Here is a 1,097,979-nt window from a genome sequence, read left to right on the forward strand (position 1 = left end):
AAATTATAATCTAATAATCACAATATAATCAAATAGAATATTATCAAGATAATGCCCAACTAAGGTTAGACTAGTGAACGTATGAATGTTCAATCGGTAAAACTGAACCAACTAAAATCAAACTGAATAAAATAGAAAAAGTAGGTTGAATTTAGTAATATCGAATAAACCAAATGAATGTTGTTTATAATATATGAATATATTTTGATATATAAACTAATAAAAACAAAAAATCAAAAAGAACTAAAATATTTATAGTTATATATAAATTACATAATACAATTGATCATATGTATACATTTTTATTTGATAGATATGTTCTTGATATTTAAAACATTTTTTTATAGTTTGTTATTTTATTTAAGTTAATTTTTTTCTTTCATCAAATTAAATAAAATATATTTTATTTGACAGATATTTGTGTTAAATTATAGTTATTATGATATCACTAACTTTTCTAATTTATTTTATAAAAACTATCATAAATATTAACTTTTTGTTCTTACTAAATTTTTAACAGTTAAGTAAAATAGAAAACATTATATTTAAAAGTTATAATTTTGAAAATATATTTTATGTTTTAAGAAATTTGATTTCTAATCATATAAACCAAAATTCACAAAATATTATAATATGTGTATATATATAGTAACGGTTTTTGGTATAAAACCAAATAAGCCAAAAACTGTAAGTATACAAACCAAACCAAACCAAAATAGATATAGTTTTATTATGGAATGGGTGTTCGGGTGTCCAATTGGTTTTGGTTTTGATTTATATAAAACTCCAGTTTGGTGTTGGTTTGGATTTATTCGGATTCGATTCAAATATAGTAACACATTGGAAACCGGTTGAACCCGTTTAAATTCAGCTTCAGTTCTAATTTGGGTTTCAGTATCCAGATACTTGACTCGAAAATACATATTTAAGTTCACAAGCTTGATAAATTTTAAAAAAAAAACTAACAAAGGTTTGGTGGCATGATTAAAAGGTGTTTGTTAAGAAAAGAGAAACATATTTAAGTTAAAACTAACAACTAAGAACTCTATAAATGTACGAAACATGATTAAAATATTAAAAACATAATTTTGAAACTTTGGAAGAAAACTTAATTAAAATCAGACTTTAAATGAAAATGTCAAAACATACAATTTTCAATATTTGACTAATTATCAAAAATATACACTAAACTAAATATTGTATTTATTTTTTTCCTGTTATAGATACTTATTAGAGTATTTATTGGGATTGCTTTTTTTGTTTGGTACAAGGTTTTTTTGTTTTTTTGGATTTTTTTGGATATTTGTTTGGGTTTGGATTCAGTTCAAGTAAAATCCAAAATTTAAAATACCGTAGAATAAGATCGATTCAGATATTATGTCATGTTCACTTCGGTTCGGATTTACATTTTATCAGATTTGATTGGTTCAGTTTTTTGGATTTGTTTTTTGCCTACCCCTACTAAAAAGATCGAAAAATGAATCGAAATCGAAATCGAAATGAAACCCGAATTGAATACGCCTAAGTGGATGTACAAATAATAGTCTAGTAATCAACTTATAACACACTCCCATATTAGTAGGGATGGCAATTGGACCGCGACCCGCGGGCCTGGCCCGTAAAAGTCCCATGCGGGGCGGATTTGGGCTTAGATAACTTAGGCCCGATAAAGTGCGGGCATTGCGGGTTGGGTAATTTCGGGTTTGGGCCATAGCGGGCTGGGTCTACGCGGTTTAGCGGGACGTGGGAAACCCGCACTTCTTCATTTTCATCCTTCAGACTTCTCACCGACGAGGAGATGACTCTTGTGACCACCGGAGCTTCTCTCCTTCCTCCAGCCACCGTCAGAGCTTCTCTTATTTGTCGATCAACCACCATAGGCCGTAGCTTCTCTTTCTCGGTTAAACAGGTGTCGATTTCTTCCTCTGAGTAGACACCATTTATTCATTTAAGGTTAGTCTCTGCATGCATAGAACTTTGACTTGATCTCATAGAAGAGTTTGTTTCTGAGCTCTTAATTTTTTTCTGAATAAGTGGCAGTTGTTCTAATTCATAGATATTAAATTATCAATAGTGATCCCAAGATCCATGATGGATGGTTTTGACTTTTGTATGCAAGCTTGAATCTTAGAGTACACACCTGTTCGTTCAAACTTGATCGTGATCCCATGATGGATGGTTTTGACTTTTGTTTGAAACTTGATCGTATTCACTTGTTCTGTATGTTTGACCTTATTGGAACTAAGTTTTTTTTTTTTTTGACTTTCTGTTGTTGTGGGAAGCACTTGCTCTGTTGCCGATAGGGATTAGTGTAAATCAGCTGTGTTCTCTTCCTGAAGGTGCTACTACCATGGCTGTTCCAGTTGCTATGGGTGCATACATCTGTAGTTATGTACCTTTAACTTTGTAAGTTACACTTTTTAGGTGCTTCCATTTACTTTCCTTGCAAATTTAGTATGTAACTGATTTCATTCACATCGTGGGATATGCAAAATGTATACAAGGTTGAATGGGAAGATGAATGTCAATGCTCAAGGCAGATTACAACCTCGGAAATATGACCATCTTGTGTTTAGGCAGCTGGTAGCTAAGACAATAGTCCAGCATGATCTCCCATTTTCGTATGTGGAGTATGAAAAAGTGAGAGACACTTGGAGTTATTTGAATGCTGATGTCCAAACCATTTGTCGAAACACGGCGAAAGCAGATGTGTTCCGGTTGTATGAAAGCGAGAGAGATACACTGAAGAGGGAATTGGCGAGTCTTCCTGGAAGAGTTTCCTTGACGTCTGATTTGTGGTCATCGCTAAAACGTGAGGGTTATATGTGTGTGACGGCTCATTACATTGATCGAAATTGGAAGTTGAACAGCAAGATCCTGACGTTTTGTGCTTTATCACCACCACATACGGGTATGAATGTTGCGATGCAGCTCCTTGAATCACTGAAAGAGTGGGGAATAGAAAAAAAGGTGTTCTCTATCACATTGGATAATGCTACAAGCAACGACTCGATGCAAGATATTGTGAAATCGCAGCTGATGTTGAACGATGACTTGTTGTGTGGCGGAGAGTTTTTCCATGTCAGATGTGCAGCTCACATACTTAACCTCATAGTGCAAGATGGTTTGAAGGTTATTGGAGGTTCTTTGCACAAAGTAAGAGAGAGTATTAAGTATGTATTAGCATCGGAAGCGCGTGAAGTATTGTTTGATAAATGTGTGGTTGCTGCTGGTATAAAGGAAAATGCGGGTCTGATACTGGATGTGCAGACAAGATGGAATTCGACTTTCTATATGCTTGAAAGAGCCATCAAGTTCCGCAAAGCGTTTGTTAAGTTGGAGACATTTGATAGGAGAGGTTATAAAATGGCGCCTACAGCTGAGGAATGGACAAGAGCTGAGAATATCTGCCGTTTTTTGGGACCTTTCGCTGTGATTACAAGTTTGATGTCTGGTTCCAATTACCCGACTTCAAACTTGTATTTCTATCAGGTTTGGTTGATCCATGATTGGCTTCGAATTAATGAAGAAAGCGAAGATGAGGTTGTCAGAGAGATGGTGCCACCGATGAAAGAGAAGTTTGATAAATATTGGGAAGAAGTCAGTTGTGTTTTCGCGATGGCAGTCGTCTTTGATCCACGTTTTAAGCTTTCTATTGTGGATTGTTGTTTAGGGAAGCTTGACATGAGTACACGTGATGCAAAGTTGAGAAACTTGCGTGATAAGCTTAGTACTCTGTTTGAGTCTTACGACAAAAAATCCAAGACTAGTTCACCTTCTACAGAGCCACGTGAGACGGTTCCACAAAATGTTTGTGCTGAAGGGTCAATGGGTATGTTTGAGAACTACAATGTGAGTGTTTCGAATTTTTTTTAACATTCTGTTTATTTATTTTTTTAAATAGTTTTTGATCCTTTTTTTAAACCTTTATAGGATTTCTTTGCGTTTCGCAAAGTCAGCGGTGTTGTGAGTGGAAAAACACCTCTAGAAGCTTATCTTGATGAACCACCCTTGGACTTTAATAGTTTCCGGAGCATGGACATTCTCAAGTGGTGGAAAGATAATACTCATAGGTATGGTGATTTGTCAGCAATGGCTTGTGATTTACTGAGTATTCCTATTACAACAGTGGCTTCAGAGTCTTCCTTTAGCATTGGATCGCGAGTCCTTAATAAATACAGGAGCCGTCTACTCCCGAAAAATGTGCAAGCTCTGATCTGTACTAGGAACTGGCTAAAGGGATATGAAGCTTATGAACATGGTAAAATATTCACATTATCATATAATTTTGAGTACCATGACTATTAATATTTACTAACTTCAACTATTGTTATTTTCTAAAGATGAAATTCATGATGAAGAAGAGAAGCTACCATCATTTGAATCCATTGTCAATGGTGAAGACGAAGATGAAGAAGAAGAAGTTTGATTTTATTTTATTTTGATTTGGTGTTTTGCTTTTATCTACATTTAGAATGACTGTTTGTTTTTGGTTTTTTATTATCTTTGGAATTCATCGTGCTGAACCTGGTTTTTTTTTTAATTTAAATTTGGTTAAGACTTGAAAAATTTGCAGTGTTTGTCTGTGCTTTTAGTAATGTAATTTAGTAATTTGCAAACAATATCACTATCACTTAAATGATGCATTGGTATCAGTCCTACATACGAGTCATATGGTACGAGTAAAACACTTGGTATTGACTTGATATAATATGTATACAATGAAATCTAATAATTGACTTAATGTGTTGCCAACATAATGTTGGTAATGACTTGATATAAAATCTAATGCCGTTTTTTCTTTTGTGCTTTTGGTGAAGTTTATATTTAACTATGTTGGACTAATCTTGATTTTTATTTACTATCAGCAGACAGCAGTGCCGCAAAGGACCACCGGATAGAGAGACTTGGACTACCGGCGGGGCGGATAGTACCGTTTGCCACTAATATTTGACAACCCGCGGGCTGCCCGCAAAAGACTTAAGATGTTAGCGGGGCGGGTTTGGGCTTAAGGATTGAGACCGCGGGTTGTGGCGGGCCAACCCGCAAAAAACCGCCGGAGAGAGAGACCGCGGCGGGGCGGGCTACGGCGGGGCGGGTGGTACCAATTGCCATTCCTACATATTAGTTGAAAATAATTATTTGTTTTCTCTTTTAAAAGAAAATACAAATTTATTTTTTGCAATAGTTGAAAACCCAACTTCGGGAATAAACAATAAACATATGTTTATCATCTTCACATACAAATCTATTTTATTAAGTTTATCTCTAAATTATCATAAGTACATTGAACTATTTATAATAATTTTCAAATACCGTAGGACATAACATGATTTAGAAATTATTATATCTCCACCTATTAAAAAGTTGATAAATTAAAGTATGGTCAAAACTTTGAACCTACTAAAAATCCACCGACGTATAAAAGTTTAGTAAAAATAAAATGTTTCATAAAAACACACACATTTTTTTATTTGTTGGTGAAAAGATTATATGTTAGTATGTACATATACAAAGAAGAAGAAAAAGAAACAAGAGAGAAAAAACACAGAGAATAAAATAACAAGTTGATGAATATATTATTATATTTTCAACTCATCTTTCCAATAGTCCAGGAGACTAAGAAAGACGTGTTTCACACATAATTTTAAAAACTTTTCCCGCCAATCAAACGGTTTCACGCGCTTGAACCAACGGCTTTATAAAAATACAAAGACATAAATCACGATCACAATCTCCTCTGCTCCTTCACAAGTTAAAGGCCAAAAATGCTTTTAACCTTTTTTCTATATAACTCGTATCTAGATCACTCAACTTCGTCATTACCAAGAGAAACGGTGTGTTCTTATCCTCTTCAAGGCTACCCTCCGGACCGAACCAACTCTCATCACTTTGATCTACCTCCACAGGTAAATCTTCTTATTTATGTATTTGTGTTTTTCTTTTTTACATTTTCATCAATTTGTTGTGTAATGAAAAGTCTTCTTCAACCGAACTCACCTAAAATCAATGACTCCCGGAGATCTCTCTAAACCCCCCAACAGAAAAAAATGGATCTAAACATTTTCAGACTCAGTGAAGAAATTTTCAACCTTTTTAATTCTTTTTTTGCAGTTAAAAATAGAAACTTTGCAAGTTTTAAGCTTTTGATGATGGAACAAGTTGTGTAAAAAGAGACAAGAACTGAAGTAGACAAATGGATAAACAACAAGCGAGAGAAGAAACTACATGGGTTCCTCAGACACCCATCAAGCCAATTACTCCGATCTACCCAGATCAGATTCAGACAGAGGAAAGGTAAAGTCTTTTGTCCTAAATTTAGAAACTTTTCAAAAGATTAGTGTTGGGTAATTTGCTTAGGGAAGCGATGCATGCAGGAGATTCGCTGGGAACAAAGACAAGAGTGGTCTTGACCATTTGTCTTTTGGAGATTTGCTGGCTCTAGCCAACAATGCTTCCTCAGTGTTTTTATCTCGTCAGAATGGGATTGATAAAGGTAAAGAGAGAGAGAGAGAGGGGTTTTGATTAGAGATTTAGGGAAAAGATTGTCATCTGATTGATTGTTGTTTTTGCAGAACATGTCATCAAGACTCCTGAGAAGCCAAAGAGGAAGAAGCATAGGCCAAAGGTTGTCAGAGAAGCGAAACCAAAGAGAGATATTAAACCGAAAACTCCGAAGAAGCCTGCTGCTGCTGTTGAGGGTGAAGAAAGCAAAACACCTAAGAGGAAATACGTGAGGAAGAAAAAAGAAGCTGGTGAGGATCAAGAAGAATACACGCCGGTTGAAGAATCATCAGGAGCAGCAGCAGAAGATGGAGAAGCTTCAGATCATGATGGCAAGAAGCCTTGTAGAAGAGCCTTGGAGTTTGACGATCAGAGTCTCAAACCTCAAAACGGAGAAGCACAGCACAGAGATGAGACAAAGCAGGATCAAGACTTGCAAGAGAGTCACATGGCAGCAGTGCCAAGCACGCCTAAGAGAAAGCGCAGCAGCCAAAGTAGAAGAATGGGAAAGGAAATGAAGAATAATGAGGCACAAGCCACAAAGAGGAGACAAGGCAAAGAACCAACTAGAAGTAACATATATTTTTCAGGGCAACAATACGAGCAGGTGTTTGCGGACAATGAAGCACAATGGTTGTTTTCTACAGAATGGCTTCAGAAAGGGATGAGATCTCGTTCCACAACTGGACAACAACTTGTTACACAAGAGAATGTTGCTGCCTTTGACTCAGACTGTAGAGTCCTAACCTTTCAGGGTAGGCAGAGTTTTGAGTCTAATGCTCACTTGGATAAGATAGAAACTCCAACAAAGAAGAGAACTACAGGCCACGCTCGGTTCCGGTGTTTGTCTTCCACAAATAAAGCTTCTGAGCAGTCACAAGTAGGATGGTATAGCAGACAGACGCAAGTGGCCTCAAGCAGAAAGAAACGAACCACTAAGTCTCAGACCAAACAGCTCACACTTCTCCCTAATCACTGCCACTTTCCACCTTCATTTGCTGGTAATGATATTTTACTCACTCTTTCTTAAATCTTGAACTTAATAAATGCAGACTATTTTGTTGCTAATGTTCTTTGCAGCAGGACTAGCTCCAGAAGCTATTTGGCAGCAACGCCACTCTATTGAAGCAATCAGCGAGCTAATGCGTCTACTAGACATCAACAGAGAATACTCAGAAACTGCTCTTGTTCCTTATGGAATGAACAGCAGTTACAGCGTAGGAAACCAGATTGTGATCTTCAACGGTGGCGCTGGAGCAATTGTGCCTTCGACTCGCGTTAAGAAGCCGCGGCGCGAGCGAGCAAAGGTTCATATAGATAATGAGACGGATAGAGTCTGGAAGCTTTTGATGGAGAGTATTGATAGCGAAGGTGTTGACGGATCAGACGAGAAGAAGGCCAAATGGTGGGAGGAAGAACGTAATGTCTTTAGAGGAAGAGCTGACTCATTCATAGCACGAATGCATCTTGTTCAAGGTAACTACACATCACATGTTTTTCTTACAAGTGTTTGATCTCTTAGTTATAACTATTGTTATGGTCTTTGGTTGCTAACAGGTGATAGACGTTTTACACCATGGAAAGGATCAGTTGTTGATTCTGTGGTTGGAGTGTTTCTCACTCAAAACGTTTCTGATCATCTCTCAAGGTATAACCTCTTACATGGTTCTATGTCTTTACTTAGTCTAAGACAACTAACTTCTTTTCTTTGTCTCTAGCTCTGCGTTTATGTCACTAGCTGCGGAGTATCCAGTACCTTTTGTACCCAGCAGTGACTTTGAAGTAGGAGAAAGCTCCATGCCTTCTATCAGGATTACCTACTTGGACTCGGATGAACCGATCTCAAACCCACCAGTTCCCAGTGAGACTTCTGCTGCTTTAGACAACACACAGCCTGATGAGGAGAAGGAGTATGTAAACAGCAAGGACACCTCAAGGAGCAGTAGTGAGATCGCCAGCTCAGGGAATGAGTCAACTGTCAAAACTACAGATTCAAAGGCGCAGGTGGATTCAGACAGAACTGGCTCAAGCGTGGAAGTTAGCAAGACAGTTCTTATTGTCCAAGAGCTGTTTCCATCTGAAGATTCCGTACTCACATGTCAGAACTCGTTGGTTTCTGAAACTCCTAAGATGACAGAGAGAGCAGGATCAAGCTCTGAGATCAACTCAGAAGCAGAGAATTGTACACACTTTGTGAAGCTCCTAGAGTCTCAGGGGTCTGCTCAGCTTCAAGAGAAAGAAAGTGACGTCATCACAGCTGATACTGTCTTAGTAGAAGAGGCCAGTCAAAAGACTCAGTGTTCAAGCAGTCCTGGAAGTTTACAAATATCCCCAAACACGTCTCCTGGTGATTGTAGCTCAGAGGTTAAGGACTTCAAGTCATTGAAAGGGAAAGGAAAGTATTCTGATGATGAACCATGTTGTTTCTTTGGGGATTTCTTGAGTGTTCAGAAACCAGAGATACCTGACAGCTCCAGCAGCGTTCCTTCAACAAAGATCGTGATAGAAACTCCAATTCCAGATATTAACGAAAGCACAAACTGTCTTGATGTCCAAGAAGGCACAGAAAAACAACAACCAGGACCTGACTCATCATCCAAAAAGATCAGTCCTATGGATAAGGCTACTTTCAATGCGGATGGGAAAAAGATTTTGAAGGAGGTAGACGAGGAGTTTGATTGGGACAGTTTAAGAAGAGAAGCGGAAGGCAGAGAAGGCAAAAGAGAGAAAACAGCAAGGTCATTGGACTCTGTTGACTGGGAAGCCATAAGAACTGCTGATGTCAATGAAGTTGCTGAAACCATTAAGAGCCGTGGGATGAACCATAAACTTGCTGAACGTATACAGGTACATTTTATCACTATATAGCCAACTTTATTGAGAATCTCCATTGTAACTGTTTGAGGCTGAGCATGAAAACAATGCAGGGCTTCCTTAACCGACTGCTAACAGACCATGGGAGTCTTGATCTGGAATGGTTGAGAGATGTTCCACCTGACAAAGCAAAGTGAGTTTAAAGAAAATTGTTTTGTCTCTTATGTATTTAACCATAGGCAGTTAAGCGTCAATGATTTGATATTGCATAGCTAGTTTCTCATAAATGATTTGATATTGCATAGCTAGTTTCTCATAAATTATACAAACATACAGAGAGTATCTTCTGAGCTTCAATGGACTGGGACTAAAAAGCGTGGAGTGTGTTAGGCTGCTAACGCTGCACCATCTTGCCTTTCCAGTAAGCTTGAATCATCTCTTTTTGTTGCTTTTGCCCCTGTCAAGTGAGTTATTTGATGTATGGACTTACGGTAAAACTTATTGACAGGTTGATACCAATGTTGGGCGCATAGCGGTTAGACTCGGATGGGTACCCCTTCAACCGCTACCAGAGTCTCTTCAACTGCATCTTCTAGAAATGTAAGCACTCTACAATATGGTTCGAAATAGAACTTGTTTTCTTATTCTTCCCTGATACATCTTTGGTTTATGCAGGTATCCCGTGCTTGAGTCTATACAGAAGTATCTTTGGCCACGCTTGTGCAAATTCGACCAAAAAACATTGTAAGATCTCTCATCATGTTTATCATTACCTTATATTTTTTTATTCCTCATTTTAGTAACTTATTCATTACTCTTACTGTGTTATCTTTCAGGTATGAATTGCATTACCAAATGATTACTTTCGGAAAGGTATGTATAATATATACACATATGTAAGTGTGAAGAAAACAGGCAATACACGTGATTAAGTTTTTGATCTACTTGACTCTTAGGTGTTCTGTACGAAAAGCAAACCCAACTGCAATGCTTGTCCTATGAGAGGGGAATGTAGACACTTTGCTAGTGCCTTTGCAAGGTGATACTGATACAACTTCTCCTCTTAATTCCTTAAACGAGAACCCTTTGTTATATATCATTCAGTAAATGTTTGTGGTCAGTCTCTAACTGATACAGAGAGTTTAATAACCGTTACTTGTTTTATAGTGCGAGGTTTGCATTACCTGGTCCAGAGAAAGGAATGGAGAGACCTGATGTTCCTCTACAGAGCCTACCAGAGCCATTGCGGAGACAGCAAGGGTTAGAAGTAGTCAACCACTCAGAAGCAGCAAATAGAGTCACAAGCTGTGAACCGATAATTGAAGTGCCAGCATCACCAGAGCCAGAGTGCGCAGAAGTTTCAATGGCTGATATAGAGGACGCTTTCTTTGAGGATCCTGAAGAGATTCCAACAATAAGGCTGAACATGGATGCATTCACAAACAACCTGAAGAAAATTTTTGAGCACAGCAAGGAACTGCAAGATGGAAACATGTCTGGGGCTCTGGTTGCACTTACCGCTGAGGCTGCGTCTCTTCCAATGCCTAAGCTCAAGAACATTAGCCAGCTGAGGACTGAACACCAAGTGTAAGCGTCATTTTTCTCTGTTATTCACTGTGTCTTTAAGGTTGAAATGAAACAGGAAACACATCTCTCATCATGAAGTGGCGGACTTAAAATGCTAAGATTTTAAAGTCTGGTTAAACTTCACTTTTCTAACAGTTGAGTCTGTTTTTGTTTCATATATTTGCAGCTATGAACTTAAAGACGACCATCCTCTTCTAGCTCAGGTATGTCACATATGTTATTAGTTGATAATACAAACTCATAATTGGCAGTTACATAGTCTCTAGTGATGTCAATATTGAAAATCTAACTAGCTGGGTTGTGTTTGCTTTGGCAGTTTGAGAAGCGAGAAACTGATGATCCATGTTCGTACTTGCTTGCTATATGGACACCAGGTAACCTCTACATCACTTAGTTGGATCTCAATTAAACAGAGTTGTTTCATTACTCACTATGATTTTAAACACTAGGTGAGACGGTTGATTCCATTCAACCAACTAGAAGCAAATGCATTTGGCAAGAAGCAGGCAAAATGTGTAATGAGAAAACTTGTTTCTCGTGCAACAACATAAGGGAGACGCAATCACAAACCGTTAGAGGAACCATCTTGGTAAGTAATTTGCATCCAACCTCTTTTGCCTAATTAACTACTACATATTTTTAACGAATGATTGCAAATGATATGGTGTAAATTTCATGTAGGTACCTTGTAGAACAGCGATGAGAGGTAGCTTCCCACTCAACGGTACATACTTCCAAGTCAACGAGGTTACAATCTTCAACTCAATATCCAATCTTTCATATGTTTATATATGCACTGAAGTTTCTCGGATGTAATCTATCAATATAGGTGTTTGCGGATCACGAGTCTAGTCTAACGCCAATTGATGTTCCAAGAGACTGGTTATGGGACCTAGCTAGAAGAACTGTCTACTTTGGCACATCTATCCCATCAATCTTTAAAGGTAATATCGATCTTTCACCATGATTAGATTCTAATGTAACGATATTCTAACTTTTTAAGCTAATTTTGTTTTCAGGTTTATCTACTGAAACAATTCAACAATGTTTCTGGAGAGGTATAATACAATTTTGCTTACGCTATCAGTTCTCACTTAGTCCAAAACATTAACCTACCGTTGAAACTTGTAGGGTATGTATGTGTGAGAGGATTTGATAGGCAGACAAGAGCACCAAGGCCTTTGATCGCGAGACTGCACTTCCCTAAAAGCAAAATGAAGTCACAGGTTAATCCGGATGATGCATAGGTACGAAAACAAACTCGGCCTACCAACCAACAACAAGCCAATGTAATATATTAGAGTTGTAACAGGTCTTTGAACTCCCATGTTAGTGTGTCTTTGTTTGTAATCAAATACGAAGTCACAAGAACCAAACCAAGTAGATGCCAACTTTAACTTGTTTCGTTTCCATACCAATGTGTTATAGCTTTTGATTACTGGTTTACCCGAACCAAATTAATCGGTTCAGATGGTTTAACCGGACCAAATAATTTTTGTGGATAATGGGCCACTAAATGGGCCTACTAGCTCATTGCACTCGTCTCTTTAAAATCCCCAATTGACAAACCCTAATTGATCGGAGCTTGTCCACATCTCTGCCATTGTTGCCGAATCCGAAGCTTTCTTATCTTCTTCTTCTTCTCCTTCTTTCTCGGAGACTCACGTCTCAGCTGTAGATTGTAACTTATCGATGTGTAATTCAATCTATCGATTGCTGTAATGCTCTGTTCTATTAATCGATTTTTGAATTAGGGCCATTCCTCGTAGCTTTTTTTCGATTCGTGTATTGATTATAGTCCTCAAGATGGAGAATTCGCGTAGACCGTTTGATAGATCGAGAGATCCGGGGCCGATTAAGAAACCCAGGCTCAGCGATGAACCAATCCGTCCCGTGAATTCCAACGCGCGGCAGTTTCCGTCGCAGAGACCAGTCGCTACGGCGGTGGGAGCTCTACCGGCGTCGTCAAGGTTTCGAGCTGGCGGTGGTGGTGGTGGTGGGAGAGAAGCGGAGAGTAGTAGCGAGGCGTATGAGCCGCAACTGGTTCATCCGCATTACGAGCTTGTGAATCAGTATAAGTCGGCGTTATCCGAGCTTACGTTCAACTCGAAGCCGATAATTACGAACCTCACGATAATCGCTGGGGAGAATGTTCATGCTGCGAAGGCCGTCGTGTCCACCATTTGCAATAACATCATAGAGGTGAACACCTAGTTTACTTGTTATAATACCTTGTTTGTGTCATTGTATATAAGGTAAAGAAGGTGTAGGTGGTGGTTGAGATTGTGATCTGTATACGAGGTTTAATGAGAAAAAAAATCTATTTTTGAAAGCAACCCTAGTGTCTTTTCTGGAATCTATGTGCTTTTTTATAAGTATTTATCAAGTCGCAGATCATTCTTGTGAATCAAAGTTTTTACTTTATGCCATCTATTGGATCACATTCTGTAAAAGATCTGTTTCCCGACACTATGTTATTAACTATCTCAGATTAGCTGTTGCCCATGCAAAAGTTTGGTCCATATTCATTTTGTAAGAATGCATATATCAACTCCTCATGTCATTGTACTGAGTTTTGTTTAGAGGAGTGTGTAGTCTCTTTTACAACGTTGGAGTTGTTCAATTGTTTTTTTTTTTTCACTTTGCCATTTGACAAGAGCTCTGTAAGCTATGTGTTAAGTGAATTTGTATTTTCTTTTAGTGGCTTCTGCTTACCGAAAGCTTTCTCCGGGAAGCGGAAACATTCTTTTTAGTCATCTTTGGGTAGCCGAGAATCATTGGAGCCTGTTCAGTAAAGTTTGTGGGAAGACAAGGATTGCTATTTCGATGTTTGTCACTTTAGCATAGACATTGACACTTCTAATAGTGTTTCTCTGCCATTTTTGGGCATGTAGATATTGCTGACGTTGTTTAATGGCTTCATGTGTCCCATTTTTAGATTCCTTGTTTGTCAGGATATATGTTAGTAGTAGCTTGAATGGCATTATATTTTGTGATCTGAATTCTGGCTAAAGTTAAGTTACTGATATTTGGTTCTTATCCTTTAGTGTCCCCTCTATTGTGGGAATCCTTGATGTTACTCTCTATGAGATCAAATTTGCCATTTTCTGGGTATCTGATTTGAAGAATATTATGCAGGTACCAAGTGATCAGAAGCTGCCAACGTTGTACCTGTTGGACAGCATTGTGAAGAACATTGGAAGAGATTACATTAAGTACTTTGCTGCCAGGCTGCCTGAGGTTGGTGTTTTGGTGGTAGTCATAGTTATATAGTTTCTTTTGGCTAGAAACCTCATCTGATCTCTCTTTTCACTTCTGTGCAGGTATTTGTTAAGGCTTACAGACAAGTTGACCCTCCTATGCGTTCTAACATGCGGCATCTTTTTGGAACCTGGAAAGGAGTCTTTCATCCGCAAATACTTCAGCAAATTGAGAAAGAACTTGGCTTTAATGCTAAAAGTGATGGCCCAGCAGCTGCTGTTACCACTGGCAGAACTGATCTGCAATCTCAGCGACCACAAAATAGCATTCATGTGAATCCCAAATATCTAGAAAGGCAACGCCTTCAACAGTCAGGGCGGGTAAGAAAATTAAACTTGCGGCCACTGAAATTTATTGGTGACCACAAAACCAAAGAAATTCCATTAAAGTTTCCTGAGTATCTGTTTTGGTTTATGTGCAGACAAAAGTAATGATTACGGATGTCCCTGAGATCGTATCCAATTTGACTCGGGATCCAGATAGACTGGAGAGAGTTTCAAGCACAGCATCTGGAGGCTTGTGGGCAGGTCCAGCTAAAGTGAATGTAAGATGATTTTTTCCTTGGCTTAGTTACAGTCTTAACATATGTTCTGTCTTCTGATTGTGACATTGTATGTTGAATTCAGACCATTCGACAACCTCAAAAAGACTCACTCAGTGAACCCCTCTACGAGAAGGATATGGAGTCAATATCAGAGGAATATGAATATGCTTCTGATCTACCGCATAATTCTAGATCAGTGGTTAAGAAAGTTGGTCCTAGGATTACTGAAGATGGGAGTGGAAAACAATGGTACGAAGCTATGAGCAGGGGTCCTGATCTGATTTCCGACCAGAGGGAAGGGTTACACACCAAAAGCAGAGTTTCTAACTACGCTACTGCGAGACTTGAAAATTCGGAATCAAGTGGTCCCAGTAGAAATATAGGCGTGCCTTATGATAGTTGGAAAAACTCTGAGGAAGAAGAGTTTATGTGGGACATGCATTCAAGGGTATCCGAAACAGATGTGGCGACTATCAACCCGAAGATTGAGTTTCAGGCTTCAGATGAATCAGAGAGACTGGTTAGCTATGATAGTTAATTTGCATTACTTTTTATAATGATGTAACTCATTTAGTTTCTTGTCTTTTAACCTTTTCCCATCTTGTAGGAATCTAAAAATCACCTCTTAAAACGGCCAAGGTATTCAGCTGTCGATCCAAGGCTTGATCCGGTGAATTCTTATTCCAGAGAGCAAAAAGATTCAAGTATTCTTGGCCCCTGGACGTCTTCTCCTAGATCTTTGCATGATTCAGAAGTTTTTCCTTCTATTAGTGCAGCCTCAAATGCAGCTAGAAAGGGAATTCAGCCTCAATCTAGGATTGCTAGCTCTGGAATCTTGCCAATCTCAGGACCTGTGTCAGATAAACAATCGAAACAGAATGTGAGTAAGCAAGATTCTGGAAGAGCTCACTCCCTCACTCAACGTGATCCTAGGGCTTCCCGGTTTCCAGCAAAATCTCAAAGTGACTCCGTGCGGCCCTTATCTTCAAGTAGCCAGTTTAAGAACACGAATACGCTTGAACTACCCGATTCATCTCAAGTTGAAAAGTTTGACTCTAAGTCAACAGCTGAAAATGCTCGAGGACAAGCCAACATGAATGATTTGTTGGCAGCTGTCATGAAGAGTGGAATCCTTTCTAATAATGCAACTTGTGGTGGAAGCAAGGAGGAGATGTCTCAAAACGGGGCTGACCCAAGGGCACTAACCCTGTCAGCAGTATCTAAGGATAAGACTTTGCCAACTTCAGTGGCTGGCGCAGTGTCTCTTACTGGTGTCACATCAGCACAGGCATCAAAAGAGAATAGTAAGGCCTCAGATCCTATTTCGTCCCTCTTGAGCTCCTTAGTTTCAAAGGGCTTGATATCTGCTTCAAAGCCGGAGCCGCCAGCTTCAAAGACGGAGCTGCCATCTCTCGCTCAATGTGCGGCTCCTTCCGTTTCACAGGACCATAGTCCTGATCATTCTACAAGTAGTTCTATGTCTGTGGTTCCATCAGATGCTCAGCCAGTGGTTTTGGTGAAGAAGAGTCTTTCCACTGCCTCGAAGGTAGCACCAGTGGAAACAGCAAAACCGGAACCTGAAAACCTCATAGGATTGAAGTTCAGAGCAGATAAAATCCGTGAACTTCACCCCTCGGTGATCAGTAGTCTTTTTGATGACCTTCCACACCTCTGCATCTCCTGTGGCGTTCGCCTTAAGCAAAAAGAAGAACTTGACAGGCACATGGAGGAGCTGCACGATAAGAAGAAGCTCGAGTTAAATGGCACGAACAGTAAATGTAGGGTTTGGTTTCCAAAGGCTGATGACTGGATAGCAGCGAAATCTGGAGAGCTTGAACCTGAATATGAGGAAGATCTGAGTGAACCCGAGAGTGCAGCTGAGAATGGTCCAGCCATAGCTGCTGATGAGAACCAGAGCGCATGTATATTATGTGGAGAGATGTTTGAGGAATATTTCAGTCAAGAAGTGGATCAATGGATGTTCAAAGGAGCTTCTTACCTTACCATTCCTCCGGACGAGAGTGAGGCCAATGGACCGATCGTCCATGCAGCTTGTTTGACCAAGAGTTCTTTACCGGGCTTGGGAGTTGGGAATGCAATCAAACAGGTAACTTATCTTTAAAGGCTCGCTGTTCTGAAACTCCATTCTTTAATCCAGCATGAATCCACATTTACGTGTTGTTCCATTCTGCTAGGAAATGGTTGAGTAGCCTCCATATGAAGGTCAAAGGAACATGTGCTGGAGGAAGCGGTGGCATCACAGGGGAAACAGGTTTGGTCGATTTCACGTGATGCTAGTTTTGTAGAAAAGTGTCATGCTTCGAGTTGAGGAAAAAAGAAAGATGTGCAGTATTTAAAAATGAGAAAGAAATATATGCTTTTGTCTCTCTACTTTTCATTCTATACAAAATACAAAAGAGCAAAGAGGCCTTCCCAATATTGCACATTCCAGATTCTATGCCTTTCTTTCATGTGTTACAGAAAACAAAAGCACTAAGGTTTCTTATGAGCAAAGATTTGTCAGGTTACGTATCATGAACATCCAAAGCAACAACTACTACCATATATGCTACCTTAGCAATGACTATTTGTTTACTTCTGTTGAATGATTGTTTTATCATACATTAACTCATTTCGAGTGTAGTTATCGTTATCATGTGAACTCTCATAGATTCAGCTAACATTAATTGGGGAGTGAGAGAGAGGGGCAAAAGATTTTATGAGTTTAATTGGATGTGCAGTAGTGTTATTATAGGCTGTGTAGGTGGGGAAAGAGAGCTCTAGATAAGCAGAGCGACTGTCCTTCCTTTTGGGAAACCCCAATTTTCACGTGAGCAAGAGCTGGTCAATATTAATGTCGAATCAGATAGGCTGATCTCTGTTTCTTCAATTTCATTGATTATTCATAAATGCACAACTAGTTATTGCTTACAAACGCAGATGTTTGAGAACGTCAATGTGGTTAATGGTGTAGTTGCTCGAAGAAATAAATTACAACAAAATCACTTGAGCAACCGAACCTTACCAAGAGACAAGAGTTTAACGATAGGAGTCTTTTAAAAACGTGTTTATCTTAAGAACCACATTAAGCAATAAGAGTGGAAACGGAGATTTTAATTATTGTTGTTGATATAGTTGTGTAGGTAAGATGATGATTAAATGACAAGTAAGCTTTAATGAGCTTATCCAACCAACTGTTTCTTTTCTTTTTTTATATATAGACTCGATTCGTTTTCGTAACGTCTTTGATGACTCATGATGCCCAATTTAAACAAATAATATCAAGAAGACTTTGAGAAATGCAGGTCCAGTCTATCATGTTTCGTTTCTTGTTCATTCATCATGTTTCATTTCGTGTCTTTATGTAGTTTCTTTAGGTTTCTTCTTCTTCTTCTAAGCACTTGTTAATAATTTTTTCACTAGCCAATCTAGTTTTTAGACCATAGTTTTACGTTGCTATCAAAGAGTGTCTAGGTAATAAAGTCGATGAGTTTTAAGACTTTGTCATTCGAAGGTCTAGTGTGACTCAAGTCGTTCCCTGCCTGACGATCGCATAATTGTCATACTTTTGAAGACGTCATTGGCATACTATTTTGTAATTTTCTTAGAAACTAACGAATATAAAATACCAAACACACACATCTTATTACGAGAACATAACCTGTATAAATCCAGGTCAAACTATTATTGAATTACTTTCTTTTCTTGCAACAAGCTATATACATGATTGATAAAATGGAAACAAAGTTAATCAAAGCATCTCTAAGAAAAAATATCAAGCGAAGAAAGGAGTATATATTAAATTATTACAAGTTGATAATGCAAGGAACATGGTTTACAAAATATCTAAAATTAAATGTATCTCGATCTCTTGTCATCGGCTTATTTTTTCCATATCTAACTTACATTTAATGGTTGAATTTCTTAAAACTTTTTATTTCAATTAATGAAGTATCAAATAAATAAATATTTTACAGACCTGACGAAACTCAAAAAAAAAAATGGTCAGAAGAGAGACATGTTCACATCCAAGACAAGAAGAAGACGAAGTCATCTCTTTCTTCTTCATATAGCTTCTCCGCAACTTCCATACCAAAATCTTTAAAACCCTAAAACTATTTCTTGTAGGTCAAGTCTTTGTTCCTCAACATCATTTCTTATTCTCCCAAGACATAATCTCTTTCAAAGATTCCTCCTCTCTATCTTTCTCACATTCTTGAATCATGAGAGTTCTCGTGGCTTGTTGATATCTTGCATATTTGCATTGTTTTATCCATTCATCCATGAGCATTTTCATCGTATAGATTAAGATTCAGACATGTTTAGGTTGCATTTTGCATACATGAGTCTCTATTAGGTACTGGAGTACCACATGAGGTTATTTGGAGCTCAAAAAGGAGTGTTTAGAGTGGTCATTGGGCGAGCAAGGCATGGAGCGACCAGTCCGGAGCGACACCACCAAGTCGCTCTGACCTTCCTATTGGAGCGACCTTACCAGAGCGACAGGGAGAAGTCGCTCGCGGTTTCATCACTCGGAGACGCGAGAACGAGCCCGGAGCGACCTCCCGGAGCGACACCACGAAGTCGCTCGCATCTCACACCCCTCTCGGAGCGACCTCCCAAAGCGACACCCCGAGGTCGCTCGCGTCTCTATGGCGAGACGACACGAAGCGGAGCCTGGAGCGACCTCTCAGAGCGACCCACTGAGGTCGCTCCCGAAGGCCAGAGCGACTTGCCGGAGCGACATGCCGAGGTCGCTCCGCGCCTATTATCTGCTTGATTTCTATTTTACTTAAGGGCCTTTTGGTCATTTCATTATGCACGTTTTACATTTCTAAAACCTATGTTTTAAACATCTTTTGTAGCCACCAGAGGCAGATTATCTTTTATCTTTTGATCTATTGAGAAATACACAAGAACTCTCTTGAGAAGTTCATCTCTTGGATTTTGATTGTTATGTTCTTGTGTTATTGTTGATTTCTTATCTATTTCTCTACATGATTAATCTGAAATCCAATATGGGTTTAAGAGGAATCATGGAGATTAGTGAGTAATCACCTTTGGAATTCATGGGTTAGGGAGATTAAGGGTGATTAGGTTAGAGCTAGGATGTTTTAGTGTAGATCATTCATATTTCCTTGCTAGTAGAGAGTAATCATAATGCATCTTCTGAGTTGGCCACTCAGTTGTTGATCCTTAGGCATTTCTCACCCGAAAGGTGTTCGATGAAATGCCCGAGACAACTCTCCTAGGCTTTTAGTATACTTTGCCAAAGACATTTGTTGTTAAAGATGCTAAGATAGCTAATAGACTTGTTAGTAATGATTGCTTTCATATTATTCAACCAAAGACATTTGATGTTTGAGATATGTTAGCAAATGAGCATTCATCTAGACATAGAGCTTGCTTAGAATTGTGTCTAGGCTTAAGGTTGATAGTTTGATTGATCATTTGCCATCCTTAGTTCGATACTTGATCACCCAAGGTCTAATCCCTATGCCCATGAGTTCTCTTTTCCTTTAGTCAAGAAAGTGTCATTCTGTTATTGCTTTCTAGTTTTAGTCATAGTTTCAAACCCATCTAAATCATTGGTTGCACTTAGATTAAGTGAGTACTTGCATTCTCAGTGCTTTGATATCCCTCAGAACTGGTTCGACAATCTTTTATACTACAACATTTGTTTTAGGAGCCTTGAAAACTCCTAACATCAAATTGGCGCCGATGCCAAATTCTGAGTAGATTTGAACATTGAGATTTAGTCACTTGCTTGAGACTAAGTCATTTTTATTTTCTTTTGTTACTGATTCTCTTTCTTCACCTCCCTCTAATCTACAGGTGTATGAACTTGAGGAGCAGGGGTCCATCAAACCTAGTTCCAATAGCTGCAGACATCAGAGCTTTAGAGAGAGAGTGTGCTAGAAATAGAAGAGAAGAAGAGCAACAGGCTCACTTGCAGAGATTGAGTACTGATATGGGAGACATACCTCAAAACCAACAGCGAGCAGCTCAACCCATTGGCACTTACGACCGCCCCAACATTCATGGTCATAGATTGGGAATCCGAGCACCCGCTGTGGCAGCCAACAACTTTGAGATCAAATCAAGACTCCTCAATGTGATCGAGAACAACAAGTATCATGGCTTGGCTCTAGAGGATCCATTTGATCACTTGGACAGGTTCGACAGCTACTGTTGGGTGTCAAAAACCAATGGTGTGTCCAAGATGCCTTAAAGCTCAAGCTATTCCTTTCTCTTTGGGGGATAAGGCACGTCAGTGGGAGAAGTCTCTACCCAGTGACTCCATCACTACTTGGGATGACTGCAAGAAAGCATTCTTGGAGAAGTTCTTCTCTACTTCAAGAACTGCTAAGCTGAGAAACGAGATTTCCAGCTTTCAACAGAAGAACTTGGAAGGCTTCAGTGAAGCCTGGGAGAGATTCAAGGGCTACCAAGCTCAATGCCGGGCTACCAAGCTCAATGCCCACACCATGACTTTTCTAAGGAGAGCTTAATGAGCACATTCTACCGTGGTGCTCTTCCTAAGTACAGAGCCAGACTGGATACAGCTAGCAATGGGTTCTTCTTGGGGAGAACTGAGAGGATGCAGAAGAGCTGGTTTGACAACATGGTAAAGAGTGATGCAGTCTACAGTGGAGACCACGACAGAGGCGAGTAGAACAGATGATAAGCAGACGAGGAAAAAGATCAAAGCTTTGGAAGATAAGATCGACCCTACTCATTGCTGAAAAAGCCACCCAAGAGCAGCTGACGTTTGTTGGTAACTCCAAGCAGGAAGATCCACTTGCTGTCATGAGGTTGAGGGTTTGGAAGGTCAGAGGAGTTGTGTTTCATCAACAACAATGGTAGCTGGTACAAAAAGGAGCCCAACTTTCAGTACAACAACTACCAACAGAGATCCTATCCCAACAACCAACAGAGTGGTTATCCGCCTAGAAACAACCAGCAAGGCAGCTATCAGCCTCAGCAAAACCCCTCGTCTGGTTCCTCTGCTCCTCAAGAGAGCAGCACTGATACCTTACTGAAACAAATCTTGGAGTCTCAGACTAGAAGTGAGAAGCAAGTTGGTTTATGAGTTGAAGAACCTTCATTCCAAGATTGATGGGAGCTACAATGAGCTCAACAACAAATTCTCACACCTTGCTTCTACAGTCAGGAATTTAGAGAATCAATTTGCTTCCATGAACACTCACCAGAATCGCCAGCAAGGATCTCTACCTGGAAAATCTGACCAAAATCCCAAGGAGGCCAAAGCTATCACCCTTAGGAGTGGTAAGCAGTTACTTCCTAAAACCCTCACCAAGGATACTGAGAAACTAGGTGAGGGGGTTGCCATCAACATAGATGATGAAGTGGTGATTGTTGATGAGAAGATCAATGACGAGATCTTGGAGAAGATAGTGGAAGCCAAGGGTAAAGGAAAGGTTGGGGAAGAGAAGAAGACAGTAAAAGATGGTGAGGTTGTTACTCCAGCAAGTGAAAGTTCTTTTGTTCCTCCTCCCTATGAACCCAAACTTCCATTCCCTGGTAGATTCAAGAAGCAGCTGCTAGAGAAGTACAGGCTCTGTTTCGAGAAGCAAATGAGTGAAGCTCAGTTTGCAATGCCCATCATCGATGCTTTCATGTTGATTCCTCAATACAGCAAGTTCTTGAAAGATACTGTAGCTGCAAGAAGAAGGAGATGGAAGGCATGATGATTCTTACCCATGAGTGCAGTGCCATCATCAAGAGGCTTGATGTTGTTCCGAGAAATTAGAGGATCCAGGAAGCTTCACACTACCTTGTGCTCTTGGACCTATGGTATTTGGAAAAGTCTCTGCGATTTGGAGCTTGTCAGCTTGATTGCCTTTGTCTGTTGCAAAGAAGCTTGGATTCACTCAGTACAAGAAGTGTAGACTCTCTCTGGTGTTAGCTGATCGTTCAGTGAAATACCCTGTGGGCATCTAGAGGACCTCCCTGTGAAGATTGGAAGGTATGAGATACCTACAGATTTTGTGGTGCTTGAGATGGGTGAGGAGGCCTCAAGATCCATTGATTCTAGGAAGGCCATTCTTAGCTACAGCAGGAGCTATTGTTAATGTGAAGGAGGCACGATTGATAGCTCCATTTGGGTAAAGAGAACATCCTCCACTTTGACATCAAGAGGAAAATGAGGAAACCAACTGTGTTCGGGCAAGCCTTCTACTACATTGAAGAGATGGACACCCCTGCTGATGAACACCTTGAAGAGTTACCACCTGAGGACGACGAGGAGGGAGCATCTCCCTCTACTCATTCCCTATAGAAGGTAACCCACCACACTCCCTTGTATATACCAATTTCATTTTTGCATATTAGTCTTCTTTTCGGTATCTCTCTCTACTTGAGACGACACAGAGACTGTGTAACTCAAGTTTGGGGGAGGTAACAAGTATTTGATCATGTTTGCTTTGATGTTGTTTCATTGAGTCAGGCATTGCCATACCTATTTGCATATAAAAAAAAATCAATCATTTAGTTTGCATCATTTGCATTTCTAGGAGAGTGTAGAGCATATAGGTTGCATTCACTTGCATTGGGAGCAATGATTTTAAATGCCTTGTAAAGAACACTACGTTGCACCTGAGTAGCTTTTGCACCTCTCAAAAAGACTTGTATGTTTCGAGCCTTGAAAACTCTTCCTGAAACTTTGTTGATTGCTGAAACTCAGTCTTTGAAGCCAACTACAACCTTATTTGGAACTGAACGAACTTAATGCTTCTTGCTCATGGTCCCTTGTGTACTGAGTCATGGCTATACACACTTAGTTGTCACATCTTTTATACTAATCTTTTTTGACAAACTCTAGTGGTAGACCACTCCCAAAACCTTTTCGTCCTTTTAAGCTTTCATTGTTTGATGAGTGAGGCCTTTTTTCGGAAAGTCTTACATGTGCATAATGTTGAGAGTATCGGGAACGACAATGCTTGATCTCTCATTCTTGCTAGATTGGGCACTCTATTGTCTAGCTATAGGTGGGGGTGAGTGTGTTTTGATTATGATTTGGGAGAAATGAAAAAAGGAAAGAATAGACTCTTTGTGCTTAAGTGAATTGTTCTATTGGGACCAGTATAGAACCTCTAGCTCAAGTTTTGAAAAGTCTTGGCCCCAGCCTAAAAAAAAAAAAAAAAGGAAAAGAAAAACGAAAAAAAAGAGAAAGAAAAAAAAAAAAAAAGAAAAAAAGAAAAAGGGGGGCTAGTAAAGTTGTTAGGAGCTAAGAAATGTTTTGAGGTTTGTGAAAAATCCCTTGTAGATTTCAAAGAGAAGGAGTTAAAGTTCTTAGGATCTTTTGGTGAGAGATGTGAGTTGGGTTTGACATTTGGGAATGATTGTGTAATTGTATGTTTGGGGAAAGGGTAGAACAATGGAGATTGAGCATTGTATTCATGAGGTGGTCCCTTTCTTAGATATATTATTGCAATGTCAAGGCTACTTGTTTTGAGAGGTAAACCACCCTAAAGATCATATGTTTTGAACCTCTTGAATCACTTGGATAAAAGCCTTCCCTTACCCAACCAAATGACTTGACTTGGACCAACTGCATTTGCAAGAATTCACCTGATGTTTTGTGCTTAATGAATGTGAGAGTTGGTTGATTTGAATGTGTGGATGCTTGATGATGAGTGTAAGAACAAAAAGAGTTAAGATAGGCCTAGAGAAGCTAGAGTGTAATAAGAGCGTGTGCTAGTTGTGTTTCTTTGGCTATGTGCTCCCTCCTTCACCTCTCTCCCTATGAGTTCTAGAAAGTTCACTTGTGGACAAGTAAAAGAAAAGGTTTTGGGGAGTTGATATCTTGCATATTTGCATTGTTTTATCCATTCATCCATGAGCATTTTTCATCATATAGGATTAGGATTCAACATGTTTTAGGTTGCATTTTGCATACATGAGTCTCTATTAGGTACTGGAGTACCACATGAGGTTATTTGGAGCTCAAAAAGGAGTGTTTAGAGTGGTCATTGGGCGAGCAAGGCATGGAGCGACCAGTCCGGAGCGACACCACCAAGTCGCTCTGACCTTCTATTGGAGCGACCTTACCAGAGCGACAGGGAGAAGTCGCTCGCGGTTTCATCACTCGGAGACGCGAGACGAGCCCGGAGCGACCTCCCGGGCGACACACAACGAAGTCGCTCGCATCGCACCCCCTCTCGGAGCGACCTCCCAAAGCGACACCCCGAGGTCGCTCGCGTCTCTATGGCGAGACGACACGAAGCGGAGCCTGGAGCGACCTCTCAGAGCGACCCACTGAGGTCGCTCCCGAAGGCCGGAGCGACTTGCCGGAGCGACATGCCGAGGTCGCTCCGCGCCTATTATCTGCTCGATTTCTATTTTACTTAAGAGCCTTTTGGTCATTTCATTATGCACGTTTTACATTTCTAAAACCTATGTTTTAAACATCTTTTGTAGCCACCAGAGGCAGATTATCTTTTATCTTTTGATCTATTGAGAAATACACAAGAACTCTCTTGAGAAGTTCATCTCTTGGATTTTGATTGTTATGTTCTTGTGTTATTGTTGATTTCTTATCTATTTCTCTACATGATTAATCTGAAATCCAATATGGGTTTAAGAGGAATCATGGAGATTAGTGAGTAATCACCTTTGGAATTCATGGGTTAGGGAGATTAAGGGTGATTAGGTTAGAGCTAGGATGTTTTAGTGTAGATCATTCATATTTTCTTGCTAGTAGAGTAATCATAATGCATCTTCTGAGTTGGCCACTCAGTTGTTGATCCTTAGGCATTTCTCACCCGATAGGTGTTCGATGAAATGCCCGAGACAACTCTCTTAGGCTTTTAGTATACTTTGCCAAAGACATTTGTTGTTAAAGATGCTAAGATAGCTAATAGAGTTGTTAGTAATGATTGCTTTCATATTATTCAACCAAAGATATTTGATGTTTGAGATATGTTAGCAAATGAGCATTCATCTAGACATATAGCTTGCTTAGAATTGTGTCTAGGCTTAAGGTTGATAGTTTGATTGATCATTTGCCATCCTTAGTTCGATACTTGATCACCCAAGGTCTAATCCCTATGCCCATGAGTTCTCTTTTCCTTTAGTCAAGAAAGTGTCATTCTGTTATTGCTTTCTAGTTTTAGTCATAGTTTAAAACTCATCTAAATCATTGGTTGCACTTAGATTAAGTGAGTACTTGCATTCTCAGTGCTTTGATATCCCTCAGAACTGGTTCGACAATCTTTTATACTACAACATTTGTTTTAGGAGCCTTGAAAACTCCTAATTACAGCGAAAACGCCATTAACGTATCAGATGCGTACTGTTCAGGTCCTTCAAATCATTCCTACATCTCTCCGACATTACACCCCGACACAGTAACTACAACTTATAAAGCCAACCTCCCTTCTTCCGACAAACCCGTCTCTGTTTCGCTCACCTGGTCGGATAATCTCACCGTCGTGATCTCCACGCAAACGAAGTCGTACTCTCTCTCCCTCAAGAAACCAAAAGGGTCAAGAAACTTGACTTCTTCCTCGGGATCACTCAACGCTGAGATCATCTGGGATCTAACGGAGGCAGAGTACGATAACAACGGGCCGGAACCAACAAGAAGATTCTCCGTCGCCGTCGTGGTCAACTCCGAGATCACCCTCAGAGTCGGCGACGTGCGAGACACGTCATCGTGGCGGGTCTCGCGAACGGAGAGATTCTCTGGAACTTGCTGGCTCTCAACGAAGGCTAAGTTCTCAGACGCTGGAGCCAAACACGAGATTCAGATCCAATGCGGCGGAGGAGGTGGTGGCAGTGGAGGAGAAGAAGGGTATTTATGGAAATTAAAACGTCCTGAAACGATGTCGGTTTGGGTGCATAAGAAGAAAGTGTTTGAGGTGAAGAAGCTGAAATGGAATTTTAGAGGGAACCAAACGATGTTCTTCGATGGGATGCTTATTGACATGATGTGGGACTTACACGACTGGTTCTTCAGAGAACCGGCGTCGTTATCTTCCACTTCGTCGTCATCGTCGTCTTCTGCCTCATCGTCTTCTCCTCCGTGTGCTGTGTTTATGTTCAGGAGGAGGAGTGGATTGGATAGTAGATTGTGGCTCGAGGAAGACGAAGAAGAGAACAAGAAGATTGGAGTAAGAGAAGCCAAATCGTTCTCTCTTGTCATTTGTGTCTCTAAAAAGTAAAAAGTTAACCCGAAAAAACTTTCTTATTACTGATGCACTTACGTTAACATTTTTGTTTCCCATGCATGCTTTAACTTTGACATAACTCTTTGTTCTGATTTTAATTTTTTTTCATGATATTTGAAGTAGATCATCACTCATATTCACTCTTCAACTAACTTAGCACAAACTCCTCTTGCCATAAAATGGCTTACAACTTCTCTTCTCCTTCATCAAACTCATCACCCATCTCTCCTCAAAACCCTAATTCTCATCATCAATATGCCAGGAACCTCCAAAGAAAATAGCTGTCACCACCCTTTGTACAAGGGATTGAGACAACGAAAGAACTCAGACAAGTGGGTTTATGAAATCCATGAGCCGAGAAAACCTAACCGTATTTGGTTAGGAACATTCTTGATCCCCAAGATGGCGGAGTAACGTGAGAGTTCGAAAAATCACTTCGCAAATAATAGTATATATATATTGTTTTAAAATTGAGTATTTCACAATTGTTTTAATTTATTTTAATATTAAGAAACTGAGTAAATCCCACCGATGTTTTTTTTTAACTGACCAACTTTGATGTTTCAATATAGATTATTTTCTCATACTGGTAACGTTTGAATTTGTTTTCAAGCACTAGAGACGCTTGTCAACTACACAATGCACCCGAATCTATACATAAAATAGTTTAAAACAACATATGTTTCCAAAGAAACAGTTTATTTAACAATAACAATTGACAAATTAGAACCCTTTGATATGTATGGAAGATATTAATTAAAAAAAAATTGGAACATATGTGACCTATATGAGCTTTTAAACTTTAACGACCCATGTAGCCCACAATTTTGGTGACCCGGCCCTTATAGGACCACATATAGGAGATTAATAAAAAAAATCATTGCACATGAAGAGCAATGGACAGGTGAGGTCTTGTTGGTTAGAATTGAATGAATGAATTCAAAATTTGGTACTTCTTTATTTTTTCTGTTCGTCATCTTCTACTCCCACCAAGATGTTAACCGTACGTACTTTGAATCTCTCAAGCTTGTAGATGACCTCCTCGACTAGACTGCCCCCTCGAGAGCGTGTCGTGTGGATATTAATGCGGCTATCAAGCTTAGAACGCTCGTCATCTTGAATCATGCCTTGATTCTCCTTACAATCCAGTAGCTTGGGGATGTTTTCTGGTCTGCTAGGTTTAGAGACCAATGTTTTGTCGTTCATTATTGCGTTCGTGTAAACTGAGAATGATTCACAAATAACGATCTTGAAATAAATAGATAGAAAAATTATCAGTGTTTTGTTTGGTAATTGATGTCTAAAATGTATGTTGGATTGTGTGTTTATGTGATTATATATGCAGTTGGGGCTTAAGGCATGATTTATAGAAGAATAAAACGACGACCGAGTCTTCTTCGAGAGACTTGGCCAACAAGAAATATCAAGCATCGGTACTAGAGACGTTGAAATTGTAAAAGTCCTTCATCACTACTCGTTTTCTAGATTTTTGTTTTCCCTCCTTCGAACGTTCCTTTTTACGAACACCACTTAAAAGTGTTTATATAACTATTGAAAGAAACACACAAAACATATCATATGCCATACATATATATCTGCTTAGAGTATCTTAATTATGGATGATAAATTTAATCTACTATTTTAGGGTGGTATGTTTATCATATGTAATTTACCAAAATTCATTGGGTTTTACTATAGACTTTGATTATGAAGCATGAGCTGTCACGTGGAATGAGTTGATCCACAGAGCAAAGAGATCGTTGACATTTTCTATTCAATTGGCCATTTCCTAGTCATGCTATCAAACAATATCTCGTATTTTTTTAGAATTAAACCCTTCTATTTAATTAACTTCAGAATAGTTGTCATTAACTCGCTCTTAATATCTATAATATTATTTGAGAAGTGAATTTGTTGATTTGACATATTCTCCATAATTTTAGTTAGTCTTGTTTAATTGTCATATTCTCCATGATTTTAGATAATTTTGCTTATTTGTAATGTTTTAAATAAAAACTACATTTATCTAAAAGTTTATGATTGTATAAATGGTATTTTAATTCATGGAGGATTTGTTAACACATGTACGAAGTAACACTTGACCAATAAATAATTGTATATATGATATCTTTAATAATAATAAATATTTTAATTCAATATAAACTATTTAGCAACAAATTTTAGCAAAAAATAAATAAATATATAAACTATTTTAAAAAAATGAATATAATGTATATAAATATTTTCAAAAATATTTACAATACGTGAGAGTTTCCAAAAATTTAAACACAATAACGAATATATTTTTTGATGATTTTTTTATCACATATAAATAGTTTGATGCTTGATTTAAAAAATTTGAGAGCATAAACAATAATTTATCATAATATAAATTAGTAATGACCAATGCATCTATTAACAAATAATTTATGATGTCATAGTGATTTTGCTTATTTTTAATATCTCCATGATTTTAGAAAATTTTACATATTTGTTAGGTTCTCGATAATTTTAGTTAGTAGAATTGCTTATATAATTTGTAGAATAATACTTTGTTCACACATAGTATGTTAACGTTTCCATTATTAAACTTAATAATGATTATTTTAAAATAAAATTTTCTAAAAGTTTATAATTGTATATCTGGTACTTTAATTCATGGGAGATTTGTTAACACATGTAGAAAGTGACGCTTGACCAATTAATAATTGTATATATGATATCTTAAATAATAATTATTATTAAATGTAGTATAAAGAAAATTATTTTTAAAAAGAACTCATATATTGCCCAAATGATTAGTTATGAAATATAATTAACTTTATGTGTGTTTATCAATATCTCTACGTGTGATTCGTTGAAACATAAACCTTTATTCAGTTGATTCAAATTTTTATTATTAATGAATGTAATGTATAAAGAGATTTTTCAAAAAAAAAAATATATAATACTGGAGAGTTTCCAAAAAATATAAACGCAATAATGGATATATATAATTATATGTAGGCATAAATTATTTATAAATATTTTTGATGAAATTTTTGTCATAAATAAATAATACATTGTTTGATTTAAATATTTTAAGAACATAAACAATAATTTATGATAATATAAATTGTTAATATATATATATATATATATATATATTAATAAATAATTTATGCCCGCATATGCGGACCAAACATCTAGTTAATAATATATCTAGATGTTTTAGGGAAAATATATAATATCATCCATCTCCAGGCAATGACTCGAACATTATCGATGCATGATACGTCTGGACAAAAAAATCCAAACAAATTATTGTGCTTAATAATACACTAGTAACTAGTTCCACTAATATAATACTATAAAAACATTATCATAAAGTATGTCATGTGCCATTCAATCATAGACCAAGAAATTATATTAATTGCAATAAATGAAACGAAATTTATCTTTGATAAGCCTGGAAGATGGTGAAGATAGTCTGAACAATAGACAAGATCAAAAGAACAAAAGCAGCAAGAGCAGAGACAAAAGACCAAGGAGAACTAAAGTAAGTGTACTTGAAACTAGCCCATTCCACGTGCCAACTACTCTTGTAATACTCATTCACATCTTTAAACAAGTCGTTAAGATAACACTCCGCCATGTCGAACGCAACATCTCTGCCTAGACTGTTCACGAATCCAGCAACCTCAGCTTCTGTTCCAAAATAATTCTCTATTATGTTTTGGTCGCATAGATACTCAACGTCTTTGTAAGTGTTCATCAAACAGTCTAGTAACGTAGCGTACGTCGTGAAATGCTTTGAGCACGCCACGTGGCACTGCTCGTACGCCACGCAGTTTTGTAAGAAACTGCTCATGAAGTCGTCGACGGTGATGCTCGGCATCTCGATCGCTCCGTGTCTGAACCTCACAACGATGAAGCTCTCCGCATCTTTCAGCTCGCGGATCTTGATCCCAGCTCGTCGGAGCTTCGAGATGCTGTGGATGATGTTGGACGGTACCTTCTTCTTCCCTGGATTGGTTACTGACCTCGCGTGAAGCTCACTCTCCGGGAGGAGGCTTGACCGGACTAGGTCAAGGAGGTGTTTGGCTTCTAGGTCTTTGAACCTCGCGAGATCTTGTTTTGTCCTATGCATGGTGTTGTTGAAAAACGCAAACGCTAGAGACGGTAAAGAAGCGTTGGTCTCTTTCTCGTCGTCACCTCTCGTGAGACGGAACAAAGATTCAAGAACGAAGAAAGGGATTTGATTCTCGATACGTAGAAAGTCTCTGTAGAAGAAAGGAAGCACCCAAGCCATGGCCACGATTGGATCGTCTTGCTGGAAAGGAACAAGTTGACTAACTTTACGAAACAGCTCAAGAATGAAACAACCGTCAAGAACCATCATCTCGTTGAACTCATCTGACTTCATGTGTATTCTCTCGGAGTAACACTCTCGTGCCTCGTCCTCAACGCTTTTGACGGTCTTCATGTAATCCTCTAGGGTTAAGGATTTTGTTTGGTGGGTTCGAGTGAGAAGAGCATCTAGATAATGCCATTTATGTTCTTCCATCATTTGGAGGTGTGTGTGGCCTCGGTGGTACGGTCCTATGGAGACCACTCGCGGCTCGTAGCATCTACCGTTGCAATCAATCATGCTCTGAGGTACTCGGAAGATGGAGCAAGATGGTTTTCCAGCGGCTGAGCTGAGCAATCTTGGTGGCTCCTTTAGCTTCTTATGCATACTGTCAATGCGGATCTTGAGGAGGCTTTCTCCTCCGTCGTGTGCGGAGACATTAGGCGGTTGCTCCTCCCCCGTGTCCACCATAATTGTTGTTGTGGAATTAATGAAAATGATGTATTAAAAAGGTGTTGAAGGGATAGTTTTGGAACTAGAAGAGTCTTTGTGATTGGTATTTTAATTTTTGTGGTCCAGTTGATCGTCACATAATGGAGGCTGGTCCATCATTATTTCAGATTTTAAAATTAGATGTGTATTTTTCAATGAAAGATTAATTAGTAGTTATGTTTAATGACTTGGTCCAATCATATGGTCTTTTCGCTGCTCGGAAGTTTCTTTGAAGAAACTAGCAGTGATTCTAATTATTTTACTTTCGAGTTATATAGCCCCAAAGAAAAAAAGGTTTTACATGCATATTATATTCAAGTGATTAATCTAGAAGATTTACAAATATGCAAGAAAGTATTGGTTGGTGTCACAGGTGTCAATCGAGTCATTCATGTCCAAGTCCGAAAAAAGCTTCAAAAGATATCGTCAAGTATGGTTCTATCCGATTATGAATCTCACATCTGAAAAGATAAATAACTACAACCGTGTATATACAAAAAGCGTAGATCAGTCAACTTACTAATTTATTTGCTAATTGGTTTTGAGTAAAGAAAATGGTCATTTTAGTACAGGAAACACAGGTTATTAGAAAAGTATTTATGTTGTAATTAATATATATTGATGTACTATGTTGCGATCATATTCATATGGCTTATTGAAATAAGATGTGTGTATTGTCTCAAGTTAAAACTTGATTCGTTCGTGAGGAACACGCTATTTAGACGTGGATCCATTTCTTGATCCGTCAATGTGAGTATTTTAATAAGGCATGAAAGTTCAATAGGCATGATCCGGTTTGTTTGGGTTAAACAATATTTTACGTTCAAACTTGGTGGAACTTAGAGTGTTTTTCCAACAACTCATGTACGCAAAACAAACAGGATCATCCGTTGAACCCATATACTAACATGTTGACAATATTAATAGAGAAATAGATTACAAATTATTGTTCAGTGACACATGGATTTCAAGTCAGTCCAACCCTTTATGTATTTACAAGACATGAATTACAACATTAGAACATCAGATAAAAAGAACATGCATATGGCCCTAAATAGGACGGTCCGAGGGTTATCCGATTGAATATTAACGTTTGTGAAATTTTCTAAGCAATAAGAAATTATGTAATTCGATTATTAACGTTAATGAGGTTAGTTTGGCTTATCAAGTCAAAGATATTTAGAAACCTGGCTACTCTAATAAAATTCATTAGTTGTTCATGGAGGAGAAGATACAAGTTCATGAGAAAGTTCATCAATCAAGAAGAAGAATATAGAGAGCTCAAGATCAGACACGGCCTCCTCCACTTCTCCACCGTGTTTTGTCCATTCTCCGGCCTCTCCTCTCATATCTTTCTGCACCACCACGTCCACATCTTCCTCCGCACCCATTCCTACTCTCCATGCATTCATCATTCTCCACTTTTTCTGCCTCTCATCATTCTTCTTCCTCCTCTCCTCTTCAGCGCTTCCAGTCTCTCTTGCCATTGCATCATCATCTACATCCTCATATTCTTCATCCGAATCATAAACCCTTACGTTATCGTCTTCCTCGCTCTCCTCATCCTCTTCTTCATCTTCTTCTGACATCTTCCCTTCGAGGTCTACCGGATCCAGCCCTGCTAACTTCTCGAATCTACGAAGCTTCTTGAGTAGCCGCCTTTTCGCCCCTGTTTAGTCCAACACACAAGTTTAAAACCTTTTAAAACATTTTTGGGACCAATCTTAAGTTATGTTTCCAAGTCCTTTGGGGCCATGACATGTGATGGGGGAGATTGGTTACTCACGTTGTACAACTTCAAAGCTGCACGGGGGGAGATTTATATGGTCAGGCTCACGTTGGTGGTGGTCCTCGTCGTCCTCCTCTTCCTCAAGAGGGTCAAGTACAGAAACAGGGCTACATTGTTCCTTGTCTTCCTCTTCTTTATCTTCTTCTCCTTGTCCTCTCACTTTCTCTAAGCTCTCTGTCTCATCGCTACCTTCGTCCTGTTACACCTCATTTAATACACTTTTGGTTTCACCATTTTTTGTCTTTTACTATTTTTAGCCTTGGATCCACAACTAATTTTAGCTATTCAAATTTATATCCATGAAGGTGGGTTTTTAAGCTATCTATTTACATTCATTATTCTTCTATCACTTATATAACTTTTTCCTGTGGATTTTTTTTAGAGTACACTCACATGTAGGGTAAATTTTACATATAATTTTTCTTTCCCTAAAAAGATTTCACTTTTTTGACAAAACCTTGATACCGACATTTTCTAAGTCTAACACAAGATTTGGTTTACATTAAATTTAAGACTTTGACCTACTGAATTAAAAGGTAGAAAATGTCTTGGTTTGAAATCTTTGAAATTGAATATCTAGTGAGATGCAATAATCGGCATAGTGGGGAAATGTAAATGACATTAACACCCTCATCAAACCGAGGCACTACGACATATGCTCAGTCTAGGGTAGGGGCATTTCCGTCATTCTATACTAAAAACATATTTAACCGTACTCCTGAAGAACTTACATAATTCAGGCTCCGAATGGTAACATCCGTCCCGCACCGCACCGCACTTAACAGTAACAAAAATCTTTGCATATACCATATATCTATACGTTTTTATAACTGTCAGAACCGCACCGCAGTCAAACCGCTTGTCCCGCACCGCTCAATCCGCTGTTACCATTCGGAGCCTCAGTCAATATCAGACAGGCAATTTTCAGCCGGTCATGTGTCACTGCTCTAATCAGATGTTTTTCCATAGAATGTTTTTACTATCTTTTTTACTGTATGATAATTTATGGCTAGTATGAATTATTTGGCAGTGGATTTATTTAGTCATTACTGAAAATATATAAAAGTTCAAAAATGAAATTGCTAAATATATTTTGTTTTTGGAACACTTTTTACTAATATTTCTAAAATAAGGAAATAAGCAATTTTGTGTGGAAAATGCATTAAATTTGAAATGTTGTGGTTTATGATTTTAGATTAATAATCTAGCTTTGTATAGTTTAGATTTATTGTTTGGTTTAGGAGTATTTTACTAATCTGATATAAAACTTAAGACTATTTTCATAATTATTTTATTAATTCTAACTTCTAAGCATTTGCTGGATAATAATTAAATATTATTAACAGATAATTATATTTAAATAGATAATTATTTTAAACATTTGCACCAATAAAAAATAATTAAAGATAATTACTGAGAACAAACCTCTGTACTGCGTCTCGCCGGAGAAGTAGCCGTCGACGTGAAGTGGGGAGTCCGGTTACCGGAAGTAGAAGGAGTTGTATGGAGGACGAAATGAAAAGGGCTCTCACAAAAGCACTTATCATCAACCTCCACCAAACGCTCTCGCCGGCTGCTACTACTCGTTGGCTCCGACCCGCGTTCAGACAAAACCGCGTTTCCATCAGCGCTATGCAGACACGGTTTGGCTTTACGGTTAGTTAACCGCTTCAAAACAGACCCGAACATACCAAACGCGTTTCCTCTGTTCCGAGCTCTGTTGTTTGTCTTATCAGCCTTCTCGACCTGCTGCTTCTGAATCCTGGCCGCCGCTTCCATCAGAATTGCGGCGGTTCTTGTCGGTATCTGAAGGAAAACTCGACCGTCACGACTCTTCTTGTTCGCCGGAGAACGGAGTTCAAAGAGAGGTGACTTTCTAGGGTCGGGAGAGTTAGTATAAGTAGCGAAGAAACAAGAACGCTCGCATGAGAAGAAGCCAGGAGGTAGAACGGTGGCGTTTTCAGACTTTCGTTTCTTGACACGCAAAGTGGAGCAACCCATCTGAGACCTAAGGTCAGAGATGTAATGGTTGAGATGAAAAGGTTCTTGGTCATCTTCAAGAAGCTCATGTAAGTGTTTCTTCTTCTCAGCAGCCATGGAGACAAAACTACTACTCTAAAGTTTGTGTGCTCTTTCTTATAAGAAGAGAGAGAGGTTTGGTGAGGAGAGTGAAAGATGAGGAACAGTTATAGACAAAGGGTAAGACATTGGATAAAGAGTCAATGCTTGGATTTGGCTATTTCCTAGCATCTTGAAAAATAAAAATAAAAATAAAGTTTTGGTCTCTTTATATTCTTTCTTTCTTCATATTGAAATGTAATATACATGTGTCTTTGTGCAAAGGTAATTTTGTTGGTTTGAAGAAAATATAGTTGACATATTATTTTCAGAGGTGGGCCTTGAAAGGCTCCTGAATAAAGTTGAGTTTACGTGTGAAAATTCAAATAGTCTATTAATCAAATTTTTTTTTATCAGCCAGAGAAATTTGACAGAGCATGCAGTAAGCAATTTCAGTCACCTGGATTGTAAAATGCACTCGAGTAATGTAAGCACAATCAATTTCTCATCATGTAAGGATCAGATTATGGTCATGATTCATGTACGGTCGGTCCACCTGTTGTAGGAAGATGAAAACTGGGATGCTGGTTTGCACTTATTTTTTCCATGTGTCTTGCTTGAAACTTGAAGTTCTTGGTATCGATATGCGAGTCAGTCTATATCGTGTATTTGTAAGTTTATTGCTCTTTTAGAAGTAACACTTAGCTGACTGTGTATTTGTTCTAGTAAATACTATACAATTCCAAGAAAGAAAATCACAATCTGTAATGGATAATTTTATCTTTAAACACACACAAACACTTCTCGCATGCTAATTTTCAGATGATTTGAAATGAAGACTGAAACTGAAATGAATAATTTTTCTTCACTACAAAAAGTCTATTTCTCTATACGAGATTTATGACTAAATTTTGAAATATATGCGACATATCCTAAGGCATTTTCAACCTCACTTTATATTTTATTCTAAAATAGAAAAGAAAAATAGTAATAAACAAAAAAAATATTATTATATATATAAAATAATATTTTTATTTTTTTGTTCATTTCTTCATTTTTTACTCTGTTTTGTTATAAAATATAGAGTGACGTTGGAGATGCACTAGAAAAAACACTAAATACGAACTAGATGTTGATAGTACACTAACATTTTATATGCTATTGAACTATCCAACTTTAGCTTGAAACAAATTTTTACAAGTTGAGTGTTCAACATTTGTATTATTAAAATAAACTGTGTTTATTTATATACATGGACTGACGTTAACTTGATTTGAAATCAATAAGATACGGTTTTAGTGATAACAATCTCATTGGCACTTGACGTAATTCCTAATCTGAATATATCTGATTTAGTGATAGATAGTTCAAAAAGAAAGACACCCCATGTTCCACATTTCACGATACCGGGCATGGCACGAAATCTATCGTTGATTATTTATATTTATTTCAAGAAATCTCATATATTAGTGGTCGGAAAATTAACTTATACTCATCCGGAAAGTAGTATCTGACGATGCTGAAATCAAGAAAATAAATCATATACATATATTATAGACCAAGACAAATCAATTTTATCAAAACTATTAAATAATAATTTTTTTAGCAAAAACAAAACTATTACATAATTTATAGAATATAGATCGGATATTGATGACAAAAAAATAGGGCATATTCTATTTCGTCTTCATATAATTTTCGAGTAATGAACAGGTTCGTATCTTTGTCGTAATATATCTATGATTAAGATCAATGTTTATATTATCTTCACCCTAACTAACACAAAACAAAAGTAGAATAGTAATTTATTAATTAAGGCGACTGTTGGTAACTACTAATCCAACGACTAATTTGTCCTACGTACTCATATATTGTCCACACGTGAAAATTTGCCAATACATATACACAAAATAAAATGCATATCATATACACATCGAATTATTGTATCTTGAAAATTGAAATTATACAATGAAAAAAATATTAGTACTTCTTACTATAAAAAATGCATTGGGCAGGACAAATAAAGGTTCGCACCATAAATGAGATGGAAAAGTTGTAGGCTTTACAGCTGGGACTCCCTTTAATTAAATTCTCAGCATCTGTGGACTTTAGGTTTCTATATTTATTTAGTGTACAGGTGATAATTTCACTATGGTTCGACCTGTAATTTCATGTGGCACTACAGTTTAGTTTTCGCTTGAATACTGAAAATTGATTTAAAGAGAAGTTGTGGGTCAAATGTTTTATAATTGGTTTTACTGTTCATCCACTCATACCTATTTCTAATAAGTGTCAAATCTGTGTGTTTATTAATAAGTAAGATTATTTTATTATTTTTGTTGTCTCAATATGAATGATTTTTATCATAAAAAGCGAAGTCCACTAATTATCACAACGTATATAAAAACAATTAATTGCAATTGGTACTAATATACTGTATTAAGGAGAGCACATTGTAGGGACACTGTTTGTTCTCGGATGCCACCATGTCTAGGAGATTTAAATACTAACCTAATCAACTTGAAATATACAAAACGAACGAGAAATACAAAGCTGTGGTATTAGTTAAAGTTACAGCTGATTATTCTGTTTAATTATTTGTTAGTAAGCCAAATCTACTACGCTTTTATCACCTGAGCATGCAGCAGACAAAAAGGTTTTGCTGAACGCGTGGAGCGTAAAACGACACCGTATGTCGATTTTGTCTTTTAACTAATTTTATTATTATGACAAAACTTTGTATCGCCCAATAAATTAAATATATTTCCTCAGTCGTACCATGAAATGTCAATTTATGAATATACCGACGGATTTTATTTATATAAGTACTTATTTAAATATTGCAAAAAAAAAATCTGTATATAATAATTGAAATTTGAAAACCGTATATACGTAAGTTCACTGCACGTTTACTATACACTACATTATTTATTCATGTTATGCAGCAAAAATTGCAAACAAAACCCAACGTAAATCACTTTGTGTGGCTTAGTAAGACCATCTCCAATGGCTTACTCTATTTTTTACTCTAAAATAGAGTAACTCTATAATAGAGTTTGAATTTGCTTCAATGCTACTCTATTTTAGAGTAGAAAATAAAGTGATGAACAAAAAAAAAACAAATTACTATATATTTGGAGTAAACCTATTTTCACTCTATTATAGAGTGAGAAATAGAGTACCATTGGAACATTTTTTACTCTAAACTCTATTTTAGAGTGAAAAATAGAGTGGAGTTGGAGATGCTCTAAATAGACTTTTAAAAGTAAACAACATGAAAAGGTATAAAAGATCCCTGGCCGTCTCCTCGTAGAAAATGTTCTTTTCGTCTCGGAGCTTGTCCAAGGTTATAATAGGAAAAGTATCTTTACGCGAGTCATCCTCAAAACTGATCTGAAAAAGACATTAGACTCTTTTTAGGTTCTCGGAAAATTTTGTCAGCCTTATTGAGCAATGTATAACAACGACAAAGTTTTCAGTTTCCGTAAACGTGGAATTTGAAGGATACTTCAGAGGGTCTATGGGCCTTCGTCAATGACCCTCTTTCGCTATATTCCTTTGTCCTAGCCATGGAGGTTCTTGGACAAATGCTTAACACTGAGTTTATAACAGGCAGCATTAAATACCATCATAAAGCATCTGATCCCGCTATAATTCACCTTGCCTTTGCGGATGATGTTATGGTATTTTTTTACGGAGAGCAAGGTTCACTACAACTGATAACAGCGACGCTGAACAGATTATCCTCCTGGTCAGGTTTGGTGATGAACAAATCTAAAACCAAACTCTTCACTGCATGGGATGAGCCATGTAGAAGCTACAGACCTGGCAAGTCTTGGCTTCTCACTCGGCTCGCTTCCTGTCAGGTACTTGGGTCTCCATCTGATGCACCGGAAGCTTTGTGTCTCGGAATACAGACCTCTTATAGATCAGCTCAAGAACATGTTCACCTTGTGGTCCTCTCGGGCTCTCCTCTATGCTGGATACATGCAATTACTCTCTTCCGTCATCTTCAGTACCGTAAAATTTTGGTTCTTAAGTTTATCTTACCCAAAGGTTGTATCTGGGCCATTGAATCTTTGTGTGCAAAATTTCTTTGGAATGGTAAAATTACATCCAGAGCTGCTGCGAAAGTTTCATGGACTACAATCTGTTTACCAAAATCAAAAGGTGGATTAGGGTTGCGTGACTTCTCAACATGAAACAAGTCTCTTTGTCTGAAGTTAATATTGCTTTTGCACTGTGAATCTGAATCTCTGTGGGCAAAGTGGACAAAGAAACACATACTGAAAGGCGCTAGCATTTGGAGCTTTGATGAAACCAAGCAAGAATCATGGATCTGGAAGGCCATTTTAAAATTAAGATCTCTTGCTGAAAGGTTCTTAAAATGTGATGTAGGCAATGATCTCTTAGCAAGCTTCTGGTTTGATAGATGTAATTGTTTGGGACCTGTTATTAAGCTTTTTGGCTATGATGGACCGAGACAGACATGCATTCCTCTAAATACAAAATTGAGATACTGTTGCACTGAAACATGATGGCTGCTCCAACCAGCTTGCTATGCTGCTGCTGAGACGTTGCACATTGTTCTTTGCTCTATCCAGTTACCAAGCCTCTCAAGCCAACAAGACTGCTACAGATGGGAGGTTGATGGATTCTCGTTAACGTCTTTCTCAGCCATTCATACCTGGAAAGCAATTCGTAATCGGTCACACCCTGCAAATTTGTCGTCTGTTATTTGGTTTGCAGGTCCCATACTAAGCTTTGCCTTCCACATGTGAGTGGCTCATCTTGACAGACTTCCAACTCGCTTGTGCATTGCAGAATGGTCACCCTCTTATCAACACATCATGTCTCCTCTGCAATCAACGTGATGAAAACAAAGACCATTTATTTCTGAGATGTCCCTACAGCGAACAGGTTTGGATGCCGGTAACTAGGCGGATGGGTTATAGCTTCCTCTTTCACACCTGGACTTCTCTTATTGAATGGCTCGATATGAAGGACTCTACTTGCCCTTTAATGCTTCGATGCCTTGTCCATTGCACGATCAACAGATTGTGGATCGAACGCAACGCGCGACTTAATAACACAACGTCCACCACCCCTCCTATCTTATTCAAAGGAATAGATAAACTCATCCGCAACGCAATCTCTGCAAGGAGAGGGCAACAGAAATTCAGAAATCTGATGCGCTTGTGGTTTCGATTTTCTTAGTTGTGTGTTGATGATTCTAATCTCAACATGTAAGCCTCTTTGTTGTTGTTTTTTTTGCAGCAAACGGCTTAACCGTTTTTAAATTTTGTACATGTACAACAACACTTCATTTATGAAAATTCACATACTTATCAAAAAAAAGGTAAAAAAATTATTGCATTCAAAAAAGTATAAAAGATTATCTGCTACACGAGTTGTAAATAGTCCAACACAATAATATTTAATCTTTAGTTAATAGTATCCAGAAGAAAAATTGTTTGTTTGGACAAACTATTTGAACATGGATATAGACTAATTGACACCCTTAAGTATAACTATGTTAGTGTCTTTGGATACTAAAACGAATTATTTCTCGCATCTTCGAGATATTATTCATTTATGAATACAGGGATCATAGACAATTAACGAGTTCCTGAAAGAAAAAAAACGTCAAAAACATTTACATTTTTTCTATAATTTAGCGGGTCAAAACTCAACTGACTAATAATTTGGAAGTTTGGAAGTTTGTTTACCAGCACTAGATATATCTGGTACATTTTATTTTATGCATGAACTTAAAAACTATGCATGTTATAAAAAAACTTAACACTATGTAGAATAATATATATTAGGTCTAAATAATACCACAAGTTAAAACTTATTACGTGAAACAGTCGGAGATTGAGTTTTCTTTGCTATAGTTTTTCTCCAGGAATAGACACGTAGACAATCTTCTTATACGTACATGCTCAAGTACGTATCATTGATTCAATAAATAACTGTTTATTTAATGCATGTTGAGAAGAAAAGAAATGGACTCGATTAATGTTTTGTTGTGTTTTTAGAAATTAATATACACCGAGAATTTCATAATAGTGTTCGAAATATCATCACCGTTACGTAATACGTACACACGAAAATTATTGGGTATTAATATATTACTGAAAGAACTTAAGTGACATTGTTGGAAACAAAATAACATTACAAATGTGCAGTTTTTTTGCGGGCATGATACTTTATGATTTTACCATATGCTTACATTAACGCAATTCGAGTGTACCATTCCTTTTATATACAAAATAAAATAATATTACGGTCGTTATCAAAACGTGTAAGTGGAAAAAATAAATGCACACTGACTTTATAATATATGGCATATTCGATAAATTAACTTTATTTTGAAATTATTTGGAAACCAGCTTTTGTTGGCAACTGTTGATAACCACTGTGCAAGTACTTCTGGTATATTTGTCTTATTGTTATATTTTAAAGGAAATATAATAAAACAAACTATATTCATTTTCTTAACAATTGTTCAAATTGTTTGATACATACTTGATACTTGTAATGCTTCGAAAACTTTAAACGAATTCCCAAAGCATTACTTATATATACACTAATAGAGAACTCCAAACAGTAGTACAGTTTATGCTCTTTAAAACACTTGGAAAATGTAGCGAAATAATGGATTGTGGTACTTAATATTTTCAACAACGCTAGTTTTTAATGTATATAAATACCCATCAATACTGTGACAACATTTTTGATGAGTTTTAAATGAGTGAACACTATCAATCAATTCAAATTAACTGTACCTTATCCACCGTTCATAAGCATTTGTTTTAACAAGAGATTGGGAACATTAGAGCATCTCCAATGTAAAACTCCATTTTTTTTTTCAAAATGGAGTAAATGAAAATAGAGTAAAATTGCTCTAACCCTACTTTATTTTCCACTCCATAATGGAGTGATTAACAAACAAAAAAGAGATTACTCCATTTATGGAGTAAATTTCATTATGGAGTGAGATATGGAATTGGGTTGGAGCATTCCTTACTCCATATTCACTTTTACTCCACTTTAGAGGAAAAAATGGAGTAGGGATGGAGATGCCTTTAGCATGTATCCTTGATCTCCATGCTCTCTTCTTCATTGCATACCATGTTCCACTCAATTCAGTGATTCATATTAAATGCTGTTAAACTATTTTATTTATCTTGTTATACCAAAATAAAACCAAAGTTTTATATTCTCGATGTAGTATTTAAAAATACTATATCCATTTCATAAAAAATGTCGTTTTAGAATTTTATTTTTCTTTCGAAAAGTGTTGTTTTGTATTTTCAATATATAATTTTAATAGAAGTTCAGTTTTAATCATATTGTATTAGTGTATTAATTTTTTTGTATTAGTGTATTAATTAGAAAAAGAAAATATTTAGTGTATGAATAGAGGGTAAAATATAATTTTAAGTTATTTTTAATATACATGAAAAACTCTCAAATGACACTCTTTGTGAAATAGAATAAGTAATAATAATGTAATATATAATTAAAATCTCATTAGTAATTAGAGAAAAGACATTCGATATTATTTTCTAACTATGCTATTGTATTAACAAAAAATACAAGGGGAGTTCTAATACAATAGTTTTTGGATGTAGATTTAGGATCGATCATATTTGTATTTAGAATTTAGAAATACATATCTACCAATCAATTAAACAGAAACACATTTATATCAATCATAAAAGGCTCTAGAATTTCAAGAGTTAAAATATCATGTAACTAAAAAATCATAGAAATTTGTTAAACATCTTAGTATAAAGTCAAATTAAAATTCATAACCATCAAATAAAATGCGATGAGCAGATCACTTGTGAGTTCTCTGTCTTGCCAATAAAATATACAAAACTCGATATTAGGTTTCTTCCAGCGCCTATTATATATCACATGATAACTTGGTATCTTTATATTATGTTTGAAAATGTTCGAAATGGCAAAAAGGAAAACTATTTAGTGAAAAAGTTTGTATCGGAGAGAGAATAGCCATCAACGTAACAGCCAAATTGTAAATAAATTAGAGGCAGCCAAAACATCAGATCATGAGAGTCGTTTAGAATCCTAGGGCTAAGTCGCCTTTGGACATGAGTGTACGTGGCCTATTAACAGTTCGATATAAACAAAATTATTCTTCCATTTTTATTAACGTGGCAACATAAATTTAAAAGTTTAAAACCAAGCTGTTTAAAGTTTCGAATTATACCAAAGATTGCGAGTCATAAAGCCTAAAACTTGATGACATTAAACTATATACAATAAAAGAGTTTAGTACCACTTCAGTAAAAAAAATGAACTAACTTTTTCAGTTTTCTACTTTGGGGCATAGAACATCTATGTATTTGGTTTTATACGTAAAATGCCTCGAGTCTTTCAAAGAAAAAAACTTGTTTTTTATGATTTGTATTAATTGTTAAGAAAAAAACAAGAAAGGATTTTGTGATCACAAAACATGACAAATATGAAAGTTTATATACTGTTGCGCTCACTTATATGTCCTAAATCAAACAAAAGTACAAACCTGCATTGCATGCCGATCTTGTTTAGATTTTTATTGTCTTGTTTATATATATACATAACATTTACACCAAAATATATACATAACATAGCGAATACCACAAGACAAAAAAGAAAATATGAAAAAGAAAAAGCAAAAGTACGAAGTATTCTAAATGTTTTTTTCAAAAAAAAAAGAAAGTATTCTAAATGTTTAATTCAATATGCATGCCCACCAAGTGAAGCAGAAGAAACGGTCGTTACAACGAATAATTCACTTGTCTTATTTCATTGTCTTAGCATTATTGTCTCATGATATTGGATTCACGCTTCTTTTACTTCTTTTGCCGGAACATCAAAATAACCATAAGCAGAGTTTCGGTCCCAAAGAAGGATGAAGACCATAAACACATTAACAAGTTATCAGCAAACTAAAGTTTATTAAAGTGATACTCCAAACTGGTAAATGGTTAAACCAAAAAAAAGGTTGGTAAGGGAGACCATATAATTAAAATCCAAGTGTAAACTCATCTTCATAGTTTTAAGTGATACTCCAAACTGGTAAATGGTTAAAAAGTTGGTAAGGGAGACCATATAATTAAAATCCAAATGTAAACTCATCTTCATAGTATCCTACTTTAAACACCGAGCTACATGTTAAATCAATTCAGTCTGGTAAATAATGATTGATTTTGCTAAACAAACATCACATGTGTATATATTGCCACTTTCCAGTCTTCAGAAAGCACACAAACAATTCCATCAACCGACTAGAGTAAAATCACTTGTTACGGAAACTTGTATTCTTTACACCCTATGTAAGATTAACTGAGATCTTTATCTTGACAATAACATCAACATGGGGGAATAAAACTACATGTTATTATTAAGATAAAAGCATACGAGAGGTAGAATAGGACTTACTTTCATCAACTACGAAAATCAGATATAGCATTTTACTAATAGATTCCGATCAATGCTTCAAACTCGAAGACTAGTCTTCCCACATATGATATATCCATATTTAAAATTAAACTTTTGGTCTACATTTTATCGTGACTTGTAAGCTTTTGAACAAATCATATGAACAGAAGTATAGAGACTTGTAAGCTTTTTGTTCTTACCAAGAAAATACATAAAACCGACACTGATTTTACTTCAAGTTCCTACAATCTCATGATATGACTTTATATTTTGTTCTTAATTTAAATAATAGCGGAAATGCTCGACGTGACGTCAATAAAATCAATGTGAAAGTTAGTATGGAAGAGAGCCAAATTGTCCTTGATATAGAGACAGGCGAAGCATAATGCTCATGAGACTCGTTCAGAATCCTAAGGATAATAAGTGCCTTTCGATTTGAGTGTACGTGGCCTTAATAAGAACCCTAATCAAAGACACCTGAAATATTTCAAGAAATCAAAAGGCGACCATGGATAATCAAACACGCGAAAAGAACTTCTACAAAAGTAATAAGGCAATCATTAAAAGTGTCATAAAATGGATCGAGAATCCAACTTCTTCCTAACGGTAATTGAATTTTTTTTAGGGTTTTTAGTAATTAAACCCCTCAACTAAAGATGAATCGTAAAAAAAACCCTCAACTAAAAATCCTGTGAAATAAACTCTCTACTTTAGTTCCGTTAACATATGTTACCCTCCGTCTAAAAAACCGTGACGGAGGGTGACATATGTTAACGGTTTATAAGTTGAGGGTTTATAATGTTAAAAACTTAGTTGAGAGTTTTTTTTACGATTCAAAAATAGTTGAGGGGTTTTATCACTAAAAATCATTAAAGGGTTTTTAAGTTATTTATTATCCATTTATACATTTTTTTAGATTAATTTGTAAGCCTTTAAAACTAATTTATATTTTTAATACATTAATCTATTATAAAATTAATTTAGACATCTTAAACTAATAATTTTTCAACACGATTTACAACTTATTATAACTTCAAAATATTAAATTATTTGACATTTGGCAATAGTGATATAAAAAAAATTGTGTGTTTATATCGTCATTGTCAAATATCAAATAATTGAAAGTTTCTAAGTTATATTAAGTCTTAAGTAGTATCGAGGATAATTTATCCATGAAGTCAATCTTTCTATTTGGAGTATGACGTACTTTTTCTTATTTTCATGATTTTCGTCATCAGGCTCATACTTTCCTATTTTTCTATATTGTTCTTGATTTATTGTATTACTTTATGTTTCAAATATATTATTGATCAAGAAAATAAAATTATAACGTAGTTATTCAGAAATCAATGAGAATAAAAATAATCATGCATTATTTTGGAGAGGGGAAGAAGTATGAGCCGGATAACAGAAATCATGAAAATAGGAAAAAATGCGTCATACTCTAAATAGAAAGATTGACTTCATGGATGAATTATCTTGACACTACTTAAGACTTAATATAACTTAGAAACTATAAATTATTTCATATTTGACAATGATGATATAAACACACAAAATTTTTTATCTCACTATTGCCAAATATCAAATAATTTAATATTTCAAAGTTATAATAAATTGTAAGTAGTGTTGAAAATTATTAATTTAAGATGTATACATTAATTTTATAATATATTAATGTATTAAAATTTATAAATTAGTTTTAAAGGCTTATAAATCTTAAAACAATGTATAAATGATAATAAATAATTTAATAACATTTAATGACTTTTAGTGATAAAACCCCTCAACTAAAGATGAATCGTAAAAAAAACCCTCAACTAAAAATCCAGTGAAATAAACCTTCAACTTATAAACCATTAACATATGTCACCCTCCGTCACGGTTTTTTAGACGGAGGGTAACATATGTTAACGGAACTAAAGTTGAGGGTTTATTTTACAAGATTTTTAGTTGAGGGTTTTTTTTACGATTCATCTTTAGTTGAGGGGTTTAATTACTAAAAACCCTTTTTTTTACTGTAAATTCGTTTTCTATAACTATTTTCATATATTATTCCTCTGCCATACAGATCTTCTACAGACGAATCTTAGTTCGTAGGCCTTGATGAATGTGTTGCACTCCATATATTTATTAAATGATCTTCTTTCGAAGTTTTCATGGTTTATATAATTTTATTTTGTGGTTGAGAGTTGCGAAATTGTAAATAGACTTGTTTTATTTGGGTCCAAAGAGAAAACTATTACTTTGACTTATGACAAATATAAATGGACCAATAGATTGGGTTGGGCTATAGTAGTAAGAAACTTGTTGCGTTAGTGTCAGATAGAAAACTCTTATACCGGATGAATAAAAGCCCATCAAATGTTTGACAATGTATATAGTATCTGACAAAGTCGGAAAATTTTGATGACTGAATATCAAAATCTTGTAGCCATAGCTGATAATATGATGAGTTCCCGGCGACTCATTATGCAAAAACCAAAAAATATTGTAGAACTCATTATGTAAACGAAAAGGCTCCGTATACGTATTGATTAACAATATGTCAATATATACTCTGAAACCCCAAATAAGCTTTTATCACTAACCTCGGATCTCATATGCAATGTAATTTCCACTTTCAACCAACACTACTCATAAAAGTTTACAATCCAAAATAAATGTTTTCTTCAGGTAGGTATTACAAAACAGTTTCGCCTAGTTGTATTTTACAGTTTAAAATTATATAGAACCGCCACACATAGGGGTGTTCAATCCGGATATCGGTTCGGTTTAGGTTCGGTTTTTTCAGTTTTCGGTATTTCGGTTAGTAAAATATAACTACCATTCTAAATCCATATTTACTTCGGTTCGGTTCGGTTTATATACCGTCGGTTTTCGGTTTATTTGGTTTTATACCAAAAACATAATTATTTAGTTTGAGATCATATTATATGAATTTTAGAGTCATATTGTCAACACAGTCATTTATTAAAAATATATTATATTCAAATAAATGAACAAAAAAACAAAAATGCTTCTACCATCAAATAAAATAATCAAATCTATAACTAAAATGAAAGCTCGAAATTTTGAAAATAAAAATATGAAACCAAACAGAAACATGAAACAAAAGTTTTTTCACTCTTCCATATTTAGTGTTCATTAATATCATGCTTTTTTAATTGAACACGGAACTCTGTTTGTTTACAGATAAGAAAAAAGTTGTGAAAATTTTCCATTAATTATTGTCCATCAAATTTAAAATTTTCATATTAATTTAGTGAAGACAAAAATAAAGCAAAACGATAAAATAAAAACTTAGAAAATAAGATGTTTGGATTGCGATGTATTGTTATTTAATTATAGTTCAAGTGTTTTACAAATTAAGGTTCTTTATTATTATAAAATTATGGTAATAGTTATTAACACAAATTTAACTTATGTAATAAATAGATTTTCATGTATTGTTATAAAATAGATACATATTTACATGTTTCTACTTTTAATCGGTTTTGTTCGGTTTATTCGGTTTAATCGGTTATATACCAAACCATATCCAAATTCTACGGTTTTTATAAAATTATATCCATTCGGTTTATATGGTATATACCAAAACCAAACCATATTGTCTATTTCGATTTGGTTCGGTTCGGTACGGTTCGGTACGGTTCGGTTTTACCATATTGGACAGTCCTAGCCACACATTAAAAAATATTTATTTAACTAATATAAATCTCAACTATTAATTTTAGTCGTTTGGTATTATCAATTTTAACTAATTTTAGTTTATATTTTTAATCGTATGTTCGTGGTCTTACAACAATATGTTAACGCCTTTAGTAAAACAAAAGAAAATTAATGTTCTTTCGGAATAAATACACATGCTAATTTCAGTTTATAACCCTCGAGCAGACATACTAGACGGTTGATCTTATTGAAAACAACTTGTTTAGTAGTATAATGATTTTTAAAACAGAGAATGGCACCACATGAAGGCAAAGTAGTCTTTTGCATTGGATTCTTTTGAGTTTTTCTTTTTAAACAGAAAATATGAAACTATTAAAAGATCGCATGTCTTTGATCTTTGCATGTTGACACGTGCGGTCATGCCCTTAGATACCTTGTGTTAATGTGTTGTGTCATGTGTGTGTGTTTTCTCACCAGAAGATCTATTCTTTCCCGTTTTTCCTTTTCGTTCTTTTTAAATTATTTTCTCTCTTTCATGATATTTAAATACACATGTTGCTCCCGAGTTTGGTAGTAGCCTTTTTTGTGTAGTTAATAAATCATGTAGATAGTTAGATTTACATATCTAGCATGTGCTTATATACAGTATAGAGTTTTAGTAAGCGTCAATGGTACGCCTAAATAAATATTTGCAATCACGTGAACGTATATGGTATCAAAGCATAAGTGGACCGGGAAAATATGTTTCGTAGGCGTCTAGATTCGTCTTCCGCTAATATCATCTTTTGAAACACACGTGAGAAAGAACCAAAAATTAGCAAAATAAAAGATAATATTTGGTAATTTTTAGACTTAAAAGCTATGTTACGTGAAAACGGAAATTGATACGTGAAAGCAAAAGCGTATGAAAGCGCATAAACGAAATTTTTAATAAAACTAAAAAGCGGATATGTGTTGAAAGATAATTTATTAAAATTTAGAACTAAAAAATTAGATGATTTATATTTAAAATAAAGTATTTATTTATTTATAATAATTTTGAAATGATTTTATATTAAAACAATGAAAATACATATAAATTAAATTTAAAATAAATGATTATATTAATTTTTTTTAATATTTATAATTAATTGATATAACATATTTGAATATATGATTTATCTTTAATAAAAATCTCAATGTATGAAGATACTTTATAGTATTAATTTTAATATTTTAATATTTTTATTCTTTCTATTTAATATTACTAAAATTTGGATTTTATATAAATTAAAAGCTATAATTTTATATTTTATTGATATAAAGATATTGTTTAAAAAAAAATAGAAACGTGATTCAAAAACGGAATCGTAAGCTTTCAACGTGTTTTTAAGGAAAATATTTTAAAAACATTTTGGAAATGAAATTCTATAAGCTTTTACAAAGTTTCGATTCTAATTTCAGTTCCGAAAGGAAAATTAGACGTTCAATGAAATTTCCGTGCAATGTAGCTTAAAAAAAAATAAATTATCTATACTATACTAAAAGGGAGATATAAGCTCCTTTTAGAGTGTCCACATAGACACAAAAAATCGTCCAATCAGAGAGTCTGAAATTGCCATGTCATCTCATTTATTTTTTGTAAAAAAATGAAAAGACAATAAAGAGGAAATGATCGAACCCGGGTTAATATGACATTAATATATGATAGATACCACTAAGCCCTTGAAACTTTCTTGGACACATATACAAGAATCACTAAATATGTAATCACAAACTCTTATGTACATTTACAATAATATGGATTCAACTTTCATGACTCCGATACTTTGTTTTGTAAAAAAAAAATAAGTAAGTGACTAAGCTAATATATTCTTTGAAAGTGTGAGAACATTGACAAATATGAAAAATCATAGATTTTTGTTTTCGTGACAAAGTTAAGAATATTGTAAAAGTAAGTTTAACATATAAATTTTCGTGACAAATATGAAAAAACATAGATTTGTGTACAATTTTGACAAAACAGCTCAAAACATAGTTCTCTAATGTCTTAATAAAATATTATTTAAGGGTGCAATAATTAAATATACTAATTCATTAAATTTTGTAATTTATAGACAAAACAATAACACAACAAATTTTGAAACATTTGTTTAACCTATCGATTTCTTTTCATGAGAATCCAACTAAACAAGATAAAAAAACAATTAGATTTATTTAATTACCATTTTATTCAATTTTGAAAAATTTCAAATTGTAAACAAGTATCTTTTTAAAGTTACAAAAAAATAATGTTCTTTCTTTATTACACTAGCATTATATATAGATTCCATATACACAAATAAATATAATATAACAACATAAGCTTGCTTTCCCCGATTCATATGATAACTTTTTAAGTTATCCACCAAAGCAAATTAATTAAATCAATAAAATTGTTAGAATACAACAAATTAATATATAATTTTATTTTAAATTAAATTATTTAAAAAGTGTATTTTCATTAAAAACAAAATAATAAATAAGTAAAACTGATTTGATGGTAATTTGTATGACATATATATATTATGTGAAAGAAATATAAGCTTAATATGGAAAAAATATTAAATATAAAAAACTCTAAAATTAACAAAAAAAATAATAAAAATTAAACTATGATATCTATTGAAAGCTTCTTAGACAATATTAATAAAATATTTAAGCGATAATTAGACAAATTTGATTTTTTTTTGCTAGCCAAAAGTTTATTTTTAATTAGCATCAATTATTTCAAGATGTTTAAAAAATGATGGACTTAAATGATATATGAACTATGAATAGTAGTACTTTGTAAAGTTGACTTAGATAACACATCTGCACATCATTTCCAGTCCTTTTTGATGCCTAAATTTAATTTATTCAGAGCAGTTATTCCACAAAGATATCGTATGAGATATTGTTTTGATATTCAGATTTGTTTCTTGACTGTTAAGAAGATTGATAACTGTAAAAATGTCTCCTTCGAATATTATATGCCTATAACCGAATCTCCAACATGAGACAACTTTGTTTAAAAAGTAAATAATTTCATTTTTCTTATATTATATAATAAATATATATTATTTACTGATAATAAAAATATAGTTATTCATCTATCACAAATATCTATGCAAATATGTGAATCAAGTACAACAATCAAACAACATAATGATTTCCACAAAGAAAATTTAAAAAATATATTTATGTTAGGTAGTCTTATTTTATATTCTTTAAATAATGTAATACAATATTATACATTATTTTTTTAGAATTGAGAAATACATATATATCAGTTAGAAAAATTAAGCGATAATTAGACAAATTTTTTTTTTGCGAGCCAAAAGTTTATTATTAATTAGCATCAGTTATTTCAAGATGTTTAAGAAATGATGGACAAAAAAATAGGATGGACATAAATGATATATGAACTATGAATAGTATTTTGTAAAACTGAACACATCTGCACGTCTATTTCCAGTCCTTTTTGATGCTTAAATTCAATTTCTTCAGAGCAGTTATTCCACAAAGAGATTGTATGAGATACTGTTTTGATATTTAGATTTGTCTCTTGACTGTTAAGAAAATTGATAACTGTAAAAATGTCTCATTCGAATATGATATGTCTATAACCGAGTCCCCAACATGAGACAAGTTTGTTTTAAAAGTAAATAATTTTATTTTTTTTATATTATATAATAAATATATATATTATTTATTTATAATAAAAATATAGTTATTTATCTATCACAAATAACTATGCAAATATGTGAATCAAGTACAAGAATCAAACAACATAATGATTTTCACAAAGAAATTTTAAAAAATATATTTATGTTATATAATCTTATTTTATATTCTTTAAATAATGTAATACAATATTATACATTATTTTTTTTAGAATTGATAAATACATATAATATCTTATCCGCGCGTAGCGCGGTTAAAAAATCTAGTTTACTTAACTACATTAAAAGCAAGAACTAGAGAACCATAAGAGTGAATAATAAAGCACGTGGAATCACGTGAGGCCCTCGCGTGCCGGCGTGACTTGCCTTTTACTACAACAAAAATAAGATTGGGTCCAAAGGAAAAAGTAGGACCTACGTGGACTAAATCTGAATCCTTCTGTTTTGTAATATTGGCATAATATACGTTTCTTTCTCATACAACAATTAAAAAAACATTAAAAACAATCAAAAACTACAATATGTGTTACAGTAAGAAAATATGAAATTATAAAAAACTAGTGTCAGGACAAATTGTGTCAGAAAAACGTATTTGTCTTCACTTGGACATGTGAACACTCTCGCCTTCCTCCTTTGCCTCTTGCTTCTTATTCTCTCTGTCCTTGTTCCTCTCAAATTTATATATTACGATTTCGTTCAGATTTGGTTGTACTATACTAACTCGTTATGTCAATTTTATTTGAAAAGCTACCATCAGTTTCTGAAAATATAAAAGAAGTTTCATAACGAAAGCATGACATAAACAAACGTCTCTTGCCGAACGTAAAAAGAGAAAAGCTACTCTTCCACCAACTTTTAATATGTCACGATTTGTTTTGCTCAATGAAACTTATCGGTTTGTCATATTATTATTAACTGGTTTAACAGATAGATCGTAAGAATGAGAACATGCAACAAACGCCAATGAAGATATAAAAGATTAGAAAACAAAATCAATGAACTAACAGCATTTCCAATGTAAAACTCTATTTTTTTCGTCAAAATAGAGTAAAAGTGAAAATGAAGTAAAATTACTCCAATCCTACTCTATTTTCCACTCCATAATAGAGTGATGAACAAACAAAAAATAGATTACTCCATTTATGGAGTTAATTTTATTATGGAGTGAGATATGAAATTAGATTGAAATATTCTTTACTCCATATTCATTTTTACTCCATTTTAAAAGAAAAAATGGAGTAGAGACGAAGATGCCCTAAGACCATCTCCAATGCTACACTATAATTTTCTCTATATTTCACTCTAAAATAGAGTAACTCTATTATAGAGTTGGATTTGCTCCAATGGTTCACTATATAATAGAGTTACTCTATAATAGAGTGAAATATAGAATATTCTTGTTTTTTTACTCTATATTTGGAGTAAAAAAAATAAGATTACTCTATATTTCACTCTATTATAGAGTAACTCTATTATAGAGTGAACCATTGGAGCAAATTCAACTCTATAATAAAGTTATTCTATCTTAATATAAATTATAGAGGAAAAAATAGAGTTACTTTAGAGATGCTCTAATTTCCTAAATTCAAGAAAAGAAACTACGTGGGTTTTACTATGAAAGTAAGTGGGAAAATACATTTGTTTGGTGTGTGAGTGAAGTGTTACGAGGTCAGTAATGTAAAAAAAGAGAAACGAGAGGGTAAATGTGAAAAAGAGGCGTACTATGAGTAGTCAAATCAAAGATGAGTCACACAAAGCTAAATAACCCTCACCACCCACTTGTTACCACTCACTTTTATGCTTTTACTACTTCTGACACAGGCCAACTGCTTCTCTTTACTCATTATTACCTCTCTCTCTCTCTCTCTCTCTCTCTCTCTCTCTCTCTCTCTCTCTCTCTCTCTTCACTCCATTGAGTGGTGAATTTTTATTGAGCTGAACCGATTATAAAACCTCCAAATCAACCCCAAAAAGAACTTGAATTGTATAAAAAAATGAATAGAAAACAAATTCAAACCGTTGACATACAAAAATTAAACCAAAACTTCTGCAATTTCTTTTTTTTCCCTACAATGTTGGTGGTTCTAAAAATGGCAACTGCATAGAGACTAGCTGTTTTTTTTTGTTGGACTGCATAAAGAGTAACTCATGACATAATTCAAATAGGAGCCAACGGCTAACAAAACAAATAAGGATTTTTGTTATGATTCACTCCGAACTCAATGCTATTTTATAGGCAATGCTGTATCTTGGAGATCATATAGCGTAGTGTGAAGTATTCCTATTAATGTTCATCGATAGATAATTACAACAAAATATATCAACTTGTTAACAAGTAATTTGGTTGCCCAAATATAATTTCAGTGGCTTTACATTATGGAGATGCATGCTTGGATCCGCAGCAAAATTGTTAAGTTGGTCACGAAAACTACCATGGCCATGCAAATTTATTTATTTTGGTCATGTTGGTACTACTGAATATGGCCATATGCTATATACTTATATGACATGGAAAGATGGCCTAAACAAACGATCAGTTATTCTGTAAGTGGAAACTGAAAACTGGGTAACTAACACCAAGTATTTGCAGGACTTGAAAATTACATTCGTAGGTTTGCTAGCTATTCAGAGTATAACCAACATCTTTTATATGACACATACATTCAATCGTTCAAAAAATCCCTAAAATTTTAACATGAATACACCTGTTTCTAGTTGATTTCACAAGCCACATTTTTTTTCTACAAATTCTGTAAATTCATTTTTTTCCAGCCAATTCTTATTGTGCGTACTAAGGGCATTTAATTTAGCTCATTAATATATTGACGGTTTGTACATATGAATTATGTCAAAGCTGAACGCTGTATATATATAAGACATTATTTTGTTACTTTCTTAGCAATAAGAAAACCTCTTTACAGTTCATGTATGTTTTTAACATGCCATTGTAGTTGACAGAAAAAAAAACATGCCATTGTAGAACAGAAAACCTAACTTTTAAGGAGTTTTGTTATCTTTACTCTGCTAAAAGAAATTAGGTTTCTGACCATTCTGTGTATCTTCCATTGGCCATCATTAGCCATGAAGTAATTATTTTATATTAAACTATGTTTTTAGAATTCTAAACTGACTCCACTTACAGTTCAACCGATTCCACTGAAATAATGTTTACAGTCTAGAGCATAGTCTAGATAGAAATAGAAGATATGGACGACAGTACACAAGTTGAAGGTCAAACACAGAGAAATGAGAGAGAGAGTTGAAAGTACATTTCAGTTCCGTATATGATTAAATAAGAATTTAACAAACTTTACTAACTCAAATTTAAAGTAATGTTCGCTTTGTATCAGGACGTAACGCTCACTCATTAAATAATCTTTCAAACGAATCACTTCTGTAATAAGGACTCTATTATTTTGTCACTAATTAAAATATCTCCTCGCAGCAGGCTTTATGTTTTCTCAATAAACTAATTTAAGAGAGTTACTAATTTAAAAAATGTTGATAGTATGCAAGTGATATTTCCAAGGCAGCTAGACAGAAAAACTCCAGGTTATTACCTCTCCACCTTCATCTTGCAGAGAGTGTTCTTTCTGGGTTTCCTGACTTTTTTAATAATATATTATTGATATTAAATTATTAATACAGAAAAGCATTCTTTTAATAATCTTGAGACTAATGAAGATTTGTGAACCCAATTAATACTAAAGTTTTTACTGTATAGTTTCCTCCCCCCATCTGTCTTGTCTCACTGTCTTTTTTCTCCCTAATAAAAACCTCTTTCCCCTTCTCTGTCTACTCTATCTCTCTGACTGCAAAGAACTAAGCTTTTCTCTAAGAGGGCAAAAAGGTTTGTTCTTTTCTTCTTTTGCTCTTCACAACCCGAACAATACTTTGTTCTTGTTTGCCATTGCTATAAAAACAAGACCCTGAAAACAAACATAAAAAGGTTCTCTCGCTCCAATGGATTTGCAACTGAAGCAATGGAGAAGCCAGCAGAAGCAGCAGACAGAGTCAGAAGACCAACCTTCTGCAGCTAAGATACCAAAACATGTCTATGATCAGATTCAGTCCCATACTGCAACTTCTACTGCTCTCCCACTCTTTTCCCCTGAGCCTACCTCTTCTAAACTATCCTCTCTGTCTCAAGATTCCTCTTCCAGGTTCCCTAGTGAGTCTTTCTGAAACTCATAGATGAACTGTTCACTCAGTATATATATGTGTTGTTGATTTTGATGTGGGTTTTGTCTTATTGTTTTGTAGAGATGGGGAGCTTTTTTAGCTGGGCACAGTGGCAAGAGCTTGAACTACAAGCACTGATCTACAGGTACATGTTGGCTGGAGCTGCTGTTCCACAAGAGCTCCTTTTACCCATCAAGAAAAGTCTTCTCCATCTATCTCCTTCCTACTTTCTTCACCACCCTCTTCAACACCTCCCTCACTACCAGCCTGCTTGTGAGTCCATATCTCTCTCTCTCCTTTATTAGTTTCATTCCTTCAAGAGAATATGCTTCTTTTTTATTGTTTAATAATTTACTTCTTCTTGTTTGAAGAGAAAGTTTAATCTATTTTATAAATGAGATGCATGGGCTCTGTGCTTGTTGTTGTTGAAGTTGTGTTCCCAAGATCCAGACTTTTGATTTAATATTATCTTGTTTTTGCAAATTTTGAAAAAGCATGTGATGGGTTCTTGCTTTTGTCTAATTTAGTTTTAAATACTTCACTCCTTAAATGGTGTACCCTTATTTGAGTTGGAGTGAGAGTTGTATAGTTTATACGATCTTTGTTTCTTGATGCTAATCTTTGATATGAATTGGAAAAAAACATAGGGTATATGGGGAAGGGGGCGATGGATCCTGAGCCAGGGAGATGCAGGAGGACGGATGGTAAGAAGTGGAGATGTTCAAGGGACGTCTTCCCTGGCCACAAGTATTGCGAGCGCCACATGCACCGTGGCCGCAACCGTTCAAGAAAGCCTGTGGAAACTCCTACCGTCAATGCCACTACCTCAACTCCCATTGCTCCCGCTTCGGCACCCGCCACAACAGCATCTTTGTTTGCTTTTGGCGGTGGTGAGGAAGTGGGTCAGGGAGGAGGATCTTCTTGTTTCTTCTTCTCTGGTTCTGGCTCTTCCAATTCTTCATCTGAACTTCTCCACCTTAGTCAAAGGTAATTAAAAAAAGACACTTGTGTTTGTTCTTTGTCTGTTTTAGATGTTGTTCTTGTTGGTCAAAACATTAAACACATTAACTTTTCTTTCTTCAGTTTTAAGTCAATAAGACTGGTTGAGACTTGAGACGATTGTTTTTTGACTGATAATGAGACGAAATTTATCCAAATCTTCAGTTTAATTTTCACCTTAAAGATTTAGAGGAAAGCAATTCTGATATTTGATAACTATGAAACTGATGATGTACTTTGGGGTAACATAACACATAAGTGAAGCAATGTTGTGGAGAGAGGGGTAATGTTGGAAACTGAGAGACACATCCTTATCATTTTAAGGCTTCTTTTGTTTGTTTTCTTTGTGAAGAAAAATATCTACTACTGAGAGATAATAATGATAACACTGGATTTGATAGAATCTGTTTTTTTCTTCTTCTATAAACTAAGGTGTGAAATTTTTCAAACAGAGAAATAGAAGAGAGAGAGTTTGATACAGTAGTGAAATGGTAGGACCTTAGTGAAAGCTGACCCATAAATGTCTCATATCTTGCAAGAAGTTAAAGCTTTTAGATTCTTCTGCACCCACCTCCCCTATCCACACACACACATCACATGATACAGAACTCATTAATAAACAATAAACTAATCTGTCAGTTATTCAATTCTAAAAACATGCATTAAAAGGTGCTTTTAAAAGCTTAAACAGTATAAAGTGTTTCAAACTATGTTGTTGAGCCTAACTCTGGAATCTGTTTTGACTATTATTTTTTTTGCTTTGTATTCTGTTTCTCTATATGGGGTTGATTGTTTTCACCTACTGTGACTCGAATGATGAGATGTGGATTCTGTTAACAGTTCGGAGTTGAGGCAAGGAAGCAACAACAGCAACAACAAGAGGCCATACGAATCCCATAATGGATTTGGCAACAACATATCAGACGGAGGACACACTTTGAGGCACTTCTTTGACGACTGGCCTCGTTCTGAAGCCGACAATAGTACAACCCCCATGAGCTCAACCACCTGTCTCTCCATCTCCATGCCCTTAAACACTTCCTCGGACGTCTCTCTAAAGCTGTCTACAGGCAACGAAGAGGAGGAAGCTAGGAGCAACAACAATGGGAGGGACCAGCAAAACATGAGCTGGTGGAGCGGTGGAGGGTCGCTTCCCAACCACCACCACATGGGCGGACCATTAGCCGAAGTCCTGAGATCTTCCTCCTCGTCTTCCCCAACCAGTGTTCTCCATCAGCTCGGTGTCTCCACACAAGCCTTTCATTGAACAGTGTATAACCAACACATCATTGCAGTTTTTTCTACTGTTTTGTTTTTATATTCAGATTTTGAAGGTTTTTGTTGTATCTGCTACAGTTCTGAGTTCTCTGCAGATTTTCCTCTCAAATATTTATCTTTTTGGAACTAAGCAAGTGTTCATATCACTAAAGTACAATCTGTGATGAAGCATATATAAAAGCTACTTTTTAAAGTTATTATAATACTGCAAGAAACTAAAGAAGGAGATGAGAAATAAATCTTCGTAGTACAAAGAAGCTTACAATAGGCAAACTTAGACGCTATTCTCTTACTCCTAAACATCGTCAGGCACAAGGCTTATGGGCACCAGAGAAGAATCTTCATCACCATCTACTGCAGCGTAAACTACAGCGGTTCTGCACGGTGCATACACCATTAAGGAGCAAGGCCTGTCATCGTACTTTCCATCCTGCATAGCAAATTGTCAGTTTGGTTTTTATTGAAAATGAGTTTTATCTCTCGTTCTTGTTTAGTTAATGTTCTTACAGAGGTGAAGAACTCAGCGGAGTCATCTAGCCGATTGAACCCACCGAATGAAGAATCATCCGAGTCCAAAACAATCTTGTACTTCCCGGGAACAGAGCAGCCTATACGGTAGTCGGAGTAGCTGTTGGTCCAGTGGAAGTTGAAGACAAAGACCAAGTTACCCTTCTCAAACACAATGACTCTATCTCCTTCATCCTTGCGAGATATGTACTGATGCTCCGAAGTCATGAAACCGTACTTCTCCTCGAGATGTTGCATCGCCCGATCAAACTCTTGCAGTCCATGGTATCTAAGATACTCTGCATCTCCAAGATCAAACCTACGCCGGCATTTATCGTAACTACCGTTGTTCCCGGGGATGACTCTGCCATCAGGAAGGTGCTGGTCAGTCCTCGGGAAGTCGATCCATTCAGGGTGTCCGAACTCGTTTCCCATGAAGTTGAGGTATCCTTCTCCACCTAGTCCCATCGTTATGAGCCGTATCATTTTGTGTAAGGCGATCCCGCGATCTACACGCGGTGTGGCCTGTTTGTCCACCGCCATGAAATCATACATGTCCTACAAAAGACAAAAAGATTGAGTCAAAAGAGTTCCAAGACAGTAAGATAGATGTTAGTTATGGTGTTTGCCGAGTCTTATTACCTTGTCCATGAGCCAGAACGCAATCGTTTTGTCTCCAACAAGGGCTTGATCATGACTTTCCGCATAGACGACACATTTCTCTCCCCACCTTCTGTTGGTAAGCGTGAAAACTATATCACCAACCTGCCAGTCCTCGTCTCTCTTCCTACAGAATATTACAACACACGAAATCAGATCAATTTGATTCATTCCTGCAAAGAAGTCCTGAGGACATACTTGAGAAGCTCAATCCATTTATCAGCTACTGCCATGTGGAGACGGTAGTCAAAACCCACACCACCGTCTTCCACCGGAATACAAAAGGCTGGCATCCCGCTAACCTGTAACGAGAGAATGCAATGGAGGTTTCAGGGATAATTTAGTTTTCACACTAAAACGTTAGTGCATAAGACTTACATCTTCGCCGACAACAATAGCCTCAGGGTATAGCCCATGAATCATATCGTTCACCAGCATTAGATAGACCACAGCGTCAACATCAGTTGAATATCCAAAGTACTCATTGTAATTCCCAGTAAATTCCACCTGCCACAAACAAGGGCAGTTAGATTGCAGAAAGCCATACATTTAGCATCAGCATATTTGTATGACATGCAAAAGTATTACCTGCAGTCCATGATGAGTGTACATCATAGAAGTCACGCCATCAAATCTGAACCCATCGAACTTGTATTCTTCCAGCCACCATCTCGCGTTGGACAGAAGATACCGAAGCACCTTAAATTGACGAGGAAAATAAATTAAATCCGAGACAGACGTATCTATTGCCTATTGCAATATATCGAGTCTAGAGAGAGATACCTCCCAGCTTCCGTAATTGAAAAGACGAGAATCCCACATCCAATGGTAACCCCGCTCTCCAGAGTGGAAGTACTGACCATCAGTGCCATCAAACATGTTCAGACCATCCAGTGTGTTTTTTGAAGCATGGCTGGTTTAATTTAAGACAATTGTGATTATCCATTTTTAATTGATTCGACGACAAAACTAAGTATCTGATGGAAGATGATTCTGGAGAATTGTTAACGAGAGGACAATACCTGTGCACAATATCCATCAGAACAACCAGACCCAGTTCATGAGCTTTGTCTATCAACGATTTAAGGTCATCAGGTGTTCCAAAGCGGCTGCTAGGAGCGAAAAAGTTTGTCACATGATACCTGCATTGCATGTAGCAAAGTCACATTCATTAGCTGAACAAAAGGTTATAACAGGAAGGCGTTGGATGATAGGTAAATAGACGAGCTATATCTGGAATAGGAAGATACCCAAAGCTGGCATAGTAGGAATGCTCTTGAATGGCCATTATCTGAACTGCATTGTAGCCTAGCTTTTTTATACGGGGGAGTACATCATCTCTAAAGTTGGCATATGTATTTATCATTGGTTCCTGCAGATAAAAGATTACATTACCTATTACCATACTGTCAAAAGTGAACTGAAACGAAAAAGAACTCTCAAATATTAATATTTATTTTAGTACTTATTGTAGTGATCATTCCAAGAAAAGAGGAAAAGAACGGACCGTACTACTCATTCCAACATGTGATTCATATATACGCAGTGATGTGGGCTTCCTTGGACGAGGATGTTTGAATACATATTTGTCCTGAAACAATGGAGTACTCTTTAGGCCTTAGCGAAATCACAGGACCAGAATAACGAGAAATATATCAACCACATATATACACATCGTTAAAACAGTTATGAGTTAAATACTAAATATAATGTTCTTTTTTGAACATCTACAACTTGAAGAGTTTAGATCATCTCTACAAAAACACTAAAGGACATGAGAAGGGTATTGGTTTGTACCTCCTCAGCAGGGTCATAATATACTCCATCGTATGGGATCTCCCCTGGTGCCTGAACAGAGTACTTGATCCAAGCTGGAATGGAGTCTTTAATACCAGATGTGGTATCCATGCGAATCTACCAACACATGAAATAAAAAGAGTTACAAAGCTGAAAACTGTGTATGCTACTCCAAAAGGATACATGTAGCACACTACTAATTCTCTTCCAATATATATATAATCGCATGAGATCATTGGAAATGCACTAAAAGTCATCACTCTAAAAGTTCACTCTGGAATATAAGCTGTCTAGTTGTCTGTTGTAAATAAGATGTTTTTCTATATTTTCTCACAACTGCAAATAAATGTGTAGCAGCAGTAAGTTGTAATGGATCAAAAATGTTACACATCTGACCAGTGACTTAAAACTATAAACATGTTACCTTCACGCGGGAGCCATGGGGAATTGCTGGCGAGCCATCAGCATCATTCGGCAGAAATATTTCCCACACACCATACTCGTTCTGCTCAAAATTTCATTGAAAAGACTGTCTTAGATCAAAATTCCAGAAAGGAACAGACCAATAACAGAGTAAAGCATGCATCCAAAAAGACATTTTGTAGTAAAATTTAACTACTAGCTTAACTATCAGCTCAAATGGAAGTTGAAAGTAACAGCATACCCGAGTCATGACATCAGCTTTGGAATTCCAGTTATTAAAATCTCCAATCAGTGATGCTGCCTGGGAAGGAAAAATTAGCCAAACAATTTGTTAGAAACAACAGTAATTAGGGCCCTACTCTACTTTCATTCCTGAGGGGTTGCATGAGTTCCAATCCATGATTCTATTCTTTTCAGGTATGAAAAGTTGCATCTGAAACTCTAATGACCGAAAAAAAAATGTGACAAATTCTTTTACTTTGAGACTTGAGATAAAAAACAAACCTTAGCTCCTGGTGCCCATTCCCGGTAAGTGATACCAGTGGCGCTAGCAAAGCAGTGAATAATAATTAGCAACTGCAATACCAACTATCTGTAGAGTATTTACTAAACTTTTACCGTGCCTAGCGTGCTGAAAATGCAATAGTAGGAACTATTAAAGCTATTGACACAGCACTTGAATATATCAAAACGATGTCTACCTTCGAGTGAAACCAAATATTTCGTAACCACGAGAAAATGCCTCTAGTCCACCTTCATTCTTGTCGATTTCTTCACGCAGTTTTATGTACTGCCCATATCTACAACGATATGCTGTGAAATTAGAATAGAAACACAAGTTTTAAAGCTAGGAGAAGGACTAATATAAACATATGACATGAAAACATGTCCCGTCCATGAAAATTAAATTCAGTGTTTAATAGTTTGGTGAGAAGAACGATGATGGGAGACTTTTGCCCTTTGCAAACAAGTAAAGGTATATAATAGATTATTTACCGATAATCAAGATGACCATCATAACTCTTCAACATAGGATCAATGTCATAGATTTTTTTCCCATCTCCAGGAGGTGGGATCTTCCTCTGTACAACTTCTTGGTCGAGAGAATCTGGCATACTTGCAATATTTTCGTTATAACTCTGGCCTCCAGATGTTGAAAGTGTAGAAGTTTGTTCCTGTCTCTCTGTCTCAGCTTTCTGGGCATCTACATCGTCATGTACCTAATAATAAAAGGTGAGAAATGATAAATGCAAGAAACCATGTAAGTGCACTGAAAGAAGAATATCATCCAAGAGTCAGAGAGATTTTATAAGAGATTCTTGAAATAATATAAGTTATATAACAGATGAATACGTAATGGAGCAGGAAAGATCCTCCAAGTTCGTTTTTGGTTGAATACATATAGCTTCAAATGTGATAATACACAATAACTAGCAGCCAACGGAGAAACTGAAACAGAGAGGATGTTTGATTCATGATCCAGAAAAAAAAAACACAAATTTATGCATCTGAGTACAGTAAACAGAAAGCCAAGCCAAACAGAGCACCAGGACCAAAGACATTAACATCTTAATCCAGTAAAAATGTTTTTTTTTTCTCTCTCTCACACAAAAATGCCATCACCAAGCAAAAACAGAACATGAAATAGAATCTTCACCCCATCACAAATGGTTTATTCATGACAAATTAAACAAAAGGATAACACAACTACACATAAACAACACAACATAAGTTTAATAAGTACATAGTTACAAAACCGAGTAGACAGACACAAACAACAAACCTGAGTTACTTCAGAGAGAGTTTCCTGAGTTTCTGCTGAAGAGCTGTCACTCTGATGGCTACCGAGATTCTCAGACGCAGTGGTAGCTATTGAAGAAGAAGATTCAGAATCATAAGATGGCTTCCGAGCAAAGATCTTCCCTACACCAAATCACATTAGCAGATTCAGTTTCAATTTTTTTTTAAAAAGCTAAACACCAAATCACAGAACACAATCCACACATTGACTCCATAAAAATCACCAAATCTCGAAACGCGTGCAGTATAAGGAAAGAAGAGATGTATGGATGGAGGAGGAGTACCAGAGGAGGAGCGAGTGTCTTTCCTGAGAGAGAAGGTGACGGCGTTGGTTCTCCGATCGTCGTTGAAACTTGGGAGGGACGAGTTCTTGATGGATGCGAGGTGAGGGAAACGTACGCCTGAAATCGTGTAAACCATTGCATTCAACTTTGGGAAAAGAGTGAGTGTGAGAGGAAGCGAAGAAATGCTTTAAATGGAATAAAATCTAAATAAGGATATAAAATTAATTAAATTAAATAAATATCGCACGGAGTTCATTAGGGGACGGAGCGTAGTTCGCCACGTGTAGTGATGTCAGATGTTTCAGTGGGTCCCCCTTCAAGCGTTTCTCGTCCGTCTCCTTCGTATGTATCCACAAAAAGAATGTAGCATCTCTCACTCCGTTTCTCAATAATTGTATCTTTTTACCATAAGTACTCAGGAAAAAATAATACTATTAGAGATCCAAAAATTAAATAAAGGAAGATAAAGATTTTTATAAATAACTCTGTGTTGTCACGTGTCAGATTCAGACTCGAAACTGAAAAAGTTTTTTTTTCTTCTGTTGTTGGGGGATGACTCCAAAACGTTTCACAAATATCCCATGAGAATCACTAGAGCATATACCAAGAGGCAAGAGTAGTTTCGTAAATGTTTATTGTTGGTGTTATATTATTGCTACTTACTTACCAAATGAAAACAAAATAATTCTCATAATAAAACGGTAATACATTAGAAAATTTACATGAATACGACATCAACCTTCAACACTACTCTACAAAGATTTTCAACTCTATCTAATCACAGGTTCTTCACCTTATTTGAAAGTTGAGAAGCTTGATACAATAAGCGGAGACAAAGACAAAGACAAAAAGCAATATCCACGCGATGTGAACTGCAGCTATAACTGGTAAGAAGTCGTATTCGAACCCGGATCCATCTTTGAGCAACTTTTTTAGACCTGTTCCTACGAGACCTGTGTTCTGCACTACATGATCTAATAACTTTGTCTATATTACCAATTTTCCCAATTAATTATTTCTAACGAAAATATAATGTATAAATATCAATGAATATATTTTGAAAGTTGAAAATGAGGAAGAAATTTTTTTTTACCAAAAAGAATAATAAGGGAGAACTATAGTGAATGCTTCGAGTGGGCCTAAGCAAACGCATTATTGCCTTGCGAAAAGTCATTATCGCTACAGACTAGAAAACTCACATATTTTCTTTTTATTCAAAATTAGAACCACAGATGGCAGCCAATATAGACTGTTGATAAGATTGACTTGGAGTCTACTCTTTCATTGCCACTCATATCTCTTCTTCCAAAGAACCTCTCTAAGCAAGTTGCAGAGAGCTGTTTCATGAAAGGTAAATCATATTCTTATATCATTATTTGTCTGTTTAACTTGCTTTGATCTGTCTTTTGGGCGCTGTTCTGGTTGAATCTGAATTTAAAAACAAAAATTCGTTGGATTGTTAGAACTCTTTTTTTTTTTTTTACGAATTTAAAGCATTTAATCATCAAATCTTGTTATAAATTGCTTGAATAAAAGTAAGTTAAGTAAAGTTCCTCTGACATGTATCATATTTTATTAGATAAACCAAGGATTATCATAACGGTTTTAAATCTTACTACAAGTTTGTACTTATGTGTTGCTGGTGGAACAGGAGAATAGTGATGGCTGAGGGCGTTGTGTCGTTTGGAGTGGAGAAACTCTGGGATCTCCTGAGTCGAGAATCAGAGAGACTGCAGGGAGTTCATGAGAAAGTTGATGATCTAAAATGTCAGATGAGAATGTTACAGTCGTTGTTGAAAGATGCAGATGCCAAGAAATATGAGAGTGTGGTGAGAAACTTCTTGGAAGATGTCAAAGACATTGTTTTTGATGCTGAAGACATAATCGAATCCTTTCTTTTGAAAGAATTGAGTAGAAACCAAAAAGGGATCAAGGGGCGTGTGAAAAGACTTGCTTGTTTCTTAGTGGATCGCCGAGGTCTTTCTATGGACATTGAAGGCATAACTAAGAGAATGGCCAAGGTTGTTGGGCAAATGCAGAGCTTTGGAATACAACAGATCATCTACAGATCACCGTCTCTACAAGAGAGACAAAGACCAAGGGAGAACCGACAAACATATCCAAAGACATCTCAAAAGGATCTTGTGGGGGTGGAACAGAGTGTTAACGAATTGGTTAGTCATTTGGTGGAGAATGATAGCATCCAAGTAGTTTCCATATCGGGGATGGGTGGTATTGGGAAAACCACTCTTGCCAGACAAGTTTTTCATCATGACATTGTTCGAAGTCATTTTGATGGATTCTCATGGATCTGCGTTTCGCAAGATTGTAAGCGGATGGAAATTTGGCAAAAGTTATTGCAAGACCTTAGACCACATGATAAGAGCATCGAACATATGAATGAAGAAACACTCCAGGCTGAGCTCTTTCACTTGTTGGAAACATCTAAATATTTAATTGTCATGGATGATGTGTAGAATTGTGTCATCAATCTTCTAAGCCTCTGAGTCCAACAGAAGGTTTGAATATGCTGAGTGAAGGAAAGACTCTTGGTCCAGTAGAAGGTTTGCCAAAGCTAATAACATACATGTGAGAAGCACGTGAGTTGGGGCAATAGGAATCATCATCTTCTGGGTATATCATCGTCATCTTCTCCGACGGAGAGTTAGTTACAGAAACAGAGCGAGAGCTCAAGATGAGAGAGTGAGAGCGATTGGGTTGGTGAGAGTGAGCTAGAGAGAGATGTGATTCTTGGTATATCTAGACTCATAGACTTGTTCTTCTTCCTCAGTCTTGTAACTCAGATTAGGTGTAATCGAGAGAGGAAGAAGACGAGTGAACCTCCGGTGACGTACTCTGTAATCACATTGATTATAGTGGATTGGCTGAGAGACCGTTTCTCTCCCCGGTGATGTATAGCGGCTTCTCCACATCGGAGAAGTGCGGTGAACACCGGGTAAACAAAGTCTCGTGTGTTATTTCTTTATGCTTGATTCATGATTGATTAGATTCGTTTAGGCTTGTGATGAGTATTGATTAAAGCCAAGATCACATGATGAATCCTCAACAAATGGTATCAGAGCCTCGGTTTAGGCGATTCAAGGATTCATCGGAAACAGATCAAGATCGGTTCTGAAGTAGAATCGAATAAGGATCGGAGGAAGTTTCGATCGCATCGTTGTTGCGAGAGTGAAGAATCAGTAGATGTTGCAAGAGATGAAATGTCAAGAGCAAAGAAAGAAGATGAAGACGTTGGCTCGTGGTAGACGACAACGTCGGAGACGGAGGAAAGGAATCTCACGGAGGAAGACGCAACCGGTTCAGCTAGTTTATGGTTTGTGGAATCAGATGGTTTTGTAAGTTAATCTCTCTCATCTCTAGAGTTATAAGCTGGTGTGAGTTGCTCTGGATCAAAGAGACTTGCAAGATATGGTGTGGCGTTCACAAGAGAACGAAGAACCATAGACTGAAGTGTAAAGAATCAGATATGTGATGTTGTTTTGCAGTTCTGGAATTGGTTTGATGCTGGCTGTTTGAGGTGGAGGATCTCAGGTTAAAATGTTAAGTCAAGATCAGACTTATGGCTACATAATCAAAGTCAGTTCATAGTTTCCTCAGGTTCAATTCTTGGAGACAAATGGTCTCAGTCTGCAACAGTCACAAAGTTTTGTTGTGGTGGCTGGATACTCATCTACTGCAGTGTATAAAGAATGGAAGCTCTCTAAATCACAAGGGCGGTATGTTATCTTTGCAAAGAGTGATCAAGGCTCAGGTTTGGTGTCAAACTGTTTGTTGGTCAGCTTGTTTGTGGAAGGAAGATGCAGCTGTGGTTTCAGGATGTTTGGAAGAATGGCAGTTGGTGGCATCTATGAATCTCAGGTTTAAGGGACGCTTTAGAAGTGAGTTTGTATGTGTGTCAAAGGCTGTTCAGATACTGTTAAAGCTTTCAAGATTCAAGTTTGAAGTTAAGTTGCAGAGAAGAATGGTTTCTACAGGTTTTGGAACAAGACAGATATGTTATTTTGAGGAGCTGGTTCAGATTTCAGAAAGTTTGAGTTGCAGGTTCAGTCACAGAGATTAAGGGTCAGGTTCTGGTGAATGTAAGAAGCTCAGGTGGTAATGATCAAGGTCAGGAAAATGATCATAATGGAGCTTGTAGCAGCAAGGATTGTTTCTACACAAAAGTATCAAGGCTGTTACATTTAATGAATTTCTTCAGTGCCAGTAAAGTGATAAAACAGATGGGATTCTGTGGTATATCACCTGACGTTTTTTCACATAAACAAACGTCACGGCTTATTAGAAGAATGCCTGGAGTCATCAAGAAAGAAGCAGAAGAAGCAGGAACATGTTATGTTTCCAGAAGAATGCGCCAAGAGAAAAGACAAGAAGTCTAAGAGCAATGTGAGTATATGTTGGAATAGAGTTTCTTGTGGGATCAAAGTTGATAACTTTGGAGGAGTATGAGTGGAAGAGGCAGCTCGTGGTAGAGGTTTAACTGTCTCACTCAAGGCGTTTCTGCAGAGGGTTAAAAGCGATGATTTCTTAAAGAGAAAGAAGGCTGATAGAATATCAGTGATAAGGAGCCAAGGAGAAGAAACAAGTTTCTGGTTTTATGGCTCAAGGAAAGGAAAGCAAGGAGTTTGTTTTGCTGGTTGTAGTTCTTTTGAACATGGAGTTTACAAGTTCAAGTCTTTGCAGGATGTCTCGGGTCATTGGTGCTTGTGTTCTGTATTTTAAAGACACACAAGAAGTTTCAGGAGATGGAGAAATCTGAGAGAAACTTCAAAGAATGATTGTGAGGACATGTTAGGATGAAGGGACAGCAGGATGAAAGCACAGCAGGCGGCAGTCACTCAAGGTTGTAGCTTTCAGAGGCTATGAAAAGAAGCTCTATGCCAAGATATAAAGGCAAGAAGCATGGTGTTACTGATAGTAAAATCAGTGGAGTAAAATCAGTTTGAGAGAATCTGGTTTCGGGTTTATCTGTCACAGGTTCTGATGGGTTAAATTCAGAAGGGTCTCACAGGGTTTAAAGTGTTATGTGAAGATGTTTTGTTGGCAGAGACTATAACAGGTTGGAGCACAGTCAGTTTGGTGGGATTAAAATCAGATTGGAAAGCTCGGAAGAAGCTGCGACACTTGGTGGTTATGGTATTAGCGACTATAGTTGAATGGCTGCAAAATTAATATAATTTTGATAAGATCTGAAATAAAATTCAGAAGCAAGAAGCCATGTTTACAGTCAGCTACACAAAGGGGTTAAGTGAATCAAAGAAGAAAGTGCAGGATGGTTATAAGTCTGAGAAGTGAAGCTTCATGTGAAGAGGAACACGTTGGGGTTTTGAAAGGTTATTGTTTCAGGTGGAGTCTTGCCTCTACAAGTTTTGTAGTGCACATCTCTAGATGTTTTTTGACTCCAGGTGGAGCAGTGTTATGTTTCAGACAGTGTTCTCAGGTCAACTTCAGTATGAAAAGGTTTCAGAGGTTCTGCGGATGAGCTTACAAGAGCTACAGAGATTCAGGTTGGTTTTGTGAAGCAAGAAGAGTAAAAGAGAGCCAAGCCAGTGTCAGCAGGTTCAAGCTCAACATGTTATGGTCAGATGGAGTAAAAGGGGTTCAGCTTGTGGTCAGAGTTGTGAAGAGGATATCGGCAGTGTTAGTATGGTTTCTCCACAGGAAGCATGGAGTAAAACGACATCGAGGCAGAGTCACTGCAGGTATGATAAATCAATATATATAAAATACTTGTGAGGTGGTTTTTTGCAGGTATTCACAGGGACCAGGGAGAACAGTTCAAGGTGGAGCTGTTTGAGTCAATTACCAAGCTGAACAAATTCAAAGAGTTCTCTAAGAGTAGCTACAAGGAGATAAACAGCAAGGTTTGTTGGTACTGTCACAAAAGAGTACAAGAAGGATTGAGCTACTGGAAAATGGAGTTCTTGGTAACGTCTGGAACAGGCAGGGGCGTTTATATACCAAGGTCTGGTAAGGTTCGCAGGTTAGCGAAGCACAGGTTCTTTTCTACAGCAAAGGTGTCTCAGGAGTTGTCACAGGTTTTGTGAGTATGAGGCAGGGATAAAGAAGTCAGCAGTGGTCAGATTGTTGTCTGAAGTTCTGTTGAGGCAGATTTGTTTGAACTGGGTTTGAGCAGAGATCTCTACATCGAAAGTCTTCTTAACCAGGTTGAGTTAGGCGGCGTGTTCTGCTGGTCACAGCAGCGGTGAAGAGTGATGTTCAGGTTGAAAGTTCATACAGATTGGTGTAGAGGAAAACTTCAGGATTAGCAGAGAGTTTTTCTACTAGCTGTTGAGGTTGTCTACAAGGGTTTTTTGAGTCAAAGCGCTTCTGGTGTGAGGCAGAAATGATTCAAGTTCCGCAGGAGTTTTCAAGCAAGCATCGTTTCAGGTTTTGGCAGACTATTGGGAGACCTTAATTGCAGTAACAAGTCAAGCATTATAGGCTGATCTATACTAGTCAAAGGAGAAGCTTATGGAGTGTATGTTGAGTTACTGGTGAGTGGTTTTCTCAAGTTTCCAGGTTATGGAAAGTCCAAAGGAAGATCAATGGAGAAGTTTGGCGTGACACAAGTTTGTGGAGTGCTGGGAAAAGAAACTTAAGAAGGCATGTGTGTGTTGTTGGCACAGGAATGGGATTGTGATTCACATCACAACAAGTTACATGTCTGTTCATTGATGATGATTAAGTGGTTGAAGACTGGGAGTTGTCAAGGTTAGAGCTGGGTTTACAAGGTTCTAAGGAACAGTGGCAAGGAAGTTTTCAGGTTATATCAAGACAAGATGCTGGGAGGAAACAAGTTTCAGGAAACGTTGAAGCTGAGCGGTGAAGCTCAAAGAGACTGCAAGGAGATGCAGGAAGATAAAGCAGATGCGCATGTTTGCTCAGTCACCGGAGGAAAGCTCATGAGAAGATTGGGCTGTAGAAGATCAATGCCAAGGTGGAGATTGTAGAATTGTGTCATCAATCTTCTAAGCCTCTGAGTCCAACAGAAGGTTTGAATATGCTGAGTGAAGGAAAGACTCTTGGTCCAGTAGAAGGTTTGCCAAAGCTAATAACATACATGTGAGAAGCACGTGAGTTGGGGCAATAGGAATCATCATCTTCTGGGTATATCATCGTCATCTTCTCCGACGGAGAGTTAGTTACAGAAACAGAACGAGAGCTCAAGATGAGAGAGTGAGAGCGATTGGGTTGGTGAGAGTGAGCTAGAGAGAGATGTGATTCTTGGTATATCTAGACTCATAGACTTGTTCTTCTTCCTCAGTCTTGTAACTCAGATTAGGTGTAATCGAGAGAGGAAGAAGACGAGTGAACCTCCGGTGACGTACTCTGTAATCACATTGATTATAGTGGATTGGCTGAGAGACCGTTTCTCTCCCCGGTGATGTATAGCGGCTTCTCCACATCGGAGAAGTGCGGTGAACACCGGGTAAACAAAGTCTCGTGTGTTATTTCTTTATGCTTGATTCATGATTGATTAGATTCGTTTAGGCTTGTGATGAGTATTGATTAAAGCCAAGATCACATGATGAATCCTCAACATGATGTATGGAAAAAAGAAGACTGGGATGTAATAAAAGACGTTTCCCCCAAGAAAGAGGTGAGCTCTCTAATTGTACAAACATTACTCCCCATAGTCACATTTCATAAATGCCTTTTGAGTACCTGAGATGAAACGAAGTACAATTGCAGGTTGGAAGATGATTCTTACTTCACGCGATGAACGTGTTGGTTACCATGCAGACCCAACATGTTTTCCCTTTAGAGCAAAAACTCTTACTCATGAAGAAAGTTGGAAGCTATGTGAGAGCATAGCATTCCCTAGAAGAGAGATAACAGGTACGTTTTTAATACAAGAATCATATGAATCATTAAGGCCAAAAAGCATGATATCTCTTACATGCCTTCTTATAAAAAAACTTGTGTAGTAATTCCCAAATTATCCTCTCTGGAATGACATACACTAAAAACTCTATAAATTAATAATACTAAAACTATGAAATTTTATTAATTTATAGAGTTACTAATTTTTTCAAAGTTTCAGTTTTAGATTTTTTTTACACTATTTTTATTATAAAAACTAGGTAAGGAACCCGTGCGATATCGCACATGAACTCATTTTATAAAAAACGTGTGTCGTATTTTTATAATTGGTTTTGAAAAAATGCAAATATTCAAAATTATCTTATATGCAGCTATATATTGTTTATAGATTGATTGTAATAAAATTACAAAATATGTCAATACCTGTTAGTAAGGATATACACATAAAAAAATTTATGCATAATTTAAATTATTATCTTGAACTTATTTTAATAAAATTACAAATATGTCACATTGTGGAATTTATACTTTTGTATAAAACATCTTATTGTGCTATCAAAAAAAGTTCATGTGACATTAATGTAAAACTAAAATAAGGAGAAAATACATATCTTTTGATTTTCCATAAAATTAAAAAAATATATAATATAAGTAAATTGAGAAATAGCCACAAACCATATCAATAAAAGTATTCAAAATGAAAAGACACATAGTTTCATATATCATATATTGTTTTACTGAAAATATTTGTCAAATAACTAATTAGTGACAATATTTTATTTGTTTCAATTATTGTTACACCAACCAAAATAGAACTAATTATATATTAATTTACTTTTTATAGTAAATATAAACTCTTGACTAACAAAACTTTCACTAAAAATGACAGTAGGACATTGTCTTCAGCCTCATTGTCAATTTTATTTTCATGTATACTATATTTAATATCAATTTTCTTTAAAATAAAATTATCATTTTATGTATTCAGAATAACTAACAAGTTACAATAGATTTAACTAATTCAGTTGGTTATTTAATAGAATCTTTGAAATATATTTGTTAACATTATAAAAGATGATGTATATGAACCATCATAGGGAATCAACTTTACTCTATATATATATATAATAACTTTAATGTTCTGTTTATATTTTATTAGAATAAATATTGCTTACAACTGCACTTCCATCTTCTTAAGTTTATTCTTATAGTTTTACATGATATTTAGCTCCAACAACTTCTTGAACTACTTTCAATTATTTTCCGTGATATTTAAATAATTTTTTCTATTTAAGAGACAATATTAGAATTATTAGTTTGTAGTATATTAAGAAAATTTATATTTCTATGTTGGTAAAAATAGTTATCATTTTTATAAATTTATTTACCTGCTCTATTTTTGGCAAAAATATTAAGGAGATTGAATATCATAATAAATATATGTTGACTTATGTTGATATGACATTTCTCACTTATATTATTTCCTTTAATTTCCGGAAGAGTTCTTATAAAACACCATCACTTATTATATTAAACTAACATAATAATTAGATAAAATCAACTAAATTGATAAATTATGGATTTAAATCATGATGACTTTTGTTGTATCAATAAATAATATTTTTGAAGTCAAGGTTGTATTGAGATATAAATACTGTAGAACTCTATGGGTTTCTCAATCAAATTTCCAAGCTTAGACTAAGATATAAGAATAACAAATAGAGCTATGCATGTTCATATGTATTTGTTCAAAAATCTTTGAAAATAATTTAACAGTGAATCTCTATCTTTTCTAATCTATAGATTGTTGTCATTTTTTTGTGATTTTTCAATTCCCACAACAACTTATATAGATGACTAAAGGTTACAATGGTTGATACCAAACATTGCAATGGTTAGATAATAGTTGCAATAATTAACATCAGAAGTTACAATGGATTATCACCAAATACTACAATCACTAACAGTTGCAATGATTTATTACCAAAGATTGCATTGGTTCTTCACTAAAATTATTGCCACCAACAGTTGCAGCGATATCTTTAGACATTTTGATAACTTTTTTTAACAAATAAAAAAAATTAGGATGAAAAACACATCCTTATACATTTTAAGAACATCTTTTAAACCAATTTAATTCCTAAAATGAAAGTAACATTTTTAAGATGAAAGGATCCATACTTATATTTTTTTACAATATTTTTTGAAGAACGCAATTTTTAATATGAAAAGACACATTGTTAAGATCAAAAATTATAACCATTGATATTTATTTGGAGAAAATATACATTTTTACACATTTTGATAATTTTTTTAACAAATGAAAATTTAGGATGAAAAGACATATTTTATACGTTTTAGGAACTTACTTTAAACCAATGCAATTCTTAAAGTGAAATGACATATTATTAAGATGAAAAGTTACATACTTATATATGTGACAACATTTTTTAAAGTAGTGTCATTTTTAAGATGAAAAGACACTTCGTTAGGATGAAAAGTTACAACCTTTGACATTTATTTGGAGAAAATATACATTTTTAGACGTTTTGACAACTTTTATTAAGAAATACAGTTTTTTTAGGATTAAAAGATACATCTTTATACATTTTAACAATTTCTTCAAAACCAATTCGACAATGAAAAGACACATTGTTAAGATGATAATATTTTTACTTATATATTTGACAACATTTTTTAAAGCAATGCCATTTAAATGAAAAATAATACTTTGTTAGGATGAAAAATTACAACATTGAACATTTATTTTTTAACAAATGCAATTTGTAGGATAAAAAGACACATCCTTATGCATTTTAACAACTTCTTTTAAACCAATGCAATTCTTAAAAATGAAAAGACATACTTTTAAGAAGAAAAGATACATACTTGTATTTTTTTTAGGACATTTTTTAATAAGATAAAAAGACACTTTGATATAATGAAAAGTTACAATTTTTGACATTTATTTGGATAAAATACATCTTTAGACATTTTGACAACTTTTTTTAATAAATGCAATTTGTATGAAACTTATACTTATACACTTTGACAATTTCTCTTAACCCAATGCAATTTTAAAAATAAAATAAAATGTACTAATATATTTTAACGACACTTTTAAAACAATGCTCTTTTTAAGATGAAATGACACATAATTACAAAGAGACACTTTTTGAGATATTTTAATAATTTTTAAAAACATTATCTTATATAATGAGAAGACACAATTTTAAAACTAATATTTATAGAAAAAACACTTATTAGGATATTTTAACAAATTTTAAACTAATAATTTTACTTATAATCTAAGAAATTCAACCTATAATAGTTTTGATCTTGAGACTTCTAGTTTACAGATGCGTAAACCAGTAAATAGCCATTTAAATTTAATTGAATGCAAGACAAGATTGATAAAAGTCAACTACTTATGTTCGCTAAATATCTTGGAAAAAAGTTCTAAATTTAAATTGTTATTTTCCTATATATACGAAAGGAGAATTGGGACGCATATAATTATAACAACTTTTTGGCTATGATATTCTTTGTATAATATGTATAAAGACAAAAAATGCCTTTCATTCCACTGTTACATTTCCACTCCCACTTACATCGTTGATCTTCATTCTTTTTTTTTTTTCTAAAATTTCTATTGATCCTTCTTCTCTTTCTTTTATCCTATGATCATTTACAAGTTTTATCAAATTCTTGAAAAGTGATGCTTCGCACGCTGTGTAATCATTTGATCCGATAATTGTGGCTGATCACTTTTTTCATATCTTTATTTGGATTTACAATTTTACTACTTTTCAATATATGTGGATTGAGAAACAGAGGATGCGTAGACCTATTAGAGAAGATGAACAGTATACGTTGCGTTGTACTATTCCATTTGATAAACATAAAATAGTAAAATGCAACAAGCATTGTTAAATCATCTCCACGTTTTGTCCTTTCTTCCTCCTCCTCATCCTCTTTCTTTTTCTTCTCATCCTCCTCTTCTTCCATCACCATCAGTTACTACAAAAGATTCCACATGTAGCATCACCACGTTCAGCTGTTTCATCACCACCACTACAATTGCCATACTATTCTAAATGAAATATAGTATATTTTAGACCTTCAAGATTAGGGTTTAGGTAGCTCCTTTATGGGCGATGGTTTGGTTTTACAATTTGGGTTTAGGGTTTGGGTTAAGGGTTTACGGTTTGGGTTTAGGGTTTAGAGTTTGGGTTTAGGGGGGTTTTGGGTATACGGTTTGGGTTTAGGGTTTAGACCTTCAAGGTTAGAGTTTAGGTAGCTCCGTTATGGGCGATGATTTGGTTTTACAATTTGAGTTTAGGGTTTGGGTTAAGGGTTTACGGTTTGGGTTTAGGGTTTAAAGTTTGGGTTTAGGGGGGGTTTTGGGTTTAGGGTATACGGTTTGGGTTTAGGGTTTAGACCTTCAAGGTTAGAGTTTAGGTAGCTCCGTTATGGGCGATGATTTGGTTTTACAATTTGAGTTTAGGGTTTGGGTTAAGGGTTTACGGTTTGGGTTTACAGTTTGGGTTTAGGGGGATTTAGGATTTTGGTAGCTCCGTTTGGATCTATGGTTTGGGATAAGAATTTGTGTTTAGGGTTTGTATTTATGGTTTAGAGTTTTGGTTTAGAGTTTGGGTCAACAATTGGTAACCAACATCAATTGCCATACTATTCTAAATAAAATATAGTATAGTTAGAGTGAAATTATTCGTGTGACTATAATAAATAGTGTGTAGTATAGTATGATAATTTTATTTTCTATTGCCATTTCAACATCAAGCGCACGCGTCTAGAGGGAGATTTTGGTCATGTTTTGCGCAAATTGTCCTATCCATCTTGAATTACTGTAGAATGACTATATTCTTCATTCTTTTGCCTCTTATGAATATTCAGCAAATTTTTCCATTACAAAACGACACAAGTGATAAAAGATGCTACTTTTGATAAATAAATGGTCATTAACAAAACATAGATGCAAATAACTTAAAATAAATAAAAAAATTGTCAGATTTGTTTGTTGTCAAAGAAATCGTAAGATGTGTTTTGCCTTTAGTTTTCGTTAAGAATTGAATATATTTAAAACTCTAGACTTCTACATCATATTTGTTTGTCTCTAACCAGCAATTGATATGTTTCCGAGAAATAATATATAAATAAAAAGATCTTTTAATGAGTTTTATAATCTCAGTAGTTCGCACATCTCCAAACCAGGCAGTAGAAAACAATGTAAATTTACAATTCTTGAGTGAACAATTATATTATTTTGTGAACAATTATATTGACATGGGGATTCCTAAGTTTAAAATGTGACACCTATGCAGATTTAAATATTCCAGTGGAATTAAACCATTCCCATTAAAAAGAAATTGATGATAATTCCCATGAGAATAACACTCTCCAATTAAGAGACACATTGTTTGATTAACTCATGACGGTCATCACCAACCGGTTTTCCTCTAATGGATTTAATGAATGACAGACAACCCCCTTTTTTGTACATTGTAATTTGGAAAGCATTAATTTTAGACTCTGACAAAACGCAAGAACAACAACACATATAAATTAGATATGTTGTAACAACTATTTAAAAAATTGAATGATGGAAATCCCAAATTTGTTTAAAGAAAATGACGTTGATAGTGGTTTTTGAAAAAAAAAAAAAGGGATTATGATGAACAATAACAATGAAAACTCATTGTAAACACGCTTTAGAGAGCCAAACAAATAAATCAATTCTGAGATTTTGGGTGGAAAGGTAATTTAAGAGGAGATGGAAAACGATAACAGGAATGAGTCTTTAAAAACACACATATATATATAGATTGATAAGGGATGCTTCATCTAAGAGTTGTATTGTTTTGAGATGGAGACTATTCAGTGAAAAGATGCAACGCACCGCAGTTTTATTTTTTATATCATTAAATTCAATCAAATATGACTGTTGGACTTAAAACATTTTTCTTTTAAAAAGTTATGATATCACCAGTTTTGGTATGCTATTATATATATAATTTTTTTTATAATAAAAAGATACAATTTTAAAAATTAATAATATTCAGTTTGTTATGAAAATATATAATTTTTATAATGAACAGACACAATTTTCAAACTAATACATTTCAGTTTTTTATGAAACAACACAACCAAAGTAGTTATTTTGAAAAGACACAACTATTTAGACTTTTAGAAAATACACAACTTTTCAACATAATTGAGATTCATAACCTTTGGAATTATACAGGATTGCTATTATTAGTAGATAAAATATTTGATTTTATCATATATATATATATTAATTAACTTTTAGAAATCCGACATTTATATTGTTTTTGTTACACTATTTGGTGTATACAAAATATGTTTTATAGAATTTAAAATGTATTTTTATATATAATTTTACGAAATATTAACAAAATATATTGAAATGTTAAGAAAAAATAGAAATGAACTTCATTGTGAATATAAAACAAATAATACAATGTTTAATGTTTGTACTTTAGTGTGTTTATTAATTATAGAATTTTTACTGCATATTGTTATAAATATATATATATATATATATATATATATTTTAAAAACATTTGAAAAGACTAAACACACTATTATTTCAAGACTCTGATCTTATAACGTGTGTTACTATTTTCAGAATTTGATGTTGATGAGGAACTAGAAGCCATGGGTAAGGAAATGGTCGCATATTGTGGAGGACTACCATTAGCCATTAAAGTGTTGGGAGGCTTGTTAGCTAATAAAACCATGGTTGAAGAGTGGAAAAGAGTAGATGACAATATTCAAAGTCAGATAGTTCGCATAGATGACAAAAGTCAAGATTCTGTGTACCGAGTATTGTCTATGAGCTATGAAGATTTGCCAATGCAGTTAAAGCATTGCTTCCTCTACCTAGCTCATTTTCCCGAAGATTACGAGATACAAGTGGAGAGATTGTATTATTACTGGGAAGCAGAAGGAATAATAACGTCAAGTGGCGATGGAGAAACCACTAGGAAAATTGGAGAAGACTACATAGAGGAGCTAGTAAGGAGAAATATGGTTATTGGAGTAAAAGAGGATTTGAGTTGCAGATGGGAGTATTGTCAAATGCATGACATGATGAGAGAAGTATGTTTAAATAAAGCCAAAGAAGAGAACTTTCTTCAGTTTATCAAAGTCCCTACTTCTTCCACCTTTACCATCAATGCTCATACTCCTACCAGATCTCGCAGACTCGTAGTACACGGTGGTGGTAATGCATTTGATATGCTGGAACGTAAAAACAATCAAAAAGCTAGATCTGTTTTGGGGTTTGGACTCGACAGCAACTTTTGGAAGCAGTCAGGTCAAGGATTCCAAAATTTACTGTTACTTAGGGTCTTAGATTTGAGTTTAGATTATAAAAGCGACTATAGAAGAGGGAGAATACCATCAAGCATTGGAAAGCTCATTCATTTGAGATATTTGAGCTTACACATGGGTAGTGCAACTCATGTACCTTCTTCTTTACGAAATCTAAAGCTTCTAATCTATTTGAGTATTTCCTCCTGGGGACTGGAAAGAGTTCATCTGCCAAGTATCTTTAAAGAGATGGTAGAGTTGAGGTTCCTGCTGCTTCCCCCTTTTATTGACGATAAAACAAAGTTGGAATTGGGTAATCTAGTGAACCTGGAGTACTTGATCTGCTTCCGATCAGAAAACGGTAGCATCACAGACTTCCTCCGAATGAAAAAGCTCAGGACTCTCGAGATATTTCTCAAAGGCAGGTATACTTCTGAAACTCTAGCGTCATCTCTCTGTGAATTAAGAAACCTGGAGGTGCTTAGGTTGATCGATGAGAACCGATCCGGTGGGGCTTATGATGTGGATTTCGTTTGGAATTTCATTCATCTAAGGCATTTAGATCTGGACATACATATGACAAGGCTTCCTGATCACTCTCGATTTCCTCCCCACCTTGCATACATATCTCTACGTCACTGTGAATTGGAGGAGGATCCATTGCAGATTCTGGAAAAGTTGCTTCATTTAAAGTCGGTTGTATTATGTCGAAGGGCTTTCGTGGGGAGGAAGATGGTGTGTTCAAATGGTGGATTCCCTCAATTATGTAATCTAGAAATACGGTACCTAGACGACTTGGAAGAGTGGATAGTGGAAGAAGGGTCGATGCCATGTCTTCGTACCTTGTCTATATACTATTGTAAAAAGTTGAAGGAGCTACCGGAAGGGCTCAAGTATATCACTTCTTTAAAGGAACTGATAATCACCGATAAGAACAAGGAGTGGAAGACGAAACTCGTACCAGGTGGGGAAAGTTACCACAAAGTCCAACACATTCCCAGTGTTCAATTAGACTATCGTGGCGACGAATAAGGAGAATACAACCGTCTCAGGTATATATACTTTTGTTTGGTATAATGTCAATATTGTTCTCCTTGAAGTTTAGTGTGGAAGTCTCAACTATCTAACCTTTTTATTATTCGGTTTTCAGGTGAACCTACTCAGAATCAGTACCCACTTATTGATTCTGTGATGTGATATATGTCGTTTTTGTTGTATTGGTGTTTTAAAGTTTATATATCTTGTTTGTGATATATTTCGTTTTTCTGTTTGCATGCTCATTCACTGTAATGCTACGTTTGAAAGACATTTGTATGTTGAACCGTATCTTCTCTTCAATGTCTCCGTTTTGTGTGCTTAGTTGACTTGTATGGTCGGACTTGGAGATAGAGGTCCTTTGATAGTGATCGCTGAACATCATTCTTAACATCACTTTATCATTTGGTTCAACGAAGGTCGAGATTGAGGAGTCGAGAGCTTTTACACGAAACGTCTAGTTAATCCCTTTTTAGAGCATCTCAAACCCACCCCTATATTTGCTTCTATATGCTATAATAGAGGAAAATCTACTCCACCCCATCTCTATTTCTTCTTCTAAAATAGAGATTGCTATTTTCTCCTATATTTAGAGGAAAAACTAGCATTTCTCTATAATAGAGACATACTTTTTTATTTACACAAGAATCCTTTAACTTTTTGTGATTATAATTAAAATACATATTTATGTAGAAATACATGATTTTTACATATAAAGCCTAATTATCTTTTGTTTACATAATATTTTTTACAGTTATAAGTAAATAAAATAAATAAATAATAATATTATTTTATGTGAAAGTCTAATTTTTAACAAATAATACTTAATTTTATATTTAATACTAAAATTATTAATTATAGTTTAATTTCTAAAAAATCTACATAAACTTTACATATTGATAACATATTTATTTAAATATTAATTAATACAACATATTAAAACGCCTTAATATTATGGTAAATTACTTCCAGATCTCCATAATGATGGTTAGATAATGTATACTTTGTTTTACTATTTTTTTGTTTAATGTTTTTTGTAACAAACTGTTTAAATTAAATAATATTGCATTTTTATGAAAAAAAATCTAAATGATATAATGAATGGGTTAATTTTCAATATTTATAAGTTAAAAGGTGTTAATTGTAAAATTTTAAAAGAATCTCTTAAGAATATTTCTTTTTAAAAGATAAAATAGAAGAATACATTGGAAAGAAATCCACATCTATTATAGAGTTACTCTATTATAAAGGAAAAAAATAGAAAAATACATTGGAGATGGTCTTACAGATATACAACCTTAGGAGTTTATTGAAACCAAAGCAAACTCAGCACAATGGGACTCCTTACAGTTGATACTACAAAGAGATTATTGAATCAAATGAAATGAATGAATGAATTTAGGAAAGTTTGTTACAAGAAGTATATATATACACGGTTAAGTTATAGGAAACTTAAACCATGTTGGTTATCTAGTAAACCGATATAGTATATTGATGGTTTATGATGAACTCGGTCTGGATCATAATATCAGATCACGAGTCTCTACCAAACAAAGAGTCCTTTCGATCTCTGCATGTTTGTATTGACTTTAAGGGGGTGTTAATGGGACTCGAAGCGAATCCAAAACGGGTGATCCGTGCGTTTCAGACATCAATCGCCAAACCTCACTTTTCCAGACCGAACCGAACCGAATCGACCCTGAGTTTTCCAAATTTTAAGTAACTGCATAAACCGGTTAATTCTCATCGACTCCTGTAATTCGTCTTTCACTACCAAACCGGACATATTGATGGTTTAATGAGCTCGGTCATGAGTCTTTCTGCCAAACAAAGAGTCCTTTCGATCTCTGCAAAATTTGTTTTTGACTTAGGGGAAGTCTACTAGTTGAAGCGAAGAATCCAAAACGCGGTGATCCGTGCGTTTTCAGACATCAATCGCCAAACGTATGCATAACTGGGTTAGAGCTTCCTCTTCCGATTTCACCGGAACTCCTTTTTTTTTTTTTTTTTTTTAAATATATATATTAGATTAAAATATCAACCCGAAAAACGGGAACCGGAACAAGACCTCCGGCTAGTCGTCGAATAAACAGTAAATCTCACAAATAGATTAGGCTTATCACTATTACACAAGGAGAGAACAGCATAAAAACAGCGGGAGGGAAAAAACCTAAGGTTCGGGGATCCGTTACCGGTTCCCGTCATCACCAGAAGTCCGCGGCCAACGACGCCGACCAAATCGAAATTTAGACGACCACTGCAAAGATACTTTCTCTCAAACCAGCGCCGACACACAGCTGCTCGATCCACACGACACTCTCTTTCTCTTACCGACTATCAAAAAATGGAAATCGAAACAGACCAACTAGTTAAGGGGAACCGCCATCCTCAACAAGTCCGTCTCTCTTGGCAGACCCTGACCAGTACGGAGATACGGAGAGGTCGTATTCGACACACTAACCCGAGACTTGAACTTGATTTATAGATAGGGGGAGTGAAGAGATAACCTGAAGGCTTTCTAGAACCGAAACAGAGACGCTTCGGCCAAAAGAAGCCGTAAAACGGGCTGAGATGTGGCTGGCTAAAAACACGCTGAGACGAGCACCTGCAAGCCATTGATGGACTCCAACTTGCCGAGAAGATCAAAGACCCACAAGGCACTGGGATAGCCGGAGACCAAACGTGCCGTCACGGAGAGGAAAATGAACCTGCAGAGACCACCTGAAGGTCCAACCATCTCACACGCATCACCTCTAAAAACTAGAGGATGAATCAAAAGGCTAGGCTGAAGCAACAACCGGTGACAGGACGGAGTTGCAGATACAAAGAAGAACCGGCTCGAGAAACCCAAAACAGAAGGTGCACAGTTCCGAGAAGGGCTCTCTGCTGTTTAAACCGAAGGCTGGAGGAGACAAAGACCGAGGAACACCACCGGATCTCCGACGCCTGAGCATAGACAACTCCACGCGTCAAGAGAGCCAAAGGTCTTCACGCGCCATCGAGGAAACTTGCATCTGACACCGCCAGAGAAGAGACCACCGCTGCACGTCTAGAAGTCGAGGACCTCCGAGGCACATCTTGAAAGGGGTTGAGACCGAGTCCAAAGCCGAGACACCAAGGCGACAAACTAACGGAGACAACCGCCTCTCCACACCGACGAAAGGACAGATCCGAGTCGAGTGAGACTCTTCCAAAGCCCACGCGCCACCAACTCGCGGAAGTAACCGATGAAGCAAGACAGATCTGGGAAAAACGCTCATCGGTACTCACCACCCAAAATCCGACTCTCCCCTTACCAAAACGCCTTGCTGCCTCATCTTGACACCGGGGAAGGCCACCATAGACTAGATCTGTCACCGAGCTCCAGATCCAGAGAGCCAGCTTCCGGCAGAGCTCCCTAGGGCTTCGACATATCAGCTGCAGGACGTAGAGCGAGGGGAAAGCAAAGAAGAAAAGAGGAAGGGTTAAGAGAGAGCCACCGGCGACGGCGCCGAGGCCACCGTGCCGGAGGGGAGGAGATGATTTTTTTTTTGTTTTGTGTCGAGAGAGAAAAAGTAGAGAGAGAGAGTTTTTTTGGAGGGTGAAGTTAGAATAAGAGTTTTTTTCATTCAATTTCCGAGAGAGAAAAAGTAGAGAGAGGATTTCACCGGAACTCCTCCACAGCCTAGGAGGTAAATTAGTTACTTCTTCTCCATTCAATTTCCGATTTTAATTTCAGCTGATGATTTTTATTCTTCATCAGTGGACATACAGCTGTCAATGTCGGAAAATCCATGGTCGTGGTGTTCGGCGGCCTCGTCGACAAGAAGTTCCTCAACGACATCATTGTCTATGACATTGGTAATATCATACTTTAGCCTTAGGATTATTGTTTCCTTGCTTCAAGAAAGATGCTTTCTTTCTTTCTCTATGAGTTACTGTCTTGGCCTTGCTTTAAGTATCATTTGTTCAGCTTTTTTAATCATGTGATAATTGGTGGTCTTATTATGATTGCTTTTCTTTATCCTGTCGACTAGAGAACAAACTCTGGTTTGAGCCAGAATGTACCGGCAGCGTTTCTGAAGGAAAAGTTGGTCCTACACCTCGCGCCTTTCATGTTGCCATCACTATTGATTGTCATATGTTCATCTTTGGTGGACGCTCTGGTGGCAAGAGGTGCACACTACTATATATTTTCTACCTATAAGCGTTTATACATTCTGTTTTCACCGGAATAGCTTATTCCTATAAATAAATCCTATTTCAGGTTGGGTGACTTCTGGATTCTAGATACAGGTAATTAATTTATATCAGTGTCGCTGAGACCTGCCTGAGAACTTTTAATACTCTGCTGCTAACATTTTCTGCAGATATATGGCAGTGGTCTGAGTTAACCAGCTTCGGCGACTTACCTACGCCTCGTGATTTTTCTGCTGCCGCTGCTATTGGGAACCAGAAAATTGTGTTGTGAGTATTCAGAAATTTAGACGTTCCATCAGCTTGTTTCATGCATTGGCTTAACCTATGATTATTGGCAGGTGTGGCGGCTGGGATGGTAAAAAATGGCTGTCAGATGTGTATGTTATGGACACAAGTATATCTCTCGTCTACTTCAGTTTTGTGATAAAACTTGTTTTAAGTTTATGATAATGTCAGCTTTTCTTGGTATTTGCTAGTGTCTCTTGAATGGATGGAGCTGTCAGTTTCGGGGTCGTTGCCGCCTCCTAGATGTGGTCATACAGCCACCATGGTTGAGAAGCGTTTACTTGTTTTTGGTGGCCGAGGTAATACCAGAACTAAAAAAAACTGTAGATTCTTGATGTTGACTTATCGCCATTCCTTTAATAAGTTAAGGTGTTTGCATACTAAACCAATCACCACAACTGAGGAGTGTTCTTGGCGGACTCGCATTATGGATAAAATTCAAAATTGAATGATTTATTTGCTATTTTACTTTTTTTCATTCATCAAACATGTTAAGGATGCTGATGTGTTTGGTTTACCCATTGCTGTTAATTAATAACTTTCATTTATTAACGAAGTTTCCTGACCGGGTGTACTGATGGTATATGTTCACAAGAAGTTTTGCTTGAGCTGATAACAAGTAAACTGAGACTATGGTGTGTGATATGGTTATCTTTGACAGGAGGTGGTGGACCTATCATGGGTGATCTGTGGGCTTTGAAGGGTCTAATAGATGAAGGTGCATCCTTGATTAAATTACTTCAAAACTGCATTGGATCTTATTCTGGGTTTACCTTTGTTGTGCAAGAAAGAGCGTGAAACACCTGGATGGACACAACTCAAGCTTCCTGGCCAAGCACCATCGTCTCGATGTGGTCACACTGTCACATCCGGAGGACATTATGTATGTCTTTTTCAGCTCCTGTTTGTTCTTTTGTGTAAGGATAGCTTCGCATGACATACATCACTCACATCATTAATTTTAATGTATGAAGCTTCTGTTATTTGGGGGACATGGAACTGGTGGATGGCTGAGTCGTTATGATGTCTATTATAATGACACTATAATTTTGGATAGAGGTAGGTTCTTGCTCACTCTTCTCATAAGATTCTTCTCCTCTGCTAAAGTATCACTTAAAAATCCAAAAATCCACTTCATTAATTTACAATAGTACATTACTAGTGAGATGATAAAATTGTGATGTAAATTATCCTTTTTCTTGCTGAGCATTGTCTTCTATGCGTTGTTGCTAAATTTCTATTTTCACATACTAGTAACTGCTCAGTGGAAGCGCTTACCGATAAGCAATGATGAGCCTCCTCCACCTCGAGCTTACCATACCATGACTAGTATTGGAGCTCGTCATCTTTTAATTGGTGGTTTTGATGGAAAATCAACCTTCGGTGATCTTTGGTGGCTGGTTCCTGAAGGTATCTTACTCTTATTTGTATTGATGTTTTAGTCCAACTTAGCTATCACTCTGTGTGCACTGTGCACACATCATCCGTTATTATCGCTAGACTTTCTAAAAATGGTGTTGGCACAGATCATAGGAAATTAGCGACACTTCAAGCTCTAGATAGGGACCTGTTTAGCCATCTTAAAATGTTATTATTCGTTTTTAAAGGAAGAAATGGATTTGGAATTCGAGATAGGGATCTAACTCAAAACTTCTACGCTTTCATCTCAACCTCACGCTCACTATATCTGTTCTTTTTCTTTTCTCAGATGATCCGATAGCCAAGAGGTCTTCTGTACCTCAACTTAGAAACCCTCCTGAGACTAAAGAGTCAGAGAGAGATTTGGATACGGTAACTGTGGTTCCTGCTCATCATCTTATGTGTTTCTCGCCAATGCAGTTAAATTAGCTTTTCAACGTGTTTTAACACCAAGAGTTTGGTCACAGCAGGAAAGAGGACAAGAGGGATTCACTATCGTCGACTTGCAAAAGAAAATGGGAATCTCTGTTGCATCAGGGTTACTACGCCGTCATATCCCCGAGGAGTCAGAAGATCAAGAGTTCGTTGAGTTAGGAACCAGATTGATTGAGGGAGATGTAATTGATAATCGAACCTCCATGATTCAGGTTAATTTTTCCTCTTGTCTTTTTCAGGATGTGTGATTGTGTTATTCTTGTACTGAAAATGCTTCTCAACGAATAGATGGCAGCTGAAGCACTTCGTCAACATTGGAAAGAGTCCACTGCAGAGACTTTGCAATTAAAAGAGCTTAGTGCCTTGCTTCGAGATTATCAGCGACTTGTTACCTGAAAATACACGTGAGTTCTTACTCATTCCAACTATTTCAGACTCAGTTCTTGTTTTAGTTGTTTATGTAGATTATCTTTTATTTCACTAAAAATGGTTGTTCTTTGATTGCGCTTGGAATGGCATTAGAATAACTTAGATAAATCTCCTGAGAGTTTAGGAGTGTTATATAGAGTTAATATGAATATCATTTTTTGTGTCTTGAATAGCCCTTGAGACTTTTTAATCCAAGAATTGCCAAAACTGATTCATTTCTTAATGTTGTGAAGTCCTCACATAAAAGTTGATTGTAAATGCATCGCTTTGTACCCCTCTGAAAAGTATTAAATGTCATGAAATCTCACATCTGCTTCTTCCTTTCCTTCACACATGTTTGTTTTCATTTGTTGTGGCGGGTTTCTATCAGAGCTCAGGGCAGCTTAACATCTGCTGATTTTGGAAAGAAGACCTTTACGTTTTATCATATCAAAACTTCTTCCGAGGTACTTCTGCATACTTTCCTCATGTTATTAGCTTTATTGAACATTTGACACCAATCAATCAAACATCAGGCTTTCCTCTGACATGTCAAGTTTTCATTTTGCTATTCTCAGTTACGGATGGATGACATCCCCAAGTTGCTGGAAGAATACAAAACCCTTCTAATCTGATTGAGGAGCTCTACCATAAAACTCACAAGGAGATATACTAAAACCCTTCTAAACTCATCAAGTAGCTGCCAAGAAGATCACCAAGATTGCTATCAGCATTACCATTCGCAAACAACAAAGCTAAAAATTCTCAAAAGAATCATATCTCTGATAGACAACAAGATATGTACAACTTCTTCTTAGTCAAGGACAAAAACATATACCCATATGTAAGATTTTCATTATTTCTACTTAAATCCATATCTCAGCGTCTGCTCTTTGCTTTAAAGCCAATGGGAAAGTAAGGAAAAAAGTAGGCAAACTTCACCTCTTATACTTAGAAATGGATTACTACAACAACAACGGTACTCTTGATAACTTAAACCATAGAGTTTCTGTCTGCTTAGACCCGTATTGTCTTTTTTCTCTATCCCCTAAAACAACTCAAACTCAAGATGATCTCCCATGGCTTTACATTCAAGATACCCATTACTATTCCCTTTAGGAGAGGTTGCTTCAGTTGCACCATTGTCATATACATCAGGCAGCTCAGGGGGAATGGCGCAGCGGATGAGAGCCCAGTTCAATCCTTCAAAGAAAGGATGCCTCTTGATCTCAGCAGTTCCTTTCTCCCACCCGAGACGGCTCTCCGGATCCTTCATCACCAACCTCCTGATCAAATCCTTTGCCTGGAAGCTCACAAGAGGGCTATCAGGAAACTTAAGGTTCTGAAACACAACGTTGGACAATGTCTCCTCATTGTCATAACCTTTAAACGGTGTCTTCCCGTATAAAAGCTCATAGAGAAGGACCCCAAAAGTCCACCAGTCTACCGCAGCACCATGCCCTTCTCCTTTTATTATCTCCGGCGCCAAGTACTCGTGCGTTCCTACAAAAGAGTTTGATCCTGCTTCGGTTGGTTTAGCCACAAGCTGAGGCAATGATCTGAACTGTTGGGTCAGAAGATCAGGCCTTCTCTGTTTTCTTGGTTTCGAGTTTCTAGCTTGCATTGATGGGAGCCTAGGGCTGAAACATGGGAAGCAGGTTCTTCACAGGTTCTTCACCTTCTTTGGAAGTTGAGGAGCTTGATACAATAAGCGAAGACGAAGACAAACAGCAGTATCCACGCGCAGCTACAGCTGGTAAGAAGTCATGTTCGAACCCGGATCCATCTTTGAGCAACTTTTTTAGACCCGTGTCTAGGAGACCAGTGTTCTGCACTATCGAATCTTGGTCTCCTACTTGAGATTTGATGCTTCCAAACAATGTCCAGCCCACTGGTCGTTGCCTAGTAATATCATCTCCACCATATCACCAACAATAAACATTTTCGAAACTACCCTCCCTCTCCCCTCTCCCAATAAAAAAAACACAAAACTTAAAAATTAGGTAGCTCTAAAACCCTTCTGATCATAACAAAAAGTAAGATCTAAACACACTTGATGATTACGTAAGTTGGTTCGTAATTTTTTACCAATCTTTGGTATAAGGAACTGGAGAAAAGATTCCAAATAGACTGAGGAAGAAAGACATGCAGATTCCGGAGATTTGATAGTTTGGTGTCAAGGCCACAAAGCATCAAGCTTTGTTAACATGTAGTAGTAGTAGTACCAGAAGAACTTGACCACAGTACGGCCGTATCCTATCATTGAGTAAAGGATTATAGTATGTAAACTCTAGTTTGTATGGTGTCATACTAATAACTTTGTCTATATTACCAATTTTCCCAATTTCTTATTTCTAACAAACTATAATGTATAAATATCAATGAATATATTTTGCAAGTTGAAAATAAGGGAGAAATTTTTTTTACCAAAAAGAATAATAAGGGAGAACTACAGTGAATGTTTCGAGTGGGCCTAAAGCAAATGCATTATTGCCTTGCGAAAAAATCATTATCGCCACAGACTAGAAAAAACTCCTATTTTCTTTTTATTCAAAATTAGAACCACAAGATGGCAGTCGTAGACTGATAAGATTGACTTGGAGTCTACTCTTTCATTGCCACTCATATCTTTTCTTCCAAAGAACGTCTCTAAGCAAGTTGAAGAGCTGTTACATGAAAGGTAAATCATGTTCTTGTATCATTATTTGTATGTTTAACTTGCTTTGATCTGTCTTTTGGACTCTGTTGTGGTTGAATCTGAATTTAAAAACGAAAATTCGTTAGATTATTACAAATCTTGTTTTACGAATTTAAAGCATTTAATCATCAAATCTTGTTATAAATTGTTTGAATAAAAGTAAAGTTCCTCTAACAGGTATCATGTTTTATTAGATCAACCAAGGATTATCATAACGGTTTTAAATCTTACTACAAGTTTGTACTTATGTGTTGATGATGGTGGAACAGGAGAATAGTGATGGCTGAGGGCGTTGTGTCGTTTGGAGTGGAGAAACTCTGGGATCTCCTGAGTCGAGAATCTGAGCGATTGCAGGGAGTTCATGAGAAAGTTGATGATCTAAAATGTCAGATGAGAATGTTACAGTCGTTGTTGAAAGATGCAGATGCGAGGAAACATGAGAATGAAGTAGTGAGAAACTTCTTGGAAGATGTCAAAGACATTGTTTTTGATGCTGAAGACATAATCGAATCCTTTCTTTTGAAAGAATTGAGTGGAAACCAAAAAGGGATCAAGAGGCGTGTGAAAAGACTTGCTTGTTTCTTAGTGGATCGCCGAGGTCTTTCTATGGACATTGAAGGCATAATTAAGAGAATGTCTAAGGTGGTTGCACAAATGCAGAGCTTTGGTATACAGCATAGCGTCAACAGATCACCGTCTGTACAAGAGAGGCAAAGGGAGATCCGACAAACATATCCTAAGAGGTCTCAAAAGGATCTCGTGGGGGTGGAACAGAGTGTTAAGGAACTAGTTGGTCATTTGGTGGAGAATGATAGCATCCAAGTAGTTTCCATATCTGGGATGGGTGGTATTGGAAAAACCACTCTTGCAAGACAAGTCTTTCATCATGACATTGTTCGAAGTCATTTTGATGGATACGCGTGGATCTGCGTTTCGCAAGATTTTAAGCGGAAGGATATTTGGCAAAAGTTATTGCAAGACCTTAGACCACATGATAAGGGCATCGAACATATGAATGAGAATACACTCCAGGCTGAGCTCTTTCACTTGTTGGAGACGTCTAAATATTTAATTGTCATGGATGATGTATGGAAAAAAGAAGATTGGGATGCAATAAAAGACGTTTTCCCCCAAGAAAGAAGAGGTGAGCTCTCTTATTGTACATACATTACTTAAGAACTCCCCATAACCACATTTCATAAATGCCTTTTGAGTCCCTGAGATGAAAGGAAATACAATTGCAGGTTGGAAGATGATTCTTACTTCACGCGATGAAGGTGTTGGTTTGCATGCAGACCCAACATGTTTTCCTTTTAGACCAAAACCACTTACTCCCGAAGAAAGTTGGAAGCTATGTGAGAGCATAGCATTCCCTAGAAAAGAGATAACGGGTAATGTTTTTATATAAGAATCATATGAATCCAGAATCCTTAAGGCCAGTAATTTCTTACGGCCGGGACATCTTATCAAAAATCTTGTGTATTAATTCCTAAATCCGCATGACATATATTATTACATATACCTTTGAGAAACAATATACCATCAATACTATTAAAACAGAAGACCTTTTTTTGAGGTGCTCTTCTGTTTCAACAATATTTTCAGATCTTTGCCACTGAAATATTTAAAACTTATGATTTTAATTAAATTCTGAATTTTCTTTTATTTATACAACAGAAAATCTAATAATGAATCAACACGTTATTAAAGTAAACCGACTTATTTAATATTTTACCAAAAAAAAAAAGTAAACCGACTTACCCAACGAACGTAAACCAACCAACATACTTAACAATAAAATAAAGTGTTATGCTGGTTCAATCCATCGAAGTATAAATTATAAACTACATGATTCTATATACTTAACACGTCTTTAACTTGATATCAAGTATATAAACAAACAATTTACAGCATTTCAATTCCTATAGGATACCGGTTCAAATGTTCTATAGAAAACTAAATCGACGTTGGTATGAATTAAATCATCCAATATATCACACTTAAAGAAACGAATATATAAACAATAAATATTAAATATATGAACAAAATAGGTGTGGGAATATTCATTAAGAACAGTTAATATTTTCCTAATTGAATGGTCGATAAGATATTTATAATAATCATATTTTTCATAGCAATCAATTAAATGCATCAGTTTCGGAATGCTAAATAACAATACCTTTCTTTTTAAAAATAAAATTAGAAAGATCTTCCTAACTAAATAATTAAGTCGACAGCAAAAAAAAATTATACATGAACAAAATGACTAATCCTATTAGAAAAAATAAATGAATTTATAAGGGTTTGAGATTTAAAAAGTGTCGGTTAAAAAAGAGACGGGTTCAAATACATGACAGATTTATTTATTGTAAAATATTATTTTTAAAAACAATTAATTATAAACTTTCTGAATATTTTTTTTTTAAATTCACCTTTCGTATTGAAATATAAATATTCTAAAAAAAATTGTTTTATCATGTAATCTAAGAAATATGTCATTACAAATATGTTCTTTACAATTTCATTTATGATAATAATGTGAAATCTTTTTTTTCAATAATGTATTTTTTCCTATTATAAAAAATATTAATAAAATATTTTAATATTTTTAATAATATAGTTATTTGAATTCAGAATTATTATTAACAATATTAAAATTATTATGATCTATATACATATTTTTATTTTATAATATTATGTCCGGAAATTTAACAAAAAATGATTAATCCTTGCGGACTAACATTTTTATGTGTAAGCATTCAGTAAAAAAAAATTATTTAGAACTAAATTACAAACAATTAAAAAAATGATCTAAACGGATTTGAAATTTAAAAGGTCAAGAAAAGGTTTAAACATGATAAATTTATCTATTTTAAATTTTATGACAAAGTGGTATAGACATTTTTAGAAGTGGGTGTTCGGACTACCATTCGGGTTTGGTTCGGGTCTATTCGGATTTTGGGTTTTCAGGGTACGATATTTAAGCCCCATTTGGATTTTTATAAATTTTGTTTCGGGTTCGGTTTAGATCTTTGCGGGTTCGGATAACCCGTTTAAATTATTTTAAATTTTTTAAAATTGTATATACTTTAAATTTCTTAAAATCTAAAAAATAAAATAATATATAACATAAAATTTTGAGTAATGTATGCCAAGATACCTAAACCTAACATAAAAATTGGTTTGCATTGCTTATTTGGTTAGGTAATCAATATATATTAAGTTGGTGTTTTAAGTATAGTTTAGCTACATTAGATATTTACTGACTATTTCTTTAAATTTTCAAACATTTTGGACAACTTCAAAATATTCTATACATTTTGGAAGTTAAATATAAAATAGCTAATATATTCAAGTATATAAATCTAATTCGGATATATTCGGATACTCGAAATATTTTTGTTCCGGTTCTTTAGATACCAAAATTTTAAACATGTTCACATATCTAACAAGTTTCGACTCAGGTTCAGTACTACTTTCTCGTATCATATTCATTTCAGTTCTTCGGATTCGAATTTTTTGCCCAACCCTAAAATTTTTAAGAATTTTGACAACATAAAATGTTCCAGGCTTCAAAACGTGTCGGTAAAAAAGGAGACGGGTTTAAACATGACAGATTTATCTACATGAAATAATATTTATTAAAATTTTAATTATAAACTTTCTGTATTTTTTAATTAAAATCCATCTTTCTTGTTGAAACGTAAATATTATATTAAACCTTTTTATCATGTAATATATGTCATTTCGAATATTTCTCTTTAGAATTTCATTTATGCGAATAATGTGAAATCTATTTCTAACCAATTTAGTTATACCATTTTTATATTTTTAATAATATATGTTTTTCCTATTATAAAATTAAATCTTAATACTTTTAATAATATATTTATTTGCATTTGAAATTATTATTAATAATATTTCAATTATTATAATCTATATGCGTCTTTCATTTTATAATATTATTTTTGATAAATAAACAAAAATGATCAATCTTTGTTTACTAACATTTTTATACATATTTTTTCAGTAAAACATATTTTTATACAGAACTAAATAGTTAATTCTATTAAAAAAAAGGATCAAAACGGGTCTGAAATTTAAAACGAATCGGTCAAAAATGAGACGAATCTAAATATGAGAAATTAACCTATTTGAACTCCCGAAAAAAAGATTTATCTATTTTAACATTTGTGACTAAGTGACATAGATATTTTCTTGGTTTTTCACGACGTAAAAATCCTGCGCTTTAAAAGCGCGGGTCAAAATCTAGTCTAAACTATTAAAACAGAAGTACAAAATTAAACTAACCCTTAAACTTACACAATATTTACAATAGAATGCCACTGCAGTATTTAATAAACCTAACAATAGATATTCTTTGTCTTTCATGTTTTATTAATGCATTTTCCTAAATTAATTTTTAACTAAAAACATGGCAACAATAATTTAAGCAAATCTAAACAATAAGGAATATCAAAACATGAATCAGTTGAGACAATTTTTTTCACGAAAAAGATGATTAATTAGTTTGTACTTTTATTATCATATCATGAATCAGTTGTAATTTAAAATCCAATTTTTATATATATATTTATACTATAATGTAAAAAAAATGACGTAATAAGTGAAAAAATCATTTTAACCACACGAGATCAACATATGAACAATAAGAAAACATATACAAACATCGTCCATTTGTTCAATGAATATTATATCTTTTTAATGCTCTTCATATACTCAATATAATCAAAATATCTATTTTAATATATCTATATTATTAAAACTGAGGTAAGTATTAGAATTTTTTTTTTCATTCTAATAACTACATGCGCTACCTAATTAATAATTATTAATTAATTGACAACAAATCATTTATTTTGTTAGATTTTTTGCTATCCAAACTTCAAACTTAATTCATTAACTACAAATCATTTATTTTTTTAAATTCTTTTCTAACCAAACGTACGAAACTTACGATTATTTTCTAACTGGATTATTCTGTAACCAAATTTTACAATAAAACTAAAAAAATTTATTTAAAATGTATCTACAAACTTTAAATGTTATAGATATATTCATATATATCATTATTTTATTTCACATGCAAAATATAAACTATAGATATTTTTATAAAGTTATTTTCAAAATATATATTAAATAATTTGATGATTAATACAATTCACAAATATAAATTTAATTATAAGAATACAATAAATAAATTTCAATTTAATATTTTCTCAAAAATGAAAATAAAAGTGAAATTTATTTGGCATATAAAAAAAATTTAGAGACATATATATCTATGTTATTAAAACATGATACATTTAATTTTTAAAATATAAATTTATTAATATATATATAAACATAATAATTGGTACTCTAATTTAGAAATAAATACATCAAAATGGTTACTGTAGTCAAAAATATAAATCGACAAATATATTATATAATATATTTTTAATTTGTTTTGTATTCTACCATAATATGAGAAATCAACAAATTACACACAGTAAAAATAGTCCATTTATCACAATTACAAATCGAATAAATACCATATGAATGTATATATCTACAACTATTATATTTTGTATTGTAAAAAAAATTATATTTCTATTTTGTTAATTAAACACCCGTGCGGATGCACGGGTCAAACTCTAGTTTGATTTATTTCATATGTCATCACCAATGTTTTAAAAACCAGATCGGACATTGACTCGGCATTGTACCTGGGTAAACGGTCGGCTCGGTCCAACCCGGTTCAAGCGGCTTTTAAATTTTAATCAAATTTTAAATTAAATAACTATATATATATATATATATATATGTATAATCAATTTAATTTTATAAACCTTTCTATCATTGTTAATATAAAAAATCATATGAAAATAAAATGCAACTTCAAAAATAATATAAAACTATAGTTAAAGTAATTTATTTAGATAAATATTAAAAAAAATATGAATTTTTATGAAATCTTTTTTAAAATTGCAAATTTTATTTTTAAACTTGAATTTGAGAAAATCTCATAATTTCATAATTGAAAAATATTGTTTAAAATCAGTTTAAAATTGCATTATTTAAACATAACTTAACATTTAAAAGTTTTACGTAAACACAAGTTCAATTAAAGCTACTTAATTTTTTATAAAACTTTATTGTAAATAACATGTTTGGTTTTCTGTTGTGAAAGCAACACTAAGTATAAATTGCATGCACCATTAAATATTGATTCTGGCAGAGTAACAAACGTTACAGATACTAAAGTTTTAGCTAGCTCTATTCAAATATGAAAGAATTTCTATACCAAAAACGATGTGTGTTTTTTACTGAGAAAAACATAATTTTTTTTACTGAGAAAAACATAATTTTCTTGAATAAAGTAGAATCTTAAATATTGAAATATTTATGTTGATAGTTCAAATTTCTTCTTATATTAAATTACATATAAATCTGATATTGATATATTTATATTAAAGATATTGTCTTTTTATATTAAATTTATTTTTTAGTTATATAAAAAGAAAATCGTTTTTATTAAATTACATGTTTTATATTTATTAAAGATATTTCCTTTTTGATGATAAAGTGATTTTGAAACAAATATTTAAATGTTTATTAAAATATTGATAGTGGTATTTTAACAATAAAATTTATTTATTAAGGTTATCACTGTAATTAACCATTCTAAGAATCAACGTGAGTGCGACACGTAGAAAACTGACTTATCATATACTATTATAGAGATAAAGTACTATTATGGAGATAAAGTACTATTATGTTCTACACAACTTTATATAATTTTGCTTATTTGTCATATTTTTAATGATTTTGACTGATGAATCATCAATTTAGATTTATACTATTATTTAAAATTTTATCTTATTTAGTCATCAATTATTTATTTAATCTTAATTTTAAAATAGAATTAAACTAATATTTAAAATTAATTAATGTAATCAAATAATAAAATCTAAAAACTGACAAAAATTTATTTTAAATAAAATTTAAATTTAAAAAAATATTACTCTAAACATAGTGCAGAAAAATACCTAATACAAACTTCATATTGTAAGTGAACATAAATGTTCAAGACAAAAAAAAAGTGGTAGTAATAGCAAAAAGTATAAATACAAAGTAAACTATAAAAGGGGCCATCATAAAAACTAACAATTCTTCAATAGTTATAAGTTAGAAAATATATATAGATTCTTTTAACTTATAAAATTAATTATTTATTAATGGTATCAACGTTTTTAACCGATCTGACTTTTAAGGTGAGAGCTAATAAAAAAAATTAAATCATTTTGCAAATAATAATATAGATATATTATATTTTAACATTTAAAAGACACACATATTATTTCGAGGCTCTAATCTTATAGTACGGTTTTCAGAATTAAATGTTGATGAAGAACTAGAAGCCATGGGTAAGAAAATGGTCACATATTGTGGAGGACTACCATTAGCCGTTAAAGTGCTGGGAGGCTTGTTAGCTAATAAAAACATGGTTGAAGAGTGGAAAAGAGTAGATGACAATATTCAAACTCAGATAGTTCGCATAGATGACAACAGTCAAGATTCGGTTTACCGAGTATTGTCTATGAGCTATGAAGATTTGCCCATGCAGTTAAAGCATTGCTTCCTATACCTAGCTCATTTTCCCGAAGATGACAAGATACAAGTACGGATATTGTATAATCTTTGGGAAGCAGAAGGAATAATAACGTCAAGTTGCGATGGAGAAACCACTAGGAAAATTGGAGAAGAATACATAGACGAGCTAGTAAGGAGAAATATGGTTATTGCAGTAAAAGATGATTTGAGTTGCAAATGGAAGTATTGTCAAATGCATGACATGATGAGAGAAGTATGTTTATATAAAGCCAAAGAAGAGAACTTTCTTCAGTTTATCGAAGTACCTACTTCTTCCACCTCTACCATCAATGCGCATACTCCTACCAGAGCTCGCAGACTCGTAGTACACGGTGATGGTAATGCATTTGATATGCTGGGACGTAAAAACAATCAAAAAGCTAGATCTGTTTTGGGTTTTGGACTCGACAGCAACTTGTGGAAGCAGTCAGGTCAAGGATTACGAAATTTACAACTACTTAGGGTCTTAGATCTGAATTTACAAACACATGATAGCGACTCTAGAGGAGGGAGAATACCATCCAGCATTGGAAAGCTCATTCATTTGAGATATTTGAGCTTACACATGGGTCGTGCAACTCATGTACCTTCTTCTTTACGGAATCTAAAGCTTCTAATCTGTTTGAGCATTTACTCCGAGGGAAGAGTTCATCTGCCAAGTATCTTTAAAGAGATGGTAGAGTTAAGGTCCCTGATGCTTCCCCGTTATATTGACGCTAAAACAAAGTTGGAATTGGGTAATCTACTGAACCTAGAGTACTTGGTCGGCTTCCGACTTGAATACGGTAGCATCACAGACTTCCTCCGAATGAAAAAGCTCAGGACTCTCGAGATATTTCTCAAAGGCAGGTATACTTCTGAAATTCTTGCGTCATCTCTCTGTGAATTAACAAACCTGGAGACGCTTAAATTGATCAATGTGAACGGATACGATGAGGCTTATGATTTGGATTTCGTTTGGAATTTCATTCATCTAAGGCATTTAGAGCTGGACATACATATAACAAGGCTTCCTGATCACTCTCGATTTCCTCCCCACCTTGCACACATATCTCTATGTGACTGTAAAATGGAGGAGGATCCACTGCAGATTCTGCAAAAGTTGCTTCATTTAAAGTCGGTTGAATTATCATATAGTACTTTCGTGGGGAGGAAGATGGTGTGTTCAAAAGGTGGATTCCCTCAGTTATGTAAGCTACAAATACGGTTCCTGCACAACTTGGAAGAGTGGATAGTCGAAGAAGGGTCGATGCCATGTCTTCGTACCTTGTCTATTCGGTATTGTAAGAAGTTGAAGGAGCTACCGGAAGGGCTCAAGTATATAACTTATTTAAAGGAACTGGATATCAGACATAACAACAAGGAGTGGAAGAAGAAACTCGCACCAGGTGGGGAAAGTTATCACAAAGTCAAACACATTCCTAGTGTTCAATTAAACTATCGTGGCAATTAATAAGGAGAATAAAACTGTCTCAGGTATATATTCTTTTTGGTATAATGTCAATATTGTTCATTTTGTTGGTTATGTATCCTCCTTGAAGTTTAGTGTGAGTCTCAACTCTCTGTTATTCGGTTTTCAGGTGAACCTACTCAGGATCAGTACCCACCACTATCGATTGTGTGATATGATAATAAGTCGTTTTTGTTGTATGAAGTTTACATATCTTGTTTGTGATATATTTCGTTTATCTGTTTGCATGCTCATTCACTGTAATACTAAGTTTGAAATATATTTTGTATGTTGAACCATATCTTCTTCGATGTCTCCGTTGTGTGTGCTTAGTTGATTTTCATAGTCGGAACTGGAGATAGAACGATGGTTTTATCATGACAAAACGCAAGAACAACAACACATATAAATTAGATATGTTGTAACAACTATTTAAAAAATTGAATGATGGAAACCCCAAATTTGTTTAAAGAAAATGATGTTGATAGTGGTTTTTGAAAAAAAAAAAGGGATTATGATGAACAATAACAATGAAAACTCATTGTAAACACGCTTTAGAGAGCCAAACAAATAAATCAATTCTAAGATTTTTGGTGGAAAGGTAATTTAAGAGGAGATGGAAAACGATAACAGGAATGAGTCTTTAAAAACACACATATATATAGATTGATAAAGGATGCTTCATCTAAGAGTTGTATTGTTTTGAGATGGAGACTATTCGGTGAAAAGATGCAACGCACCGCAGTTTTGTTTTTTTATATCATTAAATTCAATCAAATATGACTGTTGGACTTAAAACCTTTTTTCTTTTAAAAAGTGACGATATCACCAGTTTTGGTATGCTATTATATATATAATTTTTTTATAATGAAAATATACAATTTTAAAAATTAATAATATTCAGATTGTTATGAAAATATACAATTTATATAATGAACAGACACAATTTTTCAAACTAATACATTTCAGTTTTTTTTTATGAAACAACACAACCAAAGTAGTTATTTTGAAAAGACACAACTATTTCGATTTTTAGAAAAGATACAACTTTTCAACATAAGTAAGATTCATAACCTTTGAAATTAATCAGGATTGCTATTATTAGTAGATAAAATATTTGATTTTATCATATATATATATATATTAACAGTGGCGGTTCTACTAAGCTCAAGAAGGTGGCACTTGCCCCCTATAAAATCATTAAATTCTTTTTAACTTACCCAAAATTTTGTTACATACGTTTACTGAAAATCATGTTTTATTTATATAGTTGTATTTACATATGATTTGCCCCCAGTAAAATTTTGTTCTACATCCGCCCCTGTATATTAATTAACTTTTAGAAATCCGACATTTATATTTTTTTGTTACACTATTTGGTGTATACAAAATATGTTTTATAGAATTTAAAATGTATTTTTATATATAATTTTACGAAATATTATCAAAATATATTGAAATGTTAAGAAAAAATAGAAATGAACTTCATTTGTGAATATAAAACAAATAATACAATGTTTAATGTTTGTACTTTATGTGTTTATTAATTATAGAATTTTTACTGCATATTGTTATAAATATATATATATATTTTAAAAACATTTGAAAAGACTAAACACACTATTATTTCAAGACTCTGATCTTATAACGTGTGTTACTATTTTCAGAATTTGATGTTGATGAGGAACTAGAAGCCATGGGTAAGGAAATGGTGGCATATTGTGGAGGACTACCATTAGCCATTAAAGTGTTGGGAGGCTTGTTAGCTAATAAAACCATGGTTGAAGAGTGGAAAAGAGTAGATGACAATATTCAAACTCAGATAGTTCGCATAGATGACAAAAGTCAAGATTCTGTTTACCGAGTATTGTCTATGAGCTATGAAGATTTGCCAATGCAGTTAAAGCATTGCTTCCTATACCTAGCTCATTTTCCCGAAGATGACAAGATACAAGTACGGATATTGTATAATCTTTGGGAAGCAGAAGGAATAATAACGTCAAGTTGCGATGGAGAAACCACTAGGAAAATTGGAGAAGAATACAATAGACGAGCTAGTAAGGAGAAATATGGTTATTGCAGTAAAAGATGATTTGAGTTGCAAATGGAAGTATTGTCAAATGCATGACATGATGAGAGAAGTATGTTTATATAAAGCCAAAGAAGAGAACTTTCTTCAGTTTATCGAAGTCCCTACTTCTTCCATCTCCACCATCAATGCTCATACTCCTACCAGATATCGCAGACTCGTAGTACACGGTGGTGGTAATGCATTTGATATGCTGGGAAGTAAAAACAATCAAAAAGCTAGATCTGTTTTGGGGTTTGGACTCGACAGCAACTTGTGGAAGCAGTCAGCTCAAGGACTCAGAAATTTACAATCACTTAGGGTCTTAGATCTGAGTTTAGATTATAAAAACGACTCTAAAGGAGGGAGAATACCTTCGAGCATTGGAAAACTCATTCATTTGAGATATTTGAGCTTAGACATGGGTTGGGCAACTCATGTACCTTCTTCTTTACGGAATCTAAAGCTTCTAATCTATTTGAGAATTTCCTCCTGGGGACTGGAAAGAGTTCATCTGCCAAGTATCTTTAACGAGATGGTACAGTTGAGGGTCCTGATTCTTCCCCGTTCTTTTGAGGCTAAAACAAAGTTGGAATTGGGTAATCTCGTGAACCTGGAGTACCTGATCGGCTTCCGATCAGAATACGGTAGCATCACAGACTTCCTCCGGATGAAAAAGCTCAGGACTCTCGAGACCTGGAGAAGCTTACATTGATCAATGAGAACAACAAATCCGATGGGGTTTATGATTTGGATTTCGTTTGGAATTTCATTAAGCTAAGGCATTTAGTGATATGGATGCATATGCCAAGGCTTCCTGATCACTCTCGATTGCCTCCCAACCTTGCACACATATCTCTAACTAACTGTGAAATGGAGGAGGATCCACTGCAGATTCTGCAAAAGTTGCTTCATTTAAAGTCGGTTGAATTACATCAAAGATCTTTCGTGGGGAGGAAGGTGGATTCCCTCAATTATGTAAGCTAGACATATGGTACCTAGACGACTGGGAAGAGTGGATAGTCGAAGAAGGGTCGATGCCATGTCTTCGTACCTTGTCTATTCGGTTCTGTGACAAGTTGAAGGAGCTACCGGAAGGGCTCAAGTATATCACTTCTTTAAAGGAACTGGTTATCACACATCAGAACAAGGAGTGGAAGACAAAACTCGTACCAGGTGGGGAAAGTTATTACAAAGTCCAACACATTCCAAGTGTTCAATTAAACTATCTTGGCCACGAATAAGGAGAACAAAACTGTCTCAGGTATATATTATTTTTGGTATAATGTCAATATTGTTCATTTTGTTTGTTATATATCCTCCTTGGAGTTTTGTGTGAAAGTATGAACTCTCTGTTATTCGGTTTTCAGGTGAACCTACTCAGGATCAGTACCCACCACTACCGATTGTGTGATATGATAATAAGTCGTTTTTGTTGTATTGGTGTATGAAGTTTACATATCTTGTTTGTGATATATTCCGTTTTATCTATTTGCATGCTCATTCACTGTAATGCTAAGTTTGAAATACATCTGCATGTTGAACCATATCTTCTTCGCTGTCTCCGTTGTGTGTGCCTAGTTGACTTGTATTGTATGGTCGGAAATGGAGATAGAACGGTGCTTTGATAGTGATCACTTAATACTATTCTTAACATGATTTTATCATTTGGTTTAAGGAATGTCAAGAGCTTTTAAATGAAACATCTAGTTAATCCGTTTTAACAGATATAGAACCTTGGAGTTTATTGAAACCAAAGTCAAGAGTTTCTCACCACAATGAGACTATCCTCACAGTTGATATCAATGGCGCAATCAAATCATATATACAACACCTTAGAGGATTCAAGAAAGTCTCTTGGTTCCATTCCTTCGCGACCTGGTTCGCTTTTTTCACTACTCAAGTGATCAGCACTTTTGATTGAAAACTGATACCACACAGCATCCACTTGAAACTAAACATAAATATACAACCAAACAGTTACGCAATGATAGCTCAACCAGACAGAACCGAACCGAATCTTAGTTTTGCTTTCCAAATTTTAAATAACGGGATAAACCGGTTGATTCTCATCCAGTTCTGTAATTTGTCTGACACTACTCAAGTGATCAGCACTTTTGATTGAAAACTAATAACACACAGCACCCACTTGAAAGTTGAAACTAAACGCAACTCAATGATAAACCGGGATAAACCGGTTAGTTCTCATCGAGTTCTGTAATTTGTCTTTTACTATCAAACCGGACAAATTGATGGTTTAAAAACAAAACTCAGTCTGGATTATAATAAAATCAGATCATGAAACTCTACCAAACAAGAGTCCTTTCGGTCTCTGCAAATTTGTTTTCGACTCTAATTGAGAGGAGGAGAAGTCCAGTACTTGAAACGAATCCAAAAACGCGGTGATCCGTGCGTTTTCAGACACCATCGCGACCGTATGCATAACTGGGTTAGAGCTTCCTCATCCGATTTCACCGGAACTCCTCCACAGCCCAGGAGGTAAATTAATTACTTCTTCTCCATTCAATTTCCGATTTTAATTTCAGCTGATGATTTTTATTCTTCATCAGTGGACATACAGCTGTCAATGTCGGAAAATCCATGGTCGTGGTGTTCGGCGGCCTCGTCGACAAGAAGTTCCTCAACGACATCATTGTTTATGACATTGGTAATATCATACTTCCTTAGGATTATTGTTTCCTTGCTTCAAGAAAGATGCTTTCTTTCTCACGAGTTACGTTCTTGGCTTGCTCTGCTTGTCTCTAGTAGTTTATTTGATAGAACGATGCTTACATCAAAGATAGTTACTTTGCAACAAAAAAAAAAAAAAACTATAGAAAGCTGAAAACTTCAAGATGAGATTATTCGATTCGGTGTTGTTGAAGAGGAATCAGATGGATACTCTCTTTTCTTATTTTGCTAGTTTTGTTTCTGAGCTTCTTTTGACCCCTCCTTGGCCTTGTTTTAAGTATCATATATGTGCAGCTTTTTTGATCATGTGATAATCGGTTTGTCTTATGATTTGCTTCTTCTTTATCCTGTCGACTAGAGAACAAACTCTGGTTTGAGCCAGAGTGTACTGGCAGCGTTTCTGAAGGAAAAGTTGGCCCTACACCTCGCGCCTTTCATGTTGCCATCACTATTGATTGCCATATGTTCATCTTTGGTGGACGTTCTGGTGGCAAGAGGTACTCACTACTATATATTTTCTAGTTAGAAGCGTTTTTACATTTCTACTTTCACCGGAATAGCTTATTTCTAGAAATAAATCAATTTCAGATTGGGTGACTTCTGGGTTCTAGATACAGGTAAGTGTACAATCATAACAATGTCAGTGACATTATGTCACTGAGACCTGCCTGGGAACTTTTTAATACCCTGCTGCTGACATTTTCTGCAGATATATGGCAGTGGTCTGAGCTAACCAGCTTTGGCGACTTACCTACACCTCGTGATTTTTCTGCTGCCGCTGCTATTGGCAACCAGAAAATCGTGTTGTGAGTATCTGAAATTTTAGACGTTCCATCAGCTTGTTTCCTGCATTGGCTTAGCCTATGATCATTGGCAGGTGTGGCGGCTGGGATGGTAAAAAATGGCTGTCAGATGTGTATGTTATGGACACAAGTATATCTCTCGTCTACTTCAGTTTTGTAATAAACTGTTTTTAAGTTTCTGATAATGTCAGCTTTCTTGGTGTCTGTTAGTGTCTCTTGAATGGATGGAGCTGTCGGTTTCGGGGTCGTTGCCGCCTCCTAGATGTGGCCATACAGCCACCATGGTTGAGAAACGTTTACTTGTTTTTGGTGGCCGAGGTATAACACCAGAACCAGAATCTTTGTTCTGCTTGAGCTGATGACAACTAAACTGAGACTATGGTTATCTTTGACAGGAGGTGGTGGCCCTATCATGGGTGATCTGTGGGCTTTGAAGGGTCTAATAGATGAAGGTTCATCCTTACCTAAATTACTTAAAAATTGCATTCTTATGTTCTGTTTGCTAATCTTATTGTGGTTTACCTTTGTTGTGCAAGAAAGAACGTGAAACACCTGGATGGACCCAACTAAAGCTTCCTGGCCAAGCACCATCAGCTCGATGTGGTCACACTGTCACATCCGGAGGACATTATGTATGTCTATTTCAGCTTCCGTTTGCTCTTTTGTATAAATAGGTCGCATGACATACATCACTCACATCATTAATGTTCATGTATGAAGCTTCTGTTATTTGGGGGACATGGAACTGGTGGATGGCTGAGTCGTTATGATGTCTATTATAATGACACTATAATTTTAGACAGAGGTACATTCTTGCTTATGAGATTCGTCTCCTCTGCTAAAGGAGCACTCTAAATCCAAAAATCCACCTCAGTAATTTACAATCTAGTGAGATGATAAAATTGTGATGTGCTTTATCATTTTTCTTGCTGAGCATTGTTTTCTACGCGTTGTTGCTAAATTTATATTTTCGCATACTAGTAACTGCGCAGTGGAAGCGCTTACCAATAAGCAATGATGAACCTCCTCCTCCTCGAGCTTATCACACCATGACAAGTATTGGAGCTCGTCATCTTTTAATTGGTGGTTTTGATGGAAAATCAACCTTCGGTGATCTTTGGTGGCTGGTTCCTGAAGGTATCTTTCTCTTATTTATACTGATGTTTTAGTCCAACTTAGCTATCATTCTGTGTACACGCATCATCAGTTACTTATTGTTGGAAACTCTTTAGACGAACTAATCCTGGTGTTGGTCGCAGATTGTAGGCAATTTTAGAGACACTTAATTTCTAGCATAATCTTTTTTTTCTTCTTTATCAAGTTTGTATTGAAAGTTTTGAAGTTTTACTGAACTGTTTAGCCTTCTGAAAATGTTGTTATTCGTTTTTTTCTTTTTCTCTTTTCTCAGATGATCCCATAGCCAAGAGGTCTTCTGTACCTCAACTTAGAAACCCTCCTGAGACTAAAGAGTCAGAGAGAGATTTGGATACGGTAACTGTAGTTCCTGCTCATCATCTTATGTGTTTCTCGCCAATGCAGTTAAATTAGCTTTTCAACGTGTTTTTAACACCAAGAGTTTGGTCACAGCAGGAAAGAGGACAAGAGGGATTCACTATCGCCGACTTGCAAAAGAAAATGGGAATCTCTGTTTCTTCAGGGTTACGCCTTCAAATACCCGAGGAGTTAGAAGATCAAGAGTTCGTTGAGTTAGGAACCAGATTGATTGAGGGAGATGCAGTTGATAATGGAGCCTCCATGATTCAGGTGAGTTTTTCCTCTTGTCTATTTTAGAATGTGTGATTGTGTTATTCTTGTACTGAAAATGCTTCTCAACGAATAGATGGCAGTTGAAGCACTTCGTCAACATTGGAAAGAGTCCACTCCAGAGACTTTGCAATTAAAGGAGCTTGGTTCCTTGCTTCGAGATTATCAGCGACTGGTTACCCGAAAATACACGTGAGTTCTTATCCATGCCTAACTATTTCAGACTCAGTTCTTGTTTATGTAGATTATCTTTTGTTTCACTAAAAATGGTTGTTCTTTGATTGCGCTTGGAATCACCACATGGCATTAGAATAACTTAGATAAATCTCCTGAGAGTTTAGGAGTCATATAGAGTTAATATGAATATATCATTTTTGTGTCTTGAATAGCCCTCGAGACTCTTTAATCCGAGCATATTGTCAAAACTGATAATGTTGTGAATGCATTGTTTTGTGCCCCTACTATTACATGTTATGAAATCTCACATCTGCTTCTTCCTTTCCTTGACACATGTTTCTTTTCATTTGTTGTGGCGGGTTTCTATCAGAGCACAGAGCAGCTTAACATCTGCTGATTTTGGAAAGAAGACGTTTACGTTTTATCATATCAAAAATTCTTCCGAGGTATTACTCTGCATACTTTCCTCCCTCGCCTGAATATTTGACACCAATCAATCAAAACATCAGGCTTTCCTCCTGACATGTCAAGTTTACATTTTGCTATTCTCAGTTGCGGATGGATGACATTCCGGAGTTGCTGGAAGAATACAAAACCCTTGTAATCTGATTGAGGAGCTCTGCCATGAAACTCACAAGGAGAATACAAAACTCATCAAGTAGCTGCCAAGAAGATCACCAAGATTGCTATCAGCATTACCATTGCAAACCACAAAGCTAAAAAGTCTCAAGAGAATCACATCTCTGATAGACAACTATGTACAACTTCTTTTTAGCAAGAACAAAAAGATACAACGTATATGTAAGACTTCCATTATCTCAACTTAAATCCATATCTAAGCCTCTGCTCTTTTATTTCTTGTTTGGGCTTTGAAAATAGATTGTTTTGCCTTGAAGCCAATGCGAAAGTAAGGAAAAAAGTAGGCAAACTTCATCTATTAGACTTTGAAATGGATTACAACAACAACGGTACTCTTGATAACTTAAACCACAGAGTTTCTGTCTGCATAGACCCGTATTGTCTTTTCTCTATCCCCTAAAACAACTCGAACTCAAGATGATCTCCCATGGCTTTACATTCAAGATATCCATTACCATTTCCTTTAGGAGAAGTTGCTTCCGTTGCACCATTCTCATATACATCCGGCAGCTCAGGCGGAATGGCGCAGCGGATGAGAGCCCAGTTCAATCCTTCAAAGAATGGATGCCTCTTGATCTCTGCAGCTCCTTTCTCCCACCCGAGGCGGCTCCCCGGATCCTTCATCACCAACCTTCTGATCAAATCCTTTGCCTGGAAGCTCACAAGAGGGCTATCAGGAAACTTGAGGTTCTGAAACACAAACGTCTCCTCATTGTCATAACCTTTGAACGGTGTCTTCCCGTATAAAAGCTCATAGAGAAGAACCCCAAACGTCCACCAGTCTACTGCAGCACCGTGACCTTCTCCTTTAATGATCTCCGGCGCCAAGTACTCGTGCGTTCCTACAAAAGAGTTTGATCTTGCTTCAGTTGGTTCAGCCACAAGCTGAGGCAATGATCTGAACTGTTGGGTCAGAAGATCAGGCCTTCTCTGTTTTCTTGGTTTTGAGTTTCTAGCTTGCGTTGACAAGAGCCTAGGGCTGAAACATGGGACACGGCACGATGGACTCTATCTAAATCACAGGTTCTTCATCTTCTTTGGAAGCTGAGGAGCTTGATACAATAAGTGAAGACGAAGACAAACAGCAGTATCCAGGCGATGTGCACCGCAGCTACAGCTGGTAAGAAGTCATGTTCGAACCCGGATCCATCTTTGAGCAACTGTTTTAGTTCCGTGTCTAGGAGACCAGTGTTCTGCACTATCGAATCTTGGTCTCCTACTTGAGATGTGATGCTTCCATACAATGTCCAGCCACTGGCGTTGCCTAGTAATTAATATCATCTCCACCATATCAATATTTGCTGCATCCCCTCCTCCATAAGAAACATAAAACATAAAAGTTAGGTAGCTCTAAAACACTTCTGATCATAACAAAAAGTAAGATCTATAACACACTTGATGATTACGTAAGTTGGTTCGTAATTTTTACCAATCTTTGGGATGAGGAACTGGAGAAAAGATTCCAAATAGACCGAGGAAGAAAGACATGCAGATTCCGGAGATTTGATAGTTTGGTGTCAAGGCCACAAAGCATCAAGCTTGGTAACATGTCGTAGTAGTAGAAGTAGAACCAGAAGAACTTGACCACAGTACGGTCGTATCCTATCATTGAGTAAAGGATTATAGTATGTAAACTCTAGTTTGTATGGTGTCATACTACATGATCTAATAACTTTGTCTATATTACCAATTTTCCCAATTAATTATTTCTAACAAAAGTATAATGTATACATATCAATGAATATATATTTTGAAAGTTGAAAATAAGGGAGAAATTTTTTTTTACCAAAAAGAATAATAAGGGAGAACTATAGTGAATGCTTCGAGTGGGCCTAAGCAAACGCATTATTGCCTTGCGAAAAAATCATTATCGCCAGAGACTAGAAAAAAACTCCTATTTTCTTTTTAATTCAAAATTAGAACCACAAGATGACTGTCATAGACTGTCGATACTCTTTCATTATTTCTTCTTCCAAAGAACGTCGCTAAGCAAGTTGCAGATCTGTTACATGTAAGGTAAATCACGTTCTTGTATCATTATTTGTCTGTTTAACTTGCTCTGATCTGTCTTTTGGGCTCTGTGGTGGTTGAATCTGAATTTAAAAACAAAAATTCGTTGCATTGTTACAAATCTTGTTTTACGAATTTAAAGCATTTAATCATCAATGCTTGAATAAAAGTAAGTTAAGTAAAGTTCCTCTGACAGGTATCATGTTTTATTAGATCAACCAAGGATTATCATAACCGGTTTTAAATCTTACTATACAAGTTTGTACTCATATGTTGACGGTGGAACAGGAGAATAGCGATGGCTGAGGGAATTGTATCGTTTGGAGTGCAGAGACTCTGGGAGCTCTTGGCTCGAGAATCTGAGAGACTGCAGGGAGTTCATGAGAAAGTTGATGATCTAAAATGTCAGATGAGAATGTTACAGTCGTTGTTGAAAGATGCAGATGCGAGGAAACATGAGAATGAAGTAGTGAGAAACTTCTTGGAAGATGTCAAAGACATTGTTTTTGATGCTGAAGATATAATTGAATCTTTTCTTTTGAAAGAATCTAGCGGTGACGAAAAAGGGATCAAGAGGCGTGTGAAAAGACTTTCGTGTTTCTTAGTGGATCGCCGAGATATTTCTATGGACATTGAAGGCATAACTAAGAGAATGTCTAAGGTTATTGCCCAAATGCAGAGCTTTGGAATACAACATAACGTCTACAGATCACCGTCTCTACAAGAGAGGCAAAGGGAGATCCGACAAACATATCCTAAGAGGTCTCAAAAGGATCTTGTGGGGGTGGAACAGAGTGTTAACGAATTGGTTGGTCATTTGGTGGAGAATGATAGCATCCAAGTAGTTTCCATATCTGGGATGGGTGGTATTGGGAAAACCACTCTTGCGAGACAAGTTTTTCATCATGACATTGTTCGAAGTCATTTTGATGGATTCGCATGGATCTGTGTTTCCCAAGATTTTAAGCGGAAGGATATTTGGCAGAAGTTATTGCAAGACCTTAGACCACATGATACGGGCATTGAACAAATGAATGAGGGTACACTCCAGGCTAAGATCTTTCACTTGTTGGAAACATCTAAATATTTAATTGTCATGGATGATGTATGGAAAAACAAAGACTGGGATATAATAAAAGACGTTTTCCCCCAAGAAAGAGGTGAGTTCTCTTATTGTACATACATTACTTAATACTCCCCATAGCTATTTCATAAATGCATTTGAGTCCCTGAGATGAAAGGAAATACAATTGCAGGTTGGAAGATGATTCTTACTTCACGTGATGAAGGTGTTGGTTTCCATGCAAACCCAACATGTTTTCCCTTTAGACCAAAAACTCTTACTCATGAAGAAAGTTGGAAGCTATGTGAGAGCATAGCATTCCCTAGAAAAGAGATAACGGGTACGTTTTTCTATAAGAATCATATGAATCCTTAAGGCCAGAAATCTCTTACGGGCAGTGTTTTTAAAACCGGATCGGCTAGCGAACCGAAATTTTTTTAGATCATGGGTCATTGTGGTTCAACCGGGTCTGAACCGTGTTCGATCGGGTTTAATTAGATTAAACTAAATTTAATGATATTTTATAAATAATATGCATATTCTTAAAAAAAAATAGATCATATCAAATAAAATGTTTAAATAGCCATAATGTGTAGAAAAACTTAAAAATAACAATTAAAATTTAAAATCAATATGAAAAGCATAATTAAACTTTATTCGCAAATCTTATCACTCTAAATCTTTATCATCTTATAAAAAAAATTTATAGTAAAATTTATATTTTGAAATACAAATTTCACAAACATAAAGGTTTCAATTATTAGAAGTCTTCAAAACAAGTGATCATGAAATAAAATTTAAACAAAGTGAGAAGTAGACAAAAACAACATCTTGACGTATTAAACTTTGTGAATCTTGTAATTTATGAGTTGTAGAGACGACAAAAGAAAAAGACGAAAGACGATATTTTATTAATCTTTAATAAAACTTATTTTTTATTTAAAAAAGAAGAAAAATTAATTATTTCATTAACAAAATTTTGGCTTATATACTAACCGTAGTTTGGCCGATTCATTGGATCGCCGGTTCCTAGGGTTTTGACGGTTTGATAGGGGTTTTTAACTGGTTCAAATTTAGTTGGGTTTTAGTATTAACCCAACCCAGATTATTTTCGGTTGATAGTTCAACCCGGTCTGACCGCCAGTTCGGTCCAAGTTTAAAAACATTGCTTACAGGACATCTTATCAAAAATCTTGTGTATTAATTCCTAAATCCGCATGACATATATTATTATATATACCTTTGAGAAACAATATACCATTTGATTTATTTCATATGTCATCACCAATGTTTTAAAAACCAGATCAGACATTGACTCGACATTGTACATGGGTAAATGGTCGGCTCGGTCCAACCCGGTTCAAGCGGCTTTTAAATTTTAATCTAATTTTAAATTAAGTAACTATATATATGTATAATCAATTTAATTATATAAACCTTTCTATCGTTGTTAATATAAAAAATCATATGAAAATAAAATGCAACTTCAAAAATAATATAAAATTATAGTGAAAGTAATTTATTTAGTTAAATATTAAAAACAATATGATTTTGTTTTGAAATCTTTTTTAAAATTGCAAATTTTATTTTTAAACTTGAATTTGAGAAAACCGGATTTTAATATCGAACCAAATCACCGGTTTTAACGAGTTTGACAAGTTTTTTGATAAGGTTTACCAGTTTAATTCAAATTTGGTTTTAACACAACTAGGAACCGGCTAAAAGAACGAGTCACGGTCCAAACAGACGGTCCGGTTTTCAAAACGTTGGTCATCACCATAATGACTCTTTAATTTCTTAGAGCAATAAGTTATAATCTAAACATATAATCTAATTCTCATTAGACTAACTATAAAATTAATTATTAAAATACAAAACATATTAATTATCCCTTCTTTGCTTAACACGTGTTATTATTTTATTTATTTAAAGAAAATAAATTTACGTTTTAATATTATTATATTTATATTTTAAATTCATCAGTTTAGAAAAGAGTGAAATCATAACTTTTTGTAATTTTGTTTCATTTGATTTGGTTAATTTATTTTAATTTCAATAGAAGATAATTATGTTTTATATAAATATGAGTTTATTTATATTTTTTTAGTGATTATTTATTTTAAATATGTTTTTTATCCTTTAAGTGTATAAATTTTAATAAATTTTGAATTTCTATTTAAATGTATAGCTAAAATATGTTAAAATCGTAAACTAAATTTGTTAATTAATAAAATAAACTAATAGATCCTAATAAAATTTGAAACATTTAATCATAAAAAATTGATTAGCATTGCTTTAGTTTTGTATTTGTTAATGCACACTTACAATTTATTTTAGTAGGAAAACAATATATATTTATAGAAATATGATTAATAATTTAAAAATTAAAATGTAATTATATTTAGTTTATTTTTTTATAAATATGATATATATATTTTTATTATATTTTAATGATGATATATGAATTATTGATTATTAATGTATTTAAAGTCCTGTCAAAATAAAAATTTACACAAAAATGTTAACTTTTAAATAGTGATATAAAAATTATTAGTTACTACCATATTTAAAATTTCTTACTAAAAATATAAATTTATAAAAATTATTATTTATTACCATATTTATAAATATTTACAGAAATATATTTTTATATAATAAAATTTTACATATCAAAAAAAAAAATTGATCTCATATCACTATTTTCTAAAGACAGGTTATCTTTTTTTTGTGAGAATGTATGTTGTGATGACATGTACAAACCACTTTGCGAAAATGTTTAGGGATATTAGATTTTGAATGATAAATATTTGATAAATTTGACCCAAAAAAAGATTTGATAACAATTTGTGTATCTTCTATCATTTTTATTTAATTTTATATTATTAAAGTAAATTAGACAATCTCATTAATCATATAATAAAATTAGATTTTTTGTATATGATATATTTTGATTTTTTAAATGACTATAAATTACTTAAATTGTTAAAAAATTGTTGTCATCAGTGGTTTAATTTTGTTTGTTATAACAAGATACAAATGATCAAAAAATGGGTATGAAGTCTCAATTAATAGAACTTTAGATTAAAATATATATATCTATTTTAATACTGTTTGAATTAAACTATCTATATTTTTTTCTGAACATTTGAAAAGACTAGAGACATTATTTCGAGGCTCTAATCTTATAACATGTGTTACTGTTTTCAGAATTTATTGTTGATGAAGAACTAGAAGCCATGGGTAAGAAAATGGTCACACATTGTGGAGGACTACCATTAGCCGTTAAAGTGTTGGGAGGCTTGTTAGCTAATAAAAACATGGTTGAAGAGTGGAAAAGAGTAGATGAGAATATTCAAACTCAGATAGTTCGCATAGATGACAAAAGTCAAGATTCTGTTTACCGAGTATTGTCTATGAGCTATGAAGATTTGCCAATGCAATTAAAGCATTGCTTCCTCTACCTAGCTCATTTTCCCGAAGATTACAAGATACAAGTGAAGAGATTGTATTATTACTGGGAAGCAGAAGGAATAATAACGTCAAGTGGCGATGGAGAAACCACTAGGAAAATTGGAGAAGACTACATAGACGAGCTAGTAAGGAGAAATATGGTTATTGGAGTAAAAGAGGAATTGAGTTGCAGTTGGGAGTATTGTCAAATGCATGACATGATGAGAGAAGTATGTTTATATAAAGCCAAAGAAGAGAACTTTCTTCAGTTTATCAAAGTCCCTACTACTTCCACCTCCACCATCAATGCTCATACTCCTACCGGATCTCGAAGACTCGCAGTACACGGTGGTGGTAATGCATTTGATATGCTGGGAAGTAAAAACAATCAAAAAGCTAGATCTGTTTTGGGGTTTGGACTCGACAGCAACTTGTGGAAGCAGTCAGCTCAAGGACTCAGAAATTTACAATTACTTAGGGTCTTAGATCTGAGTTTAGATTATAAAAACGACTCTAAAGGAGGGAGAATACCTTCGAGCATTGGAAAACTCATTCATTTGAGATATTTGAGCTTAGCCATAGGTTGGGCAACTCATGTACCTTCTTCTTTACGGAATCTAAAGCTTCTAATCTATTTGAAACTTAAGTCCTACGGAAGTGTTCATCTGCCAAGTATCTTTAACGAGATGGTAGAGTTGAGGTTCCTGCTGCTTCCCTTTTTGGTTGACGATAAAACAAAGTTGGAATTGGGTAATCTAGTGAACCTGGAGTACTTGAGCGGCTTCCGATCAGAAAACGGTAGCATCACAGACTTACTCCGAATGAAAAAGCTCAGGATTCTCCACATAAAACTCAAAGGCAGGTATACTTCTGAAACTCTAGCTTCATCTCTCTGTGAATTAAGAAACCTGGAGGAGCTTAGCTTGATCGATGAGAAGCTTAGCTTGATCGATGAGAAGCTTAGATTGATCGAAGAGAACAACGAATCCGATGGGGCTTATGATGTGGATTTCGTTTGGAATTTCATTCATCTAAGGCGTTTAGCGCTGGGCATACATGTGACAAGGCTTCCTGATCACTCTCGATTTCCTCCCAACCTTGCACACATATTTCTAAGTGACTGTAAAATGGAGGAGGATCCACTGCAGATTCTGCAAAAGTTGCTTCATTTAAAGTCGGTTGTATTACATCTAAGGTCTTTCGTGGGGAGGAAGATGGTGTGTTCAAAAGGTGGGTTCCCTCAATTATGTAAGCTAGAAATATGGAACCTATACGACTTGGAAGAGTGGATAGTCGAAGAAGGATCGATGCCATGTCTTCGTACCTTGTCTTTATGGAATTGTAAAAAGTTGAAGGAGCTACCGGAAGGGCTCAAGTATATCACTTCTTTAAAGGAGCTGGAAATCACACACGAGAACAAGGAGTGGAAGACGAAACTCGTACCAGGTGGGGGAAGTTACCACAAAGTCCAACACATTCCCAGTGTTCAATTACACTATCGTGGCAACGAATAAGGAGAATAAAACCGTCTCAGGTATATATTTTTTTGTGTATAATGTCAAAATTGTTCATTTTGTTGGGTATATATCCTTCTTGAAGTTTAGTGTGAAAATCTCAACTATCTGTTATTCGGTTTTCAGGTGAACCTACTCAGGATCAGTACCCACCACTATCGATTGTGTGATATGATAATAAGTCGTTTTTGTTGTATGAAGTTTACATATCTTGTTTGTGATATATTCCGTTTATCTATTTGCATGTTCATTCACTGTAATGCTAAGTTTGGAAATACATTTGTATGTTGAACCATATCTTATTCGATGTTCTCCGTTGTGTGTGCTTAGTTGACTTGTATAGTTACCGAACCGAACCTGAGTTTTCCAAATTTGTCTTTTACTACCAAACCGGACAATATTGATGGTTTAAAAACAAAACTCGGTCTGGATTATAATAAAATCAGATCATGAGAGACTACCAAACAAGAGAGTTCTTTCGATCTCTGCAAATTTGTTTTTGACTCTAATTGAGAGGAGAAGAAGTGTACTAGTTGAAGCGAATCCAAAACGCTGTGATCCGTGCGTTTTCAGACATCAATCGCCAAACGTATGCATCATTGGGTTAGAGCTTCCTCTTCCGATTTCACCGGAACTCCTCCACAGCCTAGGAGGTAAATTAATTACTTCTTCTCCATTCAATTTTCGATTTTAATTTCAGCTGATTATTTTTATTGTTCATCAGTGGACATACAGCTGTCAATGTCGGAAAATCCATGGTCGTGGTGTTCGGCGGTCTCGTCGACAAAAAGTTCCTCAACGACATCATTGTTTATGACATTGGTAATATCATACTTTAGGTAGAAAGATGCTTTCTTTCTCACGAGTTACGTTCTTGGCTTGCTCTGCTTGTAATGACTATTGTCTCTAGTAGTTTATTTGATAGAACGATGCTTACATCAAAGATAGTTACTTTGCCAAAAAAAAAAAAAACTATAGAAAGCTGAAAACTTCAAGATGAGATTATTCGATTCAGTGTTGTTGAAGAGGAATCAGATGGATACTCTCTTTTCTTATTTTGCTAGTTTTGTTTCTGAGCTTCTTTTGTCCCCTCCTTGGCCTTGTTTTAAGTATCATATGTTCAGCTTTTTTAATCATGTGATAATTGGTGGTCTTATGATTTGCTTCTTCTTTAATCCTGTCGACTAGAAAACAAACTCTGGTTTGAGCCAGAATGTACTGGCAGCGTTTCTGAAGGAAAAGTTGGCCCTACACCTCGCGCGTTTCATGTTGCCATCACTATTGATTGCCATATGTTCATCTTTGGTGGACGTTCTGGTGGCAAGAGGTACGCACTTCTATATATTTTCTAGTTATAAGCGTTTTTACATAAGAGCTCATTTCTATAAATCAATTACAGGTTGGGTGACTTCTGGGTTCTAGATACTGGTAAGTGTGCCTCGGAGTTTTAATTTCTCTGCTTTGGCACTTCTATGAGACACCTATTAATGACATTTTCTGCAGATATATGGCAGTGGTCTGAGCTAACCAGCTTTGGCGACTTACCTACGCCTCGTGATTTTTCTGCTGCCGCTGCTATTGGCAACCAGAAAATCGTGTTGTGAGTATCATAAATTTTAGACGTTCCATCAGGTTGTTGCATGCATTGGCTTAGCCTATGATCATTGGCAGGTGTGGCGGCTGGGATGGTAAAAAATGGCTGTCAGATGTGTATGTTATGGACACAAGTAAAACTTTATCTCTCTCCTCTACTTCAGTTTTGTACTAGACTGATTTTAGTATCTGATAATGTCAGCTTTCTTGGTATCTGTTAGTGTCCCTTGAATGGATGGAGCTGTCGGTTTCGGGGTCGTTGCCACCTCCTAGATGTGGTCATACAGCCACCATGGTTGAGAAACGTTTACTTGTTTTTGGTGGCCGAGGTATAACACCTTGAACCTAAACTTTGTAGCTTCTTGCTCTTGACTTATCACCATTCTCTTAAAAAAGTTAAGGTGTTTGCATATTAAACCAACTTGGCGGACTCATATGATAGATAAAAGTAAAAGACCGAAAATTTATTTACTGTTCCACCTTTTCATTCATCAAACATGTTAAGGATGCTGATGTGTTTGGTTCCACGAATTACACATCCAAATTCAATATAAGTCCATAAAATGCAAATAAAGAAAACAAACAAATTAGAGGAGGGGGGGAACTTGAGTGAAATATGAATCAAATATTAATAAATAGCAATTTATGCATCGTTGTAAGTTAATAACTTCCAGTCATTAATGAATTGTCCTGAACGGGATGGTATATGTAATGTAGAAACCCTCTTCCAATCTTAAGGATTCATACTTTTAAGCAAATCCACTAGTTTGATAGTTCTTTGGTTCTGACATCTGAGGTATAGGTCATGATCACAATTATTTTTTGCTTGATCTGATAACAACTAAGCTAAAACTATGGTGTGTGATATGTTTATCTTTGACAGGAGGCGGTGGCCCTATCATGGGTGATCTGTGGGCTTTGAAGGGTTTAATAGATGAAGGTACATCCTTAATTAAATTACTTCAAAATTGCATTATATGTAATGTTCTGGTTGCTGATCTTATTGTGGTTAACCTTTGTTGTGGAAGAAAGAACGTGAAACACCTGGATGGACGCAACTAAAGCTTCCTGGCCAAGCATCATCAGCTCGATGTGGTCACACTGTCACATCCGGAGGACATTATGTATGTCTTTTTCAGCTCCTGTTTGTTCTTTTGTGTAAGGATAGCTTCGCATGACATACATCACTCACATCATTAATTTTCATGTATGCAGCTTCTGTTATTTGGGGGACATGGAACTGGTGGATGGCTGAGTCGTTATGATGTCTATTATAATGACACTATAATTTTAGACAGAGGTAAATTCTTGCTTATGAGATTCGTCTCCTCTGCTAAAGGAGCACTCTAAATCCAAAAATCCACCTCAGTAATTTACAATCTAGTGAGATGATAAAATTGTGATGTGCTTTATCATTTTTCTTGCTGAGCATTGCTGTCTACGCGTTGTTGCTAAATTTATATTTTCACATACTAGTAACTGCACAGTGGAAGCGCTTACCAATAAACAATGATGAACCTCCTCCTCCTCGAGCTTACCATACCATGACAAGTATTGGAGCTCGTCATCTTTTAATTGGTGGTTTTGATGGAAAATCAACCTTCGGTGATCTTTGGTGGCTAGTTCCTGAAGGTATCTTACTCTTATTTGTACTGAATGTTTCTTATCGTTGGAAAGTCTTTAGACGAACTAATCTTGGTGTTGATCACAGTTTGTATTAAAAGTTTTGAAGGTTTACACATCTGATTGAATTTAGTATACTGTTTAGCCTTCTAAAAATTAAAGAGAAAAATGGACGTGGAACTCTAGATAGGGATCTCACTCAATACTTGTGGGCTTCAAATACCCGAGGAGTCAGAAGATGAAGAGTTCGTTGAGTTAGGAACCAGATTGATTGAAGGAGATGTAATTGATAATCGAGCCTCCATGATGCAGGTTAATTTTTCCTCTTGTCTTTTTCAGGATGTGTGATTGTGTTATTCTTGTACTGAAAATGCTTCTCAACGAATAGATGGCAGCTGAAGCACTTCGTCAACATTGGAAAGAGTCCACTCCTGAGACTTTGCAGTTAAAAGAGCTTAATGCCTTGCTTCGAGATTATCAGCGACTTGTTTCCCGAAAATACACGTGAGTTCTTACATTATCTTGTTTATGTAGATTATCTTTTATTTCAATAAAAATGGTTGTTCTTTGATTGCGCTTGGAATGGCATTAGAATAACTTAGATAAATCTCCTGAGAGTTTAGGAGTGTTATATAGAGTTAATATCAATATCATTTTTTGTGTCTTGAATAGCCCTTGAGACTTTTTAATCCAAGAATTGCCAAAACTGATTCATTTCTTAATGTTGTGCAGTCCTCACATAAAAGTTGATTGTAAATGCATCGCTTTGTACCCCTTTGAAAAGTATTAAACATCATGAAATTTCACATTTGATTCTTCCTTTCCGTCACACATGTTTGTTTTCGTTGTTGTGGCGTGAGTCTCAGAGCACAGAGCAGCTTAACATCTACTGATTTTGGCCTCCCCGGAAAGCAGACGTTTACGTTTTATCATATCAAAACTTCTTCCGAGGTAATACCACATACTTTCCTCCTGTTATGAGCTCTCTTGAACATTTGACAGCAATCAATCAACACATCAGGCTCTTGGCACATGCTCTGACATGTCAATTTAACATTTTGTTATTCTCAGTTACGGATGGATGACATCCCGAAGTTGCTGGAAGAATACAAAACCCTTGTAATCTGATTGAGGAGCTCTGCCATGAAACTCACAAGGAGAATACAAAACTCATGAAGTAGCTGCCAAGAAGATCACCAATATTGCTATCAGCACTACCATTGCAAACAACAAAACTAAAAAAAGTCTCAACAGAATCATATATCTGATAGACAACAAGACATGTACAACTTCTTTTTAGTCAAGAACAAAAACATGTACCCATATGTAAGATTTTCCATTATCTCCACTTAATCCGTATCTCAGCGTCTGCTCTTTTTTTTTCTTGTTTAGCCTCTTGCATTTTACTTTGAAAATAGATTGATTTGCCTTGAAGCTAATGTTCGAACCCCGATCCATCTTTGAGCAACTGTTTTAGTTCCGTGTCTAGGAGACCAGTGTTCTGCACTATCGCATCTTGGTCTCCTACTTGAGATGTGATGCTTCCATACAATGTCCAGCCACTGGCGTTGCCTAGTAATTAATATCATCTCCACCATATCACTATTTGCTGCATCCCCTCCTCCATAAGAAACATAAAACATAAAAGTTAGGTAGCTCTAAAACATTTCTGATCATAACAAAAAGTAAGATCTAAACCACACTTGATGATTACGTAAGTTGGTTCGTAATTTTTACCAATCTTTGGTATGAGGAACTGGAGAAAAGATTCCAAATAGACTGAGGAAGAAAGACATGCAGATTCCGGAGATTTGATAGGTTGGTGTCAAGGCCACAAAGCATCAAGCTTTGTTAACATGTAGTAGTAGTAGAACCAGAAGAACTTGACCACAGTACGGCCGTATCCTATCATTGAGTAAAGGATTATAGTATGTAAACTCTAGTTTGTATGGTGTCATACTACATGATCTAATAACTTTGTCTATATTACCAATTTTCCCAATTAATTATTTCTAACGAAAATATAATGTAAATATCAATGAATATATTTTGAAAGTTGAAAATGAGGAAGAAAATTTTTTTTACCAAAAAGAATAATAAGGGAGAAGTATAGTGAATGTTTCGAGTGGGGCCTAAAGCAAATGCATTATTGCCTTGCGAAAAAATCATTATCGCCAGAGACTAGAAAAAAACTCCTATTTTCTTTTCTAATTCAAAATTAGAACCACAAGATGACTGTCATAGACTGTCGATACTCTTTCATTATTTCTTCTTCCAAAGAACGTCGCTAAGCAAGTTGCAGATCTGTTACATGTAAGGTAAATCACGTTCTTGTATCATTATTTGTCTGTTTAACTTGCTCTGAATCTGAATTTAAAAACAAAAATTCGTTGCATTGTTACAAATCTTGTTTTACGAATTTAAAGCATTTAATCATCAATGCTTGAATAAAAGTAAGTTAAGTAAAGTTCCTCTGACAGGTATCATGTTTTATTAGATCAACCAAGGATTATCATAACCGGTTTTAAATCTTACTATACAAGTTTGTACTCATATGTTGACGGTGGAACAGGAGAATAGCGATGGCTGAGGGAATTGTATCGTTTGGAGTGCAGAGACTCTGGGAGCTCTTGGCTCGAGAATCTGAGAGACTGCAGGGAGTTCATGAGAAAGTTGATGATCTAAAATGTCAGATGAGAATGTTACAGTCGTTGTTGAAAGATGCAGATGCCAAGAAACATGGGAGTGAAGTAGTGAGAAACTTCTTGGAAGATGTCAAAGACATTGTTTTTGATGCTGAAGATATAATTGAATCCTTTCTTTTGAAAGAATTGAGTGGAAACCAAAAAGGGATCAAGAGGCATCTGAAAAGACTTTCTTGTTTCTTAGTGGATCGCCGAAATATTTCTATGGACATTGAAGGCATAACTAAGAGAATGTCCAAGCTTGTCGAGCAAATGCAGAGCTTTGGAATACAACAGATCGTCTACAGATCACCGTCTCTACAAGAGAGACAGAGGGAAATCCAACAAACATATCCTGAGAAATCTCAAAAGGATCTTGTGGCCGTGGAACAGAGTGTTAAGGAACTGGTTGGTCAGTTGGTGGAGAATGATCGCATCCAAGTAGTTTCCATATCCGGGATGGGTGGTATTGGAAAAACCACTCTTGCGAGACAAGTCTTTCATCATGACATTGTTCGAAGTCATTTTGATGGATTCGCATGGGTCTGCGTTTCTCAATATTTTAAGAAGAAGGATATTTGGCAAAAGTTATTGCAAGAGCTTAGACCACATGATACGAGCATCGCACAAATGAGTGAGGGTACACTCCATGCTGAGATCTTTCACTTGTTGGAAAGATCTAAATACTTAATTGTCATGGATGATGTATGGAAAAACGAAGACTGGGATGTAATAAAACATGTTTTTCCCCAAGAAAGAGGTGAGCTCTCTAATTGTACATACATTACTTAAGTACTCCCCATAGCTATTTCATAAATGCCTTTTGAAATACAATTGCAGGTTGGAAGATGATTCTTACTTCACGCGATGAAGGTGTTGGTTTCCATGCAGATCCAACATGTTTTCCCTTTAGACCAAAAATCCTTACTCCTGAAGAAAGTTGGATGCTATGTGAGAGCATAGCATTCCCTAGAAGAGAGATAACGGGTACGTCCATTTGTCCATGTTTATAACCGAGTCCATTAAAGACCCTTTTTGTGTGTGGACAAACATTGATCATGTTATTAAGAACCGAGTCCATTAAAGACCAAACCTATTAACATCAGTGTTAACATGACTTATCCATGGAATCCATTAGAGACCATATAAGTAAACCTACTACAAAAGACAAACCTACAATATATAAGTTCTGAATTTCAAATCTATTAAAGACCACAGCTTCATAAGTAGGATACATAACATAAAAAATACTTGTAAATTCACATATTGTAGTTTTAGTTTTAATTTTAATTTACGTATTAATGTTAACTAGATTTTTGACAAAAATTATAACTTTATACATATTTCATATGTTTTTAAGTTTTGTGCATAATTTATATTTAATTTGTGTATCTAATTTATTTTTATGTTAGTAACTAACATCTAATATAAGATGAACTTATAATATTTTATTTTAATGTACATTAATTTATAATCATTTACATTTTACAGAATTACATACATTCATATATAGAGTTTATTAGTTTTTTTTTATAAAAATTATATGAATACTATTATATGATAATGAAAATATAATTATCTGTTTATTTTTCCCAAGTTTTAATTTATGTTTCTATAATTTAACACTAAAACGAAGTAATCACATATATCATATTAGTTAAAATTTGTTTAATATTCTTATAATACTTTATGATTTTATATGTATGTTACAACAAAAAAATGATTTTATATGTTTACTCAACCATCTCATACTAAATAACCTTTGTATATTGATAAAATAATCCGTAAAAATTACACATAAATATATGAACCATAACCCAATATTTATATAAGTAGGTTTAGTGCTGGTTTTTAGAATTAACGCAGAATATTCTTTATAGATTTCAATCGTGTAAAATTACGAAATTTAGAATATTTTGAGGATGCCAGAATTATCAAAATTTAAAATATTAAGATTGATATCATTGATGTCAAAAATATACCATTTAGCTAGGTCTAAATTTTTTATAAGAAATTGCATTCAAAGTTTTTGTTTTCAAACGTAAATATCTAAGTTTTGAAATATTTAAGTCATTTTCATTTGAATGAGTAAATTTTGACCTACTAAGATTTATAAATGTGATTTTCTAGATTGTAAGTTATTTAGTAAATATTAAAAATACAAAAAATATATTCTCAAAACTGTTAAAGTTTTGTTATGCTTCCATAATTTCAGCTTATCAAATATCTAATCTATTAAAAGAAAAGTACCATTTTTATCTACTACAAAATTGTCATACTAGAAGTCTAGTTCCATATATTTTATTGTTTACTTAATGTATAACATTTCTAAATAATTATAAGGATATTAATAACAAATCTATTTTAACTATAAATTTAAATTTTAGTTTTAGGAATAACAAAATCTGTAGAGAAAAAATCTAACAAAATCTTTTTAAAATTTTAAATATTATTTTAATTAATGCACTGATTAATTTCGTAATTAGTAGTATAATATTATTATAAATTAATTTTAATCAAAATTTTATTATAAACAAAATAATGAAATTATATGCTAATTTTATAATTTTTATTAGTATATTCTACATTATATTAAAATAGAATTAATTAATGAATTACATATTAACATTATGTTTTTGTACAAACATATTAAAATTATGTTGAATTGGTAAACCAATATATTTTGAAAAATACTTTCATTAGATAAATAAATAAAATGTCATTCACGCTTAAAGTGACTAAAATATCATTCACATTTTAAAATGATTAATATTTATAAATTATGTAATAATTTTTACAAAAATTAAAATTGTTAACATATGTTAAATTTTAATATTTAGAACTATATATCATCTATTAAGTTATTTTTAAAATGACAGCAATATATTATCATAAATGATTATATACAAAATAATATAAAATTTTATATTTATAAATGAAATGTTACCCACACGGGTGTGCGGGTTACAATCTAGTTTGAATTATAGCAAATAACTATGTATATGAACAATACCAATAAATTTGAATGTTATAAATTAAAATAGGTTTGCTAGTAGGCAATTGAGAATTTGAACAAATTCCATATTTATACTAAAATCTTTTATGTAGTTTGGAAAATCATAATAATACTAAATATAATAGTCTTCTGAATGATTTATCAAGTATATTCAATATTATATACTACAAATATGTATAGTTTTACATCATGTATTTTATAATTTTAGAATAATATAAATATTCTTCTTTGTTAAGTTAGATGAATCATGGGAGGATGTTTAGCAATTAAGTAGGAAACTAGATTAAGATCCACGCAAATGAATATTATATATAAAAATAAATTTTATTTATTATTATTTATTTGTATTCATTTATGTATTATGTACATAATTAAATTAGAGTAAATACATAAATCAAAACATTACATCTTGTTTATTTACGATATTTTTTGGTAAATAAATCAAAACAATTATATTCATACGATTTATGATCATTTATATCTTGTTATTACCAAAACAAGTTAAACCATTAATTACAAAATTTTAGTGTAAGACATTTAATATTTTTAGTAATTTATAGTCGTTTTAAAAATTCAAAATATAACATATAAAAAACATTTTATTATATGGTTGATGTGGTTGTTTAATATATTTTAATAATATAAAATTAAACCAAAAAAAGCTAAGATACAAAAATTACTATCAAATATTTATATTCATAATCATTAATTATCAATTTAAAAGTTAGTTTAATAAAAAATATAATATAAATTAAGATGGACCGACCTATTTCTCTAAGAATTCTGAATTTCATTCTTATGGTGACACGTGGCTACAAAACAATGTTGTAATGTTTCTCAATTAATATATAAGGGATATAGTTAAAATATTTCTTTTAATAAATTTATTTTAAAAAAAATAGCTAGTGGCATGGTATTGTAATTATCATTGAAAACTAAAGGCATAATCTTATTAGAAATTCCGGTTTAATAGTATAAATTTCAGTTTTAAGTTTAATTTCCATTATTTTTAACTTGCCAAGGAACCCACGCGATAACGCGTGGAAACTTATTTTTATAAATAAATATATGATATTATAATTTATATATTGTATAAAAAATAATTTTATTAAAAGGATTCCCATGTCAAAACGTAGAACATATGTGTTTATATTTACTTATTGATAATATTAAAAATGTATATTCTATAATTTTAAATTACAACTAAAATACAAATATATCAATCCTAATAAAATTATACATTTTTTTATTATTTTAGGTAAGTTACTCTAAAATTTTAAATTATATCAATTTATAATAAATAAATAAAATCTCTTTTTAAACAAAAAAAATCTTTTCAAATAAAAAATGTATCTTTTACGTTAGACGGTTGTGTTATCAACGAAAAGTACGAACGACTCATAACCTAAAAGGTACAAACACGTCTTAAACTAAGTGATACAAACATGATGTGATTCAAGAAGTATGAACTTGGTCCATGGGGTGGACGAATGTACCTTGACCGAAGGTATGAATGTGTCATTACCAAAAAGTGTAAATGGTGTGAACGAAATGGTGTAAATTGAAATTGAGATCCATAAGACAAAAATTTTGGGCATGGGTAAAAACATGCAAAATCTAAGAAATATTAAGAAAATGATAAACTCTAATTTGGATAGACTATTTATGTTGTCGAGAAAAGGTCATACTCTTATATCATCAGCACCATGGTTGACCATAAGACAAAATAGTTTCCGGATGGGTAAAAACAGGTAAAATCTAAGAAATATTAAAAAAAAAGATATATTATAATCTGGATAGACTTTTTATGTTGTCGAGAAAAGGTCATACTCTATATCACCAGCACCATGGTTGACCTTTAACATTCTTTCAGTGATGTCTCGTTCGCACTTTTTCAGTCACGATCCATTCTTACCTCTTCGGTCATGATTCATTGACACTCCTTTGGATACGACTCGTTTGCACCCTTTCATTCACGATCCATTCACGTTCTTTCAGTTACGATCCGTTCACACTCATACGGTTATGATCCGTTTACTCCTTTTGGTCATGACACGTTTGCACTTTTTTGTCACAACCCATTTGCAATCTTTCGGTCACGACCATTTGCACCCTTTGGTCACAACCCGTTTGCAATTTTTTGGCCACGATTCATTTGCAATCTTTCGGTCACGACCATTTGCAATCTTTCAAACACGACCATTTGCACCCTTTCGATCATAACCCATTTGCACGTTTTCGGTCATAACTCATTTGCATGCTTTCGGTCATAACCCATTTGTACCCTTTTTGTCATGGTCAAGATCCATTCGCATCCTTTCGGTCATGATTAATTTCACATCCTTTCGGTCAAGAACCGTTCGCACGCTTTCATTTATGACAGTTCAGAGAGTTTCGGTCACGGTCCTTTTGTACATTTTCGGTCATAATACATTCACACATTTTCAGTCACAACACTTTCGCACCCCTTGGATCATGATACATTTGTATCTCTTGGATCATAGCATGTTCATACCTCTTAGATTATGATCCGTTCATATCTCTTAAATTACAAAACATTTATACCTCTCTGTTGATGACACTATATAAATATTTATAATTTTTAATCAGTGTTAATATGAAAGTAAACTTATATGGAATTGTTTTGCATTTATTAGTATTGAGATGAAAATTTATGTGTTTGTTTTTGGTTTTTACTTTACTCATATCTATATATTAATACTTCATAAATATTAGTATTTGTTTTAAATAGACTTTTTATGTTGGCCAAAAAAGATCATATTATTATATCACCAACATCATGGTTGACCTTTAGCAATCTCTTGGTGATGACTCGTTCGCACCATTTAAGTCAAGACCCATTCACACTCTTTCGGTAACAAATCGTTCACACCCTTTTTTTGTCATGACCCGTTTACACTTTTTCGGTCACAACCCATTCGCAATCTTTCGATCACGACCATTTGCACCCTTTGATCACGACCTGTTTGCAATTTTTCGGTCACAATCCATTTGTAACCTTTCGGTCACGATCATTTGCACCCTTTCGGTCATAACCCATTTGCACCATTTTGGTCATAGTCAAGATCTGTTCTCACCCTTTCAGTCAAGATTAATTTCACATCCTTTCGGTCTAGATCCATTCACACTTTTTCATTTATGATCATTGGCAGCCTTTCGGTTACGACCATTTTGTATATTTTCGGTCAAAAAACATTCACATCCTTTCAGTTACAAAACGTTCATACTCCTTGGATCATGATATGTTTGTACCTCTTGGATCACAACACGTTATACCTCTTAGATTATGATGCGTTCATATCCTTAAATCACAACACATTTGTACCTCTTCGTTGATGACACCACGTAAATATTTATCATTTTTTTAATCATTGTTAATATGAAAATTGTGTCTCTTAAGTTTTTTTATGAAAAGTTATTTTTATTAGTAATGAAATGAAAATTTATGTCTTTTTGTTTTTACTTTATTCATATATATGAATAGTCACATCTTTCTATATAAAGGTGGTTATTTTGAAATGATACTTATATGAATAGTCACAACTTTTCAATTTAAATAGTCACATCTTTTCAAATTTAAATGTAATTATTTTGAAATTATAGAAATATGAATAGTCAAAACTTTTCATTTAAATAATTACATATTTTACAATTAAATTCTGACTAATGCACAACTCTTGAAACAAATAACGAAAAGACACAACTTTAACAAGAAATAAAATTCCTATAAATATACACAACTTTTCAACATTGTTTGAGTTTTTCATGTAAGACATTTAAGAGATGCAACTTTTATGTATAAAACTTAAGAGATTCCAATTTTCATATTAATCAATACACTGATTTTTAGAAATAAAACAATTGCAAATATTTATAAAATATTAATAAACAGATATGAGAAAAATAAAAACGAAAAAACATAATTTTCATCTGAATACTAATAAATACAACTTTTCATATAAAAAATTAAGAGATGCAACTTTCATATAGATGAATAGTCACATTTTTTCCCAGTTTAAAGGTGGTTATTTTGAAATAATACTTATATGAATAGTCACAACTTTTCAATTTAAATAGTCACATCTTTTCAATTTAAAGGTAGTTATTTTGAAATGATACATATATGAATAGTCACAATTTTCATGTAAATAATTATATCTTTTTAATTTAAATACTAACTAATATACAACTCTTGAAACGAAATGACATTTCTTAATATATAATGAAAAGACACAACTTTTAACAAGAAATAAGATTCATATAAAACACACAACTTTTCAACATTGTTTGGGTTTGCTATTATTAATTGTTTTTCTTCTTCACCATTTTATTTGATTAGTGAAAATTATGCTTTGAGAAGACATGGACATTGGACTATTTATAGATTTTTAAAATTTTGTTTGAAGAGTCACATCTTTTAAATTAAAAGTTTGTGTCTTTTTGTAATAATACTTATATGAAGAGTCACAAATTTTCAATATAAATTGTCACACTCTTTCAATATAAATAGTTATTTTTAAATAAAAAGACACAACTTTTAATTGTTGAAAAGACACATACTTTTAACATAAGTGGAATTCACAACCTTTTGAATTAATTGAGATTGTTATTATTAGTAGATTTTTATATAAACTATATATATATAGATATTATTTTTTATTTGAACATTTGAAAAGACTAGACAAATTAATTCTAGGCCAATCTTACAATGTGTTACTGTGTTTCAGAATTTAATGTTGATGAAGAACTAGAAGCCATGGGTAAGAAAATGGTCACATATTGTGGAGGACTACCATTAGCCGTTAAAGTGCTGGGAGGCTTGTTAGCTAATAAAACCATGGTTGAAGAGTGGAAAAGAGTAGATGACAATATTCAAAGTCAGATAGTTCGCATAGATGACAAAAGTCAAGATTCTGTTTACCGAGTATTGTCTATGAGCTATGAAGATTTGCCAATGCAGTTAAAGCATTGTTTCCTCTACCTAGCTCATTTTCCCGAAGATGACAAGATACAAGTGGAGAGATTGTATTATTACTGGGAAGCAGAAGGAATAATAACGTCAAGTTGCGATGGAGCAACCACTAGGAAAATTGGAGAAGAATACATAGACGAGCTAGTAAGGAGAAATATGGTTATTGGAGTAAAAGAGGATTTGAGTTGCAAATGGGAGTATTGTCAAATGCATGACATGATGAGAGAAGTATGTTTATATAAAGCCAAAGAAGAGAACTTTCTTCAGTTTATCAAAGTCCCTACTACTTCCACCTCCACCATCAATGCTCATACTCCTACCAGATCTCGCAGACTCGTAGTACACGGTGGTGGTAATGCATTTGATATGCTGGGACGTAAAAACAATCAAAAAGCTAGATCTTTTTTGGGGTTTGGACTCGACAGCAACTTTTGGAAGCAGTCAGGTCAAGGATTCCAAAATTTACTGTTACTTAGGGTCTTAGATTTGAGTTTAGATTATAAAATAGACTCTAAAGGGTGGAGAATACCTTCGAGCATTGGAAAACTCATTCATTTGAGATATTTGAGCTTACAAATGGGTTGGGCAACTCATGTACCTTCTTCTTTACGGAATCTAAAGCTTCTAATCTATTTGAGTATTTACTCCCGGGAAAGAGTTCATCTGCCAAGTATCTTTAAAGAGATGGTACAGTTGAGGTTCCTGCTGCTTCCCCCTTTTGTTGACGCTAAAACAAAGTTGGAATTGGGTAATCTAGTGAACCTGGAGTACTTGGGCTGGTTCCGATCAGAATACGGTAGCATCACTGACTTCCTCCGAATGAAAAAGCTCAGGACTCTCGAGATATTTCTCAAAGGCAGGTATACTTCTGAAATTCTAGCGTCATCTCTCGGTGAATTAACAAACCTGGAGGAGTTTAGATTGATCGATGAGAACAACGAATCCGATGGGGCTTATGATTTGGATTTCGTTTGTAATTTCATTAAGCTAAGGCATTTAGTGATATGGATGCATATGACAAGGCTTCCTGATCACTCTCGATTGCCTCCCAACCTTGCACACATATCTCTAACTAACTGTGAAATGGAGGAGGATCCACTGCAGATTCTGGAAAAGTTGCTTCATTTAAAGTCGGTTGAATTATCAAGTAATGCTTTCGTGGGGAGGAAGATGGTGTGTTCAAAAGGTGGATTCCCTCAATTATCTAAGCTTGAAATGTCGTACCTAGACGACTTGGAAGAGTGGATAGTGGAAGAAGGGTCGATGCCATGTCTTCGTACCTTGTCTATATGGTATTGTGAAAAGTTGAAGGAGCTACCGGAAGGGCTCAAGTATATCACTTCTTTAAAGGAACTGGAAATCATACATAAGAAGAAGGAGTGGGAGACGAAACTCGTACCAGGTGGGGAAAGTTACCACAAAGTCCAACACATTCCCAGTGTTCAATTAGACTATCGTGGCGACGAATAAGGAGAATACAACCGTCTCAGGTATATATACTTTTGTTTGGTATAATGTCAATATTGTTCTCCATGAAGTTTAGTGTGGAAGTCTCAACTATCTAACCTTTTTATTATTCGGTTTTCAGGTGAACCTACTCAGAATCAGTACCCACTTATTGATTCTGTGATGTGATATATGTCGTTTTTGTTGTATTGGTGTGTGAAGTTTACATATCTTGTTTGTGATATATTTCGTTTATCTGTTTGCATGCTCATTCACTGTAATGCTAAGTTTGGAAATACATTTGTATATCTTCTTCGATTTCTCCGTTGTGTGTGCCTAGTTGACTTGTATGGTCGGAATTTGAGATAGAACGGTGCTTTGATAGTGATCACTGAACATCATTCTTAACATGATTTTATCATTTGGTTTAAGGAATGTCAAGAGCTTTTAAATGAAACATCTAGTTAATCCGTTTTAACAGATATAGAACCTTGGAGTTTATTGAAACCAAAGTCAAGAGTTTCTCACCACAATGGGACTCTCCTCACAGTTGATATCAATGGCGCAATCAAATCATATATACAACACCTTAGAGGATTCAAGAAAGTCTCTTGGTTCCATTCCTTCGCGTCCTGGTTCGCTTTTTTCACTATTCAAGTGATCAGCACTTTTGATTGAAAACTGATACCACACAGCATCCACTTGAAACTAAACATAAATATACAACCAAACAGTTACGCAATGATAGCTCAACCAGACAGAACCGAACCGAATCTTAGTTTTGCTTTCCAAATTTTAAATAACGGGATAAACCGGTTGATTCTCATCCAGTTCTGTAATTTGTCTGACACTACTCAAGTGATCAGCACTTTTGATTGAAAACTAATAACACACAGCACCCACTTGAAAGTTGAAACTAAACGCAACTCAATGATAAACCGGGATAAACCGGTTAGTTCTCATCGAGTTCTGTAATTTGTCTTTTACTATCAAACCGGACAAATTGATGGTTTAAAAACAAAACTCAGTCTGGATTATAATAAAATCAGATCATGAAACTCTACCAAACAAGAGTCCTTTCGGTCTCTGCAAATTTGTTTTCGACTCTAATTGAGAGGAGGAGAAGTCCAGTACTTGAAACGAATCCAAAAACGCGGTGATCCGTGCGTTTTCAGACACCATCGCGACCGTATGCATAACTGGGTTAGAGCTTCCTCATCCGATTTCACCGGAACTCCTCCACAGCCCAGGAGGTAAATTAATTACTTCTTCTCCATTCAATTTCCGATTTTAATTTCAGCTGATGATTTTTATTCTTCATCAGTGGACATACAGCTGTCAATGTCGGAAAATCCATGGTCGTGGTGTTCGGCGGCCTCGTCGACAAGAAGTTCCTCAACGACATCATTGTTTATGACATTGGTAATATTATACTTCAGCCTATGATTATTGATTCCTTGATCCAAAGAAATGCTTTTTTTTTTTAATTTCTCTTGAGTTACTGTCTTGGCTTGCTTTGTTTATAATGAAAGACTAGTGTTTCTGGTAGTTTATTTGTCTGTTAAGCTTAGTTAGGCTGATGCTTCCATCAAAGATAGTTACTTTGGAAAAATTATAGAAAACTGAAAACTTCACAATGAAATTATTCGATTCGGTGTTAGTTTTGTTGCTTAGCATCTTTTGTCCCCTCCTTGGCATTGTTTTAATTATCATATGGTCAGCTTTTTTAATCATGTGAGAATCGGTTTGTCTTATGATTCGGTCGACTAGAGAACAAACTCTGGTTTGAGCCAGAATGTACCGGCAGCGTGTCTGAAGGAAAAGTTGGTCCTACACCTCGCGCGTTTCATATTGCCATCACTATTGATTGTCATATGTTCATCTTTGGTGGACGTTCTGGTGGCAAGAGGTACTCACTACTATTTATTTTCTAGTTATAAGCGTTTTTGCATTCTTTTTTCAGTAACTTCTATAAATCAATTTCAGGTTGGGTGACTTCTGGGTTCTAGATACAGGTAAGTGTACAATCATAACAATGTCACTGAGACCTGCCTGGAACTTTTTAATACCCTGCTGCTGACATTTTCTGCAGATATATGGCAGTGGTCTGAGCTAACCAGCTTTGGCGACTTACCTACGCCTCGTGATTTTTCTGCCGCCGCTGCTATTGGGAACCAGAAAATTGTGTTGTGAGTATTCAGAAATTTTAGACGTTCATCAGCTTGTTGCATGCATTGGCGTAACCTATGATCATTGGCAGGTGTGGCGGCTGGGATGGTAAAAAATGGCTGTCAGATGTGTATGTTATGGACACAAGTATATCTCGCCTCTACTTCAGTTTTGTAATAAAACTGTTTTTAAGTTTATGATAATGTCAGCTTTCTTGGTGTCTGTTAGTGTCTCTTGAATGGATGGAGCTGTCGGTTTCGGGGTCGTTGCCGCCTCCTAGATGTGGCCATACAGCCACCATGGTTGAGAAACGTTTACTTGTTTTTGGTGGCCGAGGTATAACACCAGAACCAGAATCTTTGTTCTGCTTGAGCTGATGACAACTAAACTGAGACTATGGTTATCTTTGACAGGAGGTGGTGGCCCTATCATGGGTGATCTGTGGGCTTTGAAGGGTCTAATAGATGAAGGTTCATCCTTACCTAAATTACTTAAAAATTGCATTGAATTATGTAGAGGAGTATTCTCTTGAGTTGTCTTTCTTTCTTTTGTTCTGTTTGCTGATCTTATTGTGGGGTTTACCTTTGCTGTGGAAGAAAGAACGTGAAACACCTGGATGGACCCAACTAAAGCTTCCTGGCCAAGCACCATCAGCTCGATGTGGTCACACTGTCACATCCGGAGGACATTATGTATGTCTTTTTCAGCTTCCGTTTGCTCTTTTGTATAAATAGGTTCGCATGACATACATCACTCACATCATTAATGTTCATGTATGAAGCTTCTGTTATTTGGGGGACATGGAACTGGTGGATGGCTGAGTCGTTATGATGTATATTATAATGACACTATAATTTTAGACAGAGGTAAATTCTTGCTTATGAGATTCGTCTCCTCTGCTAAAGGAGCACTCTAAATCCAAAAATCCACCTCAGTAATTTACAATCTAGTGAGATGATAAAATTGTGATGTGCTTTATCATTTTTCTTGCTGAGCATTGTTTTCTACGCGTTGTTGCTAAATTTATATTTTCACATACTAGTAACTGCACAGTGGAAGCGCTTACCAATAAGCAATGATGAACCTCCTCCTCCTCGAGCTTATCACACCATGACAAGTATTGGAGCTCGTCATCTTTTAATTGGTGGTTTTGATGGAAAATCAACCTTCGGTGATCTTTGGTGGTTGGTTCCTGAAGGTATCTTTCTCTTATTTATACTGATGTTTTAGTCCAACTTAGCTATCATTCTGTGTACACGCATCATCAGTTACTTATAGTTGGAAACTCTTTAGACGAACTAATCTTGGTGTTGGTCGCAGATTGTAGGCAATTTTAGAGACACTTAATTTCTAGCATAATCTTTTTTTTCTTCTTTATCAAGTTTGTATTGAAAGTTTTGAAGTTTTACTGAACTGTTTAGCCTTCTGAAAATGTTGTTATTCGTTTTTTTCTTTTTCTCTTTTCTCAGATGATCCGATAGCCAAGAGGTCTTCTGTACCTCAACTTAGAAACCCTCCTGAGACTAAAGAGTCAGAGAGAGATTTGGATACGGTAACTGTGGTTCCTGCTCATCATCTTATGTGTTTCTCGCCAATGCAGTTAAATTAGCTTTTCAACTTGTTTTAACACCAAGAGTTTGGTCACAGCAGGAAAGAGGACAAGAGGGATTCACTATCGTCGACTTGCAAAAGAAAATGGGAATCTCTGTTTCTTCAGGGTTACGCCTTCAAATACCCGAGGAGTTAGAAGATCAAGAGTTCGTTGAGTTAGGAACCAGATTGATTGAGGGAGATGCAGTTGATAATGGAGCCTCCATGATTCAGGTGAGTTTTTCCTCTTGTCTATTTTAGAATGTGTGATTGTGTTATTCTTGTACTGAAAATGCTTCTCAATGAAAAGATGGCAGCTGAAGCACTTCGTCAACATTGGAAAGAGTCCACTCCAGAGACTTTGCAATTAAAGGAGCTTGGTTCCTTGCTTCGAGATTATCAGCGACTGGTTACCCGAAAATACACGTGAGTTCTTATCCATGCCTAACTATTTCAGACTCAGTTCTTGTTTATGTAGATTATCTTTTGTTTCACTAAAAATGGTTGTTCTTTGATTGCGCTTGGAATCACCACATGGCATTAGAATAACTTAGATAAATCTCCTGAGAGTTTAGGAGTCATATAGAGTTAATATGAATATATCATTTTTGTGTCTTGAATAGCCCTCGAGACTCTTTAATCCGAGCATATTGTCAAAACTGATAATGTTGTGAATGCATTGTTTTGTGCCCCTACTATTACATGTTATGAAATCTCACATCTGCGTCTTCCTTTCCTTGACACATGTTTCTTTTCATTTGTTGTGGCGGGTTTCTATCAGAGCACAGAGCAGCTTAACATCTGCTGATTTTGGAAAGAAGACCTTTACGTTTTATCATATCAAAAATTCTTCCGAGGTATTACTCTGCATACTTTCCTCCCTCGCCTGAATATTTGACACCAATCAATCAAAACATCAGGCTTTCCTCCTGACATGTCAAGTTTACATTTTGCTATTCTCAGTTGCGGATGGATGACATTCCGGAGTTGCTGGAAGAATACAAAACCCTTGTAATCTGATTGAGGAGCTCTGCCATGAAACTCACAAGGAGAATACAAAACTCATCAAGTAGCTGCCAAGAAGATCACTGATATTACGTGTATACGCACACCAAGTAACCTAATGTGCACACTACCACAATCGAATGGTATGTCGATGTATCACTTTAGGATCGAATCCACAGAGACCAACTATTACACTTTATCTTTATGGGATCAATATCAAGCTAAAACAATATGGGGGTTTTAAAGTTGATTTCGTAACAAGCAAGTAAAAAGATTAATTAAAGATTTCAGATGATTAAAATGCTAGCCTAGGGTGGTTTGGTCGGGTGTTAAGCAAGTGTGAGCCAAACAATTATTCAAGTTCAATTAAGAGCAAGTCTAGAACTCGGATCACTCAAATAGAACAATCCACTGTCGTGGTACTGCCCCCTATGCTGATCGATCTTGATACCTAAACTCTCGTTTGGATCAAGATGCGACAGCAAGCAATAGAGATCAAGTCCGATATGTTCACAAAACACCCTAATATCTACTTTCGCTGATTAGGGATGCAATGCTCATTCAAGTTATGTCTAGCAACCTATAACACTTTTGATGAATAGATTAAACCTAGAATCAGGCACTAAGTGGTTAACTTGATGCAAGCCTTAAGAACAACAGTGAATGAAGACAATCGATTTATAACTTATTTATGTCAAGCTCACGGATCTAACACCCTAACACCCTAGACTAAGCAAGTTGACTACTCAGCCATGAACAGAGAAAACATAGAGATCAATTCTGAATAAGACTTCATGTAAATAAAAGAGATAGAAAGAGGGTTCAGGATAATCTTCTCTATGGTGAGAGAGATGGAGCCTTCTCCCTTTACAATCCAAAAGCACAAAAGTCTCCAATGGTTTTCTTCTGTCTAGAATAGCGTAGAATGATAAAGAGAAACAGAAAATATGATATATCAAAGCCACAGGCGGCTGGGAGAGAAAATAGGGATAATTAGGGCAAATCCCGTAATGATTGTAGTTTCCTTAAAAATCTCTGCCGCTGGAACACTCATTCGGAACAATCACTCGGGTTGCTCCGCTATCCGGAACAGTCATCAAGACTGTTCTGCGTGAAAACCACCAAATTGCACTGTTTGCTGCCTCTTTTGTTCCAGCTGGTCCATCTCCCATCCAATGCAACTCCAGACCTGTAATGACTCGAAAAGGACTAGAAAGACTCGATAAAGACTTGAAAACCAATTGAAAAGCATATATACAAGATGTATAAAACACCATATATCAATTCCCCCAGACTTAGATCCTTGTTTGTCCTCAAACAATGTCAAGTATCAAGAACAGGGAGAAAGGTTTGAAAGTGTGGGAACTCTCATATTCTCAGCAACCATACTTTAACCACGAATCTCTGAACCATACAAGCAGTAAAACTAGGACAACACACCCTTACCGGAACCCCACTGACTGCTGTTCAAAAATCGGCTCCATACTCTTCATCTCAAACCTGAAAAAGCAACACTATCGAGACAGAACTCCCTACATTCATTTAAGAGTAGCGTGAGCTTCTCATCACAGGCATCATTCAGGGTAGACGGTCTAGGTGTGGAACAGGCTATTTAATGGTGGAGTTAAGAGTGTTTAGGGGCTACCATTTCATTGAAGAGGATGCATGATATCACACAAAATGGCAAGAGAGGATAGATCCATTGATGTCCACAGCCTCTACTCGTTTTTGCTCTATCTGGTGCGACTGTTCTGATGACGGAACAGGCAACTGATTGTTCTGCTTTCCACTTTCCTCTACACACTCTTCAATACTTGGTACCAACTTCTTGCTCGACCTTTCCAGTGGCTCTATGTTTCTTTTCTTTCTTTCCCTTCTCCATCACATTGTTCTCGTTTTTTTTTTTTTTTTTGAATACTGATATGGTGATGTGACGAAGAAGGAGGTAATACATGATCGTTCTGAGTGCCACTGGTGGTTCTGATTTCGCGACCATTCTGGTTCTCCACCCCTGCTCTTGCGCAGTTCATTGGTTATGGAGCGGTTGCTCCCTTAATCTGCTTGTTCTCCTTTCTGACAAAATTTCTGCAGCAGTAACGAGTAGGAGGCTGCGTTGATCCTTTCCTCTCCGACCTTTTTGCACATATCTGCACATATGACACTGAAAAACAAATGCATGAAGGTAGAATAAAGGCTAAGGTGCAGGGTGGGAACTAGCTAAAGATGAGCTAGCCACTCAGGATCAGCAAGATGGATAAAAAGGATAAGAAGTCCTGAGTGTGTTCTCGTTTTCCTGATCTAATGCCCATAACAAGAAGAATTTTAGTCAAGATTAGGTTCAAGTAAGGTGGAGTTATGTCTACCCAGTGTAACCTGATCGGCTGAGAACTTCTGGAGAATCAAGTGAGATATGTCAGGGTGTTCAAGGTTCACATGTGTGTCTTTCGCCACTGCTAAGGTCACTAAATAAGATAACTAAAGCACGAGGTGGTCAGTGATCAACACAGAATAAGGTCTTAATTCCCACAAAGTTTTGACTGACTTAATCATAAAAACTGACTCAAACTGACTTAAAAGAAAAACAAAAGAAAGAAACAAGTTAGTAAACGACGAAAACCCTCCCCCAGACTTACTTCACAACGTCCCTGGTGTGAAAATAAATCAGAGAGAAGGACAAAACAAGAATAAATATTTTTTTGTTTGGGTCGAGATACTTACCTGAGTGGAGCAGGCGCTCCATGAAAATTCTGGGTGTTCTATCGTCAGATGATCGCCTGGAACAACCGCTCTTTTCAGGGGATAGGTTGTTCCGTTTCTGCAACCCAGAATTTTTGAAGTATCTCGAATTTTTTTTGCTTTTTGACCTGAAACTTAATAAACTAAAACGAAAATTGAGTAAACAAAAACAAAACCAAGTTATATTTACACTTACCAGTGGGTTGCCTCCCACCAGCGCTTGGTTTAAGTCTCTAGCTTGACTTGGTGACTGGGATCAGTCGGGTTGAGCAGGAGGGCCTGTTCCAAAACAAGCTCCACAATCAGACATGTTCAGCTTCAAAACCCTGCTCAACAACCCTTTCACAGCAGCTTCCCCTTTCTCTTTCAGCTCATGTGTGAGAATAGCTCTGCTTTAGAGAACGGTTTAGAGGTACCCTTGCACTTTACCTCATACTCAATGGAGTTCTCATCACACTTGAGAGGTATCAAAGTCACTGTAGGATCTCCTTGACCCTTTTCTTCTGGACTTTCTGTTTCACCCTTGAATTCCCTCTGAATTTAGTAGGATCAGTGCTAGGATCTTCATCAAAGAACAGTCTGCTCTCACCCTTATCACCATGCTCCTTCTCTGGAACAACCTTCAGCTTTTCTACATCAAACACTGAGATGCGAGAGGCGTGTGATGAGGAAGATCTGGTGGGTACAGCCTTGTAGAATACTTTCTTGTTGATGTTGGAGAAGCAGACTCTCTTGTTGGGCATATCGATGGTTGCTCCAACAGTAGCCATGAATGTCCTTCCAAATATCAAAGGCATCTCATGATCTTTGTTCATCTCAACAACCTGAAACTCAGCAGGAACAATGCATTCCCCTACTTGAACATGAAGGCTGCGGATGGTTCCATATGGGACTGCTCTGGAAGAGTTTGCAAAGGTCAGGGTCAACTGAGAACGCTCAACATCAGCAATACCCAAATCGTCTACAATAGCCTTTGAGATGAGATTCACACAAGAACCAGAGTCACAAAGAGCGTCCTTGAAGGTTGTTCCTGCGATGGAACATGGGAAAACAAACTTTCCAGGATCATGAACCTTAGGCAATACCTTCAGTGCTGGCGTAGACAGTGCTCTGGTATAGAGGACCTTGATCTCCTCTTGAGTCTCTCTACAGTGTTTAAAGAACTGGAGCAATGGACGAATCTGCAGAGCATCTTCGAATGCAAGTTCTTTAGGAAGCCTTCTCACCATCTTGTTAAAACCTATCAGCTGCTCTTCACTAATGGGATCCATCAGATGTCTAGGTGGAATTGGATAGGGAACCTTGGGAACATAGACTCGCACTGGTGGAGTTTCAGCAGGTTCGCTAGGAGCAATCACTCCAGAGCTAGCAGACTGCTCTGTGTTCTCTTCTGCGCCTAGAACAGTCTCAGCGAACGGCTGCTCTATTGCATTACAGTGCTCAGTCCTAGGATTTTTATCAGTTCTTCCAGGGAGCGTCTCTTGTTGCCTCTTGACACTCTCAACTGTTTGAGCAAGCTGAACATCGATCTTTCTTATATGGATTGCAAGATTGTCATACTTGTTATTCAGTTCAGTGAACATGTTGCCCATCCTGGTGTCTATTTCCGTGGTTACCTGATTCAACACCTTGGCCTGAACCTGCTGACCCTGCAACAGTTGTTGCATCATCATACCCAGACCCTTCAGCTCATCTGGTTGACTGTTCTCGGTAGCTGGAACAACATGCGGATTGCTCTGCGGTTGTCGTTGGTTCAGGTTCTGAATATGCCCGGCCGTAGGTTGCTCCATGCTGAAAACGTGTCCTTGGTTGTTTTTCAGTAACTGATCAACCTTGGCAGTCAGCTCATCTATTTTCTGGGCGTCAGAACTGTTCCCTTTCATGGAGCGATCACTCTCCTCTTTCTTATTAGCTGAGCTAGCAGCCATGTTCTCAATCAGCTTAAACGCTCCAGCAGTGGTTTGAGTCATGAAGTCTCCATTGCTCGCAGAGTTTAGAGCACCTTGGTATTTCCAGTCCACTCCATCATAGAAAATATCCAGGATATAATCATCATCAAATCCATGGTGAGGACATTCTCTGCGATAGTCATTGAAGCGCTCCCATGCGTCGCAGAAAAGCTCATCAGTGAGCTGTCTGAAGGAGGTGATCTTGTTCCTCAATGCAGCTGTTCTCGCCTTAGAGTAGAAATGGCTGAGGAACGCTGATCGGACCTGTTCCCATGAAGTGAGAGAGCCGGTAGGGAGAGAGTTCAACCACCGTGCAGCTTTTCCATCAAGAGAGAATGGGAATAACATGCACGTGATGTAGTCTGGTGGAACACCATTCACGCGAGTGAAACTGCAGACTTTTTCGAAGCTCTCAATATGCTCCATTGGAATTTCTGTAGAGAGACCAGAGAACACCTTTCTCTGTACTAGACCGATCAAAGCAGGCTTGATCTCAAAGTCCTGCCTAGTACAAGGTGGAGGAACAATGGCAGAGCGCGTAGTAGGGATGTTACGCGGGAGGTTTCTCTGCCCGATTGGAACAGTCTGCGCCTGTTGTTCCTGCTGCGCGAGAGCAGCCTGTTCAGCAGCATCCTGCTGAGCTTGGATGGTCTGCTGCATTTGTTGCATCTGCTGCTGCATGAGTGCCATAGCCGCAGCGAGATCATCTTGATTGGCGTGATCACCCATAGTGGTGTCGGTTTGCCTTGGCTGTTGACGATTTGTTCTTTCTAACCTTGCTAGCTCCTGGTTGGTAAATGTAACTAACTCTCCTTGTGCGTTTCTTCGAGTATGTCTACTGGTCATGCACCTGGAACATTAGCTGCAACAAAAAGGATAAGGCAAGTTAGAGGTCTTAGACTAAATAAATAACCGAAAAATAAAGGTAAAAAGATGGTCCCCGGCAACGGCGCCAAATTGATATTACGTGTATACGCACACCAAGTAACCTAATGTGCACACTACCACAATCGAATGGTATGTCGATGTATCACTTTAGGATCGAATCCACAGAGACCAACTATTACACTTTATCTTTATGGGATCAATATCAAGCTAAAACAATATGGGGGTTTTAAAGTTGATTTCGTAACAAGCAAGTAAAAAGATTAATTAAAGATTTCAGATGATTAAAATGCTAGCCTAGGGTGGTTTGGTCGGGTGTTAAGCAAGTGTGAGCCAAACAATTATTCAAGTTCAATTAAGAGCAAGTCTAGAACTCGGATCACTCAAATAGAACAATCCACTGTCGTGGTACTGCCCCCTATGCTAATCGATCTTGATACCTAAACTCTCGTTTGGATCAAGATGCGACAGCAAGCAATAGAGATCAAGTCCGATATGTTCACAAAACACCCTAATATCTACTTTCGCTGATTAGGGATGCAATGCTCATTCAAGTTATGTCTAGCAACCTATAACACTTTTGATGAATAGATTAAACCTAGAATCAGGCACTAAGTGGTTAACTTGATGCAAGCCTTAAGAACAACAGTGAATGAAGACAATCGATTTATAACTTATTTATGTCAAGCTCACGGATCTAACACCCTAACACCCTAGACTAAGCAAGTTGACTACTCAGCCATGAACAGAGAAAACACAAAGATCAATTCTGAATAAGACTTCATGTAAATAAAAGAGATAGAAAGAGGGTTCAGGATAATCTTCTCTATGGTGAGAGAGATGGAGCCTTCTCCCTTTACAATCCAAAAGCACAAAAGTCTCCAATGGTTTTCTTCTGTCTAGAATAGCGTAGAATGATAAAGAGAAACAGAAAATATGATATATCAAAGCCACAGGCGGCTGGGAGAGAAAATAGGGATAATTAGGGCAAATCCCGTAATGATTGTAGTTTCCTTAAAAATCTCTGCCGCTGGAACACTCATTCGGAACAATCACTCGGGTTGCTCCGCTATCCGGAACAGTCATCAAGACTGTTCTGCGTGAAAACCACCAAATTGCACTGTTTGCTGCCTCTTTTGTTCCAGCTGGTCCATCTCCCATCCAATGCAACTCCAGACCTGTAATGACTCGAAAAGGACTAGAAAGACTCGATAAAGACTTGAAAACCAATTGAAAAGCACATATACAAGATGTATAAAACACCATATATCAATCACCAAGATTGCTATCAGCATTACCATTGCAAACCACAAAGCTAAAAAGTCTCAAGAGAATCACATCTCTGATAGACAACTATGTGCAACTTCTTTTTAGCAAGAACAAAAAGATACAACGTATATGTAAGACTTCCATTATCTCAACTTAAATCCATATCTAAGCCTCTGCTCTTTTATTTCTTGTTTGGGCTTTGAAAATAGATTGCTTTGCCTTGAAGCCAATGCGAAAGTAAGGAAAAAAGTAGGCAAACTTCATCTATTAGACTTTGAAATGGATTACAACAACAACGGTACTCTTGATAACTTAAACCACAGAGTTTCTGTCTGCATAGACCCGTATTGTCTTTTCTCTATCCCCTAAAACAACTCGAACTCAAGATGATCTCCCATGGCTTTACATTCAAGATATCCATTACCATTTCCTTTAGGAGAAGTTGCTTCCGTTGCACCATTCTCATATACATCAGGCAGATCAGGCGGAATGGCGCAGCGGATGAGAGCCCAGTTCAATCCTTCAAAGAATGGATGCCTCTTGATCTCTGCAGCTCCTTTCTCCCACCCGAGGCGGCTCCCCGGATCCTTCATCACCAACCTTCTGATCAAATTCTTTGCCTGGAAGCTCACAAGAGGGCTATCAGGAAACTTGAGGTTCTGAAACACAAACGTCTCCTCATTGTCATAACCTTTGAACGGTGTCTTCCCGTATAAAAGCTCATAGAGAAGAACCCCAAACGTCCACCAGTCTACTGCAGCACCGTGACCTTCTCCTTAATGATCTCCGGCGCCAAGTACTCGTGCGTTCCTACAAAAGAGTTTGATCTTGCTTCAGTTGGTTCAGCCACAAGCTGAGGCAATGATCTGAACTGTTGGGTCAGAAGATCAGGCCTTCTCTGTTTTCTTGGTTTTGAGTTTCTAGCTTGCGTTGACAAGAGCCTAGGGCTGAAACATGGGACACGGCACGATGGACTCTATCTAAATCACAGGTTCTTCATCTTCTTTGGAAGCTGAGGAGCTTGATACAATAATTGAAGACGAAGACAAACAGCAGTATCCAGGCGATGTGCACCGCAGCTACAGCTGGTAAGAAGTCATGTTCGAACCCGGATCCATCTTTGAGCAACTGTTTTAGTTCCGTGTCTAGGAGACCAGTGTTCTGCACTATCGAATCTTGGTCTCCTACTTGAGATGTGATGCTTCCATACAATGTCCAGCCACTGGCGTTGCCTAGTAATTAATATCATCTCCACCATATCAATATTTGCTGCATCCCCTCCTCCATAAGAAACATAAAACATAAAAGTTAGGTAGCTCTAAAACACTTCTGATCATAACAAAAAGTAAGATCTATAACACACTTGATGATTACGTAAGTTGGTTCGTAATTTTTACCAATCTTTGGGATGAGGAACTGGAGAAAAGATTCCAAATAGACCGAGGAAGAAAGACATGCAGATTCCGGAGATTTGATAGTTTGGTGTCAAGGCCACAAAGCATCAAGCTTGGTAACATGTCGTAGTAGTAGAAGTAGAACCAGAAGAACTTGACCACAGTACGGTCGTATCCTATCATTGAGTAAAGGATTATAGTATGTAAACTCTAGTTTGTATGGTGTCATACTACATGATCTAACAACTTTGTCTATATTATCAATTTTCCTAATTAATTATTTCTAACAAAAATATAATTTTTAAATATTAACGAATATATTTTGGAAGTTGAAAATAAGGTAGAAATTTTGTACAAAAGGGAAGGAAGGATATGGGGGAATTATTTGCCTGCGAAAAGTCATTATCCCTTACAGACTAGAAAAGTCGCATATTTTCTTTTTATTCAAAATCAGAACCACAGATGGCAGCCAATATAGACTGTTGATAAGATTGACTTGGAGTCAACTCTTTCATTGCCATTCATATCTCTTCTTCCAAAGAACGTCTCTAAGCAAGTTGAAGAGCTGTTACATGAAAGGTAAATCATGTTCTTGTATCATTATTTGTCTGTTTAACTTGCTTTGATCTGTCTTTTGGACTCTGTTGTGGTTGAATCTGAATTTAAAAACGAAAATTCGTTGGATTATTACAAATCTTGTTTTACGAATTTAAACCATTTAATCATCAAATCTTGTTATAAATTGTTTGAATAAAAGTAAGTTAAGTAAAGTTCCTCTGACATGTATCATGTTTTATTAGATCAACCAAGGATTATCATAAACGGTTTTAAATCGTACTACAAGTTTGTACTTATGTGTTGTGTTGATGGTGGAACAGGAGAATAGTGATGGCTGAGGGAGTTGTGTCGTTTGGAGTGGAGAAACTCTGGGATCTCCTCAGTCGAGAATCAGAGAGACTGCAGGGAGTTCATGAGAAAGTTGATGATCTAAAATGTCAGATGAGAATGTTACAGTCGTTGTTGAAAGATGCAGATGCCAAGAAATATGAGAGTGTGGTGAGAAACTTCTTGGAAGATGTCAAAGACACTGTTTTTGATGCTGAAGACATAATTGAATCCTTTCTTTTGAAAGAATTGAGTAGAAACCAAAAAGGGATCAAGGGGCGTGTGAAAAGACTTGCTTGTTTCTTAGTGGATCGCCGAGGTCTTTCTATGGACATTGAAGGCATAACTAAGAGAATGGCCAAGGTTGTTGGGCAAATGCAAAGCTTTGGAATACAACAGATCATCTACAGATCACCGTCTCTACAAGAGAGACAGAGGGAGATCCAACAAACATATCCTATGGGATCTCAAAAGGATCTTGTGGGGGTGGAACAGAGTGTTAAAGAATTGGTTGGTCATTTGGTGGAGAATGATAACATCCAAGTAGTTTCCATATCTGGGATGGGTGGTATTGGAAAAACCACTCTTGCCAGACAAGTCTTACATCATGACATTGTTCAAAGTCATTTTGATGGATTCGCATGGATCTGCGTTTCGCAAGATTGTAAGCGGATGGATATTTGGCAAAAGTTATTGCAAGACCTTAGACCTCAAGATAAGGGCATCGAACAAATGAATGAGCCTACACTCCAGGCTAAGATCTTTCACTTGTTGGAAACATCTAAATATTTAATTGTCATGGATGATGTATGGAAAAAAGAAGACTGGGATATAATAAAAGGCGTTTTCCCCCAAGAAAGAGGTGAGCTCTCTAATTGTACATACATTACTTACGAACTCTCCATAGCTATTTCATAAATGCCTTTTCAGTCTCTGAGATGAAAGGAAATACAATTGCAGGTTGGAAAATGATTCTTACTTCACGTGATGAAAGTGTTGGTTTCCATGCAGACCGAACATGTTTTCCCTTTAGACCAAAAACTCTTACTCCTGAAGAAAGTTGGAAGCTATGTGAAAGCATAGCATTCCCTAGACGAGATATAACCGGTACGTTTTTATATAAGAATCATATGAATCCTTAAGGCCAGAAAGCTTGATATCTCTTACGGACCTTCTAATCAAAATTCTTGTGTTGTAATTCCTAAATCATCCTCTGGGATTACATATATGGTTCCAATGTTTAAAAAATCGATTTATTCTAACATTATCTCTTAATTTAATTTATTTAGATTAATTTATAATGATTTAAACCGATTTGAATTGTATAAATTGGTATAAATCAGATTTTAAGAAAATCGTTTCGATGGGACAAAGTTAGCCTATGTGCCGCCTAGACCAATTTTTAGAACATTGTATGGTTGTATATACCTTTGAGAAACATTATAGCATTTCATTTATGTCATATGTCATCAGCAATGTTTTAAAAACCGGATCAGACATTGATTCGGCATTGTAGCTGCGTAAATGGTCAGATCGGTGCAATTAGTTCAACTGACTTCTAAATTTAATTTAATTTTAAATTCAGTAACTACATCTATGTATAATAAAATTGTTCTTATAAAACTTTATTTCATTGTTAATATCTAAAAGATCTTATGAAAATAAAATGACAACTTCAAAAATAATATAAACTATAATGAAACTAATTGATTTAGATAGATATTAAAAACAATATGAAATCTTTTTAAAATTTGCAAATTTTTATTTTTAAACTTGAATTTGAGAAAACTTGATTTTAATATCGAACCAGATTACCGGTTTTAGCAAATTTGAACAGTTTATGACATGGTTTACCGGTTTAATTCAAATTCAGTTTTAATACAACTCAAAACCGGCTAGAATAACGAGTCAAGGTCCAACCGGGCAATCCGGTTTTCAAAACACTAGTCATCACCATAATGATTCTTTTTTTTTAGAGAAATATGTTAGCCATCTAAACATATAATATAATACTCATTAAACTAAATATTAAATTAATTATTAATGTACAAAACATATTATTCCTTCTTTGCTTAAGTATAAGCTACAAAATTACATAATGTGATAAATATATATAAGGAGTTTTCTTGCGCCATGCGCAAATATACTAATTTTTAGCTAAATTTTTATTTATTTTATTTTAAATAAAAATAAATTTACGTTTTCATACTATTATTTTTATATTTTAAATTCATCGGTCTGGAAAAGAGTGAAATCACAACTATTTTTTTGTAATTTTGTTTCATTTGATTTGTTTTATTTATTTTAATTTTATTTTATATGAATTTTATTGGAGAAGAATTATATTTTATATAACTTTGAATTTTATTTATTTATATTTAGTGATTATTTATTTTGAATATGTTTCTTATCCTCTAAGTGTATAAATTTTAATAATGATTGGGTTTCTGTTTAAATGTATAGCTAATATGTTAAACTCGTAAACTCAATTTCTTAATTAATCAAATAAACTAATGGATGCTAATAAAATTTTAAACATTTAATCATCCAAAAAAATTGATTAGCATTGCTTTAGTTTTGTGTTCCCTAATGCACACTTACACTTTATTTTAATAAAATATAAAATATATATAGAAAATATGATAAATAAGTTAATTTAAAATTAAAATATAATTATATTTAGTTTATTTTTATAAATATGATATATATAATTTTATTTTATTTCAATGGTGATATATGAATTATTAGTTATTAATATATTTTAAAAGTCTTGCCAAAATAAACATTTACACAGAAATGCTAACTTCTAAATAGTGATATAAACATTATTAGTCATTACCATTTTTATAAATTCTTACTAGAAATATATAAATTTGTAAAAGTTATTATTATTACCATATTTAAAAGTCTTTAACAAAAATATAAATTTTTATAAGAAAATTTTCATGTCAAATTAACTTGATCTCATGTCATTATTTTCTAAAAACATGTCATTTTTTTGGGTGAGAATGAACACTGTGATGACATGTGTACAAAACCACTTTGCAATTAATATTTAGGAGATACTACAATCAATGACTTTGAATAATAATGATTTGATAACAATTTGTGTATCATCTATCATCTTTATTTAATTTTATATTATTAAAATAAATTAATTAATCATATTAATCATCTAATAAAAATAGATTTTCCTTATATTTTGAATTTTAAAGATGACTATAAATTACTAAAATTGTTAAAATTAATGGTTTAATTTTATTATTATAATAAGATACAAATGATCATAAGAACTTATGAATATGAAATTTCATTTAATAGAACTGTAGATTAAAAAAAAAATATATATATATATATATATCTATTTCAATATCGTTTAAATTTAGCTGTATATATATATATATTTTTTTTTCTGAACATTTGAAAAGACTAGAGACATTATTTCAAGGCTCTAATGTTATAATATGTGTTACTGTTTTCAGAATTTATTGTTGATGAAGAACTAGAAGCCATGGGTAAGAAAATGGTCACACATTGTGGAGGACTACCATTAGCCGTTAAAGTGTTGGGAGGCTTGTTAGCTAATAAAAGCATGGTTGAAGAGTGGAAAAGAGTAGATGACAATATTCAAAGTCAGATAGTTCGCATAGATGACAACAGTCAAGATTCGGTTTACCGAGTATTGTCTATGAGCTATGAAGACTTGCCAATGCAGTTAAAGCATTGCTTCCTCTACCTAGCTCATTTTCCTGAAGATGACAAGATACAAATGGACATATTATATTATCTATGGGCAGCAGAAGGCATAATAAAGTCAAGTGGCGATGGAGAAACCACTTGGGAAATTGGAGAAGACTACATAGACGAGCTAGTACGGAGAAATATGATTATTGGAGTAAAAGAGGAATTGAGTTGCAGATGGGCGTATTGTCAAATGCATGACACGATGAGAGAAGTATGTTTATATAAAGCCAAAGAAGAGAACTTTCTTCAGATTATCAAAGTCCCTACTTCTTCTATGTCTACCATCAATGCTCTTACTCCTACCAGATCTCGCAGACTCGTAGTACACGGTGGTGGTAATTCACTTGATATGCTGGGAGGTAAAAACAATCAAAAAGCTAGATCTGTTTTGGGTTTTGGACTCGACAGCAAATCGTCGAAGCAGTCAGGTCAAGGACTCAGAAATTTACAATTACTTAGGGTCTTGGATTTGAGTTTAGATTATAAAAGCGGCGACTCTAGAGGGTGGAGAATACCATCCAGCTTTGGAAAGCTCATTCATTTGAGATATTTGAGCTTACACATGCGTTGGGCAACTGATGTACCTTCTTCTTTACGGAAATGAAATACTTCATCTGCCAAGTATCTTTAAAGAGATGGTAGAGTTGAGGTTCCTGCAGCTTTAAAGAGATGGTAGAGTTGAGGTTCCTGCAGCTTCCCCTTCTTCTTGACGCTAAAACAAAGTTGGAATTGGGCAATCTAGTGAACCTGGAGTGCTTGGGCTGGTTCCAATCAGAAAACGGTAGCATCACAGACTTCCTCCGAATGAAAAAGCTCAGGACTCTCCACATAAAACTCAAAGGCAGGTATACTTCTGAAACTCTAGCGTCATCTCTCTGTGAATTAAGAAACCTGGAGGAGCTTAGATTGATCGATGAGAACAACGAATCCGATGGGGCTTATGATTTGGATTTCGTTTGGAATTTCATTCATCTAAGGGAATTATGGATGGGTATACATATGACAAGGCTCCCTGATCACTCTCGATTGCCTCCCAACCTTGCACACATATGTCTAATTAAATGTGAATTGGAGGATGATCCACTGCAGATTCTGGAAAAGTTGCTTCATTTGAAGTCGGCTGTATTACATTACAGATCTTTCGTGGGGAGGAAGATGGTGTGTTCAAAAGGTGGATTCCCTCAATTATGTAAGCTAGACATAATGTTCCTACACGACTTGGAAGAGTGGATAGTCGAAGAAGGGTCGATGCCATGTCTTCGTACCTTGTCTATTCAAAGTTGCTACCGGAAGGGCTCAAGTATATCACTTCTTTAAAGAAACTGGAAATCATACATAAGAACAAGGAGTGGAAGACGACACTCGTACCAGGTGGGGAAAGTTACCACAAAGTCCAACACATTCCTAGTGTTCAATTAAACTATTTTGGCCACGAATAAGGAGAATAAAACTGTCTCAGGTATATATTCTTTTTTGGTATAATGTCAATATTGTTCATTTTGTTGGTTATATATCCTCCTTGAAGTTTAGTGTGAAAGTCTAAACTCTCTGTTATTCGGTTTTCAGGTGAACCTACTCAGGATCAGTACCCACCACTATCGATTGTGTGATATGATAATAAGTCGTTTTTGTTGTATGAAGTTTACATATCTTGTTTGTGATATATTCCGTATATCTATTTGCATGCTCATTCACTCGTCTCATAAGATTCTTCTCCTCTGCTAAAGGATCACTCTAAATCCAAAAATCCACTTCATTAATTTACAATAGTACAATACTAGTGAGATGATAAAATTGTGATGTAAATTATCCTTTTTCTTGCTGAGCATTGTCTTCTATGCGTTGTTGCTAAATTTTTATTTTTCACATACTAGTAACTGCGCAGTGGAAGCGCTTACCGATAAGCAATGATGAGCCTCCTCCTCCTCGAGCTTACCATACAATGACTAGTATTGGAGCTCGTCATCTTTTAATTGGTGGTTTTGATGGAAAGTCAACCTTCGGTGATCTTTGGTGGCTGGTTCCTGAAGGTATTAAACTCTTATTTGTACTAATGTTTTACTCCAACTTAGCTATCATTCTGTGTACATGCATCATCAGTTACAATCTCGGTGCTGGTCACAGATTATAGGCAATTAGAGACACTTAATTTCTAGCATACTCTTTTTTTTCTTCTTTATCAAGTTTGTATTGAAAGTTTTGAAGTTTTACACATCTGATTGAATTTACTGAACTGTTTTAGCCTTCTGAAAATGTTGTTATTCGTTGTGAAAGAAAGAAATGGATTAAAGAAAGAAATGTTGTTAGCGATCTAACTCTTTTTCTCTTTTCTCAGATGATTCCATAGCCAAGAGGTCTTCTGTACCTCAAATTAGAAACCCTCCTGAGACTAAAGAGTCAGAGAGAGATTTGGATACGGTAACTGTGGTTCCTGCTCATCATCTTATGTGTTTCTCGCCAATGCAGTTAAATTAGCTTTTCAACGTGTTTTAACACCAAGAGTTTGGTCACAGCAGGAAAGAGGACAAGAGGGATTCACTATCGTCGACTTGCAAAAGAAAATGGGAATCTCTGTTGCATCAGGGTTACTACGCCGTCATATCCCCGAGGAGTCAGAAGATCAAGAGTTCGTTGAGTTAGGAACCAGATTGATCGAGGGAGATGCAGTTGATAATCGAGCCTCCATGATTCAGGTGAGTTTTTCCTCTTGTCTATTTTAGAATGTGTGATTGTGTTATTCTTGTACTGAAAATGCGTCCCAATGAAAGGATGGCAGCTGAAGCACTTCGTCAACATTGGAAAGAGTCCACTCCAGAGACTTTGCAGTTAAAAGAGCTTAATGCCTTGCTTCGAGATTATCAGCGACTTGTTACCCGAAAATACACGTGAGTTCTTACTCATTCCAACTATTTCAGACTCAGTTCTTGTTTATGTAGATTATCTTTTATTTCACTAAAAATAGTTGTTCTTTGATTGCGCTTGGAATGGCATTAGAATAACTTAGATAAATCTCCTGAGAGTTTAGGAGTGTTATATAGAGTTAATATGAATATCATTTTTTGTGTCTTGAATAGCCCTTGAAACTTTTTAATCCAAGAATTGCCAAAACTGATTCATTTCTTAATGTTGTGAAGTCCTCACATAAAAGTTGATTGTAAATGCATCGCTTTGTACCCCTCTGAAAAGTATTAAATGTCATGAAATCTCACATCTGCTTCTCCCTTTCCTTCACACGTTTGTTTTCATTTGTTGTGGCGGGTTTCCATCAGAGCACAGAGCAGCTTAACACCTGCAGATTTTGGAAAGAAGACCTTTACGTTTTATCATATCAAAACTTCTTCCGAGGTACTTCTGCATACTTTCTTCCTGTTATTAGCTTTATTGAACATTTGACACCAATCAATCATACATCAGGCTTTCCTCTGACATGTCAAGTTTTCATTTTGCTATTCTCAGTTACGGATGGATGACATCCCCAAGTTGCTGGAAGAATACAAAACCCTTCTAATCTGATTGAGGAGCTCTACCATAAAACTCACAAGGAGATATACTAAAACCCTTCTAAACTCATCAAGTAGCTGCCAAGAAGATCACCAAGATTGCTATCAGCATTACCATTCGCAAACAACAAAGCTAAAAATTCTCAAAAGAATCATCTCTGATAGACAACAAGACATGTACAACTTCTTCTTAGTCAAGGACAAAAACATATACCCATATGTAAGATTTTCATTATTTCTACTTAAATCCATATCTCAGCGTCTGCTCTTTGCTTTAAAGCCAATGGGAAAGTAAGGAAAAAAGTAGGCAAACTTCACCTCTTATACTTAGAAATGGATTACTACAACAACAACGGTACTCTTGATAACTTAAACCATAGAGTTTCTGTCTGCTTAGACCCGTATTGTCTTTTTTCTCTATCCCCTAAAACAACTCAAACTCAAGATGATCTCCCATGGCTTTACATTCAAGATACCCATTACTATTCCCTTTAGGAGAGGTTGCTTCAGTTGCACCATTGTCATATACATCAGGCAGCTCAGGGGGAATGGCGCAGCGGATGAGAGCCCAGTTCAATCCTTCAAAGAAAGGATGCCTCTTGATCTCAGCAGCTCCTTTCTCCCACCCGAGACGGCTCTCCGGATCCTTCATCACCAACCTCCTGATCAAATCCTTTGCCTGGAAGCTCACAAGAGGGCTATCAGGAAACTTAAGGTTCTGAAACACAACGTTGGACAATGTCTCCTCATTGTCATAACCTTTAAACGGTGTCTTCCCGTATAAAAGCTCATAGAGAAGGACCCCAAAAGTCCACCAGTCTACCGCAGCACCATGCCCTTCTCCTTTTATTATCTCCGGCGCCAAGTACTCGTGCGTTCCTACAAAAGAGTTTGATCCTGCTTCGGTTGGTTTAGCCACAAGCTGAGGCAATGATCTGAACTGTTGGGTCAGAAGATCAGGCCTTCTCTGTTTTCTTGGTTTCGAGTTTCTAGCGCATTGATGGGAGCCTAGGGCTGAAACATGGGAAGCAGGTTCTTCACAGGTTCTTCACCTTCTTTGGAAGTTGAGGAGCTTGATACAATAAGCGAAGACGAAGACAAACAGCAGTATCCACGCGCAGCTACAGCTGGTAAGAAGTCATGTTCGAACCCGGATCCATCTTTGAGCAACTTTTTTAGACCCGTGTCTAGGAGACCAGTGTTCTGCACTATCGAATCTTGGTCTCCTACTTGAGATTTGATGCTTCCAAACAATGTCCAGCCCACTGGTCGTTGCCTAGTAATATCATCTCCACCATATCACCAACAATAAACATTTTCGAAACTACCCTCCCTCTCCCCTCTCCCAATAAAAAAAACACAAAACTTAAAAATTAGGTAGCTCTAAAACCCTTCTGATCATAACAAAAAGTAAGATCTAAACACACTTGATGATTACGTAAGTTGGTTCGTAATTTTTTACCAATCTTTGGTATAAGGAACTGGAGAAAAGATTCCAAATAGACTGAGGAAGAAAGACATGCAGATTCCGGAGATTTGATAGTTTGGTGTCAAGGCCACAAAGCATCAAGCTTTGTTAACATGTAGTAGTAGTAGTACCAGAAGAACTTGACCACAGTACGGCCGTATCCTATCATTGAGTAAAGGATTATAGTATGTAAACTCTAGTTTGTATGGTGTCATACTAATAACTTTGTCTATATTACCAATTTTCCCAATTTCTTATTTCTAACAAACTATAATGTATAAATATCAATGAATATATTTTGCAAGTTGAAAATAAGGGAGAAATTTTTTTTACCAAAAAGAATAATAAGGGAGAACTACAGTGAATGTTTCGAGTGGGCCTAAAGCAAATGCATTATTGCCTTGCGAAAAAATCATTATCGCCACAGACTAGAAAAAACTCCTATTTTCTTTTTATTCAAAATTAGAACCACAAGATGGCAGTCGTAGACTGATAAGATTGACTTGGAGTCTACTCTTTCATTGCCACTCATATCTTTTCTTCCAAAGAACGTCTCTAAGCAAGTTGAAGAGCTGTTACATGAAAGGTAAATCATGTTCTTGTATCATTATTTGTATGTTTAACTTGCTTTGATCTGTCTTTTGGACTCTGTTGTGGTTGAATCTGAATTTAAAAACGAAAATTCGTTAGATTATTACAAATCTTGTTTTACGAATTTAAAGCATTTAATCATCAAATCTTGTTATAAATTGTTTGAATAAAAGTAAAGTTCCTCTAACAGGTATCATGTTTTATTAGATCAACCAAGGATTATCATAACGGTTTTAAATCTTACTACAAGTTTGTACTTATGTGTTGATGATGGTGGAACAGGAGAATAGTGATGGCTGAGGGCGTTGTGTCGTTTGGAGTGGAGAAACTCTGGGATCTCCTGAGTCGAGAATCTGAGCGATTGCAGGGAGTTCATGAGAAAGTTGATGATCTAAAATGTCAGATGAGAATGTTACAGTCGTTGTTGAAAGATGCAGATGCGAGGAAACATGAGAATGAAGTAGTGAGAAACTTCTTGGAAGATGTCAAAGACATTGTTTTTGATGCTGAAGACATAATCGAATCCTTTCTTTTGAAAGAATTGAGTGGAAACCAAAAAGGGATCAAGAGGCGTGTGAAAAGACTTGCTTGTTTCTTAGTGGATCGCCGAGGTCTTTCTATGGACATTGAAGGCATAATTAAGAGAATGTCTAAGGTGGTTGCACAAATGCAGAGCTTTGGTATACAGCATAGCGTCAACAGATCACCGTCTGTACAAGAGAGGCAAAGGGAGATCCGACAAACATATCCTAAGAGGTCTCAAAAGGATCTCGTGGGGGTGGAACAGAGTGTTAAGGAACTAGTTGGTCATTTGGTGGAGAATGATAGCATCCAAGTAGTTTCCATATCTGGGATGGGTGGTATTGGAAAAACCACTCTTGCAAGACAAGTCTTTCATCATGACATTGTTCGAAGTCATTTTGATGGATACGCGTGGATCTGCGTTTCGCAAGATTTTAAGCGGAAGGATATTTGGCAAAAGTTATTGCAAGACCTTAGACCACATGATAAGGGCATCGAACATATGAATGAGAATACACTCCAGGCTGAGCTCTTTCACTTGTTGGAGACGTCTAAATATTTAATTGTCATGGATGATGTATGGAAAAAAGAAGATTGGGATGCAATAAAAGACGTTTTCCCCCAAGAAAGAAGAGGTGAGCTCTCTTATTGTACATACATTACTTAAGAACTCCCCATAACCACATTTCATAAAGGGCAATTGTCAATAATAGCACATTTTGAAGTTTATGTCACAAAAAGAGCACTAGAAGGAGAAAATCACAAAAATGACATTCATTAAAGGGTAAAATGTCCCTAATATCCTTGGTTTAAATTAAATAAACAAACAAAAATAAATAAATAAATAAATAAAAAATAAAAAAATAAAAAAAAATAAAAAAATAAAAAAAATAAAAAAAAATTTATAGTTTCAGATTATATGTTTTCAGATTCGAAATTTTTATAATTTTTTTAAAAAAAATTTTGAATTTTTTTTTTATTTTTTTTTTCAAATTTTCTTTTTATAGTTTAAAAATAATTTTTGAAACTGTTTTATAAATTTTTATTTTTTATTTTAGTATTTATTTTTTATAAAATTTTAAACCCTAATTCCAAAACCCCACCCCCTTAACTCTAAACCCTAAGGTTTGGATTAATTAACCCAAGGGGTATAAGTGTATATTTACCTCTTTAATGAAACCTATTTTTGTGACTTTGAGCCTTGAGTGCTACTTTGGGAACAAAAACTTGGTTTGGTGCTATCCTAGTCTTTTTCTCTTTCATAAATGCCTTTTGAGTCCCTGAGATGAAAGGAAATACAATTGCAGGTTGGAAGATGATTCTTACTTCACGCGATGAAGGTGTTGGTTTGCATGCAGACCCAACATGTTTTCCTTTTAGACCAAAACCACTTACTCCCGAAGAAAGTTGGAAGCTATGTGAGAGCATAGCATTCCCTAGAAAAGAGATAACGGGTAATGTTTTTATATAAGAATCATATGAATCCAGAATCCTTAAGGCCAGTAATTTCTTACGGCCGGGACATCTTATCAAAAATCTTGTGTATTAATTCCTAAATCCGCATGACATATATTATTACATATACCTTTGAGAAACAATATACCATCAATACTATTAAAACAGAAGACCTTTTTTTGAGGTGCTCTTCTGTTTCAACAATATTTTCAGATCTTTGCCACTGAAATATTTAAAACTTATGATTTTAATTAAATTCTGAATTTTCTTTTATTTATACAACAGAAAATCTAATAATGAATCAACACGTTATTAAAGTAAACCGACTTATTTAATATTTTACCAAAAAAAAAAAAGTAAACCGACTTACCCAACGAACGTAAACCAACCAACATACTTAACAATAAAATAAAGTGTTATGCTGGTTCAATCCATCGAAGTATAAATTATAAACTACATGATTCTATATACTTAACACGTCTTTAACTTGATATCAAGTATATAAACAAACAATTTACAGCATTTCAATTCCTATAGGATACCGGTTCAAATGTTCTATAGAAAACTAAATCGACGTTGGTATGAATTAAATCATCCAATATATCACACTTAAAGAAACGAATATATAAACAATAAATATTAAATATATGAACAAAATAGGTGTGGGAATATTCATTAAGAACAGTTAATATTTTCCTAATTGAATGGTCGATAAGATATTTATAATAATCATATTTTTCATAGCAATCAATTAAATGCATCAGTTTCGGAATGCTAACTAACAATACCTTTCTTTTTAAAAATAAAATTAGAAAGATCTTCCTAACTAAATAATTAAGTCGACAGCAAAAAAAAAATTATACATGAACAAAATGACTAATCCTATTAGAAAAAATAAATGAATTTATAAGGGTTTGAGATTTAAAAAGTGTCGGTTAAAAAAGAGACGGGTTCAAATACATGACAGATTTATTTATTGTAAAATATTATTTTTAAAAACAATTAATTATAAACTTTCTGAATATTTTTTTTTAAATTCACCTTTCGTATTGAAATATAAATATTCTAAAAAAAATTGTTTTATCATGTAATCTAAGAAATATGTCATTACAAATATGTTCTTTACAATTTCATTTATGATAATAATGTGAAATCTTTTTTTTCAATAATGTATTTTTTCCTATTATAAAAAATATTAATAAAATATTTTAATATTTTTAATAATATAGTTATTTGAATTCAGTATTTTTAATAATATAGTTAGTACAAAATTAAACTAACCCTTAAACTTACACAATATTTACAATAGAATGCCACTGCAGTATTTAATAAACCTAACAATAGATATTCTTTGTCTTTCATGTATTATTAATGCATTTTCCTAAATTAATTTTTAACTAAAAACATGGCAACAATAATTTAAGCAAATCTAAACAATAAGGAATATCAAAACATGAATCAGTTGAGACAATTTTTTTCACGAAAAAGATGATTAATTAGTTTGTACTTTTATTATCATATCATGAATCAGTTGTAATTTAAAATCCAATTTTTATATATATATTTATACTATAATGTAAAAAAAATGACGTAATAAGTGAAAAAATCATTTTAACCACACGAGATCAACATATGAACAATAAGAAAACATATACAAACATCGTCCATTTGTTCAATGAATATTATATCTTTTTAATGCTCTTCATATACTCAATATAATCAAAATATCTATTTTAATATATCTATATTATTAAAACTGAGGTAAGTATTAGAATATTTTTTTTCATTCTAATAACTACATGCGCTACCTAATTAATAATTATTAATTAATTGACAACAAATCATTTATTTTGTTAGATTTTTTGCTATCCAAACTTCAAACTTAATTCATTAACTACAAATCATTTATTTTGTTAAATTCTTTTCTAACCAAACGTACGAAACTTACGATTATTTTCTAACTGGATTATTCTGTAACCAAATTTTACAATAAAACTAAAAAAATTTATTTAAAATGTATCTACAAACTTTAAATGTTATAGATATATTCATATATATAATTATTTTATTTCACATGCAAAATATAAACTATAGATATTTTTATAAAGTTATTTTCAAAATATATATTAAATAATTTGATGATTAATACAATTTACAAATATAAATTTAATTATAAGAATACAATAAATAAATTTCAATTTAATATTTTCTCAAAAATGAAAATAAAAGTGAAATTTATTTGGCATATAAAAAAATTTAGAGACATATATATCTATGTTATTAAAACATGATACATTTAATTTTTAAAATATAAATTTATTAATATATATATAAACATAATAATTGGTACTCTAATTTAGAAATAAATACATCAAAATGGTTACTGTAGTCAAAAATATAAATCGACAAATATATTATATAATTTATTTTTAATTTGTTTTGTATTCTACCATAATATGAGAAATCAACAAATTACACACAGTAAAAATAGTCCATTTATCACAATTACAAATCGAATAAATACCATATGAATGTATATATCTACAACTATTATATTTTGTATTGTAAAAAAAATTATATTTCTATTTTGTTAATTAAACACCCGTGCGGATGCACGGGTCAAACTCTAGTTTGATTTATTTCATATGTCATCACCAATGTTTTAAAAACCAGATCGGACATTGACTCGGCATTGTACCTGGGTAAACGGTCGGCTCGGTCCAACCCGGTTCAAGCGGCTTTTAAATTTTAATCAAATTTTAAATTAAATAACTATATATATATATATATATATGTATAATCAATTTAATTTTATAAACCTTTCTATCATTGTTAATATAAAAAATCATATGAAAATAAAATGCAACTTCAAAAATAATATAAAACTATAGTGAAAGTAATTTATTTAGATAAATATTAAAAAAAATATGAATTTTTATGAAATCTTTTTTAAAATTGCAAATTTTATTTTTAAACTTGAATTTGAGAAAATTTATTTAAAAAAATCTCATAATTTCATAATTGAAAAATATTGTTTAAAATCAGTTTAAAATTGCATTATTTAAACATAACTTAACATTTAAAAGTTTTACGTAAACACAAGTTCAATTAAAGCTACTTAATTTTTTATAAAACTTTATTGTAAATAACATGTTTGGTTTTCTGTTGTGAAAGCAACACTAAGTATAAATTGCATGCACCATTAAATATTGATTCTGGCAGAGTAACAAACGTTACAGATACTAAAGTTTTAGCTAGCTCTATTCAAATATGAAAGAATTTCTATACCAAAAACGATGTGTGTTTTTTACTGAGAAAAACATAATTTTTTTTACTGAGAAAAACATAATTTTCTTGAATAAAGTAGAATCTTAAATATTGAAATATTTATGTTGATAGTTCAAATTTCTTCTTATATTAAATTACATATAAATCTGATATTGATATATTTATATTAAAGATATTGTCTTTTTATATTAAATTTATTTTTTAGTTATAAAAAAAGAAAATCGTTTTTATTAAATTACATGTTTTATATTTATTAAAGATATTTCCTTTTTGATGATAAAGTGATTTGGAAACAAATATTTAAATGTTTATTAAAATATTGATAGTGGTATTTTAACAATAAAATTTATTTATTAAGGTTATCACTGTAATTAACCATTCTAAGAATCAACGTGAGTGCGACACGTAGAAAACTGACTTATCATATACTATTATAGAGATAAAGTACTATTATGGAGATAAAGTACTATTATGTTCTACACAACTTTATATAATTTTGCTTATTTGTCATCTAACACTATTAAAAGGGGAATAACAAGCCCTCTTAGATGTGCCACGTCGGATTGGAAATTCAGACCAATCAAACACAAGTTTTATGACATGTCATTAGGTCAACACATTAACATACTGAACTTCAATTTTATTCGGCAAAATCGATTCCTTTTTCTTTCTTCTCAATTTCTCTGCAAAATGTATTCTGAACTTTTGATTTTCTATCCAAGAGTCTACTCATTGATTCCTCTTCCTTTCTTCTCTCCTTCTCTACAAAACTTTTACCATACCCAAGAGTCACTTTTTTTTTAAACTTCAGGCTTGTGAACTCTTATTCTCGAAGTTGACTTTTGTGTGGTTCTCTTAGAAATCCTATTTCTGGATTTATGATTCTGAAAATTGGAATTTTGTTTTTCGTAGTTGTAAGATGGGGAAGAGATGAGAAAGCGGTTATAGGCGTTTCAGACAAAAAAAAGAAACAAGAGCTAAAGAAGGAGAATCACGATAAATTACAAAGAGATTTACGGCAAAGATCAAATTGATGTGCTCTCCTCTGAACTCTGATGGTATCATGGTAAAAATATTTGATTCAAAAGCACTAAAATTATAGAGTGGAGAGATTTGTGGAGAGATTCAGTTTTTTTGTTCTCATGTAATTTTAAGTTAGTTCTCTCATTGTTGTATCTTTTCGCATGAACATTGTAATTGAGTTGTTTGTGTGTATGTCTTTTTATAGAGTGTGGATCACTGGATCAACATGGGTTTGCAAGGGACAAAATCTGGGTAATCGATGACAATCTATCTCCTATTTACTCAAAAGAGTTCTTAAGAAAAGCTTAGTTGATCTTCATCTCAAACCATCAGAAGAGGACTTAAAGCAATGGTCTGACAGGTAAAAGTAAAACCATCATCATGCCTTTTATGATCTATCTTTATAGATTCTGAATTCTGTGTGTGTTTCCTTTTTGAGTTCCAGGTTCACTTGCTATAGATGGCGACTCAACATTGATTTCTTTAGAAACATCAATGGCAAGCCCTTCAGATTCTTATTTGCATATCATACTTACCTCGCTGTCTCAGATATAAGGTAATTGTACTCTTTAAAAAAATATATCATCAGCAAAATATTCTGTGTTTGATGAATCATTCAACTATTGAAGGATCAGAAACATTTGACTACTTGGAGAACCTCAGCAAAAATGAGCTTTTGACTCTACTAGAGTAGAAACATACTTCCCTGAGAACAAGTATCGTTCGTTAACTGCCCAAAGTGGTATCTCTCAGACACCATAAGCTAAATAAATGTTTCTTTCAACGTGCAAAAATCTGAATCACATTGCTTTATATTTCTAATCTTCTTTGTTGGCAGGAACTTTGAAAACACATTAAGTGAATAGAACGTGTGATGATGAACTCAATATTCAGAACGTCTTTGTAGAACATGATGTCGTTTGTGTAAGTCGTATAATATAATAACTGTTCCATATTTACATATATTTCGTCTTAGAACACAAATCCAGACTGACCACAGAGTTCTTTATTTTTTTGTTCTTATATGGTTTGATTCGAAGTTAAAGTTCGTTTCTTTAATTATGTGTGTTGCAGAAGTCCAAGAGGAATGAGTATGCCAAACTATCTCCTAACGTTTGCAAGGTATTGTTTTACCTTGTCTGATTTGTTTTCATCATTCTGTAATTTTCATGTGTTTGTTCGCTACATGCTCGCAAGAGACTCAGCTTGATCTTTGAAAAGTGCTCTGCTTTTTTCAATTTTAGTTAGAGACCAAGGTTTCAATTTTTGTTGCTGTTTGTTTGTGTCTCAGACTGTTTCGGTCAGGTTGATAAAGGGGCTAATATTCTTGAAATTTATCGCAATCATTGTGATACTGATCACACTTGCTCGCATGACGCTGCTACTTGCTCTTTTTGGTTCTTTGCGGGAGAAATTGAAAGACTTGCGTTTAGCATCTGATCTCTCTTCTTTGTGTGTGTTTCTGCAAGTAAAAATGGTTAAGGGCTTTGAATGTACTTTTCATTCTGATGGGTTATTTGGGATTTAAAGTTTTTGACATTCTCAGAGTTTCCATAAATTTGCAGCATTGAACGTCATTTTCCCTTTATGAGTCCGTGCAATAAGCTTGAAGACAGAGGTGGAAAGTCGGGGAGGTGGATGGGACGAGCTTGCTGTGATGGATGGGGCGGAGAGGCGTCGGATCTGAAGAAGCTGTGTAGTGGAGATGGCAGAGGAAGCTAGCGGTGGTAGTGGTGGCGGCACAAAAAGAGAGAGCACTGGAAGAATGGAGATGAATTTTAGGTTTAGTTAAAAATTTGGTTTAGTTTGGTTTAGTTTAATATCGCATTCATAAATATGTAAACAATTTCAATATATAAAATTTAATTTAATTTATATTTTTCATAATTTTTTATTTTTTAATAATGAAAATAATTAACAAAAGTAATACATCATTAAAATCAAATTAATAAATTTTAATAACATTTGTATAACGTTATTATAAATATTAACAATTGCATAGATATTAACGCTATTGTTGTTTATTTAACTATAGCATACGACAAATCCGCTATCAAAAGGGTTGGACGATGTCAGAGCGTTTTAGGGAACGCTATTAAAATGAACTAATAGCGTTTAACGCCAGCTATTAATACCCCATTTCCTATAGTGTTCGAGTTACTACGCCAGAGTATGCAACATTCAGCAAGGTGGTAGCTTCCAGTTACGCTAAATAGTCAAAAGTTGGAAAGTTTGGATTTGATCTGGTCACGTGCTCAAAGTCATACCTTTTTATTAATCTTATAATGGTAACTTCTTTCTATTGTTGAAAATGCTTTTCTTTCTTTTATATAGAGTGAAGGTGGTGACAAAGCAGTTAATCAGTTAGACAAATCTGTTAATCAACAATAGCCGTCAACATGTCTATTGAGAACAAGGAAGTTGCTGAGAAGATACATCCGAGAACTATACAAGTTTAATTTTCTTGATCTATGTGTTAGTTTTATCGCCGCCAACGTCCAGGATTGTGATCTCCAGTCTCTGCTTTATACTATAGTTCAGGTTATAAATGGAGTTGCTACACTGTTTAGTGGACCACGATACCTGCTCCTAAGGGTTAAATGTATTCGATGGCTAAATCTCTTTCGTGCAAGTCGCATATTCATTCCTATAGCTTCACTGGTATTGGATATACTGGAATATAAATCCATAAATGATAGTGAAAAGCAAGGAAGTAGCTTGAAGCTGTTTCAACCGTAAAGCTGCTTAAGAATTGGTTGAAGTCCCTGAATTTCCAAGAACAATGTATCTTTTCTGTGATTGAGCTCCTTGCCGTCCACTTTTCTCAACGGAGCTTCAACATATCTTTTCTAGAGCTTGCTATTATTCCCTTATGAGGCTGAACAAATTTAACGAGAGAAGCATTCTGGAAGGGTTAAAGATGGACATGGTGGTCAAACACTTCATCAAGCAGGTGGAGTTGAATATTGAGTCTGTACACAATACTATCAAAGCATCACAGACAAAGGTCTTGGAACAAAAAAAGAAGAAGTGAGACAAGTGTGCGAACAATAATAATGCAATTCCTGGGTTTGCAACTCAGATTATAGGGCATAATCAAACCGTAGCAGTTAGAATTCTCAAATTCTTAAACCATTTTTGTTTCATAAATTATTTTCAGAAATACACAAAACGTCTATGCAATCTGGTTAATAAAAACGGTGAAACAAAAATAAATCAGATTCATTCGAAAAAATGTGTTTAATCAGTAATCTAATTTCAGACCTACAACAGTAATGTTTTAAAAATGTTTTAAAAACAATAGCCAAAAAAAAGTAGCAATCTAATTTCAGACCTATGACAGTAATGATTTTGTTATATATCGACAATTTATAACTTTGAGAGAGCTTTTAAACTGGGTATGAGGTCCTCACTCTTACTTGTTTTCGAGAGGTCATGCAAGATCATGTTTGAGCAAAGTTGACTCAAACACTACCCAACAAACAAACAAAAAGCTTGAACATGAAAAAAAAAGTATTAATATTTACAATGATTTCCAAAGTATTAAATATTTAAATGATTATCATCAAATGTAGTTAAATAAATATTAAAATAGTTAAATTATTAAAATAAGGAACTATGTATAAATTAATATGACATCAAATGTAAGAAAGTAAACCTTAAATAACTTTACAACTAAAAATATTCAAATCATGAAGCAAAATTTCTTTCCATCACAAAAAAGCAAACAATAAATGATAAATTAAATATTTGGTTAAAGGTAAATGGAGACAACAAACTCGATTGGTACTTTCTCTTAAATTCAAGTATAAAAATGAAAACTTAATAATTGTAAAACCAAACAAAATTTATACAGTATTAATTATAAGTTTTACAATTTTTTTACATAAAAATAATAACCAAGAAAAGAATATATATAGATCTTAACTAATAATTTAGTTAACTTTTTATTAATCTTTGCTAATATGATTCTAATATCCTATTTAAATTTCCAATAAAACACACAAACAAATTCTAATAGTTTTAAATATGCATATATTTTTATAATTATTCTTTAACCAGTTCCAGTATATATTATATTTGTTCATTTTTAAAATAAAAATACACAAATTCAATTAATATTATAGGAAAAAATCCGGGCGTAGCCCGGAAAACCCTCTAGTATTTTTAATGATTTTGACTGATGAATCATCAATTTAGATTTATACTATTATTTAAAATTTTATCTTATTTAGTCATCAATTATTTATTTAATCTTAATTTTAAAATAGAATTAAACTAATATTTAAAATTAATTAATGTAATCAAATAATAAATCTAAAAACTGACAAAAATTATTTTAAAATAAAATTTAAATTTAAAAAAATATTACTCTAAACATAGTGCAGAAAAATACCTAATACAACTTCATATTGTAAGTGAACATAATGTTCAAGACAAAAAAAAAGTGGTAGTAATAGCAAAAAGTATAAATACAAAGTAAACTATAAAGGGGCCATCATAAAACTAACAATTCTTCAATAGTTATAAGTTAGAAAATATTATATAGATTCTTTAACTTAAAAATTAGTTATTTATTAATGGTATCAACGTTTTTAACCGATCTGACTTTTAAGGTGAGAGCTAATAAAAAAAAATTAAATCATTTTGCAAATAATAAATAGATATATTATATTTTAACATTTAAAAGACACACATATATTTCGAGGCTCTAATCTTATAGTACGGTTTTCAGAATAAATGTTGATGAAGAACTAGAAGCCATGGGTAAGAAAATGGTCACATATTGTGGAGGACTACCATTAGCCGTTAAAGTGCTGGAGGCTTGTTAGCTAATAAAAACATGGTTGAAGAGTGGAAAAGAGTAGATGACAATATTCAAACTCAGATAGTTCGCATAGATGACAACAGTCAAGATTCGGTTTACCGAGTATTGTCTATGAGCTATGAAGATTTGCCCATGCAGTTAAAGCATTGCTTCCTATACCTAGCTCATTTTCCCGAAGATGACAAGATACAAGTACGGATATTGTATAATCTTTGGGAAGCAGAAGGAATAATAACGTCAAGTTGCGATGGAGAAACCACTAGGAAAATTGGAGAAGAATACATAGACGAGCTAGTAAGGAAATATGGTTATTGCAGTAAAAGATGATTTGAGTTGCAAATGGAAGTATTGTCAAATGCATGACATGATGAGAGAAGTATGTTTATATAAAGCCAAAGAAGAGAACTTTCTTCAGTTTATCGAAGTACCTACTTCTTCACCTCTACCATCAATGCGCATACTCCTACCAGAGCTCGCAGACTCGTAGTACACGGTGATGGTAATGCATTTGATATGCTGGGACGTAAAAACAATCAAAAAGCTAGATCTGTTTTGGTTTTGGACTCGACAGCAACTTGTGGAAGCAGTCAGGTCAAGGATTACGAAATTTACAACTACTAGGGTCTTAGATCTGAATTTACAAACACATGATAGCGACTCTAGAGGAGGGAGAATACCATCCAGCATTGGAAAAGCTCATTCATTTGAGATATTTGAGCTTACACATGGGTCGTGCAACTCATGTAGAGTTAAGGTCCCTGATGCTTCCCTTTATATTGACGCTAAACAAAGTTGGAATTGGGTAATCTACTGAACCTAGAGTACTTGGTCGGCTTCCGACTTGAATACGTAGCATCACAGACTTCCTCCGAATGAAAAGCTCAGGACTCTCGAGATATTTCTCAAAGGCAGGTATACTTCTGAAATTCTTGCGTCATCTCTCTGTGAATTAACAAACCTGGAGACGCTTAAATTGATCAATGTGAACGGATACGATGAGGCTTATGATTTGGATTTCGTTTGGAATTTCATTCATCTAAGGCATTTAGAGCTGGACATACATATAACAAGGCTTCCTGATCACTCTCGATTTCCTCCCCACTTGCACACATATCTCTATGTGACTGTAAAATGGAGGAGGATCCACTGCAGATTCTGCAAAAGTTGCTTCATTTAAAGTCGGTTGAATTATCATATAGTACTTTCGTGGGGAGGAAGATGGTGTGTTCAAAAGGTGGATTCCCTCAGTTATGTAAGCTACAAATACGGTTCCTGCACAACTTGGAAGAGTGGATAGTCGAAGAAGGGTCGATGCCATGTCTTCGTACCTTGTCTATTCGGTATTGTAAGAAGTTGAAGGAGCTACCGGAAGGGCTCAAGTATATAACTTATTTAAAGGAACTGGATATCAGACATAACAACAAGGAGTGGAAGAAGAAACTCGCACCAGGTGGGGAAAGTTATCACAAAGTCAAACACATTCCTAGTGTTCAATTAAACTATCGTGGCAATTAATAAGGAGAATAAAACTGTCTCAGGTATATATTCTTTTTGGTATAATGTCAATATTGTTCATTTTGTTGGTTATGTATCCTCCTTGAAGTTTAGTGTGAGTCTCAACTCTCTGTTATTCGGTTTTCAGGTGAACCTACTCAGGATCAGTACCCACCACTATCGATTGTGTGATATGATAATAAGTCGTTTTGTTGTATGAAGTTTACATATCTTGTTTGTGATATATTTCGTTTATCTGTTTGCATGCTCATTCACTGTAATACTAAGTTTGAAATATATTTTGTATGTTGAACCATATCTTCTTCGATGTCTCCGTTGTGTGTGCTTAGTTGATTTTCATAGTCGGAACTGGAGATAGAACGATGGTTTTATCATGACAAAACGCAAGAACAACAACACATATAAATTAGATATGTTGTAACAACTATTTAAAAAATTGAATGATGGAAACCCCAAATTTGTTTAAAGAAAATGATGTTGATAGTGGTTTTTGAAAAAAAAAAAGGATTATGATGAACAATAACAATGAAAACTCATTGTAAACACGCTTTAGAGAGCCAAACAAATAAATCAATTCTAAGATTTTTGGTGGAAAGGTAATTTAAGAGGAGATGGAAAACGATAACAGGAATGAGTCTTTAAAAACACACATATATATAGATTGATAAAGGATGCTTCATCTAAGAGTTGTATTGTTTTGAGATGGAGACTATTCGGTGAAAAGATGCAACGCACCGCAGTTTTGTTTTTTTATATCATTAAATTCAATCAAATATGACTGTTGGACTTAAAACCTTTTTCTTTTAAAAAGTGACGATATCACCAGTTTTGGTATGCTATTATATATATAATTTTTTTATAATGAAAATATACAATTTTAAAAATTAATAATATTCAGATTGTTATGAAAATATACAATTTATATAATGAACAGACACAATTTTTCAAACTAATACATTTCAGTTTTTTTTTATGAAACAACACAACCAAAGTAGTTATTTTGAAAAGACACAACTATTTCGATTTTTAGAAAAGATACAACTTTTCAACATAAGTAAGATTCATAACCTTTGAAATTAATCAGGATTGCTATTATTAGTAGATAAAATATTTGATTTTATCATATATATATATATCTATTAATAATAGCAATCCCAATTAATTCAAAAGGTTGTGAATTCTACTTATGTTGAAAGGTTATATCTTTTCAAAAATTAAAAATTGTGATTTTTCATATAAGTATTATTACAAAAAGACACAACTTTTTAATTCAAACGATGTGACTCTTCGAATTTTTTTTTGAAAATCTGTAAATAATCCAATGTCCATGCCTTCTCAAAGCATAATTTCCCTAATCAAATAAAATGGTCACATTCGTAGGGTTTTTATAAATACTTTAAAAATATATATATATTTAAATAAAAAAATGTGACTATTTATAGTTAAAAGTTGTGACTATTTATATAAGTATTATCTCAAAAAGAACAACCAATTAATATGAAAAGTTGTGAATTGATAGGTTGTGTTTTAAAACATGTAACTCTACAAAATATTAGCTTTAAGAGTTGTGTTTTTTCATCATAAATGATATATTAGTTTTCAAAAGTTATAAAATATTCTATAAAGTATCTTTGTACAATTATTTGTTTCTAGAGTTGTTTATTAGTTAGTGTAAATAGTAATGTCTTTCTATTGTAAAAGAAAACTAGATTTTGACCCGCGCTTTTTAAGCGCGGGTTTTTTTCCGACAAAAATAAAAGTTTAAATTGATTATTATTTTGTGTTCATATAATTTTTTTAAGATTAAAGTCACCATGATTTATATTGATGTGATCAAGCATCTGCGTTTTTGAAATTTGGTTGAAATGTTTTTAAAAATGATGTTTGTTTGTCTAATAGTATATGAAATATGAAGTGTAAATATATATATTGGTATTGGAAAGATTGTTGCACACAACTATATATATATATATATATTAACTATCAAAATTTAAAAATATAAAAGCAAATATATAAAAGGATTTAATATGTAGTTATTATAAAGCTATATTTTTTTCTATACATAGTCAATATTTAAATTATTGTTGAAAATTAAAATCTAAGTTTTTAATTGCAGGTTTATTAATATAGGTGTAAAATGAGTTTTAATATAAACTATGACATTGTCATATATACATGATACGTTTTTTTATTTCACATGTCCTATTAGAAACATACCATATATAGGTCTATTTATTTATACTGCTGGTACATACGATTTTATATATACCTTTATCAAAATATGCGATATTATAAGGACTAAAAACCTTTTAACTAACGTTGAGTAATATATGGTAATAGGAGAAATAATAGGTAGACCAATATACTATTAATTAAATAAAAGGGTGCAGTAACCTTGTTTAAGTAGATTTCTCAAGACTGATTCTCTTTTAATAGAATAGATTTAGTTTTTAAAAATAGTTAAGGTGTCTTTCTTTAATAAATATCTTCGTGTCTTTCTATTAATCTTGTTGTATTGTGTAACCTTGCAATGTTTGGTTATTAACAGTTGCAACTTTTAGTTTCTTATATAAAGAATTTTGGATTGCGACACATCACAAAAATTCATTTACTTGATTCACCCAAAACATACAACATTTTGTATATTTGTTTATTTTAGAATAACAACACTTGTGAAACATAAAACAAGTGTTTCAAAACATTTCGATTGCAAAAAAGAAAAGAAAATACCCAGTATTCCTCAACATGCATACTGCATATATAATCTCATACATCACTCTCCTAAACTCTTTTTTCTTTGTTTTATTTTTGTTGTATTATTGACTAGTATATAATCTTATATTAATATTATACTCATGTGATGAGAACTTCCCCCCCCCCCCCCCCCACCCCCCCCACCCTTTTCAAAATTCGACCAATTAAGTTGGTTCGTTGAATCGTTATCGATTTTTATAAATTGGTTCTGCAACGGATCATCGTCCATCGCGCAACACTCCAACCTCGTCTCCCAAGGCACGTTTACAGATTTGTCAAGTCGTCATGTTCTTCTGATCTGATAAATGCGTAATTTGATGAACTCTTCTCTCGCCTATTTGCGGTACTATTAGGCAGAAGAACCCGTCGATTTACGTCCCGTCACGACGGATCTCCAGCGGAACTGCTGCGGCGACGCTGCGTTATGCCACTGCTATGAGATCTTATTCTACGTCGTTTATGGAAGAGAGGGACACTTTCGGGCCGATCCAAGTTTCTTCCGGTAAGTACATGATATTTTTTTTTTTACCATAACGTCTTGACTATCTCAGTTCTCCAGTATGTCTTATCAGCCTTATCTTTGTTGTCACTGTGTCAGATTTTGGGGAGCCCAGACGCAGAGACGCTGCAGAACTTCGAAATCGGTGATGAGCACGAGCGTATGTCCAAACCTATCGTCTGCGGTTTTGGCGTCTTGAAGAAGTGCGTGGCCAAGCATAGCTATAAGTCTATAACCATAGGTTTTGTCTAAGTCATGCACATTGCCGCTGTAACTGAGATTAATTGAAGGCTCTTATTCGTAAGACTGATCAAAAAGCCAATAATGTGGCGGTGATTTCAACCGGAAAGGAAGATAAGTTCAATTATTAAGCTTCTAAAAAGTACATAAAAACATACCTTGACAATCTATGATTAAGAGATGAACGAAAATGCAATGCAGATGAATGAAGAGGTTGAATAGAACGCAGAAATCAGGAATCAGAAAAAGAAAATTGAAAAAAGGAGATAATTTGTAAACTGGTTATCAAAAATATAAACGTATGAAGAGGTGCCAACTAAGAGTCACAATTTCATTAATGGATAAAAGTCAGACAATGCTTCACTACCGACATACAACTTTGGTAGAGTCGTGTCTTAACTAAACCATTGGATTAAAAGGTTGCTAATCTCAACAGTTTCCTGTTTTTTTTTTTGAAGAAAATTACTATAAGAATATGAAATGGGACTTGGAACAAAAAAAAAGAAAAAAAAAAGAAAAGGGACTTCACTAACGACACAAAGCTTCAGTAGCGGTAGCGTCTCCTTTTTTTGTCAAAACAAAAAAATTACTAATCTGAACAGTTTCCTGTTTTTTAAAAGAAAGTTACTATAAGATTATGAAAAGGGACTTCACTAACGACACAAAGCTTCGGTAGCGTCTCCTTTTTTTAGTCAAATCAAATGATCAGCCCTTGGATTAAAAGGTGTACTAATTTCAACCATTCCTTTAAACAAAATTATAATATAAAAAAATGATGTCAGATAAATACAAATTTTGGTTTGCTATTATATGTAGACCGTGTTTTTTTTGTAATGATATATCTTTTCAATATACATTATATACAACATTTTAAAAAAACTATTTATAATTTGAAAAGTCGTGATCATTCATATACATATTTGAAAAACTATAAATAGCCCATGTCCATAAATTTCTTATTGTAAATCTTTCAAAAATTTATTAAAATGGCCAAAAAGAAAAGTTATGTGCAGTAACCTGATTACAAATAATTTGAAGATAATAGACGAAACGATGTCAACAAAGAATTGTAGCAAGGGTCATTCATGTTTGGCTAGTAAAAAATTCTAAACGAGATACTGAAGTTATTAGTCTTAATTTCTCTTCAACTAGATGAAAATGTGTGCTTTTATTTCTTACAAATTTTGCATTTGTAATGATGTATGTTCCATGAAACACATATTATGCATGTCTTATATATTCATGTGCTATATATTCTTACACTTGGGTTATATAAGAATGTATGATCATGTCACAAAAGCCGGTAAATTTTAGTAACATAATATTCTTATTGATTGTTGACATTTTATTTGAGTGGATATTTTTGTTTTACAAAACCAGTCAATTAATGTATTTTTTTCTCATTCTCTTGGGTTGTTTCATATTTGTGACATCAATAATCATTATCAATAAAAGAATATAGTTATATACAAAATAATTTTGTAACACGTGTATTGTCTCAAAATTAATTGTAAACAATTTTCATAAAAATTTATTTTATAAAATATATTATATTTACTTTTATGAAATGAGTTCCCGTGCGATATCGCACGGGTTCCTTACCTAGTATTAACAGTGGCGGTTCTACTAAGCTCAAGAAGGTGGCACTTGCCCCCTATAAAATCATTAAATTCTTTTTAACTTACCCAAAATTTTGTTACATACGTTTACTGAAAATCATGTTTTATTTATATAGTTGTATTTACATATGATTTGCCCCCAGTAAAATTTTGTTCTACATCCGCCCCTGTATATTAATTAACTTTTAGAAATCCGACATTTATATTTTTTTGTTACACTATTTGGTGTATACAAAATATGTTTTATAGAATTTAAAATGTATTTTTATATATAATTTTACGAAATATTATCAAAATATATTGAAATGTTAAGAAAAAATAGAAATGAACTTCATTTGTGAATATAAAACAAATAATACAATGTTTAATGTTTGTACTTTATGTGTTTATTAATTATAGAATTTTTACTGCATATTGTTATAAATATATATATATATATATTTTAAAAACATTTGAAAAGACTAAACACACTATTATTTCAAGACTCTGATCTTATAACGTGTGTTACTATTTTCAGAATTTGATGTTGATGAGGAACTAGAAGCCATGGGTAAGGAAATGGTGGCATATTGTGGAGGACTACCATTAGCCATTAAAGTGTTGGGAGGCTTGTTAGCTAATAAAACCATGGTTGAAGAGTGGAAAAGAGTAGATGACAATATTCAAACTCAGATAGTTCGCATAGATGACAAAAGTCAAGATTCTGTTTACCGAGTATTGTCTATGAGCTATGAAGATTTGCCAATGCAGTTAAAGCATTGCTTCCTATACCTAGCTCATTTTCCCGAAGATGACAAGATACAAGTGGACAGATTATATTATCTATGGGCAGCAGAAGGCATAATAAAGTCAAGTGGCGATGGAGAATAACGAGTCAAGGTCCAACCGGGCAATCCGGTTTTCAAAACACTAGTCATCACCATAATGATTCTTTTTTTTAGAGAAATATGTTAGCCATCTAAACATATAATATAATACTCATTAAACTAAGTATTAAATTAATTATTAATGTACAAAACATATTATTCCTTCTTTGCTTAAGTATAAGCTACAAAATTACATAATGTGATAAATATATATAAGGAGTTTTCTTGCGCCATGCGCAAATATACTAATTTTTAGCTAAATTTTTATTTATTTTATTTTAAATAAAAATAAATTTACGTTTTCATACTATTATTTTTATATTTTAAATTCATCGGTCTGGAAAAGAGTGAAATCACAACTATTTTTTTGTAATTTTGTTTCATTTGATTTGTTTTATTTATTTTAATTTTATTTTATATGAATTTTATTGGAGAAGAATTATATTTTATATAACTTTGAATTTTATTTATTTATATTTAGTGATTATTTATTTTGAATATGTTTCTTATCCTCTAAGTGTATAAATTTTAATAATGATTGGGTTTCTGTTTAAATGTATAGCTAATATGTTAAACTTGTAAACTCAATTTCTTAATTAATCAAATAAACTAATGGATGCTACTAAAATTTTAAACATTTAATCATCCAAAAAAATTGATTAGCATTGCTTTAGTTTTGTGTTCCCTAATGCACACTTACACTTTATTTTAATAAAATATAAAATATATATAGAAAATATGATAAATAAGTTAATTTAAAATTAAAATATAATTATATTTAGTTTATTTTTATAAATATGATATATATAATTTTATTTTATTTCAATGGTGATATATGAATTATTAGTTATTAATATACTTTAAAAGTCTTGCCAAAATAAACATTTACACAGAAATGCTAACTTCTAAATAGTGATATAAACATTATTAGTCATTACCATTTTTATAAATTCTTACTAAAAATATATAGATTTGTAAAAGTTATTATTATTACCATATTTAAAAGTCTTTAACAAAAATATAAATTTTTATAAGAAAATTTTCATGTCAAATTAACTTGATCTCATGTCATTATTTTCTAAAAACATGTCATTTTTTTGGGTGAGAATGAACACTGTGATGACATGTGTACAAAACCACTTTGCAATTAATATTTAGGAGATACTACAATCAATGACTTTGAATAATAATGATTTGATAACAATTTGTGTATCATCCATCATCTTTATTTAATTTTAAATTATTAAAATAAATTAATTAATCATATTAATCATCTAATAAAAAATAGATTTTCCTTATATTTTGAATTTTAAAGATGACTATAAATTACTAAAATTGTTAAAATTAATGGTTTAATTTTATTATTATAATAAGATACAAATGATCATAAGAACTTATGAATATGAAATTTCATTTAATAGAACTGTAGATTAAAATATATATATATATATATATATATATATATATATATATATTTTAATATCGTTTAAATTTAGCTGTATATATATATATTTTTTTTTCTGAACATTTGAAAAGACTAGAGACATTATTTCAAGGCTCTAATGTTATAATATGTGTTACTGTTTTCAGAATTTATTGTTGATGAAGAACTAGAAGCCATGGGTAAGAAAATGGTCACACATTGTGGAGGACTACCATTAGCCGTTAAAGTGTTGGGAGGCTTGTTAGCTAATAAAACCATGGTTGAAGAGTGGAAAAGAGTAGATGACAATATTCAAAGTCAGATAGTTCGCATAGATGACAAAAGTCAAGATTCTGTGTACCGAGTATTGTCTATGAGCTATGAAGATTTGCCAATGCAGTTAAAGCATTGCTTCCTCTACCTAGCTCATTTTCCTGAAGATGACAAGATACAAGTGGACAGATTATATTATCTATGGGCAGCAGAAGGCATAATAAAGTCAAGTGGCGATGGAGAAACCACTTGGGAAATTGGAGAATACTACATAGACGAGCTAGTACGGAGAAATATGATTATTGGAGTAAAAGAGGATTTGAGTTGCAGATGGGAGTATTGTCAAATGCATGACATGATGAGAGAAGTATGTTTATATAAAGCCAAAGAAGAGAACTTTCTTCAGTTTATCGAAGTCCCTACTTCTTCCATCTCCACCATCAATGCTCATACTCCTACCAGATATCGCAGACTCGTAGTACACGGTGGTGGTAATGCATTTGATATGCTGGGATGTAAAAACAATAAAAAAGTTAGATCTGTTTTGGGGTTTGAACTCGACAGCAACTTGTGGAAGCAGTCAGCTCAAGGACTCAGAAATTTACAATTACTTAGGGTCTTACATCTGAGTTTAGATTATAAAAGCGACTCTAGAGGGTGGAGAATACCTTCGAGCATTGGAAAACTCATTCATTTGAGATATTTGAGCTTAGACATGGGTTGGGCAACTCATGTACCTTCTTCTTTACGGAATCTAAAGCTTCTAATCTATTTGAGAATTTCCTCCTGGGGACTGGAAAGAGTTCATCTGCCAAGTATCTTTAACGAGATGGTACAGTTGAGGGTCCTGATTCTTCCCCGTTCTTTTGACGCTAAAACAAAGTTGGAATTGGGTAATCTCGTGAACCTGGAGTACCTGATCGGCTTCCGATCAGAATACGGTAGCATCACAGACTTCCTCCGGATGAAAAAGCTCAGGACTCTCGAGACCTGGAGAAGCTTACATTGATCAATGAGAACAACAAATCCGATGGGGTTTATGATTTGGATTTCGTTTGGAATTTCATTAAGCTAAGGCATTTAGTGATATGGATGCATATGCCAAGGCTTCCTGATCACTCTCGATTTCCTCCCCACCTTGCACACATATCTCTAATTAACTGTAAAATGGAGGAGGATCCACTGCAGATTCTGGAAAAGTTGCTTCATTTAAAGTCGGTTGAATTAGGTTACAGATCTTTCGTGGGGAGGAAGATGGTGTGTTCAAAAGGTGGATTCCCTCAATTATGTAATCTAGAAATAGAGTTACTAAACGACTTGGAAGAGTGGGTAATCGAAGAAGGGTCGATGCCATGTCTTCGTACCTTGTCTATATGGTTCTGTGACAAGTTGAAGGAGCTACCGGAAGGGCTCAAGTATATCACTTCTTTAAAGGAACTGGAAATCATACATAAGAACAAGGAGTGGGAGACGAAACTCGTACCAGGTGGGGAAAGTTACCACAAAGTCCAACACATTGTTACCACTATGATGGCGACGAATAAGGAGAGTAAACCGGTCTCAGGTATGTTTTTTTGGTATAATGTCAATATTGTTCTTCTTGAAGTTTTGTGTGCAAGTCTCAACTATCTAACCTTTTTATTATTCGGTTTTCAGGTGAACCTACTCAGGATCAGTACCCACCACTACCGATTGTGTGATATGATAATAAGTCGTTTTTGTTGTATTGGTGTGTGAAGTTTACATATCTTGTTTGTGATATATTCCGTTTATCTATTTGCATGCTCATTCACTGTAATGCTAAGTTTGAAATACATTATTTGTATGTTGAACCATATCTTATTCGATGTTCTCCGTTGTGTGTGCTTAGTTGACTTGTATAGTTACCGAACCGAACCTGAGTTTTCCAAATTTGTCTTTTACTACTAAACCGGACAAATTGATGGTTTAAAAACAAAACTCGGTCTGGATTATAATAAAATCAGATCATGAGAGACTACCAAACAAGAGAGTCCTTTCGATCTCTGCAAATTTGTTTTTGACTCTAATTAAGAGGAGAAGAAGTGTACTAGTTGAAGCGAAGAATCCAAAACGCGGTGATCAATCGCCAAACGTATGCATAACTGGGTTAGAGCTTCCTCTTCCGATCTCACGGGAACTCCTCCACAGCCTAGGAGGTAAATTAATTACTTCTTCTCCATTCAATTTTCGATTTTAATTTCAGCTGCTGATTTTTATTCTTCAATCAGTGGACATACAGCTGTCAATGTCGGAAAATCCATGGTCGTGGTGTTCGGCGGTCTCGTCGACAAAAAGTTCCTCAACGACATCATTGTTTATGACATTGGTAATATCATACTTCAGCCTAGGATTATTGATTCCTTGATCCAAAGAAGATGCTTTTTTTTTAAATTTCCCTTGAGTTACTGTCTTCGCTTGTAATATAAAGACTAGTGTTTCTTGTAGTTTATTGTGTGTTAAGCTTAGTTAGGCTAATGCGTACATCAAAGATAGAGTTACTTTGCAAAAAAAAAACTGTAGAAAACTGAAAACTTCACCACTAAAATTATTAGACTCACTATAGGATACTCTCTTTCTTATTCCGCATGGCATTGTTTTAAGTACCAGTGAAATTAGTTTCTTTACGGTCTGCTAGTATATGTGGTGGTTATATCAAGTACATAGTTTCCTATCCAGCTTTTTTAATCGGTTTGTCTTATGATTTGCTTCTTCTTTATCCTGTCGACTAGAAAACAAACTCTGGTTTGAGCCAGAGTGTACTGGCAGCGTTTCTGAAGGAAAAGTTGGCCCTACACCTCGCGCCTTTCATGTTGCCATAACAATTGATTGCCATATGTTCATCTTTGGTGGACGTTCTGGTGGCAAGAGGTACTCACTACTATATATTTTCTAGTTAGAAGCGTTTTTACATTTCTACTTTCACCGGAATAGCTTATTTCTAGAAATAAATCAATTTCAGATTGGGTGACTTCTGGGTTCTAGATACAGGTAAGTGTACAATCATAACAATGTCAGTGACATTATGTCACTGAGACCTGCCTGGGAACTTTTTAATACCCTGCTGCTGACATTTTCTGCAGATATATGGCAGTGGTCTGAGCTAACCAGCTTTGGCGACTTACCTACACCTCGTGATTTTTCTGCTGCCGCTGCTATTGGCAACCAGAAAATCGTGTTGTGAGTATCTGAAATTTTAGACGTTCCATCAGCTTGTTTCCTGCATTGGCTTAGCCTATGATTATTGGCAGGTGTGGCGGCTGGGATGGTAAAAAATGGCTGTCAGATGTGTATGTTATGGATACAAGTAAAACTTTATACCTCTCGTCTACTTCAGTTTTGTAATAAACTGTTTTTAAGTTTCTGATAATGTCAGCTTGCTTTGTATTTGCTAGTGTCCCTTGAATGGATGGAGCTGTCGGTTTCGGGGTCGTTACCGCCTCCTAGATGTGGTCATACAGCCACCATGGTTGAGAAACGTTTACTTGTTTTTGGTGGCCGAGGTATAACACCAGAACCAGAATCTTTGTTTTGCTTGAGCTGATGACAACTAAACTGAGACTATGGTTATCTTTGACAGGAGGTGGTGGCCCTATCATGGGTGATCTTTGGGCTTTGAAGGGTTTAATAGATGAAGGTTCATCCTTACTTAAATTCTTAAAAATTGCATTGTTATGTTATGTTTGCTAATCTTATTGTGGTTTACCTTTGTTGTGGAAGAAAGAACGTGAAACACCTGGATGGACCCAACTAAAGCTTCCTGGTCAAGCACCATCAGCTCGATGTGGTCACACTGTCACATCCGGAGGACATTATGTATGTCTATTTCAGCTTCCGTTTGCTCTTTTGTATAAATAGGTTCGCATGACATACATCACTCACATCATTAATTTTCATGTATGAAGCTTCTGTTATTTGGGGGACATGGAACTGGTGGATGGCTGAGTCGTTATGATGTCTATTATAATGACACTATAATTTTAGACAAAGGTAAATTCTTGCTTATGAGATTCGTCACTCTAAATTTATATATTCACATTCTAGTAACTGCTCAGTGGAAGCGCTTACCGATAAGCAATGATGAGCCTCCTCCACCTCGAGCTTACCATACAATGACTAGTATTGGAGCTCGTCATCTTTTAATTGGTGGTTTTGATGGAAAATCAACCTTCGGTGATCTTTGGTGGTTGGTTCCTGAAGGTATCTTTCTCTTATTTTATACTGATGTTTTAGTCCAACTTAGCTATCGTTCTGTGTACACGCATCATCAGTTACTTATAGTTGGAAACTCTTTAGGCAATTGTAGAGACACTTAATTTCTAGCATAATCTTTTTTTTTCTTCTTTATCAAGTTTGTATTGAAAGTTTTGAAGTTTTACTGAACTGTTTAGCCTTCTGAAAATGTTGTTATTCGTTTTTTTTCTTTTTTTCTTTTCTCAGATGATCCCATAGCCAAGAGGTCTTCCGTACCTCAACTTAGAAACCCTCCTGAGACTAAAGAGTCAGAGAGAGATTTGGATACGGTAACTGTGGTTCCTGCTCATCATCTTATGTGTTTCTCGCCAATGCAGTTAAATTAGCTTTTCAACGTGTTTTAACACCAAGAGTTTGGTCACAGCAGGAAAGAGGACAAGAGGGATTCACTATCGTCGACTTGCAAAAGAAAATGGGAATCTCTGTTGCATCAGGGTTACTACGCCGTCATATCCCCGAGGAGTCAGAAGATCAAGAGTTCGTTGAGTTAGGAACCAGATTGATTGAGGGAGATGTAATTGATAATCGAACCTCCATGATTCAGGTTAATTTTTCCTCTTGTCTTTTTCAGGATGTGTGATTGTGTTATTCTTGTACTGAAAATGCTTCTCAACGATTAGATGGCAGCTGAAGCACTTCGTCAACATTGGAAAGAGTCCACTCCTGAGACTTTGCAGTTAAAAGAGCTTAATGCCTTGCTTCGAGATTATCAGCGACTTGTTTCCCGAAAATACACGTGAGTTCTTACATTATCTTGTTTATGTAGATTATCTTTTATTTCAATAAAAATGGTTGTTCTTTGATTGCGCTTGGAATGGCATTAGAATAACTTAGATAAATCTCCTGAGAGTTTAGGAGTGTTATATAGAGTTAATATCAATATCATTTTTTGTGTCTTGAATAGCCCTTGAGACTTTTTAATCCAAGAATTGCCAAAACTGATTCATTTCTTAATGTTGTGCAGTCCTCACATAAAAGTTGATTGTAAATGCATCGCTTTGTACCCCTTTGAAAAGTATTAAACATCATGAAATTTCACATTTGATTCTTCCTTTCCGTCACACATGTTTGTTTTCGTTGTTGTGGCGTGAGTCTCAGAGCACAGAGCAGCTTAACATCTACTGATTTTGGCCTCCCCGGAAAGCAGACGTTTACGTTTTATCATATCAAAACTTCTTCCGAGGTAATACCACATACTTTCCTCCTGTTATGAGCTCTCTTGAACATTTGACAGCAATCAATCAACACATCAGGCTCTTGGCACATGCTCTGACATGTCAATTTAACATTTTGTTATTCTCAGTTACGGATGGATGACATCCCGAAGTTGCTGGAAGAATACAAAACCCTTGTAATCTGATTGAGGAGCTCTGCCATGAAACTCACAAGGAGAATACAAAACTCATCAAGTAGCTGCCAAGAAGATCACCAAGATTGCTATCAGCACTACCATTGCAAACAACAAAACTAAAAAAAGTCTCAACAGAATCATATATCTGATAGACAACAAGACATGTACAACTTCTTTTTAGTCAAGAACAAAAACATGTACCCATATGTAAGATTTTCCATTATCTCCACTTAATCCGTATCTCAGCGTCTGCTCTTTATTTTTCTAGCCTCTTGCATTTTACTTTGAAAATAGATTGATTTGCCTTGAAGCTAATGTTCGAACCCCGATCCATCTTTGAGCAACTGTTTTAGTTCCGTGTCTAGGAGACCAGTGTTCTGCACTATCGAATCTTGGTCTCCTACTTGAGATGTGATGCTTCCATACAATGTCCAGCCACTGGCGTTGCCTAGTAATTAATATCATCTCCACCATATCAATATTTGCTGCATCCCCTCCTCCATAAGAAACATAAAATATAAAAGTTAGGTAGCTCTAAAACACTTCTGATCATAACAAAAATTAAGATCTAAACCACACTTGATGATTACGTAAGTTTGTTCGTAATTTTTACCAATCTTTGGTATGAGGAACTGGAGAAAAGATTCCAAATAGACTGAGGAAGAAGGACATGCAGATTTCAGAGATTTGATAGTTTGGTGTCAAGGCCACAAAGCATCAAGCTTGTTAACATGTCGTAGTAGTAGAACCAGAAGAACTTGACCACAGTACGGTCGTATCCTATCATTGAGTAAAGGATTAGAGTATGTAAACTCTAGTTTGAATGGTGTCATACTACATGATCTAATAACTTTGTCTATATTACCAATTTTCCCAATTAATTATTTCTAACGAAAATATAATGTATAAATATCAATGAATATATTTTGAAAGTTGAAAATAAGAGAGAAATTTTTTTTTACCAAAAAGAATAATAAGGGAGAAACTATAGTGAATGTTTCGAGTGGGCCTAAAGCAAATGCATTATTGCCTTGCGAAAAAATCATTATCGCCAGAGACTAGAAAAAAACTCCTATTTTCTTTTTAATTCAAAATTAGAACCACAAGATGACTGTCATAGACTGTCGATACTCTTTCATTATTTTTTCTTCCAAAGAACGTCGCTAAGCAAGTTGCAGATCTGTTACATGTAAGGTAAATCACGTTCTTGTATCATTATTTGTCTGTTTAACTTGCTCTGATCTGTCTTTTGGGCTCTGTGGTGGTTGAATCTGAATTTAAAAACAAAAATTCGTTGCATTGTTACAAATCTTGTTTTACGAATTTAAAGCATTTAATCATCAATGCTTGAATAAAAGTAAGTTAAGTAAAGTTCCTCTGACAGGTATCATGTTTTATTAGATCAACCAAGGATTATCATAACCGGTTTTAAATCTTACTATACAAGTTTGTACTCATATGTTGACGGTGGAACAGGAGAATAGCGATGGCTGAGGGAATTGTATCGTTTGGAGTGCAGAGACTCTGGGAGCTCTTGGCTCGAGAATCTGAGAGACTGCAGGGAGTTCATGAGAAAGTTGATGATCTAAAATGTCAGATGAGAATGTTACAGTCGTTGTTGAAAGATGCAGATGCCAAGAAACATGGGAGTGAAGTAGTGAGAAACTTCTTGGAAGATGTCAAAGACATTGTTTTTGATGCTGAAGATATAATTGAATCCTTTCTTTTGAAAGAATTGAGTGGAAACCAAAAAGGGATCAAGAGGCATCTGAAAAGACTTTCTTGTTTCTTAGTGGATCGCCGAAATATTTCTATGGACATTGAAGGCATAACTAAGAGAATGTCCAAGCTTGTCGAGCAAATGCAGAGCTTTGGAATACAACAGATCGTCTACAGATCACCGTCTCTACAAGAGAGACAGAGGGAAATCCAACAAACATATCCTGAGAAATCTCAAAAGGATCTTGTGGCCGTGGAACAGAGTGTTAAGGAACTGGTTGGTCAGTTGGTGGAGAATGATCGCATCCAAGTAGTTTCCATATCCGGGATGGGTGGTATTGGAAAAACCACTCTTGCGAGACAAGTCTTTCATCATGACATTGTTCGAAGTCATTTTGATGGATTCGCGTGGATCTGCGTTTCGCAAGATTTTAAGCGGAAGGATATTTGGCAAAAGTTATTGCAAGACCTTAGACCACATGATAAGGGCATCGAACATATGAATGAGAATACACTCCAGGCTGAGCTCTTTCACTTGTTGGAGACATCTAAATATTTAATTGTCATGGATGATGTATGGAAAAAAGAAGACTGGGATATAATAAAACACGTTTTCCCCCAAGAAAGAAGAGGTGAGCTCTCTAATTGTACATACATTACTTAAGAACTCTCCATAGCTATTTCATAAATACCTTTTCAGTCTCTGAGATGAAAGGAAATACAATTGCAGGTTGGAAGATGATTCTTACTTCACGTGATGAAAGTGTTGGTTTCCATGCAGACCGAACATGTTTTCCCTTTAGACCAAAAACTCTTACTCCTGAAGAAAGTTGGAAGCTATGTGAGAGCATAGCATTCCCTAGAAGAGAGATAACAGGTACGTTTTTAATACAAGAATCATATGAATCATTAAGGCCAAAAAGCATGATATCTCTTACATGCCTTCTTATAAAAAAACTTGTGTAGTAATTCCCAAATTATCGTCTCTGGAATGACATACACTAAAAACTCTATAAATTAATAATACTAAAACTATGAAATTTTATTAATTTATAGAATTACTAATTTTTTCAAAGTTTCAGTTTTAGATTTTTTTTACACTATTTTTATTATAAAAACTAGGTAAGGAACCCGTGCGATATCGCACGGGAACTCATTTTATAAATTGATAGTAAAGATATACACATTAAAAAATTATGCAGAATTTAAATTATTATCTTGAACTTATTTTAATAAGATTACAAATATGTCACGTTGTGGAATTTATACTTTTGTATAAAACATCTTATTGTGCTATCAAAAAAAGTTCATGTGACATTAATGTAAAACTAAAATAAGGAGAAAATACATATCTTTTGATTTTCCATAAAATTAAAAAAATATATAATATAAGTAAATTGAGAAATAACCACAAACCATATCAATAAAAGTATTCAAAATGAAAAGACACATAGTTTCATATATCATATATTGTTTTACTGAAAATATTTGTCAAATAACTTATTAGTGACAATATTTTATTTGTTTCAATTATTGTTATACCAGCCAAAATAGAACTAATTATATATTAATTTACTTTTTATAGTAACAATAAACTCTTGACTAACAAAACTTTCACTAAAATGACAGTAGGACATTGTCTTCAGCCTCATTGTCAATTTTATTTTCATGTATACTATATTTAATATCAATTTTCTTTAAAATAAAATTATCATTTTATGTATTCAGAATAACTAACAAGTTACAATAGATTTAACTAATTCAGTTGGTTATTTAATAGAATCTTTGAAATATATTTGTTAACATTATAAAAGACTATGTATATGAACCATCATAGGGAATCAACTTTACTCAATATATATATATATATATATATATAATAACTTTAATGTTCTGTTTATATTTTATTAGAATAAATATTGTTTACAACTATGCCTCCATCTTTTTAAGTTTATTCTTATAGTTTTACATGATATTTAGCTCCAACAACTTCTTGAACTACTTTCAATTATTTTCCGTGATATTTAAATAATTTTTCCTATTTAAGAGACAATATTAGAATTATCAGTTTGTAGTATATTAAGAAAATTTATATTTCTATGTTGGTAAAAATAGTTATTATTTTTATAAATTTATTTACCTGCTCTATTTTTGGGAAAAATATTAAGGAGATTGGATATCATAATAAATATATGTTGACTTAAGTTGATATGACATTTCTCACTTATATTATTTCCTTTAATTTCCGGAAGAGTTCTTATAAAACACCAGCACTTATTATATTAAAACTAACATAATAATTATGGATTTAAATCATGATGACTTTTGTTGTATCAATAAATAATATTTTTGAAGTCAAGGTTGTATTGAGATATAAATACTGTAGAACTCTATCGGTTTCTCAATCAAATTTCCAAGCTTAGACTAAGATATAAGAATAACAAATAGAGCTATGCATGTTCATATGTATTTGTTCAAAAATCTTTGAAAATAATTTAACAGTGAATCTCTATCTTTTCTAATCTATAGATTGTTGTCATTTTTTTTGTGATTTTTCTATTCCCACAACAACTTATATAGATGACTAAAGGTTACAATGGTTGATACCAAACATTGCAATGGTTAGATAATAGTTGCAATAATTAACATCAGAAGTTACAATGGATTATCACCAAATACTACAATCACTAACATTGCAATGATTTATTACCAAAGATTGCATTGGTTCTTCACTAAAATTATTGTCACCAACAGTTGCAGCGATATCTTTAGACATTTTGATAACTTTTTTTAACAAATAAAAAAATTTAGGATGAAAAACACATCCTTATACATTTTAACAACATCTTTTAAACCAATTTAATTCCTAAAATGAAAGTAACATTTTTAAGATGAAAGGATCCATACTTATATTTTTTACAATATTTTTTGAAGAACGCAATTTTTAATATGAAAAGACACATTGTTAAGATCAAAAATTATAACCATTGATATTTATTTGGAGAAAATATACATTTTTACACATTTTGATAATTTTTTAACAAATGAAAATTTAGGATGAAAAGACATATTTTATACGTTTTAGGAACTTACTTTAAACCAATGCAATTCTTAAAATGAAATGACATATTATTAAGATGAAAAGTTACATACTTATATATGTGACAACATTTTTTAAAGTAGTGTCATTTTTAAGATGAAAAGACACTTCGTTAGGATGAAAAGTTACAACCTTTGACATTTATTTGGAGAAAATATATATTTTTAGACGTTTTGACAACTTTTATTAAGAAATACAGTTTTTTTTAGGATTAAAAGATACATCTTTATACATTTTAACAATTTCTTCAAAACAAATGCAATTCGACAATGAAAAGACACATTGTTAAGATGATAATATTTTTACTTATATATTTGACAACATTTTTTTAAAGCAATGCCATTTAAATGAAAAATAATACTTTGTTAGGATGAAAAATTACAACATTTAACATTTATTTTTTAACAAATGCAATTTGTAGGATAAAAAGACACATCCTTATACATTTTAACAACTTCTTTTAAACCAATGCAATTCTTAAAAATGAAAAGACATACTTTTAAGATGAAAAGATACATACTTGTATTTTTTTAGGACATTTTTTAATAAGATAAAAAGACACTTTGATATAATGAAAAGTTACAATTTTTGACATTTATTTGGATAAACCACATCTTTAGACATTTTGACAACTTTTTTTAATAAATGCAATTTGTATGAAACTTATACTTATACACTTTGACAATTTCTCTTAACCCAATGCAATTTTAAAAATAAAATAAAATGTACTAATATATTTTAACGACACTTTTAAAACAATGCTCTTTTTAAGATGAAATGACACATAATTACAAAGAGACACTTTTTGAGATATTTTAATAATTTTTTAAAAAATTATCTTATATAATGAGAAGACACAATTTTAAAACTAATATTTATAGAAAAACACTTATTAGGATATTTTAACAAATTTTAAACTAATAATTTTACTTATAGTCTAAGAAATTCAACCTATAATAGTTTTGATCTTGAGACTTCTAGTTTACAGATGTGTAAACCAGTAAATAGCCATTTAAATTTAATTGAATGCAAGACAAGATTGATAAAAGTCAACTACTTATGTTCGCTAAATATCTTGGAAAAAGGTTCTAAATTTAAATTGTTATTTTCCTATATATACGTAACGACACAAGTGATAAAAGATGCTACTTTTGATAAATAAATGGTCATTAACGAAATATAGATGCAAATAACTAAAAATAAATAAAAAATTTGTCAGATTTGTTTGTTGTCAAAGAAATTGTAAGATGTGTTTTGCCTTTAGTTTTCGTTAAGAATTGAATATATTTAAAACTCTAGACTTTTACATCATATTTGTTTGTCTCTAACCAACAATTGATATGTTTCCGAGAAATAATATATAAATAAAAAGATCTTTTAATGAGTTTTATAATCTCAGTAGTTCGCACATCTCCAAACCAGGCAGTAGAAAACAATGTAAATTTGCAATTCATGAGTGGACAATTATATTATTTTGTGAACAATTATATTGACATGGGGGATTCCTAAGTTTAAAATGTGACACCTATGCAGATTTAAATATTCCAGTGGAATTAAACCATTCCCATTAAAAAGAAATTGATGATAATTCCCACGAGAATAACACTCTCCAATTAAGAGACACATTGTTTGATTAACTCATGACGGTCATCACCAACCGGTTTTCCTCTAATAGATTTACTGAATGACAGACAACCCATTTTTTGTACATCGTAATTTGGAAAGCATTAATCTTAGACTCTGACAAAACGCAAGAACAACAACACATATAAATTAGATATGTTGTAACAACTATTAAAAAAATTGAATGATGGAAATCCTAAATTTGTTTAAAGAAAATGACGTTGATAGTGGTTTTTGAAAAAAAATATATGGGATTATGATGAACAATAACAATGAAAACTCATTGTAAACACGCTTTAGAGAGCAAAACAAATAAATCAATTCTGAGATTTTGGGTGGAAAGGTAATTTAAGAGGAGATGGAAAACGATAACAGGAATGAGTCTTTAAAAACACACACATATATATAGATTGATAAGGAATGCTTCATCTCAGAGTTGTATTGTTTTGAGATGGAGACTATTCGGTGAAAAGATGCAACACACCGCAGTTTTGTTTTTTTATATCATTAAATTCAATCAAATATGACTGTTGGACTTAAAACTTTTTTCTTTTAAAAAGTGATAATATCACCAGTTTTGGTATGCTATTATATATATAATTTTTAATAATGAAAAGATACAATTTTAAAAATTAATAATATTCAGTTTGTTATGAAAATATACAATTTTTATAATGAACATACACAATTTTTCAAACTAATACATTTCAGTTTTTCTTATGAAACAACACAACCAAAGTAGTTATTTTGAAAAGACACAATTATTTAGATTTTTAGAAAATACACAACTTTTCAACATAAATGAGTTTCATAACCTTTGGAATTAATCAGGATTGCTATTATTAGTAGATAAAATACTTGATTTTATCATATATATATATATATATTAATTAACTTTTAGAAATCCGACATTTATATTGTTTTTGTTACACTATTTGGTGTATACAAAATATGTTTTATAGAATTTAAAATTTATTTTTATATATAATTTTACGAAATATTATCAAAATATATTGAAATATTAAGAAAAAATAGAAATGAACTTCATTGTGAATATAAAACAAATAATACAATGTTTAATGTTTGTACTTTAGTGTGTTTATTAATTATTGAATTTTTTACTGCATATTGTTATAAATATATATATTTTAAGAACATTTGACAAGACTAAACACATTATTATTTCAAGACTCTGATCTTATAACGTGTGTTACTATTTTCAGAATTTGATGTTGATGAGGAACTAGAAGCCATGGGTAAGGAAATGGTGGCATATTGTGGAGGACTACCATTAGCCGTTAAAGTGCTGGGAGGCTTGTTATCTAATAAAACCATGGTTGAAGAGTGGAAAAGAGTAGATGACAATATTCAAAGTCAGATAGTTCGCATAGATGACAAAAGTCAAGATTCTGTTTACCGAGTATTGTCTATGAGCTATGAAGATTTGCCAACGCAGTTAAAGCATTGTTTCCTCTACCTAGCTCATTTTCCCGAAGATGACAAGATACAAGTGGAGAGATTGTATTATTATTGGGAAGCAGAAGGAATAATAACGTCAAGTGGCGATGGAGAAACCACTAGGAAAATTGGAGAAGACTACATAGAGGAGCTAGTAAGGAGAAATATGGTTATTGGAGTAAAAGAGGAATTGAGTTGCAGATGGGAGTATTGTCAAATGCATGACATGATGAGAGAAGTATGTTTATATAAAGCCAAAGAAGAGAACTTTCTTCAGTTTATCAAAGTCCATACTTCTTCCACCTCTAACATCAATGCTCATACTCCTACCAGATCTCGCAGACTCGTAGTACACGGTGGTGGTAGTGCACTTGATATGCTGTTATGTAAAAGCAATCAAAAAGCTAGATCTGTTTTGGGTTTTGGACTCGACAGCAACTTGTGGAAGCAGTCAGGTCAAGGACTCAGAAATTTACTTTTACTTAGGGTCTTAGATTTAAGTTTAGAAGATAAAAGCGACTCTAGAGGAGGGAGAATACCATCCAGCATTGGAAAGCTCATTCATTTGAGATATTTGAGCTTAGACATGGGTAGTGCAACTGATGTACCTTCTTCTTTACGGAATCTAAAGCTTCTAATCTATTTGAGTATTTACTCCAATGAAAGAGTTCATCTGCCAAGTATCTTTAAAGAGATGGTAGAGTTGAGGTTCCTGGCGCTTCCCCCTCTTATTGACGCTAAAACAAAGTTGGAATTGGGTAATCTTGTGAACCTGGAGTGCTTGACCGGCTTCCGATCAGAAAACGGTAGCATCACAGACTTCCTCCGAATGAAAAAGCTCAGGAATCTCGAGATACATCTCAAAGGCAGGTATACTTCTGAAATTCTAGCGTCATCTCTCTGTGAATTAAGAAACCTGGAGGTGCTTAGCTTGATCGATGAGTACCGATCCGGTGGGGCTTATGATGTGGATTTCGTTTGGAATTTCATTAAGCTAAGGCATTTAGGGCTGAGCATACATGTGACAAGGCTTCCTGATCACTCTCGATTTCCTCCCCACCTTGCACACATATCTCTATGTTTCTGTGAATTGGAGGAGGATCCACTGCAGATTCTGGAAAAGTTGCTTCATTTAAAGTCGGTTGTATTACAATACAGATCTTTCGTGGGGAGGAAGATGGTGTGTTCAAAAGGTGGATTCCCTCAATTATGTAAGCTAGACATAGTGTCCCTATACGACTTGGAAGAGTGGGTAATCGAAGAAGGGTCGATGCCATGTCTTCGTACCTTGGAAATATGGTATTGTGAAAAGTTGAAGGAGCTACCGGAAGGGCTCAAGTATATCACTTCTTTAAAGGAACTGGATATCGCACATAAGAACAAGGAGTGGAAGACGAAACTCGTACCAGGTGGGGAAAGTTACCACAAAGTCCAACACATTCCTAGTGTTCAATTACACTATCATAGCGACGACTCTGATATTGACGAATAAGGAGAATACAACCGTCTCAGGTATAATATTCTTTTTGGTATAATGTCAATATTGTTCATTTTGTTTGTTATGTATCCTCCTTGAAGTTTAGTGTGAAAGTCTAAACAGCTGTTATTCGGTTTTCAGGTGAACCTACTCAGGATCAGTACCCACCACTATCGATTGTGTGATGTGATAATAAGTCGTTTTTGTTGTATTGGTGTATGAAGTTTACATATCTTGTTTGTGATATATTCCGTTTATCTGTTTGCATGCTCATTCACTGTAATACTAAGTTTGAAATACATTATTTGTATGTTGAACCATATCTTCTTCGATGTCTCCGTTGTGTGTGCTTCGTTGATTTGTTTAGTCCGAACTGGAGATAGAATGGTGCTTTGATAGTGTGATCACTGAACATCATTCTTAACACGATTTTATCATTTGGTTTAACGAAGGTCAAGATATTGAGGGAACCCTGAGTTTTCCAAAAATTTTAAGTAACAAGAGAAACCGGTTAATTCCAATCCAGTTCTGTAATTTGTCTGTCACTACCAAACCGGACCATATTGATGGTTTAAAAACAAAGCTCGGTCTGGATTATAATATCAAAGATTAAACAAAGAGTCCTTTCGATCTCTGCAAATTTGTTTTGACTCTGAAGAGGAGAAGAAGTGTACTTTCAATCGCCAAGCGTATGCATAACTGGGTTAGAGCTTCCTCATCCGATTTCACCGGAACTCCTCCACAGCCCAGGAGGTAAATTAATTACTTCTTCTCCATTCAATTTTCGATTTTAATTTCAGCTGATGTTTTTTATTCTTCATCAGTGGACATACAGCTGTCAATGTCGGAAAATCCATGGTCGTGGTGTTCGGCGGCCTCGTCGACAAGAAGTTCCTCAACGACATCATTGTTTATGACATTGGTAATATCATACTTTAGCCTTAGGATTATTGTTTCCTTGCTTCAAGAAAGATGCTTTCTTTCTCACGAGTTACGTTCTTGGCTTGCTCTGTTTGTAATGACTATTGTCTCTAGTAGTTTATTTGATAGAACGATGCTTACATCAAAGATAGTTACTTTGCAACAAAAAAAAAAAACTATAGAAAGCTGAAAACTTCAAGATGAGATTATTCGATTCGGTGTTGTTGAAGAGGAATCAGATGGATACTCTCTTTTCTTATTTTGCTAGTTTTTGTTTCTGAGCTTCTTTTGTCCCCTCCTTGGCCTTGTTTTAAGTATCATACTAGATCTTGACCCGCACACCCGTGCGGATGTATTTAAAAAAAAAAATATGATATATGATGTTATTTGCTTTTTATGTCACTATTTAGGGTTGGGCAAAAACTCAAATTCGAAAAATCAAACCGATCCGATCCCAATCCAAATAAGTAGTACTAAATCCGAACCAGAATTGATTAAATATCCGAATTATTCAAAATTTTGGTATTTGAAGAATTGAAACCTAATCCGATCTGAACCGAATTATTTTTAATATATATAAAAACGTCCATAATATATATACAACTAATTAAACGTAAATATCTTAAATAATTAAAAAATACTCAAATCTCCAAAAATACTTAAATAATTATTAATTCTCTATCCAAATATTTAAACCAAACCTATTTAAATTGGTTATCCAAATCAGAACCAAATCCTCAAAGATCTGAACTGAACACGAAATCCCAAAAAGACCCGAAAACGAACCCGAACGCCCACCCATAATCACTATTATATATATATATGTTATCATAGGTTACAAAATATGTGTTATCATATAATTAATCGTATTTTATACGTACCATCAAATAAGTTTTCTTATAATTAATAATATTTTATACGTACAATCATATAAATAATCACATATATTATATTTTAAAATTTAATGTGAAATATAAAAACCATAATTTAAGTTGGTGTTTGAAATTGGGCTTTGTATTGTATTATTATTAAATATATTGAAAACATTTTTATAATAGTTACTGGAAAATATGTTAGTAAAAATCAAATTTTGAATATATGTATATTTTTGAATGAATTTTTGATATAAATCAATTTTAAGTTATTACTTTGATTTGAACATATATATCAAGTAACATATACCTATTAGTTTTTAATATAATGTAATGGACTTTCAATTTTTTTAAGTAGCATAAGCCCATTATCTTTTTTTCTAACTTACTATTATCCATGTTTTCAATTTTAACTACTATCCACATTACCAAACAATCCCATTTTGTACTTGAGTTTTAATAAGATAGATGTTCAGCTTTTTTAATCATGTGATAATTGGTGGTCTTATGATTTGCTTCTTCTTTAATCCTGTCGACTAGAAAACAAACTCTGGTTTGAGCCAGAATGTACTGGCAGCGTATCTGAAGGAAAAGTTGGTCCTACACCTCGCGCCTTTCATTTTGCCATCACTATTGATTGTCATATGTTCATCTTTGGTGGACGTTCTGGTGGCAAGAGGTACGCACTACTATTTATTTGCTAGCTGTAAGCGTTTTTACATTCTAAATAGCTTATTTCTATAAATCAATTTCAGGTTGGGTGACTTCTGGGTTCTAGATACTGGTAAGTGTGCTTCGGAGTTTTTATTTCTCTGCTTTGGCACTTCTATGAGACACCTATTAATGACATTTTCTGCAGATATATGGCAGTGGTCTGAGCTAACCAGCTTTGGCGACTTACCTACGCCTCGTGATTTTTCTGCTGCCGCTGCTATTGGCAACCAGAAAATTGTGTTGTGAGTATCATAAATTTTAGACGTTCCATCAGCTTGTTGCCTGCATTGGCTTAACCTATGACCATTGGCAGGTGTGGCGGCTGGGATGGTAAAAAATGGCTGTCAGATGTGTATGTTATGGACACAAGTAAAACACTTTATACCTCTCGTCTACTTCAGTTTTGTGATAAAACTTGTTTTAAGTTTATGATAATGTCAGCTTTTCTTGGTATTTGCTAGTGTCTCTTGAATGGATGGAGCTGTCAGTTTCGGGGTCGTTGCCGCCTCCTAGATGTGGTCATACAGCCACCATGGTTGAGAAGCGTTTACTTGTTTTTGGTGGCCGAGGTAATACCAAAATTAAAAAAAAACTGTAGATTCTTGATGTTGACTTATCGCCATTCCTTTAATAAGTTAAGGTGTTTGCATACTAAACCAATCACCACAACTGAGGAGTGTTCTTGGCGGACTCGCATTATGGATAAAATTCAAAACTGAATGATTTATTTGCTATTTTACTTTTTTCATTCATCAAACATGTTAAGGATGCTGATGTGTTTGGTTTACCCGTTGCTGTTAATTAATAACTTTCATTTATTAACGAAGTTTCCTGACCGGGTGTACTGATGGTATATGTTCACAAGAAGTTTTGCTTGAGCTGATAACAAGTAAACTGAGACTATGGTGTGTGATATGGTTATCTTTGACAGGAGGTGGTGGCCCTATCATGGGTGATCTGTGGGCTTTGAAGGGTCTAATAGATGAAGGTGCATCCTTGATTAAATTACTTCAAAACTGCATTGGATCTTATTCTGGGTTTACCTTTGTTGTGCAAGAAAGAGCGTGAAACACCTGGATGGACACAACTCAAGCTTCCTGGCCAAGCACCATCGTCTCGATGTGGTCATACGGTTACATCCGGAGGACATTACGTAAGTCTTTTCCAGCTCATGTTTGCTCTTTTGTATATGAATGGCTTCGCGGGACATACATCACTCACATCATTAATTTCCATGTATGAAGCTTCTGTTATTTGGGGGACATGGAACTGGTGGATGGCTGAGTCGATATGATGTCTATTATAATGACACTATAATTTTAGATAGAGGTACATTCTTGCTCACTCGTCTCATTAGCTTCGTCTCCTCTGCTAAAGGATCACTGGAAATCTAAAATCCACCTAATCGAAGTATAATCTAGTGAGATGAGAAAATTGTGATGTAATTCATCAGTTTTATTGCTGTGCATTGTCTTGTACGCGCTGTTGCTAAATTTATGCGTTGTTGCTAGTAACTGCACAGTGGAAGCGCTTACCAGTAAGCAATGATGAGCCTCCTCCTCGGTGTGAAGTTTCAGTTCTACGAAGGCTCTGGTCTTGGTGGTGTTGTCAGGCTGCGGTGGAGGGCTTAGCGTTTCTCTTCGGTGTCGAGGAGGTCTCTCTCCCTCTCTCTTCTGTCGTGTGAGCTCTGGAGGTTTCCGCTTCCTCGGAGATGAGTCGTGGGTTGAGGTATGCAGTAGGAGATGGTGCCTCAGTCTAGTTCCGATTTCCAAGGGTTCTGTGGGTTGCTTGGAAGGAGTCTTCTATGGTTTTATTCACGGCATCTCAACGTCTCTCATCACTGGAGATCTTCCCTGCTTGGTTCTCGTTCTGATTCTTCTGGTGAATGGCGACGGTCCTCTTCATCAAATGCTTGTCCTTGTTCTTCATGTTTCTTGCTTTCTGTTTGACACCGGAATGTGACACAGGGAGTCACAGGAAATTGCTCTCGGTTCTCGATAGCAGCAAGCGTCGATTTGTTTTGAGCGTGTGCTCTTTGCCTATTGGTGTCAATGCTTGGCCAATTAGCAAGCGTCGATTTGGTTTGTTCTTCTGTGGCAGTGTGAGCTGGCTATATTTCTGTGCAGGTTCGGATACTGTATCAGACGAAATGTGGTGGCGTTTGCAAGCCCGCCTTTTGGATCCTAATTGGTGATGGAGGGGAGTGTACAGTCCGAGTTCTTGGCGTCGTCACTCAGGTGAAATGTCCGAAACTCCCTCTGTTTCCATCGTCAAACGCTTCATAGACAGTGACAGTTATAAGCTGGAGTTCATCGGGAACCAGCTACTCCGTGGACAAAATGGAAAGTCCCAGCGCATCCGAAGCAATAAGGACCGAGACAATAAGGAAAACCTCACCTTCTCGTGATCTTCGTCGATGGTTGATGTTTGAGAATGGTAACCATTCCAAAGAATTCCAAAAAACGAATCAACGGAATGTATCATGTTTAGTGGACGGAAAAAGCTAATTTTGTAATAGTTTGAGTTTGAAAATTTTGTACAAAACAGACTTGTAACCAGATCTGAATTTCCGATCCTCAGGTCAAATTAATATATATTTTAAAAAAGTCTTTAGTATTGCAAGACGAAGTATTCAAGGTGTATAGGTCATAGATTGTAGACGAAATATTTATTTAAATTTTTTATATATCTTACTTATGGAGGAAACATCTTAGTTTGGTAGAATTTTTCCATTTTATTGGAGTCAAGCGGAAAACTTGATCCAAAGACCATAAATCGTTTAAGCAGGAAAAGAAGGATCTACCTCCTAAGCAAGTTGCAGATCTGTTACGTGAAAGGTAAATCACGTTCTTATATCATTATTTTTCTGTTTAACTTGCTTTGATCTGTCTTTTAGGCTCTGTTGTGGTTGAATCTGATTTACAAACAAAAATTCGTTGGATTATTACAAATCTTGTTTTACGAATTAAAAGCATTTACTCTAATCTTGTTATAAAGTGTCTGAATAATAAGCTAAGTAAAGTTCCTCTGACAGGTATCATGTTTTATTATAGATCAACCAAGGATTATCAAAAACGGTTTTAAATCTTACTACAAGTTTGTACTTATGTGTTGTGTTGATGGTGGAACAGGAGAATAGTGATGGCTGAGGGAGTTGTGTCGTTTGGAGTGGAGAAACTCTGGGATCTCCTGAGTCGAGAATCTGAGCGATTGCAGGGAGTTCAAGTGCAAGTTGATGATCTAAAATGTCAGATGAGTACGTTACAGTCGTTGTTGGAAGATGCAGATGGTAAGAGATATGAGAGTAAAGTAGTGAGAAGCTTCTTGGAAGATGTCAAAGACATTGTATTTGATGCTGAAGATATAATCGAATCCTTTCTTTTGAAAGAACTCAGTGGAAACCAAAAAGGGATCATGAGGCGTGTGAAAAGACTTTCTTGTTTCTTAGTGGATCGCCGAGGTCTTTCTATGGACATTGAAGGCATAACTAAGAGAATGGCCAAGGTTGTTGCGCAAATGCATAGCTTTGGAATACAACAGATCATCTACAGATCACCGTCTCTACAAGAGAGACAAAGGGAGATCCGACAAACATATCCAAAGAGATCTCAAAAGGATCTTGTGGGGGTGGAACAGAGTGTTAAGGAACTGGTTGGTCAGTTGGTGGAGAATGATAACATCCAAGTAGTTTCCATTTCTGGGATGGGTGGTATTGGAAAAACCACTCTTGCGAGACAAGTCTTTCATCATGACATTGTTCGAAGTCATTTTGATGGATTCGCATGGATCTGCGTTTCGCAAGATTTTAAGCAGAAGGATATTTGGCAAAAGTTATTGCAAGACCTTAGACCACATGATAAGGGCATCGAACATATGAATGAGAATACACTCCAGGCTGAGCTCTTTCTCTTGTTGGAAACATCTAGATATTTAATTGTCATGGATGATGTATGGAAAAACGAAGACTGGGATATAATAAAACACGTTTTCCCCCAAGAAAGAAGAGGTGAGCTCTCTAATTGTACATACATTACTTAAGTTCTCCCCATAGCCATTTCTTAAATGCCTTTGAGTCTCTGATATGAAACTAAATACAATTGCAGCTTGGAAGATGATTCTTACTTCACGCAATGAAGGTGTTGGTTTGCATGCAGACCCAACATGTTTTCCCTTTAGACCAAAAATCTTTACTCCTGAAGAAAGCTGGAAGCTATGTGAGAGCATAGCATTCCCTAGAAGAGAGATAACAGGTACGTTTTTATATAAGAATCACATGAATCCTTAAGGCCAGAAAGCATGATATCTCTTACTGGTTTTCTTTATAAAAAATGGTGTAGTAATTCCTAAATATCCTCTGAGATGGCATATATTGTTGTATATGTATTTTTTTTTTTTTGAACATTTGAAAAGACTAGACACCATAGGGGTGGGAAAAAGCTGACCCATCCGTACCCAAGCCAAACCAAAATCTATGTTTAAAAAAAAGGTGTTTTTAATTAGATTAATTAAATATACTAGTAATATTAAAATCTAATATATTTATCCATTTAACCTAAACAACTAAATATAATTTATACATTTTACTTCTAAATGAATAGAATAAACATAACTAAAAATAAAATAAAAGAATTTTATTTTCATACATTAACATTAAAACCGAAAAATTACCTATATTACTTATAGTAGGTTTAAAGATAATAACATAAAATTATTTGGAAACAGAATATGATGTTGATGAAGAACTAGAAGCCATGGGTAAGAAAATGGTCATGTATTGTGGAGGACTACCATTAGCCGTTAAAGTGCTAGGAGGCTTGTTAGCTAATAAATATATGGTTGAAGATTGGAAAAGAATAAATGAGAATATTCAAACTCAGATAGTTCGCTTAGATGACAACAATCAAGATTCGGTTTACCGAGTATTGTCTATGAGCTATGAAGATTTGCCAATGCAGTTAAAGCATTGCTTCCTCTACCTAGCGCATTTTCCCGAAGATTACAAGATACAAGTTGGGAAATTGTGTAATCTCTGGGAAGCAGAAGGAACAATAACATCAAGTTGCGATGGAGCAACCACTAGGAAAATTGGAGAAGAATATATAGACGAGCTAGTAAGGAGAAATATGGTTATGGCAGTAAAACAGGATTTGAGTTGCACTTGGGAGTATTGTCAAATGCATGACATGATGAGAGAAGTTTGCTTATATAAAGCTAAAGAAGAGAACTTTCTTAAGTTTATCAAAGTCCCTAATTCTTCCACCTCCACCATCAATGCTCATACTCCTACTAGATTTCGCAGACTCGTAGTACATGGTGGTAATGCCCTTGATCTGCTGGGACGTAAAAGCAATCAAAAAGCTAGATCTGTTTTGGGGTTTGGACTCGACAGCAACTTGTGGAAGCAGTCAGCTCAAGGACTCCGAAATTTACAATTACTTAGGGTCCTAGATCTGACTCTGAGTTTAAAACTACATGGTAGAAGCAACTCTAGAGGAGGGAGAATACCTTCCAGCATAGGAAAGCTCATTCATTTGAGATATTTGAGCTTATACATGGGTTGTGCAACTCATGTACCTTCTTCTTTTAGGAATCTAAAGCTTCTAATCTATTTGAAAATTTGCTCTGGGGCAACAGTTTATCTGCCAAGTATCTTTAAAGAGATGGTAGAGTTGAGGTTCCTATTTCTCCCCTCTTCTTTTGAGGCTAAAACAAAGTTGGAATTGGGTAATCTTGTGAACCTGGAGTACCTGACCTGCTTCCGAGCAGAATACGGTAGCATCACAGACTTCCTCCGAATGACTAGGCTCAGGACTCTCTATGTATTTCTCAAAGGCAGGTATACTTCTGAAATTCTAGTGTCATCTCTATGTGAATTAAGAAACCTGGAGACGCTTATATTGATCGATGTGAACGAACCCGATGAGGCTTATTATGATGTGGATTTCGTTTGGAATTTCATTCATCTAAGGCATTTAGAGCTGGCCATACATATGCCAAGGCTTCCCAATCACTCTCGATTTCCTCCCCACCTTGCACACATATCTTTACGTTACTGTAACATGGAGGATGATCCACTGCAGATTCTGGAAAAATTGCTTCATTTAAAGTCGGTTAAGTTAACAGATTTTTCTTTCGTGGGGAGGAAGATGGTGTGTTCAAAAGGTGGATTCCCTCAATTATGTAAGCTAGAAATATGGGACCTAAACGAATTGGAAGAGTGGATAGTCGAAGAAGGGTCGATGCCATGTCTTCGTACCTTGTCTATTCGGTATTGTAAAAAGTTGAAGGAGCTACCGGAAGGGCTCAAGCATATAACTTCTTTAAAGGAACTGTATATCAGACATAAGAACAAGGAGTGGAAGACAAAACTCGTACCAGGTGGGGAAAGTTACCACAAAGTCCAACACATTCCTAGTGTTCAATTACACTATGATAGCGACGAATAAGGAGAATAAAACGGTCTCAGGTATGTCTTTTTGGTATAATGTCAATATTGTTCTTCTTGAAGTTTTGTGTGTAAGTCTCAACTATCTAACCTTTTTATTATTCGGTTTTCAGGTGAACCTACTCAGGATCAGTACCCACCACTACCGATTGTGTGATATGATAATAAGTCGTTTTTGTTGTATGAAGTTTACATATCTTGTTTGTGATATATTCCGTATATCTATTTGCATGCTCATTCACTGTAATGCTAAGTTTGAAATACATTATTTGTATGTTGAACCATATCTTATTCGATGTTCTCCGTTGTGTGTGCTTAGTTGACTTGTATAGTTACCGAACCGAACCTGAGTTTTCCAAATTTGTCTTTTACTACTAAACCGGACAAATTGATGGTTTAAAAACAAAACTCGGTCTGGATTATAATAAAATCAGATGATGAGACTCTACCAAACAAGAGAGTCCTTTCGATCTCTGCAAATTTGTTTTTGACTCCAATTAAGAGGAGGAGAAGTCTATTAGTTGAAGCGAATACAAAACGCGGTGATCCGTGCGTTTCAGACATCAATCGCCAAACGTATGCATAACTGGGTTAGAGCTTCCTCTTCCGATTTCACGGGAACTCCTCCACAGCCTAGGAGGTAAATTAATTACTTCTTCTCCATTCAATTTTCGATTTTAATTTTAGCTGATGATTTTTTTATTGTTCATCAGTGGACATACAGCTGTCAATGTCGGAAAATCCATGGTCGTTGTGTTCGGCGGTCTCGTCGACAAGAAGTTCCTCAACGACATCATTGTCTATGACATTGGTAATAATCATCAATTATATTCAGCCTAGGATTATTGATTCCTTGATCCAAAGAAGATGCTTTTTTTTTTATTAGTTACTACTGTCTTGGCTTGTTCTTCTTGTAATGACTAGTGTTTGCTTCTTCTTTAATTCTGTGGACTAGAGAACAAACTCTGGTTTGAGCCAGAATGTACTGGCAGCGTGTCTGAAGGAAAAGTTGGTCCTACACCTCGCGCCTTTCATGTTGCCATCACTATTGATTGCCATATGTTCATCTTTGGTGGACGTTCTGGTGGCAAGAGGTACGCACTTCTATATATTTTCTAGTTATAAGCGTTTTTACATTCTAAATAGCTCATTTCTGTAAATCAATTTCAGGTTGGGTGACTTCTGGGTTCTAGATACTGGTAAGTGTTCAAGTTATAACAATGTCATTGAGACCTGCATAGGGAACTTTTTAATACTCTGCTGCCAACGTTTTCTGCAGATATATGGCAGTGGTCTGAGCTAACCAGCTTTGGCGACTTACCTACGCCTCGTGATTTTTCTGCCGCCGCTGCTATTGGGAACCAGAAAATTGTGTTGTGAGTATTCAGAAATTTTAGACGTTCATCAGCTTGTTGCCTGCATTGGCGTAACCTATGATCATTGGCAGGTGTGGCGGCTGGGATGGTAAAAAATGGCTGTCAGATGTGTATGTTATGGACACAAGTAAGTTTCTGATAATGTCAGCTTTCTTGGTGTCTGTTAGTGTCTCTTGAATGGATGGAGCTGTCGGTTTCGGGGTCGTTGCCGCCTCCTAGATGTGGCCATACAGCCACCATGGTTGAGAAACGTTTACTTGTTTTTGGTGGCCGAGGTATATAACACCAGAACCAGAATCTTTGTTCTGCTTGAGCTGATGACAACTAAACTGAGACTATGGTTATCTTTGACAGGAGGTGGTGGCCCTATCATGGGTGATCTGTGGGCTTTGAAGGGTCTAATAGATGAAGGTTCATCCTTACTTACATTTCTTGAAAATTGCATTGAATTATGTAGAGGAGTATTCTCTTGAGTTGTCTTTCTTTCTTTTGTTCTGTTTGCTGATCTTATTGTGGTTTACCTTTGTTGTGGAAGAAAGAGCGTGAAACACCTGGATGGACCCAACTAAAACTTCCTGGCCAAGCACCATCAGCTCGATGTGGTCACACTGTCACATCCGGAGGACATTATGTATGTCTATTTCAGCTTCCGTTTGCTCTTTTGTATAAATAGGTTCGCATGACATACATCACTCACATCATTAATTTTCATGTATGAAGCTTCTGTTATTTGGGGGACATGGAACTGGTGGATGGCTGAGTCGTTATGATGTCTATTATAATGACACTATAATTTTAGACAGAGGTAAATTCTTGCTTATGAGATTCGTCACTCTAAATCCAAAAATCCACCTCAGTAATTTACAATCTAGTGAGATGATAAAATTGTGATGTGCTTTATCATTTTTCTTGCTGAGCATTGTTTTCTACGCGTTGTTGCTAAATTTATATTTTCACATACTAGTAACTGCGCAGTGGAAGCGCTTACCGATAAGCAATGATGAGCCTCCTCCTCCTCGAGCTTACCATACAATGACTAGTATTGTTGCTCGTCATCTTTTAATTGGTGGTTTTGATGGAAAATCAACCTTCGGTGATCTTTGGTGGTTGGTTCCTGAAGGTATCTTTCTCTTATTTATACTGATGTTTTAGTCCAACTTAGCTATCATTCTGTGTACACGCATCATCAGTTACTTATAGTTGGAAACTCTTTAGACGAACTAATCTTGGTGTTGGTCGCAGATTGTAGGCAATTTTAGAGACACTTAATTTCTAGCATAATCTTTTTTTTCTTCTTTATCAAGTTTGTATTGAAAGTTTTGAAGTTTTACTGAACTGTTTAGCCTTCTGAAAATGTTGTTATTCGTTTTTTTCTTTTTCTCTTTTCTCAGATGATCCGATAGCCAAGAGGTCTTCTGTACCTCAACTTAGAAACCCTCCTGAGACTAAAGAGTCAGAGAGAGATTTGGATACGGTAACTGTGGTTACTGCTCATCATCTTATGTGTTTCTCGCCAATGCAGTTAAATTAGCTTTTCAACGTGTTTTAACACCAAGAGTTTGGTCACAGCAGGAAAGAGGACAAGAGGGATTCACTATCGTCGACTTGCAAAAGAAAATGGGAATCTCTGTTTCTTCAGGGTTACGCCTTCAAATACCCGAGGAGTTAGAAGATCAAGAGTTCGTTGAGTTAGGAACCAGATTGATTGAGGGAGATGCAGTTGATAATGGAGCCTCCATGATTCAGGTGAGTTTTTCCTCTTGTCTATTTTAGAATGTGTGATTGTGTTATTCTTGTACTGAAAATGCTTCTCAATGAAAAGATGGCAGCTGAAGCACTTCGTCAACATTGGAAAGAGTCCACTCCAGAGACTTTGCAATTAAAGGAGCTTGGTTCCTTGCTTCGAGATTATCAGCGACTGGTTACCCGAAAATACACGTGAGTTCTTATCCATGCCTAACTATTTCAGACTCAGTTCTTGTTTATGTAGATTATCTTTTGTTTCACTAAAAATGGTTGTTCTTTGATTGCGCTTGGAATCACCACATGGCATTAGAATAACTTAGATAAATCTCCTGAGAGTTTAGGAGTCATATAGAGTTAATATGAATATATCATTTTTGTGTCTTGAATAGCCCTCGAGACTTTTTAATCCGAGCATATTGTCAAAACTGATAATGTTGTGAATGCATTGTTTTGTGCCCCTACTATTACATGTTATGAAATCTCACATCTGCTTCTTCCTTTCCTTGACACATGTTTCTTTTCATTTGTTGTGGCGGGTTTCTATCAGATCACAGAGCAGCTTAACATCTGCTGATTTTGGAAAGAAGACGTTTACGTTTTATCATATCAAAAATTCTTCCGAGGTATTACTCTGCATACTTTCCTCCCTCGCCTGAATATTTGACACCAATCAATCAAAACATCAGGCTTTCCTCCTGACATGTCAAGTTTACATTTTGCTATTCTCAGTTGCGGATGGATGACATTGCGGAGTTGCTGGAAGAATACAAAACCCTTGTAATCTGATTGAGGAGCTCTGCCATGAAACTCACAAGGAGAATACAAAACTCATCAAGTAGCTGCCAAGAAGATCACCAAGATTGCTATCAGCATTACCATTGCAAACCACAAAGCTAAAAAGTCTCAAGAGAATCACATCTCTGATAGACAACTATGTGCAACTTCTTTTTAGCAAGAACAAAAAGATACAACGTATATGTAAGACTTCCATTATCTCAACTTAAATCCATATCTAAGCCTCTGCTCTTTTATTTCTTGTTTGGGCTTTGAAAATAGATTGCTTTGCCTTGAAGCCAATGCGAAAGTAAGGAAAAAAGTAGGCAAACTTCATCTATTAGACTTTGAAATGGATTACAACAACAACGGTACTCTTGATAACTTAAACCACAGAGTTTCTGTCTGCATAGACCCGTATTGTCTTTTCTCTATCCCCTAAAACAACTCGAACTCAAGATGATCTCCCATGGCTTTACATTCAAGATATCCATTACCATTTCCTTTAGGAGAAGTTGCTTCCGTTGCACCATTCTCATATACATCCGGCAGCTCAGGCGGAATGGCGCAGCGGATGAGAGCCCAGTTCAATCCTTCAAAGAATGGATGCCTCTTGATCTCTGCAGCTCCTTTCTCCCACCCGAGACGGCTCCCCGGATCCTTCATCACCAACCTTCTGATCAAATCCTTTGCCTGGAAGCTCACAAGAGGGCTATCAGGAAACTTGAGGTTCTGAAACACAAACGTCTCCTCATTGTCATAACCTTTGAACGGTGTCTTCCCGTATAAAAGCTCATAGAGAAGAACCCCAAACGTCCACCAGTCTACTGCAGCACCGTGCCCTTCTCCTTTAATGATCTCCGGCGCCAAGTACTCGTGCGTTCCTACAAAAGAGTTTGATCTTGCTTCAGTTGGTTCAGCCACAAGCTGAGGCAATGATCTGAACTGTTGGGTCAGAAGATCAGGCCTTCTCTGTTTTCTTGGTTTTGAGTTTCTAGCTTGCGTTGACAAGAGCCTAGGGCTGAAACATGGGACACAGCACGATGGACTCTATCTAAATCACAGGTTCTTCATCTTCTTTGGAAGCTGAGGAGCTTGATACAATAAGTGAAGACGAAGACAAACAGCAGTATCCAGGCGATGTGCACTGCAGCTACAGCTGGTAAGAAGTCATGTTCGAACCCGGATCCATCTTTGAGCAACTGTTTTAGTTCCGTGTCTAGGAGACCAGTGTTCTGTACTATCGAATCTTGGTCTCCTACTTGAGATGTGATGCTTCCATACAATGTCCAGCCACTGGCGTTGCCTAGTAATTAATATCATCTCCACCATATCAATATTTGCTGCATCCCCTCCTCCATAAGAAACATAAAACATAAAAGTTAGGTAGCTCTAAAACACTTCTGATCATAACAAAAAGTAAGATCTATAACACACTTGATGATTACGTAACTTGGTTCGTAATTTTTACCAATCTTTGGGATGAGGAACTGGAGAAAAGATTCCAAATAGACCGAGGAAGAAAGACATGCAGATTCCGGAGATTTGATAGTTTGGTGTCAAGGCCACAAAGCATCAAGCTTGGTAACATGTCGTAGTAGTAGAAGTAGAACCAGAAGAACTTGACCACAGTACGGTCGTATCCTATCATTGAGTAAAGGATTATAGTATGTAAACTCTAGTTTGTATGGTGTCATACTACATGATCTAACAACTTTGTCTATATTACCAACTAGTGGTATGCCCGCGCTACGCGCGGGGCGGTTGTCTTGTGTTGTAATATTTATTTTAAATGTATTGTCATCTTTTGTTTGATTATAGGTAAATGAAAAATTAATGTAATAAAAATTGGTTTGATTATATTATCATTAACTCAAAAAATAAAAATTAATTTTTAGTTATACTTGAGATCATGAAGCATTATTTTGATCAACTGATGATAATAGATATAAGTTTTAACTGTCAAAGATAAATTGTAGAGTACAATGTGCATAGTATAATATAGGCTTGACATTTTATGTATAAATTTAGATATCTATTAGTTTTTTTGTTTGAAATAAGTATTTTTTTAAAATTGTTCTTATTTGATTATATTTGGGAAAGAAATGCTGAGAAAGAAAATTATTTTGTAAAGAGGGAATTTTTTTTGTTGTTGAAATTAATACAAAGGAGAAAACAGTACAGAAATGAAACTGGAAATTAGAATATAATAAACCCCCTTATTAGTAGTAATTAAGCTGAAATCATAGATTACTTTCCCTACGTATGGGACATTTTTTGTTCGTGCGAAGCCATCGATAAATGTAAGGAAAATAGAAATTATGGTTGCAAGTAAGAGAGTAAATATTGTTTTCATAGTTGAAATTCCTAAAGCACATAGTGCATTCTTCAATAGTTGGAAGCCTATTAATTTCCTCTAAATCGACGTTAAGTTTTGCATCGCGTTTTGGTTGTAGCCCTTGATAGTAAGAGTAAATTGAAGATCATCAGTCATGGTATGTTAACATGAATTCTATGCTTTCGGTTGTTGAATCATTAAAATTAAATTGATTGTCAATGATAGATGGTAGCTGAAAATTAATAATGGATTGTTGTGTGTTAGATCTGGGGATGTAGACTTGGAGTATTTGTTGCGGACTTTCTCCTGAAGATCTTGTTCGGAGTGATAGCTGATAAGAGAGAAGTGGTTTGTTATTTACTTTTGAGTTCTTTGTAAGAGTTTTATGGTGAAAGTATGAAAATGTTTTATAAATATGTCTTATAGAGTGTGAATTAAGTTTTTGATTTATTTTGACTTCTTCTTACGTTTGGTATTAAGAACTATTTATTTTGGAGGTTTAATTTTTTGAGTTGATGGTTTTTGAAGACTTGACTGTTCTGTTTAGGTTGATTTGTTACTTCTTATCGAGATTTTTATAATATACATATAGAGTTTATTTGTAAGAGAAAATGATAATAGGGTAATTTTCCTAAATACACATTTTTATGTTTTTGTCACAAAATAGCTTCAAATGAGTAAAATGACTAAAATGTCTCATTTAAGAGAAAAAGATATTTATACCCTAGATATATAAATACAAATAAAATATAATTTATAGTTTCCAATTATATGTTTTCAAATTTGAACTTTCTTATAAAAATATATTTTGTAAAAGTCCATTCTTTAACTCGAAACCCTAAAGTTTAGATTAGTTAACCTCAATTTTATAAAAAAATTGAAACCTCTATCCTAAAACTTTATCCTTTAACTCGAAACCCTAAAGTTCAGATTAGTTAACCTCAAGGATATAAGTGTATATTTATCTTTTATTTTGGTTATTTTTATTCTAAAAGACTATATTTGTGACAAAAAAAATTTAGGACTGTAATAGGAATTTCTCATGATAATATATGCTTTTTATATTTCGATGAATCTTATTAATAATATAATTTTAGTTTGGTTAATTATTATTATGGTTTAACATTTCAACGATAGTTTTACTCTTAATTTTGATGTTTCTATAATGTGCGTTGTTCTAAACTGAAATTAATTCGTATTAGTTATTTGTAGTTATGTTAATATATATTTTTATTAGTTTTAGTATAGTTTTAATGTCCTTGGCTAAAAGCATTCTACAAAACTATAGTATAGTATAGTTTTAATTTGGGTTTCCATATTTAATGGAAACGTAGTGGGTCTAGGAGATTAATGGTGTTCTTTTGTTGCTGTTGGAATACGTTATTGTTTTCAAAGTTTTGATTTGAGTTATTAAATTTATCATTTATAATTTGAGATTTTATATCATGAAACTTTAAAACACGATTGTTTTGTGACTTGTTTGAAATAATTAGTATATTATACTTTAAATTTTATATTAATTTATTTTATCGTTAGTAATTAACAAAGTTCAAGTTATTCTCCCAATAATTGGTTCCAAAAAAATAATTGTGCTTTTTCAGTAATTTACTGTTAAGAAAATAAAGTTGTAAATGTTATGTGATATAATTTTAAGTTATATTACACTGTTATTTTATATTTTCTACAAAACAATTTATGGACATTGTTATTTTTGGCTCATTTGAATACACGAAAAAAAATCTATTGATGGACTACACCTACGTTTGGGGATTAGCATACATCTTTTCATATGTTTCCTAGGTTAATAAAATAATATTTCTATTTTATCTTCTATTTAAATTTAAAATTTCTAAATATCCATTTTGATTATATATTTTATATATTTTGAGTATCGTTGGCTGAATTTCCTCTCAAATCCTAGTTACCAATATGCCTTAATTGTTTAAAAGTAGTAGAAAAGCCCAATAAAAATCTCTAAACCGAAGACGTTATAGAGATGAAGTCTCAGATTCCGGAAGAGGAAGAGGATGGAGCAGGAGAGACCCCGATGGCGAAACATAGAAACCCTAAAAGAACAAATTAAGTTTTCTAGATGAAGAGAAGAGCCCAGAGCCCAGGAACACATTAAACTATTCAGAGAGAAAGAGAATGGCCCACGAAACAAAAACAAACGGACAAAACAAAATAAACCCACGAAACAACACAATTTAAGAAACGTAAATGAAATCAAACGAACAAAAGCTTTGTAAAATAGAGACACGTGGCGAAATTTAGATATATGAGTGCTGAGGTGGAGGCCTGAGGAGCCTTTCCAAGCTACTTTATTAATATAGATTTTCCCAATTAATTATTTCTAACGAAAATATAATGTATAAATATCAATGAATATATTTTGAAAGTTGAAAATGAGGAAGAAATTTTTTTTTTTACCAAAAAGAATAATAAGGGAGAACTATAGTGAATGCTTCGAGTGGGCTTAAGCAAACGCATTATTGCCTGCGAAAAGTCATTATCGCTACAGACTAGAAAACTCACATATTTTCTTTTTATTCAAAATTAGAACCACAGATGGCAGCCAATATAGACTGTTGATAAGATTGACTTGGAGTCTACTCTTTCATTGCCACTCATATCTCTTCTTCCAAAGAACCTCTCTAAGCAAGTTGAAGAGCTGTTACATGAAAGGTAAATCATGTTCTTGTATCATTATTTGTCTGTTTAACTTGCTTTGATCTGTCTTTTGGACTCTGTTGTGGTTGAATCTGAATTTAAAAACGAAAATTCGTTAGATTATTACAAATCTTGTTTTACGAATTTAAAGCATTTAATCATCAAATCTTGTTATAAATTGTTTGAATAAAAGTAAGTTAAGTAAAGTTCCTCTGACATGTATCATATTTTATTAGATAAACCAAGGATTATCACAGCGGTTTTAAATCTTACTACAAGTTTGTACTTATGTATTGATGGTGGAACAGGAGAATAGTGATGGCTGAGGGAGTTGTGTCGTTTGGAGTGGAGAAACTCTGGGATCTCCTGAGTCGAGAATCAGAGAGACTGCAGGGAGTTCATGAGAAAGTTGATGATCTAAAATGTCAGATGAGAATGTTACAGTCATTGTTGGAAGATGCAGATGCCAAGAGATATGAGAGTAAAGTAGTGAGAAGCTTCTTGGAAGATGTCAAAGACATTGTTTTTGATGCAGAAGATATAATCGAATCCTTTCTTTTGAAAGAACTTAGTGGAAACCAAAAAGGGATCAAGAGGCGTGTGAAAAGACTTTCTTGTTTCTTAGTGGATCGCCGAGATATTTCTATGGAAATTGAAGGCATAACTACGAGAATGTCTAAGCTTGTTGCGCAAATGCAGAGCTTTGGAATACAACAGATCATCTACAGATCACCGTCTCTACAAGAGAGACAAAGACCAAGGGAGAACCGACAAACATATCCAAAGACATCTCAAAAGGATCTTGTGGGGGTGGAACAGAGTGTTAACGAATTGGTTAGTCATTTGGTGGAGAATGATAGCATCCAAGTAGTTTCCATATCTGGGATGGGTGGTATTGGAAAAACCACTCTTGCGAGACAAGTTTTTCATCATGACATTGTTCAAAGTCATTTTGATGGATTCGCATGGATCTGCGTTTCGCAAGATTTTAAGAAGAAGGATATTTGGCAAAAGTTATTGCGAGACCTCAGACCACATGAGAAGGGAATCGAACATATGAATGAGGATACACTCCAGGCTAAGATCTTTCATTTGTTGGAAACATCTAAATACTTAATTGTCATGGATGATGTATGGAAAAAAGAAGACTGGGATGTAATAAAAGACGTATTCCCCCAAGCAAGAGGTGAGCTCTCTAATTGTACAAACATTACTTCCCATAGCTATTTCATAAATGCCTTTGAGTCCTTGAGATGAAAGGAAATACAATTGCAGGTTGGAAGATGATTCTTACTTCACGCAATGAAGGTGTTGGTTTGCATGCCGACCCATCATGTTTTCCCTTTAGACCAAAAATCCTTACTCCTGAAGAAAGTTGGATGCTATGTGAGAGCATAGCATTCCCTAGAAGAGAAATAACGGGTATGTTTCTATATAAGACATATGAATCTCTTACGGGCCTTCTTATCAAAAATCTTTTGTACTAATTCCTAAATTATCATCTGGGATGACATATATTGTTATATATACTAGGTGTTTATCGGCATATATAAGAAGGATAAAACATATTTTTGTAAATTTTTTTATGCTTAGAATTTTATTTTAAGATAACAACCCAATATACCTATATATATGATTTCTATTTTTATCTTAAAAATATATTTTTATTTTTTGACTATTTTCTTATCTTAGTCAATCTATTAAATAAATCCAAAAGTTGATTATATAAATTATAAATCTAGACAAGAACAAAAAAAAACAATTTCATTGCCAATAATGAATTATTAGAATCTTTGATTTATATAGTCCCATCCGTTACTTTATGTATGTGTTATTTAGGAGGGTCATTGGTAAGTGAATTCTTATGAACTTTGGAAAATTTGAGATTTCATTATTATTAGTTTTTGGATTTCAAATATCTTAATAGAATCCGTTGTTATTGGTTTTAAAAAAAATCAAAATCCATTCAAATCTTTTGTTATTCAAAAAGTTTAGTTATTATTGATTCTCTAATTCTAACTAAATTCAGTGTTACTGGGAGATGAATTTTATTTATTTTTATTCATAAGACTCAACTATCAAAATATGTATCCATATGATTTTCAAAATCCATGTGATAAAAAACTAAAAAATAAAATAATTATTCTTACCAATTATCTATTGAACCTTAAATCCAAATTATACGTCCAAAAATATAATTAATTACATTTATATACTTTTACATTTTTGAATATATAATTATTTTTATAAATATTATCATTTTTAATATAAATATTAATAATTACATTTATAAATATTAACAAGTTTTAATATATTTTTTTAAAAATAGTTTCGAAAACCATTTTCAAATTTATAAAAATTATAAAAAGTTCAAATTTGAAAACATCTAATCCGAAATTATAAAACAAAATTTTTTATTTTTATTTTATTTTTATTACTTATATATCTATAAAGCAAAGGGAAAAATAGTTTTTTGCCCTTTTAATAAAACTTCTTTTGGTCATTTTCCTTTTTGAATATTTTTTGTGACAAAAACTTAAAAATGACTATTTAAGAAAATTGTACAATTTTGTATGTATCACTATTATTTTCTTTTTAATTTGAAGAAAAAAATAAATAATCATGCTATATGATTTAGAAAATATATAAATTATATATTTACTTTACAAAAAAAAATTATAGAAAAGAGGTAATACAAATTCATGAAAATCTTTTCCAATCTAAAAAGGTTATTATCAAATTTCATAAGTCGATGTATTTAAATTTTTACAATCTACATAACTTTTAAAAATCTATCAACTCCATGGATGGATGGATGGATGGATTTGCGAAGTGATTTTTTGCAATGGAGTTCTCACGTTAAAAGTTAGAGTGGTAAATATTGTGTATACCCTTAATGAATAAAATATATATTAGCAAAAAAAATAAAAATTAATTTATTTTTTCTTAGATAATTATTTAAACTAATAATAAGAATTATCCAAAATCTAAAAAAAAAAAGATAATTCCTATAGATATTGTGTTGTTATCTGAAAAAATCATTTAATAAAAAGTTCAAAGTTAAAAAAATGGAAAACACATAACTAAATATATTAATCAAGTAAATGCTTGATTTTATATAATTGAAAAGAGCATATTGAGTGATTTCTAAAATTTATTTATTAATAATTAATGAATATAGTGTATAAGGAAATATTCAAAAATTATAATACATAAAAAAATCAAATGAAAAAATAAATAATAATTTATCATTATAGTATTCTAATTATTAATACATATATTAATAAGTAATTATAAAATACTTATGTCTACGGAAGAAACACCTAGTAATAGTATAATATACAAGTTTAGCAATATGAACTTCATATTGTAAGCATGGCCGGCTTTTGAGGAAGGCGGTCAGTGCGACCACTCCGCGGCCCGTTTCAAATCATGTTATGTTAAGGGCCTTAAGAGTTATAAAATTTAGAGATTCTATTGTTATTGGTTTATGTATTCTTATAATCTTGTTAGAATCCTTTGTTATTGGTTTATGAACTTTTAAATTTCATATAAAATCCTTTGTTATTCAAAAAGTCTAGTTTTTATTGATTTTGTAATTTTAGTAAACTCTCTTGTTATTGGGACATAAATTCTCTCTAGTTTTACTCATAACACTCAACTTTACAAATATCATCTATACTCATAAGATTTTTAGAATCTATGTAACAAAAAACACAAATATACAAACACAAAAAGTTTTGTATTACATTTTTGTTGTCATGTGAAAGATAATTGTAAAAGGAAATTTAAAGATAACAAATTATTAAAGATAACATAATTAAGAATATGAAAAAATCATAGGTTGACCTCAGAAAACTTTAAACAAAAATCAAAAAAGACAAATTCAAATATTAAAAAAATAAAAAAAAAATATTTTAACATCAAATAACTATATTTCTTGAAATAAAAAGTTTAGAAGTATTTTTATAAATAGATAAATCTGGAAAGAAAAACATATATGGAAATTCATGCTAATCAATCATAATCAATGAAAATTTATACAATACATATGGCAAGAATTCATCAAATTTACTTAACTCTTAAAAAAATTTGAACTTTAAAAATTTTCAGATTCTAAGCAAATTTCATTTTCAATAGGCCCCTAAGAAATCAAGTATAAATTTTTGCTCGATGTTATGCCTAAGTTGAAAAGTTAAAGAAACACAAAATTTAAAAAAACAGACTAGTTATGGGCCTCAAAATTTTGATTTGCCCTGGGGCCCTCTAATTGTAAGTGATCTTAAATGTTCGAAACAAAAAAAATATAAAATACTAAGTAAACTATTAAAAGAGTCCTCATAAAAACTAACAATTCTCCGGATAATCATTAAGTTAGAAAAAATATATATAATTCTTTTTAATTTATAAAATTAATTATAGATTAAAAGTATCAATGACTTTAGTCGTTATAACTTTTAATATAAGAGTTCAGAGGTAAAAAAATCACAAGTTTAGCAATACAAACTTCAAAACAAAAAAAACGTAGTAGTAATACAAACTGACGTAAGTATAAAATACTAAGTAAACTATAAAAGGGGCCATCATAAAAACTAACAATTTTCCAGATAATCACTAAGTTAGAAAATCTATATAATTCCTTTTAATTTATAAAACTAATTATAGATTAAAGATGTCAATGACTTTAGTCGCTATAACTTTTAACATGAGAGTTCAGAGGTAAAAAATCACAAGTTTAGCAATATAAACTTCATATTGTAAGTGAACATAAATGTTCAGAAAAATAAGTGGTAGTAATACAAACTGACGTAAAGTATAAAATACTAAGTAAACTATAAAAGAGGCCATCATAAAAACAAACAATTCTCCAGATAATCATCCAGATAATCATTAAGTTAGAATATATATATAATTCCTTTAAATTTATAAATTAATTATAGATTAAGGGTATCCACGACTTTAGTCGCTCTAACGGATGAGAGATCAAAAGTAAAAACATCACATTGCTAATAATAGTACAAATAGATAGATATATTATAATTTTTTGAAAATTTGAAAAGACTAGACACATATATTATTTCAAGACTAATCTATAATATGCTTTACTGTTTTCAGAATTTAATGTTGATGAAGAACTAGAAGCCATGGGTAAGAAAATGGTCAAATATTGTGGAGGACTACCATTAGCCGTTAAAGTGCTGGGAGGCTTGTTAGCTAATAAAACCATGGTTGAAGAGTGGAAAAGAGTAGATGACAATATTCAAACTCAGATAGTTCGCATAGATGACAAAAGTCAAGATTCTGTTTACCGAGTATTGTCTATGAGCTATGAAGATTTGCCAATGCAGTTAAAGCATTGCTTTCTCTACCTAGCTCATTTTCCCGAAGATTACGAGATACAAGTGGAGAGATTGTATTATCTCTGGGAAGCAGAAGGAATAATAACGTCAAGTGGCGATGGAGAAACCACTAGGAAAATTGGAGAAGAATACATAGACGAGCTAGTAAGGAGAAATATGGTTATTGGAGTAAAAGAGGATTTGAGTTGCAAATGGGAGTATTGTCAAATGCATGACATGATGAGAGAAGTATGTTTATATAAAGCCAAAGAAGAGAACTTTCTTCAGTTTATCGAAGTCCCTACTTCTTCCACCTCCACCATCAATGCTCATACTCCTACGGGATCTCGCAGACTCGCAGTACATGGCGGTGATACGCTGGGACGTCAAAACAATAAAAAAGCTAGATCTATTTTGGGTTTTGGACTCAACAGCAACTTGTGGAAGCAGTCAGGTCAAGGATTCCGAAATTTACAATTACTTAGGGTCTTACATCTGAATTTACAAACACATGATAGCGACTCTAGAGGAGGGAGAATACCTTCGAGCATTGGGAAGCTCATTCATTTGAGATATTTGAGCTTAGACATGGGTTGTGCAACTCATGTACCTTCTTCTTTACGGAATCTAAAGCTTCTAATCTATTTGAGTATTTTCTCCTTCAAAAGAATTCATCTGCCAAGTATCTTTAAAGAGATGGTAGAGTTGAGGCTCCTGATGCTTCCCCATGTAATTGACCCTAAAACAAAGTTGGAATTGGGTAATCTAGTGAACCTCGAGTACTTGAGGTGGTTCCGATCAGAAAACGGTAGCATCACAGACTTACTCCGAATGAAAAAGCTCAGGAATCTCGAGATATATCTCAAAGGCAGGTATACTTCTGAAATTCTAGCGTCATCTCTCTGTGAATTAAGAAACCTGGAGGAGCTTTGCTTGATCGATGAGAACAACGAATCCGATGGGGCTTATGATGTGGATTTCGTTTGGAATTTCATTCATCTAAGGCGTTTAGCGCTGGGCCTACATGTGACAAGGCTTCCTGATCACTCTCGATTTCCTCCCCACCTTGCATACATATCTCTAACTAAGTGTGAATTGGAGGAGGATCCACTGCAGATTCTGGAAAAGTTGCTTCATTTAAAGTCGGTTGAATTAGGTTACAGCGCTTTCGTGGGGAGGAAGATGGTGTGTTCAAAAGGTGGATTCCCTCAATTATGTAAGCTACAAATATGGTTACTAGACGACTTGGAAGAGTGGATAGTGGAAGAAGGGTCGATGCCATGTCTTCGTACCTTGTATATATACAATTGTAAAAAGTTGAAGGAGCTACCGGAAGGGCTCAAGTATATAACTTCTTTAAAGGAACTGATAATCACCGATAAGAACAAGGAGTGGAAGACGAAACTCGTACCAGGTGGGGAAAGTTACCACAAAGTCCAACACATTCCTAGCGTTCAATTAGTCTATGATAGCGACGAATAAGGAGAATACAACCGTCTCAGGTATATATACTTTTGTTTGGTATAATGTCAATATTGTTCTCCTTGAAGTTTAGTGTGGAAGTCTCAACTATCTAACCTTTTTATTATTCGGTTTTCAGGTGAACCTACTCAGAATCAGTACCCACTTATTGATTCTGTGATGTGATATATGTCGTTTTTGTTGTATTGGTGTTTTAAAGTTTATATATCTTGTTTGTGATATATTTCGTTTTTCTGTTTGCATGCTCATTCACTGTAATGCTACGTTTGAAAGACATTTGTATGTTGAACCGTATCTTCTCTTCAATGTCTCCGTTGTGTGTGCTTAGTTGACTTGTATGGTCGGACTTGGAGATAGAACGGTCCTTTGATAGTGATCGCTGAACATCATTCTTAACATCACTTTATCATTTGGTTCAACGAAGGTCGAGATTGAGGAGTCGAGAGCTTTTACACGAAACGTCTAGTTAATCCCTTTTTAGAGCATCTCAAACCCACCCCTATATTTGCTTCTATATGCTATAATAGAGGAAAATCTACTCCACCCCATCTCTATTTCTTCTTCTAAAATAGAGATTGCTATTTTCTCCTATATTTAGAGGAAAAATTAGCATTCCTCTATAATAGAGACATACTTTTTTATTTACACAATAATCCTTTAACTTTTTGTGATTATATTTAAAATACATATTTATGTAGAAATACATGATTTTTACATATAAAGCCTAATTATCTTTTGTTTACATAATATTTTTTACAGTTATAAGTAAATAAAATAAATAAATAATAATATTATTTTATGTGAAAGTCTAATTTTTAACAAATAATACTTAATTTTATATTTAATACTAAAATTATTAATTATAGTTTAATTTCTAAAAAATCTACATAAACTTTACATATTGATAACATATTTATTTAAATATTAATTAATACAACATATTAAAACGCCTTAATATTATGGTAAATTACGTCCAGATCTCCATAATGATGGTTAGATAATGTATACTTTGTTTTACTATTTTTTTGTTTAATTTTTTTTGTAACAAACTGTTTAAATTAAATAATATTGCATTTTTATGAAAAAAATCCAAGTGATATAATGAATGGGTTAATTTTCAATATTTATAAGTTAAAAGGTGTTAATTGTAAAATTTTGAAAGAATCTCTTAAGAATATTCCTTTTTAAAAGATAAAATAGAAGAATACATTGGAAAGAAATCCACATCTATTATAAAGTTACTCTATTATAAAGTAAAAAAATAGAAAAATACATTGGAGATGGTCTTACAAATATATAACCTTAGGAGTTTATTGAAACCAAAGCCAAGAGTTTCAGCACAATGGGATTCCTTACAGTTGATACTACAAAGAGATTATTGAATCAAATGAAATGAATGAATGAATTTAGGAAAGTTTGTTACAAGAAGTATATATATACACGGTTAAGTTATAGGAAACTTAAACCATGTTGGTTATCTAGTAAACCGATATAGTATATTGATGGTTTATGATGAACTCGGTCTGGATCATAATATCAGATCACGAGTCTCTACCAAACAAAGAGTCCTTTCGATCTCTGCATGTTTGTATTGACTTTAAGGGGGTGTTAATGGGACTTGAAGCGAATCCAAAACGGGTGATCCGTGCGTTTCAGACATCAATCGCCAAACCTCACTTTTCCAGACCGAACCGAACCGAATCGACCCTGAGTTTTCCAAATTTTAAGTAACGGCATAAACCGGTTAATTCTCATCGACTCCTGTAATTCGTCTTTCACTACCAAACCGGACATATTGATGGTTTAACGAGCTCGGTCATGAGTCTTTCTGCCAAACAAAGAGTCCTTTCGATCTCTGCAAAATTGTTTTTGACTTAGGAGAAGTCTACTACTTGAAGCGAATACAAAACGCGGTGATCCGTGCGTTTTCAGACATCAATCGCCAAACGTATGCATAACTGGGTTAGAGCTTCCTCTTCCGATTTCACCGGAACTCCTCCGCAGCCAAGGAGGTAAATTAATTACTTCTTCTCCATTCAATTTCCGATTTTAATTTCAGCTGATGATTTTTATTCTTCATCAGTGGACATACAGCTGTCAATGTCGGAAAATCCATGGTCGTGGTGTTCGGCGGCCTCGTCGACAAGAAGTTCCTCAACGACATCATTGTCTATGACATTGGTAATAATCATACTTCAGCCTTAGGATTATTGTTTCCTTGCTTCAAGAAAGATGCTTTCTTTCTCACGAGTTACGTTCTTGGCTTGCTCTGCTTGTAATGACTATTGTCTCTACTAGTTTATTTGATAGAACGATGCTTACATCAAAGATAGTTACTTTGCAACAAAAAAAAAACTATAGAAAGCTGAAAACTTCAAGATGAGATTATTCGATTCGGTGTTGTTGAAGAGGAATCAGATGGATACTCTCTTTTCTTATTTTGCTAGTTTTGTTTCTGAGCTTCTTTTGTCCCCTCCTTGGCCTTGTTTTAAGTATCATATGTTCAGCTTTTTTTTAATCATGTGATAATTGGTGGTCTTATGATTTGCTTCTTCTTTATCCTGTCGACTAGAAAACAAACTCTGGTTCGAGCCAGAGTGTACTGGCAGCGTGTCTGAAGGAAAAGTTGGTCCTACACCTCGCGCGTTTCATGTTGCCATCACTATTGATTGCCATATGTTCATCTTTGGTGGACGTTCTGGTGGCAAGAGGTGCGCACTACTATTTATTTTCTTGCTATAAGCGTTTTTACATTCTAAAGAGCTCATTTCTATAAATCAATTACAGGTTGGGTGACTTCTGGGTTCTAGATACAGGTAAGTGTGCAAGTTATAACAACTGCCTGGGAACTATTTAATACTCTGCTGCTAACGTTTTCTGCAGATATATGGCAGTGGTCTGAGCTAACCAGCTTTGGCGACTTACCTACGCCTCGTGATTTTTCTGCTGCTGCTGCTATTGGGAACCAGAAGATTGTGTTGTGAGTTTCAGAAATGTTAGACGTTCATCAGCTTGTTGCATGCATTGGCTTAGCCTATGATTATTGGCAGGTGTGGCGGCTGGGATGGTAAAAAATGGCTGTCAGATGTGTATGTTATGGACACAAGTATATCTCTCGTCTACTTCAGTTTTGTAATAAAACTGTTTTTAAGTTTATGATAATGTCAGCTTTATTGGTGTCTGTTAGTGTCACTTGAATGGATGGAGCTGACGGTTTCGGGGTCGTTGCCGCCTCCTAGATGTGGTCATACAGCCACCATGGTTGAGAAACGCTTACTTGTTTTTGGTGGCCGAGGTATACCAGAACTAAAACTTTGTAGTTATCACCATTCCCTAAATAAGTTAAAGGTGTTTGTATATTTAACCAACTTGGCGGAATCATATTATAGATAAAAGTCAAAAACCCTAATGATTTGTTTACTATTCCACCTTTTCACTCATCAAACATGCTAAGGATGCTGATGTGTTTGATCTACCCTGTCGCTGTCAGTTAATAACTTTAACTATTAGTTAAGTTTCCTGACTGGGTGTACTGATGGTATATGTAATATAGAAACCCTTTTCCGATCCTAACGATTCATACTTGTAAATGAATTCACTAGCTTGATATTTCCTTGGTTCTGTTTCATGGTATGAGTCAGGATCATAATTTGTTTTGCTTGAGCTGATAACAAGTAAACTGATATTATGGTGTGTGCTATGTTATCTTTGACAGGAGGTGGTGGCCCTATCATGGGTGATTTGTGGGCTTTGAAGGGTCTAATCGATGAAGGTATCCTTACTTAAAATTTGCATTTGATCTTGTAGGAATATCCTCTTCATTTGTTTTATTTATTATGTTCTGGTTGCTGATCTAATTGTGGTTTACGTTTGTTGTGCAAGAAAGAGCGTGAAACACCTGGATGGACCCAACTAAAGCTTCCTGGCCAAGCACCATCAGCTCGATGTGGTCACACTGTCACATCCGGAGGACATTATGTATATCTTTTTCAGCTTCTGTTTGTTCTTTTGTGTAAGGATAGCTTCGCATGACATACATCACTCACATCATTAATTTTCATGTATGAAGCTTCTGTTATTTGGGGGACATGGAACTGGTGGATGGCTGAGTCGTTATGATGTCTATTATAACGACGCTATAATTTTGGATAGAGGTAGATTCTTGCTCACTCGTCTCATAAGATTCTTCTCCTCTGCTAAAGGATCACTCTAAATCCAAAAATCCACTTCATTAATTTACAATAGTACAATACTAGTGAGATGATAAAATTGTGATGTAAATTATCCTTTTTCTTGCTGAGCATTGTCTTCTATGCGTTGTTGCTAAATTTCTATTTTTCACATACTAGTAACTGCTCAGTGGAAGCGCTTACCGATAAGCAATGATGAGCCTCCTCCACCTCGAGCTTACCATACAATGACTAGTATTGGAGCTCGTCATCTTTTAATTGGTGGTTTTGATGGAAAGTCAACCTTCGGTGATCTTTGGTGGCTGGTTCCTGAAGGTATTAAACTCTTATTTGTACTAATGTTTTACTCCAACTTAGCTATCATTCTGTGTACATGCATCATCAGTTACAATCTCGGTGCTGGTCACAGATTATAGGCAATTAGAGACACTTAATTTCTAGCATACTCTTTTTTTTCTTCTTTATCAAGTTTGTATTGAAAGTTTTGAAGTTTTACACATCTGATTGAATTTACTGAACTGTTTTAGCCTTCTGAAAATGTTGTTATTCGTTGTGAAAGAAAGAAATGGAATAAAGAAAGAAATGTTGTTAGCGATCTAACTCTTTTTCTCTTTTCTCAGATGATCCCATAGCCAAGAGGTCTTCTGTACCTCAACTTAGAAACCCTCCTGAGACTAAAGAGTCAGAGAGAGATTTGGATACGGTAACTGTGGTTCCTGCTCATCATCTTATGTGTTTCTCGCCAATGCAGTTAAATTAGCTTTTCAACTTGTTTTAACACCAAGAGTTTGGTCACAGCAGGAAAGAGGACAAGAGGGATTCACTATCGTCGACTTGCAAAAGAAAATGGGAATCTCTGTTTCTTCAGGGTTACGCCTTCAAATACCCGAGGAGTTAGAAGATCAAGAGTTCGTTGAGTTAGGAACCAGATTGATTGAGGGAGATGCAGTTGATAATGGAGCCTCCATGATTCAGGTGAGTTTTTCCTCTTGTCTATTTTAGAATGTGTGATTGTGTTATTCTTGTACTGAAAATGCTTCTCAATGAAAAGATGTCAGCTGAAGCACTTCGTCAACATTGGAAAGAGTCCACTCCAGAGACTTTGCAATTAAAGGAGCTTGGTTCCTTGCTTCGAGATTATCAGCGACTGGTTACCCGAAAATACACGTGAGTTCTTATCCATGCCAACTATTTCAGACTCAGTTCTTGTTTATGTAGATTATCTTTTGTTTCACTAAAAATGGTTGTTCTTTGATTGCGCTTGGAATCACCACATGGCATTAGAATAACTTGGATAAATCTCCTGAGAGTTTAGGAGTCATATAGAGTTAATATGAATATATCATTTTTGTGTCTTGAATAGCCCTCGAGACTTTTTAATCCGAGCATGTTGTCAAAACTGATAATGTTGTGAATGCATTGTTTTGTGCCCCTACTATTACATGTTATGAAATCTCACATCTGCTTCTTCCTTTCCTTGACACATGTTTCTTTTCATTTGTTGTGGCGGGTTTCTATCAGATCACAGAGCAGCTTAACATCTGCTGATTTTGGAAAGAAGACGTTTACGTTTTATCATATCAAAAATTCTTCCGAGGTATTACTCTGCATACTTTCCTCCCTCGCCTGAATATTTGACACCAATCAATCAAAACATCAGGCTTTCCTCTCTGACATGTCAAGTTTACATTTTGCTATTCTCAGTTGCGGATGGATGACATTCCGGAGTTGCTGGAAGAATACAAAACCCTTGTAATCTGATTGAGGAGCTCTGCCATGAAACTCACAAGGAGAATACAAAACTCATCAAGTAGCTGCCAAGAAGATCACCAAGATTGCTATCAGCATTACCATTGCAAACCACAAAGCTAAAAAGTCTCAAGAGAATCACATCTCTGATAGACAACTATGTGCAACTTCTTTTTAGCAAGAACAAAAAGATACAACGTATATGTAAGACTTCCATTATCTCAACTTAAATCCATATCTAAGCCTCTGCTCTTTTATTTCTTGTTTGGGCTTTGAAAATAGATTGCTTTGCCTTGAAGCCAATGCGAAAGTAAGGAAAAAAGTAGGCAAACTTCATCTATTAGACTTTGAAATGGATTACAACAACAACGGTACTCTTGATAACTTAAACCACAGAGTTTCTGTCTGCTTAGACCCGTATTGTCTTTCTCTATCCCCTAAAACAACTCGAACTCAAGATGATCTCCCATAGCTTTACATTCAAGATACCCATTAGTATTCCCTTTAGGAGAAGTTGCTTCCGTTGCACCATTCTCATATACATCAGGCAGCTCAGGCGGAATGGCGCAGCGGATGAGAGCCCAGTTCAATCCTTCAAAGAAAGGATGCCTCTTGATCTCTGCAGCTCCTTTCTCCGACCCCAGACGGCTCTCTGGATCCTTCATCACCAACCTTCTGATCAAATCCTTTGCCTGGAAGCTCACAAGAGGGCTATCAGGAAACTTGAGGTTCTGAAACACAACGTTGGACAACGTCTCCTCATTGTCATAACCTTTGAACGGTGTCTTCCCGTATAAAAGCTCATAGAGAAGAACCCCAAACGTCCACCAGTCTACTGCAGCACCATGTCCTTCTCCTTTAATGATCTCTGGCGCCAAGTACTCGTGAGTTCCTACAAAAGAGTTTGACCTTGCTTCGGTTGACATGTGTGTGTTGCATACTTTATTCTGAAGAAATGATTTTACCTTTTCTTTGTTAATGATTAAGTAGGTAGGTTGCATGTGTGTGTTGCATACTTTATTCTAAAGCATATATCAAAGTTTTCGTTGTTTTCATGTGAAGCTAGCGTGTGTGTCTTCGAGTTGTGACGCCATATGCCCTTAGTAAGAAGAGAGAGAGAGAGAGGTTGGTTTGTTTTTGAAGGTAAGAAGTGTCCATACCTAAGGTTGAGTTGCCGTGGCGACTGGCCCAATATAAAACCGCCCGGATGCAGGGATGAGCCAAGCTAGGTCCTCAATTTTTTTGAAAACATGCATGTATATATACATAGGTTTCCAAATTTATAAAATAGAAATTTCAGGTCCTAAACTATTGAAAGTTTTAATAAATCGTCTACGGCCCCCAAAATTTCAGGGCCGGTGGTCCTGCTTGGACCAAAAGAGGAATATCTTAGTCTGTATACTCCACTCTGTCTATACAACTCGGCAACGTTCCGACCAGAGGCTAAGTTGTTTGAAGATGTTCAGTTTATGGACGTTATGTTTGTGGTATTTCCCAGGAGTTATACTTTTCTTAAGTATTACTCAACAGCATCCTTACAAAATTTTCTCATTCTTGGAACTGCGTTGGATGTGTCTTCTTTTCACCATCGCCACTTATGTGCTCTCATGCATGTTGACCATTTTTTTGTGTGGGAAAAGGCAATCAGACAATACAAGTAAATTGGTTATGTCTTATGGGAAATGAGGAGACTTCCATGGCATTGGTTAGGCTTGTGGTATTTTACTCTACCATCTCTTCGCCAGTCTGGTGGAAGCAAAAGCATTTAAATGGATGACTTGACGCCGTTGATATGATTCAATTCGTTTTGGTGTTTGGAGCGACAAGACCGTCGTGTTTCTTGAGCTGCCATGTTCAACTGCATTATGGCCTCTGTGTATCCACATGAATGTTGCCTCCATGTACGACATATTACGGTCTTCAGTTGTGTGGCCTCTTTCTCACACGGACATAACTGTACCGTTGGTAGTCTTTTCTTCTCAGTGGTTACAAATTGAGCTACAGTATGGAGTATCTAAGAGAAAATTCGAGGTTGTGCATCGTCCACAAGTTGGTTCAGGCTGCTTATTAGTGGCAATTATTGGTTGGAGAGGCTTTGCTTGTGAATCAAGCAACTTGTTCGGAGATTCTAACTCAGATTTTGAACATGTTTGTGTAGCAGCTATAAAATTTCTCATATTTTCTGTGTTTCCGTCGTCAACCACTAAGTTATCCCTGGTTGTACGGGTTATAACAAGATCAGTACTGAATCATCAGCTCGTTTGTGGTGTTTTGATAAATATTTTCAAGACAACACAACACCGATTACCTAACAAGAACGCTCATGAGATTCTCTTTGCCGACGTAACGAGGTGCGTGTTTCTAGTGGGGTGGGATCTTTTTTACTTGCTGGCAGTCTCATACGAAAGTCTTCTGTTGGACCTTTTCGAACTGCGAAGTAAGGTGTCTATCCTTACGTGTCCTCCATCTCAAGGGTCTCCAGTGAGCTGTTTCATGGTGTATGATGTATTTCAAATTGCGGAGTCTATCTTTACTTCTCCACTATGGGTTCACAAACAGATTTTGTCCCTTCCTCCGACGTTACAAATAGTGCCATGGATGTTCTTCTCTACCACTATATTCCACCTTGGGTTCTATTGTGTCATTTATAAAGCACAATTTGGAGCGCTCTCTTACAGTGACGTCATGGTTGTGGCATAAGGATGCTAATTTCAGGTCCAGAATGATTAATATATTGATCATGGTTAACAGAAGCATGTGTTTATTTCCTTTGTGGATCGTATCGGGTTTACTTCTGCGAGGTCAAGTTGAGCAAGGAGAGGCACCAACGTGTACGCATCATCATGGGAAAAGAATTGAATTTGTGGGTTCACAATCTTTCTTACGATGTAGGTTCAGGAAAATCTATGCATTTCGTTCCCTAAGTCACACTAACAGCACACCGGCTTCACTATAAAATTCAATTCAAAATGGATGACTTGCTTTCTACAAGGATAGCCAAGAATCATTTTTCTCATCATGCATATCACACGCTTATAGTTTCCACGATAGGACCACTACAAGTATTTGAGAAGTTGGATGCTAATGCATGTCACCAGTTTTTAGTTCATGCTGAGTTTCTTTGCTCTGGCGTGTTCACAATAATGTGCCATGTTCTGTTGGTTGCGAATGGTGGGCTTTACGATTCGAGGACGAATTTTTTCAACCCCGGATGACCTTATGCAGCGTAGCATCTTATTTCTATTGAGCTTTTGGTTTTATAGTTTCCTTTTATTCTTGTTCTAGATAAACATTAGTATTTTTACTATTTAGAAAGAGAATGATTAAAGACTTTAATTAGGATAAAAAGTTAGATACTAATCCTTAAGGACTTAGGTTTTTTTCTTATAGATATAAATAATGAGCTCTTGATTTGTAAAAGTCACAACTTTTAATTATTGATTTATAAAAGAGCTTTGTGTTAAACAATTCTTGATTCCTTTTATTTCTGGGCATTCATTGAGAATTCAACAGATGTTAAAAAGGCTAAAATAACGAGTATTCTCAGAATTCGACGTTAACTTCGCATTATCAGTTACTACGTTTACTTCAGCTCCGTTACTAGACCCATGGGATGATGAAGTTTGTCACTATCAGTGTTCTAAATATCGGTCTAGGACTAAACAAAACTATTTTTTCAGAACAATTTTTTTTAAAATCGGCCTAAGCGTTCAAAGAATCGGTCTAAGTGTCCACCTAAACAATAATCTTCTATAAAGCATTTAACTACCGCCTAGAGGTGACTACTACCCCAGAGATCACAAGCTTATCTTCATCAAGATCTATATGCTGTTACTTAAATGACTCAAATTAATTGTGTTATTACTAGAATGACTCATATTTTTCAAAAATTATTAGAATATTTTTCTGGTCGAAATTGCCCTTATCCATAGTTATAACAAAAATAAAATATTACCAAAGTACCCTTACCATTTGGTCGTCGGCAGATTTATTTTCAAAAAAATAAATCTATCGAGTAATAAATCTGTTTATAAAATCTGTTTAGAAAAATAAATCTATCGTTAAAGTGGTGTCAGACTTACTTAGAAACGTCAGATTTATTACCACGATAGAGTTAATTGTACGATTTGGATAGAAAACAGATTTTTAAGAATATGTCTGGCGAATGAAGTGGCAGATTTGTTACAAATGATCGATTTTTGTGGTCAACTTATTTTCGTATATACCGACTTATTTTCTTATGTACGACTTGTTTTTTTATGACAGATTTATATATCCGACTTAAAATGGTTGGTAGACTTTTTATTTTACGTGGTGGCAGACTTTTTGACAGAAATCTTGGTTTGTATAAACCAAACATAATTTAATAAATTATATCCGGTTTATCTTAATTTCGAATCTGGTTTATTTTTAGTGTTATTCAGATCAGAATTATGTCTAATTTTTTTTGTTATTGTCGTCATCTCTTTCATCCCTCTTTTCTTTTATTATCAAGTTGGCTTCCTTTGTACCAAATGGCTTCCGTTGTTGCAGAGTTATAGAGAGTTGAAGTCTCGGTATACATTATATAGGCTAATTTTTTGATCCCTTTCGTTCATTCTACAGTAAAACTCGCCTGTCCTTTTGAGGTGGCTGAACTTGGACAATGACCTTTGAATGTCCAGATATTAAAAGTAACTACTGCACTAACTCTTGTTGCAGTCGCATGAATGGGTATAATTCTTTGTAGGATTATGTGATTGATGATTCTGCACCATCTGACCCAAATAGCAAATGTCAATGCTCACTATCACAATTCGATTGATGGTGACTACTTCATCATGTCCTTGCATATCTTTATTGAGTACCCACACTGATTTTACTCTCTTAAATTGCTCCGTTATATAAAAGTTGGAATGAAAATTAGTGTATTAAAAGGGGAGAAAACAACCCCATCATGATCAAACTTTATTAGTAAAAGTAAAGTCAAAACCCTAAGTACATGAAATTTTTCTAGCTTTGCCGCCTTGGTAAGAGATTGTTGAACCTCGTTTACTGCATCACCGTTCTCGCATAGCTCAGAGAAGTCGCTGTATTTAACTCCTGCTTGCTCTGCCCCATTTCTTTAATGCTCCGTATGATGCTACAACAAGAGTTACACAGTAGCTGTTCATTGGGTCTGTGTGTACCATAATGTTGTCAACGTAATTACTTGAAACAAAGCTGCATCTGCTTAACTTCCTTGTAAACCTCATCGGTTTTTGATTGATTGTTGAAGTAACCTGCTGTTACACAGTTATCACCTACCACAATCTCCCCTCGAGGCATTGGTTTGTCTGAAACATCCCTGTAATTCACGTAACAAAAACAAACTTACACACCAACCACATTGAGTGAGTAAATCAAAGCATCCTCTCCTAAGGAAGCATAGATAGTAACGCCAATTATGTTCTGTCTGAAACATCCCTATAATTCACAAACAAAAGCAAATCAATTTCATCAGTTAAGTAACACACAAAACTCAATCAATTACCTGAAAGCGATAAACCACTCATCTCTAGAAGTAAGTTCTTTACATCAAACAGTGAGAAAAAAAACACAATATGACTCATAACCAAACTCTATAAACCCGAGGTAAAGAAACACAAATACTACAGGAAAATAGATGAGAAAATTGGGAAATTTAGGGCTTTTGAAATCTAACACTCATTCAAACAATAAATGATAAGAACATGAAACAAAAACTTAGTTGCATTGATTTAGGACTTACAGGTTCAATTTTCTTAGATTGAAAGGTGGATTTTGACAAAAAAGTAAAATCGGATTTAGGGTTCTTTTTGTATGACAGACGACAGCGAGTTGAGGTGGAGATGACGAAACGGAAGGAGCCTGTCCCAGAGGAGAGTTCACCGGAGACGGAAGTGAAGAGAACCCTCCTTCGTCTTCGACGTTTCTTTCGTCGGAGAGGATAACGAGAGATTGAGGATTCTTTTTAGGGGAAAATAAAATAATTATCTAATATGAAAAGAAATTTCAAAAAAAAAAACCAAAAAAAAAAGTGAATATGAAAAGGAAGGATGGGTTTTTAGTACTTTCATTAGTCATATGAGTTAGTCTAGTAATTGCAAAAGTTGATGAGTTATTCTAGTCATTTCAAGTATAATCTGAGTCATTATAAGTAATTTCTCTTTTTTTAATGATAAACATTTGAGTGAGAACCTTTGGCTCCTTCCATGGTGAGCCCTGAATTCTCAGAAAGAAATTTCCCTGCAAAAAGGGTATATGTAACAAAAAGGGTATATGTAACAAAAACGGTATATGTAACAGAAATAATCCTTCTAATCTGATTCATGAGCTTTTACCATGAAACTCGGAAAGAGAATACAAAAACCCTTCTAAACTCATCAAGTAGCAGCCAAGAAGATCACCAAGATTGCTATCAGCATTACCATTGCAAACAACAAAGCTAAAAAGTCTCAAGAGAATCATCTCTGATAGACAACAAGATATGTACAACTTCTTTTTAGTCAAGTACAAAACGATATACCCATATGTAAAATTTTCATTATATCTACTTAAATCCATATCTCAGCGTCTGCTCTCTTTTTTCTCTTGTTTAGGCTCTTGCCTTTTGCTTTGAAAATAGATTGCTTCGCCTTGAAGACAATGGGAAAGTAAAGAAAAAGAGAGGCAAAATTTACCTCTTATACTTAGAAATGGATTACTACAACAACAGCGGTACGTACTATTGATAACTTAAACCAAATAGTTTCTGTCTGCAGAGAGTAGAGACCCTTATTGTCTTTCTCTATCCCCTAAAACAACTGGAACTCAAGATGATCTCCCATGGCTTTACATTCAAGATAACCATTACTATTCCCTTTAGGAGACTTTGCTTCCGTTGCACCATTCTCATAGACATCAGGCAGCTCAGGGGGGATGGCGCAGCGGATGAGAGCCCAGTTCAATCCTTCAAAGAATGGATGCCTCTTGATCTCTGCAACTCCTTTCTCTGACCCCAGACGGCTCTCCGGATCCTTCATCACCAACCTTCTGATTAAATTCTTTGCCTGGAAGCTCACAAGAGGGCTATCAGGAAACTTGAGGTTCTGAAACACAACGATGGACAATATGTGTCCTCATTGTCGTAACCTTTAAACGGCGTCTTCCAATATAAAAGCTCATAGAGAAGAACCCCAAACGTCCACCAGTCTACTGCAGCACCATGTCCTTCTCCTTTAATGATCTCCGGTGCCAAGTACTCGTGCGTTCCTACAAAAGAGTTTGATCTTGCTTCGGTTGGTTCAGCCACAAGCTGAGGCAATGATCTGAGTGGGTCAAAAGATCAGGTCTTCTCTGTTTTCTTGGTTTTGCATTTCTAGCTTGCGTTGACAAGAGCCTAGGGCTGATCATAACAAAAAAACTTAAAAATTAGGTAGCTCTAAAACACTTCTGATCATAACAAAAAGTAAGATCTAAACCACACTTAATTTTTACCGATCTTTGGTATGAGGAACTGGAGAAAAATTCCAGAGAGACTAAGGAAGTAGGACATGCAGATTCCGGAGATTCAGGAGATATGATATTTTGGTGTCAAGGGCACGAAGCATCAACCTTGTCAGCGTGTAGTAGTAGTAGAACCAGAAGAAATTGGCCACTGTCCAGTCGTATCCTATCATTGAGTAAAGGATTATAGTATGTAAACTCTAGTTTGTACGGTGTTATATACTACATGATCTAACAACTTTGTCTATATTATCAATTTTCCTAATTAATTATTTCTAACAAAAATATAACTTTTAAATATTTTGGAAGTTGAAATTAAGGTAGAAATTTTGTACCAAAGCGAAGGAAGGATATGGGAGAATTATTTGCCTTGCGAAAAGTCATTATCGCTACAGACTAGAAAACTCACATATTTTCTTTTTATTCAAAATTAGAACCACAGATGGCAGTCAATATAGACTGTTGATAAGATTGACTTGGAGTCTACTCTTTCATTGCCACTTATATCTCTTCTTCCAAAGAACCTCTCTAAGCAAGTTGCAGAGAGCTGTTTCATGAAAGGTAAATCATATTCTTATATCATTATTTGTCTGTTTAACTTGATTTGATCTGTCTTTTGGGCTCTGTTGTGGTTGAATCTGATTTTAAAAACAAAAATTCGTTGGATTGTTAGAACTCATTTTTTTTTACGAATTTAAAGCATTTAATCATCAAATCTTGTTATAAATTGTTTGAATAAAAGTGAGTTAAGTTCAGTTCCTCTGGCAGGTATCATGTTTTATTAGATCAACCAAGGATTATCATAAACGGTTTTAAATCTTACTACAAGGTTTGAATAGTGATGGCTGACGGAGTTGTGTCGTTTGGAGTGGAGAAACTCTGGGATCTCCTCAGTCGAGAATCAGAGAGACTGCAGGGAGTTCATGAGAAAGTTGATGATCTAAAATGTCAGATGAGAATGTTACAGTCATTGTTGGAAGATGCAGATGCCAAGAGATATGAGAGTAAAGTAGTGAGAAGCTTCTTGGAAGATGTCAAAGACATTGTTTTTGATGCTGAAGATATAATTGAATCCTTTCTTTTGAAAGAATCTAGCGGTGACGAAAAAGGGATCAAGAGGCATCTGAAAAGACTTTCTTGTTTCTTAGTGGATCGCCGAGATATTTCTATGGAAATTGAAGGCATAACTAAGAGAATGTCTAAGGTGGTTGTGCAAATGCAGGTGTTTGGAATACAACAGATCATCTACAGATCACTGTCTTTACAAGAGAGACAAAGACCAAGGGAGAATCCACAAACATATCCAAAGACATCTCAAAAGGATCTTGTGGGGGTGGAACAAAGTGTTAATGAATTGGTTGGTCATTTGGTGGAGAATGATAGCATCCAAGTAGTTTCCATATCTGGGATGGGTGGTATTGGAAAAACCACTCTTGCGAGACAAGTTCTTCATCATGACATTGTTCGAAGTCATTTTGTTGATGGATTCGCATGGATCTGCGTTTCTCAGGAATTTAAGAAGAAGGATATTTGGCAAAAGTTATTGCGAGACCTTAGACCACATGATACGGGGATTGAACAAATGAATGAGGATACACTCCAGGCTAAGATCTTTCAATTGTTGGAAACATCTAAATACTTAATTGTCATGGATGATGTATGGAAAACAGAAGATTGGGATGTAATAAAAGACGTTTTCCCCCAAGAAAGAAGAGGTGAGCTCTCTAAATTGTACATACATTACGTAAGTACTTCCCATAGATATTTCATAAAATGCCTTTCAGTCCCTGAAATGAAAGGAAATACAATTGCAGGTTGGAAGATGATTCTTACTTCACGCGATGAAGGTGTTGGTTTGCATGCAGACCCAACATGTTTTCCTTTTAGACCAAAACCACTTACTCCCGAAGAAAGTTGGAAGCTATGTGAGAGCATAGCATTCCCTAGAAAAGAGATCACGGGTACGTTTTTATATAAGAATCATGTGAATCTCTTACGGCCTTCTTATCAAAAATCTTGTGTACTAATTCCTAAATTATCATCTGGGATACATATATATATCTATACTATTATTTATGAAGTGATTTACATTATTTGTCATGATTTTAAGTAATTTTGCTTATTTGTCATGTTTTAATTAGGTTTAAGATGAGTCATTATCTATAAATAGTTTTAAAATAATTTAGCTTATTTGTCATGATTTCCATGATTTAAGATAATTTTGCTTATTTGTCATGTTTTAATTAGGTTTAAGATGAGTCATTAATTTTAATAATTATAACTAGATATGTCTTTTTCAGCTTCTGTTTGTTCTTTTGTGTAATAAATTAATAACAGAAACATCGACTCCATCTAAGTGTACCGCAATATCTAAGTGTATTACTCCATAATGATCATGTACATTCAAGTTAAATTAATAAAATGTCGTTATAAAAAAAAAATTAATAACAGAAACTAAAAACTAATTTTAATAATTTTAACTGAGTCATTAATTTATTAATTTAAATAATACAACTATTTCAAGATTTATAATTAGATACATATATTTTTTAAAAAAAATTGTAACTTTGAATAGTTATGATCAATTCTTATTATTCTATTATAAAATCATATTTGTTACTGGATAATTTTAAATCATATTTGTTACTAAATGTGGAACATAATCTATCTTTTAATATAGTTTATAGCTTAATGATAGTGTAGATAATGTGTAAGTGATATTTCTCTTAGTCTAGGTCGTATTATAGTTATAGTAGTATTTAAATGCTAATATATAGAATTATGATGCCGACTTTATCTTGGTATCTATTTTAATAATCTATTATTATAATTTGCCGACTCTATGCTATGATTGTATATATTCTCATCATACGTTTGATGGAAATACACACAAAATTTACAAAATTTTATCTTTAAATAATATGAAGTGTGTATTTTCTACTATCCACACTTCAAACGTTGTCTTTTGGAAAAAGAAACATGTTTCACTTTTTCTTATTGGAGATATTGCGTCGGCTAAATATTGCTATAAAATTAGGTAAACATGTTGATACTTAAGAATCATGAAAAAATCAAAATTTGTTTCAACTGAATTGGTGTTGGTAGATATCCATCGTAAATATTAATTTATTTCATTATTGATTCACATTAATTATACGATTTAGTGTTAGTCAATTATTTTGAAATTTATTTTTTTAGGGAACTAGGGACTCATGCTTATATTGATAAATGTTCTTTTGGCGACTTGTCTTTTGGTAATTTCCGATCTAAGTTATGTCAAAGAAATTATTTTATTCAGCATAATTTCACTTCTGGTGATTAGACCATAAAATATAAAATGCCTCCTCCTCTGCTTTTTAAGATATATTTCTATAGAATAACTAAAATCATACCTTGTGATGATTTTTCAAAAGAGTTAAAAATAATTATAAAAATACTAAAACATATTTATTCAATAAAACAATATAAATACAAAAATAAAAATTATTCAATAAAAATTTTTAATTGGAATTATAAAAATACTAAAATATATTTATTATATTTTAATTAATATTATAAAATTTTAAAATAAAAATATTTTCTATTATCTAAAAAATAAACTATAACTTTCTAAATATAATTTTAATATTTATTAGAATATTATGATTTTTGATATTTTTATAATTGTATAAAATATAAATATTGTTAATTTATTATTTAATTGATGTTGCATTTGGTAGTTAACCAGTCATAAATATCTCGCAAACGCACCAATTTCTAACAGTAGATCCAGTCGTACAAATCTCTTAAACCCGCTAGTAACCGCAGCCACCCGCATCCGCAAACTCTCGCAACCGCAACCGCTGCGTTTGAAGCAGTCATGCCCTGAATCTAATAACTCAATGACCGGAAAATAATTAGATCCAAATCTAGACTGTGTTTAAAACATTAATTAAACCTTAATTCATTCCCATTAATTTGTGTGGTGAAAATAATACTTATTATAGTATCAATATTACTGTTTCCAAATGACATAATATTTATTTATTGGACTTCATAAGGTAGTGACAGTTTGTAATATTGAAAGGATCACTGATTTTAGTAGTAGTTACAAAATTATTTTATTAGTAACGTTCGTATATGACAGAATTGCATCCGAAAATTTTGGAATAAAAGTGGAAGTTACAAAATTATTTTATCAAGGTGGTTATATGATATATTTAGATAATCAATTAGATGAAGTTATATTTTAAGTTGGACTCAACTATTATCAATAGAACATGATTCTAATTTAATAGTATTGATTAGAATCTTTGATTTATATAGTCCCAACCGTTACTTTATGCATGTGTTATTTAGGAGAGTTATTGGTAAGTGAATTCTTATGAACTTTGAAAATTTTGAAATTTCATTATTATTGGGTTTTGAATTTCAAATATCTTAATAGAATCCGTTGTTATTGGTTTTTAAAAAAATTCAAAATCCATTCCAATTATTTGTTATTCAAAAAGTTTAGTTATTATTGATTCTCTAATTCTACCTAAATTCAGTGTTATTGAGAGATGAATTTTATTCAATTTTATTCATAAGATTCAACTATCAAAATATCATATGTATCCATTTGATTTTCCAAATCCATGTGACAAAAATCTAAAAAATAAAATAATTATTCTTACCAATTATCTATTGAACCTTAAATCCAAATTATATGTCCAAACTATAATTAATTACATTTATATACTTTTAAATTTTTGAATATATAATTATTTTTATAAATATTATAATTTTTAATATAAATATTAATAATTACATTTATAAATATTAACAAGTTTTAATATAATTTTTTAAAAACAGTTTCGAAAACCATTTTCAAATTTATAAAAAGTTCAAATTTGAAAACATATAACCCGAAATTATAAAACAAAACTTTTTATTTTTTTTATTTTTATTACTTATATATAAAGCAAAGGGAAAAATAGTTTTTTTGTCCTTTTAATGAAACTTCTTTTGGTCATTTTCCTTTTTGAATGTTTTTTTGTGACAAAAACTCAAAAATGATTATTTAAGAAAATTGTACTATTTTGTATGTATCACTATTATTTTCTTTTTAATTTGAAGAAAAATTAAATAATCATGCTATATGATTTAGAAAATATATAAATTATATATTTACTTTACAAAAAAAATTATAGAAAACAGGTAATACAAATTCATGAAAATATTTTCCAATCTAAAAAATTTATTATCAAATTTCATAAGTCAATGTATTTAAATTTTTACAATCCACATAACTTTTAAAAATCTATCAACTCCATGGATGGATGGATGGATGTATTTGCGAAGTGATTTTTTGCGAAGTGTTTTTTTGCAACAGAGTTCTCACGTTAAAAGTTAGAGTGGTAAATATTGTTTATACCCTTAATAAATAAAATATATATCAGCGAAGTGATTTTTTCCTTAGATAATTATTTAAACTAATAGTAAGAGTTATCCAAAATCTAAAAAGAAAAAGATAATTCTTATAAATATTGTGTTGTTATCTGAAAAAAATCATTTAATAAAAAGTTCAGAGTTAAAAAATTGGAAAACACATAACTAAATATATTAATCAAGTAAATGCTTAATTTTATATAATTGAAAAGAGCATTGAGTGATTTCTAAAATTCATTTATTAATAATTAATGAATATAGTGTCTATGGAAATTTTCGAAAATTATAATACATAAAAATATTCAAATGAAAAAATAAATAATAATTTATCATTATAGTATTCTAATTATTAATACATATATTAATAAATAATTATAAAATACTTATGTCTACAGACGAAACACCTAGTAATAGTATAATACACAAGTTTAGCAATATGAACTTCATATTGTAAGTATGGCCAGCTTTTGAGGGAGGCAGTCAGTGCGAGCACTCCGCGGCCTGTTTCAAATCATGTTATGTTAAGGGCCTTAATTTTTCTTTATAGCATGCTTGGTTTAAATTTGGATCGTATAAAAACATAAGATTACTGAATTTTCTAACTAAGAAATCAAGTATAAATTTTTGCTTGATGTTATGTGTAAGTTGAAAAGTTAAAGAAACACACAATTTTAAAAACAGACTAGTTATGGGCCTCAAAATTTTGTTTTGCCCAGGGGCCTGATTGTAAGTGATCGTAAATGTTCGAAACAAAAAAAATGGTAATAATACAAACTGACGTAAAATATAAAATACTAAGTAAACTATTAAAAGAGGCCATTATAAAACTCCGGATAATCACTAAGTTAGAAAAAATATATATAATTCTTTTTAATTTATAAAATTAATTATAGATTAAAAGTATCAATGACTTTAGTCGCCATAACTTTTAACATAAGAGTTCAGAGGTAAAAAAATCACAAGTTTAGCAATACAAACTTCAAAACAAAAAATAAAAGTGGTAGTAATACAAACTGACGTAAATATAAAATACTAAGTAAACTATAAAAGGGGCCATCATAAAATTAACATTTTTCCAGATAATCATTAAGTTAGAAAATCTATATAATTCCTTTTACTTTATAAAACTAATTATAGATTAAAGATAGCAATGACTTTAGTCGCTATAACTTTTAACATGAGAGTTCAGAGGTAAAAAATTACAAGTTTAACAATATAAACTTCATATTGTAAGTGAACATAAATGTTCAAAAAAAGAAGTGGTAGTAATACAAACTGATGTAAAGTATAAAATACTAAGTAAACTATGAAAGAAACCATCATAAAAACTAACAATTCTCCAGATAATCATCTTAGAAAATATATATAACTAGGTTAAGATCCGCGCCTTGCGCGGAATGAATATTATATATAAATTATTTTTAAGTATTATCTATTTTTTACATATTATGAAATAATAAATATACATTAATAATTAAAAATTTAGTAACTATTACATATATATAATTAAATTGGTACAAATACTTAAATAAATTTTATTAATCCAGACAAACATTTTTTTATATTTTATATGATATAAAATTAATTTTAAATGATATTAAGATATATAGTACATTTTTAACATTGACATCTGTTAAAAAATATTTTATACTCATATTATTTTTGATCACTTGTATTACTTTATAACAAATATTTTTAATCAATGATAATAATTAAAAAAATTGTGGGATGTTTAATAGTTTTAGTAATTCATAATTTTAAAAACAATCCATGCAAAATTTAAAATCTTAATTTTAAGTTGTCAATAATTGTTCAAAATGTTTATCAAAAGAATTCAAAACAAATTCGAAATTAAAACAAATATGTATTTTATATGGTATATAATTTATTTTTGAAAAATATTAATATACATATATATATAATATTTATTATATGAGATTTCCTATTTATGTAATTTTGTAATCATTTGTATCTTGTTATAACATAAATTTTAAACCATGGATCACAAAAATTTTAATGTGATTTTTTTAACAACTTTAGCCATTTGTATTCGTTTTTTAAAATTCAAAATATAACATATACGAAAAAATCTAAATTTTTCTTATATAGTTAATGTGGTTGTTTAATTTATTTTAATAAGTTAAAATTTTAAAAAATGATAGAAAATAGACTAAATTTTATCAAATCTTTATTATTCAAAATCATTAATTGTCATATATATACTTTAGCCACATTAGGTAATTCCGTGATTTTTATTTAAGGAAACAATGAAGAACATTTATGATTAATTTATGGTTAGTTTAATAAAAAGCTTATTATATATTTCTATGGACCAACATATTTTTCTAAAGATTCTAAGAATGATTGTGGTGAAGACATGTGGCTACAAAATATGTTGTAATGCTTCTCTTTTAATATATAGGGGATTCCTTTTAATTTATAAAATTCATTATAGATTAAAGGTCAACAACTTTAGTCGCTCTAACGGATGAGAGATCAAAAGTAAAAACATCACATCGCTAATAATAGTATAAACTAGCTTTTGACCCGCGCTTTCAAAGCTCGAGTTTATTTTTTATTTTTTTCAATTGACAAATATTTAGTAAATGTCAGATTTTCATATATTTGTGTTTTATTTTATAAAATACTTAAACTTTTTATCTTTATTTATCGTATTTCATTTTAAATGACTATTTATGTCTAAAAAATAAACTTTATTTCTTTAATGAATTAAGTTGGTATAACTCTGATAAATTAATTTTATTATGTGGCTAATATTTTAATTAAAATAATTATATACTTTTAATAAAGATTTATACTTTTCAACTTCAAAATTCAATTTTTTTTATGAATGCTTAAATTATATTAAGAAAAAATAATAATAATTAAGAATAGTTGAAAAAAAAATTATTTGAACTTGGACTCAATGGCCCAAAAGAAAAAAAAAATGTGAGAATTGAATTTGATTTCTTAATCGGCCCAAATGGCCCAAGAGAGATCTGATGTGGGCTGGATCAGAAAATAATGACCCAATATAGATGTGTTATTAATATTACTTGATTGCCCTTAATGAAAAATGCAATGTTAGTAAAAGAAAAGACAGGCTAAGGTAAAAAGAACAATATGATCTTGCTTTAATAGTATAGACTAGATTTTGACCCGCGCCTTCAAAGCGCGTGTTTATTATTATTATTATTTTCAATAGACAAATATTTAGTAAATGTTATATTTTCATATATTTATGTTTATTTTATAAAAGACTTAAAATTTTTATCTTTATTTATCATATTTCATTTTAAATGAATATTTATGTTAAAAAATAAACTTTATTTGTTTAATGAATTAAGTTGGTAACTCTGATAAATTAATTTTATTATGTAGTTAATTTTTTAATAAAAAATATATATATATATATATATATTTTTCAATGAAAAAAACAATTTTTTTTTATGAATGCTTAAATTATATTAAGAAAAGAAAAAAATAATAATAATTAAGGATAGTTGAAAAAAATTATTTGAACTTGGACTCAATAGCCCAAAGGAAAAAAAATGTGAGAATTGGATTTGATTTCTTAATCGGTCCAAATGGTTCAATAGAGATTTGATGTGGGCTGGATCCAAAATAAATGACTCAATATAGATGAGTTATTAATATTACTTGATTACCCTTAATGAAACATGCAATGTTAATAAAGAAAATGACAGATTAAGGTAATTTTTAAAATAGGATCCTGCTTTAATAGTATAGATAGATAGATATATTATAATTTTTTGAAAATTTGAAAAGACTAGACACATATACTATTTCAAGACTCTAATCTATAATATGCGTTACTGTCAGAATTTAATGTTGATGAAGAACTAGAAGCCATGGGTAAGAAAATGGTCAAATATTGTGGAGGACTACCATTAGCCGTTAAAGTGCTGGGAGGCTTGTTAGCTAATAAAACCATGGTTGAAGAGTGGAAAAGAGTAGATGACAATATTAAAACTCAGATAGTTCGCATAGATGACAAAAATCAAGATTCGGTTTACCGAGTATTGTCTATGAGCTATGAAGATTTGCCAATGCAGTTGAAGAATTGCTTCCTCTACCTAGCTCATTTTCCAGAAGATTACAAGATAGAAGCAGAGCAATTGTATTATTACTGGGAAGCAGAAGGAATAATAACGTCAAGTGTCGATGGAGAAACCACTAGGAAAATTGGAGAAGACTACATAGAGGAGCTAGTAAGGAGAAATATGATTATTGGAGTAAAAGATGATTTGAGTTGCAGATGGGAGTATTGTCAAATGCATGACATGATGAGAGAAGTATGTTTATATAAAGCCAAAGAAGAGAACTTTCTGCAGTTTATCAAAGTACCTACTTCTTCCACCTCTACCATCAGTGCACATACTCCTACCAGATCTCGCAGACTCGCAGTATATGGCGGTGATACGCTGGGATGTAAAAACAATAAAAAAGTTAGATCTGTTTTGGGGTTTGGACTCGACAGCAACTTGTGGAAGCAGTCAGGTCAAGGACTCAGAAATTTACAATTACTTAGGGTCTTACATCTGAGTTTAGATTATAAAAGCGACTCTAGAGGAGGGAGAATACCATCAAGCATTGGAAAGCTCATTCATTTGAGATATTTGAGCTTAGACATGGGTTGGGGAACTCATGTACCTTCTTCTTTACAGAATCTAAAGCTTCTAATCTATTTTAGTATTTTCTCCTGGGAAATAGTTCAACTGCCAAGTATCTTTAAAGAGATGGTACAGTTGAGGTTCCTGCAGCTTCCCTTTGTTATTGACTCTAAAACAAAGTTGGAATTGGGTAATCTAGTGAACCTGGAGTACTTGGGCGACTTCCAATCACAATACGGTAGCATCACAGACTTCATCCGAATGAAAAAGCTCAGGACTCTCGAGATAAATCTCAAAGGCAGGTATACTTCTGAAATTCTAGCGTCATCTCTCTGTAAATTAACAAACCTGGAGGAGCTTAGATTGATCGATGAGATCAACGAATCCGATGGGGCTTATGATTTGGATTTCGTTTGGAATTTCATTCATCTAAGGCATTTAGAGCTGGACATACATATGACAAGGCTTCCTGATCACTCTCGATTGCCTCCCCACCTTGCACACATATCTCTACGTTACTGTAACGTGAAGGAGGATCCACTGCAGATTCTGGAAAAGTTGCTTCATTTAAAGTCGGTTGTATTACGTTACAGATCTTTCGTGGGGAGGAAGATGGTGTGTTCAAAAGGTGGATTCCCTCAATTATGTAAGCTTGAAATGTCGTTCCTAGACGACTGGGAAGAGTGGATAGTCGAAGAAGGGTCGATGCCATGTCTTCGTACCTTGTCTATTGAGTATTGTGAAAAGTTGAAGGAGCTACCGGAAGGGCTCAAGTATATCACTTCTTTAAAGGAACTGGAAATCAGACATAAGAACAAGGAGTGGAAGACGAAACTCGTACCAGGTGGGGAAAGTTACCACAAAGTCCAACACATTCCTAGTGTTCAATTATACTATGATAGCGACGAATAGTCTCAGGTATAATATTCTTTTTTGGTATAATGTCAATATTGTTCATTTTGTTTGTTATGTATCCTCCTTGAAGTTTAGTGTGAAAGTCTCAACTCTCTGTTATTCGGTTTTCAGGTGAACCTACTCAGGATCAGTACCCACCACTATCGATTGTGTGATGTGATAATAAGTCGTTTTTGTTGTATGAAGTTTACATATCTTGTTTGTGATATATTCCGTTTATCTATTTGCATGCTCATTCACTGTAATGCTAAGTTTGAAATACATTTGTATGTTGAACCATATCTTCTTCGATGTCTCCGTTGTGTGTGCTTAGTTGACTTGTATGGTCGGAACTGGAGATAGAAGGGTCTTTGATGTGATCTCTGAACATCATTATAATATCAATGGCGCAATCACAAATACACCTCAGAAGATTCAAGAAAGTCCATTGGTTCCATTCGATCGCGACCTGGTTCGCTATTACATAATCAATTTTCACTACTCAAGTGATCAGCACTTTTGATTGAAAATTGATACCACATCGAACCTGAGTTTTCCAAAATTTGAAGTAACGGGATAAACCGGTTAATTCTTATCCAGTTCTGTAACTTGTCTTTAACTACCAAACCGGATACATTGATAGTTTAATGAACTCGGTCTGGATTGTAATATTAGATCACGAGTCTCTCTACCAAACAAGAAGTCTACTAGTTGAAGCAAATCCAAAACGCGGTGATCAATCGCCAAACGTATGCATAACTGGGTTCGAGCTTCCTCATCCGATTTCACCGGAACTCCTCCACAGCCCAGGAGGTAATTTAATTACTTCTTCTCCATTCAATTTTCGATTTTAATTTCAGCTGATTATTTTTATTCTTCATCAGTGGACATACAGCTGTCAATGTCGGAAAATCAATGGTCGTGGTGTTCGGCGGTCTCGTCGACAAAAAGTTCCTCAACGACATCATTGTTTATGACATTGGTAATATCATACTTTAGCCTTAGGATTATTGTTTCCTTGCTTCAAGAAAGATGCTTTCTTTCTTTCTCACGAGTTACTGTCTTGGCTTGCTCTGCTTGTAATGACTATTGTCTCTACTAGTTTATTTGATAGAACGATGCTTACATCAAAGATAGTTACTTTGCAAAAACCATAGAAAACTGAAAACTTCACCATGAGATTATTCAGACTCGGTGTTGAAGAGGAATCATATATATACTCTCTTTCTTATTTCTCTAGTTTTTGTTTCTGAGCATCTTTTGTCCCCTCCTTGGCATTGTTTTAATTATCATATATGTGCAGCTTTTTTAATCATGTAATAATTGGTGGTCTTATTATGATTGCTTTTCTTTATCCTCTCGACTAGAGAACAAACTCTGGTTTGAGCCAGAGTGTACTGGCAGCGTTTCTGAAGGAAAAGTTGGCCCTACACCTCGCGCGTTTCATGTTGCCATCACTATTGATTGTCATATGTTCATCTTTGGTGGACGTTCTGGTGGCAAGAGGTGCGCACTACTATTTATTTTCTAGATATAAGCGTTTTTACATTCTAAATAGCTTATTTCTATAAATCAATTACAGGTTGGGTGACTTCTGGGTTCTAGATACAGGTAAGTGTACAATCATAACAATGTCACTGAGACCTGCCTGGGAACTATTTAATACTCTGCTGCTAACGTTTTCTGCAGATATATGGCAGTGGTCTGAGTTAACCAGCTTCGGCGACTTACCTACGCCTCGTGATTTTTCTGCTGCCGCTGCTATTGGGAACCAGAAAATTGTGTTGTGAGTATTCAGAAATTTTAGACGTTCATCAGCTTGTTGCCTGCATTGGCGTAACCTATGATCATTGGCAGGTGTGGCGGCTGGGATGGTAAAAAATGGCTGTCAGATGTGTATGTTATGGATACAAGTAAAACTTTATACCTCTCGTCTACTTCAGTTTTGTGATAAAACTGTTTTTAAGTTTATGATAATGTCAGCTTGCTTTGTATTTGCTAGTGTCCCTTGAATGGATGGAGCTGTCGGTTTCGGGGTCGTTACCGCCTCCTAGATGTGGTCATACAGCCACCATGGTTGAGAAACGTTTACTTGTTTTTGGTGGCCGAGGTATAACACCAGAACCAGAATCTTTGTTCTGCTTGAGCTGATGACAACTAAACTGAGACTATGGTTATCTTTGACAGGAGGTGGTGGCCCTATCATGGGTGATCTGTGGGCTTTGAAGGGTCTAATAGATGAAGGTTCATCCTTACTTACATTTCTTGAAAATTGCATTGAATTATGTAGAGGAGTATTCTCTTGAGTTGTCTTTCTTTCTTTTGTTCTGTTTGCTGATCTTATTGTGGGGTTTACCTTTGCTGTGGAAGAAAGAACGTGAAACACCTGGATGGACCCAACTAAAGCTTCCTGGCCAAGCACCATCATCTCGATGTGGTCACACTGTCACATCCGGAGGACATTATGTATGTCTTTTTCAGCTTCTGTTTGTTCTTTTGTGTAAGGATAGCTTCGCATGACATACATCACTCACATCATTAATGTTCATGTATGAAGCTTCTGTTATTTGGGGGACATGGAACTGGTGGATGGCTGAGTCGTTATGATGTATATTATAATGACACTATAATTTTAGACAGAGGTAAATTCTTGCCTATGAGATTCGTCTCCTCTGCTAAAGGAGCACTCTAAATCCAAAAATCCACCTCAGTAATTTACAATCTAGTGAGATGATAAAATTGTGATGTGCTTTATCATTTTTCTTGCTGAGCATTGTTTTCTACGCGTTGTTGCTAAATTTATATTTTCACATACTAGTAACTGCACAGTGGAAGCGCTTACCAATAAGCAATGATGAACCTCCTCCTCCTCGAGCTTATCACACCATGACAAGTATTGGAGCTCGTCATCTTTTAATTGGTGGTTTTGATGGAAAATCAACCTTCGGTGATCTTTGGTGGTTGGTTCCTGAAGGTATCTTACTCTTATTTCTACTGATGTTTTAGTCCAACTTAGCTACCATTCTGTGTACACGCATCATCAGTTACTTATAGTTGTAAACTCTTTAGACGAACTAATCCTGGTGTTGGTCGCAGATTGTAGACAATTAGAGACACTTAATTTCTAGCATACTCTTTTATTCTTTATCAAGTTTGTATTCAGAGCTGTGTTTAAAATGGCGCTCGCCTTTTGCGCCATGGCGCAAGGCGCACTCAGGCGATGGCTCTGTCGCCATGTACCACCTAGGCGAGGGTGGGTTCCCTAAGGCGCGCGCCATGGGTGCCTTGTCGAGAAGGCGAGCATGGCAAAGGCGAGCGTAAGGCGAGATTAATGTAAACCGTATCTAAACCATATAAGCCTTAATTAATAATTAAACCTTAGACTTTTTTGCTCAAAAAAAAAAAAATTAAACCTTAGACTTTAAAAAAACTTAACCGGGGAAACTTAAACGCCAAACCCTAGCTTTATAAAAGAGAAGTTACGTAAAACATAGATCTAGATCTCAAGGTTTTTTGCTTAAGGTTAGAACTCTCTAGTATAATAAAGCTTGCATCTTATTTAAATTTAGTATATCAATCATTGCATAAGTGTTCTCTAAGTTTCTTCTCCAATACAAAACAAAACAAGACGTAACTAAAATGACGTAACTAAAATTTTCTTCAAGGCGAGCGCCATATTGCGCCATGGCGCGAGGCGCAAGGCTCGGCACGTCTCGCCTTGGTGCGCCATGCGCCATTTTAAACACAGATTCAGAGTTTTGAAGTTTTACACATCTGATTGAATTTAGTGAATTGTTTAGCCTTCTGAAAGAAAGAAGTGGATTGATGGATGTGGAATTCTAGATAGGGATCTAACTCTATACTTCCATCACAACCTCACGCTCACCCTATCTCCTTTTTTTCTTTTCTCAGATGATCCGATAGCCAAGAGGTCTTCTGTACCTCAACTTAGAAACCCTCCTGAAACTAAGGAGTCAGAGAGAGAACTGGATACGGTAATTGAATTAGCTTGTCATCTTATGTGTTTCTCCCCAATGCAGTTAACTTAGCTTTTCAACTTGTTTAACACCAAGAGTCTGGTCACAGCAGGAAAGGGGACATGACCGATCGTCTATCGTTGACTTGCAAAAGAAAATGGGAATCTCTGTTTCATCAGGGTTACGCCTTCAAATCCCCGAGGAGTCAGAAGATCAAGAGTTCGTTGAGTTAGGAACCAGATTGATTGAGGGAGATGCAGTTGATAATGGAGCCTCCATGATTCAGGTGAGTTTTTCCTCTTGTCTATTTTAGAATGTGTGATTGTGTTATTCTTGTACTGAAAATGCTTCTCAATGAAAAGATGGCAGCTGAAGCACTTCGTCAACATTGGAAAGAGTCCACTCCTGAGACTTTGCAATTAAAGGAGCTTAGTGCCTTGCTTCGGGATTATCAGCGACTGGTTACCCGAAAATACACGTGAGCTCTTACCCATTTTTAACTATTTCAATTAAAATGGTTGTTCCTTGATTGCCTATGGAATCACCACATGGCATTGAAGTAGTCTTGATAAATCTGGAGAGTGTTTAGGAGTTGCATATAGAACTTAATATCAATTATATTTCTATTTCAATTAAAATGTTTCTTCCTTTCTTTCATTGTTGTGGCGGGTATCTGTCAGAGCACAGAGCAACTTGACATCTGCTGAATTTGGCCTCCCCGGAAAGAAGACCTTTACGTTTTATCATATCAAAACTTCGTCCGAGGTATTACTGCATACTTTCCTCTCTCTTGAATATTTGACACCAATCAATCAACATCACATGTTCTCTGCCATTGCGAAGCTTACATTTTCCTATTCTCAGTTGAGGATGGATGATATCCCCAAGTTGCTGGAAGAATACAAAACCCTTCTAATCTGATTCAGGAGCTCTACCATAAAACTCACAAGGCGAATACAAAAAACCTTCAAAACTCACCAAGATTGCTATCAGCATTACCATTTCCAAACAACAAAGCTAAAAATTCTGAAGAGAATCATATCTCTGATAGACAACAAGACATGTACAACTTCTTCTTAGTCAAGGACAAAAACATATACCCATATGTAAGATTTTCATTATTTCTACTTAAATCCATATCTCAGCGTCTGCTCTTTGCCTTAAAGCCAATGGGAAAGTAAGGAAAAAAGTAGGCAAACTTCACCTCTTATACTTAGAAATGGATTACTAAAACAACAACGGTACTATTGATAACTTAAACCACAGAGTTTCTGTCTGCATAGACCCGTATTGTCTTTTTTCTCTATCCCCTAAAACAACTCAAACTCAAGATGATCTCCCATGGCTTTACATTCAAGATACCCATTACTATTCCCTTTAGGAGAGGTTGCTTCAGTTGCACCATTGTCATATACATCAGGCAGCTCAGGGGGAATGGCGCAGCGGATGAGAGCCCAGTTCAATCCTTCAAAGAAAGGATGCCTCTTGATCTCAGCAGCTCCTTTCTCCCACCCGAGACGGCTCTCCGGATCCTTCATCACCAACCTCCTGATCAAATCCTTTGCCTGGAAGCTCACAAGAGGGCTATCAGGAAACTTAAGGTTCTGAAACACAACGTTGGACAATGTCTCCTCATTGTCATAACCTTTAAACGGTGTCTTCCCGTATAAAAGCTCATAGAGAAGGACCCCAAAAGTCCACCAGTCTACCGCAGCACCATGCCCTTCTCCTTTTATAATCTCCGGCGCCAAGTACTCGTGTGTTCCTACAAAAGAGTTTGATCTTGCTTCGGTTGGTTCAGCCACAAGCTGAGGCAATGATCTGAACTGTTGGGTCAAAGGATCAGGCCTTCTCTGTTTTCTTGGTTTTGATGAGAGCCTAGGGCTGAAACATGGGACGCGGCACGATGGTTCGATACATAGAGGTTGTATGCAGTTGGATGTGTTGTAATGACCAGACACCCTTGCAGGATCTTTCCCGGCAAGAGAAGTTGTTTTGAGAAGAGTTGGGTTCACCTCACATCTGAGTGAGAGGTCAAAATCTGTAAGCATGATGTGACCATCTTCTCGGACTAGAATGTTCTCTGGTTTCAAATCACGGTATATAACTCCCAGCATGTGTAAGTACTCAAGCGCAAGGAGGACTTCTGCTACATAGAACCTGCGAACAAAAGAATCATCATTGTTACACATTATCACTAGGCATGCGGTTATTACTTGAACCGAACCTGCCGAGCTGAACTGAACCAAAAAGTTTGGTTTTCGGTTAGAAGGTTCGGTTCAGTTCGGCAACTAAAAACAATTAGGTTTTTCAGTTCGATTTTCTAAAAAAAAAGTTACCAAACAGTATCCCAATATTAACTAAAATTCCGAACTGAACTAACTAAAATCCGACTCAAAATAACTGAATTAACCGACTTTTTTTTTTTAATTTTACTGAATTTAAACCGAAAATTTAACCAAACTAACCGTAAAACCAAAAACTTTGATAAAACCTTATAAAGCCATACTAACCGAAAACCGAACCCAACCAAATTTCTTTTCGATTCACTTTGGTGAAATTTCGGCCGCCCGAACTAATCAAATTCCGAGCTAACCAACCCGAACTAACCAAAGAAACCAAATAAGCAGGCTTAATTATCACCATCAACTTTGCCTATCAGAGATCCTAACAATGTGAAAAGTAATCTTACCTAGCTGCAGGTTCGGAGAAGCACCTACTAAGTTGCTTTTGCCTCAAGACATGAAGATCACCACCGGGACAATACTCCATCACCAGACATGACAAATTATCTGAAATGAACTGCGCATACAAGGTAGGCAGAAAAGGATGGTCCAACATTTTCAAGATCGCACGTTCCGCTTGTGCCCTCGGCGTCTTCTTCCTCCGGGCCAAGAACTCGTTGTCCATGACCTTTATAGCAAACAAGCAACTCGTACCTACCAGCTCAGCGAGATAAACCGTTCCTATATCTCCACAGCCAAGCTTCTTCAAAAGGTTGAAATGTCTGAGTCCCAAAGAGCCACCACACTGCAACTTGACGTGCTTGATCGCTTCCCATCTCACGTCCATAGACATGTGAGGTTTGTTGCCGCAGCTGAACCTGCTCAGGTTGCTCTCCTCGCTCATGCTTGTGCTGCTGCTGTAGTTTCCTATGCTGCTGTTCTTTGAGCTCAGAGAGAATATAATCTTTTCGCTGGAAGTTGGATTCTCTCTTCGTTGTTTATTTTGAATGACAATGTCAGCTTCTCTGCTATCAATAACCTCACAAGAATTGGAGGATTCTTTGCTGGTCTCTTTATTAGACTTCACAATGGGAGTGAGATGCGAGCTTGCAACTGATTCTTGATTTGCTTCAACACTGACGTTTTCTGAGATGCTGGTTAAGGAACAGTGGCATTTCTGGCACAGAGTTTGGCTTGCACTAGGCTCTAAGGAAGTATCATCATTCTCAACCGTTTTTGTAGCAGAAGAAGCTACAGCGACTCTCAACTTCTTCTTAACCAAAATCTTCCTCTTTGGTCGTGGTTTGGGACGTGGGATGTTTCTTTTTACCTTGTTTACTAGTTTGATGTTCTCTGCTCCTGAACTAGGTACGTTATCTAGCTCTGAGTGCATAGCTTTAGGCTCACTTTTCACTCTAGCTGATGAGAGGATGCTCTTGTCTAGCTCCTCTTCAGCATCAACTTTGCTGCCAGAACATGAAGGCAGAGAGGTAACATGTTTGTCTATTTCCACTAAACCATCTTCAATGACCATGTGAGGAGGAGGGGATGTGGCGTACTCATCTATCTCTATCTCAAAATCTCCACTACCAAAACTGAGAGAAGATCCAGAGTTGTTGGATTTATACAGCAACACAGTCTCTCCCATTGATCCAGACAAGAACTTAGAAGGCTTTCTCTCAAGGACATCAGGCACACTCTGGGAAGAGCTGGGTATGTCGTCTAAAGGAGTCAAAGATACTTCAACCAACCTCTTACCCTTGTCCACAGGAAGCCCAGACCTTCCCACAGACTCATTCAAAACTTGTCTGTAAAGACTCTTTATCCTGTCTGCTTCAGAAACCCTCGGAGACGCAGCTGCAGACTTTGACAACCGTTTCTGAGCAGCCATCTCTGAGGCCTTTGATATGCAAAGATCTCTCAGGGCCTGCTTTAACGAAACTGAATCAGAAGGACCAACTCTTGGTGATCTTGGGGTTCCTCCCATGGGAAATGGCTTTTTCATAGCGCTTTTCTTGGAAGGGCTTGTGCTCCTGCTCGTTCCAGCGCTTGCGCTAGTCTCAAGATGATGGAAAGAGGAAGAGCCTATGACTCTTCCGGGTGATGGTTTTATGGATATAGACTGGAAAAGCTGATCAATGTCATACTCCATAGAACCTACAGGACGCTCCATATCTTTGCTTGATCCCAATGCTGGCTTATTACAGTATCTGCTAGAATGTTTGGTTAGCCTCACCACGTCCTTCTCCTCAACAATTTCACAAGCACCAACAAACGATTCCATTAGCAATGAGTTACTGTATCAGCACAGCTTCTCATGCTGTTATGAGTCCCAGAGTTGGTCAGACACCAAAACAAGTACTGAGGAAACCAAACCAGTGCTATAGAGAGATCATGTAAGAACTTTGTTCTGAAAGGGTGTGAGAGACTCAGCTTCCTTGATTCATATTGCAACATCCTGTAATAATACAACCATTTGAATCAAACAAGAAGTAACTAGGAGAATATTCTGTTAGATGAAATCAAACAACAATATTCCAGACAAAGAGCAATGTTAAAAAGGAATATGTAACAGAAGAATGCAATGAGCAAAGTAAGGAGCTTGAGAAGTAAAGGGGAATGAACAGGTAAAGTAAGTCATCATCATAGTTAATAGACTCAAATAATGAACCCTACAGAAGTAAAGGTAGCTACTTTAACCCACACTTTAAAAAACAGAAAGAAGACATTTTTATTTATGGAGATGGACCAATCAATTACAAAATCAAGAAACAAACAGAGAGAGAGATGAAGAATCAAGAAAACTAAATAAAATAATATTAAACCAAATCTAGCAGTTTCAATCCCAGATCTCATGAAGCTAGAACAGAATGCTAATAAACGTTACTTAAGTGAAGATTCAACTTCAAAGATAACATGGGAAGAGACTTAAAGTGATTCACGTGAAAACCAAACTGTATAACAACAAATAAAAAAGCTCAAAGCTCACACACTATACATTGCACAAGCTCAAGTAAAGGATCTAAGAGAAGAAAGGCTTACCCAAGAAGAACATTAGGAGGCAGGATAGGTTCCAGAGACTCATGGAGACTCCCAGAAAAGGAACCCTAGTGGCTTAAGCTTGAAGAGATTCCACAAAGAGTGTAAAAATGTCTAGTTTATTTGTTTTGGTGTTTAGCGTTCAGTGAAGAAAATGTTTGTTTGTGTGACTGATGATAAAGTTGAGAGGCGTAATGTGGGTCCCCAAAGCATATGTGTTAGCGGGTCTCATGTTACTATGCTGAAAATCACGTTTCTTGTTTTATTTTTTTCTTACTTGTCTTTATTACATTTCACATCAAAAACTCTCTTTTCCATAATTATTTTTCGCATTTTTGTTTTGTTTTTTGCCGACCAAATTACCTAAAAGGAAGTTACATTTTCCCTATTTTACGTGATTTTTTAAAAAACCATCCACAAGGTTTCTTACAAAAAAAATGCCACATGGATAAACTATAAAAAAAAACATGTTTCTTGAGAGCATTTTATAAGATATTATTTTACAATTAACTCTTTTTAATCTAAAACAGAAATTGCTATTTGAATTTATGCTTAAGATAAGAAATATAATTTATTTATTTCAGTTTAATTATATTTAAGATTATCTATTGGTTTTCGTGACAAAAAAAAAGATTATCTATCGGTTTTAGTAATTAAGCCAAGTGGTTACTAAGAACATATAAATCCATAAACCAATAATAAACCTAAGTAGCAAAGCTACAACTTCGAATCCTAAAGATGGATTAAACGACCAAACCGATGATTAACACTATTGAGTTGTTGTTATGTTATGTATTTGGCTAGGGCTCTTTTACATCCCGTCCACATTGTGTCTGATCCACACTTGGGAACTCTTTGAATTTCTTTCTTGTATCTATCTCTCCATATTCCATACACAACATCATCAACAGTACATCTATACGCGCCACACGTTAGATTTTTGTTTTATAAATGCCAAAAATCTATCAATTATTGGGGAACAAAACTGTCAGAAATTAGACGAGTGCCTGATATGTGCCTTCTTGATTTGATGTGTGTTTGTTGTTTTTATCTTTGTAATCTTTGTAGTGAGCCTAACTATACGAAGCTTTGCATTCCTTTTTGTGAAGAATCAATCCCGGTTTACAGAAAGGCTGTGGTCTGAGTTGAGGCCCAAGGGGAGAAAGATGAGCTTATTATAACAGTAAAGCCCAAAGCTGGTCAATGCCAAAGAGAGTAGACGAGGGAACAGAAGTTTCTTCAACTTCAACTCATCTTCTTCTTGGAACTTTCTTTGATCAGTCTATACTGTGCAAGTCTGTCTGTAAAGAAGTTTCTTTATACTCTTTTATTGGTTTCGTAGTATGTTCATTTTCTCCCTTTAGTCAAATACCACACATCACTTTATTGTTTAGTATAAGAACTAAAATGATCCTCAAGACTCATTTCATAAACATACAACACACAGGGTCACTGATTAACACAAAACCAGTCACATCTTAAAGCCACAGCCCTTTTCAAAACACAACAAAATCTTTAGTAGCAAGAACCAAGAAACATCTAATTAACAATCATACGGCTCAAGATGTGTTGTTTTTAATGTTTTAAAACCAGCCACAACCCTTTTAAGATATGTTGTTTTAAGGTTTTGTAACGTTTTTAAACAACAAAATCAAAAAGGTCTTGATGCCTCTCTTATTAATCTCAAATATTACACAGTTTCCTGAATATGTCTACAAAAATTCATAAATAGTGTAATAACTATACTGCTAAAAAAGATGTATTGATCTTTTATTTTCTCAAATATATATTTTGACACAAGGAGTGTGTGTTCTCGGATCTTATCTATACAAAAATAAAGTGGGGGGGGGGGGGGGGGGGGGGGGGGGATCAGAGAGAGTCTTGGTTGAAGAGGTTATACCCTGAGATGAGTGAACTGCAAGCAAAGGCAAGGAAAGCCAAGAAGGACATAGCAATAGAGGCACTCGCCATCTCGGTGAAATCATCTTTCCCCCAGTTTGAAACCCAATCATCAACACGAGTCACTGCAGCTGTTGATGCTGATATAAGCAGATACGCAAGTACCTGAATAGCCAAAACACAAAGCAACTACTCTTCTTCAGGACACAAACATTTTCTTAATCATTTAGTAGATGAGTAAAGTTAATGATAGACTCGCCTGATCTAAGATGAACTCAAAGAGAGGTCGAAGGTGGTGGTTGATGAAGTGCTTCTCTCTGACAAGATGGTATGCCAAGTCACATGCTTGAAAAGCTGAATATACAAAAGCAACCACGTTCACCGACAGACAAAACCTGTCACAACCAAGTTTGGTAATAATCAAAACCAATAAGACTCATCTTGAACCAATTCAAGAACACGACCATACATACCTGTACTCCCTGTAACGATCAAAAGAATCGCCACTCCACCCTTTAGTCTTATCAGCCGCCATGACCGAGAACGAGATCAAAGCCAAGACGACCTCACTTAACCTAAACCCTAAAGCTGAATACTTCACAACTTCTTCCCTCTTCGACCTCTTCAGAATCGCCAACACAGCTCCAGATCGCTGCCCACCACCACCGGTTCTTCTCCCGGAGCCAACGCGAGCACTCTTCCTCGTCGTCGCCACAGGAGGAGGAACGAACTCTTTCACTGAAGGGTTGTGAACCACGACGATCGGAGACGGAGTTTGATGAGCCATAGAAGCGAAAGGTTCTTCCTTTACCGGAGTTTTGCTTCTCCTGCTGCTACGTCTCTCTTCTTCATCTGATTCGCTGAGAGCATGTGGAGGCGAAGGAGACGAAGAAGAGTAGTGAGTTGTGGAGTTATCGAAAGCCACTATGGCCATTGAAGTATCTGCCGGAGGTGGAGATTTCACCGTTGAGATGGAAGACGGTGACATCGACGGCGGAGATCTCATCGGAGAGACGAGTTTGAGGATGAGGAAGTGATGATGATGATCAAAACAGGTAACGCAATCGAATTTAGGGGGAAAAAAGCGTGAAAAGAAACAAAAGTGAAGAAGCCAGCAAAGAATCAAAGTATCGAACAAAAGAAAGCAGAAGAAGACTTTTTGAAGTCTCTTGTCTTTTTTAGTTTACTGTCCTTGGTTATGTTTTTTTTCTTATTTAATAACCCGCACCAATACTTTTGGTCTTTTGTGTTCTGACCCCTATAGTTTTGATTTTGTATTTATGCCCCTTTGGGTTTGGTTCCTCTAGTTAATAAATGGCCATATTATGCTCAGAGAATCCATCGTTAAAACGCGTTTTCAAATTACAAAAACCGTCGTTACAATGCGTTTTCAGAATACAACACAGTGGAAACAAACAAATTACCAACGGTTTTTTTGTGTTAGTGAATTCTAAAAAAATAAAATGTATTTTATATGTTCTCGTAACGCATTATTAAGAGCTACACATCATTTTTATATTCATAAGTTTACACACTTATTTCATGTAATGGATCTCGCTTTGTAAAATATGACTTGACTCAATGCAATAATAGCCGAAGTTTTGGAGACAACCATGATCAATTATGAGTTTTATATATCATTACAATGATTAACCGCAAATTGATGAAATCTACATGATGTAAAGTCGTGAATGAGGCAGAAAAAGAAATAATACAGAACGCCATCTTTCATCAGTGGTAACATCGTCCCAGAAGAGGAAAGACAATAACTTTTTACCGTTTTTGTCTACATCTTCACAAGAGTTTCCTCGTTTTCTTCCTACAAAACATGCCTTAGATGGTTCCCGAAATCTTGAAACTCATGTCCAAATTAAGTAGGGTTGTTGTATTTTAATAGATTTGAAAATCCGAATTAAATCTAGTGTTATTGGTTCTGTGATTTTCAAATCTGTATTAAAATCAGTTGTTATTGGTTTAATGATTCATAAATTCTATATCAAATCAAGTGTTATTCAATCGTACGGATTTACTAATATATTTGATTTTATAATGGATTTGTTTGGATTTTTAGTTAAAAATACAAAGACTCAAATCCGATCCGAGGAAAAACCTCCGGATTTGCATATTTTACTTGGATTTATAAATACAATATGAATTTCTAAATCAATCAAAATATATAAACCAATAACACCTACTAAACTTTCTATGTCAAAAAATTTACCATATACAATTATAATGATGAAACAATGATAACTTACATGGAACTCCTCTATTATTGATTATGGCTAGGAGAGCATTGTACAGATTATGGCTTTAAGCATGAGTAAGCTTTTATCATTATTCTCATCGTTTAGTTTTCTCAATTCTTCACGGGGAAGATTGTTGTGGAGCTTTGTGAACATGTCGCTGGTCTTGCAGCCTTTAGAAATGATATGTCACACATTTTCACGGCGGAGATAAAGCCACAAACACCTTTCTCATTCCCAAGTACTCCTTAATGCACTTTACATCCAACAAAATCTCTTTCACAACTCTCCTTATCAATGCTGGACTACCCTCACAGTGCTGTCCCGATATATTTGGTGGCCTGAAGCATATTTATATACAGTAACATTATATTTATTTGTGAAATATATTTATATAATATATATGCATTTATAATAGTTTCTCTTTTTTATACAAAGTGAAATAGTAGTTTAACTTCTTTTTTTTTAGTTTAAATTTTTTTAACTCGTAGTAGTTTAGTTATGTTAGATTATTAGTAGACATTTTAATAAAATAAAAATCACTAGTTTGAATTGAACTATTATTATTTGTAATGTTAAGTAACACAAGGAAAAAAAAGAAACAGATAAGTTATTTGTTTGACAAAAAAAAAACAGATAAGTTATTTAAACTACATGTCGCAATAGAAAAAAAAAGAAGACGGACACCATAACGTTGAAGATGCGGACTCCAACTGAAACAAAGATGAATATGTTTTTAACCACTTAGCTATAATCATTCTTTTTCAAAAAATGTGGCTTCATATTTTGTAATAATTTTGTGTCCTAAAGCTCTAGCTTCACTGGCCTTATGGCAGGGACGGCCCTATACCCTGAAGTTCTTATTTATAACAATATATGGTTACATAAACATTGTCTCTACTACAAAACGTCGTCATCATGTATATCTGAAGGTACCGTTGAGTTTGTTGTAAGTAAGGCACAGACTTTAGTTTCTTCGACATGTACTTGTCAACTAGGAACTTTATATTTCATGATTTTAGTGTCATATACCAGCTTGGAACAGGTTTAGGAAATCAAAAAAATATTATGAAGATCCAAAGGATATACAAAAGCAAGCAAACACAAATAGAGATTCACGACCTCTTCTTTTCAAGTATAACAAGGTATGTCACAAAAATATGGTTCTACATAACCTAATGGCCCAAATAAAAATATTGAGGACTGTATTATTTCCACTGATGTAATTTATTATACTTGCAGGGTTTCACAAATACTATGAAGAGAATGTTGGGTGTTTCTGCTGGGAGTGAAGCAAGTCTGTTTCTTAATATTTGTCAACGGCTTCTGCAAATGCTCGTAGATTCTCTGATAAACTATAAATTCTCAAAAAGTAAGGAGTCACATGAGTTTAGAACAACTTAAAAGATATGGTTTATGTCTGACTCAACTTTTTCTATTGATTGTGTGGCTTGTGCCAAGAAAAAAAGAAGAAAAAGATATAGCACAAGTGGATTTTGGGCCTACGATGAAGCCCACTCATTGAAGCCCAAAATCTTTGTGCTCTCACTCTCTGCCTTAATAACCAAAACACACATTCACTCATTTCAGCCGGAGCATTCAACTTCTTCAGAACTTAATTTCATGAACAAAGACTCAGTGAACCTCTTTTGTTACATCTATATTTTATAATCAAATATTTTTTGTATACTAGCCACTTTACGAAAAGATTATTTTGTGTTTTCTTTACTAAATTTGTGCTTCTTAGAATTCAAGATTTGTTTGTGATTATGATATCAAAGAGTGTAGCGATGATTAGTTGTGATTTCTCTAGAGATTCAAAATATGAAATTCAAATAATATCTTGAAAAATCTATTAAATCTCTAGTACATAGAAGCTAACATTCATATTTTGATATCGGAAAGTGACACGATGATTAATTAAGATTTCTCTATATATTTAACATATGAAAATTCAAATGATATATCATAAATAGAAAGTTAGCATTCTTGATTATGATATTTGAAATTGAAACAATGATTAATTAAGATTTCTCTAGAGATTCAACATACATAAATTTAATACTTTGAAATGGAAATTTATCAATCATGATTTGTTTGTGATTTATGGTGAAATGATGCATTGCTAACATCTGTTAATTGTTGGCTTACATCTATTGAGTCGGATATCATTTTTAGGAAGAAGGAAAAATGTATGCATAGGTTTGCAATGATTGGATGGTACTCGAGACCAGACCCCCGGACGCATCATAATAATATATGGAGATTTTGTCGTCAAAAAAAAAAAAGAATAAGAATAGGAGCAATTAAATCTAAATAGACAAGATGGTCAAAACATATATATAAGAAAAAATTCCAATTCTTCACTTTTTACTTGTTTCTATTCGATTTCTAAATTTTATTTATTTTCCACATAACAATCATTTGAGGTAAAGTTTGTATGATTTTCATATTCTGTACAAAGGTTGACCTATAAATATATGTTTTTATGTATAACTGTATAAATTAGTATATATGACTTTTTTACAAAAATAATTAAATCTAAACAATGAACTCAAGTAACCATGACTCACCAAATCCTTTAATCCAATTGTAGTTCGATTCAAATGTTGATTAATGGATTTAATCTCAAGCATGTATAATCTTCAGTTTTTCGTAGTAATTAACCATTTTGAAAGTCAATGTATCATTGATAGTACACAATCTTAGGCTCAAAATAGTTTATTTATGTGGTTTTCTATACCTAAAAACACTAACTCAGATCACGAGCTTCAAAAACCTACCTCAAATGTTGATTAATGGATTAATCTCAAGCCATTAACCTATGACCATTTGGTTCTATACTGAAATTCTTTTTGATCTTATGATCTTATCATAAACAAACATTTGGACTTCATGTTATTGAATTTAGATGTTCTACCAAAAGATAACATGTCCAAGGGTGATAAAACTATTTGTTTCTTTTGTTTAATGTCTATAAAACATTCCCAAACAAAAATAAAAATAAAAACCGAGAGACACAATTTTTATATATTTTCTTTTCTCCAAAAGAAAGTCTTTTCCTTTCACAAGCAAAAAGCCACACAATTATAAAAACATAAAATTCTTTCGGAAGAAAAAGGAAAATAATTGAAAGGTGAATACGGTAACAACCATCTCAACCTTTAATCACGTAACACGTGGTATATGTTTTAACATAATGAACGGCTGAGATACACCGAAAGCATCGGAGGTTGTTGTCTCGGGAAAACGCGGGAGAGAGAATAGAAGAAAAGTCAACGGCTCAGATCATATCTTCTGGAGCTTCGCGGCTATGACCAAAGGATTAGCCTTTGCGATCTCTTCGCGCCCCGCCGATTTGAAATCGTACGAGCATCCGTGAACTTCCGGATACCTGTGGGTCCCACAGAAAGTCGTCCCGCACCGGCACATGAATCCGGTCAACCCGACCCGTTTCCTGCACACGGTGCACCGGTTAGGCCGTTGCGGCGGCTGCTTCTGCTCCGTCGACGTCTGAATCAGCGGGATTTGTTTCTCCGCCGTTGATGAAGAAGATGAGATGGATTCGATCTCCAAAGACGACGGAGGAGATGCGGCGGAGAGAGAGGATTCGACGGTTGATTTGGTGGAGGCTTGTTGTTGTTGTTGGTTGAGGCAGAGATCGCCGTAGCAATTGGAGCAGAGGTTCATGGTGGCTGAGCTGCCGGAGAAACCGCAGTTGTTAACGCAGAGACGGTGGCCTTCCGGCGTTTGACATCTATGTTCTTCCGCCATTTATTATAATAATAAGCTTCGGACAAGACAGATCAAGTTTGGTCGAAAATCTGAGAAAAAAAAACAGACAATCAACGATGTTATTAATTAGTTATGTAATAACGGGGTCACCGAGTTATGCAAGAATGTTTTTTTCCTGCGTTTTTTTCTCGGCAACCATTATAAAAAGAAGAATGGAGAGAGAAGTTAGTTAGTTTGTTAACCTGTTTTTGGAGAAGAGGAAGGAAGATGATGATGATGATGATGATTCACTGGTTCTTTTCTATAAAGGGTGAAACGCGCAGAGGGAAAGAGAATGATTTATAGATCAATACTTTACTATAGAGAGAAAACAACGGCGAAATGACGAAGATGATGCACACAAATTAATAGTTCTATGATGTATACTACTGTAGCATTTTAAAATGTTTATTACTCCACATTTTGTTTAGTGGTAACAATATACATATATTATTTAAACCGTGTTGGTATCTGCAACCAAACTCAAAAGTGAGACATTTTCTTTCGATTGGGTCAATTAAAAAGTAATTTTGACAATTGCAAAGTTCTAAGATTTGTAAAAGATCGGATGACTGGTGCGAAGATTTCAATCCTATTAAGAGCATCTCCAATGTATTATCCCATTTTTTACTTCAAAATGGTGCAACACCAAAATGGAGTAAGGTTTTACTCCAATGTATTACTCCATTTTCTACTCCAAAAATAATATTTCTTAAATAATTTTATTTTTATTTTATTAATAATTACAAATAAAATCTTATACTTATAAGAATTTACCAATTAACCCCAATTATTTTATGTTTACGATAATAATTAAAATATAAATTATTTGAATTAAATATTTTTAATATTAAAAAGTACAAAAAATCATTAAAAAAAGACAACATATATATAGGTTCAACAATGAGCATTAGAATATTTTTCCCACAAATGATCAACTAATGTATTTCGTAATGAAAAATGAGCTTCTTTATTTTTGATATTCCTAAATCGAGCAAGAAAATTTTGAAATCGGACATTTTCATCTTCTGCAATTTCGATATCTGGAGGTGGAGCTTCTCTTCCAAGTTCAATTGGTGCATCAAGTTCACGCTCATTTTCAATTATCATGTTATGTAAAATTATACATGTAGTCATAATGTCATGTAACACATTTTTTTTCCAAAAACGAACAGGTCCTTTGACAATAGCAAAGCGCGACTGTAGAACTCCAAATGCACGTTCAACATCTTTCCTGCATGCTTCTTGTTGCGTTGCAAAATATATTGTTTTTAGGACTCCTTGGCTCTTGAATAGTTTGTACTATGGTCGACCATTTTGGATAAATACCATCCGCTAAATAGTAACTCATATAATATTCTTTGTCTTGAATAAAATAATGAGCAGGAGGAGCAATACCTTGAGCAAGATTAGAAAAAAGATAAGAAGAGTCCAACACGTTGATATCGTTATTAGTGCCTGGCATTCCGAAATATGCATGCCATATCCAAAGATCATAATCTGCGACAGCTTCAAGAATTATAGTTGGTGATCCACTACGACCCGCATATTGTCCCGCCCAACCGGTAGGACAATTCTTCCACTTCCAGTGCATGCAATCTAAACTGCCAAGCATTCCAGGAAATCCTCGTTTTTCACCAATATAAAGAAGTCTGACAAATACAAATAATATCAAAGCGAAATGCTGAATCACAAGATCAACAAGCTCTTTCTCAGACTTCTCCGTTTGGGCAATATTTCACCGACCTTAGCGGATCCGGAACGGATTTTCCAGATTATTAAATTACTTATTTTATGTTATTTTTATTTTTATTTTAATTATTTATGTTTTCTGTTATTTTATGCATTTATTTAAAATTATTAAATAATCTTTTGTGGAATATACTATTTTCATGTTATTGTATCATTTTAAATATTATTTAAGTAAAAAATAGAAACATTAAAGATTTAAAGGACCATTTTATAAATAAAAAAAGTTCAACTCCAAAATGGAGTAATGAGTAAGATTACTCCATAAATGGAGTAACCCTAGCCATTACTCCATTTTCAACTCCAAAATGGAGTGGGGTTGGAGAAGATTTTATTCCATAATGATGTTTGGAGTTGAAAATGGAGTAGGGTTGGAGATGCCCTAAGGCGTTTTTTTTTTTTGTTCATTGTAACATTATTTTGAAAATTTAATCAAGAAATGAAAATGAAGTGATATCCAGACAAATATGAATGTGTGTAAACTATTTTTATATTATGAAATGTGTATGGGTGATGATCACACAAGTGAAAATACAGGTTGGAAGAGGAGCCAAATTGGCTTTCTACCTCTCCGTCCACTAGCTCACACTTGTCTCTATCTTATCCCCCTCTCTCTTTCTCTCCTTTTTCCTCACACTTTATATTATATTCAGATATACACATACCCTCCAACGGGGACGTCTCCATATGGGGCGTACAAACAATAAATTTTCCGAAAACTGTAGTGTGATATTTATTTTTGTTTATTTTCAATTCATAGAGTTATTATTATAACAGCGATAGCAACTTGCATTTTATCCAAATCTTTGTCATCGTGACTAGAATCTTTATCACTAGCTCAATCATCATTTTTAATAAACTTAATTCTTCATGTGTATTTTTCCTCCAACATTGTTAGACAACAACATAATATATGCTGCTACAAGCCTACAAGAATCTCTAGCATAATTGTTGTTGGTGAATAATGATTTTTGGTTTGCATCCATGGGTTCCATTTTCTAAACAATGGACGCATCAGGGTTAAGCATCACCTAAAACATTGGTATGGTGCATAATGAGAATCTTACGATGCCCAAGTCATAATGATTTTTGGATGATTTTTGGTTTGCATCCATGGGTTCCATTTTCTAAACAATGGACGCATCAGGGTTAAGCATCACCTAAAACATTGGTATGGTGCATAATGAGAATCTTACGATGCCCAAGTCATAATGGTTTTTGACGCCTAAGCATCTCTTAGAAAAAGGTTATTAATATTGGATGATTTACTCTGTTGGAATAATTATATTTAAAAAGCTTCGGATGATATCTCTTGGCTTCTCCGGTTTTTGTAGGTCTTTCATGTCGAACTGATGAGCATGCATATTTACTAAAAGTGCATACACAACTTTACTGACAAGTTCTCTGGTAAGTAGATGATTTGTTGCGGCTTTTCAAATAATTTTTTTTACCTTTCAAATAATTAACTTTGATCTATGTTTTGCGTTAATCAGAGGATACAAAGCTAAAAACTCATATGCATCGATCGTTTAGAGACGTGCGTGGGTTTTGTCCAACCCATAGTTGGACAACAGGACAATGATCTTGCAAGTTTCGAGTTCAAGGATTCGATGATTCGCTGCATGTAGACTTAATGACAAAATAATCATTATAAAGTTAACCAAATGGTGGTAGTTTGTTGGTAAAGGAAAAATTTGAGTGAAACGTAAACGTTGATTATAGGTTTGAATCTTTCTCAAAATTAAGTCGTCATTTATTTGCCTAGACGTGTTTTATATCTCAAACCGAGATCGGATTATTCGTTGCTATGACCTCGTGGGAAATTAGTTAGACTTCAACTCAAATATCTCTGGATAGTTAAAAATATATATATGTAAAGGTGAGTTTTTAATATTGAAAAAACATGTAAAGGTGAATTTGAACAATTTTCCTGACAAGCCTTCAGTCTCTTACAAAGCAATGCTATTTTGACAGCTGAGTAGGGGAGTTTGTGTGGAACTCGGGTTAAGAGAAGAATGTTTGATTATATGAAATGTTTCGGTTCAACGCATCAAATGATCGGAACGTTGTTTATATGTACATATATGATGATAAAATGGGTAAAATAATAATAGAGATAGTGGAGAAGGTTGGTTGGGCTAAACAATCGGCATAAAACCCCATTTTCGGCCGCCAAGATTCTCTCGTCTATCCCATGTTGGCATGTTCCCACTTTACTTTCAAATTGTATATTGATTTATGCTTTTTCTCATTATTGATCTCTTTTGCCGGCAAGAAACCATTAAATTTTCTTTTTAGTAAACTATTAGTTCCAGTGTCCGCGCTACGCGCGGATTATGTCTTTTAATTTATTCTTTATATATTTAAATTGCTTAGCAAAGATTAAAAGACAGAAGTTGAGTTTTAGATTTTATATAAAAATAGAGATTAAAAAAAAAAACAATGACAAAATTCTTTAAAATGTAAATAAATCTAGGCATCAAGTCCGGTAGAAAAAAGAATAATAATCCGAATGATGCATAAGTTAAAGTCACTCTTTGATGCATGCTTTTACATGATTTCTTATTCGCCTTTTGAAATGCTTTATGTGTATTGATAAAATTGTGTGAGTTTTGATTTCTTTCTAAAAATTAGTTATAAATGTAGTTGATGTGTTTATACAATTAATTGGCTAACCACTATCACCATCCATCTTTATCATTTTTTTTTGGGATAAATTAGAGTGAAATGATTCTGGAAAATTATAAAAATTTTGTTAGGAATATCATTAGTTTTTATTTTATATGTAAACATAGCTAAGTTTCTATTAAGACTGTAGCGATCATGTTAAAAGATTTATTAAAAATTCAAATACTTTATTTATGAAAATAGTAATAGTTTTCTATTATTTTATTATATCATTTTTTTTTGCTCATCATGTGTTTGCAAAAATTTTATTTAATTTGGAGCTATAATCTATTTGGTAATTATTATTTTGTAGTTATTTATTTAATATAAAGATGTGAAACTTTTAAGAAATTCAATATGAATGATTCCATGTTTATATATTACGTAAGGATACTTTGGGTATATTGCATCACACATATGCAGATATATTAGTCATTTCTATTGTGTAGAAATATTACAACTTTGTAGTATTGTTTAGTATCATATTTCCATTGTTCTTAAGTTAATTATTAAACAGCTTAAAATGGAGATGGAATAGAGAAAAACATGAAAATTTGATAAAATTTGTAAAAACTTATATAATGGATCGATAGGTGATTCTCTAACCTAAATTGAGTGATCCTCCAATTTATAAACAAAATATGATAATACAATAAATGATGATACACATAAAATACTGCAAAGACAATGTCTGAAAGTGAAAGAAAACAAAGCAAAGTCTAGAAGTGAATTATAACCTAAATCGATAGGTGATCATCCAAAGTATAACCAAAAGATAATAATACCAAGATAGATAAAATACTGCAAAGACAAAGTCTGAAAGTGAAACAAAACAAAGCAAAGTCTGAAAGTGAATAAAATAAAACAACGTCTGAAAGTGATATGGAATAAAGCATAGTCTATTAGCAAACCAATTCAGCCTTTAAAACTTGCTAGCCACATTTGGCACGCTTAGCTTCTTCTGACTCATCCCCATCAAAACTCCTTTTCACCGCTGCATCTGTGGATCCCTCATGCTCACTGGAAGAACCATTCACACGCTTGCCCATCTGTAAGGTCTCCTCGACAGCAGAAGCAATCACATTTTCTTCTAAGTTGCCATCAGCTGCTGCAGCTTCAAGAGGGAGCACCTTTGTAACAGTCAAAGATCGGGTCTTGCCTTCCAAATTGTGTTTTGAAACCTTCACAATGAAAGTGCGAGTTTGCCCAATGGTATCAATTAGAGCCTGTGGCACCGGAACCATGTGATCATCTCCTACGCTTTCATTGGCCTATCATTAATAAAAAAAAAACCTTATGAGAATGCATTTTGTAAGCTGTATGGAAGACATGTTTACAATCACCTCAAAGTATCTCTCAACCAATTCTGATGCTGGCTTCCCAGTCAACTCACGCCCAGCGTCACCGAGAAGCACAAAAAACCCATGGTCATTTTTGTCATAGACAGAGAGCTTCGTAAGATACCTGTGACAGAGGAACAGTGACAATGAGTGCCAGAACATGTGAGTTTACAAAACTATAACTCTTACTCTGCAACACCGGTAACTTCAGCTTTCCCACATTTTTTACACATGAGCGTAGTATGCCCCTTTGTCGCCTTCGTCTTGCACCCACCGCATGAAATATAATACCATGGAGAACCATGCACAACATCATCAATGGTGGCTGTGCACTCAAACCAAGCAACCTTGCGTAATAGTAATATAAAATAGTATAAACAACTAAGACCAGTGCAAGAATGTGCTAAAGTATGAATTATTGTACCTTTGATCCTTCATGCTTGATGTAAGAGAAAAGATCTCCTATTGTAACCGTCTCTGCCTTGGTCACAATGTCGGGATTAACCCTGTTGGCAACATCTGTGTTTGATCCCAACCTGAAAATGATCAGCAAAAAATTAAATTAATGTCAGATAAAGCTACAATGCTTGATCAACAAAGGAGTGCTTACCAAGTCATGTAATCTCTGGTTGGTTGAACGTCCAAGTCGAGAAACACACGGGAGGATGATAGGGAGGAGAGTGTTAGAGCGCCTGCATAACAACAAATGTTAGCATAACATACAAAAATAAACTACTACATCATAAATTTTTTTTAAAAACTGATTACTCAACACATAATGCGTCTAATTCAAGTTACTCAAGCATCCTAATTACATCTCTAAACCATATAAGCAGAATTCTGGTAATAATAACCTCCAAACCGTTTTGGGTTTACAGTAGTCACCAAAATAACACTCGGAGTGTTTCCATTCGCTTTAAACTTCTCACAAAAGTCCGTAGCAACCTTGTCCCATAGGTATAGCTTCATCACAGGACCACTGCAACAAACCGAAACACATGTGATAAGCGAAATGATATATGCATAGATTGAAAACTCTGAGTAGAACTTACGCATGTGTCTGGACATGAACCATAAGACGCCGTGAGGAAGCTATCTCGACTTCATCAAGCACAAGACCGGCAGTCAGAGCCTGCTCACCCACCAGTTTGATGTGACCAACGTAATCTGCAATAAAAAAAAAGAATAGAGCTTAAACTCAGTCTAAACAGATAAGACTAAAACATAACATTATACGAACCAAAACCAATGACAAACAATAAAAACCATAAATTCCAGTCTAAAAAGATAAGACCGAAGCTTAATATCAGCCAAATCAAACCAATGTCAACCCATAAATTCAAGTATAAACAAATAAGACTAAAACATAACACTATTCAAACCAAAACCTGTGACAAACAATAAAGAAGTTGATAGCTTACCATAAAGATCCCCTCCGAGGTCACAGCCTGCTTCAAACTCTTCATACCCATTGAATCGGAACCGGTCCTCAGGAAAATGAACCGAACTGTCCTCAAAAACAGAGAGGACAGAGGTCCATGAGAAAGTGATGGCCACGATTGGTTCAGCAACCCGGTACACAGTCTTGCTCCTAGACCCATAAAAATTAGTGAGTCTGTAAATGGAACCGGCGATCATGTGTGGCAAATAGGTGTCAATCCTTCCTGGGGGGATGAACCCTTGGATCACAGTACCCTGGAATAAAGAAAGTAACGTCTATGAGTAAACTTATCGACCAAGCATAACTAAAAAAAAGCGAACAGAGATGTCGGAATACACCTGTTCATCAATAAGTAGCATCTCTATACCAATAAGCACCTTCTTAATTGGGTTCCGAGCCTCCCAAAAATGGATCAGACGAAACCTTAGCTCGCCTTCTTGTGGACCAAATCTGACATCTTTGAAGAACATCACTTCATGGGTTTTGGCGGAGGAAACACCGGTTCCGCCGATATGTCGCATCGGCACGTCAGAGCACAGAACAGCCTTGCCGTTTGACTTTTTCGACATGGAAACGACAGAGACAGCCTTGGCGGAAGAGTCACGGGGTTGGTCGGTACGGTTGATCGGCTCAGCGGAAGAGACACTTCCTTTGCCGTTTCGTTTCTTGGAGATAAGATCGCCGGAAACAGAGGTGTTGCTGCTGGATTTCATCGCTTGAGAGAATTGTTGTTTTAATTTGAGATAAAATAGAGCTGAGAAGATCGCTATAAAAGAACTCAGATGAAGAAAGGATCTCAGATGAAAGAAGTCGAAAGGAATCCATAAATGCGATTCTCGGATGATTGATTGCACAGAGACTTAATTGCGTGTCGATTGAACGACGATTAGTGGAGAAGCGGTAACGACGAAGCGTATGTCGTCGAAGGGAGAAGACTCAACATATGATTAGGGTTCGAGCTGTTTCACCGATATGATTCAGCGGCTCTTATTCTCAAGCGGTTTGGGCTTATGAGGCCATCGTATGACAAAGACAATAACGAACCCCAAACTGAATGTGACGCGGCTCCAATACTCAATCGGTGTGGGCTTATAGGCCCATCATATCACAAACTAAAAAACGTAGCTCAGACTGATGTGACGTGGACAAATAATCTTACCTCATTGGCTGATTAAATTAGATGACGTGGACCCTCTGTCTGATGCTGGTATTCGGCTTTTACTTATTGTATGATATTCCGGTTGCTCAAAAAAAAAAGTAAACTATATTCTCTTATTTAATCCATTAACAAACAGTTATTAAATCTAACCAAAATTTGTAGTGTTATCTATGATGTAAGTTGTAACAGTGAAATTTTTTGTAAAGAAAATAAATGAAAACCCCTGAAAGATGCATACACACTAATCTCTACTTGCATAATTTTGAACTGATTTTCAATGAACCATGAATTAGTCAATTATTTATCATGAGGCTTAAGGTTAAAACCCAAAAAAGAAGCTAATGTACGTTTGAGTTTCATGTTATAGGCCCATTACATATTGGGCTTTAGCTTACGAAATAAAAAATGGGTAAATGCATGAACAAACTGCGTTTTGGACTGTAGACAATGCGTCTTCGTTGGCAACATATAATTGGCTTAGTTGGCATTTGACAAAAAAGGTCACTTCCTTCCAACTTCCAAACACCAATAATTTTTCATATTTTCCAACTTATTTTTATTATTCTATGGGGATGAGTATTTTATTCTTTTGTTTCCTTCCAATTAATAAAACGTTTTCACCAACCACAACATGTCCAAACCCACATTTTAATCAAGAAAATAACTCTTGTTAAAATTTCTAAAAATATATTCCATATTTTCAAAAAAAATTATGTAATTACAAAATTGGTCACATATTTTATCAAAAAATAGAAAATTAGTTTGTTATTTCGGAACAACAACCTATCAAAACTGTAACGATACACCTAAGTAAAATTTAATTTGAAAATGATTTTTATTAACTACAGTGTGGTAGGTTAAAAATAAAATAAAACATGGCTTAAAATAAATTTTAGCACAAAATAAAGTAATCTTTCTGTCTCCACAAAAATAGGGAGAGAATAAAAATAAAAAAAAAATAAGAAAAGCTTAGCTGGACGTTTCTCCCTCTCTCTCTCTCTCTCTCCATAAATCTTGAGATTCCAGAGCTGATCCACTTCCGATTTACCAATAAGAAAAGCTTAGCTGGACGTCTCTCTCCAAAAGTTTATGCCTTTTTGAGGTATCTTTCTCGTGAAAGCTCACCTCTTTCTCATCTTTGTATATATACACACATCAGGAAACAAACTCTTCTTTACCACGACAAGATCGTTTCCACTCGGGTTTTAACATTTACTTTGCTGAGAAAACCAAGTTATATGGATTCTGCTATGGAGATTTGCAACGGTGGGATCTCAAACGGTGACGTTTCGGGTCTATCTTCTAAGCGTGAGAAGCTCATTATCGATACAGACCCAGGCATAGGTGAGGAGGCTTCTTTCATTTGTTTTGAGGTTTGACTTTGATCAACCAACACCCTTTGTGCTTAAGACTTCTTGAATCTGTTTATTTGAAGTCAATATGTGGTAAAGTTTTGATTTTTAAACTTTCTTAATAGCAGCTAGAAGAGGTTCTTGTTAGTTTTTTGCTTATGGAAACAAGTTTCCTTTCAAAATGTAAAGATCAATAGGAGAATCTGATAGTTATGTATTGTTGGTTTTTAGATGATAGCATGGCGATAATGATGGCGTTTCAAACACTGGAGCTAGATATATTAGGACTCACTACCGTCTTTGGTAATGTCCAAACACAAGACGCTACCCGCAACGCCTTACTCCTCGTATGTAACAAAACCATCACTTAACTCTGTATAGTTCTCCTTGTGTGATCTCTTTGTGTTTTGATCGTTTATGCAAAAGAACAGTGTGAGATTGGTGGCTTCCCTGATCTCCCCGTCGCTGAAGGAAGTTCAGAGCCCTTGAAGGTTACATACACTCTTTCTCTCTCTTCTCTGCTCCATGGAAACCGTTGTAACTTTAGCTTCTGTTGTGTTGTTGATTCTCAGGGTGGGATTCCACGAGTTGCTGATTTCGTGCACGGTAAAAACGGGCTTGGAGACGTATCTGTTCCTTCTCCTTGTAGAAAGAAATGTGACAAGAGTGCAGCTGAGTTCTTAGTTGAGAAAGTCTCTGAATATCCTGGTGAAGTCACCGTTCTCGCTCTTGGACCTCTAACCAACTTAGCAATAGTAAGAAGACTCATTAACAATCTCATTCCTTAAATCTTATGTATCCGGTTTGTGTTTCTGACACCATGACTCGTGTGTTTAGGCCATCAAACGTGATAGTTCATTTGCGAGTAAAGTGAAGAAGATTGTTATACTTGGTGGAGCTTTCTTTTCTTTAGGCAATGTTAATCCTGCAGCTGAGGCTAATGTAAAGAAACATCCCTTAAACCTCTTCTTTAATCTTCTGCTAATGAAAACAGTTTATGAGTTTGTTTCTCTGTGTGTTAGATATATAATGACCCGGAAGCAGCTGATGTGGTGTTCACGTGTGGAGCTGATATCACTGTTGTTGGGATAAACATCACAACCCAACTTATGCTATCTGGTGAATAAACTTTCCTCCTCCTCTTTGTCTCCTTTTAACATTCAACTAAAAGCAAAGTGTATGTTTTTTCAGATGATGACCTCTTAGCTCTCCGTGAGTCCAAGGGGAAACACGCTAAGTTACTAAGCGACATGTGCAAATTCTACAGAGATTGGCATGTCAAATCTGATGGTGTTTATGGTAAAAAAAAAAAGCAATAAACTATAATCAAAACATGCTTATGGAAACTTTCAAGTTTTTGATTGATTGTCGCTGGTTTTCAGGAGTGTACCTTCATGACCCGGTGAGCTTTGTGGCTGTAGTACGGCCTGATCTATTCACATACAAGAAAGGTGTTGTTCGTGTGGAGACTCAAGGAATATGTGTTGGTCACACACTCATGGATCAAGGCCTCAAGAGGTTTTTACTATTATAAAACTTTTATTATTTCACTCTTTTAAAATCTTTAGACTTTTCCTCTTAAATGTTGGTTTGATTGGATTGCAGATGGAATGGGAGCAATCCATGGGTGGGATACTCACCAGTATCAGTGGCGTGGACGGTAGATGTAGATGGAGTTTTGGAATACATCAAAGGCATGCTGATGAAGCCATAAAAAGAATGTGAATATTTCATTTGAAAATGTCATTGTCACATTCATCATGTGTTCTGGTTCTAACCTGAATCTCAATTCAACATTTGTATTTGAACTGTATAATTGCTAAAATTTGGTAAGAAAAAATAAAAGTTAATGAATGGAAACTATCTATCTTCTTCTTCTCGGTTGTCTCCATTGTTGTAAATATTAAAGATAGAAAACCGACCAGAATATTGGTTTGTAGATAGGTCCAAAAGCTCCAAAACGAATAATCCGACCCGAATACTCAGCCCTATTGCTAAGTTGATAGCCGGATGTTGTAGTTGAGATGATTTAATTTAAGAGTTGTCTATGGCCTTGATTGTTTGCGTTTACTTATAAGTTTACACCTAATAACTACTATTTATTTCATATGAACCCATATGTGTGATGACAAAAAGAAAAAGAAAAAAGTGAGCCCATGAAAGCGTAAATGCACTAATGACCAGTAGGGATGAGACGTAAGTTGAGATAGGGAAACAGGTGGGTCACGTAAGAATAATCATAGCCAATGATCATAACAAACAAGTAACCGAGCGATCATAGAAAAATCGTTAAAAGTCGTTCATACTACATCTTCACACGAGTGAGAGACTTGACATCTCCCCACCAGATATCTACTGTGATCTGCTAAAACACTCTTCTTCAACATACACAGACACAAACACGAAACAGCTAAACTAAACTGTAAATAGAGAACCTTTGTTGTGTAGGTAACTAACGTGATTCAAGCCCATTATGCCCAGTATGATGCGAAAAAGCATTTTGATGTTGTCAAAAAGTGCGGAACAAAAGCTTTATGATATCAGTGTAGTGGCAAAAACTTGACCTTAATTTTTTTTTCTATTTTTTTTTAACTTAACCTTAATTTTGGCATGGGTTCATTACTGGTTTTTTTTTTTGAAGTTTTATTTGTCAGATTATATTTCAAATAACTGGATGTGTTTTTTGTTTTTTTTATACAATGCAATCTATCAATTGTTTTTTACTATCGCTTTTGATAAACTTCACTGAATAAACGAAGTTTCATACGAAAATGATAGTGTAAATTTTTAACTCATTATCTAGCTAAATATTTTACTAAATGACATATGTTAATTTTTTTATAGAAATTGTAATCACGCTAATAGGTTTCAATACTTCTTATTATGATTAAAAGTTGAAGGGTAGAGTGGGAACATGTGAAGAGGGTAGAGTAAGGATTCAATGAGATGGTTGTAACAGGTTGGGCTCACTTTGCATAATTGTATCTACAGGCAGAAATGGTGGATGATGCTGATCATCATCATGATGAAGTTGGGAGGAGTACTCATGAGTACTTCTGCTACCACTTTTTATTCTTAACCTGTAAGTAAGAAATTATATTTTGAATTTATTTATTACATCCAAACTATATACAGTAAATGTGTGTATATAAATGCATTATCCATCAAGGGGGCATGATTTGCCAGATGTATAGAGTTGTGCAAACTGTTTTATTTAACCAAACCATTTAAAGCAAATTATTATAGTTGGACTTGGGGTCCTTTTTTTTCTTTCTTATAGTTGGACATGTTTAGGCTTTGATTAGTAACAATGATATATGCAAATTAGAAAATTCAATTAGCTACTTAAAACAAATTTTAGAGATTGCAATTATATAATTTCAATTAATTGGCATAATAGGCTATTATTGTTTCTAAAATTCTAGAGTGATTTGAAGACCACATGTGTATACATAATCTTCCTCGAATTATTTTTTCCTGATTTTGAGAGGTAATTTATTTACTTTATGGGAAAACTATACACGAAAGACATTCTGCATCTTTAAACTAGTTTGTTGGGACGATTGAGTGTTAGCAATAAACATTGCAGTTTGATTGCGTTCTATACTGATAAATATTAAATGTCAAATTGAATAAGTCTGTCCTTGTTGGCTTTTTTAATGAACTCAGTAACTTCTCTTTTTACTTTGTTGTCCATGACAATAACTTCCTTAAATCATTAGGTCAGATTATCTTTTTCTTTTCCCCTTTGCACTAATTTTCAGTAACTGGTATTTAAGATACGCTGAAAAAGTTAATATGAAAAGAACAATTGGATAATTGCACTAGCTAAAAAAGGAAAAGCAGAAAAAGATAGAATTAAAGTTTTTTTTATATAATTAGAGGAGCTTGGTCATCATTGGATGTTACAGAAGAAGAGAGTTTATTATGAGACTGGCTACTCCTACTTCAAATTCGTGAGTACCCTAAGACCCATTTTGTCTCCCATCTCTTATAGGCTTTTATCTATTACTGCTGAAGTAACTCTATGTGTTACATTCCAACATTTAAAATTTTAGTCGAGCAGATCATATATGAAGTTGAAGGTTCTATTCGCTTAGATATATTAAGAACTGGACTAGAACCGTTCTCAAATTTAAGAAGTTTTCAGTTTTAGAGCCTATAGATTTTGATGATTTTTTCCCTGGTAGTCATCATATTTTCTGCTTTTCTTTATCTTTTGTGTACAAGCTTTACCTTTTTAATTTGTTCAAACATTCGGTATGATTCAGATAGACCGAGTACTAGTTAGCTAACCAAACTGAAAAAAGTCCTCTAACTTGAACTATACCGTCCACTTGACCGCTCGCTCGCTATATGCAAATCAATCTCAAATTTGTTTTGATGATTTTAACAATTTCTTAAGTTTGTTTTAACATTTAAGCATAGGGAAGCATTCTCGTTTGGTTTATTTTCAAGTTTACATTTATAACATCTCCAGTGCCTTCATGTTTTATATTCCACCTTTTCTAATTGTGAACATTATACGGAATATAACTTTAATTTCAAAGGTCTAGAAATCGTACATTTTATAACCATTTAAGATGTTTATAATACTGTTAAGAAATACGGTGTGTGCAGATTATCAAACTTGATTCTCAACTTTTAACTCACATAAAGTTGCGAACCAAATAGAGGATCATGAGAAAAAAAATATTTTTTTGGTTGCATAAACCTCATTAAAGAAAAAATATCATAACATATTTACATATTTATAAAATTACCAGCAAAATGATTTTATCATCATATAAATATGAATGGGTCTACTTTTATTTTGTAGTGAATATTATTGAACTGATATTCATTTCTTATTATTTAATGTACTTATTGATTTTCACTTGAATTAATATTTGATATATGGATCAAGATGTACTTTGGTTGGGATCAATTTGAAATATTTAGCAAAAAAAATTAAATTCTATTTTCTAATATTTTAGCTCCTAATACTTTCCTCCGCCCATGTCCATGTCGAACACTTTACCCACTTAGACACATCACTTGATCATACGCTTTCAGTTATCTTTTGTTTTTAACACTGGATCTTATTAAGCCATATCGGCAATCAAAGTTGTGAAGTTTCAACAACGGTCAAACTCAAAAGGAATAATGATGAAAATAAAGGGATCACAACCCAAAAGGGACAGAAAAAATGCAAACCAGGATGCTTGTAGAGGACTGAAACACATCGGTTAAAAAACCAGACTATGTGTTTCTTAGTAAAGGCAGACGGATGTTCCATACATTTTGAGTTGGATATGACGTTCGCTAAGCGAGTTTAAAACGAAAAGAATATTCATCGTGGGACAAAATTCGTTGTAATATTTATGAATCCACAAAATATGGAAATAAAGATAAAATGGTTACACCTATTGGTTTGTAAATTAATATAAAGTAGCGCATGTGCATAAAGATACAATTTTGCACGATAGTGTAACACCCAGAGAGCAAAGCTAACACGGTGCTTCCTCTTTATATAACTTTTGGTTGCCTTTTATGAGATTAAATATTAGTAACAGAAGATTTGTGTAGATAAAACAAAACAAAGCAAAACAAAACAAAGTGGAACCCCAAAATGCAGGCGAATGCATGGAAAATTAAAAACAAACTAATTTTAAGAATGAGTTAAAACTTTGATAGCTTATAATAAGTTGGCTGAGCATTTTTGTTTTTCCGAAAATTGAGTCATTGTTGCAATTTCAAGTTTTATATGAGGTAGATAATTAACTTCCGTTGTACATACTGATCGGAAGACAAAAAAAAAAGACTACATACTGTGGTTATTAATTACTTTTCTAATAATAAATATTACTCCCTCCGCTTTTTAATATAAGTCGTTTTAGAAAAAAAATTTTGTTCCAAATTATATGTCGTTTTCGGTTTTCTATGTAAAATTTATTAATAATTAATGTTGTATGACCAATGATAATATATTTTTTATTTTTCTATTGGTTGAATTGTGGTTAGGTAAATAATTAATGATATTTTTGTTTAAAAAATATAAGAAATTAATGGTTTTTTTAATCTACGTGCATAGATGTAAAATGATTTATATTAAAAAACGGAGAGAGTATATAATATATATTAAAATTTACTGCATGGAAAATCCACAACGCCATGCAAAAACATTACATAATGTGTATAACCTAACATCAACTTTAGTGGGCTAGCTAGTTGCAAACTTGCAATGATCACGATGTCTAAAAATGTGCAAGACATTAGACCATCTCCAATGGGATTCTATTTTTTCTTCTGTAATTTATGCTAAAATAGAGTAAATCTATTATAATGTAACTTTTGCTTAAATAGTGTTACTCTATAATAGAATTACTCTATTATAGAGTGAAATATAGAGAGATGTCACTTTTTCACTCTAAATATAGAGTAAAATATGACATTCCTATATATTTTACTTTATAATAGAGTAACTCTATTATAGAGTAACATCATTGGAGCAAAAGTTATAATATAATAGAATTACTCTATTTTAGTGTAAATTATAGAGGAAAAAATAGAGTACTATTGGAGATGCTCTTAGATGGTGTCACAAGTTTTGGAACTACTAAAACCAAAGAAGTTTAGAAACTTCACAAAGACTAGATGATTAACAAGGTACGAATTTTAGTTCAAAAAAATTAAACAAGGTTCAAATTTTAACATTTGCACAAAAAACAAAGTACGAATTACAAGAATGGTAGATTCGTCGAACAAGAACATACACAGAGATATGTACGTGGGATTATCATTATAGGAAACAAAATCTCATAAATAATTGATATTGGTTGAGTTGCTGAATAACTAAAGGAAAACAGAGTTTATGATAATTCCGTTCTTTTTTAATAAAATACATATGTAGAAGATGAGCATTTCCACCCCAATTTTCTTATAAATGAATTATATTATAGATGAGTTTTGATCCAATGTATGTCTTTATAATAGATCTTCTCTATTATAAATAGTTAAATATCTACATTGAATAGAACTCATCTATTAATATATTTTAGAAAAATATAGTACTGGATCGGAAATAGTAAACAATATTTTCATGACCATGTGTACTATTCTACAGATTGCATTTTTCTTGAAAACAATTCAATTAAAAAAAAATGACATCATTGAAGAAGAAAACGGAAAAACAAAGTTTTTACTTAAACAACTAAATAGATAAATCACAATGGTGGTATATCGGTCATAATATGATCTTTATCACACCAAATACGAATCTAACAACGTTCCTTATGAATTATATGCAATTGAGGTCTGTTTGATAGAAGTTAGAACTAGAGTGTCTCGAATTGTTTTGTTCTTCAAATTTAAAGAAATGTCGACCCTAAATCAAGGACATTGTAAAAAACGAAGAAAATATTCATAGAGAGCGCGTTTGGTATATCTGTTGCAAGTTGGAAGGTTTTGTAAACATCATATGAAAATATAACTAGAAAGTGCATAAATTAATGGCTTCCCAGCGTGTGTATAATATGTAGTTTTATCTCTGTGATTTGTATCAGCTGCAAAAAAAAGCCCTTTTTTCTTAATTAATACTATATTTCAGACCCATGCATATCATTAGTGCTCCCACCCCACAAAATCTTCATTAACAATTCGTTGTATGTTTTAAAAGTTAGGAGATGTTATGATAATGTTTCCATGCAATGCAATATGGACGCACTTTATACCTTATGGAGACCCAAAACATAAAAAGAAATAAAGCTCTAAAGGGACGAAATGATGACAAATTATAATGATTAAAAGTGGGAAATATATAGTTTCATACTCACACGATCTAACATACTATAGAGCATACATTTTGATGTCCTGCATATACAACCAATCAATATAGCATTTATTCTAATATTCAAGGGTGTTTATATCACTAAGACCAACACATAAGTGATTATTGGCTAAATGCAGACTATATATTTGCTTAGAAATTTTTAAGAAAAGCAATCTGTTAAATTAGCATATAATTAAATATTTTATTATAATGAGAAAGAGACCCAAACCATTCGGGGCTGAGATATCATTTCAAATTCTCCTAACAATAACATGGATGACTCACACATACACCTCCCTACTTATTAATTATCATTGCCTTTGATGTAAGCAAGAAGTGCAACCACTATTTAATTTTCACTTCCATTTTTATTTATTTATAGTTCCATTTCAAGACACACAATAATTAATGGGTTCGAACTTGTGTGTTTGAAACTTTAAAACCGATGGCAAAAAAAAAAGAAACTTTAAACCATTGTCATTTTGGAACTCTTAGCGCAACAACAGCACACCAACTAATCATTCACCCTTCACAACGTATGCATTCAACGATTTCCGAATTTATTCCGTGAATAAAATGCAAAATCCAAAAAAAAATCACAAAATTTGCTAAAGTAAACAGTAATTATAAACGTGAAAGTGTAATAATTCGTATTGTTGTGCAACCAAACGAGGTCCATGAGGGACGCTGGTTAGTGAAGCTAAACGATGAAGTGACGAAAGAGCCCATAAAAGATTAAACAAATCCAACTTGTAATGTAATCTACTTAGCTATATGTTATTTTCACACAGTGACACACGCATAAACACATAACAGAGTTATTGATTCTCTTAACCTCATTCTTCATAATTTCTCTCTTTTTCTTTTCCTTTTAATTATATCAATCTTTATCTAAATAAAGGATGGTGAAAGAAGAAAAGGGTCATGAAGAAAAATCGGACACGAACACCCTGTAACATGTGTTATTATCGCTGATGATGACTAGTGTTGACTAAACCAACATTGACCAAACCGTGTAATGAAATAAGTAAAGAGAGTAATGAAAATGGTCCAACCTAAAATTTAAATTGAATCATGAATGATGATGGTTCGAACCAATCCCAAACCATCATTGCGAATCTTTAAGGGACGACGGCCTATAGAGACCCTCCTCTTCATCATCATCATCATCATCATCATTCATCATCATCATTTTCACTCAAATACTCGTTTCAACCGTTTTGTAATATTAATTTTATACTATCTAAGTATGGAACCAAGCCGGTCTACATACTAGTACTTGTTTGAAACATTGTGATGACATCTATAAATTTCTGTTGGCCTATGATGATATCATAAACTGTAAACGGGAATGATTACTTGGCGGGTGAGGAAATGAACATGTTATAACGGTTATCTAATACCAAACCAAAATGTGAAGATGCAAGTAAAAGACGAGAATAACCCTATGCTATAGAGAAAATTCAAATGAAGCAAAGAAAGTAAAACCCTCCTCCAAGTACTTTTTTTCCTCTAATTTTCTTCTTTATTTCGATCATCATTCACATGACGCAACACAAATCTTTTTCTCACTTTTGCCTCACAAGTTATTATTAAAGTATTTAGAAAAGAAACAAAAACAAAATACAGAGCTGCGAATTCGGCTGCCATGTAAGCATAAACACAACACAAAGCATGATTGTTGTGTCAGGAGACTAGTTTTTGTGGCTCTATATAAGAGACACTATCTTCGTTTTGTTCTCTTTGTCCCTCTCTACCTTTCATACAAATCTCTCTCTCTTACAAACATATAAACACACTTCACATCTTCTCACCCCATTCGAACACTCTTACCTAAAGGTAATATCTCTCCCCTCACGTACAAGCAACGTGAATATCATTCACATAACCACCCAACTATTTTTTTCTCGTTCTTTATTTTTATATAACACACCTTTAAATTAATGGAAAAAAACTTAAAGCTTTAAATCCTTTTCTTTCAGACAAACCCTCTCTACCTTTCATACAAATCTCTCTCTCTTACAAACATATAAACACACTTCACATCTTCTCACCCCATTCGAACACTCTTACCTAAAGGTAATATCTCTCCCCTCACGTACAAGCAACGTGAATATCATTCACATAACCACCCAACTATTTTTTTCTCGTTCTTTATTTTTATATAACACACCTTTAAATTAATGGAAAAAAACTTAAAGCTTTAAATCCTTTTCTTTCAGACAAAGCCAACCGAATAAACCCTATTTGTTTGTCTTTTTCGATTTTTTTTGCTGTTTCGAAACTTCTTTTATAATAAAGATCATTTTGGCTCTGTTTTTTGCTTGTACCTGCTTGGTTTGCGTCGGTTTCATTTCTTTTATCTTCTGTAAATGTGTTTTGTATTTTCGTTTTCAAACTTCATCATTATACTTACTGCATCATCATTACTTTATTTTTGTTTTCATTCTTGTGGTGGCTTTATCTTTTCTACTCTGGAAACCAAAAAAGAGTATGATTCTTCTTCTGTTTGAGCATTGATTTTTATTTACAAGAAAATTGACATTTTTGGTTGACAACGAAATAAATGCAGCTATGATTTTTGCTTAATGTAATTCCACATTAAACGTGTGAAGCTGCACAACCCATGTGGTGCTGCAATGATTTAACCTCAACTATAATCATAGCATAGAGCTTTAATAAATCAAACCTTCTTATTTTTTCTTTTAGCTTTCACAGAGCAAGGTTTATCGAAATGGAGAGGCTAAACTCGAAGCTATACCTGCAAAACTGTTTTATAATAAAGGAGAATGAAAGGTTGAGGAAGAAAGCTCAGATTCTGAACCAGGAGAATCAACAGCTTCTCTTGGAGCTCAAACAGAAGCTCTCCAAAACCAAGAAATCTAATGGATCAAATCAAGGAAGCAACAGCAACCTCTCTTCGTCAAGTTCTGCTTCTGGACAATCCTGATTATGCAGCAAAACTCTTAGGACAAGAATTGGATATGGTAGACTGGAAAATCATCATGACCCTCCCAGCTCAATTAGAAGAACGCATATTTTCTTATATCTTTTTTTATTAGTGTAATATTAGAAAATGGTTAGTGGTGTTATTAAGGTTATCAACTAGTTTTATTGTTGTTTAATTTTATTTTAATTTGTGGGTTCTTCTAGTTTATTTACTACAAAAAGGACAAAAGTGTAGTGTCTCTCTGCCTATCTTCTCAGAGGGATATTTTACTTTTGTTTCCATTTATATGTTAATTAGATTTTCTTTGTTGCCTTTTTCATGTGGGGTTGGTTTTTTAGGATTTGGTGGATTCTGGGACTACATTGTACTACCTTCTGATCCTCTCTTAAACAACCAGTATCTTTAATATTTATATTATTCTGCATTTTCCTTTGTTTATTCAGGAATTTTGTTCACTACTTTATTATACATGTTAGCTAAGAGATTTTTTGCACAAAAAAAAGCTAAGAGATTTATGACCTCAACCAAATTTGTTGTCAAAGCAATATGTAATTGATAAGGGAAGTATTGATAATGTAATTTACATGAGGATAAGTATTGATAGTAACGATATAAGAAGATACTCAAGAAAAGGATTCAGTTAACTTAAAACATAGGTACTTACTCGTTGCTGGTACCATTTTTAATCACGTGATCAATAGCTCGGGCTGATGTCTCAAAGCCTTTCTATATTTTATTATTTTGGGGTTTCTTTTTAAAACTTGTACAATTGTACCGAAGCTGTCATTTTCTTCTTTTAATTATTCATAATTATATTTTAGTACACCATAAAAAAAAAATCAAGTGTTTATGAGAAATTTACAGAGAGAGCTTCGAATCTCGATGATACATAAATAGTCCTCTAAGTAAATCATCATCATTCATCATAAACTCAGACTTGGAAAGTCAACTTTGAGATATACTATAACTTTCAGAAAACTATTCCCATTTGATCATTATCCCGAAAATCTCTTTGGAAGATCATTGCACATCATCATCTTCTCACGTACAATTTGTTCAATTTCTATAATCATTACTCCTCCATTTTAAAAGTAAACATAATAAAAATTCAATGCTCATTGGGCTGGCGGTGAGAGACCCATTGGGCCTTCACCAAAACTACTTCAAACTAATAAAGAGGACACTATAGTAATTTCAGTAGGGTGATACACGACATCCACGCCAATGCGGAAGAAACTCAATGCATAGTATTTTACGAATTGACGAAACTACCCTCAGGCACCTTCTTCTTTGTACGCGAAGTCGTCTCTCTATATGAAAAATTGAACCCTAATTTCGATTTCGAGATCTCGAAGATGACGAAGGACTTCGCGATTCCACCAGTGGTCTTCCCCTCCGGCGGATCCACCGCCAACCCCAACGTCCAGCAACGACGCTTCCCCGCCGCTCCCTTCCAACCTCCCCGCCCCTCCTCCTCCGCGATCCCTTTCATGTCCTTCGACATCGGATCCGCCGCCGCCTCCTCCGCCGCCCCCGCGGGACCGTTCACCGGGACCTTAAACTCATCCGCATCCTTCGGAGGAGGAGGCTCCTCCTCCTTCGAAGACGAGGAGCCGCTCCTCGACGAGCTCGGGATCCACCCCGATCAGATCTGGAAGAAGACCAGATCCATCCTCAACCCGTTCCGGATCAACCAAACCGTCCACCACGACTCGGATCTATCCGGCCCGATCTTCCTCTACCTCGCGCTCTGCCTATTCCAGCTCCTCGCGGGGAAGATCCAGTTCGGGGTGATCCTCGGGTGGATCGTGGTGTCGTCGATCTTCCTCTACGCGGTGTTTAACATGCTCGCGGGGAGGAATGGGAATCTGAATCTGCACACGTGTACGAGTTTGGTTGGGTATTGTTTGCTTCCGGTGGTGATTTTGTCTGCTGTGTCGTTGTTTGTGCCGCAGGGAGCCGGGGCGGTTAGGTTTGTGGTTGCGGGGGTGTTTGTGTTGTGGTCGACGAGGGCTTGCTCGGCGTTGGTTGTGTCTTTGGCTGATGGTGGGGAGGAGCATCGTGGGTTGATCTCTTACGCTTGTTTCTTGATCTATACGCTCTTCTCTCTTCTTGTTATATTTTGATGATTTAATTACGAAGTATTGATAGTTTTTTTTTTAATCTAAAGTTTGTTTGATTTTGTGGTGGGAATAGTGGAGCGATGTGTAAAGGCTTCATGTTTTAATTTTAATTCGATGTTTGTATCTTTTTGACTTCAGGATTTTATATTTACAGAGTTTATTATCAATGTGTTTGTGAAAGTGTATCTGAGTGAATGATCATCGGGATTTTACATGCGGCGAACTAATGGAGAAGAAACTGTGTATTGAGAAGAGCTTATCTGTTTCTGTTTTAGTGTTTCTTTTGCCTTTTTGATTTCCGGTTAGGAAGGTGTGGAGATGTGGTTTTAGATCTCAGTAGGAATGCTTGACACTGTTAGGAGGATTTGCTTAGACTATGGTTTTAGGTAAGCAAAAAAAAAAAAACTGAGTTGGTTTAAGCATTTTGGCTGTTTGGAACTAAGGCTTAGTTGAATGAAATGCTCTGATCATCCTCTGGATTGGTCTGTTCTCCGATTAGGTGTCTATAGGGAAGTAGAAGGAAAAATATTCTTGGCTTCAACATATTCTACTACTGTCAATCCCAGATTCCTGCCCTCCCTAAGAGTATTCGCTGTGTCATAAAACGAGTTTTCTACTCAATCATGTTCTTTTGATGGAAATTGCATTAAACAACATATTGGTTAGCTTGACATCCGCGCAGAGATCAGAGTAAGACAGGAGATCTTATCTTAACTTGTGTTTGGTCTGAACAGAGGGAGAGGGTTTAGTCGAAAACTTCATATAATATATAGATCAAAAGAGAAAGAAGGAACATATTGAGACCCATCTCTCTCTCTTCTATGATATATCCTTTGAGCCCCATCTCTATTCTTAAAGCGTCTCTTTTGTATCTCTTCCAACAAAAAATTTTTCCAGAAGAAGTCATGAGAGCTGAAGATCAGACAATCTTAAGTAGTGAAGGATATGTCCAAATCTAATCAACAACTGATCATATTGATCATCATCGTGACACATGAATCCCTTTCCTCCTCTTGCCACGAAGAGAAACCTGTAATATGATTAATTAACTAAGTTTAATAGATCACTGAATTAAACCATATTAAGAAACTAAACATGTTTACAGCGTAGTTATCTTCTTGATTTGTTTTATTTTCAATCTTGATATACAAACATGCATGCGTTCTACATACTAGATCTTTCAAAGGATTCATTATCAATATCACAAATTTGGTTTGATTACTTCTAAGTTCTATCTCTACAGACCAGAAGCCGAGGTCATACCTCTATCTCCAAAGTCACTTTTGGCCACAAACCGCTTCCTCTGCGAGAGATATGTGAAAAAGGTTTCAAAAAGACCAGAATCTACGGCTTCACCGTCGAGCACAATCTCCCATGGAAACTAAAGCAGAGGACGAGCAAATAAGTAAGAAAACGAGTATATGTGGCTCCGGAGAAGAGTTGTGTTCTTCACTATCGGACAAGTGAATTCGGTGACCTTACTTCTTTGCTCGGAAACATGGGGAGAAGAAGTGGAAGTGCGAGAAATACTCCGAGAGATGTGATGTCTTATTAGGGCATCCAACCTAAACCTATTTTTTATTTTATTATAAAGTCAACCATTTGAAACAAAACTTACTCTATAATAGAGTTACACTATTTTACTGAAAATTATAGAAAAAAATATATGTGATAACTTGTCATGTGGATTCCACTCGTAGACTTCAGGCTGGCCCTGCAGAACACCGACTCTAACCTTTCATCTGTAAGCTTTTACTGACTCCCCCAAATAAGTTATTGGTGCACTTGACGTTACTCGAATCCAACACTTCACTCTTTAACAACTCTCTCACATGACAAGTTGTCATCAATTAATTAATTAGGTTATTGCAGATCAACTGGTGACACTTCGTCCTCTGGGAGAATTGTTAAAGAATGAGGTCTTGGTTCGAAGAACACCAAGCGCACCAATAATCTACCTGGAAAATCTGTGAGAGCTCACATAAAAGAAAGTTAGTGTCGGTGCTCTGCAAGGCCAGCCTTGAATCCACATAACGGGTGAGATCCACGAGACAGGTTGTTACAAAATAGGTTTGGATTGGAGATAGTTTTAGACTTGGTTTATTTTGGAGTTATTGCTATATGACATGCAGACATAAACTACATAACTGATTTAAGTTCCATGCTGCTAGTGTTTCTCTGCGTGAGCCAACAAGCTGCATAATTGATTTTAAGTTTCATACATCAAGTGTTTCTCTGTGTAATTCAAGAAGCTGCAAGTATTCGTTTTTGCAAAATTTGTTTTCTTGTGCAGAGACCCCTCAGCTTGCTTCCTAGCTAATATTATAGAGATGTATTTGGTTGTGGGTAGAGGGTTCAAGTATTGACTTAATCTTCCAAAAGGGTCCGAGTCCAACAGAAGAAGTCATCCAATGGACCTGCTTCACGCTCAGAGAGATACTCAACTTTTGTTGTTTGCTTAGTTGTTAATTTATCACCAATGTAGCTCTGGTCTTATACCATATTTTGGCATGGATCATTGTACTTGTAATGATTGTATTCAGTTCCATAACTATATAGGCAGGCCCTAACCTTAGAGTTTGTGGAAGAGTAAAAAGAAAGGAGCTGACTCTTTTGGGAAGTTGGTTGTGCTCTCCCAGGTTGTTGGCTTTGATGTTTTGATAACGTTCTTGGTTTCTTATAAAACAACTTCACTTGTAGGTTTGAAAACTATAAAATTTCTCACTGATGATTTGAAAATAGCTGAAGAGCGTTGAATCGTCCAACATACCCAATATATTAATAAGAAATAACAAAAATGAGTCCCAAGAATGGGTAATACTAACAAAATAGAAGAAGATATCCTAAATCCAAAGATATTCACAAGGAACAAAAGAGCTATGTCTCAAACTAATACTTGTGTTTTTTTTTCACTATATGAGCTTCCCAAAGCCTAACTCGGAATGATATAATGTCAATGGTTTGTATCGTTTATTTTTATATTTGTCTCCAATGCATTCATATCTCCCATGTTTCCAAGGCGTGCACTTAAACTGGGCTAAGAGTACAATATGGCTAGAAGTTCAACGCTTAGATGGGAGACATGCGTTTTCATTCACTTCTTTTTGATCTAGTAACTCCATCAAGCTTTCCACTCTTAGAAAATGCTCTTATAAAAGACAAAATTATTTGTTATTTCTAAAAAGAAATATAATAATGTAATGTGCAACACGATTAGTTGAGTAAAATATGTAGTCAATCAAACATGTGTAGAATAGGTAATCATGACATGCTGAGAGATCCTTGGTACAGATGGTAAACAATGACTAAGTAGAGTTTATTTTCGTCTTGTGTGTATCCAACTCTACTCATTTAAGAGTCTTGAAAAGGCAGAATAGGCACTCACCTTTTAGTACATTCAGTCTCATTTTCTTTGTCCTACTACTATATAAATAAGTGGAGGCTAAGAGCTTGAAATATGTAATTATTTGAAAAAAATGTCAATTTGTGATCAAACTTTGTGCAAGATTCCCAAAGGATCATTAACAGACCACATCATCATTAACTCATGGAAGTCAATTAGATGAAAATAATCAGAAAATTCTTGTGAGTTTCTCTATGTACTTTCTGGGAAAATTTCCCATAGTTTCTCATTGTTGCTGGATTGATTCATATCAATCTTATCTAGTGAGAAGTGGATTGTTGTTTTATGAACATTTTATCCAATTTTATGGATTCTATGAAAAAAGTATGGTTTATGTGTATCATGGTGCAGTGAGTTGATCTTCCTCCTTACATCAAGCGAATGAGAATCACTGTTTTGCAAATAAAAAGTTTAGTAGTATATAACATTTGATGTATTTGTCTCAAAATAGTTAAGTGTGAGTCAGTCATACCTCCCAAGAACCATGTTGAAACCGCCACACATGATGATAGGTAGATCTCTTGAAGTCTCATCAATTTTTATATCCTTTTTATTGTTTGTGAACATGGCAGAAATCCTTCTAACTCTTGTTCAACATCCAAACATGTGTTTGCCTAATCACAAACCAAACTAATGGTTAAATTTTAAAAGTTACAAGCAACTAGAATAAAGAAACCAACAATGTTCCATGAGGAAGACAAAGAACTCTCACCACACATATTAGTTGGCGTGGACCAACTGGTTGCTTATTACCAAAATTCTGCTGTAAAAGTACTATTTTGGCAACACTATCTTGAATGATAAGAAGAAAAACTGGAGTTAGCTACTCAAATCAAGAAAGTAACTCTCAAATAATATTCTCAAAATAGTTTGGTTTGTGATTAGGCAAACACTTGGTAGCCTCGGAATGATAATCATGCGGAGGCTTGTTGAACTCACTACGTATTTATTATACATCCAGTAAGTTAGTATGAGGGCCAAAGAAACATAATGCAGTTGGCTGTGACGTGTAGAAAAGATGAAACTAACGTAAAATGTCCCACGCATGTGGAATAGAATCTGTCCCGATTGCAAAAGGTTGCACAACCATCAATCATGCTCTCTTCTTAGCTCAGAGCCTCATTAGTCCTTCTCTTGTAGCAAACACCACATCCATACAAAATTTTCATTTTTTTTTTTGTTTGTAAAAATACAAAACTCATGGTACTAACACTATACCACCCACTCAATGTACTCATTCATCTTTCAATACATATGACTTCAAGGCTCAAGACCATCATCAACCCTTGTTCAAAAAAAAAAAAGAGACTCTAACCAAACACTTTTTCGATGATAAGATTATACTGATTATTAGTTGCTTTTTCTAGAATATTCGTTTGAGTTTTACAGTGTCTTTAGAAACCGGAATAATAGTGTTTTAACATGATTAATACTATTTATTCAATTCCACTAACATGTTGGTTCCCAACCCCAACACTGCTAGATTTATATTTTAGAATTTGGTTGCTACACTTTCTAAACTGAAAATTTTAAAGATCTGAAGGTCACAAAATTTAATGAACTCAACTGAATTTGAACTAGACGAAATCTAGCTAGTCCGGATTGAACTAGTCATGAAGAATTAGTTCGAAATTAAATACGATTGCATTGAATTTCAAATGTTAAACTCCAATTCCTGGTGAAAATGTAGTCTGTGTTATAATTCATAATTTATCATTATCGAAACTAAATTATTAGTTATTTGGATTGTTAGTATAAAGATTTCATGGTGATGGTCATGGAGAAGATACACCTAACACAATTCATTGTATAAAGCATGTTCGTCGGTAAAGTATGTTTATTAAAAAACTAAATTTAACACTATTACTATTTTATTAGAATTTAGTTATTTTAATTTTTTTCCGTCTGATAAAATTCATTCGAAACAGCGATTAAAATGTGTGATACCTAAACTGGCGGAAAAACAAAAAATCCCCAGCAACAAAAACCTAAGAAATAGGCAACTGAAATCCACACCGGGTAGCTTACAAGACAAATCCCAAATAAGAAAATTCAAAACCTCATAGAGGAACTAACACCTTCAGCTTGCAACATCTCGATACATCCAAACACTTCCGAACCAATTATATTTAATCATTTTAAATGTTTTGAACCAATTATAAACAAACACAAGAGTTATAAATCAACACTCTCCTCTTCTTTTTCTCAGTCCTATATTTGTGTTACCAAAATTGTTTATTTTTTTTGTGTGTGAAAAAACGTGATTTTACTTCTTTACCGAGAATCTAAATATTGTAAATAATTTCTCACAGCAAAAAATTAAATTCGGACGATGGAGTGTCTACTAGATATTCATTTACTACTAGGCTAACGAAAATTGTTAGCTTATATATCTTAGGTACACCAATCACATATAATTTATAATTTATTAGTTAATTATTATATAATCTTTTATATTATAAAAGCTGTCACGGGAATTCACACATGTATTTTTGTAAAAATATAAACGTCATGATAAGAACGCTATACCCCACAATCTGAAACTGATATGTACCTAACCATATTCATGTTTGAGTTTAGTAACTTTGTACATTTTTTTTACACATTTTACAGTTTTTGGGGTCTTATTTTCTATTTAAAAAATTTGTTTAACTGTAGGGATGATGGTAACTATTTTTTATCTAGAATCGCGGCAATAGCAATCAACGGATGACGTGGATTAAGCAGATTCACATCTCATTCCTGATTCCTATTACAGTGGGTTAACCAAACAACCAAGAAACGACCAAATCTGCTAAAGTTGAAAGTAAACTTGCGTTTATTACAAGACCCAAACTACTTCTTTCACTTTCCAGCTACTTTTCTCTCTCCCTCTGTTTCTCTCTGCTTCTCTCTATCTGCCCAATGGCTACTGGATCGACAGACTCCGCCAGCTCCCGCTCCTCAGGTTCGACATCTTATTCTTCTTCCATAATATTTCGATTTTTCTACTTTGCAGCAATCAGACAAAGGTTCCAGAATAGGGTCAGGCTGATGAAATGAAATGAAATGAAATGATGATTAAGATTGTTGAATTTAAGACGATGCATTTAATAATAGCTTTACTTAATCTGGAAATTTCGTTTCATGAAATGTTCCTCCTATACAAAAGGAAAGAATCTCTCCAAAACAAATGAAGGCAAAACATAAGCAAATAGTAAATCTAACGATGAAGATTCGTTTGATATTTTTTTACAGTGGGTCCTGCCCATTTTTGTGAATTTTGATTGATTATTATTTTTAGTTCATCATTTGCCAATTATTTACACAGAGATATTAATTTTATATTCAAGAATATTTGTTTAAGGTGTCTGATTAAATGCGCATGACTGAGTTCTTAACTACTTTGGTCATAAAAGACTTCACTTTTTTCACATCATTGTTTCTTGCCCTCTAAGATTGATTGAGAAACAATGTCTGTTTTGTCCGAATCTTTGATGTACAGGTGTTCTCTACAAGCTGTTGGTCGTGTTCTCTGTCTGTATAGCTACTTCCACTTACCAAGCACTCCAACCTCCTCCTCCAAAGCTATGCGGCTCTCCTGGTGGTCCATCTATCACAGCACCAAGAATTAAACTTAGAGACGGAAGACACTTGGCTTACAAGGAGCACGGTGTTCCCAGAGATCAAGCTGCCCGTAAAATCGTCTTTGTCCATGGATCTGATAGTTGCAGGCACGACAATGCATTCGCTGCTCTTCTTTCACCGGTACTACAACTCTTCTACTAGTTTCTGTTTCGTACATTCAGTTTACAGATCTTAACTTTAGAAATCATATGAATGTTTGTAGGATATTAAGGAGGGACTAGGTGTGTATATGGTTTCATTTGATAGACCTGGTTATGGAGAGAGTGATGCTGACCCAAACCGTACTCCCAAAAGCTTGGCTTTGGACATAGAGGAGCTTGCTGATCAGTTGAGTCTAGGGACTAAGTTCTATATAATAGGGTACTCTATGGGTGGACAAGCTACATGGGCATGCCTTAAATACATTCCTCACAGGTAATACACATTGTTTAATGATGGCATTATTGAAAGGGAATGATTTTGAGATGATGTGTTTGGTTCTTTAGGTTAGCTGGAGCAGCTCTTGTAACTCCAGTGGTGAACTACTGGTGGAAGAGCTTTCCATCAGACATCTCAAACGAAGCTTATAATCTACAACCGAGAAACGACCAATGGGCGGTTCGTGTTGCACATTATGCTCCTTGGCTTACTCACTGGTGGAACTCTCAGAAGTGGTTCCTTGGGTCAAGTGTTGTGACTCGAAACCTCGGTTTGTTGTCTAAATCTGACAAAGAGATCCTCTTCAAGATTGGTGCTGCAGGGAGGCCACATGAGGTGTAATAGATATTAACATTCTTCATCACTTTTTTCTTATTCACGCAACTTGACCTAATCAAACTATCTCATGCAGGGAGAAATAAGGCAGCAAGGAACACATGAGACAGTGATCCGTGACATGATTGTTGGGTTTGGAAAATGGGAGTTCGATCCAATGGAGCTGGAGAACTTGTTCCCTAACAAGGAGGGATCAGTGCACTTGTGGCAGGGAGATGATGACGCTTTAGTACCTGTGACTCTACAACGTTACGTTGCTAAGAAGCTGCCATGGATTCATTACCATGAGATTCCTGGAGCAGGGCATATGTTTCCTCTTTTTCCGGGTATGGTTGATAACATCGTTAAGACGCTCTTAACCAACGAAGAAGTCAAGAACTAAACGAAAGATTCATCTTCTCTCTCAGAACAATGGGCTGATTTGTTTTGTGACATGAGTTGCTATGAAGTACTTTGAAACGACTAGAGAGATTCATGAATATCTCAAATTTCTTAGTAGATCTTTTGATTACTACTAATATACTTTGTTGGTGATCTTTTTACTAATTTTAGTGTGATTTATTGATGAATACTACTTACATATGTCACAATAATATTAGTCTTAAGCTATACAACGTGGAATATGACGGTAGAAAACAAGGTGCATTGATAGTAGTATTAGTTTAGTTAGAGCAGAAGCTATGTGTAATCTTTTACTTTTACAAATAGAAAAGAAGTCGTATTCATTTTTGTAAGCAAAGGTGAAAATATCAAAATAATAGTTAATTCTGTGAGCCCAAAACGAATTGGACCTTGTATCTTGATTTTTGTTTTTACTGTTAAGGGCATAGAATGTAGTGTTCACTAACGTTTAATATGGACAATGGCCCAGACTGAACTATGTTTAAGTATATGAATGGTTAAATAGGAAGTAAAATCAACATCCGACCTTAGCTCAGTTGGTAGAGCGGAAGACTGTAGTAGTTGCTGTAATCTTTAGGTCGCTGGTTCGATTCCGGCAGGTCGGATTTTTTGTCCGAAATATTTTTTTCTTAATTCTGAACAAATAATTCATGTGCGCTCGCAAGCGGATGTTCGAAATGGAAACATGTTTTTTTTTTTTGTTAATAAGCTCTTATTACGTGTTGTTGGATATATACTTTTATATCAGTTTCTTAACTCGTAATCCAGTTTCCTCACGTGCTATGCTGACAAAAGAATCAAGAGAGAGTTTTGACGTAAATCAACATTTTGTAGCAGAGAGTCACACGTGTCATGCTCTACCGAAGACACTCCAAGAAGCAGTAAGACAACACGTGTATCATACGTGTCGACGTAGCCGAACCGATTCTTTGCCTCTGATCTTGGGCCTGGACCTGGACTTCTCTATGTTTCCATCTCTTTGAAATCTCATTGGTCAAAGAGATAACTTTAGACAAAAGATGTTTAACTTCACGCCACTGCTCGTAGGTCCCACGCGCCACCCTTACTCACGGTGAATATAAATATATCATCTAACCTCTTTTACCGCCTCCCTCAACAATTTATCTCTCTCTCTCTCTCCTCTTTCCAACACCAAACACACAAGTTTCTCAGTAAAAAAAATCTCTGAAGTCTTTGAATCTATGTGAAGGAGGAGAACCTCCGAGAAACAGAAAAAAAAAGTAGTTTCTCATCTTTTTTCGGTGGTGGAGGAACAGTGAGCCACCGCTTTTGGGAGACAGATTTAATTTGCAGGTTCTCTTTCAGTTTTTGTAGTTATTTTTGTCCTCAAGATCTTGAGGAATATGTCCTGGATTAAAAAAATTAGAGAGCAATTACTTAATTAGTTTTAGCTAATTTAGCTAAATATCTTTGATTTAACAGATTATATAAGATTGTTTAGGTGTTTGTTTGCTTTACGGTTCTTCTCTGCGAATAAAAAATATTTTTTATTTATTTATAAAGTGGATAATCATGAAAGAAAGTGGTACTCACACTCAGTAATAATTGTTTCATTTTTAGGATTGTATTAGATTAAGCTCTAAACAAATATCAACGTTTTAAAAGAAATAAACCAAAACTCATGTGTTGTCTTGTTGATAAGTTGGCTTAATGATGTGGGTGTATATTTTCCTCTTTCGGAAACGGAACCTTTATTGAAATGAGAAATTATTAGTTTGTTTATTGCTAAATTTAGTAGTCGCTTGTCGCTGTCATGATGTAGACCGTTCTTCTTTATTTCACGTGGACCGTCTTCAATACCATAGAGATTCTTTTTTATATTAGACCTTTTTTCATGTAACATTGAAGTGATTCGCATCTGTATAAATCTCCACTACTTTACTAGATGTACCCGTTCAAAACTTAAAACAAATATCTCAGGAAATTAATTTTTTTTTAACTTTTTCATTAAATTGTGGTCCTTTGAGCATTAATATAGCATAAAAAGATTGTAATATCCATATGCGAAATCTTGACGTTGTTTGTCTGCAGCTGGTAGATGGTGGGCAGAGAAACAGAGATGATGTCTGAACGAGAAGTAGAAACATCGACGGCGCAAGCAAGACAAAATGGAGGAGCTGGTGGAGGAGGAGGAGAGAATCATCCATTTTCTTCTTTGGGAAGACAATCCTCCATCTACTCATTGACACTCGACGAGTTCCAACACGCTCTCTGCGAGAACGGCAAGAACTTCGGGTCCATGAACATGGACGAGTTCCTCGTCTCTATTTGGAACGCTGAGGAGAATAACAACAACAATCACCAAGCATCAGCCGCAGCTTCACATCCCGTTCCACCGAGTCATAACGGTTTCAACAACAACAACAACGGTGGAACCGAGAGCGGCGTCTTTAGTGGTGGTGGTGGCTCCTCAGGTAACCAAGGGGTTAATAAGAAGCCAGGGATAGCTAAGCAGCCGAGTCTTCCACGACAAGGCTCGTTGACACTTCCAGCTCCTCTTTGTAGGAAGACTGTTGAAGAGGTTTGGTCTGAGATACATAGAGGTGGCGGTAGTGGGGGTGCAGACAACAGCAACGGACGTAGTACTAGTAGTAGTAACGGTCAAAACAATGCTAATAACGGCGGTGGTGAGAGTGCAGCTAGGCAACCAACGTTTGGGGAGATGACGCTTGAGGATTTCCTGGTGAAGGCTGGTGTAGTTAGAGAGCACCCTACTAACCCTAAACCTATGTTAAACCCGACCCCGACTAGTGTTATACCGGCATCTACTCAGCAGCAACAGCTTTACGGTGTGTTTTCAGGAGGTGGTGATCCTTCTTTCCCGGTGGGTGTAGGTGATTATGGTAAAAGGACAGGAGGAGGAGGAGGGTATCAGCAGGCACCACCGGTTCAGCCAGGTGTTTGTTACGGCGGTGGTGGCGGGTTTGGAGCAGGTGGACAGCAGATGGGGATGGTGGGACCGTTAAGCCCTGTGTCGTCTGATGGGTTAGGACATGGGCAAGTGGATAACATAGGAGGTCAGTATGGAGTTGATATGGGAGGGTTAAGAGGGAGGAAGAGAGTAGTGGATGGTCCGGTGGAGAAAGTAGTGGAGAGAAGGCAGAGGAGGATGATCAAGAACCGTGAGTCTGCTGCCAGGTCTAGAGCAAGAAAGCAGGTTAATATTGTAATCATTTATGTCTATGAATGTTCATATTAGCATAAAAGCTAATTTGTTGTTATGATTGTTATGAAGGCATATACGGTGGAGTTGGAAGCAGAACTGAACCAGTTGAAAGAAGAGAACGCTCAGCTAAAACATGCATTGGTATTTATTAATCTTTGAAACACTAATTCTTTTTTTGTGAAAGGGATTGTAACAATTGGTCTTTGTTTTGGTTTTGTTTCAACAGGGAGAGTTGGAGAGGAAGAGGAAGCAACAGGTAGTAGCTTTTGCATTTCTTGGAACCAAATATGTACTTGTGTCTGAGAAGCACTACAATCATTGTTCGTTTTATGGTTGCAGTATTTTGAAAGTTTGAAGACAAGAGCACAACCTAAAGTGCCAAAAGTGAGCGGGAGATTACGGACATTGATGAGGAACCCTAGTTGCCCTCTCTGAAACAAACAAACAAGCAGTAAAAGATGAAGACGGTGTTGGTAGGTTGGTTTGTTTTGTCCTTTTGAGGAATGAGATAATAAAATTATCTTTTACTTTGATGCTTTTATGTGTTGAGAGCTGTTCCTTTGTCAACAAGAAAGTGATTCTCTGTTTCAACATCATAAAATCTTTAGAGAATATGACAAGTGTTATGTCACTAGATTTATTACAATCCTTCCCAAGCAACTGTTTCTGTTTGTATTTTTATCTGGTTAGTACTCGAATGTGACAACTACTCTTGGTCCAAAAAATCAATGATTACTCCTTGGTCAGCACTCAAATTCCCACACGCGATACTTACATCTACTTGAAAACAACAAACACGCTCAGATACAACAGAACAAGTGCAGCAGTGGTTACTGCAGTAACTGGAACCGCAACAGTAATACTTCCGCGGGAGAGTTTCCGGGATATCACTTTGCATAACTTGTCAGCTTCTTTGTAAAGAGAAGCTTTCTCTTTCAGTGATGCCTTTTTTGTTCTGAGAAAACGTGCACAAGTGAAGATCAGAGATGAAATCAAGAGTGGAGTTAGACGACTAATAGGCATTACCTTTAGCCTGAAGCTCTTCATAGTGTGACGGAGAATGACAATATCACTCGGTGATGATGGTAGTTTAAGGGAATGATCCTTCCAACTTTTATATTCTGCTTTATAAACACTATCCCAGTGCCTCCAGCAATCAACGTTTCCCATCAGACACCAGATAGCGATTGCTCTAGCATCCTTGGCTAAAACAACAGGCATTCCTTCTCCAGCTAATAATGTCAAAGAAACCATGAACAACTGTTGAATGAATTGTTTCATTGCATCGGTTGATGATATTAATATTGAATGATCGATCCAACGGTGTACAAGCTGTTGAAGAAGATAAACACTAGCGTTTGGATTCATTTTATTGATATAGCGCCAACACTTCCAGCAAACAGCATTTTCGGTCAGAAAACCCAAAGCGATTGTTTCGGATTCCTTGGCCAGAACAGGATTTCGTGAAGCAACATATTCAAGAAATCGCTAGATGGTAGCTAGACGCTTTATTTGAGATTATTGATTAGGCTACATATAAATCATTCTGAAAAAAAAATGTTTTATTTATGTATGATTTGCTGACTAGACTAAAAATCAAGGTTTTGTTTTTGTTACTAAAAGTAATAATACCTTTTTACCAGTTTTGAATGAATCTGTCCTTTGCATGGGTTGATGGTAGGGGGGGGGGGGGGGGGGGTGATATTCCTCTACAAGTGTCCTGAGAAGATCAAGACTAGCTTTCATATATTTTTTTAAGAGACAGTGCCAGTGCTGGAAGACGAAATCCTTGTTTTTGGTCAGATACCAGATAGTAGTGTCCATTACAAGTTTCCAGCAAGTTATTAATTCGCCATAACTACTATATGTTTGGCCAAAAAACCCACTAAAAAGCAACTAGAAAAAAATTGAAATTGTCAACCTATTCATTTTGGACAAGAAAGATTTTATTCAGTTCAGTTCGCATTGTTGATATTCTTCTTCGCGCAGAAAGATGACGCTTTTTCATGAGAACAATTGCGACAACGTAACCCTTGATTGCCTCACGCGAGTACCAATCCAATACCACCGGACCGACGCTTTTACTTCACGTGGTCTTGATTTCATTCTTTGATCGGAAATTATCTTCAAGAGGCGGTCAGAAGAAGGTCTGAAGGAGCTGATGGTGTACATATGTTTAGGCGACAACAACTCTACTAAGCCTACGCATAGTAGTTGGTTTTGTTCGGAGAAGAAACCTGAGAAGACCACTATTTTGTCAGGTTCTGGCTGATGAATTACTCTGGTTTGATGATGAAGCTGGTGAATGGAGAAATGTTATAGGAGGAGAAGAAATGTTTCTGCTAACATATTTGATTTCAGAGTCAAGAGGTTCCCACTAAGTGTGGTTGATTCTGGTGCTACACAGGTAGTTTTTACTCTTTGATGTTCTATAGTTTTTATAAAAGTATTGGTTTTATCATATATAGTTTGCTGCACAAATGTCGACCAACAATAAAATTGATTTATCAAATCTTCGTTTACGTTGCATATTTTCCGATTGTATATCTAATCAAGTGTATGCCTACCTTCACCTTCATTTTGACTCTCGATTTTGGAGATTCCTTGTATGATGTGTCTTTTGCCATTTATATGTTTTCAATCATTTTTTTCTATATGTTTAGTTATTGTTGTCTTTAATTTTTTTCTTATTTATGTGTGTGTTTTATTTACTTATGTTTAGTTATTGTTGTTTCACTTCAAGTCTTTGGTTTTGTAACTTGCATGTGGCAATCTTATAATGTTGTAGGTTTCTACAGATAACTAAGCCATACGTTCATTCATATGACCAGTCAAGTCAACGTGAAGGTTGGAATGAGATGGGTTTGTGTATGTGTGATTTTGCTAAGAAAGACTTAATTATGCGTACGTATAAAAAAAAGGTTGGTAGTGTGTAATCCAGATGGGGTTAGCTTTATATCTATGATAGTATCTAAATAAAACAAATGCGCACATTTGCTTTCAGAACCAGCGAGACATGTCACGCCTTTTTAACCCTCTATGGCTCTATTTAGTATTTATAGTAGTGAGTTTATGTTTTCCATCACCTGAGTCCAGAAGTTGCAGCCCAAGAAATAACAGAACCAATGGGACCACAAGTTCATATATTTATATCAACCAAGCCTTTCCCTTGATCTGGATGTTCCAAGAGAAAAGTTGTGGATGCCACGGTTTGTACAATGGCTACATCTTTCTAGTTGCTATCAAAATCACGAAATACTCGGCAACCCAAATTTATCTGTAAACGACACAGCAAAAATAAAAATTGACTCAAGTGACCCAATATTTTTTTTTTAAACTGACATTGATTAGTATAGATAAGGAATCAGACAAGAGTAAAGTGAATCATTTACTAGTTTCGTGTAACTTTAAATGTTGTAGACAAAGCAAAGTAATGTCTCATATTTACATGAACAAGAAAAATTACAGTTTTTTTTTCTATTAAAAACTCTAATAAAAGGAGATTTTCTCTACAAAGCAAAAAAAAAAAAAGAAAAAAGAGTGAGACTTTGCTTTTCGTAACAAAAGTGAGCCTCCTTGTCTGAATTGGTTTTGGCTTTTGGAGATTGTTATCGTTACAATTCATACCTAATCTCTCTCTAGTCACAATTAAATTATTATGAGACCTCTACTATATAACTTGGTTTCCATTTCATATCTCATTTTCTTCAAAATCAAATGTGTTTGACATATTCCTTTGGCCGAAGAAGTCTCACTGGTTAATCTAACCGGACTTGCTTCTTTGAAAATTTTCCACCTGTGGACAAACCATCCATCAATCTATTATATGTAAAGATATCAGACAACATGTCTTTATCCAACATCTCATTCACCAAAACCTCTCCTTCCTTCCTTCTCCCTTCTTTCGAGAACCCCGAAACCAAAACACGGTACGTCGTCTCATCAGCCTCAAACCCTTTGCCTGTTGCCAACACTCTCAACCTGTTTGCATCCATCGAACGACCAGAATCACAGAGATCCCGAAGAAGCAAGTTAAACGTCACACTATCAGGAACCAAGCCTACATTCATAATCATCTTCTCCATAAACTCTGAAGCTTTCTCCGCTCTCCCTGATCTCCTCAACCCTTCGACGAGTGTAGTACAAGCAATCAAACACGGAGCTCCACCCTTATTCTTCCACACCTCCTCCACCATCTCCACCGCTCTATCCACTTTCTTATCTCTACAAAGCTTCTCAACTAAACTCCCATAATCAAACCCTTTAGGTAAAACCCTCTTCGCCGTCAGATCCATCACCAACCTTGTAGCATCATCAACCAAACCTTCTCTACACAACCCATCAACAAGAATCTCGCAAGTAGCTTCAGAGACTCCACAACCTAACTCAATCATCTCGTAAGCCATTCTAACACCTTCCTCAACCTTCCCCTTCCCTAAAAACCCTCTTATAATAGTATTGAAGCTAACCACATTAGGCTCACAACCTCTCTCCCTCATCTCCTTAAACACACCCAACGCCATCTCAAACTCACCGCTCCTGCAATAACCGTTGATGAGAATATTAAACGTACACGCATCGACCTTCACCATCCTCTTGTAAAACCCCAACGCCTTCTCCATATCACAACCCTTCTTCTTCACATACCCATTCAACACAGTGTTGTAAACTCCAACGCTTATCTTCCCATCGATCAATCTCTTCATTGTCTCAAACGCTAACAGAGCGTAATCCATCTTCCCAGCTCTGCAGAAGGCGTCGATCCCGGAACTGAATAAAGATTCGAGCTTTGGGCAAGAGAAGATCCCTGATGCGCAAGGGCAGGGGTTCGAGGCGACGAAAAGGAGGAGACGGTGGAGATCGGAGAAGCGGTGGGTGGCGGCGAGGGATCGCGACATCCAGAGGAAGGAGTCGTGGTCGTGGCGGAAGGCGTCGAGGGTGGAGGCCCAGGTGAAGACGGCGAAGTCGTGGTGGGCGAAGAGAGGGTGGTGGCGGAGGTGGGATCGGAGGAATTGGGTGAGGGATTTGGGGGTTAGGGATTGGTGGTGGGGGAGGTTGGATTCGAGGAAGGTGAGGAAGAGGGAGTGACGTGGAGATGGAGAGAGAGTGAGAGTGGGAGGGATTGGGGTGTTGTTGTTGGGAGGTTTGGGTGGAGGATGGGGTAAGCGGTAGATCTCGGGTGGCGGCGGGGTTAGAGGGGCAGGGAGGTGGGTGGAGTTGGAGACGAGGTTGATGATGTTCTTCTTGTTCCACCGCATCACTCTGTTTTGTCGGAGAAACCTGAAGATCCGCTGATTCCAGTTAAACAAACGATCTCTAATTATTGATAAAACCGGAATAAACCAGAGTGTAAACCGAATTTCTCAGTTTAAGTATTGGTATTCATGTATTTGGTTCAGTTTAGGTCGCTTACTTTTGGGTACAGCCGTACGTACATGTATATGATTTGATTTTGATTCATTTCAGTTTTCTTTTATAATTTAAATAAATATCGAGTTATTCTATATAATCTATATAAATTATCGAATAATTTAAATTATCTCAAGTATCCTAGATAAAAAAAATAGTAAGATATTATCCAGATCATTGTTTTTATATAATTTTAGTAAATTTTATCATATTTATAAATTATTTAGAGTAATTCTCTCGGATAGATATTTTTAAATTTTTGTTACGAAAATAAACCTCAAAATAAAATGATCAAAATAGCATTTTTTATTTTTAAATTTTTAATTATTTTTTATTTTATAAAATTTGAAATCATATCTCTTAAACTCCACTCATCAACTCTAAACACTAAAACTTAAATTCTAAACTACACCTCTTGACTCTAAACTCTAATGTTTAGATTAATTAAGCATAAATGTATAAATGTATATTTACTTCTGACAAAACATTTAAGTTATTTTGATCATTTTTATTTTTAAAGTCTATATTTGTGATAACAAAAATATTTTTAGGTTTATCCTATAAAAAATTTCAATTACAATTATGAGCAATTGCATTCCATATACACATAATAAAGTATATTTAGCTATGTGGTATGTGTACTGTTTCTTTTTAAAATATACCTGCCATACCCTTATATCTATGCATCCAGCCTACTCCAGCTATATGACATAAATAATATTGTATTTCTTTTCTCAGACATAAAATATGTATTAAGCCAACACGTGTTTACATTGTTTTGCTTTTCGTTTTCAAGAGCCATCTTCCTCTAGATTTTCTCTTTTACGATTATTATTGTTCTCACCTTCTTTGATTTTTTCCAGAGAATCATCTTTCAAGATCTCTCATTTTTCCCAGATTCATCTCTTTGTAATCTTTCTCTTCAACTCTAGTTTCATGTTTTACAAAAAAAAAAAAAAAAAACTCTAGTTTCATGCGCGTCTCTCTACTTTCACGACTTTTCATCTCTGCATCTTCTAGAATTCGGAAACGTTTCGGTGTACGGCGCCTTCGCCTGAGCTGGAGCGTGCTCCCCCCCCCCCCCCCTTCCGGATCTCGAGCCACATGATGGAATAGCACCGGCTGCATGTACTGGAGGCACTTCTTCTCTCTCTCTCAGCGAATCTGATGGTCTCTGTTTCGAAGACCCTAAGAGAGCTCCGTAGTTCTAGTGTCTCAATGGGAGTAAGGCGTGCTCTCTTTAGTTTGAGGACGCAGAGACGTCTCTGATTGTAGAGAGGCTTTGGTATCGGCGGATCTGTTGAAAGGAATGGCGGTTCCCTTAGATTGTTTCTCGTCAGTCTTGATCCTTTCTACTCCGCCGTGACGGATGAGGTTGAACGTGGAAGCTCAGACCCATGAGACGGCGAGGATCTTGCGTAGATGCGGTGGTGACGCATGCGTTTGTGGTCATGGGGCGCCTTTGGGGTGGGGTCTCTTTGCGGGGACTGAGGTGGATTGGGCTTGGACACCCCATGAAGCTCTGAGAACCCGATTGAAAAACCACTGTGTTCACCGGAGGGGAAGCTAGCTTCCGGAGCCTTCTTTCCCATGACCTATCTTCTTGCTGCTGATGTTTTATGCTTGTAGATTTCTTTGTCCTTCTTGTTGTAACCTAGCCTTTACTGTTTCTCCGCCACACTGACACCGTTATACTATTCCGATTTGCCCAGTTGAGAAGTTTAATGAATTTATTTGAAAAAAAAAATTAAAAGATCTTATCTTCCTAAAGTTGAAGAATTATGTCATAAGTATATATAGTGTTGTAATTTTTTTTTATCATAGGTTAGTACTAAATATATCTGGATGTCAACATTTTATCCAATTGATGCTAAAGTTAGATCAAAAGAACCATATTCTGTTAAAATATTTTTGGTATGACAGAGGAAGATTTAGGTGAATTAAAATCTGACACCACATCTGACAGCTGCTGTTTTTAAAAGAGGGATTATACAAGACGAAAGGGAGACACTCGTAATTTTCACCGTCCTTCCGTTACCAGGCATGCAAATATAATAAATTTTTGCTATTTACCTAATTATTTTCCATTCTATGTATATTAAGCTAAATAGCTCTACAATACAATTATTTATACCGAAATTGGATATTTATAAATATAGAAAATTATAAATTTTTCTTTTATTTAAAATCGTTCAGTTTGTTCGGTTCGGTTCCTTCTATTTTAATTCGGTTAATTTTTTTGGTTCGGTTAGTTACCCATGCCACACCTAAGTAACCCGAAGTAGAACCAACAATGCCATAGATCATCACGGCTTCGCCTACCTGGATTGTTCACCTGTTCCAAAGATGACAACTTGCAGCGCTCACTTGTATTCCAATGGTGGAATATCTTGTTTCCACAAGAACCATAGCTCTCCGTTGAACAACCATCTCAAACTCTCCGGACCACTGTTCCCCATCAAGACAAAACGTACGAACCTGGTTCAGTTTTTACTTTCAATTTCCCAAATCTCTGTAATGAATCTATGATTATGTCTTGTAGGACCCTCGAGGGTGCAAGTCACATCCGCTGTTCAGTTCAGACCTTGCATCGACATCCACAAGGTACAAAAAGCTGAATCCTTTTCATAAAACTCTCTGCTTGATGTTAACTTAGCTTAGATCATATCTCATTTGTTCTTAAAGGGGAAAGTGAAACAAATAGTTGGATCCACTTTAAGTGACTCAAAAGAAGACGGTTCTGTTCTCGTTACGAACTTCGAATCAGACAAATCTGCGGAAGAGTACGCAAAGATGTACAAAGAAGATGGGCTTACTGGTGGTCATGTTATAATGCTTGGAGCTGACCCTTTAAGCCAAGCTGCAGCTCTTGGAGCGTTACATGCTTATCCCGGTATGCCTTTTTGTGTGGGGTTTTGTTCTTACTGTTTGGTTTGATACAAGACGATGATGATTCTAGGCGGTTTGCAAGTTGGAGGTGGAATCAGTTCAGAGAATTGTTTGAGTTATATAGAGGAGGGAGCTAGTCATGTTATTGTCACTTCGGTAATAGCTCTCTTTTTTAATTTGTTATCATAGGGGATTGTGTTAGTTGTAATAATCATGTTTACTACTGTTGATGTTTTTTTTTCAGTATGTGTTTAACAATGGGAAGCTTGATCTTGAAAGACTGAAAGATCTTGTGAAGATTGTTGGGGAACAGAGATTGATATTGGACCTTAGCTGCAGAAAGAAGGTGATTGATTCTCCGGCATGTTTCATCTTCAGTTTGATGTTTTTATGACAAGTTTCATCCCGTTTTATAAAAGGATGGAAGATACGCGATTGTTACTGATAGGTGGCAGAAGTTTAGCGACGTCTTGCTTGATGAGAACTCATTGGAGTTTCTTGGAGGGTTTGCGGATGAGTTTCTGGTGCATGGTGTTGATGTTGAAGGAAAGAAGTAAGCTTTTGTGCTTTTCAGTGTCTTAAGAGTGGACTCATTCTAAATTAGTCAGTGTGTAACTGATCGTAATACTTGTTTTCTTAAGGCTGGGGATTGATGAGGAGCTTGTTGCATTGCTGGGCAACTATTCTCCGGTGAGTAACAAACACACATTGACGTGCTAGAACGTCAGAGTCTTGATTGAAAATTTGATGTCTTTAGCTTTGGATTAGGGAGCTTAGATGTAGTTTTGACGTTGACAGATTCCAGTAACTTATGCGGGAGGCGTGACGGTGATGGATGATGTAGAGAGGATCAAAGAAGCAGGAAAGGGACGTGTGGATGTAACAGTGGGGAGTGCTTTGGACATTTTTGGTGGTAATCTACCTTACAAAGATGTTGTTGCTTGGCATCACCAGCAACAAGAATCCTCTTCAGCACTGCATTGAAAACCCCATTTTAGTCTTTTGCTATTTGTCTCTTAAGTTCATTAATTTTCAACTTAATTTTTGTGAAAGAGTCAAGAATCCAATGATGATGAATACTTTTCATGAATTTTTTTCCATTGCTAATTTGACTTGGTTCAAATAATGTAATTGAAAAAAATAAACCTGAACTGTAACAGAAATAAATAGTCATAAATATGTGAATGGTTTTTTTCCTTGAAACATTCCAAATATCTAAAATCTTGTACAAATAAACATCCAAATATCTAACAAGTTTGACTTTTCCCTCCAGCTAGTTTGATTTGAAGCTTCTATTAATCAATTTGGTGTTAAAAATAAAAACATCTGAATATCTAAATTAAAATTATATATTGGAACAAAATAAATATATTTATGTTTGAAATAATTAATTTTAATTATATGTAGATCAAATAACCTTCATCAATTTAATATCATCTAAAAAGTAAATAATCAAAATAATTTAAATATTTTGATCTACATAATTTGAATTACTGAATCTGAATTATTCAAAATTATATAGAAAAGTCTAACCAAATCGAAAACTATTACTAAGCAAAACCAATCCCAATTTTATTTGGTTTTTATACTCTTCTTAAATTTAATATCTGAACTATAAAAAATCAGAATAAACTAAAGTAGGGACCGTAAATTCACTTTTGAAATAAAAAATACTTGACTGTTGCATAAATACAAAAAATCTACATTAATGACTGAATGCAAGACAGCGGCTCCATATAAACAATATACAAAACAGAACACTTAGCACACAGTGTGGTGGGTAGGATTCACACCGCCTACGCGGTGCCGTGTTCCTGAAAAACGTTAACCACTCGCCACGTCAGCGCCAACGACTTTTCAAAACACACAACTAAAACACAGGTCCCACCAGAACAAGACAACCAATCACTAACACTACACTTGTCATCCACCCAACAAATCCCCTCTCCTTCCAGAAGCAAACCGGTTCATCCCACCCAAACCGGGCACCACAACCGGTTCAACCTCTTTCACAGGAAGCCGGCTCCTGATGTCGTCGCGTGCCATAATCGGCGCCGCGTGGGCCCCGTCTTTGCAGCCACCTCTGCTCCTGAAGATGGCTCTGAAACTCGCTAATAAACCGGGTTTCTTGACCCGGTTCGACTTCTCCGGTCGAACCGATTTCTGACGGCGCATACGTCGGCTTCTTTCTCGTCTGGACCTCACCCTACCGGTGCAAGAGACTTTAGGAGAAGACGGTTCGAGCTGCGAAGGATCCGACTTCATTCTCGACCCGACCCGTTTCAAGAAGACTATGTTGTTCTTTTCCTTTTTGCCGCCGTTTCTCCTCTGCTTCGCCTCCTTTAAACACGTGTTCTGCGGCTTCGGCAAACCGATGATGGACGCTTTGGAGCTGAGTAGAAACCGCTGAGAGCTCGGGTTCGAGTTGGGGTTGGAGCTGATGTGTGCTGAGCTTCCTCTCTGTGATTCTTTGCGGTCGAAGAAGGCGTTGTCGGTGAGCCACTCGAACTGAGCATCTTTGGTTATGTAATAAGATTCCGGTGGAAAATCAGCCGGACTCGCGGCGGAGTTTTTGTTGTAGTAAGGTTGAGTGTCCGGGTCGTCGACGTAGGTGGACTCGCATGCGATCTTCCGGTCTGAACCACCGGCGCATACTGAAGAAACAAAAGCTTCGAGATCGACTTGGGGCATTGAGCTTGTAGAGACTAGAGAGAGATATATTGATTTTTAAAAAGAGGTGAAGAGACAATAGATGAGTATGGGGGCCTTTTATATTTACGAACAAGACACGATAGGCTCTAAATTCATATTATTTTTTTGTATTCTTATTAAAATGATTGTTATTTTTCTTTGAGAAACCTGGGGCCTGAAATGTCGACGGAAAAATACAATAATCAATGATAGAATTGAGTAAAGATAATTAATTGTAAATTTTCGATATACTGGAATTGTTATTTGATGGGTCAATTCAAACGTATTTAAATCCTCAAGTGTTTATACATGACTAGATATAAAATAATGGGCAATTGTCAATAATAACATCTTTTGAACTTTATGTCTCAAAAATAGCATTAGAAGGAGAAAGTCACAAAAATGACATTCATTAAAGGGTAAAATATCTCTAATACTCTTGGTTTAAAATTAAATAAACAAACAAAAATAAATAAAACAAAAATAAAAATAAAAATAAAAATAAATGAATTTTTTTTTTATGTTTTCAGATTATATGTTTTCAGATTCGAAATTTTATAATTTTTTTTGAAATTTTTTTTTTCGACGAAATTTTTTTTTATTTTTTTTCAAATTTTCTTTTTATAATTTAAAAATACTTTTGAAACTGTTTTTAAAATTTTATTTTTTATTTTAGTATTTATTTTTTTATAAATTTTAAACCCTAATTCCAAAACCTCACCCCTTAACTCTAAACCCTAAGGGTTTGGATTAAATAACCCAAGAGTATAAGTGTATATTACCTCTTAATGAAACCTATTTTTGTGACTTTGAGCCTTGAGTGCTACTTTGGGAACAAAAACTTGGTTTGGTGATATCCTAGTCTTTTTCTCTAAAATAATTGTAAGAAAAGAATATTTAAAATACTTCTAAATATCACTATAATTCTTTCAGTAATCCATGTTTATAATTAAACATCCATGTCAAATCAGTGACAGTGTTAATCTTTTTTCTTTTATCGAAATATTTTTTATGCTGTTAATATAATTGATACATATTTTTTTTAAATAAATGTTAAATTTATTCAACCAAATTTTCTTTTTACAAATAATGCATCTTGTATCTAAATGTACTTATAATTGATCCATGTTCTTTGTCAACAAAAAAATAAATCTAACCGATTCAAGTTAAAAATGTAAAAGAAACCAGCTTAATATTTTTTTTAAATGGTCACGGTTTTTGTTATATGTTTTCTTGCTTTTTATATGTATAGATCACGATAAAGTTATAATTAGTTTTTTTTTATAACTGTGGAGATTCCATAAGCTTTTTAGGTCTAAAGATTAATTTCACGAAACCTATAAAAATTTAGATTTTTTTGTCACTTAAATCATCTACGAGTGGTCATTGCTACTACGAAACCTATAAAAATTTGAATTTTTTTGTCACTTAAAACATCTACGAGTGGTCAATGCTATTCTAATCGAGGACAAAAACTCCAGCCAGAGCGTCTTTATCACTAGGCCAAGGCGATTTGTTTTTTTTTGGTGCGATGATCATTGGTTGTCTTAAAGAAGTGTGTATACAGATGAATGTTCGTACTTTTCAAGGGGTTGGATCCAGATAGCTGACGACTCCTATGATGCCCCATATCTCCTTCTTTTAGTGAATTGAAGTGGCATCAAATCATTTGGAAGCTTCTATACCAATTCCTTAATTATTTTCATATGTAATATCAGTATCAAAGTTTTAAGTGTATAAACTTTAAAAAAAAAGCCTTTTTAAAATAGTGTCAACAAGAAGCAGAAACCTATCCATATTAGGAAATCATTTTACTGTAAATAAACATTTTCGTAGATATATGTGTTTTTTCTGTTTACTAGACAGAGATATTTATAAGATAAGTAGCTAAAATCAGTAGACCAACCAAAGATCTCCGCATTGGTATCTCTTCTAGATACAACGTATGTCTTCATGTGTCTATTAGAATCATGTCTTTTCTTTTTCCATGAAATGCAGACAAGACAACCTTCAATAATATTGTATTTGTTATACATAAAACTGAGTTGATCCAATCGAACATTTTAACTTATTCTGTGCATTCCGACATATCACGTCCCATTGTATACAGGTCGACTTATTTTGACATTTCATCCTTTTCATTGATATCTAGCCTAAGAAAAAATAATACTTTGTAGCATGAAAATAAATGTATAGTTTAGTGCGATAGGTTTCTAGAAGATAAATTTCTCTCTTAGCTTTACCATCTTCGGCATCGCATTTGGAAAATGAAATATCCACCCACCAACGAAGTAACTTGTTGACGATTATTTTTTATATCGCATCATTTGATAAAATATAGACTAATGTAATTGGCTTTGTGGAACTTTACATAAAGCATAAGAATCAATACGCTAACTATTCTTATTGTTGTCTAGTTTTCAACTCTTGTGTTAGCTTTTAATTAACTTTTCTTTCCATTTTATCCGAAGTACTAGTCAAAGTTTAAGAATTAATTAGTGTTCCTTTCGTATGAACAGAATTAGTTAGATAGAATATTTAATGTTCTTTTATCTGTCTACAGATTAATATTCAGTGCTCCATAAACAATAAAGGTGAATTTTCAAAATAAAATATTTTTATTTCTTGTCAATATTTTGCCGTTTTCTTTTGTCATATGAAAAAGGGACATTGCTTAATCTTGGAAATTAGGTTAAGAAATCTCTACTAATAAAAGGGACCTTTTGAGGCTCCATAGGGCATCCACATCAGCGGAAAAAATTTCTCCCGAAAGATGACACGTGGCATAAAATATAGTTTTACATTTTAATATTAATTATTTTCGAAAATTGTAAAAATATGTAAACATACAGCATTAAAAAATGGAAAACTACATTAAACATATGTAAGATTACTATTTTTCACTCTACTAATAAAATGGAGCTTTTGAGGCTCCATAGGCGTCCACATCAGCGGAAACATTTCTCCCAAGATGACACGTGGCATAAAATATAGTTTTACATTTTAATATTAATTATTTTTGAAAATTGTAAAAAATATGTAAACATACAGCATTAAAAAATGGTAAACTACATTAAACATATGTAAGATTACTATTTTTTCACTTTCAAAAAAAGACGGCTTATCTCCATAATATAACATTAACGTTTATAAAAAAAAAATTATATATAATTTCAAAAAAATAAATATATGTAAAACATACAACATAAAAATGGAAATACTACATTAAACATAAATATGTTTGACTATTTGTCCAAGTTCTTCTATTAAACATTGCCGTTTTACATTAAAAATAGAAAAATACGTAAAGATTTAAACATCTATCTTAAAATATAAAATATAGACATTAACTAAATATAAGTATAAAAAAGAAAATACTCAATATTAAAAAAATAATAATAAGTAAATATTATAAATATATAAATATACGAATTATATATACAATAATAAGTAAATGCACAATTTTTTAAAAATGGAAAGAGTATATTAAATATCAACATCTATCTTAAAATGTAAAATATAGATATTAAGTAAATAAAAAGAAAATAAGAAAAAGAAATACACAACTTAAAAACAATGGAAAAAGTATATTAAGATTTAAACAAATATCTTAAAATGTAAATCTCTACTAATAAAAGGGAGCTTTTGAGGCTCCATAGGGCGTCCACATCAGCGAAAAAATTTATCCCGAAAGATGACACGTGGCATAAAATATATGTTTTACAAGGGCGTCCACATCAGCGGAAAAAATTTATCCCGAAAGATGACACGTGGCATAAAATATAGTTTTTACATTTTAATATTAATTATTTTCAAAATTGTAAAAAAATATGTAAACATACAGCATTAAAAAATGGAAAAACTACATTAAACATATGTAAGATTACTATTTTTCACTTAAAAAAAAACGGCTTATCTCCATAATGTAACATTACCGTTTTATAAAAAAAAAAACAAAAAACATTATATATAATTTCGAAAATAATAAATATAAATAAAACATACAACATAAAATAGAAATACTACATTAAACATAAATATGTTTGACTATTTGTGCCAAGTTCTTCTATTAAACATTGCCGTTTTACATTAAAAATAGAAAAATACGTAAAAGATTTAAACATCTATCTTAAAATATAAATATAGACATTAACTAAATATAAAGTATAAAAAAGAGAAATACTCATCTCTACTAATAAAAGGGAGCTTTTGAGGCTCCATAGGGCGTCCCATCAGCGGAAAAATTTATCCCGAAAGATGACACGTGGCATAAAATATAGTTTTACATTTTAATATTAATTATTTTCAAAATTGTAAAAAAATATGTAAACATAACAGCATTAAAAATGGAAAAACTACATTAAACATATTTAAGATTACTATTTTTCACTTAAAAAAAAAAAGACGGCTTATCTCAATAATGTAACATTACCGTGTTATAAAAAAAAACAAAAAAACATTATATATAATTTCGAAAATAATAAATATAAGTAAAACATACAACATAAAAATGGAAATACTACATTAAACATAAATATGTTTGACTATTTGGTCCAAGTTTCTTCTATTAAACATTGCCGTTTTACATTAAAAATAGAAAAATACGTAAGATTTAAACATCTATCTTAAAAATAAAAATATAGACATTAACTAAATATAAAGTAAAAAAAAGAAAATACTCAATATATAAAAAAATAATAATAATAAATATATAAATAATATAAATATATGAATTATATATACAATAATAAGTAAATGCCCAATTTTTTAAAAATGGAAGAGTATATTAAAATATTAAACATCTATCTTAAAATGTAAATATAGATATTAAGTAAATAGAAAATATAAGAAAAAGAAATACACAACTTAAAACAATGGAAAAAGTATATTAAAGATAAACATCTATCTTAAAAGTAAAATATGATATTACGCAAATAGAAAGTATAAGAAAAGAAAATACACAATTTAAAAAAATAGAAAAAGTACATTAGTATTTAAACATCTATCTTAAATATAAATCAATCTTAAAATATAAAATTATTAGTAAATAGAAAGTATAAGAATAAAAATACACAATATAAAAAGAAATAAATAATAAGTAAATATATAATATAATCTCGAAAGATGACACATGGCATTAAAATATAGTTTTACATTTAATATTATTATTTTCGAAAATTATAAAAAAATATGTAAACATACAGCATAAAAAAATGTAAAAACTACATTAAACATATGTAAGATTACATTTTTCACTTAAAAAAGACGGCTTATCTCCATATGTAACATTACCGTTTTATAAAGAAACAAAAACATTATATATAATTTTGAAAATAATAATATATGTAAAACATACAACATAAAAATGGAAATACTACATTAAACATATGTAAGATTACCATTTTACATTTTTATTTTAAGAAAAAATATGTAAACATACAACATAAAAATGAAATTAGCAAATATTTGAATCAAAAACTTAAATATCTAAGATATTAGTGAAAATGGAAATATATTATGTTTGGATGTAATGTTAATGGAAATATATTAAGAGATTAAGCGGCTTATCTCCATAATGGATGTAAAATCAAAGAAATTCAGCTTTTATTCAGATACTCAATATAACATAATTATATATATAGATTAATCTTCCAAACTTAAACTATTATATTATAATATGAATAATGTTTTTAAATAAAATAATTTCTGATTTAAATAAAAATAAAAACAACAATGTTTATTTTCAAATAATGGATGTAATTTACATTATACTATCATTTAACAAGTATTAGATACGTTTTATATATCATTATTTTCTATTCCCAGAAAACAATAAATTGTTAAACATCAATATCATCTAGGTTAAGTATACGAACAACAAAAATTCAAACATCACAAAAAATATTTACATAACCATTATAATACAATAATTTAATCAAAAATACAATTAAAAAAATATTAAAAAGAATAGTTATATACTTAATATTTGAAAATAAAAGATATTTTTGCTAAAATTGTACTTACCTGGCCAAGGAGATCGACCATCTTTTTACGGATCGATCGAATGTTGAGCATGTGGTCGATCCAAAAATACTCTGCAGTTTAATAAAATCTCTAAAACATTTATTCCAACACTCAAAAGATAGTTTTGCTAAATATGATAACTAAATAGCCAATAAAATTTAAAAAAATATTTAAATTGTAAAAAATATGTTAATTTAACGTGTTAAAATTTAAAAATAAATTTTAATTATGACATGCATTTTAACATTTATATAAATATAAATCATAGCCTAAATATAAATAATTTAACAACTTAAATTAGAAAAAAATAAAAATCTCGGGCGTAGCCCGGGTTAATCCCTAGTCTCTACTAATAAAAGGGACCTTTTGAGGCTTCATAGGGCATCCACATCAGCGGAAAAAATTTTTCCCGAAAGATGACACGTGGCATAAAATATAGTTTTACATTTTAATATTAATTATTTTCGAAAATTGTAAAAATATGTAAACATACAGCATTAAAAAATGGAAAACTACATTAAACATATGTAAGATTACTATTTTTCACTCTACTAATAAAATGGAGCTTTTGAGGCTCCATAGGGCGTCCACATCAGCGGAAAAAATTTCTCCCGAAAGATGACACGTGGCATAAAATATAGTTTTACATTTTAATATTAATTATTTTTGAAAATTGTAAAAAATATGTAAACATACAGCATTAAAAAATGGTAAACTACATTAAACATATGTAAGATTACTATTTTTCACTTTAAAAAAAAAGACGGCTTATCTCCATAATATAACATTACCGTTTTATAAAAAAAAATTATATATAATTTCGAAAATAATAAATATATGTAAAACATACAACATAAAAATGGAAATACTACATTAAACATAAATATGTTTGACTATTTGTCCAAGTTCTTCTATTAAACATTGCCGTTTTACATTAAAAATAGAAAAATACGTAAAGATTTAAACATCTATCTTAAAATATAAAATATAGACATTAACTAAATATAAAGTATAAAAAAGAGAAATACTCAATATTTAAAAAAATAAATAATAAGTAAATATTATAAATATATAAATATACGAATTATATATACAATAATAAGTAAATGCACAATTTTTTAAAAATGGAAAGAGTATATTAAATATTAAACATCTATCTTAAAATGTAAAATATAGATATTAAGTAAATAGAAAATATAAGAAAAAGAAATACACAACTTAAAAACAATGGAAAAAGTATATTAAGATTTAAACATATATCTTAAAATGTAAACTATAGATATTACGCAAATAGAAAGTATAAGAAAATGAAATACACAATTTTAAAAATGGAAAAAGTACATTAGTATTTAAACATCTATCTTAAAATGTAAATCAATCTTAAAATATAAAATTATTAGTAAATAGAAAGTATAAGAAATAAAAATACACAATATAAAGAAAAATAAATAATAAGTAAATATATAATATTATCTCGAAAGATGACACATGACATTAAAATATAGTTTTACATTTTAATATTACTTATTTTCGAAAATTATAAAAAATATGTAAACATACAGCATAAAAAAAATGTAAAAACTACATTAAACATATGTAAGATTACTATTTTTCACTTAAAAAAAGACGGCTTATCTCCATAATGTAACATTACCGTTTTCTAAAAAAACAAAAAACATTATATATAATTTTGAAAATAATAAATATATGTAAAACTTACAACATAAAAATGGAAATACTACATTAAACATATGTAAGATTACCATTTTACATTTTTATTTTAAGAAAATAATATATAAACATACAACATAAAAAATGAAAAAACTACATTAAACATATGTAAGATTACCATTTTCATTTAAAAAAAGACGGCTTATCTCCATAATGTAACATTACTATTTTGTAAAAAAAATATTATATATAATTTCGAAAATAATAAATAATATGTAAACATACAACATAAAAAATGGAAATACTACATTAAACATATGTAAAATTACCATTTTACATTTAAAAATAACAATAATATGTAAACATACAACATAAAAAAATGGAAAAACTACATTAAACATATGTAAGATTACCATTGTTCACTAAAAAAAAGGGTTATCTTCATAATGTAACATTACCATTTTATTAAAAAAAGAAAAAAAAAACATAAATATAACTATTTGACTATTTGTCCAAGTTCTTCTATTTAACATTGCCGTTTTACATTAAAAATGGAAAAATACGTAAAGATTTAAACATCTATCTTAAAATATAAAATATAGACATTAACTAAATATAAAGTATAAGAAAGAGAAATACTCAATATATAGAAAAATAAATAATAAGTAAATATTATAAATATATAAATATACGAATTATATATACAATAATAAGTAAATGCACAATTTTTAAAAATGGAAAGAGTACATTAAATATTAAACATCTATCTTAAAATGTAAAATATAGATATTAAGAAAATAGAAAGTATAAGAAAAGGAAATACACAATTAAAAAAAATGGAAAAAATACATTAGTATTTAAACATCTATCTTAAAATGTAAATCAATCTTAAAATATAAAATTATTAGTAAATAGAAAGTATAAGAAATAGAAATACACAATATAAAGAAAAATAAATAATAAGTAAATATATAATATAAGTGAATACCAAATTTAAAAAATGGGAAATTACATTAAGATTTAAAAATATATATTAAAATTTAAAATATAGATATTACGTAAATAGAAAGTAAAACAAATGGAAATATACAATTTAAAAAAATGGAAAACATACATTAAGATTTAAACATCTATCTTAAAATGTAAAATAGAGATATTAAGTAAATTAAAAGTACAAGAAATGGAAATACATATACATGAAAATAAATAATAATTAAATAATGTAAATATATAATATATGAATTATATATGTAATAATAAGTAAATACACAATTTTTTAAAAATGGAAAAAGTTAATCAAGCATTAAACATCTATCTTAAAATGTAAAATATATAATATAAGTAAATACACAATTTAAAAAATGGAAAACATTAATATTTAAATATCTATTTAAAAATATAAAATATAGATATTACGTAAATAAAAATATAAGAAATGGAAATAAACATTAAAAAAAATGGAAAAAGTACATTAAGATTTAAGCATCTATCTTTAAATGTACTTCTATCTTAAAATGGTAGTAAATTATATAAAAATGGAAATACCACATTAAACAAAAAAAAAATATAGTTTTACATCAAGAAAGTCTCTATAAAACTCATTATTCCATCCACATCAACCTCACACTATTAAGGAAAATTTCAAAGCACTCGAGCAAAAAAATGGTTTCACTATCAACTCTTGCCGTCTCAGAAACCTTTAATGACCTTGAATGGGATTTTTTTATAACAGCAAACTTTTTGTTAGGTGGATTCATTGTTGGGAAACCCGCAACTTCCAAAAGTCAAACTTATTCATGGGAATTGAATTGCTTTTCATAGACTCAAAGGTATTCTTACAAATTTAAATTAATCTAATCTATAATTTTATTGTTAATATTCATACTAACTCTTTCATGATCAAACCATTTCAGTTAATAACCATTCAAGCGTTTATCCCGAAACACTTCCTTCCTCGCCGAATCAGGTATTGGTTCATGTTGGTTTAGTATTGTTTTTGGTTTACTAACCGGTTTAGGATGGTCCTATTGTAAATATAATTTAAGTTGGTTTAGCATATATTATGTTTAAAATAACTTAAATTAAATAATAATAATATTATGCTTAAAATATAATTTTAGAGAGTTTTCAAATATAGTTTACAGAACATTATAGGTGATGAATTTAATTTATTAAATTCGTTTATTACTTAAAACTAAGTTTTTTAAAAAAACATACTAAGTTATACATATCAATGATGGATTGGTGAGTATAACATGAAGACAAAAATATAAATATCTGATTTTCAAGATAAGAAATTCAGCTTTTATTCAGATACTCAATATATAATATCTTAAATTATGTTTTAAAAAATATACATAATTTATATATATAGATTAATCTTCAAAACTTAAACTATTATATTATATATGAATAATGTTTTTAAATAAAAATAATTTCTGATTTAAAATAAAAATAAAAACAACAAATGTTTATTTTCAAATAATGGATGTAATTTACATTATACTATCATTTAACAAGTTTTAGATACGTTTTGATATATCATTATTTTTTATTTCCAGAAAACAATAAATTGTTAAACATCAATATCATCTAGGTTAAGTATACGAACAACAAAAATTCAAACATCACAAAAAATATTTACATAACCATTATAATACAATAATTTAATCAAAAATACAATTAAAAAATATTAAAAAGAATAGTTATATACTTAATATTTGAAAATAAAAGATATTTTTGCTAAAATTATACTTACCTGGCCAAGGAGATCGACCATCTTTTTACGGATCATTCGAATGTTGAGCATGTGGTCGATCCAAAAATACTCTGCAGTTTAATAAAATCTCTAAAACATTTATTCCAACACTCAAAAGATAGTTTTGCTAAATATGATAACTAGATAGCCAATAAAATTACAAAAAAATATTTAAATAGTAAAAAATATGTTAATTTAACGTGTTAAAATTTAAAAATAAATTTTAATTATGACATGTATTTTAACATTTATATAAATATAAATCATAGCCTTAATATAAATAATTTAACAACTTAAATTAGAAAAAAATAAAAATCTCGGGCGTAGCCCGGATTAATCCCTAGTACTTTAGAGGGCTGGCTATAGACGGCCAAGGGGTGATCCCATTGATCAGTCATTGACTAATCTCACGTAATCTGTGATGAGAATGTAAGGTAAGCGTCAAGGGCTTTGAAACTTTTTTTTCGGTCAAATGTCCAGCCCATAGACTAATTAAAATACATCAACAAATAATAATAAAATAATAAACGAGTATATGCTCCTTTCTACTATAATGTTTTTCCACAACGGTTTCTAGAATCTCTCTTTGCCCTTAATAACTACGAACAAGAAAATTCAGACTTCGTGAGTAGTAATTTTCTTTGTTCTTCAATTTTCTGTCGATTGAATTAATCAGAAGATCTGGCAAACATGACAGCTTCTGAGCTTGATATATCCACTTCAATCAGCTGTAGCCTGTATGCTCGGTTAATTGCTAGTTACAAGATTGTTAAGCTAGATGTCATCGGTTTATATTAGATTAACAATTTTAAAGTTATAAAATTATATTACAGATCCTACAAATATGTTCATTTCAACTCGGGACTCGGGTATCTCTCATAGGATTAAAATGTAATATGTTCTAGAAACTCAGAAATGAGAAAAAGAAGAACATTTCGAATTTTCTAGTAAAATCGTAATTTTAGTCAAGGTAGAGCTCTGCACACTCCACAACTCTAGAAGCTAAACTAGTTATTGCCTTTTGTTTTCGTCACCTCACCTCACGAATGACATATTTGACTATTTAATTTTCGGTCCCCCTCTAAAGATATTAGTTAATTTGCAACATATATCCGAATACGATCTCAATCAATTGTCTGCGTTTTTTCGTATTAAGTTTACTTCAAGAAAACTAGACATCAAATGGATAACTATCTAACCATTAGCGTTTTGAAGCGTCTATATTATTCTTGTTAATTAATAACCCCAGAAAGTATACGAGTTAATAGAAGAGAGAATATATATGGACAGTGATCTATTATTATCAACGTTCTTTTGTATCTCTACCCCATGCAATAACTTAACGTAACATAGGCTATTATAATTCATAGTCGCACTTATTCTCTTTTCTTTTTCTTTTTTTTTTTGCTAAACATTTTGTCAAACTTGTTGACAGTTGACGCCATAGCCAGCTAGACGTTTAGTCGGTAGAAGTTTATTGTGATGGAATAGCCATAATCTGTCAACTATCTTGATATATTAGAAGAAATCTATGTTATCACTTATCAGTATTGATCTAGCAATGTAACGAACTAACGAATATGTGTCACTGTTTCACTCAAAAACGACAATAACAGTTTATATGTTATGTCCATCGCCGCGTTGATAAATATATGTATCCGGACTGAATCCAGACCTGTTTTTTAGTCGATTCAAATTCAGATTTTCGGGTCTCTATAAAATGTCTAGTCTAGCGAAAACACAAGGAAACTTGGGAAAAGTCCAAATTGCATACTCTTAAAGATAATCAACCAGGCACTAAATTTAGAATTGGCTGGGCCGGGCCTGTGAAAATGCATTGATTTTGTGGCATGATTGATTACCACAAACATTTGGTTTCCGTATCCAATCAACTATGAGATTTCATCATAATTGATGTTGATGTTCAATAAAACATGCGATGATTTTACGAGACAATATAGATGACGTGCATTTGCATCCATCGCCGAATTAGAACTCAACAGGTTGGCATGTTGAAAATAAGGCAAATAAGGTTGTACAGATACAACATTTCAAATGGTGATAATGTATATATGGAAACACACATGAAGCAATGAAATTGTGACAAATAACGTATACGTTAAAGGCGTACGTTGTTTTATAATTGACGTTTTGTTCATGCTTTACTAATCATCCCTTCTAATCTTAGTGGATCATACAGTGGCAGCTCTAAATCACTGTTTTTTTTTGTTTCTTCTTCGCAAAAGTCTCAAAATAGTAGTATTCTTTGTTATTCATTGAATCATCACTTGTCATGTGAATATGATTTGATTGATTAATGATTACATGTTTGATGTTGCCACGCTTGCAGTGAAAGATTCATGAATAAAATGTGCACATTCCCTTGAACTATTTGATAGATTCCATCACCAGATTAACATACGTTCATGCATGTACCATTGTCAAGAATGGCGTATCTTGTTTTTCTTTTTCTTTTGCTTAAGCCATCTTCAATCAGGACACCAAAACACTAAATTTGGTGTAATTTCATCTCGAACAAAACACTAAATTTGACATCATCTCACCAAATTTGGTGAAATGTAAATAGTATTACACTAAATTTAGTGTAATACTATTTATCACACCAAATTTTTAAAATACATATTTTATTTAATAATATAGTTCCATTGCTATCAAATTTTTCATTAAACATAAATATATTATGTGATTTGTATTTTTAATTGATTTTCACATGATTAAAAAAAATTAATTTTTTTTTTCAAAATAAATCACTAAATGATTATTATTATTTATCACTTAGAAATAATGAAATGTAAATAATAATCTAATTGTGAAAAAAATAATTATTTATCCATTACAAATAATAAAAATATAGAACTTTAAAAACTGAAAACATCAAATAATATATAATATTACATTTGGTGTAAAATTTGGTGTCTTTGTAGGAAATGACAAAAAGATCGTGACACCAAAACACTAAATTTAGTGTAGTTTCTAGACCAACTTTGGTGTCATTGTTAGAGATGTCCTAAGAAACTACTTGTTTGATTTGCATATTGATATATATTGTCGGACTTGTGCACTAACACGGATAAACATGTGTTTTTTGTTTGATATATTCCGTCGATTGATCGGCCAAATGACAATAAATTTAGTAGTGACTGTAGTATTCTAGTGTAATTTTTTTCTCAAAAAATCAGTAGATTACATAATCTAAATTTGAAATATTTTCCGACTAATATCAATAGGTAACCAGATCATCTATCATAACATTATCTAATTGTTTAGGCTGAAACTCAAATCTAAACTTTTCACATAATTGTAATTTTGTTTAATGAAAGTCCAAACCTCTAAGAAAATATTGTATCACATTTTCAAGTCCTGTCTACCGCTTGACTACGTACAGAAGGCAGATATAACATACAAATCATCATACTATATCAAACTCTATAAGCTCAAAACAAATGTACTTATAGAAATATAAAATTATGCCATCAAGTCATATAATCATTTTTAATGATATGTGTTAGTGATCCGCATCGAAATTGTGAAGAAACCAACATTAGAATATGAATGATATATGCCTCTTTACTCAGTGACATAACATTTAGTTTTGATTTAAAGCTTATTACGGTTCTTGAAAACATTTGAACCAAATATTGTTCTATATCTATCCATATAAACAAGTGTTTCATAAATCATAATGCTGAATGGTTGCTAGGACGACTCGATCGTTTACCTTTGACTACAACTCTATCTATCATTGATCATCCATTGAAAAATGGCATTTAGTAAAAATGCAAGTTATAATAATAATCTCGTCTCAATATTTTTTTTTAAAAAAAAACTCAAAAGAATACGATCGTAAATCAAACATATATATAAATTGATACGCATTTGTTTGACCGTACGTACTAACTTCTTCATATTTGCTTTATCATTTGTAATTATATGTAATCTAGTATAAATAAACCCCTTCATATTTGCTTTATCATTGTAATTGTATGTAATCTAGTAATACACTTCTTCATATTTGCTTTATCATTTCTAGCTATATGTAATCTAGTAATAAACTGCTTCATATTTTCTTATCATTTGCAATTATATGTAGTCTAGTAATAATGATATTAAGCGAGTGCAAAAATGTTTTTATGTGATCCCACTAAACTAATTGTATGTGATGATCCGATCTTATCTTGCCATGTAATTACTTTTAACATTTAAAGACTAATTGTAATAGCTATTGTCACTTTCTTGCATATTAGAAAATTTCTGACTTGAGTTTTATAGTTAGTGACCGATCGGTCATGTACGAAGACAAAAACAGTAAAACCTAGCTAGGAAACCAATACATATTCAAAAAAGGGACGGAGCTACATAGAATAATAAATAGAGATAACCGAAGTCAACTATACATAGAAGTCGCCAATACATGTCGGAATGTAATCTGAAACTTGATTTATGTAAGGAAAACACCATAGTCCATAGATTTCTTTGAATAGATCACTTGAGTTTAATGGGGCCATTAGAAGAATTTTGAGAAGCTCTAAACCTTTGACTATGGACAAAGTCAAAAGTATGGTGGCCCAATGTATGGTCCAATGATTCTTCCACTTGTGTCCCTTCTCAACACTGATCCCCTTCAAAGTTCAAACCATCCTTTTCACCTTTGTTGTCCCTTCCCACAATATTTTCCATTACAAGCTGAGATTGATCGTTGAATAAAAGAAAAAAGATACAGTTATCATAGTAAGCTAATTAATATAAATACTACTCAGTAGCATATGTTTCTACACAATTAAAGCCTTTTTGGGTTTTGTTTCTACACAACTAAAGCCTTGCCTTTTTTTGTTTTCCTCTTTTAAAAAAAAAAGAGTGTACATGGTAAAAAAATGTGTACATGGTAAATAATATCGTTTTTTTTAATAGAAATCAAAAGTTTTACTATTTCTATCAATCATCTTTTGTAATTAACGTAAACGCAAACATAAGTGTCTACATGCGAACAAAAACGTATTCATTCTCATTGTAGACCTATGCTTAGCAAGTAAACGCAAACAAAAGAATTACTACATTTACTCGAGTGATCCATAAACAACGAAAATCACTTTTTCTTTACCCATTTTCTGACGAGCCGGAACTATAGCTTTTATTCTCTGTTGTCATGGACTCATAGTTCGTTTTCTTTTGTCATCAAGACTCATAGTTCGTATATATATGTTTGTTTCCATGTTATTTAAAGAAAAATATGTATGTTAAATAAACCAAAATAGTTACGATTTATAAACATGTAGCTTTAGAAGACCACCGTATATGTTTTTTTTTTGAGCAACTAGAAGACCACCGTATAGCTTATGCTCAGGACCGAGTTTTGTATTGTCAATAAACTTTTTGTTTAGGCACCAAACTTTTTTCGGGTGGCTTCGAAAACTAGGTGATCGCTGATGAATAAGAAAGAGGTCACCTTGTAGTTGCTTGCTTATGAAAATTTATAATTCATATAAAAGTTTAATCTCTTTTTTATTTACAGTGAAAGAAACGAGTAGATGTGTTAGGGCATCTGCAGCGTAAGTTTATAAGATGTGAACTCTATGATGTGAAACTATCATTGAAGACCAACACAGCCGGAATTGCTTGGATCATTGAAGACCCCCCCGATCCATCGACTCGCGGGGAACGATGATTCATCAAAACGTCTCCTCTCCTCTTGTGGCTGAAGCTCTAGCGGTGAGGAAAGCTCTCCAGACGGCGTCCTCCTTGAACGTGATACACCTTCGAATGTTCTCCGACAACCAAACCCTGATCAGGGCCATCAACGACAACGTTTCAAGAAAGAGATCTATGGCATCTTGAATGATATCGAAGCTTTCATTTTTCTGTTTGTCGATCTATACTTTTTCTATCTTTCAAGGGCTGAGAATGGGCAGGCTGATGCCTTAGCCAAATACATTCTCAGAAACTCAAACCATGTAATGGGCCAGCCTATGGGCTAAACCCCTATTTTCCTTTTTAGTAATGCAAATTTCGTTGATCCAAAAAAAAAAAAAGAAGTGAAACTATCACTGGCTCATTTTTATTTTTGTTATTTAAAGGTTTACATATATAATTAAATAACAATAAATATAATAATAAAATACCTAAATGGGCATTTAACCACCAATGATGCTCTTAGGTTTCTTTACTATTTCATTATCAAGAAAATAGTAGCAATACAAATACTTATGATTGTAGCAGGTTCTGCGAATAATATTTTATGTAAGTCAATAATTTTCTACAAATCAAATGATGTCTCTAATTTTTTTTTTTTTTCAACGTATGTCACTCGCCCTCCGGTTTTTGGTTGACCGGTCTTTAAGTTGTTTGGTTTGGTTTAATATTACTTTCTTTTTTATTAATTTTTCCTACATTTATATTAATTTCCGCTGTTTTGTATTTTTGCTAAAAACTGATTTGTAATTTTAAAACAAAACTCAAAAAATTAATATGAAGAATTGAAGACTAAAAAAACCTATGCTAGCAGGTTGGTGTACAACATTTTCAATCCAATCATTAATTGGCTAATAACTAAAAAATAAGAAGTTATAAAACGATTTGAAAAATTGGATATAAAATTTAATCAATTTTTTTTTCTTCGTCATGCTGACCATTGTGGTCAGCAGGATACATATTGAACTATAATTATCAATAATTACAACAAATGTTTTAATAGTTTAGAAGTCGTTATAGGCGCTCGCTGTATAGGAGCAGCCGTGATAAAGAGCCGTCTTGATAATATACGTCTTTCTTACATTAGTACAATCCCTACAAATCACACACAATTTTTTATGTTTAACACACATCATTTTCTACATTTTCAAACCCTGCAAATCACAATTTCTTATTTTAAAGACATCAATACACTTCCGATATAAAACTAAAATACTTTTTTAATAGAGATTTGATAATTATGAAATAGTTTCCATTATATACAACCACTCAAACTAGCTACTTCAAAAACTTGAATGATTTCCTATTTATTTATGAGATATTCACAAGTTAGCCAACAATTCATGCATAATTGCATATATGTCAACAAGCTATTATATTACTCCGGCTGACATTATTATATATCATTACAATATATAAATCTTATATACTACAGTACGACATTACTTATGACATCTTACCTACTACCAAATACTATATGTACATGGTTAGATGCACATGCACATATATAAGAAACATCACTTTAAAATATTAAAGTTTATGTCAAATTTTTTTTTTTATGTCAGATTACCTATTGCTTATCGGATTCGACGCTTTTTGTTTTCTTTCACTAAAAAGTAATTAATATTCGTCTTATAGTTGTGTTTATATAAGGTGTTAGATGATCACCAGCTCCTTATTTGGATTTGAATATTTGGTCATTAGAAAACCATTAATTAGTCCTTATTGGTTTATTTTTGTGATTCAAGCAATCATCTAGTTGAATATAGGGCCACATTATATACAGTCCTGAATCAAGCATGACGTTTTATATATTAGTTAAATGCCACGGACCGCATGTACGAATACGAACCTCCGTGATAACCTATCGCTTGCGTAATGATCTAGGTATATAAATAATAAGTGGTGCCATATTTATTCATTTATAGACTCCAAAGACATGAATCACGTAACCACGATTTGCGACGAGATATATGCATTTTTATTATCATAATATTTAAAGTGCAATTCTCTCCGCCAAGAAATACCCCACTATTAGAAGTCAACACAGACAAAAAAAAATCGAAAAAATAATAATATAAAAGTCAATAACTCGCCAGTTCTCATCTTACTATATTCTTATATATATATGCTAATCTAATCTTGATATAGAATCACCAACCATCTTCTTCTCCTAGTTTCTTCATCTTCACAATCTTAACTCTTGTACATATATCTTAAGAGCTTCCGTGGACAAAAAAAATTATATATGTAAAAAAATGCTGGGAAAAAGAATAGCTTCTTTCAAGAATCTAGCCAAGAAAGTGAAGAGCATTAACACGAGAGAAGGCGGCTCCGAGTCAACTCAGAGCATGTCTCTTCTGATGGGTGAGGCGGAAGACACGTCTCCGGCGGCAACAAAGACGCCTACGGGAACGTTTGCGGTGTACGTAGGGGAAGAGCGCGTGAGGCGGGTAGTGCCGACGAGCTATTTAAAGCATCCTCTCTTCAGGATGCTCCTCGACAAGTCACATGACGAGTTACACTGTCTCCAGCAGAAGGTTATGTTGGTTATCCCTTGTAGCCTCTCTGTCTTTCAAGATGTCGTTAACGCCATCGAGTCTTGTCACGGCAACTTCGATTTCGGAGATTTTGTGGAGGAGTTTCTTTGATTTTAATTAATCCAAAGAACATTTTCAAGACGTCGTTAACGTTCTTGTTGATCATTTTGTTTTCGTTTTGATATAAAAATAGATTATTGCTTAGGTCTTTTTAGGAAAATATATAATCGTTTATGGGACTGATAGTGAAATTTGTGATTGTATACATTAATCCAACACCCCTTTCGTTGCGTGGTGTGGAATTATTTTTTATCGTGGAAATAATTGTATTCATATATCAATACATAATTATCTCTTGTTTTGGGCATATTTGTTTGGTTTCCTTTTAGAATGCTTGGTCAGAACATGTCGGGATGTTTGTGTGAAGACATGTTGGTGAGTTGAGTCAGAAACTTGTCTGAAAACATCGACAGACTGAGACTGCGAGCGAATCTGTGACATTGAGAGGGTAATGAGAGAGAGCAATCGCAGTCCTCTTTTAAAACATCACACTATAGTGGTTTCTCACCAAACCTTTTAAAATTAAAAATACAAAAATAATAAAGAGAAACTGTCTCTAGACTTAACATTTTCTTCATTAAATCAGCATTAACTAATAAATTGCCTTAAATAGAAGACTTCCACTTAGTACCTTAATTTGTTTCTTTTTTTTTCACATATAAACATTTACATTAGCTTGTTACGTTGACAACATTGACAAAGAACTGCCTGAAAAAAAGAAGAAGCAAAATCACACTATTAACTCGTAGCGATAACAAATCTAGCTCCCTAACAAATCAATTAATCTATATATCACTTTCTTCTTTGTAAATTGTAATCGTTCTTAGCAAGCAATCATAGGCCACATCTATAATAGCCGTTTGGGCCTTAAATGGGCTGATTAATAACTTGTGGACCTCGGTTTTAGGATGGGCCATGATATAAAAAACGCAATTATTGTAATTTTCGGTAGTATGAAATTTAATTAAATTTCAAAAAGAGGAGCGCGTCTTCAAAATAATTCAAATCTCAAATCCCACCACTAAGGCTCTCTCTCTACACTCGTCGCCGGCGAGAAGAGGATTTGAAATCTTCCCGGAGTCAGTCGCATCAGATTTGAAATCAGCATCTCTGGATTCACCGTCCCTCCGCCGCTTAAAAATGTCAGGCCGTCACGACAAAGAGAAAGGCGTTAACGTTCAAGTCCTTCTCCGATGCAGGTATATTCAATTTCTCGAAATTGATTCTAGGGTTTAGCTTCTTTTTTTTGGGGTCGAATCGCACTTTGCCAATTGAATTAGCTTTTGAGGGGTTTCGAATCACACTGTTATTTGTTTGACAGGCCATTTAGCGATGATGAGTTGAGGAACAATGCTCCTCAGGTTCTCACTTGTAACGATTTGCAGAGAGAAGTTGCTGTCTCTCAGAACATCGCTGGGAAGCATATTGATAGGGTTTTCACTTTCGATAAGGTACCGAAAAAAATGAGATTTTCTGACATGTGAAGTGCTGATACTGTCTGAATCTGAGCTTAATTTTGGGTAACTTAACTCAGATAGTTGACGATGTTCTTCGTTTTCAGTCAAGTGAAGTTTGTTTGAGTGTGTGTAGCTAGTCAAAGTGTATGCTTTAGATCTCATCACTGTGCGTTTTAGGAGAGACTTGAGTGTACTTTGGTGTGTTTTAGAGTATAGAGAAAGGTGTGAAGTTCATTTGTTCAGCCTTTTTGCTTTTGTGAAGGTTGATGGACTTTAGTGATTTTCAAAATGCTGAATGTGTGTTTTTTATATGTTGAGCGCAGGTGTTTGGACCATCGGCACAGCAGAAGGATTTGTATGACCAGGCCGTTGTTCCCATCGTGAATGAAGTTCTTGAAGGTTTTAATTGTACTATATTTGCGTATGGTCAGACTGGTACAGGGAAAACATATACAATGGAAGGAGAGTGTAGAAGGTCCAAGGTATGTGTTTGCTTTATAAGTTTTGATTGTAGTGTTTTCCTAATCTAAGCTGTTTACCTCCATTTGAATTGGCACAGGGCGGGCCTAGTGGAGGTCTTCCAGCAGAAGCAGGTGTTATACCTAGAGCTGTGAAGCAAATCTTTGATACGCTTGAGGGTCAGCAAGCTGAGTACAGTGTTAAAGTCACGTTTTTGGAACTCTACAATGAAGAGATTACCGATTTGCTCGCTCCTGAAGATATATCCAGAGTTGTTTCCGAGGATAAACAAAAGAAACCCTTACCTCTCATGGAGGATGGCAAAGGTGGTGTTCTTGTTCGAGGATTGGAAGAGGAGATCGTGACGAGTGCCAATGAAATCTTCACTTTGCTCGAGAGAGGTTCCTCTAAACGGCGAACTGCAGAAACATTCTTGAATAAACAATCAAGGTAAGGTCTTTGATGTTTGTGTTCATTGCAGTTTTGATGTCAAGGTCTCTCTTACATAACGGAGTTCTTTGCTTTCAGTCGGTCACATTCTCTCTTCTCAATAACGATACATATCAAAGAAGCTACTCCAGAAGGTGAAGAGTTAATCAAGTGTGGTAAGCTGAACTTGGTTGACTTGGCAGGATCAGAAAATATATCACGTTCTGGTGCTAGGGATGTAAGTAGTTTTGTTTCCTCTCAATTTCTAGATTTCATGTCTGTTTATATGTCGGATTTACTCAATAGACTTTCTCTATATAGGGCCGCGCTCGAGAAGCTGGTGAAATTAACAAAAGTCTTCTTACATTAGGGAGAGTTATCAGTGCTTTGGTAGAACATCTTGGACACATTCCTTACAGGTTTAAACTCGTTTTCTGGGGTCTTTTTTCTTTATGTCAGTGATCATTGTCTTTTAAGCTATGCTGAATCCTGTAATTATATCTTGCATTGAATTTTAGGGATAGCAAGCTCACCCGCTTACTACGTGATTCACTTGGTGGGAGAACGAAGACTTGTATCATAGCCACAGTTTCACCTGCTGTTCACTGTCTCGAGGAAACCTTAAGTACTCTAGATTATGCACACAGAGCAAAGCATATTAGGAACAAACCAGAGGTATTTTTCATTCATTAATTTCAAGCCTCATTTTTATTTTCTTCTTTCCATTTAGACCAACCTTTGAAAAACCAGAACTCATCTTCGTACCCTTCTATATTTCGCTGTTGTAGGTTAATCAGAAAATGATGAAATCTACTTTGATAAAGGACCTTTATGGTGAAATAGAACGACTAAAGGCGGGTAAGACGCATTCTCATTGTAGCCGTGGATAGAAATAATTGGAGGGGTGACTGTAACTTAGCTCAATAAATTTATTCGCTACAAAGTCTTCTGCTCTGACTCCTCTATTACTCATATGTTTTCTTTGCTTATGTTTATAGAGGTCTATGCTTCCCGTGAAAAAAATGGTGTTTATATGCCAAAAGAGAGATACTATCAAGAGGAGAGTGAAAGAAAGGTACTCAGTTTCTGAGCCTAATTGTACCTCTAACTTTTCATAGAATGAAGTAACACAATCTATGAAAAGGAAATGGTAACCTCATCACCTTCTTACGCGTCTACTAATGTAATCTTTTTTGCTCTTTTCGTAGGCAATGGCTGAACAGATTGAGCAGATGAGTGGTCAGATAGAGAATTATCAAAAGGTTTGTTTCTTCTTACTCAATATAGATCAAATTGTTTCTTACGTTTTACATTGGAAATTTGTTTATTTACATACTTTTCTGACCAGAAAGTTGAGGAGTTGCAAGACAAGTACACTGGTCAAGTGCGGGAGTGCTCTGATCTGACCAGCAGACTTGATAGCACCGAGGTATTGGTTACTTCCTTTTGATGGGAGTTGTTGTTTGTAACTCTCTCAATATAGTCTAAGACTTCTATTGTGCTGTCTAGAAAAACTTGAGCCAAACGAGCAAAATGCTTGCTTCCACAAACGAGGAATTGAAGAAATCTCAATATGCCATGAAGGAGAAAGATTTCATCATTTCAGAGCAGAAACAATCTGGTACTTTCTAAATCATTACTTTGATCAAGTTCTTGAAAAGTTTTCTCTAACATGCTTATGCATTTTGCCAGAAAATGTACTGGTTCAACAAGCTTGTACCTTACAATCCAACTTGGAGAAGGCTACTAAAGAAAATGCTTCATTACACCAAAAAATTGGTATGTGTTTTTACTATTCTGTCTGTCCTTTCCATTAGCAATATCATAAGAATTGTTAATATATGATCATTTGGTGATGTGCAGGTAGAGAGGATAAGCTCAGTGCGGATAACAGAAAAGTGGTAGACAATTATCAAGCAGAACTTTCTGAACAAATTTCGAGTTTGTTCAATATGGTTGCTTCATGTCTGTCCCAGCAAAACGCACACCTTCAGGGCGTTAACAAACTGTCCCAATCTCGTTTAGAGGCACACAACAAGGTATCAACTGTTTTATTCTTTGGTTTTTTAAAAATCAATGAGTAGTTTCTTGTCTTTATTATCTTTTCAAGGGCTTTGTAACAGTATTTGCAAATTTGTTTTTCCAGGCCATTCTCGAAATGAAAAAGAAGGTTCGAGCGTCTAGGGATATATATAGTTCTCACTTGGAGGAATTGCAGAATGTAGTCCGCTTGCACAAGGCAAACTCGAATGCTTGTTTAGAGGAAGTTTCAGCATTGACAACTTCAAGTGCATGTTCCATTGATGAGGTACGCCTTTGTTAATTTCTTTCCTATTCTTCTAGTGACTATCGGTTTGTTCTAATTGTAGTTATCTTGTGGATTTCAGTTTCTTGCTTCAGGAAGTGAGACAACATCTTCGTTATTTGATGAACTTCAAAACGCTCTTGCGTCCCATCAGGGAGAAATGGCTCTTTTTGCGAGGGAACTGAGACAGGTTAGTGCTCTGAGATATTACAACATTTTGTTAAATTATACATCGGTCTTGGAAATTACAAAAGCTGTAAGCTGGATTGTTTTCCTAATACGCAGAAATTCCACACAACGATTGAGCAAACGCAGGAGATGTCTGAATACACAAGTACATTCTTTCAGAAGCTTATGCAAGAGTCTAAGAATGCTGAGAATCGTGCCGCAGAGGCAAATGATAGCCAAATAAACAGCATTATCGATTTCCAGAAGACTTACGAGGTCATAATACTACATCTCTTCCAGTTTCGTGTTAAACATGTTTTCTTGAGCCCATCTATAACTGGCATGTGTTGTGCAGGCTCAGTCAAAATCTGACACAGAGAAACTTATAGCGGATCTAACAAACCTAGTCTCAAGTCACGTTCGTCGCCAACACGAATTGGTTCGTTGCTTCTTCTTTCATTTGTCTCTTTTTGTCTTCCACTTCATTATATGTATAAAACTGTATCGTCTTTTCTACTGGCAGGTGGATTCAAGACTCCATAACTTCAAAGATGCCGTCTCTTCTAACAAAACTTTCTTGGATGAACACGTCTCAGCCGTAAACAATCTGGCTAAAGACGCAAAAAGAAAGTGGGAGACATTTTCCATGCAAGCTGAGAATGATGCCAAGGAAGGTGCTGATTTCTCGGCTGCAAAGCATTGCCGAATGGAGTTACTGCTTCAGCAATCGTAAGATCATTGCTATGTTTTTGGCAGTTACAATTTTCCAGTTAGTGTATATGAACCATTTTTATTTTTCTATGCGTTAGTGTGGGTCATGCGGAATCAGCTTTTAAGCACTGCAAGACGACTCATGAATCACTAAAGGAGATGAACAGTAAGCAAGTCGCAGATTTGTCTTCACTTGTTAAGTCTGCTTGTGATTATAACGAGGAGCACGACGCCGAAGTGGATTCTGCAAGGACTGCGGCTGAGAAAGATGTAGCCAAAAACAGCGATGAGATAATCCAGCAAATTGATCGTGAGCTCTCTTTTCTTACACATGACTGACTGTTCCTCTGGTTAAAAGATATCTCTTTGGTCTATAATTAATATCCTTTCGATCTTTCAGGCATGTCGGAGGACGAGAAACTGTCTGTATCACAAATATTGGACAATGTCAAGACACATGAAAAATCTCTTGAAAGTTTCCAACAGGATCATTGTTGCCAAGCCAGATGCATTGAGGATAAAGCTCAAGAAACTTTTCAACAAAGATACATGGTAAGTAGTTTCTTTATGCTAATAACGCTATTGGCTTCACTTTTAGAATATTCTTATTCACAAGCTCCGGTTTGGTTAATCACACAGGAGTATGAGCCCACAGGGACAACTCCGTCTAAGAGTGAACCAGAGGTCCCAACCAAAGCCACTATTGAGTCACTACGAGCAAAGCCAGTGGAGTCATTGGTTGAAGCATTCCGCGAAAACAACTCTTATGAATCCTTTGCAGCCAAAGAATCAAAACCGCAACAGCTAACACGGTCGCCTCTCTCACAAGTCAACTAAGGAACCATCTCTGTTCCATTTTATGCTCATTTAGTTTTTGAAAGCAGTGTCTGTATAACTATACTATCTGTGTGCACGTTTGTGAAAGTGTGGGATCAACGAATCAAAGAAGAGTCAGAGATTCTTATGTCTTTTGACACATTGAAATATATGCTTCTTATTTCAGTTGTGGCGTTACTTGTAATAGTCTAAGATCTCAAAAAGGGTTGTTCTAAAGCATCAACAAAATGCTGAATCTTTGACCCTTTTTGCTCGTCTTGTATAACATTTGATCACTTTCTAATTTTCTATATATGACTCAAACAAGAAGATGCTTTCAAATCCCAACGATGGACATTTTCAGTGGGAAATCAAGTAGCATTTGTGAAATCAAAGTCATTGTGCCACTTGAAAGAGTTATCTCTCACAATACCATGAGATTTTCTGGATATCATGAGCAGAGGAGATTCCGATAGAATCCTCTATAACCATTTGAGAGTGTAATTATGAACATCTTTTTGATCGTGCTAGTTTTTCAAAGTTTTATAACTGAGCAATTATTCACTTGGGGTTTTCTTACAATCTCGTTTGTAAGCTTATAAAGCTTAAAATAAAACATCTTATGATACTGGTAGTGATTTGGTCATTCATTTAGAAAGTGGAACCATCAACAAAGCATAACTAGAAGCAACACGAGACTTGGAAGTCCAAGGCGTTTTTCCATCGATCCTTGTCTTCAGTGTTCTTGTAGTCGTTATCAGGTTTGTTGTGTGGCCTTGTTCTTTGGAGTTGGTCTCTTCAAAGTAGTTGTGGCGTAGCTTCTGTTACGTAGATGTACATGATTGGGTTATGTATATTGTGGGGCATGGCTCGTCTTCTTCATATTTATGATGAGTTATTACTGCATGAGCATCTACTTCCTCTTCTTTGAGAATGACACTGGTATTTGGTGTTGGAGTGGTTTTATCATTTAATTTTGCTTTGCAAAGAACTGGATCAAGCTTCGTTTGGGATTAGTTTTACTTTCATTATTTTTTCTATTTAGACGATTTCATAACATCGTTCTAAGTACTACAAGTTGGTCTACTATTGTTGGAACTAAACACCAAATGCTTATTTTGAGACGAGACCATTAGAGCATCATTATGGGAGGGACTTGATTAAGGGCCCTTAACATTTTTTATTATTATTTTTGTGTTAAGGAACTAAGCTAAGGGCTTTTGTATAAGTAGTTGATTATTGGTGGGACTTAACTTGTCCCTTACTTAGTTAAATTGATTATTTTCATTAATAAGTAATAACATATATAAAAGCATAGTATTTAAAAAAACATATAAAGGAAAAGTCTAACATTAAAATTGAAAACATGAGAAAATTAAAAAAAAAAAATTACAAACATCTTAATATATAAAAGCAAACAAACATTTTATTCGAGTAATAAAAACTTATAAATCAGAAGTTATTTGGAAGATGTCTAAATTTAGCCCATATATTATCGATCAAATCATTTTATAATTGGTGATGGGCTTGTGTATTCCGAACGCTCGTTCGACGATCAATTATATTACCGAGATTTGAAGGCATATTGACGGAAAATGTATCCACCTCTTCCCTTTCTTGAAATTCTTCAAGGTCATACTGAGTGGATGCTGATCGTTCATCTTCGACAATCATATTATGGAGAATGATACATGCTCTCATAATAGTTGCAATCTTCTCTTTATCCCATAACTGAGATGGGTTTCGGACTACGGCAAATCTAGCTTGCAGGACTCCAAAGGCACGCTCGACATCTTTTCTCACAGCTTCTTGGGTTTGAGCGAATAATGAATTCTTCTGACCTTGTGGTAGTCGGATATATTGAATAAAAGTCGCCCATTTCGGATAAATACCGTCCGTGAGATAATATGCCAAATGATACTGATTCCCATTCACATTGAAATTTACTTCTGGGGCTATTCCGTTAATAATGTCGTCAAAAACGGGTGATCGATCAAGAATATTAAGGTCGTTCATAGTACCTGGAGCTCCAAAAAACGCGTGCCATATCCAGAGGTCATATGAAGCTACGGCCTCCAATACAATAGTTGGTTTATTGGTTCCACGCGAATACATTCCTTTCCAAGCGGTTGGACAATTCTTCCACTCCCAATGCATACAGTCGATGCTTCCAACCATTCCGGGAAACCCACGTTGTTCTCCAATATATAATAGTCTTTCCAGATCCTCCGGTGTGGGACGTCTTAGATATTCCTCGCCAAACAATTGGATTATTCCCGCGGCAAAATGGTGCAAACATTTTCGAGCTGTTGTTTCACCAAGCCGGACATATTCGTCAACGGTATCAGACCCACCACCATACGCCAATTGTCTAATTGCTGCGGTACATTTTTGGAGGGGAGAAAGACTAGCCCGTCCGGTGGCATCTTCTCTTGGTTAAAAGTATTCTATTTCATTAGACATACGATGCATAATACGCAAGAACAAAGTCTTGTTCATTCGAAACCGTCTTCGGAATATGTTGTGCGGGTATGTTGGAGTTTCACAAAAGTAATCGTTCCAGAGCTTCGTGTGGCCTTCTTCCCGGTTTCTCTCGATATGTATACGTGGTTTTCTCTTTTTGGTTCGGGAATGAAATTAGGATTTTCAAATATATCTTCAAACATAGAATCAAATTCATCATCATCATCTTTGTGATAATGATAATGTGAAGAAGAAGCCATTCAAAATTTATAAAAGAGATTGAAATTTCTAAAAGATAATTAAAAGAGAATGTGTTATGAGGAGGAGAAGTAATGCATTGTATGTGAGAAGTATGATCTATATATGCTACATTGTCGGGTATGAAAGCATGACACTTTGATCACGAGCATTACTATGTGCTCACGAGCAGTTCAGTGTGCTCACGGACTCAAGACAGACAAGTGACAAACTCATCATGTCACGAGTTCTTTTGTGTAAGAAAAGTCACGAGATGCCTTATAATAAAACTTGAGTTACATGAGATGACTTATAATAAAACTTAATGTTCCACAGCAAGCAAATACAAATTACAAACAAATAAGCATCTCTAAACTACCACAAGAACCATTGCACCACTCCAACTAAAACTACCACAAGAACCATTACCCCGAGAAAGAACTCAAACCTATAGCTAACCTTAGATTTTTCCTTAGCTAAATCATAAACCATCTTCTCTAGAATGGCTACCTTCTGCTCAGTCTCGTTGTCAGACAAAAGGGCAAGACTGTCGACCTTTTCAGACAGTAGAAGAACTTGTCTATCTCTGTCTCGCAGCTCCTCCATCAATGCATCATCCCACCATTTCCATACGTGACACTCCCCATCATCTACATTCGGACAAGTGTAGTATCGCCTACCTATTTCGCGAGAAGATGTTGCAAGTAGTGGCTGAGCGCCACAGTAGCATCTCTGCGGGATGCCGAACTCTACCTCGGGTTCCGGAGGGTACTGCACCGGTGAACCTCTTTGTAAGCGTATCTCCTCTTGGTCACGTCGAATTAAGTCATCCGTCTCGTTGTAGCCACTGTCCACAGAGTTGCAAAATAAGTCCTCCGAGTCCGAAGGTTGACTATAGCTGTAGTCAAGTCCCATGTTCCTCTTATCCTGCAGAAAACGTCAACTGCATATTAGAATCAAGTTTAGCAAGAACATTTGTAGTTGTTTAAAAAGAGACAAAGCAAGCATATTAAAAGAGACGTACTCATTTGATTAAACAAGCATATAAAAAAACATACATTAAAACAGAGAATCAAAAGGACAAAGAAAAAACTATTAAAAAGACAAATATAAAACATAGAACATGACATCTAATTCTTCAGAAGTACGCAGCTAAGAGCTTATTCTTCACGACTTCTTCTGCCTCAGTTAAGGGCTCCGACTTTTGGAGGAGAGTATCCAGTATAGCCAACTTAGTCAGTCTCTCCTTCATGGCCAAATCCTCCTTCTTCATTTCCCATAGGGTGGTGTACTCAGCAACAGACTTCCCTTGACCAGTGTTCCTTTTCGATTTAGCAGCCTTGATACCTTCAGGCCGGGTCTCATGATCAGCATTCTCGTTGGGTGACGTTTCAGCTGGTGTTTCACCATTTTTCCTCTTTGAGCTCGCTTTTGGAGTGTTGAGGCTGAGCCATTTCTGCTCATACCTCAACACACACCACGCATACTCGAGGTTGAACTTGGTTCTCTGATCAGCGTAGAAAATGTCGTGAGCCCTCTTGAGAACATCAGTGTCACTCTCACCACTGCTAATTTGCCTCTCTGCAGTGGCATAAGCGCCGCAGAACTTGTTAACTTGATCGTTTATCCTAGCCCACCTCTTCTTACAATGAAGATGCTCTCTCTTTTCACCATCCTCTACTCCGTGAGGACTTGCTGTGTAATAGTCAGCAACACGTTGCCAGAAGGTGAGTGACTTCTGCTGATTTCCAACTACGGCATCCTTGGAAGTGTTGAGCCACGCACTGATTAGGACCTCGTCATCAGCCGGGGTCCATCTGCGTCGACCAACACGGTCCACGGGTGTGCCTACTGGTGTGCCTACCGGTGTGTCTTCAGATTGGTGAGAACTGAAAGGAGGGTTCTCGGATTCTCCTAAGTGAACATTAGAATGGAAAGGGAAGTAGCTAGAGGACTGCGTATAATGATTTCTTGGATCCATACCGATAAGAAGCGAGAAGAGATTAAGAGGAGGTGGTAGAAGAGATCAACTAGCTACGTATATTTAAGGGGGGCATCAGAAGGGGTTTGATTGGAGGAAGTGAAGAGTAAGTTAGCATTAACTTACCCACTTAATGACTAACCGGCAACAAGATATGTCTTATCTAAAGTTATTACACAAACAAAAAGCTATCAACTATCCTAACAAGATCATTAATATATTGTTGGATTTAGTTTCACACAAACTACCCTTTACAGCCTAACCTATCTAATCAATACGAAGTAACCACGACAATGGCTTTAATAAACACCGAAACATTTACAAAACAAGTGTACCTTCACTAGAAATTTATGGTGTGGTTCATTAAAAATACACAGATTTCAAACTAAAAATACACATTCAAAAATTGCAAATGCAAATCATCTCTAGGAACCGCTTATCAAATCCTATATACGAATATCAAATCATCTATACCAATCGCTTATCAAATCCTCCATACGAATATTAGCTAACCTATACGAATCTATCAATTCATCTCTACGAAACCCTTATCAAATTTTCAATCAAATAATCAATACAAGTTTTTCAATTTACATCTATACGAAATCCTAATCCAATTTTCCATCAAATAATAATCTCGAGAAAGAACGGAGATGAAGGACATACCTTTGTATGGTTGGGTCGATTCTCACACGATTGGGGATGCTTGGGAAACTAACCGAACCGACGATTTAGGTCTTCGTCATCGGAGATTTCAGAGTCGCTCTCGCCGTTGGATGTGGATCGCGCTTTTGGTTTCGGAAACAAGTCTTCGCCACCGGAGTGATAAATCACCTTCGCCGTCGCCTTTTGGAGTCGACTAGAAGAGAAACACGAAGAGAGAAAATGAAAAAAGCGATCCGTCTTCGATATCATCTCCCAATCCGGTGCTGCCACGTACACACGAGGGACGACACCGGGAAGCCCTTAATCAAGGCCCGTTCGTCTCGTCCTTTGCCTTTTTTATTTTTTTTTAAACCCAAAATTGGTTAAGAGTCGGCCCAAGTCCCTCCGATAACAATGCCCTTAGTATAGCCAGGTGTTATCAATGATATTCCGGTGCCCCAAAACCCCCCCATTAATTTCTTATCATTGTTATGTCAAATTCTCCTATAATGGAATATCAACTATTGGCAAATTAAATAAGATGACAAAAAGTTGGAATCTGTAAAGAAAAAAGAAAAGCAAAAGACAATTCAGATTTACTACTGAAGGACGCGCGAGATGTCTTTCAAGGAAAACACTAGCGAGATGTCTTTCAAGGAAAAAAAACACAGATAAATAAGTTGTTGTGAACAAACAAAACAGATCACTTGATCTTCTTCTTCGGCCTCAACTGCAAAAAGATACAGAAATCATAAATTAATTAACTCATCACACAATAAAAAAAAAGGCAATTGTCAATAATAGCATTTTTTGAAGTTTATGTATCAAAAATAGCACTAGAAGGAGAAAGTCACAAAAATGACATTCATTAAATGGTAAAATATCTCTAATACCCTTGATTTAAAATTAAATAAACAAACAAAAATAAAAAAATAAAAAAATAAAAATAAAAAAATGAAAAAAAGAATTTTTTTTTTATAGTTTCAGATTATATGTTTTCAGGTTCGAAATTTTTATAACTTTTTTCTGAATTTTTTTTTTTGAAATTTTTTTTTTATTTTTTTTTTGAAATTTTCTTTTTATAATTTAAAATACTTTTTGAAACTGTTTTTAAAATTTTTATTTTTTATTTTAGTATTTATTTTTTATAAAATTTTAAATCCTAATTCCAAAACCCCACCCCTTAGCTCTAAAACCTAAAGTTTAGATTAATTAACTCAAGGGGTATAAATGTATATTTACCTCTTTAATGAAAGATATTTTTGTGAATTTGAGACTTGAGTGCTACTTTGGTAACAAAAAATTGGTTTGGTGCTATACTAATCTTTTTCTCTAAAAAAAACTATATAAAGTAACAGAAATTAAAAGAGAAAGAAGTAAAACCTGGTTGCTGTGGCCACACTTCTTCTTCCTGCAGTTGACAGCCCTAGGGTGCAGACGAGCGTAGCACCTAAAAGTAAAATTACATATAATGCTTGTAAAATTACAATCCATGATTCGACAAAATGAACAAGTAACACATAAGAGAATGAGATGATGTAGAAACTCTACCATTACTCTAATACTAAACTAGATTCACCAATCACGTCTGTAAACAAAGAACAAAAGAGAATGAAGAGATGAGCTTACTTGCGGCAGATCATTTTGTCTTGATTGTACTTGCGAGCCAAAGCCATCAAAGACGGCTCGATGATACCTCCCCTAAGCCTCAGGACAAGATGCAGAGTCGACTCTGTTTCAAACCCAAAAACAGAGTAATGAATTAAAATTCATTTCGTTTTCGAGAGAGATAGAGATTAAAAGGAGTGTTTTTAAACCTTTCTGGATGTTGTAGTCAGCCAAGGTGCGACCGTCTTCAAGCTGTTTACCGGCAAAGATCAACCTCTGCTGATCCGGAGGGATCCCTGAAACAGAGCAGAAAAAAAATAGATAAAAGATCACAACTTTTAACAAGACAGAGCTGGGTGTTGTTACCTTCTTTGTCCTGGATCTTGGCCTTGACATTGTCGATGGTGTCACTGCTCTCCACCTCGAGGGTGATGGTCTTGCCCGTCAGCGTCTTCACGAATATCTGCATCTTCTTCTTCTTCTCCGCCGCAAAAGTCTCAGAAAAGGTTACAAGAAGGAGAGAAAGATTAGTATTTAAAGTCAGCTCCCTCCTCCATTTCTACATTTCTAGGGTTTCTCATGTGGGCTTTTCGAATGGGCTCTAGATTGGTAAGCCCACTAACTTATTTTACATGTGAAATGTCAAACCATGTTGAGCGGGCTCGTTTAACTCGCAACAACATTTGATTATTATTCTTAACTTTTGCCAAAATCTTTTGCTTTTTGGATATTAATCTAAAGCCCAACTCTACACGTCGAGATTGAACGGAGCATACAATGAAGAGTTGTCTATAATAAACGTCTAAAAGTAAACTGTAAACATCAACTTTGATATCGAAAGTAACTATGCCTATGAATCTTTCCCTTTGTAATATGATAAAAGAGAAAACTGTTGATGTTCTTTATGTACTGGGGGTGATTGGTACGTGGTTTGAGTAATTTTCACACCTCATCTTCTTTCTACAGCCACTTTAATTTATAAATTGTGTGTTTAAAAGATAATAATTTAAACCTACAACCCAGCTCATAAGTTAAAATGGAAAACATATTAAATATGAAAATCAATTTTTCTAGAATCTAATCTATTAAAACAGAAGTACATTTAGTACTTAACCTAACTTTTTCTAAATAATTATATACCAATGCCACTAACCATAAAAACAGTCGTTTTATATATTTTGTATTTGATTCAATATCTATTTAATTAAAAGGAAAGCAGTCTTAATAAATCTACTTATAAAAGTTGTTTGGACTCTTTCATTTTTTAGTCCAACCTATTATATATAACTAAATCTTATAATTAACCTATTTTATAGCAACCAAATAAAATCTCCTACATTTAAATAAAACATATTACTGTTTATTGACTTTAAATATTATAATCTAAACTGTCGATTTATAGCCTTTTAAATATGCACATAGGTTTTGTACGAACCATTGTTCTATTAGTAATATTTATATAATATGTTTGTATCGAATGATGGATACTGAAATTATTATAAACCCACCTTCTCCCTCATATAACAGATTTTAATGACCCATATATTGATATCTATTATTTTAAATGAGTCAGTGTTTTCATCACAAAAATATAACAAATTAGTGTTTTCATTAAAACATTTTAACAACTTACAGGTTTGGTAAAATGTTCATATCTAAGATAAAGTTATATAAGAGTGTACATATATTTGAACAAAAAAAGAATACATACAAAATCTTAAATAAATTAATTCATGAATTATATAATTTAAATAAGTTACATAATAATTCACAACATTTTCAAAATATTAATTCACAAAATTTGTATATAATCCAAAGAAAAATCTGCGCTTTTAAAGCGCGGATCAAAATCTAGTTTAATTGATTAAGATTTTGACGAGAATAATCTTAACCAAAAGATCTCAACCTTGAGTTTTGCAGTGAGAAAAAAAAAGCACACAAACAGAATCCGATCAAAGGGAGTTTCGAGAGAGAGAGTAAACAGACTTCCTCTTGATATCATGTTCATCTTCTGCATCCCTCTCCTCCATCTCTGCTGTCTCGCTTTCGCTTTGGGTCCTTCCTCTGCTTTGATTCCCATCGCAACACTCACTATGATATATTTCCATGGCACTTATCTGATAACGTTAAAGAAGGAAGCTTGGCCAACTCCATCCCTCCTTTGAAGTTCCATCTCCCTCTCTCTCTTCCTTTATCTTTCAGCCTTTAATTTCACATCTTTTCTGAAAGTCGGATTCTTTTGCTAGGTTATGTGAATTGTTTTTGTTCATGGGTCTGGTCAAAGCTTTGATTTTTTTTTGTTCAAAGCCATGTACTTTCCGTTAATTGATCTGAATGATTCACGTATTCATTGGTTCATACCTCATGTTGTATTGTTTATGCAAGTCTCTATGAAACAATATAATTTCTTATATTGATGGTTATAAAAACATAAGCTTCCAGTGTTCTAAAGCTGCTTCCTTTTTTTTGCAGGAATCGAGCAAAGAGCGATACAACGTTCCAGATGCTCATGTTCGAGCTCAAAAGTTGTGCCAAGGTTCATTTTGTGTGTTCTATGGGGTTTGCTTTGAATATCTTTTCATATTTTGTGAAGGATTCTTTGATTTATCTGCTGCAAAGAAGTGATGTTTTAGCCAAAAGTACTGTTATTGCATTTAATTTATTGGTTGGAACATCTCTAAGGTATCAGAAATTCTTGAGGAACTGAAGAAAGATCCAGAGAGGCATGGTGGACCACCAGATTGCATTGCAAGTTAAAAAGCTCTTTCATTGACAGACTAAATTGCTTGTGTCGCGCTTGACTGTTCATGGGTACGTATTTTGAAATTTCTCTTTGGCAGCTTCTCTGTAGAGTCTGTGAGCTCTTTCATTGACAGACTAAATTGCTTGTGTCGAGCTTTGTTGTTCATGGATATGTATTGATTGGTTCAAAGCTCATGTTGCGTTGAATAAGTATTAACTGTGGTTGTCTATCAGTGCAAGTCTATAGGGAAATAATCTAATTAATGAATATAAAAACATAAGCTTTCAATGTTCTAAAACTTCTTCTTTTTGTTGCAGTAAATGCGCAGAGAGTGATACAACTGTTTCAGATGCTCCTGCTCGAGCTGAAAATTTTGCTGAAAGGTACATTATATGTGTTCTATGGTTGTTTTAGATGTTTTTTCATAGTTTTTGAAAGATACTTTGGTTTCTCTGTTACAAAGAGGTAATATCTTACTGACAGCTGCTCCAAAAATTATTTAAATAACCATGATTACATTTTGGATTGTATATATTTCTGTAAGAAGTTACTGCAAGTCTGTACCTTAAAGCAAATACACATGAAAATTCTTCACGTCTATATATACATTTATACTAAACAAAAATCAATAAAATAAATATATAATCAGAAACTACAGAAACTATAATAGTTTGAAACAATTAGTTGGATGACAAACATGTAAACTATAACACTAATATGTTTGAAAAAGTCTTATTAAGATTTGAAAACATGGTTAGTGTTAAGAAAATATGTCGTTAATGATCTAGAAACAAAATTTCTATGTACATAAGAGTACAAATGTAAATTAACCATTGAAACAACATTTTAATTACAGCCAATAGCACTCCTTTTTTTCACTCTTAACCTTAATTAATTTTAAACATAATAAATATCAGTTTCCATAAAAATATATATATTAATTGTTTTCTTAAAATTTAGCTACCAAATTTATTTAAAAGATTGCAACATTCTATTTACTAAAAAAATTCTAAAATCTAAAATTCAACTTTGCATAAATGAATAAATTAGTGTATAAATAATTTTTAAAATGAAATGTATTTAAACTATAAAAGATTAAAATCAATTTTTACATTTTGAGGTAGATTTTAAAATTAATAAAATTTAATCTAACTTATAAATTAAATTGTAATAATATATTTAAGAATTTTTATATAAATTAAATATGAATAATAGTTACGCAGAACACATATCAAACTGTAGAATACACACTGTTCTATTTTCCACTCTAGAGTTATAAGTCATCTTTGTAAGAAATGAGAAATACAATTGACAATTTAAACAAATAAATTAAATTTATAAATGCAAATAGTACCATTATTATGTTTGGAAATATCTAAATTTACAATTTGTTATATCCTACAATTAATTTATTCACTATTAATTATATAAAACAAATAGTATTATATAAAAAATAAAACATATACCCGTGGGGGCGCACAGGTCCGAATCTAGTTTTATATTATACAGCAATAGCAATTATTCACTTGGGGTTTTCTTACAATCTCGTTTGTAAGCTGCTTATAAAGCTTAAAATAAAACATCTTATGATACTGGCAGTGATTTGGTCATTCATTTAGAAAGTGGAACCATCAACAAAGCATAACTAGAAGCAAGCCGAGACTTGGTGATAGTTACTGCAGGCTCATATAGACAAAGATGCAAACAAAGCTTATGTGGGTGATGTACGTTTCACAGCTATAGCAATTGGAATCATCATAACTAGCAAAAATAGTTGTGGAAGTGTCTCTGAATTGAAGGTAAACCGGATTTATGACAACAATGATTTAGAATCATACCGGAAATTTAAGTTTTGTGTGAGAAGTAAGTTCAATGCAATAACTTCAAGGCTTGGATTACTTTGAAGTTATCAGTGATATTCCGGTGCCCAAAAACCCAATTAATTTCTTATTATTGTTATGTCAAATTCTCCTATAATGGAATATGTTCTACATCAACTATTAGCAAATTAAATAAGATGATAAAAAGTTGGAATTTGTAAAGAAAAAAAAAAGCCAAAGACAATTCAGATTTACTAACGAAAATCTTTTAGGATTAAAATTCACTGAAACGAGTTTGTGTCAAAACACTAGAGATGTCTTTCAAGGAAAAAAAAACACATAGATAAATAAGTCTGTTGAGAATAAACAATACAGATCACTTGATCTTCTTCTTGGGCCTCAACTGCAAAAAAGATTCAGAAATCAGAAATTAATTAACTAATCACACAATAAAAAAACTCTATAAAGTAACAAAAATGAAAAGAGAGAGAAGCAAAACCTGGTTGCTGTGGCCGCACTTCTTCTTCCTGCAGTTGACAGCCCTTGGATGAAGACGAGCGTAACACCTAAAATCAAATTACATTACTCTACATGAGACATAAAAGACACTCGTATCACATAAAATAAAACACACACTTCATCCACAAGAACATTATTGTATATGATTAAAAATAATAACAGTATTAATTATAATTTGTGTTAATGCTTCTCAAATTACAATTCATGATAAGACAAAATGAACAACTAACACATAGACAAAGAGATGCTATAGAAACTCTAACCATTACTCTAAAACTAAACTAGATTTACCAATCAAGTTCGGAAACAAAGAAGAAAAGAGACTGGAGTGAGGGAAGCTTACTTGCGGCAGATCATTTTGTCTTGATTGTACTTACGAGCCAAAGCCATCAGAGACGGCTCGATGATACCTCCCCTAAGCCTCAGGACAAGATGCAGAGTCGACTCTGTTTCAAACCCAAAAACAGAGTAATGAATTAAATTTCATTTCGTTTTCGAGAAAGAGAGAGAGAGAGAGATTAAAAGGACGGTTTTTAAACCTTTCTGGATGTTGTAGTCGGCCAAGGTACGACCGTCTTCAAGCTGTTTTCCGGCGAAGATCAACCTCTGCTGATCCGGAGGGATCCCTGAAACAGAGCAGAAAAACAGATTAGATCACAAGTTCACAGCTTTTAACAAGACAGAGCTGGGTGTTACCTTCTTTGTCCTGGATCTTGGCCTTGACATTGTCGATGGTGTCACTGCTCTCCACCTCGAGGGTGATGGTCTTGCCCGTCAGCGTCTTCACGAATATCTGCATCTTCTTCTTCTTCTCCGCCGCAAGTATCAGAAAAGCTTACAAGAAGGAGAGAAGAAGAGTATTTAAAGTCCTCTCCTTCATTTCTAGGGTTTTTGAAGTGGGCTCTTACAATGGGCTTTTTAAGCCCACAAACTTATGTACATTTCGACAATTCCCTTACACATGTAAAATGTGAAATATCAAACCATGATTAAGCGACTCGTTTAACTCACAACAACATTTGATCTAATGCCTAGCTCTGCATATCGAGATGTTGAATGGAGCATATAAGTAAGAATTCTCTATAATGAACGTCTATAAGTAAACTGTAAACATCAACTTCAATCCACTTGATATTGAAAGTAACTACGCCAATGAATCTTTCCACTTTGTAGTATGAATTGAACGTCTTAGCGAAAACTGTTAATTTTCTCCAAGATTCTCTCCTACTGTGAGGAGTATGCTTCAGCTCAAGCCTATGCTAAATGATTTCTTGCGAAGGAACAGCATCTCCTCCTCCTTTTGGTACGACACTTGGACTCTGCTAGGTCATTTGATTTCTGTGTTAGGAGAACAAGGTCCGCGTATGTTGATAATTAGGAAAGACGCTACAGTTTCTGAAGTGGTTTGCGATGGTATTGGGTGCTTCCTTCTGCTAGATCACCCGAAGCGGTGACTCTCCAAATAGTTCTCACGACTATTCCTCCTCCATCTCCAGATAACAGTAGTGATCAGTTCCTTTGCGTAAAGCTGATGGAAGCTTCGGGCCATCCTTCTCTTCTAAGACCACTTGGAAGCATATTAGACATCACTCTCCTACAGTCTTTTAGTCCAAGGTTATATGGTTCAGAGAGCATATTCCCTGTAATACGTTCATAACGTGGCTAGTCTTGTTGAGAAGACTACCCATTCGTGACCGTCTTCGTCGCTGGGGCTTAAATGAACCAGCTGCATGTATGCTGTGCCCTACCGGTGTCGAGACTCACCATCACCTCTTTTTTAGTGTGAATTCTCTTGCACCTTATGGAAGCACTTTGTGCAAGGAATCATCCCTGATGTACCCTCAGACATTCACTCTCCTGCTGCTTTAATCTCTCTTAATCGCCTTGGCCCTAAAGCTTTTGCAGTGATTAAGCTTATACTGCAATCCGCCATCTACCTTATCTGGAGGGAACGCAACTCTCGTATTTTCACCTCCGTCTCCACCTCTGCTGAAGGTCTTTGCCATGCCCTGGACCATCTAATCCGAGATCGCTTCCCGTCTCCTGACCTGTCTCCATCTTTGCTGCTGTTTTACCTGTCTTTTAGACCTCTTTGAGAGTTTATTTTTGAGTTTGGTTGTTTTAGTTTAATAAATTGTAACCAACATAATAAGTTATTTTTGAGTTTTGGTTGTTAAAGTATTTTTAGTAGTTAATGTTGAAAAGTTGTATACTTTTATCAAAAAAGGATCTATATTTAGTTTTCTCGCCTGTCCGAAGGAAAAATATAATAGAAGGGCAACGATTTACTTTATCACATTTAAATAACCACAGTACCACAGATCTCTAAACAAAAATGATGAAGACTTTGAATAAGTGACTTTTGACAATAATGATAACAGCAATGAAGTCATTCACCAAGGCCATAGACTAATGATAGTAGATATATGTTGTTCAATTTAACAAAAAGCGATCAATCCGAAACTCGTTCACAAAACTCAAAAAAAAAAACATTGTTATGAAATGAAACGCATGAGATTAAATAAATAGCCATAGAAAACTCAGAGCCTTCTTCCTCTTCTACCACCCTTTCGGCGGGTACTGTCTGTTGGGATCGGAGTAACATCCTCTGAAACAACAACAACAAGTACAATGTTAGAAATGCTCACTAAACCAAGTCTTAGTTGAGATTAGCTTATGGCAATGAGGCTTACCAATGCGGCCAATTTTCATGCCGGAACGGGCAAGAGCTCTAAGAGCGGACTGAGCACCGGGACCAGGTGTCTTGGTCTTGTTTCCACCCGTAGCACGGAGCTTCACGTGCATAGCGGTGATTCCAAGCTCCTTGCATCGCTGAGCAACGTCTTGCGCAGCAAGCATAGCTGCGTAAGGCGATGACTCATCCCTGTCAGCTTTCACCTTCATTCCACCTAATAAATTAAAAAACACTCGCCATTTAATTTCCTAGTTGTGAGACTCAATACATCTAACACATACTAAACAACACACGGACGATAACATATGTGTTCTCAATGAATAGATGCTGACCAGTGATACGGACAAGGGTTTCACGTCCAGACAAATCAGTAACGTGCTGCAAAAACGTATCAGACACAACAATGTAAGTAAGCTTCACATATACTTCTAGAGATATAATAGAAATTGGTGACAAATAAAAAAGAAACAATACAATGAAAGTGTCGTTGAAGGAAGCGAAGATGTGAACAACACCGAAGACTTGCTCTCCATCACGAACAGCTGGTCCAAGTGTCACTGTCTCTTCCTTCGGCTCTCTTGTCTTTCTCCTCGACTATACATAACAAATAACACTTCAACTTTCATTACTCTTATCCGATCAATTAAACATAATTAAGATCAACGCAAATCTAATGCTTAAACAATTCAACGCCCAGATAACGAAGACCTAACATGTATAATCAAAATCTGAGATAAACTGAGAAATGTGAAAGCTTTGTAAAGACGAAGCTTACCATTGTTAAAGATCACAGCAAGATCACTTCTTCCTTCTGTAGTTTCCGCCTTGGCTTAGAGGATGAGAGTGTTCGATAAAAATGAAATTGATTTTTATAATTAGGGTTTGTGAGTGAGCCCTTTCGTTTAGGGTTTTGATATTTGTTTTGGGCTGTGTTTCATTAGTATTGGGCTGAATGTACTTTAACATTCATTTGTTGAAGCCTTGATTAACGACGTCGTATCATTAATTTGAAGGAACAAAAAAGTGAACTGACAGCTGTGGTATTTGAACCCACGCCCTTGCGGACCAGAGCCTAAATCTGGCGCCTTAGACCACTCGGCCAAACTGTCTTTTGTTAAATTCAGTACTTAACTATAGTTAGAACTAGAGTAAGAAAGGTTTGTAGGTTTAATCATTACAAACTCTGATATGTTTTGATAGGCTTATCCGTTTTGATTTAATGTTTAGAACTTTTCATAATCAACAATTCCATATGATCGAGCCCAAAATTGGTAAAATATAGGATTTCAAACGCAAACAGAAAACATATTAGCTTGAGAAAAACTATCAGTCAGTCATATTGAAATACGCTAGAAGGAGGGGTCGAACCTCCGACCTTGTGGTTAACAGCCACACGCTCTAACCAACTGAGCTATTCCAGCTATGAACGTTCTATGATTCAACATTGTGAGTTAAAACGGAGAGTTGCGAATCTCAATATAATCGTTATCTCATTGTGCCCAGAGAAACACCATCTTCTTCCTATGGGTAAACATTTGCTACAAATGGCCTTTCAATTTGAAGGGCCCGTTGTATAGTCATTATTCATTTATTTGTGCAAATGTATGAATGTATGATAAGATGATTTTTGATAGAAACGATCCATATTACAAAAACAGAGATGGTGAACTGAATTAAATCAACCTTGTAACTTTTTATTGGTCAGGAAGAAAACCATTTCCATAGTAGTAGCAAGGATCAGTACAGAGTTACAATTCTTCATGTCGTCATCGTTTAGTAATGTTCCTTCTAATCAACCACTTTGGTCCTCAGAATCTTCACTTCATGGATTGGCCTGTCGGTGTTATCGGTTTGGACACTACCGAGCCTCTTGATCACCTCCATACCACGACAGACTCTGCCAAATATCGTGTGCTTTCCTGGAAGATGAACAGAAGAACACAATTAAGTGACAATTCTCTTCATATGATACTCAAAACATCATATCAAATTAGACCAGTGTTTTCGAGAGATGGATGTGTTTACCATCCAAGGAAGGTGCTGGTGCTAAAGTGATGAAGAACTGACTCCCGTTGGTGTTGGGACCAGCGTTTGCCATTGACAAAATTCCAGCTCCTGTGTGCTTCAACTCTGGCTTTATCTCGTCCTCAAACTTGGAACTAGCACAAGAACAATGGCAAAAGACCCATTATAAAGTAGTAGCTTTTTGTTTCTAAGCCTCTAAACACAGGTCAGCGGACGCAAAACAAGTAAAGCGGAGAATCAAATCAATAGAGTAAACTGAGGATTGTTAAGATATCTAGAACCTTGTACTAGTTATTAGTCTCGACTATACAAAATCTATGCAAGTCTGTTCACACTGAATATAACCTCAATCAAAACCCTACAAGAGCTAACTTTACTATAAACCTTCATCAAAGCTATGTTCTGATCCAAATTCGTTTACTAACATATCCATGGAATACCAAAGCTATCACTGATCACAGAAAGACATTAGAGTTGAGAGAATGTACCCATAAATGGATTGGCCACCTCTTCCAGTTCCAGTAGGATCTCCACCTTGCACGATGAAATCCTGAAACAAAATCAACACCAAAGGAACAAACTTTCATCATCAAAGTGATCTCAGTACAACGAAAAACTCAGATTGATATCAAGAAACGGACCTTGATGATCCTGTGAAAGAGAACGTTGTCATAGTAACCTCTCCGTGATAGCTCCACGAAGTTACGGCAAGTTCTCGGGGAGTGTTTGTAATACATCTGAGATCAAACTTACAAAAATCAAATCACTGTAAACCCTAAACCCCCTTTCTAAAACCCTAAATCTAGATCTCAGGATCGAGCGTTATCAGTTAGAAACCTAATAGAAATGCAAGTAAGAGAGAGAGAGAGAGAGAAACCTCGACGGTGAACGGACCCATGGAGGTCTCCAGTGTAACCTCCGGGGGACTTCCTTCAGGTCTCGCCGTCATTTTTTCAGAGAGAGAGAGAGAGCAGCGACTCGTCGTCAGGAACCTAGTGAGAGAGACTCATGATGAGACGTTTACTCTAAAGTCCTTATCGGGTCGGATCTGATTCTTTCTCTGTCACGGGTCGACCCGATATTTTTAAAACACTTGGGCCTAGTGCAAGTCCATTGTATGTATATATATCTCACAAGGCCACAAAATGATGCCATGAGAGAAAACGGATCAAATCTATGCAATTAAAAATTTAGCTAGTTTTTATTTGTGTTTCGGTTTGTTTTGAAAATGAAAATATCTTATACTACTATTTTCATACAAATGATGGTATTTTCTTGTGATATCTCTAGCATATTAAAAAAAAAAAATATGACAAGTTTTGTTTGAAATAACTCACACCTTTTAGTAAATAACGTCGAAAATATTTATATAGAAATAGAACCATCCAAAAACTTACTTTAGTTACCCAAAAGTAGATAACTGGGAACACTAAAATGAAAAAAAAAATCAAATTTAAATTATACTTTTATAGGGTGATTCTTACTGGGTGATAAGCCATCTAATTCATTATTATTATTTTAACAGAATGTTGAATTATACTAAAAGAACATGTTTCTGTTAAAGTGCTTCTGTTTAGAATTTGAGAGAAAATGAGAATTGATCTATTTGTTTGATTTGGTGCTAATCCAAAATGCTACATTATCTTCAACTCTTTTGTTCCCATGTTCAGTGTGGTGGCCATTCGGGGATATATCTACACTGTACCAATATATAAATTTGTTTCTATCGGAGATAACCGGATCAACCATAACATATATTAAAAAAAAAAATCAGTTGTGCAAACGATCCACATGAGAAAATAGTTTTTTTGTCATTGCATTTGGGAACCAAATACTCTTTGTCCATGGTAGATGAACATGCACTTGAGGAATCCGATTCCTTCTTTCTTGTTTCTTCATGACTTACTTCTCCATATATAACGCTCAAGTTGTAGTTTATGGTTGTTCATGACATCTTCCAAACTATTCAGCTCATCTATAAAATATCTTGTCTTCTAACTCTTTGAATTCATTCCTCTACCATGGCATTCTCTGGAATTCTCATATCTATATGAAAATTTTCTCCCATCATATCACTATATCAGAGTCTCCTCAAATTAGACCACAAGTCATGTCAGAATGATGTATTATTTCCGCTTTGAATGTCAATTTTATGAAAAGATTTTGTCAATGATCTCATCTTTATCTGCATCCATGAATTTGTTTACTTTGTTTCCCTTCTCGACCAGATAATAATTCCTTCACGGATCTAATATAGCCATATCTCATTCACATAGGTGAACTGGGAGAGAAAATTCCCATAAGCATTAAACAGCTTGCCATATAAATCTCCTTTAAGCTTCTCAAACCCAAACGAATATTCTATTACTCAAACTTAAGGTGGGCTGGGGAGCCAAACTCTTCGGTTGTGTTTTTCGGACTTCAATATCACCAACTTTCCAAGGACGCAGAATGAGATTGCGGATTCGTTAGCTAGAAATGCACGTTCTTTTCATAGATCCTTATGTTTTATTGGTTGTTCTATTCCGGTCTGCCTCCCCAGACCACCTCAAGTTTGAGTAATATAATAGCCATTTACCGTAAAAAAAATTAGATTTTATGCTTGACAAACCAATTTCTTCCGTCAATGGCCTTACCTTTCTCACAGGACAAACACATTAACCCAATAGTAAATCCTCACCATGCACATCTGATTAATATCTTCATATATATTGGTATAATGGAAACAGGAACATGACAAATATACAACTCATAGTAAACCCTCACCATGCACGTCCCCTTGATATCTTGATATATATTAGTAAAATGAAAACAGGAACACTCATGATATCTTCATTTTCGTTTATATAAACTTGATACACACGAAGCAGCATACAGCATTGGTACAATTAGAAACTTCAACAATAGCCATTTTTAGGGCTTATTATACAGAGGACTTGCGTACTTATTACCACATATATGGTGTAAATATAGTCTCTTACGAGTTATATGACACTTTACTCAATGGCCCTTACGCTCCACATAGATAATTTCACGGTGTTAATAGCCACCACCGCCTTCTCCCCTACCAGCACCGCCACCGTGTCCAGATCCAGCAGCTGCATAACCTCCACCTCCTCCTCCGCCACCTCCAGCTCCACCACCACCGCCTCCTCCACCACCGTGTCCTCCTTCTCCACCACCACCACCGTATCCCTCTCCAGCTCCACCTCCGGCACCATAACCACCACCGTGAGCTCCACCGGCGCCAGAACCTCCTCCTCCACCGCCTCCTTTTCCCCCGCCTCCACCACCTCCATGTCCACCTGCACCGCCACCTCCATATCCTCCTCCAGCACCAGCGCCTTCTCCACCACCGTATCCACCACCATGTGCACCTCCACCTCCTCCACCACCTCCATTTCCACCGCCTCCACCACCTCCATGTCCACCTGCACCGCCACCTCCATATCCTCCTCCAGCACCAGCACCTTCTCCACCACCGTATCCACCACCATGCGCACCGCCAGCTCCTCCACCACCACCTCCTCCGCTTCCTCCACCTCCACCATGTCCTCCAGCTCCTCCGCCTCCGTATCCAGCTCCACCACCTTCACCGCTTCCACCTCCATAACCAGATCCTCCTCCAGGACCACCACCACCACCTCCACCAGCACCACCACCATGTCCACCGCCTCCTCCTCCACCAATGCCTTCAGCTCCACCGTAACCAGCACCACCTCCTTCTCCGCCGCCACCACCAACACCAACACCAGCATCAACTCCAATACCATAACCAGCATGCAAACTACTTTTCTCGCCGTATCCGGCGACTTCATCCTCGGGTTCATAGGAGGAAAGAAGTGCTCGTCTTGCAGAACATAACCCTAAACCTATTAAGAAACATAGGAAGAAAATATTTTTGTGATTAGCCATGTTTCACTCTTTCTTCTTACGATTTTGTTGTGTGATGAGTTTGCTTGAGAATGTGTCCGTATTTATAGGCATTTCACCAGACCCAACCGCGTTGGTTGCACATAGGATAAGATGTCCTAATGCTCAGTTGTTGGGGCCCAAACCTCACCTATCAATTCCATCCAGTGTATCTATGATTTTTGTTGCTTTGATGCATGTTGTAGTGTCATTATAAATAAAATCTTCTATGTATGCCGGCTTTGAAGTATATAATTAATCATATGGTAGAACACCAATATTTTAAGATATAAATGACGGAGTAAAATCTAAACTGGAAAACATAAAAGTGAAATGTTTGTTTTAAGACGTTTCATACAGAAAATAGTATTGTTTATCAATTGTGACAATATACATTTTCATCATTATTTATTTGGTTGATCGTTCATTTACAAATTCTTTCAAATTAGAAAGCACTCAAATTCTACATCTAGAGATTAGAGTATTTTAGTGGAATGGGGCATCAGTATAATAAGCCATATATAATAACATCTTTGTCGATCATCAATGAATCGAAGTCACAAGAAAGTTTGAAAATGATAACTATTAACACCTTCGGTTTATGTTCGATAGACTGATATTACTCTTATCCACATTCCTTCGTTACCTAAGGGCTTTATCACATATTGAACACTAATAATTTCAGATTCACTTATCACTAAGCACGTAGTGCTACTTGTGTGTATTTTTGGTGTCTCCCACATTGCATAATGACATTTATATATAATCCAGTATAATGAATCAGACCTAATTTCTACATATTATCATATTGTTCTTTATGGATATCTGACTCACTCCTATGTCTACACTAACTTTGAAAATTTAAAATCAATTCCTAGCAACTTGTGTTTATTAGTGGTTCTTCTAATGTCTGGCAAGGCAATAAAACGTTGCATAAACGTAATTAATATGTTTGAACGTGATCACACCTTAGTTTCTCACGAGATCTATCAGAGCCGAGTATTTTAACCAAAGTTAGGTTATATATGGTTGAGTTATATAGTTATACTATATTCTTCTGCTCTCTTCACCATTTTAGGATGAATCATTTGTTGCTGGCCTTCAGTACTAACTAATATTGTTTTTAGCATAGAGGTAGCCAACACAACGTTATGTAGCATGTATATATGTGTTCACTCTTTCCGTTTCTATTCGTCCTTTCATACAGTAATAAAAAAAATACGAGCTCTTGTATAGTTTAACACGATAAATATAAACGTTCATTAAACTAATTAGTTAAGATTATTGATACCTTGTGATTTCATTTCTAATAAAGAGTCAAAGTTCTTCCCTAGCTACCAAAGATTCAAAATTCTAGTGTTACCTTGTGATTTAATTTCTCTGCTGACTTTGTAAGAGCATGTCTGATCAGTTAATAAAACCCAGAGAAATCCTTTCCTTGGTGCTTATCTTCCGCAGGCCAATCGACGCTCTCTCAACGAACTAAAAAACATTCAGCTCTTTAGAGTTTCTTAAATTGAACAATAAACCACGTGAGTTGTTTATCTTTTAGCTTCATCAACATTAATTATATCAACTGCATATACTATCTAGTATCCACTATATAATAACAGTTGGTAAGCTTTTTTAACAATGAAACTAAAATTCAGTAATAAAATACATATATAAGAATTTGTAATGAATATCTATACGTTTTTTCATTATTCAGAAACTTGACAAAATAAATTTGTATTGGAAATAAAAGGCCATGTGAAATCATCATTAGTGGGTTGGCATTGCCAATGAAGTGTGCATCCAGCAAATTAGCAACGCTAGTGAAAATACTTTACAATCACATGTAATTCTATCTGTTAGGAAAGTTTTTTAAAATAAAAACAAATTTATAGGTTTCATCACAATAACCTTATTCACAATCATATAATAAACTATTCCTGTTTAGTTGATATTAATCTTTTGATTTTTAATTTGTTTGATTTCTTACCTAAATTTTTCTATATTTTGCACTACATGCAGTAGTTGAGGTCAATAATTTTTCTTTTTTAAAAAAAAAGTTAAGGTCAATAAATCTAATCCTCAAAATATCGGTATTTGATAGAAGATACTAGAATAGTTAATTAGTTGCCAAACAAAATTATTTCAATTATTGTTCAATGGTGCTTATAAATATAATACGGTACAAGTCGGATTGAACTTAAAAAAGTAGATTAGTCGCATATATCATTGTGAGAACCGTCTCAAATTATATTAAAGTCTTGTTCAAAAAATATTAACTATATATTTAACAATGTAATGAAACATTTTAAACGTTAATAGTTATATCTATATATTAGGTTTCTCTTCTAATCATAAACTATAAATTTAAAAATATATTAAATTTTTTAAAATTTAAACTAAATATAGGTGTTTATTTTAGAAATTTTCTTAGTATTTTTTTACTTTTAGACTCGGATCTTGTTCGACCGTTCCAGTAGCTCATGCTATTAGACAGTCCTGATCATTATATATTGTACTCCTTAGTAAATTAACATTTAAATTCCTAAATAATAGTCTTAGCAACAACAGAATAATAATTCCTAGCTAATAGTGTTTTGCGTTTTGCGTTTTGCTTAGTTATTGCCTACTGTGGACTCCGTACTCTCTATTTTCAATCAATATTGTAAATCTAGCTTTGGTTTATTGGTTATGAACTTTAAAAACCGAAGATTTTAATGTACCACTTAATAATAAACATTAATTTACCAATCATATTTCTTCCACATTTTTACTAATATTAAATTGGCACATGTAAAATATGTGAAACATGCATTGCAATCGAAATTAACTATGCCGAACCAAATCTATATCTGAACTGAACTGAACCAAATCAAAGTAAAAGCTCTGAATTAATCAAACAAACCTAACCTGAATTAAACCAAAATGTCCATTCGAATGTGAAAGGGTTGGCCGCAATAAAAAAAGTGTTTAGTTTTGTTTATATGAAAGTGGACCCAACCATTTCACTTTGTTTCGCGAGTGCCTTCTTTTAATATTATCCCAAACTTTTGACAAATGGGTTTCGCCTTATGATTGTCATGGAAGATATGGAAACGCACACATATAAAATTCAAAAGCTTATAAATTTACAAACAAACAAAAATAAAGGACCAAACCCAATGGTACAAAAGAAACATCGTTTTTGGGACAATGATTTTCTTTTCTCTAAATTTTGCAAAATATTTAGTTAAATCTAGATTAATATCAGCAATAGTTCATGTGGATTTGGTTTCTAGAATTTTTGTTTTCTTCTAAAACCAATATAATTTAAAATTCCATTAATCTACGTCGCAGATCCGACTAATCCAACGGAAATACGGTATCATACAATTCTAACATATCTTTTTGATTCAGTTAAAAATTCTATTTTGGGACTGGACTGGACTGGACTGGACTTTAGGCTTTAGCCTTAACGGAGAAGCATATATTGGTAGTGATGCTGATGCCAATTATGGTCCAAGTGAGAGTCCCACAATACTTGATCTTTAAGAAAATGGCAATATTGATCTTTAACATAATTCAGGAGTGATCAATATATATCATGCAAATTAGCATATTGAAGATCTGTGCTTCGTTGAAATCAGACAACTAATCTGAAAGTAGATATTTTAGTCACTCAATTAACAAAGCTTGATCGGTTGTACAATTGGCATGGAATAAATGAACATAAATCTTTTTTTTTTGTAACAAAATGAACATAAATCAATCACACGTTATTAAGCTCTTTTCTGCGTACGGATACCAACTTCGTTAGTTTACATATGATATAGGCAGCTTTTCTTTTGTTTGGAATGATTCGCTCAAAACCCAATTATGTGGAGGAAGTAAGAAACAACAACTCCTCGTCCGAGCTTCTAACTAATCAACTAACTCAATATTTATTATTTTTCTTTGATGAAAGCTCATCATCAAAGAGCTACTAACTATTTATACATATCCCTACTCAATACAGAGCACTATATAAACACTTGACTATCCCCCATTAGTTTCCCATCACAAGTACAAAGCATTTCAGTACACAAACAACAAACTTCTTTCTTTAAATCCCAATTGGAAGAGAGAATGGCGAAAGAGTCCACCACCATTGACGTCGGCGAGCCTAGCACCATAACCAAAAGTTCAAGCCATGTCGTAGTGGACGAGAAGAAGAAGAAGAAGGGATTTGTGGCAGCAGCCGCTGGAGGTGGCTACAAGAGAGGTTTGGCCATATTCGATTTCCTCCTCCGTTTGGCGGCCATAGGAATCACCATCGGTGCTTCCTCAGTCATGTTTACCGCCGAAGAGACTCTTCCCTTCTTTACTCAGTTCTTACAATTCCAAGCCGGCTACGATGACTTTCCCACATTCCAGTAAGTCACTTTTCATGTTTTTAACATATGGTTACTAATTTATATAATGTTTTACATAAAAAGCGTATATACTGTATCTCCAACTATGGCTATATTTTCTTCTGGAATCAAATATATAAACTCTTGTTACTTGTAAATCAAGTCATGTACGGCTATATATTTTAAACTTGTCCGGTCAATGACAAAAAAAAAATTATAAATGTAAATCGTTTTTGAAGGTTCTTTGTGATATCTATCGCCATAGTCGCCAGCTATCTCGTCCTTTAACTTCCCTTCTCCATCGTATCTATTGTCCGTCCACTTGCGGTTGTACCCCGGCTCATCCTCCTCATCTCCGACACCGTAATTCCCCCTTTCATATATACACAATTCTATTCTCCAATTTTTATTTAAATTCATCATCTTATTCTTTCTTTTTAATGTATATTTCAAGGTGGTCCTGACGCTTACCACAGCAGCAGCAGCCGCTGCTGCCGCAATTGTCTACCTTGCACATAACGGCAACGCAAACACCAATTGGCTCCCCATTTGTCAGCAGTTTGGAGACTTCTGCCAGGCCACGAGTACTGCTGTTGTAGCCGCCTCTATCTCGGTTGTCTTCTTCGTCCTTCTCATCGTCATCTCAGCCATTGCCCTAAAAAGGCATTAATTTGATATTTCCCACGTGTGAAGATCGAAAAGGATCTATAAGTTATTCATGTGTATGTTTGTGGCGTGTGCTTTGTGTTAACATGAGATGTTAAGTATATGTGGTATCATTATGGTGTGGAAGTGTAACAAGAGTTCATATGTTTGAAGGAAATTGTCTTGGTTCTCGTTTGATAATTGATAGTATAGCCTAAAAAATTAAATGTGAAATAAAGGCAAAACCCAACAAGAGATTAATCTCAGAGTCATCATAGTGTGCTCAAACTGCTCATAATCGAGGTCAAGTCAGGTCCACCCACTGCCCTTGATCGATTAAGCTCACTATTGTTTCGAGTGAACTTAGAATGTTGTACGGATTACAGTCTTTTAATTTCCCAACGATCAATCTCCAACGATATCAACGAGCAAATGCAAGATGAGAATCTAAAAACATGCGTGAACCGAAAAAACCATATATAATACTTACCTTTTTGTAATCTTGTAACCAGTTATATAAGACATAAGTAACGAAAGTATTCTAGATTCGTTGTAAATTAATCTAACAGTTGCAAATTGTAATACTAGATTTCCAATTTTGTTAAAGAAAGTTCTAACAAATACCCATAAGTCCTCAACTTGACACATAAGCATAATTTCTACAAAAATCATAGAATCGTTTTAACCGTACAAGTATATATGCATTATTCTCTCACGTTGATTTGAATTTAGACCTATTCTTTCTTTTTTATTAATCATACTGAGGTATCCCGACCCCATAGAAATAGTTTAGACTAGTCATGTGTGCCATATGTTGGTCTCCTGTTCTGATGATACCGAAATATTAATTTCCCAGTGATTGAAATTTAAACCATGTGGCTTCACCGTATAATACTTTTGCCCTCGAGTTAATCACCACCGAGTGACAAGAACCTATTCTTTTTTAACATGTCACATTAATTAAACGAACTAACATTTGGTGTATTTGCATATAAGATAAATAGATAATATATCCAGATGTTATAACGAAGAACATCGCCCTGAAGCTCTGTACTTGGCTTAAATCAAAAGGGTAAATAATTGATCAGTGGTAATTGGTGCCGGCGGATATATCAGCTGGTTCATCCTTCTCTTCTAAGCCCAAGAGATCAAGCGATATTGCAACTGAATGATTAATTAATTATGCATGACTAAGTTAATAACCATACGGAAAAATTGTGGTTCACTTGAAAATAACCAACTTGCAAGTACTTAGTCATTCAATTAACAAAGTTTGGTTGTACTATCGGCATGGGATATAATGAACATAATCAAGCTCTCTTGTCTGCGAATGGGTATGCCCACTTCATTAGACTTTACACATGATATTATAACATTTGTTTTTGACTTTAATTGTTAGCTCAAACCCAATTAAGTGGGTAATGGTAAGAAGCAACTACTCCTCTTCCCAGATCCCTAACAAATCAACTAACCTCAATCTTAAACAACTAAAAACCTCGTCATTAGTTAGCTTATTATTAATTGTTCCTAGTCAATCACTACTTTATACAATCACTATATAAACATTTGTCCATCTCCCATTTGTTTCCCACCAGTAGTACGAAGCATTTCAACACACAAACATAGACACACTTTGTCTTTAATATTTAAACCTCAATTGCAAGAGAAAATGGCGAAGGAGTCTACCACCATTGAGGTCGGCGAGCCCAGCACCGTGACCAAAAGTACAAGCCATGTCGTCGTGGACGAGAAGAAGAAGAAGGGCTTTGTGGCAGCCACCGCGGGAGGCGGTTACAAGAGAGGTTTGGCCATATTCGATTTCCTCCTACGTTTGGCGGCCATAGTAACAACGATCACGTCTTCTTCCGTCATGTACACCGCTGAGGAGACTCTTCCCTTCTTTACTCAGTTCTTACAGTTCCAAGCCGGCTACGATGACTTTGCCACATTTCAGTAAGTCCATTTTAACTATCTTAACGTATGATTACTAAGTTACATCATGTTTTTACACAATGAATGCGTATAGTATATCTCTAACTAGAGTGAAACATACGTCTTTACTTTGTAAGCTTGTCCGGTTAGTGACTTAATGAGATATATACATGTAAATCGTTTTTGAAGGTTTTTTGTGATAGCCATAGCCATGGTCGCCAGCTATCTCGTCCTTTCACTTCCTTTCTCCATTGTAACTATTATCCGTCCACTTGCAGCCGCACCCCGGTTGATCCTCCTCATCTCCGATACGGTAGCTTCACTAACAAAACTATTCCAAATTTTATTACAAAATTATAGATTTCATAGAAACTCATCCTCTTCTTATGTTATGGTGAAGGTGGTCGTGACGCTTGCCACATCAGCGGCGGCTGCGGCAGCTGCAATTGTCTACCTTGCACATAACGGCAACCCAAACACCAATTGGCTCCCCATTTGTCAGCAGTTTGGAGACTTCTGCCAAGCCGTGAGCAGCGCAGTTGTAGCCTCTTCTATCGCAGTTGTCTTCTTCATCATTCTCATAGTCATCTCAGCCATTGCCCTAAAAAAGCATTAATTTCTCATTTTCTTTCTTGTAAAGATCGTAACGGACCTATAGATGTTTTTCTTGTGCTTGTTTGTGAGTATCATGATGTGGGTAAAGTAATTGAAGTTGTTTATGTTTTAATGCAAAGCTTTTGATTCATCTAGAGGCTCTTAAATATTGATTGATAATACTAAAACCTAAAAATAGAAGTTAACGAGACCAAAGACAAAACCCAACAAGTGTTCCAAACCCTAGAACCCCAACAGCGACAGTTAAAATATCAAATACCCATTCTACCCTCATCTTCTTCTCTTTCAACTCTCTCTTCTTCTCCATAAACTCTTCGTGTCTCCACTTCGATTCCGCTTCTCTCCTTCTTCCATTGCCCCTCTTACCCTCCATTACACTCCTCAAAATGACCAAACTGTCCTTCCCGTTCAAACTCGTTCCCTCCATCTCCTCCACCTTAAGGCTCACCTCCTTCACGTGCATCTCCTCTCCGCACGTGACAACCGTGATCACACACTCCACCGATCCCACCACCGTCGCGAATTTCGCCTCCACTTCACCGCTTAGCCAGTTCCTCTGCACGGACACCGGCCGGTGACTCGACAGATTCGCCGCACGCTTTACGACCGGATCGATCACGATCCAGCTCAAAGTCAAATCCTGCTCTAGATCACGACACGTGTCTTCCGTCCACCGTCCTCGCTTGATCGGCGTCTCCACAGTGTCCTTCGCATCAACAAGATCGATGCTCAGAGGCGAGCTAAGGAACCACGCCGTAGTCGTCTCCGTCTTCACGATTCTACTGAGAATCAACTTCCCTCTGTAGTGCAGATCCACGGCGGAGATCAGCTCTGGAAAGGGATGGTCGAGATCAGAAACTGAACCACCAGTGTCAAGAACCGAATACACGTCGGAGAAAAAAGAACGGGGATCATCGGAGATGGTGGCGGTGGAAGGCCACGTGGACCGGCAGATTTTGGACCAGAGGAGTTCATTGGACGCGAGCTTGTGAAGGAGTGTGGAGGCGCAGGAGAGGGAGGCTAGGGTTGGACCGTCGAGGCGCGTGAGGATGTGAACCTCTATGATGTCTTGATGGACAGTGGAGATTAAATCCGTTACGGTGGAGGAGGAAGAGTCCGCCATTTTCACGGTGTTGAGTGATTATTTACTAATTGTGAGTGATTATTAGTTTATGATATTTTATTGATTACTGAAGGGGTTTATATAAGAGATTTATATAATGGCAACTTGACCTTTATCTAACGTCATTTCTTTAACTGCCCCCAATATTAATTATTAATAGAAATTAAAACTACATGATTGTAAATGAATTTTTGGGACGAATGTGAACTTTTATATCAGAAAAGTCCTGGCAAAGAATAATTAGCTCAAGCATCCACTACCACATATGCATCCAGTTTCGGCACAACTTGATTATCCTCTGGAAAAGTGTGTACATTCTATTCAAAATATAGGCTTGATGATTATAAGTTGTTTAAGATTTGTTATTGTTTGTCAATTGCCATTTAGAAACAGTCTTAAGATGCTAATCTGGCGACATGGTTTAATACAATTTAGGTTCTAAATTGTTTATATTTTAGTTGTGTCTTGACGTTATATAATCCAACACATGAAATATCCTCCAAAATTAAGTCATTTATATAGGAAAAATTATAATGGTTGTCTATAAACATAATTTTGATATATGGACGATATGATGCAGGGGAAGAGACAATTAGTCCAATTCTTAATGTATTTGAATATTAGAAACTTTGATCCTCTCTCACATGCCATCAACATTAAAAACACAAAGGTACAGTCGCAAATAGTGATCAAACTGTAGAAAGTGTGGATATAAAAAAAAAACATAGAGTGATGAAGGTCAACTGATCAAATACGTGCAGGCATATGCGACGATGTAATCTGCCAAAACAAACGAGGCAGACAGATACGTGAGAGTGCGGGAAAGGGATGGCCCATGTTGACCTCTTGTACATCTCTTATCGATTACATTATTCTATTCGTATGTTACATCTATGAAAAACCATTTCTCATTTCTATCATCCGTAACTTGAATTAAACAATCAAGGTTGGCGGAATTTTACTAGTAAAAATAAGAAAAAGTTCTTTAACAAAAAAAATATAAGAAAAGGATAAAAATGAATATATATATATATATATATATATGTGTTGTGCAGGCAGAACAATGTTTATTCCGTTATAGGCAATTCTAAAATAAGTAAGTGCACGGACATTTTTGAGAGGTAGTAATTACTCCCCGTGAGTCCGTGACCATAGATATGAGATGCGAGACAACAAAAAATACATATAAAAGAGAAATAATGTGTATAGTTCCAGAAACAAAAGGGAATGGACAACGCTCATGATATATATGACAAGAGTTTAAGGGTTCCCTTAAACTGAATTATGTCTAAGATATCACCGTCGATTAGGTTTATGCAGCTTTATGTAATAACCAAAAAGAAATAGCTGAATGAGAAAAGGAAAGCCCAACAATCATTTACATCAGCATGAATAAACTATTGAAAATAATTTTTAAAAACGTCGTCTTCACATTTATTCAATATATTAAACAATATACTAATATGCATGCAATTAGCTAGTAAACTGCTAATTAAAATGTAATAAACTAAACTCAAATTTTATTAATTTGGACTATATAGCAATTGGATATTGTTTATGGAAAACCATCTTAAAATTTGAGCAACATTAAAATATATATTATTTTAGGAAACTAAAGACATTAAATTTAGTTAAAGCATATCACTATTTCATCTAAATAGATGATGATATATTGTCTTAGTAAATTCCTTGTATATTATTGTTGATATAAATAGCATCTGTAATATATTTATAAATTTAAAACATTTTTAAGAAAAAAATTTCAAATTTTCAGTAAAAAAACATTAACAATTTTTTAACAATGTTGTATGAAACACATTTATATTAATCTTGAGTTTTTATTTGGTGTAAAAGTATTAAATAAAAATTCTTTTGGGATTTTAAACTTAAGATTATAATTCAAATCATTCACTAGCAATAATGTTTCATCAAAGTTTATAATAACAAACGTATCAGCTTTTTATATATAAAAAAATGTTTATCGGAGTTTAGTCATAGAAAATGTTATCATAATTCATTTGCGATATATTAAAAAAAACCCACAACATTATTGTATGTGTTTTTTTGTTTCCGGTTCCTACTCTCAACCTAATTTTCCCTTTTCACGGACTATATCCACTGCATATCTTATATATTAAAACAGAAGTCACAACCTTGATTCATGTGTGATTTTTTTTTAAAATTGACCTAATGTACCTATTCATAAAAATTCATACTACATTTTAATTCAGACTAATAATAAATAGAATTTAAAATATTTTAATCATAATATCTTTTGATATCTTTTCATTTTAAATATAAATATATTTATTTTAAAAGTCTAACAAATCTGTTTGAAAAGATTTTTACAAGATCTTCATTTTCGGATCTTCATTTTCGAAACTATATTTAAATATTTTCACTAATTTCGAAATTAGTTTAAAATATTATTATACATTAATATATTCAGTTATATAAAATGAAAAATAAAAAATCTATAATATTTTTTTATTATATAATCATAATCAATCATATTAAAATAAAATTATTATATTGAGCTAAATAAAATTATTATATTGAGCTAAATATAATAAAATTATATTAAATTTATATATTTATATATTTTATTTTCGTAATTATAAAATATTTATGTTCAAAAATAAAATCTAAATGTTGGTAAGATGGGTTAACATTATCAAACTATATAATACATGTATAAAAATTAACATGTATTTCTTTAAAGTTAATAATATAAAATCTTTGTAAATACTTTAATCATAATATATTTTCATTTTAAAATATAATATATATATATATATATTATATTTAAAAAATTCTAATAAATCTGTGTAAAAATATTTAAACAATAACTTAATGTATTTTAAGTTATCGTTTAGAAATGAAAATAAATAAATTATATCATATTTTATCTACTTTTATAGTCATGATCATGTTAAAATATGATTATTATACTAAAATAAATATGATAAAATTATATTCAATTGATAAATTTATAAATGTTATTTTCATAAATATAAACTATTTATTTAAAATATAATATGATGATAGAATGGCTTAAAATTAACAAACTATATAATACATGTCTAAAAATTAACATATCTTACACTTTTATATATACAATAATAAATTATCTAAAATGAATAAGCATAAAAATATTGGTAAAAAGAAATCCAGTTTTGAAATACAGGTCATAATTTAGCCTAAATTAAATACAAAATATTTTTTAAATATATTTTCTCATGAATATATTAATTTGCTTAATAACTAAATGCAAATACAAGTGGCAAATATATAAGGTTTAAACAATTAATTAATTATAACATGTAAATTATAAAATTATTGTATTTGAAATAGTTATATAAATATTTAAGTATATGATTAAAATTAAAAATATATACCACTTATGTTCTAAAACAATAATTTATGTATAAAAAAAGTGAAAACAAACACCCGTGCGGTTGCGCGGATCAAAATCTAGTATACAGTTACATTTAGAATTGTATTCTTATATATATCGTCGAGCACTGACGTTGATGAATACATTCATATATATGTCCATACATATATGATAGTTTTTTTTTACTTGTTCGGACGTAAACTGTCTTCTCACTGGTGGAAGTAACTACTCTATTTTATTCGATAGTTTTATTTTGTACATTTTTAGCCTTTACATAAATTTAAAGAGTGGGCCGAATTGTAATTTAATTCAGTTTAACATTGTGTTGATCGACCTTTTTCCCTAATTTTGTAGGCATGGACATTCGATTTTATTCAGGTTTTTAGGTTTTTGGTTTTTCAATTCTAAAGATATAGAACGGTTTAGCTAATATTAATGAAACTCAATTCGGCTTTGATTATGTTATTTCGTTTTTTTTGTCTATTTCAGAAAACCATGTTAAAAACTAACTAATATCTAATAAATTTTGGTTTCATTTCAGTTTTGGTTCCGGTTCGATTTTGATTTTCTGGATAATCATGTAAAAATAGATATTTTCAGTTTTTAAATTAAATATCGAATCATTTGGATAAATATAAATATTTTATGGAAAGTTATAGGATAATTTGGATAGTTTTAACTATTTTGGATAAAGTATATTTGGGTAATTCAGGCTTTCAAGTAGATCGATTTATAATTAGTATTTTTACAATATTTAGTAATTTTAAAAGTAAATATATTAATATTTTAGATTCAATTTTTCGTTCGGTTTAGTTTTGGTTTTTTTCGCATGCCTTTCTTCGTTTATGGTTCAAAATTTTAGTGTCTTAGGCGTAGAGGAATACCACTTACTGCAGTGACGATATTGTAGGAAAGGTCATACGAAAAATAGCTCGATACCAGGATGATGAAAAGCTTAACAATTTTCATTCTTGTTACTTTTTCATATTAAAATTAAAAAATAAAAAGGTTGGTCCTAGAAATATAGGAATAGCTCGATAATATATAAACATCTGTTCAGTTTTTCTGGTTCGGTTCTGATTTAATTTTTGGTCCTTGGTCTATATGCACAAACCTTCTTTTCTGTTATAAAATCTTATTTTTCCTATTCGATCGGTTAGTCTTTCCATTAGATTTTTTTTAACGCTGATTTATTATGATATTACAATTATGAGAAAGATTACATAGACGATCCGACAACCGATAATACTACATGTCTTATGAGGATCTACGCCTAACTGCATCACATGAGTCGTCTTACGAAGATATACGTCTGACCGGATTTACTTGCACCATGTTGAAGATCCCTTGTAAGCCTTTCTTTCATAGTTTGTATAATTGTTTAATAAGTCGATTTCTCCGGGAATTGAAATCTAGACCTCCTATAATATACAATCTGCTAGAAATTGTATAGCCTGAGATTTGAACACGAGACTTGGGTGTAGAAACCTTTAAACCTTAATCACTAGGCTACCGTGCTTCCACAATCTTTCCATTAGATTTTGTAGTAACTATTCACATATTACCATCTAAACTATTAAAACTGAAGTACATATTTGAAATAGCCCTGATTTTTTTTCAAAATATTTATCAACTTGTGCCACTCAATCTTAATTATCTTTTTTTTATCACATAACTAAAAAATAAAATTTCAGGGCTGAAGCCCAATAACAGCATGATGATCAACTATTATATGAGCCGATGTAATATCATATAATTTTAAAATTTATTACAAAGCTTTATATTCTGAATATTTTTCAATGTTTACACTATCAAAACGTGTATACAATACACGACCTCTTAATTCATATGCACATATTTTTATATTTTGGTTGTAAGTACTTTGATGCAATAGACAACCGGTCCTGATTTATTTTTATTTTTTGACTAAAGGATTTTACCCTGTCATGTTTTAGTGATTAATTGTCTAAAGTATACCGTTTAAGTAATTCACTGGGTTTTTTTTCCGTATAACCTTTTTTGTAAATTATTTTTGGTATATTTTCTCTTATTTATACAAAATTTTAAATATAAGAAAATATTAACTAATCAGACCAAAGGTAAATATTTAAGCATTATATTGTTGTTATATAGTTAACCAGTAATAAGTCAAATCTAACACGTATATTCAATACTCATAATAAACACTAATTTCCATATAAATTTTTCCTAACAAATTCTTAAAATTTCGATTATCACTAATCCTTCCCATTTATCTTCGTTTGATTCACCATTATTTCAAATTTCCTTTTAGTTAGAATTTTCAGCTATATACGATTTAGTTATAAATACTAAGAATTTTCTCCATCAAATGTGGGTGATCAAGAGCCTTCATTATAGGCCATAAAATCCCTAAATATTTAACTTTTAGATATGTAAATAGAAAATTGCATCAATAAAATCATTGAATTGTATTTTTGAAAATGAATATAGTGATGTATGATGTATAGGAACCTACAATATTCAAATAACCAATAACATTTAGTTATATAGTGACACTTCTAAAATATATGATATACTAATTATAAAAAACACATATCAACTTTTTTAAAAAAATTCAAAATTAAACGCACGGATATGCTAATCAAGCTCTAGTTTTGAATTATATAAACTTTAATCGGACTCCTACATATAAACTTTATTTTCTAGATGTTTTCACAAATTTGGAGACTATATTTAACAGGCCTAAGTTAGGGTCCATTTATTAATCGGACAAAAGGTTTGGTCTAAAAAAATCTCATGCGGCTGGTTAAGTTGGGTACTTAACTCTTGTCCACAGCAACGCTAATTTATTTGTAAAGATAATATATAATAACATTCGTCTGTCCATATGGAGTGGAGTGTATTACTTATTAAGTTTATTGACTATCAAGTTAATTACACACTTAATCACAGCATTTGTTTAAGACATCTGATTTGTGTCAGTATATTCGTCCATTATTCTTGCCATAATTCTCTGTATTTAAAAGCAATCTTTCATCTAAGTGCAATGAACTTGCATACACATCTCATTTCTTTTCTTACAAATATATTGTTACTATTAAATCCAGGTGTGTCAGATACCTACCCAATCAAACTTGGATTCTTTGTCTAATTTTAATTATTACATAAGTTTCACAATCAAAAGTATACAAATACCGTACGTGGATATGTACACAAAGGTACATGCACACTGTACAAATACTTAGACGTAGGTGTACGTAGTGGCATGTGCCTAGTCTACCTACTTCTACCACAAATGTCTTTTTGTCGGGAAGACAAGTTATTTATCCACGAGAAGTATCATATAGCACCAAATCTCCATCAAATTATGATCTCGTTTCAGATGTCTCTAAATTTAAAGTTCGAAACCTATTTCTCCATCAAACTTAATTCGATATTGGTCAAGTCGTTTTTTGGTTTATTTGCGAGACCAAACCAGAAAACTCAAAAAAGTGAACCGAAAACCAATTCGGAACTAAACATTACTTAGATTTGACCTGACACATGACCCTCTCGGTTTAAACTGTGTCTGGAGTTTCTTGTCATTGGATGTACGATTTCGTGTCTGAAATTGAGAGTAAACAAAGATGAAAAAAAAAGATGATGGCTGACTTTGTCATTGGATGTACGATTCTGGTTGGCGTTTTGGTGATCTTAAGTCTAAAGAAATGGTGGTGAAGAATGTGTTTGTGTTTGATTTGTTGTGAACTTGAATATATTCTCAGCTTTTTTAATAGTCTGATCCATGTGTTTGTGTTTTCTAGTTATGTAAGATAATGATTTTCAAATTTGGATGACTTGAAGTTTTGTGGTCATAGCATCGAAAAGAGACAATTAAGATATCATAAAGAAAGATCAGTACCCACACAAAGCTTTGGTTAAAATCAATCTAAATTGGTCTAAACATATTAAATTAAACAATAATATTAGTATAAATCTACAAAACTTTCTAATTTCTTTTGTTTCGTATATCTATTTTAATAATTCATCACAATAATTTTATAATTAAAAACTAAAATATCTCATATAAATGTAAAATATATATAAAATAAATTAATAATTCGTTAATGTCTAAATTTCGCCTAGGCCCGAATAATCTATCTAGACGCTAGTTCTCTATAAAACGCCTAGTTACTGCCTAACAATTTCTTGAACATTGTGTAAAGTACTTTTAACGGAAATGCTTAATTAGTTCAATGTGAATTGCAGTAAAAGGCGTTGACCAAACAAAAAAATTTGAGTCAAAGGCGCTATTTTTGGCTGGTTCCAGATATAAACGGCTTAACAAAGGCCCTTTTAATGGTCAAACATACTAAAACATAAAAGCATAAACATTGAAAAAACTCTCAAAATCAGTTTTTCGTAATACAAATAATAATAGAAATTGAAACTAAATACAAGATGGTAAAGGAGAAAAAGCTGGACCAATAAAAACTAGTCAACATTTAAATGGCTGTGTGAGAGCTTGCATTTTCTCCTATTTTTGTTTTTGTTTTTTATATCTCATTTTTTTCGTTTTAAGATATAAAATTAAAGTTGTTCAAAAAAAAAATACTCAACAATAATGATGCTCTTTAAAAGTTTTTATCTATAGTATTTAAGAGCAAGCACATCGGTACTCTTTTATACAAGTTTCTACCTACAAAAATTTATAAAATAAAAAATAGTAGAAAAGAGACATATTAAAACTAGAGGGACGCTTTGTCGTAGAGAGACTTCGTGATAACGGGAAGGTACTGCTAAGCCATTTGTCAATCGCTCATTCACTGAAATTTAGTTCAGTTCTTAAAATTTAATTATTCATCCAACTTATCTTTAAAATAATATGAGAGACCTAGTTTTGAGAGACTTATTGCTAATGATGCTCTTAAGGTCATTCACAAGGATACTCTCTTAAGCAATATGTGATCATTAATAAAATAAGAAAAAATAAATAAAAAAGAAAAAAGAACGTGACCGTATAGTCTCTTTAAAAAGTACCTTCAGAATTTTATACTATTATTTTATTTTAATGTGCTGATAATAATTAATTTTAACATCTATAGCTAAATCAGTAGAGGTGAAACAAGTGTAGAATTGATACCGTAGAAAAGTGTCAGAGTTTCTTTATAAAGAGATTGTTATTCTTTTCACTACCTCTCTCCTAATTTTCTTTTAGGTACCGGTTTACATACTCCCATTGCGTGTATTTTAATCGACGAAACAAATTAGTGGAGAGACTGCATTTCCAACTGTCCCTGAGTCCCCTGTCATTGATTCATCTTCTTCTTATTTCTAAATTATAATTAAAAATTCAACTATTATACAGATATTAATATTAAGCTTTATTCAGATATTTTCTAGAGTACCTCAACGGTGCTCATGCTCTAGAAAAATTTCTCAAAACTAAAATTAATAATAAATAAGAATAAAATATATAAAAATGAAACAATTGGAGAAAATCTTTCACTTTACAAACTAGAAATTTGAGAAACTCATGTAAATTTTGTTTACTTGTTATTGGTCCATATTTATTTAAATTAGTATTATATTTTATTAATATTTTATCATGAGAAATTTTGGTTATATGAATACTGAGGCTCTAAGAATTACTTATTAGTTAACGCTAGGAAATAATTTTGGTTATGGTGTCAATTTCTTTTCTTCATTGACATAAAGTATTTGGTTTTCTGAGTCATCATACCTTCTACCTCATGTGTACAGTCAAGTCGGTTATGCTCGTGCACACAAAAGTCGGTAATGCTCGTGCGAATCCCAGAGTTTTTTACATCTTTTTGGTGGATTTAATATAACGAAGCTAGAACGTATATTGAAAATGTTCTTCTCAATATTATGAGTTGTATTTAATAGTGACAATATAAAACAGTACTTGTGCATAAAATTTTGAACTTCTTACTTACAAATTCGAAAACAAAACAAATATTTTTGCTTTCATTTAGAAAGTTGGTTGAAAATTCAAACAAAAGTTAAGAACTAGCTGAAATTATTGGAGGATTGTTTTTTTTTTTTTTTTTTTTCACGATGAGATACAAAGATAAATCTTAGTACGAATCGGCAAAAGCCGAGTTGCGAATATCGATACAGTGTGGCACACACGTGTTAACATATGAGAAAACACGCTTCCTTGTTCGAGCTTGTCTTACCAGGAAGTCTGCTTTGGTGTTACTGGATCTGCTCTTGTAGACCACTTGTCCATCTTGGTAGGACGCCCATACAGTTTTAAACTCGTCAAGTTCAGTTGCAAAGGCCGGCCAGTCTTCAGGTGTAGCGATCATTTTGACTAGCTCTTGAGAGTCAGTAACAAAATAATTGCAGTAACGCTGAAAGCGAAGTAAACATTTCAGAGCCCATATCAAACTTTTTAGTTCAGTATGAAGCGGTGAGATTTGTCTATGGCATCCTTGGAGCCCCAAGATATCTATTGAACCGTCTTGTAGTTGTAGGATCCATCCTACTCCACTCGTGGTTTCATCATTTTTCCATGATCTGTCCACCCTACATATGAATGTAGGTACCTCAATGGGGGTTCTTGGTATGCATTCCATGGTGCTTTCACCTGGATCGATCACTTCATTGGCCAAAAACCATGCATTACATTCACGTATCGCCAGATCAATTGTGTCCATAGGTGAGAATTCACGTCCATTAAACAGTTTTTCATTCCGGGCTTTCCATATATACCAAATAATCCAAGGAAAGACTCTGGTTAATTCCTCCATAGTTCCACCTGTATTGGATCTTGAGAGGAGGTAATCCATGTTGGTATAGAGATTTTCTGATGGGAAGACTCCCGGAACCGAAGGAATCGTTGAAAGGGCCCAGCATTGCATAGCGGGAGGGCATGTAAAAATCGTATGGTTAATCGTTTCCTCAGCACAGCCACATCTTGGGCAGCTAGGATCGTTCCCAATGTGTCTTTTGAAAAGTCTTTCATTGACTGAAATTGCCCCCGATAAAATCTGCCACATAAGATGGCAGATTTTTTTCCCGGTTTTGACTTTCCAAATTTTTTTCTTGAGCGGGTTGAGGGAAGGTAGCTGGTTCCTAACTTCAGTATCCTCGTCTGGTTTTGATCTTGCAAGCATATAGCCTGACTTGACCGAGTATTTCCCAGAAGTGGTTAGGTTCCAGCAATATCCATCCCGACCGGGATTTCTCTTGAGATTTAAGCTTCGAACCAACGGTATGTCGTTGGGGTGGAGCAAACTCCTGAGTTTAGAATTGTCCCATTCTTTTTCCACAGGATCGATTAGGTCAGACACTCTCAGGTTCGGATCATAATCATGTGTTATCGTAGGAGGCCTGGCGGTTTCATCCAGTAACCACAGGTCTTGCCAAACCAGTGTATCTTCCCCTGTTCCTATTGTTCGTCTAAGACCTTTAGTGACAAGATCTTTTGCAGCCATCATGCTTCTCCAGCCATAGGATGGTCTTGAAGTTTTTGGTGTTTTGAAAGGATGTGAATTTCTAAAATACCTCCCTTTAAGGACTCTTGTAAGTAAAGAATTTGGGTTGTGTTCCAATCGCCAAAGTTGTTTAGCTAATAAAGCTATATTAAATTCTTCGAGCGATCGGAACCCAATTCCTCCTTCCTTTTTGGAGAGACAGAGTTTGTCCCATGATATCCAATGCATACCTTTTGAGTTAGGGCCAGAGCCCCACCAAAAATTAGATGTCGCACTAGATATCTTTTTACATAGTCCTTTAGGGAGGAGATAGCACGACATTGGGAATGTCGGAATGGCTGCTGCTATAGATTTGATCATAACTTCTTTGCCGGCTCTGGAAAGGTATTTTGCCGTCCATCCATTAACTTTCTTGTGTAGATTGTTTTGGACATAGGCAAAGGCTTGGGTCTTAGAGCCTTGGAGTAGCTCCGGGATGCCTAAATATTTTCCATTGCCGCTTTCAGTTGTAATGCCTAAGATATTCTGCAGGTTTTCCATATTTTTTTGAGGCACTTTTTTACCGAAAGTGATAGCTGATTTCTCAAAATTAATTCTTTGTCCAGAACCACTTCCATACGTGTTTAGCGCGTTGAGGAGGCTGTTGCATTGTTCTGGGACTGCTTTACAGAAGAAGAGGCTGTCATCTGCAAAGAGGAGATGAGATATCGGAGGACTTGCTTGGGCCACTATGAGTCCCGTGATCTGTCCTAAATTTTAAGCTGTTCTTATATTTGCTATCAGAACTTCTGTGCAGAGAATGAAAAGGTATGGTGAGATTGGATCTTCCTGCCGTAATCCTCTAGAGGGAGTTATTTGGCCTGTGGGATTTCCATTTATCAGTACACTATAGGAGACTGATCCGACACATCTCATTATCCAATGGATCCATTTCTCTCTGAATCTCATTTTCCTCATCATAGCTTCTAAAAAATTCCATTCCACTCTATCGTAAGCTTTGCTCATGTCTGTTTTAATGGCCATGAACTCATTCTTACATTTATTATTAGTTCTCAGAGCGTGAAAGGCTTCTTGGGCTAGAAGGATGTTATCTGTGATGGTACGTCTTGCCACAAAGGCAGATTGAGTTTCAGAGATAATGCTCGGCAGATATCTTCGTAGCCTCTGGCATAGAATTGTAGATATAATCTTATAGCACACATTGCAGAGGCTAATCGGTCGGAAATTAGACATATCTCTTGGCCGCTCTGTTTTTGGGATTAGGCAGATATTTGTCTCGTTGAGCTGAGGGTCAAAAGAGTCCAAATTAAAGATTGTCTAAAATGCTTTATTATCTAGTAACATAATTTAGTTGATCTATTCTAGTGAAGCTTATGGGACTAGCTAGATCTTCGGAACTCTAGTAACATAATACATAACAATTATTTCCGATACTAGCTAGATCTTCGGAACTCTATTAGAAGACGATTTTGTTTAGATACAAAAACTGCAGAACACACACCATAGAGTTTTTCTTAAACGTTAGTAGAAATGATATTTTCGTCTATAATTTTAAACTTTTTATGAGCATTAGACATGGATTTTCGTAGTTGTTTTGGTCAATCTTTGAATCAAAATTGGAAATCGAATAGTTGAAAATAGCTACATTTACTAATACATGGAATCGGATCCAAGAGACGTCAGCTTTAAACTGGCCCAGATCATTTCCGATTGCTCATCACTATTCAATAATGGTTGCCTTATTCTAACCGAATTGCGATTCAAATTAATATTATTATATGATAAGGTATTATTTTAAAGTATATTGCTTGAAAAGTAAAGCTTTACGTCATAGCTTAAAATAAAGATTTTAGTCGTATACGTCGTGTATATATGCATCATATATATAACCTTTGTATATCAAAAGATAGATATTTAGTATTGTAGTAATAAAATATGACATTGGGATCATAAAGGGGAACCCAATAATTGCGAAAAGGGAATCAAAATGAGTACAGCAAAGCAAAATACACATAAAGGTAGAGCATATATGATGACCTTCGTGCATTAGTGTCACTTTTCTTCCCTAGCAATTAAGTTCGTATATTTTTGTTTTCTGAAGTTAAAGATTTCTCCTCAAATTTTTTAATTTCTTGGAATTTGTTTGTCTCTTCGCTAAGGACCCATGTTCCTTCTCTGCTATTCTTATTACTGTTTTTTTTTTTTCTCTTTGAGCAAAAAAAAAACTATTTTCTCTGTTTTAAAATATACATTTTAAAATTCCACACATATATATAAAATATTTAAATTTGATTAGAAATATATTATTTTGTGACTATTTATTTTCTACAATTTGAAATCAATAGAAATTTAATCAGTAAAATATTGTTTTTACAATTTATGATTTATTATCTTATTATGTAAACAAAAGCATATAAAACGTAGAAAAAAAATATTTTTTTGAAATATTTTTTACAGAAGATATATTTTTCTAAAAAAGAAAAATTATATTATATTCATTCGTTTTGTATATATTAAGATAACATTCATTTGTCAATAGTTGTTGTGGTTCATCGAAAAAATAAGTTTTTTAAGTCAACTGACATAAATCTAAACCTTCAAGAAAACTTTAACTATTTTCCGATAAAGACTTCAACAAAATTTAAATGTGTAGTTAAATATTCAGGCAGAAATTTATAAGAATTTTCTGATAAACTGATCATTAAAATGTCAAATATAACTAAAATTCTGTTTCTCTTGATTTTAGTTTTAGAAAAAATTTTGTTTTTGATAATTTAAAATTTGGTTTTACCTTTTTGTAGAGAGTCCAATCAATGTAAATAGTTTATCTCATTAAAAATTAAATACAAATAGCAAAAGTGATTTCATCTTATTACCGAAAACTCAAACATTGTTAATAATTTTTCATAACAAAAATTAAACCAAAGAAGCCGAATGTCTATCAAATATTCATTTACCAAAGCCAACAGTTCGTGGGTTCGAAGAAATTTCTCACTATTTATTGTGCTAAGCTTTCTAACCCTTATAAACCAATTTTACTACGTAAGGTAAGTGTCATACTAGTGGAGAAACATTAATGTCAGAAGTAGAAGTGAGAAGAAGGGTTTACCTGAAAGAACGAATCTACTTGGAAATTGAGAAAGTTTCGCGGCCATCGAGGATGAGGTACCAAAACAAGTTGTCGACAATAGATATGACGTATTTTGTTGAACATAGGTCGTTACACTTATTTGTCCAAGTTGTTAAGTTGCATTTCTTTATCACCAACCTAAGTTGTACTACCGAATGAAGAATTGATCTCATATCAGGAACGACCCGTGTTTGGTTATATCTGGTAATGAAATTATTGGACCTCTAACAAAGGCAAAAACAAAAAACTGGTAATGACTAATGAGACTGGAGCATTTCATGTTTTGTTTTTGTTGAAACCATTAAAATATTTTTTATGAAGTTTAATTTTATATATTTATGGCCTATATATGTAGATTATAAACTGAAACTCAAAGTAACCAACAGAAATTTTTGAAAAAAAGCTAAAATATGTTAATTGCGGTTACAGTTTTAATGCAGTTGTAGTTGAAATTTTTTTTTTTTGGTCGTCCAGTTGTAGTTGGAATAAAAAGGCTAAAATTAAAGTTTTATATAGATCCACACAGTAAATCATTGAACAATTAACTCAGTATTAATCTTTTTATATCTATAGAGCTTCAGGCCGATGTTGATAATCGCCTCCCGTCATCAGTGCTAGAACTCCGGAAAATGAAGACACAATTTTTTGGGTGGACAGTTCACTGATCGAGTTTAGCAACATCAGATAAATCACCATATACAAATACATATATTTTCGAAGTAACATGATTGTTTTTTTTTCCTTAAAAGAGAAACACATTAGGTATTCTAAAAATATTTATCACAAAATAGCACACAGATATCAAAAGAATAAATAAGTTATTTACAAAGTAAATGATAATTATACATTTACTTTACAGATATATTAAATAAATGATTATTTTTTAAAAAAATCAATTAATTTCAGAAAAATATTCTAAATAATTTTTTTTAAAGTTTAGGAATACCTTCAAAATATATATATATATATATATATATATATATATATGATATCTTCCTAAATTTGAGTACTAAAATTATTTTCTGTGAATAACTATAACATATGTAAAAAATTAGTAATATATTGATAAATATGTATAATATATTTTTAAAAATAGGAAATTTTTCATAAATGTGTATTTGCAATTAGATTATTAAATGTATATTTTGAGAAGACCTTCATTTATATATCTCTATAAATAACTTACTGAATTTGAATTATATGTTTATTAAATAAAATATTCTTAAATATTTATAACATCTTCCTAAAGTTTTTGGAATTTTTTTATAAATTTGATATTTAAATTTTATAAAAATATTAAATATATATATTTAAAAGCATTTTCATAAATTTTTGAGAGGTTATACATGGAGTAACATTTTTATAAATATGCATATAAGTCAAATTCAAGAATATGACATACACATTTAGGAAGAACTTCTTAAATATACATACAAATTATATTTAACAAGTCTATTTGCATATTTATGAAGACATTCTTGAATTTGGGAAAAAAATTACACATTGATCAGGAATATATTTACACATTCACCAATGTCTTACTTAATTCTTTTTAAGAAAAAAAAATGTTTTCAAAAAAGTAATTAATTTTTTGTTTGAAAAAAATAAAATTTCTTTTTGAATTTAAAATATGTATTTATGTGATATATTTAATAATTAATTAATTAAAGTTATAAATGATAATATAATTGTCTTTTAATAAAATATATTTTTTTCACTTTAATTTTTGAGTGCTATTTTGAAAACAAAATAAAGCTATTTGGAAGATTTGCCTTTTAAATATATATATATTCTACTTGCTAGTTAAGTGTTATAAGTTTTCTGAAAAGATTTAGGACCTTGTATTGGTAATTTCTCACCTAAGTTTTAAAGACATTATTGCGTTAATGTTTTAAACATATAAAAAGAGCCCATAAAAGTTTCTAAGAAAAAAAATATTATTAATAATTTATTTGTTATTTATTTTTGAAAAATATAACCAATTATTAGCTGACATATATGTATGTTGTTCAGAAAGCAGTATTATTAATTTGTTATTCAAGAATCTTTATCTTTCCTCTTTGTTGACCCTACATTATTTTCTATTTTTTATTTTTACAAACTGTGTTAGTAACCTCTAGTTAATCATGCTTTTATATCCAAAAAAGCAGATGATATTCCGTTGAAAATTTCTCAAATTTTAAAATAATCGTTAATAGATAGTAATATTAATTTATATTCATATTTAAACGTCAAATGTTATTATTAATTTATTATGAGGGGATTTGGTTAGAGATTATCTCACCTTACATACTTCTTATTCAAGCCTCTAATATAGATTATTCAACCTATAATCTTGAAATTTGTAATCAAATGTTATGGCTAACAGAACTTAGTCCCAGTGTTAATTGACATAACAAAAACATTCAATCTGTATATTAAAACATTAACTTGGACAATATTTTTTAAAAAACCTTTTGAGTTTAGAAATTAGCATTTGACTAGGAAATATATATAGCCTAATAACTTGTGACTATTCAAATTCAAATTTAGAATAGTATTATAATAAAAATCTCATGACAGATTGTGATAAATATGTCAGAAAAGGAAACAATGAGGACAAAGTAGTCGGAATGACATAAAAACAAAAAGCAAGTAACAAATTAGAAAAGTTTGTTTTGGGTTTACGTAATACGTTATACATTTACGAATATATATTCTTGTTTTATTTTATGTTTGTTTGTGGGAGGAGAATGTGAGGAGAGTATTGAAACACGACTGAAGTGAGAAGAAACAGACAATTGAAGACAGATCTTATCTCGATCCCTCCCACGACTCTTCTCTTTGGAAACACAAAGCTATGTGTTCTTAACCAGACAATTTAAGTAATTATTATTATCCTGACCAATTGTTTTATCATTTTACATAAAATAGCCAGAGACACACAATTTCCGAATATTTATGAACAATACGTAAACATTAAAGAGATGTGTCATGCACGTGATGAAAAAGAACTAAATAAGGAAAGGCTGTACATAGAAGTCTTCTTGGTTAAGAGACAAAATATCTTTTCTAGGCGTTGGTCCATGTATCTGCCTTTCTTTTCCTTTTCCCTGTTAGTTTTCAATATATCTCTATCCTTACTATTTCTGGAATCATAAAATTCTTTCTACTCTATTAAATTGTAGAAAGGTATAACGAAAATTAATGAATACTATTGTATGGAAACTATATGTAAAACCATAAAATAGAAGAAACCTATGTCTAAATTGTAATGATGTTTACTCGTAATACAAATGTCGGTATGTCAAAATCTAACATAATCAAGAATGAGATAGTTGGATGATTTGTTGGGTGGTGAATGGAATGCACGTGCTTGAGAAGTTAGTAGTAAGCTAGAAAATGGAGGATAATGCGATAACATGTGCCTGATCCCGACAAAACACGTCTCACATGTATATATAGATATGTTACATATATAATATGTACAGAAAACCAAAATGTGAAATCTAGACACCCTAAAATACAAATTCTCATATTTATATGGCCAAAAAACACCCACCTTAGCATATTTTCTGTGTCCTTGAATACGGTGGACTTTGTACATTTAGATCAGGAGTATTATTCCATATTCATGGATGTCATATATGAAATTTATATGTCCAACTTTATGCACTAATTTATATTTTACATATAATCACTCTAGAAACGCATACGCATATCTTACATACACTTGATCATAGAATTATAGATGATTTTCTCTTTCTTTGAAACATATATTTATACATATATAAATAGAGGCAGATATATGTAACCTCAGCATTGGTATCTCAAAAAATATTTGCCATCTCTCTCTCTCTCTCTCTCTCATCACTATTCGTCGTCTGTTTCTCTCTCATTCAAATGTCAATAAACCAATACTCAAGCGATTTCAACTACCACTCTCTCATGTGGCAACAACAGCAGCACCGCCACCACCACCATCAAAACGACGTCGCGGAGGAAAAAGAAGCTCTTTTCGAGAAACCCTTAACCCCAAGTGACGTCGGAAAACTCAACCGCCTCGTCATCCCAAAACAGCACGCCGAGAGATACTTCCCTCTCGCAGCAGCCGCCGCAGACGCGATGGAGAAGGGATTACTTCTCTGCTTCGAGGACGAGGAAGGTAAGCCATGGAGATTCAGATACTCGTATTGGAACAGTAGCCAGAGTTATGTCTTGACCAAAGGATGGAGCAGATACGTCAAGGAGAAGCAGCTCGACGCCGGTGACGTCATTCTCTTCCACCGCCACCGTGTTGACGGAGGAAGATTCTTCATTGGCTGGAGAAGACGCGGCAACTCTTCCTCCTCTTCCGACTCTTATCGCCATCTTCAGTCCAATGCCTCGCTCCAATATTATCCTCATGCAGGTACCCTTTTAATCAATTAATTATTGACATTAAATTTAATATTTTAGTTCTTTATAATTATAACAAGGAGATTTTTTCGGACAGAAGTCCTGAAATCCAAACTTACTCCAGAATCTGGGAAAATCGGATTATTTAACATAAAAAATATCAATACTAACTACAATTATAATCTCAGTGAAACTCAAACCATATAGTAATATTTGTAACATTTATTAAATTAGGAAGAAAAGTCCATTTTGTCGCTTCTAGTTTTTGTCAACGAATAAATTCATTTTCCATGCATATTGGGTATATAACAAATTAAAACTTAACGAGTCATTTTGAGTTAAAAGTAACAAAGCAAAATTTAAAGTGAAAATATATTTTCATGTAATGTTTGAAGTTACGTGAACAACTGAAAAACGCTTTATAGTGTTTGGGGTTTGTAATGAGCGCGTGAGAGGGATAGACGCTCTATCTTTAAAGAAGTAAAAATAAAGAACCCGATGGAAGCCCATAGAAACAGAATCGGATTCGTATTTATCAACATTGCGTGACATTTGTTTCGTATCCTTACAGCTGCTCTTTATCCATTTTCATTTCCACTACACATATTTATATCTTATACATCCGTGTATCTGCGCAACATATTTAATCGGTATCCTGGACCGTAACCAAAATGGCATGCACTCACTCGCTATATGTTCCGGATGTATGCATTTACTAAAATTCGATCTAAAAAATCAGTTGAGTCCAAAACCCATCATTCAACATAACCTAGTGTATATATAATTGTTTCATGTGATGTGAATGAGGACATAACGTTTTGCACTACAAATGTAATTCGCATATAATATGCCCATATATCTAAACGTGACGTGTCGTTGTGGTAAAGCTTGTCATCTGCGTACCAAAATGGGGAAAACTTTCCCAAAAAAGCCGTGTTTCCAGTTCCTTTTGGAAAATTTCATGTCAAAGTGTATGTTGTTATCCATAAAAGATTCCTCAAGTTTGTTGTTGTAAAAAGAGAGATTCCTCAATTTTTTGTTACGCCAGGAGTTCAAGCGGTGGAGAGCCAGAGAGGGAATTCGAAGACATTAAGACTGTTCGGAGTGAACATGGAGTGTCAGCTAGACTCCGACTTGCCCGATCCATCTACACCAGACGGTTCCACCATATGTCCGACCAGTCACGACCAGTTTCATCTCTACCCTCAACAACACTATCCTCCTCCGTACTACATGGTACGTTTCAATATAGTATATTATTTTAAGTAATAAATATTTTCGTTTTGTTAAAGTCTAAGTAGAGTAGTTAAACTTAAACATCAAAGCAAATGTCAGTATCATTCAAACCGACATTTTATGTTTCTCGTTCACGCGTTTGCATAGTCAGAATGTCAGATCGTTATTCGAGTTGGTTTGACCTTTTCTCCATTTATAATTGCCATGACGTTACTCTATCTCAGTGTCCTTTAATTCTGTGCACATAAAGTTTTCTCGAATTAATGGTGTAGATTATTTTTCTTAATACTGAAAGTAAGAAAATGAACAACTTAAATAAATAGCCTTTTTGGGGGGGGGGGGGGGGGGGGGAGGGGTGGGGGGAGGAGGGAGTACAGAAGAAAATCATGAAGTACTGTACCGTAAACCTATCACGCCGACCAGTCTTTGTAATCATATCCTAGAAAAAGTGCGGTCCATTATTGTTAACATCCATCCCGTACCGCACCGCAGTTAACAGTAACAAAAATCTCTGCATATACCATATATCTATATATTTTTATAACTGTCAGAACCGCACCGCAGTCAAACCGTTTGTCCCGCACCGCTCAAACCGCAGTCACCATTCGGAACCAAAATTTTTGTTACTGTTAACTGCGGTGCGGAGCGGTTGTAAACATTCGAAGCCATTATTGTTGCTACTATTATTGTAATATTAACTAGTATTTGTTACAGTTGTGCATGCACGTTTTCCATTTATATCATATGCTTTTTAGTCTTCACAGACATTAATTTTGACAATTCCGTCAAACTTTTCTTCTATACCTAATCTTTATACATGAACAAGCATAATTGATGTGTCTATTTTACGTGTTTGAGTTGATGTATATAGACACATCTTTTATTGGTTTTTAGCACCGTGACAATATATCTACTCTTTGACAACGAAACTATTTGGTGTTTGGACCCATATCATGAGATGCTGCCCAAATAATAAAAGACTATCATATTTCGGGAGATTATTTGCATCTAACACCTAATATATCTTTATGTTGACTCAGCACATGTATAGTGACTATAGTCCAAGAAAATAGAAAGTCTAGATTTATTTGATACTCTTGCAAGGAAGTAAGTTTGTATATAAAATAATATATTTTTTGTTTTGCAGGACATAAGTTTCACAGGAGATGTGCACCAGACGAGAAGCCCACAAGGATAAAAAAATAGTTCAGATCTGGTCCCTGTCATGTTTTAGTTGTTGATCCCTTACTTTTACAAGGTTCATTTTGTATTATCTAAAGCAAAATCGTATTGATTCTTCGTTTAACCTTGCTCAGTTTTCACTCTCTTCTTTTTATTTCTATATATGTATTTGATTCTTTTCTATACATTAGTTAACAATTGTATAGAGTTCAAAGCTCTCTCTATTCTAGAATTACATTTATATACATATTAAGGAAAAATGATTCACCTAAATCAGATATATGTCACAACTTGTAAACAATAAATTAAGTCCTTTCTAAAAAAAACCCTTGTAAACAATATTAATGTATTTCTAACTACACGACCTTTATAGTTAATATGACACACTTATCAACAAATACGTACCAGATCATTAATACCATAATTCGTACCTTTTCATTGATGTAATTAAAAGTGGACCAAACGTCAGAATCCGACATATCAATATTAAAAATCAACCTTTTACAAGAAATACCGAAATGATTCTACATTTAATCTATCTTTGCAACCACAAATATATGGTTCTGGTGTCAATAATATAACCTTTATTAATTGATACATAATTTTATGTTAACTATTATGATATGTTAGTATTGTATAAATATGTGGTCATGTGATAATATACATACACTTAGTATAACTGACAATTATTTTCCATATATAAATTTTCAATTGCATAGCGGAAAATATCGACCAATTAGCTTATACATTATATCAATGATGTTTCAAATACAATATACTAGGTAATATAACCCGCGCTTTGCGAGGAATGTGATTATTATTAAATCTGTTTAATCTGGATATTGGTTCGGTTTTAATTTTTTTTATTTTTTAATCTTCTAAAATATAACTATTATTTTAAATTAATATTATTTTTAGTTTATTCGGTTAAAAAATTTTATTTTTACTGCGGTAAAAATCAAAAATTAATATTATTTTTTATTTTCATGATATGAATTTTAGATAATCGTCGTGTCGAACCAATAGTTTCATATTATAGTCTCTAAACAGATAATAATTTAAGAAAAAAAAAAGAAAATTATTAAGACAAATTATTTTACTACAATTTGGTCTGTAGTGAAAGAAGCATTAAGAAAAAATATTTCAACTTTCAAAAAAATTAGATACTTCAGTTGTGGTGAATACTTAGTTACAAGGTGCTCACATCAAGGTGCACATGTATGTGTATGTAAAAAATATATAAAATAGTTGACAAATATATAAAGATATTGTTAATTAATATTAAATGATATTTTTGTTCAAAATAATACATGAAAGATAAAATTAAAATTAATTTAAAATAAAAAGGCCTTGACATTAGTCATTTTTTCATATAAAGAAAATAAAATTGTATATGTAAATAGGGGTGCGCACAGATCGAATATTTGGGTATTTGGAAGCATTTGTGTCGATTCGATCTTTAGCCACCTAGATATTGGGTGATTTAGATATCCGAAATGTTTTAGAATTTTAAAGAATATCCGATTTGATCCGTAAATAAAAGAAAATTTTAAAAATAATTGAAAATTTTAATGATAACATTTTATTACAAAAATAAAACATTATTTATTTTTTTTTAATTCAAGTACCTAATATAATAAATTTAATTCATAATAATATTTTAAAACTGATATAAAGTATAATATATATATATATATATATATAAATATTTACATATATGTATATATATGCATATAACATATCGAATTAGATATATGTTCCTACAAATATTGGTATTTGAGTATTTGATTTGTTTTGTATAGTTACGGATATCCAGATTTTTTAGTTCAAATCAAAACGGATAACGAATCGATCAAAATTTATGAATATTTTGCTCAACTTTATATGTAAACATTAAAAATAATATATATATAGTTTGGCTTTTGATTCGTTATCTACTTTTATTCGAATTGAAAAATTTAGAGTTTTATTAGAACCATGTATGTGAGTTTTATATTAAAAAAAATGCAAAGTACATAGTGTAAACACATTTATGAATATAGTGCGAACGCGTTTGTATACTCATTATTAAATCATTGTGAATCTGACACATATCTATTATAGTGTGATGTATTTATTATAATGCTTCTCTTTTAATATATAATAGATATTAAATTTTGAAAACTACCTTTATCTTAAATTAATTAATGAATTGTCTTTAACAATTACTAAAAGAAAATTTCGTAACTAAGTAGGGTTTTTCATGATTTTCAGAAAGAGAAATTTATCTGTACAAAAAATCATTAAAAGAGCAATTATCTTTGATTCTACCCTGAGCTAAGTTACTAATCGAATCAAACACGATCACACAATACAGATTTTTTTTTATAACTGAACTCTTGCCATTTTTTTTTGGTAATAGCATAATTATCCAATACAGATTTACGAGTACCTTTATCGTCCAAGGGTATATCTCAGCAAATTTCTAGCTCGCAACATCCACTATAATATCAAAGAGTCTATCTCAAAGTTCTGTGGTATAACAGAATAGTAATATATTAAAGGAAGATTAAGCTCGGAAACCTTTCCTCTTCAACAGTTCCTGTTAACAACTTCGTTATGGGCCTAGAAATGCCCAAGCCTACCGACCTCTTTTAGTCTCTTCAAATCATATTCTTATAAGAAACCCATGTAACTTAACCGTTAAGAAGTCGGTTAAACCATGTTTTTTCTATACCATGTTACATGATTACATCATTTACACTAAGTATAGATAAAAGAACTTCTTTTTTTTCGGGACTTATTCTTAGGTTCACTCCCTATGATGACTTTTAGGTTCACCAACCAATAGAATTGTGTTATTTCATACTTGAAATCTTTTAAAAAAAGAAACAAAATATTTTTTCAAGCTATAAGTTATATTATATATTTAAAATAAAAAGATAAAAAGAAATAAATTTAAAAAATATAGTAACTAAAAAAATATATTTTTAACGTCCTCAGCAAAATACTAAACCCTAAATCCTAATTCCTAAACCCTAAATCCTAAATCATAAACCCTTGGGTAAACCCTATACCCTTGGATAAATCCTAAACTCCAAATCAAAAACACTAAACACTCAAGGATTTATGGTTTAGAATTTAGGGTTTAAGATTTTAGTGTTTAGTGTTTTTGATTTAGAGTTTAGGATTTATCCAAGGATTTAGAGTTTACCCAAAGATTTAGGGTTTATGATTTAGAGTTTAGGGATTAGGATTTAGGGTTTAGTGTTTACTGACGCTAATAAAAAAAATTCTAATTTTTTAAACCTTTTTATTTTAATTAAGAACATAATATATCTTGATAATATTTTGTTTCTTTTTCTAAAAGACATCGAATTTGAAATATTGAAATTCTATTGGTTGGTAAACCTATGGGGTAAACCCAATAATAACTTTTTTTTGGGCATCACGTATAAACAAACTTGCCACCCAACTTAATGGTGTTCAGAGTGTACACCACCGATGCAATGGCTAAACGAATCTCAAGTTCATTTCAACAAAGAATGTTTATACACGTAGATTATCTATAACACACATTAATATATAAAATAACACTACCAAGAAAACATTCAACCCAAAATTTGTAAATAAATACCACTATTTTTTTTTGAAACTCATTGAAAATCACAATTTAAACAAGGAAAAAATAGAAGTTCGCATACGAGAGAAAGAATAATGATTTTAGTAATTTACACGAAAACGTAAGTGCTGTGCGTTTTTCTTATGATAAGCTTTATTTACCTTCATATGTACTTTAATTTTGAAGACTTATTATTTGATCCAAGTCGTACTTCAGTCCAACACCTAAAAAATAAAACAAACTTATTCTACTATCATCAAAATTATATTAAAACAAAACATATATCTAAAAACACAAAGAAAACCAAAATATAAGGAAATAATTTATCTTATATGTTTAAAATATGGACACTATTATATAAAACATTTATACACTTCTATTTCATTTTTATGTAATAAAATTCTAAAGTTGTTATATTAAGTTTAATAGTGGAACATCATACATATTAAGGAAATGGTCTCAGTCATAAGACTGTTATGAACAATCGATTTCAAAATATCAACATAAACTTAGGATAATAATTTAAATAATAAAAAAAATTTTACATAATTTTCTCTCGCATTCATTATTTTTTAATCAAAATTTGATCATTTTCAAATAAGATAAGTCAAACCATATATGCAAGTCATGCTATTAAGCTTACAAACAGAAACGAAGGAAAATAAACACAAACTACCTTCCTTATATATTTTAGTTTTATATAATGAAAACCTATTTTATATTTACGTAAATTCCATGTCATAGTAAAAAAAAGGCGAATATTCATATATGCTAATAAATGAAGTACAAAAATAATAAAAATATTCAGTAAAAATTATCCAAACAACAAATATTCTAAATTTAAATTAATTAAAATAAAATGTAGAATAAAAAATGTATATACACATAAAATTGATTGGTTCAACAAAAGTTATATGAATTGACAACTAAAAGAGTAGTTTTTTTTTTTGACAATACCATTAACATCATACAAAGTTTCATAAGGATGAACAAACTAATCTCCAGACATGAAAGCATCATTCAACTTAGTACTTAACACTAAATAAAACTCTTAACAACAAACAACATTAAAAAAAATAAAACAGTTAATGTCCAATTGCTATACTATGACATATAAACAAGTTATATTGTCCATGAATGATTTAAGAAATTTTGGTATTCAAACAAAATAAATAAATTTCAAAATGTAAAAGTGTTTAAATGTGTTTGGCATATTATGTTTGTGGTTAATGTTGCAGTTGGAGTAAAGAGCTTGCATTCACTTCGAAAGATGATGCAACAAGACTACCACACGGTACTTGTGGATCTTTCTCCGGTAAAAAAAAATATAAAAGTCAATAACTCCGCGCTTGCGAGAGGGCTTCGTCCCCTAGTAATTATAAAAGAGGTGTGATACAGTGTTAGGAATGCATACATCCATAACGCCGATGGGTTCATCTACAAGCCATGCACCCATGTGCTTATCATTCAACGGAACGTACGGAAGAATTTTCGTTTGATACTTTGATTCTTGTTTTGGTATATATTTAAATTTTTTATGTAAAATGAAAATGCTGGTGCGTTCATCTATATGTGTGGTTAGTTAATACAGACTAACTAGTACTCCTTCTTCTCTCTCGATTTAAAAGATTGATGTTTAAGATTTGCACATATATTAATTAAAAAAATCTATATTTTAATTTATTAGTTTTTGCTATTTTTATTTGCTTCCCAATAAATTTCTACCCTTCATATTTTTAGGTTTTAATTTATATTATAGTTTTAAAATAAAATGCATTAATTAAAGTTAAAACATCATTTTTAACATACAAGTAGAAAAACTAAAACATCAAACATTTATATGCAGAGGGAGTAATTACGAATGGCTACCTTAAATATATACTACTAATTACCGTAGCCTTTTTAGTTTTTGGAACATTTTTGGAATAATTATTGAATATAAGAATATCATCCAGCCTAACTCAAATTGTGTTAACTCAAAGATATGTAGTGTTATGTGTCTTTCCATGCAAGACTTAGCATGCCATGCCACTATAGATTAGCTCGAAGGTTTTAACCGAACAACGTAACTCACAGGTTTCATAACGTCTCCCTCCATTGTCTGCTTTAATTTTTGGGATATTCAAAAAACTTATTTGTTGTCTATGTAATCATCTTGTATTTTCTATGTTTTATTTTTCAATATGTTTTATTTAGGTAGCGAAAATACGTTTTTTTATGGAGACCATCAATTAGTGTAATTTGATAGCATTATCAGCTAAATCATCTATTCTATTAAAAAAAGTCATAATTTAATTTGTGTATGATTTTTCTTTTTAATTTGGACCACCACTTATAATATTGTTTCAATTAATTTTTGTATTAATATTTAAATTATTTGAAATATTTTAATTTTTTTAAGGAGACCATCAATTAGTGTAATTTGATAGCATTATCAGTTAAATCATCTATTCTATTAAAACAAAAGTCATAATTTAATTTGTGTATGATTTTTCTTTTTAATTTGGACCACCACTTATAAAATTGTTTCAATTAATTTTTGTATTAATATTTAAATTATTTGAACTATTCTAAATCAAACAAATCAAATAGATATTCCTATATTTGCTTTGAAATTATATATGAATAAAATCTTTTCATATCTTTTTATTAACAATAAAAAAATGATAAAATACAAATTTAAATATTTAAGTTTTTATACTTATTTAAAATAAAATAATAACCCGCACGGTTGTGCAAGATCTAGTTATATTAATTATTTTTATATGTATCATCATATGCCATAAATTGGTATGTTATATTTTTGTTGTTATTTAAAAACATTAGTTGGTAATGAAGATCAATCGTGTTCTACTTTTGGGAGCATTATGGCCAAACTTTGGGTTTATACATAACATATACTCCTTCTATTTTGTAAAATTTATCATTTTAATACTTTTCACACACATTAAGAGAATAATTGAATTAGGTTTATGTTTTTATTAATTACACATATACAACTAATGTAATTTAAAATAAATAAAATTATTTATAAAATTAGTATATTTTATAATTAGTATTAAATTTAAATTAAGTGTAAATCGCATTAGAATTTAAAAATGATATTTTGGGTAAAAGAAAAAAAAAGTCAAAATAATGGATTGGAGTTCAAAACCAGGACGGAACTGTAATTCAGTTGAAATTATAGCTGGTTTGTACTCGTTAATTAGTTTCGACTTTCAGTTTATTTTAATCGTTCTCTTTAAAAGATACCTACTGATGTTTTAGTTTTGGCTTTGTCTTTAAAAAGAAACCGAGGTTGTTAAACAATTCGTACAATCTTGCTTCATCATATTCTCTAAGAAGATCGAGTTGTTTTTGAGCTCGTGTGAGCAAGAGAGAGGTGTCAACGCCGAGGCTCATATCAAATTTTGTTTTGTATAAAATTTTATATATTAAAAGAGAAATCATGACTTTTTTCATGTGTGATTTTTTCTAAATTGGACCATCACTTAAAAATCTTATTAAATGTATTTTATTAAAACTAATAATACATAGAATCTTTAAAATATTTTAATCATAATATCTTTTGATATCTTTTTATTTTAAGTATAAATATATTTATTTTAAAAATCTAACAAATCTGTTTTAAAAGATTTTTACAAGATCTTCATTTTCGAAATTATATTAAAATATTTTTCACTAATTTCGAAATTAGTTTGAAATATTATTATACATTAATAAATTCAGTAATCGTTTATAAAATAAAAAATTCTGTAATATTTTATATATTATATAATCATAATCAATCATATTAAAAATATTATATTGAGCTAAGTATAATAAAATTGTATTAAATTTATAAATTTTATAAATTTTATTTTATAAGTATAAAATATTTATGTTCAAAAATAAAATTTAATACGTTGGTAAGATGGGTTAAGCAAAATACATAATACATGTATAAAAATTAACATGTATTTCTTTAAAGCTTATAATATAAATCTTTGTAACTACTTTAATCATAATATATTTTGATTTCAAATATAATATATATTTATATATTATATTTAAAATTCTAATAAATCTGTGTAAGAGTATTTTAACAATAATTTAATGTATTTTAAGTTATCGTTTATAAAATGAAAAATAAATAAATTATATCATATTTTATCCACTTTATAGTCATGATCATGCTAAAGTACAATTATTATACTTAAATAAATAAGATAAAAATATATTCAATTGAAAAATTTATAAATTTTATTTTCATAAATATAAATTATTTATTTTAAAAATATAATATGATGATAGAACGGCTTAAAATTAACAAACCTTATAATACATGTCTAAAAAATAACATATCTTAGACTTTTGTATATACAATAATATATTATCTAAAATGAATAAGCATAAAAAATATTAGTGAAAAGAAATAGAGCTTTGAAACACGGGTCAGAATTTAGCATAAAGTAAATACAAAATAATTTTCAAATATGTTTCCTCATGAATATATTAATTTTCTTAATGACTAAATGCAAATATAATAAAATAAATATATAATAAGAAGTGAAAATACATACGGTTTTAACCAAATGATTAGTTATAACATGTAAATTATCAAATTATTATATTTGAAATAGTTATATAAACATTTAAGTATAAGATTATTGTTAAAAAAATATATCACTAATATTTAAAAATAATAATTTATATATAAAAAAAAAGTAAAAACAAACATCCGCGCGGTTGTGCGGATCAAAATCTAGTCATAGATTAAAAAAGGAGAGATTGTACTGTATAATGGTGAAAGACACGCTAATTAGCTAGATGTCCCATTTCCTTTAGTACATTTATAAAAGGCGTGACTTTTATATAATAATATTATTATTCTTTTCACACAACCGGTGAAACCTGCGTATAGAAAAAAAAAACAATAAGTTTTATCTATCGAAAATAATATGTGGCTCTTCAATATTCATAACTGCCTCCTTTGTAACTTCTCTTGTTAATTTTCTACGATGGCCATGATCTCATATGATGTTGACTCTTCCACTTTTTTCCTAATACCGTCAATTTTCATCTTTTTCGCTATAGTAAATTTGAATTTAGGATTAGCATTAACTCCTTACATGTAATCATAGACAATTTATAATTTCATCAATATGTATCATTCAATTTGTTTTGTTCTATTATATTTGGATTTAGAGTTTAGTTATTAAGGTTTATGGTTAATATTTGGAAGGTGGGGATTGAAATTGGGGTAAATATTAAATTCTTTCATGCGATTAAAGTCATTTCATAATTTCACTAATATGTATTAGTCTATTTATTTTATTAATTTTATTTTATTCTATTTATATTTAAGTTTTATATTTTAAGAATGCTTCATATCATGTACTATTTGCATATTCTAAAATTTGAGTTAGTGTTTATATTTTTTTTTAGGTTTTAGTGATTAGTGTTTTGGATTGAGTTTATGAAAGGTTTGGGTTGACGTTGGGGTAAGCATTACCTCTTTTCCTATAATCATATACATTTCAAAATTTAAGCAATATGTAATTACTATTCTAGTTTATAACAAGCTTAGCCTAATTCAGACGAAGGGGGTCAAAGGATTTGAGAACATTTTGCAGTATTAGTTTGGTACTAGAGTGTAAATAGGAGGTTGCTTGGACAAGAAGTTTTGATCCTTTTTTGAAGATGGTGTATAGGAAAAGAGATAAGAGTAGATTTTCTTTCATATAAAGGTTCACTAGATGTAAAAAGGTTTCTTAATGAATAAAATTTAACATTCATTCAAAAAATAAAATAATGCTTCATATTATGATGTGTATCGATATGTGCTTGTTAATACGTTACCAAAAGAATGACGTCAGTTACTCTGTCACTTGCAATTGGAAACCTTTTACGCACAAGGACAAAACCGGATGGTTTGTGGTCTAAATGTCTCACATTGCATTATGTCAAAATCATTGTCACTCACCTAATTTGTCTTTTAGATATGTTTTTTTTGGGGTCAAACTACTGATTCATTCAAATTTAAAAGGTTTCATTCCCCATGAAAGGGGGACACAACAGGTAACGAGAGTGCTTATTTTGCCACACCATCAGCCTCTAAGTTTTGCAATCAAAGAACAAAGCGAAAGGAGATAGTATCAAATAACTTGCTAAAATGATAGATGTCGAACATATCCCAAAGTGCTGGTCTAGACTCCTTGTTCTTCAGTAGAGAGATGAGAATTTGGGAATCAGACATGACCGTAAGTGATTGAATGTTGGACGCAGCAGCCTTCATGACCGCGCAATGGCTTCAGCCATCAGAGCGGAGGAGATACCTGATTGAGAGATGCAAATAAAAGTCAGAGAAGAGAGTCATGTCCCTTTGAAGATCCCGCCTATTCCACATCGTCCCGTCGCAGCACACCAGGCAGCGTCGACATGACAGATAGCCCCGGTGAGGGGATCGAGAGGGGGATTGGCTCTGTTGCGTTGAGGGAGTCGTTGGACTGGAGTGCCAGAGACTTGGGCTTCGAGTTGGGCATTTTTTCACTCTTTTGCATCTTTGATAGCCTTTAGAATGATTTCCTTCTCTGTGAATGATTTGCCATCAAATAAAAGTTTGTTACGAGATTTCCATAGATTCCAAAGGATCTATGGCCACAGTGGTATATAGAGGCCCACAGGGGGCAAAATCGCCATCCTATCCCCAACCGTAAGGAGGGTAGCAAGAGATGGCAGAGAAGTATCTGATGTCCACGCCACCGGAGCAATCTCCCAAACAGACACCGCAAGAGGACAAGAGATAAAGGTGGGAAGATCGTCCTCCACACCGCCACACAGCTTGCAGCAGAAAGTATGAATTCCACGGCGAGCAAGATTTGTGCTGACTGGAATAGCTTTGTTGATCACCTTCCAAAGAAAATCTTTCAATTTTAGGGAAGTCTTCACCTTCCATATGCATTTTATCCAATCAAAATTTGGACATTGATGGTTTGGGTTGGTTTCCGTAGCACTAGCAATGTCGTATCCTGATTTTGTTGTGTAAGAACCCGACACTTCAGGCAGCCAGAAAAGAGCATCATTTACTTAGGCTGAGCTGGTGATGATCTTTCGAATGGTATCCTCATACTGAGAAAGGTGTAGGTGAATCCTCCTTGCGTCCCACTTTTTAGTGAGGGGGCCGAGAAGGTTCCTCACACGTAGGTCGGATTCTTGTTCGTTTGCAAGACCTATAGGGGTTTCTGGAGTGGAGCATGACAACCATGGATCACTCCAGACCCTGATACTTTCACCATCTCCAACAACCCAGCTAAGACTTTTCTGGAGAAGCAAAACTGGATAGTTTGTGGTCTAAATGTCTGACATTGCATTATGTCAAAATCGTTGTCACTCGCTTAATTTGTCTTTGAGATATGGTTATTAACAAATAAGCTCCTAAAAAAACTTAATGAATGTTTTTATAAAAGCATCTTAAAAGGATCCAGCATATATGACTATAAGGCCCAATTGATGATACTAGGTTTCTACTATTAGGAGACGCTTTACCAGGACGCAGGATTCTTAAGTTGATATACGAACTCGTTACATCGATCGTGTTTGTACATTCTCTTCCTCATACAGTCTTAGCTCATTTTCTAATTGTAATGGTTTCACTCCAAATCATATATACAAGTTCCGGTATATATAGAACATAACGTGAGTGATTTGATTACGTTTCTATGATACTACGAATAGAAGGTCCATAACACAATGGTTATAACTTAACGCATCATCATCAGCTAACTTCAATTTGGCAAAAACATTTGAGATTGGTTTCAAATATTAATCTTTAACTGCCAAAAACATTCAAGATTTTGATATTTTCCATGGATGCAACACTGTACTGAGTAAAATATTTGTCCATTAGGGCCACTAGAGAGAAGATAACAAATGGTCCCAAATAAATAAGGATACACAGATAAGATTGGGCCTACATTCTTTGAAAGCTATAATCTTAACATTTTTAATCATTCTTTTATATTCAAAGATCAAAAACAGTAACATGACATTCTCCAAGTTCTGAGCTTCAAATATTAATCTTTCGTATTCGTGACACCACCACACTGTCCCCTCACCACTTTAGTCACGTCGCTACAATTTCATGGACCCAAGAACAATTAAATTATATATAAAGCCTTAAAGATATCTCAATTATTGTTACAACATGTGTATTTCTGTGTCATGAATTTGTTTCAGCATAACAGTTTATGTTTAAACCTCGTTCCAAATTCCAGTAAGAATGTCTATATATGCATATTATGATGGATAAACCATCAGGCTTACTCTATTTTTTTTAATGGACTAAATCCCTTGATAGACATTGATATTTGTAAGTCATCGTCAACAAGACACGAAAACATCAAATTTGGTGTGATTTCATCTCCAACAAAACATCAAATTTGACATCATCCCACCAAATTTGGTGTAATGTGAATAGTGTTACACCAAATTTAGTGTAACATTTTATTCATCACACCAAATTTTTAAAATACATATTTTAATATGTTTCATTTAAAAATATAATTTAATTACTATCAAATTTGTAATTAAACATAAAATATTTTATTATTTTTGTTTTAAATTTATTTTCACATTTGGTGTGATAATATTCATCACGCAACATTTCTAAAATACATTTTAATATGTTTTATTTAATAATATAGATCAATTACTATTAAATTTGTAATTAAACATAAATAATATTATATTATTTTTATTTTTAATTTATTTTCATATAATTAAAAAATTTAGTTCTATTTTTATTTTATTATTATATTCAAAATAAATTAGTAAATAACTATTATTATTTATCACTTACAAATAATAAAATATAGATATAATCTAGATATAACAAAATTATTATTTATCAATTACAAATAATAGAAATATAAAAGTTTTAAAACTGAAAACATCAAATAATATATAATATTGCTTATGGTGTAAGATTTGGTGTTATTATTGGAGATGACAAAAAAAAATTGACACCAAAACACCAAATTTGGTGTAATTTCAACACCAAATTTGGTGTCATTGTTTTTTTTTTTTTTTTTTGTGTCATTGTTGAAGATGCCCTAATCATAATCTTATAGTTCAAAAGAAAAGTTCAAATTATTTGCAAAAGATAACTAGTTAATTAATTAATATTTAGCAAAAAAACTAGTTAGTTGACTTTTACATATTCTTCGATATAAATTTAAACTATAAGGTGGAACGATGTAGTACTTTTCATTTGGAATATTTTTCAAATATATCCAAATTGATGAGCTAAGCTGAGAATAGTATTACTATATAATATTACTATACAGAGTTTGTAAATTAGTAGAAAGGAATCATATTTTGATATAGCGATGAAGAGAGGAGGATAGATTTCGTAGCAAGTGGACCACATTGTCTCAGCTGGTGCATGCCACGAAATGGTCCCTTCTTTTGCTCTTCCACCACCCTCAAACTTCCATAACGAATATATTCTACATAAAATCATTTTAATTGTTTAGTCTTGGTAAAATATATACTGGAAGGGGTTATGAGTTAGTAAAAAAAATAGATATTGTTAACATCTTTTTATGAGAATCTCGCATTTCCATCATGTTTTGTTTACCTGAACCTTATGAACCTAGAATATGATATATCACGACTTAATCTTTGATGGTAAAAATAGAAATGCGAATCGCTTTATCATTTTTAACTTTATGAACTTGCAACTACGATTTTCGCGACTTTGACCTTTGATAGTTATGAATAAAAGCGTAAGGAGAAAAAGAAACATCCAAAAATATTCTAACACTGCAAGCTCATCACAATAATAGGAAGCTCAAACTTTTTTCTACCTATGGTTCGAACATGTTCAACCCTCCCCGGCTCAGGTGAATATTGCCAACCAAATACCAATTCAGGAAGATGTGTGATTGTTTATTATCATTATGTTATATATGTTTGCTGCTTATGATGGTTTCATCTATTTGTGTATAAGAGTTACCTATTTTTCTGTAAGATGCAATTTATTCAAATAGAAAAGAAAGATACATTGTGAAAAGGAAAATAAAAACATAAAATAAGATTCTGATATCTCTCATGGTTGATAATTATAAATAACTAACTAAATATATGTTGACATATTTTCAATACAGGATCCGTTAGATATTATTTTGTATGGTTTAAAATATTACAATGATTAATTATCTAAGAGCAATGTTGTATAAAGAAAGTGTCATGAGTCAAACGAAACGCCATGCGAAGCATCCATGAAGCCTTGGCATAATTACAATTTATAAGACATACAGCTATCAATCATTATCTCCGTTTTAATAAATCCACATGATTTGTCTGATATCTCTTAGAGCATCCACATCAATGAACCCCCTCTTGGGGTTCATCTTTTTAGTTTTTTATTATTAAAATTTTTTTTTTTTTTTTTTTTGGTTTTTTAAAAAAAAAAAAAAAAAAAAAAAAAAGTTAGACCAATCGCGGGCCGCCACGACACGTGGGGCCCGCGCTACAGTGATGAACTTTAGGAGAGAGGGGTTCAACCAAAAGAACTTTAGGAGAGAGAGGGTTCATGAGATTGAATTATTTTATTATTTTTTTTCTTGGTTTTTGTGTGAACTTCCCCCATGAACCCTCAATGGGGGTGCTCTAATTGTATAATTATTTCGAAGCTTCTTCCTCTACAATATTAATTGTCTATTTAGATGGTTTAAGATATGATCATGATAGATATATCTCTCCTCCCGTGTCGCAATCTCTTAACTGGCGATGCGTGAGAGGCACGTGTGTGAAAGGTACGTGCGAAATGGAATTGGAAGAGACTCACATGGCCCTTGCCTTCTATAAAATAAATTCACTGATACGATCTATAATTATTACTCTTTTTAATCATGTCTTTTATACGATCTACTGCATTTTACAGAAAAAAAAATACATTCGAGATTCAGAGCTTCTGAACAATAAATCATACTCCCTCTGTTTTAAAATACATGAAGTTTTAAGATTGTGCACAACTATTAAGAAAATTGTTATTTATTTTAAAAATATCATTAAAATATAAATTAAAAATTATTCAACCAATCACAAAACATATTACAAAATATCATTGGTTACACAGTTTTTGATAAAGTGAAAAAGTGCATTGATATATGAAAACATCATCTATTTTGAAACATCAAAAACTAATTAAAACATAATCTATTTTAAAACGGAGGGAGTAGATGTACTTAATATTTCTTCAACCGTCGGTTAAGATAACGATGGACATAAAATACATGCATGCGTATTATAATGATACAAAACTTTATATGCATATTCTCTCTGTTTTTAAATAGATGATGTTTTAGAAAGTTTTTGATGTTTCAAAATAGATGATGTTTTTATATACTAATGTATTTTTTAACTTTATTAAAAACTGTATAACTAGTGATATTTTGTAGTATGTTGTATGATTAGTTGAATAATTTTTAATTTATATTTTAATAATATTTTTACGATAAAAACAAATTTTTTAATAGTTGTGCATAATCCTAAAATTCCATGTATTCTAAAACAGAGAGTATATGTAAATAGGTTTCAGGTGCGAGCAGTTTCCATGAAAGAGAACACACCAAATATGTTTCCGATTCGGGGAGGAGACGTGTAATAACAATTAGTTTTAAATACATAATAATTGGATACTGTCTGGTTTTACAAAATTTCTTAAAATTGACGTCATATCTTTTGTTTGTTGGTCAGTTAGTTGGTCGATTTGTTGGTTTAACTGGTTGTTGAGTTTTTCTTCTTTTAGTTTATTGCTCTTCTTTTTCATTTAATCCATGGACTAATGTTTAAGTCTAAAGTATGACTTAATGCTATGGATTTATTCATATCTCTTTCGTGTTTTCGAATTTTTGGTATTAGAAATAGTAACTCAAATTTTTATTATTTAATTTATAAGTTTAAAAATATTTAACTTTTGGTTTGATTTAAATTTCTATACAAGTATATTTTTGAACAGTATAAAGATTATTCCATCCACTTCTGTTTATTGAGGAAAAGTAAATAACACAAATGAAGGTAGAGAACCACCTGAAAATAAAAGTTAGAGAACCAAACTCGAGTTAGTTTTCTAACTTAGATGTTAGTATAGCATTATTTACAACTACAACGTAAGTGATATTTTGTACTTTCAGCATAATAAATTTTTCTTTCACATATCCGTACAAATCATTAATATATATATATATATATATATGTTTTAATTCTAGATTATATATGTCAAAATAATGTTTTAAAAGTTAGCAATAAATATAAATACATTTAACCAACTTTTATTATTCAGAACATATATGAGTTAATTAAGAATATGACAAATAAAAGGAATGTCGAGTTCAAATTATTTTAATTTTAAAAGAAAAGAAAAAGGTAGGGTTGAACTCTTTATTTTTTTTTTTTTATGAAAACTGTTATATTAATCTGAACGCTCAAATGACTCGAAAAAGTACAACTGGAAGTAAATTCAATGGCAAGTTGAATACAAAAAAACTAATACAACGAAAATAGAGATATATGTTTTTAAGGGATGAAAGAACTTAAAGAGGCGCTTCACTTCGGATCCGAAAACTAATATTCCAAAGAACAAATGATAGACGTTGATACATCAATATGAAGTTATATTGATCTACAAGAACTTTTTGTGAGAAACTCTGGAATCGTAGGTAACATCGAACATCGAAAGAACAAAGTCTTAGACATTAAAACAAGCACAAACTCTTTACCTTTTATACTCCCTCCGTTTTTTAATATAAGTCGTTTTAGAATTGTGCACATAGATTAAGAAATCATTAATTTTTTCTATTTTCTAAACAAAAACATCATTAATTACTTATCTAACCACAAATCAACCAATAACAAAATAGAAAGTATATTATCATTGGTCATATAACATTAAGTGTTAATAAATTTTACATAGAAAACTGAAAACGTCATATAATTTGGAACATAAAAATTTCTCTAAAACGACTTATATAAAAAAAACGGAGGGAGTATAACATAATCAAGTTTGGTGTCTAGTGAAATCCAATCGGGAGATTGGCTTCATACAGATGCTCACTTCTAGAGACATTAATTAAAAAATTTGAATTCAATATGGACTAACATTTAATGTGACCTAATATTCTGCTTTCTTTAGGAATCACAATTACTTTTTATGCCACGTGCAATATATATGTGTAGTCCCCTAGTACGGAAAGTTTCAATTAACTTTTAAAAACTGCGATCATTGACACATAGCTAACTTTCAAAATAGTTGTAATAAAATATCATTGCCATTCGTCTGTACATATCACGGTAAACGATGTTTCTAAACAAATATCAAAACTCTGATGGATTTAAACCCAATAATTTGTGATAGACTGTTGAAATGATAAAATGAACCAACCTTGTAAGTTATAGCATCGTTTAAAAAAGTTTAAAATACTCCTAAGAATATATTGGAAGAAAGCTACGAGGAAAGGCGACGAGAAGAGGAAAATAGATCATTTATTATAATAAATACGAGAACAGCGTAACAGGAAAAAGGTAGTACTGAATTATATTGAATGAATCCCAACCAAACAACATTAAATTATCAAGCCATTAATTTAATACAACAACCAAATAAAAGAAGAAATAGATGTAAATAAATATATAGACGTTAAAATAAGTAAAGAAATAGACCCCACTAAGCCTCCCTGTTCTCCCCCTCTTCAAACCCTTAAAATCTTCCCTCCCTCCCTCCCTGACTCCATTAACTCTCTCAGTTTCTTACTTTGAATCTAATCCCCAAGCAAACAAACAAAATATTTTATTGTCCTATTTCTTAACAAAATAAAAAGAGAAAAAAAATATGAAAATCCCATTTGTAAACAAGAACCACTCTTCGTTTTCGTGTTCTTCAAATTCAGTTTCATCATCAACAAATTCCACTTCATGGGCATGGCCTTCTTGTCATCAAAACCCTAAAACTATATCTTTCAGAGCCACCATCACTTTCACCAACCCTATCCACGAGCAAGAAGACGATGAGGTTGACCCACCTGAGATCAAAGAGTCGATAGAGAGTGTGATAAAAGGTCTTAGATCTTCAGAGAGACTTATCTTCGAAATCAAAGGAGAATCCAACTCTATACTCGAAGAAGCTACAACTAAGCGAGTACAAGAAGAAATAGAAGAAGAAGCAGAGGAGGAGGAAGAAGGCTTCATGCTCTTGTCCTTGGAATCAAACGACCCTTACTCAGACTTCAAGAGATCCATGGAGGAGATGGTTGAGGCACACTCGCTTCACCACGACTGGAGAAGCCTCGAGCAGCTTCTTGTCCAGTTCTTGAAAGTCAACGCCAAGACCAGCCATCGATACATCTTCGCCGCTTTTGTCGATCTACTCTTGAACTTACCACCAAACGCGAATGAACCCATCAGAAACAACATTGCCAACGACGACGTGGACGGCATTTCTGCATCATGCGCCGCCGCCGGAGAGGCAAGCACTTCTTATTGTACCAGTATAGGTCTTGGAGAATCTCCGTTATCTCCTCTGTCGTTCTACACGTCGTGTTCTTCGTCTTCTTCCTCCGACGAGACTTCATCCACGTCCGTACGATTCTTACCGTTGTCTTCGTTGTTAGAGATGGATGAGAAAACTAAAGACATTTTGGTTTAGAATGATTTTCTTTATTTCTTCTTAATTTGTAATTTTAGTTTAATGAAAATTTGTGCAGAATCGTAACATTGGCTACCCTGAATATTTGCTATATTGGTATTTATTGTGTTTACTTATTAATTTTCTCAATTATGCGGAATTTCTTCTTTTTTTTTTGCCCTTTATGTAGGATGATTAATGTAGTTCGATCGACCAAATCTTATTTGATGAAAACAACCGGTTAGTTGATATATTTTTTTGACACAACGTACATAAAAACATGTTTATGACATTGCTACTTTTTTGTTTATAATTGTTTAAAACAAATAATCATATGTCATAATTACAGAGACTAACTAGTAGTTGCATATAACATAACGTTTTCAGTGATAACGTAATTCTGGATATTGTGATGAACTAATTTATTAAGACCGTTTTCTCCTGTAAAAGTTTTGGCATTTTTTTGAATGGGATGAGACAAAGTTTATTATAAAAATATAAAATTATCTTTGTTTTGGATAAGCGAGAACGGGAAAACAGCGAAGATCTTCGCTTGAACGGCATGCTGGGCTTTAAGACGAGACATGTGGGACTGTGAGTCTTTAACACCCCCTCCTACGAACGAGATTATCAACGTAATCTAATTTTACACACACAATATTTATAATATTTAGTTCAATAATAATAATACCATCGCTCATTAACATGGGAGGGGATGAATTTATGTATTTATTTAGTCTATGGCATCGGCTTTTTGATAATTTTATCAAATCTTTAACAAATATCAAATTCCTTGGATTTGAATTCTACTGTCGTTTATTTATATGGCAGAGCAGTTTTTGTTTTGATAAGTGATTTGGTTCGTAGTAAATCCAAAAATAATGGTGACTGCAAAAAACACCCAGAAATGTAGAATAATACAAAATACTAGATGCTGTAAGATATACCTGCATACAGGTCCTGCATCTCAGATTCTTTTTAATTTAAAATCTTCTGCACATATTTCAAATGTTAAAGAAAACCATCTAAGACATTTAATTTGACTGTGATCCAGAATCTAACTTCTATAAAGTAACAGAAACTATCAGGAACCCAAACAAAAATCACCGGTCAGGTGGTGATGAATTAAAAGTCACCTAAAATAGTTTACAGCTTTTTTTTAGTTCCATCTAATAACAAAATTACATACTTTTAATGACTAATATATTAGAAAAATAATTATTCTCCGTTCTTAAAAGATGGATATTAATAATTCTTATGAATATAAAAATACAATAAATGTTTATAGTTCAATCAATTATTTACATTTATTATATACTCTTCAATTGCCAGCAATCAATAATATTTGAATAATTAAAAAAAAATTTAAAAAATTTAAAAAATTAAAAATATATATTTATATGTTATTAACCAGTTGATAAAAAAAATATTTTTATAAAGTTAATATTTAGAAACAAGAAAATATATCTTTATTACTTTCCATTTTGGTATTGCAGAAATGGAAGACATGCACCATAGTTACGTGTAGGGGATGTTTTACCATATTTCATTATGAATCTTGATCCAAAAAGTTAGGTGTTACGGAGCGATCACATGAACATAGTTTTATCACGTGACAAACACCTAAATATGTTAATTAGTTGCACAACGGTTGATGACAATGGGGTATAACTGTATAAGTGATGTGAAAATAAAATGATTGTCAACTCTCTGCCTTCGAGATTAGTGTTCGCAGTAACGATTATTAAAATCTCAGCGAAGCTTCGAACTTTTGTATAAGCAATTTTTAAAATATTTCTAATCACCCTCTCCATTTAATATTTCAATTTCCTTGGATTTTTGTTAGAATCTGTTAACAGAGAAAACAAATTCATTTTTCTAGATGCAATAAGTGTTTAGCTTATCCTCGAAGTTTAGGGGAATATATACAAGTTACCAAAAATACATATCTCAGATTACCAAAAATACAAATCTCAGATGACCAAAAAAAAATACAAGTAACCATCACAATCACCACCGCGAATAGTATAAAAATCATTAAAAAGGAATAATGGAAGTAATAAAATATATATGAGCATAATACAGTAAATGGTTGGGGTCCAAAATTTCAGGCCGTGTTTTGCTCTCTCGAAATTCAAAGTTGACATTTATTGGAAAGACCAAATCTCAAGCGAATAGATTTCAACTTAGCTCGTGTTCAAAAAAAAAAATTTCAACTTAGCTCATATTATCAAGCAAACACCCTTTGCCTCCTCGGTGTTGTTTCTTCTTCATTTTCACTCTTTTGGTAATGCAATGTAGTTTAGGCCAAACTTATTAGACCATTTCTAATAGGAGAAATTTGCCTCTATAACTATAAAAAAACACAAATTCACTATCTAACCAAAAACACCTTCTCTCTCTCCTTATGTCTCTTCACTCTTACTAAAAATCTAATCACTCTTTTTTTTTTTGTTATTTGGCAAATAAGCTTTTCTAATAGTGCATTATTTTGAGGGAAAACATAAAAAAATGAAAGAATTTTTTTTCCAATAGATCATCATTTTGAAAGGAAAAAATGAAGATATGAATAGTATATAGTTTTATTTTATATCTAAAATGTTAAATATTTGTATTAGTTACTTTGCTGAAATTAATAATATTTTCATTAATACAACTATAAGTTCACATAAATCATTGTCCATTATTTTAGAAACTAAATTTATGTATAATTAAAGATTTAGTTAAAATAAAAATTAGAATTGAGTAAAATTTGTAAGTTTTTAAAAATATAATCTTATTAGAATTAATAGTAAATATTAATAAAAAATATACTTAGAAAATTTTATTTCGAGGAACAAAATGAGAGCAACAATTAGAACGAAATTCAAATTTATTTTGAGAGAAAATTTAATTACAACCATTAGAGATGTCTTTATGAAAAAAAAAGAAATACAACGACAGATCTCTTTTAAATGGTTTATTTTTTGTTTTGGTTATAATTACTGGATAATTTTTATTTCCTTTTTAGCCGGAAAATCTTATATTTTCATGATTTTTATATCATGGTTCTGCTTTTTATCCCACATGATTTTTTCAAAAAATAATATATATATATGCATGGAAACAACTCTATTTCCAAATAAATAATTATAGCAGTATGTAGATTCAATAGTATAAAATTAAACGTTTAAGTTCCTTACTAACAAAAGGGTTAGGAATTGAACCAATATGTAAACGATTTATTGAACCAGTAAACTTTCGATATTATTTGGAAAGTAAATGGCTTCATTAACATAAGTTAAATTTCTAGGAAAATGGAGATACAATTAATGGGTTTGTAGTCTCAAATCAGTTCTTTGTGAGAAAATATGTATTGGGTTTCTCTAAAACTTTTGGACTAGTAAAACCCTGCAGTGTGTCTGTTACTTTGTCCGAGTTCTAAATAATCAAATACAGGTCGACCCACGTTTGCAATCGTGGACTCGTCCAGGTTAATTTACACATCGCCGTCCAGTTTTTGTTGACTTTTTTTATTTATAGTCAGTAAAATCTGTTTCAACTCATTAATCTCTTTACTGAAACAGAAATTTGAACTTACTGACCAAATGATATAAAGGGAACAAGAAGAGCAGGGTTACAATTTTACAACATTTCAAACCCATAAACAAGTGTGGACTTAAATAATAGTTCATATTGTTCAAACCCATAAACAAGTGTGGGCAAAGAGAAAATAGTAAATTTAGAACCTGTCCCATGCACAGTTATCAAAACAACTCGTTCATCCATGGATTCCGACGTCGGCAGCTCCTTATCTCACCGGCGTCGCTGTCTCTTCTCCCTTTTTCATCTCGTTGTCTCTCTTTCTCTTTGTTTCACTTGTTTTATCCATGTGTTTCTTGTGTGGCTGGGTTTCTTAAGCTCTTTTACTGTTGATAATTGTGAGAGATGGTGTCGTGGAATCTCTTTATACTCTGGCTCTTGTGTATCTCTTGCCCATCTCTTATGGGTCCAGTAGTTACATATCTGATTCTTATGACTTGCACTTCATCTTCTCTAGATGGGTCTTCTCAGATTTCCGATCTGAAAATGTTACGACGTGTACGACCTTCCTCATTTCCTTCGACGATGACCGTTCTCCCTTCGGGAAAGATTGACTATGTATGTTTCTGGTGTGAGTATGACTCATGTTCTAGTCTTTTTTGGCCACTGTTCGTCAGATCTATGCGCGTCAAAAGCTCTGAACACGATTGCCAAACTATTATGACGATAAGCCTCCCATTTGACGACCCACTGACCATTCTCTGTTCACCGCAAACACCATTCGCATCTGTACATCCTAACGACCACAACGACCAACAGCTCAGCTTTGGTTCCGGCAAGTCTCCATGGTTTCATCACGGTAATGGTGAAGTCCTTAGGTTATGCTTGGAATTAATGCTTGTTCCTTCGGAAATTAGAATCAAGCGCATCTTATTGTTCGCCGGTGTGGAGGAGTCAAGTCTTTTAATGTCTGATTTATTTCAAGGGATGACCCTTTCAGCTCTACCATGGGGTGAGAACGACATTATATCCAGAAACTACGTTTCAGATTTTGCAAAACTTGAATGCTCTAGTTGCTCTGCACATATTGCTCAAATTCTCCAGGTGGTGAAGGCGCAAGTTGTTAAATTGCAGCGCCCACTTCAAACATGGTTGGCTATCTTTGGTATATGTTTTATGGGAAATTCAGAATCCTCACACGACAGTGGAAGCATATATGATAACAGCTTTTGGCCTGATCTTTCAATATTTATATGTGGACCAAAGTTAGCTACTTCAACCTCAAGGCATTGCTCAGTTTCATCTACAAATTTGAGATTACTAAAGCTTGTCACAATCAGCTCGTTAAGAATACCCTTTGTGGATAAGCTTAATCAACTTTCCTCTCGACAGGACCGAGAGAGATATTCTTCCACCTCATCATTCTCGAAGGAGAGACTCATTCCACCAACATCCCTCTTTGTAAGAGGTGATTTTCTCTCGGTATGTAAAACTGGGAATAATTACAAATTTTTTAGCCGTTTGCTACCTTGTGTAAATGCTCGTTTGGGGCCGGTAAATGCAATGACTCTCATTCAGATGAGGGTCGAGTGTTTGGATGGTGTTGCGACGTCACATACTATTGTGACTAATCGTTTGTTATTTGAAGATTTTGAAACGCGGTGTAAATTTTCATAGATTGGATCATAAGTGACAATTCCGATATCTTGCATAACGTCTTATCAAATTTTTATCAGTTTGTGTTTCTATCTTTGTTTTATGCTCAATTATGTATATGAGATTTAGCCCATCGTTTTACACATCATGTTATGTATGATGTTGCTTCTACTCTTGTAATCGTTTAATCATAGTAATAAAGACTTTGGTGCATAAAAAAAAACAAGTGTGAGCAATTCCAGTTTGTAGTCTCGGCTGTTTTCATATTAATTTATGATTGAAAACATATAAAAATTACACCAGAATTACTTTGAATTATTTAAAATATATATTAAAGTATAGTGGATATAAACCAAAAAAAAAAACAATTTGTGTCGAGGAATGTAGAAATATTTTTCTATAAAAATAACTTCTATTTTTGTTCAAACTTTCCATCAGTAACATATTTATCTCCAAACACCTAAACCCAAATTGCTATAGTATATAGATTGTGAGAAACTATGCACATTGCCTTTAGTCCTTCTCGGACCTAACCTATAGTATTAATTCATCAGTAATAAATAAAACCTTTAACTTAGATACAATTAAGATTTCAGAAGTTTTGAGAGGCATTAATGGAGGAGCACGAGAATCTCGCGTTATTGCTCTTTTACTGTTTTCGTGTTCATATTCACAGATTTTTGAGGTCATCATTAGTACTAGTTGCTTGTTAGTCTAATCTGAAATTTACTTCATTATTAGTAATATTTACTTTTGGTAGTTGGGTCATATATTTATATCACCCATTGGCCATTGATTGTTTTGTTCAGCTTAAAACATGAACATGTTAGTGTTGTCCAAAAAAAAGAGTGTGTTAGACCATCTTTATCCCTAACACTCTTTTAGGGGTCCTTAATGAATATTTAGTAATAAATTTAATCTTTAGTGGGCTTAATAACCTCTATTAAGAAACTCTCATTTTAAGCGGTCCAATGGGGGTTTCTTAATTAGGGATTCTTAATTTTTTTTTTTGTAAATATATTTATTAAACAAAACATATTAAAATATAACATTTTAAACATAAATTAAAAAAAAAACATGAAAATAAAGATTAGTACAATAATCGAGAATATTTTGAAGCAAACTTCCGAACTTGTTGTTATCTTCAGAACTCTCCAAATTTATGCCATATGTGTTCAACCAAATCAGCTTTCAGTTGTTGGTGTTTATGTGGATCACGAATTTTACTTCGAACACCCATCATATTGGTAATATTTGAAGGGATATCTCTTTCCACATCAACATAGACATGTGAACTCCCGGTGTCTTCTCCTTGTTGGAACTCTGAAACATTAAGCAGAGAATATCCATCTCGCTCATCTTCTACAATCATATTATGGAGTATGATACATGCTCTCATAATATTTCCAATTTTGGCTTTGTCCCAAAAAAGTGCCGGGTTTTTAATAATGGCAAAGCGAGCTTGCAAGACTCCAAAAGCACGCTCGACATCTTTTCGGACAGCTTCTTGTTGTTTAGCAAATAAAACCGCTTTCGGTCCTTGTGGCTCCCGAATAGATTGGATAAAAGTAGCCCATTTTGGATAAATCCCATCAGTGAGATAGTAAGCCATATGATACTCCCTTCCATTGACCGAGTAAGTGACTTGCGGTGCTTTACCTTGTATTATGTCATCAAAAACAGGTGAGCGATCAAGAACATTGATATCATTTAAGGTACCTGGAGGTCCAAAAAACGCATGCCATATCCAGAGATCAAATGAAGCAACCGCCTCTAAAACAATTGTGGGTTTTCCCGAACCACGTGCATATTGCCCTTTCCAAGCGGTGGGACAATTCTTCCACTCCCAATGCATACAATCGATGCTCCCTATCATCCCGGGAAATCCACGGAACTCACCAGCATAAAGTAGACGTTGAAGATCGTCCGGTGTTGGTCTTCTTAGGTACTCATTGCCGAATAAGTATATTATTCCTTCGACAAAGTGTTCCACACATGACCGAGCAGTAGTTTCACCGAGTCGGAGGTATTCGTCAACAGCATCTGCCGCATTACCGTATGCCAAGACACGAATGGCTGCTGTACACTTTTGAAGTGGAGAGAGACTAAGACGGCCGAGAGCATCTTTTTTTTGTCGAAAGAATTCAACTTCATTGGAGAGTCGATCAACAATACGCATGAACAATGGCTTGTTCATTCTAAATCGCCGTCGGAATAGATTTTGAGGATATGTTGGGGTTTCACTGAAATAATCATCCCATAAACGTTTATCGCCTTCTTCACGATTTCTTTCGATGTGAACTCTTTTTTTCCTTTTTTTTTTTGATGCTTCTTGATCACCATAATTAATGGCTAAATCTTCGAATGTTTGCTCAAAATATTGATCAACATATTCTTCAAAATATGTATCGAAATCAACTACTTCCTCAGAATTGTTATGAGAAGAAGAGGCCATTGAAGAGAAAAAAAAAAAATTGTGAAGATGAGAGTGTTTGTGTTTTGCACTCGTTTGTGTACGTAAGGAATGTTTGTGTTTTGCAAAAAACTTTAGCATACAATGCTGTATTATATAGAGAAGCAGTGACTGTACAAAATAAACTTTACAATGCAATCAACACATCTTGTGACACAAGCAGACACATACGGAGAAGCATCTTGTGACACAAGCAGACACATCTTGTGACTCTACAAGAGACTTTTCAAAGTAACAAGTACATCTTCCAGCTCGTGTTAACTCGTGACTCTTGACTCGTGAACAAACATACACGAAAACTAGTAACAAGTACACACACACAGTTAACTCTTGACTCTTAGTATTAGCCTGCTCACACCATTTCTGGTCATAACGGAGCTCCTCCCAAGCATGGTGAAGGTTAAACTTAAGCTTGTGATCGTTGAAAAAAATTTGGTGTGCCAGTTTCACAACATCACTCTCACTCTGACCACTTGTTTTCTGTCTTGTTGCAGCCGCATAGCATCCACAGAACTTGCACACAAGATCATTCATCTTCTGCCACCTTTGCTTACACTGAAGAGGTTCTCGCTTATCACCTCTTCTCACCTTTGGACTTTCTGAATAGTAAGCTGCAATGCGGCTCCAGAATGTTCCTGCTTTCTGCTCATTGCTTATGATAGCATCCTTGCTGGTGTTTAACCAGGCGCTAATGAGCACTAGATCATCAGAGGGCTCCCATTTCTTTCTTTCTTTGCGTTGGGTAGGTGAGTCTTCACAGAAGCTTGATGTTTCAGTATTTTGGGTACTAAAGAGAGGGAGTTGCGATGATCCGAGTTCAGGAAGGGGATTCTCTTGTTGACTGTTAAGCAAGTCAACAAAATTGGGGGACTGGCTATATGGATTATACGAATCCATAACCTAAAGCACGCTAAGAAGAGAGAAGAAGATGTTGGAAGATGAAAAGAAGAAGATGTTTAAGATGAAAAGAAAGATAAAAAAGATAATCGATTTTAAAGATGAAAAGAGAAGAAGATGTTGGAAGATACGGCTCCTTTAATTGTCTTTACTCTTTGTTGAGTAAAGCTGAACTGACCTATATCTAACATATTTATTACCTAACCAAGCATTAATCGTACGCATTCATCACACGCTTTCATTCTAACCACAACCTAATTCTCACAACCAAATGATCTTAAACTTTGTCAACTACTACCAGACACAATCAATTAAGATCAAAGCAAGAAAAGCTTTTAGAAATCGAACAGTACCTGGTCTTGCAATCAGGATCAGCTTCAGTCACTTCCAAGTTACTCTCTTCTAGACCGCCTCATTCCTCCCTGCACTATAAGCCAAAAAATTTAAATTTTTAAACAAGCATCTATCAAATCACATACGTCTTCTTAAAATTAACAATGGAAAGTATACCTTCCAGAGTAGAAGCCGTTCTTCTTCACAGGATCAGTGACATAAATCTGATGAAACACAAGCCTTTCATTGATGCGGTAACTACAACATATCTACAAAACTCTCCAAAAAACAGATACAAAACTGATAAACAACTAATAAGATCACAGATGAAAACAACAACTTATTGAAGGGGATGATGATTGAGACATACCTTCTTGTTTCCTCGCGTCAACTTCGAACCTTTTTGTCTTTCGGAGTTTCAGAGAGTTTTGATAGTTTCGCCACAATCCCGACGACATCCTACAAAAAAAAAACATAGAAATTCAGTGAGAAACATCAAACGATTTGAAGAAAGAAGGAGAGAGGAATCGAGGGACTCGCCGTGGAACTGAGAAGATTTAGAGAATCGATCGACGGAGGAATCGAGGGACAGAGGAATCGTGGTGTGTTTCCATCGGTGGTGGTGGGTTTTGATTGGTGGTGGGTTTGGATCATTCCTCTGTCCCGGAGAACACAAGAACGGAGACGGACGATGGGTGGTGGAGTATCGGTGGTGGAGGATCCATGTGGAGGATCAGTGGTGGGTTTCGTCGTTTCGATCGGTTTCGTCTCTCTACTTGTTGCAGAGAACACGAAAAAACAAAGAAACGAAGTGAGAGAAGAAAGAAAAAAAGAAAAGAAAAAAAATAAACTTTAATTGAGAGGCAGACACGTGGGTTTACAACCTCACATATATTCGATCACAAAACACTTCTATTAAGGACCGGTTATCCCTATTTTCTTTTCTTCTGATTTAATTTTAATCCACTTAATACCTAAGGACCTCGTTAATAACCTGCGTTAATGGTGGTCTTAGTAATACTCGTAGAATGTTGTGTGTGCCTTACAAGTTACAGCTTACAAGCCTAGTTGGATCAAGTGTAGTGTGCAGATGGAGTTGCATATTTTAGTTATTGGATTTTTGGTTGCGAACTTTTGTGGATGAATCAGTGTTTCTAAATTAATCAAACCAAACTGAATCGAACCACCTTGTCAGATCGGTCAAATTCATATTTTAAAGAGCATATGGGTTGGTTTGGTTCCACAAACCATCATATACATATATGACCCATGACCAGCAAACATAGACCAATCCATTTTACAAACACACGTATATATGACTTCATTACGCTCAAACATGCATGTCTGTGGCCTAAAACAGAATTGTTATGTGATTAAGCAAAAACCCTTTCTCATCCGACTAATGATCATAACTTTTGTTTTTGAATGATCATTACTTTGGATTTTGTAGTAGTACCAAGCACCAATTGGTACCACCCACCAGGTGTTTGAAACGAACAAAGTGGCTTCTGATAGAAAAAAAAAAAAAGAACAGGTGATATATTTAGTTACAATTTTTTTTTTTGTAACTGTAATTACAAATCTTTCGTTTGGATGATGAGATAAAAATAATTTTATTCAAACTTCTCATTTCTTTTTTTCAGTTGAGTGTACCCAATTAAGGCTCTGAATGGTAACAGTGAATTGAGCAGTGCGGAACAAGCGGTTTGACTGCGGTGCGGTTCTAACAGTTATAAAAATGTATAGATATATGGTATATGCAGAGATTTTTGTTACTGTTAACTGCGGTGCGGTGGAGGACGGTTTGATCGTTAAAATTTGATCTTTATTTTCGAAGTTTGAATTTTTTTAAAGAGCTTCGTGTCATACATGAATAATTTAATAGTTAAATAACGTTTTCGAAGTTTTGTATGAACGTACAACAAATGGTATTCGAGGGAGTGCTTAAACTATTATAATAAACAAGTGTCTCGTCTACTTTTGGTTTAGTCGTCTGTGGTTTGGAGCATCTCTAACCTATTATCATTTTTACCTTTATAATAACATTTATACGTGAAATTACTCTAATCTACTTCTATAATAGAGATTTATATTTTTTCTTGTATTCTTCTATTTTTTACTTTATATTTAAAAATTATTATTTTTAAAATATATATTAAAACATATTTTATTTTTATTATAGAGTTCATCTATTTTAAAAATGAAAATAGCAAAATACATTGGAAATTGTCTTACTAACGACACAATTTTAACTTTTAAAAGATAAAAAACAATTTTGTTAAACTATATATCATGATAAAAAAATAAAATTTCACAAAAATTATATTTGAGATTTTTCTTTGTAAGTTATATTTAAGATATAGAACTCAAAATGATGTTTAATATATATATAAAGATATTATATTTTGATAAAAACATCAGAAAATTAGAATATTTATATTTTAACTATAACATTAATTTGTAATTTTTTTTATATCAATTCGGCCTTTTTGGTCAAACAATACTTATTCGTGATTCGCACAGTTTATTCTTTCAGTGTCTGGTTGGATTTTACATATATTGATTGCCTTGTCTTTGGCCGAGTATCCCAGCTAGTTAAATGTTTCCGGCCGTTAAAGTTCTTAACATTGTTTAGTTGAAGCGTATAACGAACCAGAAATTTAATGGGACAGTGAAGAATTAAATTACTTTGGGAACCAATGTCAAATCTCAAGACAGAAAAAAATGAAATTTTCTTGACATGTCTGTAGAACTGAGTAGGTCACTAGATAGAACTAATAATTACAAATATTTAAAAGGATGGATCCTATCCGAAGGCGTAAGAAGCGTTTGCCCACAGTATCAATAGAAAAAACAAATTCATGAATCATGATGAATAAGAATACACAGAGGAAAAAGAAAAAAAAAAGAAAGTCATCATGAATAAGTAATACAGATGAAGAAGTGAAATGCTGTAGTAAAATGGTACATTGAAGTTTCTGCCTCACCATTTATTACTCTGTTTCTAATTATTGCGAATATCAAATCCCAATGCGCTCGCATTTCTTTTACCGTCCAAGGCCAATATGTTCTCTCCTTTTCTGTGAATAGTGTATCCATTGTAGAAATACATGGACGTATTGAAAAATACTCTTGTGGGGCAGCAAGGAAACATTTTGGAATATAAGTATTAGTAGTAATATATCACTACTACTGGTATTGTATTTTCCTCTTTTAACTAGTAGTAATATACTACAACCTAAAAATGAGAAAGGAAGTTTTGATTCTACTCTGAAATATATAAATGTATGAAATTAGTAACGTTTAAACGAATAGTGCTTTCATTTAATACAATCCTGTTTTTAGAGAAATGCTTTCATTATTTTTAATCTATTTGATGTTGCATACTAGTAATATATTGCCCCCCTCCTCCCAGATTGGTATTTTGTACTCAATCCCACTATACGAAAGATCAGTTTTCGGTTTCAGTAATTGAAACACGCTAAATAAATTACAGGAAATAAGTATATTTTAATAATATAGCTAGGTAGTCAATTTAATTATGCTATGCTTCTTCGTCTTTATTAGCAATTTCAACAAATCGATATCAGAATGCTTCCAGAATAGATCATACAGCCTGAATTTGGCAACAAAAGTATTAACATCAAAGACTGATATACAATTCGAGATTGGTATTCGAGATATATACTAGCACACGGCCAAACTCTTGGTGTGCAGTTAGTTACAATCTTGATGCTGAATGCTCATCTTCATCAGGCCTCAACATGTTGATACATCTTAATTAAGCTAGCACGTGATGTTAGCAAAAAAATGTCGCTAGTAGTTTAAAGCCATGTACATTGAAGACATACTTATTTGACATGTTGGATACTAGTCCTTAATGAGCACACTTCAAGTAGCTGGTCCCCCCCCCCCCCCCCCCCCCCCCCCCCCCCCCCTCAGAAAAACTATCATACCAAAACTTTGGCTCCATACCGAAGCCAAATTTGTTTTTTTTGTTACCCCAACAAATGTATACTACAAATAAGTAACACCCTACAATTTTTTTTTTCAGAAGTAGTATTATCTATTATAGATGGGTAGATGCATACATAAAATTAAATCTATCTCTAATTTTAAAACTATTTATTTTAAAAGAAAAGATAAAGATTGATTGGAGATGTTGTAATGGCCTATTTGAGAAAAAAAAACGATACATAATGCTTTATTTACTTCACAAGACATGTGTGATTGTGTGGTTCATTTCTACAAAAAAAAAATTGTAAACCTAACTGTTTTCGGCTGTATAAGCTTTTTTATTTACGGGTATTGAAAATATTATCTATCGACCATTTCGTACATTCATCATTCTTTGACAGTGTCTTACGTGATAGTATAAATGACTTTAAAATTTGTTACTACGATCTTACGTTTCCGCACATCCGTACTTTAAGGATAAATAAACAAAAAGAGTTCACGTGGACTGGTTTTCGGAAGGTTCACGTCATCATCGTTATGAGAGTCACGAGTGCACAAAATCTTCGAAATATCTGTTCTTATTCGATTTTGGCCGATTACAACTAAAAAAATCAACATCTAAGCATGTAGTGATATTATATTATAAATTCCATCATAATTATTTGTATATTGGTTGTAGCCAGAAAATTTGTTGCCATGTAGCGTAGTTCCATAAGGTATTTCTAAACTGCTTTGATTTGATATTTGATATATAGTCTTTTCATAACCGAAGCTTTATGTATCGAAGTTCATATTTGTAAAAAAAAAAAAACATATTAACCTATAACAAGATAACTAAAAGGGATTGCAATTAAGTTTGCGTGTTATGTGTGAAATTCGGAACTCTTCTCAAGACAATTATATACATTAACATTTTACTTGTTAGTTAGCATATAAAACTATCTAACATGCTATATAGACTATACAAGTTGCCGAAAAAATTATCAAAGTCTCATAAAATAATCGCATATTGACCATCTAAAATCTAAATATAACCTTTTTTGTTGGTAAAAATGTAAAATGTCTAAATACAACTTCTTGACCCAGAAAGAGAAAAAGTCCTCTCTTTTTCTTGTAACAGAAAGATAAAACATCTAGATACGACTTTTCTTTGTATTGCAAGTATTTTGTAAGATAGTTTAACGTCAAAGATGCATTATATAGTTGTAATAGTTTAAGACAAAGTATATAGATGTAATTTCAGAAGCATGTCTATTTTTAACAGTAGTTCATAAAACGAAAGGTCATTTTACATAACATTCTACCATTGTTTTCGTTACCCTTGGTTCAAAGACAAACAAGAGAATCCCAAAGCTAAGATAAGAAGTTAAAAGCCCAAACCCAATAATATATTGACACATCGGTAGTAGGTGCAATAGATAGTCAACGTGTCAATACATTATTGGTGACATGGCATGATACTTAGTTTAAACTTAAAAGAGTTATTATACATTACATCGATCAGTAGTAATGGTGATTATGGTAATCACGTGAGGCCCGTGACGGTCCATGATGACGGACGAGCGGAGACTCTTGGACGCTGCCACGGCGTTTGACGGCGGCAGAGAAAACTCCTTCCCATATTTCGGAGAAGGCGCGGATGATGATGCTGTGGTGGTAAGGCTCGTTGAGTGAGAGGAAGCAGTTGAGAAGCTCCCTGAGATCGTCTTTGGAGTAAATCTCGTTCTCGAGAATCATCTGTAGCATAGACTGGCGGAAATCGAGGTACGGGTCATCGGAGTCTTTCTCGACGGCTACAGCGGCGGAGGGTGTGGCGGCGGAGGAGGAAGAGACGTTGTCGGAGAACCAGTGAGTTGTGGAGGGAATGTTGGAGGAGGAAGAGACGGTGGTAGTGGTGGAGGAGGAGTGGCCGTGGCCGTAAGTAGAGGAGTAGAGGCGGGGCTTTTTGGAGGAACGGTTGAAAAAAGAAGTCAAGGTTGGGAACTTACAGTTGCTGCAACCGATGTCAACAACAGAGACTGCCTTAAGGACCATCTTCTTCTTCTTGCTTTTCACCGCCATTGTTGTCTCTTTTGTGACTCTGTCTCTCTCTGACTGTAAAGATAAAATAGATTTGAGAGAGAGTGTCTGCTTGGGATTGGTATTAAAGGGTGCATGTGGGGACTGTGATGGTTTAATGAGAAGTAAACTCTTTGCATTAATATTTAATTTGGTGTTCAGAAACAATTTGAGATTTATTTTGAATTTGTTGAATGTTATTTTAAACATTAGTATAGGTCTACAAATGCACGACAGCATGGGCATTAATTTGACGTTTACTTACTCTACTAATTTTTTTAAAAATATTAGATTTATTGAGTTATTTAACTTATAATAAACAATTTTATCCTGTCAAGTAATTGATAATTTATGATGTGTCTCAGAAGTCAAATCTATATGGCTGGCCAGCATATACGTCTTACGTAGTAGATATATCTGATTTTTTTTCTATAAAGTACAAGATTATTATGCTTTCAAAAGTGATGTACATTCTCCAATTCGTATAAAATACTGAACTAAAATATTTTGATTATTTTAAAATGTTATTAGTGATAATTTTAAATTAATTTACCGTACTTAAAAAGTTTTTAAAACTGATTACATACAACACAAGTACAAAGATCAAGTTTTGTATGACCACATATTCAACTTGTTTTTCAATTTGGGTGAAAAACGTCAATCCAACATGCAAAAGCCAGGGGAGTGAATGAGATTTAATATTCAGTAGTCCTACCCGTAAAACAGTGAAATCATTAACATGGATATTAGACGCCGTGAAACAGTCAAATCAGTAAAACATGGTTCCCAAAAAATTCTTGATTTTGAAGTCTATAGTTCTCGTTTTATTGAGCTCGTTATAATTCTGATTTAGAAACAGACAAAAAAAAATAGGATAAAAAAGGAGACGGATATTCAACAATATAAGGTTCATTTCACATGTTTTCTGAAACCATGTCTATAAACGAAGCATGTATCTTGAAGAGGGATCACATAGTTTGGGACTAGAGAGTCAATGCCATGAGGGAAATTTTTTTCATAGCTCTTTCAGAGTAAATATTTTTTTTATCTCTTTTACACATTAAAACATTTGCACTTGATGCACAAAGGTTTTGATTTAATAAATTTTACATTCTACTGAGAACTCTTTCTTGTCAATCTCCGAGCACTGATGGAGTCTGGACTTTTCCAAAATATTTAAATGGGTTTGTAGTGGGCCTTATGAGATTGATAAATCGCTATTAGATTAACCCATATAATTTGTTACCCCGATCCATTTAAGCCAAAAAGCCGTAGCTTGATAGTTGATACTCCCACTATCCTGTAAATTACGAGAATAACCTTCAAAACATAGTTCGGAGGGTAACGGTCAACCGAAAAACCTGTTCCTCGTGCCCCCAAAGATCCCAGTAGCGTATGTGGCAAGAAATAAACCGTTTGTTTTTTTTATTGCTTTTTTCCTAAATAATTCTAAGCATCTCATATATATAAAACATTGTTCTCTTCCATCTTTTTTCCTCTCTCTGAGATTCAAAGTTTCTGTTTTCTTTTTTCTTTTGCTTAAATCGGAGAGACACCCTCTCCTTTAATTTAGGTTTGTTATTAACTTAAATATTTATTTTATAATTTCTTGTAGTATACGAAATCCGTAACCAATAAACATAGTTTTGTACCATTTGCAGCTTTGATCCTTCTGGGTTCCTCGGGAAAAAGAACAAGTCCATACATTCTTCTTCATACGAGGACGAGATCTTCCTAACTTCTTTGATCTTCTTCAATAGGTTCGTTAACAATTGTTATCTGCTAAAAATAATTATCATTTGGGTTTGCTAATCGGTTCTCTTATGTTTGTAATGGAATGTACAAGCAGGAAATAATTCTGAATTGGTTGAAGATGTTGGGAGATTTCATCATCAGATTCCTTGTGTATGCCCTGCCCTATCTTATCTTGCTATTTATTTGGTTCATCATAATTGGATGTCTTGATAGATTAATGTATGTATATATATGATTATAAAAATGGTGATATATGATGGCAGATTAATATTAGGGTACACATACCCAGCTTTCGAATGCTTTAAAACGGTGGAGAAGAACAAAGTTGATATCGAGGAACTCAGATTCTGGTGCCAATACTGGTACTTATAAATAGCATCCTTATTATGTTTATAACATTCATATATAAATCCACTGCGCATGTGTTGTAATGGTGTTAGTTTGGTGAAAGTTAGATTTCTTTTGGTTTTTTGGATTGTTTAATTTTGAGAAGTTAGAAGATAACGAAATTCGGATAAGGTTGGTGTTGCTTGTTAGAAAATATCTATAATTAATTTCAGATATATTTCCTACAAAAGTCTCCAATATATTTTGAAAGAAAATTCCATTTTGTTTCGAACTATTCTGTAATATACAACTTAGAAACTAATGGTACATTTCTATTAGAATAATTTGACTGAGGCATCAATGTACGGGATGCACGTTATAGTTTCAACTCAGTATATATTCAAAAAATGGTTATTTTTACTAAATATTTGTGTTTAAATATCTAGGATACTGTTGGCGCTAATTTCGTCGTTCGAGAGGGTAGGCGATATATTTATCTCATGGTAATAAATATCTTATTCATGCCCTAATTTATAATATATCATTCATTAAATAATTGGCAAATGCAATTATTATTTTGCAGGTTACCGTTATATGGAGAAATGAAAGTGGTCTTCTTCGTATATCTGTGGTATCCCAAAACGAAGGTACTAGACATTTGCCTTGTTGGATAGTACTTATATTATATAAATGGTTATCCACTAATTATATAACTCGAGAAACAATGGATGAAGGGAACGAGACATGTGTATGAGACGTTGTTGAAGCCATACATAGCTCAGCATGAGACAGAAATTGACAGAAAGATTATGGAGTTGCGAGCTAGAGCTTGGGACTTTTTCATATTCTACTTCCACAACTTTGCCCAGGCTGCTCAATCCACCTTCATCCAGGCTTTTCAATATGTACTCGCCCAATCGCTCCGGTTCCCTGCCGCAGCCGCAGCTAACCAACCGGTACTAACCCATAGGCTGTCTAATTAATATTGTCTCTCAGTTAAAATATGTTAGTACTACTTGATAATGTCTGACCCTTTTGTGTTACTTTGTGAAGCCGAACGTGAACGTTAAAACGCAGTCACCGGTGGAGACAGAGAGTGAACCGAACTCGCCGCCCGCGCCTAGAGAGTTGAACAAATCACTATCTGCGTTGCGATCGCTAGAGAAGCAAACGAGCAGGGGGAGGAAGTGGCCGCCACCGACACCACCACAAACACCAGGCCGAGAAGCAGCGGGAACGTTCAACGGAGAAGGAGTCGACATTCCGGATACAATTCCAGGATCACCCATCACCGATGCCCGAGCCAGGCTTCGCCGTTCTAACTCCAGGTCTCAGGCCGCATCATAGTAACGTACATAAACGTGGAGAGCCTCTTCCAATTTGTTATATATAGGCAAAGAAAAGTGAAAGTTTTGAAACCGTCTTAAGAACAAAACAGCTGAACTTTGTATGTTCTTGTGGTTTTGTAAATTTAAGCAGAAGTATTAATACAAATATTTGTGTGTCGGTTAACTAAACCTGGTGTGCAGCTCATTTAGCAGATAATAACGATGCAATTGAATGGTCAAAATTTATAATCAACTAGTGTACCAATATATATCTCTCTTGAACTTACATTAACCAGTACTCCTCTACATTGTCACTCGTTACACCACTCCAGCGATAAATGAGATCATAATTTTAATCGTATAATTTATGGTACGCACCTGCCATTGGTCCATACACGTTTCTGTATTTGGTCCCTCCTTAGATTTGATTGGGGCGCCAAGAGTTGGTGAGAAAGAAAATCATTTGGGATGAGATGCATGTTTGATCTTCTTGCATCATCTCGGGATTGAGTCAATAGCGGTTGGGGATATGTCACCGATCATCGGTGGTGGAGTACTCACATCAGCTATTCCATAGTCCCAATCGATACCAGCTTTAGCATATGAATTAAGGATTGCATTATATACCACTGAACAGCTATAAAGAGAAACAGGTTTTGAAAAACCAAAGGATACAGTCTGTTTTCCAAATATCCGTCATGCTAATGTCCGCATTGGAGAGAAGCCAGTAGTCCGTATCATCATTCTGCAAGAATATGTAAGACCACATCAAAAGGTAAGCGAGAGTCATGCCAAAGTTTCAGGACTTCTGAAGTTGAAGAGTGGCTTTATTGCTGCTACTTGATAAGTTCAATTGCGTAACGCAATGATATTTTAGATAACATATCAGATATGAAATTCTGTAGTTCTTTCTGAGTAATTTTTAAAAATAATCGAGGTTGTCTTACTTCGACGTCAGAGGGAGTAATCTTAAGCATTCCTCCTACCTGCTCCTCCAAATAATTAAGATCAGAGGTCTCGCCCGGTTGAGCATGTGCATGTACTTGAGACAACTGATCCTCAATGGCAGTTCCTGTGTTATCAGCAGTTAAGGCTTCTATGTCATGGTTTTCTGTAGATCCCGAGCAAGAAGCAATAGGCAAGCATAGTGGTGGTGGTGGTTCAGCAGGGCCATTTGTGTCTTCAAACTTCTCCTCAAATTCACTGAACATGATGTCAAAGTAAAAGACATGTAAGCAGAAAAGTGACTTCCTTCTATCATTTGAATTCCTTGACGAGAAAGAAAAGTACCTAACAAGGTATACGTCAATAGGACCCATTGTACTTCTGAGAATGATCCTGTATCTCCTTTGAGGGTGGCCAACCCCCTGTCAATGTGGATAAGAAACATATTATCATAACATTTTCGCATCTAATGATGAATAGCAGGTGTCTTCCAAAGTTGTTGAAAGAGTCTAACCTCATCTGGATCAGGGACTTCCAAAGTTGTGCCATGAGGAGCTTTGACGGCTATCAGTGTCTGGTTCTGCGGGGGCAGCAAAGTGAGAGTTGAGATATAAGTGAAAAAAAAAAAAAAGTTTTGGGATTGGCAGACGACATGAAATAGGAAGGACAGACCTGGAAGCCTGGTAAACTCTTGATGTCCTCTTCGGTTACAAAAAGCCATCTGAACAATGGGGATAGATTGGTTAAGTCCCCATCATAAGAATAGCATTTAAGTAAAAATTAGCCTATAAAACAATAGATATACGGAGATTTATACTTCTGATTCTTTTCATTTTCGCTCAGATCTCTTAATCTTTGCTCCGTTTCTCTGAAAACAAGTTACTAAACGTCAGCAATGGTTGAGTCGATAATCACAACATCCCAAAACTCTTAAAATGAATGCTATGAAACCTGATTTGGTTATCTAGCGCTTGCTCCTCGAGGGAAAGGTTTTCAATTTCTGCCTGCAAGAAGAAAACAATCAACCGAGGCCAGAACCTAAGTGCATGCCATTTCACTTAAGTGCATAATAAATTTATCAAGTGCATTGTGATATACCGCACCTGTACGTCAGAAACATCAGCATCCACATCGCCAGGCCCCGAAGCATCAACTCCCCTGGTCAAGTTTATTGATCCACAGGTGAGTATAGATGTATGTAAGTGACTGAAGAAGTATCCCAACAAAGACATGGTTCGAACTGCATAAGCATAATAATTATATCATAAAATCCTCACTTCCAAAGGATTCGGTTCTTCAAAGGCTTCTCAATGAGATCAATCCCCTCCAAAACGTTTGTAATATCATATATACGACGTTTCTGCACCTCCAATGTCTCTGCAGCTTTGTTCAGGTCCAGCATTCCATCTTTGGCTTGTTTGATTAGATTGACGAACTTTTTCGTAAGGAGACCTGAACAGATTTATATCAGCATCTTCATATTCACCACACCATGGATTAAATCTTAGAGATAAATAGGAAACAGTGGGTTAATTAATTACCTAAAGAACTGTCATAACGGCAACTTCCAGAAGGAGTTAGTGTGGCAGGAGAACCTGCAAATTTACCATGAACCCAATCAGCTCTCTGGAGGATAATTCAAACAAGAAAGAGTAGTTCTTTCTTTCTTACCAATATTTGAGATGGGTGTTTGGGGAATGGACTGGTTTACTTTGGACTTTGACTTGATGTTGACTCTGCCTCCTTTTGCTGAAACAGGAGTTCGGCAGGGACTGCTAGTGAAACCATCAGAACTCGTGAATCCATTACTAGTAGAACTGGTAGTAGTAGTAACCACATCCATAGTCGTCTTTCTCTTCCGTGACTGCAATTATCCTAAAACTGTTATTTAACTTGAAACTTTCCACAACAATAGAATCTACTGCAAACATTGCACATGATAAATAAATAAAATACTCCAAGCCTCATGTAACATTACTTTGATACTAACACTTTGACTCACACACAATTTAACAGTTGGGGAAATCAAAACTGCACAATTAGAGCTCAATAAACCATAACAATTGGAATAAATGGTTGACTAGATTCGCGTGTCGAGTTCGTGTAATTCGATTCGCACACAAATGTACCATCGTGAAGCTAAACTGAGGTTAAAATTCGACAAGGCCTCGCGATAATCGCATTAAATCCAAAATCGAAAAACCCGAGGCGAACTCACAGGAGATCTAAGAACGACGGCGTCCTCCTCCCGATCTACGAGTCCTCCACAGCCATTGACGAGGTTGTTAGTGAGGTGCGAAGGGGTGAATCGGTGGTAGTTATCCGAGGGATGGAACGGCGGTTTCGTTGAGGCGAACGCTAAGTGTCGGCTTATAGGTGGCACCACGGGCACAGATGCTGCCGAGGACGACGGCGGCGGCGGCGGCTGGTGAGAAGGACCGGGGGAAGATCGTACGCCGCCGGACATGGATCGTTGTGAAGCGGAGTTCGATTCGAAGATCCCGGTGGAGGAGAGAGAAAGGGGAGGCGAGGGTTTTAGTGAGAGAGAGAGAGAGAGCAGAAAACGAGGGAAGGGAGGAGTTTTTGTGTTGGGGGGGCATAGAGATGTGGAGGGAAGCCTACACCTCCTCCAGCGAGAGAAAGCCTTTTAATTTTTGTTTCTATTTGTGCCCTTCTAATTTTATATTGTTTTCGATTGACCCCACTTACTTTACGTCAATGTCCTTTGTAACGGTATAATCGAATTTTTTTTCTTTTTGGGTTATGGTGACGCGGATGATTGACAGATCTTTTAAGAGCTTCATTTTGAATCTTATTTAAAGCAAGAGATTAAGATAGAATTTGTTCATAATACATGTGCTGCTTTCTCTTTCTGTTATACATAAATTATACTCCCTATGTTTCATATTAATTGTCACTTTAGCTCATTTTTCTTATTTAACAAAGAACTAGGTGGTAGCCTGCGCCTTGCGCAGGATGAATGAAGTAAAAAATTATATTGTTTAATTTAATAGATATAATACACACAAAGTGATAGTCACCTTATTACTCCATTTACAAATTGATCTTTTAAAATCAGAAAACATTTTATTCTTATTTTTAATATAAGGAAACAAAGGTTGCGGCTTGATTGAAAAATCAATCAATCTCAAATCAATAACCAATTCTGATTTTGAAATTTTTCATATTTCGTCGCAATTTTTTGTGTTATGTTAAATTATGTTAAAGATAAATACATGCTATTTCTAAAAAATAAAATAAATAAATAAATACATGCTAATTATTTGTGAACCCGCAATTTTTACCCAATATCAAATTTTAGATAATCGGAAATATTCTTTAAGAATAATCAAATACTTAATATAAATTTATTATGAGTTTAAGATAAAACAAAACATAGGCAATATAATTATTATTTAATTCATAAAAAATATGATTAAAATATAAAATGTAACAAAAGTAATAGAATTATAAAATGTAAAAGAAATAACAAAAAAACTGATAAAAGCACAACTGGTGTGAATAGTTTCTTCAGGACTCCTGGTTTTTAAATCAACAACGGAGTTGAAGCCTGTCATTTGTGTTCTGCTTGAAAGAATGGTTTGTGATAGTTAGTTGTCGGAATAAGAATGTGATGAGGAGATGTGTCCAAGGTTTGGTATTTATATGCATATGATTATCGCTCACAATAATCTTTAGAGTTAATGTGATAAAATCAAATCTCCTTGATTATAGAGAATTTTCACTAATTACAGTAGCTTTACTTGCGCTCCAATTAAGAATTATAACTTGCTTTAACACAAAATATATTAAATCAAACCATATCAAATAAGGTACAGACAATTAAAAACAAACTGGGACGATAACCCCAACTTTCATAACCGTGTGCCAAATTTTAAAATTTTGGAAAATAATCAAACTTTCCTTTTTTTTTACAAACGTAATTGCCGTATCAATTTATGTATCTCGATTTTGTCATATTAATTCACTTTCTATTTTTAAAATTGTTATTATATCTACATTTATTAACCGTGTGCTGTAGTTTTAAAATTTTGAAATTTTGATAAACTTTCAGTTATATACAATCAATTTGACGTAGCTGATGTTGGATCAATTTTAGAAACATGATCAAACTTTCATATATGTACAACCACTAACTATGTAAGGAGTAATGACTCGATTTGACGTAGATACCCAGTTAAGTTAGCTCAAAATACATATTTTACGAGTGATTATGCTAATACTATCAACATTAATTTATGTTAGACAAATGACTTGGATATGTCAATGACGTATAGTATATTACTGATGTCTGTATATATTAAAACCCAAAACCTCACATTAGCTATAAATACATTATATACACAGTTTAATCTATATTCGACTACAATTAACATTATAGTTCTAAAGCATAATACGTAACACATAAATATACAATTGAGGTTGATACCGAAGTAGAAAACCTACGTAAATATGCAATAGTTGTGATGGCTGCACCATTAAATGACCAACTCAATAGACCCAAAGGTTCGTCCAAGTCAGCTAATCACGGCCAGACCAAATAAAACCGCCGGTTTCATCGACGAATGTGCTCTTATGAAGCAAAAATAAATATATATGTAAGGTTGCTATCGAAGTATAGTCACAAAACCAAAAATGATTATATGTTAAACATATAAGATTAGTAATTTGGTTCGGCATGATTAATAGTCAAAGAACCATAATAGTCAAAAAAACCAAGACTTAACCAAACATGTATTTCGCGAATGGTTTAAGTGAGTAATCGAATATAATACTTATGTAGAGATATAAAGCATAATATATGAGAGAAATGTTAGTCTAGTGTATAATGGCAAACTATGTAAATAGTCTAGTGAGAAGAGGACAATTAATTAATAGGGGTGAGAGTGATTGTAGTGTTGCCACATAAGAAATTGCATTTTTGTTAATAACACATGAGAGGAAGGTTAGATTCAAATAATGCTCCTCAAATAATAAGAAAATGATGTTATTCTACAATACCAATGCAATTTAGAAATTTTTACCCTCAGAGACACATTTTGTCTTCTCAATATCACTAAAAGACACATTGTGATACAACAACACACTTTCTTATGTTAGAATTACTAATATAACCCTTAACTAGAGTCATCTTCACTTAGATAGAAATCCTACCCAACTAGACCAATCTAGTTAACCAAAACCAAACAGATTTCTTATCTTTTACTTTTTACAAACCCTCCGTTTACCTTATCTTTTTTTCATTTTTCACGGTTCTTGTTAATCTTCTCTTTCTCTCGGATATGCCGACGAACCCGATGAACCCTAATCCTGTCTCTTTCATTTTCTGACTCTCTTCTCCGATTACGCTTCTCTGTTTAACCCAATCATCGTGAGTTCCATTTCTCGACCCAAATGTTCTTGAGCTTTGCGGTCCAAATCAAACCTCCCCAGACCTTTCTCTTTGATTTTCTGATTCTTCTCGAGGTTCAGTCCCGTAGAAACGATGGCGGTGGACGTGGAGGGCATGGTGGAAGAAGTGGTGGATACCACAGTGGAGGCGGTGGTGGTTGTGGAGGCAATGGTGGAAGACGTGAGTATGGATACAATGGTGGTGGTTGGTGGAAGTGGCTGCCGAATCTTCATCCACAAAATCTTGAACATAAGACCCTATCCACAAGATCTTCATCCACAAAACCTTGATTCATGTGTTCACATTTTTTAGTGTCCATAATTTTACCATCCACAATGTGTATGTTCATATCTAACTCGTCCACAACTTTTCGTTTCCACAAACACTTGACATGCAAGGTGCAATTTCTGCTTCAAAATCGAACCATTTTAGCTTTGTTTTGTTTCTAAGGATATATCTCAACTTTCGTCTCTTTGTTCTAAAATTAGCAAAGAAGGGAGAAAAATAGTTTATTCCCTGTCAACTGTTCACCGTAACCACAACCATTGCGTCCATACATATCCATCCATAAGTATCTGTTAAGTGTCCACGTTTCTTGGGTCCATATTCTTTATGTCCATAAATTTTCTATTGATTGTGCTCGATGACTTTTCAGATTTACTTAACTTTTCTACTATATTTATGTACATATAACAAGTAAAAAGATAATTAAACAGATTTTACTTTGCTTGTCCATAATTCTTGTTTCTACAACTCATTTGTAATTTACGTGTTCACAACTCATTAATCCACCTTTTTTTTCTATCCACAATATAGATGTCCATATTTCATTTGTCTACAAATGCTTAATCCAAAAATCTGAGTTTACAACTATTTTTACTTTTTAGTTTTTTTCATTTATTTCAACCAGTAAAAATATTTGGTTTGGTTCTTTAAAGGGAACATCTTTTTCCCATTCACGTTGGTTAACAAGCTGAGGGTATTTTTGTCCACCACAAAGACACCTGTCCCAACAATGTGTGTCATATCTATTATGTGTCTTTGAGCGTAAACAAAAGACACAAAGTGTCTCTGAATGTAAACGTCTCTGCAATTTATACAATCTTTCAACTAAAAATTAATTGCAAAATGCATTGATTTTATAAAAATCTATTTATCTGAAATAATATTGGTTAGATTTGTGCTATTAATGAAAACATAAATGAATTTTAATGATTTCTTAATATGTTTGAAAAGTGTATAAGTGACTACTGTGAAACGGAGGGAGTACTAGAAAACATAACTGATTGTATTTTTCTAAGAAAGAAAGAAATATTATTAATGATTAGTTGTTGTGCACAGAAGCGTAGTACATAAGTGTTGATTATTTTGTTACTTGAAAAGAAAATCATAAAAAATCCAGTGTCTCCAACTCAGACTGTGATACTATTATTGCAATTCTTCTTATAGGAGTAGTGTTAGGTATCGTTTTGGGGTTTGTGTTTGTTGTCACGAGCGTGGTACATTAAAGCACGTTTGAGGCCAAGAAGATAATGTATACAGGCGATATAAAGTTAAAGCCCAAAGTCGAATTGTACCTCGAGAAACCAAATGCTCCCATAAAACAGAAGAAAAACATGTGAACCCAAGAATCAGATTATAAGCCAATGGCAGGACTTAAAAGGCTTTGGATCATCGTGATTCTTACCTAATTGTCCGCGGTGATCACTATAATCAGTAGCCTATGCAAATCAGATCTCTAAACTTGGATCCACTTGACTGCTCGGAGTCGCCAATAAGTAAGCCAAAAAACTTGAAGCGACATTTTCATTTACTCAAAATTCACAAATGTGTAGTATGCTGGCCTTCTCTAGTCAAAGTCAAAATGTTATCAAGTGTCTTAGTGTAATACTAAGACCGTTTCTACTTTGTCTTTCTTCATATCATTTCGTGTTCATCGATCCATAAAAGAAGTCTTACATATATAAAACATTGTGAGAATTAAGAGGTACACTTTACATTTTGGATCATAAAATCGTGTATGGTTAACAACTACCAAGTATAATCTATTTTTGATTGGGTCAATTTCGGCCTTATTAAACTCCAAATACTTCATTAGCTGAAAACTCCAAGTATTTATCCAACGTTAGTCAAAAGACTCAAAACCAACCGTTAACAACTCCAAGCATAAACACTTAGCCGACCACAAACATGTTGCAAAAACAGAATACACCACCGATGATGCTTGCTTGTATCTGACCTTAGTAAGTTTAAACACCACCATCCTCCTTTGATATTTAACATTTGTACAACTCAAACACTTGTTTCACTCTTCAAATTCACACATATATCCTCATTATACAAATATAAGTTACAGTTTTTTGAATCCAACAAATATTAAAGACCATATCTTAAAGAAACAATCTGAGGCTTAATTTCCAAAAAGAAAAAAATAAAAACTGAAGAAATGGAGAGTAACTCTCAAAGTATGACGCAATGCAAACTCTATTCACACTAAAGCTTTTGAAAAAGAAGAAGAAGAGATAAGAGATTTATTCCAAGATCCAAAAGCCTTTCTTGCTTTTATCAGCTTCCCACTGCAACTTCAGTAGTCATAATCTCAGCCTTCACTTGGATGTTGTTGGATTCCGGTTTAATCTCTTCCGGTTTAGCAGCCACAGACACGCAAGAAGCCTTCTCTCCCTCTGCTTCTTCTTTCTTCTCTTCAGGTTTAGCAGCCACAGTAGAAGAAGTCTTCTGTTCCTCTCTTCTCTTCTCTGCTTCTTCTTTCTTCCTTTCTTTGACTTTCACTGACTCAGTCTTTGGCTGAGACTTTGTTATGGGTTTCTTCAAGCTAGATGATGATGATGATAATGGTGAGTCTCTTGGTTTTGTCACACGAGGAGCACCAGTCTCACCTCCTGTTGTTGCATCACTGCTACTCTTTCTGCGTCCTAGCTTCGGAGATTTAGGACGAGTAGTTGGTATCTACAACATTTCAACGAACCACACATCAACATAACATCAGGACAAGTATGATCACACAGGAAGAAAGAGCAAAGAAGCAAACCTTCTTCAATTCAACCTTAGGTGGAGGCTCTTTGTAGAAACTAGGCATGGGACCAGCTTTGAACGTCAAGCTCTTCCTCAACCTTTTGATCTCTTCTTCCTGACTCTCCTGAACAAACACCAATACATTATAGAAGATGTCAGACTAATAAGAAAGAGTTTGCATCCATTATAGAAGATGTGTTTAACTAACCTTTGACTTAGCCTGCAATGTTGTCTTCTCTACCTCCTTAGCTTGGATCTTCTCTTCTAGTTTCATATAGAACTGAAAAAACCAGACACAAGTTAAGAGGAGACTATAATCTGCTCTAAAATGCTCCAAATGAAAAAGGTTGTAAGCATAGCGCAACCTCCTTCCGTTTCTCAGCCCTTTCCTCCAACCTAAATGAAAATCCAGAAGCAGACCCAACGCTGCTTCTTCTCCCACGAGGTGTTGAAGTTCTGAGCAACATCCAAACATTATATACGTATGTCATTAACAAACATAGAATAGAACATGAAGAAGATGACATACGAAGTGGTGGTCGAACGAGTATCGTCATCTTCCTTGCTTGCCACTTCACCTTTCACTGGTTTAGATACTTTCTCTGCCACCCTGTAAGTTACAGATGCATTCACTCTTTAATGTACAGTACTTCCACATCCAACACAAAGAGGTAAGCCTGTGGGTTCGGGTGAGTACAGTTCGACATAAATCTTACCAACCCGAAATAAAATTAGGTTCGGTATTTGGTTAGTCCGGTTTGTGAGAATTCTACCAAAGTTTTTGATTTCGATTTGGTTTAATTTTCTTAAAATTTCGGATAAGTTCGGTTAAATTTGGTTCAAAATCTAGTTAGTTAGATTAGTTCAGTTCAGGTTTTTCGTATAGGTTTGGTTATATATATTTTTATTGAAAGAAAAACCGATGATCACCGAACCAAACCAAACCAGAAACCAAACCAGAAACCAAACTTTTTATTAAACCTATTGAATCGAACCAAACTCCTAACCGAACTAACCAAAAACTTTGGTTTGGTTTGGCCGGTTAGGACAAAAATCCCAGGCATAAAAAGAGGACTTACACAGCTGTTGTTGATGGGGCATCTTCAGTGTTCTTGCCTGCCATTTCATCTTTAATGGATTTAGAACCTTCATCTACCACCAATCTGCAATTTCATATTGGCTTAGTTGGTTTTATATATATACATATTTGAAATAAGAGAGCAATTTGACTCACTTGGAAGCAGGGACTTTAGCTGCAGTCTTAGAAACAGGTTTCACAGGCTGACACAGTACAAGGAGAAACCGATAAGAATATTGCTTATAACAAGACATATTGAGACCACAGCTCAGTGTACTTACCACAGTTTGTTTTTTGAGGGGAGCAGATACTAAACTGTTGCGCTTGGTGGAAACACCGCTGCTTGGAGATGCCATTGCCTTTGGTCTGGAACCACTTGCAACTACAGGTTTAGAGCTAGCCTTTGGTGTTGTTGTTGCATCAATGCTCTTTCTAGTGATGTCATCACGAGCTCCTCTAGCTGGAAACGAAGAGCTCTGAGAAAGGAACCTTGGGCTTCTTGAAAAGGTCCCTGTCTTCTTCTTAACAATTTTGTTAGCTGTTTTACTCTTCACTGAGGTCCCAGGCTCAGGGAGGCCAGCTTCCTGCAGAGAAGCACAACACAAGAGAGAGAGAGAGAGAGATGTTAGACTAGTGACAAATACACGAGTTCTGTAAGAATCATTATTACCTTTACAGGAACATTTTCATCAGTTTTCTCGGTGGATAAGTCAAGAACATCAGGTATGTTCTTGTCTTTGGAACTCTCAACAACATCAACATTCTCTTCCTCTTTCTTTGATTCAGTAACATCAGTCACATCCTGGACGGGTTTCTCAGACGCCATTCAGACACAAAGCAAAATGTATATATTGTCCCACAAAGATGATGAAAGAGAACTTCAGCTCAGTAGATCTTTAATCTCTCAAGGAGCCACCCATTGTTCCATTTGATCCTAAGAACATAGCAATGCTTGTGATGTCAACAATAATTGAAAAGAACACTCAAAAAGTCTTTTATTTTTACTTTTTAATTTTGTCTGCACTTGATATTTGGTTTTAGCAAAGTATCAAATCGAATTTAAAGCTTGTTTTAAGCATTAAATCATAATAATTCACTTGTACCAAAACTCTTAACTATGATCATCAACTGTTCAGCAGAAAGTTAAAACTTTGCTAATGTCAATTCAAGATTAGGACAAGCTAAAACAAAGAGTTTATTAAGAATCAATCATACAAGTTCCTAAGACAAAAGTGAGAACACACTGAATGAATAATAAGCAAAAAAGGTCCAGATATATTACCTCGTTAGTTGATTGAGAAAGGTATATGCTTTTCTATCAAAAAAAGCTTTAGTATGGTTTGTGTCAAAAAGAAAGAGAGAAGAAAGAGCGAGTCTTGTAATGTATCTGCGTGAGAATGAGGAGAAGGAGAGAGATGATGGGCTTTTTCAACGTCAAATGAGAGAAGATGTAGACAAAACGACGACCAAATGACTAAAACGCCCCTAGTCTTTTGGAAGTTCTTTGACCTTTTAAAGACTCTTCGCCGAATAATAATTGTTTTTCAAAATTGTTATAAGACGGCTAATTAGTAGTTTTATTTTTATATAATGTTATATCATAAGTTTTGTTGTCGACAATGAATATAAGAACTAACTTCATCGAATCAGTACACCTTCATGATAATACTAACTTAACACAAATCGCAATTATAAGTTATTAATTTTAAGCATTACATGCTAACTGATCTGTTTTAATTTTCTCTTAAAATTTGTTGTAGGAAGAAAATTTTAAAAAACTTGTTACTTGCTTTTTTTTTAATAAAATATAAAAATAAATCATTATGTATATCTTCATACATTTCATTACGTATATCGGTATGAAAGTTTCAGCTTCCATATGCAATAACTTGAAACTAATATCTTACGGGTTTTTTTATCTTATTGTTGTATCTCCAACATATTTTTCAGAACCATCCATATTCGGAAAACAAATCAAAATCTTGAGAGACTCTGCCTAGATTATCAAAGATTTTACAATAGTTAATTACGCAATATGTGTGTGCAATCAACAACCAAAAAAGTCATTAAACGGTCCAGGGAGTGAGTGAAGGGTAGAATGGTCAATAGACCAGAGACGGAGCCAAATAATTGAGATTAGACAAAGCAGCACAGTGTCGGAGAACGTGGGGGAGAGGAAGAGTGAGGGTCTCCCGTTACAGCGAACCCATTACAAACAAACAAGCCCCACGACATACCCGCCGCGTGCGGACCCCACTCTTCCGTCCGTTATTGCTGACGTGTCACGACCATTTCACATGATTGGTCTTCGTATTTGGGCCCCATCCAGCCCCGCTTGAGCTGTCTCGTTCTTATTACCCAAAAAAGGACTGTTCCACGTAGGTAGTGAACTGTGATTTCCCACCGTCAGATCTTTTGAGATTGTGATCACCGAAACGGGCCCCACAGTGTTTCCATGTTTTTGTTTCGGTCTAATGTATTATTCCTTTTTAACAATAAAGTGTTAAAAATATAATATCAAATATGATTATCTACTTGAAGAGATAATGTTTATCTCTTATTTTATCTTGTAGTTTGGAGTCGGTTAAATAGACCGACCTCTTCTCCCTATAAATATCTTTGTGCTCTCCTTTGTTATAACATATATGAAAAAGTCAATCATATAACTCTCTCTCTCTCACTCACATCTCACGTCCATCTCTCTCTCTTTATTACTCAAAAATAAAGATATATAATAATACTTATAAACCTTTTATCTCAGTTACTATTATTCAACATAAAGTAATTTCTTGCACAAGACAAACAATAAAGTAATTCCACAATTAAGTTAAGTTTTACTCTAATTTTATTTAAAAATAAATAAAATTATTAAGAAAATAAAATGATTAACGAAAAATAGTTGAATTACTTAAAATAGAGTTAAATATTAAGATTGGAAAAGTTTACTGTTAAACAAAGTCAAAAACAAAATGAGCTTAGAGACGCTTTAACACACAGCTAACGCAAGAAAAAATAACTGAATACTTAAAAATAGAGGTAAATATTTAAGACTGGAAAAAAAGTAACTGTAAACCAAAGTCAAAAGTAAAATGAGGTTATAAATGTTCTAAACACAGTTAACGCAAGAAGAAGGAAAACTGATCACGTTTGCATTATCTAGCAATTTTAATTTTTTTGTAAAACCTCAATTGTTTCAGAGATATATTGTACGAACATTCGTTTGAAACCTAACTAGTGAAATAGATAATGTATATTAAAAAGTAGATAGCGGCGCATGAGGAGCAACTTTCATGGGAGTTGATTGAAGAGATTGATATTATTCTCTCGTGTCTGCTTCAGAGTTGTTTGCAAACGATGCACAAGACGTTCATCGATAACCATACGGAAACGTTTTAATTCATCATAACAACGGAATCCAAGAATTATTCGGCACCTAGAAACAAGCAACGAGTACACTACAAAGATGAACAAAAGCAACAAAGAAACAAAAATTTAGCTGCACGTATATATACAGAAAACATGCAAGTAACAACAAATGAAAACACTACAAAGATGACAGAAAGCAACAAACAAACAAGAAGCTAGCTGCTTCATATACAGAACCTGTCATGTGATACTAAGAACTTACAGCTAGTTAAAGTACTCAATAGAGAAAGAAGAAGTTTCTTGAGGCATAAAAGACTAACCAGCAGAGCAGTTATCCAAATACTTACACAGGAAAATGCAAGTAACACAACACTCTAAAGATGGCAAAATCAATACATTTCATAGAAATCATGGAATATTTGTTGTTAATCTCAAGCTATAAAATAAAACCTTACAGAGCTATAATATTTTTCCTGAAGAAGAAAAAGAACTTAGCAGCTCATCTGTCGTGTTTTTATTAATTCTCTGTGGGCCTTTTGTTCGTCGTGAAAATTATGATGGGCTTGAGCCAACTTGTTTGTGTTTTGCCGTCCACTCTACTTCGATTTTAGCATTCATTCCATTCCAAAACATCAAAAGATTCAAAACTATAGTATTTGTTACCAATGGATATAAATTATGTTAAGGAAGATATATACAACATACAAATAAATGGGATTATGGGAGACTACATGTGCATTTCTCGAATGCTAAGGTGTGTAATTAGTGTGAAATGTAAATATATACTATCTTAGAAAGTGTTTCGTGAATAAACACACAATTCAAACTAAAAACTAAAGTTATATGTGGAAATGAATTTGGTGTGATATTTTTACTCTTAAAATGCTTGACTTTAATTCCAGACAGTTGTGGTTCGATAAAAAAGTCGTTTCGAGTGTTTCATTTCTTTCTTTTTGTCAATGTTTTGGATCTCTTACTCTTAAAAGTTTCTCATATCATATACCGTATATATTGACAATAGAGCCCAAAATTTAAATACGAGCCAAGAATTAATGAAGAAACACACATATCAAGTCCCTCTCGATGATATTCAACACGACTCCAATTACACTTTCTTCGTACGTATGTAAAATTCAATTTGACAAAAAAAAAATCAAAGCAGTTTATCCAACAAAAATGTGAAATAATTAAGCTTTACTTTTCCTTCCTTTTACATGTTTTGGGGCTTCAAATAATATATACAATGACCAAAAAAGAAGACTTGTATAGGAAGTAAAGAAGAATATCCCGAAGGTTAGGCTTGACTTCGACTTATAATAATTAGGACATCCTGGTGGTGGCCACGGAGGAGGCTGAGTGGACAACCTCGGCGAGGGGAGTGGGCTGAGGAGTAGGAAGCGGCGAAGTACGGCAGACAGGACATGTAGGATTGATTCTAAGCCACATGTCGACACATTTGAGGTGAAAGAAGTGGTTGCAGTCTGGCAGTTGCCGCAGCAGATCATTCCCCTTGTAGTCTCCCAAGCATATTGGACAACACGACGACGTTGAATTTACTTTTGCTTCTGAGTAGAGGATCTTTGGGTAGCTCTGAATAGTCTCATCGTCCAGACCGTCGATGATGAAGTGGTGATGCACACGTGCCCAATCTGGTGATGACGTTGAAGAAGAGAGCTGACTACGTTTGCAGAAGTAGGAGATGAGGGTGATTGTGGTGATGATCAGAAGGAGCACTCCGATGGAGAATCCAATTCTGTATCTGAATCCTACGATGTCTTCTGTGCCAAGGAGGTGGTTGTAGCCCGGCATCACCAGAGGCGGAGGCGGTTGGAAGGTGTTCATGGCGATTGCGGTAATTGTGATGGTTTTTATTGAATGTGTTTTAGAGGAGGAAGAATATAAATAATAGAGAGGTTTGGTAACATATTTGAATATGACTGGGTACTGAATCATCTTAAGATCATCTAAGTCCACGCTAAGAGAAATACAGTGTCATTTTCAATCCAACACTAAAACATTATATTAATACTATTGTTTTTGCACTGAAAATTTTCTAACCGGTATTAAAGCTCATATTATTTGAGGGCAATATACATATCAAAATTTTCTGTGGTAATATTCACAAATACTAAATATTATTTAATATTTGTATAACCTAAAATCTACACAAAGTATTTGATAGTGATCAGGGTTGATCTAGGGAAAACAAATGATGTGGGCAACGATATCTTTAGAACACAACGATGTTAAATAGTTTCAGGTAGGCGAAAATATACTTTATTGATAACTGGGATCAAATACAATGAATTGAACTAGATCGAGTGATACAAACGAGGTCGATAAAGAGAGAATCTAAAAGTGGGAAGACAACAAGATCGATGTGAATGTGTAGCTTTCTATAGGGTTTCCAACGTGTCATCTTCCGTGTTTCTTCTTCTTCTTTTATAGTAAGTCGACTCCAAGATCCCCGTGGTAGCTCCGTGATCTCAGCTTCTTGTTATGCGATCTCTGCGATTCCTTCTTCGAGCTTGATTCTTGTTATGGGCCTCGGCCTGTCTCGGCTCATTCCTTTGATCGTCGCTCATTTCGGTATTGACCAAAATTGAGTCCAACAATATTTATTATAAAATAAATATCAAATGATAAATATTAAACATAACAAAATTTAATTAATAATACCTTAATAAAAATATTTTATGATAATCCTATAATAAAACAATGTAATTTAACACTAATAATAATATTGTAAATATAAGTTGTATAAGAAAAAACACATTAATTCATATATTAAGTTTCTCATGATAAGATTGTGACCCAAAATTAGATAAATAATGTTGATTTAACTCTTATTAAATTAAAATTCTTATAATTAATAATTTTGAAATCATAATATTTTATTAATTTATAGAGTTATTAGTTTTTTTTAATATATGTATATTAAAATATTAGATTTAAAGAGTTATCAATTTTTATTTTACTTGATATATTTTTAATGTATTTTGAATACATATCATAGAATCCAATTAAATTTTTATATACAATTCTGTAAATAACACTAACATAATAAAATAAAAATTATAGATGCAATTCTTTTAGAATAAATAAATAATACAATATTTTATGTTTATATAACATTTAATTTGAAAAGAACATAGATGAATTTGTTTTTAATATTAGTTTTTCTCATTTCAAAACTATGGGATCTCTCCACTAACCTGAAGCAGCAAAATAATTTGACCTCTGAAAAACAATTCTCTAAAGATGCCACAATAAACTTTATTTTCGGTTATAACAATATATAACTAGTTGATGTCCCGCACCTTGTACGGATTAATATATCTGTATATCTAACAATTTTTAATTCTAATGTTTATTTTTATAAAATAATAATAACTAAATTAATTACAAAATTTAAATGTTATAAATTATAAAACTTCAATATTTATATTGGTAATCAATGTACTAAATTATGTTATATTGGATCAAATCCTTTCTATACTAATAATTAAATTAGAAAATTTGTATCTGAAATTAAATAAATGTAGTATTTGGACTGAAAAGAAATCATGTGGTACTGGAAAGGATTATAAAAAATATCACAACTATAAAACATTAATAACTTAACAATAGTCTAGGACTATTCAATCCGGCAAAACCGAACCATTTTAAACCGAACCAAACCGAAATTGGAAAAACGGTCTTGATTTGGTAGTATCAAATAAACTGAATGGATGTAATTTTTAAGAAACCGCAGTATATGAATATGGTTGAGTATATTAAGCGATCAAACCGAATAAACTAAAGAAATCGGTTAATTCATATATATTAAAATACTTACATATAAATTTTGTATTTCATCAATATTTCCTATAAAAATCAAAGAAATGGCTATAATATTAATCATTAAAATCATAAATTAATACAAGATAAAAGTAATGATTATATTATCAGTAGATGTTGTCAATATCAATTGTTAATATCTATTTATTAATTAAATGTCCTAAATATCATGATAATTATATATTAAAATATACTTTTTTAAATAATAGTGTATATATATATATATATCAGTAGCATAATTTAATGTTTATTAATTATCTTTAATATCATATAAATATATAGATTTTAAAATAAAATTTTAAATTATAATATTAATTAAACTAATGATTTATTCTAAAATCATCGAAAAAATGACAAGTAAACAAATTAACTAAAATCATGGAAAAATGATAAGTAAGCAAACATTTAAATAATAATATTAATTAAACTAATGATTTATCTAAAAATCATAAAAAAAATTACAAGTAAGCAAATTAACTAAAATCATGAAAAAGATGACAAGTAAGCAAATTCACTTCTTAAATAATAGTATAGATAGATAGATTGTTTCGTTACTACTCGAGGAAATTAAATGTAAACATTTATAGAAATTAACATCTATGTCACCTAAGTTTAGATGTTCGACAAAAGAAAGATTGAAAAGGACAGTAGCCAAAATCATACATAAAACTATGATAATCGTCTTCTCTATTTTGACACTTCACGGCCTAATAAGATACTGCACCAGTCACACCCGATTTGGTGGACAGTTGTTATAATAACCTTAATGCGCCATTTCATGCCTGCTTGATGCTATTTTCTTTTTAAAATACGAAACAAAACGCTTATAATGATAGAAACATCAAAACAAAACGTATATACAGGTATATTTGAATTTCAATTTGAATATATATATATATAAGGATGAAGACAAAAACCGGATATAAACGTGTACATCATACATTTTAAGAATGGTATTCTTATATAAATTTTATCCTAGGGCCGTCTCCAGCTGTAGATTTTAGTAACTGTTTTTCTATAAATTTTAATATTTTTTTAATAATTTAAAGACCATAGAAATATGTATATTGACTGTTCAAAATTTAAAATTTAAAGATTAATATTTATACCTTACTGAGCTATGCCTAAGACCGGTCTTTCTAGCTTACTACGATGCTTGAGCTATCTTACCTAGATTTGAAAAGTTCAAAAATGTATAGCCAAAGGTTTTTGGTATTCTTTTGTGACGTTGTTACTTGTTAGATTTACATGCTTGCTTGAGTTTTAGGCATGTCACCGTTGGAAGGAGCGTTTCGAGTCTGATTGGTTTTCCCGCTACCATCCGCAAATGAAGCTTTTGTGGTTAGTAGCGGTTGACAGCATTTCGAAACAATCATACAAACCGTTACAAATCGCTTCAAACCGCTCTAAACCTCTTAAAAGCAAAAGATAATTCTAGCAAGCGTTTGCGGTTGCGGATGGATAAATAAATATAACTTTTTTTAAAAAAATATTTAAAATTTTTAAAATTAAAATTTTAAAATGGAAATATTATAAATTAAAATATATACATATTTTATATATTAATTTAAATTCACAAACAGTATCATAATTTGTTTTATAAAAACTTTAAACTAACTAACTATTCATTAGAATTTTTTAAAATTAATATACATACATATATAAAGATATACACATATAAAATGAAACAAAAAATTCTTTTAAAGTTTAATATAAATCTTCAAAAAAAAAAATTAAAATTATAACTTTCAACTAATTTAAAAATCAAATAAATAATCATAATATTATTATTTATCATATTATATTGATAATTATTATATTTTATTAAATAATGTGTTTTTATATATTTATAATGTTATAATATGTTAATATTAGTAATTTATTAATAAACCGCTGCAATATCTTATAATCGACCAGTCACAAATATCCTGCAAACGCAACAACTTTCAAACGTTGTGCCAGTCATACAAAACGCTTAATAATACTTGAAACCGCAACCACCCGCATCCGCAAACTCCTGCAAACGCAACAACTGCGTTTGAACCAGTCGGGTCCTTAGTTCAGAACTTGAGATATATATACATCTATTTATAGTTCTAGCATTAGTACGTAGTTGATAAATGTTTATGTACATCTATTTATAGTTCTCGTATTAGTAATTTAGAGAAAAAAAAAGATCAGTGGCATATCTTTGGGTGATGATTTTGACAGATTGTTTTAATGTAGTGGTAGATTCATTTAATCATTTGATATATAGTTGAATGTTTTTTTTTTTTGGTAATCTATATAGTTGAATGTTGATACTAAACTAGGTTTAAGTTTCCTTTTGTGTACAGTGTGATTGTGACGCACATTACAAAAAAACGTCAGCGATCTCCCTGCCTCTCTACCCCACCGCGACCGGATGCGGCGGTGGACGTGGGGAACAAAGATGCTGGGATCCGTTAGAGCCGAGCGTTTGCGCCAGCAACAGGCTAAGATAATGGATATATAGTTTGAACTCTACTCGTTTCTCCACTTTAGCTCTTCGCTTGTTAGAAATCGATACTAAACTTCTAATAGAAATATAAAGTTATTTTAATATGAGAATCCGGAGCTCCTTTGCTCAATATTGAAACGCTTGCTTAATCATCGTTAGTTAGATTTACTATATAGGGTTTGATCGTGTTGGTCCCAAGCTTAAGTTTAGAGAACCCCCTGCATTGTCTGTACAACTTAGTTTGTTGATTGATTTCGTGGTTGTGTCGCACTCCTGGACAAGGAAAATATAAAAAGAGTAATAGTAAAACTCCACGAAACTAATCAGACTAGTTTGATGATAGTCTTAGGCGTATTGGGAGTGTGTATTTAAGAAACTAATTAATATGCATCAGTTCGTTTCAGATGAAAGTTCCTGACGAGACTTAATGGTGGAACAAGATTGAACAAATGAAAATAAGAGGAGAACAAGAGATGTTAATTAAGCGTAAAACTCTACGTCATGAAAGTTCCTGACGAGACTGAATGGTGGAACAAGATTGAACAAATGAAAATAAGAGGAGAACAAGAGATAATTAAGGATTTTTTTACTCTCTAAGACACATTATGTCTTATGAATTACTTCATTAGACACATCCCACATGGAGCACACATTACCTTTGTCTAAAGTCACTCTTGCCCTCGTTTTACACCACACCACACTTACCTAACCACTGATAAAGTAACCATGGTTCAACATTTTTTATTTTTTTTCTCTGATTCTGTGTTGGACAAATCGAGACATATTTGAAACAAGAGAGGCTTAGCTCCACCATTCTCGAAAACCCCTTAGCTCCAACATTCAAATCTTCCAAAAACACCTTAGCTCCACCATTCTCGAAATCGAGTTGAGACAGACTTACGAAGATTCATCGCCGGAAGCCAACCGGATCTGTCACGGAGTCGACGAAGTCTAATGGCGAAAAAAAACCCCTCATTTTCTCAGGCGAAGGAGAAGAAGAAGAACGCCGCTTCTCAGGACTCAGACCCACCGCCGTCTTCCTCCGGTTAGTATCCCCCACTTCTGTTTCTTCTTTTGTAAAGGTTTAATCTTTTTCATAATTTCAGGAGTAGCCCCGTTCATCTCTTCAATTTCAATTCTAGGGTTTGGGAAACCATTTTGGGGGATTTTCGGTTTATCTGTTCACCTTTTCAATTACAACAGTTTTCCAGTTACCTTCTTCTTATGGTGTTTTTGTTGAACCCAGTTACATTTTTCTTGGTTTTTTTTTTATTTTTCCTCCGATTTTCTTCTCCATTTTTACAGAGGTTTTCTTCTAATGTGTTTCTCCTCCCTCTTTTCAGGAACCATGCAACCGGATCATCGTCTCCCTTTGAGGCTATTTGCGACTGATAGGTTCCCCATCAACAAACTTAACATATATTCTTCACCGGAGATCCTACCATTCCTTCGTCGTGTTCTCAGTGGCACAAAGGAGTTCCAAACCATCCGACAGTCTTGCTTCGGAAAGCTATTCGACATCCCTTCCCGACAAGCTCCTATCTCTACAAAGCTCATTCACTCCTTCCTCTCACGCCAACTGATATGCGGAGGCGACCATACGCTTTTCTCTGTTTTTGGTGAAAACCCTTTCTGTTACGGTCTCCAAGAGTTTGGAGCTGTAACAGGTCTGAATTGTTCCCCCTTTACAGAAGGATATCATCCCGACACCGCCAAGGCTGTTGTAGTGGGCAAAGATGTAGTTTGGCAGAAACGTTTCGGGGAGAAGAACATGATAACTATAGCTGAACTCTGTCAGATGCTTGAGGAAGACAAGGACATGTTGTTTTGGAAGAAGATTCATATAGCTCTGATTATCATAGTCGACGGCGTTCTCATTGCGCACAAACAAGTCCCACGCCCCACTCCTCGATATGTGAGAATGCTTACGAGTCTCAAAACCTTCTTCTCCTTTCCTTGGGGTAGAGAATCATTCTTGAAGACCATCTCCTGCATGAAACCACCCAAGCCTGCTCCACCGAAGATCAAGGATCCTATCGTTTGGCTCGTGCACAAACTCAAGCAGCGATCTTTCAGACTGCAGGGCTTCCCTTTTACACTCCAATTGGTTGCTTTCCGGGCCATCCCACAACTGCTTCATTTCATCCCTGCTCCCATCGATAACCGCACGCTTATGGACCTTGAAGATGGTTACCTACCCCAGCACGGCTCCATAAATTTCCTTGATATTAGGCGTGTCGAATTCTCTTCTAATGTAAGTACCGGTCTAGTATAGATTCTCAAATTCTAATGTTTTTGGTAATTGTCAAATAAACATAGATAATGTGAAGAACAATGTCCACGTCCACGGTTTTTATATAAAACTCATTTTTCACATTTTTAATCATGTTTTTCAGCTTGCTGTCTCACCGGTCATAGCTATCGAAAACCAATCGGAGCCTGGTTGGGGAGATTGGCCCAACCAAACCAAGGATGACCGTCTTATGTACCTGGAACACTTGATATCTGAGAAGTACACGTTCAACAAAGCTATGTGGCCTGGTGGGGTAACAACAGAGCCTCTACTTAAAAATCCTAAAGCTCGTGGTCACCGTCACGGGAAGAAGAAGCTCACTCGTGTCAAACAATCTCTCAAACCAAAGCCGACCATCAACAAGGAGACGTCTTCAAGGAAGCAAAGGCGCATAAGTTCTTACTTTACACGCTCAAACGTCAACACTTTCACCAACGAACAACTAACGGAGATGGTCTTGGTACTTCAAAAGCAGATGAAACAGATGCAAAATTTACTAAATCAGAAGAAGAGAAAAGCGCATGGTAGGCAATCATCATTTCATACAGTACTATCTCGTTGCAAAAAACAACGGTCATCTCATCATGAAGATCAGGGAGCACCCATCGATCAGGTATAATGTTCACACACATTTGATCTCTGTTTTGTTCAGCATTGATCTTTTTGTTTTGTTCAGCACGACCCTTATAATGTTCTCTAAAAGTTCATTTTTGACCTTTTCGATTTTACTTATAGGATTTCCCTGACACACACCAGAGCGGTGTTGAGACTGCACCCGTCAAACCTCTCGCTAGCGATCTTCCAACTGATCAGGTGATGTTCAATCACCCTCCAAACGATAGCCAATTATTTTAAAATAATTTATCTAAAAAGAACAATGTTTTTTGGGTCCCTGTAGGGTGATGATATGGAGAGAGATGATCATGAGGACCCCCAGTCACCTCTCATAAGTCAGTACGAAGCTCATATCCACCGCCAGGCTTCTAAAAACATGAACACTACTCCTGATGACATTCCCGACAAAACCGTCCACACCACAACTGTCCACGCCTCCGAGGTGAAGTTCAATCATCTTTTGGTTCGAATTACAACCTATCGTTTGATTTTATTTTGTAAAACTTCATTACAACCCCTTCACCGTTCTCATCGTAGGCTCTCGATTGTATGGAAAAAAATAAAGACACCATCCACAACTCTCACTTAGACCACCAGCTGGAACCCGCGGATGATGTGGCCCACGAACCAGTCATTGTCCCCGTCTCACAGATACACATATCACACGACGAGGTCGAGCCTCTTTTTAAAACAACCAACGTTCTGGACACGGAGGTTAGAGTCTTTCTTCTCATTCCATCATCTCGATATGGTGACTAAGCGCTTTTCTCTTTGGAGACCCTTCACTAACTCTAAGTCATTATCATTGTAGGACGTCGATGCTATTGACAACGATCGAGAGGACGTCAATAATTTGGTTGATCACAAATCAGACGAGGTGAACAATGATGAGCAGAATATTACGGACCAGGTGATGTTCACGAATACACTTTTTTACTTATATTAATCAGAGGACGTCAACAATTTGGTCTATTCTCTTTGGCCCCCATTTGTGATATGAGATTGTTTGCTTGCATTATAGGTTGTGGATGTTATGGATGAGGAAACAGCAGCTGTGCACCTACATTCTCAGTCAACTAAAACAAGTCACAATGGACCTAACAACGGTATCCTCAAGAGTCCTGTTCCTGACGAAACCATTCAGAAGCCCACCGAGACTCGTACTTTCGGCACATTATTCCCCGGCCGGTGGGACCCGCCATCCAAAATCTACGATAAAGCTGATCACCCAAACAGCCCCGAGATTAGTCACATCCTCAATCATGGTCTCAGGATATACGACGCAATCAGCCCTGACCTACCTCTTTCCCAAGGTCCAATATTCGACAATACAGCTGGTCCATCCTCTTCGACAGCCATTCGTTTACGGTTCTCACCACTTCCTTTCACTTCACTAACATCACCGGTCAAGAGCAATGAAAGTGGTCTTGGTTTCGCTAGCCACGCAACGACACCCAATGCATTTAAAGCCACAGCTTCGTCTATCTCGCCACCAGGCATCGGGCGTCCCACTTCTGCTGAGGAGGTATGAAACCAAGAACACTTTCAGTAACTTATAGTAGACATGTATAATTATATCATCTAATCACTTAACTTTAACAGGAACTGGCTGCAGACGACCCCACCGTCGATCTCACTCAAACTAAAGACCCCCCGCCACATGTTCCATCAGAACTCGAGGACCTTCTCGCTATGGAATTCATCGCATCTCCAGTGATTCCTGCTTTGGATCTCATCACCCCACTTCCACAGAAGGAATGGGACCTTTTCCAACAAATTCTTCGAGCCAACATGAATGTGTAAGATATTTCTAACAACAATTCCTTACTTCTTTCATGCCAATATTTACAGTGCATCTCCATTCCATCCCTTCTTCACTCAATTTCTGCCTGTCACAGGTTCCATTGTACTCCATCTGAATTCGAGTTTTCCAACAAATCTCTTCTCGACATCGCAGACCCTCAACAATGGACAACCACTTACGTAAGTCACACTCTCTGTTACATGTAAGCCTGTTATGTATTGTTTTAATCTTCCTTTAACTCCAAACATTGTTACATGTTCAGCAAATGCAAGTTCTCGTCCACATGCTCTCAGCAAGACACTCCGACATTCTTCAGACTGAAAATGCAGCTTTCGCCCCACCTATCTTTTGCTCAGCTATCAACGACATTTGGGACGATTTCAACAAGTGTGGTAAGAAAAAGAAGGATAGCTTCGTTTGGCCCCAGGAATTGATCGACATTGTTCTGTGCCCTGGAAAGAAATGGATGGAGGATATCTACACCATCTACACCCCTATGCTATGGAACCAGTCTCACTGGGTTGGGTTAGCTATCAATCTTGATATGGGTTTAGTTGAAGTACTTGATCCTCTCCCCACCTTGAACGGAGCAAGACGCATGGCTAAGTGGATGAAACCCGTACTTGCTTGCCTCCCTTACCTTGTCAGGAAAGTTGCCAATTGTGAACTTACCCAATTCAAAGGTGTCAAGCCTTTTATCTGCAACCGTATCCCAGACATCTACATCAACACTCGATCCGGCGATTGCGGACCTGTGACAATGAAGTTCCTAGAGTTGCACTCACATGGTGATACATCACCTGGAATGGCTGGCATAACAGACCAGATTGTCGATGACATGCGCAAGCAGTACGCAATGGACATCTACAAGACCATGGTGCTGCCTGCGTACTATGATTAGAAGCTACAACTACTGTCTCCACCCCACCTTTTGTGTGTAATATATTGGGGTTCTGGACTTTTTCTCTTTGGCACAACACCTGCCTTTTCTCTTATCTTATTCTCGGTTATATAACACTTTCTAAAACTTTGAAAGCGCTTAGACTTGTTGATGTATTATGACTTGATTTTCAGGCCTCTATTATGGAAACGTTTGCATTTGCTATTGATCGATTCTCTACTATATATAGCGTGCAAAGTGAACAATTTTTATACCCCATTTCACGCTTAAAATCAATCAAAGTTTTCTCATGTCCACATCCACTACCCCAAAACAATATCATCTTCCATGTCCACGACCACAGCCTACATTGCATCACGGACCTCATCGTAATATTCAATTCCATTAAGTCTCCTCAACTACAGAATCCCTAAATACTTCTCAGCTACACTACTTCTCAGCTAAAGTAAATCTGATTTCACCTCTTACCTACCCACCCTGTGCAAATCTCCTACATTAATCATGAGCTCTTCCTCTTCCTCCTCACGGTCACATACAGGGAGACAAACAACTGGGATACCCACACGTTGTTGGTGTGGAGCTAATCTGACTACATTCGGCGCGCAAACAAAGGAGAATCTTTTCCGCAGGTTCTATCGCTGCGAGATTGGGCTTAAGGTACATTCAATTAGGAATCTTCAATTAAAGGCTTCTATTGTTGTCTCATTACATATTTTAAAAAACATAGATCTCATTTTCGTTCTCATTATCAGAGAAAAACCGAGCACCACTTGTTCAAGTGGGTGGACGAAGCCATTGTAGACGAGATCAACATGGTAGATGCAAAGCACTCCCAACTGAAGGAAGATGTCGACTCTTACAAGATTTACACATCCAAACGTTTGGAAATCCAGGCCAAACACATCGAACAAACACTCCATCAGCTCAAAATTCTAATGGATGCCAAGACCGACAGCTGTTGCACTCAGGACAGCCCTGCTTTTACCACAGAATCTACTCTTGCCTCCCCAACTATGGCCGCTACTGCGTACAACCCATTGACCAACATTGCAGTCGCAGCCATTGCACTGGGAACAATGGCATGGATCTACGCTAGGTTGACCAACTAGATTAGATGATATTTGGATGTGCCTATGTCTTTGTTGCAAGACTCTTCGTCTATGTTATCACCTAATGTTTTTGTGTTTAAGATTACTATGATTTCGATCATTACCCTACTGCACTTTTATTAGTACTTTCAATTTCATTTCATTTCGGGACTAGTCTCCATAAGTACAACTCCAGTGTGAACACCATAAAACACAGCAACAACCATCCCTCACCATAATGTAGTCAACATAAAACAAAGCAACAACCACATATATCTTCTTGTCCACATCTACAAAAAACACCTAATAAGGATCTAATAAATCACCGAAGAAGATATCTGAAATCCAACAAACATGCCTCATCACCTAAATCATTATTGTTTGCTCTAGATATATTGTTTCAAAAAAGGACCATCAAGAACAACAATAACAAAACAACTTATGTCCTCAGCATCGGACATACAAAAACAAACTCCGCCGTAATGATCCACAAGATAACTTCATTCAGCTACACGCCTAGATAGGACAAGCGCAATTAGTCCGGTTGTGTCCAATCCCCCTACACCTCCCACATTTGTTCTGACTCAACTTCTTCTTCGGTACCTAAAACAATACAAACAACCCTTTCTTCATCAGTAACGGTCCGTTTTACATTTTATGTCTAATAAATCATTTTAACTCACCTTGATCTCCCCCGTGGAGGGAATGCGTGACTTGCGACGACGCCCAGGCTGCCTCTTTGTGATGGGAGGGTATACAACCATATTGCTTACTTCTTCAGGTATGTCTACATTCCTTGGATCTTCATCTGGATTTATCACACCTGCATATGTCTCCCTCCACACATATGTTTTGTACCAATGACCGCACAGTGTTTCCGTTGACACTCCAAGCCCGTTAGCTGCTAGTATTGCATGTCCACAGGGTATTTTGATATTATCAAAATACTTACAACTACACTTCCTCTCCGCTAGCATAACCTTGTCTGACCTCCCAAATTTTCCTAAAATCTGACAAGTCCACTCATTGACAGAATTTATGTAACTCCCCTTAACAGTCGCCATGTTCTTTGTCATCTCTTTGTCCACCTCTATAGCAACAGCGCCACTGTGTTTCTCCGCCTTCCTCCTACGCGCACTGAACCACCTAGTCATCATTCTCTGAATGAACTTAATCAACTCTAGAATGTTGGCTCCTCTACCTTCCAATAGCGCATTATTCAACTGCTCAGCAATATTACTAGTCATGATGTTATATCTTTCACCCGGGAAATTTACTCTTGACCAACGAGCTGTACCTATTTTTCCCAAATACACCCCACATGCACTGTTAGCGGCCCTGATCTTCCCATAAAGATCTTTGTACTCACGTGGCTCTTGCGCCATGGCTGTCTTGGTCACCATTTCTGCCAAGTGCTTACTTGAGAACCTTGAATTCACGTTTCTTGCCAAATGTACTATGCAAGCTCCATGTTTGGCTTGCGGATAAATCTTGCTCACAGCATTGGAAATACACACAGCCCTATCTGATATTATGGCTAGACTGGGGGAATCGCTTAAAATCCTCTCCACTTTCTGCAAAAACCAGGTCCAAGCATCCTCGTCCTCAGCGTCCACAACGGCAAAAGCTAGAGGGAAAATCTGAAAATTTGCATCCTGCCCACTAGCTGTCAAGAGAACTCCTTTGTACTTGCCGCTAAGATGGGTACCATCTATCACCAACACATGGCGAAGCTTCCTAAAACCACTTATTGAAGCCCCAAATGCAAGGAACAAGTAAAGGAAACGTTCATCGCCATCGTCGTCTAAATCTGTCTCCAAATCCGCTATTGTACCGGGATTTGCCAATTTAAGCATGTACAGATACTCAGGGAGCTTCAGATACGCATCTTCATCAGAACCACGCACACCCACAATTGCTTTCTCCTTAGCCCTGTAGCACGTCATATACGAAGCATTCACACGCATTCACTGAAGCAGCTGGTGGAATGCAACCCCTTTTAGATGACCCAGACGAAAATTTTGCTGCATCTGGTGACACAAATCCCATATCTGTGTCATCCACAACATCACTGTCCACAATTTTTGGCTTCTCTTTAAACTGAGCAAACAGATTCATCGCCCCGGTCACCTTAAGATGCTTGCAGAAATACTTCACAGTACCATCATTTGTAATCAGCACCGGTGGGGTCCTAATCCCAGTTGCAAGCTCCAGGCTTGTTGGTGGCCAGTAGCTCAACAAAACACCATAACGAGCTTCATCGACCACAAACTCCCGCAGAACGTTGCGTTCAAGATCCACACAACCAATGCCCTCGTACACAGGCACCATACGACCCATTCGATGCTTCTCAATGATGAAATCCCATTTTCCTCCATCCCCACACACCCACTCTCCACTTAGAACCAAACATTGGTCGTCCATCTTCAAAGCTAGCTCTTTCACAAACTAAAACAAAAATTCAAAATTAAAACGATTATAGTTAAACGTTTTGAAGCAAATCTAAACAGATTTTACGTCTTTGGTTTTAAACAAGAAACAACTAAAAACTCACCTTTCTTCGCCTCCCTGCTGCAGCTCCTTCTCCTTCAACCCGGAAGATAACATGCATTTATTACCTGACCTACCTTTTTCAAACACAGTAAGCCCCGACCATTGGATCGCTTTCAATCCTACGGTGGCTTTTTGTCTCCCAAACCAAAACAAAAACCTTAATATCTCATCTAAGGAAACACGTTGGTCCCCACAAAGCTGGCAGCCATTTTATAATAATAAAACTAACTCATCACTAACCAAAGCAAAAGGGTGTATGAGTCAAAACACATAGGAAGGGAGAGGAAGAAATGTCCCTCAAGTGAGATGTGTCTAATGAAATAAAAAAAGAGAAATAAGTGTCTCATACAGTAAGTCTCTCTTATAAGCGTAAAACTATACGTCTCTACCCGGTCAGATCAACAAACACTATCTGATATGGCTTATCAGATAAGACTTTCCTTATAAGTCTTTCTTCTCGACATTTTTTCATAAACAATGTGTTTTTGTCATGGTGAGAGTTTTTCATGAATTTTGTTTCCGTTCTTTTCGGAAATGAAGTCATACAATAGGGAAAGCAACTGTATTCATGATTAGGGGATATGTGGGTTCAGGACAATGTAAAAGCACTTCAAGCTTCCATAGTAACGCTAACTGCTTTCAAAATGAAACTGAGGTTCCTTAATCTCTGTGTCAGAAAATCATGTAAACTTTTATTACGTTTTTTTTTTTTGAAAAAGGAGTTTTTAACGTTTTTCTTCTCTGTATCTATCAGCTATTTTCTCCTCTCTCCATTAATAACCTTCCCGAGCTATATCTTTGAGCAGGGTTGATCTTGCACTGATAGTTGTGTCCAGTGTTTATTTTTCGGGTTTTGGTAGTTTCAGGAAAAGTTATTGGCACCCTTCAGAGTTGAATGACCTCTGGTTACATTTGAGATATGATCCGAGAAATAAAATCGTCTTGATAAAATGCAATAAATTTCATAGTCATGATATACATTTCAGTTGACCTAAACCGAAGATAAATTTTTTTAGTATATTCACCTTGTCAATAAGAACCTATGTAGGTAACCAAATGTCAAGACGATAACCATGATCCCGCCGTTCCAATTTCTGCCACATATATGTCCCAACTATGTCTGTCATTGTCCAAAACTGCGAAGTTAAGTATTTTGACTATTTGTGGTTGTGGCCATGAATTTATATGGACAGACTGACAAAAATGCTTTAAGTTTTATCTGAAAATTATTGGTTGGTTTGGAAACTACGTACAAAAGGTTTTGGCAATTTTGTCAAAACCATACGTTGAATATTTGATAAAGTTATAAAAGGAGAATAATAGTGAGCGGGTCAAAGGCCTAAAACCATAGTCGTAGAATACGTGTCTCTGTTAGGTCCTTGAATATTTAACCGATTTTATAACATGTGATTCATTTAGTTTTAAGTTTAAGCCATACGTTTGAAATTTGCTACAGCGATCGAATAGAAACGTCTTCATTTGCGGCGTCAAAATTGTTTGGTAGTTCACGCCCGGTCCATGTATGCATATCTAATGGTTGCACAAACAAATATACAAGGGCGCGTGTATATATGAATACTGGAACACTGGAGCATACATATAGAGAGTTATTGGCCAAAGAATTCTAGAATAATTGTTAAATTTCGAGATTTTATCGTGTTATTGGTTTGTGAATTTTTAAAATCTAAGTAAAATCTATCGTTATTAGGGTGAAGATTTTAAAATTTCACTCAAAAATCAAAATCTTTTGTTGTTGAAAAATTTGGTTTTCATTGATTTTAAAATTCCACTAAAATCTATTGTTATTTGGACGTAAATTTTCTTTGTTTATTTTAATCATGATACTCAACTTTTAAAATATCAGCTATACTTATATGATTTTTGAAATCAATGTAATAAAATACACTCACATACAAAAACACACAAAATTGAAGAATGAAATAATACAAATCATAATTTTAACATAATACGAATCACAAATCTTAAAAAAAATATTAAAAATTTAAAATAAAAATTGTAAAAATAGTTTTATTAAAAAGAATTTTCGAATTTTAACAATATTTTTTTAAAAACAAAAGTTCAAATTTAAAACATATATTCAAAATTATATTAGAAAATATTTTTATTATTTATATATCTATAAAGTAAATAGTAGAAACTAGACTTTTTTGGTCATTTTGCTTCTTGAGAATTGTTTAAAAAAATTGTCCTAATTGAAATGATTCTTTTTCCCCTTTCTCATATCACCATTAGTTTCTTACTTTAAAAGTTTATAACAGTCAATATAATTCTATACACAAGCATGCACAAGCAAAGGAATCGGTCGGTTAGGGCATCCCAACTTTTACAAAAAAATTAGTTGTATATAAGGCATTATAAAAAAAATTATTTGAAGAATGAAGGCATAAATTTATATTTTTGAGTAGAGCATTACAAGTTTTTCTAAAAGTTAGACCGGTCTCACAAGTAATGAAAATCAATGTAAAAATATTTGATAAAATTTGTTAAATCTAGTTATATTGTAAAATACTCTCAACTATTAGAATTATCAAATTACACAAAAAATCATATTCCAACCCTAATTAACTTAAAACACTGATGCATGGATACATATAAGAAAAAAGAAAAAAAAGTGTTATTAAATACTATGTGGATAATAATATTGTTCACGAGGGTGTACTTAATGTAGCAATTAATTTGGTTGTTGCAGTTACTACTCCAAGTCCCGTGGAAAGGGGTGGAACGATGTACTCCATAAGTATAAATAAATTGAAAAGCAGGTATCGAGTGAATTATATATGGCGCATTTAAATCCAAAGACAAGAGGGTAATTAAGTTTCGAACCCACATATCTATCTTTGTACTTATTTATTACTGGGCCATCATTGCTTTTTAGAAACTCGTTATTTTTTTATTTATCAATCGTGTAAGATTTGGCAATGAAATCGCAAGTGGACAACGATGAATTTACAAACCCTCACACAAACGAGACAGAAAGAGCTATTACAATCTTGAAGATCTTACATACCTCAAAATCTGATACAATTAAGGATAGAAACAAAAAAGTATTTTTTACTCTCCGATCAATGGCGTTTCTCATGTTAGCTCGAGAGACACCCCATTACGGTACACTATCAAATTACGTCACATAAAATAACATTTAAATCAAAGTATACAAATACAACTGTTTCATTTATCAAGTCGAAGACTTTTAGGTTTGTTTATTTATTTATGAATAATGAATCTCTCTATCTAGTATTCAACTACAGCTACAGCCTAGTAGCCTACAAGGTATGGTCCAGTCTGGTCCCACTTTATGTACTTTAAAAAGCATCAAGATTTTGTAAAGCTGCTCGCAATATATGACTACTACTATGTTTTTGTTAAAATGAAAAGTGATCACTATCTGTTTTTATGTGATATGGGTGGGTGTCATGGTTCAACACTAGCATGCTCCTGGTTATTTTCGGTGTCAACTTCTTTGTTCTATTTTTATTTGGGTGGCTATTATTGTAGTATTCTGTATATATCTATTTCACATAATACGTATTTGTCTACACTCTTGACCTGCGTTTCTAATTTCCCTGGTCAATGATAATTTTACTCATTTTTTATAACCAAGAGTAGTTTAGTCATTAGATTCAATGCAAAAGCATATTCTTTTTTAAACCGATAGTATACTAGCATTATATTCGACGCAAAGGCATATTCTCTATGAATTTTTTTTCCAAAGAAAGGCATTATTACTCTAATTGAAAAAAATTAAGAAGGAAATGCAACCCGGTGCCATCTGAAATTTCAACCACAATGTTAGTGCTTGAAATAATTTTTTCTTCTCCATATTACTACATCTCTAGAGTCAATAATTTTTTCTTCTTCATATTACTATATCTCTAGAATCAATAATTTGCTGCTGTCACTCTTCAGTTTTTTTGTTGAAGTCTATCATGTAGAGTCACAGTGCCGGTCCTGAATAATTTTAGACCAAAAGCAATTTAAAAATAAGGCCTCATAAAATGCAAAGCCAGAATATTTTTAGGACAAAAGCATGACCACGTAATCGAACCCAGCACTTCTACATTTCTAATTTGCTTCATTAACCACTGGACTACTTAAGGATTTAGAAAATCAATGGCCGATTATTTACTAAAACAAGTAAAGGCCGGAAGCCTAAGCTTTCATGGCCTCCACTCAGGACCGCTACTGTGTAGAGATATTCAAATTGGATCAGTGATCGATATATAGGTTTCGTCTTAAACTGGTTACTTCCAATTACATAAGGCACTTAAAGGTAAGGCAGTTCTGCCTTTGTATTCTTGTACCGACACCGTGTGTGCACTGATTGCATATAACATACATGGATTTTTGCAGTTAAAACGAGATAACATGCGTTGGATTAATTAATAAACTCAGTACTATAGCAATTTGATCTAAATTTATATATTATAAAACTGATCTATGCATCTTATTTATCATTAGCCATGAGGAATTATTGTAGTCGAAAACTTATAATAATGGAATAGGATATATTTTTAAAAACCATGCCACAAATAGAAGCGTTTTCACAATAACGTGAGAATAGGCATGTAACATGCGATTTCATTCATATCTTCCCAACTTTTATTACTAATAAAATTTGATGAACAATCTCCGCTATTATCTAATATCTACATCTTGAACATCGAAACTATTAAAAAAAAAACTAAAAATATTGGATTCACTATAGGAATAAACCACTAGTCTTTCCAACAAAATACGTACGAAGAATAACTTTCATATAAAGTGTTTGCACTTGTTGAGAATCAGACTCGTGTATATGATTGTAGGTTGTCCTCTTGGTTTTTCATCACGAGGGGTATGCAAGAATCATATTTCTTGTGAGACAAGGCGAGTCTCTCCAAATTCTAGCGTGCAACTTAAGCAACTCCTTTGCCTTCTCTTTAGTCTTGCTTCCACAGCTAACCTGAAGCACAAGACACAACTTCGCTACAACCCCCAACTGTAACATCTCGTTTAGTAAAGCCGGCGTCGCACAGAACCTCCCAACCGAAAACAAAACCCTAACAGCTCTATCGCTTGCTGTCTGAGAAACCCTAAGTATCTTCTTGCACACCACTGCTATAGCTGCTCCGTGGTTCAAGAACTCTGCTCTTCCTTCCGCACACTGACACAATAGATCAAGAACCACCATGGCCATCTCTGGACCTCTCCTATCTGATGAGAAACTCTCGTCCATGAGAAGCTCTATTATCATAGAGATCACTCCAGCTTCCACGGCCTTGTGTCTGTTCCTTCCCCATGGACATACGTTCACCAATATATGCAACGCAGATTTTGTCGCCTTGTGAGAGATCCGGTCGTCCAAGATCTGCACGACCTCGGTGAAAATCGCTGGCTTCAAAGTCATGATCTGCATTGGATCCGCTACTTCAAGAATGTTTTTTAGAAGCAAAGTCGCATAGGCTCTTGACTCGTATATCCCTCGGTTCATGATCTTCGTCAACGAGTTTACAATATCGTTACCTTTCTTGTTGTTTAAAAGATTCTTGAGACATGTCTCTGAAGTGTCAAGATGGTAGAGTAAGCTGAGGGCTTCGTCGGTCAAACTCATCGAAGAGTCTTTATTGCTTACGATGGTGGCCAAGAACTCAGGTACTCCTGCCGCCTCCAAACAACGCTTGTTGCTAGCGTTCTCGGAAACGATATGACGAAGTCTTTTGAAACACTTGGCTAGGTTTTGATGAGAAGAGGCTGAATCTTTTAAGAGCTTTTCGATCTCAGATTTAGAGATAGGAGGTCTTGGGGTGGGGATCCTCTCTACGCCGTGGGATGCGTTTACAGTGCACCAAGATTGGATCAGACGGCGAAGAGTGTGGTTCGGGGTGAGATCTGCGTCGGTTATGTCTTGTTTGGTGACCGGACACGAGTTCTTTTTTGCTGAAAAGAGCCATTTCTCGATGCTGTCTCTGTCATAGGTTATTCCGGTAGAGACTATCACCGGATCTTTCATGATCTCTAGAGAGATGGGGCAAAGGAAGAACGGAGGAATCTCGATCTCTTCATCCATTGAGAGGTTACGAGTTTGACGAGAGCTCTAATGAGTTATATTGATCAAAGAAGGTAAGGAAACAAACACAAGAGTATACTATATGTATCTTGCTACGAGCTGTGGTATTTGGATTTAGGGAGGATGTGAATTGATTTGAAACTTTGAATAATGGGAAGAAGAGAGAGAGGAGCTTGGGGGCTTTAAATATAGAGGAAATGGCAGAAATTCACAGCTATTAAAAAGTCAATATACGGAAAATACAAATACTTTTTCATATATACTCTTTGTAAAACTGTCCTTATCTAAGTTTATTAATATTATATTCTAATGGAACGAACGAGGAACATATATTTGACTTCCTTTTTTTCTTACTCACATGCCATAATTGATTGCTTCTTCGTATCTTTCTAGGTTTTACACATTTTTTGCCTCCCCTTTTGACTTCTGGTTTTGTTCTTGGAGCGTCGTAAAAGGAAACAGTAACGGTACAAATATGCTAGTCCTATTGTATAAATTTTAGGGTAATTTAGCAAAATCGTTAATAATGGTTTGATGAAATTCTTGAGACAATCCGTTTTCTCAAAAAAAAAACTAACTATAGATGTGTATATCATATATACAATCAATGCTAACACTGATAAGAGAAACTGTACATCGGAATGAATTTGAAAACCTATTTAAATTCTCATACTGAAAATATAGCCCATCAAATAATATGAAAATAACAATCACTATAAAAAAATCTTATAAATGGCGGATAATATAGAAGAACTGCATTATGACAAAAACGAATGATATTTAAATTATTTATTTGCATTTCAACGTCGTTTACAATTTCCACGACTGCAGTTACAACTTTCTAATTTAAAATATTATTTACCTTTGATTGTTTCTTCTTTTGTTACCGACAAAACCTAATTAAGTGCCATTAACGGTCGACTTAGACCCATACAAACTTATATCGTTATGTTCAACCTTTTTCTAGGCTCTTCTACAAAAGTTTGAATATTAACATCTCATTAAAATGTCTTTCGTGATATTTCATATTTAATTTACTTTGACAACTTTATGACGTGCTATATAATTGTAAACATCTGCCTATTAAAATGTCAAAGTCTAACAAAATGGACAATACTTGATTATTTTTTATGAGAAACAACCAGTATAATAGATATGCTCATATGCTCGACTTCAAAATATAATAAATATGGGCAGTGCGTCGATCATGTTCTTGTCGTATTATTGAGTTTCTGACAGCAAACGCTTTACTAAAAAATAGTGTATGATTAAACGATAAAATCATATAAAACAATTAGTCGATTCTCGCTGATCAAAATTTCAAATCCAACTCTCAACATAAAACTTCAAAGTGGACTTCAGAATTTCGAATATATGTTATTTAAATATTTATCATCATGAAATGTTAACTCTACAGATTAAACCATTTTTAGTTAGTGTTAATATAGTTTTTTAAATAAGTTACATAGAAAATATATATAGTTTTAAGGGAAATTGCATTCAGTATACACAACAAAAACCAAAATTCATTAATTAACTAAAAACACCCCCTCTCTCCTACTTTCTCTTCCTATCTCTCTCTACTCTCTCTCTCAAAATCTAATTTCCTTTATTTTTTTGGTTATTTAGCAAATAAGCCCTAGTTTTAAAGTGAGGATCGTGAAGTGGTACGTATTGGGATGAAATTTTCTACAAATCAATAATCAGCTACGAATAAGATCAATCAAATATACTTATATGTAGTCCTTTTTTCAAAAAAAAATAATATATATATATATATACACTTATATGTAGCCCAAAACGCATCATATTACGGCTGGATTCAATTCAGTAGTGTGGAGCTTCAACTTATTATACCAAACTCACACAAAAAGTTAACACGGTTTCATATATATTACCCCTATATATTTGCATGAATGTGCATGCCTGTATGGCTGTATTGGACCTTCCTTAAAATAACAAAATATAATATTCTATATTCATGCAGACGAGATCACAAATTTTTTTGACCAATCAGTCAAAAAAAAATTATTTGACCACACTCTTTTAGCAATATAAAATAATTTAATCTTACTTTACGACTAACAATGCAATTGTTAGGTACAATGCATCTGAAGATCTTGCAGAAATTTTATATAGTTATAGAATTTCTTTTCTTCTTTTTATCATTATATAGTTCATCAAGATCTCCAGAAAATGTCACCAAGTATTTCGTGCCGTGTCAGTATATAAAATCTAAAGTCATAATATGTAAATTAATATTTGACCTATATATGTGGTAAAAATGAAATGGTTGTAGGAGGATGCCACATCGTGGGGATTAACCAGTCGTTTTAGTGATCTGAGAATAAGCATCATATCAGGTCCATGACTAAAGTGGCTCACGGAAAAAAAAATCTAACGTCTGGTTTGATATGTACAATCTGTTCGCAGGATGAGAGGCGAGCTTTGACCTCCTTTGTTGGAAAAGAAAATTCATCGTATAGAAATTATAAACGAAGTGTTGATGTTGAAGGAAAGACTCAGCAGAGAGTATGAACATGATTAATCCGGATTCTTAGGATGAGTTTTTAGTTTTGGATAAGAACTGTTTTTTAGTTTTTAACTAAAAAAAATTAAGAACCATCTATTAAATAAGAGATATATGAGCAGACTCTTAGCTGAAAATTGTAAAAAAAAAGGTCAAATTATAAGTTAAGAATCCTAAATTAAAAGTAATGCTCTAACTGTTGTGCTGACTGAATAGCTAAACATTGTATCGTTTTTCTTTCTTTATTGGGTCGGTGGAGATGTTCACTGTGTTTGTAATATGTATGCATCTCAAATGCTAATAGTTGTAACCCATCTCATGTGCCTTACTTTCGTTTTTTGTATTTCTTTTATTTGTGGAAGGTATTTGGGCCCAAGGTTGGCGAGGAACTAATTTGTTGATTTTCTTTTTTACAAACCTCTAAAGGCTTCAATTTCCATGTAAAGTCTCTTAAATATATTCAGAAATTATTAGAACGAATTATTTTCTTATCTATTAAAAAGACAAAATATAAGAAATTCTATACACATTTTTATTTTAAATTCATAACAGTTCGTAAAATTTTGTTTTCTGAGCTTTTGGAGATTGTTAATTTGTAGAGGAAATCATTTACTTGTTTACATTAGGAGATATGAAAATGACTGCGATTCCGGTAGCAGTCTTTGAATTTAAGCATATTGCTATTCACAAGTATTGAATTATTTACAATTTAAAATTTTGAATGTGATTGTTTAGAATTGAAACTCTAATGTGAAGTGTGAATGTATACAATTTTATACAAAATCAAGTCTCCGACCACCTACAGTAACCTGACTACAGTATTCTAAATATATACAGCTAAGATTTTTTTTCGCTGGGTCAAACGTACATCTAAGATTTAATGTTTCTACACTAAGAGGTCTGAGTTTCGAATCCCAACAAAGGCGAATTATGCAGATTTATGGAGAAAAAGCATATAGGAGATCTTCGGCATGACGCAAGGAGTACCGTCGGGCATGAATCTCATAGGACGGCTCGAGATGATGCAATCAGGCGTAAATCCTCATAAGGCAGGTAGAATTGTCGACTATAGAATCGTCTTGTAATATTTTCTCATAGTTTATAATAGCATAATTAATCATCGACAAAGAAAAAACATACATCTAAGTAAGATCTGCTGCGTGATCTCTGACAATTTGAAATTCTTTTAAAAAAAAACAAGAAGATATATCCTGTAATCATATCATATATGATACTCAGACTACTATCTTATGATTACAATATAATAAAAAAAAGTAAAAATATATGTTTGGTATACACCCAAAAAAGCAAACTAATCACATATACATATATAATCTAACCATCCACCAATAAAAGCGAAAAAGGAAAAGAAATTACGAAAACGATATGTAGTCGGCCATATATAACCAAAGACTAAATTTAAATTTTGTTCTTTGTTTTGGTTCAGCAGTACAAAAAACTATATACTAATGTATAAATAACCTTTATTGGTTTCTCCTGGGTTTAAGCAACGAAGTCAGGCAATAACTGAGCCACATATCGCTTCTGGTTCTGAATGTTCATCGCACTGTAAGCAGCGGCTGATGAATGCACTGTTGCAGCCGAGATGTTGGCGGATCCATACTCTTCTGTATCTCCTATTTTCACTCTTCTCCCTATCGGGATCCCATGATGGGTCTGCATGAAACCCTGATGACGCGTGGACGACAAGCTATCACAGTGAGGTAAACCTAACGTGAGTGACACGCCATTGTTGTTTCCTGAGTACCTTTGCGCTAAGAGCTCCTGGTCCGAGACAGCTACATCGAATCTTGACATCTCATCCATTTGGTATTGTCCGAAATTCCCCATGAAAGGGTATCCACCGTCTGATCTTATCCCTTGCCGTTCTTCTAGAATTTTCATTGTGAGCTTATCGTTTGAGTTGAAATCAGCATTAATAGGCTGCATCATTGTCTCTTCGTTTGTTCTTAGCCTTTTAGGACTTCCTTGCATTCCGGTGACGACTTCTAGGTCACCGTTGTGATTGGGATTCAGATGGTAATTGTTGGCACCTCCTCCTCCCATGGGGCTCTTCTCTTGGTTACTCGTAGATTTGGAAGCAGAATCTTCGTTGTTTTGATCCAAATTAGGTGTCTTCTCCATGGATCCCATGTTCTTTCCCTGCTCCTTCATCTCCTCTACGTACATCTCTTCCACCATCGGTTTCCATAGCCGAACTCTCGCGTTTATAAACCAGTTTGACACCTATAAGAAACAAAGTAAACCCACATATTTATAAATATATGTGCTAAATCTTGAATGATTACGCCCGGCCCAATAAATGTGATTAGGAAAAATGCATTTAGTAGTTTAAAAAAGTTTCCTAAAGAGAAAAAAATACTGAATTCTTAAATTATACAAACCCTAAAACATGTTTTGCTTCAATCTTTGTTTTTCTTTCTAAGTATTTTTTCTTTTTTCGTGTTTGATCCGTGTTTTGTTCACAACAATATATTTCTTTAATTAAAACAATTACACAAAAATCGTTTGCACCTACGTACCTGGCTCCGAGTGAGTCCAGTTTGCTTGGCTAGCATGTGCTTGTCCGAATCCTTAGGGTATCTAATGTAAACAAAGACAAGACTTAGGTTGTTCTCAAGTGAACAGTAATGAATGTTTATAGATGATGTCGGGGTTACTTACGGGTGGAGAAAATGTTCAAAGAGCCAAGCACGGAGAACTGAGACGGCTCGTTCGGGCAGACCACGTTGAGGTCTCCAAGCATTATTGGAAGGATGATGTTGAATCATTCCGAGTTGCTGAAGAGCTCTTTGCTGTCTCAAGTGATGGTCTACGAACTTGAGCCTCCCAACACCAGAGACAGAATCTTCCTCCCCAAGGCTCTTGTTGACCGCTTTTATCTGACCAGCGATCGCTTCTTTCAAGGACCGGAACTGTCTTGATATGGTCTTCAGTGCGAGCGACGTGTATGACTTTGCGGAACCAGTTCCTGCCGCTTGCTCGAACGACGAGATCACCATCTGCATCTGTTGGTGATACTGTCTGTATCTCTGCTCCACCTTTCCATTTAACAAGCAATAACGTCATTATGAATTATGATAACTGATATAATTGATAGTCTATATGTTATCTATAAGAAATAGAAAGATAATTTATACTTATAAATCTATGTGACTAATTCATTTAGAAGAGAAGAACCCATAAGATTGTTGATTTGAGAAATCATAAGAGCACAAAAAATAGTATAAATATAATTATATGAAGTGAAAATGACTGAAAGTATCAACGATAGCTGTTTTGAAGTCCACTTCATGTGTGATAAAGAGAGGATTCAGTATAGGTAGCTAGGTTATATACAATACGTATATGGAATGTTTTTGTTGTTATGTACCTCGTGAAGCATACTACTCAGCTTTGCTTTCTTCATATGTATTTCCTGCCTCTCCACCGTTCCTAGCTCCACCGTGTGTTTCTCAGAAGCTTCTCCACCACCACCGGAACCTTCTCCGGCACCGGTGGAAGATTCTCCGACAGCTTTATTATCAGTTTCACTAGTCCCTTTCTTCGATGAAAATAGTTGAGATCTAGTGTTGATGTCATTAGAATCAGCTTTGACTACTTCGTCTAGAAGCTCTTGCGCTGCCTCCAAGTACTTGGAGCTCACGAGAGTGGCTATTCCGGTAGAGCCTGAACCGACCCGAATATCCTGTCCGGGTCCTGACCCAAGCCCTACGTGATGGAGAGTCTGGTGTTGGTTTTGATGTTGTTGCTGCTGCTGTTGAGACGAGAGAGTCAAGAAGAGGCCTTGCTGCGCGCGTGGAGTCTCACACGCGGCTTGCTGGTGAGAGGAATCCACTTGGTGGCTGCTGTAGTGATTGTACTGCACGCGAGGAGGGTATCCTTGAAGTACAGAGATGTTGTCGGCTGATGTAATGGAAGCAGCTTCATGGCCGGAGAGTGGTATTCCGATAAACTGCTGGCTAGCGTTTTGCGGCGGCGCGTGGGAGTCGAGGAAAACAAAGCTGTTGTTGCTAATGTTTGTTTTGTTGCTATTGTTGTTGTTTGAGTCGTCGTCTTGTTGAGTGTATTGAACGTAGGTCGTTGGATTCATGAGGATCAACGTCTGTAAACTACCGTCGGATCCGGCTGAGATCTCCGGTGGGTTCCCGTGGAAGTAAGCAGCCATCTAGTTAGTATTTGTTATTTACGAGTGAAACGTTAACTGTTGATCTTCTTTCACTAAGCTGATTAATCATAGAAGAGACAAACAAAAAGAAGAGAAACAAAAAAACACTATAAGCTCATATAGATCCGTATATATATAAAGTTGAAAGAAATATAGAATTGTTGATCACATCAAGAAGAAGCAGAAGAGAAGAAATCGAAGGATATAGAAATTAAGACATAATCATGATTGAAAATAAAATAATAGATTTAAGAGGGAAACTGAAAGAAAATAAATTATTATTATATAAAAAAGAAAAGAAAGATGAAGAACCTGGATTGATAGAGATCTGAGGATGCACGTGTTTCATGATCATCTCAAGCTGCAAAAGGAAACTTACATAAGAGAATTTTTTCTATCAAAGAGAAAGAGGGAGAGAGACAGACTCTCTCGGACACGAATATATACTTATGTTTGTGGAGATGTGTGTCTGATTGCTATGTGAGTTTGGCCTCTGTGTCAGACTCAAAGATCTCTGCAACTCTTTTCTCTCTCAAAGGGGAAATATAAAATGAGTACATTTTAAAAGCTGACAAATTATTTATATATAACAGAAAAGATGAATATAATATTATAATTGAAGAGATATAGAGAGAATAAAAGAAAAGAAGAGATAAAAGATACCCATCTTTTCCTTCACTCATTAATCTCCCACAGTCTTTAGATTTAGTACGCCACCATGATCCCTCCTCACTTTCTTTCGATTTTTTTTTTTTTTTTTTTTTTGCATTATGGTCGGTATATCTTGTAACCGAAGCAGAATTTTTAAGACATGATCTCGTTATGTAGATTTATATTGTAGTATAGCCAGAACTTGAATTTACATTGATGTTGATATCGATACTTGTAACCACAAAATTAAACTTTTGTTGGTGTTTATGACTTTACGTAAACCACCAACTAATATTATGTTAGGTTTGTGTTTAATAAACTAAATGGACTTCCAACCATGTTGGAATTTATTTTTAGATATCAATTTTTTTGATAAATGCGTGTGAGTTCCTTGCACTTACCGACTATATTGGCTACTAGACAATTTTCACAATTTGAAATTCAAATATTTTTTGATATTTTTGATTAACAATATATAAGTATGAAAATGCACTATGCTTTATTTTAGAATATCTCTAGAAGACTAGAACATTGATTTTCTATCTTCAACAATAATTAAATAAAATAAATAAATTTAAATAATTTATAGAATAAATTGCATAGCATTCTTTAATTATGTACATATATTTTAAAACCTTTAATCTTTTCAAAACGTTATACCCTACTCTGTTCTCTAATGACAGTCAGTATCCAGAATTATTACTATGTCTAGCACGATCAATAAAATCCATTATAATTTATAATTTCTATGCATCAGACAAAAGTGATAAAATGTCTTAAAATATTTGATTTCAAATACTTGTGTTGCAAAATTTAAGATATTTGTGTATATATTATGGACTGCTGAAATTCAATTTGACATCTAATGTTTAAATTCGAAATATTTCAATTTCATATATAGAAGGATTTTCGAATTCGTGTATGTGCGAATGGATAAAACCAGAGGAACTTGTATGATATGACCTTGGCCTTTTATGTATTGACCAGGTGACCAAACACTCTTATTTAGTTATTTATATACTATAGATTTATAGAGGAAAGTAATGTACATCAAGACATAGTGATATATATGCCGTGTCCACTTTAGAATCATTTCATTTTCTTTTTCTCTTTTTTTTGTTATGTTTTAAAAAGGAATCATTTCATTTTCATTTTAACATTAATGTTTTTAGTAAAAAATAAATCCAAGACGCATCTCAATCCAAATCTTTCTTTATAGATTCAGACTGTATACCGAAGGTGGAAAATAAAATTTGAACAGGTTGTGATTTTATTAAGAATAAGACCAAATTAATTTTGTAAGGTTTTCGCTACCAAGTTGATACCTTAATTTTCTTTAGCAAATTAACAAAGATACTAATTTTTACCAAAGAATTTTTAATCAGATAAACAGATAACTAATTTGTTTCATTGATGATAATATAAAACGCGTCAACACTCTGATATTCTAGTGAATGAATTTATTATTTGTAAGTCCTAGCATTTGATTTTGTTGCGTAGTACTATGTAACAACAATATGCTTCTAAGTACCAGAAAATCATCGAGAAAAATAATACTCCTTTTACTTATAATTCAGTTTTTCGATTACTCTCTTCGTTCTCAAACTATTTTATTTATCTTAGAGTCACCCGCCGTACATTAAGTAATGTTATAAATCAGTAATATATTAATAATTTAAATGTTCACAAATTGAAATACGAAAAAGTGAAGTGTGTCAGAAGATCTAAACAGCACCAAAACGAGGAAACGTCTCCTTCTGCTGAAAACCTAAATTATTGAGAAAGAGAGGAAGAAAGAGGATGATAACGAATTAAAGAAAATCGATGATAACGATAATGATACTGAAGCATGATAAAGAAAGAATGGGTCCATTATCATGACTTTATATCAAACCATTTATTTACGATATTCACATAACTACCATCGTAAAAACTAAGACTAAACAAAATAAATTTTGATATGATTTAGTTATATGTTTTGATTCAAACAAAAAAAATATGAATATCCACAACTTCACGAAACAAAACAAATAATAATATATAATATCTGTAAAAACGAATCAAACTACAAATACTAATATACTCAACGTTTAAGTTCATAAAAAACCCCACTTCATTATTAATGTGCATTATTGTTGGTATATCAATTATTTACTACATTTTTTAAGTTATAACTTTTACAAAATTTTACGTGAAATCAGAAAAATTGCACTGTAAGTTAAGCTCATCAGTTACTGATACTCTGTTCTCATAATTTATATGCTCTACCTTGTTTTTATTCTTTTTCTTTTCAAAGTAGACTAATTAACCTATTGTAAATATACAAACTCTTCCCATTTTAATGGAGTTCACATATTTAGCAAAAAAGTGAAAGCTCATCATATCCTCTGTGAACGAAAATGCTTATTTCCCAAACTAACATTGTACAACCTTGGATAGTTTTAGACTTTCACGCATCATATGCATTTGAGTCTACAAACGCACTATCATATTTCCTATACAACTTAGCAAGTTCACAATAAAGTTAGCAAATATATATAATAAGTTAAATATTTTTGGTTTCAAACTCCATTTTTTAAATTAGTAAAATTATATATATTTTTTCTTTAATTAAAATATATCATACATGAAAGATGTCTGGCATGCGTTTTAGATAAATCGCCAATGCGTATTCTCCACTTTGAGATTTCAAGAACTCTGCGTGTACCAATCTATTTTTAATGTGTTTGACGTTGATTCAGTATATTTGTTTGATTATGCGTTGGTTATGTGAATTTGGTATGTGTTTTACCTACGGCTCTGAAATGCCCACTTCACAAACTTGTCTTTAGCACTTTGTTGCTATAGGAAAATCAGCAAAGTTGTCTATAGCACGAAGTTGTCTATAACACTGGAGTGACCACTTCAGAAATGATGCATCTTGCACATTGATGCTTTAGGAAAGATGTTATGTTTGAGCCTCAGTGTTTTCGAAGCCCATTAGAGCTAGGGTTTTGGGGACACAAGATACTACTATATATATCTTGTGCCTCCTCTAAACCTAAAAAAAGCTTAGTCAAGCCAAGAAAGAGGAGAAGACAAGAGAAACTCCACAAGATCTAGAGAGAGGCAAGCAAAAAGTTCAAAGGCCGCCAAGAGGGATCTGCAGCTGAGCAAAAAGCAAGAAGGAGACAAGAGAGAAAAAGTCAGAGAGTGAGAAGCTACCAAAGACAAGAGAAGAAACAAAGTTCAAGTCTTTGTGTTCTTAAGAGTTATTTCGGTATTGTACTCTCCTTCTGTAATCTCCTTTGTCATTCTCAAGGAAGTGAGAAGTGACTGAAACTTGTAAGCTTTGCTTGTTAGTGGAAGTTGTGGGAGAGAGATCCCAGCCCAAAGATACTGCAAGGGAACTGGGTGAAAAATTTTGTGTCTTTAAATTTTTGTTTTCATCACAAAGATCCAAGCTTTAACACTCAAAGGATAAGACATTTAAGTGTATGGATAAACCTAACAAGTAGTATCAGAACTAGCAAGTGATAGTTAAAATTTCTCTAACATTATGAGAAAGTAACTAGTCATTGGTTTAATCTTTGATCTTCTCGAATAAATTACTCAGTTTATGTACTTGATACTATATTTTATGGGATTTTCTTTGGGGGGAGGGGGGTATCTCTCAAGGGACTGCAAAGCTGAAGTCACATCTAGATATATACATGGACAAAGCTAGAGCACTAGTTATGGGTGCACGTGCCCCACAAAATATTTATATTGAAGATTTAGTAATGAAAATGCAGCAATATTTGTTAGAATAAATGGTAAAAACCTTATGGTGCACCCCCATAACCTCAGTTCGAATTCCTTCTTTGTTTCTAAAAATATTTTTAGCCGATTATGCACCAGTGCACCCAGTGAATGAATCTTCTAGCTTTACCCCTGAATGTATACGTACGATGTTAATAATGTTAAAAGTAACTTTTCAAATATAATAAAAGCGATCAAAATATATAATTAGACAATTTTAATTATGCATGTTAAGATTTGAATAGAAGATCCTACAAAACGATTTTATTTGATACTTTTGATTCTTAATATACCCAATAAAGTTGATTTGACTTTGATTTTTAATTAGAGGAGTCCGTTTAACCTAATTATCACTTTAAGCCTTTGGTTTGATGGTAGTTGAAAAATAGATAAAGTGTTATATCAAAATCAAGTAAATGACCTTTTAGTGATCCCTTAATAAACCATAATTGCGACCTTAGTTTTCTATTTATTTCCTAATTCAATATTTTAATATTAAGATCTAAAACATTAATAATATATTTTAGCAGCTTAAATTTATGTGAAATGTGGTCTCACAAGACAATTGAAATAGCCAAAGTTAACGGGTTCATCAAATTGGACCATTGAATGTAATCTTTCTTGGGATTTTTTTTTAAAATAGCATACTTTAGTTTTTTTTGTTGAACTGAAAGTTTTTGTTCTAAACTTCAAAACCAACGATCATTATATAGAATTTAAGTCTTGACAAAAAAAAGTATAAATTTTTTGTAGGAATCTCTAAGAGAGAGTCAAAATCGATATCAAATATGCATAGCATTTTGCTTTGTATCCATTTTTCTAATTTGAACTTTAGGTTTCTCACTTTCACAATTCCAACTTAAAAAACCTATTCATTTATCAAAGTAACTCGTGAAAAACAAGAGTAAATGGGAGCTGTGGAGTTGACGGGTGTACAGTGTTGACATGGACCCCACGGCTGCTGGCTTTTTCTCCTCGAGGTGGGCTCCATATCCCAATTAAAAAAGCTTTATGAGGGAACGCATAGTACCACAGATAGTAGGGCCACACGTGTCCTACATTAGGTCAAGGAAGCAGCCAATCATACTCTTGTTACAAATTTCTACGGCTCTCTCTCCCTCCTTACCTTTATACATTTATTTTCTCCATTTACTCCATTTTATCTATAAAATTCTCCACCATGATATCGTTTTCTTCATCAGCATAAATGTTTTAATGTAAATACTCTTTTCATTCATTTATCTAATATTTTAGAAGTTAGTTTTATATTTTTTGATTGGAATAGATTGGAAACGAAAATCCTTACTAATCTTTGAAGTTTAAGGAAACTTATTTTACATGATTTACATGGTTGAAAGAAAACTACATCGAGTTTTGTGGATTGTGGAGTTCTTTCTTATAAATCCAGTGTCTACTCATTTCAATTCTGTGCTGGCTTACACTGCTACACACTTTTAGTATATATATGTTAAAAAAGATTATTCTATTTGTGTTGACTATAAAACTTGATTATAACTTTAATCTGTAAGATGATTTTTCTGAAGTTAAAGTACTTCACACACTGTCAGTTTATAGTTTTTTCAGTTAGTATAAATTTAAAATTTATTCAATATAATGTGAAAATCTATATTTAAAATATACATATGTTTTAGCTTTGCTTGCTTATAATATTTTTAAATTGTGTAATTTTAGAAAAAAAACATCTTATGTTTCGAAACCGACAAAACATAGTACATTATCTTTAGAAATTTCTTAATTTGATTAATTAATCACGATTATTGGTTAAATAACACTGATTAATTAGGCGATCGGGTTTGGTCTTTTAAAGTTTTAATGCCAGCGATATGCATGTATCTCCGACTTTTGTTTTTGTCGGTTTGGTTTATAAGGACAACGTGTCAATTCTTGGTACCACTCGACGTTGTCCCGCATTTTATAAACCAGTGGCCCAAGATCACCTGGACCCAACATCGTATGTAACTACGCATCTACGCTTTTTATATAAACCGTTGTCTGGTTTTGATCGGAAGGTGGAGATTTGTCCCGACACGCGCGTATAGTATTGATGTTTATGAAGTTTTTTTTTTGTTTGAAAACGGGCATAATGTTTATGAAGTTGCGTGTTAGGAGAGGGAAGTGGCGTTCGACGTAAGGCCTACGCAGCTTCAAAGAGAACAACAACAAAAATATGAGTGATCACTGTGACATCACAAGAGGCAATGATAAAAATACCAATACGTTGGCTTCTCTTCTCTCGCTCGTGTATAATAAATTAATAATATTTGTATCTGCATTAGTTAATTATGATGGGGATAATTTTTATAAAGACTAAAGACTTTTCACCAAAGTGTGCCTAACATCATATTACGTGTATATACCAAAAACATGCAAAACTGGAACTAGCCCATAACCCGACCAAAGAGTCAGTGGACTATTAAATCATTACAAGAAGAGTCCAAATTTTGTGATAAGGTAACCAATGGGAGCACGACACGTCAGGTAACATGAATCATGATGAGATAATGTTGTGAAAACCCCAATCATATTACATAGATGGAGGAGCTTTGAGGATGTACGAGCAAGTGGCTATCTCTCTATATTTATTCTATTTAGCATTGAACGTAAATATACGTCCTGGTAGGTCTATCCGCGAACCAAAAATTATAATATATAAATACCTAATATGATTAGTAACGTTTTTTTTTTGGAACTATATGATTAGTACGTAACATGTACTCAGCAAGAGAGTTGATGTCAAAAAAAAAAAACTCAGCAAAAGTCGATTATCAGCTCGGAGTATCTTCCCTTTTTTATTTGTGCTCGGGCTTTCATGCTGTAAGAGTAGTCCAATAGATTGTAAACATGCATGCTTACAAAACGTAAAAGAGTAGTAATTCCTGTGCGAACTATAACATTTAAAAGCAATACAACATTACCAGTTTACCACCTATATGTATATGTCTATGAACTTATATGCTGATATTATCACAAGAAAAAGGAAAAAAAAAAGGTTGTCACAAAAAGCCAAGAGTCATGAAGAATATATGGCAATGAAGCTTTGGTTTAAAAGAAAAGGAGACATTATCACATTTTGCATAATTGTGCGGTCGAAGGGGTAGGCAAAGCCTGACTTTGATAATTGACTTCCATTTTAACGCAATCCAATCGTTTTTACGAGGCCTACCCGTACTGGAAATCTTGCACAAGGTTGTTCATTATTTGAAAGTGACTGAATAGTGATGCTTTGTAACAGTGCTAGGAGAAAATACAAAGTTGGGCGCTAGGATATCCAACCTATTGTGAAATCCCATATGGAAAAAGTAATAGCGATGCTATTTGAAAGTCAATTGTAAATGTTTTTTTTCTAAGTTTGAGGAGATTCGGTAGAAACCGAATGATTAGAAAATTGGGAAAATTGTTTTTTAGAGCAAAAAAATGGTAACTATGTCCTTTTATACTAATCTATACTACTTTATGTCCCATTAGACTAATTTTTTTCAAAATGGCAGTAATGCCCTTAAAATTGTAATTTTTTATTACTTTTTCGTTTTTTTATTTTTTTTTTGTTCCTTTTTCGTTTTTTTTTATTTTTTTTTTAAATCGATTTTTTTTTTCAAAATATAAAAGTGAATATTCCCAAATATTTTGTTTCCATATTTTTAGGAACTGATTTCTTATCCGTAGAATACAACTAATATGTAGAAATCGGTTTCTACAGTTTTTTTGAATTATAGTAATGTTTAGATTTTGATTTCTACATGTTTTAGATTTATAGTAAATCTGTAGAAGTCAGATTCTACGTGTTTTAGATTTATATTAATGTGTAGATTTTGATTTCTAAAGATTTTAGAACGATAGGTTAAACGCGGAATGTGTATTCTAAATATTTTTAGAATACTCCTATTTACGTAGATCACATATTCTAAATATTGTAGATTCAATGAAAAAAGTAGATTTCGTTTTCTACTTCGTAGAATGTCATTTCTACTTTATTTAGAACATAATATGAAATTTATAATTTTAACTTTTTTATAACTGAAAAAAATATTGCTAAGTTCATATAGGTATTTTATCAAAAGTTACTATTTTTCCAATTTTTTTTTGTTTGTAAAACTATTTATTAAATTTATTTTCAAAATTATTGAAGGGTGTTATAGGAAAATATGACACAAAATATAGATTAGTCTAAAGGGACATAGTTACCATTTTTTTGCTCTAAAAAAACAGTTTTCCCTAGAAAATTTATCAATTTTACGTTGTCCGCAAAATCAGTGAAATGCATGTTTAGTTGTTGAAAAATTAGGTTAGTGAATAATAACAGTCAACTATATACAGTAGAAACTCTATAAATTAATATTTGATAAATTAAAAAATACTATAAATTATTTTAAAAATCGGGTTCCGAATTAGGCCGTTCAAAATATGACAGCAATCAATAAAATAATAATATAATAATATTTTATAAAATTCTATGTATTTATATGGTCCATTAAAATCATAAATTAATATTTTTGTATATATACATTTTATATAAGTACATCAAATAATTGTATTATTTCCTTTATTTCACAGTAGAATTGTTTCTATATTTTTAACACTTCAATATATTTTGCTAATATTAGTAAAATTATATCTAGATCACATTTAAATTTTATAAAATACATGTTATATACAACAAATAATACAATAAAAATAACATGAAAGTCAAATTTTAAAAGTTTAATTAATGTATAAACAGTAAAATCAATTATTTTATAAAAATATATTAAAAAAACCAGAAAAGGAAACTTATTGTAAATTATAACTCAATGAATTAATAAAATATTGTAGTTCCAACATTATTAATTTATAAAAAATTTACTTACTGTATTGTTTTTTTTTTGTTTGAAGCTAAGTATTGGTTATAATGTTTTTAATAAGAATGGAGGAGCAAAATGAATAGATTATCGAATTAATAACTACTGCCCCTTTCTTTATAATCGGCATTCTATTTTTGGTATATTATGTGCTTTTCCCTTATGGACAGAACTTAGGTTTACCTCCTAGGGTGAACCTTTAAATTCACCCCACTATTTAGGACCAATTAAATTTCCACATAGATTATTAATTAAAAAATATTAAATTAAACAAAAAATAGCTACACAAAATAAAAATGCTAATTTTAACGATGCTAACGCTTCTAACGAAACCCTAAGCTCTAAATTTTAAATTCTAAACCCTATACCCTAAATTTTAAACCCAAATCCAAACCCCTAAACCCAAACTCTATACCCTATACCCTAAACCCTAAACCCTAATCCTAGACCCTAAACCCAAATTATATACCTTAAACCCAAAAAATAGACTATAACCCTAAACCTTATACCCTAAACCTTATACCTAAACCCAAGTCTTAGATGGGGTTTGGGTTTAGGGTTTACCGTTTGGGTTTTAGGTCTAGGATTTGGGTTTAGGGTATAGGTTTTGGGTTTAGGATTTACGGTTTGGGTTTAGGATTGATCGTTTGGATTTATGGTTAAAGTTTTGGGTTTAGGGTATATAATTTGGGTTTAAAGTTTGTAGTTTGGGTTTAGGGTCTAGAACTTGGGTTTAGGGTATAGAGTTTAGGTTTATAGTCTAGTTTTTGGGTTTAGGGTATATAATTTGGGTTTAGGGTCTATGATTAGAGTTTATGGTATAGAGTTTGGGTTAGGAGTTTGAATTTGGGTTTAGAATTTAGGGTATAGGCTTTAGAATTTAAGATTTAGAGTTTATGGTTTAGGTGAAAGCGTTAGCATCGTTAAAATTAACGTTTTTGTTTTGTGTAGCTATTTTTTATTTAATTTAATGTTTTTTAATTAATAATTTATGTAGAAATTTGATTTGTCCTAAAGGATGGGGTAAATTTAAAGGTTCACTATAGGAGGTGAACCTAGTTCTGTCCTTCGCTTATTAATCAATGATTCATGAACATAGTATCACGGTCAAACATCAAAGGATAACTTCGATCCTTTCACAAACTGTAAAAGCCAAAAAAAAATCCACCATCACTTGTTTTTGTTAGATTTCAAAAACAAATATCTCGTAGGAAAAAGGGTTGCATAGCGTTACACATTCTCACGATTTCATCAAGTCTCTAACAAAGAACCTTTAATTTCTACTCAAACCCATGACCACCAAAAATTCTTAGGAAAACTGAAGTCTATCATAAGGAGCATATATACTTATACGAAAACATTGGGAAAACTTTATGAATGTTTGTACATATATCTTATCTGTTCTACTAAACATCCAAGTATAATGATATTAATATAGTACAGAAGAACCTATAGCAAGGGTTTCAATCCCATGGGGAATATGGGGTTTTACCGATTTTGAAGAGTAAAGTGATCTCGGCGTGATTGCCATCATGTCATAACCAAATTATGTTATATATGAGTAGTTCCAAAGTTGTGTATGTGATAGTGTTTCTTCATATAGAGAATAATTAAAATTAAAATAAACTTTAAAGTAATAAAACTAGAAAATGCAAACGTGAATGGGGAATAGTAGGGGATATGGGGCCTTTAGCAATGACTTTTTTGAAGAGCAAGTTGTTAGCTTTTTTCGTATATTTATGTTCTTGTTCCAATTATGAGATTCCAACTTTCACAATATTACAACATAGAGTGGTATCCTACATGTCTGTTTTTAATTATTATTAGTTTCATTTTACCAAATTCTATTTTAGTAACTTAACATTATAACGAAATGCAATGTCAATTGCAATAAAAATATCCTCAGCATATTTCCCCTATCTTTTCAATTTATGGGAGTTAAGGTTCACAGAAAACAACACAAGACATGAGAAAGCGAGTAGCATGTACTAAACAAGCTAAACTAGAAATCTATATACATGAAACTAAAGTTATAGTCCATATTACTGTACCCTGCGCTTCCAATGTTTATAAACTGCTAAAAGTCATCCATCTTGTGGTTAGTTCCTGAGAAAAAATAAGTCTACAGTGTCTTGAGAAAAAAACTTGTTCTACCCGATCTCTCTAGTCTTATCTTTTGGGTGAAACAATATAAAACATGTCTCTTAGAAAATTGTACACATGCTTTTTGTGCAAACAATGAGAAACATTATAAATGATTTGGAATCAAACTCAAATTTGATGGAGAAGGAATCAGAAATGATTTATGAATTAAACATGTTAGACCTACCCTATCCTGGCAATTCAAACATGAATTTGTGCTAATGTCTGGTTAGCGAAAACGGCGTTAAGCACAAGTTGGTCATTCCGAGGGCCTGACAGGTTCAAACGCAGCGGTTACATGAGTTTGTGGATGCGGGTGGTCGCAATTTCTAGCGGTGTTAAGAGATTTGTACAACTGGTTTTACGGTTAGAAATTGGTGCGTTTGCAGGATACTTATGACTGGTTAACTACCAAATGCAACAACGGTTAAATAATAAATTAACAATATTTACATGTTATATAATTATAAAATATCAAAAATTATAATATTATAATATATAAAAAATCATATTTAGAAATTCATAATTTTAAATTTTTAAAAATTATAGAAAATATTATTATTTCAAAATTTCATATATTAATTTATAGATATTTTAGTATTTTTATAATTTCAATTTTATTTTTTTTATTGAATATTTTTTTTTGTATTTATATTGTTTTAAAAAAAAGAACAAAAATTTATCCTCCCACAACCCCCCGCAACCGCAACCGCAAATGTTAGCTGAAACCATATTTTGAATTTATGAAGTTTAAAGCGGTTTATAGCAGTTTGAGTGATTGTTGCAAAACGCCGACAACCGCCACCAACCGAAAAAGCTGCGTTTGCAGGTGGTAGCGGAGAAACCAATCATACCCTAAATGCAGAGTCAAGGTTGGTCCCAAAGTCATTCAAGGGCCATCTCCACCCTTTATTTGCAGAAGCACAATTTATCCCACACAATCCAATTACATACCTTAACTCTTTAAGGCTTGTTGATGGCCCAACAAGTAACTAAATCAGTCACTTCTAAAATCAATTAAAACTTATTGGGCCGTAGTTGGGCTATTTCGCATCCACTGTGGCCCGTAATAGTAAGGCGTACTGAACCTCTAGGGCTTCCGATACCCTAATATCTCTTTGTATATAATCCATCTCACGAACTATCTTCTTCCTCATCCCTTCTTCTTCTTCGTACTTCTCCATCAATAGCTTTTTATTCTCTTAGCTTTCTTTTTGTACTTGTCTTTAAGTCTTGTATGTGACGGGATTTCTCTCCGAAATCTTACTCTTACTGGAGCAATCTGAATACTGTGATTGCATAATCCACTAGTAAACGTCACAGAGCGAAACTGTATACCGAGGGCGTTGACGGAGCTTCACGGCTTCTCCGTCTGAGGTGTCTTGCTCTCATATTCTATGTCTCTGCGGAGCGGCGTCGCTGCTTTTACCGTTTGAGCCGGCCATGAGATCGATATTTCGTTGCTTATTTTACAATTGAATTAGGGTTTAAAGCCGATGAGGACATCAGATTATAAAAGAACACCATCTTTCGGGATTGATTACTTATTGATGATTCTTCTGCAATTCTGAGGCTTTTTATTATTAGTATTATTAATTGTTTAGATTAGTTTTTTTTGTTGGCAGTGATGATTGAGAATGTCATGCACCACTCTGATTTCGTGCTGATAACTATCTCTACCCATATTATATCTGAGCCTTGTTATAGTAATTATATTCGATTTTTGGTAAAGAGAAAGGGTTAAGAAGATAACCAGATGATGGTCATTATTAATGATTTGACCTTGATGCGGACTGTATTTCTTTGATGATAACTTTTTGGTTCCTGATGGTTATTACCCTTTTCAGTTGTGTTGTTAAATTATGTTTTTACCATTTTTCAATGTTTTGTTCAATGGTTGATTTCGAAGTTTTATTGGTTTAATGGTTGATTTCAAATTTATATATTGTCAATGGTTTGGTTTATTTGTTGTAGGCTATGGTGGTTGTTTACATTTGGCTTGGGAGATCCGTGGAGGTTATTCTGCTGCCTTGTAGAGAATCTGCAGTTTTCTGATTCTGTTAACCTTCTTATGTATAAAAGAGATCCTGTGTGATTGTACTTGTTCTGACAACCTTTGTGACATATTGACTTATATGGTTATATGTAATATTTGACGGAAGATTATTGTTTAATTGTTAGACCGTTCCAAAATTTTATTAGACTGTTTCAAATTGTATCTCTCTTTCAGATATAATACGTTTGGCTTAGCAAAAATTTCACTTCATCCTGAGTTTAACATTGTTCTGTTTTCTAAACTTTGTTAGTTTGTTCTTGGATTTGTCCATGTTTTGGACATTTTAGATCAATTGAAGGGATCTATGGGAACTGTTGGTTTTGCATATGTTCTTGTTTGATGATCATTGTTAACATACTCACCGAAGCGGCCCTTTAGAAGCATTTTACACGTCTTCATCACGTTCCTTTTTTTTTTTGTTTCTTTGTTTAGATCTTATAACCTCAGCCCGGGTAGAAATCTTTTTTTATGGGCTTTTTTTCTAAATAACCGAAAAAATAGAAATTAGATTTTGGGAGAGATCCTAAGAGAGATAGGAAGAGAAAGTAGAAAAGAGGAATTTTGGTTAGATTTTTAATTTTGTTTTTTTTCTTAGCTAGTTGGCCTAATTTCCCTTTTTTATTACTTATCATTACGTATAGTTTTTTTTCCTCAACAAATATATCGGTTTCAGATAATTCTTGTAAGACTGAATTTGTAATTGCGTATACTTTTTTGTTAAAAAACACTACTTAAAAATGTAAATATAATATACAATTGCGTCATCTTGTGTTTTTAGAACTTAGAAGTAATGATTATAGATCGAATGTGAAACAAAATATTAACAGGGCCAAAAAATCAGTTTCAAGCATTAGTAGTGCAGAGTGTTATGTGTCCCTTGTCAAGACAAATCAGTCTCCAAAATGACCTGTGAGCTCTCTATGTGCCACACCACAAGTTGTGTTACATGAATTGTTTATAAAACTATAAATCTAAGTATTGATTAATCCCCCACAAGCAGCTTACTACTTAAATATTTTCAACTATACTAGTTGCTTGGCTGCTACCTACCGTGTACCATCATCCTCTTTAATAATCTATCCTATACTAAAAGCATCATTTCCTCAAAATCTAGGCTGCCACGTCACCTAAAATAATCAGCCAATTAGAAGATGTTGATTTGCCATGTCAGACGTTCTTTGACACAGAATTTACCGGGTCAATGTAATTGGGCTTATAACAATTATATCTGACCCATTATAATCTGCCCATTTATCCTTCCAGCCTAAATATTTGTAGCAAGCTACGCTGCCGCTCCCACTTCTTCATCGTCGTTATCTGCAAATCGTTGTTGTTATTATGATGACTCTTGCTACTCATTCAATTTCGTTCTTCGTTCCTAACTTCATGCGGTCAGATCTTGGCGAAGCTGATGAAGCACAAGTGGTCGTGGGTGTTCAACATGCCCGTCGACGTGTTAGGGTTAGGGCTTCACGACTATCATCTGATCATGAAGAAGCCTATGGATCTTAGATCTTGGTGCTGTGAAGACGAATCTCGAAAAGGGGTTTCATAGATCCCCCGTTGATTTTGCTTCAGATGTGAGGTTGACTTTCACGAACGCGTTGGCGTATAATTCGAAGGGGCAAGACGTTTATAAAATGGCTGAGAAGCTTCTGAGTCAGTTCGATGTTTGGTTTGGTCCGATGTTGAAGAAGTTCGAGGCTCAACAGGGTTCGTCTTCAACAGATTTCAATAGCTAAAAAGTTAGATTCTTTGAAGCCGTTACCTACATTGCCTCTGCCACGTGCCCATCTCCTCCTCCATCGCCACCTCCCCAGCCGGTGGTTAGCAAAGTGGAAACACCTCCTCCGCACTTCCCAACCGGTTAACCAAGTGGAAGCATCGCCTCTTGAGGTGGGAGAAGCGCCTAAGGGGAGGAAAGGGAAGTTACCGAAGCCTAAGGCTAAGGATCCAAACAAGAGAGAGATGACGATGGAAGAGAAGGCGAAGCTCGGTGTGAATCTACAGGAGCTGCCTCCGGAGAAGCTTGGACAGTTGATTCAGATTCTTAAGAAGAGAACCACGAATCTGTCTCAAGATGGGGATGAGATTGAGTTGGATATCGAGGAGTTGGATAATGAGACTCTGTGGGAGCTTGATCGTTTTGTCACTAACTACAAGAAGATGGCAAGCAAGATCAAGCGACAAGGGTTTATTCAGAATTTGTCGACTCCGACAAGAAATCTGGTAAGGGAAATTAATGATCTTCCACCTCCATCCCTCTCTTTTTCCTCTTATATAAACCCTTCGCTCTAAGCTTTCACTAAACAAAATTCTGCAACCTCCATTCAATAAACCAATCGATGATCATGAAATCGGTTCAAATCTCAAGCAAGTCTCCAGTGGCCCTATATCGCATTTGAATTACCCTTCTTACGTCGAGGAGTGTGCCAATGTAACATTACAACCCGTTACGTTTTATTTTGAGTTTGATCTCATTGATTCTTTTAGTTGTAGAAGATAGCTTATGATCTCGATAAACCTCACTACATCCTGAGTCTAATACTGACTAAGAGATACTGACTAAGAGAGGACACATATAGTTTCTACTCTTTTTCTGTACAGTGCTAAAGTAATTACAAGGTGGCCTTGAGCAGGGATGACGCTAAAGTTATTTTTTAATACGGGTACGTTTGGGTATCATTCTCTTCCTCGCGAAATAACACAGAGCATTATGAAAACTTTTGGTGATGGCTTTTGTGTGTTTCTTACTGTAGGTGTGAAATGGAGAAAAGGAGCAAGTATGTTTTGGTGTCTTGGTATCTTTGTTGATTGTATTGGCGTTAGGTACTGATGTTTATACTGATGTATATTCATTTTCTCAGGAAAAGATCCAAAGATTGGATATGAATATGTTTATTATGATCAAAAGATAAACAGTATTCTCTCTCTTCCTGCTACACTCAACGGTCAGTATTATGTATAAGTCAACATGTTTTCTTCTGAATATGAATGATATATTCTCCTATTGCTTGCCTATTTGGTTTAATTTTTAGGCTTGCCATGCAAGGAAATCAGCTCCTGGTGTACAGTTAGGTCTGTCCGAGCTGCAACTCGGTGTTAATCAACGGTTCAAATCCCTAATGTTTTCAAATCCCTAATGTTTTCCCGTCGGCAGCATATGAGTTTGATCATATAAGAGCTATATTCTCTTAACTTTACTGTGTTTTAGCAAAAAAAAAAAAATTTACTGTGTTGCTGAGCCTTTAGATATATAGACAAAGATGATGACGTTTGACAAAAAAAAGACAAATATGATGACAAATAGAGATGATGGTTACAGAAACGTTTCTTCTCAAGGAAGAAGCTAATTCTCTCTTTCTCTTTTCCAAACTTTTTGTTACCCATTTCATATTATTATGTGCATATGCTTTGTTCGGCACCCAAATTGTTTTGTTGAAGATGTTAATATTTTATACCTGGTATTGATTTAATAAGTTGTGTGTTGAGACTAATACTTATTCGGTTACAGAATCCATAAACCAAGCTGGTGTGGATTTCAATGAGTGGGATTTAGTGACATGTATTTGTGCAATGCAGAAACTGGAAACCTCAAACCAAAAATGATGTCTACATTATCTCAAAGCTGTAAAAGTGTGAAGAACATTTTCACTATGTTAGGAAATATGCGATATTTCTTGGAGAACTGTTGTATTTTGTCGATCCAGTCATGAAATGGATTCGTTTTGGTATGTAAAAAAAATTCAAATAAATCATTGGTTCTAATCAGAAACTGGCACTTGGTATTTCTAAAGTCAAACAAAAAAATTAGAAATTAATAATTCTAAACTCAAACAAAATTAAAAACCAGTAGTAAATTTGATGAATGTTTTACATAAAACATAAATAAAGTATTTAAATCAAAACTAACATTTAATTATTTTTTAAAGTTTTCCTCACCATCCTAATAATTACAAGAATAAAATACTAAAAACATTTCATATCTCTTATTTGTATTTAATCAGATTTTATTTATAAATTTATAATTGAATGTTTAATAAATCAGAAATAATAAGGAAAACAAGAGCGTAGTCCGAGAAACCATCTAATAACTTTTATAAACTAATCAAAAATAATGTAGGAAAATTAATATTCCCCACAATACCATTTAATAGTATTTTAGTTCAAGACTTTCATAAACGTTATTCAAAATTTGAAATGAAAATTAAATATACAAAAGTATAACATAGGTCAACGTAATTAACAACTGAAGAAAATAATATCATACTTCATTTTCCTTCTTTGGTGTTAGCAGTGCAACTGATTTTAGGTTTCATAAAACCACCCACAATACACCTTTGTCATGTTCTTTGTTGTAATTGAGTATTTTGGTTTATTAGAACGTAACTCTCTCTCTTTAAAACTAGACCAAAAAACTCTGTTTTAAAATAAGAAAAGTTTTTTTTACATTGGCCTATAACAATAATTATTACCTATTTACATAGAAAACAATGTAAAAATAAATTATATAGTAATAAAATATATTATAAAAATTAAATAATACAGAAATAAAATATTACACATGATTTAAATAATAAATATAAAAATGTGATGTTAAGATTAATAATATATTTTCAAAATAACCAAAATATGTAAAAAAAATATTTTGGATAATAACTCAAGTTTAACAATTTATAATTCATTTCACATTTGTTCATCATCCCATACATATTTTAGATAATAAAAACAACAAATTTCAAGTTTTATTCATTTCGTCAAATTACTATTTATATTTTTATAAGTAGATATAATATTGTAATATAAATATTAAATACAAGGCTATTTGTATAAACCCGGGCGTAGCCCGGGAAAATCTCTAGTATTTTTAACAATGCTAGTTTCTTGGCTGCTACCTAACGTTTACCCATTGTAATTACTCGCTTTTAAGAAGTAATTAGAATTATAGGTACGTACGTATTTGACCAAATAAACTGGGATTTGACAGTATAGATTTTGAGTTTTATAAGTAATTGATCGCCACCACCTATTTGTATATTGATCCAATATCATTTCATGAATCTTCAACAATGTTACACGTTCTCATATTAACTTCTTCCTTTAACCATCATAATTATTCTTATAATTTCTCTTTTTACTCAACAAATCTATGGTTTTCCGATAATTATTTTGTTTTCTAGGATTGTGATCCTACAATTGCATAATTTTTTTTAAACTAAATCTACTTCAAAAATTATTAAAATGTAAAATAGAATATAGAGCCAATGTGTTTTAGAATGATGAGAAATTTCTTAGGTTTCTTTCTTTTAGTTCGAGTGTGAAGTGCTAAGATAACATCCATAGTTAAACATACTAAACAAAATATAATAACATGGACAACAAAATCAGTTTCAAGTCATAGTGATGAACGCAAAGGTGGGATGTGTCCATTATCAAGACAAAGTGTCCAAGATGACTGGTGAGCTCTCTAAGTACTTCACCACAAGATACGGTTCATGAATTATTGTTTTCATGAAGTATTGTGTTTATGAATCCTTGATCTCCTCAGCCTTAATCAGCCTGGGACCAAGATTCAACCCTACAGTCAAGCCTTCCATGCCATATAAATCATATACTATTTGTTTGAATGATATAAATCATATATTAGGCTGTTAGTCTCATCAGATTATATCTCGTTTGCTTCACATATGCGTTTGACGTTCTCTTCGGCAACCTCCTTCATATGAAGACGTTTGATCAATCAATAAACGCAAAGACTACAATGAGATTCGAACAAAGAGATACACAAATTTGTGACATCTTATTTTTAAAGTTTGTTCACTTGAACCCCCATTTTTTTGTAAGTCAATTGGTATGATAATGGGCCTTATAATTTTTTGACGTCATTAATGGATCTTATATCGACATCGGACTTTGGTATTGTTGAGAGAATCCTAGTGACAGCATGGTTAGTGGTGGTTATCCATCATGCAGACGGAACCTGAAAAGTACAAAATTGAAGATCGTTCACCTAAGTTTATTCGTTGAGAGTTATTGTTTGCAGTACCCAAAATCAACAAGTGACAAGGCTTATAGATTTGTAGATAGGCAAAAGAATAATAGAAGATTTGAATACTAAAAAAAGAGACATGTATGAACCATATCAAATCAACGCGTATCGTGCTTATAATTAAAGCGCGTGCCTATTTGCAATTGCAATTGCAGTTGCAAAGACGTATACATACATGTTGACTTTGGAATAAGTTGATAACTTATGTCTTTTATTTCTGCTTGGACTCCACAATAAATCATTTGACTGGTAAAACCCTTCCCCCGCCCCGAGTTTAAATAACTCTGGATACTTAGGCATCTCCATTACAACTCTATTTTTTCTTCTAAAATGAAGTAAAAGTGAATATGGAGTAAGAAATGTTTCAATCCAACTTCATATCTCACTTCATAATAAAATTTACTCCATAAATAGAGTAATATATTTTTTGTTTGTTCATCACTCCATTATAAAGTAGGAAATGGGGTAGGGTTAGAGCAATTTTACTCCATTTTTACTTTTACTCTATTTTGAAGAAAAAAATGGACTTATACATTGGAAATGCTCTTAGGTCGAAGAAAAAAAAGGAATTACAGTTAAATGACTATGTTCTAAGAGATTTATTAGAATAAACGTTATTAATGATGGTCTTAGCGATTTACTAATTATGTATTTAGGATAACTTGATCAATGAAAATGAGAGATTTTTGTGTTTGACTAAATATCAAAAAAGCAAAGGTTGAATCAAGTTTTCGGAATTACATTTGCTTTATTATAAAATTAAAATTACTTGTTTGTGAGCTGAAACTTTTCTGGTTTAACTTCAAAATTAAGGTTATCTTGTCATATCAGCTTTAGTACAAACGTAAGTAAACAAAAATAACTCACCTTGGTGGATGTAAGTATCTATCTGAAAGACCACTTCACAAACATTATGGACTGACACGATTTCAACACACAAGAAGAGTCGCATGATTGCTAGTCAGTCAACGTTCCATTTTGAGATCATTTTCTAGTTTCTTTCCTCTTTCTTTTTCATCCATTTTCCTTCAATTTTTTTTAATCAAAGAATATACCCTTAACACTAAAAAGGGATAATACGCCTACACACAACATGTAATCTTCTGTAATAGTATATTAAATAATATAAAATATAAATAGTTATTATATATTAAAATGCATATTTATATACGTCAGTCAATGAAAGATATCCACGATTAGAACTCTGATCCAATCGCTTTAGAATAGTCTTTGTTGCCTCGGAGTGGACTACCATTTCTGTTCATGTTACTATCATATTTGAGTTACACCATTCATTTTGAGGTCCATTAAAATCCGAGGTACTCTTTACAACATAATAGACCTTTGTATTGAGTATGCAATATATTTCACTTTAAAACCCAACTAGATTTTAACCCGCACGTTCGTGCGGATATTTTTTCATTTTATAAATGCATTAGATATTATTACAAATGTTTTAAATATAAAATTTTCATTTTAGTATTATATATTATGTAACTCTATGATATTATTGTTTATATTTTTTATTCAGCATTATTCATATATAGTGATTTTTAATACATTTTACTTTGCTATTAATGTTTATTTTTACTAATATATTTTTTGAGTTAGATACAATAAAATAACAATATGAAATAATCAAATAGAAAACCTCCTTCAAAATATTTTTTTTCTTTAATTTATATATTTTGTTATAATACATTTTAAAATTTTAAAATTTATATTATAGAAAATAAATATGTTCAAGATAATTTATATTTGCCTGCTCCGTTTAAAAAATATACTTTAATATATATTATTTTAGTATATTACAGAATTTAAGTAAAAAAAATGTTTAAATATTATAGCCTGTTATTTTAGTAAATTTTATACATAGTAGCATCTATCATATTATTTTACTAAATTTTATTGATATAAGATATATTTTGGATGCTATGATATTAAGTTTATTTTTTAATTATATTTTCAAAATATTCGGTTGCTCTAATTTTTACAACATATATAGTTTGTTTCTTTTCCGTGGTGCATTTCAAAAAGTTATTCTTTATTATCTGTAATTTAATATTTTGTAAAATTTGAAATATTATCATTTCGAGTTTGAATATTTATTTTCAAAATTTATATTTTGTCAAGTAAACTTTGAAAAATTACAGTATTATATTTGAGTTTGGAAGATTACATTTTGAATTTGTTTTTGTTACTATATTAATACATTATTTTATAATAAAAATATTTAAATTTTGGTGATATTTTCTAAATTTTCTCAACAGATTTTGTTATAATTAAGAAGAAATTATAATTAAAATTTGATTTGAAATATTAAAATTTCATAGTTTTCTAATAACATATTTTTAAATAGTATATGAATTAAAAGTTATTATATAATATTATATCTTTGTATACAAACATTTTAAAAAAAAATATTGTCAAGAGTTTCAAAATAAATATAAGATAATATATAGTTGTAGATATAAAAGTTTAACATATCTTAATAAATTTTTTTTGTATAAAAATATTATATAGTATACGATTTTTAATTCATTTTAATGATGAGTGATAATTTATTTAAATGAAACAAATAAAAATTTAAAAAATTTAATTTACCTATTTAATATAATTTTATCATATTTAACTCTTATAGAACTTCTATTTTTATATAATACTGAATCTAATTATATAATTTATTAAAAAAATAGTATATAATTTTTATTTTCTTTTTTATAATAAAATTTTAGTTAACATTTATTTATAACAATATTATATTATTAATTACGAAATTAATTAATATGTTATTTTATAAAAATATTTAAATTTTAAGTAAGATTTTGTTAGATTCTTTCTCAACAGATTTTGTTATAATTAAAAAATAAAATGCAAAGTTATAGTTGGTTTATTATTAATGTAAATAATCAAATATGTCATATTAACTATTTCTTTAGGTGGTCCTACTATGATTTGCTAATGGTAGATAAATATAGAACCCTAAATTAATAGATTAGATGAACAGTCTCAAATAATTAGTTAACTTCCTCCACAAGTAATCATATGCATACTTATTCATCGCTCTGTTTCGCTCAAGTCAATCAAAATATTTTTGACCCTACTTCGAAGCAACAAGCATAGTACTTTATTTATTTTGTACACAACAAATGTTTTGAGTTGTTTCTCGACAGAATTGACTTTGAAATATAGTTTTTAATAAGAAACATAAATAGTGAACTAGGATTTGATCCAAAAAAACAATGAACTAGGATGATGATAGCACACCACTTGCGAAGAGAACGAAGACGAAGGCTCAGTCCACGTGATCCACAATTGACCATTTCCAAAATACTAGCTGCCAGCAATATTGTAGAATATAGAATGCGGTTACTTGCAAAATCACCTATTATTTTATTAAAACAAAGTTAAGCAAACCGTAAATCAACATCTTCTTGTGTGCGTTACAGACTAAACAGCGTGTCACATCTCTCTAGTCCAAAAAATGTGACTAAAGATGTATGCAAGGTGCTTTTGTTTTACTCTTAAAATCTGGAATTAAAATCAATATATTTCAGTGTCAAATAAACATTTATTTTGTAAACGAAGATAGGATGAGATCAAGGTGAAGATAAACGGTGATATGAATTTGCAACTGAAAATTGAAAGTATCAAAAACTATTTGATGTAAATTTTTGTTTATAGTTTACATTAATACTAATTTATTATTCTGCTACAAATTATAAAATTATTATATTAACAATTAATTGATTATTTAATTTTTCTTACGAGCATTTTTCTGACACTTCTACATTCACCAAAGAACAGATTCTTGTTCATATGATGATTAGATGATAAACCATTATTTTTAGAATTTGAACCTAAGAATTTTCAATGTACAATGATAATTAATTTTTAATATTTTTAATTTATTATTAAGATCGACATGTGTAATAGTTTGTGTATCTCTTAGTATGGCACAACAATTTTCTTCTTATAATGAAAAATAAAAATATCAGTATAAGAAGAAAAAAAAACATATCATTACAATAACTTCTCAGTTCTCATTGGCCACTTGCCATTATACCTCTCGAACCCTTCACAGGCTCTCAGAAACCTTCCTCTCTCTTTCCAGTTTCCATACATTGTTTGGGTATATATACGCGTATGCATTTACAAGTTTCCTTAGAGAAAACAAAAATCAAATTCTGAATAATTCTTTTACTTATATTTGTTCCAATTCGGACATTGTTCAGACAAATCGGAGATGGATTTGCAGAGAGGTTTAATGTTATTATGTTGTGTCCTAACCGTTCTGGTAATCGAAACGACAGCATATCGAGAGAGACAGCTGCTTCAACCGCAGGAAACGGCGATAGACACTGAAAACGCTTTGGTGGCGGTACAGGATCGGGGTTTGAAAACGCTGCGGCCGGAGCATAAGAACGCCTACGCAACGATGATGTACATGGGAACGCCAAGGGACTATGAGTTTTATGTTGCGACACGCGTTTTGATCAGATCGCTGAGAAGTCTCCACGTGGACGCTGACCTTGTTGTCATCGCTTCTCTCGACGTTCCTCTCCGATGGGTTCAAACCTTGTAAGTCTTCTTGTCTTTCCTCTGTTTCGTGGGTCCACTGATTCTGCTGGCCATTATCTGACGTCATCGTTGACCAAACCTATTACGCTGGAATATACAATTTCTATATTATTAATTTTTATATAATTTTCCATTTCTTGACAATATCGAAAATTTTCAGTTTTTTTCACTATAAATTGCTTTGTGCGTGAAACAGCAGGTTTGATAATAAAAAACTGGTTTTTTCTTGATTTAAAAGTGATATTTTGGAATCACCAATAGGTAAGAATATATTTATTTTCGCGTAGAAATTAATATAAGCTTGGAAAATAACGGATTGAGAACATAAGATAAATAGGTTTTGTACGCCTTTTACTCTTGTCTTGGACATGGTGGTTGATTTCTTTTCTTGTTGATCGAATTCACGAATTCAAATAACATTTGAACATTATGGAAGCGTTCTTTATTTTTTGTACCTTACTGTTTTGTTGTAATGAATTAAAATATGAATTAAGCATATAAGTTGGAGAGAATCAAACTTTGAGTAGATATATGTTGTTGAGACTTATAGACCCACGCTTTTAAGTCCATTTTATTATATCATCTCCATCTATGATGAGTCGATACTACGCGCTTCTATTATCTTACATTTTCTTACTTTAAGCCGAACTTGTTACGTGTTATAGTTCTTTTATCTTTTCATCTTTTATGCTTTTTGTATTAAGTATTTTCAAATTCTTTAGGAAAATATTTCTCAGTTCTTGAAATAAACCATACTATCTTAGTAAGAACCTTTAATCAACAATTTATTCATCCATAAAAGTTGAAACATGCGTAGAAGAACTGGGAGTTAAAACGATCGAAAACAATAAAAACTTGTTACATTGAATGAAAGGATTTATAAGGAGAGTTGTTTGACTTTAGTATCCTGATTGAAAAACCTTTTGGAAACAGGAAGAGCTGCGCATATCTTCTTGGTCAAACTCTGTATACGTTATTAATTTATTGCCGGCCGATCAGTTGTTTAGATAGATCATACAATAACGTCTACATGTCAATCTCATAAGCTATAATAATTTTTTTTTTAACAATACAATGACTTTACATGCTTACACACAAATAATACAATACATAAATATATATACGCTCAAAATCATGCATGCACATATTAATTGTTGAAACCGAACGTGTGTGTCATTGTGTGTGGATACTAACGTGTGTGTGTGTTAACAGGGAAGCGGAAGATGGAGCTAAAGTGGTGAGAGTTGAAAATTTGGATAATCCGTACAGGAGACAAACTAACTTCAACAGTAGATTCAAGCTTACTCTCAACAAGCTCTACGCTTGGGCTTTGTCTGATTACGACCGTGTGGTCATGCTCGATGCCGACAATCTCTTTCTTAAAAAGACCGACGAGCTGTTCCAGTGCGGACGCTTTTGTGCTGTCTTCATAAACCCTTGCATCTTCCACACTGGCCTCTTTGTCTTGCAACCGTCTGTGGAAGTGTTCAAGGACATGGTCCATGAGCTACAAGTTGGAAGAGAGAATCGTGATGGAGCTGATCAAGGCTTTCTTGTTAGTTACTTCTCTGATCTTCTTGACCAGCCTCTCTTTCGTCCTCCAAGTAATGGCTCTGTGCTCAGTGGCCATTTGAGACTTCCGTTAGGCTACCAAATGGACGCTTCTTATTTCTGTAAGTCACATTCTTTTCAGTCCCAAATGATATGTTATTGTCTATAATTCTATTGTCTCCGCGTATTTTAATAGCTAAGAGGTTTGATTTTTTAATTTATAAATATACATCTTTTGATATAGAATTTTTAAAGTTTTTAAAAATTAGATTTAAACCTCCCCAAATATTATATATATATATATATAGTGTTTTTTCATCACAAATTATACTGAGTTTTTAATTATTTAAAATTTAAATAAACATAAAATTTAAGAGGTTGCAATATTTTGGCCCCATTGAACAGTCCTTGATAATAAAACATATTTAGGTTAATGTAATAACATTATGATCTTTTACTCTCAGATCTTAAACTAAGATGGAACATACCCTGTGGACCAAACAGTGTGATTACATTCCCAGGAGCTGTTTGGTTAAAGCCATGGTACTGGTGGTCATGGCCTGTTCTTCCACTAGGTCTCTCATGGCACGAGCAGCGTCGCGCCACTCTAGGGTACTCAGCAGAGATGCCTTTGGCCATTATCCAAGCAGTGTTCTACCTTGGAATCATAGTAGTCACACGACTAGCTCGTCCTACCATAACTAAGCTATGTTATCGCCGCTCGGACCGCAACTTAACAACGATCCAAGCAGGTTTCAAGTTCATAGCACTTCTCTCTGTAGTCGCAGCCTACGTCTTCCCGTTCTTCACCATCCCTCACACCATACACCCACTCATCGGCTGGTTCCTCTACTTGATGGCATCTTTTGCTCTCTCTTCCATTCCAATCAACACTCTTCTACTGCCAACGCTCCCTGTTCTCACTCCATGGTTCGGCATTTTCGGGACGCTGCTTGTCATGGCCTTCCCTTGGTACCCTGATGGAGTGGTGAGGGCGTTGTCTGTTTTCGGATACGCATTTTGTTGCGCACCTTTTGTGTGGGTTGCATTTCTCAAGATCACGTCGCATCTCCAGGTTCTGATTGAAAAAGAGGTGTTGTTTCCGCGGTTGGGAGACTCAGGGACCACTTCTGGGTTCAGCAAATTGTATTAGGAGTGTTTATTTTGACTTATATTGGTTCTGTATATAAAGGATTATTATTGTTTCATTCACATTACATTTTATATCAACTCAATCTGACCTTATTTCTTTAACCTGGTCAAAATTTTCAATTTTGCTCTTTGAACCTCGTTTGGTCTTTTTAAATCATTCTCTTGGGTTCAGCACACAAAGAAAACAAAGTTAATGAACGAGTTTAGAAAAGTAGGATGGTTAGTCTACATCACAAAATCCACTAGAACTTGAGGTAACAACGACTGAGCAAGGACACTCTGTTTCTCTCAGTTCTTTGTGTCCCTCACTGATTTTTCCTCTCTCGTTACAGAAGCACGCTTATTCTTTAACTCCAGCCTCCCTAGACTCCTTAATGCTCTATAATGTTTCACTTTGGCCATCGTTTTAGTAGTGTAATAACTTCATATAGCCGCTTGGGTTATATTGTGAAGCGAGCTGTGATGTACTACAGAGTACAGACTGCGAGTGTGGTTTATATTTGACAACTACCATCTTTGTGGCTGCAAGAGGTACAAAAGAATACAACGAATCTGAGTACTATGACTACTCCATACATTCTTCAGTAACGTAATTCTCATTACGAACTGATCAAAGAGGAGTAATTGAGATCATGTATGTTTAAGAACTATCTTAATATTATATATTTTCGATGTAGACATCTAATTTATCATATAAATTTATGTTTCAGTCACATAAACGTGTGTTAAATTTGATATATTTACAATAGAACCTCTATAAATTAATAATGTCGGGACTTTGAAATTTTATTAATTTATAAAGATATTAATTTACAAAAAATTTCTTATTTAAATTTTTTTATTTTTTGGATATATTTATTCTAAGATAAGAAAAATATTTGATTTTAGTATATAGACATTAATTGTTATTTTTTTGAAATTTGACATTTATTTTATTTAGTGTATATAATATATATTGCATAGAATATAATTATGGTTTTAGATATAATTTTACTAAATCACATCAAAAATATATTAAGTATTAATAAAATATAAAGATAATTCCATTGTGAATATAAATCAAACAATATAACATTAGGTTCTTACTTATATGTATACATATTTTAATGGTACCATATATTTATACAGAATTTTCTAAAAAAAATATTATCTTATTATTTTATCGATTTATGTCAAATATTGAATCGATCTAAATTGAGACCGACGAAATTTATTAATTTATAGAAATTATTAATTTATTGAGTATTAATTTATAGAGGTTCTACTGTATTTACTTGAGTGACTAAAGGGTGGATTCAATAAAACAACAAATTAATATTTATCTAAATCCTTCTGATTCCCTTTTGCTAAAATTTTGAAGACAACTTTTCAATATGTCATTTAATATATAAAACTTTCCATTGCTAATTATTAAATTGCTAATTATTAAATTAACTCTAAAATAAAACCATACATATATATATATATATATATATATATATATATATATATATATATATATATATATACACTCTTGTTTTTTCTATCGACATGTGAGACCTAGACTATGAAAGATCAATGCACCGAAGTAAAAATTGGACGCATTTAAAACTTTTAGTCCAAAATGTTTTGCTCCAAATATTTTGTGACCGCCTCAATCCGACTGATTTAAAACTTTTAGACCAAAATGTTTTGCTCCAAATATTTTGTGACCGCCTCAATCCGACTGATATTTTATTTGGGCCCCTTAGACCATCTGCAATGGAGGTCCGTTAAGGATCCTTAGCTCCATATCCAATGTTTATCAGATTAAAAAACTATTATTTGAGTAACATAATACAAGGATTGATCCTTACATAAGGAATTTAAGGATCAAATCCTTGTCTATGTGGCGGCTTGACTCTCTCATTGATTTCTGTCCATCTCCTTCTTCGTTTCCTTTCCTCTGATTTTATGCTAGATTTGTAGCTCTCTGATTGATTTCTGTGTGGATCGAGCCATGTGGAGCCATGTCTTTCCTTTCCGCTGCCTCTGAAGATGGCAGCCATGTCTTTCCTTTCGGCTTCATCTGAAGATGGCAGCCATGTCTTTCCTTTCCGCTGTCCCTTCGAGTTTTTTCCATGGTGGTGGTCTTCCTGTGGGTAGGAGCGATCTCTGTCTCTTCGGTTTCTACCCTCAAACTGGAAATTCACAGAGACCCTCTCTTTTCATCAGGTGGGTTTCTCTACTTTCGATTAGTTATAGATTGATTAGATTTTTGAAGCTCTTTGCTTCAATCTATAGATGTCTGTGGTAATGATGGCTAAAGTCGATAGCTTTAGTAGATTTTTATTGTGGATATGTGAAAAACAGAACTAGAGAAGACACAAAGTAAGAGACTTGTGTTGTTAGTAATAATGGAGTTTGGGTTCAATGTCCACTGCTGAAGGAGCTGTCTCTGATTTGTTTGGGAAGCCTCTCTTCTTATCCCTCTACGACTGGTTCATGGAGGTATATGCTATTAAGACTTACTCTGATTTACATCTTAAAGTTGAGAACTTTGTTGTTTTGATTCTGTGATGTTCTTGTTTTAAAGCATGGAGGAGTTTACAAACTTGCGTTTGGTCCAAAGGCATTTGTTGTCATCTCTGATCCTATTGTTGCGGCATGTCCTCAGAGAGAACGCGTTTTCTTATGACAAGGTAATGGAGTCAGTCAGTGTCTTTGTTTTGTTTTCTTTTGGTACCACCATCAAGTAACTTTCCTTTGTATTTTTCTTTAGGGAGTTCTTGCTGAGATCTTAGAACCCGTCATGGGAAAAGGGTTGATACCTGCTGACCTTGATACCTGGAAGTTAAGAAGAAGAGGTAAGTAAAGCTGTTTTTGTTACTCTCTCTATGTTTATGGCCATTGATGATGATCTGTGTTGCAGCTATAACTCATGCGTTCCATGCATTGCATTTGGAGGCCATGGTCAAAGTATTCAGCAACTGTTCTGAGAAAATGATACTGAAATCTGAGAAACTCTTAAGGGAGAAAGAAGTTTGAAGCGGAGGAGGGGACACGATTGAGTTGGATCTTGAAGCAGAGTTCTCGAGTTTGGCTCTTGATATTATAGGGCCTAGCGTGTTCAACTATGACTTGTAAACATTTTTAAACTTGTATCAAACATAGATATTTTTAAACTCTATCACACTTATATTAAATGAAACCTATAGTTTTAAGAAGATAAACTTATACATAAGATAAGAAAAACTAATAGAAATTCTTTAGCTTATAATTTATAATTTTTTTTTTAAATTGAAATTGAAAAACTTATAGTTTTTAAACTTATACATTTTTAAACTTCTCTTTTCTGGTATATTTATTTTTAATCATGCAATTAATAAAATTTCAATTTCAATTTAAAAAAAATTATTTTTTTATTTCTAAGAACTCCTAATTGAGGATCACCATTTGACACATTATTTTGACTAGAGTCCTTAACTATTCAAACAAAAAAAAATTAATATAATAATGATAAGGACTAGGGGTGGGCGTTCGGGTACCCGTTCGGGTTCGGGTCGGGTATTTCGGATTTTCGGGTATTTCGGTATAGAGGTCTAGAACCCGTTCGGGTATTTCTGTACTTCGGGTCGGGTTCGGGTATTTTTAGTTCGGATTCGGTTATTTCGGATCGGGTTCGGATATTTAGATTTTGAAAAAAAATATTAAAATTTTCATTTCTCAAGTTTATTGTATTTTAAAATATAACTTTTAGTTAACTAATTTTTTATTTTTAATAGATTGAATGGTTAATAGATTTGGACATAACATTTTAAAACTAAAAAGGCACTAATTTAGTTATTTTTTTTTAATTTTGGATATAACTTTTTGTTAATTTTTGAAATAAAAAACTTGACATGCATTTTAAGTGAGTAGCAAATCATTTTTTCCGGAATTGTATGTATATCATATGAACTTAAATTATGTGTAGTATCAATATAAATATTTTATATAAAATGAGAGATATAAACTAGAAACATAAGGTTAATTATACATATGTTCGGTTATCTTCGGATATCCATTCGGGTTCGGGTATTATCCGTTCGGGTTCGGGTATCCAATCTCTCCTTATTCAATACCCGTTCGGGTATTTTGCTACTTCGGTTCGGATTTCGGTTCGGTTTTTTCGGATCGGGTTCGGGTGCCACTTCGGATATCGGGTAAAGTGCCCACCCCTAATAAGGACTCCACGAAAGAGTCCACCATTGCGGATGCTCTTACCTTTTATAGACCACATACTGGAATTTTGTATAGCTGTGTAATTTGTATATTATAGTATTAAAAGACTTACATATTCCACTTTCGTCTTGTTCGTACGTAATGGCGATGATACGTTCATAACATAGCACGTGCTGAGCAGCCCACCATTTTTAACTTCATCTGTAGATTCTCTGAAACTTTTGGACGTTCCTTTTTTACTTATTTTGTTTATGATATATATATATTTTTTGTTTATGATATTTCTGATTGTTTCTACAATTCTACTGTAAAGAGAAGCATTTCTATCTTCATTCCCGTTTGTTTTTTTTTTGTCAAGGCATTTTTTTCTCTAAGCTAATGATTACTGTTGAACATCTAGAGATAGCCTGTGAAATGAATAAATGATTTTATTACCGGGCTTCGCATAAAGTACCACTTTTATTGTCGAACTCTAGACGAGCGTGAATAATCAACCAGTAGGTGGAGAAGAAAAAAAAAACTCCAGTTTTGCAAAATCTAGTTCTACACATCTAAGTCAAAGTCACCTAGGATTCTCCAGCTTGTGTACGTCATCGTGGGATATATCACATCTATATGTTTTAATCATGAATGTTTTCCAAGCATATATAACAAAATGACTTTTCATAAAATCACTCACCCTACTAAGGTACTTTCGTCCATCATGTTTCAACTTGATTAGTAATATATACACAACATATATATAAAAAAAAAACTTTGAAAGAGAATATTATCGAATATGATAATATTAATGTTTTTTCCTACCAGAACCGTCTCAAATTAATTTTAGACCGTGTTCAAAAAAATTATTAATTGTACATTTTATCAAATAATTTTAAAATTTAATAATATTGTCTGATTTTATTATAAGTTCTAAATTTAGCATTATATCTAAAAATTTAAATTTTTTTACCATAATTATCTATATATTTTAAAAATTCTTAAACTTTTTATTTTTATATTTTGGGGCCATGTTCGACCGTTCCACTTGTGCGTGCGGTTAGACGACCATGTTTCTTACTACACAATTTTTCAATCAGAAGAAGACTAGGATAAGTCCAACTTTCATAAGTGTGAAACCCGTTTTTACTAATATTTATATGGCCTAAAATATTTTTTCCATCAGGTTTCGAATTAGAAATACAATATTACCAACATCTACGTTTAAACCAGTAGGCTATGGCGTATAATAATGCTATATATTTTTATAAAAAATGTAAAAGTTTAACTTTTAATAAAACTAATATTTTCTATATTTTTTTATATATAAAAAAAAAGCTATTATAAACCATTAAAATATAAGTTTTTTAGAGAAAAATATAGAAAATACAAAAGAGGATTGAAGATGTTCTTAAGAACATGTTGTGTTTCTTTGAACGACGAGGATTTAGTTTCATTAATAATCGTAGTTTTAACTTTTAACATATAGAATCTGGAGTTTAGATCAATTCACTTATCTATATTGTAATTTATTGTTTCTGCCTAGAGTTCAAATATCCGAACATATATTTTTATATCTATGGAACACATTCATAAGACCTAGGACCTGTAACCAAGTTGTTTTGGCCTTTTGGTAAAAGGTTTCAGCTGGAATTTTTGTTTTGAGTTCAATTCTTCATGGCTACCCAGTAATGCCATTTAGATGGATTAGTTGTATATTCGGATGCAAAACTTTTTAAGATTAAGCTTTGCGACTAGAAAGCATTTGAGATCTCTACGGTTATAAAAAAATACCTCAACTTTTACTAAAATTTGATAATTTCATCGTAAATCAACAATTCAATCCTTCAATTTTAAAGCCATCATAAGAAAACTCTAACGAGAAAAAATTCATAAACATAACTCAACTAAATTTTGTTAAGTTTTTTTAAAACTCAATTTTTTTCACTTTCCATTTTAACACCTTAAGTATTTATTTTTTCATTTTAATACACAAACTTTTGAAACAGTGCTCATTTTAATACACAATGTATTAATTTTAATCAAAAGTATTAATAATGTTTAAATAAAATTTAAAAATATCTAAAATTCATAAAATATTTTTAAAAATTCTAATTTTTAGTTTTAAAAATAAAAGTAACTAAATTTTGGATAATTTTAAATTATGTAATATAGTTTTAAGTTTTAAATATTAAATTTAGTTTATTTTTTGAAATATGAAACAAATTTTTTTGTCCCTTCAAAATTAAGTTTTTCTAAATTTAATATTTTCTCTATAATTTAGTTATTTTATTTCTTGAAACTTAAAATAAAATTTAAAATTGTTTTAAAATTCTTAGATTTTGAATATTTTAAAAAATTTGTTTAACATTTATTAATATTTTTGATTAAATTAAACAAAGTTGTCTGAGTTCGTATAAATGACTTCTTTGTTGACATAACAGAACTTTTTCTTTCCACATATAAATGTAATAAAAAAATACATCGGTTCACGAAAATTCGTGGTAGTACCTGAAATCGTCTTTATAATTTCTATACATTTGAAATAAGGAATGTATGGATAGCACAACTAAAATGATTTTGTGAAAGCATAGCTTTAAATCAATTAGCGAAAAGGAACTTTAAGTTTCTGTTAAAAAAACTCAAAATTTAATAATAACTAGATTTTAACCCGTACGTCTGTGCAATTTTTTTTATTTTATAAATATATTTGATATTATTACAAAAGTTTTAAATATATAATAACTATTTTAGTATTATATATGTTGTAACTCTATAATATTATTGTTTATATTTCTTATTTGGCATTATTAATATATAGTGATTTGTTTAATATATTTTACTTTGTTATTAATTTTTATTACCTACTAATATATTTTTGAGTTAGGTACAATAAAATGACAATATGAAATAATTAAGAGAAATTTCTTTAAATAGCTCTTTCTAATACATTTTAAACAATATATTGTTGAGAGTTTTAACAAATAATAATAACATATAGTTGTAGATATAAAAGTTTTAACCTATGTTAGTTAATTTATTTTGTATAAATATTATAAAGTTTATGAATTTTAACTCATTTTAATGATGAGTGATAATTTATTAAATGAAACAATTTAAAAAATAAAATTTGTTAATTTACATATTTAATATATTTTTTATATTTAATTCATATAGTACTTCTATTTTTATATAATATAATTATAGAATTTATAAAAATAGTATTTATTTTCTTGTTATATAATAAAGTTTTAGTTAATATTGATTTATAAAAATATCATATTACTAATTAAGAAATTAATTGATATGTTATTTTATAAAAATATTTAAAAATTTAAGTAAGATTTTGTTATATTGTTTCTCGACACATTTTGTTATAACTAAAAAAATTCACATTTATATTTAGTTTATTATTAATATAAATATTAAATATGTCATATTAGCTAATTATTTAAGTGGTTCTACAATGACTTGTTAATGGCAGATAAAAATAAGATCCTAAATTAATAGATTAGATTATAGACTTAAAGTGAACAATTTTTGTTGTTACAAAATCATATAATTACTTAAATTGAAGATATTGATGTTTCCAAAATTCAATACCTTAGATAAATGTTTTCATGATTTTTTTTTTTTTGAATATATCTAGCTTAACATTTGGAAAAATCATCAAGTGGATCCAGAACAAAGTTTGGATATTTCCAAGAGTAAGATTCGAGATAGATGTTTAAAATTGACAAAAAACTTAAATTCTCGAACATTATAGCTTTGATTGTTGGTCGACCATCAGATGAATGAAAAAAATAAACAAAATGAAAAATAAAATTTTATTTGAAAAATTAAAAAAATAGAAAATTTTATTCATTTGTTCTTCATCATAATTGCAGAAAAAAAACTTTTCTTTATAAATTTATTTACTTATGAAGAATTTAGAAGAAAATAGTACAACTTATTTATTAATAATTTGACCTAAAATTCAACCTAACTGGTATAAATTTTAAGAAATAATGAATTCAACATAATTCAGCCCGTGTGAATTTTATTTTAGTAGAAAGTGACTTCATCATAATTGCAGAAAAACTTTTCTTTATAAATTTATTTATTTATTAAAAATTTAGAAGAAAATAGTAGAACTTATCTATTAATAATTTGACAAAAAAAATTCAATCTAACTGGTATAAATTTTAAGGAATAAAAAATTCAACATAATTCAGCCCGTGTGAATTTTATTTTAGTAGAAAGTGACATCGTTAACCCAAAAAAACAGAGGCCTAATAGAAACAAAAAAATATAGCCTTTCAATGAAAATCAGTCCCAACAAAAAGGCCATTAAATTCATGGCATTAAATCAAATGGACCAATGGTCATTTCTTTTCAAACTTTATGAGGGCCAATAAGCTTATCGGAATAATTAGGAAACTGGAAATGACAGAAAGAAAAGGAGAAAACTAATAGAAAATATAACAAATTTGTCTCTCGCTCAATTTTGTTGTACAAATTTTCAAATATAACAAATATACAGCTGAAGTTATTTGTAACATATGTTCAAGCTTATTGTTAGTATAGCTTATAAGTTGAAATATAAACTTATCTTTGGATTAGATAGATACATTAATATTACAGAGAAAAAGATGTCGATATCTATTTCTTGTGCAGAACCTAAAAGTAAATGTAGAGGTACAACAGAGCTACAAATAAACATGGGACTTTTTTCAATTGTCACTGACTGACGTTCACATTTCTACAAAAACAAAGAGCCTTTTCGCTTATACATGTCACACACTTCCCCACTTAAAAGTTCTAGAAAAAGGAAAAAAAAATCGATCATAGACCGTTATTAACATACAACTTGGATCAACCGGTGACTTTTTAACGTTAAAAAGTTTTCACATGACAAAAGAACAAGACGTACACAACTACAGTGTCTTTGTTTTCTAGTAAGTTCCCGAGAAGAAAGGCTCTTCGTAAGGAAACGAGTCCCAAAAGCCGTCAATGTTGTGGTTCACGTCGAGCAAGAGATCGGGGAGGTCAGAAAACGCGTCGTCTGCTAGTGCGGTCGTAGCCGGAGACGATGGTTCCGAGCTTACAGGAGAGGGCGTAGACGTCTCTACTTCCATGTCAACGGCGACGGCAGCTGCAGCAGCGGCGGCTGCGGCTTGGATGTCTTTAGGGTCAGCACTAGCCGGTCTAGGGAGTTGGCACGCTAGCTCAGGGAAGTTGAGGTGAGCAGAGCCGCCTTTGATGGCTAAAGCCGCCACGTCGTGAGCACGCGCCGCCATCTCCGCCGTGGAGAAGGTACCGAGCCAGATTCTTGATTTCTTCTTTGGCTCTCTTATCTCGGAGACCCATTTTCCCCATTGTCGCATTCTCACCCCTCGATAAGTTGGATGCTTTGAAACAATCTTTTCATCATCAAGATCTTCTTTGACGACTCTTTTCTTCTTCGGATTATTATTGTTATTATTCAGTGTTCTAGCCGTCGCCTGTGACGGAGGATCGTGATATCTCCTCTGGCAGGATGAGTGATCCATGAGTTTGAGTTTTTTCATTTCTTATAAAAATATAGAAGGGATTAAATGTAATGAAGGAGATGGTTAATGTAGAGAAGGAAAGAAATGTGGTTTTCTTGGTTTAGTGTGAGAGTTTTGTTTGAGAAGAATAGGTCGGTTTTTAGACCAAAAAAGAATAGGTCGGTGTGGTTGTTATTATATACATCCAATTTAAGAAGCTGATTTTCTTTTGTAGGCTATATCTAAAATATGTGTATACGTATTCAATACACTTTATACCTAGACATCTGGATTTTCAGTCTGTAACTATATTTATGCGTACCCTCTATACCTGTGGAAAAAGAGAAAAAAGAAAAGAAAAACACTGTATAAAAAGGCAATCTACCTTTCGGATGAGCTTTTTGTTTTCTTATGTCTGGAACCGATAATTCGTATTTGATATGACTATACTTTTATCCGATTATTAAAATTCTATAATTTTTATAAGTTAATGTTAATTTTATTAGAGGTAAAAATAAATCAATTGAAAAGATATAAAACAATATTTATTTCCTAACACTCCTTTTCTGAAAATGAGAATTAATTTAAAATGAAAAACTTGTATGATACGATCTAAGATAAATCTTTGTATCAAAAGTTACGTATTAGTGTATGTATATTTAATAATAATAATATGATTAAGAGTATACTAAAAATTTTAGAAACCCAACGAACTATCTCACATGACATATTATTGGTTGGGTTTGCAAAATTTTATTATACCTTTAATTAAATCATAATTATTATATATACATACACTGAGAATCTTCATGATAAAAATTATAATTGGAGTTGCTCTAATCACGAGAATTAATTTAAGATGAATTTAGCCATCATTTGTTGGTGATTCCATTTAAGAACTGATTACTCCTTACAGCTTGGCGTTTGACATTTATTGAGAACCAAAAGAATGAGGTTTCTTCTTCTAAATAATGCATTTTGCCTCGTACTATGAGTCGAATTAAATTGATGAACTCACAGCACATGTTAATTGCAAACCATCCGTTACAAAAATAAACAATGGTTAACGATATTATCCGAGTTTTTTTTTTTTTTTTTGGTCTAAATGTTAAGATTTATACCACTTTTTTGAGTTTTACATTGCTGGAAAACACAGCTTATTACAAAAGGAAAAGAGCAGAGAACTTAGAGAAATAAAGAGAGAGTAGAAGTTAACTATAGGGGGAGATGAAGCAGAAATACAACTCAAGCAAAGAAGGCGACGGAGCAGTGCTAGACCGAAGAGACAGAGATAGAAGCCTATCCCTCATACGACGATCCACCACTCTAAAGAAGGCCTCTTGAGTCGAAGACTCTCCTCTGAAGATACGGGCATTACGCTCATACCAAAGGTAGTAGATGATGACTTGGTTTAAGAGCTTCAAGACGGGAACAGCTCGCGGAGTTGGGGATTGCTGGAGCTGTTGGCACAGACTGGAGACTTCCTGGAGCGATGCTGGCGAAGACGCCATGTACCTGCCACAGAAACGAGACCAAGTAGCAGCCGCAAATGGACATTGAAAGAATAAATGACTGATAGATTCATCAGCATTAGCACAAAGAACACAACCTGGCTGGACAACCAATCCCCAGGATATTAAGCGGTCTCTTGTAGGTAACCTTCCAAGGAAGGCAGTCCAGGTGATGAAGGAGCATCGTGGAATCTCCTCTTTAAACCATACGGTCGAGTGCCAATGGACCGGTGGCGATGGGTTACGGATCCTTTCCCAAGTGACTCGGGAGGAGAACGATTTGCTGAAACCACCCGAGCGATTTCTCCAAGAATAAAAATCTGGACCATTGTCCTCTAACGGGACTGCCATGGTTGATAGAACAATTTGGAGAGTCACCGCTGTTTCCGAGCGTGCGGGAGGGATGTTCCAGTTCCCATTGCGTACTGCCTGTGACACCGTCGCAGAGCGGGGAATCCTTAACGACCGAGGCCCCGAAGAGCCAAAGATAAGGCATAAAGGACCTAACTCAGTCCAACAGTCATACCAAAACAAGGCAGTACTACCATCACCAATGCTGCATCGAAGGAAGAAGTGTAACTGATCTCTGAGCTGAAGCATACTTCTAACAGTCTTGGAAAATCTAGGCGAATCATTTATTAGCCAAATACTTCTCCCACCAAATCGATTGTTAATTAGCCAAGGAACCCATAGTGACCCCGAACCATAGAAGAACAACCAAATCCGCTTTAACCTGAAGACCATCTCGAACTCCTCGAGGTTTCTAATCCCAAGGCCGCCCTCTGCTTTCGGTTTGCAAATGCTTGCCCATGAGACCCTTGCTCCTGCAGCTGATACTGTGCTGTTCTTCCAGAGAAACCCTGAGCAGAGGGAGTCTATTTTGGCATAAAAAGATTTAGGCAACACAAACACCGAACTCCAAAAATTAACCATTCCATAAATAACAGTGTAGATCATGGTAACTTTCCCAGCAAATGATAAGAACTTGACCGTCCAGGAATGAAGTTTAGCAGTGATGCGATCAATAAACGGCTGAAGAGTAGCCGCTGAGATCTTCTTAGGACTGAGAGGCAGTCCAAGGTATCTCGTAGGAAAGGCTCCGCGCCTGAACCCTGATAAGTCGCTGAGAACTGAAGCTTCAACATCAGTGTAGCCTCCATAGAAGATCTCTGATTTGGACTCATTAGTATCAAGGCCCGACCAATCCCTAAAATGATTCATTACGGCTTTGATCCCTGCAGTTGAGGCTCGAGACCCATCAAAGAAGACCAGCAGGTCATCTGCGAACAATAAATGAGTGACTTTGGGAGAAGAGCATAGCGGATGTAACCTATAAGCACCATCGGATTCGGCCTTGTCCAGCATACGAGACAGTACCTCCATAAGCATAATGAAGAGATAGGGAGAGATTGAGTCCCCCTGCCTCAGGCCCTTCTTACCCGCAAAGAAGCCCGCAAGCTCCCCATTAATGGCCACTGAGAATCTAGGCGAGGAGATACACTCCTTGATCCAAGCTATGAACATACTAGGAAACTGCTGAGCTTCCAACACTTTAAGAACAAAATCCCAACAAACCGTGTCAAAAGCTTTGCGAATGTCTATCTTCAGCATTGCGCTTCTGAGGCACGAAGACTTATTGTAGTCCTTGATTAGCTCAGTTGCCAGCAAAACATTTTCACCCAGGCTGCGCCCTTTCAAGAATGCCGCTTGATTAGGACTAACACATTCGGACAGAATCGGCTTCAAACGGTTAGCTATGATCTTTGAAATAAGCTTGTAGACTATGTTGCAGCAGCTAATAGGTCTATAGTCAGTGAGACTACAAGCTTCCGGCTTCTTTGGAATTAAGGCAATGGCAGTCGTGTTCATATCCTTAAGCAATCTCCCATTTCTAAAGAACTCTCTCACCGCAGCAGTAATGCCTTCACCCACTGTGTCCCATGATGCTCTTAGAAACTCAACAGAATAACCATCGGGGCCTGGGCTCTTGTCCAATGGCATTGCAAACAAGGTTGCTTTGATCTCCGCTGCTGTCACTTCGCGTTTCAAATAGTTCTGTTGGAGATCCGAACAGCGAAAAGGAAGTAAAGACTGAAGTTCCTCTGCTGTTGTAGGCGAGGATGGGAGATCAGTACAACCAAGGATACCGTGGAAATAATCAGCCGCGTGCGCCTTGATATCCTCCATCGTGAAGAACGTATGATCATCTGCATCTTTAAGATAGTGAATATGGTTCCTTGAGGCATGAGATGATACTGTCCGATGATAAAATGGTGTATTCCGATCCCCAACCGCAGACCAGCGAACTCGTGATTTCTGTTTATAGAACTTCTCTTCTGCCCTTAGAAGCACATTCAGCTTTTCTCTTTCTATATGTTCCTGTCGGGCTGTTGAAGTATCCGGTGCAGTAAGCAATATTCTCTGTAGCGCACTAACATTTTCCTGCTGCTCTTTGACCCTCTGCGTAATGCCGCTGAAGTGTTTTTTATTAAGCTGACGCAAAGGTCTCTTTAGCAACTTAAGCGAACGCACCAGCTTGAATTGATCTGTGCCTGTTATCTGATCCCAGCTCCAGGCTTCAGTCACTTTCTCTGCATATTCAGGATGATCTATAACGTGGTGAAAGAACTTGAAAGGTTTAATAACCTGCCGTCTAATAGAAGGCATCCGAAGGAGGCAAGGCGTATGATCTGATTGAGACGGGTCCAAGAAGTCAGCGTAGGAATCCGGAAAAGCTGTAGACCAAGGCTGGTTGATGAAAGCATGATCGATTTTTGTGGAGATTGGATTATCATCTTGACTGTTCCTCCAAGTGAATGGTAATCCTTTTGCCTGCGCCTCAAACAACTGAGCGTCTTGAAGACCAATGTTTGCATCATCTATGCCCGAGTCATCAACACGGGAGGTAAGGTGATTGGAGTGATGGGATGTACGCAGCATTTGGTTGAAATCACCCAAAACTGACCATGGATAAGCAGAAACCGGAGTTGTAGCCTGAAGATTACGAAGATGATCCCATAAACTCCTCCTATCGTCGACCAAGTTGAAACCATAAACAAAAGTAACCGTTAACGTGACATTCTCGGAAAGAATGGTGACTCCGCAAGTAACTGATTGAGGTGATGTGTCGTATATAACCATGGTAACCTTCGGGTCCCAAACAATAATGATACGCCCCGAGACGTCATCCAAGTAGTTGCCAAAAAACTTCCACCCCCTGGGTATAGATCCTAATACTCTCTCTTTATTACTCTCTAGTATATGAGTCTCCAAAAAAGCTCCAAAAAGAGGCCTATGGATATTAATCCAATCTTTGGTCATCGTGTGGCGTCTTTCGCTATTCAGTCCTCTTACATTCCACGCAAAAAACATATCTAAAAATTTTAGTGGCGTTTTGTGACCTTACGGCCACTCTTCCTGTTTTTAACCAGGAAAAAGGGGTTGTCTCGATCCTGATCCTCCACAGGATGAATAAGATGCTCGCTATCTAGACCCTTGTCCAACAGATGCTTCTGTTCAGCGCTACCTTTGCACCCTGTACTGTCAGTAGCCAGAGTAGCATCAGCTGTAACCTCCGGAGAGCTTTCAACGTGGGCAACCTTCACAACAGCACCAGAGGCGTCCAAAAAAGTGGGATCAGTCCTATCTACCTCAAGCTCTGCTTCATCAACAGACACCAAAAACAAATCATCGCCGCAATCATCCGATGAAATCCTGGCCAATACATCAAAAGCACCAGTAGAAATTCCGTTGGACAAAGCATCAATGTGAGATAAATCCACCTCCTCAACACTAGGCAGTGAGTTAGTCACAACAGAGAGCGCTTTAGATTCAGAATTATTGTTGACATGAGCAACCTGTTCAGTAAGAGACAAAGCGACTGTGGCCTCCTCCATATTCTGTTGAGGGATTTCGCCCTCTTCCAAGTCTTCCTTTTGAATATCATCGATCTTGCAAGTCTCCTTGAATGCTTCTACAGAATCTTTTACCACAGGTATATATCGAAGCTTCCCCTGCTTTACCATTTTTCCAGTAGAGCGGCCCGGCCTTGACTGCGATCGCCTCCTGGACATTTCATCTGAATTTTTCCGCACACCAACCTTCCCTGAAGCTCTCTCTGAAGCTACAGCGTCACATCTAATCGAAGGGTGGCCGAACTTCTTGCAAAGGTCACATTTGACAGGCAGCCAGGGATATGTTACAGCAATCTCAACCTCCTTGCCATTAGAGAAACCCGACACTATCTTGCTGGGCAAAGGAGTTGTAAGATCGACCCTTACATATAGCTTTGCTACCTCGAAATTTTCCTTGCGTTCTGTTTCCGGTGCTAGCGAATCAGGTTTACCAATAGCTGTGGCTAGGCGACTCAAGCTCTCTTGGTTGAAAAGCAGGTAGGGGACGTTTCTCATCTCCACTGGGACAATGGCACTAGTAAGAGGAGGTTCATCAGGTGAGTAATCCTGAGACCATGGGGCCACAAACATAGGAAACCCACCAATGTTCCAACAAGTGCGGGATAATAGTACCTCCCGAGTTCTTGGAGTTGTAACTCTGAGGAGAAACGTACCATGTCCAATGCTATGAACAAATATCCTTGGGCCAGTTTTTGCCCAGACCGCATTCACTACTCCAATAATCTTACCCATCGAAGGACAGTCTCCATGGAAGCGCGCATATATGAAGTCTTTAAACTCTAGCTTTGCGGCCTCAATGTTTTCATCCGGTATTAGCACAAAAGGAGCCCCCGAGATATGATCAACCGGAGTTCCTAATTCCTGCAGCTGCGCTGAGCTTTTGAGTAAAGCTGCGTAATTTTTCACCGGAGGAACCTCTGTTACAGGAGGTTTAGCTGTGAACAGAGCGATTCCGTCAACAGCACCAGAGCAACGAACCTCCGAGGCCTGGCGAGACGAAGATAGAGGAGTTGATGGAGAGATCTCCACCGAGGAGGAGCCAGAGCCACACGGGATCCCCGGCGAGGTAGGCAGACCAGATTGACCAGGTGGCGCAGGACCAGAAGCCACCACCACAGAGTCCACCAGAGAAGAGGAAACCACCACAGATTTCAGCGGAAAAAACCCAGAAGGGACCAAAGGAGAACCGACAGGAAAAGAAGCAAGCGCCGAGTTGAATGTCCCAGAGATCGAGGATCCCAGAGCCGCTGCGCCGATTTCAGAGGAAATGACGAGGGAGGAGGACAACTTCTTCTTAGTCATCCTGGCGGAGAGGATTCGACGAAAAGCCTTAGACGAACGGGAGAACGGAGGGCGATGCTTTCTTTTGGAGAGGAGCATGGCGACATGAGAGGAGAGAAGAGAAGAGAAAGAGCGGAAGAAAGGAGGCAAAGAGTTCTCACCGGTGAGCGTGATGCCCTCCGGCGGCGGAGTAACGGTTAGAAACCTAATCCCCCATTAATCGCAGCTAGAGAGAGAAAAAGAGCCGTTTTTTTTCGGTGAGAAGTTCAGGATCATATTATCCGAGTTTGTCGAGTTTCTACAGTCAAGAGTCATATTCTACATTGATGGTGAATATAATAGTGATCATATGGCTTAAGAATTACAGTGTTTTAGTTAGCTATATTAAGGAATAAATAGCCACAGCAGGGATTGAAAACAATAAAAGATTACAATTGATTTACAACGGAAAACAAATATTTCATCCGTTTCGTAAAAATATCAGTTTGACATTTTTCATACTAAAAAAGATTGAAATGCATTTAAATTTTTATTAATTACACATATTCAACCAATATGATTTGAGATGAATAAAATTATTTATAAAATCAATTCATTTGTAATTAATATTAAGTTAAAGTTGTATTGTAAATCTATAACTATACTTTTTGTATAACAAGAACAAAATGTTAAATAACATTTTTTTTTGAGAAACAAAGAGAATATAAGACATTGAAAATAAGGAGAGATCCACAATTATCTACAACAGTTCTGTTGGAAATCCGGAAAGGCAAATTAATCAAGCAACAAATATTGTTGGTTTTGACCCATGATAAAACGCGTTCATCAGGTCAAACAGATTTGAAGCCGTTGGTCTAGCATATCCAGAAAGATGTTTAGTGAGTTTGAAAATTTGTGATAAAAAAATTGAAGAAAATGTGTGTTTAAGTGAACAATCTGACTACAACCTTAGTCATATAGACAGCACGTATAAGCAACTGCGTAAGAACACGTTTCTACAAGGTACAAAAGATGTTATAAACAATAACCCAATTGACGATAAAATATGTTATAAAAATATGCTAATAAAAAAAGGTCGGCTTCTCTCTAATTTTAGAGAGAGATTTCTCTCGAATCTTCTCCTTCTTATCACTTTTGGATCTTTCAGAAAGAGAGGTTTCGCCGGCCGGATTCTTCTGGTTGTCTCCCTAGTGTAAGGCTTTTGTTTCCGGGAAGCGGTGGCTTTCTTAGCACCGGCTTCGCCGGCTTTTGGTCTCCGGGAAGCGGTGGCTTCCTCTGCACCGCCGTTGCCGGCTTTCTCCCGGTTGTTTCCGGGTTCCGTTTGATCTACGTTCTAGTTCTTCTTCGTCCAATTGCCTTTCGATCTGAATCATTGATAGAAGTCGAAGACTTTGGTTCGATTGAAGGCGGTTGATGTTTCCTTCGGTGAATCGTAGATCCGCCAGTTTGATTCTTCGGTTCGAACTTCGGTGATGTTGTTCTTTGAGCGGCTCATCCTCTGGTTCGACTTCGCTTACGGCGGAGCTCCGTCGCGTCTTGCTCTGGCTCCGGTGGAAGAAGCGGTTTCGTGCCTTGATGCGTGTTCATTGATCGCTGGGCGATCGGACACGTGGTGGGTGACGTGTTTCTCCTTCTTCAACAGGTTTCGCCTATGGGCTTACGGCCCATAGTTTGTAATGTTTAGTTTAGCCCGTTTGTTAGGCTTTTTGTATGGTTTTGTTGTTGGGTCTTATCTGTTGGGTTTTGGCCCATTAATAAAATTTCACGGATGACAAAAAAAAAAAAACGATAAAATATGCTACAAAGTACACAAGATGTTGCAAAAAGCCAACTTTAGGATCTCATCCGCTTTCCATACATGTATATACATATGATACTCTTACGACATGCATATATATATATATATATATATATATCATGTGTATGCATATATCGAAAGAGTCAAGTCAAACTTTGTTTTCGTATTTGGGTTAATCAAGATTAAAGTCATAATCTATCAAAAGTAATTTTAATTAGGATGTCGTTGTAACTACTTCTTTCATTAACAACCAACTAACATTTTTTGAAATGAAATTAAATGCATACTTGTTTAATTGGTTTTTCAATGTTGGAGGATCTAGATAGAAGACAACATGTTGGTACTTACAAAGTTACAATATCACAATCGAAAATTGTATATGCAATATACTTATAACATGTTGAAAATAATATTTTACATGCTGTGGTTTCGGGCATGGATGATTAGGTTTCGGCCCAACCTCGCGGTAATTCAAAAAAAAGATAATATAAATCACATATATATAGTATGTAACTGCCCAATTCAGTTATCAATGGCAGTGAGTGGCACCAGACGCACCACAAATTAAAATCGGCTGGGATCTTTAAGGGTTGGGAAAAGGCTAATAATTATAGGTAGTGGTTTAATGGTTTCTAATTAAGAAAAAGTTGCTCTATAAGTTTAGATAAGGGGTCAATTCGTATCCAATGTGAAATATAATCATCTAATTATTTGGCTAGTTTTGTTACTTGTCAATTTTAAGAAACATTTGTGTTTCACGTACTCCGTCCATATGAACAACACATATACAAAGTTTTAAGAAAAAAATACAAATGAAAGTAGTCCTAACCTAACTAACAATGTCTTTACAGATCTATCGATGGATGAATAACAAAAACACTTATTTCACAAACTTAAGATCCACTATTGATAAGGTTGAAGTGTTCACCCTACAAAGAAACTCGTGTCATCGCCTTGCGATCACTCATGGTAGGCAACGTGCTTAAGATATTAATTTGGCCTTTGGTTGGATCCTTCGATGATATTGAATGTTCACCTTATATTAGCGATAAGCTAGAATATTCTTGAGATAAATATAGACTTGTAACGATAAGAGTTATCTCCTTAGATCTAGGACTAGAGTTTATCTCTAACGTTGTATAAAGACTCAAGTCGATTGAATGAATAAATCAACACAAACAGTTTGACATGGTATCAGAGCCTCCTCTTGACTCTTAATATCAAAATTTTTTCTCTCCTTTCTTTTGCTCGATCTCGATAAGAAATCATGAGCAGTGAACAAACTAGCGTCGCAGCAACTGACAAGTTAGCGTCGCCATATTACTTGCATCCAGCCGATAACACTGGGCAAGTACAGACACCGATCCTCCTCAACGGTGGAAACTATGAAAGATGGGCGAAGCTGATGACCAATTCTCTTCGTGCCAAACGAAAAACAGGGTTCATTGACGGAACTCTAAAACGACCGTCCAAAGATTCTGACGATGCAGAAAAGTGGGACATGGTCAACTCAATGATCATCGGATGGATATACAGTAGCATTGAACCAAAACTACGACCTTCCATCTCTCTCGTTGATAGTGCTAAAGATATGTGGGCAAGCCTTCAGCGACGGTTCTCAGTCAACGACGACACTCGACTTCATCAACTCCTCGCAGATATAACAGCATGCAAGCAAGATGGTGACACAGTTGAAATCTTCTACGGACAACTCAAAGTCATGTGGGACGACCTTGCTGACTTGGACAAAGGTTTCACATGTTGCTGTGAAAACGCTGAATGTAGCTCAATAAGAGTTATCTCCTAAGATCTAGGACTAGAGTTTATCTCTAATGTTGTATAAAGACTCAAGTCGATTGAATGAATAAATCAACACAAACAGTTTGACACCTTATTCATTAAGGGGATATTTGTGTCAATCCACTGCGATCAATCATTGTTGGTCGCATGCTTGAGAGAGTAGTCTGGACTTTGGGGCGAGTGATAAACATTGGACATATGGACATCGATCAACTTTCATGTGTTGGTCCGGTCCATTCGTATGTAATCTTTAAAATTTATAAACGTGAATCCTCCTCTTCCTCATTCAACATGGCCTCTAGTTGTCGGCCCATTCCTATCATCGTACTAGACCAATAGCAAAAAAACCTGTCACCATGTGTTGTTCTTAACTAAAAGTGAAAAGACTTGAAAATATGTTTATACTCCTGAAATCCTCTTAAGTCAAACAACATAACAACTCCGATGGTTAAATCAAAATAATTCAAAAACAAGTAAAGATCATAAAACAAATACCTATTATCTTCCTCCAAACACAAGATAACCTGAGATGAAAAAATCATAGTCTAGTACCATGCTGCTTAAATCGCTTGTGCCTCCTTTACTATACTTTTAAGAACTTTAGTCACAAAATAAAGGTGAAAATCTTATTTTCATCTCACCTCAGTGAATTTAATTGATATCTGTCGACAATAGCAATCATCCTTTTACGTATAACAAAAGCTGGATAACAAGTTTCAAGAATCCATTGATTTTCACCTAAGTTTCTGAACACACTGAGGTCATTTTCTTTATTTTGGTTTCTCCCAATGTTTCCATATCCGAATCAAACCAGTAAATCGAACAATTTTATAAAATTTGGTTCTGATTTAATAAAAATTAATTAATTAAAATTTTGGTAAAACCTGTTTTCAGTTTTTTTTTACTTTTATTCTAAATTTAATTTGTTATCAAAATTAGTTAAATATTTTTTTTGAAACTATGTATGTCAAGTAAAAAATTAAAATAAAAATAGAAATGTGAAATATTTTATTATACTTGATGAATAAAATGCAAAGTTTGATTTCTATAAATTAATATACATATCATTACAAAGTAAAAACTCTATAAATTAATAATTTTAGGATTGTAATATTTTATTAATTTACAAAACTTTCCTTTTTAAAATTTTACCATATAGATATTAATAAATTTTAAAATTATTATATTATTTGGTGTATATAAAATTTGTTTCATAGAATTTAAGTGTTGTTTTAGATATAATTTTACTATTATCGATCAGAATATATTGTAATGTTAAGAAACATACAAATAAATTATATTGCGAACATAAAAATAATTTTTTTGTTAGTACTTAGATAAACTATATATGATTTTAATGAGACTATATGTTTAAGAGACTATGTTTACATAAGATTTATAAAAATTATTATTTTATTGTTTTGTATTATATTTTGAATCGGTCTAAAAAATTTATTAATTTATCGTGTTTATTAATTTATCAAATTTTAATTGTAAAATTACTATTTTGATATCAAATATATTAGTTTATTGATCTACCGTTCAGTTATAATCGATCCAATGAATAAAAAGTTCAAAACAAAAAAAAAAAAGTTAATAAAGGAATCCGGTTAAGTGTTTTGGTCCGGTTTTAAAACTTCTCTTTAAAAGAGAAACCAAAAAGATAGGTCGAGTAGGAAAGGAAGAGAGATTAGGCAAAATCATCGATCCCCAAATTCGTAGAAACTTTGATTCTTCTCTTTCATCCCCAAATCACTCTGCTCTCCGCCTCGCCGTTTGATCTGATCGATTCTGAATTCAGCTTTTCTCCGGTCGCTTCCGCTTGACTTCATAGTTTCTTTGTAGATTTTCTTCGTGGCTGTGTGTTTTGACGATCGTCAACTCTGTGTCTGTTGGATTGAGGAGTGATGTATATCGAAGACGTGACGGAGAAGGAAGAGAGATCGGCGGAGGAGGTTAGCGTAGAGGATGGAGATAAGGCGATAGTGGTGACGACGAAGATGGCACTGGTTGGTGTAGGTGCGCGTGCCTTGTTCTATCCAACTTTGGTTTACAACGTTGTTAGGAATAAGGTTGAGGCTGAGTTTCATTGGTGGGATAGGGTCGCTCAGGTATTATTAAAAAGTTTCCTCCTTTTAGCTGTTTTGTTGTGTCTCAATCTCATGTATGTTAATTGGCTTTGGCTATTGTCTCCAGTTTATATTACTTGGAGCTGTTCCGTTTCCGTCTGATGTTCCGCGGCTGAAGGAGCTTGGTGTTTGTGGAGTCATCACTCTGAATGAGCCTTATGAGACTTTGGTTCCATCGTCTCTCTACAAAGTCTGTTTCTTTTTTCTCTCTATATACTAATGCTCTGTTTTTGTTTTTCTTCTTATTTACTAACTTTGTTTTGTTTTCTTACTGTTATGTAAGTCTTATTGCATTGACCATCTGGTGATTGCCACGAGGGATTATTGTTTTGCACCTTCCATGGAAGCCATATGCCAAGCTGTAGAGTTTATCCATAGTAAGTTTACCTTCTCTTTTTATACTTTTATCCTCTTGCTTTTTTTTTTTGTTAGCTGTATTCATTTGATATTTGTTTTGTCTCGTTGAAGGAAATGCTTCACTTGGGAAGACGACTTATGTTCACTGCAAGGCGGGTCGTGGCCGCAGTACAACCGTCGTCATATGCTACTTGGTTTGTGTTGCAATTCATCAAATAAAACTCTTTTGCTTCAGCTCTCTCTGATTATATCTTTGCAATGCAGGTGCAACACAAACACATGACACCTGAAGAAGCATATGCCTACGTGAAGTCAATCAGGCCTAGAGTAAAATTAGCCACCGCTCAATGGAAGGTAACCGACAAAGACACGTTCTTTCTTTGTTCTTATTCTTCATCCTCTGATTCCTAAATGTGTCTCTGCAGGCTGTTCTTGAGTACTACCATGTCAAGGTGCTGAATACTCAGAGTTCCTTAACTGATGCAACTTCAGCTTTGATCCCAAGTAATGTAAAGCAGGTTTGTTCTGGGAATGTGGTTGTGTTTGAGGATGGGTCGATGGTGGTAGTGACCCACTCGGATGTAGAGGGCTATGATGATGACTCAAAGAGGTCAATGAATGTTGCTGGGAACGAGTTATGGGTGAAAGTGGTGGGGCAGGCTGCATTGGCGAGGATCTCATGCTTGTGGCTTGGCTTGCGTCACGACCACAAGCTTTCTCGGAAAAATCTTTCCATGAGTGGTATAAGAGTCGACATTTCTGTCTACTAATGATGATAAATAAAGAATGATGCAGGTGAGTCTGCTGGTGAATATGTGCCTCTCCAGTGACAATAGTTAATAAATAAAAAGGGACCAGATTAGATATAGCAGAAAAGATAGGGTTTGTAAATTCTGGAAACATTTGTAATTAAATACTAACCTGTCCCTCATTAATCTTTGATGAGGAAAAAAAACCATGAATTAATCTCATTTTCAAGTATCATAATCAGTCTTTTGAGTTTGTAACTCCTTGAGATTATTAGAGATAAAATTAAAAGTTTAGTTTAACATAATTTGAAAGGAAGGAAATGGTATCTGAGTACGGGAGTTTTAAAATAGTTTGGATCTCTCAGTTCAGAAATGAAGATCTGGCTAATGTTGTTCTTCATCAAGTTCCATTGGCTGTGGCTCGTTGCCATTAGCATTAGCTTTAGAAGAGGAAGCTGCTTCTTGCTTCTTCTTCTTTTGCGTTCTGGCGCTTTTTCTTGTGCCTTTAGCGGCGGATGCTTTTGCTGCCGCTGCATCTGCTGCCACTTTTGCCGCTGCTGCTGCTTTTTCTGCTGCCGCCACTGCCGCCTCCGCTTCTGCCGCTGCCGCCACTTCTGCTGCTGCGGCCGCTTCTTCTGGTGCTTCTTCTGCTTCCTGTGCCTTCTGCAGGATGATACTGCATTTGTCCATGGTCTTGGCGCATATCAGACCGTATTTTAAACACAGCGTATCAACTGCGAACATTCTCCATTGCCTGCTCAGAGGCATTAACAAATATTATGAAAAAAACCGTGATAATCCATTTTGGGCATCATATGATGAGTTGATACAAGATTATTACCAGAGAAGTTTAGGAGTGATCAGCTCTTTCGCATGAAGTTTTACGAACTCTTCACATGCCCAAGGAACATGTTTATCCGCGTACACCCTGCCCAAAATGTAATCATGGCATAACAAAAGTGAGTTTACTGGTGTCTTTCTTTAAAGAAAAAGATGCAAATAGAATCATATTGCTACCTTTGCTTTCTAATGAATGTGTTCCAAAGCCACATAAATCTCTTCTCCTCATCGCTGGCATCCACCAACCGATCAATCTTCTGTGAAATTGCGAAAAAAGAAGAACACAAAATGCCTCTAGTGTCCGCATCATAACAATTCAATGAAAATTACAAAAAAAAAAAAAAAATCAAAAACAATGAAATACCATGCGTTCTTGAAAATCTTTAAATTCTTGATCATCTTCATTATCGCTGTCCGCATCAGACAGTACTTCTTCCAGAGTCATTGGCTTCAAAGTGCAACTTATTTAGTTAGTATAATAAAAAAAATTAGACGGCATGGTTTCAAGAAAATCAAGAATTTGTAGGAAACTGAACCACCTGCAATGTTTGAGAGTGATAGAACTGCCGACTCCTAATATCGGTTCTGGAAATTAACAATGTATGATAATATTGGTTAGTAAAATCATAAGGACGAATATTCTGTAGAAAAAAAGTAACACAGAGAACATCATAACCTTTCAGCCCCGACCCGCTGTGGATTTAACCTTTTTCTCCCAATAGCACGAGGCTCCTTAGCTTTAGAAGACCGACCTATCTCTGGTTGAGTTTTTGTCTGAATGTCGCTAGTCTGTCCCGACAAGCGAGTTCTTGCTAGGGAGGATGGGATATTATCACCGTTCACATGAGAAATTTCATTTGCTTTGTCACGAGGGACATCTTCTGAATACTTCTCAAAAATCTTACAACATTTACGTCCCTTAGGAACACCTCTTTGGCCTCGCATACGGGATTTCGAGCTGCACGAATTATGGTTTGACTAGCTCTAAGAAGATGATGATGAGTCATAGCTAAGAAGTAGAGTAAATAGTTTGAGATCTTACCGATAAAGGTAGGTATTAACACGATTGTGCTCCTCTAAATCATAAGTTAGTACCTGTTATAACATTATGGTAAAGTTCATAATCATGACAAAAATAAATTATTTTCTGAACCCACTTAAAATGTTGCGTACGTATCAAGTTTCACATATACTAACCCCATTTGTGAATGCATCAGGTTTCACGGAGACATCAAAATTCGGATGACCATTCTCCGACAGCTAAAACATGAAAGAGCACTTATCTTGTTACTTATAATATATCACAAGAAAACTTGAAAAGAGTTGTGTATCCTTAAAAATACAACGTACCCGAAAGTTAAAATCAAATAAGGCATGCGATGACATCAAATGATGTTTCACGCCCTGCACATAGCATGCAATATTCAGATCCTTATTGTTTAAAAATGAAAGATATAGAAAGTTTGGTTCTAGGGCCTACCTTGAGGCTTCCACACTTCATTGGGCAAAATGGGCAAGAAGTCCTTTTCACAACTACATTTTCAAATGTGTATAGATAATTAATACAATGGTTAGAAGAAAACAAAACATTTTCTGAAGCGAAACCAAGTAAAGAATCACCTTGGGATTTCAGTATTATGTTGTTACAATTCATATAGTTGTAAATTGCTATTCCACCTATATTTGCCCTAAGAAAAATAAAAGTGTGCCATGTGAAGAGAAGAAGTCATTTATTTTATCTAGGAAATAGAAGAGAAAAGATCTAAAATGCAACAACATAAATTAAGTTTTTTTGTTTGAAAATCGGTACTTAAAATTTATTCCAAAAATTTTAGGAAGAGTTCATAAATTCTATGATTGTAATGATAATTCTAGAAAAGAAAACACATATGTATTAGCGTTTTAGAATAGTCTAAATTAGAACAGTGGTAAACTAATGTTAGAGAAGAGATTCATACATCTTATTTTTCTTCGCCTGTATTTTGTAGCTCAAACACCTTGGAAGGAAACGTGGCTACATGACAAATAATAAAAGCTTGTAGATAGATAGTGCATACCTTGTCCTGTGAGAAAGCTTGAAGAATGTTATAGGAAAAATAGAGAAAGATAGTGCATACCTTGTCCTGTGAGAAAGCTTGAAGAATATCATATACGGTAATTGGTTTGCCATATAATGATATAAGTTCCTTTTCCTCCTCCGTTAAGGGCCTTACGCCAGCCATCTGCTTGATGAGTCTGAAACTGCCACGCAAGCTATCTAGCAGCAACAAAGAATCATTAATAAACATAAATAGTGACCGATTTATATGTTCCCAATTGTAAAACACCATAGAATTTATTAAGATAGACTAACCGAGATCTTAGAATCTGATAAACAAACAAGATATTTGTAAACCAAAAAACTAATTGGCAAAAAAACCTGTACAAAAAATAAGATATATAACTTTAAATGATATGTATAACTTGCAAAGTGAGATAACGAAAAAAAGAGAGATACATATATATTGTTGAAATTCATACATGTTTATAAGCCATTTACTAAACCTAAACATGCAATCTTTAATGGATTTTTACTTTAAACTGATATAAAACAATTGACATTAAAATAAAAAAAAAACTGTTCATACGGATTTAATCTGCAAAAAATATTTATCCATTAAAACATATATAAGTCAAAGGTTTTGATTTACTTACCGATATTGCTACACAATTGAGAGCAATTTACGTTTTGTTTCTATCACACGAACGAAAAACTAGTAAGGTTGAGATCTTTTCTTATCCGCTAAAAAGAGTTGGTGCGGCGGATTTTACATATCAATAGATGATATTTATAAGACACAATGACATACCTAAACCCTACATCAATATGTGTTTGGACCTTAATTTTCTATAATTTTATAATTAAATATTAATTTGGCCCAATATAAACCCATTAGAATTACATAGAACAAAGAGTCGGCTATGAACTCAAGCTTTCCGAGTTTAGATTTAATTTCTAATGCATTACTATTAACTATATTATGATATATCAAATACAAATATTTGGTTTTATCAAAATAAATCACATACTTTAGAAAAAATAATTCAAATATTAAAATAATGACAACAATTTCAATTAAATAACATGTTCTTAAAAAATCAAATAGTCCAAAAACATTTCTTTTGGAAAAGAAAGAGTAAAGTGCAAGATAATATCTCAAAAGATATTAAATGAATTGAATTTTTGTTTTTATCTTGGCTATACGAACTACGAAATACAGCTTCAACTTTCGCTATTTTTAGTTTTGTTAGACGACTATCAAATAATACTGCACATATGCTGCAAAGAATCATTAATAAACATAAATAGTGACCGATTTATATGTTCCCAATTGTAAAACACCATAGAATTTGTTAAGATAGACGAACCGAGATCTTAGAATCTGATAAACAAACAAGATATTTGTAAACCAAAAAACTAATTGGCAAAATAACCTGTACAAAAAATAAGATATATAACTTTAAATGATATGAATTACTTGCAAAGTGAGATAATGGAAAATAAAAAAGAGAGACATATTGTTGAAATTCATACATGTTTATAAGCCATTTACTAAACCTAAACATGCAATCTTTAATTGATATTTAAACTGATATAAAACAACTGACAATAGAATAAAAAAATGTTCATACGGATTTAATCTGCAAAAAATACGTATCCATTAAAACAAATATATAAGTTAAGGGTTTTGATTTACTTACCGATCTTGCTACACAGTTGAGAGCAGTTTACGATGTGGTTCTATCACACGAACGAAAAAACTAGTAAGGTTGAGATCTTCTCTTGTCCGCTAAAAAGAGTTGGTGCGGCGGATTTTGCATATCAATAGATGATATTATAAGACATAATGACACACCTAAACCCTATATCAATATGTGTTTGGACCTTAATTTTCTATAATTTTATAATTAAATATTAATTTGGCCCAATATAAACCCATTAGAATTACATAGAACAAATAGTCGGCTATGAGCTCAAGCTTCCTGAATTTAGATTTAATTTCTAACACATTAATAACTATATTATGATAAATCAAATAAAAATATTTGGTTTTATCAAAATAAAGCACATACTTTAGAAAAAATAATTCACATTTTAAATAACTACAACAATTTCAATTAAATAACATGTTCTTAATAAATAAAATAGTCCAAAAACATTGCTTTTGAAAAAAAAAAGAGTAAAGTGTAAGATATTATCCCAAAAGATATTAAATGAATTGATTTTTTGTTATGATCTTGGCTTTACGAACTACGAAATACAGCTTCAACTTTCGCTATTTTAGTTTTGTTAGAGGACTATCAAATAATGCTGCACATATGCTGAAAAAAGGTACCAAATAGTGTGGATATTTGTAAACCAAAAAACTAATTGGCAAAAGAACCTGTACAAAAATAAGATATATAACTTTAAATGATATGAATTACTTGCAAAGTGAGATAATGGAAAATAAAAAAGAGAGAGACATATTGTTGAAATTCATACATGTTTATAAACCATTTACTGAACCTAAACATGCAATCTTTAATTGATATTTTCTTTAAACTGATATAAAACAATTGACAATAGAATAAAAAAATGTTCATATGGATTTAATCTGCAAAAATATGTATCCATTAAAACGAATATATAAGTTAAGGGTTTTGATTTATTTACCGATCTTGCTACACAGTTTAGAGGAGTTTATGTTGTGTTTTTATCACACGAACGAAAAACTAGTAAGGTTGAGATCTTCTCTTATCCGCTAAAAAGAGTTGGTGCGGCGGATTTTGCATATCAATAGAGGATATAATAAGACATAATGACATACCTAAACCTTATATCAATATGTGTTTGGACCTTAATTTCTTATAATTTTATAATTAAATATTAATTTGGCCCAATATAAACTATTAGAATTACATAGAACAAAGAGTCGGCTATGAACTCAAGCTTCCTGAATTTAGATTTAATTTCTAACACATTACTATTAACTATATTATGATATATCAAATAAAAATATTTGGTTTTATCAAAATAAAGCACATACTTTAGAAAAAATAATTCACATTTTAAAATAACTACAACAAATTTCAATTAAATAACATGTTTTTAAAAAATCAAATAGTCCAAAAACCTTGCTTTTTAAATAGAGAGAGTTAAGTGTAAAATATTATCCCAAAAGATATTAAATAAATTGAATTTTTGTTATGATCTTGGCTTTACGAACTACGAAATACAGCTTCAACTTTCGCTATTTTAGTTTTGATAGACAATAGAATAAAAAAATGTTCATATGGATTTAATCTGCAAAAATATGTATCCATTAAAACGAATATATAAGTTAAGGGTTTTGATTTATTTACCGATCTTGCTACACAGTTTAGAGCAGTTTATGTTGTGTTTTTATCACACGAACGAAAAACTAGTAAGGTTGAGATCTTCTCTTATCCGCTAAAAAGAGTTGGTACGGTGGATTTTGCATATCAATAGAGGATATAATAAGACATAATGACATACCTAAACCTTATATCAATATGTGTTTGGACCTTAATTTCTTATAATTTTATAATTAAATATTAATTTGGCCCAATATAAACTATTAGAATTACATAGAACAAAGAGTCGGCTATGAACTCAAGCTTCCTGAATTTAGATTTAATTTCTAACACATTACTATTAACTATATTATGATATATCAAATAAAAATATTTGGTTTTATCAAAATAAAGCACATACTTTAGAAAAAATAATTCACATTTTAAAATAACTACAACAAATTTCAATTAAATAACATGTTCTTAAAAAATCAAATAGTCCAAAAACCTTGCTTTTGAAAAAGAGAGAGTTAAGTGTAAAATATTATCCCAAAAGATATTAAATAAATTGAATTTTTGTTATGATCTTGGCTTTACGAACTACGAAATACAGCTTCAACTTTCCCTATTTTAGTTTTGATAGACAACTATCAAATAATGCTGCACATATACTGCCCCCCCAACCCCCCCCCCCCCCCCCCCCCAATTGTATTTATTCTCCTAACTGGTATGACCCCAATTTTGTTTTGCTCAAGTTAAATAAAATTCTAATTTTTCTAAAAATACAGAAGCTTACTCATATCTTCTGATCCGCTGTTTAAATTTTTTTCTTTAATACGTAAACACTAAAACCAAGTTTGACTTACGATTTCTCATTTTAAGTTAAGAATTAAAAATAAACGTTATAAAATAAAGCTCAAACAGTAGAAAACTAAACAAAAACTCCTTACAAATGCATTCATCAAAGCATAATTGTTAGGAGGAAATGTTTGTAACACTTGTTTGCTCTAAATTCATGCTTATTATGCGGTCTAAAGTAGGACTGGACATTTTATCCGATACCCAAACACAAATCCGCACCCGGCTCGAAAAACCCGACCGAAGTAGCAAAATACACGAATGAGTTTTGTATTGAAAAAGTTTGAATACCGAACCCGATTGGGTATATCCGAAATATGAACAAGTACTATCCGAAGTCATTCGAACATATGTATACCTTAACCCAAATCTACATCTTTCATCCAATATGTAATGACTGGTTTCTCTTAACCGATTTTGGTTTAATTAATATTATAAATCAATACCAAATCACTATTTTTTCTAACCTAAATGTGTGCACATATATATGTGAATATGTATCTCCTTAAACGTGAGAGACTAATGCAACAGCTGCATCTCTCATCTTTCATCTTCTACAAGATCTTATTTCCTAAAATATTGTTCTTCTCACGATCCATGTAAGGTTTTTCAGAGAATTAGTTGTTGTCGTCATCAACGATAACCACCATAAACGTCACTATAACAATCAGAGTCACCTCGAACCATCTTGTTGTTTTTCGTACGAAAGGGTAGTTTTCATCTATGGAGCTTCCCTTGTTACTTTCGATCGTGTTACGCGACGAAAGCAAGAGAAGGAAAAGTTTTCTTTTTGCAAGAATTATGTGTTTTAAATTTTTTTATCAGTAGTTAAAAAAAATTATCAAATTTATTGTTTACTTGCTTGTTGGTCATTGGTAATGCGACACATGCTTGTTGGTCATTGGTTACTTGGTTTTGGTTTATAGTAAGACTAATGTTTCACACTTGCATTGAAATTTTTAAATCCATGGTAATCGTATGCTTTCCTGGAGACGAAGCAACACCTCTTAAGGGTAAACCAGGTGCTACAGTTAGCATTAATAAGTTTATTCATCTAATTATTAGTTTGGATGATGTGAAAGTGGTGAAGAATGCGATGAATATGGTACGTTGCTTAATAGTTTATTTTAAATAATCTTTTCATGGATTGATTTGATTGTCTCATTTTTAATTAGACGGTGAATGATGTTCTTTTTGGAATTGTGCAAGCTGGCCTTTCACGATATTTGAATCAAAGATACGGTAAGTCACTATAATTTTTTCCCTATTGTTTTCGCGTTTGAGATAATATTTTACACCATCAAATTAACTTCACTAATCCAGCAGATATGGAAAAAAAATCTAAGTTAAGAACAAAGTCTCCATGGCGTTATTTTTTTCAACCTACGTCCAAACAGAATTATTGAGGTATAAAAACTCATCTGAACTTTTCATAATTTTTGTAAAGAGTTAAAATCTAATATTATATACGTTAGAGAATTTTATAACGAATAATATAAACACAGGATTTGGCAAAAATGATGGAGAAAGGTTTAAAATCAAGATGGGGAAACTTAATTGGCTATGTTTTGTTCCCTCTTTGGACAAAGATTAGAAAAGGATATGCTTGAATATATCCGACGAGCCAAAACTACAATGGATCGCAAGAAACTTTCTCTCGAACCTTTATTTTGGATTCAGAGTCCAATGTCCTAACCGCTAGACATTTTATTTCTGAAAGCCCTTTTACAAAAAGAAAAACCCTTTATTTTCCTTTGCATTACTGAAGTTCACCATGGGAGTTTTAGGGTTAAAGATGAGATAAAAATCACCAAGACTACTATTACATTTAGTCCAAAATTCATATATATATGTAACTGATATATGGATGTATTCGGTATGGAAAATCAGGCAGTCAAGAATCTCGTAACGAGTATTTTTAGTCGCACATCAGTAAAACGTGAATTTGTTTTGAGAATGATACACTTTTGTGGATCAGCTACGCTTGAATCGATCACCTCACCACTAGTAGCGGAAGCAATTGCGCTCCGATCCGGTCTCCTCTCTGCAGTGGAACTTGAGCATCAAAAGCTCAAAGCTTTCTCTGACAACCTAACGCTCATCAGAGCCATCAACAACGACTTGCAGGTAAAAGAGATCTTTGGTATTGTCAAAGATATCCAAAGGATCTCATCTGCGTTTGTCGAGATATCTTTCTCTCATCTCTCTCGATCGCTGAATGTGGAAGCGGATCGATTAGCAAAACTCTCCCTATTTTCGTCTCGTGTATCTGACCCATCTTTGGGCTAAAAATACTTTGGGCCTGAAGCCTTTTCATTTTTAATTTAATGAGCAAGTGTTACAAAAAAAAAATGATACACTTTCGTAATAATTCTCTTAGGTTTTGAGAATTCTCTTGAAATTTGATAGCAGGAAACAGCTTCCAAATAATTATTTTTTACTTTCGTAATGATACACTAAAGTTCTCTATTATTATGATCTGGGGAAGTGGCAACGTTCATGACGACATCTTCATATTAGTTAGCGAAGGGGAAGGTAATAAGTTAGTTGTCTCAAAGAAGACATGATTACCACAATCTCTGTCAAACACTGTAAAAAGATAGAAAATGGAAACGTTTTTTTTTTTAATTTTTTAATTTTTTTTTGTCACTGTTTTTATTCTTTAATTATATGCATATATATAGCTGACTCTCAAAATTTTCGCAGTGAAGCCAACCTTTTTGAAGCTCATCCACTTTACTTGATTCAAATACTATTAGTTAAAATGATAAAAACGAACAACTTAACATCCATATGTTGTATCTGAATACAAATACTAATTATAAAAAAAACATCCGGATGCAATATCAAGATACATCTAGATGCTGCATCAAATACAGAAACAAACAGTGCCTTATTATGTAGCTAAAACATCATTATCAAAGAGTTCTCACAAAATCTTTCAACTATTAAAGAAAATAAATAAAAAGGAGAAGCAATTATCTATTTAGCAAACAAATTAGATGTACTCTTTTGGAATTTATCATTTAGTAAGTGAGTATAATATTGTGTTAAATTTATTTTTAATAAAATATATATTTTTGTTCATAATAAAATATATTTATTATATGATGAAGTTTTTGAGAACTTTATTCATTAATAATTCTGAGATTCTAATATTTATTAATTTATAAATTTATAAAAAATTAATTTAAAAAGAAGAAAATATTGATAAAATTAATATATTTAAGTGTATATTTTATGCAAACAAAAGAACAAAATTTTATGATGTTGTGTATTCGCTAATAAACTCATTTTTATTTTATTTATATTTTAGATTATTGGTTATATTGAAATATACAATATATAATCTTGATGGGGTTTAGATATTATCTGACAAAATAGCATCAAAATGTTAATAAAAATTAGAAATAGATTTCACTGTAAATAAATATAGATACTATAATATTTATTTATATTATATAAACTTCATACAAACTAGTAATTAATAATTTATGTTTTATTAGAATCATGGGCTTATAAGAAAAATTAAATATTTATTATCTTATTATTTTTTTGTCAAATTGTGTTATATTTTGAATTGATTCAATTCCGGAAAAAAATATTAATTTATTTTATTTATTAATATATTGAGTATTAATTTATAGAATTTCTCATGTATATGGAAATTTGAAGAGATAAAATACAATGCGTCTAAAGATGTTACCTTGCTAATTATTTGTTGATTGCTTGTATGTACCTACGGAAAACTATGTCATAAGCCGGAATGACTTGGGCCATAATTCATTCAAAATAACCAAAGTACAATAATGAATTGAGCTATGTTCGAGACTCTCTATATCCATCAGGAATCAAGAATGAAATAACTCAGAGTACAGTAGCTGGTTCCAGCTATCTGGAACTCCAGCAAGACACCAGTGGCTACAATCCGGGTTCTTGTGACCACCGAATCCATAGACCGAAGGATGACCGTCTTTCCTTAACTGAGACATTAATGTCACGTCCATTAACCGCGCCGGATGCTTCATGGTCTTGATAACTTTCTCCACCACCATTTCTGCTGGGTGTGGCCCTGCCGGATAGTTTGATCCCATAACCGGCTTTGTTTCTCCAATGCAGCTGCCATTACCACCTTGCTTCGACCAATCCTTTGACCTGTAATATCAGCCATGTTAATAATATAATTTCAAAGCCTTTATCAAAATAGTTATATAACATCCTAAAAAGTATATTTATATAACTGTTTTATAAGCAAAGCATAGTCTAGAATTCTAATCTTATATGATTATATCCAAGTCTTTAATCTTTATAGTTGATGTCAGCATTATCATTGATGATTTCCAGTATATATGGAATAGAAAAGGAGATGTATGAAGAAGGAACTTACCGGGCATGGTCAGGAGAGACACCTTGGAAAAACACTTTAGTTTTATAATGATCAATGTTTTGGTCAATCCACATACCCCAAGTCCTAATGGCTTTCTCATACGCCACTAATCGGTCCATGTCTCTAACCGTTACATTTCCATACTCAACTGCATCCCATCTGCACCCCCCAAATAATTACATTAGTTATATACTAATGATCTCTAGATCCTAGAAGATATACAAAATGTTTATGAAATGAAAATTTACGGTTGCTTTCTGCCGGTGTGAAGCCACCAATGCCAAGAGTTGAAGACCAAAACGTCTGCGGTTTTCCACAGCGAACCGGTTGAGATCGAGTCGAGCTTCATCACTCGCTTTGGTGGAGCTCCGACTATATCCACCAGAAACGCGTTTCTTGAGAACATAATCGTTGCATTGTAAGCCTGCAATTGCATGCAATTTATACAAACCGAACCAGAATTAATCTAAACCGGACTGATACCTTGTGAGTAAAAAAAGATATACAGTATAATGGAGTTAGAACGTTACGGGGAAGGAGAAGACGGAGAGGCCAGAAGGGGAACGAGTAATGGTGAATTTAGCTTTTGGTGAGGCGTTGTGGAGCAAACACGTGAGAGACTGCCATTGGTTTAGACTCAGTGAGTCGCCTACGAACATGAGTTTCTTCCCTTTCAATCTTTCCAGAAAATCTAAGCCGTTGAATCTGCACGTCAAATAATAATTTTTCTCAACTTTAAAATATTTCTAGGAACGATAATAAAAGAAAAAAAAATCCTTATTTAGTCCCCTTATGGTTGATTAGACATGACTAATTCTGCTTCATTCTAGACATACACTGAGACACATGCATGTGTGACAATGCTAATGACTCCGCAAATCGTTCTCACCAGATTTATGTAGCGATAATGTCTTAAATGTATAAAAATAAAAGAAGAGTAATTAAAAACCTTATGACATTGCAACCGGATGGTTGCCAACGATACTTGAGGTAATCTTGGTCGGGGCGACCATTGGACTTGCAGTTAAACTGTCTCTCGATAAAAGGGCAAGACTTGGAATCATAGAGAGGGTAAGAATTGTCGTAGACCCAACTTCCTCTATAAATATTACAAAAACTTTTGTTTGATGATAATGAATCATTAGCTGCAGCACTCTCTAATTGGTTCAATACCGCTAGCATCATTACCATGACTGCTACTACTTCGGTCGAAGCAGCACCTCTCATCATTGCAAAACTCACAGAGGTTATCAATGTTTTGGGTTGTTGAGGAGGAAGAATTGTGTGATTAATTAGATATTTTGTTTTTCTTAGTTGCGTTAGTTCTTTTATACATCAAAATTCGGTGTGACGTATATGGAAATATATACAATTAGGAACGTTAGGATTTTGTTCTTGAATTATAAATATTTTCTATATCTCTTTCCTTAAATGATGTGTTAATTTACAGGAAATGAATTGTCACTTTCCATTTTATGTTGGATTTAGTACTGGAGATTTAAAGGTCTTAAATAATGTATATGGAAGTTAATATCTGTCTACTAATATACAGAAGTTTTCTTTTTTCAACTATATGGAAATTGATATGGTCTTTATTACTATTACTGTTACTATTACTATTTCTGTTTCATTATAATTGACTAGAGATTTTTTCCGCGCTTCGCGCGGATTGTGTCTTATAAATTTATTTTATTTATAATATTATTTGTTAATTTTTTTCTTTTATATTAACTTCTTGTTTTTCCAATGTTAGTTTTTCTTAATTTAAATTTATATGTTAATAATTTTTCATTTTTTTGTTGTAGATGGAGAATTATATTTTTTATTGATGATTTTTTGTATGTGACAGTGACATAAACTTTTTGAAATTTTAAAATAATATTATATATAGTACGATTAACACATTAAAGAAGAGAAACATATTCAGACACATTTTACACAGGTTTTATATGCATAATTTTAAACATTATATATGTATATATTATAAGTTTGAAACATGTAAATGCTTTCTAAAGCTAAATACTTGTTCTGAGTTTACATAACTTATCGAAAGTTTTATCTCTTTTTAAATTCAAATCACAGAAAAAATATAAAAAAGTCAGTATAGATGGGTTTTTTGGGCTTTTAAATCAACACTGAAAAATTACATGAATCAGATAACAGCAGTTTTATAAACAATTGGATAAAATTTGACCGAGCCAAAGATTTTCACACAATATGTTCTTTCTTCTTCAAATTGGGAAGAGCCTATAGGCACAAGAAAAAAATCATAATTTTTGTTTTCACTTATATAACATTTTTTCTCCTTTACACACGGAGTTTATTACACTGCTATAAGCAATGTAGAACTCTATTCATATAAGATTCACATCTATGCATTTTGACAAAGAAGAATTTCAGCCATCTTTAGTTTCAGAATGTACCAACTTCAGTCATATACACTATATTTTCTCTATGATTCAAAACTTACAATTTTAATATATGTGTAGATTTCCATGTGAAAAGGCACGCACGCCATGTATCATTCAACCTATTACTTTTTCCAAAGTAAACACTATAATCCTCGTTTGGTTAGCTCCACAAACTAATCTCTTTGGATCAGTTTATCAAAAAATATGGATACTAATGTCAGAAAAGAATATAAACACTATCAACAATACATATTGGCACAAGAATATTTGGTTCAAGGAACATATTCCACGTAATGCGTTTATATCATGGCTGGCTTTGCGGAGAAGACTGCCAACCAAGGATCGCTTGAGGCGTTGGGGATTAAATGTCTCAGGAACGTGCGCCCTTTGTAATCTGGAAATAGAGACTCACCATCATCTCTTCTTTGAGTGCTCTTTCTCTCGCTTAATATGGGAGCCTTTTGCTGCTGAAGTTTGGATTTTTCCTCCGGCTGATCTACACTCTGTTGCAGCCTAGATCAATCAACCTCGCGTCAACGTAGATGCACATGCTACTCCAGTCATCAAGCTCTACTTTCAGTCATGTCTCCTCACCTTCATCAGTCATCCTTGCCTCTTTCGACCGTATGATGCGTGACCGTCTCCTCTCTTACCCGGTAAGTTCTTCTTTCTCATCTTCTCTACTTCTTTTTATATTTCTTGTATAAGACTTCCTTAAGGCTTTTTTTACCTTGAGTTGTTGTTGGTTGTTTTTGTTTCCTTGTTGTAATAAGTTGTTTAAAAACAACAGTGTAACCTTTTAGAAAATAATAATCTTAACATCTTACCAAAAAAAAACAACAAATATTGACTTATTTATGTGAATATATATTTTATTTTAAATCATTATAGTGGACGAATAAAGCACCATAATTTGTACAACAAATTTTCTTAGATTCACCTCATCATACTCACCATTTTACCATTTTAATTACATAATTTTACATGAACTTCTTTATCCTTCCCGGTTATTTTCTCTTTATTTATAACTACAATATAAAGTTATAAATTATATATATTATAAATTAATAATTTATTTACCCTTAAAGTCTAACTATTAAAATATAACATAATTCAATATAGATATATGATTCTATTAATAAATTAGCAGTTACAAATTTGAAATTTCTAGAAATATCAAAAGTTGTATGTTAGTTAATTATTTTCTAAATGATATTTATTTTTAATTCTTTTTAGATGAGAATATTTTGGCTGAGGTGGATAGTCTCAAAAACCTTGAATTTAGTCCCTTTTATATAGTAGGATGTTTTATGTTTATTTTTCCATGTATCTTAAAAACGTTTAAGTTTCAATGAAGAAGTGAAAAATATAAGTTTCATAACAGAAATCAAACAAAACCATTCATATTACATCTTAATTTTTATTTACAACCTTTAAATTATTAATTATGTTTTATATTAATTTTTCAAACAATAATAAAAGCTTAACTACAGAAATCTGCTAAATCTTTAATTTTAACATGTAGGGGAACAAATATAGTTGTAGAAATATTTTTCTTTTTATTTATTTATTTTTTACAGCTACAGATCTATAACATATATAATTACAAAAAAATGTATGTGTGTAGTCCAGTCCAAATTCTACATCAAATAATTTACAATGTTAGTAATTAATAACCTTGTATTTTATTGAGAGTACTCCAGTCCAAATTCTACATCAAATAATTTACAAGGTTAGTAATTAATAACCTTGTATTTTATTGAGAGTTAGGTGATCTGTATTAAAATAAAAAATCTAAAATTATATTATTATTCACATATGAATTTTAAAAATTCATATAAAATTTATTGTTTTTGAATTTGATACTTCATAAAGTATTTTGAAATCTACTGTTATTAAAATATTTGAAGTTGTGGATCTTAGGGGGTGTATTCAAATGAAAGTTTGAGGTGATTTGTATTAAAATAATAAATTCACTTTTATTCAAATATGAATTTTAAAAACTAATTTAATATACACTGTTATTTAATTTGATATTTTATAAAGCACAGTAGAAATTTTATAAATTAATACTCGATAAATTAATAAATTTCTTCGGTCCTGAGTTAGGCGATTCAAAATATGACAGAAACGATAAAATAATAAGATAATAATATTTTAGAAAATATTATGTAAATATATAGTTCTATTGAAATCATAAATTAATAATTTTTGTATATATACATTTTATGTAAGTACAAACCAAAAATTTTATTAGTTGCTTTATTTCACAATATAATTATCTCTATATTTTCTTAACATTTCAATATATTTTGCTTATATCTAGTAAAATTATATCTAAACCACATTTAAATTTTATAAAATATATTTTATATATACTGGATAATACAATAATAATAACGTGAAAGTCAATTTCAAAATTTTAATTAGTGTATATACAATAAAATCAATTATATTCTAAAATTTTACAAAAGCCAGAAAATAATTTTTTTTGTAAAATAATAACTATAAATTAAAAAAATATCATAGTCCCAACATTATTAATTTACAGAGTTTTTAATGTACTTTAAAACTTAATGTTATTGAAAATATTTTAAATTGTGGAGTTTTAAGTGATTTAAGAGTGTTTGGATGAAGTTTCTTAGTTAAAAAAATAAAAATCAAATCTCATGGGTTTTAATTGATATTCTAGAGTGGTTTAACAAAAATCACCTTAAACTCTGTAGTTTATTAAAATCATCTGAAACCTCATTAAAAGATCAATCACCTTAAACTTTAGATTGAATACATCCCCTTAAAGTTTTCAAGTGATTTTAAAGTGTTTAGATAGAGTTTCTTAGCTGAAAAGTTACAAACTTAAAGCTCATGGTTTTAGATGATATTTTAGAGTGGTTCAACAAAAATAATTTAGAGCATATTTTGTCGAAAATATAAAGTATGGAACGTAACACAAGTTTGTTCTTAAATACTTAATTCTCATTTGCATTTCATTATTTAAATATTGTTTGTTTTTACTTTGGCCATAATATGATTTTGCGGGTCTAAATATTGACGGACTTTGCGGGTTTTGAACCGGCCCGGTCAAGCTATCCCGATTTTTGTTAGATCTATCTACTGCGTAAACTTAAGTCAAATTGTTCTTAAACATCCACACGATATAGGTCTTCGCTTTCGATTCATTTGAATACCTGCACAAAAGTTTATCTATAGATTGCATATGTTTTTGAAGAGTAATCTAGATCTTCCCATAGAACTGAGATACCTATTAATCAAAAAAAAGTTTAATTTGAGTGATCATATTTTACAGTCATACGCGATAAGCCAAGTCTTCTAAACTTATGAGCACCAAAGTCTCACCCGCCGTCCAATTCCCATCCCTATATGGATCAAAGTCTTCTTTGTTTGTATGATCACCTACATCTATGTGGATCACAGTCTTCTTTGCTTGTATGAGCACCTATCCCCGTATATCTACTTATTAACGACTGTGTTTCAGGTCGGTCTTTATCGCTACTTATTATAGAGAAATAGCGTGGGCATTCAGGTATCAATCCAAATTTGGTTCGGGTATATTCGAATTTTGGGTTTTTGGAGTTACGGATTTCAGCTCCATTCGGGTATTTTTAAATTTTGGTTTGGGTTCGCTTTGAATCTTTGTGGATTCGGTTCGGGTTTTTAAATTAATTTTAAAATTTTAAAATTCATTATATACTCTCAAAATCTATAAACAAAATTTATTTAGTTTGGTTTGAATATTTGAATAGAGAATCAATAGAAAAATTTTAAGTATTTTGAGTATATTTTAGCTATTTTAGATATTTAATTGTTGTATATATTTTGAAGTGGTTCGGACAATTTAAAAGTGTCTATATTTTGGATATTTTTTTAATATTTATTAAATCTAAAAATAATTAATATATTTAGGTATATAAATCAATTTCAGATACATTCGGTTATATTTGGATCAGATTCGGTTTTTCAAATACTAATATTTTGGACTCATTCAAATATTTAATCAATTTCAATTCAGTACTACTTTTTCGGATTTTCGGATCGGATTTGGTTCTTAAGATTCAAGTTTTTTTCCCAGTCCTAGAGAAAACTATGAGAGGCCGATGCTTTTCGGATGTGATAGTCCAAAGTTAAAAATATATTTCATGCGAATTTTCTTTTGTTTTGTGTAGTCCATAAATTATTTCACAGATAATAGATGTGTTATTTATTCTATGAAAGATGAATTATCCAGAAGACAATATAACCAACAAGCCAATATCATCATATCAAAATGAGGGTTCATATGAAGTCCAAACAGAATCAGAGAAAACATGATAATATTCCAATTTCCACCACCATAGGAGTAAAATAGATAGAAAAAAAAAGAGATACATGTTTTGATTTCAAACACAATCAGAGAGCAAGAACACAACCACCACCCCTAAGAGCAAGAACCAGATGAAGAACAGAGCCACCCTCTATGTTGTAATCTTTGGCCGTCTTGTCATCAGCAAGCTGTTTTCCCGCATAGATAAGCCTGCAAACAAACACTTCAAAGAGTTAGAATCCAACAAGAAACACATGACAACAACATATGCAATCAAAAGAAGTGATTTTTATAGACCTTTGTTGGACAGGAGGGATGCCTTCTTTCTCTTCGACACGTTCCTTGATACGATCAATGGTGTCAGTTGGTTCGATGTCAATCTCGATTTCTTTGCCAGTGAGGGTCTTGACCTTGATCATGGTACCACCACGGAGCCTCAAGACGAGATGAAGAGTAGACTCTTTCTGGATGTTGTAATCGGCTAGGGTTCGGCCGTCTTCAAGCTGCTTACCGGCGAAGATGAGCCTTTGTTGGTCTGGTGGAATACCTTCTTTGTCCTGTCTCAAAGTTAACATATGCAGAGGTTAGCTTCAATACACAGTACTACTCTTCCACGCAGAATCTAAGATGAATACTGTTGATCTTTAGTGGTTTAATTCTCAAGCAATTCGAATCGAATAACTCAGATCGATTCAAGAAAGCAAGAGCTTCGTAATTGAAAACGAACTAAGAAACCCTAAATTGAAACCTGGATTTTGGCTTTGACATTGTCGATGGTGTCGCTGCTCTCAACCTCTAGGGTTATCGTTTTTCCGGTGAGGGTTTTCACGAAGATCTGCATCTCTCTCTCTCTTTCTTTTTGCCCTGAGTGTTACAAATCTTCGTCTCCTCCTTTAGTCTAATTTATCTCTCGAGCGGGTCTGCGTGATCGTGAAACATATATATATATAGATTCACTTTAGTCGGTCTCTGGTTAAGCGTTAAGGCTACGCCAAGCCTTTGTTATTCTGAAGGCCCAGTTATGTTTATTATTATTATACTTTTATCAGCTTTCTTTCCACCTTTTCCTTCATCCTCATAATACCACAGTAACATTTTGATTTGATACAATACTAGATTGTCAAAATCTGAATCTATTGTAGATCAAATAGTTTGTACAGCTCTCAGGTGCAAGTTTAACGCCCCAATAGAGAGATTTTCAGGAGAAAATATCATCAATTTGCTAGAACTTCATGTTAGGGGATAGCTGCTAGCAAAAGATCATCAAAACAATCACTCACATGAAAATATAATTTGTAAACATAGGAAGAAAGAATCATACATCGCCTCATCTTAAAAGAATCTTATACCCCACACATGCATCATTTCTCACCACTATACTAAACTCGATGGAATCTTTTGGCCCCAATACCATCATCTTCCCCATAAATATATATATATGTATATGGAAAAAGGTACTTTACTACTATCACTAGCATTAATAGATGAGACAAAGTAACAAAAATGACTCCCAAGCACTTAAGACTTCTTCTACATATGTTCGAGTGAGCCACCTTTGAGCCTCTCCATTCGTGCCTGCAGACCCGACAATGCTTTCTCATCCATTGGCAGAACCACTTGCTGTGGGTGTGGGTGTGGGTGTGCGTGTGGAGCCTCTTCTCCCATTTGGCTCGGTGGAATGTTCTGTTCGTCCACTGGTATGTTGTTATCGTTTGTTGGCATCAGCGGTTTGCTTACTGACTCTAGGCTTCCTGATGTAGCCAGTTGCATGGTCCTCATCCTTTCTCTGATTGCATCTAGCGTCCCTGGATTGATATTACTGCCTCGGATCTCGTCAGTGTATGAATCAGATTTAGGGTTCATCAGAGGCTTCACGTCTAAGGAAGGGATGTCGGGAGATGGAAGGGCTAAGGAAGAAGGGGGAGGAGTCGACAACGGTAGGCTTGAAGGCGTTCTTCCCGCAGCTGCATTCTTCTCCACCTACAAAACCGAATTCAAATCTTCAATACACAACAAAACACCTCGAGCTTGTGCTTGTCCAAGCTATTAGGAGATTTGTTACAGACCTGAGCCAACCCGTCTCTGATGTAAGTACGAAATGCTTCGCTTGCATTTTGAAGTTGGGAAAAGATATCAACCTACAAGCATTGACATGAGTTCGCATCTATGCAATTCGTATGTTGATGAGCAGAAGGACAAACACTTGAAAGGCCATATCAATTACCTTTGGATATGACTTAGTGATGTGGTAGAGATCGTAAAGACCAATGGTGGAAGTTTGTTTATCGCCGATTTTCTTGAAAATCGCCCCAAGCTCTTGCTTCAACTGAACATCAGCAGAGTTAGGAGGAGGTGAGGGAGTGTTAGCTGTTGAATCTGTCCAATGGTTTTGGCCCACAGGCCCTGTTGAAGTTAACATTCTTGCTGCAGCTAAAGTCTGTACGAAGAAACGAAAGCATTTAAATAATTACTATCGTCAGGATGTGCTCGGTGAGAAAACATCGCTTCAGCACATTTAACAAGGACTTTGAACAGGAAGCGTAAGGCTGAGATTTTACCTCAAGGTTCAGATCGATATAAGCGAGAATGATGGGTTGTGGCCTCATGTCAATAGGGACAAGAGACAAGTGACCCTTTATTGCAGCTCCCCGGAGCTTAACAAGTTCATGTAGAACAGTTTTCACCATCCTCAGAGGTTTATCATCTGCTCCAGCTCTTCTCATTGGATAAACAGAGAAATAAAAAAGAGTTGATAAGGTTGTGTAAGAAAACCTCCACACAATAATCAGACTAAGATTTGCAAAACATTTAAGTGCGCATTTAAGGAGATGTACCTCCTACGTATCTCCTCCATTCCCAGCTCTTGCAGATATACATGGATGCTCTGAAGAAGTCGATCAAGTTCAACTTCATATATTGTGCTTTGGAGAAGCTGAACATAGACAAGTAATTATCAGATATATAATACCAAACTATATGATGCATATCTTTTGGCCGATTGCTTTGGAACCATCTAATTTCAGACTAAGATTGTCCAAAAATACCTTTAATGGAAATTTTACCTTTGTAAGTTTAATAAGGCATTTAACTACCAAATCAGAGAATTTCTGATTCCGGACAGCATAAACTTCAGCCGTACCAGGTGAAGGCCATCTAGATGGATCTAGAGGACGTAGCAAGCTAATAAGGACCACAAACGATGACGTCCGATCTGCATTATCCTGAATTAAATAGTAAAAAGAGAACATCAGAGAACTTCATCGTCACATAGGAAGAAAACCCTTAGCATTGGGAGGAATATCTAACCAGGATTTTAAGCATCAAAACATTCAGAGCTTTCAGAAGCTGGCTGCCATCTTCCATGCGTGGAACTCTTTCATCCAGAAGCCAAAGCAAGAGCTCTGTTATAAGGCTTTCTAGAGTCCCTTCTTTGACAGCATGCGCAAGTTTTTTATTTTGGAATGTCTGCAGTATTACATACTTGTGAGTAGTGAGCTTCATAAACAAACCTCAGTGGCTAGAAAGCTAATGAAGAAAAGTAGCATCACTTTAAAAAATCAATTCACTTATGCTGTTACCTGCATAAGTGTGTTCAAAACATATTTGCAAGACCTCGATGAAGCTCCCATTAAGCTGACATCAAATGTCTTGGCAACCTAGCAAAAAAATAAATATATATGAATCGTGGTTAATCTGCATGACAAATGGAAGTGTAAAAGAAAATTTGTCAGGCAAACCTTATTTGCCAAGCATGAAACAAGCCCATCTGAATCCTTCACAAGTTCATCAATTGCACTCTCTTCTGGATCATTAGAAGCCTGTGCCAACTCATGACACACAACTTTCATCCCTTCAACCGACTGCCACATAAAGAAAAACGAAAATAAAAGACCAAACCAACACTTGGATGATGTCCTGTTAGTGACTAAAAAAAACTGCTACGATGTATAAAGCAATGTTCCCTAAACTGAATAAGATATTCCATAACAAACCAATCATTGATATTAAAATCAGCCCAGACACGCTATATACCTGCTCCGGAGAGCCAAACATAATGATGTCCAAAGCCTCATTCCAGTCTGCCGGTCCATTAACTCCAGCGATTGTCCGAGGTACTGGGTTCCTCTCCGGAATTTGTTCAGAAATACCATAGTTTTGCCTGGGCAGGAAAAAGATTAAGTTTACGAACAACAGAAATCTATATATGTTGAAAGAACTTTCAGATACCAGTTGAAAGAATTACCTTGGAAATAAAGGACCAGGGACTGTTTGAGAAAGATCGCCACTTTGTTCTGCCACTTCAGGTCTGGACACAAACAGAAAGTCATAAATAACAGAGAAACTAAACACTTCGTAAAATCCTTTCTGTCTCTGGCTACTAAAAAAACAAAACACTGAAATACTTTTGCGACTCTAAATGCAACATTAGGATTTGCATTTATAAGAATATGTTTATAGCCTCCACTTTCAGCTTATCGGTAATGTTGAGGACGAATAAGCCGACAAGACCGCCTTAATGCTACAAAGGCAATGCAACGCGAGGTTAAACTAAAACTTCAACAAATTTACGCACCCATTATCTCTAACAGAACGCCTTAGTGCTGCTCGTGCATCCCCAGGTCTCCCTTCTCTTCTTTTCTCCATTTCCTTGACCTGATGCAGGCAAAACGATGAAAACACAACTCACAAACAAAACATGGAAGCAGACAAAATAGTTCGCATTTGGGGCTTACTTTCCACTTAAATCTATCATCAAGCATACTCTTTTGAGCATCTGTAAGCTTCCCAACATATCGCCAGATATCATCACCTACAACAACAAGCCAAACAATGAGAAACAATGCAAAAAAAAATCTCAAGGACATGGGTAAAAAATTTCAGAATCATGATTTTCATTCTAGATGTTTATGAAACATACACGAACAAAAAGAACAGAGTATGAGATGTAAAATTGTGCACTAATCATCGTGTTGAAAAAAATACACTATCGCTTCATGCCCTACCGAGAATCTTATAACCCGTAGCCATGGTGTTCAAAGCAGCTTTTCTGAGTTCACCATCTCTTTCTGCTGTCAAGCTTGCAACCATATTCAAGTACTTCAGTAGTCCACTTATCTGCATACGAAGACAAATTAGAATTCAAACGGGAGAGAGATGTCACATAATTTGTCAAGTCTCGCTACTACCTCAGTTCCACAAGTCTCGAGTAGATATCCGATAAGATCAGTGCACTCTATCCTTGTACGGTTGTTTTTGGAACGTAAACCTTCCAAAATATAGGGATATGTCTTTGCTACAGAATATGCCTGGATAATCTGCTTCATCAGCTCACGCATTTTTTCTCTTACTTTTTCAATGTTATGCCCCAACTGCACCAAGCCACCAAGGACAGGAATTAAATATAAAGACATTGAAGCACAAGGAAATGGATTATAATAAACTAGCCAACACCAATAGAAACTAGCTTAATATAAGATGCCTAACCTTCTCTGCCAAACAAGGCAGAAATATAGCAGCTTCCGCTTCTGTCAAGCAGTATTCCTCATCCTTCAATGTGTTGAAGAGTTCTGGAAGAACCTCAAGAACCTATTCTTACCCAGAGTAAATGTAATTCCATTAGTAATGCATTAAAAACAGTGACAAATTGCAACTAGAATAACAAAAGAAACAATGACAAATTACCTTTAGCAGACAAGTTGTGTTGGATTTACATAATTGCAACACAAACCACCGAAGAAGTATATCTAGTACTTCTATAATATCCTTCGAAAGAGATGGAAGCGCCTGCAGTGAGAGGAAAAAACAAACATTAATAAAAGATAAATAAGAAAATCTAGCAGATGAATAAGACTCAAGATATATGCATTTAACTACCTTCTGTAGGATATCCAGCCCATCTACTTGTTTCTTAAAGTCTGGACTCATCAATCGTTTTTGCAAGTCTTCCCTAAAATATTTCATCATATCATTCTGCACCAACCACCCAACATTAGTTATATAACACGATCAAAAGGCAGAAGAAAATTAATCCCTCCGGCAAACAGACCTCAAGATCCTGAATCTGTTCTGGCCGCAGCTCCTCAAATTTAATTCTACGAACCACCAGCCTCTCCCTGTCCTCCTGCAGATTAAACACAAATACCAATATTTGTGTCATCCTAAATAAAACATGTGGGAAAATCTTACACCGTTGCAAAACTCATTTCACCTTATTAGAGTCCTTAGTATTTAGCAAAGACTGTGACTGGATAGCTATATCATGGACAGACGTGATTTGATCAGGTCTTGAACCCTTTGTTGGTAAGGCTCTCTTCATAAACACAAAAACCAGTCAGACGTTACGAGCTGAATACAGAAAAATATGTTCAGATGCAGAAACTTACATATCTGTTTCCTTGCTTCAAGGTACCATTAGCAGTCGATTTTGAGACCTTGGAAACACCTTTCGACACTGGTCCCGCCGTAGCTTTTGATGATTCAAATGGTTCTGAAAACAACATCGTTCGCATGAACAAAAACGAGAACGAAGAGGAGAAAACATGTTGATTCGACAACAGGTCATGGACAAGTACCTTGAACAAATCCTGGTCTTACTTTTTCAAGCACAAGCGCTAATGCTGGGCCTTGGATATTTTTGATATTCTTTTCAAGCTGAGGAAAAATGCACAGAACAAATCATAATTTAGGCTATGAATAGAACAAGCTAATCTAAGTATACCTACCGTTTCTTGTCCACTGACTCTTACGATCTCAGAAATGCATCCTTCGGCTGCTTTTCGCACATCTGCGGATTTGTCCTGGAAACATTCACACAAGCATAACAGACTGAAATTATTACAAAAAGACATAACACTGGTTAAAGCTTATAAGGAGTTATGACAGTCGATGAGTTACCGTCATTGCGGTGCTTGCAGGTTTCAGTAAATGTATAGCATCCACAAAGTCACTTAGTCCAGCAAGTTGTTTTGTCAACCAATCAAAAAGATCTTTACGTCCTTCTGCTCCCATTTTCCCATCTGTTAGTGCTATTATAATGTATGGAATCTGCATTAACAGAGCAAAAATTTGTTAGTTGACGAAATTACATTTACAACCAGAATACATGCCTAAAGTAAGATGATCGCAAACCATTTTGTCGAGATGCACAGCACCAAGCCACAAATCCAGAGCAGCCAAGGTGCATTCCCTCATGTGCTTCTTGTTGTCACCGAGACATTTCAAGACATCTGATAGAATTCCCTGAAACAGATCACTCAAGCATTTGGTAACACTGGTAGGCAGGGATATGTTACAGGTTATAAAATATTTTCAGTGCTTGACATTCACCAACCTTGCTCGCCTTCTCGACAGTTGGTCCCATAGCTGATGCAACACCTCCAATGGTAGTCAATGTTTGCATAACAAGATTTTTGTTACTATCCAACAATCGTCCTCGTAGACCACCAAATAATTCTCCTATTGAACGTGAAATGAAAATGGTGTAGACAACAACAATAACTCATGAGTAATTTTGGAGTGACAAAAAACAACGATAATGCGAAAAAAATCTTGACTTCATACCAGTTCCAGTTGGCTGGATGCGTTTATTAGCCTCTTCCAGAATTTTATTAACAGCTTCGATTGACTCCAAACGCATCTACAGAAGTTTAAAATACTCATTTTCATGTCTAGCGTTTAATATAAATTCTACAAAAGAATTGTTAGGTAGGTACTAAAAGAAAATTCGAATTCGTAGCTCACCTTCCAATCAGGACTCTCAAAGCCCTTAATAAGTTCAGGGGTAATCTTGCTACTGATATCTTCTCTAGGTAAACTATCCAACCCTCCACCAGAGGTTGATGTTGAAACTGACGTCTTAACAACTCTTTTTGGAGCCACAGTTCCCTGATGAACAGAATATAAGAACAGCACGAAAAACAAGAATTCGACCAATCAAGGCAATCCACACAAATGTACCTCAAAAGGGTTTTTCTCATACTCGGTGTCAAGTGCACTGATTAATGCAGGTTTGACATCATTAAGAAACCCTTTAATGTCTGCAGACAGAAAAAAACACAGTTTATTTTGGTTATCAGGAGACGTTCTTCTATCAAATGCAACACAACAGGAATTTGTAGCTACCTGGACCAACAAACTTGTGTAAAGCACCCAAAAGTTTGATTGTAGCATTTCTGGTGGCAGCTGTACTAGATTGCAACCCAACATCCTTACAAAAATCTATTAAGTCCTGTCAAATAGACAAAAAAATATTCCTTTGTCAAGTAAGAAAATAACCTAGATACTGCAGTTAAACTAACCCAGAAATTGGGAGCTAGAAACTTCAAGTTATAAAAAATTCAAAACCTTAAGTTTCAAAAGTGAGACGCCAAAGTCATCAACTGCCGAAACCATCCATAACAAGCCTTCACTAAGAACCTTGGGGTTCTTGTGCCCGTTCATGATTTTGTAAAGCTACAAGCAAAATACCATAATTATCATTCTGTTCTAATTAATCTGTAAGCCAAAGAACATTGATCAAAGCAGCACCTACCCTCTCAAAAACAAATCCAGGACCAACTGCTTCGCAGAAAGCAGTAAGACACTTCATAGCAGAGGCTCGTGTCTTTATATCTGCAACTCGTTCACTAGCGCCTGCGAATTAGTAGAGAAAACTCAGGCAAATGAGCTACGAACTAATACTTCAGATAATAACAGAACTGCCCTCAGAGTATAGCAATCATCAAATGAAATTAGCTTTTTCGTTATATGACACTTACCCGTAATGCAAAGTACGACACACTTCTTAGGAAACTTTGCCGCAGTCGAAGATATGTAGGTAATAATTTCAATGACCTGTTGTTGAACCTGCATTTCCAAGTAATATGCTCATGTGAACTTCTCAGAATTATGTTAGGGGAACAATTCTAAGACGTACAAATAAAAAGATTTGAGATGGAGTTGAAAGTACACCTGCACATTTTTATCATTCCAACCAGGAACTGCACATAACAACCGAACCAAGATCTCCACCGACTTGTCTAGTTCTTGAAGTCCTTCGATCTCTTCTTTCAAAGACAAAGTTGCTGCGCGGCAAAGTTATGAAAAAATCACCAAACTGGCAAATACTTACAAACCAATAAACGATTTATCTTATGTGTAGTAAAAACGAGTTTAATCACTCGAGCAAAACTCAAAATAAAAGAAAAAACATAGAACTAAATAAAGGAGTCCTCAAGACATTCAACAAACCTTCAAGTCTTTCTTTCCATACAGAGCTCTTCAACTGAGAAATAGTTTCTGTTTTTACAAGAGAACCTAATCTGTTTTCAATTTCTTCAAGACCCATCTCAGCAGGCTAAAATTGAAAAAGAAGAATTAGATGTTAGCATCTTCAAGAGTCACTGTCATAACAGGTTTTGTAAAGAAGAATCTAATTTTATAAGTATACTAACTAATATATACCTCAACATCTTCAGGAGGTTCAACAGATTTTGAACTTTCATTCCGTACAGCAGCATCTTTTTTGCTTCCACCTGTTTTGGCAGTCCCAGCCTTCTTGCTCGCAGGCTATAAAAATCAGCATTTAATGGGAGCACATGTATTTAGACAACAAAGTAAAACAAATCTCTCATCAAGTCCCTTTTCATTATGTTGTTGACCAGGGGGTTAACTTTCAAGTCATGGTGGAATTGAGGAAAAGAAAAGTATTGTAACTGAAACCCCCAGAAAATTGCAAGGTGAAACCGTAACAGCAAAACAAAAAAAAGAATGTAAGAAGAAACTCACAGCAGAAAGAGCAGGTCTTTTCCCGCTCAGCATGCTTGCTGCTGATTTCCTTACAACGGGTGCTTCTGAGTTCTGCATAAATTGTTGAAGTGGCATAACTACGTGAACGGATATAAGACATAAACTCATCTCTGAAAAACAGGATGGCATTTAGTACTAACTGGGTCAAACATCCCATCTCTCAACATCCGAGATGGCTTGGCTTACCCTTCTCCCATCATAAGGAAAAAATAAGAAGTATTTACAGAACTAAGTGCGAAGTAACACTGGAGATCTGAATAGGAACTTACCACGGTGGCCGTGCCCCCAACTGAAGACTGAACTGTGACTTTTATAAGAAAACAACATCCAATTAGAATGGGAAGTAAACCACATGCAAAACTTGTTGTTCAGCTTAACAGCTGTGTGGAATAGAAGTCTACATACCTGAGCTTGTACTAGCTGATTCACCACCAGAGCTTGCAATCATTTCTGAAAGTTTCTTTCTTCTAACATCATCAAGTTTTTCCAACGACTTTTCCAAAGGTCTCATACCTACAGACTAACATAACCAAAAGATAACATATAAGGAATAGAAATACGTGAAGTACAAGAGTCACTTATCCACATATTCTGACGATAAAGAGAATAGGTTGCTGTTCATCCACAATATAATATTTATACCTTCGCTATTGCAGCCAAAGCCGAAAATGATGCATCCCTCACATCAGGAGTTCCATCATTGAGACACTACATCATTACGAATTCCAGGCATTCAATAAAGTATAAGTTCAAATAATATATCATTTTTCGACGGAGAAGTGGTAACAGCGATCAAAATTCAGCCGCACTAATACTGCAACATTTCTCACGTTATTTGTCCTTTCATCACTAGGCTGTTGCATATAACCATGCTTGCATGATTGAGCAACTTTTTGCTATTATCTAACAGTACCATGCTTCTGTTAACTGAAAGTGAATTTAGGAGCCATTAGGCACAAAAATACTAACCTCCATACATAATGGGACATATTCTTTGTGCGCCTTTAGAATAAGAGCCTTGTTACTTGTTTCAAGGCAGAAAGTCAACCAATTTAAAGTTAAAGAACGCACAAGCGGCACTTTGTTTTTCACTGCGGTCTTTACATCTGCAAAGGAGAGCAAAATTAATTTAAAAACTGATGAAATATAGAAATGTTTAAACAAATCGGTCGCCAAACGTCTGAATAACAATATAAGTATCTCAACACAAGATAATCATAAGCAAATCAATAGAGCTTCATAATGTAATCCAAGATAAAAATGACCCTTGCCTTCTATAATGTCAACAAGATTTAAACATCCAGCTTTGTACATTGCTTGTAATGTTTGTGTAAGTGCCTCTGCGACTGTTGGCTTTTTCTCTTTCAATTTTTCCTGTTAAGGAACAAAAAGCCACCAAGTTTAAGATCAAATGATGGACTAAAACCCAGTCAGAAACCTAAGCCCAATTTTATCTGAGGAAAGAATATTTATACTCCAAAGACTGAATCAATCTTCCAGTGATAATAATTTTGGATAAACGATTCTACAAGACTCACAAGTAAAACAGGTAGCATGAACCGTGAACTAGCGGAGAAATGTGTTCTTAATCCACGTGCAAGATTTCCAATGGCCTGAATAGCTTCCACTGCAACAGCTAAGTTCACATCGGTGATAAGCTGCGATTATAGTTAATTACAAATACTATCAAATCGCACGTATAAATAGGTGAGCAGTAATAAACCTCGAAATACAGCAGCATCTACACACTAAAACTGTGATCAGCAAACATTTTGCCATGAACTTCAAACTACAGATTAATCAATAAGCACTATGTTTGCAGAATGCATCATCACCAATCAGATAATACAGCAAGGGAGCTAAAACATACAAAGATTTATAATACAAAAATAACAAATAATGGCGCCTAAAGTTCTTATTGTGGAAAGTTTACCTTCTTTAAGGTCCGACAAATTTCTGAAAAATCACCGGGAGCTATCTTTTTCGTCGAAGCAAGCTTTGTTAGCTCTGCAACAGCCTCCTTGCGTTCTAACCACTTTGTTTTTTTCTAAAAGAGAGGCAAACGTAATTTATGTAACGTGTGACATGCAATCAAAAATGCAAAGTGAGTAGTATCTCATAGAAACTTCTTTCAATAGAGAACCATCGCAAGAAATGGAGCATAAAATATGACAATGTGGCATTAAGAATCCACCACTCACCACTCCTTCCCAGAACCCAGACTTTTCCAAAGGAGTCAAAATATCCACAGGATCCATAAGATCGTACTCATCTATTTCCTGGGGCGCTGATCGTAATGGGTCGATAAAAAGAATTAACGTTAGCAGCTTTCTCAAAATTACTTAATGAAGAAACAATTCATTGAAGTACAAGCTACATACCATCAGCAACAGGTTCTTCAGTGGGCCCATTACCAACCACATCAGAACTAGCTTCTGCCTCTGGCTCTTTATCTTGTTCAGATCTTGAAAGCCAAATACATAAATATTTTAATTCCAGCTTTTCAATAATCATGCTAGTAGCTTCTTGAACTAACAAAATTCACGAGGCGAACAAAGTGATCATGAATCGAATAAGACTCATGTATAAGAATTTAATTATCCAGAAACTTTACAAAGCAAATTGAAAACATTCACAAATCATAAGCTTCATGAAGATAAAACTGGATCTAGTATGTGGTAGTTACCTTATCTTTCGAGAAGGCTTAGCACCCCCTGAAACATTGGCAAGCTCAGCCTCCAGCTCTTTTTTCTTACATAATAACAATAAAATCGAATATAAAGGAAGATTTTACAAAGATTATAGTTTACAAACATTTTTTGCATAACTCTAAGAAGGCAATCGCAAGTAAAAATTTCAAGCATAAACAGATTTTCAGCCAAGGGTGTTGTTCTGATTTGTAAACTATCTTCTATATGTTCTGACTAGAAACTCATATTTCAGTTTCCAACTCCACAAACAAAAGCAATTTTAATCCAGTTCATATCATCTTGGCGAAACGGCTAAGCTGCAAACGTACAGATCAACATAAATCTTACCATTGTATCCCTCATTTTCTCAAACAAAATAGATTTTACAGGGTCTTTTCCAATCCAACGGCATAGCTCAATAGTCACCCCTTTGGCAGATGCACGGACATTCTGATCTTGATGATCGAAAAGTTCAGGAAGCATTTTTAAAATCCTTTTGGGTGGAATAATCTTCGATCCAAACTCACTAAAATAGAAAAATAACTAGTGTGTTATTTCAGATCAAAGATATAAAGAACCAGTGCATAAAACTAACTAGAACTTGAAAACAGACCTGATAGCAAGAAACATAACGTCTACTGCAGGTACCACAGCCTTTGCAACTTTATTCTTTATAGCTTTCTCCAATGTATCCTACAATCATGCCAAATATGTTAACTTGTATACGTACGATGTTCTCCTGATACGACACAACTCCCAGAAAATATCTTCTTGACATTTGAAAAAATCAAAATGACGGAAACGATGCATATTAAGTGGAGTTATCGCCTTAACCGGGATCTTAATTAATACTCGGGCCAAAAATTTAAAAATGCTGCACGAAATAATATTTAGAACAAAACACTTTAGTAGGCATCTTCAAGACAACACTGAAGAAGGTATCCAGATCTATTCTTCCTACAGAAAAAAACTATGATTGTGGGAGAGATGACCCTAAACAGATCGAGACACAGTAACAAAAACTCAAAACTGGAAAGGCTAATTAGTGGAACAGACCACATAAGATTCCGTTTCTTGACCTTAAATACAGAAAGCTGAAGACAATATGTCAGCCATAATTTTGGAAAATGCTCCTTTCTTATTCCGTCACACTAGAACCTAGCACAACACAGAACTGGGCAACAGAGCCACATGGTTGCATTCTGGGTCATAAAGCACTATCATTTCTATGTCAGCTCACCTATCTAGTTTTCAATACACCAGCATCGTCAATCTATAGCAAGCAATGCTTGTTGACTAGATGGTGAACCCCTATGTAACTAGATAGACCTTTCAGAACGAAGAATGAGTGGCATACCAGAAAAACATCAACAGCTTCTAATTCCACCCAAAGCAAGAGAGCATCCTGCGCCTTCTGCACAGTCTTGGGCCGACCCGTGAGACATTTAGCCGCAATGGCATCACATACTTCCTTAGCATACCTTCAAAACCAGAAACAAGCTATAAATAACATTCACATCCAAACAACCACTTGCTCTGCCGCTTTTCAGAAACCATACCTCCCAGCGTCTGCATCCGCTGCCTTCAAAAACGCAACCAAAGCATCAAGCGCCTTCTCTTGCACCGGCGCATTCGAATCCGCCACCGTCTTTCTAAACAAGTGACCTGCAAAACAGAAACAAATCAGAAATCGAACTTCACATTCGCAGATCCGCAGCGAGACACACCGCCACAGTCAGATCTGAGCCTCGAAAAATCAAAAACCCTAACTCACCGAAATCGCGGAGGCGAGGGTCCTTAGGATCGGTGATAGAATCGCAGACGGAAGCTAGGTCGACGTTGGCCTCGTTCCTAACTTTCCAGTTCTTGTGCGCGAGGCGATCCTCCCATGGAAGCTTCTTCGCTTCCTTCAATATCTTCTCGTCCTCCGCCATTTTCTCACAAAATCAATCAATCAATCAAATCTCCGCCGATGTTATCGATCTATGTACCAGACGTCTTCGTATCGTCTCCGTTAGATTTTTTCTCTCTCTTTTCAAATTTTTTTCGTTGCTCGTCTTGTTCGTGCCGTCAAGAGAGAGAGAGGAGTTTTGGTTTCTACGTTTAAATCGGCGGTGTGATTTTTTTATCAAAATATTTCACGCGACTAGATATTGAAAGTGAACCACGCGCGACTAGTTCGAATCTTCTTAACGAGTGTTTTCTTTCCACGTGGAAATATGGGCCTTTTAAAACTATTTTAGGCCACCACCGAAAACAAATTTTTCCTATTTTTGCCGCACTGATTTAAATTTTTTATTTATTACAAGAAAATAAATTTGTACTTTTGGTTTCAAAAGAAAATTTGTACTTTAAGTTGAAGAGGGTTTGTTGGTTTATAAATCTTATTTCTTATTAATCTAAATTGTGTAATAGTTCATCGATTAGAATATGTTATAGAAATTTATAAGACATTTTAGAAAATAATTTTGCCATAGCATTTTAGAAAATTAAATATGATTATATATCATTGGATCATTAATCATTAAATGCTATTAAATTGTATTAAAATGATGTGATATTCGCTCAACAATTTATAAGTACTAATAATTAAAATATTGAAAATTAAGTATTATGAATTTGATAGATTTGGGTTTAAAATTCAAAATCCAAAGATTCAAAATCTGAGTTACTCTTAACTTTTTATTTTATCATCTAATCTATTAATTTATGGTCCTATTTTTTATCCATTTAATTAAAATGTAACTTATTTAGTTATTTATATTAAATTTTAATAATACTTTAAAAATATAATGCATTAATTAATTTCGTAATTAAAAATATAAAATTATTATAATTAATGTTAATTAAACTTGTACCGTGAAATAAAAATAATATTATTTTATAAATTTATGATTATAATTTATATTGTATTAAAATAAGTGTTCTATGAACTTAATATTAAAAATATATCAAATTGGTAGATTAACCTACTTCAAAAAAAATCATTTAAATAAATTTATCATTCATTGATAAAACATCTTAAACTATATAATTTTTTATACAAAAATAAAATTAATTAACATATGTCAATTTTTTTTACAACAATATATTTTCCTTTTGTTTATTTTGAAACAAAAAACAATATTTTATCTAAAATGATTATATACAAAATATAATAGTACATAACTAACATTTATTTCATTTATTATTTACAAACTATGTTACTAGAAATTTTTAAATTTTATAATTAATTAAAGCTATTAATGACAAATTAATTTTCATTATAAATTAAATATTTATTTTAATTATAATCTCTGGAGAAAAATATTTTTTAAAAATTATAAAAAATTCAATTATATTGTAATAAAAAAATTAATTGATTTAGTAACAAAAAAAATTCAAAAATCATATAATCTTCCAAACTCAAAAATAGTTGTGTGATATTCCAAATTTTCTTGACCAAGTATACAAACTGAAAAATAAATATTAAAAATTCAAAATGATAATATTCCAAATTTTATAAAAGATAAAATCATAGATGCTAAAATATATTTTTTATTAAAGTAACATGAAAAAACAAATTAAGTTGTAAGAATCAAAAGTAATATAATATTTTGAAATCTTAATATAATAATTAAAATCAGAAAACTTAATACCATAACATCCAAAAGTATCCTATATTGATAAAATCTACTAAAATAATATGACAAATACTACTATATTTTCGCAAAAACCAAAAATGATCGATGTTCAACTATATTTTCTTAAACACAATGTATATATATATATATATATATATATATATATATATATATAAATTATCATAAACAAATATTCATCTATAGTGTAACTAAATAATATTAAAATGTATTGTATACAAACTATAGAAATTTAAAAGCTATATTAAATGAGACTATGTATTTGATTATTTCAAATTGTGAATCTATTGTGCTGAACTCATAAATATATTAATAAGTAACAAATTAAAATGTATAAACAAATCACTGTGTAGACGCGTTAGCGAAAGAGGCAAAATCCAGAGGTTACAAGATGATTTCGAGGATGTGAGACTATCTCATATTCCTCGGAGTCAGAATGGCCGGGCAGACGCGTTAGCGAAAGAGGCAAGATCCAGAGATTATATTTTCTCCCATATAGATCAGACCCGGACAGATGGAGATGCTCCTCGGAGAATCGACTCGTCTGTTCTCCACTTGATCTAGCTTAGATGGGAAGACGACAAAAAAAAAAAAAACAAAAAAAAAAAAAAACAAATCACTGTGTATTAATCATTACGAATATTATGCTTAAACAATAAGATTATAGAACTTTACAATATATAATACTAAATGTAAATCATATATTTTAAACGTTTATAGTGATATATCAAAGTTATACATTTATGTCAAAACTCTAGTCCATACTATTAAAAGAGAAGAATTCTTAAAAAATCAACTTATGCAAGGTTGTTGCACCTATTTAGTTTCAGTTCAACATGTGGTGAACAACGTCCCTTAAAATAAAGAGGATGAAATCTAAAATGTAAAGAGAGCCTTTGCTTTTGCATCAAAAACTGGAATGTGCAGTTCGAGCCATTGTCTTACATATACACTTGATAATAATGTTTCCCAAAACTTTCGTTACAGACATCGAAATACTGTGAGTATGCAACAAAATTTGTAATTTTCAATCTTTAGAAAATGTTAATAATAAGATAAATCACATTATTTGTACAGATCCACACTGATGAGGTAGATGAGTTTGAGTATATTCCGGCTGTTAATGATGATGAGCTCAAAGTAATTGTGTCACAGCAACCGGTAATATGGATATTGAGGAACGATGTTCTGAATTCAGTGATATGGGAAGTGTAAGTTTCACTATTTACAAGTCCATAAGCATTATCATGCGATAATAATTTTGTTTTGCAAATGAGTAAACTATTTCAAACTTTTCAGAGGATTTATAGATCACCTAGGAGACATGTTGACATTAGTTTTCACCAAATCCTCATTGTGGGGTATGGATTCGATGAGTTCAGTCAACCATACTGGATAATCCAATGCTCGTACGGTAAATGATGGGGAAATCAAGGTTTTGGATATGTGTATCGTTGAATCAGAAGTGGTCTTGAAGATGATAAATCTTATTTTTGTTAATCCAAGTCTAACCCAACAAACATTTATGAAACATAAATGAAGATGCAAAACATAACAAACAAAACAATTGTCGAGTCCATTAGTACATTTGCCTTCTTCGTCAGATTTAGATTTAGTTATGTTTTTTTGGCTCTTTATTCATGTACAAACTCAAAATAAGCAAAACATAAGCAAAATACAATAAACACAAAGGATGAGTGCACAAAAAAAACACAAACAAAGAATAAAATTGGAATCAAATATCAGATCCATATACTATATATACATATATCAAAATCTTCAAGTTACATCTGATTAATTGCATTATGGCGTCAAGTTAAATACTAATCAACAACTTTTTGTGTTTTTTTTTATGAAACCATATGTTAGGTTATTGTTTTGGCGAGGGTCATACAGGCTTTTTACAACATAAATTTATCACATGCAAGTCAAGTCAAAGAATTTTTTTAATACATGGTGAACAATGTTCCTTCAAAAAAAAAGAATCTAAAATGTAAGAAAAAAAGTTTTTACTTATGCATTAAGTAAAGGAATATGCAGTCCGAGGCAATGTTCCTCGTATACGTTTGATAATGGTGTTTCCCACTTAGTTTCTTATCTTGGTAGGCCTTATTATAATGCATTAAGTTTATAAATATAAAATTGGTTGTGAATAATAGGTTGGGTCAAAACTAAATAGGTGCAACAACATTACATAAGTAGATTTTGTAAGAATCCTTCTCTTCTAATAGTATATCTTTATATATAAAGATATGTTTCTCTCCTTCTTAAGCATGCCACATGGGATTCCATGTCATAAACTCAGAGCATCAGAAGCTGACACGTGGCCAGTTCTTTTCGCGTTTTCTTTCTTTCGTTTAGTTCTTGGGCCGTAACGATAATGTTTCTTCTTCTTCTTTTATGGGCTTTTAATGAGTTGTTGCTTTGTGACCTACAAATAATATTAATTGGGCTTCACATAACATACAGAAAATATTAATCACAATAGTTGGGCTTCACATAAAATACAAAAATATATCTCAATTTTTATTTGTCTTCTTCGATAGTCTCCACTGCAGATTCTAGGATTAACGTATCTTCTTACGTCAGGCTACCATGGAGGTTCTAGAGTGTTGTCTGAGACAAATATTCGTTTGGATACTTTGTGTCGATTGCCGTTCCTGTAGTTTCGGTTGCGATTCATCTCCTCTGATTCGTTACGGGATGAGGTGAATCATCGCCATTAACATCTTTGTTAACTCTTTGGACCCACGCAAACCACGATTAGTCATTCATTGCTCCTTATCTCCCTCACAGTCGGTGGAATCTTGATATATAAAGGTTTAGACCTTATGCCTTGAACAACATCCTCACCATTCCTAATACTAGAAAAACTTCCTTTAGTACAATGGCTAATTCATTTGTTGTGTTTGCTGATTTTAAATTGCTGACAATATGTTGTTAGAGATGGGAAGATCGTTACTTTCTTCTAAATCATTGGGATCTTCGCAAACCGATCGACCCGGAATGGCAACCTTTTCCCATCTGCTTGCGGCGTTGAAGGCAGGACGTTGTAACACCACCGTCAAAGTTCGGTATCTTTATCGACATGCTCCTCCTATTATCTGTGACTAGAAAACTTACTTATTAAAGCATTCAATGCAATCTTCACACATGCAAAGAGGTGGAACTGCGACTATAAAAGGGTAAGCTTTCCTACCATAGTACCATGAGAACCATATCCTCATTCTGTTGAGACAAACCAGTAATCTTATTTTCATCAAACTGGCTAAAGAAACAGTATTTCTTTCTGATTTGAAGACGGGATAATGCTCCTCCACTGTTCAAGTGTGATTGCTCCGTTTTTGGGAGGCCGGGAACGTCAGACGCGGTATTGAACTCATGGAATGGATGCCCACAGGTTTGTTCTGATCCTCCGTTTGATTTCATAGCTTGAAATTTTTTTAGTTATATTTTTTTACATTTCCGTTAAGTTGAATTTTTATTACCAAGTGTTCCTGATTAGATCTTCACTGACTTCTGTTTAGGTTTAACGTCAGTGAAGGTTTTGAAAATCTCACAGCTATGGATCTTCATCAGTAATTGTATGTCTATGTCGTTTAGCGTTGTTTGGTTTTCAATTCATCTTCTCTTAGGCGTTAAAACTTGCATTGATTCATGTCATTAACGAAGTCTTGGCTATTTCAACCCACTGAACCACGATAGCTCATTCAGTGACTCTTATCCCTCATCAATCAGTAAATCTCCACTTATAAAAAAGTAAGCCTCATCCCTTGAAAATCATCTTCACATTCCAATAGCAATAGAAATTTCTCAATATATTTTTTTTTATATGGATTGACACCGACTAGGGTGTTTTGAAAAGGTTAGTGGAGGAGACGGTGGTGGTGGTAGCCAATATCATGACGGCACTGAAACTGATAGGAAGAAGAAACGTTACCATCGTCACACCGCTCAACATATTCAACGACTTGAATCGTATTTTCTTCTCTCTTTTTTTTTTTTTTTTTTGATTCAGACACTCTTATAATGGTTTGAATCTCTTGCAGGAGTTTCAAGGAATGTCCTCATCCAGATGATAAGCAGATGAACCAACTTAGCAGAGAATTGGGTTTGGCTCCAAGACAAATCAAGTTCTGTTCCAGAACAGAAGAACTCAGCTTAAGGTTATGTGTCTTAATCTCTCTCCCTTTTGTGTGTTTAAAATGTTGTCTGAATAAGTTGATACTGTTTCTGTAGGCCCAACATGAGAGAGCAGATAACAATGCACTAAAGGCAGAGAACGACAAGATTCGATGTGAGAACATAGCCATTAGAGAAACACTCAAGCATGCTATATGCCTTAACTGTGGAGGTCCTCCCGTTAGTGAAGATCCTTACTTCGATGAGCATAAGCTCCGGATTGAAATGCACATCTTAGAGACGAGGTTTTGTTTATCGATTATGGTTTAATCATTCAAGCCCCCTCCTCATTTCTGAATCTGATCTTTATTGCACAGCTTGAAAGTATGTCAACGGTTGCATGAAAGTACATGGGAAGACCAATCTCCTCCCTTCTCTCAACGCTACACCCAATGCACATCTCAACGTTGGATCTGTCCATGACTGGTGCTTCACTGGATTTTGATCTTCTTCCAGGGAGTTCTATGCATTCTCAGCCTAATAATTTGGCTACTATATCAGACATGGACAAGCCTCTTATGAACGACATTGCTTTGACTGCGATGGAAGAACTGCGATGGAAGAACTGCTTAGGCTTTTTTTAACACAAACGAACCTCTCTGGACAAGAGCTGATGGCGGCGGCGGTAGAAGCGTTCTAAACTTGATGCTCAGGTTTATGTGTTTGCAGAGGTTGACTATGAAACTGGTGCTGGTCAATGCTTCCTCAGTAAGTAAGATGCTCAAATAATAGTGTGTTAGTTACGATCATGAAAAGCAACAAAATCATGGTCTTTAGATTCTCAATGGTGCATGTATGATAGTATTTAAGTTCAGAAGATTATACAGAGACTGTCTCAGATTTTTGAAGAATTATACAATCAGTTTATGGTTACATGGTGTGAACCTCTCGCACTAATTATATATTTGTACTTCAGGCTCACTTGCACCCTCTAATCCCTTCTGTCACTATTATTTGTTGTTCAATGTATAGATAAAAGGTCATGGTTATTTTCATGAACTTTAAATAAATTCAGTCATGATAGCTTGACCATTAAGTATATGAATAGGCTACTAGATTTTTCTTCAAGGTTGTTTTGAATGAATGAATCAAAGACATAAGAAAATGAAAATTGTATTCATTGGAGCACATGTACATTAATTAATAGCATTCAGAATTAACTACATGAATCATAAAAAATGTTACGCAAATCATAAATGAAATTAACCTTTAGTTTTTTTTTTTATCATTTGTGAATGGTGTTACCCATTTTTTGTTTACAAAACCCATTTTACAATATCATAAATTTCATGCTACAATAATTATTTTTCTCATCTATATAAATAAATTAAACAAAATATTATAAATACTGAAACTCTTCAAAAAAAAACATATTTTAAATATAATGATAAATACAATACAATGTATAATGAAGTAATATATATATATATAAAGAAAATAATAAAGAAAATAATTTACTAAATTAAATCACTTAAACTTAGCACAAATAAATTAAATAATTTTATTCATTTACAAAAAACTACAAAATATTCAATCAAAACTGTAAAAATTAAGAAACTAATAGAAAAAAAAATAAAACTAAACTATTTATGTAATAGTAAACAAAGACGTAGATTACATATGCATCAAAGATATCTGCTTTACACCTATGCAACGACCTTAACGAATTAAAATATTTGAAACAGAATTTTATAGTTATATATTTAATTGTTTATTTAGAATATAAACAATTAGATTTATAATTTCACTATTTTACTCGGTTCTTATAAATTATTTCTAGCCTAACATTTACCGTAACGAAATGCAATCATGTTGACCCAATATTCATACAAATGATAATCAAGAGAACCACAAACTTATTCTTAAGAACTTAAAATATAGTAAACCACAGTTAACCAACCAATTTTGGATTCAAAATAATCAAAAACCATAAAAGGAGAGCACCACATACACCTCATTCACTCAATATAATAATGTTATACGTCGTAATCTATTAATATAGACACAAACATCAAACTCAAATATAACTAATCTTAACATATATAATCCTTCAACACCCTAACATTCTCAAAAACTATAAACATTATTATATACTTCTCTTATCAAAAGTTTACAAAACACACACACAAAAAAAAAATACAATTTCATCACCTATATAAAGCACAAAGAAAATTCTAAAAAAGCATGAATTATTCTCGGGATGACTTGAAGTTTTGAGTCATATTCGCAAAAAGAAAACCTTTAATAAGTTAGTTTAATAAAGAATATTATAAAACTAAACATTTAAAGCTAAAATAAATATTAAAATATAATGTTATTTATCAAGAATAGTGAAGGTTATTGTCATTGTAACTCAAAACAAAAATATTTATTATAATGATCTCATACTTCTTTCATTATTTGTTTGTTTATAATATTTTTTAATTTATAATAATTTTTAAATACTTCATGAATTAATATAAATAATTTTTATTATAACTTCCCGCCCGTAGGGCGGGCCGACCCTAGTAATGTTCACTAAGATAAGAAACCAACGACTATTATTTCCAAAACCAAACATATCATAAATGCAAATTTTACAATGACATACACCAAAATAATTGCGCTTAATGCTCTTAGTTATGTAACAGGTTAGATATGCAATATTATAACCTCTCAGGTTCACCTCCTATTGCAATTATGTGACATGCAAACATATTCATGATGTACATAATTAAGTGTATCTTTGATAGAAAAGTATGATTGTCTCTTTCTTTAAGTGTTTCAGAAATGAGTTCTAAAAAACAATTCATAGTTTTGTTAAATATCTTTATGATAATGATTATCAAAAATTACAATGTTATTAAATTTCGAATATTTTACATAAGTAGGTTAATATTACATTTTCAACAGAGATATAGGAACCACTATATTTTGAAAAAAAACCACATCTTTAAAATTTGTATATCTCCTCAATCATATGAACCACTATATTTGAAATCTATATTTATCAAAAAAAAAATTCTTTTAAAGGTTCGATTTTGATTTTTTTGGTTTTATAGATATAGGAACCGCTAAGTTATTTGTGAATATCAATCTATTTTTGAGTTTTTTTTTTTTTTGCTTTGGTTATGATTCACAGTTGGTTCTTGGTTTATAGTTCCATGTCTAACAAGGATGCTAAATTTTTTATTTTTTCTTTAGTTATAATTTTCACAATATCACGTCATAAAACGGGTTATAACATATAAATATAAATAAAGCTTTGCAGTATATATTCCAAATATTTTCCAAACTCAAATGGTATTTAGGACATATCAGTTCAGGTATTTATGACTCAAAAAATTCAAAATATCCAAAAATCTGAAAAATACTCGAAACACAAAAATATACTTGAAACTCCAAACAAATATCCGAAATATTTAAATACCTAAAATACTAAATTTTATTTGAATGAACCGAAAATACCCAAAAGTTATCTGAATACCCAACTTAAAAAAAAAAGAAATTTTACTGAAACCCAAACCCAAACCCAAAACTTAAAAAATATATATGTATTACCGGAAACATATTCAAAATACTCAAATATATTTAATATACACAATAATTTTGATCATGTCTTAGGTTTGACCCTAACTCAAACAAAAACCTGGATTCCAAAGAAATACCTACTAGGTAATTTTCTCTCAATCCGGACCCAAACCAAACCTATGTTTTTGAGTCGGTTTCGGTTTGATTTTTAGTCCGAATAAAATGTCCAGGCATAAAAGAAAGTTATATAAAAGTGTACATATAAAATCTCAAATAAACTACTCAGAAAATATATAATTTTCAAGAATTCATTTTCCAATATAATATAAATTCATATATTATAATATAATCTTAAAAATCTGCATTTTTAAAGTGCGGGTCAAAATCTAGCAACCATAAAACTACTGGAACCATTTTTGAATTATGGGGTTCTTAAGGCCATTTTTTATACTTAACGGACCCAACAAGATCTAGCCCAGTCTCGCATAGTATCTAGTCTTTTCTTATAAAGATCGTTCGAAACGACGTAGTTCGATCAGTCATGTACGGACTGAAAATTCTATACACACACTGGAGGGGTTGACCTGGACTAAATAGGTTTGACTGATAAGTTAAGGGTAAACTTTGCAAAGGAAAGAAAAAACTTGCTTTATTTAGTTAAGTGTTGCTTTACAGCTCAAGTACGTCTTCTTCTTCCTCCTGTTCACATTCTTCTTCATCGTCCTCCTCGCGGATCCATTTTGAGGTTCGTGTGATTTTCCATCTCCTTCTCATTTTCACTCTTTCGCGTTTTCTTTGTGTCTGGTTTATGAACGAATCGTTTTCGATTTCGTTTTAAGATTTACTTGTACGGCGGCTTTGACTCTTCAGTTCTTGTAATGTGACTGCAATGATGATGTCCTCACTTAGGATTTAGCTGCTCGATATAATTGGAAGGGGATTTCAATTTCGGGTTTCGGATTTTGGAAATTGGAAATTGGGGGATGGATTTGATCCGACCTCTGGTTGTTGTAAATGTGGATGAGAGCCATGCAAAGGTTTTGTGTGATATGTAATTGAGGATTTGGTAGTCTAGTTTTAGCTAAATGCACGAGATTGAAGCGTGTTTCCGTATCTCCATTGTTTGTTTCCTGTTGTGGATAATGTTTGTTGGAATCGAGTTTACTCGGACAACGGTAGTGTGTTTTCTAAGGAGTCCACATCTTTTGATTTTTTTTAGAGCTGGTGGGTGATTTGGAATGGAGTGAACTCTTGGTAGATGGTTGTTGTCTTTCAATTGAAGATTCTGGAATCTGGAAGCTTATATAGTTCAGTGTAGGTTAGTATCTTGATTGAGTTTCACTGAGCTCTTCTTGTTAAACAATATAAATTTTCTTTATATTCAGGCAGGAGTCTCTTTTGTTTCTTGAAGATAGACAAGGCATTACCGAGCAGCTGAGTATATGCTTCGAGGGAGATATTCCGGAGGCTGTTTTTTCAGATGATTGGTAGTAACTATACTACGCTTGAGCGGTGCCATGATGGGCATCTGTCTGATGAAGCGCTGCTGCTCAAGGCTTCTTTTCCTCTCATTGTTTTGTGCACTAATGAATCAAAATGAAGCGATTAGTCCAGATGGTATAGCCCATCTTTTGTGTTTGAATATTTATGACCTGTACCCAATCTGCTGTGGGGTTTACATCCTATTTGCTCATTTCGTTCTCTAGGTGAGGCGCTTATGAGCTTTAGAAGTGTAGTTTCTAGTGCTGATGGTGTTGTCGGTAAATGGAGACCAGAGGATCCTGATCCTTGTAACTGGAAGGGGGTGACCTGTGATGCGAAAACAAAAAGAGTTATAGCTTTGTAAGCTTGAAACTTGTTTGGATTAAGCTCCTCTTTTTCTTCTTTTGTTGGTTCCTAAAGTTTCTTTTGTGCAGGAGTCTTACTCATCACAAATTAATTGGACCTTTACCCCCTGAGCTTGGAAAGCTGGATCAGTTGAGGATTTTGTATGTACTAACCTTATTTAAACTTTATTGCTTATTAGAGTATCCTCTCATGGATGACTTATTTTTCTTCCCTTGGTATCACAGAATGCTTCACAACAATAATTTATATGGCTCAATACCTACAGCATTGGGAAATTGCACATCATTGGAGGAAATGTAAGTGCTTTCCCAAAATAAACAAGTTTGCGTTTTTCTACATTTGTCTTGTGAGCGATGATAATCCAAATGGTTTTGTCAATTAAAAGTTTAGCTGGCTTAAAAGAACCTGTCTGAATTTTTTTCTTGCAGATACTTGCACAACAATTTCTTCACTGGCCCAATCCCAAGTGAAATGGGAAACCTGTCAATGCTTAAAAATCTGTATGCAGTCTTTCTCCCTAATCTTCTATATATTTTATTTTGTTGACCTCTGCAAGATCTGCTATTTGTCATTCCATTAACGACTTGAACAATTTAGTATCTTCTGTAATCACATACTGAACCACAAGAGGTTCTTCTCACCTTCTAAACTGCAACAACATTATATTGTTGGAAGTACTTATTCCTTTAGTTGTGGTAAACCTCAGAAAGTACAGGGGATTTGACAGCATCATGGTATTTTTTTAGTGGTAGAAAATCGTTTAGTAACATAATTAATAACCAAAATACCTATCGTGAACTTTGGGATGAGTGGAAAACTCTCGAATATGATGATGATTGTTGTGAATTTATGCTCTAGGGTTTTACTCAGATCAGATGGACATATTATTTGAATTCTTCTGAATCAGTAAACTGACTTTTTTCTCTCTTTTTTAAAGGGACATATCAAACAACGATCTCACTGGAGCTATCCCTGTTTCACTTGGGCAGTTAGAAAAGCTTACTAGTTTGTGAGTGGCTATTGTCTAACTTGTGTATCTTCTTTTGCAGCCATGTGTGTATTTTTTGAGTGTCATTGTTGCTAACTAGTTGATTCTTCTTTTGAAGCAATGTCTCAAACAATTTTCTGGTGGGGAAAATACCTTCTGATGGCTTACTCGCCCAATTTTCGAAGGACTGGTAAGTATACTTCATCTTTTACCTCTTTCTCCACCAGATTTTGGTGCTGAAGATGGAGAAATCTCTCAACTGTTGATCTGGCAAAACAGTTTTATTTTCTTGACGCTATGCACAAAAGCACCATTTTGCTAGCTTTGTACCAATGCGTAGCTGAAAATAACGGGGCCTTGAACTGATGCATTATTCTTTGCAGCTTCATCGGAAATTTTAAATTGTGTGGAAAAAAAATTGATATGGAATGCCCAGATGAAAACTCTTCTACTGGTTCTCGTTCTACAGGAGGTAAATCAGCTGTGTTTTAATCAATTTGTTGGTCAGGGTATATGGTTATAGCTTAGGTTTTTTTTTTCTAAACAATATAATTCGTTGTGACAGGAGGTAAAACTGGTAAGCTACTTATAAGTGCATCTGCTACTGTGGGTGGGCTGCTCCTAGTGGCACTCATGTGTTTTTGGGGTTGCTTTCTCTATAAAAAGCTTGGTAGAGATGAGAGTAAAAGCCTTGCTATAGAGGTCGGTGGAGGTGAGCCATGCTGACTTTTTGTGTATATCATCTCTAGAAAAGTTTGGAACTCAATGTGATATTTAACTCTCAAAACTTGACACGTTGAGAGACTGTTTTATTTTTTCCAGGTGCGTCTATCGTGATGTTCCATGGAGATCTGCCATATGCTTCTAAAGACATTATCAAGAAACTGGAAGCCCTTAATGAAGAGCATATAATAGGCTGTGGAGGTTTTGGAACAGTTTACAAGCTTGACATGGAGGATGGCAATGTCTTTGCGCTGAAAAGAATTGTAAAACTAAATGGAGGGTTTGATAGGTTTTTTGAAAGGGAGCTTGAGATTCTTGGAAGCATCAAACATCGCTACCTCGTGAATCTACGTGGATACTGCAACTCGCCCACATCAAAGCTTCTGCTGTATGATTACCTTCCTGGTGGTAGCCTTGACCAAGCTCTTCATGGTAAATCCTCAACTCCATCTTTACAGGCATAAGAAGTATGATTCTATTGAGTGAAATGTTGTAATCTGCAGAGAGAGGTGAGCAACTGGATTGGGATTCACGAGTGAATATTATCATAGGAGCAGCAAAAGGGGTAGCATACTTGCATCATGATTGTTCTCCTAGGATCATACACCGTGATATAAAGTCGAGCAACATTTTACTCGATGGAAATCTAGAGGCTCGAGTATCAGACTTTGGGCTTGCCAAGCTGTTAGAAGACGAAGAATCTCATATCACAACCATTGTTGCAGGCACATTTGGTTACTTAGCTCCAGGTACTCAAATGCACCAGTAACAGCAATAATGCTTTGTAGTAGCCTTTTAATTGTTACCCTCTGTCATGTAACGTAACCTAACCTGTGGTTGCAGAGTATATGCAAAGTGGTAGAGCGACTGAGAAAACGGATGTTTACAGTTTCGGGGTTTTGATTCTTGAAGTCCTGAGTGGTAAACTTCCTACGGATACTTCCTACATCGAGAAAGGCTATAACGTTGTCGGTTGGGTAAGCATAATGAAGTCCAGCTTTGCTAACTAAATAATAGCTTTAATTTGTTTTCATAAAACTTTGCAGCTAAACTTCTTAATCAGCGAGAATCGTCCACGGGAGATTGTTGATAGAAGCTGTGAAGGAGTAGAGACAGAGAGTCTTGATGCTCTTCTATCTATAGCAACAAAGTGTGTGTCTTCAAGTCCTGATGAGCGGCCCACAATGCACAGAGTAGTCCAGTTACTAGAATCCCAAGTAATGTCTCCTTGTCCTAGCGACTTCTACGATTCCAGCTCCGATTAATAACATTCATCTTCGGTCCCTCTTGGTTTTGATTTTTTTCTTAGGATGTTCCTGTGATTGTTTAAACCCTTCCATTTGATCTGAATATGAAACTATAATGTATATGACCATTGTAGAAACACTTAAATTATTATAAGAATCTAAATAAATTTTTCTTTTTTCTATTTTCCATGTTTTTGTACTTTGGAGCTAGTTTCAGTCAAAAAATATCAAAGAGAAACTATAGAGAATGGTGTCAATTTATTTAAATTTTTATTATGATTTTATATCTCCATATAAAATTATTACATTCACAAATCAGCAGAGCAATCCATACGTTGAAACGAAACCCTTCTCGTCTCCAAGTCATACCCAACGAGAAAATCCATCTGAGCAAAGTTCCCATAAATAGCAACTTCGTTGGTCGGAATCATACTCAAGCAAACCATATCTTCACTCATTTTCACAAACGCATTCAACGCACTGAGCCTCACGTCAGCGCCGCTAAAATGCACCGTTATCTCCGGCAAACCGATCTCCGCACTCCCGGACTTGAAACAATGCGACAAAAGCCCTTGAGGATCACTCACACGCTTGGCTCCAGTCACGGACTCTTCCACCGCCGCGCCAAACTTGTCGTAGAAACCAGACTCTAGTAGCGTCAGTGTAGTTCCTGAGTCGATGATGATGTTTCCCTTCGTCGCCGCCGAGGATACTCCGTCATCGTTAGGGTAATACATGCTGCTCGTGTACGGAATCTTCGTGTTGCCGACGGAGATAGCTTCGAGCGTCAAGTAGTAGTAAGTCTGAGGCTCTTTATCTACCAAAGGAGTTGATACCACGTTGGAAACATTACTTGCACCGGAAGGAATCGAGCTGGTTCCTAGGTTTATAACGCTTGTACCATTCATAGTAGATGACTTGTGCGACAAGCAATAAGAAAATTTATTAGAAATCGACGAACCGAGCTGAGATATTAGAGATAAGTTACCACCACCGAGACCTATGATCCCTGAGCCAGTCTCGTCGAAGTTACCGCCGTTATTGTATCCGCAACCAAACACAGTTCCGGGGAAAGAAACAGGCGAGCCTGAAGCAGAACCGATAGAGACTGTCTCTGTAGCAACGTCTCCTCTCGTGAAAGATCGGTCTCCGTACGTGTAACGGTACTTGCAAACGCCTTTAGCTTCGTCGCATCCACGTTCGGTGGTAGACAAAGCGTTGCAGTTACGTGAGTCGCAAGGCTCGCTTTTGTAAGAAGAGGATTGTTTACTGTCGAAGATTGGACCGTTCTCTTTGTAACATTGTTGACACGGTTTGCATTGGACCCATGTTAGGTCACTTCCCGTGTCGGCTATCGCTAGGACGTTGATTGGTGGTGTACCGATGGTGATGCTCATGAAGAACTCGCCACCTGCTCCTATTAAACCGGACTGGAGATCGGTTTGGGGGTGGTTGTTGAAGCGGTGGGAGCGAGAGATGGAGCGGAGGAAAGAGGAGTGGAGACGGTCGGTGAGGGTGGTTTGTGGGTTGTAGAGAGGGGAATGAGGAGAGTCACGGTGGATGAGCTCGACGGTGAAGTGTTTTGGGTTAGACGATGAAGAGAGAGTCATCGAGAAGAAGAAGAGAGTGACGAGGAGAATAGTGTTTGCCATTTTGATATTCAGAAAGTTTGTGGTGTAAAGAGTGTATGTGGAGAAGATTATTTATACACAAAGAAAATGAGAAAGTGAAGAGATTGAAACGGTAAGGAGTTAGAGCTTACGTGAGCAGGAGGTGTAAGTCTGAAAGGCGACTTGATTAGCTTTTAATTTTTTCATTAAGGCTGATAATTTAACGTGAGAGTAGTGGGGATGTGAGGGAATTAATATCATTGATTTAGCAAAACATATCTTAAAGACTTGGGCGATTTAGATATTTTATCATCTTTGAGCATGTATACGAGGTTGACGATATATTTTCCCATATAGATTAGTTTACTTTTACATCAAGTTTAGAATCTAAATATTCATCAAATAATAGTTATAGATATTTTTCTCCACAAAAATATTTCAATTTTACATGTTTTCATTTTTCCAACAAATAATAAGTTAATCAACTAAACAATTGCTAACTTTAACAAAAAAAAAACTAAACAATTGCTAAACTTGATCCTAAACCAAATTTTGAAATTTTATTTTGAAGTACAAATTTTTGAACTTTTATTTTCTGTGTGTAATTAAGTTTCTTTTTTTTTCTTTTTTTTTTCTTTTTTTTGAAACAGTGTAATTAAGTTTCTAGTTTTTATTTTTTGAAGATAAGATTACACTGTGAATCATATTGTTCTGCTTCATAAGTTATACATGATTTCAAAATGGTGTTATGTTAATAGTTAATACATGAACAGAATCAAAGAGGAAATCCTCTGACTGAAGGAGAAGCTTTAGGTGGCATGCATTGCATGGAAGTTAATGGAACTATGGAGCCCTCTTATATCAATGAGAAACTACTGCCTCTAGGATCAGTGTTCAGAAAGTCAGAACTATTCCTTGTACCATCATCAGCTTTATTGATGTCGTGAATGAGAGAATGCCGTAAGCGAGAGGAGACAAGGAGCCTCTCTGGGGTTCTGAATAGGTCATTAGAGCCAGAGAAGCAGCTTGGTGTTGCAGGTGAACTAGGGTTACTCAGAGCATCTTCTTGCAAGATTTCTCGAATCCTGGACAGGATGCGGAACGCTAAACTCGCAAGTATACGTGAGTATGCCTCAAGAATTGCATGGCCAATGTCCTAAAAAGTGAAAACAGAAGAAAAAAGCCTCAAGAACTGATATGAAGTTATAGTAACACTACTAGTTATGACATTCCACTCACCTTGCCATATTGAATCTTGGTGGCATCAAGAAACGAGTGAGGGAGATTAGAGTATTTGGATTTAATCTGACCATTAAGCCTCTCTGCCTTGTTTATGAGCGGCTCAATGCGAGTAATCTCAGACAATGAATCTCTAACTAATGACCACTTACCACTGCTTCTTTGTTCTGTAAACTTCTCTTTCCATGCATAAATAGCTGCTTCTAACCTATTAACTGTCTCTAGAGCTGAATGTTCGGTTCTAAGCCTAAGAGACACAAAGATCTCATCTACCGAGGCAGACTCTGAAGCCAACATCCTGAACAGTTCATCCCCAAGGCTTGTCTTTCCAGACTGTGGAAAAAAAATACATATTAAATCGTTACATAACAACATGACCAAGCTTTTTTTTTTTTTTACCTTAGGTAACGAATCCTTGATAATGGTAGGTACTGGCATTTCAAGAAGCACTTCTTCGTTTATCGACTTTGCAGCTTTAAAGCTTTGATAAACAACATTGCCTTTCTCAAGCAAGTTCTTTCTTACTAAGCTAGAGAGTCCTGGCTTGGGAACTTTAGGCGATGGAAGCCACCATCTTCTGCTCTCCTCCACCCTAGGACCTACTTCTGAGTACCAAAACTCTGTGTTCACCATAGAGTCTAGCGTCTCCTGTGCTTTCATCAAGTTAGGAGAAAGAAACAAGAAGTTGAGCTTCTGATAAAAAGAGAAGGATAACGTACAATTAGCATGGAGTCCAGTTTCCTGAGAGCTGGGAGATTCATATGAATGTCTGCACGGGGTTTCGGAGTCATGATCTGACCAAACAGGACATCTAGTTTCAGGCTCTTTGATTGGAACATGGAGTGCATATGTTTTTTTAAAACAAGTTAGCTATATTACCTCAAGTGACCTTCCATTTTTGTCATCTAGCTTAGATGGGACTAGCTCAATCATGTGACTACATGGAGAGAGTAACCAATCCATTTCTCTTCTCCATCTCTGCTTGTTGTCTTCAGACAAAGGCTCCAACTTCCATAGTTCGCCGAATACTGAGTCTGCAAATCCAACAGTTAGCAAAGAAGTAATGATACCATAGTTCGCGAAATTTTTTAAAACATACTGGCAAGATGAGATATAGCGTTTGATAAAGCCAAAGCGGTTTGCACGCCCTTGCGTCCTCCGGTGAGATCTCCACCTAGTAGTAGCTTTGAAAACTTCTCCTTCATAGCTTCAACGTCAGAAGAGCAGAGTGTATAGCCAGGCCTCTCCTCCTTGGAGTAGAAATGTTTAGGACTTCTCTCATAGTCCCACTCATTAGAAATGTGTTTACCGTTCTTCTTAGGTAACCATTTGGAAGAAAATGACTCAGACGTATCTTTGCTTGATGAACAGCTTGAAAATGCATCATCATCCAATGAATCAGTCAAGCACTCATTTCCTCTGCTTCTTCCACTTTCTTCTTGTAAAGATTGATTGTTGTTGAAGCAAGCTTCTAAGCCATCATATGTCATCATTCCTGAAAATATTGAGATTTACAAACTTTAGCACTAGCTCTATGTTCTTTCAAATACTGAAACATAAACATAATCAATGATCAGGACTCAAACTCACACCTGTTTTGAGCCTCTAGACTAGATTGCATATATGAAACAAATGTCAGAAAAGTATACAAGCTTCTTCTGGTATATTGCATCTTAAAAGCCATATCAATTTTATAAAAAGATCAGAAAATGGACCACAAATAGAAAAAAATATATGTATATCATTTAAGGAATAATGTTATCATCAGAGAGGAGGTCCCCATTCAGACTGTGACCATGAAGAAACTGCACCTCACACAATCCTCTTCTTGTCTCTTTTACCAAGTGGAAGTGGGGATAAAAGAAACAGACAAGATTTGTATGCAGATTAAGGTAGCTACCATAGAAGGAAAAAAAATGTCAGAAACCAACAAAAGTTGCTGTGTTCCACGAATCTGTAACTTTGCCATAAATAGAGCAAAGTTTTTGGCTAAAATGTCACAAAAGGATATGTTTAGCCCCTCCATGTGCTGGCACTTTGAATTGGACCCACCAATATAAGTCTTATCAAGTGTTACTATATAGCATTTTCTCAAACCCTTCACAGACATCATCACATTGTTTATTGTTCAAATACCAACAGTCTGTTTTAGGAATATATTTAACTCACAGACCAAAGTTAAAACTGGTGATTCAGGGAACCTTTGGCTTACTAATTTTACACCATGGTTGGCTAGCATCTTTACAAATTTTCATAACCAGTGGGAATCAGTAGACCTTCGGCTTACTGGTCTCAGACCATGGGTGTGTAGCACCTTTACAAATCTATGGCTGTAAGATTTTCAGTTTCAAAACTGCCATGATTGATATAATGGGCTTTCGTGACTGACCATCATTTATTGAAATATAGTTGGCCCATCTCTCTCTCTCTCTCTCTCTCTCTCTCTCTCTCTCTCTCTCTCTCTCTCTCTCTCTCTCTCTCTCTCTCTCTCTCTCTCTCTCTCTCTCTCTCTCTCTCTCTCTCTCTCTCTCTCTCTCTCTCTTTCCTTTTATTCAGACAACTACTTTTCAATCTTGTGAGCCTATTTTGTAGTCAAAATGACTAAACTAATTGTAGGAATGTTAATTATCCTTTAAACTGTAATGTATTGATACGAATTTCATTTCGCAAACTATCTAGTTTAAGATATTTCGTTCTTGGAAAAAAAAAACGCTTTAGCATTTCAAAGTGACTTTCAATAACATATTTACTAATCAAATGTATATTACAAGTGTTTGAGCTAGGTAATCATTTTATAAGACTGATCACTCATAATGTTGTTTGTATTTTAGTTAAACGAATCTGTAGTGTGACGTATAATTTAATTTTCGAGAACTTTGTAGCCATTTATCTTAACTATTGAACTCTTCAGCCGGCTCTAGAATTGTTTTCTACAAAGATTCAAACCAACATGATGGGTAAAATCATGTCTTACTTGAACCATTAACACTACGTAAATTAGTCACGCTATTTGATTTAAGGACCAAGGTCAAGATCTCAAGGTAAAAAGGCTGATTTAAGCATTCTATTTGGGACGTTTTCCGAATTTTTTTTTTTCAACTTGTTTTCAGAAAATATCACATACTTCAGTACTTCACATTGATGTTCTAAATAAACCATGTCTTCTTTTTGTTTAGAAGAGATTTTATATAATGAAATCATGGTACCTGATTTCTTAAAACATAAAGAATATGACCACACCATTTTTTATGTGACTATGAGTATCCCTAGCTTTCGAGAAAAAGGGTACGAATATGAATTTTGTTAGCCTATAATAAGGGATTTGATTTGTATTCCACATTGGAAAATCAATGGGACATTAAGTAATATATAAAGGGTTAGGGCCAATCTACTAATTGCTAATTGGTTTTGAGTTGGAAGCCCATAATAAACACGAATCTAACATGGTATCAGAGCCCAGATCCTAATAAGTTAAATCCCTAATTAATATTAACCCTACCCGACCGGGTATATAGATCGTAATTGACTCACTCGACAGAGTATAACTGTCTTAAAAAAAGTTTATGATATTTCTGGCTGATAAGAGCCATCATTTCGAGGAGGGGTAATAAGAGATTTGTATCCCACATTGGAAAATCAATGGGACATTAAGTAATATATAAAGGGTTAGGGTCAATCCACTAATTGCCAATTGATTTTGAGTTGGAAGTCCATAATAAACCCGAATCTAACAGCCTGTATTTTTCATATTGTGTGAAATAAAGTTATGGTTTGATTACAGAGAAACGAAGAATGACAATTACAGTCTGAGTTTGCAAGATTCGAGATACAGAAACTAAAGTAGTCTTTTGTGAATATAAACGTACATGAAATCGAATATATGATCGATATGTATTTCGACCTTTCTTTGATGCGAGGGTTCCTTTGAATAGACTATTTGAGTTTGAGGTAAGGGTTTCCTTAACCGAAAAAGCATTAATCTTAGTGATGGTGACTCCTAATAATTATTTTTCTATTCTGAATTTCTGACTGGCTGGAATTCAAAGTTCGCATGATGTTTTTTTATAGTATGTATATATTTATATCTATATATATATATATATATATATATATATATATATATGTGTGTGTGTGTGTGTGTGTTTATATATATAATGATAACTTTATGTTCGACTCTTTCTTTTTGTCGTACAAAAGCTAATCATTTTCAAATCTCGAAGTGATGTCTAGCCTATGTACAACTATATGTATATATGCATCTTTGACAAAAAGAATGTGATCCTCAGAAAATTTACCTGTTCGAATATTTGCGGTGAAAATAATATGGACATGATCCGATGTTGTATTCATCAATTAGATAAATAAGTTTCGACGCCCAATTCAGAATACATGTTTATTGTAATGTAAAGGAATAGGAGTGGACTTTCAAACATCATGCAAACAAATATGTCCAAAGAATTCAAGCAGCCACCATGCATGTTTGTAATACTTAAGATTACAAACATGAATGTAAGATTGCTTCTTCTTTTTTTTTTACTTAAGACTTTCAATGTAAGATTGCTTAGAAATAATTGTTTGTAATATATGTTTACATGCATGCTCTTTTAAAAAAAATGTTTACATGCATGTTTGTAATCTTTTGTATTCTTAAAAGTTTATGTGTGATGAAAACTGTAGAATCTGGATCGTATGTGCAATAATTTTCTATTTTTACAATTATACGAGAAAATATGTTGAAATTTATTTTAATTCATTCAATATACAAAACTTGTTAACCAACAAAAAAAGCATGCAAAAGTTGAATAACACATAACTTTTATAGAATTTTAAAATCTCTAATAAATCATACTAAACGTTTAGATCTCCTCCCTAAACGTGATTTTAAAATATCAAATCATATATATTAATAAGTCTTTTTTTTTGTGAAACCAATGCTTTTCATTCATATTTTAAACAGTTACATGGATTAAGGCAACATTAAAACAGTGATGTGCAGTCCTTTTAGGAAAATGAAGAGCAAAGCAATATAAAAATAGGACACAAACTTAGAAAAGTTTGATAAGATGTCGAAGGTTACAAAGGTGCCACCCGCGAGTAACCACATTAATAAGTCATTTTAATTAAACTTTTAACATGTAATTAATTGTGTTTAAACTTTTATATATTATTTGAAAATTCATTATATATATCAAATTGTTTAATTATATAGGGAGAACGTAGAATGCTATAATAAAACGCTTTAATCAAAGTTGAAGGGGAAAATAAATAATTTAATTTATTAAAGAGTTATAAACAAATACTAGAGCTGGACCCGTGCATCCGCACGGGTTTTTATTTTTTAAGTTTTTAAAATTATTTAATGACATTTCTAAATAATAGATTATTTGAATATTTTTTAAGTTATTACAAACTTATTTGGACCTAGAAGGATTTGACTTAAATTCTGATAGGAAATTTGTAATATCCGAATGAAGTTTAATTTTAAAACCAAAAAGCTAATATCCAAAAAAAAACTGATTTGTACTCGACGGAGTACTTGAATGTCCATGTGTTGATTATGTAACAAATAAAAATTATTTGTTAACCCGTTTGAATTTTTGTTACGAATGAAACAATTCATTCATACATGTGAAATTATTATTGCTAACATATAAAATAAATGATGTTAAATTATTATAGTAAATAAAATTAATTATATAATTATAAAAGTGATAAAACACTTAAAAATAAGTAAGTTGTGTTTTATACTTTTTAATAAATATTATCGAATAAATTAGAAAAAATAATCAGTGAAATGGTTATAATTAGTTAAAAGGAAATTAAAATCTGTAAAAATTAAGAAACAACTTAAAATAGGTAAGTATTATTTTGTACTTTAATTTTAGTTTTAGTAGAATAAATAATTGATTAAAAATATGTATGGTTTTTTAAATGTTACGTGATTTAATTGGGATACGAATTTATTAGTTTAGATTTGGTGGAAAAGAAAGATATCTTTGTATATTAACTAACCAATTTAGAATTTTCAATATATTTTGGATATAATTAATACAAAAGAGTGTTCATGGAAATCTTGGATTTGATTCTATTGACAAAAATAAATTGAGAAATAATTAAAACCAATTGTGTACGTGTTTCAAAACCAATCGGTATATAAAAATATTTAATTGTGCTTTTAATAGATTAATTGGACTGTGTAGATAATAATTAAAACCGAGATTTAATTGGTTATTAGATTAGTTTTTACTATATTCTTTATGGCCTACTGATGTATAATGGCATGTTCGAAGAACGATGTTATATAATGGATCGATTTATTGTGGTACGTTTTACAAACTTTGTATGCAAAAGTAGTCAATTTTGATTTTGTAAATGTTGGATCTGATTCTGTTGACAACACTAAACCGAGAAATAATCTAAACCAATTGTGTACGTGTTCCAAAACCAAATGGTATATATAAGTATTGAATTGAATTTTAGATAGAAATAATCGGATTGTTTAAATAATATGTAACTGAGATATATTTGGTTATGCATCACGTTTAAATTTGGTTAGATATGGAACAATAATTTTGCTGCTAGAATTAAAAGCAATGACATTCCATTGTAATTATTGAGGAAAACTCAGGGTTAAGTACAAAATATACTCTTTTTTTAATAGTTTAGATACATACCGTACGAACCTATTAGCATTAACAATATATTTATATTGATTATAGGGCTGTCTTATCAAGAACAATGCCTGCGTTTCTTTTTGATGAATGGCTTAGAAAAGATGCGATCAAGGAGCATAGAACTTTCCATTTTTGGAAAATATTCGACGGCGAATATTATATTTCCAGCCAAAAACTAAAGCGTGCAAAGTTACGGCGGACAACTAATGTTCCAGGTGTTAATACAGAAGATCAATTTAGCTCAATTCAGTGATACGTACGGGGTATATGTCTTAATATATTTTGACAAAAATATAATGTTTCTTAATCTAAAATAACATAACATCATATATATAACTTCTTCAAAAGTAAGTACAAACATAGTCACATAGATCATTCGGATTTGACTTTGGGTGTTTTTTTGTGGTTAGAATGCTTAAAAATCTTCTTATATTCAAGGCGTATACTGATGATCAGTTATGGGTAGATCTGAATAAAATATTGGTTTCTAATTTCAAAATTTTTTAAAGAAATTACATATATACATATGATCCCAAATTTATAAGAAAATATTATTAAGTTTTTGATTAAATCGCTTACCGCCTCCAAAATTTCAGTGCCAGCCATGCGCATATTAAACTTCCAAAATTAGTCATTCCCTCTGTTCTCGAAAATAAGATTTTCTAGAGTTTTTACGTTTATTAAAAATATAATAAATGTTTACAATTTAATTTATAATTTATTTTTAATATAATTTCTAATAACTATCCACCAATAAAATTTAATCAATTCAAATATTCACAATTAATGTTTCTAAAAAATATAAAATTAAATTACTTTAAAAATATAAAAAAAATCTATTTTTGTGGAACAAAAATAAAATATAGAAAATCTTACTTTCGGGAAAAATGTTTAACTAGAATTTAAATACATGTGCTAAATCCAATAAAAAGAATAAAATAACATAAAATTGTTTGGAGACCCTATGTGTGTCTATATGTAGACAGTAAATATAACGGTCAATTCTTTAGTGCATGTGCCTACTTTCAAAAGAGGCATTTAAGAATAGTCTTACTTTAAGAACGAGCTAAATATAAGGGTCCTCCACCCTTCGATCCTTCTTAAATTTCATACTTCTCTTTTGTTTTAGTGAGACGCATTCAACCACTTAAGCATACGCTTTAAATGCTATAAGGTTTAAAATCTTAATAATAATCAAAACCCAAAGTTCTCTGTGATGGTGAATCGTGGTTTTTCAACTAAGGTTTTGTCTGGTTTTCTTATAATTCTTCTGGTGATACAACTACACTTTGAGACTACAACGGGAGCTCGACATGCGCCGGTTGTTTCCTGGTCACCACCTGAGCCGCCAAATGATGATTTTGTGTGGTACCACAAAATCAATCGCTTCAAGAACATCGAACAAGATGCGTTCAGACCGACTCACCAAGGCCCTAGTCAAGGTATCGGACACAAGAGCCCTCCTGGAGCTTCTTAATACCCATTTGTTTTGGATTTGGAGATATATACCGCTTTTTCGCTTAGAGTTCGCGTGTGTTTTGGATATTTTGTGTGCCGTTTTACGTTGGGGTAAAAGAAAAGAAGAAGAAGAAGAAGATGGAGAGGACCGTGAATCGAACAAGAAAATAATTTCAGATTTTTTTTTTCAGAGTGATACGTCGTCTATGAAAGGCTATGAAGACATCTCTTAGTTTGCTTGTATTTTTCTTTTCGGTGTTTTTTTGTTCTACGTTGAGACTTGAGATGTCCATTCTTTTTAGTCGATATGTAGTTATTTTCTCGGTTTCAAATAAAGTTAATAATTGATTGCATTAATCTTTTTAGCCACCTAACAGTTAAATATTTGTTTTAGCTTTATCATAGGCATTTTGATGTTATAGCTACATAAATTTGATAAATAAAAGTTATGAATAGTTTCGCATCATATACATGTTTAATAATAAAAGGTTTGCTGTCTAGATTTGATAATTATCACAAATCTTTATAATATTCGTTTTGTCCCAAGTTATTGATGTTACATTAAAATATGATTTCACGAAGAAATCATCCGATTGTATTTTGATTAACTATAAAGAACAATTTCATACAACGGTTACGTCATGAGGAAAACCATTATCATGTATTGGATAAAATTTGAACCAGGTTAATCATAGTTTTATCATCATATACAGTCCTAGATAGCTTTTTTTTTTTTTTTTGTCATCCAAAACATTCATTCCAAACTTAAAAGGATTCATACAAGCTAGCCTCTATAGCTAGCCTAATCGGATCCTTTACTTCATAGAAGCTGAAGCATTGCTCGCGTGCTCGGGCCTCTTAGCTCGCGTCATCCAAAACATTCAGTCCTAGATAGCTTATGTACTAAATTTTAGTAAAATTTATTAGTGTTATTCAGGGCCGTTTCAAACTTTATATAGACCCTTTTCAAAAAAGAAATAAGATCTTTTTTAATAATTTAAAATAATTTAGACTTTTTTTACAAACTATCATTATAATATAAAATAAATACATCAATTTAATTATTTTATATCTAAATAATACTATTTTCTAGTTTTAATACAAAATCATTGAACTTGACTATTTGGCATTTTTCAATGCAAATTCTTCTAACTTTTTTCAGTTTTTTTTAACGTTTATTATATTCACAATCAGAAATTATAATCTATAAATTAAATAGAGTAACAAAATCTGAATAGTAATTAAACAAAAAGCTATATACTCTTTGATTAGGCAAGATACTCTTTTTTGCTTGTCGACAAAAGTTGTAGACTAGTTTTTTTTCTTTGTGTGCTATTTTTTTATCAAACAATAGTGAAAAAAATATATCTTGTTCGCCCAATTTATAATCACTAATTGATAATTGTTTCCTAAACATAATCAAATTAGAATACTAACTTCCCGTACTACCATTAAATATTCAAACACACATCAACAACTATTTCTTACTTTCAAAAATATATAATTGACATAAATACTAATTACTTCCTAATTTATTGCATTTTTAGTTGGTTATATAAACAAAATAAAGAGTTGTAATATATATATTTATTGGTTATAAATACGAAAATTAAATTCAAATATACTTATTCTGACTTTTTTTATAAATATATGTTTTTAAATTTTTAATTTATAACTATTACTAAAACAAAAAAAATTATGAACCCTCTAAAATTTTGGATCCTATTCGACCGTTTCAATTGCACGTGCTAAAAGACAGCCTGCTGTTATTCGATCGAGTTTTAGGTTAACAAAGGTTATCTTAAAAAGGTTCTTAGCAGAACCTGTTTTATTAGAAAAGGTAATATTCTCGACAAAATTGAGCTGTATCTTTACATGTAGTACTTGTGTAGATGTTTGATAGCGATTCGTATAACATAAATATCGTGGTTATACAACAAGCATATTAACATATAAAATGATACATAAATGCGAGTGTACCATCAATACTAAAAAGAACACTAGCTAGTAGAAGAATTAATAAAAGTACATAAAGATATACACTTTAGCATTTAAGGAAAAAAATTCCTCCAAAAAAGAACACTTACAACAAAACGTAGAAACTAAGAATTGATATTTCAATTCATCTCGCAGTTTTATTTTTATAGCCAGACTATATGAGAATTCTTTTGTTTTAATAGTAATTTTTGTTGGTCAACTTTTTACAACTCTACTTTTAGTTTATTATGTTCAAGTATCTGGTTTCAGTGATTATATTTTATATTTGAGTTATAATGCGATTCAATTATTTTGTTCCTTCATGTTTAAAATGCCAACCTGTTATACCAGTTGGTACCTTCTTTCTGTGCAATACAATTGGAAATATAATCTAGGGTTGAAAAATAAGATATTTTAGATTAACTATCGTGGATCGAGGTGGACGTTGGACATAACACTTTTTCTTTGATGTTGGATTTGGCAAAAGGTTGGTAATGATATGATACATAAATGGAACTTGTACTAGGTTATTAACAAGTTGGTGCCAACTATGTCATAGTTTAATTAACAGTAAAACAACTATATCATATTTAGTATTCAATATGAATATCAAATATTATAATATTCTGACAAAAGGTTAGTTTCAATATTCTAGTTGTTCATATAATATGTAAAATGTTTGTTTACACATATAAATATTTTTGAAGAGTTTTGTTTTATTCTAAACACTTTTATAGTGCTTACAATTCATTAAACCCCTTAAAAACTGACAATCACTTTTTAACAAAATGTAAATATTTAACCAAAATTTTATGTTTATTTCGAACTAAATGAGATATCAATTATTCATTCAAAACTTTATGTAAATAGTTTCTATTTTTATTTTCTAACTTCTACTCATTGTATCAGGTACGTAAATGTAACATTAATACCACCATCAGCAGCAAGAGAGAATCTTCACCGGCAAACCTTGTGTGTTGGCCAAGTTTTTTTGTCACAAACCATGAGTGTAGACCAGTAAAGTTAATTAAAACTTCTAAATCTAGCATGAGATAAGAAACTTTATCGGCTGGAATGGTATATAAGAGAAGTAGAACAAAATTGGAATGCTCTTGTTCATAAACTTTATTTTTCATATGAAATTTCTTTCCTGTTTATGTTGTTGTATTTGAAAGTGATAAATAAAATTTATTATATGTATTTTTGTGGTGTGCTTTTGCATGGAATAGAGAAAAAAGCTGTTACATTCATTAGTCCAAAATCTTCATAAGCTCTATACATGATAATCTTCCATGTAGCAAATCCATGTTCTCTTTTGTCATCTGTTTATAGAAATATGATTCTTATGCGATGAAACATCTTTTGTAAATAAAATTATAATGGACATATTGGATAAAATGTTGTCAAGATTTCTGATTTTTTTTTGTTTAACTACATAATGGACAATCTGTTTTATTATAGTACCCATTGAAATCTAATGATTAGTGTCAGTTTGAATATGATGACCTAGCTTCTTTGATGGATCCATGAAGCATATATGATACACAACATGAATTAGAAATTATAATAAAACATTACGTAGATATTTATGTGAATATACTTGTGTAGATAAATGATCGTGAATACAATCGCATGTGCATGGTTCTTTGCTGAGAGAGAATAGTGGAATCAGATTAAACAAAACTATAGATCATGCAGGTTCTGTTGATTTTTGGTGGATATCAGCCAGACTAATCCTATTGACATGCACTATTCTATCAATGATTGTTAAGAACAAATCTCTGAACAATCATTTTGCGATCATCCTTAAAATTTCAAGTGCGAACTTCAAGATAGAGTCATCTTTTCTCAAAATAGAAGGTTCCATTACTTAATATAATCTTTCTTGAAGGGCCATGATCCTGATAGAGAGAATCACAAACATAGGAAAACTATAAACATGATTCGATACTGTTGGACTTGAGTTATAACCAAATTTAACGCCAATGGGCCGTAAGTCAACTACGGTAGATGCTAGCCCATTATCGCTGAAGCCTGATTGCTCTTCTTCTTGGACGATTGTATTGAGTCTATTGACTGTATATCCTAATTATTGTTCGATTTCACTGATGATTTTTATTTTTTGGTGTAAATGTTAAGAGTCACTGATGATTTTTCTCACTTCTCTTTCTGAAACCGTTGTCAAAAAAAAAAAATCTCTTTCTGAAACCATAAGAAGTTATCACAAACTCACGTAATATCCTAAATTTTTAACTTCTAAGAATGCAAAAAAAAAATTATTAATAGGTAGGTAGATTTCGTTTTAATATTGGGTTTATTAAATCCTAAACTACATTTAAATTTGGGCTTATTTGTGGAATAGTCATATTTTGAACACAAATTAGGTGAATGACAATGATTGACATAATACAATGTGAGATACTTATATTCCAAACTGTATCGTTTTGTCTATGCGCTTAACAAGTTTCCACTTACAAGTGAGAGAGTAGATGATGTCGTATTTTTTGTGGTATATTTACAATCACATATGGAAACAAAGTGCATGTTCTAGATTTATTTACCACTTAATTTTAACAAAGTTTAAAAAAAATATATACGTTTTAAAGTAAAAAAAAATATTCAAAGTACGTAATATCTGTGAATGTATGTGAAAATTTGAAAGTTTCAAAGTTTACATTCCATATAAATAAAATAGTATAGAACAACCATTGCAATGATTTAGTACCAACGAAATAACATATTACATAAACTAGATCCTTTCTCCGCGCTACGCGCGGATAATATATTTAAATTTGTTATATTTATCATTTTTATTTGTATGCAAAATTTTCTATATTAAATTATATATAACTAAATTTTAAATTTGATTTTTTTTAGTTTGAAGTAAATATTTCTATTATATGTAACACAATTAACTAATAAAATATGAAGAATCAAGTTCGAGATTTTAGAGTTATGTAAAAAAAATATAATTATGTATAGAAAACAAATTATCTTAGTTTAAAAGATCGGAATCTCATCTCGAATAAATTTACGAAAATAAAGTACTCCAATAATCTACTTAAATTATAAAACCTCCTTTTAAAAAAAAAAGCGTACTTAATAATATTTTTTTACGTGTAATAGTTGAAAACTGATAATTGAATATCGATCTAGAATATTATTTTAATATATCTAATCTAAAATATTAATTGTAATAAACAAATTCTGAATTTTGTAATATTACATGAATTGGAAGTTTTTAAAATCTAAAATCTATTTTATTAACATACTATATTTTTTATTCATTTATTATTTTAACGTTACAAAATATTGCTTTAGTTTTATTTGTATATTATTTTTTTAATAATTTAGTTTCTTTTTAAGTAATTTTAAAATTATCAAGAATATAATATATTTAAAATTATTTATTTAAATATATCCAAATATGATGTCTCATTTTTATGTGTGTTTGCGTTGAGCATATTTAATTTGTAATTTGTATATTTAATAACACCTTATTGCGTGTCGTTATATGGTTTTAATAAATGTGTTGTCATTTCATTTTTATTACTACTAACATGATTTTTTAGTGATCAATGATAATGTATTTTTAACGTTATGTATTATATTTTCAGTATATTTTTTAACTCTTCGTGCTGGCACTTTTTTTAGAATCATTTTAATTAGATAATAGGTTTCAAGATGTAAATAAAATTGTGTATATTGTAAATTTAGACTTTTTAGTGTAGTTGAGCACTATCAATTATAGAAATTATATTATGATTTTATTTTATTAAATCTTTCTTTCTGTGTATTTTTTTGGTTTTATTTTGTATTTTTACAATTTTATTGCATTATTCTTTAAATGCAGAGAATTGATATTTCCAATTTTTGTTTCATATATCTTAAAAGTCTTCGGTTGATTTTTGTTTGTTTTTTTTCTCCAATTATAATGTACAGTTCGACCGTTTCTTTTTTTTTTTTGGATCAAACTACTAATATCATCAGATAGAAAAGCTTAAACTTTAAGAATGGAGTGAGTATTTGTGCTAGAGAAAACTGATTTAACCAATAATATAGTGAGATATTATAATATTAGAAGGTATGGAAACTCTTCTATGTTGTCCTACGCTCGACATAATTAAGTTGTTGTCAATTGATTTTATATTTGTGATAACTGGAAATACATCTTTATGTCTTTCTTACATCATCTTTAATTGGTTTACGGTTGGACTATTTCTAATATACTGAGAGTAACATAAAATTAGATGTTGATTATCTCCTCCCAATTAGGAATGCACAGAATGAGAGAAATTCAAGATGAGACCACTTTACAATTTTGTCCTCATATCTATATAGAGTTAGTTTATAGATTACTCTATCTGTTTCACAATGTAATCAATTTTAAATAAAATATGTAATATTTAAAAGTTATTACTTTACAAAACTGTTATTTAATATATAAATTTAATCAATTACACAGTAATTTACTTAATTTAATTGGCTACACAATATCTAATAAATATAAAGTTACTTTGAAATATAAAAACAATTTATATAGGGAAACAAAAAATACTTTTAAACGATTATATTATAAAACAAAGAGAATATTCAAATTATATTGAAACATTAGAATAGTAAAAATCAGAAAAGCTGAAATCTCAACGTCGATTATTTACGTTGGCCATGTTATTAACTTTGAAGATAACGTGAATGATCAAGAACAAAAAGATTAACTTAAGCTTCAGTCTGTTTTTTTAATCATTTTACCAAAAAGAAAAAAAGAACAGGAAGATGACTAATAAAAAAAGATACAAACAGAGTACTGTAAAAAGGTGTTGATCACAATAGCAAATATTATAGTCTCAAAAATAGTCAACTTTATATTAAATATTAGTTAAAAATAATAAAATATATAATATTAATAAATTTCATTTTAAATATAATTTAATTTTTAAAAAATTTATCATTGCACATGGTTGCAGAAAAACACCTAGTATTATTTGAATTTCAAAAACTACGTGATGCACTAACTTTTTGTGACAAAACAAATTTAAGGAACTGGGCAAGAGATTGAGAGGAGGGATGTGGAGAGGTACAAAGAGTCTTCACTTCATGAGTTATAATGGAGCATTGAAGTGCCATTGTTGTAGTCGTAGGAGTTACACCGGTGAAGTTGGGTAGACGAACAGATTTGGACTCGCTGGAGACGTCTGAGGCAAATAGGCTAAAGAAAAGGAAGCGATAAGTTATACAATGGGCTGACTATTTTGATGGGTTTGGATGGTTCGAAACCCATCATCTAAACATTCGCGATGACGTGGCAGTTTGATTGGTGGAGAATATTTTGTCCTATGTGGCACTCTTAAGAAGCCTCAAAATTAGTAGCTTTTATATAGTAGGATGTGTATGATTACATGGAAATAGATAATGCTTACCCCAACGTTCACCTAAATCTTGTATAAACAAAATTCAAAACACTAATCACTAAACCCTAGAATAAAATATAAACTATAACCTAAATATCAAAATGTGCAAATACTACTTATAAAACATTATTAAAATAGAATAGTAAAATAAAACTATCCATATTTTGATGAGTTAGGGTTTATATTTCCTTTTAGGATTTAGTGATTAGTTTTTTAGGTTTATTTTATGTACGGTTTGGGTTGACGTTTAGTGTAAGCATTATCTCATTCCATGTAATCATAGACATTTCAAAATTTGAACAATATGCTAGTTCATTACAAAAATATAAACCTTAAATCCAAATAAAATGGAACAAAATAAATAGCATAATACATATTGGTGAAATTATGAAATGAATATGCTTGCATTAAAGAAGTTAAATGCTAATCCCTACCTCAACCTCCACCTTCTAAATACTAAACCCTAAATCTCAATCACTAAATCCTAAACCCAATTATAAACTCCAAATTCAAATATAAAATTTAAATCTAAATAGAATGGAACAAAATAATAGAATAATACTTATTGGTAAAATTATGAAATGTCTATAATTGCAAATAAAAAGTTAATGATGTCTCCAAATTCAGATTGACTGTAGATAAATAGATGAAGATTAACGACATTAGAGAAAAAGGGTAGAAAAAACAACATTGTATGAATATCATTCCATCAACATCACATCACATTATATTTGTTTTATTTGATATGTGATAATAAATTATATTCTATTTATGTTTAATATATTATTTTTCTTTACAAAATTTTATACACATCAATATAAAACATATGTATACACCGATACAAAACTCATATCAACAGAACATGAAACAATAACGAACAAGATTGAACTCTCTTTTTTAAGCATCAAATGAAATATAACATTGTATATAGTATATTTCAATGTTAATAAACATGGCAAATAAGGGAACAATCAAATTTGAAAGAAAGACAATATATTCCATTTCATAAAATAGTATAGAAATACATTCCTTGTTCATCTCCTTCCTCGTCTTTGAACGCGAAATCAAAACTTACAGGTTTTAACGTTTCGTCTTCACTCAATTGAGAAGATGGATGCACGGAGCCGAAACGTCGTCGACCCAGGTGATACTCCTCGCCGCATCGGCTGTAACTGCAGCGGTGAGCTGGCGGGTTCAGAAGCAAAAAAGATTAAGATTTTGGAAAAAAAATTTGATCACAAAATACTCTCAAAAATCCCACATAGACAATTTCATCAACAATCTCACAAATCTGAGAAAAAACATATTCACCTTCTCCAAATTAAAAAAAAAATTACTTGCAGATGGTGATTGAATATCAAAGAGCCAAATATTAAGAAATTTTATTTTCTTTTTCCTTCGGGTTTCACCGATGGTGTTGAGGAGCAAAAATAGAATTATTATACAAAAGTGAATCCGTATATAGATGTACTAGGGAAATTGGTTATGTAGCTAATTAGTGTTTTTTTCATTGTCATACAACCCAATTTTCCTTTAAATTTTATGTATTTGTTAATTTTAAATCCTAGATTTCATTTTGTAACACTTTATTATGTATCCATTTTATACACAACATGTCCACTATGTTACTTGTGGGGACTCAATGTTCAATGATCAAGCTTAATAATAAACAAACACCTTAATAATTTTCAACAGTAAGGCTGAAGAAGAGAAAACAACGAAAACAAAGTTGACCACACTACCTAACGATCAAATCGATCGAAGAAGAAGACAAACCCCAAAACGAATTAAACCTTTCTGTAATGGAGAATTGAGAAACGAAGAGCAGATTGATTGAGAATGGTGGAGGGTTGGCGAAATGGGTTTCGCGAGGCGACGAACTCGAAGCCTCTGTTCGTGACGATCTACGCGACGGTGATCATCGGCGTCCTCGTCTCTTCCTTCTACGTCTTCTCCGCCATTTACTCTCCCACCAATGGCTCCACCTCCTGGCTCTCTTCTCCTCCTCTCTCCAGTAACCTCTCTGTTCGATTTAAAGTTGAAAACTTTTTGTTATGGGTTCGATTATTAGGTTGATAATTGATGCCTAGCTTAGATTTATTGAGGTTAGGTGCTCTAATCCATTGGTTCTTCTGATTGTGATTCGAGCTCACCGTTGACTTTTAATCTCAATGTTCGTTTGAAACAATGTGAGATGGGTATTGAGTTTTGATCACTTTAGTTGATTCTCATCGCAGCTTTTGTATATGATCAATACTGTACTTGGATCTGCATCTACTAGCATGCGAAAGTTTTCGTCTTTTTTTTTTCTTTAAGTCTAGTGTTCTGCCATTTGAATGTTCTTATGGTATCAGGCTAGATAAGCTTTGCTTGAGCAGCAAGAAGTTTCAAGTTTTCTTCTTTTTGGTTTATTATGTACAATGTATTCATGAGTTTTTTTTTTTTTGTAGCTGCTGGAAGAATCCGCCAACATCCACAAGAAAATGTGACGTTTCAGTCACCAGTTGTACCACCACCACCACGGGCACTGCCACTGCCATCTCCGGAGGAAGCTGAAGGCAAATCATTGGGTAAAATCTGGGTGTCTCCTCCTCGAGACAAGAAGATGCCACCTCTTGAATCCTTTAAGCTGACGAAAGAGTTGTTTGGGGAAAGAGTGAAGGACAATGTCATAATAGTCACCTTTGGGAACTATGCTTTTATGGATTTCATCTTGACTTGGGTTAAACACTTGACTGATTTAGATATCTCCAATCTTCTAGTTGGTGAGTTTTTTTTTTCACTTTCCTATGTGTTATTGTCAATTTTTCACTAAGTTAGTAACTTTATGTTATGTGGGGATTATTTATAGGTGCAATGGATACAAAGTTATTAGAGGCTTTGTACTGGAAAGGCGTTCCGGTGTTTGACATGGGAAGCCATATGAGCACAGTGGATGTTGGGTGGGGCTCTCCAACGTTTCACAAAATGGGAAGAGAGAAAGTTATTCTCATAGACTCTGTCTTGCCTTTTGGTTACGAGCTTTTAATGTGTGACACTGACATGGTGTGGCTCAAGGTACTGATTCAAGACACAATCAATACTTCCTTGGACCTTGATAGACTCTCTTCTGATAATTACTTATGTGACAGAACCCTCTCCCTTATTTGGCTCGGTACCCTGAAGCTGATGTTTTGACATCAAGCGACCAAGTTGTACCTACAGTGGTAGATGACAGTTTGGATATATGGCAACAAGGTAAGATCTTAGGTAGAGACATGCATTGCTCTCTAATCTGCTCACACGGCTACTAACTGTTCCTTATTTTTCTTGGACTTTGTAAGTTGGTGCTGCCTACAACATAGGAATATTCCATTGGCGGCCAACAGAACCTGCCAAAAAGTTGGCAAAAGAATGGAAAGAAATGCTCTTAGCTGATGATAAGGTTTGGGATCAAAATGGTTTCAATGAGATTGTGAGGAAACAGCTTGGTCCATCTGTGGATGGTGACAGCGGACTCTTCTATGCTTATGATGGGAATCTCAAGGTTGGGATTTTGCCTGCTAGCATCTTTTGCAGTGGTCACACTTACTTTGTTCAGGTACACCTTTCTCTACTTGCAAGTTCATGTTTTGGTAGGTTTTTAATCTTCTTCTTTTGTGGACAGTCCAATTTACTTATCTTTTCTGTTGTATAGGCTATGTATCAACAGCTCAGGCTAGAACCATATGCGTTGCATACAACGTTCCAGTATGCGGGTACTGAAGGAAAACGTCATAGGCTTCGAGAGGGGATGGTCTTCTTTGACCCACCAGAATATTACGATGCTCCAGGTAAAATAAAATACCATTAATCTTGTTGATTGGTAAAGCTAAAACCAATGTTGTAAACTCCAACTCAACGCAGGAGGTTTCATTTCGTTCAAACCATCTATTCCAAAGAGCTTGTTACTAGACGGGAAGCATACCATTGAATCACACTTTACCCTCGTTAACCACCAAGTACGCATCTACTAACCTAGCATCGTCACTGGGAGCTATATGTTAACTTGACCACCTTTTAACTATACATCTACCTTTGGTCTACTTTGATAGATGAAACAGATCAGATCAGCTCTAGCCATTGCGTCTCTACTAAACCGTACACTAGTGAGTCTAGTCAACAGCTTAAATGCATATTTCCTGGTGCTGCTGATTGATTGGTTGGTCTCTCAACAATGTTTTTCAGGTGATGCCACCAATATGGTGCAGGTTAGATAGGCTGTGGTTTGGACATCCCGGTACTCTTGTTGGATCTATGACCAGGCAACCATTCATCTGCCCTCTTGATCATGTCTTTGAGGTAATATTGTTGAAGCATGTCAATATTCTTTCTCTGAAACTGCCTCCTCATAACACACTGAAGTATTTCATTTACAGGTCAATATCATGCTAAAGGAGCTACCGGAAGATGAGTTTGGCCCTGGGATTGGTATCAGAGAATACTCTTTCCTAGATAACCCAGCATTGCCAAAACAAGTAGCATAAGCCTTCCTATGTATTGTTGTTTTACTAATCAATCATTACATAAATAAAATCTAAGGAATGACATTGTTGTTACAGGTTAAAGAGTCATGGCTTGATGTTCAGCTCTGTCAAGAAGGAAAAGAAGGATGCGAGGCATCGAATATCACAAGCCCCTCTGGGTTTCTTAAGTTCCCAAAACGGAGCAATGAAGATACGGTAACTACATATTTGTTTCGTTCTCTATTGCTATGGTTGGCTTTAGCCTCATTGCTTTGTGTTTGTGGTCACACTCAGTTCAAGGCGATTTTCTCTTCCTTCAACGATGTCAAAGTGATCAAGTTCTCTTCAGTTGAAGATGCTTTCACCGGATTCTCAGACAAGGCAAGTAGATCTTTGAACCGTGAAATATTCAGACATGTAGAATCTGTTCTGAGATGATCTGTGGTTTGTGTGCAGGGGAGAGAAGAGAGATTCAGAAGACGGGTGAAGAGATATGTGGGCATATGGTGTTGTGAGGAGAACAAGACTCCGGGGCATATTTACTACGATATGTACTGGGACGAGAAACCTGGTTGGAAACCAGTTCCTCCACAGACACCAGAAGAAGATCATCCTCCTGTCTGATGCTGTGACCAACCCACAAGAGACAGACTCCAAGAAGGAGAAGAATCTATACCGGCTTCTTGGGTCACAAGGAGACTTAAAAGAGCTTTTTATTTATTTTTTTTACGGCCTTTTACTACTGTAAAACTGTTACTATCTACTGGTTCTCTTAGTGTACAATCATAATTTAGGCATGGACACAAAGAAAATAGTTTTTTTTTTCTATATAATTTCTCTCTATTTTATTCCAACAAATATCTTATTTAGTCGTCCAACTTATTAAATTCACCAAGTGTTTAAATTTTAGTCAATTTTAGTCAATTTGGTTTGTGGTTTGAATGGTAGCTTTATTTTTCGACAGTAACTAAACTATTTTGTCAACTACTCAACAATTCATAAATCCAAACTGGTGTTGCATGACCAACATATTGTACATTAGAATGAGAACTTCAAACATCTTGTATAAGTTTGTCTATTGTTGTAAAAAAAGGGAAAACTAAAAAAAAGTTTGTCTATTGTTGTGTTCTTTGCTTTTAGAATATGTTGGATTGTAAATTGAGAGAAGTTTTTACATTGTTAAATCTTTTCCATGTGAAACATGCAGACTGACCATTCTGTCATTATAAACTCTATCTTCACCCATTAAGAATAATTTGTTTCGAATATTAACTTTGAAAACTGTAGACTTTTCACCAGTTGAATGGTAGTTTCACTGAAGCAAATTTGAAATAAAATTGATAATGTTAGTCAAAAGAAAAAATAAGTTTTATTTCATGAACATCTAATTGTTTATTTTAGGCTTAAAATAAAAATACTCTATGCGTAAATTGTAATGTGTCACTAAAAGATGTTTTGTTTGTCTTAACTAATTTCTGATGCAGAAAAGTAGTTGATTTTACTTTAAATTTTCATTTTTTGGACCCTTAAAATCTATTTAATGAACTTTTTAATGATACAATCGGTTTTAAATTAACTTTAATAAAATAAAGTAAAAAAACAAGAGAAAAAAAAATTGAATGAAGAGACGAACAAAAAAGACCAATGTGATGCGACCGTTCCCTGGGCCTGTCAAAGTCTTATGATTCGTGCGAACCGTAACCCGACCCGTTTGAACCAACATCAACCAATTATAAATGGCCACGTAACCTACTTCCTGGTCACGTAAGAGATCCCCCTCTCTCTCTTTTCTCCGTCACCGGCAAAACACCATGGGCCCTCGCTGCCGTCTCTTCTCGAGACCAAATTTCATCGTTACTACTCAAAAGGTATCTCCGTCAACTCACGGCGAAAGCACATAAACGCCGTCAAGTACCTATTTTTCTCCACTTATATAAATGACCCACGGTCCGTCTTCTCTCTGTCTCTCCGTCCTTTAAAACAAAACCCGGAGCTCCGTACCAGTTCCCGGGTAACCCGCTTACCCGGATTCCTGCCCCGGATGTTTTGAATATTTATTTTGGGTTTATTCTACTATTTAAAGGTCCTCTCCAAGAAGAGAATATTGCTGCTCTCTTTCTCCATCTTGATATTTTTTTATTTAGAGCAACTTTGCTTCAAGAGAGTGACAAAATATTTTCAGATTTTTTTTTTTGATTTTGCTCCAAGAAGATGGAGTGATCCGGTGAAATGGTTAAGTTCAGTCTGTGATTTCTTCTCCCATTCTTGCTCATCGCTAAACCGAGCTAAGGTATGTGTTCGGTTTACTCTGCTTCACCATATAAAACTTGCATTCTCCTTTGTTGTTATATCTTAATTCACTGATTTTGAGTCTTGGTTTTCTTTTCTTTACATTCCATTGTTTTTGTTTACTCTCCTGAATTAATGGCCGATCAATTACCTTAAACTTAGTCCACCTTTCCTCCATTGTAATCGAAAAACTAGAGTTTCCTGGAAAAAATACCATACCACTTGAGTTAAAATTCGTCATTCAAAAGTTTCATTGGTATTGACTACTATTCATACTACTTTACTTTTGCTTTTTTACTCGACAGAAATAAAGGAAAACTTGTCGAATTTTTATTTTTAATCTCCAATAAAAATAAATAAAAGACATTCATCAATCATCATAATCAATTACGTCGTCCTTTTGCTCCCGCATTTACTACTCACTGCCTATAACGCTGCTAAAATCTCTGTTGCCTTTGATGGGCTATTTATAGGAACAGAGCTCAATAGCATCATTATAAAAGCAAATCCTCAAGTAAGTTTCAGATAAACACGCTTAACCTGCAGACATCGATACAAAAGGTAGCTACTAGTATAACCTTTCTTTGTAATTCGTGACACTTATATTCAATTTTTCTTGACATGCATTAGATTGGGCCTATCATCTTCTTGGTTTTAGCTCTTTCGTTTTCTTCAAACATGTGACTGTTAAAAGATTCCATTTTGTTGCAGTCACGTAAATAAATTCGTGTGTCTCTGTCTCTTTCAGTTTTAGATGATGGACACGAGGGGATCAGGAGATATTAACTTTGTTTTTTTTCTTACTACTTATAGAATTATATATTTCTATAAACATATTTATTTTAAATTTTCATACCCAAAAATGTTTATTTAAATGTCAGAAACTTCGGCTCGCACCTCGCATGAGAAATAAAAAGAGAATATACAAGGGAATGGGTCTTTACTTGGTATTGCTGCACAACAAAGCATTTACACACCAGTTTTAGCCTCTCTATTTAGACCACTTTCTAAAGAAAATATAAATATTAATTTCTTTATAATTTTTTTTTCTGATACCAATGCTTGTCTCTATCATGTTCACATTTCAAAATATTTTTATTATTCTAGAAAGACTATAGTTTGGATCTATCAGGTGCTTTGGACAATCCTTTGAAAATACTTTATTTTTTTCTCTAGGGTCCCTCTCCTCTCTGATCCCTAAGTTAATCTTTGAACACTTTTGTCTTTATCAAGATTATTGCCCCTAATTATGAATCTTCACTGCTTGATTTTTTTAAATAATATAACTTGTATCCGTCTCTACTTTCCTTGATTTCTTGAAAAAAATTCAATATTATTATTTCTTAATCTTTGTGGGTTTAAACAACATGAAAAAACAAAAATTTCTCAACTCATTGTGTCGAGTAGAAATCCTTAAACAATATATTCTCTTCTCTGTGTTCATGTAACCTATGTTTTCACCAACTTTTTGCTTATTTGATGAATTAATTAAGCACTACTCTTATTTGATGACCATTGGTTTAAATTGTTATGTTTTTTTAACACTCTGTTTACATGGTTTGTAGGGCTTAAAAGGCAGAGCGCATAAAGAAGAGTGCAAAGATGTTTACTTGCATAAACTGTACAAAAACATCAGACAGAGACGATGAGGATGAAGATGGAGCGCGTGGGAGCACCACTCCCAACACTAAAGAAGCCGTTAAAAGCCTAACTACACAGGTCTTTCTCTCTTTATCTTTCTCAAGATCTATTCTTATGCCCTCTTTTATCACTTTATCTTTGCTGCTTTTTTTTCTTCTAATTGCTTTGGTCCTTAAAACTGTTTAACAATTGTAGTGAAAAAAATAAAGTGTCTGAAAATCCTTTTTCTTTTAAAATGTTAAACAGTTCAAATTAGGCTACTATCAAGTACAAAAGTATAGAGTTTTGAGTACACAAGATAGTTAGATGTGTTACTGTTGTTAAGGCTGCAGGTTACAGACAAAATAGAGGATCTTTAGACAAGATCTTATGCTGATGCTACATCACTTCCCCCCTGGAACCTCTTACACAACTCTCTTTAATAGGTTGTGTCAGTGTTTTTTCTCATCTATATGTGACTTGACATAAAAGGAAGCAACAATTAGTACAATAATTAAAATAAATCTAGTAAAATCTCAGAACTATGCATTCAAGGATTACGGCTGACGATTTGTGTGGATGATGTTTTATCAAAATTGATTTTGAAAAAGGTTAATGAAGTCACGCCTAGTTGTAACATGATTTTTGCTTGTTATTGAAGATTGATCTTATATACTTTCCTATAACAAACAATCTCTAGTGGATTCTTATCTAGACATGAGAAAAAAGAAAGAATTTGTGGTGGGGCAACTATATAGTATAAATCAAAAGAACACAAAGAAAAGAAAAATAAACAGAGAGTGTTATGATTATGTTTCTATTCATGGAGAAGACAAGATGAACTATATTATATGTTTCAAATTATTATCAGATCTCCTAGCTTTATTGATGCTCTTTTTATTAATGATTATAGTAGACTCCTTTTTTTCCTTAGTTGGCATAAAGAAAAAATATATCTTCTTGACGCATTTTTTTCATGGCAGAAGATTTTATTGACTGTTTGTTACATGTTCTGTCCAAAAATATTCAATGTGGTGGTCCTGGTACTATGTTATGTGCTTATGATTTTACTTTAGTTCACTTCTTGGGTATGAATGCTATGCAGATCAAAGATATGGCGTCAAAATTCTCTGGTGCTTCTAAACAATCCAAGCCACCATCTGGCTCCTCAAGCAGCAACTTGAGGAGAGAGCTGAGAAAGTATCCGGATTTCGATGCTGCATCAGATAGTGTTCCATACCCTTATATGGGTGGTGGAAGCACAAGTTCTACTCCTGCTTGGGACTTCACAAGCTCCTCTCATCATCAAGGAGGACGGGCAGACTCAAAATTCACATCAATGTATGGTGGTGAACGCGAATCCATATCTGCTCAGTCTTGTGATGTGGTGCTAGAAGATGATGAGCCAAAGGAGTGGATGGCTCAAGTAGAGCCTGGTGTTCACATTACATTCGTCTCACTTCCCAGTGGGGGAAATGATCTTAAACGGATACGTTTCAGGTATATGAAAGCCACTCTCTTCACTCAAAAAGTCTATTGGACGGTTACAAGCCGGTTTAGTTAGTTTTGTGTGTCACTAGTGATTTAGATAGTTTGAAAGCCGGTTTAGTTAGTTTTGTGTGTCACTAGTGATTTAGATATTTCACTTCATGACATGAGACTGAAGCTAAGACATTACTTGTGTCATTGTTGAAGCCGGGAGGTATTTGACAAGTGGCAGGCTCAGAGGTGGTGGGGTGAGAACTACGACAGAATAGTTGAGCTTTACAATGTTCAGAGATTTAACCGGCAAGCCCTTCAAACCCCTGGTAGATCTGAAGATCAGGTAAAAGCATCATTCTCTAGATTACATGCCTTGTTCTCTTGAGCCAAACAAAGAGAGAAGGGTTTGAGTAGTAATCTCAACATTGACATGTGTTTGTTTCTTCTTCAGTCACAGAGAGATTCAACTTATACAAGAATAGAATCAGCAAGAGAAAGCAGAGACTGGACTCCAAGACACAACTACAGACCTCCAGGAGGAAGCAGCATCCCACATCACTTCTATGGACCACCAATGGACGCAGCAAGAATCACCACTTCATCTAGGGACGACCCACCTTCTATCAGTAACGCTAGTGAAATGCAAGCAGAGTGGGTCGAAGAAGACGAGCCTGGGGTTCACATTACCATTAGACAGTTACCTGATGGAACCAGAGAGTTACGCCGTGTCAGATTCAGGTAAAACTAATCTCTCTTAGTTAGTAACTTGATCTGTAACTTGAACAGCAAGTAACCAGTCTCTTTCTGTTTGTAGTCGGGAACGGTTTGGGGAAGTGCATGCTAAGACATGGTGGGAGCAGAACAGAGACAGAATACAAACACAATACCTCTAAGGGGGAGAAGAGAGAGAAAGGGAGAGACCAATGTTTAATCTTCTTTAACAAAACATCGGTATACACAAAACAGAATCAGAATGTGAAATGAACACAAAAATGAGAAGAAATTTTTGTTATTAGAGGCTTGTAGTTAGTTTAGTTCTCGGCGTTTTGACAGATAAGCAATTTTTCAGACAGATGAGATGAGGTTTTTTATTTTATTGATTCATTAAAAAAATGATAGATTCTGTTCAATTCTTTTTTAGCAGATAGCTTTGAATCTGTAATGGCTTTGTTGTAGACTTGTAGTCACCTCCTGGGCTTCAAGTCTTCAACTAAGGCTGTGATCTTAGTACTTGCTAAGACAGAATGGGAGATCAAAATGTAATCTATGCTGTTAAGGTAGCTTGGAACGGAAGGAAACTTGTGTTGTTTGTGATGCAAGGTATTATGGGAATTGTGAGCATCAGCCTATTAATTAAACGAATTAATAGTACTAGAGATTTTGCCCGGGCTACGCCCGGGTTTATTCAAATAACATTTAATTTAATATTTCTTACATTATATTACTAATATGTTATAAAATTGAATTAGAATCGAGTAAAATTTACAATTTTTTACTATCTAAAATTGTATGGGATTATCCAAAATATATTTTTGTATATCAATTAGGGGAGTTTTTAATATATTTTAGTCAATTAGGGGGTGACTGGTGACCAAGGGAATGAGGAGAATAACACAACATTCCTTATAAAAATTACCATTTATGAGGTATAGCTGTGCATCTTCGCTCCTTTTCATTCTTTTTTTTTTGTAGAGAATTATAATACAAAATTGTTTCTTGTTAATTTTGATAATTTTGATAAAAAACTATCATTTCTCATCATTCCCAAAATTTTATTCCTATTCATTATTTTCTTATTCATTCTTAATGTTCTTGCGATGGTTACCAGTCATACTCATTATTTTAATTTCCATTGAAAAAATAGTGATTTAGTTTTTTTCTTACTTCGTGTCTTTAATATTTTTTGTTAAAGTTCATACACTATATTACAAATAATGTTGTATTTAATAACTATATTAAAATATATTACTTCTATGTTATAAAAATATAAATAGAAATTGAATCAGAAATGAGTAAAACTTACAATTTTTTTTTAATCCAAAATATTTTTTCTTACATATTTAGGTTAGTAGGAAAATATATTTGTAATCTCCACATCACATATTTCTTTGTTATATATATTATTTATATCATATTTATTTTTTTATTTTTATGTTATTTAATATTTTATAATATATTTTATTATTATTATAATCTATTTTTACAACTGTACTAAGTAAAGCTTATTTAAATACTCATTGCTTTAAATAAAAAAACTTCTAAAAATTTTGCATGTGTTAAATACACTGAAAAATCTATGAAAATATTATTATTACTATATTTTTTCCAGCAATTATTATTACTATATTATTTGTTTAGTTATAAGCAAAAACAAATCTTACAATCTAGCTATAGCTAAAATATTAATCTGGATTAAAACTCAATGTAAAATGATAATCAAAATATTCTCAATATATATTCACAATTTATTTAAATTTTATTATTATATATTAGTTGATTTAAAATTACTATTTTTTAAATACAATCAGGTTATTACGCTGTTATCAAACATGAATTTTTGTATACTAATTAGAGGAGTTTTTTTATACTAATTAGAGGAGTTTTCAATATATTTTTAGACCAAAACTATGATCCAAAAACATTAATTTCTTATTATTTTTTCATTTCCAGTAAAAACATTTAAAATAGTGATTTTGTTTTTTTTTCTTACTTCATGTCCTTAATATTTTTTTTGTTAAACTTCAAACACTATTTTTAAAAAACTTTCTTTACTTTTTATGAACAGAAATTTTAAAATGTCTGTTAGCCGTTATTGTCTAATGTGGTACACTATATCCCATTGTAAAATATATTATTGGTTAGGTGTATTAAAAATATAGTTCGTGGAAATAAATCTATAAGAGTAAGCAAAGACTTATATAAAATTAGGTATGAATTTAAGATAAAAGTAAACATAAACAATAGAATTATTGTTTTCATAAAATAAATGATGAATATAAGATAAAACGAAACATAGGTGACATAATAATAAAATATAAAAGGAACAAATTCTAAGGAAACAAATCAGTTATGTATGATATATATAGTTATAACTGATAGGGTTTAGGCCAAAGAATTGAGTCAATCAAATATATTCCATGGTGAAATTAAGAGGAAAAATCCCTACAATATCGTATATAATTTTAAATTGGTCATAAAAATTGTCTATAAATTAATACTAACTTTCCTATATTAACCGAAACCAGATTGCACTAATTGTGTATATCAGTTTCCTAAATTTTATCTACTGCATAAATTACGGTCAAACGTAAAATTAGCAAAAAAATCAAATAAATTAAAGAAAAAAATATTATCGGATTTGATATTAAAAGACGCCATAAAGTCATATGATTTGATTGTATTTCTGTATATCGTTTCTCCATCCAAAACAACATATGATTTGTTGTATTTCTATATATTAAGAGGAGGATCAAATCATATGTTTCACCATTTACGTGTATGAGTGTATCCGAAGATACCTTTGACTAAACTTTAAGTTACGTAATCAAGCACCTCTTAATATGTCGAAATTTTTTAGAACGAAAGGTTGAAATAATAATTATTTTCTACATTGTAAGAATACAACAAATCCATTAGAGCTCAAGTGAGGGAAAGCTCTCAGATGCCATAACCGAGTCTTCCTACGTGGAGTGTTAGTTAAAGAAGGGTTGAGCTTCTATCCTTTTTTTTTTCCTTCCCGTGAAGGTTTCTTGCTTGGCATCTACTGATGGTTTTTGCTTTCTCATTGTTGTTTTTCTCAAACTGGTACCTGGTTGTTATTTCCCCAGCAAGCTTTTGTCTTGCACTTTTGAATAAAAGGATTCATTGACAAAAAAAGAAGAATACAACAAATCATGTGTTCCACCATGTACGTGTATCATTAAGTTTGTAACAGGGATTATACTATTTAGACGGCAGGAAAAAAAACTATTTAGACAACCTTGATATCAAAATACCTATTTGACCTGCAAGAAATAGGTGAGAGTTTTGTTCTTGAGGAAGATAGAGACATTATATATGTAGACAAAGCAAGGATTATTGTTATTTAAGTGTATATATTTCAAGTATTTATAGTTATATAAGTAAACGTGTCCTTCAACTTCACATATTTTGAAACTATTTATTCAAAACAGTTTCCGAATGAGATATAATGATGAGGCATATAATATATGAACATTATAGTGGCATGAAAGGTAAATATTCTAGGCAAGGATGGACTTTTAAAATAATGTTCTAACTTTTAAAATAATGCTATGAAGTGGAGTGTGAGGATGCCACCTAAGCAATGGCATAGTTGTAAATCACACATGAAGTTAATGTTTGTTTTAAAATGATCTCCTTAAATAATAGAAAGGGAATTCTGTCCAACTGAAGTATAAATATTTCTAACCTAATTCAACCAAATCATATTTATTGTATTCAAACTAATGCAATCATTTTTATATAAAAAATATTTTCGTTTTAAAGTTTTTTAAATATTTTATTTATCATATATGTTACTTGAAAAATATAAAGAGAACATAAAAATGATTAAATTAATTTTTCTTCATTAAAGTTATCTTAGTTTATGTTTTTAAATTATTTGATTTAAATAAAATGCTTAATATTTTATATTATGTTGTTTAAGATTATTTTTAAAAGGGAAGATTATTTCTTTACTTTAAAATCAATATTATTTTGTGAACTTTCCTTATTATGAATTACACTATATATAAAAGATATAACCATTTTTTAAATTTATAAATTTTCTTGATTATATAGGTTATTCGAAAAGAAAAAGAAAAAGGAAACCAATATAAAAGGGAAAAATATAATAAAACAAATATCTAATAATGATAATTATATTTACAGTATCTATATTTGATTCATTAAGGGTATCATCGTAATCAACCACCATGAGAGGTAACGTGAGCGCGACATATAGGAAACTGACTTCTCAAATAATATTATAAAAATTTAAAAATAAGCGTTTCTACTGTTTTTATTTAAGTTAATAATCCTGATTGTTTTTATTTAAGTTAATGCTGATTGTTTACTATATCTGCATAATTTTTAACCACGTGTCTTTTATTTCATCACTAGTGTTTGTAACACAAGATATGATGCCCATTCACCCAGATCAGTAATGGAATATTTTGACTTTGTGTTTACATTGCAAATGCATGTCGAGATAAGAAAAACATAAATAATGGATAACAGTTAATGCTTTATTGAATTAGAGCATATAAAATCTTTCTCCTAGCTTCCAAGTTTTACTTTGTTAGTATTTGAAATGACATATAGATGTCCGACAAAGAAATACAAGACCGCATATAATATGAACATATAATCTTTCATGTGACAATGATTTAACCAAAGAATCACTTTAGCTTAATCTTAAGACAAGATTTCCTTCATGTCTTCTTTCTTAGTACCTATAGCTCTTTCTCGTCTGTAGACTATCATTTTCAAGTCTGCATGTCAGACCAAAATTAGCTGAGAAAATATATTTTCTATCCAAATGAGAAAAGGATAAGTTGTTTAAAAAAAAAACAAAAAGAGAGTTTCATCAGTTCAAGAATGATTTATTTGTTCATGGCTTGGCTCATGTCCTCAGCCGTACTATGGTATATATCATGGAAACCTTGCTCATAGACACATGCATCTTCATAGATCTTTTCATCCTTATCTTAAGCATTCAAAACCTCTGGAGCTATAAGAGGAACATACTTCTTTAGTTCAGCTTGTATCAGTCTTTTCCCAGCTTAGAAGATGAATACACTGATCTCTTCGAAACCACTACATATGAAAACTGAAAAGAGGACTAAATGAGAAGTGATAGCCTTGGCTTTGCTTGTGTAATTTAAGATTAGCTTTGGCTTAGAGTTAAGCAACTTCTTGATCTTTACACAAACTTAAAGTTCCCAAAGCGCAGCTGCAATCCACATTGCTAAGACTGTCATTACATGAAAATATTAGTCCAAGACAAAAGAAAACTTTGCAGTTTCAGGGTTTGAAATAAGCTGATGCCAAAAACTGGTTCCTGGTCACGGTTGGTTGATTTTGATCATGTTGGTTTCTAACAAAGCTTGAAGAGCTAATAAAATCTTTAAAAGGATAACAGCAATGATACCGGAGAAAGGCGGCACACCGAAATCAGGCCCTGAGCCAGGTAGCCAAAACTCTTTTCTTATTACATGTGAATCAAATACAAAGACACAATAAAATCAGTAAAAATAAACAATAAAATAGAAAGCATTGCAGGTTAAGGGGAAATAATAATCCGAGTGGTGGTACCGCAACATGACAATGTTGGGAGAATATGGGATAATCAATAATATTTATAACGATTAGCAAGAAACTCAAAAATACTAAGAAAATAGCTTACATAAAGAGAATCGGAGTAGTGGAAGGAATTTTTTGATGAGCAAGAGTAAAGACAGAGTCAGTGTTGAAGTGTTCTTGTAGCTCAACATCTGTTCTTGCAATCTATGTCAAAATGTATCTCATGTCTTTAAGAAAAAGGTTACTAAAAAGTTGGATACGCACCTTCCTTGCTACTTCGGGTTCTTCATTTTTCTATCATCTAGGATTGAGAAGTACACAGTTTGACTCATAAGGTCAAAGATGTAGCCTATGAAATTTTTTTTCTCTATATGAATGAATAAATGGGCTTCCTTGGTGGAAGTTACCTTTGCAATACAACCATCTCCGGCTGCAGAAAGAGAGACTCTTTTCATCTATCTTGCTCAGATTCTCATGCACCCAGTGTAGAACCGTCGATGCAGAACCCATCCGGTCAACCGATCATTTGTTTTTTTTTCACGAGGTAAACAAACTCTTTCCCTGCAGAGAAAAATATATATCTTATTTGATTAAATTTGCATCCAGCCTGAACTCAAACTTCCACTGCAAGTGACTTCTTTTAAAGCACATATTGCTATACACAATTAGGGCATGAAACAAAATATCCAGATAGGTTAAACAATGAGGATCGAAAAGATAGAGATCATTGATCGTTACCCGAACACTCCTACATCGGACAATTTTACCAAAGGGAACCTAAAACAGTAGCATATGTTGTCAATAAACATATACAGCCATGCTATTCTTCAATAGAGGAACAAAAAACTATCTAAAGAATCCATATATTTTCAGGGAAGCTAACCCTAGATTTCAATTCACAGCTTATATCAGCAATCCAGGAATCAAGCAAAAATTAACCAAAATGAGATTTTCTGACTCTTAAACTTAAAAATAAACAAACGATGAAGAAAAACAAAAGGAAGACCGATTCCGACCATAACAGCCGAGACAAAAGATCCAACATCAGTGAGGAAAAGCACAAAGATCCGATTGTGACAGTTTCTGAAACTCGGTTGATGAAGGCGAGAACACATGGGTTACGATGTGGTTGAGATTCTACGAAAGAAGGAGCGGCGGAGGGAACGGTTTGGGAAGTGGAGATTGGGAGGATATGAGAGTCCGTGGAATCCATTGTTGCAGAGTTTGAAGGTCTGAGAGAGAAAATATAGAAGATGAAGACATTTACATTAATTAAAGGAAATACAAAACGACGCAATGGAAATTTAACTCAAGAGATTTTCCATGACGATTCGTTTCACTCCACATCGTGAAAGTCAATTGACCATCAATCGTTTGTTTGTGAAGAACAAATCGATCATCGGTGCAGAGCATGGAACTCGAACTACAAAACCAAAGACCACAAAAGCCCAAACCGCGAGTCTATTGTCTGACGTGGAGGAAATGCTGCAACGTGATTGGCTGAATTTTCAGTCTGACGTGGAGGCCTTAAGAGGGCTTTATTTGCTCCTTTTAGTATAGGATAGATCTTTTATGATCCATAGAGCATGATCCTTCTGGTTGTTGCCTTTAACTGCACTAAATGAACATCGATTTGCAACTTTATCCGGATGGATCACAATGATAAGCAAATGAACAACACTTAACTCTGTAGAGTATATAATTAACATACAACATGATTTGATTTGATTTGGCTCGATGTTTATGTCAACTGTTCAGTATCAAGATCAGTATTTTGACGCAATGCTTTCCTCTCATCCTGATCATAGGACAAAGTTCATGTCAACTGTTAGCAAACACTTTAAGGATAAATAAAGAATCTTAAATTCAAGAATAGCTTAAAATCTAGTAAAGAGAATTATAATAGAGAAAAAGACTATGAACAGAGATCGGGTTTTGGCTTAACGTAATGATGTGGAGTTCAGAAGATTCAACTTGAAATATAGAAAACACGCATGTCTAGATTTTGAGCCTAACTCGTTGGCATCTCGAGAAGAAAGCAGCATATTATGATTTGAAAGATTGTGGTAACATCGTGGTGATAGAGACCTAAAAGCAAAAGTGGGCCAAAATCTGATATGATAACTGTAGTTCCCACATCGAAAATTATCAAAAATTTAACTTGATATATAAAGGTGTAAATCCTTCTATCAGATTGTCAATTGGTGGTAGTAGTTCTTCGGGCTAATCCCTGGGGTTATTCTACACTATCAATTGGCTTTTTGAATTAATTAAAAAAATTTATGAAAATATGTTTTCATATTTATATATCAATACTATTATAACAAGAATTTTTTTTTGAATTTACCCTTGACTTTCTAAAGAATATTAATTACAACTAGTGCCAGTGTCATTTATTATTGATGAGATAAAAATAATAATTTTGATCAGATAATTGTGGGGTATATATGAATATCATTTTCATTCTTAATTTGATATAAAAATTAAAAACCAATATAGTCAGCATCACATTAATATATGGAAACGTGAAAATATTATGTGCACTGTCTCTATCTCTATGTAGTATACGTTTAACAAATAACAAACAATCCACTTGACATTGCTCGGCTTTGGTGATAATTTTAGAGATGAGGTCGCCTAAACAATGTCCTCTAGCAATTGTTTAAACAAGTTTGCATGTGAGATTTTTATGCAAACGGAGCAAATTGATGGCTTTATACGTGTTATAATTTTCTACATGTTTTTACAAGTTAATTTTTTCTACCTATGGGCCTATGGCATAAACAAGTTTGCACTCAGAAACTGATATATGATGGCCTTATATCATAATCTTATTTATGTTTTTAAAACTAGTACTAATTATCACGGTGATAAACTATGTCTTGATAAGGTTTATGTTTGATGATCTTAACCTCATAAGTAATTTTTGGTTGACATGGGATTAATCGAAGTAACCATCAGTTTTAGTTCTTCAGAGTATAACATACAACATGATTTGGTTTTGACGAGCATTGGTGGTCTTTAGATTGTACCAGAAGCTTTGCATTCTTCTAGTAGATTAAGCATGTGGTGTTCAGGAGCACTAAGAGATGGTGAGAACCGACGGTTGAGATTGCATTGGCTAGTCAGCGATGGTTTTGTCACAGAGCCATTAGATTCTACATCTACTCCATCTTGAGCAATGGCCAACTCGCCTCGTCTCCTCATTGAAGCCAACACTCTCTCTTTCCATATTCTCCCATCCTGTGCTTAAGAGAAACAGATAACCATTCCTTTTCGTTTTCTTGGAAGTTAAGAGAATAGATGAGGTAAAGATCATACATTGAGAATGGATGGCTCAGGGAGTGGACACTGGATGGGTTGATCATTGTCCAAGGGCTCAATCGGGTGTTCCAGCGGTTCGAACTCTGTTGCTACTTCGATCCCATGAGTTGAATCGGCTAGGTTATTAAGTGAAGCAACAAGATCAGTATTTGGAGGCAATGCTCCCCTGTCATCCTGATGATTAGACAAGGTTCATGTCAACTGTTATTTGAAAGAAGCAAACACTTTAAGGTGAAATAAAGAATAATCTCAGATTCAAGAATAGCTTAAAATCTATTAAAGAGAATTATATAACTGAGAAAAAGATTATGAACACAGAGAATGTTTTGGCTTAGACTAATGATGAGGAGTTCAGAAGACTCAATTTGAACCAAACTAATTAGCATCTCAAGAAGAAAGCAGAATACTAAGAATTCGTGATGCTAGAGAGGAGGACGAAAACGAAAACTTTGAAAAAAACAGAGATATAGACTGAGGCCCAACAGCAAAAGTGAGCCAAAATATGATATGATAAATGAAACTCCCACGTCGGTAATTATCGGAATTGTGATTTAATATATAAAGATGTAAAACTCATCTTTTGATTGTCAATTGATGGGTAGTAGTTCATTTGGCTAACTGCCGTGTGTTATTCTACAACCCTCATCAATTGACCTTTTAAATTAATTAGTAAATTTATGAAATGATTTTTTTTTCTATATTTTTATATGATCAACTAAAGTAAAACTAGTGTTCTGAAAGAACATTCTATGCCGCCGTTTTAGCTGCACCTAAGGCTAAGCCCTTCAAAACATAAGTCAAGCAAACTTTAAAAACTTCAAAATTATAACAAAGATACAGAAACTTTTATCAGAACTCTTTGTTTTAGTAAGGTAGTTCAGACACAAACTATTAGGTAAGTAAAACCACAAGAAAATGGTTTCAACAACATACAGAACTGATTGCAAACTACATTAAAAGATTGACTGCAATAGTAACATATAACAAGTAAGATCAAAACAGCTCCTAACATCAGAGTTCTGGCTTGACATCAACACAATGCAGATAGCATCAAGACAAGACAATAAGGCGGTAACAACTTCAAAGGCGTATAACAAAGAGAGACCGAACTCAAGAAACAAATCTAGCAGAATGTTCCATAAAACTTCACCTTCAAGAGCAAACTATGAAAAGACAATAGATGGAACAAAAAAAAAGGCTTAAGTTTTCTTTGAACCAAAAGAGACACATGAAACTTATACTGGAATAAGACAAGCAAATAGAGGAAAGAGAGCCTACGATGCCACTTTGTGTTCTCCTATGGCCGCTTCTACTAACAGAAAATATGGAGAAAATGCCAACCATGGTACTGATTTGTTTTTTTTTCTTCTTTTGGTTAGAACTCTGATTTTTCAGTTTTGTGGAAAACTATATATTCTTAGACCATCATTAACGCAAGTTTTAATGACGCCTCTTAAGGCAAATTTTTTTAAAAAAATAATAAAAAAAGAAGGAAAGCATAGACTCGCCTCTTCCGTAAGGCGTAGAAGGCCCGCCTCTTCGTTGCCACGCGTCAAGCGTAGAGACACTCTCTCTTCGGTTACGAACGCTTTCGTTCTCTCTTGTTTCCTCTGGAATCTCTAGTCAGCTTCCCAGCATCAGATGAATCGTCTTCTCTCTTCCTCACTTTTGATTGATAATACTCATGATTGGAAGTACAAGCAGAGAGGCCCTTTGGGTATTGTATGTTTCAATTGAATCAATGCTCTCTCTGATGTTTTCCTTGAATCAATAGAGGGAAGGATAATGCAGAAGAAGAGAAGCAGAGCACGGAGCGAAGATCCTTCTTCTTCCGAGAGTATGTACTCTCTTCTCTGTTTGATAATACTTTCTCTTTTGTTTCCCGATAAAATCTAGGGCTTTGTTGAATTGCTCCGTTTGTAAGTGAAAGATCATACTCAGTTTTTAATTGGTAGTTTTGAGTCGGTTGAAAGGTCGAAACTTTTACTTAGTGTTGAATCGTTGTGTTTGTGGATGACATGATTTTTTAGATTGAGACTGTATGTTCAAGTTTGTGTCTTTATGAATGGGCAGGCGAAGAAAAAGTTAAGAGGCATAGAGGAACATAGAAAGAAGATGAGAGGAGAAGTGAGAAGAAGGAAAATAAATCTCACAAGCACCACTGATCAAGTTCGTGTATAGTATTTCTTCAATCGTTTCCTAGTATCTGACCTGATATGCGATAGCAATAGCATGTGATGGCTAGAACCTTTGGTTATTTGTTACAGTCCGGTTAAAATTTGATGTCTTTTTACTGCTTCATCTTGTTTGAGTATCTTGATTTGATGCAAACAGCTAAGCATTGTCAATGTCGATAAGTTAAGAATGCTTGATGGACTGATGGGGTTTGTCTTTGTGTTCTAGTTCTGATATGTAGACAGGGTTTTGTTTTGGTGTGTAGTGAGCTAGAGAGCCAAAAAACGATGTCGTTTACAGGAACGCAGCAGAAATGCAGGGCGTGCGAGAAGACAATGTACGCTATGGAGCTTCTCTCAGCTGATGGTGTCCCTTTTCAGAAGTCTTGATTCAAGTGTTCTCGCTGCAAATCCACCCTTCAAGCTACACAATTGAGGTATGTTCTTAAGCAGCGTGATAGGTAATTATCTAGTGTTACATGAGAGTGGAGCTTTAATAACATAGCAATGGTGGTAGTTTGAACTCTTTGTGCATCGGAACTTAGACAGTGTGTAGGTCTTGTTGAATTGTTCTTTGGTGAATTGCAAAACTTTGAAGTTAGGTGATATGGATAGCCTTTGTACGTTGAGTTAGAGAAAGGTTGTATTATCAGAAACTTGTATAAATGATATGGATAATAAAAGTGTATTCACAAGATCAAATCTTCTTTTTCTAGTTCTTTCTTCCTTCTCAAATTCTTTCAACTTTTTTTTAAGAATCTTTACTTAAGAAACTTGCAATGGAGGACACAAATTTTTGTATCTCTTAACTAAAGTTCTTAACACAAATTTATTATTAAACAAATGATTAAGAGTCTTTAATGGACTCTAGGGATAAAGATGCTCTTAAGTCTTTGAAATTGGTTTCCTTGTCCGATGAGTATATAGATTCTCCAAAGCACCAACGCAGAATAACAAAAGCAGCCACAAAGATGGCTTCTTTAAGTCTCAAGAATATTGCAGTGGACTGATGATTAAATGGTTTATTAGCTCTTTAAAACTTTAAGCTTTGCTTGGCTTCAACAGATTCTCAGTTATGGCTTCTTTCTGTCCAGAGCCGTGCTTACAACTTAATGAAAAATACATTTACCTAGGCCTTCCAAATTTTGTAAAATTTTAAGGGTCCCTAATTACGAAAAAAATTACATAGTAGCTAATGTATTCTTTTAGTTAGATTTTTATTTTTATTTGATTCTAAATTCGAATTTTGTTTTTTTTTAAACTAATTTATGATCAATTTTACTATATTTTATGTAAAATTATAAAGATTCTATTTCTAATTAACTTTAAATATTTGATCCACATTTTCATTTGTGTATATGCTATGAGTTAGATTTATTTTATATATTTATAGAATTTGATTAACAAATTATAATATTTTGAATATATAGTTTATTGTATTTAATTTAAACGCTAAGATTTAGTTTTTTAACAGCGACCAACATTTCAATTCAAAATTTATATTTTTGTTTTTATATTACTAATTCCTATTTTTGATCATTATTTTATTTTTTGGTTTATAAAAGTTTGGTGCAGAAAATTTAGAAAATGTTTAGGTAATAAATCAAAACTTTTTAGTGTTATGTTTATATGTTTTTTCAAAAAAAATATTTTATATAATTCGAATTTAAATAGAACTATTTTCAAAAAAAAGATATCATGTAAATTTTTTTTAACTCGCCTCGGACCCTCAACAACTTTCGCACGGCACTGTTTCTGTCTCACTCTTGCTTTCTTTCGACTTATCTTGCTTTGAAAATTCATACATGTATTATGGATGATTTATTGGCAATATGAAAATGAAATATTCCCCTTGTTAGCTTATAAAAAATGATGTTTTCTGATTCATTTCAGCTTATTAAACTTAACAGAGTAAAGTATTAATTCAATTCACATCGAGAAAACCACTAATCATACTAGTAGCAGGATTGTTTTACTTGATAACACTTAGAATAATTAATTGAGAAAAGCATCTATCAAAACTTGACTAATTCTTTCAACTTAAGAAAATACTCAAAATAGGCTATTTCGAACGTAATTTTTTTTGAAAGGGTTTATAATTCAATATTCTGAAGATCTAGGATTTAAATTTCGATTATTTTCGTAATGTAAAATAATATATATTAGTTTTCCATTTTAGTATATATATAGTTATTATTTACCATATCCAATGCATAAAAAAGGAAGTGATTTTTTTGTTATTTGTTTTCTTTTAACGATTTTTTCCTTTCTGGTATAAATATATCTATTATTTACCTTATTTAATTAATGCATAAAAGTGATTTTTATTTAAGTTTTATTCCTTTTTAACAAGATTTTCCTATCTAGTTTTACGTATATCTGTTTTGAATTTTGGAAATTTGATATTTCAGCCTCTATATAACAAGATTGTAGAACGTAAACTTTGGCATACACACCTTTGCGTCCTAATCAATCTCACATCTTGGCTTCCGTATTCACCTTTTCACCCGCCGTAAAAATATGGACCTGCGAGAATCACTGCGGAAGCAAAACGAGATCGTTCTGAGTTTGTTTAAGCACGTGATCGCCACCACCACCGCCGGAAAACCCTCTAACCGACTCTTTTCCCCGGCGTTAATGAATGTCATCCTCAGCTTCATCGCCGCCAAGTCTCCCGGAGACATCGAAGAAAAGATTCTCTCTTTACTACAGGCTTCTTCGACCGACGAGCTTAACACCGTCTCCTCCAAGATCGTAACCACCGTCCTCGCCGACAGTACACCAAGTGGCGGTCCGACGATCGCGGCAGCGAACGGCGTCTGGAGCGAAAAATCTGTCCCTGTCGATCCTTCTTTCAAGGATATTATAGAGAACTCGTATAAGGCTGCTTTTAACCTAGTTGACTTTCGCAACAAGGTAAATATTTTTTTAAACCTAGTTGACTTTCGCAACAAGTTAAATACTTCCACAAGGCTTTTGTCTGAATCCAAATCACAAATGTTGCTTGAATTAACTTTGAAAAAAAGTAAAAAAAAAACTTAAGATAGCAAAATATCCGTTTAGGCTTGTATATTGATTATATTAATAAATTAATTTGTAATCCTTTAGAATTAACAACTTCTTTGTTGTTTTGTTTATTTAATAGGTTCATGAAGTGGTTGAAGAAGTGAACTCATGGGTTGAGAAGGAGACAAAAGGACTCATCACTGATCTCATCCCCAAAAACTTTGCTTCTCCTGCGACCGATCTCATATTCGCTAATGCATTGTTCTTCAACGGAAGATGGGATCAAGAATTCGATCCATCTCTTACAAAAGATTCAGACTTTCACCGTCTCGATGGAACTACAGTAGGCGTTCCCTTCATGTCCGGCTGCTCTTTAGGATACGATCTCGTAGTTTACGATGGTTTCAAAGTCCTTAACCTACCTTATAGGGGAGGACGTGGTGACTACTACCGTCGCCGTTTCTCTATGCAAATATATCTGCCTGATGAAAAAGATGGGTTGCATGCAATGCTGGAGAGGTTAGCTTCTTCTCGTGGATTCTTGAGTGGCGAAGGAGATATTCCTGGACACTCTGCATATATCGGAGAACTCAAGGTTCCGAGGTTTAAATTCGAGTTTGGTTTTGAAGCCACGGAAGCTCTCGAGGGTTTGGGTTTGGAGCTGCCGGGGGATGTGATCATCCACAAGTCTTGCATTGAGGTAGATGAAGTGGGATCGAAAGCTGCAGCGGCTGCTGCTGAGATCAGTATTGGTTTTTGTATGCCTCCGAAAGAGAAGTATGACTTCGTGGCTGATCACCCGTTTCTCTTCCTTGTCAAAGAAGAGTTCAGCGGACTGGTCCTGTTCCTTGGTCAAGTTACTGATCCTTCAATGCATTAATATGTGTCCAAAGCATTTCAGATTTGCATGTTTATTTGAAATGGTTTTGGTGGATGGTTTTTGAAACTAATAAATTTACTTAGTTCTCTGGCTTTTTTTGTTTTTATCTTTTTAAGATTTTTTTTTCTGAAAGTGTTAGATTAATACAAATCGAGAACATTTTCTTACAATGATTTGTTTGTTTGCTATCGAACTTTGAATTATCAAAGCGTTTAAACTAAAAATAAAACCCAAGTGACTTTTGTTGGCCTCATCTTGATGCGAACTAAACTTGTAGAGCACCTTCAAACACTATTCCTCCTGTTAATATAGTTGAAGAGATCATCCTCATGCTTTCTCATGTGTCCTTTGGTATTAAAGTGAGAATAATGTAGTTTGGAAGACGCAACAAATCAAAAACCGTGACATCTTGTCTCACGTACTGAGTACATTCGGTACTTGTGCGTCAAGCCCTCCATACTTCCTCCAAGTATTGGCATTGGAAGAAGAGATGGTTTCTAGCACATGGTGGTCAGACCAAATTTATAATGTTTTACAGTTTTAAAATTTTTACGAACCGTAGTTTTGAAACAGGTCCCACTTTTGACCCTGCGCGTAAGACCATCATTGGATTAGAGCAATTCTATAAGTTGGATATTATTCCAGTAGTACTCTAGAGTGACGAACAAAAAATAAAAAAATTGTGGTACTCTATTTTAGAGTGAAAAATAGAGTGACGAACAAAAAATAAAAAAATTATTCTATATATAGAGTAAAAAAATGTTTACACTATTATAGAATAGAAAATAGAATACCATTAGAGTATTTTTATTCTAAAATTTATTTGAGAGGTGAGGTTAGAGATGGCTAAGTAAAGTTGGGCCTTTTCTTTTGGGTAGTTGGGCTGCTAAACGGATCCGAAAAGCCTGTGTGTGGTGGCAATATCGTAAATACAGGTGGGTTGAAACCGCGGGCGTTGTGAAGAAAGAGAGTGAAAGGAAAGCGTACAAGAGAAGAGTCTTCGTCGTCGGTCGGTTGGTGGTGGGACTTTGTTTGCTTCATTTATACTTTCTTTCTTTCTTTCTTCTGCTGCAGCGGATCCGAACTGAACAAATGAATCGCCACCACGATCCCAATCCCTTCGATGAAGAAGAAGACGAAATCGTCAATCCCTTCTCGGTAAACCTCCTCCTCCATCTTCCCTACTCTCAGCCTTTCTATTTCTGGATGAGCTTGCCTTTCAAATTCACGATCCGCGTGCTGGTTATGTAGATTTGAGTTTCATATGTTCAATCACGAGAGTGTTAAATGATCTTAGATCTCGAAATGGAATTTGTAGATGTATCAATTGGCTCTGAGTGTATCTTTGTGCTTTACAGAAAGGAGCTGGCGGCGCTGGAAGGCCTGTGGCATCTAGGCCGTTTAACGTTGATGCTACGGTCGATATTCCTTTGGATACAGTGAATGTAAGTGAACACTCTCACTTTCGTTTCTCTGGAATCTAATGTGTGAATTGGTGCAGGACTCTTCAAAGAAACAGAGAGAGCTCTCTGATTGGGAATCTGAGCTTAAGAAGAGAGAAACGGTTAGTATCCCTGACCTCAATCGGTTTAAACCGCGAAGATCTTGATTGAAAATCACAAAGCAAAAATAGTTAGAATAGAAAAACAATCTTTGAAATAGACGAATTGGTTCCAGATTAGCGTTAGTTTGACTGAGTCTGTAGCACATGCTATAAATAGTTTTTATTCTTTGCTGGTTTGATTTTTTTTTCATGAAACTCTTTAATCCATGACTCACACAGGATATTAAACGAAGAGAAGATGCTGTTGCCAAGTGTAAGTCAACATGAGTTGACTTCATGAGACTCACTCTCTACTTTTTTTTTCATTTGTTTTTAATATTGTGCTGATTTTTTTGCTAATGAAACAACATCGAATTGTGTCCGTAGCTGGTGTGAAGACTAGCGATAAAAACTGGCCACCGTTTTTCCCTATCATACACCACGACATTGCTAACGAGATACCAGTTCATGCACAGAAACTGCAGTATCTGGCATTTGCTAGTTGGTTGGGTATGTTTCATTGGTAGCAACTGTATCCTGTTTAGGAGCTGCGTAAACAGTGAACTAATGGGCTTGTTACTGTTCGAGTTTTCAGGTATAGTTTTGTGTCTCGTGTTCAACGTCATTGCTGTGATAGTCTGCTGGATTAAAGGCGGAGGTGAGCTTTTTTTACTCTTAACAATTCACCCTATGAAGTTTGTGATTGGAATGCTGGTTCTAAAATCCTAATGGCAGGTGTCAAAATCTTTTTTCTTGCCACGATCTATGCGCTGCTTGGATGTCCAATTTCATATCTGTTATGGTACAGGCCTCTCTACCGAGCAATGAGGTAATGCCCTCGCTTATACCTGACTATTCCCTGGACTGGAACATATTGCACTGTACCTATAACTGAATTGTTTTCTTATCAACTTGCAGGACTGACAGCGCTCTGAAGTTCGGTTGGTTTTTCTTCTTCTACCTGGTGAGTTTATTGAAATGAACTCTCATCTCTAGATTCGCATTTCGTCTTCACTATATGCAGTTGTACCTTCTATTTTCTTTATAATTGAACTTTGCTCTTAACAGATTCACATTGGGTTCTGCATATTTGCCGCCATTGCTCCTCCGATCATTTTCCGTGGACAATCATTTACGTAAGTCTCAAACATAGCTCCTCTACTTCTTCTCATTCTCAAGATTTGCAGTGCTTCATGTATAGTTATTTTGACAAGTGTCTCACATGGGAAGTTGTAAGTTGTTCTGATAGATTAGAAAGGCCGATTATGACTTAGGATGAGAACTAGAAAAGCTAAGAATCTTAGGTAGTCGTGTGACTACTAACCAGTCATTTGGAAACATTATGTGTCTCTTTATTATAACTAAACCCTTAGGCTCATGAGGCCTCGTCCAAGAGTATGTGTCTCTTTATTATAACTGACTGCCTGTGTTGCGACAAGTGATCCTCATTGTCTTCCAATCTGTAGGGGTGTGCTGGCAGCAATTGATGTAATCAGAGACAGTTTACTAGCCGGGGTATTAACCTTGGCATCCTTTCTATATTCACCACCGATCAGTTTTTTTGTAGCCAACTATTAACCTATCTTAACTTTGATTCTTACTGCAGATCTTCTACTTTGTCGGCTGTGGTCTGTTCTGCTTGGAGTCGCTTCTCAGTCTCTGGGTTCTCCAGGTAATATGATACAAGTTTACCTTTTTCTTCTATATAACTGCTAATGGTTACAAAACCAACATATAAGCCAAGTTCATGCCTTAAATGTGTTTCCACCATTATTGGGATTTCTGCAGAAAATATACATCTACTTCAGGGGAAACAAGTAAACAATGCATATACTAGAGCAAATACCTACTCCTACAATACCGCCCTCTTAGATGGTTTGATTATAGTACTATACTATCTTGCAACTACTGTAATTACCATTTGTGCACTTGTCTGCAATATTACTCTGTTGTGTTTTTTTGTACTATGTGGTGCTGTGTTCTTTGGTTAGTAGTGGCAGTGGCATAAGACATACTCTCTGTTATGTTATTACGTTGAGTATTGAAATTTTTTGGGTTTGCAAAAGAGTATATGTTACCAAAATTCAAATAAGACTATATTCAAACGCAGTCCAAGGTTAACATATGGCACCCAAACAGAACAACTTTTCTTCTATACGAAAATGTAAAGACTAAACAGAGATAGAAGGGAAACACAAAGGCCCTGTTTGTTTCTTCATTTAGATGAATCCATTCAGCTGATCCATTTATGTGCTCCATCTAAATGATCCATTCAAATTTTTGGTCATGTTTGTTTCTCCATTTGATGAGTCATTTGAATGAACCATTTGAATGAATTTTATGTTTGTTTCTCCATTTAGATGAATCATTCAAATGAGTTTAATAACCAAATTACATATATACCCATGTTTTGATTTAATCATATATTTGATATCAATTTTAACTACAGAAAATTTTATTATTCATTCTAAAATATATTTACACTGAAATTATTTTAAAATTAGCATTTTGACATTTATAAATTTTTATTTCATATAAATTTCATATAACTTTATTTATAAAATAGACTCAAATTTTAATAATTTTTTAATAAACTTTCAAACAACTCTAAGTAGATATTCAAATTTTAATAAACTTTCAAACAGTTCAAAGTAAATATTCAAATAAAGTAGATATTCAAATGCCAACAATAATGTTTATAAAACTGAAATTTAAAAAATGTCTAGTATGGAAGTCTAGTTCCTCTTGCCATCTCCATAGTAATACATGACAAATTCAAATGGGAAATCAATACATAACATAAACAGAAGCAAACCCATAAACGAATTCAAACATATAAGCATAGATCTATGAAGAAGAAGATCAAACCGGTGAGAGAGACGACGAGAGAGACGGCGAGAGAGACGGCGAGAGAGACGGCGAGAGAGACGGCGAGAGAGAGAGGACGAGAGAGAGAGAGAGACGGCGAGAGAGAGAGAGACGGCGAGAGAGAGAGAGACGGCGAGAGAGAGAGCGACGGTGAGGTGAGAGCTTCAAGCTCCTTTCATGGTGGCTAGAGAGAGAGGACGAGAGAGAGGACGAGAGAGAGAGAGACGGCGAGAGGGTGAGAGAGAGAGAGAGAGAGAGAGAGAGAGAGAGAGAGAGAGAGAGAGAGAGCTTCAAGCTCCTTTCATGGTGGCTAGAGAGAAATTGAGATTTGAGTTTATTGCAGAGAGAAAGCTACGACGAAAAAAAAAATGAAATTAGGTTTGTAATATTTGAGTTTTCTCAAGGGCAAAATCGACATTTAGATATTTCGACTGAATCATCTCCATCTAACTGCTTCGTTTCGGTTCATTCAACTGAACCATCTCCATCCAACCTAATTTTCGAAAATCATTCAACTGATCCATTCGAATGAGTGATGTTTTTTGTGTCCAAACGAACAACGCGCTCAGCTTCAGCCAAATGATTCAGTTGAATGAAGAAACGAACATGGCCAAAAGCTAAAACTTTAAACTGAACCTGATAGAACAGTACTATGTTGCTGATATTTGATGGTCCCAAACTTGTTACCAATGTATCAGCAACATGTACTATGTTCTGATATTCGATGGTCCCAACCTTGTTACCAATGTATCTTAATTTCTTTAGAGATCAAAATTCAGTAATAATAGTACTGCTGATGTTTATCAAAATACTTTTATGTTAAAACTTTCCATCATTTGTGAAATGTATTATATCTATTTGTATATAATTTAGTTTAGGAAACTTATGATTTTGTTAAGAAAATAACCTCTATATAAGTTGATCAATCGTCTTGTTCTTTAGTTTCATGGACTAATTAAAGTACCAGACCCACAAAGATATCAAAAAGAAAAAAGTTCACGTACAAACTGAAAACTCTGTTGCAGTTTAGTAGCCTTGGATGAACGTAGCCAAATCTACAACCGTTGATATATGAAGTTCTGTTGTAAAACTTAACCGTTTTCTAAAAATAAACGCTGTAAGCGGGAAAGTCAGAGTCTGCCGTCGTTAGCCCTAACTTAAGTCCCAAGTTAGCAAATTTTCTACCTGTTCCACATTTGTCTTTCTCCTTTCTCTGTTCTCCTTTGTCCCCTGATATACCAAAACCAATTCAAAGCCCTAAACAAATTTCTCCGACCACATGGAATCTCGAGGTTCTTCTGATCAAGACAATGAACATATCGTCCAAGTTAGACAAGCTCTGATGTTTCCCGACGGAGGAAAATTCGAAGGTCTCCGAACGGCACGTTTCTTGAATCACACAACAACCTCCATAGACGACGACGTTTTCGAGCTTCCTCTCGACGCCTTCCTGACGTCAGAACCAGAGAAACTCTCCTTCTCCGGATGGGGCTCTCCCTCGGTGAATTGGATAGAGTGGGTGAACACCATGGCCGAGTCCAACGCCACGATGTGGCGTAGATCAGGAGTCTACGACGCGATCATGGCGTCGCGGTACCAGATAACGAAGCAAGACGATCTGATGACGGCGTTGGTGGAGAAATGGTGCATAGAGACTAACTCCTTCGTGTTCCCTTGGGGAGAAGCGACGGTGACGTTGGAGGATATGATCGTTCTCGGCGGGTTCTCGGCTATAGGGAACAACGTGTTGGCTTCGGTGAAACGAGACTCGATGAAGTCGGTTGAGGAGAAGCTGAAGAGAGCGAAACGTGAGATCGATGCGAGTTCGATGAAGAGGTGTTGCGTTGGTTTGTGGATGATGGAGATGATGAACTCTGGGAATGAGATTGAGCATGAGGCGTTCTTGGTTTCTTGGCTTTCACGTTTCGTCTTCCCTAATTCAGGTTTTCTTTAAATGCCTAGAGGTTCTAAATCCAAAAGCATGTACATATTCTAGAACTATTTTAAATTAATTCTCCTCAGGAGGAAAAACCCAAAATTAAATTCATGATCCCTTAAATCCTTATTATGAAATATATATATGAGTTTTAACCATGGTTCAAAAAATCGGTAACTCAATCATATTTATTTAAAAATTTGATTTATACACATTGTTTTAGATCCGTTAATATCGATTTAAATTAGTCTAAATATTTTTAATTAAGTAATATGGTTGGTACAAATTTTTAGTTTTGAATATTTAATTTTGATAACTCATCAACATAATTTTATAATTAAACAACAAAACTAAAATATTTTATATCTATGTAAGAAAAATATAATAAATCAATATTTCATTAACACTTGTATAATAGCTAGTAATTTACAAAGTGCCTAGTTACCTTTTTGCGACTTTTTTTTTGAACATTGGTTTCAACTTTCAACCACTAGGCTAACTCCACTTTGTTAATTCAGGTGATCTCGTGAGGGAGAAGCTCTTTGCAGCTGCGGTTCAGCTCGCTAGAGGTGTTAGGCTTGCGCTTGCTCCTGCGGTTCTTGCCGGGATCTACAGCAGTCTTGGAGTTTTGAAGAAACAGCTCGTTGGTGGCTCCGGAGAGGAAGAAACGGTGGTCACTGCTACATCCCCGTTTCAGTTTGTGCAAGTGTGGGCTTGGGAGAGGTTCATGGACGTGCGGCCACCTGGCCAGCCTAGCCAGCTAAAGCCTCACGAGCCAAGAATGGCTCTATGGCACCATCACGGCGGTGGTCAAGAGGCAAACCAGAGTCTCAAAAGTATCCGAACCGTTCTTGATTCCGCTAAAGAGAGTTTCCATCACCGTCCGTACACAAAACCTTTGAAGAACTTTAAGTCTCCTAAGTTCTACTTAGAAGATGACTGTTGGGTGTCTTTGGAGGATGAAGACATTGTAGCGTTTGGTCGGTGTTTGAGATGCTCTAAGCTGGTGGGTTTGAACTGCATTGAGCCTTATTATCCTCACCGTGTGGCGTTGCAGTTTGGTTATGATCAAGATGTTCCTGGAGTAGTCCCCGTGGTGCTGACGGAGTCGCCGGAGCTGGCTTGGAAGGATTATATAAGGCCGATTACAGATGAAATGATTTACATTCCGTCTAGGCTCCGGCGAGCTGATGTTACGGTAAAGTATATAAGATGGTGGAAACAGTCTGTTACTACTCTACAGGCCATGGCTAAGAGAAGTACACATAAGGTTCTGAAAGAGAAACCCACAGAGACGACAACTTCAACAACAACAATGGTTAAATCTTCTCCTCCAAGAACCTCTAAAACAGTAGGATCAAAAGCAGAGTTGAAGGGAGGGAGTTTAAAGACGGTGAGTGATAAAAGCAGCTCTGCAAAGAGTCTCACAGGTTCGGAGAAAGCGAAGCCTTTGAAGAAGGTTGAATTGGTCAAGAAGCCATTGTCTAAGTTGACAAAGACTCCAAGAAGATCAGTGGATGAAGCCAAAGAACGTAAAGGAGGACCAGGACCAAGGGTCTCGCAGGAGATAAAGGCTCATAGCCATGTGAATATTCTACTTCCCGGTTCAGCTGCTAGCTCACCAAAGACTCAACAGTCACTCTCTCAAAAGCAAACCTCTAAAAGTAAATGATTATGTTATAACTGCTCTATCTCATTGACTCATTATGACGCGCTTTTGTTTGTTTCTAACTTGTTACTAGCTAGTGCAGGTTCTCATGTAATAAGACCAAAAGCATTACCTGTTAAGTCACCAAGACCACAAGCTTCAAAAGGACCAAAGGGTTCATCATCTTCTTCTGTTTCTCCTTCTTTAACAAGCAAAAAGTCATCCCCAAAAGCTATTACCTCGCATCAGAGTTCAATATCTAAAGCCCCACCTGCTCTTAAGAAGAGAAATGCTGCTGATCAACGAATCAAAGCTCATACCAAACAAGAAACTCGACTCAGCAGCAAAGGAGGAGACGAAGCGTTGATGAACACATTGAAGGCTATGAGCGAGATAATGAAGTTAGAGGAACACGTAGGTGAAGGGGGTGAAGTGATGTATCAAATACCAAAACAACAATTCGAAGTTTTGAGCCAAGGAGTTCAAGATGTTCTTCATGAATTGCAGTCTATTAAGTCCGCAATGAACATCGAAAAATCATCATAAGAGTTTTATCCAACAACATGATTGATGATCCATATGATTTAGATCTTAGTCCCTTTCTTGTAATTGTTTTTTCTTACCTCATTGATCAGAATCTTCACATCTTTTAAGAGAAACCAAAAATGGTCTACACACCATCCTCTTTTGCTTACTATCCTGCATGATAAGTAGAAACAAAAGAAAAGAAGAAGCACCTCTATGTTTACTAAGTGGCAGCAACCAAATCAGGAGGAACAGAAGCAAGATCAAGCACCCAAGACTCTCTCGAACCAGCTCGAGCTTGATCTTCCGGCAGCTTCTTAGCCGGAATCTGATGAGAGAGCAAGGCCGCAACATCATCTTTCTCAACCCACCTGACCGCATTACACCCGTAATCCCGTCTCTTGAACAAGTTGCTAGACTCCTCGTTAACCTTCTCCAAATAGGCTACACTCAAGCCATACGCATCGCTATACATAGTCAAACACACAACAATCTCATAGCGTCTGGTCTTTCTCCTCTGAAGACCTGAGTTTATCTCAGAGTAAACAGCCCAGACCGAGCCTTTCCTAGGATATATCTGGTATACTTCTCGTGCAACCCTCTCGCAGTTGACAACGTGAGAGAAGGGTTTCACTTGTTCAACCAAAGCTTTCTCTGAAACCCTGAACCTCCCACAAGAACTGATCTTCACCCAAGAGATCAGTTTCTCCCTCTCAAAATCTAACCAGCTCATCCATACCTTAAAAGGGTTCAAAGAGACGACTTCACTAACCAAACAGTAACTCCGAGGCATTCTGTCATCATCACCACCATCGTACACCGCCCAAACCTGCCCTTTCTTGAAGCTTCTAGGCATCCTGTCTTTATCAAAATCATACAATTCACAATCCTCGTCTGCCATGTAGTTTTCTTGGTTCAACTTACCACAATCCCTCTTCCTATTAACCCGTGGGACGTATTCTAAGTCCACTATCTCACTTAACTCCTTGTTGTTCGTCTTCTTCTTCTTCTTTTTATTACTCTTATTCTTTAAAGCTTCTTTCTCCTTGTTAGTACTCATCTCCATCAAAGTGTCATCACCGGAAGATAGCTCATGTTCTTCTCTAGAGACTCTAGTGCTATTTTCCTCAGTGATCTTCAACTTCACCTTCGGTTTCTTTCTCTTCAAAACTGATTGCATTTCAGCTAGAGTCATCATCCCTTCATCTTCTTCATCCAACCTCTCATGTCTATCTAAAGCTTCTGCTTCCTCCTCTCTCATCTCCCCTGCCTCACTCCCTCTTCTCAGACTCACACCACCCTCACCAACGCGCTTCTTCCTCCTCGTATAAGTTATAATCTTGGAAGAACAAGCTCCATTCGAAACCGTCGACGTTTCACCATCACAAGCACCAATCTCGCCCTGAACCCTAATCCTCAACTTCATATCATACTCACTCCTCCTAACCTTATCAGACAAAACCTCAAAAGCCTCATTCACAAGCCTAAACCCTTCCTCACACCCCACATACCGATTCTCATCAGGACGCAACACCAAAGCTAGCTTCCTATACTGTTCCTTTATAGCATCGATGTGAGAGAAAGGCTCTACCTTTAGAATCTTGTACCACTCCGGCGCATCTCCGTCGGAGGCGGTGACCATGGAGGATACACCTTCCGTGTCCGGAGACAAGGCGAGAGCTTTACGCGCGTGATTCAGAGCTGAAGTCAAGTAGCCGCTGTTGAATTTCGATTCCGCTAGGGTCTTGTGGTGTATTGCGTTGTTACAAGTGTCTCCGTGGTCTGATCCTGAAGCTGCCATTGCTATCTATACTTAGGTGTTGATTTTTTGTTTGTGTTTAGTTTATTTAGTTTTTCATTTTTGTTTTTCCAAAAATTTATTTTTAATCCAATCAAAATTTTTAGATTTTGTAAAACTCGGTTTTTTGCCGATCAATTTTTTTCACAAATAGATTTTGAAAAATTCTCTCAAATAGACATTTTTAAAAAAATTTGTCACAAAAATAGACCTAAACAAATAAAACGATCAAAATAGACTTTTATATTTTAAAATTTTTAATATTTTTTAGTTTTTAAAATTTGAAATCATACCCCCAAAATCCCACGCCTTAACTCTAAACTCTAAATCATAAACTCTAAATCCTAAATTCTAAACCATAAACCCAAAAATATACCCTTAAATATAATCTTTTGGTCATTTTGATTCTTAAAAACTATACTTGTGACAAAAACTTTTTAGGTATATTCTAGAGAATTGCTAGTAGATTTTTCTAAAGTTTAGGAAAACAATTTTTTTCAAAATTTTGATCGCTGATGAAGAAAAATAGAAATTTTCATATTTACCACTTTTTGGTATCATTATTCATGTTTACTATAAAATATACTTTCAAAAATATCTTCTTCGTTAAGTGATAAAAAACTCTTATAAATTTATTATATATATAATAAATATTTAAATAAATAAAAAAATAAAAATAAATAAAAAATTTATGTTTTGAGTTATATTTTTTTGAATTTTTTTTTGAATTTTTTTTGAATTTTTTTCAAAGTTTTTTTTGAAGGTCAAAAATTATTTAATTTTTTATTATATTTTTTAAGTATTTATTTATATATTTTTAGAATCATAAATTTCACATTTCAAAACCCTACCATACCCCTCCACTCTAAACCTTAATCTTAATTAATTAATCTTAGAGTTTTTTTTAATTCTAGATAATTATGCTATTACAATTATGAGAAATATTATAAACGGTTCTAGAGCCGACAATTTTACTTGTCGTATGAAGATTCACGCCTGACTGCATCACCTGAGTCACCCTACGAGATCCACATTTGGCGGTACTTCTTGTGCCATGCTGCAGATCTCTTGTAAATCTTTTTCTCCCTTAATTCACATAATCTAACGGAAGTCTTCTCGGATCAGTTAGAAACTTTAATTAACGTGAATGTTGGTAACCTCATAAATATCACCAATTAAGTTATAAATTTCATTCAGTAGCCCAAATATTCATTAATAAACATGAATTAACAAGAAAATGTTAAAAAGTCATTATAATTTTAGAGAAAATACAAGTTTATTAAACATTGACCAAACGACATCCACGGAGGTCATCTAGTAGACTTCCACAGAAGTCGTCCATTTAGGTCGACACGAACGACTTCAATCTAAGTATTCCAGACGACTAAAATATAAGTCGTCTGGTCAACGCAGAGGTTATTTTTGCAATTGACTTTGAAATCTGTTATTTGAGATGACTGAAAAATAAGTCGTCTACTTTTGTTTGGTTAAAAAAAACACTCCAAAAAGCTAGACGACTTACATTTCAGTCGTCATAGGTTAGTTTTGCATTTAACTAGATTATTTCAGAAGTTTGACTTTCCTGACGACTTACATTTCAGTCATCTCGTAAAAATTAAAATATCAATATTTTTAAAAAACTAGACGACTTACAATTAAGTCGTCATAGATTAGTTTTGCAACTGAAAAAAAAACTTCAATATTTAATTATATATAGACGACTTACAATTCAGTCGTCCGTCAGACGACTTACTTGTAAGTCATCCAGGATTTACGAGGTTTGACCAGAATCTCGGAATAAAATCCTGGATGACTTATAAGTAAGTCGTCGGACGGATGACTGAATTGTAAGTCGTTTGGGTATAATTAAATATTGAAGTTTTTTTCAATTGCAAAACTAACCTATAACGACTTAATTGTAAGTCGTCTACTGTTAATAAAATATTGATATTTCAATTTTTACCAGACGACTGAAATGTAAGTCATCCGGGAAAGTCAAACTTCTGAAATAATTCAGTCAAATGCAAAACTAACCTATGATCACTGAAATGTAAGTCGTCTAGGTTCTTTGGAGATTTTTTTATAACAAAAAAAATCAAACGACTTAACTTTCAGTCGTCTCGGATAACAAATTTCTAAGTCAATTGCAAAAATAACATCTGCGTTGACCAGACGACTTCGAGGTAAGTCGTCTACTGCCAGACGACTTCCCATGTAAGTCGTCTGACGAACATATCTGGAAAAAAAATTCTATTTCATACCTTAAATTGGTGAGATAACTTCCGTAGCACACATAAGACTTCTCCAAGCACACAAAATCTTAAACGAATGTGACCCACCCAGAATCGTTAGCTTATATGACTCTATGAACCATAAAAAATGTAGAATCAAAATCTTGGGTTTTTTAGCTCAATGTGGAGAGAAAGTGAGAGATATGTTGTGTTTAGTTCATAAGAATGAAAAAAGAAGAAGGGTAACTCGATTTTGGGAGCATTAAGAGCTTCAAATTGGTTGTTCATGGTGGTTAGGGTATTGATGACAATGGCAATCTTGTAATTACTTGAAGATGATGAGGATGTGAGAGTAAAAATGTCTTTTTCGAAAAAAAAGAAAAATTAATGGCATTTTTGTGAGTTATATGAACTTGTGGGGTGAATAGGTCAAAACCAATTTCCAAAAAAAAGGATGTTAGTTTTGTGTTTGACTTTAAGTTATAAGTCAGTTCTGCAAAAAATCCTATATTTTAATCACATTAGGTAATTCCGTAGGTTTCATTTAAAGAAAGAATAGATAACATTATATTATAGAAATATGTGACAATCTTATATTAAGCTATATGATTTATATTAGGTGCTCTAGAATTCTTAGAAACATGGGGGTGATTGGTTGGACTTTATCTCCCTAATTTAGTTTTATTTATTTTTAAATCACTAAATTTTACCAATCATGTTGTAGCTTTACTTTTTAAAATTAAAGTCTACATCAAGTTTTTGTTTAGTTTTACCAATCATGCTTTATCTTTATTTTTAAAGCTACAGCAAAAAAAAATAAAGCAAAACTTTTTCTTATGTATCCTACATCTTCTTTTTATAGGTTGCAGAATCTGTAAATGAAAAAAATATCTATAATATCAAATAAATTATATAATCATAATAAAAACTTTTATAAATATTTTAATTTTGAATTTGAGTGTTTTAAAATTATATTTAAATAATATAAATATTATTTACACATCACATTTTAAATTACAATAAATTTTGATAATTTATTTAAAAATATTAATATAAATTATTTTAATTGATATAAAATAATAATTTTATATATACAACACATATTTCATATATTTTATTTAAAAATATCTATAGCCTACAGCTGACAGCTACAACAAATTTAACTAAAGCAAAAGTCTATGCAGAAAAAGTCTACAGTAACAACCAATCACAGTCACAGTCGAACCAATCATCACCATGATTTAGAAGACATTTAGAAATGCCACATAGAATGGGGTGTATTTTTAATTATTACAAAATTGAAATTACATCTTTTCAAATGTTTCTCAATTAATATATAGGGGATGTGAATTCCACTAGGCAGGTGCTTAGACCGATTATTTGAACGCGTAGGCTGGTTCTCAAAAATTAGTTTTCTTTGATCTGATTTGCTGCTTAGACCGATTTTCAGAATACTGATAGTGTCACACTTCATCATCCCATGGGTCTAGTGAGATAAATGTTCATGGCTAAATGCATATGAATGTTTCGACCATCAATCACATTATTTGCCGGGAATTTGCTTTCTGAGAATTCAGGGCTCACCTTGGAAGGAGCCAAAGGTTCTCTCTCGAATGTGAGTATTAGTTGGTCAATGTGTATCTTTGATTGGGACTTGAAAACAGTAATGCGGCTTGTGTTGCTTAAAGCAGGGGACAGGAAGGGTAACAAGTGTAAACAACAGTCCCGGTTCTGCTTCGATGATGCCTTTCCCTCTGCTCTTCAATGCAATCTCAAGAAAAAAAATGCTCGGGAAGTAAAAGTATTTCGAGTCCTTGCCCTTTTTTTTTTACTTATATGCCAATATGTCATTGTCGGAATCTGTGTGTCTGATGTTGCAGGAGAAGAAGATTTCGAGAGAGGATTTCTCGAAGAAGCCGAGGGTGATCTGCTGAGAACCACCATAACAGCTCTTTAACGCATGCCACACTCTGACATCACTGACATGAAAATGAAACTGATCACAGGTGGCTGTAAAAGATGATGATGACAAAAGAGCTTCATCTTCTTTTGTAATGGTTGGGGGATTGGAAAATGTCTCCACTTCTTTTTTCTGTCTGTGAAACTTTATGATTAGGATTAGGACAAAACGCTGTCTTAAGAACGTCCTAATATTCCGTTAAGTTAAATATACTCATTTGTGAAACTAATCTTCATTTTGCCTGATGTTTTTTCCTCAACTTGAGTCAAGGAGTCTTTAACATCTTTTGCTTTTGTGAAATCCCTTGTCTGAGATGATCAGTTGCTTGAGTGCACTTAGTGTCTCTTGAGCCACTCTCTTGGCATGAGTTATGAGTAGAGTCCCAACCTCGAAGCTTCACCACCACGACTGCGTTTGAATACCCAATCTCCCTCTCTTGCTTGTTTCGCCTCAGCTTCTTCTTTAGCTGATTCTTCATCTACATTCAGAAGCAATCTTCACACGAAAACAACGAATATTTTTTGATATATGCTATAGAATAAAATTATGCAACACGCACATGCAACCTCCTAATCATTAACAAAGAAGAACGAAAATTCATTTCCTTTTGACGTTAAGGATCTACATATTAAACGTTTTTATATCTTAAAAAAAAAAATTTTACTTGTAAAACTAATAGTTTCAAAAAACATCAACTAAACTGAAATATAATAAAAACTAAACTATAGAGCTAAAAATTGCTCGACTAGTAATAGCAAAAATAAATAAAGTTTTTTGAAGAATATGGAGGACGAAAACCATGTGTAAAGAAAACATCCACAAAGTTGATGATTTTCTATTTGTGAGTAAAAGGACACTATCACAATAACCAAAGAAGAAAAGAATAACTGCTTTGTCTTCTCAAGTTAAGGATCCAACAATTAGAAGTTGAAAGAGATTTCATTATTCAAAACTTATATATTGTAGAGAAATGTGTAGAGCTTTAGTTTTATATACCGACTAAACTAAAAAGCTCAACCTTTTTTCTCAACCAAAAAAAAAAAAAACAACATATTGAATATTTATGGATGTAGCTGGTGAATTTCATCGAATAGAAAAAGATGGTAAACCATATTTTGAATACCACCATTCAAAATACCATCCTATACCCCAAATTCAAAGCTCATCCTCCTCCAAAATTATCATCAAAAACCATACACTACAATCTCTTTTCGTATGTCCAGTTGTACGATGCCGTGTTGCAGTTAATGACTCACCTGATACTTCCACACTTTGTCCTATCTTTACTTCCCCGGATTATCTCTTCTCTATAAGACATCATCGTTTTTATCATTCAGTACTCCCTTTATTTTGGTGCAACAATAAAGAGTTTGAAAAAGATGGTGGGTGTGAGGTATGCAGAGGTGTAGATTTTGGCACAGACTACTATCTCTGTGTCGACTGTGATGAAAAGTATCACAGAGAATGCGTTCAGTCTCCACTTAAAATAAAATCCCCTTATCACCCTCAGCATTCTCTCCAACTTAACTATCTTATATATAATATTTCCCCCATCATCAAATGTTTATGTTGTGAAAGAATAGCAAGTCGTCTACTTTATTATTGTGACATATGTGAAGTTTTCATGCATCCTGTTTGTGCAATGAGACCAATACCATTTGTTATAGACCAACCAAAAAGACATAACCATCCTCTCACCTTTTTCCCCAGACAAGCTTCTTTAACTTGCAACGTTTGTGGCTTGTTGAGAAAAAATTATTCCACCTACATATGTGTCAAATGCAACTTTGTAGCTCATAAAGATTGTATGTATTTTCCACGCATCATCAAAATATCCCGTCACCGCCATCGTATCTCCTACACTACTTCTCTCCAGTCCGGGGAATGGTTTTGTGGAGTTTGTCGCCAAAGTATTGAGACCAGTTACGGTGCATATACTTGTGATAAGTGTTGTGATTATTTTGTTCATTCAATATGTGCTCTAGGAAAAGATGTGTGGGACGGGAAAGATCTCGAAGGTGTACCAGAAGAAGATGATTTAACACCAGACGTTGTACCATTCATTATGATATCTAAAGGAGTGATACTTCATTTTCTTCATGTCCATCATCTCTACCTCCAAGTCAGCATGCTTTATGACGAAAACAAGTTTTGTCAAGCGTGTGTTCTGCCTATATTTGAAGGTAATTTCTATTCTTGTATTGAGTGTGATTTCATCCTCCATGAAACATGCACAAAATATGGCCGCAAACTACAACATCCGTTGCATCCTCATCCTCTTACATTGAAGCTTGTGAGTCCATATATATCTGGTTGCTACCGTTGCGATGCTTGTGGTCGTTTTTGCGGTGGATTTAATTATGGGTGTCATTTAAAGGAATGCGGCTTCGATTTGGATATACGATGTGCTTCAATATCTGAACCATTTGATTACCAAGGGCATGAGCATCCCTTGTATCTAGCTTTGAACCCAGAAGAAAAGCCCATATGTCACATATGCAAGATAAAATGTAAGAAGCAACTAAACTGCATCATATGCGATTATATTATATGCCTTAAATGCACTACCTTACCGTCCAAAGTAAGGTATAAGCATGACAAACACTTTCTCAGAGTTTTGTGCGGGAAAGAAGTATGTGAGAAAAGTTGGTGCGAGGTGTGCGAACATGATTTGAGAGATACAAACACAAATGTGATCTATTGGTGTGATGAATGTTGCATCACTGTTCATATTGAATGTTTATTTGGTGAGGATCCATATCTGAAGCATGGTCATTTTTATAAATTATACGGGTACAAGATCCAAACTTTTTGCAAAAGCAATACTTCTCGACCATTGTGCAACTACTGCAAAAAACGTTGTCAAAATAAAATATTTATGAGAAATAGTATCATGCTATGTTCTGTGAGATGTGTTTATAGCAATATTTAACTTTCACTGAAGATATATAAAAGTCCAGTGAGTTGTTTTATATATATATATATATATATGTAATTTATGTATCTCTCATAATTCATATATGACTTCACTATTTGTTAAGTTTCGAATCTAAGAGCACCTTTAACGCAAAGATATATAAGAGTTCTTAAAACTTAAAATTAAATGAAAATTAATAAATCATAAAAGAGAAACCGCCAAAAGGTTCCTATTTAGTAAGTTTTGGAACCGGTTCTACATATTTGAGACAGTTGTCGTTCCTGCAACATTTCAAAACACTAAAATAATTAAATATTAATATAATTTTTTTTTAGAAATCTTCAAAGGGTTTCAGCGTTAATGATGCCCTAATGTAACTTTCTGTTTTTTATATATGTACTTTGTTGGTTCTTATAATGGACAACTAGAGTTTAACATGTGGGGGCTCACGCTGATGTTTTTTCATCTTTGTATGGATTACATTTTAAGATTAACAATACTTTTTAATTGTTTTACATGGTGCTTATTGTTTATATCGCTCTTGGATATTCAAACAAAGAAAGTAATATGATAAATATATATGTCATTTGTCATCTGATAAATTTTTACAAAATAGTATTTCGTAGTGTATTTGATTATAAATTATAACATTTAGTATGCTTGTGTATGACTCCCAATTACTTGTCTAAATAATTGTTGAAATTTTGAATACTTGGAAGTTACTTAACTCGTTCCGTTACTTGATCAAATCCGTTACTTAAATCTAAATTACTTGATGACTTAAATCTATACTTGAATTTAGAATATTTGAAAATCGAACTACAATATATTTAGATTGAAAATTAGATGATCAGGTTTCAATATCCTACTATATAAAAGGGACTAAATTCAAGGCTTTTGAGACTATCCACCTCAGCCAAAATATTCTCATCCAAAAAGAATTAAAAATAAATGTCATTTAGAAGATAATATTCTCATCCAAAAAGAATTAAAAATAAATATCATTTAGAAGATAATTAACTAACATACAACTATTGATATTTCTAGAAATTTCAAATTTGTAACTGCTAATTTATTAATAGAATCATATATCTATATTGAATTATATTCTATTTTTAATCGTTAGACTTCAATGGTAAATAAATTATTAATTTATAATATATATAGTTTATAACTTTATATTGTAGTTATAAATAAAGAGAAAATAACCGGAAATGGTGAAGAAGCTCATGTAAAATTATGTAATTAAAATGGTAAAATGGTGAGTATGATGAGGCGAATCTAAGAAAATTTGTTGTACAAATTATGGTGCTTTCTTCGTCCACTATAATGATTTAAAATAAAATATATATTCACATAAATAAGTCAATATTTGTTGTTTTTTTTGTAAGATATTAAGATTATCATTTTCTGAAAGGTTATACTGTTGTTTTTAAACAACTTATTACATCAAGGAAACAAAAAAAACCAACAACAATTCAAGGTAAAAAAAGCCTTAAGGAGGTCTTATACAAGAAAGATAAAAAGAAGTAGAGAAGAGGAGAAAGAAGAACTTGCCGGGTAAGAGAGGAGACGGTCACGCATCATACGGTCGAGAGAGGCAATGATGACTGATGAAGGTGAGGAGACAGCTGTGAACACACGAGCATTACGCTCTTTCCACAACAGGTAGATGGCTGACTGAAAGTAGAGCTTGATGACTGGAGTAGCATGTGCATCTGCATTGACGCGAGGTTGATTGATCTAGGGTGCAATAGAGTGTAGATCAGCCGGAGGAGAAATCCAAACTTCAGCAGCAAAAGGCTCCCATATCAAGCGAGAGAAAGAGCACTCAAAGAAGAGACGATGGTGAGTCTCTATTTCCAGATTACAAAGGACGCACGTTCCAGAGACATTTAACCCCCAACGCCTCAAGCGATCCTTGGTTGGCAGTCTTCTCCGCAAAGCCAGCCATGATATAAACGCATTACGTGGAATATGTTCCTTGAACCAAATAGTCTTGTGCCAATATTTATTGTTGATAGTGTTTATATTTTTTTCTGACATTAGTATTCATATATTTTGGTAAACTGATCCAAAGAGATTAGTTTGTGAAGCAAACCAAACGAGGATTATAGTGTTTACTTTGGAAAAAATAATAGGTTGAATGATAGATGGCGTGCATGCCTTTTCACATGGAAATCTGCACATATATTAAAATTGTAAGTTTTGAATCATAGAGAAAATATAGTATATATGACTGAAGTTGGTCCATTCCGAAACTAAAGATGACTAAAATTCGTCTTTGTCAAAGTGCATAGATGTGAATCTTATATGAATAGAATTCTCCATTGCTTATAGCAGTGTAATAAACTTCGTGTGTAAAGGAGAAAAAATGTTATATAAGTGAAAACAAAAATTATGATTTTTTTCTTGTGCCTATAGGCTCTTCGCAATTTGAAGAAGAAAGAACATATTGTGTGAAAATCTTTGGCTCGGTCAAATTTTATCCAGTTGTTTATAAAACTGTTGTTATCTGATTCATGTAATTTTTCAGTGTTGATTTAAAAGCCCAAAAAACTCATCTATACTGACTTTTTAATATATTTTCTGTGATTTGAATTTAACAAAAAAATAAAACTTTCGATAAGTTATGTAAACTCAGAACAAGTATTTAGCTTCAGAAAACATTTGCATGTTTCAAACTTATAATATATACATATATAATGCTTAAAATTATGCATATAAAACCTGTGTAAAATGTGTCTGAATATATTTCTCTTCTTTAATGTGTTAATCGTACTATATATAACATTATTTTAAAATTTCAAAAAGTTTATGTCACTGTCACATACAAAAACCCATCAATAAAAAATATAATTCTCCATCTACGACAAGAAAAATGAAAAATTATAAACATATAAATTTAATTTAAGAAAAATTAACATTAGAAAAACAAGAAGTTAATATAAAAGAAAAAACCGACAAATAATATTATAAATAAAATAAATTTATACAACACAATCCGCGCGAAGCGCGAAAAAATTCTCTAGTTTTAATAAAGATTTTTTGTTTTCAAATCTCAAATATATATTGATTTTTGTTTATAAAAAATGTAAATGTCAACATTTATATCTAGTTTTGCTTATAAAGACATAAATTTTAGCAATAAATATAAAGTATAATTATTCTATGGAAAAACGAATAGTAAGTAATGAGTCAAGTAGTTACAAAATAAGATCCAAACCGAATACCGAGTAGTTACGCTCAGTCCTATCAGAACCACCGCATCAGTGTCCACTTCCTTCTATACCTCCATGCTTTTCTTTTCATCATTCTTCTCTCCCTATCCTCCGTAGCCGTGATCACTGCATCCAATCACCGTACGGTGGCACAGGCTTCGGCAGTTGACTGGTAGACCCTCATCATAAACATGGCTGCTTCTTTTGTCCTTTGTCTCGAGTGGAGACACCAATGGTCCAATGCGAAGCTGGCAAGTTCGTGTAAGTCGTGTTGCGATGGATTTGAGACAGTGCTTAAGACTGACAAAGACTCTTTGTGAGGCGTCCTCTCGGAGTTACTCGATCAAAACAAGGCTAGGCTGCTACCCTTCCCATCGTATGCAAGCTTCAGGCTCCATTGATTGCTAACTGCGGATGTAAGATCTATTGATGTCTTAGCCTATTTTAGTATTTCCTTTTCTTAAATACTTTCTGATATATAGATCTACATTATTTTATCAGTTTTAGTTCATTTAAAAATATATTTTGTGCATTTGGGAAATCATTTGAGATTAGATTGTGGATATTGTTTTGTTGATGGACTGACAATGTTAGAGCAAGTCCATTGGTTAGAGACCCTTATGGGCTCTAATGAATAAATTAATAATTAATTTTGTGAATTTAAAAGTTTAGAACTTTTGTTAGTCTAATTAATTTTCTCATCATCCAATGGGAGAACCTCATTGAGGTTCTTAAATTTTTTTTTTTTTTTTTTGTAACTTAGCTCAAGTTCATGCAGCAGAAAACACAAAGAACTTGAATGAAACTGATTTCAAGAAGCTCCTTTACAAGAAGAACACAAGTGGTAATGTTGATTGCTAGACAGCTCAAACAGTATGAGTGAAATGGGAAACAAATGAATAGTTTTATAACCCTGGAATTATTATATTTTCTTTGTCATATGTCGTCATCTTTGAACCAGTTAAGTAGCACATAAACTGCAAAACCTAGAGCAGATGCAGCAGCAGCCGTAAAGACAGCTACCTGTACTGAGAATGATGAGGCAAAAGCTTCGAGAACAAGTGAGTTCCACGTTATGTACAATAAGGTGGAATAAACAGAACCCACGATCGCACCCACCACCACTTGACTGGTCGTGTGTAATATTAACGTGAGTGAATTCTTTCTCTTCTGGGAGACCCTTAACCATATCTGCATGCATATTATCACCAGTAAGTGAGTGAATTCGTTTATATGGTTCTGCTACAATTTTTCATGAAAACTCACAAAGTAAGAAGCCAAAGCAAGGATGAAGCCAAAGACGATTAGCGATCATAACTCCACATTCCTCACTCGAATCAAATCCCAAAACAGAGTATCACAAATCTAGATTGAACCATAAGAAAACTCAAATCGACAAATCAAAAAAATTAAGACTTTAAGAGAGAGGTGAGAGCAGTACCATTTCTCAAAAGCGCGTCCATCAGCAGTGAGAGAGAGGACGCGGTGAGACAGACGACTAGGACTGAGAGAGAGGACGCGGTGACACAGACGACTAGGACCGAGAGAAAGGACAGACCCATGGAGATGACGGAGAAGATGGGCCGACGGAGTCGCCGGAGTTTGCGAAACGGATCGGTCGGAGAGAAGATCGCTCAGAACGAGACGGAGACTCCAAGAGACTAGATTGTCTTTGGTTTCATCGAAACCCCGACCAAAGGAGAGAGAGGGACAAAACAGAAGCGGTGCAACGAGGGAGTGACACGTAGGCGCCTCTTACCAGTTCTAAAAAGCCTGAATATGGCACCGGTTCTCTTAATTTTGGGTCTTTTTTATTTATTTTTTTTCACCTTTTGGGTTTAGAACCCTATAGGAACCCATTGATGGAGTTGGTCTTAGCGCTTTATTCTGTCATATTGCAAATATTACTTTATGTGGGGTTCGAGACAATTTAGTTGATGATTTCTAGATGTCACACATGTGCATATTTTTAATGATTTGTATACCTTAACATGTTTCTCATACCATTAACATTCCACTCTACACTTTTTTGGAGTTTACTGCTATAATGTAAACTAACATATAATTTGTTGTTTTCTCCGCACTGATATCAACAGGTATGGTAACGCTAGCCTCCACATCATCTTCTATGTCAACTGTTGGTGTTATGCTGCTTAGGCAAATTTATGATTTTAATAGTTAAACTAGATCTCGACCCGCGCGGTTTCGCGAATATTTGTTTTCGTTTATAGTTATATAAACAATTTGTTTTCACTTCTAAATTGGTATATATTATAGTAACCACATATATGATATGTATATTTAAACTTGTTCAAACATAATAATATTAGACTATACTTGTTTTTCATCAAATAGCTTACTTTAAATTTTCACATATGTTTGTTTCTTTTTCTATATATTTTTTGTTTGTTGGAGTATTTCATTATTGAATAAGTAATAGAAATAAAATTTCATAAAATATTAAAATATTGTCATCTCCCAAGATAATGTAACATTTCAAAAAAATAAGAAACTTTAACAAAAATCAAACTTATAACTTCATATATTAATATTATAAAGAATTTAACTAAACATTTGATTTCATTTTTTTAAATGACTATATAAATTTAAAATTTAACATCAAAAATATTTAAATAAATTACATATGAAGGTATACTATCTAAGTCTGAAAATTATATACATTTAATTTAAACATATATCTTTTTTTTATAACACTAGATATTATTGAGCCCTCAAGGCAAACGTTCAAACCAAAGTTCCAAAACCAAAGGAGAAATAAAAAAACCATACCAGTAGGTAGGTAAAGATAAGAAGAATAAAAATGGTTGTCACAGAGACATAACACCATAACAAACCACTCACTACACGTATGGAGGTGAGACAGTGGTGTTTCCATTTACGGAGGACGAGCAGCGTTCCTTGCTTCATACGCAATTAGGTCGTTCAACCAGTTAGGTCCACCAGATGCTATGTAGGACTGATATCTACGATCAGAAGTTACGCTAGTTGTTGTGGTCACGAAATCCATGGTTCAACCAGAGTCTCACCAAACCGGCCATCTAGGAGGTACCAGCGACCGAGGTTCAGTCCCAGTCCCAGGCGTATATCTCTACAACCAGAAGAACTTTTAACATTAAACCAATTTTATTGGATTCTAAACTCAAGCAGGAGTCTAGCCAATTGGAATCAAGCCAAACTATTCACGGAGCAAGAAGTTATGAATTTTACAAGTCAGAGGTTTTCCAGCCCATCCATCTGCGAGTATCCGACTTTAGAAGGCGATTCCAGCCCAAGGAAGGAGCGGCCTGAACCAAAGCCCATCATAGGATTCAAGATGGATCTCTCAGGTTTCCAGAAAGCCCAAGATCAGGATAAATGGCCCCGGAATTATGAAGTTATAATTCAATCTCCAAAACCGGTCAAACCAGTTCTACACTTGCCTCAATTGGAAGCTAGCCGGTTCAATCAGTTTCAAACCAGACATTGGCGACCAGGAGATCTATCTATGCATTCAGGAAGTCCATCCAATGGTCCAGAAGAGTCAGACAAGTTCATTCCATGCACCAGCCCAAATAGGATCAGGAGGATCCTCATTAACCCCAACTTGCCTTATTTGGAGCTTCTTGCCAGCCAGCTCCAACAGCTCTTTTTCCTTCATATTAGGCACGACCTCAGCACCCTCCAAACCATCAAGAAGGTTCCCAGGAAGCTTAGTTATCCCTTCAAACCGTCCAGATACAAGGAGAACACCATCTACATTCATTTGGCCAAGATTCTCATCATAAAGCCTCCAACGGCTAGTTTTCATGGAGTCATCAATTCCTTTGCTTCCAAGTTTATTATTTTGATTTTATTTCTTTCCTTATGTCATTTTATGACTGTTAGAGAGTCCTTGGTCGAGCCTATAAAGCTCTAGTCTTTGTTTCATTGTAAATGACCCATCTTTGAAAGTATTATGAATTATTCAGTTTTTCTAGTTTTGTCAAAACTATTGTTCTAAGTCTTTTGAGTGTGCAGAAACAACTCTGGAGCAACTTGACTTATCAAAGCCTCCTTTCACAGAGCTTTGTGGCGTCCATCATCCCATCTCCATCCATTAATCGATCTTGAGAGTGATACACATCCAGCAAGACCGGTTCCATCTTCATTCATCTCCCATCCATTGATCCTTGTTGAGAGTGATACACATCCAGCAACAAAGATCCCATCTCCATCAATCTATCCCTTTTCTATTTGTTTTTATTCATATTATCATTTTGATTCATATTCACATTTGTTTCTGTTTGCATTATAAAACTCTAAAAACTCATAAAAATCGGTTCTCATTGTTCTCAGGTTGTAGCTTGGATCCAACCTCTATCAATTCGTGGGTTACCCCTCATGTGCCTACAACACTAGTGGCGATTCTCTGCGCTATCACGTTCCTTGCCTCCAGAACATGGTCCAAAGACCAGTGTTGAAACCTTTGTACCAAATCACAAATGTTCCCCACAAGTTCCACGGCTCCATTGCATGAACTTGGGGTTAGGAAACAAGATCTTGCGCGCTCGCATGAAGATTCAAAGATGATCTTATCCTTACGCAGGGAATTCATGCTTTCGACAGCCCAATAGATAGCTGAGAGCTCTGCAAGTTCTCTGGACCGCACGAAGGAAAAAGATCTCCTGCCATGCATTAAAACCTTTCATCTGCTATTCCTTACTATCCAGGATGCTCCACTCATACGGGACGATTCAGACCATGAGGCAGATATGTTACATTTTAAAATGTCATCAGCTGGTGTCTTCCAAGACGGTGTGATAGCTCCGAGTGTATTATTGGGGTCTGAGGAGCTAGCGTCAGGGTAGTTCAGCTTAAACCAAATGTTGGACTCTTCCTCAGCCTTCCTCAGTATAGAAGCCGGGTCCATTCTGACTTTTCAAAGACTAAAACATTGCGAGCTTTCCAAATCTGCCAAAGCACCCACGGGATACTCTGTCGAAGTTGAGTAGAGCAATTTTTGCTTTTGGTGCAAGCCACTAAATGGTGCATGTTGAGGAAAACAGAGTTTTGAGAAAGCCCTCTCTCCGGGAGAGGCAAGCCTGCTGCAGACCATGTATCTCTAGCCGTTGGACAGTTGAACAAAGTGTGACAAATAGACTCCTGGCATGCTCCACAAGCTTTACATGTTCGATCTACTGGAATCCCTCGATAATGTAGCTGTTCAGCTACAGCCAGAGCACCTGCCATAGCTCGCCAGATGAAATGACGAATCTTTGGTGTTGTTTGCAGCTTCCAAATGTTTTTCCAGAGGCTCTTCTCAATAGGTGGTAGTGAACCGTTGCCAGGTACCTGCATATTCTTTAGAGTATCAATGAGTTTATATCCACTCTGTGATGAATAAGAACCTTCTCGAGTGAAACCCCAACATAGTCTATGCTCCTTGTGGATCAGCGGTTTGATGCTTAGTATTGAAGCTACATCTTCTTCAATAAAGAGCTCGTTAAGTTTCAGAGTGTCCCATAAGCATGTCTGGGGAATGAGAAGGTCAGCAACATTGAGTGTTAGATCAACAACGATGTCCTGCTTGTACATTGGTTCTCTTGGAATAGGATTTTGAAGCCAGTTCTCCGTCCAGACTTTGGTTGCATTACCATTTCCTATTCTTTTGACCAAGCCTTTAACTAGTAGCTCTCTTCCATGAAGTATGCTCCGCCAAGCATACGAAGGTCGAGTGCCTTCCCCACAATCCATGAAGGACCCATTTCTCCAGTACTTACTTTGAAAAACCCTAGCAACCAAAGAGTTAGGTCGTTGCAAAATGCACCACGCTTGTTTAGCCAACAACGCTTTGAAACTACTGATGTCGTGGAAGCCCATACCACCTTCTTCTTTACGTTTACAGAGGCGTTGCCAAGAGACCCAAGCTATCTTCTTTTTATTAGAGACATTACTCCACTAGAACTCAACCATGGCACTAGTGAGTCTATCACAAAGGTCCTTTGGGAGTCTAAAAACAGACATGGCATACACTGGAAGAGCTAGAGCGATCGACTTTAGCAGAATCTCCTTGCCCCCTTGGGATAAGGCTTTAAGGAACCATCCCTGCAACCTGCCTTGTAGTCTTTCTCGGATAAAATTTAAAGGCTCCTGCTTGGATCCATGGAAACACTCCGGTAAGCCTAGATACGATCCATCTCCACCTTTTTTTATCTATTTCCAGTATTCGTTTGATCTCCTCCTTCTTTGTTGTAGGAATCTTCCTGCCAAAGATAATAGAGGACTTCAGTTTATTGATTTCCTGGCCAGAAGCATCACCGTATTGTTTCAAGCAATCCATGATCACCAAGCTTTCTTCTGTGTCTGCTTTGCACATCAGCAAGCTATCGTCGGCAAAAAGAAGATGGTGAACTGCAGGTCCATTTTTGCTCAACTTGATCCCGTGAAGTTTCCCATTCTTCTCAGCCACATTCAGAACGTGAACCAAGGCCTCAGCACATACGATGAACAAGAAAGGAGATAGAGGATCACCTTGTCTAATACCACGCTCTCGTTTAATCAATCCATGTGTCTGACCATTCAATAGAATAGTGTATGAGACTGTTGTCACGCAGCTCATAACCCATCTTATCCACTTGTGATCGAAGCCCATATTTTCGAGTAGTGTTTCCAAGAACGACCATTCCACTCGATCATAAGCCTTGGACATATCAGTTTTGATCGCCATATATTGTTTGCCTATTGCCTTATTCGTACGGAGCCCATGCACCATTCCATGTGCTACGATGATGTTGTCGGAGATGAGACGTTCTGATACGAAAGCACCATGCGTGTCTGACACCAACTCTGGTAGTATTGGCTTTAGACGTTGACACAAAATCTTGGAAATGATTTTGTATTGAACAGAACATAAGCTGATTGGTCTCATGTCTTTCATCACCAAAGGATTTGGTACCTTGGGCAGTAAGCAAAGTTGGGTATGATTCCACCCTTCTGGAATAATAGCAAAACTGAAGAAGTTTTGTATCTCCTATGTTATGCTTGGATCAACTATATGCCAGAATCTCTTATAGAAAGCTCCGGTGAGTCTATATATCTTATAATACTATATATCTATAAATTTAATGGGTCAAGTATTCTTTAAATTCAGTTAGTGTAAGCCCAATATAAATTTATACTAAGCCCAAAATGATCAGGTAACATGATTTTCTCCAGGAAAAAAACGTGTTATTAACCTAACTAATTTTATAACTTTAGAAAAGTGGGGATTTGTCTTTAACCTAACCTTCTGTCTTCTCTTTAACCTAACCTTCTGTCTTCTCTTTAACCTAAATCTCTCTTGCTCTATTTGCTCTATTTCCGCAACCTCTTATCTTTCATATTTTTGTCGTGGAAACTTTAATTATTTACATTATATCAGTTTGCACATTTCATTATATCTTCCATATTTTATTGTAACTTGTAATATGGAAAATATGAATCGGAAAATATGCAAACTGATATAATGTAAATAACTAAAGTTTATTATATTAGAGAGAGTTCCAGAAGAAGGGGAACGGATCTCAAAACAAATTAGGGTTCCAAGGAGAGGGGAGGCGATATCTTTGATTCTCTTGACGTACGAGGCGATGACTGAAGCATTTGAAGGTACGACGATTCAAGTTTAGTTTCGAATCGAATGTTTTATAAATTACTCTCCCGATTTCGATTTGGATAAACATACATGTCTTCTGACTCAGGCTGGAATCAATGGCTCGAAGATCCGTGTTTGTTTTGGCGACCTGGGGATTATAACTATCAGACGCCTAAGCATGATCCCAAAAAGGCTATCTACACACCTGAGCAAGAGCAAGAACGATTTACGGAAGAAGTAGAAAATAGCGAGGTCATAATAATAACTATTCGTCGTTATTTGTTTTCTTTTGCAATAGTAGAATATGTTTGATTATTTATACATGTGAAATACACAGGGTTTCGACATCGATTTCGATAGCTTCCGTTGCGTTTTCAACTACCATCGTGCTTACCTGGACGCAAATGAGTTCGTGGATGAGCCAGACACCACTGGAGATTTACTCGTGAGGCTATCCAAGGAAGCCCTAGATGGTAGCAATGCAACATATGTGAGAGCTCCTCCTCCTCCTCCTCCTACTACCTCTTCTTAATTGTGCTTCTAATAAATAACCTTTTGTGTATAAAAAAAAAAACAGAAGACAGATTTCGAGTTTGTGAGCGTTGTTAAAGCCAACTTTCACTACTCTGCTGGATTCATGTTTCTCATAACGTTTGAAGTTCGTGATCCTTATGATGGTCTGATCAAACCATTCCAAGCAAGGGTGCGCCACCTTAAACATACCTTCACCGAGCATGTCTTCTGCAGGCCTAAACCCAACGCCGGAGGTATTTTCTTCTTGTTTCTATGCATTTGTCCATTGTGTATTCTTCTTTTGACACTGGTTGATTCTTGAAATTTATTGTTTTTTTTTTTTTGACAGTGGAATACTATGGGCTGCCAAGACAGATTTTGAGAAAGATACCAAGAAACAAAGGTAGCACAATATCTTCCAAGTGTCTTTTACTTTACATTCTTGGATGAGTTGATTGATTTGGTTTCCCTTTGCAGATTGGAGTAGTAGAGCTTTACTATGCTACGAGTAGTGATTAGTAAAACCTAAGAGAGACGTCTCTTGTTTAGTTATCTATTTACTTCCTGACTTTTGTTCGTTTTCGTAACACTCAAGCGTGACTTTACTTCTTCTCTCTCTCTCTCTCTCTCTCTCTCTCTCTCTCTCTAACTAAGTAATAATATTCTTAAATAATTCAGAAGGAACCACGAACCAACAACAAAACCCTAGCTACGATTTTTCTTTAAAACGAATTCTCAAACAACAACTAATAATACAATGAAAAGAGATTATACAACTTTCTGATAACTTATCAGCCGCGGAAAATAGATGGGAATCGTATGAGCCACGAGAATACCAATTCATAGAGACACTAAGCTAGGTGAATATACGAACTTGCTCAAGTGAATAATACTAAGTGAATATCAAATATTAAGTGTGAAGCTTTCAGCCCTATATTTGTAGTATAAAATTTCTATTGGACATATTCTCCTATCGAATGGCTTCTTAAATGTTTCGTCGAAAGAAACGAAGAGTCATTAAAACTATCGTTTGCACTCTCTTTTAGCTGGTTTACTATTATCCAAGTAACAATACAATGTTCTGAAACGAAACTTTCTTTTTGTAACGTTTGGAACAGAAATGTTTTAACAAGTAAAAGAAAGAAATAGATAAAATAAAACACACACAAGTAGACGAGCGAATAAAAAGAGAAACACACTCGACAAGGTCTAAACTAGAAACATTGTGAAAGAGAGTAGAAAAAAATGAGGTGCAACCTTCAGAATCGGAGTCTTTACAAGAGTCAAACTCAGAAGAAGAAGAAATATATACAGCTGACGGCTCTACTTCGGAAGATGATTATGTCTTTGAGGAAGCAACTTCGAAGAAACCCTAGCAACTCATTAGGGCATCTCCAATGGAACTCTATTTTTTTCTTTATAATTTACACAAAAATAGACTAACTCTATCATAGTGTAACTTTTGCTCCAATGGTGTTACTCTATAATAGACTAACTCTTATATAGTGGAATATAGAGGAATGTCATATTTTACTCTATATTTGGAGTGAAAAAGTGACATTCCTCTATATTTCACTCAATAATAGAGTAACTCCATTATAGAGTAACACCATTGGAGCAAAAATTACACTATAATAGAGTTACTCTATTTTTGTGTAAATTATAGAGGAAAAAATAGAGTTGCCTTTGAGATGGTCTTAAGAGTGTTTAATTTTTTTTTCTTTTCTGAATAAAAAAAATTAAAAAAAAAATCAATCGCGGGCTGCCACGTATCGGTGGAGCCCGCAAACAGAACAAAACAACGACGCTTAAAGAAGCATCAGAAGCGCTGCCTCTTCTTCTTCTTCTTCTTCTTCTCTTTCTTTTTTTTTTAATTAAAAAATTGCTAAACACCCCTTAAACAACCATGGATAATGGTGGTCTTAAGAAGCATCAAAGAAAACATGCCAGAAAAGCAGCTCTAGAGCTTACAGGAGCAAAAGCTCCAAAACCCAAAATCTCTGATAGACACCTTCAGCTGGAACGTCATGGAATTTTACAGTTCAGTTCGGCGGAGAAATTTTAGGAAATGGTTTAAGCTTTGTAAAATTCTTTTGGTAGCATAATTGAAACTCGAGTGAAGGAACGCCGATCCCGTAAAATTTTGCACACTTCCTTCCCTGGCTGGAAATCAATTTGCAACTATGATTTTGCTGCGTTATGGCGTATTTGGGTAGTATGGAGTCCCTATATATATATTTACATTATAAATTTTTGAGACAAAAACTCAAAAATGCTATTATGGAGAATTGCCCAAAAATTTACATCATAAATTTTAAAGTTTTTAGAAAGACAGATAAGTCCCTATATATATATAATTTTATGTTACATGAGTATTTTTAAGTTTAATTCATGCATTCGAGCTATCACGTCAAAAGTTAGAACGATTACAGTTGTTCATCTACTAATAATAGCAATCCTGATTAATTCCAAAAGTTGTGAATTTACTTATGTTGAAATGTTGTGTCTTTTGAAAAAGATGTGTAAAAGGTTGTGTCTTTTCAAAAAATTCAATGTTGGAAAGTTGTGTCTTTTCTAAAAATTCATATAAGTATATTTTAAAAAGTGAAAAGTTGTGACTATTCATATAAGTATTTTTTTTCAAAATAATTACTTTTAAATCAAAAGGATGTGACTATTTAAACTGAAAAGTTGTAACTATTCAAATAGATTTTCAAAATCTATAAATAGTCGATGTCCATGCATTTGTCAAAGTAAAATTTGCACTAATTTCACTAATCATAAAATGGTGAAAAAAAAAAATTTCTATGCAGTTATTTGCTTACAAATTTTTAGAAAATATTAAAATGAAACGTTGTCAACAAAAAAATAGTAGGACGAGTTTTACGTGTTTGGATAGCTAAAAATCCTAAACAAAACAATGTTACTAGATGGAAAAGGTTTGTCTCCAACTAAACAATACACTAAAGAATTTTAATAAAACACTGTCGCTTATGATATTCATTCAATTTCTGCTGTCTTTGGTTTGCAGTTTCAGAGTAACTAATGGGGAAATCAATTACTGGCCGTATCTATTTGAGGGATAAAGAACAATCTTAAACTACATTGAAACAGAGCGTACGTTACATTACGAAGAATTTTTATCAGTATCTATAATTCACTGATTTGAAACAACACAAAGATCCATTTTTCAGAGAAACTTACCGTTGGTGTCTCTCCTCATCTTCAAGTCCAACCTTCCCCACTTCAATGCACGCAAAGACATATGAGTGCTGCACTTAAAATGTTGTTGATGCTGTGTTGGACCATACTCTTTAGAAATTGTTTTGCCATCTTAAAATACTGCAATTACCTCTCCTACAACCTGGATCAACTTTTCTGAAATCCTGAAAATTGGTGCATAGAAAATGGAACAGAGGAAAATGATTTACATTGAAAAAACCATCATGGACAAAAAAACATCAAATACCAGATAAAGAATAGTAAAGAAGCTATTATAGAAAAAAGCAATTGGAGTAGAAAGACGTAATCATTGCAGAAACAAAACTACTTGGGAAAAATAACAGTTCTAGAGTCGAAATGCATAATAAGTAACGTGAGAATAAATATTGTTCGTCGGCCAAAACAGACGTGATTCACTCCATCTCCTCCCACGCACTCCCAATCATTAAAAAAAAGGAGATTTGTCTGTTGAAATCAAACAACCACTGAATTGATTTATTTTCCTACAATAAATGAAATAAGAGGGGGAAATTGGAGAGAAATAAATTGCAGAGACGAAGATGATGATGAAAGGTATGAGGGGAATTCATACATATAAAAACTGGATGACTATGATGGAATATATAAAGGGATACATAATCTGAAACTTTCATATATAGATTGATTAAAAGATTCGACTCCAAAAGGGTGTAATTGCTGAGACGCTTTAAATCCAAAAGGAAACAAATGAGAAATCCTTTGCAAAGAGGCGGATGTAGAAGGGTGCGTCGTACAGAGAATCAGTCGATTGAGGGAAATAAGACTTCTTTTGTTGAAAATAATTGATGATTCAGAGAAGCGATGTGTCGTGTGAGAAGGTGACGATTCACCGAAGAGATGCCCGAGACTATCATTTTGATGATGTAAGCCACTTGGAGTATGGAAACTTTATAACCCTTAGATCATAAAAACAAACAAATCTTGAGCGTACGATTGTCACTTTATTTTCCTATAAAAAAAAGATGACGTCAAAGATCATAAAAACAAACAAATCTTGAGCGTTACGATTGTCACTTTATTTTCCTATAAAAAAAAGATGACGTCAATTTGGGTTTACTATTATATATAGATTGTGTATTTTCATAAAAACTGTGGTTAGTTTTGTTTTTCCAACATGCAACTATTAGATACGTTTTTTAAAATAATTAAAATATCACAATAAGTTTTTTTTTTTTGCATTTTTTCAACATGCTAATATACAAAAAAAAATTAATTAGTTATAACATCTTAACAAGTAAATTCTTTTGAAAAGCAGTTATAATATATTAATAAGAGTTTTTTTACAATTAATAACTTTAAGAGTTTTATTTTCTTATTATAAAAATTGTGTCTTTTCATAGCAAAGATGTAGAGGTCTTTTTCTTATTGGCTACACAAAATCACCACGAATGGAGTACCCTAAATGTTATGGCACGGCGTTTACAAAAAGCAAAGAAAGAATCTCAAACAGAAAACTTTGAGTATGTGGATGTGGGCCCACATCATGTGGCGTCATCTTGCTATTATTTTGCTAAGTGGGCGATTTTGATATGGAGGGGCGTGAAGTATGATATAAAGGAGTGTTATTCAGTGTTCTTACTACCAATAAAAAACCATAAGATGCTGAAGAATCATTATTTGAAGAGGAATGAAGAATTTCTGATACACTTAAGCGATGAAGATATGTTGAAGATATGGCTTTATTGGATTCAAAGCAAAAGAATTTCAATGCCATGGATAGTTACAATAAAGCATGTTATCTCATCCGGTTACAATAATATCATGCTTTGGTGTGGATATTTTTTTCTCATCCGGTTTCATTTATTCGTTTAAAGAAATATTTATGCATAAGTTTGATATATGTACTATTTATTAATAGACTATTTAATTACACATAAATGGGAATAATTGTTGGGGATTTAAGTCATTCTTTGAAATCATTTAAATTAATTATTGCAATTATCTAAATGAACAATTGAAACTAACTAAATGAAACGTTACATTTGTTGTTGATTTTAACTATTGGTGATGGACCATTGCAATATTTGGTAATGAACCATTGTAATTGTTGGTAATTGTAGCATTTGGTGATTGTAGTACTCCGCGATGAGCTATTTTAAATTTTTGTGTTATCTATTGCAACCACTAACTAGCCATTGTAATGTTTGGTTGTCAACCATTGAAACCCTTAGCCCTCTAAATAAAAAAAATAAAAATAATAATCACAACTAAAATAAAAATTCATAACAATCACAAAATAAATTAGGAAAATAAAAATTCATTTTTAAAAGTTCATTAAAGATCTTGGCAAAAACATATAAATTTGTAAAATTTTATTAGTTTGAAGAGAATATCAAAATATTTAAGGATGTGTCTTCTCATTCTAAAAGTTGTATAGATTTTTCAAAAAATACTTTTTCATTTATTTTATATCTATTTATCTATATTTTAAATAATCTTTAAAAAATCTTTTTATATAAAAAATAATATGGTTGTTATATTTTCTGAGTAATTTAATTCATTTGATAATATTATATATTTACAAAATTAATATATTTAATACTTGTATTTTCTGAATTTCACACTATTTTTCTTTGGTCGTTTAGCCCCAAATTTTTAGTTAAGCACAAAACTACTAATGCAAAATACATATATTATCAATAGACAAATATAAATGCATGAAAGATATTTATGTAATACATGTATTTTTTCGAAAGCAATTATAACAAGTTTAAAAAAAAAAATTTTTTTATTGAAAATATAGTTTATTTGTTTTTATAAAATGAGTTCCGTGCGATATCGCACGGGTTCTTCACCTAGTATCTTTAATAAGAAATTTCATTGTTTATTATATAACTAATCATAATTGAAAACAAATTTCAATAGTTTTTTATTTATTGTTATCGAAAAAATAGTTGTGTTTATCTAAAATTTACATCATAAAGTTTTAACTTTTTTTAAAAAGATGAACCCTTAATGAATAATTTGATTTTTGAATATAATTAAAAACGAATTTCAGTGACTTGATAATTATAACCCTTAATAAATAGTTCATAGTATTGTTAATAACAATTTAGGGTATATCATCATATAACAAGTTAAAAATTTGAAAAAGAAAACTTTTCCAACAAGGTAAATAGTTCTGGACTATGAAGTACATGGGTAAAATCATAAGTAAGTTTGGAGGAAGGGTTTTTTATATAAATAAATACTTAATATAGGCAAAAGAAGCAACTTGTCTTCCTCGTGAATTCCACGCCCCCTTCCTTTCTTCTTCTTCTTCTTCTCCGTTGGAAGCAATTTGTCTTTGGTCAAAGACATTGATTCCCTCAATCTCTTGCAAATTTCAAAGCTCCTAGATCCCCAGTTTCTCTTCAGAGTTTTCAGACATCACCCGGTCGTGAGGTATCTCTGTCGCATCTCAAAGTTCGTGTCTTTGGGGGGTAGATTCTGCGTTTCTGGTCCGAATTCGACTTGTTTTTTTCTAGGGTTTCTGTTTTTTAGTAGTGGGTTTTGTCGTTATCGTGTTTATCAGCTCTGACATTGTTACCTACAACGCCAATTTGATTGAGAAAGAGACGACCTTTGCATTAAGTAGATCTCGTGGTGTATTAGCTGAGCTCGTCTTTTGCAGGTAGCTCTCTCTCTCTCTCTCTCACTGGTGATAATGGCTAGCAATGAGATGGAGAAATCTAGTAAAGAGAAGGAACCTACAACGCCTCCTCCTCCTCCTCCCTCTTCACAGGTTTTGTTCTACTTCTACTCCCACGATTTTCAGCTAGTTGTGATTCTGTATTGTATAATTGACAACGTTATGTGTTTGCAGGAGCCTTCCTCGGCTGTGAGTGCTGGCATGGCTACTCCTGATTGGTCTGGCTTTCAGGTATAAGACAGATTCTGAGTCTGTGGTGTTCTATCTTTTTTCTTTTGATCTTTATGGGTTTCTTGCTTTTTGCTTTTTTTTTTTTTGGACAGGCATATTCTCCTATGCCGCCTCATGGGTTTGTGGCTTCAAGTCCACAACCTCACCCTTATATGTGGGGGGTTCAGGTAAACTTACTGTTTCTTATATTCATCGCCTTTTTATACTGATGTGCATATCAGTATTCATGTTAGGAAGTTGCAAATGGGTTATTGACTTTTATTTTCAGAGTTCTTGGAGGTTTGAGGTTTAGGTTGCCTGAGTTGTAGCTTTTGATTTGATATTTGCTTGTTTTGGGAACTGGTCTTCTTTTGAGTCAAGATTAACTCCAACTATTAGTAGCTTTGATTGGTTGATGAATGGTGAACTTTTTGCAGCATATGAATATGATGCCTCCTTATGGAACTCCACCTCATCCTTATGTTGCAATGTATCCCCCAGGTGGCATGTACGGGCATCCTTCAATGCCTCCGGTACGATATTTTTATTGCTCTGGGCTATGTACTGAAACGGTGTGGTTGTTGATTATTTCATTAACTTATTTCGTTCTGTATCAGGGATCTTATCCATATAGCCCCTATACTATGCCTTCTCCCAATGGAATGACCGAAGCTTCTGTGAGTTTGCGTCTCCTCATTGATAATTTTCTTCTGTTGCTACCATTTCTTATTACTGGAAGAGATTATTTTATGCAGGGGAATACTACAGGCGGCACTGAGGGTGGTGATGCTAAACAATCCGAAGTGAAGGAAAAATTGCCTATCAAAAGATCAAGAGGAAGCTTGGGAAGTTTGAACATGATTACAGGAAAGAACAATGAGCCTGGGAAAAACTCAGGAGCATCAGCTAATGGAGCTTACTCTAAAAGGTAACTTGCTTGACTTTCTCCAATTTAAGGGATGTGGCTATTCTCGTAGGATTTAGACTTTCTCTGGACTTATTAGATAATAACACCATTATTTCACTGCTTCGAGATAACAGTGGAGAGAGTGTTTCTGATGGTTCAAGTGAAGGAAGTGATGCGAACTCTCAAAATGTAAGTTTTGCAAAGCATTTATCTTAATGTAGGCTCTCTATCCAACCACTAGATTGACCTATTCATATCTGTCAATCTCGTATATTTTCTCATGTAGTTTTGCACATTGACACACATAAGAAAAAAACAATTTAGTTGTATGAATTTGCCTCTAAGCTGTTTATGTTGGATGATCGTTCCGTTTGAATAGTCTTTAAGGTATTTGCTCTGTCTATGGTTACTATAGTTGTGATTCGGATTTACTTTGATGTCCCTGTAGGGCTCGGGATCTGGACAAGAGGGGAGGGATGGTTGGTTTATGATCCTTTAGTTTTTTTTCCTTTCATTTCATTCATGTAACTTAACACTGTGAGAGTGCTTTATTGTTTTGTAAAATTCAGAGAATGGTGATTCTGCTAATGCCCCCCGGAATGGTACACCTGTGAGTCAGACCGTGCCAATCATGCCAATGCCAGCTGCAGGCCCACCAACGAATTTAAACATTGGGATGGAATATTGGGGCGCTCCTACTTCAGCAGCTATCCCTGGAATGCACGGGAAAGCATCTGCACCTGTTCCTGGAGTCGCTGCTCCAGTCTCTCGAGATGGTGGCCATTCACAACCCTGGTTGCAGGTGTGTGCGTCTGCATTTCTCTGCTCTATTCCTTCTCATAAATACTCAAAACATTAAAAATGCGTATCTTTGCAATCAGGACGATAGAGAAATTAAGCGACAGAAGCGGAAGCAGTCCAATAGGGAGTCTGCTCGAAGATCTAGATTGCGTAAACAGGTACTAAACATCGCCTTTCAAAATCCAAAATCACGTCCATGTGAGAAAATTATGGACATGGAAGAAGTTGTTTATGTGTGTGTGTGTTTCAGGCGGAATGTGATGAACTGGCACAACGAGCTGAGTTGCTGAATGAAGAAAACGCAACTCTCAGAGCAGAAATCAACAGGCTCAAAAGCCAGTGCGATGAGCTCACCTCTGAGAATACCTCTCTCAAGGTTAGAAAACAAAAACAAAAGTTTTTAGAGCCAACCAAACAAACAGTAATTAGTAACTAAGTTTGTATATTTGTTTTGGTTCTTGCAGGATCAGCTTCTATCATTCCCTTCACTTGAAGGCATTAACATGGACAAGGACGACCAAGAACCAGAGACCTATCAAACAGGCGTCACAGAGAGAAAGGCTGATGATACCTACAAAAGCTCAACGTGAAAGAAAAAACATACAGCGAAATACAGTGTTACAAAAAGTGGCAGCAGCCACAACAACAAGACTCGGCGGTTCTTTGCTAACAGATGTTTGTAGGATATTAGGTATTAGAGATCAATTGGTCCGGAATAGTTTCTTAGCCCTTGTTGAATATGGTTGGTCCTGTCTGTGTACTACGTAAGCTACTAAAGTGGTTTGAATCCTAGTTGCAGAAGTGTATCTGAGGCAATGTACTTCTTATGTATCCAATATACCATTTTTTAATTTAGATTTTTTTTTTGGAATTTCATTTGAATGTGTTATTGCTGATTTTGGTATTTGGTCTCATCACTTTTGTATAGATCCTAGAACTGGCTCCATCACTTGAGAAATACTAGTAACGTTTGTCTAACATGTCATGAGATTGTAAGTACAGAAGAGGATGTAGTGACAGGACTTATAAGAGGAAGTTAATGATCACCATGTGCAGAGAGGTGGTGTGGGGAGAGAAAAGAATTGTGTGTAATAAGTGATAAATACTCACGTTTCAATACAGGAGAGAATTCCTGAGAGAAATGAGCTAGAAAGGAAACGATCCAGCAAGAACTATGTAAACAACCAAATAGTAACTTTTTGGGGTTTGGTGTGTATCACATCAACTATGAGTTCGATTCCTCGAGAGAACTATTTCTGTAAATTAAATTATTGCTACTTATTAGTTTGGGTTAACTTTTGGATACGGAAGATCGTAACAGACAACTGATTCACTTTTTGGCAATAGTTAGAACATATTCAAACTCGGATCAGACAGTATGATACGCTTTTGAGCTAATTCATTTTGTAGCACTAAGTATGTTTTTCTTGGGGCAAACCGAATAGCTTTATAAAAGAAAAAATTATAGAACTATGTAAGCAACATGTTCAATGACAGTACTTCATGAGGCTTCTCACATGAATTGAACCAACCAAGTTTGTCTCAAGGATAAAGCTGATTAAAAAGGAAACTACTTGGGCCGAAAGCCTATTATAACCCTGAATTTATCAAACGACGTCGTTTCCACGAAGTCCTATGTTTTGGACAACAACCAAAGCCTTGTCCAAATCCGGGTTATGTAATAGATCAAACCGGCATAGTTGAAAAAAATAATAATAAAAAATTTAAAAATATACTGTATTTCGTAATGAAAGGATTAAAGCCTTTTTTGTCCACGCCAATATTACAAGGCAAGACCCCGCCGACCTATAGCTTCTTCGCCGGAGAGACCGACCTTCTTAAATTCTCTATATATATATAAATGGCTTGCCGTCTTCTAAACCCTTTCTTCGTCGCCGTCGCTGGTTTAGGCTTCTCGTTGCTCTAGCATTCTTCTACCCTTACCTTGCCGCCATCCATCTGAAAAACAAAAGTCATTAAGGTTCTTTTTTTCAAAATTTTCGAACAATTTCTTTTTAAATCTTTGATTTATGAACTGATGTTCCTTTTTTTTACATGTTTCTTCTCCGATAATTCTTCTTATTGATTGCATATTCAGGTGGTTTTTGGTTATGATAAGATTGTATTGATAGATAAATAATTTGTTTTGACTTTAAAGCCTGTTTGTATGTTGGTCTGTTTCCGCCGTTTAAGGTTGACAATTTTATTGGTTTGGCTTGTCGTGCAGGTACACGTACTGGAGAGAAAGACAGTGACTTTTTCTTCTCTGTTTACTTTTATCAAGGCACCAAAGATGAAATCATGTCAGCCCGGTTAGTCCTCAAGCTTTTTCCTGATGGGTTTTATCAAAATATATACTCTGGATTAGTTTATTCTACTTACTATTCTGCACCTCTTTGCTGTTTACTTTGTATGTTTTGTACTTCGGTGTGTGTTTAAAGAACTTCCCTTCTGAGTCACTGTCCCACTTTCCACGCGTACTATCTTTGTATCGGTAGTGTTGTTTCTACTAAGCTTGATGTTTTGCCTGGAAAACTCATGAATCACTGTTTGTAGCAGTGTCTTTTGTGATGTGGTTTACTGCATGATAATATATCAATAGTCTTTCTATTTTTTATACTTCCTTACTTATTATATGAGATTATGTTTCCTTGTGAATCTTTAAATATTTAAAATACTTATATACGGTCACTGCAGTTTTTTTTTTTTAATATCTGATGCACACCCCCTCTTTTGTCTTGCAGTTTTTTTCGACGCTGTTGATGTGTTGCCATCTCTAGGACTGCTAGAGATTTAGACGTGTTAGCTGAGTTTCTGTTCAAGGTTTTAGGTTTAGCTTTGTTACTAGATAGACATGGAATCAAACTTCGTCAAGGTATTGGATAGTAGTTTTAAAGATGGACCTGGAAAAAAGAGAAAGCATCCTGATTACTATGATTCTGGAAGGTCATTCGCAAAGCTGCAATGTGTGCTCTCACCAACCGAAAAGCTTAATAGTGGAAACAAAGTTAATGCTTCTGAGAATCCCTCTGGCAAGTCTTTGGTCAGATACTACTCTTACTTCAAGAAGACGGGAGTGCCAAAGCGTGTGATGTTCTATGAGAACGGCGAATGGACTGACTTGCCTGACCACGTTATTTGCAGTATCAAGAACGATCTTGAAGCAAAGAGAGCTGTGATTGAGGTAAACTGGTCCGGACGCTGTTTTGTTCTTGATTTCTTACACATGCATCGCCTAGACTTGGAAACAGGTGTGAGAACCCACCTCGCATGGATTGATATAGCTGGAAAATGCTTTTTCCCCGAAGTTTATGAAAGGGACTGTGAGGAAGATCAATGTGAGATCAAGCTGCACCTTGAAGTTGATGTCAATGGTGTTGTTCAGCCATCTTTGGATGAGTCGTCAGAGGATAGCTGCAGCAGCATTGGGACTAATATGTTCTCTGGCCTCAAGCCTGCTGATGAAGAAGAAGTTGATGTAGAAGCTGTCAAAGAAAAATTTGTTTTGGGTATGGCCACTCTAGGAGATGTAGAGTTGCTTAATGCGTATCGTTTCTCAGGTGACATCACCAAAGCTCGTCAATCTCTTTTTAACAAACAAGCTGACATCACTAAGTCACGCCGAGGAGATGCAAACATTAGATACGCATGGGTTCCCGTTAAGAAGAAACTCTTATCTTCAGTCATGAAGCATGGACTTGGTGTTGGTGGAGAGTTCATCAAAAAGTCTAAGTATGGTGTTGGGGTTCACTTAACCGCTGCAAACTGCCCTTACTTCAGGTTTACTTTAGTTCATTTTTTTTTTATGTTTTCTCTTTAAGAACATGTGTGGAGGATAATGTTTTTACAGTGCTACACATTGTGATATTGATGAAAACGGTGTACGTCACATGGTTTTGTGCCGTGTGATAATGGGGAACATGGAGCCTCTTTGTGGTGATAGAGCGCAGTTCTTTACTGGTGGAGAAGAGTATGATAATGGAGTTGATAATGTTTTGAGTCCGAAGCATTATCTTGTCTGGAACATGAATGTGAACACTCATGTTTATCCAGAATTTGTAGTTAGCTTCAAGCTGTTGTCTATCCCCAATGCTGAAGGTGATTTCTCCTTTCACATTAAAAAAAAAGTTACTGTTTCCATCAAAAAAAATCTACTGATGACGCATTGAATGGGATATACAGCATATAGATCTTGCTGAAGATCAGCTTGTGACCTCTGGGGTAGTAATGACCAATGTTCAAGAAATCGCTAGGCGGTGTTTAGGTGCTTTATAGAGGATTATTGTTTAGGCAGGTGATTAGACCGATTTTGTAAAAAATAGTTGAGGTCGCCTAGATTTTTAGAACATTGATAAAATGTTCATGGCTAAAATACATATGAATATTTTGAACATCACATTTTTTGTTGCCTATACCGTTTTTGCAGGGGGTTTGCTTTCTGAGAACTCACGGCTCACCTTGGAAGGAGCCAAAGGTTCTGTTTCAAATGTGAGTTTTTTTTTATTGTACCTGAGGAACATTCTTGTTATCAGTTAGTCAACGTGTATCTTTGATTGGGACTTGAGAACAGTGATGCGCCTTGTTTTGGTTAAAGCAGGGGACAGGAAGGGTAACAAATGGAGACAAGAGTGCCGGTTCTGCTTTGATGCCTTACCCTCTGCTCTTCAATGCAATTTCAAGCAAAGTTGCTCAGGAAGAGATGGACTTGATCACTTCTGATTACCAACAACTTAGGGTATATAATAGTGAAACTATTTCGAGTCATTGCCCATTTATATTACCTATATGCCAAGATGTCATCGTCGGAATATGTGTGTGTGATCTTGCAGGAGAAGAAGATTTCTAGAGAGGAATTCTCAAGGAAGCTGCGGGTGATTGTTGGAGATGATGATCTGCTGAGAACCACCATAACATCTCTTCAACGGTTGCCATCAATGAAAATGAAACCGGTCCCAGGTGGCTATTGCAGATGATGACGACATTTTGTTATGGGAGAGGGGTTGGAAAATGCGTCGACTTCTTTGTTCTGTCGTGAAACTTTATGATTAGAGATTAGGAGAAACAACTATCTTAAGAACAATACCAATATTGCTATAAGTTAAATTTACTCTTTGTGAAACTAATCAAAGAGTCTTTAACTGCTTTTGCTTTTGTGAAACTAATCTTCACTGTGGCTGGTTACTAACATTGTTACCTGAGATGATCAGTTGCTTTGAGTGCACTTAGTGTCACCTGAGCCAAGCTCCTGGCATGCGTGGGGTCTCCCAGCCTTGGAGCTTAACAACCACGACTGCGTTTGAATATCCAATCTCCCTCTCTTGCTTGTTTCGACTCAGCTTCTTCTTAGCTTATTCTTCATCTACATTCAGAAGCAATCTTCTGCGCATGAAACCAACGAATACTACTTTGATATGTGCTACAGAATAAAACTATGCAACACGCACATGCAACCTCCTAAACATTAACAAAGAAAAAGAAAATCCATTTCCGTTTGACGTTAAGGATCTATAAATTAAACGTACACGTGTGATTCAGATTCTCATACATATTCTCGAAAGCTGTTTTTTTTATTAATAAAACATCAGCTAAACTGAAATCTTAATAAGAACTAAACTATAGAGCTAAAAACAGCTGAGATCTCGATTTATGTTCTGGTTGCTAATTGATCGACGTGCTCGATTAGTAATAGCAAAAATAAAAATTTGAAGAATAATTTCATGGAGGACAAAAACCATGTGCAAAGAACACATTCACAAAATATTATTTTCTATTTGTGAGTAAAAGAATACTATCATAAAAACAACAAAGAAAAGTAATTAATTATTTGTCGTCTCAAGTTAAGGATCCAACAATTAGAAGTTGAAAGAGATTTCATGACTCAAAACTTATATATTGTAGAGACTTGTGCATAATTTTAGTTTTGTATACCAAAATCCAAATAACTCAAAAAGTTCAACTTTTTTCTTAAAAAAAAAACAATATATATAGAAAGATAAAACTGAGAGAGTATCCATGGATGTAGCTGGTGAATTCCATCGAATAGAAAAAGATGGTAAACTATATTTTGAATATCACCATTCAAAATACCATCCCATACCCCAAATTCAAAGCTTATCCTCCTCCAATGAAACAATCATCAACAACCACACATCTCAATCTCTTTTCGTATGTCCAGTTACACGATGTCGTGTTGCACTTAATGAGTCACCTGATAGATCCACATTTTCTCCAATCTTTTCTTCTCCAGAGTATCTCTTCTCTACAATAGATCATGATCTTTACCATTCATTACTCCCTTTGTTTTGGTGCAACAATAAAGACTTTGAAATAGATGGTGGGTGTGACATATGCAAAGGTTTAAATTCTGGCACCGATTATTATCTTTGTGATTACTGTAATGGAAAGTATCACAGAGAATGTGTTCAGTCTCCACTTAAAATAAAATCTCCTTATCACCTTCAGCATTCTCTCCAACTTTGCTTTTATTGTCCAAGTGCTCGCATCATCGAATGTTTAGTCTGTGGAAGAACAATAAGCCGTCTACTATATTATTGTGACATTTGTCGAGTTTTCATGCATTCAGTATGTGTCATGAAACCCATACCCTTTGTTATAGACCTACCAAAAAGGCATGATCATCCTCTCACTTTTTTTCCTAGACAAACTTCCTTAACTTGCAACGTTTGTGGCTTGTTGAGAAAAATGTATCCCACATATATATGTGTCACATGCAACTTTGTAGCTCATAAAGATTGTATGTATTTTCCTCGCATCATCCAAATATCACGTCACCGCCATCGTATCTCTTACAAATCTTCACTCCCTTCCGGAGAATGGTTATGTGGAGTTTGTCGCCAAAATATTGAGATCGATTATGGTGCTTATAGTTGTGACAAGTGTTGTGATTATGTTGTCCATTCAATATGTGCTCTAGGGAAGGATGTGTGTGATGGAGAAGATCTGGAAGGTGTACCAGAAGAAGATGATATAACACTAGGTGTTGAATCATTTGATGTGATATCTGAAGGAGTGATACTTCATTTTCTTCATGACCATCATCTCTACCTCCAGGAAAGTATACTTTATGATGAGAATAAGTTTTGTCAAGCTTGTGTTCTACCTATCTTTGAAGGTAATATTTATTCTTGTATCGAGTGTGGCTTCATCCTCCATGAAACATGCGCACAATCTCGCCGCAAATTACAACATGCGTTACATCCTCATCCACTTACACTGAGGCATGTGAATCCATATGAATATGTTGGCTTCACGTGCGATGCATGTGATCGTTTATGTGGTGGGTTTATCTATGGGTGTCATTTAAAGGAATGTGACTTCGATCTGGATATACGGTGTGCTTCAATATCTGAACCGGTTGATTACCAAGGTCATGAACATCCCTTGTACTTAGCTTTAAACTCTGAAGAACAGCCCGTATGTCATGTATGCCAAATAAAATGTGAGAAGCAATTAAATTGCATCATCTGCAATTTTATTATATGCATTAAATGCACTACCTTACCATATAAGGTAAGGTATAAGCATGATAAACATTTTCTCAGAGTTCTGTGGGAAGAAGAAATATGTGACAAAAGTTGGTGTGAGGTGTGTGAACATGATTTGAGAAATACAAACACAAATGTGATCTATTGGTGCGATGAATGTTGCATCACCGTTCATGTTGAATGTTTATTTGGTGATGACCCGTATCTGAAGCATGGTCAATTTTTAAAAGAAAATGGTATCAGGCTCCAAATTCTTTGGAAAAGCAATATTTCTCGACCATCGTGCAATTACTGCAAAAACCGTTGTCAACACAAAATGTTTATGAGAGACGATATCGTAGCATGTTCTAAGAGATGTGCTCTTAGCAATAGTTAACCTAACATTAAAATATAAAAAATCCAGTGATATGTATTATATATTTATTATTTAGTTTCTTTTATCTTGTAATTCATATTATCTGTTTGTTAAGTTTCGAATATAATGTAAATTTCAGTTTATATTTGTACTTTGTGGATTGTTTGCTAGGGAAAATATAACCATCAATACTATTAAAATAGAAGACCCTTTTTTGAGGTGCCCTCCTGTTTTGAAAATAATTACAATATACTGCCACTCACTTTATCTAAACATATGCTTTTAATTAAATTTAGTATTTTCCTAATTCTTTTTATTTATACCAATATTAATAAAGGAATACGTTAATTTGGCATAACTAAAAGCTATCCATGAGTTTAGCAATCTGTTACAAGAGATCACGGCAGATTTAGATTTCAATTTTCAAGAATGATTTCTAATATACTATAAAGGTGATGAGGCATTTTTTTTTTTGACCGAGCATTTCTAAGTGTTTAACGAAGATGAAGATGACGTTTTGCTTGAGGTCGTGTTCTGGTAAATCAAAGGAGGTTTCAAGAAGGTTCGCATAGTTCCGCGATAAACTTCCTCCTCCATTACTCAAAGGTACTTTTACGGAGTTTTGCTTGAGGTTTCTATTCACAGGGTTCAAGATACTTTGATAATCAGTTCTTTGGTTTAACTGTGGGGGCTGATGGTGATTTTCGACATTCAATATTCAACAACTTGATCCAATCATAGAATATACGAATAATTTAGTAGACATAAATTGAAAACTAACGTTCATGAACTAAAAATTATTTCTTCCCATAAGATGTTCTGGATCGAACAAATATGTACTTTTACCATTATCTACCAAGCACGGGAAAGCATAATGAGACACTAAACCCAGAAAAATATTCCGATCACCTACCATATATTTTACTAAATAGTTATCTTACATCGTATTGTTATTTTTACATTATGATAGGATATTGCAAAATTTTATTCCTTTTTATAGACATAATAAAATATCAATAAATAATTTGAACAATATATGGATCTTTTTTTTTTGTAATCAAAACAAAATATGAATCTATAACTACCCAGTCCCTACTTAGACTCCAAATATAAACCATGTTAACAAATATTACAAAATAACTTATCTATAAAATTATTCCACGATTTGGTTTTATTTATTAAATATAATAATTAATTTAAACAACATATCGATCTATAATAAAAAGATAGCTACCCAATCCCTTTTTAGACTAAAAAAATATTAACCATGTTAACAAATATTCCAAAACTTAGCTATCTATAAAACCTTTTCTTTTTGAACAAAACTATCTATAAAACTATTCCAAGAATTTATTTTTTGAACAAAAATATCTATAATATCCTTTGTTTCATATATTTTTTTTATTCAGTTATGTTTAGTTTATGTTTAGTTTGTTCCAAATCTTCTATTTCCTATATATGCTGTGAAAACAAAAATTCGGTTTGTAAATCTAACCGAATACAGTAGAACCTCTATTCATTAATAATGTTGAGAATTTAAAATTTTATTAATTTATAGAAATATTAATTTACGGAAGGTTCTTTATTTAGATTTTTTTATTTTAAGGTATATTTATAAGATAAGAATAATATTTGATTTTAGTGTAAAGACATTAATTGTTATTTTTTAAAAATTTGACATTTATATTAATTTATTATATTATATTGTGTATATAATATATATTGTATAACTTTTTTTTGAACACATATTGTATATAACTTAAATGTGGTTTTAGATATAATATTACTAAATTTCACCAAAAAATATTAAGTGTTAAGAAAATATAAAGATAATTCCATTGTGAACATAAAATAAACAATATAATAATAAGTTCTTACTTATATAAAATATGTATACACATAAATTATTAATTTATATTTTTAAAGGGACTTTATATTTACATAGGATTTACTTAAAAAATATTATATTATTATTTTATCGATTTGTATCAAATTTTGAACCGACCCAAGTTGGGACCAGCAAAATTTATTAATTTATAGAGATTATTAATTTATCGAATATTAACTTATAGAGGTTATATTGTATATAGCAACTAATATATATCATAATCAGGGTTGCCAACTAATATATGATCCATTTGACCCTCGATCAAGCAAATTCTTAAAGTTGTTACTTTACAAAAAAAATATATATATATATATATAATATCTTCATTTTCCTATATTCATTTTATACAATAAATATTAGTTTGTTCAAAAACTTCTATTTTCTATATACACTCGGATGATCGGATCACATAAAGGAAATATTACTCATTCTTATTTATCGAAAATTCTATAATAACAGATCGGTGGATAATAATGAAGATTAATATCAAATCCATTTCTAACGTTTTACAAATAATTTATTTAATTTTCTATAATATTCAAAATATATGAGAAGTCTTTTTAGCTTTTTAGAAATATTTTTAGATTTTTTTGGGGGTTTTACCGGGTCAACACGTGTTGAATCACAGGTTAATGACGAGTTTTTCGGTTTTTACCAAGTTTTATCGAGTTTTTAATTAACGGGTTTGTTCATTAAATCTGAACCGGATTATATACGAGTAATCGGGTTTATCGATTTCACCGTAGATTACCGGGTTTATCGGTTCGACCGCGAGTTTGGGGTCAAAAATTAACACTTAACAAAGCTAAAAATTACACTTCTCATGATTATTTTTCATATATTTTAAAATATTGAATAAGAAATTAATGTCTAATCACAAAATATAGTTTTCTTCAAAATCCAAAAATTTAACACACAAAAAATTAAAATAAATAATGTACACAAGTTTAACAAGAATGGATATCCAGTTTATAAATTATTACATTATTATTTCCAACCAAAAAATAATCCCGCGCTTTAAAAGCGCGGATCAAAATCTAGTTATCATTAAAGATCGTTATCTCAATTAGAAAGGATTCTAGTAATTATGTGAGAATTCTATGTTTCGAATATTTATTTTAACGAAACTAATATTATATAATGTGGTATGGGTCTAGTGACTAGGAGTTTTGATCTCAAACCTTTTGATATTTATTAAAACAAATAATAGCTAGATTATTAAGGTAGTTAAACTAGCTCTTGCCAAACATTATTTTTGTAGTGTAAAGTTATGCAGCCATCATCATTTGAGATCCATCAAGTGAGAACCAAATTCGGTGGAAGATATATTTTCTGTTCCTTTTTCTACCTGAACGAACCACATGGATCATGACATCTTCAACGCTACAAACTAAAAATACCTAGCTAAATCTGAGACGGCACAATGATATACTCCATCTTTAGATTAATAACTTGCAAGGAACTGCAAATATACAAAATGTTTATCTCATATTCATATCTTGACGTGTGATGTTTCATGTTTCAATAACATTCACAACGCATTCATTTCTTCGTCCAGATGATTATATTGTCATCTCAACTTTTCAATTGTATAAATATTTGTAAATATTAGAGATAAAATATACACATATGAAACTGGATAGGGACTTATTTAATATAACTGAAAATATATTAATCTATTTATTATCAGTTAGTTTTATTTTGTAAACTCATCTAACTTAGCATGATACATCCACGCAATACATTCCAATTTATAATCAGTTTGACGTAAATTTGGCTCCTTTTAGGCATGACTAACAAGTGAAGTTGTTTTCTTTCCTTGTTGTTATGGGAGTATTGCAGTTGGTTCTATTGGTTTCTATCCGAATATATTATACGAACTAATTCGCTTTCCTTGACAATATTTCATACACAATACAAGCCTAAATCATCATAAAGCGATTCATAATCCACAATCGTTTTTGTAAAGAAACACAATTTGTCTTTATATTTATAGATTCAAAAATTAAAAAAGCTGACCATTTTTCCAAAATATACTTATACATATGAATATTCGAAAAAAATGAAGAATATAAAGTTTTAACAGAGAACCGGAATTTAAAACTTAAAAATATATGAAATACTAAAAATGTATTTGAAATATATAAAGAAAAAGGAAAAATTAATTTAAAAGTTATAGATATTTGATATTCAATTGGGTTTTGGATACCCAAACCAAGATCCACATATCTAAAAAAAAAAACCAAAATGGTAAAATGTATAGATTTTGAGCCAATTTAATTGGTTTTTCTTTTGGGTTGGTTTGGTTCAAACTTTTCTATCAAGAATAACCACCGTTCTGAAAACCGCTAGACGGTAACTAGACGCTTTATAGAGGACTAGCAACTAGACGAATTATTAGGGGTTTAGGCGAGACCTAAACATTAGAAAATTGTTGATTTATTTTATATATTTATATGACATGTTTTATTTTTTAATTTTAATTATAAAATTATTGTGATGAATTATCAAAATTAAATATTAAAAAGTATTTATGATAAAGTTCTGCTTAATTTAGCATATTTAGACAAATTTAGATCAATTTAAACTGTTTTAAACCGATTTAAAATAATTTAAACCAATTTGAATCGTATACTTTGGTATAAATCAGATTTTGTTAAAAAAAAAATCGGATAAAACCAAGTTGCTTCCTAGACTAAGGGTGTGATTGGTAAATTGTCAGCGTAATTAAGAAAACAAAACATGGAAGAAAGAGAATGAACAGAAAAAGGAAACGAGAGTAAATGTTTACTCCACTCAAAGCTAGTGAAATAATTTCCACCACTTTCAGCTATATTCAGCTAAGATACTTTTCAACCTGATTGGTAAATATTAAGCAGAAAATAGAGTAAAACAATTTTACTCTAGAATATTTACTCCAAAATGACCATTCAGTCACACTTTAATTTTTAGAACCACGAGAAATGATAATACTAGTGGACGAAGGAGTCAAGGTACCAAGAAGCTTTTCACAAGCCGTATAATTATTTATTTTATTTAAATTACCGTATAGTTCGAAAAAGAAAAAGAAAAATAAATTAAATTACCGTATTTGTCAGTGGGGTCATCTAAATATCGTGTGACTTCTGAGACTTACGTAATCTTCTTCAGAAGAAAGAACACAGAGATCATCCATGGCTACGCTCTTCACCACCACCACCACCTCTCGTCCTTTCCCCGCAAATCCGAGCAAGACCTTCTCTCCTTCTATCTCCCTAAAGCCCAATGCTCTCTCTTTCTCACTAACCCACCACCGTCCTCCCAGACCTCTCCGGTTTTCCAAAATCCGATCTTCTCTGCCCTCCGAATCAGACTCCGAACCGGAAGGTGGGTATTCCATCACAGACGAATGGGGCGAGCAACCGGCTGAACCGGAATCTCCCCCGGATAACGCCCCGTCCGCGGTTTCAGACGAATGGGGCGAGAAATCCGAATCCGTACCCGAGGAGTCCGTGACCCGGTTCGCCGAATCGGATCCTCCGACGAACGAGGACGAGTGGGAGGAAAGAGAAGCTGATGATGGAGTGGACAAGACTTGGGAGCTGAAGAGGTGTTTGGCTGATACGGTGTACGGAACTGAACTAGGGTTCCGAGCTGGATCTGAAGTCCGCGCGGAGGTTTTGGAGATCGTGAATCAGTTGGAAGCTCTCAATCCCACTCAGGCTCCGGTTGAGAATCCGGAGCTCCTCGACGGCAATTGGGTTTTGCTGTAAGTTTAACTGAATCTATTGGTTTTTGTTTTGTTGTAGTAGAAACCGTAGATTGTGTCTGAAACAGATTTGAGTTAGTTTTGTGCATGAGATTGAGACATTAGGTCATGTTCGTTAACTTGTTGCTTCAATTTGGGACCAGTTGCAAGATTGTTGTTCGTTTTTGTGTCGGGCGACCAGATCACAGTTTGCATGTTGTTCGTTTTTTGCTGTCCTGTTGTTGTTGTTGCAAGTTACAACAAATAAACGAACAAGGCCTTGAATCTTTGACTGAAGCCAAATGATTATTACTGTGAATAGATTTGAGATAGTTTCTGAATGAGAATGAGACATTGTTGAATCTTTGATTGAAGCCACTGTTGGTTTGTATATCTTTGTGGGGTTAATGAAACAGGTACACTGCCTTCTCTGAGTTGCTTCCTCTACTAGCTGCGGGTTCGACACCTTTGTTGAAGGTGAAGAGTATAAGTCAGTCTATAGACACAAAGAGTCTCTCTATAGACAACTCCACTACTCTCTCCAGCCCCTTTGCAGACTTCTCCTTCAGTGCTACTGCTTCTTTTGAAGTTCGAACCCCTTCAAGAATTGAGGTAACTTGAAAAACATTCACATTTTTAATCACAAATTTGTTGAGTAATTGTCATATTCATCATTCTGTTTGTCGTAATGTTAGGTTTCTTTCAAAGAAGGTACGCTGAAACCACCAGAGATCAAGTCAAGTGTGGATCTCCCAGAGAGCGTGGGTGTCTTTGGGCAGGAGATTAACCTTTCGTTCCTGAAGCAGTCTTTGAACCCTTTACAAGATGTGGCAGCTAACATTTCAAGGGCAATCTCTGGTCAGCCACCTCTCAAGCTTCCGTTTCCAGGGAACCGTGGCAGCTCTTGGCTATTGACCACTTATCTCGACAAGGATCTCAGGATTTCGAGAGGAGACGGTGGGCTTTTCGTGCTTGCTAGAGAAGGAAGCTCTCTGCTTGAGCTCTGAAATGTTTGACGAGGTATATATAGCAAAGCAGGCTTCTTGTAAAAACAATACTCACTAGAGAGACATCATCATAATAATGCTGAATGCAAATCATTGGACCAGTTTGGTTTCCCTTAAATACTCTCAAGTTGTAATCTTGTACTCACTTGCTCGTCACAAGATTAGTAAAGAGAGAAAGTTGAAGGAATGAACGAAAAAAGTAGAGTAGATATGGATGTTCAGGTATATTTATGCATATCGGATCGGTTCGGATATTTATTTTTAGTTTGTGCTTGTTTTTTAGTTCAAAGAGTGTTTCTATTTTATTGCTCTTGGTATCCGTCAGCTACTTATAACATGAGAACCAGTTGGAACGTTCTGAAAAGCTTTGGTGAATTTTGGCGACTTCATCTCTGCCTCATCCATTGCAAAATGTCCTTCCTGATAAAACTATCAAACCCGCCTCTAGCGTTAATAGGTTTCACAAGACTGGAATCACTATAAGGCCTGTACTGAGTGGTACTTCCAACGGGTCTCGGCGGCTTGATCTTCATCATCATCGAGATAGTCGGCGAAAACTTGGGCCTCAAGTTCCTCAAGGACAAGAACAAGCTCCTACCGACTTCACTACTCTGAGGAGTCTTCGCGCTGACATGCGTTTTGAGACGCGTTGAATCTAATAGCCTCTTCGCAGCCTTGCCTACGCTTGGCTCTATTTGTTTTGGCCGTAGAACCTGAGCTGATGGCTTCATACGGTCGAGCCCTCGGAGAATCCAGTTTCCAAGGCTCCGACCAAACTCCATGTCTCTTTGCTGTATGGTCTTGTGGACCCTAAGTGCCACATCAAATATTTGATGAGTCCTCCTGCATAAAGAAAAACACAAGTCCTATTAATCAACAATCGTTTAACTAGATCCGAACCGGTTCTGAACACCAGAATCAAATCAACTACTAAACCGACTCCTAAACCGGGAATCGTGAAATCCTCTGGAAAGAAAACACCAACAAGAAGGACGAATCTTTTGGTAAGAAACATTACCTATGGAGAAACTGTCGAATCCTTGGATGATTAGGACTAACAATCCGACGCTGGGTCTTCAATGCGAGACGGTAACTCCGCCTGAGTCCCAAGAAGTAGGCTGTTCCCAGAGCTAACTCCCACAACACCATTGCTTCCTAGAGACTTTCTTCTTCCTCTACTTATTCGAATATACCTTTATAACATTCCTCTGATAGCAGCCAGAAACTCCAGTCTCTTTCCCGTCGGAACCACAGATCGTCTTTCTTGTTTATAGTGCCGGGTTGTTTGATCATGTAATCCTCACCGTCCATTTTCCTTGCTTGACAAGATATAAGTTTTAATGGGCTTGTCTAAGATGGGCTTTTGTAACCCTGTAACATGCCTTGTTCTTTACCATTTTAGGCCCGGATTATCAAAAACAATTTGGATAACCATCGAAAAGTATTTGGATAAGGATAATTAAGATTTTCTGTTTGATTTGTATCACGATAAATAAAAATTATTGATCGAGTTATTTAAAATTTTCTAAATATACTTCAAACTTTAATATTTGTTTCAGAGTAAGGGCCTGACTGGTTTAACCGCAGCGGTTGCGGTTGCGGTTGCGGGAGTTTGCGGATGCGGGTGGTTGCGGTTTCTAGCGGTTTTAAGAGATTTGTACGACTGGTTATGCGGTTAGAAATTTGTGCGTTTGCGGGATACTTATGACTGGTTAACTACCAAATGCAGCAGCAGTTAAATAATAAATTAACAATATTTACATTTTATACAATTATAAAAATATCAAAAATAATAATATTATAATAAATATAAAATTTATATTTAGAAAGTTATAGTTTAAATTTTTTAAAAATATAGAAAATAATTTTATTTTAAAGTTTTATAATATTAATTAAAATTTAATTGATATATTTTAGCATTTTTATAATTTCAGTTTAATTTTTTTATTGAATTTTTTTATTTTTGTATTTATATTGTTTTGGAAAAAAAATAATTTTTTTTTATCCTCCCGCAAACGCCCGCAACCGCAAATGCTAGCTGGAACCAGCTTTTGAATTTATGAGGTTCAGAGCGATTTGGAGCGATTTGGAGCGGTTTAGAGCGGTTTGAGCGATTGTTGCAAAACGCCAGCAACCGCTACCAACCGCAAAAGCTGCGTTTGCGGGTGGTAGCGGGAAAATCAGTCATACCCTAAGGGCCTGACTGGTTCAAACGCAGCGGTTGCGGTTGCGGTTGCGGGAGTTTGTGGATGCGGGCGGTTGCGGTTTCTAGCGGTTTTAAGAGATTTGTACGACTGGTACTGCGGTTAAAAATTGGTGCGTTTGCGGGTGACTTATGACTGGTTAACTACCAAATGCGGTAACAGTCAAATAATAAATTAACAATATTTACATTTAATATAATTATAAAAATATCAAAAATCATAAAATTATAATAAATATAAAATTTATATTTAGAAAGTTATAATTTTAATTTTTGAAAATTTATTGAAATTGTTTTTATTATAAAATTTTATAATATTAATTAAAATAAAATAGATATATTTTAATATTTTCATAATTTCAATTTTAAATTTTTTATTAAATATTTTTTCTTTGTATATATATTGTTTTAAAAAAAAAAGAAAAAATTTTACCCTCCCGCAACCGCCCGCAACCGCAAACGCTAGCTGGAGCCAGCTTTTGAATTTATGAGATTCGGAGCGGTTTGAAGCGGTTTAAGGCGATTTGAGTGATTGTTGCAAACCGCCGACAACCGCTACCGACCGCAAAAGCTGCGTTTGCGGGTGGTAGCGGGAAAACCAATCGCCACCTAAATCAGTAGCAGATACGACAACTCCGCGTTAGTTAGAGTTAGAAAGAAATAATACAATATTATCACAGTAATTATTCCCTAATTAATTTCGATAATCATATGCATTTTTTATTTATTTGGTTAGTTTCTCTCTCTCCTACACTTATCTCTCTTGTATCATTCATTTCTCTCTCTCTCTCTCTCTCGGCGCGATGCAGAGGCTTTCGATAGACTCATCAGCTTCGAAGCTTCATAGCTACGGAGGACGGAAGGACGACACCTATGATCACGATGACTTAAAGCACAAGGAGTCACTCTCCTCTCCACCTCTTTCTTCCTCATCGTCCGCTGCAGATTACGACGATGACGAGCTCAAGGACTTTAAGCCGCGACGGTTATCGCTGCAATCGTCGACGCATCAGAACGGAGAGAAGCTTGTTCACTTCATCCCCGTCCTCACTCTTATCTGTTTCATCATCCTCTACCTCTCTTCTCACGCTCCGTCGCAGTCAGGTTCGTTCACCAATTGTAATCCGACGATCTTCAATGTGTTTAATTGTTTTCTGATCGGTTTTTAAAATGATCTCAGATTTAGCTCAGTTTAACGGATTCATGCGTCGTTCAAAGCATCTAGGTATGGACATTGCAGATTCGTTTCCAATCTCTCGTACTTGAAATGTATCTCACTGATTGTTGTTTCCTCCATTAGAATCCGACGAAGATGGCGAAATCTCGAGGTTGATGATCAATGCCGACGCTCTGGCTATCCGTAGTAGCATAAGGAACTTAAAAGAGACGTCGGAATCGCTTCCCCGTCGCCGAACTTCTCACCGGAAAATAGCCGACTTCTAGATTTTGTTTGCTTCATCGTCTTCCTGTAGAATAATTATCTTCGTCACTTGCATGTTGATTCGTTCGTTCAAACTCAAAAATCGCGAATCGTGTTTCTGTTATATAATTCGAAATTGGCGTCGCCGGTTAACAATAAAACCGGCCGGCGATGGAATAACCGTCATGCTAGCGTGCGCTTTGTATGGGAGGCGTAGGTTAGAGTGTGCCTAGGAGTAGTTATGCTATCCAGCTGGAGTGTTGGACCGTACAGAGCCTCGTGCTTAATACATCGGAGTTAGAGCTACCAATCTCCTCTGAACAACAATAATAGTATAAATAGTAGTATTTTCTCACATTATCCATGGACATTATCTATGTATCAAATTTTATAGCTTAAGCTTTGGTCACGTTTGTTACATTAAAAATAAAAAATCCAAAATGTTGATAACCTAGTAATAAGAGAACATGATTGGTTACCGAAATTTCAAAATTAGCTTAAAATCTGTGAGAGATTATAAATCTAAAGTTCAAAACGGTTAATAAAAAAAAATCTTTAACTCATATTCTCTAAAATCTTAACCAATCCTACTGAAACGAAATCTTAGATTCTCGAAGATAAATAAGGGCATTTCCATTTATATTCTATTTTTTCCTTTAAAATGGAATAAAAGTGAATATGGAATAAGGAATGTTCAATCCAACTTTATATCTCACTCCGTAATGAAAATTACTTCATACATGGAGTAATCTATTTTTTGTTTGTTCATCATTCTATTATAAAGTAGAAAATGGAATAGCGTTGGAGTAATTTTACTCCGTTTTCACTTTTACTTCATTTTGAAAGAAAAAATAGAATTTTACGTTGGAGATGATCTAATCACCAACGTCTGTTGAAGATTTATCCAAACCGATCACATTATTGCTGAACTAAAATCCAAATAAAGTGAAGGAGTCGAACGTAAAGCTTAATGCCAAGTATAAAACTTTGTCTACGGTTTCGACATATCAACGTTATCATAAGGGTCCACTTGATGAACATTTTGATTAACTGATCAGAAAAAGAGGCATTTGGTGAGAAACTGAAAATAGTGATGCCACGCGGTCTGTCATAATGACGACTGTCACTTTAAGCCCACCACATCATCACCGTGGTCCGTGACGCTCTGCCTGTATACGTGGCAGTTCACTATTGGCTCATTTGGTTAATTACCTTTAACCTTTTCTTTTATCTTGGTGATGCAGTTTCCTCTTATTATTTGTTCTTTCTTCTAAGTGGAGTTAATAACTTAAACCATAAGTTTGTACATAGAGTCTACTTTGTCATAGGATTCGCTTTCTTATAGATATTTAATATGTAATTAGTAACTTTATCCAGGATATCGCATCAACCTGATACAAATGACATTGATGTTTCTTTTGACTAACTTCTAAAAAGATTCCTTTTGGAGTTGGTTTGTCTGAGCTTAATACCAATGGCATAGTAGTTCACATGATGATAGACGTTTTCAACTTATGGTTTGGAAGTCTGAGATAATTTCCCAATACAATGTGTCTAACTACTGACAATGTTTCTACTTTCTAGTGAATATAACAAGGACTATAGAAGGAAAACAATGAAATCAAGTAAGTACTGCTTGGAAGATATAACACCAAGATACTAACCCAAGATTGTTTGAAATAACTTGATACATATGAAGTAAGCAAAGGAGCAAAATAAATACAAATCAAACTATCAAAGCAAGTAAAAGTAAATTTATCGACAAAATAAAAAGTTGATTAGTAATAGACTAATAGTAAAAGGAAAAAAAAACAAGCAAATGAAGAAAAGAAGAAACAAAAAAAACAAGTAGAAAAATAAATTGTGAAATTGTTTTAGAGGTCAACGTGGCACTTGGTAGGATGAAACTGCAACCCTCCGGTGGAACCAGAGGAACTCAACGGAACCTTGAGATGACACTTAATCTTGGGCTTAAAGGCCCACGAGTTCAAAAACCCAAACTTAAACCTGATCTTAAACCTCAGCGTCACGTCGATCCTGTAAACCCCAGACTTCCTATCCTCCCTGAGATCCTTCCGGCCACCGGAACCCAGCAAAACCAAACTCTCTCCGTTCAACTCCGTCCCAATCTCCTTCGTACTCTTACGTCCCTGGTAAAACGACTTCATATCCACCTCAGCAAAACGCTGGTCACCGTAATAACCCCTCGCCTCTAACCGATCATAATGTATCCCGAGACGTTGATTAGGGTTACGAACCGAGAAACTCAACGAGAGGTTGTAATGTAGTCTATTGCTCTGTGGTTCGAGATCGAATCTCGTTAAATTAGCTTCCGTGACTTGGAACTTCACGACGTTGGGTCGGAGTATGAACCAGAGGATCAAAGCGACGACTCCGAGGCAAACGGCTATACCGATGAGGATGTTGCAGACGATGCTTAGGATGCAACCGCCGCAGCAACCGAGGCAGTTTAAGAAGCAGCGGCAGACGCTGCAACCTACTTCGCCGCCGCGTCGGGCTTGGCTGTGGTAGGTTTGTGCAGGAGGATAGATCGGAGGTCCGTATCCGACCGCCATGGTTTCAGAGGGAATCTAAAAGGGTATAACGTGAGGTAGGTTTTTTTTTTTGTTGAGTCTTCTTGATCAACAAGGCAAAGGGTTATGTAGATGTATGTGCTAAATAATGTTTTCTAATCTCCATATATATATTGGGATTAATCCTTGTTCGTTTAGGAATCTGAACTCGTTGAAGAGGCGGTTGATATTTGATATTATCATCCCACTATATAAAAGGGACTATTTTTAAGCTTCCTAAAGCTAGCCACATGCTCAAAATAATCAGGGCCAATCAAATTGTCACGTCACTGCCAGATTAGGCTTCAAATTAAAATCACGATCGGGCTTCCTGTGCGCTAACTCATTCTCCGACTCCGTATTTTTGTTTTGCGCCATCAGCCGAAGTGAAGCCAAACTCAGATAATTCACTTTCACCCAGCCCAGCCCATTAATCCCATCAATCTGATAATTCACTTTATCCCAGCCCAGCCCATTAACCCTAATCTACGTATTGTTGAGACTCAAGCCAAAGCGCACACAGCTTTCTCATCCTCTGAATAACCTAATCGCCGTCTCCCCCATTTACCTTTCTCTCATGACGACCCATCTCGAAGCCCATTCCCGAGCCACTCTCTCATAAGCATAATCCCGTGTTCTAAACATCCCGTGTTAAATTTTTTAAAACACTCATATCTTAGAAATAGTTTAGAAAATATCTTTATATAAATGTTTTTTCTTGAATAATATTTAATTATAATTTTTTGTATCTTTTTAACTTTTATAATAAAACTATTGTTTTCAGATAGCTACAAAATATAAATAAGAATTATCTTATTTTAAAATTTTTTGATAATTTTATTATATTATTTTAAAATCATTTATTTAATATTAATATAACATATAAATTTTATATGATTTCCCACTATATAAAAGGGACTATTTTTAAGCTTCCTAAAGCTAGCCACATGCTCAAAATAATCAGGGCCAATCAAATTGCCACGTCACTGCCAGATTAGGCTTCAAATTAAAATCACGATCGGGCTTCCTGTGCGCTAACTCATTCTCCGACTCCGTATTTTTGTTTTGCGCCATCAGCCGAAGTGAAGCCAAACTCAGATAATTCACTTTCACCCAGCCCAGCCCATTAATCCCATCAATCTGATAATTCACTTTATCCCAACCCAGCCCATTAACCCTAATCTACGTATTGTTGAGACTCAAGCCAAAGCGCACACAGCTTTCTCATCCTCTGAATAACCTAATCGCCGTCTCCCCCATTTACCTTTCTCTCATGACGACCCATCTCGAAGCCCATTCCCGAGCCACTCTCTCATAAGTATAATCCCGTGTTCTAAACATCCCGTGTTAAATTTTTTAAAACACTCATATCTTAGAAATAGTTTAGAAAATATCTTTATATAAATGTTTTTTTCTTGAATAATATTTAATTATAATTTTTTGTATCTTTTTAACTTTTATAATAAAATTATTGTTTTCAGATAGCTACAAAATATAAATAAGAATTATCTTATTTTAAAATTTTTTGATAATTTTATTATATTATTTTAAAATCATTTATTTAATATTAATATAACATATAAATTTTATATGATTAAAATAAAATTCGTTTTTAATTATATATAAAATTCATTAAGGGTATTCTTTTATTTAACACATTAGCGAATCAGTTAGAAATTAATAATAAATCAATAACCTATCTAAAAGTCTAAAACCTAATAAAATATGACAAATAAGAATAACTAACTAAATTTTAATATAAAATAGAAATTTAATATTACTAATAAAAAATTCATTTTTAATATATATATATATATAATATTAATTAAGGGTATTTTTAAATTAATAAATTAGTGACTTAGCTAAAAATAAATAATAAATCAGTGATTTAGCGAAAACCTAATAAAAACATGATAAATAAGTAAATTTACTAAAATTATGGATAATATAAAATATAATTGATTCTTTAATACAAAATTAAAATAAGAGTTTTGTTAAATAAAACATAAGTTTGCCGTATCGGTCTAACAAAAAAAACAATCATTAATAGTGTCGTAGGAATTATGTTTTTCCCATTAGCGAATAAAATTGAAGCATAGTGTTGGAGGATAACTCAACGTGTAGACAAGATTATGGAGATTGACATGGGAGTTGAGGTAACGAACACAACTGTTCTTTCGCAAAGAAACGCTCCTGCTAGACATCCTGGATAAATGAAAGAGACATATCTTGACTTGGCTTTGTGTTAATGGATGGTGACTTTCCAATGCTGTTTGGAGTAAGGACCGATATACACGCACCAAATCACCACTGTAAGCGGAAGCTGAAGGTTTGCTATGGGCAATGCAAGTGATACTGAAGTTTAGACACAGAGAGATGGTCTTTCAATCGACTGTGAACAACTGGTTATGCTTATTCAAAAGGAGAAAGATTGGCCTGTGTTGGACTCGGAGCTCAACGAAATACAGGCTGTATCTAAAGAATTTTCTGAACTTTCTATTGCTTATATTCCTAGAGCTTTAAAATTCCGTATGAATAGCCTAGCAAAAGGTGTCTGATCACGCGCATCTCAATCAGCTTTTGTAAACCCTTTTGCACCAAGTTGGCTAGCCCCACAAGCTAGCATGAGGATGTCAAAAAAGAGAATAAAGTTAAAAGTGAAACTAAATATCTCAATGAACAAATTTATCAGAAGTCCATATTTATGTGGATGTCTATATAGGACAAACAATTTTTTTAGACAATTATAGAATATAGTCACGAAAATCAATCCTAATATATATAATTTAAAAAAACCATCAAAATTTTCAATATTACACCAAATAAGAATATAAAGACCAACTATATTCTCTTTATGTATAATGTGTTGTGGTAAGATTCAAAAAAATTAACTTACTTTACAGTAAGGAAAAACTAGATTTTTAATTCCAAATTTACAATAAAAACATAACATTTTATAAAACTAAACAATTGACATAATAGTACAAAAATATGAAAAAAAAAAACAAAATACTATCCGCGCGTAGCGCGGACAAGGACCTAGTGTAATTATAAAAAGTAATAATAATGTGAAGCTTAAAAATTAGAAAATGCAAACTGAAACATCTGATGCTCAAAATAACGAAAGCAAACTGATACATAAGCAAGCACTTTTCATTCATTCATTGTACCAGTTTTGGAATATTTGTAATTCGCCATACAATTATTTGTCTATATAAGTTTGAGCTACTATTCATTTATATATTTATCCAAGCTTTGGCCAAAAAAAAAAATTATCCAAGCTACACTATATAAAAGTTGTAGATAGTCGACAAAAAAAAGTTGTAGATAAAAATAAATACTACTCCCTCAGTTTCTTAATGTTACATATTTTAACTTTTTCACATATTTTAATAAAACATATTAAATTTGCATAATTTTTTGTGTTTATATTTATTCCATAATTTTAAGCCAACAAAAATTTAGTAAGTGCAATTAAGTTTTTTGAAATTTGAAATTAGTTAATAAAATATGTCTTGAAAATATAAAAAATAAATCTTTTAAAAATAATTATTTTTCTAAAATATGTAATATTAAGAAACATACGGATACGGAGTAGTAATTACTAAAAATACCGCTGTACAAAAGTTAAATTTCATATTTCAGCTATTTACTTAATCAATACTATTAAAACTGAAGGGCCTTTTTTGAGGTGCCCTTGGAGTTTTAAAGTATTTACAGATTTCTGCCACTGAAATATTTTTAGTGTATGCTTTTAATTAAATGTTTTATCTTTTTCCAGAAATAAAACAATAAGAAAATAAAAATATTGTGAATCAGTTACAATAAGGAATATTCCCAAAAAAAATTCAATTAACCAAATCTTTTTGAAACTATTCATATCGCAACCTACAATCCCTTTTAATATATATACTACCATCTAAGCTATTGTGTACCATCACGAAAATCTTAATATTATCATGTGGCATACAAAAATTGGCTACAGAGGTGAAGTTTGAATCAAAATGATGATTATCATTTTGGTAAAATTGGTTGATCTGAGTGGGATGTGGGTATGATGGGAAAGGCCGAAGGACATTGCTGTTCAAAGAAGATTGACAATATTTGTGGTGCTTTTTGAAGTCAGATTTGGTCTGCTATCTCTTATTTTTTCTTTTAGAATTGCTCAAGATTTGTGTAATGTTATTATAGAGAAACAAGATTTCGCTTTTGTTTTCTGGAAACTCCAAAATGTAACATTTGAGTTTTTTCTTCTTCTTTTTTGCTGACCTGAGTTTTTTGATGGATATGATATCATCATTTTAGTTATATAAACCACTCCTATACTATGGTTAATTTTAGATACATGATCCGTAGTCTCATAACTTTAAACAAGTGTGATATATTAATCATATTGTTTTGTTTCCATACTTTTTTAACAACTACTGTTTTGTTTCAAAAAAAACATCTGATTCTGTCATAAATATGGTTTCTTTTAACTTGGATTGCAGAGAGCAGCTGGACAATTCAGTAGTATGATCTCTATCTATTTGTACAATCTGATTTTAGGTGAAACAACTGGTTTTGTTAGTGTGGAGACGGATGGATTAATAGGGATGCTGTGGTTCTTTATCTGAAAAGAGGAGGGATTTGAACTAACTTTTCAGAAAAACTGGGAAACTTTTGCTATGGGGGATGAAGGATGGTTTTAAGAGGAAACTATGATTATAGAATACTACCGATACTTATCCCTTTCATGTATTTGGTTGCTATTATTTGACTGAGGTGATTAGATGGATATGTGATGTATGACGTTTATATATTTCTGCAGTGACAAGGATTATTTATCGTCTGGATCATTGGGGAGAAGTTTAGAAAACAGTAATGAGGATACCTGGTACCAAGATTTTGCTTTATGCATCAATTTGGAGATGGAGTTATAGGTGAATACACGGGATATTTACTCGAGATCAGGGTAGGTCTAAAGAAGTTTTGTATTATAAAAAGGAGTTTGGTTTCTCAAATATTATTGTGGTTTTTTCGGATTTTCAAGTTTTGGGAAATGTTTATGCGGGTTATGGATATCCAGCTTACTTCTCTTAATTTTTACATTTTTAAATTGTAAATTTTTACATGCATACACATTTGTATTATTTGTATTAACGATACTAAAATAAACAATATGTTTGTCATTGCTTATAAACCATATGTTACACCATCATGCTCCAACACTAACTTCAATATGTTTTCGATTTTTTCAAATTGACATGGTATTATATATACATAATAAAGCTTAATATGTTAATTAGTATTTCGGCAGTATTCAAAAGTATGAACTCCTAACATATATGATCATAACTCAATAAGCTCTACTTTACAGAACCTTAAACCCCAAATCATTTAATTTATTTTCCTCCTCATCTATTAAAAATAATCCAACAAACTATAAATATGATAACTATTACATAAAAGCCGATATATTAAAAAAACAATATATTTTTGATACTCAAATTTCTGATTATACCGATATCTTTATTAACTATGTAAAGCACAGTTTGCGTTATCATTATAGTTGCAAATCTTTTTTCAAATCAAGAATAAAAAATAAAACAAGAAAATCATAAGTTTTGTGACTTCAGTTCGCCAGTTCAGGCTCAACTCCTCGCTTTACGTTAGCGGACCTATGGCTCGGGCCGGGGCTCCGCGCTCTTTCTTTAACATTTATACGAATATACTAAATAACAAACTAGCGGCCAATCATTAGAGTTACAAATTTTCCACATATCAATAACAAAAAACAAGAAAATCGAAAGATTAAAGAAAACAATAACTCCAGATCTTGCTCTTCTTTAGATATAAAATATATTAATAACATTAAATTTTGAGAAAGTTTCCGAAATAGACATTTTTTAAGGTTTTTGTCACAAAATAGATTCTTAGGAGAAAATGACCAAAATGTTTCATTTAATAGATAAAAGACTCTTAAACCCTAAATATATAAATACAAATAATTAAATAACTAAATAAAAAATAACAACAAATAAAAAATAAAAAAAATATTTTTTATAGTTTTAAATTATTTTTTTCAAATTCAAACTTTCATTTTTTATTTGATTTTTTAAATTTTTCTATTTTTCTCAGATTTTATTTTTTGAAATTCAAAATTTTTTTCTAACTATTTTTAAAATTTATTTTTATTTTATAAAATTTTAAAACTCCATCCCTTAACTTTAATGAAACATTTTGGTCATTTTAATCCTTAGAAACTATATTTATGACAAAATCTTTTTCAAGGCTATCCTAAGATAGTTCTCTTAATTTTTTATGTAAATAATTTGGATTTATTCACCATTTATTCAGTTAATTAATTTCAAAAAATTACTTATAATTAACTACGCATGCTTTAAACTAGATTCACTTTGGGTTTTATGAAAATATAAAAACATGACTCGAACCCAACATTACATGAACAATCCGAAAAAGTATGGTTTCTAAATGGGTCCGAAAACCCCAAGCCTAACAATTTGAAAACTTAAACTCGAACCGATATAAACCTAAAACTTGAACGCACATTACTATGAGATGTCAAAATAAATTACTTTCAATTATAGATGTCAAAACTCAAATATTAAAGCTCAGACAAAACAAATTAGTCTGTTAAATTAAAAAAAATAATCAAAATGTTATCCCGCGCTTTCAAAGCGCGGGTCAAAATCTAGTTAACCATATTAAAATACGTGTGAATCACATGAAGTATAATATCTTCGAGGATATGGCAGCAGCTGCGACTCTGAGATTAACGATTCCTTTAGCATTCTCCACTCACCCTCTAACCTCTTCCCTACGGTTCCGAGCAATCAAATCAATCGGCAAGGAGACATCATCCTTCAGAACGGTGAAAATGGCAGCTAATGCTGTGTCTGACCCTGAAACGACGTCGTCTACTTCCAGAGTCATCGATTCCCATCTCCACGTCTGGGCTTCTCCTCAAGAGGTCGTGCTCTCACACTTTCTTAACTTGAATCCATTCTACTGAATCACTAATCTGATGGATCATCAAATATGTATGTTTCAGGCCGTGACTTATCCTTATTTTCCAGGCCAAGAACCTACATTGACTGGTGATGTCGAGTTCTTGCTCAAGGTTCTAAGCTCAGCTCAACTCAAACACTCTCATGGGTTTTAAGAAATTCTGGGAAAGATATCATCTTTGACGCCATTCCTCTGTTTTGTTGACTTAGAACATGGGAGATGCAAGAGTAGATGGAGCTCTTATTGTGCAACCCATCAATCACAAGTTTGATCACTCTTTAGTTACAAGGTCTCATCCTTCTTCTTTTATTCCTGAATCTTCATGTTCCTCAGTGATGTTCCAAAGCTTATGAAACAGTTTGCTTTTCTCATTTCGTTTTACTTATGGTGGATCTGTCTCGCTGCCTTTTTTTCTTGTCAGTAGATCACAATGGGATGCATAATGTATTACTGGGAAGTTGTTTTTTTTCTTTTGGTTCTGTGTGGAAAAATCAAATTTTTACTGATTCTCCAATCAATGCAGACCTTAGATTGCTTGTGATGTCAGCTATGTAATCTAAGCTTCCTTTTGTAAGATAATTTTGTTTTCTTGTTGACAGTGTTCTGAATAAGTACCCGTCGAAGTTTGTTGGCTGCTGTCTTGCAAATCCTACAGAAGATGGCAGTGGGATTAAGGAGCTTGAGAGTCTTGTTCTAGAGGTATTTCCTTTACCTCTTTCTCAAAAATATCTCAAAAAGCATATCACAGTTCTCTGAGTTTTTAGACTGTTAATTGTAGAGTAATTACAAAGCTGTTCGGTTCAATCCCTACTTGTGGCCGTCGGGTCAGAAGGTACCAACTCTCTATTGATTCCAGTGACCTTGGATCATGTTTCCATTTTACTCTTTTTTAATTATCAATGGTTTTTCACAACACAGATGACGAATGATGTTGGAAAAGCTATGTTCTCCAAGGCAGGGGAGCTTGGTGTGCCTGTTGGCTTCATGTGCATGAAGGTCTGGTAGTAATTTTGACCTTTGTGTGCTCCAAAGTTGTGTGGTTTACGCGAAGATCTGTCCTTTGAAGTTTTTGGTTTACTCTATTCAGGGTCTGGATCTGCACATAGCAGAGATTGAGGAACTGTGCACAGAGTTTCCAAATACAACTGTTTTACTAGATCACGCTGGATTCTGCAAAGTACCAGAGTGAGCTGTTCTCTGCTGTTCTGAGAGATAATGATCCCTTGAAGTTCATAAAGAACATATTACTAATAAATTCATGGTTTCATCAACCTGCAGAAATGGTGAGGCTAAGGATACTTATTCTCAACTCATGGAGCTCTCTAGATTCCCACAGGTGAAAGAAAAGGACAATCCTTACTTTTTAGATTTCGAATCATATGAGTCTGAGGGAAGAGTTTTGAAACAAGCAGGTATATGTAAAATTCAGTGCTCTATTCAGGATATCAAGAACGGGCTTCCCCTATCAGGACCTAGCGCCTCTCTTATCTCAAGTTGTGTCCAATTTTGGAGCAAACCGTGTCATGTGGGGCAGGTAAACTTTATTTCGTTACACCAAAAGAAAACTTTTTATATGAACGAACAATACATGATTCGAAATATGGATTGGGTCTGCTGCAGTGACTTCCCATTTGTGGTTCTTGAATGTGGATACAAAGAAGCCAAAGAAGCTGTGACCATTATTGCAAAACAAGCATCCTTGTCAAGTTCTGACATGGACTGGATCATGGGAAAGACGTTGATGCAGCTCTTCCCTGGACAATGGGTTCTTCCTTGAGAGGTTGCATGAGTATGAGCTAATCAAGCAAACAATGGAGTTTATATCATCGAAGACACTAAATGTATACTAATTTAGTAAACAGGCACTACTTTTCTGTATTGAAAGCCTGAAACCTGCTGGTTGATATCATAATGCTTTACTATGAGAGTTATAGAGGACATGGATACTGGCTTCTATGGTACTAGTGCTTTGTTCGACAATGTATTCTACAATGGGTGGAGACGTAAGAGTGTGATATATTAGGATTTGGTCATTTGTGGCGTTGCTGGGATCAAAATTTTTATCATGTTTCAATCACAGAGAACCAACTTTGGTCATCAAGTGTGAAAAAGAAAAAAGAATACATGTGGAGAAGGTTTGCCAGACCATATTGACAGAGAGATGGCTTTGAACAGATCAAACTAAGAAGCTCTGAATCTCATCATACTCTCAATGCTCATGAGCTTCTAGGTAATGCATCCCATCACTCCTTTTAAGTACTTAACCAAACCTTCTTCTTCTTTTTTTGAAACACAAGTACTTAACCAAACCAACGCCAGTTTCTAACCATTTAAATGAACTTAACCAAAAGATTTTAGCTTACAGAACACACTTTGGTTCAGATAGTCACTGTCTGAATTCTGATGCTTATAATATTAAATGCTATTAAGATTTTGATTGGTTCTTATTTGTCTACTACTTCCCTCTTCATTTAATCACTCACTCTCTCTCATTGTCTTCCTCTGCCTTTTAAAAGTTAAAAATCGATACTTTGAGCTCCCCTGTTACTAGTTTAGGGTTTCTTGGTCGACGTGATGAGTCATCGCCGAGATTCCACCACCGATGCAGTCCACGTCATACCCACCAACGACCCTCCTCCGGAGAATCCGTTTCCCAGCCCCGTATGGGCCGCCACTGAGGATGATTACAGCCGTCTCTCTGCGGCCAACAACGACGACACAGAGTCGCCCTGCAAGAAAACACGCGGCTCTCCCTCTCCCTCCTCCTCCTCCTCCGAGATCGGGAAAGCCTTCTTCAAGACGAAGCTCTGCTGCAACTTCCGCGCAGGAAGCTGTCCGTACGCCGCGAGCACTTGCCATTTCGCTCACAGCGCGGAGGAGCTCCGCCGTCCGACGGCGGGGGAGAGTGTGAGACCATACAAGGGAAGGCATTGCAAGAAGTTTTACAGCGGAGAAGGGTGTCCTTACGGAGAGAGCTGTACGTTTCTACACGACGAGGCTTCGAGGAACAGAGAGAGCTTTGCCGTTAGTTTAGGCCATCGTGGTGGAGGCAATGTTATTGCTGCTGCTGCTTCTCCGAATTGGAAGACAAGGATGTGCAACAAGTGGGAGATGAGTGGGTATTGTCCTTTCGGTACTAACTGCCGTTTTGCTCATGGAGCTTCAGGTAAAAGTCTCCACCTTTACAGTCTTACTAGTAACAATGAATGTGTTGTATTCTGTGGTTTTAGATAGATAATGTTTGAACAAGGGCTTGAATATGTTGCAATGTTAAGAGTAAAGTTTATGTCTTTTTTATGATGTTGTTTTGTAGAGTTGCATAGATTTGGTGGGGGACTTGTGGAAGAAGAAGAAGGTAAGATCGGAACATCTTCCACTCTTGATACAAAGAAGACAGGACAATATAGTCTTGCTTCTCCTGGAGTCCCGTCCCAACGGGCATCTAATGGGGTCAGAGTTGTAAGGAAATGGAAAGGACCGGATAGAATCAGCCGGGTTTATGGTGATTGGATCGACGATATTGAATAAAGTCTCTGCCTTTTACTACAGTCTGATTAAAAAGATCTTTTTTAGAGTTCTAACTATGTGATGTATTATTAGCGTTGTTGTAGATTGTGACTTTAACAAGACAGAGCTCTTTTTTTTTGTTGTTGTATCATCTGATTCTATTATGCCAAATCCTAATTCAGACCAAAACCGAAGTAAACCGGGGTTATCATTGTTTGTTACCTGTTATTTTTAACATTTTAACCGGTCACAAAAGACTCGCTCAAATTGCTAAGCAAAGCCACTCATGTGTTCTTTTACCATAGCCACTTCCTTCTCCTCACTTCTCTCTACTCACTTAGAAACAAAACTTTCTTTTCTCACAAGCAATTCTCATAACAAAACCTTTTCTTCCTTCCCAAGCTACTGGTGAAAGCCAGGCCGTATCAATCTTGAAATGGCGTCAACAACAACATCAACAACAATACCAGCTACTGAAGTTTTCCCTAGCGTTACCATGCCCATCACGGTAGCCTTAACCTGCGTTCTTCTCTTGGTCCTTGTTTGCGGATTCATCACTCTCTTCTTCTGGAAATGTTTTCTGCACCGGTTGTTCTCAGCTTGGACCCGTCAGAGAACACCCTACGGTGACCTGATCCGCGTCACCACCCCTCCTGAAAACATAGGCCTCGACCCATTCATCATCAAGTCGTTTCCTGTCTTCCTCTATTCATCTTCAACGATGAAAAACCAATGTACGGAATGTGCTATCTGCCTCTCAGAGTTTTCAGATGAAGACACCGTTAGGCTCATAACTGTTTGTCGCCATGGGTTTCATTCAATATGCATTGATCTCTGGTTTGAGTCACACAAGACTTGTCCTGTTTGCCGGTGTGAGCTAGACCCGGGTCTGGTCGGATCTGGAAGCCATGAGTCTTTGCATAGCACAGTTACAATTACTATTCAAGACCTGAACCATGATCAAGAGAATCCTCGTAGCGCTAGCTCAAGCAAACGGCTTACGAGGTTCTCGAGGTCGCATTCTACGGGGCATTTTATGGTGAAGATGACGGATGTTAATGTGAAGATCAAAAGAAGACAATATTACCAAACAGGAGACAGTGTCATGTTAGAGGAGAACGCTCCTAGTACTAGTACTAGTTCAAGTAAAAGGCTTAGGGAAGCGTCGGCTTGGAGATTCTCGAGGTCACATTCTACAGGGCATTTCATGGGTAAGGCGATGTATCTCAATGAACTTACTCGGTATGAAGGTGTAGAATACGGGATGGCTTGGTGATTCCATTTTTGTGATACGTATATCTTAGCAAATAAATTCCATTTTGTGTGTGTTCTTTATAGCAGTAGACATGAAAACTGTAATAAGTTCATTATACTTTTGTGTGTTCTTTATAGCAGTAGACATTTAAAACAGTAATAAAGATCTGTAGTTAGATCTCCCTAAGAATAAACTGAGAAAAGATAAGAGTCATTCCATGTGTGTTTCTTGAGAAATATTGTTGTCCTCTATTGTGTCACCATCTTCAGTTTTTGAATAGAAGTATTCTTGTGTTCTGTTGTGTTAGCATCTTCAGTTTCACTGGCACTTATCAAGCTAGACTTTAGACTGATGGGTGTTGTCCAAAAAAAAAAGACTGATGGGTCTGCCCATTCGCTCCTATAGGAGTAGGAAGTTGTAGTGGAGAAAAGAATTATTTATCATCCACCATGAGACTTTTCTGAAAACAAAGAACATAGAAGCTTGTTTCATCATAGTGAGGATGGAGAATCATAGCTATGACAGTTCAACACAACGGTACTTTAAAATGATTTGATATTAACCTATCCACACTTCATCAGAGAAGAATCTAAAGGACTTTGGAACAAGAACACACAAGGTAAGAGACAGAAGAAGAACATTGATAGAACAACAATACAAGAAGAACGAAACAAAAGGATATGTTTTATTTTATGGACCGGTTTGGTTTTCTACGGGAACCAATTGTGAACCGGATCTACCAACTTCGGTTCTGGAAGTTAACTGATGGCACGAGGAATTAACCCCATTTAGTTTGTTTATGGTAGTTGTACCAATATAATTCCACATTCTACAGAGGACCCTTCCACATACTGTAGTCGAATAAATAAAAGTCAAAAACAAAATTAAAAGCTTCCCATTAACTATTCAAATTCTATTAGAATCAAGTTTAGTCAATACAAAATCTGGTAATTCCAATTAACAACAGTATGATTTTCGGATTGATTCCTAAAGTTGTTCAAAGAAAGTTCAGCCAGACGTCCTCAATCCCATTTGCATGTGTGATGCATGTAATAAACGACGTCGTTTTAGTACCAACTTGTACTACTCACCAACCAAACCATTTCCTATTTATTCTTTTCTTCATTAAAAAATAAAAATCCAAACTCCAGAAAGATTCTCTCACAAAACTCTCGGAGAAGAAGAAGAAGAAGGTCTTCACTCGGGAGTTTAATACTCTGCTTGGAGCCAGAGAGGTTGTTTGAAGTGACATATGGCGTCGCTGGCTTTGTCTTTTCCTCCCGCCGCCGCTAAAACGCCGTCGTATTTGTCCTCGTCGTCTTCGACTGTCTTCTCCTCTTCTCTCTCGTTCACTACCTCCCAGTCTCACTCCCGAAACTCTGTATTCGCTTCTATTGTAAGCTCCATAACTCATCCGTGTGGCTGTCCATTTTTTCCTTCTCTCCATAGTAGAATCGAAATGTTGTTGTTGATTCTTCTTCTTCTTTATTGAGATTCGTTTGATTTAGTTGAGCCTTATTACCAATTTTGTCTAGTTTAAATTTCTGTTATTTTGATACAAAGGTTGTCTCTTTCTTCAGGTCTTTGCCTATGGAGTCTATTACCAATCTTGTCTAGTTTGAATTTTGATATTTTGACACAAAGGTTGTCTCTTTTCGTCAGATTATGTTTCTCGAGGTCGTTGCTTTGACCAATAGCGTCTATTACTCATCTTGTCTAGTTTGAATTTCTGTTTTTTTTTTATTGACACAAAGGTTGTCTCTTTCTTTAGATTCTGTTTGTTTAAAGGTTTTTGCTTTTGCCTGTGAAGCCTATTACATGTCTTGTCTAGTTTGAATTTCTGTTATTTTGATACAAAGTTTGTCTCTTTCGTCAGATTCTGTTTCTTAAGGTTTTTGCCTTTGCCAATGGCATCTAGATAAGTGAATGAGTTCGTTTGATTTTGTGTCTGAATTTGTTTTTGTTTGTTTGTTTCTTTGCTGGTAGAAATGCGATCTTGGGAATGGGAACCCAAGCATCCCAATCATCAACGAGAGGACACTCCCAAAGTTCTTAGAATCCGCACGGATGGAGAAATCAGCCAACAGAAGCAACAACAACACCAGGCTCAAGCTATTCTCCGGCACCGCGAATCCAGCGCTCTCTCAAGAGATCGCTTGGTACATGGGCTTGGACCTCGGCAAGATCAAGATCAAGAGGTTCGCTGACGGAGAGATCTACGTTCAGCTGGAAGAGAGCGTTAGAGGGTGCGACGTCTACTTGGTGCAACCTACTTGCACTCCGACTAATGAGAATCTCATGGAGCTTTTGATCATGGTTGACGCTTGTAGAAGAGCGTCTGCCAAGAAAGTTACGGCTGTGATTCCCTATTTTGGATATGCAAGAGCTGACAGGAAGGTGAGTAGATGGTTCTTGACAATATCTTTGCTTGATAAAAGCCATCTTCTTATGTTTTGTTTGTTGGTTGCAGACACAAGGGCGTGAATCGATTGCTGCTAAATTGGTTGCTAACCTTATTACGGAAGCTGGTGCAGATCGAGTGCTTGCTTGTGATCTTCATTCAGGACAGTCTATGGGTTATTTCGACATTCCGGTGGATCATGTGTACTGCCAGGTACATCTATAACGCCGTGTTCTTTGATAGCTATGGGCCAATGTTCAAGAAATCGATAGGTGGTGGTTAGGCACCTTATAGAGGACTAATGTTTAGTCGAACGCCTAGACTGATTTTTTTAATGCCTAGATCGATTTTTTCTTTAAAATCGGTTTGAAAAAATCGTTTTGAAAAAATCGTTTTGTTCAGACTCGATTTGCCGACTAGGCGGCCGAATTATAGAGGACTAATGTTTAGGCAGACAACTAGACCGATTTTTTGGACGCCTAGATAAAAAAAAATATTTTTAAATCGGTTTGAAAAAATTGGTTTAAAAAAATTGTTTAGTTCGGATAGAACACTGGCTATGACCTCTTCTCTGTTATGTAGTGTGTTTGTAAGATACCTTTTAACCCATTAATTATTTATGTATTTAATTTTTTTACAGCCGGTGATACTAGATTATCTTGCTAGCAAGTCAATTGCGGCAGAGGATTTGGTTGTGGTTTCTCCTGATGTTGGTGGAGTAGCCAGAGCACGCGCTTTTGCTAAGAAGTTATCAGATGCGCCACTTGCCATTGTTGATAAAAGGCGTTCAGGACACAATGTTGCTGAGGTAATAATATAATAATACCTCTTCTCTTTCAAACTCAGAGCTTGTTGTCTCAACAACACATGTTTTACTTCCTTTCAGGTGATGAACCTAATTGGTGATGTAAAAGGGAAGGTGGCAGTAATGGTTGATGACATGATTGACACCGCTGGTTAGTAGAGTTTGTCTTTAATCATATTATTGTGAGAAACATGCTAAAGACATGTTCTCTTTTCTTTTTTTCAGGAACCATTGTGAAAGGAGCAGCTTTGTTACACCAAGAAGGTGCTAGGGAGGTATATGCGTGCTGCACTCATGCAGTTTTCAGGTAACCTGTTAAACATTTTTTTTTTGTTTCTTGGATTGTCTTAAAATCATTACTTTTCTGAAGCATTTTTTGTTTGTTTGTAATGAATCAAATGGAATTAGCCCGCCTGCGATAGAGAGATTATCAGGAGGTTTGCTTCAAGAAGTGATAGTGACGAATACTTTGCCAGTAGCTGAGAAGAATTACTTCCCGCAGTTGACAATTTTGTCGGTGGCTAATCTTCTTGGTGAGACGATTTGGCGTGTCCATGATGATAGCTCCGTCAGTAGCATTTTCCTCTGACCTTCCTCATCTCATATGTCTCATTTGCATCATTTGAATGTTTTTTTTTTCTTGCTTTTGTTAGTCGGTTTAAGGATCGGTTTAGAATCCGGTTTACCAAGTTTTCTTGCTTTTCTCTCTCTTTATAGTTTAGACTTTTCTTGTTTGGTAAACATGATCTACTTGTTGATCTTGAGCCGATTTTCAGTTATGGTATACACAAGATTATAAGTTGATTCATCGTCTCGATAAGTCATGACCTTTCATCTACATGGCGCAAATGGACTCAAAAGCTCGTTTAATAGTTTGAAAATTAGCTGTGTTTATATCAAGGACCTGGTGGGAAAACAATTTTAATCGTACTTTTCTCCCTTCCGAGGCACTAAACACGAACATTTTTACAATGTGTTATTAAGAAAGATAGAGAAATCAAAAGACTTATTCCTATCCAACTTCGTTTAAAAAAAAGACTGGTCAGTTCTATTCATTTCCAACGTCTTCAACAGTTTGGAATTTTTTAAAAAAAAAAATGTAAATACTTTCTTGCAGTCACGTACTTTGTATACAATAGCCAAAATGTAACAATGCGTCTTAGGCATTAGTCCATCGAGATGGTTAATGGTCTTTAAGTGAAAAAAGAACTGGGGTAGTAGTAATGACCTGTCTAAGCTTAAGGACATTGATCCTTTCTATTCAGGTCTTGGTGAAAAAGATACTGTTGAACTTTCTTTTTCCATTCCTAGTCGTCTATTGAATTATTATTTGTCTGCTCGAATATCTACTGATGGCTATGATCCCTATGAATCAGTTTTGTCATGTACTTGAGGTTTGTATTTGTTATGGGTATGATGATGAGGACAGAAGTTGATTTTTCGATAAATGTCTGAAACTAAAACTGAGATAGATATGCATTGAATAGATGGACCCAACGGCTCACATGGATACCAAGGTTTATAGTGTGACATATGCGACTTCTCTACTTATAACTTTCTTAGGGCCGGCTTAAGTAAATGCAGCCATAAATCATAACCCAAGATTATTATTAGTAGATTGATATTTTGTCATGGTTTTCTTTTGAAAGACTAATCTGATTCAAATAATTTTTGTACAAAGTAAATTTGAAGTTGAATTGAGTTTAGAAAGTTCAAAAACATATTTTAATTTTTTGTCGACTGGCGGCTATTTGCTCCGTTATACGTATGATACAATTTTCAAGTACCAAACCTTTGGTACGTTCCATTATCTGAGGTATCAAATAAGATATCCCATTTGGAAAATCATAAGAAAAATAAACAAGTGAGATCTAACATAAATGTCATTTTTGAAAAAGATATTACAATTCTTAGACCAAGTCCACATTTGTCTATTGGCAAGAACAAGACTAAAAGTCAGCAAACACCTACATTACATCCTGAAAAACAAATGACCAAACTACCCACCGTCTACCCCTATATATATAAACCTCACAACCTCTTCCTTATCACTCACAAACATAACCAAATCATGGCTCTCACTAAAATCTCCTTAGTCCTTCTTCTCTGCCTTTTATGTTTATATTCTGAAACCGTCAAGTCTCAGAACTGCGGTTGTGCCTCGGGCGTATGCTGTAGTCAGTACGGTTATTGCGGTAATGGACCAGACTACTGTGGTTCAGGTTGCCGTTCAGGTCCTTGCACTGGCACCCAAGGCGGTAGTCTTGGTAGCATTGTGTCACAAGCTTTCTTTAACAATATTATCAACCGAGCTGATAATGGCTGCGCCGGAAAAAGATTCTACACACGTGATTCTTTCATCAGTGCCGCTAATACGTTCCCCAACTTTGCTAACTCCGTTACTAGGCGTGAAATTGCTACTATGTTTGCTCATTTCACCCAGGAGGTCGGATGTAAGAATTTTGTTACTTTTTTTACCTTCTCTAAAATATATAATTTAACAAAAAATACTGACATAGCAAATGTAATTCTAAAAAATATAGGCATAAAATCGCTTTTATATAATCTATATAATTGGAAATTTACAAATGATACTAGGTAATTACCCGCGCCTTGCGCGGAATGTGATTATTAGTTTCATTATTTTTAATAAAAACATATTAAATCTGTTTAATCTAGATATTGGTTCGATTTTAAATTATTTTTTGGTGTATTCTGTTAGAATGTTTGATTTTTTAGTTTTTCGGTAAAAACAAAAAATTATTATTATTTATTTATTTTTATGTTATAAATTTTAGATAATCGTCATGTCGAATCAATGGTTTCATATAATAGTTTGTAAACGGATAATAGTTCAAGAAAAAGAAAAAAAATTTATTAAGACTAATCATTTCACTACAATTTGGTCGGTAGTGAAAGAAGCATTAAGAAAAAAAATATTTCAACTTCCAAAAAAAAAAATAGATACTTCAGTAATGGTAAATACTCATAAAGTGCTCACATCAAGGTGCTCATGTATGTGTATGTAAAAGTATATAAAAATAAATGACAAATATATAAAGATATTGTTAATTAATTAAATGACATTTTTGTTCTAAATAATACATGAAAGATAAAATTAAAATTAATTAAAAATTAAAAAGGCCTTGACATTAATGAATTTTTTTCATATAAAAAATCAACTGTATCTGTAAATAGAGGTGGGCACAGATCGAATATCCGAGTATTTAGAGGCATTCATGTCGATTCAATCTTTAGCCACTTGGATAGTCGGTGACTATGATATCCGAAATGATTTAGAATTTTAAAGAATATCCGATTTGATCCTTAAATAAAATATTAAAAATAATTGAAAAATTTAATAATAACGCTTTATTACAAAAAAAATATTATTTACTTTTTAAATTTTAATACCTAATAAAATAAATTTAATTCATTAAAATATTGTAAAACTTATATAAACTATAATATATATAACATATATATATAATTATGTACATATATGTATATATATGCATATAAAAGATCGAATTTGATAATCACTCCTAAAAATATTGGTATTGTGATTTGCATTTTTTTAATTGTATTTTAGTTTTTGATTTACTTCGTAGAGTTACGGATATCCATATTTTTTGGTTCAATTCAAAACGGATAACGAATTGAATCAAAACTTATAAATATTTTGCCTAACTTTACCGGTAAACAATAAAAATAATATATATATATATATATAGTTTAGCTTTTGATTCGTTATTTTTTTTATTCGAACCGAAAAATCCAAAGTTTTATTGGAACCATACATATAAGTTTTATATTACAAAAAATACAAAGTATATAGTGTGAACACATTTATGAATATAGTGTGAACGCGTTAGCATATTTATTATCAAATCATTGTGAGTTTGTCACATGTCTATTATAGTGTGAATGCATTTATTACAATGCTTCTCCTTTAATATATAAGATATATATATATATATATATATATATATATATATATATATATATGGCTACAATACTATATGCGCCTGAGTGTTTTAAAACAATCACGTAATAAAATACGACTAAACCTTTCGATAAAATTATATAAATAGAAATTGAACATTTGACTTTATCTCAATTAATTGAGAGCTGTTTCTATAACATTTTGTTTAATGTGTCCATCTCCATATCGTATAGATTTCTGCTACATTGAAGAGATAAACGGAGCGTCAAGAAACTATTGCGACGACAGGAATTACCCACAATACCCATGTGCACCAGGCAAAACCTACTACGGTCGTGGTCCGATTCAGTTATCATGGAACTACAATTACGCACAGTGTGGTCAGAGTCTCGGTCTCGATCTTCTACGTCAGCCAGAGACAGTAAGCAGCAATCCAACTATAGCTTTCAGGACAGCTTTGTGGTTTTGGGTGAATAACGTAAGGCCGGTACTGAACCAAGGATTTGGAGCCACCATTAGGGCCATCAATGGAGACTTAGAGTGTAATGGTAAGAGTCCAGATAAGGTTAATGCAAGGATTAGGTACTACAGAGATTATTGTGGGCAGCTTGGTGTGGACCCTGGTCCTAACCTTAGCTGCTAGAAAAGCTCTGTAATGACTATTGATGGACGCTACTAAAATAAATAAATGAGATGATCATCATAAAATTAAATCTCATGCATGGACTTTGTGTTGGGTTTCAATGTTTCCTGCTCCACAAGCAAAAAAAAAAAAGTTGTAATCTTATACAATAAAGGAGATTTGTCTCTCTCCTTAGGCTATCCACATCACCAAAGAGGATGGGGCATTTTGTGACAGCCGTCCTTATCTATTTTTATTTGTTTTGATGTTTAAACGATGAATATTTTTGCTGGGCTATTATTCTTTTAGGCCCAATTGTTGTTACGTTTTAGCATCAATCTTCCTCACGTTCTCAAGCAATCGGACTCTTCCTCTTCCAAAAACCAACGTAAGCTCCAACTATAAATCTCCAATCTCCAAGGGATGAACAGCACAATTTGAGAAGAAAAGTCTCTACTAATTACCAAAACCGAGAATGGTTAATTCCTTCATCTTTCTTGCGGATTTGAAAACAGGGACCAATCTCCAAGGTCTCTGTTCACCCTCACCATCACTGTCAACTTTGGTAATCATCTCCTTGCTATTTTCGATTTCAAAATTTTTGGGTTTTGGTCTCTGTTTGTTTCGTGGGATAGTGTTGGACGATCCAAAGATTTATCTTTTGGTTTTAACACATTCTGATTATAATTTTATGTGCAGGAAGATGACAGGCTTTAGAGTATGTGATCAGTGATGCTACTGAGCCAAACCTGTTTTTCTTTCATAAGCAAAAGATATATTGTTCCGACAAGGCTAACGTATAATATCTTGGACGGTACTATAAATCAAACTCCACAGCTCTGTAGTGTATTTGCAGCTCGAGTTGTATGTTTCTTTATCCTTTCTATTTATGTTCATGTGTTGCTTAGGGGAAGAGACTAAGTGAAAGTTGTCTGATTTTTGGTTGCGTCTAAAGTGTTTTTGTTTTCTTGTCTTTCTCTTTTAGGGTCTGGCTGTTTTTAATATTTTGAAGGCTTTTCTGCTGCTGCATCGAAGTTGGAGACCATTAGGCAGGGTAAAATTTTGTTTTCTTCAATAAGTTGGTTCTGTCACAGTTTCATGTGATGTAAATCTTTTATGCTACTAGGAGTCAGTTTCAAAGTTTGTTGCGAGCGACTAGATATGTCAATAAGACTGGACTGAGAGGTATATGTGCTTTGTATGAACTGCTTTGTATGTCCATGTGATCAAGGTTAGTCTTTCTTCTTCTTTTTTTTAGAAACACAGTCTTTCTTCTTCTCTAAGAAAGCATACTAGGTTGAATTTATCAAGTACTTGTGTATAGGGATGTTAACATGGGTAGTTACCCATGGGTTTACCCAAACCCACTAATAATGGGCTGGGTTTTTACCCATCTAAAATTAATTGGGTCAACCATGGGTATTAATTTTAAAACCCATATTTATGTTGGGTAAATACAAAAGGATAATGGTGTACCCATGGGTTTTCAATTATATATATAGATTTTTACTATTTTAATTAAATTATATAAAAATTGCAAAAACGTTTTTTTCCGTCAGAACCAAAAAATGATTTTTTTCCGCAAAAACCCTACCTAAAACTAATATTTCTCACAGAAACCAAAAACGAGTTTTCCCGCCGAAACCGAAAAATCGAGTTTTTCTACCGAAACCACAAAACTTGTTTTTCCGCCAAAACCATAAAACTAAGTTTCCCGCCAAAACCGCAAAACTGAGTTTTCTCACCAAAACTGCAAAACTGAGTTTTCCCGTTAAAACCGTAAAATCGAGTTTTCCGACTGAAAGCCCCAAAATCGAGTTTTTCCGCCAAAACCGCAAAAGGTGTTTTCCCGCCAATGCCGTAAAACTCAATTTTCCCGCCAAAACCGCAAAAACCGAGTTTTCCCGCCAAAACCGCAAAAAATGAGTTTTCCCGCCAAAACCGCAAATGAGTTTTTCCGCCAAAACCGCAAAAAATGAGTTTTCCCGCCAAAACCGTAAAACTGAGTTTTTCCGCCAAAACCGAAAATTGAGTTTTCCCGCCAAAGATGAGAAACCGAGTTTTTCCCCCAAAACCGCAAAACCGAGTTTTCCCGCCAAAATCGAAAAATCGAGTTTTCCCGCAAAAATCGAAAAATCGAGTTTTCCCGTCAAAGCCGAAAACCGAGTTTTTTCCCAAAACCGTAAAAACGAGTTTTCCATCAAAATCAAAAACGAGTTTTTCCGCCAAAACCGCAAAAGCGAGGTTTCCTGCCAAAACTGCTAAACTTCAGAATAAATAAGATAATACTTTGGGTACCCACGGGTAAACCTATACCATATTGGGTTTATTTTCTGGGTTTGGATTTCAACCCTGATGTTTCTGGGTTTTTGCAGGTTGGGTATAAACTGGGTTGGGTTATTTGTGGGTTGGGCTGGGCTGGGTTATTTTACCCTACGTTAACATCCCTACTTGTGTATATGTTGTTCTTTGTTGTGATTAACTTCATCGATCTTATGATATGATCTATGGTTTTTAGTTGATGCTAAAAACCAGAACGCGCCTTCTGAGACAAAGCCCCTGATAGTAAACAAGCTTTCACACCACTTCTCTTTCGGTAAGTATCTCTAATAAAAATTATTTATTTTTCCTTAGAGGGGTTTTGTGGGTTGGCTCTGTGACGGGGAATATAGAGAACTTGGTTTGGTTATCTGAATATGAATGACGGTGGGCTTCACACTTCAACCACTTCAGTTAAAACTCCAGTTTTTTAAAATTGTATTTGGTCAACCTATGCGCATGGAGAGAAGTAATCAATTCATTGTCCAAGATTATATTCAAAGGTCATGTCTACTTTGACTCAAGTTTGAGCAAGCTCCGAGAGTTACGATGGAGAGTCCAAGGGGTATCAACGTTGATAACCGCAACAATTTTTTTTTCTTTCTGATATTGACGGTTCTTTGTTTCATCAGTGATCCAGGAAGCTACATTATTCTATGAGACCATTGTCTGTACGTACATACTGTACGGATATGGTGAAGATTAAAGGGTTTAGCTTGGATTCACGTGTCTGTAAGTCATTATTTATTCTATGCACAAACACAGCTCAAGTGTTTGACTCTAATTCTAATGTCTCTACTTCTCTCTCAGGTTCATTAATGGTTAAAGAAGCTGGTTCATTGGTTAATGAAGTTAAATGGAATATTTTCGGTAGTAGTTTTATTGTCTTAGACTCGGGTTTAGGCTCTGAGATGGGTGATCCTTCTCATAGGAATCTAGGAGGAAAATCAGTAAAACCAACTCAAAACTCAATCTCTACCGTAAGTTCAATTTCTTCTTAATTATTCAAGGACTGTTTATAACCTGAGGCTCTTTTCTCTGTGAACAAAAGTCTGGAGCTGTCAACTTGCGGAAAGTCAACAGGGTGCGAGGTCATTGGAGTGCAAGCAAGAGTGACTAAACTTCTTATGCGGTAAAGAAGATTAGCTTATTTATGAAGAAGAGTCAGGTCTTTGTGTTTAGTAAGTTGCATAGTCAGGTGTGGTTTGTATGAAATATCAAGCTTTGAAGGGTGATTTGTTTTTAAAATTTGGTTATTTTGGTTTAGGTCTATTTTTTCATTTGTAATGTGTTTCTGATCATGAACCGGTTTGAGCAAATACTATTTGTCGTCTACGTATGGTAAATATATTCTTACGGGTTCTCTCAGTTTGTAAAGAAAAAAAGTGTGCTTCTGTGTCCATCTAACAACTCAGGAATCAGGATCCAAAACAACTTACATACAACTTACATCAATTGGATGCTTCAGAAACTTCTTTGTACTTTGGAAAAATTGCATAAACTTCACTAATCTCAGCATTTTTATTTTCATATAATGGAGACTATGTGGATTTTTGCATCATATTAAGACACCAACTAATAAAAAGTAAATTCTCTTAAAAAGAGAAAGTTTAACTAATAAAAATATCTTTAAACAATGAAAGTTCTAAATCATAAATGTAAAAAAAACATTAATATGAAGTAATCTCTCATATATAAAAAGGTTTCATTGGAAAGTTTCTTAAGCCATATTAATAAAGATTTAGCACTACCAATAGTAACATTAAGTAAAAAAACACTCTCAATAAAATATGTCAAATAAATATCATAAATGAGTTCAAAATTGTTAAAAGGTGTTAAAAACATATAAAATGGTCTCATTTATTTAGTTTTCTCTGTATTTTTCAAAAAGAGAGTTTCTAGAAAAAAAAGTAAATTCTCTTAAGAGGAGAAAGTTTAACTAATAAAAAAAATATCTTAAAACAATGAAAGTTCTAAATCATAAATGTAAAAAAAATATATGAAGTAATCTCTTATATATAAAAAGGTTTCATTGGAAAGTTTCTTAAGTCATATTAATAAAGATTTAGCACTTTCAATAATAACAGTCAATAAAAAAACACTCTCAGTAAAATATGTCAAATAAATATCATAATTTTTGTATTGCTGAGTTGAATTTGAAAACAATTTGTAGAAAGTAAGTAATATTCATCATTTTGTACATTATATTATAAATGTAAATTATTATTAATTAAAACATCCACATGCTTTTTGTTATGCAAAGATTTATCGCACCTAATCGTGTACGTCATTATGAAACTTTTCTCAAGCAGCTTCACCTCTATAGCCTCACCAACTTCTTCGCGAAGAAGAACGTAGGTCACCTACCAAAAATACACGAGTTGCTTAGTTGATTCAAAATAGAGACGGAGACAAAGTATTTAACGAATACATCCATAGTGGAACCCCAATTTGGTGCTTTAAGAGAATAATCACAAACAAACACATGCATTTACGTGCTTTATTTTGGAACACCAACTTTATTTTATATTTTAAATTAAATTATATTTACTTTGGTGTAATTATCAACTATTTATTCTATTGTTATTTTATTAATCTATAAAACCAACTTATACTATTTTTCTTTGACCTAACCAAATACAAAACAAAGTAATACAATACAAGCACCAACCACTATCAAATGGATAAAAAATCAATTATCAACTCATCAGAAAACAAAACATACAAATCCGGCGCTAAAAAGGTTTCATTGGAAAGTTTCTTAAGTCATATTAATAAAGATTTAGCACTTTCAATAATAACAGTCAATAAAAAAACACTCTCAGTAAAATATGTCAAATAAATATCATAATTTTTGTATTGCTGAGTTGAATTTGAAAACAATTTGTAGAAAGTAAGTAATATTCATCATTTTGTACATTATATTATAAATGTAAATTATTATTAATTAAAACATCCACATGCTTTTTGTTATGCAAAGATTTATCGCACCTAATCGTGTACGTCATTATGAAACTTTTCTCAAGCAGCTTCACCTCTATAGCCTCACCAACTTCTTCGCGAAGAAGAACGTAGGTCACCTACCAAAAATACACGAGTTGCTTAGTTGATTCAAAATAGAGACGGAGACAAAGTATTTAACGAATACATCCATAGTGGAACCCCAATTTGGTGCTTTAAGAGAATAACTAGATTTTGACCCGCGCTTTAAAAGCGCGGGATACTTTTTATTTAATTTTTTAATAGAAATTTTAACTTCAAATATATATATGTATATATATATATATATATATATGAACTTATCAATTTAAAGTGTATTAAAATGTTGGGCATTTACCTATATCCGAATCTGAACCTGAGCCCGGTCGGAAAAGCCCTAACTAAAATTCGAATCGAAGTAGCAAAATATCCGCGGATATTGAATTAAAAGAGATTGAATATCCAAACCGAACAGGTAATATCCAAGTTCAAACGCATTTTCGAAAATAACAGAGCATATGTATATTTAACCTTGTATTTTTAGTTTACTTCTCTTATTTTATTCAAAAAATTTATATTAATTATGTAAATGGGTAAAAATCATATAATATACATATAATTGCGGACAAAGTGATTTGCTATTCATTTAAAATGCATGTTAAGCTTCTTGTTTCATTCATTAACAAAAGTTGAATTCAAATTATCAAAAAAAAAACTAAATTAGTATTTTTCTATTTTCAAAATTTTGTTGCCAAACTTGATAAACGTTCAACCTATTAAAATTTTAAATAATCAGCTAAGTTACCTGTAATTTTTTAAGTATAAGCAGTAAGAGTGATGAATAATTTGATTATTTTTTTCAAAATCTAAAATATTCAGAACCCAATCCAAAATAACTGAACCCACTAAAAATACCCGAACCAATATCTAAAAATACCTAAACGGATTCTAAACGCCTATACCGAAGTACCCCAAAATCCAAAATATTCAATCAGAACTCGAACAGGTATCCAAACGCCCATGCCTAAAAACATTATGGTCCTCCATATACTATTTTAATTAAAATAATTGAAATTATTTAAAATTTTAATTTAATTTTTTATAACTTTCAAGTTTAACTTTTTAACTTAAATTTATGAATAAATATGCAATTTTATTTTGTGATGTATATCGTTTATGTTTGTGGAAAATAATTTTAAATATAACTGCCAAACTGTATTTATATTTCTAGGTCTTAGCCCGTATGACTGAAACCGTTATAATATTCTTTTTAAATATATATATATATATATATTTGATACTATTAAATTAATTTATATTTTTAATATTATAAAACTGAATATGATGATATATTTCCACCTTTGATTTGATATGCTCTATTTTATAATAAATTTATTATAAATTTGATTTGATATGTTTGTTTAGCATATTTGTATTTGATTAATATTTTGTTTCTTATTTAATATAATAATTATAAAATATGCATGCAGATTTGTATGTAGTGGTGATAACTTTCAAAAATTTAATCCAAGAGATCCTACTTGTCTAGCTATGGCGGTGACGTGATTCGATTATAAAATGCAAATCTGCATGCATGTTTTATGTGTTTTAAAATATTTGTAACATAATGACATGTTTGATCATATTAATTTTGTATGTTCTTAAATAACATGAATTTTGGAGATGAAATTTTCGAAAATGAGATATTTTTATTCATAGAAAACTAATTTAAAAATGTTATTAATAATTTTTACTTCTATAAATTAAAGCTTATAACTTTAAGAAACTATTAAATTTATAATATATTAGTCTTATTTTTCATTAAAAATATATGTTCATATATCATTATTATTCATTACCTAATAAATACTAATATCATTATATATCTTATATTAACTAATAACTTTTTTAATTTAATGAGATTAAATTGCTTATAATGTGCTGTTATCGGATGCTATTAATACCCACTTTTCAGAAGAAAAAAAAGTCAAAAAATTGGTTATAATGTATTTTTATAATTTGCGGTTTGATCAAATGATTATCTTATGAGTAATGGGGGCAGTGAAATGTTATCTAGTAATTTTGTTTTCTTCTTAACCCATTTGTATTTTTTTTTACGTCAAACGGCTGATATATTACTCAAACTTGAAGTGGTCTAGGGAATCAGATCGGAATAGAAAAACCAATTATTTTAGATTATTACAAAATTTATGGATTCAATTAATTCTGGGCCATAAAATCTTTCGAAATATTTCAAAATGCCTAAAAGGTCTAATAATAAAAACTTCTGAAAGTTAGTGTCTCGGATTTTTTTAATATAAATCAGATTTGATAAGGTTAATGCATTTTCATAATCATATCTCATAAATTTAAGATTTGTTAACATATATTTGAACATAGAAAATCCCAAAAACAATTGATAGTTAAGCTTTTACAAACGAATATTTTTGTTTGCAAAATATTTTTTTTGTTTCCTTTTACTATTCACATTTTCTATATAATTATAATTTGAAGGAAATAAATTTACATAATCAGATGTGTTGCGATTTATTGGGATTGTTGTTAAAACTGGTGGAGAAAAATTCTATCACATATTTAATTTCTAAATTATTTCTTTTGTGGATATATTAAGAATATATTCTAAAATAATAACTTATGAACAAATGTGTTAACATAAATATTATAAAAAAATTACACATATATATATATGATGCATATTTTGATGGGGTTGGTATATATTTAATGTTTCAAGAACATTAAATATGGTTTAAGAGGCATTTTACTTACCCAGTTTTAGTGGTTATCGACAATATAAAAAGAGAAATACGGTGAACCTCTAGGTTCACCAACCAATAGTGATTGAGTATTTGAAATTTGATATCTTTTAAAAAAGGTACATTAAGGTTTTGATGTGTTTTCAAAAAGGTACATTAAGGTTTATCTATTCACCAACCATTGAAATTTGATATCTTTTTAATTTATTTAGTTTTGATGTATGATTTAGGGTTTAAAATTTTCCAATGGTTTACGGTTTATCCAAGATTTAAGGTTTATAATTTAGGGTTTGGAGTTTAGAATTTAGGGTATAGGATTTAGTATTTTGCTAACATTTTAACAATATTTATTTATTTATTTTTTGTAACTATATTTATGTATTTTTATTATTTTATTTTAAAAATTTATATCATATTTGGAAATTCAATTTTATTTCCTTTTTTAAAAGATATCAAATATCAAATACTCAACCACTATTGGTTGGTGAACCTCTAGGTTCACCTAGGGGGTGAACCCAAGAATTTCTCATATAAAAAACTGAATGGTTTTGATTTTTTTGTAGAAAACTGAATGGTTTTTATTTTATTGTTATGATTCTCGATTTTCAAAGTGATATCTCACTCTGTGGTTCGTATTAACTGTATTCAAAATATGTTCTATGCTATGCAAACTAACTTTAATAAATTGTTATGATACAGATACGCAAAACTAAAGTATAGCTAACCTGTCCGTAATGTACTAACATATACCGTCATATATTATGCAAAAATTTAATCAATGAAATAAATATAACCTGCATCAATTCAACCATCACCATAAGTTCAACATGGTCTTCAACAATGGAATGTCTAATCATTCAACCATCACCATGGAATGTCTAATCATTCAACCATTCAACATATAACGTTCACGTTGTAAACTGATATATATATCGATTTCAATTAGACCAGAATTAGTTAATGATTTATACGGTTCAAATCAAATAAAACAAAAACGTACAAACCAGAAGCAAAGTAATAAACCTCAGTTAAGCGGATTCGTCAGCCGTCTCCTAACACCCATAGCCGCAATCTTTCAAGCTACCTCCCTCCAGCCAGCGTTGTGATTCATTCTCAGCTCGTTCTCAATCGGTCACTCCGGCGGCGATAGCTTACGAAAGCGTTGGGTTGTAGAATCCACCGATCGGAAACCACAACCACGACGGAGCAAGAAACTACCCAACTTCGCAAAACTCTGATTTAGCCTTCTCCTCGACTTCTCGCCGTCCTCAACAGAATCCTCACATGAGAATAAGAAAAATAAGATCAAACCCGCCTCTGCAACATGTCTAACTTCACCTCAACCAATTCACCTCACCTCACCTCACCTCACCATGGTCGTAAAAGAAGAGCAAAGGGAGAGCGAGCGAGCCAAAACACCACACCAAACTCGATCTATGATGGTTAAGATATGCTTTAGTGATTTGATTGAAAAGGATAGAGAAATAAGGTAATATTGTTGGAGAGGAGAACCTTTTTATCGATGAAAGAGAGAGATAATAGGGCAAATATATATTTTGTTGGAATAAAAGGAAAAACATAATTTAACAAAAATCATAGCTTTAAAATATTTCAGTGGCATGGCTCTGTAAATACTGTTGAAACAGGAGGGCACCTCAAAAAAGAGCCTTCTGTTTTAATAGTATTGATCACAAACAAACACATGCATTTACGTGCTTTATTTTGGAGCATCAACTTTATTTTATATTTTAAATTAAATTATATTTACTTTGGTGTAATTATCAACTATTTATTCTATTGTTATTTTTTTAATCTATAAAACCAACTTATACTATTTTTCTTTGACCTAACCAAATACAAAACAAAGTAATACAATACAATCACCAACCACTATCAAATGGATAAAAAATCAATTATCAACTCATCAGAAAACAAAACATACTAACCCGGCGCGTAGCGCCGGAATACCACTAGTAATCTTATAATTTTAAGTTAATAAATGTCTGAGTTGCAAGAGAAAAAAAATCTGATGGAATCATATATAGTTTAGTTATTAAAATGAATTCAATACAAATGGAAGTTTAAAGATTATCCTGGTTTAGGTTATTTCTAACCATGCATCATCAAGTTTTCTAACCATGACTCGAATCAGAAATTAATCAATTATCATAAAATTATCATAAAACCCGGTTAAAGACGAAACTGTCAACAAACAAAGCCCAGACTCAGAGGGTCGGTGGGAATTTATTAATAAGCCCATAAAAGGCCCATTAGGTGTATTAGGGTTTTCCTCTAATCTCGTCTCAACTAATGTATATATACGCTAACATAACTTCTCAAACATATTGTGTTCCGTTTCATTATTTTTGGTACTTATCATCTTGTTTTTTCTGGTTTTAGCTTTCATGGTTTGATATTTTCCGTCCAAGTTTTAAAAATAAAAGCTGTGATGAAAAAAACCGTGTGCCAGAGATGGAGTCTTTGTTCTCTATCGCTGACGGCTAAACACAACCCTCTAAGAAGTTCTGAGCTTTTTCGTTTAGATCTTTTATTATTTTATCAATTTATAAACAGAAAACTGTTTTGAATTTTTTTTTCTGAGTCGAGGTGACGATAGAAATTTCACAGGTCTGTCAATCCCCTGAAAACATTTTTGTGATGTTATTGTGATATCTCGACAGGTTCTGATCGGCTCATAAAAAAAATTGTGTGTTTTAATTGAATCTGGGAGTATGATGAATCCCATTAAACAAATGGGTTATTTGCCACTGATTTTATATTGATGTTTTATTCACCTTGGAGAACTGACTCCCAGATTCAAAGTTTTCAACTTTATATTTTTTCAGTTTCAAAATTGTTTATTTGTAAGGGTTTTATATTGTTTTAACTGGGTATATGATGAAATTATATTTCATGGGTAATTTGCGTCTGAATCTTCTTGATGCTATCTTTATGATTTTCTGATACCCTTATTTGAACCTTTTACAGAAGATCATTTAATTAAATTTTCTGTGAGTTGCAGTTTTAAAAGATTAGTTTATTTGTTTAATAGGAGAGAGCGATGATAATGATGATTATGACAACATAGAACAATCCAACTCTGACAAATTCTGATGAATTTTACATCATGCACTACCATCTGAATCTCGCTCTCCCTATTTGATTTGTTAAAAGCTTATATTCTGTTTATTCGTTTTGGTTAAAAGCTTTTATTCGGATTATTGCAGACTAATTGCTTGTCATGTTTTCAAATTGCTGAAAGTGGAAATCTTTGGATAGTTGACATATTTTCTTTAGTAATCATCAGAATTATCTGCAAGGACAGTTAATGAGTTACTGGAAGTAAGCAGAGGTTTATTAGCTTCCTGAACTAACCGATCCAACCCAAACATAAATTATTTAATCTGCATTCAATAAAGAGGTTCACTAAATCACATAAATCCAATAAAAAGTTTACAAATGTTTGCACTCTAGATTTTGAAGTTCAACTGTTAACATTTCAAATAATGAAATTTGTTTTATTAACATATTAAACATCGAACTTAAAAATAAAATAAATATTTTAATTAATTTAATTAACAAATAAAATAATTAGATAAAAATAAAACTCAGTATAAATTGTAAAAATTGGTACATATTCAGGAAAAATCAATATAAATAAAATTAAAATTTTTAATAAATAATAATAAAATTAAAAAAATTAAATAACAATTCTAGAAATTCAAAAATAAGATTAATTAACTGTAAAAATCAATGAAAATTAGTAAAATAGGAAATTTATAAAAATGTAGAAAACAATTATTTTAATAAAAAAAAAAGCAAAAATTAAAAATGAAAACCCAAACCTATTTGGCTTTTAGGTAGCATATGAACATTTTGGAGCTTAGAGATTTAGACTCAACAAAGCATTTAAAATGTAAAATTTTGTGAACTTTTTTTGCCAGTTTTGCAAAAGAGGATTGAGCTCAAGTACATTTTTTTTATTTTGTTTTCCTGATTTTTTTGTAAATTTCCCATTTTTATGTTTATTTATAGATTTCTACAATTTATAATTTTATTTTTAATTTTAATCGGTTTTCAAAATTTATTCTTATTTTAGTTAGATTTTTGAAATTATAATTTTTTTTATTATTATTTTTGAATATTTAAATATTTAAATTTTATTTTTCTTGATTTTCCTGAATTTTTATCATTTTTTAGAATTTATATTAATTAAAAAATATATATTTTTTTTAAGTAAACTGTCATGTCACCGATTTTACCCGGTACTCCTTCCGTTTCAAATTATTTGTCGTTTTAAATTTATGCACATAGATTAAAAAACATTTAATTTTACATATTTTCAAAGTAGAAGCACTTTTACCAATACACCTAACCATATATCAATTGGTAAAAAATATATAGTAGAAATATTTTCAATAATTTTGTATTGAAAACCGAAAATGACACTTATTTTAAAACAAAAATTTTATTTTAGAATGACAAGTTATTTGAAACAGAATGAGTAATGAGTAGTAACTGGTCACAGTTTTGACGTGTGAAACAAAGAAAGTTAATTTTGAAGTTTAATACTCCCTCTGTTTTTTAAAGATGAATGTTCTAGGATTTTCACACTTATTAAGAAACCATATTAAAACTTAGTTATTAATGCATAGTTTTTTGTAACTTTATATTTCCTATATTTTTAAACCAATAGGATTAAAAGAAATGTAATTAATATTTTTGAAACACACAATTTTTCATTATTAATTGACAAAATATGCTTTGAAAACATGAAAAATACATCTTTTAGAAACAAAATATTTTCCTAGAACATCCATCTTTAAAAAACAGAGGGAGTATATATTGAAACAAGTTTCATTGCTTAAAGTGTTAATAGTTGAATTTCAAGGTTTAAAGTGCAATTTTTTGTCAAATTCATGGTTTTTTCATGCTACTTTCCCCTTTTAAATTCTTTGAGTGGAGACTAAAATTTTGAATTGAGTAGTAGAGTTGCTGAAAAAATGGATTGATTAGGTGAAATAATGCCATAAATGTAACTAGAAAATAATATTGCCACTTGAGCATGTCCACATGAACTTCTATGTTGTTCGTTTAAGGATCCTTTGATCAATGAAAAATCCGTTAACCAAATAATCTTGGCAAATTTGTAAAATATGCAAGGCCACATGAGTTCCAATATCAATTGGATTGTTTAGTCCTTTTATTCAAATATTAACAAATCTACAACTCTCCCTAATCTCTCCTTCAATACCAGTAAGAACATTGATATTAGCCATTTTCAACATAGATTCCACAAAATCCAGAAAGAAGAGCTCTTGATTCACCGCATATTCCCAAACCTTCCTGAATACCTCTCCTTCATGATCTTCACTAACCAAAACGTTATCCGAAATCAACAACCCTCTTCCCTTCAAAAGATTGATGTAATAATGGTTATCAAAGTAAGCAGGAGTCTGTATATCCAACGGTGACAGTTCGTTGTCTCGGCTAGAGTCTTTGCACTGTGACCGTAGGATTCGCCTGAACGTGCTGTGTCTTTTGAATTCATCGACGTAGAATGTTTGCAACATGTTTGGTTGATTAATGCGTTGCTTGAAGCTCACGCATCTCGCGTTACCTATCGTATGAGCGCCTGAAAGAGCTATGAGGTCTTGAATGTCCAGACCTTGTTGCTTGAAGTTTATGATGAGGCCTTCGAGAGAAGTGTTTGGTGCGGGGATGTATTGGTTTGCGCCGGCGAAGCTGGCCTTGATGGAGTCTCTTCTCCCTAAGTAAACTTCCCACCATGGTCCACCTCTCTAAAAATACACCAATCATTTTCGTTTTCGTTTTAGGGTTTGACCCGTTAGGTTTTCTATTTATCAGAAACACCAGTGAGGAAGAGTAATGGGGAATAGTACCAGGAAGACGGAGTCACGAGCTGCCATGGTGATGATGTCGGAACAAGAGACGGTTAAAGGACAAGCTTCTTCAAGGAGGTACTTTATGTAATCGATAACTTCAAACCCACGCAAAGAGTTCACGTTTGGAGTTGCTTGTTTCTCACTCAATATATCTCCATGTGTATCCAAGAGCACAGACGCATCACAACCCTAAAATAAATCAATCATACGACATGATAAACCAATTTTAGCCTTCTTATACACCTTTGATTATTATTAAAGTAGGTTAAAATCAGAGAGTGATGTCTAACCAAGACAAAGCAGTCGTGGAACTGAAGACGGAGAAGAGAAGCGGCCATGCGAGGATCTTTGAGAACAGCAACCTCAACGTTGTGCTTGACGATTTCTTCTGCTAATGGGCAACTCTCTTTGTAGAAACCTTTCACTAATGCTCCTCCAAAGTCCCCCAAAGCTGTGGTCGTAATGGCAGATACCACGATTAAAGAGACCCATAGCTTCATCTCCATTGGAAAGTTATGTCCTGTGTAATGTGTTTCTCTGTACGTGTGTGTGCATATATGTGTGCTTAGTGTTTTACTTTTCTTTAATATGTTACCTTGTGTCGTTACATGCATTTTCATGCCAACTTTTACCAATTTGGAAGTTACAGTATTGTCAACTAATGTCAAGGTAGATACAACCAATAAAGACCTAACTTGCCTGGTAGGATATAAAAAATAATATAAGATGTTGGTCAAAAAGAGTACGTGAAACTAATCACTTTTTTGAGAATAAAATGACGTTTAAGAAAAAGTAATATGTTGGCGTGACAAATGACAACGTTTGTTGTTTCGAACAAATTAAGTCTCTTATATATGTTAACAAAAAGAATCATAGACTATGGTGTATAAAATATGTTTGTGATATTAAAAACCAACGAACCATACATTCATTGGTGTGTTGGTTATGAAAATATGCATGAGAACTGATATACTTTTAATGATTTTTTTTATAAGGAAATTTGGAACATAGAAGTAGAGATAAACCCTCCTAATTAATGAGCAGCGTCTTCCTCCTCGCAGAACTTGGTGTATTCCTTTGAACCCATCAAAGATTCTAACTCTGAGGGGTTGCTAGGCTTCACTTTGATCATCCATCCATCTTCATAGGGGCTTGAGTTAATCTACACAAAACACAAATGGTAATTAGTTTGCTTTACATGTTGTCATCAACTGAGACGTAACTTACTACTTTCTTTCGTTTTAAATCGTACCAAGCCTGGTGCTTCTGAGAGCTTCTTGTTAACCTCAATGACTTCACCTGAGATGGGAGATAAGATCTCACTTGTCGCTTTCACACTCTCCACTGCTCCAAAGCTTTTCTCTTTGCTCACTGAACCATTTTCCTCTGGCAGTTCTACAAACACCACTTCTCCTAAATGGTCCTGCAACATTTATTGTTATTTCTCCTCTTTTCAGCCAAATCATCTTTACATCATTCCCCAAAGAGATAAACTCTTTTTAAGTTCCTATGTTACCTGAGCATGGTCAGTAATACCAATAGTGGCAACAGAGCCTTCATGTTTAACCCACTCATGTGAATTTGCATACTTCAATCCCTCCAGCACTAAAAAGAGAAACCTATCAACAACTTATGACAGAAGCTATGTAACACACAACTATATACATAATCACAATCACCTGAAGAGAAGCATCTAGAGATGGAGAAAGCAGGAGTGAGCTGAGACTTGGAGACAGAAGAAGAAAGCTTGAGAGCGCTTGCTGTAGAAGAAGCCCACATTCTCAGTGCCATTTTTGTTTTTTGTTTCTTTGCTTCTTTCTTGCTCTGTGTTTTGTCTTCTCCAAACAAATAGGAGATTTTAAAGATATTCTTTCTGTTTTTCTTGTTGTGTTCTATCAATGACATGTAAGGCATAAATTGAAGGCCTCATCCTATGCCTATGGTGTGTATTAAAAGTGTGACCCAAACCTTCTCTACTACTCAGAAGCTCTTGCAACTACTTTTAAAAATTCTTTTTTCAAGTTTGGGGCTCTTACAAAAATTATGGTTCTTTTTACAAGTGGCTAATTCCTACGTACTAGGTGAAATTAAAATGACCACATCTAACTTTCTTGTCTTATAAATCATGTGGTGTTCGTTAGAACGGAATGTAGTTTTTCTTATGCACATACATCATTTTGTGATCATTAGATTGTTTTCACTGAAGTTCAGTATTCCCGGTTATCTCAATCCAACCGGTTCGAGATTTTCATTCTACCACAATGCTGTTTCCTACATAATCTAGTTAGTATCTTTAAAGTTTAGTCATCATTGTCAAAAGATCTTTAAAGCCAAAACAGTTGTGTCGTTTTAGAACAATAGGTTAGGTTAGGTGATGGCCACTGTCCCATAACTCTCTACTAAAACCGCGTTCTCAACAGCGCAAAACTCTATTTAAAGGTCTATCTATCACTCGTTCTTTTCTCTCATTGTCTGAAAAAATCCATGAGTAGACAAAAGCGATTAGAATCTTGATTCTTCTTTTGAGCAATCTCTTTTCCATTTACCTTCGTTCTAATGGTTCCACTCCCAAATAATTGTAATGCCCTGATGAGATGGCGTCAGGGAAAATGGGAAAGATTGTTGATCAGAAGAATCACACGAGATTCTTTGACATCTCCTCAAGTGCTGAGTTTCATGGAAGTTGGGTGTTCAACAAAATACAAAAGGACAGACCAAATAAGTGAGTGTTCAACAAAATACAAAAGGACAGACCAAATAAGTGTCTGTGGTGACAGTGATACAGAATACCAAACCCATCAAATGAAACATTTTATAATGGGTTTGGTGTTTGAGTTTTAAGGTTACAACTCCCAACGTGAACTCTCTGAAACACTTCGGGGTTAAAGTATAATTAATTAAAAATACCAGGCAGATATGCAAATAGAAAATAAATAAATAAACTCAAATCGGATTCTACCGTCGGAGAAATAACTCCAATCAATCCCCAATTGGAAACCCTAACCATCAATTTCTCGAAAAAATGAGCAGCAGCGACGATGGCACCACCGTGGAGATCACCCACAAAACCATCGGCCCATCTCGTCCCTCTCGAATTCGAGTGGCGTCTCGTATCAAAGTATGGAACTTTCTCATTCTTCCTCTGTATCTCGCTATACTGTGTGTAACGAAGTGGATTGATTGATTGATCATTGGCTGATTCTTAGGTTCGTGATTTGAGGAACGCGATTGCGGAAAAGGGTCGGTTTCCAGTGGCGAATTTGAGGATGATTCTCCGTGGGAAGGCATTGCAAGACGAGGAAGATGGAGAGGATGTATACGTCACGCTCAAGGACGAAGGTACATAAAGGTTGAGACTTTCGTGTGTCTCTTTTGAATGGGTCTTTTGATTATGCATTTGGGTTTTGTTGTGTAGATTCGTTGACCGTTGCTGTCATTCCAAAAAGACCAGTTGGAGTTGAGACATATGATGATGATGATGATGACGAGGAATTGGTCTGGTGTTTTAACTCTTGAAAGAATGTTTCTTTTTTTTATTAGTTTCTGTTCTTTTTTGTAATCTGTTTTTGGCAATGCAGAAGTTTAAGCTCCCACCATCAGCAAGCAGGGGGAAGAGGAAGCTTTACTACTTTCTTCGCAACAAGCTGAAGCTTCCCGGTTAGTTCTTTAATCTTTCCAAGAATGTTTGAAACACTAATTCACTTGTTTGTGATGTTCTAGATATCATTCTGATGGGACTCTTCTCTTTAAGTCTAAAGATGTGGGCTATTATCACCTTGTGGTTTATCTTGGCTCCTATTGCCCATCGTTGGGAACTAGGCCCTATCTTTGTAAGTCCTCTTCATCTTCAGTGTCTGGATTCTTGAATAAGGACTCTTGTTTTTGCAATGCCATTGGATATGCATCTTCTTGTGTACATAGATATTATATACTGTGATCACTTGGCTCACATGTTCTATTTTGTTTGTGTGGTTTCTTCGTTATCATGGGTTTCAGTTACTAGGGACTGGCTTCTCAATCATCTTACTCAACCTTGGTAAACGACAACCCGGTGATGTCAGGTATATACATATCTAAAGAAACTTCAGCCTCCGTTGATCTTCTTGAGATAACAACGCACACTTGATTTAAGGAAATATGCACACTTTGACTTCGTAAATATCCTTGGTAACTTATTAGACATAGGGAATAACAAAAGCTTAGGATTCTGGAAGCATATGATTCTTCAAGTAGTCTAATTAGCTGGAAAGTGGAATCCTCGTATATTGACTTTCGAGTTGTGTAAATATCTTCTCTTTGGATTACAAGGAACTGAATAAGTTGGGTGTCTTTCTTTGGCAGTGCATATTCCATATTCAACGAGGACTTTAGAGAGCTTCCAGGTACATATAATGCAGAGCGTATAGACCGTGACATACGAGCAGGCCATATATGATGCAAGATTGCACATTGGCATGACTAAGATTAACATCAACGGTGGAACAGAACTTAATAGCCAGTATGCAACCAAAAGAAAAAGATCAGATGTTTTTGTCCCATCAGATTGAGACAACACAAAGCATGACAGTACTTGTACATGAGATCTAATTTTGATATTGCAACATTATATATTTTTAAAAATATGTATGATATCATACTTTCTGTCATATTATGATTATTATGTGTGGGAAAATAAGCTCTAGGTCAACTTAGGTCCCATCAAACTTGATGATTCTTAGGTGTGAATAAATCCAGTAACCAAATCTGTCTATCTAGTGATTCAGTTGGCTTGACGCTTTTCACCTTTGCCAATTTATTTCCTTTTTTTCCATGCCTTGCAAATTAAAGAAACACAAATTATCTCAAAAGTCTATGAAGTATTGAATTAGGATTACATTATTAATATTACACAAAAAGTCATGCTTTGAAGTACATACATCTAAAGTAGACGCATTTCTGTTTTAAATTCAAAATCACTTTTGCTTTTACAGATTTGTTGAAGAAAAATTAAACCTAAACACATGGTATTTTCGTGGTAAAATTATCTTTGAAATTGCGTTTTCATGGATAATAAAAACTTTTGTATTTTATAAAAGGCTTTCTTAGCTGTGACATGTGAACTGTGAGTGGTAGTTGGAGTGACTTTGCCAATCCTTGACGGCACGTTTTAGGGAAAAGGTCAAACTTCTCGGTTATCTACAAAATATTTTTTCTACATTTAGTATAAGTTATATTTTTATTAATATTAACTCGTGAAAGATGATAAGTTGTTTTAAACTTCAATAATGCTCTAAATGATGGATAATTTTGAATATTACAAATTATGAGAAATATTACAAGACGATTTTATAGCCGATAATTCTACCTGCCTTATGAGGATTCACGTCTAACTGCATCATCATGAGCCATCTTATGAGATTCATGTCTGACGGTACTTTTTACGCCATGCCGAAGATCTCCTATATGTTTTTTTCCATAAATCTGCATAATTCACCTTTACTGGTATTCGAAACTCAGACCTGTATTCGAAATTCAGATCTGATGGTGTAGAAGCATTAATGAACTCTTAATCAAATAAATTTGAATATCTGTAACCTTTTTTTTATCAACAAAAGTCTGAAAATCTTGATGAACAAAAAAGAAGTGTTTAAAGTAATAGGCCAAAATTATTTTAAATGAAAGGGGATAAGACAAGAAGTCGTAGCGGGGAAGGGAATCCGACAAGTATGACGTCGTTTCGGCGAAGGAGTCTACGAGGTGGGTTCCACTTGTCAACACCTAGTTGACTATTGTTCTTTTATCTTCCTCTCCGTGGGCCCTACGCTGCCTAATTGTAATTAAGTCAGCCATTATTACGACTAGTTTTCATCTAATTAAAAAAACTATAGAGACTGACCATAATCATAACCTGACGTGAATATACGAAAACTGATTTTTAGTATGAAAACATGCACTTTTCCGTGCAGTGTGATACATGTCATGATTATTTAAATGAGAAGATATATTGCCATGCATATATGAATTTGATTATGAATTTGATTTACATGTTTTATTTACACCACCTCATACATGATTTATGATTAATTGTTATAAGTGCATTTTCATTTAATTTGTTTTTTTACTTCAAATTCAATACGACATAAACCGTAAATGTTAGTAGTAACTTTTTAAATAAATGCAAATATGGATTTCAATCAATCCATAAATGCTCATAACTACTCCCTCTGTTCCTAAATAATCTATGTTTTAGAATTTTCACACTTATTAAGAAAACACTTAAAATTTTGATAATAAATGTATGATTTTCTGTGTTTAGCTATTTCCTATGATTTTTAACCAATCAAAATTCAGTAAACACAATTAATGTTTTTGAAATTTACAATTTGCCATTATTACATACATTGAAAATGTAAAATATAGATCTTTTAGAAACAAAATATTTTTCTAAAACATGGATCATTTAGGAACGGAGGGAGTATTAATCAGTGCTATTAATGTGATTAGTGATTGTTTTTTATCAAAATTTTGCATTAATTAACAAAATACCTTCACAGCAATAGAATCCAATAGTAAAGGTTATAAATCTCAAACTGCATTTAACAGAGGGATTGAAAAAAAAAATCACACTCCTTCCGTTTTTTTATATACACCCGAAACCTAACGCACACCACGAAAAAGGCACGACACAAACTACCACAAATCCTTTGAACGTAGACGTCAACAAACCAAGACAAACTGATTGTATCAAGATTCAAGATAGCTAATCTCAAAACCAGAGCAAATACAATCGAGATCACCCAAGCCAACAACCGTAGAGTCTAGGAGCAAAATAAAACAAGCCACAAAATGTCAAAGCGTTTCCTTAAATTTATTGACACTAGAAACTGAATCGGAGGTATTAAGATAAACAAGGTATGTATTTTGGGCATGCTAGATGTGATATCTGCGAGCGATTCTAATAATCTGATCATGCCATAACGAATTGTCAAATTTCTCTGAAGTGGTCTGTTATTGGATTAACTTAACTTGCATGCATGATTTCTTCAAAATAACACCAAGCTTTCAAGCTTGCTTCGTTATATTTCGCATGCAACAAACTAATTGTTATGCGAAATTACAGAGAATACCACCTACTTATTATTTTAAACATTGATGTATATTAATTACCACCTACTTATTTTAGTTTGTGTTGTAATTAACAAACTAGATTTTGACCCGTGCAACCGCACGGGTGTTTGTTTTCACTTTTCTATACATAAATTATTGTTTTAGAACATAAGTGGTATATATTTTTAATGTTAATCATATACTTAAATATTTATATAACTATTTCAAATACAATAATTTTATAATTTACATGTTATAATTAATTAGTTGTTTAAACCTTATGTATTTGCCACTTCTTATTATATATTTATCTTATTGTATTTGCATTTAGTTATTAAGCAAATTAATATATTCATGAGAAAATATATTTAAAAAATATTTTGTATTTAATTTATGCTAAATTCTGACCCGTATTTCAAAACTGGATTTCTTTTTACCAATATTTTTATGCTTATTCATTTTAGATAATTTATTATTATATATATAAAAGTGTAAGATATGTTAATTTTTAGACATGTATTATATAGTTTGTTAATTTTAAGTCGTTCTATCATCATATTATATTTTATATAAATATTTTATATTTATGAAAATAAAATTTACAAATTTATCAATTGAATATAATTTTATCATACTTATTTTAGTATAATAATTATATTTTAACATGATCATGACTATAAAAATAGACAAAATAGGTTATAATTTATTTATTTTCATTTCTAAACGATAACTTAAAATACATTAAGTTATTGTTTAAATATTACACAGATTTATTAGAATTTTTAAAATATAATATATAAATATATATTATATTTAAAATGAAAATATATTATGATTAAAGTAGTTACAAAGATTTTATATTATTAACTTTAAAGAAATACATGTTAATTTTTATACATGTATTATATAGTTTGATAATGTTAACCCATCTTACCAACATATTAGATTTTATTTTTGAACATAATATTTTATAATTACAAAAATAAAATATATAAATATATAAATTTAATACAATTTTATTATATTTAGCTCAATATAATAATTTTAATTTAATATGATTGATTATGATTATATAATAACTAAAATATTATAGATTTTTTATTTTTCATTTTATATAACTGAATATATTAATGTATAATAATATTTTAAACTAATTTTGAAATTAGTGAAAATATTTAAATATAATTTCGAAAATGAAGATCTTTTAAAAATCTTTTTAAACAGATTTGTTAGAATTTTAAATTAAATATATTTATATTTAAAATGAAAAGATATCAAAAGATACTATGATCAAAATATTTTAAAAATTATATTTATTATTAGTCTGAATTAAAATATAGTATGAATTTCTATGAATATGTCCATTAGGTCCATTTTTTTAAAAAATCACACATGAATTAAGGTTGTGACTTCTGTTTTAATATATAAGATTTCAAGAAAACAAAAAAATGTAGCATAAAACCGTTTTATGTTAATTTTGTCGTGAGATCAATAGAAAAATGTCAAATAAATATAGGAATAATGAATTTTTTGTTTTGTTGTATTTGCGTATTATTAAATTAAATGACAAAGCTTAGGATTCTAAGTCCACATCTTATACAATAAAGTTGGCTTGTCTCTCTCCTTAAAGAGCCACGTCACCATGTAGAAGGGGGCTTTTTGCGACACGTGGCGGCACCTGGATCGTTCTGTTTTTCTTTCTTTCTGGTTTTGTTTCTTGCCGGACGACTGAGCTGGGCTTAAATTGGTTGAGATACTGGCCCAAATATTTAAGGATGTTTATTATAAATACGGTTTCGGTTTATATATATGTTCTCTTTTTCGGTGGATCATATTATTGAGAAACATAATATATAGTGGATTAAGGGGGTTATCCATAACACTCGACCCAACAACAAATTATATTGGAAAACATATTTATGCAGAAGATGACAAAATTAAAAATCGTCTCTTACTTTTCTTTATTCTAAGTCACAGAAACTACAGAATCTTCCCACTCAATGAAAGCATACCAACAAATAATTAAAAAAAGACTTTAAAGAAAAACAATAAAATAAGATGAAATATAAGAGTTGATCGTTTTTTTCTTTTTCATACAACATAATAAAAATTGATGGACTATAAAAACGTTATACAAACTTTCATTTCTCTTAATGAGAAGTCAATATATTCTCTGCTTAGCCATTTCCTTTATAATTCAAGCAGCCTTCAATATGCAATTTTTTTTTTAAACACGATATAACATTTAGTTTACGGTGAAAAACTATATCTCATGTAGACTTATAAATTGTTAATTACATTAATTAAGTACTCAAACTGGCTTGGAATATACTTTAAAAAAAAACTAAGCTCATAAACTAGAGTTAGGAGTGTTCACAGAATTGGAAAAATAGCCTGTTGTAATCAGCCCCTTCAGATTACATAAAACGTTCACACAAAAGCTTTACCAATCAACATAATAGACATTAATGTCGAATAATTACAGCAACATGCGTTACCTTCCACTAACACAGTAAAAACTAAACAGTCACCGCTGCTCTTAGTTCCTTCATAAATAGACGTGTGAACCAAGCACCTTACCGAAACATCTTCCCATACAAACACAACTCACAAATCTCACACCAGTCCCATGGATCAGAAAAGAGCAAAGAAGCAGACTCTTGACACCATGCCAGAAGACCTGCGCATGGTCATTGTTTCTAAGGTGGGGGCTAGCTCTGCATTGGACTACTTCAATGCGATCGTCGCGTCCAAAAGCCTCTACTTTCGTTTTGACAATCGCTTTATTGCTAAGGTTCTCAACCTCTCGCCATTGGTCAAGAAACCAGCCCTAGCAAAGAGATACAGATCGTTGATGGACAGCTGCTTCAGCGCCAATAACGTTGATGCTAACTTTGTGACATGTATGCTTCAGGTTGACTACTTTGTTTTGTTATCATGTGTGGCATTTAATGTACCTTCCTTACATGTGTGCTCCAGTACTTCTGACTCTCGAAATCAATTCTTGGGTATGCATCACCTCCGCATAGCATCAAAGGCTGGTCACCTCCAAGGAAGGTACGTTTATGGAGTTCTCCTCATGGCCATCGGCCAAACTGAGAAAGGAGTAAGAATCATCAACAAATTGACCGATGAGAAGGGTATTAAAGCAGTGGAAAACTGCATCAAAGAATTCCCGCTCTCTCTGGACCGCCTGGACCGCAACGTGAAGGATATCTACGTAACATCCTTTACCAAGATGAAGCCAGATCATCAGTGCCATCCTCCAGAGATCAACACAGCATGCTCAGAATGTTACCACTTCTTTTTGATGACCGAGTTCTTTGAGATGATGATAGGTCTCAACTCTCCAGATCTCCGTCATTCTTCATCTCAACAAGGTTCTAAGGACGTTTCCATTACTTTGGAATCCGAGCCGGAGATCAAACAAAGCGACGATACATCAGATGGAGACAGTTCGGACGCAGAACCTGCATCCTATTTCTGCAACCTAAGCCTAAAGTATTTTGCATCTGAACCACTCCGGATGGTGGAACAACACACGTACTTAATGAGGTCGTGCTTAGAACACAACAATCCGGAGGCACACTATATTGAGGGGATCAATCAGTTTTTCTTCCGTAAACGGCGAGTCAAAGGCCTCAGACACCTATGCCGCTCGGCCAAAGGAAAATATGACAAAGGCACGTACCTTTGTGCTATATTGATGTTGTGCACAGGGAAAATCAAAGAGGGGAAAAGGGTGCTTGATACATTTGACTGGGAACACACACTTTCGACTTCTGAACGTAGCTGGAGAAAAATAAAAATAAACGCTTAGTGTTTATCGTATTGATCCAGAGGACACGTACCTACACAATATGGCCAGACTCAAACCCCCTAGAAGCTCTGACCTTCAAAACAATAATCATCAATACAAGGATTGCTACTACTTTTTAAGAGTGGAGAAATTTGTACAATACGTACATCATAGATAAATTGTTTTGTTGTTCATTTTTCTTTCAGTTTGGTTTCTTCAAACTTTATTTAGGCAAAAATGGCTTTTAAAAAATAAATACACTCTATTGTATTCATCCCTACATTAAAGTTTATTATAAACCAAAAACAAATAAAATGGGACAGCAACTTCACTATTAAGCATACAACCATATCATCATTTGTGGCACACAACATATCCAACACTTTCACACATCAAGATATACGAACCCGGCGCGCAGCGCCGGAAGGCCTCTAATACCAAGATATAACGCTATCATCGATGACAAAAGAAGAATAGTTTTTCCTAATCAAATGACATAGTCACCGATGACAAAACCAGAATAATTTAACTTTATCAAATTCCATTTTATACTTATTAGTGAAAACAACAATGAAGGATTCTTTGAAATTTAGCCAAGAATAGTGAAACCTGTGAAATACAGCTCCATTCAGTTAAACTTGTACTTTGATATGGATCGGTCTTAATTTATGGGAAAGCTGTTAAAATAACACATTTTTATTATTTGCAAACGTAGTTATTATTAGTAGGGCCTAAATATTAGCAGCATGTAGTGTATGTTTAAAACGTGAAAACGAGATGTATAATGATTTACCATTTAATGATATACAATATATTTAGAGAAGTGATATTAATATTAATTTTGAAAATGTGTAAAATAACTATATATTTTTTCAAACAATAGTTTTTAGTAGAAAACAGATGTCAGTAGCTCTAGAGTATAACTATTATCTCACAGAAATCAAACTGACACTGACTTTAACTGTCACTTAACCCACTTATACTGCATTTGTAACGGTTAAGTTCGTGTTGTTTATTTGTTGATTCTAATTGCAACACTAGTCACATAATTTTCCAACGTATGGTAATTTGGTAACGGACGCAATACTGAATTGTGTCTGACAATTGACACAAAAAGCAAATATACTCATATGCGTTACTTATTGAGAAAGTAGTAAATGGCAAAAAAAATTGGCTGAACTGGTAAGATGTTAGTTGAATTGTTTAAGTTTTTCTTAGAAGACAGAATTTGTGTGAACAGTTTGAATCCAACGAACTGAATGTGAAAGAAAAAGTATGAAAAATGTGAAAATAAGCACGAAAAGTATGAAAAATGAAAGGAATATATCGAATAAAAAAGTTTGAATGGAAGGGAATATATTGTTGTAATGTGAATGAATAGTAAAGTTCTCATGAACAGATAAATATATGGTTGAAACAAGCGCTTTGTTTATGTACTAAAGAATGTTATTTTTTTGTCAACATGTACTAAAGAATGTTATACTTTAAACTTTGTAATTTTCAACGATGTTATATTTTCATGTTGCTTATATGATGATTAAGTTGATTAATTATTCTTAATTTCTCTGAAGTTGGGTAATTAAGTATCTAAAGAGGCAATGTTTTCTTCTTTAGTTATAATCCCAAATTATTTATCAGATTTCTACTTGAAATATTTTCAGTCCATTGTATCAATTTGTGTATATTTTAGTAAAACCCCACACCAGTATTAATTTGGCCAATTATATTTTAACTGGTAACTTATCTTATAATTTTTCTTTTTCTGTTAAAAACTTATCTTATAATCTATTTTGTGGACTTAAAAGAGAAAACCAAAGGGTATAAATGCGAATTCTCATTGTCCCGGAGACCGATGAGCGCGAACAAAGCAAATGACAAAAGGCTTTCCTAATATAAGAATCCTTTAAACCAGAGGTCCCGAGCCTAGGTTTACTATTTTGACCTTTTTCCTTTTTCTTTTATTTTTCCAGAGGAAGTTAATACTTTCCTCAGATTATGTTTAGTTCAAAACTGTTTGCTACACATATATGTAGCTCCAAGTAATAATTCCAAGTTTAGAACTTCATTAACGCGACGTCTGGTGAGCTAAAAAAATCTTACTATCGTGACCACATCGAGTTATCCTAACTATAGCAAGTTGATAAGTGAAAACAAAGTCAAAATAATTTCCACTCTGGAATTACCATTTATACTCCTGATAAAAGGAAGAAAGTCAACAACTAGTCAACTACAACTGCGCTAATGTTATTCCTTTTTGGTATTTCTCATGTCCGAATATCACTAATTTGCAATTATACATTCGAACAAACTGAATTTTTCTACTTTAAATTAATTATTCTGGTCAAAATCTTATAAAAGAGGGTTTTAGAACATTTCAAGGGTGAACTTGTAAATGAAAGAGAATGTTGATGGTACTTACGTAATCGAGCCAAGAAAAAGCGAAAAAAGAGTCAATGTTTCCCTTAATTCAAAACCACTAAAGACTTAAAAAGAAAACATATTTAAATCCCAAAGAAACACGACAAAAGTCTCTCTCTCTCTCTCTCTGTCTTAATATTTTTCTTCTCAGCTCACAATTTCAAAATCGCCGAGAAAATTATTAAATTTTTGCTATCGGAAAATCTTATTTTCTCGGCCATCAAATGTGATGGGAGGTGGATTCTCCTCCGTCTTACCTTGCTTCAACCAAGGTCACCGCAGCCGCCGGCGCCAACACTCCCCACCATCAGCTCAAAATCAAACTCATTCCGATCGTCTCAACACTCTCTCTGAGCCGTTGGATGAGACTCTAGGCCACTCTTACTGCTACGTCCCTTCCTCTAACCGCTTCCTATCTCCCTTCCCTTCGGATCGGTTCACCTCTCCCACCGGTTCGTTCCGGTTATCTCCCGGTCGGATCCGAGGCTCCGCGTCATCGGACCAGCTCCACACCGGGTTCAGATCTATCTCCGGAGCTTCGGTTAGCGCCAACACGTCAAATTCCAAAACTGTCCTCCAGCTCGACGATATTTACGACGATGCCACTGTGAGCACTTTCGGCGGCAGCCTAAGGAGCTCTGTCGTGAACGCTAACGGCTTCGAAGGAACGTCGTCGTTTAGCGCTCTCCCGCTTCAGCCCGTGCCGTTGGGACCGGACCGCTCCGGTCCCGTCGAGCGTAACGGTTTGTTCATGTCCGGTCCGATCGAGAGAGGCGCGACTTCCGGACCGCTGGACCCCGCCGGAGAGATTTCGAGATCTAACTCCGCCGGCGTGCACTTCTCGGCGCCGCTCGGCGGCGTTTACTCGAAGAAGAGGCGGAAGAGGAGGAAGAAGAAGAGTCTCTCGTGGCATCCGATTTTCGGGGAGAGGAAGCAGCGGCCGTGGGTTCTCCCCGTGTCGAACTTCGTCGTCGGTGCTAAAAAGGAGAACACCGTGAGTCCCGACGGCGGCGAAGCGGCGGCGGAGGCAGCTTCCGCCGGTGAGAACGAGTTACAGTGGGCGTTGGGGAAGGCGGGAGAGGACAGAGTGCAGTTAGCTGTTTTCGAGAAGCAAGGGTGGCTCTTCGCCGGAATCTACGACGGGTTTAACGGCCCCGACGCGCCGGAGTTTCTCATGGCGAATCTTTACCGTGCGGTTCATAGTGAGTTACAAGGCTTGTTCTGGGAACTGGAGGAAGTAGAGGAAGACGAAAAAGGTGATAATAGGTTAGACAGTAGTACTACAGAGTTAGCAAGTTCGAGCAAGAGTCCATCAGAGGTGGTGGAAGTGAAGGAGAGGAAACGTTTATGGGAGCTTCTCGCGGAGGCTCAAGCGGAAGACGGTTTAGATCTTTCAGGCTCCGATAGGTTTGCGTTCTCGGTAGACGATGTTATTACCGGAGGCAATGCTGTCTCTGTTGGAAGCAAGAGGTGGCTGTTCTTGTCGAAGTTGAGGCGTGGTTTGTCTAAGCAAGGAGTTTCAAGCGAAGCTGAGGTGGTAGATAGCGTTAGAGTAGAAGAAACGGTTGAGAAAAGGAAGAAGAGACGTAAGGTCGGTACGGTTGATCACGAGTTGGTTCTCAAAGCGATGTCGAATGGTCTTGAAGCTACGGAGCAAGCGTTCTTGGAGATGACTGATAAGGTTCTCGACACGAATCCTGAGCTTGCGTTGATGGGTTCGTGCTTGCTGGTTGCGTTGATGAGAGATGATGATGTGTATATAATGAACATAGGGGATAGTAGAGCTCTCGTTGCGCAGCATGAGGTTAAAGAAACGGGTGGGGGTGTGGAGACAGAAAGATGTAGTGATTTGGATAGAGACAGTGACATCAAAGAGCCTTCGGTTGTGGATGACAACGAAACATGTGCGCAGGACATGAAACTGGTTGCGTTGCAGCTGACTACAGATCACAGCACGAGCATCGAAGATGTAATTCTGAAACCTTCTTAAGCTTTTGTTGTCTAGGATCATACACTTACAATATTCTTGTCATATCTCAGGAAGTAACAAGAATAAAAAACGAGCACCCTGATGACATGCATTGCATAGTAAACGACAGAGTTAAAGGACGGCTTAAGGTGACGAGAGCGTTTGGAGCAGGGTTCTTGAAGCAGGTTAGGCTAAATATCAACTCTTAATCACAAAAAAAAACTATTATCATTACCGTAATTCTCACAAAGGAAAGTTGGATTTTGTTGCAGCCTAAACTGAACGATGCGTTACTGGAAATGTTTAGAAATGAGTACATTGGGACGGATCCATACATATCATGCACACCGTCTCTTCGTCACTACAGGCTAACGGAGAATGATCAGTTCATGGTTCTGTCGTCTGATGGGTTGTACCAATACCTGAGCAACGAGGAAGTTGTTTCTCTTGCCATGGAGAAGTTTCCAGATGGAGATCCTGCTCAGCATGTTATACAGGAGCTTCTAGTCCGTGCAGCCAAGAAAGCTGGTAAAACAAAACATTTTGTACCTTTTATAGTAACTGGTTTGCGGAGTTTGGTGATTAATGCTTTGTTAAAAAAAACAGGAATGGGGTTTCATGAGCTATTGGATATTCCGCAAGGAGATCGAAGAAAGTATCATGATGACTGCACTGTATTAGTGATAGCACTTGGAGGAAGTAGGATCTGGAAATCATCAGGAAAGTACCTATGAGAAACTCAAAATGCATCAAAAGGGTGGCAAAAACTTACTATAGTTTTCGCCAAGTTCTCTTTTCTTTTTGTTTCCTTCTTATGTTTATGTAGGAATGTTTTTTTGTATTAATATTATTGGTAAAGAATGATTGGTATCAGTACTATTTAATGGAATCAATGGGGTTTATAATGTTTTGTGCAAGTAGAAGCCTCTATAAGAAAATGAAGACAGCATAACTTTTGCATGCAAATTTCAAATATTAACAATCCGTTGGCGAGTAGTATTTCGATAAAACTTGGATAGTTTCAGTTGTCTTCTACAAATAACACATATATAATAACTTTTTGAATGATTTTATTTCAAAGATTAGTGGATGAAAACATATATAACCAAATCTTACTGTTGTACATAGAACATTTTCACTATGGCACTTACCCATGTTGGGTGTAAGCTCTATGTTTAGTAGGTCTTCTAAAGATCTAAATCGGTAATTAGAGGTGGTAAAATGACAACAATATATCAAAAACTTTATTGTTCTCAAAGCCATCACAAATCAATAGTGTAGAGCTCTCAATCTGAGATTTTTCAACTCGAGTCCTAATAAGACAATCTAACTGAAACCTCCTCTCTTCTAGTGTCTTCATATGACTCCAAAGCCGACCACCGCTAGAGTAGATCTCACCGCCGTAAAAATTCATCACTATCATCATCTTCTTCACCGTCAAAATCCCTCTCTTCTTCGTCCGACGAGAGTGGAATCAGCCAGCAAGTACCGTGCAAATGCCCGTTAACGCAAACGTAAAACTCTAACCCACCGTCCCGCGACCCCAACCGCCTCGCCGCGCTCTTAGGAACTAAACGCGCCGCCTTCATGCTCCACACGCGCCCTCCGCAATACGGACACCTAACCTTCTCCTCCAACTCCGCCTGTCTCCTCACGAGACACTGCCTCGTCTTCGACCTCATAAATTCCCTAAATACCCCTCTGAAAACCCCCAAATGCTCGTCTCCGCCACCACCCACCGCCTCGTGCTCGCACGGATCGCTCACGTACAAGAGATCTCCCCGGCAATTCTTCGGCAGAAAAAACCTCCCGGAGGTCTTGGAGAATCTCGACTCGGACGCGAAGTGACCCGGCGACCGAGTCGACTCGCCGCCGCCGCAGAAGAACATGAGCTTCGCCAACGCCTGCCATCCCCCGTCGATTCTCCCGCTCGGATCTGATCCGGACAATGCCGCCGCCATCCCCGGCGCGCGGTGAACGCAGAGCGAACGCCACAGAACGCGTCTCGCGATCGCGCAGAACCTACGGCTCACGGAGGCGACGGCGCAGATCGTGTGGATGTCCCAGCTGATTGACTCGAAGACGAGAGTCAACACCTGCTCGTTCTCTATCCCCGTTTCACCGAAACTCGGTAACCGACTCGGTTGCTTGAATCGGAGCGGTCGAGACGAGTTCATCATTGGGACTGACGGAGAATCTACCCTTCTAGAAAAAATCATTTAGCTTTTTTTTTACAACTTTTTTAATTACACGCAGCGTCGCGATCCTCGCGTATTTATAGCGGTTGGTACGGTGCTCAAGGGTGATACACGTGGCTTCTTGTCTGAACAGCAGATTCTGTGATGCTCCCGCCATTAAATGTGTCGAGATTAGATTGGTTACGGGGACGCGTGTCCCTTTGCGATTGCGTGCACGCTGCGACAACAGAGAATCAGGGTATATGGTAGTACAAAAGGGAAGAAAACAAAGGGGGTGGGGGAGCCACGTGTTGAGACGCAAACGCGGATTCGAAACGTTATTTTCTAAAAGCCGAAAATATCTAAGGAGACACATGTCTCTATACGGAGACTTTGTTAGATACGCAGAAACGTGGCAGCTCCGAACTAGATACGACGAAGTAGTTCATAATTGAGATACACAACACAGTCAAAGTCAAGAGATCAATATCCAGTCTGGTTAAATTTTTTAAAGATTTTGTTGTTCACTAATATTCTCTTCTTAGAAAAAAATATTCTCTTTTTTTTTTTCACTGACAAATCTTTCAAATGTAAGAATCTTATACAGAGAACATATTCCTCCTGGAACCCATGTTATGTTTGTTTTTCAAGCAAAGTCACCATACAAACACGTAATGTATCTCAGTCACAGTACATTATTCAAACATAAGAGGCTTCAAAACTCTGATGTTTTAAAAAAAATGGAACATTTACTCTATAAAATTTTAGTTAAAAGGGAATGTGTTTCAGAGTTTGGGTAAATAAGCTTTAATTTTGTTTAACTTACATTGTCAATCCTAGGAAGATCATAAACCAGGGAACATATTCTAACAACTCAAAAGACTTATTTATGTAAAGACCAAATGCTTAAACATTCAAGCCATAGTTGAACTTAAAAGAGACAACAATATGAAGCAGAGATGCTCCATAAGTTTTAAGTTAAAACTAGATTTTGACCCGCGCTTTGAAAGCGCGGGATTATTTTGTTTACAAAACTTAGTTTATCATAAACTATAATTTCTATCTAAAGTTATATATTTTAAGTTTTATTTAAATAAGCGTTGGCATGTCTCTCATTTGTTTTAGATTATTTTAAAAGTTAAAAACTGAAACGGAGTAATATATCGTCTATGTCTTGCTTTGGTCAAATTTTATTTTTATAATTTTTTTGTCATAAATGATAGAGCTGGGCAACATATCAGGACCCAAAGAACTGAATCAAACCCGATCCGAAGAGTAGTACCGAACTTAAACCAAAATTGATTAATACATGATTGGGTATACAATTTAATATAGGAAGAACCAGATTCAAACCCGACTCGAACAAAATATTTCGGGAACCATAAAATGCTCAAAACACCGGAAATATCTAAAAACTTGTTTTCCATCATAATTTCCAAATAAATCCAGTTTTATTTTAATTTTATATATTTACTTTTACATTATTTAAATTTATATGTTTTATATTATTTCAGTTTCGGGTTTTTAGAATTTAAGGTACATTTTAATTTTTCAGTTGTTTACATAATTTAAATGGATACCCAAACCAAACCCGTAATGTTTAGAATAGGGTTTAAATCTATAAGCCTAAAAATCTGAAATCCGAATAGACTCAAATCAAAACCAAACAGATCCTGATTAAGATATATAAGATTATGTGTTTTATTTATTTAATAATAATATAAGATTATATGTTTAGTTTTTCTCCTAGAATATTTAAATGTTTATTTGGGTTTATATAGAAACCGTTTATAACAAAAATCAATATCAAATATATGCATCTATATATACCGGGTTGCTGACATATTATATAACATAAACGTGTTTTAATCATTTTTTAAATAATTTAAAATTTTGTGCTATAATCATTTTTAAATAAGAATATGAGGATATAATTATTTTAGATGTTAGTGCCCAAACATATTCATTAATAATGAACATCAAAAATATTTATACTTATGTATTGTTATGAAATCCTCGTTTATAGTAACAACTATAGATTCAGTAGAATCAGGTCATTAATGGCCAAAGATATGATCATTGATTTATTTACGGTTGGTGACATTTAAATATATTGATTAAATCTTTCTTTAAGCTAGATTTTAGGTTATTTATTTATTTATACTAATTAATATAGTAAAGGCATTTCATTGTAAATAACTCAAAAACTAATGGCAGAATCCTAGTAGGGATTCTGCTTTAATAGTATAGATAGAAAAAAGACAAGTATTATATCTGAACAAAAAGAAATATTTTGACTACGAAGTCGCTCCAAAGACACGGATTCTCTGCTGAACCGAAGCTCTGCAACAAGGACAGGTCGCTTTGTCACCACCCATAAAGCTCTCGCTGCAGCTCGCGCAAACAACTTGGTGAGCACAAGGGAGAAACACAACCGAAACCTCATCTTTCATACAGATTAAACATTCCCGGTCATAACTTTCTTCTTTCTCATACAACCCATCAAGCCTCTCCAGCTCTTCAAGCAGTTTAAACACCACTTCTCCCTTTGTCTGGGAGATGTTATTTGACTGGAGGCTTGCGTCAGTTGAAGAGTCCTTGTTGAGCCGAGAGAGCTCTTGTTCAAGTCTCTGGAGATCGTCTTTGTGTCTCTGAAAGTCTATTTCAATCTTTAACCGCAAGCTTTCAACATTTCTCTTGTTTCTAACTTCAGTTGCTTCCTTGGACCGTTGTTCTTCTTCCACTTGAGCCAACGCCTGCTCCTTTGCTTCCTGCTCCTCCCTCCATTTCTCCTGTAAATATATATTTAATAAAATGCAAAAGAATATGAAAAATAAACCAACCTCTTATGCATTACCTCATATTCTTTTTCCTCCTGTTTGATCTGTGCTAAACCCCTCTCGAGCGCCTTGATCTTTTCTTTCTCACCATCAATCTCCTCTTGCAACTTCTTCTTCTGCTTCTCCCACGCTACAAGTCTCTTCAACCGTTTCTTCTCCTTCTTCGTTGCCTCTATGCAAGCCGTCAGCGACTCTGATTCACTCAGCTTGGAAGCTTCGATCTCAGCCCGGATCACTGCATTCTCGTTCTCAAGCCTCCTCGCTATCATACCAGCCTTGTCGACATGACTGCTCACTTTTCTAAGATCACTCTCCATCTCTGATATCCTTTTCACCGTCGAGTCATCCCCACTTTGTTTCCCTTTCTTCAACCGTAAGTTCTCATCTCTCACACTCCTCAACGACTGAAGCTCGGAGAGTTCATCGCTCACCTTCTGCGCAGCTTGCATCGCCTTCTTCTGAGCCCACTCTCTCCTCTCTTCCACTTGCCTTTTCAGATCCTGAACCTGACGCAGCAATCCTATCAAGGCATCATCCTTTCCCTTCTCAGGCGCGCTGTCATCATCGAGATTCAGATCCTGGAACTTCTCCAGCACTGAACTAACACTCTCTTGTGGCGGCTGCTCACACTTCTTACTAGCACGATAACCAGCGGCAAACGCAGCAACATTCTCTCTCAGCAAACACTTCATCGACGGCGTTAGATTAAACCTTTTAGGACAATCAATCTCTCTAGCACCATCATCAGCATCCACCTTTCCAGAGGTTGGTATATCAATCGTACTCGCCTTACCGACATGAAGCTCACTCATAAGCAAACAACACATCGCATCGCCTCTACTCAGATTCGGCTTAACTTGTTTCAACAGATAAACCATACCAGCAAGCGAGTACTCAACCAACTGTCTCAGATCAGCGAACACAGGCTCTGATCCATCCTCATCCTCCTCCCCATTACTACTACCTTTCAGATGAGCCAATGAGTTATCCAGAATGTTGTTCAACACATCCGTCCCACCGTAACAGTACCCATTACTCAGAACAGCTCTCAACGCCACGTCATCATCGTAGCCCAAAGACACAAGCTTTGAGACAGCTTCGTTGTATATATGCTCCAGATGTTTCAGGAGTAGATCCTCTAGCTGCTCCTCGGTGCAGTAACCGTAACCATTGTCCTCGAAGTTGCCACTAGGGTTGGAATCAAGGAGAGTTGATAGAGCTGTCTTGTCGAGGAGACAAGACGGATCGAATTGGGGTTTCGTGGATCGGGTCTTCCGGTTCGGTCTGACGTGCTTCGACCTCACAGTACAACCCATCGGATGATATATCTATATACGAGAATCTGAAGAGAAGAGATTGAAAGAGTGAAGATCAATTGAATCGATAGATGAATGGTGAACCAAACCAGGATCAGGAGAAAATAGTGATAACGAAAGGAGACGTGGAGAATAAAAAATTGAAAGAACAAGGGTAGATGAAACTTACTGATCGGCGATGAATGTATTTCTCAGCAGAGACGACAGAACTTAGGTACAGACAAGAAGACAGAAGTGTTTCAGATTCTGGTGGTGTTTTGTGTGTGTGGGTGTAAGTGGTAAACAGTATGGGCTAATATTATACTTAACTGGGCCTTTAATTGGGCCAGGCGCTAAATGATATCTCCCCGTAGATATTGTAAAATAGTGCGGTTCGTTTGGTTGACGCAGCTATCTATCTGCGATTCCGTCAATTTTTTTAATAAATTTTTATTTGTTTTAATGATGCTGTACGTTTGCGTCTGCATCTAAATACTGCGTTCTTGCGTCGATCGCCAAAAAAATCTGCATTTATAATTAAAACTATGATATCGACGTCTACTAACGTCGATATCGAAAACTGTGACAACTAAACGAATATGATTATGTAAAAAGCAAAAATGAATAAACTGTCTTCGTGTACATTAGCTTTTGCATGGGCTTACGTGTGCACGTATTCTCCACGTACATAGGCGTGACTAGTGACACGTATATGCGTAATGGACGTGGCGATACCAGCATACTCGACTAGTCTTACGCCGTTAGTCGTTATATTTAATCGCGAGTCAGGAGGTCATAAGGCAAACCAAAGCAAAGGAAAAAAAAAGAAGTTAGGTTCAAGAAGAAGAAGAAGAAGATGCATTCAGCGAAGGAAAAGATCAGCGACATTGCCAGCACGGCCAAGGAGAAGCTCAACATCGGTGGAGCAAAGGCACAAGGCCATGCGGAGAAGACTATGGCTAGGACTTCAGAAGAGAAGAAGATGGCTCACGAGCGAGAGAAGTCTAAGGAGGCGCAGGCCAAGGCCGAGCTCCACGAGTCTAAGGCTGAGCATGCGGCGGACGCTCAGGTTCACCGCCACCACCTTCCTGGACACACCGCCTACCCTAGCCGAACCACGGGAGCTGCTCATTACCCACCGGGACAGATCTAAAACTAAGCTATATTAAGACTAGCGGTTTAGTTTGCTTCTGTAGTATGTATGCTTTTATGTCCTTTCTAATAAAAATAAAGTGAATTATCTTGGTTGATTCCTCTAATGATTGCTCTCGGATATAAAATAAACTTCAAATAATCTTTAATCTATGCAAATGCAACATGCATACTAGATTAAAATGAGAGTTCATGTTAATATTAGTTTAGTGATCTTTCTGTAGATGTAAAAGCCGATTGTGAATTCAGAGAATCGATATTTACAAATTATATATAAATAATATCGAAAAGGTATCAAAATCCACGATGTTATATATCGTTTTCGCTAAACAGTATAACTTGTTGCTTCTGATGAAACGCAAAGAGATGTTAATTTTGTGTAGATGTAATATGTATGCTTTTGCGTCTTATCTAATAAAAATAACGTGAATTATCTTGGTTGATTCTTTCTAATGTATGTTAAGCTAGATGTTTTCAATCCTAAAACCAATTGGTGATGGATTAGTCATCTATTTTTATATATTGCTTAAGATTTCTTCCAAAATGTTACACAATTTATATCTAAAAATGTATGCTCTCGAAAATAAATAAAGTTCAAATAATATTTAATCTATCTGCAAATGCAACATACATACTAGATTAAAATGAGCGTTTATGTTCATATTAATTTAGTGAGCTTTCAGTAGATGTAAAAACTGATTGTCAATCCATAAAATCGATATTTACAAATTCTAAAAATAATACCGAAAAGGTATCTAAATTCACGATGTATTATATAATTTTCATTAAAACAGAATTTTCAGCTCTGATGGTAAAAAGTTTACACCTGTGAATTTTGTTATTTTTGTTGGAGTCTGTCTAATCGCAGACGTCTTAAGTGATTAGTTTTTGAACTTTTTAAACTTTTTGGAATACCACGATTATCAATATATATATATCATTTTCGCTGAACATAATAACTTGTAATTTTGTGTAGATGTAAAAACTGATAGAATCCGGAAAATCATATTAATAAGTTGTAACAACACTATATAACGATATCATTTTCGTTTCATATTTAATATTTTTGTTAGGTTATAAATGCCAAGCTTGCGTAGACGTGAAGAATTAGTTAGAAAAAATATCCCTTTCTTGGTACGTAGCTACAAGACTATCATATATACGAGTAAAATCGCTCTCTTCCTAAAAACATGTGGATGGGAGGAAGAAAGCTTAGCCTGTGGGTGGCCTGTCTAACTCTTTGATATATAACATCGCAGCAATACTAACCAACCATAGTTCGTCACGTACCAAAGCTTGCCGTCTCTGTTATAAATGAAACCGTGTTTACTCTAAAACCATTCATTTGTGTTCATACCGTTTTATAAACTCTCTTTTTCTGTTCTTGTTAAACTATATCTTGACAACTCTGATTCTTCTCTCAGATGGCTTGCTTGATTTCCCCTGTAATGAAACTCCGTCGTCTATCCTCGGCTGATTCGCGGCGGTTTGCATACCGGAATCTGAGCGACGACGATATGGAGGATTCGGTTATAAGGGTGGTGGTGGGGAAGGAGAAGAAAGAGTTCATGGTCGAAAACGGAAATTCCTCTTCGCAGAAAACAACATCACGTGAAAAGGAGATGGTGCCACTCTCAAGATCATAAACCCTCCAGCCCTTCTTTCCAGAGGGCGACGAAAACGCATCTTTTGCTTCGACTCCCTTGCCCCTGTCCTTGCAGCCTGCCTATGGTCAGCTCAGAACTTTTGGGTGTCTCTGCTATGGTTCTACATCATCCAAGCAACGTCATAAGGAACCGTACTGTAACGGCCCGGTTCCTGGCCCAAAAATTTTCATAAAAGAATGGGCTTCTCTACGGCCCATTTCACAAAAAAACCTAGGGTTCCCTTCACCCTTTCCTTTATAAAGAGATGCAGCCCATTCTTTTCTCTCATTTTCTGAAACTTGAGCGAAGCTCTGCAGAGATTTAGAGAGACTTGGAAACCCTAGCCGTCAAGCTTCTCTTTTCCCTCTTCCCTCTTCTTCTCTCACACCTCTCTTTCTCTCCTCTCTCCCTCCTCCTCGCCGGTGCCATGTGGTGATGGTGGTGGTGGTTGCAGCCGTGGTGGTGGTGACCAGATCTCGTCTCTCTCTTGTTTAGTTGTTCCAGATCTGTTCAGATCTCTTCATCCTTGTTTCCAGATCCAGATCTAGGCTAAGGTGGAGTGTTTCGAACCCAACCTTCTTTCATGGTTCTGTATACTCCTATATGTTGGAGTTAGGTTTGCTTAGACCCTGTTTGGGAGTTAGGTTGATAGTACATGGTATTGCTAGGATGATAGATGAATGGATCATGATGCATAAGAACCCTCATACTGATAAATGGGACTTGATGAACTGAATTGAATTGTTGTGGTAATGGTTGATTGGTAGTTGATACTTGTATGTTTGGTTGTGATGTCCCATGTGTTGTTGTGATTGAAGTTAGGATGCTAGAGAGAAATAAATGCTAGGATGATAGGTGAGCAGTGATTATAAAAGTTATTGAAGTAGAACTTGAATGCGATGTGTATTGTGTGTGACACCGATAACGGGTGGCGTCTAGTGATTGAGTCCAAGTACAAGTATGAATGAAAAGGGGAGTAATTGGGAATGAGAAGGGTTAAGTGGAAACGATAAGGAAGTGAAAGGATAAGTAAAAGTATGAAAGAATGATGTTAAGGTTAAGCATGGGTGGGAAAGCATATAGAGAGTCTAAGGAAAGTAGGTGGGGTAAGTAGTCCACGCTAGGTATCCATAGGAGATGTGGCGAATCCACATGAATATGGAAGCACCCATAGGAGATGTGGCCAATCCACATGAATATGGGGTAGAAGCCTAGTGGGGGGCTACCCACTGAGGAAAAGTATGTGTGGCAGCAGTTCACGCTAGGTATCCATAGGAGATGTGGCGAATCCACATGAATATGGAAGCACCCATAGGAGATGTGGCGAATCCACATGAATATGGGGTAGAAGCCTAGTTGGGACTACCCACTGATGAAAAGAACGTGTGCCAACCGCGAGAGGCGGGATATAAAAACGTGCATCATGGTCGGGTAACGGGGAGTTAAAGGTGTCATAGGATCGAGTTGGACTGGTAAGATGAGTCGGTTAAGTCTAGGGTTTGACCTGTGTGGCAATGAGTGAGATCATTGTATTGATTGATCACTAGGTTGTTAGAAATGAATGGAAGTTAATGTGGAAATTACAGATGACGATAGGAAATGATAAAATGCATTAACTGATTGTAGTGGCTAGTCGGTCCTAGTTCCCGCATAGAGTAGTATAGAGTGTCATGCGGGCAGGCTGGTCTAGAGCCACTTCACTGAGTAACTTGTTGCTCACCCCTCCATTTCCATTTTTTCCTGTGCGCAGGACTGTAAGTAGAAGTATATGGATGTGGGTGTGACGGTATTTCAAAGAAGGTTATGCGCTCGTCTCTCGGGACCAGTAACGGGATACGTAGGGTTGTCTAAATGAGTAGACACGTGTCCATAACGCCCCTTCGATAACCCCGGTCGGACGCCGGGGGATCGGGCTGTTACAATTGGTATCAGAGCGGGTTAAGATCCCTTAGTTCTGTCCTAAGGGATCGGCATTTCCGACGTTTAAAAAAAAAAAAAAAAAAAAAAGAAAAGAGAGAATTGTTTTAACTAAAAGAAAAGAGTGTGTGAAAAGTTTTGATTTTTCTGAAAGTTGTGATTTTTCTGAAAGTTATGAACGATTTCAAAACCACCCACTATATCTATACTTCTATTATGGTTCTGATCGGATGTCTACTTGAAGGATGTCTTCGACAACCAGTATCGACCAGAGTGACAATTACGGGTATCGTGGACCTGCATGGTGGAACCCGAACTACACTCGGACTCAGCGCATCATAAAGAGAAAGGTGGTACCCCATCGGTGACGTCCATTGATGAAGTTCCATCGCCAGACACATGAGTTGGAGTGGTTGGAGGAAAGCCAGAGATGGAAACCCGACTAATGTAACTACCGAGAGCGTGAAGGTTGTGGCGGATATCATGAGTTTAGAGGAACATTAGAGGTGCAGTGAAACAAGTTGAGGCCATAGGTCAATGAAAGTATTTCCCGAAGAATGACATATATCTAATGGAGGGTTAGTTCTAGGATATCTGCCCGAGAGACATGATTGTAAGGGAATACAATAAAGATATAACCCCTGAGGAGATTGTCAGGCACTCTCTAAGGGGGGCGAGAACTGATTCACAGCTTCCTGAAGGAAATGAGAACCGATCTGAAGAATAGTTGTAACGTGCAAGATTACTGGGATCATGAACTAATCTAAAAGGGTGCAGAGCTATTGTTTGGTGTAAGAAGATCATAGGCTAACCAAGCATCACATACTCAGAGCCCAAGGAGAACTTGCGACATCGTCATTAACACAAGGCGGTTTCGTTGTGACAAGAGTGGAAGTGCGAGAAGAACCACACTAGGTGATAATGGATGGGAGCGTACTACCAGTATAACCAGTACAACTAGTAGGGCTATGATAGGAGGTTCGTTCATCAAGGAAAACATGGCCAGACCGAAGGACTCAGAGGACGAGGATATGTTCGGTGTGGAGTAGCTCGTTAAGTTTCATGAGATGAAGTGCTCGCTAAGTTAATCAACGGAGATGTGGTTGGGTACCACACAACGGTGAAGGAAGAGATCATGGGACAAGTTTATCGGTCGCAATGGCCATTGTAGTGGGCAGCAAACAGATTTATCCGGATTCGAAGAGGAACTGCCAAGAGGGTTTTAATGGAGCTTTGCAACTAAGACTTGTTAGTTGAGAATAGTGGGATGTGAGGCCGTATATGATTGATGCAAGAGTTTTATGTGTCAAAATGGAAATGGAATATGATAACAATATATTTTTGTTGTTGGGTCGCCAAGGACATGGCAATCAACCTATGTGATGTACATGTGTGTGGAGCTTAGAGAGGAAGTTGGTTAATGGATCAGATATTAGTTGAATCCATGCAAGACATTAGCTATGACTCAAGCAAATGGATATCCCCTATGAGGATTGTATGAACAACCATGTTGAATCCCTTATGTAGGACCAAAGTGGGGGAGATCAGAATCTCGAGCCTGAGATGATCCAAGAAACCGCTTAGCAGATATAATTGTTGATGATGAGCTGCTGTACGAAAGGATAGAAGAGGTACATGACCATCAGAGAATTACGTCGACAAGAGTGGTGGTGATGTGGAAATGCATATGAGATGAAAACAATCTAGGGATGAGAACGCTGATGGAGAATCGATTTGGGAATTAAGAGGACGTTGGATCTCCGTGAGGAATATGGAACCTGGTCTGTTGCATGAACCATTAGATTTCAAAGGACGAGTTGTTTACCCATTCGGGTTCAGGATGTTAGAGTTGGAGTATCGACATATAGAATTCGGGGACGAATTCCATTCAAGTGGGGGAGAATTGTAACGGCCCGGTTCCTGGCCCAAAAATTTTCATAAAAGAATGGGCTTCTCTACGGCCCATTTCACAAAAAACCTAGGGTTCCCTTCACCCTTTCCTTTATAAAGAGATGCAGCCCATTCTTTTCTCTCATTTTCTGAAACTTGAGCGAAGCTCTGCAGAGATTTAGAGAGACTTGGAAACCCTAGCCGTCAAGCTTCTCTTTTCCCTCTTCCCTCTTCTTCTCTCACGCCTCTCTTTCTCTCCTCTCTCCCTCCTCCTCGCCGGTGCCATGTGGTGATGGTGGTGGTGGTTGCAGCCGTGGTGGTGGTGACCAGATCTCGTCTCTCTCTTGTTTAGTTGTTCCAGATCTGTTCAGATCTCTTCATCCTTGTTTCCAGATCCAGATCTAGGCTAAGGTGGAGTGTTTCGAACCCAACCTTCTTTCATGGTTCTGTATACTCCTATATGTTGGAGTTAGGTTTGCTTAGACCCTGTTTGGGAGTTAGGTTGATAGTACATGGTATTGCTAGGATGATAGATGAATGGATCATGATGCATAAGAACCCTCATACTGATAAATGGGACTTGATGAACTGAATTGAATTGTTGTGGTAATGGTTGATTGGTAGTTGATACTTGTATGTTTGGTTGTGATGTCCCATGTGTTGTTGTGATTGAAGTTAGGATGCTAGAGAGAAATAAATGCTAGGATGATAGGTGAGCAGTGATTATAAAAGTTATTGAAGTAGAACTTGAATGCGATGTGTATTGTGTGTGACACCGATAACGGGTGGCGTCTAGTGATTGAGTCCAAGTACAAGTATGAATGAAAAGGGGAGTAATTGGGAATGAGAAGGGTTAAGTGGAAACGATAAGGAAGTGAAAGGATAAGTAAAAGTATGAAAGAATGATGTTAAGGTTAAGCATGGGTGGGAAAGCATATAGAGAGTCTAAGGAAAGTAGGTGGGGTAAGTAGTCCACGCTAGGTATCCATAGGAGATGTGGCGAATCCACATGAATATGGAAGCACCCATAGGAGATGTGGCCAATCCACATGAATATGGGGTAGAAGCCTAGTGGGGGGCTACCCACTGAGGAAAAGTATGTGTGGCAGCAGTTCACGCTAGGTATCCATAGGAGATGTGGCGAATCCACATGAATATGGAAGCACCCATAGGAGATGTGGCGAATCCACATGAATATGGGGTAGAAGCCTAGTTGGGACTACCCACTGATGAAAAGAACGTGTGCCAACCGCGAGAGGCGGGATATAAAAACGTGCATCATGGTCGGGTAACGGGGAGTTAAAGGTGTCATAGGATCGAGTTGGACTGGTAAGATGAGTCGGTTAAGTCTAGGGTTTGACCTGTGTGGCAATGAGTGAGATCATTGTATTGATTGATCACTAGGTTGTTAGAAATGAATGGAAGTTAATGTGGAAATTACAGATGACGATAGGAAATGATAAAATGCATTAACTGATTGTAGTGGCTAGTCGGTCCTAGTTCCCGCATAGAGTAGTATAGAGTGTCATGCGGGCAGGCTGGTCTAGAGCCACTTCACTGAGTAACTTGTTGCTCACCCCTCCATTTCCATTTTTTCCTGTGCGCAGGACTGTAAGTAGAAGTATATGGATGTGGGTGTGACGGTATTTCAAAGAAGGTTATGCGCTCGTCTCTCGGGACCAGTAACGGGATACGTAGGGTTGTCTAAATGAGTAGACACGTGTCCATAACGCCCCTTCGATAACCCCGGTCGGACGCCGGGGGATCGGGCTGTTACACGTACGTCCTCGAAGAGACACCGTTTAGAGTCTTGATTGGTTCGGCTAAGGATCGTACCAAGCGCCGGTTAAACCGGACTGGTAGAGTAGTGTGGCTTGATCATGTCGACTCGATCTTGTTCGAGCACTTGCTGTGGCTTCTTCGTAACGATGCCTCTTCATTTTCGGATATGGATGTCGTCGAGATCATTGATTTCTACGCTCAAGATTGCTAGAGAAATAAATTGTGATGTTGCAAGTTGTAACCATTTAGACGTGTATACTGTGATGCTATACTCGGTCTTTGATTCATAGTGTTTTTAGAGGATCGGTTTGCTTCGAAATATCTGTGATCTTTGTGCTATAACGAGAAGGCTCATTAATATTTGCTACAGACAATGCGGCCCATTATGAGATTTGATACCAATGAACCAACAAAAAACTGTTCCCTTGCAACCAACAAAAACACTGAGCGGTACGCGTAGTTTGTCAATCTAATCTAGCTTCATAAGATAACAAATAGGCATTGTATTATTTAAATAACCAAAGAAATTTTAGGGGTCAAACATTCGGATGTGATGTTTTGATCAATGGTTCACTAATAATTGTTATATGAAACTATATTTAACAAGTAATCGTTTGCAACTTTATGAACTTTATAAAGAAAGATTGATTAGCTTGTTTTAGAATGCTGTTCTTAATAATATCAATATTTGTGAAAGTTAGTTGGATTCCATTGAAGAAAGGGCAAGGATCCGTAGTACGTTGGTAAAAATCATGGCTGTCTCTTCTTTACCCACATTTATATATTTGTATATGAACACTTTTGTATCTAGTAACTTAGATAACTTAAGTATATTGTTGACCGAAAATGATAACTACTTGCATTATATTACTTAAGTATATTTGTATATTGTTAATTTTATATTTCTAGTTTACTTCTATAATTTTATATTTTATACTGATGTTGCACATGGTTCAAAATTAGATAATATACAATTATGAATAAAATCATTTGCTGCTCAATTAAAATACATATCAAGCTTTTTGTCCTTACATTAACAAAAATTGCATCCAAAATTTTAAAATAACAACTAAATTAGTGTATTTCTATTTTTTAAATTTTATCATCAAACTTATTAATAGTTTAATCTAATAAAAATTAGAAAATCAGTTAAGTTAAAAGTATATATTTTAAATACACTTAAACAATGAAGAATTTAATTTATTTTTCTTTCAAAATCTAAATATTCGAACCTGATCCGAAATAACCGAACCCGAACTTAAAATACCCTAAAATGTAGAAATATCCAAACGGATTTTAGATCTCTATACCAAAATATCCGAAAATCCAAATTCAAATATCCGATCCGAACCCGAACGAGTACCCGAACACCCACCCCTACTATGAGCAATGATTGTTAATCAATAGTAAATGTGTTGTGATGAACATTTTCAGCTACTTTGCTTTAGTTAATTGCGTGTGTGCCAGCTTAGCATCAAATGGGTCGAGCACTTAAGGGTATGATTGGAATCGAAATGGTAGATTAATAATTTTATTTCTTAATTAGCACTCCACTTGCACTTTCCTTTGTATTTTACTAGCATTACTTTAATTTCTTGTCGTTTAGTATTTCCCGTCTTTTATTACTTTTTGTCGTTTTGATGGCCTCAAAACTTTGATAAGGCGGACAATCTATTCAGTCATGTGTTTGGAAAAACCCTAGCGAGCTAAATGATTGTTATTTTTCCTTTTAAGTTTGCATTATATAAAAACATTCGAATATATATATATCTAAATCTAATATGTATTAATGATCATTCTGTGATAAAAACATTGCTATTCTATGTTAACTATTGCCCAAGACAGCAACTTGGGGTTGAGGGTTACAGTGTTTTAGATCAACTTTTGTTATTTTTTATTGTTTACTGCTATGTTCGTGACTTTGGTTATAAAAACGTTGCTAACAAACATTACGAAATTATATTATAATCTAATAGAAAACAGTGTGTATGTTGGTAATATAGTTAATATGTGCGTTAGAGTATATCGTTATTGGATATGTTAGTATTGTATAAAAGTTCTAACCGTTAATCCTGTCGATGAGTTACTGTGCTAAAAACCAGAGATTCTATCTATGAACTACTCATATAGTCCACTATTATTTTAGAAGCTGTATATATATGAAACTACTCATATAGTCGAATATTATTTTAGAACCTTTAAAATATATATCGATAACTAAGTAAACAAAAAACTTAAACCATGTACTGAGAAAACATGAACAATTTTTTTAAAAAATCATAACTCCATAAATTCCGTCACAAAGAAAATATGAAAAAAAAACAAATTCAAGTTTGTTAAAACAGTAGCTAAAACGGAGCCCTACCAGCGCCGGAGGAATTCCCCGGCCAGTTGTCAACTCCCATATGAGGCAAACTCATTGGTAAACTGAAGAACGGCAAGCTTCCGCCTCCACCTCCGTTGGTGGCTTCCGTGTACATATTTGCTCCGCCGCTTTGGACTTGTAACTGCTCCTCGTGCTCGTCCAAAGGCAACCTTTCATACGCCACGTTCGTAAAAGACGCCGCCATGACCATCACCGGCCCCGCCGCCATCAATTCTCCAACGACGTTACCTCCGACGACCTGTCCCTGAGCTCCGGCGAGGAGTATCGTCAAGTTCGTCGCTCCTGGAGGAGCAGGCGGCGGGAGAAAAGATCCAGAGAGGGAAAGAATCTCGAAAGTGCCTCGCAACGTCACAACAGCTCCGACCGCCGTCGGCTGACGGATGCTGACGTTAGTGACGGTTCCTGTTCCGGAAAGAACGCAAATCCCTCGCTGTCTCCGCCGCGCGTAAGTAGAGATACACTCGAAGACGTCGCAGCCACTTCCGACTTCAAGAATGTGAGCCCTAAGAGTGTTTGCGCTCTCGCGCGTGACGATCATTGGAGGTTTCGGTTTGTTCTTCGATCCAGCTGGACGGCCACGTGGCCGCCGCATAACGAGCTCACCACTTGCTCCTCCGCCACCGCCTAGTCCAGAGTTGTCATTAGAAGCTATCAAATCCAAACCTTGATGATGGTTATGGTTGTGATGGTGATGATGGTGGTTTCCTCCAGCGCCACCGCCATCTTCGTGGTGGTTGTCGGTGGAGAACTGACCAACACCGCCGCCTTCGACGTTGTGAACGTAGCGAGAAGTTGTGCCTAGATCGAGACCAGCCATGCCAATATCAAACTGAGAAAAAAACAAACAAAATATATTTAAAAAGGGAGTTGGGATTTTTAAAACGTAATTAGGGATACTAATGATTTAGGGTTAGATTTAATGTAAGAGATAGACAAGCAGAAAATTTATAAAAAGGTAGAGAAGAAACTATATAGAAACCTGAGAAATGAAATATTTATGAAAGGGGAAGAAGAAGTAGAAGACCAAGTCTTGTCTCTTGACCCAGTTGGCCCCAATAGACAATTATTACAATTTATAAGGTCTTGTACATGTGTGGTAAAAAAAAAGGTCTTTGTGGGAACCAAAATTCGCACTGTCGATTTCCGTTTAAATAAGGAAACTAAGAAAACCCTAATTTTCCAGAGGACCCGGATATCTGTTAATTACCACACGTCAAGTAATCAGAACACGAGAATAACAACGATAAAAATAAGAAATCGAAAAGAGAGCAAAGTAGATCTTATTCCGAATCTGCGTATGAGCGTTACAACAAGGTATAAGCCTGGGCTCGAGAGCTGTCGGCGAGAATCCTAGTTCTAGCAACCCTAAGACGGCTAAACCTAATTGAGTCGCAGCTCGAAATAACAAAAACGAAAAATTGCCTAAATTGCTCTAAGTGCTAAGTTTGCTCTGAAAAAGTTCCCTCCTCTGCTCCTCGCCTAGGACTCCTTATATACTAGCTCCAAGGTCGGTTTACGCTTTTACTCTTCTGCCCTTAAGCCGTCATATCATAAAAATGGAGATATTCCAATTTTCCCGATCTTCACAATTATCTACAAAACTTCCGTATTTATCCGCGGAAACTTGACATTTATCCTTCTTCGTGGGCCAAGCGTGAACCACGCTGTGGTTCACGGGCTTTTGGTTAGGAAAAATCGTAGGATGGGCCTCGAGTCGTGTTTTAGGTCCCTTTGGACCGTCTTCCGACTTGACACGTTTACTACGAGTTTTCCGCGGTTTCTAATCCGCGAAGTTTGATCGATGAATTAGAATAGCAGGAAACATGGACTGAGCTTGCTACGGTCTTCGGGAGATAGCATTCGAAGGTTTGACGAGAATGCAAGGACTGGTGTCGTATCGATGTTCGGAAAGGTTCAATCGCTACACAGCGACCGAACTTTGGCTCGAGCCCGGTCGCTACGTAGCGACTAGCGACCGAGCTCGAGACGATCGCTACGTAGCGACCGAGCTTGGCTGAGCTCGGTCGCTACGTAGCGACCGAGCTTTGGCTCGGGCTCGGTCGCTATGTAGCGACCGAGCGGGACGATCGCTCGGTCGCTACGTAGCGACCGAGCTTTGGCTCGAGCTCGGTCGCTACGAACGGAGAGACATGGTTTAGGATCTCGTATCTTTTAGATATCATGCCTTGAGATGTTTGAGACCAGAGCGTTGGGTTTAGGGCAAGACCTAGGTTTACTTTCGGTTAAGGTTTGTGCGGTGACTAGCCGGCTATCGTTTTTCCTGTTGCGATTTCTTCCTGATTCGCATCGATTTAAAGTCCGCGATATGTTCTCGACTTATATGACTTGTATGGTACGAATCGAGCATCTTCTCAGAATCAACTGGAAGTGCTAAACCAAAATTTCGGATTTTTGTTGTAGCGCGCTTTTGTCCTTGTGCTGGACGTTGTTAAAGATCGAATTGCGTTTGTTTAAGACGGCTGGCGTGTTCGTCGGGGCCAATCGACGAACGGGGTGTAATGTTTTTGGTGGTCGCGTTCGGACAATTTGTTAGTATTGTCCTCGAATTTTAATTTTTGCGATGTCTCGCAGTTATTTCGAGGATTATACGTGTATTTTTGCGTGTTTGAAAGATGATAATCTTTACGATTTTTGGGCCGGAAGGGGCCGCAGACAAGAGTCTTAACGTTTTCAGGAGTGTCTTGAAAGTTTCCTTTGTGTTTTACTGAAGCGTAAACGTTTTCGATAAAAAGGACAACGTATATTGTAGTAAAAGTTTTTGAAGTTTCTAAAAACTCGATTACAATAATGAAGATTTTTCTAAGTGGGAGTATACGAGTATACGCACCCACTCCCCCCCCCTTTTTAGAGAGGGGGATAGCTGAACTCGTCTTTTGACGAGCTGCCTACGTACCCCTTTCGAGGATCAAGCCATCTCGTAGTTCTGTTTCATGCCGCGAGTGTTCTTACTCGGCGGTAGATGTCGCGATGTCCGCCTTGACCGTGTCGATCGTGGCTGGGTCGACGCTATTTTCCGGATGTTCCGGTTGAGTTGTCGCGTGGGCTTCGGATTTATGTCGAGCTTCGACGTCCGATGCGTTTGCGTTGATAGACGATTTTACTTCGTCCTCTCCCGGGGCGCTTTTGGCTGAAGATCGATCTATCTTCGCGCGTTTGCCGTTTACAGAAGCCGTGATTTGCCTTAACTTATGCTCCGCGAGGAAGCATAGTCGCGACTGTTTTTGGCATCCCTAGATGGCCGCGACTCCGCTCGGCGTTGGGAACTTGAGACCCAGGTGGTAGGTTGACGGAACTGCCTGCATGGCGTTGAGCCATGGGGTTCCCATGATCACGTTGTAGATAGCGGGATGATCGACTACCGCGAATTCGACGATTTTCGTGATCTCCTTTGCCATGACTGGCAATTGGATTGATCCGAGAGTCATTGACACTTCGCCTGAAAAACCTGTGAGTGGTTTTGGCGTCGGAATTACTTCTCCGAGTTCGATACTCATCCGCTTGAGAGTGTCGCGGAAGATTACGTTGACCGTGCTTCCCGTGTCGACGAGTACCCTTCCGACTTCTAAATCTCGTATGATGAGATCTATGACGAGCGGGTCGCAGTGAGGTTGGTCGATACCGCCGGCTTCCTCCTATGTGAATGTGATCGAGCAACTTTGGCCGTTTCGAGGAGGAGACCATGTAAGCCAATTTGCACTTGACTCTGCCTTCCGTTGGTAAGCCTTGATGGCCGACACGGTATCGCCGCAGTATTGTGATCCTCCGATGATCATATTGACTCTGCGATGATTGTTATCGTTCCCTTTGTCATCTGGCCTCCTACCGCGTTTATCCCCAGGTTGGTTTCGTTGAGGGGATTTTTCAGCGGACGAATTTCTATCCGTCTTTGGAGGCCGATCAGAATCGAGGATGAGATCCTTGACGCTAGTTACTTCCGAAAGCTCTCCAGCGAGTAGCTTCGCGGCCAGTCTTGCTCCCAAGACTTTGCAATTGGTCGTGGAGTGTCCTCGGGATTGGTGGAACTCGCAGAAGGTGTTTTCGTCGTACCCTTGATTGCGAGTCCATGTGTTGCCCGTGGTCCGGCCCTGATCCGAATTGATCGCATAGTTATGCGCCCCTTGGAGATCTTCCCCCTCGTGATGGACGTACTTGTCGTTACGAGAGTTCTTCTTTTTCCCCTTCGGATCTGCGTCTTTCGAGGATGGTCTTGCCGGCTTATGTTTTTGCGATAAGACTTTAGTTTCTTCCTCGACTATGATGTAGTCCGTTGCTTTGTGGAGGGCGTCCTGGATCGTTCGCGGTTTGTCGAGAGTTATCCATTTTCTGAATTTCGACTTGTACCAGAGCGTCTTTCTCAGCGCGTCGATGGCCACTTTGTCGCTTATCCCGCTGACCCTGGACATTATCAGCTTGAACCGACTGATAAACTCGCGGAGTGGTTCGTCTTCCCTCTGGGAGAGACTCCAGAGGTCAACATCGGAGGTTTCTCTGTCTATGAATACAGAGTACTGTTTGAGGAATTCCGATGCGAGCTGTCGAAAACTCCCGATGGTGTTGCGACGAAGGCGTGCGAACCATTCGAGCGCTGCTCCTTCAAGATTTTCGACGAACAGGCGGCAATAGCCGGTATCTTTTTCGCCGTCCTTCAGTCTTGCTCTTCCCATCGCGATGTGGAAAGCCTGAAGGTGCGCTTTTGGGTCGGCCGTACCATCGTACTTTGGTACTTTGATCTTTCCCGGATCGGACACCCTCATGTCCGAAATGCGACTGGTAAAGTGGGTCTTTCGAGCTCCTTCCAGCAGTCGATCGATCTCGGGGGCAGCACTAGTAGAATGATGGATTTGAGACTTTACGGCTCTCACTTCTGCCGCAGTCTTAGTGATGTAGTCGTGAAGATCGCGGATATCCGATGTCTCGTCAGTAGATTTCCGAGCCTGTCGGCGTTTACTGCGAGTGAGCTCGGTTTGCCTTTCGGCCAGCTCCTCTTGTTCATTCCAATAGGCGACTTCTTCCTCTTCCGTCATTGGTTTTTCGAACGGGGAGCCTTCCCGAGCGGATCGGCTTCTGGTCCTTCTTGGATGTCTGTCGACATCCTCGTCGGTGTCGTTGGAGACATCGCTAGGATCCATGTCAATGTATTCGGCTTCGTTATCCTCCGAGTCCTTTGCAGGGGGCGGAAGACTTTCAGAGTTCCCCTTTTCGATGGGAGATTTCTCGCTAAGGTTTTGACCGGAAGGTCGTTCCCGTGCGACTCCTGCTCTATCGAGTGGGGTGGCGAAGTCGAGCCTTTTCCCGCGGGGACGGATTGCTTGGGTCCTTGCCGTTAAGGTTTCAACCTGTTTGGTCAAGGTATTCACGAGCTTATCCTGTTCTTCCGACCTTTTCTCATAGGTGGCGAACATCTTTTTGAACTCCTCGAGCGTCGCGGTGTTGGCTTGCGCGTTGGCCGCGGATACGTCCGCTACTGGAGTGTGGAGATCGGTGCCGCTGCCTCTGTTAAGAGGAGTTTGCACGTTATCCGCGTCGTTGGTTGACATGTCAGACTGTGTGTGGCTTTTGCGGGTTAGATTGATCCGTAAGGCCCCCTCCTTCTAGCGCCAAACTGTGGGAACCGAAATTCGCACTGTCGATTTCCGTTTAAATAAGGAAACTAAGAAAACCCTAATTTCCCAGAGGACCCGGATATCTGTTAATTACCACACGTCAAGCAATCAGAACACGAGAATAACAACGATAAAAATAAGAAATCGAAAAGAGAGCAAAGTAGATCTTATTCCGAATCTGCGTATGAGCGTTACAACAAGGTATAAGCCTGGGCTCGAGAGCTGTCGGCGAGATTCCTAGTTCTAGCAACCCTAAGACGGCTAAACCTAATTGAGTCGCAGCTCGAAATAACAAAAAAACGGAAAATTGCCTAAATTGCTCTAAGTGCTAAGTTTGCTCTGAAAAAGTTCCCTCCTCTGCTCCTCGCCTAGGACTCCTTATATACTAGCTTCAAGGTCGGTTTACGCTTTTACTCTTCTGCCCTTAAGCCGTCATAGCATAAAAATGGAGATATTCCATTTTTCCCGATCTTCACAATTATCTTCAAAACTTCCGTATTTATCCGCGGAAACTTGACATTTATCCTTCCTCGTGGGCCAAGCGTGAACCACGCTGTGGTTCACGGGCTTTTGGTTAGGAAAAATCGTAGGATGGGTCTCGAGTCGTGTTTTAGGTCCCTTTGGGCCGTCTTCCGACTTGACACGTTTACTACGAGTTTTCCGCGGTTTCTAATCCGCGAAGTTTGATCAATGAATTAGAATAGCAGGAAACATGGACTGAGCTTGCTACGGTCTTCGGGAGATAGCATTCGAAGGTTTGACGAGAATGCAAGGACTGGTGTCGTATCGATGTTCGGAAAGGTTCAATCGCTACACAGCGACCGAACTTTGGCTCGAGCCCGGTCGCTACGTAGCGACCGAGCGAGACGAATGCTCGGTCGCTACGTAGCAACCGAGCTTTGGCTTGAGCTCGGTCGCTACGTAGCGACCGAGCGGGACGATCGCTCGGTCGCTACGCAGCGACCGAGCTTGGCTGAGCTCGAGCTCGGTCGCTACGTAACGACCGAGCGGGACGAGCGCTCGGTCGCTACATTAGCGACCGAGCTTGGCTCAGGTTTGGTTGCTGCATAGCGATCGGACGGCGTGTATGCGTGGTGACCGAGCTTGGTTTGTTCGGTTTGAATCCCAAAGGATACTTCTTCGTAAAAACTTCGTATTGGTTATTTTTACGAAAATTACATCTCTCCTTTTACTATCTCTTTTGGAAATACGATCTCCGAGGATTTTCGGGTGGTAATTCCGTCGTAACCGTTTTTGACCCCAACAGTCTTGTACATCTGTATGTAGTGCAGTATATATATGTATTAGATCAATCAAATTCGAGTCCAAGCTACTCATAATTAAGTCTTAGTTATTATATTGTCGTGTATGTATAAAGACATTCACTAGTAGAAAAATGTAATATAGACACGGTTTAGTCACGGTAGACCGTGACTTTTTCTGCTTTAGTCACTAACGGTCACGGTTAGTCACGAAACACATAAACGTGACTATTCGTAACTGTTTCGTGGCTAAAATATACATGTTATGTCACGAAAATGTCTGTGACTAAATATGGTCACATTTTGTCACTGGTTAATTTGTGGCTGGGTTGACACATTTTTGTACAAACCGTAACTAGATAGCAGCCACTATTTTGCCATTGTATTTCTGTGGCTATATTAGTTTTTTCTAACCCCTAAACCTCAAAACTAAATTATAAATCATAATAATAAATTTAATATCTAAATATAAATTTCAAAACCCAAATAGTAAACCTAATCTTTAACTCTAATCATTTTAAACTCAATTCTAAAATCTTAAATCTAAACCCTAAACTATATACTTCAAACCCTTCATATACTTCAAACCCTATATCATATTCTAAACTCTATATCATAAACTTTATATCTCAAATCCAAAATCCAAATCTAATGATATTGAAACTTTAACACAAAACTTCAACATAAATTTTCAATCTAATCTGTTAAAAAATAACCAAAAAAATTATATCTAAAACTCCAAACCATATACTAAATCATTAATCTAAAACTCCAAACCATATACTAAACCTTAATCTAACCTTCAAACTTTAGATCACAAACTCTAAACTTTAAACCAAAACTCTTTTCCCTAAATCATAAAGTTTAACTCTTAAACTCCAAACCATCTTTAAGTTTAAAACTTTCAACCATAAATTATAAATCTATTTCAAAGGTTCTTTGCTATTGGTGAGGATTTCCCTTTTTATAATCTCAGCCGTTGATTAAAGTTGATTTAATGGATACGATTTTTTTTTACATCTTAATATATTTTTTCAATTTCTCTTCCTACTTCTCAGATCTGTCGATCTCCTAAGATTGCTGCTATTGGTCAATGAAAAAGGTTGAGGATTACCCTTTTTCTAATCTCAGCCATCGATTAAAATTGATCTAATGGATAAGACTTTTTGCATTTTAATATTCTTTCCCTATCTCTCTTTCTTATTTCTCAGTTCAGTCGACCTCTTATCTCCTATTTTCTCTTTCTCGTCTTCATCTCTTCATCTTTTTTATTTTCCTTTTGTTGATCACCTCATCTCTTCATCTCCGTTTTCCTTCCCGGTGGTGCAAAGCTCGATCTCCTCTACGTTTGTCTCCTCTCAGGTTGTCTTTTCTCCGGTCGTCTCCACTCGGGCCCGTCTCTTCTCGTGGGGTCGTCTCCTCTTCGGTCATCTCTCTCCGATGCTACAAGGTGTTGTGGCAGTCCAGTCTCCTCGGTGGTGAAAATCCAGTCTACTCTCTACTCCTCTACAGTCCTATGCGGTGTGGCAGTCCAGTCGAATTGTCCGGTGCTTTAGCGGCCGTCAAAGTAGTTATGTTTAGACTGTCTGTTGTAATTAGGTTTAGACTGTCTGTTGTAATTAGGTTTAGGTTAGCAAACTTTGTTTCGTCAGTAAACCAGTTTTAATTTGTAAACCAGTACATTTATAAACTGAATTTTAATAATGAAACAAAATTTTATTTGCAACCCAATTTTAAATCAATCTAATCTGTTAACCAATTCGAATTAATAAACCAATTTCAGTTTGATAATAAATATTTGATTTAATATTATATGTTATCCTTTATTTTAATTAGCTATTAAAATATAAATGTCAAATACTTTTTAAAATAATCAGAAAAAGTCACGAAATACCACATATTAAAAAAGTGACTTAAAGACACGATTGATTTCGTGTTATATCCGTGACTATATTATCACGAACATAAATCGTGTTATTAACGTGTCTATTTTAGTCACGATTTGTCAGCGTAATTTTTGGTCACGATCGTATAGACACAGTTTTTTTTTTGTGACTAATCGTGACTATGTCATCCTATAGTCACGAAATAAATACTATAGTCACGAACATTTTCGTGTCTATTTCCCAATTTTCTACTAGTGATTGCGGTTTTAGCTAGATTTTGTTATATGTATATGTTATTGAAGAATCTGCCATTGTACTAGAGTACTAGTTTATGTTTTCTGGCTTTATAAAGGATTGGACATTTGGAGACAACATCGAGATCCCAAGAATGTGAAATATATAGTTTGTTTGATCTTTTCACATTAGTTTTATAAATTTATTAACAATCCATCTCTCTCATTAATTAGACTTTTTTTGCAAATAGATTTAGAGAGGACATTCTTAGTAAAAATCAGTACATCCTATCGGTGAACCAATACATAGAGTCATAAACTAAAGAAAACATATACAAATGAGTTACGTATAAGATTTAGACAAAGAAAGCATTACGTTGCCATGAAGTATTAAACTTTCCATAATGTCCCTATTAGTTCTGATTGTCTACCCATTAATTATGATTCGGACATACTCTTTTTTTTTTTTTTTGATAAAATGTGAATATTATACCAAAAAGGAACAAGAGTAAGTTTTACAAGGGCTTTTAGCAAGAAGTTACATATGGCTCAAAAAAAATAAAAAACCATGATGAAACTAGAGCAAACTATGAATTAGGCAACATGATCTAGGAAAACCTAAACCACTGAGATAAGAGTCCTTGGCAACGCTTATGGGGTAAGCGAGCAAGGAGAGTGTCTCTCAACATCCTGTCGAGCTTACTGAACAGGACGGCTGTGGGTGCAGGGGAACCGTTGTGGAGTCTACTGTTCCTTTCTATCCATAGGAGGTAGACAACCGCTTGGGCGAGTAGCTTCTTTAACGTTGCTGAGAGGCCTGGCGTGACTGTGAGCATCCAGTTGATAAGAGAAGACAAGTTGTAGAGAACCAGATTCTGCTGTCCAAGGCGAGGAAGAATGATGGCCCATAATTGCGCTGCAACACTACATTGCAGGAAGACATGATCGCGCGATTCCTGTCCAAGTCCACACAAACAACAATTTGGCAGATCACACAAACCCCAATTCGCTAACCTTTCTCTTACTGGAAGACGGTTTAGATTTGCCACCCAGAAATTGAAAGCATGCTTAGGGACAGCATGTTTGAACCAAACAGCCTTCTCCCAAGGAACAAGGGGAGCACTTTGTCTGATGAGCTCCCAAGTTTTCCTGATAGAGAAAGCAGGGCCTCTGTTGCCAGGTGGCCCCCAACAATAAGCATCTGCATTGTTTTCCTCCGTAGGCGGTGTGATCTCCAGCAGAGAAGTTCTTAGGGAGGCTAGGGAGGGCAGACGGCAGCGAGATGATGGCAGGAGCCAAGCACCACGTCGAGTTCCTTCCTTCACAGTAGAGGCGATTGGGATTCCAAGTCTGGAGGGACCAGAAGTACCAATGAAGTCAATGAGAGGACCCTGAGGTAGCCAATCATCCCACCAATAGCTAGCTTGTAGACCATTCCCTATGTCACAGTCGATCAGTTGACGGGCCAGGGGACGTAAGGAGATCAAAGATTTCCAAATCCAAGAGTGTCCTGGTTGGGGTTCCGCATTCCAGTAGTTACATCTTTTAAGCCGGTGTTCTTTGTTCCAAGCAACCCATAGCGAGTTAGTGCCAGCAAATTGTAACCAAACCAATCTGAGGGTAAGCGCCTTGTTCCATAGGAGTAGGTTTCTCAAGCCAATTCCTCCTTCGCGTTTCGGAAGGCAAAGGTCGTACCACGCGACTTTTGCATTACCTATGGCTTCGGGATTAGAGGACCATAGGTAGTCTCTACAAAGTTTCTCTATCTCCTTAATACATCCCTTAGGAAGAACAAAGGCCGAAAGCCAGAAGTTAATCAAGCTGTTGATTACAGATTTGATAAGCTCCAGCCTTCCCGCATAGCTCAGCAGTCTGACTTTCCAGCTTTGGATTCTCTTCTTTATGTTGTCAATAAGGGGGAAATACTCAGACTTCTTCAGTCGCCGATGATGAAGGGGCAGTCCTAGGTATCTTATGGGAAGAGTGCCCAAGAGATAGCCACTAGAGTTGAGGGTAGCTGTTTCCATGTCATCCATGCCCGCATGAAACAGCGCAGTCTTATCCTTATTCAACCCCAGGCCCGAGAGGAGGTGAAATTCTTCCAGAGCTTCAGCAATACCCGTGAGGGAGTTACTTGATCCGTCAAAGAAGATCATGAGATCGTCGGCGAAGCAAAGGTGCGAGATTTTTGGGTTCTGACCTAGGGGGTGATACCCAATAAGACCAGAATCAAACTTCTCAGTGAGGAGAGACGAGAAGACCTCCATAGCAATGATGAAGAGCGTTGGGCTGATAGGGTCACCCTGTCTAAGGCCACACCCACCGTTGAAGTACCCACATAGCTCGCCATTTACATTTATAGAGAAGGATGTAGTGGTGACACAGTTCCTGATCCATGTGATGAAGACATCAGGGAAGTCAGCAGCGCAAAGGGCTTGGAGGATAAAAGGCCAGCTCACGGAGTCGAAGGCCTTCCTTATATCAACCTTGAGAAGACCCCTGGGAGAAGAGTTTTTAGAACCAAATCCCTGCACTAACTCTGTAGCTAGGAGGACATTTTCCACTAGTAAACGCCCTTTAACAAACGCAGACTGAGAGGGAGATATCATTGCTGGCAGCAGCTTCTCCAGTCGTCTTGCAATGATCTTAGAGACCACCTTATAAACAGCATTACAACAAGAGATGGGTCGAAACCCGCTCATCCTCTCCACTTCAGTCGTTTTAGGTACCAACGTGATGGCAGTTGCATTCCATTGTTTCAGAATATGCCCTGAAGTGAAGAACTCTTGGACTGCTCTGGTGAAGTCAGTCCCTATGATAGGCCAAGCTCTGCGGTAGAACTCTCCTGTGTAACCATCCGGTCCTGGGGCTTTATTTGCAGGAAGCTCGAAGACCTCTTTCCTTATCTCCTCTTGAGAGATTGGTGCTATTAGCATATCTTTACAAGCCTCATCACATCTGAAAGTTGTAAGACGGCTGATTTCACCCGAGGCTTCTATGGAGAGGGACGGGGAAGGGGAACCAAGGAGGTTTGTATAATAGTCAACACAGTGGCTTTTGATATCATTGATATTCTCTAGCCTGTTGTTCTGGTCATCTATAAGATAATGTATCTGGTTTCCTGACCATCTAGTCTGCATAGACCGATGAAAAAGAGAGGAGTTACAATCACCCAACTTCACCCATGTCACCCGAGAACGCTGATAAATGAATTTTTCCTCTGCCTTTGCAAGCTTTGCCCAGTTCTTATGAGCCTCTCTTTCTCTTTCAGCAGCAATTGTCGATGGAGAGGAGAGAAGGTCAGCCTGAGCTGATAGCATGCCAGCGTGTGACTCCTTGACCCGTTTTTCCAAGTCCGAATAGTGCTCTCTGTTGATATCTTTGTTCACTGATTTCAGCAGCTTGAGCTTCTTGGAAAGTTGAAACATAGCAGTTCCCGGGACGTGGGTGTTGTCCCAAAAGGCCTGCAGCCTAGGAGTGAACTGCTCATGGTCCATAAGAAAGTGAGAAATCTTGAAAGGCTTCTTGGTCTTGGTCCGTGAGGTGATTATGACAGTGCTTGGACAGTGATCCGAGAATTCCATGTCCCCAAAGTGACCATAGGAAATAGGGAAAGATAGAAGCCAGTTGTCATTAACAAGGATCCTGTCTAGCTTTTTAGCTAGGGGTCTCGCTGTCTGGTTGTTCCACCAAGTGAACATACTGCCCCGGTAGGTGAGATCAGAAAGGCCAGAGCACGAGAGACAATATCTGAACTGCATCATACCTTTGGAGATCCGAGTACTACCAGAGGAGCTATCCACGGGATCCACGGTTTGGTTGAAGTCCCCCAGCACAACCCACGGTTTGGACGCAATAATAGGATCTGCTGAGAGAGAGCACATCTCTTCCCAAAGTAGTTCCCTTCCATTCTTACAGTTTACCCCATAAACGTAAGAAACAGCCATGTCAGTTGAAGATTTGGGCAGACGGACGATGCACGTGATCATCTGCTTAGACTTCGAGTGGATAGAGAGACTAACCGAGGGGTCCCAAATGACCCAAATCCTGCCTAACTCAGAGAATTCATAGTTTGCTTCATAGTTCCATCCAGGAAAAGAGGAATGTATATACTTCAAAGACTTGTGCATCCTCACACGAGTCTCAATTAGACTACCAAAAAGAGGTTTACTACTCCGCAGCCATCTCCGAAAGCTTCTACGCTTTACACTATTATTAAAGCCTCTTGTGTTCCAACAAAAAGTGTCAACCGCCATATTAATGTTTGGTTGGTTTGGGGTGCTTCCCCATCCGCTTACTCAAAAGACGCTTCTGTTTTTTGGACAGAACCTGTGTGTACTCCTTAGTGACAATCTGATCCTCCACAGGAGCTATATCCTCCGGTTCAGACTCTGATTCTGATGAGGAGGATTCATGCTGGTGTTCGGACCCCAATGATTTCGAGGCAGAGGTTGGGCTCAGCTCAGAGTCGGAGGAGGAGACTTCCCTCTTCTTCTTCTTCTTCTTCCTCTCTGAGACACTCTTTTTATTTCCTTTCCTACTGCTTGAAGGTGGGTCCTCCAAGTAGTCCTCTGCAGCCTTAGGAGTATCCTTCACTGGAGTTTCCTTGGCAAGCTTCTCCTTATTCTTCTTATTGGCTTTCTTCTTTTTCTTTTGGTTTTTCTTGGATGCGGAAGCTAGGTTTGTGTTGTCATCCACTCCCTCCTTCGCATTCTTCTTCTCCTCAGAGCCAGAGTTGTCAGACTGAGTCTCCTTCTTAGCCCGAGGGCATAAGTCAGTGGCATGAGTGGTGGAGTTACAGCTCGTGCAAGTGATTGGGGCGGACGGGCATCTTCGTAGCGTATGACCTGTCTCTTTACAGAAGGTACACGTTGGGGGCAGCCAGGGGCAAGAGACTCCAACACGAACAATTTCACCACTTTCAAACTGTGCATTGACCGCTTCAGGGAGGGGCTCGGAGAGGTTGATAACCGTGAAGACCTTAGCGACCTCCAGTTCCAACAGGTTAGCAGTAGAAGGGTGGAGATACAGAGGGTCCCCGACAATTCCTGCAACACGTTCAAGAGATTCTTCGTTGAAGAACTGTGGAGGAACCCCACGAAACTCAAGCCATACCGGAGCTTCCACCAGCACAGGCATTGCCGGAGAAACTCCCGGGGAGTAGTCAGCCACAAACATAGTCTGGCCTTCAATTTGCCATATTCCTTGAAGAAGAACTCGGCGTCTTGTGACCGGACAGGGAACTCTGATAAGCACCGTTTTCGGTCCAAGTTTAGAGACAGTGATGTCCCGTTTCTTGGAGCTCCAGATACCGTTTAGGATGGCATATAGTGCCTCCTTTGATGGTAGGTTTCCATTGAACTGACCTACAATGAAGGGTTCCCACTTCTTTTGGTTTCGTTCTATGACCTCATTTGGAATTTTGACGCACCATTCGCCAGATTCCAGCTGAAAGGGAGTACCTTTCTTGTTCATCTTGGTAGCAGCTCCCTTTGCCATATCTCTCCAGGAAGGTTTGGCGGCGGAGGTGACTTCTTCCATCTGCGAGGTCGCAGAGGGAGATTCTTGGTTCGGGGAAGGAACAACTAGATCTGGAGCACCGACAGCAGATCCGGAATGGGGCGGCTCTAGGGTCCGTTGAGGGGAAGCCAGAAGCGTAGAAGAAGAAAGGATCAGTGTCTTGGACTGAGAGTCAGCTGCGACAGATCCAGAGGGCATGGGCGGAGGGGAGGCGGGGGTTTGCTGGGCGCGGATTTTTGCAGCGAGGGATGGGGGAAGACGGGCAGGAGACCTACGCTTTCCCATCGGAGGACAACGGTCGGTTAGCCGCCGTCAAGAAAGACGACGGCGGTTTAGAAGGAAAGGGGTTTACTTTTTCGCCTTTAGAGAGAGAGAAAAAGTTTTTTTGGTGTGAAACATTAATTCATGCTTCCCGATTCGGACATACTCTTCGGCCAAACAAATATTTAAGGGAAATTTACTACAAGTCTATAATACACACGAATTCAAATAAACTAATACGCTTACAAATGTTAATGTTTTCTAGGTTTCTAGCTGTGTTTACTATTAAAATCTTGAGCACCTATGGGACAAATAAGTACTTTGTGTTGTAATATTTATTTGGAGCATCAAATGGATGACGATGAACTCTGTTCTATTTTAAACTATCGTTAATTAACCAAGTTGACCAATTAACTATGGTTTCTTTATTTTCTTTGTCAACGATTAACCATGGTTAACAACTTAAAATTCTTTATTATTTTGATTAGTTTAAAATAAATTAAGAGGAGAATCATTAAACAAAAGGGAAGCAACGCGGAGATTCATGCGGTCAAGTGACGGGTGCGCAGCGACGCGTGGTTCCACGCCCTTATGCGTTATGATACTCGCTTGCCCTTTTGGCTAAAACAATCCTCAGTGCTTAAGAAAGAACTTTTTTGCATATACTGATATACATGCTTCTAAGAAAACTTAACTGTTGTATTATAAAACATGAAAGAAACTAACTCCTAGCTAGCAATCAAACCAGTTGACAAAATTTCTGATATTTTCAAAACAACAATTATACCGTGGACAAAGATAAACTTCGTGATCTGATAAACCAAGGGACCCCAAGACCCCAAGATTTCTTAGCAAAAAAAAAGGGACGCGAAGACCACATAGCAGTCAGACTTGGTACCATCTAATTGCTCCATTTTCAGCAGATTTGTTTACCTATTTCAAATGGATATATAAGACGCGAAGACCACATAGGGTTGCAACCATCATTAGATGACAAAAAGCTTTTCTGCATACACAAGGAGATAACAATAATAAAACATTTCTTTAAAATTTAAACTATATAACTCCCTAAATAATTGGAGGGTTTAATCATTAATAATAAATTATGAAAGGCACAAAGCAATAGTTTATACGAAGAAACAATTTTTTTTAAACGGATTAGATGTAAAGGGATAGACTTTGCAACGGCGGACAACGTGTGACGGCTTCTTGTGCTATTGTAGCTAGGGGTGGGCGTTCGGGTACCCGTTCGGGTTCGGATCGGGTATTTTGGATTTTCGGGTATTTCGGTATAGAGGTGTAGAACCCGTTCGGGTATTTCTGTACTTCGGGTCGGGTTCGGATATTTTAAGTTCGGTTTCGGTTATTTCGGATCGGGTTCGGATATTTAGATTTTGAAGAAAAAAAAATGAAAATTTTCATTTCTCAAATTTCTTGTATTTAAATATATAACTTTTCACATAACTATTTTTTATTTTTAATAGATTGCATGGTTAATAGATTTGGACATAACATTTTCAAACTAAAAAGACATTAATTTGGTTATTGTTTTTAAATTTTGGATGTAACTTTTTGTTAATTGCTGAAATAAAAAGTTTGACATGCATTTTAAGCGAATAACAAATCATCTTCTATGTAATTGTATGTATATCATATGAATTTAAAGTATGTGTAGTATCAATATAAATATTTTATATAAAATGAAAGATGTAAACTATAAATATAAGGTTAATTATCATATGTTCGGTTATTTTCGGATATCCATTCGGATTCGGATATTACCCGTTCGGGTTCGGATATCCAATCTCTCTTAATTCAATACCCGTTCGGATATTTTGCTACTTTGGTCGGATTTCGGTTCGGGTTTTTCGGATCGGGTTCGGGTGCCACTTCGGATTTCGGGTAAAATGCCCACCCCTAATTGTAGCGATGGAGCCATTTTAATACAAAATCAAGAAGCCGACCATTAATTATTAATTAGCATAGTCAATTATCAACTCTACTCTACCTAGATTATTAAAATGATCAAGATTCCATTAATCACTAATCGAATACAAGAGTTGATTAATTGCACTGGACTTCAGAGTTAATATATTTGTAAATGTATATAACGTCTAATAATTTAATCTGTGTGTTACCATCATATATTAGCAATATATAATTACTAAAATACGTACCAAACATTTGTTAGTCTTTTGGATAGAAAACAATTCGAAATTTGAGATACGCCCACAACGTTACGTAATGACTCGTGTCATGTAAAAGTTTATCAACAACCACAATCAACAAACAATAACATTGATTTCTTAAAAAAATATGTAAAGTAACATCACAGTCGAACTCGAATATGATAAGGCTGAAATAATTTAGTTAATCAATTTAACTAGACACATTTAAACTAGTTTACGCACGACCGGAAGTATTTAAAGTAATGTCCATACACCCAACATGGTGTTTCCGTTGGTTATTCTTTGTATATACAGTATATTGCAACAGCCAATATGAGACCATTCCATAATTTTTCATACCAGAATATGCATCAATTTCTATATAGATATATTGATCTGATCTGATGATAAGAAAAATTTAGAATAAGACCGTTAGTGCGAGCAGATTAATTAGTTTAATAAATTATATATACGAAACGCTGAACGCAAGCATCTTATTATAGTGACATTTTTGGAATCTTCTCCGCATATTATGTATAAACAAACTAAAGCCATCGTGAATATAAAAATGGTAAGATTTGTTAAGAGTTCGAAGTTCGAACATTTAACTAAACGTCTATAAACCAGATATTCTCCGTATCGTCGGTCCATGATGTAAACAATGTTAGTAGATATATAGAGATAATTCTACTAAGAATCGCTTGTTTGCTTTAATTATTTCAACCAATTTTAAAAGTATTTAATTTATCTTTGTGTTAATATGGTGTAAATATTTTTACAGATAAGGCTACTGTATTTTTTTTGTTGCCTAGATCCACGCCAATCAAATAATAATTTAATTTGAAATATTTTTTACCAGTAAAATGTAAAAGGAAAAGTATTTTCTGTTTAAATAGAAAAAGCCAAAAAAAAAAAAATCCTTACGTGCGAAGTTGGTTTTAGAACTATTTAAGTTTGAAACTCATAGGATAAAATTAATAAATGTAATCTGGAATATTTCTCACCAATATAACAAGGTTTGCTCCTCCACATGATTCTTCTGCCGACCACTGGCGTTAATTTGAGTTTTCTGTAATTGTGAAAGTATTAAGAACCAACTAAGAAGAAGACAGCACAGTTGACAAAAAATGACGATGATTAAGATGTTGAAGTCATTGTCTAATTTAATCATTTTCAAAGTCTGTATGTTACTCTAAATATTCCGTGACTAAGGGCATATTCGAACACTCTAAAAAGTGACAAAAGGATTCATGGTTTCGTCTCAGTAGAGGCCCAAGTTGGAAGCTCAACCCGAGAACAAGAGAAGCACGGAGGCGTCACATGGCGTTAGCCGCATTACAGAACTTGGAAGAGGTTGGTGACTGTGAGCTCTCAGATTTTCATGAAAAAAAGAAGAAACCGAACTGTGACATTAGCTTGAAGGGCTCTGGAATGTTGATTAAAATGAATGTGTTGTGTTCTTTAGTTTCACTTAATTATGATTGCTTTGTCCATTCAAACAGACATGAGTCAAAGTGAGTTTAAAGAGAGACTCAAGCTTTATTGTTCTTTAGCCTCACAACTAGGAACAAATACAGGTTTTATGTTATGTATATACACATATATGCAGCTGTTCTAAATTTTATGGAGACCTAATTTCTCTAGTTATTACTATACGACCCCCCCCATACCCAAAAAAAATACACACAAATCCACCCCACAACCAGTTACAATCTATAGATGATTTTAAAACCGTTCATTCATCAGCGGTCTCCGATCTAAGCCGTTCGATCCTCCGACGTAACCTTCTACGGTGATCATGTATTTTCCACAGCCCATGCCCTAATATAACAGTCGAGTATATACCATGCGTCATCATCGGTGCTAAAATGTTATCCGTCTGGAAATGTAATAAAAGAAAACATTATTAACTGGAACAAGAAAAACTATTGAATACTAAACCGAACCGGAGACTGTACCTGAACCCATTCAATACCGAGGTAGAAAGCTAAGAGTCCCTCCAGGAGGGGAGAGTAAATCTTCTTCATCTGTCTCTTCTCGTACCATGCTGTCCACAACAATGATAGCGTTAGTTAGTGTGTGCTAACTAAACCGGTTTCCAAATTATCCCTTGATCCTTTCAAATCTTATCTTGAAACAATATGATCATAAGATACAGATAAGGGAGAAAGAGATAGTACCAGACAAAAGCTTCTTGAAATCATCGCGGCGTGACCTTAAAACCGGGGCAACAATGTAGGTTGGGTCTGAAATGAAAAAAAACTGAGAATGAGAAAGGACAGAACCAAGTAAGCAACTAGAAAAATTAAGAGATCAAATACTAAACCTTTTGGAGAAGCAGCAAGAAAGTAGAGGGAGCCTGTGAGAGTGGCGGTGATCACAGCTGCAAATGCTTGAGCAAATGGAACAAATGGAGGCAATACTCCGGTCTAGAGGTGTACAACAACAACAATAGCATATGAAATCCATGAATATTTTATAAATGAGAAAACTACAAGTAGAAAAAATTGTGGAGGATAGATTTTAGCTTACCAGAGATGCCATGCCTCTAGAATCTGTCATCAACTGTGTTCCTTTCAAGAATATATCAGACAGCGCACCCTGTGAGAATCATAGATTTTAATCAGCAACAAAACAATTCAATCAAAGTGGCTAAAGTTTAGTGAAACCAAACCTGTACAGCAACACGGTAAAAGAGCTCTTCTCCTATGGAACTGGCCGCAACAATGAGTATAAACTGGAGAACATTTAAGCAGAAACTGAAAACTCAAACACTAGAAGATTGAAAGATTTGAAAACTTAGGAAAAAATAACTCAGTTTATATTTTTTCACCTGCCATGGGGACATTCCGAAGAAAAAGCCTCTTAGTTCCTCATCTTCCACGTCTCTGATGGCTCGAGCATGGGGTGATAGTTTCACAACCTCATCCTGAAACCAGAAAGAAAAATGTTTTTCTTTTCAAAAACCAATCCAAACAATATTATAAGAATTAAGCAAAAAAAAAAACAATATTAGAAGAATAAAAAGAAGACTAATCCTCACATCGAGAATGAAGAGAAGAGCCATGATAGGTGGAGTAGCATAGCCAAGACCGGCAAGAAGAGCATCAAGAGAAGGATCAAAGCCACCAGAAGAGTCAATACCAGTCACTGAACATATGACTCTTCCTGCTACAGCCATTGCTCCATATATTCCTAATTAAATAAAACACGTTTAAAAATCTTAATCCAAACAAAAGTTGCTAATGATTCATCATTAGCTCATTTGTAAAAAGTACTCACCGATCCCGTAAGTAAGTCTAACCACGGCGCCTATTTTGTCCCAAACCGGGAAATCAACAGTAGTGGAGTTAGCAAAGCCGCGATCGAGTGTAGTGACCTCCATGACAGGACCGGCGAATTGTCTTGCTCCTCCTCCGCTGCTGTCTGTCTTCTCCATCCCTTCGCTGCTTCGTCCAGCGGAAGCTTTAACGCTTCGTGGATTATCTCCACCGTTGAATCTCATTCTCAAGCTCCTTCTTCTCTCCAGGAAGTCATTAATACTAGTTGAGGAGGAAGAAGTAGAGCATATGCCTGTCCGGGAAAACGAGGCTGAGTTGGTGTAAGAGAGTAATGGAAGCTCCATTGTCGCGGAAACTAATAATCTCTCAGTCGTGATCTTAGTACGTCGTCTTTTTCATTTGCCTTTTCACTTCTCCTTCTCTGCTTATTTGTGTTCTTCCCTTTGAATTTATACAGAATCTAAAACTGGAGAGATAAGGTTTGTTCTTGTCCGTAGGATTTTTATCGTGCGGCTAGGAGGATATATGATGTAGATGAAGCATATCTACATAACCAACCAGTATCTGACACGTAGAGATAGCATTGGTCGGCATCAGAATCTGTTCCAAACGGAGGTAACTGGCCCTGTCATTAATTATTTATTTATTTTAATCTGTTATGTACACCTATCCATGCGCGACACGTGGAATAAAGGCAGATTCTGCAAATTAGAGTTTTTTTGTGTGGAAAAATCTAAATAATACACAGAATTTGCAAAGCAAAGTTTTACACAACGCGACAGTCACAAACGGATGCTATGAGGAATGAGTGTATCCACCCACATACATGGCCTTTTACTTGGGTCATGGTGCTTTAATGCTTTTACCCAAGACTGACATATGCTAATGGATCGTGAAAAGTAGCCGAAGTCAACCCATTCTAGTCATGCCTTACCCCTCTATCAGTAGTAGAGGGACCTTCGCACTTTGTGTTTGATCTTTCATCTCTGTGTTTGATCGGGATTGACTATCAGGCCCGGCTTAACTTTTTGGTGGACCTTGTACAAGTTTTATGTTTATACATTGATAATAGAAATAATTTGTAGAAAAAGGACCCTAGATCTACGAAAAAAAGACTCTCGATTCTAACTGCATTTTTTCGACCCTGAACCAATGGACTTAGTGCACATGTGATTATGTGAAGAAACGGAACTGTTGACTATTGTACACTGAACGAATGAAATATTAGTCTTTGCAATTTAGCATACTCAGTGAAAGTTTGTTTGTTGTGTGAAACGTGAAATTTATGCCTTCAATATGTCTTCAAATTAGTCTTTGCATGTTGCATTCACGATTACAACTTGTTTGTTATTGTGAAGCGTGGAATTCATGTCTTACAGTAGCATGTAGAGTGTTTGTTTGAACTTTGAAGCCACGAGTGGTAGACTAGAACCTGGAAACTTAAAAAACAACCAAAATCTGGAATAAATTGTTGGATTTTGTTATAGATTTGGCATGAAAATAAATCCATATTGATTAAGTTAAACCAAGACAATGATAAGATCTGAAAATATTTTTAATAGATTTATGGAAAGGTATACAAATTTTTTTTAAATCCAGTCAGGTTGATGTAAAATATACTATTTATCTCTTTGATAAAAAATAAAATATAAAAATAACTTATGTGTTTCTTATCTTTCTAAACCAATTGTAAAGAATAGATTAATCTTTGTTTTAAAATTATAGTAGCTTGCTTCTTTGGTCCAAAGACATAGTATAGGTGATCTATAGATAAACATTTATTTGTGTCTATTTACTTTTTCTCATTCTTCTTCTCCTCTCAATTCTGCATACTTTATTTTCTAATCTACGTCAACAAATTCGGTAGAATGTGCATCAACGAATATGTGTGTCTGATTCTAGTTTCAAGTCAAACTGGATTGCCGTAGAAAAACAATATAAACCAAAACGAATGTTGTTTTTGTAAAACAATTGTTGACGTCACGCTAGCGTCAATAATTAGTATCTTGTAACTCTCTGTTTTAACATGTTACTAACATGTCAGTTTTAATTCCTTTATATTTTTGTGTCGCTGACGCTGAAACTTGCGTCCAAGAAATGAACATGTCTTTGTTAAATATGTGGCATGAAAATAAATCCAGATTGATTAAGGTTAAACCAAGACATGTCAATTGATAATATCTGAAAATATTTTTAATAGATTTACGGAAAGGTACACAAGTTTTTTTAATCCAATTAGGTTAACAGAATTTACACTCTATAGCCATAAAAAAAACACAAACCCACTATCTAACCAAAAACACTCTCTATCTCCTTAATTTTCTTCCTATCTCTCTCTAACTTCTTAATAAAAATCTAATTACTAGTTTTTTTTTTGTTATTTGAGAAATAAGCCCTTAGGTTAATGTAAAATATGCTATTTATATAAAAAGAACTGTGATGAAAAAAATATATAAAAATAACTCATTTCTTATCTTTCTAAACCAATTGTAAAGAAGATTAATCTTTGTTTTAAAATTATAATAGCTTGCTTCTTTGGTCCAAAGACATATTATAGGTGATCTATAGATAAACATTTATTTGTGTCTATTTACTTTTCCTCATTCTTCTTCTCCTCTCAATTCTGCATACTTTATTTTCTAATCTACGTCAACAAATTCGGTAGAAGGTGCATCAACGAATATGTGTGTCTGATTCTAGTTTCAAGTCAAACTGGATTGCCGTAGAAAAACAATATAAACCAAAACGAATGTTTTAGCCAAAACATAAACATATAAATTAAAATCTCCAACACGAACAATTTCAAAGATTGGAAATCTTCAAATATTTTATTATATTACTCCCATTTTTTTTGTAGATACTAGAACATGGGTTAACACAAACCACTCGAAAACATGCTTCTCAAAGATTAGATTTAAGAGTCTGCCTGCTAATAGGAAAATTACTCAAAAATCACATAACAACCATATCGATCCATCACTGAACCATGGCACCAACCCAGAGACAAGACACAAATCTAGCTTAGTGAAGAAACGCACCAAAACCGTCAGTAATTACAAGTACAACCAAACGACTGGTTTATACCGTTGAAGGTTTTACCGCATTATAAATCTGTTTGGTTGGCAATTGGGCTTCAAGTTTGCGAACATTTTAAACAATGAGAAGGCCCATTAACAAACTTGAAGCCCGATTAGTTGTATCATCATCTCCTTGTTTTATCTCAGTCGTTCAGAACAGAGCTCACACGCTCGAATCCTTAAACCCTAGTCTCAATGGCGAAAACCCTATCCCGCTCCACCGCATCACGCGTCGCTAACCGTCTCTTCTCCACCTCCAGAACCATCTCTCCTTCTCCCCTTCCTTCTCACTCTACCCTCATTTCCCGTCGATCCTCACCGTCACTATTCCATGCCATCGGATTCATCCCCGATTCGACCCGTCTCACGACGATCCGAACCCGGATGGATAGGTCCGGTGGATCGTACTCGCCGCTCAACTCCGGATCCAATTTCAGCGACCGAGCACCTACTGAGATGGCGCCGCTATTCCCAGGCTGCGACTACGAGCATTGGCTCATCGTCATGGACAAGCCCGGCGGCGAAAACGCGACTAGACAGCAGATGATCGATTGCTATGTTCAAACCCTTGCCAAAATTGTCGGAAGGTAAAAGCTTTTTTTTTTTCCTTCTTCCCATTTTCAGACCAAACAGTTCCGTGTCCTGTAAGTAGAATTCACTCTCTTTATTTGGTTTTATTAGTGAGGAAGAAGCTAAGAGGAAGATCTATAACGTTTCTTGCGAGAGGTATTTTGGGTTTGGATGTGAGATTGATGAGGAGACATCAAACAAACTCGAAGGTAATCTCTTTCTCTTTTCGATTAGTCAAGTTGGTTAGTGGATGATGTGATTAGTGTGTAATTGATGTCTCTTTGGTTCTTGTGAGTGTTTAGGGATTCCTGGTGTTCTCTTCGTGCTTCCTGACTCTTATGTTGATCCAGAGTACAAAGATTACGGAGGTAAAGTTCATCAACACTCTTTTATCAGTTTGAAAGATTTAAACTTTATTTGCTGGTTCTTTATTATTAGCTGATCAATTATTTGGTGAACGTTTTTTTGGCGATTATAGCTGAGTTGTTTGTGAATGGAGAAGTGGTTCCACGTCCTCCAGAGAGACAGAGGAAGATGGTGGAGTTAACGACTCACAGAAGCTCGGATAGACCCAACAAGTACAATGACAGAACCAGGAATGTCCGACGGAGAGAGAATATGCGTTAAGACTCCAGTTTCTCAGAGGCTTCTATGCTAAACATCCTTTTTTTTTCTCCATTTGAACTGTGATCGTATTACCCTTTTTATCTTATGTTATTTGCTTCGCTATGTCTGAATAATGTAAAGGGTGATGATGGTGTTATGTATAATGTTGGTTATCTTGCTTCACCTGAAGCTTAATTGCTAGCAGATACAGAGTTTTTAATATTCCATTTGTTTCATAAGTGTCATTTTAACATTTTTTTTTGTAACAATGTCACTTTACAATTTCAATGCAAATTATACTCACTTTCACCTGAAAGTTAATTGAAAGTTATATTGATTTTATAAATAATTTATCTCAAATACTATTCGTCGGAGAAGTATAATTAATATCAATTTACTTATATTTCCGTCATTTTTTTAATATGTGTGAAAATATCAAAGTGACACTTATATAGAAACCGATGGAGTATTATGGATTAAATTAAAGCTTAGTTGTTTGTTTCTTCATCCACCAGAATGCGCAAGTAATGTAAAATGGAGAGGCAAAATGTTTATATCCAAATATTTTCACTAATTTAAAGGGAAAATTGCATTGAAAACTTTTTTTTAACGCAAAACCATTTTTATTAATGATCAGAGTAATCAGACAGAGATGAAGAATTGTTGATTTGGTATTTGCTTGTTTTGCAAGCTTGTCTGCACATTTGTTTGAAGGTTTCTTACGTAATTTTCTCAAATTTTAACAGACTCCTTTTGTCACTGGTTACCTTTTTCTTCTGAAGAACAAATGAATTATGTTAAAGAGTTAAAATACAGAGAGATAATTTCTTTAAAAAACAGCTAAAGATCATATAAATTGACAGAGTTTTGTTTAAAGCCTGTGTACAAATTACGCAAAAGAAAGCAGATTCTGTGAAAAAACAAACAAAAGTAATCATCATTATCCCAAGATCCCTAGTTAAAGGTTTTACCCTTTACCTAGAATAAGAACCCAAAAAACAGAGTAAAAGAATGTATATAAAAGCATCTTTTTGCGTTTTACTCATCTATGCAGCTGCGTCTATTCTACTATAGGCTCTGGAGATTAAGCTTCTTTCATAGTACAGACTAACCTAGGGAGCACCTAGTAATTACCCCATCTTGGGCTTGGGAAAAACCCTGGAGACAACGGGTATATGAGTCCTGGAGAAGGAGGTGGCTGAGGAGGACCTGTTCCTGCACCGGGTCCTTGATTTCCTGATTGAGATAGTTGTGAAAAGGAGAAGTTTGGGGTAAGTGGTTGAGGATACTGAACTCCTGGTGATAGCAATGGGTACGATGATCTAGGAGAGAACATATTCGGATAACCGGAAGGAGATGGTGGAGCAAACTGGGATGTAGGTGAGTTTAGTGGTCCAAAACCATTAGACCGAGGAGAAGGAAAACCACCATACATCTGATTAAACCTCGGAGATGGCAGAGTGGGCGTGCCAGGAACAGGACCATTGAACTGAGGCTGGGAGGGAAGATTACGAGGCGCTGGGCTTGGAACTAACCCCGGTGGTGGCAGTGGGCCCTGCATATTCATATGAGGTTGCGATCCAGGCATCATATGTGGTTGTGCCTGTGGCTGAGTCTGAGCCTGAGGTGCCATATAAGGCTGAGGTTGAGCTGGCATATAAGGCCGATGTTCTTGAGCCGGCATATATGGGCGATGTTCTTGAGCCGGCGGCATATATGGGCGATGTTCTTGAGCCGGCGGCATATATGGGCGATGTTCTTGAGCCGGCGGCATATATGGGCGATGTTCATAACCAGGCTGCATTTGGTTACCACTAGGAGCTGCATCTCCAAGTGAGCTTTGAAGGTAACGCATATACCCTGAGATGGGAGACTCAGCTGTATTAGACCAGAACTGGTCTCCATGACCCATCATCGGTTGTTGTTGAAGTTGTTGTGTGCCTTGTAACAAACGAGGTTGTGGTGGAGGCCCACTAGCGTATCCGTGAGGATAATGTTGTACAGGAGCCGCAGGCTGGTTGATCTGCGTCAAGGGTGGTGGTCTAATCCTCTGCAACCGCGTGCTCTGAGGCTTTGGCGAGCTGTTCTGCGGAGGAGGGCGAGGGAGACTCTCACGCGCCGGAGAGCCAGTCAGCTGCTGAACCATACTTCTGAAGTCGGTCTTGCTTATGTTATAAACCTGAGGCTGCCCTTGAGGCCTCGCAGCATTAGCATTGGCACCGAAGTTGGGCTGGTGAAGAGGACTCTTCCTGATGTTCTTCCCAATCTTGTTCACACCCAAATGATCATTCTGTCGAGGCCCATCCATCTCCACACTTGAACCTTCACTACCAATCCAGAAGCCAATTCCAAATATGATCTGAAGAATTATCCTTAAAATCAGCTAAAGTTCAAATCTTTAGCTCAGAATCGAATCAAGATTCAGCAGAGAGTAGCTCAGAATCAAAAGCCTACGAATCTAAAGCTCAGAAACTGAATCAAACACTAAAGCATAACACTCCTATAACAATTCTCTATACATCCCAACTACACCTGACGAAAAAATAAAAGTAAGATGGAGTAAAGTTCATGTCTTTTCACCTGAGAATTGGGATCCGAGAAAACCCAAAAGAGCCCAGAGCTTGATTTCAACCAGATCTTTCAATTAGCACCTGAGATGAACTGAGAAAGAAGGAGAATTCAAATGAACCCTAAATTAAATCTGTCAACGAAGAAAGAAGAAATGAGATGACCCAATCGTCTCTCAAGGCATTTCTTTTTATTTTATATATTTTTGAAGAAAAAAAATATCGTCTTTTGCCAGACTGTAGTGACGTGTCAAGATCGTCACACTTCGAACATTTCCTTCCCCCAAGTGTTTAGTTGTTAATAAAGGAATGAGTTGATGGAAAATGGATGGATTGGTGTATAATAGGAAGGGAAAAGTTGTTATATATATCCAAAGTAGAAAGGTTGTTTTCACATGCAAATATATCATCTTCCTAAGTTGTCCAAAGCAGAAAGGTCAATTTGTATATTCTGTTTTCTATACTAAGAAGAACAATATTTAGGAAACCATATCTGCTTTTAGATTTATTCTTTTTATTGTCACTTTTAGTAAAATTGTAAAATGCATGTTGAAATACAAACTAAGGTACATAGTCGACAGAAAATAATATTTTCTACGGATTTTTTTTAACTGTTCTTTTGATATATCCAATTTTTTCTGTTCGAATCAAAATGAATAATAAATGGAATCAAAATTTACGGATTTTTTGTCCAGCCCAAACCAATCTTCCAAAGATAATAGATATTTGATTTTGCATTGACAATCGACTATGCGCGAGGAGGGGATATGGGGAGCAGAGATTGTTTCAATCTTGAAATGATCCGGAACCTTCTTATCAATCTCCATTAGTGATGCCATCATAGACACATGTGTTGAGCTGAAGACCATTTAGTGCCTTAGCGGTTCTAGAGTTGTCCAATTATCAAACTAGTACTTGACTAATATACTAAAACCTATCTCACAGATAAGAAACGGTCTCGCTGCATTGTGAGTTTCAAATCCAGCTAAATCCAGCTAAAAACAAATTTTAGTATCATGGATGTAATCTTAGTTTTAATATGTTTTTTTCCTCAAGAAGAAAATATGCTTTCTTGCAGAGGATAACACCTCCTAATATTTTATCTCTAATTCTCTACCTTGTCTCTTAAACTTTCTCAATTATCTTTGTTGGTTTGCCGAATATGGCGGCTTCTACAGCGTCAGAGTCAGGTTTCACTTTTTGTTTTGTCTTTTGTTGTGATTATCCAGTATAATTCTTCAAATTTTGGTCGTATTCTACTCAACGGGTGTTGTATCCAGATCTTCGATTTGGTTCTTTCCGGGCTGAATGAGAGTTTGTGTTGTTCTTGTTGTGTTTAATCATCCTTATGCTCTCGATCTATTACTCTTCAGATTTGGTTTCCCTGGAAACTGTTGGGATTTATTAAGCACATATCCAGCTATATATTATCTGATTAGTACGATATTGTTCACTTTGGGCCTTAGCGGCTGGTTCGCATGAATATACTTTTGGTTTCCTTCCCAAAAGGCCTCGTACTATTAGAGTTGGACAACTCTTTATATATTAGACTCTCTTCGTCTAATTTTCCAATGTGGGACTTAGTTTGTTATATCACAAAAAACCTTGTGTTGATTAGAATGATTTGCATGTTGATTTTGAGCTCTCTTTGGATCATAACATGGTTCAAACTTCAACTTTCTCAGTCTCTTGAGTAAGGTTGAACCTGCTTATGAGTTGTCTCGTTCTTTGTCATTTATCTTCAAGATTTGATCGGGATCTTCTCTTCTGTTATGCTTCTTATTGGCGGTTCCTGTTACTCTGTTATCAACATCTTTCTGGTTGAAGATGTATGAACTTAAATTGTTCTGTCTCCTTGAGTATTGAAGCTTTGGTCTTTTATCCGTTTGGGCTATTCTCTATAGGAGGTTTCACAAATAGGAGGTTTTAGTCATGGTTGGCTTCCTCACCTTGTCACGTTCAAAGGAGCTCTATTGAAGTCTGCATGCTTTGTTTGTTGTTGGTTTTGTCTGGTGCTCTTTTGTTATATGTTCTTCACTCCTTCTAGCTTAGATCGGTTAAGTTTAGGTTCATTGCATGTTTTATGTTTCAGTTTATCTTCCATTTGTGGGTTAGTCTGTGAAAACTTGTGTATTGGTTTGTCGGTTTCTGTAATTTTACTGGGTTTCGTTGAACTGTAATGTTTCTAGTTCATTATAATTATAACTATCCTTTCAGTGTTAAAAAATACTAAAACAAATTCCATTCCAAACAATAATTTAAAGATTTAAAATCCATGTTGCACCAAAAAAAGGGATTTAAAATCCATAACAAAATTGAACAAAATTATTTGCTTCAAAAACGACATCTCGAAGATTTCGTAATCGACCGTCGATAACATTAAGTCATTAACTTCCAAAAATTCTACATTTAATTCTAGAAAACCAAATTTCATATATGGTAAAACAAAATATATACAAAATCTTTTGAAAGTGATAGCACTTATGAGCTTTTGATGAGATCTCGAGCAGATCTATAAAGTAGTACTGTAAAAAACGATCAGACATGGATGGTGCTAAACTCCAAAGGTTGATGAGTAGATTGATACTCGTAGTTACTATGTGAACATTAAAAAAAAACGAAATTATGCAAAGCCATGCAGAAAAATACAGTGGGGTGAGAGAGGCTCGAACTCTCGACCTCAGGATCACTCAATAGCTATGAGACCTACGCGCTAGCCAACTGCGCCACCACCCCATCTGATGATCAATACATTTTTATTCTAAGTGTATCAAACTTGTGTCGGCTGATAGTCTCTTCTGTTCAGATGGACAAGTAGAGAACCATTAACATCTTGCACCGGCAAAGAAGAATCTTCCTAGACTTGCTAAATTGTATGTAAAGCGCCAAGAAAACATCTCATCGACGAGTTCTGAATATCTCCTTTTTTGTATATATTCAAATCTCTAACGAAAGAAAATGATTCTGAAGACCTCAGATTCGTTTGGTTTTATAATGGATTTCAGGTAATTTTTCTAGAAAATTCGTTAGGAAAATGAATGTACATATATGAACCTTGACATTGGGCGGTGGGTTATCCTTACAGTTCGAAAGGAACGTACAATTAAGTTAACAACAACAAGAACATGAGAAGAAACAAAGGAGATAAACTGACTTATTCCTTTATTGTCTCTCCAATTTTTATCTCATCTCTTTGTTTTTTTAGATCCTCAAAGCTCCAATCCCTTCTAAGCCCACTGCTTCTTGCCAGCTTTGGCTCGTCAAGATCCCTATAGACCACGGCGTCTGCGCTGTAGAGCCTACGATGTCCCATTTTGACCCGTCTCACCGCTGGCAACATTGTTCGGTTCCTTACCATCTTTTCATATCCTGACGTTACGTTTTTTCCCTTAATGTTTGAATCTTTAAGGCTTACTATGTCTATGTCCGAGTCTGATCTTTGCAGGGTGTGGCAAGTGAGGCAGTTCAGGCTCATCTTCCTACAGGAATTGAACCTAAGAATGAGAGAAATTCGTAGGGTGTTGTTATCTAGTGGGTTTTGATTTGCTTGTATCGTAAAGGCTTTGAGGTGTTACGAAGAAAACTCAATTCCCAAATGGTAACTTTTGTCTAGGGTTGTGGTTGTTTGATTGACAAGAAAAAAACAAATGTGACCTTTTTGGGTCGTGTTTTGCTTATTTTTAGTGTTCAATATCGTTTTGTGGATAAAAAGAGTTTTATGAGTAGATGCTTTTTATAGTCATTCTATTTTTATCTTACAGCTAATTAAGAAAACTCTAGATCTTCTTATCTCATGAACAACGAAACTCCACAATCATTGTGAAAAGATACATTATGTTTTGTTTATTTTTTCGTATGAATCATTAAATGTTATATCTCTCATGTTTTTTCTTAAGTTCAAGTTTTTTTTGTAAAATTAATGAGAATCAATCTTGAATATAATGTTCCAACAGTTACGAGAGATATATATCTGTTTTCGACGTTTTAGAGATTTGATACTGTATACCTGGCTCCAAATCTTGAAACTCATGATTTCTTCATACCGACCTATATAAGATCTTAACATATACTGTCGCTCACAAATTTACTTATCTGAAGAAAAAAGATCATGAGTTTGTGACCCAATGCTATTAACTTACGATGGTAATCAGGGCGCTAGCTAGGCTGCTGTGAACAGTTATCTAGATCAGATCGTATTTGAAAATGACATTCCTTTTGTGAAAAAACATCAAAACAATTTGAACATATGCATTGCCTTAAAAAAAAATTTGAACATGCATCTCATGTGTGACGACCTAAATAGTAAAATACCCCAAGAAAGATGGAAGTTCTAATTAACATAATCAGATAAAAACAAACATATTTAACCTTGTAAAAATACCCGTGAGATATAACTGCAAGAAATTAAAATAGGATTCTTGATGCCTCCAAACTTGATTGATATAAGCTTGTCTACCATGATTTGGTACTTTCCCATGCATGATGAATTGGGCCTAAATCATGGCATTAGTGAAGATGCATGAGCTTCGCTTTGTGCCAACCATGTAAATTAAGGGTTTCTTGGAAAAGGAGCTTTAAGGGCAGTTGATATGTCTCTGTCGATGATGGGGTGTTGGGTCCAAGAGATGGGTGCAGGGAATCCGGATGATATATGATTCCAATCCAATAATCCATAACAAGTAAACTCCACAGTTGGTTGTTTCTTTTGAGCAACACTCCAGATTATGTACAAAATACTGATATCCAGTCGACAAAGATTGTATAAGATGGTACAATTAAGATTTAAGACTAATATAAATATCTTTCTAAAAAATTAATTTTGTATGTATCCTTATTACATGTTAGTATCTTGAAGTCCATATAGCTCAAAAGAAGAAAACATGGAAAGTTTCAAAAAAAGAAGAAGGAGAAAACATGGAGAATGATTGAAATATGACCCTTGAAATACTCTATAGGTGTTAAATTTATAAAAATTAAAAGGTTGAAAGGTTTATTAGGGAAAAAAGTAGAGAAGTGGAATTGGTGATGATGACATGGGAGAGGGATGGTGCAACCGTGTGCGTATGTTTGTCGCCACTCCTTGTCGGACTCTCTTTTCTATGTCCTCTCACGTTCCCCTATTTCCCGTTCCTTCTTCCCTTTTTGTTTCTTGCAAATAGATTTATAGTATTATAAAAAATGGGGACTGCTTCATTCACGTGTTTGGTAGGGCTTCCATGCACATGTAACCATGTTACTGCTTCTCGTTTTTGTTAAAAAATATTTACAAAGCCATCAAACTTTATCTATTACTCGATAACTGAGTGTTTGTACTTTCTATAGTTTAGAAAACATTACCATATGTTTCAAGTACTTAATTGGTTCAATGACCCTTAACGAAAGTAAACATTTGAGTTTTGAGAATATATAGCGTGTTTGAGCTTGGCTGGTGACACAAGATTCATGTAAAAAATCAACATTATCATTATGAAACATATTAATCAAACTATTGATCAACAAAATAAAAAGCATTTAGCAAAAAAAAAAAAAAGAGAGACCAAACTGAAAATAACCTAGAGTTCAACCTCTGTACAAAGGAGATCTTTGTTGAAACAAGATTCTTGATTGTCGGAAAACCTTGATCGGACTTGGAAAGTACCAACCATTTCCCTTGCTCGTCACCGGCGCCGGAGAAGACAACAGTTCTCCGGCATCAGAGACTGCGACTGATCTCGACTTCCTCATCATCATCGTACCAGTCTTGCTTTTACTCTCTCTTCTGAACATCCTCCAGAGCGAACGACCAGGTCCGGTTTTCTCAACCAGTTCCGGTTTAGTAGACCGGAGAAACGGAACAGACATTGAGGTGGATCTCCTAAACGCCGGCTCGCATTCGATCAGGCTGGAAACGCGGCCAACCGATCCGACATCAGCGAAGGGAACATCTACGTCGACGGAGGCGCGTGGGGTACAAGAACACGGGATATCGCGGGCGCAGTCGGGGCAGAGTGAGGAGAGACGTTCGTGGAGGCAGTAAGGACAAACGCCGCCACCGCAGATGAAACGGTGTCTAGAGCATTTCTGCCAAACGCTGCTTCCTCCTCCTTCGTGGAAACACAAATCCATTAGAGTGTTTTTATGTGTTCCTTTCTTTCTCTCTATTGCTTGCTATGTCTTCGAAACACAACCGTTCGTTTGGACTGAAAGCTAGAGAAAGTTAGAGAGAGAGGCGGAGTTTATAAAGGGAATTTTTTATTTTATTTTAGATTAAGCCCCACTTTATTTTTAACCTTAACCTTTTGGTTAAGTGAAACGTTTTTGTTTCCCATATCGATACATTTGCTTTTAACGAAGTAAGTAACACTTCTACATTTCACTTACTAAACACATTGTCAGTTCTTGAGATTATTCAAAAATCATTGGTTTAATTCTACTTTGAGATAAAACGATTTTACGCTCAAATTGTGATTTTATTAATGGCAGATGACTCCAGACCGCATAGAAGTTATGGAGCTTGGAACTTCCAAAGTTAAAAAAAAACAAATAAAATTATATCTGCCTTATCATCAAATTGGAGCCTATGTAAAGAGATACGGAATGCTAAGAAGTATAAGTGTGTTAAGCTAAAATATGCTAGAATGTTGAAGCCAAAATACAACTTCTACTAAGCATAATATGAATCAAAATTTGGATAAATCCAATATTGTGATTGCTTAGTAACATTTTTAATGTCTTTCAAATTCTTAAAACGAAACCTACAACTTAGATTGCAAAAATGTACCCCATAAATGAAACGGTAAAAACATCACCAATTATTCTATTTTCGTTCTAAGATAGAATTTAGAGTAAAAATGTTCATAATCTATTCTAATTTTTATTTTATAACTGAGTAAAAAAATAGGTTTAGTCCATAAATGGAGTAAAATTTATTATGTTTTGTTCATTTTCTTTTTCATTCTAAAATAGAGTCGCATTGGAGTAGAATATAATTTTATTATAAAATTATTTTATTTCGAAGAAAAAAATATAGTAGAGTGATCCACTAGAGATGATCTAATGAGTGATGATTTCTAGCTAGTTTCAAGTAGAGAAAGGATTCATCAATGGTAATCCCCTATAGATAGGTACACAAACAAGAGAACGAACAAAGTCGAGAGTACCAGCAACCAAATACACTTTTTCACAGACACAAATAATGCGAGTCGTCTACTCCTACAAGTGAAAACAGAGGAACAAATAATTATAATTACCAGAACAGGAAACATAGACTACGTTTACAAAAATACACATTGATATAACACATAAAAGAGTCTTTGTTATACAAACACATGAACAAAAAAAATAGATTGGCTTTTGATCCTTGTTTTGTAACGAAAGGGCATTTAATTCCTCCAGTCATGAGCCATGAGAACAAAAACTTGTTAATTTACTCAAGTGAGTGAGGCGGTTTCATCTACAGCGGCAAGAAGCGTGTGCCCAAACGTTTTCAGTAATGGTTCCAGAGTAGACGTCTGTTCATGGCTGGTGGTGCTAGGCCCGGTATGTCACGGATGTCTTTGTTGTTTGGGTTCACAATCTATCCAAAAGGGGAAAAAAGAAGATTTTGTGGGTGTTGTATATAGTGTGTATATATGGGTAAGAAAGGAAAGTTGAGAGGTGTACCTTGACGATGATGATTGCTATGACACCAATGACAATAAGGCAAAGAAATGCCATTATACATTTGTCCGTGGCAACCTGAGAGTAAGAAGAAGAGCAGAAAGTAAGTAAAGGGGACAAGAGGAAGCTGCTGATAATTAGAAACTGTATGAAAGAGAAGTAGCTGAGCTTCCTTTTACCCTAAACTCTCTTAGAGACTAAAGTTCATTGTTGGAAGTTGAATCTTTATTAAATCATAAATAAGCTATTTTTATAGGTTACAATACAAAGAGATCATCATAACCTAAATTAAAAAGTACCTTAAACTTAACTAAAAAAAGGAAAAAACACCAAACGCTTAATCTAACGCTAAAAAGTAAAATCAATAAGACCGGTAACTCAAACTCCAAAACCATATCTCGTTATCATTGTATCAACAAGAAGTAAGAAGAAGATTTTGGGAAACAGACCTGCCTACCAATTTCCTTGACCAGCTTGGAGGCTTTCTTGAGTGAGAAATGAATAGAATCGAGTTCGTTAACCACTCTACTCATTTGGTCGGTCTGAACATTGGTGAAAAGGTAAACTATCTTTAGGTGTGGAATGTTGTAAAGAACAACAGAGATTCAGAAGAGAAGCACAAAACCTGAGCCTTGAGAGCTGCAGAAGTATCTGTTCCCACATTTATAGTCTCCTGAACAATCTGTTGTCAAAGCCACACAAATACAGTGAGATTCTGCTTTTTATGAAAATGGAGAGAAGTTATCAGATGGCATATAGCTCCCATGTAACCTTTTTGCCTCTCTCAATGGCTTGATCAGTGTCATCCATCATGGAGTTTCCTTTATTCATAAGTTCTTGATTGGACATGTCTGAAAACGTGATTAAAGCTCCCAGTTAAATACTCTAGGTAGGTAGTGGGTGAATTCATATAATAACAAAGGACTAGATAAGTAAAAAGGTTTACTGGAAGCTAATAAGACATTCTCTTCCATGTTGTCCTCTGCTGGTCCATCAAAAAGATCAACTCGCTTATTATTGCTAGCTAAATTGGATGAATATCTGCATAAACCATCCTCAATATCATCAATCACCACCACAAACATAATTAACAAGCAACAACTCCAACAACTGTTAGACAACTCCAACAACTGTTAGACATGATCTTAAAACATCAAAACAGAATAAGCAGACGGTGTCACGTACTTCTTCTTAAGAGCAACATATGAGTTTAGTTCCTTAACCTGCACGAACCAAACACCATCACTTGATCACATAATAAAACTCAGAAAATAAATGAATAAGTGATCAAGGTAAGAATAAAAAAGGGTACCGTACCATAGATTGACGTCTGTCGTTCAACATCCGGTTAGTGTTGGCGTCGTTGCCGCCGCCTTCCAAGCTTTTGACTTCGCTATCGAAATCTTTAATAAGGCTCTTGCAGTCACGCATTTTGTCAGTGAGTTCTTGGAGCTGCCTACTCTGCCTATTAGCATCTTTGATCTTCTCCAGCTTCTGGAATCCATTCCTGGTCCCCAAAAACAAAACATTACATTAACATGAGTAATCATCATTAATTCATTATGAACAGATAAGAACTGGAAGAAGGTGCTCACGATAAAGCACGGAAAAGGTCATTGATCTGTCCTTCGATCTCAGCAAGCTCTTCGCTAACCGCCGATATTGAATCCATCTCTCTCTCTCTTTTATATATAACCCAGCCACACACAACAGAAAACAATGTGCTCTCTTCTTCTTCTTCAGATCCCTAATCGAATCATCATCTCGCTCTTCGAACAAAACATTTGATGTCGGTATTACAGAACAAAACGTCGTACCAAATGCGTTGGATTATATAATATATATACTATTACAGATCTCGGACGACCAATGTGGGATGTCTTAAAATTTCGATAACGTAGGAGATAGAATTATGTGAGCTCTTTTGTTGCCATTTGATTTGGCTCCAACGGGACGACGACGAAATAAGATATATAGAGAGATTTGAAAAAACCTGGGCTGTCGGGAAAATCAGTGGGACATGATACGACGTCGTTTGTCAGTATTTTGCACTCTTATAACGTGGGACGTCGGATTGTTCACCTCTCAAGATCTAACGGCAAGTAACTCTTGCAGTAGCTTATACGATCACTCGACTTTACAAGTAAGAATGTAAGATAGATTGCAAAGTCTCCCTACCTTTAATTAAAAACCAAATCTAAGCTTTAATCTAAACCTTGTGACAATAAAATAAATAAAAAAGCTTTAATCTAAACCACATCAGCGTTCCATATTTTCGTTTGTCTGTCGCAATGGTTAAGATACAATGACATCATCATTGAACAATTTTGGAATCAATCAATAAATAAGTGGATGAAGTTAGACTGTAAGATTTTTAGCAAAAAAAAAAAAAAGAAGTTAGACTGTAGTAAGGTCATGGATTCAGTTCACACAAAACATTCTCTTGGGAATATATGTGGGAATACTAGGTTATATATAAATGTTGTCACACACACAAACAGAGTTGCAAACTTGCAATACATAACAATGCAAGTCTCTATTGAGCTATGATCTGTTTAATTGAAAATAACATATATTCGGACTTAGATTTATTATCTGAAAAGTGCTTTTCAACTGTTTCTAGCTTAAATACCGATTCCTTACTAAAAGAACGCTGCTAATACGATACTATTTATTTTCCTTATATTTTATAATGAGTTGTTAGTTCATCCAACCTAAAACTAATTGTTGATAGGTAGATTGGTTCGTTAATGTCTTTTTCAACTTTCAATATTGAAAACCTTATTTCTAATATGTTCTTTTCAGATGTAGTTCTTTGAGCGTCAATTTTACAATATTCAAATAAATATCGATAAAGACTGATTCCTTGTTATGTTACGTGAATATTCAATCTAAAATTAATTGGTGATAAATAGATTGACTCATCTATTTTATATACTAATTTAATATCTTTTCTAGCTTTTAATGTAGGAAATTTTGTCTCTAATACGTTAAACAGACTTAACTTTCATGAATTTAAGTTGACAAAGAAACAATGCAGTGTATGCCAGTAAAAAAAAACATTGCAGTTTATGGAAGGAAAAAACCTAGGATTAGACCATGGTGTGAGTTTCAAGAAAATAACACAAACAGCAATTGACTATAGTATAAAGACTAATAATACCAAGTCTATCAGGCTATTACTAATTCACTAAACATAAGATGAAAGAATAAGCAGAAGAAGAACATGAATACAGGCCAGCAACATCAGCTGCTTATCAGTAGAGCCTACCACTGCACTTCGCCGAACCACAATAGCAATTCTTCACCTTGACATTACCATCAGCGTCCAACACCTGGCCAATCTTATAGTTGTAATAGTACGTTAGTTCCTTAAGCGGAGGTATATTGTCCTTCGCAAAGAGCATCACATGAGGGATCCTCATATCCTCATGGTGGTACAAAACATCTTGCGCGTACAGATTCGGCGAGCAGCTATGGTTTATAAACCTCCCTACGTTCCCTTTCCTCGCAGCGTCTATGGTAAAGAAGCTGCTCTCATAGAAGCTACTACTCCCATTATCAGTCCCAATGTCAAATAGATACTCGTCTTTACCCGCAAGCCTATCAGCTTCGTTTTCCTGTAGAAGCTCCCCTGCGTACTCGCAGATGAAGCTCCCCGAAGGAATAGACTCTAGAGACCTCACTCCCCATCCTCTCGACTCGGTCTTGAAGATCTCCAGCTGGATCTTGATCCCTCTCTGCGTGACGCGGAGGTAGCAATCAGGCGGGCATTTGCAGAGAGGGCCACACTCGTAGACCATAGGCTTTCTAAAAACAATCGCTCCGTCGTAGTTATACGGCAACTCTCCGTCGTTTTTCGCAACGCAACCGCAGTTTTTCGAGTCTTTGCAGCCCTTCGTGCAGCCGCAACCTTTCGGAGGAATCGGCTGGCACCAATCCGGATATATCATGTTAACAGTGTAGTCAAACACAGGAGGTTTCTCATCGTCTATCTCGTTAACAGCGCATATAGGCAACCTCTCTTTCCCTCCAGAGATATCTTCGCAGCAGAGACCGTCGCGAGCCTTTGATGATTTTGCTTTCTTAACCACTTTCCAAGTAAGTTCAGGCTGCCCGGCGATACGCCGCAGCCTGAACTTAAAAACAAGCTTACCATAAGATCCCACTTCTTTCCAAAACTCTTCAACCAGATACAACCCATCGTAGACGTAGTTTTTGGTGTTATTATCAGAAGATGGTGTCTTCTTGTTGCCTCTTATGACCCTCACAGGGTTCTGTTTGTCTATACTGTTCGCCAACGCGAGGTTTCCTCTCAAGAGCTGCTGGTCTTTAGGTTCGTTGGTTATGTTCCCCTGTTGAAACTTTTTAGATAGGTTCCCTCCTTGGCCTGTGTAGATCAACACGTCGGAGTTACAAAGGTCGTCGTCGTAGCCACCAGAGGCTACTATACTCACGGCGAGCAGCTCCTTGTTGGCGTCTCTCATGTAGTCAATACCAGCTTGTATTGCTCTGTGTATGCCGAGAAAGTTTAGTTCGATTCTGTATTGGAACTCGTCGCCTACTTCGACTCCAGGGACGGTTCCTATGAACTGTGTGCCGACGTTGAGGTACTTGCCTTTGCTCTTGACGATCTTTGAAGCCTCTACGGAGACATTGAAGTTTTTGCCGTTTTTTTTCCTTGGGTTTGCTTCATCCTCGCGGATAAGCTTTCTACAAGCTTCACTGAATAAACGTAGCGTTTCCATTACTTTGTCTCTAGCGCTAGTGTCTCCCCTAGGACGTGAAGGAGCAGTAGATAAAGTCTCACTATCTTTCCTACTAGATCCTTCACCGTTATCTCTATTAATCTTCTGGAGAAGCCTCAAGGGTGAAGGCAGTACAACACCTTCTGTTTTTTTAAATTTGCTTGCTGTCTCGTTTGGTTTTGGGATTATAAACTTTGGTTTCTCAGCTTCCAATGGCTTCGACATGCTTTTGTCAGAATCCAATGTTAACTCTTTCTTGGAGGCAGCAGCATCATTCACGGTCTTTCCATAATCGGAAAACTTGGTTCCTGTATTCGGAGGGAAGTCTCTTACTGCAATAATCTTTCTTCCACCAAGCTGCTTTATCCCAACGCTTCGCCAGCCACCGTTCATATCTTTCACTTGTTGTTCAGCTCCCTCTGTTACTACCTCAACAAGCTTTTCATCAACCTCAGCTTCATCAGACACGTTGTTCTTCATCAGCTCCGTGCTTGATCTAAGCCCAGTGGAGCTTGGTCCACAGTGAGGTGGGAAGTCTCTCACAGCTGCAGCCTTAAAACGCTTGGACTTGCGGCGACCCATAGGATCAATGAAACTACCATTATCCAGTTCTGGTGTTGCTTCTTTCTTCGTAGAAAGAAGTTTTGATGACTTGTTCTCCATTCCCTACCCATGATAGAAACAAGATTATATAAACCAAAATAACACCAGCCTAGTAGTTATGGTAAACAACCCAAACACTAAAAGAAGAGATATATGCATGTTTAGTAAATAACAACAGTGGTTATTTACACAAACTTAAAATACTAAAAAGGGACACAGACATAAGCATGTTTTCAAGCTTTTATGACAGACAAATCTCGAATCAAAAGCGTTTGATTAAACAACAGATCAAACCTTTTTTCTATAATTCATATATATAGAAAATTGAACCCAGATCTCTGAATTGTAACTACATTGGTCTGATTAACAAAAACGTAATCAAAGGGAGACCGAGAGAGTAACGAAACACCGATCCACCATGCAACCAAAGCAAAAGGAAAAGCAGATCTTACCGGGGGGAAGGAAAATAAAAAGATGGGGGCGGAGAATCTGAAGGAGATCGGGGGAAGAGCGGGAGAACTGAGTCGAGTATTACTCAAACTGTAAACAAAAGAATATGCATTGTTTTCTCAAAACTTTTCTCCACTGTTCATACAAAGTTTACACAAGACAACTGTTGTTGAAGAATGTATGTTTTTAGAGATGAAGGGTTTCTCTTTTTTATTTGTCAAAAGAGATTGTAGGGTTCTTTTTAGTAGATTTTTATTTATTAGAAGGTAATCTTTGAGAATATTCTCCAAATCTAATAACTCCAACAATATTTTTTGGTTTATGTATATCCTTCAAATATTCAACTTTCCTAACTAAAATTCTAATTTTTTTTTTCTTTATAAAGATACATTCTTTATATGCGTAACTATAATTGTGTGTAATCTTTTTCATAATTGTAATATCATATAATAAATCAGTTTTAAAAATGATACACTGTTTTTTTTATGTTTAATAATTATAACGCCAATATAAGAAAATACTATTTATAATTTGTGTGTTCTAAATTCTACAAATTTAAAATATATTTTTTATAAGCTTAATTTACATGAAACATAAATATTTAGAGGTTAGTTATATAATAAGTATACAATTATAGAATTATTTTCACTTTTTGTAATAAAAAAAAGTTTTTGTGAACAGTATATTAATAAAGAAAACAGAAAGTTCACAATAAAGTTTAAAGTTTCTTTTTCATTACCAATAAACTTCAAATCGATATTATTATAAAAATATATTTACAGATTTTCAATTTGTTTTAATCTATATTATATATAAATAGATTAAACAAATTTTTAAATTTTCAAAAATAATATAAATTGTTATAAAATTAAATTTTAGTGATTTTTGTTTGGTAAATGTAACATTGGTATATTTACATAAAATACTTTGTTTTTAAAATCATAATTTTTGTAAATCAAAATGTAAATACTTTTATCAACAGAATTTAAATTTACACAACTTAAGGGTATTAAACATCTATAGTAGTTAGTTAATAGGAATCTAATAGAATTAAATAATTACATTCAATCATCGTATTTAAAAAAAAACATTGTATTCAGAAAAATCACCATAAACAATAATATATTAAATGAAGAAAAAGAAAACATTAGGTTAAAATAATTTACTCATCTCTTAAACTTGATTTATTATGTTCTAAATATTCTAATGATATGCATGTAGAAAAAACAGCCAATTTAGGTTTCTGAAATTAATTTCGATCGTGCATACAAATCTCTTATCTATAAAAATATATTTCTTATGTTTTAGTGCATAATCTAAAACATATAATAATATATATAAATAAGACATAATTTCTATTTAATTTTTTATGTCAATTTTAACCGTTCATCAAAATATAAATTAACTAAAAATCACTCATTTATTTATAATTTATTTAATTATGATATACTAAGATAGTATATTTCAATCTTTACTATTATTTGCGAATTAAATTTTTGCAACGTAGCTCTCACGTTAAAAGTTAGAGCGATTAATATCGTTTATACCCTTAATGAATAATTATATAAATTAGTCAAAAAATAAAAACGAATTTCAAATCTATCTGATTAAAAAGTGATTAAAATTAATAATACTAAGAATTATCTAAAATATAAATAATTAAAAAACGAATTTCTATTAATACTATTATATTTATATATTATATTAGATAATTGACTATAAATAAATATAATAAAAATTTCGAAAATATAACATGTTTTAAAACATAAGATAATTCTTAGATATATTTTGTTGTTATCTGAAAATAATATTTTATTATAAAATTTATAGTTAGATATAAAACAATTTATAATTAAATGCTAATCAAACAAATAAATATATTTTCTAAAATATATGTGAATGTTTTTAAAATTTAACTCAACAATAAGAATATATATATATATATTGATAAAAACTAATGAATATATATTAATAATATTTTATTTATATGTTATATTTGATAATTGACTATAAGTAAATATAATAAACTTTTCAAATATAAAATATATATTTTTTTAGAAAAAATGATCAAATAAAAAAACATTTTTAAAAAATAAGATAATTCTTAAATATGTTGTATTTTTATTTGAAATAATATTTTTTATTATAAAATATAAAGTTTAATGTTTGTTTTAAAAAAAAAACATAATTAATAATTTATTATGTTGGTTTTGATTTAATAGTTATAAACAAATAAATATTTATAAGGACACTATGCCCGCACATGCGGGCAGAACACCCAGTATGATGATAAAATGAAATATTCCTTGCTTTTTAGTTACAAAATGGAATATTATTTACTTTTTAGTTACAAAATCTATTTAGTCCATTACTGATTATTTTTAAACATTAAAAAATGAAAACTCTTTCAGATTTATTGAAATTATTCTTAACCATTTGTTAGATTCATTTCTAATTTAGTGTATCACCATATATGTTTAAAGATATCAATATTTCAATATAAATCAGATTGCTATGAAATAATAAAACAATATTTCTATAATTTTAGATTAGACAACAAGGATGAAATAAATCATATACGTAAAGATATTTTGACTATTTTTCTGTGCTAGAAACTACCATAAATAAAAATATCTTTAATATAATTTCTAAATATACATAGTATTACTAATAATATCTATTTTATAATAACAATATAGGTAAACTGAATAAAATTATTATTCTTAATAACACTTAGAATACAATATATAAATGAATTGAACAAATTATTTACAAACAAAAAATTATGCACATTGAATTTCATTTGAAACATTCAATAATAATTGCATTGGATTTTTTTTCTAAAAAATAAAGAGGAAATAATAATTAATAATAATATTATAACAAAATAATATAAAGATATTAGAAGTAAGTTACGATTGTTAGCTTTTTTCAAAGTTTCTTCTCTTCAGTCTTTTACATTTCTTTTTTTTTCAGTTCTTATTATGAATTGGATTTAAATTTGTAGATATAATATTTTTTCTTATTTTGTTTCCTTCATTTGTTCTTCAATCGACTCCAAAAAATTGTCTTTTTTTTAATGTTTTTTAGCTCCACATGTTTTATTTCAAATTCTAATGAAAACAAAACTTAAAATAATTTTTTTTTTGTTTTAAAATTGTTTAGTGAAGCTCTAGTTATCCATTTAGTCAAAGCTTATATTCATTTTTTTGGCGACATATCATTTTCCGCTTGAAATATATAACTTTGGAACTTTGTAAATTTGTCAGTGTTTAGTGAGGGGGTGAAAATCTTTGAGTCACATATAATGAATACGAGGTTATGCTTTTCTAGTAGTTGGGAGAAAATGTTAAAGAACGAAGAGAGGTGATATAGATCTGGGGTGGTCTAGAATTTTGAGTTAGATTTGATTGCGAAGAAGAAGAGTTTGAAGATGGTTGTCGGAAGATCCTGACTATTTTCAACATTAGATATATGCATTAAAGCATATAAAATTTAAGAAGATTGAATAAATTGATAGAAGGTAACTTGACACTTTATAAAAGATTAGTGATACTGATGCATATAAAATTTAAGAAGATTAAAAAAATTGAGAGAAAGTAACTTGAGTGCTAAGTTGATTATTCGAGAAGACGAAGTCTATGTATTAACGAATATTGATATCTATATTTTATATATTATCTATTTATATTAAATATTTTAGTTTTTGTGTTTGATCATAAAATTATTTTGATAAATTATGAATATTTGATAGGAAAAAGAAATTTGATAAATTTATGATTTCGCACTAAAATTATAATGTTTTAAATCGATTTGAATCGCACAAATCAGATTTTAGAAAAAATTGGGTATAAACTAAATGTTTATACCAATTTTAGAACATCCATTAAAAATTTAAAACACATATATACTTTTTTATAGAGAAAAAGACTAGTATAGCACCAAACCAAGTTTTTGTTCCCAAAGTAGCACTCAAGGCTCAAAGTCACAAAAATAGGTTTCATTAAAGAGGTAAATATACACTTATACCCCTTGGGTTAATTAATCCAAACCTTAGGGTTTAGAGTTAAGGGGGTAGGGTTTTGGAATTAGAGTTTAAAATTTTATAAAAAATAAATACTAAAATAAAAAATAAAAATTTTTAAAATAGTTTCAAAAATTATTTTTAAACTATAAAAAGAAAATTTGAAAAAAAAAAAAAAAAATTTCAAAATTTTTTTTTTAAAAAAAAATTATAAAAATTTCGAATCTGAAAACATATAATCTGAAACTATAAAAAAAAATTTTTTTTTTTTTACTTTTTTTTTTATTTTTTTTTATTTTTTTTTATTTTTTTTATTTTTTTTTATTTTTTTTATTTTATTTATTTTTGTTTGTTTATTTAATTTTAAACCAAGGGTATTAGGGATATTTTACCCTTTAATGAATGTCATTTTTGTGACTTTCTCCTTCTAATGCTATTTTTGAGACATAAACTTCAAAAGGTGCTATTATTGACAATTGCCCTTTTTTATACGAAGATAAATTTTGTCAGTTTTTTAATTTTATTTTTTGTATTGGGGTTTTAGCCCACGGTTGTATGTTTGGCCAAAATGCAAGACTCAAAATTTAAATAAAAAGTTTATTGTCGAAAAATAATATAAAGCATAAGGAAAAGAGTTAAAAGTATATATTTTTGTATTGGATTTGAGTCTGTTGACCCAAAAGAAAAGATTTGATTGGTAAGACAACAATATAATAAGATAATAATTATTCATGCGTCGACAAAATAAAGAAGAGCAAAATAATTGTATTGTTACTGTATACACACACAACCACCATCAATCAACAGTAACAAATAAAATTATTATTATGCAGCCATTGCTATCTCTCCTTCGTCTTCTTCCTCCATTCTTCTCTCTCTCACTTCTAAATGCAGCAGCTTCCTCTCTCTCATCCCTGCTGACTTCCCCTCTTTGCTCCCTTCTCCCCATGAAGCTCTCCCGGATACTCCCACGAACTGTCCTGTAGGTAAGTTTCGCGCTTTCACTTGATCGATTGATTCAGATCATCGTTTTTTGTTAATTTACACGATTTAGCTTCTGGGTTTGTTTAGATTTGCGTGTTATCTTCTTTCCGATTGTAAAGTTCGAAGCTTTGAAGATAATTCTACTTCTAGGGTTCATAGAACACGATTTGGGTTTATTGCTATTAATATTCGTAAAGGTACCGTTTTTGATTAATATGAAGTTTGTTTCTTCCTTTGTTACAGAGCTGAGACGTTACGGTGCGGTTTTGCTTATTGCTAAAAGCTATGACTTTGGGAGGTTGGGGTCAGAGATTCAGACAAGCAGCTTCTTCTCAATCAGATGACTCTGCTTCTGATTTGGAGAGAACCAACCATCACTGCAACCACATGAGTCTTCCGTCCTCTTCAAGCCCATCTTCTCTTAATCCATTCGCATTCAACATCCAGCACGGAGAGAGCAACGCCCCTTACTTCTCCTGGCCCACTCTCAGCCGCCTCAACAATGCTGTGGAAGACCGAGCTAACTACTTTGCTAATCTCCAGAAAGGGGTTTTGCCTGAAATCGTTGGGAGGTTGCCTTCAGGACAGCAAGCTACTACCTTGCTTGAGCTCATGACTATCAGAGCGTTTCATAGTAAAATCCTGCGTCGGTTTAGTCTTGGTACTGCTGTTGGGTTCCGGATCACGCGTGGTGTGCTGACGAAGACTCCGGCGATACTTGTGTTTGTTGCTAGGAAAGTTCATAGGCAGTGGCTTAATCCAATGCAGTGTCTTCCTTCTGCTCTCGAGGTTTAGTTATCTTACATTCCATTCCATTCCATTCTACTTACAGTTTGATCTGAGTGTATACGATAAGTGATGTGTTGGTTTCTTAATAGGGTCCTGGAGGGGTTTGGTGCGATGTAGATGTTGTGGAGTTCCAATATTACGGTGCTCCTGCTGCAACACCAAAGGAGCAGGTTTATAATGAACTTGTGGATGGTTTGAGAGGAAGTGATCCCTGCATCGGCTCTGGTTCTCAGGTACTTTTCCATTTTTTGGTTCTCTCTTCTGCAAACCCCAAGCGTAAAGTCTCAGTTTTGTTTCATGTTGTGTAGGTTGCAAGCCAAGAAACGTATGGAACCTTGGGAGCTATAGTGAGAAGCAGAACCGGTAACCATCAGGTTGGTTTCCTTACTAACCGGCATGTCGCAGTTGATTTGGATTATCCAAGCCAGAAAATGTTTCATCCTTTACCTCCAAGCCTTGGACCTGGTGTCTACCTCGGTGCAGTTGAGAGAGCAACATCGTTTATAACAGATGATCAGTGGTACGGCATATTTGCTGACACAAATCCAGGTACTCCAGTTATGATTTCTATTACAAAACAATGTTCACGACATCGCTAGGCGGTAACTAGACAAGACTAATGACCAGGTGGATTATTAGAGGCTTAGACAAGGTTTAGAGGTTAAGGAATTGTTGATTTATTTTATATAAGATATTTTAGTTTATGGATTTAACTATAAAATTATTGTAATAAAATATCAAAGTTAGGTATACAAAAAAGACAAATTTGTGGATTGATAGTAACATTATTTTTTAATTTAACAAATTTAAACTAATTTAGATTGCTTTAAACCGATTTTAACTAATTTCGAACAGTTTAAACCAATTTAAATCATATAATTCAGATTTTAAGAAAATCGTTTTGGGCAAGATCGCCAAAATGATTTTTAGAACCATGATTTCAAGCCAATATATGTGGACACTCTTGTTTCTTACTGAACATTGTTTTGTATCCATCCCAATGCAGAAACATTTGTGAGAGCGGATGGTGCATTTATTCCTTTTGCAGAAGATTTAAGCATGAGCAATGTAACCACAGTGATAAAGGGCATAGGTGAGATAGGCAACGTCCACGTCATAGACTTGCAATCACCTATTGATACCCTTATTGGGAAACAAGTTGTTAAAGTTGGAAGAAGCTCTGGATACACCACTGGAACCGTTATGGCTTATGCATTGGAATACAACGACGAGAAAGGGATCTGTTTCCTCACTGATTTTCTAGTCATTGGTGAGAACCAGCAAACTTTTGACCTCGAAGGTGACAGTGGAAGCCTTATACTCTTAACGAGTCCAAACGGTCAGAAGCCACGGCCTGTTGGGATCATTTGGGGTGGAACAGCTAACAGAGGACGGCTGAAACTGATAGCTGGACAAGAACCTGAGAACTGGACGAGCGGAGTTGATCTTGGTCGGCTTTTGGATCTCTTGGAGCTAAATCTCATCACATCTAACCATGAGCTCGAAGGTTGAACACTCTTTTCTATGTTTCATTACGTTTCCATGCCTTTTCATGTCCTTATTGGTTTTGGCTTTGTGTAAAGCAGCTGCTAGAGAACAGAGAAACACTTCGGTTACAGCCATTGGTTCAACGGTTTGCCAGTCATCACCACCGGACCCGGTTGCGTCAGGAGACAAACAAGATGAGAGCTTTGAGCCGTTTATACCGCCTGAGTTTCGTATAGAAGAGGCTATCAAACCAACACCTGAAGTAGAGGAACATGTGTTCATTGCTCCGTTGTCGTTTAACGAGTCTACTTCTACTAGTAGAGGGCAAGAGAAACTCAAAGTTGATGATCTTGTCGCTTTAAAGAGCAGTTCCGAAGAAGAAGATGAGGTTAGCATCTCGTTGCACCTTGGTGAGCCAAAACTAAAGAAGTCAAAGTTTTCTTAGCTGAAAGCAAAGGGGAGTAAACCGAAAATGGATCCGTTCCCGGTTAAGTTTGGTTTGATGGCCATTGATTTATTCCCCAAAAATTTTATGTCGTAATTGTTCATAGTATTATTATTCTTTTAAGGACGAAAATAACATTCGAAAACTGTAGCAGAACTGCATGAACATAAGTTCTATGAAATTCAAAGGTAATACTAATACCCAGGTGGGACATTAAACCGAGTAACGGTTAAGAAGTTTTGACTTTTGATTTCCGGTTTAACCAATTAGAAAACAGTTCCGACTACCGCGAATCTGGAAAAAGAGCGTTGGTTGGTTAAAAGCAAAAGGTCACTTTCCACGGGGATAAAATGTTTGTCTTTTGTCAATTTACTAAGGAATCAAGTAATTTTTCTAAAAGAATTCTTATAGATCATTTTTGTTTGTTTGTTTTACCTATTTTTACAAGAATCAGACATAAATAGAAACTAATACAGAAGTTCTAATCCGGTGTTTGATCAAAATTCATTAGTTTTTATACAAAGAAAGAATGTATGTTGTTCAAATTCTAAAAGATGCAATTTGTTATTATACAGATTAATAAAATAAGTTTTCAATCTAATTCATGTAGAACTGTTCAGCATAAATGTCATACTATTATGTCTATAGATAATGTCAGTTGAAAAATTAAAGGTTTGACGACTTTCCATTGGGTTAGTCAAACTGTAAAAGTGACTTGACTAGCGACGATAGATCACTGATCATGTTAATTTTTCAGAATTACCAAAACTTATGAATAGCAAGCATTTTTTTGTTTGGTCAAGCTTATGAATAGCAAGCATATAATTCAAAAGTTATACTATTAGATTTGAATATACAAAATATTTTCTTTGATATAATAACTTGTCAGATGATTTCCCAACTCTGTTAAAATTTTATGCTAATGCTTTACTCTATTCTCTAGGCTAACATCTAAAGCTTTTCACTTTTCGATATTGGATCTTATACTATTTTATGTAATAATGGTTATAGTACTACTTTTCATTAGTTTTGACAAGAAATCATTAGTGGTAAACATGCTTTTGGTCAAGTGGGGCTCTATGTCTAACCCTAACAGTGCCACCAATCAAGCTTAAAAGCTCTACTTAACCGACAGCCTCATTGATTTATACATATATCATAATGTATAAAACTTAAAAATTACATAGGAATGGAGTTTCTAATCTAATCTCTTCTACTTTGGAGTGCATGTACCTTTCTATTTATAACACCAATAACATCTCCAAGTTTTTCACTCACCAAATCATAAACAAAACCCCAAGAAGATGATCTCTCTCATCTTCTTGTTCTTCCTCTCCGTCTCTTTCACATCCAATGGACAATTCTACGACGAAAGCAAGAACTACGAAGGCTCATCCGATCTTGTAAACCTTGAATACCACATGGGTCCGGTCATATCCTCGCCTGAGACTAGTCTTTACATCATATGGTACGGCCGATGGACCCCAACTCACCAGTCTACAATCCGAGACTTCATCTACTCAGTCTCTTCACCAGCACGGTATCCCTCAGTATATGACTGGTGGAAAACGGTGATGCTCTACAGAGACCAAACAGGTTCCAACATCACCAGAACACTTGTCTTGTCCGGAGAGTTCCACGACTCAACCTACTCCCACGGATCTCACCTCAGTCGCTTCTCAGTCCAGTCCATCATCAGAACTGCCGTGGCCAACAAGCTACCACTAAACGCTCTCAACGGCTTGTACTTGGTCTTGACCTCAGACGATGTAGAGATGCAAGAGTTCTGCAGAGCGATTTGCGGGTTCCATTACTTCACTTTCTCAACCGTCGTTGGTGCAACGGTGCCGTACGTGTGGGTCGGGAACAGTAGGAAACAGTGTCCGGAGATGTGCGCATACCCTTTTGCGCAGCCTAAACCGTTTCCAGGAAGCGGGTTTGTGAGTAGAGAGAAGATGAAACCACCAAATGGAGAGGTGGGGGTCGATGGGATGATCAGTGTTATAGCTCATGAGCTGGCGGAAGTGTCGAGTAACCCGATGTTGAACGGGTGGTATGGAGGAGAGGATGCAATGGCGCCGACCGAGATAGCAGACTTGTGTTTGGGAGTGTATGGATCAGGAGGTGGAGGTGGGTACATGGGGATTGTGTATAAGGATAGGTGGAGAAGTGTGTATAATGTGAATGGAGTTAGAGGAAGAAAATATTTGATTCAATGGGTTTGGGATCTTACTAGGAACAGATGCTTTGGACCAAACGCTATGAACTAGATACATTAATGTTTGTTACTTCTGTCTCTTTCCATTGAAGCCTTGAGGAGACAATGTATATTGGTTTATCTTTGCTTTATGAAATAAAAATAAACCACACAAATCTATGTCTCATCCTTAAAATTGAGATAACTCTTGACCAATTGATTTATGCAATGTCATTTACATAAAGCACGTACTCTCCAAAAAAAAACCAACGCAATCCTAACTTGAAACTGCTCTTTTGCCAAAGCATGTAAGCATTGTTCTATCTACTGAACAATGTTTACGAAGATACAGAAGAAAAAAAAGATTTACCACCTTCATCTTAGGAAGAAACTAAAAGACACAACTGCTAAGGATCAATGCCCACGTTCAATTGTAGATACATATCCTCTCCTAGAGGCCTTGTTCTGTCCTTTAGTGTTTCCATCTCAGTTTGAATGGTTATTGATCAAACCGTGCAAGGAGATCAAGGAGGGAGACTTCACTAGCTGGCTTTGGGGCCATGTCAGTTTCAGTAGGATTGTCATTGTTTCCTCTATCCTTTTCCGAGTCATCTTCGATTAGTCTTGGCCTCAGTAGCTTCCTTTTCTTGTCCTGAGGAAGTGAATCTTCGAGGCTCTCTTTACACTCTTGAGTTGGATTGCTCTTTTCGGCTTGGCTACGACGCTTAAAGTCGATGAATGGTTGCTTATGTTCCACCCCTTCTTCACAATCAGACATATCATCAGGACTAGTCCCGGTAAAAGGAATCATCGCACCATTGTCAAGTGCCTCTTTTGAATGATTCTTTTCCTTTTTCTTCTTGGGTTTAACAAACCTTACAGGATCAGCTGTATCTGGTCTTTTTTGCTCCATCAGATGTTTTTGACATTCGTTTAGAAACGCCATTACCTCATTGACTGGTTCAGCGACCGGAGAAGAATCCTTTTCAGCATCAGGTTCTTTTGGAGGCATAACAAGCCTACTAAAGACACTTTTTCTGGCTCTCTTTCTTTCAGGTTCAGCAGGACTAACACCATCTTTCATTCGATTCACCCTATTGTCAGAGTCAAAAGCCTCACTGCCAAACTCTTCATGTTGTTGATGATCTTGAACTTTGTTCTGAGCTCTGTTCTCTTGATACAAATCAACTCCATCCCCTGGCTCTGAAGGATAAGCAAAAGAAGGGTAAATCCTGGGATCCCTTGCCGCCCTATCGTCCGAATAAGAAGCATGACCTCCAAGTTCTTCTTGGTGTTGATATGCTGCAATTTTATAGTTGACTTCCTCGTTAGGAGACAAATCTGTCGACAAAGGATAAGCAAAGGAAGGGTAGATGCTGTGGCTGGGGTAAGACGGCCTCTCAGAGTTCATCATCATGTTCTCCGTGGCATCTTCAGAAGCTAGAAAACCAGGAAGCTGAGAATGACCAAGATGACCATATCTAGATTCATATTCAGAACAAGATGCTCCAGCCATGCCAGTGCTAGTTTGGTATTGAGGATGTTCAGTCGGCATTGGAATGTAGTAGTCCGGTTCTTCATCAATATCATGCCTAGAGCTTTCCATCGCTGCACCTCCCATGATCCCAGGATTACAAGGGTCATAGTGTTCTGTGTTTGTTCCATAGGCTGATTCTGGAGGTACTGAGCTTTGAGCAGGAACCGCTGAATCTTCTTCAAAAGTAGGGTGTTCCTCGTGGTTACTTTCATGTGTGAAGCCATCTCTTTCATGGTACTCGGTTTCAAGCCAGCCACCTGCGGGGTGACTCAAGTTCTTTGGGACTCTTCGACCATTAGCTAGCGAATAATCAGAGTCATCATATGTCCTAGAGCTAGTTTTCATGCTAGGGTCATATCTATCCTCCAACCCACGCGATTTGGGATCACCCAGTCTCCTAAAAACCCCAGACGCATCTCGGGAGTAGTCACTCTCTTCTTTTTTGACGCGACTATCAGATTCATCCCTAAACCCATAGTTTTTTGATAACCTACGACCACGAGCATCTCCTGCAGATGTAACTCTTAAGGGAAGCTTACGGTCAACATCTCCCTCAGTTTCTTCTGCACGACGATCCCTAAAACCGCGACCACCATCTGCATTTCCCAACCTACTTTCTAGTTTTCTAGTGGACAATGATCTCTCTAACTTCTTCAAGCTAAACAACTTCAACAGCCTTTGAACCTACAAATAACATTTTCAAACCACAATCCGAATAATTTAACCAAACACAGATAAGTGGAGACAAAACCATAAAGATTAACCAATGCTTAGATTTACCGTAGAATAGTCAACCACACACCTGTGACTTTGAGAGTCCAAAGTTGAACTTTTTCGCCGTAAAGTAATTATCACTAATCGCATGACGAAAATCCATCTCACCAAGTGGCCTACAACGCCACTTTTCAGTAAACTTAACCTAAGCAAATGGGACCACAAACACACAATATTAGTATATAACCAAAACATACTCATGGTGAAACCCAAGTATGTACCTGAGCAGGAAACTGTTTCCCAGTAGAGCAGAAAGCACCAGGCTCAATGTTGATCGCACCATCAGAACAAGCCTGAAACACACCATGCAGCTCCCTACTCTCGAACTCAAACAAAAACAAAAACATCCCAGCTTTGACATGTTTCACAAAACCGGCTTGACCCATCGGCAAACCGAAAAGCTCTCTACGAAGGCATTCCCTTCTGGTGGAGCTGTTGGACATGAAGATGGCCCCGTGCTCAGGGAACTCTCCAGAAGCGCCGTTGGACTCCTCCAGAAACTTCCTCCTCCTATACTTCGCCATTGCTGTAGCAGAAAAAAAAACTAAAAAATAATATTAACAACAGACTAATTTTCTACATTCACAGTAAAAAATCACGAGACGTGTAGAGGCAAAAACAGTAGGTAGATAAATACAAAAAAAAAAAAAAAATCCAGAATCAAACAATCATTCAAACATTAGAAACTAACACCACAAAGAGAAAATAAAGTTAGTGTGACGCAATTGAACACTCAAACTCTCACCTAACTCTCTCTCTCTCTCAAGCTTATCACTGTTAATCAAAACAATCACGCAGATACAAAGATGCTTTAGCAGTAAAACCAAACAATAACACTAGAGGACTAATGCTCCTCCATGTAGAGAGCTAATACAGTAGAGAGATTGAGAATCGATGGCCAAAGTAAACAAACGAGAAGACGATATAGTTAGTTACGTAACGAACATTCACACATAATCAAACAATCAAGTTACTACGAACGATGACGCGATGAAAATGATTACAGAGAGAATCGAAGCAATGTTAGCAATGGCGGTGAAGATTAAGACCTGGATTGAGAGAGAAATCACGGCTTCGAGTTTTCCTAAAAAAAAAAAGGAAACAACAACAAACATGCAAAAACAACCATAAACGAGTCGATTGGAATCAAAAATCGAAAGTAAGACGATGAGAAATCGCGGCTAGGGTTTTTATACTTTTTTTGGGGGGGGGGGGAGTGTCGCCGGAAGAGAGGGGGAACCAAGCGGCGAGAGGGGGAGAGAATCGGAGCGAGGAGGCGATATGAAAAGTAACGCAAATATCGAGAGAGAGAGAGTTCTGTTTACGGTATGGGGGGGGGTGTCTCTTTGTTTTCTTTCGGCTATTTATAAATATTCCGGATATTGCATTAACAAAATCTTCGTAGCCTGTTGTTGCGTGTTGGCCCAAAAGCTTCTTTTTTTATGACCCTTAGGATTTTTTTTTGTTAAAATTTAAAAATAAATAAATAACTGGATATCATAGGAAATAAATATAAAATATTGTTTACCAAAAAAATTAAAATAGTGAATGGTAGGTAACTCATATATTAAGATATAAATATAAATAATACTCGTATAAGAAAATATCACAAAAGCTCTTAATATTTTTGGCACGAAAAGCAACTTTCAATCTACCAAATAACACAGGGAAATATCAAAGTTGGTGAGTCATGACATCCCTGTCAATCTTTTTTGACTGTTTGCTGCAAATTGACTTTAATTGACACTGAAAACATGTGGTTAAATAATTGATTTTTAACAAATTTGTTTTTAAGTTTGACGTAGTTTCCAAAATCCATAATCTTTTCCAAATTTTGATTTTAGAAAACAACACTGAAGATATTTTAACATACAACAACACTTCCAAAAAATCACTATTTTCATTCTTCTATCAGACTTATTCAATCTTTTTGTTTTGAATAACTTAATTTTAATATTTCAAAAGTTTTTTATATATTATTTAAAAAAATATGATCTTAATATAATTGATTTGTTCCAGAAAGAAAATGACTTTTATTACACATCTCAAAAACTATAGGGTAGAAAAACCGTATTTCTTTTACCAAATAAAACCTCTATAGTAAAAAAAATAAAACCTCTATAGTAACTGTATTTTCCAAATAAGTTAAGCAAGGCGACAAATGAAGATGAAAGTGAAAACCTTTACGAGTCCTGAGCCTCTACTTAACGGATACTCTCATCCTTGCGACTTATTATCTATCCTCCATGAACAACAGCTGAAGAAGGAGAAGAGTGTGACTATCCAATATCGCAGAGAACAATATATATCAATATATACAACAGCACTATTCCAAAGCTCACCACATCTCTCTGGTCATGTAAGAACCCACTCTCACTCTCTCTCACGCTGGTTTCTGAGATTGTGCCGGTTAATCTTATCTACTTTGAAGTTCCCTACATCCCTCTGAGTGTTTGGTTTCCCGGTTTAGAAAAATGAGTAAACAAAGCTCTCAGCTGGACTTTTGATTGGCAGGTTGGTAGCTGGAAACGCTTTGAATTGCCTTTTCATTGACACCAGTAGCTTCCAGAGATATTTGAGGTTTGGAGTGACGCATTTCAATGGTGGTGGGGTTGTGAAAAGCTGTAGAAAGGAGGGGTTTGTCATAGATGAACGCGGGAAGTTAAAAAGATTCAACAAGAAGAAACTCTCCAGGAGAAGATGTAAGGCTCCACATCATCAAGACAGTTCCTTATGATGCTCTATAAGATTTGAATGTTTGTCTTTTCAATGTAAGGTGGCTCTTTGAGAGGGAGAGGATGGAAGTATGGATCCGGTTTCGTCGATGGGATTTTTCCTGTTCTGAGTCCCATTGCTCAAAAGATTCTGAGCTTCATTCAAAGAGAAACTGATCCTGAGAAAGTAGCTGATGTCCTTGGAACTCTTCCTTCTACGCATGCCTCTTGGGATGATCTAATCAACGTTGCTGTGCAGCTTCGTTTGAACAAGAAATGGGATCCCATTGTCCTGGTTAGCTTTCTTGGAGCCGTTTCAGTTTATGTGCTGTCAAACTTTGTTTTAAATGGCTAAAGCTAACATTCTTGTGTTAGGTGTGTGAGTGGATATTAAGGAGGAGCTCCTTTCAGCCTGATGTGATCTGCTTCAATTTGCTTATAGATGCTTACGGACAGAAGCTCAGGTACAAGGAGGCAGAGTTACTCTATGTACAGCTTCTTGAGTCCCGCTGCGTGCCTACGGAAGACACATACGCTCTTCTTGTGAAAGCATACTGTTTGGCCGGGCTTATAGAGAAAGCTGAAGCTGTTCTAATTGAAATGCAAAAGCATCATGTCACTCCAAGTATGGTTTCTGCACCTTCATAAAGAGATAGAAGTTTTTATTTGAATCTCTTTTTGAAGTCTAGGCATGTTTAGACCTTTTATACAAATTCTTAGAGGGTAACACTTGTTTGTAAAAAGGTCTTTTTTCTTTGAATTAAATTTAACATTCAATTCAATTCAAAAAAAAAAATGTTCAACTTGACTTGAGAGATTACAGACAAAGATGTTGTGTTGTTGTGTAGGTGCTACTGTATACAATGCATACATTGAAGGATTAACAAAGAGGAAAGGAAACACTGAAGAAGCAATCGATGTTTTCCAGAGGATGAAGCGGGAACGGTGCAAACCAACCACTGAGACATACAACTTGATGATAAATTTATACGGAAAGGTTTTAGCTTTCATCTGAACATAGTGTTTTTTTTTGGGAGATGCCATGTTCATGTTCATTGGGTTTTGTTGTCAGGCAAGCAAATCATACATGTCTTGGAAACTGTTTTGTGAAATGAGAAGTCACCAGTGTAAACCGAACATCTGCACATACACAGCGCTAGTGAACGCATTTGCTAGAGAAGGTCTTTGCCAGAAAGCTGAGGAAGTTTTTGAGCAGCTGCAAGAAGATGGGCTTGAGCCTGATGTATATGTCTATAACGCTCTCATGGAAGCATACAGGTGATTAGTTATTAACCTTATATTAGTATATTACCCTCCCAAGAAAATCATAAGAAACTTAAATGTAACATCCTTAAAATCATGAGACAGTCGTGCAGGTTATCCTTATGGTGCTGCTGAGATTTTTTCGTTAATGCAACATATGGGATGTGAACCAGACAGAGCATCCTACAACATCATGGTCGATGCTTATGGTAGAGCAGGTCTTCACTCAGGTAACACACAGTAAACATTAAGAGTCAGTACTGCATACATTCTCTGTTTTGATTAGGCAAGGGAGTTTGGTGTCCCATTCGGACTCGGTTCAGTTAATTCAGATTTTCGGTATAATGTTCATAAGTTTCATTCGGGTTTTACTAATTTTCGGTCAGGTTTGATTCGGTTCCTTCCGAGTTTGAAACTATCGGTTATAATCAATGTATGAAATTGTATTAAAACCTTTTTTAACTTAAAAGTTTGACCAAAAATACTCAAAATATATAAATTATTCAAAAATCTAATTATAAACTAGATAAACTACCTAAATTAACTAATAGCATGCAAAATAATAAATAAAACAAACTACAAAAATCTTTAAAACACTTTTAAAATATTTAAATTAACTAGGCATAAAAAATTAACATAGTTAACTAATTTTGGATATTTTTGGATCCTAATTCAGATTTCAATTCGAATTGTACACGAAAGCGAAAGAACCTAGTTCTTATGTCCCATTCATATATTTTTTAATAACGGTTCAGATCGGATTTTGGTTTTTTCAGTTCGGGTTAAAGTCCTGATTTCGGTTTCAGTTGATATAACTGTGTGTGTTTGAAAACCAGATGCAGAAGCTGTGTTCGAACAAATGAAGAAACTCGGCATATCACCAACGATGAAATCCCACATGCTGCTTCTATCAGCTTACTCCAGAGCCAGAGACGTGACAAAATGCGAAGCCATCGTGAAAGAGATGAGCGAAAACGGAGTAGAGCCAGACACATTCGTGCTAAACAGCATGCTCAACTTGTACGGCCGGTTAGGACAATTCACCAAGATGGAAAAGATCCTAGCCGAGATGATGCAGAACGGTCCTTGCAAGGCGGATATAAGCACGTACAACATCTTGATCAACGTCTATGGCAAAGCCGGGTACTTGGAGAGAGTCGAGGAGCTTTTCGATGAGGTCAAGGAGAGGAAGCTGAGACCAGACGTTGTGACGTGGACCTCGAGGATGGGTGGTTACTCGAGGAAGAAGCTGTATGTGAAGTGTGTGGAGATATTTGAGGAGATGATTGATTCGGGTTGTGTGCCAGATGGAGGAACAGCTAAGGTGCTTCTTAAGGCTTGTGCTAGTGAGGAGCAAGTGGAACAGGTTACTGAAGTGATTAGGACAATGCATAAGAATGTGTCTGTGAGTTCTCTTGCCCCAAAGTTAGTGGCTAAGTCCTTAACTGTGTCTACTTAATAAAGTTTCGATCTTTATGTACATTATTCATGTTATAATATATGGTCTAGTGTCATAATCGCATAATGATTCAGAAAGTGATATTTATATGAATAAAGGTTTGGTTTTTATAACTAAAAAAGCAAACCCACCAAACCCTTTTGTCGTATTGATAAGCTGTTCGGTGAGTGCACTCTCTCTATCTCTCTCTGGTGTTGTGTCGGCGTTTTCTCGATCGCTACGAAAAAGATGGCTGCTAGGTTTTTGTGGGCTTCTAGGGCTGCTTCTCATCTAAGGATCTCCGTTGCCCAACGAGGGTTTGCTTCCGGTGATTCTCAGTTTCTTGATTCGTTTCTCTTTGTTTGATGTTTGGTTTCTCTCTGACTCTCTGTGATAATCGAATCTGAGATTGTTACTTATAGAAATGATGGGTTTTTGGTTGTTGTTGATATCTGATCGGATTATAAGAGAAAGTCGGAGGCTTTATGTTTGTATTTGTTCGTATCAAATCACAAATGTTTGCATTTGAATACTCGAGGCTCTGTTAATAATGAGTATTAAATGTGTTCAGACACTTGGGTTGTTGTGTGATGTTCATGTTGTTTGCAGTTTCTCACGTTTTGAATTGAAGTTACTAATGTGTTTGCCTGAAAGAAATCTCCATGATCTTTGTTGTTTGATTCTGTTGGGATGTTGGATCCAAAACTCTCTTTTGTTCTGTTGTGTTTGTGTAGTGGTATTGAAGGATTTGAAGTATGCTGATTCACATGAATGGGTGAAGATTGATGGGAATAAAGCAACGTTTGGTATAACGGATCACGCTCAAGACCACTTGGGTGATGTGGTCTATGTTGAGCTGCCTGATTTGGGACGTTCGGTGTCACAAGGTGAGAGCTTCGGAGCAGTTGAAAGTGTGAAAGCAACTAGTGATATCAACTCTCCCGTCTCTGGTAAGGTGGTTGAAGTCAATGAGGTGCTGACCGAGTCCCCTGGATTGGTGAGTCCTCTTTTTGAAAATCAAGCATTAGCACAGCTTCACTAGCAACCAATATAGATTTGATTCATTGACTGACATGTTGCTTATGTTGCTGATATGATTTTGTTTGAACTGACAGGTGAACACGAGCCCATATGAAGAAGGATGGATCATAAAGGTGGAGCTGAGTGATGCAGGCGAGGTGGAGAAGCTGATGGATTCAGACAAGTACTCTAAGTTCTGTGAAGAAGAGGACGCCAAGCACTGATCTTTTTCTTCAGGAAGCTTCCACTGCAACAAGGATTGTGTTACACAAAATTTCGATATATGTAGATGGATGAATTGAGATAATTCCGAAGATTTGGATCTTTGCTTCTCTTTTTAAGTATTGTTTTGAATAATAATGGTAGAGAATAATAAGCTTTTGGCATTTACAATTTGATTTGATCTTTCATGGAGTTAACACATATTTGTTTCTCATTTGGCCTCTTTATGTTTTTTTTTCCAATCTCTGCATCTGGGATCTCTAAGTGATAGAATTGATTCTTGAAAAGGTTTCTGATTAATACTGATTCGCCTTGGCATGGCTATTAATATCAAGGGACGAATGGCTCAGATGAAGAAGGATCCATAGGCAATAATATATACTTTTTTTTTGATCAAAAGGCAATAATATATACTAAGATTTATATCTCTCAAGAAGTGTGGATACAGGATTCGGACTAACAAAGAAGAATCTAATGAAAAATTTATCACACGAATTAGGTAGAAATATATCAATCATACCAACCGCATGGAACTGTTTTCTTGTTCTTGTCTGGTTCAGGAATAAACCTCAAAAGTACTGTGAAAGGAAACAAAATCTTGTGTGGTGTAGTAATGATACTGTGCACGCACAGTGAGGAAAAGATTTGGGAATGATTGTTGCTTATTGTGGAAGCCAAGCACTCAAAATTGGCCGACAAAGCTACGGAGATGTACCTTGTAATACAAGATTCTTGCCCTGTCAACCCTAATAATAATTATTATTATACAAATACAGTACTTTCTTGCTTCATATCGAATTTTAAGTATTTCTTTTATTTTAAATTATCTTATCATTTGTTCTTTGTCATGTCTTCCACTAATAATATATCTCGGAATCATGATTCATGAGGAAGAGCTGGAGAGAGCTGGAGAGGGTGGGTATTTTTTTACCACAGGTATATTATGATTTACCTTACTACCTAAAGTGGGAAATATAAGAACTCTAATCTCTAAATCCATATGTTGAATCATTCAACCACTGGAGCTTCATAAGCTACTACTATGTGTAGACTTGAAAAAAAAGATTGTATATATTTTTTTTTTCCAGTCAAAGTTTATTTAATAAAGGCCCAAGGCCCATCACGATTACAAGGCCCACATCTATTACGGCCCACTAAAAACCACTAAAAAACCGCAAGCCCAAGAACGGCCCTAGGCCCAAGAGAGCAAATGATGTCGGCCGCATTCCTTCGCGAACCGCCACATCACCTCTGCCTCGACTATCACCGGAGAACCACCCACCGGTTCACCGAACCACACCGGAGCTCTTCGACTCCACACCTTCTTCACCGCGACCGCCTACCCTCCCAAATGCGCCTAATCTCGGAGAGAATCAATCGTGACCGAGATCTCATCCGCCATAGTTCAATACAGGGCCAAGGAAGGGGCTTCGCTCAACCATCGACCTTCCATCAGAGAGCTTCCATCGTCCTCCGACGAGAACTCAGCCAACAAACCCAAGCCAACTTCACATAACTAGTGACAAACACAAAAAAAATAAAAGAAACTAAACCCTAGAAAGGAACTAAGGGGCCGGAAGCCGGCAACAATGGAACTGTCAGAGCCTCCACGTTCCGGAAGCTTAGCCGGCGCTGCAGAGCTGACGAAGCCTCCACAACCCGGGAACTTTAGCGGCGATGCAAGAGCTATGGGAGCCTCTACATCCCGGGACCAAAACGACGCTGAAACGAAGATCTACCTGGCCTACCTCCTCGCCGCGAATCCAGAGGAAGAAGAGTCGCAGCAAGCCAATCTCTTCCCGGAGCAAAACCCTACCCCAGATCTGTGCGCATGTCGGAGATACCTGACAGATCGGAACCACCACACGAGGACTTGAACGGAATGACAAGGAAAGGAGCCATCGGCGTCGGTACGCGCTCGGACGCGCCACCAGACGCCGTGGCTGCCTTACACGCTTTCTCTCTCTTTTTTCTCTCTTTTTTTTCGACGCATTCGGAAGTCCTATGTGAAAAAAAAAGATGGAATGTTTTTTTTTGTCAACAGATGGAGTGCTTGTTTAAATCAGGGCAGTTAATTTGAAAAAGGAGCCGAGCTGCTAAAATTCGCAAATCGCCACGATGACATAATCAAAAACGTCAGAAACATAAATGATCAATTGAATCATACAGTAGTTTCACACAGTAATTCCAAAATAATTGACAATTAGTACACCTAAAAGCAGCTTTGTAGTAGAGGTAATGATAATCACAAGTGGCATTTGTTGCCATCAAAATCACCTTTGATCTTTGAATTTAACTTACTTCCTGTATAAAAGTTAAAGAGTAGTAAATTAGTTAATGAACTTATCCTCCTCTTTTTTTTTTTCCCGTCAAGTTTATTATAATAAAAACTGAAAAGGGTTTAAGCCCAAATTACATAGCCCGAGGCCCAACCAGAAGCCAACACAACCCAAAACAAATGGGGGAACACACACTCAAACGGCCCTACGGCCCAACAACCAACCCGAACGACTTCAACCGGCCCACGGGTCAGGGACGCTCGGCACGTGTAAGGATAACGCCCCTCAGTGCGGCACGCGTCACGTCAGCATCAACCTGACCTTCACCATCTCGAGAAGTCGCCGGAGATACACCACCGGAGGCCAGGAGCTCGGACAAACCGCAAAGCCTCCATCAAGACCACCTCTTCTCTTTCACGCTTTGTTCTCGCTTCGGAGAGCATCATCGATCCGATCGAGAGCTCCTCCGACAGCTCAAAACCATTTCCCACTTGGAATCATGGACCAAAAGACTCCCACACACACCCAACACACACCCAACGAAATCAAAGACCGACCCAAAAGACTGGAACAACAAACCGGCGACGCAAGGTTGAAGAAACCTTCACCCCCCGGAGAACAGAGCCGACGACGGCGGAGCTGCAAAAGCCTCCCCTTCCGGAGACAAGAACCGGCGGCGACGGAGCTGAAGGAGCCTCCATCTCCCGGAGAAGAAACATCCACTGGCTAAAAACCCTTAGCTTCTCCCCACCGTACCTTCACCCGACCGCGTCTTGACTCCAAAGACAGAATCTCCGCAGAGGAGGCCTGAACCAGAGCTCAGACAAGGCGGAAGACGGAGGTGACGAAGGAAAGACGCACGACCAACATCTTTAAAGCTACTCTAGGGGCTCCGGCGACGGCACGCACGCTCACGCGCCGGCCGCTCGCCGGACCAACTTCAAGATCTACTTTCTCTCTCTACTTTCTTACCAAACAAAAAGTTACTATGAAAGTTTTCACGTGTAGGTTTTTAGACTTATCCTCCTCATCTTCGTCAAAACTTGGGAAACTTATTTATATATCTCAACCACCCAACAAGAGCATTTGTATTTTTTTCGTTTAAGAGAACTTAAATTTCAAAATAAAAAAAAACAAATAAATAATTCCATTAAAATAATAAACTGTTTTGCCCTTCTTAATTCTGCTCGCTCTCTCTCCTCTTCTCTTCTTCACCGTCTTCGTCTCCTCCGGAGAAGATTGAAGAAACTCAGATCTGAACTCCAACACTCACCTGCGAGCAATTCTCCTACTTGACTTTCCCACATCGGAGCTTCCTTCCTCAGGTAACTTCACTCTTCACGAGACTCTTGCTTGACCTGGGTCTTAGTTATACCTAGCTTCTAGAGAAGACATCAATGAAGTAATCAATCGCGATTCGTAGCTTCTTAAACTTGTCTAAGATCGTATGCTATAGAACTTCACTCCAATTAGCTGATGAGGTGTTGTTGAGAATCACAAACAATGTTGATTCTGAAACTGAGTTTCCCTTACTTGCAGGACTCTCTATTACAGGGGTTTGATCATTCATGGCGAATTCCCGTCAATACTATCCATCGCAAGATGAATCAGCGTCTCCCACTTCAGTGAGATCCAGGGAATGGGAGGGTCCTTCAAGGTGGACTGAGTACTTGGGACCTGAAATGGCTTCATCAGTCTCGTCTAGGAGCTCCAAGCACACGACTTCTGATGGGCATGTTCAGAGCTCTGCTGGCTCCACTAAGGCTTTGAACATACAATGGGTAGTTCAAATGATCGAGGTTGCGGAGGGACTCATGGCTAAAATGTATAGACTGAACCAAATCTTGGAGTATCCAGATCCTGTTGGTCATGTATTCTCTGAGGCGTTTTGGAAAGCGGGTGTGTTTCCTAATCATCCGCGGATTTGCACATTGCTCTCGAAGAAGTTCCCTGAGAATTTTACCAAATCGCAACTCGAACGTGTAAGTTATGAGTTCGTTTTCGTAATAGGCTTAGTTTGTGCTTTTGTTGCTGTGATGGTAATAAGAAATGTGCTTTTTTTGCAATATTTATGCAGATTGATAAGTTTTCGCTGGATAGCTTGCAAGATGGTGCTGAACTTCACTTACAGAGCTTAGAGCCATGGATACAGGTACCTATCTATGTGATATGTTGTTGGGTCAATGTTCTGTTGTACTCATATTGTTCTTGAGGATAGTGAAGCATCTCGACATGCTCTATAGTCAAGCTTCTAAAAGTTTGCTCTATTCATTTCTTTCCTCCTCATAAAGGACTAGCTTTGTATATATATGTTCACGCATATATGATACCTAAGATATGGTTTTCGCCTGTAAATTGTATAAGAGTGGTATTTATTAGCCTTCTATTTCAGTAGAGTTGTCTTCATTTTCCTCACCTCACCCATTTTTTCTTTCTCAGCTGCTGCTCGACTTGATGGCATTTCGCGAACAGGCACTACGGCTTATATTAGACCTAAGCAGCACTGTGATTACTTTGCTGGTGAGTCAACGTCCCTCATCTGCGTAAAGTATTTACTTGCTTTTGGTTGAAATTTTGAATTCTACTTTGAACTCATATCTTGGGTGGAGTATGAAAAACTTCGACATGTTAAGTTATATTTCTACTTGTCAAAATTTTGTCTGTGGGGATGAGGATATAATTTTTGTCTCTTCACTATTCATGTTTAGCTCATAACTTAGTTCAGTGTTTTGCAGCCTCATCAGAACTCGCTTATACTGCATGCATTCATGGATCTCTTTTGTGCATTTGTCCGAGTCAATCTTTTCGCTGAGAAGGTATGCTGAAAGCTTATTTGGATTGATTAACATAAATTTCAGTTAAGACATACGCTTCTTTTGTTACCAATCTCTAAGAATGTTTATTCTATCAAAGTAGATTCCTAGAAAAATGTTGCTGCAAGTCTACAATCTTCTGCATTCGTTATCAAGAAATGATCGAGACTGTGACTTTTATCACCGGTATGAATGATTTTTTCCTTGTAATGTCATTCGTTAATTTACATATAATCAATAGGCCAATTATCATGAACTAATACTCTTCGTCTTTCATCCAGCTTGGTGCAATTCATAGATTCTTATGATCCGCCATTGAAAGGCTTACAAGAGGATTTGAATTTTGTCAGCCCGAGGATTGGAGAGGTTAATATTTCATGTTTGTTTGATTTGGTTATCTGGCTTATTAGGATTTCACTGGATTGTAAGATTTGAGACTGCACTTGCTATAACCAAATTAAAAATGAACGGGTATACTATGAGCTAATACTGGAATTGATACATCAGCACTAACAATGTTACCCATTTTCTTAGGTCCTGGAGGCCGTAGGACCCAGTATTTTTCTATCTGCTGACACGAGGAAGTTGAGAAATGAGGGATTTTTAAGCCCATATCATCCTCGATTCCCAGACATACTTACAAATTCAGCTCATCCCATGGTACGTCTGAATGCCTAGATACTTATCAACATTAAGACTAAAGATTCTCTGAATTAGTAGGATGCTATAAGTATTTCCCGTTAACAGTTTTCTTGTGTATAATGTTAGTAACTGCATATTTTTACATTGTTGCTTCCTACAGAGAGCGCAGGACCTTGCAAATGTTACTTCGTACCGAGAATGGGTGCTACTTGGATATCTCGTTTGCCCTGACGAGCTTCTTCGTGTTACTAGCATTGATATCGCCCTGGTACAAATCTTTTTCTTCCTTTGGTTCTTGATTGAGATCTTGATAAAGAAGCACACAGTTATCTTTCACGAGGGTTGAACACAAATCAGAAATTATCTGCCTCTCTCTGCTGTTTTCGAAATTGGTTGTTTTTGGACTAGCTGTGTGAATTTATGTCCTTTCATGTCGATTTTTAATTTATTTAAAGATTACTAGCTATGGAGTACAAAAAGCTTCCAGTTATATTTACAGATTGCCTGTTTATGCTGTCTTTAATAAATGTTTACCGCCCTGTTGGATTTCAGGTTGTGCTAAAGGAAAACTTAGTTGTGACTTTATTCCGGGATGAGGTACGTTGATATCAAATTGTCTGCGACAAAGAGTTTTGGCGTAGATTGGTTTTCATCAGCTGACTATGTTAATCTAACCTTGCAGTACATCATGTTGCATGAGGACTACCAGTTGTATGTTTTACCTCGTGTGTTAGAATCAAAGAAGATGGCAAAGTCTGGTCGGACTAAACAAAAGGAAGCTGATCTAGAATATAGTGTAGCAAAGCAAGTTGAGAAGATGATTAGGTAACTCATACTCTAGCTCCAGTTTTATGGCTTTATGAGCCACATCTAACTTCATAATCTTCATATGTTACTGGAGAATTGTCGTTTTTCCTCCAAGGCTGTGATTTCAAGAATATTTGCTCTCGATTATACAATTTAATTATTGTTCTGGTCGCTGCTTTCAGTGAGGTGCATGACCAAGCCTTGCAATTATGTGATACCATACACCGAGAAAGAAGAATATTGCTGAAGCAGGAAATAGGGCGGATGGTTTTATTTTTCACAGATCAACCAAGTTTATTGGCTCCAAACATTCAGGTTAGCTGGATGTTTGAGTTTCTTTTGCTTGTTACCTAGGTTTAGGCCGTTGCATATACGGGATAAAGGTTTAGCGTCTGTCACTGATTGGTTGTACTTAACAGTCTTCCTATCTAGTGGTATACTCATAAGCGTTCTTTCCTTCCCTGAATTCCTTAATTATTAATTTATTTACTTCCCTTTCTTAGATGGTATTCTCTGCATTGGCTTTGGCCCAATCTGAGGTTCTCTGGTATTTTCAACACGCTGGTATTGCATCATCAAGATCCAAAGCTGCTCGAGTGATACCAGTTGACATAGTAAGTTGATTGCATGAACGTTCAAAGTCGCTCAACATTGTAACTTTGACTTTCAGTGAACTCAAATTTGTTATGATTACTCATTTGTTATTCATTATTTCTTAGGATCCAAATGATCCAACCATTGGCTTCCTGCTTGACGGAATGGACCGTCTTTGTTGTTTAGTACGCAAGTACATCGCAGGTTTGTTAATTTGAGATATCACATCCTCGGACATTGTTTGTCATTAGATGGGTTTGAGACGCTGGTATTGGACCCATTGGAACTCATTAAAACCTTGATAAGAGCCCTTTGATCAGTACTGGTGTTCAAAATATGGTGATTTCAATGGTCTTTGGTTATTGAAATGCAGCTGCCCGAGGTTATGCACTATCATACCTTTCTTCATCTGCTGGAAGGATTCGTTACTTGATGGGCACTCCTGGAATCGTAGCTCTGGACCTTGATCCAACCTTGAAAGGCCTTTTCCAGCGTATTGTGCAGCATCTAGAAACTATACCCAAAACGCAGGGAGAAAATGTTTCTGCAATCACATGCGATCTATCTGTAAGATGCTAAACTAGATCCACTTATTTTAATTCATATGACATATAGTTGCATTTTCTTTTAATGATTATCAAAACACCCTAGACGGTAGATTCATTCATGTTCCAGTTCCAGATATTTCCCATTTGCTATGTCTTCCAAATATTATGGTAACTTGGTTCCAACAAGGTTATGTTGTTTACTCATCAATCTGTTTTCGTAATGCTCCACACCTCTTGTTGTATAGGAATTCCGAAAAGATTGGTTGTCCATTTTGATGATTGTGACTTCTTCTCGATCATCGATAAACATCAGACATCTCGAAAAAGCCACTGTCTCTACAGGGAAGGAGGGCTTGCTATCTGAAGGAAATGCAGCTTATAACTGGTCCAGGTACTGTTCTCGTCCTTATATGACCATTATTTGATTATCTTCTAGCAAGGAAAACAGCAAAGCTAAGATCCTGAATTTTTTTATGTCTACTCAATGCAGATGTGTTGACGAGATAGAGTCTCAATTATCAAAGCATGGAAGTCTGAAGAAACTATATTTCTACCATCAACACCTTACAACTGTATACTTCTTGTTGTTGTTCATTGTCCATTATTTTCCCTTGTCATCTTATGCATAATCTGACATTCGACTGTTGTTAAAGGTTTTCAGAAATACAATGTTTGGACCAGAAGGGCGTCCCCAGCATTGTTGTGCATGGCTTAGTGTGGCTAGTAGCTTCCCAGAGTGTGCTTCGCTAATAATTCCTGAGGAGGTAAATCTATATTTCACTCTACCGCTGTACATGTCTGGATCATGAGATTCTTGCATGCATTCAAGTAGTGTAACGACCACCCAGTGAGAAACTGAGCACCATATCACTCTTTAGTATGCCAATAAATAATGAAGTGATTGTAAAATTAAATTGACTTAGTTATCGTGTTTGCATATGTTCCATGGCAGCTCAAGTTGTTGACGGTTTGATGTTCCATTAGCTACTATTGGATTTCACATCTCTTTCTTAGCATATCACCTCTGTTGTTAAAACAAGCAATATACATGTTCTCTTTTGGTGAATCACGAATTCTCATTGTTTATCCCCGTATGTCCATTTTTCCTATATCAGTGACAACATCTACTAAACGAAAAGCTCTTCTTGTCTTTCTCCACAGGTTACCAAATTTGGGCGAGACGCAGTGCTTTACGTTGAGTCTCTTATTGAATCAATAATGGGCGGTCTGGAGGGACTAATAAATATTCTTGATTCAGAAGGCGGGTTTGGCGCTCTGGAATCACAGGTCTCTAACCAAACTCAATAGTATAACGAAAGAAATCTTCTATTTGACTACTGTCCTCAAACTGATACGTTGAGCTTTCACAGCTTCTTCCAGAACAAGCTGCAGCGTATCTGAATAATGCATCTAGAATTTCTGCTCCTTCAATGAAATCCCCCAGGGTTGTAGGCGGAGGCGGTTTCACTTTACCCGGCCATGAGAGCTATCCTGAGAATAATAAGTCTATCAAAATGTGAGCGCCCGAGTCTAGCCTGAAGTTTTTTTTCTCTTTCATGAAACCACTGCCTCTTGTATGCTGTTATCTTAAGTATCTCTTTGTGATGGCAGGTTGGAAGCTGCAATCCAAAGGTTAACTAATCTGTGTTCAATTTTGAACGACATGGAGCCTATTTGTGTTATAAATCACGTATTCGTCCTAAGAGAGGTGAACTTTCAATCTTCTATATATCAACTCAAGGATCTATCTATAGAAAGAAAACACATGAATGGTTGAATTATCCTATTCGAAATCCGTAAATTAAGAAGATTATCTCTTGGAAAGAGCCGATGAATTCTCTGTCATCGTCTGGTCTTGTTAAGCTTTTTGACTTGATCCTGCTGTTTCGATATTTGCAGTACATGAGAGAATGCATCCTCGCGAATTTCAAGAGAAGATTTGTCACTGCACTACAAACTGATAATGATCTTCAACGGCCTTCTGTGTTGGAGTCTCTTATAAGGCGGCATATGAGCATAGTCCATTTGGCAGAGCAGCACGTTAGCATGGACCTAACCCAAGGCATCCGAGAAATTTTACTCACAGAAGCGTTTTCAGGGCCTGTTTCGTCTTTGCATACGTTCGAAAAACCTGCTGAACAACAGCAAAACACTGGATCCGCCGTAGAAGTTGTGTGCAACTGGTACATGGACAATATCATCAAAGACGTGTCTGGCGCAGGAATCCTCTTTGCTCCGAGGCACAAATACTTCAAAAGCGCTAGACCAGTTGGTGGGTATTTTGCAGAGTCGGTCACTGACCTCAAGGAATTGCAGGCGTTTGTTCGTATATTTGGCGGCTATGGAGTAGACCGGTTGGATAGGATGATGAAAGTACACACAGTTGCCCTGGTAAACTGCATAGAAACATCTCTGAGGTCAAACAGGGAATTGATTGAAGCAGCTGCTGCAAGTATGCATTCTGGTGATAGAGGGGAGAGGGATGCATCTATCAGGCAGATAGTGGATTTGGATACTGTGATAGGGTTTTGTATTGAAGCTGGTGAAGCGTTGGCTTTCGATGAGCTCCTAGCCGAAGCTTCTGGAGCTGTTCTTGAAGACAATGCATCCTTGATTCACTCGATGATCTCTGGCATCGTTGAGCACATACCGGAAGAAGTACCTGAGAAGAAAGAGATCAGAAGGATCAGAGGCGTGGCAAATGGCAATGGTGTATCTGTGGATCATGACTCTGAATGGGTTAGATTAATCCTAGAAGAAGTTGGAGGTGCAAATGACAACTCATGGAGTTTGTTACCTTACTTTTTCGCCTCCTTCATGAGCTCAAACGCCTGGAACACTACTGGCTTCAACATCGAGACTGGCGGATTCAGCAACAACATACATTGCTTGGCTCGGTGTATAAGCGCCGTTATTGCAGGAAGTGAGTATGTGAGGTTACAACGTGAATACCAGCAGCAGCATCAGTCCCTCTCCAATGGTCACCAGTCTAGTGAAAATCTAGACTCAGAGTTTCAACCTCGTGTAACCGCTGAAGCAAGCATCAAATCTTCAATGCTACTCTTTGTTAAATTCGCTGCGTCGATCGTGCTAGATTCATGGAACGAAGCAAACAGGTAAAAGTAATCTGTTTCTTACATTTTTGTTTGCATCATCATAGACCATCTTCTTTGTTCTGCAGATCTCATCTTGTGGCTAAGCTTATCTTCCTAGATCAACTCTGTGAGAGCTCACCGTTCCTGCCAAGAAGCTCCCTTGAATCACACGTTCCGTACACAATCCTCAGGTCAATCTACACTCAATACTACTCCAACACACCGTCCACGCCGCTGGCAACAGCATCCCCTCACCATTCCCCATCTGTATCGCTAATCCACGCTTCTCCCTCCATGAAAAACGCGACCACTCCCCGTGGTAGTGGTAGCGGCAGTAGCACTGCTGCAGGTGCGGATTCAGGGTACTTCAAAGGCTCGTCATCCTCAGTCTACAGTCAGGAACACTACAACGAACCTGAGACTGGAACCTCAAGGAACAATGAAAACAAGAGCAAACAAAGGGGTAGTTCTCGTCGTTCTGGACCGTTAGATTACAGCACGAGCCATAAAGGAGGGTCAGGATCAAACAGTACAGGTCCTAGTCCACTTCCAAGGTTTGCTGTATCTAGATCTGGTCCCATCTCTTATAAACAGCATAACTAAGTAAAAGAACACTGCCACATTCTACTAAATGAAAAAGAAAAATACAATTATGTAGAGAGATCAGATTTGTACAAATCATTGGCAACACTTGTTAATTGTTGTGCTTATTATGTTTTGGATCATTTGGACTTGTTATTCGCAAAAACAATTATGCATATCTTATGTTCTTGGTCATTTCCATCAATCTGTTATTTACATATATTAACAATCATTTTCACATTTAATCAACCAAATTGCTATAAGTTAAACCAATTAGGCTTTCATGCGAGGTTGTCTAATCAGAATTTTGGTTATCCGGATTCAGCCTCTTAGCACATCGTTTGGATCGGATTAGGTTAATAATATTTCGGATTATTGTATATTTTATCATTTTTTCTAAAATTTATTCCAAATCTGTTTTTGTTTTAGGTTCAACTAATTTTGATTTCTCTTTTTACAAACTATAAAAAATGTTATGTAGATAATACTACAGCCGATAATTCTACCTAGTATAGAAATATTAATAAACTTTTGGTCAAACCAATAGACAAGAAAGCTTACAAGTAACTAATTTAGATTTAGATTTAGGTATTTCTAGATAATCATATCAAAATGAATATTTGATGCTTGTTTTAGGTTTAGAATACTTATTTTAGATACTAATAAGGGCAAATCTCCAAAATAGCACATTTCTAAGTTTATATCATAAGACTAGTACTCAAAAACTAAAATGACCAAAATAGCATTTTATCTTTTGAAAAATTTAAATTTTTTTATTTTTCAAAATTTGAAATCTTATCTCCAAAACCTCACATCTCAACTCTAAACCCTAAAGCCTAAACTCTAAACCCTAAACCCTAAATTCTAAACCCTAAACCCCATTTCTTAAATGCTATTTTGTGATTTTTGGCCTTGAGTACTAGTTTGGGAACAAAAACTTGATTTAGTGCTATTTTGGTCTTTTTCTCTACTAGTAATTCAAATTGTCAGATCAGGTTTTCTCATAGATTTTCGGTTTTGTGCACATGCCTAAAATTAAAACTGATTAGTAGTGAATAGCGTTTATGGAAGCGTGTACTGGTTAGGAACCAGATACAATACAACACAGTCTATCTTCACGATCACGAGTCTCGCTCGACTCTGAGAGCTAAACTAAACATTCTCCAATCTCTCTCACACCTCAAAAAACCCTAATCTCCTTCGAACAAATGGCGCGCAAATCCTCCGTCCTCCAACGAGCAGCCATCGCCGTCGTCTCCGTAATCGCAATCTACGCCATCCTCAACGCCTCCGTCAGCCGCTCCCTCCCTTCCTCGTCCGATCTCCCGCGTCAGCTCATCCGCGAAGAGCGAGAACGAGAAGCTCCTTCTCCGATCCAGCCCAGAGTCAAGGTTTACATGTACGATCTCCCCACGAGATTCACCCACGGCGTAATCCAGCAGCACGCCATCGTCCGCGGCGGCGGGGGGATGATGAAGAAGCCTACCAATGACGTCACCGCGCTCAAGTACCCGGGTCATCAGCACATGCACGAGTGGTACCTCTTCTCGGATCTAAACCGACCCGAGTCGGATCGATCCGGCTCTCCCATCACCCGCGTGTTGGATCCCGCCGACGCGGATCTCTTCTACGTCCCCGTGTTCTCTTCCCTCAGCTTGATCGTTAACGCGGGTCGCCCGGTTGAGCCCGGGTCGGGTTACAGCGACGAGAAGATGCAGGAGGGGTTGATTGATTGGCTCGAGCGTCAGGTGTGGTGGAGGAGGAACGGAGGGAGAGATCACGTGATTCCCGCTGGAGATCCGAACGCGTTGTATCGGATCTTGGACCGGGTCAAGAACGCGGTTCTTCTGGTTTCGGATTTTGGGAGGCTGAGGCCTGATCAAGGCTCGTTCGTTAAAGATGTGGTGATTCCTTACTCTCATAGAGTCAATATGTTCACTGGGGAGATAGGTGTTGAGTCTCGTAACACGTTGCTCTTCTTCATGGGCAATCGTTATCGCAAAGATGTAAGTTTTGAATCTTTGGCCTTTGTGGGTTTGGATAAAGGTTGAAACTTGAGCAGAGTGGTAGTTATGTTATTGCAAGAAACAGAGTTACTGTTATTGTGTTGTTGTCCGAAACGGCATCAGGTTCTTTTTATTGTAATAAACAATGTTGGTCTGCTTCTTCGTGTGTCTTCAGGGTGGGAAGGTTCGTGATTTGCTGTTCCAAGTTCTTGAAAAGGAAGGAGACGTGACGATAAAGCATGGGACTCAATCTAGAGAGAACAGACGAGCTGCTACGAAAGGAATGCATACTTCTAAGTTCTGTCTAAACCCTGCTGGTGATACTCCATCCGCTTGCAGGCTGTTTGACTCTATTGTTAGCTTGTGTGTGCCTGTGATTGTTAGCGATAGCATCGAGTTGCCTTTTGAGGATGTTATAGATTATAGAAAGTTTTCGATTTTTGTTGAGGCCAATGTGGCACTGAAGCCTGGGTTTCTGGTTAAGATGCTGAGGAAGATTGGAAGGAAGAAGATCCTGGAGTATCAGAGAGAGATGAAGACGGTACCTTTCTCCTTGTATTGAAATATTTGGTTCTTTTAGGTGATTTGGAGATGTTTGTCTCATACCTGATGATATGCACACAGGTAAGACGGTATTTTGACTATGGGAACCCGAATGGAGCTGTGAAGGAGATCTGGCGTCAAGTCTCACAGAAGCTACCACTCATCAAGCTAATGAGTAACCGTGACAAACGTCTGGTTCTTAGAAACTCCACTGAGCCAGACTGCTCATGTCTGTGCACAAACCAAACTGGTGTCATCACTTCCATATAAAGAAAACTCTTTTTGTCTCTTGAGCGAGACCTATCAGATAGTGGAGGAGCTCCTGACTTCTTGGCCCTGAGACTTGCGCATGCGGATGTCCGCCTCTCGTGGCTTGACTTTTCCGGTCAGGAAACAGATTCATAAGGAAGATATATTTGAAATCCTTATTTTTTTTGTAGATTCCATTAGTTTTTTTTCTCGTACTTAATATAGTGTCACACTTTATACGGACCACCATCCATTCTTTTTTTTGTTGCCCCATTGTTACTCTGTACATGTCAGTGCCTAGAAAAATTTAATAACTCTAGGAGATATCAGCTCAAACAAACTTTTTGTAGTTGATCACCGAAACTTATTATAAAATTTGGCACATAAAAGCCCTTTTAGCCTATAACCGGCCTTGCATGTAACAACATCGATTGGTTTCTGCCAATGTTTCAGAGTATATCACTCTTTGCAAGCTTTGGTCAACTGTCAATTGTTCATCTGCAAGGCAACAATCGGAAAATAGGTGTTTACTTATGGTATGAATTTGACCAAACCAACAAAAAATAACGGTATTGGGGAGACCGGACACAATAGAAGATAGAGGTTAACTTGGTTTGGTCTCCAATACCGGTATTTATCAGTCATACATTGTATGTGTTTCACTGTTTTGTCCTGTGAAACGTGTTAGCTTTCTCCATGATATACAGATGTATGAAGCCATACACAGTCGTATCTGTCATGGCTAGAACACACCAACTTTAGCTGCTAAGATTTATATAGTAGTTTATAAAGGACCAACTTTATGCTCTAAAATTTATATAATTTAAAACATTGAAAAAATTAATGTAGTGATCTATAAATAAAATCATGTTTTAGGCGGCTAAAAATACATCTAACTGGACATTTATTTTTCGGACCTTTCACTTTTACATACAATTTCTTACAAAAATTGGAAAAAAAAAAAATAAGAAAGAACTGGAAACGGAACGGATAACAAATGTTTAGTTGATTGAAAGAAAAGAACTGAAATGATTAAATGAAACCTAACCGACGACAAGCTGAAAACATTGCATGTCTTTCAATTGATTATTAAATTGACTAATCCTTAATTATCATACACCAGTACAATCACCAATAATTCATTGGGAGGAAAAAATAGAGTAAGCACGATTATTGATTTTAAAATATATCCTAGTTCGATGTTACAATATAGTACAATTTTAAGTAACTTAATAATCATATGTTTATTTATATATAGAAAATAGTCGCTTACAATATGAATTTTAAGTGAATTCAACTAAAAACACTCTAGTTCGTATGATGTTTTAGGGTGCGCTCAACTAATCTAAATTTCATTTCTGACTACTTTAAAATACATTCTCATAATATTTAATGTTGATATATACTAATTAAAATAGCCCGATAATTGATTGGTCAGTACACATAGGTTAACCAATAAGAAAAAGTCGAATAAAAATGGAATGCATCTGAAGAAGCATACATACATATACATGTCTTTATCGATACCATATAGCAGATACTGTATATGATATCTCTATATATACGTATCAACGTTGGATTCTAGAGATATGCCATGATATTGTTGCTGGTACATTGGTCATCCATCACCATTTAAATCGCGCCACGTCTTATATAAATCCGATGTGATTTTCCATCATACCATGCATGAATCAGTCATCACATATGGTGACAAAACTAGTTGCAGGTTCGAAAACGATAACACGTATGAATAAATACACAATGACATGAATACATGAATTTTAAAAACATATTACAAATAAGTTTACAATTTCAGTTATTTTCTCGTAATTTAATTAGGATAAGGATCTTATTCCTTTTGAGATCATGGGCCAAAACTAATTTGGACGTATGTAAATTATTTGATTTTTAGAAAATTATTAAAGCTATTTTGGTCGCATTTTCAGACAAAAAGTAAACCCTATAATACATCTTTTTTTTTGTCGACAACCCTATAATACATCTAAGCTAACGTTATGTACTCATCGAACATTAATAGTCTTCGCTTAACTAGTCTTGGAAAACTTCTGGCCCAGCAAGAGTGGTCACGTGAAAGCTCTCATGTATGTCAAATTTGTTTATCACTAGGGCCGCTGGTTTTGGATCATTGGCAAACTGTGGTTAGAACTTAGAAGATAAACATCATATATATAGAAGGACCGGCTCTCAAATCTTGGAGACCAATAATAATTTAGTAAAAAAATTGATAAAATTTTAATAATAATTTCAAAAAATTTATGTGTATATATATATATATATATATATATTGATTTTTAAAGTATTTTAAAATTGAGACTGGTGTTTTATTTGACTGTATCCAAGACTTTTTGTATTAGTCCGGTTCTGAATGGTTGTGCCGTGTACTATGGAACAGACCTGAAAGCAATAGTAAAATATGGTATTGTGAGTAGGTATTGCGGGTTACATCTCTACCAAAATATGTAGGTATACCAAACTATCAAAAGAATTTGATACATCTGTTATATAATAATATAATATTAGTATTGATTGGAAATCGCCAACGAGTGAAAATTTAAGATTTTTCTTTTAATACTAAACTTTTTTTTTCTAGTAAACACGAGAATATGTGAGATCTGTATAGATAAAAGAGTAAATTAGCTCAATATACAAAAAGAAGTGAGATACCATAGAGTTGAGGGAAAAAGGTGATGATGGGGGGAAAAAAAATGGGGGGAAATAGGGTATGGAGTGCAAATAGGGAATATGTTGTGTGTAGGGAGTACAAATTCTCTAGATAAAATATGTTCATTTGTTGTTCTCATGAAGCCAACAAATACAAGTACTTGAACCCAAAAAAAACTTGGACTCGTATGTGTTTTGGACAAAGGACCACATTCCACAACATACATCATAGGGTTAACCGTACCAGCTGTCGTAATGTTTATATTTAGCATACAGCCACGTGGGTGCACCTATCACATGATATTACATGGCTCATGGCTGAATTGAGACTGATCACATGATATTACATGGCTCACCTTGAAATTTTTCCATGAAAAAAGGGGTAGTTCGAAACTAATAATGTGTGTATATCCCAGTTTTTCACCATACTACCACAATTAGTTGAGACTGATCTTCTGATTATCATTAGGAATTAGTTTTTGATAACTGATTATCTCTGTTTTGGTCCTTTTGTATATAATGACATTATATTCGGATATATAGCAAAACAAAAGCTTGTGTTCAAAAAAAAAAAAGCAAAACAAAAGCTTATTTTTATATGTATTAATTGTCGTTGATAGACTTTCGTTCATGATTTGATTAATGTGGATTCATTATAGATTATGATAATGCACACGCCAGGCCATTATGTTACTTTGGAATCCAAGTGTGTAAGCTGGATACCTACATGTGTGCATGCAACGTAGTGGAATATACGTGTTAGGTGATAGATGTATAACTAACTATAAACAAAATATTAAAACTCACGGATCTGAAAAATGTACTCAAATATAGTAATTGGCAGAAAGAAAGAAAATACATCACTATTCAGTAGTGATGATTCTAAGGTTAACTACAGTGATCTTTTATTGTTTATAACTTTCCATCGTGATTCTCGTTCGTTAAATTAGTGTAACGTTTTTTTCAGAGAATATTATCTAGTGTGTAGTATTGTGGTTAGGATATCCAAATTTATTCGATTTTTGGTGATATTATAAAGTATTTGTTATGGTAGGTATTATGTTAAGGTGTTTGATTTTGATTCAATGTACTTCAGTTCTTTTCATTGTTTATAAACCATTATCTTGGTGGAGTTAACAGATCTAGTTGTTATTTCGATATCATATTTCTACTGCAAGTGCCAAGATATCAAAATCAGGGTGTGATATATAATACATAGGACTTATTAAATAGTTTACGGTTGCTAAAAATGGCAAGTGCGATGAGCTCAGATAGCGTTAACGTTCCCGAAATGGACAAATTACTCTCACTTACCAGGTCAAAGTTTTTTCATGGGTAAGACGTCCACAAAGCTCAAACCAATTGTTTTGAAAACAATAGGATCATTCAAAACAAATTTCAACTTCAGTGTTTTCAAATTATAAACATAAATACTCCACAAAATAATATTTACATGGACTGGAAAAGAAATTGGGAAAAAACAATATGAATTATCAGAGTTTTTAGAAAGAAAAAAAATCGAGCTAAACGTGACTCATGTGTGCTTGGAAACTAGGGTCGCCAGAGGTCACAAAGGCGTGGGGATTTTGTGTTACCAGATGCTGAGTTTGGTCTGAACAGGCTTTATCTATTAGATGGTAACTCTTTTCAGTTCGCTCTTTCCAGATATTGTATAAAATTAACATATGAGAAACAGTACCGCATGCAAACCAAGTAATGAGATAACGAAGAATGCCGTGAGAGAATCATAGAGACATTGGCTGTTAAGAAAACCTTCTTGTTAAAAAGCATGTGAAGCAAGTCACCTTTTTCAAGGTTTTTTAAAAGTAACTAATGAGGGTTTAAAATTTTAGTTTAATTGTTCTAGAAAAAATCTTCTCAATATTATTTTATGGCTGGTCCAACTAATTTTCTTTTGTTGATAATATGCAATTATATTGGAATGTAAATCAGACATATACAGTCAGCAGCTTGGTCTTAAACATGAGATGTTGATTGACGACACAAAAGAAATAAATAAAGAATGCCTCTTTCTTACTGCAATTTTAATATGAAAATCCTTTTTAAAAAATGAAGAAGAAAAAATAAAGAATAAAGAAAAATTGCAAACATGTTGGGTAATTAGATCGAGATGTGTATATAAAGCTAAAAAGAAAATCAGAACGGATCCAATATTTGATTATTGAGTAGTACCTTGATTGAATTGTCCTTTTAAATTATTTAATTACACTATAGAAATTGATTCTCTGACGGACAAATCAAGAATCACGTTTGACAAAAGAAAATAATCTTCGTCCTAGTTAGCGTAGATAAAAAAGTTCTATGACCGTTACATTAGAATATACTTTATATATTATTTATCAACTGTTCCTGAAAACATTATTAATATCATGATTAGAAAATTTTAATTTGGATCTAAAAATAATTATAAATAAACAAACTAAATTTATCTGGTTTGGCACTGTTTTTTTTTTTTTTTAAGTATGTAATGTACGTTTTCCCCTATACATGATGTTAGAGTCCTTTTTGTACGTGTGTGCGTGCGTAAAGTATTGTACTTTTCAATCTTAGTACACAGAATACAACTAATTAAATAGTTGTTCGATAATTCCAATACATTTAAAATGAAATGGACTTATGATTATTTACGCTAATTTATTTTTATTTAATTCCCTCCATGTTCATATCTGTCAGAGATCATAACCATATATGCATACTCTCTCTCTCTAGAAACATAACTTTGCCTTCTTTGCGGAGAAAGAGAGAGAAGGCAAAGTCTCTGGCTTTTCTCTCAATTCTGAGTGAAAGTTGAGAGCTTTCTTTCTTCTGGTAACTTCAATGGTCCTCAATCAAACAGGACCCACAGATGCAAACACCTTACATACCGTGAGAATCTATTTCTTTTGAAAAGACAACTTCTTCTTCTTCTTCTGTTGTCTCTTGTTTATCCTCCACATAATATAATACTTTAGCTAATCTCTGTTTTAAAAAAGGAAGAAAAGTTTTAATTGTGAGTGGTTCCTGTATGAAAAATTGATTTTCGAATATTCTTTGTTTGATACTTTTTTTTGTGTGATTGTTACATCTTCCTGATCTTATTTGTCTCTTTGTCAATTTACAGGATCTTCTCCTTTTACTGTTCACTCCCATCTCTTTTTTCTCAATCTGGCAAGAAGTAGCAGCTCTTACGACATTCCCTCTTTAAGCACTTTCCTGTCTTCTTGAAAAATCTGTTTGTATTTGTGAAAAGTTTCACACTTTTATTGTTTTGCTTGTAAAGATCTGAGCTTTATGAGTTAAAAAAAATGGCGGCAAGAGTAGAAGCAGCAACAATGGGTGGTGGTGAGATTGATGAAGAGAGTGATGAGAGAGGTAGCATGTGGGATTTGGACCAGAAGCTTGATCAATCTATGGATGAAGAAGCTGGTCGGCTTAGGAACATGTACAAAGAAAAGGTTTATTTTCTAATTTTTAATTTTTTTTTATTATTACAACAAACTCCAAATCTTGTCTCTAAACTCAATTTGGTTATTGCAGAAATTCTCTGCTCTTCTGCTTCTGCAGCTTTCGTTTCAGAGCCTTGGTGTTGTGTATGGAGACTTAGGGACTTCTCCTCTCTATGTTTTCTACAATACATTCCCTCATGGGATCAAAGATCCTGAAGATATCATTGGAGCTCTATCTCTCATTATCTATTCACTCACACTCATCCCTCTCCTCAAATACGTTTTCGTTGTATGTAAAGCCAATGACAATGGTCAAGGTAATACCAAATCACAAATCTTTATGCATTTTCACTTTGCTAGTTACTGACTTAGTTGTTTTTTTATTGAAAGGTGGAACCTTTGCTCTCTATTCATTACTATGTAGACACGCCAAGGTGAAAACAATCAGGAACCAGCACCGTACTGATGAAGAGCTTACTACTTACAGCCGGTCTACCTTTCATGAGCATTCCTTTGCTGCCAAAACCAAAAGGTGGTTAGAAGACAGGACTTCTAGGAAAACAGCTCTTCTTGTTTTGGTTCTTGTTGGTACTTGTATGGTCATTGGTGATGGTATCCTTACTCCTGCCATTTCTGGTAATGCCTTCTCACTTACTCTTTCAAGTAAGTTGTGTTCTGGTTCTGGGCATAGCCAAGTGAAACATTGGCCAATAGCCCCCAAAATATTTGAAGAAAATTACATATATAGGTCCCCAAATTTGTAAAAATAAAAAAATATTATTAGAATTTTTACTAAATCGCTTACAACCCCCAAAATCTCAGGACCTGTCCGGTTATTGATAATAACATTACACTCTTTTTTGCAGTTCTGTCAGCTGCAGGTGGGCTAAGAGTAAACCTTCCTCATATAAGCAATGGTATCACCACTTAATACATTCAACTCCATTGGAAACATTTGATGTCTCATTAGTAATCATAAGTTTGTTGGTTATTGTTATTATATTGCAGGTGTTGTTGTTCTTGTTGCGGTTGTGATACTAGTCAGCTTGTTCAGTGTACAGCATTACGGAACAGACCGTGTTGGTTGGCTTTTCGCTCCCATTGTCTTTCTCTGGTTTCTCTCCATCGCAAGTATCGGTATGTACAACATCTGGAAACATGATACCACCGTCTTGAAAGCTTTCTCCCCTGTGTATATCTACCGTTATTTCAAAAGAGGAGGTATAGATCGCTGGACATCCCTTGGAGGCATCATGCTTAGTATAACAGGTAACAACAAAAAGAAGAAGCTGCTGACTCTGCCCTTGAATCTTCAACAATACTAAATCTTGATTTTCTTGAAAATGGCAGGGATTGAAGCACTCTTCGCTGACCTATCTCACTTTCCTGTTTCCGCTGTTCAAATCGCTTTCACTGCCATTGTCTTTCCTTGCCTTCTCTTGGCTTATAGTGGACAAGCTGCCTACATTAGAAACCACCCTCATCACGTGGCTGATGCGTTTTACCGTTCCATTCCAGGTTTCTTGTTTGATAAGTTACCTACTTTTTAGTCTGTAGTGTTTGTTAGAAGAAGCTTGGAGTTAAAGTTATTTATTTTTTTGTATTCTTTGTAGGAAGTGTGTATTGGCCAATGTTCATTATTGCAACTGCTGCAGCCATTGTTGCAAGCCAAGCCACGATCTCAGCCACGTTCTCTTTGATCAAGCAAGCTCTAGCACACGGTTGTTTCCCTAGGGTTAAAGTAGTCCACACTTCTAGAAAGTTTCTTGGTCAGATCTACGTTCCGGACATCAACTGGATCTTGATGATCCTCTGCATCGCCGTCACGGCTGGATTCAAGAACCAGAGTCAGATAGGTAACGCTTACGGAACAGCAGTTGTGATCGTCATGCTTGTCACAACTCTGCTTATGACATTGATCATGATCCTAGTGTGGCGTTGCCATTGGGTTCTTGTTCTTGTGTTCACCGTCCTCTCGCTTGTGGTTGAATGCACTTACTTCTCAGCCATGCTATTCAAAGTGGACCAAGGAGGTTGGGTTCCGCTTGTTATCGCTGCAGCGTTTCTCCTCATCATGTCGGTATGGCATTACGGAACTTTGAAGAGGTATGAGTTTGAGATGCATAGTAGAGTCTCAATGGCTTGGATTCTTGGACTTGGGCCTAGCCTTGGGCTTGTTCGTGTTCCTGGTGTTGGGCTTGTCTACACTGAGCTAGCTAGTGGAGTCCCTCACATCTTCTCTCACTTCATTACAAACCTACCGGCTATTCACTCTGTTGTGGTGTTTGTATGCGTCAAGAACCTTCCGGTTTACACTGTTCCCGAGGAAGAACGGTTCCTTGTTAAAAGGATTGGTCCTAAAAACTTCCACATGTTCCGTTGCGTTGCAAGGTAACACATGAAAGTTTAACATCTGTAGTTAAAGAATTAATAAAATAATATATAAAAGGTTAGGACCGATCCAATTTATCACTATTAGTTTTAAGTTTGGAGTTGTGTAAACTGTTTTGTCCTTAGCCATTATTAGTTTTAAGTTTGAAGTTGTGTAAACTGTTTTGTCCTTAGCCATATCATTCTTAACCTTGAAGCCATTTGTTAACAGGTATGGATATGGAGACTTGCACAAGAAAGACGATGACTTCGAAAAACGTCTCTTCGAGAGCCTCTTCTTGTTCATACGACTTGAGTCCATGATGGAAGGAGGCTGTTCTGATTCAGATGACTACAGCATATGTGGAAGCCAGAATCATTTCAAAGAAAAGAACGAGAATGTTGCAACCTTTGATACGTTTGACTCTATAGAGTCCATAACGCCGGTGAAACGGGTGAGCCACACGGTGACGGCGTCGAGCCAGATGAGCGGTGGAGTGGATGAGCTGGAGTTTATAAATAGGTGTAGAGATGCGGGAGTGGTGCATATAATGGGGAACACGGTGGTTAGAGCGAGGAGGCAAGCGAGGTTCTACAAGAAGATAGCTATTGATTATGTGTATGCGTTTTTGAGGAAGATTTGTAGAGAACATAGTGTTATCTTCAATGTTCCTCAGGAGAGCCTTCTGAATGTTGGTCAGATCTTCTATGTATAAGATATGAGATATGTGTATGCACTAATGCACGGATGATATTGCATGTGTTGTATGTATATCCCTTTTTGAATGTAATGTTGTCTATCATGTTGTATATGGAGAGTAAGATTATACAATTGCTCAAAAAGAAAAATATGACTCTTACTACAGAAGAGTCCAAGTACTTGTACCAAAACCAATTTACTTACACTCAATAATAATAAACAATGGATAACAAAATAATGTGCTTTTAGTTTTTTTTTTTTTTTTGTACAAACCAACACAATATTTTCACACCTTCAAACTCTGGAATCCGAAAGAAGAAGAAAATATATATACAAAAACCATTTATTTTTATGTAGCCGCAATGATAAACTGATGGATTACTTTGTGGATTTGGTGGCTGGCGGCGTGAGCTTTTGTCTGTACCGCAGAGGACATGGTACGGAGACGTCTTGCTATCTCTGGGAAGGAAGGTCGAACAAATGGGTCAGGAGCCCAACACTGCTCCATCAGCAACCCTCCATTCTGGATCATAGTAGCTTGGCACGGTTGGTCTCAGTGTATTGTTCACAATGCCTCCTATCATTTTTATTCATACAAGCAACAAATTAGTAAAGACCGAACTGAATGTACTGCCTACAATTGTACAAAACCTTTGTTGGTAATAAAAGAGAACAGAAAGTCATTTACCGATTATTGCCCCGTAATGCAGATTGGCGTAGGGTTCCTCACCTAGTCACCTGTAATGTAAGGATTTCCCACAAGACGATTCCGAAAGAGAACACATCGACCTGTGTGAAACATTACTTGCAAAATTATATTAAAGGCTAACCAAATATTATCTGTAGTTAGTTATAATTTTTCACGCTAATCTAGTTTTAATCCTATTTTGCCCCAAAAAAAAAACTATTTTGATTTATTCATAGTAATCGTCATCTCCATTGATTTGCCACTTCAATCCAGTAAAGTTTAACTTTCTTACTACTAATTTGGTTTCACAGTACACATTAGACTTTTGGTTTCTACTTAACCATAAGCTTTTTCCGAAATATTCCAGGCGAGATTACAGGTGTTATCTAATGTCAACATCCTTAATAATAAATAAATAAATAATTACTTCCAATAATATATTATTAAATATTTCCCTATTAATTCTTATTTTTTTTTTTAATTTGTTTTTCCAATTAGCCGCAAAATCGCAAAAACCCTAACAACATTACCACTCACTACTACTCCTCACAACTGTTGCGAAACAGATAGATATGCTCAGCTCCGCCGCCACCGCTTCCGCCACCTCCGTGAGTGCTCGCTCTGGCGATATCCTCTACGGCTACTTGCGCAGGAAAACCGTCGCGCCTTTTCGCTTTGCTCAGCCTGTAAGCTCTCTCCTCTCCCTTTGTCGACGCCTTCTTTTGTGTCTTTCTTTCACATTCTGATGATAAAGACTTAGTTGATTTTTTTTCAGAAGCAGCAGGTATACTGTAAGTCTCTGCGTCCAAGTTTCGTTGCGGTCAGAGCCATGTCAGAGTCTCAGACAGCTCTAAAGAACCAGCCACAGTCCTCGGCTTCCTCTGGTTTGTTTTTTTGTGTCAACCTGCAATATCATATCCAGAGATTGATTTCAATTATATTTTTTGTATACAATAAGTTTTTTTAATGTATACAACAGGAAAGAAGCAAGCTTTGATATCTTTATCTGACAAGAAGGATTTAGCTACTCTTGGCAACGGTCTTCAAGAGTTGGGGTACGTCTTATTTCATAAATTTTTAGTTATGTTTCTGTCCTCCTAAGTTTTTATGGATTGAAAAAATGATTCCTTCTTTTTTTCATCTATAGATACACTATTGTTTCTACTGGAGGAACTGCTTCTACTTTGGAGAATGCTGGAGTCTCTGTCACCAAAGTCGAGACGCTTACTCATTTCCCTGAAATGGCAAGTTTCTTTCTTTAAGTTCGCATCTCTTTTGTTATCGTTTTTAATTCTTCAATAGGATTCACCTTTCATTAAAAAAAATGATTAAGCAATTTAGTTTGGTATGTTAAACTTAGCTCTTGTTTTGTTTTTTTTTCTTCTTCTCGAAAATCAGCTTGATGGCCGTGTGAAGACTTTGCACCCAAACATTCACGGTGGTATCCTCGCTAGAAGAGATGTGGAGCATCACATGGAAGCTCTTAATGAGCATGGCATTGGTTTGTTTTCACATTTAGTTTGCCTTCTAAGGTTGAGATTAAGCTGTCTATAGTGTGTCTTTATGCTAAATTACATCGTTTCGTATGTATTGAATGACAGGTACATTTGATGTGGTGGTTGTCAATTTGTATCCGTTCTACAACAAAGTAACTGCTCCAGGTGGGATCAGTTTTGAGGATGGGATTGAGAACATCGACATTGGTGGTCCTGCTATGATCAGAGCAGCTGCTAAGGTAATACATATGCATATGAAACTTATTCCTTATATTCATTTCTTGATGATGAATGTGTTTTTATGTTATTGGACAGAACCACAAGGATGTCCTCATTGTTGTCGATTCAGAGGATTATCAAGCCGTTTTGGAGTATCTCAAAGGAGGGCAGAGTGACCAACAGTTCCGCAGAAAACTTGCGTGGAAGGCCTTTCAGCATGTTGCTGCTTATGATTCCGCCGTCTCAGAATGGCTATGGAAGCAGACCGAAGGAAGTAAGTGCTTAGACTTGTGACTCAACATGAATATACTAAAAAATCAAACTTCTTTCTAAATCATTATATCTTTGTCTTGCAACCTTTCTCAGAAGAGAAGTTCCCTCCCAGCTTTACAGTTCCTCTTTCACTTAAAAGCTCCCTTCGCTACGGTGAAAATCCTCATCAAAAGGCTGCCTTTTATGTTGATAAGAGCCTTGCTGAAGTCAACGCTGGTGGTATTGCCACAGCCATTCAGCACCATGGAAAGGTACTTTTAGTTTTTAACTGTCATTTATCATCCTTGTACTTGCCTTCCAGCCATATAATCCCTTTTTTGATATTTCTTTGAGCAGGAAATGTCATACAACAACTATCTTGATGCTGACGCTGCGTGGAACTGTGTGTCAGAATTCGAAAACCCGACATGTGTGGTCGTGAAGCACACAAATCCTTGTGGTGTTGCCTCACGCGATGATATTCTCGAGGCTTACCGTTTAGCTGTGAAAGCTGACCCAGTTAGCGCCTTTGGTGGCATTGTAGCCTTCAATGTCGAAGTGGACGAGGTAAATTCAACTAGTTCTGTCCATAGTGTATTCAGTTGTCTAATAATCTGTTAATATGTCTCTAGGTTCTTGCTAGAGAGCTCCGGGAGTTCAGGAGCCCAACAGACGGGGAAACTAGAATGTTTTATGAAATCGTGGTTGCTCCAAAGTACACTGCTAAAGGTCTTGAAGTTCTCAAAGGGAAGTCGAAAACTCTGAGGATCCTGGAGGCGAAAAAGAATGACCAAGGGAAGCTGTCTCTCAGACAAGTTGGTGGAGGATGGTTAGCTCAAGACTCGGATGATATAACTCCAGAAGACATCAGTTTTAAAGCCGTCTCGGATAAGACTCCAACTGAAAGCGAGCTTGCGGATGCCAAATTTGCCTGGCTTTGTGTTAAGCATGTCAAGAGCAATGCCATTGTGATAGCAAAGGTTGGTTCCCTTTCTTCTTCTCTTTCTATACGTCTTGGCTCGTTCATGATTCTGATTCTTGGGTTGTTTATGGTGAAGAACAACTGTATGCTGGGGATGGGAAGTGGACAGCCAAACCGAGTAGAGAGTTTGAGACTAGCTTTTAAGAAAGCTGGCGAGGAAGCCAAAGGAGCTGCCTTGGCCAGTGACGCCTTCTTCCCATTTGGTATATTTATTTTCATAGACCACTCTTCTGTTTGTAATAGCGTAATGCTTCTATGAAGAGAAAGTTTTAATACTTGCTGTTGTTGTTGTGTGATGAATGGCAGCTTGGAAAGATGCGGTAGAAGAGGCGTGTGAGAAAGGAATAGGAGCGATAGCAGAGCCTGGAGGTAGTATAAGAGACCAAGATGCTATTGATTGCTGCAACAAGTATGGTGTCTCTCTTCTCTTCACCAACGTTAGACATTTCCGCCATTGATGATGAATCCAAAAGAGATTTTGAAAGAGTTTGTGTCTGGGCTCTAGGCAAGAACAACACCCACTAAAATAAAAAGCAAGAGTTGAGAAATGTTGTAACTTTAATATGAAAGCGTTTGACTTTGTGTATGATTTGCACCTGAGAGATGTTTCAACGAATAAATTTGGCATTTTTCTACTCAAAGATCATATTTTTATGAACACCCGGAAGCAACATGATGAGATGTGTATATATTTAGTCAACTCAAATTAAAACGAGAGAGTCAACGACAGTGGAGAGAGAGAAAGAGAGACCAGAGATGGCGACAGGGAAAGTGGTGGTGGAGAAGATAAGAGGGAGATCTACGGCTACGGGTTGCTTCTCTAAGTACCCTCTCAAGTTCATACTTCCTACCAAGGTTCTCTATATCTATTTTAATGCAGATTCTTATTCAGAATTTCACTTGCTTAAGTTCCCGACAGTGAAGGAAGATATCGAACTTTCAGGTAGCTCCTGTCGGAACTGATGTTGTCTGGATTTACAGTATCACCTATGGCGGCGGCATTGTCTCTGTACTTCCCTCTCTCTCTCTCTCTCACTTCCTTTTGTCTCTCAGTAAATTTGTCAGTTAATTGAACAAGTTCTTGTTCATAGGGAGATTCGATTTCATGTGAGTTCACCATTGGTGATGACTGCACCGCAGTGCTTACAACTCAGTCTTCTACTAAGGTTAAACCAACACATTCTGTCTCTTTCTTTGAACTGGAGACATTAACTTCATCCTACTTGGTTTGATTCTCTGGCCTTGGATCTTGTAATTTCCTTACAGGTATACAAGGCAATAGGATCTCAGTGCTCTGAACAAACATTAGAAGTAATGTTTCTCTCTAGAGATCATTCGAGTTGTGTGTGTTCAGATAGAACAACAGTTTGTTATTGCAATAGAATAAGACCCTTTTCTTTGATTCCTGTTTCTCATATTGTTGTTGTGCAGTAGGCGAGAATAGGGCGTGAGTCTCTTTTGGTTGTGGTTCCAGATCCAGTGACTTGCTTCTCCACTGCTCGGTACTATCAGAAACAAAACTTCAGATTGGTTTCAGACTCTAACCTTGTCCTTGTGGATTGGATCACAAGCGGGCGTCACGCAAATGGTGAAAAATGGGATTTCGAGTTTTATAAAAGCATCAACAATGTCTACCTGGAAGATGATAAACCTTTATTCCTTGACACAGTAACTTACTAATCTCATTTACTCTCATCTGATAAGAACATTCATGACCAAGATTGTTAGACTTTACTGTGGTAATGGTTTGTTTACTCCAGGTGCTGCTAGAGAAGAGGAACATACAAAGCATAGCGGAGCGGATGCAAGACTATCACGCCATAGCAATGGTCATACTCTTCGGGTTGGTTTCTCTCTGTCTTCTTGTAGTAGTTCTAGAGAAGGCACTAGAGCACATCTTTATAGTGAGAATTTGGTTTATTTGCTAAATCTATGTTTGGCAAATGGGATGAAGGCCAAAGCTGAGGGAACTCCAGAAGCAAGTTCAAGAAAACGTGAAGAGTATGATGTCGGAAGAGTTGCAGATCTCTTATGGTTCTCGGAGACACAATCCTGATTCAAGGGTACGTAATGGCTTCATGAAACCAGAGTTCATAGCTTCCTGCAGCACTTTTGGCCCTGAGGTTAGTAGTAATATCATGCTTTCTTTCTCAGTTTCCAAATCCTTAAATCTTGTTTCTCCTATCCATCAAGAAACCATATATATATATATACACAGCTTTGCCCAAAACTAGACAAGATTGACCGGTAGGATTAGAGACAACGCATGAATGGCTATTGCGGCTAGGCTTTAATGATTGAAACATGGTGTGAATATATTGCAGGGAAAAGGAGTTGTGGTTCGAATTGCTTCGGATTCCACAGAGTCAGTCTATAACTTCTTGAGGCAACAACTGGGTGATTTGGAACCACTTCTTGGTCAATCTCCTTATGCTTGAGTCTTTTTTCATTTTCATTTTTCTTTTTCTTTGCTCTACCAAAAGCATCAACAAGTCCATCCAACATCATATTGTTGTTTAGGTGAAAACAATAAGAAGTCATTCAAAATTTATCTATTAATAATAACAATCTCAATTAATTTGAACGGATATGTCTTTTCATTATAATTTCACTCGTAACTGTTTATTATATATTTTTGTTCATAACATTTTATGGTACCTTTTCATTTATACTTATTTTCATTTTTTCAATTCCAAATAATTTATATAGACATGTCTTTTCGTTATAATTTTGCATTAGTTGTGAAAAACTTTATGGTAAAATTAATTATGAAAATAATTCTAAAAACTATGAGGATATTTTTTCCATAAAATTTATGGTTCTTTAGACATGCAAGTGCTAGAGAGGATTTATTAGAAAGAGATGAATAATGGCAAAATACAATGAAAACATCATTTCGGGATACATCATATCAACTGGTAATTTATCAATCATATTATTATTATTATTATTATTATTATTTTCGAATGAATGTAAAATTTATTCAAACGGAAAAACGTTTTTACATCAAGTGCTTCCTGTATTCTAAATTGTATAAAGAATCAAAGAACTTGTTTTCATGAGTTTGTAAGCTGTGCTCCAAACCAAGCACACAACCCTTCATCAAGATATCTCTTCCCCTTGTTTTTTACTGCAAGCAGCTTCAACCTAATCGTCTTGTCTACAAGCTTGTAAATAATTTCCACATCTCTCGATTGTTCTCCATGTCGACGAGCATTACGCTCACGCCAGATACTATGCACCAAGGCTTGGAATGCATAGCGAAGTAAGAATCCTTCTGTTGTTTCACGACCATGAGTAGAGATAATCCCTATAATCTCATTCCAATCATGGGTGAAATCATCCTTCATAATACCTCCTACCAGCTTCCTCCAAACTTTCTCAGAATATTTACATTCAAAGAATAGATGTTGACAAGTCTCCTCCTCCTCCTCACACAGAATGCATTTTGTGTCTATAGAAGTATTCCACATCTTCATTCTGTCATGAGTTTGTAGCCGGTTACGTATTGCTACCCATACTAAGAATGAGTATTTCGGCGTCGATTGTGGAAACCACACTCCTCTGCTCCAACTACACTCAGCTCGAGATTGACGAATTGCTTGCCATGTCTTCTTTGTAGAGAATTGATTCGAAAATCTATCTTCCCTCTGCTTCCATAGAGGGATATCCTCTGCCTCAGTTCTTTTACTCCGCAATATCTCAACTTCATCCTCCACTTCGTTTAAAATTCTCAGTCTATGCCTCCTTCTGCGATGCTTAAGCATTACTTCATCAACACGAGTATTTTCAGTAATGCCAAGAGCAAGTTTCCCCCCTTCTCCTAGCAAATCCTTCAGACATCCAAATCTTGACCAAGAGTCGTACCAGAAAGATGTGTGTTCTCCATTGTACACTTCCATCTTAAGATATGATTTAGCAAGGTCCCTTAGCTTCATAATCTTCCTCCACATCCACGAGCCTACATTTGCATTACATTTCATCGACCAGAATGAGCTCTTCCTTATCAAGTAGCAACGTATCCACCTTACCCATAAAGAAGTCCGACAAGAAAACAACCTCCACAGTAGCTTCAGCCCCAGCACTACATTGATTTCCTTTAGTGGTCTGAGTCCCAAACCCCCTTCCTTCTTCGGCAAGCACACATCTTTCCAACTAACTTTAGCTTTGCTTGTTTTTAAATCTGGCCCATACCACATGAAAGCAGAGCATAGGCTTTCTATTTCCTTCAGACAGCTTCCCGGCAATCTAAATGCTGACATCCAGAAGTTAGCCATACTCGTAATGACCGAATTAATAACCTGAAGGCGACCCCCATTGCTGTAATCATATTATTTGTTCACTGCAAAATTACAAACCCATTACAATTATGTTCATATTGAAAAGAGCTTACTAAAGACATGGGATTCAAGCAAAATAAGTTTTTAAAAAAACTTTCGGTGAACAAATTTATTTAAAAAAACTCATTGTTCGTTTTCAAACAGCGTATCAAATAATTTATTTTGTCTTACTTAATGATTAGATAATTCTTCAATTTTCTCTGATTTTACTAAATTTATTTTAAATTTTAGCAAGATCTTTTTTGTTAAAATTATTTCATTTAACTATAATTTCTCTAAAAATTGATACACGATTTATTAGTTTTATTACAGAAAACAAACATTAGCAGCAGCATGTGAATTTTAAAATTGAAAAGATGAAAGAAAACAAAACACACAACTGTTATTAGAGATTTTTTCACCATGTATTTTTGGTGTTTAGGTATCTTGCAGACTTAATAAAAAAAGTTTTAATAATCTTTTAATAAATATATATAGTTTCGAAATATATAATATATATATATATATATATATATATTCATCTTTTAATCATTTTTTCTGTATTATCTGTTTTCAACAATCCAACATTATAAGAAAATGTTTTGAAGAGTTGTATCACTTTCTCAAAAACCTTTTTTGTTTGCTATATATATATTCATACTCTACTGATAATATTAAACCAAAATATATTTAAGATATTGCATCTTTTTATCATAATTTTATATCTTTTATTTACAATTAATTTTTATCATTTAAAACTATTCTAAAAATTGTATTTTTCATTTTTAACTGTGCTAATTAGAGAAACATTTATATATATAAATGTTAATATAGATTTTCTTCGCAACATCGCAGGGGTTCCATTCCTAGTTTATTAATAATAATAATCTCAATTAATGTTGAAAGATTGTGTTGTTTCATCATAAAAATTGCATTTGTTGAACAGAAGTTAAATTATATTTGTATCAATAAAAATTATTGTTATCCTAATTGTTACGAAAATTATCAAAATATCTAAAAGTGTATATTTTCTTTAAATAAATGTCAAATGTTGTAATTTTTCATCTTAAAATGACACTTTCTAAAAATGTAGTCTTTCCATCTTATATAATATGTGGCATAATTTTTTTTTACAAAATGGATTCTGTACAAAATCGCATGGGTTCCTTACCTAGTAGTTATCAATAATAAAATATAAAAAATATCCGAACAACTTTGATAAAAAAATTAGATAAATAAAAGTAAAAACAAAGCAAAAAATGCAAAATAAAAGCAAACCAAAAGAGAAAAAAAAATAGTTCTTTTAGAAGAAAAAATTGTGGATTTGAAGGCTATGAAAGTTTCACTTATTAATTGATTAACAAAATTAGATTATGACAGTGATTTATTATCTAGAAATCATTTTAGATTACAAAAAAAAAAAAAACTCCTAAGTTTTAGATTATCTACAAAAAATCACTATTTTGCATTTTGAAGAAGATAAGCAATTATGGATTTTTACTTCTTTTTCAGTTATATATATAAATGTCTCACAGTTTTGTAATATATTTGGTTTATGTGTCAAATGATATCTTTTTTATTGCAGTAAAATGAATTGGATTAAGAGAAATTGGAAGTATACAGTTTTAGAGTTATTATGATGTAACTAATAACATGACTAAAAGCTATTGGCAAAAAAAAATGATGTGAAATTGGTCCGCATGTAGCTTTTTGGTATAGGGGCACGCTTTCTGATAAAACATAGACTGCAGTGAAGAGAATGAAAAAAAAACTGATGATTTGATTCGTATCAATATCTTCAGATGTGAAATCAATGTGCTAAGTAAGATCCATCTTCCCAATCTTGCGATTCTCCCCGGGTATTGTATCGAAGGAGAAGAAAGATTACTGTTTATCAGTCTATGCAACATAGATTGGATCCCCTAAAATGGACTAGACGGCTTACAATTGCTCTTGATGTGACTAGAGGGCTCGAGTCTACACACCTTATCTCGCCAGAACAGAAGTTAGGTACACCAATATTTCATTTACGTTCCAAAATAGTAGTATTTTGAAAATTTAATTAAAAAATATAATCTATTGATAAAAAATTATAAAAGAATACTCTTCTATCAACAAAAATTATTGTTATCCTAATTTCTAAATCAAAATCCAAAATCTACAATAGTTCTCTAAAAAAATAAAAACTTTCCAAAAATAAAAGTTTAAAAAAATTAATTAAAAATGCAACCTATCGATCAAAATTTTTAAAAGAATATTCATATATCAACAAAAATTATTCTTATCCAGATTTCTAAATCAGAATTAAAATCTATAATAGTTCTCCCAAAAAATGATAACTTTTCAAAAATAGTAGTTTTTAAAAATTTAATTATTAAATACAACATATTGATAAAAATTCCCAAAATAACAGTTTTTAGAAAATTTAATTAAAAATACAACCTACTAATCAAAAATTCTAATGTAATTTTCAATAGTTCACTCAAAAATGATAACTTTCTAAAAATAGCAGTTTAAGAAAAATAATTAAAAAATACAATTTATTGATCAATACTTATGAAAGAATAATCATCTATCAACAAGAAATATTGTTATCCTAATTTTTAAATCGGAATCCCAAATCTACAAATAGTTCTATAAAAAATGATAATTTTCCAAAAATATCAATTTTTAAAACTTTTAACTGAAAAATACAACATATTGATCAAAAAATTTAAAGGATTCATCTATCAACAAAAATTATTTTTATTTTAATATCTAAATCAGAATCCCATATCTACAAATAGTTCACTAAAATACGATAATTTTCCAAAAATAACAGTTTAAACAAAATTTAATTAAAAATACAATCTATTGAACAAAAAATCTAAAAGAATACTTCTATGAAAAGAAATTATTGTTATTCTAATTTATAAATCAAAATCTCAAATCTACAAGTAGTTCTCTAAAAATGACAACTTTCCAAAAATAATAGTTTTTTAAAAATTTTAATTAAAAATATAACATATTGATCAAAAATTCTAAAAAAATGTTATATATCAACAAAAAAAAATTGTTATCATAATTTCTAAATTAGATTCTAAAATCTACCGTAGTTCTCTAAAAATTGATAATTTTCCCAAAATAGCAGTTTTTAAAAAATTTATTAGAAAAGACAACATATAGATCAAAAATTCTAAAAGAATACCCATATATCAACAAAAATTATTGTTATCCTAATTTCTAAATCAGAATCTTAAATCTACAATATTCTCTAAAATATGATAATGTTCCAAAAATAAAAGTTTTTAGAAAATTTTACTAAAACATACAACCTATTGATCAAAAATTTTAAAAGAATACTCATGTATCAACAAAAATTATTGTTATCCTAATATCTAAATCAGAATCCAAAATCTACAATAATTCTCTAAAAAAGTGAAAACTTTCCAAAAATAGCAGTTTTTGAAAAAAAAATTAAAAATACAACCTAGTGAACAAAATTCTAAAAAACAAATACTCATCTATGAACAAAAATTATTGTTATCTTAATTTCTAAATTAGAATCCTAAATCTACAATAGTTCTCTAAAAATGATTACTTTCCAAAAATAGCAGATTAAAAAAAAATTAAAAACACAACTTATAGATTAAAAATTTAAAAAGAATACTCATATATCAACAAAAAATATTGTTATCGTGATTTCTAAATCAGAATCCGAAATCTACAATAGTTCTCTCAAAAAATTAAAAGAATATTCATCTATCAAAAAAAATTGGTGTTATCTGAATTTCTAATTTAGAATCTCAAATCTAGCTATAGTTCGCTAAAAATTATAACTTTCCAAAAATAACAGTTTAAAAGAATAATTAAAAATATAACCTGTTATAACTTATGTAAAAATATTTATCTATTACCAAAATTTTTTGTTATACTAATTTTTAAATCAAAATCTTAAATATACAATAATTTTTTTAAAAATAACAACTTTCCAAAAATAACCATTTTAAAAATTATTTTTAAAAACAACATATTGATCAACGAATTTTTTGTTATCCTAATTTCTAAATCAAAATCTCAAGTCTACAATAGTTCTTTATAAAAATGATAACTTCCAAAAACAGCCACTATTTATAAAAAAAATATTTTTAAAAAGTTATTTGTTTGTCTATTTGTAATTTAAAATTAAATATTTAAAATAAAATTGTATTAGAAATAAAATTAAACACAACTTTGTTTTAAATTAAAAAAAATTAGAATACTTTTTTATAAAACATAGTTTTAAGTTTATGAAACATAGTTTTAAGTATATGTATCTGGAGAATATGCCCGCCTCGGATGAGTCGTTTCTAGTATCTGTGTCAAAGAGCTCCCTCCTCGCCTCAACTCTTTTCATTCTCTTCTATCTAACAAAAAGAACAGTAGGCAGCTCACTTTTTCCAATCTTCTAGCTGATGCAGTCTCGCGCATGGTCGCGGCTAAAAAGTTACTACAGAAGAGCAACACTGCCCATATCAGACCATGTTAGATCCAACCAACTATCAAATCCGCTACGTTCGATTTCCTCTTCCAGCTATACCAAACCGAACGTAACACGACCCGAATGGCTGATCTCGAGTCTATGCAAAGAAGGTAGAATCACAGAAGCACGCAAGCTGTTCGACGAATTGCCCGAGAGGGATGTGATCACATGGACGGATGTGATCAACGGGTATATCAAGTCAGGGAACATGAGAGAAGCTAGAGAGCTCTTCGATAGGTCCGATTCCAGGAAAAATGTCGTGACTTGGACAGCTATGGTTCGTGGGTACTTGCAATCCAAGCAATTCTCTGCAGCTGAGATGCTTTTCCAGGCGATGCCGGAGAGAAATATAGTTTCTTGGAACACTATGATTGATGGGTACGCTCAAAGCGGGAGAATTGACAAGGCCCTGGAGCTGTTCGATGAAATGCCTGAGAGAAACGTTGTTTCTTGGAATACGATGATTAAAGGGTTGGTGATGCGCGGGAGGATAGATGAGGCTATGGGTTTGTTCGAGAGTATGCCTGTAAGGGATGTGAAGTCATGGACTGCTGTTGTGGATGGATTAGCGAAGAACGGGAAGGTGGATGAAGCGAGGCGGGTTTTCGATTGTATGCCTGAGAGAAACATTGTTTCGTGGAACGCGATGATCACTGGTTATGCACATAACAATAGGATACAGGAAGCTGACCAACTCTTTCAAGTGATGCCGGAGAGAGACTTTGCTTCTTGGAATACGATGATCACAGGGTTTATACGGAATGGGGAAGTAGACAGAGCATGTGTTTTGTTTCACCGGATGCCTGAAAAGAATGTTATTTCCTGGACCACGATGATAACAGGATACGTTCAGGTTAAAGAAAACGAAGTTGCATTGAAGGTTTTCTCAAACATGTTGAGGGATGGTTGTGTTAAGCCTAACGTGGGAACTTACGTGAGCGTTTTAAGTGCATGTAGTGACATGGCTGGTCTTGTGGAAGGGCGGCAGATTCACCAGTTGGTATCGAAGTCTGTCCACCAGAAGAACGAGGTTGTGACTTCAGCGCTTATTAACATGTACTCAAAATGCGGTGAGCTGGTAGCTGCGAGGAAAATTTTCGATTCCGGGATGGTAAGCCAAAGGGATTTGATATCATGGAACAGTATGATTGCTGTTTACGCACACCACGGGCGTGGGAAAGAAGCGATTGAGATGTATGATCAGATGCGGAAACACGGGTTCAAACCCAGTGAGGTGACTTATCTTAACTTGCTATCCGCTTGCAGCCACGCCGGTTTGGTGGATAAAGGAATGGAGTTCTTTGAGGAGCTCGTGAGAGACAAGTCACTTTCTGTGCGTGAAGATCACTATACCTGTGTAGTGGATCTCTTTGGTCGGGCTGGTAAATTGAAAGATGTGTTTAAGTTCATCAATAGTGTAGACGCTAAGCCATCAGGTTCCGTCTATGGAGCGCTCTTGTCGGCTTGTAATGTTCATGGAGAAGTGAGTATTGCTTCCGAGGTGGTGAAGAAGGTTCTGGAAACAGGGGCGGATGATGCTGGAACCTATGTAATGATGTCTAATATATATAAAAGGAGTGGGAAAAGGGAGGAAGCTGCAGAGATGAGGATGAAGATGAAGGAGAGAGGGTTGAAGAAACCGCCAGGTTGTAGTTGGGTTAAAGTCGGGTTTGGGTGGCATGCTTTTGTAGTTGGAGACTTCTCTCATCCTCAGTTTGAAGCTCTTTATTGGGTAGTAACAGGTCTTAGCAACAACACGAGAAAGAACATGACTTCAGATGTTGAAGAAGATAAGCTCTTACTTCTGTTCTTATAGATTTGTCTGATTCGATCTTTTACCATCTTATACTGAATAATACAGTCATTCATTCTTCTTTGTTATATAAAAAATTGTTTTTGAGTGATACCCGCCAAATTTGGGACTTGGTGTTGGGTTACTCGACACAAATTTTTAAAGACGTTCAACTTCAAGATGTCTGGTAACACGAAACTAGTTAGTAAGAAAACTCGAGCTATCGACCGGTTAAAACTGACCGAGTGAACACACTAATCCTAAATTGAATGTATTGAGTCTCAGTCAAAAAGGCTAACCAATGCTAGTGTATAATAAAATAGGAGTATAACACATTCGGCAGGAACTACTATCTCCTGGCCAGTTACAACAGTTCATACATGGACCAAACTCAACAAGAAAAAGAAAAAAAAGAGAAACAAACAAACAAAAAGTAAAAAAGATGGCCAAATTTAAAGGAAGAGAAGGAAGATTAGAGGGAGATCTCACATGGTGCGTGAAACGTTCTTCCGCGGCAAATCGCTTCCAGGTTTTCTCCAGCGTACGAGCACAGTGGTGACACTTCCACACCTATTTAAGCCATGATCATTAATACCAGTTGCTTTATAGTGATGAAAAATAAGCGTTGGATAGATGATAGATCTTTTACCCGTCGCATATAAAGGTACGGAGTGTGTTAGAAATCCACCAGCTGCAATGACCCAACGTGTGTGCAGCCGTAGAACCAGCAGTTTCGCGCTTTCTGGCGTGTCGAAGCTCGACCCGTTTGCATTCTTTACAGGCGCAAATTCTTCCTCCCTCAAGACCTATAAAGACGAGAATTAATCTTTTACAATTGAACGTATATATCGGTTTTGATGGTTTTCATTAAGAATAACAGAACACAATACCTCGAAGAGTGCAGTTGAAGGCGCATAGGGAAAGCAATCAAATATGAACTGTTCTAGTTTCACTCCCTCTATAGAACCATTTATAGACGGTATCTTCTTCTCTGCCACATGGTAACTGCAAGAGTTTTTGATATCAGATATTATGAATATGTCAAATGTTTTCATATAGCAGGACTGAATTAGAGTGAAAGCATCTCTCACATGCTGTCTTTTTCCAGCCCGTTTGCAACTTGGTTAAGGAAATCCAGAGTGAACATGTGTAAGCACACCTGAAACATACTTACATTAGGATTAAACACATGCCACTTGCATAACAACACTCACTGTCCTTCCTTGCAGATTTTTAACATAACCAATGCATAAGTTGCATAAAATGGAGCAATCACTAGCAATTATGTCTTAAAATTAACTTATAAGAACTTCAAAAGCATGTATAAGAGAGAGGAGTTTACGTTACTCCAGCAAAATTTAAGACGTCCTGTTTGTTGATTAGTTTCAGAAGCCATGGACTCATCAAGCTCTGTGTATTCAACCACGGTCAGAGGCCCGCCTTTTCCCCTCCTTACAAATACTCCTACCTTTTCTTGTGGATATGCCTGTTCTCATACAACAAACTTCTCGATTAAGACTTGACTTTGATTTGTCTTCCGATAAGCTAGATGCAAGAAGGTGAAAATTTAATGTAGGATATTGAACATTAGAAAGGTATATGAATACCTTACGGACTACTTTTGCAGCAGAAGCTGCACCTTTGTCGATGAAGTATCCTAGAAAAGTAGGGTCAGCTACTCGAACCTGTTTCCCAAGATTGCCGTTTATTGTTCCAATAGCCTAGAAGAATTGACGAAGTACTCGAATAAAGACTTGAAAGCATTGAAAGAGCTACCAGAACATTGTCAACACCATAGCAATCCACATACTTTATCCCCCTGGAAGCCATATCTTCTAATAACCCTGAATATTTTAGAGCTGGACAAACATATATAATGTTTCTGATCAGAATCAGAAAATGTTGAAAATACTATTTCCGATAACTAGAGCAGGAGGACTAAGAGGATACTTACCTGCATAAACTCCCCCGTTCCCATCTGGAGCCTTGGCTAGCTAGTCACAAAGAATTGAAATTCATAAGGTCAGTGTCTTAAGGGTATAAAGTAACTGCTATAACATCAATAGCCGGCGTGTAAGTAGCTTGTTTACACATACACTGAAAGGTGTCTCCATGATAAACTTTCCATCCTTAGTAATGCAAGGTAGAGTTCCTTGTTGGAAAAATGTGACCTACAGAGAGTGAGATCGATATTGGTGTCCGCACAAAAGAGGAAACCGTAGACATGAACGAAAACTACGACTAAGAACCCTCTTACTTGATCTGGCTCAAGGCCAAAGTACTTGTGAGTCTCGAAGAATTTTTGTGTTGGTTCGTGAGTAAATGGACTGGTCATTATATACCACTGTATTGCAACTGGGCGAGTTGGACCTGCTGCATTCAAAATGTCATGTGAAACAAGGTATCAAAAATGGTTTACTGTGCAGATACATGGAACGGTGGAGTTGTGAACTTTACCCTCACTCATTGCCTGAGCAGCAAGCCTTTGGACACATAAGATCCTCTCAGCTTGAATCTGGAAAAGTGACTTCCCAGATGGCAGTCCGATATCTAAGGTGATAAAACTACTATGGTGAGGTAATAATAGATACCGGAAACAGTAAAACAAGTCATGTTATAGAATATTGCTCTAAACATGAGAAGCTGAACTTGCAAAGCCAATTTTCAACTGTGTATAGAAGATGGACAGCAAAATTCAGAGCTGGAAGGAGAACTACTCACTATAACACCCTTTGGGATCTGAACTTCCAAGTCTTGTTCCCTGCCATTTTTTTTATAACCAGATCATTTCATGAGAACTTTATTCACATGGACGTACTGACAAACACTACATTCAAAACAAGCAACTAATATCTACTCAAACGTAGCTTTTACCCCCTACATCTCGTTCAACTGGTCAACTCGCAATTCAGGTGATGGATGACAGACACTCCCATACGGATATCCACAGAAGTATATTCCCAAGGTACATTAAATGTTAAAGCAAATGGGAAAAGAAGATTACAGTATCCTATAAAGTATCTTTCAGGTCACGTGATAACCATTCTTTTTCATTATTAGGTGCTTAGATATCTAGAAGAAGGCACCGACGGGTAAGTTTTTTTTTTAAAGCACTCATGATTACTTTCAAATAAAGCCTTTATGGCCTCAACCCACAATTATCAAAAGAAAACATGTCAGACCCCAGCTTAAGCAATTATTGAGTAGGTAGCAAGCATCATTCCAACATCATTTCAGCCAAAATGACGACCCATTCCAACCATAATCCGAATATCATTAAAATCTACTCAACCAATTAGTGATTAGTACTTACTTAGAAAACTAATCCAAGAAAAATCAGATCAATGTTTTATTTCTAAAGCAACACAAGACTCAAGAAAATAATAAGATGCAAGTAATAATTAAAGTAACCTGTCCACCAGATAAAAGCACCACACCCAATTTGCCTTCATAGATAGCCTTCAACCCCATCTTCCACCATTTTTCTTTCTCTTCCTTGCTTCTTTCCTCCACCGTCGACACACAACTCTCCGGCGGCGCCTCGATTGCCGCCGCTGGCAACCCTAACGAGGTCAAAAACAGAGCTCAAATTCAAATCTTCATATAATGCGTGTGAAAGAGGCTTAAACAATTTGATTCCAGGAAGATAAAACAAAAGTTAATAAGTAAAACCTTGGGAGTTAAATGAGCATCTGATGATCCGATCTATTCTCGGAAGATCCAAATTCTGCAAGAACAATAACGGATCACGCTTAAAATAATCTAATCAAAAATTCGATCAACACTCACTACCAATCTTCAGTTAATTCGATGAATAGAGAATGCAAATCACCTCAATTTCAGTGACGAGGAGATGACGCTCTTCCGGTGAGAGCTCCTCCCAGAGAGCGAAGACATCTTCCTGTCCGTAGTCCTTGAGCCTCTCCACTAGCTCCTGGTGAGGTGACACCGTCCGAGGAGGAGGTGGCAGCGTCGTCGTCGTCACGTCCGCGGTTTTAATCTCTGTCTCCGTCGTTGGCTCCTCCATCGTCGTCGTCTATCGAACGTCAATCACAGTCTAGAGGATTTTATAGTACTAAAGAGAAGAGAGACGATGAATCAAATTAATCAACGTGTTAATAGTATTCGTAAATGACCATAATACCCTCCTTCATAGTCAAAGTCCTCCGACAATTTGTTAGCCTAACCCTCCTTTTGGCTCCGCAGGTTCCGGGCCATTTAGAATTAACTTGCATATATCCTTTTAAAAAATATCAATGGTATTTTATACATACACTCCACACCTTTAATTCCTGGTTAAATAATATGATCCAATCTACTCATGCATTTGGAGAAGACCACATGGGAATTTCAGCTATATCAGCTCCAACAAGTCAGCGCACTCTGGTTTAATATTACTGGGCAGATTGCGAAACAAGGAAGAAACAGATGCTTGGCACTTGTTTTATCGAACTGGGATTGTCTTAAACTACCGGTTTGCAAGTTGCAACTATTTCAACATTTGTGTTCACTTGTAGCTATTCCATGAGATTCTTCAGCTTCCTGACATTTGTGCCCACAATGTCAGCCTTTTTCGAGCCTTCTTTGAAGAACTGCAGTATTGGCTGCACCATAAATGTTCATGAGATTGGTATCCAAATGCTTGTATATTTAAACATCAAAACATTTGTTTTTTTAAAGAAAAATATCAAAACCTTTGTTCCTGCTTATATTGTAGGTTATGTTTTGAAAGGAAGGTTAATGAAGCTGTCACCACAGATGTGATACCCAACTTGCCGACAGTCTTTGAAAGTCCACCCAACAGATATGCAATGGATAATGTCCATTGTTCCTTGTATTATGGGCTTCATTAAAATTCGGCTCAGCAATGGTTACGTTGCTTATAGTGACTCCTGAAAGTAGTTAGTTGAATCTTGTGTATTGCTCCTAAAGCCTCTATGTTTCATTAATGTTTCTATATAGTCCGGATAACACCCGAATTATAGTTAAAAATTGACAGATTAAATAAGTTATATAAAAAAAATTCTAAGTCAACGATGATGATGGCGATTTACATAGACTGATCAGATTTGAAATGGTATATTGTTCTTCTTTTCTATAAGTTTCAACAACTATATAAAAGATAGTTATGGTTGTCACGTCGTACCTCATACTAAATTGACTATTTTCTTTTTGTTGGAACCGAAAATTATTATTAGAATTCCTACGGCCTACTACCATCATATGTCTGAAATCTATATACCAAAATTACTAGAGACACCTGAAATTTTTGACTGAATTGTAGCCCGTTTCTTAGCAGCTATGTTGGTGATTCCCACGTTCTAGAGGGTGGATTCTACCAAAATTAAATATCATTATCTCGAATCGAGTTATAATCCAATCCAAGACCAGTTCACTGAAAATAGATAAATTAAAATTAGTTAACTAAACATAGGAGATAACATGTTTAATATTGTAGGTTGATTTGTTTAATCTTATTTTCATGTCATGAATATAATATAGACTAGGTAATAACCCGCGCCTTGCGCGGGATGTGATTATTAGTTTTGTTATTTTTAATAAAAAAAACAAATCTATTTAATCTGGATATCGGTTCGGTTTTAAGTTATTTTTTTGTTTTTAATCTCCTAAAATATAGCCATTATTTTAAATTAATATTTATTTTGGTTTATTCTGTTAGAACGTTTGTTTTTTAGTTTTTTCGGTAAAATCCAAAAATTATTATTATTTATTTATTTTCATGTTATAAATTTTAGATAATCGTCATGTTGAACCAATGGTTTCATAGTTTGTAAATGGATAATAGTTCAAGAAAAAAAAATTATTAATACAAATCATTTTACTATAATTTGGTCGGTAGTGAAAGAAACATTAAGAAAAAAAATGTTTCAACTTCCAAAAAAAAATTGATACTTCACTGGTGGTAAATACTTATACAGTGTTCACATCAAGGTGCACATGTATATGTATGTAAAAGTATATAAAAATAAATGATAAATATATAAATATATTGTTAATTAGTATTAAATAACATTTTTGTTCTAAATAATACATGAAAGATAAAATTAAAATTAATTAAAAATTAAAAAGGCTTTGACTCTGATATCCGAAATGATTTAGAATTTTAAAGAATATCTGATTTGATCCGTAAATAAAATAAAATTTAAAAAATAATTGAAAATTTTAATAATAACATTTTATTACAAAAATAAAATATTATTTAACTTTTTAAATTTTAATACCTAATATAATAAATTTAATCCGTAAAAATATTGTAAAACTTATATAAACTATAATATATATAACATATATATATATATAATTCTGTACATATATGTATATATATGCATATAACAGATCAAATTTGATATCCGTTTCTAAAAATATTGGTATTTTTGATTTGTTTTTTTTAATTGTATTTTAGTTGTTGATTTGCTTCGTATAGTTACGATGTCCATATTTTTTTGTTCAAATCAAAACGGATAACGAATTGAATCAAAACTTATAAATATTTTGCCCAACTTTATCCGTAAACAATAAAAATAATATATATATATATATATATATATTAGCTTTTGATTCGTTATTTGTTTTGATTCGAACCGAAAAATCCAAAGTTTTATTTGAACCATGCACATAAGTTTTATATTAAAAAAAATAAAAAAATATATAGTGTGAACACATTTATGAATATAGTGTGAACGCGTTAACATATTTATTATCAAATCATTGTGAGGCTGCCACGTGTATATTATAGTGTGAATGTATTTATTACAATGCTTCTCCTTTAATATATAATGGATATTAGATAGAAGACTTGCCTGTCTGGATCAATGTATTTAAAGTTGTTTAATCAAAAAAGTAACTTATTATATTTTAATTTTATAAGATTTTCTAATTCTTTTTGGAATATGCGGTCACGAGTAATAATTGTGTAATGAAGTTGATGTTCTTTCCTAGCTATAAAAATACAAAAAATGGATGGATACACATACACTAGGCTTTTTCAAAGTCAAAGTTGTGAACAGATCAGATCAAATCAAATAGAATTCCCTTTTAATAATTTACCCCAAGTGGTATAATCCACAGTGACGTAGCCACTCTTTACAACCCCTCCGTGGATTTCACAACCAGACATTGACTCTTCCACCATATAATCTTCACACCAAAAACATTTCTCCTCCACTTGCATACGATGATAATCATATGGCGATCATTTACAACCGTTGGATCCCACGGAGCGCTTCATTACTACTCCTCTTGCTCTTGCTCCAGTCAGTACCATATGGATCAGGTCAGCCCACACCGCCTGTTCCCCAAACGAGAGCCAGCGACCCGGTTGTTATAGTGATAACGGTCTTGTTCTTCGTTATCTTCAGCATGGTCTTCGGCTCAATCTTCTGCCGCCGAAGCTCCGTGTACTCGAGGCCTTCGGTTTTTGGACTCACCGACGCAGATGCTGCAGTGGGCGTTGTCAGGATCAGGAGGTCGGCGGCGCGTGGACTCGCACCGGCGGTTATAGAGTCGTTTCCGACGTTTATCTACTCGGAGGTGAAGTCGGTAAGGATCGGAAAAGGCGGTGTCGAGTGTGCGGTTTGTCTCTGCGAGTTTGAGGATGAGGAAACGCTACGTTTGATGCCTCCTTGTTGCCACGTGTTCCACGCTGATTGCGTCGACGTATGGCTCTCGGAACGTTCCACGTGTCCTCTCTGTAGAGCTGATCTTGTCCAGAAACAGGGTGACGGTGGTAGCGACTTGAGTTCGGATCCGGGTACGGTTTCGTCGGGTTCGGATCCTGAGAGAGGGGTCTTGGAAGCTTCCGACAGGCATCTGCTGGACGGCGTGACGTGGACCAATAGTAACAACATAACGCCTCGGTCAAAGTCAACGGGTTTAGCCAGCTGGAGTATAACCGGTCTTTTGTTCCCGAGGTCTCACTCGACCGGACATTCGCTGGTTCAACCGGTTGGAGATCTCGACCGGTTTACGCTGAGGTTGCCGGATGATGTACATAGGCAGCTGATGAAGACGGGGACGATAAGAAACGTGACGTTACCTCAGGCGAGGAGTTCACGGAGCGGTTACAGAAGCGGTAGTGTCGGGAGCGGGACAGGCGGCGTGTTCTCGTACGGTCGGAAGGATCATAATCACAACCGGCGGCTGCATTCTCTATCTTTCTCCTTCTCTTTCCGAAGTGGTTCTGTTCGGTCTACTTTCGGTGGAGATACGGTGGCTCCGCCGAAGAATTTTCCGGCGGCTACTGAATCTGGTGAACGGTCTTTTGAACGGCTCCGACCAGATGAGCGAGTGTAAATAAGATTCTTGAATGTTTCTGCCTTTTGATTGCTTTTTACCATAACCAACAAACATGACAAATATTCTTTTGTTGAAAAAGTTTCGTTTGATAATCATCAGGTTTCTGAAACAAAAACATTGTATGTGTGTGAGATTGTTAATATTTGAAGTGTATGTATTATACAATGAGCGAGAGCTTTCTTAAAGCTTAGTTCACCAATACAAAATGAAAAAAGCATTTCAAGAAATATGATGAGATATTCAGTTCGTTTCATTACAAACATTTTGAAGTTCAGATAATTGAAACCAGAACCAAGCCAAAGTCACTACGATTCTATGGCAAGAGCTTCTATTTTCTAGCTATAGCCTATATGATGATCACATTGTGACCTGATACCAATTTGAATGTCTAAATTTCTTTTTTGGAAAGTTAACCCTAACTTTTTTGTTAACCATTTATAACATTTACTTGGTAGTAACCCGTGTCATGCATGAAATAGTTTATTGAATTATTTATATTATGTTGTATTAAGGGATTTGTTGTCTATCTTTTATGGGGGTGGACATTCATATATTTGTTCGAATTCAGTTAATCTATTCGAATTTCTAATTTTTAGAGTTACAAATTTAAATTGTATTTGAATATTTACAAATTTTGGTTTGAATTTGGTTCGAATCATTGGTTTGATTCGGATTTGAGTTTTGTACCCACTTTAATTATGTATTTAAAAAAATTCAAATGTACTTAAATCCTCAAAATCCGAAAATAAAATAATATAAAACATAAAAAAATTAATAATGTAAGACTAACTATTTAAATTTACATAATAATTAGTTTAATTTAAATATTTGGATGGAGAATAAATAAATATTTTCAGTATTTTGAACATTTTCTCTTATTTTTTATATTTACTTCTGACTATGTTGATAATTTAGATATTTTCATATTTTTGAATATCTAATAGATATAAAATTTAAAATAATTTTACATATTTAAGTATATAATTGTGATTTAGATACTTTTGGTATCCCAAATATTTTAGTTTGGATCAGATTCGTGTATGGTTATCTGGATATTAAACTTTTCGAACCATATGAGTAATTAATCAGTTTTATTTTGTGTTTAGTATTACTTTCAAATCTAGTTCGGTTCTTTGAATCCATGTATTTTACCCAAACTTACTTTCTCTACTAATATAAAGCAAAATAAAATAAATGTAAAACAAATATTCTAGGTTTATTTACCATACATAATTACTGGACCATACTTTAAGAATACCAATAAAAATGGATAGCGTCGTGTCAATATTGGTTAGCATGTTGCAAAATTGACGTAGTCTATAACTAACAACGTGTATTTTCTTATAATTTTTTTTGGTACATATAATAAAAACACAAAAAATCGAGTGAAAATTGTTACAGTTGCATGGAAAATAATGTGATCTCTTCACTCGGTACTTTAATTCTATTTTTCAATTGATTCATGAGTTTTCTTTTCTTTTAAAGCTTTTCTGATTTCTGATTATTTTTTAATAATCTGATTATGTTTTTAATTCTTTGTCTGAGATGAAAACTTCGTAAAAAAAAAATCAATATTTGGCTAAACTAAAGATCCGTCTTTATGTGTAGTGTTTTTTACCTCAGTTTACTTAATTCATAACATTAAGCTTCGTGTGCATAATCTTCAACCATGGCTAAGTTCGGCAAGATACAAAACTTTCAATTTATAAAACATTCTCATTCCAACATTTTAGTTTATGCAAATCTTAATGATTTTATAATTTATTTCTTTCAAAATGATATTATTATGAAGAAAATTTTAGTTACTAATACAAGGGTTAAAATAACAGGAACTAAAAAGACATGATTTAAAAAAAAATAGTGCAAACACATTAAATTATCCGCGGTAGAGTTAAAAAAATTAGTATGTGAACGCATTAATTATTAAATGACTGTGAAACCAATACGTAAACATACTTAAATTGAAATTGATGTGAAACTGTCACATAGCAAATATAGTATGAACGCATTAATGACAAATGTTTTTCTTTTAATATATAGAGGATGTCAAATCTTGAAATGTATTTTGGCAAAATTATAATACAATATTTATTCAATAATTGAGGATTAAGGAAAAAGAGTAAAACATATATTGGCTAGTATACAAAGAAACATGTGTAGCTCAATATAACCCACAAAATGAATAAACTTATAAATCCAAAATTTTATACTAATATCAAAAGTTTAAATGCAAAAAAAAAACCGAAATTATCAAAATTTTAATATATTTCAGCACAAAAATATCATATTTAAATTTAGAGAAGTAAATACGATTCAATATACCCAAGTGATAACCAAATTGACTTGATATTATATATTTAAATTACAAATATAATTAAAATAACATAATATTATTTAAAATAAATTATACATATAAATTACAAATAAAGTTAATTATTAATATTTTTTATAATATGTATATTTTGTAATATTACGAATACGTTACGCATGTTATCAATATCAATCATTACCGTATGTAAAAAGTGTCACGTGACACTAGAGGAGTGGTTGATACCTAATTAAATTAAATTTACCCCCAGCAAATTTCATGTTTAAGAAAAGTCAGTTTCTTTCCTTGAATCTTAATTGACAGTTGGCATTTCCTAAGATTTTCAATGGTCTGAGGAATTACTCGAAGATTTATACAGAAACCAACAAATTGGTCAAACACATACTATATAAACTTTAAGAAGATTTTGTATTCTCTTACAACACAGTAGGTAATAAATATCTCATTAGTCATCATTATACATCAATTTAAGAAGATTTTGTATTCTTTTACAATTTGGTTTATGCCAAACTAATTTTCTTTTGCATATTAACTTATTCATTATATGCAATGTTTGATATAAAAATCGAGTAGCCACAAGTTTTGAGAGTTCAGATTACGTCCTCGTAATTTTGTTTATCTATAAAGCTAGAAAAAGAAGAAAAAAAAATGAATTGTTAAACTATCTCGAAGCAGTAGATATGCCAGCGGACGATATGCCACAGCCAGGATTCGTGAAAAATGAAAGCGACCTAGCCATCATGGTGGCAACGGCTCTAGCCTTCTCCATCTTCATCGTGGGTTTGGCTTCGGTTTGCTATCGCTGGGCCGGTCGCAGGTTTTACGCGGACGAGCAATCCGTAAACCTGTCTACACACCCCCAACATGAACTCCAGACCGCGAGGAGGGGTACGACGAGGCGTGGGATCGACGCAGCGATCGTGGAATCGTTTCAGACGTTTCTATACTCTGAGGTGAAGGAGCAGAGGATTGGTAAAGGCGGGGTCGAGTGTGTGGTGTGTCTTTGTGAGTTCCAAGACAATGATAGGCTGAGTTTGATGCCTAATTGTTGTCATGTGTATCATGCTGATTGCGTAAGTGTCTGGCTCTCTGATCACTCCACGTGTCCGCTCTGCCGTGTGGATCTTGTCTTCCAACAGGGTCAGGGAAGCGACCCGGATCCTGAACTAGGAGTTGTCGATACTACAGAAGCGCGTTTGTCTGAAAGTATGACGTGGACTAATAGGAGCAGACCGCCTCGGTCTAGGTCGATGAGATTACCCCATTTGCGAGTCGCTGATATGTCATTATCGAGATCTCATTCGACCGGACACCGTGTGGCTGAACCGGTGGAGAATTTGGACCGGTTTACACTCCGGTTACCAGATGGTGTACGGACGAGACTGATAAAGAAGACGCTGGTGAGAAGCTCGCAGGGTTTGTACAGAAGCAGAAGTGTCGGAAGCAGAAGCGCGAGGAGTGTCTTCTCAGAACAATGGTGTAACTATAAGAACCATCGGCGGATACATTCGATGACTCTCTCCTTCACTGATCATCTTCGCGTATGGTTGGCAGGAGATGTGGTGGCTCCGCCGAATAGTGAGCAGACATCTAGAGAATTCCGACCAGATGATCTAGTGTAAGAATGCTAGCTTTTAAGTGTGTTTTTGTTGCAACATATTGTTTGCGTTCATTTGTATTTGAAGATGATAATTTTAGAGAAAAAATAAAATGGAATGGTAATTGTCAGAAGTGGAATTTGAACCACACCGTCTTAGACCACTCGGCCATATAAGAACTCCGACCAGATGATCTAGTGTAAGAATGCTAGCCTTTAAGTTGTTGCAACATTTTGTTTGCGATCGTTTGTATTTGAACATGACAATTTTAGAGAAAAGGGAAAAAAAAATGGAAATATGAATGTCAGAAGTGGGATTTGAACCCACGCCCTCTTTCGAAGACCAGAACTTGAGTCTGGCGCCTTAGACCACTCGGCCATCCTGACATTTTTGAGAGGATGTGGTGATATGTTTTACATAATTGTAACCTATGTCAAGCGCATACAATTCTACATGAAAACTAATCAATCTATCAGTATGGGAACTGTAGAATAGTGTCCATATATACTATGATCTATCTTTGGTGTGAGGAATATACTGAGTGAAAGAGAGGGTTTAGACTTGTGGTAAGTATGTAACTAGGGACATGTGTTACACCTGAGATAGTATATGTAAATGGCTGAGATATGAAGCCATATCCTCCTTGTCGTTTTTTCAAGCTGAGATATGAGACTGTTAACATATCAGCTAGACGAGAGAAAAAAAAAAAGAAAGAGAAAACTCAATTGTCAAGATCAAAGCTCAAGTTCTAGTGGATTGCTACCAAACCCAATGAGTATAGTTCTTCTTCACATTTGAGGAAGTCCGAGTAAACAAGCTTTCGTGTCTAGTTGTTTATTCTCGTTCTTCGTTCTTCAATCAATTTGCAAATCTGACTAGATTCAATCTAAATAATCTTAACAGGTACAAACCATGGCACCAAGTCTATTAAATATCACCCAGACAAACTAAAAAGAATAATATCAAAACAATGTTTAGCTACAAATTTTTTTTTATCAATCAGTAATGTCGAAACAAAGCTTAGCCTCATCCCAAGGACCATTAATCTCAAACTTATACTCCTGCATCCTTATCAACCAATAAGGACACACAACATTAACAACAACCACAAGCACCAGAAACAAAACAAAGAACAACCTATGCAGCGCATAAACAGAGTACATCGTCAAACCCATCAACGCAAACGAGAACCCCAAATGCAACCCAAACGAAAACTTCTTGATGCAGTAAGCCACAAGAGGAGCAAACAGAAACACTTGAAGCGAGAAGAGCATCACAGCGAACACATGTCCCCTCGAAGGAAGCCTCGAAGCGACAAACACCGACGCAACAACCGAAGCGTTAACCGATATACAGCTCGTCAAACTCGGACTCTTCAACGCCCCGGGGGCTCTGATCGTGGACCCGGAGTAATCGTGCAAGAAGAGATGGAGCAAGAGGAGGGACACAGTCACGGCCCAGATCGAATCGGAGCTGATCGATCTCGTCAGCGTCTGGTAGACGGGAGCTAACACGTAGAGTCCTGTCGTGAAGAACGTGATGTTGGTTACGTAACGCAGGAGGAGGCGCAAGGAGAGCATTTTCTCTTCGGTTAGGAGGAGGACCAAGAAGCCTAGGGCTAGGAGGGAGAGGTCGAGGAGGAGGAGGGAGGTTTCGTCGAGGGATGATTGGAGGGTGTGGAACCAGACGAGGACGACGAGGGCGACGATGCAGAGGTATTGGGAGATTGAGATTGAGTCTTTCATTACTTTGAGTAGGTCGCGGCGGACGACGTTGGCGTTCATTACCATTTCTTCGAGGAAGGTTTCGTCGGTGTAGTTGTCGTCGTAGCCGATCTGCATCCCTCCGTAGGCTACTTTGCGCCATTTGGGTCTTGGAGGAGGAGGAGGAGGAGGAGGAGGAGGAGGAGGAGGAGAGTCTCCGGCGAGGTTATTGTCCATTTGGGGATTCTCCAGTGAGCGTGTGATGATGGCGATGGAAGATCGAAGAAGCAATTAATGGAGAGGAAGAGAAGATTTTGCGAATTTGTGCGCTTTTTGTAATAAAAGAAAGTATAGGGGACTTATTGGAAATAAATTGGGGTTTTAACGCAATTGTATAAGAAAAGAAAATCTCGGTCGGTTTTCATATTGGGTTTTGTCCAAAGCTTTAACATCTGTTCTTCGTGTTCTGTCAAGCTTAGACTAATTCAGATTCTTATGCATTTGTGGGTCCAAACACAACGGGCCTTTACAAGCTAAACCCATTAGGTAGGCTTTATTTTCAGACAACACTGTTTAAAGGTTATGTGAATTTCCGTCTCGTAACCGTAAAAGGTACCTAGACTCTGCTACCTTCATAAGGTCTTGCTGTTCTAACCGTAAAAGGTACCTAGACTCTGATACTCAGAAGAGTTGAGATGTTTCATTGATTTAAATGCTTTTTGTGTGGATTCTGATACTTGGGTTGGTATGTTCAGTGGTGTGTTGGATGTCAATAGCATTAAGTACAGCTTAGAGTATAAATACAGGTAAGCTTTGGGTGTTTTCCCTGTTACATTAGTATACAGAAAAGGTGTTAAATTGTTTTTTTTTTTTTTGGGTTTTAACTGAGAATTACCGGTTAACTCATGTTGCTTCGATCAAGTTTAAGAATAAGCATTGATTATTTTAGTCGAGAAAAGATAGCTAAACATGAGATTTAGTCAAAATACATGTCAAGCAGATCTGTAAACTCGATGGCTGAGACAGTATCTCACTAAACAGAAGAAACATATAAAATAAGGTTGTAGATTAAAGCAGAGCATCTCTCAAAACTCATAACGTAAGTGATCAATCAAAATATGAGGCTTTCAAAATGGATAATCATTACCAGTTCAGTCATCTTCTTCATCATCGTCTTCATCTTCCTCCTCAGATGCTTCCTTGAGCCACTGTATGAACGTCTCACACTGCTGCAGATAAACTTTGTCAGCTTCGTCCGCGCCTGCTTTCTCTTCTGCCCATCTCATTATCGCATCTTCCTGCACCACATCTTTCTCATACAGAACATGCAGAATCTGAGCAAACAAAGGTCCCAACTCCTTCGCAGTTTCCTGACACATCTCTTCAAACTTCATTATCACTTCTATCTGCTCATCAGTTTGCTTCACATAGAACCCAAGAAGCCCCTTCCATTTCGCAATGATACTCGCTGCGTTTTTATACAACTCACTACCAGAGCTATGTGGAGTATCAACAGCCAGTTTCATCATAGAGTAGAATATTGCTCCAGCACAATCCGCAGACTCCATGTTGTATGACAACCTGAGTGAGTTAATCTCCAAAACTCCAAGTTCCACTTTGATACCCTCCTCAACAGCCCTTAAGAAAGTACCTTCAACTTCTTTCTCAAAGTAACCATAGTCATCACCAGGATCGTTCACATCAGTGTTAATACTATCAGCATCTGATTTCAACTCTCCAGAAGTCGGGACAACACTTTCGTCCTCCATGTCATCATAATCATCCATGGCCTGAGTGATCTCAGCAAGTTTATCCTCGGGGATTGGTGCAACAGAATGCTTCCACTCCTCATCATGAGCCCCTTCACATACTTCCCATATGTAACCTGCTCCATCAGGACCAAGCTCAGATCCTTTGGACTCCATTTCCAAACTTAGACCAGACAAACGATCTGCAGCCCCACTGCTACTGTCAGCATATTCCAGCTCCTCATCGCTGTCTTCCTTCATCGGCTGTTGAAGCAACGAAACCTTAGAATACGCAGGTACAACAAAGTCCCTCCCAACCACAACCTTGAAAGACAGAACAACACCAGGTTCCAAAACAGCCCCAGCTCTGATTCTCACCCCATCACAGACAATAGCGTTCCTTATCTCACACCCATCTTCAATCGTGACATTGTTCCATATGTAAGACCCTTCAATCACCACATTAGATCCAATAATACATCCACTCCCAATAACCGAGTTCAAGATCCTATCCCCATTCCCAATCTTTGTCCCATAACCAACAACAGTAGAAGCCCCAACATCAGCAGAACGCGACTGAACCACATCACAAGCCCTGTATATCCCTTCTCTCCCAAGCTTAACAGGACGGTTCCCACCGAAATTGATATCCGGCACATAAGGATACGTCCACCTCTGGATTATATCCTTACTAACAGTATCATAGCTTCGAAAATTATCAACCCTCGCAGCATAACTCGACCCAATCTCATGAGTGAAGATCTTATACCCCATGATATCATCAACAAGCACACCTTTCACAAAATGACGCCGCAAATGCTGATAATCAAAGTTATCCTCAAAGAGACTAAGCACCTCAGGTGAACATATATCAATGTAACAATCCTGCATATCATTATACAACAACACAGATGGATTACTCTCCATCAACGACTTATCCAAGCAAACACTCCCTCTCGCGTGTTCAACCTTATCCTCTTCGTAATGAAGAAGCTGCTTCGTTAACGGATCTACAGCGATGAAGAGCTGATCAGTCCCTAGCCTCGACTGATGCGTGATCAAGGAAGGTTTCGATTTCTTGATAACCATCGTCATGATAGCTTTCTCGTCCTTCTTCTTCCTCTCCCTATGTTCTTGAATCAAATCAGCTAACGGCATGTTGCTCACGGTGTCTCCGCTGACGAGGACGAAGTCGCCTTGGATCTGAGACGTCTCCGTCTGCTGCTCGTAGATGTAACGCAAGGCGTCTCCGGCGCTGATCGATTTGTGAGATTCGATCGTCCTCACGACCAGGTTCGGGTGCGTGCGCCACTCGGAGGTTTCGAGGTAATCGATGATTTGCGTGGAGTGAGCGCAGCAGAAGACGAAGACCTCTTCGATTCCGGCGGATTCGAGCCAGGCCAAGGTGTAATCGATCATCGGGACGTTTACGAGTGGTAAGAGTACCTTGGGGCGTTCTAGGGTTACGGGACGGAACTTGGTGGTGAAGCTGTCGGCGAGGAGGATGGCTTGGAGACGTTGACGGCTCTGCTCCTCGGAGTCGTCGGAAACCCTAGCGCCGCCTTTCTTCTGAGCACCCATCTCTTGATTCCGATATTGTCTCTCTCACTGTTCGATTCGATTGGAGATTCTCACGATGGAAACCTAAAACCCTTACGAGTCTAGTGATAAAAACTGAAGCTCGAATTTGAGAAATGAGGGTTAAATGTGCTCTTTTTGAGAAATGTCAAGGTCCTGTTTGCAAATTTATATTTTCACGGTTAAAGTACTTAAAGGAATAGTAATAAACATTATATGGTCTAATGATTCTACAACTAAATGCTTTCATAGCTCAGTTGGTTAGAGCACCCGTTTAGTAAGCGGGAGGTCTTGAGTTCAACTCTCAATGAAAGCATTTATTTAATTTTTGGATTGTATTTTGCGTTGCATACAACTTTCCCGAAACTATATTAACGCTTCAAAGTTTTGATTATTGACAAAAAAGAGGACCTCCTTTACCCGTTAATAATAATACACCCTAACCAAGATTCAGCAGTCTTTATTACAGACAGCTAGAGTTCTTCATTACAGAGATTTCGTTAATGTTTTGGCTATTTGAGTGGTATGAACTGAGACATAATAGACACTATGTTTGAATCCATGCTGGACTGGATTATAGTTTTGATAGAAAAGGATAATTAGTTTCATGAATGATGCGTAAAAGGTACCACTCAATAAGCAGAATATATACTTGAAGAATATATAAGCAGCTAAATGACATGCCTGCAATGGCGGTTGAAACCACAATTGTGAAAAACCATCCACTTCTTCTGCCTGCACAAGCCGGTGTCAATGTAATTAACGAGTAGCATATCGTCGCGACTCGCGAGGGTAACACTTGGATGCCTTTAAAGTCCATAGAGACACATCCAAAAATGTTACAAATTTTTTTATGGGCCTAAGAAGCCCATTTGGGGGAATTGCTTCGGTTAAACATGAGAGTAATAGACAAGATCCCAAAAAATATCTAAAAGCTCTAGTATGAATCCACAAGAGTGGTCGTCCCACAAAACACCACCACGAGCCATGTAATGATCAAATATCTAATTGCACTAAGCTCGATGCACGCCAGCCATTTTTCACGTGTCCATATTCATATTTAAATAACCATATTCATATTTAAATAATACTACATTACAATATAAAACGCGTTCGTATCTGATACAGATATACGCGTAGAAAAATACACACATGAATCAGTTTGTGTATTATACAAAATGCTGGTCTAATACGTCTGCGTTTCAACGTCTATATAAACGTTTTGACAAAAGAAACCAAACAAACAAACAAAACATAGCTCAAGTATGGACCTCAAACTCAGGCCAAGCTTCTTCTTCTCCTCTTTTATTCTCATCTTTCTTCTCAATAGTTTTGATTCCGGATCAGCGGCTAGTCCTAAATGCATATCCACCGAGCGAGAAGCTCTTCTCACCTTCAAACAGTCACTTACCGATCTTTCCGGTCGGCTCTCTTCTTGGTCCGGACAAGACTGCTGCAACTGGACTGGTGTTCTCTGCGACGCCCGGACCGGTCACGTCGTCAATATTGATCTCAGAAACCCGAGTCAAGCAGTGAACTCCGATGAGTACAAAAGAGGTTGCTTACGGGGTAAGATCCATCAGTCTCTGACCCGTCTCAAGTTCTTGAGCTACCTTGACTTGAGTTCAAACGACTTCAACGGCCTGGTGATCCCTGAGTTCATCGGACACATCGATACTCTGAGGTACTTGAATCTTTCTTCCTCATCGTTTTCCGGTGAAGTTCCTAAGAGTCTTGGGAGCTTGTCGAAGCTGGAGTTTCTTGACCTGTACGCTGAGTCGTTTAGTGACTCTGGTCCGTTTGCTTTGCGCGCAAGCGACCTCAAGTGGCTGCCTTCTTCACTGACTTACCTCAACATGGGGTATGTGAATCTAAGCGGCGCCGGCGAAACCTGGTTACAGGACTTCACTAGACTCACGAAGCTGAAGGAGTTGCATTTGTTCAACTGTGAGATCAAGAACTTACCTCCCTCCTTGTCTTCCTCTGCGAATCTGAAGCTTCTTGAAGTTCTTGATTTGTCTGAAAACTCTCTCAGCTCGCCCATACCCAGCTGGCTCTTTGATCTCACCAGCCTTAGAAAGCTATTCCTGAGATGGGACTTCCTCCAGGGATCAATTCCTTCTGGATTCAAGAACCTGAAGCTTCTAGAGACATTAGATCTGTCTAATAATCTGGAACTCACGGGAGAAGTTCCACCGGTTCTTGGAGAGCTTCCTCAGCTAAAGTATCTTGACCTCTCTGCAAACGAACTCAACAGTCAAATCAATGGCTTTCTAGACGCTTTCTCCAAAAACAAATACAACAGCTTGGTCTTTCTCGATCTTAGCTCCAACAAGATGGCTGGGACATTACCTGAGTCTCTCGGAGCGTTGAGGAATCTCCAGATTCTTGATCTTTCATCCAACTCCTTCACTGGTTCGATCCCTTCTTCTATAGGAAACATGTTGTCACTCAAGAAACTCGATCTTTCTTTCAACGCCATGAACGGGAACATCCCGGAAACCTTGGGGAAGCTTGCGGAGCTCGTGGATCTAGACTTGATGGCCAACACATGGGAAGGCGTTCTCCTGAAGTCTCATTTCGCCAATCTCAGAAGCTTGAAAAGCCTCCGTCTAACAACTGAACCAAACAGATCTCTCGTCTTTAAGGTCCCGTCTACATGGGTTCCTCCTTTCAAACTGGAGCTGATCAACATCGAGAACTGCCGGATCGGCCCTAAGTTCCCAATGTGGCTTCAGGTACAAACCGAACTCAACTCCGTCACACTCAGGAACACTGGTATTGCAGACGCAATACCACACACCTGGTTCTCTAATATAGCTTCTGATGTAACGTACCTGATTCTAGCAAACAACAGAATCAAAGGTACGTTACCTCAAAGCCTCGCGTTCCCAAAGTTAAACACCGTTGACTTAAGCTCCAACAGCTTCCAAGGCCCTTTCCCTCTCTGGACAACAAACGCAACAGAGCTTCGTCTTTACGAGAACAACTTCTCAGGTCCTCTTCCACTCAACATTAACGTCCTGATGCCGAGAATGGAAAAGCTGTACCTCTTTCACAACAGCTTCACCGGACCAATCCCACCGTCTCTATGCGAAGTCTCCGGTCTCCAGATCCTCTCCCTAAGAAACAACCGCTTCTCCGGTAGCTTCCCAAACTGCTGGCACCGTTCCTTCATGCTTTACGGAATCGACGTCTCCGAGAACAGCTTATCAGGCGAGATACCAGCCTCTCTCGGCGCGTTGCCTTCTCTCAGCGTCTTGCTTCTGAACCAGAACGCTTTACAAGGTAGAATCCCAGACACTCTTCAGAACTGCTCCGGTCTTACAAACATTGATCTCGGAGGAAACAAGCTGAGTGGGAAAGTGCCATCGTGGCTGAGTAAGCTGTCTTCTCTCTTCATGCTTCGTCTGCAAAGCAACTCCTTAGACGGTCAAATCCCAGATACTCTCTGCAGCGTTCCCAATCTACACATTCTTGATCTCTCGGGGAACAAAGTCTCAGGCCCGGTTCCGAAATGCATAAGCAACCTCACAGCCATTGCTCGCGGAACAACAAACTTCGAGGTGTTCCAGAACCTTGTCTTCGTAGTCACAAGAGCTCGCAAATACCAAGAGATTGTCAACAGCATCAATCTTTCGGGAAACAACTTAAGCGGAGAGATCCCAGAGGAGATCTTGGACCTCTCTTACCTTCGAATCTTGAATTTATCAAGAAACTCCATGGCGGGAAGGATTCCCGGGGGGATTTCGAAACTTGGTCGGTTGGAGACGCTTGATCTATCGAGGAACATGTTGTCTGGTGCCATTCCTGAGGGCTTGGCAGCGATATCTTCTCTGCAGAAGCTGAATCTTTCGTACAATAAACTGGAGGGGAGGATACCGCAGCTTCTGAAGTTTGATGATCCGTCCGTTTACATTGGAAATGAGTTACTCTGTGGGAAACCACTTCCTAAAAAATGTCCTAGGAGAATGTTGTAGTAACAACAATATACGGTACTAAGAAGTACCTTACAAAGATAATGTACCTGATCATTCCAAAATAATAATAAAATTATCAGCTCTAAGCTGATCAAGTTGTATCCACTTACAGGAACTTGGCCACTGAAGACAAATCAATCCTATAAACATTTGAACGAGAAACCATTTCTCTTGTGCTTTTATCAAATTCCAATTCTACCCCCTTGCGGTGGGAAATTGAGAAATATTTCAAAGTTGTCCTCTATATTTTACTTGTTGACAAAGTAGACCTCTATACTTTAGTTGTTGACAAAGTCACTCACATTCATGGTTTTATGATGCGATATTTTGTTTCAGTTAAGAAAGCTTTTCTTCTCTTTTGACATTGATCGCAGCATGAGTTAGCTTTTGCTATTATTCTTACCTTTTCTTCTCTCCTGTATGAAGAGATAAAGGTGATGAGCCATCACCTTGTTCATATTTTTAAAAAGTTAATTTTTGCAATATAATCAGCTAATTATTTGATTCTCTTTTTTTTTCCTTTAACTTCCATCACTGTTTGATCACAAAATGTTTCACACATATCAAGCTAAACCAAATATTGAAACTAGGAAAGGTATTGAAACTAAGATGTGTTGGTACTTGGTGCTATGAGTAGGTTGATTAAGTATGTATAACCAACCGGGTGCTGGTGTCTTGCAAAGTTACAAACCATAGCCCATACTATTTTAACTGACTGATTTAAGAATTTTTGGCACCATTGCTTTTACTTTTTTACTTATTGGAAGTTGGAACTTCAGAAAATTAAGGTCAATGTAAGTTTTTAGTATCAGTTTGGAATAGCTTCAAAAGCTGAGACTTGGCGCTTTGTTTTATAAGTATGGGGGAAGCTTTTTGTAAAGCTACACTATTTACTGGTTGTAAGTTTTTTTTGTCTTCTCCATGTTTTGCAAATAGTGCCTCACCAAAATAGTTATGATTTATATCAAGAACTCCGCGGTTCTTTTTTTTTAACAGGACCCATACAAATTAAATCAAGTTTGGCCATCGCTATGGATTTAGGGAGAATCCGATAGTACCAACTGGTTATGAATTATATGAGATGATAAAGAATTTTGTACATGTGTTCTCTTAACAAGAGAATCAGGACATATATTAAAAGTTGTAAATCTAAAAAATCACTGTACTGGGTGAATTCCTCCAAATCTGCTTTGAACTTGTGTCAATCTATGGATTCTTTAGTCATTTTGTATAAATATTCGTACTCATCCCAGTGCCTAAGCTGCTGATCATCTTGGGTTGGGTGATTAGCTAGTTTTGTGCAGGTTCAGAGATTGTCTGTTCAGAGTTCAGTGGCAATCTCAACCCGGTCTTTGGCCGTTTGACATTTGGGGGTGTTGTACTTCGTGCTCTCTGTTCGTCTCCGGTCTAATAAATGCTCAGTTTAGTTGATGCGGGTATGCTTGGCCGCTACAGTTACTGTGGCGGACCCATGATTTTTATAAACTTGGGTCAGAAATTAATTGAGCGTTAAAATCAAAACTAAAAAAAGAAAGAAAATAAGGTGTCAAGAGCAGTTTGAACCCTGGTTTAGGGGTGTCAGCCGAAGTCAGAACACCACTAGAACTAGCGAAATTCAGTTGTACATATTTAACAAACTAGATTTATAAAATTTAAGAGGTGTCAGCTGAACCCCCTTCTTTATACATAGGTCCGCCACTGACTGTCTGTTTGTGTGGATAGGTGCTATGAAGCTCTCGGCAAGCTTTTCTTAGATAGATCATTATTTTTAAGAGTGGATTCATTAGGGAAGCCAAAATTACCGGGTTCCGGCTTTGAACTTGGCTCATTTTTCGTGGCAAGTGGATGGTGTGGACTTGGTCGAGCCTCTCGGTAGGTTCTGGTTCTTGTGTATGCTCCTGTTAAAACAGTTTAAGTTTGTGTTTAGTCTTAAATTTTTTTATTTTCTTCTTGTTATCTTTTGTAATCCTATCAAAAAAAAATTAAATTTTACCAAAAAAAAAAATATTCGTACAATCTGTTTCAGAAACGGCTGAATGAATGTTTTTTTTTCTTAGGTACGACATAGCCAAACGTAGACTCTTCTTCATTTCGACATGTAATGATGATAGTTTTTCCTGGCATCCTTTACAACCAAACGTATTTCCGTCCATGTTAGAAATACATAAACCGATCATTTAAAAATATAAGAAACATGCTATTAGTTTGTTACTATTAAATGGATAAAGGATCAAGATATGTAATACGATGGGGGAAAGTAAGAAAATGATGGTTCAACGCAGCTTTGGATGCCAGGTCTGTCTTCTCCTCCTTTACACGCAAAAACTATACCGTTTATAGATTTCATTTTTATTTCATTTTGCCACTTTCATCTTTTTCTTTTCCAGTTTTATTTTGCCTTTTTAGCATGCAGTACATAGTTTTGAAGAATATAATGACAAATTCATGTGCAGTAACTACTGTTTGGTGGTGTGTAAGAATAATCCAGACTGTATTACAATAAAGAAAAAATCAAATATCAAACCAAATCGAGATAAGTTTACTTCGCTCAGTAAGTTTCTAGCAAACTAGAGTAATCGTACCGAGTAAACTGAAGCGAAAAAGACTATAATGAACTCTGTCTAATTTGACGAATTTCTAAACTAGTTTAAAGCAAAGAATTAGAAGTGCATTGGGTTTGTTCATCATTACCTATAATCTGCAATATGATTATTACCCAAACAAAAGTATACTTTTCAGTACTACTCATCATCACTTAGCTTTCGTTGACACACAGCCAATGCAGGTTCGCGGAGGCATGTGCCTCTGAACTCACCAAGTACTATATTTATAAGTTATAACTATGCAAAATCCACATTTTATATGGTTGGTTTGTGATTATTAGATGCGACAAGCATGACCCAAAGACTTTTATACATATTGCGCTAGTATTTTCTAAATTAATAATTGAACCGGCTGGGAAATAAGTCAATAAGAGCACTTGCAATGGTCATCCCCACATTGGGATCCTTGGGAATTGTTTATTATAAATTTTTTTGCTTTTTGTTTTTGTTTGAACAGTGAAGGACTCGAGTCCAAAAAGCTCGTTCAATGGTGATCCCGAAGACGGAGTCCTTAACATTAAAATATTATTATTATTTTTTTTAAAAATTGAAATTGAAAATTTATTAATTGCATAATTAAAATAAAAGGTACAAGGATTCAATTTAAAGATACAAGGATTAAAAGATACAAGGTTTAAATATAAAGATACTAATTATTAATCTTCATCGCCAAATTTATTCCAAATGTTTTCGATCAAATCATTCTTCAATCGTTCATGAGTTTGCCTATCACGAAGATCATTTCGGTTGGGAAATATATTATTGAGAATTGTCGGGATTTCGTTTAGTGTAGGGTTTGCGTTTAGGACCTCCGAAGTTCTGGAAGATTCTCCTTCTTCAAATTCTGAAATATCGTACCGCATTGAATAACCATCTCGTTCATCTTCAACTATCATATTGTGTAGTATGATACATGCTCTCATTATCTTCCCTATCTTCTCTTTGGCCATTGTACGAACCGGGTTTTTCACAATCGCAAACCGAGCTTGCAATACTCCAAAAGCCCGTTCGACATCTTTTCGGACTGATTCTTGAACTTGAGCAAATAACTGTTGTTTAGGACTTTGAGGGAGTGCGATAGTTTGGATAAATGTTGACCATTTTGGATATATACCATCTGTGAGGTAATATGCCAACTTATACATGTGGTTGTTGACCATGTACCTCACACTGGGAGCTCGACCTTCTAAAAGGTCATCAAACACAGGAGATCGATCGAGGACATTAAGATCATTTAAGGTACCTGGAAGACCAAAAAATGCGTGCCAAATCCAAAGATCTTGTGAAGCTACGGCCTCTAGAACAATAGTCGGTTTTCCGTGGCCACGGGCGTACTGTCCTTTCCAAGCGGTTGGACAATTTTTCCACTCCCAGTGCATACAGTCAATGCTCCCGACCATCCCAGGAAACCCTCGTTTCTCTCCCATATCGAGTAGTCGTTGAAGATCCTCTGCTGTGGGTGGTCGCAGATACTCATCTCCGAATAACTGTATTATCCCATCAGTGAAATGATGTAAACAAGAAAGTGCAGTGCTCTCACCAAGTCGGAGATATTCGTCAACCGTGTCAGCCGAATTTCCATAAGCAAGTAGACGAATTGCTGCCGTGCATTTTTGTAGTGCAGTAAGACCCCACCTCCCCGTTGCATCTTTTCTTTGCTGAAAGAATGGAAAGAATTGTTCAAGGCCATCGACAATACGCATGAATAATCCCTTATTCATGCGGAATCGGCGTCTGAAAGTTTGTATCGAATATGTCGAATGGTCGTCGTTGAAGTAGTCATTGCTTAGCTGGTGCTGTCCTCCTTCGCGGTGTCGTTCAGTATAGCTACGGGTTCTTTGCGGTATGGGTTCGGCCTCCACTATATCGTCGTAAATTTCGTCAATGAAATCTTCGATAATATCATCCAATCTCTCCTCGATTTCATCATTTTCATCAGATGAAGATGACGACATTGCTTATCCTGGTGGATAAATAATAAGTTGCTTAGAAGATTTCTTATATTTTGAATTTTTCTACTTTTACATCTTTTCTATTTTTTTCTTATAAGTTAAAAATATTTAGATTATTTCTACTTTTAAATCTTTTCTAGTTAAAAATATTTTGAATTTTTCTACTTTTAAATCTTTTATATTTTTTTCTTATAAGTTAAAAATATTTAGGTTATTTCTACTTTTAAATATTTTCTAGTTAAAAATATTTAGAATTTTTATACTTTTAAATCTTTTCTATTTTTTTCTTATAAGTTAAAAATATTTTGAATTTTTCTACTTTTAAATATTTTCTAGTTAAAAATATTTTGATTTTTTCTACTTTTAAATCTTTTCTATTTTTTTCTTATAAGTTAAAAATATTTTGAATTTTTCTACTTTTAAATCTTTTCTTATTTTTTGGTAGTTTGGGATTCTAGTTTTTATAAATGAAGAAAATTCTAGAAACAAAGTGAGAATAAATATAGCCGTTCTTATAACTGATACAACTAGTTAAAAGTTAAAACATATATTAACAAGCATGTAAAACTGAAACAAAATGCATGTAAGCCATATGAAACAAAATGCATGTAAGCCATATTAACAAGCATGTAAAACCTAAGATGCCAAAGACGATAGCGAGCAAAATGCATGTAAAACTGAAACAAAATGCATGTAAGCCATATGAAACAACAACCGAAACCTGATTATGGTTATGGTACAGAGAAGCAAGTTGATGAGATGGATACAAAGGATTGAGAGAAGCAAGTAGCAGACAAATATTACAATGGTTTTCGTTCCAAAATATTACAAAGGTTTTGATGATAAGGTTTTTGATGTTGAGGAGAAAGACATACATATCCGAGTACTTATACTACAAGAAGGGAAAACCCGTGACTTATGAGCAGGAGCTACATGCCAAAATGCTCTCAGTACTCTAAATCCACCCGTGACAACTCCCGTGACCTCAAATAACTACCTGCAACAACACGTTTAAAAAATGGTTAGTTTAGCTGTAACAACTAAGCAAGTACACACATCACACAACAAGTACTAACTTTTCCTACAAGTGACCTCAAAGAACACACAGTACACATCATAACATTTCAGACATAAGCTTCATTTTTAGTGTTGTTTCAATCTCAGACAATGGCTCTTTCTTGGCCAGCAAGCGATCAAGGACTTTATTTCTAGAAAGTTTTTCCTTAAGTTCCAAAACGCCTTGTAGCTTAGACAACTCCTCATCTCGACCACTCTTCTTCTTCTTACTGGCACCTTTCGCAGCCTTTACCCCGACGGGTCTATCCTCATCTTCTCCAACAACATTTTCTTCTGGTCCGTCAAGATCCACCACCGGCCTCCGCTTTTCCTTTCCACCATCCTTAGCCATATATGTGGAGGCCCATTTCTGCTCATGCCTGAGCTCTCTCCAGCAGTGATCGAGTGTGAACTTGGTATCGTACTTGGTGAAGAATATGTCGTAAGCAGCTTTGATCACATCATCATCATTTTGGCCGCTTCTCTGCTCCCTCAGCGCCTGGTTGTAGCAACCAGTGAATCTGGATACTTCATGATTGATCCTAGACCACCTCTGCTTACAAGAAGTAACCTCCCGCGGTACTTCCCCAACGAGCTGAGGGCTGGCGTTGTAGTAGTCTACAATACGCTTCCAGAAAGCAACAGCTCTCTGCTCGTTGCCTACGAGAGGGTCCTTACTGGTGTTAAGCCAAGCACCAATAAGGATCCTATCCTCTTTGGGTGTATATTTCCTTCTATCTGGAAAGGTCTTAACAGACTCCTCAGGGACTTGCCTACGAGACTGACCAGGGACTTGCCTACGAGACTGACCAGGGACTTGACTAGGACACTCAGGAGGGATTTGGCTAGGACACTCAGGAGAGATTTCGCTAGGAGAATCATCAGGAGTTTGAGACCCAAGCCAAAAAGGCTCGGGTGATTCAAGATCTACTGGCATTTGACTGAACAGAAGGTGTCTATAACCCGACATGCTCTAAAAATGCTCTGTGTTACTCAAGTAGTTACACAGAGCCTTAAGTAATACAAGTTCTAATTTATTATACAATAACACCCTATCAAATCTGAGCAGTTTGGAAGATAGGAAGCAAACTAAAAGCAATTAACAAATATCAGTAGCATTTATTAATACAGTCCTAGTTATTTAGGTTGTCTAATTAAATCCTATGTACTATAACAGCTATTTAACCAAACACCATTCAATTATACAGCAATTTAAACGTAGAACATTTAAAACCAATCAAATCACACTGGTTTTTATCTACCTACAAAAACCATTCAATAAATCTACAATCCTATTTGAATTTTTTTTTAACGGATAGAAAAGAAAAGCAGAGTACCTTTACTTTTTTCGCCATTGGACATGTGATAGAATAGTCCCCATTGAAGCCTTCGCAGCTACTCCTGCAAATAAGTAACATGAGGCAGTCAAATGTTTTAATACAAACGCATAAACTGAAAATGAAATACAAATAAGTCAAGAGCTTACCATGTAGAACCAAGATTACCAAACCTATGACCACTAGCAGGCACACCATTAGCTTAACTCGTGTGGTTTCCTTTCCTGCGTCGTACAAAGTCTTCTCTAGCAGCAGCAGCTTCTGCTCTCTCTCTGCAACTGCTTCCTTAAGCCTTCTTATCTCCGTCTGAAAGTCCCTCATCTCCTCCAAGACCGCGTCATCCAACCACTTCCAGATGTGAGTGGCTCCATCAACGACATTGTTGCAGGTGAAATACCTACGGCCTGGATCTTTTTTCGTGTAGGCTGTAGCAACAACCGGCTCACTCCCACAGTAGCAGATCGTCGGGATGCCATCATCCCCCTCAGGTTGAGGTTGGTTCTGAAACGGCTCTCCATTACCGAAGCTACTCTGAGCTTCATCGGCGTAGATCTGAGCTTCAGCTTCGAGAAGTGAGGTGATGTCGACGGATGCTGATGATGAGGACGGCTGGCTATAGCTATACCTTCCCATTTTTGTTAACCTGCAAAGAAAGAGACAAGCAAAAAGCAAAGATTAGCACTAATGTTGATAAACAATAAGAAAGACGAACTTATCAACACTAAATAGAGCGGCAACCCTAAATCGAATGGGAAAAATGCACAATTTTCAAATCCATAATTCGATCGACACCCGAAAAGGGTTTTCAAATCCCCAAAATCGATCGAGACCCAAAAGGGTTTTCAAATCCCTAAAGCGACCGAGACCCAAAAGGGTTTTCAAACCCCTAAAGCGACCGAGACCCAAAAGGGTTTTCAAACCCTAATATAAAAAATCCCCAAATCGCAGCTTTTTTGCGAACCCTAATTTTGATACAAACGATCCCAACTCGATTGAATATAAATGGAAACAATCTAGCTCGATTAATATAGAAGAAAACGCTTCGACTTACCTTGAGGATCACACGGAGTTGAATCGCGACGGTGGAATCCGACAAATCGCCCTAGAGAGTTGAGAGGTTTTTTTTTTCTTTGCTTTCGTCGAAATGAATTTTTTTTTCCCCATTACCAAACACAAACGCTCCTCCGTCCAATCTCTCTCCGCCACGTCGCCCACGGACCGGGTCCGTCAAGATGCTATTTACGGATCAATCCGTCAAATGGACTGGGTTTATATTAATTAAAAAATCAAAAAAGTGCAACGGACCTGGCTAACGGACTCGATGTCATCCCCCGTTGCAAGTGCTCTAAGTGTGTGGATCCACCCACGTTAGCTCTTCTATATCTCAAGATTCTTGTCTTTTGTTTCATTTTGCTTAATGGCCTGTTCGAGAATCAAAACAAATAGTTTGATTAATTTCTTCGGTGTTCCACGTTTTTACTTTTCTAATATGATGAATCTTTCAAGGGGGTCGAAAAGCGCACACACACACACATATATATATATATATATATATACGTGACAGTGTGAGTGCCATTATTATTTGCATGGGAGATTGAAACTTTATTAGGAATAAAGAAAATTAAAGCATACTGAATTTGGAAAATGGTTCAAACCCTTTATAAGCACGTCTGTCTATATATGTTTATGCGTGTGTACATATTTGTTTCTACACCTTTCTTATAACCCGGGGGATCCCCAGGCATGTGGACGTATTTTTGTTTTAAAATTGTTTCTTTGTTGCTATTTTTGCATAATTCTTTACTATGCTAAAATATACTTATAAGATATATATTTCAGTTTTAAAGAATGTAAAAACTTCACGTAAAGTTTTAATATTCTGTCAAATAATCTTGTTTTATTACTGGTGCCGTGTTTTATACACTTTAGGATCTCATTATAATTCTTTTAAAGAAAAAGTAGTTCCTCGCAGATACATTTAGAGATTAACTCGCTTAAAGAACTCAACCACTACCCCGTCGTGGATTGTTTAGACAGACGTATGAAATCAAACTTTGGATACACTGATAATATATCTATGTGATATGTATATTTATATATATCTTCTTTTTATGTATGTATATTCATGTAACACCCACAAAACATTTTTTCTTGCAAAATTGGAAGTTTGAAACTTTGAATAAAAGTCAGGTAACATTCGATGACTTTTGTACGTGCGACCTCATAAGCAAAGAGATACACTAGAATACTAGGCAAAATATTCATACAACAAGCTCTGTAATAAACATTTTACACATTTCTACCTATTGGAGATGGGATTTGGACCACTTGGGACTCCGTGTTCATTGTCATTGAGCATCTTCCCCTTCCGCCATGCGGTCATGGGCCGCCGAACTCGAAACTTCTCTCTTCTTGTCCCTTCTGGCGAAGTCACCGCCACATCATTGACGTGTTGATCAGTGGAGCCGGTCCTATGAGTTTGATCAGTGGTTCTTTGATGGCTTTGAAGGACTAGAGAAAGGAAGAAGAAGAGAAGAAGTGGATTGATGATGTGAGGAGATCTCATCACATGTTATACCAAATATAGGATTGTATGTGTATTCAATAATACAACAAAACAACAACACAGAAAAAAAGTTCTTTGATATTTTGAACTGAGGAGCTCTTTGAAGATCAAGAAATGAGTTTTGATATCTAGAGCTCGTAGAGAGAGAGATGTGTGAGATTGTGTATGCAGATTTTCTTTTCTTTTGGTGTAATAATGCGTGGAAAGTGCGCGAGGAAATAAAAAGAAAAAGCAAAGATGGTACGCCTTTTTATTTACGTTGTCTGTAGTCTGAATGTGAACTTTGAGGATTGATGGAGACTGAAAAATCAAAAAGGGTACAGCATATTTAAATATGGTGTCCGTTTTTATATTAAACATTCGATACTAAATTTTTTTTTTTTTTTCCGTCAAGAGTTGATATTATTACTAAAAGGGCCAAGCCCAGAATTACAACAAAAAAGCCCAAGGTCCACCAAACGAAACCCTAGAGAAAACTAAAAACGGTGCCTCCGTTCGCTCACGGCGTGCCCCCGTTTCCAGCCGTCCCCGGTGATCAAACCGACGATCCACCGGAAGAACCGTAACTCACTGGCTTCCAAGCCTCATCGCCGCAAACACTTCCAACCGCGAGTTCCCAATAGTGGATAGATCAATCGGTAAACCGAGATCTCATCCGCCTCCTTTCGTCACCGGAACTGGGAAGAAAGCTTCGCCGGCAGAACCACACCTTCAACAACGGAGAACTTCGAACGGCTTCCGACGCGAACTCCTCCAACTAGACCAAACTGAAACCGCAAAAACCAGAGATAAAAACAAAACCCTAACAAACCTAGGGGACTAAAAGCCGGCGGCGCAAGGCAAAGACCGCCTTCACCCCCCGGAAACCCAAGCCGGCGAAAGCGGAGCTAACGAAGCCTCCGCCTCCCGGAAACTAGACCGGCGGCGATGGATCTGAAGGAGCCTCCACCTCCCGGGAAACCCTAATCTGACAAACCGACATCACCCCACCTCACCCTTCACCCAGTCGCGTCGTTACTCCAGCCACCGCGCCACCATGTGGATCTGTTCACTCCCCGAGTTGACCACTCCGGTTTGGAACTGGACAGAGCTCCGACAAAATGAATAGGAAGAGGAGGTGAAAAGGAAGTCGGGAAACGATTTTAACCTAAAGAAAATGGGCTCCGGCGACGGCACGAACGCTCACGCGCCGGCCGTACGCCGGACCCAAAACCAGATCTGCTTTCTCTCTCTGCTTTCTCTCTCTATGCTCTCTCACTGCGGTTGTTTCTCCATTCGATACTAAATTCATCGTCTTCTTTTTTGGTTAAATAATATTATATACTTCTTGAAAATATTAATTATAATTTACATCACTGAGAGAGCTTATTATTATAGGTGAACAGATAGCTATCGACTTTGACCATTTGATTTGGAGGTTCCGAGACAAACACAAGCCGACGATCATTTTTTTTGTTTTTTCATCTCATACGAGATTCTAATCAGCTAACAAGAAAATTCAAACAAAAGAAAAGGAAAAGGGGCGAAGAAAAAGGAGAACGAGAACAAATTATTTACGGAAAATTAGCCACAAAGGACAAAGAGTCTCATCCAAATTCCATGACAAGATTTATCAGTGTCATGTTCCTATTTGGACACTTTTATATCACTTGTCAAAAGATTTGTTTGATCTTCCCGAGTATACTCTCCTAAATTAGGTAAAAAATCAGTTTCACAATAAGATGAAGAGTTTACTATATAGTAAATACTATACTGTATTAAACTAAATATTTATTCTGTTCACTAATACAATTGTATTTTGTTCCCATGGAATCCCGTATCCCAACTTACCAAATTAATGTTTAATGGGTCGGTCAATTATGGTACATTTAGTAGACCAGCGTGGACCTATATAAATCAGATGGAAGTGGAATGTATTGGATAACAAAGTTGTCGCAAAAATCTTTCAACTCTCCATGCAAAGAGAGAAGAATTTCTATAGACAATGTCCTAATTAATTACAAAATTTACATATCACTACGATACAAGTAGAGATAGATTTCTCAGACTTGGTGAACATAATTACAAATCCTCAACGTTTGATTTTGAGTTAGTTTCATTTCACCTTTTACGAGATAGTTTTTTTGGGATTTTGCATCTCATATATTTTTGCAGATCCAAGAATATGTGTGTATTCTCTTGCCAAAGAAGCGAAAAGTAGTGGTGTTCTCTTTTCTCATATATATCAGATTTGGTTGAAGCGGATTTTTTCCTAGAACAATTCAACCTCAACTGCCACTTGATTTTATAAATTGGATGTCAAAAAATTTCAAATTGTATTTATTGAATATATTTTAAATCTTTAAAAAAAAATTGCGATGTCGTGTGGCTAATGAATAAGAGATCTTTGGCATTTCAAGGTGAATGAAAATAGTGTGTCGGTAGCCCTATGCATTCACTTAAGTAAACCTTGACGAGAGCAATGGCATCTCGTCTGATGGTGGTTATGGTGTTGGTGCATGAAACTTCTCTGATATATTGTAGGCTACCGTCACATTTCAATATTTAGTCAGTAATTCAGATAAAAATATTTCACATCATCACACACTAAAGAGAGCATGATAAAAAACATTAACTCCACTTGTTGGTATACGTTGGTCGTTGGGACGCATGTTTGGAATGCCCTCTAAAGAATTACTATTTGGTAAAAATTGCACAATGTCCACTAAAACTTATGTGTAACTTTTCGCCAATCGATGAATTCGTTTCAGGATATAGTGAATTCGCCAATCACTGGTCCAACGGCATTTCTTGATCTATGTACATCCACAGGTACATCTTTTCATATACTACTAATTAAATTGTTAGTCTAACATAGATCACTGTTGAATATTTGTATTTTCACATGACGGTCATAACTATCATAAATTTGAAATTGATCTATGCGGTGCAAACCTATCAATTTCTTTTATTTTGTTGAGATAGCCTTTATGTCAGATGTTAAGTATATGTATTTTTACCCTCTTTAATGTGCATATTAAAATTAATCACAATTTTTTTTCCATTATTTTGGGCATTTTCCACCCTCGTGATAAGTTCATCCATCTTCAAGTCTGTTGCTCGTTTCTTCATCGACATTAATTCAGTCATTTGGTCAGTTCATGATATTTATCCATTCTCTTGAAAGCATTTTAGAGCTCTCTGAAGAACAGTGTTCCTTTTTTTTTTTTTTTGTCACTAAAACAAACGACATATTAGATTGATACCTAACTCACCAAGCGACATATTAAATTATTCTACTTGTTTGGCCCAGCTCAAAAATGAACTATTTCATATTTTATGTTTTCTGACTCTTCCGACTTGGATTCTCAGGACGTCTTCAGATAACCACACTATAGTCCATGATCCCCTAACCATACTTTGGAAAGTTCATGTTGCTCACTAGCATTGAGCCCACCTTGTAGAAGAACATCACGGATCTCCCATTTATCCTACAATAGTTTAAGAACACGATTGTGTACCCAAACATATACTATCCATTGTCTTGGAAGAACAATTAATATTCAATTTTTGGTTAGTTAGTTGGTTTGGTTTGACTCAGCTCCCGCCTTTCGTGTAACTCATTAAAGAGGAAACCATGAAAAGATTGTTGATCTCAACCATATTTTACGACAAATTGAATTCTTAGTTAACGAACTCATATAGGACCGAGGAAAGGAAAACTTAATACTATAGAATATGAATTTATATCTTTCTGTTACCGTAGGTTTCAGACTCTGCTTTGGTAATTTAATTATATGTCGATGAATCATAGTTTTATGTCACAGTAGAACATTTTTGATTTAGCAAACACTATACATTATTTTTGGCGCAAAAAATCTCTGAATCTTGATCTAGAAAATTATGCAGGTTTTTAAAAACAGTTTAATGAAAATAAATCAAGAGTTGATCCAAATGTTAAAAATCTAGTCAATGGTCCCCAATTGCCAACGGCTCCTTTGGACTCTCCGCTTTAGGGCCCTCCACGCCTTCATAAATTCCAACGCTAATAAACTTTCAAAAGATTACATTTTTAATTCCCCCAAGTGAACGCTTTCTGCATTCCCAACGCCTTATTTTAGAAGCTTCCTCGAGACACTCAACTTAACTACTTGTCTTCATCTCGAATCTGTCTTTCCTTAACTTTTACACTCTGTTTTGTATTCTTTCCTTTTTCTCCGACACGTTTCCAAGTTTAGAGGATGAAACACAAAACAGTTCAAGGACTCGCAGTTCTGTTCTTTTTACTGGTCGTCGTTATATCAAAACCTTCTAAAAATAGATAAAACAAACACACAGTTGCACTGAATTTCTGTTTCTTCATCGTTACCTTTGTCTTAACACCAAAAATTAGTATCTTCAGTTAGTTACAAAAAAACGAACTTTTCTTCCTTTTTTTCTTCTTCTTCTTTCCCCTTTTGGAGAGAGACAAACATATTCACAAGATCGAGATCCGATCAAAGATGAGTCTTTATGTTGTTTGTCTTCCTCTTCTTGATCGTTAACGAAATGGCGTCTTCTCAGTTAGAGATCGCCTCTTTGCGATCTAACTTCGGATGCATCATCCTCAGAGACCGCAACCAAAGGCAGAACAACCACGACGCCGTTTTCAAAAAGAAGAACAAAAGCCGTCTTGGGTCGCCGGAGAAACCACGTACCGGCAAAGGAAATAACTTTTCCGACAGCACGAAGAGAAACGACAAACGTGGAGGAGCTTCTTCTCTTGTGCAGATATGGGAGGCGAGGCTGAACCGATCTAGCACCGGAAACTCATCGCCGATTCAAGAAGAAACCAACCTTTCGGCTCCATCTACCGACGGAGAGTCTGAATCAGAGAACGTGTCTAAGAATAATGATCCAACGGTGGAGGTTGAATCCGGTGCTCTCGGTACGGTTCCTGAGTCCGGAGAGAGCAAATGGGGCAGAGTCGCTGAGATTATCCGGAAACTGAAGCTAACCGCCGGAGATAATGTTCGTGCCGCCGACGTGCTGAACATTAAAACGCCGAAGCAGGAGAAAAGTAGTTTTCGGGCGGTTACTTGCTCGCCGCGTCTACGAGGACGGCAAGCGTTCTCCGATTTGCTTATGCGTTTGGAACGCGACCGTCATCGCGAACTGGAGTCGCTTGCTGGACGCAACGCAGTTTCTAAGTTTTCTCAACGCGGTCGTCTCCAGGTACACTTGCATTTTTGAGAAACCACCCTATACTTCCACATGTTTACAAATATAGCTCATAACTTTCTTAAGTTACAAAATAAACCCATTTTCGGAGTTTAAACTCTCTCGCTTTTTCTTGATAACACAGTCAATGTTGCGGCTAAGGACTCTCAAACGCGGCTTATTGATTCAAGACCGTCATCTTTCTAGCGCAGAAACACCTGATCTGAGTCGCTTTGAATTTGGTTCTACAGTTCTTAACCTAAGGTGAGATCAAGAACCTTTCTATTCTCTTTTTACAAGTTCAGCTCTCAATCTTTACATCGTTAAATAGGGAAAGATTCGGGGCAAACGCCACTTCTGAAGCAGAACGGAAGAAGAGACAAGAAACTACCTTAGAAACAGAGAGAAGTACCGAGAGCATGAAGCCAAAAGACACTACTATTCTTCTAGAAACGTCTTCCGCAGAGCGGTTTAGCCATCGAAACCACAAGATAGAGGAAGCAAACTCACGCAAGAAAGAAACCGAACCAAAGATGAGTTACCGTCAGCTGCAAGAAGCTTTGAAAAGAAAAATTGATAACACAAGCCCCCACACCATCGTAACTCTTCAAGAACCGCGTACACCGGAGAAGGAAATGGCGAACATTGTGGAAAGCCGTAAAAATGGAACTCATGAAACACCGTTCCTTGAGTCGCAAGAAACGTCGTTTGTATGGGAATATCAAGAAGAGTATGAGGATGAACAATCTTATTATGGAGAAACGAGCAACGACTGGTTTACTGAAATATCTCGGCCTCGGACTTACTGGGAAGATCTGAGGAAATCGCGCTACTTGGAAGTGATGAACACTCGATCTGACAAAGACGATATATGCAGACTCCTTGAGAGGTAAAACAAAATGAAAAGAATTCATATTTCTTTATTTTTTTGTAACATCATATTTCTTAATTCAAAACATCTTTTTATAACCTAACATCCGTTCTATTGACCATACAGAAGAACAGTTTCTGATTTCCTCCAGAGCGAATTGCGAGAGAAGATCGACAAGCTCATGATGTCCCGTGTTCAGACACATCCGGTTCAGAGAATTGAGGAAGCTGGTAAAGAGGAACAAGAATGTGACATAGGCCAAGGAGAAGATGAAGACGACGAAGAAGTCAGAGATGACTTGAGCCACACGTCATCGCAGTTATTTGCCCCATCACCGGCAGGATCATGGAGTTCTCAGGACATAGGAGTTTCTTCCACACCTGACTTATCACCACTGCACACTCCTCAATCCACTGTGAGTCTTGCTTTCTTGTTGACATGTCACAAAAATGAAAAACAGCAATTAATTTTGATGAGATCTGACATTTTTTTATGTCACCAAAAATGTTTCAGGAGATGGAGATTATAAGCGAGTTGAGATCACAGATCTTACAGCTCCAGCTAGATATGTCGGAGCTACGTGACTCTGTCAAAACGTGTTTGGACGTAAACGCTACCCTTCAAAAGTCAGTTCACCGCGAAAATCCCCTGAAACGCAAATGCTGCGTTTGTAACGCATCGCAAGTTGAAACACTTCTATACAGGTAACCAACTCACCTAATCCTTTGGCTATTAAAAAAAAAAACATTTCAGTTTTGTCTTTTTCAGGGTTTTTGATAAAAAATTTGGTACTAGTTTTTTTTTTTTACTTTGTTTATACGTTCCTACAAATTTGTTGCGGTTAGGTGCGGACACATGTGCACATGCCTAAGATGCGCAAACGAGCTACAATGTAATGGCGGGAAATGCCCTATTTGTCGTGCTAAGATTCTAGACGTTGTTCGCGTCTTCTTCGATTCAAGCACCTAAACAACTAATGAAACCAACGGTTCAAAACGCTAACAATACTTCACCTTAACCTTACACACGTTTGTTTGTTGTATAACCCACCCTTTTTTCTTCCTTTGTTTGCTTTTACGTTTGACTGGAGGGCGTTTGCATTTCGGATCTGCCTCAGAGATTCATATCAACTCTTTTCTTGACGTTGAAGTTTTCTTCTTCTTGTAAAGACACATATACCTTTTTACTTTCCTTCCATCAAGTTTGTACGATGTTGAAAGGTTTAGTATTTACCGTTTATATTATACGTTTTATTAATTATGTACCAATATAAAAACAATGATGGGAAAATTAGTACCAAAAAGAAAGCTTAATATTCGGATCAAAGGTGATACATGTGGAGGATCAATATCGTAATCCTTCATCATTGTTATATACATACCGGTTACTTGTAGATACGAACATATATTATAGTAAGTCTTATTATAGTGCTATGTTTTCTTAAGTTCTTCACGCGTTCTGTGCTGCTAAGAACGTGTTGAAGTCATCTCTAGCTTTAAGCAAGCGTGGGGTGATACACGACCGCGGTGAAGTCGGGCATGAAACCGAGGTCGTGGTTGAAAACCTGACACGGCGATGCGGTGATGTCTCAGCCGAACAACCCCTTTGTTGCCTTTCCGACCGAGAAGTCTTTAGAACACTTCTCAAAGGTAAACTTTCTCGTTCCTTGTCGAAGAAGAAACCCAAACTCATTGGTTCTTGGACATCTCCACCGCTTCCACGGCCACACTTGATCATCTCCACTGGTAGATCAAAGTACAACCGGTTGTTTTCTCGGGCTAGAGCCGTTGTTGTTGAAGCCCATGAGCCACATTCGAATTTCTCAAACGAGTCACCTAGGGAGATTGTGGAGTTTGAAAACGATGACGCTTTGGTCATCTTCTTCTTCTTTACAGAAGAATCATCGCTGCTTTTCGGTGACCTCACATGTTTTTGCTTCATAAATCCAGGGAGGGATAAACAGAAGGCGTTGCATTTGAACTCTTCTTCATCTTCATGGATAAATTTTTTTACGGGATACCTAGCTTTTCCAACAGAAAGCATGGATTCTTGGGTGCCAAGCTTCTTACGTGGCTTCATCATCGGCTCGGGAAGAACAGGAAGCGGCACGGCGTTGTCTCTTGGCGGAGACATAGCCAGAGGTAAGACCATTCTGAAGCTTTCATCTTTCACAGATGGGCGGGAGAGAACCGGTGAAACTGTCAGCTGGTTCTTCACTAAGAAATTGAAAGTAGGGTTAGGGTTTTCTCCGGGGAAAACGCTGAGACGCTGCCACTCGTCGTTGCTCCATTTGTTGGTTAGACCATCTTCTAACACAATCAACGCTGGAGGAGACATAATAAACTTAGTAATCTAAGGTAATATACTAACAAAGGTGAATGAAAAGTAAGAGGTGAGATGCTTAGGGTTGGATTAGAAACGTAGAATTCATAGGATATATATATAAAACGGGGAAGAAGTGGAAAGCACGTCTATGGCGGCGTGGAGAAGTGGTGACTAACATGTAGGGGTGTTGGCGGTGTGAAGGTGGTGAATGATAATATTTGAATTTATAAAAAAAATCAAGAAGATGCATGATAATATATGACCATTGGCTTTTTCTGAGCAGTGTATGTGAATGATGAGGTACATGATGAGGTCACGAGGATAATCAAATGAATTCTGAATATTGCCTCTTTTTTTTTAGCAACTAATTCTGAATATTGCCAAAAAATATTAGAAAATGGATGAGTATAATCAAATGATTTTGAATCTTGACAAAAATATTAGAAACTGATTTTAGAAATAAATACAATTTTTTTTTTTGTTGTTGTTGTTGTTGGATCATTGGAAGTTTACTCTTGGCAAGAACAAGAAACAAATGTTGTCAAAGTAAAAATGCTATAGATTTTGTTTTCTTTTTTCCTTTCTAAAAGCCATTTTATTGACCATTCAAGATTTTCGAAAAGTTTTCTTTAAGTTAGGGAAACTAGTTTTTCTCGGTTTTCATAGCTTTTACCTATTCTTAAAAAAAGAAGCATATACTATATGGGGTTCCTAAGAATCGACCAAAACCATCATTTTTATTTGTTCAACAAGTAAACTATACATATTAATACATGCCATACACGTTTAACATCTGCATAATCAGTTTTTATTTAATTTCATAAAAAATAGACCTATATTTTCTAGTTTTAAAATATTTAATTTTGGAATGTTATTGAAAATAAAAAAAAAGGTAAAATCATTAATGGGCCGAACACATAAGCCCAGATTCGAAAAGCCTTTTTGTTCCAAACCCTAAACCGGGAAAAGAGCAAAAAAAAAAAAAAAAAGGGTAAGCTGACCTTCTCTTCTTCGTCCTTCCTTCCTGTGTCTCCTGGTCCGTCGAAAAGCTCGCGAGTCAGTACCACGCTTCTCCAATGTCCGTAAACGTCAAGGTACATACTCTTACTTCCTTATATAGCTACAGACTCTGTTAAAGGATTGAATTTGATTTACCTTTGGTTTCAAGTTGTGTTCTTTTGAGAAACCACCTTAATTTAGATTAAAGGGTAATCAGAAAGTCTCCACCTTTACTCAATTTTAGTGAGAATGATTGTAAAGAGATGCAATTCATGTTTGGTCTGGAGGCTGGAGTTGGTGGATTAGGGAACAAGCTTTAATCCTTTCGTGTTATTATTTTTACTTAAAAGGCTAAAAAAAAGTAACAAGAAAGAAAAGCTTGTTCTGAAGGTTGTGCTGTCATTGTTTAGGAGGAACCTGTGCTTGTCCCTAACTGCGATGTCGTCGAGAACTCAGAGCTCGAAGTTCTCAACGGAGATGAGGAGAGTAAGCTTGAGGATTATGGGACTTGTGTAGATGTTATAACCGAGAGAGTGAATCAGGTAACAATCGCTTTCACTTTGCATCGTCATTACTTGTAAGTCTCTTACGTCTCTACATTGGAAGTGCAGCTTGAGCAAAAAGTAGTGGAGGTTGAACATTTTTACTCCACCAAAGACGGAGCAGGTCAAACCAACACTTCCAAGAGTAACTCCGGCGGGAAAAAAGTTGCTATATCTCAACCCTCCAAGTGTAGCTCCGCTGGCAAAGAGAAAACAAGAGGCAAACATGTTTCCAGCCCTGAACTTATGCGTCAGTTTGCAACCATTATTCGTCAGGTAAGCATAAAAAAAAAAGATAATGATGAAACTTTGAAGCTTGGATCTTGGATTGCTCTATTTGAACCTTTCGTCTTCTTATACACCTCTTAGATTGCTCAACAAAAATGGGCGTGGCCGTTTCTGGAACCTGTTGATGTTGAAGGGCTAGGACTCGATGATTATCACAAGGTTACGATTCAAACCTTCCTTGGAACTTCGTGTAATGAGTGTTTTTTTTTTCTTTTTTTGATAAAATCTTTCTTTATATTTCAGGTTATAGAGAAGCCAATGGATTTGGGAACTATTAGAACCAAAATGGAGGGTTCTGAGTATAGCAATGTCCGGGAGATATATGCTGATGTCAGGCTAGTTTTCAAGAACGCGATGAGATATAACGAAGAGAAGCATGATGTCTATGTGATGGCTGAATCTCTCTTGGAGAAGTTTGAGGAGAAATGGCTTACCATTATGCCTAAACTCGTCGAAGAGGTACATTTTCTAATTATTCTTGTCTTTGTAATGTGAGTGACTGTGTTTAACTGCTTTTGTTATGAAACAGGAAAAGAAACAAGCAGAGGAAGAGGCTCAGGATCGTGCGAGTAAGCAGCTTGCTGTTGAGGCTGCTCAAGCAGAGAAGGCTAGAGATTTAAGCAACGAAGTAAGCAAATGCAAGACCCTTTCGTTTATAAAAGTTGTTTATCTGTTTCAGGGCATTGATGAGTCTTTTGCTTGTGTCTTTAGCTGTATGAGATTGATCAGGAGCTTGAGAAACTTAGGGAGATAGTGGTTCAGAAGTGCAGGTTTTAACTAATCTCTTCTGTTAATCATTGAACCCTTAATGAATGTTCTTGCTTCTTATTTTCGTTTTGATTTCTGAAATGAACAGAAAGCTCTCCACTCAAGAGAAGAAAGGACTTTCTGCAGCTTTGGGTCGTCTCTCTCCTGAGGATCTGTCCAAGGCGCTGAAAATGGTTTCAGAGGGGAACCCGCATTTCCCGGCTGGAGCACCAGAAGTGGAGCTTGACATTGATCTTCAGGTAAACACCAAAACATTCATTGATTTCAGTTTCTTTGTTGCGTGAAAATGGTTATAACGGTTTTTTGTTTTGTTTTTGTGTGAACAGAGTGATGTTACTTTGTGGAGGCTGAAGGTGTTTGTGCAAGAAGCACTGAAAGCAGCTAACAAAAGCTCTGGAGGAGGAGGAACAAACGCACGAAACAACAATAATGGTGGAGAGATGAACAAGACCGCTGCGAAAAGAAGGAGAGAGATCACTGAAGCTATTAAAGCTAATAAAGTTAAAAAAGCCAAGAAGGCTTGAATCTCTTTCTTTTTTTTTCTTCTCTCTCTCTCTCTCTCTAATCTATGTGTGTTAAGTTAATCCCGCAGATGAAACTGGTGAACATCAATCTGAATTAGAGACTTCCTAGTTCCATTGCGCATCGGGGTTTCAAAAAATCTATAGCATTTTTAACAAATATAAAAAAAGGAAAGTTGAATAACATCTCTATTACAATCTCATGACCATAATCTAGTTTTCTTCCTTTTTCATTCTTGATTCCCAAGGTGGTAACAAGTACATAGGCTAAGCGTTTTGAATTTGATCTTACACTCTTTAATTAACCTCTGATGATATCTACATTCTTAGAAAGATGTGGTTCTTTTCTTAGCTTCACAGAGATTCAAATTATGTTTTATGTGCATTTGTGTTTACTGACAAATAAATCATTATCAATTTATCACGTATGGAGACTGAAGGAAACCCACTTTCCAGCACTTATGGAGGAGGAGAATAAGGGACGTCAAGTTTAGTGGTTTCAGACCAAGTCCAAGTGACTTTCTGATTTTAGTTTTGTCAATTATCATTCTCTCCCACCACCACCTTAACAGGTGTCGGTCGAGGAAAACCCACTTCCTACACATTGTCCCAAACCTTGAAAGCCCCGGACACTACAAACAATATTCCGTGGCTATTTAGGTAGTATATATAGCCACAATATATTTTGTAGCTTGGATGTGTGGTGTGGATATCAATATTCAAACATGATTATTTTTTTTCTTTTCACGATTTAACTACGATACTATTTATGGTTTGATTTCATAATTTGTCTATGGTTCATTTTCTTCGAAATACTACAGATTTAAGTATAGCTTATAGTTAGTTAACTAGGAGAAACCCCATATAATAGTCACTTTTAGTTTTAAATTATTTTGTAGCTGCAAAACCATAGCCCTTTACAGTTTTGGTGTAGTGACTTTACACAATTAGTTACGTTTTTATGTTGTTCCAAACATTTATGAGACTCTAATTTCGTCGCATTACGTATATCCTCTAGACAACACATGACATAAATACTAATGGTGTGAAAGACAAGTAGATAAGCATAACAGTATGAAGAGAGGTCTACAATTTAATGGCAGAAAATATTAATTGGAGTAAGCTTGGTTTGTTTTCAATCCTTTGACAAAAAGAAGAGAAAAGATAGTACTCAATCTAATTGATGTACAAAAGGAAAAATAAAATCTCAAAAGAAACCTTTTGCGCGTGCCAACCGTAGTAAAAGTGTAAAACACATCAAATATTCTCTCACCCTACAAAAGATTCTCATGTGGCGAAGCAAATAAATCATTCATCAACACGACATTAACACGGCTTTGTTAGACATTATTAGTGAATAATTTATGAAGGAATCGGCCACGTATTACATTAACTAACTAAAATGAAAACAATCATGTTTCTATAATCATGTGGATATCTTCTGACAGTTGACAAAAAAATGTATTTCTTATGACAGTTACTACGTGAGCCCATATGTCTTTTGCAGATTTCAGCCTATTAAAACACTAACTTTTTGTTATATAGTTTATTATATGATGATGAAGATGATATGCTAGGAGAGATGTCCTTATTGAGATTAATTTGACTCTTTCTTCATAGTGTAGGCAGGTGATAAAATACATAAACAAGAAGATTTGTCCAGAGAGAGTTGTGGTGAGTCATAGGTAGGACCAATAGCCGTACGAGAAAAAGCTTATAACAGTCGAGTGTCAGTTGGTCAGCAGAAGGATGGGACCCACAACTTCCTCAACGTAAAACAGTTGAAAATGACAATGTACCACGTGTCAGTGACGTGGTCCAACTGCCAATAACTGACACCAACCTCCACCATATCCAATAAAGTACATCTCTTAATCTCTGCCTGTGCGCATTTATATATACCTTTTGATTGATTAAAAGGTTTCATATTCGTTAGTTCTTAATCTCTTTGTAAATGCACAATCCGCCATGTTAAATGCTGTGGATTAGTGGATATAGTGAGACGCAGACTCATATCAATATCATTGGTATAATTTTCACTATACCAGTTGAAACTAAAAAGATCCATTGAATTAAAATGTTGTTGGTGTTTGTTTTTCCATAACGTTTGTTACTATGAAATAAAAATACTAATATTGAGAAAACATGTTTATTTTTCAGTAACACCTATAATAATATCACACTGAATTATAGACAAATGTTTGAAATAAAGTGTTTTACCAAGAATGAGTTTGTACTTTATAGTAAAACATATGTAGATTAGAAGACTTGACCTTGACCTACCATAAGATATTTATTATTCAGATCTCCGCCTGAAGATCACATTTCTTTTTGGAATCAAGACCACATTTTTAGTTATAAAAATATGGTTATACTTCTTACATATTTTAAGTTTAATCAGCCATACTTTAACAGCGACAATAATAACTAATCCATACGGCGCGACGTCACGTACTACCATTAGATGAAATGGACATGATTTTTCACACATTAAAATAGATAAGATTGGTGTTCAAAAATGTACTAGATCAAAGTTTTATTATAGAAGAAAGAAAGCACTAAAAGTAAGTATATATAAATGTAAACACATCATATAGTATGGTAACATCTCATAACAAACAAGTATTTCAGAATAAAATCTCTTATCGTATAAAGCAAAATATGTTATCAAACTTCTTAATTAAAAAATATATATAAAAATTTCTTATTTTTACAAACAGCAAATTAACGTGTGTGTCCATTTTTTTGTCGACAGTGTTCTTTTAAAAGGGCATTGATTAAAACCCGTAGGACAAGCTGAGCCACAAAAGAAAAGAACATGCAACATTTGACCGTTGAACTGTGGTTAACACGACGCGTGGAGTAATGTATCATGTAGGGTAACATTGTTGGGACTGACCTTCGAACTCGATAAGAAAGTCACATTCCATACTCCTGCGTTGCCTGTGGGTTGCATTGTCACATTCCATACTTCTAAAATCATTATAATCAAAAAATGTAAATCTTAGAGAAAGATGACGTCGTGAAACCATCGTTCGAAATTCTTGTTTATCGTTGCGGGAGTTTAAATGTAAACAACATATTTTTATTAACCTAAAATATCCTTTTTATATTTATTAACCTAAAAAATCATGAACTTATGGAATGACTACATTTTTTTTTAAAGATGCAATCCACGTATAAACTTTTTTCGAATATTAATATGAGGTTCAAAACATTACTGCATATTCACAATCACACAGAATTAACTTTTCAAAAGTGACGATCACTAAATTATCGATACGTGGTTAGCAAAAACTATCTTAGACCATCTTCAGTAGAATACTATTTTCTTTACTATATTTTACTTTTAAATAAATAATTCTATGATAAAGTTAGATATACTTCAATGGTTTAACTTTATAATTAAATTACTTTATTATAGAGTAAAATATAGAGATATATTATATTTTTACTATATTTTTAGAGTAAAGTGGTTACAATCTTCGATATTCTACTTTATATTAGAAAAACTCTATAGAATTAAATCTTTGAAGCAAATCTAATTCTATAATATAATTAATCTATTTTAAAATAAAATATAGAGAAAAAATAGTGATCTTTCTCTATTATACCACAAAAAAACGTAAAGTCCAACGCCACTAGTTTTACATTTTTTGAAAAGTGGCATTTGCTTTTAGAATCCAACAATAGTAAATAAGAATTTTGAACAATGGTTTTTGACTTTACATTTACGTTTAATAATTATAATATATATATATATATATATATTTGATTAGTCTTTCTTTTGAACTTTCCTTTTTGTTTGGAATTTTCTTTATGTCTCTAGTTTTGGTATTTAAATTTTCAGATCACAAAAATATTAAATGTTCAATAAAAAGATATGCCTGTTAAATGGCAACACTGCTAAGCTAAACACATGCAATGTTAACAATTTTCCTCATATCCACCATCATTATAAATGCTTTAGATTTTTAATAAATGCCTACCATTAAGAATAGATACATATGGCTGATAAACATAAAAGATATTATAATGTCAAGGACACAAATAACAATATACAATCTGGCTTATAATAATTGTATCTTTAGAGTCTTTTTTTTTGATAAAAGATTTTCTAAGTCTTTTATTGTTCAATGTAAAAGTATATATTTAAAAAAAAAATTAAATCTAAGTTAATTAGGTAGCCAAGGGAAATTGCCACTGCTTCATCTTCCCCTATAAATTGCTTTCATTTTCCTTCTCCCTTATAACCAAGTACATGTTTGGTTTTGAGATAGCATCATAGAATCTGTTGGGCTCTAAAATATATTTTTTTCTTTACTTTTGGTAAGATAAAACTCAAAGCTTCAAGGCTTCTGGCTTTTCTCTTTAGCCCTCTGTGTTACACATACTGTTTCCTCTTGTCTCTCCCGTCCTGGTACCCACCCGCTCTGTCTGTGTGTTTCAGGAAAAAGGAAGAAGATGAAGTACGTGCTTGTAACAGGAGGTGTTGTGAGTGGATTAGGAAAAGGAATCACAGCGAGTAGTATTGGTGTTCTTCTTCAATCATGTGGTCTTCGTGTTACTTGTATCAAAATAGGTGATCTTTCTTTCATTGTGTTCAATATAGTGATATTTCCTTACGGAGCAACCAACTTCTTTTCTCATACTCATCTCTAGATCCATATCTTAACTATGATGCTGGAACCATATCTCCTTATGAACATGGTGAAGTGTTTGTCTTAGAGGATGGCAGTGAGGTAAATAAGAAACCAACTTGTTTGTCTTCTTCTACCATTTTGGATTTAAAGACTTAAAAGACCTTTGTTTGATGGGCTTGGACAAAAGGTGGATCTTGATCTTGGAAACTACGAGAGGTTTCTAGGTTGCACACTAACCCGAGATAACAATATCACTCTTGGAAAGATTCAGCAGGTTAAGTACATAATGTTCTGTTTTTGTTACTTAGGATCTATGTGCAACAACTCACAAAACATCTATTGTTGCCACAGCAAGTAATGGATAGAGAGAGGAAAGGAGATTACTTAGGAACTACTGTTCAGGTAAACAATAGAAAGTTCTAACATTTTATTTTATTTTATTTTTTCCATAAGCTAGAGTTTTGAGTTTTGGTTGGTAATGAAACTAGATTGTTCCTCACGTCACTGATGCAATAAAAGAATGGGTGGAGAGAGTTGCCATGATTCCTGTAGATGGAAAGGAAGGTCCTCCTGATGTTTGCATCATCGAATTAGGTGGAACTATAGGTAAAAATAAACCCAAAAGAACAACATCAAAATTTTCGATATCTTTGTTTGCTTCTTATGTTTATCTAAACAGAGAAATCTTTGTGTTTCCTAGGAGATAATGAATCTAGGCCTTTCACTGATGCACTTAGCCAATTATCATACAGTGTAGGTAAGAAAATTTCCTTCTCTAACATCATTTGCGATATTGTTTTAATTCTGGAAGTTGACTTAAATCTCGATGCACCAGTAAAAAGCAACATTTTTATTTGCATCAAGTTCCGGTCTCCAATTTTCTTGTTTGTTTGAGTTTTGTTCGGGGATTTTCACAACAAATCTTAAGATATCAATCTAATTGAAATTGCTTCAATGTTCAGGACCTGAGAATTTCTGTCTGATCCATGTCACCCTTGTGCCTGTGCTCAGTGTTGTTGGTGAACAGGTATGTATATATATTTACAGTAATGAAGTATATATTATATGTCTTGGAGAAACTTAAATTTGTTTTGTTACTTCAGAAAACAAAACCAACACAGCACAGCATTAGAGATCTACGAGGACTGGGCTTGTCACCTGATATTATAGCTTGCCGAAGCACAAAGGTTTACTTGCTCATCTTGGTGTCATCTCCTCTTGTTCTACTATACATAATCAAAACTCTTATAATTCTCTTTTTTTTTTCTCCGGTAGGTACTTGAAGAGAATGTAAAAGAAAAGCTATCTCGATTTTGCTATGTTCCGGTATGATGGGTTCCCTCTTGTTGTCTAGTTTACTTGAAATCTCTGGACTTCTTGTTTTTCTAATAAGCTTCCAATGCTTGTTATTTTCAGGTGCAGAATATCTTATCTCTCCATGATGTTCACAACATCTGGCACATTCCCTTGTTGCTCAAGGTATCATTATTCAACGACCAGGTTATCTTGTAAGTTATTAAGAAACTCATCGAAGGCAACACTTCTGTTTGCTCCTTGAAACAGGATCAGAATGCTCATGAACCAATCTCAAAAGTCCTGAACCTTGCTGGAATAGCTGAAGAACCTTCTTTAGAAAAATGGGCTTCAATGGTGGAAATTAGTGACAACTTACATGTACAGGTGGGTCTCACTACCAAATAAATCACACAGTATATAGCCTCAATGTGTCTTTCTAATTCCACCAAGTCAACTTTTACAGGTGAGAATAGCTGTGGTGGGGAAATATACAGACCTCTCAGATGCATATCTATCAGTCTCGAAGGTAAAACTTATACATAGTCATCACTTTCTCCAATGGCACATTATTCTCTTAATTGGTATGGTTTAATAAGTGAGTTCTTTACCTGAACCTCATTGCTTTTTGGTTAAATTGTATAGGCCCTCATGCATGCTTCTGTGGCTTTTGGCAAAAAGCTTGTAGTTGATTTGGTTCCATCTCCTGATCTTGAGAAGACCACAATGAAAGAGGTACACACATATCTGGTTAATTTCATTCATGCTTCTGCTTTGTTCTTGAAAACTCTAAAGCATAATCTGTGTTTCTTTCGGACAGAACTCATCCGCATACAAGGCTGCGTGGATGTTACTGAAGGTTTGCTTAACATTTTTTTTTTTTTTAAATGTTAGTAGTTTAATACACTTCTGAGAAGCCTCAAGAGGCGTGTTTCTTCTTCAGGGTGCAGATGGAGTTATTATCCCTGGAGGGTATGGTAATAGAGGAGTGGAAGGGAAGATTCTTGCAGCCAAATACGCTAGAGAAAACAATATCCCTTTCCTAGGTATCTGTCTTGGGATGCAGGTCGCTGTCATCGAGTTTGCACGCTCAGTTCTCTGCTTGCCTGATGCAAATAGCACAGAGTTTAAACCTGAAACCAAACATCCATGCATAGTCTTCATGCCTGAGGGCTCCACGACTCACATGGGAGGAACAATGAGATTAGGCTCAAGAAGATCTTACTTCCATGTCAAGGACAGCATATCTGCAAGACTGTAAGAAACCATCACCGATCCAGAATCACTCAGTGAATGCTTGAATATTATTTATGTTAACTCTATGGTTATTGTAGATATGGGAACAAAGAGTTTGTTGATGAGAGGCATCGCCATAGATACGAGGTAGTAATGACATTTGAATACGCATTTAGGTTTCTTGATGCACAAGAAACTAACTTCTTTTCATGCAGGTGAATCCTGATATGGCTGTATGCCTCGAGAAAGCAGGTCTCTCGTTCGCTGCAAAAGATGAAACTGGCAAACGCATAGAGGTTGGTTTTGTCTAACCGTTTAAACTAATTTAAACTCGGTTTTGTTATATGAATCTTTCTTTTTTTGTTGGGTGATATAACAGATTGTTGAAGTACCAAGCCACCCTTTTTTCATTGGTGCTCAATTCCATCCTGAATTCAAATCAAGACCCGGGAAAGTATCTCCGTTGTTCTTAGGTCAGAGTTCTTGTTATGATTTATATAGCAAAAGCTCCAAACATTTTTATCTTTTCAGCAACTTTGAATCAGTTACAATTCTTGTTTCCAGGACTAATAGCAGCAGCATGTGGTGAGCTAGATGCAGTCCTGACTCCAGTCTCCATTCAACAAGACAACAACCAACATGTGGTACTTGGCAATGAAACAAGGGTTGATCCAATAAATGGTTTTTGTAATGGAACCAACAAGACCTCTCAGAAAAGTGTAAGACATAACAATGACCTCTATCTCCATCAGATTTCAAAGAGCAGCCGACGTAAACTAAACGGCAATCCTTATTTTGATTCTGAGTGATATAAGTAAATGTAAAATGCTATGCATAATAAACTAAATAAACCTTGTAAAATAATTCTGACAACTATTCTATAACTTTAACATTTTTAATACTAAGGATACAAATTGTAAAACTGTGAAGTGTAAGATCCATCACTTACATTCATATGTTAAAATAGTTGGTTAAATAAAAAACAGATCAAAACACTCATATAAGTTTCATGATCTTTGACTTTGAGGATAAGAGAAGCAAGAATTGGTGAAAAGTAGGAGAGAAACTATTTCCAAATATCATGGTTTGGATCAAACATATATTTCAACTATCAAACATATATATCAACTAGAACTACTTTGAAACTATGAAAGCAACGTATTCAACTTGAGCCATTCAAAAATACAATTAATGTGTACAATCATTTTATTTTATTTTGAACTAATGTATACATTCATTTTTACTTATAAGGTACATGGTTGTTTTCACACATTTTATTTTATTTTGAATTAATGTATACATTCATTTTTACTTATTGTTTTCACATCACTGACTAGAACTCGTAAACTTCATGGACATGAGAGTACGAAAGAGTAAGAGAGATCGAGGGGAAAATTTCCTTTGCTAGGAACTCAAGTCGAATTATTTATTTATTATATAGATCAACATTGTGTTACACTAATAACTTTCATAAAACACTAATATTTTTATATCATCGAGTACACATGATTATGATCCATAGTACCATGTACGTTACACGTACATAGTTTATTCCAACGGGATAATTATCATAATAGCGGCAGCGTTAACCTATAGAATCACTCAGGTGGCGGCGTCGGGAATGGCAGGGGAGGAAAGGCAACGCCAGGAAAACCGGGAAGTGGACCAAGTGGTGCCGGAGGTGATGACTGTGACGGTAATGGAAACGGAAAACGTGGAACGTTTCCAGGGAAAGGAGGAAAAAGTGACGGTAACGGAGGAACGCCGGTGAAGGGCAACCCAGGTGGAAAGAGGTATTTCATTTCATCTGAAGGCTTCTGATCATTGAGATGGCGAGCTTCGGTTATTTCCGGCGTGAGGTGGAATATCAGAACTAGTGTTAGGGCTAAAGTGGTCACTGAAGTCATTTGTTTATGTGTTTTTTTTTCCTTGTATGCTTCTTTCTGTTGCAATAGCAGATATTTAGTATGAGTATATATAGGACTTTTTCACACAACTTAACGTACTTTTAATTTATTTTAAAATCGTTCAGTATGTTTTACCAACCATGTACCTGCATATTGTAAATTGCAGTAATTTTATTGACAAAATTAAACCACACACATAAATACAATTAATTGGTGCCAAATATGTGTACCATTCAAAACTAGGTTGACTGATTTAACAACTACAGTGCATGTGTATCGCATGTTGGCTGTTGCATACTTTCCAGTAAGAAAGTCATTTAACAGGATAATTGGTTGAAGAAAAAGAGAAAGATGAAAATTGACTAATTAAATCTGATAAATATAGAGGCATGCGCATGAACATGTGTCTCCCATGCAGGTTGGTTAGAGCTCATTGAATTCGTCTAATTACATATCACTCTTTAGCATTTACATTTCACTATCTTATTATTATTTTTTTTTTGTCATCTGAAATCCTTTTGTAAACAATTACTTATGGCTATTTTCTTTTAGTTTTTTTTTTTCAATTTTAAACACGGCAAGTATGTGTTTCAAAAAAAGTTAAAAAAGTGTTTCAAAAAAAAACACGGCAAGTATTGTTGAATGTTGTGTGATAGTAAATGTGTGTCAAGTGTAATGAGGAATAAAGAGAAAGTGTGATTGTATAAAGCCAACAAGGCTAGCTTCTTAAGTGTGAGTCGATGAGAGACTAAAGGAAATAAGTATATATGCATGACAAGACCTAAATGCCGCAAGTAACCAAGGCCAAGAAAGACATGAATACAAAGGTCTATAAGGCATAAACAAGTGTTGTAAATTTTCATGGCTATGCATATGTGCTGAACTGTTTTAACTAGAGTTGTTGCATGAATTGTTTCAAGTACTGATGTAGTTTGGTAGTCTTACAAATTGCGTGTAGATAGCACTGCATTTCCTACGTATTTTTATACTAACTTCTCTTTATATCTTGTAATAAGGTTGATCTCGCTCATGATTACACTTGAGAGACTGGTGTCTAAGATGCATGAAGGCCAATGAAGATTGGTTTGGTTTTGGGATTATGATGTTAGTTAATCCCATTTTTACCCCACAAGAATCTATCATGGTTTTTGGTTTGAAACTAATTTCTACCGCTGAGGCGTTAGGTTATGACTTATGAGTTTACATAGGTTTATTGAAGAGAACTTATAGGTTTATAAGAATGTACAGCCCAAAAGCTAATATCATTACAAAACATCTTCTTGAATCACATCCTTCTATAGCTTTCTATAATCATGTATATTGGCTCTGTGCTTAAAGTCAGATGTGCAATAACAATCTGCGAGAGTTACAAGAGATAGAAGGATCAGGGAGAGAAGCGTGTCAAGCCTTAAACTAGTAAAGGAACCAATACTGTACATTTGGAGATGTAAAGGACCCTAAACCTGCTCACGAATTGGGGAGAAGCCGACCATTGTACATCTTGTCGAGTAGCTCACGAGCACCAGGCCTTCTGAGAAGGCCTTTGTTGTTCGGTAAACCTGTGCCCAAACAGACTGGACAAACAAGCTTGCCTCGACCTGTTTGTAAATAGGAGCCACCAAATTAATCAGGTAAACCAAACCAAAACTACACTAAGGAAATACATAAGGAAAGAGAAGACAAACCGTAGCAGTTAGGACATTCAGTAAACTCATAAACATCTTTGGCTCGTTTTCGGTTGAGAGCTTTCCATTTTCCTGTACCCCCACACATATCACCTAAACAAACATAGCAAGATGTCATCTTACACGAAACAGAGTAATCATCATATATAGCTATAAAACTTCATGTTTGTTTTAGAAACTAAAGCATAATAACAACAAAAGGGGAAGAAGTGTTGGCTTACAAAGAACAGCACCAATGCCCTGACAGTTACGGCAAACTCCTGGTTTCTTGTCTAAAGCGGCTGCGGTTTGTACAGAGACAAATGTGTAAGCATTGGTAATCAAAGCTGGAGATAAGCAAACACATGTCGTCATCCACTGTCTCCGTGACATCGATTTTTCATCCCCCTGCAGTCAAGCCAGCTAAAAACTCTGAGAATTTACTTACTGAGCAAATCCAAATGTTAGCATAACTAAAGATTATCTCAGCTACAAGTTAGACAGATTTTAAGAAACAGTATAAGCGCCAATAGCATAGCTAGTGGATGTGAACCAGATCATCTAGATGATGATTGTAAGTTTAACTACCTACTTGTTTATTTGCTTACTGGTAATGAATCAGATAAATTAAAAACAGAGTAAAAATGTTTTAAGCAAAGACATATAACCAAAAAAAAGCTCCGATGAGTCGAAACAATCAATTGAAAACTTTTGCAGCTGACACTGAAAGCTTGGAAGATAAAGATAAAGATACGAACTTTTTTTTATAAAAACAGAGAACTGAATATTCAGTTACCTCAGGAACAGAGTACCAGCAAGAATGATATTGCAGGAAGAAGAAGGGTAGTAGTTTATCGATTTATTAAACCTGGGTTTTGTTGGTAGTATCCGAGGAAGAATCCAAGTCGAAGCTCTGATTCTCCTCCGGACATGATTTGGCCCGAATACGAACTCGATTCCGGTTTGGTGCGACTATAATGAAACACGAGGATAATAATGTCAACAATGTCAGAAATTGAGTTAGGGAGCTATGGAGAGAGGATGTTACAGAACAACGGAGAAGGTGTATGAAGAAGACGCGAGTGAAGTGCAAAGAGATGAGATGATGCTTCCATTTTCGGTATGCGGTCATGAATTTAACTGGCGGACCAGACACCCTTTAACTATCTTATAGGATGTGAATGTGAGAGATACTTTCATGGATTTTATTTGAAATATATGGGTCCAGCGGGATTACATGATTTCTTCAAAAACAAAAGCCCAATTAAAAAACAAGCCCAAACATAGGAACGTTATGTGAAAGTGAAACCAAAACTCTTCTTTTTTCTTTCTTTTTATAAATCAAGTGAAACCAAAACTCTTCTTTTTTCTTTCTTTTTATAAATCACTTACTGCTGAGAGTTCCGAAAGCGTACCATAACATATAATCCGAGTTTGAACTAATCGTCTGTTACGATCTACCATATACTTAGGCCGAAGTCCAAATCCAAACTTGCCAATAAAAATATCAAATAGGCGGATTCGGACATTTGAGAATGTCTTTTTGCTGGACAATTTTGGTCGACACCTAAATAGGACCATATCCAAATAAGATTATATCCAAAAAGAACCATGACTAGTTGGATTGTCACGGGGTCCAAATGCCCATTTAGTACAAATAACCTAATTTTTATTGTCAAAGATGGAAGTATACTAAAATTCATATATATATTATTATAGACTTAAACTTTATTGTTTTGTAGTTTGAATTTTTGACGAGAAATTTTATTTTGAGATTTTTGTGATTTTGATGAAAAAATATGATTTTCGATTGCAGAAAAACATGGTTTTGCGGTTTTGACTGAGAAAAGGTAATTTTAACGGGAAATTGTGATTTTGCGGTTTTAGCGAGAAAACACGATTTTATGGTTTTCACGGAGAAAATGCAATTTTTACGGAATTACGATTTTTTGCTTTTGGCGAAAACTCGATTTTATTATTTTGGTAAGACAAAGTAAAATTGTAATTTTTTTCTTAATTTCCTAAACCTATATATTTTAGCTATTTGGGATGTCCAATATTCAGATGGTCTTATCCTTTTAAAATTTGGTCTACTATGAGTGTGTCCATATTAACCCATAATAATTTGAACACGGACCGCCCATGGACAACCCGCCTAGTTGACATCCTTACCGGCCAAATAATGATAATATAATTATTAGAAAAAATCGAATCCATAACTGATATGTGTAAACACTGTGTCTAAAAAATCACCACTAGACTATCACCACTTAAAATTGCAGTTAATCATTGCAAACCTATTACAAGAGTATGTTGCACAACATACTATTCAATGTTCCCAGGTTATACTGTATGCCATTGTGGTTAAAATCTGTAGTGGTTCTAGTGGAGGTTGATAAACCTTTATATGGATAATTAAGAGGTTAATAAAAGTTGATGTTGAGCTAAAAAAAGATGTTTTCATGGAAGCAAGAGTCAAAACAATTGTTTAGGTAATCAGTCGTTAAACCAGTTACATACCAAAAAAAATCCATATCATAAGGTGGCAATCAAAGTGAACGTTATAGTTATGATAGAAATCAGATGTTAAAACAAAAGTTATGACCGAGAAGAAATCCAAAAGTATACATAACGAAAGATGTAAACTCTCCCATGTTATTGTTCTAATTAAAAATAATTAGATTGATTACATTTGTTTTCAAAAATGTTGTACTGTAGTAGTATAATAAAAAGTTTGGTCAAACTGGTAGTAAAGTGTTGGCCATAGAGTGAAAACCACGTAGAAACTTTTTGCCGACAAATCAGCAACCGTGTTTGTCGGTTCTCACAGCTGCCGGAGCTTCCGTGTTCCAATCACCGCGTCTCTTATTATATCTGTTGCAACCTCATTCGCTCCCCCCTGTTCTCTTCTATCAAAATAAAGTTAAATCAATTTTGAATTAAATTATTACATCTCTTGTCATGTGTTCCCTTGGCTCGCTTTCACCGTAAAGGCGCCATTACTACTAACATCACCTCACCTTTCTAAAGAAAACCCACAAAAAAAAATTCAAGTCTTTATCTCTCTCTCTCTATCAAGTATGTTCATCTCTCTTTCTCTCTTGTGTGTCTTATTGGTTTTGGAGTTGTGAAGAACCGTTTCACGGTTGCTTGCTTGCTCGTCAACATTTTGTCTGTTTCATTAGGAAGTCTCTCTCTTAGTCTTTGTGTCGGTGTGATTGTACGCGCATGTCGTTTTTATATATTATTATCATTTTTAATGACCGACATTTGCAGCTGAACTAAAAAAAAACCTTTTGCTTTCGGAATCAAAAATGCTGAATCTTGGTAGAGCAAGAATCCAAGGCAGGCAGAACAGATCCATGTCTTTTGAAGGTGAGAGAGGTGGACACACAGTACTAATGCTTTCATTCTTTTGAATCTTTTTTAGCTTATCTTTCTCATCATTAGTTGATAAGTTGAATGAGAGGTTGCTAGCTCCAGAATCTTTTCTTAACTTTTGGATTCAAAAATTCACACATCTTGGTGGTTTATGGAGTGTAGGATTAGATTACGCAGACCAGAAGAAGAACAATGATTACACGGGGAAGATTGTTTTGGTTATTTCCCTAACAGCAATGTGCATTCTAGTGCTCAAGCAGTCTCCAACTTTCGATACCCCAAGCGTGGTATTATTACTTCTCATAATGTTCTTGATACAATCTCTCATTTTTTACTAGTCAAAAATGTTCTTGAGTGGTTTGTATGTTTTCTCCATCTTTCAGTTCTCTCAACATGAGCCTGGAGTCACCCACGTTCTAGTCACTGGTGGTGCAGGATACATCGGATCACACGCAGCTTTACGCCTTCTCAAAGATTCATACCGTGTAACCATCGTGGTATATATTATATATCTTCATTGCTTTTACTTAAACCTATGCTCTTGTGCTCAGTGTTTCATCATTCTTCATTGGCAGGACAATCTATCACGTGGCAACCTCGGTGCAGTCAAGATACTTCAGCAGCTGTTTCCTGAACCTGGAAGGCTTCAGTTCATTTACGCTGATCTTGGAGATCCACATGCTGTATCCTTGATTCTAATTCTAGATATAATCCCCTGAAAATTAATACTCTCTCCGTCTTTAATACTTTACGTTTTTAAAAAACAAAATTGTTCAAATTAGATAAAGTTTTCAATTTATAATATAAAATTTATTACATTTTTATGTTGTTTGACCATTTATTTTATGAAAACTATTTTGTTATTGGTTGATTTGAGGTTAGATGAATAATTTTGATGTTTTGTGTAGAAAATGTAAAAATAAATAAATTTTTCTTAATCTATTTGCATAACTCTAAAACATAAGGAGGAAGTAGAAAGTTTTTTGTTTTCTTTAACAAGTTTATTCAGGTTAACAGAATATTCTCAGAGAATGCATTTGACGCTGTGATGCATTTCGCAGCTGTTGCTTATGTTGGGGAAAGCACACAGTTTCCTCTCAAGTGAGTATATTATCATCAAAAGAGATTTTACATTTACTATCTAAATGGATGCATGTATAGTAGCTGGTGTTATGTTCATTTTCAGGTATTACCACAACATCACATCAAACACATTAGTGGTTCTAGAGACGATGGCTGCTCATGGTGTGAAGACTTTGATATATTCGAGCACATGTGCTACTTATGGAGAGCCTGAGAAGATGCCAATAACAGAGGAAACTCCTCAGGTTCCTATTAATCCTTATGGAAAGGCTAAGAAGATGGCAGAAGATATCATCTTGGACTTCTCCAAAAACTCCAATATGGCTGTCATGATCCTCAGGTTGGTGGTTGAGTCTTTGTTGTGTGTGTGTGTGTAGGTTATGTGCTCGTTAACTCTTCCCCTGAAGCTGACTTTCTTGTTTTCCTTTTAGATACTTCAATGTGATTGGGTCTGATCCTGAGGGAAGACTTGGTGAAGCTCCAAGACCAGAACTCAGAGAGCATGGAAGGATTTCTGGTGCTTGCTTTGATGCTGCACGTGGCATCATTCCTGGTCTACAGGTTATTAACACTCCCTTTGCTTTGTATCATCAGTTTCATTACATACAATTTTGGTAGATGTTTATTTTATGTTTTTGTCCGTAGATTAAAGGAACAGACTACAAGACCCTTGATGGGACTTGTGTACGTGACTACATAGATGTAACAGACCTTGTTGATGCTCATGTTAAAGCTCTTGAAAAGGCGAAACCTAGCAGAGTTGGAATCTTTAATGTTGGTACCGGGAAAGGTATGCAAGTGGTCTCTCAGTCTCAGCAAAGATTATATGAAAATAAAGTGATGCTAATTTTTTGAGAATGTGGTTGTATGAGCAGGTAGCTCGGTGAAGGAGTTTGTGGAAGCGTGCAAGAAGGCGACAGGGGTTGATATAAAGGTCGATTACTTGGAGAGACGAGCAGGAGATTACGCAGAGGTTTACAGCGATCCAAGAAAGATTAAAGAGGAGCTGAACTGGACAGCTAAGCACACAAATCTTAAAGAGAGTTTGGAGACTGCATGGAGATGGCAAAAGCTTCACCGCAATGGCTATGAATCTTCTTCTTTTTCTTCTACCTCCTTGTTCTCTGCTTACTGACCTTTCTCTGTTTGGTCTGTGGTGATTGATCTTCTAGGACTCCTTTCACTGGTAGATGATATGGCTAGAGATTAGAGTCTTGGTTCTAGATGGTAGTGAAGGGAGTAGAAGAAGATGATGTGTTCTTACTTATTAGTAGGTATTATAGTATTTATATCCATATAGAGATTTTGTATTGTGGAATAATGGTTTTAGGTTAATACTAGGAGCAGCAACTCATGCAACGTTTGCACCTGTTTTTAATGATTACCTCTCAAATATATTATTGTGGTTGAGGTTGATCGTATGTTTAGTTACCTTGTTCAGTGCGTTTCAGCTTCATCAAAGTTACTCATTTCATTTGCATACATCAAACTGCTTTGCTATTCAAGATCAAGGAATAATACGGTTTAATTAAATTGTAACCCCTTAATTTTTTTTTTTTTGACTAATTTTTCTTTTTGTGACAAAACGTTTGTAACCCTTTAAGTTACAAATTTTTATACATAACAACCACATTTTTTAAATTGCACAGTCGATATATTTGATTTGGGCCTCACGGGAAAATAACAAATCAGTTTTCTTTTTACAGTGGGCCTATATTTTAATGATATGATCTTTGGACTGCCTATGTCTCGATCAGAAACTTGAACATTTTTAAGCATATATAATAATCACTACTTGAAATCATCTCCCACATGATTGAATTAGTGTAGTACTACAGCTGGTTGAACGAACTATGCCTATATAACAAAATTTGCATGACTTAGATGTATATCTCATATATATTAATCCTTAAACATTATAACTATTGAGTGTAGACACGTATTATCATTGTATTATCATTATGATAATGATTCTCAAATTTTTAGAAAATATGTTGGTCTATCTAAATGTAGATTATACTATTTTTTATTAAATTAACTACCATATTGATTAGTAGTGCATGAAAAGATATTCTTCATTTTTTCCTTAAACAAAATCTACGAAGATTAACATATATATGACAATTAATGATTTTGAATAATAAATATATGATAATAGTTTTTGTATCCTCCATCATTTTTGTTTAATTTATATCATTAAAAAATAAAAAATCACATTAACCATATAATAAAAATCTAGATTTTTTTCTTATATGATATATTTTAATTTTTTAAACGACTATAAATTACTAAATTGTTAAAAGTATGAAAAATTGGTGAACAGTGGCTTTATTTTTTTGTTATAAAAATATACAAATGATCATAAAATCATATGAATATGAAGTATCATTCAATAGATATCAAATTATATATATATATATATTTAATATCACTTAAATTAAACTATATACCATATATGTTAATTTCAAAATTTAACTAAAAAGGTATTGCGGCCTGAATATTTTAATTTTTAAATTTGTATTGAATTTTTTAAAACGATTATAAATTACTTAAAAAAATAAAAAATATCACACTGAAAATTTTGATTAATAGTTTAATTTTTTGTTACAAAAAATATAAAAATATTAATAAAATCATATGAGTAGGAACTAACAATGCTTAATTAATTGAGCTTTTACGAAACCAGTTTATCAATACCTTGGTTCGATATGCATCATCATTATAGTATATGTTTACAACAGGTAACACTATTTGGACTTATGATATGATATAATTGCTCTAGAAAGAACGAAGTTAACATGAAGCCATCGTTTGTAACTAAAATTTACTCCGCGCATGCGGATTATCAACTAGTATATATACATAAAAGAGGGTCATGACTATTGTTTTTTCTGTGAACTTGGGGAGCACTTAAAGGGCATGGTCGATTTTACGTAAAGTCCCTCATGTGCGAAGACGTCCACGCGCTACACTGCCCAATAACACAAATCAATTTTATAAGTATCACAAAAATATGTTTACGTAAAACTCTAGTTATGCGACCATCTTGCAATTCTCAATGTAATACTTTTAGACTTTTGGCTGTATTAGAATACTATAAGATGATGTGTTACCAACTTTCGTTAGTCATAGATTGTAATTATGTGCACCTTTTAGATGTAATGTAATTGTATCTTCTTGGAGCAGGCTCTTTCAGTTTTGTTTTTATTTCATAAAAAACATTTTTATTTACTACAATACTATTTTTATTTATTTGTATTCCAGCTATACGTATTGTTTTCTAGGTTAGGATTATTATTAAAAACTGTTACCTTTTGTGAAATTTTAAATTCTGGAAAATACAGAATATCAATTCGTAACATTGAAAAACAATGACACAGTTGGTTAAAACTGCTTATATGTAAATATTAAATCAAGTAAACAAATATTTCAGATATAAAGACACATGTTTTCGTGGTTACCAACCAAATTCTATGTTTATCTTTCTTTGTCAATAATTTACAGTAATTTAGTATTATTTTGTTTTCATTATTAGTTACTAATATTATAAATTTATAATTATTGAATCCTTTCAACATGCGTCACCGTAGAACGAGGGAGGCATGCTTATTTTTCTTTATTGCACCGTCTAGTCTATTTACTGAAATAAACAATACATGAGTCCCTATCGTTACATAATAAACTGAATCTGCTTGCCACTAGAGAAGATGGCCTGCTTCATATGGGTAGTGATTGTTGTTCTATATAGTTGGATTCATATATAGCGAAAGCAACGGGTCCGGAAATCAGAAAACTGCGTATACATATAAGATATATATTTTCACATGCTTCATGTAGAAAATAAAATTTACCTGATTATAGAAAATAAACTTAAAAGGTCAATTATTTACTCCCCCAATAAAACGAAATTAACATTTTCTTCCTTAAAAAAACCCGATAAACTAACGAATTGCCTAGAATTGGAATGTGAATAAATTGGTCGGCTTCATGACAAACACTTCGCTCCACGTTTGTGCTCATCACTAATATTTTCTATCCCATCCTATTCCTAGTTTTCGTATTAAATATCGATTCAGTTCGCATTTATTAAACTGACATTTACAGTATAATTATTTTGTAATGCTAATTTGTTACCCGCTGACATCAATTTTTTTTTTTGAACTATGACATCAATACTTATTTTATCGAATATATATACATGATATATGGTGCGGTTTATACAACTTTTATTCTCAACATCTAATGATTAAGAGGGACGTATGTTTCTGTTCTTTTCTTTGACATCGAGAGGAACTTGAATATATATATATATATATATATATATATATATATATATATATATATATATATATATATATATATATATATATATATATATTTATTTTATTTTTCTCCACTTATATACAAACAATTTATGTCTTATTATATCCTAAACGGCTGAGAAATGCCTTATTTTAATTTTACCAATACAATTCTAGCTGCTAGTTTGAAAACTCCTCTGTTTGATTTATACAAAAAATGTTTGTTGTCAACCACCTAGCCAACAGAAAAATAACCAAGTAGGTGAGATTGTAGGATGCGCATCAATTCCAATAGTAACAATTATGAATTTAAATTATAAATATAAAATTAGTTTAGTTATTTCCAACATGAATAAGAACACATGCTAATACCATGTGAGGAATTTATTACCCATGATCTAACTCTCATTCTTTAGCCTTTTTAATTAGTATCATACAAGGAAATTCGTATATATGCGATCCACCAAAAAGCCTATGGTATTTTAAAAAACTGGTGTAAATAATATATAAATATATGAAAAAGGTGGCATATAAACAGTTGACGACAATATGGCAAATCTAGAATGAGATAACGGCAAACGTATAAATTAGTTGGCACTGATTTTAATTTAGTCTACAGCCTAACCTATACAACACAACACCAACTGAGTTTTTTTTTTTTTTTTTTTTTTAAGAAACCAACTGAGATTTGTATAGATTATAAATTATGTATTCGTATATAATTCCGCAGTTCTTTCGTATCCAATAGTAACAAATAGTATCAATATAATAATTGATTTTTAATTTTTTCTTTTCTTGGTTTAATCATATACTCATTCATCTATGATCCATATATAACAAGTATCCGTGGTCCTGTGTGGAGTGGAGATTTATTGTTGGAGTAAATACTGCACCCGATCAATTTGGCTCAAGTAAACCTGAGATTATGCAGACTTCATGTGTATACCACATTTTTCGTCCCCTGAAGTCTATACTTTACCATATTAAAAGTATACACTGCTAAACATTTTCCGACTGATGATTGCACATATAAAATGTTAAGTATAAATGATATATTCTATACTTTACCATAGTAAAATACAACATCGATGACCGGCCACTTTTTAGATAATCTGAGGATTATGTAGCATTCAAGAATCAACATGGTCTTATGAGACTCAGAAACATCCATGGAAGTAGAAGAATTTAGTCGAAAATGTGGGAAAAGACTTACCGCAACGGAGGAAGGTGTCCACATATACGTGGAGGAGCGAAGCGAGAGGAGTTAGTGTTGTGTCATTAAGATAAGGGAGAGTGACAAGAAAGTAGAGGGAGAGGCTAACATGAGCAATGAAGTTTTAGATGTTACGTGATTATAAATCCAAAATAATATGTGCATCCACGCACCGATCACCATTGATCCAATATTCCTATCTAATCTCTACCACTCCAGTTGATTTTTTTTTTTGAACTCTTACCACTCTAGTTGATTTGTTATTTAATTTCTTAATTATCATAATTCAGTCTATATAAACGTTGAACTTTATCGGACTTTATAAAAGGATTACGTTACCAATCAAAATGACCTAACTAATACTCATATATACAATTAATATTTTTCTAATTTACGACTTCTAAATATATCACACTTTTCACCAAACGTGAATGTCATTACACGTCGCTTTTGTTTTACTACACAATCATTCAGTAACCATATTGGTTACTATTATACTTTTGTCACAGTAACATATTAGATTGTAAGGTAGTAACTATATAAATTAAATTTTGTTGTTTACTTAGAATTATAGTCAGAATTTTCTGACATAACGAATTCCTCCACGTCTTTCGTCTTTCTTGCTGTGATATAATATGGCAGCTAGTGCTTTCTTTTTGATTAGTTAACCCATTTATAACCTTCTGCACTATATAGTAAACGCATCCAGATTTTAATTTTGAAAGTAATTTAGTTATTGGTCTATTTTCTGGGGTTTGTTGTTACTTTTCTTTGCCAACATTTTTACGAAAGCCAAAAGTCAACAACCGTTGACTTAAACGTAGACTTTTCTGGTCATACAACGAGGACGATAATATCTGTTAAGGATAAATTCTTTTGACGTTATATAATCGTTGAAGTCTGAAGATGGAAGTCAATAACTACAAATATAGGTGGGTTGAAATCAAAGTTGAATTGGCCTACTGGTAAATGAGTTGTAGATGTAACTAGTGGTACTTGAATTCAATTCAAGTTGAAAAATACTATTTACAATGTTTGGATTCCCACCAAAAGTGTAAAAACATTTTTTTAATACAGGTGGGTTGAAAGAAACACACAAGAAAATAAAAGAAGTTTCTTAAAAAAACAGTTAGGCAAAAGTTAGCATATGATATCAATTATAATCATTCCCATGACAAAGTGGCAGATAATATTTTCATAAAACGAACTCTTATACCATTCATTTTCTAGAGAAAAAAACTTATATGAGTGTAACAAATTCGAACAAATAAATTAAAATTGATCATAGACAAATAGAATTTTTGGAATTCAAAGCAATTGTAAAATGCATTTTAGAATGTTTACGTGTCCTAGTGGCATTGGATGATGATGAAACGTACTCCGAGAAATGCGGCTGTTTGCCGATCTCTTTACTTCAGAATCACTTGTTTTTTACAAGTGCAGCATCTCATTATGTTCTTTCACAATATGATTTTATTATACATATCTACATCAATAAATGTGATTGTAAGACTTTTTTTGTTTACTTGCTTAACTAGCAAATACCATACCAGTCATGTAACTAATACAGTAACATATTACACATCTGATTTATTGATGCTTTGGTCGAGTATTTAGAGCATCTTCAATGAAATTTGGAATCCTAAACATACGTATATATATATATGTATATATTATATATGTACATATAATTGTGGGGTCTAATTTTATAGAAAATTCAATCTATTTTCTTTTTTAAATAACTTTAAATTGGTTTTTCCACAAAACCATGGACCCAATAATTATATATATATATATATATATGTGTTCAGGATTCCAATGGGTAGAATTCCGATAGGAGGTTCTCTTATACTCTAGTGAGATATTTATTGTAACACGGCATGGCCGAAAGAAGATAATACAAACTACAAAGCCACTTTTTATACTCAAGGTCAAAAACTTAATGGTGAACTCGATAATTAACTAATAAGATTATCTAATTAAAAGTACAAGACTTGGCCGTATATATCTCGATCCATGACTCTCTATATTAATATAAAGTTACTTATATCCTTCATCACCCTCGAATATGTATATTGTTATAATTTGTTCATTATATAAAGAGGGTACAAATCTGATCTTCCTCTTTCTTTAACATGAAGAAGTGGTCGAAGATGTTTACATTCTGAAAAGTCAGCGTCTCTTACTCTCGTTTCATCAGCCATTCTACTTTTTATTCTCCTACTTTTTCCAAGAAAATTACAAAAATTTCCCAGGAGAATAATCCAACATCACTGATTAGCAACCATTCTTTTCCCATTCTTTTTTAATTTGCTATTTTCGTTGTGTATATATATCATATATACATATATATAAGCACACACAAACGGATTATACATACATGTTATGTGCAGCGTCTCTGCATCTTTAGACATGGACAACTTCCAAGGAGACCTAACAGACGTTGTACGAGGTATCGGGTCAGGACACGTTTCATCATCTACTGGGCCATCTCCGAGCAGTTTGTCTCCGCCACCGATTTCAGATGTCCCCTCCGTCGCTAGTTGTCAGATAAATCCCTTCGGCGACCCGTTCGTAAGCATGGCAGATCCTCTCTTCAACCTCACGGCTAACAAAAGCAACAACAGCTTCGAAGTCTTTCCAGAGGTTTCTGAGGATGATCACATCAAGAGTAAATGCAGTGTCTTCCCAAGAATCCAGATCTCACAAAGCAACATCATCCAGGATGCCTCCAAGTGTAGTTCCCCAGCTATGGCCGTCTCCTCCGCCGTCGCAGCAGCTTCGCCGTGGGGAATGATCAACGTTGTCAGCACTAACAGTCCAAGAAACTGTTCAATGGTCGATAATAGTAACAACACGTCATCTTCTTCGCAGATTCAGATCTCTTCTTCCCCTCGGAATCTTGGCATAAAGAAGAGGTGAATTTATTACAATCCGATCTCCATGATTTAATTATCATTTGTGTTTCTTGATTAAACGAGATCATTTAATGCTAGGTTCATGATAAAAATATAATGACACCATGTGATTAATTTTTTTTCTCTTTCAAGATTTTTATCAATTAAGTACCATTTTCATATTTGAAAACTTGATTGTGCTAATCACCAAAGTTTCATGTTTTTTTTATCTCTCTTGAAAAATAATCTGATCTATATACTGCACATGAGTCAGCAAATATAGTGAATAATAATAAAACGCTATTTATTCATTACAACGTTATTTATCTATTGTATTTTTTTTTTAAGTTCGTGATTGCTATTTCATACTATTTCTTCTCCACCTTTCTAAGAGTTCAGATGAAACCATGAGAGGCCAACTGAACTAGCTAGGGCTTCATTTTGTTTATGTATATGTCTCTTTTATTTCATCTTTAAAAAAATTCATTAGTTGGCTTTTGTTGTTATAACTTCTTATTTTCCTTTATCTTTCAAACGATCATCACTTTTCTTTTATAAGTTTGTTAACATATATTTATATTTACTTTCAAACTTAAAAGGGTATGAGCAGGAGTCTATATTTATGGAGTGTAGACCATGAACATTAGCTACGCTTCCATCACATCTCAAATGGGACTCATTATGCCGCACGCTATAACATTGATCACAAAATTACTTTTTAAATTACAGCTAACATGTATGCAAGTATATTCACATGGGTCAAATTAAGTCTAGACTGTATATGATATATATTGATGACAAATGCAGGAAGGGGCAGGGAAAGAAAGTGGTGTGCATACCGGCTCCAGCCGCCATAAACAGCCGGTCCAGTGGGGAAGTAGTTCCGTCTGATCTGTGGGCTTGGCGTAAGTACGGTCAAAAACCAATCAAAGGTTCTCCTTATCCTAGGTACATATATATATACAATATTTACATATTCATGTACCTCTCTCTCTCTATATATAAGAATTATAAACCTATGTCCCTGATTTTGTCCAAAAAAAACCTATGTCCCTGGATACACATTAATTGTCATCTCACAATTTTTTCAACAAAAACGTAGATATGTTATACTGAAAGTGAATTTTCTTGAGAGAATAAATTCACATTAATCTGCAACTTTGCTTTCCTTTGACAAGCAATACTGCAGGTGCAATCATTAGCATATAAAGTATAAAGTACATCCATCTTTTTCGGCGCACATAAGCCTTTAATTTCCTTATTGTGAAATTTGATGTTAACATATCTTATAATCATAATATTCCTTAAAAAAAGCTAGGATATCGTTTAAATGTTGTGCTATTCTGCGATTAATTGTGTGTTGCGCATGCATGTTTAATTGGAAAAGTGATTTTTCTCAAGGAAAGGCTACGTACTCACACACACTCACACACACAGACATATGTATATAACATATAAACTTTGTCAAGCAAAAACAAAATCCTTATACATATTAATTACACTATGGCTAATCAAGTCTTTGATAGATAATTGAATGCTTAAACATTTTTTCCTCAGGGGTTACTACAGATGTAGCAGCTCGAAAGGTTGTCCAGCTAGGAAACAAGTGGAACGTAGCCGCACCGATCCAAACATGTTAGTCATTACTTATACATCTGAGCATAACCATCCATGGCCCACTCAACGCAACGCTCTCGCTGGCTCTACTCGTTCTTCTATCTCCTCCTCTTCAAACCCTTCTTCCAAATCCTTAACTTCAATCGCAACGGCAACTACCTCTTCCTCATCCAGAGTCTCTCAAAACAAAGACGAACCCAATAAGTCCCACTTGGCCTCCTCCTCCACCCCTCCTTCTCCTTATGTGGCTGCGGCTGTTAAGGAGGAGGACGTTGAGGAGCGTCAGAACAAAATGGAGTTCGATAATGATCCTGACAATACCTATAGACCGGAATTTCAACATCAGCCGGAGGGTTTCTTCGCCGATCTTGACGAGCTAGAGGAAGATTCTTTAACTATGTTACTCTCTCAAGGATTCTCAGGTGGAGGTAACCTAGAGAACAAAACGACGATTCCCGACGTTTTTAGCGATTTCTTTGACGACGACTCCTCAAGGTCGTTATAAAAATTCGTATAATGTATACATATGTAGAAATGAATTTTTCATGAATTTCGTGTAATTCGGTTGAGCTAAATGCATATATTAGCCCTGGTGTACATCACAGGCATCTGTAGTCGATGAGGGTAATCTCTTCATTTACCATACAATTTTTTAATGGTGGGATCCATCTCCTATAGTCAAAAACAAAATTTCATTGGTTTTATGAGTTCCATGTGCCTTTCTTCTTTTATAAATGCTTTTGAAAAATTTAAAATTATCAAAACTATATATATTATTTTTCAACATGAAGACACATACCATAATCCAGACTGATTATAAAGCTTGTGAAAAATTATATATTATTCATTCGAAACATCAATGCATGGTAATCAGTACATAGTTGCTCCAAAAAAGGTAATCAGTACATAATTTCTTATAGAAATCGTAATAAGAAAACCTCAAAATTGACTTTCGATACAAGTCATTCGAGCTAGTTACAATATATTCAAAGAGGTGATCACTTATGATCTTCTTATGAAGACGATAAATGTATTTTGGGGTCATGTACCCATTTACTTGTTTATCACTTGTAACCCATTTACTCTAAATCAAATACAGTAAATGATATATTTATATATATACGGATTGAACATTCTGATTCAGATTTCTTTCATATATTTGGATGTATGGGAATAGAGTTATGTCGTCATGATGATTAGAGTTGTCCAATCTCATATAATATGTGTATATACTAGTTTACGAAAACTGGTCATGATGGTGAGAATAATACTGACCATGCATGTGGATGATCTTGGAAGGCAGGAAGAAAACCCTAGTTTCATGGCTTTTCCTACGGGCCGATATAAATGAGAATCCCGTAATAATAGTTATAATAGTTTAATATAATAGTGTGTTTTTAACAAATTGATATAATAATTTGTTTATGACAAATTGATATAATAATGTGTTTTTTATTCATTCTGCCTTGTGAGTCTGTGACTGGTTCGGGGGGGGGGGGGGGGGAAACAACTGCATCATTTAAGTACCGTCTTATTACACATAAAGGCCATCTAATAATTATTGGAGTTTGATCAAGGGAAAAACTAGCTTTTTTTTTACTTCTGTAAGACATACTTTATTTAATTCGAATAATTATTTGAATGTTAATCACCGTTAGAGTGAAAGGATTATGAGAGTGTGTGTGAGATCTCAACTTGTGATCAAAATTATTCTGGAAATAGTGACCTTAAGTTTTGTCAAATCCATCGGACTCTGATTGATAGAAAGAAAAGTTGCATCACAAGTACTCGATTTGCTGAGAGAAAAGAACAGTCGAATATTACACGTTTAATTATCATAATATTTACTTTTCTATGGTTTTTATTCTCTCACGATCGGACATTGAGAATGAGAGGCCAGTGTGGATTTGGATGAAGATTTAGTGGGAAACTTGGCTTATGGATGGTACTATTTGGCGTTACCTTCTTTTAGATTAGTGAAAATGTTTACCTTTTCTATATTTTGGGCATAATTATGGGAATTTTTTGAATTTATATTTCAAAGGTAAGAATATGATTAAAGTATAGTGGGTTAAGTCCCATCCGAAAAGCGTTATAGACTAGATTCGTCATAACCTTAAATCCAAAAAAAGAAGAATAAGCCGGTGATAATGATAGTTTGCTAATAATTACAAAACTAATCTCTTCAATATATATAATTAACCATGTTACCCAAAATTATAGCGATGAAAGGAGTATGACTGTAGGAGAAGATTGGTGTATGTCAATATTGATTATATTTTTATTCATATGTCACAATGATTTTTGTATGAGACAGTAACGATAGATTCCTCCATCGAACATATGCACATCAAAATTGACTTTTTCCATAAGTTTGTGTTTTTTTGTATCTTACGGCTGTTTTCTTAAAAAGTTCTAGCCAACACATGTAAAGAAAGTACCAATTTACAGTAATTAAAACCATGATAAATTATAAAAAAACTAAACTGGCAAACCCCCAAAAACCAAGGCATTAATCACTCAACGGCCCCTTTGGATCGCGGATTGGAGAGTGGTTTAATCCGATTGTTCCGGGCTTTAAATTTGCAAGACCCACAACACAAAGCAATAAAGCCCCAACATTTGTTAATGTAAAAGTTCAACCAACATGCGACATACATTAACTAGAATGTCACACGATAGCTGATACATTGACAACTAGACGTTAGCTAATACATAAGACTAATACAAACAAAGTATTAGTTCCTAGTTAAGAGGAGATTAACCAGGACGATTAGCCACTAGTGAACAATACAAAACATAAACTAACGACACAAATAAGCAAGAACAGACGCATTTTGGGCATTGAGACATTAAAACTAGTTAGCCAGATTTGTAGACAGTAACTTGTTGATCTCTCGAAAAATCATAGGGTTTCTCCAAATGGATTCTTCACTTGCTAGATCCCGAACCATTTCACACGGAACCAAACATACTTCATCCGTTGATAGCTTCTCCTGGATTGCTTGTGATCCAAGCAAAACACGAGTTTCTATTTCCACATCAGACGTATGCGTCTACAAATTAACAAACATCTTGTTAGAAAACATGATTATAGTTCAAATTAATCCATAATGTTGTTTTGAAGTCTGTTATTACCTTCTTTGCGGTCTGCATCATTTGGAGAATCCCAACTTGGCTTTGCAAGAACTTGACATACTTAGCGGCGGCCTGGAACATCTCGGCTGTGTTGAGTTTCTGACCACCTGGGATGAGTTTCGTGAGCTCGTGAGTCTTTTCCGCAATTCTTCTCCTTCTCTCCCGAGCTGCGATGCTCTGAGATGAAAGCGTTGGTTTCTTGGTGCCGTGACTGCGGTCTTCATCTCCTCGGTCTACCTTGAACTCTAAGGGGAAATCTGGAACTCGAAACTCCGGGAAGATGGAAGGTTCTGGAGCTAAATCAAGTTCTTGGTAATAGTTAAAGAAATTAGGGTTACAATGGTAGCTTGAGTTAACCAGTTTCTGGAGTTTTGGCGCGGGGAGGAACGAATCTAGGTCGTGTGTTTCGTTGAAGATTTCACTTTTAGGGTAAGGCAGACAGGTTTCTTGGGGAGGAAGAAACTGGTCGCAGAAATAGTCCAAGTCAGTTAGCTCTAAAGGAGCTTCTTCTTGAAACAATGGCTGTTGAAACTGCAGTTGCGGTTGAGATTGGAAGAAGAAATTGTCGGTTTCGAGGATAGTTATATCCACATCGGGAATGAAGCAATCCTGGAGCTGGATAGGTTGATCCCAGTCAAAGAAGTGGCTTAAACAATCCATTGATGACATTGAAAAGATGAAACCTGTAGAAAAGAAGAAGGTGAAGCAATCAGGAAGGAGTTACAATAGTTTTAAAAAGATGATTATTAAGCTAATTAAGCTTTAATAACTAGTAACGAGCTAAAAGATTGTATCTAAAAGAATAATAAAGTAGACATAAAAAAGAAAAGACAAGAGAGGATATCTGAGAGAATCGAAGACCTGGAGATTTGGTTATAGTGGATAATGTCGTGTCTTTGTTCTAATTCAAGTAGACTTCAATGTTGTAAGTTGTTTACTTAACTGTCTCGTAGGCATTTATATGAGAAAGAAAAGGGTTTAGGGTTTTAGAGCGGAAATAAAGGAGAGGTTACTCTTGGTTTTAGTTTTTTTTTTTTTTGAAACGACCTTCCTAATTATAAGGGAATAATTAAAATTATTTTAAATTTAGAGTCATTGCCAAAATTCAGCAAAAAACACTAATTGACGCATTAATTTGTTTTGGTTTGAAAATTGCCAGACCCGTAAATAAGTGCCAATACAAACGTATGAAAGTTGATCCAAAAAAACAAATATGAAAATTAGACATTTGAAATATAATAATTTTCATAGAATAGAAAAACAACATATCTTACTATAATTTTGGCAGCGTTATTTTTAGTATGGAAGTATGGTTTGGAACCATATCTTACTATAAGAGTAACAGACACTTTTTAAGTTATTTTTGGCCGGCATTTATAGTTAACGTGTATCAATTTATATTTACTCTGCTTACGGTTACTCCTCACTCAATAACTGCATCCTCTCGTTTAATTTTTAATCCTTAACTAGATTTTGACCCGTCCTTTAAAGGACGGGTATATTTTTTGTTTCAATTTTTCTGTATTATTTCAAGAAATTTAGTTTTAGATACAACCGGAAAACTATAATCATAATTTAAAATAAGTTTGTGGCTCCAGAGTTTTGTACAAAAACCCATTAAAGCGGCAACGGTAATCCAAAATACTTCAAATACTGGAGATATTTGAAATATTTACTCGGGTTTTAACCAAAGATTTAAAAATAAGTAATTTTATGTTAAATTTAAGTATTTGTTCATGTATTATAAAATTTATATGTCATTTGTTGTTTTTATTTTTGAATCCGGTTTGTGTTTGAAAAATATTCATCAATTAAAAACTTGATAACCCGCAAAAACTGCTAAAACCAGAGCCTGCAAGTTGAAATTATGGGAGAACTTATGGGTGATTGACATATAATCTAATTTTGTTTAAATTATTGTTTTTAAAATTTAAAATTTAATTTGTTATAAAATTGGTTTAAATTATATTTTATGTGAAATGAAAAATAAATAATTTGAATTTTAAAATTTTACTATGTTTTTAAACATGGGATTTTCTTTTATTTTTAATATTAATATATTTATAATTATATTTTAAAATAAATTAAAAAATGACATAGTTATCTACAGTCACGATATGACTGGTTTCTCCGCTACCACCCGCAAACGCAGCTTTTGCAGTTGCTAGCGGTTGTTGGCGTTTTGCAACAATCGCTCAAACCCCTTTGAACCGCTCCAAATCTCATAAACTCAAAAGATGGTTTCAGCTAGCGTTTGCGGTTGCGAGCGTTTGCGGTTGCGGACGGTTGCGGGAGGATACTTTTTTTCTTTTTTCTTAAAACAATATAAATACAAAAATAAAATTATTCAATAAAAAATTAAATTGGAATTATAAAAATACTAAAATATATCTATTGTATTTTAACTAATATTATAAAAAATTTAAATAAAAATATTTTCTATTATTTTAAAAAATTTATACTATAACTTTCTAAATATAATTTTTATATTTATTATAATATTATGATTTTTGATATTTTTATAATTGTATAAAATATAAATATTATTAATTTATTATTTAACTGTTGTTGTATTTGGTAGTTAACCAGTCATAAGTATCCCGCAAACACACCGATTTCTGACCGCATAACCAGTCGTACAAATCTCTTAAACCCGCTAATAATCATAACCACCCGCATCCGCAAACTTCTGTAACCGCAACGCTACGTTTGAACCAGTCAGACCCTCAATCTAATAGCTCAATGACCGGAAAATAATTAGATTCAATTAAACATTAATTAAACCTTAGTTCATTACCATTAATTTGTGTGGTGAAAATAATATTTATTAAAGTATAGTATCAATATTACTGTTTCCAAATGACATAATATTTATTTATTGGACTTCATAGTCGACAGTTTGTAATATTGAAAGTAGTGGATCATTATCTTAGAAGTAGGTACAAAATTATTTTATTAGTAACATTCGTATATGACAGAATTGGATCCGAAAATTTTGGAATAAAAGTGGAAGTTACAAAATTGTTTTACCAAGGTGGTTATATGATATATTTAGATAATCAATTAGATGCAGTTATATTTTAAGTTGGACTCAACTATTATCAACTGGACATGTTTCTAATTTAATAGTATTGATTTTCCTAAATAACTAAATATTCCATTGTAAACAAAAATTATTCCATAATTATTTGTTTGTTTGTTTTCCTTTGTGGACTTGGTAAAAGACGGCGACTTTGGCGGGTAAAGCAGGTTTCGCGGTTCCACATTCCTCCGTCCTTACTTCGCCGCCAAGTTTACTATCCTCCAGGGCTTGAATGACATAACTGGGCCGTTAAATTGGATACCAAGCTAATTGATTAATTCTTGGTAAAGCCCATTATCAGAAAATATCAAACAAACAAAAAATACCAAAGAGGATGAACCCTTTTATGAGAAACATGATTAACCCTACTATCCCCATTCTCCTTCCTATAATCCTTGGCAGAGTTATGTTTTATTTTGAAATTTTTACCCTCAAAGACACATTTTGTCTTCTCAATATCACTAAGAGACACATTGTGATACAGCACACTTTCTTATGTTAGGTTTACTAATATAACCCTCAACTAGAGTCATCTTCACTTAGATAGAAATCCTACCCAACTAGACCAATCTAGTTAACCAAAACCAAACAGATTCCTTATCTTTTACTTTTTACAAACCCTCCTTTTACCTTATCTTTTTCCTTTTTCACGGTTCTTGTTAACTTTCTCTTTTTTCCGGATACGCCGACGAACCCGATGAACCCTAATCCTGTCTCTTTCATTTTCTGACTCTCTTCTCCGATTACGCTTCTCTGTTTAACCCAATCATCGCGAGTTCCGTTTCTCGACCCAGATGTTCTTGAGCTTTGCGGTCCAAATCAAACATCCCCAGACCTTTGTCTCTTTGATTTTCTGATTCTTCTCGAGGCTCAGTCCCGTGGAAACAATGGCGGTGGCGGTGGAGGGCATGGTGGAAGAAGTGGTGGATACCACAGTGGAGGCGGTGGTGGTTGTGGAGGCAATGGTGGAAGACGTGAGTATGGATACAATGGTGGTGGTTGGTGGAGGTGGCTGCCGAATCTTCATCCACAAAACCTTGAACATAAGACCCCATCCACAAGATCTTCATCCACAAAACCTTGATTCATGTGTTCACATTTTCCAGTGTCCATAATTTTACCATCCACAATGTGTATGTTCATATCTAATTCGTCCACAACTTTTCGTGTCCACAAACACTTGACATGCAAGGTGCAATTTCTGCTTCAAAATCGAACCATTTTATCTTTGTTTTGTTTCTAAAGATATATCTCAACTTTCGTCTTTTTGTTCTAAAATTAGCAGAGAAGGGAGAAGAATAGTTTATTCCCTGTCAACTGTTCACGTAACCACAACCATTGCGTCCATACATATCCATCCATAAGTATCTGTTAAGTGTCCACGTTTCTTGCGTCCACATTCTTTATGTCCATAAATTTTCTATTGATTGTGCTCAATGACTTTTCAGATTTACTTAACTTTTCTACTATATTTATGTATATATAACAAGTAAAAAGATAATTAAACAGATTTTAGTTTGCTTGTCCATAATTCTTGTTTCTACAACTCATTTGTAATTTACGTGTTCACAACTCATTAATCCACTTTTTTTTTCTATCCACAATATATATGTCCATATTTCATTTGTCCACAAATGCTTAATCCAAAAATCTGAGTTTACAACTACTTTTACTTTTTAGCTTCTTTCATTTATTCCAACCAGAAGGAATATTTGGTTTGGTTCTTTAAAGGGAACATCCTTTTCCCATTCACGTTGGTTAACAAGCTGAGGGTATTTTTGTCCACCACAAAGACACCTGTCCTAACAATGTGTGTCATATCCATTATGTGTCTTTGAGCGTAAACAAAAGACACAAAGTGTCTCTGAGTGTAAACGTCTCTTTTATTTTCATGGTTTATTTTTGTTGTGGTTCACAGCAGTGGCGGAGCCACCTTGAAGGTAGGGAGTCAAGTGACCCCTATGAAATAAATAAAATTAAGCATTTAGGCTTGTAACCAGTGTTTTTGCTGTGGTAAAGTGGTCATAACTTCTCTTTTTGACTCCCATGTCTTGAGTTCAAACTCAGATATGGCTCTTTTAGCTATGATAAATCAATTATGACCCTTATAAGATTGAATTCTAGCTCCGCCACTGGTTGATAGTACTTTGAGTTGTACGTTGTTGAAATGTTTCATGTTCAGTATTTTTTTCGTTGTGCTTTAATTTGAATTTGTGACTCTGGTGTATTATGATTGGGTCTAGTTTTGTGTAAAATGAAAATGAAATTATTGTTTTTTTTGTGTTTTTAAAAAAGATTTTATATATATATATATTATTTTTTTCTACGGTGGACAAGATCAAATATTAGCATCTCTTTTTAAAGACCATGATCAATGGGATTAGGATGGGGTTCTTAGTGTAATATAAATACGTTTTTGACCTTTTAACTAAGAAAACTAAGAAATGTCTCCTAAATAAGAAATATAAAAGATGTTTTTTAGCCGAAAAACGTCAAATCATGCTATAAAAACCCAAAATGGGTCTCCTCCATTAATCATGCTCTAATGTAGTAATGTTCGATTTTGTTCCATTTAAATTTGACTGAAGAAAAAGTATTGTATAACTTTGAAGTTTGATGAACGTTACTCGGTAATCAGTCATTCTATTTAAATGTGAATTTATTACGATCTTAATGTCCATTTGTGTCCCATGCTGTGATCATATTAATTAGGCGAGGAACATAGTTTCAATATGTTCTGTTAAATTTGTTAGCTCAAGAAGATTGAATCTCAAATCATATACCACGACCTTTTGCTTGCTCTTTCTTTTTTCTTTTCTGATAAAACAAAACATAAATTATTCTCATGCATACTTAACCTTTTAATCTATTAAGGAGGATAATGGTAACTTATAAGTTGTTATTACTTTTTTCTTCGCTCATGTTATTCAAATTATTAGCCTCATCATCCAAAGTTTAATAAAGCTTCTACTCAAAACCCGGATACAAAGTTGCACCTACACTTATGCCATCATCCAACCTTCACATGTTGTCCACATGGCTTCTATTAACTATCGCTATTCATTGTCGAAGTCGGCTCCATCTTTAATGCGTAAATCTGAGGAATAAAACCAATACGGAGTTCTTAAGGTTAATAATATAAATATGTTATATATAGAAGAATCGCAAAATTAAAAATGAAGAAAACAAAAAGAGATATCTACTTGGATGATAGAGATTACTGTCCCAAATTCACAATTTTATCAATTCAAAAGCTTTTAGCCTTTTAGTTTAGGATTTTCTCTTGTTAAGTTACATATTTTTGTTCATTGATATCTTTCTATGATTATCAAATAAAATCATAACTTATAATTTTATTTGTTTCAGATCTCTTAAAACAATATGGCACGGTGATGCGTTATGATGGATGCATAAAATTCAAAGATAGGCCACTCAATGTGTCAACTTTCAAAGTACTCTTCCTTGTCATATGAGTTAAAGTAAATCTTACGTGCTAAAAATCGAGTGCCTACTTGATGGAGCTGAAGTTTGATTAATTTAATCATAAATGGCTGATTAATTTGTTGATTATTAGAATATAAAATCTGCTAGCTCTATTTGAATTACTGCTCGATTCAACAACTTTGTTTTGAATGAGTTTTCGCCAACTGTTGTGAGAAAATCTTGCATTTCCCCACGTGTAATTTATTGGACTATAATAAATTGTAACTAACCATATCACAAAGCCGGACCAGTTTGAAGCTGTCGGTATCATAGAACAAAACTGTTAATAAAATCTAGGCCCCATCACATTTATTGGAACCACGCAACCCGTGTCTTGTCCAAAATGTCAATATTCAATCTATAAAAAAAAAGTGGTTTCACTGTGACCTTTTGCGAAGATTTCTTAAACCACTCTTTGCAATGGTACCAACGGCTTGGTTGATATATAGATAAAGGCATGCATTGAATTTTTTGATTTTATCCCTAAAAATATTAGAGGCTAAACATAGTTAATTTCTCTTTGAGATTCAAATAACCATTTGTAATCACAATTCGAAACCGTGCATCGGTGAATGCATGTTATGTTTTTGTAACAAACGTGCATGCATGTAGTGGGAAAATAGATGACGTAGACCCATCCGTTGAAGACTAAATCCTTTTAGCAAATAAGACGAGTTGCGTGGCAGTACTATAAGACACCGGTTTTTAAGATTCTCCAACGTTTAAATCACTATCTTTCTTAAATAGTAGGAAACTATATCGAATATTGAAACCAGAGAAAAATGATATAATCTGTGCATGTTGATATGGGGAAATCGTGGATGTGGATGCGTCTGTTGAATATGAAAATAAAAAGAGTTACGTTGATGCCTTGAGACACAATTGTGTGATTGTCTTTCAATACTTTTTGATGTTCAGTTTAATAGTATATTTTTGTAACAAGAAACCTGGTCGGGATTGGGAACTGTTAAGTACATGGAAGTATGGAACACAAAAAATAAGGAATTGGAACCGTGACCCGATGAGATCTACAACGTACTTTGGCGACGAACGTTATCACATTACCAAGTACATGGAAGTATGGAACCCAAAAAATATTGAACCGGCATGGAACTATAAATTTTATTTAAAATATTAGACACACACCAAGTGATTGGTCAAATCTCTAGGGCAATATCTAAGAGCATGTGCATTGAGGATTTATAGGGAGAGTTCACACAGAAATCAAAAAAAAATAATAATAAAATAATTCAATCACATGAATTACAAAACTACAGAAATTAGATAACCACAAGTTACACCAAACACCACCCGTGTTGCTAGCTTAATTAGATTTTTTTCCAAAAAATATAAAATGAAGTGACACTTAAGATGGAACCATATACCTTGCTATGGTCTTGGGGATGTAACTTCACTCCAAAACTTTCGAATCATTAAATTTTTTTACACATGTTGAAATTAAAAAGTTCATTTCGTTGGCGTTATCCGCTGTTGTGATCCGCATATACTGTTTATATATATTCATCATTGGAGATTCGCATATTAACAGTAAAACACATTCCATTTATTATAGACTGAAGTTACAACGATGACTTATCCTAGAGACTAAAATAAATCACTGTATAACAATACATTTGACCACGAAAATAAGACAAATCCAGTCCCAAATTCCATATTTTATTTCTTATAATACTCCCCCCCAAGTCCCAAATCCAACAACTCATCACCAAACTAAGCAAGAACCGGAATCCCTTGCTGAGACCGGAAAAAATTAGTCCGGTCGAACTGGGCTTTAGTCTTAACCAACCTCAAGTAGTTCCCTTTGAAATACTTTTCCCCATAAACCTTAGCTCCTTCGTATGTCGCATTATACCCCGGCGTCGTGATACCAATATCAACGTCTCTGTAGTTAAAGAAAGCCTCTCTCGGGTTCTTGGAAACGTAAGGAGCCATCGCTTCTTTAAAGCTTCTCGCTATCGCCAAGAACTTCTCCTCAAGCTCATCCCCAGGTCTATACCAGTTCATGAAATGCTCTATCATGAACAAGTTACCTCCTCTATGAACAAACGCCGTCGCATCAGAGGGAATCTCACCCATTCTCCCTCCCCATGGGTTCCACTGCATCCACACTCGCCGCGGAAGCGGCGAGTGGTCGATCATTGTCTGAAAAATCGTTGCCAGACCCTCTTTTGAGATAGGAGTTTGAACAAAGTCTGACGTTCGTTTCCAGTAATACTCGTTCGCTGAGATCCTCTTGAGGAGAATCTCTATCGGTGCCTTTTCGGGGTAGTTCGCCCAGAAGACCACCGAGTCTATCCACTTCTTCACCAAGCAATCCGACGTCGTTAAGTGTAGCTCCGGGAACTTCTTTTTCGTTATGTTTAAGAGTCTCTCCGGGGTACCGAGAAACATTCCTATGAATGAGACTTTAATAGTCTTTCCTTTGGATATTTTCCGGTTTATCGGTTTAATCTCTAACCGGATAAATAAATCTCTATCGATAACCGGAGCCACTTGCTGCCACTTGTGAACCAAGTCAACGGCTCCTTCTCTCACCGTCCTCTCAAGTTTAAAGACGGTGACCTTCTCCGGAACCCTAACGAGCTTTATCTTCCACGCGAGGATCACGCCGTAGCTCCCGCCGCCTCCGCCGCGTAACGCCCAGAACACGTCTTCTCCCATCGAGCGTCTGTCGCGGTAGACCTTCCCGTTGGCGTCCATGATCTGCGCGTCGATGATATGGTCTATCGACAAACCGTACTTCCTCATGAGGTTACCGAACCCTCCGCCGCTGAAATGCCCCCCGGCGCCGACTTTGGGGCACACTCCGGCGGGAAACGCGTGGACTTTGCTTTTGCTGGCAATGTTGTAGTAAAGCTCCCCGAGAGAGGCCCCGGCTTGGACCCACACGGTCTCGTCGGCCATGTTGATGTCGATCTTGTGGAAGTTGTACATGTCTAGGATCACGAAGGGGACCGGGGAGGTGTAGGAGAAGCCTTCGTAGTCGTGGCCGCCGCTGCGGACTCTTAGCTCGAGGTTGAGGAGCTTGCAGCAGGAGATTGTTGCTCTGATGTGGGTCTCGGTGAGGGCGGCGACGATGGCTTCCGGTTTTCTGTTGGAGGCAGAAGCGAACCGGAGGTTTCTGACGGCGCTCATCAGGTTTGCGGAGAATGATGAGTTTGTGGGGATGACGGCGGTTGCGGAGTTAGGACTGCCGTGGTCGGAGGGTTGAGTGTCGAGACATTGGAGGAAATGGTGGGGAACGGTTAACGATGGTGATGATGAGGAGACTCGTGGGATTGTGATAAGATAGATGAGATAGAGTATGGAGATAGGTGACAAGATTTTCATTTTTGTTTTGTGATGATTTGTGTTTTGAATAGTGTAATATTTGTGTGTATTTATAGACTAGGTTTTTTTTCTTTTTTGGGAACCTATAATAGTTGTTGCATGTGAATCCAAGGCTATCAAATGCAGAAGAACTACGTAAGAAGGATTACACACACGTGTTGTTATACTGTTGGTTGATGAGTAAATAATATGATATATTGGGATAAACAGTCCAGTAGGTCCACATTAATCTCTTCACATACACGTCCATTTTTTTGATCGGTGAGTTTGTCTATGATCTCGTGAAGGTAAAGAAGAAAGAAATACGACATGTGACGGTATTTCTTTCTGACTTTAGGAAATTACATCTAAATTTATTTGTATTTCAAGTATATCGTGAAGTATTTTGACTAAAGTGGTAATCTCCTAATATATCGGTGGCTTTATAGCAGATAAATTAAAATGTTGCTTCATTCTCTTTTTTAAAGGACCGTTTAATTTAAATCATGTTTGCGTATTTAAATTGGCTTCTTTTTTTGTTGACATCAGTGTATTTGATACAGAAAATGAGAATATGAATTCTAACTTAAAATAGACTAAACTATAGATTAATACTTTGCTGTAATTTTAAATTATGTAATTGTTAGATAGTCTAGCAATTATTTCAGCAAGAACAAGCAGTAAAACTAATCTCTAAAGTATTAAACTAAAATAAAGGGTGGTGATTGGTTGGGTTTTAGGAACTGACTTTAGCTTTAATATTAATCTATCTAAACTATTAATATTGAAGTACAAATAAATCTTAACCATAAGTTTTTTTCAATAATTACCATCCAATGCCACTGACCTTATAAATAGCAATTTCTATAAAAATTGTTATGAAATTACCTAATATTTAGCTACCTAATAAATTTAGAAGAAATGCAATTATTCATTTACTAAAAAAATCAAAATCAAAAAGTTAATTTTGTAATCCATAAAAAACTATAAAATAGATTAAATGATCAGATTAATTTTTTGGTTTATTAAAAATTAAATTAATCAAAATCGGTTAAAATTTTCAGAATAATAAAATTAATGCAGTTATATTTAATTAATTAGCATCTTCTAATTTAATTAGTACAATAATATATATATTTAATTTTTAAACTTTTATAAAAATTAAAAACAAATACCCGTGCGGAGGCATAGATCAAGATCTAGTAGCATTTAAAATACATTATGACAATTTTTGGTTTGGCATTTTGAATCCGCACGCGCCTAATTGATGTTGTGACCCGTAATATAATTTTGGGATATCTGCCAAAAAATAGAAAGCCCTTTAAATTAAATGGCTCTGACGATTAAAAATATGGAAAGGGAATAAAAAATTATATTATATAGTGGTGATCTATAAAAAAAAATTAAAAAGTGATTTTTTTCTAAGATGATTCAGATTACATCCTAGGTTATTTCCTAAACTGTATGGACAACCTTTTGATTGTTTTTCATTAAAGAAACACATTTTGATTATTAACTAGACGATCAAACTTCCTTGGAAAACACACTGTCACCTCTTATGATCCTACTTTGGACGATTTAACAGAAGAAAAAAACGTGAGAAGAAAGCGATCAAACTAATTTTTTTCATTTATACGAAACCAAAAGGTTTGACGGATTTTATATCTATTATCTCTTCACCCACTTCCAGTTTTGTGTGTTGATTGGTTCTAATAAGTAACATGAATATCTTTTATGGCATGCATCAATAAATTTACATGTATACTGGCCACCATACTTATTTATTTAAAGCATGTTATTTCATAAAACAACATGATTATGCAAAATGCAAAAAAATATGTTCAAACGTGTTAAAACCTGACGACATCTTTATAATGGTTTTACCATTTAGTCATTTAACATATATTGGATTATAAATAAATAAACTAATTTACTTACTACCCTACTTAAATTTGGTTGAGTGATAGGTTGTTTTTAGAGCATCCTCATCGGTTAACATCTCCACATGAGTGTCTAAACACAAAAGTATTAATTAGTCTTTTATCAAAACATAATTTGTCTAACCAAAGTTTAATTTTTACAAAAATCAAAACCAATAGAACACAAACACATGTCAGAATTGACTGTAGAGAGTATCTTAAAAGCTCGGTACAGAGAAACTATAAACCTTGTCTTTTTATTTTTTTTATTTTATTCTTAAGACACCCAATTGAAAATTTTTGATTGGAAGTGCTGTTAGTTTTTTTTTGTTGTCGATTATTTGTTCAGCACCTTAAACAAAATAATGTATAAAATTTGAAAAGAACACTAAGAAAATTTTAATTGATGAGATACCCTCTCATCAATATTTATTGAGATTTTTAACATATTTAACCACAAAACTTATTTATCGTTACTGATAAAATGTAGCCACACATATATTAAGATATGTGTGTCCGAAATATTCAAAAGATTCCTAGTCAAAAATTACCGCAAATTTTATTTTAAGGGTTATTTGTGAAATAATCAAAAAAAAAAATTTAGTTTCGTAGAGAAAGGGTAGAGAGAGATAGGAAGAGAAAATAAGAGAGAGAGTGTAAAATTGGTTAGTTAGTTAATTTTGGATTTTTGTTTGGTTATTGATGCAAATTCTCTTTATTTTATTTACTATTCTTTTATTATACTTTTTGGGTGAAATATCTTTTGAAAATTTAGCAATAGAAATTCTATAATAAAACGAATATGAAAGGACAATCAATCAAACAACAACTATCTTTTTGAGTTTTGTCGTTTTACTTGCTTTACCAGTCGAAATCAAAAATAAGTGGTTGTTCTTTTTCCAATTATTGTGATTTTCTCCTTCTTTCTGTAATGTCATTTTGTATTTCCATGGATTATTTCGTAATTGTGTGGTTTTTATTTAATATCGTTGTTTGACCAGAGAACAATAATATATTCAATAACTAATGTGATAATGAGAAGAGCGGTCGGTCCAACTTATTACACGTACGTCCTTTCTGCATCGCATGTTTTGCTGTTACACGTACCCAAATATATTACAATTACGAATATGCGATTGCAACTAAGATATGAAACCTTACGACAAAATTTACAGAGAATCTCGTATAACAGCTAAACGATAGGTAAAGATCAAACCAAACGTGGGTTGGTGCAAAAGTAGTGATAACGAACGTAGCAATCATTTGTAAATTATTTGTTAACCAATCACCCTAATAGGCTGCGTATCTAATTATCTATCATTCAAGTTGCATTTTTATATTGTTATAAATAAATCAACCGAAAAAATATCCCTAAACATAGGTGTGACAAAAGGCTTTGCATTTGAGAGTTCAGAGTTGTGTCGCTTATCTTGTACTCCTTGAACCCTACCGGCCGATAATGCCTGACCTTTGCGGTCGTGCAGATAAATCCCAAGAACACTTGTTGTTTGCTTGTTCATATTCATCGGTTATATTAGAGAGACTTTCCTCCTCCTTCAGATCATGAAAAACACATCCAATGCAGTCAATTAATCGAGTAGCTTACGAGTTACGTCCACCTCAACAGATAGAAGATAAAGAAAACGCTTACCGTCACTTGGCAAGTTACTGTATATATATATGATTTCGAAAGAAAGAAATTGTCATTCTCAGCTTAGGACTATATCCTCTCCTCCGGGCATATTAAAGAAGGTAAAAAGAGTATATTCGGGAAGGTAGAAATGTTGTTCCTCGCTTAATTATAGGACACGTTTTAATATAGTGCAATCGACTATAAACTCAAATGTTAAAGTATTTTTGATTGGATGTATTTTTAAAAAGTATTAGTCAATGTAGAGCATTTTAAGCAATTTCTCTTTAGTTATTATGGCCTGGTTAGCTAATTTTTCTTCTCTGTTCATGGAATTATAAGATCTGTTTATAAACAACCCCTTGAGTATATATACAGATATACTATATACCCGTTTGCCCAAAACAATGTACGTAGTATACTATATACCGTATATATAATTACTTAAATTATCCTTTTTTGTGCACCATTACTTTTAAATATCCAATAATAGAAATTTCTTTAGGTGTCGTAACCAAATATCTTGTAGAAATTAAGAAACACACAGATGCACCAAAATGCTCTCTTCAATCACTTCTATTTTTTTTTTTGTCAGCTGTCGAATTGGTTAGACAAAGTTCTGATCAGACGAGATATTTCTCCGAAAAAACACTTCTATTAGAAATATTATTTAGTGAATTCAAATATTAACTCATACTAAATCAACTATAAATATAATTAGATCTCGATCCGCGTAACCGCGCGAGTTTTTATTTTCATTTATTTTTATATAAATATTTTGTTTTCAATTCTAAATCGGTATATATTGTAATATATATGTGTCTATCAATTTTTAAAACAAAATAAGTTTACGGTATATGTTTTCATTGAATAGATTATTTCAAATTTTTACATGTATTTTTATCTTCTTCTATATATATATTTTCAGATTATTATTTCATTATTAAAATTGTAACTATATATATAAAGATTAGTAAAATATTGTTTTATTGTCATATTCAAAGATATTGTAACATTTCACAAATTTAGAAAGCTTTTAAAAAAATAAACTTTTCCCTTCATAGATTTATATTATCGAGTAAATAATTAAACATTTAGTTTTTGTTTAATGTTTATATAGTTTAAAATTTGTTTTCATTGGTTTAAGGTAGTGAAGATTAATCATTGTTAGATAATATGATTTTTGTTATTTAAAAAAATCTTTATAATTTTAAAAGTTAACATCAATAAATATATAAATAATTAACATATAGAGGTATAGTATTACAATATTAAATTATATCTATTTAATTTATACTATCTATAAATCTAATGAATCATTTATTGTTTAAATCCAATTATTGATAGCTCAATAAAATTTTTTGGTAAGCCCAAAATTTAAATGATAAAATTAGAGATTAAATGTAACATGACTTTCTAGAAATATGTCCATTAAGTCTATTTTTTAAAAAATCACACATGAATCAAAGTTGTGACTTCTGCTTTAATATATAAGAATACATGTTAATAACAATCACATCCGTTGTAAGCAATCAATGATGCATTCCATGTACCTTAGAGCACTATTATTGGGATTTCTAAAAGGGAATTTCTTTCAAAAACTCAATGTGTGGTCCCACCAAACCATAAAAACCAGTCCCCAAAATCATGAAATAAGGACCCCTTGTGGATGTTTTTTACAACAAACGGAACGACTTTAAAACGCTTCAGGCACGGTTACCAAGGCAGCTCGCTCATCCATGGATTCCGACGCCGGCAGCTTCGTAGCTCGCCGGCGTCGCCGTCTTCTCACCGTTTCCCATCTCTCTGTTTCTCCTTTTCTTCTTTTTACCTTTCTTCTCCACGAGTTTCTTGTGTGGTTGGGATTTTTCACCTCTTTAGTCGTCGCGAGTTGCAGAAGAAGTTGCCGGTGCCGTCTTTATATCCTTTGGCTCTTGTTTAGCCCTTTCTCATCTCTTTTGACGGCACAAGTTCCAGATCTGACTCTTATGACCTGCAATTCTCTTACTCTAGTTGAATCTTCTCAGATCTCAGATCTATTGATGCTGCAACGTACGTTACTCTCCTCATCTCCTAAGATGATGAACTTTCTCCCTTCGGGGAAGATCTATCCTGTCAGGTTCTGGTGTGAGTGTGGCTCCTGCACCAGCCCTCCTTGTCCAATTCTCGTCGGAACTATAAGTCTCAATGGCTCTGAACACTACTATCAAACTATTCCGGCGAGGAATCTCCTCTTCAAAGACCCAGTAACTAATCTCTGTTCACCACGAACACCGCTCGTAGCTGCTCCTTCCGACGACTGCTCACCCCTTCAAAGCTTGTTAGAGAACAACGACCAAGGGCTCAGCTTTGGCTCTGAAAAATCTCCATGGATCCAACACGGTAATGCTGGAGTCCACATGTTTTGCTTAGAATCAATGCTTGTTCCCTTGGAATCTGAAGTCAAGTCTACCTCTCTGTTCATCCGTGTGAAGGAGTCAAGTGCTTTAATGTCTGAGTTATCTCAGGAGAAAACCATCTCAGCTATGTTTTGGTGTGAGCGTGGCATTATATTTGGTAGCTATATCTCTGGGTTGACTGTACTTGTTCAATGCTTTACAGAACATCTTTTGAAGTCCTCACAAGACAGTCGCAGTTTCTCCACCATCAGCTTCTGGACTACTCTCCCGAAGTGTATGCGTAGACCACAGTTAGCTACCTCGACCCCAAGTCAGTGCTCAGTTTCATCTCCAAATTTGAGACTCCTAAAGCTCGAAACAAACAGCCCGCTGAAACTGTCCTTTATGGTTAAGTTTCATCAACCTTCCTCTCGACAGGGCAGAGAGAGATCCTTGTCCACCTCCTCCTTCTCAAAGGAGAGAATCATTCTACAAACATCCCTCTTTGTAAGAGATCGTCTTATCCCGATTGCAATATCGGAAAAGCTTTTCAACCCCTTCACCATTTTGCTATCTTGTTTAGAGGTCTGTACAGGATCAGAAGATGCAACCAGACTTGTCTTAGTGATGTGTTCTGGAGGTAAGGGTTTGTTTTCAACGTCACAACATATACAACATATGGTGACTATGGTTTATGAATCCGGTTTTACCGTGAATCTCCTATCGACGCATTTGAGCATTGTCTCTTTTTTGCTGTCAATCTCTTCGGAGAATCTATCTACATTAAAAATAGAAATGGTTTGAAAAGATTTTTGATAAATTAATTTTTTTTTAGGTCCGAGGATGTACCCCGCCCCGCAGCCCGTCTTCGACGTAGTTCGGTGAGCAGTTCCCGTGCATCGGGATCGTCTCACGAACAAAACTCGGTTCCCGCATATATTCCCGCTCCAGCTCCCGCTGCCCCTCCCGCTGCTGCTCAACAGGATCCGGGGGTCATGCCAGTTGATCTATTGGTTCAACAACCAGGTCGAGAGCATCTCCCGGTTCTCCATCCCAACCCACGACGAGGACATAGCACTTGGTTAGTATTTTTTTTAATTTGTAGTATTATGTTTTTTTCCATTAATTAACTTGTTAACTAACTTGTATTTTTTTTAAAGGTTCACCAAGTCGAAAAATGGCATTAGCAGGAGCATCAACCAGATGATGTACTCCATGCTTCGTTTTGGATATTCAAAGTGGAGTGTGATTCCTTTCGAAGAACGAGAGTTGTGGTTTCGTCAGTTTGCGGTAAACTCTTCATTTTTTTAAAGTATTTACATTTTTTAAAATATATTTACTTATTAAATTATGTTTGTTTTGTAGCAAGAGTTCAACTGGCACTCCGATCTCACGGAAACAGTCCGTAAGAAATTCAACGAAAAAGCCATGGACTCTTATACGAAGCAGATAAACGCGTGGAAGACAGTTTGGCAGAAGAACAAGAGGCCACGGTTCATCAACGGGACGGTGTGGGAGCAGTTGATAGCTCATTGGGAGAAGGAAGAAACTGCAGAGACGTCTTCTAGGAACTCCAAGAACCGGAAGAGCGATCGTGGCGGGAAAGGTATGTATGTGCACAACCTCGGCGCTTGCTCTATGTCTACTAAGGAAGATGAACTTGTAAGTTTTTTTTAATTATTTATCTTTATATTTTTTAAATAAATATTTTATATATTCCTTGGCTAATAATGGCGGTTTTTTAGATCGAAGAAAATGACGGTAATCCCGTTGATCGTCTCCAACTCATTAAGGTGGCTCACACTAACAAGAAGACAGGTCAAATTCAGGATCCCGTGATCAAAGGTGTCGTTGATTTGGTGGAAGCTGAAATAGCAACTCAATCTCAGCCTCTCTCTGATGACGGCGATTCTACGGGAGCTTCAACCAACTTGTCCCTATTGCAAATAAATGAGATGGTTGAAAAGGTAATTTTTTTTATTAATATATTTTTTTATAATGTCGATTACTAATTTGTCTATATTTACTAACTTTAAATATTTTTGTAGGCGGTTCCTAAAAGGAAAGGAGGCCGTTTAGTTGGGTTGGCCCGCCGTGCTTCTTCGTATCCGGCGTCTTCTTCGCAAGCTCCGTATGCCGATCCCATGATTCTCGAGGAGCTACATGACAAAGATGAACGGATTGGGGCATTGGAGGAGCAGAACACCACTATCCTTTCGGAGAATGCCACTATCCGTTCGGAGAATGCCACTATCCTTGCTGAGCTGGCATCCCAGAAGAAGTTCAACGCCGAGATAATGCAGAAGCTAGATCGTTTGATGTCTTCGAGTTCTTAGTTTTTTTCAGCTTTTTAAAACTGTCTGAATGTTTTTTTCTTTCGTTTTGCATGAATTTTAAATTTTCTGAATGTTTTTTTTCTATTTCGGTTTGTATGAATTTAAATTCTATAATATTATTAGTTTTAAATTTCAGATTTTATTTATTTATTAATTAATTTTTCATATAAAAAATATATATAAAAATGCAAAATTAATTCGTATTATTAAAATTGACATTTTCCGACGAACTAAGTTCTCGGTAAATACCGACGGAGTATGACTCGTCGGTAAATACCGACGGACTATGATTCGTCGGAACATACCGACGAATGGTGAGTCGTCGGAATTTACCGACGAATCGTAATCCGTCGGTATTTACCGACGAGTCATATTCCGTCGGTATTTACCGACGAATCAGACTCCGTCGGTATTTACCGAGAACTTAGTTCGTCGGAATCTTCGGAGGATCCGTCTCCGTCGGTATATAGTTTTTCCGATGAACTCTAGTCTCGTGTGTCCGCATCGGAATATTGTCGGAAGTTCGTCAGAATGTTATTTCTCGGTATTCGTCAGAAAGTCGTCGGAAATTCTGACGAAATTCCGACGAATTCTTTTTTTCCGACGAAATGATACCGACGAACGCCTTCGTCAGAAATGCGTCGGAATAGGCCTTTTCCGACGAACTTCCGACGATTTTGGCCATCAGAATCTCTTTGTTTTCTTGTAGTGTTGTTGTAATCAAAGAGGATGGATAATTCCCTCTATCTATTGTATGTTTGAAGTTTAAGTTAATGAAATGAAAGGTTGCACAAAGAAAAAAAGGACCCCTTGTGGTGGTTTTTTTGCACTGTTCGCGGATCCCACCGACACGTGACGGTCCGCGATTGGTGCGCTTTTTAATTTTCTTTTTTTTAATCAGACAGAAAAAAAATAAAGAAGAATTAAAAAATTTTAGAAACCCTTAAGTGGGTTTGCTCTTAGAATATATGCTGGCTATAAGAAAACCTCTTATAGCCTGATGTTGAACCGTTCTATAAAATTTACAAGTCCCTTGCAGTCACTCGATAATTACCAATCAGAGATTTTTCATAATTCGTTCGAGGCAAAGGGCCCCAACACACTTTTCGATACTATAGTTTTCCTGTAGAAGTTACAAATTTCAGTATGTTTAGCAAAAAAAAGTTGGAAAATTCATATAATCAATAATTATCACGAAAGGGGATTTCTAAAACTACTTGGAGCACTTTGCACTCAAACTATTCCAGTCAAACTTTGTTCACAAAAATAGATTCATCTTGCTCATGTGTTCTTTCTTCTGATTACCAGTTACCCCAACTACCTTCATAATCAACGTCAGTTTTGTAAATGATTTTCCCATGTGTGCTTGACTGATATAATAAAGACCTATCTATTAAATTCTTAATATCGAACAGGATGCCAAAATGAATGAGACAAATTTAAATACGTCTTGGATAAATGGATCTGAGATCTTGCCAGAGAGGATGCCGTTTTTGTTTGTCATCAATGTAAATCTTCATATCTTATCATTGCACACACAATGAGATGCCAAAATGTTACAAAAAGAAATTCAAAAGAAAAAGAGATGCACATATTGGTTGGCCCAAAAAAAAGAGATACAGATAATGATGGTTAGTCATGAAACAAACCTAGGGTTTCAGCGGACCAAATTTGTTAAGGCTCATTAGTCTGGTCAGACCCATTTAACACCCTAACAATTAGAATTTTTTTTACATAACTTTTGTTTAAAACAAATACATTCAATTTCCTTAACCATCTAACCTACCCAACTTTTTTTGTCGCTGGATTGTATTATAAACTTTCTAGGCAAATAATTCTAACCAATAAGAACACTACAAGAAATATGCGCATTCTTAGCACACGATAAACGCTATGGTAGGGCTTTTATAGCGAAACTTGAAATGCTATGTCATCGGCAGCCATCATAGGTACCCCCTCTACGATAACATTTTTTTAAATGCTATGAATTGTGCAGATACGATAGCAATATTTGAATGATATTATTAACTTAAACATAACATTATTTTTTTGTTATAAATTGGTTACGATTTATATTTTCGTGCTATGATAGATCTTTCTGCAATAAACTAAAATTAATTATAATTCGAAATAAAATAATTAATATTAAACCGAAAATTGTTTTATAATGAAATTAAAATAAATTTTATTTATATATTAAAATTGGTTTACAAATTAATCCTGGTTTACAAAACTAACCAGAAATTATAACAGCAAACTCAGACCACTACAATTTTTCTAACCCGGTTACACTAAACCAAATCTTAACCTAAAAAAAAAAAAAAAAGACTGCAGCCGCCTCCTCCATAACCTTGCCCCTCTTCCAACAGCCATGAGCCTTGCCTCCTCCAGCCGCCACGAGACTTCCGTCCTCAAGCCGCCATGGACCTTGCCTCCTCCAGCCACCATGAACCTTGCCTCCCCAACTATCTTTACCAAAACAAAACAACATCAGATTCATACTACAGAAACAGAGAGAAGATACACAGATACAAAGAGATAGAGAGAGAGAGAGAGAGAGAGAGAGAGAGAGAGAGAGAGAGAGAGAGAGAGAGAGAGAGAGAGATCAACCGTGGTGGTGGTGGGAGTGCGACCGTGGTGGTGGTGGGAGTGCGACCGTGGTGGTGGTGGGAGGGCGACCGTGGTGGTGGTGGTGAGAGGGCGACCCTGGTGGTGGTGAGACGAGGAGGAGACGCGGTGGGAGAGAGATGGGAGAGATGAGAGAGGCGTGGAGAGAGATAGGAGAGATGAGAGAAACAGTAAGCTTGGAGAGGGATGGGAGAGATGAGAATGAAGGAGAAGAACATGAAGACCAGATCCGTGGAGTTGAGAGTGAGAGAGAGAGAGAGGGAGAGGAGAAAATAAAAATAAAAATTAAAGGAATAAATCTTAACCTTCAGATCTAAGTTAATCTAACGGTTCAAAAGTGTGATCCATGTACTTTAATCTGATTGCCCAGACAATTTTGTTTTTGTTTTTTTATTTTTATTTTTGTTTTGTCTTTCCATATTTGATAATTTGTTTTGTAAGTGATTTTTATTAGTTATATCTTATTTCAAAATTAATATTCTGTAGTTTATAATTTAAGTCTAATTTTTTTATTTTTTGAACCTAATAAACTGATATTTATTTTATGAATTGATGTTTAAGTTTGAAAATATTAGATTAATATCATCATTATGATTTTGGTCATCATTTTTAAATTTGCATGTTTATAAAAAATCTGATTTATAATCCGTTTATAAATTTGTATGTTTGATTCAAAATTTGAAAAGTTTTAAATTTATATTTTATGATTTACAAAAAAAAAATGATTAAGAGTAAATTTAGTTTTATGATTTAAGGTGTTGATGTTGGAATATGAGGTTTAGGGTTAAAATTTAGTGTTTTGGATTAAGATTCGAAAATAATAGATTTGAATACTAGACGATTTGTAGTTAAATATTTAATAATTTAGATTTGAAGTTTATATTTAGAGTATTGAATGTTTAGTTTACATTTGAAGTTTAGATTTAAGATATAGAGTTTGATTAAAGATTAAAGATATGTGTTTAGGAAATTATAGATTAAGATTAAAAAGATTAAATTTTGATTTTAATTTTAAGATTTGAAGTTATAGTATGAAAAAATTAGAGGTTTAAAGGTTGTCTTTAAAGTTTAGGGTTTAAAACAATGTTTAGAGTTTAAAACTATGTTTAGAGTTTAGGGGTTCAAAGAGCTTTTCTTAGCGTTATAAAAATGCTATTATATGTCTTTGATAGCATTGTTGAAGCCGCTTAAAAATATCTTTGGCGCTTAAATCTAATTTTCACTAAGTGTTGGCGGTATCTGTGACTTTATATTCTCGCTCACTTAATTTTTAAAATAACATTAATTAAGTGCTATTTTAGGTTTTACTCTACCATAGCGTTTATCTAATGCTATAATATAATACAGAAATATTTAAATCATCTACGACAGCAGTTCAGTAAAACGTGCTATAACAATGTGCTATCAATGTAGACTTTTTTTGTAGTGGAACTAGCAAAATAAATATAGAAAATAGATACACTAGTATGAATCCAAAATAAACTAACACACATCTATTTAACTACTCCACTTTTAAAACAAAAACTAGATTTTGACCCGGACAACCGCACGGGTGTTTGTTTTCACTTTTCTATACATAAATTATTGTTTTAGAACATAAGTGGTATATATTTTTAATGTTAATCATATACTTAAATATTTATATAACTATTTCAAATACAATAGTTTTATAATTTACATGTTATAATTAATTAATTGTTTAAACCTTATGTATTTGCCACTTCTTATAATATATTTATCTTATTGTATTTGCATTTAGTTATTAAGCAAATTAATATATTCATGAGAAAATATATTTAAAAAATATTTTTTATTTAATTTATGCTAAATTCTGACCTGTATTTCAAAACTGGATTTCTTTTTACCAATATTTTTATGCTTATTCATTTTAGATAATTTATTATTGTATATATAAAAGTGTAAGATATGTTAATTTTTAGACATGTATTATATAGTTTGTTAATTTTAAGTCGTTCTATCATCATATTATATTTTAAATAAATAGTTTATATTTATGAAAATAAAATTTATAAATTTATCAATTGAATATAATTTTATCATATTTATTTTAGTATAATAATTATATTTTAACATGATCATGACTATAAAAGTAGATAAAATAGGATATAATTTATTTATTTTCATTTCTAAACGATAACTTAAAATACATTAAGTTATTGTTTAAATACTACACAGATTTATTAAAATTTTAAAATATAATATATAAATATATATTATATTTAAAATGAAAATATATTATGATTAAAGTAGTTACAAAGATTTTATATTATTAACTTTAAAGAAATACATGTTAATTTTTATACATGTATTATATAGTTTGATAATGTTAACCCATCTTACCAACATATTAGATTTTATTTTTGAATTTCTATGAATAGGTCCATTAGGTCCATTTTTAAAAAAATCACACATGAATCAAGGTTGTGACTTCTGTTTTAATATATAAGATTCGTGGTTTCCTATCTTTTAGTGATTTTTTTTTTCATTTATATAGTTACATAGTTAATTTGTTAAACAATCATATCTTGGAGATTTATTTGCAAAATAACGTGGGAAAAACTTCATAAATACATAAAGTGTAATTTTAGCCTTTTAGGTGATATTTAAAAAAAATATCATATCATGTAAAATATCCTGATTTTGGTGATAATTGTCACTGCCATCTTTACAAAAAAAATCCTAACAATGTGCTCATTCAGTGCATACATTCTATATTGAACCCATAATGAGGTTTAGGTATATTGTCCACACAAAAAAATGAAGCGATATATATTCCCAAAAACAATAACTAGATCTGGCATTTGAGTTTCAGTGCAGTTCAGTTTGGATATTTTGCATTTGGCTTTTTGGTTATAGGATGAATGAATAGATCTGAATTTAAACTGAAATAGGACCAATTTGGTATAGTTCAGACTGTTGAAATGTTTGTGTGGCTTAAATCTAAAAAAGAAGAAGAACTTATTGGGTTAGCCTCTCTTAACAGTCAGAAATTTAACTTAAAACTTAGGATTAGATATTCCTACAAAAAGACTTAACTTTTCACTAAAAAGGGATGGATTTAATATTTTGACTCTGTTTATCATTTGTCACTCAGTAAAATTTTAAATCTGTCTGTAAAAACAAATATTTTACTATATATTTTCTTTAAAAAAGTGATCAAAACACATCAAAAAGAAAAGGAAATCCACTTATATGTTTTCCATATGAAATAATAAAAATTTAATCCTTTGACAATATCGTCAAAATCAAATTTATATAAAGCTATTAAGAATATGTAGTAGGCTAAGGGGGCATGGCCTTGACAGAGTCGTTGCCTCGTTGGGACTATATTTGCTATGTGAATGCGACATCATGTACTTTGTTGCCAATTTTTGTCAAAATTTCTTAGAAATATATTTTGACTGTAACTTAATTCAGATGCACTTTGATATGGTAAGTAAGGAGGCCAAAATTTGACCAGTCATACAAATAAGTTTGCCAAAAGATATGTGAGAAATCTACTCTTCTGTAGGTTACAATGGTTTAGTAACTTAGTTATATATGGAGCCAAATTATGTGAATTTACAATGATATAGCCATTTGTGAGACCGCAGCTTGTGTAAACTTACAGATCCCCTAAATTAAACGTCGGAGTCAAAGATATTTCGTAGTATGTGTGCGCGCAAATTCAACTCTCGATTGACATGTTTGATAGAGTTGTAGAAAATAATAGAAGCAAATGTTGTATATATGTTATATAAGTAGATACAGATTGAGACTTTGAAGCAAGTTTTTGACGCATACGGTTATTACATAATCTTCAGACATTGTCACTTTGTTGCTTTTAAGCTACACATCTCTCAATATCATCATCAATCACATTACCTATCGCAATCTTCTTGTGACAACAAAATCCCACAATACAATCTATATGTATCCAACTAATGTTGGGAATACACATAATGTGATTTTTGTCTAACGAAGATAGAAGTTGAACCCAATCACATTTTATACCACTATGAATTTTTTTAATAAATCGTGGTTACAATTACAATTAGTAATTTTCAGGTTTATCGTGGAAAAATGCCGTGTATGTGTAGAGTTACAGATTAGTAAAACTTCAAATAAATAGAAATCGCCTACAATAATAATGCACAGTGTGAAAGGACCCTTGTGTACGAATAACATAAGAGATTATATTACAATTCAAGAAAATGTGTTTACCTTCACGCTACAATTACTGAAGATAAATGGCATCGATATCTTTAGATGTTGAAATGTAAAGAAAGTGGCCGGTGTTGGTATCTTCGAAGTTCTTGCGTATCAGCATTGTTTCCTTACTTTCAAAAGACATTCATTTCTTCAGAACCCTTAATTTCACAATACAATACATTTAAATATACACACAAAACTCAGGTTTCGTTATCAATACATTCTAGGACAACGGTTGTTACAATTAAAGTAACTTTTAAAGAGATAATTTGTTTTCTTATGGTCAGCGAAACTTTGTATTTGGCGGCTATTTGGTCAGCGAATTACTTGGAATTTTTTCTTTAAGAAAAAATCCAAGTATATTAAAAGTAAAACTTGGGGGCTGTACAATTAATAAGAAAGATATAATTATAGCAATTGAATTTAAAACGGATATAGTTTTACTAATCGTACATACATTGCAAGAAATAGGTAACTGTAGCAATGAATTTAAAACTATATATAGTTTTAGTTATGGTGCAAACATTGCAGTATGGCAGTTTCAGACTTTCAGTAGCTATATTTCGATCTGGTTCGATTCATGATTGCATCTGCAAACGTTTTACCGTGGAGAAGGAGGATATAAAACACGGCCTAGTTCACCAAACATAACCCAAGTATCTTATCGCTAAATGGGATAAATAAGAAAGAAATAGAAAATATGTAGAGCACAAAATATGTGACATCAAAAGTATATATAAAGATTCAGATTATATAGCAATGAAGTACAAGGGAATGCAACGACCCTGGTCATATTCTAATTTACAATTCATTTCTTTCTTTCTGTATGGTTGGCGAATGGCGACTGGCGAGACATTTATTTGGTTATATGCATAATTAAGGAATATATAAACTCCAAGAAAATCTGTATCTTTCACGTAGTCAAATACATAAGATAGAAGATTAGCAATACAATAAATTTTGATACATTTTTAGCAACAAATGAAAGAATATAACATAATGAAAACTTTTAGTCATGATGTAATTACAACACGAACTTTACTTGTAAATAAACTCCACGAAAATCCTAATCTTTCAAGTAGTCAAAATACAAAAGATAGAAGTTTAGCAATGAAATAAAAAATTATACAGTTTTAGCAATAAATGAATGAATATAATGAAGATGTTGATGTAATTATTACACCAACTTTACGTATAAGACATTCACAGAATCACAGCTTCACACACACATCAACCTCCTATATAAACCCAAACACATACCTCAGCAACCAAAAACAAACACCACACAATAGTTCTTTAGAAACAATATGGCGTTTGCGGTTTCAAAGCGAAACGCAATGGCGTTTGCGGTGACGCTACTATTAGTTTCCATTCCTATGTCTTCATCCACACTACAACAAGATTTCTTGCAGTGCCTCGTCGAGAACTCCGACATATCGTTCCCCATAACGGCGGCGTTTTACTCACCCGACCAAAACGCGACTTTGTTTAAAGAGGAGCTCGAATCAACGGCACAAAATCTCCGTTACTTGACGCCGTCAAACCCGAAGCCTGTGTTCATATTCGAGCCTATGTACGAGACACACGTACAAGCAGCCGTCGTGTGTGCCAAGAAACTCCAGCTTCACATGCGGGTACGTAGCGGCGGCCACGACTACGAAGGGCTCTCCTTCGTTTCTGAGAACGAAACGCCGTTTGTGATCGTTGATCTATCCAAGCTTAGACAGATCGACGTAGATGTGGACAGTAACAGCGCATGGGCTCACGCGGGTGCCACCGTCGGAGAGGTTTACTACAGGTAAGTAGGTAACGCTTACGCATGTATTTGTACTATTGGACGATCCACCCATGCATGATTTTCTAAACTAGTCTTTTTTCACAAGAAAGAAAAACTGAAGCATCATACCAAATAAATTACTTTACTTTTAAACAACCAAAAAGAGACAAAATATATTAAATGTAGTGGCTCAATATATATAAATAGCCATGGATTTCCGTTGGAATTTGAATTTCATGAGAAGCTATTAGCTTATAAGATGATTTTGTTTTGTCAGGAACTTTTTGACGAAAAACCAACAAAATAATTAGAAAATTTTGATGAACAAATACGATAAAATTTTCTGTTCATATTTCGTCTGTTTATGTATTGACAATGTTGATTACTTTTTATTTTATTTTTACAAAACGTTGCAATTAGATCAAATTCAAATGTTTATTATTTATAAGCTGCGTTTGTTTAAAATCCATTATGATCACCTAATTTATTGCCGGTTACGTAAAATATTGCTTTCATGCTCAAACAAAAATGTATTATGAATTTTTCAATTTCTTCATTCTTGATTGATAGAGGCCATAGGGTTAAAATGACCAGTTTTCCTTTATTCAACCAGTTGATAAAACCAAACCGAAGTAAAAGCAAACTGAATATGGTTGCTTTGGTTAATGATCCTTTAGTTAACAATTTTTTTCCTTCTCCCGCGGTTTAATTAGGATCCAAGAGAAAAGCCAAACCCATGGTTTCCCGGCGGGTCTATGCTCCAGCCTCGGCATCGGCGGCCACTTAGTCGGCGGAGCCTACGGTTCCATGATGCGTAAGTTCGGTCTCGGCGCTGACAACGTCCTCGACGCGAGAATCATCGACGCTAACGGTAAGATTCTTGATCGCGCTGCAATGGGAGAGGACGTCTTCTGGGCGCTTCGCGGCGGTGGAGGCGGAAGCTTCGGCGTGATCCTCGCCTGGAAAATCAAGCTTGTTCCCGTTCCGGCGACTGTGACTGTATTCACAGTCACGAAGACGCTTGAGCAAGACGGTACCAAGGTCTTGTACAAATGGCAACAAGTCGCTGACAAGCTTGACGAAGATCTCTTCATTCGCGTTATTATTCAGACAGCGAGCAAAACTACCAAACCTGGGAACCGAACCATCTCGACTTCGTACCAAGGACAGTTTCTCGGTGACTCAAATAGGCTTATGCAGGTACAATGGTGTTGAAATTTTAATTATATAAACTTTAGGGGTCTAAATTTAAAACCTCCAAAGTATTACATATACATCTTTTTGGCTAGTAAATTTTTTAATATGACAAAATTCGAACCTGAGTAAAAGTTTTAACAGGCGATGCAGAGAAATTAGAATTTTGTAAAGTCAGGGGTCTAAATTTAAAACCTCGAAAGTATGTTTTTTTCTTTTAGGTGGTAAACTTTTTAATTTGACAAATTCAACCCCGAGTTTTATTTAACAGGTGATGCAGAAGAGTTTCCCTGAGCTAGGACTAACCAAGAAGGACTGCACCGAAATGAGCTGGATCAAATCAGTAATGTACATTGCTGGATTCCCAAGCAGCGCAGCACCGGAGGCTTTACTCGACGGAAAATCACTCTTCAAGAGCTACTTCAAGGCCAAGTCAGACTTTGTGGAAGAGCCAATACCTGTAGAAGGCTTAGAAGGACTATGGAAGAAGCTTCTTGAAGAGGATTCACCGTTAACGATATGGAACCCTTACGGAGGAGTGATGTCGAGGATTGCTGAGTCAGAGATACCATTCCCTCACAGGAAAGGGACCTTGTTCAAGATTCAGTGGCTATCGTCTTGGTCAGATGGGAAGGCAAGCGACGAGAGGCATATGAAGTGGATGAGGGAGATGTACAGTTACATGGAGAAGTATGTGTCGAAGAACCCGAGACGTGCGTATGTGAATTACAGGGATCTTGATTTGGGGGTGAACGAGGAAGAGAGTGATGCTAGGGAGTGGGGGACTAAGTATTTCAAGGGGAACTTCGAGAGGTTGGTTAAGATTAAGGGTGAGTTTGATCCTGAGAATTTCTTCAGACATGAACAGAGTATCCCAACAAAGATTGGTTGATGGATTGAAAATGGTTTTCATATTAAATGTTCTAACAAATATATACAAGTGATGTCTATGGGTTTTGGATCTTGATAGCAAGCATTTTAGTTTGTGTGCTTACTATCTTGAATCTTGATATTACAATCTTTGCTTGTGGTGGTGTGATTGATTAGGTTTTGTCTGAAACTAAACTCTATTAAAACAAACCTACGTAACATTCTTCGTTCAGTTTAGGCCGGTTAAGAAAATACAAAAAGTATAAACTTTGGAACCTCAGTGCAAGCTTCTTTAATATCTCCATCCTTGAAAAAACATCAGTCAATGAAGAAGAAGAATCAAGCAGTGAGAGACATATCCAAAATTGTACTGCTTTTGATGAATTTTTCAACTAAGGAATTATCTAACAACAGGTTTGTAAGAACTCGGTTGCGAAAGCTCGCTGTTCGTCGCTCAATAAAGAGAACCACTTGGCGACCATATTGGCTGGAACAGATGAGCTTTGGTCGCCACAATCCGGAAGCTTAGTGGTTTCGCCTTGAAAGACTATTGCGAGATCCAGCTGAAGCGTCTTCAAGAGGGAGCTCACAGTTGCTATCTGAACTCCAAAACCAGCTTCTAGTGTTGTCTCACACTGCAGAAATGATGACAGTTTCTCTCTCAAGTTTGATATTCCTTCATTTTCATAGCCACCAGCATCCACTCCAATACTGCAATATCCAAAACAAAAAGAGAGAAATGGATATTGTTACATCATTTTGGTTCTGTATAAAGAGACAAACTAATAAAATGTTACCTGCTAAGTTGGCCAAGAAGGGAGATGACTGCAACAGAAACGTTTGTTGGCAATGGCATTCCCAGCGTCTTTAGCAGTGGAGAAACAATGTTTGCACTAGTCCAGTTCCATGCCTACATTTATAAATATATAAGATCAAACTGGTACAATAGATTAACAAAACATCAAGTGAAGGTTGTAAATGCTTTTGAAAAGTTTTTAACTACATACCGTGTAACAAGCAATAAGGTCCACCAATGACAGAATGTCATATAAAGTAACACTTTGATCCCTGCCCAATACGCACTGGAACCCTTTGTGTGCCGGCCTAAACTCAATCAAGCTCTGATGCACAGTATTAGAGTGAGCAAACTCCTGAACAATTTCCATGAGCATAGATCCCATAGCCTCCAGCGAGGAAGACTTGTCTGAGAATGGACACTTGTTCTTGCCCGGATGCAACTTAGAACTTCCCTCCACAGTGCCAAAATGTCTGTTCTCTAGAAACATCACAATGGATTTCAACACTGCATTTGAAATGTTATGATCACTAGAGGACATCATTTTCTCTCCAGCAATGTAAGCAAAAACGTGAAGAATGGTCAGTGGTACTGGGGTTTTCTCATGACTGTGTCTGTGCAGGAGTTCAAAGGAAACTTCACGGATAAGTCCAACACGATCCACTGCAGTACATATTGCTGCCAAAATAGCACTTCCAGCCACCAAATGATCAGTTAGAGCTACTCTGCTGAAGAGAGCTACATTTTCTCCATTCAAGGTGACATGAATGCTAAAACCAGATTCAGTTGTTTCTGAGGATTTAGCAGAATACAATACCCTCTGCTCTGAAAGGAGGGCCTTAAGAAGGCTAAGGAGTTCTTCCAAAAATTTGGTTAGAATACCTCCAGCTTCAGTATCAGCCATAACTACACAATAGAATTCCAAGTTCAGTTAATTTAAACATCAAATCAATAGCAGACTGAAATATTCAGTTTTGAGAAGAAAAACAAGAAAAGGAAAAGGGATTAGGGACATACCACTACATATATGCTTCGAGAAAGAATCTAAGCAGGCGCAAGAATCATGATCCAGAGTGTTCCCAATGTTCATCGAGGAAACCATAGAGAAGTTATGAAGCAGCAAGGAGAGGAACACACATGCCCTTTCCCTGAGAAAAACAAAGGCATATATTAGCACCCAAACACTAGTTTACTAATGGAGTTGAAAGAATTACTATATATCAACATTACGAAATGAAAACACATTAGAGAGGATAATAACATACCGTGCTAAAAGGTTGTCTTCCATTTTCAAAGAGAACAGAATCGCGGGCACTGCCCACTGTGCTGTAGCAACTGATGGGCATCGCTGAGCACAACTGTTTGCAGCATGGAAGATTTTGATGATACTGTTCTGGTCTTCAGTATTTGAAAACACAACAAAGTGTTTAAGAATATGACCATCCGATGTTGGCGACTCAGGTGGCATTTTGACTGTCACTGAAGCATTCTCAGTGTTGAGACTATAAGCTTCACTACTAGCAACCAAGTCAAGAGCAGTAGTAGGATTTTTGTCCTCATTCATAATCTCATCACCCAAAAAGTTTACCTGCGGAAGATCAGGGGACATGAGCGACTCTCTTGCAATCTTGTAATAAATTTCATCTTCTGGTTGATCCAACTCCAGCAATTTCATATAATCTGTAGCAGCATCTTCCTCCAGAAATAATGTTGCCGCGTCATGTCCTTTAGCAGTAGAGAGGCACATAGTTTTCCCAGCCACTTGTGTAATTTCAGCTTTATTACCTCGAGTCTTGGTTAACCGGTTAAACTCAATAGAATTCTGCATAACTGTCTTCTTCTGACAAGAAACCAAAGTTTCTTTCTCTCTTAAAGGCTTGTACCCAGTTTCTGCTACCATAGACTGCAAGGCACCCAGCTTCTCTCTAATCTGTAGATTCTTCTTTTTATCATCAGATGACAGATGCTTACGTGACTCCATTGCCTCTGACAATCTTTTTCTTTTTCGAGAGTGCTCATTAACTACCTCATGCCTATCTTTTTGACCGCTTTGAACACAGTTTTCAGCCACAAAACAGAGCTTTCCATTTTTCCCGGTATCGACTTTCTGGAACATACTTGATTTTGTTGGTTGGATATTTTCTGCTGTAGTAGTAAAAGCGAACTGCTCTCTTCCCTGTGAGGCCAGTAACTCCCCCTCAGAAAAAGATATTGCGCTGGAAACTACTCCAGAAGTCAGTAACTCTCTAGACCCTCCAGTAGGAGAATCCAATTGAGAAATAGGATCGGAGACAGACTCACTCACGCCCCGTCCAGCTTTAGCGATTAACTGGGCAGAAAACTTGCAAGCTTGGTCCTGAGAACCAGGGTTGGCTCCCAAATGGCATCTTGCGTCAGAATTATTTTCACCACTACGGTTCTTTGGGGGTTTCCTGCGGCCTTCCACCTAAAAAGCAATGGAATGAAACATAAGTAAAGTAGTAAGGAATTAAAATGATCCAAAGTATAAAGGCGATATATGTTGTGAATAATCTACCTATAGTAAGATTCAATGACACTAACAACTTCAACAGACTAGAGCCTAAGTGTTCATACTCAGATAACTTCAACTGACTATTTCAGCTAAACTAAGAATGCTTTAAGCCACAATCATAAACCTAGGATAAATAGAAAAACAGGATTCTTTTTAATTTACCATGTCATTCAGAACAGATCCATCATGTAGCCTAATGTCTGAAACCCGGGAGCAAAGAAAGTATCAAATATCAAATCATCAAGCAGAATATTAAATTAAGATGGGAAGGAATAGAGTAAGAAATTTATGGCATAAACAAACCTTTGCAAGAGCAGCTGTACCTTCAACGTCTCTAGAAAAATACTCACCCAGAAGATTCATGCGATTTGTAAAACCACCGAACTCACGTTTTAACCGACCCAGCTCTTCTGCCTGAAACTCCCTTCGATATTTTTCAAACTCAGCCACTTCATTGAAGTGCTTTTCACGTTTCTTCTGAAACTTCAGCTCCTTTTTCAAAAGCCTCATTTCAGCCTTTTCCAGATCTCTGGCTTCATGAGGAGAAACAGAGCGAGTCGATTTCCGAGAGAGAGAAAGCTCATGCACCTGTTTTCTCAAACCCTCGGTCACTAATTGTGACTCCTGCAACTGCCGAGTCAGATCATCAACACGAGATTTCCAGTCCATGGCTGTTTTCTTATTCATCTCAAGGAGTCTCATCTTCTCTTCCAATTTCGCTGAGTTTTCAGCAAACTTTACTTTACTCCTAGCGGTCTGCAGTTCCGCCTCTTTCTTGAGCTCTTCATTTCTAACTCTAATGATTTCAAACTTCTTAGACAAGCCTTCTGCCAGCTTCATCTGTTCCTTAGCTTTTGCACTCTCCATATCTGCACGTTTTCTCTCTTTCAGAGTCTTTTGTTTTTCAGACTCAAGCTGCTTTTTCAGTGTCTCAAGAGTGGATGTCGAAGTAAGCAGATCAGAACTAGTCTTATGAGCTGTAGCTCTTAAAACCTCCAACTCGGAAAGATACTGAACAGCTCTCTTTTTCTCTGATTCAGCTTTCTTCCTCTCTGACTCAGCCTTCTGCCTCTCGCTTACAAGAAGACTTTTAACCAGATTTATTTCCTCCTTCAGTTCAGGAACGTCCGGCTTGATATCCTCATATTTGACCAGCAGAGCCTTTGCCTTGTTCAATTCTTTACAAACTTGTTCCCTCTCTTCTTCGGAATTATCAGCCCTTGATGTTTCTTTCTTAAGGAGGTTCTTCAGTTCACTGATCTCCTTTTCTCTGCTAGAAGCTTGATCACGAAGAATTTTAATTTCTTCACTTTTTTCTTGAATGTTTCGCTCCAATCTTTGTTGCAAAGAAAATTTCTCAGACTTCAAATCAGAAACTTCTTTCTCCAAAGATCCTTTTTCACCTGAATCATTCTCCTTAGTGTCCATGCTATCCGACATATCCCTAAGTTCTGTAAACATATAGATAGCATGTCAGCAGTGCCGAGTTAAAAACACACAACAACAAGATTGAGAGATATAGTAATAAAACCATCTTTCCACCCAAACCACACATCACTAATAGCTCAAGTTAGATAATAAATTCAGTTAATAATCGCCAAAGAATCATCATTCAAGAAGAACCAACGCTACTCAAAACCAAACACATATGGAATACACCAATAACTTACTCTAACGTGTATAGCTCACCTCAAGATATCAAGGGAACATGTAACACAACAAAAATCAAATAGTAACAACAGCACAACACATCAGAAAACCAACAAGCTAAACCTATGCCACTCGTAGTGAAAGGAATATTCCTTTCAAAGTCCTAACTATCTTTACCAATCTGAATAAACTGATGAAACGTAATCAACTTACTTTTCTGGAGATTGGTTTTCTCATCGTTAGCAGCTCCCATGGCCTTCTGGAGAATCTCTATAGCTTCTTTACAAGCATCACGCCTCTTCTTCATGCCTAGGTACTTCCCTTGCCACTGAGAAATACAGTCAAACGGAATCACGTAAATACAACATCGCTTAACACAAGAATGGATGAAAATATACTATTCAGGAAAAAAACGTACCGCGATGCAGCAAGGGTTCCCTGAAGCCAGCTCAGGTGGAGCATTAGCCGCCATTGCGGGAAGAACGACTCCGATTCTTTAACGAACTCTCACGTAGACGGGAAGCTCCTCGTCATCAAACAGAGGCGGAGAGAGGAGAGGCTGATTTAGAAAACGAAATTCGAAAACCCTGAACCCTAATTTCAGTGAGCAGAAGAAGCGAGAAAGAAGACTGTAGCGTTTGGGAAGAGGAGTAACAGTTTGGATCTCCGGGCGAGAGCCGGTTAGCGAGTGTTGAATTTTTATATATTTAACTAGGCCCAATTTGATCAGAAAAAAATACTAGGCCCAGCCCACTAAATTTATGTTAACGTTTTCCTATTTGGTATTCTTCATATTCTATAGTTTAATAAAATTAGCTAGTAAGAAAAGTAAACATATGTTTTAAAAATCATTTAAGTTTTTAAAAATATATTTAAAGGGTGGTATTGTAAGTTTGATTTATAATGATATGTAACAAAAATATATTATATTGTTATTGGTTTATAGATTTTCGCATTTTTTAATTAAAAACATTAGTATTAGTGGTTTAGTGCTCTTTTAATTCTATTTAAAATTACATCTTATTCAAAAAATTTGGATTTTAGTGATTTTATATGTTTGTTAAAATAATTGTTGCTGAGAGTTGTATTCTAAACAAATTAACTCATAAAACAAGATTTTGTAGGGATACTATATACATCATCTCTTGATTTTTTTTTATAGAAATAAATTGTTAAAAGGTCTTTGAAAATATTATAGTTTGATATTTTCATAATTTTTCTCAATATAAACAAAATTTCTCTAATCCTTGACAAAATTGTTAAATTTGTCAACTTTTAAAATCAACTAGCATTATGTAAATCACAAATTTTCAACTAACTATATAAATCAAATTCCCAGTAATTTCCCCTAAGTATTCTTAAATGGTTGAAAGTTTAAATTTGATATTTAATTTAATAATATCTTAAGAGATTGATATGTCACCAGATTATGCAATGGCATTTATGTGTTCAAATGTTAGTCATCCTATGCATTCCCATACCATAAAGAGTAACACAAGATATAAGATCAAACACATATTAAACTACGTACAATGGAGGTATTGAATAAAAGATTCAATAGTTGAATTCATACAATGAGATTGTTGAAAAATGAAATTTGATGATGTGGATTAACTGGTGTTGAAAAGATTCAACATGTTGAATAAGAAAAAAGTGAAGACCATTAACGACACATGTTACATTCTAAAGATGTTTGATATTTTGATATTCTCTTAGTTATTTAAAACCAATTAATCTCATTATAAATTAAATAATTTATTTTTATTTTTATACTAAAATTTATCATTTTAAATTATCTATAAATAGAAACTAGGTTTATTTAATTTGGATAAAAAAAATTATTAATTAATAAAATAGAGTGTTGAATTTTATTCAATAAAAGTTGAATGTATGTTGAATGATGATATGGAAGAAAGAGAAGATGGCATAGAGTGTTAAAAAATAAAATGGAAGATGTTGAATCTTGAAACCATTGTATATAATCTTACACGTTAGTATATATTGTTGGTTGCTTTCGCTGAGAAACACACCAAGACTAGGATGTGACACATTGATTTACAATATAGTGATTTAAATGAAACCCCTTCAGCTAAACATCTCAAAACTCATGAGGGAAGATTCATAATTAAAGATATCCTTTTCTATTGCTCTCTTTTGGGAGATTTGGTGGTTGGAAGTGTCCCAAAAACTATGTCCCATAGCGACGATGTTACACCAAATCCCTTGTCATGAATCCTGAAGTGATGGCTCAAATGGTATTTCTGAACAAATCATTAAAAAAAAAATAAACTCTCTATAGCCGATCGATTAGTAAAGTCTTGTTTAATGACTTGACTTTGTTTTACCTTGAGATTTTTGGTCACTGCTCTAGTTGGGTGTGCATGGTGAAGGTAGTAATGAGTAACATCGTACATCACGTACCCAAACATGCCGCCTCCAAACAGTGCAGGTGTGACTGAAGGAGTTGTGAAAAGCTTCACAAGGTTCCAGAACTGAGACACAAGATAATAATAAGACGATTTAAGTTTCTTTTTTGTGTGAAACTAGGAATAATGGTGGAGATAGTGTGGATGATGATCAAATGTTTACAGGAAAGCATAAAACTGCTGTAGCAGCAGGAGGAAAGACGAGTCGAAGATGGTCCATTGGGTGCTTGTGATGGCATCCGTGAATAAGATAGTGTGCCGTGTTTCCCCTGAAACGGTTCCACAATAACATTAGCATGAGTACTATGTACATGAAATGTGACATAATAGAGAGTGTGTGTGTGTGGTGTGTGTGTAACTAACCAGTAACTCTTTGTCTTTATGTGGAAAAGGAACCGGTGAAGAGTGTATTCTATCAACGTCCAGATAAATATTCCCAAGGCTATCAATGGGACGATTTCTGGAAGTGAAAGGCCCCTGCTTACCGACATGGAGATGCACCAGACTGAAACTGGCAACCAAATGACAGGAACCGCCCACCAAACTGTAAGAGTCAAGAACTGTTTCCATTGCAAATATGTTACAGAATGGAGATCAGAGGCTTATTGACATTGCCAATTTTTTTTTTTTGATCAAACATTGCCAATTATTTAAATATGTAGAATTGAAAAAGGAGAGAGACTTATATACCTCCCAAAAGTCACTGTGGAAAAACCGAGGGCCTTTCTTTGTCACAATGGGTTGGTGAACCCATTCCTCGTAGGTTTCACCGAGATGACCAACCTGTAAAACATCCAAAGCAATGACAAGAGGGTTGAACATAACTAATAAATAAGAGCAAATTGGGTGATTAGAGGCAACGTTGAAATAGACTATTAAAATCCTTACGAAACAGTTGTATTTACCAGAAATACAAGGGGCTTATTAAGATCCACAGAGAATCCCTGAGCAACCATTTTGCAGACCTTTTACTAAACTGAAAAGATGGAATATAAAGACTATCAAGAGAAAGACAGACAAGGTGCAACGCTCTTACGACAGTAGCGTCGCATAGTGACATAATGAAACACCTGATGTCAGCTTCTTCAACTAGACAAATATATAAATGTAAATTTGTTATTTTTCAAGAGCCAGATTATTAGATGCCTGAATCTATTCATGACTTGTTATTTAAAAAAAAAAATCATGAGTCTATTGTTTGTTAAGAAGATAGTTAAACTTTGTTCTTCTTGAATATTATACCTAAATCACGTACACAAGTATGTTATTTGGCCCCACGAGAAAACCCAAGAAAACAAATGAAATCCTAGCAGAAAAGCAAGTGCTAGTTGAAATCTAAGAGCATCCTTATCCCACAACCCCATTAAGGGTCTCTTGAGATAAAATTAATAATATTTAAAGCATAAAGGTGTTAAAGAGACTTTGTCAAGAATCTTGAGATTTTAATGTCTGCATTGCAAGTCTCTTGCTTTGGAGTTCTTGAAAATAAAATAATATTGAATATTTATTTAAAAACCTATATTTAATAGTAAATAAAAGACAACATAGTAAACATAGATTTTAAATTAAAAACATGAAAACAAAGATTATTAAAATGAACGAGAATTATTTGAAATAAGCATCAGAGATCAATTGTTGTCTTCACCACCTCCAAATCTACGCCATATGTGTTCAACCAAATCATCTTTCAGTTGTTGATGTTTTTGTGTATCACGAATTCTTGTTCGAACACCCATCATATTTGCGATATTTGAAGGGATATCTGTAGAATACGTGAGATCAACATGTGAACTTCCTTGGTCTTCTCCTTGTTGGAACCCTCGAACATCAAATTGAGTGTAACCGTCTCTTTCGTTTTCGACGATCATATTATGGAGTATGATACATGCTCTCATAATCTTCCCAATTTTTACTTTATCCCAACTCCTCGCTGGATTTTTAACAATGCCAAAGCGAGCTTGCAAGACTCCAAAAGCCCGCTCTACATCTTTTCGGGCAGCTTCTTGATGCTGAGCAAATAAAACTGCTTGCGGCCCTTGTGGTATACGAATAGATTGGATAAAAGTTGACCATTTCGGATAAATACCATCAGTGAGATAGTAAGCCATATTATACTGATGTCCGTTGACAGAGAAAGTGACTTTCGGAGCTTGACCATTTATTATGTCATCAAAAACTGGTGAACGATCAAGAACATTGATATCATTTAACGTACCTGGAGGTCCAAAAAACGCATGCCATATCCAGAGATCATATGAAGCAACCGCCTCTAAAACGATTGTTGGTTTACCCGAACCACGAGCATATTGACCTTTCCAAGCGGTGGGACAATTCTTCCACTCCCAATGCATACAATCGATGCTTCCTATCATCCCGGGAAAACCACGATACTCTCCAATATCAAGTAGACGTTGAAGATCAGCTGGTGTTGGTTTTCTTAGGTATTCTTCGCCGAACAAATTTATTATCCCTTCCACAAAATTTTCTACACATAACCGAGTTGTTGTTTCACCGAGCCGGAGGTATTCGTCGACGGTATCAGCTGCAGAACCATATGCCAAGACACGAATAGCGGCGGTACACTTTTGAAGTGGAGAGAGACTGTTCCTTCCGAGACCATCTTTTGTTTCCCGAAAATATTGAACTTCGTTGGAGAGTCGATCCACAATGTTCATGAACAATGGCTTGTTCATTCTAAAACGTCGTCGGAATAATAAAGGAGGATACGTTGGAGTTTGACTGAAATAATCGTTCCATAAACGATTATGCCCTTCTTCACGATGTCTTTCAATATAAGCTCGTTTTTTTCTTTTTTTTCTTCGTTCTTCTTGATTTGCTTGAATGGTAAAATCCTCAAATGCTTGATCAAAATGTTGATCAAATAGCTCATCAAATGTATCATCAAATGTATCATCAAAAGCATCATCGAAAGTGTTGTGAGAAGAAGAAGAAGCCATTAACGTGATTAAAAAGAGTTTATATAGAGAGTGATTAAGAGTTTAACGTGAAGGAAGAAATTGATTAAGTGTTGAAGTGTTTATAAAGTGAGAGATTTAGAAGAACTTGTGAAGGAAGAAAGTGATTAAGTGTTTATAAAAGAGATAGAAGAAGTTTGAAATAACTTGAGAGAGAGAAGTGGACTTGATATGGAAGTTTGAAATAACTTGAGAACTTGTGTTTATAAAGTTTCATTTATACACCCTTTGAAAACTTGTGTCCGTGACATGATTTATGGTACAATATAATACAAGACAAAATGTGATACAACTCTCTATGTGTGTCCGTGACTCACTATGTGTGTCCGTGACTCACTATGTGTGTCCGTGACTCACTATCTCTCTTGTCTTTTCTTCACTCACGCTCCGTGACATGAGTGTCCGTGACGAACTCTTTTGTCTTCTCTTCACTCACCCTCCGTGACTCAATGCTCTAGTCTGCCAAGAAAGAAAGAACAACACGTGAAACAACAACAAGACTCACAACAACATAACACGTGAAACAACAAGTGAAACAACAACAACAAGTGAAACAACAACACGTTTTTATATTATCACGTTACGAACATACAACAGAGGAACAACAACAAGATAAAATCAACGTGACCAAAGACTTAAACCCAAACTTAAACCATACTTAAACAAGTTCAACTAAGCTAGTTCAACACAAACTCTTAAACCCATACTTAAACTAGTTCAACAACTCAGCTAGGAGCTTTTTCACAACAGCATTTTCGACCTCATCTAAGGGCTCTTGCTTTGCAAGTAAACGGTCAAGTATTCGATTTCTTGAAAGCTTGTCCTTGGAGACCAAGTCTTTTTGTTTTATTTCCCACATAGTCTGAAACTGTGACAGCCTTTCCTCCCCCTTGACATTCTTGTTCTTCCCTTTTGCTGCCTTAACACCCGGGGGACGCTCCTCCTCAACAGCGTGTGAAGTCTCAGACAGTGAACCCTCATCTAACTTCCTCCTTTTACCGCTTCCTTCGTTTTTAGATGTAGCAGTGGCACACCATTTTTGATCATTCCGAAGCTCCTTCCAAGCGTGCTCAAGAATAAATTTTTTTCGGTGGTTGGTGAAGAAGATTTCATGAGCTCTGTTGAGAACATCATTCTCATTTTGCCCACTTGTCTTCTCTCTGGTTGCTGCTTCGAAAGCGCCACAGAACTTGTTGACTTGATCATTGATCTTGTGCCAACGCTGCTTGCAATGAGTTGATTCTCGCTGTTCAGTGGCTGCAATCTTGGGACTTGCCGCAAAGTAAGCGGCGATCCTATTCCAGAATGCCGCAGAACGTTGCTCATTTCCCACGACTGGATCCTTGCTTGTGTTAAGCCAGGAGCTGATGAGCACCATATCTTCTACAGGCGTCCACATCCGGCGTTCCTTACGCTCTGCGGTAGTATCTCCAGGGACGCTTGAAGCTTCAGCTCTTTCAGTCCCAAAGACAGGGACTTGCGATGAAGAACCAAAGACACCATGTTGACTCGTAAGGAGATCAACATAGTTAGTACTCTGCCGGTATGGATCGGAATCCATCCCCGAGAACGTCACAAAAAGATAGAAAGAAAATAAGAAGAAAAAGAACACGGACAGAAAGATAGAAGAAAGAGAAGAAGAAGCTGAGACAGAAGAGAGAAAGCGAAGACACAATCTTAAATAGATGAAGAAGATTTTGGAGTTGACATCAACCTAACACATTTATCACACTTCAACCACGCTTTCTATCTAACCATCAACCTAGCCATTACACCTATTTATTACTAACTCAACCATAATATATCACTAAGCAGAACATTAACTACCTAACTCCACATCAAGGCGCTCATTAAATTGGACAGACGTAGACATTTACCTGTATTGCTCTGCTTTGCACTCTTCTGCTTTGAGGTTCCTTCCTCTTGCACCGTGGATCGTTGAGATTGAAAACATACAAACAGAGAAACCGGAAGTCAGAGACTACTAACTTGATCAACAATGTATTTGAGAAACCCACACACTCAAACAACAAGTCAGAACTTATACAAAACGATTTTATCAGTGATTTTGGAACATATCAAATTTGATCCATCCATACAACAAATCGATTTTGATCCATGAAAAATTTAAAAAATTTCAGAACATGAGACAACAGAAGCTTTACCTTCGATTCGAGGAGAGTCACTGTGAGAGAGCTCCGTCGCCACCGACATACAGCTTTATCGCCATCGAGGAGAGCTCCGTCGCCGTCGAGGAGAGCTCCCGCACCGTAGAGGAGACCTCCGTCGCCACCGATACACTAAATCGAACCGCACAAACCCAAAAAGAAGAAGAAATTGCAATCAGAACAAGTTGAACAGAGATCACTCACATGCATGAGACAAAGAACTGGATTACCTTTTGATTAGAGACGAGCCACTGCGTGAAAGCTCCGGCGCCGTCGAGGAGAACCACCGAGAGTAGGATTCGACGAGAATCAACATGTAACAACCGATCATAACAACAAGAGGCTCAATCACATGCATAATCGATCAAATCGCCAAACATAACGCCTTCGTCGAGAGCTTGAGAGAGAGAGAGAGAGAGAGAGAGAGAGAGAGAGAGAGAGAGAGAGAAAGACAAGTTTGAGATGCGTTTAACGCGTAACCAAACCTCCAGCCTCTCGTTTGTTGACACGCGTCCACCAGGAGGCGTTCCTTCACGAGACGACAAAACACACGTCTCTTGCGTTTTCTTCTTTTTTTAATTTTCTTTTAATCTAAAAAAAAGGAAGAAACGGGTTTAATTAACCGCGATAAAGATGCTCTAAATGAAATACAAACTAGTTATCTATACTATAATAAAAGGGATATATAATCATCAGAGAGGTCCTCCACGTCAGATTGGAAATTAAGACCAATCAGGAAACTCTAAATTGACAAGTCACTAAAACAATATACACATCAACAAATCACTTTTTTCTCACACCTTTTCAACCCTACGCCGTTTCCAATCCCTCCTTAGTCTTCTTCCCCTTAGTCTTCCTCTGCAGACCAACGCTTTCACCGGTTACAAATCTTTTATTCCTTATTAATCTTTCCAGCTTCCTTCTCTCTCCTTACTCACTATATAAGATTGTTAGATTCACAAAAAAATCCTCTCACTAGAACCAACAGAGCTCTTCATCGCCTCGGGGAAAACGAGTCGTTACCAATGTATACAGTTTTCTGGAAAAATAATTACTCCTTAATATTTGGTAAGTCACTCAATGCCTTGCTCCTGGTATGTACAAAGCATCATCTGTAAAGTTTTCTTTGAAAAGTGTGTTTTTAAGAGTTGTCTGTCTGTGATCTTTTTCTGTGATTGTTAGGAACGAGTAAGAACAAGCAGTTGAAAGAATTGAGGGGGATGGAGGAGTTCGAGCTCCATCATTGGTGGAGCTTACGGTTGAGGATTCGGAGTTTACGGTTAAAGTTTCCTACTTTTAATTCACGATTTCACTTCCTCTGTTTCAGATAGGTGGTTTGGTTTTTGAAAGCTCTTGATCTGGTGTTTAGGTTGTTGGACGTGTAAAAGGAAGAGATGAAGCTTTACAGGATAAGATTCATCATCTGGTTAGTCGGATTTTCTAACTTTCAATCTCTGTTTTGATGATAAACAATCCAAACCGAATGTGAGCAATGCAGTTTCAGTTTGTTTGCTTTGTTTTTTTTTTAATGAAAGTTGTGGTCTTTTGTAGAGTTGTTATTAGCTTTAAAGTTTTGGGTCTCTTTTTTTTTTTGGACAACAAGTTTTGGGTCTCTAATTTCAAAATTTGCATTTACACAATTAATTGACCTCTAAACGCAAGAGAACCACACCGTTTGTTTTTTTGCCCTTCCTCTTACGCTTACGCTTTCTACTTTATGTTTTTCAGGGAACAACTGAAAATGGGCAAATTGAGTTCAAGGAGATGTAATCTTGACACAATTTCAAGGTTCGCATAGCGCAAGAACGACGTTCTAGCAATCCCTGCTTCATCTGGTCATCACTTAGTCTTCTAATGCTATGACTCCAAGGTATTTCTTTTGCTTCAATCTTTGAGTCAAAATCGCATGTAGTGTAACTTGAGTCATCCTTGGTATCGTCCCGTTATCTAGAAAAGTTACTTTGTTTTTTTTAAAATTGATTTGTGTGATTGTGTAGTTTAAAATATTTTTAATCCTTTGCTCACACCTTCACCTTGGTATGTTGACGAGTCCGTAATATTGCTTTTTGTTTTGTTTTGTTTCTGTCAATGGTGTTTGTATGTTATTGTCTACATTTGTTTCCCTGCAGCAAATGATGCCTTTGATGGTTCACTGACTGAACTGAAGAAAAAGAAGAAGTCAGTGAGTGTTTTAACATTGTACCTATTCGACTCTGGTGTTTCCATGAATATGTGCCTCGATTTGGTTTGGTTTTTATGAGTAGGTTGAATCAAGCTCATTGAATGAAGAAAGTGTCACTGCCGCAGAAGATTTGGATGGTATTCTTAAATTTCTTTCCTTGCTAATTATCTATTTCTAGCGGTAAACATTTTACAGAGAGAATACATTGCAGAGCATGCTAATGAAGAGGAAGAGGTGGAGTAAAATGTTTGGCAGCAGCAATGTCACCCCTGTGAGGGAAGTTAAATATATGATGAGGTAAGTATACATTTAGACGATTTTTTTGTATTAAAGCATCAGTTATTTGATGACGTTCACTCATTATCAAAAACGTTTTAGCAGCTTGATTTTTGATACCAGGACGTATATTTGCAACTTCTTAGTAGAGTCTTTAACATTCTCCATGCAAACAATCCAAAGCTCGCTGGAGATGAGTGTTGTACAGTTAGTCAGTTATGAGGCCTCCTTAAGTTTTTTTGCAGGGGACAAAAAGAAGACAATGTATACCAATCACAAAATTATAATTTCTTCTCTCTTCTTTCAGTTCTAATGATTGGTTGTTATTTGAGTTGTTGTGATTTGTATTAATGATGTTTAAAGGAAGATAGAATCTAAGAAGTCAGTTTCGAAGATTAATTATGAAGTTGAGGGTGAGGATGGTAGTGAATAGGTTTGTAGTTGATCTTTTAAAATTACATTTCATTGTGTATTATTAAAATTCATGATGAAACCGGTGACTAAGAAGTTGAAATTTGTAGCATAAGTACAGATGGCTGATCTCTTTGTGTTCTTTATCTTTTAGTAAAACTGCTATGGAAATGATTAAAAGAGAGTGATTTTCTTCATCATTCTCTTTTTTTTATACTTCCACAAAATATTTTATTCTCCACATGATTTAGATTCTTATTTTATAAATTTTCTATTTTGACATGTGACTAATTCAAATAAAATTCATTTATTTAGCCATGATAATTGTGTTCAAACTCATGCCCAATTCTAAATTTACACATTTCTAACTTATTGAATATAATATGTTTACGCAGATAAATTATTAATAAAAATTAAAAACAACAAATTAGTGTTAAATAAGCATAAGGAATTGTATTAATCTTTAATGATGCAACTAAATAAAATATAAAATATTCAGAAATTTTCTACATATAACTATGAAATAGTAATAAATTATTAAATATAATGAATAAAAATTGATATTAAATATCAATATAAAATGAAGAGTAAGAAAAAAATAAAAAATTAAAGAAATTAAGTGCCAAACTAAAGAGGAAACAAACACATAAATTTATACGCAAATTTTATGCTACTTCAATATAGATGTGAATAAGTTTGAACCAAGTAATAAACGATGAATCCATTAATTCTTAAAAATAAATTATTAATCATAATGTTCAAACATCTTTAAAATACACATCAATATATGTATTTCTTTTTGAACAACACATCAATATATGTATATAATAATTAAAATGATATATGATTCTTGATATATTATGCATATAATAGTAGTTTTTTTACAAATGATAAAGAATGCATGCTAACATCGTATTTACATATCATTCAAATCACCCAAGCAATAAAAATAATTCTAAATATACCCACCAAAATCTAAATACAAAACACAATTATTTATAGGCTTCGTCTTCAAGAATTACACACAAAAATATAAATAGAAAGAAAAAAAATTACAAAGCAATGTCTTAATCATGAAATATATCCCATGTAACGTTTTTACATTTCTTCATATGAAACGCCAAAAGACAAATTTTATATAATTTCAAAGCATTTAAGAGTAAAAGTAATTTTATTTTGATTTTTGCTAATTAAATTTTTAAACAATACAGAAATTATTATTTACCTCAACATTCAGAACATCATATTATTAGTACTTTACCTTAGATGAATCACATTAATCCAGTGAGAAGCTAATGAAAACACATACTGTATTAGAAGACTCATGTCAAATTTAAAAAACAACAATATATACCATCAAAAAACTCAATCTATCTACATATGTTTTATTGGTTTAGAAATTTTCTGATTTATTAATTTTAGATTCATGAAAAATATTTTAAATACACAAAATTATAAAATTATAGAGCAAATATTTTTGTTATATTAAAAAGCTGACTTAAAAATAATATTTTAAACGTATTTTCCGCGCGTAGCGCGGAAAGAGACTCTAGTTAATCATTAAAAACTACAAGATACGATACAGCTTATGTATGCTTGTCACTCTAAAGACTCCACCACCACCAAATACATATATAAGCATCGTCAAATCAAGCCACAGATTAACACATCAAGTAAACAAAAACATACAGCTCAGTAGCATCCTGGTTACAGACATGAGTTCATGGTGGTTGATTTGATAAACAAAATCCAAAATATTCTTGGGATTTTTGCAAAATTGACCTACAACTTAAAGTCAAACACAAAACTAACCTCCTTTTTTTTGAAAATTGGTTTTGCCCTATTCACCCCACAAGTTCATATAATTTACGAAAATGCCATCAATTTTTTTTTATTTTTTTTTTCGAAAATGACATTTTTACTCTCTCACCCTCATCATCTTCAAGTAATTACAAGATTGCCATTGTCATCAATACCACAACCACCATGAACAACCAAATTGAAGCTCTTAATGCTCCTAAAATCGATTTACCCTTCTTCTTTTTCCATTCTTGTGAACTAAACACAACATATCTCTCACTTTCTCTCCACAATGAGCTAAAAAAACTCAAGATTTTGATTCTAAAATTTTTATGGTTCATAGAGTCATAGAAGCTAACGATTATGGGTGGGTGAATTCCGTTTGTGATTATGTGTGCTTGGAGAAGCCTTATGTATGCTAAGGAACTTATCTCACCAATTTAAGGTATGACATCGAGTTTTTTTCCAGATCTGTTCGTCAGACGACTTACTTGGGAAGTCGTCTGGCTGTAGACGACTTACCTTTCAGTCGTCTGGCTGTAGACGACTTACCTGGAAGTCGTCTGGTCAACGCAGAGGTTATTTTTGCAATTGACTTTGAAATCTGTAACCTGAGACGACTGAAAGTTAAGTCGTCTACTATTGTTTGGTTTCAAAAAAAATTCCAAAGAACCTAGACGACTTACATTTCAGTCGTCATAGGTTAGTTTTGTATTTGACTGGATAATTCCAGAAGTTTGACTTCCCCAGACGACTTACATTTCAGTCGTCTGGCGAAAATTAAAATAATAATATTTTTTTTAAAGTAAACGACTTACAATTAAGTAGTCATAGGTTAGTTTTGCAATTGAAAAAAAAACTTCAAGATTTAATTATACACAGACGACTTATAATTCAGTCGTCCACCAGACGACTTAATTGTAAGTCGTCCAGGATTTTTTTCCGAGATTCTGGTCAAACCTCGTAAATCCTGGACGACTTACATTTCAGTCGTCTCGTGGACGACTGAATTATAAGTCGTCTGTATATAATTAAATCTTGAAGTTTTTTTTTTCAATTGCAAAACTAACCTATGACGACTTAACTGTAAGTCGTCTACTTTTAAAAAAATATTATTATTTTAATTTTCACTAGACGACTGAAATGTAAGTCGTCCAAAAAGTCAAACTTCTGAAATAATCCAGTCAAATGCAAAACTAACCTCTGACGACTGAAATGTAAGTCGTCTAGCTTTTTTGGAGTTTTTTTTTAACCAAACAATAGTAGACGACTTAACTTTCAGTCGTCCGAAATAACAGATTTCAAAGTCAATTGCAAAAATAACCTCTGCGTTGACCAGACGACATATAGTTTAGTCGTCTAGACAACTTAGATTGAAGTCGTCCGCGTCTTCTCCACTAGTTTTTAAGTCTTCTACGTTAGTTTTTGAATAACTTGTATTTTTAAGAGTGATAAGTAACTTCAAGATATGTAAAACTTATATTTACAAAATATGTTCTCTCCCTTAGTTTTACTAAATTTGACTAAGTTTTTCAATGCAAACTTATAAAAAATATGATATGCTTTGACTAGTTACTATTGTTTGTTTCCATCTCTTACCAACATTCTTGTTTATTAAGATGAGAAAAATGCCATTGGAGTTTATTATTGCATATGAGAGATCCAAAGATAAGAAAAAGGCTACTGAAGTCTATTATTTCATTGATTTGTAAATGTGTAAACACATTGTTAGCACATTTAATACATCTTGGAAAACATTATTACTGATTTTACAAAAAATTCACAACTAAAAGAGTATACATGCAATTCATAAAACAGACCACAAACAAAACTATTATAGATCATTCATCTACAAAGACAAGCTTGGATTCCACTTGAGTAGACAAGACCAGACAACTTTTAAGAAGTCCAGACGACTTCTAAGAAGTCCAGACGACTTCCAGGAAGTTCAGACGACTTTGCCAGAAGACTTTTAGGAAGTTCAGACGACTTTACAGGAAGTCCAGACAACTTTTAGGAAGTCCAGACGACTTCCAGACGACTTCCAGATGACTTCCAGACGACTAACAAGTAAGTCGTCCCAGAAGTCTTCCAGATCTGAAAAACCTGCATATTAAATCCAGATCTGAAAAAACCTGCATATTCAAAAACGTTCAAATGGCTTAAAAACAGAAAAAATGAATGGAAGATTAGATAAATCTACCTTTACAGAACACACAAAAATACATATCTAAAAATAATAGATCTACCTTTAAATTAGTGGAAGATGAGTACCAAATAATTAAAAACCTGCAAAAAAAAAATAGATTAGTAACAAAGACATGAGACAAAATTGAAAAATTCATATAAAGTTTGGTGTTTTCAAGTCAAAGAGATTAGAGTGGGTTTGGAGAGTTTTAGTTTGGGAAAAAAATAAGAACTTTATACAACAAGAAGTTACCAAATGAAGAAAAATCAGACATAAGAACTTACCAAAACGCTCAGAAAAATCCAAACGACTTCCTAGAAGTCCAGACGACTTCTTGGAAGTCCAGACGACTTCCTGGAAGTCCAGACGACTTCCTGGAAGTCCAGACGACTTTGTCAGAAGACTTCCAAGAAGTCCAGACGACTTCCAGACGACTAACAGGTAAGTCGTCCCAGAAGTCTTCCAGATCTGAAAAACCTGCACATCAAATCCAGATCTGAAAAACCTGCATATTCAAAAACGTTCAAATGACTTAAAAATAGAGAAAATGAGTGGAAGATTAGATAAATCTACATTTATAGAACACACAAAAATACATATCTAAAATTAATAGATCTACCTCTAAATTAGTGGAAGATGAGTACCATTTGATTAAAAACCTGCAAAAGAGATAGATTAATAAGAAATACATGAGACAAAACTGAAAAATTCATATAAAGTTTGGTGTTTTCAAGTCAAAGAGATTAGAAAGAGGTTGGAGAGTTTTAGCGGGAAATTAAATATTTTTAGCGGGAAACTAAAATAGAAGACTTTCCAGACGACTTACAAGTAAGTCGTCTGGACGACTGAAATATACGTCGTCCGGGTAAATTATTTAACAGACGACTGAAATATAAGTCGTCCACACCCTAAACATAACCCCTAAACTTAATTATCTAATTAAACACTTCATAAAACCAAATCATACTTGAAAAGTGTTTACTATACACAGAAATAAACACATATAGGTGAAAACTAATTTTTGAAAAAAACATTTTAGTTTTCCAAAATCTAACCCTAACAATACATACAATACTACAACATATGTTTGCCAAACTCCTAAACCAAAGTATTTCATGATTCACTACTTCCACTCATATATCTTCAAAACAAATCAATTTTATCATATCTTAATTTATATCAGTTAAAACTGTTTATAATTACTTGATTTTTATTTTTTACGCATCAAAATATTTTTTTACAAGATTTATAAATTATTTTTAAAATAAACTGGTATCAGACGACTTACACTTCAGTCGTCCAGACGACTTTCAACATCTCAGACGACTCAGACGATTTACTGGGGCTATATTCGTAAAAATGGCTTCTGTTTTTTTGTTTGGTCACAAGGGGCTGAGCTGTAATTTCACTAGGCTTTTAGGTTAGTTTTGCATTTGATTCAAGTTTGGGTATAGGTTTGGAATTAAAATCAAGTTGTGGGTTAGTTTTGGCAAAAACCTCAATATTCTTAGCCTAAAACCATGATTGTTAATCTAAGTTCTTCATATTCTCATCATTGAACCATTCACAGTTTTCACATCCAAGAAAATAAATTTTACGTGTACCACCTATTATTACATAATTAACCACACCCGAGACACCTTCTTTGTGACAACTAGGACATGACATTTTATCTGTTAAATTTGATTCGATCTATTATTTGTTTCGATTCAATCAAAAAAATCTGGATATCCGTAAAGTTTCGGAACAAAACAAATACTAAAAGTCAATATCCGTTTAAAAAAGAAGCAAATCACAAATACTAAAAGTTTAAGAACCGGATATCCGCTCCGCTCCGACAGCTATATACACATATATATATATATATATATATATTGATTAAATGTACACTTTTCATTGTATGAATTTATATAGATGTTATTTTAACATATGATTTAATAAATACTATTCACATTATTAGATATAAAAGTATTAAAATAAAAAAATGAGGAAATTTCTATGATATCTATAACTTTTTCTTAAGTTTGTCTTTCTTATAACTAATTTTCAAAATTTAAAACATAGAGTTTCACTCATCTTTTATTTTTATTTTATATATCATGTAAAAATATTTTAAGAACAAATGTATCTCGGTTTTTTAGATTATTTGTCTTGACTAAAACGAAATGATATATCCGTAAGTATTCGTAAATGTCCTCAAATATCTGCATATTTTCTCGATATCCGGTTTTCTGAATATCCGTATTTTTTCGGAGCAAAGCAAATCGAAAAATTTGATATCCATAATATACAAAATAAATCACAAATATCTCCAAAAACCCGGATATTTGATCCATGCACGGCCCTAGTGACAACCATGTAGGCTTCAGCAATGCATAATCAAATTTAAGAGAGACTTATGCTTTTGTGTACGTTGTTCCAAGGATGGAGCAAAAAGTATCCGATCAGAAACACTTAAAACACCAAATCAAAACAAACAACCTTGCTATTGAAATTACATGGAAATCGAGGAGGTAACAAAACACGAAGCAAGGAACGAGCGAGAGAAGAGAAACAACAAACCTAACTTTGAAATGCCGGATCTCAGTGACTCTGACGAAACGACAGCCGTCTGAAGACTAGAGAATCGCCGGAGCCCTGTTTTGTGGTTTGTGTTTTGTTGTTGCCTGTTGGGGTTGTTGTATATTAAGGGACAATGTCGGCATTAAATATATTTCCAAGGAAGAGGTACTCTATATCGAATCTGGACCGTTGGTTTGGAGAGTCGCCGTATATATCGGTGAAGACTTGAAAGCCAACGAATCTTGAATTGGAGAGTCAAAAGTAACGACGGCTGTACCAGGTTGTTGTTTCTCTTTTGATCCTTCCAAAGACTATTAGCTGTTTGTTTCCACATCTACGCACAAGTTAGCCAAAAACGTAAGTTTTTTTTTTCTTCTCTAATTGTAAGTTGCTCAAAAAAAGTCGTTTGTTATGATGTTAGAATGCATGTCATGTGGATTACTTAACTTAGTCGTCATTTTCCACTTGGTATAGTGAGTGGGTTACGTAATCGAACTGCTGTATATTGTAATGGGAAATAGTTATCTGAACTAGTATTTAAAAAAAACGTTTAGCATATGTCTTCTTTTCTCTAACAAAAATATAGTTCACACATGATATATCGTAATGATCAATTTGCTGAACATGTGGACACCCACTGCGATCGGCCGTAAGGTATATAACGGTCGCATGGCCACAAAAGGGTAAAGGATAAGCGGTAACCGGTTTGTGCATTCGTATATTAAATACCAAGCAACTAGCTTTAATCATTTTCTAATAGAACCCACGAGAAAGGTGATGATAAATCACCACTTCATTAGACCAGATCAGAAAGATATCTTCACGATTAAATATTAAAATCAAATATTGGCCGCTAGATGGTAATCATACTTTTGACGGTTTGTTGAGTAAAATCCACATTATTTGTAATGATTAAAATTTATTAAGCTTTTGTAGGACTTTGATGCGACCTCTTAAAATTGATTAAGCTTATGATTCACCACTAATAGGTTGTCAGTATCAACTGTCACGTGAACAACCTCCGTTGCTGCTGTCTCTAAGTTTTTTATTATAATTATTTTATTTTATTTGCTAGAAAAACAAATGATATTCTCTAAATGCTTAAGATCAAAGATTTACCAAATAAAACTGATAATGAAAAAAACTAAGCCAATTTTCATTTCATTATTTCAATGGCCTGCCTATTCTAGCTTGAGAGATAAGTTCTTCATTTGAGGAACACTTCATATGCTGCATTCTTCAATAAGAACATGATAAATCTTAGAGATTATTGGCTCAATATACATAAATAGATCAGAAATTAGAAGTCTACCCGAAACCAAAAAAAAACCCCAGTCACTGTAGCCACTTGTCTCCCCCTTTCCTATTTTAGCCCTAATTACCCCTAACCCCATGACACCGTAAGCTAGAGATGAGGAGGAGTAGATTCAGCGTGATCTTTTTTAGTACAATTTTAGGCTTTTATTGAGATACTAGTGTTACCCTCGTGCTACGCACGAATCAAAATAACTGTTTTTAAAATTATTTGATGATAAAACTGCAATTTCAGAATTATAAATCAAAATATGATTATATTAATTAAATATTTTATAAATATGGATAACAATTGCATAAAATAGTTGCATTCAAATAAAGACCTTGTAAACGGAAAATAGTTCAAAATAGAATATGTAGAAATTATTTTATGTTTAAAATTTGAGATATATACAACACATAAAATATAGTTTAGAGTGTTATATTTGATTCATTAATTTGTTTTGTTGTAAATTTTCATTAAGTTAAGCATATTTATTTTTAATACAACAAATAAATTTATGATAGATTATGACAAAATATAATTGAAAATATAATACTTATTGTTTTTGATATTTTGAGACCTAACATAAAGAGTAAGGTGCAATAGAAAAATCAATTATGAAAATGAATATCCATATTTAAATGCTACAATAAACGCATTTAAGATTTTTCTTCATAATTTTCTCAAACACGTTATATTTTTAATGGCTTTATTTTTTCATTTGTCTATTTTTTATTATAAAATAGCAAAAATTTACTTGGATCTTTGAAGAGAAAAATGTATTTGGGAATGCAAATTATATTTAAAGTATTTTTAAATAAACTGGGATAATACTTTTAAAATACTGATTTTTGGTTATTTTAACATATTTCTGCAAGCTCACGGGTGACGGGTGAATTCATAATTTCAACGTGTTCTCATTTTCTCCATCTGTAGTGTTCTCCATCTGTAGTGAATACTAAATAGTTAATATAATTTTCTTTTTTTGACTAAATGACTGAAACTATGGACCAAGAGAAACTTTTCAGAAGAGACGATGTTACCTTTCCAGATTCCTAACAAACAAAGAAAGAAACAACGTGAAAAAATGAGAAACCTCTCCCAAGAAAACTGGAAGTGAGACTAAAGAGAGATATAAAGCAAGTTACATATTTCAAGCCAACATTATCTCCGCAACAGCAGCAGAAATATTAGCAACGGTGTGCATACCCTTAAGTATCATCCTTTCCTCTAAAGTTCACTCTGAAAAATCAAACTTAGCATTGGAATCAGCTCTACAATATATACAACTCTACTGCATTAGAGAAATATAGTCAACATAATTTTTCTAAAGAGAAGTCATAAAACAGATATTAAAACCAATTTGTAAGTAAAAAGAAGGTAAATACTTACCTTTGTTGCTGATAAAAATTTATTTCCCATTTAGCTTTGTCTCCTTTTAGAATCTGTGAAACAGAAGTATACACAAGTGTCATTTCTACTCTGATTTATCTTGGAAAATCGGCCAATTCCTACGTCAACAGAGCCCAACGGTCCCGATCAGTACATAAACATATCAGCTGTGCAAATACATACATCAACACTTAGTTAATTCAAATTCTATACACGAACTAACAAAATACGGTTTTTACATACATTGACCAATTTACCGTTAGTCAGACGTAACAGAATATGAGCTGTCCGTTATGTACCGCCTACGTGGATTTTTACGTTTTTAAATAATTAATAAATTAATAAAAAGAAATAAAATATGGTTTAAGGGGGGAGTCGAACCCGGGTGTGAGCAATATCCATCACAAGAAGAAACCATTGTGCCAGACCCGAATCATTGTTTTTAATCCCAATTGTTTCTTATTTATACAGATATGTCATTCACATATTTCTTTTTTTTTTCTTTCTCTGCTTGACTTTTCATCCAAATTTTTCCAGAATCTCTTAAATGTCTGTCATTCCAATTCCATGATTCATTACTTGCTTCAAAGCAAGTAATGGGAAAATATTTAAATTTAGATGAACCTTCGAAACATGGCGTGTAATATGCATGTCTAGTGGTAGCTTCTGACACTCTATGTAGAATAGACTATAGAGTAAACGTGTTTGCTTGTAGGGGTGAAATGGTATTAAATTAAGTTGGAACAGTTGCATGGTAGTTGTCTAATTTCTGTGAAATCCGTGTATATACGTCCTAATTTCTCTAAATCTTAAATATCAAATAATAATGATGTCATACCTAGTTATTGTCATTTATATCTACTAAAACTATAAATAAACAGGTTGACAATAAAAACTGATTTTGCTAATACGTTTATGGGCGTGAAGAATGTATTTTAACCAACTATAAAAGTAGAGACCAAAATGCTCACCAACAAATTAATAATAAAGAAAATTTTTTTAGGATAGTTTTTTAAAGTTTTTGTCATAAAATAGCTATCAATGAAAAAAATGACCAAATTTTTTTTATTAAAACGTAAAAATACATTTTACCTTAGAGTTAACTAATTTAGACTTAGGATTTAGAGTTAAAGGGTAGATATTTAGAGATATGGTTTCAAATTTTAAAAAATAAAAAATAAATATTAAAAATTTCAAAATAAAAAAGATTATTTTGTCATTTTTCGTTTTTAGGGCTATTTTGTAACAAAAACTTAAAAAATATTATTCGAGAGAATTGCCTAATTATAAACCATCTCATTTACAACTAAAATTGGTTATTTGATTTTAAAAATGGTTTAAGACACTAACATACTCCATTGAAAATGACCTAATAATTAAAGTTTGTTCAAGCTAGTGTGACAAGATCACAACAACTGATTGCAATCTAACCATCTTATCCTTTCTATAATGAACAGTCACTATTACAGCTCATTCCATGACAGAACAACAACCATATTTTTGTTTAAAAAAAAAAAACAAAATCAATAAAGAACAAATATTCGATTTTCCAAATATGCCCTTATTTCTTTGTCCTCCTCTTCTTATATAAGCAGGAACCATCCAGAACTTAATCGGTACCCTTCCAAATTTTCTGCATAAATTATTTTCTCATCCGTCTTGAAACAATTCAGAAAAAATTCTTTATCACAAAGCAGATTCCATTTTCAAATTTTCCCGGGAAAAATGAGAGAGATCCTTCACATACAAGGCGGACAATGCGGCAACCAAATCGGAGCCAAGTTCTGGGAGGTGATCTGCAACGAGCACGGGATCGATCCGTCGGGAAAGTACGACGGCGACTCCGATCTTCAGCTGGAGCGGATCAACGTCTATTACAACGAGGCAAGCGGGGGAAGGTACGTACCACGCGCTGTGCTGATGGATCTTGAGCCGGGAACCATGGACTCCATCAGATCCGGTCCTTTCGGACAGATTTTCCGACCGGATAACTTCGTCTTCGGACAATCCGGCGCAGGTAATAACTGGGCCAAGGGTCATTACACGGAGGGAGCTGAACTGATTGATTCAGTTCTCGACGTTGTTAGAAAGGAAGCTGAGAACTGTGACTGCTTACAAGGTGAGAGATAAACTGATTGTCCCTTTCCTCCATGTTTCTTTCTCGATCAAGCTTGTCTGGTTTTGATGCTTGTGTTATTCAAACGTTTGATCGAACTATGTTTTTTTTTTCGGGACAAATGATCGAACTATGTTCGTGATCGTGATGAGAAACATACTCTTATAAATTACACATTATGATCACCAAAATTTAATATTTTTATTAAAATTTAAGTGTTACAGTCTTCTAAATCTTTGAAGAGAGAGCGTTGGATAGCCGATCCTGAGATTTAGACAACTATAACATTTAAATTGTAATAAAAATATTATATGATCACCAAAATATAATTTTTTATTAAGAAAATTTAAATGTTATAGTCGACTAAATCTTTGAAGAGAGAAATGGATAGCCGATCCTGAGATTTAAGACTATAACATTTAAATTGTAATAGATCACCATATTTAAATGTTATAGTCCCGACTAAATTTCACCGAAAAGAGTAATAGCATAGCCGACGAGATTTAAATTAACTGACTTAAATTCTGATAAAAATATAATATTTTGGTGATCATATTATATTTTAGTTTGTAAAAGTTTACCCAAACGAATGTTGAGTATTTTCCTATTGATTTCGTGAATTTGAAAACATTGTATTTTCATAGTTACATGATTTCTAAAGGTAGTACTGATTTTCTTGAACAGGGTTCCAAGTTTGCCACTCATTGGGTGGAGGAACTGGTTCTGGCATGGGAACGCTTCTCATCTCCAAGATCAGAGAAGAGTATCCAGATCGTATGATGCTCACGTTTTCGGTTTTCCCATCTCCTAAAGTCTCTGACACAGTCGTGGAGCCATACAACGCTACTCTCTCTGTTCACCAACTTGTCGAGAACGCCGATGAATGCATGGTTTTGGACAATGAAGCTCTCTACGACATCTGCTTCCGCACCCTGAAACTTGCCACTCCAACTTGTAAGTCATATCTTCCATCAAATGACCTCTAGCATGCGTCTAATATATTAAAATGTTAATTAATGTTTTTTTTTTGAAACTAAAAATGTTAATTAATGTTAAAGATGGAATATGACGTTACTGACTATATAATATGACGTTACACATTCATTAGTGGTATTAGTTGGGTTGCTCTCCTGTTCTTGTCTCTTGTAAGATAAAAAGTAGTCTTAAATGTTCTCATGTCTTATCATTAAACAAACATTAACATATACTTTGGTTTCTTAACCATCAAGCTTTAATTTCTTACATGTGACACTACACTTGTGTTCTGTTTTGGACATTTGCAGTTGGAGATCTAAACCACCTGATCTCTGCAACCATGAGCGGCGTAACATGCTGTCTCCGTTTCCCTGGCCAGCTCAACTCCGACCTCCGCAAGCTCGCGGTCAACCTAATCCCCTTCCCTCGTCTCCACTTCTTCATGGTCGGTTTCGCACCTCTCACATCCCGCGGCTCCCAGCAATACCGCGCCTTATCAGTCCCGAGCTCACCCAACAAATGTGGGACGCCAAGAACATGATGTGCGCCGCAGACCCAAGACACGGACGCTACTTAACCGCGTCAGCGATGTTCCGCGGCAAAATGAGCACTAAAGAAGTGGACGAGCAGATGATCAACGTCCAGAACAAGAACTCTTCTTACTTTGTCGAATGGATCCCAAACAATGTCAAGTCCAGCGTCTGCGACATTCCTCCCAAGGGTCTCTCGATGGCGTCGACTTTTGTTGGTAACTCGACTTCGATCCAGGAGATGTTTAGGAGGGTGAGCGAGCAGTTCACGGCGATGTTTAGGAGGAAGGCTTTCTTGCATTGGTATACAGGAGAAGGGATGGATGAGATGGAGTTTACTGAAGCGGAGAGCAACATGAATGACCTTGTGATAGAGGGCGGAAGCTACGTTGCGTAAGGGAACGGGGGTTGATCGATGAACAACAGGTTCAGACGATCGAAAGAGATGAAGAGTACTCCTCTTCTAGCTATCAAAGCTCTAAAACTCAATATTCTTATTATCAAAAGCGTGTCTTACAACGAAGTCGTAATCAACTTATAAATAAAGCCAAATAATAACTGAAAACTAACTAGATGTTTATCTCTAATAAAACATGCTTATCTCAAATAAAACCAACACCAAAACCGTAAAGGATAACTAAACCCAAGAGTGGCTTAAGGCCCAAGAAACAAGAGATGCGCTGCATCACCTTGTGGCTGAGTATCAGCAGTATCAGGATGCTACAGCGGATGAGGAGGAGTATGAAGAGGAAGAGGAAGAGCTCGAGGCTTGAGATCTTTAGATCGTTAAGTTTGTTTTCGTATTTCGCTATTGATCTTTATTGTTTTGGGTGTAAATTGTAATGAAAACTAATTTGTGGGTGAATCTGTAAAACAGAAGATGAGGTTTTGCCGTTTTGGTCCTGATCTTTCTTGTTTCGGTTTATATATATTGTTAAGGTTTGGTTTTAAGCTCTGTTTTACCCAACACTTCTGAGTTCTCACCATGGAAGCATTCAACCGTGGGTTCAACAAGACGCCGAGAAACATCAATGGTCGAGTTAAATCTACATTTTCCCGTGTCTTTGATTGATCCATATATTTTGATGGATTAAGTTATGCTTTGTTAGAATGAATTAAGTTATTATCAACTAGTAAAAACCACATTACATTAGGACTAATGAATTTAGTTTTCTAGTTACTAGATGAATTATAGATCATGTTTTAAGCAAATATAGTATGCGTTATTTACACAATTCAAAAGTAGTTTTCTCTCCTCAACCATTCGGTGTGGCTAAATCTAAATATCAATTCAATATTCTTTGAGAGACTTTATTTCGAAGCAATGAATAAAAGAAGGGTCTTAAATAAACTTACAGAAAATAAATCCAAAAATGTACAAAATTATAAACTAAAAGGACTACATGAACAAATAGAATAAGATTGAGAAGTTATAAAGCTCTGGCCGACAGACACAAATATTTCTCTTCCCAGCCTCCCCTCCGTCTCTTCCCACTCTCAGCCTAGCAGGTGAAGTTCCCTTAGCTTTTGAGTTTCGTGTATCTACGTTGGTTTGTTGTCGGAAAAGCTATAATCAATTGGAGATTTTAGGTTTAGTAAAGGTGAAACCTTTTATAGTCTGACGGATTCTTATCTAGGGTTGTTTTAGGAATTTGAAAATTTTCACGGTGAAACCTCTCTGTAGACTGTGTCTGAATGTTTCTCGTTCCATAGTTGATGTGGGAAGTTAAGAAAGTTTTGATCTTTTTTAGTTCTCTGTTTACTGCATCATCGTGTAGAAAGTTAATAGAGAAAGGTATGTCCTTTTGATATTGAGTAGGTACTGTAAAAAGATAATATTGGCCAAGTAGCAGCGCAGAGGATGGGAGCAGCAGAGACTCTAACTGATCCCTCAAGCCTATGTGAGTCTAACTATATGGGCAACGGTGATTTGTCTGACACGGATATGGTGATTACCGTGAGAAACACCCTTGCTTCTGTCCAAAACGTGAGTGTGTATGCTTCTTTCTTGTGCTTATGTGTTTTTACATATGTTGATGCTATTTTGTGTTTTATGCTTTTAGGGGGAATGTTACCGTTACGATGAGCTTGTTAAAACTATGCAAGCTACCAAAAACTCTGATCTTGAAGCACAGCTTGTGGTGGTGTTCCTTTTTCTTTCAACGAGAGTATTTTCTTCGTCTTCCCTTTTTTCCTTAAGTGTTTTTTTTTTTTTGGTTTGGCAGACAGCATTGAAAGCATTGTCAAGCTCTGTGGCTTACTTAGATATCATTCACCATGAAAAGCTTCTTTCTTTGGTAAGTTTATAAGCTTACAGTTGCTTTCTAATTAAATTTAGTTTAAGATAATTGTATTATTATGTTACAGGTTTTTAGAATGTCATTGTGGGATCTCAAACCTCATGTCATGGATGCTTTGGTGGGTCTACTCATATCACTGGTACACAACTCAACACTTACCACCCTCACGCTGGACTTTTTTATTTAACATGTATGAGGAGGTAGCCAAGTTTTTGTTTTGTCATCACAGGCTGTCACTACAGGAAAGTATCTGGACCCTTGTCTGAATATGCTCGTACGCCACTTTTTGCCACCGGATTGGGTGATTAGAAGACTTTCGCAGCACCGTGTAGTGAAACAGAAGATGGAAGTTCTTTCTCATGTTCATGAAGCCCTTCTGAAAATCTGTATTTTGTTTCCTCGTGCTCCCTCGAGAATATTAGACATGCTACCCAAAATAAACAAAAAGGGCCAAGTGAGTTTTTATTTTTATTTGATTTAGTGGCTAGCTTTTGCTGAAGAAAACAAACAATGCTACCGTCATGCAGGTGGTAGAGATATTTGTGGAGAACTTATTAAAGCTGGAGAATAGTCTAATGGGACAAGATGATGGCAGCAAGATTTTTATGATGGTGATGGAGAGGCTACGAGATATGGATGTAAGTTACATAATATGTTTTATTACACATAAAGCCATTTAAATTAATGATGTGCTGGTGTGTTCATTTAGTTGGAGATTGATTGGGATGGTATTCCACAAGATGACTCAAGTAGAGGTTTGTTTGATATGGAACTTGAAGATGCAGTTGAAGATAATACTATGAAAGAAGGAGACGAGGTAGGCTCAGTGTTTGTTTTGACTATAAAGCTAGCCTCTGAATCTGATATAATATCTATTGCAGTTTCAAGTGGGATCTCTAACATCGGATGGAAATGTAATTTTTGAGTCTTTGGATAAATTGATGGTCTTATCTTTTGATCATCTTGAATCCTGTAAACTTGCTGGTCGTTTGGATCAGGTATGTCACCAAATAATAACTTCCTTTTTTTTTTTTTTTTGAATGAATGTTAAATTTATTCAAAAAAGCCTTTATACAACAAGTGCATGCTGTATACTAGAATTAATCACTAGCTACCTTTTCAAATATGAACTGAAGCCTATTTACATTCTAGTATAAAACCAGTATTGCATTAATCTCTCCATACCCTTAGCCCCACTTCTACTCATCAACGTGATCTTGTTGCGTATCCCTTTATCAACCATCCTTTTAATAACTGACAACTGCATCTTCTTCTCCCCATGAATTACCTTATTACGCTCTCTCCAAATTGCATAGAGCACAATCTAAAACGCATAACGAAGGCAAAACCGGCTCATCTTCTCCCTTTTCTCATCTGAAATGATCGCAATGATTCCAGACCAATCTGTAGTATAGGAACTACACAATATCCCTTTTGTAACATACTCCCATACCTGAGACGAGTATTCACACTGGAAGAACAGATGGCTTCTCGATTCAGAGGCATTTTTACATAATACACATACTGTATCAAGTCCCCTACTCCATATAGCCATCTTATCTAACGTTGGCATTCTATCTCTGATAGACACCCACGCCATAAAAGCAAATTTAGGAGTAGCATGAGGAAACCAGATAGCACGTGCCCATGAGACTGGATTCTTACTCTCTCTCAGCAAATACCAAGTTTCCATCGTAGAGAATTTCTGTTTAAAACCAGTTTTACCTCTCCACAGATTACTATCCTCCTTCTCAGGCACAAGATTACTTGCAATGATGTGCAGTTCCGCTTCTATAACATTTAACACACCTGTGCGATGTCTTCTTCTCCTTCGAACAGCTAATACTGCTTCCGCCAGTGTCGCATCCCTTCTCACACCCATCTCAATCACACCTCGCGGACCCAAAACATCAAACAAAGCTCCTTTATCTGACCAACTATCGAACCAAAAGGAAATATGTCTTCCATTACCCACCTCTCTCCTATAAAACCTCTTAGCCACTTCCCTCAATTTCAACGTTTTCCTCCATATCCAAGAACCTACCTGAGTTGTAGACTTCACCTCCCAAAAATTTTTCCCTTTAAGTAAGTTTGCTTTGATCCATTTACCCCATAATGAATCTCCAGTTAACAGTCTCCAGATCAGCTTCAGCCCATTCACTCTATTTACTTCTCTTAAGTTCCTTATACCCAATCCACCTTCATTCTTAGTGCAACAAACATCACTCCATGCTACTTTAGCACTCTTTGTTTTAAGGCTTGGTCCAGTCCAAAGAAAAGCAGCACAGATTTGCTCCACTTCCTTCACACAAGCACTAGGAAGTCTGAATACCGCCAACCAAAAGTTTGCAATACTCAGTAGCACAGAGTTTATAAGCTGTAATCTTCCGGCATATGACATAAACCTACACGTCCATGAGCATACTTTACTTCTGATCCTTTCCAACAGCGGAAGCCAATCTTGCGATCTCATACTTTGGGTCATAAGAGGGAGACCTAAGTATCGCACTGGTAACTCACCAACCGCAAACGGAAAATTCGTCATGATACTACACTTCTCAACCTCCTCTACACCCGCCATATATATCGTTGACTTCTCCAGACTAATCCGTAATCCTGACCAAACTTCAAACTCTTCAAAAACAGAAAGAGCACCTTCTATTGACCTCTTTGAACCCTCAACAAATACCATTAAATCGTCAGCGAAGCAAAGGTGCGTTATAGAGAGACTCTTACAACCCGGATGGAACTTGAACTTATTTTCTTCTACTGCTTTGTCAATCTTCATAGATAAAACATTCATACAGAGCACAAAAAGATATGGTGACAAAGAACAACCTTGACGAAGCCCCCTTGAGCTCTGAAAATAGCCTGCAAGATCCCCATTGACTTGCACTGAAAAAGAAGGGCTTGTAATACAAAGCTTTATCCAATGTATGTACTTCTCCGGAAATCCCAATACACTCAAACTCTTCAGAACAAAATCCCACTGCACTGAATCAAATGCCTTTGAGATGTCAATCTTCATTAAGCACCTAGGAGTAACCGTGTCTTTGTGATAATTCTTTACAAGCTCTGAGGCAAGAAGCACGTTTTCCATGAGAAGCCTACCCTTTACAAACGCAGATTGAGTCTCAGCAATGATTCTTGGCAGCAAAACCTTAAGCCGATTAGCCAATATTTTCGAGACAACCTTGTAAAGAACATTACAACATGCTATCGGACGGTAATCCTTCATCTCCATCGAGTCTAGCTTCTTAGGAACAAGAGCAAGAATAGTAGAGTTGACTCCTTTTGGTAGAAACCCAAATCTGAAAACTGACTGCACTGCTATCACAAAATCTTGAGAGATGATCGACCAAGAGGTTTTAAAGAATTCGCAGGAAAACCCATCAGGACCCGGAGATTTATAGCTAGGCATAGCAAATAGGACCTTTCTAATCTCTTCTGCAGTAACTTCAGCTTCCAACAGATTACAATCATCCATAGAGCATCTGAACTTGAGTAAATCTTCCAACTCATCCTCATTTACTCCCTTATAATTCTCCGGAATCTGATTAAGAAAATGAGCAAAGAAATCCTCTGCCTCCTTCTTAATTTCTGAATGCTGATTCACCACACATCCATTCGCACATCTGATTTCTCTGATCATATTTTGAGCTTGACGAGATTTTATGGCTCTATGAAAAGTCTTGTTGTTTTTGTCTCCAACGTCAAGCCAGAACAACTTTGCCCTTTGCTTCAAAAAGTCCTCCTCAAGGCTTGCAACATGTAGCCATTTACCATACGTTTCTGCCTCTTCTTTAACCGCCCCTTCACTTGGGTTCACTAAAGTAACATTCTGCCTCTCACATAACAAATCAAATGCCTCCTTTGCACGCTTTGTTAAATTTCCCAGCTTCTCTCTACCCAACTCCCTAATCAACGGTTTTAGACCTTTTAACTTTTTCGAGAATCTGAACATAGCAGATGTTGAATGAAAAAGTCTCTCAGTAGAATCCCAATACGTCTGAACCATAGGGAGAAAAGATGGAATGCTACCAATTGCGTTTATATACTTAAACGGACGCTTGATCTTCTCACTTGATGCCAGCAACTGCACCTTACACCTCATATGATCCGAGCAACCTCCAGCTTCAAATACTGAATACGCGTTACTGAATCTTCGCAATGCCACTTCATTAAGTAGAACTCTATCCAGTTTCTTACAGATTACCCCATTCTCCCTCTTATTACACCACGTGTATTTTGGTCCTTGATAAGCCATATCCGTAAGTTGACAATGCAGAATCAAACTCTGAAACTCTCTCATACCACCAGTAATCCTACCCATATTCTCAAATCTTGAACTCTCAACCCCATCCAGTATTTCATTGAAGTCACCCATAATCATCCAAGATTTATTTCTAAAACTCGGAGAATCATGGTGAAATGCAAGATCCTCCCATAAGACCTTCCTCTCCTCCACTTGATTACTCGCATAGATACAAGATACATAGAACTCTTCCTCCCCTTCCATCTCAACCAAACATGTGATAATCTGGTCCGATTTATATACAGGAGACATACGGACCGAATCTCTCCATAATAACCAAATTCTACCTCCCTGACTGTCCTCATAATTAGTAATTGATGACCAATCCCTGAATACCTTTTTTAAAATTTTCTCTGATTTTCCTTCCTTCACCCTAGTTTCCAGAATGCAACCAAATCTCATCTTCTTATTCTTCACCCACTCAGATACGACGAAATGTTTCAAATCTTTATTAAACCCACGAACATTCCAGAAGAAGCACGCCATAATTAGAGTTTTCGTCGAGAAGACCGTTTGCTCTTAGGTTGAGCCTCTTGAGCTTTTGTCTTCTGACCTCTTCTACTCCCTTTTTGCATAGCTGCCTTATCTTTTTCTTTTGTATGTTGACACAATATCTCATCTTCCAACAATTCCCCTTCTAAAATATCCATGGCTTCAACATCCATACTTTCTTCTTCCTCTACCTCCAATGTTTCTGCAATTTCTCCTTCCTCTACTTCATCAACTGATAATACAGAATACTTCGACGCCGAAATAAGAACTTCCCCAGCATCTCTCAGCGGAGTTTGAACTCTCCCTACTTTATCCCCCGAGACAGTTAACCAATCATTTCCTTCCTTCCTTACAGTAGCAGAACCATCATCCTCCAAAACAGAATCTGTGCCAGCCTTGAGCTCCAATCCCATAACTTGATCTTCCTTCACTGGACTAGCATCTAAAATCTGCACCTCAGCTACTTCCTTTTCTATCTTCTTTCCTGATTCATTCGCAACAACACTCTTTGCTTCCTTTTCCCCTGTCTTATAATCTCTTTTCTTCATACTACAAACCGTCTCAGTATGTCCCCATTTCTCACACTGAGCACACCGAGATGGCAACCAAGGATAGTAGAATTCCGCAGTGAACTCTTTACCCCCCATCATAAAATCTATCTCCTTTGGCAAATGCTTTGAAACATCAACCTTTACAAACACTTTCGCCTCTTCAAAATTTGAACAGGCTATGGTCTCAGGATGAAGTCGAACAGGGAATCCCACTGTGCTTGTCATAAAGCTAAGAGCCTCCCATGAGAACGTATGAAGAGGAATTTTACGCAGATGCACCCACATCGGTATAGCTTCCTCCTCAGGCGTCTCTTCCTCTGCCTTCGGCGTCCATTTCTTCACCACCATTGGAACCCCTGCAATATTCCACATCCCTCTTCTGATTACTTTCTCCCTAGCCTTCATACTTGTAATCTTGAATCGCATAGTCTTAGCATCCACATCATAAACCTCCACTTTTGAACTTGAATCCCCGTAACTCCAGATCTTATTCACCACCATATGAACCTTGGCTATATGAGGCGCGAGATCTAGAAACTTCCCTACAACAAATTCCTCCCACAATGGTGTTGTTTCCGAAAGAATATCCTCAGGAAACTCCACCTTATTCTTCCCATCCTTCAAAACGATATCAACCTCATATTTCCTCAAAACCCGTTTATCCTTCACTTTTGATGCCCAGCTTGGAATCCCTTTCTGCAAAACGTCAACCTCCGAATCCCGAACTACCCCTGTAGCTTCCCCTACCACTTTAACCTCCCGATCTATCTCCAGTGGATCAGATGAGCTCGGCGAAGCCGCCGAAATCATCGCGAATACCAGTCTCGAAAGTCGCACTCAAAATCGCCCCAAAATCGCTTTTAGCAAAACGGTGCGTTTTAATGAGGATGATTATTATCCATATTAACAACATTAGATCATAGTTTGTTACACTAATAATAATAATAACTTCCTTGCCTTTACGTGCTCATGAATTTATCATTGCTGATCTGTTTTAAATGCTTTTTGGCTAGGTGTTTGAAAAGCTCTTCGAGGCATTTGAGCACTACATTATGGATATACACAAAACAAAAGTTTCGCAGGTAGGCTACACAGCTATATCACGGTCCTCACATGCAGATGACTCATGTTTTAGACTCACTTTTTGCAATTCGTCTGCAGTTTCTGATGTTCTATGCATGTTCACTGGATCCTGAAAACTGTGGTGTGAAATTTGCGATTAAGCTGATGGACATTTTCCTCTTCAGCAACAAGCTACCTACAAGGCAAGTTTCACCTTCTCATTCTAAGGTCAAAAATTATCTCATTCTGACAAACTTGGTCTGTGGTTTTGTTTCTTCCTTTTTTTTAAATAACAGGATGAGTGCTATGGCTTATCTAGCTAGCTACTTGGCTCGTGGGAAGTTTTTACATGTTTCCTATGTGGCTAGCATATTAAAAAGGTTTGAAACGATTCCTAATACCTCAAATATAAATGTATGATCTAACTGAAAACTTAAGTCTGTTGCAACATTGATTTAATTGTGTCTATTGTCTAAAATTTTTAGGTTGGTAGATGAGTGTGCGGATCACTGTAGAACTTGCAGTGATGATATTAACTCTAAGGCACATCAGATTTTCTACTCCGGATGCCAGGTATATACTGCTTTCAATCCCAAGCTCTACCAGTCACAAAATTACACATTGATCATTTGCTTAGATCATGTTCTGTAAACACAGGCGATCATGTATGTGCTCTGCTTCCGGATGAGATCCATCCTAGCTGTTCCTCGCTTTCGGTCTGAGCTTATACCATTGGAGTCAATTTTAATGCACAAACTAAACCCGTTAAAGGTGAGTTTTATATATACTCTGATCCCATTTGTTTTTTTTTTCACCTAAACTTAACTGTTAAGTATCAAACGCATGATAATAAGCTTTGCAACCGATTTTGTTTTTGAGAATAGGAATGCCTTCCATGGGTAGTTGCAGAGTTCCTTAAACAAGCTAAAGCAGGTGGTCTGTTTGTCGTCTCAGACTCCTTCATTTTCGATAAGCTACTTGAGTCTGAGCTCTCCCGTGGGTCTAAGAGGCTTGATGCATTCTTCCCCTTTGACCCTTGCTTGCTGAAAAGCTCTAACAGGTTTTGAAAACTTTCTCTGATTCTTTTGCTCGTTCTCCCAATGAATCATGTGTCTTAAATGGTGGTCTTGGATGATATTGAAGCTTTATCTCCGGGAATTTCATCTACTGGTCGATGGTGAGACCGACCTATGACGAAGATGATGAGGAAGATGTTGAGATCATTGTGAATGTGGATGAGGAGAGTGATGAAGAGGAAGAGGGTGATGTTGATCATGTCATGGACAAGATGTCCATAACGCCTAAGCATTATTTCATGAACGAGATGGAAAGAGAGAAACTTCTGAAAATGCCTTCCGTAATCAGACCTTCCATTAGTCCTCAATCCTTATGAGTTTGTTGGATAGGGTCTCTATATGCAATTTTGTAGCAATATTTATCAGTTATTCCAATAGACTTAAGAATTTATAATATATGGAAACAATTGTATTCTAAGATTACAGTTCAATATATTTGCATTTGGTTAGAAGATGTTTTTGAATCAGGAAATGTGTAATCCAATAGTATTCTAAGATGAAAAAGACTCGGTGATAGTTTTCAGTTTATGACAAGGACCATAACAAAATATTCTGCAACAAGATATCAAGAATGTACATATGATTTAAGAAATAAAAGATGAGAAATAATATCATGAGCGTTACAATATCATTCCAGCCTTTAACTAAATTTACAATTATGATTAGAATTGCAAATTTATCAGGAGAAACACCAAATATCTAAGATGTTACTACCTGTTAGCCATGATGCTACTATATACTAGTTGTTTATTTTACGGTTATTCGAGGACGAATCTTCTCTAACCCGGAGAGAATGATGCAGATAAGTATTTGAAATATTTTCAAATATCTTATTGTTTATTTTATTAGTTATATTAATTTTAGATAATTATCTTTATTGTTTTAGCATTTTACGGTTTTATTATATATAGCCGTCTAGGCTTAAGTTTGTATTGAGTTGATGATTGATTATTAATAAAAGTTAAGAGATTTCTCTTTTGTTCCTTGTTTTCGGTAGATCATAGATGATCTCAACGAATTTAAGAAGACATTGATCTTAGGTATTCTTAGACTAAATAAGATCTTTGTGATTATTCTAGTTTTCTGGATATTCTAAGAATCAACAGATCTCTAATTCTATTTTATAAAGTTTCCGTTACATCAAAGCGATATATGAACACCACACCTGGTTTAATGTACCTCAAATTAGAACAAAACATAAACCGAACCGTACCGGAAGCTTCCATGATTGGATGACTCACACAAAGCGAAAGGTGTATTGCTAGAGACTAGGGCAACGGGCAGAGATGGGGCCGAGTGAAACTAGTGGAGATGAACAAAATGAGAAGATATTCGGGCAACTATTCAAGATCTGCCCGTCATTACCTACTAGTGGCTGTCTCTTCCGTTCGCCACTTGTCCTAATGGCAATTGCCTTGGGTTTATTTTATTACACAGCGTTACGTATCGTCTCCCTCACTCCATATGTTTCGTAGTTTCCAGAGTTGACCTATCCAGTGAGAGTGTCAAAACGGCATGGTGTCTATCAATGGTGTAGAAGAACGCTCTGAAGTGTAAAGGTTAATCTTTGAAACGGCAGGCTCTCTGTTTGTCATTTCGTCTCTTTCTTTAAGAGCCAAAAGAAAAAGGAGAGACCTTTATCGATTTTGTGAGGGTAAGATCCAGAGATTGCATCAGCTTCAACATTTATTATAAAATCCAGGTAATTCTTTTGTTGTTTTCCCACCACGATTTTTAAAAAATTCTAGCTTTGGTGTTCTTGTACTGCTTCTTGGATAAGCTTTTGCTGTGAAACTAGAGGTTAAGATTGGTACCCTTTTTGGTTTTAGCTTGATGGGTTGCGATTAAATTCTCAAGCTTTTAGCTTCCAAGAGATTCATTCGTGTACTGACTTTGTTGTGCTTTGTTGTTATTGTTGTTGTTACAGTTTGTCTCATGAGACATGACTTCTTCAGTGCATGAGCTCTCAGGTTTTGTTTATTTCTTCCTAGTTCTCTTATGCTCTGGTTTTGTTTCTTTTCGTGATCTGATTCTTGGTGGGGTATGTTGATTTGCCAGATAACAATGAAAGTCATAAGAAGCAAGAACGTCCAGATTCCCAAACTCCACCACCGGTTCCTTCAGGACCGTGTTCTGAATCTATAGATACAAGCTCCGTCTACTCAGAGCCGATGGTAATTTCCCTCATCCCTATAAGTACTTGTGCCGGACTAAGTGATATTGCTTCTGCTATGTGATGTTTGTGTTTAGTCTTTTGTGTGATACTGCTTCTGTTATGTGATGTTTGGTTTAGTCTTTTGTGTCATTTTGCTTCCTGTTATGTGCTGTTTGGTTTAGTTTCAAGTGATTCTCCTGCCTTTGTCATATAACACAGTTAACAACAGAAGCAATATTTTTGATACTTGCAATGTCAAAAATAAATAAAAATTGAGGTAATAATACAGACAGGAATGTTTTGATTTCTTTCGTCCTGTTGTAAACATTGACTGCTTTACACTACAGCCCTCAGATGCAATTGAATAGTACTGAATCTCAAGCATTGCTAAACTTTTCAACCTTTTCTAGCTGAGAATTTTGAGATGCTAAGGTGTTTGTTTTGAAGGCGCATGGGCTCTACCCGTATCCAGATCCTTACTACAGAAGCGTCTTTGCACATCAAGCGTATCTTCCACATCCATTTCCTGGGGTATGTATTAGTACCCCTCAGCATCGATGTCTTGCCTTCTGAAGCTTTTGTTTTACACTTTTGTAAGTTTTTATTTTTTGCAGGTTCAAATGCAGTTAATGGGAATGCATCAACAAGTGGTTCCATTACAGTGTGATGCAGTCGAGGAGCCTGTGTTTGTTAACGCAAAGCAATACCACGGTATACTCAGGCGTAGGCAATCCAGGGCAAAACTTGAGGCTCGGAACAGAGCCATCAAGTCAAAAAAGGTGAAGTAAAATCTTTGATATGTTTGGTTGGTTGGTTACTTCCCTGATATGTGTCCTTATCTACTTGTGTTTCAGCCATATATGCATGAGTCTCGGCATTTGCATGCGATAAACCGTCCAAGGGGATGTGGAGGCCGGTTTCTGAATGCTAAGAAGAAGAATGGAGACCGTAAGGAAGAGGAGGAGGAGGCAACCTCTGATGAGAACACTTCAGAAGCAAGTTCTAGCATCAGGTCTGAGAAAGCAGCCATGGGTCCTAATGTCAGTAGATCTTGAGTAAAGGCTCCTGCACAACAACAAGTTTAGTTTTGTATTTTGGGTGGATGTTTGTATCAGTGGAATATTGTTTTTATTGTTTTGGACACTCTCTGTAGACTGTGTATAGGTTTATTATTGCTTGGAGCAGATAGGGTGGTGGTTTTGTTTGAGTGTTTAGAAATAAAACTGAGCAAGGAAATGAATAGTGTGATTGAATGTATTGTCTGTGCCAAAACAAATATTCTTTGGCAATGAATTGATGTTTTGGAAAACTTAACCAATGTTATTAGCTTTGTTTACTATGATTTTTTACTTTGATTGAGGATTAAATTTAGAGTTTGAATGGTCACTATGCACTAATCCGTTGCAGGCACAAAAAGAAAAGGAAACATGAGCGTTGCAGGTTTAGTTTTTGGTATATGCAATAGTTTATGGTTCCTAAGGATTCGAATTGTGTAGTGGGAGAAGTGCAGTCCATATGCACATTCCTCCCGTATTAAACTCACTATTAAGGTTTTTTTTTTCTGTTTTTAAAATGTATTTGGTGAGAGATTTACATGTAATTCAATATTTTTCCATTTTTTCATGTTGTTCTTCTGTTTTTTTTTTCTTGGTCAATAAATGATTATGTTATAAATAATTAATTTAAAAATATATTTATCTGATTTTACAACTATAATATTTATATTAAATTTTACTTACAACTTAACAATACAAAATTATTATTGTCTTTTTAGTTCCCTTTTTATTTTCATCATATAATTTTTACATTTACTTAAACTATTATATTTATTTAATGTGTGTTTTAATTATAATATGTATTATGTAAATATTTATAATATTGTATTTTAAATATGTATACTAATAGAAGAGATATATATTTCGTTAATTGCTATTGTTTTTCTTCATATTTTGATTTTAAAATCATAATAATATGGTTTAGTGCAATATTTATTATCATATATATATATATATATATTATGTGCGTGTTTAGTTTTTTAATTGTAATTTATAATTTAAATGTATAACATGTTTTATTTAAGTTATTTTTACTATTTAAAACTGAAATAATTTGTTTGATTTGTTTGATCTGTCCCGTTTAAACTATTTTTATCATTCAAGATTCAAAAACTAAAAAACTAAACTTTCAAAATTAGTTAAGAAAATCTAAAATTAAACACAATACAAATATGGTATTTTAAAATCAAAAATCAAAAACCAAAGATTAAATGATTTTTAAAATAAAATTTACTTTTTCTAAAATAAAATTTACTAGTTTTGAGAACAATTATTTGATTTAGTTGATGGAAATAATAAAACTAGTTCAAGTAAGACTTTAATATTCATTCTTAGAGCAAGGCTAACAGCGTTTTTTATTGAGTATTTAAGTAATAAAAATAATTAATCGTCAGAAAAATTAGAAAAGAGAAGAAGATAAATTTTTTTTAAAGAGATGTGTTTAGAACATTTTACTACTCTTTGTCTCTTTGATGTGTACCAGTCATTTTCTCATTCATTGATGTACTCGGTAAAAAACAAAGTTTAATAAAAAAAAGTTCATTAAATACTAATATTAATTTCAGAGAATTTTTTTAATAAAAATCCACGGCTATGAGGTTGCCCTTAATTTGAATCTTTTGTTCTACCATATCCGTTAGGTAGAATTTTTACCTTAATTTGTCACTTCACTGTGCACTAAGCATAATCATTTCATTTCCAGACAGTTTATATTTTTCAACTCATGTTTTGTTGTCTTGCTCCTTTTCTATGTAGTATTTATTTATAAATTCTGATTTAATCAGGTTTCTTAAAAGCATTGCTTTGTTTTTCAGACAGCTTCTGACTGAAGGTTGGGTTGTTGGCTTATTGCGCTTTTAGTTACTACTCTCTTTGAAGTTAGACAGTTGCAATTTTAAAAGACTTTTAAACAAAACTAAAGTAATCTAGTGTAATGTATACACATGTGTTTCCTTCTCGAGTCTCTATGTTAAGGAAATTATTGACAATTACGAAATGTTCTCTTAAAGTTATAAATAGATATATCAATTTGCTGACTAATCATGTCAAACTTATGATATGATTGATGTTCTTTAGAAAAAAATCCAAAATATGACATAAATATGTAATACTTCACTGAGAGATTTGGCGTTGACATAAACAATTCATATAAACTAGTGAACCGTAAAATTGAAAACCTTAAGATACATGACATAAGAATATGTACTATATAATTCTTTTTAAAAGAAAAGTATTAGACAAATGAAAATAAAATGTTTTTTTCTTATCAGAGAAAAGAAAGCAAATTATGTTAATTAACAGAAAATAAATAACAAGAATATACAAGATATTTTTGAATTGTTTCCAAATGTCGACTGCATCAAAAGCTCTAATGCTCTATGCATTCTAAGTTAGGTCCCATACCCATGCGATTAAGTGGTGTCAATGTGTGTGTAAAAAAGTATGGTACATAAGTTTGGTGTGGATGAAGATATATAACTCAAGATTATAGGAATGATTGCAAAGAAAGTTTCATATAGGTAAAGAGAGCACAGTATAACGCATTTTTCGTCATATTCTTTGGTTTTGAGGTGTGGGATCTATACGTACGATGGAAGGTCTACTATATTATTCCTTTAGATACATTTCTCTCAATTCCTGTCTAAATTCATCAAGCAGCATACCATTTCGCACAATCTGCATCTCGATTCTATGTTATATTGATAAAAACACATTTTAGTGGCGCTAAGAACATTCTGGTTTTGATATATATATGTGATGATGCCAACTCGCAATCTCTTTTTGTTAGATTAGAGAGAGCATAGTTAACACTAGTAGAAACTGAAACCAACTCGCAATTTTTCTTGGTATATCAATATATCATTTACTGAGATGTGAGATCACACCATTAATCAGCGGTAGACTAGATTCGTAGATATAAATGCATGGCTATGTGATTATTATGAGTCTATGAGGGTTCCATTATTTGATTGATAGAATATTAAAAGCTTCTGACTAACGGATCCATTATTTGATGGAAACGATCCTCTTCTAATCTTCTTCGTGGTTCTTCAAATCAAATTCGATGATGTCATATGACGTAATGGAGAAATTATATTTGTGCTACGTCTTTTGTAAGCTCAATTGTTAACCTCATGGCGAGTTATATCCACAACCTTTAATCCCACTTATAGTTGTATGTATTTTTTTTGGATCAACTTATAGTTGTATGTATATATGGCGAATATGATGGATATTATATTATGGATACAATATATGCATGAGCAGCCTATCAAACTTGGAGACTTCCTTTCTATCCATGCCTGACTTTACACCTCTATCATGCCCATGCATGGGTCCCTCTCTCCACCTCTCTCTCTCCGAACACAATAGGAACAGGAGGGAGAGAAAGATGTGAGATTGAAGCAAAGCAAGAAGAACACAATTGTGACTTGTGTCAAAAACAGGGCTTTTCATTTGACTTTTTTTCATTAACTTTCATTTCATTCCATAGAGTGGTGTAAAAAGACATGTGCTTTTCCTTTCCACTATGTGATTTCAATATCATTGCTGCGTCGATTTCCCATTTATGGAGCAAACTCATGTTTTGTTTTCCGTTTACTTTGTATTGTATATATGGAGTTCATAATAAAGCCTTATTAGCTATATATTATTATGAATGCTTTATTGTTGTTAATTATCTAGTTTATAAGCTACATTACAAGTTACTTATATATAAAGTTTTGATAAGCTATTATTGATGCATTGTTGTTGTATATAATTTTATAAACTATATAACAATAATTCTAACGGAATAAGTTGATACGTGCTAATTTACAGTTAACTAAAAACGTCATTTATTATTATAGAGATTTATTTTAGTATTATGTAAACCAATTTTTGAAGTTACGTACAAATCCATGTAAATCTTGTAGTGATATAATGCAAAAGTAGTGTTCAGCGCAAATTGATCTCTGATTTCGATCCAACTCTGACCAACCATTATATACTTTGCATCGTACTTATTAAGAATATAATGAGATTAATTAAGTATTAACTATTAACATCTGAATCAGAGAAGATGAAGATGGAGAAACAAGATTGAGCTGAGATGGTGAATCGAGGAAGAAGATGAAAATAGAAGTTTGTTATTCCTCATAATCATAAAATGTACATGTGTATTCAATATATATATGCACGGTTAAGCTAAAGGAACCTTAACCAATACAAACCAGTTACTAAACCGGAATATATACTAATACGCCCCTCTCAAGTCTTTATCATTGGAGCTTGTGGAAGATAAAGACTTGACAATGACAAACGAGAGAGAAAAGAGTTGAAGGGACCCGGATGCAACGGTTTGGTGAGGATGTCTACTAACTGATTGCCAGTAGTGACATGAAAAGTCTTCAACTTGCCGGCTTTGAGCTGATCACGAACAGTATGACAATCGATCTCAATATGCTTAGTACGTTCGTGAAAGACCGGGTTGTTGGCAATGTGAAGCGCTGACTTGTTGTCACAATACAACTTAGCTGGACCCGTGACTGAGACATGAAGATCACGAAGCAACTGTTGAATCCAAATCAATTCACAAGTTGCCAAAGCAAGACTGCGATACTCAGCCTCTGTACTACTTCGACTCACCACAGCTTGCTTCTTTGACTTCCAAGATATCAATGAGGTACCAAGATAAACGCAAAAGCCAGTAATGGAGCGACGAGACTCTTTGCAAGTAGTCCAGTCAGCATCAGCAAAGGCGTTTAAACACAGCTCAGAGGAAGATGAATACATCAAACCTTGTCCCGGGTTGTTCTTGAGATACCGTAAGACCTTATGCGCTGCTTGTAGATGTATATCAGTCGGTGCAGATAAGAACTGACTCAGCTGATGCACCGCAAATGTAATATCAGGTCTCGTGATGGTTAGATACAAGAGACGACCAATAAGTTCTCTATAGACCTTAGCATCAACAAGTGGTTTGCCCAAATCCTTTGTAAGATGCAGAGTAGGATCCATTGGAATGGAACTTGGCTTACAGCCTAGAAGACCAGAATCTTCCAACAAATTCAACGTATACTTTCGTTGACAAACCGAGATACCTTCAGCAGATCGTGCTATCTCAAGACCAAGAAAGAAACGAGCTTGTCCAAGATCTTTTATCTTGAATTCAGACCGAAGAAGTACTTGTAAAGAAGCCACTGCAGCGTTATCATTGCTAGCTATCAGTATGTCATCCACATAAACCAAGACAGCAACAAAAGAGGATGAAGTATGCTTCACAAAGAGCGTGTTATCTGCAGGAGACTGAATGTAGTTAGCACCCAATAAGACTGAAGAGAATCGCTTATACCACTGGCGAGAAGCTTGTTTCAAGCCATATAAAGACTTCCTGAGGCGACAAACAGGATTTGGAGGAAGTTCTACACCAGCAGGAGGAGTATAACCCTGAGGTAAGCGCATATATATCTCTTCATCAAGATCTCCATGTAGAAAAGCATTTGAAACATCCATCTGATTCAAGCTCCAGCCATTGATCGCAGCAAGACTCAGAAGAAGCTTGACACTTGTTAACTTCGCTACAGGCGAGAAGGTATCAAGATAATCAATACCTTCTTGTTGTGTAAAGCCCTGAGCCACCAGACGACCCTTATTACGTTCCACTGTCCCATCAGCATTGTATTTGATAGTAAAGATCCATCGACAACCCACTACATTCTTACCAACAGGTAAAGAAACAATATCCCATGTTCTGTTTTGCTCCATAGCCTCAAGTTCCACATTCACAGTCTTCTTCCACTTATCAGATTTCATGGCCTGTTGAAACGTTTTAGGTTCTGTTTCCATCGAATAAGAATGAACATCAGCTTGAAAAACAGGATTAAAACGATCATAAGAGACCACAGATGATAAGGGATAAGGTGTTTTGAATGATGGTGGAAATGAAGGAGAAGTAACAGATGAAAAAGGAATAAGGCAACAAAGGTGTGGAGGTAAAGTAAAAGAAGGACGAGATAGGCGAGCTGAAAGTGGAGTATTAGAAAGAAGGGAAGCACAATGATACTGAGACAGATAAGTAGGAGCTTTAGTAGTTCGTTTTGGCCTAGATACATTCTCAGGTTCTATACGAACATCTTCTACTACATTCCTATCAGTGCTAGCATTGTTATGAGTGTGTGAACGTGTAGCAGTAGGCATAGAAGTGGAACAATCACCATCCGTCATGATAGGCATTGACTCTACAAAGTGTAAAGGTGCAGGCATTGGTAAAATTTTATTAGGAAACATATCAACAGATTTCGATAAGAGTTCAGACGTTTTAAAAGGAAAAACTTTCTCATGGAATACGACATTTCGAGAAATCTGAACAACATGAGACTCCAAATCTAGAACTTTATATCCCTTATATCCTGATGGATAACCAAGAAACACACAAGGCACTGCACGAGGTGAAAATTTTGTTCGATCTATAGCATGAGTAGAAGCAAAGCACAAACAACCAAAGTTTCTTAACAAAGAATAATCTGGAACTTTCTTGAGTAATTTTTCAAAAGGAGATTTGTTATCTAACAATGGAGAAGGCATACGATTGATCAAGAACACTGCAGTCATCACACAATCAGACCAATATTCCAAGGGCACATTTGATTGAAATAGCAAAGAGCGAGCTATATTTAACAAGTGTTGGTGTTTTCTCTTAACTACTGAATTTTGTTGAGGAGTATAAGCACAGGAGAAGTAATGAAACATACCAAGTGTTTTAATGAGATCAGTAAAGGCCAATTCAGGTGCATTATCAGTTCTGATTGCTTTGACTTTCATGTTGTATTGAGTTGAAATATGTTTAAGAAACAATGGAAAAATAACCGAAACCTCTCCTTTATTCTTTAACATATAGATCTATGTTACTCTAGTACAATCATCAACCAATGTAAGGAAATATCTATAACCTTCTACTGATTGAACACTAAATGGCCCCCATATGTCTAAATGAACCAAATCAAAAGGAGATTGAGAAAGCGTATTATGAGAAACATACGCAAGACGTCGTTGTTTTGATAATGGACATATTGTGCAAGGAGTATTATCAGACGCTACATGTGTAAATGCTGGTAAACGTGAAGATAGTTTTTGCAAGATAGTAGTGGAAGGATGCCCCAAACGTTGATGCCACAAGTTGCTATCAGCTGACACAGAACCACAGAACACAGCACTGCGAGACGATGCATGACTAGTAGTATCAAGAATGTAAAGATTGTTGTATAAGCTACCCTTCCCAATCATCAAGCCCCGAGAAAGTTCCTGGATTAAGCAACCATTAGGAAAGAAGTGAGCAGCACAAACCAATGTTTTTATTAGACTACTCACGCTTATCAAGTTGAATCGAAAATCAGGAACAAGCAACACATCATAGAGTATCAAAGAAGGACTAATCTTAATTGTGCCTGTGTGTGTAAGAGGAACTTTAAGACCATTAGGAAGAGTTACTGTAAAAGAAGACACATGTGTAAAACTATCAAACATATCTAGAGCAGAACAAACATGACTAGAAGCTCCACTATCTATTATCCAAGCATCATGTGGAAGTAGGGAAGGTAGAGTTGAAAGGCAATGATTTTGATATAAAAGGTTGTGATTTTGAAATGTAAGATTGATAGAAGGAAAGGGTACTGTACCGGATGATGAATGAGTACTCATCAGACCATGTTCTGTAATCGTGGCTTGTGGAATTGAAGATGATGAGGAAAGAGCTTGAGGCTCTGAAACTCGAACATGAGCATTGAACTGAGAGATCAAACTCTGTATCTGTTGAGGAGTGTAGCTCTGTAGATTGAGATCCATGCCACCACTAGTCAAATGAGGAGTGACTGGCGGTAAAGAATAGTAGCGTGAATCTGGATCAGCACACACATTCGCAACTGCATTAGCCATCTGAGAAGAAGTTGGAACCAAGCTTTGATTCTGATATTTCGGCTGAGACTGCACATTCTTGGACTGAGACACATTCTTGTTCTGATAAGTACCATATGCTCTATAGCCAGGGGGTAGTCGTGTAACTTGAAACACTTCTGAATAGTGTGACCAGCCTTACCACAATGTGTGCACATAGGTCGTTGTGCAGTCCGTCCAGCATTATAAGCTGCAGCATATGCTATTTCATCAACACCCGAAGCTTGTGGAACTGTAGGCAAAGGAACTACTGCTTGAAAAGCCACATTATCAACCGCAGTAACTGGTCGTATAGACCTCTGACGTTCATCCTGAGTCACAATATTGAACGTTTCTTCAATGGTTGGAATGGGTTTAAGCATTAGTATGTGACGCCGAGTGTGTTCATATGATTCATTTAGCCCCATGAGGAACTCCACAAAATTTCGATGTTCTTCCCAAAGCGTAACGAGCTCCGTATAATAGGTAGAAACATCCATTGAACCCTGCTCAATCTTACTCAAACGTTGCTCAATATCAAAGACCCGAGGAGCATCATCTTGCTTGAATCGAGAAAGCAAATTGTTCCAAATTCCTTCAGCCGTGGAGATAAAGAGCAAGCTCTGAGCAATCTTCTTTGACACAGAGTTCATCAACCACGTCGCCACAATGTCGTTACAACGAGACCAAGCACCATAAACACGATGCGTAGGAGATGGTTTAGAGATAGTACCATCGATAAAGCCGAGCTTGTTACGAACGTTCAAAGCCATACGAACTGAACGCCTCCAAGAGTGAAAATCCGCAGCTGTTGTCAATCGATCTGTGACGAGCACCAAGCCAGCATGATCGTTATGATGTAGATAGTACGGATTCTCATAAAGATCGGAGACAGAACGAGTCGAATCTTGAGTCGTAGCCATGACGAAAGTTCGCAAGAAATCGATTACTGAGATGACGAATCGAGATGAACAAGCACGAACAAGACGCAAACAATCAGACGTACGAGAAGATCGCAAATCGTAACGGCCAAGATACAGAACAGTCGCGAAAGAGAAAGCAAAGGAAGACTCATGAGGAAAAGAATGAAATCACAGCTCAACGAACGAAGCGGAAGATTAGTGTATTGTGCTCTGATACCATATTAACATCTGAATCAGAGAAGATGAAGATGGAGAAACAAGATTGAGCTGAGATGGTGAATCGAGGAAGAAGATGAAAATAGAAGTTTGTTATTCCTCATAATCATGAAATGTACATGTGTGTTCAATATATATATGCACGGTTAAGCTAAAGGAACCTTAACCAATACAAACCAGTTACTAAACCGGAATATATACTAATATTAACGATGGTACGATCACCTAATCAACTTTCATTCTCCCACTCGATGTTATCTGTTAAGTGATGACTTTATATATTTAGATGAACGCGGCCATTCCATAGGCACAAATGTTGGGTTGAGGTTGTGAGATAAGTTTCAATTCAACTGATCATAATTAATTAATAACACTGATCAGTCTAAATCCCAATTATACACTAGGCTAGACTCATTGTACTTATATCAAATTATTCAAAAATATCATATTAGTATGTCTATATCATTTTCAAAGTTTTTTTCGAACCTTGGCTCCATGAAATTAGGGTTTTCTTTGGTGGCATCTATAACCTCGAACGTCAAAATACCATTGACAAATAAAAAGAAAATGATCTTCTGTAAAAAAAGACATGCAAAAATGAAACGGAATACAACGTAGAGCTACATGCCCATTTGTATGTATGTATGCATTTTTATATGATATGTCTGTTATATGGAGCTCCAAAAGGAGGTATATCAATGGTGGAAAATGAGACCAACTAATGAAAATAATTTTTTTTTCAAAAGAAAAAACATTCAAAATTTTGAATTCAAGCAATGTATGTAGTGTGTGACATGGGAACAATAGTAAGTGGATTTGCCCCAGTGGGGTACTCTTATGCTCCATGCCTCTTGCTAAAACAAAAGTTGGCACCACAAATAGATAAAAATATATACTATTAATAAAGCCAATTATTATTTTGTAAAGATAGATATTGTCAAATTAAAAGGTTTGACATTCTTTTTTTCTCCAGCAACCCAAACTACCAACTCTATTTATACTTTTATTCTTCCCTTATTATGAAAGCATCCAAAGCCTTTGAGGAAAGAGCACTGCATATGTATAATGTGTTATGGGTCCTAGAACTCTCTTCCTTTCAGAGGATTCGAGCCAAGGAGATACCGGACAGTCAAATATAAAATGCCATTCATTAGTTATTACATAGGGCTAGTACTTTACATAATGTGGTATTTTATTAATGCTTTAGTGTTAGATTAATCATTTTTTCATATCCCTCCACTAGAAAATTATATGAGTCCATTTCAGATAAACAACTAAGTTGATATATAATAGAATAACTAACATACATGTGTTGACCAGATAAACAACTAAGTCGATCAGAATGATTAATCACGATTTTTATATTCGGTCGGAAGGGTTAATCATAATCTTTATAATGGTCTAAAGGATTATATTAACTAGAAATTTAGAGTATTTAGTATTTGAACTCTGATAGTGATACTATATTAAATTTTAATTTATTATGGATTTCTAACTTAATATTAATGGATTTAGTAGATTAACCGTAACTCTTTATATATTATTTAAGATTTCTTTGAATTATCGATTTGAGATACTTATCCCTGATAAAATCAAAACCAAATTCCAGAAAAAACTTGCTTGTACCGTAATTCATATATACACATGATGTATACATGTCGTAGAACTACCTAATCGTGATGCAAAAGAAATATGTTTCGAGTGGCGCGAGAAGAAACCTCGTAATATCGTAGTGTAGTTAATTGAGTGAAGTGGTTTTTATGAAAAGAATAGAACTTGAAAAGAATATGTTTGGGTGTATTCGACAGATTGCATTTTTAATTACAAAAACGTTTTAACTAGGAACCGAAAAACAGACATAGGGGGCTACGTGGGTGTATCTGCCATGTAGAAAATCGAAGCGCATGCACTAAGTTGGACTCATGATGAGACCTCACATGCTCTTTCATTTAGTTTTACTCTCTTTCTCTCTCCGTATTATTATTAAATTGCGTATATTTAATTTTTTTTTTTTAATATTTGCCCACCGTATATTAATACGTAGGCTGTAGTTATAAGAAGTTAGCCGTTTGCCCAGACATTGATTCTGTACAAATAGTTACTGTACCCAATCGAGACTATTACAGAACCAAGCACAGATTGTACTGAACAATGCCACACTTGTCTTTTCCTTTTCTTGACTTTCTTGAAAACGAAAACGATGAAAACTAAATCGAATTCGTACCTAATGACTGAAAATATATTTTGACATGAAGTCCTATCAAACTAGTTAAGCCAGAAACAATAATAACACTCCTGTTTTTTATATCCCATAAAAGAAATTAAGAAATTAATATTTTTAGCAGAATTAATTACTTTTATTTAAATAAAGACCTTTCACGCTTCTCACAAGCTCAATGACATTCCACACAATGTTTTTTTTTTTTTTTTTGAAAAAACATTCCACACAATGTTCCTCATGCAACAATCGAAACATCATCAACTTAGTGCATACAGATATCTTCGTACATACACACACATGATGATAACATTGTACATAGTACATATATCAGCATCACCATCATGATGGATCATAGCGAGAAATAACCATGTTATGTCCTTCTCACATAGATAAAGACCCGTTTCGTCAAATATCCGTTCTCTTCTGACAACAATTTCATTTTTTTTGTTTCTCGAATAATAATATAAAAAAAACAAAGATTGGCCTGTCTCTCTGCCTGCTCATTTAGTTAATTTTGATTTTATATATTTACATTTTTGTATCATTACTGTTCTAGGTAGAGTAAAAAACAGCTGAGTTTTGCAGAGACTGTTTTGCGTGTGTTGGCTTTTCTCCTTTATTGTCTTTTCTCCTTTTATCCTGCTGAACGTTCAATTTAATTAATTGTTAATTCGATACAAAACAAGATTAATGATTTTGTTCATAACAACACCATTTCTAGTTTTATTCCTTTTTTTTACAATATTGAGCATAAACATTAAGATAATCAGTATTTAAAAAGAACTCTTAATAACAAAAAAAAAACATTTTTGAATTTTTCAAGTACATACTAATTCAATTTCGCATAAAAAAAAGAAGCTTTTATGAAATTCAACCCACCTGGCTTTCCAATTTACATCTAGATTTTCTTTTAGATTTTTTTTTTTTACCTTTGTGCACTTGTGTTCTTGTATAGTCCACACTCTCTCTCTCTCTCTCTCTCTCTCTCTCTCTCTCTCTCTCTCTCTCTCTCTCTCTCTCTCTCTCTCTCTCTCTCTCTCTCTCTCTCTCTCTCTCTCTTCCTTCTCGCGCCACACAAAAGAAAATAAAAGTAATCTCTTTTACAGCTGAACATTTTTTGTACATGTCTTAAAAGGATCTCGAGATTGGCGCATGAGATAAAGACCCCTACTTTGCTTCCTCCCTCCTCTTATCTATCTTCTTCTCCTTCCTCTCGCCATTGCTCTCTGGCGTTTTCTCTCTTCCACCAAACAAAATATAACCGAAAGGAATCACACAAAAAAGAATAATAAACAAAACAAAAAGAACTCTCTTTTTCTCCTATCTCAAACTCTTTTTTTTCCCACCATGAACGTGAGTGGAGGCTCTCTCTCTACCCAGAGAGCCTACCCTTGAAAAGAACCTATCAACTACACTAAACCAAAAAAAAAACCTAGGAGTCCTCGAAAGTCTCATTCTTTAACTTGAATCTCCATCTGGGTCTTCGTTAACTTCCTTAAAAAATTCGACTTTTGTTTTCACTGTTTGAGCTATGATGGTCCACACGATGCACAGAGAGTCGCCGGATAAAGGGTTGGATTCCGGCAAGTATGTGAGGTACACGCCGGAGCAAGTTGAAGCTCTTGAGAGAGTTTACACTGAGTGTCCTAAGCCTAGCTCTCTCAGAAGACAGCAACTCATTAGAGAGTGTCCCATTCTCTCCAACATCGAGCCCAAACAGATCAAAGTTTGGTTTCAGAACCGCAGGTGAAGTTACAACAAAACATTTTTTTATTTTTAATAAATATTAAGTTGTCTTTTTTCTTTCTTCTGGTTGATTGAATGTTTTCTTACCAAAATATTATCTTTTTGTATTTAAGTGCATGAAGAAGACATGAAATTTGTTTTTTTCCTTGCTTAATAATTTTTCTTTCATTGGTTTTATCTGAAAATTATGATTCTTTATTTTTGGATCTTAGTGATCATTGTGTTTTGAAATTTAATGTAGATCCATGTCCTGTAAATCTCTCAGAGCAGGTAACTTTGTTCTGCGTAAGCTTTGACACTGTTAAGACTTTAAAAACAAGAAAGTGACTTCTAATAAATTTGTCTTTGAATTCATTTTGTAACATTTATTTCCGTCAAACAAGAAAGTATATGAATAATTGGAAAATACATTAACTGTTCAAGGACTATCATTTATTCACATCACACATGCAACATTTAAATTTATCTTAGCACAAATATATTGAAGCTTTCTTTTGATTTGTTGATATTAGATGCCGAGAGAAGCAGAGGAAAGAAGCAGCTCGTCTCCAAACAGTCAACAGAAAGCTTAACGCCATGAACAAACTCTTGATGGAAGAGAATGATCGTCTCCAGAAGCAAGTTTCCCACTTGGTCTACGAGAATGGTCACATGAAACACCAACTCCACACTGTAAACCTCTTCATCTTTAGTCTCTATGAAGACAATATTATCATATTGCTCTATTATTTTTTGCTTATAGTTGTAACCTTTTTATTTGGAATGCAGGCTTCTGGGACGACCACAGACAACAGCTGTGAGTCTGTGGTCGTAAGTGGTCAGCAACATCAACAGCAAAACTCTAATCATCCTCAGCATCTGCAACGTGATGCTAACAACCCAGCTGGGTGAGCTTTTTACTTCTCTAATGAGCTTCTTGATTTATATCTTCAGTCTTTGTTACAGTTCTTTTTTTTTTTTGGTTTTAGTCTCCTTTCGATAGCAGAGGAGGCCCTCGCAGAGTTCCTTTCCAAGGCTACAGGAACTGCTGTTGACTGGGTTCAGATGATTGGTATGAAGGTAATAATCTACTCTTCAAGTTTCTGTTTCTATTATCAAGTATGTGACAAAATAAATATAGTATGAACTTTCTGTATATGGTTATAGCCTGGTCCGGATTCTATTGGCATAGTCTCTATTTCGCGCAACTGCAGCGGAATTGCAGCACGTGCCTGCGGCCTCGTGAGTTTAGAACCCATGAAGGTAAAGTATTACATAGTCTCATTGCTTGTGAAGTAAGAGAAAAAAGTAGAGTTCTAGTCAAATCTTGATTTGAACAAATAATGTAGGTTGCCGAAATCCTCAAAGATCGTCAATCTTGGCTCCGTGATTGTCGATGTGTGGATACTCTGAGTGTGATTCCTGCTGGAAACGGTGGAACTATCGAGCTTATATACACGCAGGTCCATCTCAGTTCTTGTTGTCTCCTATTTGCATTTCCTCATAAGACTTCCTAAGCTTTTGCCACTTTGATCTTATCAGATGTATGCTCCAACGATACTAGCAGCAGCTCGTGACTTTTGGACGCTGAGATACAGCACATGTTTAGAAGATGGTAGCTATGTGGTAAGCTTTTTAGATCTATTTTTTATGTTTTATGGTTTCTATTTTTCGAAACTGCTTCATGATGCTTTCTATCACTGTCTTCAGGTTTGTGAAAGGTCGCTTACTTCTACAACTGGTGGCCCCAATGGACCACCTTCTTCAAGCTTTGTGAGAGCTGAAATGCGACCAAGCGGGTTTCTCATCCGTCCTTGCGATGGTGGTGGTTCCATTGTCCACATTGTTGACCATGTTGATTTGGATGTAAGCAACGAGCCAAATAGTTTCAAAACACATCAGTTCTGTTTAATAAATATGTTCCTGACTTTATTCATTTCTGGTTTCCCTAGGCTTGGAGTGTCCCTGAAGTCATGAGGCCTCTCTATGAATCTTCAAAGATTCTTGCTCAGAAAATGACCGTTGCTGTAAGTTTCAGCAACCTTGAATAACTTGGGATAATGTTTGTGGTTCTTATGTTTGGTTTATTTATTCCAGGCTCTGAGGCATGTAAGGCAAATTGCACAAGAGACAAGTGGAGAAGTTCAGTACGGTGGAGGGCGGCAACCTGCGGTCTTAAGAACCTTCAGTCAAAAACTCTGTCGGTAAGTATCATCTCTATTGGTGCCATGAGTTTGTTGTTTTCTCTCTCTTTCTAATTGTTTTAAGTGAATGAAACTTCAGTGGATTCAATGATGCTGTCAATGGTTTTGTGGATGATGGATGGTCACCATTGGGTAGTAATGACGGTGCAGAGGATATTAGTGTTATGATAAACTTGTCTCCTGGGAAGTTTGGTGGGCCGTCTCACTACGGTAGCTCATTCCTCCCAAGCTTTGGTAGTGGTGTTCTTTGTGCTAAGGCATCTATGCTATTGGAGGTACATGTCGGATAGAGGAATAAGTTTATTTACTATATTTTCGTCTTTAGTTTAACTAACTTGTTATCTCTTTCTTGAATCAAGAACGTTCCATCTGCTGTGCTGGTTAGATTCCTTAGAGAACACCGCTCTGAGTGGGCTGATTATGGTGTGGATGCTTATGCTGCTGCATCCCTCAGAGCTAGTCCTTTTGCTGTTCCTTGCGCTAGAGCTGGTGGGTTCCCGAGTAACCAAGTCATTCTCCCATTAGCACAGACAGTTGAACATGAAGAGGTGCTAATGACTAAACAACTTCACTCTTTCTTAAATACTTTTTTTTTGTAACCTTTTTTGATTTTCTTGTTTCAGTTTCTTGAAGTGGTTAGACTTGAAGGTCATGCTTACTCACCTGAAGACATGGGTTTAGCTCGTGATATGTACTTGCTTCAGGTCCGACCTCATGGTTTCACATTGTCAGAGTTCGTTGGTTCTCTTGTTGACATTTTTGATCTTTGATTCATTCCACAGCTTTGTAGTGGTGTTGATGAAAATGTGGTTGGAGGTTGTGCACAGCTTGTCTTTGCTCCTATTGATGAGTCATTTGCTGATGATGCACCTTTGCTTCCTTCTGGTTTCCGCGTCATACCTCTTGAACATAAATCAACCCCGGTAATATATCAAAATCTCATTTAATTAAATATAAATATTCTGATGCCATAATCTAATCTTTCACTGTCATATAGAACGGTGCATCTGCAAACCGTACGTTGGATTTAGCATCGGCCTTAGAAGGATCAACACGTCAAGGAAGTGAAGCTGACACAAACGGTTGTAACTTTAGGTCGGTAGTGACCATAGCATTCCAGTTCACGTTTGATAACCACACTAGAGACAATGTTGCTTCAATGGCACGTCAGTACGTGAGAAGCATAGTGGGATCTATTCAGAGGGTTGCTCTAGCCATTGCTCCTCGTCCTGGTTCTAGTATCAGTCCAGTATCTGCTCCCACTTCCCCTGAAGCTCTCACTCTCGTCCGTTGGATCTCAAGGAGTTACAGGTACTAATTAGCATTTTAGTTTTGTGTCTAGGCTAAGTGTTTATTTGTTCTAAACCTCTTGTTATTGGCTGTTGTAGGGTTCACACTGGTGCAGATCTCTTTGGGTCTGATTCTCAAACCAGTGGTGACACATTGCTGCGTCAACTCTGGAACCACACTGATGCAATCCTGTGCTGCTCGCTCAAAACAAACGTAAGTGACTGACTACATGTCTTTGCTTCTAAGGACATGTTTTCCAGTTTTTTGAGATGGGTGTGACAATATCTCTTTTGTAGGCTTCACCGGTTTTCACATTTGCAAACCAAACCGGTTTAGACATGCTGGAAACTACTCTTGTAGCTCTTCAAGACATAATGCTAGACAAGACCCTCGACGAGTCTGGTCGTAAAGCTCTTTGCTCCGAGTTCCCCAAGATCATGCAACAGGTTTTTTCTGTTTACTTGATGATTCTTTTGCCATTATCTCGAAAAATCATTCTGACTCGGAATCTTGATTATTTTGTGTAGGGATATGCTCATCTTCCTGCGGGTGTGTGTGCATCAAGCATGGGGAGATTGGTATCTTACGAGCAGGCAACAGTGTGGAAAGTTCTTGAAGACGATGAGTCAAACCATTGCTTAGCATTCATGTTCGTGAATTGGTCGTTCGTTTGAAGAGAAGAGTAAGGAAGACCAGGTTACTTCCTTCCCATGGAAGGTTATTATGTAAGATGTTAAAGTTAGGGTGCTATTATGCTAAACAGTGTTTTGAAATTCAGGGACTAATATGTAATATGACTTATTTATGATCCTTTATGGATTGTTTCTTGTTCGTATGTATTTTTTTTTTTTTTCCGTCAAGGTTGGTTTTTTATATAAATAAAATTGGCCCTAACACCAAAGTCAACATCAAACCAGATACAACCTTTTCCCTCCACTTCCCGTACTCAAAAAACAGAGCAACCTCAAAAATAAAACAATAAAACAGGGGAAGGGAGAATTCCACACCAAATACAAACAGCAGCTCACAAAAAGAACACCACTTCCTCGGCTCTCAATTCAAACCCGTTATTTTGGATAGCTCTTCAGAGGTTTCTACTTTCATTAACAAAGAATTCAAATAGCCAAGAAGGAGGACCTCTGGCTACATACGAATTGACTAATCCAAGATTAGTGACACTTTGTGCAATGAAAACAGCACCTCTATTAGCTTCTCTGTTAACCACCAGCAACTTCCAATCTTCGATTCCTTCCAACTCTTTCCTTATCTCGGAGCTTTGGACCTGAAAGGATGGCCATTCCTCGGGTCGCACCGTGGCTCCAAACAAATCTCCAAATTCCCCTGCAAAGATTACTTTCGATTGTCTTTGGCTACGCATGCTCTCTATTGCCCACTTTGCGACAATCAACTTAGCATCTTCCCTATTCTTACAAGCAGAGAAGGCTCTTCTGCTGTGACATAAGACCACTCCCCTTTCATTCCGCAGAACCCAACCAGCGCCGACTCTTAGTTTACTTTTGTCAAACTCCATTCCAATATTGCACATGCTCCATCCTGTTTCCGGCGGGAGCCATTTCCTTTGAACCACTGGTTGATTTAGTCTCTCTTCCCTTTGCCATTCTTCCTCCACCATTTGCGCTGTAAACCATTCCTCTGAGTCGTGGATCGCTTTCTGCACAAGTTCCATTGCATTGAAAGCCCTTCCTTTAAAATTTAGCTCATTCCTTCTCTTCCACAAAAGCCACAAAATCCACGGCCATCTCCTTTTAACTTCAGACCTTCCTTGGCTTCTAGAGCTCGGGGTTAAGAGTGTATTCATGTTAGCAAACACTGAATCCTCATCAAATCCACCTCTAGGATTCGGAATCTCTGACAAGGCCCATACCTGTCGTGCATAACTACACTCGAATAGCATATGGTTAATCGTTTCACCCTCCACTCCACACGTTTGACATCTTCTGTCGACTTTCATTCCTCTTGCAGAGAGCAGTTCTGCTGTAGGAAGCGCTTCGCTTACTGATTTCCATAAGAAGACCCTAATCTTAGGGGAGGTTTGCACTTTCAAAACTTTTTCTTTAAGCACATTAAGCGATGGATTCATCAAAGCTTCAGGATTTTTTTCCTCAGTTTTTAGCGTTGAAGCCAACCAATACGCAGATTTCACCGTGATTTGACCATTCTTGTTAAACCTCCAAGAAAAAAAATCCTCCCTTTCCGTAACCGGTTGATTCCTCAGCAAGATCTCCACATCTCCTTGAACAAAAACTTCAGCCAGTCTCTCCACATTCCATCTCTTAGTCTCAGGATCAATAAGTGCCTTCGCCCTCAAGTTTACATCAAACGAGTTATTTTTGATCCATGGCGCTCTCAGCCCTTCTATTGGATCGTCGATCCATTTGTCCAACCACACTCTCGTTTTTTCACCGTTACCAATCCTGTGTCGCAACCCTTTTTGCAGGAGTTCTCTACCATACAACAAACTTCTCCAAGCGTATGACGGTCTGTCACCCATAGACGCTTCGAGGAAGTCTCCATTGTTGAAATATCTGCTCTTGATGAAGGTTGAGAGAAGACACAGTGGTTGATGTAAGATTTTCCACGCTTGCTTGGCAAGTAAAGCTTGATTGAAACACTCCAAATCTCTGAAGCCCATTCCTCCCAAGTGTTTAGGGAGACACATTTTTTCCCATGAGACCCAGTGAACCTTGGTTTTGTGCGAGTCAGCGCCCCACCAGAAATTAGCGAACAGACTATTGAGGTTCGAGATGAGAGTCTTCGGTAACTTGAAACAGGACATCGGAAACACAGGTATTCCACCAGCTGATGATTTTAATAGCACTTCTTTCCCGCCCTGAGACAAATGTCGTAGGTACCAACCCTCCAATCTTCCTCGGGTCCTGTCTTTTATGTACGATAAGAGCTCCACTTTCGAGCCTGAGAAACACTCAGGGAGTCCCAAGTACTTGCTCGCACCACCTTGATTAACAATTCCCAAAATGTTCTGGATCTCTGTTCTTTCCGTTTCCATAACCCTCTCCCCAAACGAGATAGATGACTTTTGCAGATTGATCGTCTGTCCTGTGGCGGCTCCATAGAATTGCAGGATCCTATCAAGTACCAAGGCCTGGCTTGGGTTGGCTTTGCACATAAACAGGCTGTCATCAGCAAATAATAGGTGGTGGATAGCCGGTCCTTCGGCTGAGAATTGCAAGCCATTCAGCAACCCATTCCTTTCCACCACATTCAGTAAGTGCGTTAGTCCCTCCGTGCATAAGACGAACATAAACGGTGACAGAGGGTCTCCTTGTCTAAGACCTCGCTGTGGTGTTATCAATCCGAAAGGCTGATCATTCATCAGAACCGCAAAGGTGACCGTCGATATGCACATCATTATCAACTCAATCCATTTCTGATCAAACCCTAGCACTTTCATTAAGCTTCGCAAATAGCTCCATTCGACCCTGTCGTAAGCCTTAGACATATCTGTCTTCACGGCCATAAATTCTTTCGAAATGGTGGGATGAACTCTAAGACCGTGGACTGCTTCATGCGCTATGAGAATATTATCCGAGATATTTCTTCCACTCACAAATGCCGACTGATTGACAGATACCAAGGAGTTAAGAAACGGTTGGATTCTTTTCCCTAAGATCTTGGACACCGCCTTGTAAAGAATCGAGCAAAGGCTGATTGGCCGTAGGTCCGTCATGTTCTCAGGACTCGGAATCTTCGGAATCAGACACAAGTACGTCAGATTCCACTCTTTCGGCATCACTCCCGTCTCAAACACCTCTTGTATTTCTTTTGATACCTGATCACCAATGATATCCCAATACTTTTGAAAGAAAGCTCCGGTCATCTCATCCGGTCCCGGTGCGCTGTCACCGTTGATCGAGAAGATTGCGTCTCTCACTTCCTCCTTGGAGACCTTTCTTATCAGAGAAGAGTTCATTGCATCAGTGACTTCTTGTTCGTATGTTATGGCCGGATATTATTATTACGATGTTATTAAGTCTTTTTTTGTTGTGCTAGTTTGCTTTTTGCAAGAGTTTTTTTTTAATCTTGTCATTTTCTTTTGTCAACTATTTCTGACTTGTAGTTGTTATATGTTGGACATATTGAGCTGCATGTAGTTAAACAAAAATCATAAAGAAAAAAGAGCTCAAAATTTCAGACAAGAAACTATTTAAAATTTGGAATATCTCATTAATAAGTGGGTATATGTAGTTCATTTTACGAACTAAATTTGTTCAGTAATGTGAATTAGATAAATGAAATTGAGAAAATAAATTTGTTTACACATGGGACATAACTTTGCATCTATATTCTTTTTTGGCAACTTTTCATCTATATCTAAGTAACAAAAATAAATGGGATAGGTTTGTATTTTGGAGTCGTATATCAATATTTAGAGAATAAATAATATCTTTATTGAAAGGAATGATGTTATATTCGTGTATTCTGGGAGAGGAGCGCAGGGTGGTCCAGTTTTATAGGTGCTAGGTAAGCTGTGGAAGCCGTTTCTAGCACTGCAAATTATTTAAAGATTGGATCTGCATGAAATCTTCACAGTAAATGAATCTATAAATTTCACAAATTTAAATTGAGATCGTATCTATCCTATCTATCATAAGAAAATTAAATGATGATGAACTGATGATGCCTCCCTCCTCTCTTTAGCCTATAAGCTGAGAAAGAAAAAACCTATAAAAGTTCTCCCCCGTAGCTGTCTATTTTAGTGAATACATTTTAAATGTTTTTGCATTCTATACCAAGTGACCAATTTGGCAAAAGAGTGTAGCCAAAAAAAATGTCGCAATAACATTTATATTCTAAAGGAAATTAGCATAGTCTTCAACTGTAGTTGTCACAAAACACGGATTGAACTTTTAAAAGTATTATAAATAGTGAGATATGATCATCATTTCTGTTTTTTTTTTTTCTCAGTTTGACGTCTGGCATCAATGGAGAATATGGTGGTATATTTTATAAAAATAATCATATGCAGTTATTTACTACGAATACATGGTGCATTTTCTAGTATTTATTTATGGGTTTCGAAATTCATTTTTTTGGGTAATTTTTAATGCAAAAAATAATAAACCTATATGATTTTAATCACCAATGACAACTAGACAAGTAGTCCCTGGCCTATATGATTTTAGTGCTTTAAATATGGCCTTTAATGAGAACATCCTGCTTCACTCACTATCACTAAAACAAAGAACAGAAATGGGAACTTCAGTACTAAAAGCTCTCAGATATCTTCTACTTTTCAACATCTCATTGACCTTCATCTACACCAATGAAGTCTCATCCGCTTCTCCAGTGACTCTACCGGCGGCAAAGATGAGCCGTAGACTTGTGGCCGTTCAAGGCATGGTTTATTGCAAGTCTTGCAAGTACTCCGGCATTGATACGCTCCTAGAAGCATCTCCTCTTCAAGGTTGTTACATTATAATCTCTGGTCTCTTTTAACTTTTCTAATTATTTTGTAATCTCGTAGATCTATAACTTTATAAGTGTACATGAGCTTTGGATTGACCTTGTCTTCGTTTTTTTTTTCATCGTTGCATGTTTAGGAGGTTTACTTCCATGACACAATCTTCACAATGCGTGCATTACGTTCTCGCAAAAAATACATCACATCAAACTTTATGGCTGCAAAAATCTTGGATTAATTAACTTTTATTCAAAGAGATTAGTCTGATGAATTTAGTTTAAAGACTCGTTTACTTACCATGCATGCATTGTTAGACTGATTTTCCTATGAAATAATTTGAATGAATGATATTAATCCAACAAATTGATGTGATTAAAAGCACTTGAACATGTTTATTGCATGTTTTTTAGGTTGGAGTTCTTAATGTAATATAAGATTCGGTTTCTTAACTTAAAAAAGTTAAGAGACCGAATCTTATATCTCTTATTTAAGAGATGTCTTTTAGTATTTTTAGTTAAAATTTAAGAGGTCAAATCTATTTTAAGAGACATGCAATAAACATGTTTTTATTGTCTGGTATCTTAAGGTAGATTTCACTAAAGTAAAAAAGGTTAGGTAAATGCATTTTCAAAAATTCACACCAATGACCTCTTAAAAAGAAATAATAATATATCATGATTTGTGTAACACATTCGTCGAGTCTCTCGTGCCACTTGGCTTTCATGCACAAAACGATTTTCGTCCTATTGGCTTGCATGCATGCACAAAATTTTATTTTCCTCCTTTTCTACTCCTTTTAATTTCTATACGACTGTTTTTTTTTTCTTTTTTCCTTTAAATCTTTAAATCAAGCTTGTAATAATCATTGAATAGTTGATATCTATTAATGTTTCGACTACACTACAGGAGCTACTGTAAAGCTTGCATGCAACAACACAAAGAGAGGTGTAACGATGGAGACAAAGACGGACAAAAACGGATACTTCTTCATGTTAGCTCCGAATAAACTCACCTCCTACGCTTTCCACACGTGCCGGGCCTGGCCCACGAATCCTGGTTCCGCAGCTGCTACATGCACCGTTCCTTCACAGCTCAACAGTGGAACCACCGGTGCTAGGCTTAAGCCTTCTAAATCAATCAACATAGCTGAACGCGACTACGTTTTATTCTCTGTTGGTCCCTTCGCGTTCGAACCGGCCTGTACTCGTTGAAGTCTCGACTTTCTTCTTTATGTATGTGTGTGCTTGCTTGTTATGACTATCTCTCACTAGTGCTTTAAATGTTTCTATCGTCGTGTTTGCTTTTTTTTAGTATGTTCACGTTTTGAAGCTTGTCTTGGTAGACATTTTGAGATTGTTAGTGTGTTTGATTTCGTATCCTTATCGTTTATCTCTTCTTCACAACTGACAAACCATTTTTTTGTAAGGCAACCTTATAATGTGTACCACGGTGAATCGGTGGTACAATGCTATCGTAACCATGTCTTTAGGTCATCTAAAGAGTTATAGGCAGGCTGATACTATTAAGTATTGACATCATCTCATGAGCTCTTTTTGGAGATGACGATGTATGTATGGACATAGTGGTTTTTGAAAATTCTATTCTTCTATTTGACTGTAGTTCTTTAATTAGAGATTATCGTCCTATCATCATCAGTAAGAGCATACCATTACACATTAATGCAAACAAAAGTGTAAACAACAGTGTTGTTTTTGCGAGTTCAAAGGTTGGGCTAATGATAAGAGATCTCTTTTTTATTATTTGAGAAACACTTTTATTAACTAACCTTATTTTTATGTGTGATTAACCAAAATGCCATTACTTAGGTATCATCATATGAGGTCTTCTCACAACCTTTAATTAAAAACCCTCTTCTCACTAGATTAATTACATGTATTGCCATTGATATAAACCAACCTTAACCCCATATTTTCTCTTCGTGGTTTTGTCTCGACAATAAATTACTTGACCATAACTTACTTTTTATAAAGCTTTTAACATTAAAAGAAGTTATATTAAGCTCGAGAGTATATGTTTGTATATTAATCCACCTGACCTTGGGTTATTTGTTATGTAGCAAAATTATACGCATAATGCATCAGTTAACTATACAATTATTTTTGAATATATGATATGAAAGCAAATAAAGAATTTTATTAATGTGAAACTTTGTGTTACATCAGTCTAAATTAAATCCCTTGCTAAAAGTCCGTAAGTTTAATGTCGTGCTTTGATTATCTCAATATTCTAGTTTATCATGTTGACTATCTATATGGATTTGTTCAAACTTTGAGTTGTAACATCTCTTAAAAAGAGTAGTGATCTGTTCAAATTATGGAATCAATTTCAGATAATTATTTAATTAATTGATTTTTCTTTCCATCACCGAATTTGTGTGACCAGAGATTATATGTAAAGTAAGTTTAAGAATGCAATCTTTTAAATTACAGTAAATGTCTTAAATCTGTGACTTCGTTACACTACATTTAAGGGTATTGCTTTGATTATATAATATGAGCATTATATTGTTTACATAATGTGAGGTTTGTTAATTGAGTATATGTGTGTTAAGGAAGTTTTTAACTTCAAATTAGAGCGAAAATTTTGTTTACTCTTATAGATTTACTTCCACAAATTATACTTCAGTTACACATAACCAATAATATAAGATTTTTTTTAAATAAATTTTATCTTTTATATATTAGTTGAGGAGCATTACAACATTTGAGTGTAGTCACGTCTCATCACCATGATGATTTTCAGAATCTTTAGAAAAATATGTTATCAATCTAAATATATACTATATTTTTCATTAAACTAATCATTAAATTATTAAAGTGTATAACTACTATTTTCCTTTCTTTCCTTAAATAAAAATTACGGAATTAACAAATATAATTAATCTATATATAAAAATTAATAATTTTAATAATAAAGATTTGATAACAATTTGTGTCCCACTCCATCATTTTTGTTTAAATTTTATACTATTAAAATAAATTAAACAATCAAATTAACTATAAACCAACGTTTTTAAACCCGGACCGAACCAGCGGTCGGACCGGGTTGAACCATGAACCAAAAATAATCTGGATTGGGTAAATATCAGAACCCAACTAAAGTTGAATCGATTAAAAACTTTTATCGAACCGTCAAAAACGCGGGAACCGCCGATCCAGTGAACCAGCAAAACCCCGGTTCGTATATAAACCAAAATTTTGTTAATGAAATAATTGATTTTTCTTTTTGTTTTTAAGTAAAAATAAAATTTCTTAAAAATTGATAAAGTTATAGTATGTTGTGTATTATTAACAAGAACGTCATTTCCATAATCGATTCTTGATATTTAAGTTTCAATCCATTCATTTTTCTTTACATCGTGTTACATGTAATATAATAACTCCTTTTAATATAATCCAAGTGATATCATCAAACAATCCATGTAATATAACGAATGGATGCATGTACTATAACGAATTATGGAAACTCCTTTTAAGATCCATATATATTACTTGTCTAGATAACCAATTACGAATGCAATATTTATCAATGCAATATACTATTGGTTAGTTTTATGGCAACTTAGTGTAATGAATCCGATTCAAAGCAATTTAAATATATTCTTAACCTGCAATTATGGCATTTATTCATGCGCCCTGAACTTTCCAAAAACCGTGAGGGCATTGTCACTTAGCATTACTTGCGTGACAATGAATGATCTTCGTAATATTCCAATTTAGGAATGTTTTGAGCTAAAAAGACACTAATTACTGTTTTAAACGTCCTCATTAATATTATACGATTTTGGTAATGAAAAATTACAGTCAAAACAGAATCATATAGACATTTTTTTCATCAAGACTGATTTATTTTAAATTTATTTGCGTTGACAACTATATCTGTTTGTTTTCTATAATATTCCAATGAATCCGCTGTACATTTGAATTACGAAAATAATTATGGAAAGTTTTGGGAAATCAATATTAATTTGAATTACGCGAATAAAGATGGCAATTGGCTATCATTATTTACCTAGACTTACTCCTTGCATATATAAATACAAGGCCTTCTAGCTACAATATTTCCTCACCATTGTCTATTTCTCAGTACATCCTTACAACAAACATTCTTGCAAGCACAACACTCATGGCGGATTTTAACTCCGTTGCCGATTTGAAACCTTTCAAGACAATGTGGAGAGTGAGGGTTAGTATTTTTCGATTGTGGAAGCAATATTCTGCTCCTGGTGGCCTAACCATTGAAATGGTTCTCATTGATTCAAATGTAAGTTTCTACAATCTTTTGAATGTTGAATGTAATATTAAGTTCTTTTTAATCAATTTTAATTTATTTTGTTTTCTTATATTTTGTTTTTTTCATATTTTATTAGTCAATTTCTTATCCTATGTTTTATCTTATATTTTATAATTTATTATGAAAACAATAATTATATTGTCAATGTTTCGTTTATCTTTATTTCATAATTTATTTTATATAAATTTTTGCTTACTCTTAGGGATCCACTTCCACTAAATATACTTCAAGCTAACAAAACAAATACACAAGTTTTTTAAAAAAAGTCTAAGCTTAGTTTATATCCTTGTTCTAAAACTCGGCCGAGTCACCGATTTTGCGGCCGAGAATACGGTGATCGGAGCTGCACCGTGGCGAGTCAGGGGTGATCGGTATCATTATACGGTGAAGCGAGTTATGTCCGCCTGGACCGTAGAATTAAAGAACGCGGCGTATAAAAAGTAAAAACTCGGAATCTCAGATCAATTAGAATTACAACAATAGCGTGATTCTCAAAAAATAATGAGCCCGGAAGTGTTGCATAAACATATGATTCGAAGTTGTACACATGATACCGTTGATGATTGATACCGTGGTTGTTTCTGCATGTCCGGTGGTTCAATAAATCAATCCAAACGAAGAAGACGACATTCCTCAAGCTTATTATCAGGACTTCACGATTTTCAGTTTATTTTCTAAAGGCCCAATTAGTTGTAATATTCATAAGCCCAACACATTAACCGTAAATAATAAGTCTTTATACTTTTAATTTGCATGTTAGTCTCATGATCCAAACTATATATATTTTTGGTAATTTTTGTGAGTGTATTATTTTTTGATTTTTGTTTTTATATTATCTATTTTGGTATTTGATGAATCTTTTATATATTTTTACAACTATAAACTCACTAAAAATTACTCCCGAGTATACTCTGACTTTATCTCGATCTTTTAACAATTCGGGATTGCCGCACGGATAACGCGTAGCGCGATTCCGTACAAAGGTAAAAAGTAACATAACAATATATAGAAGAAGTCGAATCATGCCCTGGTTGAAGATTCCAATGATCATACCTTTCACTTTCTCAATTTACAATGCATCAAAAATTACTTTGGCTACGTAAATTCTTTGTACAGTTATGAAACCATATTATATAGTGACTGCATCTTAAAATGTTAATTTTATGTATAAAATATGGTATTATATGTATAAAAATACAAAAAATTCCGCCCCACGTACTCCCCGATTTTTTCCGATTTTTCAATAAATCGCTAGGCCCGGATGTGCCGCACGCGTAGCGCCTAGCGAGTTTCCGAACAAGGGTTCATATAGGCATACACAATTTTGTTGAATCCTTTATTATATAAAATGTAACAATATTTTTTCTATGATTTTTACCTTTGTAATACCTATATATTTAAAGTGACAAACTATTTAAGTCTATTTACTCCGCGCAGGGCGCGGATTATCACCTAGTGAATTATATATATCACTGCAATATATAAATAAAAATAATTCAATCATGAAAATATAATAGAGCTACAATATCATAGCGAAAACATTATTAAATGGAAGAACAACGATAAATTTTTGCAAAGTCGCAGCATCGATCTGCTATTTAGGTCATTTAAAAATAACAAAAAAGGACATAGCTAGATAATTGGTAACATGAGTTATTCATCGCCCCAACACCGTTTGATGAGTTTTGGGGCGCAATACAAGCCAGCAACAATAGCCGAGATGATGATGAGCGCCACAAAGACGATGGTTAGGATGTAACCTGTATCCATTTTTTCTTGACCAAACCACCAAGCCTTTGGGTCTTTCTAATTTTTCTTCTCTTCTTCTTGTAACCTCCTAGTCAATTTTACTCGTATATTTATACTGTATCGTCGACACTAAGTTTAGATTTTTGTGGGTTAGTCAGAGAATTTTGGAAATTTTATATTTTCTCATTAAGGAGCATTAACCAGTGAAAATTCGGAATGTTTACACTTATGGTATTAGTAAATGTCACGAATATATCACTATATTCTTTCTTAAACATTCTAAGAAAGCATAAAATTGGGATATTTACATGAGTATTTGTACTCCATACACACAACTTCCCCACTATTTGCACTCCATACCCTATTTCCCTTCAATTTTTTTCCCCCCATCACTACCATTTTCCCCCAATTCAATGGTATCCCACTCTTTTCAGTATATTGAGCTAATTTGCTCTTTATACATATAGTAAAAATGTATCTTTTTGTACCATATATAACTCATTATTCCCTTTTCCCCAATATTTGTTTCTCACATGCTCACTTAATTCCTTTTTTATCTTTTAAGTTCAAAAGCTTCCTTTTCTACGATCTTATTTTTTTAATTTTTTCTTTTTGCTAAAGTTATTATGGTGTATCTTTTTGTATACTAGGCAAAGAGCCCGTGCGATATCGCACGGAAACTCATTTTATAAAGAATATATTATAATCTATAATTTATAATTTTATATGCCTGATAAAAAAATTAAATTACATAAATAATTAAATTTAATTTTGATGATTAAAATATGATTTACAAAGTATTCAAATATATATATATATATATTATAAACCTTAATGTTCCCTTTAATTTTTTTTATCAAAACACATATTGCATACAATTGTGTCTTCATCCTTTTTAAGTTTTTTCATACATTTTTCACATGATAGTTATCTTCAACCACTTTTTGAACAAAATGCAATTTTTTTTTTGCATGATATATAATTTTTTTTCCTATTTAAGACATAATATTAAAATTATTAGTTTATAATTTTAAACAATTATAATTTATATGTTGGTAATTGTTATTTTGTATATTTATCTATCTGCTTTATTTATTGAAAATGAATATTCAGAAAATTGAATATTGTAATAAATATATGTTGATTTACGTTAATGTGACCCGTCTCATTTATAATCTTTTTTTTAATTTTTGGGAGAGTTCTTATAAAATACAAACACTTATTATATAAACTAACACATTACTTAAATAAAACTAATATTTTTTAAAGCAATCCCACTTTGAGAAGAAAAGACACCTTGTTTTAGATGAAAAGTTGCAACTTTGACATTATTTTTTTTACCATTTTATTATTAGTAGATTAGTGAAAATTTGATTTGAAAAATGCATGGGAGAGATTAATTATAGATTTTTTAAAGCCTATTTGAATAGTCACAACCCTTCAATATGAATAGTCGCATTCTTCTAATACTCACAACTTCTCACTTTTTAAAAGATACTAGTGAATAGTCACAACTTTTAGACTATTTTTAGAAGGACACAACCTTACAACATATAACTTTTAGAAAAGACACAACCCTCTACACATATTTTTCAAAAGACACAACCTTTCAACATAATTGAAGTTCACAACCTTAGGAATTAATTGGAAAAGACACAACCTTACAACATAGAACTTTTAGAAAAAACACAACCCTTTACACTACTTTTTCAAAAGACACAATCTTTCAATATAAGTGGATTCACAACCTTAGAAATTAATTGGAAAAGACACAACCTTCCAACATAGAACTTTTAGAAAAGACACAACCCTTTACACTTCTTTTTTAAAAAACACAACTTTTCAACATAAGTGGACTCACAACCTTTGGAATTAATTGGAATTGCTATTATTAGTAGATATAACGGTTATAATTAGTTTAACTTTTTTTTGAGAAAATATAATTAGTTTAACTCATTCAGAAGATAATATTATTATAAAACTGAAGGTGTGTTAGAAAGATTATAAAGTTGGCAAGTGTTATTTATGAAGCCCATTATTTATTCAAATTACGAACAAGTATTGGCTGGACACTTATTAAAGTTATGGTTTAACCATCGTAACCATTCGTTCATAGTTCATACCTTTTCCAAGTCATTTTGTTTTTGTAACCACACCTTTTCCAAGTCATTATAGTGTTTATAAATCCTTCTTTTAATCCACGAATTTTCAAACTAAAACATTTATCATGGAACTACCTAAAGAAATTGTGTGTAATATTTTATTAAAGGTTTTCGATCAGTCAATAATTTTTTTGGGAATTGTAGATTAGTAAATAAAGAAATTGATGGAATTTCTAAATCATCTTTTGTTTTAAAAAATCTACTGATAAGTAATATGTTCAAGCCCCCATATAATTTGGAATTTCTTTCTAAGCATGATAACTTTTAGAGGATTGCGCTTGTAATAACAACGATGAAGCATTGTTTTTATCGGGCATTAATGTATTTTATTTTAAAAGAGACAAACATAAAGGTCTTAAAACTTGCTGCATCTTATTTGCATTCCAAATCGATATATATATATAGAAATCATGTATATATTAGGTATTATTCTTATTGGAGCTTAATTCCAACTTGAATTAGGGAGATCAATTTCTTGAACTCCGATTAAGCTCCTCATTTGCTTGAACATAATCCTTGCTAATGGCTTGGTAAGGATGTCGGCCTTCTGCTCAACACCCGGCACATGCTCCACTTCGATATGCCCGTTCTCCACACATTCACGAATGAAGTGATACTTCTTGAGTACATGCTTACTCCTTCCATGGAAAACTGGATTCTTGGTTAGAGCAATGGCTGATTTGTTGTCGATCCTAAGCTTGACTCTCTCGCCTTCTTTACTTAGTATCTCACTCAACAACTCCTTGATCCATATAGCTTGCTTTGCTGCTTCTGTTGCTGCCATGAACTCTGCTTCGCATGATGACAATGCAACCGTCTGCTGCTTCTGCGACGTCCAAGTAATCAGTGATGAACCGTAGTAGAATGCATGTCCTGACGTACTCCTCCCGTCATCGAGATCAATGTTGTGACTGCTGTCACTATAACCAACGACACTCCTTGACCCATCTCTCTTGAAGAACAGACCGAAGTTTGTTGTTCCTTTCACATACCGCAGTATGTGCTTGATGGCTTGTCCGTGAGAGTCTCTCGGATTGTGCATGTATCTGCTAAGAACACCTACTGCGTAACACAGGTCGGGTCTTGTGTGAAGCAGATACCTCAAACATCCTATGATTCTTCTGAACTCGGTAGCATCTATCTCTTGTTCATCTTCAGCTTTTGAGATCTTCAAATTCGCCTCCATTGGAATTTGAGTTGCGTTACACGCTTCCATCTTTGTGTCACGCAGGATTCCTTGAGCATACCTCTCTTGCTTTATTCTGATTCCGTCTGCTCCTTGAATCACCTGTATGCCAAGGTAGTACGTTAGCTTACCTTGATTGACATCTCTCATTCTCTCCCTCAAGCTAAGGACCACACACCTTGTGCCCTTTCCTCTAGCGAATCATCTCGGTGTCTTGTCGCATCTTCGACATTCGACACCCTTAGTCGCAAGGTTACTTTGAGTTGCTTTGAGAATGTTCTTCCCACAATTCCAGGATCTTCTGACTAAACTCTGCCGAACCTCCCTTACCACCTTGAAGGGTCCCGTTCCTACTCGAAGGGTATTTTGGTCTTCTTGCAGATTTATTGTCAACCGCTCTGATACCAATTCAGATCTCTTAGAAACACAAAGAGTTATAAGAACAACTTTTCTTATTAGCTTTAGAAACTACTCAAAACTAAAGCTCTCAATATGTTTCACTTAGATCATATGGAACACCTCTCCATTAGACCTATATTTATATGAAAGACAATTCCCTTTAACATGTGGGATATGGAAAACACAAACCTAACCTAAATAGAAACTTCCTTTTCCTATTTCTAGGTTTCCTTATTGTGTTTATCTTAACATATTAAACATCTAATAATATGTTAAGTTTCCACAAGCTTGGAATTATCCAACAAAGGAGACTTAACATAAGGTACTGCTTCAATTTCTAGGTAGTGTAGTAATGGTAACTTTTAAGAACGGAATTGTACATTTAACAGTTTTCTAATGGTGTCATTGATAACTTTCTGATCAAACCCATATTCTTTCATTGCATCTTTCGCAGCATCACTTCGCAGTAATCCAATCTTCTCTAAAAGCCATATAAGGAAAATAATTCAAAAACAATTTGTTTAAATCTAGTTTAGCGAATTTCTAACTCGTAACTATAAAAAAGTCACTAATTGTTAACTATACAACAACTGTACAGAGATCATTTGTTTGGACGTTCTGCTTGAAAACGTAGACAAAGTTAAAGCGAATGTTGAATACGTTACTTATGGTTATAATATAGAAAAAGTTAAAGCACATGTTTAAGACCCGGTTCAATAATTACCCTAAAAGTCCTATGTGGCAATCCTTCTTCCACGACTTGTCGGTCATGTTATTTTCAACTCCGACGGTGACACTCCTATTTCAACGTAAAGCCGACGCGCTCAAATTCACATCAAGGTATCTAATTAATACTCTCAATTAATACACCTTTACCAAACCGCTCTGTTTTAATACTAATTTTCTCAAAGCCATCAGGTACTTATATTGAGCAAATCCATTTCTCGTACGGTTTAATAGAATTATTAAAACAAAAACCTTTCTCCTAGAGTTGTGTCCGTTCAACCGGGTGCATCTTTCTAATTTTTAAATCAATAGTTGCACCTTTTAGCACTCATGACTTTTCAAATATATTTGTATGTTATGTGTGTGTTGTGAACACTGTTGCGAATGCCTTTTTATTTGACATATTAGGTTTCTGATGATATTAAATAGCCCAAAAAATATGTTTGTACAATTATTTGTTTAAAGAGTTGTGTATTAGTTAGTGTAAATGATCATGTTTTTAAATTAAACAGTTTTAAAATTATGTTTTATTCATAATTTTTTTTAAATAATATTATTTTGAATAACTATCTTCAGATTGAAAAGTTGTAACTATCATGTTTTTTCAAAATAAATATACTTAAATTGAAAGAATGTTACTATTTAAATTGGAAAAGACACAACTTTTAAAGTTAATTTAGAAAGCTGATATATCATTTTAAATGAAAAGACACAACTTTTAAAGTTGATACTTTTTAGATTGGCTTGTTGGATACACACATATAAATTGACAACTTTTAAAATCAACATCTGGGCAAACTGAAGGTGGAAAATAAGTGTGTGACTAATCTTGATGTTTGTTGTGAAGATTGTGTAGTATACAAAGTAATTGTTAGATATCTTGAATATTTTTTTTGAATTAAATGAAACGTTAAACTGCGTTATTATTTCCTAATAAAAATAAAAGAGAAAATGCATTGACAATATGAGTTTCCAAGTGAGATTTCTCTTGTTGTCTATTAATTACGGCACATACTGTAAATCTGCAATACAATCCAGTGGAAGGTTTTTTACGTGTACATTCAGACTTAAGAATTTTATTTTTCTATAAACTTAATGCAAAAAAAAAATTTTGTTTTTCTTGTAAATATGTATGTAAGTTACTTTGGATATGTACATAATAAAACTAGACTTGGTTTGCGTGATCACTAGACTTGTAAAGTTCGCTGCTTACTACCATATTATCCACGACATTTTCTCAAACCCTTTTACCGGGATGTTCACGCCGTATGTGTTTCTAGGATGTTATCTACTTTAGATTTTTTTAATTTTATTGTTTAAAACTATCATGAAAAGTTGAGGATATATATATATATATATATAAGCGAATGATTATAATAATTTATATGAACCATTACAGAAGTTATATGAACAATTGCAACTTTACAATTCAAACAATGCAGTTTATGGTAAAAACTATCGATGATAGCAACTTTTGGTAAAAACTATTTTATATATTGCTTATGTCTTTTCAATCTTAAGATATATAGTATAGATAAAAGTTTAGATCATTTAATTTATAATATATATTTATAATTTTTTTACTTATTTACTAATAATAATATAATTCTTAAAATTAATTTGTAACTAAATAACTGCATAGAACTTTTTTTCATCATTTTATAATCAGTGAGATTATTGAAAATTTTACTTTGACAAATGCATGAACATCCACTATTTATAGATTTTAAAAATCTATTTGAATAATCACAACTCTTCGATATGAATAGTCACAACTCTTCAATTTGAATAATTGTATTCTTCTAATTTAAATATAATTATTTTTAAAAGACACTTATAAGAATAGTCACAACTTTACAATATTTAAAAGACACAACCTTCTAACATTTTTGTAAAAGACACAACCTTTTAATTATCTTTTACAAAAGACACAACTTTTCAACATAAACAAATTCACAACCTTTGGAATTAATTGGGATTCCTATTATTAGTAGATGACAAGTAAATAAATTTATGGTAACATTTTACCGTCTCTACACGTTCACATTAACACATTGCAAGTGTGTTTTTGCCAGAAGACAAGGCACACACCAACAAACTAGAATAGCATAATTTATTCTTTTCTTTCAACAGCTCTGGTTTGGTCCTTGTTATATAATTACATGAGTTGATAGAACCATATATGGTTATTTTGTGTGACAGAGACTGTCAAAGAGCGATACTAATAAACTCTTCATCAATCGATACCGAGTTGCTTGGAGGGGAATAGATTATCAAGATATGTGATTACTGGTGCCGATGCATTGACATAGCTTTCCATCTGTATCTTAGCCTCCGCTTCTGTAATAAACAAACCAGAGAGAAAGAGAGATGTATCAAAACATATTGAACTCTCAGTTAACTGAAGTAGAAACTCCTATATACTAAATCAAATCTTTAAACCATAATGTGTCTACTGCAGATGCCAAGATCAATCTAAAAGATATTTCTCTCATCAAGAATATATAGAGTGCATTACGAGAATATGAATCGAGTTAGTAGAGTGCATCAAGAGTATATAGAGTATGAGGACTAACCTTCCTCATTGAGCATCTTAAGTAGGTGAGTTCTTGTGGGAAGAACGTACATCCCTAAAGCAGCAACTTTCCGTTTAGCCCACCTATGGTGGGGAGCAAACACTTGAGCATAAGACTTGGATAATTTGGAGTTAAGTGTGATTAAATCCGTCCGTTATGAAATTCGATTCGATTCGATTCGTACTTAGCAAGATGAAGATGGAACCCACACTTTAGGCCTCATTAGATCGAAATGAAAACACACAACAAGGACACTGAAACTCGAAAGGTACGTAATAAAATAAATTAAAAGTCATCAGAGTTTTCATCAAAACTATGCGAGAATTTGGCTGTAAATCAACTTTATTGTACTTCATACATATGCATCCTGGTACCAAAATCCTCTCTCAGAATCTTAGACCTGGATTTTCGGATATAAACCAGGAGCCAGCCTAGGTTTCGCAGATGCAAGCAGAGGCTTGGCCATGAACAAGTTGGTATTAGCGGCAATGAGCTCGACTTGGCTTGCACCCGCTTGGAGAGTCCATTCGAACCCTTGGAGAAGCCTAGCTAACAACATGACGATCATTGTTGCTCCAAGCTTAGGACCTGCGCAGCCACGCCGACCGGTTCCGAATACCACGAAACGCATGTCAGGCTCCATCAGGGTCACATCCACTGGGTTCCTAGCATGATCAACAAGGTGTCGCTCTGGCTTGAACGCGTCAGGTTCCTCCCATGTCTTAGGGTTCCGACCAAGTCCTGGACGGCTCACAAGAATTTGACTACCTGTCGTTGCAATTTAAAATATATAACCACGTCATATTATGTTCGATTGGATTCTTTTAAAATGCTCTATGTCATAAACTGTTTGACAGAAGTTAAGCAAGACCCCCTAAACCTCTAATATTTTACTATGGCTTGGATTGGTGACTGTATGTTTAAAGGAAAAACAAAAACAAAATAATGAACAGAAATTCACTTGAAGAATTGAATAAATAAGAAAATAATAATTTTTGTTCATTTTGTTCCTCATAAAAATTGTAGAGACAAATATTTATTCATAAATTCTTTTTAAACAAGAGAAATTAGAGGACTAGGGTTATGATCCATGTGTAAAAGATTTAACAAAATTTCTAGGTATAAAATTTGATAATCATCATATTGTTTAAAAATGTGGTCATCAATTGAAACCTATCTTTAATAAATTAATTTCTCCATATTGATACAATATTTTTTCTTGACCTTTTATTAATAGTGAGGCTTTATCGTATATAATAAATATGGAAATTTTTTACCTTTGGGGACAAAATAACCAGCAAGAGTAGTATCTTCTCGGGCTCCATGAGGAGGCAAAAATGCATTAGGTGGGTGAAGCCGGAAAGATTCTTTGCAACAAGCTTTGATGTAGTTAAGTTGTGGTATGTCAGATTCCTGGATAAGCCTGTCTTTGCCAACTATAGTGTTCAGTTCTTCTATAGCTTTCTCAAGAATCTCTTGATGATTCAACATCTCCGCTATCGTCCACTCCACGGTATTCATTGTATTATCGATGGTTGCAACATTGACATCCTACATATGGAATGCATGATAGTATGAAACATGCGTAAGAGATGAAACGCTAATTTGATTTTTTTTTTTTTTTAACAATTCTTACCTTGCATTGAGCTCTAATATCCTCAAATGTGAATAAATACATTCCCTGATCATCTTTTTGCGTGATTAGAATATCGAGCCAATCTTCCTCCGTCTCTTTTCCGCCTTTCTCCCTCCACAAATGCATTCTCTCACAGATGATCGGGTCGTTGCACCTGTTGATAATATCAACCGCTTCTCTTACGTCCTTCTCCTCGCCCTCGACGTTCCACCCTCTAAGAAAAGGGAGGTAGTCTGCTACAGTGAAGCCGAATAAACAATCAAGAGCTCGATATATCGCGTCCATGTGCTCTCTTTCTTTCGGTCCGAGACCGCCATCCTTGGCCGGTTTATCAAAATGTCTCTGGCCAAACAGCATCCTCATCATCACGGCGTGGCTGTATGTTAAGGCGACATCCCTCACGTTAACCGGCTTCGTCACGGACCCTGATTGGCATATATTGTACACATACGTGACAATGTTATCAGCTTCTACTGTTCTATCACCGGTAGTGAAACACCCGTCCCTCCCCATTTCCAACCGGGGTTCCAGGGCGCGGGGTTTAGGACACACATGACTACTTTTCCGACATCTCCGTGTGTCCCGTTTCTGGTCCCATGAGTTTCAGGTGCATTTCCTTCCTTACCGTCGGCATTTCCACTTATAGTTCTGCAAGAATGGAAGAGGGAAAAGAGGGGTGAGTATTAATACTCAGTGAAGCGATTCTAGACCAGTCTCCCCCATGAGCTTTTATACTGCTCAATACGAAACGAGAACCGACTAGTCGCTACACACATTTCTTAACCAACTATTAAAGTTCATTTCACAAAAACAAGCAGTGCAATGAACTCAGTCATCGCTCAACTCACACAATTCGGTTTATTATTTAAGACTCCATTCATCCTATAACTCTAGGACCTACACAGCTCAAGCGGACCAACCCTCCCCTTTCTTGCTGCGTTCCTGTGAGGTCGCCTGCCCTGGTACACCCGGCATCCGGTTCCCTTGGATGTAGTCCATACCCCTTGCAGTGTCTTACGACCCCTTCCCGCCAAGACTCGGCGTGACTCAATCTTACCGGCGCCTCTATTCTTACTTGCCGTTTTTGAACGCTACGGCCGCCGCGTTTTCCCATACTCCCCACCAGTCCCTCGGTGGTTCGTATTCCATTTCTATTCATTTCCCATACTCCCCACCAGTCCCTCGGCGGTTCGTATCCATTTCATAACTTTTCCTTTTTCTTATCATTTCCTTTTTCCTTAAACCCTTAGACTCTTTCTTACTTTCCTTTTTTAGACGCCACCCGTTCTCGGTGTCACACTCAATCCATTCAGCAATCATTCATAGGCATCCTATCATTCATCTAACCAGACCGGTTAACAGTTCTCTTATTATCCTACGTTCATTTCTTTCTAACCATCCTAGCTCTCAATCACAACCACGGATCTTCCATCAATCAAACAATCAAACAATCAATCAGTTTATTTAGAATCTTAAATCAGTACGAGAGTTCTAATGCAACCTGGTCTATCAACCTAACAACAACCAGGATCTACTCAATCCTAGATCCACATTCAACAATATAAAAGAACATGAAAGAGATCTGGGTAGAACACCTCACCTTAGCCTAGATCTGGATCTGGATCTGAGAATAGAGAGTAAGAGAAACGGGATCTGAAGTCGCTGACACCACGCGGCCACCACCACCACTCGCGGCTGTTCACGGCGAGGAGAGAGAGACGCGGCCGAGAGAGAGAGAAGGAGGCGCGGAGAAGAGAGAGAGAGAGAGAGGAGAGACGCGGCGAAGAGAGAGAAGGAGGAGGGGCGGCGCAGGGAGAGAAAAGGAAGGAGACGACGGCTAGGGTTTCTGATCTCCGGGACTTCTCTGCAGGGCTTCGCTTCTAAATTTGTGATGGAAGGCTAAGGGTGGAGGCTTGCTTTTATAGGGGAAGCAAGGAACCCTAGGGTTTTTAATCCAAATGGGCCGCAGAGCGGGCCTGTCCACAAAAAGTTTTTGGACTTGGGTTTTGGGGTGTTACAGGTAGTCTTGTTAAGAGTTGCAGAAGACAGTAGTTTAGTGACCATCACTTTCTTCGCTAGCTTCCACCGCTCACCGTAGGAAGAGAAACTAACGCCCTTGTAGCCATGACTTATGAGTTTGATCGAGTATGCCTCAGCTCTGTCTGCGAGAGCCTTGTCTTTTGCCCTAAGCACTTCTCGGGCAATCTCGCTTGAGGTTACGACGATGACATGGACGCCGGCAAAACGGAAGCAAGCTATCTCCGTTTCCATAGCTTCCATTACGCGGTGGATCCACTGATGAGCCGGCCGGTTCATGATCATTTGGAACAAGTTTCCAATGATCGGCCATCCCCCTGGGCCCGGAGGAAGTGGACCTTTTGATTTCTTGGATCTCAAGGAACGTATAGCTAAGGCCAGGACCAGCATAATGGAAAGCACAAGCGTGAAACTAGATGGATATGTCACATTCACATTCATGTTCATCTTCATATTATTATTTTTTCTTTTATATTGCGGGAGTGCCAAAGTCTAGAGCTGCTATATATAAAACCGCTCAAACATCCCAAGTTCCCAACCAATGGGTTAAAAACAAAATACAGATAATAATATTCTCTTTTTTTGGTCAAACAGATAATAATATTCTATACACACCATTTTATCAAGACCTAATTTAAAAAACTTCCCTCCCGGAACTCGTCATTTTTAAAGTTAGTTCTTGATGAAATGGTGTGTATTTCTATTATTATCTGTTTGACCAAAAAAAGGGAATATTATTATCTGTATTTTGTTTTTTACCCATTGGTTGGGAACTTGGGATGTCTGAGTGATTTTATGAGCTCCGGGTTAGGGGTTACCTTGTCAGTTAGTTGGTAACTTTGTATTATTTGGAAGTTATTGGGAATTTAATCGAATATACATCAGTAGATGACCAAAAAAGAATATTGTTATATGTATGATTTTTTTATTTCTAAATACTAATATATTTTAATTGTTTTTTTCATAAAGAGTAAGAATACATGCATCACTGAGAATGGCAGAAATGGGGATCAAAGTTGTTAATGAGAGGTTCATTGATTTTTACAATAACTAGATTCTTTCTCCGCGCTACGCGCGGATAATATATTTAAATTTGTTATATTTATCATTTTTATTTGTATGTGAATTTTTGTATATTAAACTATATATAACTAATTTTTAATTTTTTTTAAAATATTTTTAGTTCGAAGTAAGTATTTATATTATATGTAACACAGTTAACTAATACAATATGAAGCATCACGTCCGAGATTTTAGAGTTATATAAAAAAATATAATTATGTATAGAACATAAATTATCTTAGTTTAAAAGATCGGAATCTCATCTCGAATAGATTAACGAAAAAAAAAGTACTCCAATCTATACTATTAAAGCAAAATTCTTCTTATGATTATGCCCCTGACTTTTTAAAAAAAATTACAAAACATACCATTGTTTTTTTTTAAATACCTTTAATGATTTACATAAATTTAAAGCCCATTCGATAGGCCCAAATTGAACCATTGTTAACCCATTAGGCCCATTCTGTTTAAAATATATTTAGTGAAAATCATTAAAAATATTGTTTTATTTTTTATGCAGGGATTATACATTTAAGAGATAAACAAATATATTAATCTATTATGCCAATTTGTGTAAAATATCTATACTTAAAATTATAAAAAGCATGTTTTATTTTTAAAGTTGAGATTATACATTTAAGAACTAAACAAATTAATATATGTGATATATTTAAGAATTAAACAAACAACGGATTTGAAGTCCAATATGTGTAAACACAATTTTACTAATAACAAATAAATTACAATACAATTTATAAAAATAAAACCATATTAGATAATAAACTATTCAAACACATACTTCCACTAATTAGAATTACAATTTATAAAAATAAAACCATATTAGAAAATAGACTATTGAAACACATCCTCATCTAATTAGAAATAATATTAAAATTGAAAAATGACATTTTAATAGGTAAAATACCCGCCATTTGAAATAGCGGGTCAGTATCTAGTAACCTACTTAAAATATAAAGAGTTATTCTTGGGTTCACTCCCTACATTGGTTATTTAGATATTTTTAGGGTCATATACATCAGAACCGAATTCATCCAGACTCAAAATGATTCAAATCAAAACCTACACATAAATTTATAATATTCAAGAAAGGAGTAATTTTAAAACAAAAAAAAACGATACCCGAAAGGAACAACTCGTACCTAAGTGGATATCTAGTGTTCATGTCTAACTGATTTTATAAACTAATAAAAAAACATTTTCTATGTGTTTTGCTAAATTAAGTGAAATAGAAAGAGTTTTTTTTTATTTAGTAAGACAATTATATTGAGTGAAAAATTAAGTTACATTAAATGTAATTTATTTTTATTATTTTGATTTAAGTTATGATTTTCTTCACAAAACATATCTTTGAATTATATTTTTGGCTACATAATTTTCCTCCGACTGAAATTAAAAAAAAATGTTTTAGTAAAACAAACTAAACAAAAACGTTTAACCTTATGCAAAACTCAGTTATTTTACTTTTTTTTTTAATTTTATAATTAGCACAAAAGTAATATTGATTAACCTAAATAAAAATCTGCACTATTATTATTATGGTAATATAATTAATAATGTGAAATATTGTTAAGGTAATATAATTAATAAATTTGTTAATATGTGTGAAATATGGAAATACAATTAATGTAATACTATTATCCTCGTTTCCAAACAATTTTTGAATTATATTACTATTCATGTTTCCAAACAGTACTAAAGTACACTTCAGTTTTAATAATATAGACTAGGATAAGACCCGCGCCTTGCGCGGAATTAAGTTATTGTTTTTATTATATTTTGGAGAATGAAACAATAGTTTGGCTTCATTTGGATTAATCCGGATATCGGGTTGGTTTCGGTTTGGTTCGGTTTTTTCGGTATTTGGTTAGTAAAATATAACTACTATTCTATATCCATATTTACTTTGACTTTAGTCTTTCACATACTTTTGAAAGATTTCAACTAGACGACTAAATTGATCAGCCAATCTTGTTGCTTTAAATCATTAGTGTTTATATATATTATTTAGTTTGAATATTTATTAAATAAAAATTCATATGCGTTATATTTTATGATCATTTGTAACTTATTATAACAAAAAAATAATCTATTGATCACAAAATTTTCAGAGTGGGAATATTCAAATTTCTAATAATATATAGACGTTTTGAAAAATTCAAATATAACATATAAGAAAAAATATAAATGTTTTTATTATATATTTAATGTGATTTTTTAATATCTTTCAATAATATAAAATTAAAAAAAAAGAACTAAGATACCAAAATTGTTATCAAATATTTATTATTCATAATAATTAATTTTCATATATACGTTAATCATATTAGGTAATTTCGTAGCTTCTAATTAAGGAAAGTGCAAAAAAATTTTGGTAGATTATTTATCAATTCGATAGTTAGTTTAATAAAAAATATAATGTAAGTCAAGATGGACCAACCTATTTTTCTAAGAATAGTATATTTTATATAGTCATTTATTAAATGAGAATTTATAATGGGCAATTGTCAATAATAGCACATTTTGAAGTTTATGTCTCAAAAATAGCACTAGAAGGAGAAAGTCACAAAAATGACATTCATTAAAGGGTAAAATATTCATAATACCCTTGGTTTAAAATTAAATAAGCAAACAAAAATAAATAAAATAAAAATAAAAAAAATGAAAAAAAGAAATTCTTTTTTATAGTTTCAGATTATATGTTTTCAGATTCGAAATTTTTATAATTTTTTTTCCAAATTTTTTTTTTCAAATTTTTTTTTTTTTTTTCAAATTTTCTTTTTATAATTTAAAAATATTTTTTAAAACTGTTTTTAAAATTTTTATTTTTTATTTTAAAATTTATTTTTTATAAAATTTTAAACCCTAATTCCAAAACCCCACCCCTTAACTCTAAACCCCAAGGTTTATATTAATTAACCCAAGGGGTATAAGTGTATATTACCTCTTTAATGAAACCTATTTTTGTGACTTTTAGCCTTGAGTGCTACTTTGGGAACAAAAACTTGGTTTAGTGTTATTTTAGTCTTTTTCTCATTTATAATCATACAGTTCTATGATCATTCATATCATTTTATAACTGAATATTTAAATCATCGATAACAAAATTTTCAATGTGAAATTTTTAATAAGTTTATAATTTATAAATGTTTTTGAAAATTCATTGAAAGTCTTAATATTAAAATATTTATGTAATCTTATGGTATATAGTATAATCTATATATATATATATAAATATATATGTTTTATTATTAAATGATATTTTTTACTCATATGGTTTTAAAATAATGTGTATCTTCTTATAATATTAAATAAAAGTTCATATTAATACAATTTTATGATCATTTGTAATTTATTATGACAAAAAAAAATCTATTGATCAAAAAATTTTCAGAGTGGGGATCTTCAAATTTCTAATAATTTATAGACGTTTTGAAAAATTCAAAATATAACATATAAGAAAAATATAAATGTTTTTATTATATATTAATGTGATTTTTAAATATATTTTAATAATATAAAATTAAAAAAAAGAACTAAGATACAAAAATTGTTATCAAATATTTATTATTCATTATAATTAATTTTCACATATACGTTAATCATATTAGGTAATTTCGTAGCTTTTATTTAAGGAAAGTGCAAAACATTTTTTGGTACGTTATTTATCAATTCGATAGTTAGTTTAATAAAAAGTGTAATATAAGTTAAGATTGACCAACTTATTTTTCTAGGAATAGTATATTTTGTATAGTTATTTATTAAATAAGAATTTATAATCATACGGTTCTATGATCGTTCATATCGTTTTATAACAAAATATTTAAATCATCAAAATTTTCAATCTGAAATTTTTAATTAGTTTATAATTTATAAATGTTCTTGAAAATTCATTGAAAGTTTTAATATTAAAATATTTATGTAATCTTATGGCATATAGTGTTTATATATATATATATATATTTATTTATATTTATTTTATTATTAAATAATATTTTTTACTCATATGGTTTTAAAATCATGTGTATCTTCTTATAATAAAAATGTTAAACCATTGATCATTAATTTTTAACATAATAATTTTAATTGTTTTAGTCATTTATTGTCGTTTTTAAAAATTCAAAATATAACATATACGAAAAAATCTAAATTTTATTTTTATAGCTAATTTGATTGTTTAATTTATTTTAATAATATAAAATTAAACAAAAAATGATGGAGGAGATATAAATTGTTATCAAATCTTTATTATTAAACTCATTAATTGTCATATATATATTAGTCATTTATGGTAATTCCGTAGGTTTTATTTAAGGAAAGAAAATATCATATCATATCATTATATCATATAGTTTGACCAACTTATGTATCTAACAACATATAAAAATCGAATGTGGACCTACTTATTTTTCAATTGAATGTAATTGACTACCTAATTGAGTGACACCTATGCATTGGGGCCTCTTTTAATTAATACAAAATTGAGGTTACATCTTTTCAAATGTTCCTCAATTAATATATAAGGGATATGATAATAACTTCCATAATCATGGCATAAGTACCCAATTAATAGTAAAATATAAGCTAAAATAGATAATTTTTATATATATTTATATTTTAAACCCAACAAAGCATTTGACTGAAATAAATAATATATAATGATCAAATCTTAGGGGTTTCTATGTTTTTTCGTACTCAGTATATATTATGTGTTGAACTTGAAAAAATGACTAAAAATTAATAAGTTGTTAAATTCTCACCAAAATTTTGTGATTAATGTTTAGATATTTATAATATAATACAAAAGAATACAAAATTATTATATTAAACTAAATAATTACTTAAAATTTGATCTAAATAGATGCATTGTATTTTTAATATCAATTGTTAATTAGTAAACAATCACCTTTTTCAAGATTTTTATCTATATAAAATAACCCTTCTTTATAATAATATATTTTGTATTTTTCATATTATCTGTGCATAGTTGATACATCATATTTTCTGAGACTTAAAATCTTAAATTTTGTGGTGTATTGATATGAGTGAACTATTAATAAAACCACTAAACTAAATGAACTTCTAAAAATATATAATTTTTTTTAATGATAAAAAAGAATGTCTTTTTGTTTATTTTTCAAAATTGAGAATGATAAACTGATTTCAAGACAGTCACCGGCCTAATGAGCTATGATTAAATAATTACTGTGATATTTCTTGGTTTGTCAACATTACTGTAAAAAATTCTACACATATTAACAAAAGACAGCAAAAATGTCATTTTTCCATGGGAATATAAAGCTTTGCCAAAGTTGTGTAGTCCCAAAGTGATCTCCTCAAACCGTCCATGCTTCTCTCCACACATGTTTGTACAACACTGCCTCACGTTGAAGTCTATAGCTGACTGGTTCGAGGCGCAGTTGCAAAAACTGCTCTCAAACCCTAGGCCTGATCTCCAATCAGGAACCAGAGAAGCAATCTCTCCATCGATCATGTTAGCTATCTTTGTCACATCACGGTCGTCCATCTCCAGCTCTTCCACCATCTCTCTTGCAACGCTAATTGCCGTGTCGCTTTCTATGTCAAACGGGAAGTATATGTTCCTCACAAGCCCTGCAATGAGAGAAAACTATTTATGGTCTGAAACATGGAACTTTAACCAAAAAAAAGGTTGTCTGGTCACAAACCTTCCTTGTGCCCACAATAACACTTCGTGCATCACCACCATGTCCAACAATTCAAACCTGTTTGTGAATGGAAGAAGACATTCAATAAAGAAGATGACCAAGGTGAGAACTGAGTAAAAAAATTAGCAGCAGCTACACCATGCCTAGTATTCAAAAAATAAGAAAATAGCTTCTGTGGTAAATACCATGCCTAGTGGTAAATACATATGTTTACAATATCAAATTTTTACCTTCTAACATAGCATAGACTTCATTATTACTCTCCATGTTGTTTCTTGTCTGCTCTGCTGCCAATAAAAACAGTTTCTCTCTAATGGCGGCACCGACGTAGCGCGACCGACGCTTCTCTCTCTCTTCACCTGGTCATTCAGACAAAACTTGCAAGCCATATAAAAGCAACAAACATGACACAAACTTCTTTTTAACGCTAACGGCAATAAGTAAATGACGAAGACAAAGCCCTCAAGCAGATAATAGAAAAGTAATTACCTCTGTATTTTTTGTACTCTAAATCAACATAAGGTCAAAGAGAACACCAGGAATTCTTGAACACTTGCAAAAACCAAGAGACATCAATTACCCAATCATATACTCTCGCTCAGGAAAAATGTGAGTAATATGTTTAATCGCAAGGACTGATCCCATCACCTTGAACCAAAAAACAGAACTTTTACATCATCAGGGTTCTAGTAAACAACAATCCAAACCAAAGAAACAGTTGCAATGTGAACAAAATCATCTAATCATCACCTGAAATTTTGTAGTAGCTTGAGAATCTCCGATGAACTGTCCTTGCCTGAGATAAAATCAAACCAGGAAAAAGTTTAAAACTTCTTTACTCATATTCCCACAAGAAATTGATAATACAAAAAAAGAAGAAGAAAAAAACTGTTAACTTGTCTTTTTAGTGTTAGCTTCGGAAGTATCAGTTTTGACTGTTAAGGTGTCGTATTACTCATTCTCCATCACCATACCTTCCTTGTGAAAAACCAAAAACACAAATTAATCAAGACTGAAGCTTGTTAAAATATTAGATCACACCAATTATATAAGAAAGAACACGGGTGGAGGTTATATTATCAATGTGTTCCCATTTCGTTTGTGACGGAAAAAGGAATTATCAGAAAAAATATCTTATTAAGAAAGCAAGAATCAAGGATCCCCAATCAGAAAAAAAAAGCAGAGTCGACGTGAGATGATCATGCATGGAGCTTACTGGTCATGTGGATTATTAAGAAATCACTTAAATAAGCCAATAAGATGAAACATCAGTGGAGATTTGAATTATGACGCTGAAAAGAAACTATCGAATCCACTGGAAACTCCAGAAGGCAAAGCGGCCACATGATTGCAATTTACAAAGTCCGACCTAAGTGAGTTTCTGAAGGCATAACCTTGCTTCTCGATTACAGATCTCGCCTCTTGAATCTCTATCAACTGCTTGTTCTGAACCTTCTTTAGGTTCTCAAGAAGCTTCGTTTTGGCTCTGAAGTCTCCTCTGAGCTTCTCGTTCGCGGCTTTGACTTCGTCTAGCTCTTCGTACACCTTCTCCATCGTTTAAGCTAATAACACTTTCACTGTAACCACCTACAAAAGCAAATGAACAACAAATTGAGCAAATCGAGATCTAAACCCTAACCAATCTAAACGGAATCGAAATCATAAAGAAGGAATTGATGGATAGAGATGTAGTGGAGTTCTGGATCGGGAGAACTGAAACGATGGTGAAGAAAGGTGAAGACGAAGAGCGAGAAGCGTAGAGCCTCGTGTTATCCAATGGATTAATGAAATGTTCTTATTGGCCAAATATAATTGATGATGTGGACATGCTAGAATCCCTTTATATTTGGCTTTGAGTATAGGACGGCAACTATCTAATTTTCGGGGAAAAAATTAGTGTTAGAAGTACTAATGATCAAATACGGTTTCACTTCATTTATAAGTATGACAAATACGGTTTCGACTGCAGGAGCGACTGTAAAGCTTGCATGCAACAACACAAAGACAGGTATAACGATGGAGACAAAGGCGGTCAAAAGCGGATACTTCTTCATGTTAGCTCCGAATAAACTCACAACCTACGCTTTCCACACGTGCCGGGCTTGGCCCACGAACCCCGGTCCCGCGGCTGGTACGGTGACAAGCACCGTCCCTTCTAAATCAATCAACATAGCTGAACCGACTACGTTTTATACTCTGTTGGTCCCTTCGCGTTTGAACGGGCATGTACTCGTTGAAGTCTCGACTTTCTTCTTTATGTGTGTGCTTGCTAGTTACTTATGACTCATTGACTATCAGTAAGGCTTTAAAAGTTTATCTTGTCGTTTTTGCTTTTTTAGTATGTTCATGTTTAAAACTTGTCTCAGTAGACATTTTGAGATGGTTAGTGTGTTTGATTTCGTATCCTCAGTCGCTGAATTCCTCGATGAAAGAAGAGACAATATCATGAATGTTGAACCTGCTGCTCTCTTGATGGTATGGTAAATACCGCAGTATCCACAAATCACTAACTCTTTAGTTGAATTCTTACTCATCTTATGGACACTTATGATGTTATATTTGTTGGATCTCAAATTATCCGTCCAGATACGATCATGAGAGGGTGTGTCATCAGCATTTAGAGAGATCGAGGGAAGAAAAGTAGTTCGATCGCTGGATATACTCCTATTAAATCATGCGATTGCACTAGATCTAAAGAAGAAGATAGCGAACTTTTTATCATGTCATAAGGTCATCTACTGATTTGTAGCCTTGTAGGCAGGCTTGACAGTTGACACTATTGACATCCCTCATGACCTCTTTTTGGAGATGATGGTAAATGTATGCACAATTGCACATAGCTAGTGGTTTTTGAATTTGAATATTCTATTTGAGTGTATAAACTAGAGTGTTGTTTTTGTGATTTCTCAACGGCTGGGTTGATGATAAAGATGTACTAGTAATATATAACACAGCAATATATAAAAATCAATAATTCATTTATGAAAAATATAATAGAGCTACAATATCATTAAGCGAAAACATTTTTAAATGGAAGGATAAACGATAAATTTTGCAGAGTCGCAGCATCGATCTGCTATTTAATCAATAAAATAACAAAAAAGACAGCTAATTTAACTGGTAACAAGATACTAATAGTTATGCTGGATCGCTCCCAAACCGTTTGATGAGTTTTGGGGCGCAAACCCAGCAAGCTACAATAGCTGAAATGATGAAGAGCGCCACAAAGACGATGGTTAGGATGAAACCTGTTTCCATTTTTTCTTGATCAAACAACCAAGCCTTTGGGTCTTTCTAATTTTTCTCCTCTTCTTCTTTTACCTACTAGTCAATTGCGCTCATATATTTATACTGTATTGTCCACACTGAGATTACATTTCTGTGGGTAAGTTAGATAATTTTGGAAATTTTAGAGTTTCTCATTAATGAGCATTAACTAGTGAAAATTGGAAATGCTTACATTTATTGTATTTTAGTAATTGTCACGCATATATCACTAGATTCTTTCTTTTTTTTGTTTGTAACTTTATATCACTAGATTCTTTCTTAAACATTCAAAGAAAACATAAAGTTGTGATATTTACATATAGTAAAAATGTCTCTTTTTGTAACATACATTAGAACCTCTATAAATTAATAATGTTGAAACTTTGAAATTTTCTTAATTTACAAAAAATTTCTTATTTAGATTTTTTTATTTTAAGATATATTTATTTTAAGATAAGAAAAATATTTGATTTTATTGTATATACATTAATTGTTATTTTTTAAGAAATTTGACATTTATATTAATTTTATTATATTATTTGGTGAATATAATATATATTGCATAGAACTTAAATGTGGTTTTAGATACAATACTACTAAATCTTATCAAAAATATATTAAGTGTTAAAAAATATAAAGAAAAATTTATTATAAATATAAAACAAATAATATAATAATAGGTGCTTACTTATATAAATTATGTATACATATAAATTATTAATTTATAATTTTAGTGGAACCATATATTTACATATATAGATTTTTTTTTAAATTATTATCTTATTATTTGTTTTAAATTTTGAATCGAAACAAATTAGGACTAGCAAAATTTATTAACATAAAAATTATTATTTTATACAATATTAATTTATAGAGGTTTTACTGATAATGTAACTCATTATTTCATTTTCCCCAATATTTGTTTCTCATATGCTCACGTAATTCCTTTTGTAACTTTTAAGTTCAAAAGCAATAATTTCTCTTAATTTTTTGAGTTTTTTTTTTTTTTTTGCTAAAGTTATTATGGTGTATCTTTTTGTATTGACAAGATAATAAATTTATGGTAACATTCTACCGTCTCTACACGTTCACACTAACACATTGCAAGTGTGTTCTTGCCAGAAGACAAACCACACACATGAGTTGATAGAACCACATATGGTTATTTTTTGTGACCGAGACTGTCAAAGAGAGATACTCTAATAAACTCTTCACCAATCGATACCGAGACTGTCAAAGAGAGATACCAAGAGACAAGTCACACACATGAGTTGATAGAACCACATATGGTTATTTTTTTAGCATAAGACTTGGATGCTGGATCCTTTATATAGTTATCACCTCTGCAGCAATCATCAGCATATATAAACTGGATCGGGTGATCAGGATAACATTTGGAATGTGTACTATACAAAAATAAACAAAACACTTACTTGAAAGCTATAATTTGTTGAAAGAGAACCCTAACCATGTCAAGACCACGCTTAACCCTCAAAAGGTTTCTAGTATGACTACCAGCTTTCCTTGCACAGTTTGTCTTAATATCTTTCTCCACCATACTTAAACTCGGTCGAGGCTAGTCAGAGATCAACCTCAATACTTAGCTTCTTGATGTTTCTTTCTTGGTGCTACGCAGTGATGTATATGGACTGTAGCGAAACTTATGTTTTCAACTTTGTCCAGCTTTCAAAATTGCATCACAAATATAAAAGGGTATCATTCAGTCATATTCTGCTTTTGAAATTTTCAGAATCCCATTTAGGAGGAGTCGAAGGAAAGTAACTACTCTAATTATCAAAGACGAAATCAAGAACACAGCAAAGTTAAATTTTCTTTGCAGAACAAAATTAAGTTTTAAGGCATCAAAGAGTAACAATTTTGGTTAAGGTAAGAACATGTTTCTCTTCAACTTGATGATGATGACTATAGCTTGACCTGAACTTAATCTACATCTCGACATTGTCCCAGTCAAACGAGTTTCCTTCCAAATTGTAACCTGGTTGTTGCATTCTGTTCCTCGCCAATCTGCTCATCACCGCAAGCCCTGAAAGTTGTAGACAGCAAGAGTTAAAGATAAGAGCAAGAATTGACTACAGAATCATATCTTCAGGTAAGCATTTTGTAGATTATTTACCTTCTACCATTCTATAGAGTGATGACAACCAACCGTCTCTAGATATATTATGTCCCTCAAGCGACTCTGCAATCTCCTTGTCATGCTTCCCTTCCAGAACATTGCGCAAAGTCACAACCGCATCTTTCGTTCTCTTCAAGATACTCCCATCATCTTCTATCTCAAGGATTTGAAGATCGTTGTGCGATGATGTAAGACTCACACCTAGCGCAAACTGAGCAGCTGCAGCCCAGCGAGTAGAAGCTAGCCATTTCCTTTGTCCTTGCAAAGGTTGTTGCGAGTCATCACCATCTCTCTCACGCTTGTTCTCAAGTACTAAACTACGCAAATACTCTGCATTTGCAGCTCCTGTGCTTTGAACCATCTTAGAGAACGAGCTTCTTTCGTTTGATAGAAGGTTCTCCGGTGTACTGAACTCTTGAACTCTTCCGGAATCAAGGACGAGGATTTTGTCACAGTCGATGATGGTGTTGAGACGGTGAGCGATGATGAGCATGGTGCATGACTTGAACTCCTCTCGGATAGTCTTTTGGATGAGAGCATCAGTTCTAACATCAACAGCAGCAGTTGCTTCATCAAGGACCAGTATCTTGGATCTCCGCAACAATGCACGTGAGAGACTCAACAACTGCCTCTGTCCCACACTGAAGTTCTCTCCTGCCTCAGAGACCTGAACAGGAACACAACACCAAAGATTGAAGATCAATAATCACCACTTAAAAGAAGATAACAAATAAAACCACACATGGGTTGTGGTCTAGTGGTAAGCAGACTTTGGAAAAAAATAATTAATCCGGACACTAAACATGTGTGACCACACGGATATGGGGCCATGCTTTGGCCTCATTTGAATATCCAGACTACACTTCCTCTTGGAGATTAGTCTGGGTCTTTCCATAGCTCCGGGATATCTCAAGTTAATAAAAACAAAATAATCTCAAGCTACAAGTGGTTAGTTGAGTACCTCAGCATCAAGACCAAGAGGATTTCTCCTAATGGTATCCTTCAAGTGAGCCCTCTCCAGAGACTCCCACAGATCAGCATCATTGTGTTCACCAAACGGATCAAGATTAAACCTCACAGTTCCAGAGAAAAGAACCGGTGACTGTGGAATGATCCCAAGCACTTTACGCAAGTCCATAAGTCCAAACTTGCCAATGTCACACTCATCGATTAATATCCTCCCTTTCTCCAGCTCCACGATTCTAAACAAAGCATTCAACAAGCTTGACTTCCCAGCTCCCGTCCTTCCAACAATCCCAACCTTATCCGTCGGATGAATAAAGAAAGAAACACCATGAAGCACAGGTGGTAGCTGAGGCCTGTAACGTAGAACAGCATCCTCAAACTTTATGCTCCCAGCTGATGGCCATCCAGGAGGTGGACGGTTGCTCTCAATAACAAGCGGAGCCTCTGATGGTATCTCTATATAGTTGCCAACACGCTCTACTGCGTTCAGACTGTTCTCAGCCAAACTCGCGAGTCTAAGAACACCTGTTAGCAAGCTAGTGATGTTTAACGCGTAGCTGAGTAGCAAACCCATTGTAGATGCAAATGCTTGTTGGTTCTCAGCTTTCCCGTTCTGCATGACGGCGAAGGACGCTGTCAGCCAAATCATGAGACCACCGAGTGTCTCTAAACGGATCCCGAGCCAACGGTTGGCACTCATGTTGACGAGAGTGAATCTGATGTTGTTATCCATTGATCTTCCGTTGATCTCAGCCATCCGATCATATGCTTTGTAGGCACGGATGGTTGATAAGCCGTTCAACGCCTCTCCAAACTGTGCATAAACGGGAGATCTTGTGATCGAGTCCATACGCTTAACCTCACGAGCTGTGTTCTGCAATGTAGAAGATTGATTTAACACAAGATCTCTTTAAATGCTGCGGTTAGGAGGTGCAGTTATTACCTGGTAATAGAGATAAGCTCCATAAAACAAGACAAGGAGGGGCATGATGGCCCATAAGGACAAAGTGCTGACAATGCCAATCAAGACAACAGTTGAAAGAAGCTGTGAGACTTGACCCATAAACATGTTTACAAAGACGGCAACAGTTCGATCAATATCACCAAGATCTTTTGCGAACCGGTTGATTATCCGTCCTAATGGATTGGTGTGGAAGAAGGACATTGGGGCTCTTAGTATGGAATGAAGCATATTGTCGTGTAGCCTCTTAGCTGCATAAAGACTGGACATAATCAACCAATATGAATTGGTCAATGTCACCAAAACCTGAAAGCAACAAAGAAACAGACTCAGCACAACATTCATGATCTTTATTAGCTGGTCAGGTTTCATCAAGCACATACCTGTCCAAATGAGAGAAGAGCATAAATGAGATTGTAGAAAATGGGTCCATGACTCTTTGGAGTTCCTGCATCAGTCCATTCACTCAACCACGTGCTGCTGGTAACCCGGAATACTTCTGTCAAGACGTAGCATAAAAGGAGCATCATCACTACCCATGCTCCTCCAAGTGCATCCTGGTACCTGAGAGCATGGTAAGACACCGCACAAGTCATTTTCATATCCTGCAAAGGTGCAGTTCAGCCAATAGACAAAAAGAATATGGTGTTCAAGTTACCTCTTCAGGACTCTCCAGCTCACTACTCCAGTTTCACGTTCTTCTTGCTTGATGAGAACAGATTTTCCTCCTTTGCTTTCTTCTTTGGCTTTCTTATCGTCAGCGCCATTCATCTGAAGAGTATTTGTGGTTCCGTTCGTTAATGGTGCTACGGCCGTTTGAACAGCCTCAGCTTCTCCGTTTTCTTCAGAATATTCTTCAACCTTCCCTGCATTTTCCATTAACCTCTGAAACAAAGGGCCGTTATTGGATAGCTCTTCATATGTTCCTTCCTCTTTCACTGTGCCTTCATGGACAAGTATGATTCTGTCCACTTGCGATAGGAAATGGAGCTGGTTTGTAACGAGAACTCTCGTTTTGTTCCCCAATTCTCTTTTTATGCATTTCTCAAAAACCTGAAACAGATTTTTTTTTTAAATCAGATTGACAGCATAAAAAGGACCAGTATTATCAGTAAATAACCAAAGAGTTGTTTACCTGTTGACCAACATGAGCATCAAGGGCACTTAAGGGGTCATCAAAGATGAATACATCTGAGTTTGAGTAAACGGCTCTAGCCATTGACACCCTCTGCTTCTGTCCTCCACTGATGTTAACACCTCTTTCACCAATCTCAGTGAGATCACCACCCTATCAATCAAGACAAAAAGGTTGGAACAAACTTAAAATAAGTAAGACAAATCCCTGTTATCAAGTACGCCTTAAAACTTACAGGCAGTAACTCTAGGTCATGCTTGAGCGCAGTCACATCAAGGACCCTTTCATATCTTTCACGGTCAAAAGGAGAACCAAACAATATATTGTCGCGTACCTAGAATATTTAAATAAGGACCTTAAAATCAAAAACTTAAGAAACAATCAACTAAGTGTATGAAGTAACTGAAGAGCATACTGTTGCATTAAAGATCCATGAAACTTGTGGAACATAAGCAACTGATCCTCTGAGAGTAACCATTGCATCAGATGTTGCAGGAAGTTCCCCAAGGATAGCAGATACCAAGGAGGTCTTTCCTTCTCCTGTACTACCAACAACAGCAACTAGGCTGCCAAGAGGCACATCCAAGTTAATATTTGACAACGTCGGCCTATCCCCCTGCAGATATATACACATATATGGTTAGCTCGAGTGTTCTACTTCTGACAAAGTGAAAGAATGAACATGGTACAAAGAATACACAAGCGGCACCTTAGCATCCCAAGAGAAAAATCCATTTCTTATTGAGATGGCTGGCTGTCCAGGTTCAATGGGAGGATTTGGTAAGAGAATTCTCTCTTCTGTCGCTAACACTTCCTCTAAACGTTTTAAGGATACATTAGCATTCACCACCTACAAGTAAAACACTAGTCAGCATTTTCATCGGCAAATAAATAATGAAAAACATGGCTGTGCACAAAAATATTCAAGAAATTACCTGAGTTATGATGTTGGGAAGCATGAATAGAGGGAAACGAAGCACAGCAAAGAGAGAGAGCGATGTAAACGCTCTTGCAGGGGTCAGGTCTCCTCCAAGCAATGTGAACACACCAAATGAAACAATAGTCACGAGAACAGGAATGCTGTTCAGTATGAACATATTCAACTGCAAAAAAAAAAAGGCAAGAGTGAGAAACAAACAACCATAAAGAGGAAATATATAAACAATCCAAAAGTTTGAAGAAAGCACAACATGATCATCAGTCACATATAATTTACTTGGATTTTTCCTTTACAGAAACATAATGTACATTATAAAGACGCAATAAAAAGAAAGGTAGTACAATGCTGAATCATACCGCTCCCAGGAGCTGTGATTTCCGGAACCAAGATAATTCATCATCACGTACAGTTTGGACCTTGGACTGAAAACTGTTTTCCCATGCATAACACCTGTAGCATATTTGGTTTAGTAAAAATTGCCTAAAGATTTGTAACACCATGCATCAACAACAACAAAAATTGGTTTTAGAGTGTCTTACTTTACTGTATCCATTGCAGCTAAAACCTCATTCATAAGACCAATTCGCTTGTCAGTACGCTGAAGACCTTCCTTAGTCAGATTCTGCATTTTGCTTATAATAATAGTCTGTTTCAAGAAAACAGAGAACTAGTTCAGGAGAGGGAGATGGAGAATTACTAACGTTTAGGAGTATAAGTGATCAAGTAAACAGTGGATAGCAAAATAACATAAAGATGAGGAAACATGAAGGTAGACTGACCTGTAAAGGGAACATAAGGACCAACAACAAAGCACCAATGAGCGAGGCAACGCCCAATTGCTGGTAGAGGAGAATCAGTGCTACAATGATTCGAAATGGAGCCGACCACATGGTATGAAGTGATTGGCAAATTTGCTGCAAACGGGAGGGAAAAACAATTAGTACAAAGTACACATGGTCAGTTAGATACATAATACTGATGGGGCACGCTACGCACCTGAAGAGATTCGGCATCAGTGGTCATTAAGTTGGTTATCTTTCCCGTTTGAAACTTTCTACGACCTTCATTAGTCAACCTCAACGATTTGCGGAATACAGCAGCAATCTAAGAAGGCAAAAAAAAAACATATATGGCTAGAGAACAAGGCCATGGTAGTAGATTCAAAGTGAAAGTGAAACTTAAAATATACCAGAGCAGATCTTAGTCGGTAACCAACACGCATGACATTCTGGAAATATTGAGCTTCACATAGCACCCCCAGTACCTGGAAAATGTATCCATCAACATCAATCACAAGCTGGGGCTTCTACTATGGGCCATGAATTAGCTAAATCCATGGAAAGAGAGAGAAGGATTTCATTTCATACCACTCCAACAAAGATGGAGAACGCATAGATGTAACCCATGTAAGCGGGCTCATCTTGTTGCATTGACTGCAAATAGTTTAACGAACAAAGTGAGATTAGAGATGAGATCGACCGTGATCCATGTGAAATGAAAAACATGGGAAAAGAACAAACCTTTAAGAGTTGATTCAGTAAAAGAGGCCCTACAAATTGTGAGCAATCATTCCCAATCTGTGAATATGAATGTAAATAAACATGTTAAATTACAATAACTAGGTAGACAAATAAATTAAGGATGCACTACTTCCTTCTATTTGTCACATTATGTAAATTTAAAGAACATCCTGAGGCATCAAGACTATCATGACCATTGGTACTTAAACCATGTCATACGAATAGAAGAGAGGAAAGACTCTGGACGAGCGAATCAAAAGAGAAAACGTGAAAGATGTAGAAGAAGATACCTTCCAAAATCCTCCCCACCAAAACCTTCACAATGCAAAGGAAAATAAAAACAAATTTACATCAGACATGTAGTTCAAAAATGAAATAGTGATAAGGCAATTTATGAACCAGGAAAAGGCATATCTAACCAAACTGCAGTAAAAAAATACTTAAAAGACTCTCAGTGGTAACAGTTACCTTCCTCCCAGACTACTGTTTAATGCTCTCAACAACCACGGTTTCGGCTTTTGTAGTTCCTTATCCCAGGATTGCTGGAAGCTAAAACGGATGCATAAAAAGATCAAGAACCATGTCACTCACATACATTTTTAGGAGATATATCAGTTTTCAAAGTACCTGGTGAACAGAGTTTCAGTCTGATCCCAAGTGTCCAGATGCCACACATCCGTCTCTGTGAGAGGCCTTTTAGATCCCAGAGTCATCAACGGATTAATCCATGAGAAGAAGATCTCTGTGGCATTTCAACAATTGTTTAATAATAGAGTGTGCAAGACGCTACCGTATGGTAAAAGGTTACTCAATAAGCATAGACTACACTATGCATTACAATCACAATCCAGTATTCACAGAACTGAAACAAGGCCAAAGAGGTGACTTACTGTCAAATATGTTTGCTTGCCTTTCCGGACATATTTGTTGTCCCTCAGAAAGCTCTTCATACTCATGATCATCCACAGTTTCACTCCCCAATGGCATGTAGCCAGGGTAAGGTTCCAAATTGGGAAGATGCACAAACAATAGAATTCCAAATAGGACCTGAAATAAAAACCAAAACTCACCATCTTAAGTTGTTATAAGAGATTAAAAAATTGTATATGAGTGTGCTTTAGGCATAGCACACAACAACTATTTATAAGGTTGTATGCTTTTAGGCAGTGTTTTGAAAACAGGACCAGTCTCGTTGAAGAAGTAGAGTCGTTTAAAACCCGGATTTGAGAAAAACCGGTGACCCATGTCAACTTTAAAACCCGGTTCTAAAAATCCGTTTATTACAATTTAGGTTTTAAACTCTAATAAGGAGTTTGGTGAGCTCACCTGAACTGCCACCTCGCTTATATAGAGATACAGTACATAACTGCAATGAAAAACAAAGCTTGAGTTCACCCTTCTAAACACAATGACTTGCATAAAACCAAATAACACCAAAAACCTCCTAACCTGGTATAGAACTCCTTGACTGAGAGAACAAGATTTAGCAAGACCATATCCCCCACAAGAGCATATACGACAGCAAACCTAACGTACCAACGGAGTTCATGGATGTAAATTTTAGTTTCCATACAAATCATGATCATCACAGACCCCCAAGTCAAAGCTTCAACCCCCAAACCAAACGCCTGCCAAAGAAACCACAACAAACATCAATATCTTTTACAGAACAAACCAAAAAGATAAAGAAGACGTTTAAAACAGAAAAGATCACCACCTCATAAGGAGGAAGCCCATCTCCATCCAAATCCAAAACAGAAACCCCCATGATCAACCTAAACAACGGCTCAGCAGTACCATAAGCCGCCAAAAGAGCCAACAAATAGCTATACAATCTCGACCTCATGCAGAACCTCTCCACTTTGTGGTCCTTCATGGTGCGCCATATACGGTACAGACACAGAACCAAGAGAGCCACATGAGAGATTACAAGGACAAAAGAGTCAGTAGCACAGGGCGTGTAAGCGCCAAACGCGTTATCAACTTGTTTCGTCCAAACGCCGTTAGGCGCCGGCTTGCAGTACCACTCCAACGCCTCCTCAAACCCCATTTCTTCTCTCCTCCTTCCTCAGATACAGAGCATCAACAAAAGCTTTCTCTACCTTGCAAAGAGATTCAAGAAGAAAGTTATAAGCTAACCAATCATACATGTACGTTTCTAGCATTCAATGAAAAGCAAATGGTCCCCCCGGTTGATAAATGAGTAGAAAACATTCGCGCGTAAAAAGGTGTGAGCTTTTGCATGTAATCAATTTCAGTGGACGCTGTATAATCATTTCAAAATGATACAACAGTTACAAAAGCAAAAACAGAGGAAGCTCCACGCGGCGAAAACGAATCTATATTATTATTTCTATCGCAGACAAGGATGAAGATGAGATCTTGTAAGAACAAATGAATATTAATTCACGAGGAAACTCAAAACTATTATGTAGAGTTAATCCCACTTTGTCGTGGGGGACAAAACAGAGGAGGAGAACAGAGAGAGATGAAAAGATGAAAGCTTTATTACCTGGAGATTTGGCAAATCACGAGGAAACGAAAAAGGGATCTTGTGTACTCACTCGTATGGCTTTGGGAGAAAGTGGGTTCTCTCTTTTTTTGATGGAAGGAGAATATTTGAGACAGAGAGAGAAGAGTGATACGTCACCGCTTACGATGCCAAAGATGCAGAATATATGGACGAAAGGGAAGCTCTCTCTCTCTCCTTTTTTCTAACTGGAAATAAGGCTTTTTAACAAACAAAAAACATTTGATAATATATACTACTTTTTACTTAATTTTATGTTATCATTTTCTCTGAGAACGTTTTCTACAAATACTGTATTTCAAAAATAGTATATGTTGACAGTATATGGCTCCTTTTATATCTAAGAGTATAAATAATGCATATATAATCTAGTAGCAACTGTAATCCAAACCAATAATGTAGCCAAAAATATAACCTATGGTTTAGATAAAATATTATATTATATGAGATTTTAGGAGCTATAAATACTTTTATAAATATTTAAAAAAATAGAGAGCTACAAAACTTAAATTACTGGAGTTAAATGTTTATTCGGCTAATGTTCCGAACCTATTACCTTTAAAAATATTATTTATTAAATTTTGAAATTGTGTATCTAATCTATTAATTTAGAATTCTATTTTTATCTACCATTAACAAGTCATAGTAGGACAATTTAAACAATGAGTTATTATGACATAGTTGATTATTTACATTAATAATAAATTTTATTTTATTTTTTAATTATAACAAAATCATTTGAGAAAAAATCTAACAAAATCTAATTTAAATTTAAATATGTTTTATAAAATAACATATTATTTAATTTCGTGATTAGTAATATAATATGTTATAAGTCAATGTTAAATAGAATTTTATTATAAAATAAAAAAAATAACTTATATATTTTTATTTTTATAAATTCTATAATTATATTCTGTATTATATAAAAACAAAACTGCTATATGAATTAAATATCAAAAAAATTATATTAAATAGGTAAATTAAGAAAGAAAAAATTAAAAAATTGTTTCATTTAATAAATTATCAATCATCATTAAAATGGGTTAAAATTTGTAAACTATATAATATTTTATACAAAAATAATTTTATTAACATAGCTTAAACTTTTATATCTACAACTATATATTATATTTTTATTTATTTTGAAACTCTCAATAATATATTGTTCAAATTTTTCATATACAAAAATATAATAGTATATAATAACCTTTAGTTCATATACTATTTAAAAATAGGGGAAATTACATGTTTACCACTTTCATGCTACCACTTTTCATTTTTACCACCACTACAAGGACATTTTCAAAAATATCTTCTTCATTAAGTGGCAAAAGACTATTATATCCTTGTTATTTATATATATAATAAATCATTATTTAAATAAAACAAATAAAAACAAATAAAAAATATATTAAAAAAAAAAATTATGTTTTCGAATTATACTTTTTCAAATTCGAACTTTTTTATAAAAAAAATTTTTGAATTTTTTTTTTGAATTTTTTTATTTATTCTTTTTCAAATTTTTTTTTCAAATTTCTTTTTGAAAATCGAAAATTATCTTTGAAACTATTTTTAAATTAAGTATTTATTTATATATTTATTAGAATTCCTAAATTTCATATTCCAAAAACCCTACCCCCACCTCTCAACTCTAAACACTAAGTCTAGATTAGTTAACTCTAAGGGTATAAGTGTCTTTTACCTTTCATTAAAAGTGAGGTTAAAAATGATTAGTGTAAACATGAAAAGTGGTATTATGAATGTGTTATTTGTGGTAATTTCCCTTAAAAATATATGTTATTAGAAAACTATGAAATTTCAGTAATTCATTGGAAATATTAATGGCATATAAATTTTTAATTATTTTTTATTTAAGTTATAACAAAATATGTTGAAAAAATTAGAAAATATTACCAAAAATTAAAATATTTTTTTATAAAATAATGTATTAATTTAGTATCAAAATTAAATTCAAAATTCATGTAATCTTCCAAACTTAAAAATAATAGTGTGATTTTCAAACTTTCTTGACAAAATATAAAATTTTGGAAATAAAAATTCAAACTCAAAATAATAATATTTCAAATTTTACAAAAGATAAAATCATAGATAATAAAGAATCACTTTTTGAAATGCACCACGAAAAAAAAAACTATATATATTGTAAAAATTAAAGCAATCTAATATTTTTAAATTTTTTTATTAAAAATAAAAAGAAAACTTAATATCATAGCATCCAAAAATATCCTATATCAATAATATTTACAAAAATATTATGATGGATGCTATTATGTATAAAATTTACTAAAATAATATGGTTATACGATTTAAACAAAATAGTGTTTTTACTTATAAATCCCATAAAATACTAAAATAATATATGTTAAAGTATATTTTTAAACACAACATGTAAATATAAATTATCTTAAACATATTTATTTTCTATAATATAAATAAATAAATTCTAAAAATGTATTCTAGCAAAATATATAAATTAAAAAAATAAATTAATAACCAACTCAAAAATAAATTATTAAGTAATAAAAATTAATAACTACATAAAATATATTAAACAAATCACTATATATTAATAATATCGAATAAGAAATAAAAATATTATAGAGTTACATAATATATAATACTAAAATGAAAATTACATATTTAATTAAAAAAAAACTAAATTATAACCCGTACATATGTGCAGATATCTCTAATCCGATCCTAAATCTTCTTTTCATTTATTTTATACACGGCTCTTGGTTAGTGTTCTTAACTATCAGAGCATGCAAGTTGTTTTGTAAGAAACTAAAACAGTTCTAACTGAAAGAACAATAAGCCAATAATACAACACAAAATTAAACAATTTTGTTTACTAAGTCTGTACTATTCCAAAAACATAAGTGGTCACTTATATGATAACATCAATACTATTAAAACAGTAACATGTCCAATTGATAAATGTTTGGTCCAATAACATATTTTATAACTGCATCTAAATTAACCACTTCCACTAACAACGAATTTTATGCAACCGTAATATTCGTTTTTTTTTAAACTAACCGTAATTTACCTCATACTATTAAAAATTGAGATGTATAATATTATTTATTAGTACGAAAGTTATATGTGATTATATAGACTTCATGCAATATTCCTTTGATGATGATCAACTATTCCACATACAAATCATTAATAGCAATACCTATACAACCCAAATACAAACCCAATTTTAATAATTTGTGTTAGTTTTAGACAAAAATAAATAATATTTATTAGCTTAATAATATTTTTTGTCAGCGTTAGCTTTATAATATATAATTATAAATATTTGTTATTATCATGATATACAACTACCAACAGCCCATGAGTAAAAATTATAGCAAATATATATAATTTAATAATATATAGTTTTCAAAACAGATTAAAGTTAGACCAAGACAATAAAAATGCATTAATCAATTAAGATAAACAAGAAATATAAATAGTTTTTTATAAGAAAATTAAATTATTTAATATGTCTATTCTATTAAATTAGGAACATGATCAGTTGATATTATTATGGAAGTATTATTTATAAAAATATATCCTACGGGTTTTAGTTTAACGGGTTTTAAATAGGTTATTCGATTAAAAAATATTTATTAAATGTTTAGTGAAGACCTTATTAACCCATTTACATATATATATTTAACAAAATATTTTAAAATTTTATTTTTCAAATATTTTTCAAAACTTTTGTTTAGTTTTCTTTGCGTGTTGAATTTGATATTAGTTTTTGGATATAACACTTAAGAACCATTCGAGTATATATGCCAAATCTAATAGATTATGAGACTTTGATTTTTGGATTGATTCCGAGTCAGATTTTTTGGATACAAATATTTTTCTTGACTAATTATGTTAGGTAACTACTAAGAGAATATAATATATTGCAAATTTTAGGAATAAAGTTTAAAAATAATTTCTGAAATACATATGACATAGAATTATGCAATTTGATATATTTAATATAGTTACCAAAAATTATATTGAATTAAACTAATACAAAACACAATTACAAAAATAACATAAATATAAAAATTAAATTCTCAAAAAAATTAAAACAAAAAATATATCCGTCCGTTAAGGACGGGTCAGAATCTAGTTATAAATTTTAAAAATGAATCGAAAACATGATTACATAATATATTATATGAATGTTGAAATATCAGTAACTCGTGTCACGTGATCGATGGAAATATTTCATTCAATTAGAAAAATAATGCTGTTCACGTGCAGTGAAAATAACCAATGCCTTTTTGTGTGTTTCTCATTTTATCCTCGTCGGTCGATGAATTGGTTATCCACGTCTATTTATAAATAAATCCCCAATCCTGATTACATTAGTTTTCCCGTGGCCGGTCTTGGAACAAAGACAAAGATTGAACTCTGTTTTTTTTTACATAAGAGGTTGATTTTGGCATGTACTTTTTTATTTCTATAAATTTTAATGTTATAATAATACTGACACTTCTTAAAAGCCACAAAGCCTCGCGTCTGTCTTCTCCCTCCGGGGGTTGGACATGTACGTGGTGGGTACATCTTGGCATGTGGTGGGTGAGAGAACTGAGAAGTCGCAGGGGTGTTTTAATCTTTTAGCGATCTGTAGGAGTACAACTTCTCAAAAAGAAATGTAACTTTATCACAGCTACTAGGACATCCATTTTTTTTTGTTCAACGATATCCAAATTTATATAAAAATAAAAATATGTATGTTTATCTGACTAAAAATTATCAACACACATGAACAAAAATATATACATCGAAAACTACATTCCATCTAAAAACGTGGCGGATATTTCTAAGGATTTGGTTGATAATCCACTTCCGAAGCAAAGTTTATCCAATATCTATGTGTAAGATTTAATAAAAGAAAAAAGAGTTTGAAAATGTAATAATGGTTCACTAAGAGCTTTATAAACCACTAAAAATAAAGAGATTTTGATCAACATCATAGGTATGAAGGAGAGATTTTTAAGACATTTTCTAAGGTCACAATCCACAGTGATATATGACGCATAGTTGTATTTATAAACTTGTAAAACTTTCAAACACATGGGTTTGCTAATACCCATGTTTATTGGCATCTTATATATTAAAACAGAAGTCACATCCTTGATTCATGTGTGATTTTTTTAAAAATGGACCTAATGGACCTATTCATAGAAATTCATATTACATTTTAGTTCAGATTAATAATAAATAGAAATTTTAAAATATTTTAATCATAATATCTTTTGATATCTTTTCATTTTAAATATAAATATATTTATTTTTAAATTCTAACAAATCTGTTTAAAAAGATTTTTACAAGATCTTCATTTTTGAAATTATATTTAAATATCTTTGCTAATTTCAAAATTAGTTTAAAATATTATTATTTAATATATTCAGTTATATAAAATTAAAAATAAAAAAAATCTATAATATTTTATTTATTATATAATCATAATCAATCATATTAAAATAAAATTATTATATTAAGCTAAATATAATAAAATTGTATTAAATTTATATATTTATTTATTTTATTTTCGTAATTATAAAATATGTATGTTTAAGAATAAAATTTAATATGTTGGTAAGATGGATTTACATTATCAAACTATATAATACATGTATAAAAATTAACATGTATTTCTTTAAAGTTAATAATATAAAATCTTTGTAACTACTTTAATCATAATATATTTTCATTTTAAATATAAGATATATTTATATATTATATTTTAAAATTTTAATAAATCTGTGTAAAAATATTTAAACAATAACTTAATGTATTTTAAGTTATCGTTTAAAAACGAAAATAAATAAATTATATCCTACTTTTATCTACTTTATAGTCATGATCATGTTAAAATATAATTATTATACTAAAATAAATATGATAAAATTATATTCAATTGATCAATTTATAAAATTTATTTTCATAAATATAAATTATTTATTTAAAATATAATATGATGATAGAATATCTTAAAATTAACAAACTATATAATACATGTCTAAAAATTAACATATCTTAGACTTTTATATATACAATAATAAATTATCTAATATTGGTAAAAAGAAATCCAATTTTGAAAGACGGGTCAAAATTTAGCATAAATTAAATACAAAATAATTTTTAAATATATTTTCTCATTAATATATTAATTTGCTTAATAACTAAATGCAAATACAATAAGATAAATATATAATAAGAAGTGGTAAATACATACGGTTTAAACAATTAATTAATTATAACATGTAAATTATAAAATTATTGTATTTGAAATAGTTATATAAATATTTATGTATATGATTAACATTAAAAATATATACCACTTATGTTATAAAACAATAATTTATGTATAGAAAAGTGAAAACAAACACCCGTGCGGTTGCACGGATCAAAATCTAGTATTCATTAAGAGCCATATTTCATTGGAGTATCAAGGTGTTTTCACAAGTCTCTAAACATTAATTATTTTTTTCTGAAAATTTGGAAAAAATGGAGAAACAGTTGTATGAGAAACTCAAATGGTTGGTTTAACTTTGGATGTGGTCTTTTTATACTTAATTTTATGAGAAACTCAAATCTATGTGTTTGAGATTAGCAAAACTATACAAAAAAGGTCTATGAATATTAAATTGATCGAGAAACTCAAATGGTTGGTTTAACTTCGGATGTGGCCTTTTCTATACTTTAATTATTGTTACGCAACAAAATTATATGAATATTAAATTGATGAGATGATCTTTAGAGAGACTGCACCATGACTAATGCTTTTAGGCTTTTTAGACTTGTGATGGGTTTGTCCCATAGGGCCATAGCTGGTTTAATAGGAATCCACTAGTTTCGAGTCTTTCGACTACTAATAATCAGTACATGGACTTGTAATAAAACAATAAAGAATACTTTCATCTAAACACCATTTCAACCCATGTACGAAGTCTAATTGCATAGTCTCTACACAAACTAAGTTCAGTCCTTTGTACAAAAAAAAAAAACTAAGTCCAGTCCAAAATATCTGTGTTCCTTTAAAGATGTGCCTCTAGCTTTTTAATTCCCTTTCAAATGTTGTTGTCCTTGCTATAGCCATCTCTACTACCTAATCTCAATTGCTAGGTCGACGAAAAAATTTGTGGCACGCTTATTTAACAGACAAAATCACATGCTAGTGGTTGGGTGGTAGCATGGCGTTCCAGCGTCGCTAAGCGAGCTGAGTTCGAATCCAACTACATTCAGATATCTCTAACACGTGGTTACCAGTGATTTAACATTTTTTCGCCGGGGAGCGGTTTACCATATTTTTTATTTGACGGACAAAAAAAACTAATAGACCATTTCACATACAGCCACGGTTCCCATTCACATATGTGAAATACCTTCTAGATTTGGAACCAATCACATCATTTTAAACTTTTCCACAACGGTTGACAAGGAGCAAAAGAGATGTAGATTCTTTTTTCAGGTCAACAAATGAGAGAATATATCATGTGTATGGTGCTTTCTCGTGTGATACCTTTTTTAGTTGCGTGTTTGCATTGATCCCGTCTTCTCTTGTTTTAGCCATGTCAAAAGTAACCGAGTTGGTAAAACAACTGGCTTAGTCTTAAGTCTTAGTGTCTTTTCCCGTTTGCTTATATTAGATTTTTTTGTGACTATTTATTCCGTGATGGAAAATAAAAGTTTCATTATAAAACATACGAACACAGAACACAAGGTAGTGACATTACAGAGCACCAATGTTCTCAAGGCCGAGCACAACTCCGACGCGGATGATGTGTCCTACGTTGCCGGCGAGCATCTACTGGCTTCTTTGGAAATCACAGAAATCGATTCTGTTTGGGCTAGATAAGGTTGCCGAGGAATGCATCTCAAAGAGCAAGGCACTTTAGTGCTATTACTCTTTGAAGAAAACAAAATTGTGAATTAGCCCATATATTATATTTCGTTCAAAAATTAACTAACCCATGTTGTGGATATATACTATATGTGAAGCCACTGCCACAAACCATATTTGAACTGTTCGGTAAAGATCATAGTCGGAACTTGTTGAGAATAGCATGCATATTAAACTCGAAAAAGCAAGAAATTAGAGAGTACACTTGACTGAGACAAACTTTTGTATCAATGATGTCAACAATAAGTTATAAACCTTTAGACATGTACTTATAAGCCTCAAATCACAGTTTTCTATTTCGACCAAAAATGAGTTTCCTAATCCAACAGAGTACTATATCATGGGAGTCTCCTACCTTGACTTTTTACTATTTTACTAATATGTCGAAATATAATTCTCAGCAGACAGCAAGTGTAAGAGAGCTGCTATCATCTTTTTATTCAAGTTCAGCTCAATCTCTTGAGTGTGTTGTTGAGGCACTTTTCCAAATTTGTTTTACAAAATTGACATTTTATGGAAAAAAAAACACTTATGTCAATCATGAGATTTTGACTCATAGATATTTAGAAAAAAAATAATTAAAAAGTAAACAATTTGAGAGTTAAGCCATTTGCACAGAAAATAATAACTAAGTTAGTAATTTGCAAATATGAAAAACAGCCAGAAATTGGAAAAAGAAACATATTAAAAAGACTTTGATATACCTGTGAATGTTTGAAAGAGAGAGAGAAACAAGAAACAATAACTGATGTATTTTTTCTATTACTTTAGAGCATGATTATTGGTGGTCTTTATTCTTGAGTCCTTAATACATATATATTTGTATGTATTTATTATATATACGTATATAATTGCGGGCTAAGGACTTTACGGAAACCCAAACCTAAAATTCCTTAATTGCATACAAATATATGTGTATTAAGGACCCAAGAGCAAGGACCACCAATAATCATACTCTTAGAATTTACTTTAAACTTCATCTCTGTTGAGAGAAAGAGAAAGAGAAAGAGACAACAGAGAGATAAAAGAGCAAACTTTGGTTAATAAATATCTAACTAAATGATCCGTTTGAAGCTCTAATTTGAGGCAAGAGATACAAGCTGTGATTCATGGTGGAGCGGTGATGAACGGAAGATAGGCTCAGGTGCATTGGCGGTACACCACCAGAGGATTACGGATACTATGCTGGAGGTCGCCAACTTTACAAGGTTCTAGAAACCAGAGTTAGCGGCGGTGATGATTCGCGTGAAGGCGTGATTGGGCTGCTGTAACCGGCGGTGAACAATGACGAAAGAGTCGATTGAGGCGAGCCAGATTGGAGCGAGTCAACTCTGGAAGGTTCTCATCTTCGTCTTTCTTTTATGGCTTTTGTGAAACCGAGTCTTCTGATACGATGTCATGCATGTATGTGATTGGAGTGAAGATAGTTTTTTTTAACCATAAAAACAATACTCAACGAATGAGTGAACCAAGTTGAGTTCGTGTGAGCCAAGTTGAGTTCGTGTGCTTGTAAACATAGCTAAAGAAATCTATATCTTGTAGTTTAGTATATTTCTTGTCTAGAAAAAATAGAGATATATGTATGTTTAGCCGGCAAAAAAATATATGTTTTTGTATTTATTTTCCTTGATTTTATTTTGGATAATGTTAGCTTAACTCCTTTTTTGAAACAATGCAAGCTTAACTTATATTGTTGATATGTTAATTAGCTGGTTATAATGTGACTTTTTAGATCTTTTATAAATTAGCATTTTTATATTATGTTTTTTTGTTTTTTTTTGACATCAAACATTTACAGACTCATATTGACTCTGTAAACCAAAGTGGTAACTCTACATCCATGTGCACGACAAAAAACGGTTGGTTTCTAGCACTGCGTGCTAAGCTATCCGCCTTGAGGTTCGCCGTCCGAGAAACATGAATGATATATGAGTTGAAGAAACTGCTTCTGAGAAGCTTAATGTCTTCCAGGTAGCTTTCAAATGCTGGCCATTCTTCAGGTTCTGAAACCATCTTCACCAATTGAGAACAATCCGTAGCAAAAGTAACCTGAAACTGCCTTAAATTCTTCATACATTCCATTGCCCAAATTAATGCCTCAATCTCCGAATGGAGAGGGGAGAGACATGCCCGTACATTCCTTGCCCCTAGCAAACTATCAAAACCCGGGAGAGTACTACATCAGCCTTGCCCTGAAAATAAGTCTTTATCCTTCCATGAACCGTCTGTAAAACACCATCTTCCTACATTTTCCCGAGTGGGTCTGGTCTGTGCTTCTTGTATCAAACTCTGATTCCTTAATACCTGCGCTTCAGCCCAAAGTGTAGATTCCAGCTCCGCTAGTTTGGGAGTATCCCTCGGATCAGTATCAATGTTACAAAACACTTTGTTATTCCGGCTTTTCCATATATACCATATTATCCTTGCAAACTGATGATCCTCCATCTTAGGGTTAACTCTCTAAAAGAGATGGTCCATATTAGCAAAAAAAGAGCTTATAGGAAAGAGATTCGGATTCGATGGTATCTTTGATAGTGCCCACACTTGTCGTGCTGGGGGACATTCAAAGAAAACATGATTAATTGATTCTTCATGGTCTCCACACCGTACACAACAAGTGTCTCCTTGTATACCTCTTGCCTTTAAATTTTTTATCACCGCTAAACAACCTAAGTAATTGCCACAAGAAATGCTTTATCTTTGGAGGACACCTTATTTTCCAGCAATAGGCTTTAAGTATATCCACTGTTGGTCCATAAAATTCCGGTGGTTTTTCCTTGTCTGGATAGACTCGTTCCACTTGATACCCAGATTGTACAGTATATTTTCCGTTGCTAGTGAAGTGCCAACCATTTCTATCTTCCATCTGATTCCTACTTAAAGAAATACTTTCAATAATTTTGACATCATCAGGGTCCACCAAAGTCCTAATTACCGATGATTTCCATGTTCGGAATTCCCAATTAATGAGAGAATCCACTGTAAGATCCGGGTAACAGTGAAGAGGGTTTTTGTTTGCTGGTCTCGGGCGGGTGGCTGGGATCCAAGGGTCATTCCACACAGAAATAGTTGACCCTGTTCCCACCCTTTTAATTAGTCCTTTACAAACCAGAGATCTAGCAGAGATAATACTCCTCCAGCCATATGACGGGGAGTATGATCGGATCGGTTCCAGGGGTGAAGCATTCCTGAAGTACCGTCCTTTGAAAACTCGAGAAAAAAGAGTATTCGGCTTCTCGATCAGCCGCCACAATTGTTTTCCAAGCATCGTCGTATTAAAGTCAGTAAGGTCTTTAAACCCTAATCCGCCATTATCTTTAGGAACACATAATTTGTCCCATGATTTCCAATGCATGCCTCTTGTACTTCCATTTGGGCTCCACCAAAACTGAGCTACTGCGCTCGTCAGCTTCTTAACCGTAGCTTTTGGTAACCGATAAACAGACATCACATGGTTTGGTAAAGCTGTAACCACCGATTTTATAATCATTTCTTTTCCCCCTTTAATAAAAAATCTAAAAGTCCATCCATTAACTCTCTTATTTAGCTTCTCTTGCACAAAACCAAACACTTGTACCTTAGATCCTTCAAGACTTTCCGGCAATCCCAAATAAGATCCCATCCCTCCTAAGTTCTGAATTCCCAAAACATCCCTCAATTCTTCACGACTATATTCTTCAATTTTGTGACCAAATTGAATTGAGGATTTCTGAAAATTAATTTGCTGTCCTGAGACAATTTCATATTCCTTTAGAATCCTGAGAATGGTTTGACACTCTTCTTTCTTTGCCCGACAAAAGAAGAGACTATCATCCGCAAACAACAGATGAGATATTGCCGGACAAGCTCTTGCTACCTTCATACCCGTTAATTGTTTCAACCTCTCTGCCTTCTTTATATTCACTATTAAGGCCTCAGTACACATAATAAATAGATAAGGAGATAAAGGATCCCTTGACGTAACCCACGCTGAGGAATTATTAAGCCTCTTGGCTGACCATTAAGAAGTACCCTATATTGAACCGAAGATATACACTCCCGCATCAATCTGATCCAACGAGGGTCAAAACCCATTTTGTGGAGAAGAGCCGCAATAAAATTCCATTCTATCCGGTCATATGCTTTACTCATATCCGTTTTAATCGCCATAAACTTATTTTGACAAGGTTTGTTAGCTCTCAGTCCATGGAACATTTCCTGCGCAATAAGAATATTATCCGAAATTAACCTTCCTGCCACAAAAGCCGATTGTGTTTCCGATATTAGTCGTGGGAGGCAAATTTTCAGTCTTTGACACAAGACTTTTGAAATAATCTTGTAACCAACATTACACAGACTTATCGGCCTTAAATCTGTCATCCTAGTGGGTCTTTCCGTCTTCGGAATCATACAAATATTGGTTATATTTAACCGTGGATCCAGATCACCTGAGACCAGAAAATTATTCACCATTTCGACCACATCATTCTTAATAATATGCCAGGAGTGCTGGAAGAAAAGAGCTGTCATTCTATCAGGACCTGGTGCTTTCTCAGGATGCATCATAAATAGAGCTTGTCGAACCTCTTCTTCAGTTGCTATTCTCAGTAGCAATTGATTCATTTGAGGGGAAATGGAAGGTACAACCTCCACAAGAAAACCCTCAAACTCCGTCGGAGTAGTACTCCTAAACAGTCCATCAAAATAATCGACCGCCACTTTTTCAACCCCATTCTCGTCTGTAAACCAGTTGCCCACGTCATCATGAAGTCCCACTATTTTATTACGAACCCGGCGTTGCTTCGTTAGTGCATGATAGAACTTAGTATTAAGATCTCCTGATGAATACCACATATTCCTACTTTTCTGATGCCAATATTCTTCCTCGTCCTTATAAGCCTCCTGAAATTTCCTAGAAACCTCAAGAATATCTTCTTGTGATCTATTATTATCCGTTTGTACTTCTTCTAACACCTGTTGAAGATCTTTAATTTTGTCCTTCCCATAAGATGGATTATTTTTCCGCCATGAAGATATCTCATGCGGGTAATTACTAATTTTTTTAACAAAATCCTCAGCTTGTCCTCCCTGGTTTCCTGTCCATCCTGACATAATTGAATCCATAAGACCCTCTTGACCAATCCACCGCTTATCGAACCTAAATTGTCCCCTTTTTCTTCTTTGAATTTTATCATCCAGAAAAGCCACTACGGGTCGATGGTCTAATCCCACCAACTTCAAATTTTTATATTATGTTTTAACTTGATATTTTATATGTTAACTGATATTTAGATTTAAAATTACCAGTTATACATATAGCTTCTAAATATCATTTTTAAATTAGTATTTTAATATTTTGATTTATCCAGATATTTTACAATTTAGCTAATTTTTAATTTATATTTACCGGCTATATGATTAGTTGGTGGTTGTTATTTTGTATCACTTAGGATAAACAAAAAATTAACTCTCTAATAAATCACAATACATATGATTAGATTTACATGTTCGGCTAAACATAGAATTAACTCATTAACAAATCACAATACATATGATAAAAATGGTTGTTTAGCCGGCTAAGATTTTGCTTGACCTCTTTTTTATAGTTAACCGGTAATATATACGAATTATCTAGACATTGTTATAGTTAGCTGGTAATATATACTAATTAATGTAGTTTGTGAAATAGCCGGTAATATATACTAATTATCTCAGCATTGTTATAGTTAGCCGGTAATGCATACTAATTATCTTGACATTGTTATAGTTAGCTGGTAATATATACCAAATTATCTTAATATTTGCATATAACAGGGCATGAGTTGCACAATCGAAAGTTTGAGGTGAAACTAAGGTGTTATTTCTGGAAATTAAAGTTTGGGGCATAATTTAAAACATCTAAGACTCTCAAGACCATTTGGACAATTCTTAAAAGTGTTGAAATATAGAATTGAAAAAAGTTATTTGTTGAAATATTGGAGCCAAATCGAAAATACCCAAAATTTGGAGGGATTTTTGCAAAATTGACCTACAACTTAAAGTCAAACACAAAACTAACCTCCTTTTTTTTTTGAAAATTGGTTTTGCCCTATTCACCCTACAAGTTCATATAATTTACGAAAATGCCATAAATTTTTTTTTTTTTTTTTCGAAAATGACATTTTTACTCTCTCACCCTCATCATCTTCAAGTAATTACAAGATTGCCATTGTCATCAATACCACAACCACCATGAACAACCAATTTGAAGCTCTTAATGCTCCTAAAATCGATTTACCCTTCTTCTTTTTCCATTCTTGTGAACTAAACACAACATATCTCTCACTTTCTCTCCACAATGAGCTAAAAAAACCCAAGATTTTGATTCTAAATTTTTTATGGTTCATAGAGTCATATAAGCTAACGATTATGGGTGGGCGACTTCCGTTTGTGATTCTGTGTGCTTGGAAAAGCCTTATGTATGCTAAGGAACTTATCTCACCAATTTAAGGTATGACATCGAGTTTTTTTCCAGATCTGTTCGTCAGATGACTTACTTGGGAAGTCGTCTGGCTGTAGACGACTTACCTTTCAGTCGTCTGGCTGTAGACGACTTACCTGGAAGTCGTCTGGTCAACGCAGAGGTTATTTTTGCAATTGACTTTGAAATCTGTAACCTGAGACGACTGAAAGTTAAGTCGTCTACTATTGTTTGGTTTCAAAAAAATTCCAAAGAACCTAGACGACTTACATTTCAGTCGTCATAGGTTAGTTTTGTATTTGACTCGATAATTTCAGAAGTTTGACTTCCCCAGACGACTTACATTTCAGTCGTCTCGCGAAAATTAAAATAATAATATTTTTTAAAAGTAAACGACTTACAATTAAGTAGTCATAGGTTAGTTTTGCAATTGAAAAAAAAAACTTCAAGATTTAATTATACACAGACGACTTATAATTCAGTCGTCCACCAGACGACTTAATTGTAAATCGTCCAGGATTTTTTTCCGAGATTCTGGTCAAACCTCGTAAATCCTGGACGACTTACATTTCAGTCGTCTCGTGGACGACTGAATTATAAGTCGTCTGTATATAATTAAATCTTGAAGTTTTTTTTTTCAATTGCAAAAATAACCTATGACGACTTAACTGTAAGTCGTCTATTTTTAAAAAAATATTATTATTTTAATTTTCACTAGACGACTGAAATGTAAGTCGTCCAAAAAGTCAAACTTCTGAAATAATCCAGTCAAATGCAAAACTAACCTCTGACGACTGAAATGTAAGTCGTCTAGCTTTTTTGGAGTTTTTTTTTAACCAAACAATAGTAGACGACTTAACTTTCAGTGGTCCGAAATAACAGATTTTAAAGTCAATTGCAAAAATAACTTCTGCGTTGACCAAACGACATATAGTTTAGTCGTCTAGACAACTTAGATTGAAGTCGTCCGCGTCTTCTCCACTAGTTTTTAAGTCTTCTACGTTAGTTTTTGAATAACTTGTATTTTTAAGAGTGATAAGTAACTTCAAGATATGTAAAACTCATATTTACAAAATATGTTCTCTCCCTTAATTTTACTAAATTTGACTAAGTTTTTCAATGCAAACTTATAAAAAATATGATATGCTTTGACTAGTTACTATTGTTTGTTTCCATCTCTTACCAACATTCTTGTTTATTAAGATGAGAAAAAGGCTATTGGAGTTTATTATTGTATATGAGAGATCCAAAGATAAGAAAAAGGCTACTGAAGTCTATTATTTCATTGATTTGTAAATGTGTAAACACATTGTTAGCACATTTAATACATCTTGGAAAACATTATTACTGATTTTACAAAAAATTCACAACTAAAAGAGTATACATGCAATTCATAAAACAGACCACAAACAAAATTATTATAGATCATTCATCTACAAAGACAAGCTTGGATTCCACTTGAGTAGACAAGACCAGACAACTTTTAAGAAGTCCAGACGACTTCTAAGAAGTCCAGACGACTTCCAGGAAGTTCAGACGACTTTGCCAGAAGACTTTTTGGAAGTTCAGACGACTTCCAGACGACTTTACAGGAAGTCCAGACGACTTTTAGGACGACTTCCAGATGACTTCCACACGACTAACAAGTAAGTCGTCCTAGAAGTCTTCCAGATCTGAAAAACCTGCATATTAAATCCAGATCTGAAAAACCTGCATATTCAAAAACGTTCAAATGGCTTAAAAACAGAAAAAAAATGAGTGGAAGATTAGATAAATCTACCTTTACAGAACACACAAAAATACATATCTAAAAATAATAGATCTACCTTTAAATTAGTGGAAGATGAGTACCAAATAATTAAAAACCTGCAAAAAAAAAAATAGATTAGTAACAAAGACATGAGACAAAATTGAAAAATTCATATAAAGTTTGGTGTTATCAAGTCAAAGAGATTAGAGTGGGTTTGGAGAGTTTTAGTTTGGGAAAAAAGTAAGAACTTTATACAACAAGAAGTTACCAAATGAAGAAAAATCAGACATAAGAACTTACCAAAACGCTCAGAAAAATCCAGACGACTTCCTAGAAGTCCAGACGACTTCCTGGAAGTCCAGACGACTTTCTGGAAGTCCAGACGACTTCCTGGAAGTCCAGACGACTTCCTGGAAGTCCAGACGACTTTGTCAAAAGACTTCCAAGAAGTCCAGACGACTTCCAGACGACTAACAGGTAAGTCGTCCCAGAAGTCTTCCAGATCTGAAAAACCTGCACATCAAATCCATATCTGAAAAACCTGCATATTCAAAAACGTTCAAATGACTTAAAAATAGAGAAAATGAGTGGAAGATTAGATAAATCTACATTTATAGAACACAAAAAAATACATATCTAAAATTAATAGATCTACCTCTAAATTAGTGGAAGATGAGTACCATTTGATTAAAAACTTGCAAAAGAGATAGATTAGTAAGAAATACATGAGACAAAACTGAAAAATTCATATAAAGTTTGGTGTTTTCAAGTCAAAGAGATTAGAGAGAGGTTGGAGAGTTTTAGAATGATGAACATTACATTTTTGTTGTAGCCATTTGAGAGGAGGAGAGAGAATGTGTAAATTTTTCTTTATATACGGAGACAAAAAATCTAATTAGATTAAATATTTTTGACTCAGACGACTTCCTGGACGACTTACATTTCAGTCGTCTGGTAAAGAAATTAAAACAGACGACTTACATGTAAGTCGTCCAGAAGAGTTTAATATTTTTAGCGGGAAACTAAATATTTTTAGCGGGAAACTAAAATAGAAGACTTTCCAGACGACTTACAAGTAAGTCGTCTGGACGAGTGAAATATACGTCGTCCGGGTAAATTATTCAACAGACGACTGAAATATAAGTCGTCCACACCCTAAACTTAATTATCTAATTAAACACTTCATAAAACCAAATCAAACTTGAAAAGTATTTACTATACACAGAAATAAACACATATAGGTGAAAACTAATTTTTGAAAAAAACATTTTAGTTTTCCAAAATATAACCCTAACAATACATACAATACTACAACATATGTTTGCCAAACTCCTAAACCAAAGTATTTCATGATTCACTACTTCCACTCATATATCTTCAAAACAAATCAATTTTATCATATCTTAATTTATATCACTTAAAACTGTTTATAATTACTTGATTTTTATTTTTTACGCATCAAAATATTTTTTACAAGATTTATAAATTATTTTTAAAATAAACTGGTACCAGACGACTTCCAACATCTCAGACGACTCAGACGATTTACTAGGGCTATATTTGTAAAAATGGCTTCTGTTTTTTTGTTTGGTCACAAGGGGCTGAACTGTAATTTCACTAGGCTTTTAGGTTAGTTTTGCATTTGATTCAAGTTTGGGTATAGGTTTGGGATTAAAATCAAGTTGTGGGTTAGTTTTGGCAAAAACTCCAAAGTTGGAAGGCTTGTAATGCAAAACGTAAGAAATAGCCATTGTTTTTTTTTTTGAAAAAAGAAATAGCCATTGTTGCTCGATTTATTTCGTAACCAGACAGCGAGGATGAGCACGGCAGCGAGGCTTAAATCCGAGCATAGCGACGTCGGTAGGACAAGACGATGGAGATGGTCTGGTCACAACCCACAAAAACACACCATAAATCTGAGATTTCAAAATAAATCGAATGAAAAAAATATTTGTTTTTTGTCTGTCAAACAACGAATTAAAGACGAACAATAAGCTTACAAGAACTAGCTGAAATAATTTCAAGAATTGTTTTGAAGGTAAAAAGTTGAATTTTTGGTAGAAAATGAATTTAGAAGAAAAGAGAGAGAGATGTCGACGGATAGGAAAAAAAAGAAAAATAAAAATATTAAGTTTGTTTAGGGTTGATAGAGGAGTATTTTACACCCTAAGGCAGTTTATGAGTTTTTATAACACAAATAGGCAGTTTCTGCTACTTGGGCAGTTTATGGGTAAAAAGACTTAAATTGCCCTTAAATAAAGCGTAATCATAAATTGTCATCTAGTTAGACTGTTGTGATTTTAGTTGGATTTTGAAATTTAAAAAATATATGGTGGACCCGACGAGAGATAAACCTTACTTTGATAATTATCGGATGTGTAGATTTTATTTTTTATACTTTCGAAAACTTTTGCCGAGGGAAAAAAAAAAGAAAAAGTGAAAAGTCTGATAAAAAGCCAGATCCGACGGTGATTTCCGGTGAGAGATAGGCCGAAACAAGCAGATGACGATTCTGTGGAAAAGAAAGAGAAAGATGTCGACGAGACGGAGCCGGAGGGAAAAGAGAAAGCAGATGGTGAGGTTTTAGCTGTTGTTGTTATGTCAGTGGATCTACAATCGAGAATGCAATTAATTTTTTTTTAATTGTGTAACTGAGTTTTCAGTAAACAATTGTGCCAGAAGGTCGCGGCAAGACCCATATGCTTCCATGTTATTGGCCTAGGATTACAGACCATAAGCTGCAATTATATCTGGACAGTATCTTCATTTGTATGTTAACAACATTGTCTTTCTAGTTTCTTATGTTTTTGCAATATCATTCTATGCTAAGGAGTCCTTAATTGTTTATTATCTAAGCTCAGATTCTAAAATACTAGCACTCTTTGAAGAATTGAGAAGGTCACTTTGAGAAGTGTGGTTTTTTTTTTCTTTTTCTTGTTGTTTTTTGTTGTTTTAATTCAAAATTCAGATGCAGCTTATTGGAAAGAATCATTTTGTACACATGGACACTATGAGTACAAAATGTACACATGGACACTATGAAGAAAATGTACACATGGACATCCTATTGAACGTTGTTGTAGAAAATTTGCAAAGGAGTCTTGTTTAGATGGTTAAGATACTGTTAACTATTGCCGGTCCAAGAATTCACTAATGCCATGATCCCTGTGAATGTAACAATCATTTTGAAACGAGTCATCTCAAACTTTGAACTTCCCATGCAATTAAAAAATTTTAAAAAGAAGAAGCTAAATGACATTTTGTTGAAACACCACAAAAAACAGAAAATTGACCATGGAGTGTCCACTCGTAACTGTTTCTGAATCGAACAACAATGTACACTGAAAAAACAATATATTAAAATTACGTGTACACATGTACAATAGTTTTGATGTACACATTGATCAGTAACACTTGGCGGGTTGTCTACAAGAGCTGGTCTATAGACTCGGATGATTCTCAATATTCCCATCAACAGGCCATAAGGAGATATGAATCTTCTCTTTTATATGTTCATGTGGAGTTAATATGTATTTATTTAGTCTTTTAATCTTCTGGATTTTGCTTATATCTAGTACTTTTCTAATATGGTTCTTATTGATAATAATGGTGGACTTGAGTTTTCAGCAAACAATTGTGCCTAACGTTTAGTTTTTGTTTTCCTATAGTCCCATTGATGTAGTATACGATTATTATCAATTTGAATGCTAAGAATCAAGAATATACATGTGAAATGAGTTTTGTGTTATTCAACATACGTTTTAAGACAAATCCAAATTCAAAAATGCATCAGCGTTCTATTTAGAAAGCGTACAAGTGAACCAAAGTCATGCGGATACCTATAGATGTACACATGTACAATATGAGGAAAAATGTAAACATTCTATCAGGCAAATGTACACATGGACATCCTACTAAACGTTTTTGTAGAAACTTTACAAATGAGTCTTGTTTAGATGGTTAAAATACCGTTAACTATGTCTGGTAAAAGAATTCATTAATGCAATGATCCTTATGAATGTAACAATCATTTTGAAACAAAGCATCTCAAGCTCTGAAATTCCCATGAAATATGGTTCTTATTGATAATCATGGTGGACCTGAGTTTTTATCAAACATTTGTTCCTAATGTGTAGTTTGTGTTTTACCATAAACCTAATGATGTAATATACGATTATTATCAATCTGAATGCTAAGAATCAAGAATATACATGTGAAATGAGTTTTATGTTATTCAACATACGTTCGAAGACAAGTCTAAACTCAATGATGCATCCGTCAACTGGTTAGAAAGCATACATGTGAGCTAAAGTCATGTGGATACTATGAGGCAAAATGTACACATGTACACTATGAGGCAAATGTACACATGGACATCCTACTGAACGTTGGTCATTATAACTGGCGGTGTGGTTGCCCCTGTAACAAGTTCTTTGGTGTTAGGAGGCCAGTAACTCAAGACAGTAAGAGGTGCAATCTCTGTTCCAGCGAAGAACTCCTTTAAAACATTGGCTTCTAACTCCGACAAATTCATGCCCGCGCGTACAGGGACGGTCCTAGACATTTTATTCTTATCAATAATAAAATTCCAACCACCGTCACCGGACGACCATTCGCCGGGAATGACCATACAGTGAGACGACATGAACGAGACCTGAAACAGAGTAAGCAGAGACATTAGCATGTTAACAAACAGAATTAAAATGTTAACTTATTGTTAGTAACCTAATCACAATTAAAGTGCTGCTAATGGAAACCTCTTGATTAATTAGATACAGAAACAGCGACAAAACGAGTGAAGGTTACGGAGCCGGTTGTTCAGAGAAAAAAAAAGCAAAAAAACTTGAAGATAAGGAAGGAGATAATGATATGGTAAATCTGAGCCGTTGGAAAATAAAGAAAAAATATAGATCTAATGGTTGAGAAGTTAGACTGATAGAAGTCTTGTCATATGTGTCAGAATTATCCTGAACCGTCGGATTAAAATGAGAGATGAGTGGTAGATCTGAATTCCCGCCAGTAAACTAGTTGGGTAGCAAAAAGAAATGGTTACGGTTAGACATCATTTAGTTAGGTTGGGATGGAAAAAGGAAATTAGTTGGTGGAAAGTGTCCCAGTAGTTGAAACTGCCCCATTATGTTAATATAAACATGTAAACTGCCTTTGACTGTAATATTCTCTTGATAGAGGCAGTGTTGCCATTACTGAAAGTAAACAGTTAAGTTCCAAATTTGCAAATTACGGGATTAGCGAAAGTGAACAAGTTGGTGTTTATGCACTGCAAATTTCCCTGAGAGTTTATGTTTTTATATATTACTTCTAAAATAATTGGAACCCTAAATTGAATATTTTATTGGGTTGTGTCCATAACTGACTGACCTGGAAGCAATTTGGACGTTTGCTTGTTTGAAACCCAAACTTATCTCCAGATTCGACGAGATTGAGATAGAATTAGAATTGAATATAAAAAGAAGAAAAGATCTATGCCGGGTCTTCAACATAGAAAGACAAATAAGTCAAAACAGTTTCTTCTCATGATATATTATGTTTGAATTTAAACCACGCAAGTAGTTATATCTATTCTATTAATTTAGGGTCCTATTTTTTTATCTACTTAAAAAGTTATCATTTAAATTTGGACCTATTCACAATTCATTAGAAATAGTTAAAACATTCAATATTATTTGGTCAACAATACAATCTATTCCTAATCATATGTCACACGTTTAAATTTAAAATATTCCATAATATTAGCAATACAGTTAATAAGCTAGCAGTTTGTGGAACTAATATTAAATTAAAATATCCTGTCTTAATTAAAAAGTTTCAAATACTATATCATGTAGATATTCCTAATATAAAGGAAGTAAAAATTACCAAATATTTAAAATATTTACAAAACATAATTTCAAATAATAAAATATACTATCTAATAATTTAAGTTAAATCTATTCTATTAATTTAGGGTCCTATTTTTTATCTACTTAAAAAGTTATCATTTAAATTTGGACCTATTCACAATTCATTAGAAATAGTTAAAACATCTACTTTATTAAAACAGAAGTACACTTATAGAATAATCCTAAAAGTTACATAATATTTACAGTCAAATGCCATTGAAAATTAAATTAATTTTACATTAAAAATGATTGTCTTTTCCACTTATTCATTGTTTTTCTAAAATAACTCAAACTAACCACAAAAAAAAGAAACATATTATTAATAAACTCAAACAAACTACATATTTTAAAATAAATGAACAAACATAAATAATTTCCCTGCAATATCGACACCCTAACATTGCTTATTATATAAATCTCATCCTTAGCTTACGTAACCTGCACGAACATCAAATTATATAAGTAATTAAACTAAGAAAAATTAACAATGATTCTCACACGAGTTGAACAATTTCAGTTCACTTAATTTCACGGTGGTGTCTGTAGCATATTTGTAACCACTTTATTATATTGAAATATTCCACTAACTTCCATATGTCCAAATAATTAATAATCATTATCTATCTTATTAAAATCTAATATTTTTGAATTGAAAATCTTTTTCCCTAACAATCTTCGGAAAAAAAATAGAAATATTTGCAGAATTTACTAATTTGTTTCTAAATAAGATTTCCCCTTCAATTTCGGAACAAGGAATATATATATATATATATATAATTTGATCCATAACTACTAAACAATAAACATAATATTCGAATTTCAACAACATATTCTGCATACTAATGCAAACAAGAGATGCCTTACGAGGGTGGTTAAGATATTTCCTCAACTTTAGCGTTTTGTATTGCGTTAAAAAAATTGACCCACACACTTGCGGAACAAGCATAAAATCTTATCATTTCCTATTTCAAATCATAACCATTAAGATTTTACCATAATTTCAAAAACAAGAAACATAATCAACAAAATATTATTTTCATTTATTTAACCTAATATGCCTTGCAAAATAAGCAAATATATTTATTCTCAACTAGGGTATTGTCTCTCTACTATATATTTTATCCGAGTACAAACTCATTCTACACATTCTTTTACGACTTACCTCACAAAAAAAATCATGTCTGCTAACAAAAGATTTCATTTGATCAGCGATCTTAAACCCTTTAAGGAAGTGTGGCATGTTCAAGTAAAACTGATTCACTCATGGATACAAAACCCACCTTACGCTGATGAAACATTAGAAATGACTTTAGCTGATCAAACTGTTAGTTCTACTCTTTTTATTTTTTTGAATTTTAGTAAAGTAGATCAGGATGATTAAGTGATGATCTAAGATAAATAACAGGTAAAACATTAGAAATGCCACGGTGTGATCAAATTATGTTACAGCAATATTTGTATTATGTGATGTATTTTTGTCATCATTTGTATAAAAATTTGATACATTATATAAGGTGTGAAAATTTTTAATTGCATTACGTAAACAGAAAAATACACCCGCCCGGTCGGGCGGGTCCAGATCTAGTCTAATCTATTAAAAGAGGAGTACAAAATTAGATTATCCCTTAGTTTTCTATTATATTTACAATGACATGCCACTGGAGTTATTAATTAACCTACCTTTTAGGATTTTTGTCTTTTCTCTTAAATTAATGTATTTCCAAATCAAATTCTAGCTAAAAATAATGGCAACAATAATTAATAAACCTAGATTTTAGTATTCTTTGTCTTTTCCTATTTAATATGTGTGTTTTAAAATAATTAATTCCATATATACATTTCGCAATTACATACATTATATGTAATTATTTTACTAATTCCACATATACATAATAAATAGTACTCTCTCTGTTTTTTATATAAGTCGTTTAGAAGAATTTTTATGTTCCAAATTATATGACGTTTTCGGTTTTCTATATAAAATTTATTAACACTTAATGTTATATGACCAATGATAATATACTTTCTATTTTTTTTTGGTTGATTTGTGTTTAGATAAATAATTTAATGATGTTTTTGTTTAGAAAATATAAAAAAATTAATGATTTCTTAATCTATGTACACAATTCTAAAATGACTTATATTAAAAAACATAGGGAGTATACAACAATTTTCTTATACATAATCATAAAATTTTGAAATGTCATATTAAAAAAAATTATTGTGTTTAGAAATGTCATATTAAAAAAAAATTAAACGGATAAATTTTAAAATATATATTATCACTTATACAAATATATATTCATTTATGAAAAAAACTAACATCTGCGCGGGTGCGCGGATCAAGCTCTAGTTCAGGTCGTTAAAAACAACGTTGTTAACAAGAGTGAAAAAAGTTCTTTCAAATCGGGAGACAGGCCATGACTCGATGTGCTACTTAGTGTCGCTACCGCGATCCCTTAACTATATATATATAACTTGATAAGTTCATAGTATTCACCATCAACCCTAGATTTTGTTTCAATACTTGGAAGTAGATATTTTAAAGCTCTTCATGTCAACAAAAATGATTTATTATTTAATTACTTGCACAAAGATGAAAACGTTTTGTCTCCCGAATCTAATCGTATCTTACTATATAAAAGGGTAAACTATAGTAGTTCTTAATTTAATTTACATCATGTCCAAGACTAATTTATATGTCTGGCTGTGTCTATATCCTGTTGAAATCGTATTTTCTAAGAATGTATGAGTTTTGATAATTTTTCGTAATAAAGTAAAGATTAAAGAGTAATGGGCCGGCAGAATCTATTCGTTTGAGTGAAACAATTTATAATGTTAATAAGGGAGATTAAATTATTGGAGGAGACATGGGAACAATGTCAACAGTTTTGGGGAGTAATAATATAACGTACAATTAATTTGCTAGAAATATTTTTTCTTAAGCTACAAGCATATTGTAGAATTCCAAGGGGCAAAGTTGGATTCTCTATGATTTTCCAATTTTAGGTGTCTTTGGCTAAATTCTAAAACAACTACATCTACCCTAATGGAGGGTTATTTTTGTTTTATACTTCTTTCGTTTCATTTTAATTGTCGTTTTAGAATTGGACACACAAATTAATAAAAATATTTAATTTTACATATTTTCAAAATAAAAACATTATTACCAATATACATATACGTAACTACATTTTAACCAACAGAAAAATAGATTGGAATATAAAATCAATAATTTTTTCATTAAAATTATAAAATGGCGCTTATTTTAAAACGAAAATTTTATATTACAACGGCAATTAAATTAAAACGGAGGGAGTATATTATAACGACAACAACAATTAAATTGAAACGGAAAGATTATATTATAACGAGTTTGTTTCGTTTTTAAAACCTCCATAAAGAACATTTTTATTATACTACTAAGTTTTAATTAGTGCTCTCTATTATTTGCTTTCCTTTCTGTCTGTCTTTCTTTCTTAAATTTCTTGCGTTAGTTATTAGTTTATTCTGTACTAACGTATTCCATTTAGATACTTAAATATGCGTCATGCATGTTCGTTTGGTGGACAAACTGATGCCATGATTTTTGCATATAGTATAGATCTAACCATTTATTTCGCCATGCATTTTTAATAATGCCATAAAACTTCAATCAGTTTTCTAAACACAATATGTCCGTGTGTCGGCTACCACGGCACCGGGAATATTGGCGGCCGGTTTGCCCTCTTGGTTAGTACTTAGTATTAAAATTGTAGAAAATCAATTAATTAATAAATTAACTTATTAAGATATCAACATCAGAACAGCAGCAGCGGTCGAGGTAATAACTTCGGAACCTCACGTAACTTCCCTACAGTTTACATTTATGTATATACTAACTGTTCTTTCATCCATTATATATTATAATCTTCTTGGATAGCAGCTTAATTACTTGTTTCATGTTCTTAGTTCTTCCGGAATTATCAAAACGTTGTTATCTCGAAGATTAAGGTATAAAAGTAATCTAGATCTCTGAGTCTAACCCTAGCTGTCCACTTTTTCATGCAATAATTTCCGTCCAAAAACTTTGACGCTAATGGTTACTTTTTTTTTTGTTCACATGACGCTATAATGGTTACTAAAAACTAAATTAGACTCATGAAACGACAAGGAAAGTACGTGTTAGATAATTAATAGTTATATATATATAATATATATTGTTCTCTCTATGAATCTATAGCAATTCCAAAATGAAAAAGATAGATTGAAAGAAATATATAGCATATAATAAGTTATTTATTTTACACCAAAGATAAATAAATATAATAAGGTATTTATTTTACACCAGAAATAAAACAAATATAATAAGGTATTTATTTCTTGTGTTGTAGAATTTGACATTGGATTTTAAAAAGTAGCAACAAATCAAAATCATATAGTAATCCGTATATATGAACAATTTAGAAACCATGCTTAGTTAGTTTTGGATTCAGAGAACACAGCTCCGCTAGTAAGCATGGTTATCTGAACTTTTAAAGGATTTCTACTTTAAAAAAAATGTTTAAAACAAATTGATATGTTACACCAAACAAAACAAAATACTATGCTGTTAAATATATGTATAAGAATAGTAACGGGATCGTTTGGCTGGTAGCTCTGCATGACACCGATAGACAGAAGAATATAAAGAAATTGTTTGACTGATTCTGATGATGTAAATTACAAACAAAGTTTTATAATTATAAGTTTTTTAGCACTAAAATAGTTGTATGAAATAAATGTATGTCGTCTTATGTTTCTGGAATGAGTGTATTCTTTGCTGGTTTAAATGTGTAAGACTTGCACACTATTCGTTTTAATATAATCTTCAGATGATAAAAAAATGTTAATTTTATCTACAGAAGCGCCAAAGATACAATGAGAAGCACATTAAATCTTGAAACATTACTTTGAGAGATGGAGTAATATTTAATCAGCCAGAGATTACCGATCAGTTTCAATAATATTAAATTTTGTGCTATAAAATCGTAGGGTTGTTTTCTTTTTCCTTTAACCTAAGTAGATCACCAACAGTATTTCGTCTGGATTTAGAGTGAATATAGAGTATAGACCAAATCCAGGGTGCTTAAAATTAGTATTATATGCCATGTGGTCTACACGATATCATGTTGGGGTTTTAGTATTTCACCTTTGCTTAACTTTATATTAGTAATTAAAGTTTTAAAAACCTTGTTTTCAACATAAAATCTATACCAAATCTTAAAGAGATCTCGATCTGGCAAGGAAAGGGATAGTTGAGTTTACAATAAGCACGCCTTTACATTTTTCACACACGATTTGTAAGGACCTCGTCTTATTGCGCACATACCAAAATATGTCTAGTTAAGTATCTAAGTTAGTAAATTACAGTATGTAAAAGTCATGTAGTTAGGACTTCGTTGTTTAAAATATAATGACTTTTGCATACTGTATCTAAGTTAGTAAATTACATTTTTCACACACGATAAAGTAGAAAATGTCTTAGATACAGTATGTAAAATAAAGTCATATAGGTAGGACTTCATTGTTTAAAAATATAATTTTGAATTAGAGAAAACATTGTATTATTATTATTTATAGTTGATAAATTTACTTTTCAAATTATAAAAATATGATTATTAAAGCAACTCTATTTTAAATAAAAATATAAAGAGTCACCGTCGAATTAATTATACGATTCGGTTCTCGGTAGTTGCGTGATTAACTATTAAATCACTATCATGCTATTTGAAACCCTACTCGTCTAGCTCTTGCCAAAGTCCAGGTATGTAACATTGTCACACATGCCATGTGAAATTTTTAGCCGATGATGTGGACCTTAGCATGATTAAGAAATTATTTGGGTAGTTTCCCAATTTATATCAAACAAGTTTTATGATATGGGTCGCTATTATAAAGAAAAGTCTAGCAGTTTTATTTTATTCTGCGCTAACAATCAAAATATAAATGCGCTAACAATCAAAAGATACACACCTCTATGCATACGTATAGTGACTAGTGTGTATATATGTATATGTTATTATATTAATCATTCTCATTCTTAAGTATGACATGCCCACAAGCAGTCTCACTTGCCATGTCTTTTTTTAATGTGTATAGAATGTGACACTAGTGTGTGTTTGTTGTATGTATACCGATTGTTGTGTGTATATATGACATATCTAATCAAGCATGTAAGCGTACGTGTATGTAGATATGACACATATCGTGAAGTATATATGCATGTATACATATCATTATTTTAGGTATTAATGTATGTATTTCTTATCTGCATATACACGAGAAACAAATGATTTGATATGGCGCAATTCTTATAAGCAATTAATTTTATAAATATCGATATATATGTTACACTTTCTGCTGCACTTTTTTATGCACGCAACATTATTTAACTGATTAATGGTGGCTCGCTCACTGTATAACTCAATTCTAATCGGTTCCCCACATTATCTTCTCCTTTTGTGCATGGAATGGATCATCAGCTAATTTATCTTTTCTTAAATACATGGTATCACATGGAAACAAGCCCTGGAAGGTGATCACTCCGAATTTGCAAGATCACTGTTCTTCTAATTGCATAAATTTTTCTTCTTTCTGGGTTGTAAGCAACTGTGTCTTTCGGAAGATCAGTATTTTTTTTTAGCAAGTCGGAAGATCAGTATATATATTAAGGGATTTATTTGCATTCTTGTCCTAACTTATTAGAGTTCTTTTGTCCTTAGAGTCTTGAGACTATAAACCAAACGAATTATTTATTAGGTAGTTTCCAATTTATGTTTGGACCCAAAAGCTGTCGCGTTAGAGAAAGAGACCCCACAATTCCTAAATGTTGCCGCTTGTCTTCCTCACATCCTATGCTTTTATTAAGTACACTGTTTTAGTTAATCTCTGCGAACCAATCTTTAATATTCTCACTATCCACTTTTAGGTACAAGTTAAGCCCGTCATGAACCTTAATCATCATCCATTTCTATGTAATCTTTTGCAGAATATATTGCGATTTTAAACACAAAAACTAACGGATTAAATCGTCTTAAAATAAATTCGAGGGAGAAGTAACTGGACCGCTGTGGGAACTAATCCGTACAAAACATGGACCCCCACAAGATACAGTACGTAGAAGACAGAAGTCATTCGATGTAGTAGTTAGTCAAAGGTCGGGATATAGGTAAACCAGTGACCAAACACTTAAACTAAGAGCTTGAGAATATCCTATTAGTAACGGAACAGTTACTGCCTTTACGAACCAACGAGGAAGGGAATATCTCTTTGGGGTTTTATTAAAACAGAGTTCAGAGAGGTCAGTTATGTTCTCTTCTTGCCTCTCTCATCTGCTGCATTTAATGACTTTGTGCCTCTTCCACCAAACAATCAAATATTTTTCCACATCATGCTATCAATTTTTTTTCCTATGTTTCCAATACTTAAGTACTTAAATTTATGTATTGTGTTGATTACGATGTATTTTAATTTAAACTAAACTCAGGGAAACAGATCTATATAACCTAAGAATTATGTTTGCAATAGAAGAAAAATAAATTGTAAGAAATAGTATTAAAGTTTAAATAATAGTATATGTATATATATCAACTATTCCACTTAGTATTAATTAGTTTTAAGTTCTAATTCTATATAAATATTAGCATGATATATTAGATTGCTAACTTAAGTAAGTAAGTGATCCAAATAGGTTTTGTTGCAAATCTAAAAAGTACGGTATGCTTCGAAATGGACCAAAAATAACATGATAATGAGTGTTATACATGAAACTATAAGATGTTTGAAGTAATATATAATAGACCACTCTCTTGTTTCTAATTACTTTTAATTAGAAACCAATGAATCGTAAAGATCTCCAATGGCACTTTATTTTCTCCTCTATAATTTACACTAAAATAGAGTAACTCTATTATAGAGTTGAATTTGCTCCAATGGTTCACTCTATAATAGAGTTACTCTATAATAGAGTGAAATATAGACTAATCTTATTTTTTTACTCCAAATATAGAGTGAAAAAATAAGAGTATTCTATATTTCACTCTATTATAGAGTAACTCTATTATAGAGTGAACCATTGGAGCAAATCCAACTCTATAATAGAGTTACTCTATTTTAGAGTGAAATATAGAGAAAATTATAGTGTAGCATTGGAGATGGTCTTAGTTTGTCGAATACAATCAGTTTATTATTAATATTAAAATAAGCAATAAACATTAAAAAACAATGAAAAGAATTTTCTCGAATATTTTTCATCTTTTCAAAACGTGTTCTTATGGTAGCCAAGCGGAGGAGCATAGGTATTATGCGACAAATGTATCGTAGGCGTTGGGCATATTTATGTTTGTCCATTTTTAAGTTTTTTAAGGCTTTTGAAAAAAAAATTAAAAATTAAAATAATCGTGCATGGAAATTTAGCTACGTTTCCCCTCTATTCCCCATTCATTCATGTTCAAAACTTATAGTCTTACATCAACTGCGGTGATAGATTCATTTTAGCTGAATTCAGAAATTGAAAAGCTAGGTATTGTAAAGAATTAATACTTTTGTCGTATGAGCATATATAATCAAACCATTTGTTCAAATCGGGAATAATAGTTTCGATCAAAGTGTCTTATGCACAAACAAACAATCAACGTAAAGCCTTTTTTGGAACACGAAGAAAAAGCTTTTCACAGTGATCAGTCCACAAGATTTGAGAGTTGTACGTCTAAGATGCATTCAAGTAGCAAAACAATATTCAATTTAACCACACACAATATGTAGGAGAGGTGGAACTGAATCAGATCGATAAAACAAATTAGGTAGATAGCATATAATATTTGCATCGATATAGAACTTACCAGCTTTCTTGGATTCGAATCCAAAACTTGGAACGTGACATAATACGAAGCCACACAATGCCAACAACATCCTAGTACATAGGTTGGGTCCCTTCGAGTTCCAGCCTCTGCATCTTCTTTAATGATAATTAGGCATATCCATAGTCGGCATATTATAATCATATCAAATCATTAGAAACAATAAAACTGATAATAATAAGTATACCTAATTACCTATTGTTTCTTAACCTATATGATGAAACATTAGTCGCTAAATTTTAAAATCCATATTTGGAGTTTTGCACCGTTACCAAAAGAAAACAAGAAGATAGTGGGGAAGGAAGCTACTACTGCTGCATCTTGAGGCACGTGACAAGTTCCCACACGTGTCATAATCGCTTACGTCACGAAGGTCTCTTTGCTCCCTTTTATTTTTCTCTGTTCCATTCACATGGCGTTGAAAAGTGTAAAACACAGTATCTATTTAATTATTAACCACTGTTAAAAAGAAGAAAGCTTCTGTAACGTCTTTTGACTGTTACAGCCTTTTTTTTAACCTCCCTCCATTGCATAAATACACCTCACCAACTCTCTCGCCTCTCTCTAAACCCGAACACACTCCTCCTTCCTTCATTGTCTCTCTCAACTTCTCTCTCAAACATAAACCCTGTTTCTTGATTTTCTTTACTTTCATTTCCATCGATGTTACGAGAATCAGACGGTGAGATGAGCTTAGAGACCACAAACTCCCCTATTAGCAGCGGGACAGAGAGTTGCAGCAGCTTCAGCCGGTTATCTTTCGACACACCGCCGTCAACCACCGCGACTATCCCCGAGGAAGAAAGCTTCCTCTCCCTTAAACCTCACCGCTCCTCCGACTTCGCCTACGCAGAGATCCGCCGGCGGCGCAAACACGGCCTCACCTTCCGAGATTTTCGCCTCATGCGCCGCATCGGCGCCGGAGACATCGGAACAGTGTACCTATGCCGTCTCGCCGGAGAAGAAGAAGAGAGCCGGAGGTCGTATTTCGCGATGAAGGTCGTGGATAAAGAAGCGCTAGCGTTGAAGAAGAAGATGCACCGAGCTGAGATGGAGAAGAAGATTCTGAAGATGCTCGACCATCCCTTTTTGCCGACCCTTTACGCCGAGTTTGAAGCGTCGCATTTCTCTTGCATCGTCATGGAGTATTGCTCCGGCGGAGACTTGCACTCGCTTCGTCATAGACAGCCCGACGGAAGATTCTCCCTTTCCTCCGCCAGGTAATAAAAGTTATCTTATTTATTTTATTTTAAAGAATAAAAATTCGATTATTAAAAAGGAAATTATTAATGTCATACGAACTTGCATGCATTGACTCTGTACATCTTTTGGTATCTTCTCTTACAAAACCTGACCTGTTCTTGTCATGTCGGCTTTTTCAGTTCTTTGAATTGTTCAGAAGAGTCTTTATCAACCCATCACATTAACAATTAATTATTTTTATATTTTTTTACTATTAGTTAAAAATATTATTGTACATGTTAATAATTTATTTTGTTTTGAAATAATTTTGTAACAGATTTTACGCGGCTGAAGTTCTAGTGGCGTTAGAATATCTACACATGCTAGGCATCATCTACAGAGATCTCAAGCCTGAAAATATCCTAGTTAGATCGGACGGTCACATCATGCTCTCTGACTTTGACCTCTCCCTATGCTCCGACTCAATCGCAGCCGTTGAATCCTCCTCCTCCTCGCCGGAGAATCAACCCCGCTCTTCCCCGCGTAGACTCACACGTCTCGCTAAGCTTTTCCACCGCGTCTTGCGGTCCAAAAAGGTTCAGACGCTAGAGCCTAACCGTCTCTTTGTTGCTGAACCGGTTACCGCCCGGTCCGGTTCGTTTGTTGGTACGCATGAGTACGTTGCACCAGAAGTCGCCTCGGGTGGGTCCCATGGGAATGCCGTTGACTGGTGGGCCTTTGGAGTGTTTCTATACGAGATTATTTACGGTCGGACTCCGTTCGCCGCGCCGACCAATGACGTCATACTCCGTAACATCGTGAAAAGACAGTTGACTTTCCCGACCGATACGCCGGCTACCATGTTCGAGCTTCATGCGAGGAGTTTGATCTCCGGGTTGCTCAACAAGGACCCGACCAAACGACTCGGGTCGCGGCGAGGCGCCGCGGAGGTTAAGGTTCATCCGTTTTTCAAAGGTCTAAACTTTGCGCTTATCCGTACGTTGACTCCGCCGGAGATTCCTTCCGACGTAAGGAGACCGAAGAAAGCGGCAACGTTTAGTGGTAGGAGTAGTAAACCAGCTGCGTTCGATTTCTTTTGAAGCGAACGGTAGTGATTAGCGCCACGTTCTGGTCGGTTCAAGTCGGTGACTGACTTGTGACGATAGATCTTTTAGCTGTACATATTCTCTTGAAGCTGTCCTTGATTTTAAAAAAATACTACTCCGTATTAGTTTTATCTGACTTTTTATATGATTAAAATTAGATGACTTCTCACGCGATTTGTACTATAAGCTTATAAATCTAAAACTAATCTTGTCATAATTATCAAATCTTCGGGAGTTGGAAACATCTTAGTTGTGTGTTTAATTGTTATGGCATTATATAATTGGCCATTTAGTCAACATATCTTACGGGGATGATTAACTTCTTTACACCGCAATGTTTATCTCCGTAACAAATAATTAAAATGGTAATTACTTTATATTATACTCTCCACGCCTACTTTTTTTTGTAGCTCGAACGATATGAAAATAAAAAGGAAGATTCCTCTTTTGACAATTGTTACACAATGAAGTCATGTTGCACTTTGTTTAACCATAAGGGGTCTTTTGAATGTCAAAAAAGGAAGAAAAAACGTTATCCATAAGGGTAGGAATATGCTTTATGAGATCCGACCAGTTGCATGATCTCTTCTGTTTTTGATTCTCTCTGTCCATCTTTCAAACTAAGAGAACAATAAACTATTTGAAAGGTGAGTCGAATTGTTCTCTTGGTTTAAAGTATGAAAAACGGGATCTTTCTAGTAAGATTTCATTTTGTTCAATGATTTGATTACATACATGACCGCAGGTTTTATAGATTTTAAATGTTATCCGAATTATATTGAAAACTTGTAAAACGATAGTGCATATATAACCCAAGTACGTGAATCATTCAGCTAAGATTTGTGGGCATGTTTCAAGCATGTTCTCAACTGCATGTTCATCCATTGCATAATGTGGCAATCTAGAAAGTAGCAAAACCCTCTGGCATTTGGTTTGCGTAAAGAGGATTTGTCTGTAGACCTATATTCATTTGACTTAAGTGTGTGAAAACAATGCAAAACTAAAAGAAAACAGAGAGTTAAATAGATGTTTTTGTCTATCATGTGAGTAACTAAACAATATAGGTACAGTACTTGCTATAGTTATGTATTCACCACGTCGAGAGTTAATGAAGTTAGTACAGTGTTCAACCAACCAACCAACATTGCTCGATTTATCTATCTCTCTTATTAAATGTATGTATATATGAATTATGTAAGTTTCGTATAACTCATAGTTTGAAATTCGGCGTAGTAATACTCTTTCTTAACAAATACTATGATTTTGATATTCTATGTTATACAATGAATACTATTTTAAAATTTTAATAAATTTATACTTATTTTATTTTAAATTTAATTATAAAATGCATTGAGTTTATAAACATTAACTCAAAGACTATTAATTAACCATGTAACTATTAAAATCATAAATATTTTTTTTTTAATTTGTAAAAACTGCCAAACTGTTTTTTTTTTTTTTTTGGTAAAAAAAATGTGTTTTCACCTCTTTACCGGGAACCCAAACATTGTAAATAGTCTTTCCCACCGTGAGTTGAACACAAGTAACGGAAGTTACAGCCGCAATCCCTTTATCACTAGGCCAACTCAACGTTGGTGCCAAACTGATATTCTTAATGAAATAGAGGTGGATTTTATTTTTGATATTGTATTGGTAATAATAAATGCAAACAAATAAGTTCGTACTTAAATATTCGGCACCAACTAAAATATCTTGGAGAGCTTGGCCTTTAAATACAATACCTGAGTTTTACCATTACATAAAAACACTAGTAAAAGTACAAACGGGATGGAAGAGCTTACTAGAACTGTAGAAGGCACTGAAAATAAATGGAATGATTATTTCATAATTATACGCAAGTTAATCACATCACCGTGGAAAGGGTGACTAATAATAACTGTACTTAAAAGGAGATATAAAAAGCTGAAATGTCAATGATTAGTCAATTCAATACAAATTGTTTTGGACAATGCATAGAAGTTTTGTCCCTCCTAAAATGTGTAAACATGGACCACAAACAAGATTACCATCACGGTATGCTATTGTTAATTATAATTAAGTCTCGTCACAATAAGTACATCGAGCTTAAAATAACTGATGCGTTTTACTGTTCGCAGTTTGAAAAAAGAAAATATAAACAATAACTTAAAAGTCAAAGTCTTCTTATGGGGAGAGGTGTTTCTTTCGCTAAAGCCGAGGTATGTAACTTGTCATTATTCCATTCTCACTCGCCAACGTGGACCCAAGAAACTTCCCATGCAGTTAATAACGGTACTGAATTATGCATATTCTTTCTTAATTGATAATTAAATCACTTTTCATATATTTATATATCTGCATAATTTTAAAGAGGTTTAAATACGCACAGCCTCACACACCAAATAAATACAAACATACTAGACCACTAGACGTTGCATATGTAAATGTATAATTTTCTGTTCATAGATGTAACAAATTATCACTTAAGAGGTTTATGAACTAAATTAAAGATAGTAAAGTTATAGGGAACGAGTACAAAGCTAAGTCCAGTTACGAATCTAAATACATACGGAATTAATAACATCATCAAAACGTATGTTAATCTTGAAATGGAGTGATGATTTCTTAGAAAGCTGATGCAGATTACCTTATTTAACCTACTCACTGAATTTTGTTTCAAAAAACCTACTCACTGAATTTTGTTTCAAAAAACCTACTCACTGAATTTTCAATGTTTTATGTTTGAACTATTGGCACTTGTTTTATGTTCGAACTGCCTCTGGTCTTTGAACTTGAGAAGTGGAGATACACTATGATATTTCATCAACGACAAAAAAACAAAAATTCAATGTATTGCTTCAATATCGACGGTTTTTGGCATAATAATTGATAACCTTTTTGAGAAAATAATAATTAATAACTAACTTGTATGTGTATTGCTAGTCTTGTTACTGCACATATACAATGGAACACATTAGGTGATTGGAAATTTATTTGTACAAAAAATAATTATATCTCGAAACATCGGACTAATGCTTGCAAACAAAAAAAGGTTTGGTTGCACAAAAAAAACAAAAAAAAGGTTTGAGGCCATGAGATAGAAAATAATTGATTATAGAATAGTTGTAATTAATAATTGAGATCACATAGAATAACATGATTTGTTAGAAATTATATACAAAAGAAAGAAGAGAAGTGTGACAACACATGGGATGTGCCCAACAGCACAAGAGACAGCTTCAACAGTCTGATTTATGCCAATGTCCCGCTCTTGTCCACTCTCTGCCCCACCACTTTCATTAGTAATATTACTATATAGTTAGTGTTTAATTTAATAACAATGCAATAACATGGCACAATGAATAAACAAAGTGAAATATACTATTCGTAGAAACTAATAAAATAACAGTAGCTCATGTTTATACACATGTTTTACTGAATAAGGGCGCAAATGTTAGCAGAATACATATGGTAATGGTACATCTCTCTTTCAAAGAAGGAAAAGAATCTTAATACTGAAATGCGTTTAATTCTTTGTGCGCGTGCATGCATATCAGTTAAATGCTTTTGATACGTCCACATCTGCTCTATACTCATCGAGGTATTCATTCTCCTCGCAGTTATACAATATACACAAACACATGTAACACACACACACGTTACACATCTATACATATATAGTCCATTTGTTTAGCAAAAGAAGACTAGGCGCCTCGTGGCGTTGAAAAAGCGTAGCCACTTGTGAGATTCTGTGCCGATTACTTGCGGAATGAGCTATGTCGCAGAAAAGGTTGACGAAGTTTTCAATTAGCCACTCATTTATTAACGGTCACAAAAGCATCAAACATACAGTTTTTTTAGTGCTTTGAGCGAGCAACTTTTTTTTTTTTTTCAGCGGAAAGTTTTTTTTTTTTTTCCCTGAAGTTTCATTGATTAAAATACTCAAACATAGCAAACATACATTAACAAAGCCTGCAGCATACACAAAAAACTATCTGCTGCAGCACAACTAAACCCCATACTTACATCAAAAACCTACAAGAACAGGATCATAACCAACATCCCTACTCTAGTTTAACCCAAAAAAACGACAAGACACACAATCAAAGGCAGCGGCTTTCATTGACAAACAATTCAAACAGCCACGGAGGGTGACCATTCTGCACATACGACCGGATCAGTCCTTGTCTAGTGACACTTTGTGCAATGAAAGTAGCTCATTTATTTGCTTCATTGCCCACTGATCTGAGCCTGCACCCTTCGATTCTTGCCATCGCGAGCTCGATCTCTCCAACCTGGTGGAGAAAGGAAGGCCAAGCTTGAGGTCGCTCCACTGCGCCAACCAACTCCGAGAAATCACCAGCCACTATTATGTTCGTCATTCTATGGCTTCCCATACTCTCAAGAGCCCACAGAATCACCACAAGCTTAGCCTCATCAAGTGAATGAATATTGCTAAAAGCTCTTCTGCTGTGACATTGGACCACTCCTCTCTCATTCCGCACCACCCAACCTCCTCCTACCAGAAGATTGGACCTGTTCCACTCGAATCCGACGTTGCACATTTTCCATCCCGACGGAGGAGGTTTCCATTTAGCTCTGACCTGTCTAGGCTTTACATTTAATTCAGCCAAAAATAATTTCTCAATTCGTTGGGCTTCAAACCACTCCACTGCGCCCTGAAGCGCTCTCTCTAAAATAGTCGATGGATCCAAAGGGGAGCCTTTAAATATGAACTCGTTTCTAGACTTCCATAGTATCCATAAAACCCAGGGCCATACGCGTAAGTCAGGGCAGTCCTCCCGCCGCTGTTGCTTCAGATTGAGTAGATAACTGACGTTCGCATAGACCGATATCGCATGATAGCCAGACTGAGGGTTCGGAATACCTGAGATTGCCCACACATGTCTTGCCACAGGACATATGAAAAGGGCATGATTGATAGTGTCTCCTTCAAACCCACAGATTTGGCACCTAGAATCTACTTTCATGCCTCTAGCTTCCAGAAGTTCAGCCACCGGCAAGGCTCCATTCAAAGCTTTCCATAAGAACACCCTTATTTTTGGAAGCATCAGGACCGTCCATACCTTTTCTTTTAAAGGATTAAGCGAGAGTTGATTGAAAGCCTCCGGTTGAGCCCGTTTGGATTTTTCCAATAAAGCCAGCTCATAGGCAGATTTGACAGAGAAATTACCACTTCTCGACAAGCTCCATACATAAAAATCTTCTCTGGACACAACCGGTTGGTTTCTTAACATGATCTCGATATCAGAGGGCACAAACAACTCGAAAAGAGCCTCAACATTCCATCTTCGAGTGGAAGGATCAATCAGTGAGGATGCCATAAGGTTAACATCAAATGTTATATTTTTGTTCCAAGGCGCTCTCAAACCTTCCACAGGGTCATCAATCCACTTATCAATCCAAACTCTGACTTGGCGACCGTTTCCCACCTTGAGCTTTATGGCTTTTAACAAGAGCTCTCTGCCATACAACAAACTCCTCCACGCAAATGACGGTCTGGGGCCTAAAGTCGCGGAGAGAAAATCACCATGTGGATAGTACCTACTCTTCAGCAGCCTTGCACTTAAACCGTCGGGTGCAGTAAGCAATTTCCACGCCTGTTTTGCTAACATAGCCAAGTTAAAGGATTCGAGATCTCTAAAGCCCATTCCTCCTAGTTCCTTGGGAGACAAAAACGTTCCCAAGAAACCCAGTGGATCTTCCTATGACCAGAGTCTGATCCCCACCAGAACGCAGCAAGCATGCTAGATAGCTTGTCAATGATGGTTTTGGGGAGCCTAAAGCATGACATCACAAACGCAGATAAAGATGAACCCGTTGATTTCAAAAGCACTTCCTTCCCACCCTGCGAGAGCTGCTGATAGTACCAGACATCAAGTATTCCTTGGGTTCTATCCTTGAGATAAGACAATAACTCCACCTTAGAGCCCGAAAAGCATTCTGGCAGTCCTAGGTACTTACTGGCACCACCCTGGTTCATGATCCCTAGAATCCGCTGAATATCTCCCTTAGCCGCCTCATCCACTTTAATGCCAAAGGAGATTGAGGATTTTTCCAAATTGATGTTTTGGCCCGTAGTTTCACCGTAGAAATTAAGAATTCTATGCAGGGCAGAAGCTTCACCTTCCGAGGCTTTAATGATGAAGAGACTATCATCGGCGAACAGGAGGTGAGTAATCGCAGGCTTTGAGCGAGCAACTTCTCTGTTAAATTTTCTAAAATAAATACTAAATTAAACTCGAGAAATGTATTACTACTAACTTAAATATCAATATTACTATTGTATTTGTGTATAAATATTTAACTACTCTTACGGTTTCTAGAGTTTTATATTTTGTTTCCTCCCCGTGGGACAGACAATAAACTTACGTGTGTATTTCGCGTCTCCAGCTTAGCATAAGGCTATATGCAAGCATACTAGGTTTTAATATATTGTTAGAATACTCTCTCCATTTTTTTTTCTCCAAAATGTATAATGGTTTAAAGAATTGTGCGTTTAAAATGTAATACTTTCTCTGTTAATGTTTTGGAGAGTTTTTGATCTTTCAAAATATATGACGTTTTGATCTTTTTATATTAATCTTAGTTTTACTAAAAGCTGTGTGATCAATGATGTTTTATACTTATTTTTTAAGAATTGACTAAATTAATTTTAGTTTGTATTTTTAATGTCACTTTTTAAGAAAGATTATATACCTTAATTCTTGTGAATACACCCAAAAGATCAAGTATTTTGAAACAAAAAAAGTATAATTTACTAATATTTATTTTAGAAATTCTCTAGAATATTTCTTTTTAATTTTTTTTTCACGAAATTTTTTTTCAATGACAAAAATAAGCTTATTAAAAAGTAAAAATACATTTTTACCTTATGGTTAACTAATATAGACTTAGGGTTTTAAAGTTAATGGATAGGGTTTTAAGAATATGTTTTCAAACATTTTAAAATAAAAAAATAAATATTAAAAAATTTAAAATAAAAAAGAGCTATTTTAGCTTTTTTTTTTTGAGAAATATTTTTGTAACAAAAACTTAAAAAAACTATTTGAAAGAATTGTCATATTTATTTTATATTTTAATATATATATTTATGTTAATTGCTTTTATATTTTAAACATAGGTGTCTCGTTGCACAAAAAGTTTTTAAACGTGATGATAGGCCCGTTCGGGCCACCGAAACTTGTGCCTAGTCAGACCTTTGTGGTCATAGTCTTACGTGGTCTACCTCTGCAACAATTCAGAAGGAAAAGCAAAAATTATTTTTCTAATATATACTTATCTACAGATAATAAATAATTATCGTCGTTTTGCGAGTTTGAAACAATTAAAATTAAGGAGTATTATAATGTATATTTAGGTTAGAATAGGCCTGTGATAGATACCGTAATGTCAATGATGTGTCTGGTCAGTCATTTAATATTATTGGTACTGACCACATTGGTACATTAGCCTATTGCCACTCACATTTGTTCCAAAATCCAAATCCAAATCCAAATCCAAATCCAAATCTTTATGTTCAACCATAGCACAATAATTTGATTATGTTCGTACTAACATTTCTTTACAGTGGTTGATTAATTGTAGCGGAACCCACACAATATTTTGATTGTTTTCTTTTACTGGTCCATTGTAGAGCCCATTCTATTCTTACATTATGAGGAAAGACAAAACTACATATATTCAAAAGTCAAAACTAACATTTGTCTGCATACAAAAATCCATAATTATTTTTTACATTTATATGTTTAAATCATGGTTTCGGTTTTAGATTTTTTGGTAAAAGTAAAAAGTAAAAATGATCAAATTATCTTCTAATAAGGAATTCTAAATAATGTGAAGTAATATTAAATTTCAATACGAAGTTTTTGTATTTTGCATAATAGTGTATTTCGAAATAGTTGATTAATATATATAATCAACTGTTTAGAAGTCACCTTGTGTATGTTCTTCTGAGTGAGTGTTAACACAATCAAGAAGATTCCTAGACTTAATAATCCCAAACAGGCTTTAAGCTCCCAACCTCGTGAGGTCCATTACAAATGGGCCTTAGTTAGGCAAGTAAAGCCCATCCTCTCCTCCTCACTAATCCAGATTCTTACACCGGCGCGTGGAGTCGAAAAAAACGCAGGAGATAAACGGATAAACCCAAAAACTGAAAAAAATCTTCAGAAAACAAAAACCCCTTCAAAAATCAACCTCAAGAAGATGAGCTGAGAGAGCTCGATTCTTCTTCTTCTTCCAGATAATTGAAAAACCCTTCATACAGTATCTCTCGGTAAAGCAAAAAGGTTCGTCCTTTTCTTCTCATTCCTCTCAAAATTCGAGTATGAAGCGTTGTAGAAATGCTTAAAGATCGGATTTTTATCGTTGGGTTTAGGCTTTTCTTACCTGGGTTTATAGTTCTTGTAGTTCATATTGATTCTGAGCATAATTGAATCCAATGATGTGTGACTATTTTTTTTATTATGTGAAATTACAGTGAAGGAAGAGTAGAGAGTGTAATGGCGTCAATATCAACCACCTCCTGGCTCTATCGAGATAAGTTATACACAGAGAATCGAAAGCTCTGTACTTTTATATTACAGGTTAGTTCTTATTACACATTCTAGCTGTTTCAAGATGTCAAGTTGTTTACAAAAGTTGTTTAATACTTGTAGAGGCAGGTTAAATGCGGATTTCCAATAAAGAGATTACATGCTGGGATTACTTCTAAGGATAAGTTACTGCGACATTGTATCAAATGCAAGAAGGGTGATGGTGATGATGCAAGTGAAGGGTCTTCTAAAAAGGATGGGCAAGGATATGAGTACGTCTCTGTTGAGAGGGCACCTTACCACAGCTACATGGATTCAACTTCCGGAAAAATGGAGCCAGCGTCTGGGGCTCGTGCCAGCATTCCAGGCGAGGACTATTGGCCTGAAGGGACTTCGAGCCAGGTTAGAGCTGCTAGAGCTCCTCAGCCAGCTGGCGAGTCTTCGAGCTTCCCTTCGTATGGGAAGAATCCTGGGAGTAGGAGAAAGAAGAACAGGAAAGCTGTTGAGGGGAATGTGAGCGTTGAAACGTATGATGAAGTGTCTGACTCTGAGGATAGCTCTGAGGAAGAGGAGAGTGATTTGTCAAACGGGTTTGTTGTGTATGACAATGAGGTTGAAGAGGAAGAGAGTGGTTTTGAGTTGGATAAGAAGCTTGGACGGCCGCATCCGTTTATTGATCCAACTAAGAAGAAACAGATTGAGACGACGCTCACTAGCGATGAGAGTTGGTGGAACTGGAGGAAGCCTGAGAAAGAACAGTGGTCAAGGTGGCAAAGAAGACGTCCTGATGTCGAAACGGTGAGCTCATTATTACAGTGATTTCGAGTTTTAAGTCCCTAATGTTTTGATCCATTGTGGTGTTGTGGTGTTTGCAGGTTTTTCTCAAGGCGATGGCGGAGACAGGACAAGTGAAGCTCTACGGGAAAGAACCAACACTCACTGAAACTTCTCTTTACAGAGCGAGAAGGCATCTTTTCAAGGAGGAGAGGCTGCAAGCTGAGCGAGAGAGGCTAGCCAAAGAAGGTCCAATGGCTTTTTATTCCGAATGGGTGAAAGCGTGGAAGAGAGACACGTCGAGAGAAGCTGTGCAGAAGCATTTTGAAGAGACGGGGGAAGATGAAAACACGCAGCTGATTGAGATGTTCTCTCATCAGACGGATAGAGAGTACAGGATAATGATGGGGACTGATATTAGGATCAAGAGAGATCCTTTGGCAATGAGGATGAAAGAGGATCAGATTAAGCAAAGTATGACACTTTTAACGGTTAAACTAACTCTTCCATGATGATATTAAGATTATTAACTTTGTTGGTTTGTTTGCAGTATGGGGTGGGGATCCGGTTTACCCGACGATCAACTACATTCAAGCTCCAGATGCGGTTATGGATTTCAGGGGACCTGATTTTCATGAGCCAACACCAAACATGCTCTCTCATCTGAAGGAGGTTGGCCTGCTCTGCTCAAACTAACTTGATTGTTGTTTTGTCTTTGGTCTTATTGTTTTTTGTTGTTTCGGTTTTGATCAGAATGGCAAAGTCATCTCGAGAGAGGTGCACGAAACACTACTGGCGAAAGAGAAAACCGAGCAGATCGAGGTAAAATGACAAATCTTTTCATTCTTGTTGACACAACTCTCACTGAGAGGTTTGTTTGTTTGTTTGATAAATTGTTATGAGTGAATGCAGGTGCCTGACATTGATGATGCAATGGCCCAAGCTGTTGATATTGGTGAAAACGATGTGAGTATCGTACTCGGCGAGTACATCGACATTCTCTTGTTCTTGTTTGTTGATGTTAGCATGCTCTGAGACATCTCTGAACCTTTTATGACACAGGATGAAGAAGAGGATGCAGAAGAAGCAGAAAAAGACGAGAAAGTTGCAAGGAACTGGAGTGTATTGAAGAGTACCCCTGAACTTCGCAACTCCAAAGTAAAAAGACACATTCACACGCTTTTGCCGTCTATATGTATATAAATCTATAAATGTGTGTATTAATGTTATGTGTTTGGTTTGTGAAAACACAGCCTAAACCGAAGAAGGAAGGTCGGATGTCTGTAGACGAGGCCGTGGATGATTCTGAGAACTTAACCGATTTTCTCATGGACTTTGATGAGGAGACTGATCCTTAACTGGTTTTTGTGTTTCTTTTACGGTTCAGACATCAGTGGCATGACCTTTATTTGTGAACTTAAGAAGTTTTTTTTGATGGAAGCACTCACTGTTTCCAAAATTTCATGGATGAGAATCACTGTATTGAGTTACTGTTTAGTAGTGCAGACGGTTTGTTTCAGCTTTAGAAGATAGTTTAAAACGGTCAAGTCACAAAACCCAGACCTAAACAACATTCACAAGAGATGGAGAATGATTTAACAAGTAGTGTCACTGTCTCTTCTTTTCTTCTGTGTTTTGTTTAAAATGAAAACCACTTCTTGTCCAACAAATCATTTCGTGAAAAGAGTTGGACAAAAAACAAAATCCTACCAATGGAATGGAATGAAATTGAAATTATGACGATGTTTGGTGTGTATTTTGTATCCTCACTTGTTTCTGGAGATGACTCTATGGGTCAAGTCAATAAGTGCCCGCCTCGATCTTTTGACATCTTCATCGTCTGTTTCAGGTAGAGACCCTATTGCTGCTGCTGCCAGATTCGCATGCTCTATAGCTAACTCTCTTGTCCTTTGTATTCCCTTGCTCTTCCCAAGATACTCTAAAGCCTGGTTTAGTTTTTATGCCATATAATAACATAAGAGACTTCGAAAATGTATTTGATATTGTATTAGGAGAGTGGTTTCATTAAAACTTACAATGTCAACATTTGTTGGATCTTTTTCAAGCTGATCAACAACTGTGCGTAGTTGAGGAAACTCCTCCATGGCAAAGAGGATTGGAGCTGTTATGATCCCATGGCGGATATCCGATAACGATCCCTTTCCGAGAGAAGCTGATGTGCCCGTGAAGTCAAGAACGTCGTCTATCAATTGGAATGCCAAGCCCTTCAAAGTAGAAACGAATCAAACGTTGTGGACAGAATACTAGTTGCAATGGAGCCAACATTTTTTCAGAAGATGGATAGATAACGAACCAGATTCCTTCCGTATTCAAAAGCTAACGTAGCAACTTCTGCTGATTGTCCAGCGAGTAATGCGATTGCTTTGCAGCTATTTGAGATTAGTGAGGCCGTCTTATAATATGTCTTCTGCATGTAGTAGTCCATACTGTAGTCATGACAAAATAAATCATATTTGCATGAACAATACTAGAAGCCGTACTAATCAGGTTATAAATGGGAAAGTCTAGACTTTTTTTTTTTTTTTTTTTTTGAAACAATGGGAAAGTCTAGACTTGTTTTTGATTCTCAATCATAATTTGGCAGCACAAAAGACATGAGTAGCTTTTAACAATGGCTGTATGTTAAAAATTTAAAATGAAAGGAGAAGTAAGATTTTTACCTATGACGCTGATCGGTTGTGCTAGTCATTTGCATGGTTTCACCGGTAACAAGATGTTCTACAACAGTTGCAAGTAATGATACAACCTACAAAAGAAGGAAACAATTGGATATCTTGCAAGACTTAACAATAAGATTGATGTCACTGATTCTAAATTACATGATAAGGTAGCGAGTTCTTGAACAAGTTTACAAATGGAAGGGTAAACGTCGTAGTTTCCTTACCTCTGTGTTTTTAAGAGCAGCAAGAGCCACACAAGCCCGAGAGAGCAAAAAGTCTCCTGCTAATACTGATATCTACAACGTGAAGTCAATGGTGATCTTAATAATATCTAACTGCAGCAATCACCAAAATACAAAAGTCATAATGTCTTAGACGGCAGAAGCTTCTGTCAAGTAATTACCTTGTTACCCATTACAAAGTTTAAGGAACCAACACCACGCCTTGTATCCGCATCATCCAAGACATCATCGTGTAGTAAGCTTGCAACCTTCAAATGACCACCAAAGCATTAAATAATTGAAGAATACTGAATCTTGATTTTTATGGACGTGATGAGTTAATAGTATAGTTACTGACATGTATCATTTCGGTGATTTCAGCAATACCCCGCTGCCTTACACGTAATTCTGTTGATGGGACAATATCTGCTGTATCAGCAGCCAATGCTTCTGGTACGCGTACATTCAGAGCTGTCGCCATCAACAGCAAAATCTATAAACATAAAACCAGACCAATTATGATACCGAGAGGGAGAAAATGATGACAAGATACGGAAACAAAAAAAAAAACGAGAGTATGGTCATTACAGTTGGACGAAACTGTTTGCCTTCCACACCTCTTTTGAAGAAGTATTCAGCCGCAGTGGCAAGCTTCGGCACCTGAATAGCAGAAGCCAGTTACAGTAAAAAAAATTATCTTCATTCACTTCTTTATGAGCAAATGAAAGGCAAATAAAAGGGCAAATACCTCGGCAACTACCATGGCTCTTAACTTATTACTAAGAAGTGACAGCTCATCAGCAACAAGCGAAAAGGGGTCAAGCTCCTCCTAGGGAAAGAACAATCTTACTCTCTCAGCAGTCAGAAAAGAAGAGGAACAGTTCGAAGCAAGAACTCAAAGTTAAAAAAACAATGGCCAGTTCAATAAGACGAGCACCAAAGAATAACACAAGTAAAGCAATGCCCAGTATATGTGAAAGTTCAACAACAGAGGATCAATTAAAGTATAATAAGCTCATCATCCTGATTCAATGGTGTAAACAAGGGAGCAAAGATTAAACCTCAACAACGGAGCTGCTCTGGTGATAGAGCTGATGTCTAAAGCTCCCAAAACCCGGAGAAGTCAATGCACAAGAAGTACCTCTGCAAACGTAACCCTACTAAAACATGACAAAGAGAATTAACACATTGGTTAGGTCACCAAATTCTATATAACATTTTTCTAATCCTAACATCCCTTAAGTATCCAAATAGAACGCATGTAAGAAAAACTTTCTCAGTGCTGACGTTATTAGAAAGTAGAAAGAGAATGGCTTTTGGATTAATCACTACTATATACACTCCAACAGCAAAACTATAATAAGTATCACAAACACAAAGGGAAAAAAAAACTCAAATCTAAATTACCACAATAAAAACACAACCTTTTTTTTGTTTGGAACACAAACAAAAAAAAAAACACAACCTTTATCCAATCTCTTTTGGTAAGAACGATTATAAATAATAAATCGGGGAACCGCAGAAGGGTGAAACAACCTTGTGTGTAGTAGAGTCGGAGCAAGAGGAGTGACTCCGATCGGGTATGATTGCGAGGCGAGGAGAGGAGAGGAGAGATCGAGAGAAGCCATAGAAGCTGCGGAACTTGCGAGAAACACCCCTCGTGATTAACATCTTTTCTTCTTTCTTATTTACGGATCCGACGAGAAGCCGAAGACTTTTGTTCGATTGTATAATAGAGAAATCAAAATGTCTTCCGATGTAAGCAGTCGAACGACTTCGTTTTGGCTTATTATCAAAAATGTTTAATGACCAAGACGACGAGTCGACGAACCTCAGCCATGGAAATGCATTAATTAATAAGTTTCCACACAGACCGCTTCTCAGGGCTTAGTAGGGTTTAATCATGTTTTCAGAAATTACTAAATCACACTAAACAATTAGAAGAAAAAAAAGTCTTTAGCAAACCCCTAACATGAGGCCCACTCGAACCCAATATCTGTTTTTTTTTTCAAACCAAGACTTAAGCTAATTTTTTTGTCACCACAATTTCTTTCAACTGGTCATTGGTAGTTTGGTACCATATAGCAACGGATGGACACTTCGGTTATTTTCTCGGTTCTGTTCGGTTTGGTTAGTTCGGTTTTAGTATTTTTCCAACCGAAGTAAACCATAGTTAGTTTAGTTCGGTTTGTATTCGGTTTGGTTTATATTCGCTTCGGTTTGTATTCAGTTCAATTTATTTTTTGGATCAGTTTACTTTTCAGTTGTATAAACAAGTTTTAGAACTTGATATTATAATCTCACTTGAAGTTATTTACAATTGACACCGCAAAAAAGATCTAGATGCTAGAAAAAAATGCAAGAGACAAAGAGGAAAGAGACGCTGAAAAAGAACTTTTGTTTTCAATAAAATTTGCTTTAGATTTTAGGTTTAGATATATAAAAATATATGAATACAGACTTTTCTATTTTTTTTTAAATCAAATATTTTGATTATTACATATTAGGTTAGAAGAATATATGTCAATGAATGGAAAATACGTGGTCTAGTATTAGACTTTTAGTATATTGGTATTATTAATATTTTTTAATTTAAATAATTACAAAACACATCGGTTTCGGTTCAGTTCGGTTTAAAACCAAACCGAACCATTCGGATTGAAAAAATCTTCAACCGAATGGTTTGAAATAGACTTTGGTTTGGTTTGAATCGGTTTCGGTTCGGTTGGTTCGGGTTTTTTCCACCCCTAGGCATATACAATCAATTTCACATACACATGGAACAATATTGTTAAAATTACTATTAATAAACACTGTAACATTTTCCCACCATATACAACAATAACATTTACGCATTTACCACTGAGGATTGCTTTGTTTGTAGAAGCAATTGCTCAAACTCTTCATCAGTGCTCTTAAGCATTAACGGTAATGGCAATTCTAAACCTCTCTCCATCGACTCCAGGTGCCTCGGTTTTATCCTTTTCTCTAGACTGAACGCAAAATACTGCGGAAACTCCTTTAGATTCTCCAGTTTACCTTTGATCTCGCACATGAAGTAATCAAGCTTTGGTTTAAAGTTGTTCTCTATGCTGAATGTGAACAGAGCCGGACATCTAAGGATCATTCCAATGGCCTCTGATCTAGTGAATCCTATACTCTCCAAGAATCTGACAAAAAATCACAACATAAGTCAACACTTTTTTTTAACATAAAGTCAACTCTAATCACTAGTCACTTCTCAAGTAACATTTAAAGAAAAGGAAGAATGATTTTTATTTTTTTTACCTAAGCTTTGGGATGAGAGTGTGTTCAACACTAGACACCAACAAGACAGGATCTTGGTAAGCAAGAGCATCAAGATCCTTGAAACCAAGTCTCTGCAAGTAGAATAAAGCTGGCTTGAGCTGGTCTTCCACGCTGCTAATCAGTAGCCTCGGACATTTCTTGATGACTCTTCTGAACGCATTATCGGGGACATGGAGATCACTCGAAAGGAACGTGAAAACAGGGTTGAGTTCTGTTCTGATGTCTGAAGTGAGGATCTTGGGACACATCCCCAAGATTCTTGGCAGGTCGTTTGGGTAGATTCCTTTTGACTGGAGGAAGTTGAGGACGGACTCGACGGAGTCTAGGGAGGCTGAGCGGAGGAAAGGGTTAAGAGAGAGGGCTTTGCCGGAGTCGATTCCCATGAGCTCGAGGCATAGGATCTTCTCTTTCATCTGGAGGGTTACGGCTTGATCGGCTACGGTGAAGAGAGGGTGGGTGTGGAGAGTGGTTTTGATGGTGGTGGGTTTCGTGGAGAGAGATTGCTGTGGACATGATGGTTTCTTTGGGGAGATGTAGAGAGAGGAGCTCAGTGCTGCAGACATGGTGGAAGTGAGTAGAGAGGGGGAGAGAGATGATGTGGCCTTAAGAAGAAAGAAAGAAGAAGGTGATGTGTGTTACTACCACGTGGCATTATCTTTTGTTGTGATTGGGTGGTTTTAGATTGCAAAAGTGTTTTATTTTCTCTGTGGATGGATAATTTAAAAAGACATCCAAACACGTGGCAGTTCTCTTGTACAATGATTGGCTAATTTGAGATTACATTATTCGTATCCGAAGCTTCTGACCAACGTCGTCGCGGACAGAACTTATCTCTGATCTTCTCTTGGTATCTTACAGTGGATTGCTTTGTGGTTGGATTCACATACTTCACTGCAAGGACAGCAATTTATATGATCATGTCAGGGTAACTAGAGAGGCCAGGTAACTTCAGGTTCAGTTGATAAAGTATATTCAATGATGGATTAAAACAGAGTAATTATCCCAACAATAAACAAGATGATGAACAACAAAATATTGGTTGAATAAAAAAAAACAACAAAAAAAATATTGAAGAGGGGACGAAAACTAGCATTACATATCAGATTCATCAAACTGATTCAACAAAGAAGATTGTCATATATACGTTTGATGCATTTTTCAATTAATGAAAAAATTGTCAAGAAAAGTCTTGAATTACTATTTTCTTTCTAGAGACAGAATGTCATAAGAGAACAGTTTAGGCAACGGAGAAAACATTTACATATTTTATAAACGTTTTTCTATCGACCTATCACAGATTTAAATTCCAAATTTGGCGTTTACTAAACACTTCTAGTCCTATACTGATATTTGATGATAATCACTATATATCTATGTATATAAGTTAAACTAGTCGGCAACAATCTCTCTTTTTAAAAACCATAAACGATTATCTCCTCCATGATCTCATTAATTACCAACTCTTATGACAAACGCATGAAAAGGTAAAACGAAAACAATAAACAAGATGCTACGACCAAGAAATGTTGACTAAATTTGCTACGACAAATTAAATTACATTAACTAGACATAGTTTTTTCGTTTGGTATCTCTGTTAAACCGTTGGATGAAATCTTCAACTCGTCTGTTCAACTCCTCGTTCGACATTTTCGCAAATTCTTCCGATTCCTCTCTTACATTCTCCCACTTCTCCTCCGTCTCCTCATGAGCCTTCTTACACTTGTGATCAACCATCCATTTCGAGCTATCGTCGGACTTGCTTCGAACATAACGTTTACGTCTATGTTTGATCTCTCGATGACTAGTACGTTCTGAACGTGCTTTATCCGATTTGCTTCTCCCGTACGGTTTAGGGCTCACTAGGTTTCTTGCACCACAAGTTTCCCCTTTACTAATGGTCATATGAATGCTTTGCTCAGTCTTCGGCGCGTCGCTTAGGACTTGTACGGTTTTCTCAGGAACTTCCTCTTCCTTATGAAACAGATACCGTGTTGTATCTTTCTCCCTGAGTGCTTCTTCTTGCTTCTCACGTTTCATGGTTACTTCCGCCAAACCCACCTCATAGCCTGAGTTTTCAGGTCTAGCGTTTTCTCTTGCGTCTATTCTCATCGCGGCCGTGTATTCTCCGTAAAAGTCGCGGTTCTCTTTCTCAGCGAAGACACCGTAGTCTGCGGCTATGATAAGAATAATGGAGTTTGAGATGAAGAACAAGATCTTTGGGTCGTTGAAGATCGAAGAAGGAGAGACGTCAAGAACGTAGAAGATCAAAATGTATGCTGAGATCGATAAGAAGACAGGGAGCAACGAAGAGTATATGTTGTATTGTTTCTTGGTCTTTGAAGGCTCGAAGTTAGGGTTTTCAACAGTGTACGAGGGCATTTCCGTCATTTTGAGTGAGAGTTCGGGTTGAGTTGGGCATTGGAGTTTGAGGGTGCAGAGTGTATTGTGTTTGATCGATGTTCGAAGTGCATGGTCGGAACTCTTTATATATACTGTGAATTGTGATCATAAAATCTGAATTATTGAGCTCATGAAGTTCCTATTCTACCCTTGACAACCACTAAATCTTGCTTGTGAATCCTGCCACGATTCGCGATTTGTCGTGCCATGGTGATATAACTTTGAGTTACGTGGAAATAAAGCCCAATCATCTCCTGCATGTCTTATTCAATGGTTAATCCTTTGTTTTACCTGAAAGTGTACAAGCTACATTACATTTTAATATATGTGTGTTAAGATAGGAACAAAAATTTAAAATCCTGTCGAGATAGGGTGATGATATAAGCAAATCGGAAAAAACATTTAGGTCAAGTCCAATGTCTACACGTCAATGACGCCATGCATGTGAGAAAATGTTCCATGTTTTGACAGCACAACAAAGTAAAATAAAACAACGTAGAGCGTCGCAACATATGTTACGTGCAATTATGGTTCGTAAACTTTTTCGGAAAGAAATGGAACGCGCCTCACGCGCCTGAATTAGTTCCCCAAAAAGCGACAACGCGAAGCCATTCCTTTAACCTTCACCGTCGTCTCTCACGGCGCCGGTGCCCCTCCCCGCCGTCAATGGCTAAGAAAAAGAAGCCCAAATCGCATTCCCCTGGTTGTAGCCCCACTGGCTCAACTAACTCTTCTTCTCTCCGCTCCTCCGCTCAATCGGCGCCTGCGTCTGTTGACCTAACCGCCAACAAGGTCTCCTCTTCGGAGGTCCTTCCTCCTCCTGATAATTCGTCTCTCCCGGTGTCTGAACCAAAGCAGGACCAGCAAGCTTCGGATCCTCCCAGATCTGAACCTCCTATTCTGGACTCGGAACCCGAGACAGTCGAATCTCCGTCAAAACATCCTTTGGCTATAGAGTGTGGTGATACACAAGCTCTATCTTGCCACGAGAAGTCTCCATCTGCCATGGCGGATGAAAACAACAACACTGTGACTGGCCAGGAGCAAATGGTTACCCTAACTCCACCGGTACCAGAAACAAACCCTCCCCAGAATGAGGCTAAGCTTCAATCAACTGTGTGGAGAGACAAAGTTAAGGCTGGGTCTGTTAACTTGGAACCAGTTGAAACTCCGTTTACACTAGCTTCTGGAGAAGCCTGTGTCCGAATCCCTAACTCGATCATCGAGAAGAACCGCAAGTCATGGGATAGCTTCATCATTGGTCAATTCTACGAGGACGCACCAGCAAGGAGAGCAGTCCACGCTATCGTCAATGGTATGTGGAGCAAGCAGCGTCGGGACATATCTGTCTCGAAAATGGAGGGTAATGCATTCCTCTTTCGTGTTCCTTGTCCCAATACCCGTAGACGTATCTTGGGTCAGTGCCTATGGCAAGTGGACGGGCAAACGATGTTTGTTGCTAAATGGTCACCAGGAACAAAGCCTGAGAAACCATCTCTCTCAACTGTTCCGGTTTGGTTGGACTTCACTGGAGTTCCACTTCAGTTCTTCAATCAAGATGCCCTCAAAGAGATTGCAGGTCTGGTAGGTCACCCGCTATACGTGCACCCGTCAACAATTAACCTTACAAACATTAAAGTGGCAAAGGTCTATACTGTGATTGATCCTCGCAAGCCTCTCCCTGAAGCGGTGAATGCTCAATTCGAATCGGGCGAGGTCTTCCGTATATTGGTTTCGTGTCCTTGGCTTCCATCCCTATGCAGTCATTGTAAGAAAGTTGGCCACACAATTTCTAAGTGTCCTTCCGCTCCTCCGAAATGTCCGGCCTGCAACTCCGTGAAGCATGACATAAATTCTTGTCCAAAGAACAACGCAGACAAACGCTCTGAGAAACGTAAAGGGAAAGCACCTATTCATAGCTAACTTCCGATTGTCACAGGGTCAGGCAACCCTCCCGCTCGTGTTAGTTCAGAGGACCTCCGGAAGAAGCACTCATCAGTTAAGAAGACTTCCTCACAATGGGTCAGAACAAACAGTGTTATGCAGCTACCCAAGGAAGGAATAAACTTGGATCCCCCCTTGGGTTCGAGAAGAAACTCTAAGTCTCTACCTATTTCATCTCAACATCCCTTATCTGATCAAGACAAGGATAACTTCTGTATTGACCTGAAAGCTAGTCTCTTTGATGGCAATAGGAAATGCTCTGTTTCTCCTTCTATTACCTCAGAGTCAGAATCTGAACCTGAAAGTTTAACTAACGATGAGGACACTCTGGATGAGGACCAAGAGCATTACACAACAGTGATTTCGAACAGAAAGAAGAAACTGCTTAGAGCTGCTGCTAGGGCTGGAGGCCCTTTAAACCTCTAAATTTTTCATTTCTATGGATAATTCCCCCTCTATGGATATTTTTTGTTGGAACGTTAGAGGGTTTAATGATAAAATAAAACGTCGCGGATTTAGAAAATGGATGAGGAGTAATAACCCTATTTTTGGTGGTCTCGTTGAGACCCATGTCAGTAGTGTGAAGGCTCCTTCTATCATAGGTAGGACCTTCTCAGGTTGGCGGTATGATTGTAACTACGAGTTCTCGGATTTGAGAAAAAATTGGGTCATCTGGAACCCTTCTGTGACTGTCTCGATTCTCCATAAGTCGTTGCAGTCTATCACTTGCAAAGTCAGACTTCCCTTTGTTTCGACAGAGTTTGTGGTGACGTTTGTGTATGGTTCTAATTGTCGGAAAATGAGGCGTGAGCTGTGGTCTGAACTGGCCTTTCTTTCTTCATCTTCGTGTTCTTCGGGGATGCCATGGCTGATTCTTGGTGATTTTAATCAAGTCAGATTTGCTTCTGAGCATTCTAGATCTGGTAGATTTTCTTCTTCCAGAGGTATGCGTGAATTCAATCAATGTCTGGCCACTACTTCTCTCTCGGACCTTCAATTCTGTGGCAACGCTTTTACCTGGACGAATAACCAAGGCTCCTCTATCATCTCAAAGAAATTGGATAGGATTCTTGTCAATGATGAATGGCTTAATGCTTTTCCAAATTCTCTGGGAGTATTTGGGGATTCAGGGATATCTGATCATACCCCCTGTTGTGTCTTCTTGGATTATCTGAAGCCCAAGCCAAAGAAACCCTTCAAGTTTTTTAGTTTGTTGAATGATAATCCGGAATTTGTAATCTTGCTAAAGGAGTGCTGGGATTCTCTGCAGTTCTGTGGTTCTGCTATGTTTAAAGTCTCGAAAAAGCTAAAGGAACTCAAGAGCATCATTCGCACGTTTAGTCGAGACAACTACTCAGGTATAGAGAAACGGGTTCAGGAAGCTTTGGGTGACCTTATTCAACTTCAGAACACTCTATTCAATTACCCATCTCCCCAAGCTGCAGCAGACGAAAGGAACGCTCACGCCAAATGGGCGGTTCTTGCTAAAGCTGAGGAGTCCTTTCTCTATCAACGGTCAAGAGTTAATTGGATAGACAAAGGTGATATGGGTTCTGCGTTCTTCCATCGTTCAATCCGTTCTAGACTTTTCCAGAATCAAATAATTCTTCTCTTCGACGAGAACGATGGTATCTTGGAGACAAGAGAGGAAATTATGCAACACGCGGTAGCTTTCTTTGAGCAACTTCTCGGTGGGACCAGCTTCCAAACTACTGTCTCTACTAATGAGATTGCCTCTCTAATAAGTTATCAGTGCCCACCAGCTAGTTTTGACAGCCTTGCAGCTCCTTTTTCCCGTGAAGAGATTAAACAGACCTTCTTCTCCCTCCCGAGAAATAAGTCACCGGGTCCCGATGGATACCCGGCTGAGTTCTTTACGGCAAACTGGAATATTGTTGGTACTGATCTGATTAACGCAGTGACAGAGTTCTTCACTTTGGGTAAGCTACTTCAGCAATGGAATACAACTATCCTCACGCTTATCCCAAAGAATCAAAGCGCAGTAAAGATTACCGATTTTCGACCCATATCTTGTTGCAACACTGTGTATAAGGTAATCGCAAAGCTTCTTGCCAAGCGCCTGAAGCAGATCCTACCTGATGTCATCTCCAATACGCAATCTGCGTTCATTCCGGGCAGGTTACTACTTGAGAATGTGTTGATGGCTACAGAGCTGGTACAAGGATATAACTGGAAGAACATATCCAAACGCTCAATGCTAAAAGTGGATCTCAAAAAAGCTTTTGATTCCCTTAACTGGAGCTTCATTATTACCATTCTAGAAGCTTTGGGCCTGCCTCCCTATTTTATAAATCTGATCAGTCAATGCATTACAACTACCAGATTTTCTGTGGCTGTTAATGGGGAGTTAGGAGGTTATTTCAAAGGAACGAAAGGCTTGAGACAGGGTGATCTCCTATCTCCCTACTTATTTGTACTATCAATGGAGGTTCTTGCTCAGATGTTGAATTCGAGCTATAGGACAGGTCTGATCGGCTACCATCCGGCTGCCTCCAATCTGCCGGTCACTCACCTGGCCTTTGCAGATGATGTAATGATCTTTTTTGATGGGCAGGTGTCGTCGCTCAATAACATCTCTCTTACGCTGGATAGATTTTCTGAATGGTCGGGTCTCTCAATGAACTTGAGTAAAACAGAGCTCTATGTCGCGGGCCTGAGTCAGACAGAAACTTGTGACCTTACTTGTTTGGGTTTTTCTCTTGGCTCGCTGCCTGTGAGATACCTAGGTCTTCCTCTGATGCACCGCAAGCTCAGAATCTGTGACTATAGGCCTTTAATTGACCAACTGAAGGCGCGGTTCTCCTCCTGGACATCTAGAGCCTTATCATACGCAGGAAGAAGAGAATTATTATCCTCAGTCATTCATGGAACAATTAACTTCTGGTTCTCCACCTTCCTCCTTCCTAAAGGTTGTGTTAAAACAATTGAATCGCTGTGCAGCAGATTTCTTTGGAATGGAAACATAACCGAAAGGGCAGCAGCTAAAGTATCTTGGACATCAGTTTGTCTTCCCAAGTCTGAAGGAGGACTTGGTCTTCGTGAACTGAGTATGTGGAACAAGACTCTATATCTAAAACTGATATGGCTGCTCTTTGCTGATTCTGAATCACTGTGGGCTCTTTGGACGAAAGTGCATCGTTTAAATGGTCAGAATTTTTGGAGCATTGATGAGGAAAAACAGTCATCTTGGATATGGAAATCAATCCTTAAACTTAGGCCTCTTGCTGAACAGTTTCTAAGATGTGTCCTTGGCAATGGGATGAAGGCAAGTTTCTGGTTTGATAACTGGTCCTCCATAGGGCCTCTCATAAAGATAACAGGGCCTTCGGGGCCTAGACAACTTGGAGTTCCGCTATTAGCAACAGTGAGCTACGCCTGCTCGTCGTTGGGATGGAGGATCAGACCTGCTAGATCTGCTGAAGCCGAACAAATCCATTTAATGCTATGCAATATTCCACTGCCTTCCATGTCATCTGTTCCTGATCACTATGTTTGGCAGGTTGGTGATGACACCAGCGAGGCTTACTCTACACGTCTAACTTGGGATTCGCTTAGACACCATGGAACTACTCAAGGATGGGAACATAAAATCTGGTACAGCGGTCATATTCCAAGTCATGCTTTCCTGATGTGGGTCGCTCAATTGGACCGTCTACCGACAAGATCCCGCATTGCTTCATGGGGTCAGCAGCTAGACACATCTTGTTGTATTTGTCAGAGTTTCACAGAAACCCGAGACCATACTTTCCTGCGTTGTGATTACAGTGAGCAGATATGGAGATTAGTTCTAAAAATACTTGGATACAGACCTGTCTTGTTCCACACTTGGACAGCTCTGCTTGAATGGTCAGTCATCAGGGACAACACAAGCTCTGTAACTCTTCGTCTCTTGGTAATTCAAGCGACCATCTACAGAATCTGGTATGAGAGAAACGCAAGGCTTCACGCCTCACCAACTGCCACTCCTCAAGCAGCATTCAGGAGCATAGACAAGACAGTCCGACAAGCTATTCTAGCAAGGAAGTCCAGAAAGAAATTTCGAACTTTGCTAGGACAGTGGCTGAAATTTTCATAATTTCTTGCTGTTGGTAGCTTGCTTACTAACTATAAGTCTATCGTTGTTTTTTCCTCTTTTTTTGGCAATGATTGGTTTAACTGCTTTTAACCTTGTACAAGTACAATCTGCTTCATTTTAATGAAATTCATATACTTATCAAAAAAAAAAAAAAAAAACAACGTATATACAATAACTTCGCCTCCACGTATCTGGTAATAGTGAATTTTTTTTGTTTTTTTTTTTGACCTGAAGTGAATTCATTTTGTTGCTTCACCTAACGATTCAAATTTACAGAGAGTCAGAGATACAATGCCATTTCAAGATTGAATCGAAACGATTTATCTGAGTTAGTCCATTTCTTAATCTCTTATTTTGGCTATAAAGAAAGTATTAGTATACAACAACTTTTTTATTTCAATCGTTCAACACCTCTATTAGTGTTATACAATGTTTTTTTTTTTCAGTTCAAAAGAAAAACACCTCTATGAGTTAAGGCATAGTCATTTTCCAATCATGAATTACTGCGTTATCGAGAAAACGCTATAGTATTTTTTTCTAGTCAAAAAAGTTGTTAATGCGTTATCTAGAAATCATCTTTTTGTGAACAAATAAATTCACCACTTTTATTCAGACATTGTATAAACATTTTCTTCAGAAAGTCAATATATATAATAGTAATTTAAGAATAATTGAAACAAAAATAATGGTAAATTTACAAATAGATAAACAGTATACATGTGTATCGACAGTAGATCTTGCTGGTTTAAGCTATTACGTGGCAATAGCGAAGTTCATGTGATTCAACACGTTGGCGGCTGATCTTAAGCTTTCATCGTACAAGTTTTAGATCTTCTAACTTATCTTAACTTGTGGCGTCTAATCTTACACGTTTATTATCATTTCTCAGTTTAATTATTCAACAATCATGCTGTTTTTTTATTCGTTCGGCTATTTCTGACTTACTGGCAAAAAAGCTCATCTAATGTTGGCATACTGGCATATATATTCCACAAAATATATATGGAAGGATATAAAAGATTTAAAGAAATGAGGACCTATTTAAAGTTGCGCTATTATAATCTGTAGCTATTAACTTAAAGGATATTGGAGGAAAAATTGAATTGGGTATGAGTTACACCAACATTGAACATCTCATTAGCCACAAAACTCTATCACAACCAACCAGTGTATATTGAACATTTTGTGTATATTATGACCCCAACTGATCAAGTTTTTTGATTCGTATTGTTTTAACAAACAAAGACCTCTGAGTTGGACCGTAGAAGCTCTCCTCCCGAGTTTTCTCCTCCTTCTCTCATCTCAAAAGACCGTAGAAGCTCAGGTTCGTTTTCCCCCGGCGGTCGCCGCCGCGTCCTCTTCCCGACCGCCGGAGGTCTCTCCTTCTCTGCTCTTCTCTCTGCTGTCTTCTGGTGTTCTCTTCCTCCGTCGTCTCCTTCTGTCTTCTGCGGCGGGTTTAGGTCGGTTTGTCTCAGATCCGGTTCAGATCCGGTTTCTCTGGTGCTTTTCTAGTCGGGTTCTTGGTGGTGGCACTGCTTGAGGACGGCGGTTGCGCTTCCTAGTCTACGGCGGCGGGGTGCTCTAGGGTTTCCGTCCGGTCCATTTTCCCTGAGTTCGGCTGATCTTCTGTGAGAGTGAAGTTGCGTGTAGCGTCGAAGAGCTTTGATGTCCATGTGCCTCGTTCCGGCGTCCTGTTGAGTCGGTGGTGTGGCGGTGGCAGTTTCGCTTAGGTCTTTGTTTTCGCGAGTCAAAGACCTTCCTCCTCTAGCTCCTCCGGTGGTCTCTGGAGGAGGCGCGTGGGTTCGTCGATGGTCGGGTTACGTCCCGATCTGTTGGCTTTCCCAGTGGTGGCGCGTGGTGTCGGTGGCGGCGCGTGGTGGCAGCGCGTGGTTTGAAAGGTGGTGTGTGGTGGTAGCACGTGTCATCAGAGGTGTTTATTTGGCTCCGTTAGCGAGCTATTCCGGTGTTCCGGTGGTTTACCTTGCCCCCACCCTTGGAGTTTTCGGCGGTGTGGCCTTGCGCCTCGCTCTCTCATCCCATTTTATGTGCGGCTTTGACTCGTTCTCCGTGGTGTTGGTTGCTGCGCTTAGTCTCCGTGCGGCAGTGGGTCACTCAGCCTGCCTCTTCTCTTGTAGGCGTATTCCCGGAGGGTGAGTTCTATGCGGTCCGCTTCCTCTATATGTGGGTTCGGTTCAATGGGTGTAAACGGTCACGAGGGGTCGGGTTTGAAGACGGCATTCTTCGGGTCTGCTTCTCGAACGAAGGCATCGTCGTGTGGACACTCACTCTCGTGCCGTCGGGGGTGCTTCTGTCTGGTGTTTTTGGTTGGTTCGTGCGATGATTCTTCGGGCGGTTTGTGTTGGGTCAGGTTTCGGAAGCTGCAGGATCCGTAGCTTCTAGGTTTGAGGGCACCTATCTCTCGGCTCGTGGCAACTGTTTCCTCTTCTCCGACCTTCCAGCTCGCTTTGGTCTTTGCCCGATCTGCTGCTTAGCTGGTTGCTAGTCTAGTTTACCAGCTTCGGTTTCTTGTCTTTGTCGTTTCGTTGTGCTGTGTAGTTTAATTTTTCCGCTTTCCGCTACTCGTCATCTTTGTAATCGCTGTCGAAAATTTAAAACTTGGTATAAAATTTAACATTTTACCAAAAAAAAAAAAAAAAAAAAAAGACCTCTGAGTTTTTTCGTAGAGTGATTTGCAACTTCTTCGTTTCTTCTTTCTCACCAGCTGCTTCTTTTTCAATTTTTTTTTTTTTGCTTTAATTCTTTTTCAATTTGGTTCATCTTGCTTTCCATACATATCTTCTTGATCAGTACTAGATCTCTTTACTGATCTTAATCCGCTTTTCACAAAGCTTCCAAAATACAGCTTGAAACCTCACCTTTTATCATTTTACAAATTTCCTAATTTTCAATATATACCACCTACCGTACGTAAAGTTTATATGATATAATATTATTGTGAAAGAACCTACTTTAGACTAGTGGCAGGTCCGTCCGGTCCTATTTATTTAGACACCTAAAACACGAAAAATATTTTTGCTTTTAATTAAACCATCAACACTCAAAAAAAATTGTTGTTCTAATACCATTTTATCTAAATTTATAGAGTTTTCTAATATTCATTTACATAAAGGAATCTATAGATTGTGGCAAATACCATTTTATCTAAATTTTTATCTAATTAATTGTGTGAATGAATATTAGAACTCTCTATAGATTCCTTTATGTAAAGCTCCAAAAGTATTCAAAAACTCCGGCTCACCTTTGATAAATTGGCTTTTGCACCGGCAGTTATGTACCCTCCAAGAATTATAACTTTTAATTTGAGACATCATTTGAAGAGTTGAACTTTGTCTCATCTGCATGAGATCGAATAGCGATTGAAATATCTGATATTGTGATGAAGAAATATCAGTATCAGTCCTATATCGCAAAGGATATAGTTCCTTATGCCTCAAAAATCTTATGGACTCCGAAGCCAGTTTGAGCTGATGGAAATTTCTAACCGCTGAGCATTATAGGACATAATTATCTCTATAGTACACATTTAAGTTCTTGGCCAAACTAACTCTTCAACAATTCAAGTATTTGTAATCCGTCAAGAACACGGAAAATCAATCCGTATAAGCAAAAAAAAAACACTGTGCTAGCGGTAATGTCTTAACATGAAAAATATAAAACTGAAATAAAAATAAACAAAAATTATCAAGAATGGTGGTAAGGACAAGAAGCCTGGATCCGAACATTCCGTTTCTGAAGAAAACTACGAAGAGATCTCTTCATGGAGGCTTTTCGGGTCAAAATGTTAGGGACTGTTGAAGGATCCGAGCCGTCTGAACTTTCCAATGATAATGATTTTTCTTTCATGTCTCCACTTGCTAGTGATAATATAGCTTTTGCCTGCATTAAGTTAAAAACCATTGTTAGAGCAACTCTAATGAGGAGTTCTCAAAATGTTACAAACAATAAATATACTTTTAATAAAATACAATAAATTTATATGCATACACTTGAAAACTTTAACTTGAAAACTCCTTAATGGGGTTGCTCCTAACAAAATTTTACAATTTAGATACTATGGATATTAAATGCATGTTTACAGTACCTGGAGATGGGTAAGATCTGAAGAAACAAATACGCGACCGTTGTAGAAAATAACCATTTTCTGAGGTTCTTGCTTTGGTTGTAGCTTCTCAGAGCTGCGTGGATCACGAGGAGGAAGAAGGCGAAGTTCCAAGTCGCAATTACTTTGCATCTCCATCTTTTAATTGTGAGTAAAGCTGTAATTAAAGGCTTCTGAAGTTATTGATGATGATGTGATTGAGCTAGTCGATTTGATTTATATAAATATGAGTGTGTGCGTGTATCGCGTGTTGTGTTACGTATGTGTCGTGGTCGAAGAGAGAGAAGGATCATGAACATACGAGAGAAAAGCTGGCAACGGAACGGCGAAATTTGGACAGAACACAACTTTACATCTCGTTTTTCCTGCACGTGTAAAATGTTACTTGTGTTATTATTTTATTTGTATTTTCATTTGTTTTTTGTAACGACAATCTTCTCTTTTTCTTTGAACTAAAGCTAATGGAATTTTTTTTTTTTTTGGTAATACTCATGGAAGTCTTCTTATTTGCTAAGATCCGATTATTTAAAATTTGTAAAACTAAAACTTCCACTTTTGTGTAAGTCAAATATTTCTTTTTGTTTCATAACATGTCCTAAAACCCTAGTGGGGTTGTTGGGAGAAGAATATAACAGTACAGAATTGGATTCTTGCCTTGAACAAGGGTTCGTTCTAACACTTTTATAGTCATTTGCATTTCACTTTTTTGTTAGTTATTAACCGGTTGTATGTTACACATGTTATGAATTATGAGGAGTCTAAACACCTTTTTCAGATAACAAGACCTCATCAGGAATTCAGGATGGAGTAGATTTTCATCAAACTTTTAGAATAGGATTTTAGTCATGTGAAACAAATATGCAATGTGCATGTGTATTCCATTAAAGATCAATAATCTTCACATGTATTCATGTGAATCTTGCATGTTCATCATTTCTCCACAAGTGTAATTCACTAAATCATTCCTCCAAACCATGGTTTTTCTGCACCATAGATTTTGTTAGATAATTTCATATCTGTATAGTTTGGTACAAAAAAAAAAGCTATATACAATTTCATGAACAGATTTTCTTTGTATTGATTTGTGATCGTGGATGACCGACCATGCATATACAAATGTGTTAGAGATATATGTAAACTTTTAGCAAAGAGCATTCACAACTTTAAAATATTTTTCTAATAATAATTGATCGGCTAATAAGGAACATGAAGTTTGTATAGATGTTCGGTTAATCAAGGTCTAAGATGCATAAAGATATGCTAACAGTATACAATAACTAATTTGCACGTGATTAATTTTGCATGTTTGGTCACTGTCCATTAAGATTTATGTCATCATTTAACTAAATAATTGACATCACGTGATTATTGTTGATTAAATTATTTAAGCACGTCATTTCGCCCTACACCGACAAAAAGTCTAACAACGTTGGAAACGCCAATTCTCGTATGTTTGGTTTTCAAAACAAAATCAAAATAAAATAAAAAATTTACCAAAAAAAAAAGAAAGCAAAATCAAAATAACTATCGCAGAGTAAAAATAAGCGAACGTGGTGGTTGAGTTAAATCTAAAGTTTTTTTTTGTAAAATATTAATATTATTCTAATTTTTTTTTGATAACCGAATGTTCTGGCTCCACCGTAATAGCTCAGATTAGAAACCGAATCCTTTAACGGTGGGGACGCACACCCGAAGGTGGATCATGACCAGATAACGGTCTTCTACTTTTTGTTTCTGACAGACATTACAATAAACGCCCAGCACTGAAAAAAATAAAAAACAACAGCAGAACACCAAAACAAACCATGTTGTACCTAAGAGCATACAACATTAGCGACCAAACGGTTTGATAACGAAACAGCCTCAGACCATACTACTTTGGATATAGCTGAGAAAATTTGTCAGTTGCCACGAGATATCGAGAAAAAGGCGTTCTCAAATGCTGAATCCATAACTTTTATATTCTAAAGTTGATCACCAACGCTATCAAACAATTCTATAACCTTTATATTCTTACTCAAGTTGGTTATGCGTTTGTAAATTACTCGCGCATCATATAATCATATCTAAATTGCATAAAATACAATGTGCTATCATGTATCTTTCGATTAACCATTAATTTATGATTTCAGCATACTGTTGCATTTACTCTAGATCTTTCATTTTCAGAAGGTTTCAACAGTGATCCATCGAGATTCTTTGCATCTAGACTAACCATCATTGGGATGAATCACTTTTTCTAAATAAGACCATATAGAATATCAGAAACAATAGAAAATCTAGATGATGAAAAACAATAAAGAATATTATAATGCATGGATAAAAGATTTGTGAATGCTGTTAGCAAGATTCAAGTTCTACATATTGAAAGTTTTAAGATTCACAAACTGCATAAAGAACATATTATTTATCTTAACCAGTCGCAGCTTTAGATTTTTGAAACATAATCAATGTGAATATTATATTTTTTTTGGAGATCAATAAATGTGAATATTCATAGCTACAAGATTCGTGGGGGCTGAAAATCGAGCTACAATTTTGATTGAAATGAATTTGAAGTTCTTAATAACCGAAAAATGAAGCAGTTGACTATTTTTTCTTAAGATTTTTGCAATCTCGATAGAAAATAACTTTCCCAAATCCAAGCTTGGTCACTTGATAAACATCTCTCACGGTTATAGCGTCCATTGATAAAGTTTAAGAGAAGTGAATCCTTTTAAAAATGGTTAGCATTCTTTGTTATAAAGGAACCAACCAATCGCAGCTCGTTGCTTATATACCAGATATTCACTGCAACTGCAATGGTTGTTGTTTTTGAAACCAAATGAAATTATAAATTAAGCTAAACCAAAGAATTGAGCTAAAAGCCTAAAACAAAAACATTGAGCTAAATCACAAACTGGTACAGAGACCCACATGTTTAACCGAGTGTCCTTTTTTACGTTTTATTTGTCTCGGATGAAAAGTGGTCTTGAAATTAGACTGATTTTTTGTCGATTTATACATTCTTTTATTTGATTAATTCGAATAGTTTTAATATTTTCTTATTGTCTGAGTAGATTTTCCTGCAAATATCCAAAAAAAACCTATAAAATATTGTTTTAATCAAAAAACACATAAAAATAAAATAATCAAAATAATTTGCACTTAGAAGTAAAAGACAATTATATCTTTATTCTATAGATATGTAATTTTAGATAAATATTTAAAGAAATATTTAAATAAATAAATAAATTTATTTTTGGGATAATTTTATTCAATATTCAAATCTATTTTTAGTTTAAAATTTTTTTTTTTGGAAATTTTGTTCACAAAATCTAAAAGTTCTTTTTTGAAAGTATTTTTAAATGATTATTTCAAATTTTGAATTCTAAACTCACACCTAAATCAAAATTTAGACTTAATTAAGATTAGTTGTCTTAGGAATATAAGTATTCTTTATTTTTTTAATAAATTTATTTTGATCATTTTGATTTTTGCAGATCATTTTTTGATAAAAAGTTATTTTTTTACTAGGATATTTCTCAAGATTTATATATTTTGATATTTTATGTAGTTTATTTAGATTTTAGGTGATTTTTGAACAATGGATACAACATTCCAAAGATAAAAAATATTGAAGAGTATTCCAAATGATATATTTTATCTCTTTAATAAAAAACCCTAAATCAACCTTCGGTTTCAGATCACCAACCAGTCCAGTCCAATCCACTCACCATCTCGCCTCGCCTCGCCGTTTCTTCTTGAATCCGTAAGCTTCCTCTTCTACCCCTCCTCAACTCAAATCTTACTCTCCATTTACAAATCTCAAATAATGCGATGACTTGGATGGGATCTTCAATCCCTAAATTAAAATTTCGTTCCACTTGCGGCTTAACTCCATCTGTTTATCATAAATTCTCCCACAGCTCGCGTACAATGAGAGACGTCAAAGTCAAAGCTAATCCAAAGTCAACGCATCAAGAAGACTCCCCGAGCGTCAAATCAACACCCGAGATCGAGAAAAAGTACGTCCACCGAGTCTACGACGCCATCGCTCCGCACTTCAGCTCCACGAGGTACGCCAAGTGGCCTAGAGTCGCCGCCTTCCTCGAATCCTTACCTTCCGGATCCGTGATCCTCGACGCCGGCTGCGGGAACGGCAAGTACCTGGGGCTGAACCCGAACTGTTTCTTTATAGGCTGCGACATAAGCAGCCCTCTCATCAGAATCTGTTCGGAGAAAGGGCAAGAGGTTGTAGTCGCGGACGCTGTTAATCTCCCTTACAGAGAAGGGTTTGGCGACGCGGCGATCTCGATCGCGGTTTTGCATCATTTGAGTACGGAGGAGAGAAGGACGAGCGCTGTTAACGAGCTGGTTCGGGTTGTTAAGCCTGGCGGGTTTGTGTTAATAACGGTTTGGGCTGCGGAGCAGGAGGATGAGTCTTTGCTTACTAAGTGGACGCCGTTGTCTCCCAAGTATGTTGAGGAATGGGTGGGACCGGGTAGTCCGATGGATAGCCCTCGTGTGAGGAACAATCCGTGCTTCGGTCTTGAGAGTATTCCGGAGAGTGACGTGAGTGTAAAGGAGGAAAAGGATAAGGACTCTGTGGAGATGAGTCATCAGCAAGAGTACTTTGTTCCGTGGCATTTGCCGTACCACCGTGCGGAAGTTAGTGGTGCATCTGCTTCTGCGCTTGCGAGTGGGCTTGCGAAAAAAGACGATAAGAAAGGAGCTGTTGTGTACAATAGATACTACCATGTGTTCAGTGAAGGGGAGCTTGAAAGGTTGGCGTCTGGTGTAGGGAATGCAATGGTAGTTGATAGGTTTTACGATAAGTCTAATTGGTGTATTGTTCTTCAGAAAGAAGCTTTAAACCAAGGCTGAGACCAGACTCTTTGGCTTCACACTCAGTTTTACTTTTTTTTTTTTTTTTCCATATTTCTGAAAGTGGAACTCTCCCTTGTAGCCACCATTGGAGGTTTTTCCATATGTAATCCAAGTTTTTTTTTAATGGTTGTAGTTGAGATTCTGTGTCAGCTCATTTGTTGTGCAATTGTTGGCTTTAAGGCTTCGTATTATGTGTAATGTTGAGTCTACACTGATAAACAAAATGTCATTTGTAATTGGATAACAAAAAGAAAGAAAGAAAGAGTAATGCATTTGTGCTTCCTCAGTTTCAGTTGATATTTTGCTTCTGAATGCTTTGTGTGTGTTTTGATCAAATCAGGAATTTCAAAATCGAATTGATTGTTGAAATGATTGACGTGCACAAGAACTTAAAGATTGAAAAGGCTTAATGGGCTACCTATGGGCCTTGAATATATTTACTCTCTCTCTCTTATTCCAACCTCCAAAATTCAAATTCGCTCGTCTCTCTCTCTCTCTCTCTCTCTCTCTCTCTCTGGGTCTCGACTCTCTAGCAATGGCGCTTTCCGTAGCTTTCAAGGAGAGACTAGATCAAATGGAGTTTACCAGAAACCAGCGACTTCATCTTCTCCAGGTACCGAACAATCCATCGATCAGTTACGATCAATTGCATCATCGAGTTTCAGTGTTCGCTACTGATTTCAACAACCTTCCGAGTGTGAGAAAGTAATAGAATCGCTTCATCTCCGTTTCAACGGAGATCTCTGGTTGATGATTATCTATAGCTTTAATTTTGATCGAAATCAAAACAGATCATACTGTGTATGTTGATTAGGCGGAGAAAGAGCTACAAGTGGAGAAATCACAGATACTAGCAACCAAGCACGCAAGCATACAATCAATAGAACGCAAATGTTTGATGATCGACCAGAAGATCGCGGCACAAAACCTCAAGATCACGCTTCTCAGATCTACCATCCAAGATCTCGATTCCAAATACCACTGCTCTGTTCAGCAACTGAGGTTGATATTTACTCTATGTTCTTTTGGTTTTTAGATCAGTTACGATGATATCAATCAGTGTGTTGTTGAGCGCTGAGATTTACAGGACGCTAAAGAGCGAGGTTGAAGAGTTAAAGGAGTTAGACCAAGAGAGGGAAAAGTATTACGAGCTGAAATGCTCAGAGATGAACGAGTTCATGCAAAATGTGGAGCGGTTCAGATCAGAGAAACGGTTACAAGTCAAGAACCTGAGAGACCATGTCAAGGAGGTATGAGCATATTTAAATGTGAATCAAAAACCAGTGTCCAGTTTTGGATTTTAAATTATATTTTGAACATGTTTTTCTCAGCTTAGCTCAACGTTCGAGGAAATTCACAACAAGAACAATTATCTGAGGAACACAAATTAAAGGTATGGTTCCTCTAATCATCATAGCATGAAGCGAGGTACAAAAGCATATAAACACGTTTGCAGGTAAACCATATGGATTATATATTATATGATGATTCAAGGTTTGTAATTTGATATGAAAAAAAATAAGCTTAACTAGCCCATGAGAGTCCACTTAAAACCTTGCCCAAGAATATATGGATATATCATATAGTACATAGTGCATCAAACAATAACATCTAGAGTTTTTTTAACGTAAAAATCACCACCAACCAAAACATCATCACACCACTCAACTTTACCCCAAATCTCCTTTCCTTGACGACGTCTTTCTAGCGAAATCTCCCCACACCGGATAACTTCTGTTCTACCTGTTGTTTTCGTAAAAATCATAGCCAGTTTCCCACCGTAGCTCCCAGTGTACGACCAGTCTGAAAATCTCGCATCAGCCAACAATTCTTCCAAACCATTCACCACTACCCAACTACTCCCTTTTGGGTCATAAGCTCTCAGCACCCCCCAACCAGAATCGTAGTAATACAATACGTCATCAACGACACGCGCTTTCCTCCACTTGAACATATTCAGCATCTTGTCAGTTTCCCATTTACTCTCTTTTGGATCGTAAACAAAGTTGTAAGAAGGATCACTCATGTACATCTTACCGGCCATAACCACACACTCATTCTCCCACAGGTAACCACTCATTGTCTCTGGCGTTGTCTTCTTAGGCTCCCACATTTCTGTTTCTGTATTGAATACCATCATGACCATCTTCGTTGGGTTGCTACAGTATCCAGTTAGATATATATTCCCGTCAATGATGTCAGCAACTGAAACAGACATGGTTACATTCATGCTAGGCAGGGGGTGCACCGTTTGGTATCTACAGTCAATGCTTATCGCATTCTGTGGAATTGACTTAAACCTACCAAACACATATATCCTGGACCCCACCGCGACAAAGCCTCCCTTGCGAGGCAGTTTAGGAAGCGAAGGGATAAGGACCAAGCTGTGATTGCCGTTGGCTTTCTGGCGGAGAGCATACAACTGGTAATTACCGTTTTCTCTGTTACAGAGGACAACATAGAGAGAGTGTTCCGTGCATCCTAACAATGATCGTATTGCGTATAGCTCATGGGAGGTAACAAGTGATCGGAAGTGCTTGGAAACAAGGGAGAGTTTTGGATAGTAGCAGCTCCCTACACGCGCTAAGATGTCAACGATGATGTCTTCGGGAAGTGATGGAATCAGAGACTGCGGTTCTGAAGATTGCTCCTTCTTTGACCTAGTTTTAGACGACATCCTCAAACTATCCTCCAATATGAGAGAGAAACGCACAACAACCCTAACTTTATGCGAGAGAATAAAGCCCAAAACACTAATTTAGTTTACATAGCGTTCATCAAATACACAATATAACATGTTTCCTATTTTAAATGGAACAATAGTTTACATAGCTTATCAAATACACAAGATAACACTAATTGTGTTTTTTTCCTTTAATGAAATTTTCTCAAACATAACAAAACACGAAAATAGATTACAAATCCGACAAACTACAAACTATAAGTCCAAAAGCATATAAACACGTTTGCAGGTAACCATATATATGGATTCTATTCTATGTTAAGATGGTTCACCTTACATGTTTGTAATTTGATATGAAAATAAAACAATATTAACAAGCCATGAGAATCATGGTTCTTGGTTTTTGGGATAGTTATGATGATATCAATCAATGTGTTGATTGAATACTCAAGAGCAAGGTCGAAGAGCTAAAGGAGAATTAGACCACGAGAGGGAAAAATATTACTCCCTCTGGATTTAAATGTATGATGTTTAAGGTTTTACACAAATATTTAAAAACAATAAAATTATTTTAATTGTTATTTTTTGGTTATATCAATAAAATTTCACCACTCATAAATTTTATTTTCTAATTTATGTTTAAATTTTAAAATAAATATATTAGTTATATCTAAAAACATCATATATTTGTATACAAAATAAAAAATAGAACATTTTAAGTTCGTATCCGGAGGGAGTACAACGGCTCAACCTTATTAGAGGTCCTACTCAGATTAAATATTTTTTGGTTTTTTTTTAAGGTAAAAAACCTAAAAAAAAAATTTAGGTCCTTTTTTTTTAAACTAAAAAACTTTAAAAAAATTTGGGTCCTAAACGGGTGGTTATTTTGCCTATACCATGGGCCGGGCTGAATACAATCTAAGTATATATGAACATCTTCAAATGTGAATCATAAAAGAGTTTTAAATATTACTATTAACGTAGATTTTTCAGCTTAGCTCAAAGTTCGAGGAAATTCATAACAAGAACAATTATCTGAGGAACACACAAATCAAGGTATGATTCCTCTAATCATCATCATGAAGAGAGGTGCAAAAGCATATGAACACGTTTGCAGGTAAAACATATGGATTATATGCTATGATGATTTCAAGGTTTGTAATTTGATATGAAAAAATATATAAGCTTAGCAAGCCATGTGAGTCACTGAAACCTTACCCAAGAATGGAGAGTTCATGCATCAAAGAATAACATCTAGAGTTTTCGTAACGAAAAGATCATCACTACGAAAAAAAACATCATCACACCAATCAATCTTACCCCAAATCTCACTTCTTCCCTGGTGGTGCCTCCTTTCCAGTGAAATCTGCGCACACCTGATACCTTTTATCCTACGATCTTTAGAGAAAAACAAAACCAGCTTCCCACGGCAACTCCCAGTGTAATACGATTCTGAAAATCTCCCTTCAGCCACCAATCTTTCCAAACCTTTCACCACTACCCAACTACTCTTTCTTGGGTCATAAGCTCTCAACACCTTCCCACCACGAATATCGAAGTAATACAATAGGTCATCAACCACACACCCACCCTCCCACTTAAACATATTCAGCCTCTTGTCTGTCTCCCATTTACTCTCCTTTAGATCGTAAACAATGCTGTTACGAGCATCCCTCGTGTACATCTTACCAGCCATCACCACACAACCATAGGGCCGACCTATCATAGTCTCTGTCGCAGTATCCCATATTTGTGTTTCGGTATTGAACACAGCCATGACCATCTTCGCTGATGTATCCCATGAGATTTTAGTATATGCAGTTACATATATTTTCCCGTCAATGACGCCAGCAACTGAAACATCCATGGTTGCATTAATACAATGCACGAGATTCAATTTTATTTATTATATTTATAATTTTTTATGTATAAAATATAGATTTATAAAAAAAATTGGGCTCGCCCCCCTCCCCCCTTAGTGACCTTGGGTCGAGAACCTGAGAGACCAAGTCAAGGATGTTCAAGTACAGATTGAACATCTTTGAATGTGTTCAGTTTTGGATTTGACTAAAACATTATGAAGTTTAATTATATCTTCAACCTCTGGGTTTTTCAGCTTTGCTCAACGTTTGAGGAAATACATAAGAAGAACAATTATCTGAGGAACACAAAACTAAGGTATGATTCCTCTAATCATCATGAAGAGAGACGCAAAATCAAGTAAACACGTTTTCAGGTAATCATATGGATTATATGTTATGATGATTCACCTCACATTACTTGTAAGACAAGATTAGTACTTAGTAATTTGATATGACAAAACACAAGCTTAACTAGCCCATGAGAGTCCACTAAAACCATGCCCAAGAATATGGATCGTACTTAGTGCATCAAACAATAACATCTAGAGATTTGTTAACGTAAAAATCACCACCAACCAAAACATCATCACACCACTCAACTTTACCCCAAATCTTCTTTCCTTGACGACGTCTTTCTAGCGAAATCTCCGCACACCGAATAACTTTTGTTTTACCTGTTATTTTCGAATAAAACATAGCCAGTTTCCCACCGTAACTCCCAGTGTAAGACCAGGCTGAAAATCTCGCATCAGCCAACAATTCTTGCAAACCATTCACCACTACCCAACTACTCTCTTTTGGGTCATAAGCTCTCAGCACATCCCAACCACTATCGTAGTAATACAATACGTCATCAACGACACACGCATCCTTCCACTCGAACTTATTCAGCATCTTTTCCATTTCCCATTTAATTTCCTTTGACTCGTAAACAAAAACAAAGCTGTTAACAGGATCCCTCATGTACATCTTGCCAGCCATAACCACACAATCACAAGCCCACATGTAACCATTCATTGTCTCTGGTATTGTCTTAGGCTCCCACATTTGTGTTTCTGTATTGAACACCGCCATGTTACAGCGGTATCCAGTTACGTATATTTTCCCGTCAATGATGTCAGCAACTGAAACAGACATGGTTACATTCATACTAGGCAGGAGGTGCACCGTTTGGGATATACAATCAATGCTTATTGCATTCGTTTGAATTTTTTTACGTCGGTAAGAGTTCAACCCACCAAACACATATATCCTTGACCCCACCGCGACAAAGCCTCCCTTGCGAGGCATTTTGGGAAGCGAAGGGATAAGGACCAAGCTGTGATTACCGTTGGCTTTCCGATAGAGAACATAACAATAGTGATTATCGTTTTCTTTGTTACAGAGGACAACATAGAGAGAGTGTTCCGTGCATCCTAACAGTGATCGCCTCTCGTATAGCTCATGGGAGGTAACAAGTGATCGGAAGTGCTTGGAAACAAGGGAGAGTTTTGGATAGCGGCATCTCCCTACACGCGCTAAGATGTCAACGATGATCTCTTCGGGAAGTGATGGAATCAGAGACGGCTGTTCTGAAGATTGCTCCTTCTTTGACCTAGTTTTAGACGACATCCTCAAACTATCCTCCATTAAGAGAGAGAAACGCACAACAACCCTATCTTTAGGCGAGAGAAGAAAGCCCAAAACAATAAAATTTAGCTTACATAGCTTTAATCAAATACACACATGTTTCCTATTTTAAATAGAACAACTAGATCTCGATCCGCGCAACACACATGTTGTTGTTTTCATTTATTTTTATGTAAACATTTTATTTTCAATTCTAAATTGGTATATATTATAATATATGTGTCTATCGATTTTTAAAACATAATAGATTTACGGTATATTTTTTCATTGAATAGATTGTTTCAAACTTTCACATGTATATGTATCTTCTTGTATATATTTTTGGATTATTATTTCATTATTAAAATCATAACTATATATATAAAGATTAATAAAATATTATTTTATTGTCATATTCAAAGATATTGTAACATTTAACTAATTTAGATTTTTTTTTTTAAAATTAAACTTTTCGCTTCATAGATTTATTTTATCGAGTAGATAACTAAACATTTAGTTTTTGTTTAATTTTTAAAATAAAGTATATAGTTTTAAATTTTTTTTCATTGGTTTAAGGTATTAAAGATTAATCATTGTTGGATAATCTGATTTTTGTTATTTTAAATTTCTTTTTATAATTTTAAAAGTTAACATCGATAAATATTTAAATAATTAATATATGGATGTATAGTATTACATCATTAAATTATATAAAAATTTCTGGTAGGCCTAAAATTTAAATGATAAGATTAGAAATTAAATATAACATGACTTTCTAGGAATAAATCCATTTTAAAAAAAATCACACATTAATCAAGGTTATAAGTTCTCTTTTAATATATAAGATAGGTTCAGTTATTAGGGTGAATAATAATTATCTCAAACATAATAAAACACAAAAGGAAGATAAAAATCCGATAAACTAGAAACTATAAGTCCAAAAGCATATAAACACGTTTGCATGTAACCATATGGACTCTATGTTATGATGGTTCACCTTACATAATAGTAATTTGATATGACAAAAACAATAATAACCAGCCGTGAGAATCATGGTTCTTGGTTTATGGATAGTTATGATGATATCAATCAATGTGTTGATCTTTGAATATTATAGGACGCTCAAGAGCAAGGTTGAAGAGTTAAAGGGGTAAGACCAAGAGAGGGACAACTATTACAAGCTGAGATGCTCTGAGATGAACGAGTTCATGGAAAATGTGGAGACGTTCAGCTAAGATAACTGGTTACAAGTCGAGAATTTGAGAGACCAAGTCAAGGAGGTATATATATGAACATCTTTGAATGTAAATTATAGAACAGCTTTTAAATTATTATTATTATCAACATGTGTTTCTCAGCTTAGCTTAACTTTCGAGGAAATTCATAACAAGAATAATTTTCTGAGGAACACAAATTAAGGTATGATTCCTCTAGTCACCATTATGAAGAGAGGTGCAAAAGCATACAAACGCGTGTTTAGGTAAGCCATATGGATTATATGCTATGATGGTTCCCGTTACGTTTAGTTGTTAGATTTATGGGTTAATTATGTAGCTGATAAAAGTAAAGATGTTGATAAATTGCAGGAAAACTAGATATCCTAGCGTTGTCATTTCATTAAGGAATAACAAGGTCTGAAATTTCATATGACAAGAATAAGCTTAACCAGCCCGAGAGTCACTAAAATCTTTGCCACTTCATGCATCAAAGAATAACATCTAGAGTTTTCGTAACGAAAAGATCATCACTACGAAACAAAACATCATCACACCAATCAATCTTACCCCAAATCTCACTTCTTCCCTGGTGGTGCCTCCTTTCCACTGAAATCTGCGCACACCGGATACCTTTTGTCATACGGTCTTTAGAGAGAAACAAAACCAGCTTCCCATCGCAACTCCCAGTGTAATACGATTCTGAAAATCTCCCTTCAGCCACCAATCTTTCCAAACCTTTCACCACTACCCAACTACTCTTTCTTGGGTTATAAGCTCTCAACACCTTCCCACCACGATTATCGAAGTAATACAATACGTCATCAACCACACACCCGCCCTGCCACTTAAACATATTCAGCCTCTTGTCTGTCTCCCATTTACTCTCCTTTGGATCGTAAACAAAGCTGTTACGACCATCCCTCGTGTACATCTTACCAGCCATCACCACACAACCATAGGGCCGACCTATCATAGTCTCTGTCGCAGTCTCCCATATTTGTGTTTCGGTATTGAACACAGCCATGACCATCTTCGCCGATGTATCCCATGGGATTTTAGTATATCCAGTTACATATATTTTCCCGTCAATGACGCCAGCAACTGAAACATCCATGGTTGCATTCATACAATGCACGAGGTGCACCGTTTGGAATCTACAGTCAATGCTTGGAATCGGCAGATGGTGGTAACGGTTCAACATATCAAACGCATATATCTTTGAGTCCACGGTGACGAAGCTTCCAACGTGAGGCACATGGGTAGGCCAAGGGATAAGGACCAAGCGGTGATTATCGTTGGCTTCCAGGCAGAGAATATAAGGATTGTGAGAAGTGGTTTCTCGGTTAGAGAGGGCAACGTAGAGACGGCGTACCGTGCATCCTAACAGTGATCGTCTCGTGTATAGCTCGTGGGACGCGACAAGTGATCGGAAATGCTTGGAAACGAGGGAGAGTGTTCGATAGTCGCACCACCGTACACGCGATAAGATGTCAATGATGATGTCCTCAGGAAGCAACGGAATCAGAGACGGCGGTTCTGGCGATTGCTCCTTCTTTGACGACGACATTGTCAAACTTATCCTCCAGAGAGAAAATCACAAAAACCCTAACTGTAAGCTCATTTAAAATAGAGTAATTCTTGTGTCCAGGATGAACCTATAGGTTCACCTAGCCAATAATAACTTACCACATCATATTTAGTTTTTGGAAGAAAAAAAAGGTAAAAAACATAAATGAAATTATCTACAAAATTAAAAAGAAAAGAAAGAATTAAAAAAAAAAGGAAAACAGAATATGACGTGAAGTTGTTTAACGCCGTGGAATACAATTTTTCTTTTAATGGGCAATGGTGTATGGTCGTCATACTTTTACAGCTGATATGGTGAGCACACAGCGTAGCGAAAGTATGAATAGTATTTTGAAAAGATATTTGAAGTCCAGTTTTGACTTGTTGACCTTTTTTAAACACTATGAGAGAGTGTTGGATGATAGGCGATATAAAGAATTAGTTGCTGACTTCGGTATGATGCATACTTCGCCAGTATTAGTTGCCTCTGTAGAGATGTTGCAGCATGCAGAAGAAGTGTACACACCAGAAGTGTTTACCTTATTCCAAAAGGAATACACGGTCATCGGGGATTATGTTGCGAAAAAGACCAGTAAGTCTGAGATGGTATATGAATACAATGTATCTTTTCGTGGTGCTGCACGAGAGCATTTGGTTAAGTATGATGGTGCAAATCAAACGATACAATGTAGTTGCATGAAGTTTTCATTTGCTGGGATCTTATGTCGTCATGCATTGAAAGTGTTGGACAAAAAGAATGTTAGAAGAATTCCACCAACTTACATTCTGAATCGATGGAGTAAAGAAGCAAAAGCACGAACCATATCTTATTATCATTCAGAGATACCTAATGAAGCAGTGAAGCAATTGATTGGAAAGATATATAGTCATATTTGTCGTACTTTCCGTGAGATTGCATCTGTTGCTGCTGAACATATAGAACTGACATTGTGTGCTGATGAAGATGCGGTTGAGTTGCTTAAAAAACTGGAGGAAAAGAAAAAGGAACTTGTGAGAGCTAATAAATGGATGCCCCATGGTTCAGAAGACAAACTTGTGGAGGAAGAAGAAGACGAAGACGTTCAAAATGTGCGTGAGATAAAAAGGAAAAATCCTGTTGGGCGACCAAAGAACCAAAAAGATGGACCCAATAGTCGATTCAAAGGGGTTCTCGAAAAAAAAATATCGTGGTACATCAAAATCATCAAGTAAGGCTGGAGCAAAGAAAAAATTATCATTTCAGGTATTTGATTTATTTTATTAGTTTTAGTTTATGTCAATTTTTCATCGAAAAGTGACTTAATCAATATATGTATATACTAATTATTGAATAATTGATAAATGGTCCAGGAAGCAATTCCAAGTCAAGATACCCAATTATCTTTTGCTACCACCGGACCGATCTTACAAAATGAACAATTTTTCTCCCAAGTACCCCAGGTAAATATTTCATTATGTCTAGTATTTATAATTTAGTTATATGTCAAATATTTAAAAATTTGATAAATGATTCAGGAACCAAATCTTACTTTCGATACCCAGTTATCTGTTGCTGCCCCCAATTCAACATCATACAGTGGGTCATTTTTCTCGCAGTTACTCCAGGTAAAAATTTAATTCTATATGTTATTCATAATTAAGTTATATGTCTTTTCTTAAGTAGATTTTTTTTTGTAGGATTTCGACAAGAATTATGGCGATGGTTCATCGAAGGACTTTGACAAGAATTATGACGATGATTCATAGGGTTGCATGTTTTCATTCATTTTTTAATTTTTGAATAAAATATGTTTTGGACAAGCTCGGGTATTATGTTTTTGACAAATGTATACACGTAGTCATTTTCAAGTTGTCTCTATATATTCTTTGAGCTTTTATTACAAAGATGCTTACATTTTTGACCAATGTATTCAATACTCTAGAGAATACCAACCTTTTTGCAAAAGGATTACCGAGCTTAAAAGCAACCTAGAGATAATGATCAGAAGAAAGGATTTTGATAGTTACTTAGTTGTCGAGTATTTTAGAGCCTTCAAAATTAAAGTTCAACTTCTTATAATTATAACTGTTACAAACGTGTTTCTTGTGTTGAAGGAGAAAGGAACCAGGAGTAATCAGTGAGGAACATGAAGCTGAGGAAAGCTAAAGAAGCTAACCAGGACATAGGTGCAGTCAAAACGCCATATCTTACAAACCAGGAGAAATTTATCAATGAAACCGGTTTTCCTGGATTCTACACTCAACAAGAGCACACGGCGAATTGGTTTCATACGAAAAGTAGTAGTGGTTTGGGAGATATGCCATTTACAAGTCAGACTATCTACACTGCATCCGAACTGGTTCTATTTAAAGAAAGTAACCCTTTGCTTAAGGAGTGTGCAACTCAAACTCACGTGTAGAAACCAGGAGATCATTCATTACATCTAAGACCACTTGGAGAGTTCATACCATGCACTAAACCTCACTGGATCAGCCAGCAAACCGTTCTATCAAATATCATCATCATCATCACTTCCATCCAGCCGGTATTATAGTTGATTAGATCAATTAGAAGAACCACCCCTCTGGATCGTCCATCACTTTGATCCAAGGATCTTGTGAGCCTTTTACAGCTTAGGCTTACATCAAGTCCTCACTTTGGATTTTCTTGGTGGCTGTAATTTGGCAGTGTTGGAAAGTCCACGCTCTTGATGATGTTAACTGGAACACTCTGAAGCAGCCTCATATGAATTCACAACGCTTACAGCTATTGCTCCCTCTCAGTTGTGCTTCTTCTTTTCTGTTTGGTGTCTTCTTTGATCACCAACTTCTGATGTTCGGTTCCCTTGACCTGAATCTTAGCTTATCTGTTTTTTTTTTGTCATTGGACCTTCTTGGTACTCAACTTCTGTTACAAAGTTCTGCTTCTGAAGGTCCTGGATCATGTGATCAACCTTTGATCAACAAGCTCAGTCTCTCTCTTGACAATAACCCATGCTTAGCTTCTCTGTTTTTAACTTAGCTTCTCTGTTTTTAATTTAAAATCTTAGTTCAAAATAATACCAAATCATGGACACTTACTAGATGGAAGTTGGTGAATATAAAGAGCCTAGAGAAGAAGGAAGAGTAGTCATCCAACCATCTCTAGCAATGAAAGGTTTAGTGTTTATTTTATTTTTTTTGTAAAAAGGCTTACGAGATTTGTGTTTATAGGAAAAGCATGCTCAGAAAAGGATGAACGTGGTATAAGGTTTCTTGAACATGTTATAAGCAAGGATTGAAGAAACAGAAAAGGATGAACATGATTTGATTTGCTTATTCCATAATTTATTCTCCCATCCAACTCTTCCTTCTTATTCTATAATTTTCGAATTGAAAAAACATAAAAGGATGAATATGGTTTGATTTGTCGATAAAGAAGACGACGGCGTTAAAGATTATTAGGGTTACAAGTACATTGATCGGAGGTGAATTCGAGATTGGATTTGAAAGCAAGGAATTAATGACTCAGAAAATCACAAACACAGCTTCATCTCTTCTCTGTGATCTCTTCTCTGTGATCTATTTTTTCTTCAGTCAAGGAAGAAGAAAAATTGTATTCCACGGCGTTAAACAACTTCACTGTCATATTCTGTTTTCCTTTTTTTTTTTTAATTCTTTCTTTCTTTTTAATTTTGTAGATAATTCCATTTATGTTTTTTACCTTTTTTTTCTTCCAAAAACTAAATATGATCTGGCAAGTTATTATTGGCTAGGTTCACCCTAGGGGGTGGACACAAGAATTACTCTTTAAAATAGCTTTTGGAGAGAGAGAAGAATATACAAAAAGCCAAAACTTTAGGAGCAACCCCAATGGTTTGATACCGTCAAAGGATCCAAAAAAAATAAAAAAAAATATTATAGTTTCACAATTTTGTTTTGATTTTTATTAATAGATGAAATGATAGTTCAATGACATGTGTCATTTGAAGTTTCTAAAAGGTTCTAACAAATTTTTTTTTGAACTTTTCATCTTTCTCTTTATTCTTTTAATTTTTTTCTTCTAATCTATTAATTTATAGTAATATTTTATCTACTGTTAAAAAAATTGTCATTTTAGTTTTGTACCTATTCTATTTTTCATTAAAAGATAATATATAAATTTGAGAATTCTGTTACATTAACATATATATGTTTTTAATTTATTAACAACTAAAAATTTGGAAAGATCACTACTGAACATAAACTTGTTGAAATAAACCAAATGTCACTACAATCTCGCAACTTCCTATGTTTATCCCACATATATAATTCCCAAATCAAGATTTATTAATATGAAACTAAATATTCGTAATATAAGTTAAAACATATGATTATTTTTACACACATCAAAAAATACAAATCTCAAAGTATTCTTACAACATGTATTGTCAATTATTATAGGGCCCCATTATTATATGTGAACACTAAACCTATATTATTAAAGAACCAAATAACCAAACAAAAAGCAGATGACTTTAAATCTGTGTTTTTCTAACGTGTGTACTATCCTAGTTTACTTTTAAATGTGTGAACTATACCAACAACCCATGGTTGGAGTTGATCTAATAATTTTTGGGCTGAGATAATTTAAAATATTTTTCCTAATTGTAATTATATTTCTTTAAATTTAAAAACTAGAACCTTTAATTTATACTCCCTCTTTGTTTCTTGAAAAAAATATTTTTTAGATTATATTTTAAAGGTTTTATTTTTTGAAAAATCTAATGTGTGATTACTGATAAGGCGGAGAAAGAGCTACAAGTGGAGAAAACACAGATTCTAGCATCGAAGCACGCAAGTACACAATCCATAGAACGCAAATGTTTGATGCTCAACCAGAAGATCGCTGCACAAAACCTCAAGATAACAATTCTCATATCTAACATCCAAGACCTTGATTCCAGATAACACTGCTCTATTCAGCAAATGAGGTTGATAGTGATCCTTTTCTGTTCTTGTTTATTGCAATAGTTATCATGTCAATCAATGTGTTGATCTCGCTAACTATTATAGGACGCTAAAAAGCGAGGTTGAAGAGCTAAGAGGAGTTAGACCAAGAGAGGGTCAACTGACAAGTACTATAAACTTAAATACTCATGCAAAACGCCGAGCGGTTCAGATCAGAGAACCGGTTAGACCATCCACTTTTGTATGGTCTAAATAACAGTCTGCAGATCGACCAACCTTCTGATTTCCAACGAGAGACAGCCAAAGACTCTGAGAGAAAGCGGTTAGGTATGACTGATGCGGAGAAAAGGATATTGGAGAAACAGACTGCAAGAATCTTAGCTTCTATTAGAGGAGAAGGAACAGTTGAAGACGAACAATGGGAAACGCCTCGAGTGGTCAGTACAAGAAATGGACTCGGTGTGAAGGATAAGCCTCAATTCAAACGAAATAGAGCAAATGTAACAATGAAACACACTCACTTTAACAATATTATAGTCGTTCTTGATTAGTAAAAATTAATGTTTAGTAACAACACACTAACATTGTTTTCTTGAAACTTTAACAGACCAAGAAGCTAAAACATTTATGTTTTTATTTATGAAAAATAAATTGTCACAAAAATATGGAAATAATAGGATTGTTCTTTAATATAAAACCATCAGAAGTCACTGAGAGAATCAAATCTTATGCTTCCATTATAAATAATGATGTTCTAGATGGCATATTATATATGTTCCATCGACTTTACTTGATGATTTGGCTACCGTAATCATCGTTGAACTTGTCATACAGATGTGCATGCAGATGAGCCGATGGTCGAGTGTTGCTCAAAGCTCGGTCAATGTCTTCTGGTAGTATAGGTCCAACTTTTGGCAACTCTGCAACACCAAAAAAACTAAAAATGTCAAATGTTTTCTTCTAAAAACTAATGCTAATGATTGATTCTTTTCACAAGAGATCTTACCGTCTTCAGGCACAATCTCTTCTGTGTCTTCCAGTGAAGCCAATGTACGTCTCAACGGTTGCATCGCAGCTTCCTTACAAAGTATCCTAATGTCTGAGCCAGAGTAACCCTCTGACTTCTCAACCAGCACATCATGAGGCAATGGCTCATCACCCGGTTGTGACGGCAAGAGCATCTCAAACATTCCTCTTCTTGCTTCTGGATCAGGTAATGGTACAAGAATCTAAAGATTTCACTAGCTTAAGGTCCAAAACAAAAGGAAGAAACATATAATGTTAACCAATTTTTCATTTAATAAGAAAAAAGGATACTCTCTTCTCTAGACGCCTGAGCATAGCTGCATCAAGCTCCCATGGGAGGTTTGTTGCAGCTAAAACAAACACAAGCTCATTCGTTTTCTGTAACCCATCCATCTACAAGTTTTGAACACAAAACACCATCAGATCTGTTACTAGTGATTTGTTTTCTTGAGCAGTTTGTACCTGAATGAGAAGCTCAGTTTTGAGACGCCTACTTGCTTCATGCTCACTACGTCCTTCACCACCACGCTGACTTATAATCGCATCTATTTCATCAAGAAAAATAGTCGAAGGCGCGTGATGCCTAGCTAGATCGAACAGCACTCTAATCAACTTCTCAGAGTCACCTGAAAAAATACAATCCAAAAAAAAAAAAGGCTTTACAAACTCAACAAAGAGGTGCAATGTTTTTTTTTAATGGTTAAGAGTAATAAATAAAGGTGTAAAGAAGAGTTCCACCTCTCCATTTGCTAACAACAGATGAAGCTGAGATGTTGAAGAACGTTGTGTTACACTCAGTAGCAACAGCCTTTGCAAGCATAGTCTGCAGAACCACAAACAAATACTTGTTACGCAAGAAATAGGAATAACACGTTGGAGATGGAATCATTTCACACCTTTCCGGTACCAGGTGGGCCAAAGAGAAGAATCCCTTTCCATGGAGATAGTAGACCATTAAAGTACCTGCAAAAAAAAATCACAACTTGAGATTCAAGGTACCAAACATAAACTGAAAGTTAGACAGCAAAGAAGGGACATACGAGGGGTATTTGATAGGCATGACTACAGCTTCTTTGAGCAACCTTTTAGCGTTCTCTAGACCCTTGATGCTTTCCCACTTCACATTTGGGTTACCACGGATGATATCCCTGAGAAACAAGGATTCAAACAAATCATGAAACACACACACACCAATTCATCACAAGACGCAAGAAGTGCACAA

General features: G+C 34.9%; 163 protein-coding genes, 14 long non-coding RNA genes, 14 other non-coding genes and 5 pseudogenes across 321 annotated transcripts in view; 110 read left to right on the forward strand and 86 right to left on the reverse strand.

Moving 5' to 3' along the window:
- Positions 1–5,711: 5,711 nt before the first annotated feature.
- Positions 5,712–12,343, forward strand: LOC103867278 (DNA glycosylase/AP lyase ROS1). Of its 2 annotated transcripts, none has more exons than XM_009145332.3 (21): positions 5,712–5,909; positions 6,115–6,297; positions 6,378–6,496; positions 6,576–7,505; positions 7,585–7,980; positions 8,062–8,152; positions 8,223–9,351; positions 9,432–9,511; positions 9,655–9,739; positions 9,827–9,918; positions 9,994–10,062; positions 10,155–10,191; positions 10,275–10,357; positions 10,486–10,905; positions 11,072–11,108; positions 11,222–11,279; positions 11,355–11,494; positions 11,587–11,652; positions 11,735–11,849; positions 11,925–11,963; positions 12,037–12,343. In XM_009145332.3, the coding sequence occupies exons 2-21, from the start codon at positions 6,197–6,199 to the stop codon at positions 12,150–12,152; spliced, it is 4,203 nt and encodes a 1,400-aa protein (XP_009143580.1). In that variant the 5' UTR covers positions 5,712–5,909; positions 6,115–6,196; the 3' UTR covers positions 12,153–12,343. The 2 variants fall into 2 exon arrangements, with proteins under 2 accessions (XP_009143580.1, XP_009143581.1); XM_009145333.3 differs by having other exon boundaries at positions 7,588–7,980.
- Positions 12,344–12,466: 123 nt separating this feature from the next.
- On the forward strand, positions 12,467–17,316 carry LOC103867279 (polyadenylation and cleavage factor homolog 4). Its single transcript, XM_009145334.3, has 7 exons — positions 12,467–13,107; positions 14,044–14,145; positions 14,229–14,486; positions 14,588–14,710; positions 14,793–15,230; positions 15,318–16,817; positions 16,906–17,316. Exons 1-7 carry the CDS (start codon positions 12,712–12,714, stop codon positions 16,918–16,920), a joined length of 2,832 nt encoding a protein of 943 aa, XP_009143582.2. The 5' UTR covers positions 12,467–12,711; the 3' UTR covers positions 16,921–17,316.
- Positions 17,317–21,078: 3,762 nt separating this feature from the next.
- LOC117134574 lies at positions 21,079–21,177 on the reverse strand (annotated as a pseudogene).
- Positions 21,178–24,166: 2,989 nt separating this feature from the next.
- On the forward strand, positions 24,167–27,672 carry LOC103867787. Its single transcript, XM_033291898.1, has 2 exons — positions 24,167–24,191; positions 25,910–27,672. Exons 1-2 carry the CDS (start codon positions 24,167–24,169, stop codon positions 26,896–26,898), a joined length of 1,014 nt encoding a protein of 337 aa, XP_033147789.1. The 3' UTR covers positions 26,899–27,672.
- LOC108871975 lies at positions 27,459–30,027 on the reverse strand. The gene has a single exon (XM_018659085.2). The coding sequence runs from the start codon at positions 28,333–28,335 to the stop codon at positions 27,862–27,864; it is 474 nt and encodes a 157-aa protein (XP_018514601.2). The 5' UTR covers positions 28,336–30,027; the 3' UTR covers positions 27,459–27,861.
- Positions 30,028–30,322: 295 nt separating this feature from the next.
- Positions 30,323–32,410, reverse strand: LOC103867282 (UPF0481 protein At3g47200). The gene has a single exon (XM_009145336.3). It carries the CDS (start codon positions 31,703–31,705, stop codon positions 30,338–30,340), a length of 1,368 nt encoding a protein of 455 aa, XP_009143584.1. The 5' UTR covers positions 31,706–32,410; the 3' UTR covers positions 30,323–30,337.
- A 426-nt stretch (positions 32,411–32,836) lies between these two features.
- On the reverse strand, positions 32,837–35,873 carry LOC103867284. Its single transcript, XM_009145338.3, has 3 exons — positions 34,941–35,873; positions 33,513–33,711; positions 32,837–33,395 (listed from the first exon to the last, which is right to left on the reverse strand). Exons 1-3 carry the CDS (start codon positions 35,610–35,612, stop codon positions 32,944–32,946), a joined length of 1,323 nt encoding a protein of 440 aa, XP_009143586.2. The 5' UTR covers positions 35,613–35,873; the 3' UTR covers positions 32,837–32,943.
- Positions 35,874–54,345: 18,472 nt separating this feature from the next.
- LOC103867286 (growth-regulating factor 3) lies at positions 54,346–58,973 on the forward strand. The gene is made up of 4 exons (XM_009145340.3): positions 54,346–56,555; positions 56,648–56,839; positions 57,214–57,553; positions 58,406–58,973. The coding sequence occupies exons 1-4, from the start codon at positions 56,348–56,350 to the stop codon at positions 58,830–58,832; spliced, it is 1,167 nt and encodes a 388-aa protein (XP_009143588.1). The 5' UTR covers positions 54,346–56,347; the 3' UTR covers positions 58,833–58,973.
- LOC103867285 (1,4-alpha-glucan-branching enzyme 2-1, chloroplastic/amyloplastic) lies at positions 57,943–64,540 on the reverse strand. Of its 2 annotated transcripts, XM_033291432.1 has the most exons (19): positions 64,315–64,540; positions 64,014–64,153; positions 63,227–63,450; positions 62,932–63,030; positions 62,735–62,777; positions 62,472–62,531; positions 62,232–62,312; positions 61,808–61,924; positions 61,518–61,601; positions 61,261–61,382; positions 61,033–61,152; positions 60,794–60,923; positions 60,599–60,709; positions 60,389–60,517; positions 60,209–60,312; positions 59,993–60,137; positions 59,351–59,908; positions 59,107–59,273; positions 57,943–58,141 (listed from the first exon to the last, which is right to left on the reverse strand). In XM_033291432.1, the coding sequence occupies exons 1-18, from the start codon at positions 64,448–64,450 to the stop codon at positions 59,139–59,141; spliced, it is 2,538 nt and encodes an 845-aa protein (XP_033147323.1). In that variant the 5' UTR covers positions 64,451–64,540; the 3' UTR covers positions 57,943–58,141; positions 59,107–59,138. The 2 variants fall into 2 exon arrangements, with proteins under 2 accessions (XP_033147323.1, XP_009143587.1); XM_009145339.3 differs by lacking the exon at positions 57,943–58,141 and having other exon boundaries at positions 58,940–59,273.
- A 242-nt stretch (positions 64,541–64,782) lies between these two features.
- On the forward strand, positions 64,783–99,392 carry LOC103867718 (annotated as a pseudogene).
- On the forward strand, positions 66,787–71,817 carry LOC117134030. The gene is made up of 2 exons (XR_004458141.1): positions 66,787–70,829; positions 70,962–71,817. It is a non-coding gene; the product is annotated as an uncharacterized LOC117134030 (long non-coding RNA).
- Positions 80,679–107,567, forward strand: LOC108868787 (protein GLUTELIN PRECURSOR ACCUMULATION 3). 3 transcript variants are annotated; one of them, XM_033291449.1, is made up of 18 exons: positions 80,683–82,523; positions 84,187–84,218; positions 84,290–84,387; positions 84,564–84,702; positions 84,794–84,822; positions 84,897–84,993; positions 85,065–85,120; positions 85,203–85,310; positions 85,673–85,729; positions 85,803–85,894; positions 85,986–86,070; positions 86,266–86,421; positions 86,720–86,802; positions 86,898–87,077; positions 87,154–87,269; positions 87,665–87,740; positions 87,852–87,907; positions 107,222–107,567. In XM_033291449.1, the coding sequence occupies exons 1-15, from the start codon at positions 82,494–82,496 to the stop codon at positions 87,259–87,261; spliced, it is 1,350 nt and encodes a 449-aa protein (XP_033147340.1). In that variant the 5' UTR covers positions 80,683–82,493; the 3' UTR covers positions 87,262–87,269; positions 87,665–87,740; positions 87,852–87,907; positions 107,222–107,567. The 3 variants fall into 3 exon arrangements, with proteins under 3 accessions (XP_033147341.1, XP_033147340.1, XP_033147339.1); XM_033291448.1 differs by lacking the exon at positions 107,222–107,567 and having other exon boundaries at positions 87,852–88,158; XM_033291450.1 differs by lacking the exons at positions 86,720–86,802; positions 107,222–107,567 and having other exon boundaries at positions 80,679–82,523; positions 86,901–87,077; positions 87,852–88,158.
- On the reverse strand, positions 84,289–116,435 carry LOC117134032. The gene is made up of 3 exons (XR_004458143.1): positions 116,120–116,435; positions 115,362–115,364; positions 84,289–84,454 (listed from the first exon to the last, which is right to left on the reverse strand). It is a non-coding gene; the product is annotated as an uncharacterized LOC117134032 (long non-coding RNA).
- Positions 89,751–115,591, forward strand: LOC103848414 (probable disease resistance RPP8-like protein 2). 5 transcript variants are annotated; one of them, XM_033291425.1, is made up of 7 exons: positions 89,751–89,953; positions 90,241–91,115; positions 91,216–91,362; positions 97,369–98,476; positions 98,606–98,799; positions 102,106–102,409; positions 115,383–115,591. In XM_033291425.1, exons 2-6 carry the CDS (start codon positions 90,251–90,253, stop codon positions 102,387–102,389), a joined length of 2,598 nt encoding a protein of 865 aa, XP_033147316.1. In that variant the 5' UTR covers positions 89,751–89,953; positions 90,241–90,250; the 3' UTR covers positions 102,390–102,409; positions 115,383–115,591. The 5 variants fall into 5 exon arrangements, with proteins under 5 accessions (XP_033147316.1, XP_033147313.1, XP_033147314.1 ...); XM_033291422.1 differs by having other exon boundaries at positions 97,369–98,799; XM_033291423.1 differs by lacking the exon at positions 115,383–115,591 and adding an exon at positions 102,516–102,797 and having other exon boundaries at positions 97,369–98,799.
- Positions 89,800–166,775, forward strand: LOC103848412 (annotated as a pseudogene).
- LOC103847610 (protein GLUTELIN PRECURSOR ACCUMULATION 3) lies at positions 103,428–107,430 on the forward strand. 2 transcript variants are annotated; one of them, XM_033291439.1, is made up of 16 exons: positions 103,428–103,644; positions 103,716–103,813; positions 104,195–104,333; positions 104,425–104,453; positions 104,546–104,642; positions 104,714–104,769; positions 104,850–104,957; positions 105,035–105,091; positions 105,180–105,271; positions 105,360–105,444; positions 105,621–105,776; positions 106,048–106,130; positions 106,227–106,403; positions 106,480–106,595; positions 106,951–107,026; positions 107,133–107,430. In XM_033291439.1, the coding sequence occupies exons 1-16, from the start codon at positions 103,583–103,585 to the stop codon at positions 107,187–107,189; spliced, it is 1,488 nt and encodes a 495-aa protein (XP_033147330.1). In that variant the 5' UTR covers positions 103,428–103,582; the 3' UTR covers positions 107,190–107,430. The 2 variants fall into 2 exon arrangements, with proteins under 2 accessions (XP_033147330.1, XP_033147331.1); XM_033291440.1 differs by having other exon boundaries at positions 106,230–106,403.
- On the forward strand, positions 109,094–115,590 carry LOC103847612 (probable disease resistance RPP8-like protein 2). Of its 2 annotated transcripts, XM_033291416.1 has the most exons (5): positions 109,094–109,235; positions 109,518–110,389; positions 110,486–110,632; positions 113,500–115,276; positions 115,383–115,590. In XM_033291416.1, the coding sequence occupies exons 2-4, from the start codon at positions 109,528–109,530 to the stop codon at positions 115,254–115,256; spliced, it is 2,766 nt and encodes a 921-aa protein (XP_033147307.1). In that variant the 5' UTR covers positions 109,094–109,235; positions 109,518–109,527; the 3' UTR covers positions 115,257–115,276; positions 115,383–115,590. The 2 variants fall into 2 exon arrangements, with proteins under 2 accessions (XP_033147307.1, XP_033147308.1); XM_033291417.1 differs by having other exon boundaries at positions 109,168–110,389.
- LOC103847613 lies at positions 115,689–119,831 on the forward strand (annotated as a pseudogene).
- LOC103847614 (probable disease resistance RPP8-like protein 4) lies at positions 120,680–130,929 on the forward strand. Its single transcript, XM_033291427.1, has 5 exons — positions 120,680–120,790; positions 121,045–121,916; positions 121,997–122,143; positions 128,921–130,655; positions 130,754–130,929. Exons 2-4 carry the CDS (start codon positions 121,055–121,057, stop codon positions 130,633–130,635), a joined length of 2,724 nt encoding a protein of 907 aa, XP_033147318.1. The 5' UTR covers positions 120,680–120,790; positions 121,045–121,054; the 3' UTR covers positions 130,636–130,655; positions 130,754–130,929.
- LOC103847611 (protein GLUTELIN PRECURSOR ACCUMULATION 3) lies at positions 131,308–135,658 on the forward strand. Its single transcript, XM_033291445.1, has 16 exons — positions 131,308–131,864; positions 131,936–132,033; positions 132,382–132,520; positions 132,598–132,626; positions 132,704–132,800; positions 132,872–132,927; positions 133,009–133,116; positions 133,194–133,250; positions 133,381–133,472; positions 133,562–133,646; positions 133,823–133,978; positions 134,250–134,332; positions 134,431–134,604; positions 134,681–134,796; positions 135,152–135,227; positions 135,334–135,658. The coding sequence occupies exons 1-16, from the start codon at positions 131,803–131,805 to the stop codon at positions 135,388–135,390; spliced, it is 1,485 nt and encodes a 494-aa protein (XP_033147336.1). The 5' UTR covers positions 131,308–131,802; the 3' UTR covers positions 135,391–135,658.
- LOC117134459 lies at positions 140,170–140,276 on the forward strand. Its single transcript, XR_004458644.1, has one exon. It is a non-coding gene; the product is annotated as a small nucleolar RNA R71 (small nucleolar RNA).
- Positions 152,834–172,424, forward strand: LOC117134027 (probable disease resistance RPP8-like protein 2). Of its 8 annotated transcripts, XR_004458136.1 has the most exons (11): positions 152,836–153,791; positions 154,079–154,953; positions 155,626–155,772; positions 159,974–160,127; positions 160,290–160,445; positions 160,530–160,640; positions 160,714–160,826; positions 160,923–161,008; positions 161,159–161,206; positions 161,376–161,561; positions 161,650–161,971. XR_004458136.1 is itself a non-coding variant. In XM_033291447.1 (4 exons), exons 2-4 carry the CDS (start codon positions 154,089–154,091, stop codon positions 172,407–172,409), a joined length of 1,362 nt encoding a protein of 453 aa, XP_033147338.1. In that variant the 5' UTR covers positions 152,834–153,791; positions 154,079–154,088; the 3' UTR covers positions 172,410–172,424. The 8 variants fall into 8 exon arrangements, 2 of the variants coding, with proteins under 2 accessions (XP_033147338.1, XP_033147337.1); XR_004458135.1 differs by having other exon boundaries at positions 161,159–161,561; XR_004458134.1 differs by having other exon boundaries at positions 161,376–161,971.
- Positions 172,425–174,024: 1,600 nt separating this feature from the next.
- On the forward strand, positions 174,025–174,730 carry LOC117134121 (probable disease resistance RPP8-like protein 2). The gene is made up of 2 exons (XM_033291899.1): positions 174,025–174,616; positions 174,666–174,730. Exons 1-2 carry the CDS (start codon positions 174,025–174,027, stop codon positions 174,728–174,730), a joined length of 657 nt encoding a protein of 218 aa, XP_033147790.1.
- A 1,279-nt stretch (positions 174,731–176,009) lies between these two features.
- On the forward strand, positions 176,010–202,212 carry LOC103867292 (protein GLUTELIN PRECURSOR ACCUMULATION 3). 2 transcript variants are annotated; one of them, XM_033291441.1, is made up of 17 exons: positions 176,010–176,188; positions 198,587–198,693; positions 198,767–198,864; positions 199,009–199,147; positions 199,224–199,252; positions 199,333–199,429; positions 199,501–199,556; positions 199,597–199,704; positions 199,784–199,840; positions 199,969–200,060; positions 200,150–200,234; positions 200,394–200,549; positions 200,821–200,903; positions 200,999–201,175; positions 201,252–201,367; positions 201,723–201,798; positions 201,905–202,212. In XM_033291441.1, exons 2-17 carry the CDS (start codon positions 198,632–198,634, stop codon positions 201,959–201,961), a joined length of 1,488 nt encoding a protein of 495 aa, XP_033147332.1. In that variant the 5' UTR covers positions 176,010–176,188; positions 198,587–198,631; the 3' UTR covers positions 201,962–202,212. The 2 variants fall into 2 exon arrangements, with proteins under 2 accessions (XP_033147332.1, XP_033147333.1); XM_033291442.1 differs by lacking the exon at positions 176,010–176,188 and having other exon boundaries at positions 198,406–198,693; positions 201,002–201,175.
- On the forward strand, positions 176,040–179,988 carry LOC103848415 (protein GLUTELIN PRECURSOR ACCUMULATION 3). 2 transcript variants are annotated; one of them, XM_033291437.1, is made up of 16 exons: positions 176,040–176,278; positions 176,351–176,448; positions 176,852–176,990; positions 177,082–177,110; positions 177,203–177,299; positions 177,371–177,426; positions 177,515–177,622; positions 177,700–177,756; positions 177,844–177,935; positions 178,025–178,109; positions 178,164–178,319; positions 178,560–178,642; positions 178,738–178,917; positions 178,994–179,109; positions 179,472–179,556; positions 179,677–179,988. In XM_033291437.1, the coding sequence occupies exons 1-16, from the start codon at positions 176,217–176,219 to the stop codon at positions 179,731–179,733; spliced, it is 1,500 nt and encodes a 499-aa protein (XP_033147328.1). In that variant the 5' UTR covers positions 176,040–176,216; the 3' UTR covers positions 179,734–179,988. The 2 variants fall into 2 exon arrangements, with proteins under 2 accessions (XP_033147328.1, XP_033147329.1); XM_033291438.1 differs by having other exon boundaries at positions 178,741–178,917; positions 179,677–179,985.
- Positions 180,847–238,439, forward strand: LOC117125727 (probable disease resistance RPP8-like protein 4). 2 transcript variants are annotated; one of them, XM_033291419.1, is made up of 5 exons: positions 180,847–180,918; positions 181,201–182,075; positions 182,174–182,320; positions 187,390–189,136; positions 238,272–238,439. In XM_033291419.1, exons 2-4 carry the CDS (start codon positions 181,211–181,213, stop codon positions 189,114–189,116), a joined length of 2,739 nt encoding a protein of 912 aa, XP_033147310.1. In that variant the 5' UTR covers positions 180,847–180,918; positions 181,201–181,210; the 3' UTR covers positions 189,117–189,136; positions 238,272–238,439. The 2 variants fall into 2 exon arrangements, with proteins under 2 accessions (XP_033147310.1, XP_033147309.1); XM_033291418.1 differs by lacking the exon at positions 238,272–238,439 and adding an exon at positions 189,243–189,510 and having other exon boundaries at positions 180,848–180,918.
- LOC108872002 (probable disease resistance RPP8-like protein 2) lies at positions 180,887–238,492 on the forward strand. Of its 2 annotated transcripts, XM_033291421.1 has the most exons (5): positions 180,887–180,913; positions 194,743–195,614; positions 195,712–195,858; positions 196,331–198,074; positions 238,272–238,492. In XM_033291421.1, exons 2-4 carry the CDS (start codon positions 194,750–194,752, stop codon positions 198,052–198,054), a joined length of 2,736 nt encoding a protein of 911 aa, XP_033147312.1. In that variant the 5' UTR covers positions 180,887–180,913; positions 194,743–194,749; the 3' UTR covers positions 198,055–198,074; positions 238,272–238,492. The 2 variants fall into 2 exon arrangements, with proteins under 2 accessions (XP_033147312.1, XP_033147311.1); XM_033291420.1 differs by lacking the exons at positions 180,887–180,913; positions 238,272–238,492 and adding an exon at positions 198,167–198,352 and having other exon boundaries at positions 194,442–195,614.
- Positions 189,548–194,217, forward strand: LOC103867293 (protein GLUTELIN PRECURSOR ACCUMULATION 3). The gene is made up of 11 exons (XM_033291452.1): positions 189,548–189,854; positions 189,926–190,023; positions 191,435–191,573; positions 191,650–191,678; positions 191,754–191,850; positions 191,922–191,977; positions 192,070–192,177; positions 192,540–192,596; positions 192,670–192,761; positions 192,853–192,937; positions 193,120–194,217. The coding sequence occupies exons 1-11, from the start codon at positions 189,793–189,795 to the stop codon at positions 193,290–193,292; spliced, it is 996 nt and encodes a 331-aa protein (XP_033147343.1). The 5' UTR covers positions 189,548–189,792; the 3' UTR covers positions 193,293–194,217.
- LOC108872001 (probable disease resistance RPP8-like protein 4) lies at positions 206,774–238,492 on the forward strand. 3 transcript variants are annotated; one of them, XM_033291430.1, is made up of 5 exons: positions 206,774–206,972; positions 207,266–208,143; positions 208,233–208,379; positions 212,073–213,798; positions 238,164–238,492. In XM_033291430.1, exons 2-4 carry the CDS (start codon positions 207,276–207,278, stop codon positions 213,776–213,778), a joined length of 2,721 nt encoding a protein of 906 aa, XP_033147321.1. In that variant the 5' UTR covers positions 206,774–206,972; positions 207,266–207,275; the 3' UTR covers positions 213,779–213,798; positions 238,164–238,492. The 3 variants fall into 3 exon arrangements, with proteins under 3 accessions (XP_033147321.1, XP_033147320.1, XP_018514633.2); XM_033291429.1 differs by having other exon boundaries at positions 238,272–238,468; XM_018659117.2 differs by lacking the exon at positions 238,164–238,492 and adding an exon at positions 213,897–214,110.
- Positions 214,409–219,974, forward strand: LOC103867290 (protein GLUTELIN PRECURSOR ACCUMULATION 3). 2 transcript variants are annotated; one of them, XM_033291443.1, is made up of 16 exons: positions 214,409–215,790; positions 215,862–215,959; positions 216,351–216,489; positions 216,566–216,594; positions 216,662–216,758; positions 216,829–216,884; positions 216,966–217,073; positions 217,494–217,550; positions 217,665–217,756; positions 217,848–217,932; positions 218,128–218,283; positions 218,589–218,671; positions 218,767–218,943; positions 219,020–219,135; positions 219,490–219,565; positions 219,673–219,974. In XM_033291443.1, the coding sequence occupies exons 1-16, from the start codon at positions 215,729–215,731 to the stop codon at positions 219,727–219,729; spliced, it is 1,488 nt and encodes a 495-aa protein (XP_033147334.1). In that variant the 5' UTR covers positions 214,409–215,728; the 3' UTR covers positions 219,730–219,974. The 2 variants fall into 2 exon arrangements, with proteins under 2 accessions (XP_033147334.1, XP_033147335.1); XM_033291444.1 differs by having other exon boundaries at positions 218,770–218,943.
- On the reverse strand, positions 218,293–234,188 carry LOC117134031. The gene is made up of 3 exons (XR_004458142.1): positions 233,192–234,188; positions 227,704–227,709; positions 218,293–218,303 (listed from the first exon to the last, which is right to left on the reverse strand). It is a non-coding gene; the product is annotated as an uncharacterized LOC117134031 (long non-coding RNA).
- LOC103867289 lies at positions 221,568–226,078 on the reverse strand. The gene is made up of 3 exons (XR_632624.3): positions 225,467–226,078; positions 222,139–225,162; positions 221,568–222,078 (listed from the first exon to the last, which is right to left on the reverse strand). It is a non-coding gene; the product is annotated as an uncharacterized LOC103867289 (long non-coding RNA).
- On the forward strand, positions 227,639–238,492 carry LOC103867790 (probable disease resistance RPP8-like protein 4). Its single transcript, XM_033291428.1, has 5 exons — positions 227,639–227,763; positions 227,971–228,917; positions 229,017–229,163; positions 236,455–238,163; positions 238,272–238,492. The coding sequence occupies exons 2-4, from the start codon at positions 228,044–228,046 to the stop codon at positions 238,155–238,157; spliced, it is 2,724 nt and encodes a 907-aa protein (XP_033147319.1). The 5' UTR covers positions 227,639–227,763; positions 227,971–228,043; the 3' UTR covers positions 238,158–238,163; positions 238,272–238,492.
- Positions 238,493–238,661: 169 nt separating this feature from the next.
- On the forward strand, positions 238,662–243,273 carry LOC103867288 (protein GLUTELIN PRECURSOR ACCUMULATION 3). 4 transcript variants are annotated; one of them, XM_033291435.1, is made up of 16 exons: positions 238,662–238,952; positions 239,024–239,121; positions 239,507–239,645; positions 239,722–239,750; positions 239,829–239,925; positions 239,997–240,052; positions 240,142–240,249; positions 240,327–240,383; positions 240,514–240,605; positions 240,697–240,781; positions 240,958–241,113; positions 242,052–242,134; positions 242,226–242,402; positions 242,479–242,594; positions 242,797–242,881; positions 242,981–243,273. In XM_033291435.1, the coding sequence occupies exons 1-16, from the start codon at positions 238,891–238,893 to the stop codon at positions 243,035–243,037; spliced, it is 1,497 nt and encodes a 498-aa protein (XP_033147326.1). In that variant the 5' UTR covers positions 238,662–238,890; the 3' UTR covers positions 243,038–243,273. The 4 variants fall into 4 exon arrangements, with proteins under 4 accessions (XP_033147326.1, XP_033147327.1, XP_033147324.1 ...); XM_033291436.1 differs by having other exon boundaries at positions 242,229–242,402; XM_033291433.1 differs by having other exon boundaries at positions 239,722–239,925.
- On the reverse strand, positions 243,220–248,902 carry LOC103867287 (serine/threonine-protein kinase KIPK2). Of its 2 annotated transcripts, XM_033291431.1 has the most exons (4): positions 247,384–248,901; positions 245,408–246,799; positions 244,809–245,371; positions 243,220–244,276 (listed from the first exon to the last, which is right to left on the reverse strand). In XM_033291431.1, the coding sequence occupies exons 2-4, from the start codon at positions 246,623–246,625 to the stop codon at positions 243,427–243,429; spliced, it is 2,631 nt and encodes an 876-aa protein (XP_033147322.1). In that variant the 5' UTR covers positions 246,626–246,799; positions 247,384–248,901; the 3' UTR covers positions 243,220–243,426. The 2 variants fall into 2 exon arrangements, with proteins under 2 accessions (XP_033147322.1, XP_009143589.1); XM_009145341.3 differs by having other exon boundaries at positions 244,809–246,799; positions 247,384–248,902.
- Positions 248,903–249,031: 129 nt separating this feature from the next.
- Positions 249,032–250,861, reverse strand: LOC103867294 (CASP-like protein 4A3). Its single transcript, XM_009145347.3, has 3 exons — positions 249,753–250,861; positions 249,539–249,674; positions 249,032–249,444 (listed from the first exon to the last, which is right to left on the reverse strand). Exons 1-3 carry the CDS (start codon positions 250,283–250,285, stop codon positions 249,250–249,252), a joined length of 864 nt encoding a protein of 287 aa, XP_009143595.1. The 5' UTR covers positions 250,286–250,861; the 3' UTR covers positions 249,032–249,249.
- Positions 250,862–254,515: 3,654 nt separating this feature from the next.
- On the reverse strand, positions 254,516–255,880 carry LOC103867295 (zinc finger A20 and AN1 domain-containing stress-associated protein 4). The gene is made up of 2 exons (XM_009145348.3): positions 255,503–255,880; positions 254,516–255,349 (listed from the first exon to the last, which is right to left on the reverse strand). Exon 2 carries the CDS (start codon positions 255,297–255,299, stop codon positions 254,814–254,816), a length of 486 nt encoding a protein of 161 aa, XP_009143596.1. The 5' UTR covers positions 255,300–255,349; positions 255,503–255,880; the 3' UTR covers positions 254,516–254,813.
- A 4,767-nt stretch (positions 255,881–260,647) lies between these two features.
- On the reverse strand, positions 260,648–263,209 carry LOC103867791. Its single transcript, XM_009145878.1, has 9 exons — positions 262,835–263,209; positions 262,477–262,750; positions 262,108–262,222; positions 261,910–262,034; positions 261,666–261,747; positions 261,480–261,591; positions 261,245–261,402; positions 261,059–261,179; positions 260,648–260,986 (listed from the first exon to the last, which is right to left on the reverse strand). Exons 1-9 carry the CDS (start codon positions 263,207–263,209, stop codon positions 260,648–260,650), a joined length of 1,701 nt encoding a protein of 566 aa, XP_009144126.1.
- Positions 263,210–264,569: 1,360 nt separating this feature from the next.
- LOC103867296 (uridine nucleosidase 1) lies at positions 264,570–266,885 on the forward strand. 2 transcript variants are annotated; one of them, XM_033291451.1, is made up of 9 exons: positions 264,570–265,028; positions 265,239–265,354; positions 265,439–265,498; positions 265,580–265,762; positions 265,845–265,949; positions 266,030–266,126; positions 266,199–266,306; positions 266,390–266,525; positions 266,613–266,885. In XM_033291451.1, the coding sequence occupies exons 2-9, from the start codon at positions 265,247–265,249 to the stop codon at positions 266,719–266,721; spliced, it is 906 nt and encodes a 301-aa protein (XP_033147342.1). In that variant the 5' UTR covers positions 264,570–265,028; positions 265,239–265,246; the 3' UTR covers positions 266,722–266,885. The 2 variants fall into 2 exon arrangements, with proteins under 2 accessions (XP_033147342.1, XP_009143597.1); XM_009145349.3 differs by having other exon boundaries at positions 264,582–264,999.
- Positions 266,886–270,985: 4,100 nt separating this feature from the next.
- Positions 270,986–276,191, forward strand: LOC103867297 (protein LITTLE ZIPPER 4). 4 transcript variants are annotated; one of them, XM_033291457.1, is made up of 2 exons: positions 270,986–274,656; positions 275,536–276,191. In XM_033291457.1, the coding sequence occupies exon 2, from the start codon at positions 275,552–275,554 to the stop codon at positions 275,765–275,767; it is 216 nt and encodes a 71-aa protein (XP_033147348.1). In that variant the 5' UTR covers positions 270,986–274,656; positions 275,536–275,551; the 3' UTR covers positions 275,768–276,191. The 4 variants fall into 4 exon arrangements, with proteins under 4 accessions (XP_033147348.1, XP_033147347.1, XP_009143598.1 ...); XM_033291456.1 differs by having other exon boundaries at positions 270,989–274,656; positions 275,527–276,191; XM_009145350.3 differs by lacking the exon at positions 270,986–274,656 and adding an exon at positions 274,681–274,896 and having other exon boundaries at positions 275,527–276,191.
- An 870-nt stretch (positions 276,192–277,061) lies between these two features.
- LOC103867298 (protein YIPF5 homolog) lies at positions 277,062–278,063 on the forward strand. The gene has a single exon (XM_009145353.3). It carries the CDS (start codon positions 277,123–277,125, stop codon positions 277,891–277,893), a length of 771 nt encoding a protein of 256 aa, XP_009143601.1. The 5' UTR covers positions 277,062–277,122; the 3' UTR covers positions 277,894–278,063.
- A 5,965-nt stretch (positions 278,064–284,028) lies between these two features.
- LOC103867299 lies at positions 284,029–286,252 on the forward strand. The gene is made up of 5 exons (XM_009145354.3): positions 284,029–284,240; positions 284,778–285,040; positions 285,123–285,334; positions 285,406–285,673; positions 285,750–286,252. The coding sequence occupies exons 1-5, from the start codon at positions 284,198–284,200 to the stop codon at positions 286,053–286,055; spliced, it is 1,092 nt and encodes a 363-aa protein (XP_009143602.1). The 5' UTR covers positions 284,029–284,197; the 3' UTR covers positions 286,056–286,252.
- A 344-nt stretch (positions 286,253–286,596) lies between these two features.
- On the forward strand, positions 286,597–286,680 carry TRNAY-GUA. The gene is given in 2 exon segments: positions 286,597–286,633; positions 286,645–286,680. It is a non-coding gene; the product is annotated as a tRNA-Tyr (tRNA).
- Positions 286,681–287,011: 331 nt separating this feature from the next.
- On the forward strand, positions 287,012–290,009 carry LOC103867300 (protein ABSCISIC ACID-INSENSITIVE 5). The gene is made up of 5 exons (XM_009145355.3): positions 287,012–287,389; positions 288,128–289,253; positions 289,332–289,403; positions 289,489–289,518; positions 289,602–290,009. The coding sequence occupies exons 2-5, from the start codon at positions 288,135–288,137 to the stop codon at positions 289,695–289,697; spliced, it is 1,317 nt and encodes a 438-aa protein (XP_009143603.2). The 5' UTR covers positions 287,012–287,389; positions 288,128–288,134; the 3' UTR covers positions 289,698–290,009.
- Positions 290,010–292,690: 2,681 nt separating this feature from the next.
- Positions 292,691–294,756, reverse strand: LOC103867301 (pentatricopeptide repeat-containing protein At2g36240). The gene has a single exon (XM_009145356.3). It carries the CDS (start codon positions 294,518–294,520, stop codon positions 293,021–293,023), a length of 1,500 nt encoding a protein of 499 aa, XP_009143604.2. The 5' UTR covers positions 294,521–294,756; the 3' UTR covers positions 292,691–293,020.
- Positions 294,757–295,006: 250 nt separating this feature from the next.
- On the forward strand, positions 295,007–298,686 carry LOC103867302 (1-(5-phosphoribosyl)-5-[(5-phosphoribosylamino)methylideneamino] imidazole-4-carboxamide isomerase, chloroplastic). Its single transcript, XM_018658767.2, has 8 exons — positions 295,007–297,141; positions 297,214–297,275; positions 297,357–297,564; positions 297,631–297,716; positions 297,805–297,906; positions 297,980–298,113; positions 298,202–298,250; positions 298,359–298,686. Exons 1-8 carry the CDS (start codon positions 297,018–297,020, stop codon positions 298,542–298,544), a joined length of 951 nt encoding a protein of 316 aa, XP_018514283.1. The 5' UTR covers positions 295,007–297,017; the 3' UTR covers positions 298,545–298,686.
- Positions 298,687–299,188: 502 nt separating this feature from the next.
- LOC103867303 lies at positions 299,189–300,632 on the reverse strand. The gene has a single exon (XM_009145358.3). It carries the CDS (start codon positions 300,249–300,251, stop codon positions 299,484–299,486), a length of 768 nt encoding a protein of 255 aa, XP_009143606.1. The 5' UTR covers positions 300,252–300,632; the 3' UTR covers positions 299,189–299,483.
- Positions 300,633–310,828: 10,196 nt separating this feature from the next.
- LOC103867306 (auxin-induced protein 15A) lies at positions 310,829–319,319 on the forward strand. Its single transcript, XM_009145359.2, has one exon. It carries the CDS (start codon positions 318,669–318,671, stop codon positions 319,059–319,061), a length of 393 nt encoding a protein of 130 aa, XP_009143607.1. The 5' UTR covers positions 310,829–318,668; the 3' UTR covers positions 319,062–319,319.
- A 635-nt stretch (positions 319,320–319,954) lies between these two features.
- LOC103867307 (kinesin-like protein KIN-5C) lies at positions 319,955–325,544 on the forward strand. The gene is made up of 22 exons (XM_009145360.3): positions 319,955–320,209; positions 320,332–320,461; positions 320,791–320,949; positions 321,027–321,376; positions 321,455–321,593; positions 321,677–321,774; positions 321,874–322,030; positions 322,144–322,213; positions 322,354–322,430; positions 322,564–322,617; positions 322,704–322,784; positions 322,865–322,976; positions 323,048–323,134; positions 323,219–323,394; positions 323,502–323,663; positions 323,743–323,850; positions 323,946–324,104; positions 324,184–324,267; positions 324,352–324,557; positions 324,638–324,849; positions 324,940–325,091; positions 325,179–325,544. Exons 1-22 carry the CDS (start codon positions 320,151–320,153, stop codon positions 325,374–325,376), a joined length of 3,030 nt encoding a protein of 1,009 aa, XP_009143608.1. The 5' UTR covers positions 319,955–320,150; the 3' UTR covers positions 325,377–325,544.
- Positions 325,545–325,772: 228 nt separating this feature from the next.
- Positions 325,773–327,470, reverse strand: LOC108871856. The gene is made up of 2 exons (XM_018658863.2): positions 326,924–327,470; positions 325,773–325,837 (listed from the first exon to the last, which is right to left on the reverse strand). The coding sequence occupies exons 1-2, from the start codon at positions 327,468–327,470 to the stop codon at positions 325,773–325,775; spliced, it is 612 nt and encodes a 203-aa protein (XP_018514379.2).
- Positions 326,764–331,117, reverse strand: LOC103867792. Its single transcript, XM_009145881.3, has 2 exons — positions 330,703–331,117; positions 326,764–328,982 (listed from the first exon to the last, which is right to left on the reverse strand). Exon 2 carries the CDS (start codon positions 328,968–328,970, stop codon positions 328,431–328,433), a length of 540 nt encoding a protein of 179 aa, XP_009144129.1. The 5' UTR covers positions 328,971–328,982; positions 330,703–331,117; the 3' UTR covers positions 326,764–328,430.
- On the reverse strand, positions 329,194–330,036 carry LOC103867793 (glutathione S-transferase T3-like). The gene has a single exon (XM_009145882.2). It carries the CDS (start codon positions 330,034–330,036, stop codon positions 329,194–329,196), a length of 843 nt encoding a protein of 280 aa, XP_009144130.2.
- A 71-nt stretch (positions 331,118–331,188) lies between the features above and the next one.
- LOC103867308 (ubiquitin-60S ribosomal protein L40) lies at positions 331,189–332,883 on the reverse strand. Its single transcript, XM_009145362.3, has 5 exons — positions 332,656–332,883; positions 332,499–332,585; positions 332,311–332,413; positions 332,065–332,131; positions 331,189–331,411 (listed from the first exon to the last, which is right to left on the reverse strand). Exons 1-5 carry the CDS (start codon positions 332,756–332,758, stop codon positions 331,385–331,387), a joined length of 387 nt encoding a protein of 128 aa, XP_009143610.2. The 5' UTR covers positions 332,759–332,883; the 3' UTR covers positions 331,189–331,384.
- LOC117134054 lies at positions 332,348–338,190 on the forward strand. Its single transcript, XR_004458164.1, has 2 exons — positions 332,348–332,457; positions 337,877–338,190. It is a non-coding gene; the product is annotated as an uncharacterized LOC117134054 (long non-coding RNA).
- On the forward strand, positions 333,944–337,203 carry LOC103867309. 2 transcript variants are annotated; one of them, XR_632628.3, is made up of 4 exons: positions 333,956–334,825; positions 334,972–335,100; positions 335,350–335,415; positions 336,632–337,203. It is a non-coding gene; the product is annotated as an uncharacterized LOC103867309 (long non-coding RNA). The 2 variants fall into 2 exon arrangements; XR_004458163.1 differs by having other exon boundaries at positions 333,944–335,100.
- LOC103867310 (ubiquitin-60S ribosomal protein L40) lies at positions 337,084–338,268 on the reverse strand. Its single transcript, XM_009145363.3, has 5 exons — positions 338,068–338,268; positions 337,911–337,997; positions 337,715–337,817; positions 337,352–337,418; positions 337,084–337,255 (listed from the first exon to the last, which is right to left on the reverse strand). Exons 1-5 carry the CDS (start codon positions 338,168–338,170, stop codon positions 337,229–337,231), a joined length of 387 nt encoding a protein of 128 aa, XP_009143611.2. The 5' UTR covers positions 338,171–338,268; the 3' UTR covers positions 337,084–337,228.
- A 1,439-nt stretch (positions 338,269–339,707) lies between these two features.
- Positions 339,708–341,016, reverse strand: LOC103867311 (40S ribosomal protein S14-2). Its single transcript, XM_009145364.3, has 5 exons — positions 340,842–341,016; positions 340,541–340,660; positions 340,399–340,444; positions 340,065–340,280; positions 339,708–339,979 (listed from the first exon to the last, which is right to left on the reverse strand). The coding sequence occupies exons 1-5, from the start codon at positions 340,842–340,844 to the stop codon at positions 339,912–339,914; spliced, it is 453 nt and encodes a 150-aa protein (XP_009143612.1). The 5' UTR covers positions 340,845–341,016; the 3' UTR covers positions 339,708–339,911.
- A 79-nt stretch (positions 341,017–341,095) lies between these two features.
- TRNAL-UAG lies at positions 341,096–341,175 on the reverse strand. The gene has a single exon. It is a non-coding gene; the product is annotated as a tRNA-Leu (tRNA).
- A 238-nt stretch (positions 341,176–341,413) lies between these two features.
- TRNAN-GUU lies at positions 341,414–341,487 on the reverse strand. The gene has a single exon. It is a non-coding gene; the product is annotated as a tRNA-Asn (tRNA).
- Positions 341,488–341,671: 184 nt separating this feature from the next.
- Positions 341,672–343,202, reverse strand: LOC103867312 (peptidyl-prolyl cis-trans isomerase CYP18-2). Its single transcript, XM_009145365.3, has 5 exons — positions 342,969–343,202; positions 342,733–342,828; positions 342,580–342,641; positions 342,092–342,225; positions 341,672–341,985 (listed from the first exon to the last, which is right to left on the reverse strand). Exons 1-5 carry the CDS (start codon positions 343,038–343,040, stop codon positions 341,855–341,857), a joined length of 495 nt encoding a protein of 164 aa, XP_009143613.1. The 5' UTR covers positions 343,041–343,202; the 3' UTR covers positions 341,672–341,854.
- A 1,695-nt stretch (positions 343,203–344,897) lies between these two features.
- Positions 344,898–346,060, reverse strand: LOC103867313 (glycine-rich protein DOT1). The gene has a single exon (XM_009145366.2). It carries the CDS (start codon positions 346,004–346,006, stop codon positions 345,131–345,133), a length of 876 nt encoding a protein of 291 aa, XP_009143614.2. The 5' UTR covers positions 346,007–346,060; the 3' UTR covers positions 344,898–345,130.
- Positions 346,061–350,046: 3,986 nt separating this feature from the next.
- On the forward strand, positions 350,047–351,200 carry LOC103867314 (annotated as a pseudogene).
- Positions 351,201–351,448: 248 nt separating this feature from the next.
- Positions 351,449–353,686, forward strand: LOC103867317 (casparian strip membrane protein 1). 2 transcript variants are annotated; one of them, XM_009145368.2, is made up of 3 exons: positions 351,449–352,962; positions 353,131–353,254; positions 353,342–353,686. In XM_009145368.2, exons 1-3 carry the CDS (start codon positions 352,679–352,681, stop codon positions 353,555–353,557), a joined length of 624 nt encoding a protein of 207 aa, XP_009143616.3. In that variant the 5' UTR covers positions 351,449–352,678; the 3' UTR covers positions 353,558–353,686. The 2 variants fall into 2 exon arrangements, with proteins under 2 accessions (XP_009143616.3, XP_033147443.1); XM_033291552.1 differs by having other exon boundaries at positions 353,131–353,686.
- Positions 353,648–357,118, reverse strand: LOC103867316 (probable F-box protein At2g36090). Its single transcript, XM_033291550.1, has one exon. It carries the CDS (start codon positions 354,677–354,679, stop codon positions 353,738–353,740), a length of 942 nt encoding a protein of 313 aa, XP_033147441.1. The 5' UTR covers positions 354,680–357,118; the 3' UTR covers positions 353,648–353,737.
- A 15,341-nt stretch (positions 357,119–372,459) lies between these two features.
- Positions 372,460–375,647, forward strand: LOC103867318 (B3 domain-containing protein At2g36080). The gene is made up of 3 exons (XM_009145369.3): positions 372,460–373,023; positions 374,059–374,246; positions 375,394–375,647. The coding sequence occupies exons 1-3, from the start codon at positions 372,516–372,518 to the stop codon at positions 375,442–375,444; spliced, it is 747 nt and encodes a 248-aa protein (XP_009143617.1). The 5' UTR covers positions 372,460–372,515; the 3' UTR covers positions 375,445–375,647.
- A 16,259-nt stretch (positions 375,648–391,906) lies between these two features.
- Positions 391,907–393,897, forward strand: LOC103867319 (transcription repressor OFP15). Its single transcript, XM_009145371.3, has one exon. The coding sequence runs from the start codon at positions 392,903–392,905 to the stop codon at positions 393,713–393,715; it is 813 nt and encodes a 270-aa protein (XP_009143619.1). The 5' UTR covers positions 391,907–392,902; the 3' UTR covers positions 393,716–393,897.
- A 5,995-nt stretch (positions 393,898–399,892) lies between these two features.
- LOC108871924 (putative nuclease HARBI1) lies at positions 399,893–406,496 on the reverse strand. Of its 2 annotated transcripts, XM_033291545.1 has the most exons (4): positions 402,946–406,496; positions 402,753–402,844; positions 402,411–402,669; positions 399,893–401,027 (listed from the first exon to the last, which is right to left on the reverse strand). In XM_033291545.1, the coding sequence occupies exons 3-4, from the start codon at positions 402,465–402,467 to the stop codon at positions 400,017–400,019; spliced, it is 1,068 nt and encodes a 355-aa protein (XP_033147436.1). In that variant the 5' UTR covers positions 402,468–402,669; positions 402,753–402,844; positions 402,946–406,496; the 3' UTR covers positions 399,893–400,016. The 2 variants fall into 2 exon arrangements, with proteins under 2 accessions (XP_033147436.1, XP_033147435.1); XM_033291544.1 differs by having other exon boundaries at positions 402,411–406,496.
- Positions 406,497–407,766: 1,270 nt separating this feature from the next.
- Positions 407,767–409,745, reverse strand: LOC103867320 (transcription repressor OFP6). The gene has a single exon (XM_009145372.3). It carries the CDS (start codon positions 408,834–408,836, stop codon positions 408,033–408,035), a length of 804 nt encoding a protein of 267 aa, XP_009143620.2. The 5' UTR covers positions 408,837–409,745; the 3' UTR covers positions 407,767–408,032.
- A 254-nt stretch (positions 409,746–409,999) lies between these two features.
- On the forward strand, positions 410,000–412,189 carry LOC103867322 (HVA22-like protein j). The gene is made up of 8 exons (XM_009145375.3): positions 410,000–410,163; positions 410,252–410,350; positions 410,440–410,495; positions 410,609–410,707; positions 411,119–411,175; positions 411,256–411,319; positions 411,407–411,628; positions 411,726–412,189. Exons 3-8 carry the CDS (start codon positions 410,464–410,466, stop codon positions 412,017–412,019), a joined length of 768 nt encoding a protein of 255 aa, XP_009143623.2. The 5' UTR covers positions 410,000–410,163; positions 410,252–410,350; positions 410,440–410,463; the 3' UTR covers positions 412,020–412,189.
- A 39-nt stretch (positions 412,190–412,228) lies between these two features.
- LOC103867321 (transcription factor E2FA) lies at positions 412,229–415,956 on the reverse strand. Of its 2 annotated transcripts, none has more exons than XM_009145374.3 (13): positions 415,164–415,956; positions 414,617–414,809; positions 414,487–414,540; positions 414,223–414,397; positions 414,049–414,103; positions 413,897–413,949; positions 413,763–413,813; positions 413,618–413,666; positions 413,460–413,525; positions 413,291–413,367; positions 412,987–413,203; positions 412,676–412,745; positions 412,229–412,593 (listed from the first exon to the last, which is right to left on the reverse strand). In XM_009145374.3, exons 1-13 carry the CDS (start codon positions 415,410–415,412, stop codon positions 412,496–412,498), a joined length of 1,407 nt encoding a protein of 468 aa, XP_009143622.1. In that variant the 5' UTR covers positions 415,413–415,956; the 3' UTR covers positions 412,229–412,495. The 2 variants fall into 2 exon arrangements, with proteins under 2 accessions (XP_009143622.1, XP_009143621.1); XM_009145373.3 differs by having other exon boundaries at positions 412,948–413,203; positions 415,164–415,955.
- Positions 415,957–420,658: 4,702 nt separating this feature from the next.
- On the reverse strand, positions 420,659–424,001 carry LOC103867323 (protein WVD2-like 4). Of its 2 annotated transcripts, none has more exons than XM_009145376.3 (10): positions 423,752–424,001; positions 423,140–423,403; positions 422,751–423,053; positions 422,626–422,672; positions 422,471–422,554; positions 421,921–422,001; positions 421,757–421,847; positions 421,600–421,671; positions 421,408–421,515; positions 420,659–421,325 (listed from the first exon to the last, which is right to left on the reverse strand). In XM_009145376.3, the coding sequence occupies exons 2-10, from the start codon at positions 423,293–423,295 to the stop codon at positions 420,924–420,926; spliced, it is 1,344 nt and encodes a 447-aa protein (XP_009143624.1). In that variant the 5' UTR covers positions 423,296–423,403; positions 423,752–424,001; the 3' UTR covers positions 420,659–420,923. The 2 variants fall into 2 exon arrangements, with proteins under 2 accessions (XP_009143624.1, XP_033147438.1); XM_033291547.1 differs by having other exon boundaries at positions 423,140–423,397; positions 423,752–423,908.
- Positions 424,002–426,865: 2,864 nt separating this feature from the next.
- Positions 426,866–431,278, reverse strand: LOC103867324 (RING-H2 finger protein ATL70-like). Its single transcript, XM_033291553.1, has one exon. The coding sequence runs from the start codon at positions 427,786–427,788 to the stop codon at positions 427,156–427,158; it is 633 nt and encodes a 210-aa protein (XP_033147444.1). The 5' UTR covers positions 427,789–431,278; the 3' UTR covers positions 426,866–427,155.
- A 2,133-nt stretch (positions 431,279–433,411) lies between these two features.
- Positions 433,412–443,338, forward strand: LOC103867325. The gene is made up of 2 exons (XM_033291549.1): positions 433,412–436,861; positions 436,961–443,338. The coding sequence occupies exon 1, from the start codon at positions 433,473–433,475 to the stop codon at positions 434,427–434,429; it is 957 nt and encodes a 318-aa protein (XP_033147440.1). The 5' UTR covers positions 433,412–433,472; the 3' UTR covers positions 434,430–436,861; positions 436,961–443,338.
- LOC103867795 (uncharacterized protein At4g04775-like) lies at positions 438,269–438,876 on the forward strand. The gene is made up of 2 exons (XM_009145884.2): positions 438,269–438,424; positions 438,520–438,876. The coding sequence occupies exons 1-2, from the start codon at positions 438,269–438,271 to the stop codon at positions 438,874–438,876; spliced, it is 513 nt and encodes a 170-aa protein (XP_009144132.2).
- On the reverse strand, positions 439,372–441,466 carry LOC117134122. The gene is made up of 4 exons (XM_033291900.1): positions 441,410–441,466; positions 440,864–441,303; positions 439,539–440,787; positions 439,372–439,458 (listed from the first exon to the last, which is right to left on the reverse strand). The coding sequence occupies exons 1-4, from the start codon at positions 441,464–441,466 to the stop codon at positions 439,372–439,374; spliced, it is 1,833 nt and encodes a 610-aa protein (XP_033147791.1).
- Positions 443,339–445,955: 2,617 nt separating the features above from the next.
- Positions 445,956–451,012, reverse strand: LOC103867327 (E3 ubiquitin-protein ligase PUB23). The gene has a single exon (XM_033291548.1). The coding sequence runs from the start codon at positions 447,473–447,475 to the stop codon at positions 446,255–446,257; it is 1,221 nt and encodes a 406-aa protein (XP_033147439.1). The 5' UTR covers positions 447,476–451,012; the 3' UTR covers positions 445,956–446,254.
- A 237-nt stretch (positions 451,013–451,249) lies between these two features.
- Positions 451,250–455,098, reverse strand: LOC103867328 (BEL1-like homeodomain protein 1). Of its 8 annotated transcripts, none has more exons than XM_033291542.1 (7): positions 454,858–455,098; positions 454,646–454,716; positions 454,507–454,555; positions 453,400–454,194; positions 452,691–453,067; positions 452,549–452,609; positions 451,250–452,252 (listed from the first exon to the last, which is right to left on the reverse strand). In XM_033291542.1, the coding sequence occupies exons 4-7, from the start codon at positions 454,192–454,194 to the stop codon at positions 451,509–451,511; spliced, it is 1,977 nt and encodes a 658-aa protein (XP_033147433.1). In that variant the 5' UTR covers positions 454,507–454,555; positions 454,646–454,716; positions 454,858–455,098; the 3' UTR covers positions 451,250–451,508. The 8 variants fall into 8 exon arrangements, with proteins under 8 accessions (XP_033147433.1, XP_033147434.1, XP_033147429.1 ...); XM_033291543.1 differs by having other exon boundaries at positions 454,642–454,716; XM_033291538.1 differs by having other exon boundaries at positions 453,400–454,252; positions 454,858–455,097.
- An 11,143-nt stretch (positions 455,099–466,241) lies between these two features.
- Positions 466,242–471,146, forward strand: LOC103867330. The gene is made up of 4 exons (XR_632633.3): positions 466,242–470,348; positions 470,439–470,462; positions 470,547–470,630; positions 470,718–471,146. It is a non-coding gene; the product is annotated as an uncharacterized LOC103867330 (long non-coding RNA).
- Positions 467,114–467,199, forward strand: LOC117134542. The gene has a single exon (XR_004458726.1). It is a non-coding gene; the product is annotated as a small nucleolar RNA SNORD96 family (small nucleolar RNA).
- LOC117134500 lies at positions 467,243–467,322 on the forward strand. Its single transcript, XR_004458685.1, has one exon. It is a non-coding gene; the product is annotated as a small nucleolar RNA Z221/R21b (small nucleolar RNA).
- A 5,295-nt stretch (positions 471,147–476,441) lies between the features above and the next one.
- LOC103867331 (putative glucuronosyltransferase PGSIP8) lies at positions 476,442–481,146 on the forward strand. Its single transcript, XM_009145383.3, has 4 exons — positions 476,442–477,860; positions 477,964–478,309; positions 479,522–479,982; positions 480,325–481,146. The coding sequence occupies exons 2-4, from the start codon at positions 477,975–477,977 to the stop codon at positions 481,011–481,013; spliced, it is 1,485 nt and encodes a 494-aa protein (XP_009143631.1). The 5' UTR covers positions 476,442–477,860; positions 477,964–477,974; the 3' UTR covers positions 481,014–481,146.
- Positions 481,147–482,545: 1,399 nt separating this feature from the next.
- Positions 482,546–484,476, forward strand: LOC103867332 (cytochrome P450 97B3, chloroplastic). Its single transcript, XM_009145384.3, has 4 exons — positions 482,546–483,481; positions 483,567–483,672; positions 483,753–483,837; positions 483,903–484,476. Exons 2-4 carry the CDS (start codon positions 483,568–483,570, stop codon positions 484,016–484,018), a joined length of 306 nt encoding a protein of 101 aa, XP_009143632.2. The 5' UTR covers positions 482,546–483,481; position 483,567; the 3' UTR covers positions 484,019–484,476.
- A 5,386-nt stretch (positions 484,477–489,862) lies between these two features.
- On the reverse strand, positions 489,863–490,994 carry LOC103867334 (ethylene-responsive transcription factor ERF038). The gene has a single exon (XM_009145385.2). It carries the CDS (start codon positions 490,720–490,722, stop codon positions 490,108–490,110), a length of 615 nt encoding a protein of 204 aa, XP_009143633.1. The 5' UTR covers positions 490,723–490,994; the 3' UTR covers positions 489,863–490,107.
- Positions 490,995–502,652: 11,658 nt separating this feature from the next.
- LOC103867336 (putative dual specificity protein phosphatase DSP8) lies at positions 502,653–504,457 on the forward strand. 2 transcript variants are annotated; one of them, XM_033291551.1, is made up of 7 exons: positions 502,670–502,841; positions 502,872–503,098; positions 503,184–503,306; positions 503,400–503,493; positions 503,585–503,667; positions 503,738–503,827; positions 503,899–504,457. In XM_033291551.1, exons 2-7 carry the CDS (start codon positions 502,895–502,897, stop codon positions 504,241–504,243), a joined length of 939 nt encoding a protein of 312 aa, XP_033147442.1. In that variant the 5' UTR covers positions 502,670–502,841; positions 502,872–502,894; the 3' UTR covers positions 504,244–504,457. The 2 variants fall into 2 exon arrangements, with proteins under 2 accessions (XP_009143637.2, XP_033147442.1); XM_009145389.3 differs by having other exon boundaries at positions 502,653–503,098.
- A 27-nt stretch (positions 504,458–504,484) lies between these two features.
- LOC103867335 (polycomb group protein FERTILIZATION-INDEPENDENT SEED 2) lies at positions 504,485–509,124 on the reverse strand. Of its 3 annotated transcripts, none has more exons than XM_009145387.3 (14): positions 508,804–509,124; positions 507,180–507,315; positions 507,021–507,076; positions 506,683–506,750; positions 506,543–506,595; positions 506,413–506,466; positions 506,260–506,322; positions 506,105–506,157; positions 505,739–506,020; positions 505,602–505,647; positions 505,427–505,510; positions 505,240–505,319; positions 505,064–505,150; positions 504,485–504,976 (listed from the first exon to the last, which is right to left on the reverse strand). In XM_009145387.3, the coding sequence occupies exons 2-14, from the start codon at positions 507,282–507,284 to the stop codon at positions 504,607–504,609; spliced, it is 1,401 nt and encodes a 466-aa protein (XP_009143635.2). In that variant the 5' UTR covers positions 507,285–507,315; positions 508,804–509,124; the 3' UTR covers positions 504,485–504,606. The 3 variants fall into 3 exon arrangements, with proteins under 3 accessions (XP_009143635.2, XP_009143634.2, XP_033147437.1); XM_009145386.3 differs by lacking the exon at positions 508,804–509,124 and adding an exon at positions 507,757–508,698; XM_033291546.1 differs by lacking the exon at positions 508,804–509,124 and adding an exon at positions 507,416–507,716.
- A 2,543-nt stretch (positions 509,125–511,667) lies between these two features.
- Positions 511,668–517,281, reverse strand: LOC103867337 (protein trichome birefringence-like 43). The gene is made up of 5 exons (XM_009145390.2): positions 516,594–517,281; positions 516,175–516,349; positions 515,893–516,068; positions 515,645–515,803; positions 511,668–515,412 (listed from the first exon to the last, which is right to left on the reverse strand). Exons 1-5 carry the CDS (start codon positions 516,872–516,874, stop codon positions 515,109–515,111), a joined length of 1,095 nt encoding a protein of 364 aa, XP_009143638.1. The 5' UTR covers positions 516,875–517,281; the 3' UTR covers positions 511,668–515,108.
- Positions 517,282–519,362: 2,081 nt separating this feature from the next.
- LOC117134055 lies at positions 519,363–522,488 on the forward strand. The gene is made up of 2 exons (XR_004458165.1): positions 519,363–519,716; positions 519,788–522,488. It is a non-coding gene; the product is annotated as an uncharacterized LOC117134055 (long non-coding RNA).
- On the reverse strand, positions 522,309–523,393 carry LOC103867338 (ubiquitin-NEDD8-like protein RUB2). Its single transcript, XM_009145391.3, has 3 exons — positions 523,125–523,393; positions 522,674–522,933; positions 522,309–522,586 (listed from the first exon to the last, which is right to left on the reverse strand). The coding sequence occupies exons 1-3, from the start codon at positions 523,215–523,217 to the stop codon at positions 522,463–522,465; spliced, it is 477 nt and encodes a 158-aa protein (XP_009143639.1). The 5' UTR covers positions 523,218–523,393; the 3' UTR covers positions 522,309–522,462.
- Positions 523,394–523,636: 243 nt separating this feature from the next.
- On the reverse strand, positions 523,637–536,962 carry LOC103867339 (protein MOR1). 3 transcript variants are annotated; one of them, XM_009145393.3, is made up of 52 exons: positions 536,627–536,957; positions 536,412–536,517; positions 536,210–536,333; positions 535,466–535,545; positions 535,201–535,378; positions 534,849–534,913; positions 534,544–534,626; positions 534,364–534,449; positions 534,096–534,209; positions 533,701–533,820; positions 533,434–533,536; positions 533,132–533,268; positions 532,805–532,870; positions 532,568–532,682; positions 532,432–532,463; positions 532,142–532,213; positions 531,818–531,922; positions 531,605–531,710; positions 531,326–531,438; positions 531,133–531,220; positions 530,907–531,007; positions 530,720–530,827; positions 530,498–530,603; positions 530,333–530,412; positions 530,117–530,260; positions 529,937–530,012; positions 529,707–529,831; positions 529,505–529,615; positions 529,271–529,420; positions 529,099–529,173; positions 528,949–529,027; positions 528,760–528,863; positions 528,585–528,686; positions 528,423–528,497; positions 528,251–528,346; positions 528,059–528,160; positions 527,861–527,962; positions 527,563–527,745; positions 527,380–527,491; positions 527,110–527,186; positions 526,950–527,029; positions 526,620–526,682; positions 526,409–526,535; positions 526,114–526,236; positions 525,955–526,032; positions 525,683–525,841; positions 525,439–525,597; positions 525,211–525,308; positions 524,935–525,091; positions 524,601–524,813; positions 524,443–524,514; positions 523,637–524,356 (listed from the first exon to the last, which is right to left on the reverse strand). In XM_009145393.3, the coding sequence occupies exons 1-52, from the start codon at positions 536,784–536,786 to the stop codon at positions 523,907–523,909; spliced, it is 5,940 nt and encodes a 1,979-aa protein (XP_009143641.2). In that variant the 5' UTR covers positions 536,787–536,957; the 3' UTR covers positions 523,637–523,906. The 3 variants fall into 3 exon arrangements, 2 of the variants coding, with proteins under 2 accessions (XP_009143641.2, XP_009143640.2); XM_009145392.3 differs by having other exon boundaries at positions 532,432–532,469; XR_632634.3 differs by lacking the exons at positions 523,637–524,356; positions 524,443–524,514; positions 524,601–524,813 and having other exon boundaries at positions 524,930–525,091; positions 525,516–525,597; positions 532,432–532,469; positions 536,627–536,962.
- A 9,808-nt stretch (positions 536,963–546,770) lies between these two features.
- Positions 546,771–551,175, forward strand: LOC103867340 (LRR receptor-like serine/threonine-protein kinase FEI 2). Of its 5 annotated transcripts, none has more exons than XM_033291693.1 (15): positions 546,772–546,930; positions 547,405–547,503; positions 547,571–547,802; positions 547,892–548,027; positions 548,102–548,173; positions 548,258–548,329; positions 548,462–548,533; positions 548,971–549,042; positions 549,140–549,211; positions 549,405–549,497; positions 549,585–549,733; positions 549,844–550,176; positions 550,248–550,493; positions 550,588–550,721; positions 550,791–551,175. In XM_033291693.1, exons 3-15 carry the CDS (start codon positions 547,703–547,705, stop codon positions 551,007–551,009), a joined length of 1,770 nt encoding a protein of 589 aa, XP_033147584.1. In that variant the 5' UTR covers positions 546,772–546,930; positions 547,405–547,503; positions 547,571–547,702; the 3' UTR covers positions 551,010–551,175. The 5 variants fall into 5 exon arrangements, with proteins under 5 accessions (XP_033147583.1, XP_009143643.1, XP_033147584.1 ...); XM_033291694.1 differs by having other exon boundaries at positions 547,597–547,802; XM_033291692.1 differs by lacking the exon at positions 547,405–547,503 and having other exon boundaries at positions 546,771–546,930.
- On the reverse strand, positions 551,042–553,038 carry LOC103867341 (probable aspartic protease At2g35615). Its single transcript, XM_009145397.2, has one exon. The coding sequence runs from the start codon at positions 552,641–552,643 to the stop codon at positions 551,300–551,302; it is 1,344 nt and encodes a 447-aa protein (XP_009143645.1). The 5' UTR covers positions 552,644–553,038; the 3' UTR covers positions 551,042–551,299.
- A 215-nt stretch (positions 553,039–553,253) lies between these two features.
- On the reverse strand, positions 553,254–555,622 carry LOC103867342 (rop guanine nucleotide exchange factor 14). The gene is made up of 7 exons (XM_009145398.3): positions 555,433–555,622; positions 554,940–555,335; positions 554,720–554,874; positions 554,560–554,634; positions 554,240–554,488; positions 553,841–554,173; positions 553,254–553,757 (listed from the first exon to the last, which is right to left on the reverse strand). Exons 2-7 carry the CDS (start codon positions 555,331–555,333, stop codon positions 553,458–553,460), a joined length of 1,506 nt encoding a protein of 501 aa, XP_009143646.1. The 5' UTR covers positions 555,334–555,335; positions 555,433–555,622; the 3' UTR covers positions 553,254–553,457.
- A 674-nt stretch (positions 555,623–556,296) lies between these two features.
- On the forward strand, positions 556,297–567,031 carry LOC108871990 (precursor of CEP4). The gene has a single exon (XM_033291696.1). The coding sequence runs from the start codon at positions 561,731–561,733 to the stop codon at positions 561,989–561,991; it is 261 nt and encodes an 86-aa protein (XP_033147587.1). The 5' UTR covers positions 556,297–561,730; the 3' UTR covers positions 561,992–567,031.
- Positions 567,032–571,012: 3,981 nt separating this feature from the next.
- On the forward strand, positions 571,013–574,753 carry LOC103867343 (arabinosyltransferase XEG113). Its single transcript, XM_009145399.3, has 13 exons — positions 571,013–571,374; positions 571,811–572,125; positions 572,212–572,417; positions 572,492–572,597; positions 572,684–572,940; positions 573,037–573,172; positions 573,246–573,340; positions 573,434–573,487; positions 573,567–573,680; positions 573,758–573,856; positions 573,941–574,060; positions 574,139–574,225; positions 574,301–574,753. Exons 1-13 carry the CDS (start codon positions 571,200–571,202, stop codon positions 574,466–574,468), a joined length of 1,932 nt encoding a protein of 643 aa, XP_009143647.1. The 5' UTR covers positions 571,013–571,199; the 3' UTR covers positions 574,469–574,753.
- Positions 574,754–575,023: 270 nt separating this feature from the next.
- On the forward strand, positions 575,024–582,223 carry LOC103867344 (protein Brevis radix-like 1). Of its 7 annotated transcripts, none has more exons than XM_033291712.1 (7): positions 575,024–576,134; positions 576,607–577,080; positions 577,699–577,852; positions 578,859–579,253; positions 579,449–579,578; positions 579,687–579,973; positions 580,050–582,223. In XM_033291712.1, exons 3-7 carry the CDS (start codon positions 577,736–577,738, stop codon positions 580,126–580,128), a joined length of 1,008 nt encoding a protein of 335 aa, XP_033147603.1. In that variant the 5' UTR covers positions 575,024–576,134; positions 576,607–577,080; positions 577,699–577,735; the 3' UTR covers positions 580,129–582,223. The 7 variants fall into 7 exon arrangements, with proteins under 7 accessions (XP_033147603.1, XP_009143649.1, XP_009143651.1 ...); XM_009145401.3 differs by having other exon boundaries at positions 576,607–576,694; XM_009145403.3 differs by having other exon boundaries at positions 576,607–576,647.
- A 2,419-nt stretch (positions 582,224–584,642) lies between these two features.
- Positions 584,643–590,591, reverse strand: LOC103867346. Of its 25 annotated transcripts, none has more exons than XM_033291629.1 (7): positions 590,141–590,591; positions 588,860–589,036; positions 586,555–588,781; positions 586,277–586,315; positions 585,946–586,099; positions 585,803–585,839; positions 584,776–585,729 (listed from the first exon to the last, which is right to left on the reverse strand). In XM_033291629.1, the coding sequence occupies exons 1-3, from the start codon at positions 590,204–590,206 to the stop codon at positions 588,560–588,562; spliced, it is 465 nt and encodes a 154-aa protein (XP_033147520.1). In that variant the 5' UTR covers positions 590,207–590,591; the 3' UTR covers positions 584,776–585,729; positions 585,803–585,839; positions 585,946–586,099; positions 586,277–586,315; positions 586,555–588,559. The 25 variants fall into 25 exon arrangements, with proteins under 25 accessions (XP_033147535.1, XP_033147532.1, XP_033147520.1 ...); XM_033291643.1 differs by having other exon boundaries at positions 584,776–585,209; positions 585,387–585,437; positions 585,642–585,729; positions 585,803–586,315; XM_033291642.1 differs by having other exon boundaries at positions 584,776–585,188; positions 585,387–585,442; positions 585,642–585,729; positions 585,803–586,315.
- Positions 590,592–590,634: 43 nt separating this feature from the next.
- LOC103867348 (serpin-ZX) lies at positions 590,635–595,602 on the forward strand. 2 transcript variants are annotated; one of them, XM_033291619.1, is made up of 4 exons: positions 590,635–590,699; positions 590,936–591,031; positions 591,303–593,952; positions 594,182–595,602. In XM_033291619.1, exons 3-4 carry the CDS (start codon positions 593,557–593,559, stop codon positions 594,920–594,922), a joined length of 1,137 nt encoding a protein of 378 aa, XP_033147510.1. In that variant the 5' UTR covers positions 590,635–590,699; positions 590,936–591,031; positions 591,303–593,556; the 3' UTR covers positions 594,923–595,602. The 2 variants fall into 2 exon arrangements, with proteins under 2 accessions (XP_033147510.1, XP_033147509.1); XM_033291618.1 differs by having other exon boundaries at positions 590,643–590,699; positions 590,936–593,952.
- Positions 595,603–595,850: 248 nt separating this feature from the next.
- LOC103867350 (secretory carrier-associated membrane protein 4) lies at positions 595,851–598,530 on the forward strand. Its single transcript, XM_009145410.2, has 12 exons — positions 595,851–596,080; positions 596,281–596,367; positions 596,424–596,486; positions 596,706–596,739; positions 596,853–596,975; positions 597,061–597,123; positions 597,201–597,294; positions 597,384–597,429; positions 597,534–597,601; positions 597,932–597,980; positions 598,072–598,137; positions 598,254–598,530. The coding sequence occupies exons 1-12, from the start codon at positions 596,015–596,017 to the stop codon at positions 598,284–598,286; spliced, it is 792 nt and encodes a 263-aa protein (XP_009143658.1). The 5' UTR covers positions 595,851–596,014; the 3' UTR covers positions 598,287–598,530.
- Positions 598,531–598,778: 248 nt separating this feature from the next.
- Positions 598,779–603,700, forward strand: LOC103867796. The gene is made up of 3 exons (XM_033291617.1): positions 598,779–601,276; positions 601,788–602,933; positions 603,021–603,700. The coding sequence occupies exons 1-3, from the start codon at positions 600,613–600,615 to the stop codon at positions 603,461–603,463; spliced, it is 2,253 nt and encodes a 750-aa protein (XP_033147508.1). The 5' UTR covers positions 598,779–600,612; the 3' UTR covers positions 603,464–603,700.
- On the reverse strand, positions 603,445–605,858 carry LOC103867797. The gene has a single exon (XM_009145886.3). It carries the CDS (start codon positions 605,241–605,243, stop codon positions 603,666–603,668), a length of 1,578 nt encoding a protein of 525 aa, XP_009144134.1. The 5' UTR covers positions 605,244–605,858; the 3' UTR covers positions 603,445–603,665.
- Positions 605,859–609,013: 3,155 nt separating this feature from the next.
- LOC103867799 lies at positions 609,014–612,376 on the forward strand. The gene is made up of 2 exons (XM_033291059.1): positions 609,014–609,086; positions 609,163–612,376. Exon 2 carries the CDS (start codon positions 610,495–610,497, stop codon positions 612,361–612,363), a length of 1,869 nt encoding a protein of 622 aa, XP_033146950.1. The 5' UTR covers positions 609,014–609,086; positions 609,163–610,494; the 3' UTR covers positions 612,364–612,376.
- A 3,968-nt stretch (positions 612,377–616,344) lies between these two features.
- LOC103867351 lies at positions 616,345–621,467 on the reverse strand. Of its 2 annotated transcripts, XM_033291062.1 has the most exons (3): positions 617,011–621,467; positions 616,836–616,934; positions 616,345–616,760 (listed from the first exon to the last, which is right to left on the reverse strand). In XM_033291062.1, exon 1 carries the CDS (start codon positions 621,426–621,428, stop codon positions 620,457–620,459), a length of 972 nt encoding a protein of 323 aa, XP_033146953.1. In that variant the 5' UTR covers positions 621,429–621,467; the 3' UTR covers positions 616,345–616,760; positions 616,836–616,934; positions 617,011–620,456. The 2 variants fall into 2 exon arrangements, with proteins under 2 accessions (XP_033146953.1, XP_033146952.1); XM_033291061.1 differs by having other exon boundaries at positions 616,836–621,467.
- A 1,599-nt stretch (positions 621,468–623,066) lies between these two features.
- On the forward strand, positions 623,067–625,312 carry LOC103867352. 2 transcript variants are annotated; one of them, XM_009145411.3, is made up of 6 exons: positions 623,067–623,195; positions 623,288–623,433; positions 623,519–623,671; positions 623,759–623,948; positions 624,044–624,097; positions 624,172–625,312. In XM_009145411.3, exons 1-6 carry the CDS (start codon positions 623,177–623,179, stop codon positions 624,204–624,206), a joined length of 597 nt encoding a protein of 198 aa, XP_009143659.1. In that variant the 5' UTR covers positions 623,067–623,176; the 3' UTR covers positions 624,207–625,312. The 2 variants fall into 2 exon arrangements, with proteins under 2 accessions (XP_009143659.1, XP_033146955.1); XM_033291064.1 differs by having other exon boundaries at positions 624,044–625,312.
- On the reverse strand, positions 623,973–627,713 carry LOC117133919. Its single transcript, XR_004457989.1, has 2 exons — positions 627,047–627,713; positions 623,973–626,966 (listed from the first exon to the last, which is right to left on the reverse strand). It is a non-coding gene; the product is annotated as an uncharacterized LOC117133919 (long non-coding RNA).
- Positions 627,714–630,176: 2,463 nt separating this feature from the next.
- Positions 630,177–633,380, forward strand: LOC103867355 (bZIP transcription factor 16). Its single transcript, XM_033291060.1, has 13 exons — positions 630,177–630,341; positions 630,567–630,679; positions 630,761–630,817; positions 630,910–630,984; positions 631,234–631,329; positions 631,414–631,473; positions 631,552–631,724; positions 631,838–631,892; positions 632,152–632,182; positions 632,273–632,505; positions 632,585–632,662; positions 632,755–632,880; positions 632,969–633,380. Exons 2-13 carry the CDS (start codon positions 630,602–630,604, stop codon positions 633,092–633,094), a joined length of 1,188 nt encoding a protein of 395 aa, XP_033146951.1. The 5' UTR covers positions 630,177–630,341; positions 630,567–630,601; the 3' UTR covers positions 633,095–633,380.
- A 266-nt stretch (positions 633,381–633,646) lies between these two features.
- LOC103867356 (probable inactive poly [ADP-ribose] polymerase SRO1) lies at positions 633,647–637,666 on the forward strand. Of its 2 annotated transcripts, none has more exons than XM_018658731.2 (7): positions 633,647–634,485; positions 634,732–634,816; positions 635,249–636,284; positions 636,355–636,602; positions 636,931–636,992; positions 637,099–637,239; positions 637,334–637,666. In XM_018658731.2, the coding sequence occupies exons 3-7, from the start codon at positions 635,359–635,361 to the stop codon at positions 637,475–637,477; spliced, it is 1,521 nt and encodes a 506-aa protein (XP_018514247.1). In that variant the 5' UTR covers positions 633,647–634,485; positions 634,732–634,816; positions 635,249–635,358; the 3' UTR covers positions 637,478–637,666. The 2 variants fall into 2 exon arrangements, with proteins under 2 accessions (XP_018514247.1, XP_009143661.1); XM_009145413.3 differs by having other exon boundaries at positions 637,102–637,239.
- Positions 637,667–638,365: 699 nt separating this feature from the next.
- LOC103867357 lies at positions 638,366–640,151 on the forward strand. The gene is made up of 2 exons (XM_009145414.3): positions 638,366–639,963; positions 640,067–640,151. Coding segments are annotated over exons 1-2 (1,449 nt in total). The 5' UTR covers positions 638,366–638,516; the 3' UTR covers positions 640,069–640,151.
- A 5,206-nt stretch (positions 640,152–645,357) lies between these two features.
- On the forward strand, positions 645,358–647,173 carry LOC103867358 (plastid lipid-associated protein 3, chloroplastic-like). Its single transcript, XM_009145416.3, has 3 exons — positions 645,358–646,000; positions 646,396–646,591; positions 646,675–647,173. The coding sequence occupies exons 1-3, from the start codon at positions 645,426–645,428 to the stop codon at positions 646,984–646,986; spliced, it is 1,083 nt and encodes a 360-aa protein (XP_009143664.1). The 5' UTR covers positions 645,358–645,425; the 3' UTR covers positions 646,987–647,173.
- On the reverse strand, positions 646,958–648,435 carry LOC103867359. Its single transcript, XM_009145417.3, has 2 exons — positions 648,005–648,435; positions 646,958–647,829 (listed from the first exon to the last, which is right to left on the reverse strand). Exons 1-2 carry the CDS (start codon positions 648,133–648,135, stop codon positions 647,373–647,375), a joined length of 588 nt encoding a protein of 195 aa, XP_009143665.1. The 5' UTR covers positions 648,136–648,435; the 3' UTR covers positions 646,958–647,372.
- A 1,480-nt stretch (positions 648,436–649,915) lies between these two features.
- On the forward strand, positions 649,916–650,795 carry LOC103867360. The gene is made up of 3 exons (XM_009145418.3): positions 649,916–650,293; positions 650,370–650,414; positions 650,490–650,795. Exons 1-3 carry the CDS (start codon positions 649,993–649,995, stop codon positions 650,630–650,632), a joined length of 489 nt encoding a protein of 162 aa, XP_009143666.1. The 5' UTR covers positions 649,916–649,992; the 3' UTR covers positions 650,633–650,795.
- Positions 650,639–654,694, reverse strand: LOC103867361 (NDR1/HIN1-like protein 3). The gene has a single exon (XM_033291063.1). The coding sequence runs from the start codon at positions 653,183–653,185 to the stop codon at positions 652,484–652,486; it is 702 nt and encodes a 233-aa protein (XP_033146954.1). The 5' UTR covers positions 653,186–654,694; the 3' UTR covers positions 650,639–652,483.
- A 5,202-nt stretch (positions 654,695–659,896) lies between these two features.
- Positions 659,897–662,235, forward strand: LOC103867362 (4-sulfomuconolactone hydrolase). The gene is made up of 10 exons (XM_009145420.2): positions 659,897–660,155; positions 660,237–660,305; positions 660,403–660,482; positions 660,793–660,892; positions 660,972–661,025; positions 661,112–661,189; positions 661,281–661,378; positions 661,472–661,529; positions 661,606–661,727; positions 661,814–662,235. The coding sequence occupies exons 1-10, from the start codon at positions 659,910–659,912 to the stop codon at positions 661,968–661,970; spliced, it is 1,062 nt and encodes a 353-aa protein (XP_009143668.2). The 5' UTR covers positions 659,897–659,909; the 3' UTR covers positions 661,971–662,235.
- A 39-nt stretch (positions 662,236–662,274) lies between these two features.
- LOC103867365 (zinc finger CCCH domain-containing protein 28) lies at positions 662,275–663,921 on the forward strand. 2 transcript variants are annotated; one of them, XM_009145425.3, is made up of 3 exons: positions 662,275–663,359; positions 663,507–663,570; positions 663,601–663,921. In XM_009145425.3, the coding sequence occupies exons 1-3, from the start codon at positions 662,768–662,770 to the stop codon at positions 663,719–663,721; spliced, it is 777 nt and encodes a 258-aa protein (XP_009143673.2). In that variant the 5' UTR covers positions 662,275–662,767; the 3' UTR covers positions 663,722–663,921. The 2 variants fall into 2 exon arrangements, with proteins under 2 accessions (XP_009143673.2, XP_033147158.1); XM_033291267.1 differs by having other exon boundaries at positions 663,507–663,921.
- A 162-nt stretch (positions 663,922–664,083) lies between these two features.
- On the forward strand, positions 664,084–666,148 carry LOC103867364 (RING-H2 finger protein ATL28). The gene is given in 2 exon segments (XM_009145423.3): positions 664,084–664,961; positions 664,963–666,148. Coding segments are annotated over 2 exon segments (867 nt in total). The 5' UTR covers positions 664,084–664,136; the 3' UTR covers positions 665,005–666,148.
- LOC103867363 (ribose-phosphate pyrophosphokinase 1, chloroplastic) lies at positions 666,068–668,981 on the forward strand. The gene is made up of 7 exons (XM_033291265.1): positions 666,068–666,351; positions 666,942–667,352; positions 667,426–667,569; positions 667,997–668,164; positions 668,243–668,312; positions 668,387–668,468; positions 668,570–668,981. The coding sequence occupies exons 1-7, from the start codon at positions 666,208–666,210 to the stop codon at positions 668,748–668,750; spliced, it is 1,200 nt and encodes a 399-aa protein (XP_033147156.1). The 5' UTR covers positions 666,068–666,207; the 3' UTR covers positions 668,751–668,981.
- A 238-nt stretch (positions 668,982–669,219) lies between these two features.
- Positions 669,220–676,400, forward strand: LOC103867366 (endochitinase At2g43590). The gene is made up of 2 exons (XM_033291266.1): positions 669,220–670,614; positions 672,341–676,400. Exons 1-2 carry the CDS (start codon positions 670,152–670,154, stop codon positions 672,748–672,750), a joined length of 873 nt encoding a protein of 290 aa, XP_033147157.1. The 5' UTR covers positions 669,220–670,151; the 3' UTR covers positions 672,751–676,400.
- Positions 676,401–679,841: 3,441 nt separating this feature from the next.
- LOC103867368 lies at positions 679,842–682,766 on the reverse strand. Its single transcript, XR_632648.3, has 2 exons — positions 682,159–682,766; positions 679,842–682,080 (listed from the first exon to the last, which is right to left on the reverse strand). It is a non-coding gene; the product is annotated as an uncharacterized LOC103867368 (long non-coding RNA).
- A 476-nt stretch (positions 682,767–683,242) lies between these two features.
- LOC117134515 lies at positions 683,243–683,334 on the forward strand. The gene has a single exon (XR_004458700.1). It is a non-coding gene; the product is annotated as a small nucleolar RNA U61 (small nucleolar RNA).
- Positions 683,335–683,403: 69 nt separating this feature from the next.
- On the forward strand, positions 683,404–683,493 carry LOC117134517. Its single transcript, XR_004458702.1, has one exon. It is a non-coding gene; the product is annotated as a small nucleolar RNA snoR14 (small nucleolar RNA).
- A 31-nt stretch (positions 683,494–683,524) lies between these two features.
- Positions 683,525–683,617, forward strand: LOC117134512. Its single transcript, XR_004458697.1, has one exon. It is a non-coding gene; the product is annotated as a small nucleolar RNA Z101 (small nucleolar RNA).
- Positions 683,618–683,687: 70 nt separating this feature from the next.
- LOC117134514 lies at positions 683,688–683,773 on the forward strand. The gene has a single exon (XR_004458699.1). It is a non-coding gene; the product is annotated as a small nucleolar RNA Z101 (small nucleolar RNA).
- A 1,372-nt stretch (positions 683,774–685,145) lies between these two features.
- LOC103867369 (peroxidase 20) lies at positions 685,146–687,359 on the reverse strand. Its single transcript, XM_009145428.3, has 3 exons — positions 686,998–687,359; positions 686,705–686,896; positions 685,146–686,602 (listed from the first exon to the last, which is right to left on the reverse strand). The coding sequence occupies exons 1-3, from the start codon at positions 687,325–687,327 to the stop codon at positions 686,009–686,011; spliced, it is 1,116 nt and encodes a 371-aa protein (XP_009143676.2). The 5' UTR covers positions 687,328–687,359; the 3' UTR covers positions 685,146–686,008.
- A 201-nt stretch (positions 687,360–687,560) lies between these two features.
- On the reverse strand, positions 687,561–688,630 carry LOC103867370 (glycine cleavage system H protein 3, mitochondrial). Its single transcript, XM_009145430.3, has 4 exons — positions 688,387–688,630; positions 688,224–688,312; positions 687,960–688,130; positions 687,561–687,869 (listed from the first exon to the last, which is right to left on the reverse strand). The coding sequence occupies exons 1-4, from the start codon at positions 688,619–688,621 to the stop codon at positions 687,741–687,743; spliced, it is 624 nt and encodes a 207-aa protein (XP_009143678.2). The 5' UTR covers positions 688,622–688,630; the 3' UTR covers positions 687,561–687,740.
- Positions 688,631–689,623: 993 nt separating this feature from the next.
- LOC103867371 lies at positions 689,624–691,390 on the forward strand. The gene is made up of 7 exons (XM_009145431.3): positions 689,624–689,825; positions 689,914–690,046; positions 690,123–690,202; positions 690,286–690,364; positions 690,428–690,537; positions 690,704–690,768; positions 691,049–691,390. Exons 1-7 carry the CDS (start codon positions 689,730–689,732, stop codon positions 691,140–691,142), a joined length of 657 nt encoding a protein of 218 aa, XP_009143679.1. The 5' UTR covers positions 689,624–689,729; the 3' UTR covers positions 691,143–691,390.
- Positions 691,391–699,991: 8,601 nt separating this feature from the next.
- Positions 699,992–702,884, forward strand: LOC103867372 (protein phosphatase 2C 29). The gene is made up of 4 exons (XM_009145432.3): positions 699,992–701,979; positions 702,051–702,164; positions 702,252–702,507; positions 702,586–702,884. Exons 1-4 carry the CDS (start codon positions 700,240–700,242, stop codon positions 702,711–702,713), a joined length of 2,238 nt encoding a protein of 745 aa, XP_009143680.1. The 5' UTR covers positions 699,992–700,239; the 3' UTR covers positions 702,714–702,884.
- A 312-nt stretch (positions 702,885–703,196) lies between these two features.
- On the reverse strand, positions 703,197–704,705 carry LOC103867373 (EID1-like F-box protein 3). Its single transcript, XM_009145433.3, has one exon. The coding sequence runs from the start codon at positions 704,196–704,198 to the stop codon at positions 703,374–703,376; it is 825 nt and encodes a 274-aa protein (XP_009143681.1). The 5' UTR covers positions 704,199–704,705; the 3' UTR covers positions 703,197–703,373.
- A 252-nt stretch (positions 704,706–704,957) lies between these two features.
- Positions 704,958–708,640, reverse strand: LOC103867374 (MND1-interacting protein 1). The gene is made up of 4 exons (XM_009145434.3): positions 708,482–708,640; positions 707,014–708,338; positions 706,407–706,948; positions 704,958–705,139 (listed from the first exon to the last, which is right to left on the reverse strand). Exons 2-3 carry the CDS (start codon positions 708,310–708,312, stop codon positions 706,454–706,456), a joined length of 1,794 nt encoding a protein of 597 aa, XP_009143682.1. The 5' UTR covers positions 708,313–708,338; positions 708,482–708,640; the 3' UTR covers positions 704,958–705,139; positions 706,407–706,453.
- A 437-nt stretch (positions 708,641–709,077) lies between these two features.
- On the forward strand, positions 709,078–709,547 carry LOC103867375 (late embryogenesis abundant protein 18). Its single transcript, XM_009145435.2, has one exon. It carries the CDS (start codon positions 709,148–709,150, stop codon positions 709,442–709,444), a length of 297 nt encoding a protein of 98 aa, XP_009143683.1. The 5' UTR covers positions 709,078–709,147; the 3' UTR covers positions 709,445–709,547.
- A 250-nt stretch (positions 709,548–709,797) lies between these two features.
- Positions 709,798–717,069, forward strand: LOC103867801 (auxin-responsive protein SAUR77). Its single transcript, XM_033291355.1, has 3 exons — positions 709,798–710,765; positions 710,868–711,020; positions 716,674–717,069. Exons 2-3 carry the CDS (start codon positions 710,868–710,870, stop codon positions 716,887–716,889), a joined length of 369 nt encoding a protein of 122 aa, XP_033147246.1. The 5' UTR covers positions 709,798–710,765; the 3' UTR covers positions 716,890–717,069.
- Positions 717,070–718,286: 1,217 nt separating this feature from the next.
- LOC103867376 (AT-hook motif nuclear-localized protein 21) lies at positions 718,287–720,293 on the reverse strand. Its single transcript, XM_033291354.1, has one exon. It carries the CDS (start codon positions 719,879–719,881, stop codon positions 719,027–719,029), a length of 855 nt encoding a protein of 284 aa, XP_033147245.1. The 5' UTR covers positions 719,882–720,293; the 3' UTR covers positions 718,287–719,026.
- A 17,232-nt stretch (positions 720,294–737,525) lies between these two features.
- LOC103867377 lies at positions 737,526–739,755 on the reverse strand. Of its 2 annotated transcripts, none has more exons than XM_009145438.3 (9): positions 739,301–739,748; positions 739,062–739,213; positions 738,852–738,947; positions 738,693–738,755; positions 738,551–738,619; positions 738,345–738,447; positions 738,199–738,264; positions 737,977–738,065; positions 737,526–737,897 (listed from the first exon to the last, which is right to left on the reverse strand). In XM_009145438.3, exons 1-9 carry the CDS (start codon positions 739,641–739,643, stop codon positions 737,754–737,756), a joined length of 1,125 nt encoding a protein of 374 aa, XP_009143686.1. In that variant the 5' UTR covers positions 739,644–739,748; the 3' UTR covers positions 737,526–737,753. The 2 variants fall into 2 exon arrangements, 1 of the variants encoding a protein (XP_009143686.1); XR_004458080.1 differs by having other exon boundaries at positions 737,827–737,897; positions 737,977–738,093; positions 738,125–738,264; positions 739,301–739,755.
- A 2,761-nt stretch (positions 739,756–742,516) lies between these two features.
- Positions 742,517–743,826, forward strand: LOC103867378 (multiple organellar RNA editing factor 6, mitochondrial). Its single transcript, XM_009145439.3, has 4 exons — positions 742,517–742,963; positions 743,058–743,155; positions 743,249–743,314; positions 743,425–743,826. The coding sequence occupies exons 1-4, from the start codon at positions 742,572–742,574 to the stop codon at positions 743,571–743,573; spliced, it is 705 nt and encodes a 234-aa protein (XP_009143687.1). The 5' UTR covers positions 742,517–742,571; the 3' UTR covers positions 743,574–743,826.
- A 547-nt stretch (positions 743,827–744,373) lies between these two features.
- Positions 744,374–746,905, reverse strand: LOC103867379 (protein HAIKU1). Of its 4 annotated transcripts, none has more exons than XM_018658714.2 (2): positions 746,133–746,905; positions 744,374–745,874 (listed from the first exon to the last, which is right to left on the reverse strand). In XM_018658714.2, the coding sequence occupies exon 2, from the start codon at positions 745,858–745,860 to the stop codon at positions 744,676–744,678; it is 1,185 nt and encodes a 394-aa protein (XP_018514230.2). In that variant the 5' UTR covers positions 745,861–745,874; positions 746,133–746,905; the 3' UTR covers positions 744,374–744,675. The 4 variants fall into 4 exon arrangements, with proteins under 4 accessions (XP_018514230.2, XP_033147216.1, XP_009143688.2 ...); XM_033291325.1 differs by having other exon boundaries at positions 744,374–745,879; XM_009145440.3 differs by having other exon boundaries at positions 744,374–745,911.
- Positions 746,906–748,107: 1,202 nt separating this feature from the next.
- Positions 748,108–749,834, reverse strand: LOC103867380. Its single transcript, XM_009145443.3, has one exon. The coding sequence runs from the start codon at positions 749,592–749,594 to the stop codon at positions 749,274–749,276; it is 321 nt and encodes a 106-aa protein (XP_009143691.1). The 5' UTR covers positions 749,595–749,834; the 3' UTR covers positions 748,108–749,273.
- TRNAM-CAU lies at positions 748,771–748,855 on the reverse strand. The gene is given in 2 exon segments: positions 748,771–748,806; positions 748,818–748,855. It is a non-coding gene; the product is annotated as a tRNA-Met (tRNA).
- Positions 749,835–751,562: 1,728 nt separating the features above from the next.
- Positions 751,563–752,953, reverse strand: LOC103867381. Its single transcript, XM_009145444.3, has one exon. The coding sequence runs from the start codon at positions 752,222–752,224 to the stop codon at positions 751,679–751,681; it is 546 nt and encodes a 181-aa protein (XP_009143692.1). The 5' UTR covers positions 752,225–752,953; the 3' UTR covers positions 751,563–751,678.
- Positions 752,954–753,323: 370 nt separating this feature from the next.
- Positions 753,324–756,519, reverse strand: LOC103867382 (novel plant SNARE 11). The gene is made up of 9 exons (XM_009145445.3): positions 755,353–756,519; positions 755,075–755,264; positions 754,943–754,980; positions 754,704–754,798; positions 754,529–754,608; positions 754,383–754,439; positions 754,207–754,299; positions 753,761–753,835; positions 753,324–753,674 (listed from the first exon to the last, which is right to left on the reverse strand). Exons 1-9 carry the CDS (start codon positions 755,427–755,429, stop codon positions 753,585–753,587), a joined length of 795 nt encoding a protein of 264 aa, XP_009143693.1. The 5' UTR covers positions 755,430–756,519; the 3' UTR covers positions 753,324–753,584.
- Positions 756,520–756,801: 282 nt separating this feature from the next.
- LOC103867384 (histone-lysine N-methyltransferase, H3 lysine-9 specific SUVH5) lies at positions 756,802–761,036 on the reverse strand. Of its 2 annotated transcripts, none has more exons than XM_009145446.3 (2): positions 759,561–761,036; positions 756,802–759,171 (listed from the first exon to the last, which is right to left on the reverse strand). In XM_009145446.3, the coding sequence occupies exon 2, from the start codon at positions 759,166–759,168 to the stop codon at positions 757,015–757,017; it is 2,154 nt and encodes a 717-aa protein (XP_009143694.1). In that variant the 5' UTR covers positions 759,169–759,171; positions 759,561–761,036; the 3' UTR covers positions 756,802–757,014. The 2 variants fall into 2 exon arrangements, with proteins under 2 accessions (XP_009143694.1, XP_033147206.1); XM_033291315.1 differs by lacking the exon at positions 759,561–761,036 and adding an exon at positions 759,289–759,554 and having other exon boundaries at positions 756,802–759,229.
- Positions 761,037–764,319: 3,283 nt separating this feature from the next.
- LOC103867385 (protein NARROW LEAF 1) lies at positions 764,320–767,524 on the forward strand. 2 transcript variants are annotated; one of them, XM_009145447.3, is made up of 6 exons: positions 764,320–764,568; positions 764,810–765,355; positions 765,445–765,588; positions 765,664–765,904; positions 766,362–766,862; positions 766,942–767,524. In XM_009145447.3, the coding sequence occupies exons 2-6, from the start codon at positions 764,852–764,854 to the stop codon at positions 767,286–767,288; spliced, it is 1,737 nt and encodes a 578-aa protein (XP_009143695.1). In that variant the 5' UTR covers positions 764,320–764,568; positions 764,810–764,851; the 3' UTR covers positions 767,289–767,524. The 2 variants fall into 2 exon arrangements, with proteins under 2 accessions (XP_009143695.1, XP_009143696.1); XM_009145448.3 differs by having other exon boundaries at positions 764,343–764,564.
- A 233-nt stretch (positions 767,525–767,757) lies between these two features.
- LOC103867388 (protein EXORDIUM-like 7) lies at positions 767,758–769,661 on the forward strand. Its single transcript, XM_009145452.3, has one exon. It carries the CDS (start codon positions 768,593–768,595, stop codon positions 769,556–769,558), a length of 966 nt encoding a protein of 321 aa, XP_009143700.1. The 5' UTR covers positions 767,758–768,592; the 3' UTR covers positions 769,559–769,661.
- Positions 769,662–769,681: 20 nt separating this feature from the next.
- LOC103867387 lies at positions 769,682–773,143 on the reverse strand. Of its 4 annotated transcripts, XM_033291316.1 has the most exons (5): positions 772,993–773,142; positions 772,846–772,880; positions 772,018–772,322; positions 771,825–771,941; positions 769,682–771,706 (listed from the first exon to the last, which is right to left on the reverse strand). In XM_033291316.1, the coding sequence occupies exons 3-5, from the start codon at positions 772,318–772,320 to the stop codon at positions 769,985–769,987; spliced, it is 2,142 nt and encodes a 713-aa protein (XP_033147207.1). In that variant the 5' UTR covers positions 772,321–772,322; positions 772,846–772,880; positions 772,993–773,142; the 3' UTR covers positions 769,682–769,984. The 4 variants fall into 4 exon arrangements, with proteins under 4 accessions (XP_033147207.1, XP_009143699.1, XP_033147208.1 ...); XM_009145451.3 differs by having other exon boundaries at positions 772,846–773,143; XM_033291317.1 differs by lacking the exon at positions 772,846–772,880.
- Positions 773,144–773,887: 744 nt separating this feature from the next.
- On the forward strand, positions 773,888–777,345 carry LOC103867389 (pentatricopeptide repeat-containing protein At2g35130). Its single transcript, XM_009145453.3, has 8 exons — positions 773,888–774,155; positions 774,311–774,498; positions 774,573–774,805; positions 774,886–775,135; positions 775,359–775,507; positions 775,583–775,788; positions 775,879–776,003; positions 776,610–777,345. Coding segments are annotated over exons 1-8 (1,776 nt in total). The 5' UTR covers positions 773,888–774,153; the 3' UTR covers positions 777,233–777,345.
- On the forward strand, positions 777,305–778,667 carry LOC103867390 (glycine cleavage system H protein 2, mitochondrial). The gene is made up of 3 exons (XM_009145454.2): positions 777,305–777,539; positions 777,946–778,208; positions 778,327–778,667. Exons 1-3 carry the CDS (start codon positions 777,461–777,463, stop codon positions 778,453–778,455), a joined length of 471 nt encoding a protein of 156 aa, XP_009143702.1. The 5' UTR covers positions 777,305–777,460; the 3' UTR covers positions 778,456–778,667.
- A 3,124-nt stretch (positions 778,668–781,791) lies between these two features.
- Positions 781,792–790,018, forward strand: LOC103867391 (protein NAP1). 2 transcript variants are annotated; one of them, XM_009145455.3, is made up of 23 exons: positions 781,792–782,057; positions 782,272–782,714; positions 782,810–782,884; positions 783,172–783,252; positions 783,468–783,548; positions 783,649–783,731; positions 783,827–783,911; positions 784,080–784,205; positions 784,348–784,455; positions 784,740–784,784; positions 784,870–785,012; positions 785,177–785,309; positions 785,498–785,608; positions 785,714–785,792; positions 785,962–786,155; positions 786,382–786,527; positions 786,627–786,708; positions 786,790–786,900; positions 787,298–787,423; positions 787,507–787,652; positions 787,748–787,844; positions 788,036–789,252; positions 789,318–790,018. In XM_009145455.3, exons 2-23 carry the CDS (start codon positions 782,301–782,303, stop codon positions 789,832–789,834), a joined length of 4,200 nt encoding a protein of 1,399 aa, XP_009143703.1. In that variant the 5' UTR covers positions 781,792–782,057; positions 782,272–782,300; the 3' UTR covers positions 789,835–790,018. The 2 variants fall into 2 exon arrangements, with proteins under 2 accessions (XP_009143703.1, XP_018514765.1); XM_018659249.2 differs by lacking the exons at positions 781,792–782,057; positions 782,272–782,714 and having other exon boundaries at positions 783,458–783,548.
- Positions 790,019–790,862: 844 nt separating this feature from the next.
- On the forward strand, positions 790,863–792,930 carry LOC103867392 (probable arabinosyltransferase ARAD1). 2 transcript variants are annotated; one of them, XM_018658725.2, is made up of 4 exons: positions 790,863–790,958; positions 790,998–791,819; positions 791,995–792,360; positions 792,444–792,930. In XM_018658725.2, the coding sequence occupies exons 2-4, from the start codon at positions 791,022–791,024 to the stop codon at positions 792,630–792,632; spliced, it is 1,353 nt and encodes a 450-aa protein (XP_018514241.1). In that variant the 5' UTR covers positions 790,863–790,958; positions 790,998–791,021; the 3' UTR covers positions 792,633–792,930. The 2 variants fall into 2 exon arrangements, with proteins under 2 accessions (XP_018514241.1, XP_009143704.1); XM_009145456.3 differs by having other exon boundaries at positions 790,953–791,819.
- Positions 792,931–797,925: 4,995 nt separating this feature from the next.
- Positions 797,926–801,941, forward strand: LOC103867394 (potassium transporter 11). 3 transcript variants are annotated; one of them, XM_009145457.3, is made up of 10 exons: positions 797,926–798,179; positions 798,415–798,468; positions 798,574–798,748; positions 798,831–799,056; positions 799,130–799,375; positions 799,606–799,656; positions 799,748–800,008; positions 800,090–800,257; positions 800,353–801,130; positions 801,342–801,941. In XM_009145457.3, the coding sequence occupies exons 1-10, from the start codon at positions 798,160–798,162 to the stop codon at positions 801,823–801,825; spliced, it is 2,463 nt and encodes an 820-aa protein (XP_009143705.1). In that variant the 5' UTR covers positions 797,926–798,159; the 3' UTR covers positions 801,826–801,941. The 3 variants fall into 3 exon arrangements, with proteins under 3 accessions (XP_009143705.1, XP_033147204.1, XP_009143707.1); XM_033291313.1 differs by having other exon boundaries at positions 798,005–798,303; XM_009145459.3 differs by having other exon boundaries at positions 798,006–798,303; positions 798,415–798,748.
- Positions 801,697–802,725, reverse strand: LOC117133993. Its single transcript, XR_004458081.1, has 2 exons — positions 802,498–802,725; positions 801,697–802,386 (listed from the first exon to the last, which is right to left on the reverse strand). It is a non-coding gene; the product is annotated as an uncharacterized LOC117133993 (long non-coding RNA).
- A 235-nt stretch (positions 802,726–802,960) lies between these two features.
- Positions 802,961–806,106, forward strand: LOC103867396 (bifunctional purine biosynthesis protein PurH). 2 transcript variants are annotated; one of them, XM_009145464.3, is made up of 12 exons: positions 802,961–803,183; positions 803,273–803,381; positions 803,477–803,552; positions 803,645–803,741; positions 803,896–803,998; positions 804,099–804,232; positions 804,309–804,486; positions 804,579–804,736; positions 804,822–805,031; positions 805,097–805,444; positions 805,523–805,649; positions 805,753–806,087. In XM_009145464.3, the coding sequence occupies exons 1-12, from the start codon at positions 803,070–803,072 to the stop codon at positions 805,902–805,904; spliced, it is 1,806 nt and encodes a 601-aa protein (XP_009143712.1). In that variant the 5' UTR covers positions 802,961–803,069; the 3' UTR covers positions 805,905–806,087. The 2 variants fall into 2 exon arrangements, with proteins under 2 accessions (XP_009143712.1, XP_009143711.1); XM_009145463.3 differs by having other exon boundaries at positions 802,988–803,183; positions 803,258–803,381; positions 805,753–806,106.
- On the forward strand, positions 806,080–808,076 carry LOC103867395 (urease accessory protein D). Of its 2 annotated transcripts, XM_009145460.3 has the most exons (8): positions 806,080–806,301; positions 806,390–806,455; positions 806,538–806,612; positions 806,713–806,757; positions 806,881–807,114; positions 807,207–807,289; positions 807,401–807,569; positions 807,771–808,076. In XM_009145460.3, exons 1-8 carry the CDS (start codon positions 806,203–806,205, stop codon positions 807,882–807,884), a joined length of 885 nt encoding a protein of 294 aa, XP_009143708.1. In that variant the 5' UTR covers positions 806,080–806,202; the 3' UTR covers positions 807,885–808,076. The 2 variants fall into 2 exon arrangements, with proteins under 2 accessions (XP_009143708.1, XP_009143710.1); XM_009145462.3 differs by lacking the exon at positions 806,713–806,757 and having other exon boundaries at positions 807,771–808,005.
- A 5,202-nt stretch (positions 808,077–813,278) lies between these two features.
- Positions 813,279–816,170, forward strand: LOC103867397 (pentatricopeptide repeat-containing protein At2g35030, mitochondrial). Its single transcript, XM_033291318.1, has one exon. It carries the CDS (start codon positions 814,199–814,201, stop codon positions 816,080–816,082), a length of 1,884 nt encoding a protein of 627 aa, XP_033147209.1. The 5' UTR covers positions 813,279–814,198; the 3' UTR covers positions 816,083–816,170.
- A 176-nt stretch (positions 816,171–816,346) lies between these two features.
- LOC103867398 (UDP-N-acetylglucosamine diphosphorylase 2) lies at positions 816,347–820,157 on the reverse strand. 2 transcript variants are annotated; one of them, XM_009145467.3, is made up of 15 exons: positions 819,891–820,157; positions 819,731–819,785; positions 819,470–819,621; positions 818,780–818,819; positions 818,516–818,608; positions 818,316–818,428; positions 818,155–818,229; positions 818,013–818,052; positions 817,835–817,917; positions 817,666–817,743; positions 817,401–817,544; positions 817,150–817,217; positions 816,949–817,063; positions 816,708–816,864; positions 816,347–816,628 (listed from the first exon to the last, which is right to left on the reverse strand). In XM_009145467.3, exons 1-15 carry the CDS (start codon positions 820,083–820,085, stop codon positions 816,531–816,533), a joined length of 1,506 nt encoding a protein of 501 aa, XP_009143715.1. In that variant the 5' UTR covers positions 820,086–820,157; the 3' UTR covers positions 816,347–816,530. The 2 variants fall into 2 exon arrangements, with proteins under 2 accessions (XP_009143715.1, XP_009143714.1); XM_009145466.3 differs by having other exon boundaries at positions 818,316–818,431.
- Positions 820,158–822,811: 2,654 nt separating this feature from the next.
- Positions 822,812–824,603, forward strand: LOC103867399 (E3 ubiquitin-protein ligase ATL9). The gene has a single exon (XM_009145468.3). It carries the CDS (start codon positions 823,265–823,267, stop codon positions 824,369–824,371), a length of 1,107 nt encoding a protein of 368 aa, XP_009143716.1. The 5' UTR covers positions 822,812–823,264; the 3' UTR covers positions 824,372–824,603.
- A 2,235-nt stretch (positions 824,604–826,838) lies between these two features.
- Positions 826,839–829,543, forward strand: LOC103867400 (RING-H2 finger protein ATL38). Its single transcript, XM_009145469.3, has one exon. It carries the CDS (start codon positions 827,384–827,386, stop codon positions 828,323–828,325), a length of 942 nt encoding a protein of 313 aa, XP_009143717.1. The 5' UTR covers positions 826,839–827,383; the 3' UTR covers positions 828,326–829,543.
- On the reverse strand, positions 828,604–828,687 carry TRNAL-CAA. The gene has a single exon. It is a non-coding gene; the product is annotated as a tRNA-Leu (tRNA).
- On the reverse strand, positions 829,204–830,687 carry LOC103867402 (phosphatidylinositol N-acetylglucosaminyltransferase subunit C). Its single transcript, XM_009145470.3, has one exon. The coding sequence runs from the start codon at positions 830,239–830,241 to the stop codon at positions 829,297–829,299; it is 945 nt and encodes a 314-aa protein (XP_009143718.2). The 5' UTR covers positions 830,242–830,687; the 3' UTR covers positions 829,204–829,296.
- A 239-nt stretch (positions 830,688–830,926) lies between these two features.
- LOC103867403 (translation initiation factor eIF-2B subunit epsilon) lies at positions 830,927–833,467 on the reverse strand. Its single transcript, XM_009145471.2, has one exon. The coding sequence runs from the start codon at positions 833,331–833,333 to the stop codon at positions 831,156–831,158; it is 2,178 nt and encodes a 725-aa protein (XP_009143719.1). The 5' UTR covers positions 833,334–833,467; the 3' UTR covers positions 830,927–831,155.
- A 105-nt stretch (positions 833,468–833,572) lies between these two features.
- On the forward strand, positions 833,573–833,646 carry TRNAT-AGU. Its single transcript has one exon. It is a non-coding gene; the product is annotated as a tRNA-Thr (tRNA).
- A 68-nt stretch (positions 833,647–833,714) lies between these two features.
- Positions 833,715–837,415, forward strand: LOC103867404 (receptor-like protein EIX1). Its single transcript, XM_009145472.3, has one exon. It carries the CDS (start codon positions 834,596–834,598, stop codon positions 837,308–837,310), a length of 2,715 nt encoding a protein of 904 aa, XP_009143720.1. The 5' UTR covers positions 833,715–834,595; the 3' UTR covers positions 837,311–837,415.
- A 230-nt stretch (positions 837,416–837,645) lies between these two features.
- On the reverse strand, positions 837,646–845,602 carry LOC103867803 (putative nuclease HARBI1). Of its 2 annotated transcripts, XM_033291322.1 has the most exons (3): positions 844,408–845,602; positions 844,259–844,322; positions 837,646–842,862 (listed from the first exon to the last, which is right to left on the reverse strand). In XM_033291322.1, the coding sequence occupies exon 3, from the start codon at positions 841,866–841,868 to the stop codon at positions 840,570–840,572; it is 1,299 nt and encodes a 432-aa protein (XP_033147213.1). In that variant the 5' UTR covers positions 841,869–842,862; positions 844,259–844,322; positions 844,408–845,602; the 3' UTR covers positions 837,646–840,569. The 2 variants fall into 2 exon arrangements, with proteins under 2 accessions (XP_033147213.1, XP_033147212.1); XM_033291321.1 differs by lacking the exons at positions 844,259–844,322; positions 844,408–845,602 and having other exon boundaries at positions 837,646–841,876; positions 842,587–842,709.
- On the reverse strand, positions 842,980–843,891 carry LOC108871858 (glutathione S-transferase T3-like). Its single transcript, XM_033291905.1, has one exon. It carries the CDS (start codon positions 843,889–843,891, stop codon positions 842,980–842,982), a length of 912 nt encoding a protein of 303 aa, XP_033147796.1.
- A 747-nt stretch (positions 845,603–846,349) lies between the features above and the next one.
- On the reverse strand, positions 846,350–847,062 carry LOC108871937 (CLAVATA3/ESR (CLE)-related protein 42-like). The gene has a single exon (XM_018659011.2). The coding sequence runs from the start codon at positions 846,822–846,824 to the stop codon at positions 846,558–846,560; it is 267 nt and encodes an 88-aa protein (XP_018514527.1). The 5' UTR covers positions 846,825–847,062; the 3' UTR covers positions 846,350–846,557.
- A 1,240-nt stretch (positions 847,063–848,302) lies between these two features.
- LOC103867406 lies at positions 848,303–854,112 on the forward strand. The gene is made up of 6 exons (XM_009145477.3): positions 848,303–852,017; positions 852,148–852,266; positions 852,334–852,891; positions 853,000–853,288; positions 853,387–853,577; positions 853,719–854,112. The coding sequence occupies exons 1-6, from the start codon at positions 851,316–851,318 to the stop codon at positions 853,840–853,842; spliced, it is 1,983 nt and encodes a 660-aa protein (XP_009143725.1). The 5' UTR covers positions 848,303–851,315; the 3' UTR covers positions 853,843–854,112.
- On the reverse strand, positions 853,952–855,688 carry LOC103867407. Its single transcript, XM_009145478.2, has one exon. It carries the CDS (start codon positions 855,208–855,210, stop codon positions 854,323–854,325), a length of 888 nt encoding a protein of 295 aa, XP_009143726.1. The 5' UTR covers positions 855,211–855,688; the 3' UTR covers positions 853,952–854,322.
- Positions 855,689–856,050: 362 nt separating this feature from the next.
- Positions 856,051–858,497, forward strand: LOC103867408 (transcription factor GTE1). The gene is made up of 9 exons (XM_009145479.3): positions 856,051–856,292; positions 856,608–856,739; positions 856,809–857,015; positions 857,109–857,186; positions 857,271–857,486; positions 857,557–857,655; positions 857,739–857,797; positions 857,884–858,034; positions 858,122–858,497. The coding sequence occupies exons 1-9, from the start codon at positions 856,275–856,277 to the stop codon at positions 858,317–858,319; spliced, it is 1,158 nt and encodes a 385-aa protein (XP_009143727.1). The 5' UTR covers positions 856,051–856,274; the 3' UTR covers positions 858,320–858,497.
- Positions 858,498–858,764: 267 nt separating this feature from the next.
- Positions 858,765–866,503, forward strand: LOC103867409 (CTP synthase 1). Its single transcript, XM_009145480.3, has 20 exons — positions 858,765–862,645; positions 862,767–862,898; positions 862,979–863,058; positions 863,147–863,233; positions 863,311–863,361; positions 863,448–863,565; positions 863,660–863,716; positions 863,922–863,986; positions 864,063–864,146; positions 864,235–864,285; positions 864,376–864,438; positions 864,523–864,639; positions 864,719–864,781; positions 864,898–864,987; positions 865,073–865,111; positions 865,196–865,509; positions 865,587–865,635; positions 865,704–865,784; positions 865,868–865,961; positions 866,053–866,503. The coding sequence occupies exons 2-20, from the start codon at positions 862,781–862,783 to the stop codon at positions 866,295–866,297; spliced, it is 1,866 nt and encodes a 621-aa protein (XP_009143728.1). The 5' UTR covers positions 858,765–862,645; positions 862,767–862,780; the 3' UTR covers positions 866,298–866,503.
- Positions 866,504–866,899: 396 nt separating this feature from the next.
- LOC103867410 (formin-2) lies at positions 866,900–867,454 on the reverse strand. The gene has a single exon (XM_009145481.3). It carries the CDS (start codon positions 867,393–867,395, stop codon positions 867,087–867,089), a length of 309 nt encoding a protein of 102 aa, XP_009143729.1. The 5' UTR covers positions 867,396–867,454; the 3' UTR covers positions 866,900–867,086.
- A 1,076-nt stretch (positions 867,455–868,530) lies between these two features.
- Positions 868,531–870,255, reverse strand: LOC103867412 (protein PHOTOSYSTEM I ASSEMBLY 2, chloroplastic). 4 transcript variants are annotated; one of them, XM_009145483.3, is made up of 6 exons: positions 870,108–870,254; positions 869,928–870,031; positions 869,302–869,467; positions 869,081–869,173; positions 868,833–868,993; positions 868,531–868,752 (listed from the first exon to the last, which is right to left on the reverse strand). In XM_009145483.3, exons 1-5 carry the CDS (start codon positions 870,172–870,174, stop codon positions 868,863–868,865), a joined length of 561 nt encoding a protein of 186 aa, XP_009143731.1. In that variant the 5' UTR covers positions 870,175–870,254; the 3' UTR covers positions 868,531–868,752; positions 868,833–868,862. The 4 variants fall into 4 exon arrangements, with proteins under 4 accessions (XP_009143731.1, XP_009143732.1, XP_033147218.1 ...); XM_009145484.3 differs by having other exon boundaries at positions 868,548–868,752; positions 868,859–868,993; XM_033291327.1 differs by having other exon boundaries at positions 868,563–868,993; positions 869,314–869,467; positions 870,108–870,255.
- A 1,648-nt stretch (positions 870,256–871,903) lies between these two features.
- On the forward strand, positions 871,904–874,997 carry LOC103867413 (putative UDP-arabinose 4-epimerase 2). 2 transcript variants are annotated; one of them, XM_033291323.1, is made up of 10 exons: positions 871,904–872,137; positions 872,336–872,443; positions 872,603–872,727; positions 872,824–872,937; positions 873,016–873,123; positions 873,450–873,541; positions 873,627–873,863; positions 873,955–874,084; positions 874,169–874,313; positions 874,399–874,997. In XM_033291323.1, exons 2-10 carry the CDS (start codon positions 872,374–872,376, stop codon positions 874,656–874,658), a joined length of 1,281 nt encoding a protein of 426 aa, XP_033147214.1. In that variant the 5' UTR covers positions 871,904–872,137; positions 872,336–872,373; the 3' UTR covers positions 874,659–874,997. The 2 variants fall into 2 exon arrangements, with proteins under 2 accessions (XP_033147214.1, XP_009143734.1); XM_009145486.3 differs by having other exon boundaries at positions 872,336–872,434.
- Positions 874,998–875,227: 230 nt separating this feature from the next.
- On the forward strand, positions 875,228–885,613 carry LOC103867414 (probable WRKY transcription factor 35). Its single transcript, XM_009145488.3, has 3 exons — positions 875,228–881,955; positions 882,742–882,882; positions 883,492–885,613. The coding sequence occupies exons 1-3, from the start codon at positions 881,423–881,425 to the stop codon at positions 884,054–884,056; spliced, it is 1,239 nt and encodes a 412-aa protein (XP_009143736.1). The 5' UTR covers positions 875,228–881,422; the 3' UTR covers positions 884,057–885,613.
- A 741-nt stretch (positions 885,614–886,354) lies between these two features.
- LOC103867415 (transcription factor bHLH53) lies at positions 886,355–889,143 on the reverse strand. 2 transcript variants are annotated; one of them, XM_033291326.1, is made up of 3 exons: positions 887,551–889,143; positions 886,690–887,372; positions 886,355–886,607 (listed from the first exon to the last, which is right to left on the reverse strand). In XM_033291326.1, the coding sequence occupies exons 2-3, from the start codon at positions 887,356–887,358 to the stop codon at positions 886,410–886,412; spliced, it is 867 nt and encodes a 288-aa protein (XP_033147217.1). In that variant the 5' UTR covers positions 887,359–887,372; positions 887,551–889,143; the 3' UTR covers positions 886,355–886,409. The 2 variants fall into 2 exon arrangements, with proteins under 2 accessions (XP_033147217.1, XP_009143737.2); XM_009145489.3 differs by having other exon boundaries at positions 886,690–889,143.
- A 5,653-nt stretch (positions 889,144–894,796) lies between these two features.
- On the reverse strand, positions 894,797–896,678 carry LOC103867416 (berberine bridge enzyme-like 16). The gene has a single exon (XM_009145491.3). It carries the CDS (start codon positions 896,603–896,605, stop codon positions 894,986–894,988), a length of 1,620 nt encoding a protein of 539 aa, XP_009143739.1. The 5' UTR covers positions 896,606–896,678; the 3' UTR covers positions 894,797–894,985.
- Positions 896,679–904,941: 8,263 nt separating this feature from the next.
- Positions 904,942–909,196, reverse strand: LOC117134436. The gene is made up of 2 exons (XR_004458611.1): positions 907,481–909,196; positions 904,942–907,316 (listed from the first exon to the last, which is right to left on the reverse strand). It is a non-coding gene; the product is annotated as an uncharacterized LOC117134436 (long non-coding RNA).
- Positions 909,197–910,902: 1,706 nt separating this feature from the next.
- On the forward strand, positions 910,903–915,678 carry LOC103867418 (berberine bridge enzyme-like 15). The gene is made up of 3 exons (XM_009145493.3): positions 910,903–913,485; positions 914,178–914,664; positions 914,930–915,678. Exons 1-3 carry the CDS (start codon positions 912,995–912,997, stop codon positions 915,548–915,550), a joined length of 1,599 nt encoding a protein of 532 aa, XP_009143741.1. The 5' UTR covers positions 910,903–912,994; the 3' UTR covers positions 915,551–915,678.
- Positions 915,679–915,728: 50 nt separating this feature from the next.
- Positions 915,729–922,214, reverse strand: LOC103867417. The gene is made up of 8 exons (XM_009145492.3): positions 920,926–922,214; positions 920,721–920,835; positions 919,161–920,308; positions 917,590–918,770; positions 917,342–917,472; positions 916,536–917,230; positions 916,326–916,438; positions 915,729–916,239 (listed from the first exon to the last, which is right to left on the reverse strand). Exons 1-8 carry the CDS (start codon positions 920,977–920,979, stop codon positions 915,933–915,935), a joined length of 3,744 nt encoding a protein of 1,247 aa, XP_009143740.1. The 5' UTR covers positions 920,980–922,214; the 3' UTR covers positions 915,729–915,932.
- A 228-nt stretch (positions 922,215–922,442) lies between these two features.
- On the reverse strand, positions 922,443–939,811 carry LOC103867420 (dihydroceramide fatty acyl 2-hydroxylase FAH1). 5 transcript variants are annotated; one of them, XM_033292883.1, is made up of 8 exons: positions 937,496–939,810; positions 923,970–924,022; positions 923,839–923,909; positions 923,624–923,716; positions 923,297–923,493; positions 923,097–923,202; positions 922,853–922,999; positions 922,443–922,768 (listed from the first exon to the last, which is right to left on the reverse strand). In XM_033292883.1, exons 3-8 carry the CDS (start codon positions 923,887–923,889, stop codon positions 922,649–922,651), a joined length of 714 nt encoding a protein of 237 aa, XP_033148774.1. In that variant the 5' UTR covers positions 923,890–923,909; positions 923,970–924,022; positions 937,496–939,810; the 3' UTR covers positions 922,443–922,648. The 5 variants fall into 5 exon arrangements, with proteins under 5 accessions (XP_033148774.1, XP_033148775.1, XP_018514312.2 ...); XM_033292884.1 differs by lacking the exon at positions 937,496–939,810 and adding an exon at positions 924,176–924,272; XM_018658796.2 differs by lacking the exon at positions 923,970–924,022 and having other exon boundaries at positions 937,496–939,811.
- LOC103867805 (glutathione S-transferase T3-like) lies at positions 924,422–940,446 on the reverse strand. 2 transcript variants are annotated; one of them, XM_009145893.2, is made up of 5 exons: positions 940,434–940,446; positions 937,992–937,993; positions 928,307–928,667; positions 927,786–928,208; positions 924,422–926,367 (listed from the first exon to the last, which is right to left on the reverse strand). In XM_009145893.2, exon 5 carries the CDS (start codon positions 925,888–925,890, stop codon positions 924,562–924,564), a length of 1,329 nt encoding a protein of 442 aa, XP_009144141.2. In that variant the 5' UTR covers positions 925,891–926,367; positions 927,786–928,208; positions 928,307–928,667; positions 937,992–937,993; positions 940,434–940,446; the 3' UTR covers positions 924,422–924,561. The 2 variants fall into 2 exon arrangements, with proteins under 2 accessions (XP_009144141.2, XP_009144142.2); XM_009145894.2 differs by lacking the exon at positions 924,422–926,367 and adding an exon at positions 926,458–927,445 and having other exon boundaries at positions 927,786–928,667.
- LOC103867421 lies at positions 928,817–931,978 on the forward strand. Of its 4 annotated transcripts, none has more exons than XR_004458608.1 (7): positions 928,817–929,144; positions 929,259–929,355; positions 929,446–929,561; positions 929,805–929,946; positions 930,206–930,395; positions 930,470–930,555; positions 930,640–931,978. It is a non-coding gene; the product is annotated as an uncharacterized LOC103867421 (long non-coding RNA). The 4 variants fall into 4 exon arrangements; XR_004458609.1 differs by having other exon boundaries at positions 928,818–929,144; positions 930,658–931,978; XR_004458606.1 differs by having other exon boundaries at positions 930,470–931,978.
- A 956-nt stretch (positions 940,447–941,402) lies between the features above and the next one.
- LOC103867806 (tubulin beta chain-like) lies at positions 941,403–944,374 on the forward strand. The gene is given in 4 exon segments (XM_018659385.2): positions 941,403–942,303; positions 942,985–943,254; positions 943,584–943,772; positions 943,775–944,374. Coding segments are annotated over 4 exon segments (1,281 nt in total). The 5' UTR covers positions 941,403–941,909; the 3' UTR covers positions 944,203–944,374.
- A 118-nt stretch (positions 944,375–944,492) lies between these two features.
- Positions 944,493–954,105, forward strand: LOC103867422 (RNA polymerase I-specific transcription initiation factor RRN3). Of its 4 annotated transcripts, none has more exons than XM_033292882.1 (16): positions 944,493–945,314; positions 945,625–945,798; positions 945,869–945,946; positions 946,031–946,102; positions 946,173–946,244; positions 946,335–946,559; positions 946,633–946,743; positions 946,815–946,922; positions 946,987–947,103; positions 952,477–952,545; positions 952,625–952,728; positions 952,822–952,905; positions 953,011–953,098; positions 953,183–953,296; positions 953,410–953,585; positions 953,669–953,918. In XM_033292882.1, the coding sequence occupies exons 2-16, from the start codon at positions 945,667–945,669 to the stop codon at positions 953,916–953,918; spliced, it is 1,800 nt and encodes a 599-aa protein (XP_033148773.1). In that variant the 5' UTR covers positions 944,493–945,314; positions 945,625–945,666. The 4 variants fall into 4 exon arrangements, with proteins under 4 accessions (XP_033148773.1, XP_009143744.1, XP_033148771.1 ...); XM_009145496.3 differs by having other exon boundaries at positions 945,625–945,792; XM_033292880.1 differs by having other exon boundaries at positions 945,869–946,102; positions 953,669–954,105.
- A 905-nt stretch (positions 954,106–955,010) lies between these two features.
- Positions 955,011–957,013, forward strand: LOC103867423 (nuclear transcription factor Y subunit A-4). 3 transcript variants are annotated; one of them, XM_033292885.1, is made up of 6 exons: positions 955,011–955,303; positions 955,504–955,571; positions 955,660–955,775; positions 956,204–956,287; positions 956,371–956,535; positions 956,611–956,855. In XM_033292885.1, exons 2-6 carry the CDS (start codon positions 955,544–955,546, stop codon positions 956,809–956,811), a joined length of 594 nt encoding a protein of 197 aa, XP_033148776.1. In that variant the 5' UTR covers positions 955,011–955,303; positions 955,504–955,543; the 3' UTR covers positions 956,812–956,855. The 3 variants fall into 3 exon arrangements, with proteins under 3 accessions (XP_033148776.1, XP_009143746.1, XP_009143745.1); XM_009145498.2 differs by having other exon boundaries at positions 955,014–955,401; positions 955,529–955,571; positions 956,611–956,942; XM_009145497.3 differs by having other exon boundaries at positions 955,016–955,303; positions 955,529–955,571; positions 956,611–957,013.
- A 12,276-nt stretch (positions 957,014–969,289) lies between these two features.
- LOC103867425 (homeobox-leucine zipper protein ATHB-14) lies at positions 969,290–977,314 on the forward strand. Of its 2 annotated transcripts, XR_004458605.1 has the most exons (19): positions 969,290–969,825; positions 970,338–970,497; positions 970,594–970,712; positions 970,794–970,884; positions 970,972–971,067; positions 971,154–971,267; positions 971,347–971,430; positions 971,515–971,670; positions 971,757–971,831; positions 971,902–972,008; positions 972,088–972,283; positions 972,368–972,556; positions 972,632–972,712; positions 972,791–972,931; positions 973,006–973,319; positions 973,397–973,511; positions 973,595–973,744; positions 973,826–974,134; positions 977,276–977,314. XR_004458605.1 is itself a non-coding variant. In XM_009145499.3 (18 exons), exons 1-18 carry the CDS (start codon positions 969,611–969,613, stop codon positions 973,970–973,972), a joined length of 2,550 nt encoding a protein of 849 aa, XP_009143747.1. In that variant the 5' UTR covers positions 969,290–969,610; the 3' UTR covers positions 973,973–974,136. The 2 variants fall into 2 exon arrangements, 1 of the variants encoding a protein (XP_009143747.1); XM_009145499.3 differs by lacking the exon at positions 977,276–977,314 and having other exon boundaries at positions 973,826–974,136.
- On the reverse strand, positions 974,383–977,250 carry LOC108871860. The gene has a single exon (XM_018658867.1). The coding sequence runs from the start codon at positions 977,248–977,250 to the stop codon at positions 974,383–974,385; it is 2,868 nt and encodes a 955-aa protein (XP_018514383.1).
- Positions 977,315–977,566: 252 nt separating the features above from the next.
- Positions 977,567–980,128, forward strand: LOC103867426 (non-classical arabinogalactan protein 31). The gene is made up of 2 exons (XM_009145500.2): positions 977,567–978,744; positions 979,648–980,128. Exons 1-2 carry the CDS (start codon positions 978,423–978,425, stop codon positions 979,950–979,952), a joined length of 627 nt encoding a protein of 208 aa, XP_009143748.2. The 5' UTR covers positions 977,567–978,422; the 3' UTR covers positions 979,953–980,128.
- Positions 980,129–987,743: 7,615 nt separating this feature from the next.
- On the reverse strand, positions 987,744–994,039 carry LOC103867719 (dihomomethionine N-hydroxylase). Its single transcript, XM_033291777.1, has 3 exons — positions 993,490–994,039; positions 993,131–993,404; positions 987,744–992,621 (listed from the first exon to the last, which is right to left on the reverse strand). The coding sequence occupies exons 1-3, from the start codon at positions 994,000–994,002 to the stop codon at positions 992,248–992,250; spliced, it is 1,161 nt and encodes a 386-aa protein (XP_033147668.1). The 5' UTR covers positions 994,003–994,039; the 3' UTR covers positions 987,744–992,247.
- Positions 993,981–1,097,979, forward strand: part of LOC117134085 — a 905,201-nt gene continuing 801,202 nt past the window's right edge. The window contains exon 1 of the mRNA XM_033291729.1: positions 993,981–994,096. The gene's annotated coding sequence lies outside the window, so the exon portion shown is untranslated. The remainder of the gene's footprint in view (positions 994,097–1,097,979) is intronic.
- LOC103867427 lies at positions 1,001,716–1,006,108 on the reverse strand. Of its 2 annotated transcripts, none has more exons than XR_004458240.1 (5): positions 1,003,190–1,006,108; positions 1,003,044–1,003,089; positions 1,002,524–1,002,960; positions 1,002,294–1,002,350; positions 1,001,716–1,002,219 (listed from the first exon to the last, which is right to left on the reverse strand). It is a non-coding gene; the product is annotated as an uncharacterized LOC103867427 (long non-coding RNA). The 2 variants fall into 2 exon arrangements; XR_004458239.1 differs by having other exon boundaries at positions 1,002,524–1,002,941; positions 1,003,190–1,006,104.
- LOC103867430 (ABC transporter C family member 2) lies at positions 1,007,265–1,015,956 on the reverse strand. 2 transcript variants are annotated; one of them, XM_033291718.1, is made up of 26 exons: positions 1,015,730–1,015,956; positions 1,014,937–1,015,320; positions 1,014,669–1,014,847; positions 1,014,546–1,014,585; positions 1,014,110–1,014,266; positions 1,013,847–1,013,961; positions 1,013,688–1,013,768; positions 1,013,510–1,013,534; positions 1,013,220–1,013,276; positions 1,013,067–1,013,132; positions 1,012,889–1,012,963; positions 1,012,696–1,012,803; positions 1,012,479–1,012,613; positions 1,012,239–1,012,345; positions 1,012,056–1,012,149; positions 1,011,695–1,011,862; positions 1,011,469–1,011,609; positions 1,011,175–1,011,375; positions 1,010,995–1,011,093; positions 1,010,760–1,010,912; positions 1,010,283–1,010,677; positions 1,010,008–1,010,188; positions 1,009,607–1,009,930; positions 1,008,659–1,009,537; positions 1,007,695–1,008,364; positions 1,007,265–1,007,604 (listed from the first exon to the last, which is right to left on the reverse strand). In XM_033291718.1, the coding sequence occupies exons 2-26, from the start codon at positions 1,015,267–1,015,269 to the stop codon at positions 1,007,507–1,007,509; spliced, it is 4,881 nt and encodes a 1,626-aa protein (XP_033147609.1). In that variant the 5' UTR covers positions 1,015,270–1,015,320; positions 1,015,730–1,015,956; the 3' UTR covers positions 1,007,265–1,007,506. The 2 variants fall into 2 exon arrangements, with proteins under 2 accessions (XP_033147609.1, XP_009143751.1); XM_009145503.3 differs by having other exon boundaries at positions 1,014,937–1,015,317; positions 1,015,732–1,015,953.
- On the forward strand, positions 1,045,963–1,049,180 carry LOC103867431 (protein kinase PINOID). The gene is made up of 2 exons (XM_009145504.3): positions 1,045,963–1,047,868; positions 1,048,168–1,049,180. Exons 1-2 carry the CDS (start codon positions 1,047,312–1,047,314, stop codon positions 1,048,928–1,048,930), a joined length of 1,320 nt encoding a protein of 439 aa, XP_009143752.2. The 5' UTR covers positions 1,045,963–1,047,311; the 3' UTR covers positions 1,048,931–1,049,180.
- Positions 1,057,028–1,059,772, forward strand: LOC103867432 (protein PLASTID TRANSCRIPTIONALLY ACTIVE 12, chloroplastic). 2 transcript variants are annotated; one of them, XM_009145506.3, is made up of 9 exons: positions 1,057,028–1,057,227; positions 1,057,419–1,057,524; positions 1,057,597–1,058,271; positions 1,058,349–1,058,721; positions 1,058,798–1,058,919; positions 1,059,001–1,059,069; positions 1,059,160–1,059,213; positions 1,059,310–1,059,405; positions 1,059,501–1,059,772. In XM_009145506.3, exons 2-9 carry the CDS (start codon positions 1,057,441–1,057,443, stop codon positions 1,059,603–1,059,605), a joined length of 1,578 nt encoding a protein of 525 aa, XP_009143754.1. In that variant the 5' UTR covers positions 1,057,028–1,057,227; positions 1,057,419–1,057,440; the 3' UTR covers positions 1,059,606–1,059,772. The 2 variants fall into 2 exon arrangements, with proteins under 2 accessions (XP_009143754.1, XP_018514686.1); XM_018659170.2 differs by having other exon boundaries at positions 1,057,603–1,058,271.
- On the reverse strand, positions 1,059,781–1,063,052 carry LOC103867433 (solanesyl diphosphate synthase 3, chloroplastic/mitochondrial). Of its 2 annotated transcripts, none has more exons than XM_009145507.3 (11): positions 1,062,686–1,063,052; positions 1,062,211–1,062,306; positions 1,061,898–1,061,978; positions 1,061,738–1,061,809; positions 1,061,508–1,061,642; positions 1,061,332–1,061,418; positions 1,061,153–1,061,224; positions 1,060,929–1,061,014; positions 1,060,562–1,060,694; positions 1,060,284–1,060,472; positions 1,059,781–1,060,193 (listed from the first exon to the last, which is right to left on the reverse strand). In XM_009145507.3, the coding sequence occupies exons 1-11, from the start codon at positions 1,062,818–1,062,820 to the stop codon at positions 1,060,014–1,060,016; spliced, it is 1,266 nt and encodes a 421-aa protein (XP_009143755.1). In that variant the 5' UTR covers positions 1,062,821–1,063,052; the 3' UTR covers positions 1,059,781–1,060,013. The 2 variants fall into 2 exon arrangements, with proteins under 2 accessions (XP_009143755.1, XP_009143756.1); XM_009145508.3 differs by having other exon boundaries at positions 1,059,796–1,060,193; positions 1,062,211–1,062,309; positions 1,062,686–1,063,019.
- LOC103867434 (transcription termination factor MTEF1, chloroplastic) lies at positions 1,063,922–1,065,058 on the reverse strand. Its single transcript, XM_009145509.3, has 2 exons — positions 1,064,438–1,065,058; positions 1,063,922–1,064,319 (listed from the first exon to the last, which is right to left on the reverse strand). The coding sequence occupies exons 1-2, from the start codon at positions 1,065,019–1,065,021 to the stop codon at positions 1,063,998–1,064,000; spliced, it is 906 nt and encodes a 301-aa protein (XP_009143757.1). The 5' UTR covers positions 1,065,022–1,065,058; the 3' UTR covers positions 1,063,922–1,063,997.
- LOC103867435 lies at positions 1,065,126–1,068,118 on the reverse strand. The gene has a single exon (XM_009145510.3). The coding sequence runs from the start codon at positions 1,066,844–1,066,846 to the stop codon at positions 1,066,022–1,066,024; it is 825 nt and encodes a 274-aa protein (XP_009143758.1). The 5' UTR covers positions 1,066,847–1,068,118; the 3' UTR covers positions 1,065,126–1,066,021.
- Positions 1,073,812–1,078,176, reverse strand: LOC103867437. Its single transcript, XR_004458242.1, has 3 exons — positions 1,077,001–1,078,176; positions 1,075,565–1,076,795; positions 1,073,812–1,074,145 (listed from the first exon to the last, which is right to left on the reverse strand). It is a non-coding gene; the product is annotated as an uncharacterized LOC103867437 (transcript).
- LOC103867438 (tRNA (carboxymethyluridine(34)-5-O)-methyltransferase) lies at positions 1,080,316–1,082,144 on the forward strand. Its single transcript, XM_009145513.3, has 2 exons — positions 1,080,316–1,080,769; positions 1,080,927–1,082,144. The coding sequence occupies exons 1-2, from the start codon at positions 1,080,651–1,080,653 to the stop codon at positions 1,081,882–1,081,884; spliced, it is 1,077 nt and encodes a 358-aa protein (XP_009143761.2). The 5' UTR covers positions 1,080,316–1,080,650; the 3' UTR covers positions 1,081,885–1,082,144.
- LOC103867440 lies at positions 1,082,245–1,096,587 on the forward strand. 2 transcript variants are annotated; one of them, XM_009145515.3, is made up of 4 exons: positions 1,082,245–1,082,500; positions 1,082,702–1,082,889; positions 1,082,975–1,083,137; positions 1,083,219–1,083,418. In XM_009145515.3, the coding sequence occupies exons 1-4, from the start codon at positions 1,082,297–1,082,299 to the stop codon at positions 1,083,276–1,083,278; spliced, it is 615 nt and encodes a 204-aa protein (XP_009143763.2). In that variant the 5' UTR covers positions 1,082,245–1,082,296; the 3' UTR covers positions 1,083,279–1,083,418. The 2 variants fall into 2 exon arrangements, with proteins under 2 accessions (XP_009143763.2, XP_033147695.1); XM_033291804.1 differs by lacking the exons at positions 1,082,975–1,083,137; positions 1,083,219–1,083,418 and adding an exon at positions 1,095,837–1,096,587.
- LOC103867442 (katanin p60 ATPase-containing subunit A-like 2) overlaps positions 1,096,345–1,097,979 on the reverse strand; it is a 2,615-nt gene continuing 980 nt past the window's right edge. For both annotated transcript variants that reach the window (XM_009145516.3, XM_009145517.3), the window contains exons 5-11: positions 1,097,798–1,097,905; positions 1,097,654–1,097,720; positions 1,097,496–1,097,580; positions 1,097,220–1,097,383; positions 1,097,049–1,097,150; positions 1,096,738–1,096,960; positions 1,096,345–1,096,651 (exon numbers count right to left, since the gene is read on the reverse strand). In XM_009145516.3, coding sequence (XP_009143764.1) covers positions 1,096,518–1,096,651; positions 1,096,738–1,096,960; positions 1,097,049–1,097,150; positions 1,097,220–1,097,383; positions 1,097,496–1,097,580; positions 1,097,654–1,097,720; positions 1,097,798–1,097,905 — 883 coding nt within the window. In that variant the 3' untranslated portion in view covers positions 1,096,345–1,096,517. The remainder of the gene's footprint in view (positions 1,096,652–1,096,737; positions 1,096,961–1,097,048; positions 1,097,151–1,097,219; positions 1,097,384–1,097,495; positions 1,097,581–1,097,653; positions 1,097,721–1,097,797; positions 1,097,906–1,097,979) is intronic.

This window comes from Brassica rapa, chromosome A05 (genome assembly GCF_000309985.2).
Source record: "Brassica rapa cultivar Chiifu-401-42 chromosome A05, CAAS_Brap_v3.01, whole genome shotgun sequence".
NCBI lineage: Eukaryota > Viridiplantae > Streptophyta > Magnoliopsida > Brassicales > Brassicaceae > Brassica > Brassica rapa.

What these genes read in the sequence shown, in the direction of transcription:
- LOC103867278 (XM_009145332.3), top strand. Translation starts at nt 6,197, where the DNA reads ATGGATAAACAACAAGCGAGAGAAGAAACTACATGGGTTCCTCAGACA. An exon ending in AAATTCGACCAAAAAACATT is followed by an intron (nt 10,063 to 10,154) that starts GTAAGATCTCTC and finishes GTTATCTTTCAG; the next exon opens with GTATGAATTGCATTACCAAA. An exon ending in ACCATCCTCTTCTAGCTCAG is followed by an intron (nt 11,109 to 11,221) that starts GTATGTCACATA and finishes TTGCTTTGGCAG; the next exon opens with TTTGAGAAGCGAGAAACTGA.
- LOC103867279 (XM_009145334.3), top strand. Translation starts at nt 12,712, where the DNA reads ATGGAGAATTCGCGTAGACCGTTTGATAGATCGAGAGATCCGGGGCCG. An exon ending in TTTGCAATAACATCATAGAG is followed by an intron (nt 13,108 to 14,043) that starts GTGAACACCTAG and finishes AATATTATGCAG; the next exon opens with GTACCAAGTGATCAGAAGCT. An exon ending in CAGGTCCAGCTAAAGTGAAT is followed by an intron (nt 14,711 to 14,792) that starts GTAAGATGATTT and finishes TGTTGAATTCAG; the next exon opens with ACCATTCGACAACCTCAAAA.
- LOC103867787 (XM_033291898.1), top strand. Translation starts at nt 24,167, where the DNA reads ATGTCAAGGCTACTTGTTTTGAGAG. An exon ending in AAGGCTACTTGTTTTGAGAG is followed by an intron (nt 24,192 to 25,909) that starts GTAAACCACCCT and finishes GTACTTGCATTC; the next exon opens with TCAGTGCTTTGATATCCCTC.
- LOC108871975 (XM_018659085.2), bottom strand. Translation starts at nt 28,335, where the DNA reads ATGCTTGATATTTCTTGTTGGCCAAGTCTCTCGAAGAAGACTCGGTCG.
- LOC103867282 (XM_009145336.3), bottom strand. Translation starts at nt 31,705, where the DNA reads ATGGTGGACACGGGGGAGGAGCAACCGCCTAATGTCTCCGCACACGAC.
- LOC103867284 (XM_009145338.3), bottom strand. Translation starts at nt 35,612, where the DNA reads ATGGCTGCTGAGAAGAAGAAACACTTACATGAGCTTCTTGAAGATGAC. An exon ending in CGGCGAGACGCAGTACAGAG is followed by an intron (nt 33,712 to 34,940) that starts GTTTGTTCTCAG and finishes GAGGTGTAACAG; the next exon opens with GACGAAGGTAGCGATGAGAC. An exon ending in CAGCTTTGAAGTTGTACAAC is followed by an intron (nt 33,396 to 33,512) that starts GTGAGTAACCAA and finishes TGGACTAAACAG; the next exon opens with GGGCGAAAAGGCGGCTACTC.
- LOC103867286 (XM_009145340.3), top strand. Translation starts at nt 56,348, where the DNA reads ATGGATTTGCAACTGAAGCAATGGAGAAGCCAGCAGAAGCAGCAGACA. An exon ending in CCCTCACTACCAGCCTGCTT is followed by an intron (nt 56,840 to 57,213) that starts GTGAGTCCATAT and finishes AAAAAAACATAG; the next exon opens with GGTATATGGGGAAGGGGGCG. An exon ending in CTTCTCCACCTTAGTCAAAG is followed by an intron (nt 57,554 to 58,405) that starts GTAATTAAAAAA and finishes TTCTGTTAACAG; the next exon opens with TTCGGAGTTGAGGCAAGGAA.
- LOC103867285 (XM_033291432.1), bottom strand. Translation starts at nt 64,450, where the DNA reads ATGGTTTACACGATTTCAGGCGTACGTTTCCCTCACCTCGCATCCATC. An exon ending in GATGGTCATCTTGATTATCG is followed by an intron (nt 63,031 to 63,226) that starts GTAAATAATCTA and finishes ATATCGTTGTAG; the next exon opens with ATATGGGCAGTACATAAAAC. An exon ending in ATGTTGGAATGAGTAGTACG is followed by an intron (nt 61,383 to 61,517) that starts GTCCGTTCTTTT and finishes TTTTATCTGCAG; the next exon opens with GAACCAATGATAAATACATA.
- LOC108868787 (XM_033291449.1), top strand. Translation starts at nt 82,494, where the DNA reads ATGCATAACTGGGTTAGAGCTTCCTCTTCC. An exon ending in TTGGTGGCTGGTTCCTGAAG is followed by an intron (nt 86,422 to 86,719) that starts GTATCTTACTCT and finishes TTCTTTTCTCAG; the next exon opens with ATGATCCGATAGCCAAGAGG. An exon ending in ATCGAACCTCCATGATTCAG is followed by an intron (nt 87,078 to 87,153) that starts GTTAATTTTTCC and finishes CTCAACGAATAG; the next exon opens with ATGGCAGCTGAAGCACTTCG.
- LOC103848414 (XM_033291422.1), top strand. Translation starts at nt 90,251, where the DNA reads ATGGCTGAGGGCGTTGTGTCGTTTGGAGTGGAGAAACTCTGGGATCTC. An exon ending in CCCTAGAAAAGAGATAACGG is followed by an intron (nt 91,363 to 97,368) that starts GTAATGTTTTTA and finishes TACGGTTTTCAG; the next exon opens with AATTAAATGTTGATGAAGAA. An exon ending in GAAGATGGTGTGTTCAAAAG is followed by an intron (nt 98,800 to 102,105) that starts GTGGATTCCCTC and finishes GTGGGGAGGAAG; the next exon opens with GTGGATTCCCTCAATTATGT.
- LOC103847610 (XM_033291439.1), top strand. Translation starts at nt 103,583, where the DNA reads ATGCATAACTGGGTTAGAGCTTCCTCATCCGATTTCACCGGAACTCCT. An exon ending in TCACATCCGGAGGACATTAT is followed by an intron (nt 105,272 to 105,359) that starts GTATGTCTATTT and finishes TCATGTATGAAG; the next exon opens with CTTCTGTTATTTGGGGGACA. An exon ending in CACTATAATTTTAGACAGAG is followed by an intron (nt 105,445 to 105,620) that starts GTACATTCTTGC and finishes TTCGCATACTAG; the next exon opens with TAACTGCGCAGTGGAAGCGC.
- LOC103847612 (XM_033291416.1), top strand. Translation starts at nt 109,528, where the DNA reads ATGGCTGAGGGAATTGTATCGTTTGGAGTGCAGAGACTCTGGGAGCTC. An exon ending in CGTTTTCCCCCAAGAAAGAG is followed by an intron (nt 110,390 to 110,485) that starts GTGAGTTCTCTT and finishes ATACAATTGCAG; the next exon opens with GTTGGAAGATGATTCTTACT. An exon ending in CCCTAGAAAAGAGATAACGG is followed by an intron (nt 110,633 to 113,499) that starts GTACGTTTTTCT and finishes TACTGTTTTCAG; the next exon opens with AATTTATTGTTGATGAAGAA.
- LOC103847614 (XM_033291427.1), top strand. Translation starts at nt 121,055, where the DNA reads ATGGCTGAGGGAATTGTATCGTTTGGAGTGCAGAGACTCTGGGAGCTC. An exon ending in TGTTTTTCCCCAAGAAAGAG is followed by an intron (nt 121,917 to 121,996) that starts GTGAGCTCTCTA and finishes ATACAATTGCAG; the next exon opens with GTTGGAAGATGATTCTTACT. An exon ending in CCCTAGAAGAGAGATAACGG is followed by an intron (nt 122,144 to 128,920) that starts GTACGTCCATTT and finishes ACTGTGTTTCAG; the next exon opens with AATTTAATGTTGATGAAGAA.
- LOC103847611 (XM_033291445.1), top strand. Translation starts at nt 131,803, where the DNA reads ATGCATAACTGGGTTAGAGCTTCCTCATCCGATTTCACCGGAACTCCT. An exon ending in TTGGTGGTTGGTTCCTGAAG is followed by an intron (nt 133,979 to 134,249) that starts GTATCTTTCTCT and finishes CTCTTTTCTCAG; the next exon opens with ATGATCCGATAGCCAAGAGG. An exon ending in ATGGAGCCTCCATGATTCAG is followed by an intron (nt 134,605 to 134,680) that starts GTGAGTTTTTCC and finishes CTCAATGAAAAG; the next exon opens with ATGGCAGCTGAAGCACTTCG.
- LOC117134027 (XM_033291446.1), top strand. Translation starts at nt 154,089, where the DNA reads ATGGCTGAGGGCGTTGTGTCGTTTGGAGTGGAGAAACTCTGGGATCTC. An exon ending in TTTCCCCCAAGAAAGAAGAG is followed by an intron (nt 154,954 to 155,625) that starts GTGAGCTCTCTT and finishes ATACAATTGCAG; the next exon opens with GTTGGAAGATGATTCTTACT. An exon ending in CCCTAGAAAAGAGATAACGG is followed by an intron (nt 155,773 to 172,056) that starts GTAATGTTTTTA and finishes TACTATTTTCAG; the next exon opens with AATTTGATGTTGATGAGGAA.
- LOC117134121 (XM_033291899.1), top strand. Translation starts at nt 174,025, where the DNA reads ATGGGTAAGAAAATGGTCACACATTGTGGAGGACTACCATTAGCCGTT. An exon ending in TGCATTTGATATGCTGGGAT is followed by an intron (nt 174,617 to 174,665) that starts GTAAAAACAATA and finishes TGAACTCGACAG; the next exon opens with CAACTTGTGGAAGCAGTCAG.
- LOC103848415 (XM_033291437.1), top strand. Translation starts at nt 176,217, where the DNA reads ATGCATAACTGGGTTAGAGCTTCCTCTTCCGATCTCACGGGAACTCCT. An exon ending in TCACATCCGGAGGACATTAT is followed by an intron (nt 177,936 to 178,024) that starts GTATGTCTATTT and finishes TCATGTATGAAG; the next exon opens with CTTCTGTTATTTGGGGGACA. An exon ending in CAGAGAGAGATTTGGATACG is followed by an intron (nt 178,643 to 178,737) that starts GTAACTGTGGTT and finishes GTTTGGTCACAG; the next exon opens with CAGGAAAGAGGACAAGAGGG.
- LOC117125727 (XM_033291419.1), top strand. Translation starts at nt 181,211, where the DNA reads ATGGCTGAGGGAATTGTATCGTTTGGAGTGCAGAGACTCTGGGAGCTC. An exon ending in TTTCCCCCAAGAAAGAAGAG is followed by an intron (nt 182,076 to 182,173) that starts GTGAGCTCTCTA and finishes ATACAATTGCAG; the next exon opens with GTTGGAAGATGATTCTTACT. An exon ending in CCCTAGAAGAGAGATAACAG is followed by an intron (nt 182,321 to 187,389) that starts GTACGTTTTTAA and finishes TACTATTTTCAG; the next exon opens with AATTTGATGTTGATGAGGAA.
- LOC103867293 (XM_033291452.1), top strand. Translation starts at nt 189,793, where the DNA reads ATGCATAACTGGGTTAGAGCTTCCTCATCCGATTTCACCGGAACTCCT. An exon ending in CATCATTGTTTATGACATTG is followed by an intron (nt 190,024 to 191,434) that starts GTAATATCATAC and finishes CCTGTCGACTAG; the next exon opens with AAAACAAACTCTGGTTTGAG. An exon ending in GGCAACCAGAAAATTGTGTT is followed by an intron (nt 191,851 to 191,921) that starts GTGAGTATCATA and finishes GACCATTGGCAG; the next exon opens with GTGTGGCGGCTGGGATGGTA.
- LOC108872002 (XM_033291421.1), top strand. Translation starts at nt 194,750, where the DNA reads ATGGCTGAGGGAGTTGTGTCGTTTGGAGTGGAGAAACTCTGGGATCTC. An exon ending in TTTCCCCCAAGAAAGAAGAG is followed by an intron (nt 195,615 to 195,711) that starts GTGAGCTCTCTA and finishes ATACAATTGCAG; the next exon opens with CTTGGAAGATGATTCTTACT. An exon ending in CCCTAGAAGAGAGATAACAG is followed by an intron (nt 195,859 to 196,330) that starts GTACGTTTTTAT and finishes ATTTGGAAACAG; the next exon opens with AATATGATGTTGATGAAGAA.
- LOC103867292 (XM_033291441.1), top strand. Translation starts at nt 198,632, where the DNA reads ATGCATAACTGGGTTAGAGCTTCCTCTTCCGATTTCACGGGAACTCCT. An exon ending in TGTGTATGTTATGGACACAA is followed by an intron (nt 199,557 to 199,596) that starts GTAAGTTTCTGA and finishes GGTGTCTGTTAG; the next exon opens with TGTCTCTTGAATGGATGGAG. An exon ending in TTGGTGGTTGGTTCCTGAAG is followed by an intron (nt 200,550 to 200,820) that starts GTATCTTTCTCT and finishes CTCTTTTCTCAG; the next exon opens with ATGATCCGATAGCCAAGAGG.
- LOC108872001 (XM_033291430.1), top strand. Translation starts at nt 207,276, where the DNA reads ATGGCTGAGGGAGTTGTGTCGTTTGGAGTGGAGAAACTCTGGGATCTC. An exon ending in CGTATTCCCCCAAGCAAGAG is followed by an intron (nt 208,144 to 208,232) that starts GTGAGCTCTCTA and finishes ATACAATTGCAG; the next exon opens with GTTGGAAGATGATTCTTACT. An exon ending in CCCTAGAAGAGAAATAACGG is followed by an intron (nt 208,380 to 212,072) that starts GTATGTTTCTAT and finishes TACTGTTTTCAG; the next exon opens with AATTTAATGTTGATGAAGAA.
- LOC103867290 (XM_033291443.1), top strand. Translation starts at nt 215,729, where the DNA reads ATGCATAACTGGGTTAGAGCTTCCTCTTCCGATTTCACCGGAACTCCT. An exon ending in ACTCCTCCGCAGCCAAGGAG is followed by an intron (nt 215,791 to 215,861) that starts GTAAATTAATTA and finishes ATTCTTCATCAG; the next exon opens with TGGACATACAGCTGTCAATG. An exon ending in TGTGTATGTTATGGACACAA is followed by an intron (nt 216,885 to 216,965) that starts GTATATCTCTCG and finishes GGTGTCTGTTAG; the next exon opens with TGTCACTTGAATGGATGGAG.
- LOC103867790 (XM_033291428.1), top strand. Translation starts at nt 228,044, where the DNA reads ATGGCTGACGGAGTTGTGTCGTTTGGAGTGGAGAAACTCTGGGATCTC. An exon ending in TTTCCCCCAAGAAAGAAGAG is followed by an intron (nt 228,918 to 229,016) that starts GTGAGCTCTCTA and finishes ATACAATTGCAG; the next exon opens with GTTGGAAGATGATTCTTACT. An exon ending in CCCTAGAAAAGAGATCACGG is followed by an intron (nt 229,164 to 236,454) that starts GTACGTTTTTAT and finishes CGTTACTGTCAG; the next exon opens with AATTTAATGTTGATGAAGAA.
- LOC103867288 (XM_033291433.1), top strand. Translation starts at nt 238,891, where the DNA reads ATGCATAACTGGGTTCGAGCTTCCTCATCCGATTTCACCGGAACTCCT. An exon ending in TTGGTGGTTGGTTCCTGAAG is followed by an intron (nt 241,114 to 242,051) that starts GTATCTTACTCT and finishes TTCTTTTCTCAG; the next exon opens with ATGATCCGATAGCCAAGAGG. An exon ending in CTGGTTACCCGAAAATACAC is followed by an intron (nt 242,595 to 242,796) that starts GTGAGCTCTTAC and finishes GGTATCTGTCAG; the next exon opens with AGCACAGAGCAACTTGACAT.
- LOC103867287 (XM_009145341.3), bottom strand. Translation starts at nt 246,625, where the DNA reads ATGGAATCGTTTGTTGGTGCTTGTGAAATTGTTGAGGAGAAGGACGTG. An exon ending in TTCTCCGAACCTGCAGCTAG is followed by an intron (nt 244,277 to 244,808) that starts GTAAGATTACTT and finishes TTTTGTTCGCAG; the next exon opens with GTTCTATGTAGCAGAAGTCC.
- LOC103867294 (XM_009145347.3), bottom strand. Translation starts at nt 250,285, where the DNA reads ATGAGATCTCCGCCGTCGATGTCACCGTCTTCCATCTCAACGGTGAAA. An exon ending in GATCGTTACAGGGAGTACAG is followed by an intron (nt 249,675 to 249,752) that starts GTATGTATGGTC and finishes TGGTTGTGACAG; the next exon opens with GTTTTGTCTGTCGGTGAACG. An exon ending in TTGAGTTCATCTTAGATCAG is followed by an intron (nt 249,445 to 249,538) that starts GCGAGTCTATCA and finishes TTGGCTATTCAG; the next exon opens with GTACTTGCGTATCTGCTTAT.
- LOC103867295 (XM_009145348.3), bottom strand. Translation starts at nt 255,299, where the DNA reads ATGGCGGAAGAACATAGATGTCAAACGCCGGAAGGCCACCGTCTCTGC.
- LOC103867791 (XM_009145878.1), bottom strand. Translation starts at nt 263,209, where the DNA reads ATGAAATCCAGCAGCAACACCTCTGTTTCCGGCGATCTTATCTCCAAG. An exon ending in GTTCATGTCCAGACACATGC is followed by an intron (nt 262,035 to 262,107) that starts GTAAGTTCTACT and finishes GGTTTGTTGCAG; the next exon opens with TGGTCCTGTGATGAAGCTAT. An exon ending in TCAAGCATGAAGGATCAAAG is followed by an intron (nt 261,403 to 261,479) that starts GTACAATAATTC and finishes CTATTACGCAAG; the next exon opens with GTTGCTTGGTTTGAGTGCAC.
- LOC103867296 (XM_009145349.3), top strand. Translation starts at nt 264,894, where the DNA reads ATGGATTCTGCTATGGAGATTTGCAACGGTGGGATCTCAAACGGTGAC. An exon ending in ATCCTGCAGCTGAGGCTAAT is followed by an intron (nt 265,950 to 266,029) that starts GTAAAGAAACAT and finishes TCTGTGTGTTAG; the next exon opens with ATATATAATGACCCGGAAGC. An exon ending in ATGGATCAAGGCCTCAAGAG is followed by an intron (nt 266,526 to 266,612) that starts GTTTTTACTATT and finishes ATTGGATTGCAG; the next exon opens with ATGGAATGGGAGCAATCCAT.
- LOC103867297 (XM_033291457.1), top strand. Translation starts at nt 275,552, where the DNA reads ATGGAGAGGCTAAACTCGAAGCTATACCTGCAAAACTGTTTTATAATA.
- LOC103867298 (XM_009145353.3), top strand. Translation starts at nt 277,123, where the DNA reads ATGACGAAGGACTTCGCGATTCCACCAGTGGTCTTCCCCTCCGGCGGA.
- LOC103867299 (XM_009145354.3), top strand. Translation starts at nt 284,198, where the DNA reads ATGGCTACTGGATCGACAGACTCCGCCAGCTCCCGCTCCTCAG. An exon ending in CGCCAGCTCCCGCTCCTCAG is followed by an intron (nt 284,241 to 284,777) that starts GTTCGACATCTT and finishes TTTGATGTACAG; the next exon opens with GTGTTCTCTACAAGCTGTTG. An exon ending in CTGCAGGGAGGCCACATGAG is followed by an intron (nt 285,674 to 285,749) that starts GTGTAATAGATA and finishes TATCTCATGCAG; the next exon opens with GGAGAAATAAGGCAGCAAGG.
- LOC103867300 (XM_009145355.3), top strand. Translation starts at nt 288,135, where the DNA reads ATGGTGGGCAGAGAAACAGAGATGATGTCTGAACGAGAAGTAGAAACA. An exon ending in GGTCTAGAGCAAGAAAGCAG is followed by an intron (nt 289,254 to 289,331) that starts GTTAATATTGTA and finishes ATTGTTATGAAG; the next exon opens with GCATATACGGTGGAGTTGGA. An exon ending in CTCAGCTAAAACATGCATTG is followed by an intron (nt 289,404 to 289,488) that starts GTATTTATTAAT and finishes TTGTTTCAACAG; the next exon opens with GGAGAGTTGGAGAGGAAGAG.
- LOC103867301 (XM_009145356.3), bottom strand. Translation starts at nt 294,520, where the DNA reads ATGCGGTGGAACAAGAAGAACATCATCAACCTCGTCTCCAACTCCACC.
- LOC103867302 (XM_018658767.2), top strand. Translation starts at nt 297,018, where the DNA reads ATGACAACTTGCAGCGCTCACTTGTATTCCAATGGTGGAATATCTTGT. An exon ending in CTTGCATCGACATCCACAAG is followed by an intron (nt 297,276 to 297,356) that starts GTACAAAAAGCT and finishes TTGTTCTTAAAG; the next exon opens with GGGAAAGTGAAACAAATAGT. An exon ending in GTTGATGTTGAAGGAAAGAA is followed by an intron (nt 298,114 to 298,201) that starts GTAAGCTTTTGT and finishes TGTTTTCTTAAG; the next exon opens with GCTGGGGATTGATGAGGAGC.
- LOC103867303 (XM_009145358.3), bottom strand. Translation starts at nt 300,251, where the DNA reads ATGCCCCAAGTCGATCTCGAAGCTTTTGTTTCTTCAGTATGCGCCGGT.
- LOC103867306 (XM_009145359.2), top strand. Translation starts at nt 318,669, where the DNA reads ATGCTGGGAAAAAGAATAGCTTCTTTCAAGAATCTAGCCAAGAAAGTG.
- LOC103867307 (XM_009145360.3), top strand. Translation starts at nt 320,151, where the DNA reads ATGTCAGGCCGTCACGACAAAGAGAAAGGCGTTAACGTTCAAGTCCTT. An exon ending in ATATTAGGAACAAACCAGAG is followed by an intron (nt 322,031 to 322,143) that starts GTATTTTTCATT and finishes TCGCTGTTGTAG; the next exon opens with GTTAATCAGAAAATGATGAA. An exon ending in AGATAGAGAATTATCAAAAG is followed by an intron (nt 322,618 to 322,703) that starts GTTTGTTTCTTC and finishes TTTTCTGACCAG; the next exon opens with AAAGTTGAGGAGTTGCAAGA.
- LOC108871856 (XM_018658863.2), bottom strand. Translation starts at nt 327,470, where the DNA reads ATGTATTCGCGTGGAACCAATAAACCAACTATTGTATTGGAGGCCGTA. An exon ending in CAATATGCCTTCAAATCTCG is followed by an intron (nt 325,838 to 326,923) that starts GTAATATAATTG and finishes AAATGGTTATAG; the next exon opens with AGGATTCTATCGGAATCTCC.
- LOC103867792 (XM_009145881.3), bottom strand. Translation starts at nt 328,970, where the DNA reads ATGGGACTTGACTACAGCTATAGTCAACCTTCGGACTCGGAGGACTTA.
- LOC103867793 (XM_009145882.2), bottom strand. Translation starts at nt 330,036, where the DNA reads ATGGATCCAAGAAATCATTATACGCAGTCCTCTAGCTACTTCCCTTTC.
- LOC103867308 (XM_009145362.3), bottom strand. Translation starts at nt 332,758, where the DNA reads ATGCAGATATTCGTGAAGACGCTGACGGGCAAGACCATCACCCTCGAG. An exon ending in TGACTACAACATCCAGAAAG is followed by an intron (nt 332,414 to 332,498) that starts GTTTAAAAACAC and finishes GGTTTGAAACAG; the next exon opens with AGTCGACTCTGCATCTTGTC. An exon ending in GACAAAATGATCTGCCGCAA is followed by an intron (nt 332,132 to 332,310) that starts GTAAGCTCATCT and finishes TTTTACTTTTAG; the next exon opens with GTGCTACGCTCGTCTGCACC.
- LOC103867310 (XM_009145363.3), bottom strand. Translation starts at nt 338,170, where the DNA reads ATGCAGATATTCGTGAAGACGCTGACGGGCAAGACCATCACCCTCGAG. An exon ending in GACAAAATGATCTGCCGCAA is followed by an intron (nt 337,419 to 337,714) that starts GTAAGCTTCCCT and finishes ATTTGATTTTAG; the next exon opens with GTGTTACGCTCGTCTTCATC. An exon ending in AGTGCGGCCACAGCAACCAG is followed by an intron (nt 337,256 to 337,351) that starts GTTTTGCTTCTC and finishes TCTTTTTTGCAG; the next exon opens with TTGAGGCCCAAGAAGAAGAT.
- LOC103867311 (XM_009145364.3), bottom strand. An exon ending in AACCCTTGTCCGTATCACTG is followed by an intron (nt 340,281 to 340,398) that starts GTCAGCATCTAT and finishes TTAATTTATTAG; the next exon opens with GTGGAATGAAGGTGAAAGCT. An exon ending in CATGAAAATTGGCCGCATTG is followed by an intron (nt 339,980 to 340,064) that starts GTAAGCCTCATT and finishes TTGTTGTTTCAG; the next exon opens with AGGATGTTACTCCGATCCCA.
- LOC103867312 (XM_009145365.3), bottom strand. Translation starts at nt 343,040, where the DNA reads ATGACGGCGAGACCTGAAGGAAGTCCCCCGGAGGTTACACTGGAGACC. An exon ending in TCTTTCACAGGATCATCAAG is followed by an intron (nt 342,642 to 342,732) that starts GTCCGTTTCTTG and finishes ATTTTGTTTCAG; the next exon opens with GATTTCATCGTGCAAGGTGG. An exon ending in ACCAGCACCTTCCTTGGATG is followed by an intron (nt 341,986 to 342,091) that starts GTAAACACATCC and finishes TTCATCTTCCAG; the next exon opens with GAAAGCACACGATATTTGGC.
- LOC103867313 (XM_009145366.2), bottom strand. Translation starts at nt 346,006, where the DNA reads ATGGCTAATCACAAAAATATTTTCTTCCTATGTTTCTTAATAGGTTTA.
- LOC103867317 (XM_033291552.1), top strand. Translation starts at nt 352,679, where the DNA reads ATGGCGAAGGAGTCTACCACCATTGAGGTCGGCGAGCCCAGCACCGTG. An exon ending in GATGACTTTGCCACATTTCA is followed by an intron (nt 352,963 to 353,130) that starts GTAAGTCCATTT and finishes TCGTTTTTGAAG; the next exon opens with GTTTTTTGTGATAGCCATAG.
- LOC103867316 (XM_033291550.1), bottom strand. Translation starts at nt 354,679, where the DNA reads ATGGCGGACTCTTCCTCCTCCACCGTAACGGATTTAATCTCCACTGTC.
- LOC103867318 (XM_009145369.3), top strand. Translation starts at nt 372,516, where the DNA reads ATGTCAATAAACCAATACTCAAGCGATTTCAACTACCACTCTCTCATG. An exon ending in CCAATATTATCCTCATGCAG is followed by an intron (nt 373,024 to 374,058) that starts GTACCCTTTTAA and finishes TTGTTACGCCAG; the next exon opens with GAGTTCAAGCGGTGGAGAGC. An exon ending in ATCCTCCTCCGTACTACATG is followed by an intron (nt 374,247 to 375,393) that starts GTACGTTTCAAT and finishes TTTGTTTTGCAG; the next exon opens with GACATAAGTTTCACAGGAGA.
- LOC103867319 (XM_009145371.3), top strand. Translation starts at nt 392,903, where the DNA reads ATGAAAATCCCATTTGTAAACAAGAACCACTCTTCGTTTTCGTGTTCT.
- LOC108871924 (XM_033291545.1), bottom strand. Translation starts at nt 402,467, where the DNA reads ATGCGTACGATTAATGCTTGGTTAGGTAATAAATATGTTAGATATAGG. An exon ending in TTAGATATAGGTCAGTTCAG is followed by an intron (nt 401,028 to 402,410) that starts CTTTACTCAACA and finishes GATCGACTCTCC; the next exon opens with AATGAAGTTGAATTCTTTCG.
- LOC103867320 (XM_009145372.3), bottom strand. Translation starts at nt 408,836, where the DNA reads ATGCCCATGCTGTCGTGCATTTGTAGACCTATACTAATGTTTAAAATA.
- LOC103867322 (XM_009145375.3), top strand. Translation starts at nt 410,464, where the DNA reads ATGTTGGGAGATTTCATCATCAGATTCCTTGT. An exon ending in AGATTCTGGTGCCAATACTG is followed by an intron (nt 410,708 to 411,118) that starts GTACTTATAAAT and finishes TTAAATATCTAG; the next exon opens with GATACTGTTGGCGCTAATTT. An exon ending in CAGCCGCAGCTAACCAACCG is followed by an intron (nt 411,629 to 411,725) that starts GTACTAACCCAT and finishes TACTTTGTGAAG; the next exon opens with CCGAACGTGAACGTTAAAAC.
- LOC103867321 (XM_009145373.3), bottom strand. Translation starts at nt 415,412, where the DNA reads ATGTCCGGCGGCGTACGATCTTCCCCCGGTCCTTCTCACCAGCCGCCG. An exon ending in CCGTTATGACAGTTCTTTAG is followed by an intron (nt 414,398 to 414,486) that starts GTAATTAATTAA and finishes AAATCTGTTCAG; the next exon opens with GTCTCCTTACGAAAAAGTTC. An exon ending in CTGATGTTTCTGACGTACAG is followed by an intron (nt 413,950 to 414,048) that starts GTGCGGTATATC and finishes TTCTTCTTGCAG; the next exon opens with GCAGAAATTGAAAACCTTTC.
- LOC103867323 (XM_009145376.3), bottom strand. Translation starts at nt 423,295, where the DNA reads ATGGCGTCTGAGAAACCCGTCCAGGATGTGACTGATGTTACTGAATCA. An exon ending in ACTCGTTCGACCACCACTTC is followed by an intron (nt 421,848 to 421,920) that starts GTATGTCATCTT and finishes GATGTTGCTCAG; the next exon opens with AACTTCAACACCTCGTGGGA. An exon ending in GGGCTGAGAAACGGAAGGAG is followed by an intron (nt 421,672 to 421,756) that starts GTTGCGCTATGC and finishes TGGTTTTTTCAG; the next exon opens with TTCTATATGAAACTAGAAGA.
- LOC103867324 (XM_033291553.1), bottom strand. Translation starts at nt 427,788, where the DNA reads ATGATTCAGTACCCAGTCATATTCAAATATGTTACCAAACCTCTCTAT.
- LOC103867325 (XM_033291549.1), top strand. Translation starts at nt 433,473, where the DNA reads ATGTGTTTCTCCTCCCTCTTTTCAGGAACCATGCAACCGGATCATCGT.
- LOC103867795 (XM_009145884.2), top strand. Translation starts at nt 438,269, where the DNA reads ATGAGCTCTTCCTCTTCCTCCTCACGGTCACATACAGGGAGACAAACA. An exon ending in GCTGCGAGATTGGGCTTAAG is followed by an intron (nt 438,425 to 438,519) that starts GTACATTCAATT and finishes TCTCATTATCAG; the next exon opens with AGAAAAACCGAGCACCACTT.
- LOC117134122 (XM_033291900.1), bottom strand. Translation starts at nt 441,466, where the DNA reads ATGCATGTTATCTTCCGGGTTGAAGGAGAAGGAGCTGCAGCAGGGAGG. An exon ending in CAGCAGGGAGGCGAAGAAAG is followed by an intron (nt 441,304 to 441,409) that starts GTGAGTTTTTAG and finishes TTTTTGTTTTAG; the next exon opens with TTTGTGAAAGAGCTAGCTTT. An exon ending in CCTCCACGGGGGAGATCAAG is followed by an intron (nt 439,459 to 439,538) that starts GTGAGTTAAAAT and finishes GTATTGTTTTAG; the next exon opens with GTACCGAAGAAGAAGTTGAG.
- LOC103867327 (XM_033291548.1), bottom strand. Translation starts at nt 447,475, where the DNA reads ATGGATGAAGAGATCGAGATTCCTCCGTTCTTCCTTTGCCCCATCTCT.
- LOC103867328 (XM_033291542.1), bottom strand. Translation starts at nt 454,194, where the DNA reads ATGGCTGCTTACTTCCACGGGAACCCACCGGAGATCTCAGCCGGATCC. An exon ending in TGAGTAGTATGCTTCACGAG is followed by an intron (nt 453,068 to 453,399) that starts GTACATAACAAC and finishes TTAAATGGAAAG; the next exon opens with GTGGAGCAGAGATACAGACA. An exon ending in CTGGACTCACTCGGAGCCAG is followed by an intron (nt 452,253 to 452,548) that starts GTACGTAGGTGC and finishes TGTTTCTTATAG; the next exon opens with GTGTCAAACTGGTTTATAAA.
- LOC103867331 (XM_009145383.3), top strand. Translation starts at nt 477,975, where the DNA reads ATGGATTTGCAGAGAGGTTTAATGTTATTATGTTGTGTCCTAACCGTT. An exon ending in CTCCGATGGGTTCAAACCTT is followed by an intron (nt 478,310 to 479,521) that starts GTAAGTCTTCTT and finishes GTGTGTTAACAG; the next exon opens with GGAAGCGGAAGATGGAGCTA. An exon ending in AATGGACGCTTCTTATTTCT is followed by an intron (nt 479,983 to 480,324) that starts GTAAGTCACATT and finishes TTTTACTCTCAG; the next exon opens with ATCTTAAACTAAGATGGAAC.
- LOC103867332 (XM_009145384.3), top strand. Translation starts at nt 483,568, where the DNA reads ATGGAGGAGTTTACAAACTTGCGTTTGGTCCAAAGGCATTTGTTGTCA. An exon ending in ACGCGTTTTCTTATGACAAG is followed by an intron (nt 483,673 to 483,752) that starts GTAATGGAGTCA and finishes ATTTTTCTTTAG; the next exon opens with GGAGTTCTTGCTGAGATCTT. An exon ending in CTGGAAGTTAAGAAGAAGAG is followed by an intron (nt 483,838 to 483,902) that starts GTAAGTAAAGCT and finishes TCTGTGTTGCAG; the next exon opens with CTATAACTCATGCGTTCCAT.
- LOC103867334 (XM_009145385.2), bottom strand. Translation starts at nt 490,722, where the DNA reads ATGAAAAAACTCAAACTCATGGATCACTCATCCTGCCAGAGGAGATAT.
- LOC103867336 (XM_009145389.3), top strand. Translation starts at nt 502,895, where the DNA reads ATGTATATCGAAGACGTGACGGAGAAGGAAGAGAGATCGGCGGAGGAG. An exon ending in AGCTGTAGAGTTTATCCATA is followed by an intron (nt 503,494 to 503,584) that starts GTAAGTTTACCT and finishes GTCTCGTTGAAG; the next exon opens with GAAATGCTTCACTTGGGAAG. An exon ending in TAGCCACCGCTCAATGGAAG is followed by an intron (nt 503,828 to 503,898) that starts GTAACCGACAAA and finishes GTGTCTCTGCAG; the next exon opens with GCTGTTCTTGAGTACTACCA.
- LOC103867335 (XM_009145387.3), bottom strand. Translation starts at nt 507,284, where the DNA reads ATGGCTGGCGTAAGGCCCTTAACGGAGGAGGAAAAGGAACTTATATCA. An exon ending in AAGATTTTCAAGAACGCATG is followed by an intron (nt 505,320 to 505,426) that starts GTATTTCATTGT and finishes GCAATTTCACAG; the next exon opens with AAGATTGATCGGTTGGTGGA. An exon ending in ACATTCATTAGAAAGCAAAG is followed by an intron (nt 505,151 to 505,239) that starts GTAGCAATATGA and finishes CATTTTGGGCAG; the next exon opens with GGTGTACGCGGATAAACATG.
- LOC103867337 (XM_009145390.2), bottom strand. Translation starts at nt 516,874, where the DNA reads ATGATGAGAGGTGCTGCTTCGACCGAAGTAGTAGCAGTCATGGTAATG. An exon ending in CACACCGGCAGAAAGCAACC is followed by an intron (nt 515,804 to 515,892) that starts GTAAATTTTCAT and finishes TGGGGGGTGCAG; the next exon opens with ATGGGATGCAGTTGAGTATG. An exon ending in GTCTCTCCTGACCATGCCCG is followed by an intron (nt 515,413 to 515,644) that starts GTAAGTTCCTTC and finishes CTGATATTACAG; the next exon opens with GTCAAAGGATTGGTCGAAGC.
- LOC103867338 (XM_009145391.3), bottom strand. Translation starts at nt 523,217, where the DNA reads ATGCAGATCTTCGTGAAAACCCTCACCGGAAAAACGATAACCCTAGAG. An exon ending in ATGTCAAAGCCAAAATCCAG is followed by an intron (nt 522,934 to 523,124) that starts GTTTCAATTTAG and finishes ACTTTGAGACAG; the next exon opens with GACAAAGAAGGTATTCCACC. An exon ending in ATCCCTCCTGTCCAACAAAG is followed by an intron (nt 522,587 to 522,673) that starts GTCTATAAAAAT and finishes GTTTGTTTGCAG; the next exon opens with GCTTATCTATGCGGGAAAAC.
- LOC103867339 (XM_009145392.3), bottom strand. Translation starts at nt 536,786, where the DNA reads ATGGCGGAGGACGAGAAGATATTGAAGGAAGCGAAGAAGCTTCCATGG. An exon ending in GCGGATGCAGACGCTGGGAG is followed by an intron (nt 536,334 to 536,411) that starts GTATGGTTTCTG and finishes CTGGTTTTGAAG; the next exon opens with GTATGCTAAGGAAGTATGTG. An exon ending in TTGAGAGTCCTGATTGGAAG is followed by an intron (nt 530,013 to 530,116) that starts GTGAGCTACGAA and finishes AAACTTCTGTAG; the next exon opens with ATGCGTTTGGAGTCAATCGA.
- LOC103867340 (XM_033291692.1), top strand. Translation starts at nt 547,703, where the DNA reads ATGATGGGCATCTGTCTGATGAAGCGCTGCTGCTCAAGGCTTCTTTTC. An exon ending in TCTCGTTCTACAGGAGGTAA is followed by an intron (nt 549,498 to 549,584) that starts ATCAGCTGTGTT and finishes ATTCGTTGTGAC; the next exon opens with AGGAGGTAAAACTGGTAAGC. An exon ending in GCTATAACGTTGTCGGTTGG is followed by an intron (nt 550,722 to 550,790) that starts GTAAGCATAATG and finishes AAAACTTTGCAG; the next exon opens with CTAAACTTCTTAATCAGCGA.
- LOC103867341 (XM_009145397.2), bottom strand. Translation starts at nt 552,643, where the DNA reads ATGGCAAACACTATTCTCCTCGTCACTCTCTTCTTCTTCTCGATGACT.
- LOC103867342 (XM_009145398.3), bottom strand. Translation starts at nt 555,333, where the DNA reads ATGATGACATATGATGGCTTAGAAGCTTGCTTCAACAACAATCAATCT. An exon ending in AAAATGGAAGGTCACTTGAG is followed by an intron (nt 554,635 to 554,719) that starts GTAATATAGCTA and finishes CTGTTTGGTCAG; the next exon opens with ATCATGACTCCGAAACCCCG. An exon ending in CCAAGATTCAATATGGCAAG is followed by an intron (nt 553,758 to 553,840) that starts GTGAGTGGAATG and finishes TTCACTTTTTAG; the next exon opens with GACATTGGCCATGCAATTCT.
- LOC108871990 (XM_033291696.1), top strand. Translation starts at nt 561,731, where the DNA reads ATGGTGAATCGTGGTTTTTCAACTAAGGTTTTGTCTGGTTTTCTTATA.
- LOC103867343 (XM_009145399.3), top strand. Translation starts at nt 571,200, where the DNA reads ATGGTGGAGGGTTGGCGAAATGGGTTTCGCGAGGCGACGAACTCGAAG. An exon ending in GTCACACTTACTTTGTTCAG is followed by an intron (nt 572,941 to 573,036) that starts GTACACCTTTCT and finishes TCTGTTGTATAG; the next exon opens with GCTATGTATCAACAGCTCAG. An exon ending in CTCTACTAAACCGTACACTA is followed by an intron (nt 573,488 to 573,566) that starts GTGAGTCTAGTC and finishes AATGTTTTTCAG; the next exon opens with GTGATGCCACCAATATGGTG.
- LOC103867344 (XM_033291711.1), top strand. Translation starts at nt 578,730, where the DNA reads ATGGCAGAAGATTTTATTGACTGTTTGTTACATGTTCTGTCCAAAAAT. An exon ending in CTGGTAGATCTGAAGATCAG is followed by an intron (nt 579,579 to 579,686) that starts GTAAAAGCATCA and finishes TTTCTTCTTCAG; the next exon opens with TCACAGAGAGATTCAACTTA. An exon ending in TTACGCCGTGTCAGATTCAG is followed by an intron (nt 579,974 to 580,049) that starts GTAAAACTAATC and finishes TTCTGTTTGTAG; the next exon opens with TCGGGAACGGTTTGGGGAAG.
- LOC103867346 (XM_033291644.1), bottom strand. Translation starts at nt 590,206, where the DNA reads ATGGTTGGCATTTTCTCCATATTTTCTGTTAGTAGAAGCGGCCATAGG. An exon ending in GGAGAACACAAAGTGGCATC is followed by an intron (nt 589,037 to 590,140) that starts GTAGGCTCTCTT and finishes TCTAATCATCAG; the next exon opens with GATGACAGGGGAGCATTGCC. An exon ending in CTGAGCCATCCATTCTCAAT is followed by an intron (nt 588,782 to 588,859) that starts GTATGATCTTTA and finishes TCTTAAGCACAG; the next exon opens with GATGGGAGAATATGGAAAGA.
- LOC103867348 (XM_033291619.1), top strand. Translation starts at nt 593,557, where the DNA reads ATGGACCTGCGAGAATCACTGCGGAAGCAAAACGAGATCGTTCTGAGT. An exon ending in TAGTTGACTTTCGCAACAAG is followed by an intron (nt 593,953 to 594,181) that starts GTAAATATTTTT and finishes TTTATTTAATAG; the next exon opens with GTTCATGAAGTGGTTGAAGA.
- LOC103867350 (XM_009145410.2), top strand. Translation starts at nt 596,015, where the DNA reads ATGAATCGCCACCACGATCCCAATCCCTTCGATGAAGAAGAAGACGAA. An exon ending in CTGCTGGATTAAAGGCGGAG is followed by an intron (nt 597,124 to 597,200) that starts GTGAGCTTTTTT and finishes TCCTAATGGCAG; the next exon opens with GTGTCAAAATCTTTTTTCTT. An exon ending in GAGACAGTTTACTAGCCGGG is followed by an intron (nt 597,981 to 598,071) that starts GTATTAACCTTG and finishes TTCTTACTGCAG; the next exon opens with ATCTTCTACTTTGTCGGCTG.
- LOC103867796 (XM_033291617.1), top strand. Translation starts at nt 600,613, where the DNA reads ATGGAATCTCGAGGTTCTTCTGATCAAGACAATGAACATATCGTCCAA. An exon ending in TTTCGTCTTCCCTAATTCAG is followed by an intron (nt 601,277 to 601,787) that starts GTTTTCTTTAAA and finishes TTGTTAATTCAG; the next exon opens with GTGATCTCGTGAGGGAGAAG. An exon ending in TCAAAAGCAAACCTCTAAAA is followed by an intron (nt 602,934 to 603,020) that starts GTAAATGATTAT and finishes TAGCTAGTGCAG; the next exon opens with GTTCTCATGTAATAAGACCA.
- LOC103867797 (XM_009145886.3), bottom strand. Translation starts at nt 605,243, where the DNA reads ATGGCAGCTTCAGGATCAGACCACGGAGACACTTGTAACAACGCAATA.
- LOC103867799 (XM_033291059.1), top strand. Translation starts at nt 610,495, where the DNA reads ATGGATGTAGCTGGTGAATTTCATCGAATAGAAAAAGATGGTAAACCA.
- LOC103867351 (XM_033291062.1), bottom strand. Translation starts at nt 621,428, where the DNA reads ATGGGCTTCCACGACATCAGTAGTTTCAAAGCGTTGTTGGCTAAACAA.
- LOC103867352 (XM_033291064.1), top strand. An exon ending in ATGGTAGCAATGCAACATAT is followed by an intron (nt 623,672 to 623,758) that starts GTGAGAGCTCCT and finishes AAAAAAAAACAG; the next exon opens with AAGACAGATTTCGAGTTTGT. An exon ending in GCCTAAACCCAACGCCGGAG is followed by an intron (nt 623,949 to 624,043) that starts GTATTTTCTTCT and finishes TTTTTTTGACAG; the next exon opens with TGGAATACTATGGGCTGCCA.
- LOC103867355 (XM_033291060.1), top strand. Translation starts at nt 630,602, where the DNA reads ATGGCTAGCAATGAGATGGAGAAATCTAGTAAAGAGAAGGAACCTACA. An exon ending in CTGATTGGTCTGGCTTTCAG is followed by an intron (nt 630,818 to 630,909) that starts GTATAAGACAGA and finishes TTTTTTGGACAG; the next exon opens with GCATATTCTCCTATGCCGCC. An exon ending in CTTATATGTGGGGGGTTCAG is followed by an intron (nt 630,985 to 631,233) that starts GTAAACTTACTG and finishes AACTTTTTGCAG; the next exon opens with CATATGAATATGATGCCTCC.
- LOC103867356 (XM_018658731.2), top strand. Translation starts at nt 635,359, where the DNA reads ATGGAATCAAACTTCGTCAAGGTATTGGATAGTAGTTTTAAAGATGGA. An exon ending in GTCTATCCCCAATGCTGAAG is followed by an intron (nt 636,603 to 636,930) that starts GTGATTTCTCCT and finishes CCGTTTTTGCAG; the next exon opens with GGGGTTTGCTTTCTGAGAAC. An exon ending in CCAAAGGTTCTGTTTCAAAT is followed by an intron (nt 636,993 to 637,098) that starts GTGAGTTTTTTT and finishes TTTTGGTTAAAG; the next exon opens with CAGGGGACAGGAAGGGTAAC.
- LOC103867357 (XM_009145414.3), top strand. Translation starts at nt 638,517, where the DNA reads ATGGATGTAGCTGGTGAATTCCATCGAATAGAAAAAGATGGTAAACTA.
- LOC103867358 (XM_009145416.3), top strand. Translation starts at nt 645,426, where the DNA reads ATGGCTACGCTCTTCACCACCACCACCACCTCTCGTCCTTTCCCCGCA. An exon ending in GACGGCAATTGGGTTTTGCT is followed by an intron (nt 646,001 to 646,395) that starts GTAAGTTTAACT and finishes TTAATGAAACAG; the next exon opens with GTACACTGCCTTCTCTGAGT. An exon ending in GAACCCCTTCAAGAATTGAG is followed by an intron (nt 646,592 to 646,674) that starts GTAACTTGAAAA and finishes TCGTAATGTTAG; the next exon opens with GTTTCTTTCAAAGAAGGTAC.
- LOC103867359 (XM_009145417.3), bottom strand. Translation starts at nt 648,135, where the DNA reads ATGGTGTTGTGGGAGTTAGCTCTGGGAACAGCCTACTTCTTGGGACTC. An exon ending in ATTCGACAGTTTCTCCATAG is followed by an intron (nt 647,830 to 648,004) that starts GTAATGTTTCTT and finishes TTCTTTATGCAG; the next exon opens with GAGGACTCATCAAATATTTG.
- LOC103867360 (XM_009145418.3), top strand. Translation starts at nt 649,993, where the DNA reads ATGCAGAGGCTTTCGATAGACTCATCAGCTTCGAAGCTTCATAGCTAC. An exon ending in TCACGCTCCGTCGCAGTCAG is followed by an intron (nt 650,294 to 650,369) that starts GTTCGTTCACCA and finishes AAATGATCTCAG; the next exon opens with ATTTAGCTCAGTTTAACGGA. An exon ending in GCGTCGTTCAAAGCATCTAG is followed by an intron (nt 650,415 to 650,489) that starts GTATGGACATTG and finishes TTCCTCCATTAG; the next exon opens with AATCCGACGAAGATGGCGAA.
- LOC103867361 (XM_033291063.1), bottom strand. Translation starts at nt 653,185, where the DNA reads ATGGCGGTCGGATACGGACCTCCGATCTATCCTCCTGCACAAACCTAC.
- LOC103867362 (XM_009145420.2), top strand. Translation starts at nt 659,910, where the DNA reads ATGAAGTATAATATCTTCGAGGATATGGCAGCAGCTGCGACTCTGAGA. An exon ending in TGTGGCCGTCGGGTCAGAAG is followed by an intron (nt 661,026 to 661,111) that starts GTACCAACTCTC and finishes TTCACAACACAG; the next exon opens with ATGACGAATGATGTTGGAAA. An exon ending in TTGGCTTCATGTGCATGAAG is followed by an intron (nt 661,190 to 661,280) that starts GTCTGGTAGTAA and finishes TACTCTATTCAG; the next exon opens with GGTCTGGATCTGCACATAGC.
- LOC103867365 (XM_033291267.1), top strand. Translation starts at nt 662,768, where the DNA reads ATGAGTCATCGCCGAGATTCCACCACCGATGCAGTCCACGTCATACCC. An exon ending in TTTTGCTCATGGAGCTTCAG is followed by an intron (nt 663,360 to 663,506) that starts GTAAAAGTCTCC and finishes GTTGTTTTGTAG; the next exon opens with AGTTGCATAGATTTGGTGGG.
- LOC103867363 (XM_033291265.1), top strand. Translation starts at nt 666,208, where the DNA reads ATGGCGTCGCTGGCTTTGTCTTTTCCTCCCGCCGCCGCTAAAACGCCG. An exon ending in ATGCAAGAGCTGACAGGAAG is followed by an intron (nt 667,353 to 667,425) that starts GTGAGTAGATGG and finishes TGTTGGTTGCAG; the next exon opens with ACACAAGGGCGTGAATCGAT. An exon ending in CAGGACACAATGTTGCTGAG is followed by an intron (nt 668,165 to 668,242) that starts GTAATAATATAA and finishes ACTTCCTTTCAG; the next exon opens with GTGATGAACCTAATTGGTGA.
- LOC103867366 (XM_033291266.1), top strand. Translation starts at nt 670,152, where the DNA reads ATGACCAAACTACCCACCGTCTACCCCTATATATATAAACCTCACAAC. An exon ending in TTTCACCCAGGAGGTCGGAT is followed by an intron (nt 670,615 to 672,340) that starts GTAAGAATTTTG and finishes CATATCGTATAG; the next exon opens with ATTTCTGCTACATTGAAGAG.
- LOC103867369 (XM_009145428.3), bottom strand. Translation starts at nt 687,327, where the DNA reads ATGAAAATGCATGTAACGACACAAGGTAACATATTAAAGAAAAGTAAA. An exon ending in TCCACGACTGCTTTGTCTTG is followed by an intron (nt 686,897 to 686,997) that starts GTTAGACATCAC and finishes GATTTATTTTAG; the next exon opens with GGTTGTGATGCGTCTGTGCT. An exon ending in CTCGTGACTCCGTCTTCCTG is followed by an intron (nt 686,603 to 686,704) that starts GTACTATTCCCC and finishes GTGTATTTTTAG; the next exon opens with AGAGGTGGACCATGGTGGGA.
- LOC103867370 (XM_009145430.3), bottom strand. Translation starts at nt 688,621, where the DNA reads ATGCCTTACATGTCATTGATAGAACACAACAAGAAAAACAGAAAGAAT. An exon ending in CTCTAGATGCTTCTCTTCAG is followed by an intron (nt 688,313 to 688,386) that starts GTGATTGTGATT and finishes TTCTCTTTTTAG; the next exon opens with TGCTGGAGGGATTGAAGTAT. An exon ending in GTATTACTGACCATGCTCAG is followed by an intron (nt 688,131 to 688,223) that starts GTAACATAGGAA and finishes TAAATGTTGCAG; the next exon opens with GACCATTTAGGAGAAGTGGT.
- LOC103867371 (XM_009145431.3), top strand. Translation starts at nt 689,730, where the DNA reads ATGAGCAGCAGCGACGATGGCACCACCGTGGAGATCACCCACAAAACC. An exon ending in ATGATGATGACGAGGAATTG is followed by an intron (nt 690,203 to 690,285) that starts GTCTGGTGTTTT and finishes TTGGCAATGCAG; the next exon opens with AAGTTTAAGCTCCCACCATC. An exon ending in GGGAACTAGGCCCTATCTTT is followed by an intron (nt 690,538 to 690,703) that starts GTAAGTCCTCTT and finishes CATGGGTTTCAG; the next exon opens with TTACTAGGGACTGGCTTCTC.
- LOC103867372 (XM_009145432.3), top strand. Translation starts at nt 700,240, where the DNA reads ATGGGAGGTGGATTCTCCTCCGTCTTACCTTGCTTCAACCAAGGTCAC. An exon ending in ACAGCACGAGCATCGAAGAT is followed by an intron (nt 701,980 to 702,050) that starts GTAATTCTGAAA and finishes GTCATATCTCAG; the next exon opens with GAAGTAACAAGAATAAAAAA. An exon ending in CCGTGCAGCCAAGAAAGCTG is followed by an intron (nt 702,508 to 702,585) that starts GTAAAACAAAAC and finishes TAAAAAAAACAG; the next exon opens with GAATGGGGTTTCATGAGCTA.
- LOC103867373 (XM_009145433.3), bottom strand. Translation starts at nt 704,198, where the DNA reads ATGATTTTTTCTAGAAGGGTAGATTCTCCGTCAGTCCCAATGATGAAC.
- LOC103867374 (XM_009145434.3), bottom strand. Translation starts at nt 708,312, where the DNA reads ATGGGTTGTACTGTGAGGTCGAAGCACGTCAGACCGAACCGGAAGACC. An exon ending in AGGAGGAAAAAGAATATGAG is followed by an intron (nt 706,949 to 707,013) that starts GTAATGCATAAG and finishes ATATATTTACAG; the next exon opens with GAGAAATGGAGGGAGGAGCA.
- LOC103867375 (XM_009145435.2), top strand. Translation starts at nt 709,148, where the DNA reads ATGCATTCAGCGAAGGAAAAGATCAGCGACATTGCCAGCACGGCCAAG.
- LOC103867801 (XM_033291355.1), top strand. Translation starts at nt 710,868, where the DNA reads ATGGCTTGCTTGATTTCCCCTGTAATGAAACTCCGTCGTCTATCCTCG. An exon ending in AGAAAGAGTTCATGGTCGAA is followed by an intron (nt 711,021 to 716,673) that starts AACGGAAATTCC and finishes TCGGGCTGTTAC; the next exon opens with ACGTACGTCCTCGAAGAGAC.
- LOC103867376 (XM_033291354.1), bottom strand. Translation starts at nt 719,881, where the DNA reads ATGGCTGGTCTCGATCTAGGCACAACTTCTCGCTACGTTCACAACGTC.
- LOC103867377 (XM_009145438.3), bottom strand. Translation starts at nt 739,643, where the DNA reads ATGGAGCTTCCATTACTCTCTTACACCAACTCAGCCTCGTTTTCCCGG. An exon ending in CTCTTCTCTTCATTCTCGAT is followed by an intron (nt 738,948 to 739,061) that starts GTGAGGATTAGT and finishes TTCTGGTTTCAG; the next exon opens with GATGAGGTTGTGAAACTATC. An exon ending in TTTCAAGAAGCTTTTGTCTG is followed by an intron (nt 738,066 to 738,198) that starts GTACTATCTCTT and finishes TGTTGTGGACAG; the next exon opens with CATGGTACGAGAAGAGACAG.
- LOC103867378 (XM_009145439.3), top strand. Translation starts at nt 742,572, where the DNA reads ATGGCGAAAACCCTATCCCGCTCCACCGCATCACGCGTCGCTAACCGT. An exon ending in GACATCAAACAAACTCGAAG is followed by an intron (nt 743,156 to 743,248) that starts GTAATCTCTTTC and finishes GTGAGTGTTTAG; the next exon opens with GGATTCCTGGTGTTCTCTTC. An exon ending in AGAGTACAAAGATTACGGAG is followed by an intron (nt 743,315 to 743,424) that starts GTAAAGTTCATC and finishes TGGCGATTATAG; the next exon opens with CTGAGTTGTTTGTGAATGGA.
- LOC103867379 (XM_018658714.2), bottom strand. Translation starts at nt 745,860, where the DNA reads ATGGATGGGCCTCGACAGAATGATCATTTGGGTGTGAACAAGATTGGG.
- LOC103867380 (XM_009145443.3), bottom strand. Translation starts at nt 749,594, where the DNA reads ATGAGCCTGAACTGCCTCACTTGCCACACCCTGCAAAGATCAGACTCG.
- LOC103867381 (XM_009145444.3), bottom strand. Translation starts at nt 752,224, where the DNA reads ATGGATTTGTGTTTCCACGAAGGAGGAGGAAGCAGCGTTTGGCAGAAA.
- LOC103867382 (XM_009145445.3), bottom strand. Translation starts at nt 755,429, where the DNA reads ATGGATTCAATATCGGCGGTTAGCGAAGAGCTTGCTGAGATCGAAGGA. An exon ending in GACCTTTTCCGTGCTTTATC is followed by an intron (nt 755,265 to 755,352) that starts GTGAGCACCTTC and finishes TTTGGGGACCAG; the next exon opens with GAATGGATTCCAGAAGCTGG. An exon ending in TCAAGGAAATTGGTAGGCAG is followed by an intron (nt 753,836 to 754,206) that starts GTCTGTTTCCCA and finishes TCTTACTCTCAG; the next exon opens with GTTGCCACGGACAAATGTAT.
- LOC103867384 (XM_009145446.3), bottom strand. Translation starts at nt 759,168, where the DNA reads ATGGAGAACAAGTCATCAAAACTTCTTTCTACGAAGAAAGAAGCAACA.
- LOC103867385 (XM_009145447.3), top strand. Translation starts at nt 764,852, where the DNA reads ATGACTTTGGGAGGTTGGGGTCAGAGATTCAGACAAGCAGCTTCTTCT. An exon ending in GTCTTCCTTCTGCTCTCGAG is followed by an intron (nt 765,356 to 765,444) that starts GTTTAGTTATCT and finishes GTTTCTTAATAG; the next exon opens with GGTCCTGGAGGGGTTTGGTG. An exon ending in GCATCGGCTCTGGTTCTCAG is followed by an intron (nt 765,589 to 765,663) that starts GTACTTTTCCAT and finishes CATGTTGTGTAG; the next exon opens with GTTGCAAGCCAAGAAACGTA.
- LOC103867388 (XM_009145452.3), top strand. Translation starts at nt 768,593, where the DNA reads ATGATCTCTCTCATCTTCTTGTTCTTCCTCTCCGTCTCTTTCACATCC.
- LOC103867387 (XM_009145451.3), bottom strand. Translation starts at nt 772,320, where the DNA reads ATGGCGAAGTATAGGAGGAGGAAGTTTCTGGAGGAGTCCAACGGCGCT. An exon ending in GGAAACAGTTTCCTGCTCAG is followed by an intron (nt 771,942 to 772,017) that starts GTACATACTTGG and finishes CCATTTGCTTAG; the next exon opens with GTTAAGTTTACTGAAAAGTG. An exon ending in TTGGACTCTCAAAGTCACAG is followed by an intron (nt 771,707 to 771,824) that starts GTGTGTGGTTGA and finishes TGTTATTTGTAG; the next exon opens with GTTCAAAGGCTGTTGAAGTT.
- LOC103867389 (XM_009145453.3), top strand. An exon ending in AATGGGATCCCATTGTCCTG is followed by an intron (nt 774,806 to 774,885) that starts GTTAGCTTTCTT and finishes TTCTTGTGTTAG; the next exon opens with GTGTGTGAGTGGATATTAAG. An exon ending in TGATAAATTTATACGGAAAG is followed by an intron (nt 775,508 to 775,582) that starts GTTTTAGCTTTC and finishes TTTTGTTGTCAG; the next exon opens with GCAAGCAAATCATACATGTC.
- LOC103867390 (XM_009145454.2), top strand. Translation starts at nt 777,461, where the DNA reads ATGGCTGCTAGGTTTTTGTGGGCTTCTAGGGCTGCTTCTCATCTAAGG. An exon ending in CCAACGAGGGTTTGCTTCCG is followed by an intron (nt 777,540 to 777,945) that starts GTGATTCTCAGT and finishes GTGTTTGTGTAG; the next exon opens with TGGTATTGAAGGATTTGAAG. An exon ending in TGACCGAGTCCCCTGGATTG is followed by an intron (nt 778,209 to 778,326) that starts GTGAGTCCTCTT and finishes TTGAACTGACAG; the next exon opens with GTGAACACGAGCCCATATGA.
- LOC103867391 (XM_009145455.3), top strand. Translation starts at nt 782,301, where the DNA reads ATGGCGAATTCCCGTCAATACTATCCATCGCAAGATGAATCAGCGTCT. An exon ending in CAATCACATGCGATCTATCT is followed by an intron (nt 786,156 to 786,381) that starts GTAAGATGCTAA and finishes CTTGTTGTATAG; the next exon opens with GAATTCCGAAAAGATTGGTT. An exon ending in CGCTAATAATTCCTGAGGAG is followed by an intron (nt 786,901 to 787,297) that starts GTAAATCTATAT and finishes CTTTCTCCACAG; the next exon opens with GTTACCAAATTTGGGCGAGA.
- LOC103867392 (XM_018658725.2), top strand. Translation starts at nt 791,022, where the DNA reads ATGGCGCGCAAATCCTCCGTCCTCCAACGAGCAGCCATCGCCGTCGTC. An exon ending in GCAATCGTTATCGCAAAGAT is followed by an intron (nt 791,820 to 791,994) that starts GTAAGTTTTGAA and finishes GTGTGTCTTCAG; the next exon opens with GGTGGGAAGGTTCGTGATTT. An exon ending in ATCAGAGAGAGATGAAGACG is followed by an intron (nt 792,361 to 792,443) that starts GTACCTTTCTCC and finishes ATATGCACACAG; the next exon opens with GTAAGACGGTATTTTGACTA.
- LOC103867394 (XM_009145457.3), top strand. Translation starts at nt 798,160, where the DNA reads ATGCAAACACCTTACATACC. An exon ending in ATGCAAACACCTTACATACC is followed by an intron (nt 798,180 to 798,414) that starts GTGAGAATCTAT and finishes GTCAATTTACAG; the next exon opens with GATCTTCTCCTTTTACTGTT. An exon ending in AGCCAATGACAATGGTCAAG is followed by an intron (nt 799,057 to 799,129) that starts GTAATACCAAAT and finishes TTTTATTGAAAG; the next exon opens with GTGGAACCTTTGCTCTCTAT.
- LOC103867396 (XM_009145463.3), top strand. Translation starts at nt 803,070, where the DNA reads ATGCTCAGCTCCGCCGCCACCGCTTCCGCCACCTCCGTGAGTGCTCGC. An exon ending in CTTTTCGCTTTGCTCAGCCT is followed by an intron (nt 803,184 to 803,257) that starts GTAAGCTCTCTC and finishes ATAAAGACTTAG; the next exon opens with TTGATTTTTTTTCAGAAGCA. An exon ending in TGACGCCTTCTTCCCATTTG is followed by an intron (nt 805,650 to 805,752) that starts GTATATTTATTT and finishes GATGAATGGCAG; the next exon opens with CTTGGAAAGATGCGGTAGAA.
- LOC103867395 (XM_009145460.3), top strand. Translation starts at nt 806,203, where the DNA reads ATGGCGACAGGGAAAGTGGTGGTGGAGAAGATAAGAGGGAGATCTACG. An exon ending in CAACTCAGTCTTCTACTAAG is followed by an intron (nt 806,613 to 806,712) that starts GTTAAACCAACA and finishes ATTTCCTTACAG; the next exon opens with GTATACAAGGCAATAGGATC. An exon ending in GCTCTGAACAAACATTAGAA is followed by an intron (nt 806,758 to 806,880) that starts GTAATGTTTCTC and finishes GTTGTGCAGTAG; the next exon opens with GCGAGAATAGGGCGTGAGTC.
- LOC103867397 (XM_033291318.1), top strand. Translation starts at nt 814,199, where the DNA reads ATGCAGTCTCGCGCATGGTCGCGGCTAAAAAGTTACTACAGAAGAGCA.
- LOC103867398 (XM_009145466.3), bottom strand. Translation starts at nt 820,085, where the DNA reads ATGGAGGAGCCAACGACGGAGACAGAGATTAAAACCGCGGACGTGACG. An exon ending in TGCTTTTATCTGGTGGACAG is followed by an intron (nt 818,820 to 819,469) that starts GTTACTTTAATT and finishes AAAAAATGGCAG; the next exon opens with GGAACAAGACTTGGAAGTTC. An exon ending in GGGCTGGAAAAAGACAGCAT is followed by an intron (nt 817,064 to 817,149) that starts GTGAGAGATGCT and finishes AAACTCTTGCAG; the next exon opens with TTACCATGTGGCAGAGAAGA.
- LOC103867399 (XM_009145468.3), top strand. Translation starts at nt 823,265, where the DNA reads ATGGCGATCATTTACAACCGTTGGATCCCACGGAGCGCTTCATTACTA.
- LOC103867400 (XM_009145469.3), top strand. Translation starts at nt 827,384, where the DNA reads ATGCCAGCGGACGATATGCCACAGCCAGGATTCGTGAAAAATGAAAGC.
- LOC103867402 (XM_009145470.3), bottom strand. Translation starts at nt 830,241, where the DNA reads ATGGACAATAACCTCGCCGGAGACTCTCCTCCTCCTCCTCCTCCTCCT.
- LOC103867403 (XM_009145471.2), bottom strand. Translation starts at nt 833,333, where the DNA reads ATGGGTGCTCAGAAGAAAGGCGGCGCTAGGGTTTCCGACGACTCCGAG.
- LOC103867404 (XM_009145472.3), top strand. Translation starts at nt 834,596, where the DNA reads ATGGACCTCAAACTCAGGCCAAGCTTCTTCTTCTCCTCTTTTATTCTC.
- LOC103867803 (XM_033291322.1), bottom strand. Translation starts at nt 841,868, where the DNA reads ATGTCGTCATCTTCATCTGATGAAAATGATGAAATCGAGGAGAGATTG.
- LOC108871858 (XM_033291905.1), bottom strand. Translation starts at nt 843,891, where the DNA reads ATGTCGGGTTATAGACACCTTCTGTTCAGTCAAATGCCAGTAGATCTT.
- LOC108871937 (XM_018659011.2), bottom strand. Translation starts at nt 846,824, where the DNA reads ATGAGATCTCCTCACATCATCAATCCACTTCTTCTCTTCTTCTTCCTT.
- LOC103867406 (XM_009145477.3), top strand. Translation starts at nt 851,316, where the DNA reads ATGTTGTTTGTCTTCCTCTTCTTGATCGTTAACGAAATGGCGTCTTCT. An exon ending in TGCACACTCCTCAATCCACT is followed by an intron (nt 853,289 to 853,386) that starts GTGAGTCTTGCT and finishes AAAATGTTTCAG; the next exon opens with GAGATGGAGATTATAAGCGA. An exon ending in GTTGAAACACTTCTATACAG is followed by an intron (nt 853,578 to 853,718) that starts GTAACCAACTCA and finishes TGTTGCGGTTAG; the next exon opens with GTGCGGACACATGTGCACAT.
- LOC103867407 (XM_009145478.2), bottom strand. Translation starts at nt 855,210, where the DNA reads ATGTCTCCTCCAGCGTTGATTGTGTTAGAAGATGGTCTAACCAACAAA.
- LOC103867408 (XM_009145479.3), top strand. An exon ending in TAACCGAGAGAGTGAATCAG is followed by an intron (nt 856,740 to 856,808) that starts GTAACAATCGCT and finishes TTGGAAGTGCAG; the next exon opens with CTTGAGCAAAAAGTAGTGGA. An exon ending in CTAGAGATTTAAGCAACGAA is followed by an intron (nt 857,656 to 857,738) that starts GTAAGCAAATGC and finishes TTGTGTCTTTAG; the next exon opens with CTGTATGAGATTGATCAGGA.
- LOC103867409 (XM_009145480.3), top strand. Translation starts at nt 862,781, where the DNA reads ATGAAGTACGTGCTTGTAACAGGAGGTGTTGTGAGTGGATTAGGAAAA. An exon ending in CTCTTGGAAAGATTCAGCAG is followed by an intron (nt 863,234 to 863,310) that starts GTTAAGTACATA and finishes TTGTTGCCACAG; the next exon opens with CAAGTAATGGATAGAGAGAG. An exon ending in GGCATCGCCATAGATACGAG is followed by an intron (nt 865,636 to 865,703) that starts GTAGTAATGACA and finishes CTTTTCATGCAG; the next exon opens with GTGAATCCTGATATGGCTGT.
- LOC103867410 (XM_009145481.3), bottom strand. Translation starts at nt 867,395, where the DNA reads ATGACTTCAGTGACCACTTTAGCCCTAACACTAGTTCTGATATTCCAC.
- LOC103867412 (XM_009145483.3), bottom strand. Translation starts at nt 870,174, where the DNA reads ATGGAAGCATCATCTCATCTCTTTGCACTTCACTCGCGTCTTCTTCAT. An exon ending in TACACCTTCTCCGTTGTTCT is followed by an intron (nt 870,032 to 870,107) that starts GTAACATCCTCT and finishes GTTTCATTATAG; the next exon opens with TCGCACCAAACCGGAATCGA. An exon ending in TGAATGTCCTAACTGCTACG is followed by an intron (nt 868,994 to 869,080) that starts GTTTGTCTTCTC and finishes ATTTACAAACAG; the next exon opens with GTCGAGGCAAGCTTGTTTGT.
- LOC103867413 (XM_033291323.1), top strand. Translation starts at nt 872,374, where the DNA reads ATGCTGAATCTTGGTAGAGCAAGAATCCAAGGCAGGCAGAACAGATCC. An exon ending in CTTTCGATACCCCAAGCGTG is followed by an intron (nt 872,728 to 872,823) that starts GTATTATTACTT and finishes TCCATCTTTCAG; the next exon opens with TTCTCTCAACATGAGCCTGG. An exon ending in TAATGTTGGTACCGGGAAAG is followed by an intron (nt 874,314 to 874,398) that starts GTATGCAAGTGG and finishes TTGTATGAGCAG; the next exon opens with GTAGCTCGGTGAAGGAGTTT.
- LOC103867414 (XM_009145488.3), top strand. Translation starts at nt 881,423, where the DNA reads ATGTGCAGCGTCTCTGCATCTTTAGACATGGACAACTTCCAAGGAGAC. An exon ending in AATCTTGGCATAAAGAAGAG is followed by an intron (nt 881,956 to 882,741) that starts GTGAATTTATTA and finishes TGACAAATGCAG; the next exon opens with GAAGGGGCAGGGAAAGAAAG. An exon ending in AAAGGTTCTCCTTATCCTAG is followed by an intron (nt 882,883 to 883,491) that starts GTACATATATAT and finishes TTTTTTCCTCAG; the next exon opens with GGGTTACTACAGATGTAGCA.
- LOC103867415 (XM_033291326.1), bottom strand. Translation starts at nt 887,358, where the DNA reads ATGTCATCAATGGATTGTTTAAGCCACTTCTTTGACTGGGATCAACCT. An exon ending in TGATGCAGACCGCAAAGAAG is followed by an intron (nt 886,608 to 886,689) that starts GTAATAACAGAC and finishes GTTAATTTGTAG; the next exon opens with ACGCATACGTCTGATGTGGA.
- LOC103867416 (XM_009145491.3), bottom strand. Translation starts at nt 896,605, where the DNA reads ATGAAAATCTTGTCACCTATCTCCATACTCTATCTCATCTATCTTATC.
- LOC103867418 (XM_009145493.3), top strand. Translation starts at nt 912,995, where the DNA reads ATGGCGTTTGCGGTTTCAAAGCGAAACGCAATGGCGTTTGCGGTGACG. An exon ending in GTCGGAGAGGTTTACTACAG is followed by an intron (nt 913,486 to 914,177) that starts GTAAGTAGGTAA and finishes CGGTTTAATTAG; the next exon opens with GATCCAAGAGAAAAGCCAAA. An exon ending in ACTCAAATAGGCTTATGCAG is followed by an intron (nt 914,665 to 914,929) that starts GTACAATGGTGT and finishes TTTATTTAACAG; the next exon opens with GTGATGCAGAAGAGTTTCCC.
- LOC103867417 (XM_009145492.3), bottom strand. Translation starts at nt 920,979, where the DNA reads ATGGCGGCTAATGCTCCACCTGAGCTGGCTTCAGGGAACCCTTGCTGC. An exon ending in GTACAGCTGCTCTTGCAAAG is followed by an intron (nt 918,771 to 919,160) that starts GTTTGTTTATGC and finishes ATTGCTTTTTAG; the next exon opens with GTGGAAGGCCGCAGGAAACC. An exon ending in ACCTTATTGCTTGTTACACG is followed by an intron (nt 916,439 to 916,535) that starts GTATGTAGTTAA and finishes TTATAAATGTAG; the next exon opens with GCATGGAACTGGACTAGTGC.
- LOC103867420 (XM_018658796.2), bottom strand. Translation starts at nt 923,889, where the DNA reads ATGGTTGCTCAGGGATTCTCTGTGGATCTTAATAAGCCCCTTGTATTT. An exon ending in TCCACAGTGACTTTTGGGAG is followed by an intron (nt 923,494 to 923,623) that starts GTATATAAGTCT and finishes CAATGGAAACAG; the next exon opens with TTCTTGACTCTTACAGTTTG. An exon ending in ATAAAGACAAAGAGTTACTG is followed by an intron (nt 923,203 to 923,296) that starts GTTAGTTACACA and finishes GAACCGTTTCAG; the next exon opens with GGGAAACACGGCACACTATC.
- LOC103867805 (XM_009145893.2), bottom strand. Translation starts at nt 925,890, where the DNA reads ATGGCTTCTTCTTCTTCTCACAACACTTTCGATGATGCTTTTGATGAT.
- LOC103867422 (XM_033292880.1), top strand. Translation starts at nt 945,667, where the DNA reads ATGGGAGCAGCAGAGACTCTAACTGATCCCTCAAGCCTATGTGAGTCT. An exon ending in TGGGTCTACTCATATCACTG is followed by an intron (nt 946,245 to 946,334) that starts GTACACAACTCA and finishes TTGTCATCACAG; the next exon opens with GCTGTCACTACAGGAAAGTA. An exon ending in TTTTCTACTCCGGATGCCAG is followed by an intron (nt 953,099 to 953,182) that starts GTATATACTGCT and finishes CTGTAAACACAG; the next exon opens with GCGATCATGTATGTGCTCTG.
- LOC103867423 (XM_033292885.1), top strand. Translation starts at nt 955,544, where the DNA reads ATGACTTCTTCAGTGCATGAGCTCTCAG. An exon ending in TTCAGTGCATGAGCTCTCAG is followed by an intron (nt 955,572 to 955,659) that starts GTTTTGTTTATT and finishes TTGATTTGCCAG; the next exon opens with ATAACAATGAAAGTCATAAG. An exon ending in GAGCCATCAAGTCAAAAAAG is followed by an intron (nt 956,536 to 956,610) that starts GTGAAGTAAAAT and finishes CTTGTGTTTCAG; the next exon opens with CCATATATGCATGAGTCTCG.
- LOC103867425 (XM_009145499.3), top strand. Translation starts at nt 969,611, where the DNA reads ATGATGGTCCACACGATGCACAGAGAGTCGCCGGATAAAGGGTTGGAT. An exon ending in GATGCTAACAACCCAGCTGG is followed by an intron (nt 970,713 to 970,793) that starts GTGAGCTTTTTA and finishes TTTTGGTTTTAG; the next exon opens with TCTCCTTTCGATAGCAGAGG. An exon ending in TGGATCTCAAGGAGTTACAG is followed by an intron (nt 973,320 to 973,396) that starts GTACTAATTAGC and finishes TGGCTGTTGTAG; the next exon opens with GGTTCACACTGGTGCAGATC.
- LOC108871860 (XM_018658867.1), bottom strand. Translation starts at nt 977,250, where the DNA reads ATGAACTCTTCTCTGATAAGAAAGGTCTCCAAGGAGGAAGTGAGAGAC.
- LOC103867426 (XM_009145500.2), top strand. Translation starts at nt 978,423, where the DNA reads ATGACAACTAGACAAGTAGTCCCTGGCCTATATGATTTTAGTGCTTTA. An exon ending in AGAAGCATCTCCTCTTCAAG is followed by an intron (nt 978,745 to 979,647) that starts GTTGTTACATTA and finishes ACTACACTACAG; the next exon opens with GAGCTACTGTAAAGCTTGCA.
- LOC103867719 (XM_033291777.1), bottom strand. Translation starts at nt 994,002, where the DNA reads ATGGGGAGGGACGGGTGTTTCACTACCGGTGATAGAACAGTAGAAGCT. An exon ending in ATATTAGAGCTCAATGCAAG is followed by an intron (nt 993,405 to 993,489) that starts GTAAGAATTGTT and finishes TTCCATATGTAG; the next exon opens with GATGTCAATGTTGCAACCAT. An exon ending in TGGTTATTTTGTCCCCAAAG is followed by an intron (nt 992,622 to 993,130) that starts GTAAAAAATTTC and finishes TTGCAACGACAG; the next exon opens with GTAGTCAAATTCTTGTGAGC.
- LOC103867430 (XM_033291718.1), bottom strand. Translation starts at nt 1,015,269, where the DNA reads ATGGGGTTTGAGGAGGCGTTGGAGTGGTACTGCAAGCCGGCGCCTAAC. An exon ending in GCAAGCAAACATATTTGACA is followed by an intron (nt 1,013,962 to 1,014,109) that starts GTAAGTCACCTC and finishes GAAATGCCACAG; the next exon opens with AGATCTTCTTCTCATGGATT. An exon ending in GGTGGGGAGGATTTTGGAAG is followed by an intron (nt 1,013,277 to 1,013,509) that starts GTATCTTCTTCT and finishes TCATATTCACAG; the next exon opens with ATTGGGAATGATTGCTCACA.
- LOC103867431 (XM_009145504.3), top strand. Translation starts at nt 1,047,312, where the DNA reads ATGTTACGAGAATCAGACGGTGAGATGAGCTTAGAGACCACAAACTCC. An exon ending in TTCTCCCTTTCCTCCGCCAG is followed by an intron (nt 1,047,869 to 1,048,167) that starts GTAATAAAAGTT and finishes ATTTTGTAACAG; the next exon opens with ATTTTACGCGGCTGAAGTTC.
- LOC103867432 (XM_009145506.3), top strand. Translation starts at nt 1,057,441, where the DNA reads ATGGCGTCAATATCAACCACCTCCTGGCTCTATCGAGATAAGTTATAC. An exon ending in AGAGGATCAGATTAAGCAAA is followed by an intron (nt 1,058,722 to 1,058,797) that starts GTATGACACTTT and finishes GTTTGTTTGCAG; the next exon opens with TATGGGGTGGGGATCCGGTT. An exon ending in TTGATATTGGTGAAAACGAT is followed by an intron (nt 1,059,214 to 1,059,309) that starts GTGAGTATCGTA and finishes TTTATGACACAG; the next exon opens with GATGAAGAAGAGGATGCAGA.
- LOC103867433 (XM_009145507.3), bottom strand. Translation starts at nt 1,062,820, where the DNA reads ATGTTAATCACGAGGGGTGTTTCTCGCAAGTTCCGCAGCTTCTATGGC. An exon ending in GCAAACAGTTTCGTCCAACT is followed by an intron (nt 1,061,643 to 1,061,737) that starts GTAATGACCATA and finishes TTATGTTTATAG; the next exon opens with ATTTTGCTGTTGATGGCGAC. An exon ending in ACTTTGTAATGGGTAACAAG is followed by an intron (nt 1,061,225 to 1,061,331) that starts GTAATTACTTGA and finishes TTCACGTTGTAG; the next exon opens with ATATCAGTATTAGCAGGAGA.
- LOC103867434 (XM_009145509.3), bottom strand. Translation starts at nt 1,065,021, where the DNA reads ATGTCTGCAGCACTGAGCTCCTCTCTCTACATCTCCCCAAAGAAACCA. An exon ending in ACTCTCATCCCAAAGCTTAG is followed by an intron (nt 1,064,320 to 1,064,437) that starts GTAAAAAAAATA and finishes ATTTTTTGTCAG; the next exon opens with ATTCTTGGAGAGTATAGGAT.
- LOC103867435 (XM_009145510.3), bottom strand. Translation starts at nt 1,066,846, where the DNA reads ATGACGGAAATGCCCTCGTACACTGTTGAAAACCCTAACTTCGAGCCT.
- LOC103867438 (XM_009145513.3), top strand. Translation starts at nt 1,080,651, where the DNA reads ATGATATATTTTATCTCTTTAATAAAAAACCCTAAATCAACCTTCGGT. An exon ending in CGCCGTTTCTTCTTGAATCC is followed by an intron (nt 1,080,770 to 1,080,926) that starts GTAAGCTTCCTC and finishes ATTCTCCCACAG; the next exon opens with CTCGCGTACAATGAGAGACG.
- LOC103867440 (XM_009145515.3), top strand. Translation starts at nt 1,082,297, where the DNA reads ATGGGCTACCTATGGGCCTTGAATATATTTACTCTCTCTCTCTTATTC. An exon ending in AGCGACTTCATCTTCTCCAG is followed by an intron (nt 1,082,501 to 1,082,701) that starts GTACCGAACAAT and finishes TATGTTGATTAG; the next exon opens with GCGGAGAAAGAGCTACAAGT. An exon ending in TGAGAGACCATGTCAAGGAG is followed by an intron (nt 1,083,138 to 1,083,218) that starts GTATGAGCATAT and finishes TGTTTTTCTCAG; the next exon opens with CTTAGCTCAACGTTCGAGGA.